At 35.7% G+C, this 1033349-nt stretch overlaps 5 protein-coding genes, 1 long non-coding RNA gene and 2 pseudogenes across 52 annotated transcripts in view; 4 read left to right on the top strand and 4 right to left on the bottom strand.

Annotated features, from left to right (window-relative positions):
- GFRA1 (GDNF family receptor alpha 1) overlaps nucleotides 1-75153 on the top strand; it is a 261672-nt gene extending 186519 nt beyond the window's left edge. For all 3 annotated transcript variants that reach the window (XM_026667367.2, XM_087964470.1, XM_087964469.1), the window contains 5 exons: nucleotides 6805-6914; nucleotides 22711-22845; nucleotides 29855-30033; nucleotides 73000-73053; nucleotides 73651-75153. In XM_026667367.2, coding sequence (XP_026523152.2) covers nucleotides 6805-6914; nucleotides 22711-22845; nucleotides 29855-30033; nucleotides 73000-73053; nucleotides 73651-73821 — 649 coding nt within the window. In that variant the 3' untranslated portion in view covers nucleotides 73822-75153. The remainder of the gene's footprint in view (nucleotides 1-6804; nucleotides 6915-22710; nucleotides 22846-29854; nucleotides 30034-72999; nucleotides 73054-73650) is intronic.
- An 86885-nt stretch (nucleotides 75154-162038) lies between these two features.
- ATRNL1 (attractin like 1) lies at nucleotides 162039-692716 on the bottom strand. Of its 5 annotated transcripts, none has more exons than XM_087964472.1 (29): nucleotides 691275-692716; nucleotides 648457-648540; nucleotides 647280-647393; nucleotides 646011-646139; nucleotides 643974-644182; nucleotides 626363-626537; nucleotides 625014-625101; nucleotides 620667-620922; nucleotides 607190-607373; nucleotides 604956-605110; nucleotides 592159-592243; nucleotides 591432-591640; nucleotides 565557-565675; nucleotides 554957-555089; nucleotides 548356-548537; nucleotides 542890-543103; nucleotides 541447-541635; nucleotides 533013-533231; nucleotides 530155-530292; nucleotides 524265-524358; nucleotides 507141-507193; nucleotides 490252-490346; nucleotides 489099-489177; nucleotides 486807-486964; nucleotides 462087-462148; nucleotides 439220-439298; nucleotides 347871-347978; nucleotides 248720-248834; nucleotides 162039-164488 (listed from the first exon to the last, which is right to left on the bottom strand). In XM_087964472.1, the coding sequence occupies exons 1-29, from the start codon at nucleotides 691568-691570 to the stop codon at nucleotides 164364-164366; spliced, it is 4146 nt and encodes a 1381-aa protein (XP_087820598.1). In that variant the 5' UTR covers nucleotides 691571-692716; the 3' UTR covers nucleotides 162039-164363. The 5 variants fall into 5 exon arrangements, with proteins under 5 accessions (XP_087820598.1, XP_087820599.1, XP_087820600.1 ...); XM_087964473.1 differs by lacking the exon at nucleotides 162039-164488 and adding an exon at nucleotides 189714-189826; XM_087964474.1 differs by lacking the exon at nucleotides 162039-164488 and adding an exon at nucleotides 248163-248272.
- LOC148130872 (uncharacterized) lies at nucleotides 377654-386346 on the bottom strand (annotated as a pseudogene).
- LOC148130873 (uncharacterized) lies at nucleotides 426620-427443 on the bottom strand (annotated as a pseudogene).
- Nucleotides 549726-550878, top strand: LOC148130874 (endogenous retrovirus group K member 8 Gag polyprotein-like). Its single transcript, XM_087964477.1, has one exon. The coding sequence runs from the start codon at nucleotides 549786-549788 to the stop codon at nucleotides 550752-550754; it is 969 nt and encodes a 322-aa protein (XP_087820603.1). The 5' UTR covers nucleotides 549726-549785; the 3' UTR covers nucleotides 550755-550878.
- A 23016-nt stretch (nucleotides 692717-715732) lies between the features above and the next one.
- LOC148130875 (uncharacterized) lies at nucleotides 715733-730622 on the top strand. Its single transcript, XR_015749110.1, has 2 exons — nucleotides 715733-715834; nucleotides 729780-730622. It is a non-coding gene; the product is annotated as an uncharacterized LOC148130875 (long non-coding RNA).
- Nucleotides 730623-764140: 33518 nt separating this feature from the next.
- FHIP2A (FHF complex subunit HOOK interacting protein 2A) lies at nucleotides 764141-801445 on the bottom strand. Of its 2 annotated transcripts, XM_026670222.2 has the most exons (18): nucleotides 799584-801445; nucleotides 789500-789578; nucleotides 788548-788717; nucleotides 787374-787478; nucleotides 787092-787214; nucleotides 781520-781558; nucleotides 779341-779625; nucleotides 778279-778475; nucleotides 777909-778023; nucleotides 777734-777810; nucleotides 777429-777621; nucleotides 776299-776468; nucleotides 772823-772966; nucleotides 770876-770966; nucleotides 770087-770230; nucleotides 768042-768182; nucleotides 767626-767729; nucleotides 764141-767536 (listed from the first exon to the last, which is right to left on the bottom strand). In XM_026670222.2, exons 1-18 carry the CDS (start codon nucleotides 799626-799628, stop codon nucleotides 767431-767433), a joined length of 2328 nt encoding a protein of 775 aa, XP_026526007.1. In that variant the 5' UTR covers nucleotides 799629-801445; the 3' UTR covers nucleotides 764141-767430. The 2 variants fall into 2 exon arrangements, with proteins under 2 accessions (XP_026526007.1, XP_026526017.1); XM_026670232.2 differs by lacking the exon at nucleotides 781520-781558.
- Nucleotides 801446-808715: 7270 nt separating this feature from the next.
- On the top strand, nucleotides 808716-1020194 carry ABLIM1 (actin binding LIM protein 1). 40 transcript variants are annotated; one of them, XM_087964498.1, is made up of 24 exons: nucleotides 808812-808968; nucleotides 897118-897252; nucleotides 929521-929704; nucleotides 931285-931394; nucleotides 942918-943044; nucleotides 943791-943884; nucleotides 956332-956419; nucleotides 963490-963548; nucleotides 969239-969286; nucleotides 977642-977719; nucleotides 979089-979244; nucleotides 981760-981798; nucleotides 982956-982991; nucleotides 983396-983525; nucleotides 990931-991035; nucleotides 995179-995226; nucleotides 1000688-1000834; nucleotides 1003217-1003311; nucleotides 1003413-1003509; nucleotides 1007211-1007275; nucleotides 1009010-1009078; nucleotides 1010570-1010644; nucleotides 1012438-1012518; nucleotides 1013783-1020194. In XM_087964498.1, the coding sequence occupies exons 1-24, from the start codon at nucleotides 808956-808958 to the stop codon at nucleotides 1013894-1013896; spliced, it is 2193 nt and encodes a 730-aa protein (XP_087820624.1). In that variant the 5' UTR covers nucleotides 808812-808955; the 3' UTR covers nucleotides 1013897-1020194. The 40 variants fall into 40 exon arrangements, 36 of the variants coding, with proteins under 36 accessions (XP_087820634.1, XP_087820636.1, XP_087820637.1 ...); XM_087964488.1 differs by lacking the exon at nucleotides 808812-808968 and adding an exon at nucleotides 846412-846563; XM_087964496.1 differs by lacking the exon at nucleotides 808812-808968 and adding an exon at nucleotides 846721-846782.
- Nucleotides 1020195-1033349: the final 13155 nt, after the last annotated feature.

Below are 1033349 nucleotides of genomic sequence, written 5' to 3' on the forward strand. Positions count from 1 at the left end.
GTTTCAGGGGAAGAAAGAATTGTGGAGAAATAATAATCAATACAGTGTTAACTGCATTTTTCTAAAGACTCTCTGGGAAAAGATGGGAGAGAGATGAGTGGATAAGGTCAAGAGCATATGTCACTTTTCACTAAGTAACTATGCAAAAGAATAATTCATATCCATCTCAACAGTTAAAACTCAACAGTTAAAAGTATGACTGAATCCAAGGGGGAGAGAATGAAAAGAATGGGTAAAGCAATGTTCATAAATCAGTATAAAGCAAAAATTAAGATTTTAGATGCAGGGCACAAGGGTCACAATATTTGCAGCAAATAATCTAACTTTGCTGATGGTCCTCAGAGCTCAGCCAGCCCCTCATGGACTCATCTAGCATTCATAATATTTCTCTTCATGGTAACTCATAGTAAGATACTCTTACAAAGAATCCCCTAGCCTTTAAACTTAGCATCAGGTCATTGCTCTGCAGCATTGCTATTATTTGGAAAGCTGTGATTTAAGAGTATGTGGAAGAGACAAAGATTTTTAGGGCCTGTTCAGAATAATTAGGTAGATGTTTCTGTTTTCCATTTTTTTTTTAATCAATGAGATTATTGGAGAATACCTTCCAGTAGGCTTATTTAGTAATAGTAGCACTTCTTCCATAGCAATGCTGCTGTGGCTGCTTAAGGAACAAGCCCTTCAAAACTTGTTGGATAATTTCTGTTCCTTGGCAGACTTCTGAGGAAACTTCCTATTTCTCAGGCCATGAACTGGTTGGAGAATTTTCAAAAAGCCATTTGTGCCAGCTGTTTTTGAAATACATTTTTACATTTCTAGTTCATTCCTAGAATACGCAAAAATTTCTTCTGATGACAATTCTGAGATTTCTTTATAGTTGTGGGATCAATTATGATAAGGTTTTTTTGGTTAGCCATCTCTCCATAATTCTCTAGCTTGTCTGGTCATTCTTTGTCATCAGAAAAGCAGATCACTAAGTATTGAAATAAAAACTTGATTATTGCCAATTAATGAGAAATCCAGTATAATAAATAATGAAATATTTAATATGAAGGCAGGGTTGCTAAAGATTGTTAGTTATGTTTTGATATTGAGAATTATTTAGTTAACACGATGATGAAAAGATCCTTCAGAGTTTATTATTTCTGTACAGGATATTTTATTATTATCATTTTTATTAACTAAGTTTATGCTCAAAGTTTGAAATTGTCTATCTTTACACTTTACTCTTCTTTCTTTTTGGTTTTGATAAATTGTTCCCTTATGTAAAAGTTCTTTTGATAAGTGGAGCCTGGATGCCAGAATTGATTTCATTATTTATTGTAGTCAGCCCAAGGATGGATGTGACAGCTTTGTTATTTATGTAGTTGAATACAAAATGAGAAATGTAGAAGTCAATTACAAGCATCTCTTATAATTCAAAAGAAGAAATTTTTTATTTTCCCCTTTTTATTTAGACATTTATCTCTGTATTATTACTAAAACTTCTATATGGTAAAGATATAATATAAAATTTAATCCAAGAAAAAATGCCTGCTTCTCTGGCCTCTCATAAAGAAGATAAATTCTATATATCAGTGGTGGCTGACCTTTTTGGGCTCCTGTGGCAAAAATTGCAAGTGTGCCAGCATGCCCATATTCGCCTGCCAGCACCCAGAATGCAATGCACGCAACCCTTCCCCATGCCCCCTGTGCATGCACGCGCAATCCCCACCCCCACTCCTTACCTGCACTATGCTTCACAGCTGTTTTTTGGCTGGTTTGAGGCCTTTTTCAGTATTACAGGAAGTGATGAAACAGCCTATAATTTGGCCTGAGAAGCTTTGCAGAGGCTTTTTCCAAGCCTCTGGGAGGCCGAAAAAGGCCTTAAACCAAACCCCCCAAAATCAGCTGTGAGGCACGGGCATGCATAGTGAGGTAAGTTTGCCTGCGGCTCCCATACCAGCACAAATGGCTCTGCGTGCCACTTGTGGCACACGTGCCATAGGTTCACCATCATGGCTATATATTGGGCTGAAAGTTTTACACACATCAGTTGGATTGGGGGGCAATTACAGGAAACTTTTGAAAATTTGGAGCTAAATTAGGAAATGGGCCATAATGTCTTCATCATTGACCTTTTAATAGTATATTCTGTTTGTCTTAATAAATTGCAATCAATCTTACTTTATATTGCTTGAATTAAATTGGTTATTCATGGATTATGAAGCTAGCTTGTAATGACAAACCACTGTTAGGATTTTAGATCACTTACTAATAGGAGTTGTTAGCTTTTTAAATAATGGATGATAAGCCTCTGATTGCTTTTCTTTTAGCTCCCTTAATACACAGAGAGGTCTGTTCATTTACTTCAGTACTTAAATAATTTTCTCTAGCATTGAGGACCAGAAAGTTCCTTTACTTGGGAATGACAATGCAGAAATAACACTCTTTAGCAAGATTTTTGGAATGGTGAGAAAATCAACCATATGATTCTGCTGTGGATGGCTGCTTCCTACTAGCATTTACTGACATACAATATCAGTAAAATGTGACAGATCTTTTGACTTCCAGAAGAACCCTGATTGCTTCTTTCTTTCTTTCTTTCTTTCTTTCTTTCTTTCTTTCTTTCTTTCTTTCTTTCTTTCTTTCTTACATACTTACATACTTACTTACTTACTGGTTTTGCATGTATTTTGTCATACAGTATTTTATTTTCACCATTCTGTTAAAGAATTTTTATATTTCTTTTCATTCCAATCCTCCTATCTCTTCAAAGATATATAACCCCTCACAACTCTGCATAGTATTATCTCACAAGGTAAAATCTTGCAAAGGTAAAACTCTTATATGGAGGGTCAAACCAAGATCATACAACCGCTTCTTGTCTTCCTGCTCATCAAAATCTAATGTTGACTCCAATCCTCATTTAAACAGTCACTTTCCAGACAGATTCCTTCTGAACTTCAGAAGGTTTTTCCCATTCATGCCGATACCCAGAAATCTCTCTCCGTTTCCTTTATAGGAAGAAAAATATGTGACCATAAAGATGGGTATCAGTCATAATGACAATTGTGATTCAGCAACATTTGGAAAATCATCTCTTTCTCTACCTTGACCTAGAATATATTTTTTCTGCATTTTTTCTTGTTTACAATTATACTTATAACTGTTGTAAGTTCAACACCTTTCTGTATTCAGTTGAATCACCTGAACAAGGTCTGGGTCAACAGAGTCAAAAAGAAAAGAACAAACTAGGTTATAATGTTCTGAACACAGAGCCCTTGATCCTTTGTAAATATCTAGCATGTTGTCAGAGTCAGCTTCATACAGGTCATGCCAGTATGTCACTCCTAATAAATCCTTTGAAGTTTTTTGAAGTTTGGTTCGAGGCTCATGATTTAATTAGGGCAATCGCTGGAATCCTGACACATGTACTGAATTTTTCATAGTTCAATTAAATGATGATTTAAAAGGCTATAGTGGTAATTGCTTCAGATCATTTCCAAACATCAGTGGTTTTTTTTTCAACTATTTCAAATAAAAAGAGAGGTAAAGGTCTCAATTATTTGGCTTGCACATTTCCATAAATACTGAAGTGTATACAAAAATATAATCACTATTGCTTATTTTCAAAATGAGGGTCACAGACATTTTAAATTTCTCTGTGGAATTTGGAGAAATATTGGGTTCCTAAAATCTGAGAAGTTACAAACATATCTTTTTTCTCAGATTTTGTATTTTCTCCAAGGTACTGTTATTTACGAGGGCTATCTACAAAATAGATTACGTTTTCATCTGTAGCAAGAAGGGGAAGAGCTAGCGCGGCCATCTTTGGTCTGTGCATCCGCCGCTCAGTCTGTATCTAGTCGTGCTAGTGGGAGGTTTGTATCGTTGCCCGTTATTTCACAGCAAACATTTGAAATGTGTGCTGCAATTGAAAATCCCGCGAGTTGTGAGGTACGATCAGTGATAAGGTTTCTGTTGGCAAAAAACCATAAACTGACTGAAATTTTTCGGTAACTGTGTGAAGTGTACGGGGACAACATCATCACTGAAGGTGGAGTGCGCCAATGGTGCATTAAGTTTAAAAATGGCCGAACTACGGCACTTGAGAAGTCCTGAATGCTTTCGCTTGGTGCAAGATCGGGACTGTAGGGCGGATGAGGAAAAATTTTCCACTTGAAAGCATTCAGGACTTCTCGGCCGTAGTTCGGCCATTTTTAAACTTAATGCACCATTGGTGCACTCCACCTTCAGTGATGATGTTGTCCCCATACACTTCACATAGTTGCCGAAAATTTCAATCGGTTTATGGTTTTTTGCCAACAGAAACCTTATCACTGATCGCACCTCACAACTCGCTGGATTTTCAATTGCAGCACACATTTCAAATGTTTGCTGTGAAATAACGGGCAACGATATGAACCTCCCACTAGCACGACTAGATGCAGACTGAGCGGCGGACGCACAGACCAAAGATGGCCACGCTAGCTCCGCCCCTTCTTGCTACAGATGAAAACGTAATCTATTTTGTGGATAGCCCTCGTACATTAGAAATATATTTCCATGATTTCCAATTTGAAAGTTGCTTCCGCCCCTTCCCCTTTAACTTTAGTCCCTTTTCTGGTCAGGAAATTCTCTAGAATTTATTTGCTGAGCAAGCTAGTCATCTCTAAAATGTATCTTTAAATATAAAATGTATATTGGCAAATAGATCCTTGATGATAAAACTGAATAGGTTTAATAAAAGAGAAATTTGAAAGCCTCTGCTTTTATATGACCCTAAACTAGAGCTAATCTTGCTGCTTATTCCCTAATCCAACAGTCTTTCCAAAGTGAACTACCATTCATCTATTTTTTTTTGTAGTCAGGAGAAATAATTTAACTCTTTAGTAACAGTCACCCATTGCAATATTATTGGAATTTTGCTTGCATATTTTTATGTCTTCTGCTCCTGGTTTTGTTTTTGTTTTAGATTGAGGTTTACTCTCCATTTTGAGATGATTCAGAAAATAGAATGGTACTTGTAATTGTTTTAAACAATAAAAAACACTTTATGACAAAATATAGCATGTTAATTAAAGATCCTCCTATCTATTCCATAAAGTTTCGTTGAATTTTCTTCTAATAATGTAAGTAATCATTTAAGGATTATGATGCCAAATTTAATCCTCAGTAAACTTGACACTGCCTGTACATACCTAGGGATTACTCTTTAACGGAGATTGAAGGTATTTTCTTTAATTATTATCACAGCGGGAGTTGCAGGATTTGTGTGCTAGTGCTTCTCTTAAGCACTACCATAGTAAATTCATGTTCTATCGATAGCTTCTTTATAATCTCATCATTTTAGTCAATCCCAGTCCACCTATGTTTTTTCCACTCTACACCTTTTTTTGTATGTAAAAGTATTTCAGAAGTGTTCAAGTGTCACAAGAAAATGTTACACATTTATAGCAGCTATTAATTTTAAAAAGTTAACTACTGTATATACTCGAGTATAGCCTAGTTTTTCAGCCCATTTTTTGTGCTGAAAAATCCCCTCGGCTTATACTCGAGTCAGATTCCCTCTGAAAAAAATGGTGTGGAGTCGCGGCCTCCGGCGGCAGCGACCCCAACAGCCTCAGCCGGGAAGGAAAGGCAAAAAGCGCTTGCCTTTCCCTTCCCAAGGCGGCAGGACTGGGGCCGTGCCGGCGGTAGTGACTCCTGACTCAGGGGGCCTCTGAGGGAGGGGAAGAGAGTGACTCCTGCCTCCCGCTGTCATCATCATCTTCTTCTTTGGGTTAGTGAATCAATTAAACCTTTCATGATAGTGAGATCGCTTCCCAAATTAATTATTTTTATTTTTGAAATTTACCAGTAGCTGCTGCATTTCCCACCCTCGGCTTATACTCGAGTCAATAAGTTTTCCCAGTTTTTTGTGTAAAATTAGGTGCCTCGGCTTATATTCGGGTCGACTTATACTCGAGTATATACGGTATGTAATTGTCAACATTCATTGCCAATTTGTATCTTGAGAACCAATTTTGTCTAGTGGCTAAGGCAGGGATGTCAAACTCATGGCATCATGTTGTCGTCACGTGATGTATTGTGACTTTTTTCCCCTTTGCTAAACTGGGAGTGGACATGGGCAGCGTGTGATGCATCCAGGCTGCAGGCCACGAGTTTGATACCCTTGGGCTAAGGCATCAGGCTTGAAAAGGGGATACTGGGAGTTCAAGGCCTGCCTCACCCATAAAAGCCAGCTGGGTGACTTTGAAACAGTCACTCTCTCTCTCTCTTTCTCTCTCTCATTCCAATCCACTTCATAGGTGATTGTTGGGAGGAAAATGGGAGGTGAAAGCTATGTTGGATATGCTCGCTGCCTTGAACTATTTGCAAAAGTAATAAAGGTAGAATACAAATAAATGCATACATACATAAACATTAGCTCATATGGTTGAACAGACGTGGGTTTTCTTCTGATAGACTTCAAACGCTGATAGAAAAAACTTACTGTGAACATGTTGTTGATAGATTTACTGTTCTCTATTTTCAGGAGGAAGATAGCTAAGTATAAAAACTTACATTTTCAAAGCAACATTTGTGTGGGTTGAGGGGAGTATTTGCCTATTATACTTTTAAACTTTTTTTTGCTGTGCATCATTAAGATAAATGCTGAGCATTTCCTTTTTAAGAAACCCTCTTAACACTTTGAATGTCTACATGCATTAAAAGAATTAAATATTGATAGAAAGAAAGGTAAGATCACCTGGAAGTTTGATAGTTTTTTTAAAAATATATGTTTTTTATTTGTTCTTTCTTTTTTCTACCACATTGCAGATCTCGTCTTGCAGACTTTTTCACAAACTGCCAGCCTGAGTCACTGTCTGTTAGTAGCTGCCTGAAAGAAAACTATGCTGACTGCCTCCTTGCTTACTCAGGGCTTATTGGTAAGGCTTATTTTGGGGAAGGATCATTTTCTTTAATATTTAAAATATGCTTTTTATTTGATATCAACAGCAGAAAAGAATAATGAGAAAAAACAAAATACATGGATAAACATGAAGACTCCACAAAAGAGTTGGATATATTTTTAAAATGAAAATCAACATATTTCACCAAATTATAATCTCATACATAAAGAAGCTAAAATTGAAATGAACACAGGTAGGAAAAAGGATGCCATGGGATTGGAAAAGATTCTATAGAAAGAAAGACACTACATCATAGATACACTACTTGCAAGAATTGTTTTTTATCCAACATTAATTAAGGGTATATTGTCATTACTTTGGAAGTGACTACTTCAATTCATTCACAGAATCCAAAAAGGGAATATCACATAACTAGATCTTCTTTGAAAAATTGGATGAATTGTTTTATAAAATATAGGACTAACATTACCATTTTCTTCTGTAGCATAGTGTTGTTCAAAAAATAGAGCTAATGTTATCTTCCTGTCAAGGTCATAGAATACCCCATTGCATTGTGGAACCGTCTTCTCCTGAGGAAGGAGGAAAACATACCCTAAAATAATTGATATTTGTACCAAGAAACATTAAGACTTTTTGCACAACATATGTTACTCAAAACTTAAGCAGAAGCTATATTACTCAATATGTCATGAGCCTCAGGATAGTACAAGGAACTTGCTAAATGTTACACACAACATGACCTATACACTCGATATTTTCTATAATATTACAAGAGATGGTTACCAGAAGCAACAGATGGTGTAAGATAATACCCATGTATGGTGATAGAGGAAGATAACCAATTATGTAAACTTCTCCTTTTCTGTTTTGTTTTGCTGTGTCAAAGCTGGATAACAGTAACGCCGCAGGCGATATTAGGATGCTAAACATATAAAAGTGACACCCTGGGCATAACTCGGGGTTCAGAATTTGACATGTTAATGCTCTGAACCTTTGCACAAATATACCTGTTTCTCCAACCCTTGGTGGTCTTGTGTCCTGAACTGGTGACTAAGATTGCTGCAACACTCCAAACTGGATGACATCCAGAGGCATAGACTATAATTCCTATAATTCTAATCCTTTCCATACTCACTAAAAATCCTGAGACCTGAAGTCCATACTTTGCAAGGGATTTATATTTAGGAAGACTGCTCTAATGAACATGTCATGAAATTGCATAATGGGTGTTCTAATGAAGTCAGAGATCTTGTAGTTTTATATAAATAAATAAATATATTTTACATCTATATACTTCAAACAAGATAGTCAGGCAAACAGGAGCATCATGCAGTAAATCGCAGAGCATACAGGACATATAGAAGAAAAAGGCACGACAAAATGGAAACTCCCCCCCCCCATGCCCACAGCAACCAATCACTGAACAGGTGGTTCATGCAGGAGCCAGCAATCTCTACCCAATCAACTATAGTTGTGTATTTTAGCTCACGGCACAACCCTACAGCTCCAGCTACTAAATTTAAATATCCTAACAGAACACTTCTCATCAGCATAGCTTGCCAATACTCTTGGTGTGACTTGCTTTCATTTTAGGAGTTTCACCATCCATCAGAAGCTCACAGTGTAATGGGTCAACAACAACAACAATGGTGTTCTTCTTCCAACATTGGTTGTGTTATATGAAAAGGAGTCTTTCAGCATTACAATGGCAGTGCACAGTAAAATGCGCTCTTTTTTGAGTGATATTAGTTGTATATAGGCCCTCAGAACATTTAATTGTGCAGAGACAATTTCCTGCCATCTGATGTGAGAGGCTGGCTGAAAGCAATTATATATTACTTTGTCAGCAAAAGATCCAGGACAATTGGTATTTCCACTCATGGGAATGCCTGTATTTATATTTGGCTGATACAATAGTTATCATATTCTCTAGTTTTCATGCTCAAACTAAGAGAATCAGGATTGGAAATATTTTTATATCAAGGTTTTGAATTTCCTCCAATTTGTATATAATTATTACAATTATTTCTACTTTTTGAGTAAAGATAAATAAATGGGATGAGTAATAAATTACAAGTCTGTCACTTGGTTCTCTATCTTTCTGCTTGTAAAACAGATTCTTTGATGTAAAAATCATTATTGACCTTATTATTTTGTGTATTGAACAGTTTGGCATATTTGTCATTTCCAACAAAGCAAAAAAGTCTTTTAAGTTTCATTTCTTACATAATGTTTAGTTCTATAACACCACCACTGCTTCAGTGTTTTAAAACAAGACCTTTGGTTTGATAAGAAATCATGTTTCATATATATATGAAATAAATGTATGTATGTATGTATGTATGTATGAATGAATGAATGAATGAATGAATGAATGAATGAATGAATGAATGAACAAACGTATGTGAATGAATGAAATATGGTGAGCAAATAACATAAAGGCTAGGTATTTGATTTGTCTCAAGTTCAGAATTTGCACTATCATGAAACATTTCTTGTTGCTTCTGGAAGGTGAGAAAACAGCAAATCAGATTCATATAGAAGTCTTTTGATCAGATGTGATCTGAGAAAAACATAAGTAAAACAAAACATACTTGTTCAGAAGAACAGGCAGATAGCAGGACCATAGGAAACCAGTGAAGACTTTAGAATAACTGATATTTCAGAAGACAGAAGCATGAAATTTAAGTAGCCACTGAAAGTATTTAAATATGCTCAAGATAATGACATTTCTGTTTTCCCAACCAAACAATATGTCTTTTTCTGATTTTTTTTTCTCCAGAACCAGTAGCTATCAAAGAAATGCTGTCATACCATGAAATGTGTGTGTCTTCTTCTTGGACCAAAGTAGTAATTTAGGAGGATTTTTTGATAACTTTGAAGAATATCATAAATGATTTTTATGGAGGCAAATGCAAACAGATGGCTTAATTAGCTATAGATAAATAGACTTTTGTACAAAGAACTAGGCATCTTAGACATCATTCAATGAAGTGATGTATAAATGCTAGCTGCTGGTAGGAAATAGGTTAGCTCAACAACTTCTGGCAAATAGTCCCAGATATGATAACTTTTCTTGGAAGTTTTATTGAAACTATTCTTCCATTTAGCGTTACAATAATTATAGTGCTTGCAGAGAGGCATGTTCATGTGTTTTCCTTTTTTATTTTCTGTAGTAAATTTATTAAATTTTAAACAAGAAAAATAATAACTAAGAGAAATTAAGAATTAGGAAAAGAAAGAAAGAGAGAACAAAGCCAGAAGTGTACTTTCATGTTTCCATAGGCTAAGGTATTGCACAAATGTTAGAAAGATCACTGGAAAAACATCATTTGGTCTCAAGTTCAGTAGAAAGGGTCCTGAGGAACCAATATAAGTGGATATATCATTCTTTTTTAAAAAAAAATTATTGGTTTTTAAAACAAACATAAAAAAGCAAAACATAAAAACATCAAGCCATCTTCCATATATATATACATACAGTGTGCCGGTTGGTTTACAAATTGTTTTGTGCTTCAATTTCGTAGTCTTCAATTACAATTACATTGTATATATTCTCATATTTTCAATCAAATATTGAATACATTAATATCATTATTAACCAATCATTTGACTATACTTTTATTCATTCAGGTTTTACGAAATAATCATATTTTACTTAATTTGTTTTATGACGGTTCATATTATCACCCCAAATCTATCCTAAAATCATTTTGTAGATATAATAAGAAAAGAATACATCTTTATATATGTATTATTTTCTAAGAATCTACATATTTCATTACTATATTTTATTGTCTAACCATTGATAGAATAAATCCCAAATTTTATAAAATTGTTTATCATCTTGTTCTCTAATTTCAAATATCAATCTACTCATTTCAGCACATTCCAATATTTTCTTAATGATTTTCTCCTGTGATGGTGTTTTCTCATTTTTCCAGTTTTTAGCAAATACAATCCTAGCCGCTGTTAACACATTTACAATCAGGTATTTCAAGTCTTTACTATATATTTCAGGTAAAATTCCCAATAAAATCTTTGGTTTCAAATCTATATGCTTTTTTGTCATTTTTTCCAACCACATGTGGATTTTAGTCCAATATTTTTTAGCATCCGCACAAGTCCACCACATATGGTAATATGAGCCAGGTGTCTGATGACATTTCCAACATTTTTCGGATTTATTCTTGAACATTCTTGCTATTCTTGTTGGGGGAAAATGCCACCTGTAAAACATCTTATACAAATTTTCTTTATATGCTGTTGACATTGTCATTTTATAATTTTGAGACCACAGTTTTTGCCATTTCTCTAGATCAACCCCATATGCAAAATTCTTCCCCCAAGCAATCATAGTTTCTTTAACTTCTTCTTCTAGTTTAATTTCTAATAGATATCCATACAATTTTTTAATCACCTTTTCATCAGTACCTGTCAAAATCTTATCTAAGTCAGTCAGTTTATCATAGAAACCTTCTGTTTTAGAATCTTTATCATACCTTGAATATATTTGCACATATGAAAGCCAATTCATCTTTATACCTTCTTCCTCTAGTTTTTGCATAGATTTAAGTTCACCCTTTTCATTCAATATTTCACCATATCTAACTGTTTGTTCCTTTTTGTATATTATAGGATAAGAAAATGCTTCAATAGTTGATAGCCAGACTAGAATTTTCAAATAACATTGTCTTTTAATCTTCTCCCAATTTAACCACAGAGACTTCCATATGTAATGTCTTCTAAAATACCCCTGTGTTTTAGTTCCTTTATACCATAAAAAAGCATGCCACCCCAACAACAGATCATGTCCTTCTAATGTCAACAATCTAGTATTTCTTAATGTTATCCATTCCTTAAACCACATCAAATTTGTAGCTTGGTAATACAACTCCCAATTAGGCAAACCAAATCCTCCTCTTATTCTAGCATCCTGCAAAAGTTTTAACTTTATTCTCGCTTTCTTACCTTGCCATATATATTTCAACACAATTGTATTTAAATCTTCAAAGTAATCTTTTCCAAGCCTAATTGGAATTGTTTGGAACAAATATAAAATTCTGGGTAATATATTCATCTTCAGCACATTATAACCTAGTTTGTTCTTTTCTTTTTGACTCTGTTGACCCAGACCTTGTTCAGGTAATTCAACTGAATACAGAAAGGTGTTGATATTCTCCCTATTAATGACAGTTGTAGATTTTCCCATTTCGCCAAATCTAGCGCTATCTGCTGCTTAATTTTGATATAATTATTCTCTTTTAGTGTACTGCATCTTGCTGTCAAATATATCCCCAGGTACTTGATCTTATTCGTGACCTGGATTTTCAATAGATCTGCCTGTTCTTCCTTTTATCTTCATAACATATTCTTTGTCAAGATCTTTGTCTTATCTTTATTTATTTTCAAACCAGCCACCTTTCCATATGCTAGTATCTTTTCTATCAATTTTGATGCTGTTTCTAGTGGGTCTTCTAAAATGAAAACCAAATCATCTGCAAATACTTGCAATTTAAATTCTTCCTTTTTAATTTTCATCCCTTTTATATTCTTTTCATCTCTAATATTTCTATTTAGCACTTCCAAGGTTAACACAGAGGTGATAGTGGGCACCCTTGTCTTGTTCCTTTTCTTATATCAATAGAGTCTGTCAGTTCTCCCTCTATCATTACCTTTGCCGTTTGCTTATGATATATAGCTTCTATTGCTTGAATAAATTTTTTAGCAAAGCCCATCTGTTCTAGCAGTAATAACATGAATCACCAATTCACATTATCAAGAGCCTTCTGTGCATCTAAAAATATCAAAGCCATTTGTTTTTCAGGATGTGCCTCGTAGTATTCCAAAGTGTCCAAGATTACTCTCATATTGTCTTTAATTTGTCTCTTTGGCAGAAATCCATTTTGATCAGGATGGATAAAATTGTTTAAGTATTTTTTAAGTCTTTCTGCCAATATTGAAGCAAAAAATTTATAATCTGCGTTTAGTAAGGAAATAGGTCTATAGTTCTTGATTTGTAATGGATCGGCCTCCTCTTTTGGAATAAGTGTAATATAAGCTTCTGACCATGATTTAGGTATCTTCTTTAACATAACTTCATTCATAACTTCTAGCAATGGAAGGTTCAATGATTCTTGTAATGTTTTATAAAATTCTGCCGGAAGTCCATCTGGGCCTGGTGCCTTTCCATTATTTTGCTTCTTGAGTGCTTCAGTTAACTCCATCATCGTTATATTGCTTTCTAACATTGTTTCAATCTCTTTAGGTATCTGGGGTAGATTAGCATTCTGTAAACACTGTTTAACTCTTTCCTTATCAATATTCTCTTGTGTATATAGTTTCCCATAATAGTCTCGTATGATTTCCTTCTTCTCTTTATGACCATAGCAGACTTGGCCTTGGTCGTCTACTAATTGCAATATTTTCCTTGATTCTTTCTCCTTTCTCAATTTATATGCTAACCATCTACCTGGTTTATTTGCATCTTCAAAGTAGTTCAGTTTAGCACCTCTAATTTTCTGTGCTAGTTCTTCTTTTTCTATTAGACCCATTTTATGTTTAGTTATATCCATTTTTAGCTTAATGTCCTTTTTCTGTGGCATTTTCTGTAACTCTTTTTCAAGTCCTTTATACTCATCCTCTAATGCCTTAGAGGCTAATCTTTTCTTGGTATTTCTTTTCCTTGTATCATCTATTATCAAGCCTCTGGCATATGCCTTCATTATATCCCATACCTTCTGGATTGATGTATCTTCTTTTCTGTTTTCTCTAAAGAAAAAAGCCAGTTCTTTCTCCATCCACTGTGTGAAGTCTTTTTCCTTTAAAATAGTATTATTTAACATCCATCTAGATCTTGTTCTTTGTCCTTTCCATTTAATTGTCATTGGATTGTGATCTGCCCAAGTACTTGTTTCAATATTTATTTCTTGTATATTAGTTAACAATTCTGTTGACATCCATATCATACTTATTCTGGACCATGGTAAATGTCTATTTGAGTAGAAGGTGTATTGTTTTGTTTTAGCATTTCTTTCTCTCCATGTATCTTTTAAGTTTATTTCATCTACCATTAAAAAAAAAAAGATTTAGGGAAAGTCTTTCTGTTTTGCTTTATTGTTTTCTGTGCTGTATAGTCCAGTTTATTGTCTACAATTCCATTAAAATCTCCCATCATAACTATATTAGCATAGTCCAGTTCAATTATTTTCATATGTATTTTTTTATAAAATTCTTCTTGATTGTCATTTGGGGCATAGATTGCAATCAGGAGTGTTTTCATATTATTGTCCATTATTTCCACCATTAGTATTCTTCCGTCGTCATCAGTATAAATCAATTTCACTGGGATAATATCTTTAATTTATAAAACCACTCCTCTTTTCTTGCATTGTGTCAAGGAAGTGAATATTTTCCCTAATTTTGGCTGTATCAACAATTGTTCATATTGCTTTGTAATATGTACTTCTTGTAGGCAAATTATATCAAATTTTAATTTCTCTAATTTATGGAAGGTTTTCCTTATTTTAACAGTTGAGGTGTCCATTTATATTAATTGTAATCAATTTTTTCTCTTCCATGGTTATATTTTGTAGTTAGGTTTAACAGCTCTCATAGATCTTGGTTCACATTGTTCTTTGGCTTCCTCCTTTCCACCTACTGTACCTTCTTCTTTTTCAGTCGTCATTTGGCAGTCCTCTTGGAATTCAATTAGCGAAATTTCTTTTTCTGCCTCTTCCTCTTTCCCTCCAAAAAATTCTGTGTAAAATGATTCAGCTTTCTCAATTGAGTCAATTCTATATCTCTGTTCTTGCCATATGAACATTAAACCTTCTGGGATCAGCCATCTATAATTCACCTCTTTTTAAAGTAGCATTTTGGTCAGGAATCGGTATTCTCATCTCTCTCTCTCTTCTGGATACTTGTTTCAAGACCACAATCTCCTTGTCTTTATATTTAAATGTTTTCTCTCTTGCCACTTGCAATATTTGCGTTTTGATGGCTTTTTTTGTAAATCTGATGTGAACTTCTCTTGGTAAGCTATTTATCATTGCCTATCTTGTGAAGTCTCGATAGACCTTATCTATTCCATCCATCATCTTCTCTTCAGTTATTTGCAAAGCTTCAGCCAATATTTCTATCATTATCTCAGCTAGGTTTTGTCCCTTTTCTTCCTCTATGTTTTGGAATCTAAGATAAAATTCTGATCTGTCCATCTCCCATCTCAGCATACCACTTTTATCTTGTTCAACCACAGTTAATCTGTTATCAATATCTCCAATCTTCTTGACTCTTTGTTTATCTTCTTCTTCAATTTTTTGGAGTCTCTCATCGTACTTCATCATCATTTGTTGAATGTTCTCCACCTTTTCATCAGTTTTCCCTGTTCTTTGTTTGATGTTCTCTGTTCTCTTTTCAGTGTTCTCTGTTCTTGTTTGAATATTTTGAATTCCTTACATAATCATCTGCAGGGTCACTTTTTCTTGTTCTTTTTTTTTTTGCTGTAACATTGTCTGTATTGAACATTGTCCTCCAGATGGTGGAGAGAAAGAAGTAGTAGTTGAGGAACCAGGGGCTGTTAATTTCCTACTCATTTTGAGCAATTAAAATCTTCAGGTTCTTCTAGACCTTAATTCAATTGCAAAAACCAATTGCAATTCCAAATAAAAATAGTAGGAAAAAAGAAGCCAGATAATAATAATAAAAAAAGAAGAAGAAAAATTTCTTCAGGTGCTTGTAAACCTTAATCCAATTGATTGGTTAGATAACAGTAAAGATTCAAAAATGAAGGAAAAGACCATAAACACACACAAAAAAGAAGAAATTGTAAAATCCTTAAAAAAGGCGGAAAAGTGAAAAATAAAAAGCTAAAAAAGAGAAAGGGAAAATTCTTCAGGTTCTTCAACACCTTAATCCAATTAGCAGGTCTCAAATATAAAAGAATAAATAAGAAAAAAAAAAGAAGGCCAGAAAAATAAACAAAATAAAACAGAAAAAAACCCAATATGGAAGGTAGATGGGGAGACAAAAATACTAGGGAGGAGGAGGGAAAAAAAAGAAAAAAAGACTACTCCCTTAAAAAGAAAAAGAAAAAAATCATTAATACTAAAGCTTTTCCTTTAAAATAAAGAGCAAGTGTAGAAATTTAACTTCCAAAGACAAGAAAACAAAAACAAAGACAAGTTCCAAAGGACCAAAAATCCAAATAGCTATTACAAAAAGTAAAACTGATGAGGAGGAGTAGCACAACTTAGAAAAAATAATAAGAGCACACTGCACTTTGTTTAATTATCCAAGGCTCTTGTTATAACTCTCTTCTCCGGGGACTTACCACCTTTTCTTTTCTTATAAGCTTCAACACCAGACTCCAGCTGTTGATAGAAACCCAGAAGAGCACCTGTAATAATACTCTCCCATGCTCTTCCCTCTATCTTATCAAATAGCAATGTCCTTGAAAAGAAGTCTCAGTTCTTTCTCAGCTTTGTCTGGTCAAAAGAGAAATAAAATATTTCCAAGCCTCCAGTTGGCAGTGTTACAAATTTCTTTTGCTTTCACTTTCCCCCTCCTTTTCCAAGCAAAATATAATAAGAATTAATTAAAAAAAGAAAAAAATATTTTAAAAAAACCCTAAAAGGGAGTCTCTAGCCTAGAATAATTTAAAATCAAAAAGGAGAAAAAGAATAGATAAAGGAAGAGAAAAAACCAGTCCAGATTCAAAATATAAGATCGTGTGTAGAAAATCCAGCAATGAGAAAAAAAAATTACTTTGACATTCCTGTTTAAAATTGCCGCTTAGTCACTTCTGTCAAAACTTTTACAGATTCTTTCTTTTCCTTAAGGTGTCCTTTCAAATCTTAGAATAAAGAAAAAATTCTCACCAAACTGGCATACTCTCTCTTTCCGATCTCTTTCGTTTCGGAGCTGTCCCAACTTCAGCAGCTTTAATGGCTGCCTCTTTGCCGCTGGCAAAAAGAGCTTCTCCTGGATCTACCAGGGACTTTGCGGTATCCCTGGGATCGACAGGATGTGCTTTTTACTTTCACCATCTCTTCGGGACCGTTTAGATCCGATTGGACCGTCCAGGAGCAAAGATATCGGCAGCGATCTCAGACCTCCAAGATCGCATGCCGTATCGTCGCGACACCAGCTCCGCCCCAGCTGATATATGATTCTGAAGGGAAAACACATTCTCCTTTCTTACTTACAAGGATGAAAACAAGAGTTTTTGCTTTGTCTACTCTTATTACACTGAGAAATTTGTAGACCATACAAAAAAATTCTTTTAAAATATCAGTCTTTCAGTTGTGTTTTTGGCAAACCATACCTTCCATCAGAGTAAAATGCTACGTTAAATTGATAATTGTAATGTTATATATTAACAGTTTGGTTGCATTACAACTGGCCCATTTTTATCATAAAATGTTTTTGCCTACATTTTGCCCATAAGGTTGTTCTTTTTTAAAAGACGTCATTTCAAAATATTTACTGAAAGTACACATTCGAAAAAACATATTATGGAATACGATTATTGTACTATGAAATTTAATATGATGTATTCCAGCGCAAATATTAGTACTTGTTCATGCCAAAAGCACCACAATTTGCTTGTATTTCTTGTTATCTTCAGCAGAGGTGGTATTCAGCAGGTTCTGACCAGTTCTGGAGAACCGGTAGCGGAAATTTTGAGTAGTTCGGAGAACCGGCAAATCCCACCTCTGACTGGAGATTTTACAGTATCCTGCCCCTGCCACGCCCACCAAGCCACGCCCACAGAACCGGTAGTAAAAAAGTTGAATCCTACCACTGATCTTCAGTACTGTACCCTTTAGTTTATCAGTCAGTATTCCCAGTTAGATTAATGACTGCTAACAAAACAAAGCCATGTAAAATATATAGTCATATAAATGCTAAATGGCAAATACAGATCTTCCACAAATTAACCACAATAAAACTTTCCTTAAGATTCTTCTAAATCAGAAGGGACAATGCCTCTTCTTTCTTCAGGAAAAGAGTTCTGGACTGATGTGATGCCAAAAAATGTCTTTCTCTGAAAACCATTTGACTAAATATCTTTGTTCCTTGTCACCAAAGAATAGGTGATAGAAGCCAGTCACCATCACCTTTCAAACTGAAACTAAACATATGATGTATGTTTAAGCAACTATATTGGCTCCAGACAATAAATCTATTAGGCTCTAGGAAAAAAAGAATGTGGTCCCACAATACAACGGTCTGCCCAACTTATTACTTGGCTACATTAGAACCTAATGAGAAAAAATAATGTTATTTGTTTTGGGAAATACTGCTACAAATTCCAGATTAAACAGAAGCTTTTTCTTTGAATCCTTATCCTTCCACACGTCAACAAACTGTAACCCATTCCTGCTTATTAGCCTTTGTGGGTAAATGTATATGTCAACTGGATTACACATAGAGTTGTTTATTTACTGGATTGCCCACCCCAAATTTCATGACCCTGGGTGGGATAACAATCTTAAAATAAAATATAAAAACAGGAAAACAACATGCAAAGAGAGAGCAGCTGGGGTAAAAAAACAAGCTCATTCATCTCAAATCAACATGACCAATGTACAGGCTCAGCCACACTTTCTGACTCCCAGGCCTTGTCACATATAATAATAGTATATAGTACTGTAACCATATAATGCTCTTAGTGTGGGATTGAGTATAATGTGTCTCCCTTTGAATAATTAAGAAAACTTCAGCCAGAGTCATTTTTATAAGGAGACTCTGGAAAAAAGCATAGATTCTTCAACAATTTGAAAGGAAGTGCTTTCTGTATGTTTTCATATGATGTGAATCATCTCTTTCAAATAATTTGCATAATGAGGAGGAGGAAGAACAGGAAGTTTTCACCCTATCTTTTATTTATTTCATTTATTTATCTAATTTATGTAACTGCCCATCTCACCAAATGTGACTCTGGGTGGCATACAACAAAGCTAAAAACAATAAATAAGTATGCAAAATCACTATCACTATTAATGGTTTATTAATTTTTATTAAAAACTATATTAAAAAACCAAGGAAATAACAGATGAGAGTAGTGTGTCACATATTTAGTAAAATATTCACTGGCCCCTGTATGTAACAGGTAACAGATAATCAGAGTTGGAAGGGACCTTATAGGTCATTTAGTCCAACCTGCCACCCAAGGGGGAGGCCATTCACCATTTCTGACAAATGGCAGTCCAATCTCTTCTTGAAAGTCTCAAGTGATGGCGCTCCCACAACTTCCAAGGGCAAGCTGTTCCATTGGTTGATTGTTCTCACTGTCAGAAAGTTTCTCCTTATTTCCAGGTTAAATCTCTCCTTGTTCAGTTTCCATCTATTATTCCTTGTCTGGCCTACAGGCACTTTAGAAAATAGCTTGACCCCCTCTCTCTGCGGCAGCCCCTCAAATATTGGAAGGCTGTTATCATGTCTCCCCTGGTCCTTCTCTTCAGTAGATTAGCCATGCCCAGTTCCTGTAACCGTTCTTCATATGTTTTAGTCTCCAGTCCCCTAATCATCCTGGTTGCTCTTCTCTGTACTTTTTCTAGAGTCTCAACATCTTTTTTATAATGTGGTGACCAAAGCTGGATGCAGTCCTCTAGGTATAGTCTTACTAAGGGTTTATAGAATGATATTAGTACCTCACTTGATCTCAATTGTATCCCTCTGTTAATGCAACTTAGGATTGCATTAGCTTTTTTGGCAGCTGCTGCACACTGCTGGTTCATATTTAGCTGGTTGCCACTAAGACTCCAAGATCCCTCTCACAGTTACTGCAATTGAGCCTGGTTTCACCTAGTCCATATGTGTACTTTTGGTTTTTCTTGCCTAAGTGTAGGACTTTACTGTATGTATATGAACACTTAATTCTTTGTTCTGGGTTATACTGTGATCTACAAAATTGGTTATCTGAATTACCTGCCACAATCATAAACATCAATTTGATCAAACCATGTGCGGATTAAGTAGATATTCCACTCTGTATTTTGTTCAACAATAAATGGTTTGATACATCCTGTTTGCTATATGCCACATGGTTATAAAATCAAAGTGGAGAGCTAGACCAGATGTTTAAATACTTGGAAACTCTTCCAAATTCTTCTTTTTAGGGATATGATTTTAAATACACAGAGAGAGAGGGATGGATGGGGGAGAGATAGAGAGAGATTGTTTTTACATTAATGGTTTAACCTGATTTATTTAATACCCCTTTGCAGCTCCCATGTGAAGAATCTTCCCTTAGAAGTATTTCCCATACTAGCTCACTTTTCTTATATTTATCAACTTCATTTTGTGTTTTCATTTGGAATATCTTTATTTCTGATTATATAAATTGTGCCCTAGATACAATATCTAGCTGTTATTGTTGCACTCATTGAATGGGATAATTTTATTAGCCTCTTTATTCCTGATTGCGGTATTGCTTGTGACATCAGGGTCATTCTTCAATTTATCCTTCCTATTTATCTTTCATCAAGCTTTGATTAATAGGACTTGTAATAGTTGTTTGTTTGTCTGCATTCTTCCATCTGCAATTCATTAATTCAGAGGTCTGTTACTTAAGTTTGCTAAGCTTCTGTAGACAGTAGGCAGTTATGATCACTAGAGTTGTTTGTCAGAATTGACAAATGGATCCAGAAAGTAGGTTTGCCATCTTATTCAAAAGAGTCTAACAGCAATTCAAGACATGAAATTGGTGAGTATGCCCTTTTGTACATACACCTAATTCCCATTCATACTATGGCAACTATTAATTTCATTGTGACTCAGTTATTTTACACAATCTCAGCCAGAGACCTAGTGAATTAAATTATGCCTGTTACAATAGTGAACATATTGCCAATAGGTGTCAGTAATTTTGCCCTGAAATATATATTTGTTTTTTTTTTTCAAGAACTCAGAAAATGTTGTGAAACACAGATGTTTCCTGTTTTCCAGTTTCACATTATATTTTTAATCTGAGTATTTAACTACTATTACTACATGATTATTATTATTCCTGCTACTTTTTTTCAAATATTAATATGTGTCATGAATAACATATCTGTAGCTAAACTCTTCTGAAGAAAGTTATTTCTTTTTTAGACTATAATTCCCAGAATTCCAAGGCAACAGGGCCAACAGCTGGATATTACAATCTATCACAGCTGGACTGCATAATGTTGGAGAAAGCTGCTTTGCTGTTGCTCAAAATTTTTGAAATATTCCAATATGTCCATATGGTATTCTGGGTTAATTATTCTGTACTTTTAAAGGTGCAATTAAAGTACACTTTTTCCCTATAGAGTTAAAAACAAGCACTTTTGTTAGTAATCATCAATATTTTAGATTCACAGGGTACTTTTTGTGATACTATAATTTTTATTTAAGATTACCCAGCCCTATTGGTTATTCTTCAAGACCACAAAATAAATGAAACTGAATAATGCTTTCCATTACATTATTGCTACATTAGTACTAAATGATAAGTCTTTTTGAGTTGTCGTTCTATACTTAAAATAGTACTTTAATATATAAAGAATAGCCCATCTGAAAAATTCAGATATTCTTCACTGATGCATTAAAGCAGTTAGTCTGGACTCATAGTGTCCTTCATAATCAATCAAGCCATATTTACCTCATATACATATACACACAATCACACACAGACACACACAAAAAAACACCTCCAAAGTTTTGAACTGAATATGACCAAAAGCTTGCTTATATTTATACTATAAACTTATGCTACTTCTGTTGTTATAATATTCATTTATTTTTCTACTTTTCTTCATTGTCTTGAACAATAAATGTTGGTAATAGATAAGATATACAATTAAGAAAAATAATTAGATTATTGAAAATCATATAGACCAGTGGTGGCTAACCTTTTTGGCCTCCCGTGCCAAAAATTTCTTGTGCACACATGCTTGTATGCCAGCACCCAGAAGGCAATGCGTGCGGGGCCCCCACATCCCCCTGCGCATGCACGTGCAATTCCCCCCGCCCCCTTACCTGCACTATGCCTCCCAGATAATTTTCGGCCCATTTGGGGGTTTTTTTTTTGGCCTGCCAGAGGCTTCGGGGAAGCCTTTGCAGGCTGAAAAATGGGCCCGTTTCATCACTTCCGGTATTTCAAGAAATAAAGGAAGTGATGAAACAGGCCTATTTTTTGAACTGCAAAACCTGCAGAGGCTTCCCTCAAGCCTCTGGCAGGCCGAAAAAGGCCCGAAAATCAGCTGGGAGGCACACGCATGCGCAGTGAGGTAAGTTTGCCTGGGGCTTGCGTGCCCACACAAATGGCTCTGCATGTCACCTGTGGCATGCGTGCTATAAGTTCGCCATCACGGACATAGACAGTTCTCATTACTGGATTTCCATAGCCCAACCTCAATATTTTATGAACTTATTGAAATAGAATGTCTTTCCTAGAATATTTTATTTTGTTCATATCTTTTGATACCATTCTAAATTTGTTTATATAGTTATACTGTATTTGCATTACAGTATCCCCGAACAACTGTTTTTCCAGTACCTTATAGGATGTCTCTTTATGCTACTATTATCGTGTATGAATTATTATCTAAGATTGTTTTATCTTATCTCATAATACTGATTTTATAGAAATTTTAAATACTCCATTTATTTGATGTTATATATAATATTTGGGGGTGAGCATTGTGTATAGTAACAGCATTTATAGAACTTGTATTTAAATATTTTGTGTATATCTTTGAGTAGTCTTTTGTATTTATACAGTAAGAATTGACTAATTAAAAATGGTCACATAAATACTGCTTTTGATTTTTTTCAATAGGCACAGTTATGACACCAAATTATTTAAATTATAATAATCTCAGTGTTGCACCATGGTGTGATTGCAGCAGCAGTGGCAATGATATAGAAGAATGTCTGAAGTTTCTGAATTTCTTCCAGGATAATTCATGCCTTAGTGAGTACCTTTATGTTACCTTTATAACATGTGTTATATGTTATAAAATGTAACTTTATGTGTTATAAAATGATATAGAGTAATGTTTGTGGAAATTACAAATATGAGATCTGTTTACATAACAAAGATGCAAAGATTATTTTCTCAGGGTCCTTATTCCAAGCAATGGTGGGATTCAAATTTTTTTACTACTGGTTCTGTGGGCGTGGTTTATTTGGTGGGCGTGGCTTAGTGGTCATATGACTGGGTGTGTGTGTGCTTGGTAGTCAAGTGAATGGGTGGACGTGGCCAAGTTGACGTCACTCACGTCAAGGGGTGCCTTGCCTGGCCTCAAAGAGATACAATTTCCCTCTCTATTTACTACTACTGAACATCCAAATTACACTATTTAATCCTATGTATATATGCCATATGTGTACATACATATTACATAGTATAGTATATGTATAGGCACACAAAAAGTTACATTATCTACTATATATACTATATAACCCTTGTCATGAGATGCCTGCAGCCGCCATGTGTTTTTTTCCATGCGGCTGGACTCCAGCCACAAAAAAATAAATAAAAGACGTGGCAGCTATAGGCTTCTTGCAGCAAAAATCACCAAATTCTGGCTTTGCTCCACTTCTCCAATGCACCACCACAGCCATGTTCTAGGTGCCGGCCATGCAGGTCCACTCCATTGAGCCCATTGCACCAGAGGGACTTGGCCAAGCAAGTTTGAGTGGAGTGGTGCAGCATTCCGAAAGAGGTGGCTGGAGACCGAAAAAGAGTCGCCTCCAGTCACCCTTTTTCAGCGCAACCGGATGGCTGCTCTATTCCTCTGCCTGTTTGTTCTGTATGACTGAGGAGGAGGAGAGCAGCTGGCCGGTTGGGGGAGGCTTCTTCCGCTGCAAAAGAGGCAGCTGGAAACCAAAAAAGAGTTGCCTCCAGCTGCCCCTTTTTCAGTGAAACCTCCTGAAAGGTTGCTCTCCTCCTTCTCTGCCTGTTTGTTCTGTATGGCTGAGGAGGAGGAGAGCAGCCGGCTGGTTGGGGGAGGTTTCTTGAGCTGAAAAAGAGCTGCTAGAAGCAACTCTTTTTCAGTCTCCAGCTGTCTCTTTCGCAGCGCAAGAAGCCTCCCCCAACCAGCTGGCTACTCTCCTCCTCCTTGGCATACAGAACAAACAGGCAGAGAAGGAGGAGAGCAGCCGGCCAGTTGAGGGAGGCTTCTTGCACTGAAAAAGGCTGGACATTTGGTCACCTGCTGGCTGACCGGGCCAGGCTGCATTGGAAGAGGCACGTCTGCTGGGAGAAGGAAGAGAGCGTGCTCTGAGAGGGCGGGAGGCAGGCAGATGTTCCAGGGACACTGCACATGCATGTGCAGCAGCCGCAGGACATCTGCCCAAGCTGCACCACAGCCACCACATGGTAGGGAAAGCTAGGAGAGTGACCAGGGCAAGTGAGCAACCGGGTGATTGGGTCAGGGGCGTGGCCAGCCAGGGGTCACCACCAGTTCGGCGACCCATGCTGAATCACTGCTACCAGTTCGTCCGAACCGGTGCGAACCATGTAAATACCACCTCTGATTCCAAGGGGACAAATACTCTCTAAAGATTCAAAAAAAAATCTAAATCCTCCACATGATATGTGATATGTTTGACATTTGTTTTCCTTTTAAGTATGACATTATTAGGCTCCACAATATCCTATTGCAGGAGAAGGAGCAGCAGAACCTTGAGGTGAAGTCAAGAGAAGAATCAGTCTCATATCTCTACATAGCCAAGTCCAACCCCCGAATCCCATTAACCCTTACTTAGAGCCAAAATAGTGCTAACCATTAGTTGAATAGATTTCTGTGCATAGAGATGAGCAATAAATTAATTTCACTGAAATTTCACAAGTAGTTCTGGTCTTTTGTGCCTGACCCATATCTCTTTATGTACAATAGTAAAATATTTTCATTATAGTTGAAATCAGCACCTTATCTCAGGCTTATGCATTCAGGTCTTCTCCTCTGGCATAGCTATTCCATTTGAATGTTTGGTTGCTATTTCCAATCAGCTTTTATTTGGTATCTTGCATAAAGCCACACATAATGCTAACATAAAATTTGCTTTAGTGTAGGAAAAACAAGCAGAGCAGGGGGCAAAGATAAGTGAGTCATCAACCTAGAGTCGTTATGTTCCCACAAATGGTCTAATTCCAATTCCTCTTCTGTTAACCCTTATTTGCCTCCAATTTACTTTGAACATTAATTGATTAAATTCCTGTGTATAGACTTGAGCAATAAATCTTCTTGACCACAACTTAACATACGGTCCTGATTTTTTTGCACCTGACATTTGGGTGCTTGTTTCTATTTTGGTCTGCTCTATAATTCCATTTCTTTGTCTTGTAGTTATGAGCTAGAAAACCATTGTGGCCCGTTCAGCATACCATAATTTAAAGCATCAAAATTTAGCATTTGTTTTTAATCAGGTTTAGGAAACAAAGCAGGATCAGAAACCATTGTTTGTATTTGATATATTACAAACAATACTACTTGATCCTATATTGTTTCATCAAATTATAGTTTAAACTAATCATGATGCCAGTTTTGTATTGGAAAATTACTGTGGGTAATTTCTGCTTAAGCTTTCACCCAGCTGACTAAAGCAAGTCCACACAGCATGGGAAATAGGATAAATGGCAAGGAAAAGCAGGGAGGAAAAACAGAAACAGACTACAAACAAAAGAAACATGAATAGCAGACGAGAATTCACATTATATTTCTATATCTATTAAAAGCCTTAAACATTTTAGACTCACTGGAAATATAATTGTGGGTAATTAGTATGGACCACCCAAAGGGAGTTGCCTTTAATTGTTTCAGACTTAATCATTTTAGGCACATAAGAACAGCAGAATACAGATGGAAAGTAAGATACTTCTTCTAGTTTTTACCATGAAAGAAATTATTTGACAGTGGTGATGATCTGTCAACATTTTGCACATTACAAGGTTTCTTTGTACCTAGGCCAGAGTGAAGAATCCCCGTGATCTTAAATCTGCTACCCAGAAGCCATGGCCTTGAATTGTGCATTTGAGATCTTAATCAAATGTAAAAAGCTAATTGAGTGCTAGAAAAACATGGTTTAGGAATTTTCCATCTAAATTAGGTTAAATATCTATTTCTCTAATTAAAAAAAAGTATGTAGATTTTGAGAAGCTTCAGTTCCCATTGAACATTCTTAATTGCTTTAATATCTTGAAACTCAAGATTTGCATAATTTTGAAAAGAAATACTTCTTTTCTATTCTTTTGCTTTTAGAATAAAAACGTTAATGAAGATAAAGCAAGGACAGTGTGAGGAAAAATTATAACTAACCTGGCAGAGACTTTTTCTTAGGAAGAAATTAAAGGTGTCCCTGCTTTAATAGCATTTCACTGAAGGGGAATAATGTTCCATTACCTTTTTTTGTTAATGGAATGACTTTTGTAAACCTTTATTTTAAATAAAAGATACAATTATCTTTAATATGCATAATGCTTTGTTCGTACATAAAATGGAGCCACATTTTTTTTGAAATAATAGTTGAAAGATCATATTAGTCTGGTTCATGTAACAGAAAACCACCCAAATGGATTAAACTATGAATAGTGCAAAATATGAGATCCCAAAATATGGCTCAGTTAGTATGTGAAAAGAATGTATTGTATTTAAAAATTATGCAGTTTCTTTGTATATTTGAGATAGTTTGGGATTTTTAATTGGAAATCAATAACCAAAGACAGGTATGCATTTTTGATGCATAAATCCTTGTTCCAAAGCCAGCTGAGGAACTCTTGGAGTTGAAATCCACAAGTCTTAAAGTTGCCCAGGTTGGATCCCCTGCTCCAAAGGATTTACTCTTCTTTATCAGAAAGGTTCATTCAATTAGGCCATCTGCCACTTTCCTCCTATTGATTAAAGCTGCCTTGGGACATTTTAATGTAAACATGGGCCAAAGAACACATTCAGAATTATCATAGGTATACAGGCAACTAGTTCAGAATCTGAGTAGAGATATTATAAGTTCCAGTGTCTAGGTACTATGCTTACCAAAGTGAATCATTCTCTGCACACTGAAACTGAAGACTCAAAATATTAATTTTAACTTAATGTCCTCACTGACATGTTACTAGTCTGGGAGGAAGTGAAGGGTTTTTTTTTTCTTTCCAAATAAATTCCTGTGCCTTAAGAGAAGTATGTCATCTTATATTCTGAGGATAGAAGACACTTTGAAAACAAATGAATGGGTGAAGATGCAAATGTTTGCAAATAGCATTGTGAGAATGTGCAAAATTTGCACTGTTCAAAAAACCAGTACAAATAGCATGTGAAACTAGCATGTTCTGAAGATCACCCTGAAGATTAGACTTGTTTGAGAAGGACTATTTGCCTCTTAAACTGAACTTTTTTTCTGAATCCTTAATTTAAAATTTGTAAATGAAACAGAATGTTAGTATAATCTGATAGAAGATCATAGAAAGAAGCCCAATTCTTAAGTATTGGAAATTCAGTCAGTTGATTAAAAAGAACACACAAACACAGAAACATACAAATACTCATATGTTATTTTTTAATCAACTGAATGAAATCCTAGCAGTTCCTCCTTCCAAACAACTATGTATGCATGCATGTATGTATGTATGTATGTATGTATGTATGTATGTATGTATGTATGTATGTATGTATGTATGTATGTACATATATGCATACATAGAAGTTTGTCATATCCACACATTTTGGGGGAAGGTGGAACTACTAGGAATTATTTCAACTGAAGTTAGTAACCTTAGGTGGTATCATACAGGATTTTTCTTCTGTGCTTCTGTGTTTTTTTAGCCTACTTTTCATTTGGAAAAGGTTCTTAAATTCAGAATTTTTCACCCCTTCATATAAATACAATAGTTATCTGTATACTGGTGTTTTACTCCTTCCTTTATTTTCTAATTTAAACTCTCTTTCAAATATGTTTTACTTCCCAAAAGATAACACTTCTTGCCATGCTAAAAAGATGTAATTACATTTTAAATAGAAGGATATTTAAACATGCATAAGGATAAAGCCCCTAGAATTTGCTCAATGATATTTGAGTAATGCCATGCTAGTTTATTTGTTCGGGTTAACTATCTGAAAACCTACTGTTATCGTCTTTTAATTTTCTCTAAGACATGCAAAGTATAAAAACTTCTAAATTTTTCCTGGCTTCATTTTCTCATTAACTGTCTGTATCTGAAGTATATTTTCTACAATTATTATAATTTTTTAAAGTTAAAATGAAGGTAATCTTTTCAAAGTAAGCAAAAGTAAAATGATTTATAACAAACATTAGATATTTGTGAAGAAATGTGTTAATAGCTAGCATACTCAGGTCTCCAGTGAAATTGTTTTGATTTCTTATACAATGAGTTTGATATAAGAAGTCTCCAAATCCATGCTGAGTCCCCAAAGACATGATTAAAATCTGTTTTTCTATTCTATTTTTTTAAAGAAATACCAATTTATTTTTGCCATAATTGCAGTATTTAATCCCATGAAAAACTACACCTTTCAAGTTTTACATGTTCAGTATTGTGGGTGAGCATATATTTCCACCTAATTATGCACATTTTGCTTGAAGACTTGAAAGGAAGAAAAATAAAAATAACCAATCAATTAATGAATTTAATGAATTTCCTATAAATAAATCAGCAAATTTGTCGGTAATGTATTAACTTACGAAAATACAGTACATCATTGAATTGGTGAGGTTGTTTTCTTGTAAAATACCTGGAATATTTTTTTATGGTACTATAACTCACTATAGATTTGCAGCTTCTGAAACTTGCATTTATAATCTGTATTAGTATGAACTTGTTTATATCTTAGAGTTAATAGCATTAGGTACTTTTATTCTCTTTATTAAGAGAACTCAAACTTTCATCCTTCCGAGGTCTGTAAAATGAGAACCCAAATTGTTGGAAGCAATATGCTGACTCTCTAAACCCTTAAAGGTTGCCGTAAAGCACTGTGAAGTGATATATACATCTAAATGCTATTGCTATTATATGATATATGTTATATAGATGATATATGTTATATATGTGCTAAATCGCTCTTAGAGTTTCCCTGCTTATTTTGCTAAGTGGGATTTTCTATCCCGTAATCTTGTCCCAGTCATACTATTGTTAATAAATAAACAGTTGAACACAATTATCACTTACCACTTCGCTAAATGTCTATGGAGATTCTCAGTCATCTGGGTCATGGTTGTCTCAAAGGTGCTTTTTCAAGGCATAACTGGACTTCTTGTTTTTCTTTGAAGACATTTCGCTTCCCATCCAAGAAGCTTCTTCAGCTCTGACTGGATGGTGGGGAATGGAAGGATTTATACTCCTTGCAGACAACTGGTCATCTGCATTCTTTTAAAGAGTTGTTGAGGCCACTTGGAGGTTTATCTGTGTCCTCTAGGTCATCTGAGTAGTTCAACTGTGTGTGGAGCCTTCTGCAGGATATTTTCTGCCCTGTGTTAAACATGGGCACAGGCTCTTGGGGATGTGTGTATGTTGTCTTCATCTTAAACTGAAATGGTTCCTGTAGCCTGCAATCTTTTCTGGAAATCCATTCACACTCCCACACCATGCAGACCATTCCCAAACATCCAGTCAGAGCTGAAGAATCTTCTTGGATAAGAAGCTAAATGTCTTCAAAGAAAAACGAGAAAGCCCCATTGTCTCTTGAAAAAGAACCTTTGGGATATTTACCATTTATACAGTAGTTGTAAACAGGTCAGTTTACAAAGAGGCAGGCATGACAATCAACTGCTTCATAATTTGATTCAGAAAGAATGAATGGTAATTCTTTCATTCTTGTTCATCCCAAAGAGTTTTTCTCTTTTATTACTTTTGTTTTTTAGAACTATTTCTGTTTGTTTTAATATGTAATATGTTGGGGGGGCATGGAAAAAGCAAAACTCTGCTATGTGCTTATTTAAGAAATTGCTGTGCATTTTTTTTTCTACAGAAAGTGCAATTCAGGCTTTTGGCAATGGTACAGATGTGAATGTGTGGCAACCATTCCTACCTGTCCAAACCACCACAGCTTTAACTACAACAGCATACAGATCAAAGACTTATGAGTCTGATAATTCCAACAATGAAATACCTACTAATAATGATTTACCAGCTTGTGCCAACATCAAGGTAAGAAATAATTGCAATTTGACCATTATTTAATACTTTGGAGGGGGAGAGGATTGTCAAACATATGAAGGGCATGCGCTTGCTAAATGTTCATGCATATCTAAAAATCCAAGCTTCCTTTTCTCTGTCTCATGCCACCTAACACTATGTTGTTGGAATGATGCATCCAAACGATTATGCCAAGCCAGTTAGTTCTGATTTTATAATATTGACTCGTTCCATACAGTAGGATGGGACATTAACTGCAAGAAATTTAGAACTTGACAACCTCAATGGATAAGTCAGTCAGTGGCTGGATCATTAACTCATGTTATGTCATTGCTTTAGACATGATTCATTTAAAAACAAAACATAATTGATCCATATATAAGAGGAGTGTCAAACTGACGGCCTGTGGGCTGGAGGCATCACATGCAGGCCATGCCCACCCCCGCTCCATGAAGGAAAAAAAATGTCACGATATGTCATATCACGGCAACATGATGCTGCGTGATATATAACATTAAACCATAAACAATTTATAATGGCAATCTGTACCAAAATGGTGGGGTCTACACTGTGCTAAAAGAACCATAGTGCTTTATTGTTATATATGAATGATATTGATAATGCATAGTTCAGATCAATGGTGGATGGAAATTACGTGTTTAACAAAATGGTGCAGAATTGTGGCCACATGAGCAATTTTTGGCAGCCCTGGGATGGTGCATATAACACCTTTGGTGCATGAGCTGTGTTAGATACTGGTTTGCTTCCAGGTCCAATTCAAGGTGTTGGTTACTATCTTTAAAGCTCTACAGATTATCTGAGACACTGTCTTGCCCACATCACATTGACAGGGGCACTCACCATGTAAGCCAGGGAAAGTATATTATAGACCCTATCAGTTAAAGAATTTTGACAGGTTGAGTCCCGGAAGAAACCCTTCTCTGTTGTTGCCCTCCCACTTGTGCAACATCCTTCCCTAGAGATAGAGTGTGCATACCTGGGTCTGCCACTTCCCATGGAAGTTGAAGAAAGGCATCTAATCCTAGGGGCATGCAGTTCTGAAGGCGCTCCTGCAATATTTTAATTTTTAGCTTATTTTGCTTTTTACTCGCCTCACATTTTACTGAACTTTGTATGCATTGTGTTTTTATATGGTTTTGTGATTTTTACGTGTAAGCCACCCAGAATGAAAAGGGTGGTATCTAAATTTGATAATTAAATAAATAAAAATAAATAAAATCCAGCAGGTAAACATAGGAAACCATTAGGATATATATTTCTTTTTCTGTTGATTGCCTTGATTCAAAATTTTAGAGTGTAGCTCTTAAAATCTGTTTTATTCTTCTCTGTAAAGTATGTTCACAAACTGATTAGAATGACATGGCTAGCTTGTCAGACTGACCTTGAAAGCATATATAATAGGCAGACACAAAAATGTTAAAAGATGACATATAATTTATTTTTATTACTGTGAGATACTATTTTGAATAGAGAAACATTTTCTAGGTGAAATTGGCTGCTGTAAAGCCAAGTGGAAAAATCACTGGTATTTTAAGGGCAAAGTAGCGATAAAAATTCTGTAAAACACAAGCTTGCTGACTGCATTATATTAGCAAAAGTTGGAAACTCAGAAGGATAAGTATAAATATTTTCTTTATCCAATTTTCTAAATACTTTGATGTAATTTATTCTAAAAAGAGGAATAGTGGTTCTGCATTCTTAATGCATCTTTTGGGAAGAGAAATAATTCTTTCAAATCGGTAATAGTGACAAGAGTTAGTCATGAAAGTCGAGGCTTCTGCAGTGATAGTGGAACAAATGAAGAATATGTTACTACTTCATCACGCAAGTACTGCAACTTGCATACTAACATCAGTTGTCAGTTACAAGTAAATTTAAGGATAACATCTTGTCCACATACCACTTCGTCACATACCATTTTCATCAGCATATTTATTACTTATGCAGGGGAAACCATAGTTAGAATATATCTGCCCACTGCCAGGTATTCAATCATGACTGGTTAAGGTTGACTCCGTCTTCCATCTTTCTGAGATCAATAAAATGAGGATCCAGATTGTTGGGGGCAATATGCTGACATCGAAAACTGCTTAGAGAGTGCTGTAAAGCACTGTGGAGCACTATATAAGTCTATTGCTATTGTTTATCCTTATCCTTTGATAACTTTTTATAGTTATCAAAAGTTTTGATGTGAGATGATATCAACTCCTACATGATAGCAATAACAATAGCACCTAGAGTTACATACTGTTCACAGTGCTTTACAGCCCTCTATAGCAGTTTTACAGAAATAAGCATATTACCCCAACAATCTGGGTCCTCGTTTTACTGATCTTGGAAGGCTGGAAGGCTGAGCCGGTGAGATTCAAACTGCCAAACTGCCGGCAATCGGCAGTCAGCAGAATTAGCATGTAATACTGCATTCTTATCACTGTGCCATCATGGCTATTACCACTCTGCCAACCAAGCATGATGCTTTCCAGAGATTTTATTCAGCTGTGTCTGGTGTACCAATATTGAAAATTTTGACTGGGTCAGAAAACCAGCAAATATCACCTTTTTTCTTACCTCTCATTTCCTATATTCTGTCATTTATTAGCTCAGCTGATTCACGTGGCAGAGTGGATTGCCATGCCTCAGCTGAACTAAAAAACAGTACAGCTCACCATTGTTGATAAAGAGGGCGGTCTCTGAGCCCTTTTTGCATGCGCAAAGCAAGATCTCCGAATCAGTAGGAAAAATTTTTTGAAACCCACCACTGATGCTCTCCCTGTTAGGTTATTGGCCCTCACAAAGCACTTCTAATGAAAGAAATAGGTTTCTTGAACTAAACTCCTTGAGAAATTTATTTTATTTTATTTTATTTTATTTATTTATTTTTGTCAATTGATTTCAAGATAATAGGTATAAGTAAAAACATAATTATGAATACATGGATACACATAAGAATTGAATACAAATAAAAATTGAAGGGAAAGTGGATACTGAGTGCTCAGCCTTGTAGGCACAAACATTTTCTACAGAGAAAATGGAATAAACCACCTAAGTCTTCTTGCCATTTACTATCATCTATAGATAAATATTGTTCTTGTTAGGGTGACATTCAGAGACTCTCAAGCTATAAAAACAAATGAAAAGAATACCTCAAAGATGTTCATAATCAAACATAAAAAAATTATATACCAAACAGAACTGTCCCATGTCTAAATTTCACTTCCTCTCTCCAGGTAATTCTGATCCTGACCATGGGAAAGCTACCAGATATTCTCTGCCCTTGTGATGATTATTGGGATTTTTGCAACCCAGATCTCTAAGCTCTACTGGGATCTGGGCAGAATAAAAATTGCCGGGGGGTTGTATTTTGTACTAGTTCCCTATCTTTATTCTAGGCTGGCTGGGGAATTCTGGAAGTTAACATCCACACATCTTAAAGTTGTTGGAATTGAGAAACACAGCTGTAAGGCAATCAGGTGAACATTTTCTTTGCTTTTCTTGGCTCTCTCTCCACTCCACCAGCAATGTTGTTGTGTTCATAGAAATGACAACTTTCTGACTCCTCTGTTCTCCCTTGATCATAGCAAATAAAACAACACAGATTATCCAGAACATTGTGCCCTTTGTTTCAGACTATACACAATTTGATCCCCTGTTTCCACTTCAGCAAAACACCTCCATCCCTTGCTGTTTTCTCTTTAAGCTCACCCACTTACGAATTACAAATCCATGAAGCTTCCTCACACCTGCTGTGAACTGCACCTCAGAGCCCCTTATGAATTTAAGCCAAAATGTCTGAAGAAATCCTGCACATTGTTTGATAATAACAATACTAATAAACACATGGCTTTATTATAGCTACTTATGATCTCTAACATTAGGCATAGTCTGAACCCCTGCAATGTTCAGCCAGGCTCATGATGAGAACTCAATGCTAAGTGCTTCACTGCCCACTGTGAATGCTTCTTAAGGACTCACTTGGAAACTAATCCTTTGGCCTTCTCATTTTTACACATATCCTTTTCTAAAGCAGCAAAAAGCTCTGAATCACCATGCCAGGTACTTATATGTGAGAAAACTCATAGGTATTTCCCATCACATATATTATTATTTAGGAAGTGTGGCATGCAATCAATATCAATTCTCTGCAGTGCTCCACAGTGTTATTTCTCCCATAAATGGAGTCACAAAAGTTGACACTTCAGATAGATGTGTGATCTATTCAAATATATGCTTCATGTACCTGACCACATTTTGAGGCCACCCTCAAGTAGCCAGGCTGCATTCTTTGAAGGCATAGTTGTTTTGCAGATTAGCAATGTCCTGATTAAATAGCTGGGACAGTATTTGGGCAAAAAAGATTGTTGGGATACTTTTACTAATTTTTGCTTTCCTAACTGCAGACATAAATGATTAGAAGAGCTGCATTCTGTAAAAACAAAAAAGGGTGTATATGGCAGGGAAACAAATCAAGGGAAAACAAAAGAAGGCAACCTAGGTTAAAAAGAGATTTCAGTCAATGGCACCAAAGGACTATGCGAAAGTCAGGTTCTCAGGTGCCTTTAAAACATCAGCAAGGTGGAGTCATTTGGATCATGTAAGTTAACCTCATTATACAAAGCTGGTGCTACCACCAAAAGGCATATTTCCAAAGTCCAAATGAGTGGCTCTGCTTATTAGAAATTTGCCTGTCTGATCAAATTAAATACAATGGAAACATGTGGCCCTTCAAGCAAGCAGGCTGCCTGATATATAGGGATTTATAGGTAAGAACCAGAATTCTGAATGGCCTGGAAGCCCCTAGGGCATGGTCATCATTGCTTGCTGTGAAGTCCTATGTAGCTGGTACCAGGGTATGAATGTCTGAAAGGCCTCACAGTGTAGGAAAGGGTGCACCTGGCACACAGATAAAGCAGTGCTAAGACCTTCCTGAACACAGCTGCCACCTGTTTATTGAGTCCAAAAGCAGTCCCAGATTACACACCAACCTTGAAGGGGGAATTGCTACCTCATCCAAAGTCAAAGATGGAAGATTCCTAGATCTGGTTAGTCCATACCACCACAGCCATTCAGTCTTGGTAGGACTGAATTAGAAACAGTTCCTCCTCATCCAAACAGAAATTCAACAGCCTCTCATGGATAGGGCACAGTAGAAAGATATAATTGGATATCATATAGACACTATTATGCAGTCAGAATACATCTAGTATCATCACAGTTGCAACTTTCCTATGTTATTAGCAAAGAAGTCAAGATTTTCCTACTTCAGTGGAACTTTGGGAATTGAGTAATGATGACTTAATTATAGTTTTAAATGTTTAAATATCATTTTTATTTTTACCTTCTTGAAGACTCTGGAGTGAAAAAGCAAGATAAAAATACTAAATACTGAATTCCATATAAAGAAATGTATGAAAAACTGTTGATATCTATGCAGGCTTTCAACAAGCTGATCTGTTTAATTAATACTAAATGTTTTAATCAAAATAAAGATCTAGTGAACATTGTTATTAGAGTTTTGAAGCATTTCATGTTTAGTCTTCAAAAAGCAGACAGGAACAGAAAAATAACCTTTCAGCATCTTAAATCAGTCATGACTATTCCCAGGATTGTATAGCTTCATGATTCCCCAAAAGTATGCGGTTGCTTTAAAGTATTATAGTCTGGTATTACATTTGCACTCCTGTTTACTCTGAAGCATTTATTAGCGAACAGATTTGAAGCACTGCTAAGTACTGGAAAATCTTAAATCACAATATAGTTAATTTACTATTTTTATATAATTTTATCTAATATTATAAAAAAGGAAAATAAAAACTAATATGAAAGTAATATAAAATAAGAAAGAAAAAAAGAGAGAGAGAGAGAGAGATAAAAGAACAAGAAAATTAAAAAAACAGAAAAGAAAGAAACATGATAGAAAGAAGTAGCTTCCAAGCTTCTTTACAACAGTTATAAGTACAATATAAATTAACTCTTACTCTGTGGTTAAGACATAGTTTTTTTTTACAATCTATTTTATCTAGTCATAGCATTATAAATCATAAGCATTTTTCTTCTTTGTGCAAAAAAAGTCCATAATGGGTTTCCAGTCAGTAATGAACATAAAAGTTGTGTTTTCTCCGAACAAAAATTTTAATTTAACCATCTCAACAAGTTCCATCATATTTACCATCCATTCCTCTATGTGGATAACGTTGAATTATTTCATCTCTGTGCACACAATAATCTTGCTGCAGTTATGGAGAAAAACAAAGGTCTCTAACTTTTTCCAAGTATTTGTCCATCAATCCCAAAAGAAAAACCTCTGGTCCCAATTTGTATGTTAAAGTTCCTCTGAACCAATTTTCGAACCCTAACCTGAAATTTTCTAGTTTTTTACATATCCCTCAAACAGAATAAAATGTTCCTTAGTGTTGTTCACATTTCCAACATAGATAAATGCAAAGTCCCCTTATATATTTTAAATATTTTTGGCTTTAGTGTTATGATAGAATGTGGTTTAAAAGCATCATGGTTTGGTTTGGTTTGGTTTGACGTGGGAGCCTGTCTTCAGATATTTCATTATGTTCCAGTGTTGACAGCTTTTCAGCATACAAAAATAGGAATCATGTAAATTAGTGAGCTCCTTTATTCCTTGGTTTTTCATTAGACCACTTACAAGAAGTCTGAGAAATAAATGCATACATAGTGGCTGAGACTGTATTATGCTTGCTGATATTATGATGGGCAATTAATTCTGACATGGCAGTTTGGCAGGCTACCTAATGCTCTGAGCTTTACTACTCAGGAGGTTACTACTTGGCAATTTCCATGACATTTATACAAATTAATCAAATTCTTATCTTCATTTTATTGCACAAGGGTTTTCTTTCTTCCTAGCAATAAATAAAAATTCAGATGCAAAAGCATAATACTCCTTAGAGCTCCTACAAACATTGGTAGAAGCTCTTTTAGCCTATGTAGTAGCCTACTTTTCCATTTCCAGGGTATTTTAAGAATGAACTTAAAGGTCTCTAGAGGAGAAATAACTAGGGACTCAAACAGGGTTTTTCTTATGAACAAAAAGGCATGTTTCTGTGATGTAACAGTGGGGAAATAGATACAAGAGTTTATTTTGTTTATATCTGTATGTTTTGTATGTGTGTGTGAGAGGGTGAGAGAGAGAGACAGAGACAGAGAGGCAGAGGTGAAATTGTGGAAAGCTGTGGTAGAAATAGTGAGAAAGATAGGGCAACAGCTGCTGGAAATCAGAGTAAATACTATTGGCCAATATCAAGAATGACCTGGGCTCAAGGGCTGCACCTCTAATTTTGAGAAGATAAAGATAGATAGTGAGAAATAATCAAAGTGAATAAGCTCCTATGCTATGGGTAGGATTATGATTAATATTATACAAGTACTTCTCGGCTTACAACAGGTGTTTTTTTTAGTGATTTAGTGATCAAAGTTACAATGGCACTGAAAAAAGACTGTTTTTCTACTTATGACCATTGCAGCATACCCATGGTCACACTTGGTAACTGTCTCATATTTATTCCCATTGCTGTGTCCTGGGGTCATGTTATCTCCTTTTGTGACCTTCTGACAAGCAAAGTCAAGGGGGAAGCCAGATTCACTTAACAACTGTGTTATTAACAACTGCAGTGACTCACTTAACAGCTGGGGCAAGAAATGTCATAAAATGGAGCAAAATTAACTAATGTTTCACATAGCAACAGAATTTTGGGGCTCAATTCTGGTCATAATTGGTTGTAAGTAAAGGATGTTAGGCTTATGGTATTTGACTCTGTGTGTTCTGACTGAAATCTAGGAAACAATGTGAATAAGTTTCAAGAATCATATAACTGAAACTTATAAAGATTCTGAAATACACCAATGGAACTAGAAGCAGCAAGTAAAATTTTGGATTTACACAAAATTTTACATACCAGGTCTATAGATTTTCTAAGATTAAATTGAAAGAGTGTAATGCAATGTGTGAAGGACCTCAGAGGACGAGGGGAAGAGATGCTGTCTAAGAAACAATCAGAAAGCTCCTAGTGGTTAATGGTCAGAGTGGTTAATGGTCAGAGAAAGAAACTTAGGAAACACCTGCTTTAAACAATCAAGTCATTAAAAGTGGTGGTAAGAAATGTGTACTTTTAGACTTGAAAGATTTTGTGAAAGTAGCCTTTCATAAAGTAGAATTAATTTATCTAGTCCTGTTGCCTACTACCGGAAACCTATAAGTTGTGTGGCACAAGAGAAGATGGGAGTGTCATATCCCCATCCTACTTTCCCCTTCGTACCATAGGGTGACAGTAAGGCTCAGCAGGCAAGTGGCCATTGTCTGCTTTGGAACCGAGGCTAACATTTGAAATATCTCACAGTAGTGGGTGCTAAGGAAAGGATAAGGGAGTGACTCAAAGGCCTGTTGGTGAGGTAGGGCTGGCTGGGGGGCACTGGCAGTTGACAGATGAGTTGTCTTCCTCCCTGGAGGGAGAGGACTTGGAGACATGCCAAGAAGGAGAGCAGAGTGCAGTTTTCCTCTGCCCCCTCCCCACTTTTGCAGCCCACTGAAGTGGAGCACGTGTGATTTTTCATGCTCCATTTCCAACAAGCAAAGTCAATGGGGAAGCCAGCAGGAAGTCAGAAGTTGCTCCTGCTTCCACAGCTGCACCCACTCAGGTAGCAGCAAGATCTGACTGACAAGAACTGATTTGGAGATGCCAGAGATCAATGGGAGAGCCCTCTTCCTCCCTGGAGACATGGTGGAGAGTGAGGCTGCCATTTTTTCACATTCCATGGCTTCCTTTGTTCTCCTTCTTCTCGACAAACTGGCAGGCAGTTCTATAGGTCAGTTGAGGAAGAGGATGAGGTGTAATTTCTGATGCTTTCTGCCAGTGTCCCACAAGCAGCATCAATGTGGAAGCTGTCAGAAAGTTGGAAGTCGTTTCTGCTCCAATTGCTTTTTTGCCTGATTTTTGCCTGTTTAGTAAAGGAAATATCTTTCAAAAGATGACCCAACAGATCACATATTGAGTAGTGTATGCTAAAAACTGCATTTGAGAAAAATCATAAATGTCTGCTAGTTTTTTCAAAAGAAACTATTTCTGTAAAGCTCTTGTTAAAGTATCTTTGTTCAGGAAAAATAAATAGAAATATATGACCAATATTTTTTCTATAGACAAATACTTTCCAAAACTATGTTATATGTATGGTTCACGTGTTCTACTTCTGTTGAATTTATTGAAAGCTACAAAAAAAAAAAAAGTTTGTGAATACTTTGATCTACTATCAGGTAAACAGATCATATGTACCAATGAAATACAATCAATATAAGCAGGAAGCCAATAAGTCACTGGAGTTTAAATATGCATATTACTTTGTATATTAATTTGTAGAGTGTATACCAGATATGTGATTATCATAGAACTTCCCTATCAGATTGCTTTTCCTATGTTTTCATTTTGTCCAATTCCCAAGAAAGATCTTAATTTATAGGTAGTCCTCAATTTACAACTACAATTGCTACCAGAATTTCCATTGTTAAATGAGTCATCCCCAATTTTACATATTTTTTTTTGCCACAGTTGTAAAGTGACTCAGTGCAGTTCTTAAGAGAATCAGGTTTTCATTCAACGTCTTCTGTCTTCCCCGGTTAATTTTGCTTGTCGTAAGTCAGGTGATAAGGTCACAAATGGCATTCACATATCCCCGCGATGCTGCAACCATTGTTAAGTACATGCACCAAGTAACCAAATTTTGATGGTTGTAAGTGTAAGGATTGATTATAAGTCACTTTTTTCAATCTTCTTGTAACTTTGAATGATTGTTAAACTAATAGTTGTAAGTCAAAGACTACCTATATATCAGTAATTTAAGTTTTCCTTTACTACATATAACCTATAATATTTGGAATTTTTGTAAGACTCTTTTCACTTGTGTATAACTGTATTCAAAAATAGTGGAATTAGGGTATTGATGAATATTTTAAGAGGAATGAGAAAAGAGAGATTCTAAAACTCTTAAGCATTTTTCTTGTGTTATAAGTGTAGCATGTTATAGCTAATCTGTAAACACAGATTACCCCAATAAGAATCATGCAGTTTTGTTTTATGACTTAATAATTATTTATTTGAAAATGAACATGTGCTTCTTAAAAATAGAAGTAAGTACTTATAAAACTAGCATTTTGTCAAAAGGTATTAAACATCTCTAAAACAAGCAGTGATATTTTATTGTTATAGTTATAGTTCTCCAGGAGCAGTTTGCATACCATTTCTCCTGCAAAGAAAAGTTGCATTTCAGTTAAATAGTCCATTTGTTTTCACTACTTTATTACAATCCTCTCCTATATGAAAATATGATGCAAAACTGATAGACTTCAATGGTAGCAGATAACCTTCCACCCAGTCTCCAACATGGAAGCTACTTCCTACAAAATTTTAACTTTACACCATTCAACTCTAATGGTTTAATAATAATATACAGGGATACCCATAATTCTGTTCCTTTAGAATTTAAAAGGAGTCAGAAATACTAATCCCAAGATGCTAAAGAAATAAAATAAGAAGGATAAAGAAATAAAGTCAAAAGTTTTTTACACCACATCCTTCATGCAAACCATGTTTACTCTGATTCCAGTAACACTTTTTCTTACATTCTGGTTTCCCATTTTTTTACATGCTTGGTCTTTTTTCTTTCTTTCAGTCTATTCATTTTTCCTTTAATGTATCAGTTTCTTTTGCAATTCTATCCTCATTCATTTTTTCTATGGAACCAAATCACCACAGCACACTTCTTGAAGACTGTTCATTTACTTCTGTATTTCATCCATATTCAATGAGCATTTAGTCATTTTTTATCTATGTCTTTATTTTTTTTACCAGACAAACAGGATTGCATAGTAGATTCTGCTGTGTTCAGTTAGACTTGGTTTGTCCTAAAGACTCACTTCCATATAATGGACTGAAATACTCACTTATGCATACTCATTTTTGTTTCCTTTAATAAACCATTTCTCACAACAGAATACATATTACCCAACATCTTTCTGCTATTGTAGTATTTATACTTCTTAACATTTTTTTACCCATTTCCCAATCTTAATTAACATTCTACCAAAGTATACAAATTTTGGGTCTTTACCATTGATTATCATTGTTTACTGTTTCTCTATCAACTCCTTTTGTTTGATATCTTAAGTTTCAGCTACCTGCTATTCATTGTACAGGTAGCCCTTGACTTATGACCACAATTGAGCCCAACATTTCTGTTGTTAAGTGAGACATTTATTAAATGAGTTTTACTCCATTTTATCACCTTTCTTGCCACCATTGTTAAGTGAATCACTGCAGTTGATAAATTAGTAACACGGTTGCTAAATGAATCTGGCTTCCCCATTTGACTTTGCTGGTCAGAAGGTCGCAAAAGGGAATCACTTGATCCTGGGATACAGCAATGGTCATAAATATGAACTAGTTGCCAAGCATCTGAATTTTGATCAGATGATTATGGGGATGCGTCAAAGGTTTTAACTGTGAAAAATAGTCACACATCACTTTTTTCAGTGCCATTATAACTTTGAACGGTCACTAAATTAACTGTTGTAAGTCAAAGACTACCTGTATCATATAAGCTAACATTTGCTGAATATATCATTGTGGTTCTCAGATAACCACATGTCATCATCTGCATATAAAAGAATACAAAAAAATATACCAACTGTAGGAAAAGGAATGGCAGAAACTGGGAGTAGAGTCAAAGGGAGAATCAACCTAGAATTGTTATGTAGCCACAAACAGATTAAGTCCAACACCAATTGAATTCCATTAACCTTTAGCCAGTGCTGAAATAGTGCTAGTCATTAGCTGAGTAGAATACCTCTACCATTGCTGGAAGATGCAAGTAATATAATGTATGATTCTCCTTAGAAGAATCTTAGAATCACCTAGGCAAACAGATATTCTGCATAATCAACCTAGGAAGCTGGATTGTTGGATCAGAAATATTAGGTGAGAAACTGGCATGTAGTCATCACATCTTTATATTTATGCCTATTTTTAAACACATAGGACACATTCTTAATGAATCACAGCAGTTAGATTTGAAATTTTAAAGACAGATACTTTCTGTAAGCTTTACTAAATGTTTCAAAGTTGCTATTAAATTTTTAAAAAAATATGTTTGTAATGAGAAAAAAATCTGTCAAGAACAAAAAAGGAAAATGAAGGAAAATGAAGGGGAAATAAAGGAAGACAAAAATGATTCACACAGTTTATTGTATATTAAAATGTTTTGAAGTTAAAGTACAATAGAGTAATGTGAAGTTCATCTTAAGCAAAAGAGAAAAAAAATGTCTCAGCATTGCTATTATGGCCCACATGAAGATACTCAAAGCTGCATAATTGCACAAACAACTTGAGGGACATCTACTGTACTTATTTAAAGCATGTATACTAGGACGAAAAAGTAACCTGTTTCAAAGATAGAAAAAGACAGAAAGAAAAATGGTCTTGTCAAGTTAAGTTAACAAGCTTTTTAGATTGTTTATGAAGTTCAAGAAGACATTTCTTCACATGCATTATTAAAGTTTGCAAACAAGTTTTGTTGTTCTCTATATTTAAATGCAAATTATGTCCCAGAATAATAGACGAAAAAGGTAGAACATCAAGGAGACATCCTTATAAAGCTAGTATAAATATGATGGTGTCGCATATACTTTGCTTCAGTGAGGATTAATAAATATTTGCATGATTTATACAAATAAATTATAAGAGATATTATAAGAGATATTCTACATTTGGGGTAAAGTCAAAAATAGTGCTGGCCATTAGCTGAGTAGATTCTTGTGGATAAGAATGAGCAATAAATCAATTTAATTGGAACTTCACATGTCTTTCACACCTGAAACAACCAGATCGGGCCCGATGGGCATGTCTCATTTGGAGTGTTTAGCAGATTAGTAGAAGATCCCACCTGCACCCCATTTATACTTTGGTCTCTTTTAATCTAATTCTTGGTTAATTTTAATGTTTTAATTCTTAATGTTGAATGTTTTAATGTTCTTATCATTTTATATTGTTGGAAGCCACCAGAGTCGCTTGACAGTGAGAGGAGTGGCATATAAATGTAATAAATAAGTAAATATTGCCATCCATGTATTTCTAGTGTCATCACAAGAATTCATTATATATTCAACCTACCCATCAATATATTAAAAATCCATGACATAATTCAATGCATATTTTACTTCCATCATGTCCTCTTCTTATCATATTCAGCAATCAACCTTCAACTCCATATGTACTCCAAAAATTCCTTAATACAAGCCCAGAATTAAACATATCTTGTCACACAATTTGTCTAAATCTAGGGTGTCAAACTCACGACCTGCGGGCTAGATGCATCATCTTTTAGCAAAAGGGGGGAAAGTCACAATATGTTATATGATGACAATGTGATGCCGTGAGTTTGACACCCCTGGTATAAATTAATAAATGTATCATAAAAAAATTTCACATCTTTCACGGATATTTCTCAGACACTTGCTGAAAGCAAATTTCTGTTCTGCAAATCCTCTATACAATGTAAAAACTTATTGCATTTCCTAACAATCCATCAACTCTTACATGCTTTTACTCAGAATCCTGCTGATTACCTTCCTGGACTTCCATAATAAACTTACTTCTAGATTTTACCTAATTCATTGAATAAGGGAATATTAATGTCATTTTTCCAGGCACTGATGCAATCTTAACTCTCTTAAATAAACTACACAGCTACACGTCTTAATAAATCACTCCTATATGTTGATACTTTTCAGGTTATACCATATATACCTGCAGTTTTTTTTTTCACTACTGTCCTATTTTTGATTTATTTTTTATCCTTTTTGTTTCTGTATGCATTTATAACATGCTCAAGATTACTAAATTGTGAACAAAACTATTTCAAAAAGGGAGAACTAAATATGTGGGATGAAGTTCCTTAGATGCCATAATCCAAATTTTAATAGCAGCATATTATTATTAGCAATATTTCCAGTAATAATTTCAGATACAAAAACATTGTCAGTTCATTCAAGTGATAAACAGTATTTTGAGAGTAGGTTACTTTTTTCCTTTAATCATTATTCCATTGGAATTGGGGAAAACAAAAATTAATTCAAATAATATATTTAGCTAGGTAGACAATGAATTAAGCTGGCATACTTTGTACAACATAAAAATATGTTTAATTTATCAAGGAAATTAAGTGCATAAGGTCAACCAGTATTTTTTGTAATTACTCAAAGTAAATAACTGTATTTTTTAAAATAAGTTTGTAACATTTCAATGCAGACCAAATTTAATTTTTAGAACACTTTGGATATATGAAAATTCAGTTTATGAAAGATGTTAATGAAGCATCTACATAGAAAATATATATATAATCAATAGCCTCTACTTTTGACAGTTGTATATGTCACTTCTGATTATGTAATGATATTTGTAAAAGAATGAAATTTGATTCTGGTTGAAATACAGGAATCTCATTTATATGTTTTAATATTTTTGAGATTAGTTCTTTTTGCATTTTGCCTATTTAACTATGATTTGATAAGTCAAGAACAGGTCATGTAAAGTAGGACATTATCACTACTGTGTGCACTTGCAATGTCCAAGTTTTATCAGAACATTTCATGGTTTGCTTCACTAAGAAACAAAGAAATTAAAATAGCAACAACAATACTGCTGTAACATCATATTTTGTGACCTTGTACTGAGGCAATGGTCACTACCTTCCAGTCTAAGCATTTCTTAATATGCTGTTAAATCAGGTCTACTAATTCTAGCATGGCTGGAAGGATTTGCTTTCCCAACAGCTTTGACTCTTGCAAAAACCTGAGATGAAGGTTCTGTGCAACTCACATTGCCTCATTTTTTTAAACAGGAATTTCTTTTTAATAGTTCTTAAAAACAATATGAACTATTATGACATATAATTCAGTAATTGTTGAGGAAGGCCACAGATCGCCTACAATTGCATGAAAGAAGATCTTTTTAAATATAGTTATAAGATTCATAGTTGGTTATACTTGGCTCAATTGATTTTTTTTTAATTAAATAGCTATTGTTTCAAAGTACCAGTCCAAATTAATTATACAGTATCTGTTGCACCTATGTATTGGCATAGGTGTATTTTTTATTTACATGCTCTAAATATTACCACAGGGATTCAGTTCAGCAAAGAGAAATGTTGAATGTTAAAATATGTTACATGTAAGTTTAGTCAATACTGTTTACAATTTTAAATCAGTCAATACTGTTTACAGTTTTCACTTTAGCATCTGTCGGGCTAAAGAGAAATTGGCCTCTTGTTCTTTGAAGTATTCAAATTCCACCATTCATAAAACAAATTTGCCTTTTCAGATCTTTTATGCTTTTTGGCCTTTAATTCTTAAACACTATAAAAATAGCTTTCTTGATCTTTTTAGGTGATTTGAATAATAGGACTTAGGTTTCAAAATTCATGACATGAATACAATTGGCCTTGGGCTGTTACAGAATGCTTTTTACCCTCACAACTCAGCACCACAGTGCAAAGTTCATGAAAATGGTACCTACTCACATTAGCGTAGCGTTTGCTTTGGTGATGAGAGATGTCATCATTGATGAAAGGACAAAGCTGCCCTAGATAAATGTCATCACTATAGTGTGATTAAACCAGTGAAATGTGGCAGTATTTTTCAGAGGAAAGGCACAAGGTTCAAAAAGTTTGAAACATTATTCTGAGACCTGATGTAAATATATATCAGAGGCATTGTAGGAAACTAATTAAAAGTAAGCTTGATTTTAATATATAGGCGGAGACATAGATATCCATAGCATATATCAAGGGTCTTCAAACTTGGCAAGTTTAAGACTTGGGGACTTCAACTTCCAGAATTCCTGAGCTAACATGACTAGAGGAGGAGCAAGTCAAGTTTGAAGACCCCTGGTATATATAGAGATATAGGAAATATTTAGAAGCAAGTTGATATGAATTGGCAATAAAGATTACATTTTTCCAAAAGATGTGCTTGTTCTCTGGTTCTCATTGTTTCAGTTTCTTCATACCAGCCCTGATTTAAACATGTTTGGATAAATGGATCACCTGTCAGGCTCAAGAAATCAGGTAGCAAGGTGATTCAAATAATTCCAGGTTTGTTGCATGCTAAGACTACAAGAATCTGAACTATGATCAAAGCAAATTGGACGTAGATAATAGTCAATGGAATTAAGGGTTGGCTGGACTTAGATCATGTGTGGACATGAAGGGAGTCAAGACTGATAACATGCTTGACCCCTCCATTAGGTTCAGCCTAGTCATCTCCTACTTCACCCATGTGACTTACCTTATTTTATGACCTTTTCTGTAGCAGTCTTTAAGCAAACATCATTACCATTAGATGAACCAATGCTTTGCTATGGATCTGGTTTTGCCAACAATCAGAAGTAAATACTGACTTTCAGCAAAATCACCACAAAACACAGTCATGTGACCACAGTTATAAATGCAGACCATACTTTGTTGAGCACCTAAAGTATGGTCACATGACCACTAAGGAGCAAACCATAAAAAACTTTGAATTCAGGTTGTAACTTTTCCCAGTGAGGTATTTGTAACTTTGAATCATCACTAAGCGATTTGCCATAAGTCAAGGACCACCTCTTCTTTTCTTCACTGTATTGGACTTAAAAAAAATTGGACTTAAATCAAAATGTGTGTGACAAGATAATTCTGTAAGCCATTAATCTTTCTTTCCAGGGATATATACATCATGTCTCCCTAAGCAGATTGATCCTCTGCTTATCACCTATAACTTCTATAATTTTGTCACCAGTTTCTGTGCACATTGTTCTGTTCCGTCCTCCCATTATAACATTTGTTCTTCCACTGTTACATTAGCCTGAGATGGGACTTTATGTCTACAAGAGCCAGTGAGAAAACTGGATTTGCTTTCCCAACAGCATGTTTCTATTTTGTATCTTGTTTTGTATGCTTGAGTGATAGAGCAGGACTTGTTTGATTATCAAATTTGTCAAAACCTGGTTCTATCCCATTTTCATGGAGAAAATTTCATTAAATACAAATCCATATAAGTACGCATAAGACTGGGCAAAGCTGCATAGGAACTCAAGACTATCCTTCACTTGCTGAGTTTCTTTTTCTAAACTAACCCAATAACTCAAACATTGTAACTTTTCTTCACTGGGGAGCTGCTTCAATCCTTTGACCATTTCTATCAATCTTCCTATAACTTCACCCATCCTCCCATTTGAAAGAAATGTAAAAACAGGGATCACAAGGAATCCACCACTCTGAGCAGTTTGAAAGTCTGAAGCTGCTCTCATCCTAAATGAACTGATAATTGTATTTATTTATTTTTTATATTGTTTTATTTTAAGACAAACATACACAGACAATATTAAAAAAACATAAAACCACTTTCCATTTTGTACATACAGTATGTCAGTTTAGAATCTTTTGTGCGATCCTTTCATAATCATTGTTCACAATTTATATCAATCTCACATTGTCAAACCAACATATGCTTATCTATTTATCAATTATTAATTATCCTGCTATTTATTCCATCAATATTATATTATGCTGTTATCCAATGGTTATGTATATGTCTACATTATATTTTGTATCAGTCTATTAAACTTCTATAACAAAATTATCTATTCTGTTACCTTACCATGTCTTTTTATCCAACCATTGATAAAACAAATCCCATATCATATAAAATTGCTTGCCTTCTTGTTCTCTAATTTCGAGTGTCAGTTTACTCATTTCAGCACAGTCCATAATTTTTTTAATAACTTCCTCCTACATAGGAATTTTGTCATTTTTCCAGTTCTTCGCAAATACAGTTCTACCTGCTGTTAAAACATTTACAATCAAATATTTCAATTCTTTATTGTATATGTCTGGTATGACTCCCAATAAAAAGATCTCTGGTTTAAAGTCTATATATTGTTTTATCATTTTTTCCAACCATGTGTGGATTTTAGTCCAATATTTCTTCGCGTCCGAACATGTCCACCACATATGGTAATATGAACCAGGTATCTGATGACATTTCTAGCATTTATCTGATTTATTCTTGAACATTCTTGCTATTCTTGTTGGGGGTAGGTGCCACCTGTAAAACATCTTATACAAATTTTCCTTATATGCAGTTGACATTGTCATTTTATAATTTTGAGGCCACAATTTTTGCCATTTTTTATATCCAAAATTTTTCCCCCAAGCAATCATCATTTCTTTAACTTGTTCCTCCTCCAATTTAAATTCTAATAGATGTCCTTAAAGTTTTTAAATTACCTTTTCATCAGTACCCATCAAAATTGTATCTAAATCAGTCAACTTATCATAAATACCTTCTGCTTTAGAGTCTTTATCAAACCTAGATTGTATTTGCAAATATGAGAACCAATTCATGTTTACACCTTGTTCTTCCAATGCTTGCATAGATTTAAGTTCAACCTTTTCATTCAATATCTCACCATATCTAACTGTTTGTTCTTTTTTATATATTATTGGATAAGAAAAAGCTTCAATAGTTGATATCCATGTTGGAATTTTTAAGTAATATTGTCTTTTTATCTTCTCCCAGTTCAAAAACAATGCTTCTCGAATATAATGTCTTCTAAAATACCCCTGTGTTTTAGTTCCCTTATACCAGAGAAAGGCATGCCATCCCAACAGCAAGTCATGGCCTTCTAAAGTTAATAATCTACTGTTCCTTAGTGTTATCGATTCCTTTACCCACATCAAACTTGTCGCCTGGTAATATGGCTCCCAATTGGGCAAGGCAAACCCTCCTCTTATTCTTGCATCTTGTAACAGTTTTAATTTTATTCTTGCTTTTTTACCCTGCCAAATATACTGTATTTCAACACAATTCTATTTAAATCTTAAAAAAAACTCTTTCCCTAGTTGAATAGGAATTGTCTGGAATAAATATAAAACTCTAGGCAATATATTCATCTTAATTGTAGATATTCTCCCAATCAATGATAGTTGCAGTTTTTCCCATTTTATCAAATCTGTCACAATCTGCTGTTTGAGTTTAACATAATTATCTTCCTTCAGTGTACTACATCTTGGTGTAATATGTTGTCATGCCCCTGGTGGAGACTGACTCTGAGGAAGAGGAGGAACAGCCAACAGGGAGTGGGAGTGTGGCTCCAGAGGTGGTGGAGGAAGCTGGGGAAGGGCAGAGGCCAGCTGAGCAGTCAGAGAAGGATCCAGGCCCATCCCCTATCCATCCTAGGTCACACAGGGAGGAGAGGATCAGGGAAAAGCGAGGTCTACTCAAGAGGAGATTACCATGATCCTCCTCGTGGCTTGCAGGTGGGAGCTATGTATATAAGTTTGCAACTGCGCAGTTAGAATTTGCAGGAGTCAATTTAGTGTTCACCTTGAAAGAGGTTTATCTTTGCTGGCGTTCTTCCCATGGACTTTTCTCGGTTATTTTCCTGGAGTTTATGATTAGTTATCTTGGCTTGCTTTGGAACTCTCATCAATGCGGTTTGTTTTGGTTTTCTGTTTGCCTCATTATTTACTTTTGTGACTTTAATAATGCCTAATAAAACAGTGAAGTTTAAGTTGAAGGCCTTACCGGACTTTAATGTATGTTTTGGGTTTTGGGTTATTTTGAGAGACTACGGGTCATCACATACGTATCCCTAAATATTTAACCTTGTTTGTGACCTGTATTTTTTAAAAAATTTCCAGCTCTTTCTTTCATTTTGCTAACATATTCTTTGTTAATATCTTTGTTTTGTCTTTATTTATTCTCAAACCTGCTACTTTTCCATATTCTTCTATTTTTTCTATTAATTTGGGTGCTGTTTCCAATGGGTCTTCTAATATAAATACCAGGTCATCTGCAAAAGCTTGCAATTTATATTCCTCCTTTTTAATTTTCATCCCTTTTATTTCTCTTTCTTCTCTAATATTCCTGTTGAACACTTCCAAAGTTAACACAAACAGCAGAGGCAACAATGGACAGCCTTGCCTTGTCCCTTTTCTTATATCTATAGATTCTGTTAATTTTCCATTCACCATCACCTTTGCAGTTTGTTCATGGTATATTGTTTCAATGGCTTGGATAAATTTTTTACCAAAGCCCATTTGTATCAATTGCAGTAAAATAAATTGCCAACTCACATTGTCAAAGGCTTTTTGTGCATCTAGAAACACCAAGGCCATTTGCTTTTTCAATTACTGCTATACACTCCTCTTGGAATTCAATTAGTGACTCTTCCTTTCTTTCTTCTTCCTCCTTTCCTCTAAAGTATTCTAAGTAGAATAGCTCAGCTTTTCCAGCTGTGTCAATTATGTGTCTTTGTTCCTGCCAAGTGAACAAGAGGCCTTCTGGCACCAGCCATCTGTAGTTTACTCCTCTTTTAAGTAACTCTTTAGTCAAGAATAAATATTCTCTTCTCATCTCTCTTACTCTTCTTGGTATCTGTTTCAGCACCACAATTTCTTTGTCTTTATATTTCAGTGTTTTCTCTCACACCACCTGGAGTATCTGTGTCTTAATAATCTTCTTAGTAAATCTAATGTGAACTTCTCTTTGGTAGTGTATTCCTTGTTGCATATCTTGTATAGACACGAAACACTTCATCCATCCCATCCATCATCTTTTCTTTGGTTATTTCCAGTGCTTCTGCCAATATTTCTGCCATTATTTCAGCAAGGTTTTCACCTTTTCCTTCTATACTTTGAAATCTTGGATAAAATTCTGATTTATCTATTTCCCATCCTAATGGTTCACACCTGCCCTTCTCAACATCATTCAATCAAATATCAATGTCTCCAATTTTCTTATCTCTTTGTATATCTTTTTGTTCATTTTTTTAAAATCTTTCATATTTTAGCATCATCTGTTGAATATTTTCCACTTTCTCATCTGTCTTTTCAATTTTTTGCTCAATCTTCTGGATTCCTTGCATAATCATCTGTAATGTCACTTCCTTCTCTTCCTCTTTTTCCTGTTGTAATATTGTCTGTATAGATCGTTGTCTTCCAGATGGTGAGGGGGTTGTTATCAAAGAAGCTGGAGCTGTTGTCTTTCTACTCATCTTATAATGCTTATCTGTAAAGAAAGAGAGAGAGAAAAAAAAGAAAAAAAAGAGGAAAAAAGGAAAAAAAAGACAAAGGTAAACAATTGCCACTCCAAAGGAAAAAAGGAAATCTTCAGGCACTTGTATACCTTAATCCAGTTAGTTACAATGGTAAATGTAAAAAGCAAAAAATCAACGAGAAAAAAGAGAAAGAGAAATATTCTAAATGTTCCTCTTAATAAACAAAAGGAAGAGATTTACATTCTGGTCTCTGGTTTAAAAAGTAAAAATCCAATTAAAGAGGGAAAAAAAGCCCAACTAGTGGGGGGGGGATAGAAAGGGAGGCGAAAGGTAAAAAGCAATTCTAATATAAAACAAGCCTCTGCCGCCAAAAATCCAAGGCTCTTTGATAAATCAGCTCAGAGTTTTTCAAGGTCACTTCAATCTTCTTTCTTTCAACTTCAACTCCAGACTCCAGCTATCTGTTCACAAATGAGCACCTGAATAAACAAACTGCCATGCTCATCTCTATCTTTTCCAATACACAGCTCAGAGTCCCTGATTGTAACACAAACTAGTGAAAGAAAAAAGAAACAATGTATCGAAGCCTCTGGGCGGCAGTGCTACTTACTTTCCTTCACGTTCACTTCCCCCTCCTCAATCTACAACCAGGAACTAAAAGAAAAAAAAAGTAAAATCCCCCCCCCTTTTTTTAAAGGGAGAAAAATAAATCTTAAGTCAAGCAAAAGAGTCTTAATCAAAAAATAATTTTCAAAAGGATTGTTTAAAAAAAAGGAGAAAGAAATACAAACAGAAATAAAAAGATTAAAAAGTATCAGTCCAACTTAAAGTTAAACAGTTTTGCCAAGTTCAAAATTCCAATAAAAAGGGGAAAAAAGAAAAAAAAACTTTCACTTTGTCAATTAATCTCACTGCTTAAACTCTTTCCTCTTCACTTTTAGTCCACTTTAATTTTTTGAGGGTGTTCTCTCCAAGAAATAATAAGTAAAAGTTCATCTCACCAAACGGACACACTTTCTCCCAATCTCTTCCGTTCCGGAGCTGTCCCAGCTTCAGCAGCTTGGAAGGCTGCCTCTCCGCCACTGGCAAAAAGGGCTTTGCCTGGATCAACCAGGGACTTTGAGATGTCCCTGGAATCAACAGGACATGGCCTTGTCAGTCACTGTCTCTATGGGATGGTTTAGGTCTGTGGGGACCGACCAGCAGCTGAGATATCGGCGGTGATCTTGGAGGATCAAGATCGCCCGTCCAACCACTGCAACACCAGCTCCACTCTCCGATAATTGTATTTATTAAAGATTATCACCCAGAGTGAAAGTCTGATTTAAAGAATGCCAGAGCAGATTTGAGGTAGCTGACAACTATTGTGAAGCTCAAAAGCTTGCACGAGTCCTTACCCTGCCCAAAAGAGAGATATAAAGAAAGAGAAGTAACATTATTATTTTTTTTTAAAAAAAAGGACTGTTAGCGGATCTTTCTTATATTTTCTGGGAATGACACACCAAAGCTGTGCTCTGAATTTTTGATGTCTGACAGTGTAGCATGACAATGCATTTACTTTCTTTTAAGCTAAAAAAAAAACCAACAGCTATAAATGCCATCATGAATTGTATGTCTTTCATTTTAAAAAGGGGGAGAATGGTAATGCATGCTGAAGTATAATATCACACCACAGTTTTCCTTCCATAGTAATAAATGATAAACACACCGGTGTATCTATGAATGTTAAAATAGAACTTTATATAAACCTGCACTTCTAGCCATACGTTAGAATTATGGCACTTAGTAGCCAGACCACTTAGAAAAACCCCCATCCATAGGATGTCCATAGGATGCCAAAACCTTTACAGAAGTCATCTCATTTATGAAAGAGTAAGTCAAGTGCAGACATTTAACTGAAGTGTTTAACATACACTCTTAATAAAAAGCCATTAGTATATTGCTAGCATTCTCCACATAAATAAATTTTTATTCTGCTTTTAACCTGTCTTATTCTTTGCCTTCAATATTCAGTGTGCATTTACAATCATTGACTAGAAATAAATCACTTTTATTTCATTCCCGTGACCTTTTATTATAGTATGTTCCAATCGGTTGCCTTAACTGAATAAGTGATTTTAGCATTAATCCAGCTCACTTCTCACTCCCCAAATTACTATGCAGCTCCTGGAGCATATGGACTTCCACCCACTTTCATCTACTGACTTTAAAATCAATGGGCACCTGAAATGCTGTTTGTTGTGTTCCTCCTCTGCATTAATAAGATTGTATCTATTTGTTCTAATAAATTAATCGGTGCTCAAACCATCCCATTCTCTTGGGCCTCAAAGTTGCCTTCTTTGTTACTTTTATCAATGCAATTTTGATCTACTTTGTATCAAAACTTTAAGAAAGTAATTGCAGAGTACAATATTATATTACACAGCACCTTGTAGATTAAATGTGCAACACAAATGATTTATAAGTGTGTTTCACATTCCTGTAATTGTCTTCCTTTTAGGCAATTTCTTTACTTATCCTGTGGGACCTAAACCTCTGAGTGGTGAAGCACATGCCTTGAATTTCTTGGGAACTTGATTTTAACCTTTTCACTATTTAATGTGGAGTTGGAATTCCTTAATGCTGTGGGTGCCCTTTTTTTTTTTTTTTTTTTTGAGTTTTTGGCTGTAAGAACCTGTAGAATGTATAATCAGACTAAAAAGATGTTTATAGCAAAATATGGGCAAATGCAATTAAAAAAGCTTATCTATTTTATTTATATGTGGATCCATTCTCTTACGGGTTTATATGTTATCCCAGAAACAAGTTCTGTCTTTTTCACCTAACTCTAAGAAAAGGATAACTCTATACTTGCACAGAAGTATTAGAATTTTTCCCACGCAAAGTTCATCTCAAGCCTTGGACAATGGACCAAGTCTAACTTGGTTGAGATGACATTTGGGGCTTTGATGTCATAGCAGGGGTCAACATCTAGCTGATTTTGGTTTAAAACAGGCTTGATATTTGTATAGGAAACCATCAGGAAATTTTAATGATTTTGATTAAGATTTGGAAGTTGAACAAATATCCAATAAGAAAGCATGATGTTGTTTTCAAGAGAACAGATAGGCATATCAAAACACTTTCACTCTCCAAGTTGAAATCTCACATTTTTAAAATAAGAAAAAAGCTAAAACATTTTTTCCAATAGATCTGTCATATCTTCAACAAAATTAAGAATTCAGATTTATTGGATTATGCTTCCAATTATCCAATTATGAAAATGTATTAATGGAGAACAAATATAATTCAGGTACATAAATGACTGAAATTATACTGTCAAGAAGAAAGTATCTTAGCAAAACTGTTTTTTAAAATATTAGATAAAAACTTAAAAAAAATTATTCTTATTTTTAAATTATTACTTGTTTCATTTCCTAAAGTGTATGTTGCAAAAAAAGGAAGTCATGCCATATTTCTCTAATGGTGGTTTGAAAAAGCATTCCAGTATAAACTTGTATATGGAAATAAGCCTACTCTATTTAAGAGGTATCCCAGTTTTAATAAATTTAAATCTATTAGCTAATAAAGATCCCTGGGAATTCACCTGCACATTTGACCTTCCAGCAGTAGTCCAATTATAATTATTCTACACAATTATGATTAGAAGAAAAATCTCTTAATTAACCACAGCTGAAATGATTAGAATTACAGCAGGTAAAATTCAGTACAATTTTAGAAACCTATACATGTAGATAATAACTTCCATTATTAGTGTCACTCTTGTTCTTCATGAGAATGTAAGGATATAGATAATGGGTTATTTCTCTGATTTGGGTGCCCTTTAAATATTACAGCAATTTCACTCATTTTGTCTACTGGAAGATACAAAGTGAAGGATTCATATGATGGCAGTACTCACACTGATAGCTTTAGATAGAGGTGGTATCCTGCGACTTACAACCATATTTGGGATAGGAACTTCCTTTGCTAAATGAGGTGGTCATTAAACAAATCCAGCTTCTTCCCATGATTTTGTTTGTGAGAGGCCCGCTGGGAAGGTTACAAATGCTCATTATGTGTTCTTGGGATGCTGCGGTCATCATAAATACTTGCCAGTTGCCACACCCCCAAATCACAACCACCTGACTGCAGAGATGCTGCAACCAATATAAATGCAAGTTGGTTAACAAGCACTGGGATTGTGATCACATGATCAGAGAGGTGGTGCAATGATCGTAAGTGTGAGGACTAGTGATAAATCATTTTTTTCAGCTCTGTCATAACTTTGAACAGTCACTAAATCAATGGTCGTAAGTGTAGGACTACCTGTATTGTATAAAAACATGAGTTGAAATTATGGCCAATATGGGCTAACACAACTAGACTACATAACATGTTCTCCCAAGCAGGACAGGGCAAATTTTTCCCAGAATTGTGGCTATGAAAAGTAGAAGACCGATAAGGCTACCGTTATTCTAAAACCAGAAACAATATTTTTAAAACGTTGCTGCTCCACTTAGTCATTCTTATTTTCATTTTATTCCTAATTCTATATCCACCTACCCACTTTCTTTCTCTAGGACAGTAACAGGGTGAAAAACCAATGAGCAAACCTAGAATCAATAAAGACAAAAAGTTGAAGAATGCAAAATGATAATATGATATAACTGGTGTCATGGATAAGGTTTAACTCAGTCTTATGCAAAGAGAATGTGAATGAGTGAATATAAAATTGTTCCAAAATTGTCAAAAGAGCTTGATGTGTTTCAGTACTCCAAGAAGGAACAGTATTCAGTCCTATCCATCTTTAAAAGCCGTGGTGGCACAGTGGTTAGAATGCAGTACTGCAGGCTACTTATGGCTGCCAGCAGTTTGGCAGTTCGATTCACACTGGCTCAAGGTTGACTCAGCTTTATATCCTTCCGAGGTTGGTAAAATGGGGACCCAGATTGTTGGGGCAATATACTGACTTTGTAAACCACTTAGAGAGAGCTGTAAAGCATTGTGAAGCAGTATATAAGTCTATTGCTTATATAAGCAGTATATAAGTCTATAAACAAGATATAAGACATTTTTCTGCATCCGTCTTCATGTGTTATTCCTCTTTTTTTCACTGGTCTATACAGGTGAAACTCTAAAAATTAGAATATCATGTAAAAGTTCATTTATTTCAGTAATGCAACTTAAAAGGTGAAACTAATATCTGAGATAGACTCATTACATGCAAAGCAAGATAGTTCAAGCCATGATGTGTCATAATTGAGATGATTATGGTTTACAGCTCATGAAAACCCCAAATCCACAATCTCAGAAAATTAGAATATTGTGAAAAGGTTCAATATTCTAGGCTCAAAGTGTCCCACTCTAATCAGCTAATTAAGCCATAACACCTGCAAAGGGTTCCTGAGCCTTTAAATGGTCTCTCAGTCTGGTTCAGTAGGAATCATGATCATGGGAAAGACTGCTGACCTGACAGTTGTGCAGAAAACCATCACTGACATCCTCCATAAGGAGGAAAGCCTCAAAAGGTAATTGCACAAGAAGTTGGATGTTCCCAAAGTGCTGTATCAAAGCACATTAATAGAAAGTTACGGGGAAGGGAAAAGTGTGGAAGAAAAAGGTACACAAGCAGCAGGGATGACCGCAGCCTGGAGGATTGTCAGGAAAAGGCCATTCAAAAGTGTTGGGGACGTTTACAAGGAGTGGACTGAGGCTGGAGTCAGTGCATCAAGAGCCACCATACACAGACGGATCATGGACATGGGCGGCGCCATTTGGGGAGCCATGTCATCTGCTGGTGTTGGTCATCTGCTGGTGTTGGTCCACTGTGCTTCATTAAGTCCAAGGTCAATGCAGCCGTCTACCAGGAGATTTTGGAGCACTTCATGCTTCCTTCCACAGACTAGCTTTATGGGGATGCTGACTTCATTTTCCAGCAGGACTTGGAACCTGCCCACACTGCCAAAAGCACCAAAACCTGGTTCAATGACCGTGGGATTACTGTGCTTGATTGGCCAGCAAACTCGCCTGACCTGAACCCCATAGAGAATCTATGGGGCATTGCCAAGAGAAAGATGAGAGACGTGAGACCGAACAATGCAGAAGAGCTGAAGGCCTTTATTGAAGTATCCTGGTCTTCCATAACACCTCAGCAGTGCCACAAGCTGATAGCTTCCATGCCACTCCGCATTGAGGCAGTAATTGCTGCAAAAGGGGCCCAAACCAAGTACTGAGTACATATGCATGCTTATACTTTTCAGAGGTCCGATATTGTTCTATGTACAGTTCTTGTTTTATTGATTGTATGGAATATTCTAATTTTCTGAGATTGTGGATTTGGGGTTTTCATCAGCTGTAAGCCATAATCATCACAATTAGGACACATCACGGCTTGAACTATCTTGCTTTGCATGTAATGAGTCTATCTCATATATTAGTTTCACCTTTTAAGTTGCATTACTGAAATAAATGAACTTTTGCATGATATTCTAATTTTTTGAGTTTCACCTGTAAATTGTGTTGAAATTTGTACCCTGTTTGCAAATGCCAAGGCATGCAGCAAGTGGAAGAACCAGCAACTAACTTTTGCTGGTATATCCTAATGCAAGAATCAGCTTCAGTACATTTTCAGCATAATTCAACGTGCCTCATAGTACAAACTTACATTCCAAAGAGACTGCTGGCTTTCTTATGGACAACTATTTGAGCCCTAAAACTTATAAACTTCTGGGTTTTTTTGAAATTTAAAAACAAAACAAAATGAAATGAATACCAATACAGTACATCTGTTAAATCATGCAAGTTCCCTACAAGTTCTCCTTCACTGCTTTCATTTGCAGCATACTTTTCTTTTCACTGACAGAAAGCTGAGTATATCTTTGATGTAATTCCATTGGCTGATCTTCAGATTCATTATATGAAAGAGCAAAGCTTGCTAAACATTGCTTTATGACTATCCAAGTTATGTCAGAGGATGATAGCTTGACAGAAGAGTGGTAATTGTTACTAATGTTATGGGTGACTTATAATTGAGATTGGAATCCATAACCCAAAGAAGAATGCGTGCCTGAGCATAGGAAATGCATATTTTGAGAGAAAGTGAGTACATTTATTCTGAATACAAGCTTGGTGGTGGTTCCTGATTATAGAGTACGTTTGACTCTTTTGACAGGGAATGTTGAGATAGATGGAAGGAAGGAAGCATAAGGAAGCAGAGATTAATGGCTGGCATTAATGGAAAAGAAAAGGTGGAAGAGAAGGAAAGTGGAAGAAAAAAACCTGTAAAGTACAAAAACAGACATGCCAGCAATGAGAAAAGAATTATTTGAAAAAGGCAAAGGTAGACATGACATTAAATGCCTCTGTAAGCATTTACTGTTCGCTTTTAAAATGTAAATAGTGGCTACTAGAGACCAATAATTATTGAGATTGCAGGAGATGAAGACTAACACAAAGTTCAATTGATGCAGAATGTGGCAGCTCAAGTACTGGCAGTGCATATTTTGAAAAAACTGCTATGGTTCCCTCACTTCTGAAAATAGAGAAAGGAGAAGGCTTGTACTTTAGAATAGCCAATGCCCCCTCCACTAGTGGCTTTCTGTAAGCTTGAAAATAACTTGGGTTATTTTCAGAGAGCCTTTGAGATATGAATTACCACCATTGATCAGTGTTATGCATGCTAGTATTTGTTTATAGGAACCGTGGTTAAAATGGAATATTGCAGGCTAACTCTGCCCACTGCCAGGGATTCGATTCTGATCGGTTCAAGGTTGAGTCAGCCTTGGGATGGTAAAATAAGGATTCAGATTCTTGGAGACAATATACTGACTCTTTAAGCCGCTTAGAGAATCTGTAAATCACTATGAAATGGTATATAAGTCTTAAGTGTTATTGCTATTATGTATGTCATTGTGTTCCATGTGGTTTTAATTAATAAAGTTTTAATTTACTGCCTTGTATTGATGAATGTTGTACTTTCAAATTGTTTCTGAAGCTAAATCCAATTATTTCATTATCAATGGAGGGGGGAAAAAACCCTGGGATGCTAGAAATGTATTGTGTGAAATTAGAAAATCACAGCAATGTTAGCATAATGTTGATTATAACAAAAATGGTTATGCTATACCTTGCAAGTCACCACATACAAAAGATACAGTGGTAAACAACTATAAGCAATCCAGTTTCAGTGGCACCAATATTTAGAATCTAGCATTAAAGGTTTAATCCAACTACATTTTAGTTTCTTTAAAACATTCCGAATTCCCCCTCTATCTATCTATCTATCTATCTATCTATCTATCTATCTATCTATCTATCTATCTATCTATGGGGTTTTCTATAGTGGCAAGGGTTTTGGTGCCATTGAAGTCAATGCTATGATCTGTGGCTTTCATGTGTTGGACTAGTGAGGAAGTGTGTTCCAGCTTTTTTACTGCATTTTTGTGTTCATCCAAGCGGGTACTTATTCTTCTATTGGTCTGTCCTATGTATGTGGCAGGGCATGATGCACAGGGGACTTCATATATGCCTTGGTTTTCCAGGTCAATTTTATCTTTGGGGTTTCTTAGGATTGTTGCTGTTTTTTTTCACCAATCAAGCAGAACAAAGCAAATTCCAAGACCAATAAACTCAGACCAAGACTCCCAACCAATCAGGATGAAGAAAAAAACATTCTAACACAGCAGTAGGCTAGCACCCAATTTAAAACAGAAACAGCTGTGAAAGCCTGACTCACAGGCGAACACAATACATAAACCTGATGATGGCAGATGAGATTCTGCCAAAACGTCGCTACAATTTTAAAAGCACAACTATAATGATGTGGGAAAAGAACAAAGCTGAATACCACACACACACACACATTTATAAATGCTGTTGTCTAGATGGGATTATATAGAGAAAAATATTGGTACATGGGATAAAAATTGATATTATCAAGTACTGATAGACTTCTAAGTGTGAAAATTATGGTTCTTTCAGACAAGAATATTGTTATTATTTATCAGATCAGATCCACTCCCTGTCAGAACAAGGGCAACCTTGCTCAACCTGATTCTAGATATAATTTGTAGTTTTTTAAAAACATTCCAGTGCTTTTTGGCTTAATTGTCTTCTTTTTATTTTACATTTTAAATTTCATAATGAAGGCTTTGAAGTCGTCTTTACTTTCAATCAAAAGGTGTTATCACCTTCATATCTCATATTAATTCTGGTTTTACCTCAAATTTTAATAGAGGATTAGACAAATTAATGCTTATTTGTCTTATTCTCTTTGCTATTGTGAACAATTCTCATTCGACTCAATTACTGTTGCTTCATTATTTATTCTAAAGGTTCTTCAGAAGAAACAACCATTTGCCTTAATATATTGCACATTTTGGCATGAAATATGTGAAGGCCTTGTTGTAATCAAGAAAGCAAAGATAAACTTGCTTGTTAGGTTCTCTTACTCTCTCTATTATCCATCTTATGTTAGTTATCCTTTCTCATGTCCCACTGCCTTTTCTGAAATCTGTTGGTGCATTTGCCATTTTGCCATGTATGCCTCTACTTTTCTTTGTGATTCTTTTTTTTAAAAATAATTTTTATTAAAGAATTTTGCTACAAAGCAAAACCATAAGAGAAAATAAATATAACAAAGTAAAACTAGTACATAGTGGAAAAAGAAAAATATTATAAAGGAAATACATTGCTCAAAAAAATAAAGGGAACACAAAAATAAGACATCCTAGATCTGAATGAATGAAATATTCTTATTAAATACTTTGTTCATTACATAGTTGAATGTGCTGACAACAAAATCACACAAAAATTATAAATGGAAATCAAATTTAACAACCAATGGAGGTCTGGATTTGGAGTTACACTCAAAATTAAAGTGGAAAAAATCACTACAGGCTGATCCAACTTTGATGTAATGTCCTTAAAACAAGTCAAAATGAGGCTCAGTAGTGTGTGCGGCCTCCATGTGCCTGTATGACCTCCCTACAACGCCTGGGCATGCTCCTGATGAGGTGGCGGATGGTCTCCTGAGGGATCTCCTCCTACACCTGGACTAAAGCATCCCCCAACTCCTGGACCATCTGTGGTGCAACGTAGCATTGGTGGATGGAGTGAGACATGATGTCCCAGATGTGCTCAATTGGATTCAGGTCTGGGGAATGGGCATAGCATCAATGCCTTCATTTTGCAGGAACTGCTGACACACTCCAGCCACATGAGGTCTAGCATTGTCGTGCATTAGGAGGAACTCAGGGCCAACCGCACCAGCATATAGTCTCACAAGGGGTCTGAGTATCTCAATTCGGTACCTAATGGCAGTCAGGCTACCTCTGGTGAGCACATAGAGGGCTGTGCGGCCCCCTAAAGAAATGCCACCCCACACCATTGCTGACCCACTGACCCACTGCCAAATCGGTCATGCTGGAGGATGTTGCAGGCAGCAGAACGTTCTCCACGGTGTCTCCAGACCCTGTCATGTCTGTCACATGTGCTCAGTGTGAACCTGCTTTCATCTGTGAAGAGCACAGGGCACCAGTGGCGAATTTGCCAATCTTGGTGTTCTTGGCAAATGTCAAATGTCCTGCACGGTGTTGGGCTGTAAGCACAACCTCCACCTGTGGATGTCAGGCCCTCATACCACCCTCATGGAGTCTGTTTCTGATCATCTGAGCAGCCACATGCACATTTGTGGCCCGCTGGAGGTTATTTTTCAGGGCTCTGGCAGTGCTCCTCCTGTCCCTCCTTGCACAAAGGCAGAGGTCGAGGTCCTGATTCTGGGTTGTTGCCCTCCTACGGCCTCCTCCATGTCTCCTGATGTACTGGCCTGTCTCCTGGTAGCACCTCCATGCTCTGGACACTACGCTGACAGACACAGCAAACCTTCTTGCCACAGCTCGCATTGATGTGCCATCCTGGATGAGCTGCACTACCTGAGCCATTTGTGTGGGTTGTAGACTCCGTCTCATGCTACCACTAGAGTGAAAGCACCACCAGCATTCAAAAGTGACCAAACCATCAGCCAGAAAGCATAGGAACTGAGAAGTGGTCTATGGTCACCACCTGCAGAACCACTCCTTTATTGGGGATGTCTTGCTAACTGCCTATGCTTTCCACCTGTTGTCTATTCCATTTGCACAACAGCATGTGAAATTGATTGTCAATCAGTATTGCTACCTAAGTGGACAGTTTGATTTCACAGAAGTGTGATTGACTTGGAGTTACATTGTGTTGTTTAAGTGTTCCCTTTATTATTTTGAACAGTTATTATTATAAAGAAGCAGCTATTTATATATATAATTTATACTATTATATATTATATTATATATGTCTTGATACTGGTTATAAATACATATTACTTTTCCCTGTCTTTCTAAGGTTAAATCATAATTTTCTTCTTCTCTTAAATATGCTACCTTTTCTAATCTTTAAATCCATAAATCATATGTTCATTTTTTTTCTTTTCAGCAAAAAGTCCATAAGAACTTTGCAATTACTAATAACTGTAGTTGTTGATTTTTCTCTAATCAAATAAGTTAATTTTGCCATTTTTGCTCTTTTTTCATCTTCACCAATCATTCATCTGTTGTAGGTATTTCAGTCTTTTCACGTTCACATATAATAGGAAAAAGATAATAATAAACTAGTTCAATATTGTTGTTAAGAAAATTATATAGACATAATTTAAAAATTTAGTTTGGAAGCCATCCCAGAATTGGCCTGTCCTTTATCTTGTGGATTATCCTTTATCTTTATTCATTTCCTTTTAACCATATAAAGGGTAATAATCTCATTAGATGTTCCTGTTTCTACTAACATCACCAGTGAATACAGTTGTTGAATTCTTGAATCTCTTGTGAAACTCTAAATACAAAAAAGATTTTGAAGATGAATACTTTTTTGTAGCAATAGAATCTTGTATTTTGTCCCGTTGAGGAGGTAGCTAACAACATTTGAGAGGTATGAAAATAATTCAGAAGTGCCTGTCATCTTTGAAAGTATAGATCAATTCAGTAATAGCTATTTAGGTAAGGTAAAAATTAAAGTTTTGTTAAAAAGGATTTCCCAATTGAATTGTAACTAACTTACAATGTAGGCGTTGATCCCCTGTTGCCATAGGAAACAGAACAGTGGACAAAAGAAAGAGAAAATAAGAAAGAGCTGTTGGTTTAAAGTAATACAACAGTCTTTGAGTTGTTGTTTGGTGATTACTTTAAAAAGTCTACATTACTCTTTTATGTATCAGGAAAAACTAATGTAAACATGCTACTATGAAGGCCAGTGAGATCTCAACTTAGTTTGACTTGTAAATTAATCAGTGTTTCTTATTTCCAAGAAAGGCTACAATTGTAAGCACTTATTTTGAAGTCAGCCCTATTGAAATAAATGAGATACTTTTGAATAAACATGACTCTTGGGACTTACAAAGCATTCCCACAATCCAGCTTTTTAAATACATTACTTCAAAACAAGGCATAAATAGTAGATTTCAAAAGGAATTACTTCCAAGTAAATTTGTAGGTGGATACACTCTTAGGGAAATTGACCGCATGCAATTTTCATGCTCCAGTTATGGACTTGCAAATGAACTCTTTCAGTATCCAAGAGGGCTAAGTTCTTTTTAATATTGAAAAACTGAGGTGAGTGGCCTTCATAGTTTAAAAGGCATTGTGCTTAGCTCTTGTGGCTCTGAATTCAGAATTTCTTTATTCTGAATCAAATTCTCTTTTATTGATCTTTGCGCCTGATATACAGTCGATTTGTTTTTTCCAGTTGAATGCAATGTACTTTGTAATGTTGCTGGATATATAAGAATATACCGTTGACAAGTCTGATGGATGCAATTGGTAGTCAGAGAAAGCAGAAGAGCTAAACTGATTGCATTTTTGTACTCAGATGCATTTTTCTGTTCATTGCTTAGGTCCTGCTGCTAAGAAGTCAGGTTGGGTGTTTGGTAAATCTTTTTAATCAAAACGAAAAAAAACCCCATAGAATTATGTATCATTGGCTATGGATATGTCAAGGATACATCTTTCCAAAGAGTGACTAGAGGAAAAAAAAAAAGCTTCCCTAAAACATGATCTTGTTCTGTTTATTTTTCTTCTTTGCCAATGGTCAATTATCATGGGAGAAATTTATCCCAGATTTGAGGAAAAGTGATGTTCAAATATTAAATTGTACGAAGAAGATTCAAATTTGAAATACTTTTAATTTTATATAATGCAAAATTTGATAATTTGACATGGAATAAGCTATTCCATAGTCAAAGTAGGCTTCAGTAATTTAGAAGTGTTCTCAACTCAAATTGGCTCCAGAATAATTCAAATGTCTCTTTTAAATACAAAACAACTGTTTTACGCTCAAAACAATCATGTTGATTTTACTCAAACTGGGGAGTTTTTAATTCAAGTAAGCATAGTTTCAAAGCCTTTGAATATTCTTAATATCAAATTCTGGAAAATCTGGAGGAGGGGCTTTGCTCCATTATTTAATTTATGTATTATTTCATTTTGTAATCAAATTTATGTAGTCTCCCATCTCTCATCTCACAGAAAGCAACTGATGTACAACAATCTGCATATACATCAAAACCATTTTTCAGGTTTATTTTTTTCCCAAGCCATTTAAGAATAAATAAGGGCTCTAATTCAGTACATCCCAAAGCAGAAATCTACATTTTTACAGTCTACAGACTACATTTTTTCCTAATACGAACAAGTGTTTACAACTTTACAATATGAACAAATGTTTACAAGTTTACAAATTGGTGAACCAGCGAAATGCTGTGGGTATAATATACTTGTATTTCAGTAAGGCATTTTACAAAGTAGACCATAATCTACTTTTGGTAAACTAAAAAAATGTGGGATAGACAGTATCAATACCAGATGTATTTCTAACTGGCTGACAAACCATATGCAATGTGTAGACCTTAATGAAACTATATCTACATGAAGGGAAATAAGCAACGAGATACCCCATGATTCTGTTTTAGCCCAGTACTTTTCAACATTTTCATAAATGGTTAAGATGAGGGAATAGAAGGGGAACTCATCAATTTGTAGAAGATACTAAGCTGGCAGAAACAGCTAACAACCAAAAGATAGCATCTCAAGAACTAGATGGATCTTGACAGACTTCAACAAATGGTCAAAATCGGGAGCGTCCTATCAAATCCAGTACCTGTCAATAGTGGTGTTCCCCAAGGCAGTGTTCTAGGACCAACTCTCTTCATACTCTACATAAGCGACCTCTGTGATCATATTAAGACAATTGCGTTCTCTTCGCTGATAAAGACGTGCTGCTCAATACCACAGACAATACTGCTACCCTTCAAAAGATCTTGACTATGTATCCGAATGGTCAAACAAATGGCAACTTCAAATCTCAACAAATAAATGCTCTGTCTTACATATTGGCAAAAAAATCAGAAAATAAAATACAAGCTGAATAGTCAAGATCTTGTTGATGACCCAAGCTCTGTAAAGGACCTTGGAATATTCACCTCTAATGATCTAAGTGCTAGAGCACACTGCAACTACATAGCCAAAAGGCATTAAGAGTTGTTAACCTAATCCTACGTAGCTTTTTCTCTGGTAATATCACACTACTAACCACAGCATACAAAACATTTGCTAGACCAATACTCGAATACAGTTCATCAGTCTGGAATCCACACTACGTATCTGATATTAGCACAATTGAGAAAGTCCAGAAATATTTCACAAGAAGAGTTCTCCACTCCTCTACTCGCTGTAGAATACCTTATGCCACCAGACTTGAAATTCTAGAACTAGAAAACCTTGAATTACGCCGTCTTCGGTCTGACTTAAGCATGGTATACAAAATCATACATTGCAATGTCCTACCTGTCAATGAATACTTCAGCTTCAACCATAACAACACAAGAGCACACAATAGATACAAACTCAAAGTAAACCGCACCAAACTTGATTGCAGGAAATACGACTTCAGCAATAGAGTGGTCAATGTCTGGAATACTCTACCCGACTCTGTAGTTTCTTCCCCCAAACCCCAAAAACTTTAACCTTAGACTGTCTACTATTGACCTCACCCCTTTCCTAAGAGGTCTGTAGGGGGCGTGCATAAGCGCACCAACGTGCCTACCGTCCCTGTCCTATTGTTTCTCCTATTCTTTTATTTTCTTATATGTTCCATTTCATGTATTCACAACTATGTATACATTTATACTTATTATCTTGTAAACAATTGGCAAATCAAATAAATAAATAAATAAATAAATAAATAGCCTCAAGAACTAGATGGATCTTGACAGACTTCAACACTGGACCCTATATAACAAAATGGAATTCAATGTAAAGAAAAGTAATGTTTTACAATTAGGCAAGAAAAACCAAATGTACAGGTACAGATTAAGTGAAATCTGGTTCAATAGCAGTAATTGTGAAAAAGATTTTTTATTTTTATTTATTTATTTGATTTGCCAATTACCATGCATTACTTATGCACGCCCCCTACAGACCTCTTAGGAAAGGGGTGAGGTCAATAGTAGACAGTCTAAGGTTAAAGTTTTTGGGGTTTGGGGAAGAAACTACAGAGTCGGGTAGAGTATTCCAGACATTGACCACTCTATTGCTGAAGTCATATTTAATCAAGTTTGGTGCGATTAACATTGAGTTTGTATCTATTGTGTGCTCTTGTGTTGTTATGGTTGAAGCTGAAGTATTCATTGACAGGTAGGACATTGCAATGTATGATTTTATATACCATGCTTAAATCAGACCGAAGACGGTGTAATTCAAGGTTTTCTAGTTCTAGAATTTCAAGTCTGGTGGCATAAGGTATTCTACAACGAGTAGAAGAGTGGAGAACTCTTCTTGTGAAATATTTCTGGACTTTCTCAATTGTGCTAATATCAGATACGTAATGAGGGTTCCAGACTGATGAATTGTATTCGAGTATTGGTCTAGCAAATGTTTTGTATGCTCTGGTTAGTAGTGTGATATTACCAGAGAAAAAGCTACGTTAACAACTCTTAATGCCTTTTTGGCTATGTAGTTGCAGTGGGCTCTAGCACTTAGATCATTAGAGGTGAGTATTCCAAGGTCCTTTACAGAGCTTGGGTCATCAACAAGATCTTGACTGTTCAGCTTGTATTTTATTTTCTGATTTTTTTTGCCAATATGTAAGACAGAGCATTTATTTGTTGAGATTTGAAGTTGCCATTTGTTTGACCATTCTGATACATAGTCAAGATCTTTTTGTAGGGTAGCAGTATTGTCTGTGGTATTGAACAGCTTTACATCATCAGCGAAGAGAACGCAATTGCTCTTAATATGATCACAGAGGTCGTTTATGTAGAGTATGAAGAGAGTTGGTCCTAGAACACTGCCCTGGGGGACACCACTATTGACAGGTACTGGATTTGATAGGACGCTCCCGATTTTGACCATTTGTTGTCTGTTTGACAGGAATGCTTCTATCCAGTTATTCAGTTGTCCAGAGATACCATAGGATTTTATTTTTAGGAGTAGTTTGTCGTGTACCACTGAATCAAAGGCTTTACAGAAGTCTATGTAGATTGCGTCTATTGCTTTGCCCTGGTCGAGTTGTGTCGTCCATATGTTTTTGCAGTGTAAGAGTTGCAGATTACAGGATAGTTTTTCTGAAACCAAATTGTTTATTGGAGAGTAGGTTGTTTGTCTCTAAGTGGAGGATGATGGATTGGTTAATAATTGATTCCATGACTTTACAGGTGACGCAGCATAAGGAGATTGGCCTGTAATTTTCAACTAGGCTTGGGTCTCCCTTTTTGAAGATGGGGATGACTGTGGCTTGTGACCATAGGTTAGGCAAGGAGCTGGTCCTGAAAGATTTTTCAAAGATTATGCTTAGAGGTTTGGCTATGGCAGTGGATAGCTTTCTTAAGAAGTAGGCACATATTCCATCCGGTCCAATAGATAGAGATGGTTTTAGATTGCGTAGTGATTTTTCAACATTGTCTTCTGTGAAATCGATATGTATTAGATCAATTCCCTGGACTCTTCTTGCTTCTCAAATTCTTCTAGAAGATCAGTATCATTTTAAGAGAAGATCTCAGCAGCAGACCTTTGTGTTAAAATGTGCATACTTCTTGGCTCTCTTGAGATTTCTAGTTTGCCTGCAAGTTTGCATATTTATTTGCAATATTGTATTTCTTTTTCATCCTTATGTATTCCTGACCTTACTTCATCTTTCACTACTAAAATAATTGTAATTCAGTACTATGAGGACAGAGCCTAATGAATGCATTTTCTGAATTGTATTAACAAAGTTATTGCTTTGTTTCCATTGTCTAACAACACTGAAGAGTTTTAATGGAATTAAGCTTTGATTGTTTGATTTTATTTTATAATACTTAAATAATTATACATTCACATAGTGGCTATATGTAAGGCATTACCATTTTCAATCCAGGAAGCAATTTGTTTTTTAATGTAAAAACTTTTAATTAAAAGATGGGGAAAAATGGCTTTCAAAGAATTTGTAACCAGATTTCACATTAGGAAATGAATCCTGATCAATCATTGCAAATCTCTTACTAATTTCAGCAAAGTCTGTGCATTTAGTAATGCTTGTGATAAAAATTGGGAGAGACTACAACTCAAATAAGTAGAAATCACTGAGTATCTGTACATTTACTGGCAAATTTTAGCAAATGTGGTCACCTTTAGATTTATGGACTATCCCAAATTCCTTATCAACATATCTTCTGCTAAGATTGTTGGATTTTCTCTTTTCCCCCTTGAGAATACAGAAACCAAGAAGGCTGCTTTCAAATATGTTGTAATGGCTCTTTGGAAATTACCAATTTTACCAACATTTGATTTTGTATTTTTTTTTTTAGTTTGCAATGTAGGATAAAAGAGAGATGCCTGATCCAAACTCACCTAACCAACTTCTGTATCTAAGAAAAGTCTAAACCTGAATCTCGCTATTCCTAATTTGTGTTGTAATCACTACCTACATCAACTTTAGTATATATGCATGTATATACTGAATTTATTTGTGAAGTTCTTTATGTTCAATATCTGCTATGAATGAATGTGTGTATATTTAATGTGTGTATATCTTTTAATCAGCCCTTGAATGAATTTGCTTAATTTGCAAGGCCATGTATGTGAATGCTGATTAGTCTTTGAACTAGAAACATTTCAGGTTCTTTGTCCAGGATCTCCTACAGATGAAACTCGAAAAATTAGAATATCATGCAAAAGTTCATTTATTTCAGTAATGCAACTTAAAAGGTGAAATTAATATATGACATAGACTCATTACATGCAAAGCAAGATAGTTCAAGCCATGATGTGTCATAATTGAGATAATTATGGCTTACAACTCATGAAAATCCCAAATCCACAATCTCAGAAAATTAGAATATTACATGCAATCAATAAAACAAGGATCGCACATAGAACAATATCGGACCTCTGAAAAGTATACGCATGTATATGAACTCAGTACTTGGTTTGGGCTCCTTTTGCAGAAATTGCTGCCTCAATGCGGCATGGCATGGAAGCCTGTGGCACTGCTGAGGTGTTATGGAAGACCAAGATGCTTTAATAGCAGCCTTCAGCTCTTCTGCATTGTTCGGTCTAACGTCTCTCATCTTTCTCTTGGCAATGCCCCATAGATTCTCTATGGGGTTCAGGTCAGGCAAGTTTGCTGGCCAATCAAGCACAGTAATCCCACGGTCATTGAACCAGGTTTTGGTGCTTTTGGCAGTGTGGGCAGGTTCCAAGTCCTGCTGGAAAATGAAGTCAGCATCCCCATAAAGCTAGTCTGTGGAAGGAAGCATGAAGTGCTCCAAAATCTCCTGGTAGACGGCTGCATTGACCTTGGACTTAATGAAGCACAGTGGACCAACACCAGCAGATGACATGGCTCCCCAAATCAATACGGACTGTGGAAACTTCACACTGGACTTCAAGCATCTTGCAGTGTGTGCCTCTCCATTCTTCCTCCAGATTCTGGATCCTTGGTTTACAAATGAGATGCAAAAGTTGCTGTCATCAGAAAAGAGCACTTTGGACCACTGAGCAACAGACCAGGTCTGTTTTTCTTTAGCCCAGGTAAGATGCTTCTGACGTTGTTTGTTGTTCAGGAGTGGCTTGACAAGAGGAATACGACATTTGAAGCCCATGTCCAGGATCCGTCTGTGTGTGGTGGCTCTTGATGCACTGACTCCAGCCTCAGTCCACTCCTTGTGAAAGTCCCCAACACTTTTGAATGGCCTTTTCCTGACAATCCTCCAAGCTGCGGTCATCCCTGCTGCTTGTGCACCTTTTTCTTCTACACTTTTCCCTTCCCCATAACTTTCTATTAATGTGCTTTGATACAGCACTTTGGGAACATCCAACTTCTTGTGCAATTACCTTTCGAGGCTTTCCCTCCTTATGGAGGGTGTCAATGATGGTTTTCTGCACAACTGTCAGGTCAGCAGTCTTTCCCATGATTGTGATTCCTACTGAACCAGACTGAGGGACCATTTAAAGGCTCAGGAACCCTTTGCAGGTGTTATGGCTTAATTAGCTGATTAGACTTTGAGCCTAGAATATTGAACCTTTTCACAATATTCTAATTTTCTGAGATTGTGGATTTGGGGTTTTCATGAGCTGTAAGCCATAATCATCTCAATTATGACACATCACGGCTTGAACTATCTTGCTTTGCATGTAATGAGTCTATCTCATATATTATTTACCTTTTTTACTGAAATAAATGAACTTTTGCACGATATTCTAATTTTTTGAGTTTCACCTGTATAATTGGAACCAAAAAAAAAAAAAAAAGATTTTACTTCTAGTATAGAATTGTTGTATATTCTTTTATATTTTTCCCTATTGTGATTTAGGGATAGCCTGATACCTTTTAGTACAACAGTCATTGCCAGCTTTTCCATTATAAGTGCTTTTTACAGCTTTGTAAGTCAGCAGTAAAATATACTTGTCCAATTTGAAGCTTGGCATGTAACATCTTTATTTAAAAGCTAACTTTTTTCCCTATCTAAAAATGTTCAGGAAGTAAAGAGATTAGGATGTATCTTTATTCTCTTTGTCTAAGTGATATTATTTACATGGAAAAATAGCTTACTAGTTCTGCTGAGGTCATTGGTATTAACCATTTTTTTTATGTGGGGGGGCTTTTGTCCCAACCCTTTCCTTAAGAATTTCCATTGTTTTTATATGCCAATATCCTTAAGTCTATTTTCATATCTGAAATTAAATACCATAACAGTCATTTAACCCTGTTAATAAAATAATACTTGATCTATTTGATTGGTTGATTTATTGCCATTCAATTAATACTGCATAGCACTACCAATCAGTTGATGGAATGTAATTAAATACAGCCACAGTTTTTAAAAAAAGACTAAAATATTCAAAAATTTAAAAAAATCCCAGAGATGTAAAAATGAATGCTATAGATACAGCATTGAAAAAACATTTCACCACCTGTCTATCTAACATGGGTATACTGGAAATATGCTTAATATGAAAAACATAATATGGTAGAAATACTATGTAGCAAAATATTCATTTTATCTAGCAAATTTATTTTATCTATCTTAGACTTCACAGTGCTTTATAGCCTCACTTCACAGTGCTTTATAGCCTCAATAAGCAGTTCACAGAGTCAACATAACACCTGGATTCTCATTTTACAAACCTTGAAAGGATGGAAGGCTGAGTCTACCTTGAGCCAGTGAGACTCGAGCTCCTGGCAGTCGGCAGAATTAACCTGCAATTCTAACCATTGCACCACCACATAGGCTTCTATCAATTACAAAGTATTGTACAGACTTCCCATTGAAATGACAGAAGGCCAGATGATTTCATAGAGTGATGTTTCAGAAAGCACAGTGATATGGTGGTGTTGCTTTAGCCCACGCAATACTTCTAAATTATATGATTAGAATAAAAAGAACTAAGAAGCTATTAGGATTTCTTCTTTCAAGGGAATCATCCTTCATATATTAAATTTATTGTTAGACTCCTATATTTACCAATGCCATTTTGATGGTTATTGAATGATAAACCTTGACTGTGTGACTACAATTGGGACCAAAATCTTGGTCACTGAGCAAAGTGATCATTAAGTCTTTTTTTTTTCTTTAAGAGCAAAAAATAGATTTCTGTCCACTTCACTTGGAAACTTCCTTCCAGCTTCCCAGTTGACTTTTTGGGGAAAAAGACAAGAAGACTGCAAATAGCGATCATGTGATCAGAGGGCTCTTGGCAACATGTTGTAAATTGAGGCTCGTTGCCAAACATCCATAATGTTGACATGTGACTGGAGGAGGGCAACATTTTATGACAGCTGGAACTGCTTTATGGCTTTTAAGCATCCTTTCTGAGACCATCATAATTTTGAATGATCATTAAACAACCAGTCATAAGTCAACAATTATATATGTAACATTAGCTATAACATTTTTTCACATTTTTGTTATTTTTTGCTTTGTAATTTGTAGCCAAAATCTCTGAAAAGTAATCAGAATGTATTGCCATGTATTTTTCTTTAATGTTAGCAGTTGCATGAAAGAAAATTGCAGCCTTTTTTTCCCAAATGGACCAATGGCAAGGTTAACTGATAATTGAATTTATTGAGACACAATCATATAATTATACAGGTAGATACTATGAGAAGACAACCATTATAGTAATTCTGGGTCTCTATATGTACATAGCTATTTCTGATAAATGGTTTGGAAATGTTTACTTAACTTTTGTGAATGGTTTTGATTTGGAAATGGTTACTTAACTTTTAATACAGCTCAGTGATGCATTCCATCAATATTGGAAGCAAAATAGAGGCCTGTAGTAATGCTTTTATTTTTCTACAGGGACCAAAGCAGAGTTTCAACGAATCTATAATAACGGAACCCTGTGTGACTGGGGTAAGTTCTTGCACTTTATTGCAGCAGTTGTTTCTGACACAATTATAACGTTGAACAATATCAGAATATTTGTTCTAAAAAATTTAAAACAAATTTATTGTTTTGAGGAGGAATTTCTTATTCCAAGTTTGGGGATGTAAATTCTATTCCTCAGTCTTTGGTTTGGTAGGCTAAGATCCTATTACTTTAGTGATTTCAGCTGACTTTATGGTCCAATTTTTGAGATACATCTGTTCAATTCACTTGAAATAATTTCTGTTATTTTTACGTGGAAATATATATTTAGGAGGGATGGGTGTATTAATGCCAGAATAGCTATTCACCTTCAACCATGGTAATGATATTTTAATTCTTAAGCAGACTATGATTTTGTAGGTCACATGGTAATTGCCCTTGATCTGTGCAGTGTAATTAGCTCGTAATCGGGGAGAACATGCAATCACATGGCTCTTTGTAAGACCTTTAAACATAGCAGATCAGATTTTATGGCTGACAGAATAGTAACCTGAGAATGTAGGATGAATGACAAGAACAGTAAAATATGCCAGGAGGTGCTAATACAAAGTGACAATTGAAGGGAGTTTTTCTGTCTTGCAGAATGCAATTGGGAAGGAAAGTGTGGCAGGAGGCTCCACCAGTCACATATCTTCTGATCATTCATCTTCTCTCCGTGTAAGCATAAGGTCAAGCACCCTTCTTTTGCTGTCTGTGATTGCACTCTCATTCTGTTGGTTCCCACGTTCAGAAGAAACCTTGTATCTGCTTTAACAAAAGGACCCATCAAAAGAAAGGAAAGAAAGAAAGAAAATCTGTCTATCCTCCATCCTCCTCTGTGGTTGATTGTAAATTACAGTTCTAGGAATTAAGTTGAAATGCTCTGCTAAAAAAAATAAGACTGGATCAATGTTGTTCTCATTGTCATCATATTATATCGTTACTATTATTTTCTATTTTCAAAGAAAGATTCTTAGATGCTTTGCATATACTAGATGGGACACCCACATTCCAAACAGAGTAGAGTTTGAACAGGCAGTGTTTGAAAAGAGACAGATAATTTGCATGTAAACCATTCAAGTTTTATTCTTTTGTCTCTTCCTCATTGCCCCCCCTTTTTTTAAAAAAAAAAAAACCTGGACCAGGAAGAAATAAACTTGACTCTTCAAGTTCTAGTTTTTTGTATTTGTTGCCCAGGAATTTTTCCTTTGCCAAACCCATTAAAATGAATGGGACCTACTGTACACCATCATATGGTGATTGTAGGTTTCAATTACTTCAACATTGCTCAGATGGAATCTGGAGACAAACCGTGGTTTCCAAAAATTTGGAAACATTGCCAGAATGGTTAATAATTTAATAATTTATTCCTGATAAATTGGGACCCAGTTTAGAAATGTTTGAAATGTATGTATTGAAAGCCTAGATATTGGACTGCATTACAAGATTTTTTCACTGCTAAGAGGCTATAGAGCAGGCAAAGAAAAACCTGCATAAATTGCCACTTGGCAGATTTGGGCCTTTTAAATTGAAAAACAGTAAGTTAAACATATTTTGAGTCGATTGTGGATCTGGCTATTGACATGCTATGAACATGCTATGCTCTTCCTGAAAGTTTTTTTTATATATATTTAACTTATTCATGTTTGGCTACCAGTATTTTGCTGTTTTAGCATTCTCTTCTATGTTTGTATATGTATGTAGTTTTGCAGTTAAAATGAGAAGCCATTGTAAATCATAGCAGTATAATACACATATTTTCTTCAAAACTTCTGCAGAAATATAAAATAATATTAAACTTTCTAATGCTATTTTTATTTTTGTGGTTATGCTAATTCAGCCTTAATGAAAGGTATTAAAATACATTAAGAAGAAGCAGCTGTTGTGAATATTGCAGTAATGCAAAATTTGTTTATCTTTCTGAAGATATATTTTAAAAAATAGAAACTTGCTTTTGTTAAAGAATTTCAACTTTAGCATTGTTGACCTTCTTTCTGTAATTATAAAGTTTAGTTATTTAACTGGTGAATGAGTAAAAAGTATTGAATTTTGATTATTTAAAAAAACACACCATATCTATTAATATTTACTCTTAGATAAAGATAAGTATAATTGTTTGGTTTTAATTTCTTGACTCAATACAGAAAACCATAAGCACAGGCAGAAGGTTATAACATGTTTCCATATTTTCAGAAATGCATCCAATAAAGATGTGAACACATAGCATTCAACAGATCATAATAGTTTCCTGTATGTGAAGTTTCCTATCCGCTTATTTTTAAAAATACAAATATATCAGATTTGGTAAGCATTTAATCCTCTGGACAGGGATACATGCGCAAAAAATTACCTTGCACTGGAACCAGTACAATACTATACATTGAATCTGATAAGCTTGTTGGTAAACCAGTTTTAAGAATTGATCAATACTGTCTAAAATCCCAGTAATACTGATCCAGATGTTCTCAACTTTCCATGTGGGCACTATACACATGCACACACAAATACACATTCTCCATAACCAAGTATTATTTCATGTGGAAAAATGATTCTTGACTTGGTATATATTTTTTAATATGTACCATTTTTCAATTAAAATGTATGTGACCATGGCAATATATAACTATGTATGCCATGCTCATGTATGTTTTGAAAAATTGGGCTTCTTGTGGTTCTTTCTGACATTTGTTAAAGGCATTCTATATTATATTAAAACATTTCCTCTTGTTTAACACAATTGTGATGTTATATGATGTTAATTTCTTATAATTTGAAAGCAACAGTTAGACAAGGATAGAATAGACCTGCTTCCGTTGTCATGCACAATGTATGGCAGTAAAATCTGATGCCATAGATGCAAAAATACAATCAGGATTATCAGTGGTTTGCATCTAAATGATGTAATTTGAATTGTACAGTGCTGTGCAGTTGCAACCAAGTATACAATTTTCTTTTTAAATTTAAATTGGGGAGGAATGGAATGCAAGATCAGAATTATTATTGTTCCCTTTTAAAGAATTCAATTTGAAATAGCACTTTTGATCAAATTATTTTGAGCTTCAGTCTTGTTCCTGGTTGATCTGACAAAGATAAAAGGTTTTTCTTTGAATTCTAAAAGAAAGTATTCAAAATTCAGGTATCAAATAGGAACAACTTGTTTTAATGAACTGTGATGGCTTGGGGGATTTTAAGTCAAAAAGTAGTGGCTATTAAGCAGTAATGCTTAGCTGTTTATTTTATCAAGACTGGGAAAGTCTATGTAAGACAGAGTTCATTATTTACATTTAACTCCAAAGAATTGTAGAATGTAATGATTGGAAGGGATTTCTAAACCCAACTCCCATCCAATACATGGAAACATTACTGTAGTATCTATTACAGAGAGCTAGCCAGCCTCTCTTTATATGTCTTCAGCAAAGGAAAAACTCTCAAGATTGTCTGTTCTATTCTTGAAGAGTTCATACCATTGGGAAATGTTTACTGATGTCAAACTGAAATCTAGTTCCTTGTCTAAGTCCATTGTTCTGTTTTATGAGTAATTCTGTCCTGTTTTCAACTCAAAAAGCCTTAATATATATGAAGACAGCTAACAATTCTTCCTTTTCCAACTGAATGTCCCCATAGCATCCAAACCTTCCACATAACATTTTTCTTTCACTAAGAACTTGGTTGCTCTGTTGCATCAGTTTGTTAACGTCTTTCTAAAATGTGGTGCCTAAAATGGGATGTTTATGCAATATTGACATCATAGTTTTGTCCATATGGTGCAACCTATGGTTGTATTTACTCCCCCCCCCCCTTACATTTCTTTCCAGCTCTTGGTCATCTTGTGGTCTACAAGACATCCATATGCTTTTTGTATGCAGTTCTGTCTAGTACAGTTCCCTACATCTTGTCCCTTTGATTTTTCTTATCCAAATGTAGAACTTTTTAATGTTCCTGTTTTTTCCTGTGCAAATGTTCTCATTTTTATAGATTCTCCTGAATTCTAATTCTATCTTTAAAAGGTTTGATATCATCCTGTGTATGTGCATAGCATATCTGTACTGTGATTGAACTTATCAATTCCTTGTAATATTTACAATTTAATTTTATTGCATAGGCAAGTTAAGATTATACAAAGGTATCCTATGACTATGATGTGGTTATTAATTTAATTTTTTTCTTGCTCTTAATTCCCCAGCTGTTTCAAGCCAACACGTTTTTTAAAAGAGATGATTTTTCATTGTGAGATCCAAATAAGAATTTCTTTTTTTTAAAAAAAATGAACAAGTTCTAAGTCAAAGGTTTAAATTTGGCTATTAGAATCTTTAACGTTTTATACAGCCTTCATATTATTTAAGTAGCACTAAATATATAAATTGTTTATATCTTCTGTGTAAGAATTACATGAGTTCTGTTCAAAACCAGAGAATTATTTTCTACTTAAATGTCCACCCAGAAACCCACTTTATCCATTAATTAACAATCTGCATATCAATTGTGTCATCTTTAATATAAAATTTAGGGAATTTTTGTCTAATACAGAATAGTATTTTAACTCTTTTGCTCCCTACATTCTTAATTTGGACAAAATGGTTTGTTAATAAAATTGCCAAAAACATGAAGCAAATGGTAACTTTTAATAATTAATTTTCAGGATAGGTATGAAAGGCCCAATCCAGATCAGAACCCTACATTATATAATTAAGTGGCAATGTAGAAAAAAATAATAAATTTAAAAAGAGCTGCTTTTACTTAGAGCAATGGATTGATTCATATACTTCTTTGGAGAAGAAAGAAAGGGAAGAAGGAGGGAAGGAAGGAAAAGAGAGAGAAAGAAAAATCAAAAAAGTGAAAGAAGGAAAAAAGAAATGAAAGAAAAAGACAGGAAAGAAATGAAAGAAAAAGACAGGAAAGAAAGAAAGAAAGAAAGAAAGAAAAAAGAAAGAAAGAATGTCAGTTGGAAATAAAGTTGCAGCTCATATGTAGAAACATATATTGAATGATGTAAAACACGGATGTCAAGTGATAGCAACGTGATGTATTGTGACGTTTTTTCCTTCGTGGAGCTGGGATGGGTGTGGCCTACATGTGATACATCCGGCCCACGGGCTGCCAGTTTGACACCCCTGATGTAAAAGTTCAGCTGTGATAATCATCTTGAATACAACCAATCCCAGCTTTCTTCTTTCAAAAAAATGACTTCTATTAGAGTCAACACAGCTTAATACAAAAATGGCAGATGGAACTTTCATGCACTCTCCATTGTGCATCCTAGACCTACTTTCTCCATATTTTGGATCTTGGCCAGTATTTATATTGCTTGTTTTACTTGTGTGATTCTATGTAATTCAAATTGAAGATTATTGATCTCTTATGTTTTAATTGGCCTTCGATTTTAAAAGCATCATAAAATTCTTAAGTAGTTGTTTCACTAATAAATCCCAATGTATTAAAATTAAATATAGGAGTTGCTGGGTGTCAGGCATCATATAAATTTATTAAATTATTATTTTTCAGAAATAAAGTCTGTTATATCAAACCCTGTAAGTTTATATTATTTATATATTTTTCAGTACTGAGGTTTAGTAGTTTTCTACAGTATATATCTGCTCAGACATACCATTACACTCAGTTGGACTTATTCTCATATACGTGGAGATAGGATTGTATCTTGAATTGTTAGTAAAACAAGCAAACAGGAAAAAAAAAACAAGGTTTTAAACTATTTGGATAAATGCAGAGCTTTTTTAAAGAAAATAATATGGCATTGACAATGTCACTTTAGAGCATTGACTTTGTCAACAGAATCACTAGTTTGAAGTAAGTTGTTTTTCTGTTGTTTCTTTGCCCATTTCTGCCTACTCCAACTGCATGTTAAGTGCTAGGCAATCCAAATATTTTTTTCCTTGAGTTCTTATTGTGCAACATGAATTTCCAGATCTTAAGTTACTAGGAAGTTAGGATACCTCAGAAATCTCGTCTTTCATCGCAAAATCCTATTTTGTGGAAGGGGACTGCAACAGCAGATTACTCACTTCAAACATCTAAACCTCTACATCTTAAAAGATCTTGGTCATTTTTTCAGCCAATTACAAAATAGAATACATCACATTCATCCAAAAACTTGAAATATAGATTTTTTACTTTAGAATGCCTCACTATGGTAGTTATTTGCATTGCCTGTTCTTAATATATATTTTTAGCTCAAGCAATTATAAACAATTTAGTATTATAGATGCTCAGGGATCTGGTTTTAAAGGGCAAGATCCTATTCAGAATATATGTGGGAATGCCTACTACACAATGCAGGAATGCCTTGAATCCAGTATGTTTTTTTTCCAGAGTTCATTGGCAGGGAGCTCAGAAAAGAATATGGTTACTTTAGGTCTTTTCAGGGGCTGCTCTCTGTGTGCATCTACTCATGCTGCATTTATGTTTTGCCCTTCAAAACTTGTTTTCTGCACAACCCTATTAGTTAGTTTCTGATAAGACTGGAGTCTAGCTTTCAGCAATCATTATCTTCCCTCTTGCATTATGCATTTCTCAGATTCCAAGCAACATTTTCCAGCCCTCCATTTTCTATAATATCACCTCAAATAAATTTGCTTGTGATGAACTTGGCAGAAAATTAATCCAGCTGACTGTGAAGGATTTCTCATCTTTAAATATTTGCTTTCACTTACCAGCTCGCTTCCTTCTATGACATTTCAATTAGTGGCCATTCGGATACTTTCTGACTTCAGAAGGTCATTTTTGTTTTGTTCTTAACTGGATTTTGCCACTTTAAAATCACTACTGTGTTTTTTTTCCTCTCATTTAATTTCCTCTCAACTAATTTTTTAAAAAAGATATAAAGAAGTAGTTTCTGATATTCTTCATAGCAGTTATAAGTACAATTACTTTTTTTTAAAGGTATCATTCAAATATTACAGAAATGAATAGTTCTTACAAAAATGCTAAGGAAATGTGTTCAATATTCAATTCAGGTGTTCTGGCGCAATGTGTTCTAGAAATCTGTTCCTCCTTTAGGGGCAATTTGTTCTACCTGGCTTCAAAAAGATAATATCAAATGACCTTCTCTCTTGCTCTTTTTATTTGCCATTCCATTTTCATCCTTAAGTTTGGATTTTGTTGCAATAATCTCAAAAAGTCCTCTTTACAGTGTATTCCATGGGATGAGGGGAAACTGTCTTAACTTTGCAAAATAATCTTCAAAACACACAATGGTGACAATCTGGGTGATCAAGAGAGCCCAAAAGCTACAAATACTACCCAGGTTAATATCAGTATTTTTTATCTGATCGTTTTCAAAACTGTCCTAATGCTGCTTTTAATGTGCTAACTGTAATTTTTCCTGCACGTGTTTTGAAAATTTCTCAAACTTAAATCTATAAAAATAGTTTTGATTGTAGTCAGGCTCCTCCTGGGTTTTAAATACTACAAGCTGCTATATAAACATGAAATACTTAAAGCTCAGGATAAGAATAAATTTACCATATCCAGATGTAAAAAGTTCAAGTAGGGTGGTCCAGTATATTAATTGTGTTAATATTAAAAAGGTGAAATAAATGTAATATCAGTTTAACATTCTCTTCCTCTGAATAATCTGTTACATTTCCTGTCACATAAGTGCTTCCCTAGCACATGGTAAATAGTAGCAATACATTTTATGCTTGTGTTTACAAATCATGAAAATTCTTGGAAGAGTTGGTGTCAGTTAATGTAGATGATACATAGTTGGATATGCCTAACAATCTGACTCAATGCAAGTCAACTTCCTGGAGTCCTAAGAAATATTACTTTCATTATAACTGTTACAAAATAGTCCTTTTTATTTTTGAATCTTTAGCTACTATTGTACATCATGTTGTGTTTTAAAAAATGTGAGTAGGAAGACAAGCTGCATGCAGAGTTCTTTTATTTTGCACTGTACATATCTGTTGTCTTTTTTTTTCTCTTTACTCAGATATATTAACCTTGCATTTACTACTCAGAGTTATTAATTTCAGTTGACTTCAAGTCTTAAGGTCAAAATCATTAATCAGAGTTTCTATCATTAGCTCAGTTTCTTTTTCTCCTAAGAGATTGTGATCACTTACTTTTAATGAGTCATGAAGTTTATAATCATTTTCCCCCCTTGGTATAAAATGTTGAACAATAATTAGGATGGCAAAGTTTGGTGATTTTTCTCTTTACTATTAAAATGCATTTTATGTTGACTAAATAAAAACAGAAAATAGCTATGTAGAGAAAAAACTATTCATTGCTATCATCTTTATAGAAACTAAATTCTTTCATCAGAGCTAGTTCCATTATGTAATTGCACCATTATGACTTTTTGCTGTTTGTTTTCCATACTGCAGCACAGTTTTCTGTAAAATCATTTCAATCATAAACTGTTCATGGAGTTGATTTTGATTATGACTGTAGAGGAGAACTGTTTAAAATGCATAATGACCACTTTGCACTGAGACAGAAACAGCAGTGCAGTTTCTATGCCCCCAAAAAGTAATGTCTGCATATATAGCATAGATTTTGTCTTGTTCGCCTGGTTTCATATTTATCAGGCAATAGACATCATACACAATGGTGATTTCACTGAAATTCTCCTGTTAAATTATCCTTTTAGTTGTGGGGCATACCCAATTGACAACCAAAAGCATGAATGTGAAATCAGGGGAAGTTAGCATAGGATTTCAAAAGAAAGGAGCATTGAGGAAAATGGCAATTGCCTGTTGTAACTTTCTCCCAATTTGTATTTAGATCAATATTTGTGCTGAGTCCAATTACCAAGTCACATTTTTTAGGATCATTACACAGGCATTTATTGCTGCATGAGAACCAAATGAACTGAAGAGGACAAATGGCAGAAAGGCCTATAACTGAGTCCAGGTGTATTTGCAATTATCACTAAAGACGTTTTTAAAAAACACCCGCTTGAAAAATCAAAGGAATAGAAACTATATTTCTAAATCCTTTTAAAAAAAAATTAAATGACATGTTTACATCTATTGACATGTTGACATTCCCAGAACTACTTCGTAAACTTTCATTTCTTGTTTAAATAGTTTTCATGGTATAACAAATTGAAAGAAATATATACTTGAGTCATTAGGTGCCATAACATAATGAAAACCTTCGGGCATGTTTATCTTGCTGAAGAGCAGGAATAATGACTAAAATTTTGAAAACTCATCAAAAATGCTTATCCTTGTACTGAGCTATACATCTGATACTTTAACCATAGCAAAGAAAAATAAACCATTTCCGTATTTCAGAACTCAAAATGGGTTGTATGAACAAACGTCATGAAATAAAATGTGTGTATTTAGTTGGTGACAGTTTCACGCTTCTAGTGCCTTTCTGTATAACATAATCATTTCCATACCTCTTAAACATTGAGTACATCATTTTGAAGAACTGAATGTCAGCCATGTTACAATGAAAAACAATGCCACATGTCATAGTTTACAGAAGTGCTTATTTTATTCATGGGAAAGCAAAAACCAGATGCCACAATGTCATTATTCTGTTATGTAAACAAACCAGAGGTTCTTTGAAAAATAGGAAATGTGTTTATTATTATTCTGAATACCATTATCATGTAGACAGTAAACAGTATGAATTCTTCAACAACTAAGGAAAATCCACTGAAACAGACTATAGGTAGACCATAACTTACAACTGTTCATTTAGTGACTGTTTGAAGTGACAATGGCCTTTTGACTGCTTTTCACATGATAACCACAGCAACCACATGATCCCATAATCAAAATTTGGGCATTGGTATGTATTTATGACAACTGCATTGTCCCTGAGTCACATGTTCACCATTTGTCACCTTCTCAGCTGGCTTCTGATCAGAAAAGTCAATGGGGAAAGCCAGATTTGCCTAGTGACCTCATGATTCACTTAACAACTTAAGTGATTCATTTAACAGTTATGGCAAAAATCATTGTAAAATGGGGCAAAAATCACTTAACAACTGCCTTACTTAACAATGAAAATTTTGGGCTCAATTGTGATTATAAGTCAAGGACTAACTGTTCTGCTCATAGATTATCCATTCAGAAGAATCAGATAGTGATACTTTGGCCCTGTAAAGTTATAAAACACAGGTGCAGATTACTAACTAACCCACTTCATCTATTCTATATCAATGAAAAGCTAGCAAATCAGTGAAAAGAATTCTTGGTCTTCTCTTTGATTTCCTACTTGTTTATAGTATTGCACCATTTATTATCAATAGGGAAGATATATTGGTAAATGAGACCACTGGCCTCCTTAGCTAATGAATGATGCCAAAATGATTAGAAAAAAAAGCTTTCCTTTGAAAAATGAAAAGGTTGCACAAGTTTGTAACACACACGCTTGTAACACACACACACACACACACACACACACACACAGAGAGAGAGAGAGAGAGAGTACCAAATAGAGTACCAAAGGAAGAAAAACCATGCAATTAGCACGGTTACTAGCAGTGCAATCATACAGCAGATTCCATTGCTTCAAATGTTTTTTTTTTCTAAAAAGGAAGGCTGAGGAACTGGAAAATCACTAAGAGATGATGCTCTAAACGTTATTAGTAAATTAAAAGAAAATAAATCATGGGTCCAGGGGTTTTTAACTAAATTTTCTGAAAGAACTCAGACACAACATTGCTGGCCTTCTGCAAAAACATCTATGTGCTCCAGTGTTGGAGACTGGAACCTGGCCAAATAATGCCAATTTTTAAAAGAGGTGTAGGGACAGCCATAAAATTACAGGCCATTTAGCTTAATGTATGTTCTTAGTAAATTGCTGGAAAGCATGATTCAAGATCAATTTATCAAGCATAGAAAAGGACAAGCCTTTGTGAAGAAAAATCAATATGGCCTCTGCAAAAGAATGGCACACTATAATGTAGGATTCTAACAGCACCATTCTTTTCCCAACCTCCCCTTTCATTTTTTTTCCCAAGTGGCCAATATTACCTCTCAACAGAATAGATCTCATTGAGTTGTTTGAGGAATTTCTATATTCCCTTATTTCTTCTTAAATTTGTTTGGCACTTTGCAAACTGAATTTCCAGGAGCCTATTCCTATATTGCTGTCATGAAAGGACATGCTAAATCACTGGCAATACTGAAAATAATATGGATCAGCATTAAGATTTATAATTTTCTATTTGGATGCAGTAATTGCCATAAAGTCCTCATGTTTTCATGTGCTACATTTAAGGGGAGGGGGTGTGCATAAGCGCACCAACGTGCCTACTGTCCCTGTCCTATTGTTTCTTTTTTTTTTCTTATATGTATCCAGGTATTCATAACTATGTTTTTACTTATACCTATTATTTTGTAAGCAATTGACAAAAATAAATAAATAAATAAATAATGAATAAATAAATAATAAATAAATAAAAAATTGACTATCCCATGAAGTTTAGCCTAATGGATCAGCTCACAGAAAATAAATGAACAATAGCAGCAGCAATTAATTAATTAAAATTTATCTACAAGAGGACCAAACACAATAAAAAGATCAACAATATCAATAACTATAAAAAAGAATGTTTAAAATTTTAATAAAATCCCCAAACAGTAGCTAACAATAACAGGAGATAAGACTCATGCCGCTTCCAACAATTGTAGCTATTGATAAGAATTTTGCATGTTTTTGAAGAGTTAGTGTATGCTGGACATTTTAAGGTAGATTCTACCTTCAAGCCAAAACAGGAACAGGTTTTCCTATCTACCAACTGTTGCCTTAATAGACAGTGCCTCAGTTCAGGCCAAAGTAAATAGTTTTATATGTAGGAAATCCAGTTTGGTGTAGTGGTTAAGGTCAGAGGTGGTATTGAGCAAGTTCTGACCAGTTCTGGAGAACCGGAAATTTTGAGTAGTTCAGAAAACTGGCAAATACCACTTCTGACTGCAGATTTTACAGTATCCTTCCCCTGCGATGCCCACCAAGCCACGCCCATAGAACCTGTAGTAAAAAAATTTGAATCCCACCACTGATTAAGGTGCTGTCCTAGAAACCAGGAAACTGTGAGTTCTACTCCTGCTTTAGGCATGAAAGCTTGAACCAGTCACTCTTTCTCTGCCCAATTCACCTCACATGGTGGTTGTTGTGGAGAAGATAAAAAGAAGAAGGTATATTGGATCAGTTTGCCCCCTTAAGTTATTTGTAAATATAATAAAGGAGGTATAATAAATAAATAAAAAGGAAATAAAATGAAAATATCCCAATGTCTCTGCCACAGTGTGCCACACTATGTTTATTGACATAAAGATGTTAGCGTTGTAACTGTCTTTGGATTGGTCACCCTTTCTCTCAGCCCACCTCACAGGGTTGTTGCTATAGGGAAAAAGAGGAGGGAGAAAGAACATTAGCTGTGTTTGCTTCCTTGAGTTAAAAAACTAATAAATAAATAAATGATGGTAAAGGAATATCTACGGTAAGGCCAGTGCTAGGAGAAGGAATGAGGAAAATAGATGGGAGACTTTGATGCTGTCTTTTTGAATATCTAGATCCCAAATCCGCTGTTGTAGTTCAAATAATATTTATGATTCAAAAGCATTAATTAAATTACTTAGTTATCCAATGAATCTGATTGTCTAAAAATGACTTGTGACCACTTGCTATTACTCACTCTCCTTTCAAAAAAAAAACAACTAGAATGTCAACTTCCACTCTTCTGCTATAAATCAATACTAATCGAATAATAAATGTATAATTCTTGTCTTTATTATTCTAAAATAGTATCTTGGGGAGTGTTTTATAAGCTTCTGAAAAGCTGTGAGTTTTGTTATTTTATCACTTTCTTCCCGTGCCATAGGTTTGTTTTAAAATAGCTGAAAGATTTTAAGCACAGGAGAAACACCAATTTTAATCTGAAACAATAATGCAGTAGCAAGGGAGCTATAGCTGAAAGTGCATAACCATGTGTCTATCAGAGGTAATTTCAGTTTAATTGCATCTGAAATTGATGACCAGTTAACAAACACAAAGGGCGTATAATGGCTTCATGCGAATATCCATAAAGTTCACTTTATGGACAAGTGTCTAGGAGAGACTTCCAATTTCAGCAACGCAGGCCATTTGGGCTGGTAGATTAGTCTTTTGTGAATAGTGGCACACCAGCAGTCTTCATTTCCAGTGCTTCTTCTTTATGTCTGCTTGTACAATGCCAACTTACAATCAACTTTTCAGAACAAGGACTTTTAGCCCTCTCCAAGTTAAACCTTTGATTAGAAACACTGTTCATTGGTTGCAGAGATATCTCAGCTGCATCTATGTTTGCAAATCATTTAATGCCAGAACTAATTTTCATATAGTAATCTGGAATATACCATGACTTTCTAACTGATTGCTACTAGAAGTGCTTCCTATGACAATACTTTTTGGTCATACCAAGACTACTGCCAGATATCATCAGAAACATGTAATTAAGGAAATGGAGCAAGAATAAGAGGCTTGCCCAATAATGGGTTCTATTCTAAATTAACTGAGTTCTTCAGAAATGTTCTTCCCAGTTCCCATGGCTTCCTATGACGAGATAATTTGAAATACTTTCAGATTTGTTCCATCAAATGATATACCATTAAACCATTTCAAATAATATTTTTTGTCAAAATAGAGTCAAATAGAGTTAATTTCATGAAATATATGAGTGTTTTGCTCACATTAAATAAAATATGTTGTCTATTTCATGGATTCCACCTGGTGCAGTCAGACCACAAAGGACTGTTTTATATACTTCTCCAATCTCATGTTTTTGTTTTTTATTTTCTATTTCCCAGTTCATATTACTTTGACCTTGATTCATGCCTTTTAGTTCCCATATATTCAGAAAGTCTATTTGTACTAATGCCTATGTTCTGCTGTTTTCATAATAGGAATAGTCCATAATTGAAATATGGGAAAAGTTTGTTTCTAACCATCCTGGGAATATTTGAATTTTGTTCACCAAATGACATTTTGTTTTCAGCAGATTCAGTTCTGATGTTTCATGTTTAAACTACCAGATCTGCAAAGCTATCACATCCTGGCCAGTTTCCTGCATTCTCTTTTACTCAGTTGGACTGCTTTTTGAATATACTTGTAACAAAGAGGGATTATTGTTATTTTGATGACTTGTGACAATTTCAGCAAGACAAGCAACTGAGATGCAGCCGTGATAGGTCATGCTTCAGTGGCCAGCTGTAATTATGTACATGTTGAAAACACTATCTGACAACATGCTGAGATACACTAGTACTTTGAAAACAACTGTCCTTAAGCAGAGCACTGTGCAAACTGAGGGAAAAATAAAGTATACAAAATCTTCTCATTTTAAGGCAGCTATGACTATGAATATAAATGCTCTTGACTGCTAAAAGTGATAAAAGGCCTGAAAATAAAAAGTAGATACAGTAGAACCTCAGAACATCCATTCTGAGAATTTGGTCGTCACCCGATTTGGTTGACACCAGAAGCGCATGCGCGTAAAAAATGGCGTGGTGCAGAAGGGGAAATCACCTCAAGAAAGGTCCCTGTGACCCTACTGTTCTGCAAGCTGCCTTGGCTACCAGTTTGCTTCCTGGTGCAATTCAAGATGTTGGTGATCACCTTTAAAGCTCTTCATGGAATGGGTTCAGCCCACTGGGTTTGGCCCATACCCCTTGTGCTGGCAAAGGAGGAATGTTGCGAGTCCTGTCAGCCTGATTATTCCAGCTGGAGGAGTCCAGGAGAAGGACAGGAGATGTTGCTCCTGCCCTCTGCAACCTCTTGCCCCCCGGATGTGAGGTTGATCCCAACCCTCCTATTTTTTCATAAGGGCTTAAAGATTTGACTTTGCCAGTCGGCTTTGGGTCCCTGTGATAGAACAGCTATGATGATGTCATTCTCTCTCTCTCTCTCTCTCTCTCGCTGTGTGTGTGTGTGTATATATATATACATATACAAAATACCCGAATATACATATACAATATACATATACAAAATACCCAAACAAAGCTGAATGCCATATATATATATATATATATATATATATATATATATATATATATATATATACACACACACATATACATATATACACATATACATATATATACATATATATACATATATATACATATACATATACATATACATATACACCTCGCCGAAACGTTGCCTAGATACTTTGAATCTTACGCGGGAGAAAACCGAATAACCAAAGATCCATATATATATATATATATATATATATATATATATATATATATATATATATATATATATATATATATGTTGTGATTCCGGCATCTGCTACAGGTTTTTGAATGACAGCTCCAGCGAGGAGGACTTATATGAATCAGCAAGTTCTAACGATGAGGAGGAGATGAATGCATTTGATTTGCAAGATCGGCTTGAACCTTCAAACTCCTCCACCCTTCAATTAGGTGGTCAGCCGGGAACGGGTGATAATGAGGAACAGATGATATCTTCAGGTGAAGAAGATGATAATTTGGATGATTGCTGGGTAGATGTCAGGACAAGACGTCTCCTGACAAGGAGGAACCAACGAGGATACAGTAGGAGGGCAGACCAGCAATTAGACTAATTAGTTACTCTATAAAGGGAGAGATATGACTTTGCACTTTGTCCGGAACAAAGTGTCTATTTGCAAGAGAGAACTGAAGAGCACAGTTTGGAGGATTTTGATCTGAAATATCTTGTTGGGATTTGGATTTAATTCATTGGAACTTCTACTTATTGGAATTATTTTGTGAAGGATTTTGATCTGAAGAATCTTGTTGAGTCTTGGATTTAGTTCGTTGGAACTTTTACTTATTGGAGCTATCTGTGAAAATTCCTGTTTGCTGCCTTTCTTTACAAGGACTGTTGCTTTCAGTCTTATCTGTTTACTTTAAAAGGTGGGACATAACATTTTCCTGTTTGCTGCCTTTCTTTACAAGGACTGCTGCTTTCAGCCTTAACTGTTTATTTTTAGAAGGTGGGACATAACATTTTTGTTCCGGACCAACAGACCATCTTTGCAACGATGGATTCAACTCAAATGCAACAATTGGTGGATCAGCAACAGATGCAAATAAATCAATTACTCCAGAGCAACGTATCCCTTCAAAATCAGGTAACACAATTATTATCGTTTGTTGCCAATTCTCAAACTGTTTCGGCTGCAGCTGGAGTTCCCCCTGCACCCCCTGTGAGAAAAATTCCGATAGCTATGCCAGATAAATTTTCTGGGCAAACGGACATGTTTTCAACATTTTTGGGTCAGTGCCAATTGTATTTTTCTGTGAGGCTGGAGGATTTTCCAACCGATCGAGTTAAAATTGGCTTTATTATTAGTTTGTTAACCGGGCAGGCTGCCAAATGGGCTACTCCCTTATTAGTACAAGATAGTCCATTACTGGACGATTTCCAGGGGTTTATTCAACAGATGAACGTTATGTTTGAGAATCCAATTAAATCTCAAACTGTGGACAGAAAATTGAGGGATATTATTCAAGGTAAACACTCATTGCAAGAATACGTTGCAGAATTTCGCTTGTTGTGTATGGACTCCACCTGGAATGAACCAGCTCACATGGCAGCATTCCAAGAGGGTTTGTCCGACATTATCAAGGATGAACTAATTCATGCAGAGCGTGCTTCAACTTTGGACACATTGATTACTCAATGCTTACGTGTTGAAGCTCGCCTACAACATCGTGGGTGTAAACGGACCGTTGCAGAGCCACCTGTGTTTCCTCGTTCACGCACCCGTCTATGAGGGTTTTCCAATCCAGAATTCCAGCAGAGGAGCCGATGGAGATAGGCACACTCCGCTCTCGTTTAACAGTTCAGGAGCGATCAAGAAGATTTCAGGAAGGTTTGTGCCTTTATTGCGGGGTTCGGGACATTTTGCAAATTCCTGCACTCGGAAGGGGACTCGTGGACCTGTATCAAAACCCATTGCTGGTCCGTCGGGAAACGGGTAGGCCCGACCTCAGGGAAAACCCTAGGTCGGGCACAGTATTCACTTTCATCTCAAATTGCTGAAGTTAATTCTGGCCCTCCTCGACATTTACTTTTGGACACTCGCATATTCTTGCAATCTCGGAAGGAGGGAATCCCTGCCGTGGCACTGGTGGATTCAGGGGCTACGACTAGCTTTATGGATTATGATTTTGTAAAACATTTCAAAGTTCCTTTAGTGCCTGTGAATCCCCCATGCAGGTGGAAACCGTAGATGGGCGCGAACTCAAGTCGGGACCTATTCGCTTGCCACCCAACCACTGCGTATGCGTATTGGGGATCACGAGGAGGCGATAAGTTTTTATATCACTTGAACCTCCATCTTCCTTTGGTGCTCGGAGTATCCTGGCTGCGTCTACACGATCCGTTGGTGGCTTGGGCGCAGAACGCTGTTTCTTTTCCAAGCCTGCAATGTGTGGACCACCTGAGACATGTCTGCGCAGGCCAACATATTGTCGCTTCTGCTGCCTCGATTCCTTCAGAGCTGTCGGATTTCCCGATGTTTTCAGTGAACAGGAGGCAGATCAATTACCACCACATCGTGTTTACGACTGTCCCGTGGATTTGATACCGGACGCTCCATTACCAAAGGGAGGTTGTATTCTTTGTCTGAGCCTGAACTAGTTGCACTTCGAGAATTTTTGAATAAAAATCTAGCTCGGGGATTTATTCGACCTTCGTCATCCCCTCTTTCAGCACCCGTTCTCTTTGTCAAGAAGAAGTCGGGAGAACTTCGTCTTTGTTGTGACTATAGACGCTTAAATGCTATCACTGTGAGAAATAGCTATCCTTTACCGCTCATCTCCGAATTGTTGGAGCGGTTACAGGAAGCTACAATTTTCACGAAACTTGACTTACGTGGAGCTTACAATTTGGTTCGGATGCGTAAGGGAGAGGCGAGTGGAAGACGGCTTTTGGCACTCGTTATGGTCATTTCGAGTACACCGTTATGCCATTTGGTTTGACCAACGCTCCTGCTGTATTTCAACATTTAATGAACGATATCTTTGAGACATGTTGGATAAGTTTGTTGTCATATATTTGGACGACATTTTGATTTATTCAAAATCTAAAGAGCAACATCTTCAGCAGGTGCGTCAAGTGCTTCAGCGTCTTCGGGAACATAAACTTTATGCTAAATTAGAAAAATGTTTCTTTTTTCAGTCGTCTATCGAATTCTTGGGACACATTATTTCTCCTGTGGGCATTGCTATGGACCCCAAAAAGGTTGAGGCGTTGTGTAGTTGGGAAGCTCCTCGTCGGGTTAAAGATGTGCAACGACTTTTAGGATTTGCCAACTATTATCGGACTTTCATTCCAGGTTTTGCGAAGATAATGGATCCCATAACCCAGCTTCTTTGTAAGAAGGTTCCATTTGTGTGGGGGCCTCCACAACAACAGGCTTTTGACACTTTGAAAAAGCATTTATAACTGAACCCATATTGAAGCATCCTGATCCGGATCGCCCATTTGTGGTCGAGGCAGATGCTTCTAATGTCGCTATCGGAGCAGTGCTGTTACAAGCTTCGGAGGATGGCGCTCTTTTGTTTCCTTGCGCTTATTATTCTAGGAAGCTTACAGCTTCGGAACGCAACTATACCATTTGGGAAAAAGAGTTGTTAGCTATTAAGGTTGCTTTTGAGACTTGGAGACATCATTTGGAGGGAGCTCGACACAAGGTGGAGGTTCGGACAGATCATAGGAACCTGGAACATTTGACCACGGCTAGGAAATTGAATCAAAGGCAGATTCGTTGGTCGTTATTTTTGCCAGATTTAATTTCTCGGTTACTTACGTTCCAAGTGGTCAGAACCGGAGGGCGGATGCATTATCTCGAAACCGGAGTATACTTGTGCCGAAGATCCTCTTCCTTTACGGACAGTGTTACCACCGGAATCTCTAGCTGTACTGCAGGAACCGGTAGATTTACGGGCCCAACTACGAGAGGCGCAACGTTTGGATGCGTGGACGCAGCAGAGACGGGAGGACATTGGCCCAACTTCTCCATGGTCTTTTGAAGACGATCTGCTTCGATATCGGGGTTTATTATATGTGCCTACCAGACCGTTGAGGGCTCTCATCATGACACAATGTCATGATAACCCAGCCGCTGGTCATTTTGGATTACACAAGACCTTGCATTTGGTCACTCGGACTTTTTGGTGGCCTCGAGTTCGTCATGATGTGTCTTCTTACGTCGCTTCTTGCGTTCAATGTAGGCAAGCGAAAGCAGCATCCGGTGCACCTCCTGGACTTTTGCAACCCTTGCCGATTCCAAGTAGACCATGGGGAGCGATCTCTATGGACTTTCTGACACATTTACCATCTTCATCGGGGTTCACAACAGTGCTTGTGGTAGTGGATATGTTGACTAAAATGGCTCATTTCATTCCCTGTCGGAATACCATCGTCCCGCACTACGGCTCAGTTATTTTTGCAACATATCTTCCGTCTACATGGACTGCCTGATAGAGTGGTTTCTGATCGTGGGGTCCAGTTTACGGCAGAATTTTGGAAACAGTTAATGGCGGCTTTGCAAGTGAAAGTATGTTTAGCGTCAGCGCACCATCCGGAAACTGATGGCGGGACGGAGAAGGTGATTGGGATTCTTACTCAATATTTGAGATGTTTTGTTAATTTGCGACAAAACGATTGGGTGAAATACCTCCCGTTAGCAGAATTCGCGTTTAACAACTCGCAGCATACCTCCACCCGTGTCACGCCATATTTGCAAATATGGGTTATCATCCGCGTTTCTTCCCATTAACTATGATGGATTCCCGGTTCCTGAGACCGAGAGTTTTTGGAAGAACTACACGCAGTTCGCCGTCTACTGATACAACAATTGAATAAGGCAAAAGAAGATTATAAGCGGTTTGCAGATCGGTCCCGTCGAGATACACCTCCGTTAGTTGTGGGTGATAAAGTGTGGCTATCTACAAAACATCTGAAGGTCGATCGCCCTATTAGAAAACTTGATCATCGGTTTATTGGTCCGTTCCCGATTGAGGCAGTTATTAATCCCGTGGCATACCGCCTCACTTTGCCACGATCCATGCGTATTCACCCGTCTTTCATCGATCTCTTTTGATTCCTGATTCTTCTGTTTGTCGATTACGTGATTCTGCTGAATCGGGTCCGTTATCATTGCCTTCTGAGGAGCCTGCTGTTGACGATACGGTGGTCGACGTCCTTGATTCCCGTTGGCTCAAAGGTCGCTTCCAGTATTTGATCAGGAGGAGGGTAGATGACTCGGAGGTTTGTTTCTGGACGGATGCGTCTACACTTCATGCTTCGGATCTGCTTCGAGACTTTCATGCACGCTTCCCTTCAAACCACATCCGGATCGCCAGACCCGGGGAAGGGCCCTGCGGTGAGGGATAGTGTTGTGATTCCGGCATCTGCTACAGGTTTTTGAATGACAGCTCCAGCGAGGAGGACTTATATGAATCAGCAAGTTCTAACGATGAGGAGGAGATGAATGCATTTGATTTGCAAGATCGGCTTGAACCTTCAAACTCCTCCACCCTTCAATTAGGTGGTCAGCCGGGAACGGGTGATAATGAGGAACAGATGATATCTTCAGGTGAAGAAGATGATAATTTGGATGATTGCTGGGTAGATGTCAGGACAAGACGTCTCCTGACAAGGAGGAACCAACGAGGATACAGTAGGAGGGCAGACCAGCAATTAGACTAATTAGTTACTCTATAAAGGGAGAGATATGACTTTGCACTTTGTCCGGAACAAAGTGTCTATTTACAAGAGAGAACTGAAGAGCACAGTTTGGAGGATTTTGATCTGAAATATCTTGTTGGGATTTGGATTTAATTCGTTGGAACTTCTACTTATTGGAATTATTTTGTGAAGGATTTTGATCTGAAGAATCTTGTTGAGTCTTGGATTTAGTTCGTGGGAACTTTTACTTATTGGAGCTATCTGTGAAAATTCCTGTTTGCTGCCTTTCTTTACAAGGACTGTTGCTTTCAGTCTTATCTGTTTACTTTAAAAGGTGGGACATAACATTTTCCTGTTTGCTGCCTTTCTTTACAAGGACTGCTGCTTTCAGCCTTAACTGTTTATTTTTAGAAGGTGGGACATAACATATATATATATATATATATATATATATATATATATATATATATATATATATATATATATATATATATATATATATATTATATAATACATACATACATACATACATACATACATATATATATATATATATATATATATATATATATATATATATATATATATATATAATGTATTTATATATATATAAAATGCATTTTAAAATCTTTCTTTTTTTATCAAAATGCCCAGATATTATTACAAGAAGCTAAAATGCAAAACCCCTTTAAATTTTTGTTAAAGAAGAATTCAGAGGAGAACTATTTAGGAAGCTTGATATTAATATAATTTACAGCCATTCAATGTAATTGAAACATAGGTTTGGTTGGCAAAAAATGCTATCTATCTCTGGCTTTAATACAGATGGCCAAATGCTTGGTAAATATGGATAGAACAAAGTATAAAACATTCAATTATTATTGTTCTTAAGCAGATTATATTATAATTCAGTTACCATTCCCTGCTTTTCTACCTTGTAATTTTTACAGATTCTCTGGTGTTCTATATTTTTTTGTAAAGCAAGCAGCAGAAAACCCTACTTCTGATCTCAGAGTCTTTAGTATAAATTGGAGAAAAAAACCACAACATTAACTATCATAATAGCAAAAGACAAAGCATGGATCAAGGTGGAAACAGTGGAGAAAAATGCATTTCTTCTTATCCCTGGGAATTTCTAATGAAATGAGATCTGTTCAGAGTAACATACACATGAATTAAGCAAATCTTTATGTGTGAAAAAAAACAAAATGAGAACTGAACTTATAGAAAAGATGAGTAATTGAAAGAACAAATCCAGTTCCCGTTTCTTAAAGTATAAAAAGCCTAAATCACCTTGATCATTAACAAAAAGGGTTGGGGGTGGGGAAATCAAGTGGAATGGGAAAAAATTCAATTTAAGGAATTCACTTTAGCATATGTGTGAATAATTAGAATACCTTGCTATTTCATTCTGAAATGGTCTATTTGCTGTTGAATCTTCCCCAAATGAATAACCAAACTAAACTTCAGAAATACAAATATAAAAAGATTCAAAAGATTCAAAAAGATTATTGGTATAACAGAAAATATCTGAATCATTTGAGAAATTAGTTTTAACATTTAGCATAAATAAAATGCTAAAATGCATTGACTATGATATTTTATTTATACAAAAGGTGGAATTTATGACTGTGCCCTGCCTCTGAGATAATAAGCTGCCTCAGTGATTGTAGGGAGTTCACTGAATCATGAACTGGGTCCTTCAAAGTATTGCGTGTTTGGGCTGAATATATACCCATGTGAAAGGCTTAGTTTTACATATAATGCTTCAACATAATCCCGGCCTATAATTTGTTTTTGGCTGTCAGAAGTACCCCTATAGGGATTTCTATGTCAGCTACTCTACGGTACGTGCATAATGAAATATCTAACATACAAGAAATTTTACCAATATCACAGAACAGGCTGCAATGTAAAATAAAAAGTAAACAGTCCAAGGATTTAATGTTTGAAGACAAAAACAATATTAACATTAACATAGATTCCACAAACAAATTCAATTATGACCAGTTTTTCAAATTTTACCAATACAGTATGCATCAACATCATGGATAAGCAAAACTTGTACAACAGATGCTATATAACAACAGTTAAACCCTCTTAATGAAGCTGTTTATAAAATATAGTTCATAAATTATCCAGAAGATAGACATATTAGGTTTCCAAAAACCCATTACTGGTCATTTTGGCCTGACTCAATCACACTGAGATAGCAGGTATTCTTTTTAGCTTTTATCTTTCAGGAGTTGAACACTTACTTTTTCTCCAAGGACATAAACATACTCTATTAACCAGTCATCTAAAACTTCTCCATGTACCTTCTATGAGATCATGCAATGGATACCTTGATGGATCACTATCTTGGAAGATTTTGTTGGATTTATGCTTGGTAGCAATGAAAAATACCTTGTGTTTCCTGGTACGTTGGTATGAATTAGCTATCTGAACATAATTAGTATAATGTTCAGATTATTTAAAAGTGAAATAAAATGAAATAAATCATGGACATTCCAGAATGCCCATAAGAACACCAACAGTGCATCAGATGAATGAGTTATTTAAAATGGAAGGTGAATAATACTATATAAGACCTGTTTCTGCCAACAGGCCTTGGGAACACAGACCAGGATGGAGCCCATCAAATGGCTCATGTGATGTATTGTCACCGGGACGGGGATTGGGGTTTATTTTATTTTTTTATAAAACAAGTTTTATTGGTTTTAAAGACAAACAAAACATAAGACATCAAAGTATAAAACCTCCTTTCTCAAAAATTACTTATAAGTTTTAACAAGGCAAATAAAGCATTATTTTTTAAGGCATAGTTCCACATTATCACATTTCCATTTAAACACGTATATATCTTTTCCAAATTTCTCATTGTTTCTCCCTTCACTTTTATTCAATTATATTTCTTTCTATCAAGGTTTTGTTAATTCTCAATCAAGCATAAACACACAAAATACAAAACATAAAACAAGACATAAAAAGATAAAACCTCCTTAATTATCATTTATACATGTCTTTTCCAAATTTCTCTCCCTTTAGTTTTATTCTTCCAAGATTTTATTAATTCACAATGAAAACATAGTTAACCAAAACACAAAACATAAAACTTCTTTTGAAAAGTGGCTTAGTCCCGGGTTACATCTTTTTTTACAGACCTAAATCAAGTTCATGCTCACCTTATATACCATTCATATCTTATTAACCATTCTATATTTTCTATATAACTTCTCCCTTCTTTTCACTCTCTTAATTATATTTTATTTATTTCATCTTATTTCAAAATCATTATGTTTGTATCTTTTGTCCGTTCTTTTCCAATCATCTATTTATCTCTTCTCTTTAGCAAAGAATTTCCCCTGTAATCACTTTTAAGGTGTGACGCCTTTCCCTAAAGTAACACTTAAAATAATACATAATTTCTATCCTGATTCTGCTTGGTACATTCTACATATTGCATTTTGAAAAAAAAGAATAATAAACTTATAATATAGTTAAGTATATAATTTCCATTCTAATTCTAATTAATAGTATAACTAAGCATTAATCATTTTACATATTCTCTTTGATATTTTATTAAATATTGAAATCTATCATTATAAAATATTTTAATATTTTAATATTTTGTTAAATCTTATAATATTCCAATAGACTATTTCAAATGCAAATACTACAATACTATCTTATGTACGCTTGCAGAATCTTTCTTAAATTATACACTGTCCTTTATCCTTTATCTCTAAAAAAGATGTCTTGTTTCAGACCGTGGCCTTTTTCCTCTTTTTCCCTCCCTTTCTTCTCCAGTCTGATCTTTTTGCCCCCACCTCTCCTAACCTCCACCTTTTTAGCTTCCCCTCTCTGTTGTAATTCTCTTTTCAATTGCTTTCTAACATTATACCTTTTTTTCACCTTATTTTTCTTTTTCTTGGTTGTTTTATTGAATCTTAAATTCTCATTTTTCCTTCCTCTCTTCCTATTTTCTTTCTTAATCAAACTTTTTTGTCCATTAAAAATGGCTTCCTTTTCTTCTTCTTCTCCTTCTTCCTCAAGTATTTGCTGGTACATAGAAACTGCCATTTCTAAAAAGTGGAAGACAGCTCCCAATGAATTCTTGCCATTTTGTTCTCTTTCTTTTAATTTTTCATATTCCATTTTTAGTTGATCCACAGATGGTGCCATCTTCTTCTCTTTGCAACTTTTCCTCCTGGGGCAAAATCCCAAATTATATAGTATTATATAGTATTACAATTAGTTGTTGGTCTTATAATCTTCAAAGCGTCTCCTCCAACAAGTTTTTAAAGATTTTTTTTTTTTAGTCCTCTCCTTCCCACTTATAACAAAGAGCTTGTTTTTACCTCAAAGCAGCAGGTTTTTCTGTGCTCATTTGCTTTCTCCGTAAGGAAGGGGAGTGAACTTTCCTTCAGCACTTTCGCCGCCCGTAACAAACTTCTTTTGGAAACAAATGTATCAATCCGAAAGTCAGGCTTCCAGGGTGTTTTAAAAGTAACTTAATGTCCCGGTTCAGCCAAGAAAACTTCTCCTTCTGTCTTCCTCCTGCACAGTCTTATCCGGTTGAAGATTCCTTTGTGGCTGCCATTTCTGACAGCCGCTCCACCGCCTCAGGAAAAAGGAGTCTAGCCGGCTGGGGAAAGGGGTGCGATATCCCCAGACCCCTGCCTGGATCTCCTCTGTCTTCCGCTGCCTCTTCGGGGCAGCAACAACCCCCAAATCCTGTTGGATCGGGGGTACCTCAGTGGCGAGCGCAGCAGGGACCCGCAGAGAAGCGGATTCCTGCCGCCACCGAAGCCTTGCAACCGGAAGTCCCGGGATTGGGGTTTATTATATTATTTTATTAATATATTATGTGATTATTTTCTTTTATTAGTTTTATTGTTTTATACATGAGATTTTTATATTCCTGTAAGCCATCTTGAGTCATCATGTGCGAATAGGCAGCAACATAAATTTCCTAAAATAAATAAATATCTGTTCTCACAATAAACTAGTTAGTGCTATATTGTTGAAACACTCTACCTAAAAAAAGACAATTCATATTAAGTTAAAGAAGTCATGATTTACAGCATGTTAATCAATCATTTTTCCTGAAGGACTGTCTGATTAGAATCAATATTATACCATTTATACAGTAGGATATTATTTATAGGATCATATTCCACAAGAAAACTCATTATTTCCATTGACTCTGGGCCTATTGCTGGGTGCAGTTCATATAGCATTGGCTTAGTGTCTGTATGTATTTGAGCATTCATGTGCACATATCTGTTATTTAGTATTGTATAGGATGGATTTTAAACTGCATAAATAGAAAATAAATTAATAAAAACAGCCTTGATTCTACGTAAAAAATATCTAAAATAGATATCTATAGGGAAGGACAGACCTGTGGTCATGAATATGCCAACAATCCATGCACCTTTCATATACAACATGAATTTTCAAAAGGTAGGACCAAGCTATTGCCATAAGCAAATTGACTAATCATATAAAATAGAATGACTTAGTTGTAAATCCAAGCCAATCAACACTAAAACATAATAAGTGAACCTCTGCTGAAATTGTATTATTTCAGGAGTTATACTGCCAGGGAACGGGACAGAAATAGGGGAAGATAAACTACTACTGCTGTTCCGTCTTCACCTTGAATAGTGCCAAAGGCATGCCGGGGATATTCTGGATAAATCAGGAAAATATTCCAACCTCTTAGGTGTCAAATTCTCCAATTTGAAAAGTTGTATAATTATGACATAATACAAACATTATGTAAATTGGAGCTGGTGTTCTTGTTTCACTCTAATTGGAAATAATACAAAAGAAAACATAAAGGGATTTTTTCCCTCCTGCATGACCATAAAAAGTTAGAAAGAAAAATAAGAAATAGAATCTTGAAATGTTGAGTAGGCTATAGGTGGCTCTTTTCCCACTCTTGAATTGATCAATTTAACAAAACAGAACACAAAATCCAAGGTGGATGAATGTTAAAGAAGGTACAGCTAGGCTTCAACTTACAACGGTTCGTTTAATGACCATTCAAAATTACAAAAGTACTGAAAAAAATGACTTATGACTGTTTTTCACATGACCATTGAGCATCTCCATGGTCACGAGATCAAAAATCAGACACTTGGCAACTGACTTGTATTTATGAGATCTTATATGATTATCTTTTATGAGCTTTTGACCAGTCTATGGGGAAGCCAGATTCATTTAAGAACTGTATTAACTTAACAACTGCAGTGGTTCACTTAACAGCTGTTGCAAGAAAGGTTGTAAAATGGGGCAAAACTTAAAATCTGTTTTGCTTAGCAACAGAAATTTTGGGCTCAGTTGTAGTCATAATTTGAGGACTATTTGTATACTGGATAAATTATCCTGTATAACTTTGATGTTAAAGTTAGGGTTAGGATTAATTCCAAATAAATCATTACCAAAATTAACTTGCATAATTATTGTCTTTTCTGTGTTTAATAATTCCAGAATTCCAATTTCTTAAGATGCAGTAATTTGAGCCTGACAGGCTTGCAAATCAAAACTCATGTCTCCAACAGACTTGCAAATCAAGACTCATGATTTGTGTTAATTTAAGCACTTATTTTCCCCTTTCAATTATCTGCAGTGTTCTTTTTCCACTATCACATTAAAGTGGTATATGTCATCAAAAAAGGAGGTGATTTACTGGTAGTTGTATGTCGTTTTTCAGACAGTGTGATAGCACCCATAAAAAATATAAGTGAATGAACTGATACTTTTTTCCATGAGATGTATATAAAATTACATCCGTGAAGGTCAGATTAAATTTTGAGGAAGTAAAGTATGTTACCAGCCATATCTTATTATCTTATTTTGAAATCTTACATGATTATTATGTACTGCACCTTGTCAAGAACTACAGTTTCAAAAATTTCATTATCTGTTTCATGTTAAAAATAATTAAACAAACAAAATAGTTATAGATCTATTTTGGAATAGCCTTTCATTCTATTGAATTTTAATAAAAGGCTGTTTATTTGCAAAAGATGTGTTTCATAAAAGTATATATTTAAGAAAATTATGTAGAAAAATGTGTAAATGGTTCTTTTTTATATTTAAATAATTAAATATGATGAAAGTTCAAATTATGGAACATCAACCAAATGTTCTAATAGGCCTTTTCTATTATCCGGATATATTGAATTCTGATTTTGGGGGGGAAATTTGATTTAATTAAAAAATGAGAGTTGCAAACTTAGTGTCCTTTAAAAGGATCTGCCACGATTGCAAAAAAGGAAGAAAAAAAACCCAGCATTCTGCAGTCTCCTCATGAGAAGTAAGCATCCAGAACACATGTGGGCACCTTCTCCTTTCCTTATTCAGAGAGTTTCCAAAGAACCAGTTTACCTACTAGTTTCTTGGTCTTTGTTGCAATCTTAGATTCTACTTTCACAGAGCTGTTTTCAATTCATTGTACCTTCCCTGAAGTCCAAAAATATTAAAAGACAATGAATTACCCCCATCACGCCAAAATTAAGAAAATTGTTGAGAAAAAAAATTATTATAATAAAATTGTATAGCCTTTTTACTCAATGAGAGTTGGAGACCTATATTATGAAGGACTTTGAAATATTTGGACAAGATAGAATGATAGAATGAACAGAAAAATTACATATGGTGAGCCCTTTTGTGCCATGTCTGCCATTTCACAAACCTATGTAGCTTCACTAATGTTTGCCTGAATGTACCTGAATATAATTTAAACAATTGCTTTCTATCTCATCTTCTATAGATGAGTTAGTAATTCATGTCTCTTTTTGAAATAAATTAAATCAGGATCATGGAACCCCTGGTTCTCCAGAGATAGCTAAAATACTACCAGCATTAGCCATGTTGAATGGAATTGCTCAAGCCATATTGAATGGAATTGAGCAACATGAGTAAGTTCAATGATTTCCCATCTCTTGGGAAAATCTGCACAAGGCTAACTTAAAAAAAAAAGATGACACATGGTCTCCAAGTCTTTCTCTTTGGTCCATTCCTTTTACTTCATGTAACGTTTTGTTAAGAATTATGATACTTAGACATCTACATGGGCTGCTTATTTATTGCCTTGTTTAATCAAAACTGATTGTTAAAATGATCTTAAAATGGAAGGATACATTTGCTGTTGATTAGAATATATTTGTCCAGGAGAATCTGTGCTTTGAAAAACTATCAGCAATAATAGTAGCACTTAGACTTATATACTGCCCTATAACCTTTACAGAACTCTCTGGCAGTTTAAGACTATTGCCCCAACAATCTGGCTCCTCATTTTACCAATCTCAGAAGGATAAAAGACTGAATCAATCTTGAGTTCAGTCAGGATCAAATTCCAGGCTGTAGGCAGAATTTCCCTGTGATACTGCATTCTAACTATTGCTTTACTTTGGCTCTATTAGCAAAACACAAGCTATTGAAACCAAATAAATAATGTCTGTAATGTTCCTCACCTTTAAAGAAAAATCAAAGCTTTTCCCTACCCCAATTATTCTGAGGTCTGCATTATGTACAATTATGACAAAAAAGGCTGTCAAGAAAGATTCAATTTATCTCAGTGATGGCAATCTTTTGGGCTTGGTGCATCAAAGATTAGGAAAATGGCTAACACGATTCAGCTGGCACTGTCAAACCCTTCCCCTCCCCCAACAAAAGAGAAACAGTTCTTTACATAGTCATTTATTTTGTAAAAAAAAATATAGTCCAATAGTGTGTGGTGCTATGAATTATATAAGGAAATGTTAAATAGTTACAAAAATGAACTATGAGTAAAGAGAATTTGTTTTTGTAAAGTTTGGAGGCTATGGGGGAGCATAGTCCTCTTCTTCAATTTCCAGAAGTGGCGTGAGAGTAGACCCCATTCTTGCATGGCCTCTGCAGGCTACGAAAATCACACAAATTGTCAAGGTTGGCAAACATTGGCATATTACCTGAAAGGTTGTGGTGCCACATTTGACACGCATGTCATAGGTTCAGCATCACTTCTTTATCTTTTGGGGCAACAAGAGCAGATTTATTTACTTTGTTATTTGTTACATTTATTTAGCTGCAGTAGCAGCCAAAAAAGCTAATGCAATCCTAAATTACATTAACAGAGAGACACAATCAAGATCAAGGGAAGTACTAATACCATTCTATAAAGCCTTAGTAAGACCACACCTAGAGTACTGCATCCTGTTTTGTTCACCACATTATAAAAAAAGATGTTGAGACTCTGGAAAGAGCACAGAGAAGAGCAACCAGGATGATTGGGGACTGGAGGCTAAAACATACGATGAACGGTTGCAGGAACTGGGCTTGGCTAATATATTAGTATTTAGTATTTATTTGATTTGTCAATTGCTTACAAGATACAGGTATAAGAATAAATATAGTTTTGAATACATGAGATAGATACTTATAAGAAAAAAAAAAAAAAAGGCCAGGGATGGTAGGCACGATTGGTGAGCTTATGCACTCCTTCTACAGGCCTCTTAGGAAGCAGGTGAGGTCAATAGTAGACAGTCTAAGGTTAAAGTTTTTGGGGTTTGGGGAAGAAACCACAGAGTCAGGTAGAGTATTCCAGACATTGACCATTCTGTTGCTGAAGTCGTATTTTCTGCAGTCAAGTTTGGTGCGGTTAACCTTGAGTTTGTATCTATTGTGTTCTCTTGTATTGTTGATTGAAGCTGAAGTATTCATTTGCAGGTAGGGCATTGCAATATATGATTTTCTATACTATATTTAGATTGGACCGGAGGTGGAGTAGTTCTAGGTTTTCTAGGTCTAGAGTGTCAAGTCTGGTGGCATAATGTATTCTGCAATGAGTAGAGGAGCGGAGAACTCTTCTTGTGAAATATTTCTGGACTTTTTCAATTGTGTTAATATCAGATACATGATATGGGTTCCAGACTGATGAGCTGTATTCAAGTATAGGTCTAGCAAATGTTTTGTATGCTCTAGTTAGTAGTGTGATATTACCAGAGAAGAAGCTACGTAGGATTAGGTTAACAACTCTTAACACCTTTTTGGCTATGTAGTTACAGTGGGCTCTAGCACTTAGATCATTAGAGATGAGTACTCGAAGATCCTTGACAGAGTTTGGATCATCAACAAGGTCTTGAGTATTCAGCCTGTATTTTATTTTCTGTTTTTTTTTTTTTTTTGCCAATATGTAGGATAGGGCATTTATTTGTTGAGATTTGAAGTTGCCATTTGTTTGACCATTTTGATACATAGTCAAGGTCTTTTTGAAGGGTAGCAGTATTATCTGTGGTGTTGAATAGCTTTACATCATCAGCGAAGAGAACAGTTGTTCTTGATATGATCACAGAGGTCATTTTGTCATATTGTCCCCTTATTTCAACTTCCCTCACTTCCCCCAGGCCTGATGCAGAAAGTGTCTTTTGATAGAAAGAAAGAATAGTATGAAATAAGCCTAGAAAAAGAAAAGAAAAAAATGATCCACGTTCATCCAATTGTAAAAAAGATCTTATTAATACAGAGGCCATTTATGACACTCTGAATTTTTATTTCAGTGAGGGCACTGAATCTAGTTTAGTGACATGGAAAGAAGTTGTCAAAGCTTCTGCTAACGTGCAGAGGATCTTAAAGAGATAAGAACATTTGGAAGGACAGGTATGTCCATACATGCATTTAGGAAGGAAAGGAACACATTCTTAGGATAAAGGATGGTTGCTCCTCTTGGATGTATATGATGTATGGTCCATAATAAAGTCTATTGTGCTAAAAAGAAAAAAATCATGTAACTCTTCTCTCATATGGTAACTTATTTGCTTCTTTGTTATCATGAATTTCAGACATCTTCGTTTTATCGAATCAGAAATGCTTCTGAAATCTTTGGAAAGAGGAGTTGAAATTCTGTTTTCTTTAAAATGCTAAGCTTATCACTACAGTCTGGCAATTCAAACATAATGTGATTAAAGAGTGGTTTTCCAGAGTTTTTAGTGATTTGTCTTGTCAACCTCAGGCTGATTTCTGCTGCTCCTGAATAAGCTGTCCTGTTCCTTGGCAGCAAATGGCTCTTTATTCACTCTTTCAGCACTTGAAAAGCATATCTCTAATATGCTTTGTGCTAATTTTCTTCAAGTAATAAAATATTCTCTGTATTGCATATTTGTTTATGCATTCAGTTGTAAAGAGTACAGAAGATTTTCAACATAGGTCAGAAAGTTGAACTCAGCAAGACACTACTTTTATCACTACATGAGTGAAGCCATCCTAAGTACCCATTTCAAGAGAAAGTTTGGGAAAACACTGAATAAATTAATACATAAAATATTTACTGTGGTCTCTTTCCCACAATTCACAATTACAGATTTCATTATATGACAGCAGCATCCATATTTCAAACAATATATAAGATTGTGTCTGTATATATGTTCTGACCCAAACCTTGTTTCAAGGAAATCTACACAAAACAGAGATAACAGTAAAACCTTTTAATGATTCTTTATGAATTCCATTCCCTCACAGTTAAAAGGCTGTTTCAAACTAATTGTCTCTGATAAGAAGGTTGTTCAAGGCAGCCAAGAACTCTAGATAAAGTTACTAAGAAATATTTCAAACACAAAGAGTCTCTAAACACCAACCAAGATACTCCGAACGTCCACAAGGCTTCAGTGCAAAAACTTCTTTGATTCCTGCAAAAAACTCTGGTTTTTCAGCTGGCTTTTATCTCTTAAGGGAGGGGCCATTACCTTTCAGCCTTACTCCTGAGTCGCCTGTGCTGCTGCAGCTGCTCTTTCCTTTGAACAGCCCTGCGTGTACGCACACTGGGCACAGGCTCCTCGGGGACCTCTTCATCACTGCTGCCAGCCTCCACAATCTCCGAAGGCAGCATTCCACTCCCTGATGGTCCTGGCCCCATCCCTGCATCATACGCAGGCCCCTCATCTGAGTCCTCACTCTCCAAGACCTCAGCCATCCGCACCTGCTGCCGGCGAATCACAACAATATAATATATGGTACATATGAAATATATGGTACATATGAAATGTAATTTATTACAGAGGAAGATATACTAACAATATTTTTCTTCAATGTCACTCATAAAAGAAAAAGTACAAGTGCTTTTTAAAAAAAAAACTAAATAGAAAATTTTTAACAATGAAACATTAGCACACCATGGTTCTAGAAATGTTACACTGTATTTTTCTCTTTAAACTTTACATGACTATCTAAGTAGAGCCATCAGTTTTTAATTGCTTGTGTGTTACCCAAAATCTTGTCTCTTCCTCGAATGCAATGACAATCATTTGATGAGCTTCTGCATAAACACCTTGGAGGCCCAGAAAAATAAGGAACAGCAGTAGTATATTGCCTTGAAATTGCTGGGCTATACTTCTTGTTAATTTTGAATTCTATACTTTTTGGGTATTGCGCTCTTGCTTGAAATAAATAAATAAAAGGCATACAACAACAGAATTTAAAACTGTATGCAGCTCGTAGGTGTTTGCGGTTAAATTTAATCAAATGAATAATTAATCCACTGATTAATATCAAGTGCAGTGACAAAGATGGTGCAATGGCATCACATTTGCTCTATGAGGTGGTTCTGATATTTCACTAAATTCATCAGTCAGAACAATATAAATGAGATTCATAGTTTTCTTTTATTTCACACTATGAAAGATAGATGATGTGAAGTTCACAAGATAGTAATGAAATGTTTAGAAAGTTGTCCAAAGTAATATGTATCAGTGGTGGGATTCAATTTTTTTTACTACTGGTTCTGTGGGCATGGCTTGGTGGGCGTGGCAGGGGAAGGATACTGTAAAATCTCCAGTCAGAGGTGGTATTTGCCGATTCTCTGAACCACTCAAAATTTCTGCTACCGGTTCTCTAGAACTGGTTAGAACCTGCTGAATACCACCTCTGATATGTAATCTGATCTCCTCATAATATGCTGGATGAGCCATATATATCTAGAGGCATTATCATGTGTGCCATTACAGGAAAACCTAGCGATAACTGAATAACATTTACAAATTCAAAATCTAGGAGATTGTTTTACCAGATTCTGATGAAAAAACTTCCATTTTCCTCCACTTTCCTCTGTCTCTTTTAAAGTAAGGATAGGTTTAACAAAAACATCAATCAGACACAAAGTCGCTGGTATATACTCCTTTGGAAAGCAAGGTGGCTGTTTTATTAAACTCATCTGTTTCTGTTGCCAGTATGGTGAGTTTCTCAGTAATCACAAAAGACTAAATTATCTGTAGAAGATATAAAGGTGAAAAAAGTTCTGTTTACAGTTTTGCTTTACTTGAAGTGCCAACCTTTAGAGAATAGCAATTAAAACTGAAAATCATGAAATAGTTGGTCAAACTAATTTGCATTTTCTCATTCCAGATATATCAGCTTGTGATGTAGCAGCAAAAAAAAAAAAAAAGTCTGGAAGTGCCTGTTCAGATTAGCAAATTTAATTAAAAAGTATAAACTTTTATGGCCTATTACAAAATGGCAGCTACTGTGCAGATCTGGACAACATTCCAGATTTTGATAGATGTATTAGCCAACAACAATGTATAGAGTAACATAAAAAGCAAGATTCAATGAATGTGGTTAATTGTAATGCATGATATTAGGTTTACTCTTACAGGGGGGGGGAGGAAATTATCGCTGCCCAATTTATTCAGAGATAAATTAGTCAAATGCAGGATTATGTTTTGAGAAATAGCCAAAAGAGTTAGTCTTCAAGCAATGTTACAGCATAGGTATTCAAAAGGTGTTTTCCCCAATAGAAGTTTACATGTGCTAACACATGTATATTGGTTTTTTTTTCCTAGAATAGATCACAGATTTTCAATTGTGATGACTTGAATCTAAACAAATAATCATATTTTCTGCACCTTTGAAGAGAAATACAAGAATGAAGTAAGAAAAAGAGATGCATATAGATGCAATACCTAATACCTTATCTGAAGGTATTGTGAACAATTTTGACTTAATGATAATTTAGTATATAGCAGCCTAGAAGAATTATAAGTAGATATATTTTAACTAAAGTCAACCTGATTGAATGAATCTTGTAGGCACATATGTTTTTCTCATGCTTAATTCAACTTAATACTATGCTTAAAGTTCTCCCTCCTTCCCTATCTCCTTTCCTTCCTTCCTTCCTTCCTTCCTTCCTTCCTTCCTTCCTTCCTTCCTTCTTTCCTTCCATAATTCTGCTAAGATGACAGCTGCGCATGAAACAAAAAACACAGTTATGATAGCCAGAAAGGGGAATATTTTGCAGTAACTCAGACAGAATTAAAGTATGAAACAGAAGAAGCATTTGTCAGTAAAAAGAAAAAAAAAGGCCATCGTCTGATGATCTTTAACATACAGTTTATAACAGAGATGTGAATAAATGTTTCACTTTTTTCACTTTTCAAATTATTTGCACATCCATGATAAATGATGTACAAACCAATTCTGTTTAGTGACACTGGAAGTAACATTTATCTTGGATTTCAGTGCAGTACTTGGATTAAAAACTCATCATGTTGGTTTAAAGGAGTGTACAAATTTCTCAAGGATCTCAAAGAAGAAGAAATACCATAAATTAGATGCTATTACTTTGCTTTATCTGGCAAACATAAGACTGAGAATTAAGTTGAGCCAATATATAAATACAGATCAGTTTATTATAAACATATGGTTACTGTGCATTCTTCAATCTTAAAAAAAAATTCAGAATATAAGTATGGAGAAGGGAAATCCTAACATAAACTAAAGGAGTAAAACGAAACAGCAGCCTAAGAAGGAACTTTTGATAGCTCATTTTCCCCTTTCTTTCCATTGGTCCTAGCCATTAATCACAATTTAAGTGTTTTTTTAAACATCAGAGGTTGTTGTTATATTAATTTAAATTGTTTTGTCTGATATTTTTAACTGATTTCTGAAATATTTTTCAAAAAATGCATACAACAGGATGGACTGGCAACAGTTCATTTAGTGACCATTTGAAGTTACAATGGCACAGAAAAAAGTGACTTATTACTATTTTTCACACATAACTACTGTAGCATCCCCATGTGGTCATATAATTAAAATTTGGAAGCTTGGCAACTGGCATGTATTTATGATGGTTGTAGTGTCCCAGGGTCATATGATCACCTTTTGCAACCTTCTGACAAGCTAATGGCTAAATCAGGTTCACTTAATACAGAGGTGTCCAAACTTGGCAACTTTAAGACTTGTGGACTTAAATTCCCAGAATTCTGGGAGTTGAATTCCACAAGTCTTAAAGTTGCCAAGCTTGGGAACCCCTGACTTAACAATTGTATTACTAATTTAACAATTGCAGTGATTCAAACTGTAGCAAGAAAGGTCATAAAACGGGACAAAATTCACTTAATAGCTGTCTTGGTTAGCAACAGAAATTTTGGGCTCAATTCTGGTCATAAATTGGGAGGCTACCTGTATCCTAAATCTGCCTTGTTGTGTCATATATCATATGTAAGGAAACACTTCTCTATTTATTAAAAAAAAAGTAAATAAAAACTGTTTTTCCCCAGTATCTTTCTTTCTCTTTTCACCCATGTGTTATCTGAAACAGAGTCTCATCCTTTGCAAAGTATATGAGTCTTATCATTTTTCCATTGCTTTAGAGGACAGATGTCTACTATCCCTGACATATCTGAAAAATGAATGATTTTTGTTGCACTGTGATAGATACACTCCCTAGACAAATCTGATCATGATCTACAGACAACTTCTTTAGAAGATTGACTAAAACTTTGAAAAATGGTGTGCATATTCCCTTGAGAAGTAAAGCTCCTTTATACAACAGGAAATAAATTATCAGATCTCCTTGGCTATTCTATCATTCCTTCCAGTGATGGCAGGGAAGGAAGCAGTTTGCCTGTTTATCATTTTCAGGACCAAAAAAAAAAAAAAAAATATTTCCTAAAGTGCAACATGAAACCCTGAAATCATTGTCAGTATCTCATCTTAAAAACTAACCTCTTAAATAAATGTTCATTATTTCAGCCCAACAAGTTTCTCTAATAATATCTGGAAGGGGAATTATGGAATTTGAAGTACAATCAACAACAATACAACAACAAAAACATGCCAGGTTGAAAAAGGCTAATTTAGAGCTTACCTTTATGAGAGATTTTTAGATGATCTTTTCTGTTAGTTCTAAATGACAAAAATCATATAATAGGTAGCTACTTAGCATGTGCCTCTGTATACAACAGACTGAGATATTGGTTCTTCAAAATCATACTGAAGTTCTTTCCCATAATTAGCTCATATTTTCACCTTGTTCCTTCAAAAACTATTTCAGAAGAAAATAGTCTGAGATATTTCATTCTTATAAGCTACTAAAAGAAGATATCAGCCAAGAGGAGACAAATTAGAGACAAATTTTCTATATTTACATCAGGAGTTAATTTTACATGCTGTTGCATATAAATAATTGAGGACCATTGCCCTTTGATTATTGTCTACAAAGACCATGGTATGGAACCACATTGCTACATAATATAGCATTCAGGTTTGATCACTATATTAAAAGAAGATGTTATGACTTTAGAAAAAGTGCAAAGAAGAGAAACTAGGATGATTAAAACCCTGGAGATTATGGGTTGAAGAACGGTTGCAAGAGCTGGGTATAGCTAGTCTAGAGAAAACAAGGGCTATGGGTTTTAGGGGCTGCCACAAAGAAGAGAGTGTTAACTTATTTTCCAAAGTGCTAGAAGGCAAGACAAGAAACAATGGATAGTAATTAATCAAGGAGAGAAGCAACCTGGAATTAAGAAGAAACTTCCTAACAGTGAGAACAATTACCCAATGGAACAGTTTGCCTTCAGAAGTTGTGGGTGCTTCATCACTGGAGGTTTTTAAGAAGAGACTGGACAGCCACTTCTCTAAAATTATATACAGTCTCCTGCTTGAGTAGGGGTTAGATTAGAAGACATTCAAGGTATCTTCCAGCTCTATTCTTTCAGAGCCACAGTGGTGCAATGGTTAGAATGCAGTACTGCAGGCTACTTCTGCTGACTGCCATCTGCCTGCAATTTGGCATTTCGAATCTCACCAGGCTCAAGTTTGACTCAGTCTTCCATCCTTCTGAGGAGGGTAAAATGAGGACCCAGATTGTTGGGGGCAATATGCTGACTCTGTAAACTGCTTAGAGGGGGCTGTAAAAAACTCTATGAAGCATAAGTGCTATTGCTATTCTCTCTGATTGGTAGCTGCAGTTTCACTTTTTAGTCAAAATGGTATAAAGTCATAACGGACATATGCATTGCTATATTTCAAAAATCTGTTGTATCATATTCAAACTTTTCACCTCTTAAGAATGTATCCCAAGAAACTCGGTTTATGGCAAGTCCTATTATTCCTGTGGAAGCAACTCTATCCATATTACAGTTGATGCTTCACTCTTTGAATACTTAATATGGCCCAGCAAGCTGATTTGGAGTAGATCTGTACATGATTCTGTGGAAGGAGAACAAGAGAATTGTGCTGTTATTGTAAGCCGTTAATGGAATGCTCACATCCAGGAGGAAAGAGTTATTTTCCTCCACTAGACTTCTAAAATGTTCAATTAATTTCTTATCTTTCTTAAACTGGGCCTAATTTAATTCTTATGGCTTTCTATAAAACTGTGCATAGCTGACAGACTCTATAGCATTTTAAAAGACTTTAATTGTTTCTCTGCCACTTGGAAGAAAGATAACATATTTTTCTTCAGCTTTAAGATTCCCCAGCAGTCATAAATTTTGAATATTAATAGTATCCATGGAAGCTGAGGCTTAGTCTTGTATCTGCACCAACTGACAGAAAAGAAGATGCTGTCATTTGGGACTGGTGGCTGGAAAAAGGGCATAAGGCAATCAGAGACTCAAATACAAAGCATTAAATACTTCATTGCAGGCAAGTTTTTATTTCAGTTGAATCAGTTCATGTTAAAGTTAACTTGCATAAAATGTAAAAGCTGCCATTTTGTTCTTTTCACTCCCCTTCATCAGTCTGTATTTGATCTGCAGAGAAACATTTCTCTACCATGCAGACTTTGTGTTTGAGATACACTGATGTGTTATGACACCTTCAGCAAATTTTAAAAATTGAAATTGGGGCAAGATTCTTAAGCTGAAATTCAATTTTGGATGGTATAGCTTTGCGTTTTTCTAAGTAATTTGTGGCATTTCTGGGTGAAAATTCTTCTGTGCCATGCCTGCTTTTTATTACAGTTTCCTGTGTATTTACAGAGATTGTACAAAACTCCATGTAAAGATTGTGGGATGGTTGGCTACTCTTTGTATTACATGAATACATGGCATATCACCAATGTTTAAATAAGTGTTTAAGACAATCCCCTACTAATGTACTAATTTTTAGAGACATTGGAGGCTTTCTCAACAAAGATAAGATTAAGCAGCATCAGACATAACATATTCTACATGCCGACTTACAGAACATTCCCCTAACAGATCCAGGAGCATCTATGATAGGATGCAAGAAAAAACACGTAATGAAACATGGTTCCCAACACTGTAATATACACCCTGCTATTTACACAAATGTGGATAATATTGTAAAAAAGGGCAAAATTTGCAGAGTGATATGATGCAAATTTCAGGTTTTTTGGCATCATTATAACCGGAGTGTTGAACCATTATTCTAGCCAACCTCTTCAGAAAATATATATATATGTTATGTCACAGAAAAACATTTTCATTTGTTAGATTTAATTTTTTTTCTGTCTTAGATTCTGAAAGAGACGTACAAAAATATTCCTGCACAGAAGCTTCCCATATTTCTCACATTTCCCCAGGTTTCCTATATTTTTTGTATGGCTCGTGGCAGCCCATCTCAGTAATGCCTTATTGTTGGGTATGCTGGATCAAGAAAATGTACAGGAATTTTTTTCCACTTATGAACTGTCTGTAGGAAGAATGAGAAGGATGGCTAAATTCTGCTTAGAAATATCTTAGAAATATCAGTTATATAAATTTAATTTTTCAGGATTAAAAACTTGGTAAATATATCTCATCCTTGGTTGTTTATTGCTTTGAAATTTTAGTTTTTTTATTCCTTCCCTGCTTGTCTTTATTTGAAATGGTTATATATTATTATTATATAAAAATAATATATTATATATTATTTGTTCATAACATTATGAATAAATAATACTGTGTTTCTCAGAAAATAAGGCCGGGCCTTATTTTCTTTTGACCCCCGAAAAAATGGCTAGGCTGTCTTTTTGGGGGTGACTTAATTTTCTCCCTCCATGCAGCCTCTCCTAGAGCGCCCCGTGGACAGCCACGCCTCGCCACCAGCCGTTCCTAACGGCCGATCATGATGGAGAGTGGAGAGCTCCCTACCCCCGCCAAGTGCCTTTGCTGCAGACCCAGGTATGGTGCTGGGTGCAGGCCAGGTCAGCGGGCAGGCAGCAGTGGCAGCATGGATGTTGGCCTCAGTGGCGGTGGGCACTATGCATCATGCCTGCCGCTGTTGCTTCCTCCGCCGCTGTTGCTTTCTCTTCTGCCCGTGCACTGCCGCATTTGGAGTGCTGTACATTCCTCCACCTGCAGTGTTTCAGCCACTTCTCAGGTGGGAAGCCATAGCTTTCATGGTTCTGCTGGTGCTGGTGCCTCTCTCGCCATCGCCGTCTCCAACAACAGCAGCAGCGGTGAGACAGACCCCATTGCTGACGAGAACTGCCTGCCCTCCCGCAGGGGTATCTCTTTGATTGACGGCAGCTGCATCAACAAGGTCCTGCAAGTCAGTGAGTCTTTCGGGGTTGGATGGATGGAAGCGGGGGCGGAAGGGTGATGCGATTGTTTCTCTCCTCTCCCACGCCTCGCTTTGCTTCCCGCCCCAAAGCTTCAGGTCATGGTGTCGACCCTTGTAGGGTCGGGCACTCTCCTCTTGCTCCAGCCGCGTGAAACCCCCCCGTGGACCTTTTCCCCCCATTTAAGTTTTCTTTATTCTCATTTCCTCTGTCAGTTCCCTAAGAATACAGACTGGCCAGGCAGCTTCCTCCCCACCCCTCCTGGTAGTTTTAAAAAGGAAACCATCTATCTACTTCCTCTGGGAAGCTTGGTGCTAAGGGTCTGTAGGATGATTCCCTTTCTCTTCTGTTTGGATTGGAAGGTTTGCCTCTGTTCGAAGGGCAAAGTGGATAGATGCTAAGATTATTCCAATCTTTTAATGTAATATTCTGCCTGAATATTCTTTATGTAGATATTCTGTATTAAATCTCCACAAAACATAAAATGTAAAAATGGGGGGGGGGGGGTAAATTAAACAAGAAAAAAATAAGGGGATGAAAAAAATTAAAAGTTCTGAATATTTTGACTTTTGGTTTTCATGTTTATGGAAAGTTTTCATCATGAATTTGTACCTTGTGGAATAACAGGAACTTCGGTATTTGCGCTGTGTGGGGCATTATTACATGAATAATGTAATAGCATGAATCCTATTGTTTCCTACATGAATAGGAAACTGTTGGCCTTTCAGTAATCATAGGAAATGAAAATGTAGTCCAACAATATCCGGACTATTACATTTCTACAGACCTTGCTTTATTGTCATGTCAGTACTGAATGGAAAATTTAGAAGTACAGCACAAAAATGTGGTTATTGGTGCAATGCTTTGGATAACCATAGAGAGTACGTAGAGAGTATAGAAGACTATAACTCAATGACGCATCATGCATTTTGTCTGTAGAAGGTCACAAGTTCAGATTCCAATGGGATTTTTTAAAAAACAGCTGTCTGAGGTCTTAGAAAACCCATCATTCTTGACAATTCTTGTCTAGATAGATCAAGTGGTTTGACTTAGTAATTTTAAGTTTCTATAAAATAACACTACAGCCTACTGTATTAATGACTAATCTACATGTATTTCTGCAATCTAAGTATTTATTTATATCATGCCTTTATTATTATTTTTTATAAATATCTCAAGGTGGTAAACATATCCAACACATGTTCCTCCTCTTATTTTACCCACAACAACAGCCATGTGAGGTGAGTTGGGCTGAAAGTGATTGGCCCAAAGTCACTCAGCTAGGTTGCATAGCTAAGGCATGATTAGAACTCGTGGTGTTCAGCTCTCTACTAGTGCCTTAACCAGTAGGTCAAACTGGCTCTCCAGTTATATTGCATTTTGCAGATTTGCTACTTTACAGCAGGGGTCTTCAAACTTGGCAACTTTAAGACTTGTGTCTTAAAGTCTTAAAGCTGCCAAGTTTGGAGACTTCTGCTTTAGAGTATAATCTGAAGCCAACCAGATTGTTTTGACTCAGGGCATACAGGCCACCTCTACCAATGTAGAAGAATCAGCTACAAATTTTTGGGATGTCTTTAACAAAATTCGCATTACTATATTTTGAATATTTTTATCTGCCATACAAGGTGGTGGAAGAACTCATTAAGGACTAAAAGCAAAGATGTAGCAAGGATGGACTATGTAACAAGTCATGAACTCTTCATGTGCAAGTTCCAAGTCTGGCTAGAGCAGAACAAAGCCAACTACTATATGATTTTTGAGTATATACTGACCATTTTCAAGGAGAACGCCAGAAATCACTTTGAAGTGCTTAGCCTCATTGACAGCAAACCAGAGGAATGAATTTTTTTAAAAAAAGTAGTTATGGGTGAATGCAAGAAAAGACTGCCAAAGAAAGCAAACTGGATGTCAGAACAGACTGTAGAAATTGCCAAGAAAATAAACTGAACCCAAGAAAGGCAAAGATGTGAAGAACCTTAAACCAAAAAGAAAAATAAGAAACAGTATTATAACATTTGTAAAGATGGAAACAGACATTGGAAAAAAGAAAAAAAAAACTAAAAGATCCCCGAACTCAGAAAGAGGCTCCAATCTTGAACTGATATGCTAAAGCAGGGGTCCCCAATACCCAGTCTGTGCATTGGCACCAGTCCGCGGCATGCCAGCAACCAGTCTGCACAAACAAGCAAAGCCCCATTTGTGGGAAGCATACAGCAAGCAAAACCATGCCCCCAGTCCACACAAAAACCTTTCTCCACAGAACCTGTCCCTTGTGCCAAAAAGTTAGGGGCCACTGTGCTAAAAGACAGATAGCAATAGCACTTAGACTTATATACTGCTTTACAGTGCTTTACAGCCCTCTCTATGCATTTTACAGAGTTCAGCATATGGCCCCCAACAATCTGGGTTCTCATTTTACCGACCTTGGAAGGATGGAATGCTGAGTCAACCTTGAGCCTGGTGAAATTTGATCTGCCAAATTGCAGGTATCGGCAGTCAGCAGAAGTAGCCTGCAATACTGCACTCTAACCACTGCGCCGCCATGGCTCACATACAGGTGAAACTCGAAAAATTAGAATATCGTGTAAAAGTTCATTTATTTCAGTAATGCAACTTAAAAGGTGAAACTAATATATGACATAGAGTCATTACATGCAAAGCAAGATAGTTCAAGCCATGATTTGTCATAATTGTGATGATTATGGCTTACAGCTCATGAAAACCTCAAATCCACAATCTCAGAAAATTAGAATATTGTGAAAAGGTGCAATATTCTGGGCTCAAAGTGTCCCACTCTAATCAGCTAATGGAGCCATAACACCTGCAAAGGGTTCCTGAGCCTTTAAGTGGTCTCTCAGTCAGGTTCAGTAGGAATCACAATCATGGGAAAGACTGCTGACCTGACAGTTGTGCAGAACACCATCACTGACACCCTCCATAAGGAGGAAAGCCTCAACAAGAAGTTGGATGTTCCCAAAGTGCTGTATCAAAGCACATCAATAGAAAGTTATGTGGAAGGGAAAAGTGTGGAAGAAAAAGGTGCACAAGCAGCAGGGATGACCGCAGCCTGGAGGATTGTCAGGAAAAGGCCATTCAAAAGTGTTGGGGACATTCACAAGGAGTGGACTGAGGCTGGAGTCAGTGCATCAAGAGCCACCACACACAGACGGATCCTGGACATGGGCTTCAAATGTCATATTCATCTTGTCAAGTTGCTCCTGGACAACAAACAACGTCAGAAGCGTCTTACCTGAGCTAAAGAAAAACAGACCTGGTCAGTTGCTCAGTAGTGCAAAGTGCTCTTTTCTGATGAAAGCAACTTTTGCATCTCATTTGTAAACCAAGGACCCAGAGTCTGGAGGAAGAATGGAGAGGCACACACTGCAAGATGCTTGAAGTCCAGTGTGAAGTTTCCACAGTCTGTGTTGATTTGGGGAGACACTGCTGGTGTTGGTCCACTGTGCTTCATTAAGTCCAAGGTCAATGCAGCCGCTCACCAATGCCGCCCACATTGCCAAAAGCACCAAAACCTGGTTCAATGACCGTGGGATTACTGTGCTTGATTAGCCAGCAAACTCGCCTGACCTGAACCCCACAGAGAATCTATGGGGCATTGCCAAGAGAAAGATGAGAGACATGAGACCGAACAATGCAGAAGAGCTGAAGGCCGCTATTGAAGCATCCTGGTCTTCCATAACACCTCAGGCTGATAGCTTCCATGCCACTCCGCATTGAGGCAGTAATTGCTGCAAAAGGGGCCCAAACCAAGTACTGAGTACATCTGCATGCTTATACTTTTCAGAGGTCCGATATTGTTCTATGTACAATCCTTGTTTTATTGATTGCATGTAATATTCTAATTTTCTGAGATTGTGGATTTGCGGTTTTTATGAGCTGTAAGCCATCATCATCACAATTATGACAAATCACGGCTTGACCTATCTTGCTTTGCATGTAATGAGTCTATCTCATATATTAGGTTCACCTTTTAAGTTGCATTACTGAAATAAATGAACTTTTGCACGATATTCTAATTTTTCGAGTTTCACCTGTATAACTGATTTAAAGTAGACCAAACAACATTGAGAGATGTATATTGAAATTTTGTGAATAGAGATGTCAATAGCCAAGTCATCTTAGAATATATTCTCTAAAAGTAGTCACTGACTTACAATTGTTTATTTAGTGCCTGTTCAAAGTTACAACAGCACTGGAGAAAAGGTGATTTACAACTGTTCCTCACACTTACGGTTGTCACAAGTATTCCCATGTTCATGTGAACAAAATTCAGGCACTTAGCAACCGGCAAATATTTACAATGGTTACAGCATCCCAGGATTATTTAATTACCATTTGAGACCTTCCCAGCCAGTTTCTGACAAGCAAAGTCAATGAAGGAAGCCAGATTTATTTAATGATCACATGGTTCATTCAACAAATGCAGCAATTCACTTAACAACTACAGCAAAAAGATCATAAAATTAGGCACGACTTGCTTAGCAACAGAAATTCTGATCTCAGTTTTGGTCATAAGTTGAGGGCTATCTGTACCAACAAGAATATCTAGAACTAGAAGATAAAGTTAGATCAGCACTCAGGTTATTACTAAAAGTCTACAGGAATTGATGGAATACTACAGAAATATAGACACAACAAGAGAAGAGTCAGTAAAGGTTCTACTCTAATTATACCTGAAAATCTGGACAATCACTCCCTGACTATAAAATTGTAAGAGGTCAGTGTACATACCAATATGAAGAAAGGAAACTTAATGAAGAATACAAGCTAACAAAGAATGTCCTTGATTTCATTTTGTGAACAAAATATTGCTTAGAACCATTCAACCAGTCCCTTCTGAAACTAAAAATCTTGGCATATCTAGAGCTTCATGCACATGTGAAGTAGTTTGGGTCAAGAAAATATGACTAACCAATGTGTCTATGGCTGAATGTGGGCTTGAACCTGGTGCCAGTCCAACAGTGCAGTACACTGGATCTTCAACATTACAGGCAAAGTCTCTAGTTTAAACACAGAGGAATTAAGCATTATTTTTCACGAGAAATAACAGTATAAAAATTCAAAGATGAATTGTCACTAAATTAGGCACAAAGTTTAAACTCTGAAAAGCAAGCATATCTCTTTAGGAATGTCAAATTATCAGGGAAGACAAGAAGCTTCTGGTTTAATTATGGCTTTGCCTTTGTTACAGTCTTAGTCCTCCACCACATTATTATCCAGTCTGTTGCTTTCAATCTGTTAAGCAGGAACATAAGGTAGCAGAATTTAAAAAAGAGAGAGAAAAGAAATAAGCAATAGGAAGTAAGAGATGGCAAGAAGGTGGCTTCTTTTAAAATGCTCTCCCCCCCTTAGGAAGTACAGATGGCTCAATATTCAGAATTTGAGGCTCTTTTTATTCCTGCTTTATAGTTATCGCTATGTCCTGAGGAAGCATTATTGCTTATCCTTTCTGTGTCTTATAATTTGATTATTTTATACTATTATACGCCTTGCTTTGGGAAAGTGACATGTCAGTTTTTCAGGTCACAACAGCTGCTGATTGAAAGCAATGTTTTTGTTATTGTGGTCCTCATTGTAGAATTTTGCATTTAAACCAGCAGTTTGTAGACTGTTGGGGGAGGGGAGGAGGGATTAAGTTATTAAATCCTGAATCCCTATACGTGATTCTTCAGTTTTTTTCATCAATGAACAGACATATGAAGAAGCAGTCAGAAAGGTGTATGCAAAGTTTAGTTCTTTTGTTATATCCTTTTGTTACATCCCGTTCTTTTCCTATATCCTGCCAAAAGTCTGCCTAGCATTTTGTCCCCACCCAACCAAAAAAATTCTAGTCATAAATTCCCAGAAACATACAAAAAAGATATCATGGAGATTGCAGTCTTCTCTTTAATCCTTATTATCTGTTACTTAGAAATAGGTTTAGACTTGCTTTATCTTATTTAACAACACATCAAAGATGATCATTATATGTATATGTCTTTTGATCTATATGTGTTCTATTATCATGTACTGATGTTTTGTCACATTTGTAATTTTCTGCTTATTAACTATAATAATCCCTATTGTTCTTTGTATTTCTCTGTAAAGTTGTTACAGTGAATGTTTTAACTGTAATGTTGTAATGTTGAAAGAAAAACAATTTGGGGGTCTTTGGTTCTCTCTGAGCTTGGTTGTTTGATTGCGGGAGTTTCATTACCCAACTAGGTGACATCATCCATGCTCATGCTCAAGTGCTGATGGTGTTCAAGCACAGTTGGGAAATGAAATGGCTGTAAGCAAACAATCAAGGTCAGAGAGCATCAAGGACTTCACAGTCTGAGCTACATATATTCCCTTCTAATGGGGGAAAAAAACGTGGATAACATTTAGGATTTCATTTTAATTATTTGGGCTAACAGCATTGACATACTTACTTTTCATTCAATTTAATCTTAATGTTAAAATATTGGACAATTATTTCCTGATGCCTTATGTAGTGTGATAGATTCCCGTTCCATGGTTGGAACTTGGTTGTAATTACTAGACTCCAATATGGTTGGATCAGTAATAAAAATTATCCAGAGAACTATATTTAAATGGAGATCAGACTCTACCGGAAACTGTTTTGCATCTCTTGATTGTAGCACCTTATTTAATCTAGAATAGGACACTGCAGAAATGGCACGATGAAGCCTTGGAAAAGTGCGATGATAGCAAAGAAGACAATATGTTAGCTCTGGTTATTGTACAAAGATGGAAAGTTAATGTATGTGTTTTTAAATAATACAACACTGAAAAGGTCTGAATTTGAGCTTGAAAAACGGAGATGAAGCTGCCTGAGGAGAAAAAGTTCACCTTTCATTAAAGCTGAGCAAACTTGCCAAGATTGCCAGGTTCAACATAAGCTTGATTAAGGCCAATAGGGAACTTACAAATCAAAGAAAGAGAATAGCATAGAAATATATATATATATATATATATATATATATATATATATATATATATATATATATATATATATATATATATATATATATATATATATATATATATATATATATATGCTCAGCCAGTTATAACTAGCTAACGGGAAATCTGGCAGATAAGGAAAGTGGGAGAGGAAAAGTAACGTTTGGTGCTATTGATTAATGAATGGGCAACAGCCAAGAAAGCAATATTACTTTATTGCAGTTTCCTCACAAATTGTATGATATTCACCTGAATGTGTGAAGGGAGCTCTAAGAATATGCTAGATCACTTTCACTGATGAAAATGCAAACTCTGGAAATGCTTTTCCAATTTGCAATCAATTAACCAGGAGTCAGAATTCTGTTGCTCTCTGAAGGCTTTTTGAACAATGAAGAGGCTCCATTCAACCAGGCAGTTGCACAGGGGAGAAACAGGCTGTGTACATTCCTGAGTTCCTTTTATGTAAGAATTAATGTATCAAGTAGGCTTTTCTCTCACACTTATCTTAGTGGATCAAACAGTTTGAAGGCTGAGTTAAAAGTGCTGACATAGGTGGAATGGGAAGTTTTATAAAATGTACTTTCCAGCAGGTTATCTTCATTTCTTCAGCTAGCATACTGAAGGACATGATTCTTTAGAGTTTCATTTTGACCAAATAAAACCTAGCATCAGAAAGAAATATCTTATTTCTGTGCTATATGTCTACAAGAGATTCTGTTTACATAGATGAATGTCTAAATCTACTTTTATCTCCTAGCTGTCTGAACCATTCCAAATATGTTTTGGTTTGCAAGGTGGATTATATAAAAAAAAATAATACCTGGCATTATACAAGGGGTTTATAAAGACCTATGAACATGGCTGTCCATGGTGGTTGGGGAGATCAAAAGGGATAGGATTTAATTTCCTTATTGAAACAAACTTCTGGGGAGTTGCTTAGTTGTAAAAATTGGGTACGTTGTTAGCACAGTACAACTTAATACATCCAAAAAAATCACAGTGCCTAACAGTATACTTTAAAAATTACATTTAGAAGTATGAGACTGAAAAGAATGGCCAAGAACAAAGTTACTGTGACTGCCAAACACAAGATGCTGAAGGATACCAGATAAATATGCCATAATATTACATCATCATAGGACATTTGGCATGATTGGCTTCCGCAGATAGACAAATAATATTTCTTGTTTGTTTATACTAAGAAGAACTTTCCTTGGGAATAACTTTTGATAAGACAGCTGTTATTGGCTCCTCTTGCTCTTTCTTTTCTATTGACACTAAGAATACAGATGCTTTGAGAGATGGCTTTAGTGATTTTGTGCATAATCCAGCAGGAATTTTTCCCACAGAAAATCTAATTGATCTGAATAAAGACTGTAACAAATGCAAAGTTTATATTCATTTCAAGCAGAATTGCACAGAGAACATTCCCATGTATTTTGTTTTACAAAAACAAGATGATTAATACCTATAATGTTGAAAGCAGCAGAAGCATTTAACTTAGGCAAACTATTTGAACTCCATCATCCTCATGGTCTGCAAACTCTGCAAAAGTCACAATCTACATTTGTCTAGAATTACAAAAAATGCCATTTACTCATAAGGGTTTTAAGGCAGTGAAAAGATGGTCTGGCTAATGTAAAAATGGATTACAAAATGTATCATCTGTCTCAAACTAAGGAAATAATGGAAGAGAGGAAGGACAATTTATTACTTATAGAATGTAAATTCATGTTCACATTAAACATAATATGCTCTGAGAACAAATAGCAGGAATTGTCTTGAATAGAAACAAGTTCTATAGTTATTGCTCATTTGGGAGAGATACAGAGTAAGGAAAATACAGTCAAATACCTCATTGCTACCACTCATGGGATGTGGGAAGACTAAGGTTTTATGTACTGTAGCTTTGGAGGTGTAAATTTGATTTGAGAAAGATATAATTAGATCAGTTTTTTAAATTTAATTTTTGCATTGACTCTTTAAATAGATATAGGAGCATAGGAGCCTAAAAATCAATTTATCAGAGAGAAGCAGGCATTTTGTATTTGCATACTTTTAATCATTTCTTGAAAGTTTTTATTTTCAGGTTGGTTAATCCATTTTCTACATAGATTTATTACAATTTATGATAAATTGTCTCTTGGATGGTTTGGAGGCAGCTATGTTGTTCTTTCCTTTACCCTTATATTTTTGCTTTAACAATGTGCAGGAAAAGTATTTTTTAAAATATTTGTTTAAAATATTATTATGAAAAACATTTGACATCCCATACAGCTGTAGAAATAAATAGCTGAATAAATCAATCTTTTTTCCTTCTTTCATTTCCTAAGGGCTACTTAAAATAGTTGGACAGAACCAAGTCTGTCACCTTCACTGAAAATGCATCTGAAAATGCCTTGAAAGGGATGTACAATCCTTAGGAAATTTGTTATTAAAATATGCCTTACAAAACAGTATATAAATTTCAAATGAAAGATAAAATAGATAAATCCTTAAACATTGATCTCTTAAAAGGCAGCATAAATCAAGGATAACTTATAATAAAGTGCTATTTGAAATATACTGATGGAATAACAATATTTCTTTCAATAAAATCCAAGATAATCTGAAAAAATATTGAATGGATAAAGTTGGTTACCTCATAAGTTCATATATAGTATTATGACTCCACTTCTATAGCACCTTTGCTGTAGGCATAACAGCGTTTGAATGTGTATGACTGAATGTGTAGTTTTCAGCTACTCTAAGACACTAGAACCCAGGAAACGGCGAGTAGGTAAGGTAGAAAAATCTCAGACCCACTCCTTAAAATGTAAAACATAAAATGTAAACTATTCAATTGTTTCATGGAGCATTAAAAAAAAACCTCTAGCCACTTTAAATATCTAAACCATGATCTTTAAACAAAAAAAATCAATAAAGGTCATTCCCAAATACAGTGTGAGGAAAGTATTCTTAGGAACAAAGCACTATCCAAAGGTCAGGAAAGACTTGTTAAAACTTTCCATTCTAACAGAAAGAAGTAAACATGAGGAGAAGAAGCTGAATTCAGCATAACTGCATCCATCCAAGTCATATAGCTAGTTGCTTTGTCAGCAGATGAATCTGAAGGGCATAAACAGAAAAAAATTAGGATTAATATTTCAAACTTGAAAAAAGATAAAATGAAGCATAGAGGATAAAAATGTTTGGGACAAGTAAATACGACATCAGAGGTCAGTAATCTCCCTCAGGGCCAAACCTACATGAATGACTTTGTCACTTTGTATCTAATTTCAGACTGACATGTCTTTTGAACTCTGACAAAGATATCCATCCCAATTCATGATTTTGGTCCCCGACAGTTTGCTTCCAGCTGAAATAGTACTGGAGCTGGAACTAAATTTCAGGTCAGATGTATTGTCCATAACCCTGGAGCTACTGAGGCTATAAACCACCCAGAAAACAGGAGTAGATGGAGTGTGAGATAACAAGAGGTCCAGCATTAGTGTTTGCATTGCAGAATCTGTGGCCTCTTCTTTGTAAAACATGTATCCCAATCCTATCAACCATCAGATGCTGAACATGTAGAATTATTCAGAATTCTAGATGTTCATTTCCTACTTTGCTTCAACAGTGAAATAATGCTTATTTCTGATCATAACATACATATCTAAAGTTTCTCCTCCTCTGGACCATTCAGTCCAGAGTTAAAATTGCAAAGAAAAAGGAAAAGAAAAAAATGAAGAGTTGCTTTGCTGTGAATATACAATTCCATGTCGAATGGACAGCGATAGTTATCATTATTTGCAGCATTAGCTAGCACCAGAAATTCTCTGAACAATTCCTGCTTTAAGTAAGCACAGTGTGTGATGTTTTCAGGATGCCCTATTTCCATCTGTCTTCCCCCATGTCTGACTTGGCCAGTTTTCTAGAAACAGTTCAGTTTCCAATGGTTCAATTAAATGTATTAATATGATAGAAGAAAATGTCAAATGATTCATTTCCTTCCACTTCACCCACAGGGTGCCTGTTCTTTGCTATGCTGCTTTGCTCCCCGTATCACCATGGATGATGTTGCTGGGTTCAGAAGCACAGAAATCCTAAGAATAGTTTTGCTACGTGTCACCTTTTCCAGAAATCAGCCCAGGAAAGAGTGATAACCCTTTGAAATGGGATGCTACTTCCTTATGAAATTTGCAGGCCTGGCAAAGCTGTTTTTAATCCACTTCCAGTTTGTGCCAGCTGTCACCTCTGGATTTAGCACTTTGCTGGCTGCAATATGTATTGACAGGATCTGGGATGAGTGATCCCTGACCCAAGAACCCTGCAATTAATACTGACAAGCCACACAGAACTCAGACAGAATACAGTAGAAGGTACATTTATCAGAGTCTGGAGCTGGATACACAGGCTTTAATAACAGCACTGGTGCTGACTGTGAAGCTTCACAGGAAAACACATATTTTCTCAAATTGTCCCTTCAAACACAGTAACTGACATCAATGACAACTTTTAATTCTTTTTCTGGCTTTTAATTCAAAGGGATTTGGTGTGTTGGTGCAGTTATGATAGCAAAGGGAAGCTATCACTGCCATATAAATCTAGTGAATCATTGAACCTCTCTTTCCTGTCTTCCTAATCCATAATAGATATCAGGACAGTAGCCCGGAAGGCAAAGAGACATAGTTGTCAATTATGGCTATACTCTGCACATTGCAAGTACATACATGAAAAATGTCCTATATTGTGTCTTTCAGTATAAACTAATGATGTTGTGAGTGTTCTGATTCTTAACTGAAAAAAAAGAACAGACAGTGTAATCCAATTGAAAACTTTAGCTTTAGCAGGCAGACAGACAGAAAGAGAAAAATAAGCTATGTCTGAAATATCACCTTTTTTCTTCTCCACGTTTGCAAACACCTGGAAAGTTAGTTCTACTTACCTGCATCATCTAGAGCAGGGGTGTCAAACTCAATTTCATTAAGGGCCGCATCGGGGTTGTTTTTGACCTTGGAGAACCATGTGAGCCAGGGTGGGTGTGGTCAAGGTAGGTATGTCCAGCTCAACATCCTGCAGCCCTCTGCCAGTGAAAACAGCCCTGGAAGGCCATATGCAGCACCCCGAGCTCCATTTTCGCTGGCAGAGGCTGCAGCAGGTCATCTCAGCCACTGTCCTGAGCTCTGTTCTCACTAGCAGAGGCACTGCAGACCAATCCTTTGCTGTTTCCAGGAGTGGCCTCACAGGCCAGATCTAAGCACCCTGGGGACTGGATCTAGAGGCTTCTTTTCTGGGATCAGACACTACTGATCTAGAGGCTTCTTTTCCACCAGCAGTAAGTCATTTCTCTAAGCTAGTTTAAGGCATAAAAAAGGGATTCCATTGGACAGTGGTTGATAATGTGTTATACCCTAAATATCTTAAAGTACATACATTCAGAAATTATAGTAGTTAAACTATAACTACCAGCACTAAAGTTAAACATCCAGAAGGCAACACGTTGCCTACTCCTTCCATAGGATAACAGAGAAAGTGGGTTGAGCATACAAAGATGTCCTAAGGTAAGTAGAATTTGTAAGTAATCCTGACTTCCAGTTGGGCGCTGTGTCGGTGCAGAGCTGAGGAGTGGATCGTTGCTCCAAAAGATTCCGATTTTCGCTAGCTTTTGGAGCGTGCCGGACCCCAGAGGGGTAGGCAAAATAAAGGGGAAGATACGGAGGTCTTGGGGAGGTGCCGCGATCCCAGAGACTGGAAGAAGAATCCCCTGAAAACCAATGGCAGAAGAGGGAGATCGTGACAACTGTGGCAATCGGAACCAGAGATGCAGCAACCCAGAGATTAAAAGAAGTGAAAAGAGAGAAGCAGCAGGCTGAGCACTGGAAAGGTGTATCTAAAGAAGATCTTCAGAATATTGGTGTATACTGTAAAGAAAGCTCCGAACTGAGTGGCGTGGTGAAGCAGTGGAGTCTTTGACAGGAGCGCTGGCTGAAACAATGGCAGAGATTTATGCTGACTAATGGAGTCGTGAAACCTGAGGAGACAAAGGGTGAGATAACAACATTTACTTTGCGAGTGGAGGAGTGAACTATAGAACTTTATTGCCTGTTTATTTGAGAACTGGGGAAAGAAAGAAAAAGAAGTGAAAGTGATTAAGTGCTATAGGAAAATGAAAGGACAATTAAGAGTATAAAACTTGGGAACAAACTTTTACTGCATTGAAAGATCGGAAGAAAGGACTGGGGAAAAGTATCTTTAATCTAATAAATATTAACAGACAATTCTGACAACAAAATAACAAAGACTTATTTAAGGTTTATAAGTGAAACTGTGACTGTGCGGGAATAAGAATAAAGAGCAACAAGAAAATACACAAATAGAGAAAGTGACAGTGCAATTTGGAATGAGAACATTTTGAATTAAAACCTGATGACAATTAACAAAAAAAATTGCTGGATCTGATTTAATAGATATTGGTAAGATACAAGTCTAAGTGATGTTGGTAGAAAATTAATTTGATAGAGGTAAATATACTAGAAATTTGTATATAGAATATTGTTTAATGCTGATTGAATTGTTTGGATTAATTGTATAATTGTTGGAAAGTGATTCTATAAACATATGAAATAGATGGTCAAAGATAATTATATAGTATTATTATTCTCATTTTAGTTTTCTACTGATAAACTATACCAATCAATTTTTGTTTAAATGTACTATATAAGAAATCTAAGGGGGAAAAAAAGAAAAGAATTTAGAATTACCTCCTTTGATTAAATATATATCCTTAAAGAAAAAGATAAATTCATATATTTAAATATATTAATGAGCTGGGTGCTTTAACTATTTACAATATTTTCATGATTACATAGATTTGGTATTTTTCTGGTTAAGTATTTACTTACTTGTATTTATAGTGGATTAATTAAATATATATTGGATTAATATTTAACTCTCTAAACCTTAGAAAATTTGATCTCTTAAGAAATTGAAATAAGATCTGTCTAGGACTACCTATAATAGAAAATTCTCATTTAACAATATATGTATAAATACGTGTACGGTATTTAAAGAAGGAGACAATATAACTCTATTAGGATAGTTGATGGTAGATTGGAGAGAATTTTGTACAAATAGTTAAAATGGCAACAATAACTACAAATGTAAAATCAGAGAAGAAACCTACAACTGCGACATCTTCACCTCTGGGACCGAGATTGATTGATGCAATGTTATTGGAGGAAAAGACAAGTTCCACCCAAAGTTTGCAGGCAGTACAGTCAACGCTTGCTATGATGCAGATAATGATGGTAAAAACCCATGAACTGATAGCAAGGAATCACAAAGACATGAAATTAGAAATGAGAATGGAAATAGGAGGAGTGAAGAATGAAATACAAAATTTAGATAGTAAAATTGGAAAGATCCAGGAGACAATGACAAAAAATGAACAAAAATTAAACACAGTAGAGGCAAGAACTGAGGTGGTGGAAAAGAGATTAGAGGAATCGGAATAAATTGGAAAGTTTTATATTGTGAACTTCAGGATTCTGTGGTGCATATAGAATTAGAAAAAGCATCGTTTTATTTGAGATTCCAGAATGTTGTTGAAGATAAAAAGGAAGATTTACTTGAAATAATGGTGAATTTGATAGCAACAGCCCTACAGAAAGACAAACAGGAAATTGAGAATGACATCGATGAGGTCTACAGAGTATACACACATTACACCCGAAGACACAGATTACCTCGAGAAGTCCACATCCGATTCACGAGAAAGATGATATGAGACATGCCATATGGAAAGACCAGAGATGAGCCACTGATATATAAAGATCATGAAGTGGTCACATTGAAACAAATACCCAGGAGAGTTAGGGAGCAAAGAAGGGGCTACCAATTTTTGTCATCTCAGTTGTTTAAAAATGGTATATCGTTCAAATGGCTCACCCCAGAAGAGTTCCTAATAGCATGGCAGGATAAAAAATATAAAATCGATACAATAGAGAAAGCATATCATTTCCGCGAACAATATTTGGGACCCGAAGAAGATCGTGAAAGTGGAGAAGATTTAAATATAAGAAGTCAGGAAGAACAACTATCTGAAGAGAAAGAACCTGTACCTCAGTCAGAATCTCAGAAACCTAAAGAAGATGAGGACAACAGACCAAGTACAAGAGAACCCAGAACAAGGAAAGAAACAAAAAATGCTCTACACAGACAGTAATATAAACAGAGAAATTACCTTATTCTCAGTTAATATCAATGGTTTAAATTCAACATTAAAAAGAAAACAGTCATTTGAAAAACTTAAAAAGCAATTCGGTTTTAACCTGACCTATCAAGAATTAGATAAAATTTGGCAAGGAGAGGAAAGGAAGATGATTAGTAAAATATATAAATATCTATTGGATTATAAACTAAAAGAAGAAACAGTCAAGGAGTGTATGATAATTTGGGCAAAAAATGTGGGCCACAGTATTGAATTAGATAAGTGGGAACATATTTCGAAAACAAACTACAAATTAACTATGTCAGCCTCGTATAAAGAGAACCTCTATAAAATGGTGTATCGTTGGCACTTGCCACCCGTGAGACTGGCTAAGATGTTCCCAAACCTCCCCCCAAACTGCTGGAAATGTAACTGTGTCCAGGGAACATATTTCCATACGTGGTGGACCTGTCCATTTGTGCAAAAGTTCTGGAAAAATATCAAAACTTGGATTTTAAATATAACTAAGCAAGAAGTAAAACTTGAACCCGAAACTTTCTTGCTGGGTATGATAGATTCAAAAATGGAAAAAAAATACCAATATTTAATTTTACACATTATAACGGCAGCTAGAATAAGCTATGCACAAAATTGGAAATTATCTACCATCTCTTCAGAGGAGATGGTCATCAAAAAAATTCACGAGTGTGCAGAGATGGATAGCCTAACTAAACTACCAAGATAGTGATTACTATAAAACATGGAATTCCTGGTATGAATGGTTAAAGAAAAGGCAATATTTGACAACTGGATAAGTTATAAAGTTATTGAAGGCATGCATTTAATCATAAAGTATTTTGTGAAACTAAAACATTGAAAGAACGAAGAAGGTATTATAACAAGGCAGATCACGTCATTGGTAAAAAATGTTAATTTTTTTTAAAAAAATGTAACCATTGCTCAACTTTCGCTGCAAAATGTATATATGTATGTGTGTGTGTGTGTGTGTGTGTGTGTGTGTGTGTTTATGTATATATATATATATATATATATATATATATATATATATATATATATATATATATATATATATATATATATATATTTATATGCTCGTTTTTTAAAAAATGTTTTAAATGCCATCAAGTCTAACAACTGATATTCTTCTAGGATTGTACCTTTTTATTGCAAAAATTAATTTCTTACTGGATCACAGTAGGATGGTTCTGAACATCTTCATGCTATTATATTTCCACAAGAGTAGGGAGTAAGATGCTTTATTATTTGACAATGTAATCTTTATCATCTCGTCCTCTATAAAAGCTTCCCACCCACCACACCTTCATTTTCTTGGGGGAGGGGGGGAAGAGGAGGAGCTAGCTTCAGCAATTGTGCTTTAGGTAAGCAGATGAACAATGGCACTCCTCTGTCCTTTTTAAATTAACTAATGTATTTCTCCCTGCACCAGTGAAGCTTCAATAATTTCTACCAGTTTCCTGCTTGTTTCCTTTCTCTCTTTTTAAAAAAAACTATTTCTGAAGGAGAGATGAAGTCATCCAAAGAGGTTCCACCTGGCCAGGCAACTGACTCTTCTTGCCAGCTCTTAGAATTGCTAACCTACTATTTATCATTTTTATGGTCATCTAAATTTGCAGAGTGCTTTTAATCTTTATAGTATTCACCCCTTACAGCTGCTTCGTGAAGAAAATTACCCTTTTGTCTTTGATACAGGTGGGGAACCCAAACCTGAAAAGGTATAACTTTTCCAAACCATAAGAGGAGAAAAAGAATTTTTTTAAAAAGATAGAAGTGGGGAGGTTGCAACATCCTAAATTCTTGTGTATGAAGGCTTCTTTTCTACAGGTGTGAGAAAACAATTTATTGAAAGAGCCATGTGCATTTAAGAGGCTTTTTTTTTTTTAAACTTTCGGGTACTCTTATCTACTTGTGTCAGACAGCACAAGAGAATGTTTTCTAAAAGAAACATGAATAAAAGTGGGGCAGGTCAGTTGTGTGTTCTTAGGCAAAACAGCACTTGCTAGAACATGATCTTAAAATTGCAGCAGCCCAGACCGGTGTCCAAGGCTTCATCCCCTCTCTGAGCAATTCAACTCAGGAAATTGCTAGTTTTCTCAAGGTTCAGCCACCTGTGGAGTGTGGAAGTTAAAATGCATCATAATTGCATTCAGAAATCTTCTTTCCCATTAGCAATTCCCTGATGGCAACATAAAGAAAATCGAAGCCCTCCCATTGCATCTTTAGCTATAACTTAGCTATGCATATTTAATAAGAGAAGAAACTTACCATGCTACAAAAATATTGGTGTCCATGGAAACTGCAGACCTTAGCATCCCCTCTCAAAATTATATATTTTTTTACATTTAGCTTCCTTTTCTCTTTCCACCACAGATCAGTTGCTACAAGTTAAAGCTATGTCAGAGGAAATAAGGATCTTCTCTGTGTTTTCACACATACATTTATATTTGTACTGATATATTTCAAGAAGGCAGCTCAGTTTTTTGGTGACTCATAACCTGTATTATAGACTTATTTCAGTTATCAGTGGGATCAAGTAAAAAGTACAACAAAAATACAGCCGTATTTATAGTTACGAAAAGAAGATCCACTAAAGAGTGTCTCAACATTTATCCATTTAACTGAAGATTACTTCAAAATACCGTAGTTGACAAGTGAGTTGAGGGCTTTTTTATATTATTCCTAAGGGGAAAAGCATAGAAAACATACATCTGTGTGAAAAGGTTTGAATTGAAGACATTTGAAAGAGTATTTCTCTCCCACTGCTAACCGAATCAGAATTTTCCTGTTGATGTTCACAAGGCAAATGTTGTCAGTTGGGACTCACTCTATTAAAATAATAATAAACAATTCATCAGAATTTTCTGCTAGATCTTAGAAATCAGTGAAATCTTAGGGGATTTAGGAAGGAAGGGATTCTTTTTTTTCTGCACTCAAGGGTTAGAAAATATCACCAACATTTATTTTTTTCAAGTCTTTGAAATGTTTGGCTTAATTTGCTATGAAACATATTATTGGCTTCACAATGTATAATATAGTATTAACATTAAACCCGAAACTTGTCTCCTAAACTGTCTCCTAAACTAGGAAGCATAAGAATTCTATCTATAACTAGCTGGATACCTGTGCTTCGCAACAAAACTATGTGATCCGGCTACGCAGGAGAAATTTGGTTCACAATCCATTGGCTCAGTGGTGGTTGGTGAATGAAACATATCAGGGTTTCCTTTCTTTTCTTTTCTTTTCTTTTCTTTTCCTTTCCTTTCCTTTCCTTTCCTTTCCTTTCCTTTCCTTTCCTTTCCTTTCCTTTCCTTCTTTCCTTTCCTTTCCTTTCCTTTCCTTTCCTTTCCTTTCCTTTCCTTTCCTGAGTAGTGCAAATGGCTGTGGAGTTACTAAGGTAACGGAATGTGATGCAATGGGCAGTTGGAACAGAGTTCTTTTCAGGTGGAAAGAGAGAGTAGGACTCTTTAGCATCAGAGCATGTTAATTACTGTATTAAGAAATAGTAATGATCTGATGGTCATTTGAAAAAATCCTTTCTTAGCGAGTACCTAGAAACCAAGAGGAACATATGTGCCAAATTTCAAGTTTGTAGGCTTTATGGTTCTGGAGATTTCGTGATACTGTGTGAGTGGTATTTCACTTTTATATATCTATATCTGTATGTGCATGTATGTGTGTGTGTGTGTGTGTGTGTGTGTGTGTGTATTTTCTTAAGTTTTCGCGGGTACTTACATGTATGTTATTCAGCTTTGTTCGGGTATTTTCCCACGTCATTGTAGTTGTGCTTTTAAAGTTGTAGCAACGTTTTAGCAGAATCTCATCTGCCATCATCAGGCTTCTGTATTGTGTTAGTCTGTGAGTGGTTTTACAGTTTTACATTTCCCCTAGCTTCCTAACAAATGATAGCCGACCATTTACTCGGAGCCAAGCTGCACTAAAAGCCTCCAATACAGGAACACAATGTTGCCAGCCAATCAAGAAACACAAAAAAGCCACAAAACAGACAAAAAGATATTAGAAACACCAATCAAGCAGAACACAGCAAACTCCAAGACCAATAAACACAGACCAAGACTCCCAACCAATCAGGATGAAGAAAAAACCATTCTGGCACAGCGTAGGCTAGCCCCAAATTTAAAACTGAAACAACTGTAAAAGTCTGACTCACAGACGAACACAATACAGAAGTCTGATGATGGCAGATGAGATTCTGCTGAAATGTTGCTACAACTTTAAAAGCACAACTATAATGACATGGGAAAATACCCGAACAAAGCTGAATACCATACATACATACATACATACATACATACATACATACATACATACATACGTGTGTGTGTGTGTGTTTATGTATGTATATGTATATGTTTATGTATGATAGATAGATAGATAGATAGATAGATAGATAGAGATAGATAGATAGATAGATAGATAGAATATAGATGTTGATAGATGGATATATAGATATAGAGGTTTAAGGTGCCATGTCTATATGTGTAGAAGAAAAGAAGAAACAGTAGGATTTATGTTCTTAAATACAGAAAGAGTGAACTCTTGGCAACTTAGTTGTTGTTTTTTTTCAAATTGCAATTCTTAATAATTCTTATTATGATAAGGCTACCAGTGATTGTAGAAAGTTTTTGTTCAGAATCATCTAGATGCAGATTTTGTTTCCCTACAATAAAGCCATAGATGGACTAATCCTCTTTGATAACCATAATAAATTAAAGCCCCAAAACATCTGAAGAGTTACAGACTGAAGACGAGTAATCCATATGCAAGAGAGTTGGTAATGAATTTGCATATGTGGTGGAGGGTTAAATACCATTGGGAAATAGATTTTGCAGATCTTAGCACAATCTTATTATTTGTCTCAATCAAAAACTGGTGTTAATTAATTATGCAGATAGATTTGAATGCCTAGAGATGAGGTACATGTTATGATGATGTTGCCTGTATTGCAATGTCTCAGTTTCTTACTTGCTTCTTACAGTGGACATGCTAAGCTGACCTAGAAAGGTACCACGGTTGATGGTATCAAAAGTTGTTGAGAGATCAAGTAGAGCCAGGATGGATGTATTACCCCAATTCCAAGCTTACCACATTGACAAGTGTGACCAAAGCTGCTTCAGGAGAATGTTCCAATATAAACTGATAATTCCAAAAAGAAGAAGAAGAATTTTTTTATTGCAACAGTCTTATCTCTCTCTCTATTATTCTCTCTCTCTTCCTCCCTGCCTCCCTCCATCTCCTTCCTTCCTTCCTTCCTTCCTTCCTTCCTTCCTTCCTTCCTTCCTTCCTTCCTTCCTTCCTTCCTTCCTTCCTTCCTTCCTTCCTTTATCTCTCTCTTTTTCTTGATCTCTCTCCTTTTATGTATCTGTTCCAGTTTAAATATTAGGTATTTTACTTTCTACATTAGTGGGGTAGGTTAAATTTCTTTTCCTTGGGTTATTCCACCTTTTATGTGGTATTTTATAGGCAGTTAAACATAAGAGATTTTAATGTTATGTACTGAGGATACTTTATTTTAAAGTAATATTGTTCTGTTATAATATACATACTATATTATATAAATATAGATAGATATAGATATATTGCTATTTATTTTATATGTAATATCACAAGCCATTGGCATTTAAAAAATGCTAATTATGTTTTTTTAAGTTTAATAAATATATTTATATTTTAAATATATAAATATATTTAAAATTTTTCCAGACTGATTTACCGTATAGGCTATTCATTCAGTTTATGTTCTTCTGACTAGTTTCCCCAAAGCTTAGCTTTGTGAGGCTGCTGTTGCTATGTGAATGTGGCATTGTTTCAATTTGCAATATTTAATTAAAAATATTGTAATAAGTTTTTTTCTGTATTTCAAAGCAGCCGTTGCAAGTTTGCAAAAAGTTTTCTTCAGGGATCTAATTAGTGGGTGCTCTCAGTTACTCTTCAGAAATGAAATTGCGATACAGACTAAGCAGCATTCAGCCTAAAATTCAGAGCAGGTGCTTTACATTTCATTTCACAAGCTTTTCTCATTTCTCACATTCAGAAGACTAGACAAGTGTAGAGCAGAAGAATCACAATCCAAGGAATATAAAGACTGAATTTGAAGAGGCTCCAATTAGTCACATTTTCTGACTTTTTGAGAGTAGGAGCAGTAGGAAACATAATCAAAATAGAACAGATCTGGGACTAAAGATGCTGCAAGACATTTCTGCAGGTTTAAAGAAAACTAAGAAAAAGCAGAATTGGTATTGTCAACACTGAATGCATTGTACCAATGTAAGATTATGCTAAGTTGACAGATGCAGCTAGACTTCACTCTTGAAAATATTCACCAAAGTTCTGGGCAGAAAAATCAGGTGGACTGTTTTCCTGAGTTTTTCCAGGGCAAGGATCATCCCTGTTACAGTTTCTCTAGGGAGGTCCCATCATGCTGTTCTCTTTCAAAGTGAGCAACATAGCATAGAAAATAAATAAGAAATAGTATGCCCCCCAAAATGAAGAGTGAGTTAAGAAAAGGAAAAAGAAACATAACTAAAACTAGTTTGTATCAGAGGCATTATTATACCTGACCACACCTTTCTGCCTCTACAAATCTCTAATCATCCAAAATTTATATGTTGCCAGTTTGTCAACTCTATATAGGTCTTGAAGAGTAGACAAGACAGGATTCATAACCCAATGAGAAATGCTACTTTATTGTATTGCTATGTTGACAGAATCTTGCAAGTCTGAAAGTAGAACTCTCTCTCCCTACCAGCATCTTCTATATTGGCCAAGAAACTAAGGAAGGTTTCTTCTAAGCCTCTTTTTCTGCCCACTATCCAGCTGCATGTTAGACTGTGTCATCCAATTGTCCCTTGGCAGCATCTGTTTGTCCAGTCTTCCAAAGTCTTTTCTACATACCATTACAGTCCAATTTTACCCTAATCGAGTGCTTGGGCAAATAGCAAGCTCTGGTGAAAAGTGTTCCACAGAGCAGGGAATGCTACAGAAAAGGATCTTCTTTAGGTCCCACTACACGGCAACATTTAAGGAAGGGAATGTGGCTATCCAATTTGGTAAAATAGCAGAGATATGCTCAGGGGAGGTGGTCCCACAACTTGGCCCATACAATATAGTAATAATCAGCACCTTGAATTTCACCATAAAAAATTAAAAAACTGGGAGCCAGTACAATTCATGCAACAGGTATAAACTAGACAAATCTAGAGCTGGGCAACAGTGTGCATGTTACCACATTCTGGACCTGTTGTAATTTCTAGGTGGTCTTCAAAGGGAACCCCATATACAGGTCATTGCGGTATCCAGTATGGGAAATTATCAAGTATTAGTGAGTACAATCAAGACCTCCCATTCCAGGTAAGGACACATCTGATACATAAACTGACTCTGGCAAAGGTCCTCCCTAGCCACAGATACCATATGCTCAGGAGTGGGATTTAACTGGTGTAACTTCATGGACGCGTGCAACATTTGCTACTCACCTTCTGCTGCAAGCCCTGGGTGTAAAATGGCATACAGGAATCTGCTGTGGCATGCGAAGCAGCTGAGCTGGAAAACCCAGAAACAAAGCATGAACTAGAGCAGGGGTGGGAGGGTGGGCACAACAGCTAATCGTCAGAGTGAACCAGTTCACTCCCAGCTAATCATCAGAGCTACCAGTTCGTCTGAACCAGGCTGAACCAGTAGAATTCTACCCCTGCATCTGCTGCTCAAGCAGGAACTGTGAGAGCCACTCTGGAGAACTGAGACATCCCGTACTTCAGGACTGGGTTGGACACTGTTGGGTCTCTCTTCCATATGGAACTGGCCACAGAGGGAGAAGGACAACCAACACAAAAAAGTATCTCACACTCCCATTCCTGGAGCCATCCCAGAGAGATACCATGGCCATATATGAATTTAATACATATTCAGTCAGATTCTTGATTCTATTTCTTCTTGTTTTACCACTCACTGTTCTTAGTCCACCTATTTTCTTTCTACCTAATTTTATTTTATCCAATCTCCAATTCTCAATTCCAGGTTTTTGTAAAAATAGGCTTAAGCATACCTTTAAATATAATATTTTAAAAATTCTTTCAACAAGCATTCATTCCTTGCAACATACTACCCATTGTTTTCCTACTTGGATTTGCATGGTATAAAATGTCATAATCTATTTACCATATTTAGTAAACATTCTACATGAGAGCATCTACTTGCTCTAGGTTTTTTTAGCATTTGCATATAACTTGTATTTTGCCTCTATTTGATCTTGGATCCATAATCTTAATTGCATCACACAATCTGTCTAACATTTTCTGTGTATTGTCAGATTCTCATTCAACAGCGTGGCATCATCTGTTTATAAAAGTATACAATACAAAGATTCATGTTTCCAGCCAACATAGATACCATCACGGGTGTTTTGTTCTATATATATTTAGAAAAAGATATTTAAAAAAACAAGGAGATGTCATACATCCTTATTCTACTCCCTGTTCAGTGTTGAAAAATTCTCCAAGCATTCTATTTATATCCATACATGCTTTATTTCTATTGCACGTTGCTCTTGTCACATTCAGCAACTAACCTTCGATTCCTTATTCATGCAAAATGTCCATAATTGGTCTGTTCACTTTATGCTTTCTTTAAATCAACAAATATGTAAGTGTTCTTTGTACATTTCTCTGAAATGTTTTAAAGAGCAAAAATCTGGTTTGCAAACCCTTCCTCATATGAAGTTGTATTTCATTTCTCATTTCTTTCATTTCTTGTCAATTTCTCCTCAAGATGCATTCTAGCCACTACCAAAAAATATTGTTTTAAACTTAAACACTGTATGTAGATTATGTAAGCAACTCAATGCATTGGAATGGCAGAGAAACCAACCCCTTAAAAGGTGACTAGATTTTGAGAGTTTTCTTTTCTCCAGATTCCATTGCAAAAACAAATGAACAAACTGCAATGGTTACAATTTCTACAGTCCATTGTCTGGACAAAGAGAGTGTTATTATAAGGTGTTCTTATAAGAGGCCTACTTTGCAATCTAAGCAGTGATGAGATGGAGAATTGAGCAGCAGAATAGAAAGTGTAGGGTATCTGAAGAGCCGTCTCACCTCACTCATTCCAATGGAAGAAGCCTACTTCAGATCCCATCAGCTAAAGAATTTTGGAAGAGACTTTTCAGCTGTGGCTCCCAGCACCTGGAATATTCTCACATTGGAGTTGAGGTCCACCCCCTGGCCTTCCAGGAAAACCTAAAAACTTGTCAGTGTTGGCAGCCCTGAAGCCCTGATAGGGTTGTGTTACCTTGGGGTTGATTGAGAGGATAGAGAAGATTCCCATTCATAATATTGGTTTTTAAACTCCTATTTAACTCTCCTAATTTTAGTTGCATTGTATTATCTTGTTTTATTTTTTATTATGTTATAAGCCATACTAGAGTTGCTGTATCACAGAGATGGTGGCATAAACAATAAATGAATGAATGAATGAATGAATAAACAAACAAACAAACAAACAAACAAATAGTGTAAGTAGGCTTGGCTTTAGCATCAAGTTGGCCTAAATGCTAGGATTTGAATTTCTTGGGTTTTCAGTATTGTAGCCTGCTCCCTGAGGAAAAATTCTTGCCTTCTAATGGCAAGATTGGATGATCTACACTAAAGAGACTTAGCCAGATAAATAGATAGATAGATAGATAGATAGATAGATAGATAGATAGATAGATAGATAGATAGATAATAGACAGACAAAAAGACAGATATAGATGGATGATAGGACAAATCAACAAATGTATTGTCTTATGTTTCTGTTTAGTTCTTCAGCCTGGAGGACCTCCCAACTATTACAAAGAAATAATGTAAGTTAATTATGTCACTTCATGATCCCTCCCTTTTCACTAACTCTTTCCCTGAAGGTTGAACACCTTCACAAGCTGAACAAGTCTGCTGGAAAAGAGTCTGGCCTAAGTCTACAGATACTTTAATTAAATATACTGTAGGTAGTTATTAAGTTACAATGCCACCAGGAGACACTTCTGGATTCTTCTTTTCCCCAGTAACAGACAGTTTACGATAGGGGAAATATTACAGAGCCATGTTAGTATAGGAACAGGTGATCCTCACACACACCATGAACCTGACAAGATGGAGAGTCCCCTGGCAAGTATTTACAGGGCCTGTTCAGATGAGATACTAAGTTGCTTGGGATAGATTGCATCAATACGTGTGCTGAAATATGGCTTAGTATTCCTGAAGCACAGTTTGTAGCTCTGTGTGGTAAAGAATGTCCTGGAATGCCATTTCCAGTTAGTGTGCTATGCAAAGGCTTCTGAATTGTATGGAGATTACTAAGAAAAGCCTGGAGCAGATTCAAATTATATCATCCTGACTTTGCATTTATTCCATTTAGTAAAACTATAGGCTAACTGCCAACACTGTTTGGCCAGCATTCATAGGAGGTATTTGTCCAATTTCTCTTTTTTGATAGAAATCATTTCTATATTCAGCATGATTTAGGATTCCTTTGCAAATAATTACAAAGATGTAAATCTGTTTTCCAATGACAATTTTAAAAGACCTTTTAAAAAAGAAACTTTAAAAGGAACCCTTCATAGTGAATGGGCAATATTAGGACATGAAATTATTGCTTGGAATATATGGAGATGGAGCATGACTGACTATAGTTGAGAAGGGAACTGGGGTTGGAAAGGCAACTCAATAAAAAAGCTGGTCTAGCACAGTGGTTGCCAATTGGTGGTCCACAAGAAAATTTTGTTGGTCCACAGAGAAATGTTACCCCCAAAACACCCCCAAAGCAATTAATCCAGGCTGCGCATGAACACAATGCTGAGCCACCCACATGGCCCGCAGGAACACAAGGCTTGTGTTGCTTGAATTGTGAACAACACGAGGTAGTGAGGGAAGGGGGGGAAGGGCAGAGGGGAGAGGAAGTTATCCCACACACCCCACGTACCTCACCTGGCCACTGGGCTGTTTTTTTCCACTTCTTTCTTCTTCTGCTTTTGGCTGCGTGCAAGGAAAGCAGCAAAAGTCTTTCTTTCTCTCCCCTAAACTCCACCAGAAATGAGTCTTTGGGACCCTGCAAGGCATCCTGCTCCAAGAGGTTGGGGGAGAGAAAGAAAGACTTCTGCTTCTGCTGCTTTCCTTTCATGAAGCCAAAAGTAGTCTGTCTGTCTGTCTGTCTGTCTGTCTCTCTTTCTTTCTCTCCCTCCCTCCTTCCCTCCCTCTCTCTATCTCTCTCCCTGATTGCAAATAAAGACTGGTCGATCGGTAGGAAAATGGAGTGGGGAATTTTCCTGCAGACTTCTTTTAGGATTTTCCCAGGGTCTCTGCTGCTTTTCTGCTTTTCCCAGTAAGGTCAGTCAGTCAAAATTCGTATTAGTGGTCTGCGGGATTTAAAATTATGAGTTTGGTGGTCCCTGAGGTCCAAAAGGTTGTCGACCCCTGATCTAGCATGCAGTTCTGTTAAAGAATATTAGGAAATAGATCAGAAAGAATAGGAGTAATAGTTAACACCGTTGCTGGAAAACCTTCATTTCACTACCTTTTTTCCTTTCTTCTGCGGACTATCATGGAAACATTACATTTACTTGTAGATCTCTGGAAAAGTCTACTGCTGCTAAATTGAAGGGAATGACCAGAAGCAAGGTGGATGGATTCAGTTACAGTGGTGATGAATGGACTTTTGGAAGACATGAAAGAGCCTATTAGGAATAGATCATCATGGAGAAAATCTATTCATGTGGTTGGTAGGAGAAAAAATTACTTGATGGCACATAAACCATCCCCAATAAATTCATGCAATGTCAGACCCAGGCCCAAAGATAACACAACCAGTTGAGTCCATTCTTTTATTTGTTTATACTTAAGGTCTTGCCAAACTAAAGCTATAGCTTTCTAAACTAACAGCTGTATCTTGAGAGATTTTAGGATGTAGCTAACCTGAACCTCTTCCCCCTTTCCCCCATCCAATGCAGTCTTTTAATCTTGGCATCTCTGGGAAAGCTCTGTGTTGCCAAAACTCCTGTCCTCCAATTCCTTAGGCATATAATCTATCAGCTAAGGTCAGTCTCCTTTCCCTCATCCTGCTCCCATACCACTGTTGCCACATGTTGATATGTAGAGATGTATGAGTATACAGCATATACATATTCATGTACTGCAAATGAATTATCTCATTCCTTTATATCATTTGCTTTGTTTTTCATTCCTTAATATTTCTTTTTTCAAGATTTCCATTGGTTTTGCCACTAAGGTAAAAAGTATTGTCTGTTTCCAAGGAGATATACAGAACAGGGGTTTATTAATTGTAAGTCCCCTGTTATTCTGGGCTGCTCTTGTTTTCTAATATTTATTCATTGCACATCCCAAGCCAACTTGATCCAGAAGAGAAAGGCCAAGGGAAGAAGCACACCTACACCAGCTTAAATTGACCAATAGCATGCCAAACTCCAAATTACCAATATCATTAATGAGGCATACATTTCTACAGAAAAAGAAGTAACAGCTGGAACAATTAGGCAAATGCAATCTGCTTCTACAATTGTGATGAAAGGAATCAATGGCAACATCATGAAAATACATCCTTTAAGAACCATTGGTGAAGCATCTTTGTGTTGTGCTTAGAGGGAAGGGAGGTCTGGGCTCAAACAGCTTCCCTATGGAAGGCATTTAGGTTATCATATCTGATAGTGGCCAAAAGATGTCCCAAACTATCTAGTGGTATGTCCTACCTTTCCACAATCCTTAATTCACTTGTGGATAGCAATAGAAATAGCACTTAGACTTTCATACCACTTCACAGTGCTTTGCAGCCCTCTCTAAGAAGTTTACAGAATCAGCATATTTTCCCTAACAATCTGGGTCCTCGTTTTACTGACCTCAGAAGGATGGAAGGCTGAGACAACATTGAGCTGGTGAAAATGAAACTGTCAAACTGCTGGCAACAAGCAGTTAGCAGAAGTAGCCCTCAATATTGCATTCTAACACTGCACCACCATGGTACTCAGAAGAAGGATTTTAAGGATAACCAGCATATCTAAGTTGTGGTAACAACTCATAAGGTAACAGGTATTCCTTGAGATATTCTCACTGTACAATTGCATGCTGGAAGCACATTTGAATTACTATTTAAAATTATGTTTATTTCATCTCAAAAATAACATTGCAGAATGAGGAATATACAGAAAAGGGGAAACAAAAGCTTAATTAAAACTCTTTCTATAGAGAGAAAGGTTGAGGCCAGCCTAAAAATTCAGAAGCCACTGCCAAAAAACAAATATTATATCGGCTTTTTCAGGGCTCATAAAATATATCTGAATGGTCCCTGAAGTCTAGGGCCAAAATGGACCCCCCCAGTCATTCAAGATGGATCCCCCGCAGTCATTCAAGTCGGGGAGATCCTTTGGGGAAGTTAAAGGATTGTAGATTTATTGCTCTCCAACATTGTACAAAGCTTTAAAATGAGATAAAATAAATTCAATGGGGAATTAGCCCAAACCTCAGTGATATATTTAAGGATGTCCTTGGTTCAATGGAAATATGCTCTTTTAAAATATTGACATTTGCCTGTCATTAGGACACACTCATTTTTCTTAATCATTTATGAATTTTCCCTTTGAATCTACTGAATTCATTAAGAATGCTTTGTAAAATTGAGATTGCAGCTTGTAAACTATCAATGCTAGCAAATTATAGCATCATCCAACTATTGCTTTGACGACAAAGCTTACCAACATTCATTATATTTAATATCAGTGATAGATTAATATTACTGGTATGCATAAGCTCCTGGATGAATTTTAACACTCTTCAAACTTTATACAGGAAGAAGCTATTCAAATGTAAAAAGGAAATGGAGATATACATATGGGACTCTCTATATATCCTGATCCCAATTTCACTGCTCCCAAGCTACAGTTGGTTTGAAGAGCAAAGTCTGAAGACCTAGAACCACAATCCTGAGTATACATGTATTCCTATTTCTTGTTCAAGTATAAAATAATTTTAATGGAGCTTTTCTGCTGTTATGTACAGCTCCCTCCACATTTTTTGGGATATCCATATTTTTTAACTGTTTCAAAATGCAATGCTACTCAAAAGAACACCCAATGTGCTCTTCAAACACTGTGCATTGAATTTCAATGCACAGAAAAGAATTTTATACCTCTGCTCTTGAGAGCATCATTCATATGGCAGGAGCTTTTGGGTGTCAGGAAGGATGCTACAGTTCTTTCTCATGTCCATTTATTTTCTAGCAACAACCTAGCCTACTTAGGTCCTTCCCTCAATCAGCATGACATACAATTAGCATGATAAACTGAGCCATGGTGGCACAGTGGTTAGAATGCAGCACTGCCGACTATTTCTGCTAACTGCTGGCTACTTGCAATTTGCCAGTTCGAATCTCATGGGGCTCAAGATTGACCCCATCCTTCTGAGGGCAGTAAAATGAGAAGCCAGATTGTTGGGGGCAATATACTGACTCTGTAAACTGTTTAGAGAGGGCTATAAAGCACTATGAAGCAGCATATGAGTCTAAGTGCTATTGCTATTATTTCATGGGACTTTGTGTCCTGAAAGTTCTGTAGATAGTTGGCAGAACAGCCAATTCCCTCATGAGACAATGTTTTCTCAGCTTCCCTTCATTGCTAAGGAAATATCATTTGGTTTGGTCTAGTACCCTTCCTTCATTTATAGCAAGTTTTCTGAAATAGTTCTCTTGGTAGCAGCAAAAATATATAGTAGAATGTTTTTCCACTCTCTTTCCCAGTCTCACAAGTAGCTAGACTTATCTTGCCCCAAGCTGAAATCTTTTCTAAGTATCCTATACATGTAAGAAAAGTGACTGACCAGCAAAAGAACAAAGGCAAAGGCAGATTTACAATAAAGAATCTGACAGCTCAGATTTTCATAACGAAACCTTCACAAGAAGGCACTGTTCCAGCAATTGAGCCAATCTAGTTTGCTACCTAAATATTAGCAGTCTTTGATCTTTATAAAGCATACCTGACCCTTATTAAATTTGACATCCTTTAGTCATTAATTCCTACAAAGCTCTAGCAGATCCATTGAGCATTTCTTTGTCTTTTGCTGTTCTTCTTAAATGCCCCCATTGTTGATGACTGGGTGGAAGAGACTCCTAGTTTGGGTCAGAGTTAGCAGGATCCAGACTTCAGGAATGCTTTACAAATTGATGCTTCAGAAAAACAATAGGAATATGTGTGAGAGTGAGAAAGAAAAGGATGATGACAGATCTTGTTTGGGGTCTGGGAAGAAAATTGGCAGCCTTTTGTAATAATTATAAAAAATAGATTGAAGTACATAAATATGTGCAACAGATTTATAATGTTGCACAGTGCAAAGCTGTGACTCCATCTAATTCACCTTAATGGTTTGATAAATTCAATGCTCACCTCTTCCTGTAGGCACTGCAGTTATTATGTAATAGCTTCAGAAGAGTTGGAGATATGTGATAATTGCAATATTTATAATTTTTGTAATGAAAGCTATACAGATTTTTCTGTTTAGAATAGAGGAGGAGAGGGACTGAAAATGTACGTGCTCATTCAAAACTATTTAAACCCTGCCTGCAAAAGAGCTATATCCAAGGACTGGTGAGTGCTAATTATTTGTGAACACTTGAGATGTAGAGAACAGTATTGCTGAAAATGGCCCAGTTGCCTATTTCACACAAGTACCAATAAAATAAAATGAGAAATGCAGTGCTAGGTTTAATAGAATACAAAAACCATGCAGAAACTAAGCAAAATGAGCTTTTACAAAATTGCTTTCTATGTACATCATAAATGGTATTCACATGGACATAATTAAAGAGGTGCAGAAATACATGATTACTAATAAGAAAACAAGAGATGTAATTAATAATGTCATGAATAGTTGGATTTCAGTAGCTCTTTGAAGTTCTGAGGCGTGGCACAAAAATAAACATAAAACTATAAAGACTAGTGATACTTTTTAAAATGATTTTTATTGACAATAATTTTGAAGTAACTGAAATGTCTTCTTTGGGTAGAATAGAAAGTTCATTCTCACAACTACCCTTTACATTAGAGAAATCTTTCAGCTTTGGTAAGCCCTACATTCACTGCAATTTGAAAGATGTCTTTTTAGTTTCCATAACCCATGACTAAAGCAATTGTTTAATAATTGATTGCTTGAGTTTTATATAGTTTATATGTATATTGGGGAACATTTTTCCCATGTTGGTTTTAATTGCAGGCAAAATTATCAACATGCCAGGCCTATCTTTCCCAACACTTGACTGTCTTGAAGTCTTGGCAGTTGAATCCAAACAGAACTAAACATTTAATCACATCTTTATGAGCGCAATTCATTCAGTATCCAAAGTAAGAGTAGCCCTCTTACTTTAACATAGAAGCGCTTAATATCTAGGATGAGCTTTAAGAATCAATTCTTGTAACTGGGTAATCCTTGACCAAAATGCAGTTAACAACAATTAGATGTTAAAAATTTTTAAACCATTGGAATAAAAGCCTTCATTTGAGAAAAGACCAATTCTGAAACACCATCTGTATTAGTGATACCTTATTTCTCCAATTACTGTGGAAAACCTTTTCTTTAATTCTCTTGTATATGAACTTCCTGAACTATGATTGGTTGAACCAGGTATCTTTGTGTCTCCATTGACTTTAGGAAAACGTGTCAGCTTGGGAGAGGACATCTCTTCACATAGAAGATGCTATTTTAAGAAAGGATTTTGTAAACATATACCAAGGTAAATAGCTAGCACTTATGTAATTGGTTTGCTGAAAGTTTGCCAACATTTTGAAAGTTGATTGCAGTAGATGAAATGGTATAAATTTTTATTTTTCTTCCTAGTTACCCACAATGTGTGAATAGTTTTCATAATATTTGTGATTTATGGATTAAAGAATTGGAACCCGAGTAATTGAACATCAATGATTGTAAGTTGAAAAATGTTATATTCAGATCAGATTTAAAATTAAAACTATTCCTTTAATTATCTTACATGAAGTTTACTGAACACTTCAAATAATATATTTAAAAGGATGAATATTTTCTGTGGACTATATAAAAAATTGAGAAGTCATTAGATTATATGATTTGATCTTACAAATCATTGACATTTTTAAAAAACAATATTTTAATGTACTTAAATAGATTTATATGGATTTTTTTAGTATTAAAGATGTTCAAGTATTGTTTAATTATATCTCCAAAACTTTGGAATTTGACTATTTTTTAAGGAGTTTTGGTTGTATTGGTTGTAAGAGAATTATTTTGAGAAACTGGAAAACACCAGTAATGCTCCTGATATTAAGAACTGATTTCAAGAGACATGTGGCTTACCAGATTTTGAAAAGGCAATTTTATCGACTAACCAAAAAATGAGTCAATATCATTTTCTGTGGCAAAGATTGCATAATATTGTAATGTTAAATGATAATTATTTAGGTAAATAGAAATCTAACTTTTAAGTAGATTTAGAAATCTAACAACATGTGACATACAGTATATTAATTGTCCCTTTTCTTCTAATATTCTTATATTTGTATGTGGTCCTGTATTTTTCCTGGTTGTTGTTTCCTGGTTGTTGTTTGTATTTTATTATTTATCTATTCTTTTTTTCTTCCTAGCGTTTCCCCATAAGTGAAAGCTCTTTTTTTCAGAACAACTGAATGTCGATCCATTTGTTGTGATAGGAATTGATCAATTGGCTTGTTGCCAGGGCCTGACATAATGGGCTGAGAATGAGTGGCCCAAAGTCACCAGTTGGCTTTCATGCCTAAGGCAAGACTAGAACTCACAGCCTCCCTGTTTCTAGCCTGGTGCCTTAAGCACTAGACCAAACTGACTATCAATAATAATAAAAAATATTTTTATTCATTTATTCTATTTGCACATTTTCTTTACTTACTACTTTATTGTAGAAGTTTTATAAAATCTAATTAAGCCTTTTTTTCCAACCTAAAACCAGTTTTGACCTGAAGAAGAGTTGATTATATAGAGCCGTGTGATGCATTATTTAATTAGTTATGACATATATAAAAATTCTCGACATGAAATACCTCCCAACTGATGCCTTTGTATGTCAAAGAGCAGCAAGGTATTGAAACTTGGATTGTTACTTTTTCAAGTTATCCTTCCACTTATGACTTAAATAGTTGCTCAAAATACTGAATTAAGTGTATTTCTGTGAGGGTTTTCTCAATAATAACTTTCATTAAGTTTTGTTTTTAAAAGATAAAGAAAGAGACTGCTGTCCTTTCAATTTTGGATTGGATCCAGAGGTGATTAATGAAATTCCTACATCAGTATTCTGGAAGACCTTCTGTGAAAGGTAGGAGATATAGCTGAATGTGATGAATATTTGCATGGAAAGAAATATTTTAGGTCAAATCTCTTCATCATCTCTTCAACCTTGACAATGTTGCATAGTCAAAATCCAGACAAGTGCCCCAGGATATGCATAAACCAAAACATGCCTATAGATTGCCTGACATTGTAATTGATATTCACTCCTAATGACACACAGACACTGCACATAAAAGTATCTAATCCTCTTTTACCATATCTTTTATCAGTGCGTTATATTTTAAAAAAGGATTTTTCTATGGAATCTACTGCAGTTTATTTTATGAGCAGCCCAAATTTCTAATAGTGTAAGAGGACAAAAATGTCCATTCTGTTCTCTCCTTATCATACATTATATGTATGTGTGTGTGTGTGTTTCTAATTGAGCAGAGCTCAAAATATGTTTTATTTTCTTTGTAGAGAAGGCACTCATGCTCTTTGAACATTTTGATTATGTTTTGTGTATGTATGCATTCTATCTTTTCATAGCAATGACACTTGTATACAATGTTCTTACTGTAAATCATGCTTTCAATAAAAGATTTGAGAGTTCATTAAATGTCGTCAACCTGACTTAAGCCTTCAAGTCAAGAAGAATGAACTTGATTTCCCAGATAATAATGGACAATGCCAGCCAAGTCATATACATTTCTGAAATTCAAATAAGAGAAAAATAGCGTAGAGTTAAAAACAATTTAAATATGTTGACATAATCCCTTTTCATTTGTGTGTTCTGTTTTTATTTCAACAAAAGAATCATACTGAGTAGACTTTTAATAAATTTAAATATATGAAAGCTAATCCCAAATTATAATTGTTAATCTGAAAAGTCAGGATAATAGGTCAAGTTCTATTTAGACCAAGGCCAAAAGGTCATCCAACAAGATTCATAATTAGCAGGTTCTAGCATTTATCAAGACAGTGAATTATAGTGATGAAATTAAGTACTTAAGAAAATGATTATTTTTTTTAAAAAAAACCCAGTCTTTGGAAAAAAGATGATTAGCTCCTTTCATGCCCTTGCTTCAAATGAAACTAATACTAATTCTTTGTGCAAGAATTATGCAAAAGATTAAAGAATAGATTATTAGTATCAAAAGAAAAGTGCAAAATCTGTATATATTTACTAAGTGCTAATAGTCAGAATTAGGCTGCATAAAAGTACATAACACTATCCTTTATAATCTTCAAATCTGTATAGAGGCGTTTTTCTGAATGAGGTTTCCAAATTCACATTGAATACTCAGGAGAAATACCTGGTAATAGATTTTGATAAAATTATATACACATACTCTCTCTCATACACACATACACACAACTGCATGCATTGCTTTGGATAATTATGTGAAACTTTAAAGATAAATTTAGAATAAAATGCAGGAAGAAGAATTTTTATTAATTTGTTTTGAGGTTGCTTAGTTTGCTATTGAAATGTCCTGTAGGATCAAGGCACATATTAATCAAACAGAAAAAATGCTGAGTCTTAAATAAACAAAAGCACTTGCACAGGAACCATATTTTTTTTCTCAATGAGAAAAACAGCAACATTTGAAAATAGCGATCTTTGTGGAGAAATCCATCAAAACTGTAATAACTAGGGATTAGGCCAATCAGAAACCAAAGAAACTTCTTTACTAAGGGATATATGTGAAAATCAAAAGGTAGAAAGGAGTTCAATTGATTTCTTTCTCACAAGTACTAAACATCTATTACAGAGTCTTTGACATTGATAACAGTGCAATTTGGCAAATGTAGCAAGTGACATCCCCAATAACATAAAATTCATGAACATTTTGCAATGATGTCATCACACAAACACCACCACTATATTCTCACAATTCAATGTTTAACAGATAGGTTTTAGCATTTGCATTGTGCCATCACACCCACAACCTTTTCTGGAGGTGTCACTCTTTCATGTTTTGATCCCACCCCCAAACACAAGCGACACATATTATTTCTTTGAATGAATGAATGAATTCTTTATTGGCCAAGTGTGATTAGACACACAAGGAATTTGTCTTGCTGCATATGTTCTCGGTGTACATAAAAAGAAAAGATACATTCGTCAAGAATCATAAGATACAACACTTAATAAAATTATTTCTTTGCAGAGAACTGATAAAGTTTATAGGAGGGATCAGTTAGTTTATACAATAGAATGTACATCAAATGGGGAACACTATTAAAAATAAAAGATATATCATGGTGCAGTGGTTAGAATGCAGTACTGCAGACTACTTCTGCTGATCATCAGTTTGCCAGCAGTTTGGCAGTTCAAATCTCACCAGGCTCAAGGTTGCCTCAGTCTTCCATCCTTCCAAGGTCGATAAAAAAGGACCCAGATTGTTGGGAGCAATATGCTGACTCTATAAACCACTTAGAAGGGCTTTAAAGCACTGTGAAGTGGTATAAAAGCCTAAGTGCTATTGCTATTTGGAAAATGAAAGATGCAAGATGACCAAAGGCTTCTTATTTACCAGCAACAGAACACAATAAATACCACTAAATACTTTGGAATTCAGAATTATGGCCTATCATATCTGGGCTGCAAGTTCTGGATAATTAATAGAGGGAAAGAGAGCTTCCAAGAAATGTTGCAGTTTACATAAGATCTCTAGCACTTGGAAGCTAATATAAATGAAAGCAAAATCAGTCATCATCCCAATCCCATTTTTGGACAAATGTTTATGTGTATGTGTCCTTTGGTGACTTGTTGGTTTTGGTTTCATCCCAGTTTAGGTCTGGATCTACTTTTCAGATCAGATTGACTTTTGTTATCATGATGAATGACATTTATTAAGAATAAAGTAATCCAGAGGTGGTATTCAACTGGTTTGCACCTATTTGGGCAAACCGGTAGCGGTGATTTGGCATAGGTCACCAAACTGGTGGCGACCCCTGGCTGGCCACACCCCCAAACTGGGTCGCCTGGTCACCCGCTTGTCCTAGTCGCTCTTCTAGCTTTCCCTACCACCTGGTGGCCATGGCGCAGTTTGGGCAGATGTCCCAGGGCTGCTGCACATGCACACTGAGTGTGCAGATGCTACACATCCAGTGCACATGTGCAGCAGCACCCAGGACATCCACCTGCCTACCTGCCCTCCTGGAGCACGTTTTCTTCCTTCTCCCAGTGGATGCGCCTCTTCCAGCCCAGAATGGTCTGGCCTGGCCAGCCAGCAGGTGGGTGGGTGGATGTCCCAGGGCTTCTTGCCCCCCTTGTTGCGATATGCCTGCAGCAGCCTCTTGGGTTGGCTGAGCCAGGAGCCGCTGTTCCCAGGCTTCTACTCACCCGTGCTTGGTTGATGCCTCTTCACCTTGTCTGAAGCGGCTGGTCCGGCCCTTCACCCTCCTCTCCCTCCCCTGGCCTGAGAAGGTAAGTGCGATGGCAGGGGATAGCGAAGTCGCTGGGTCCCTATCTTCCCCTCTCTCTCCCCCACTCTCTCTCTGTGTGTCTCTCTCTTCCTCAAAGCCACGTCTGGGCTTTCCTTGGTGCTCTTTGCTACTTTCATTTCTTCTTTTTGGAATCCAGATTGGCTGAACAAGGATCACCAGCCTTGCTGGAAGCATCTCTTCGGGCAACCCGTCTCCCGCTCTCTCTCCTCTTGTGACCAGCAACCATGGTGGAGCTGGAAGGATGGCGTGCACACCTGGGGGGAAGGAGGAGAAGAAGGGTCGCCTGAAGGGATGCTTCCAGCATGGCTGGCGATCCTTGTTCAGCCAGTCTTGATTCCAAAAAGAAGAAATGAAAGTAGCAAAGAGCACTTGATCCAGCCACAGCTTAGAGAGAGAGAGAGAAAAAAAAAAGAGGGAAAGAGAGAAAAAGAGGGAATGAGAGAGGAAGGGAGAGGGACAAGAAAGAAAAGAAAGAGAAAAGAGAAAGAAAGAAAAAAGAGGTCCAGGGGGGTTGTGCAAAGCGCCACTGCAGCCACTTACACGAAGCCTCCAGAACCAGGATCGCTGCCTCTGCCAGAGGTGTTTTGCGAAGTCCAGGGGGGCGTTTGTGCAAAGCGCCACTACAGGTTCATCCCCCTGAGCTGGAAAAGGGGGCAGAGAGAAACTCCCATTGCCAAGGTACATGTGGGTCAGAGGGGTTGAAGAAATTCAAACTTGAACCTCCAGGTGTAGCGATGGGCTTTGGGCAAAGGCTGGAGGGAAAGCCTTGGCTCGCTCATGCTCTCTCCCTCCCCAGTCTATCTTGATTGAAGGTGGAGCCACATTTCCCTTTCCAAGCCTGCCGTTGGTGAAGCTGGGCACTGGTGAGGGCTGTCTTTTTTGCTTAGCTTTATCCGGCTGTTGGGGGGGGGGAAATAGACGGGGGTCTGGGGAGGAACAGTTGGACAAAGCTATGCAAAAAGCCAGCCCTCACCAGCACTCAGCTTCACTGACAGTGGGCTTACAAAATGCAATGTGGCTCCGCCTGCAATCAAGATAGACTGGGGAGGGGGAGCATGAGCGAGCACTGAGGAGACAGGAGGGAAGCCAGGGAAAGGAGCGAGGGAGGGCATCCACAGCTAAATGCACTTTCCTTCACCCTCTTCTTTCTGAGGGCTCCAATCGGCTGCCCTTCTCTGCCTCTCCTCTCACCCTATTAGCCAGCCTGCCAGCAGGAGGTGACTGGGTGGGCTTTATTGGGTTCCAGGCATTTCCCACTCAAATGGCATGCCATATTTGCAATTTCTCCCATGGGGAAGGCAGCGGGGGAATTGGGTGGGGTGGGGGGGCTAGCAGAGGACCTGCTTTCAAGCCATTGGCTTTTGCGGGGTGGAGAGTCACCCTCTAGTTATGCAGGCGGAAGCATGCTTCCCACTTCAGTAGCTTCCCATACAGAAAATATTTATTTTTTAAAAAAAACCTGTGGCTTGAGCCGGACTCCCAGGCTAGCATGCAGAACTTCCGTGCCCTGAATGGACCCACCCACACCACCCATAAGTGTGTATCTGCCGGCAGCAGATGGTTTGTACAAAATAAGAGGCTTTCCCTACCCTGGCCAGTAGAGCCGCATCTCTCATTAGTGCTGAGAGGCTGGGGAGAAGGCATTGCATGCCTGCCAAAAAGTCTTTCTGACAGCCTCACCTGTAACAGAGATGAGAATGTCAACTGTCTCTAGCCCCTAATTCTCCTTAAGCATTGCCAAATGAGGAGCAGCACTGGCAGAATTTCTAAGCCTAAAGCAGAGAGGGAGGGAGATATCCAATCCAACCTCATATATGTGTGTGTGTGTGTGTGTGTGTGCGTGCACATGAGCGTGTGTGTGTGTGTATGGGGGGAAGAGATGTGGCTTCTTGTGGGTGCATTTTGGAGAAGTGTCAAGAGAAATGCTAAAAGGGCAATCAGTTTGGGATTTAATTCCAAATGAAATTGGGTAAGGAGACATAAAGAACTTTCAACTGCAGGTTTCTAAAAATTTTATTAACCCATTAAACCAGAGGGAGCAAAAGAGATAGGGTCCCAATGAGGGTCTTAGCTATTCAATTTAGGAATAACGGAATAACAGAGTTGAAAGGGACTTTGGAGGTCTTCTCGTCCAACCCTCTGCTCAGGCAGGAAACTGAGGATGAGCGGAGGGCCATGCAAAGGTGTCAGAATAATCTTTGGAGGGGATCCTATACCAGGGGTCTCCAACCTTAGGAACTTTAAGACTTCTGGACTTCAACTCCTACAATTCCTCCCAGAATTTTGGGAGTTGAAGTCCACAAGTCTTAAAGTTGCCAAGGTTGGAGACCCCTGCCCTATACCATTTCAGAGAAATGGCTATCCAGTCTCTTCTTAAAAACCTCCAGAGTTGGAGCATCCAGAACTTCTGGAGACAAGCAGTTCCACTGGTTAATTGTTCTCACTGTCAGGAAATTTCTCCTTAGTTTTAGATTGCTTCTTCTTTGTTCAGTTTTGATCCATTGCTTCTTGTTTTGCCTTCTGCTGCTTTAGAAAATACATTGCCCCCACTTCTTTGTGGCAACCCCTCAAAACCCTGTTTTGTGACCTTCCTATAACACTCTTGGGAAAAGCATGTGAGCCATTTCCTCCTTTCAGTGGTCCATAAAAGTACATCTATAGTATGTGGATGCAGATAATAAAGTCGAAAAAAGGTGAAATTTTTTACAGAACTATAGATACATTGAGGTCGGGGATAACAAGGAGTGGCTGGTAGGGGAGGGACTGGGCGAAACGCCCCTTGACATGAGTGATGTCAAGTTGGCCACGCCCACCCAGTCACATGACCAAGCCATGCCCACCCAATCACATGACCACCAAGCCACACCCACCCAGTCACATGACCACCAAGCCACACCCACCAAATAAGCCACACCCACAGAACCGGTAGTAAAAAAAATTGAATCCCACCACTGGTGAAGTCTTATTCATTCTCCTTTATCTCTCAATATTTTGGATGTCTTAAAACAGTGCCATCTTGATCAACATAGCATAGTTGGAAATGGAGGTATTGTGGATCTGCTTTTAACAGTGAGGTCAACTTTAGAGTACTTTATAATATATTGACAACATTGTTGCTCCCAAAATCATTATTTTTGGTTTATATACGTGCTTTGCATTATTCCACAGCATGATTGCAGAAGATGGTTAAAGCTGATAAACTATTCAGAATTAATAAGTGACACTTGAGTTAAGGATTAAGCAGGCCTCTTTGCTAAACAGATTATATCTTTATATAGAATAACAAACATGTAGAAACAGCTTATAAAACTGCAGGGAGTTCTGAAACAATAGCCTTCAAGGGTAAATAGAGTTCTAGAATTCCTTTTGTTTTTGGATCATTGATCATTCTGCTGTCTTCACTGATTATTATCATCACACTGTTTTATGAATCTTGAATGAAGAAAACAAAAACAAAGCAAGAAGTCAAACTTGTAAGAGACATGACTCCCTCATAACATGTAGATTTCCTCTGCTTGATTAATAATTCTTTGTTCCTCTTCATTTAATTTTTATAGGATTTCCTTCCCTCTTTTTGCAACCTCTGTCCTGATTAAAACATATTAAGATCAAAAATGTCCCAGTTGAATGAAGAATCATTAACTGAAGAACATGCAATGCTGTTTAATTACTTTTACAGCAGCCAGAGAACAAATAATCCTAAGGGATTATTTGGGACCAGTATACATCATGCATAGTGACTTTGTTTTTAGTATGTGCTGGAAGAAAGTTTCATTTGCAAATCTCTTGGTGGAAATCTCTCAAGATTTTGTTGTAGGAGATAAAAGAGTGTTAATAACCAGCAAAAAGAGCTATTTTTATGTAATAGCAACTGCAAGTGATAAATACAGGGACATGTTGGGCTATGTTTCTATATCCTCTCACTAGCACCAGAAGAGCAGTTGCAATTTTATTAGGAAATGACCACAATTCTAAGTGGTATACACTTGACTGAATTCAATGGATCCAATTTATTAAAGCCCTTTAACAAAAGATTTTAAAGAATGTGAATTGAAGTAAAATACACCCATTTGCTTTTAAGCAGAAATATGCAAATACTGCAAAAACAATGATATGACTTAATCTGGGTAAGGAGAAATTTCATTGCTTCCAAGAAAAAAAGAAACTTCAACCTTTGCTCATTTATTTCCAGGCTGGGATTCTATTAGCAAAATGAAAAAAGCTAAACTAAGTATTTTTATAGTACATATATGGAAGGTTACTGGAATTGTGCACACTTCAAAAATGACTTAGAAATGTTCACAGTCTCGTCTAACCGACCATATCATCTCTTAATTCATTCATGCAGCCTGCCTTTTTAAAAATCTGAACAAAAGATACAGCTGATTTAAGGGGTTGTCCTTCAAATAATGTAAATCTTCAAACAACTCCGCCCCTTCAAATCAGGTTGGCATAGTATCTTAAAAAAAGAAAAGAAAAAGAAAAGCTTAGAAAGCATAGCAGAGAAGTGCTGTATTTTTACAGGGTCAAAAGGATTTCTTTCAAGCATTTTTGAAGTATGTGCAGTCCTGCAAGTTTCCAGTTTTAAAAATTACCCACATGATATCTACTAATTTTAACAATATCATTCATCTGTAATAACAGTTTATTAAATTTGTACACCACCCAATTCTCAGTGACTCTAGATGACTTTTACATTCTCTGGCTAAAATTATAAAATAAAGGGTGAAGATGGTAAGCATAATGAAGTGAGGGTAACACTGTCTCTCGCGGATATCCTGGTTCTAAAAATACACCAGAGTGAGGACATCCAAATCTTTGGTGTTTTTTTTTTTTTACAACCTATGAATATTTCACTTTTGCATTCAATGTGAGCACTCAAGATGTCTAAGAATAAATACACTACAGAATACAAAAAATTAAAAGGCATTCATCAGACCCACTGTAAACTTATACATGCTTAAAGGAATAATCTTTACTCTTCATCTAAAGCAGGAGTCCCCAAACTTGGCAACTTTAAGACTTGTGGACTTCAACTCCCAGAATTCTCCAGCCAGCATAGCATAGCTATGCTGGTTTGGAAACCTCTGATCTAAAGGGAAAAGGAATAGCAGTGGTGGGATTCAAATTTTTTTACTACCGGTTCTGTGGGCGGGGCTTAGTGGGCATGGTGTGGCTTGGTGAGCATGGCTTGGTAGGAGTGGCAGGGGAAGGATACTGTAAAATCTCCATTCCTTCCCCACTCCTGGGGGAAGGTTACTGCAAAATCACATTCCCTCCCCACCCCACTAGCCTCCTTTTCAGCTCCATTCTCCTGTGCAGGGCAACAAAAGAAGACCCAGCCAATCAGCTGGGATTCAAGAGGCAGCAAATAGATGGGGGAGGGGCCAGTCAGAGGTGGTATTTACCAGTTCTCCAAACTATTCAAAATTACCGCTACCGGTTCTCCAGAAATGGTCGGAACCTGCTGAATACCACCTCTGGGGAATAGGGAACAAATGCTAACCATTGCAGGACACATATTACTTCTGTTGAAAGATCTCTATTTGCCAGATGCTTATCAAACATAGAACAATTTAAGATGCGTAGATAATTGTTATCGAAGCCTGCTCAGGAACACTCACAACTGTTTATCAATGTACTTCCACTGTGTCTGAATTTAATTAAAGTTGTTATCCAGGCCATTGTGAAGTTCATGCAATTTTAATGGCTCAAAGGCCATTTGGTGACTTTACAGTTTTTGTTTCTGTTCCCAGCAACCCCTGCTTAAATAATTCTTGTGGAATTTTGTGCTTTCCAAATTAAATTTTTTACAATATTCCAGATTGCTGTGTCTGGTCTTAAAAGTAAATGGCATTCTTCATGTAATTGTGCGATACAGTTGCTATGCCCCTTATTCTGTTCATTTGGAATTTATAAGTTAGGTACTCTACTGTGATGATATTGCTTTTAAAGAGTGCTATTTGCTTCTGCTGAAATCTAAATATTGTAAAGATAACGGGTGTTGGCCTTTAACTTAAATAGCTGTTGATGGCAAATCATTCAAGTAGGTTTTCCCTAGAGAGAAAGGAGAATAGTCATCTTATGCATACATTTAAAAAGTGTAAAATTAACACTTTAAAAAACTTTTCTAAAGGTGATAACATATCCCAGCCAAACAAAAAACAAAAACAGACATCTCTTCTTTCACTTTGGCAAACTGATCACATTTGAACAAGTTCACCAGATCTAGAATGCTAGAATGTTCAACTCTGTTTTATTAATTATATAGTAGTAATGGAGAATACCTCCTTGCAAATTTATTGTACTTGGTTTGCAGAGCCCACTCCCATTACAAGTTTTGCCTAACCTGGTGCTATCCAGATGCAACTACCATACTATAAGTACATAAATATCAGCCTTGTTAAGTAGACTTATTATGAAATGCAATTCAACATATTTGGAGAACACTAGGTAATGGAATGCTAATTTTTAGTGTTATGAAATTGCATTCATGTGATCAGAGACAAAGCAAAGCATCTCCAAACGTGAATTTGTAGTGACCTAGCCTCTAAATGGTATTTGACCAATACACTATTGTTATACCCAAAGCATACATTCACAATTGTTATACTCTAAACAATTATTTCCACTGGATTTGTGTTCAATATGATTTCCCTGTAGAAGAATCAATTGCATTTTTTAGGTTTCCCATAGGATTGGCTGAAATGATCAAGCAAAAAGAGCTGCTGTTTTTGTTCCTTGGTGTTCTCTAATTGTATTCAATCGTTAGTTCTTGTACTTGAGAGGTAAGTAAAATTTAGCAAATTCTGACCACTTTAGTTCCATTCTATTTTTCTTGGCTTTGTGGCAAAGAAATTGTTCTTAAACATGTTTCTTTTCATGATCAATGAAACAGAATATAATACATATGTACAATCCAAGATTTGTTCCCAAATGCCTGAGATGTTGCCTTAAGTCATAATTATGGGTTTGGCAGATTGTCAGGTGAACTAATCAAGAAAAAGGGAAAAATTGATGTGAAGGTAAAATGTCAGTAGGTGGGAAAAGAGGAATGGAGTAGTTGATTTACAAAACCAGAATAAACAGAGTTATTTTTTTAACAATAATAAGGTATTGTAGATATCCTTTTGAATCTTTGAGCTGAAATTTTTAAATACCAGATAAAGTCTCAAAAGCAATCCAATGCAACCTTTAAAATCCAAATATTTCTTAGAAGAAAATTGTGCTGAGCGTCCACTGAAAAATCAATGGAGAGAGGGCTAATCAAACTTTGTGGTAGCCTTTTACATGAAGGACTGTCTATGAGTTCCTATTTCTCTTGTAGGATGAGGACTCTGAGAATACCCTCTATGAAAGACCTCAAAAAGGAGACAGTCCTGCATGCAAATAAGAGCCAAGCAATGTTAGATGTTTGTAGGTAAATGTTAGCACTTTGTATTGGCCCTGGAAGGCAGTGCAGTGGTTGCAATACAAGTGTTATACTGCATGTTATACAGCATGTTCCCATCAGTTTTTGCATTGACATTTTCAAATCATCTTCAAAAACATGCAGTGATTCCTCATGCAGGAATTTAGTACACAACGGCATATGATTATATTCGTATTTGTGATTTGAGTTTCAGGGGAGGGGTCAAACCAATTTGATCAAAGCTGTTTTGAGAATTTATATTAAAAAAAACAAAAACAATTTGTCCATAAGTTATAATGGAAAAACATAAAAATGCAAGCAGCTGATTCTTTTTTCCCTTCTTTTTTCTTTTTTGACAGAATAACACAACAGCAGCGGGAATGATTACTCTTTAAAGGGACTTTAACCCTGCCAAGCTTCAGTTGGTATCTTCAAGGATTTCACTGCAAAGTATTTCTGAAACATTTCTCCTGAACTTCTTCTAAGGCAGAGCTAGCAGGAATGAAGAAAGAACTGCATAGCAGCCTCCAAACTCTCCTGCAAAGACTAGTTGTGTTGAAATGATAACATCCTGTGCCAAAATAGGAAAAAAGGAATCAAAAGCTGTTCAAAAACTGAACTTCTACTTTTCCATTTGCAAGGCTTGGCCTGACATGAAAAATGATCACTGACTGGCCTTGTGAGGCAGTTTTAGCTTTGTGATTACTGCATTTTCTGGAGTGCCAGGAGGGCTGACATAGCTGATTGGAGCACCTGGCTCCTCCAAGAAAAGCTATCATAACTGACAAGATTTGGTTGTGTTAAGGTTGCACTTTGCTGGCAATATTTTTAGTTACTTAGTAGACACAAGTGAAGCAGACTTACACATTGAGATACAATACTACGGAGATATTCAAGCTACAGAAGAGAGACTCTCATAGAAAAAATAATAGCCTTTCTCCTATTGCTATGTTAGCCCCATATCTATTCAACTGTTATGTAATTTATCCAATGAGGCATACTTTAAAAGTCAGGTTCCACTCAAAAGTATTAATCAGCCCAAAACCTATATTCAAAGTTGTGAGAGTTGTGTTAAACTTCCAGTCATATAACTAAAACCAGTTTAGAAGTGTAACATTCCTTTAGAATAGAGTTTCTCAATCTGAGCAACTTTAAACTGTGTGGACTTCAGCCCCCAGAATACCCCAGCCAATGTTAGAACAAAAGAGAGCAAAACTAAGGTTTGATCTGCTACTTTAAAAATGCTGAGACACGAAGTGAATGAAATCCAAAGCAAAGCAGAAAGTTGTATTAGGCAAGCATGTCAAGATCGTATCATAAAGATTCTCTCAAAATTAAGTGGCTCATATAACATCTCCGCATACAGAACTTAAATTGCAATATTGTTTATCATCTATAAAAGCTCCAGAAGCTATGGAAAAGTTATATTGTCATCTAGATCTCCAGCATGGTTTTCTGAAGCTTGCTTGCTCTTGGATGCCATGGAAATTGGAAGAGGGGCCTGGACATTTGGGCTGGGGAAGTGAGTTGGTGTGAAGTAGTCCCATGAGAACTGGAAAGAGTTTTGCACTCATGAATTATGGTGCTGCTGAGTAGAATTTATACTTGTTCAAAGTCAACCGTCCTGTGACTCCAGATGCAAGAAATACCTGCAGAGGAGCTTCCCATAACATCATACTGGATGTTGATTGGACTCTCAGTGCTGGACCCTGGGGAGGTGGGATTTGGGGTGACTTTCAATGTGTAACTTTCATATGCTTTGGTTCAGATCTTGCCTTGCTTACGCTGCTATCAATTCAAACTTACTAAAAGTACCTCTTTTCTAAAAAGGAGTTGGGGTTTTCTTTCTTAGGTTTTGAACAGAAGTAGGCCTATCACATATATTTATCCCATGTTTTTCCTCAAGAGGTATACAGCAATTTTTCAGTCATGGATTAAGTTATTGAATGACCAAATTCTAGTATGGAGCAATCGTCTAAATCCTGTTTGTGACAACAAAAAAGAGAATACAACCCAAAATTAATTTATATTAAGAATGGGGTTTTATGGCCTCTTCTTCAGCAGAAATTTAAAATTCTCATGAGGTGGTTGAACATGCACAAATAATGGCACAAAGTATCCTAAACTTAGAATTTTTAGGACCCAGGGATCCATTATGTTTTTTCCCCATATTTTTAAGCATTAGTGTAAAATATGCCTGAAGATGGGTATTGAGGTGGCAGAATTGGAATTGAAATGCCAATTCCAGGTTTTCCCAGATTTAATCTATGGCATTTTTCTGTATCAATTCAGTCTGACCAAATAGGTGATAGAGAGATTGAACATTTCCTGGCAGATGGATAAAAGTACTTACTGCTAATATTGCTTAAGGATTATGAGCTATCTTCGGTATTGGCTAAACTGATTCAAGATCAAACTTGCTTCATTTGCCTTTTCTGCAATCTGTCCATGACATTTTCATTTTGAGGCTAATACACATTTGACATCAAGCAGATTTGGATTGCTTGTGATAATACTGATAAGCAGGTATCTTAATACCTTCTCATGTGTGTGCTTTCTATCTGAAAGTCCAGCTATATTAAATTGTGCACAAATGAAGGCTTTTCTGCAGTGCAATGTATAGTGCCCAGAGACCCAATGAAAAATATTGGATTAAATAAGAAAGTCTTATTTAGCTAGATCACAGTCCAATTACAATACAAGTAGTCCTTGACTTACAACAGTTCATTTAGTGACAATTCAAAGTTACAATGGCACTGGAAAAAGACTTTCATACTTATGACTATTGCAGCATCCCCATTGTCATATGATTTACATTCAAATGCTTGAAAACTGGTTCATATTTATGATGGTTACAGTGTCCTGGGCTTAGGTGACCATCTTTTCAAACTTTCTGACAAGGAAAGTCAATGGGGAACCCAGATTTACTTAACAACCATGTTACTTATTTAACAACTGTGATCCACTGAACAACTGTGGCAAGAAAAGTCGTAAAATGGGACAAAACCCGCTTTAAAAAAATTCTCACTGAGCAACATACGTTCTGGGCTCAATTGTGTTCATAAGTCGAGGACTGACTGTATTGTCATATTGAGAACAGAACCCGGACAATATACCATTGTTGGGATGTTGCCTCCTTATCACTGGATGAATACATTGATTCCCATTCTTTCTTCAAATCAATGGCTAATTGTTACATTACTATCCTGGTTCAGAATGGTTATAAAGCTGCAGGTGCCTCCTAGACCAGAAAGATCTGCATTTTGTATTGCCAACAGATAATTTGGTATATGCTGTTTTCTAAAGCAAAGGCCTTAATAGTTTTGCACTCATAAATTAAGCCTAGCAAAGTGGATATTGTACCAATGACTAGTTGAAAGGATATGTTAGTTTCTCTTTTGAATTGCTTCCTAATTTCAGTTTCCATCTCATGGTTGTCCAACTCTTTAGAGGTATTTCCACTTTTTAGTATGTTACATTTATGTTATATGTGTTATATGTTGAGTATATTTTAATATATGTATATCATAGATACTGAGAATTTATGATGGATCAAACATTTAAATAGGAACAAATTAGGAATTTACAGCCAAGTCTTTTATTTCTCTTTTGTTATTCTCTGAATAATCCCCTTACTCCTCATACATGCCCATTGTAATGAAATTGGTCTCTATTCGCATAATAGAAGGCATTTAAAAAAAAACAAAAAAAACAAGAGCCTTATCAGAGCTATAAAAGTTCATTAACCGATTTTTTTTCTGATAGCAACAGCCCACCCTCTCCCTAATTCTGTAAGTATTTATATGTATATAAAGTTATCAATAGACTTATTAACGCAAAAATGCCTGCAGAACTGGGACCCTTTGTTTTAGAATAATAAATTGAATTTAAAACAAAATCATCACATCTTGGAAACATAACGTGAGTAATAATCAGTCTCCTTTTGAGAATGAAAATGTTCCAACAATCATGCCTGCATAATTTATCACTGAGCAATGAATCAAAAACAGTAGAGCAATCATGATAAAAATGTAATCCAAAGATCTTGGATGAGAGAGAACTATATACTGTACAACAGTTCATTTAATGAATTTCTATCTTATTTTTTTTCAAAACCTCACTCCTCATCCAAATTAAGTAAACTTATTTTTAAAGAGAAACACCATCAAGTCACAAACAGGCCTTTTATTACTGCTACTGCACCATCTTGACATGCAAGGAACTATGTAGTCAAACTGTAAACAGTTAAATCTTTTCCCTTCCTGGAAGAAAATGAAAATATAATATAAACACCAATTATAGTTGTATACCTTTTTTAATTAACACAACTCCACCGCTGGTAAGAGTTTATACCTCTGTGCATAATTACCACAATAGCAGCTCTGCAGACTAAGAACTGCTGTTCTGTTCTTCCTTGGGATTTTAACAAGTCCACTGGAACATGTAATCTGCTATTACCAGTTTTGAGTACATACCAACTTCAACTAAAATTGTGCATTTAATGTACACTGCGATGAATAAGATTAAGTAAACAAATTAAGTACTTAAACAGCATTTCTATTATTTAAATGCACTTTGTGTTTTCTAGATTTGAGACCAGGAAGCCTAAAGAGCATGTTATCAAATTGATTAAACCTCTGAAAGATCCTTTTCTCATTAAATATGACATTAGTCTTCCTTATATTTAGAGAACTGTATTGTAGCAATGTGTGTGTGTGTGTGTGGAATCTGTGTATGGGTGGGTAGGGCTGGCAGAAGGAGACACAGGAAAATGGCAAAAACCAGATCTCCCTTCTATGGGAACCTAATTGGATCACAAAGCCTTTCATCAACAAAAGAACGGCTGCTGAAAACATAAAGTGTATTCACAATTAAGCAGCAATTATGAAGCAATAAAAGTGTATCATAATTATTATTTGTTTTCAAATATCTAGACCAGTGTTTCTTAGATTATGGTCTAGGAAACACCAGTGGTTTATGAGGTTCTGCAGGTGAACCCTTGTGAGAGTATGGCCAAAATATTGGGGCACTGCCACATCTTATTAGATTCTGGCATAGCCACCCCAAATTTCACAAGTTTCAAATGAGCAAAAATGCATTTAGATTTGGAATACTGCAAATATTTTAGATATGTGAAGGGTTTTTTTTAAAAAAAAACTTTGATTTAATGTTGGAGTTTTATGGACACTATAGGAAGATATGTATCCTCTGATGCCTACAGGTACCAATTTGCTCACCCATAGCTTATGAGGTGACTTTTGATGAAGCAGTAGTCTGCATAAAGAAAAGGATGGAAATTGACATGCTAAAAATTGTTTCCTTCTTTCCTTTTGATAGGCAATTTGGTAACGGCCTATACTGAAAAGTCATTCCAACAGCCTTGAGGAATAAAACCGTTAGTAGGCCATTGGATACTTCAATGTATGTTTTATTAAGGGAGAAGAATATATATTTGCTTCTAATAGGGGAGATGACTTTTAATAGCTGCAATAAAGGGGAGAATATAGTCAGAATAACATTATTCGGTAGTGATTATGGCAATGATTTTCCCATTGGATACTAAGGCTAAAATCTGCAACAAGCTTTAAGTCCATGGATTTCATGGGCCATCAGTATTATTAGTATTACCAGTATTAATGCAGAATTCAAGGCAGTTTTATATAGGAATGTAAAGTTTTTCAACTCCGCCCTCTCATGTCTTGCAATTCTTAACATGGCTGTAAAGGGGAGGGCAGAATGGTTGTGGATACCTTGCTGACGGATTGGTTTCCCCCCCTCTTACAAAGAGTTAGTTTGGCAAGGAATACAGGAATGAGCTTTCTGCTGCATTCCACATTCTGAACTTATACTTTACCCTGCTTTTGAAAGATATGTTGATATTAATGTATCAATTTTTTTACTTATTGTAATACATGTATTTTATTCTTGTTATATTTGGCTCACTGAAATACATGTTTGTATTTCTAGCTTGAGTTCTATTGTTACATCTGGCAGTTATAATATTTACAGTATATCCCTAATTATGTCAGTTCTTGTTTGATTTAATTAAATGTGTCCGAATAGTGATCAAACTGAAACACTGGTAATCTATTACTTCTAACTATGTAACGAGTCCTTCAAAATATTTAACATTTCAATAATATATTTCCTTTCCCATTATAAAGCAATTTATAATTTTTTCCTTTTTTCCTGGTAGGGATACTAAAAAAATTGTGGAGAAATATTTTATATTACTACTGATGTTAAAATATTTTCTTCAGGTTCAGCCGATATATTCACATTGCCCATTAGGACTTTGGGGGCTCAGTGGGAAGAAGACATGTTAATTCATCTAAGTTGATACTTCTTACCATCGTCTTTGCCACCATCCAGAGATCACCTCCATAAAAACTGAGGCTGTATTTTAGCTTTCAATGGAAACTCTTTTTAAAAAAAAGTTTGGGGAGGGGGAGAAGAATAAAACAATACAGAATATACAAATGCATTCTTGTTTTCTCAGACGCAAGTCCCTTGACGGGTTGAAAGGTGATGCTTTCGATTTCTGATTCCCAAACTCTTATCTTTAGACTCTGAGGGCTTCTGTTGTGAAATGTCTATCAGTGCACTTGCAATTGCCAGCCCTGTAAGAAAAGATAAAAAAAACCATGTAATACACCATTGTAAAAATATTTTCCCAGTTTTCTTTATTCTTATATGGATATACATACTGCAGGTTTTGAAAATGCTTTGGAAGATTTATTTCAGTCTTTGCATGATGGCCCTCAGTGCTACCATTTAAGGCAGCCATGTCTTTTTTTTTTTTACAAACATTCATATGGGTATTCATAGGAGACAAGATTAAAGCCAATGAACTGATTTAATGGATAGTAGAGCTTTTCATCTATGTCACTTTTTTGGTCCATATCGGTTTCTGAGCAAGAAACAACATTTCTAACTTCCATGGAGTAATGCAACTTATTATTAACATTAATGTGAGTTCTTTATAGAACTGGACATATATAAACTGGACAGTGGGAGTGAATGCTATTTCACTGGAAAACAGTAATGCAGTAATAAAGATTTAAATACTAAGCCTGGCTCTGAATTTGAAATATGCTGCCATAACTTGCTCTTCAGGTCAGTGATGTGGACACCTGGCTTTCCATTATGATGCATATGGAAACATGTCTCCCAAGGCATATATTCTCCTATTTAGTTATTGTAATGGCATTATGTTCTGTTGAACTGAATTCTGAGTTGAGTTCATCCATTCTGAGAAGGCTCCAAGGCAAAATGAGTCTGCCACTGAAATAGCTTTTTTTCCAACTTTTCAAGGGGGCAGTAGGTTAAGGAAACTGGGCATTTAATGTATTGTTTTGTTTTCTTGTACCTCACCACTATACAGAACATCTATCTAGCATATTCAAAGTTAATTAAATACACATATATAATGAAATCCTTTATTATATTGCATTTATCAAATCCTATTGCCACATAATTAACATACATAGCAAGGTAACTGGGCTAATATTCCTGGCACAAAATTATTCTTAACTGAATGTGTTAGTATTAATGCTTGCTTCATTTCATTTGCATTCATTTCAGGATGAACTTATTAGCAAAATATATGAAAACAAAATGGTAAGAAAAAATATCTGCCACTTGACATTCTTCTGATGAAGTAAACATATACTGGGATTTAGAGTCTGGCTGTATTACTCCAAGTATCTATCAACATTGGGTATACTGACTAGAGCAGTATTACTGCAGCAATACTCAGAACTCTACAAATGGGTTTATTCCTGTGTACTATCCATAGAATAACTTTAAGAAATTAAGAAGACCTCTAATCATGGCTACTGAAGAATAATTCTTATTGATCTCTGAATTCTAACTTCTGTTTTTACTCTTAGTTTAAGACATTACTTATATTACTTTATATGTGACTTTAACCATAGAGTGATTTTCATTAATATCTGCTACAGAATACCTCACTGTCGGTCTAGTGTTATGCATAACAGTAGAATGTCTCATCATGGCCATCTCAATTATTCCCTTACCAAAAGGTTTTATTTTATAGGAAGCGAGATATCATCTCCAAAATATTTCTTGAAACTTCTGACTGACTAGGCCATTGATTTCAGCGTTATGATTTCCCAATTCTTAAAAATCATATGAAATATAGTTTATTAGCTAATATAGAATTAATGTAGAAAAGAAAATCTCAATTTCATAAATACGATTGCCTCAGGTTCCCATGTATTATGGCTTCTATCCATATTGTGTCTGTTCCCCACTGTGTCACCCTCCCTCTTGTGCTGTTTAGGCCACTTTATTGTGACTGCATTCAATAGAAAGTAATAGAAAGGATAAGATCAGTTTATTAAATGAAAGATTATTCTTTGGTTATTCTGCTTCTACAAGAGAATAACTAACTCCCTAGAACAGTGGTCTCCAAACTTGGCAACTTTAAGATTTGGGGACTTCAACTCCCAGAATTCCTCAACTAGTCATGCTGGCTAGGCAATTCTGGGAGTTGAAGCCACAAATCTTAAAGTTATCAAGTTTGGAGACTCCTGCCCTAGAATAATGTTAAATAACAGGGATTAAATATGTTTCTCAGTGATCTTGGAGATGACATTTTCTCAAATTCATATTTTTCTACCAAGGTTTATTTGTGTGCTATTCCACTTATTTTGTTTAGGATAACAACTATGAAGGAATCATGCTTTTCAATCTAATACTGTGTTCTGGGACCTACCGACATGCTGGTAAAGTTCCATTAAAATCAGTCCAGGTCAGTCCACAAGATCATTTCTCAAAGCATCACACAAATCATCCAAATAAATTTACTTACTGTTTTCTCTGGGTTCAACACCCTTTCTTGTTATCAAAGCAATACAATTAACTGAGGGATAAATTCATTATTTTACACTGGCATCTAAAAGAATTTCATTAACCAAGTCAAAATGATGCACATATGCTGCCGGCAAGTAGAATTTATATCAAAATGCTACCCAAGAGTCAATAAAAATGCTGAGGCTTAAATATTTATTATATGCTTTACCTTTATTTAATAGGTTTTCCCACCAAGACAGTTAATATTATTGGATTTGAAATGTAAATTCTATGATAGCTACCATTTATTTCCCCTATTTTCATAGCTTGTTTAATTTACTATCCCTCCACGCATTCCCGTTTAAAAACACCTTCCCATTCTTGAACATTCTTGCTATTCTTGTCGGAGGAAAATGCCACCTGTAAAACATCTTATACAAATTTTTTTATATGCTGTTGACATTGTCATTTTATAATTTTGAGACCACAATTTTTGCCATTTCTCTAGATCAATCCCATATCCAAAATTCTTTTCCCAAGCAATCATAGTTTCTTTAACTTTTTCTTCTAGTTTAATTTCTAATAAATATCCATACAATTTTTAATCACCTTTTCATCAGTACCTGTCAAAATCTTATCTAAGTCAGTCAGTATAACATAGAAGCCTTCTGTTTTAGAATCTTTGTCATACCTTGAATGTATTTGCGCATATGAAAACCAATTCATCTTTATACCTTGTTCCTCTAATTTTTGCATAGATTTAAGTTCACCCTTTTCATTCAATATTTCACCATATCTAACTGTTTGTTCCTTTTTATATATTATAGATAGGAAAATGCTTCAATAGTCGATAACCAGACTGGAATTTTCAAATAACATTGTCTTTTAGTCTCCTCCCAGTTTAACCACAGAGACTAAAATACCCTCTGTGTTTTAGTTCCTTTATACCATAATAAAGCATCCCACCCCAACAACAGATCATGTCCTTCTAATGTCAACAATCTAGTATTTCTTAATGTTATCCATTCCTTAACCCACAAAGAATTTGTAGCTTGGTAATACAGCTACCAATTAGGCAAACCAAATCCTCCTCTTATTCTGGCATCTTGCAAAAGTTTTAACTTTATTCTCACTTTCTTACCTTGCCATATATATTTCAACACAATTTTATTTAAATCTTCAAAATAATCTTTTCCAAGCCTAACTGGAATTGTTTGGAACAAATATAAAATTATGGGTAGTATATTCATCTTGATTGTTGATATTCTCCCTATTAATGACAGTTGTAAATTTTCCCATTTCGCCAAATCTAGCGCTATCTGCTGCTTAAGTTTGATATAATTATTCTCTTTTAGTGTATTACATCTTGCTGTCAAATGTATCCCCAAGTACTTGATCTTATTCATGACCTGAATTTTCAATACATCCGCCAGTTCTTCCATTTGTCTTGATAGCATATATTTTGTCAAAATCTTTGTTTTATCTTTATTTATTTTCAAACCAGCCACCATATACCTTTATCTTTTTTATCAATTTTGATGCTGTTTCTAGTGGGTCTTCTAAAATGAAAACCAGATCATCTGCGAATGCTTGCAACTTAAATTCTTCCTTTTTAATTTTCATCCCTTTTATATCCTTTTCTTCTCTAATATTTCTGTTTAACACTTTCAAGGTTAACACAAACAACAAAGGTGAAAGTGGGCACCCTTGTCTTGTTCCTTTTCTTATATCAATAGAGTCTGTCAGTTCTCCCTCTATCATTGCCTTCGCCATTTGGTTATGATATATAGCTTCTATTGCTTGAATAAATTTTTCACCAAAGCCCATCTGTTCCAGCTGTAATAACATGAATCGCCAATTCACATTATCAAATGTCTTCTGTGCATCTAAAAATATCAAAGCCATTTGTTTTTCATGGTGTGCCTCGTAGTATTCCGAAGTGTCCAAGATTACTATCATATTGTCTTTAATTTGTCTCTTTGGCAGAAAGCCATTTTGATCAAGATGGATAAAATTGTTTAGGTATTTTTTAAGTCTTTCTGCCAATATTGAAGCAAAAATTTTATAATCTGTGTTTAGTAAGGAAATAGGTCTATAGTTCTTGATTTGTAACGGATCGGCCTCCTCTTTTGTGACAAGTGTAATATAAGCTTCTGACCATGATTTAGGTATCTTCTTCTTTAACATAACTTCATTCATAACTTCTAGCAATGGAAGGTTCAACAATTCTTGTAGTGTTTTATAAAATTCTGCCGGAAGTCCATCTAGGACTGGTGCCTTTGCATTGTTTTGCTTCTTAAGTGCTTCAGTTAACTCCATCATCGTTATATTGCTTTCTAACATTGTTTCAATCTCTTTAGGTATCTGGGGTAGATTAACATTCTGTAAGTACTGTTTAACTCTTTCCTCATCAATATTCTCTTGTGTGTATAGTTTCCCATAATAGTCTCGTATAATTTCCTTCTTCGCTTTACTACCATAGCAAACTTGGCCTTGGTCATCTATTAATTGCAATATTTTCCTTGATTCTTTCTCCTTTCTCAATTTATATGCTAACCATCTACCCGGTTTATTTGCATCTTCAAATGTCATCAGATACCTGGCTCATATTACCATATGTGGTGGACTTGTGCGGATGCCCAAAAATATTGGACTAAAATCCACACGTGGTTGGAAAAAATGACAAAAAAGCATATGGACTTGAAACCAGAAATATTTTTATTGGGAATTTTACATGAAATATATAGTAAAGAATTGAAATACCTGATTGTAAATGTATTAACAGCGGCTAGGATTGTATTTGCCAAAAACTGGAAAAATGAGAAAATACCATTACAGGAGGAAATCATTAAAAATATATTGGAATGCGCTGAAATGAGTAGATTGACATTTGAAATCAGAGAAGAAGATGATAAACAATTTTATAAAATTTGGGATCTATTCTATGAATGGTTAGACAATAAAACATGGTAATTCTTAGAAAATAATAAATATATAAAGATGTATTTTTTCTTATTATATCTACAAAATGATTATAGGATAGATTTGAGATGATAATATGAACTTTCATAAAACAAATTAAGTAAAATATGGATTATTTCATGAAACATGAATGAATAAAAGTATAGTCAAATGATTAACAATGATATTAATGTATTTAATATTTGATTGAAAATATGAGAATATATACAATGTACTTGTAATTGAAGACTACGAAATGGAAGCACAAAAAAATCTGTAAACCAACCGACACACTGTGTGTGTGTGTGTGTGTGTGTGTGTGTGTGTGTATGGTATTCAACTTTGTTCGGGTATTTTCCCACGTCATTATAGTTGTGCTTTTAAAGTTGTAGCAACGTTTCGGCAGAATCCCATCTGCCATCACCAGGCCTCTGCACCGTTTTTGTCTGTGAGTCAGACTTTTACTGTAAAGATCCATAGGTCTGTTCATCTTCTAGGTCTCCATTATGTCTCAGTGTGTTTTTGTGGATCAAGCCGGTGATTTTGCTTTTGTGGAAGCCGTTGGCTGTCAGTACTTTAGTCAGGGTGCATAGTTCAGTCTTTATATGTGTCTTGTCTGCCAGGCATTTGGTTCTAGCAATTAGTGTTTTGGTCACGGAGTTTATCTGTGCTGGGTGGTGGTGGGATTGGGCGTTGAGGTAGCAGTTGGTGTGTGTTTTCTTCTGGTATATGGTGTGTCCTAGTGTGCCATCTGTTTTTTTGTAGATTAGTACATCTAGGAATAGTAGTTGTTTGTTTGTTTCTGTTTCCATGGTGAACTTGATTTTGGGGTGTGTGCTGTTTAGGTGTGTTAGGAAATTGTTTAGGTTTTCTTTTCCATGGGGCCAAATCACAAATGTGTCATCGATGCATCTTAACCATAGTTTGGGTTTGTGGGTGGCGTTAGCCAGGGCTCTGGATTCGAATTCTTCCATGAACAGGTTTGCAATGACGGGTGACAGTGGTGATCCCATAGGGGCTCCTTCAATTTGCTTGTATCTTTGTCCTTTGTATATGAAACATGTGTTGGTAAAGCAGTGTTCTGTTAGTTCCATGAGGTGTTTAGCTGGTTGGTATTTATTTTTGATGATTTCAAGAGTTTCTTTTATCGGGACTTGAGTGAATAGTGAAACCACGTCAAAACTTACAAGCAGATCTTCTTGTTCCACGTGTAGATCTTTGATCATTTCCAAGAGGTGGTATGAGTTTTGTACATGTGAAGCTGCTATTTCAGCATGGGGCTGTAGCTGTTTTGCTAAGTGTTTAGCTAGGTTTTGTAGTGGTGCTCCTCTGGAGCTGACTATGGGTCTGAGAGGTATTCCTTCTTTGTGTATTTTTGGGAGGCCGTATAGTTTGGGGCATCTGGAAGATTTTTCTCTTGGGATGATCATCTGTTGGATCTCTTTGCTCATGTGGCTGGTTATAATTTTCTTCTTGGTTAATTTTTCCAGATATGTGGTTGGGTCCGTGTTTATGGGTTTGTATGTGGAGTCTTGGAGTAGGTCTGTCAATTTTGTTTCGTAGTCTTTTCTATCCATTACTACTGTGGCATTCCCTTTGTCTGCTGGAAGTATGATTATGCTGCTATCCTTTTTTAGGGCTTGCAGCACTTTTAGTTCTTGTCAAAAAGCTGTAACTTCCTCACTAGTCCAACACATGAAAGCCACAGGTCATAGCATCAATTTCAATGGCACCAAAACCCTAGCCACTATAGAAAACCCCAGCCACAGAATTATCAGAGAAGCCATAGAGATTGAAAAAAGACCTGAAAGCATGAATAGAAGACATGATTCCACCAGACTGTCAATCATTTGGAAGCCTGCACTCACAAACAAAAAAATCTCCACACCACTAGCCAGGCAAACACCTGGGCACAAACAGATCCCCCACTGATACCTCCAGCTCAAACACACCCCAACCCGGCACCCGGATGAAATCTAGCTTCCTAACAAATGATAGCCGTCCATTTACTCGGAGCCAAACTGCACAAAAAGCCTCCAATGCAGGAACACAATGTTGCCAGCCAATCAAGACACACAAAAAAAGCCACAAAACAGACAGAAGATATTAGAAACACCAATCAAGCAGAACACAGCAAACTCCAAGACCAATAAACACAGACCAAGACTCCCAACCAATCAGGATGAAAAAAAACCATTCTGGCACAGCAGTAGGCTAGCCACAAATTTAAAACTGAAACAACTGTAAAAGTCTGACTCACAGACGAACACAATACAGAAGCCTGATGATGGCAGATGAGATTCTGCCGAAACGTTGCTACACCTTTAAAAGCACAACTATAATGATGTGGGAAAATACCCGAACAAAGCTGAATAACATACATGTAAGTACCTACGAAAACTTAAGAAAACACACATATATATATACACATATATATACATATATATACATACATATATACATATACATACATATACATACATACACATACATACACACACACACACACACACACACACACACACATATATATATATGTATGTAAGATGGCTTGATGTTTTTATATTTTGTTTGTCTGTTTGTCTTAAAAACCAATAAAAATTTAAAAAAACAAAACAAAAACAAAACACCTTCCGATTGAGCTAACTGCTCTTATTTTTCAGCACTGAAGCTATCATGTAAAATTAACATGGCTCAATGCCATAAGTCATCTGCCTCGTTTTTTAACATGTAGATACTGAGGTTTATCTAGGAATGAGATCTGTCTATTCCAACACACTTTAATTTAGCATTCTCTGGATGAATTGGGATTCAGTTTTTAAAATGGCTTGAAATTGGGAAAACACATTGTATGAAAGACAGCTGTTGTGAGAATATGTCAATTATCATTATGTACAATGATTTTGATGATTTTTTCCTAAAGAGCAAGAATAGTTTCTTTTACCAAATGCTTACACACAAATATTAAATGTGTGTCCAATAAAATAAAAGTGGGAAATTACTATTATTAATAAAATAATGTTACATGTATTTGAACAGAGAGAAAACCAGTGTTATTTCGGTTACACATAGAAATATAACAGTCATCTTGAAAGACAATATGATGGCAATAGTTAAACAGTGAACTCCTACCCATAAAATTACTTGTGTGCATATATGTGTGTGATGTAAGCTATTTATAGCAATTATGTTGAACAATTAATAAATATAGAAATAAAATGTACCACATCAAAGCAGATTGCTTTGCAATGGTTTGTAATTTAGATATAAGTGCAACATTGAATGTTTCATTAGAACAATAGACTTTGAAAGTGGTTTCGTTTTGAACGAGTCTTTCTTTTGCAAAACTTTTGTAACAGGAAGGCTGCATTATACATTTTATTTCCCTCCCCCCAGCAAAACAGCTTCATTAGGCACGAAAGGTTAATTGTAGCCTTAAATGCAATTCAAGCAACAACATGCAAGTATGTGGTGAATGGAGCATCTTGACAGAAGAAGCAGCATGCTATAAACTGTTTGCCCCGCTGAAATGTTTTACTACCTCATTTACTAACTGTCTCCTTTTACTGCCTGTATTCGTAGTTCTTTTAAACCTTTAATAGCTACAGTTTTATTTCAATGTAATCAGATTTAAATAGAAATACCATGGCTGAGGATATTTAAATGTTTTCCTCCCTTGCTGTTTTATATAAATACACACTAACTGTTGCAAGGCCACATTATCTTCCAGAATAAGAAGGCAACACTTTATATTCCAGCCTTACTTGGTGTTGGATAATGCAAGCTTTTCCTTTTCTGCTATTGTTAATTTTAATTAAAAATTTATCAAGTTCACATTTTTCTCCTTTGTTTGACTAAAGGGTATTAAAGATGACCTGCTTGGTTTGGTTAGGAAGGTAATTGCAATACAATTTTTCCCCTTTAAATATATATTATTGTAACGTATCGTCCTGGACAGATAACTTTATTAGATAAGATTACATTTTCAGGCATTTTCACATTATTATGCAGAATCTGAACATTCACAATACAGAATAGAGGTATAATAAAGCATACATTGGCACACGATATTTTAATCTTTTAACCAAATAAAAGAGAATGACCATTAAATAATTAAATGAAATAATTAAGAAGAACTGAAAAGAAAAAAGGTGCTCCCATAATGCTAGTAGAAAATCAAATGCTTCGCCCATCAAACTTCTTCCATCATTACTGCAATTTTTCATTTTATTTCTCCTGCTCTAAAAGCTATTGTAACACGGATAGTAAACTAAATGTAACTGCATTAGTGCTGTGAACTCATTACTCACGTTATTACTGTCAGGGATCCCGATGTCCCTGAAAGTTAATGCAACAGTTTTAAATCCCACTGAGAAAATGATGGAAATTAAAATGCCTAATCTGTGGTTACACAGATCACCATAGAGCTCAATAAGTGTACCCTCATCTTTATCTCATCAGCACTATTTATAATTACATGCTGCTCCCTTTTTTTAAAAAAAACTGCATCCTGTCATTTATTATCTCCATTTCTCTGCACTAAAGCACTAAAGCACACTAAAGGTACATATAAAATATCCTGGTTCATCAGCTTTCAACCATTTGTAGCAGTGCCTATATTTTCTTCTTTCTTTCATTCAACTCATCCCTTTCTGGAGTTTAAAAAAAAAGAAGTGCAGTCAATCTAGAGGCCTAGCCCCATGTCTTATTTTCTATGTGGATTATTCATATTATACTGAACAAAGTTTTACCACCTTCGATTTGGTTCAGCTGAGCTTACTTGGAAACAAATAATATTGAAGCTAATTGAGGAACTCCAGTGCTTTCCTGCTGTTCATTGTTGCAAGTCGTAGTATTCTCTATATGAAGCAAAATTTGGACTTTGAAGAAACAGGATGGGAAAAGTCTTGAGTCTTGTGAATTTAGATATTGTAAAAGACTCCTGAAAATACTGTGGGCAGCCAAAAAAACAAACAAGCATATCAAGCCAGAGTTGTTACTCGAGGAACAAATGACTGGGGTCAAATAATATTACTTTAGACACATTATATAAAAACCAAGCCTTCTATAATATTAATCCTTCTAAATATTCCTGGCAAGATGTACAACCAGGAGGATCACTTTATTGTGAAGTTACATTAAATAAAATTCTTGCAATACTTAAAATATTTCTACCTTCCTTTCTTTTTATAGTTTATAGAAAACTAGTGAGACTTCTGAACTGCTTTTCATACTTTTCTCTCACCTGGGAACAGAGTTATCTCTTTTCAGACCATTGACCTGATTGTGGGTCTCACTCCTATCTCGCAAGGTCAATCCTATATACCATCAAACTAGAGATGGCTGTAATACTGGGAAAGGAGAAGAAAACAAGAAGAGAATGACCATTGGCAGGTGGATGGACTCAGTCACAGTGGTGACGGATACATTGTTGGAAGTTCTGAAAGAAGAGGTTAGAGACATGGGGAAGATCTAGTCATATGGTTGTTAAGAGTCAACATTGACCTGATTACACATCATTCAATTGGTTCTTACAGGGGAGACTTTTTCTGTAGGGCATCACTGGTTTCTCTGGATGATTTCTCCTTCTCTTTCTCTCCTTTGTTTGGTTTATTCTTTCATTATACTACATTTTGTTATGTCTGAAGAAAGTTTTTTAAATTAGGTTCTTGATCTTTCCCACATTTGACTTCTTCAATTTTCTGGTCTAAAATTATTTTTATTCTAAAATTCTTCTATTTTAAGTTATGATATGGAAAAGGATATTCTTATAAGTACTGATTTGAAGAAGAACACCTTTACTATAAATTATAAACAATGGTATACTTTAATTTTATGGGACGAAAAACTCAATTGAGTAAATTTGCGTTGGGCAGTATTACATGAAAAAAGTTGCTACAACTCTTAACTCTAAATCTATAACAAAATAAACATATTTTTAGCGGACAATAATGTATTCAGAATTAAAACTGAGCATTCTAGACGCAATTTGTGTACAAGTCACTATCTAATATTGAACCCAGCTTCATAAAAATTCAATTAGAAAGGCTTTTTTGAGTGTAGATATTTAATGCATGATAGATTTTTTAACCCACATTATCACTTTCTATTTTCATTAATAGTGAATAGTTAATCATAAGAAAACATATTTCCACATTCATCATTCTAATTTGCTTTTCAGAAAATTCTTATTGATTTGTGACTTTACAAGTAGATGGTGTATACATTAATTACACATGCAACCTATGAGTTGTTCAAGGTAGAACATAACATAATGATTATAGTGATGCCTCTTCAAGATTATTGCTTTGCAGGTTTTCTTCATCAAATACTATTTTCTGCTATTAAATTACTATCAGTGCATTCAGATGAATAAGAATACATTAGTACTATTATTACTATTATTACTGAAACAGAGACAAGCTTAAGTAGAAAGTTGAGAATTGTTCCCTTCTAATTTTCAATACTTTTCAATGGTGACAAAAATAAATTAATGACAAAATGTGCATGATGATATCATATGTTAGGATGGAAGATTTCATGATGAAATAACCATGTATATTTCATCATTTTTGGCCAACACAGTTTGCTGTTCAATCTTTTGATTGGAATATATTTTACAAACATGCAGATGCAAAATTTTACAAGCGTGTAGAATAAAATTTGTTTAATGTTTATTACTGTTTCTGGTTATGAGAATAACTAAAATGGGTTAGGGTTAATTTAAAATATAACTACATAAAATTATAATGTCAATAAAATGATAAATGATTTAAAGGAGGTAGGGTGAAGGTTGTCAATATCCATGAGATAAAAGATAATCTACATTGTATAAAAGCTAGGACCATGATTTAGAGCATACACTGTATACTTTTTTCAGAAATAGATGAATCTATAAGTTTATAAATCTGATTCTAAATCTCCCAGGCAAATCAAAGTCAAGTGGTGACACAAATTAAACAAATAACAGTCCTTTAATCACAAAAGTTAGATCTTTATATTATTCAAAACTTTTCATTCATATTTTCAATTTTATCTGTTTTAATGGAAATTGAAGTCTTTTCAAAATAATAATAAGAATAAAAAATATTCTCTATATTGTATTAAACATTATATTTCAAAAATACAGATTTAAAATATAGTCTATTGGTGGTTTACTAGCTATTTATTTCAGTTTCCCAGCTAGAAATTGAAAATAATACAAAGAAGGCGGGTAAAGTTATATGAAATAAGGATTGGCAAGACTACAGATTTTAAGCACTGTAAATGGAATAGAACAGAATAGAATAGAATACCTTTATTGTCATTGCATTCAAAATACAATGAAATTTGAAAGCTACTCCAGCACAGTGCCCCAAACACCACATCACAATCACACTACACAGTATTTAAAAAGTAAAATAATTAAAGTATTAATAATAATAATAATAAACCTAGTCTAAAACCTATTTAAAACATATATTAAATTAGATAGTTCAATAATGCCACTTTATATATAGAACTAAATCACAAGTGTACTGTTTGATTCAAGACAATTATTGCCTTGGAAAAGAAACTGTTTTCAGTCTATTAATCCTCATTTTAAGACACCTATAATGTCTCCCTGATGGTAACAATTTGAAATGTGAATGACCAGGATGAGAACAGTCTGTGGAGATTTTTTGTGCTCTAGAGAGGAGTCTGGTCTTCACAATCTCTTCCAAAGAAGAAAGAGAGCAACCGATGATTTTTTTGTGCTGTGTTTATAACTCTCTGGAGCATCTTCTTATCCACTACAAAGCATCCAGCATACCACACTGTTACACAGTATGCCAAAATGCTTTCGATGGTAGAACGGTAAAAAGTAACCAGCAACTTCTCACCTAGACCACTCTTTTTCAGCAGCCTCAGAAAGTGCAGGCGCTGTTGGGCCTTCTTTGCAGTGGCCATAGTGTGGACTGACCAAGTAAGGTTGTCGGAAATGTGAGTTCCTAGAAATTTAAAAGTATGAAGTCTTTCCACACAATTTCCATTGATATATAGTGGGAGAGGCTCTGCTTTGCATCTTTTGAAGTAATCAATAATAATAAAATTTAAGCCAATTTATTTTGCTAATAATGCCAGAGTAGACCCCAATTAATTTGTTAGGCTTTCCTTTCTTTTAGTTTTTGTTAGAATTCTTGAGCCAATTCTATAAAACTGATTTTTGATGCCATCCCTTACAACTTATCATTTCAGAAGAGTTTCCAATGTTACATTTTCAGTGTAGGTATATGCAAAATAATACTTATTTTTTTAAAAAACTGGTCAAAAACAGGAAAAGCTACTTTTTTCATCTTGATATCTTCAAACCAAATACAAATGTAAACCACTTCTTTTAGAGAAAGGGAGAGGCCCAGCCACTATAATAGTAGAAAAAAAAAAAGCAAAATGCAGATGTGGAAAATTAATGGAGATTTAAAGAAGTGAATCAAGAAGAAGAATGCTCAGCATAACAATTATGAATAATTTCTCTTTACTTTCCCTTTTTCTGCCTTTCAAGGAGCAATGTCGTGTTTTGAATGATGATTTCTTTGCATCTAAAAGACATTTGTTATTGGAAACTACTAATCAAGGCTAATTGAAATCTAATTAGCACAGTCAGTGCCAACTTCTATGTAAAAGAGCAGTCAGACATACATCTAGACTGTTGCTAACCAACAGTCCAGATATATGACCCCATATTTTCATTCTTATTTCCATTGCTATGCCTAGATACTAATATGCTTTTCTAAAGCTTGCTTTGAAATGTGTGAGGATGAGTTGATCCTTGTTCTCTTCTTATATGTTACAATATTGTTCTTGAAAGCTACTATATTCTGAAATGGTTTGTGCTTAAAGTAGCAGCTTTAAAAACATCTGCATGATAGAACTTTTGTAGTTTGTATTTTAAACTATATGCTTCTTACCGTCCAGAAATTTCTTTTGATGATGTTTTCATGAAGGCAGATTATTACAGAGTCATTCTGGTTTGCTTATTTATTCAAAAATCAATTCTGTATCCTAACTTCTGGATGTAACCATAATGTATTTTAACTCATACAAACTGAGTAACTACAAGAACAAAAATGAAGTTTTGTAGTTGTTTTTGTTTTGCTGGTATTGCTAGCATTTGCTACAATATATTTGCTCTTTAGACTAGATAGGCGTCCCCGACATCTGCGGTGTGGGGAGAGAAACTCAGGCAGCCATGGCAGAGATAGCCCTATCAGGAAGAGAAACAGACTTGGCCTCCAGCCAGAAGCAAACAGAAGCTGATAGCATAATTAAAGCTGGAGGTCAGCCCCCCTTGCTTTCTAAAGTGGAAAGAAAACCAGATAAGTACTGGTGGGGGAAAAAAGCGCTTGCAAAAGTGGCACAGACCTATGAGAGACAGGCAGACAAACACTGAGTCCCACAACGGCCATTCCAGGTGGGGGAGAAGGTCTACCTCTCCACCAAATACCTGAGGTTAAGACTCCCTAACAAGAAATTTGGGCCAAAGTTCATGGGACCATTTCCCATAGTAAAGGTCATCAACCCAGTCTTGATGCAACTGAAGTTGTCCCAATTGTTAGGGAAAATACACCTGGCATTCCATAATAGCATCTTAAAACCCATGGTGGGGTCGACCCTGAGGCCCCCACCTCATGAGTCCCCAGACCCCATGGTCATAGGAAGCCAAACCCATTATGAGGTGCAGCGAATCTTCAATTCAATGTGGCAGAGGAGACAACTCCAATATTTGATCAAGTGGAAGGGCTACCCCTTATCAGAGTCATCTTGAGTAAAGAGTAGGAATGTCCAAGCCGATCGCCTTGTGATGAGGTTCCATGCAGAAAACCCAACCAAGCCAGGGAGGGTCGCAATCCTAAGTCCTATACCTGCAATAAAAAAAATTTGTGTGTGTTGTACAGGTCAGCTTCAAGAAGTGAGGGGAGCTGAATGTCAACTTATAAAATGTTTCTATGGTCTTTTTAGAGTTGCCAACAGAAAGGGCTGGAGGAAGCAGTGGGCAGCTTGCATTCCATAAATGTTTTCAAAGATAGTTTCAAGGTGACCGAAATTTCTGCCGCACAAAATTCTAACTGGAGAGTATGATTGATGACTCTTGGCTATGGATGTGTCACATTGGAGAATTTGAATTATGATACACCGATGGGGTGCGGGAAAACCAGGGTCAAGGGTGGCAATGAAAGATTTGTCTCAGAGTCGGCTACACCCAGGCAGCGCCGGCATGTTTATTCCTAATAAATCTTCTTTAAGTTCTGGAAGTTGGCTGGAGACTCATGATTTAAATGGGGTAACTTCCAGAGTCCTGAAACAGAATTTATATGTATAAATCATGTTAATTATTAATCCTCACTAAAGCAAAGAATATGCAACACCATCATACGTACACTAACTTTATTAGGATGTCTTTTGGATGTCCTACTCTAAGACTACTTTTTTAGTCTATTGTTCTGGGACATAATTTGCATTTAAATATAGAGAACAAAAAAACTTATTTGCAAACTTTAGTAGTGCATGTGAAGAAATGTCTTCTTGAACTTCATAAACAATCTAAAAAGCTTGTTAACTTAACCTGACAAGACCATTTTTCTTTCTGTCTTTTTCTATATTTGAATCAGGTTACATGCTTTAGATAAGTAGTAGATGTCCCTCATATTGTTTGTGTGATTGTGCAGGTTTGAGTATTTTCATGTGGGCTATAGTAGCAGTGATAAGAGACATTTTTTTCTCTTTTGCTCAAGATGAGCGTCACATTGCTTTATTGTACTCTAACTACGAAACATTTTAATATATAATAAACTGTGTGAATCATTTTTGACTTCCTTTATTTCCCCTTCGTTTTCCTTCATTTTACTTTTTCATCCTTGACAGATTTTTTTTTTCTCAGTCCAAATATATTTTTTAAAATTTGGTTACAATTTTAATAGCAACTTTGAAAACATTTACAGAAAGTATCTGTCTTTAAAATTTCAAATCTAGCTGCTGTGATTTATTAAGAATGTGTCCTATGTAAGTGTTTAAAAATAGGCATAAATATAAATATGTGATAACTACACGCCAGTTTTTCACCTAATATTTCTGACCCAGCACTCCACCTTCCTACATTGAATACCCAGATCTCTTTGCCTAGACCAGGGGTGTCCAACCTTCCACCTTCCCTGGGCCACATTAGAAGATGAAAATTTGGTTTGGGCCGCACATTAAATTAAATTAAATTTTAAATTAAATTAAATTAAATTAAATTAAATTAAATTAAATTAAATTAAATTAAATTAAATTAAATTAAATTTAAATTAAATTAAATTAAATAATTAAATTAAATTAAATTAAATTAAATTAAATTTAAATTAAATTAATTATTTTTATTATTTATTATTTATTAAAAATTATTTATTTTTTATTTTATAATTTTCCGGCCAAATTTTGTGGGGTGGGGGGAGGGGAAGAAAGCTCGCCCGCCTCGTGCCTACCTCTCCTCCTGCAAATTATTTATTTTTATTAATTTTTGGCCAAATTTTGCAGGGGAGGGGGAAGAAAGCTCACCCGCCTCGCGCCTACCTCTCCTCCTGCAAATGCAGCAGCGGCGGCAGCGGCGGCGGGGGCAGAAGCAGCAGCGGTGGTGGCAGCGGGGGCAGAAGCAGTGGCGGTGGGGGCAGAAGCAGCGGCGGCGGCGGGGGGGCAGAAGCAGCAGCGGTGGTAGCAGCGGGGGCAGAAGCAGCAGTGGTGGCGGCGGTGGCAACAGCAGGAGGTGGCGGGGCAGGACTTTTGGGCTGCAGCTGCCCGCCTTTTCTGTTGCTTGCCTCGCCCCGCCTCGTGCCTGCCTCTCCTCCTGCAAATGCGGCAGCGGCAGTGGGGGCAGAAGCAGCAACGGTGGCGGCGGCGGGGGCAGAAGCAGCAGCGGTGGCGGCGGCGGTGGCAACAGCAGGAGGTGGCGGGGCGGGACTTTTGGGCTGCGGCTGCCCGCCTTTTCTGTTGCTCGCCTCGCCCCGCCTCGCGCCTGCCTCTCCTCCTCCTCCTCGCTGGATCTTTCACGAAGGTTGGGGTGGGCGTTGGGCTGCATTACGAGGCGACCTGGGCCGCATGCGGCCCGCGGGGCGCGGGTTGGACAAGCCTGGCCTAGACGATTCTAAGGTTCTTCTAAGGAGAATCATACATAATATTAGTTGCATCTTCCAGCAATGCTAGAGGTATATGGGTGGAGCTGACACAGAGATGGATGTTTGGGGCATAATTGATTTACTGTCTTTATCATGTTTTGTGGCTATATTTTCTTATTGGAAAAGTAGTAAGGTTAGAACAAATTTGCAGGAAACCTCTTGTGAAAATTAGTACTGAGTATGGCTTTTTTAATGTTATGGATGTTAAATATTGATGTTTTATAAATCATGCAATTTTTCACATCTTATTGGAAATTACATAAGGAAAAAAAAAGGGCACAGGACATTTTCTAATCTGTATCTGCCCTAACATATCTTTGCATCTATCTATGGAAAACTATTTTTGGGAATACTGTTTATATAGGTGGAGGTAGAGTACAAATCTTCATTCTCTGGATTTCAAAGTATACTTGTTATCCATTTAGTTTTTGAACTGCAGATAATTTATTTTTAAAAAGACAATTTATTCTCCTATTTTGCATCCTCCCCAACTGCATAACAGTATATGATTTACAAAGTAAGAAAAAAGCATAACCGTTGTGCAGAGTATGTGAATATTTCATTTACAAATCCATTTAATTTGGGGACTAAGAATAGGATAGGAATAAAACAATAATCCAAGATAAATGTTCACTATCAGTTCTGCAGTCTTGTGTTGATATGGTTTTCAGCAAAATAGGAAATTGGTATCATTTGCAGATCACAAGTTTGGGGACAGATTTTTGTTATAATGGATGCAGGAAGGCTGAATTACTACCTGTTGAAATAACTAATGAAAACTAATTGCTGGAATGACTCTTCCTTTAATGATGACTTCTAGCTCATACTAATCAATATTTCAATTATTCTAAAGACAACTTGGAGTATTCACATTAAGTACTGCATATTCAATTTTCCTATTTCCAATTTAAACACAACATGATATTTTAATATATACTGTACCTTAAGGATTTTATAGTCACTAGGCTATAGTGTTAGATTTACACTAAATTAGTTTAAAACATCCCTTTGGGACTTAAATTAACAGTAATTAAACATAACTAACTAATGTCTAAATCCTCCTTGGGTAGTATTTCCTTTGGGCGCATCACTCTCATTCTTAGAGTTTGATATATAAAGGCAGAGATCTCTGTAATGGTAATTTAATAATCTGACGATGTCAGCAGAGATTGACAAAAGCTTAGTAAGTACAATAAATGTCATTTTACGTTCTGGAGATCGCAAGATGTCTGTTTCTTCTTTTACAAGTATACCTGGAACTTGTATTTTTAGAATAGTTTGTAATGAATATGGGCGTGAAACGCTACAATGTGCACGCCATTGGGAGATTAATGCCAAACGAAAGGCAACTAACCATGAGAAGGAAACACTATCCAAGGAGGAGACATCTTCAGTGGTTTACCGCATCAACTGTAGTGATTGTGCAAGCAATTATATAGGGAAATGGCCAAGAGGTTACAGACCAGAGTACACGAACACGATCTGGACACATATCCAGGAGCATAATCACGCATTCAGTTTTCAAGAGGCTGAGGTTGTTGCCCGTGATATAACTAAAGGAGGATGCCTTTGGAAAGCCATCCATTGGAAAGCCTGGTTTTCCAATAGGAATTCTATCAATAGGCATATCGAACTACCACAGACGTACCAAGCACTGAGACACCAGGAAAGACCCTGCAGGACCAGAGACCACTTCCCATTGGGGAGCAGGGACCGATGGCACCCTCCCATCCCTGGGCATGTGGATTCATCCTATGATGGCACAGCCAGGCCTGTCCAATTTCAGAGGAGTCCAACAGAGCTGTCTCAAGTTATAACAGACAGGAATAATGAAGAATGAGACGGACCAACCACAAGGTCACGAGCAAAGCAACAAATTGCAATAGCTGGCAGTTTAATATCACCTCCTAGAGATAAGCAGTCCAGGCTGGGTCGGGCAAGGAAGGAAACAATAACAAGAGATAAGCCTTCTTTGACCAACATAACGGAAGCAAAAACAACACAGCTAATTACAGATGGGAGGGTTAAATTGATTAATGATATATAAAGGCAGAGATCTCTGTAATAGTAGCTTAATACTCTGATGATGCAGAGGCTGACGAAAGCTTAGTAAGTACAATAAATGTAATTTTAAGTTCCTGAGATCCCAGGATGTCTGCTTGTTCTTTTACAAGTATACCTGGAACTAGTATTTTTAGAATAGTTTGAATCCCTGCCGCCGCCGAACCCTTGCAAACCGGAAGTTTTTATTTCTGATGATGTTTAAACTCCTGCCTGCTTATTTCACATATATGAGTGTTAAACTAATTTAACTTCTAAGCAAAGAGTTTATGGTTCTGTGCAGCAGTTTCTGTGGTCTGTAAGATATGGTTTGAAGATTCTTCTTCTAAATTATTCTTTGGTAATGTTACAGGTCTTTAGAAAATAATATATTAACTAACCTACGGGTTTTAGATTAGTCTAATCTATGCCTTGCTTTCATATTTCATAACAAATAGAAAGCAAATGTTATACAATTGTATATATACTACAATTGTATATATTTCCATTTAACAGCAGCCTGTATTATTTGCTTTTGCTTTAGAGGTTATTTTTCAGGAGACATAGATCTGGCAATATATTATATAATGATATCCTACTATGCTCCTGGGGAGGTTTTAAAAAACCTCTTGTTTAGCATTTCAAATACTGTCCTAATTTAAATTAGATTTTATTTTTTAATATGCATTTCTTCAAATTTATTTGCACTGGTGCAGTCTTTGAGATCATGTGTTTGCTGAAGCAATAATAAACCCTGAAGAAACTTTACTTTGTCTAGAGCACCCTCTACTTTCATTCTCTTTTTGCTCCATTTTAGCTATTGGGAACATTTTTTTAACGTAATCAGTCAGGAAAAAAATTCATATACAAATAAATAAATGAAAGGTATGCTCTAGTGACTAGCTAGACCATAAACATATCAACCCATTTTGACTGGGAATAGGCAATTACACTTAGTAGAACTATTAAGAGTACTATAGTAAAGACTGGGTCTAAAACTTTTATGGAATAGCGCCATACAATTTATGATTTTGATTCATCATAATGAAATGCTATAAATAGCAATTATATTATTTGTAGTTGTCTTTTCCCCACATAGGAAAAGTACATATTTGTGAGCTATTTGTATATTCAGACCTGGGCAAAATATGGACATCTCACACTCTTCTTCATAAGAAGAGTGTGAGATGTCTTAATAAGATCAAATTTTAGGAGACATCAAATAACATCAAATCTTTGGGGAATTAGTCCGGCATGTGATGCAACCCAAGTCATTTGGGCAGTCTTCTGTCTTTCTAGCTTAGAGTGTCTGTTTTGATATAGAAATGTAAATTTATAACAAAACTCATCTTATGAAGGCTGAAGGCATCTGCAGGTGCAGTCTGGCGTATGTTCTATTAAAATTCTTGGAAAAGTTCAGACATTCATTAATCAGGTCTTTTTTTTTAATGGACATGTCCCTGGGATTTTTCTTTTAAATGTGTGTATCTTATATGAGCCTAGGCACATGAGCCTAGCTTAGTATGGAATATCTGTATCCAAAAACACACTATGAAATAAATATCACTTCTATAATAGTTCAAACATCACCTAATAAAGCATATACAATTTTATTCTAAATACGAAAGTGGATTTAATGATAGGGTTGCTTCTTATGGCAATTATATTATAACACTTATGTCTAAAAGGCACACCTCCAGAGATTCCCATTAGACCGGAATGCACACATATTTGATCTGCAACCTAATTCTTTCTACCTCTAGTGAGAAAACCCAGAAAACCCAGGACACCTAAGCAAACACACATCCCTTCTTGTGAAGTTAAACAGAAAGAAATGAGATTGCTAGAGGCTTTTTGTTCTTTGAATCTTTCTGAGAACTATGATTGGTAGCTACAGGGAAGTAAAGTTATATTCAATCTGGTTGTGGGATAAAATCTAGGATTCAGGAAAGAATCTAACAAACCTTAATTTCTAAAGGCGAAATGTAGTGAGTAACCAAAAAAAGTGAGTTAGAGTTTGTATTTTATATTGATGTGCTTAAGGCTTTCCTGATTGCTTTCAAAGTTATTGCTTTCTGAGGTTAATCTACATTTTATATGGGCCTGCTCATCGTGTATGTGTGTGTGTGTATTCCTTCTCTTCGAATCTCTTTGTATTTAGAGGAAATGATTCTCTTCAAATCATTTTCTCTAAATACGGCTGCTGTATGATTTTTACAAAATAAGTACAATTTCCAGCAGATTTTTTGTAACATGCTTAAGAAAGGCTCTCCAAAGAGACTTTTTAACTACCAAAGAATGGCAAAACTGGGAAAAGATGGAATTGCTTAAAGGATTTTTTTGGTTTATTCAATTTCTATAGCTACTCATCTCAAACAAGTGAGAAGCAAACTGACATAAAATTAAATACAAACACATACATGCACACCATGAAACCACAAATATCAATATAACTAAGAGATGTGGTCATTAACACATTCAGGGTTTCATTCAGGGTTTCAAGTACACAATCAGGACCAAAGGATTAGGCATTCAATAGGGTAAGGGCCATCTTAATTTCTGGAGGAAGAATGTTCCAGAGAGCCGGGGCTATGGCAGACTTTCTAGTCCCAACCATCCTTGGCAGATGGGACCTGGAATATGCCCAACCTTCGATATTGAATATCTGACAGGAACTGCATTTATATGTTCCAAATCTTTTTTTGTAATTAATTCTACTAATTATATCCAGTACTTTCTCTATTGTACGCATACTACACTGTCTGTCTGTCTATCATAGGACAGCTCAAGTTTAATGAAAAAGTTTTGTTTATAACCATTTCGGGGTTCGGTATGTCAGGATATAAAAAATTAGGTAGTGTAAAACAGCTTATTTCAAGGTACTGTCCATAGTCTGTCACACTCCAAATTCAATTATAGTATCCACCACTGAAAGGAATCCTGGAGTCCAATTTTTCAATTGTGGATTAATTCACATACTAAAACATATAATGGTACCAAATTAGCTGCTTCGGTTAGATGTATATTTGGTCTAGCTTTATGTAAGGGCTTTCAAGTATGCAAAATGCATAGGTAAGCAAACAAGCAAGCAGTTGAGGCAAAGTACTCAAGATAATGGTACAGCCTAAGAACTCAAATCACTGAACATATATGTGAAGTCCAACAGCCTAGTTTCAATTTTAATATATGTGTCTAATTTTTTTTCCTTGAAAAATCCATGTTTCTTTCAGTAAGTGTTACTCATATAGTAATAATCAGTTTCTAATTTCTTCTGAATGGATTCACAATTCCCATCTACAATAGGTGACACTTAAGTTGCTTCTTTTTGCAAGTTAGCAAGAAGAGCATGGGGGTAAATATAACTGTTAATATTCACACATTGTAGAAAATATTATGTAAAGATCAGAATAAATTTTAATAAGCTCTGACTTAGAATAAAAACATCCTTCAAGTATATCATCAGAGTAATCTAGAATGCATAATATTGTAATAAACTAAAATTCTGTATATATAAAGGTAGTTCAAATAATAAAAAAGCCCACATAAAATGCTTGGGATTTCCAAACTTGGGAATCATGCGTGCAAATTGTTTCTTTTTTAGTAATCAACCATATTGGCTGATGGTAGGAAACTTTCAGGGGTCTTCTTCTGAAGATCTGACACCTTCTCAAGCCTATAAGATTCTTCAGGACCATGATTTGGGAGGAATGATGACCTTGTGAGTTGTCTTCAGACAGTTTCCGCATTTGTTCACATCAAATGAATGATGAGACCTCAGAATAGACTATACACTTCTCAAAAGAATGCTGAAGGATGACCTTCATCATTATTCAATTTTGAGAGGCAGATGGCTGATGAAAAATAATCATTTATGATGATAAATAGAGTAGATTTATCCTTGGGGATTCAAGGGGGTGAGGGGAAATACTTGAAAATTTCTCTTCTCATTTCACATGTTCAGATTTATCCCTGAGGAACAGTGATCTCCTCTAACTCAACAGCTTTTAGACAGACTCAACACTTTGAGCTCCTCTGGATCAAAATAAAATTCATTTATTTGTTCATTCATTTTTGAAGCCACCTGAATCTAACTGAAATATGGTCACCAGCATAAGACAACAGGTTCAAAATGGCTTTCTTCAAAGATATAAAATAGGATTGTTTTATTGGGAATCACCTTCTATGCAAGGTGATGTAAATAGTTAAAGACAGATAATCTCATTGATTCACTTGACGATAGTTGCATTTTATTTTATTTTTTTGGACGAGAGTAAGAAGCAAAATTTATTTTCTTCAGGTTTTTTTAAAACAATTTTTGGCTATTTTTAGAACCATTTCTGTTTTAGATTATATGTGAATGATGATGTTGGTGAAAATGACAATATGCATTTTATTTATATTGTGATAAGGCAGTGATGGCTAACCTTTTCAGGACCGAGTGCCAAAATGGAAATCCATGAGCCAGAAACCAGAACAGCAGTTCCCTGGTGAATGTGAGTGGGAGCACTGGAAACCAAAAACATAGCTTCCCGGTGCACATGCATGCCGGCCACCTGGTCGTCTGGTTTTTAACGTACATGTGTGCATGCAGACCAGCTGGCCAGCATGCACATGTGCAGCAGGAGAACTGCTCTTCTGGTTTCTGGCATTCCCGCATGCGCAAAGACCAGCTGGCTGGTTTGCATGTGCACGCCGGAATCCAGAAGAGCAACGGATGATGGCTGGTGTGCCCGGAGAGATGGCTCTGTGTGCCACTTCTGGCACACATGTCATAGGTTCACCATTATGGCTATAAGGTGTAGCTGTGATTAAACAGCAAAAAAAATTCTACGACATTATTTTTGCAATTTAAAATTTCTTCATAAAATATTTACGAAATATAGCATGTATCACTCTACAACATTGTATAAATACTTAAATCCCATGAATATTTTAGGTACTATTCTGTGCAATTGCCCATTTTTTATTATTATTGTTTTTCTTAGCAAGAAAAAATATATTTTTGTAAGTAATTTGGAAAGACTTACATATGAATATCATCAAAAAAGTTTTAACTAGATTTTATTGGCTTTAAACTGAGACAATAGGGTCATCTATTTATTTGGCATTATTTAATCAAGCTATAGTAAAATCATAACCGTGACCCTTCCCCCACCATTGCCTTTCATGCTCACAAAAATTCAAACTGCCCAAGGGCAGCAACACTATTTGATATCTGAAATAGGAAATCCCAAAAGCATTGTCTAGCTTTAAAAATATAGATCAAAAATAAATTAAATAACAAGATATTATAGGTTGCCTTCTAACTCCATACTCGCAACTGCTGATATGCATCTTATTCATTAGTCACAAAGCATAAGTGATACCATTTGAGAATATTGAACCTCAGAATTTAAGTTTAGAATAAGAATAAATCCTCCAGTAATTTTGGACTTCAACTTTCATCAGTTCCAATCAGCATGGCCAAGAATTAAGGACTATCAATCTGACTGTGCTATTAAAATGTAAACCAGGAGCCACAGCAAGGCAGAAAGTGCATCCTATGTTCTTGATGCTTATCGTTATGTTGATGCTGTTTCTATCCCATAAAAATAAGGGAAGGAGTATAAAGGTTTTTTTTTGTGAGTGGGCACACACCTACTTTCAAGTCTGGGAAAAGGAACAGAGAGGGAGATAAACATAATTATCATAATTGAAACATTGATGTGACTCAGAGGTTGAAATTGTTGGCCCTCAACGTTCATTTCTAGACAGTAAATCCCTGTATCAATTATAATAGATTATAACAAAGAAATAAAGAGCAGTTAGAAATGTTTTACCAAGGTTTTTATATGTAATTGGAAATAAGTGTAAAAGTCAAGAAAAGTTTACAATTGTGATATGCTTCACATTACAGGTGCCAGTTTACATTAGTTATCACTAACATAAAAAGATAACTTTCTCTAAGAATGCAAATTCTAAAACAGGTTTCCACTGAAATTGCACACACACGCGAGAGAGAGAGAGAGAGAGAGAGAGAGAGAGAGAGAGAGAGAGAGAGAAAGAGAGAGGGGGGAAGGAGAGAGAGGGAAGGAGGGAAGGAGAGAAAATTAAAGTTATTTTCTTCAGTATCAGTGGGGAAAGATTCAAAAATGAAGCTCTTTGCTGGTGTAAATTAAGATATAAAATATTTTTCTGATACATTTAGGATCAATTTCACATTCTTGTTGGCATTATTATTTACAAATGATTCTACACAGAATCTTGGCTTGGTCCCAGACATTAAGGAGAGAAAAACGATAAATGAATATGCTTGGATTGAGAACATCATAGTAGCTTAGTAAAAAAAGATATACATATTTTTGAAATGATACACATTCTATGAACTGGAAAATGATGAATAAGGCAACCTCTGCTTGAAAGAGACAATGCAAGTGCAAACATGATCTACTGGAGGACAAGAAAGCAATTAACAATGAAATTCACTGATGCAAACCAGAAATGGTTTTAGAGATTAAATTATTTCTGAAAAAGTATCTGCCTTTTATCACAGTGGTTGCAGCTGAAAAATCTGAAAAACCCAACTAAGGGCATTATGAAAAAGAAACAATTTATTTAAAGGACCTTGAGTTATAATATTCTGCAAGTAGTATGATATGGTACAGGGGGTATAGTTTCTTTTAATTCTTTCCCTTTTCTGCACATATTCCAGATTTATTCTAGAGAATGGGTGTCAAACTCGGTTGCGTCACTGACGTCACATGATATATTGTGACATTTTTGCAGAACTGGGATGGGCGTGGCTTTCGCATGATGCATCTGGCCCAAGGGGTGCCAGTTTGACACCCTTACTCTAGAAAAACTCCAAAAGGTGAAAATTGATTTGGGAGCCTGCAAGAAGCTGCAGGAATACATACATTTTACTGTTTTGTTCATGTTCAATGCTTTATGTTAGAAAATGCACCACTAAATGTGGAAATGTTTCACACTTGGAGGCATAATTATACAAATACATTTGAGTAATTAGAACTGTGCTGTCACAAACAAACAGAAATAGTTATGATCTGCAAACACCCAAAATAAACACCACATCTGCATAGCACAAGCCCCACAGAGATACTATGGTATACATAGAGAGAAAACCTCTATAAATCTGACAGTGATACATAGCCTGCTGATTCTATCTTACCTTCTTTCCCATATGAACAACAATTTGCCTCTGGAATATTTGCCTCTGGAATATTTCTCTTCAATAGCGATGAAGATAAGATACAAAGCTACGTCTAGTTGCAGGCTGCATATTTATGTGATTTGAATTTAATTTTACTACTGTTAATAGAAATAAAAACTCCATCAATTGAGTTCAATAGACATAAATTTTTAAAAAAATAAGCAGAAGAGAGGAATATGTTGCAGGAGACAATGTCCAATTACTGATATACAGCTGATACTTGGGTTATGACAGCAATTGGGATCAGGATTGCTAGGTGAAGCAGTTGTAAAGTGCAACATCACATGACAACATCACTTAGCAATGACAGTCCTTGCAGTGAATGTTGTAACCCCAAGAAACACAAGGTGCCATGGGAATGTATGTATGGCAAGAGATGGTCCTGGAAGGCTCAGTACAATGAGTTAGGAAAGCTGGTGGATGCGGGGCGGGTTGTAGCATTGTGCAAGTATAGGGAAGTCAGGGAATGCAAGGATGCAGGACAGTCAAGAAAAGATGGTGCAGCCTCAGGCAAGCATAGGGAACTGAGGGAAATGGATGATGTGGTTCTGTGCGATTGCAGGGAGATGGGTGTGTATGTGTTTCTGTATGTATTACCAAAGTGACTTACGAACTTGTATGCTGGTTTCTCCATTGACTTTGAGGGAAATTGGCAGAGAAAGGCACAAATGGTAATCATGTGACTTCAGGAATGGCAGAAGTCAAAACTTTGAGGACCAGTTATAACTACCATTTATTTGTTCAGTGCCATTGTGACTTTGAATGAGTGTTCGAAGTGAGCACTATGTGTCATAGAGGAAGAGTGAATTACTGGAACTGGAGTAAGGCCATAAAGATAAAAATCACAAAAAGGTGGCCGGTAGAAAAATAGTTTTAAATCTTATTGTAAAACATCACAGTTTCTGGTTGATTTAGAGGGCAGACTCTATTGCACAGAATCACAGTAGGATCTCTTAAATGAGGGTTAATGGAAGAGGGCACACATTTTTATTAATATAATTAGAAGAGCAGAATTGGCAGATAAGGAGATCACTATCAACATGTTAGTAACTAACAATTAGACTGGAAATGGAAATAGATTGAAATATGCAGATTAGAAATAATGAATAAATTACTGATTTTCCAATAGTTATAGATATTGTAAGAGAAGAGCTGCATTGTAGGAAAAATTTGCAAGCTATTGCTGCCTGCCAAGAGGACTCCCTCTTGTTTCTGGGCTCTGGCTGAAAGAGGTGATTGCTGAGGAAAGCTGAATTCCTTCGGAGAGTGCAGAAACAGAACTCAAATCCTAAAAACTTGAGTTCCGTTCCTGCAACTCACTAGAGAACTTTCTTCTGCGGACAAAGGAAAGTCAAACTTTTACCCTAGAGGTGTATATATCAACTTCCCTAAACTTTTTGTTCACAATTAATACTGCTTTAAAAGAATTCAAGTGAGATGAAGTGAGGAACTCACTTTTGTTTGCTGAAGGCCTGGGAGAGTCAGGCTTCACAGATCTTCTAATGAACAGCAGAGGGAGGGGCCATCTGAATTGTAGGGGAGGACCTTCATTCCAGAGGGAGATGCTATTACAGAGAAGGGAAACTTCAAATAAGGGCTCTGACAGGATTGAATACGGTGGGTAGTTCTTATGGAAGATAGATGGTCTGTCAAGAAACCAGGCCATGTAAATAATGAAAAGTCACAACTAGCTACAAGGAAAATGTCCCAAATGGCATATGACACACTCAAAAAGATGTTTTAAATACAAATCAATCAAATTCCTAATCTGGGAATTTGGCTGAAGCGTAGCTCTTTTTCATGTGTAAATATGTAAATGTTCAGTGGGAATAAGAGAAAAAGTGCTCAAATACTCTGAAGACAAGTTCACAATTTTTTCTCCATATTTAGCCTGCCATTTTAAATTCAGGCCAAAAGAGAAGTGGCATGAGCTCAGTTTTTTTTTTTTTTTTTTTTTTGCAATTTCCCTGGAGAAATTTACATAATGGTTGAAGTTGAAAATTAAAAAAACAAAAAGTAAAAAAAACCCGATTTCCTTAATTCATTGCTTTGCCATTTTAGACTTGCTTATTCCAGTATATTCCCTTGGGCTTACTATGGCTTACTAAATGCATTTAGTAATATGCACTGCTTTAATTTAATTGGTTGAAGTATAATTGTATAGGTTAAACTATTTTGCTTTTTATGATAAAAGGTCTTTTGGACATAAAAACAGAAATTAAATGGAATTATTTTAAAAATCACTAATTGCATATTAGACAATTAAAATTATAAATTCTTTGATGAAATAATTGTTTTAATTATGCAAGCCAGTTAGGCTTACTAGTAATCAGTGTTTCAACATTTTTATTAAAGCTAATTTTCATATACACACGTTTTGCTGTTTTATTTAGAAAAAATAAACAAACTAGAATACCCACACAAAAAACCCTGCAATTTGTGCTCTCAATATAAGTTGACTCAAAGTAAGTTCAATAGAAAAAAATAGCAATAAATATTAGGGAAATTAATTATTTACTTAATAAATCCTGCTAATAAAATGTTTTTTTCTAAATTATCATAGATATCATGAATACTGTATCTGTTTACACTGTTTCCAGCTTACTGTACACTGTATGCATTCCTATATGTTGATTGTAAAGGCAGTACGCCATTTTTCAAGAAATATATATTAATTTTTAGGGAGGATATATTTCAGGACTTTGTGCAAATGCACAGAGAAAATTTACATTACCTCACTCAGATAAGGGAGATCTACAGAAGGTGTTGGGCAACTTAAGAATCTGATCAGAAAACATCTCAACACCTATCATATTTCTGTTATATTAATATAAGACTGTTCTTCAAATTTCTATTTTTTTTAGTAACTGGGGTACGTTGGTTATATAAAAGTCCCTGCAGTTGCTTTTCTGCTAAAAGATCAATTAGCAGAATTATTTCTGTGTGACTGTGATTCAGAAGATTTTCAATGTATAATAATGTTTTTTCATCAGCAAGGACTGCCATGTTATTTTCAATATTAAGAAAAAACTACTGTTATGTTACCAGGGTCAAGGATACCCATTCAATGGAAACATTTTAAATAAAAGGACAGTGAAGGTGAAATGGCTACCTTCATTCTTGCATCCCTCTTTTCCAGAAGACGGGAGTTTTATAACCTTAATTTATCTGCCTCAAAATGAGCATCAGGATAAGACTGCATTAATTCATTCATCTCCTACCTTCTACCAAATCCAATCCCAGTAAGACAACAGTATTTTTACCTTACTTTTTCTGGACTTGAAACTTTAAATTCTCTGTATGTCTAAGGAATGTTTTCAAGCTAGCAGTCAGATTAAAACACAACCTCTTTGCTGTGAATTATGTCTGCAGTTTCTATAATCTACTGTGAACATAAGGGGTGGTTTCTTTGCCCAAATTGCAGGAGATGGAAATAAGTGGTTCTGCTCCCCCATATCTTTTCATGTTTTACTTCAATCACTTGCCATAAAATATATAGACTTTGAGTGTGTGTATAAACTCACAAATGCAACTATTTCTTGAAGAAATACTTGCAGTGTTCTTAGGTTTTTCTTCCCCCGATTTAATTTTTGAAAAGGTTGTTGGATCTTGTGTGTTTATGGACGTTAGTATATATGCAAAGATTTGTCTTTCCATGGAGTGTAATAGATATATTATATTGGAATAATTTTCAACAATCCTGTTATTTATTAAGATTTCTACTAATTGGACTTAATTATTAGAGTGTATCATGGTAATTTTTGGAAATATCAGGTTTTTTTTTTTATTCTGTTGTACTATGTACAAAATCCACTCTCTATATAAGTTATTGTCTTCTCCAATGGTTTGGTATTTTTCATATAACTTATGTTAGAATATCACATCTATCCTTTGCTTATCTGATTTAAAAATCCTTAAACATGTGCAAATCAAATATGAAATAAAATGTTCTTGAGTAGATTTAAATGTCTAGCTTTAGGCATCCAAAATGGAAAACTCTGACCTCAGTCACCCAATTTTCTTTTCTATAAAATGGGATAAAGTCTACTTAACAGTTTGCCACATTGCTGTAGGGTCTAATTTATGAATATATTAATACTGTATGCAACTGCAGTGCTAAGGAAATTGAAAATCCATTCTTCATCTATAAGTCCTACTTTCATGTTTAAAAATAGCTAACAGATCTTGCAACCAAATCACTGTGGCTTATTCTTGAGTGTGGTTCTTGGATATGTCAAGATGCAGGTCTGAGCATTAAAAATAATACATTACTATTATATATTATAATACATTATTATATTTGATGTATTTTATTACAATAATAAAACTCATTTTATAGGGAAGAAAATGACTCAGGTCCGAGAATGACTTGAGTGACTCAGGTCAGAATTTTCCATTTTGGATGCTTAGAGCTAGACATTAGAGTTAAGAAAAAGACTATTTCCAAAATACATACACACAATTAGCTAACCCTGATATATCTGCCCTGTTAACTCTCTGGTGGTTTTCCCAATTGAAAGTGAGGAGTATAATTGAAAAAATTATAACTCAACAATGGAGACATGTTCTGCAATATCTGATGCTGCTTAATTCCTGGTATCCCCATATAAGAATGAGGAAAACTCCGGTCTGAAGCTCAGGAGATACATTCCCAGACAAGATAGATTAGACAATATTGAGTAAAATATATTAATGATCCATAAAAACAATACTTCTCTCTTGCTGTGACCTTTACAGCATATTGCTACATGGAAACACATCCCCTAATTCAGTGGAATTGATATTTCTGCATGTTATCTATAGAGATCTATGAGTAGCTTGGGAAACATCCACTCTTACCTATTAATAAGTGATATCTGATTTTCTTTTTTTATATATATATATATAAATTTTTATTGGTTTTTAAAAACAAACATAAACAAAAAAAAACATAAAAACATCAAGCCATTTTCCATATGTGTACATACAGTGTGCCGGTTGGTTTACAAATTGTTTTGTGCTTCCATTTCGTAATCTTCAATTACAATTACATTGCATATAATCTCATATTTTCAATCAAAAATTAAATACTTTAGTATCATTATTAATCAATCATTTGACTATACTTTTAATCATTCATGTTTTACAAGATAATCATAATTTACTTAGTTTGTTTTATAACAGTTCATATTATCATCCCAAATCTATCCTAAAATCATTTTGTAGATATAATAAGAAAGAAGTACATCTTTATATATTTATTATTTTCTAAGAGTCTACATATTTCATTACTGTATTTTATTGTCTAACCACTGATAGAATAGATCCCAAATTTTATAAAATTGTTTATCCTCTTGTTCTCTAATTTCAAATGTCAATCTACTCATTTCAGCACATTCCAATATTTTCTTAATGATTTCCTCCTGTGATGATATTTTCTCATTTTTCCAGTTAATATATTTACAAGCAGGTATTTGAAGTCTTTACTATATATTTCAGGTAAAATTCCCAATAAAAATATCATTTTTTCTCTTCCATGGTTATATTTTGTAGTTAGGCTTAGCAGCTCTCATAGATCTTAGTTCACATTGTTCTTTGGCTTCCACCTTTCCACCTACTGCACCTTCTTCTTTTTCAATCACCATTTGGCAATCCTCTTGGAATTCAATTAGTGAGATCTCTTTTTCTGCCTCTTCCTCTTTCCCTTCAAAAAAGTCTGTATAAAATAATTCCGCTTTCTCAATTGAGTCAATTCTATGTCTCTGTTCTTGCCATGTGAACATTAAACTTTCTGGAATCAGCCCTCTATAATTCACCTCTTTTTAAAGTAGCATTTTAGTCAGGAATCGGTATTCTCTTCTCATCTCTCTCACTCTTCTGGGTATTTGTTTCAAGACCACAATCTCCTTGTCTTTATATTTCAATGTTTTCTCTTTTGCCACTTGCAATATTTGCGTTTTAATGGCTTTCTTTGTAAAGCTAATGTGAACTTCTCTTGGTAAGCTATTTCTCACCGCATATCTTGTGAAAACTCGATAAACCTCATCTATTCCATCCATCATCTTCTCTTTAGTTATTTCCAAAGCTTCAGCCAGTATTTCTATCATTATCTCAGCTAAGTTTTGTCCTTTTTCTTCCTCTACGTTTTGGAATCTAAGATAGAATTCTGATCTATCCATCTCCCATCTCAACATACCACTTTTATCTTGTTCAACCACCATTAATATATTATCAATATCTCCAATCTTCTTATCTCTTTATTTATCTTCTTCTTCAATTTTTTGGACTCTCTCATCATACTTCAACATCATTTGTTGGATGTTCTCCACTTTTTCATTGGTTTTCCCTGTTCTTTGTTCAGTGTTCTCTGTTCTTTGTTCAATGTTTTCTGTTCTTTGTTCAATGTTCTCTATTCTCTTTTCAATATTCTCTGATCTTGCTTGAATATTTTGAATTCTTTGCATAATCATCTGCAGAGTCACTTTTTCTTGTTCTTTTTCTTGCCGTAACATTGTCTGTATTGAACGTTGTCCTCCAGATGGTGGAGAGGAAGAAATAGAAATTGAAGAACCAGAAGCTGTAAATTTCCTACTCATTTTAAGCAATTCAAAATCTTCAGGTTTTTCTAAACCTTAATCCAATTGTGAAATGACCAATTATAGTTCAAAATAAAAATAGTAGAAAAAAGAAGGCAAATAATAATGATTAAAAAAGGGGGGAAAAGGGGGAGGACAAAATTTCTTCAGGTTCTTGTATACCTTAATCCAATCAGTAGTTAGATGAAGAAAAAGGCTTGAAAAAAAAATAAAGAAAAAAAAGGAAAGGGAAAAATTCTTCAGGTTCTTCAACACCTTAATCCGATTGGAGGTCTCAAATAGAAACAAGTGCATAAAAATAAACCAGAAAGGTAGATGAAAAAACAAAAATACAAGGAAAGGAGAAAAAAAGGTTATTCCCTTAAAAAAAAAAAGGAAACATTAATACTAAGGCTTTCCTTTTAAAATAAAAAGCAAGCATAGAGATTGGACTTCCAAAGAAAAAAAGAAAAACAAAGACAAGCTCCAACAAAGCCAAAAATCCAAATAGTTATTACAAGAAACAAAAAAAGATAAAATGAAATACGATAAAGCTGGTGAGGAGGGATAGCACAACTTAGAAAAACTAAAAAGAACACACTGCACTTTGTTTAAGTATCCAAGGCTCTTATTATAACTCTCTTCTCCAAAAACTTATCACCCTTTTCCCCCCTAGGTTTCAACACCAGACTCCAGATGTTGATAGAAACCCAGAAGAGCACCTGCAATAATACTCTCCCATTCTCTTCCCTCTAGCTTATCAAATAGCAATGTCCTTGAAAAAAAGTCTCAGTTCTTTCTTTCTCAGCTTTATCTGGTCACAGGGGAAATAGAATATTTTCAAGCCTCTAGTTGGCAGTGTTACAAAGTTTCTTTGCTCTCACTTTCCCCCTCCTTTTCCAAGCAAGATATAATAAGAATTAATTTAAAAAAAGATATTTTTTAAAAGAAATAACTAAAAGGGAGCCTCTAGCCTAAAATATTACAAAATCAAAAAGGAGAAAAAAAATAGATGTAAAAGAAAAAAACCAGTCCAGTTTCAAAATATAAGATCATGTATAGAAAACCCAGCAATGAAAAAAAAAACACATTACTTTGACATTCCTGTTTAAAATCGCCGCTTAATCACTTCTGTCAAAACTTTTACAGATTCTTTCTTTTCCTTAGGGTGTCCTTCAGATCTTAGAATAAAGAAAAAGTTCTCACCAAACCGGCACACTCTCTTTCTGTTCTCTTCCGTTTCGGAGCTGTCCCAACTTCAGCAGCTTTAATGGCTGCCTCTTTGCCGCTGGCAAGAAGAGCTTCTCCTGGATCTACCAGGGACTTTGCGGTATCCCTGGGATCGACAGGATGTGCTCTTCACTCTCACCGTCTGTTCGGGATGGTTTAGATCCTATAGAACTGTCCAGGAGCAAAGATATCGGCAGCAATCTCAGACCACCAAGGTCGCATGCCGTATCGTCGCGACGCCAGCTCCGCCCTATAAGTGATATTTGATTTTCTAAAATGATCAAGCTTGTGTTGGGAAAATAACATAGTTCATATATTTTCATAAACAATGTTCTTTTTGCTATTTGTATGGTTGTTTCCTTGCTGCTCCTAGCATTCCATTAAAATTTTTGTCATATGATGTACTCATTATTTGGAGGAAAGTAACAAAAAAATGATTGTAACCACAATATTAGAAATCATTCATTTTTAAAAAGTAATATTTTGGGGGGAAATCTAGGGTTACAGTGATTGTGTAGTCCTTCATAAAGCTGTCTATATTTTCAGTAAATAAATAAAAAGTGGTAAATAAATGTAAGAATGGTAAATATAAAGGTTAAACTCAAAACATTAGGTTATCGTGCAAAAGTTCATTTATTTCAGTAATGCAACTTAAAAGGTGAAACTAATATATGACATAGACTCATTACATGCAAGATAGGTCAAGCCATGATTTGTCATAATTGAGATGATTATGGCTTATAGCTCATGAAAACCCCAAATCCACAATCTCAGAAAATTAGAATATTGTGAAAAGGTTCAATATTCTAGGCTCAAAGTGTCCCACTCTAATCAGCTAATTAAGCCCTAACACCTGCAAAAGGTTCCTGAGCCTTTTAATAGTCTCTCAGTCTGGTTCAGTAGGAATCACAATCATGGGAAAGACTGCTGACCTGACAGTTGTGCAGAAAACCATCACTGACACCCTCCATAAGGAGGGAAAGCCTCAAAATGTAATTGCAAAAGAAGTTGGATGTTCCCAAAGTTCTGTATCAAAGCACATCAATAGAAAGTTATGTGGAAGGGAAAAGTGTGGAAGAAAAAGATGCACAAGCAGCATGGATGACCGCAGCCTGGAGAGGATTGTCAGGAAAAGGCCATTCAAAAGTGTTGGGGACTTTCACAAGGACTAGACTGAGGCTGGAGTCAGTGCATCAAGAGCCACCACACACAGACGGATCCTGGACATGGGTTTCAAAAGTCGTATTCCTCTCATCAAGCCACTCCTGAACAACAAACAACATCAGAAGCGTCTTACCTGGGCTAAAGAAAAACAGAACTGGTCTGTTGCTCAGTGGTCCAAAGTCCTCTTTTCTGATGAGAGCAACTTTTGCATCTCATTTGGAAACCAAGGACCCAGAGTCTGGAGGGAGAATGGAGAGGCACACACTGCAAGATGCTTGAAGTCCAGTGTGAAGTTTCCACAGTCTGTGTTGATTTGGGGAGCCATGTCATCTGCTGGTGTTGGTCCACTGTGCTTCATTAAGTCCAGGGTCAACGCAGCCATCTACCAGGAGACTTTGGAGCACTTCATGCTTCCTTCCACAGTAGGGGGATGCTGACTTCATTTTCCAGCAGGACTTGGCACCTGCCCACACTGCCAAAAGCACCAAAACCTGGTTCAATGACCATGGGATTACTGTGCTTAATTGGCTAGCAAACTCGCCTGACCTATGGGGCATTGCCAAGAGAAAGATGAGAGACATGAGACCGAATAATACGGAAGAGCTGAAGGCTGCTATTGAAGCATCTTGGTCTTCCATAACACCTCAGCAGTGCCACAGGCTGATAGCTTCCATGCCAGGCCGCATTGAGGCAGTAATTGCTGCAAATGGGGCCCAAACCAAGTACTGAGTACATATGCACGCTTATACTTTTCAGATGTCCGATATTGTTCTATGTACAACCTTGTTTTATTGATTGCATGTAATATTCTAATTTTCTGAGATTGTGGATTTGGGGCTTTCATGAGCTGTAAGCTATAATCATCACAATTATGACAAATCATGGCTTGACCTATCTTGCTTTGTATGTAATGAGTCTATCTCATATATTAGTTTCACCTTTTAAGTTGCATTACTGAAATAAATGAACTTTTGCACGATATTATAATTTTTCAAGTTTCAACTGTATATTAGAGTAAAAGAGTGGATTACAAGAGGTATTCCTTTAAAAAATACAAAGATGAAATATTCGACATTCTTGCTTTGAAATTCTCTGAATCACCTCACTGGTCCATCTTCAAATAAATACTGTGTTTTCCCCAAAATAAGACCTGTTTTTTTTCCTTTTTTTTTGCTCTAAAATATGCTTTAGGACTTATTTTTGGGGAAACATAATACCAGAGATGGTGAGGGAGTGGCCTCCACTCTCCTGGCACCTCACTGGCACATGCATAGGCAGCAGCAAGTGCATAGGGGCTGACAGTGTCCGGCAGCAGATAAGTCTGAGTGCTGCAACTGTTGGGCTGGCCCTCCAAGCAACAGGCAGAGGTATGGGGGTAGGCATGTGATCTGGCCCACTGAATGCACTGGGGTCCACATCTGCCCAATCCATCCCACCTTCTTTCTTTGCAGAAGGCCATGCACACATCTAGAGGCTGGGTCACGAGCCTCCCCCCATGCCTCTGCTGGTGCTGCTGCCATAAGGTAAGGTACATGGTGGGATGGGGCTGCCGCCATGCCACAGCCCCTATGTGCTTGCCCCCAATCCTTCAGCTCTGTCACACACTTGGGATGATCTTTCTACCCATTACCCCTACCCAAGATGGCCCAGAGAAAGGGAAGGATGGAGAGTCCCCATCCCCAAGAGGCAGCCAGGTATCCTCTCTCCACTCCACGCCACCAGGATCCCACAGGAGTCCCCCAACATGAGCGATGTCAAGATAGCCACACATCCCACTCCCCCAGGGCAACCACAATACTGATGGCTGACAATCTTAACTAGGGCTTATTTTTGGAGTAGGGCTTATATTACAAGCATCCAGAAAAATCATGCTAGGGCTTATTTTCTGGTTGGGCTTTATTTTCAGGAAAATATGGTAGCATAATCCAAAAGAAATTACAACACAAGGTAAAATGTTTAGATACTTGATTGAATTAGAAAACTCATGATACGGAACTTAGAACATTCCTTGGAAATTATTTTTGCTTTGATTTTTGAAGATGATTTAGAAACTAAAGAGGTTAAAGATTGTATAATTAAACTTACAAGGAATCTAAAGAGGACAATAGACTGCAACATTTACTGTGAATTTCATCCTTAGAGAAAACTGGTACAAAATATTTTACCATTGGTATTTACTCTAGTGCCAACACAGATCATTCATTTTCTAAAAACTGGAAATTGAGTAATTATTTTGCATTTGATGTCAGGAACCAAAATTCTTGAGGACGTTTTAAATGACATTAAAAGGTGGAATTTCCTCCTTGCCAGATTTTCTTTTTGCTAAACATTATGAAACCAAAGTATATGGAATTGGCTCTGAAAATGATATTTGCTGCCAGAGTACTTTGTGTTCTTATTGGAAATAATGTATACTTCTGTCTTTGGAAGACAGAACAAACTAAATAATGAAAGTAGGCTTCGACATAAAAATAATTCTGCATTTAAAAATAAGTCTGATACAAAATTTAACTCAATTTGGAAAGCATTAATGCATTATAAGCTTACACACATAGGTAGTTCTGAACATACATGTTACTAACTTAATAACTGTACTGATTCACTTAACAACTGTGGCAAAAAATGTCAAAAATTTGGGCAAAATTCATTTAACAACTGTCTCACGTAGCAACAGAAATTTTCTTAAGTCAAGGGCTATCTGTACCACATTTCAATTTTGACTTTCTCTTAACATCAGGTATTACAGTAGCTTTTGTCTGACTTCCTAAATGAGGATAGAATTTTTAGATTAGAAGAAAAGTCTCTTGATTGTTTATTCTAACACATGTTTTGTTATAGTGGCCTTTTGCTAATTATTCAATATTGTCTTAATTTTAATAACATTGTCATCAATTTTAAGGGCAGTATATCTCTCTCCTACAGTCTTTCTGCATTTTTTTTCTTTTTTCTGGGTTATGTTTTAGACATCAATTAAATATTTAAAAGGGTAGAAAAGAAAAAAAAATCAGTTGGCGAATCTATAGAAAAAAGAGAATATTCACATATTAAGTAACATTGAATCTATTTTTCATGCAATACCACTTTTCTGGTACTAAATAGCAATATTATTATGCAATAAAACATAACCCTAAGGTTATGCAATTATGCAATCATATGGCTCACTGTTCAAAAAGTTATACGGATATCCTTTGCAAGACCAGATAAGGAAAAGTATAACACCATATTATTTCTCATATTTCTCTCTCAGCCTTGATACTTGGTCTTTCCAATGTTGGAGAATTCCAACATTAAAAGAATTTTTGATGGAGATGCTGCAGTGGCAAATACCTGTAACTCAGGTTGTAGCCTGTGGGTTGGTTTCTGAACATTTGGTTACCAGGCTAGGTAATATCTTCCTCTAAACTTTGCTGAAGCTGTTACTTAGCCAGGTAACGAAACATTTGGAAACCAACCCAAAAGTTCAGAGAATGAAACCTCCACCCTCATGGTGCAACTAAATATGTTTTATAGATGGATGTCCCTTCCTCTCTCTCCTTTCCAGCTAATATAACTTCACTGTGTGTTACATTATATCTCAAGCTATTCATGTGCAACCCCTCCCTTTTGACATTCTTAAGTAAAAGAAGAAGAAAAAGAAACCCTTAGTGACTTATTGTTCTATATAATTCTCTGCTGCCTGTTCTCCAAAGTTGAATATACCATTTTCCAATTTTACAGGTAATGAACAATCTTGTGAAAATTCATGATGGGGGGAGGAAATTGGCTTTCTTGAGGATTTTATTCCTCTTTAATTAATGTTTGTTAAATAAATTATAGCTACTATATTCACTACATTCAAGTTTTTGGGAATTGCTATTGAACGAACTGAATGACTGCCATTTCTTTATCTTAGAAAAATTTAAATCCACAATTATAAATTCCATGGAACAGAATACATAAACAAAGGTAACAATAGACTAAATACGTTCCAGCTCCTTCTTTCTAAATCTTTAAGCCTCTTAAATGTAATTATCCAGTAATCTATAGAAGCATGCAATTAACCTGTTGATACATGTTGTTGTATTCAATAAGAAAATCCCCTATATTCACTATATGATTGCATTCTAATTTTAAGAGATTCCAGAAAAGCATCTTTCTTCTTTTCTTTTCTTTTCTTTTCTTTTTTCTTTTCTTTTCCTTTCTTTTTTTCCCTTTCCTTCCTTCTTTCCTGTTTCTTGTTCTCTGTTTTTCTTTCTTTTTCTCTAACTCTTTCACTAGCATACACCTGGGACATTTTTTTCTTTTAAACATCTTTCAACAGAGATAAAATGAACTGGAAATAGTGAACACTCACTCTAAAATATGTTTGTCAGTGCTTTATTTGGGCTTTCTTTTGAAAATATGATAGCACAATCCTATACTTAATTATTAGATGAAATCCCACTGAATGTAATGAATACGTTTTGTGCAGGGGTGGGATTCAAAATTTTTAACAACCGGTTCTGTGGGCATGGTTTAGTTGGTGGGCGTGGCTTGGTGGTCATATTATTGGCTGGGCATGGCCAATTCAATATCACTCACATCGAGGCACGCATCTCCTCACCTGGCCTCTCATGGCTGTGGCGGTACTGCAATAGTCTTAAGTGTGAAAAATGGTCATAAGTCACTTTTTTCAGTGCCATTGTAACTTTGAATAGTCACTCCACACAAGCAAAGTACCAGCAAAGGAGGGAAAAACAACTCCAGAGAAGTTCCTGAGACAGGAAGTCTAGTCCTGCCAAGAATGTAATAAGGGTTAAAGGAGAGGCAGTTTCTGTAAGCAACATCAGAATGTTTCCTTCCTGCCTTCCTTACAGGATTAGGCCAGTAATTTCTTCTAACAACTGGTTCTCTGAACTGTTTAGAATGTTAACAACCAGTTCTACTGAATAGGTGTGAACTGGTAGAATCCCACCCCTGGTTTTCTGTCTGTATGCACACACACACATGTGCATGCATGCACCTTTGAGATAGCATTGATTCCTGGACAGTGAACAAGTCTTTGCAGTTTTGTTGGCAAGATTTCAAATGAGGTTTTCCATTGCCTTCTTCCTAAGGTGAGAACAAATGGCCTAAACTGGCTTCAAGTCAAAGATGAGACGAGAACTCACAGCCTTCCCATTTCTAGCCAATTGTCTTAAGTACGGTAATCCTTGAGTTATGAATGTAAGATGGAGCTTGTTTCCTTGGTCATTGAGCTGAATTGCAAGCTCTGTGTTGATTGGCTGCTACATCTGCCTTCAGGCCCCAATCCAGAGGTGGTATTCAGTAGGTTCTGATCAGTTCTGGAGAATCAGTAGCGGAAATTTTGAGTAGTTAGGAGAATTGGCAAATGCCACCTCTGACTGGCCCCACCCCCATATATTATCTGCCTCATGAGTCCCAGCTGATTGGCTGGGTCTTCTTTTATTGTCCTGCACAGGAGAACAGAGCTGGAAATCAGGTTAGTGGGGCGGGAATGAGAATTTTGCAGTAACCTTCCCCTGCCAAGCCATGCCCACAGAACCAATAGTAAACATTTTTGAATCCCACCACTGCCCCAATCCCTGAAGTTGCTCATTCAAATCAGACACTTAGCAGCAAGTAGTAGGTTGCTTTGCTACCTCCCAGGCTGGGACCAAAGAAAGTCTATAGGGACACATGTCTTTTATTCAGATGCTGGCAAAGCTGTTTTCCTTAGATCTCAAATCCTTACAGCGTTACCAGCATTTGAGTAAAAGTTGTCTGCTTTTCTGTTACAGTATATTCCTGTTCTGAAATTCTAGAGATCTTTGAACATTAAGTAATCAATAAGAAATGGGGTGGAGGAGGGCAAGTGGAATCCGGAAGACTAGGAACGCAGGCCCAATGCCTGTGAAGACCCAGCAGGGCAGGATGGAGGCAGGAAATAGGCAGGAGGTACGTTATAGCATCTGTGTGGTCAGTCGTAATGGCGAACGACTGCTGTGGTGCTGCAACATACGTAACTTTGGGACCAAGTCATAAGTACTTTTGTGGGTTTGGGTGTCATAATTTTAAACAGTCGCTAAGTGAACTGCTGTAACTTGATGAATACCTGTACTACACCAAACTGGCTCTATATTCTTAGTACAGATGTGCATACTACATATGTACTGTATGCATAGGATTGGAAATGTTCTAAATCACAGATTGGCATGATGATCTCTAAACCAGGGGTCTACAATCTTGGCAACTTGAAGCCTGAAGGACTTCAACTCCCAGAATTCTCCAGCCAGCAAAGCTGAGAATTGAAGTCCTCTAGGTTTCAAGTTGCCAAGTTTGGAGACCCCTGCTCTAAACAGTTGGCTTTAAATTTGAAAAATAAGTGGCTTAGGTAATTAATGAATTTTCCATAATACCTAATCAAAGTACAATGAATTCTAAGTGATAAATTAGATTTTGACAATGTAAATAATTATATAGAAATAATGCAATGCTGAATTGGTTTATTTTTTTATTTAATTATTTACTTGGGCTTTTATGTTTTGAAATCGATGATGGAATATCAAGAGAAATGTTACTAAAAATAGCTATCTCAATCTGAGGAAACTACAAAGCATGAGAGGAAACTTAAAACAGCACCATCCTAAACTAATAAGTGTACAATGAATTCTAATTGATAATTAGAATTTAATGACCATAAACTGTTCCTTACAGTGGAAGTGATATAATCACTAAGTGAAAGAAAGAGATGCTGTAAAGATTATTGGTTGATCCCATCTCATTCAGATGAACTTGTCATGCAGAGCCCTGTGCTTCACCCATTTTTGCCTTTTCTATCTATCTATCTATCTATCTATCTATCTATCTATCTATCTATCTATCTATCTATCTATCTTTTCTTGACTTGTTTTTCTCCACAATTTAGTGCTTTCCCCAAAAGCAATAACTGCAAGCTTTGTGACCTTAATTAATAGCAACCTTCTGATTGCGCAGCACTACTACCTGAAACTGACCAGACTTTAATCAGTTTCACACTGAAGGTTTTTGAAAGGTGTGCAAACTTTGGACATAAATGTGTGCCTGGTAGGAAAATGGTTTTTTAAATTGGCATCATATTTGCAAACAGTGCAAAACTGAATAGATGAAAAGTCAGGAGTGGCTATATAAATTGAGTTGAGATGGGTTTTCAAGATTCTGTTAAAGTACACTAACATCACTAAAGCATTTTCAAAATACTGCTCATGAAGACACATGAAGGGCTCACAAAATTCCATGATATTCTTATAACTGCTATTAATATCACTATTCCTAGGGGTAGGCTAAATTACCACATCTTCAAAACTTTGAAAGTTACAACCAGCACTTTTATTCATACTTGGAAGCTAGCTGGCAATCAGTGAAACTCCTAACTAGCAGTGTTGCACAGACAAACTTGGTCTTTGAAAACTATATGGACAGCTGTGTCTTGTATCAGCTGGTGTTTCTGAACAGGCTTTAAGAGTAGACCCATGTAGAGAGAATTTTGGTTGTCCAAATCACCAGGTGACAAGTGCATGAATGACTGAGCATAGAGTACTCCAGGTATGGCTGCAATTGTGTCCAAAATGTAATCATTTAAAACCTCTTTTGGCCACAGCCGCTACCTGCTACTCCAGCAGATACTGGGAGGACAGAAGTATCTGTGAGTTGGAAACCAACTCCATTTAGGAAAGCACTATCCTGCAAAATAGGTTATTTTCAGATTTAGTAAACTTTAAAATGCCATTCTTGCTAGGGTGCAGCCTGAGTCTATTTCCCCATTTAATGAATCTATTTCTTGAAAGAGTTTAACAGAGCAGCTCAGATTAATTTAACAATTTCTTTCTCAAAATAAAAGAGAAACATCTTAACTTCAGGCTCCTCTTTCTACATGTACAGGTGAAACTCGAAAAATTAGAACATTGTGCAAAAGTTCAGCTATTTCAGTAATGCAACTTAAAAGGTGAAACTAATATATAAGATATACTCATTACATGCAAAGCAAGATAGGTCAAGCCATGATTTGTCATAATTGAGATGATGATGGCTTACAGTTCATGAAAACCCCAAATCCACAATCTCAGAAAATTAGAATATTACATGCAATCAATAAAACAAGGATTGTACACAGAACAATATCGGACCTCTGAAAAGTATACGCATGCATATATACTCAGCACATAGGCGCTGCTAAGGTGTTATGGAAGACCAGGATGCTTCAACAGCAGCCTTCAGCTCTTCTGCATTTTTCAGTCTCATGTCTCTCATCTTTCTCTTGGCAATGTCCCATAGATTCTCTATGGGGTCAGGTGAGGCGAGTTTGCTGGCCAATCAAGCACAGTAATCCCACGGTCATTGAACCAGGTTTTGGTGCTTTTGGCAGTGGCGGCAGGTGCCAAGTCCTGCTGGAAAATGAAGCCAGCATCCCCATAAAGCTCGTCTGCGGAAGGAAGCATGAAGTGCTCCAAAATCTCCTAGAAGATGGCTGCATTGACCCTGGACTTAATGAAGCACAGTGGACCAACACCAGCAGATGACATGGGTCCCCAAATCAATACAGACTGTGGAAACTTCACACTGGACTTCAAGCATCTTGCAGTGTGTGACTCTCCATTCTCCCTCCAGACTCTGGGTCCTTAGTTTCCAAATGAGATGCAAAAGTTGCTCTCATCAGAAAAGAGGACTTTGGACCACTGAGCAACAGACCAGGTCTGTTTTTCTTTAGCCCAGGTAAGACGCTTCTGATGTTGTTTGTTGTTCAGGAGCGACTTGACGAGAGGAATACGACATTTGAAGCCCATGTCAGGATCTGTCTGTGTGTGGTGGCTCTTGATGCACTGACTCCAGCCTCAATCCACTCCTTGTGAAAGTCCCCAACACTTTTGAATGGCCTTTTCCTGACAATCCTCTCCAGGCTGCGGTCATCCATGCTGCTTGTGCATCTTTTTCTTCCACACTTTTCCCTTTCACATAACTTTCTATTGATGTGCTTTGATACAGCACTTTGGGAACATACAACTTCATTTGCAATTACATTTTGAGGCTTTCCCTCTTTATGGAAAGTATCAATGATGGTTTTCTGCACAACTGTCAGGTTAGCAGTCTTTCCCATGATTGTGATTCCTACTGAACCAGACTGAGAGACCATTTAAAGGCTCAGGAACCCTTTGCAGGTGTTATGGCTTAATTAGGTGATTGGAGTGGGACATTTTGAGCCTAGAATATTTTACCTTTTCACAATATTCTAATTTTCCGAGATTGTGAATTTGGAGTTTTCATGAGTTGTAAGCCATAATCATCTCAATTATGACAAATCACGGCTTGATCTATCTTGCTTTGCATGTAATGAGTCTATCTCATATATTAGTTTCACCTTTTAAGTTGCATTACTAAAATAAATGAACTTTTGCACGAAAAATTCTAATTTTTCGAGTTTCACCTGTATTACACACTTTGGGCCTATGGAGATAATGCTTCAGAGAGGATATCTAATTAATGTTACAGGTAGTTTTTGTCCAGATAGTGACAGTTTTGATGTTTCAGCCAAAATATAAGCCACAATTCGATAAGAACAAAAATGTGGTGAATAATATTGGCATTTGCATACTTCACCAAGTCCAATTTTATATTATATAATGGATGTATAATAAGGGTAAAGAAGAAAATATTAAGAAGTAATTTGTTTCTCTTTTCAAACCCTAATAATATTTTTGTTTGCTAAACCTGCTATGATAACATATTCAGTAATCTCAATATTTCTTTCTATTCACCCACCTATTACTTTATATAAAAACTTTATAAGTTGTTGAATAAAGTGCTGTTCTGGGCACAATTTATTAACATGTTCCCTCAGACTAAAGAGAAATTATAGTTTAAGAATGATGCATATTTCACCAAATAAAATAACAAATAACATAACCAATTTCACATTCAAAAATCTCTAACATTAAATCTCTACTTTGTGGAAAGCATTACTTTGAGATATTTAGCAAATGCAAGATATTTTATACAATTTGTGGAACACTCTCTTCAGCCACTCTCCCTCTACAGGGAGACTGGTATTTTCAAGCAGTCTGCCCTCCCACTCCAATGACTATTAAATTCAAAGGGGTCCCAGAGGGAACTGGGGGATAACTTGGAGGTTTGACTGCATGGCACCACCAAACTCTTGGACAACCTGAATAACCTGAATCAAAGGGCAGCTGAGACTTTGGGAACGATTACGCCTGTGTGTTCTCTGTTGTCCCATCACTCCTGATTCTCCCAATGGTTCATGGAGGAGTTATGGGTTCTGAAAAGGGTTAAGAGACACCTAGAGCAGGAGTCCACAACCCCAGGGCTGCAGCCACTACTGGGCTGTGAGCTGTTCGGAACTGGGCCGCAAAAGCAGTGGGCGAGTGTGCATGCATCCCCACTTGCACGAGCAGTGGGTAAGCATTTGCGTGTACTCCATTTGCACGAGTAGTGGGTGCATGTACCCATCCCTTTACGCAAGCAGCAGGAGCATGTACCAGCCACTTGAGCAAATGCAGCTGCATGTGCCCTTGCCAGTTGCTCACGCAGATCCCACTCTGCTGCCCCCAGTCCATAAAGTTTGAAGAACTCTGACTATAGCATTGCTGGAGTAAAACGAAGGATGACTCTGACTGGACATGACTTAGAACCATTATTAAGGCCTACTTGTTTGGGAAGAGCAATGCAACATTATTTCTCCATCCTTATTATGTCTGCACTGTCACCTGGTGATCCTCTTATAGATCCTAGGAGGGATCAGGTGATCTAGAAAAGGGTCACCAAGTGACACTGAAGACATGATCCAGGGCTCAGGAGGGACAGGAGGCTCAGATAATCATCTTCAGGGCCATGTAGGGAAATTGCTTGGATTTGTTTCCAGTTGGATTCCACTAATAGTATATAATATCTGTAAAATACACAAAAATGGAACTACCTGGGAAGAATTCTTTTCCTGGAAAGAATTCCTGACACTTTCTCACATATTAGTACTTTAATTTAAAAAAAAAATATGTCTATAAATGCTAGTCATTTTTGTAAAAGGTATTTATAACTCTTTTAGTATAACCCAGGTATGTCTGTTAATTATTAATTCTTCACTTTGTTTTAAACATTCATTTAAAAATGGAGTAGCAATATTAGACTTATATCCACACATCCATGTAATACTTTGTCTAACTCAATATAACATGAGGGGAAAACTTAAATACATTCAACACACACAGAGAGAGTAATAAAAATATGAAAGTACATTGTGGGTTTTTTTTTAAATGGAGTTATAGTAAGAATAAATTACTTTTCTGTTCAAAATTAGAAGCAGACAAAATTGATCCCAAGTGGGTGTCAAACTAATAACAAGAAGTAGCATAGATGCTTTAATCAGAAGATATCTTTTCTCCATTTTAGACTCACTGGTTTGAAAGAACTAGATAAGTATCAAAACACAATCAAAGTTTATAACAAAGGTGTAAAGTTTTGTTATGAAAGAAAAAAAGGATAAAATGTTTTTTACTTGGTAGCAGGTAATGAGAAAAATGACATTCAGTATAGAATGTCTAAATCAGCTTTAAACAGGAAACCCAGTTTGTGCCAAGTGACATAAAAGAAAAAATGCAGAGATTATGTCAATATTTTTTGTAAAAAAAATATATCTCAAAGTTTGCCAACACCTATTCTCTGGCCAGAAAATGATAGATGTATATAACTGAAATACCATTCATATTTCAGAATGTACTTCCAAAAAAACCCCCATAAGAATACTATTTTTAAAAAAATGCATTTAAAGTTTTAAAATGTTTTAAAAATTGAGCTATAAGAACAAGTGTAGAACACAGATCTGTTTTCCCAACTTATTTTGAAAGAGAATTTATATTTGAAAAGTTTAATAATAAATACACCAAACTGTCAGGAAAAGAATTAGATAGTCATCCATAGATAAAATCTCTTCCTACCTAATCACTAAGGCCTTAATTCTGATTACGGTAGCCTATGAATAATTCTTACTAAATTAATGGGACTTCAAAGAAGACATGTCTGGGACTGAATATAATTAGCAGAAAGAAATGTATAAAATCTTCATGTACTTCTTTGTCGCTGTAAAAAGAATGAGCATCCAAATAGGCAGCCATGATGAATTTTCAAAGGTTTGTTTATGAATACTTCTGCTTACAGCAGAAATTAAGCAAGCTACAATTAATCATAACTGAATCTGAATATATGTTGCCATGATGGACTTACAATATTTATCTTCAAAAATGAACTTATTGATTATTATCTATATCAATAGAAGTTTTGGACTGCTTTCTAAAATCACCTGGAAATAACTTTAAAACAGTTACATACTTCATAAGGCTTTGGACTCAGTATTACGTTATCCAGCAATGCTTTTCCTCATGGCTCAAACAGTTTTAGTTTTTAAGAGGTTTCATTTAACAATAGTTCCCACAACTTTAATTAGAAGATCCCTTCTTGGGTTTCACAATTAATTATTTGTTGTTTTGTATGGTACCAACATATGGCTCAATTACCTCAAAATTAATAATTTCCTGTTTCTGGTTTTAATTACTAATTTTGCCTTATCTTTTTTTTAAATTGTAAGGTGTCATATTTTCCAATAAGGGAAAAAATAATAATGAAAGGGAACTAATAATTAAAGCCTCTAGGGAACAGAAATTAAGTTCAATTAAGGGGAAATTCTTTGCTTACATTAAACAGGAAACAATTAGATGCCACAATTAGGATGTACAGAAGTAAAGGCACTGTAGCATTGAAGAAAACAAAAGTGCATTGCTAGCCTATGTTGGATAACCTGGCTCTGCAACTGCGTTTTAAAAAAACTATAATAAAGTCTTAAAAATAAAAGGTAGAACAGAAAACAGTTATTTTGTCTGAATTTTTATAAAAGGTCAATCAATACATTTTCAGATTAAACTACTGGGAGAAAATTGATCTTTTCCCAAATATTCCTGTATAAGTTTACTGTCCAACTCCTTGGCAAAAAGAATACTCAGATCCAGTTTCCAGTTACCCTGAAATTGCAAGACTAAAAGGAAATTCACTCTGGCTTCAAAATTTCAGAATAAAACATAAGGCCTCTGAATTATACGTGAGTTGTTTTCTATAATGGCAATCTCTTGTAACATGCTTTGAGGATCATTTAATCAAAAGGCAAAATATAAATCTTCAAATGAATAATAAATAAAAGAGCTGTAGATAGCATTATCGGGGCAGATGGGAGTTTATAAAATCATTGTAGTTTGGAATATAGAGAGGTTTGAGTGTAGCTGATTTGAAAGGCAGCACAGAAAAGAGCATTAGAAGACATCGTTCTATCAGGAACCAGTGAAGCCAATGTCCCATCCACTTCTAAACTTTAGAGAAAGCTTTCAGGACTTCAAAGAAGGACATGGTCTGAATATTCAGGGGAACAAAAGAGAACTTGCAGAAAAGGGACAAAGAAGCTCTCAGAAAGTTGAACTAGTTGTGCTCTGAAAGAAGATAAAGGGCTGCAAAATTTTGTAACTACTTCCATTTTGATCGAGTCTTCATCAACAATACGATATGAATTCCATCAGGAAAAAATGAAGACGAGAATAAGGCAGCCTGAGGTAATAGGAACGTGATCAGGAGGGAAGGATTCTTTTATGATTTAAACTTTTTCACTAAAAAATGAAAAAAAATCACTAAGGATCACATAAAGACACAAGAAAAAAAGACATTCTAAGTTTCCAATATTTCTCCCAAGTTATTGCTTTTAGCATAAGAGTCTTTAGAAGTCTCCATGAACATGCATCAGCTGTATCTTCAATAATGACTTGGTTTCAGATTACTTAGCAATTGTCTCCTGTCAAATGTGACCTTCCCATTCTGCTAAACTATCCAGGGAGGACATGATTCATGTCTTTTCTCTCTGGGTGGTTAAGAAGATAGAAGCATAGCAATGTTCTTCACAAGGAATATATTGCCATTGAAGATATAACATTTTCTACTTTTCTAATCTTTAGGAGCCATAAAAACCAGTCTATTTCAACAATCTTTTGGAACCTGAATTAAAAATTGGAACCATTGGGAGGTTGGGGTGGGGCAAGGCATTTTTTAGCTTGCTTTTTAATTAAACCTTAGTATGTTAAATAATGGGATTTCATTCTTTTAAAAATCTTATTCATAGCTTTAGTTTTCAAATGATGCAAAGCACCCATCAAGGGTACAAAGTGGGTGAAATAAAGATATAAAGATATAAATAAATAAATGCCTGGCAATTCAAATAAATTGTATTGTTATAATTCTCTCATGGAGTTGTTTCTGTGTATAGCAACTTTGTGCTGCTAACATATTGCTTTTCTACTTTGGAGATGATGGAAAACGATGTTGCTGTTATTTCATGGTAGAGCTCCGCCCAAGGACATAGACGTCCGCCATAACTTCAAATGATAGCAAAGCTGAAAAAGGAGCTATGATGGTTTCATCATCAACTCCCCAAGTTTTGTTTTGCTTTTAAAAGTCAAATGAAAATTCAGCAAGGTCATGTAAAATCTGAGTTTATTTATAATATTGGCTATATTCCAAGGGGATGTCTCCTGTAATATTAAAGATAAATTGTATACCATTTAGTTGCTTATTGAGTACATGATATGATTGAATTTGGAAAGCTAGAAGGTTTTATTTTTTTTATTACATTTGTATTGTGTTCTGAGATTGGTCTTTTTCTTTTATTTTCTTTTGTCTCTCATTGTATCTGTTTATCCTTTGTTTCTTTGTGCTGAACTTTGTTTTGTCTAATGGTTAAGGCACCAGGCTAGAAACCAGGAGATTATGAGTTCTAATCCTGCTTTAGGCATGAAAGATACTGGGTCACTCTCTCTCAATCTTTACTATTGTTATAAATAACTCAAAGTGGCAAATATACATAATATTCCTCCCTCCTCCTATTCCCCCCACAACAACAACTCTGTGAGGTGGGTTGGTCTGAGAGACAGAGGGAGCAAGGAAGAGAAATGGGGGTGGGAGGGAAGGATGGAGGGCAAGAAACTGACTGGCTCAACAGTGGACTTTCATGCTTAAGAACTCACAATCTCCTGGTTTTAGCCTGGCGCTTAACCACTAGACCAAATATTCTATCTTCACACATTTATAATATTTCTAAATTACAAAGGATTCACTGGCATTCTCCTATAGTATGAGTGTTTTTGTTTCCATTTCACCAATATGCAAATGAAATTCACAAAGTTTAAATGAAATGATTAAAGTTTCACAAAATATATAAGAACACAAAGGGTTCTTATTAAATTCAGTCACTGTTTGCTTCCCCCAATACAGTTGTCTTGCTTTGACTTTTTTTCTCCCAACCCAGCTGCTTCCTTGACAGGACAAGAGAAGGTCAAAGGCTCTGTCAATGAGGTCAGAAGTTGCCAGAATGAGAACAAAGAATTTGATGTCTGAGTGCCTTTCTTTATAAGAATAATGAAGGAAAGGAATGAATCCAAATTATCCTGCATGCATGTCAAATGTGGGAGAAAAAGAAAAGTAGCTACTGCCATGTGTGCTTCCCATTAGAAAATCTCATTGGATGAAGATTAATGTAGCTACAAATCCTTCTAGGTGGCTGCCCAGCATTTCCCTCTTAATTACTTTTAGTTAGACAAGCAATTATTTTGAAGAGATTCTGCAGGTCTCCAAAATGGGAAACTGCATCTAAATCATTTCAATTTTTTTGTGAGTACATTTTGTACTTCAGAGTCTGCAGCAGAAAGAAAGAAAAATATCATTATTTTCATTTTTCTAAATATGTGGGAAAAGAGTCACTCTGTGAATGAAATGGATAGTATGTACATTCAATAAACAAACAAAGAGGAAAGAAGACAAGAAAGTCTATTTACTGTATGCAGGATGGATGATTTACCAAAAAAAAACAAAAAACCCATTGTTTTTCTGTGCTGAAGAATGTAAAATGCTATCTAATGTTTTCTGCAAGATGTTCTTTGTTATATTTTATTTCCTTGTTGTTCCAACTCATCTAGAGTTTTTAGATGAATCTTTATTCCATCATTCCCAATATTTTTCTTAACCTTTTATTTTTCATTTTAGGTTATGTAAAACTCTGACCCTTAACTTTAGCTGTTCAGTTAATTAGCACTCAGCAACTTGCATCTAGGATGCATTTCACTGATTACCCAATCATACATGCAAAATTAGGTTACTCCATTCCATTAACTGTGAACTCAAAAACATGCTGGGAGTTAAAGGAAGAAATCTGCAGGATTTAAAAATCTATTTGCAGCTGGTATAACTTTGCCTTTGCTCATAAAGTCAGTCAGGTCTTAACTGTTCATTAAACATCCCAAAATGTTAATGTTTGTCCATGGTGATCTTTGGGTATGCCTGGATCAATCAAAAGCAGGATTTTCCCATGTTTATTTTAATTGCCCAACACAAAAAACAAAACTGTTGAAATTAAATGTCTGCAGTTATAAAAGTTGGGTTTTTGTGTTCCAGTTTCAATCACCTCTGTCCTAGTTTATTTCTTAGGAACTCTGCCTGCTGAAAAACTGCCTGCAATCTTAATGGTTTTCCCCTGTCCATATATAGCCAAAATTTGAGAAGTTTCTTTTATGGATTAATATACTTATGAGTTTATTTGAAAAAAAAATTGTCAATTGTAATCACAAGGACTTGGGAAGGATACAATGACATTGAAAATATGCAAAATAAGTCGCCAACATTATTGGGAATTTTAGCTTGAATGAAGTAGATAACAGGAGATATGATAAAGATGTATAAAATATTGTGTGGTATGAAGTATGTAGAGAGAGGCAAGTATTTCTTTCTCTCTTATGGGGTATTCACTGAAGCTAATTCCAGCATGATTAAAGGAAATACTTCTTTACACAAAACATAAATAAGCATGGGAATAATTTCTTTCTATCTATCTATCTATCTATCTATCTATCTATCTATCTATCTATCTATCATCATCTTCATTCTATATAGATATACAGGTATATCAAGTTGATATCACAGTTTTGAATTTTCTTTTCCGGCATGACAACATCGGCAACTAGACATACCAAGGGCTTTAATTTGGTCATGTCATAAATTCCATTAGTACTCTGAAATGTCACCCAGGTTTTTTTTCAGTAACATCCAACCTGAGAGGCCTATCATCATCCAGTGCTATATTATTAATAAGTTTATACTGTCCATAAGATTTTTCTTGGTAAAATACAGGAATGGTTTATTGCTACCTTCTCCCCTACAATAGGAAATGACACTTGTGCCATTGTCACAAAATGTATTATCTACCTACTTTATTGGCACTTCCCAATATAAGTGCTTGCTTGTCTTTAGGGGACAGCTGTGATGGCCTCCATGTGATTCTGCAGGGATTACATGCTCTTGGCAAACAACCTGGAATCTCCTAGAAATATCCTACCACCAGCTTGATGAGGTAGCATAACAGGACTTGAGAGAGTAAGATACTTAGCATCTACAAAACAGCACTTTCACACTTCTGTTTTAAAACAGATGTGGTCTCTCAAGACTTGTTTACTTCATCGGGAGAGGATTTGTCTAGAATGAATAACTGTTGAGCTCCGAGCTTGGCAATTTGGTTGCAAATGTTTCGTTCCCATTCAAGGAGTCATCTTCAATGCACTTTGGATTGTGCTTGTCTGGGGGAGCACTGGCCTTTAAATACTTCTCTGAATCCTGGTCTGATTTTGGGTTGTGTGATTGGTTGGCTATAGTTGCTGAGTCTTAGTCCTACACTGAAGATGTCTCCTCAAATGGGGATGAAATGTTTGCAACCAAATTGCCAAGCTCAGAGCTCAAACCAACAACATAACTACCAACCCGAGCTACTAATATTCAAAGACATTTCAACTAGAATGAAAAACTGCCTGTTGGGCACCCAAAACATTCAAGGGTTTCTATAATTAAAATTCCAAATTTAATTTTCCTCAAATATATCTGATCTCCATGGTATTTCAGACCAATTTATTTTAAAAGACAGATTGAGACTACTGTCGACAATGTTAGCTTTAGGACTTAAATATGGATGGTAAAAAGAATGAAGATTCACTTTAAAACGATCCAAATTTGTATAATTGGCATTTCTTTATAATTTTATTTGAATGAGCAGATAGCATTATGCACAAACGAGTATTCTGATTTTGGTACAGCTGTATCTTATTACAATACTTTAGAACTGGCTAAGATTTTCAACATCATCTCTTAATCAAGGCATAACATAGCATATTGTACTGTATACTCTTATTGCCTGTCTTTTTATTACTTCAAATTCTCTACTTTGTTTTCTGTTTTTGTATAAATCAGTTTATCCATTTTTTGCTACTTGAATATCTACCAACCTGGCATCCATTGCAAAACTGCAGATGTTATTAGCTTGTTTTTCCTACACTGATTTTCTCAATTATACCCTTGAAACAGGGGCTGTTTGTTTTCTGTAATAGCTTGCATTCTTTTTGGAAGCTTGCTGGTTTCATGCATACAGCAATTAAGTTTTGGCTTCTTGCTATTATGACAGTACTTTTTCTTTGGTAAGAAAAAGTAGATGTGTGTATACATCTGTAGAAAAAACAGTCTTTATCAGATAGTATTAATTATCAGATAGTATTAATTTTTCCTTCTGTTAAGACATACTTCAAAAATGATTGATTTGGTTTCAATGACAACTCTTTTGAAGCTTAAGTGAAATTGATAAGGAATGACCCAAAGTCTCAGGAATAGGACTAAAATCATCCAGTTATCTTCCTCTTTCTTTTATTATATTTTGTAGTTTATTTTACCGTGTAATTTTAATACAAAATTACACATACACTATCAAGACGTATCTGGCACCAGATATTTGTAAAGTACCTTCCAAATATCTATGTCTTACCAGGTTGTCATTTCAACAAGTTAAATCTATAGGCTTATCTTGTTCACATTGTACTATAACAGGGTGTCAAACTTGATTTCATTGAGGGGGTGGTGGGCATGGCCAGCTAGACGGCACTTGTGTCAGGGGCTTCCTGTGGGGGCCCCAGAGTTCTGCCAGTGGAAATGGGCTCCTGAGTTCTATTTTCGGCTGTGACAGCCTCTTGCAACCCTCTGCCAGAAAAAACACCATTTTCTCTGGCAGAGACACCACAGGCAGGTCCTTTGCTGTTTTGAGAGTGGCCACATGGGCCAGATCTAAGCACCCCTTGGGCCAGATCTGGCCCATGGGTCTTGAGTTTGACACCCCTGTACTATAAGATGGGTTTTCCATACATTTAAAGACATCCAATGTCAGTACACAATGGTGTCCAAGAACTATATAACTGAATAGCAGAAGTAACAGTATGCAAAGAATTAAGGAATATCACTAGAAAGGATAAAGTTAAAATTAATGTTATAATAATATGTGTTCTGATATTTCATAGCAAAACAGCTGGATTGCAAGACTCAAAACTGTTTTCAAAAGTTCACTGTCCTTGGTCATCTTTCTCAGCTGTAAAACTTCTCTGAGAAACTGTAACATGCTTGTCAATATCCACATATACCACTGAGCACAAGGCAGGGTGCCTTGGTTGGAAGAGATAGTACTCCATTCAGAGAGCGACACATCGATTCCCAATCATAATGACACTTATAGTAAACCAGCCCTCTTTGGATTGTCAAAATAATGGAAGTGAAGAAATTGAAGGATACAGTAATTGCTACCCGTTAAACAAGTCCTTTTGGAATGAAAAAAGAAAAGAACACATTTTTCATTTGTGTCGTTAAATGTTTGGCACTGATGATTATTTTCACTGGATTTTTATTACAATTAGAAACAATCATATCCTTTCCCAACCTAATCATTCCTTTTTATGCAATGTATTTCAATCTTGTATTTGCTTAATGGCCATAATTTTTTAGTTGTGCTAATTTTTTTAACTTAAACCTCACCCCTCATTTATTAATCACTCTTGCAAAGCATTTATTATATATCAGGAGCTTCTATTTATTTTAATTTTTTATTTATAAATAATTGTAAATAATATATCACTTTAAATAATAGATAACTTGTCTGTCTTTTGTTCTCATAATCAGTATTCTCCTTCCATTACATTTATATATATCTTAGTACGTTATGAAGAATCACCGGAGAGATTGAGGGGGGAATTGTACACGCAAAATATTACTGATGGGTCCACAGTAGAAATGATCTGAAAAAATAGTTGCTACATTCCCAGAAAGATATTATTGAAAGCTACAGCATTTGTTCTTATGAAATTGCTTCATAAGAAATTATAAGACTTCATAATCTTATAAAAATTTGGTTTCCTTATATCTTTCATCCCATTTTGCTTTATAAAAGCTGAAGAGTTTTGGTTAATAACCCACATTTTAAAGACAGTATCTTACAAATGCTTTATCTGATTATTATGAATTGCAGTTTTTCATTCCTCATGATAATTATCTACCTAGAAATTTCAGCGTGGCCTGATGAATAAACATAAATATATAGCCACCTTAAATTGATTGTGTTCTTCCATGCTACATAATGGAAGAACTGTATCCCGCTTTTCTTTTTGCTAATAAAATACTACAACTGGATACAAATACCCAGTCCAACACAAAATAAGTTACATTCTTCTAGATGAGGAATAGGTCATGAGTTCTTGGGCAAATCCAAAAGTAAGCCTAAACAGGGTGTGTCTTAGAAATTCCTGCTTTGTACAATGTAATGATATTGTGGCCTTTTTAATACTAACACTAATTAATACTAACACTATTTAATACTAATATGACTGAAATATCAACAACAGGCAGTCGTTGTTTAGTGATCATAATTTGGATCAGCAACTTTGTTACTAAGCAAAGCAGTTCGTAAGTGAAAGATCACATAACTGAAACAGTGCTTATGATTTTTCATAGCACAATGCAAACTAATAGCCAACACGTTACTGTGAGAAAGAGACACTAGAAATGTTGTAAATATGGGCATTGGTCACAAGGTTATTTTTTCAGCACCATTGTAACTGTAAATGGTCACTATCTCAGGTAGTTGCTAAGCAGCTGATACAACTACTTGTAGCTCACAATAGCATTGGCACTCTCACCATGGTCTATATAGCACTATATTCTAATGTTGTATTTCACTTGTTTCTTCTATTGTTTCAATATTTTATGTATTTATAGTTAAATTCAGCTTCCCAATTCATTAGATATGATTCTTTCAGTTAGTGGTGGATGCCTTCTATTTCATGAATTGGGTAGAAAAAAACTGCTCTAAAGAAAATCAAAGAGGGACTAATACCATGAATTTTGAATGTTTGTTGTATCTTTATACAGAACCACCTGAAATTATTTCATCCAGCATTCCAGACTAATGAAACCATTCAAAAGAAATTGGTATCTTTAATAAATAAGAATGCCAAGTAGGATTACAGAGTTAAATCAGATCATTCAATATCTGTATGGTCTATATCAGGGGTGTCAAACTCAAGACCTGAAGGCTGGATCTGGCTCACAGGCTGCTTAGATCTGGCCTGTGTGATTGCCCTGCAAACCGCAAAGGACTAACCCGCAGTGCCTCTGCCAGAGAAAATGGAGTTTGCGAGTACCGCATGTGGCTGTCCCAGAGCTCCGTTTTCACTGGCGGAGTGTTGCAGGAGGCCGTTGCAGCCAAAAATGGAGCTAGCGAGGGTTACGGCTGGCTGTCCCAAGCTCTGTTTTCAGAGTTGCAGATTGCCATTGCAGCTGAAAATGGACATCCAACATAATTGCTTTTTTACATAAAAAAAAATTAATAAAAGTGCCAGTGCTTAAATTTACAAATGATCTGCTTTATTTCCAATATGGGAATAGAAATATGCAGGCGATATGACTGTCTTGATTCCAAGAATGTTTTGAAAATTGTGTAAAGCTTCATACAGATGCCATGATTTAACAAAGCTGAAGTTGAATTATCTCACTGAAATAGATTTGTGAACCAAATGGGATTGGATTTTGAAGCAGCAAATCATATTACAGAATAGAACACTTTCTGTATTACTTCAACTCTTTTTTACAATATTTGTAGGCTACTATTTCTGTTCTGTTCTTTTCTCAGGTCTGCTATTTCTATCTTTATAATGATGCAGGGAAATTTTTTTAAAAAATTTATGGTAGTGAAACATCTGAAGATCGCCATCTGAAATTCATAAGGATTCAAAATACTATGCCCCTTAAAGATACATCATCTCTGCTATTTCTATTCATTTTTGTCAGAAAATGAAGTTGTTGCAAGAATTTTGGAAATTTCTCATTATATAGCCTAGGAATAAATAAATATAAAATTAAATCATGAATTTTGAAATGGCTCAAATTGAATAAGAGTGACTTTGTATCTTAAATACAATCATTCCCTTTTTGAATCCTGGATCCTTAATTAGGGTTATTTTACATAAATAATTACCATCCCCCACGATTTCTTACGTTAAGATAAGAATAATTCCCTGGTCCTAATAAAATAGTCTCAGGTTATTTAATAAAACTTGAACCTACAATCCAATCAATTAACCAAACTAAATTAAGAAAAACTAATTTAAAATGTAGCATATGCTCAAACCTTCGGATGCAAATAAATTGCCTACAAAAGTACTAAATATAATTAATCAAGCCCCAAATATTTTTTCGCTTTGATTCAGTTTTCTTTCAAAATACACTATTTTGTTATGATAACTTAAGGAATATGTTCATCTCTGTTATTTTTGTTTAAGTTGGTGAAGCCACTCAATTGGAACCCCCAGAAAAACAATAATCCTATCCTAGTTGAATGCATGAACATTCATATAATGAAATGTCCTGACTTTTACTATTTTTCTGTATAACACAGCCTGAAAAAATGGAATTATCAATATCTTTGAAAACTAGGCTAATACTACACGAACACATGAATTTTATATTTCTATATCATTTGTGAGTTGCCAAGATCTAAATATATGGCATCTAAGGAATGCAGTTATAAGAGTATGTGAAAGGTTTGCTTACTGCTTTGATTCCCTTTAATCTTTACTTGACAACTACAAGATATATTATAGTAGCAATATCTCTATAGCAACTTTTGAAATAGTTTCTTCTTGCCTTACTAAAAGTTGTGAGATGAAAAGATTCTTGAAATTGGACAGCTGCAGTTTTAAGTGTTACTTTTAAGCCAGAACTGTCCCTATCATAGTAATAATATAAAGCCTTGACAACTTTCTGACACTTTTGTGAATCAGGAATTGCTCATGAATTAGAATTTCTCCCTGAAAGCATCTGAAGCAAACATAGTTACAAAATGTATGGAGAAAGCGGTATGTGTGTGTGGTTCATTAGTAGAGACAGCTATCCTAGCATTTAGAAAGTTCTAAATAATAGCAATAGCACTTATATACCGCTTTATAGTGCTTTCTAGCCCTCTCTAAGCAGTTTACAGAGTCAGCATATTGCCCCCAACAATCTGGGTCCTCATTTTACCAAAGATGGAAGGCTGAGTCAACCTTGAGCCTGGTGGGATTTGAACTGCCAAATTGTAGGCAGCTGGCTGCAGCAGAAGTAGCTTGCAGTACTGCACTCTAACCACTGCGCCACAGAGGCTCCATGCACTGCTTTTACATACAGCTAGTTCTTGACTTAGAACCATCCATTTAGCTACCATTCAAAGTTACAACAGCACTGAAAAAAATGACTTATGACTGATTCTTGCACTTATAATTACCACAGTATCCCTATAGTCATCTAATTAAACTTGGAGCACTTGGCAGCTAGTGTGTATTTAAAATGGTTGCAGTGTCCCAGGCCATATGATCACCATTTGTGACTTTCTCAGCTAGAGTCTGACAAACAAAATCAAGGAGATAAGCTGAATTCACTTAATAATCATGTGCTTCATTTAACAACTGCAGTGATTTCCTTACCAACCATGCAAAATAGGTCATAAAATTGGGCATAATTCACTTAAAAACTGCCTTGCTTGGCAATGGAAATGTTGTTCTCAGTGGCAGTTAGAAGTCAGGAACTTCTAAAATTTCTACCAAATATCACTGGTATCAGAATAAACAGCAAGCAAGACAAACCAATGGTTTAATTAGCAATGGATGACCCCATTGTCAAATGCTATAAAATATATTATTGAACTGTATCCAAATAACTGAATGTCCTATCCCACATTTTGCCCAGGGCTAATTTTCCAGCTAATGTTTCCAGCTAATATCTGTCTTCCTCTGCAGTAAACATATCCATGATGACAGTGAGATAAATTTTATCATAAAAGTTGTACAAGATCATTTGCCTTTTCTTTTTGGATTTAATGCATAAAAGGCGGCCACTTTTATGGAGTGTATTTGCACCATGCACCTGTATTTTATAAAACTCATATGATAGAAAACATTCCAAAAGCTATATCTTTTGGACAAATCAATCCATCCATCCATCCATCCATCCATCCATCCATCCATCCATCCATCCATCCATCCATCCATCCATCCATCCATCCATCTATCTATCTATCTATCTATCTATCTATCTATCTATCTATCTATCATCTATCTAGTCTAAGATTTTAAAATGTCTTTTCCTGATCCTAATGTAATCAAACTCTTTCTCTTCTTAGTCTAATTTGGTGAATTTCCAATCAGATTTTTATTTTTATTTTTTTTAAAAGTCGAGACAGTAATCTGTTCCCAACAGTAAAAAGGAAAACAAAATGGAGTTACTCTGACCTTCTAATCTCTCGGACTAGAATTATATAACTATCCCTCTGACTCTGTAGCAATATTATCACAAACAAATGTGAAATTGCAATCATATTATAAAAACCACAATGATGCAGAACAAAAATGAAATAAGTATTGGTGTATGTCTTGGGAAATAACATATTCCACACTGAAGGACATCTAATATGAGCACACAGATATATTTAAACTGTATCTTGTTTTTGCAGTTCCATAAAGATAAGAGACTGTTGCCACTGAAACTGGAGAAATGCTGTTCCAGCAATAATCAGAAGACAGAATCAGCTACTGACAAAGATATCAGTAGATGTAAGAGACAGCATGATGTAGGTACCGTGTTTCTCACATAATAAGGCCGGGCCTTATTTTTTTTTTGACCCCCGAAAAACCGGCTAGGCCGTCTTTTCGGGGTGACTTATTCCCCCACCCTTGCATCCTCGGGTGGGCGGGCGGCGACAGCTTGGATGTTCGGAGACCTTCCGCCACCGTTAATTTCCCTTCCCCCTTGCTGCCGTGGCGTTACAGCAACGCCGCGGCGTTTGGCGCAGCCATGTGCAGCCAGTCAGGGCTCCTTCCTGCAACCGGAGCCCTGAGGAGACACTTGGCTTCAGGCGCTCCTGTGGCTGCCTTCCCTTTGCCTTCGATGGTAAAGTGAATTATTTTAAAACCTCCGCTCATCCTATCAGGGCCGTGCGAGCTGAGCAGAGCCGGAAAGCAAGCCGCGGGTGTTTCCTGGTTCTGCCCAGCCCGTATGGCTCTGCCGGCCCTGGCGGGATGAGTGGAGGTTTTTAAAAATTCACTTTGCCTTCAAGGCAAAGGGAAGGCGGCCACAGGAGCGCCTGAAGCCAAGTATACCAACAACAAAAGGCAAATCCTCAAGGTGGGCTGGAGGGAGGTGGCTCGTGCCCCCGGGCTGCTTCAATGCAAGGTCCTGACTTGCAGCATCCTGCCGTTGCCGCCGCGTCCTTTTCGCTGCCGCCTCCTCCCTCTCCGACTGCGAAACTCGTGTGCTTCGCCAAACGCTCCGAGCGAGGCGACCTCTTTCATACATAGAGAGAGAGGGAAAGACGCCGGCGTGCTCGAGAGGCTGGCTCTTCTCTAGCCGAGGCTGACAGGAAGTGCCTCCAGGGCCATGGCAGGCAAGCCGCGGGTGTTTCCTGGTTCTCCCCAGAGCGCACGGCTCTGCCACTGCCCTGACATTTCGGGTGCCTCCGCCGCCTCCTCGCCCATCGCAGGTGGCGGTGGCGTGGTAGCGGCAGCGCTCGCTGAGGGAAAAGAAGACAACGCAGCCACCTTGCTTGCTTTCCCACCTGCCCGCCCCAGATGGCCTCAGGAGCGGCGGCAGTGGCAGCAGGCGCGCACACTCCTGCCGGCGAAGGGAGGAGAGGCGAGGAAAGAGAAGGGAGTGTGGCAGCAGCGGCTGTCACAGAATCGTCTCATAGCGGGGCAAGGCTGGCAAGCTGAGGTGGCCGCACCAGAGAGCGTCACTGCCGACCCCGTCGTGAGGATAAAGGAGCGGGATAGAGATTCAGTCAGATGTCAGCCTCGGCTAGAGAAAAGAGCCAGCCTCTCGGAGCACGCCGGCGTCTTTCCCTCTCTCTCTATGTATGAAAGAGCTCGCCTCGCTCGGAGCGGTTGGCGAAGCACACGAGTTTCGCAGTCGGAGAGGGAGGAGGCGGCAGCAAAAAGGACGCGGCGAACGGCAGGATGCTGCAAGTCAGGACCTTGCATTGAAGCAGCCCGGGGGCACGTAGCCACCTCCCTCCAGCCCACCTTGAGGATTTGCCTTTTGTTGTTGGTATACTTGGCTTCAGGCGCTCCTGTGGCCACCTTTGCCTTGAAGGCAAAGTGAATTATTTAAAACCTCCGCTCATCCCGCCAGGGCAGGCAGAGCCGTACGGGCTGGGCAGAACCAGGAAACACCCGCGGCTTGCTTTCCCGGCTCTGCTCAGCTCACACGGCCCTGATAGGATGAGCGGAGGTTTTTAAAATAATTCACTTTACCATCGAAGGCAAAGGGAAGGCGGCCACAGGAGCGCCTGAAGCTAATGTCTCCTCAGGGCTCCGGTTGCAGGGAGGAGCCCTGACTGGCTGCACGTGGCTGCGCCAAATGCCGCGGCATTGCTGTAACGCTACGGCAGCAAGTGGGGAGGGAAATTAACGGTGGCGGAAGGTCTCCCGATATGAAGTGCTCCACCAACGCAGGCAGCACCATATCCGGGCATGCAACAAAGTACTTCCTAACGGCAAGCCCCCGCCATTCCCCCCCCATTTCGCATGTTTAATATGGGCCTTAATTTGGGGGGAGGGGCTTAATTTGATTTTATGCCAATAAATCATGCTGGGGCTTCCTATTGGTGGAGGCCGTATTGTTGGAGAAACACGGTATTAAAGTATTTTGTTAGACTAGGAAGGCCAAGCTTGATTCTCTACCTTCCTTTAAACATGGAATATTTTTGTATGACTTGGGTCCAATTTCTGCCTTTCAACCCAGCCTATTTCACAGGTTTGTTGTGGGGAAAATCAGAAAACACAGTGCTAGGTCCATCATATTGGGCACACCTAGAGCCAAGGCGGGAAATATGTCTAATGGAGAAATAAACAGACAAATTTATTGGGGTCATTTCAGATTTTCCTTAAGTGAAGAAACAAATTGAAAGGAAGAGATTCCAAATGTTACATTTTACATTATTAGATTTGAGGAAAATCTGTGAGGCCTCTTTAACATCACGTTTTGTTTAGAAACGTAAGTAAAAATCTTAAGTCCCAAATATATATTACAGAATGTGTATTTCTTCCATAAAATCAATCATTTGGTGATACCTTATAAAACAGTTTCACTTTTAGAGACACAGGTTTGCAATGAAATCATTAGGCGATCTAGTTAACATATAGGAAAACAAAGTATAAATTATACAGTAAGGCATAATCCTTGCAAAACATCCCATTTCTGATACATTTTAGCAATGGAACGTTATCTCTGCTACTATAGTACCATTGTACCAATTTGTAATTTACTAGATCCATTTTGTATTTTGCTATTCAACTATCTATAACTATATAACTAGTCAAATTGTTTAAACAATTGGTAAAATGAGCAAAAGAATATTATCAAAATAAAATTGATCAAGCTACTGTAGCATAAAGAACATTATTTCATTTCATCAATATTTTTTCTGGATTACAACTTTTACTTTATGGAGTACAGGTTTTACAACTTTTTTTAAAGTTGTCTCAGTGCTTAACATTAAATGCTGGGCAATGAAATACTATTTGGTATTTCTGTTATTAATAAAAAAACAGTCTGTATTTAAAATACAGAAATCTTGCTTGTCTTCTTCTGATTTATCTCTCCAAAGCATGTTAGCATATAGACAAATTCATATGCAATGATGTTCAGAATTATACTGAAAACAAGTCACATGTCTTTACCCATACTAAGTATACTTTCAAGGTGGTAACAAAAGCAGCTCAGAAATAAAGATTGGAAATAAAGAATAAAGTTTCTTAACAACATCCTTAAATGGTAAATTCATAGTTTTCTGGCAGACTACAATATTTTTTTGGTTTTCTTTTGAAGTTGCAAAAAAGTTCATATCAAAGAAGGTACAGCAAGGTAAGAATTCATTAAACTAAAAAAAGATTATCGCTGTAAATTGCTCAAGGGCCTGCCTGGGGAAACTGGTTAAATTTGAAAATGCATTCTTCCCACCACCACATACACATAGACATAGACATATACACAGCTCACTATTCTTTTTTAAAATAATGTATCAATTTCATTTTAAACAGCATATACCCTCAATGCTGTGAGTACATTATCTTGAGACATGGTGGGATTGTTTGCAATATATTAATACATTAATTATTATTTACCACCTTATAATACTTCTATATCACCCTATTCCAAAAAGGCTTCTAGGTGTTGACAATAAAAGAATAGCATAGATAATGATACTAATTGTTTCTTAAAATTATCAAAATAAAAACATCTTAAAATGGAGATCAAAATCAACTATTAGTATCTTTGTCATGGATGAAATAGCAGTGGTCACACACATCTAATTCTTCTGAAAAAAATGCAGTTCTTATTTTCTACAAGGGCAACATAGTACACTCCAAATGAAAAGGTAGAAGTAATAAAATTATATAATGGCTGGGTCACAAAATTGTTTCTTTAGGAAGGGAAGGATCATTTTCTCTTTCAAAATAGTTCAAGTTCTCTCAAAGAAACATTGAGCATTTGCTAAATCAAGTTATTCAGCTGACTGCATTAAGGAGACAGGTGAGAATAGAATTCATAATACAAAGAACTTTATCTACTTTTTCAAAGTCCACAAGTTGAAGCAAATCTCAGATAACCTTGCATGATTTAGGCTCAATCTACACATCGTGATCTACTGAAGTAGATTCCAGACCTGAGGAAATTTGATTGGTTTCATCAGCAAAATGTTTAGCAAAAATGTCACAATAACCTTCCAGCGAATGTCCTGTGCATCTGTACCCTATAGTCACCAGAAACCTTAAATAACACCACTGCAGCACATTTGACTTATGCAATAAGAACAAAGAAATACTGACTTTCATTGCTTTGATTGCCATACAGTATGTAACCCAAACATGGGCTTTCTTTGGCAAGATGTTATAACGGGTCTTCTCCTTTCTCCAGGGACACTTCCAGTCAGTGTTTGGGGGAAACAATCCAGCCCTAGACTCTTACTTTTTGGGTGATCAATTGCTCTCATCTGTCCTCACTTCTGTTTTTTAATTTTATATCTCTGTCTTGGCTGAGTGAAGCTGTTGGGGTTCTATGAATGTTTGAAGTTTGTGGGGACTTGAATAGGAAAAAAAAAGGCTTTGGCAAGCCCACCAAGATCAAGTGGCTTTGAGTTTTGGATACCATGATTCTCAGACCTGGACATTTCCCATCTTTGATTCTGGATGATGTTGCAGTTCCTCACTCAGATCTAGTACACAATTTTTTTGTACCAGGCTTTGAGAGAGACAAAAATTAGGGGCTGTGACAGATATTGACATTGAGATATAAACTGTGTTATTTCAACTAGAAATGCTGATGAATATAGAGAGTTAGCAATGAATCTATCAGCCTTTCCAGGTCTCATAACCTTTATACAGTCTTTGGAAATGTATGGAATACCACACAACTGCAATGAATAAAGTATTTAGGAAATCAACACAATAATTTTTCATTTTTCATATTTCACCAGTCAAATAAGAGAAAGAATGTGAACAAATTAATATTAACTTCTATAAATAAAGTCTATTATACAGTAAGCTAGGATAAAAGGGCTTGTTTGTATATAGTTTTTTTTACCATCCACCTTCACTTACCATTCTACCACCCAACATGTTTTGGGAGAACTGATACTTGGGAAAAACAGAGGTGGACTGGGGCACCTGAATCTGTATATGTGTCTGAGAGATTTAATTTTATTGAACATTTTCTTCACTACTTCATATGGAGATGTGTTAATATCTAAGTATTTCTTACTCTTGTTACATTTGAATTTTCATGTATTCTTAATGGCTGACACATTTTTGTAATAGTTAAAAAAACAGTTCAATCTGTTTGGGGATAAAAAATTGAAAAAACATATTAATGTCCATTTCCAGTGGTAGGAAAACAAATAGCATTAGTGGGGTTTTCCCATTTATTTTTCACTGTTCTCTAAAAACTGGGAACATTTAAATATTTCCAAAGAATAAACCATTTGAATAAAGAGCACATCTAATGGTAGATAGTATAATTTTTGCATTTGTGTTGATGGGAACTTGTTTTTAATTTATTTCAAGATTGTTTGCTATACAGAGTCACTTGCAGAGACGGGCGGCCATATAATTTAAATTAAATACATTAAAAATGGATACATCTTAGAAAAATATGTTGTCTCTACATTTAAAAGGAAAGGAAAACAATTATAAATAAAACCATCATATAATAAAGTTCTTCATATGGTGACTTTGTAGCTTATCAGTTCCACATTTTGTTTCTTCCACCAGATATCTATCTACAAGTTTTAACCAGACAAAGAGTATGGTCAGCTTTATTGCTTCAACAATATATAAGCAATTAGACAAGAGAAACATATAACACTCTGGAAAGTGAATAGTTTAATTTTAAGAAACTCCAGTGTGTGATTCTCTCTTCATATTGCATCCCAAAGCTCTAAAATGTAATTTTTATTTACATCTGAAAAAATGGGATTTCAAAAATCATATCTGGCAGATCTTTCATGATTAAGAAAAATGAAGGTGCTAACTGGCAAGCAGGTGCAATATTTTTGTTATGAAATTCTGCAAATTTTTGCAATTCCTACAAAGTATCTTTAATAATAAAATTTCAAAGATAATCTAAATGAGTTATGCATACTGAGATATCTACTCAGTCTTTCATATTTTGAAAAAAAAACAGGGGAAACTTCATTTCTGTTGCCCTGAATGACAGGAGTGGAGTTAGTGAGTTAAAATTATAAAGAAGTAGATGTCAGATGAAATTTCCTGACTGTAGGAACTGCCAGCTAATGGACAGACCACACATGAACTGGTGATTTCTTCATTGGATGTCTTTAAACAGGGGCTAGATTTTCTTTCTAAAATATTCTACTAGATCCTGGACTGAACAACAATTAGGAGAAGATGATGTCTCACATTCTTCCAATGTTTGGATTGTATGATTTCTAATAGTATTTTGGATCAATTCATTTATGTCGAAACATTTTAAAAAAAACTTTTGAATAATGGAAATCTAAGTTGATTTATGTCAAGTTGCTTTGCAATTTATTTAATTAAAGTATATTTGTCATTTAGCCCTTTAGTGGTATTGCTATTTCTGAAATTCTGCCTCTGTTATTTAGAGGAATCGAGTGCTACTTTTACAGTAGTAATCCTTTTTTTATAGAAAACTGAAGAATTCATACGAAATTGACATTAATTATTTACATAACTTTTGAATTAACTAACTTGAACATTCTGTTACATTATAAATCAGTTGAGTTTTGCTTTAAAGAATGTGAAATTAGTCTCTGATGAACTTAAAATATGGTTGAGACAAAATAAAATTTGCTTCATGAATAGGAAGCATCACAGAGAATGTTAAGTAAGAGTTGGCTGCAATCACCTTACTATGAAAGATATAATTCAGAGTTGGAACATTAATTTCATATGATGTGTCCTATTAAACGCCACAAAATTATTAATGAACTTTAGATTGATTGTTGCATGTCAATGATGCAATGGTTTTCTTGGCAATATCCAAGCATTCATACTTATCGAGAATCTGGTGGCAATATGTAGAAAACAAGATGATAGCAAGATGAAGGAGTTTTTTCTTGTAGAGAACAATTCTTGACAAAGTCTAGGCTTTAGCCTAGGACTGAAAGAGAAGTAAAGGTGTTTGAAGTATTGAAGGCCATTTCAGATGGGAATTTTTTTTTTAAATTAAAGCAAGTTATGCAATTTGCAACAGGCCCACACTATATCCCTGTTTTGTGGGTGTGAGCTCTTTTATTCCATCAAATTGAGTCTGGCAAAAGTCATCAGACTATGAGTTGTTGATACTGCACTATTATATAAGGTCTATTGGTTGCATTTGATCATTGCACTGATTTAGATATAAAGCTGTCTTTTTCCCTTGCTATTCAGGCAAAAACTAAAAGTCTGATGTATTGGGTAGTGGGTAAGTATGATAGTAAATAGATTTGATTTACAATTTATCCAGTCTTTTCTGTAGGAGCTTCCTAGGCTGTAAAATATGGCCAATAAACTGTCTTCTTTTTGTTATGGCTTTCAGAAATGACTTCAAGAAATACTAGAAAACAACAGTGGGGCAATATTTTGGCAGGGGTGCTCTATTTTGTTGCTGGAGCAAACCTATATAAGCCTGTAGGTACTCAACTTACAACAGTTTGTTTAGTGACTATTCAAAGTTACAAAGGCACTGAAAATAGTGACTTATGAACATTTTCATACTTATGACCATTGCAGTATCCCCAAGGTCAAATGATCAAAATTCAGACAATGGCAACTGACTGATATTTATGACAGTTACAGTGTCCCAGGATCATGTGGTCAACTTGTGCGACCTTCTGACAAGCAAAGTCAATGGGGAAGCCAGATTCACTTAACCAGTGTGTTACTAACATAAGAAATGCAGCGATTCGCTTAACAACTGTGGCAAGAAAGATAAAAAATGGAACAAAACTCACCTAACAACTGTCTCATTTAGTAACATAAATTTTGGACTTAATTTTGCTTGTAAGTTCAGGATTACTTAGAGCAAGCCATAATATTGGAGGCATGTGTGACCAATAGATGTTTCTTTTAATCTAATAGTACTTTATATTTTTCATTATACAAGAGGGAAGGGCAGAGCTGGCATCCCGGCGGTTGGACGGGAGATCTTGATTCTCCAAGATCACCATGGATATCTCAGCTGCTGGTCAGTCCTCATGGACCTAAACAATCATAGAGACGGTGATTGACAAGGGCACGTCCTGTTGATCCCAGGGACATCGCAAAGTCCCTGGTTGATCCAGGGAAAGCCCTTTTTGCCAGTGGCGGAGAGGCAGCCTTCCAAGCTGCTGAAGCTGGGACAGCTCCGGAATGGAAGAGATTGGAAGAAAGTGTGTCAGCTTGGTGAGATGAACTTTTACTTATTATTTCTTGGAGAGAACACCCTGAAAAAATTAAAGTGGACTAAAAGTGAAGAGAAAAGAGTTTAAGCGGCGTGATTAATTGACAAAGTGAAAGTTTTGTCCTTTTCCCTCCCTTTTTATTGTAATTTTGAATTTGCAAAGCTGTTTTACTTTAAGCTGGACTGGTACTTTTTAATCTTTTTATTTCTGTTTGTATTTCTTTCTCTTTTTTTCACAATGCTTTTGAAAATTATTTTTTGATTAAGACTCTTCTGCTTGACTTAAGATTGATTTTTCTCTCTTTAAAAAAAAGGGGGGGGATTTTACTTTTTTTTTTCTTTTAGTTCCTGGTTGTAGATTGAGGAGGGGGAAGTGAAAGTGAAGGAAAGTAAGTAGCACTGCCGCCCAGAGGCTTGGATACATTCTTTCTTTTTCCTTTCACTGGTTTGTGTTACAATCAAGGACTCTGAGCTGTGTATTGGAAAAGATAGAGATGGGCAGGGCAGTTTGTTTATTCAGGTGCTCATTTCTGAACAGATAGCTGGAGTCTGGAGTTGAAGTTGAAAGAAAGAAGACTGAAGTGACCTTGAAGAACTCTGAGCTGATTTATCAAAGAGCCTTGGATATTTTGTGGCAGAGGCTTGTTTTATATTAGAATTGCTTTTTACTTTTCGCCTCCCTTTCTACCCCCAACCCCATCCCCACTAATGGGACTCTTGTTTTTCTTTTTAATTGGATTTTAACTTTTTAAACCAGGAACTACAATGTAAACCTTTTTTTTTATTATTATTAAGAGGAACATATAAAATATTTTTCTTTTCTCTTTTTGCCTTTTTATTTTTTTAGATCTACCATTGCAAATAATTGGATTAAGGTATACAAGTGCCTGAAGAATTTCTTTTTCCTTTTTTTCTTTGGAGTGGCAACTGTATGCCTTCGGGTTTTTTTTCTTTTCCTTTTTTCCTCTTTTTTTTTTCTTTTTCTTTTTTCTCTCTCTTTCTTTACAGATAAGCATTACAAGATGAGTAGAAAGACAACAGCCCCAGCTTCTTCGATACCAAGCCCCTCACCATCTGGAGGACAACGATCTATACAGACGATATTACAACAGGAAAAAGAGAAAGAGAAGGAAGTGACATTACAGATGATCATGCAAGGAATTCAGAAAATTGAGCAAAAAATTGAAAAGACAGATGAAAAAGTGGAAAATATTCAACAGATGATGATGAAATATGAAGACAGATTCAAAAAAATTGAAGAAGAAGATATACAAAGAGATAAGAAAATTGGAGATATTGATACTCATTTGAGCGATAAAACGATGGATTAAATAGTTTAGTCATGGATGATTAATAACTGATAAATATATAAACATATGTTAGTTTGACAATGTGAAGACTGATATTAATTGTGAGTAAATGACTACAAAAATATAGCACAAAAGATACGTAACCAACTGACACACTGTATGTATATAAAATGGAAGTGGATTTTGTGTTTTTGTATGTGTATGTTTGTGTTTAAACATAAAAAACTTTATTTTTTAAAAAAGAATGGGAGCTAAATAACAGAGAACAGATTAAATAACATAGAAGTTTCAGTCCAAGAACAGTTGCAGCCAAAGGACTAAATTATACCTCTCCAATATATTGGGCAACAAACAAACTAAACAAGATAACCGGAATATAAAGGGATTTTTTAAAAAAATGCATGGACTATCAGATAAAGAAGCATAATACCAGTGACAAGGGAACAAATGAAAGAAATAAGTAACAGAAGATCTGGCTATGTACCTTTGGTAATCTATACAGAAAAAAATTAATCTAGGAGCAGAATAAATCCTCTAAAAACAGGTCTGAGAATATTACACTCAAAATGAGAAAAGAATCTGAAAACCAAACTTTGGGGATAGATTAACTGCAGATGATATAACGGTTGATGCATAGTCATAATAAATTTTCAGTTCCGACACTAGTTACTTCAGAAAAGAAGAAGGAGGGGCAAAAAAGATGATAATCTTACAAAATATTTTAAGCATATGTGTTAGGGTTTGGGGATTAACCCCTAGAAGAGTATTGCAGCAGTAGTCAAGCCAGGAAGCCAAACGAGAGTGGAAGGGCCCCAGAGTATACACACACTGAACACAAACACTGTTTGTAGTTTAAATAGTTTTTAATCCAGTTAGAGTTTAAGCATTGTCATTCAGTCCATTAAGTCATTCACAGTATTTCCATCCAGTAAGACTCACTAGTATAGTCCAAGTTAAGAGTCCTTGCAATATCTTTATCAGCCGATAAAGATATCTTCTCCTCCTCCGGTTTCACTCTCCAGAGAAACAAACGCTGGATATTCAGTAGAATTACGCAGTAATCAGCAAACAGTAGCAAACAATAACAGTTCAGTCACAGGCACTCACAGTCAGTAATCACAGTTAGTCGCAGCAGCACACAGTTACAGCAAGCACACAGTTACAGTAAGAGACAGTAAGCTTTCCAGCTTCTAATGCTTCCTTATATTGTAACTTCTAACCGCACCCTTAATCGGCTAATTGCCTGCTGCATTGTGCTTAAAGTGATAAGCACTTAAACCATGATATCTAAGTTTTATATATTTATTCACCCAAACCATATTTGGTATCAATGTTATACCTAACATACTCCCCTTTTGGGTGAAATAAATATATAATACCTTACAATCTAACCCCATATTTTTCACAACTCTCCTGGTGCTTACTGGCACCTTGGGCTTTAGTAAAATTATCAGCTAAATTGTCCTCCGACATACAGTACTCTAGCTGAATCATCTTACTTCTTACAGATTGTCTCACGTTTAGGTATCTTAGATCTGTATGCTTGCTCCTTGTTTTTACTCCAATATTTGTGGCCATTTGAATTGCTGCCTGATTATCTTCATGTATAATTATAGGATAATCTACTGTTATACCTATATCAATTAACATTTGTTTATACATTATTAACTCTGTACATAACAATGATAAACAGGAGAATTCTGCCTCCATAGTAGACAAACTTATATGCTGTTGTCTTATTGACTTCCAGCCTATTAATGTCTTACCTAGCATTATGGCTGTTCCTGAAGTCGACTTTCTAGTGTCTCTTTCTGATGCAAAGCTAGCATCTGCATAAGCACTCAAAATTAAATCACCCTTTGGTTCTAAATACAATGAATAATTCATTGTCTTTTAAGATATCTTAATATCCTCTTAGCTGCAATCCAGTGTCTTTCACATGGTGCAGAATTGAATCTAGCCAACTGATTCACGCAGTACGATATATCTGGTCTAGACCAATTACTAATATAACTCAAACTACCAATTAAAGATTGATAAATCACCTTATCAAACTCAGGGCTTTGTACATCAGTGTTGCTAAACTCCTGACTCATTGGAGTCTTAGCCGGCTTACAAAGCTCCATCTTGTAATCTTTTAGCAATTTGCTTATCTTATCTTCCTGAGATATCTTAAAACCTTTCCGTGTTTTCTTTATATTCAAACCGAGATACTTCTTTATCTCCCTAATTGCTTGATCTTTATTCTCTTTCCTAATGATGCTATTATTTTATTTGCTTCATCATTAGTTTCAGTTATCAATGCAATGTCATCTGTGAATAGTAATAATAATGATACTTTCCCATTTGTCTCCCTCTTAAACAGACATGGATCGGCTAAACCAGCTTTAAATCCTATATTGTCTAGTTCCTTTACAATATACTGGTTCCATTCATAGCCTGATTGTTTTAAACCATAGAGACTTTTCTTTAACAACCAACAATCATTATTATCCTTACTTTCACTTTTAATACCAACAGGTTTATTCATATAAATAGTATGTTTTAATGGGGCGTGCAAGTAAGCAGTTTCCACATCTAGATGGTTAACTATATAGTTTTTACTAGCTGCCCACACTAAAGCTGCCCTCAAGGTTGCTGCCTTAAGACTAGGTGCAAACACCTCATCATAGTCATTAGCATTCTGCCTAAAACCTTGGGCTACTAACCTTGCCTTATGGATTAAATTACCATCTTTATCTATTTTTACCTTAAATATCCATTTGCAGCCAATGGATTTCTTTCCTACAGGTAATTTGGCATTTTCATACACCTTCATATCTGTTAATGAATTCAGTTCCTTATTCATTGCTGCATACCAACTTTCTTTTTTCCTTATTAGGATACTTTTTAATTTCTTCTACAGAATTAGGAACTTGATTAATCTGGCACACTGTATTAGCCTGGTACCTATCAGGCGGTCTAGATACACGTGTAGTTCTTCTGGGAATTACAGGGCTTACAGGAGGACTTTGTTGAACTACTACCTGTTCATCTTCCTCATCCTGTATTTGTCTCTTTACTTTATTTTTAAAATTACAGGGATAACTAATGGGATTTCTATAGGATTCAATAATTACATCTTTATTGGCATCCTGTTCTAATTTCTCCCATCCTTCATGTTCTAGAAATTGGGCACTAGCACTACATAACACTTTAGATGTGCCTTTCTCCCAAAATCTATATGCCCTATGGTTTGCCTGATAACCAACGAAGAAAAATCTTTTAGCTCTATGTTGCCCTTTTTTTCTGAGTTGTGCAGGAATATGCACCCATGCTGGTGCACCAAATGTGTGCAGGTAACTTAGATCAGGTTTCCTGCCATGCCATCTGGTGAATGGTATTTCACCTGTCGTTGTGTTAACAACGTTGTTCAATATGTTATTAGCACACATTGTAGCCTCCCCCACAAAGAATCAGGTAACCCAGAATCATTTAACATTGTTCTAACCATTGCCTGTAGTGTTTGGCCTCTTCTTTCAATAAAAGCGTTATGTTCTGGCCTGTATGGAGCAGACTTCTTATGCTCTATTCCTGCTATCTTAAGTCTGTTCTGGAATTTGTTATTAACAAATTCCGTGCCATTATCTGTCACCAGGGTTATCAGTTGTCGTTTAGACTTTCTTTCAGCAAACTTAAGCCAATTGAAAAAATGTTGATATGTTTCAGTTTTGCTTTTCATTAAATAGCAAAACCCATATCTAGAATAATGGTCCATAATGCTCAGTATATATCTAGCACCCCCCATACTGGGTTTCTTTGGACCTATTATGTCTGCAAATACTACTTCTAAAGTTCTTTTGTTTTGAAACCATTTAGCCTATTTGCAGGCAATACTTTGCTCTTATCTTCACAGCAAACATTACAACGCAAATATTTATCACAAGATTTTAACCTTATTCCTTCAGATAACTCAACTGTACGTTTTAGCATTTTAAAATTTACATGCCCTAAACGCCTATGCAATAAATGGATACATTCATCATGAGGCTTTATATTATTAAATACAGTCTGAACCTCCCCTTTCTTACTTTTATCTAAGACATATAATGTTCCATTTAAAGCTGCAGTTACCCTTTTGTTATCTTTTTCAATTATGCAATTATTATCCTTAAAAGTAATTACATAACCTAATTTATCTAATACCCTTACTGAAAGCAAATTAAACTTTAGTTGCGGTACATACAACATTTTATATCCTGGTTTATGTACGGACAACGTGCAAAACCTTGACCTTTCGCTTTCAGGTTCCAGCCGTTAGCAAGAGATATATGTTGAGAACTTGTAGACATTTTTATAAATTTTGTCTTATCTCTTGTGATGCAGTGGGATGCGCCACTGTCAACCACCCATAAATTATTCTTCACATCAGAGTTGCTAAACATGGCTAGTTCAAATGCTTTCTTTGGCTTTTTTTACATTCTGGCTTTTTCTCTTTTTGCAGAATCTTGCCAAATGTCCTCTGCCTCCACAATTAAAACACTTTTTAATTGTGTATGCCGTTGAAGATAAATTCTCTTCTTCCAGGTGCTTTACTTTGCTTTGCTGGTTTCTTTCAAACTTTGAAGATAATTTCTCTTCTTTCTTATCTTCTCTCAGCTCGTCACGCCACGCCTTCTTCTGGCTTCTTCTAGTAGCCTGCCTGTAATCTCGGTTAATGAGAGGCTTTCTTTTGGCAATACTTCTAACGAAGTCACATAGTCATCATAGATTTGATCTAATGAAGATAATATTATATAGACTTGTTGCAGTTCATTAAATATAAGCTCTTTTCTTGCAAATCTTGAAAATGCTTTTCATATAGTTTAAATGAACTAACATATCTCCATTCCTCTGAAGATGCGTTCGAAAAGCTTCCGTGTAAGATTTATATGTGCTCCTACACTGTCCCGAACATAAATCTTCCTGAGGTTCTCCCAGCAGTTTGCAGCATTTTCTTCTCCACGAATATGGACAAGCTGCTGATCACAGAGAGTCAGTCCTATGATGCATAAAGCCTGCTCATTCTTCAGTTTAAAGTCTTGTAACTTTTCTTTATCATCATCATCAGCAGGATCCCATCTACTCACATCTGGTGGGTTTGCTATAATGTCCCACAAACCTTCTTTGGTAGAAGTAAACTACATTTCATTGACCATGAAACATAGTTTGTTCCATCCAGCCTGGATATCATGGACAGTTGTGACAAATTTACTTGTGCCATTGCTCTTCAGATATTTTGACTATTTTAAACTAATTAAAACAGTTTGTTTTTACAGTAATGTGCAACTCACACCAACTCTCTCTGCTATATCCTGGTTAGTTAGACTATGCTGCTGGGCCCATAACCAATGTTAGGGTTTGGGGATTAACCCTAGAAGAGTATTGCAGCAGTAGTCAAGCCAGGAAGCCAAACGAGAGTGGAAGGGCCCCAGAGTATACACACACTGAACACAAACACTGTTTGTAGTTTAAATAGTTTTTAATCCAGTTAGAGTTTAAGCATTGTCATTCAGTCCATTAAGTCATTCACAGTATTTCCATCCAGTAAGACTCACTAGTATAGTCCAAGTTAAGAGTCCTTGCAATATCTTTATCAGCCGATAAAGATATCTTCTCCTCCTCCGGTTTCACTCTCCAGAGAAACAAACGCTGGATATTCAGTAGAATTACGCAGTAATCAGCAAACAGTAGCAAACAATAACAGTTCAGTCACAGGCACTCACAGTCAGTAATCACAGTTAGTCGCAGCAGCACACAGTTACAGCAAGCACACAGTTACAGTAAGAGACAGTAAGCTTTCCAGCTTCTAATGCTTCCTTATATTGTAACTTCTAACCGCACCCTTAATCGGCTAATTGCCTGCTGCATTGTGCTTAAAGTGATAAGCACTTAAACCATGATATCTAAGTTTTATATATTTATTCACCCAAACCATATTTGGTATCAATGTTATACCTAACAATATGTTTATATTGTGTGTGTGTACACACTAAATAAAGGGAGTAATTATGTAGATATATTTATCCTAGCCAGAGTAAACACTATCAAAAGCTGTACTTATTCATAATGATACTAATGAATTTTTTTTGCAGATATGTGCTTCAAACTGAACAAGTCTCTAGTGTAACCTCTATGCTTGCTGCGATTTCTGAGTGATGAAGGCCACACATCTTAAAGTCACTGAGAAACAGTGCTCTAATCCAACCTGTTATAGGATCCTTCATTACCTAGCATTACACTACATTACCAGATATATTGTGTAACATAAGCAAACAACTAGGAAATAGATGTATATAAGGCTAAATTTGGTTAGAAAGCCATTTGCCAAGTACAGTACTTCATGATCCAGGGTTACCAAATTCCAACCACTAAAACTTGAACCACCAGATCAGGGCCAGATGCATCACGTGCTGGCCATGCCCATGTCTGGTTTAGCAAAGGAGGAAAAAGTCATGACATGTCACAAGACGCTATGATGCCGTGAGTTTGACACCCCTGCACTAGACGACAACAAAATATTATTTTTCTGTATCCTTCTGCTTTCATGTAGCAGCTATTCCATTTTTTCCCCCTAGCCCTAGATTAGCAATGGAAATGAGTCACATATTTTTTTCTAGGTGGTATGAAACATCAGCAGAAAAGTTTTGTCAAAATCATTAAAAACAAACAAACTCAAATGTATTTAAATAGCAAATGAAATAACCATTGCATAAGACCTGGTTACTTGAGAGACCATTTATCTCCCATAGTATCTGCCCAGCTAATTTGATCCAGCAGGTTGGTGTGCTACTGGTTTCTTTGACATCTATTGGAACCATAGACGTGCACTTTCTCTGTATTAATGTTTAACCTCTGAAATATAATTATCCCTGAGATCTAGATGCTGATATTTCAAAGGGCCATGAACCTCTGCTCTTTTCCAGGCCTTTGGTGAGAATGATTGAAGCCCCTTTTGGATAATTTGGATTTGCTTCTTGCTGTTGCCTGATTTTTTGGCCAACCTTTGTTCTTTGTTTTTGTTGTTGTATTGTTCTGTTTTTACCTGTGAATCACTCAGAGTTGCTGGGAGATGGGTGCTGCTCAAATTCAAGGAATAAGGTGGACAAAAATGCCAAATGCAGTCTTAACATCTGGCTGACCATGTGACAAATAATAAATAACAATAGTAATTGACATAAAAATTGTAAATATAATGTGCTAAGCTTTCAGAATCAAAACAGATAATATGTGGGTTCTAAACCCATCATTTAGATCAGGTTCTAGCATAGAAGATAGCTGTAACTTGGCCTATTTTTTTTAAACTTCTATAGTATAAACATGTTTGCCTTTGACCATCTACTTTCATGCTATTCTGACCTGGACTATACAATAATAAGGGATTAAGATTATTAAGGTCATTACATTTTAGTTTGAATTGAGTCCCTCACAGTTTAAGCAGATATAACTGCATGCAACATATTAAATTTAACATTTAATTTATATTTTAGGCAAAATTTTCATGCTGCCTGAAGATAGTTTGGAGCTAATTAAAATCTACTTCCCTTGGCTTTAGCTGATTTGATCTATTATGTTGTACTGCAAAGGTTGACCATTTTGGTAATTCAAAGAAAATAAATGATCAAACATCTGAAGAAGTTACAAAGGTTACTGCATTTCTTGGATCATTAATAAATCAAGTTGTTCTGGATGAAGGTGAAGGACAACTTGACTTGAGATATATATTTTCTTGAGCATTTTGCAAGATGCAATTAGGGTACATATTGCTGATGGGTTGGAACAGAGACTAAACAGAAGCTAGTTCCCCAAGTGTAGCAATTATAGTGCAAGATCAAAGGATGAAAAATGAAACTCATGTTGACTATCTTGAGACATTAATCCAGCCAGAAGTAAACAACTTTTTACTAGCCAAGACCACATTTGAAAACAACGTAGCCAAAATAGATGTAAGAAGAGCACAGGACAATTATTTATACTCACATCATAGGAAGGGAAAATCTGAGATTTGGAGCTAGTTATTTCGCAGGGAGAAGTTAAGTTTTCTTGATTTGCTAAGATGAGGCTTGGCTTGGCTCTTTCACTAAATGCAATTTGGCTTACTTATCACATGTTATTACAATTCATGGAGGGAGAACTAGTTGCCTCATCTTACATTAAGGCAAGAGGAGGCTTCTTCTAATTTTGCTCCTTTTAAAGGCCAAATGATAGAAGCTATGCAAGTTTGGCTATTAGTATCATCTGGCAATAGTTGATATTCCAGGTGCAAGCATTTATGAAACAGAAGGCATCAGCAGAAGTTACTCATGCCTTGTCATCTCATAAGCGAGATGTGCACTAAATGAGATTGACCTTAAAGACATTCTAGTAATTGAAACTATTGCAAAATGCAACATAGCCAATGTACTAACCACTCAGTATTCCCATATAACACTAGCATTGTAGGGATGTCCAAATATAATTCAAAGGATTAGCTGATCACCTTTGAAATCCTACATGGTTTGAGATTATTCAAATGTAGAAAGTGCTTGCCCAGTGTGCCTGCAGTGAGTCCCTTAGTCCTATAAAGTGCAACAGGAAGGGATTTAGAGATACTATTTCATGCAGGAATTCCTCTTGTGGAGTGCCTTCCTACCAGAAGTAAGATCTGTGCCCTCATTCCTGATTTTTAGAAAACTTCTGAAAAGTTAGCTGTTGAAAAGGGAATTCAGGGTTTGAGACACAAATTGTACCTAAAATGAATGAGAACACTAATACCATGACTTTTAAGTGCTGAATATTATATGATGGTTCAATCGTACATGGTTATTGTGTATACTTATTAGGCTAGGACTATGATTTTGTATGTTTTTTAACGGTTGTCTTGTTTCCCTATAGTGCTCTATTACTGTACTCTTTTTTTTATGAGCCACTTAAAATAGGAAGATCTGAAATGGCACAGGAATAATAGCAAAAAAACCCAAAGATCTAAATAAAAACTGTCACTAGTAACATAACATTTCTAAAATGTATACAAATTAATTCTCACATAAATTCAAGTATTATTTGAACTGTTGTCACTTTCTTAATTCCTGAAGGACTTACTTTTTGTTTTAAATAAACTTTATTGAATTTTATTACATTAAAAACATAAAAATATATCACTCAATAACAGCTATTTGTGGTGTTTATCGTGTAACAATCATTTGTGCAATATTTACAGATATTAATTTGTGCATAATTATATTCTTATTCTATCTTTATTCTATTCATAATTACCTATCCTTAATCTGTCTCCAATCAATCCAGCTATACCATTGTTCCCATACCTTATAAAATATTGAAGCTTCCTTATCTTTTAAATTCAGCGTTAATTTATCCATTTCAGCACAATTCATAACTTTTTGTATAACCAGTTCCTCTACGGGTATATATGGCTGTTTTCAACATTGGGCAAAGGCAATCCTGGCAGCAGTCAATATGTGTAATAAGTATTTTGTGCTCTTTATGTATTTTTTTTTTTTAAGATCCCCAATAGGAAGAGTTCTGGTTCTAGGTCTAATTTTTCATTGGTGATTTTCTGTAGCCAATTTTTGATTTTAAGCCAATATTTTCAAGCCTCTGGGCAGGACCACCACACATGTTCCCTCTTTTTTTTACATTTCCAACATATTGGACTCATTTTAGGGTACATTTTCGCTAATCTCGAAGGGGGTAAGTGCCACCTATAGAATATTTTATATGCATTGTCTTTGTATGCTGCTGATTTTGTTAATTTGTGATTTCTATTCCATACAGTCTCCCAGTCTGATAACTATATGTTATGACCAATATTTTAACCCCATGCGATCATACATCATTTCACTACTTCTTCTTCTATATCTACTTCTAGGAGATACTTGTAAATTTTGGTAATATTTTTTTTTAATCTGGTCCTAATAAGATTTTGTCTAATTGTTGAGGTTTCAAGTATATTCCGTACTCCTTTACTTCTTTTTTATATCGGCTTTGTATTTGAAGATAAGCCCACCAGTCTACTCGTAGCCCTTGTTCTTGGAGCTCCTTACTTTTTCATGTCACCATCAATTTAGAGAAGAGAACATTTTGAATTATTGCTGGAGATTAATAGTTGAAAATCTATACTATTTTCAGTGGCTATAATAGTTGGCCATAACAGTATACATATTTCATGACAAATATGGAAATAATGATCAAGCAGTATTTATGCTATTTCATACATTTATTATTTATTAGTGTTTTATAGCAGTCCTGTTACCTCAGAGAGACACTTTCCCCAAGCAAATTTCCTAAAAATATTTGCCCTACTTTTATATTACATACTTTCTAAAGCAGTTACACTGGAGTTGTTTCAATTTCTAAAGCATAGTCATTCTGAATACATTTTCTGAAATTGAGAACTTTTTCGTAGCTTTTTTATAATCTATTTCTGTGTATGTCAGATGTATAGGTAGACTTTAACTTACAATCATTCATTTAATGATGATTCAAAGGTACCACTCTGAAAAAAGTGATTTATGACCATTTTTACAGTGATGAACATTGTAGCACCTCAAGTGACATGATCAAAAGTTGGGTGATTGGCAACTGGCATGTTTTTATGTTTGCAGTGCCCTGAAGTCTTGTTGTTAAGAGAGTTGCCCCATTTTGCAACCTTCTACAAGCAAAGTCAATGGGGAATCCAGATGCACTTAATAACCATATTACTAACTTAACATCTGCACTGATTCACTTAATGTGGCATGAAAGGTCACAAAATGGGGCAAAACTCTTTTAACAACTGTCTTGCATAGCAACTGAAATTTGGGGCTCAATTGTCATCATATGTTGAGGACCATATGTATGTTTACACTACTGAAACTATTGCAAGGTCAAAGAAATAGATAAGTGAACTTGAATAAAACATTTTATGACTTTTGATTATAGCCAAACTCCAACTAAGTTTCTTCTGTGCAAATGAAAGCCATATGAATACTTATTTTATCAATTAGGAGACATAATTGGCATCATTTTCTTAATTTTCTGTTTCAGTAAAAATCACTTTTTTCAAAAATAAAAAAACATATTCTCTCCAATTTGGAAAACAATTCCAGTATCATCACCTCTGCAATCAAATCAACTAGGATCAAAATAGATATTAAAGATATGACAATGGCAACAAGAAATTTGTTATATATTAAGTACTTGTAGAGTAAAGCAATTATTGTTGTTTAGTCTATTGTCTTTATCAATTAAAGTAAATATATATGCTGGCAAGAAAGAAATCTATCTACAATTTTCATTTTAAGAAACCTTATAGGTTATCTAGCCAACACTTGGCTTTGTGCAGAAATCCACCAAACTATCCATTACAAATGTAATCCATGAGATTACTTGCTGGAGGTCATGAGAAACCTCCAGCAAGGAGAACTCCGTTGTTGTTCTAGGGTTATTGTTTCACCATTTAATAGCTTCTCCAGCCTAGAAATTCTTCTGACGTTAGTTTCTTTGAATAATAATTTGCCAAGCACTTCTTTGCATATTCTAAGACCAACATCCTTCCTTTAAAAACAAAATCCAATAATCCTGAATCTGCTTTTCTTTCAGGCAGTTTGTTTCATTTTTTAAAAATGTTATCCATTGTTGGCTTCATATTTTCAAAACTGTTCAGAGTATTAGCTCCATATATATTCACTTACTTCAGGCCCTTTTTTAAAATAAAGAAGCTAAGCAGTTAGTTTGGTTCTTAATTACCTGGTATGCTGGTTTCTACTATTCTGAGATGAAAAACTGAGTGAATGAAACCTTTTGATATTTTTTTATTTTTTAAAAAAAATCCTGCCTTTATTAGAGCTTAGAACACCTTGAAGTAGTAGTGTAAGATCACATGATGTGGAGACACTATAACATCATCACTCCTTCCTCTTCCTATTTTCCCCACAAGTGAGGTAAGCTGGGCTGAGACAGAGTAACTGTCCCAAAGTCATCCAAGCTTTCACACTTAAAGCAGAATTAAAACTCACCGTTTCCTGGTTTCTACCTGCTGCCCTTAACCACTAGAGCACACTGGCTCTTTTATTATTTTAAAATAATAAAGTGAAGCTGTAATCTTGTAGGTAAAACTACCAAAGGTAACGAACAAGAAGAAAAATCCTTGTTATATTTTAGGGTCAGCCCCAGTGCTGCTGAATGAATTACAAAAATTATAACAATTATGAATACTTCTAAGAAGTTTTCCAATTTGCACCGTTTATTCCAGCTATACAATCTGCACAGTTCCGGAACAATTCTATTTGTACAACACAGTCACACAGAATTCTGCATGCTGTTTGTTGAAATATATAAAACTGTTTTTCCATCATTGTATAATTATCATTACAATTATCCCCACGGTTGCAAATTAGTCTATAATAGGGACCAGGAAATTGCAGCTCTTGAATGAATCTGACCTCCTGAAGGATAGTGTCCACCTCCCACAGTACAGTAAAGAAGAAAGGGAAATGATAGCAACAAGACAAGGAGAAAGAAGCAGCTGTGCACTCAGTGATAAGGTTAAGTGAGCCTCTTTAAACAGTTTCACATGAATTATAGTTGCCAACTAAGTCTTTAAGTTTAAGTCAAAAGCCCTCGATCCATTTCTGCAATGATAAGTGCCATTTTTGAGAAGGATTATGTACAGAAAGTACTGTTATCATCTGCTTAAACAATTACAACCACTATGTTAAGTGGCATATTAGATGAACACATAACTATCTTCAAGCTTAAATTTATTTGAGTATATTTTATCTGAGATTGTGGGTGATTTGCTTCATTATAATGCATGCCATGTTGCTAGGAATATATACTTATGTCTTTTAAAAATTGAACATGCACATTTAAATGATTTTAGATGATATAAATGATACACACATACACACACACACACACATTCTTTAGATTATCTGTTACAGAACGTTATTTTATTTATTAGATTATTCCTGTAAATAAAACATATGTCCAGACATGTTCATACCAAAACCTAATCAAATCTGTATCCAAACACATTTTTCTTAAATTGATTGTCTTTTAACCTAAGTGGGCAATGTCCTTATCCATCTACCAGATTTATTAAATTTATATGCTGCCCCTCTCACTCATCAAGTGACTCTTATTACTGGGAATACATATTTATCTGATTCTTAAGAAGAGACAAGGAAGCCTCTGGAAAGAAAATATAGGCTTGGATTCTTGTGAATTCAGATTAAAGTGTAGGAATGTATTTAAGTCAGAGTTAAACTACATCAGTGATCCATTACAAAGGTCAATCTTAATTGGCAAGATGAGAAGTTAATATCAAAGAAATCAGATAAACTAATTTGGACTCAGTTCTTTGCAATTAGAAAAACAATTCAACTACATGCATGATTTCATGAAGCAGGAATTATGGGGATGGTTCTTCATACCCCCCCCCCCCCACCGCCTTTCTCTGTCACAATGTAAAGCATCTTGCTAGAATTTCAGAAACGAAGACCTGACTCTTCCAGGGGATGGGGTTTGAGGAATGTTTGCATGTTAGGAAGAACATTTTGCTATATTACATTTTAATCTTCTTAGCCTAATGGGGGGAAAGACATTCAAAGTTGCTTTCAATTGTAGCAGCATATAAGCCTTAGCAAATACATACGCACATACTTAATGACTACACCTATATATACAATGTTATGACTTGCTATCTGTCTAGTCTTCTATTAAGTGCTGGAGTTTATCTAAAAGGAGGTCGAATGTATGAAATTCAGATATAGAAGCAATGCAACTATCTATGCCTTGTCAGTTCTGATTGACTTTTCTTGGTATAAAGATAACTTAGTCTGCCAATAAGGCAGAAGAATTTGAAAGGAGTTCAATATTAACACCATATAAAGCACAAGTTACTGGTTTCAATTTTAAATAGCCAGGTATATGTTTGAACAATTGACCCAGATGCTTTCACTTTCAAGAAAAAAAAGATCCAGTTCTGCCAGGACAATAATACTGTATTTGAATACGGGACTTAGATTCTTACCTGATTGACCAGGTGGTGGAACGCCTAGAGATCCTCTTGGCAGGCATAAAAACACAGTGAGTACAGCTGCTTTGTTTCCTGAGCAAGGCTCAATGGCAATTGGTTTTGGAGAACCCTGGAATTAAAGAAAAGAAAAGAAATACATGATTGATTGACTGAGATTATTTGCTGGCTTTACATATATATATTTTTTAATCAAACTATACTTCAAGTATTTTTTTAAAAGGAGAGACAGGATTTTCAACACCATTTCCTAAAGGTCTTTTGGACCTGAGATATGATTATGGCATGATTTCTCAAGGATTACAGACTGCTTCTGTAACCCTTGAGAAATTATGTAGGGTAATGAACATTAAAGGCATAAATATGGTGACTTTAAAATGCCATAAAACATTTTCCCTCTTCCAAATATGTCATCTTCTAAGCTTTTGCACAAGTATTTCTATTCATTTTTAAAGTACCATTTATACATTATAATATACGTTTTCAGGAATAATTTCAACTACTGAGTTAAATGAAAAAAATCTACAATAATTGATATTAATTTTCATTCTTACAAATGTAGCAGCAAGTATTAATTAATTTAAATAAAATCTGATCATGTAATCAACAGCCATGTCAGCATTCATTACTTAGAGAATAAAAATCACTTTATAATTACTATATTACAAAAATATAGCTTTGTTTGTTTATTTTCCTCCAACAGAAGGCAACTGAGCTACAAAATTTATTTTGAAAATAAAACTCCCACTGAAATGCCTAAAAGTACAAAGAGTAAGAAAAATTGTTATTTAAACATGAAAGAAAACAAAAAAAAAATATTTAAAAAGAAAATTGATATAAATAATAAAGAATATTAATAAAGACTTATATTTATTGAAAAAACCTATTTAGGCATTAACAAAAATGGTTGATCTCAGGAAAACTGTAGAAAAACAAGAAACACTGAAAATTCAATATTTACTAAGAAGGACTGCCATTTATCAATTTTTGTTATTTCCTTTTAATTCACTGTATTCCTTTGAGTTTTTATTTGTTTGCTTAATCTTCTATACATTTCCATAGGCTTTTTGCAGGTTACCAAACATTACAAAGGTTGAAGTTCAAACAACAACATGCAAATATATCATAAACTACAACAGTGCTTTTCCATAGGGTGTGATAAACCCCCTTTCCCCCTAATGCTTCTGTAACCACCCAAATCTTTTTGATACTTTCGAAGTCCAATAGAAAACAGCAGGGGTGTCAAACTCAATTTCATTGAGGGCCGCAGCAGGGTTGTGTTTGACCTCGGGCAGTCTGGGGTGTGTGACCAGGGTGGGCGTGGCCAGTTCAATGTCACTCAATCAATACTCCACTCAATCATTGTTACCATACACAACACTTTTCAAAGTGCAGTGATCTTTGCTGTCTTTCCTCCCAATAAATTAAAAAAACCAAGCCTGATTCAAATAGTATTAGCATTAAGCATTTTCAATTGAATTTCATCAAAATCAACTACATACAGTATTCTCATTTCTGGCTGAGAAAGTTTTTTATAGCATGCTTTAAGGCAGAAGAAGCTGAAGTGCAATCTTAGCATATATCATTTCAATTTTGCAATAAGACACTCAAGGCAGCATAGAGCAAATGATCATAATTCAGATACCCTTAGGTTTGTCAGTTGTTTAAAGATAAATACATAACCCTAAATCAAAGTTATTTCAGTGGGACATGACACATTCTTTGAACTGTACAGTTTATCATATACTTTTCACAGCTTTGGAGGAGGGAGGTCAGGAGATAAGGCACATGTTTATTTGCCCAAAGCACTTAGCAACTTCAATTTATTTACCAGAATTGTCACGTTTTGGATGGTAAGAAGCAGAAGCCATTATGCTTTGCCAAAAAAGCCACCAAAGAGAGCCAGGTCATAAATAAAGCATTGGAATATATAATACAAGCAGGAAATGGTGAAAATGGAGCTAATATGCTGTTCTGATCTAAAGGGTAGCTAAAACCTTATTTAAAAAAGGGTATCTAACAATATAAAAACAAAAATCAACTGCCTGACAAAAGAAACAATTCAGTTAAAATTAAAATATGTTTTGTATTCACATAATGATTGGGTCAATTATTGAAAAAATGGCCCTTTTATACTTCTGTAGGCTTGTTGACAGACTCACAACAGCAGCCATTCCAATCCCACATTGTTATTCCACCCAAAGAACTTTTCATTCTATGCTAAAGGCAGTGACCTTTCTAATTCTTTGGACTGAAACAACCATTTCCGCACTTTTGAAACCTATTTAATATGCTTTGTCTATTTCGATAAACATTGATTTGAAGCAACCCAACAAAAAGTACAAAACTAAATAGTTTTTGGCCTGCAGAGAGTATTTTAAACTGCGCAAAGAAAACAAGACAATATGGCAGAAATAAATCATTTCATTAAACTTTAATATCATAAGCAAAGTAACAGAAACTTGATCTACTAACAAGGATATCCAGCTTTGGCAACTTTAAGACCTATGGACTTCAACTCCCATAATTCCCCAGCCAGCATTCTGGAAGGCAGAAGTCCTCCGGTCTTAAATTTGCCAAGGTTGGCCAGAGCTGATCTAAAGAATGTTACATCCTGTAACTGTCTACTTCGTTACAGAGCACTTGGTTTAAGTTGTAGAAATATTGAAAGAGTTTGAACAGCAGAAGGAATAGGACTAAATTCTGGAATACTTCTGTTAGTCCACTGGAACTGTAGGAAATGGGCTGATAAACTTCTTATATCATTGAATAATGAATGGGATTTATGCACAGAGGTTTTGCTGGATGGTAAACACAGTCTTCTAGTGCATATTACATAGAAGGGGTGAAAAAAATGCAAATAGTATAGAAAACCAGTGAGAGGATGATTGGATATTTTGGGGAAAATAGACTTTAGTTCCCTGGCTCTTCCTTTTTAAAAACATTTAATTCTTTATTGCAGTATAAACAATCAGAAGAGGAATAAAAATGTCCTGAAATAAGTATTCATTATATTCACAAAGCAAAATGAGGTGAAGGTTCTGTAACAATTTATATTGTGAAAAAAAGAAGAAGAACATCCATTATAGCGAAGCACTGGCCATATATTTCTGGGCAGTCATTTCAAAGCTAGGTGCATCTAATTTTTAAAAGTGCATTATTATGCCATAAAGACAAATAGATCGTGAATCTTATGCCAAAAAGGCAATTAGAAAATTGGATTAAGGAATTAATGTGAATATGTTACACTTGTCAGGAATAATAAGTATTTTGACACAAGCAGAATAAAATTTGACATGGTGCACAAATACTGATCAGATACACCAAACATTTAAAATGCAAACAAGGATGCATTACTCGCTTCCATGTTGCTAAACTAAATACCTAAATTCCAGGCTTATCACAATTAATCTATAAATAAAAATGAATCTCTGCTCTGCTTAAATGTTTCCCCTTAAGAAATTATGATAATTTATACATAAAATTGAATTCTTAATTACATTATTAACACTGTTTTTATCTGATAAAACCAACTAGAGTAAACATGATTTCTTTGTAAACAAGCACTCATGTGTGTTGTTGATTTGATGTAATTAACACAGCAATTTCAGATCCTTGCAGCTGTTTCTTAAAGTTCTATTTGTGACATTAGATAGTCAAAACTTCCTCACCTCTTGAAAATAATTAAATCAGGTGGTAATAGTATTAATATGAAAACTGGCCTTGACATTTGTAATGCAAGTCACATTAATACTTCAATCCCCTTACCATTTTGCTAATGTACTTGCTCTTTTCCTTGGCTTAATGTTGCAGTGATGCTTATGACATAATGCTGTTTTTGTCATGTTGCATTTTATATGCATTGGCATGCATATCAAAGAACCTGAATGCTTATTTTAGAAGTTTAGCATCTTTTCTAGGCTTCACTGAACAAGAGTAACGGAATCCCACCCTCATGAATTGCAGTCTTTTCAGCCCTCATCAATCGGGTGAGATGATAGTATCACTCTCTAGCAAGCTACTTTCCAAATCTGAATAAGGAGATGAATTTTCAATTTTTTCTTATTGATGTCCACCTTCTGTGGCTCTCACAACTGGAAATCCTGCACAAAATTATTGGCTTTACTGTACATGTTAATTATTTAATACTTTTTTTTTGCTGTCTCAGTTATTTCAGCAGAATATAAAAGAAACAATGAATAATTTAAACATTAATGAAATTATTGTACAAACACTTCCACTAGAGTAAAATCTATGTTTCAGGAGGAATATTCTTCAGAAAATACTGAAGGAAGTTGTTTGTTCATACGTTTCATGAGAATTCTCATTTAGTTACCACAATATTTTTGTTTGCTTGCTTGCTTTGCCCATTTACTTTGATATCTTTACCATTCATTAAATTCCATGCTCAATATATTCATATTTTAGCTGCAACATACCCTCAGGAATGAAGAAAAACATCATCAATAGTTTGTAGTTTTTCCTACAAAGTTTTCTAGCTGAGGCTTTCATAATGACTTACAATTTTAATTGATTAAAATTCCCCATCTTCTATGTGGTAAGTAAGCATTATTATCTATTTTAGAATAGTGATCTTGAGACAGGATTCTCTCCTTTGGCTTCTTAAAATGTTGTCACCAATGTGAAGAGAGAATTACATTGATTTCTTTCTTCCATAGCTATTCAATCCCTTTAAAGTGAATTTATCCTCAAGGTTCATAGTATAATATCAAACAAGCACATTCCTTTTCATTGCCAGAATGCATTGAAAATATTATCAAAAATAGAACAAGAACAATAATAGAAGTAGTACACTCTTATAGACATCTATCTGTACTATACAGCTGATTTTAACAGACTAGCTATTCCAATCTACATAGATTTTTCTCCAGTGATTCTTCTATTTCCAGGTACATAGAATTGACAACTATTTGGTTTATGACAAAAGAAAATGAATGTGAGACATTTCTGGACAACAGATCTAGAAACATGATCAAGGACAGCAACTTCTTTTTATTACTTTACCACATATCCAAAGGCCGTGCCAATGAAATAGGATAGTGACCATAAAAAAGAAGAGGAAGAGAGATTGCCAAGAAAAGTAAATTCAGAGAGAAACATTGGGCTGTGGAAAGAAAGCATACATTTCCAACATGCTATTTCCTTTCAGGATAAGCAGCATTATTTGAAATGCAGAAACAGAGCAAGAAATAGTAAGCAAAAGAAATAAAAGACATGCAATAAAAATGAAAATGAAACATAGCTAAATCTAATTTAACCAAACAACATTGGCTATATTTCTTAATATTCCTTTAGCCTTACCTTCGATTCTACACACCCACAGATCACTTCCATTTGTTCTTTAAATCTCTTTTCTGAGGATTTCTTCAACTTCATCTGATCATTTGTTTATTGTTTTCTTACTCTAGACTCAGGGTGTAAAACTGGCGGCCTGTGGTTTGGATGCATCCCGCACAGGCCATGCCCACTCCAGTTCCACAAAGGGAAAAAAACAGGGGTGGGATACAACAGGGTTAACTACCGGTTCAGGATTTACGAGCTTCCCTGCACCCTGGGAGCCGCGCGCCTGTAAATCATCATCAGCACACTGCCATGCAGAAAAGCAGCCTTTGAAACAGCCCTCTTTTCCTGCTTTTTAAACTGCAGCTGTGCCTCGTTTGGCAGCTGAAGTTGAAAAATCAGGAAATAAAGATCAGGTAAGAGCCCGGGTGGGCAGGTGGGCAAAAACATCAGCAGACATAGAACTGGTTCTATGTCTGCTGCTCTTCAGAGCTACCGGTTCTACAGAGGTGGACAGAACTGGTAGAAACCCACCTCTGGAAAAAACATTGTGATGGCAACATGATGCTGCGAGTTTGACACCCATATTCTAGATTTATTCACAATTCCTTCATGTATTTGCTTTGGGATCCTTCATTGTCTCTATATAGTAGAAGTAGACACCAGAGTCTACTTCTTTGTTATTGGTCACTCACTTTGGTTTTTAATCCATTTTCATTATGCATTTATTCATTCTTGACTTCTTTACCCACAAATTATTAAATAGTATTATTTCTATTACAAAATGTCAGGATATGTTACATATCTCCTGACATTTTTGTTTCCACATAACAAAGAAAATAAAAGCACACAACCATTTCACTTCTTTTGGCATTCATTTCTCACAACTGACTATATACTGCCTATAAACTTTCTACCAACTGGCTTAAAATTTCTCCATCCATTTCCTCATTTTTCATAATCATTCTAAAGGTACATATGCTCATATACTTATTTCTATCTTTTATCTCGTTCACTGAATTTTGTTATATTTTTCATCATATGAACAATATGTACCATATGAACCATATGTAAACCAAATACCTTTATCTTGGATATAGCAGTTTAAAATCCATAAGCTTTATTGCATCATATAATCTAGCTAACATTTCCTACATAGCATTCAGATTCACAGTTAAAAACATGGCATCATCTAGATACCAAAGTGCAAGACATTTATGTCCCAAATCATGTATATCACCACCAACATACTTTATACATTTATCCATAAATACATTAAACAACCAAGAGCACATTGCAAATTTATGCCTTATTTCCTGATGAATAAAATAAGCAAAGGAGTCTCATTAGGTGCTTCACAGAAAAAACAAACATATGCTCAAACCATTGGCAAATAGAATGTTATCATACAGTAATGCGTTAAAGATATGACCTACAGATAGAAAGGCATAAATGTATTCCCTTTTCTGTGAAAAATGTGAAGAAAACACATTAATTTTCCAAAATAGTGCATCTGCCTAACAAAATATTGCAAACACGTCAATATTTTCCAGCAAGGAAATGCAACCTCTAGTACTTTGAAATATCAGATAACATCAAATCTAAAAATATTCATAGTGCTTGCAAGCAACTGAAGGTTGGAAGTAGCCAAAATCATCAGCAAATTTTTCATGCTTTTGGACTATCCAAAGGCAAAAAAGTAAGACTGGAGTCTAATCCTCCATAACATTTTGCTCCTAAGCATATCACTAGACCTGTCCCTCAGTTCGGAGTAATGGATCACAAGAAAAAGGTGCTGAAAAGCATTTCTATTGTATTACACAGGGGAGAATGGAAATTAGTGAGACATTTTACATGATGAAAAAACTTTCAACATTTTACTGTGAATTATCTCAGATATTTAATTATAAAGTGCACAGAGAAAATTAAAATTCTAGAATAATAAAATCTAAAAACCTAACTATGTACCTGTATTAATATGTTTTTGTGAATGCTTAATCTCCTCTTGGACTAAATTGTATTCTTATTCTAATTCTGGAATTCCATTAGTAACTGATGCCAGAGTGACCACAGGCATTATTTTATAAAATTAGGTCTAATACCACATACATGTAATTTTTACTTGTTAGTTCTGCTATATGAGATAGATGACATTCATGTGAAATTTACTTAATTTTTTTATGCCTATCTATTATCTTGGTAATTTTAAGAGGCATGTCAAGGATCAAAAAGGTTTCCATTTTTTCTATCTCGTTTATGTGATTGTGCTCAGCTTTTTTCTGAGAAATATTAACTACAATATATAAATAAAATACAAATGTATTTACAAATACATTTGTAAATACAAATGTACAAGACTGAGGAAGTTTTTTAAGAATGAAGGGATTCCTCTGTAACTATTTATTATCCAAAAACCGAGGGGAGGACTCTCTTCCCCATAAAGCTTTCCTGCAATAATAAATTTCAATTTTATTGGTTTACTTTTGCGGAACCTAATTTCCTCCTATTAAATGAATTGCTGACATCACTCTCTTATTTTTAGTATAGAAAACTGGGTAAACTGGGAACTTGGTGACTGTTTTAAATTTGAGAAAATAATTGAGTGGCTTGTAAAGATCCCTTCCCCACTGATATTCACTTTAATGATTGTCCAATTCTTTTCCATGGGAATCTTGTGAGGTCTTCCTTAGTATCTCTAGTTTCATTGGCACTGATAAGTGAACCAGGCTGGAGCAGAGAGCTCTGTGGCATAATGAAAACAGGAGGCTGGGGCATCTGCCACATTAAGGAAGTGTAGCATAAGTGGGTCTGTTAGGACCTGAAAGATGGTAAATTAGACTGGGCAGGGTAAATCCTAAGGCCCACGATTATAAATTGAGGGTAAATATCCAATTCTAGGAAGATAATGGCCTTAGTGTAGAAATTGGTTGTTTATTCTGGGTATAGGAATTTAAAACTGTTTGACGTATGAAGTAGTTGGTTCCCTCTGCATGGCTGATGCCTGGAGACACAAGGCTTCTGCAGTTTTAAACCCAGTTAAGCAAATGATTAGAGGCTTTGGGGCTGAAAAATATCTCAACCTATTCCCATACTATGTATGTGTAAGAAATCCTGATCACTGGCTCTCTGCTTACCCTTAGTGGTAAGCAGTACATTGTGCCTCTTGACTCTAGACTCTTCAGTGTTTTACTCAGACTGATGCTTCAGGATGACTTGGTTAATATATTTTTTCATATGTCATTCAATTTGCCCTTGACACATAGATAGTAGTTAAAAATAAATATCTCAGATCAGTCACACTGATTTTTTTAACACAGACACAATGCATAAAGAGTTTATCAGCTAGAACAAGGTGAATCCTGTATAATTCAGTTAATAGGTATTATTAATAGGTATTATTAAGCATTCCGTTAATAGGTATTATTAAGCATGGTGAAAGGAGTGCAATTCGCTATATTACAGTCCAAAAATTCACTTAAGTCTAGCAATCCTACCCCCCATTAAAAAGTTCTTGGTAGATCATGATATTTTGTAATATGAATTTGCTATGGTATAATTCTCATGAGGTTGGTGGCATCAATTATAAACAGCGGTCTTGCTGTACAGTTAAGCTATAAATTGTAGTCTGATAATGAATAATAAATAAATTTTGTATAATTTTGATATCTGATATTTTTCTCAGCATCAACTAATCTCAGAGTTCCTTGTGGAAAGGCAGGTAGGTGAAACTGCTAATGAGAGGACAATTGAAATAAGCAGAGAGGTTTGCCAGCAAAAATTATTACTAAATGGTAGCTTTGATTCAAAGATTGACCAAATCATTCCTTAAACTTTATTTATTTGTATATTTCCTTATTATTTTTACAAATAACTCAAAGTAGCAAACATATAAAACACACCTCCCTCTTCCTATTTCTACCAAAACAACAACCCCAGAAGGTGAGTTGGGCTGAGAGAGTTTATATGAATTGAATCAGGCATCTTTAAGTTGACTGAATCATTCGATAGAATTTTGTACACATGCTACTTCTACTGAATCAACTTGAATTTTTCAAGCAGACTGATTTGATTCTAATCAATTCAATAGTACAAACCAATTCAGATTGATGATTTGACACATTTAGGACGATGATTTAAATCAGACCAACCTGGTAAGCTTCTCCAGAATGGATGCTATAACTGGATGCTATAATAACAGAATAGGGGATTGTTTGACAACATAATAGAAAAGTCCTCCTAGTGTATATTTTCCACAATGTAGAAAACATAGTTTCAGAAGAAAATGTATACATAACCTGGAACTGTAGAGTGTAAAAAGGACAAGAGACAAATTATAAATGTATTCATCACCTTCCCCACCCATTAAAGTTCTTTTTCTTTTTTGGCATTGGATATATCTCAGAACCACTGCACCACATCTTTCAAAAATCCGGGAGCACAGGCAACTACCAGAGGACTAGAAAAGAGCTGAAAGCTTTCAAGAAGAGCCTGGACTGTCATTTGTCAGAAATGGTGTAGGACTCCTGCTTGGGTGGGAGGGTTGGAGGAGAAGACCTACAAGGTCCCTTCCAACTCTGTTAATCTATTAAACATTTGTTAAAGTTTCCTGGATACAATCCCCTGTATACAGTTCTCTTCTAAAGGAACTTCTTTTTGTTTACTGTTGCTTACTATCTTGAATTACAAAATACAAAAGTGAGATAAAAACACTTTAAAATACATAAACAAACATAAGCATCAGGTAGAAAATAATTGCTAAAATAGTCTTTAACTACTGTTTTTATGATTTCTATCCCTCTGAGAGTTTCTTAATCTGCTGTAGCTCATTCAGTGAACTGTTGAATAAGCAAGAGACGTTCATAATTATATATCACATTATGGAAGTGTTTTGCACATTCATCTTATTAAATGAGTACTTCTGTAGATACTAGCCAATTTGCACCTGTCCCTTTTTTCCCTCTTAAAAATAAGATTCAGCTACTTCTCTAATTAACCAGCTAGAATGGCCATGTAAATGGTTTCACCACTGGTTTAGGAATATCATCATGTTGCTTACTTCTGAGAATATATTGCCTTCACAGCAAGACAGGAATTTGGGAAACAATTCCACAGCCAATGAGAATTAATATTTTTCTTAATTAATTCAAAGTAATTTTTTATTAAGGGACGACATTGTTCTAAAACAGCTTCCTGTTATTTAACAGGATGTATGAGGCATTTCATATATATTGTTAGCAACAACAGGAAGGTAATGTATTTCACTAATGGAAAATAATAAACTCTATTAAAAAGTTCCATTTTTAAAGAAAACCTACTTTAAGCTTATTACAGTTTATTGTAATTAATCGATTTAGATTTTTTTAAACTTTGGTAAAAAAGACAGTTTTGAATAATAATTGGAATTTCTTTTTAAGTCACTTTTTTATATTTTTCATACTTATGACTGCTCCCCTTGATCACATGATCAAAATTCAGACAGTTAGCAACCGGCATGTATTTATGATGGCTGCAGTGTCTTGGGGTCATGTGATTATCTTTTGCAAGCTTCTGACAAGCAAAGTTAATGGGGAAGCCAGATTCACTAAACAACTGCACTACTAACTTAACAACTGCAGTAATTCACTTAACAACTATGGCAAGCAAGGTGGTAAAATGGGACAAAACTCACTTAACAACTATCTTGCTTAGCAATGGAAATTTTGGACTGAATTATGGTCATAAGTTAAGGACTATCAATATTGCCTTAACATAATGCCTTTCAAAATAAAATACTTTAAAAGGACTATAGGATCCCTTGGCTGTGCTTTCAGAAATACTATCTGACTTTGCAACTTCTCCTGGGATAGTCGAAATAGACCATTTCTTTAGCTGAGAAAAAGACATAAATGAAAACTGACTTTCATTTATAACAAAAACATAAGATACTGCATTCAACACAGCATGAATAAGAATCTTAATTTTGGTAAGTCTCCTACCAGGCAAATTGAACTGTCCTATTGCACTAAGTATTTTTATTTGCCAATAAATAAAGAAGCAGCTTCTGTATGCAGCTGCTCTTGTCAGATGGGCCCAGATTCAAACAGGCCCCATTTCTCAATAGTAGGTTTCATTTGCCAGTAGTGACATCAGCTATTATTGTTACAGGATATTAAATCCAGCTGCCTTTTGTAAAAGCTGAGTGAGAATATGCAAGCTTCTCACAATTGTGGAATATGTTTTGTGATCATGAAAAAAAAACCTCTGTTAACATGGGTGATACCACTACATGAACAAAGATATTGCATACTACAAGCCGTTACAGTGAGGAAATTGGCATGACCAGTTCCAGAGAAAAATCTATTTCACCTAATTAGTCCCACACCACACCACAAATAAAGTAGAAGGTGTAAAAAATAAAAATAATCCAGAATTTATCAACAAAGTTTACATGAAAGTCATGAAACAAAAACAAAGAACAAGTAACAAGTTAAAGAGAAAAAGGCCCCATCACTATAAAATTTAGAAAGGTCTTTCTATCTACAGCAATTGATTCATTATCAGAGACTTTTCATGCAAGCCTACTTTTGTTTTCTGGCTTCTCCTACAATCACAGAAGCTCACAGTACAATTGTTATTCAGCTGGGATTTCTATCTGTATTTCTTGTATCAGTAATAGGAACGTCACAGTTCTAAAACATTAACTGTAGGCAGAAATTTTAACAGTCTGTTTTTGTTCCTGATGGAAAGGCTCTTTTTTTCTCCTTTCCATCTCAGCATGGCAGAAAGGTTATAGATAGTCCTGCTTAGTAATAAAATCTAATTACCTTCTCAAGTCTAATTATCTGCCTTTCTGATTTGAAGACATCTGAGGTCTAAACTAATAACATGCATGATTTCTGTACATAAATCAATATGTGAGAACATTATAAAAATTCTTATCTTGGGTTGTTCATTGTACTCCCTCCAACAAAAAGATCCTTGATATATTAAATGTCTGAGCCCAAAGCCTTTCAACATTCTTTCACCCAAGATAGTTAGAGACGTGTCAGACTTCACAGCAGATCTAGAAATAAATCTCACCTCTTCAGACACACAACTCCATCCTCTGCAGTAATTTCAGTGTTGTGGCACAGCTCTTATTAGTAGTTTTTACTTAAGTGATAATGATGTCATTTAGGCATTGAAGATTGATTACTGTACTGAACAGAATTGGGGGGGGGGGAGGAGATTCAAAGGAGATTCATCCTAGGCCTTTTTTTTCTACCTTTACATTAGTTACTATGACAATGTTTACCATCTGGAATTTGCAATTTAGTCCAACCTTTCCTAAATGGGAGGTCTCCCAAACTATTTGGACTATAAATTTCCAGAATTCCAAGCCAAGGGCTGGTGGGGATTCTGAGAATTACTTTCTCAAAGTAACCCCATACATGTAACTACCTACAAATTAGGTAAGATTGATCTAGCAGTCCACGAATGCATTGTGCACAACTGCTGAATCTAATATTTTTCTATGAATTTCATGTGGATTTTTGGGCAGATGCTTTATATGTGAAAGTATCACTGAGTTTAATGAGATGCATTTGCCAATTACACATGCAAAGAATTGTAGTTTAAGCTTCTGCAGTTGTAATACAGTAACAGCTAAGGATTTTATTACTGTGTGAAATCTAGCACTGCTTGATATTCTGTAATATTTATACTCTGTGAGCAATCTTTTGTGAGGTTTTAATGTAATAAAGCAGGCAGAAGCCCGGCTTTATGTAATTAAGTATTTGACTTGAGCTAGCTATGGCTGCTTTAAATGTTATTACACTGAATGATGCTTTAAATTTACAGTTTAAAGAACTGAATGAGGGCAATCAATTGATAAAGATTGTTGTCAGCTATGGTAGAGCAAGGTGACTGAGTAAAGGAAATCTGCGAGTCATTTGTGATGGAAAAAGAGTGATGGAATATTTGATGTGCATTGCAATCAAGATATTTAACAATAAAGTTAATGGAACAATTCTGGTCTTTTAAGGTACAGTTATAAACAATCTAGAAATAACAACGAAATACATTTTGACTATACTATGATATAGTTCAATATTTGCAGGTGGCATTTTGGCAATCTCTTAAGTCTGCTGAAACAGTGGTCAAGGCAAACTAAACTGAGTAGTCATGAAGGGAAGTTGGAACAATATTTACAGCTATTATCTGATTTTCTTCACATAACATTTGTATTATCTGACTATTTTACAAACATTCAAAGTACACTGATGCAGCAAATGGGATGTGGCCAAGTACAACATGAAATTAAGTGTCTCAACTTAGTTATGCAACTGCATAGCCTTGAAACTTCAACTTGCATCAAAGCTGCCATGGAAGAAGAAAGTTATGTGACATTATAGGACTGCATTTTTTTTCCTTGGTAGATTTCTCTATTAATTTTTGTTTAAATCTTTGTGGTCTCCTGTCTCAAATCTTTTTAGTCTTTCAAATCTTTCATTCTGACCTAGATCAATAACTTCTGTAAAATTTCAAGCCCTCTCTATGCAGTTTAAAGAATCAGCATATTGCCCCAAACAACCTGAGGCCTCATTTTACTGACCTCAGAAGGATGGAAGACTGAGTCAACCTTGAGCCAGTGAGACTCAAACTGCCAAACTACAGGCAGGTGGCAGACAGCAGAAGTAACCTGCACTACTGCATTCTAACCACTGTGCCACAGCAGCTCTTCATGCAGATATCCAGGAGTGGGATGCTACTGGTTCAGACCGGTTCTATAGAACTGGTTGTTATGATTCTGTGCATGCATGACAAATTGTGTCCTTGGCTGGCTCTGCCCCTCTCCACCTGCTCCTCCCCTCCCCGCCCAGTCAGTCCTTATCACACATGCACGACATTGCACACATGCCCAAAATCGCTGACTGCGTTCTCACCCGCCCAGTTAATCATTAAGTTATTTTTTTCCACCTCAACGATCAGCTGTTCCAGGATCCCCTCGCTGTCTTACTGCTTTGCCCAGAAGGCTTCCCTGAGACCCAGTAGGCGCATGTGGGGGGCTACTGCATGCCCCCCACACTCTGTTTTTTGCCTTCCTGGGCCCCAAGGAAGTCTTCTGGGAACAAAAATACCCCCTGGGAGATTTCCTTGAGGCTCAGGAGGCAAAAAAATTGGAGGGGGTTCTGCAAAAAAGCCACGCCCACCCATTCACATGACCATGCCCACCTAGCCATGGCTACAGAACTGGTTGTTAAAAAATTTGAATCCCATCTCTTCAGATATTCGTAAATATTTGGAAACCAATACTTCCTTATATCACGAGACCTTTCACCATTTGCAAGCAAGCAACTATAAGTGTGAGCTTGGCACCCCCGACTCTCAGTCCAGAGAAGAAGTATTATCTAAGTCTATGGGAAATTCTATACTTATTTCCTTTTCTTAGATGATTTCACTAACCAGAGCTTTAGAACAGTCCCAGAGCTGAGTAGTTAATTATTTTGAGCAATCTGTTTAGCCTATCACTGATCCAGCATTGAATCATGTTAGGAATGAATCATATGATATTAAGACATTTTCTAACCCAGTTCTGCTAAAATAGTTTATGTTTGTTTAATCCATTGTATATTTTTTTATTGACTCTCAAATCAGCTTGAAGAAGATACACAGATCAACAGAAAGCAGGATAAATGTATCCTTATTCACAGCAGGTTTGAGACATAGTTTTACAAATTAACTGGTGTAAATCTATTTCCCTCTTTCTAGCGTTCTTCTTGCTATTATGAGATATGTGGTTTAGAAATAGTCTTATTAATTAATAATCGGCATTGTCAGTTGGAAAAGAAAAAAGTGGGGAGAAGAATTTGCACTGCACGTTTTCTGAAGCATATTTTAGCTGCATTAAAACACCCTTCCCTCCAAAATAATCACTGCATTTCTTAGTATCTTATCAAGCTCACGTATCATGTATCAGTTTTTTTTAATTTTCACCAGCAATGTAACTTTTCCAGAATTGTCTTAAAATACAAGGCACATAGACATGATTTATGTCAGTTTTTACATGTTTATGTCAGTTTCACATTTATATATTTTCATTTCATATAAGTAAAATCTAGCAAAGTTGATGATAAGTCATTTGTAATCTAGATAAGTCTCACAAAAAACATAGACTCATTAGAAATCACTTAACTATCTCCTTGCATGCTGCGGATTATTATATTTTGTATCCAAATAAGAGCATCTGATCATTGTCAACAAATAATTTTTTGTTCTGTGACAAGCCTATTAAAAACTTGTAAAAACACAATGGAACTTAAAGTGAAACCATCTGCTTCAAGGGAACTGGTTAACAAATAAATCAGAATTCAACCTAGCAACAGTCAAAAATAACAGATGAGTTTATCCTGCCCAAGCTTAAATGGTAATACTCTACTAGCTGCTCAAAATATACTAAATGAAAACAAGTAAGATTCCAATTCTATGATATTCATTTTTGGTAAACAAAAATCCCATTTGAAATGTTATTTTGAGTAAACTAGTACAAGGCAACAAGGAGATGCTTCCCAAGTATATAAATATATAAAATAATTCAATTTAGTTTTTTAAACAGCTGTCTAATCATTTCACAAAAGAGATTCAAAAACAAGAACATTGACTGCTCAGTACTGTACCCAATTCAAAAAGAGAAGAAAACAACAAGAGTCAGTGAACATACCATGAATGCTGATTTTGAGAGTAGTATTGAGAATTTGGCATGCTAAATCCACCCACTTGCCCACAGATTCTGCTTCAAAACAGGTAACCGCTTAGCTCTCCCCATTTTACAGATATGTTTTCATAAAGATATGACAATATTTCATGTAGAAATATTGTGGCTTAATTTTACAGCACAACTGCATTTCATTATGAAGAGAGATTGAAATTAAAAATGGTAGTTTGGTACCTGCAGCTAACACAGAAATATATTATCAGTTGATACAGCAGGGCAGGGAACTAAATATTATGCTATAAAATCGAACATAACAATTCTTAAACAAAGAAATTTCCAAAGACAATTTTCAATGTGAAAAAAGTAAACAACAGTTTTTTAAAATGGGGTCATGTGACTTAAAACAAAGGATTCGTTCATGACCATGCATAGTTTTATTGGCACATTAAAGTAAGAGTATTAATTGTGAGCTTACCAAACTACATATGAATGGGAGGTAACTCTTAATGGATTTTTGCTAACCAGGAGTGTTTATAGTATCACTGGAAGATTTGACTTATTTGTCTTTCAGTTCCTGGGATTTTATTGATTAGGCAAAGAAACCCAGATGGCAAAATTGCCAACCTGCAAGAATTGGGAATTTGGAACGCAATGGAGTATTGCTACCATAGCAAGAGCTAAGCACTGCTTGCAATGTATTTGTTTTGTGTGTGGGATAAGAACGAAGTGATCTGTATACAGACCCATACCTCAGTAGTCCCATAGTCAGGAGAAGACTATTAGTAACTGGTTGAAAAGCAAGTTTGATTGATTGTAAGTTATTGGCCATAAAGGGTAAAACTGATTATGGTTCTTTATCACCTTTAGTCCCACAAATGTATAAAATTGTCCTGAATCACAATATTGAGATGTCTGAATGGCATGAAAGTAGTCAAAACAACTGAGTAAATGTAATCCAGTAGGTGAGATGGGAAGAGGCTTCAATCACAAATATGCAAAATTGTAAATTAAAGAGAGATTTGAGCGGTCAATAAAAAAGACTTATAAAACACATCACAGTAATAATAAACTAGCATACTGCAGCAAGAGTGCTTTGGATTGACTGAAGTGCTTTCCAAAAGCAATAGACTACTGACTTATTCATATTGTGAGATTATTTAAGTAGGTTTGGAGTGTGCTGCATTTATTCAATCCTCTTACACTGAAAATCGTGTTAATACATTTAAATTGTGCATGAATTTGTTTGAAGGATAGATTCCAAAAACTTTAGTTTGAAGCATGTTGTACAAATAAACTAAATAAGCTAATTTTCAGACTGCAGAAAGATTGTTGTATAATGACTATACTTGACTATAAAATGATAAAAATGACCATATAAGACAAATAACAATTCTCAGTAATTTTTTCAGTGTTTAACATTAATACTGAACATTTATTTATTTGTTAGTTAGGAGACAAGGATTATATTGCTATTACATTTATTACTGCTAATTTGTTTTGGCAGTGACGTATTTTCACTGCAATCTATAACATCTGCTATTTTTGTGGTTTTAACCCTTGTATTCAAAAGCAGACCAGTTTCATACAAATTTTCAATTTTAAACTCAATAATTCAGTTATGGCCTGTACTTTCTTTCTGGGAAACATTTATCTCCTGTTAATTTTTATATATCCTTTTCATAGATTCTAGGGAGTCAGAAATTATAACTAAGCAATGCTAACTGGAAACACTTTGAGGCACTAAAGTACTGTAAAATCTCTGATTTTATTACAAAAAATGACAAAAAGTAAGAATTATGATCCCCATATAAAAGATGAACTGGAATATTAAATTTATTAGACATCTAGTAATAGTGCACATGTCCATGTGTTTCTTGATTATCAAAATAAATACCGGTATTTCACCTTAACTTTATTGCAGTCATAAATACAATAAAAGTAGTCCTCACTCAATTACTCTAACTGCGAATAGCAACTACATCACTAAGCAAAGCAGTTGTTAAATGAAACTTTACATGATCACCTTGCTAGCAATCACAGCTATGACAGATCTGTGGTTGTAGCTGTTAAGTGAATCACTCACAACCATTAAGCAAAACATCACATTACCACAACTTGCAGCCTTATTGTCTGCTTCCCCATTGATTTTGCTTGTCAGAAACTGACTGTGAGGCTTGTAAAGAGCGATCCCATAACTGCAGGACTCTGCAACTGCTGTAAATGTGTTATGGACACCAAGCACCTAAACTGCATTCTTGTGACAAACTTGTTATTTGCAAGGACTAGCCATAAGTCATAACTTTGAAAAGTCAGTAAACGAATGGTTGTTAAGCAAGGAACACCTGCATTAGAAATTAAGATCTTAAAATTTGCTTCTCATGGTAGACTGTTCCAATATATTGAGGATCAGTTTTTTGGTCATTCTGAATGCACCTCATTCCATTCTGAGGCTCTTTTACGGATGCTGGAAGGAGATACAGCACTGGACTTAGCTAAACTATACAATGAAAAGAGAAATACTGCTGATGTTATTGTATTCTCATGTGATTCTGAAAACTGGATATTTTTCACCTTTCTGATCATTCTAATAATTCTTGATAATCACATTAGTTAGCCAGTTAAAATAAAAAGTAAGACTGCATATAAATGCAATATATCTCCTTACTTTATCAAGACTTCTCTGAGTTGTTTGAATTTTCCAGTTGGAAACATGACATGAGTCCAAAGAAAATGACAGTTCCTGCAGTCTGCTGTTGACTAGTTTGGCCTTCATAACAATGCGCTCCCCAATGCATTATTGGAAATTTAGCCTAGTAAATGAAAATTTGAAAGTAATCTTTCTTTGAGCCCTACTCTGCATTTAAAACCTCTATCATACTCCCACTGAAATGACCTCTTTAGCTTCTATCACATCCTGTCATTCACATCCATTGCTAATGGCTATCAAAAATATTGAAGAAAATAAGAAAAGGAAGAATAACGAAGATTTCAGATATATATGGCACCTGAAATTTAATTTCTGGGGTTAATACCCTAGATACCAGATATTCTATGAAACACAGTCTCTAATCCAGAGGTGATATTCAGCAGGTTCTGGCCAGTTCTAGAGAACTGGTAGTGGAAATTTTGAGTAGTTCAGAGAACCAGCAAATACCACCTCTGACTGGAGATTTTACAGTATCCTTCCCCTGCCACTCTCAGATGCCCACAGAACCAGTAGTAATTTTTTTTTTTTTGAATCCCATCACAGCTCTAATCCCCATATTTTCAAGAGGTTAGCTATATCTGAATGTAATGTTTTCAGACTGTGGCCTAAATAAAACCAGCATCTAAAGATGCTGATAGCTATATTTGTATTCAAGCAAATATACTGAAGTACAGATTCCATTTAGAACTGTTCATATATTTGGAGATTGGAAAAAAGCAGAGGCGTTAAGCAATTGTCTGAATGGGACTATAGCAAGATGCCCAAACATATGTTTTAATTAATGCTGTTTATTAATGGCATCTGATACATCACTGTGCTCACTATTGGAGGAAACACAATATATAGCTTCAGCATCAAGGAATGGCGTGTATTTTCTATCCACATAAGAAATTGTTTGTTAGTGAAAAAAATGCTTTAAGTATATTTATTCTGAAAGTTTTGTTTAGAAAGGAGCAATATTATGAAAAAGTTTATGGGAAAGAAATGTACTGAGAGTATTGCACAGTAAAAGACACCAAATATAAATAAAAAATTACAACTAAGAATATAATTGGGGAAAATATATCATCATCATCATTTTGGAGTTTATGTATAGTAATTATATACATAAGTATATATAATTACTGTAACCCCAACTCTTGTTAAGAGAAGTCACAAAAAACATCAGATGACCCAGATTATTGACCCGCTAAAAAGTACAACAAGGTTTAATTCTGATCCATTCAGAATTTGTTCTTAGATGTAGGAATTGTTTAAAAAAATCAAACTCTGACAGTTTTCCAGTTAGTGCTTTTTCATGTCTTTCTTCATCTAAGCTGCATTGAAAAGGAAATTAAAATAAATGAAATATTTTTCAGCAAGAGCAAACCCACAACTAAATAGTTTTTGTTTGTAATTAGTTATACATCAGTGCAATGATCTTGACATCTTTAAGTTCTTTCTGATTAAAATCTAATTTTTAAAAACCTAACCTGTCAAAGCCACTGTTGCAAGTTTCATGTACTAGCTAACCTTCAACATTCATTTGTTTCAAGTGGAACTTTAATAAATTTCTTCTTGTTTTAGAAAAACCTTAATAAAAAGAATGGTATACTTAAGGCAAACCTGAAAGCCTAGTGATCAAACAACAAAGAATAGCTTTCTTTTTCCTTTTCATGAAACCGAGTGAAATGTGAAGTCCATTTGTTTTGTTTTTAACATGTTTCTTTTTAAGCAGCTTCTCCTATTTCTTAGTTACCTAGATGGCAGCTGTGTTTTGTTCCATCTGACAAAGGATTTTTTTTAATTTGCTGTGTTTATAAGTGGTATGAGACTTGTGTAGCGATGACAGCTTGAACTCTCATTTTGTTAATAAAACATTTGCCATCTCTACATTATTAGAACGTTAACATTTTTTTCTCCAGATTTTATAGACTCATTTGAAAAAATTGTCAGTATCTTTTGTTGAAGCTGACTCTAAGAATCAGTATAATGATAACCTGTTACCTTTAAATAAAATATTTGATATAAAAAAGGGGGAAAAAGATATTGTAAAAAAATGGATGTATTTTTCTTTAGCATGTCAGCCATTTAACATTTTTCCCCTGTGGAACAAATATAATTAGCCAGTAAGATTTATAGTTATCAAAAACATCTGAAAGACGTACATACTAGTTGCACTAAAGTTTATAACCTTTTATATGACTACTAATTATCTACAGATCAACTTAATTAACAACAGATCAAAATTCCTGACACAGTCTTGAAGAACTATCTTTAAATAATAGCAATAATTTCATATGTTATCAGCACAGCTTCTGAGAGCATGTATCAGTTGTTACTATTGCAGATATTATTCAAAGTCTATATGCATTTTTCAAAAGTGACATACTTTTTAACGCATAAATTTTTACAGAATGACTACTGAAGTTGAAACCTCATTTCAAGAAGCCCTGCATTTTGTTTAACTCTATTTTTTCAGTCTTTTTTTTTAATACTCAGAATTACTGAACCAGACTTTGCTTAATTAATAACTATAGGATGTGAGGAAGTTCCAGTGCTGCTTTTTCTATTAACTTGCAATTTCCTTTAGGAAATGAGTAAACTGGGAGGAATGGCTGCTGCAAATAGATAGTATAACTGTAAATTGCCAAAATTTATTTGAATGAAATAAGAAACATGCCTAGATAAATTCTATATTTGAATTTATTGAAAATGAATCTAAACATTTGTGATGTACTTTAAATATATTGCACTAAGAGAAATGCAAAGAATTTAGAAAATAACTGTACTGGTTCTTGCCACTTTAATACAGAATTGCTCAAAAAGGGAGAATATCTGTTCCAGACTGCTTTTCACAATCCTTCCATTATTTTACAACTGCTTGTAGCCAGTCTTTCTAGGATGAATGTGCAATAAAACTGAATGAATGAATGTGCAATAAAACTCGATTGCAGATCCAGCCTCTCTGGTATAAATAAAGTAGCACTGATAGATGTACTATGCCATCACTAAACCATCAATCAGATGCACTATGCCATCAATGTAAACAATCCTATTTATGGGTCTCATCTAAATTACACTTTCATTCCTTTTGGTAAAGGGAAAATGATATTTTTATTTCCTTTCATCAATATGTACTCCTTTTTCAATGGTATTGTAGTACAAGGTCTGCAAAATATCTTTGCAGGTTGCCTTGTTTCACTGGACAGAAAAGCGAAACTTCCCTTTAAAGGAACATTGCAAAATGAAGAGTGTCCTACTATTATGAAGTGGGATGGTTTGTTTGCTTGCTGGAGCATTTGCTGCAAATGATCTTGTATAAGCATAAACTACCATGACTGTTGATAGTTTGTTCAGAGAGATGTTTCTTTATGAAGTGGTTCACCATGGCTTACGAAAGACATATCACCATATGGCAAAATTCTTTAGGATTCACATTTACCTCACAGTTTTTCCCTAATTCCCATTGTGCCAGCATCAGGGCCTTTCATACTGATGGTTTTTGCTCTCATTCATTTACTTTTCTGGAAAACTACATTCTTAGTATCAGTTAACATAGATCTAACATAGAACATAGAACAAGGAGAGATTTAACCTGGAAACAAGGAGAAACTTTCTGACAGTGAGAACAATCAACCAATGGAACAGCTTGCCCTTGGAAGTTGTGGGAGCGCCATCAGTTGAGACCTTCAAGAAGAGATTGGACTGCCATTTGTCAGAAATGGTGTAGGGTCTCCCGCTTGGGCGGGGGGTTGGACTAGATGACCTACAAGGTCCCTTCCAACTCTGATTATCTGTATCTGTATCTTTGGATTGAAGGGGTACACACCTAATTTTTGGAGCCACTTTTTCTCACTTTTCATGGGGACAAAGTAATTTGTTTAGATAACTTTTCTAAACTCTATCCTGACATTCCATTAAGATAAAACATTACACTCACAACAATTTTCCTGGCCTCTGCATTTCTTTTCTATTCATTACTGAACAACAGAATTTCAAAGGGACCAACACCTTCTTTTGGATTTTCTATTGAATTTTTCCAAAAGAATAATTGCAGTCATCAAATATTAATATGCTAAGCACTCATACCCTCTTCAGATTTGTTACATGAGTTGCAGCCACTTTTTACAAATTTTCAAGGTGGGATTCCTCCCACCAGAACTATGCAAGGCAACTACTTGAGCTCAGGCTTACAATTTATCCAGGAATACTATCGTAAATCGAAGAATGAACTTTTGAAACACTTACATTTTGTTATGAGTTTACAAGCCTCAGAGTAATTGGATTCATAATTGCCCACTTTCCATATTTCTATTACTAAAGGGCTCCATTGTTGAACCAACTAATCAACACTAATGGAATTCAGAAGTCAAAAGGCCCAATTTTAGTGATGGCATTTTGAACCATTCTGAGGGATTAAGGTTGGGAATAGATACTGCTTTCCTACCAAAGCTTGCCTCCTTCATTCGCAAAAAATGCTGCAAAATTTTTATCACATGCTGTTTCGATCACATCCGATTGTAAGGTTAGAACAAGTCTTACAAAAATTCTGGCTTACGGTCTTGATCTCTCAGAAATTTTCCAATAATTCTAAAGGACATTATGTGCTTCCTGATGAAATTATTTTACATCTATAGCACAGTATATTTTGCTACTCTATTTAAGTGAAACACTCTAATTTGAATGGTCAGAAAACAGAATTTCTTAATTTGAGTTAATAGAGTTTACGTAGTAACTCTCATGGGTAATAAAATGAAAAAAAAGTAACGTCTGCTATCATATTAAAATCTGACGTCCACAATCTGGATGATAAAACTTATTTATTATGCTTGTCTGTTGTATTAAGTGTTTGTCTGTTCTTACAAGTGTTTCTTGTATTAAGTGCTTAAAAAGCAATCATCACTGCTTTGTTTTCTAAATAATTGGAATTATATAATTTATGTTAGTAATTCAGTCTAGTGTTTATGGCTCTTAATGTAGTTGTTTATCTGAATGATTATGTAATATGTATCTGTATTTTGTTTACTTTTTGCTACATATAAGCCCCTAATCATTTGGTTACCTGAAATTATTTTATGTTGTTGATTAACACGTCATGCTAGTGAGTTCATCTGACTGTGCCCTGCTATTAAAGTTGCTTTATTAAAGTCATCTTTTGATTTCCTGAGTTAATTAAAGGATTCTGTTATTTTTATAATTGCTTGAGTTCTGTGATGGCAGACTTACACATTTTTTTCTCATTTGGTTTCTTGCAATTTATCACAGTTGTCAATACAAATTCTTTGCAACTGGGCAGTAATGATAGAAACATATAGTGTTTTATTATCTAATTGCATTTCTAAATGGGATAAAAGTGTTACTGAAATAGTCTCAAAGTGATTTACCATATCATAAAGTTTATAGAGGATTATAGAATATTTTTATTACTCTTTCTTAGAATAATTTCTCCCACCATTTTATACAAAACATGCTGATTTCATGATTCTACCATCACATTTATGGGTTACTTGTTATATTCAACTGTTTTTCTGTGTCTCATGCCAAATAAAGTCTCTATTTCTATAGTTGTGTTCTCCTAACCAAAATTACATTAAAGGAAGAAAATACATATATTCATTTCAGTCTAAAACTGGCTGTAAAATATTTTGCATTTGTTTATTATTTATTTGGCGTAATTCCAAATAAAGAATACCAATGAGCAATGGGGCATTTGGACCCAGGCTGGCTGCAAATACCCTTAGAGGCAAATGCCCCATTCCAAAATCTTGCTTGAATTTTGGAACATGCATTTTTGTGAGAGCAAAAGAGCTGCTAGGTGGAGAAACTCTGTTCTGCATGGGGCGAAATCAGTTTGGTAGGTAACATTTTACTCTCAAAGAGGTTAGTCGAAAAAGTCCATTCTGAAATCCAGAGGATTTTGGCATGGGGCATTTGCAGTCAGCCCCAAGGAACCAGAGATTTTGGCAGATCATAGCATCTTGTAATCTTCCCTGCTCGGTTTCCTTTTGACTTTCTGGTGATTATGGTGCCCTTGGCAACCTGTCATACATGTGAACAGATTGCCAAGCACCCAGCTCGCAAAGATGTGACCAAGGGGATGCTACAACAACTGTAACTTGGGTGGCATGTTGTAAATCCCCTTGTTCAGCACTGCTGTAATTTCAAATAGCCACCAAGCAAGGACTACCTGCAATGTGCAAGACTATGCCATCATTAGCTAAACGATCAGGAATTGGTGGGAATGGAAATTCAACATGAGAGATTTTATCAAAGTGTGCTACCAGCATTTCAGGATTGTAGGCTTGTCCATTTTTATTCTTACTGTACATTCCTTTTCATAGTCTTAAATCGTAACATGGTATACTCAGGACTAAATCATAAGCAGCTGAACCAGAGATGGAAACTTGGAATAAGATCAACGCAAACATGTCAAGAAGGAGAATTGGAAACAAATGGCATTGCCTATCTCTAAACTTTAACATGCCCTGTAACATCAGACCAAACAGTAAATACACTTTCTGAAATGTTGTAGTTTAAAATACACATTTCTAACAGAATGATCCTATGTATAAGTACTTAGAAGTAAGGTTCACTGCATTAAAGAAGAACTTCTCTTATCTATGAAGATTACATGCTAAATATATTTTAGTAAATAATACGGTAAGTTGACAATTAAATTCTACACTGCATTTTAATATGAGGGCATTTTATGTTAATTTATATTTGGAATGACCTTTTTCAAAGTTTCCCAGTTATAATTTGTTTGTTCAATTATTATGAATAACACATTTGTATTCTGACTACCATACATTAGTCTGATGGTTTTCTGGATCACTGCAACATACATTATATAATTGATAGGCCCTAAATTTGTATAATATTTAGGGACATGGTTCAAATATAATAGATGGAAAATAGTAATTAGCAATAGCATAAATCCCAATTGTTCTGAAATAGAATAATTCTGGAAAACCATGTGTTATTTTTTTGTAAGGGCGTTTTTGTGCATAAGCCTGGGAAAACAGCTTATTTTCAGTGATGAAAAAATTGGCTGCCTTCTGTTAATAAAGTAACTTGCCAAATGCTCTGTTTTGGGCTAGCAATGACTTATTCATTTTTCTCATTTTTAGATGAGAAGTCCTTTCAGTTTTTCATGAGGATCCACTATTAGCAAATATATTCTTCTAGCAGTGAGTTTTTTGAACTTGAATCAACAGGAATCGGACTTGGCTGTGTTTGGACTTTTCAACTGATGTTTGGAAAAGCAGGCTAAGGAACATGCCAGAGAACTGGCCATGCCAGAAGATGGGTTGTCCTTGTTCTCCTGCTGCATTGAATCTATGGTTTGAAGTGCTGTGTTAAAGATGGTCATTTCTTGCATCATTTGTATATTTGAACACTGTTGGTTGCTGGCATTTTTGTTTTTTGCTGCTGACGCTGCTGAACACACCTGCTTCTTTAGCTATTGGACACGGGGTCATTAAGGTTCACTGCACCATAGGCTGCTGCAGAGGTGGTATTCAGCAGGTTCTGACCAGTTCTGGAGAACCGGTAGTGGAAAATTTTGAGTAGTTCGGAGAACCGGCAAATACCACCTCTGACTGGAGATTTTACAGTATCCTTCCCCTGCCGCACCCACCAAGCCACGCCCACCGAACCGGTAGTAAAAAAATTTCAATCCCACCACTGGGCTGCTGACTATTGGACTACATCCTGTTGGGCTGTAGGCTTCAGTTGTGTTTATTGCTATTGTAACAGCCTCCTTGCTGTATAGCAACGTCTGTGTCTGAGTTCCATGACTCTATATCTTAGTTGGCGGTTAAGTTTTCCAGACATATGGAACTTCAAGCTGCCTTCTCTATTAGTAGGGACTGAGGTAGATGAGACACCATCATGGCCATGGGGCCTGTCCCAAGTTATCCGGTGCCCAACATGGAAAAATAGTAACACTGTACCTAATGTCTCTATTGAAGTAAGGGTTATGTGATCACTAAAATGGGGGAACTTTTAGTGTTCTCCTTGTCACTGTCAGACCTTGCCCTGATTACGAGGGAATTTTCTGGTGCTGCCATCCACTAGGGAGGCTGAGGCCATTAAATCAGCAATCGCCAACCGGTGGGCCTCAGCCCACTGGTGGGCCATGAGAAAATTTTGGTGGGCTGCAGAGAAATCTCACCCCCAGAGCACCCCCAGAAAGCAATTAATCCAGGCTGCGCAGAAACACAAGGCTGTGCCGCCCACATGGCCTCCCCGCCCACTCACACCTCACCCGGTAAACTTGCCTGCTAAATTGCTACTTTTCCTTTTTCATGACCATCATCTGTTCTGCTGTGCTGGGAGATTTAGATTAGCTAGGAAGCAGGAAATGGTTGGATTTCTTGCTTTCTAGCTAAGCACAGCCAAACCTCCCTTAGGACTGAAGGTTTGCTTCCAAGCAAATTCAGTGCAGACTCACGGCAATCAAATTTGAGAGACTGAGCTAGCCTATAGCAGAGAGATAGATATCTGAATGAGTCTGTGAGCAACTCAATCTGCTGCTTTGCCTGATTTTGGGTAAAAGTTGCTCTTTTTTTAAAAAAAAATTTCAATATTTATATACATATTTATAATATTTACATACAAGCCATGCCCAGCCAGTCACATGACCACCAAGTAACACCCACAAATTAGGCTACGCCCACAGAATCTGTTAGTGGTCCCTGGGATCTAAAATTATGAGTTTGGTGGTTCCTGAGGTCTAAAGGGTTGGCGACCCCTGCTTTAGATAGTGCACCCCTGTTGATAGATGGACCTGGATAGCTTTCAGAGATGCTGGGGCAAGGGTTTTCTGTTGGTTGCATTGTCTATCTGAAACCTTGGTTATAAAGTATTGGAATAAGGGGGTAGATAAAGCATTGGATTCAATTGCACCCATGCAAACTCTCCTCCCCATGTTTCCCAAAGGAGCTGAGGGAGAGGAAACAAGAGATATCTATAGTGTCACTGGTGGTCAGCAAAGGACAAAATCAAATAGACATGGGACTGGGTTATTTGAGGGGGACAGTCTCTCACCCTTACATAACCTATTTCAGATCCAACAGAGAAGGCATGCTTCAGGTTTCATCTGCTTACAGGCTGGCCTTCTCTGCCATGGTAACCACCTTTTAGAATATTCTTTCCCTCCTCCACCCAGTTACTGTAGTTAGATCTATCTTTGTAAATGTTCTGGCAGCAATTACATACTGAGCCCCGTCAGGTACAAAGCGCGGCGCGGATTGGTCGAGCGAGTCAGACTGATTGGTCGCTGCGTAATCCCCCGCGATTGGTGGAAACTAATCGCGGAGATTCAAGCGGTGCCATTGGTCAGCGGCCGACGCGCTCGGAAATAAAAGCCGCCGTTTTTCTCTCCAAGTTTAAGCTGTACCCAGAGCCAATAAAGAGCTGAAACCAAGTCACTGACTCTGAGCTTCCTTCCCGCGACGGACACGACACTGGCGACGAAGGTGGGATCCAGAGACTGACCACCGAGAATGTGTCCCGAGGAAGACAAAGACCGACGAGATGGCCAGCATGACCCCACCAGCACCCTTCAACCCAGCTACCGAGGACTGGGAATCGTACACGGATAGATTCCTAATGTTCCTCGAAAGTAGCAATTTGAAGGATGCGAACGGGCAAAAGAAAAGGGCCGCTTTCCTCACACACTGCGGGCCCGCAGTGTTTAAGATGGCCAAAGCCCTAGCGAAGCCCGAGGATGTGAAGGAAATGGACTGGGCCGACTCGAGCCACTCCTTCGAACCACTACGCCCCGCCGTACCCATCCTCATCCGGCGGGATGAGTTCTATCGGCGGAATCAGCGGCAGGACGAGGGCATCAGCGACTTATAGCGCTTTGCGGGACCTTGGGGGATGTGCGAGTTCCGGGACCTGGACGACGCCCTCCGAGACCGCGTGGTCCTAGGCCTCCGGGATCAGGCACTAAAAAGTCGACTGATGGCAAAAGGCAACATCGACCTTTGGGGACGCCCTGGCCAAGCTTGCGGCGGCCACCCGGAAGTCCGCAGCCAGACTTCGGAGGGCAGAGAACGGGACCGCACTGAAACCCCCGAGGCAAGCCGACGGGAGACCACCACACACCACGGGGACCTGGACTCCGCCTCCGAGACCACGGATGAGGAGGAAGACGCCCACCGGCTACAAACAGGACGGGACCGGCGAGATCAACGAGGTCGTAAGTCGGGAACCAGTGTGCCGGGTGCGGGGAAATCACTTTCGATCAGAATGCCGGTTCATCGACGCGATCTGCCGGCAGTGCAACAAAAAGGGACACATCGCCCGAGTCTGCCGCTCAGAAAAACACACAGCCCCGCCGGCGAGAACCAAGCAGCCGGGACGAGACGACACCCCACCGAGGGCCAGAGATCGCTAAGCCGACAACCGCTGGAGCCGAGACAACCGAGGGCGACGAAGCGGGGAAGGCCGCCAGAGAGAAGAAACCCACCAGACGGTCACCATCGCCATGCCGAAACCACTGATGCACGGAAGGTCTCACGTGGAGGTGAGCATCGAGGGCGAACCATGCCAGATGGAGGTAGACTCCGGATCCTACCTCTCCATGGTCGCCTGGAAAGAACCTGCGACTGGTGCCAAACATCCAGAAAAGAGGACTGGAGAACCAGAAGCTGATCATCAAGGACTATCAGGGGAACCGCATCCCCGCCATTGGGACCGGACAGTTCGAGGTGACTTTCAAAACCGCACCGCGAAACTCCCTGACGATCGCCGACCGGAACCGACCCAGCCTCTTGGGACTCCAGTGGTTCGCGCCACTCGGGATCGAGGTCACGGGAATACATCACACCACAGAGGCCGACTGGGAGCAGCAACTGGCGAGGGATTTCCAAGAAGTATTCGACGGCACTCTAGGCAAGTACAAAGGGCCCCTATCTCTTTCAACCTAGACCCAAATATCGCTCCCATACGCCTGAAACCCAGGCGGGTGCCTTTTGCACTCCGGAAGAAAATAGACGAGCAGATTGACAAGCTCACAAACAGGGGTTTGCAGCCAATCGATCACGCCCGGTGGGAGACCCCTATAGTCACCCCAGTCAAACCAGATGGGTCAGTAAGGATCTGCGGGACTATAAAGCCACCCTCAATTGCGCACTGCAACAAAGCGCCACCCCGTCCCAGTAGTGCAACACCTATTACACTCGCTGGGGGCAAGGTCTTTGCGCTCGACCTGGCGCAAGCCTATCAGCAACTGCCGGTCGATGAAGAAACCGCCAAGTGCAAACTATAGTCACCCACAGGGGAGCTGCGCTGTAACCGACTCCAGTTTGGAGTCAGCGTGGCCCCAGGAATTTTCCAGAGCCTCATGGAGAGGCTGCTGCGAGGAATCAAGGGGTGGTCCCTTATTTTGACGATGTATTAGTGTCGGCAGCCAACCAGGAGGAATTAGAGGGTCGCCTAAGGGAGGTGCTAGAAAAATTCAAAGGGGCCGGGCTGAAGGTGAAGAAAGAGAAATGCCAGCTATGCACAGAGCAAGTCGAGTTCCTGGGATACCTCCTAGACCGACATGGCATCCACCCAACCGGAAGCAAAGTCAAAGCCATAAAGGAAGCCCCCACACCCAAGAACAAAACAGAGCTGCAGGCATTTCTGGGACTGCTAAATTTTTACAATGTGTTCTTGCCCCAAAAGGCGACTCACGGAGCCTTTGCATAGGCTCCTGGACAGGACGGCCAAATGGACCTGGGGAAACGGGAGGACACCGCATTCAAGAATACCAAAGACCTGCTCACCTCGGATGCCGTTCTCATTCAGTATAATGAGACCACCCATCGCCGTCACCTGCGACGCCTCACCATTTGGCGTCGGCGCCCGTCCTCAGCCATACACTTCCAGACGGAAAGAAGCACCCATCGCTTTCTTTTCAAGAACACTCAGCAAACCCGAAAGAAACTACAGCCAATTAGATAAGGAGGCACTGGCCATCGCCGCAGCGGTAAAGAAGTTCCACGAGTACCTCTACGGCCGCCGATTCACCCTCATCACGGACCACAAACCACTGCTGGGCATCCTGGCGGGAACAAGGCCACCCCGAACATCCTATCCCCCAGGATGACAAGGTGGTCTGAGTTCCTCGCCGCCACGACTACCGGCTCACACACAGACCCGGTAAGACGATCTCCCATGCAGACGCGTTGAGCCGCCGCCGCTTCCCGACCTCGACGACGACCCAGCTCCCACGACGACCACCCTCAGCATAGAGACATTACCCGACCTACCCATAACCGTCAGACATTGCCCGAGAGACTAATAAAGACAAGCGCCTGGCGCGGTATTACATTGGGTAGAAAAAGGATGGCCAGAGAAAGACAACGATGAAGCATTCAGGACATTCGAAACCGCAAACAGAACTGTCACTACAGAAAGGGTGTTTGCTATGGGGGGACAGGGTGGTCATACCGAAAACTGCAAGGGAAAGTGTTAAAACTATTACACGAAGGGCACCCGGGATTGTGAGGACTAAAGCCTTGGCCAGAAGCTATGCTTGGTGGCCAGGTATGGACAAGGAGATCGAGGCCTGGGTAGCTGGTGCTCGCTGCCAAAGAAACCAGACCAAATCCCCGCAGCACCAATATTAGAATGGGAAACGCCCAGGGGGCCATGGTCGAGACTCCACATAGATTTTGCCGGCCCACAAAAGGAAACACATTCCTCATCACGGTGGATGCTTACTCCAACTGGCTGGAGGTAAGCAACATGAAGACCACCACAACAGATGCGGTAACCAAGGTCTTAAACAAACTTTTCGCAACCCATGGTCTCCCGGATGTCATCGTGTCAGACAACGGACCCCAGTTCACCTCGCTGAATTCGAAAAATTCCTAGCGGAACGGGCATACGACACGCACTGACAGCGACGGCGCATCCGGCGGCCAATGGTAGGGCAGAACGGATGGTTCAATTTACAAAAAGAACCCTCCAAAAGATCGAACACGGGACATACAAGAAAAATAAATAAAATGCTCCTAATGCAACATATCACCCCAAACACAACGACAAACAAAAGCCCGGCAGAATTACTAATGGGGAGAAAACTAAGGTCACCACTGACAGACTACACCCCACATACAACCCAGAAAAACCCCGGACTCATCAAGCAAGCACTGGGTCTTTGCACCAGGCGACGCAGTCTATGCAAAAAACCTTTCCGGAGACCCACTATGGGTACCGCAACTATAACCCAACTGACAGGACCCCACTCCTACCGCTACAGACAACCGACGGACAAACATGGAAACGCCACATCGATCAATTAAGATCAAGAACAAAAAACACAACCGACACGCAACCAAACACAGACGACCCTCTAACACAAACCAAGAGGGGAGGGAAGATACAGGGGATCAAATAGGAAATAACCAGCAATACTCACCAGTCAACAGCCAGCCCGAAGTCTCACCAGGAAGGAACAGCCAGGCTAGCTCAACCAGCCCGGAAAGACCAGGCAGGAGCAACGAAAGTCGCAGCTCGACCAACCCAGGTAGACCGGGAGGAGCTGCAACAGGAGGCCCAGCGACACCTTCCAGGGGTTCCATCAACAGGGCCAAGAGAAACAGAAGTCCCGACCGAACCGCCGAGAGCCAAACAACAACTAATCTGCGCAGGTCAAGTAGGCAAGTGCGAAGCCCCGCCTACCTACGGGACTACGTTACGTAGGACCGAACCAAGAGGGGAGGGGTGTTCTGTACAGTCAATTTACATACTGTAGCCCCGTCGCGATTGGCTAAAGCGCCGGGCGACGGATTGGTCGAGCGAGCCGCACTGATTGGCCACTGGAATCCCCGCGATTGGTGGAAACTAATCGCGGGAGATTCAAGCGGTGCCATTGGTCACGCGCCGACGCGCTCTCGGAAATAAAAGCCGCCGTTTTTCCTCTCCAAGTTTAAGCTGTACCCAGAGCCAATAAAGAGCTGAAACCAAGTCACTGACTCTGAGCTTCCTTCCCGCGACGGACACGACAGTAAATGTTCTGGAAGTTCCCAAAAACCTTGTTATATCATAGGGCTTTGAGGTCTCAGGGAACACACAACATTTTAAGGTGGCTCCCTTACTGTACTTTTCTCACCATTTTGGCTTGTATATTCAATTTTTTAATTATTTGTTAATTTTAACTAACACTTGCTGATATTTTATAATGATTTGTTTTTAAATTGTGATTTTATTTGATATTATATCCTTCCTTAGTCACTTCTGGTAAAGATGGGCAAGTTTATAAATTTGATAATAAATAAATTAAATACATTCCCTTAGATAAGAGGCTTAGATTAACCTGTTAACTTGCTAATTTTTTATACATATGCAACCTACTAAATAATTTTTAAGGGATATTTTATGAAGTCACTTGAAGGGTTCTCCAGGGCACAGAACCAAAGCACAGTATCCTATTGAATATTTATAGGAAAGAAGCAAAGCAAAAATGGACTACTTGAAACAAATTAAAAGCTCTCTCCAATCTATCTTACTCCATTAACAAAGTGAGACATATACTGCAGAAGTATGAAGGCACTTCTGGTAATCACTCAGTTTGTCTTCCTGAAATTTACAGCACTATTTATTATTATTATTAATATTATTATATTTCAAAGTTCTCTTTCATTTTAAGATTCCAAAACAACTAGCAAACTTTATAAAATCCAACCTACAATAAAAACTTAAATTACAATTAAAAGTCGATAAAACATACAATAAGCAAGACAAACTCAACTGAATCCAACATCATAGTTTCACTATAGAAATCAATGGTGGAACCAGTTAAATGTTAGGCATACGGCAATCGAATAAAGATATCTGACAATTCCACAGTAAAAGCTTATCATTGTTCAGTAAATTTATAAAAAAGCTTGTCTAATCATTTTGATGTGGACAAGAAATTACAAGAGGAGGTCATATCCTTCAAGTCAAACTTTTAGGTCTATAGAGGAAAATAATCAGCACATTGAACTTTAGAAAGAAATAGTTATTGCAATGTCTTAAAATATCTTAAAAGTAAAAATCACAAAGTTATGTGCCTTCTATTTCTAATTACATGGAAATAAATGAAATCATTTGAATAACTGAAATTAACAATGTGGACAATTCTTTTACTTATATTTAGATATTATGAATTTTAATAATCTTGATGAAACATGAAGAACCATATAAGAGAGCTGAATGTTGAATATGTGTATGTGTCTCATTTGAAGTTGTTTCTTTTAAAGGTATGCTTTTAGGTTAAGGGACGCAATCTAATATCTAGTATCCATATCAATGTCTGTTATCTTTGAAAAAAATTAAACTCCTGAATATAGGTAATTAAAATATAATTGCTACTTGAACCCTTATTGTATCTCGTTCTAGAAAAAAAAAAGCTTCAGTTTCTTCTATTTAATTTGTAAGATATTCCTGAAACATCTTAAGACTATTTTAAATCTTGCAACATGGAAGTCTTTTAGGGATATTTTGATCTTTTGAACTACTGAAAAAATGGAACAAAGAAAGCAATTTTGTACATTTTTAGATGACAAAGAATACAGTTTAATGACTAGTAATATATTTGAAGATACTCTGAGTCTTCAATGTGGGTGTCCATGACAAGAAGTCAAGGCAACTAATACTACATTAGGTAAACAATATCATGTCACATATAGTTGCACTGTGGTTCAACTTGGATGCCTGAAATTTTCTTAGACTAGGGAGTAATTTATGATTATACTCAGTTATAAATAGTTTCTGATTATATTCCCACATAGCTTGTTCTCAAATTTCCAATAAATACTCATATTTTATCATGCCTGTGGAAATGCTTGGGATGGTTATTTGTGAATTGTGAACAGCAATTGATATAATAGCAATTGAATGTACTGATTAACAATTACAGAAGCACTGACTTATCAGGGCAAATCAGGAGAAATAGTAAATGTGAATGTTGACAAATGTCCAGAGTTATTTGAATGGCTCATCTGAGATTCTTTAAATAAATATCCAAAATTATTTTTATTATAACTCTTACTTAACAGTCTTATGATTTCTTGTCTAATTAGTGCATGCCTTTTAGTTTAAATAAGTTACTTGTTGCCAACATGCTCTCCAATATTCATCAGAAATGTTAAGTTTGTGACAGCATAATTTTTAGCCAGTTACTATAACTGTAAGGATATTAAAATGCACTGAAAGAATTAAAACTTTATAATAATGGAATAAAATACAACATAGAGCTTGCCTGCAAGTATTTTGCAAGTTTTATATTGCCCCAGAAACCATATGGTTAAAACCCATAGAAACAGCTAGACAATTGGAGAAATAATAGTTTATTTTTGTTGCCATTTATTGATTTGGGCCATGTATGTTACTTTCTAGATAAAAATTGAGTTCAAGCTATATTATTATCCTGCTAATAATATTAAGACTGGGAAAGATCCATGCGCAATGCAAATGGCATCATTCATGCCCACCATTCAACATTTACCCCAAATGCAACTTCGGAAAAAAGCTGCCAAATGTGTGCTAACAGGGCATGCTCCAAATATCAATTGATGTAAAAAATGGAATAGAATGACTGAAATTCCAAAATAAAGTTTTCTTACTAGTATTTAATGGATTTAGGAACTTTCCTTGAATCATGTTAACTAGTGTCTAGGCATAGGAACCAAGATGCTTAGAAATGGAGAAGATGAGAATCCCTAATTGAGAAGTATGGCTTGAAGCAAAATGTTCCTCAGAAAATCTGATCATCCCCCTTTTCAATGTTAAAGGATCAAGGATAGGTCATGATTCCCCCTTGTTGGGATAGGTTGTTTTCTAGAACACTTCTTCAATTTAATTGCACTATATTTTCCTTCTGATAAGAGAGATGAGGAAATTTATAGATGGATAAGAAGCATAACCAATATTCCCTGACCAGAAAGGTAGAGGAAAAGATAGGGGGGAAATGGAGGAACCTAACATTACTCCTCACCATCCATACAACACAGAAGTTGCCAAGGAAAGGGAAAAAAAATACTTGAAGAGTAGATAAAACTGAAGGAACATCTAGAAAGTTTATAAGAGCGAGTAAGTAAGCAAGCAAGAATATATCAAAGGAAAAGAAACAATCCATCTTTTTTAGTAAAAAGAAATGGTATTATACAGGCATGATATTCCCCTCTGAAAAAAAAAATCGGGGCTGGGCAGCCGCTTCCCTGGGGGTGGGGCTAAGGCCGCTGCCCGGGGAGCGCCCGCTGCTTTCCCTCGCCAGGGCCGGGCGGTGGCGTGTTGCACGGAGAGACGGATGGTCCGTGGCCGCCCAACTCCCTTTTCCTGCTGCTCAGCGGCCTCCGCTCGCACCGCCCAGGCTCCGCACAGGTGTCCGGCTGGGGCTGTCAGGAGTTGCTACTGCCGGCGCGGCTCCGCGCAACTCCAGTCCCACGTTGCCTTGGGAAGGGAAAGGCAAAACCGGGAGCTGCTGCTCCTGAGCCTCCGGTGCCGCTGCTGCTGTTGCAAAGCGCTGCCGCGGCTCTTCCTTTTTGCCTTTCCCTTCCCGAGGCAACGCGGGACTGGAGCCGCACCGGCGGTAGCAACTCCTGACTCAGGGGGCCTCTGAGGGGAGGGGAAGGAGGAGAAGAAGGGGGAAAGGGGGGTGGGGCGATTTCCAAAAAATCGGAATTCCGATTTTAATCGGAAGAATATCATGTCTGTATTATAGTAGTAATAAGAAGTAAAGAGTAATATAGGTACCAAAGAGAAGATGGAACAAACAATTATTTCTCAGAAATTAAGGCCTCACATCTTGACTCTGGCACATGAGGTATGTCTAGCTCTTGTAAAAAAATTCATTTAAGGACATTATATGTTGAAAGCCATGTTAGTTCCAACATAGTCCATGGTGACAACAATCAGGATTCTAATATCTAATAGCATATAATAGTCTAAATTCTGATTGCATATTTTCTTTGCAATAAATTTTATTAAAAGGCATAATGTACATGCTGGTTTCAACCTATCTTTGTTCCCCACTTCACCCAAGTTTAAATCCTACATTAGTCTAACCAATCTATGCATCATGAAATAATTTTCAGTTCATGAAAGCTTTACACCTTCTAAGGAATCTTATGAAAAGAAGTTTCCAGCTTCTCACTGATCTGATGACAATGGAAATCCATCTTTTCATTAAAATGCCTTATTATAATATGATTCTTAGTATAGAATTCAGAATTTTGTCAGGAAATACATTTTGTTCTCCCAAATCAGACAATAGGTGTATCTAATGAGTAAAGGGTCAGGGTTTTCTTTCCATAAATATCAAGAAGCTTCCTCTCTCTCCTCCCTCCAAGAATGCTGTTACTCTGCAATTTACAGCAACAGAGATATCTCTTTCTCCCTATCAGCTCTGTTACTCTCTTTTGATTTTGATGAAGGATGGGGCAGTTCTGCCGGAAATTTTGTAAAGGAGATCAAAATCCCATTCTACTTTAAGGCTAATATTATTTCAAAAACCTTTAATGGGAACATCCTTTTTCAATACATCTCTGGCAGAGAAGAAATAAAAATGAATAGTTATATCTACATTAGTATATTGCTGTGGTTTTTATAGGAATCAATATTTTCAGTTTATGATAAAAATGTATGGAAACACATTTTTTTGTGAAAGGTCATGCTTCCATGGTAGTCATTTTGTGTAGTGCCATACTTGCAATAAAGCCATCTTAACTGATACTTCTAACACTTCGTCTGGGTTTTCAAATATGGTCTCAGCTGTACAATAGCGATTGTCTTTACTGGTATCTGTCCATCCTTACATTTTTAACCTACCAAGGTAAGGAAAAAAGTAAACTGAACAAAGCAGAAAACATGTAGCATTTGCATTTAATTATTAACATTTCTTTTCTTAATAAAAAATGTAGAGAAAAAGTACAGCTCCTTTTGATCCAACTAAGTGGCAAGAACAACCTTGTCTTTGACTCTACTTGTGCAAACATTACGTCTTGCCTACATGGTTTAAAAATATTTCAGGCACCAGAATTTTCTTAGAATACACTGAACAGCCTGTCATGTTGTGCCCTGATAATTAGCTTCTGGTTTTCTTTCATTTAATTGCATTATGCTTGGGGTCAGACTTCTTATTATTGACAAAGAGAAACAGTAATGACACTGGCTTCTTGGAGTTCCATGCTTTTTAATGACTTCTCGAATGTGCTAGTGGTAAAGGAAATCTGTTTGCATCCAATGTGCTTCCATTCAGTAACAAGGGCTTCCTAACCTGTCATTAAAAAAAATGTTAATTATTTTTAAAAATTTAAGTAATATTGCTGCAGATCTAAAAGAGATACTTCCTAACTCTGAATCACTTAACTAAACTTTTATCATTCTATTTTAGAATCATCTTTCAAAAAGAATCAGTCTTATTTTACTCATATCTTGGTATATTTTTTTTACACACCTGATTACCACATTTGATAGAAACTTAGCAAATTTTTACATTAGTGAATTTAAGTATGCTCTGACATATGAAGCAGCCAGAGTAGGAAGCTCAGTATAAAACTGTATAGCAAGCAAAAAGCAGATGTTATAAAACTCTATCCAGGAAATATATAAAGAATATATTCCACAGACTTATCAAATCGATCTGGTTTTCATATTACAGTGTCAGCTGATCTAATAATTTAGCAGACAGATAATGACAAGCCTTATGAACTTTAGCTTGTCCTGGTTGATAAATACAGTATATGTGATGATGAATGGCACATTGATACATTAAAACAATATATTATGGTAATAAATCACCTGACTTTGCCTCTCCCAGCTACATAATCAGTATTAGTAGTAAAATTTGTCTGGGCATCTCTTTGTCTTCTCAGCCTGAATATAAACAGAGCAGGATTTCCTGATAGGATGGAAGAAATGTATGAGACCACTTATACTGAGAACGCTTGCAGAGACATTTGGGTAAATATGTAAAATAGCTAAAAAAGAAAGAATATAAAAAAGATATTTTAAAGTGTATAATTTATCATACATTTGCATTTCCATCTAAAGTGGAATATTTTTAGCCTAATGCTTATCAAACTAATCTTTAAAAAATAAAATAAAATTAGAGCCACCATATTCCAGTTGTAAAATATAATTTCCCAGTAGATGGAAACCAAATGATAGTGACAAGTAACTCTTTGTTGTCATCTTATGACCACCTGGGGTTTAATTAATTAATCTTAATTCTTTATATTGGAAGGCAATGCTTATGTGACTTCCTCATTTGATAAACATAGACCATTTAACAAAATTAAGGGAATGTATTACATCCTCTATTGAATGTTCAGAAAAGCCTATATAACAACATATTTTTTTTTAATATTTCAGATACTTAAAAATATTTTAAATTTTAAATTGTCTGTCTATCGATGAGAGTGGAGTTTAGGAGGAGCCCTCCTGTTCTACCACTCTTACTATACTAGACAACAAAGCATCAACAGTAGAGTCTTCAAGTTTTTGGGTTCTTAAAGTCAGACTAACAGAAGCTATTGATACAGTTCTACAGAGGAACTATTGAGTCTGCCATTTGTACTTCTATAACTGTCTGGTTTGGTTCAGCAAACAGGACAGGTACAGACTTCAATGGAGAGTTAGAACTGCAGAAAAAACAATTGCAACCACCTGCCTTTCTTTGAGGACTTGCGTGTTGCATAGGTAAGAAGGATGATTAAGAAAATATCAATAGATCCTCACATCCTGGACATAAATTCTTCCAATGAGTCCCATTCTGCTAAAGAGCATTGCATGCCAAAACAATTAGACACAGTGACAGTTCTTCCCCCCATCGTGTCATCTCTCTGTTAAACACCTAATTCCCATAGTACTATCTTATGTCTAGGTATATTTACTCATGTGGTATGGCTATATTACTATTGATCCTTCTCATCTTTTCTATCACCTTCTTTTATTAGTGTCATTATTATGATTATTATTATTCTGTTGTTTTGTATGTACACCGAGAACTTCTGCACTGGAGACAAATTCCTTGTGTGTCTAATCACACTTGGCCAAATAAAGTATTACATTTTGGTTCATTTCTTCCTTCTACCAACATACAAAGTAGAACAAAAATAAAGAAAGGCATACTTATTTATTCATTTCTTAAATTTCTATGCTGCCCATCTTATTTATACAGTGACACTGGGTGGCCTAGGGGTAAGGAACTTCTCTACGCCATCAGCCATGCTCAGTGTAGCTAGCCCCTGTTTTTAGGAACTTTTGTTTTTAGGAACTTTTGTTTTTAGGAACTTTTGTTTTTAGGAACTTTGGTTTTTAGGAACTTTGGTTTTTAGGAACTTTGGTTTTTAGGAACTTTTGGAAGGCCAGAAGTATGAAGCAGATCTTACCTCCCTTGAGAGAATATTCCAGAGAGTGGGAGCCTCAACAGAAAAAAAAACCTCTTCTCCTGGACTCTGTCAACTGAAATTCTCAGGTTGATGGGATCTGAAGCAAGCTTTTTCCACTGGAATGAATGGAATGGGTTCCTTAGATTTTACTGGATGCTATATATCATCTTTTTTGTTTTTTTGTTTTGTTTTTCTGTTAAGAGAGGTTGTTAACGCAATACATTTCATTGCCTAGGTAATTGTATCAGTTTCAAAAACATCATTTATTTATTTATTTGATTTGTCAATTGTTTACAAGATAATAAGTATAAGTGTATACATAGTTATGAATATATGAAATGGGAACATATAAGAAAAATAAAAGAAGAATAAAGAAACAATATGACAGGGACGGTAGGCACGTTGGTGCGCTTATGCACGCCCCCTACAGACCTCTTAGGAAAGGGGTGAGGTCAATTGTAGACAATTTAAGGTTAAAGTTTTTGGGGTTTGGGGAAGAGACTAGAGAGTCAGGTAGAGTATTCCAGACATTGACCACTCTATTGCTGAAGTCGTATTTCCTGAAATCAAGTTTGGTGCGGTTAACTTTGAGTTTGTATCTATTGTGTGCTCTTGTGTTGTTATGGTTGAAGCTGAAGTATTCATTGACAGGTAGGACATTGCAATGTATGATTTTGTATACCATGCTTAAATCAGACCGAAGATGGCGTAATATTCAAGGTTTTCTAGTTCTAGAATTTCAAGTCTGGTGGCATAAGGTATTCTACGACGAGTAGAGAAGTGGAGAACTCTTCTTGTGAAATATTTCTGGACTTTCTCAATTGTGCTAATATCAGATACGTAATGTGGGTTCCAGGCTGATGAGCTGTATTCGAGTATTGGTCTAGCGAATGTTTTGTATGCTCTAATTAGTAGTGTGATATTACCAGAGAAAAAACTATGTAGGATTAGGTTAACAACTCTTAATGCCTTTTTGGCTATGTAGTTGCAGTGGGCTCTAGAACTTAGATCATTAGAGGTGAGTATTCCAAGGTCCTTTACAGAGCTTGGGTCATCAACAAGATCTTGACTATTCAGCTTGTATTTTATTTTCTGATTTTTTTTGCCAATATGTAAGACAGAGCATTTATTTGTTGAGATTTGAAGTTGCCATTTGTTTGACCATTCGGATACATAGTCAAGATCTTTTTGAAGGGTAGCAGTATTATCTGTAGTATTGAACAGCTTTACATCATCAGCGAAAAGAACGCAGTTGCTCTTAATATGATCACAGAGGTCATTTATGTAGAGTATGAAGAGAGTTGGTCCTAGAACACTGCCTTGGGGGACACCACTATTGACAGGTACTGAATTTGATAGGACGCTCCCAATTTTGACCATTTGTTGTCTGTTTGCCAGGAATGCTTCTATCCAGTTATGCAGTTGTCCAGAGATACCATAGGATTTTATTTTTAGGAGTAGTTTGTCGTGTACCACTGAATCAAAGGCTTTGCAGAAGTCTATGTAGATTGCGTCAATTGCTTTGCCCTGATCGAGTTGTGTCGTCCATATGTTTTTGCAGTGTAAGAGTTGCAGATTACAGGATAGTTTTTTTCTGAAACCAAATTGTTTATTGGAGAGTAGGTTGTTTGTCTCTAAGTGGAGGATGATGGATTGGTTAATAATTGATTCCATGACTTTACAGGTGACGCAGCATAAGGAGATTGGTCTGTAATTTTCAACTAGGCTGGGGTCTCCCTTTTTGAAGATGGGGATGACTGTGGCTTGTGACCATAGGTTAGGCAAGGAGCTGGTCCTGAAAGATTTTTCAAAGATTATGCTTAGAGGTTTGGCTATGGCAGAGGATAGCTTTTTTAGGAAGTAGGCACATATTCCATCTGGTCCAACAGATAGAGATGGTTTTAGATTGCGTAGTGCTTTTTCAACATTGTCTTCTGTAAAATCGATATGTATTAGATCATTGTGGTTATCTGTGGTACGGCTAGGAAATACTGGGCATGATCCATTGCTGTTTACAAATACTGAGCTGAAGAATGTGTTAAAGATGTTGGCTTCAATGGTGTCGTCGTTGCAGTCTTTACCATTAGGTCCTATCAGGGGTGGGATGGACCTTGAGTTTGTTGTTTACAAAATTGTAAAAAGCACGGGTGGAATTGGTGCTTAGAAGGTTTTCCTCTTGTTTAATGTGATAATTGGTGCATTCGGTCTTTATCTGGTGGCATAAATTTTTGTATTGGCTTTTGAAATTGGCAACATGACCAGATTTGTTTTTCCGCCAGAGCGATCTCTTTTTGGATTGAAGTTTCCTTATTGTTATGGGTAATCTGTTTTTTTGTTTTGTTTTGGGAGTTGTTGTTGTCATCACACCACTCTCTCCTTTCTCTGTACATGGAAGTGAAATTCAACAATCTACACTGATTACAAGTCACTAGTAGTAAATCTACAAAATGTTATGTAATCATCTGATTCAAATTGTTGACACAGATTCCCAAATCTGCTACAGCAACTGCATTAATCAAATTTCCTTAAAGTGAAACATTCTGAAAATTTTGCACAGATCTAAAACAAACCTGCAAAGCTCCTGGAAAAGAAACTTTTCTTCCTCAGAAACACATTTCGTAGTCTTGTATTTGGCCTGGATGAATGAATTACAAATTGTCTCTTTTGTATGGCTTTTTTCCAGTTTATTTTCAAATATGAGCTTTTAAAATAAGAGAAAGTATAGAAATTCCTTACAGAAAGACAACTAAACTTTAGTTAATTTCTGATGCTCATAAGAACATTCTGTAGTATATTATTTAGGGAACAAACACCCTATTATTTACTTGCTTGTGGCAGTTCTTTGTGCCATGACAAAGAATGATTCACAACTTTTCTTAACAATGGCTTTTCATACTTTTCAATGTTCATAATGTCAACATGTTGACTAATATCTCACTCTGTCTCATATGAAATCTATTTGACTTGGTGTAACAGAGTCTGAGTACTTGAATATCCTCTGCTCTCTTTTATTTTCAGGAATATTGTTGTTAAAAGAATGCCAGTTGTGATGTGTTAAATAAAGAAACTGAAGTGGAAGACTGAAGAAAATTTTGTAATGAAAAAGAGCCACATAATTTTTTATAAATGAGTACTTCTGTTATTCATTACCATGAAAAAGGATTCTCACTGAAAGAAAATTAGTATTCACTTAGCAAGTATTGGAAGCATTTCTGTTTATCTCTTTGGTCCTAGGTTGGACATCATTTCAAATATAGTTCAACTGAAAACACTTGTTGGGAAAATTCTCCACAGGCAGGAGGCTAGAACAAGAACTTTAATTATCTTTTCCAAATAGAATAGCAAAGGACATAACCTTGATTGCATGCTTTGGCTCTTGAATGTAAGAATTTTTCTCCCAGGAATTGCCCTGTGTGATTGCTTTTTAAGTCAGCACAATAACATGGGAAGCATGAGTTTATCCAGACTGGGTGGGGTGCCTACAATTTATATTAATAAACTCCTTTTAGTTTCGGTATAAAATATATATGTCTTTCTTTTCAAATGCTTCTATATTAGAGCTGTAGACACAGGAAAAAAAAACTAGCCAGTACACAGTTTAGACTGCCGGTCCCATGATATTAATCTAAAAATAAAATTTTACATCCTAGAAGATGAATGTAAATAATACAAATTTAAGGGTACAGTGCTTTGCAACTTGATGTTCCATTTGGTGACTAACCATACGATTATACTATCCACTAGTATTTATCTGTGTCGATACAGCTGCTACTACAGCTGCTACATGAACACAAGCTTTTGGTGCACTGATTAAATATCTGAAGAACTCATCTACTTCTATGTGTGATGCAGATGCTAAAACTTGGATCCAAACAAGCCTTCATGGGAATTCTTGCACTGAATAGAGAATGGGCATGAATAAAAATGAAAAGAAAAACAGCCAGATATCATATGTTATAAAGCATTAAAATAGAAGTGCTTTATGATGAGTAAAATCAAAGTATAACGAATTACTTTAAAATTCATATAATGGGTGTAAAAATCCAGTCTTTCACTAATCATTCTGGCCGTCACTACTCTTCTTCCAAATTAGTCAGTTCGTTTTTTTAATGATAGTGACTGATCAATATGTTCTTCCAACTCTATAATTTCTTTTCCTGATGCTAACATAATAAATTGTTTAACTATCGGAATTATCTGTAGTCTAAAATTCAACATTTGAAGAGTTAGATGCATGGTAAGGTACTGGTGGTGTGGTATTTATTTGCTGAACTCAAGCCATGCTAAATCACTACTTCCCATATTACATGTCCAAGTAAATATACATACCGATTTATCGGCGTATAACACGCACTTTTTCCCCCTGAAAATAGGGGGCAAATGATGTATGCGTGTTATACGCGATATAATGTTAAGAAGCCTTCGGTGAATGCTGCTGGGATCGGGGATCAAGGACACAAATGAAAGAAGGGGAGGGAGGAAGCAACCGAAGCTTGTCCTTCTCTCTGGGTCAGCTCTCTCAGTCGCTCTCTCGCTCCTCCACCAGCACAAGAAGAAACTGCTTCAAAGAAGCGGGGGGCTTTTCCTGTCGCCGCAGCTTCCCTGAAGCGCCCGTTTCTCCCCCCCCCACCCCCGTCCGCCCGCCCGCCCGCCCGCAGTGCTCCGTTCTGCCTGCCTGCCTGCCTTCGTTAATGGTTGAATCGGAACAGCTTCGGCTGAGTAAAAGAGGCGAATAGTTATTATTCTCAGCGAAGCTGCTCCCAAACAACCAGAAACTAAGGCAGGCAGGCAGAATTTTTTTAATTTTTTTCCTGAAATTTCCCTCTTAAAATGAAGATGCGTGTTATACGCCTGTGCGTGTTATACGCCGATAAATACGGTACATACAATATTTACACACCATTTAAAGGAGACAATAAAAAAGTTAAAAAGGAAACAAAAAGATCAGAGTCCTTTTCATAGCCAACACTCAGGTAAGCAGGGATTAACATCTTTCATTAAAAACCTATCTGGGAAAATGGCATGCATAAATAGAAACAGATTATTATTTATTTTATTGTGATAGTCTAATACTACCTTATTATATAATAATTGGTAATAACAGTGTTTCATAACACAATGTAAAATTATTTCATCAAAGGAAATATGGATGGATGGACAGACAGAATACATATAAATACACACACACACAAATACACATAGGCACATAGACAAAAGAACACCATATACAATATTAATTACAAGAAAAAGATAGTTGGACAAAATATATAGTCTCCAGAAATTGTTTTAAGATTTCATACTGACCTAAAAGTCATTCAATATATTTTAAAAATAAATCCATCTGAACAAACAACTATCAACTATTTGTTTTGTCTAATCATATTTTGAACTGAATATTAATTCACTGAGGCAGTTAATGAACTCTTGGCATTTTAAACTGGGCTAAATCTTTAAATATAAGAAAAAATACAGCTATGAAACTACTATTTAGCTGAAAGAAATCATATGGCATTAAGTCAGTAAGTCAGAAATAATGCAGCACATTTTTATCTAAGGAAAATTCTTATCTTTATCAAAAATACACTAAGTAAATCTTAAGAGGTGGTAATGTCAACATACAACCTTTTCCGCTTCTCAAAACTGAAAATACTTTTTTAATATCCCCATTCAACTTTTTAAAACAGTAAAGGAAAAAATTCAGGATAATGAAAAATCAGTATGAGTTCACTAGAGATGGATATGAAGACAAAGCCTAATATCAAAGATGTAGGTACCATATTTTAAATTTATGAACCATAATTTTCTCTAAAATTTGCTTTATACAATTAATAAAAGAAAGATAACAGCTATAATTTATTTTATATTGATTCTTCCTTACTTAGAGCTAAAAATTCCATCAAGTTCAAAAAGACTTCTGAATATACTGTATATGGTTCTTGAATATCTAGAATACCAATTCATCTTTTCTTCAGGACACATAAGGCCATGAAAAGGTGGAAAAATCCTGTATTCTTGTAAAAGAACTACTTGTGATGATCTGGAGCATGGCACAAAGGCAACACAGTCAAATAAGCAAGAAGAATCTGTTTATTATCTCCAACTTTGCCCCAGATGTCCAGGTTACCTTCGGCTGGAGAAAAAATCTCCCAGGAACAGCCTTTAAAGGGAAGAAATCCAGTCCAAAACAAAATACATACAGACTGTAACTAATAATCCAAACAAAACAAGCTGCAGTAATTAACTTGACAGGGAAGGAGAAGGACTTTCAGACTTGAAAGCATGGCAAAACTCACACAATTGGGAAGATGCCAGGAACATAGATAAGCCACGATGATACCAGATAAATTCACGATTTGCTCCCCACAGCTTGCTGCGTGCAGCTTCCCTTTTTAAACACTTAATGTATATTAATGTCTTGCTATCTGTGACAGAAACTGACACTGGTGTTTCCCCACTAGTGTCTTATAGTACTTATCCAGTATAACCAGTCATCCTTATCTATAGAGATTCTCAGTTATCCAGGTCATGGTTGTCCCAAAGATCCTTTTTCAAGAGGCAACTGGACTTTCTGTTTTTTCTTTGAAGACATTTCGCTTCTCATCCAAGAAGCTTCTTCAACTCTGACTGGATGGACAGAATACTGACTTAATTGCATGCAATTTCTTTCAGCCAAACATTAGCTTCCTTCCATTCCCCACCATTCAGTCATCCAGCTGAAGAAGCTTCTTGAATGAGAAGCAAAGTGTCTTCAAAGAAGAAACAGAAAGTCCAATTGCCTCTTGAAAAAGCACCTTTGGGAAAGTCATTCTTGTGATAGCATGAGGCCAGTCTTCATTATAATTATATTGGTAGTTGAATGGTGCTGTAAATCAATAGAAAATGGCCTTTTATTTCATTCATGATTAGATAACAATGTTGCTCAAAATGAAACACAACTTATAAACTTAAAAACAACAAAAGCAACAATCTCATTTGTTCAAAATGTTCTGTAAAAAAGAAATTATTTGAGTACATAAAGTATTATTTTTGTTTGTTTAGCATAATTAGATCTAGTTACAATGAGACATATGCTTAGCATCCATGTTCAGGGCAAAGGCTTATAAAACAGGTGTTTTGATATTTGCAGGAAATGTGCTTTTGTTTAAATATAAAAATGACCAGCACAGCAAATTTCTAATATTTTTCCTTATTTTACCATTATTTACAATGCAAACTGACTTAGGTCATTCCAATTCTACTAAAAAAAACCAAAAAATAAACAAACAATATTTATCATTGTTCAGTGCCTAATGAGATGATAAAACATGAAGGCTTAATTTTTTTCTCTTCAGGTTTCTCACATGAAAGCATATATATTAAATTAAATAAAACTAAATGAGAAGCAACTGTAGCATGCTTAATTACTGAAGAATTAAACAAACTTAACATTAGGATAAGAAATAACTCAAATGCTATTTGTTAATTGCTTAAGTGATATTGGAGTATTTTTTACCATGGCGTCCAACATTTTCTGCACTCAGGTGTAAAATCTTAACAGTGTGTTTCACAATGTACCACATACTAAAAGTGTTAAGAAATGGCACATTGGGATGAAAGGCTTACTTAGCTTAAAAAGCAAATAGAATATGAAGCTGTGTTTTGAGAAACTACAGACAAGCCACCCATGTTGTGGAGGGTACTATAAATCTAATGTATCATACCTAAGGACATTTAACTAAAGCAAGATGACTAAACCCCTAGAACCAATCTAACCTTAGAACCTGGATTTTGATTTGGTACATATGCCTCATTATCTATTATCCAATGCAGTGCTTCTTCCTAATCTTTTACAGAGTACAGCTACAGCATGAAATGCCGTTAGGGGTGTGCAAAACATTCCAAGCTTGAAACACTCCAAGCTCAACATGGCTGTTCTGAGCTGAAGGAAAAATTCTGTTCAAATAATTTTGTCTCAAACTTGAAATAAAACATTTTTGTGTCTCCCTATTCAAGCAGTATTTGAGTGTTCTATTCTCTACAACTGATATTTCAGTAAGTTTATTTTTATTTTCCCCCCTATATAGCTACTGATATATTGACTTGGACTGGGTGATGTGATTTGAATCAAGCAACAGAAGCAGCAAGGCTGATTTCCCCCCCTAAATTCTGCTCTGCTGCTTGGAAGACAGGATGAAGAAATGAACAACTTAGAATAGACAACACTTGATACTTAATCATTCAAGTCCAAGAGATTTGGTCTAAACTTCACCAGTGAAATCGCCCCTTTCCATTTCCAAAATCATGACAAATCATGAGGGCAAAACAGATGCTATAGGCAGAAGTTGCTACTAAGAAGAATTGGGATAAGATCTCCTGCGGAAATCAAAAATTGAGAAGGCTGCCACCTGCATGGAAATTTGACATTCCAAGAAATTGTAGCAGCAGTGATACCACTCTCTGGTGTGCTGAGTGATACTGACAAGGATTCAATGTTAAGCAAAGTGCTCCCTCCTGGAACAAATAGATAGAAAAAGTGGTGGAACTGTCTATTTGCCAGGAGATCCACTACTGTTTTAGGAATCCAGAAGCTGAAAATAGGTGACTAAAGGAGGGAAAACTGTGTATCTTCATATGCACTGTGTGTCCATTGCTGGAAGTGATAGTGACTAGAAAATTGCTAAACTTCAGGGTTGAAATCAAAGTCATTTTGGTCCACATTATGAAGCTTAAACTCACTGAAAGGAAGGATAAGAACGTTAAATGTCTTTTGGGGGGGGGATCTTAGAGTATTGGCTTAGATATTAATTTCTTTCCAGTTTGATTTTCTACTATCTAAAACTGGTTATCAATATGATCTCTGAGTTTAATCCTGATGGTACAATTTGTAAAGGATATATCTAAATATTATTAGAAGAAGATATAACTATTTTTTTAAACGTAATGATTATATATGATTATAATTATATTATAATCATAAAATTAAAATGAAGCAAGGTTCAGAACAAGCAAAAGTGCTTCTTTTAATAATTCACTAATGCATTGTGAATTGTCAAAGATAATAGGAAATATAATGTAGGCTGGCTAGGAAATATAATGTGGTTCTTACCTGCATGCCAATGTGCCTGATGCACATTTTTCAGTACAATCTCCAGTAGTTTCTGAGTAATCACACCTTCTCTAAACAACAACAAAAATAAATTTCATCTCCTAGCACCAGAAATATACCATAAAGTTACAATGAGACCAAAGAAGCTGTTCTTCTCATGGCAGTCAAAATTATATTGAAAAGTGCCATAGCTCAAAGGGTTTGAAATGCTACCCCAAAATGTTCTCTTATGACTCTTTTCTCATTGCTAAAATGTGACTGTGGGTTAAAATCAATGGTTGGATAAACCAAGCTTTACAGCGGTTGAAATACTTAAGGCCTGGCAGATTTTTAAATGATGTCATAGCAATGCAGTTATTATTACTTGCCTTCCATCAAATCTCCCTGATGGCATATGTACTTTGTATTCATTGGTCCCAAATAATTGAAACAATCCATCTGTTTGGTGTTCCTCTCTGGCTTTGGATCTGGCATGATTCGTTGCTGCCTTATGATATGTGCCAGTGATGTCATATTTAATCAAGTAGCCACTTACCCTCAGGATCTCTACAGAAATGTGTTGTATTTTTAGCAACGAAGTAAAGATAACTAAAGCTACTCACCGATTTGGAGCATTTTTCTTACCACCACCTGATGAGACCTAATATTTGTCAGGGATTATCAGTCTTGCACAAGCAATTGACAGCCTTGTGCATTTTTCATGAAAGCTTTTAGTGTTCTAATTCATCACAAATCCCAAATAATTACAGTAATTGACCCATTCTACAGCTGCTGCTTCAATTTCTGTTAGAATACTTCATTTGCCTATTGTCAGGTTCAGTTTAAAGGCTGCAATGGGTATAAGCCTTAATGACTTTTTCCACAAGACAGAGTAGGCCATAGTAAGCAAATCATATTATTTGCAGTGCTATTTTAGTAAACTTTGAGATAATAATTTGTCCTTTCTATATATATCTTCCATTTTTGCTCTATTAACTATTATTAAGCTAAAAACAACAATAAAAACCAAACTTGTTTCTCTCAGTATCATGGTATCTATCAGGAAATCTGCTAAAAAAAGAAATAGAATATTATAGAACAAACTACTTAATAATATCAGAGGTTGATTTTCCAAGAACAGCTAAGGAATGGTTTCTTTTTAGGAAGTTATCAAACATTTTACAGGTGGAACCTTGCAGTTCGAATCTCATCAGGCTCAAGGTTGACTTAGCCTTCCATCCTTCCGAGGTCAGTAAAATGAGGATGCAGATTGTTGAAGGCAATATGCTGACTCTGTAAACTGTTAGGCAGGGCTGTAAAGCACTGCGAAGCAGTATATAAGTCTAAGTGCTATTGCTGTTATTTAGTTATACTTCCTGTGCCTTAGGTCCCAACAGACCTTTACCTACTCTCACTGGGATCTCCTGCTGCATCCATTGTAAATTTGAAATTGGGTCATATGTAGCTTTAGGAAGGTTCTGTTGTAATTTTGAACATTTGTTAAATGCCTTGTCATGCCTCAAGGATTACCGTATGCTGTTTTTAATCATAATAATCATATTTCTATCATTTAGAGCCATGGTAGTACAGTAGTTGGAATGCAGTATTGCAGGCTTATTTGGCTCACTGCCAGGAGTTTGATCCTCACTGGCTGAAGATTGACTCAGCCTTCTATCTTCTCAAAGTCGTAAAATGAAGTCCCAAATTGTTGAGGGCAATATGCTGACTCTGTAAACCACTTAGAGAATGTTGTAAAGCACTATGAAGCACAGAGATGGTATTCAGCAGGTTCTGACCAGTTCTGGAAAACTGGTAGTGGACATTTTGAGTAGTTTGGAGAACTGCCAAATACCATCTCCGACTGGAGATTTTACAAGATCCTTCCCCTGCCATGTCCATCAAGCCACGCCACACAACTGGTAGTAAACATTTTTGAATCTCACCAGAGATGAAGTGGTATATAAGTCTAAGTGCTATTGCTATTTAGCAGCTTCATAGTTTCCACACTTCCATAAATACAGGAACTCCTCCATGTAATTCTGATTACAAAAAGTGTCACAGAAGTCAATAGCATCATGTAATACTCTAAATGATAATGTAATCTGGAAAACCCTAAAATGCAGTATTTATCAAAATAATCAGGTTCCCAACAATAAGGATTTTAAAAAGGTAACTCATACAGGGGAAAAAAAAAATTGGAAAAGTGGAGAGCAAATGTTGGCACACCATGTTAGCAGTGTATAAAAGCTAAAGCAGGAAAGACAGAAATGCCACTGAGAAGTTTTTGATCTTGTTGAAGATTCTGCATGGAATATCATGCCCTCTGAAAAATTTATAGGTTGAAGATATCCTTAGTACTAGTATTACTTATTAAGAAACAAGTGGACTCAGTGGAAGGATTCCCTTTTGGCACTTTTGACATGTTTGACAATTGCTATTTGAATACCAGGCTTCACTTATCACTATGTCAGCAAAGAGATGATGGAAGTGTGGTCGGGTAGGTCCAGAAAGTTTAGAAAGCACGTTTATCCAATGGTTCTGCAAAAGTAGTCTAGTGTCTTATTTCTGCTTATTTTTTAGACATCTTTGTATTATGATAATGGAAGATGATGAAATATCCTTAAAGACAACTTTTTCCAGCTACCGTAGAAAGAAGTAGGGTCAACACAAATGAAATATATACAAATTGAAAGTGCAATTCAGTGCCAAACCTACACTATATATGGTGTTATTAGACTAGATGATGGCAGTAATGGAAAGAACGGAAGTGGAAAGAAATGACTAATGGCAAAGGATTGAAAGTATTTTCCAAATCTCCATTGATTTTCATAAAAATAATATAAACAGTCCGAACATTTAGTTGAAAATACATTTTTACTAAAAGCAGCATCAGCCTGACCACATTTTACCAAAAATTGATTTTTTGCAACTTTATATTGCCAATGTTTTTTTAATTGTGCAGTACTTATGCAGATACAACACTATATGGTTTTTAAGGAAAATAAATAAATTTTAACAACATTGTTTCAATTTTTGATAATCAAGAATTACTTAAATACATATTATAATTCATTTCTTCCCTCTTAAAACTGTAGATCAGAAATATAAATGTAAGTCTCAATGGCTCGAACACATTGTTTTACAGCTTTTTGGTACTCAGAGTTAAGGAACCAAAAATAATCTGATTCCTGTCTCCTTATTTAAGAGACTTCTAAGGGACAAAATAGGTATTTAAACGAGGAAGGTATTTATAAAGACTGATATGTCATTTAAAGTTTTTGAAATTCTGTTCTCAAATAATCTCTAGTGCAGTCTTATATAGGTGATATTTGTTTAATGACAACATTAGGACCAGCATGTCTGTTATTAAGCAATTGCTAATTGGGAAAATCACATGATCACAACTATTATTTTCCCTTTTCCCCCTTTGCAATAATCACCCTGGTCCTAGGATGCCATGGTGGCAGCTGCTGTATGTAACTGATAAGGCTACCCAGTTTCACATTTCTGTTTGTGTGTCTCTCTCAACCATTCCCTAGCTTTGAAATATTCACCCCAATGCAAGGATAGTTAGCAAGAGGGAGTTAATGTTTGTATTTACATTCCTTGGAGAGGAATTGATTAAAAGAGAGTAAACAATCACATATTGGAAAATATACAATGAAAGGTATGTGGAAGAGATGAAGAAGCTGGCAGCTCCAAGGCTGTGAGCTGTGTGCGTGCTATGCAAACAGCTAGTGTATTTCCCACTGCACGCTTAGTTTGCTCTCTTATATTTCCTTTCTTCTCTAATGTCATCACTCTACAAGATGTGGGCAGGGAGATAAAAAAACGAATCAGGCACAGAAAAGACTGCCTACAAAATCGTTGTCTTCCTCTCTCACAGAAAGTAAGATAAGGGATTGCAAGAGAGTAAGCAGGCACAAAATGGGGAATACATTGTGCTGTTTGTGTAGCATGCTTGAAGACTTCAGAAAGATTGCTTCTCTAGTTTTGAGGAAAATTGCTAGTTTTCTATTTGAGACATGTACTGAGGGGAATCCCTGTAAGTAGCTGTAGAGAAAGAGAAAGGTAAGAGGACCTGGGTGTGGAGGGCAGGGGGAATGCCCAGGTCTCTCAGGAGCAGTGAGTGGAGGCAGGAGGCCCAGATACCAGTAGGCCTCACAACCCATGGCAGGTTTCCATATGCTGGTGGGCACTGGGCCTTCCAAGATTTCCACCACTCAAGGCACCCCTGTGGGTGACTCATGCAGTTACTTAATATTGTGAAAATTTTGTCCTGGCACTCATTATTTGTTTGGTACTTGACACACAAGCTAGAATGTGTTGGTGATGGCTGTCTTGTGATACACTACTATTCCTTATGGGGGGGGGAAATGGTTTGGTACTCATTGTGCCTCCCGAAAACAATTAGTGATGAATACTGAGGTACCACTGTAATTGAAATAATCCTAGAAGGGACTGTGGTGATGAAGGTACATTGGACATGAAAATTCATTGGTCGTGAAGCTTTATAAAGGCAAAATAAAATTTCTAAAAGGTCTTGCCCATCCAGTGAAGTCTCCAAGACTTTTCTGCAGGCTAGATGTTAACATTCTAGACTAAGAACATATCAGCACTGCATCCTTAAGCTGTTCTTATTCTGGGTTTATGTCAGCTTGTCTCTAACCTGTTTAAGAAAATGCTGTCTTGACTGCCTGGCATTGGTAGCAGCTGTACTTGTACATCTATACACACATACATCAGGTGTTAAATTTATATATACAAAGTTCAGGTATTTGTGCATGCATATAATATGCAGGCTCAACCACAGAAAGTTATGAAAAGTAAATAGTTCAGAGTAAAAAAAGAAAGAATAAAAAAGAATAATTTAAAAAAAAACAATTCCTGCTCCATTTTGAATCAGTTACTATCTTCACATAAGGTAATGTCCTAAGTATTATGTGAGAAAGGAAGACCTGATGTAACAAGTTCTGCAACAGATGTTCTCTAAGAAAAGAGGGAAACTTGGTGGGGATGCAGTCAAAGGACAGGAGTTGGCCTCAAAGAAATTGCAGCCTAGCAAGTAAACCAGGGGAAAGTGTTTGAGACAAAAGAAACAAGAAAATATCACTCTGAAAATGGAACATGAAAACAGACAGTATTGATAATAGGGCAACATTATAGTGTGAAAAAGCCCTAGGACAAACTTTGCCTCCCAGTCAACTCACGCATCAAAATAGATTCTAAGTATGTTTGCCATGTGATAGAGCACGTGCAAGAGAAGTCTGCTCAGTAAAGGTTATGCCACTTTGCAGTTCAAATGTAAGAAGATGGGCCACTTTGTCATATTCATAAAGTGAGAGAAATTGAAAAAAAACATGGAAATACCAATGAGCATTTCTTTTTGGCACTATAATGAACAGAGGTGTTTCTGTAAATCAATTTTCATGTAGTGTACTTTAAAACTGGGACAGAAATGGATGTGATTATGATTTGATAATCTGGCTACAGAACTTCCAATGTCTGTTTCATCTCCAACAGACAGTTTCTTGTAGGTCCCAACAGCAAGATTTTACATTGCCTAGGATACTTTATGGCTTGTATTGCAGTGCAATGGCAGAGAATATAACAGTAAACTGTATGTGCTACATATTCAGGTAAAGGTTGGTTTCTTGTTTTTCTGGTCAAGAAGCATCTGCTCTAATGAGTATAGTGTGCTGTCTCCCAATGCTCAACAGAAGTAGAATCCTTAAAGATTCCTCCAAAAAAGCTAAAGAGTAAGAAAAGAGCTATTCCTATAGAACCCATTTAGCCATAATATGAATCCCACAATATTCTTCCAGAGTAAAGGTGGACTAAATAAAAGGTACACAGACTTATTGAAGCAATTATTTCATAATATCAGTAGCAAAGAAAATTATATAGTTTTCATATGCACAAATCTGAGGCATGTGACAAGCTGCAGAAGACAAAGATAATATCTTTTGTACTATAGGTTGCATTCTTCTCTGAAGTCCAGCACTTGAGAATTCTCACTTCTTCCTTTTAGCAGATTCAGTTAGACCCTGATTGTACCAAATGATGCTTATAATAAACAAATTAAGTTTATTGAACCATTTAATAAAGATTTCAAGGCTATGTTATGGGATTTCTAACAATTGAAAGCTGTCCCAAAGGGAACTGTTTGCTCTGCAGTACCTCAACCCATGTGATTGTGGTTATGTCTTCTTGCAAAGATCATGATCAGAAACAGCCATAATCTAAAACTGAAAAAAGACTCCTATATCTAAAAAAACTCACATATTGTATATTGAACATCACATTCTGAACATAAAAGGCTAAGTAAAATGGAAGGTATTTCAGAAAATTGATTATGTAGTAGATGGGAAATGGTACAATATTTTGTAAGATATGTGTTCCACAGCTGGGAGAATTCCTGTATTTTTTAAAGCTCAAAACAAGTATAACATTTAAAAACATATGAAGTTTTACAATTTTAACTGAAATCTCATTGCTGGCATTCTACAATGTCACTTGTCATAGTCTTATGTATGTTGATATAAATCTTTCATTGAATAATATACATGCAGAACAGTTACTGCAGCCGATATTTAGTGTTAATGAAATCCTATCATCCAAATTCATTTTAAACTTTTACAGAACAATTGAGAAATGGAGACTTCCAAAGCAACATTGTACCTTTTTGTAAAGTTACGTTTGATCTTTTTTTCCATGTTCTGAATCAAAGCAATAGGAAAATCTTAATTTTATTCAAAATAATTGTCCATCATACACATGCAGCATGCACTCAACCCATTCTTTGAAGAAAAAAAGGCTTACAATAGCACAGGGACTCTTACTCCATCTAAGATCTGGCAAGAAACACTGGAAAAACTGTCTTAATCAAAATCTTAAAACATTTGTAGCAGACTCTAAGTCTTGTCAGAAGAATACACTTTTCCCAGCAATTTAAGTATTCTCACCATTGCCAAAGAGATTTTCCAAAAGAATTAGAATTCATATGTGAACTTGGGGGTCATCATTACTTAGCCATTATAGAAAAAATTTGCAGGCATCTAGAATTGGAAACCATAGCTACTCTACTGCAATTAAATGCTGTAAAAAGTAATATATAAATGGGTTATTCCAACATATTTATAGGAAACAGTTATTCACAGGGAGAGTTAGGACAAATGTCTAACTTTAATCACAATCAGCCCGTGCTATATACAAAATAATGGGGAAGCAGAAATAGTGCAAAGCACATTCTAACATATAAATATCCATTCTCAGCTTTCCTAAAGAGCAAGTCTAATCAATGCCATTCAGTATCAACTATCAGCAATTAATCAGTTTCAGTCTTGGAAATAAATCTGCACTTTTTACTATTCTAATTCTATGGAAGTCTATACCAGATGAAAAGGCAGCTTTCCACTTCAATGATTGTCATAGAAGGCAAAAACTTATGTGCATTATTTACTGTGTTTTGTGACTTATATTTTATGATTCAAAGGAAGAAAAAAGTAGTGAAACACAATCCTGCTCAGTGAATAGGAGAAGACAACACCTAATGTGGCCAGAAAGAACCACAAAAAGAAATTAGCCAGGTAGTAAGATTTCTTTTACAGAAGGCAAATTAAGAAATCTAAGCGGTTTATATAGCTTTATTATTGCAAGTAAACTAAATTACTAAATTGTTTAATTGAAAAATCTCAGGCCAGTTTAAAATAAATATTTTTTTCCTCATACTATGCTACCTCAAATCGTGAATAGTTACACCTAGTATCTTGCAGCTCTTTCAAATTGCTACACAGGAATCCAGTCACAGATAGGTTGATCTCTTGTCACTGAATGCTAAATGAACTCCTGGCTTCATCTATATTAAATAGGTTCTGAAGAAAATAAAGCATGGTGCAGTGAATTGGCTGAAAATAATCATTTATACATAACACAGATTAATGCTGGGACTTTCACACTTTTTTATCTAGAAACCAGTGTTATCTTTCCAATTCTAACAAAAGCATTACATTGCCAAAAAGATTTTGTTTGTGCTAAAATTCCACCAGATTTTTGCCTAGGAAATCTAGACCATCATTTCAGACAAAGTTTATCTTGTATCATGGTTGTAAATCATTAAATTGTCTGGATCACCTTTGGGGTGGGGTGGGGAGGAAAGGCTCTTGTTATGAACAATTTTCCACAGTGGCTGCGACAGAATAAGCATTTGAGATAAACCTTTCAGGAGATGCCATTATAGTAAAATCGAGCATTCCAATCAAATACCCTGACATCTGAGCTGATTTGTCACACTCATGATTTTCTGAAAGAGGTTCAGACGAATTTGGAAAATTGTATAGCAAGTGCCATTTCCATTAGCATCTTGTTCCAGGCTTATTCCCTTTGGTAGCTAAGAAAAGGTCTGAATGTAGAACAAAGCCACCTAGGAGGCCTCATAATCTAGTGCAGGATTTCCGTGCATTTACCTCCATTTCTATAGGTAGCATGGGGGTATAAAAATACAGCAGATGCCCTCTCTCTTTTTGACAGAAATTGACAATCAAAGCCTTACAAACTAGCATTTTCAGTATAGAGAGAATGCTAGAGAAAGGTACCATGGAAGGCAAAGCAAGGACAAGGTAGTTTATGGTGGGAGAAGCACTGCAATGTCTTCAAGCCCACAGGAATTGATCATTCTTGTTTCATTCATCTAATTCAGGCAGAACAAGCAGATAAGAGAGCATTTATTTTCCTTTGCACTTGGCAGGATATTAGTTAGCATCCTATAAAAAGAAAGAGAATGGTAGATTATTCTCTCTGTATGACAGGACTAACCTAGCAAAGGAAACAGGGTTTGTATCATGCTTGCCAGATTTTGTATTATTCTTCCACTGCAGAAGCCATATCCCTAGAATCATTGCTGCAGTTGAACAGAACTGTTAACAATATATTTGCATAACTAGGATTATAATGGTGATGGTGCAAATGAAGTTCAGAGTTAGGTTAAAAAATATCCATGTTATCTTCCCATTTGGAAGGAAAGAAATTTTATTTCTAGACTTGATTGGGAGAGTTTGCCCATCACCAATCATGAGCTCATCATGCTAATAATATGGTTCATAGTTGGACTGGTATTATGTACAAGAAGTCAGAAGGCAATCATTTAAATATGTATTTAACATGGCATTTAATCAGCTGGTGATTTGCAGATTCGGAAGATTGATACTGATCTCATGGGGAAAACCAGATATGAATCACAAACAGATGAGCTAATTTCTGCTTCACTGTAAACATTAATGAATCTTGCAAGTATGAAAGTATATCTCTCACACCCACCCCACCTACCCCCATCTTCTTTACAGCCCAAGTAACTAGGGAGCCTCTTTTTGAGCCTCTTTCCTCTCCTGCTATCCAGTTATGGACTACGCTGCCCTTTATCTGACTGTTCCTTTGGCAGCATCTCCCAAAGTCTTTTCCTGTAGTTTTTAAAATGAAATAATATATTTTGTTATTTAAAATTAAAGAAGTAAAATTTTATTATATGTCTAAATTCTTTATTTATTTACTTTGTGCATTTGTATGGTATTTTCTTTTTCTCAAAAACGCTTAATAAAAATGTATGTCAAATAATGCAGAGAGTTCCATTGCCTTCTAGAGAGGAAAAAGAATGCAACAGTCCAGACAGTTTCCTGTACAATTGGCATGGCATGGAAACATGTGGCAAAAAGCTTAGCCTTCACATTTACTCAAACATAAACCTATCAAAAATTATAGGGAAATATTTTTAAATACCCCAAAATGATGGTTGTCAGGCTTATGCCTTAAAGAAGGAGGAAAGTTCAGGCAGTCATTCTAATATAATTTTATATGTTCCAAAGAAAAAGGGAAAGAGGTGGTAAAAATTCTTTCTGAAGCTCATCTGTCTGAGTATAAACCTATGGGGTCCTTCTCTTGCTGAATATAGACTGAATCAAACATCACTTGATGAACCACAGGTATTTTTCTGCCATCAGGTTTCTATGTTTCTAAATAGGGGAGGCATCTTTCTTCTGGCCCCAAGGTCCCCACAGGCCAGGTTAGAGAAAGGATTCCCCAAACAGAATGGAGATTGGAAGAGAACCACAGGGATATAAATACTGTGTTCTATTTCATAAAATAGGAGCCTACTTGTTTTGTGAGCTAAGAATGTAACAAAGTCAACAATAAAATGAGAAAAGGATTATGCCCACACTCTTTTTTCAAAGTTTGTGGGACTTCAAAATTCTTCTGGTCAGTTCAGTTTGTGATAGCATGCTCTGTCCATTTAGAGAAACTGTATTAATGCTGAAAGGTTTCTTTCATGGCCACAAGTTTCTTTCATGGCCACATTATTATTCCCCCAGGCAAAGGAAAAGATACCCAAAGTAAATGCAAAACTATAGAGAGCATAGTTTGTTAAGTGAACCCGAGAAGGTGTTTGACAGAACTCTGATTGAAAAGGTACAAGAAGCAAAAAGAAGTTTAAAACATTATAATCCCTTATGGCTATTAAAAATGCTGGGAAAGGAATGCAGAATGTTATGAAACCTTGGAGCACAGCTTTCAAACCAGAATTGGAAGCATTATGAATAGATGGGATCTGGATGACAAAGGATGGACTAAAAAGTGAATGCTTGTTTTGGTCGAAGAATCACTGGTTACTTATCTCCTCAAATTTAACCTCATATATCAACATGTGTATATTCACATACTTGTTTTAATTTATCACCATTACTTTTTCATAATTTATACATAACTTGAAAGTTGTTGAATTTCCAGGTCAAAGATGTTTTGGTGTTTGAAAAATGTTCAGACTCCTTGGAATCTATTGTAATCTAATATTCACTGAAAGTCATTTGGGTTTTCATGCAACAAGATGTAAGAGATGACCAAGCCAAGCCTAAGGCCAGGGTCAAATGTGTCATCAGTCATGAGTTTCTTTGTGGCCACAAGAGTTATAAGTCCAGCCCACCTTGAATTGTGTTGACTCTTATCTTCCACCAATTTATTTTGTCCACTAGTAGTTCAGATTCTTGTAGAGAGCACTGGTTACTATAAACCTATATTCTTTTGAATTGCCTGGATTTACTGCCCTTGACACAATTCAGTATTATTTTTACAGAGAAGTGAACACATCTGCAATGTCATTACAAATACTCCTTATGCCATTATCCATTAAATACATTAAGCAACTAATTAGATATCACACATTCCTTATGCTGAACCATTTGCTAAACAATGAATTAATTTTATTTCTATCATGTGCTCTTATTGTATTCATGCCTTTATTCATGCTCTTATCATAACTGCTTATCTGTCTAAAAAATTCCATAATTCAGACCTATTCACTTTGCCATATATTTTTATAAAGCCACAAAAAACAATAAACTTTCCCCCCAAATTCACACATTTTAATGATCTGCTGCGCAGACAAAAGGCACGTGCATCTGCTGCATGACATAAAATTACACTGCACTTTCCAAAATTGCTCATTGTCATCTTGTATCTTTTCAATCAGAGTTCTGTCAAACACCTTCTCATGCTCACTTAAACTATTCTCTCTATAGTTTTGCATTCACTATTGGTATCTTTCCCTTTGCATAGGAGAATAATAATGAATCCTTCCAATGGTCCAATAGTAATTCAGTCTTTACAAATTAACTAAGTTATAAGCTGCTGCATATTCAAACCAATCACATATGTTAACAACAGTTGAACATTTACATCTGCAGCATTTACTTTTTCAACATTCTCAAAATATTCGTGACTTTCTTTTCATCATCTTTTTGGTAAACACTGATATTTATACAATTTGTTCTAGATCTGATATTCTACATATTCTGGAAAAAAATCACATTAAGATAGGAAGAAAATAAATTGTATTTGTGTGAATAAATTTGAATATACATCCTGCAATTAAAGGTTACTGATATTTTTTTGGCTGCTTCAATTAATTTATCCACAAACTTGAGATATGTTCATATTTAATAATAATAATTGATAATTAAAAGAGCATCAATAAAATGCCAAACTTCCATTTTTCATTTCCAAAAATAAAACTGTATTCTTTAATTGTGAATTAGAGTGTAATATAGCAATCCTTTACTGTATCCTAGGATTAATTTCTCCAATCTTTCTCAGTCAGTTATTTTTCCAACTAAAGCAAATACCTGAAGAGCTTTCCCAAAGGTGCTTTTTCAAGAGGCAACTGGACTTTCTGGTTTTTCTTTGAAGATGTTTTTCAGTGGTGGAATTCAAATTTTTTTTACTACCAGTTCTGTGGGCATGGCTTGATGGGCATGGCTATGTGGTCCTGTGACTGGGTGGGTCAAAAGACAGAAACTCACTTTAAGAATGCTCTTTCTTAGCAACCAAAATTTTGGGCTCAATTGTTGTAATTCGAGGACTATCTCTGTTTTCCTCTGCATGGCAGCCTTGCCTAATAAACCCTTTTCTGGGAATTCCTTCTCTGCGTTAGAGGCACCAAAATAACCAAGATGATATAAGGTCTCCTGCTGGAGCAGGACTAGATAACCTCTGAGATCCCTTCCAGCCCTGGATTGCTGTTCCGTTTCAAAGCATGCTTTGAAGCTGTGTCTGGTACCAGGGTTTGTGGTCCTTCCTTCATCTCCTTTTTCTCTCCCTCCCTCTACCCATCCATCCATCATCTCATTAACTTTTCCTTCCCTCTTTCTCCCTTCCCTTCCTTCCTTTCTTTCTCTCCCTTCTCTCTCTCTCTCTCTCTCTCTCTCTTTTCTTTCTTTCTCTCCTCCCTGCATCTTTTTTTCTCCCTTCCTTTCCTTCCTTTCTTCCCTCTCTCTCTTTCTTTTTCTTTCTTTCTTTCTTTCTTTCTTCTCCCTCCTCTTTTCACCCCTGATCACTGACTTTCCCACCCCCTGATCCACTGAAGAAGCTACTTGGATGAAAAGCGAAACATCTTCAAATAAACAACAGAAAGTCCAGTTGCTTCTTGAAAAAGCACCTTTGAGAAAATCATGACCTGGATAACCGAGAGTCTCCATAGACATGAAGGGTTTGTTCCTCAGAAAATTCCAATTCCTGCTTTAAAAAAAGGAAAGAGGATATTCTTAACAGTGACCTGGTATTAGTTTGCTGTTACTAATAATACTGCATGTATTTGTTTCTACATTGTAGCCTTTTGGTTTATACACACGTTTCTGTACTACCCTTTAAGTATGAATACATATTCATAAATGTTAGATTACATGAGACTACTCAAAGTGACTGAAAGAGAGAGAAAGATTATTTTCAAAAACTACAATGGCTCTTAAAATAATAGTTCTCACATAAGGAATAAAATGTTACTCAACTGGAAGAACACCAGGGGGCATGAGGAAAGAATCAACCTGAGTCTGATTTAGTCTTTTTGTCAGGTATAAAAGTGAATGAAAATTTCAGTACTTTAGAACTAATACACAGAATAAGTGGCAGATACGATGGACATACTGCCTTAAATCTATGGAATTCAAATCTAGTCTGCCCCGTTAGGCCATTTTTCATTTGCCTTAAAATAAATTTTTATTTTTATTTAAAATTTAAATAAACAACAGAAAAAATAAGAAAAGAATGAAAAAAATCCCACCACAAAATCATCACAACAAATTGTATATACAAGAATTTTGCATACAGAGAATCAGTCTGGTCTAGTGGTTAAGGATCAGGCCAGAAAGCAGGAGACTGTAAGTTCAAGTCCCACCTTAGACATGAAAGCCAGGTGGGTGACTTTGGGCCAGTCACTCTCTCTCAACCCAATCCACCTCTCAGGGATAAGTGTTGGATAAGTTTGCCACCTTGAGTTAGTTATCAAAATAGTATTTATTATTATAAAAATAACAATGTTGGTATATAAATAAAATAAATAGTACGTATAATATCCAGAAAGTTTTTTATATAACAGTCTCAATTAATAGTATCGTATTTCATTGTAACTGTCCATACATAATCTATACTTATTTTGTCCATACATAATCTACTTAATATGAATAAGCATTTTATTGATAAGTCGCAAGTAGCATCAATATTTGATCCATACTACTCAGTTTCACCTTGCCTTGAACTGCTCCTAATTTCTTTCATCTTATTGGGATTCTAGACATCTCTCTCCATTTTGCATCATTCTAGCTTCACTGCTTTTTTCATCTGATCTACCATCTCTGACTATCATCTACCATCTCTTTCCCAAACTGGCCTTTTTTGGGGTGTGGGGTAGAGATGGATATTGGAGGTGCATTCCTAATAGATGTGAAAAATACTTCATCATCTTTAACTGTTTTAATCTATTAACAATGTTCATTGGACTTTTCATTTCATCTCTGATATAACTTATGCCTTGATTCAGGTGTCACTCTGTTCTTAAACGGAGTCTAACTATTTCATCCCATGCCATTCTGCACAAAGATCTATTTATTCAAACTTTTCATATTATTTAATTTGAAAACTGGACCTACATATAACATGCAAAACCTACTTCAGCTTATTAGTGATTCACAACAAATCCTTTATGGAGCTGTTGCATCTACTGGCATTGTTGTCTAAGTAGAAGCTTTGCAAGAATTGAAATAGATTGATTTTTTTAATAAGAAAAAGCTTGAGCAGCATGTCTTTGAAATACTATTTCAAAATAGGTCAGACTCTAACTGCCTACTGAGTATGAAAGTCTGGATGTGTTTTCTCATGCCTGCTCTTCTTCTGGGAGCTCTCATGGATCATTACTCTTTGAAAAAAATAGAAAAGAAAGAGAAAGAAAAAAAAAAAAAAAGAATCCATTGACTGAGATTCTCATAAAACAAACTTGAGCTGTCCATGGGGAAACATTAGCAAAGTTTAGATTCTGAGCAATATAAAGACATACCTATTTCTTTTCTCCTTTTTTCATGAAAATCTCACTCACAGCACAGTCCCATACACGTCTATTCAGAACATACAGTTTAGAACAGGGATCCCCAACTCCCGGTCTGTGGGCTGGCATCGGTCTGCAATATGCCACAAACCGGACCCTACAAACTACCCTGTTTCTCCAACAATATGGCCTCCCCCAATAGGAAGTCCCAGCATGTTTTATAGGCATGAAATGAAATTAAGCTCCTCCCCCCAAATTAAGGCCTATATTAAAACATGCGAAATGGGGGAATGGTGGGTGGGCTTGCCGTTAGGAAGTACTTTGTTGCACACCCGGATATGGTGCTGCCTGCGTTGACCCCTATACAAAGTGCCCCACCAATGCTGAGGTCAACATCCAAGCCGCTGTCGCCCGCCCAAAGATGCAAGGGGGAATTAAGTCACCTCCGAAAAGATGGCCTAGCCATTTTTTCGGGGCTCAAAAAAAATTTAAGACCCAGCCTTATTATATGAGAAACACGGTAGTGAAGCCCCATCTGTGGGATGCAGGCAACACATGAAACCATTGTCCCTCTGGTCCACCAAAAAACCTCTCTTCATAGAACTGGTCCCCGCTGGACAAAAGGTTTAGAGGGAATTTATTAATTACAAGTAGTTGAATATAAGACTGCAATATCTTTACCTAAAAGATTGTCACTTTTTAGGTTTTTGTAGTTTTTCTTTCCTAAGACTTGAACCAGTTTGCCTGATAGAATGTATTTATGTACTGAAAATAAACTCTAATTTCAATGTTATAACAACCCAATATCTTATTGTTATACCCACATTACATAATCACAGATTGTGTACACACATTACATAAATCAGATTGTTGATATTAAAATAAAACTAATAGGAAGCAAAATAGCTAAATGCTTGGAAAATACAGTTATGCATATCATATGGTCTTTCACATTTAATGTGCCCTAAAGGGGTGGTTGAAGTCTCCCCCATGCAAGATGAAAGAAGTGGGATCCTAGGGACTTGCCTTCTGAATTGTAGTGTCAACTTTATAGAACACCTGCCTAATGAATTCCTGCTTGTCTTTTGAAAATCTGTAAAAGAAAGCAACCCTCTTCTTCTTATGCATAAGATAAGGGCTTTCAAAGCTTAAGTCAAAACCTACTGCAAATAGTGGCAGAATGGTTAGAATGCAGTATTGCACGCTAATTCGACTGCCTGCCAACTGCCAGCAGTTTGATTCTCACTGGCTGAAGATTGACTCAGCCTTCTACCCTTCCAAGGTTGGTAAATGAGGACCTAGATTGTTGGGAGAAATATGCTGATGCTATAAAACACTTAGAGAAGACTTAAAGCACTGTGAATAGTAGAATAGAATAGAATTCTTTATTGGCCAAGTGTGATTGGACACACAAAGAATTTGTCTTGATGCAAATGTTCTCAGTGTACATAAAAGAAAAGATACATTCTTCAAGAGTCAAGAATCATAAGGTACAAGATTTAATAATAGTCATAGGGTACAATAAGCAATCAAATCATACTAGGAAACAGTCTATAAATCGTAAGGATATAAGTGACAAAGTTACAGTCATACAGTCACAAGTGGGTGATAAGGAGTGATGAGAAGATTAATAGTAACAGTGCAAACTTTGTAAATAGTTGGACAGTGTTGAGGGAATTATTTGTTTAGCAGAGTGATGGTGTTCGGGAAAAAACTGTCTTGTGTCTAGTTATTCTGGTGTGCAGTGCTCCATACAATCGTTTTGAGGATAGGAGTTGAAATAGTTTATGTCTGGGATGTGAGGGGTCTATAAATATTTTCACAGCCTTCTTTTTGACTCATGCAGTATACAGGTCCTCAATGGAAGGCAGGTTGGTAGTAATTGTTTTTTCTGCAGTCCTAATTACTTTCTGAAGTCTGTGTCTGTCTTGCTGGGTTGCAGAACCAAACCAGACAGTTGTAGAGGTGCAGATTATAGACTCAATGATTCCTCTGTAGAACTGTATCAGCAGCTCCTTGCGCTGTTTGAGCTTTCTGAGTTGGCGCAAAAAGAACATTCTTTGTTGTGCTTTTTAATGACATTTTTGATGTTAGGTATATATTTTAGGTCTTGTGATATGATAGAACCCAGAAATTTGAAGGTCTCTCCTGTTGATACTGTGTCGTCTAGTACTGTAAGAGGTGGTAGTATGGGAGAGTTTCTCCTAAAGTCTACCACTATTTCTATGGAAATGGTATATAAGTCTAAGTGCTATTGCTATTCATAGATAATATATTTTTTAAATGTACACTTAAAAATAAAATAAAAGGATTATAGTAAAATTAAAAAAATGATAAATAGCATTTTTAAAAAAATGTTGCATCTGATTCTGTTTCTATTGCCTTATTGAAATGCAGACACAATCACATTTTTTTAGTTTTACACTGATCAAACAAAACAAAGACTTCCATATATATATATATAAATGTCAGTATTCATATTCTATCAATAAAATTCAGATAATGTCAATGTTATTTGTTTCTACTATGCATGTGTTCAATATTCCATCTGTATTGTAATAAGATTGCTTATACTACAATACAGTGTTTTATAACTTTTCTTTCAATTTGTTCAATGTGTGCATATGTATACATATGAGCAAATGCATCTATATGCATATGTATGCACTTAAATATTAATTAATTTTATTTATTTCTCAGATTTAGAAACTATGCATGTCCCTCACAGAAGGACTCTGGACAGTGTACAAATAAAAATTCAATGTCAGGCACAAAAGACCAAGTCAGTAGCAATTTAAGTGATTTATTGCTAAAAGCCTATACTCAGGAATCTTCTCAAATAACAGTAAGCACATGGTTAGAGTACTTAAGGATCAAAGGCACTCAAGGCAGATTGGTCTTAATATGTTTGTGGCTACATATGATTCTAAGCTGATCCCTCTTTTCACTCCTCCCCTTGGCTTCGTCAGTCATTCTCCTACATTTAACAATATAAAAACTGAATATAAAAAATAAAAAAGAGGTAAGGATAGTGAAAACTCAATATTAAATATTAATTAAAAACAGGGGAAGGGGCTTCAAGGTGCTAATGAGCCCCATGTCTGCGTGTTCTTCTGCAAGCTCCAACTTAATTGACAGAGCCAGATCTTTAGATATTTTTTGAAAGACCATGGAGATTACTGCTACCTATTTTCTAATTATTCTAGCTAAATAATTACTAAATTTTTTGCTCTATATTTTTTATTGAGATATTTTAACAGAATTGCCCCAGTACATAAAAGAACAGTAAGTTTCCACATATAATTGAGTAACAGCATATAGAAATCCTAAGGAAAAAAAGTTGTAGCCCATATAAATATACTGTAAAAGGAATCAGTTTTTCTTCTTGAAAAATTCTATTAGTTTTAATTATCTTTTAAAAATTCTATTAGTTTTTATATAATTAAAAAGCATATAATTGAGGGTAAAATTATCTTTAAAAGAGTGACTAATGTTTTTTTTAAATTTATAAAAGAAATTGAAGTACAGAAATTTAATTTTCAAAGATATAGCTTAGTCCAAATATGTCTTAGAACAGTGGTCCCTAACTTTTTCGGCACCAGGGACCAGTTCCATGGACAAAGGTTTTTCCGTGGACCGGAGGGGGCGTGGTTTTGCATGGATAGAGCTTTGCTTATTTGGGTGGCCTAGTTGCTGGCATGCTGTGGCCCAGTGACGGTCCATGGACTAAGGTGGAGACCTCTGTCTTAGAAAATAAGTCATGTTGTACATTAGTCTTGCAATGGACCTGTAAGAGATTAAGTATTTGATTATATTAATAAAATGCCTTAACTTACTCTTTTAAAAATATATTTGTGTTCAACTGAATCCAATTTACCTATGTTTTTCTTGACTGATATTAATATCTAATTATTCTAATTTGGTATGAAAATATGTGCTTTTATGTTAAAGGTAAACATAAAGTTATGTTAAAATCAGTAATATTACCTAATGAAATGTCATCTTTGTTAGTAAGTATATGGCTTTATACAGAATTATAAAATGTGTAGTTTGCATGTAATATCTACATCATAGAAATTTCTTGCTTCAATTCCTATTAGTAATTGTCAAAAAGGCCTCCTTAATTTAATTTTATAAGTAATTTGACAGCTTTTATATTGAATTTTGGAATATTCACAATTTCAGGATCATTTAGACTTCAGTCAGAGGGCATATATACTTTCATGTATTTTTTTTTATCTGACTTTTAATTTGTAGCATATTAAGCAGTCAACTTCTCAAAAAGTGCATAAAGAGGAAAAATATACTTTGGAAGAAATTGAAAATTATTCTAAGCAGAATATATGAATAGGGAAGTTTTATATATTTCAATTTCTCTTAATTATCCCCAAAGTATTAATAATAGCAATGATAATCATCACAATAAAACATTTTCTTTATTTTTATCCCAGTCTTCCCTCCCAAAGGAAGACTGTTTAAAATGGACTATTTAAAGCAGGGGTCACCAACCTTTTGGACCTCAGGGACCACCAAACTCATAATTTTAGATCCCAGGGACCACTAACCGGTTCTGTGGACATGGCATAATTTGTGGGTGTGGCTTGGTGGTCATGTGACTGGCTGGGCATGGCTTGTATGTAAATTTTATAAATATGTATATAAATATTGAATTTTTTTTACAAAAAAAGAACAACTTTTACCCAAAATCAGGCAAAGCAGGCAGATTGAATTGCTCACAGAATCACAGATTCATTCAGAGATCTATCTGCCATTGGCTAGCTCAGTCTGTCACATAAAATTTGCTTACAAGCAAACTCACAAAATTAGCTCACAACACACCATGCATGTAAATATTGAATTTTTTATAAAAAAGAGCAACTTTTACCCAAAATCAGGCAAAGCAGGCAGATTGAGTTGCGCACAAAATCATTCAGTGATCTATCTGCCATCGGCTAGCTCAGTCTCTCAAATTTGCTTGCTGTGAGTCTGCATTGAATTTGCTTGCAAGCAAACCTTTGGTCTGAAGGGAGGTTCGGATGTGCTGAGCCGAAGATCTAAAGAGTAGCTAGAAAGCAAGAAATCCAACTATTTCCTGCTTCCTAGCTAATCTAAATCTCCCGGCACAGCAAAACAGATGATGGTCAGAAAAAGGAAAAATAGCAATTTAGCAGGCAAGTTTGCAGGGTAAGGAGTGAGTGGGCAGGGAGACCATGTGGGCGGCACAACCTTGTGTTTCTGCGCAGCCTGGATTAATTGCTTTGTGGGGGTGCTCTGGGGGTGAGATTTCTTTGCGGCCCACCTAAATTTTCTCATGGCCCACCAGTGGGCTGTGGCCCACCAGTTGGCGACCGCTGATTTAAAGTATTTGCCATATAGAAGAAAATGAAATTTGTCCACTCATGTAGACAAATACAAATACAGGGTTACTGCAGTCAAATAATATTTTCTGTAGAAGTTTCACAGTGTATTGTTTAATGTAAAAGCAATGGCACACTTGTTCCTTAAGATCAGCTTGGACATTACTTATCATAAAATGGGTATAGAGAACTACAGGGATGATCTTAGAGGAAATTCACAGAACTAGTTACAAAAGTGAAAGCGCATGTTCACCCAAGAAACAGAAACTATGACATAGAGCAGGGGTGGGCAAACTTTTTGGCTCGGGGGCCGCATTCACTTTTAAAATTTGACAGACGGGCCGGGTCAGCACAAGATTTTTGGGAATCGCCCCCCCCCCTTCTTCTCCTCCTTTCCCCTCCCCTCGGAGGCCCCCTGAGTCAGGAGTTGCTACTGCCGGCACGGCTCCACGCGGCTCCAGTCCCACGTTGCCTCGGGAAGGGAAAGGCAAAAAGGAAGAGCCGTGGCGGTGCTTTGCAACGGCGGCAGCGGAGGCTCAGGCTCAGCGGCTCCTGGTTTTGCCTTTCCCTTCCCAAGGCAACGCGGGACTGGAGCCGCCCGAGCTGTGCCAGTGGTAGCAACTCCTGACAGCCCCAGCCGGACACCTGAGCAGAGCCCGGGCAGAACTGCCTGTTGCTGCTGCGGGCGCTGCTGCGGGTGTCTGGCTGCCCAAGTAAAGAACCGCACCAGCTCAGGGCAACTGTGAGGAGCAAGAGGGAGAGGCAGAGAAGGAGGAGAGCACCTGGCCAGTTGGGGAGGCTTCTTGTGCTGCGAAGAGGCGGCTAATGATCTCCGGCTCCACTCTGCTTCTCCAACATCCGGCGCTGCCCTGTTCTGTGCGCCGGCTGCTCGGACTTGCTGGGCCTGACACAGAACAGGGTGGCGCCGGATGTTGGAGAAGCAGAGCGGAGCCGGAGATCATTAGCCGCCTCTTCGCAGCACAAGAAGAACAGGGTGGTGCCGGACCATTGGAGAAGCGAGAGCAAAGCCGGAGATTAGTAGCTGCCTCTTCGGGCGCAGAAAGCTTCCCCCAACCAGCCGGCTGGTCTCCTCCTTCTCTGCCTGTTTGTTCTGTATGGCCGAGGAGGAGGAGACCAGCTGAGAAGCACGCTGCCAGGCGGGGGCCACGCAGCGCAGGGCAACACGCCACCGCCCAGCCCTGGCGAGGGAAAGCAGTGGGCGTTCCCGGGCGGTGGCCTTGGCCCCGCTACCAGGGAAGCGGCTGCCCAGCTCCGTGTTGTGTGTGCAATTTTTGCGCGCGGCGCGGGTCTCTTTGGCCGGCCCCAATTTTTTTTCAGAGAGGAATATTTTTTTCAGAGGCGGGCCGTATTAAAATGACCAACGGGCCGGATGTGTCCCAGCGGGCCGTAGTTTGCCCACCCCTGACATAGAGGCTTAAACTGGCATGAATTAAAAACGGAAAGAAGAACACAGTCGGCTAAGACTGATGCCAACCCTGTGAGGTAGGCCAAGTCAGGAAGCAGACTGCATAATTTTAACTAAACTTCTATTCTAGTGATATAGATTACGGCACAGAGTCTGTGTTTTCCCTTTCTTCCCTCTTACACCCTAATATATTACAGCACAGCAGTCTGAGATTCTTTTTAATGCTTTCACTCTTTCCATGGCATAAAGCATGCTTTTGTTTTTATAACTGTTTTGTTTATTTCCTCTGAGTCATTTCTGTGGCTCTCTACAATGGGTAATTCAGTTTGAGCTTAATACCAGATTCCTCACATAAAAAAGCTAAAGTGAATCTAGAGCCAAGAAAACAACCAAAATTCAAGATGGAAAATTTGCTTCAAGAAAAGTGTAATTCAAAAGCATTTTTTCTGCTCCCGAATTACACTTTCCTTGAAGCAAGATTGACAGTCATCATCACTATCATCATCACCACATTATCATCAATTCCTTTTTTTCTAATTATATTTGCTATAATAGCTGCTATCGTCCCAAGTAGAAAAACCGAATTTCCTTTAATTATGGTTTGCATAATTTACATCTCTTAGATACTTTAAAGAAGCAATTTATTTTATTTTAAATAGACAACAGCTGTGCTTTCCTTTTCTATTAAGTACAGCTAGGCCTTTCCAGTTAAGATAACTTTCCTGCAGATTTTCTTTATATTTCATTTATTCATCAAATTTATACAGCTACCATCTCACAGATGTGACTTTTAATAAAGCACAATAATTAAAACAATTATTAAATAAACATTAAAACAGTTAAATATAAATAAGACCATGGGCAAATTCATCAGTCTCATGCATAATACAAATATAGTGAGTAATTAATATAATTAATATATGTAATTAATATATTTCAGTCTAATTAATATAGATAAAAGAAAGATACCGGAAAACAGCATGGTTTGTTTTTCTTTCTTTCTCAGATTTTATAACAAACTAAGGCTTAAATATGGTGAACATTTATAAATATATGAACTGGTATCCTGTATAAGCCATAATTATGTCAAAATAACATTTCATGCATCACAATGTCATCAAACAAATAGTTCACATTTCACAATACTTTCCTATTCTTTCCTTATCTTCCATTAAATATAGCATTTTATCTGTAATAGGATAAATACAATATTTTCACTCCGCAAATCATTTTAACTGCCTCAATATATTATTCCCTTCCCTTCCTCTCAACCAGAATCCAACTGAATGAAACTCCCAAACCTATTATAACCCTGCATTCAGGGATATTTTTTTATCCATCAAATGGCCCATATTTCTATTATAATCTCAGGGGTACTGAAAACAAGTAAACAGTACAAAGATGGCAGAAGATATAATTGGTCACAAATATAATTCAAAGATAAGGAAAATATAGGTGTATCTGAAAATAGCTAAAAAAGTAGAACTATGGAAAATTCTGCCTTTTGAAAAGTCTAAACTTAAGTGTAAATGCACTCAATGTTTGCAACTCTGGTACTCTTGAAATGCCTTTGACACAGCTGTTTGTTGTTGTTGTTGTTGTTCTTATTCCTTTCCTTTTCCATGTAGAAATCAAATTGTCTATATTTTGCTAAATATATGGAGATGAAGCAGCTCAGATAGAGCAGCTCAGTTATAGCATCAAGGCCATGGCCAGAGACTGACTGTGGGTCAGATCATAAACTTCTCCTATGCAAACCATTCTAAAGGAGGAACAAGCCAGTCTGTTTCCACAATATGATTTTGGAGAACACAGGAATTGCTTTGAAATCCTGAACCTCATTGTTGGCGCCAGAAGAATTATGGAATGAATTTAAAGAAGTTGTTAAGGATACTTGTAAAAAGAAACTTCCAAAAAATGAAGACACATAAGAAAACTGGGTGTCAGAATAAACATGAGAAAACTCAAGACAGTAAAAAAATTCAGAATGGAGCTTTTTTAAAAAAAAATGTTAGAAGTTATAACAAGCAATGACTACAAATGTAGACAAATGTCTACAACATTTGTACACATTGAAAACAGATATGGAAAAAATAATGCTTTTGTGGAAGAAATCCTTCAAACTACCTCTGAACCTTGAATCCAATGCTAAAGGAATCCAATGAATAGTAACTGATTCAAAGAAGATGGAAGGAGTATACTGGAATTGAACAATAGAGATGTCAACATCCAAGATACCTTTGAAGAGGTTCCCTACCAAGAAGAAACTTTAGCACTAGAAGAGGAAGTTAGATCAGACTCCAGGACAGAAGGCTACAAGAACTTATGGAATACCTACTGATATGTGGAATGCAACAGAACAAGAAGTAGTTTCTCACCAAGCTTTTCTAGAAAATCTGGAGAACATCATTTTGAGTAAACCTGAGGCACATGTTTCAGATTTCAATTTGCACCTTTTCTTGCTAAGTTGCTTTAGCAGACACTCTAGCTTAGTTATAACCGTTCCAATCATGGAAACCAAGAGATGGAATTCTACGCATCCTTTAGGCATGAAAGCTGGCTAGGGTTGATGAGCCAATAACTCAGATCAACCCATCTCCAGGCTGCTGTTGTGGGGAAAATAGAAAACAGATTTATTAGGCTTGTTTGCTCCTAGATTTCAAAAGATACCACACACAAACATGTTTTTTAATGGAATTATGAAATCAGACATCTCTCTTCCACAAAAGCATCCCATTTTACATTTTTGTTTAGTTTTGCCAGCAGGCACACAAAATCTTGTAATATAGTGTGATGTTGTTTTTTTCAGATTAATTAATTTGTTATGTGTAATGCAACATAAATCTGTATGTGAACCAGCATTTCAACTGCTTCAGAAGAATAGGGGCGTATCAGACTTTGGAGAACTTATAAAGTGCTGCCATAAGCACTCAGCAGTAGCTGTGAACAATCTGTTTCAAGGTGTTTGCTTGATTTGGTGCAGAAAGGTTAAAAGTGCATTCTATCATTGACTACTAGCAACAAGGCACTATTGTAAATATTTTCTCATTGCTTTTTGAGCTACCTTAATTTATCTTTGGTAATTCTAATCTTTATCAAAGTAAATGTTAACTTCTATTGCTTACTGATACTGTAATTCACCCCCCTTCCCCTTGCTTCATCTGGCTCATAATTGAAATTTGTATTTTAAGAATATAATTCTTTCATTATTCCTAGCTATGGAATGTTTCATGAAAATTGCAACACTGGACTTAATTTGGCTTTACATCTCTGTTAATAGATACTGTCTGAAATATAATAAACTATGGGTACTCAGGCCTCAGCTGAAATAAGTCAAGGTTACTTTCCTAATTACTGCAGTTTGTTAGACAGCAGCTACAATTGCATATCATTCCTTATGTCTGTCAGATTTCAAATTGCATATAAGGGTTTTGTTATGTTGTCAAAATGAATTTTTCAACATAACATGACGAGATCTCTCCATGTGACCTTTAATGACCAACAACCCCAAATCATTAATTGACCTTACCATCAATTTTGGAGGATTTACCTACAAATCATTATATAAAGTGTTTTTTATTTTTCTCATGATAGCTATCTGTCAAGTTATGGTCAACTCACAGACAAATAAAATAAAAAAATCAATATGGTATTAGAGAATATTGAATCTGGCTTTGGCTGAATCAAAGAGTACAAATATTATAAGAATATTTTTCTTTAACATTGCCAAAGTTTGAGGAAGGGATTATTAACAGAAAAGTTATGAATATCCATCCCATTAGCATGCATGTGGATTTTTAAGATGATCTATTAAGACAGACATGTATATGAAGTTTAGCATTAATTGTGTAATTATTAAATTTTATATACTCCTATGGTTAGGAATTGCCTTTTTATTATGATTATTAATGTTCTGTTCTTTAATCCTGTATTCTTTTTGTGTTTAAGAATGTTTTACTTGTTTGCATTGGATGTTAAGTGTACAGTATTTGTTCACAATAAATTTTAAGAGTTTTTAAAAATATTTTACTGGTATTTCTTATTGAGAAATGAAGATAAACATTATAATGTCTTTTATAAGAGACATTTTATAAGAGACTCATCCTCTTTGAACAAAAAGTCTGAAGAGAATCTCAAAGTCTGGGAATGGTACTTGAGGTGTACTCTCTGAAACATAATTACTTCCTGTGATTTGGAAATTATATTTGCTAATTAATAGGTATCAAAATAACTTGTGCCTTCTTTCCCCATTTAAACTAGAAAGTTGTCAGCATGGCAAATCAGGAATTTCCTGGAAGGATCATGCTTGGCTGAGTCTGTCTCTCAGCAATCATGCTGTGCCATGCTTTTGCTAAGCTTATTTTTGGCAGCTGTTGTGAGGTGAAATATATCTTGTGCCAGCAGTTCATTAGCTAGATAACTCAGGCCATGGGGACCCAAAAGCCAAATCTCTTCTGTCAACACATTTTCACAGCTAGCGATTGACATGCAGTTTTGTTTTTCTTTTCTGAAGCTTTTCCATGGCCATAAAAGATGAATGAAAACAATAGGTTAGTGCCAAAACTTGAATTTCCTTCCAAACATTTTGAAGTCTGCCATAATATGATTCTTTGCCATATCAATTGTACCAGCTAGACAAAGGAAATGATTACTGTAAACTTGATGAGTCTTGAATTGCTCTTGATAAATTTTGAATTGGTCTTGTTCATGATAGACAGCACTTCTTATAAATTTATTATTACATTTATATGTCACCCACTCCTAATGACTCTTATGGATTTTGTTGGTATACATTTGTTTCTCTGAGTATTGGCTCACCAGCTAAGATGACTCTTTCTTTGCAGGACCTACTTAGATGCATTTTCTCTAGGGCTTCTTTATCCTGTCTTCTGTTCTACACTTAATTTTTCTTCCCCAACTACTTAAAAACTATTTCTGAATTTCAGTGGTGTAAAATATCATTTACATCTTTTGTTTCTGGAAGATTGTTATCTACTGAACTTATTTATTCTTTCTTCTTTCTGTAGAGTTTCTTTCACTCACAGTTTTTGTTGTAGATTTTTTTTTGAAGTAATACATCCTTGTCCTTTCCCATCAGCTCTAATGTGACTTACTCACTGCTCCAATTCTTTGCCTTTCAACAAGCTTGTTATATGTCCCTTTTTCCAAGAGAAGACAAATATTCTAGAAACATTATAGGTCACAGTTTGTAAACTCCTGTCCATTCATCTTAACTTTTGCTTCTTAAAGCTTCATCAATAGAAATACTTTTTCTTTTCATTTCTTTTTTTGCTCATTTCTCAGACTTTGGCTGCTCCTTTAAATTTCACAGACAAAATCCTGTTAACTCTCCTTGTAAATTTGCTCAGTTAGCTTACTCCCTGAAACCTGGCTGCATGATACACTTACATTCCCTGATTATTCAACAGTTACCTAATCATTCCCACTTGGTAATCAACAACTCCCAGGACATACATCTTAATATCAGCTACTACTGAGAAATCATTTCCTCAACATCCAATCTCTCAGAACCCACTTCTTTAGTCTCCTGTCTTTCTCCTATGGGATTTATTAGGAACATTTCTCTAGTTACTGCTTGGTGATTCTACAGTTAGACCCAGGCAATAGATATATGTGATTGCTGATATATGCATGCATATATGTATATATGGTGTATTTTGTATGATGCCATTTGGAAAATTATTTTATATACTTTTCTGATACCCATTCCTTTTTTACTAAAAGAAAAGCTTAAAATTATGAGGTTTTTTTCAAATTTATATGGGAAAATTGTATCGAAAGAATGTATAATCGGGAAAATCTATAATAATAATACTCTATTGTGAAATCTGTTTTGTGCTAGAATATCAAAACATGACTTAACATTTCTGTTAAAGGTACTTTGTCCTCTTTTTCTTGTTAATTCACAGGAGCCCTATAATTCCTGATCTGATGGTTCTTTCTTCCCAGCTTGTGAAAATAGCAGAGAAGTTTGATTCAAGTTCATTGTCTCTGGGATAAATTGTGAAGGTGAAATAAATCACAGTAAAAATATTGCTCTGGGACAGAACAATGTTTTGTGCTTGTTGAAGACACTATAGGTTATCTGTATATTAGTAACTTTCTTGTAACATGCAAAAATATCTATTTTGAAATAAGATAATTTCATTGCTTGAATCAGAATTCACACTTAAGGTAGTACAGGTAAAATTACTCTAAATCAAAATACATACTTCCTTTTGTAGAGGACTTAAGAGAAGAATAGTCATAAAGCTATACTACATAACTGGGACTGTTTTTCCCACCATGCAGTGATCTTAGCCATGGAGTCATGGTTGGATTTTGGCTGAAATGTATTACAGGTTACTCACTCAATTCCCATTACTGTCTTCAGTTATTCAAATATAATCTTGCTGTAGAGATTACTGTTCCCCCTCCAGCAAAATATTTCTCAATATCTAAGTAATATACCAAAATTGTACTTCAGTTTGATCTTATTTTAACCTTTCTTGGCTATTGTTAAACATGCTAGGGTAAAGTGAGTTAAGAGGTTATTGACTCTATTACTGGCTATATGAAGCACAAAGCTTCATATAGTTAGTTAGTTAGTTAGTTTCTATTAGTTTAGTTTTTTTAAAAAAGTTATATTATAGTTTTCCACAGACCCTGAGAAAGATGCATTTGTAATCTAGTCCCCTCATGTATATTCCCTTGTGTTTGTAAAGTCTGATAATCTTATTTATGTTATTAGTTCTTCTTTTTCATTATTTCTTCTGATTATAATTATATATTGTTCACTGCCAAGAATTGCAATTACAATTGAAGTGACCTATATTGCTTATGATTAAGTGCATAGAACTAATAAAGTAGCCCAGGAAAAAGTAATATCAAAATATGGCAATTTTAAAACAATCATGAAAATATAAGGAAGAAAACAGAAGTAAAAATACATACCACATTCATTAATGCTTATAAGAATGACAAGTAATCTATTGTTGTTCCTTATGTAAAGCAATATGGTTTCTCTAAAGCAACAGAATGCTACACAGAGATTTGAGGTTTCCAATTATCTCCATTCCAGAAAGGAGCAGATGTAGGTCTAAATCATTTCTCCCCCTTTAACTTGCCTTTAATAGTCAGACCAAGAAAATTTGTTGTATTGTAAAGAATAAGATGAAAACCTCAGCAATTTATGAGCAAAAACTGCTACCCCTACAGCTGAAACTTTTTTAAAAAAAAAATGAAAATTTTGAATGCAATACACAAGTAAACACAAGCTAAAATCAGAGACAAAAAAAAGAGATAGGGAAAAAAGATGCAGGGAATGAAAACAAAAGAAGGGAGAAGAAGAAAAAAGAAAGAAATATTTAAAGAAATGACTTCCAATCTTTATTATAAGTATGAACAAGCTTCTTCATTTCCGTAAGATTATAAGCAAATATCTCTTACTCACAAAATCTATTTCTTATCCATACAAATCCATAAACCATCAACTTTTCAGTCTTGGTGTCAGCAAAAAGTCTATAAAGAATTACCAGGGCTTTATAGAAAAATGTCTTATATTAATAAAAAACCAACTTTATTTTTCTTTTACTTCTAACAATCTTGATATTTAATTCATTCAGATTTCGTGATCTGTCTTCAATTTTTCTTTTTCCCATCCCAAAGGCTTCTTCTAGGATTTAGCAGCTTCTTTTGTAAATCCAATAAAAAGTCATTATCCAGATCGTTTTCTTGGCTTATCATGCATGTTTCCACTTTAATTCTTAAGATTTTAACCAATTTCTTTTATGTGTTCTCATCAAGGTCATTCTCTTGGCTTGTCATTTATGTTTCCATTTTAATTGTCTTCTCTGTTTTATAGTCAACACTATTTTAATTTTCTAGAATTTTTAGTTTGAATGCTTCTAAGTCAAACAACATTGTTTCTTCTTTTTTATGCTGTACACTTTCTCAAAATATTCTTTCACATTTATCACCCCTTTATTTATATATTTTTATTTATTTTATTTATTTAGTTTGTCAATTGCTTACAAGATAATAGGTATAAGTAAAATCATCGTTATGAATACATGGATACATATAAGAAAAATAAAAAATAAAAGAAATAATAGGACAGGGATGGTCGGCACATTGGTGCGCTTATGCACGCCCCCTACAGACCTCTTAGGAAAGTGGTGAAGTCAATAGTAGACAGACTAAGGTTAAAGTTTTTGGGGTTTGGGAAGAAACCACAGAGTCAGGTAGAGTATTCCAGACATTGCCCACTCTGTTGCTGAAGTCGTATTTCCTGCAATAAAGTTTGGTGCGATTAACCTTGAGTTTGTATCTATTGTTTGCTCTTGTGTTGTTATGGTTGAAGCTGAAGTATTCATTGACAGGTAGGACATTGCAATGTATGATTTTATATACTATACTTAGATCGGACCAAAGGCGGCGTAGTTCTAGGTTTTCTAGGTCTAGAATTTCGAGTCTGGTGGCATAAGTATTCTGCAATGAGTAGAGGAGTGGAGAACTTATCTTGTGAAATATTTCTGGACTTTCTCAACTGTGTTAGTATCAGATACGTAATGTGGGTTCCAGACTGATGAGCTGTATTTGAGTATTGGTCTAGCAAATGTTTTGTATGCTCTAGTTAGTAGTGTAATATTACAAGAGAAAAAGCTACGTAAGATTAAGTTAACAACTCTTAACGCCTTTTTGGCTATGTAGTTACAGTGGGCTCTAGCATTTAGATCATTAGAGATTAGTAATCCAAGATCCTTGACAGAGCTTGGATCATCAATAAGGTCTTGACTATTCAGCTTGTATTTTAATTTCTGATTTATTTATTTTTGCCAATATGTAGGACAGAGAATTTATTTATTGAGATTTGAAGTTGCCATTTGTTTGACCATTCTGATACATAGTCAAGGTCTTTTTGAAGGGTAGCAGTATTGTCTGTGGTGTTGAATAGCTTTACATCATCAGCAAAGAGAACGCAGTTGCTCTTGATATGATCACAGAGGTCATTTATGTAGAGTATGAAAAGAGTTGGTCCTAGAACACTGCCTTGGGGGACACCACTGTTGAGAGGTACAGAATTTGATAGGACACTCCCAATTTTGACCATTTGTTGTCTGTTTGACAGGAATGCTTCTATCCAGTTATGCAGGTGTCCAGGGATACCATAAGGTTTTAGTTGTAGGAGTAGTTTGTCATGTACCACTGAATCAAAGGCTTTACAGAAGTCTATGTAGATTGTGTCTATTGCTTTGCCCTGCTCGAGTTGTGTAGTACATATGTTTTTGCAGTGTAAGAGTTGCAGATTACATGATAATTTTTTCCTGAAACCAAATTGTTTATTGGAGAGTAGGTTGTTTGTTTCTAAGTGGAGGATGATGGATTGGTTAATAATTGATTCCATGACTTTACAGGTGAAGCAGCATAAAGAGATTGGTCTGTAATTTTCAACTAGGCTGGGATCTTCCTTTTTGAAGATGGGGATGACCATGGCTTGTGACATAGTTTTGCAAGGAACTGGTCCTGAAAGATTTTTCAAAGATTATGCTTAGAGGTTCAGCTATGGCAGTAGATAGCTTTTTTAAGGAGTAGGCACATATTCCGTCCGGTCCAATATGATTTTAGATTGTGTAGTGCCTTTTCAACATTGTCTTCTGTAAAATCAATATGTATTAGATCATTGTAGTTTTCTGTGGTTTGACTTGGAAATACTGGGCATGATCCATTTCTGTTTACAAATACTGAGCCAAAGAATGTGTTAAAGAAGTTGGCTTTAATAGATTCATTGTTACAGTCTTTACCATTAGGTCCTTTCAGGGGTGGGATGGACCTTGAGGCTTTTAGTTTGTTGTTTACAAAACTGTAGAAAGTGCGGGTGGAATTGGTATGTAGAAGGTTTTCTTCTTATTTAATGTGATAATTGATGCATTCAGTTTTTATCTGGTGGCATAAATTTTTATGTCAGCTTTTGAAGTTGGCAATGTGACCAGATTTGTTTTTCCGCCAAAGTGATTTCTTTTTGGATTGAAGCTTCCTTATTGTTATGGGTAATTTGTTTTTTCTGGTTTTGGGAGTTGTTAATGGTACATATAGTTTGATAACTCTTTTGACTTCAAGTAAAAATATGTTGTAATATGTCTTCTACAGTATTGCATCCAGTGAATAGAAATGCCAATGTTGTTTATAAGATCATAGTTGCCTTTTTTGAAGTTATAATTGGGGATTCCGTTGTTGTGATGACTTTTGTGTGGAGGTATGTTGAGACAAAAGTCAATCAGGTCACTGTTGGAAAAGTGTTCTTTAATTTGTATTCTGTAAATTGAATTCAAACTATTACAGAAGATGAGATCAAGGCAGTTGTTAAGTCTAGTGTTGTTAGTTACTAGTTGTTCTAGTCCCAGATTCGTTACTGCATTGTAGAAGGTTGTATGTGTGGGTTCAGTTGTACATTCATATTTATCATAGCCTATTCACAGAAGCAGACATAATTGTGACATTGTAGCTGCTAATTTCCAACCCTTTTCTTCAAAAGTTTCTTCAAAACTTTCCTAGAATATTTCAAATGTTACATTTTGACTCATTTATTTTAAAATTCCAGTACTAACCAAAAGGTTGAACTCAATATCCTCTAAAAGGGTCAGCTGTGCTTGTGAGCATGATGGCTTTCCTTCTCTCCTGGCACTCAAACCTTTGGAAGACTGCTGTCCTGCAGTTTCCTTACAAGGAGGAGTCATCTGGAGCACATGGGGGTAATGTCCTATCTTCTTATCTGGAGAGGTTTCATAAAACTGGTCTACTCACCAGTTCTTTAGTTTTCATATCCACTCATTTGGAAATGTGGCAGTTTGTCATTACTCACCAGAAAGTCCCTTAGTTGAATCATTCTTCAATAGAAGGGATTGATTCAACGTTGTTGTAATTGTTTCTTTTTATGTTTTTAAATTGTTGGAAAAACTGAATAAAGTTTATATAAAAAAGAAGTGATTGATATTGCACAGCAGAGTAGCATAAAGATTTGTTTTTTTTCCCTTTAATATTTTGATTCTGGTTTTTTTATAGCATCTGTTACCCAAGGGAAATTGTCATTCTACCTAATAGAAAGACTGGCTCTGATGATCCAAAATTATAGTTTTGATGACTTTAGTGCTAATTGCATAAGATCCAAGGCATCCATTTCATGTATAAATATAGACAGATATGAAGACCCCATGACGATGATGACTACTACTACTACTACTACTACTACTAGTAGTAGTACTTTTCTTTTTCCTCTTCCTCCTCCTCCTCCTCCTCCTGTTTTTTCTCCAATGGTCCTCCTTTTCCTCTACATTTCCTCTTTTTCCACCTGTAATTCTACAAATTACTTTCCCTATTTCCAAGAATCTTCATCCCAAACACTTTTTCACAACTTCTACCCAACAGAAGCTAACTTGTCTTAAGGAGCAGCACTTTTGCCATCATCTTCATTAAGAAGTTATTTATATGAACAGAGCTCAGCTTCTTTTCATCTCTACATGCTGCTTTATCAGGAGCAGGACCACACCTCTCAACAACAGTGAATAACATGACTGGCCTTGACAACACAGTGACATACTCTACCAATACATACATACTCTACCAATCACAACTACCTGCAGATGTGTGAATTTTTTTTTAGCTGTATAATGTTACCATAAACCCATCTTTGCCAAAGTTCCACTGTATTGTTTTCACTGTTCATTTTTGTTCATCCAGGTGTTTGGATTTTTAGGGGAATTGTGTACATTAAGCTTACATTAAAGATAGATGTGAGGGCCAAAAATTTAGGAACTCCTGCTTCAGAGGGAAAAAAAAAACCACGAAGAGAAAGTACTGCACTATTATCAACCTCTTAAGGAAGTCTCTAGAAAAGAAATATTTACATAGTACATTCTAATCTCCCTTGTTAAACTCAGCAGGAGTACAGCTACTGCATATTATTTAAAACACACAAGCTAGGCGTATCTGTAATTTTTTCTCAGGCACAAAAAAGAAGAAATGAAATACAGTCTCTCCAATGGGATAAATCTAGCCAGAGGGTATATCATGACGGCTCTTTTTAGCCATGATTATGAACAGATCTCTTTTGAGCTGAAGAAGCAGACCAGTTGTTGAAACCTAAGGCTATAACTTTCACTCTTTTCATCTATTGTGAAGGGACCATAAAAGCTAAATAAGTTACAAGAAGTGGCAATTTTATGTTTGCTTTATATCTACATCGAGACTAATTCTACCCTTAATGTTTAATATGTTTAAATTAAGTTACTTTGTTTAGAACATAAGTTTGGGTTTGGTATCTTTAAACAGAAGAAACTTTAAAATTATCATAGGATAAAACACTGAAAATAACATAATTCAAAATTCTCAGTTATGTGTCAAGTTAGATTTGCAGGTAGGTGTGTGAGCAGGTCAAATAATCACTGCAGATAAGCTGAAACTCCTGATTGATATAAGCATTATTTCTCAAAAGGAACACTAATTTTCTGCCTATTCTGAAAATAATTCCTTCATTTGTTTTTCAGTGAAAACTGAAAAATGTTTTTCAGTGAAAAAAAAAAAAGGCTTTTGAAGAACAAAGAAAGGTCTTGAAGCAATATCTCAAATGAAGAGATTCAACAACCTCAAAGGCCAAAACATTTTCCAGATAAATGAGGCCGTTTGACTGGAAGGCAATTTCTAGCTACTACAGAGTTATGACAGGTCAGAGAAATACATACAGCAAGCTGGAATAGGGGAGAAAACAGCTGTAATGGTATGTGTTGAGGTCAAAGTGGAGTAAATCAGAAGACATGCAGAAAAGTAGAAAAGCAATTTGAAATTGGTTTGGAAAAAAAGCAAGAAACCTACAAAAGAACAGAAAAGGAACTGATACAATCTTCCATTTCCTGGAACAAGAATGGAACACAGCCTCAAATTATGACTGCAGACAGACTTGGAAGTCAAAATAATAAACAGAAACACACAAAATAATGAATAAAGTGAACAAAAAATAAGATTTCAGTGAATGGACAATTAAACTATACAGCATTTTAACTAATAGTTAGAAACTATTAGAAGATAGTGGAAATAAAGGAAAGTTGAATGTAATACAAATGAGATGGATTAGATAGATAGATAGATAGATAGATAGATAGATAGATGATTTGGCTTTTAAACTGCCCATCTCCTCACAGGGGAGCTGTGATATTCTAAGCCATTTGCTACTTTATTTACTTATCTACAATGTCTCTTTCAATCATTGCTGACTCTCAGCACCTTACATGTCCTGTTTTGTAACTAAGACTAAAGCAGTATATATGAAAAGATTAAAAAAAAAACAGAATGTCTTTTTATGGAATTAATGTCTATGGAACCTTTTAAGAGGCTGGACAGATGTCTCTCATGGAGGGCTTAATCTATTTTCTTGCACAGTTGTTTCTTCCAGGGTTTTTCAACAGGGTTGAACTAAATGATCTTTGTAATCCTTTCCAGTTCTACAATTCGATGATCCTATGATCCAATTTACCCTATCTTCCAAGGTTATGTATAAAAGAATATAATATACAGGGTGTCCTACTTACAGATTTAGACACAGAGCCTTTGGGACTTCAGATGAATTTAAATCTAAAGTGATAAGCATAACAATTACTAAGTACTAAATGTTGATCTTGTACATAGAAGGTACCACAAATAATTTATGCAAACATGGCCAAGGATTAGATAGGCTATATTGATTGAAGGTACTATAATGCTGGCTATGAATATGAACAAGAAGACTGATCTAATGTTTCTATGTAGAGGAAAACAGACCATAGTAGGGATTTCCTGATGTTTGTTGGGTGACGATGCAAAGTTGAACAGGACAAGCAGAACAAGATTAGAGGAAGGATAATTGCCCAAATCAGTGTAATCAAGACTGACCAAAGAGTATATAATCAGAGTCCCAGCCCAAGGAATAATGCTATTGTGGTGACTCTTTAGAGTAAAAGGGAGTAAGCTTAGACAGATACAAAGAAAAAATAAGTGGAGTGATAGAGATTACCATCTAATCAGAGATACTTGACAAGACATCTGAAAACTCAGAAGGCAAGGTAGCACTATAGTGTAGAAGAAATCCTTTCAGTGCAACCAGGTATGAAGGAGTACAGAATACCTATGTTCTATAGCAGGGAGATGATGAGCAACCTCATTTGAAACATACAGTATACAGTATAAAACATAATAAAATACCAGAAAATTTATGAACAAATAAATTACAAACTTGGAAAGGTTTTTTATAAATGTAAAAATAAATTAGTAAATACACAACAAAACTATCCTTTCTTGTTGCTGTGTAGGTTGCCTACTTCTCCTACAGGTAGTCCTTGACTTATAAACAGTGACCATTCAAAATTATGAGAGAAATTTTGTGGGTACTTATCAACTAGTTCCAGAGTTCCAATGGCTGACCCATTCCGCAATGATGCCACTGCATTTTGGCCCTTGGTAACCAGTTTACATTTACAGCCATTTGCAGAATGTTGCAGTCCCATGATTTACCCCATAACCTGCTGATGGTAAAATATAAATATTCAGAACCATTATCCCTTTATGATCAACAATCTCACAATTGTCATTTGGGGATCACCTGTGCAGAATGGGGAAGAAACTGCAAGAGCTACGCAAAGACTGAAGTGTGTTTAGAAGTATCTTTTTGTTATAACAGCTTACAAAATTGATCTGTCTTAAGCCAAGATACTGACCAGATCCCATAAAAAATGATAAATAAGGTGTTGAGGGAAGGTAAGAATTTGGATCTACCATCCAAGATGCCAATACGTTGACCGGATCTTGCAACCGGGATGGCTCCCGGGCACAATCCAAAGTGCTGGTTATTATCTTTCATGGCAGAGGGACTGGTTACCTGAAAGAGAACTGTCTGTCTTCATCTAGTCACACATCTGGTCAGTTGACCTAGAGATTACACAATGTCACATTATGGGACTTGGGAGTGTGTCTTCTCAGTGATGATTCCTGCCCAGTGGAATGATTTCGCATCTGAGATGCTTACTTCCATCTTTTTGATATACCCTTTTTACTTTCTGAAACTTATTAAGGACTTGGTTGTTGCTACTGGCCTTGGGCTAAAATGGTGGCCCAGCCCTATGATTTTTGGTTCTGACTCCTGGTCAACTATACTCTTTTTCATTGTAATATGCTATTTCATTTTAAATTTCCTTAACGTTTCTAAATTTTAGACCACCCATGAGTTACAGTAGTCAAACAGCTTCAAAAGTGAAATAATAAATAAGTAGTAATGTTGGATTGAAATATTATTACAAAATCCTATAAATGGTACTTTTGACTAAAACAAAACAAAAACACCTTACCGAAATTATGCAGAACTTTGTAACTGCTTGGGAATGGCCTCTAGAGCCTCTAAATATAATGCAAGAATGTTCACACAATTTTTGGAGGTTTCAGAAGCTGCACATTAGCAGAGCATCTTTATATAACTCTCAGAGGGTATAGAGGCCAAGTGTGTCACGATAAATGACATGGCATGTCATAGCTGATACATGTATCATATTTTCATTAGTACTAATCTAAACACTCATGTTATGGAAAATAAGGGCAGAATGCTTCTAAAAAGAAAAGGAGAATGACTGCCTTGGATACTCTTATATTTTCATTGTTTTGGGAATATTTATCTTATGATTTTAACGTGTTTAATGTTTTAAGCCACCGAGAATCACTTTGAAACAGATGGGCAGCAAATAAATTTAATAAACAAGTAAGCAAGCAAGCTTGCTTTAGGGATAAAGAAAGTTTGATACCAATTTTATTTCACCAAGTTTTATTCAATTTACAACACGACTAGAAACTATATTCCTAAAATATCCTGTTGTATAAAGCAGAATCAATGGATTTTACAAAAGAACACTTAATTGTTTATGCCTTTTACTGTTTGGATAAGTGTCATGTTTATGTTTCTATCAAATTAGTTACAGCTTTCAGTGAAGTTACACAGTACTAATTTGGCAACATAGTGCTTTATGTATGAGGACAACTGTGATAAAAGATCTGTGAAACAGACTGATTAAATGACCTGTGAAAAAGAGGTTGAAAGAATGCACTACCAGTTTTAGCACATCTTTTCCTATTAAATGGGCAGGGAAGGTATACTGCTGATCAAGCACACAGACTAGTTTCATTTTCTACAAAATAATCCAAGTTTGCTTGGACTGCAGATTTTAAAATTGCTCATTATATTATTTATATTATTTAAATCAAAAAGAAAATAACCCCAGCAAAAACTATTGTACGGAAAGCAAATTTTAAAACCAGCCATGTTATTGGCAAGAGAAAACTGAATGCCAGCTGGTTAATGTAAATGTCAATTAATTGAATGCAGAAAAGTCATGTATGGTTCTTATTGTATTTTTAATGAATTACCGTTAGTTCTCAGCAGGCACTTATGCCATACTGTAACAGAAGTAACAGAACAAAAGCTTGGGTTCAAGATAACCCCTATACAATGCTTGATCCTTACCTTATGATATTATTAAGAGGATCACAATTTAAAATGGCTAGGAAGAATTAACAGAAGAAAACAACAATAAAATATAATTTTATATATTATATAATCCTTCGCTTCTCCTTCCCGTCGATTTTCTATTATCAAGGCTAGCCCAGAATAGTAATGGAAAATTTCCTTTTCACAATAAATGACCACTTGACACATTTCTGCATGCGTATATGTGTCGTCCATGTGCTAAAACCATATTATATATATCAAGAGAAAAATATTCCAGATGTCCCAAACTATACGGCCTCCCAAAAATACACAAAGAAGGCATACCTCTCAGACCCATAGTCAGCTCCAGAAGAGCACCACTACAAAACCTAGCCAAATACCTAGCAAAGCAGCTACAGCCCCATGCTGAAGCAGCAGCTTCACATGTACAAAACTCATACCACTTCTTGGAAATGATCAAAGATCTACACGTGGAACAAGAAGATCTGCTTGTAAGTTTCGACGTGGTTTCACTATTCACTCAAGTCCCGATAAAAGAAACTCTCGAAATCATCAAAAATAAATACCAACCACCCAAACACCTCATGGAACTAACAGAACACTGCTTAACCAACACATATTTCATATACAAAGGACAAAGATACAAGCAAATTGAAGGAGCCCCTATGGGATCACCACTGTCACCCGTCATTGCAAACCTGTTCATGGAAGAATTCGAATCCAGAGCCCTAGCCAATGCCACCCACAAACCCAAACTATGGTTAAGATACATCGATGACACATTTGTTATTTTGCCCCATGGAACAGAAAATCTGAACAATTTTCTAACACATCTAAACAGCACACACCCCAAAATCAAATTCATCATGGAAACAGAAACAAACAAACAACTACCATTCCTAGATGTACTAATCTACAAAAAAACAGATGGCACACTAGGACACACCATATACCAGAAGAAAACACACACCAACCGCTACCTCAACTCCCAATCCCACCACCACCCAGCACAGATAAACTCCGTAGCCAAAACACTAATTGCCAGAACCAAACGCCTGGCAGACAAGACACACATAAAAACTGAACTATGCACCCTGACTAAAGTACTGACAGCCAACGGCTTCCACAAAAGCAAAATCACAGGCCTGATCCACAAAAACACACTGAGACATAATGGAGACCTAGAAGATGAACAGACCTATGGAACAGCTGTCCTTCCCTACATAAGAGGTACTACAGACAAAATCAGTAAGATACTACATAGGCATCACATCAAGACTGCCTTCAAAACAGACAGAAAAATAGCAGCCATCCTAAGAAACCCCAAAGATAAAATTGACCTGAAAAACCAAGGCATATATAAAGTCCCCTGTGCATCATGCCCTGCCACATACATTGGACAGACCAATAGAAGAATAAGTACCCACCTGGATGAACACAAAAATTCAGTAAAAAAGCTGGAACACACTTCCTCACTAGTCCAACACATGAAAGCCCAGGTCATAGCATCGACTTCAATGGCACCAAAACCCTAGCCATCATAGAAAACCCCAGCTACAGAATTATCAGAGAAGCCATAGAGATTGAAAAAAGACTTGAAAGCATGAATAGAAGAGATGATTCCACCAGACTGTCAATTATTTGGAAGCCTGCACTCACAAACAAAAAAACCTCCACACCACAAGCCAGGCAAACACCTGGGCACAGACAGATCTTCCCGATACCTCCAGCTCAAACACACCCCAACCAGGCACCCAGATGAAACCTAGCTTCCTAACAAATTATAGCTGTCCATTTACTCGGAGCCAAGCTGCACTAAAAGCCTCCAATACAGGAACACAATGTTGCCAGCCAATCAAGACAAAAAAAGCCACAAAACAATCAGAAGATATTAGAAACACCAATCAAGCAGAACACAGCAAATTCCAGGACCAATAAACACAGACCAAGACTCCCAACCAATCAGGAGGAAGAAAAAACCATTCTGGCACAGCAGTAGGCTAGCCCCAAATTTAAAACTGAAACGGCTGTGAAAGTCTGACTCACAGACGAACACAATTCAGAAGCCTGATGATGGCAGATGAGATTCTGCCGAAATGTTGCTACAACTTTAAAAGCACAACTATAATGACGTGGGAAAATACCCGAACAAAGCTGAATACCATACATGCAAGTACACACACACACACACACACACACACACACACGCGTGCACCAGGATTAGGAAAAGAAGCTATTGGAATGAATGACATAATTTATCAACTATTATCTTCCACAAACACAAAAGCATGAAAATGTGTGCACAGAGAGACATGTTGCCCTCTTTTCTTCCATCAGAAATAAGAGTAAAGTTGAAAAACACATGATGGAGATGGGAAAAAAGAAGAGATAGTTGTATAGAGAAGTGAAATAACAGATGGGAAACAAAACTAGATGGAGCGGGAAGTGGGGGAGAGCAGAGGAGGGGGAAAGAGAAAGGAGAGAGCAGAAGTGGGGAGGGGAGGGGAGAGTAGAGGAATCAAAAACTATTTAGGAATTGCAGAAAGAAGAAAAATTGGCAAGCAGCCCTTTAGAAGTGCTATGTTTTCAAATGTAGTGCAGAATTCAAGCATTTTGTTTTATTTTTTTAATTAAAAAACTATATTTAAAAAAATTACTAGCCAAAGGCCACCTTTTGCATTGTTATGTACAATCAGTTCCTCTATTTTGTTTTCCCTTCCTACTTCCAACCAGACTTTTTTTTAGATCAAAGATTTGTCAGACATGAGTATTTCAGATAATCTGTCTTCTCATACCACACAATGGATGATATTCATAGGTGTTCATGCTTTCTAGTTATAATGTCTGCAGTCATTTGTACCTTATGCCTACACATTTCTTTTCAGTAGATGCTACTATTCTATGCACTAAATGTAAATTAGCCCATCCCACCCATTAATAGGCAAACATTTGGGGAACTGAGATTTTATATTTCTGTCATCTATATAATCAGCACTATTGTATGCATTACTCAGTTTCCAATATGAGTAACTGAATACTTATGAGTATTCAAAGCATAACTTATGAGAGATACTGCCACCATTTGGACTAATAAATAACTTTGAATTAAAAAGATCATAGAGATGTTGCAGAATGACATATCCTTGAATTAAAGATATCTTTAAATTCCTAATTGGCATAATTAGTTATAAAATAGGTGGTTCATGCAATAAAAGCTTAAGCACACATCTGCTTTACACATTGCAATACACACATATATGAAAAAAAAGTTTAACATCACTTTTTCAGATCACTTAGATAACACCACTGATCTACAACTATATTCGAGTTCCATTCCTCCTTGAGGTTTAGTTTAGCTACACCCTATTCTAATAACTTCAGTGAAGAAAGCAGCCAAGAATTATGAAGTTCCCCAGTAATTTCTCAAACTTATTTCAATATGTTGATGTGTTCTGAAAGTACATATACTAATATGCACATCTCTTTTGAAGTATGCGTGTATCAAAATACTTCACAGTTTTTCAAACTTTTCCACAGATTCAGTAGCTTTTTTTTTGTTGTTGTTCAGTTTCTGGATTTTTATGGATACTCATGATGTTCTAAATTCAAATCCATATACAGTATGGAAACTTCTGGGATTTTGTGACATTTACAAGAATAGTTACTCATGTTGGCATCCATTGAGTAGAAGGGTGTGAGGGAGGCAAATGATTAAATATCAGCCATGACATTTGTATTTACATCACATTGTTGTTTGTGAGTGTATGTATATAAGAGTCAAGGCTGATGCTGAAGAGTCCTGAAGCAGAGTTCACCATTTTCATGAATACTCTGTTTGCTGTGATATCCTTGGCTGACCTGTGAGTTTTATCAATTCATTAAACTCTTCCACTTCCAGCTGTTTTGTCTAGCCTTGTATTTTTGTATTATATGTGCAGCTTATTAGCAATAGCACTTAAACTTATAGACCACTCCACAGTACTTTACAGCACTCATGTCAGCATATTGTCCCCAACAATCTGTATTTGCATTTTCCTGACCTCAAAAGGATGGAAGGCTAAGTCAATGTTGAGTAGGTCAGGATCAAACTCCTGGCTGTGGGCGGAGTTAGCCTGCAATACTTCATTCTCAGCACTGCATCACTATAGGTGTCCTTATTGCTTTTAAGGAGGCAGAAATAAAGATTACAGCTAGAGGTCACTTTTATGCCATGTTCTTCTGTTCTTGTGTGATCCATCCCAAATCCATATATCACCTCGTTATTTGTGTGTGACCTAATTCCATGAGTCCTTCTCTGTCTGTTCCTTTCATACACTTTTAATTATTGTTATTCCCATCCCCTCAATAATTTAAAACATTTCTCTATGGACTGTTTCTCTAGGGGATCTAAAACCACATTTGGAATTGAATTATTCAAATAGTTTAGTACACTGTTTTATTAAGTTAATTAAAGCCAATATTAATAAAATAAAGTGTGGCTGTGATTCTGGGGCTAAAAAAGAAATAAAAAGAATCTGTAGTGTATTCTATCCTCAAATGGCAGGTATTTGTTTAATGCAGGTGGAAAGGACTTCTGTGCCAACTGCAACAGGGGAAATACCTAAAGGAGTCAGCTTAGCAAATTTATCTGTGGCAAAAGCAACAAGTGCTATTAGTCTTGAAGAAAAGAAGGAGGGGGACAGGGTAGAAATGGAGGTAAAAAACTGGGGAAATGAAGATTTCACCATTCATTCCCTTCTGAATTTTACAAAGAGGAGGAGGGGTGACAGAATCCAAATCCACATCTAAGAAGCATGCAGGTAGAGCTGCATAACATTACTTGAGTAGGAGAAGATAATTCCAGCTTGGTAGCCTGTAATCACTATGAATGAAGCCTACCTGCTGTGTAGACAGAGAAAACCCAGCAATCACAGATAACATAGCTACACCACTTTACAAGGGAAATTCAATGGTAATACTTTGGTGTCTTTTAAATTTGGATCAAGAAAATGAATTAGAAAGGTAGATATTTTATATAATTTGGATTTTTAAAAATTGAAATAAGGCACTTTCTGGACTGGGTACAACCAAGACTACAGCTTCCTTATTAGAAATTTTATAGGATGAAGTGTCATTTTTTCCTTTACCTGTCTAAAAGAATTGCAAAGGAGATATATTGAAAATGTACTATGGTAAAAATTTTAAATGTGTATACAACTGAAATTTGGCAAGGTGAGTGACACTGAAAGAATCTGTTTTCCTACACTCATCCTTTCTGCCAAAAAATGAAGCAGCTTCAAGCATTTTGAACCTTTCCCTGTAATACCAGAAGTGATGAAACAGGTCTATTATTCATCCTGCAAAGCCTGCAGAGGCTTTTTTCAAGCCTCTGGGAGGCCGAAAAAGGCCTCAAACTGGCAGAAAATCAGCTGTGAGCTGCAGTGCAGGTAAGGGGCCGGCGAAGGGGTTGCGCACGCAGAGGGTGCGGGGGGGCATTGCCTTCTGAGTGCTGGCATGTGAGTGCATGAGTGCAAGAACGTGCACAAAAAGGTTAGCCACCATTGCCCTAGTGTGTCATGCCCCCGTTGGAACCTGAATCTGCAGAGTAAGATGAGCTGCAGCTGGAGCCAACGGAGATCAAGGGAGCGGCTTCAATGGCTTGTGGAGACGAGCAAGCTGAATCAGCCCAGGGCCCTTCAGGATTGCGGTGGCTTGTTAGCAGGGAGGAATGGGGGCAGGATAAAACTGAGAGAAGGCAAGCAGTAGACATGAGGAGCGAGAGAGCTCAGGCAACGAGCAAGGACCACCCCGTCCTGATCCCTGAGCACGGAGAGTGGAGAGAAGATGGGAACAGCGTAGACCAACCTGATGACTCGGGAGAGCTCCCCACTCCTTTTCATAAGGCATACCTGAAGACTGAGATTTAAGGAGACACTGTGGGGAGGGGCATTTGTAGGGAACAAACGCTGAATTGGTAGAGTTTGGTGTGTCTGTACAGACATTTGGAGTTTGCAGGCCTGCTTGCTTCTTCCTTACTTGTGGACTCAGTGCCTTCTTCCTGACTTTGTGGAGTCATTGTTTGTTCTTTGTTTTGTGGACTAATTTCCCTGTTCCTTTGTTTTGCTGGACTGGGCGCAGCCAGAGGCTCCTTTATGTGTGTCTGTGTGCGCGCTTTGCTCTGGGACTTGCCAAGAAGGTGGGAGTGTTTGAGGGGAAATTTGGAGCATTAAAGGGGAGTTTGAACTGTCATCTGGCTGTGTGACCTTCGTGCCTTGTCCCGGATCATCACATAGTGGTAGTGACCTTACCATGCTCCCTGCAGCTCTCATAAGCAATGAATGAATGATAGAGCAAACAAACGAAAGAATGAACAAACGAATGAATTAATATTGGCCAAAGAATAAAAGAGTTTGTTGAAACTATTAAATATCCCATTCTAAAATTTAGGTATATATTTGTTAATGAATTTATACTACAAGCTTAGTAGAAGATTTATACTGTATATAACAAAATTGGTACTAAATCTGGTCACATTGCCAATTTCAAAAACCGATACAAAAATTTATGCCACCAGATAAAGACTGAATGCACCAATTATCACATTAAACAAGAGGAAAACCTTCTAAGCACCAATTCCACCCGAGCTTTTTACAATTTTGTAAACAACAAACTAAAAGACTCAAGGTCCATCCCTCCCTTGATAGGACCTGATGGTAAAGACTGCAACGATGACACCATTAAAGCCAACATCTTTAACACATTCTTCGGCTCAGTATTTGTAAACAGCAATGGATCATGCCCAGTATTTCCTAGCCGTACCACAGATAACAACAATGATCTAATACATATCGATTTCACAGAAGACAATGTCGAAAAATCACTACGCAATCTAAAACCATCTCTATCTATTGGACCGGATGGAATATGTGCCTACTTCTTAAGAAAGCTATCCACTGCCATAGCCAAACCTCTAAGCATAATCTTTGAAAAATCTTTCAGGACCAGCTCCTTGCCTAACCTATGGTCACAAGCCACAGTCATCCCCATCTTCAAAAGGGAGACCCAAGCCTAGTTGAAAATTACAGGCCAATCTCCTTATGCTGCGTCACCTGTAAAGTCATGGAATCAATTATTAACCAATCCATCATCCTCCACTTAGAGTCAAACAACCTACTCTCCAATAAACAATTTGGTTTCAGAAAAACTATCCTGTAATCTGCAACTCTTACACTGCAAAAACATATGGACGACACAACTCGACCAGGGCAAAGCAATTGACGCAATCTACATAGACTTCTGTAAAGCCTTTGATTCAGTGGTACACGACAAACTACTCCTAAAAATAAAATCCTATGGTATCTCTGGACAACTGAATAACTGGATAGAAGCATTCCTGTCAAACAGACAACAAATGGTCAAAATCGGGAGCGTTCTATCAAATCCAGTACCTGTCAATAGTGGTGTCCCCAGGGCAGTGTTCTAGGACCAACTCTCTTCATACTCTACATAAACGACCTCTGTGATCATATTAAGAGCAATTGTTCTCTTCGCTGATGATGTAAAGCTGTTCAATACCACAGACAATACTGCTACCTTACAAAAAGACCTTGACTATGTATCTGAATGGTCAAACAAATGGCAACTCCAAATCTCAACAAATAAATGCTCTGTCTTACATATTGGCAAAAAATCAGAAAATAAAATACAAGCTGAATAGTCAAGATCTTGTTGATGACCCAAGCTCTGTAAATACTCACCTCTAATGATCTAATGATCTTGGAATACTCACCTCTAATGATCTAAGTGCTAGAGCCCACTGCAACTACATAGCCAAAAAGGCATTAAGAGTTGTTAACCTAATCCTAGTTTTTTCTCTGGTAATATCACACTACTAACCAGAGCATACAAAACATTTGCTAGACCAATACTCGAATACAGTTCATCAGTCTGGAACCCTCATTACGTATCTGATATTAGCACAATTGAGAAAGTCCAGAAATATTTCACAAGAAGAGTTCTCCACTCTTCTACTCGTTGTAGAATACCTTATGCCACCAGACTTGAAATTCTAAAACTAGAAAACCTTGAATTACGCCGTCTTCGGTCTGACCTAAGCATGGTATATAAAATCATACATTGCAATGTCCTACCTGTCAATGAATACTTCAGCTTCAACCATAACAACACAAGAGCACACAATAGATACAAACTCAAAGTAAACCGCACCAAACTTGATTGCAGGAAATACGACTTCAGCAATAGAGTGGTCAATGTCTGGAATACTCTACCCGACTCTATAGTCTCTTCCCCAAACCCCAAAAACTTTAACCTTAGACTGTCTACTATTGACCTCACCCCTTTCCTAAGAGGTCTGTAGGGGGCGTGCATAAGCGCACCATCGTGCCTACCGTCCCTGTCCTATTGTTTCTCTTATTCTTTTATTTTTCTTATATGTACCCATTTCATGTATTCACAACTATGTATACACTTATACTTATTATCTTGTAAACAATTGGCAAATCAAATAAATAAATAAATAAATAAATAAATAAATAAATAAATAAATAAATAAATAAATAAATAAATAAATAAATAAATAAATAAATAAATAAATAAATAAATAAATAAATAAATAAATAAATAAATAAATAAATAAATAAATAAATAAATAAATAAATAAATAAATAAATAAATAATGGTTCTAACATTACATTTACCTAAAAAATCCACAGGTCAAACCCACATAATCAAAGGTATCTGAGCTTCTGCTATAAAATAAAATAGTGCTTCTGAAATTATATCTGATCCAAAATTAGCTTTCCATCAAATAAAAATAAGGAAGGTTGGTTAAGGAAGTTGAAAGAAAAGAAATTATTATTTTACTACCAATATAAATGCACAATTTGCTTGATTAGAAGAAATATATTTATTCCAATACACTGAGTAATAGGTGCTATGGCAATCATATATATGCATCTATTCTACTGGTGTATCCATTCATCCATTATATGTATCCATTCTACTGGTGTCTACTAACAGATATATTTAGTAAGGAACACAGTAGTTAAAGCAAGCATAATTAAAACTATTAAATGGAATTCACTTCCCACCAAATAGATGGAAGGATTATATGAAGGGTTATTTCCAATAAATCAAAACCCAAAAGTAATAAAATAAAAATGTGAAAATAAAATAATAAGGAAATGGCTTCTTTTATTGCAGAATTTTCAGAAAAATAATTATAATGCAACTATGTTGGGCTAAGGGAACTGTACGAGCTAAGGGAAACTGTAACAATTTATGAGAAGAGCTTTTATAAGTTCAGAACAGACTGGTAATTTAATTTTGTCATATAGTGCTCTTTCTTTGTATCGAACTCTACATTGTAGATACTACAGAACAATCAATACAGTGCAATAGATTACTAAATATTTAGAGCAATGCACTTTTTTTTTTCTGCTGGTTGTAATCCTTTCACAGAAATGTTAACTTCATACTCAGATATGTTTTACTATCAAAAGTCAAACACAATCATGCAGTGAATACAAATAAACACAAATAAAATTACCAGAATTGGGGAAGGGGGATTATTAACAATTATTAAAAATATACCATTAAAATGTTTCAGTTTCTCTATCGATTGGTTTCTAGATAAACATGTCATATAAAAGGGAAGCAATTAACTTTTGGTGTTTATTTCTAACATTTAATTAAAAAATAATAAAAGCAGGTATTTTCTGAAGATCTGCTCTGTTAGTTGAATATCCTAAAAGTATGTTCTCTAGAACATTACAATTCCAATGCTTTCTCTCTTTTTCTTCACTTCAGGCTCATGGATACATGTCCATCTACACAGTACAACCCCCAGCTGCATCCTTGTTTTAAAATAATTCAGTAGAAATAACGGACACTTTCTTTGTTTTCCTTCCATATGCTACTTTATAAGGACCATCCATCCCTGCTCTCCACAATGCATTTGTTAAACAAATGCACAGGTTATTAAATGGAGCTGGGGGAGCTTAGCATGGACACAAAGATAGTAGCTTCAGACCTTTCAAGGACTCCCCCATCCTGCATGCAGGCCCGCTACACACTGACTATCTTGCTCTCGACATAATTGTTCCCCTGCCCTTTCCCGCCAAGGTGCTCAGCTTTTCTGTGGCAAAAAAAGGGAACCAATCTTTCTGAGCTTTGTGCACCCATCGGCCTGCCACTGATCAGCTGGCAATTGGGAAGCTGCAGGCTCTCCTGCCCCTTGTCTGGTTTGGAAAGCTGATCCTTGAATTAAAGGCAGCTTCAGGATGAGATTCCTAAAACCTTTCCCCTCCTTTCTCCCTTTCCTAGAAAAGCCACATTGCTTCTATAAATAAAAAATAAAAATAAAAAATTGGGAGGGACAGATTTGTTGATCCCCCTCTGGTCCAATTAGGTGCTAGGACTAAATTCTCCTTCTGCTTTCCAATTTCTCTCCCTTTTAAAAACCTTACCTTGACTCCAGGCTGAAAGTAGACGAATGAAGCAACAAGGAAATAAAATTATTTCTGTGGCTTTTTCCCTTAAACTAAACAACAACAACAAAAAAGTCATCTCCAAAAGTTGTGCAACAAAATAGAGGACACTGGTTCTTTGCAAGATTTAGCTATCCATCTGAAGGGCAAGAGGCAGGAGAATGCTCTAGCCTGCTGATTGGCAGCCAACCAATCCTGCAGAAAGCTCTCAAAGCAGCTGCCATTTCTGCAAGGAGTTGTTGGGAACTTGAAAACAGTGGCTACTTTCCAAGGAGCATGGGGAGCAGGTCTAATCATTGCAGGTCCTATTGGGGCAGAATAGGGGATGACAGACAGGAGGGGAGCTACAGCATTCCCGTGGTCTGTGTGATGGCAAATGACCACAGTGTCTCTTCAGCTGCCATAATTTTGAAACAGTGTCGTATATAGTTTTGGAATGTCAGTCATAACTTTGAAATGTCATGAAGCGGCCTGTAGTTTCTTGAGAACTACCTGTGTAAATAGACTAGTTAATCTCACAGTTATCCTATTCCCATTAATGAAGGCCTCAGTTTGAATAACTTGTACATCTAAGCACATGTGTAATATCTAGGACTATGCTGTTTCTTTAAGCTGTGAGAGAGGGAACTACGGCTACAATTATATCAAATAATATCCTTAGCAAGAGGTCAAAGTTCCATTTTTTCCCCATATATGTATATGAGATTTTATATAAACTATGACAGTTAAAGATACAGAACTATGTGACAAGACTGAAGAAAAAGCTGATCCTAGAGTATGTCAGGTAGTCATTATCATTCTTTATTTGCACTTCCCTTTAATTTTTAGATGATGCTTCCAGAATCTCTTTTGGGCATTTTTATGCCTTCTATATTGTATTGTGTAGCATTTTATAATTTCTTTTTCAGAGTGTTGCCTTTATAATTAAATTTTTTAGAATGTATCTGTTAATTACAAACATAATATACCCATAAATAATATCTCTCCAAACATAAAATATTAAATCCAAATAAAAAAATGCAATGCAAATCTCATTTTAAAGTACAATCCTAGTAAATTAAGATGGATATGAACAGTTAACCAGGGGGCACAGTATACTCAGAAGACCAAACATGAGGCTTGTTTAATACATGCAACTAACAATTGTCTGCCAAAAAAAGGGCTGCCAGGTGAGCAGATTGTCATTGCAGGCTAGACTAATGGATCCTCTAGTGGCTTTTGTTACTGCTCATGTTACACCACTGAAATGATGAGCCTTGAAAATGACACAACATATGTAGCTTCAACTTGTTGGCTATAGGTAATCCTGCTCTTTTTGGTTTCAGAAGCAGATGCAGATGAGACTAGCAATATAAATATGCAAATTGAAATGGTCCCTAGTCAGCGACACTGTGCCTACCTCTAATGGACCTCGTAGAAAGTCTGTTTGCTCAGCTCCTATTTCGAGTGCTACATCCACAGAAGCAAAAGGACGGCTGGCCATCTGCTGTCGCTCTCGCAAAAGTTGCTGAGGAAAAAGGGAAAAAAAAACCTACATTAATAAAGTATATTGAAAATTGAATATTTAGTACAGTCAGTCAATGATTCATTTAACATTTATCCACTAATGGGAAACGCAGCTTCTGAACTATATGTTCCAAAGGAGTTCAGTTGTACGATAACACAGCTTTCTATACTTGGGGGAAAACATAATAAAACCAGAAATGTTTATTTGTTTTTATGAAGTCACAAGGGGAACACAATTATTTGTCATGTTTCCTTGAGTTCTGTGCCACTGAATCAATTACAAGTTGGGCTGGGTTGTTTCTGCTATTTTTAGTACCAAATACAGTAGTCTTTGACTTACAACAGTCCATTTAGTGACCATTTGAAGTTACAATGGCACTGAAGAGTGGCTTATCATCATTTTTCACACTTATGACCAGTGCAGCATCTCAATATCACATGATCAAAATTCAGACACATAGCAACTGACTTATGATGGTTGCAGTGTCCCAGGGTCATTTGATCACCTTCTGTAACCCTACCAAGCAAAGTCACTTAACAACAGCATTACCAACTTAACAACTACAGTCATTCACTTTAACAACTGTCATAAGAAAGATCGTAAAATGGGATAAAACTCATTTAACAAATGTCTCATTTAACAACAGAAATTTTCGACTGAATTGTGGTTGTAACTCAGGGGCTATCTACACATTTCTTAGAAATAAGCTATTAGGAGCACAGGTTGAAAATAGCTAGTTAAAACTTACTTCTTTTTCTTAAAAAATTCTAGTGTCTCACATTTGTTTTCATTTGGAAAAAAATCAAAAGGTGGAAAGGCACAGTCATTTGGAAGGTGCTATTTCTTCTTAAAATATACACTATTCCTTACTGCTCTATGCTCACTCACACACATCTATCTATTTAGTCCTCATATTCATACTCATCTCGTATATTTATAGAAGAATTACTATGAGCTATGATTTCAAATAGTGTTTAATTGTTATTTTTTCACTTGTTATTAGAAAAAAAATGCTAAAAAGTCTTCTTCATCTTTCCATATTATTTTTCCAGGAAATATTTCAGTGGTAGTAGAGGAATTAGAAGAGAAGATGACAAATTAATTGTGTAGCAGCAATAGTGACCATAATAAAAGCAGAAGATGGCATGGATTGTATGGAAAATCATCATAGTTCTAATACAGTTTTCCTTCTTCGTGGTTAGAAATTCCAGACCTTATAGCTGACAGAAATCCTGTGTGACAAAATTTGGCGGCTTAATAACATTGATATAAGGTGATAAGGTCAACATCAAGAGTCAGAATCTTTAAAAAGTGACCTTGCTTACATATAAAAAATTATTGAAAGGTTCTTTTAATCAAAATAAATTGTGGTCACTTTCTTTTGCTCTGTTAATTACTGTATGAAACTTTATTTTCTCAAATATTATTTTGGTGCTCTCTCTAAAATCACATTTATTTGCATCTGTCTTTGCTGTAGAACTTGAATTCTCTTATATGAAAGCCAAAGGCAATTCAGTATAGCAACCTTGAGTGTTATGGCTTCAAAGCGACGTAATACATTACTGTACAAAATCTAAATTATAAAAGATAATTTTTTTATCATTTATAAAATTAGCCAGCAACCAGTGTGTCATGTCACTGCCTAGTTCTGAATATTTTAGAAAAAGCACATATATCATATTTCACAATTATCAAATGTTCCTCATATACATGCTCAAAACATTTTTCTAAACAAAGAGCACATGTGAAAAATCACAGCAAGCATGACCTGAAATCTTATATCATGGAACAAACTCTGAATTCATCCTGGGAACAAGACCTTTCAGCCTTTAGATTCCCTGTGTATTTGTACTGCAGTCAGATGGAGTTATTACTAATAGTGTCTGCAGATGCTTAAGCATAGTCCCTTCTCTGATTACTTAAACATGAAGAATAATGTCTGAGTATCAGAGAACATTATTACACCAGTGCCAGTGCAACTGTGTAACTTAAAATACTCACACTAGACAGAGACTGTCAGAAACTCCAGTGACAGGCGCAAACAACCAGACTCACACATGAAGAGTTCAGTTACCTGTTTTATTGCTCAAGCCTATACATAGGGATCTCGTCAGACTAATGTTTGCAGATGGGTGGTATTAGATAAGGTTTAACAACATTCAAGGTGGGTTGGACTTTGTCCTTTCTACCCACTTAGGGACTCTAGACTAATTCCCCATTTGACTCTTCCCCTGGCTCAATCAGTCTGCCTCAGTGGTAGGATTCCAATTTTTTTACTACCGGTTCTGTGGGTGTGCCTTGGTGGGTGTGGCAGGGGAAGGATACTCTCAGAGTTGGTATTTGCCAGTTCTCTGAACTACTCAAAATTTCCACTACCAGTTCTCCAGAACTGGTCAGAACCTGCTGAATACCACTTCTGATCTGTCACCTATCTACCAATATTACAAGTTATTCAGTAAGCCACAATGTACATCCTTCCAAGCTAATTTATATTTTTCTTTCAACCTATAATAATAATACTAATTAAACAAAGCAAATAAAAATGACAAACAACACTAAATAATACAAATCTTACTTCTATGCATTTGAAAAACTAATAAAGGCAATATTAAATATTTAAGTCAAATTAGTTGCCCAATTAAGCTTAGTTGCTTGCTTCTTTATATGAACTGAGTTTGGCTGCATTTGGAATGAACTGCCTAAACTGAATTCTATACATACTTAAAATAGTACACCTAGACACTAAAGGATTCCCAAAGGAAAATATTACAATAGGCTTGTATGGTACCAGGGACAGGCATGAAAAGCAGTTTCTTTAGGGCTTGTTGGCACAAGAGACTTAGACTCCCCTTTTCTTCAAACTTCAAGGGAAAAATGGTCCTCTGAGCCCATGATAGCAGTTGATGTGGAGGCAAATAAAAGGAGGAAGGAGTGAGAGACAGAAGGATGCTGTTGCTGTTACCACATGATCACCCTCTTGTCCTGTGAATGTCTGCTTGTATTCTGAATAGGAAATGACTGTGAAAAGGAGAGATCCTGGGGGAGTTTAGGTCCACTGTGAAGCAGTGGGGAAATGATCATAAGAACCTTCTCTTCCTTGTCTTCTCCTTCTCTTCAATTGCTGTACAGGAACCTGAATGTTCTTATTTTTGAGGGCTACTTACATTTCCTGGCTTTGATTTGTGGGCTGAACCTCAATCCAAACTAAGCTCTTAGGCAGGGGTGGGATCCGACAGGGTTAACTACCAGTTCAGTAATTTACGAGGTTCGGTGATTTATGATGTGCTTCCCTGCATGCTGCCAGCGCGCCTGTAAATCATCATCAGCATGCGTGCAGAGAAGCAGCCTTTGAAAAAGCCCCCTTTCCCTGCTTTTTAAACTGCAGCTATGCCTCGCACAGCAGCTGAAGTTGAAAAAAACAGGAAACAAAGGTCAGATTAGAGCCCAGGTGGGCAGGTGGGCAAAAACATCAGCAGACATAGAACCGGTTCTATGTCTGCTGCTCTTCAGAGCTACCGGTTCTACAGAGGTGGGCAGGAACCCACCCCTGCCCTTAGGCACAAAGAGCTATACACTATACATTACTAATACTATATTTTTAAATACAAAGTGAAATCTTGTCCTTAAGCTTAATGTGACCACTCACAAAGGGACAGAGAATAACTCTGAACACTTGAAGACAAAGATGAATATGTTAATGTGTTCAATGCTTACCTATTTGGTTTTCTCAAATGCTTGAATGATGTTGGAGAAGGTGTTGGAAGGATGTAAACAAAATGGAAAATGTTTTGTTTCAAATTCAGAACAAACCTGCTTTCTGATGGAACACACAAAACAACTCAAGTGTTCAGTGTTTATGCAGGAAAAAAAATGAAATGTTTCAAATATTCTGACTACAGAAAACAGTGGAAACTCAGAACAAGCTCCTCAACCTCATATCCATGTTTTACCTTCTTTTGTGTAATTGGGATGTAAAAAATTAGAGAAAGAAATTTTTTAAAAAATGTACAGGAAAGTAGGGAGTGAAGATATGGCACATGTTCTTATCACATCAAGACCTTTGGGATTACAGGTGGGAACACTGAAAAAAATGACTTATCACCTTTTTTCACACAACTGTTGCAGCATCCCCATGGTCATGTGATCAAAATTCAGACTTGGCAACTGGCTCATGTTTATGACCACAATGGAGTTTCCCCCCATTTTAGGATCACTCCTGCCACAGTTGTTAAGCAAATTACTGCAGTTGTTAAGATTTCGAAATGAATCTTGTCTCCCCATTGAACTTGATTGTGAGAAGATCAAAAAAGGGAGATCACATGACCCTGGGACACCGCCATAAATATGAGCCAGTTGACAAGCATCTGGATTTTGATCACGTGACCATGGGGATGTTGCAATGGTCATGGGAAAATCAGACATAAGTCACTTTTCAGTACTATTGTAACTTTGAATGGTTGTTAAATGAATGTTGTAAGTTGAGAACTACCTGTACAAAAATCACTTGGTGAATGAAGGTAAAGCTGGCAATCATTTGGAAGTTCTCCAGATTCTAAATAAAAGAAACAGGGATGTTTCATTTCTTTAAGTAAATTACTGGGGCATCCAGACAATCCATTATAGCAAGAGAAAGAAAAAGACAAATCTAATATTTCTTATCAAAATTTGGGCAAGATTAAATGGCCAGTCAGAAGCCAAGAAGCTAATACCACAATCAAATACAGACACAAAGACAGTTGATTTACACAATCAATATATTCCCTTTCCTATCAGGTTTGCTGTCTTCTATTGTCAAATCACTTTTTAAAAAAATGTCCATTACCCTCTGCCTGAATAAGTTCTTGCATGAATAAATAGAATACACTATTATTATTATGAAATCAGAAAGCACTGTGAATTGTTTTGCTCAGGACCAGAATGACCCATGAGGCAATGAGGAGGATTGGGACTGCCTGATTTGAAATTGTATTTTGCAGCCTGCTTTTTGAGTCTAGACAAAAGAGTGGTTTTTGCTGAGAAGTAGAAAATTTGAGAATTAGAAGGGTATGATTGGGTGTTCATTTTCTACAGGATATTAAAATTAATGTAGATTTTAAGAATCATTATATTAAAAGGCTTATATTGATTATATGGAACAGATATAATCCAACTCTCTCCAAAAATGCTTTTACAGGCGTAATACAAGTAGCATTTCACAGGAAAGAAACAATAGGTAAAAAGCATTGTTATATAAAAGAACATGAAGAATATAAGATGAAATCAAAGGTCCAATTAGCTGCAGGGAGATTTAGTTTTCAATAGTTTTCATATGTACAGTTAAGAGAAAGATTTAAGATAGATAACAGGACATTTGGAATTGAACAGAAAAAGATGTTGAAGTTGAATTATGTACAAATGATGAATATGTAATTTTTGAAAGAATAAACTTATATAAAATTTGAAAAAGAACAAGGAAAAGACTTGTGCAAAAAATGGGCTAAGAACTTTGCACACAACATAGTGATGGATAATGGGAAAATATATGGCTAAAAGGATTGAAATTAACATTGTTTGTTAACTTCAAAAATAACTTGTCATAAAATAATGTACCATTGACATATGATCCCAGAAACAATATCTATACTGTATAAAGATACCTCAAATTTATGAAGATTATGTTGTCATGGTGGACTTATGAAAAAGCTAGACATCTCTGAACTATAGACTATTATATCTATAAAAATGGAAAAATTCTGAAATACACACACAGAAGAATGGCTGGTGAAGATGATAGAACTAGCAGAGATGGTAAAATTAACTTGTTTGATTTGAGAAAGATCAACTAGATTTATCAGTGACTGGAAACCATTTGTTGACTTTTTGCTTTTTTTGCAATTTATGGGTTTGAAGATTAGAAATGATTTGTGAAAAAAGGAAATTATTATGTAATCTCAGAGGCAGACAGTTAAAATATTACCCTAGTGGTTATAAAATATAAACATAACTTCTGTCAAAAAGATTGGAAGATGCTTCTTAATGTCTTCTTCTGTGCTGTCCCACTCACACACACATACGTACATACATAACTATGGTTTTGTGAGTTTATTAATATTCCCCAGCAAGTCTCTTCACCAAAAACCCAGAACTGCCCCAATTAAGTCCAATCACAAGCATAGAAATGCTAGTCTACAGAGCAATGGCCAATGAGTTCACAAGGCATTTGAAATTTTCCCAATCAAAATAAACCCATCAGGCAAAATTAAATCCACAATACAAGAGTGTTCATGAAGAAGAAAAGTCCAGAGTTAACAAGACACGATCCAAGTCAAGGCATGGTATCAATCCAAAGCAAGGCAAGAATTACAATGACCAGAAAACAGCTGACATCTGGAGAGGTATCTGGGGAAGCATCCAGGGGAATCATCATACTCTTCTCCCCTTCTGTCTCCCCTCCCCTTTTTCCCTTATTTTATTACTTACTTATTCACTATTTGCCTTATATTCTTTCTTTCTTTCTTTCTTTCTTTCTTTCTTTCTTTCTTTCTTTCTTTCTTTCTTTCTTTCTTTCTTTCTTTCTTTCTTTCTTTCTTTCTTTCTTTCTTTCTTTCTTTCTAATATTTATATTGTTTTTATCTTGCTAAAATTTCTTCAATACAAATTATATTTTTTTTTAAAAAAAAGAACAAGACCCACAATTCAGAAGTGAATTTGCAAACAAAAAGATAGCACAGGACAAGAGAAAGCAAAAGCTCACAAAACAATCCTGAATATTTTGAGCTTTAAAATGCACTCTTAAATATCAACACTAAAAGCTTCCTCTTGGAATCAAATGCTTATTAGGCTTTTTCTTGATGCTAGTCCTTTCTAGATTGTCATACAGTTTCTAAATTGGTCTGAACTGTTGATGGCAAACTGTTATCTATTCAGTTGCCTTCACTGTAAAATCATGTTGATGCCCAACTAATCAGAATTCTATACTGCTCAGTTCATCTGATATATGAGCCTGCCCCTCTGAGCCATTATGCAGTTACAATCAGGTAATCAATGAAGTATACTTCGATGATGCCTAAACAAATATTTGAACATCTCTGTAGTATAAAAGTGTTCACTATCTGTCATTGTTCTGACCTGTGCACCATTCTGATTACAGGCAGCACTGTATGTTCAAGCTTTAAATGGTTTCATACATAAAAGTACTATTGGGCTTATAGTGTGCTCAATTTGTTGATGATTTGCTGTCTGTTTGTTTATGTCAGTGGTTCCCAAACTTTTTCAGTCCATCGCCCCCTTGGTGCTACAAACTCATCCTCAGTGCCTTCCACTCAGGGGTGCTATTCAAATTTCTTAACAACTGGTTATAAACTGTGGTGTGGATATGTTAACTAATCATAGTTGACTCACCCATATTAGACATCAATCTCCTGTTTTTATTCCACATTACAACATCCAAAATCATCTAGAATCTCTAGAACACTTCTATAAAGTATCTCAAAGGAGATTCTGTTAAAATTTTAATTGTATAACAAGATAGAAACTAAACTGTTTAGGATTATTTAAGTCCATAAATAGTTGCCAAAGCACTGTATTATTAAAAAGGATTTTTGACCGGGGATTTTGAGTATTTCATAATATATCAGCTAACGAAAGGTTTCATTCTGAATTGTATAGGAAATATAAACAACAGAGTTTTATGACATTTTGGCATAGGATTTTGTAGATAATAACAACTATTTATTATAATCAAAGTAAGGTGGTTGCAAAATTATTTTTGTTTATATTCACATACTATTGTCATTGTAGTGAACAAACACAATTATCCATCTGGGAAATAGGATCTATTGTGGATGATGATGTCTATGATTATCCTAAATTAGACATTTCGGATAATTCATTTTAATAAATATCTAAAACAAATAGATAAAAAGGTTGATTCTGCAGAGGTCGCCAATGTATTCATTATCATTAACTTCAAGAAGGAAAAGATACTGTGTTCTATTCATTTAAATGTATAAAATCAACTCTCTTGTTTGCAAGGTTATAGCCCAGAAACATGGATATAAATATGTAGCAGTGTACATCTTTATGCTCCATTTATAGCAGCTTTTAATAATAGTAACTAAATCAGAATGAGTTAATTACCAATAAACCTTCTATCATAGGGATATTGGAAAAGCCTTTGGCTCCTTCATTCTGTATTCAGGACTTTGTTTGGGCATAAAGGGCAACAATAACAATAGAGAATAACAGACGACAATGTTTTACAATAAATTTGGCAATGAAGAAAAAGGTTATGGTCATGAAGAAAAAGGTTAGTAACTAAAAGTAACCATTCATGGGATAAGGTATTTCTAAAATATAGTTCCAATATACTTAATGCTTTAATGTATAAGCTTTAGCTTTTAGTGTAACAACAATTTTTAAAAGGTCAAAGTTTATTAATGTAACATTTTCCTCAAACAGTCTCCCTGTTATCTACATCATGATATTTTTGAAATATACAGTTGGTGGGAGAATAAAAGGAGGAGGGTACACAAAATTAACTCTCAGTGTTCAAGTGAAACTCACCAAGAGAAAATAATTTACCAAGTTTACCATTATGTGGTCAGGTGTGGATGGTTATTCTAGAAAAACAGAAGAAGGGGAAGAGGGAACCACAATCTGAGCAGTTGTTCTACATTCATCACAATCCATATGTCAAAGAATCTTGGGGAAACCTTCATAGGACAGCGTGCCGAAATAAAGCAAAATAAATCCATATATAGATATGCATCAATATCTCATACAAGTTGACCTGGTGAGAAATGCCACCTGTAACAATCACACACTTTGGATAACTAAAAACAACAAGGCACAGATATGTATACCTTGAAATTGATTTTGCAGATTTTATATAATGCTAGAAATGAATATTATATTTTTTTTTTAAAAAAAATACAAATAGAACATTGGGCTCACTTGTAGGAGAAGCGCAGCATTCACAATTTAATCCATGGCAATACTGAAGCCAGAATCTCTCAGACAATGTAGTGCAGCTGGTTGAGATAGCAAAATGTCCTTGGCTGGCTCATAGTGAACTCTTAATACAGAAAATTGCCTATTTCCAAATACGGGGTGAAGGAGGACAACCCAGACAAATGCAAGCGGAACAGCTGTGCAATTCTGCTTACATAGCCAGAAACAGAACACAAACTTAAATGCTATCTTAACTATACAGATGAGGTCTTATTTGGTTGAAAAATTGCTAGTCATTATTTTTCTTTAAGGACATTTTGTATAACTACTTATACACTGAATCTATAAAGTAAATCCCAATAAATCTTGCTGTAGCAGGGAAAATGGTTAATTATATGTTTGTTTTGTTTTGCAGGAGCTACAAGCTATTTCTGCCATATGACAATTGACACTTTTACCATTATAATACATCTTCAAAATGATATAATTACAAATAAGCTTTTTGAAGATGTGACAGTGCCCAAAAATTAGTGGAAAGTTTTTATTTCAGAAATGATGCATACGACTTTTCTTAGAACAATTTTTTAATGTACTAGATCACTACTCATGAGTTCCATTTCCCATTTTAAAAATAACAAGAAATTAATTTAAAATCATATCCATATTTCTACAATCAAATTAATTTAAAATCATATCCATATTTCTACAATCAAATTAAGAACAGAAATACTTTTGAAATAAAATATATTCAATGAAAATAGGTAAGAATTTTCCACCCAATTTTAAAGATAAATTTTAGGGTTTAAATTCTACTCATTGGATCATTATTTTCAGTGAAGGAACATTTTTAAAAATTTTGTTTTGACCTTCAAGCTTAATCAATATATTTGCAAGAAATAACTACTTTCTTTAACTCTGCAGTTGTAATTATGTTAACAGGAGACTGAATGCTTTTCCTTCTACTTGCTCTGAACTTGCTGTTGTTCTTCCAACTGAAGAAGCACTTTGAAAAAAAGTTACAAGAACAAGGAGAGAATTTCCTTTGGACTGGCAATATACCACAAAACAATTTTATTACAACAGGTTTTTAAAATACAAGAAAGCTGGAAATATATGAAATTACTCTTAGCATTAAGATCTCATGTACTAAGGCCAAACTCTGAATATTTTATTAATTCATAAATCTCAGCATAAAATGAGTTAACCAAATATACTATGCCTATTAAAGTCCTGGCTTATCCAAATATATTTCAACAATCAAAGAAGCAAACCAACTGATAAAGGCTATTCATATTAATCGTTTGAAAGTATCAAGCCAAATGATAATATGTCTTTTGTTTCTTGGGTAAATATGGCTAAATAAGACACATCTAACAAGGGTACATTCATTTTTAAACTTTTAAGTTATATTGCTTAGTAAAAAGGTTAAAGTGATGCATGTTCATTCATTATTCTATGTAAATTAGAGATTTTAATTTTAATTTAATTATATTTGACTCTAAGATAACAAAGACAGTGTGGTTTGACTTTTGCACAAAAAATGGCAGGTAAAAATAAATGAAGGAAATAAGTATTCATTATTACTGGTCTTGAATATTCTGGGGTCCTCTCTCCTCCTGTGAAACCACAAATGGATTAGCAGATTTTACTTTCACACTAGATCTACTGCAGCTTAGCATAATGTAGTTAATGTTCAGTATAATTCATTAAAATAAGCTGGTTTTATAAACAATAATTTGGAACAAATTACAGATTTTCTGTGATTACCTGATATGACAAATTTGAATTAAAGCCGAAGCTTTAGTTCAATAGTTTCTGAACTCTACTTTAGGATTATATTATAAGATAGAGGAGGATATAAATCTGAAGTTCATTGTGGTCAGAGATGGTATTCAGCAGGTTCTGACCAGTTCTGGAGAACCAGTAGCAGAAATTTTGAGTAGTTCAGAGAACCAGCAAATACCTCCTCTGACTGGACCTGCCCCATCTATTCTCTGCCTCCCAAGTCCCAGCTGATCGGCTGGTTCTTCTTTTGTTGCCCTGCACAGGAGAACGGAGCTGGAAAGCAGGTTAGTGGGGTGGGGAGGGAATGAGGATTTTACAGTATCCTTTCCCTGCCACGCCCACCAAGCCACACCACACCCACCAAGCCAAGCCCACAGAACCGGTAGTAAAAAAATTTGAATCCCACCACTGATTGTGGTTCATTTTTGTAAACCTGAAGTAAGAAGCTTATATATTAGACCAACAGTTTCCGAATTATTCCAATAGGCATATATAAAATGTGTAGAAATGTTAAAAATGAATATATAAAATGGCTCATCTTTGATTCCAGTTTTAAAGTAAGATAATTCTTGGAGCCTTACTTAGTAACATTCTTTTTAAAATACTGAATAAACCCTATTAAACAACTTTCTTATGATTCTTGAGTAAGGCAGCAGATGAACTGTAGTCTACTACAGTTTATCACAGAAGAGACAAAGAACTTTATGTAATTTTATGCAAAATGATACAAAAAAAAAATCAAAGGCAGTAAAGTGCCTTTAAAATAAAGTGCTTGCTTGTTCTTTGCTGACTTTTATAGGCTACAATCCCATCCAAACAGTATCAAAAGGTCAATTTTGGAAACCAAATAGCAGGTGCTTGCAATTTCCCCAGAACAAATCAAAAAGAGAAAAAGGATGATCACTGAAAAGGTCACTGTGTATTTGGATCCAAGGAACATTTTAGCAAACTGCATGTTGCTTCTCAAAGAACAAAATATGAATCTTCCCCTACCACTCTAGCTTCATGTTTTGCTTCTAGTGTAAGACTCCATAAAGAGCATGAGGAATTATATTTATCTATAATACCTGAAAAAATAAATTCCTGAACCTATCTATGTTTAACGCAAAGCAAGAAGCTATTACTGTAACCTAGCTGATCAATAAGATCTCCATAGACACAAAGTTTGTACAACACATATTTTGTCTATCTTCCAGGTTCTTTCCCCGTTGTTTCTCACATTTGAAAAGGGTTTTGTTTTTGGAGTTAAGGAATATATTTTTGGATTTTGGATATATTTTTAAAGGAAGTTTGAACTAAATCTGACATGTTTAAAGTAAAGCAACAAATAAAGCTTCATTTTTATTTCTAAATAGTCCTCTGAGCCCATATGCACTCTATAGGTGTAAATGGGGGAAAATCATGGTGGATGGTGGTAGTTCAGTGTTTTTAAATGATGCCCATTTCTCCAAGGTAATCTCTGAATTTGCAAGAAATATTTGGAGTAAAACACTAGTATGGCACAATCTCATTAACTTGCTTTCTAGGAGGCTGGAATTTTGAGCCTAAATACACATATCCAAATCTTATGCACGGGCAAAGTTCCTTTCTCCAGTAGCCATTTTCTTTTATTTTAAAATGTCATAAGCGCCCCTTACACATGAGGCATTTGCATAATACCTCTAAAGGAATGAAGTAAAACATGAGGTTATCCAAACAAGTAAGACTGCAATCCAATATCAAAGAACTGTCAGTTCTCTTTAGGGAGATTATTCATTATATTCAGGAATTATTTTGCATTCATGTGTATGCAAATTGTCAGCATTGTATATGCTTAAAGATCCTCTTCAACCATTTAACCAAATGTACCGAAAGCTTCATGCTAATTAGAAAATGGAAACTGCATCCTCGCTCCAAGTTTTTCTCTCTATTGTTTCCATGCATTCAGAAAGACATCTGAAGATTTATATTTATGTATGCATCAATAATGCAAATAAAAGCAGAATAAGCACAGCAGCACTCCATGTAATAACCATATTTTCACAAATATATTCTAGTTATTAAGAATTTGGGTTGGTTTCAGATGATTTTGGAGATAAAGAAGTTGTATTCTAATTATTTCTGGTTACTTTATTTTTAGGCAAAACTGAAAGAAATATCAGGATTGGATTTGCTATGATTTCTTCTAAAACAATCAAATAATTTATAATAAACTGCCAAAGTTAGACCTGTGCTATGATGCTTAAAAAATAGAATTAACCCTATTGGGAGAAGGAAACAAAATGTATATTATTTCTTATGTAGACATGGTAATCTCCTGATACTGCCTTCTTCTTCGGATCAAAGAACTACCACAATTGTTTTGTTTTGTTTGTTATTATGACTCGGGAGTCTTGATCATGAATCTCTTGAGTCACAATTAGTTATGCCCTAAATTTTAGGAATTATTAAGGCATATAATTAGCACAGGAAAAAATGATTATTGATTGTGTACATATAACTTGACTGGAGATTCTTGTTAAAACACTGTGATACTATATGTATTATTTCCTGTAGAAACATTCCTACAGAATGATTTCTGTACAACTACAATCAATATTCAGCACAGAATCCAATTCCCTGCTCTGCTTTATTTTCACTTAACTGTAGTGCTAAATGAGATCTAATCTGGTTACCTTTTTTGTCTTCATTTTAGCAATTTAGGAATTCATGCTGAGCATTTATGTACCCAGTTATATTAATCATGCTACAAATTCCTCAAGAGGTACTACATTTGCCAATAGTCCCACCAGATTTATCTCTTCTTCTTAACCAAGAGCATTTTAAAACAATTAAAAATCTATTCACCACCAAGTATAGTAATTTTGCGATTATCCCATGAAATTTTATATTTGTAGCAAAAGGAATGAAAAAATCGGTTATATGTAAAAGTTTATGTGGGTATATTGTTATGTACATTTCAGGGAAGGGTAAAAAGCTTTTGAATTCTGGAACTTCCATCATAAAATGATGTGGTCATTAAGTGAATCAACCATGTCAGATTTTATGACATTTTTGCCATGGTCATTAAGTGAATCACAGATAATTGAGCAAATTGGACTCTCCCTATTTACTTTGGAAGTCAGCTGGGAAAATCACAAATGACAATCATGGAACATTACAACCATTGTTTAATACAAGCCAGTTGCCAAGAACCCAAATTGAAATCCCATGATTGCTAGAACACTGCAGAGGTCATAACTGTGATTACTGGTTGCAAACTACTTTTTCAGTGCTGTTGTAATTATAAATACTTGCTAAATGAATGGTTGTGAGTTGATGAATACCTGTATTGCTGCACATTATGGTCCAGTGTTTAGTTACATGCAATTGTATATGTAGGAGAATGTTAAAATATTGGTGTGAAGACCATTCTGGATTAATACTGCTACAAAAATGCTTTTGAAATGTCTAAATTTCGATTGCACGTGGTGTCACGTAACACATAAAATAAATAACTTTAGAAAGAATGAATAAACCCTGAATGCGAGTCTAAATTTGTACACTTAGAAACTGTGCTCTTTATTTACCCTATAGCAAGGAAATCTTATTATTATAGAAATGACATGGACATTATTGTAAAAATGACATAGGCATGATTAGAAAAATATATCTGTGGTATAAATATACTTTTCTGCTGCAAATATCTTTAAAGTTATTAAAAAAAACAATGTATACTATCTTGTACAACAACCATTCCTGCCAGATATTGCTAAGTTAGATCCCCCCTCCTTTTCATTATTTTATAAATAACTCAGTGTGAACATACATATTAGTCTTACCTCATCCTGTTTTTCTCACAACACTCCTATGAGGTGAGTTGGATTGAGAGAGAGTGACTGGCCCAAAGTCACCCAGCCAGCTTTTATGCCTAAAATGGAACTCACAGACTCCTGGTCTAGCCTGGAACCTTAACCATTGGATCAAACTGATTCTCAAAGCAATTATTATCATTGACCACAACTATGTGATGATATCCCCCATCCTTTTCAAAAGAGCAATTCTCATTAAAGGGTGGGACTTAAATCATATGGTTGTGCCAGTCATAAACTCCACATTTATTAGTGAACACATCTGCAATTTTGAGGTGAAAAATTGTTATTTAAAAAAAATAATTTGCTTCTTTGCAATCACAAAAGTCTGCTGCATAGATTTGATATGAATATTTGAAAAATACTTATGGAGCTAGAAATTAGCTTATTTATACAACTGACAAATGGAAATAGCGATATATATTTATTACCTGAAAATTAGCACTCATGCAACAGTGGGAGATATAAGAAGAAATCTGTGATGTTCAATTATTTGCTAAGTAATTGTTTCCTATGTCTTAAAGTAATTCCAATGAAATACATTTAAAAAGGCAGATATTGAATATGGCACACTTATAGATCCCAGAACGAACATCAACAATATTCTCTGTCTCACTTTCCCCAAAGAAGAAAATAAAACACTGATTTAGTTTACTGCATTCATTTTAAAAATAATAAAAATATCCATTCAGGATAAAGGATGGGAGAGGGAAATTAAAACTCTGATAGCCTACCACAGTTTAAGCAGGACAAATCACTTATGAAAACAGAAATAAAAACAGGAAAAAATGGCTGAATCCATTTACTTGCTACGTGACAAATTATCATTCCTCATAGGAACATGATCTATGAGAACATGGAATGGATAAGGGAATTTTGTTTTTGTTTTTAAATTTTCTCTCCTACAGCAGCTTCTTTACCTTCTCTAAATTAGTGAAAATAATGAAGTCTTTTGGTCATGAGAAATTAGAAGTTAGCAAAAAATTAATAAAACTTGCCCTGCCCTTTTGAGATAGCTCTGAATAGAAAGGGTTCTGACTAAAATCCCATTCAAACAATGATGCCAGTCTCTGAAACAAACTCTAGATTCAATCTTGTCATTTTTTTTACTCAATCTTCAAAATGCAGCCATAGACTCAAGATGAATGGACAAAACTACAAATGCCACAGTGGAACAACTACCATGTTTCTCTAACAATACAGCTTCCACCAATAGGAAGGCCCAGCATGATTTCCAGGCATGAGTTCAAATTAAGCCCCGTCCCCAAAATTTAGGTCTATTTAAACCATGCGTTTCCCCGCCATTTCTCACATCGTTAGTTAGAACTACATGGGGTGAAGAGAAATGTGGGGGGAAGAGCGGTGGGGGGGGGGATGGGGAGAAAACTTGCCTTTAGGAGTGCCCTGCAGGTAGCTATGATAGAATTCCCCGGTAGCCGATAGAAGCTCCCGAAGGCAGAGTCCCCAGCCGCTTCAGGGTGTGGCGTGGCTACCCGTGTCCCCTCGCCTTTAGGCAGTCTCGGGCAATGGAAGCTCCCCAAGTGCAGTCACCAGCCACTTCGATCGGCCGGTAGAAGCAGCCTCGCGGCGAGGGGAGTGTGTGTGTGCACTCGCCCCGAGGCCGCTTCTACCGGCTGATCGAAGTGGCTGTTCACTGTATTTGGGGAGCTTCCATTGCCCGAAAGAGACTGCCTAAAGGCGAAGGGACACGGGTAGCCACGCCACGCCCTGAAGCGGCTGGGGACTCTGCCTTCAAGGGAGTTTTTGTCTGCCAATAGAAGCGGCCTTATGGCGAGGGGAGTGTGTGTGTGTGCGCTTGCCCTTAGGCCGCTTCGACTGGCTGATCGAAGTGGCTGTTGACCGTATTTGAGAAGCTTTCATCGCCCAAAAGAGACTGCCTAAAGGCGAGGGGACATGGGCAGCCACACCACGCCCTGAAGCAGCTGGGACTCTGCCTTCGGGGAGCTTTTGTCGGCCGATAGAAGCAGCCTGGCGGCGAAGTATGTGCATATGGGCCGCTCTAGGTGGGGGAAGAAATTAAGTCACCCCCAAAAAGACGGCCTAGCCGTTTTTTCAGGGGTCAAAAAAAAAATAAGGCCCGGCCTTATTTTGTGAGTAACACGGTAATGAAGTTCAAAACCTCAGCAGCATGGATTACATTATCACATTTGATAAATTAATTAAAAGTTGTAAATTGATTAAAAATGGTAAACTGATTAAAATTCAGAATCGATCAAAAATGTGCTGCCATGAATATTCTTATATGCTTAATTTCTAAATGTGAGCTTTGATGCATTCTTCTTCCTTTTTCTGCCTTTCATTCAACTTCTACATATCATCCAGTCAATGCATTTGGAAGAATCTTTTGTTTTTCTTCTGTGTACCTATGCTCCAATAATACCTAAACCCTCGTCATGATGCATGGAATAATGGTATTGAAATAAATATATAGAAGATACCGTAGTTGCCTATCTACATTCAATTGGAACAGATAACAGCTCGCTGGACTTTCAAAAAACCTAGTGTTTCCTCATGGATAGACAAATGACAATGCCAGAGATTAGTCTTGCAAAGCTCATACTATACTATAGTGTGATAACTACACTTTACTATTGTAACTATTCTATCTATTCCTTGAGTATATTATACAGAACAAACCATATGGTCTGTTTTGCAAAATTCAGAGCACCTGGAAGATTACTGATGTAAATAGAGTGCTGGACTGATTAACAAGGAATTTTTTTTTTCCACACATTCAGTGTTACTGGCATTAGTATCTCACTGGCTATCGGTAATTGTTGCTCTTTATCAGCAACTTCTATCTTGTTAGCTTGTTTGTGAAAAGACTTTGGATTAGCTGGTTCAGTTAATTGATTCTCAGACTAGAATTAAAGTGTTAAGCTATGCAGTTATACATAGCTTTATTTTGACAATCAGAAATTGATTTTTAGAACCTTCTAAACTTTTGTCTGAACAAAGACTACAAAGAATTAATAGGCATTGTGGAAATAGCTGCAAAACTCATTTTATGGATCTTTGTTGCAAAATCCATGTGAATATATCACTCTGATGCATTATGGTATTTGAATTTTTATGGTATTCTTAACAATCTTGAATACCCTGCTTCAATTTAGAGAGATAATGTGAATCAAAGAAGCATTTTCTTTACATTACAAACCATTTCTGGGTTCTATGAATAATAAAGAATGGAAAAACAATCCATCTCAAATATTTTCAAATTTACCTATGAATTATATCGAACATAACATTGGTCTTCATTACTTTATTGAATTACTGTAAGACCTTTTTCATTTGAATTCTGAAAAATATGTGATTGAATATAATTTTCTTTAAAAAACTTTTTAAAGAAAAGAACATGTTCTGTCTTGTATTTTATACAAATCTACGCTATAGATAGAAGTGAATAGTATTATACCCTATTCTTTCCATAATCTTAGGAAAGCTGCATATTAGAAAATATATACTTTTCGCATCAAAAAATCATAAACATTGGAAATTATGAACACATATATAAAAAAATGAAACTAATGTAGAAAAGAATATTTACATATGTCAAACCAAACTTTGAACACATATTTGCATTGTTTGACCTAGACATAAGCAGCTATCTGATTTCTTTATTGTGGATTATATGCCAATCTTTTTAGCAGGCAAGTATTTGGGAGCTCAATGGTCACATTTTATCCCCTTTCACACAGTAGTAAGTAACAGTAGATTATAAAAAAACGAGTAAGGTAATCTATTACATTACACTCTTTTTTCTAGACAATGATTTATTGTTATTCTCATGACGTATCTCGTGAACCTGGTTCCAAATTATCTTCTGTGTGCAATTCATAACATATCATAAGATCTAGTTTTATAGAGATCACTAGTTTCCCATGGTTTATGTTTTCCTTTAGAATCATCTGGCAGAGATTACTCTCTCCTGGTTCTCTTCTTCCATCCTCATTCAAAATGTGATGATAGGAAACTACTATTTGACATCTCACTCACGATATATACAGTGGTGGGATTCAAATATTTTTACTGCCGGTTCTGTGGGCATGGCTTGGAGGGCGTGGCAGGGGAAGGATACTGTAAAATATCCAGTCAGAGGTGGTATTTGCTGGTTTCTGAACTACTCAAAATTTCCACTACCGGTTCTTCAGAACGAGTCAGAACCTAATGAATACTACCTCTGGATCTAAGATGTCTCACAGAGTTCAACCTTGTCCCCTATGCTGGAGATTTGACTGAAGAGGACTACTCCAGAATACTCCAGAATTAAGATCTCAGTTGAAGAATGATCCATGACCTTCAGTTATAAATGGATTTGCAGATAGTATACCAACTATGATTCTTTCTGAACTTGTTGGATAGGTTAAAAGGGTTGTATGACTTGCTACAACTATCTTTACTGTAATGCGGTCAAAGTAAAATTATACTTGAAAAATGTCCAGAAATTAGAATTGATACAAAATGCAGCAGTCAAACTGCTTCCTAGCACAAAAAAAAAAAAAAAATGTGCTGAAAAAGCTACAATGATTGGCAATTGCCTACTGCTCTAGGTATTCTATAAGGAGTAATTTTTAAACCACTAATTGTCTTAGGAATTCTTTTTCCTCTACAAATCTGCTTAGATGAGCAGGAGAGGTTCTTCTGCCTCTTCCACCTCTACAAACTCAGCTATCTAATATGTAAGAGAGGCGTTATCCTGGGTGATTCTGATTCCAGAATCTTATCCTTAGGGAAGTTAATTTGGGCTCCTTTTCTCCCAATTTTATATTACTGCCTTGTTTTCTATTTTGTTATAAACCACACAGAGTGCTTAAATAAGCAAAATGTCAAGGTATACATTTGTGGAGTTCACTTATTTCTTTTTCAAGAAAAGATTGGACAAACATTTGTTTTGCTCTCCAAGCTTGGTTCTTCAGCAGCCAATACCCAGATAAGCAGAAGATTAGAAAGGAGAAATCTTTACCCTTACCCTTACATATCATCATCATCTTCACCCTCAACAAAAAAAATCCCTAATCAAAGAACTACCAAGGAGAAAAACACACTCCCACTAACACTGTTAGGGCAAACTACTTTATATAAAAAAGGAGGAAACAACTCACTGTCTCGGATGATATTACTTGGGTGGGTAATGCAATATCTGCAAGCAAGCAAACAAACAAACAAGCTCAGAGAATATTAAAGACTCTAGAATTCAACTCTGAGTCACACATGTTTTCATCCACTGTAAGAAAAAACTTTTAAAAGCATAAATAATGGTATGATGTGCAATGCTTCCATGTATTCATGTGAAGTGTTAATACCATTTTATAATGCCTTGGTAGGACCACACTTGGAATACTGCATCCAGTTTTGGTTGCCATGATGTAAAAAATAAAAACTATTAAGACTCTAGAAAGAGTGCAGAGAAGAGCAATAAAGATGACTAGGGGACTGTAGGCTAAAACATATAAAGAACAGTTGCTGGAATTGGGAATGTCTAGTTTAATAAATAGAAGGAGTAGGGGTGACATGATAACAGTGTTCCAATATCTCAGGGATTGCCATAAAGAAGCAGGACAAGCTATTCTCCAAAGCACCTGAAGGCAGAATCAAGGAGAGAAGCAACCTAACTAAGGAGAAATTTCCTGACAATTAGAGTAATTAATCTGTGGAACAACTTGTCTCCAGAAGCTGAGAATGCTTCAACACTGGAGGTTTTGAAGAAGAGATTGGACAACTATTTGTCTGAAATGGTATCAGTTTGCTACTTGAGCAGGGGATTGGACTAGAAGGCTTCCAAGGTACCTTCCAATTTCTATTCTATTCTATTCTATTCTATTCTATTCTATTCTATTCTATTCTATTCTATTCTTTTTCTGTTGAATTTCATATTTGTTTGTTCCTCTTTTACAGGTTTGTAGCTTTGTGTATACTTTGTAAACACTTATTGTACAGGAGCAAGGGACACATTGTGACATGCTGCAATCTTTATAAAATATATAGCATCTTGCCAACTGAAAAATAGAATAGAAGAGTAGAAATAGAAGAATAGAAATCTGTAGAATAGAAATCCTTTAACTAAAGGATTGCCTTTATACTTTACTTTAAGCAAAATTTATGAACTCAAAATCAGAGGAAAATGTCTCTTTGAAGTCCTTTCATAAAGTAAACATTATGAAATTTAAAAAGATATATATTTTGGGGGCATCAAATACACTGGACTATTTAACCAGTGTACATATTTCTTTATTATTACATCAATTAGATTCAATCTTTCTTGTTTGCATTAAGTGACAGCTACAATGATCAACCATGTGAATATAGAATAAGTAGCACTATAATGCCCTACATTAGGCTTTGATGTTTTCAACCATTTTCCAGTGAATATTTTGTGTGACACTATATATTTGAAATCTATATAATAATAATTGGAAATCATTGCAATTTTATCACAAAACTAAAAATAAAAAGTGACTGTATTATAGGTCAGAAACAAATACATTGTCCTATTTGTTTTGAGAAAAATAATATAAATTTAAATTTAAAATTACATTTAAATAATATGCCATTGGCTGTTACCCATAATAATATGATGGCTACATTTTCTAGCAATCTTGTCCTTCAAAACAAAAATCAGTACACACAAGCTTAGCACCAAAGCTGTATTTGCAATAAAACTGAAGTGGGTCACACTATATAAACAAGCACTATGTTGTAAAAAAAGGGGGGGAAGGCAATGCAAAACAGTAAATTGAAAGGGCTTGGGCAAACAAAGGCTTGCAAGTGAAAATGTTACAGCTGTTGCTCTACTCATTTCACCAACGGGTTTTTCTGGTGGAGAGATTCTCCCATAGGCTAACACTGTTCTATATTAACTAATCAATACATTGAACCGAAATGTTTTAAACAGGCCAGTCAACCATTAGATAATGCAGCCAGGAGGTAGATCAAGACAGGACTCAGCCTACAATGATTAAATGTCCACAATCACTCTAAGTCCAGCCCCCCTCCTTGAATTCCCATTGACTCTTACCGAGTGCCAATTTAATGCTAATCATTAGTTGACCAGATTCTTATGTATAGGTTTGAACAATAAACCTTCTCAACTTGAACTTAACATCCTGATTCTTTGTGACTGACACCAGGAGACATATTTCCTCATAAGGCCCTGATCTTATGTTTTCACAAATTAGCAGGCTGTGGATTAGGGTTAGGTGATTATGTATTCTGCTTTTTGTTATCAAGATTTAGTTGGTTATCCTTCCCTCAAAGTACTGTCTACATTACGGTTCTTTGGTTTTCTGTTATTACTTCCTTTGGACTTTTTAAAAATTCTAATCTGAAAGCTACCAAAGAGTTATTTTATTTATTGAAACAACATACAAGTTGGAAAATAAAGGAAGTAGGGATCTTTAAGGGAAGGACTTTGGCTTGAAAAGATTTGCCTTTCAATAACAAGTAAGAGACTATTAGAAAGGCCACAGCCATTATAGAAGATACTGTTGGGGGTGGGGGGGTAGCATGAAGAAAAATACATAAGAGAAACAAATGTTTTTCTTTATGTCAGTTCAGTCACACAATAAATGTTTTATGACAACCATAGATCTCTGGCAGACTTTGCTAATAGATACTAGTACAGCGCAAATCCTCCAGTGGGTGCTTTCCTTCATGAGGTTTGAATGAAGCATTTCTTTACAGCAACCCTGGGAAGTATCTTAGAACCACCTTTGCTTCTAAGGATGAAGCAATGTTGCTTTGCTTTCTTCTGCTTTTCAGTCTTGACAAATACTATAAAAAGGCTTACTTGGCCTATTCTGCCAACTTTGGTCCAAAGCTTTAGTGAGTGCTGTAAAATGGCAACCATTTATCTTCTCCTATGCTTATCCTGCTTTGACAAATAGCGCGTGAAGACATGCCACTCACCTTCTTTGGCTATTTTTACATTAAATTTTTGTGATAAATTTTGGGGAATTAAACTTGTCATCTCCTCCAGGATTCACTTGCCAGAGCCAGAAAACGCCTCTTCTCATTTTGGCTGGTGATAGATAGGAGGCAGAAGGAAGGTTTGAATCAATGCACATTTGGTTAAAGGACATCACATCAGGTGCACTGATGATGTTACCTAGTTTGGTAATGAAATGTCTCCAAGAAACAACCAAACTAAGAGGGCACGAAGGATTCCATGGAAATCACAGGTTTTTTTATTTTATTTTGAAGAACAAAAATTCATATTCCACAAACATAATCTGACTCTTGATAAATCTGTCACAGAACTATGAAATAGTTTTCTGGCCAAATGTTTCCAGATAGAGTGGCTTCAGCAATTACAGAGTGCAATAGAGCCAATATTGCACCCCCCACCCTCCTCAGACCAGCATCAATTACCATATGCTGGACAGCTTCAGCAAGTGCTCTTGAAATTCAAGTACTTTGGACAATCCTCCATCATTTTCTGAAGCTGCCCAGCCACAAAATTTTCTGGCTGGAATATGGAAAAATATTTACTAGGCCTAAGTGAGATAACTTACAGATTTCCTGTGACACAGAGATTTGTGACAATAAAGCAACATTATTTTCTTTATAAAAACAAAGCCACAATGTTATTTGCTTGTCAAAACACTGAACATGTAGAAACCCCTGGGAGAATTTGAAGAAGATTTATGTTTGTGACAGTGCAGGTGCACACATACATCTTACACATAAACTGTTTAGAGCACGTCTTCTGAAAGGTGGAGATATGTTAGCTCATTTGAACTTCATGAAAAGAACTTTGCAAGAGCTACATCAAAAGGAACTGATATTTTCAGAGCTGCATCAAGTTTACATCATTCTTTCCTCATTGGATGAAAGTTATAATGATTACGTATCTTCATTGGAAGTCCTGACCAGAGATAAACTGACATTGACTGACATAACCAGAAGGTTGTTAGAAGAAGCAAGAAGACAGCTGGATAGGGATCAACTGAGAAAGAAACAACCACAAGAAGATTTGTCTTCAACTGCCTATACTGTTAGGAAATGTTTTTCTTGTGGGGCTAGGGGACATATGGCTAAATTCTGTAAGAAGGGAAAACGACAGAATACTGGTAATCACCAGAAGGCTAAGAAGGTTAGTTTAGCTATGTCTAGCAATTCAACTGTAAACCATGATTTGTGGGTAGTTGACAGTGGAGTATCGCACTGCATTACAAGAAATAAGAGAGGTTTATAAAGATGTCTACGAATAAGCAACATGTATCATTGGCAAATGGATGGAAGATGAAAGCGTCTGGTGAAGGTACTGCATATTGTTCATGTATAAACGAGCATTTAACTATATTATATGTACCTAAACTGAAATTTAATTTGATATCAGTAAGGGCTTTAGTTAATATTGGTTATGTAGTAACCTTTAGGGTAGATAACTGTATAATAGAGAAAGGGTAAAAGTGTTACTGCTACTTTAGAGAATGATTTATATGTGATACATGATGACCAGTTGCAGATGGCTAATTCAGTTTATAACACTGTTAAGCCACATGATGAATGTATACATTTATTGCATAGACGTCTGGGGCACATTAATTTCAAAAGGCTCAAACAAACTGTTGAATTGTCAGATAGAGTAAAATTAAAACCCTGTAGCAAGTATCTAAACTGTAATGCCTGTCGTCAGGAGAAAAGGAAGGTTACTCCAGCAAACAGACAAAATGGGTTTAAGACCAAAGAACCTTTAGAGGTTGTGTTTGCTGACATAATTGGTCCTAAGAGACCCAGTTTGGGAGGTGCCTGCTATGTTTTGAGTATAATGGACCATTACTCACGGTACAGTTTCTGCTATCTCATGAAAAACAAAACAGAAACATTCCAACATTTCTTTAACTGGCTAAGATTTGCTGAGAGAAAAATGAAAAGTAAAGTAATTTCTTTAGTTACTGATAACGGGACTGAGCTTATTAACAATAGATTCCAAACTATGTTAAAATTGGTTGATGTTGAGTATAAACGTTCTGCACCTTACAGACCACAACATAACTCGCTTATAGAATCAAGAGGGCAAACGTTACAAGCCATGGCTCGCACTATGTTATCTGATTCAGGTTTGCCTGAAACACTGTGGGATGAAGCCATAATGTGTAGTAACCATGTTTCAAACAATGTTGTGTACACAACAACTGGAGAATTGCCATTCACTTACTGGCATGGCAGAAAGCCAAATTTTAGCTATCTACATACATTTGGAGCTCCAGCATGGGTGCATATTCCCTCACAAGTAAGACTGAAAGGGCAACATAGAGCTAGGAAGTTATTTTTCGTAGGTTACGAAGCCAACCATAGATCGTTTAGATTCTGGGATTCAGGCACAGCTCATGTTTATTGTAGCACTAGTGGAAAATTTCTTGAGCATGTTGGGTGGCATAAACTGGAACAGGAATGCAACAATGACTTTATTATTGACACCCAAGTAGTCCCTAATGATGAAATAGTAAAACCATCAATAGCCATTAAAGAGGAAGAACAGGCACAAGAGGAGAAGAACAGGCACAGGAGGAGATAGAAAAACAGGAGCAGGTGGAACAGGAAAGTCCACCAGTAAGTCCTGTATTACCAAGACGTTCAACTCGAGTAACACAACCACCTGATAGAGATCAGGCTAATGTTGTATGCCAAGTGAATACAGTTCCAAATAACTATAATGAACTGAAACTGTATCCTGCTAAGGATCAGGCTGCTTGGCAGGAAGCAATGGATAAGGAACTGAAATCCTTACAAAGACTGGAGGTATATGAAAATGTCAAGTTACCACCAGGTAAACATGCCATAGAGTGTAAATGGATTTATAAACTTTTTTTTTTAAACAAATTTTATTAGTTTTTACAAAACAATACACAAACAAACAAAGCATGATAACATAAAAGATCTTTTCTAAAAAAAAACAAAAAACAATAGAACATACAGAATAATTCCAAATTATAATATATATATTTACGTTATCTGTTCAACTTCGTATCTTATCTCAACTTCTCTTTATTTCCCTCTTTCATTCTATTATTCAAATTATATTTCTTGCTAATTAAAATTTTATTGCTTTTCAAGAACAATACACAGACAAACAAAACGTAGAACATAAAAACATAAAACATCTTTTCTGAAAGTTGCTTGATCCCGGGTTAAAACTCTTCATACAGACACAAATTCAAAAATCATATTCATTTTATATACCATTCCATATCTTATTACCATTTTCAATTTTCTATATAGCTTCTTCCCTCTTTTATCTTTCTTAATTTTATTTTATTTATCTCATCTCAGTTCAAATCATAATACTTATCATTCTTTGTCTGTTCTATTTCCAGCTATCCTTAAATGGATTTATAAACTTAAGACAGGTGTGGATGGGACTGTTACCCATAAAGCCAGGTTAGTAGCACAAAGGTTCAATCAGACAGCAAACGACTACGATGAGGTATTTGCGCCTAGTCTGAAGGTTACAACATTGCAAGCAGCATTAGTGTGGGCAGCTAAGGAGAAATACATTATAAATCATTTAGATGTAGAGATGGCCTATCTGCATGCACCGTTGCAACACACTATATATTTAAAAAAACCTTTAGGTCTCAAAAATGATAATACAACTGATTGCTGGAAATTAAAAAAGAGTCTTTATGGTTTGAATAAATCAGAATATGAGTGGAACCAATGTATAGTTAAAGCTTTAACTAAGATAGGTTTTTTAGCTGGCATGGCTGATCCATGTTTGTTTAAAATAGAAAGTAATGGTATAATGTCATTGCTGCTATTACTGATGACATAGCATTAATCAACAAAACTGAACAAGAAGCTATTAAAATAATCTCACGGTTAGAGAAGAAATTTAAGATAAAACAATTAAGAGAAATCAAACAATATCTTGGTTTAAAGATGCATAGAACTAGGGGAGGATACAAGATCTCACAGGCAGATAAAATTAACCAATTACTAAAAAGTTTTAAAATGGAATTTTGTAAGCCAGCTAAAACACCAATGAGCCAGGAGTTTAGCCATAGTGATTTTCAAAGTCCTATTTTTGAGAAGAACATTTATCAGTCTTTGATTGGTAGTTTATCTTATCTCAGTAATTGGTCAAGGCCAGATATCACATACACTGTTTATCAATTAGCGAGATTTAACGCTGAGCTGACTGAAAGGCACTGGCAAGCTGCTAAGCATGTGTTAAGATATCTGAAACAAACAATGCATTATGCATTGTATTTGGAGCCAAAAGATGAACTTAATTTAACTGCATATGCTGATGCAAGTTTTGCTACAGACATAAATACACGAAAATTTACATCAGGTGCTGTAGTATTATTGGGAAAAGCATTGATTGGATGGAGGTCTATTAGATAGAAACATCTAAGTTTGTCAACAATGGAGGCTGAATTCTCATGCTTGTCTTTATTATGTACAGATTTAGTTTTGTATAAACAATTACTAATTGACATGGGAATTGATGTAACAGATTCTATTGTTTTTTATGAAGATAACCAATCAGCAATACAGATTGCTTCAAATCTCGCTGTAAAGACAAGATCAAAACACACAGATTTAAAATATTTAAATGTGAGACAATGTGTTCAAAGTAAGATGATTAAGCTGGAATACTGTATGTCAGAAAATAACATCGCAGATCATTTTACAAAAGCCCAAGGCTCTGTAAAGCATAAGGCTTGCTGTGAGGATTATAGACTTAGAATGTAAGGTTGTGTATATTGTCCTACCCAAAGGGGAAAATGTTAGGAATGGAAGTCACCTAACAGTTGAGTTGGAGATATATAAACCAGGATAGACATTTAATACCGTCTCTCTAAGGGAATGCTAAAATTGTAATTGGGTGTGGTTCCTCAAAGGGCCATAAGATGGAGCCAGAAACCTGGGTTGTTTCGTCCTGTTGTTGCTAGTTGCTAGTTGGTCAATGTTCTGAAGTTCACTGTTTCCTGAATATTTCCCTATTGACTGTTGCTGATCATAGTTCTTCTTGGATTTGATGTAAGTCTGTTACTGAACTGTTTATGCTACTGGACTTTGATTTTGGATTATCCCTGGATTGAAAACTGACTGCTGTAAACATGTGTGACTTGGACTGTTTGTTGGACTTTGCTTAACCGTTTACTGGAAGTAAAACCTACATTTTACTATACAGTGTAGCTGTGTGCTGTGTGTGTGTTATTCAACATTACTCTCACTACATCTCCCTGTGTGCACTCATTCTCCTAACGGGGAATTACCTCAACAAAGCACACATAACATTGTAAGTTAGACATACAAAATACATTGCTTCAAACCTCTTATAGTCAAACTAATCACCCTTGAACCCCCTAGCATGTGTCTTCTGAACTCTTTCAAGATGATGTCTTCAGCAATACTCTGAAAAGATGCTTAGAAGGGAAGCTGAGATTTGTATTTCTGGCCCAAATTCAAAGCCACCCAAATTGTTCCACTGAACAAATTACTTATTCCAGTGAAGCAAATATAGCCACCTCGAGGGGATGACTCACTTAATCAAAATAAATCTATTTTTATCTTTATTTATTTGTAACGTAGTTAGGTTTACTTTAAAACTGAAATTTACAATGTAATAAAGCAAATTGATAAACTTAGTTCTATTTACCTAGCCCATCAAACACCCAGAAACAGAGAAATTCAAGAAGTTTTAACATGTACTGGTTATAAAAAAAATTACACACATAAAAATATTATACTCTACACACACACACACACACACACACACACACACACACACACACACACACAAGGACTAGAAAAGTATCTTTGTCCTGTATCACTAAACCTTGTACAAGAAACTAACAAGAAACATTATCTCTGAAAATAGGCAACATGGAGCAATACTTCAAGTCATCAGAAAATCTATCAGATATAATTTCTTTAGAAGAATGAAAGAGAAGACAGATTCTACTAGCATTAATTATTTATGTTAGGCAGAAAAACAGGACAGAACAATTGGAGATGACATCAGATTAGCATTTGGTGTTAACCACTGGGGGAAAGGAACAGTGTTTATTAGTCTCCTTTGAAAAACTCATCTTGTGTTCTGGACTGCATTATTTATTTGTTTAAGCCAAACAGGCTCTTCATCAGCTTCTGTCTTTCCTTATGTTCTCATTTCCCTGCAAATTTATGATAATCAAGGCCTTTTTAACAGATGTTCCTCCAGACTCATTAACTTCTGAGTTTCATTGTTTATATAATTCAGAAAAGCTAGTTTATTACAGACAAGGAGAAAAAAAATGAAGAGCGTATATGATAAAACTGAATTCCAACCATGTAGAATGTATGAAGATTGGAGGGAATCTTATTTTCAGTACATGCTTTCTCAGATAATATTTCCAGCCAGAAAGATCATTTGACTTCTACATGACTTCTGGCAAACAAGTGTGAGTATTTTCAAGCAATCCAAATAGATGCTTGCTGGGTTATTGACCAATGTCTCAACAGTACACAAGACTTGCCAGACAATAAGCTCTTTAATTCTTTTCTTCCTGGTGAATGAGGCAAAATACATACAGTATTTATGAAAATAAAACATTAATAAGCCCTTAACTATTTCAGCAGTGTACTGTAAATATGATCCTAGAAGAGAAAGGAAGATATAAACTACAAACAGGAATGGAAAGAAATGAAACAAACTGGATTTGTACTATAAACATGCAATATATTTTTCTTTATAGAAAATAATAAGTGCAAGAATTTGGACAACATCAGGTGATCCATCCCAGCATTACCTTGCTAAAATATTATAATAAACTATTTCTGGAAATTCTACAAAAAGACCATAACTGCAGAAAAAACAATTGCTACCAACCTGCCTTCCATTGAGGACCCCTCACATCCTGGACATAAATTGTTTCAACTTCTATCCTCAAAACGACGCTATAGGGCACTGCACACCAGAACAACTAGACACAAGGACAGTTTTTCCCCGAATGCCATTACTCTGCTAAACAACTAATTACCACAACACTGTCAAACTATTTATCAAGACTGTATTATTATACACAAAAAACAATGGTGTACACAGCAAACGAAATGACTATGCTGGGTTTTGCATCACAAATCACTAGTCGAACATTTCCCAAGCGCTTAGGACTACGTGATGTATTGGCGGGTTATGTGAGCAGATCCCAGTAAGGTGGCCTTCTGCAGCTGACCAATGGTGATTTTGTCAGCACCAATTGTTTTTAAGTGCTTGCCTAGGTCTTTAGGCACAGCACCCAGTGTGCTGAGTACCACTGGAATCACCTGCACTGGTTTATGCCAGTGCCTCTGCAGTTTGATTCTCAAATCCTGATATCTGGTGATTTTTTTCAAGTTGTTTCTCATCGATTCTGCTGTCACCAGGTATGGCAATGTTGACAATCCACACTTTTTTCTTCTCCACAATTGTGATATCTGGGGTATTATGTTCCAAAAGTTTAGCAGTCTGTATTCGGAAGTCCCACAATAGTTTTGCATGCTCATTTTCGACCACTTTTTCAGGCTTATAATCCCATCAGTTCTGTGTTACAGGAAGATGGTAGTTGTGACACAAGTTCCAGTGGACCATCTGGGCGACTGTGTTGTGACGATGTTTGTAGTCAGTTTGAACGATTGTCTTACAACAGCTCAGTATGTGATCGATGGTTTCATCCACTTCTTTGCAGAGTCTGCATTTGGGATCATCAGCAGATTTTTCTATTCTGGCTTTCATTGTATTTGTTCTGATGGCTTGTTCTTGGGATGCAAGAATCAGGCCTTCTGTCTCTTTCTTCAGTATTCCATTGGTCAGACACTATTGTTATTGTTATCCTTCCTTTTACCTAACTCCTCCCACTTATGTCTATAACCTTGTTGCTTGTATCTCTACAATTTATATTGTTTTATTTGTTTCCTAGTATGATTTGATTGTTTATTAGTAACCTATGACTATCACTAAGTGTTGTATCTTATGATTCTTGATGAATGTATTTTTCTCTTTTTATGCACACTGAGAGCATGTGCACCAAAGACAAATTCCTTGGGTATCCAACCACACTTGGCCAATAACTAATTCTATGCTTGCTATGCTATGCTATGCTATGCTATGCTATGCTATGCTATGCTATGCTATGCTATGCTATGCTATGCTATGCTATGCTATGCTATGCTATGCTACAGTTCATTTCTTCAGTTTTCCCACAAGAAGTGATCCTGATAGACATGACACCTTGAGCACCACTAATCCAAATTCCTCATCTTAAACAACCTATACTTAATATCAAGGCAAATGCATTATCTTTCATAAATAAATTAAAAGCTGGGATTTGTATTAAAAAGTTACAGATTCAAGAACATTTAGTGACCGAGGTATTCTTGGACAAGAGAAAAAGTGACATGGACAATGAAGTGAGAGGTCTCACTTTCCATCTCTGAAGGCTTATAGGCAAAGAGCCAGATCTTTATGACTTTTCTAAACGACAGAATTGAAGCCATTCAGATCTCAAGGGTAACTTCATTCTGGAGAGCAAGTGCTTCTATAGAGAAGATACACTTCTGGGTGTGTCTATGACATTCTTTAATCTCGCGGCATGCCAACTCTGCATGATTTAATTGGCCAAATATTATGGGAGACAGGCAGTACTTCATTAGAATATATTAGATATTAGAATATATTAAAATGCTAATAAAATTATCTACTCTCTAATTATTCCTAGAATTTAAAAGATCAAATAACCTGAATTTGTTCAGGCCCAATAATTCATAATATGGCCTCATTAGCACACACCACTGCTGCTATTGCTACTGCTACGGCCACTAGTGCCTAATTTCATGTATTTGTGCCTTAAACTTGATATTCAGTGATACCACAGTATAAAGGAATTGAACTGTTTGTTCCATTGTTCTTGGGTTATAAAATACATAAGCTACAGATATACCATACAGCAATGATAAACTCCAAAACTATTGACTCTGGAGCTTTGAATGTAATGACCTGTAAAAAAATATCAGGTCCAAACCCAAAAATTCTGAGGATTTTTGTCACTCTATAATGTAGGGCTTAAGAAGAATAATGAGAAACTGATTCAAGTTCATAGGAATTGTGAAAGATGGTGTCCAAATGAAATAAAAAGCAACTGATGGATATGTTCAGCAGAAAGAGTGATAAGTGCATAAGTGTACCAACGTGTCTACTGTCCCTGTCCTATTGATTCTTTTTATTTTTCTTATATGTATCCATTTCATGTATTCATAACTATGTTTATACTTATACCTATCATCTTGTAAGCGATTGACAAATCAAATAAATAAAAATAAGTAAGATGTCAGAGGCATCTTGGGTAAAGCGTAGGAACGTCCAAGCTGATTGCCTTGTGACGAAGTTCCATGCACAAAACCCAACCAAACCTGGGAGGGGTTTGCAACCCTAAGTTCTATACCTGTAATAAATATGTTTTCTTCTTGTGTTGTACAGGTCACCTTTCAGGAAGTGAGGGGAGCTGAATGTCAACTAAAAAGATACTCCTTTGGTCTTTTTAGCTGCCAGAGAAAGGGAGTGGTAGAAAACAAGGCATTTTTGAAATGCCTAGATATCAACTCAGCAGCCCAAAGTTGTCGGAGTATAAGAAGGTTACTGGAGAGCATGATGGATGACTCTTGGAGACTGATGTGTCCTATTGGAGGAGTCACATCCAGGGAGTGGGGGAAAGACCAGGGTCAAGGGGGAAATGTGTGATGCGATTTAGTACTGGCTACACCCAGCAATGCACCAGCATGGCAAGTTCTAATAAACCAATTTATTTTTTCTGAGATGCAGCTCGAGGACTTTTGCTTTGAATGAGGGGGATTTGTTGGAGCCCTGACATAAGATATAATAAAATAGCTATTCTTAATGTTTGAAAGGATAAATGATATGACAACTTTGGCCCAGACAGCCAGAGATATAAGGACAACTATAAAATAATGTCAACATTTCCAAAGTTAAATTAAAAATTGTTCGTTTTTTCAAAGAATATTTCAGATCTCACATTGTAAAAATTCATACAGAAATTTTACATGATGTCTTGCAATATTTTCATATCCAAGTTGACATTATTGAAATCTTGGCACATTTGATTTTATCTATTTCTTTTTTTTTAGTTGAAGATTTTGAATATGATTCAAAATAGCCTGTAAAAAGGCTGCTGACTGCAGCTCCAGAAAATAGAATGTACACCAGTAATAAGAGAAACAATAGGACAGGGACGGTAGGCACGTTGGTGCGCTTATGCACGCCCCTACAGACCTCTTAGGAAAGGGGTGAGGTCAATAGTAGACAGTCTAAGGTTAAAGTTTTTGGGGTTTGGGGAAGAGAAAGTCTTCTTAAAATAGAAGTCTTATAAACTGGGTAAATTCCACCAAATTAATTGATGGCCCATTAAATAATAGAAAGTAAAACTTTGTCCATTGCCCTGTTTGATGAAATCTGTTTTCCAGACATCTATTCTTCAATATTGCATGCAACTCTGCCATTAAAAAACTGAAGCAAACTCATGCTCCTTTTATACTTAGCTGATTTTTAGCCAGCTAATTACAATGTTTATCATTCCTCCTCAACCTTGTATAACCACAATTCCTAAAATTATCAAGGATTGAGAATCAGAGTCCTAAGCTATCTAGAAGACACCAGAAATTGAGGAATAAGTGTTGGACATATTAGATTATGCATGCCTTTGAAAAAAATACACTATAGCTTCAAATTATTAATTGGGAACCATTATACAAAACACCATGAAAGAAATCTAATTCAACACAAGGCTAGTTTTATCATATACCTGGAAAGCAAGACAGTACTACCAAATGGCACCCAAGCCTGAGAAAGCCATATGGTAGTACTGTCTTGCTTTCCAAGTATATAAAACTGCCTTGTGTTAAATTAAATTTCTTTCATGGTGTTATATGGTGTATGTATGTATGTATGTATGTATGTATGTATGTATGTATGTATGTATGTATGTATGTATGTATTTAAATTGCAAAAGGCAGGATGCCAACCAAATGGTATTTACTATATTTTCAGAAACATGAAATTCCCATTAATATTGGTAACAAACTATAGGTCATTGGGATATGATTAAATTCAAACTGCAATTTAAAAACGCAAGCAATATAAAGAAGTTTTATGTTTCAAGATTTAGACTGTGAATGAATTTTGGATATTAACAAATCTAATACTAGGAATACTATATGCAAAACTTCACAATTCTCTTTTCTGGAAATCAGGCTATAAAAAACAAAGAGGCTGAATTTAAATTTGTTGATAATCAAAGTTTACACAACCTATCAAGTTGAGGTCTATCTTTAGTAGGAGACAGGAAGAGCAGAACTGGGACTTTAACATCTGATTCAAAAATAAGAAAGATATCTAACAGGAGCACTTTTTATCCTACAAATGTATTTTCATTCAATAGAGAATGTGATGCTACTTATATTTTTAGAATCATTGTGGGGGCAAATCTTAAAATACAACAAAACAGAGAGATTTCAAATCTAATGCAACTATAGCACAGGATATAAATTATTTGTTTGTTTTTTTATCCCTTCACAGTCATCTTCAACAATGCTGGTCCTTTAATAATAAAGCAGGTTTTTTTTTTGCTTTTGAAACATCACTGAGCTATAAGCTTCTGAACAAAGAGTACCTGATATATTTATATTGTTGTTTTCTTTGAAAATTTTATTTGGGTTTTCACAAAAACAAAATACAAATAAAACATCTTTTTTGAAAATAGCATGGTCCCAGGTTATCACTTCTTCATACAGACACAACACTCAATTTCATGCTCATTTTTATATTCTATTCCATATCTTATTACCATTTTATATTTTTTACCTAGTTTTTCCCCTCTTCTAATTTTCTCAACTTTGTTTTGATTATCTCAATTCAAATCATTATATTTATACTTTTGTCTGTCCTGTTACAATTTCACATTATCTTTTCTTATTAAACAAATTTTTCCCTGTACTTACCAATTAGAGTATGACACCTTTATATCCTTTAATTTTATCCATTCAAGCTCTTATTTAAGCTTCAATGTATAGCTTTAAGATTATAGCATTCAATATAATACATAACTTCCAATCGAATTCTGCTTGGTACATTCTTAAAATAGACACTATATTCTTAAAAAGAAAAATATATATATATATATATGTAAATAAAACACATTCCATTCCAATTCATTCTATCATTAATATGCATTAAAATCTTAACATCTTTAACATTTCTTTTCAATTGAATATCATACTTCCTTGGGAACACTTATAAACTTTCCATAGTTAATTCTTTTTTTCCTCATATTTCTCACTTATGTTTTTATAAATCATTACTAATAATTAAAAATGTTCCCTTTTAATTCTCTCAATCATTTTAATTCATTTATTTATTAACAAACATCCCACTACATTACAATAAATATTTTATCCACCATCATATTTTCTAAAGTTATTTCTATTTGTAATATAACAAAGCTATCTTATGTACCTTTGCAGAATTCCTTTTACAATTAAATTTTCATCCATTATCTCTAAACAAACTTATGGTTGCAATCCTTATATCTTTTCCCTGTTTCTCCATTTCTTGTTTCTGTCTTTTACAACTTCTTTTCCTTGCCTTCTTCCCCCTCTTCTTCTCCCTCCCCTTTTTACCCCCTCGTCTCTACTTCTAACTCTCTCATCTGTAATCCCCTCTTCTGTTGCTTTCTAATATTATACTTATCTTTCAAATTGTTCTTCTTTTTGGTTGTTTTTTCTAATCTTATACCTTTCATTCTCTTTCCCCCCTTTTCTTTTTTCCCCCCATTTAAAATTATTTGATCATTAAAGATGGCTTCTTCTTTGTCCCAATCTTCTTGTTCTGCAAGCATTTCTTGTTGCTTCTCATAGTTCCAGATCTCCATTTCTAAGAATTGAAACACGAAGCCAAGAGAACTTCTCCCTTCTTGTGCATCTTCTTTCCATTTTTTAAGTTCCGTTTTCAGTTCTTCTAAGAGTGATACCATTTTAAAAACTTTTAAACAACCACCCAGTTAATTTTAGTCATCTAGATGCAAAAACCAAAAATACCAAGTAATCCAAATAATCCAAGGCTGTTTCTACTTGCTTCTTTTTTCCACTTTCTCTTTCTGGGGTTCTATTATTTTGTTACCATTAAGTTTCCATTAAAATGTATCTTTGAGGAATCTTGTTAAAATTTCACTGTAAGTTTCTTTTAATTACAGTTCCATTCCTTAATTCCAGGCAGTCTCCTCCATTTTTCCAGATCCTGCCCTTCTATTCTTTTTTTTTCTCCTTTCCAGCTTTTAAAAACTTTTAAATGTCCAGAAATCTTTATTTATCCCTTTGACTTTTATTTTCAGCTTAGATGCCTATTAATGTCAAAGTGGATTTTTTTTTCAGTTTCTTGCTTAAGTCTCTTAGCTGTCAGTATAAGGAAGGGAAGAAAAAAAACCTAATCCTTTCCCTTCTCTCTCTCCTTCGCAGCTTCAAAATCTTCTTTTGGAACAATGTTGTTAAGTTTAAATTCCAGGGTACCTTATTTGTTGCTTTTGCTGTTTGACCCAGTCAACCAAAACTTTCTCTTCTTATCTTCCTCCTGCACATTCTTTTCCGGTCGAGTTCTTCTTTGTGGTGGCCATTTCTGACCACTGCTACAACCGCCTTTGGAAAAGGGAATAATGGCCAGCTGGGGAGGAGAGATGCAGCTCTCCTCAACCCTGCAGGCAGTCTCCCCCCTCTTTACCACCTCTACAGGGTGGCTTAGCCCCCAAACCAGCCAGCTCGGGGTGCTCCAGCAGCGAGCACGGATTGAAGCCTCGGAGAGACAAAGTTTCGGTCTGTCGCCGAAGAAGCTCAAACCGGAAATCCTATATTTATATTGTTTTGTGTCTCTCTGACTCGGTTCCATTTTTCTAATGAGCTGCCCAGCTTAACTTTGATTAGATATATATTGTCAGCAAATAATTCAATACGAAGCAAATATGTTATTGTTGTGTTAAGAATAGAATGTGTTATGGATTTAATTTTAGGAATTATCCAGGCATTTGTTTTTTTGTCCATGCTAAACATAATAAATTGAGGGAGATAAATAATCTGCACCTTTAAAATTCATAACAAGAAAAGGCAAAGTACACAAGTAAAAAAAGAGGATATATATAACTGAAAAGTTATAGGAAATATATCCTGTAGGAGTAGGGGGTATACAAGATAAACGAATGAGTGGGTGGTTGATTGGGTGAATGGATGGAGGGAGAGAGGGAGAGAGGGAGGGATGAAGGAAGGAAAGAAGGGAGGAAACAGCTATAATTTTATATAAGATCCAAAGAATAATATTTATTCAATGGTATACTTCGGTACTTTTGCATATATCTCATAACACAAGGAAAATGAATTTTTAATGCAAACAAATTATTTCAAACAAATTTACTGCTCCTTTTTCCCCATGATAAAAATGACAATGATTACTTTTTTCTTCAAGGACTTCCTTACTTTTCTGATAGCAATTTTAGAGTTTTTTAATGCTACATTTGTTTGTTAAACCACAGAAAAATAAAAAATTATATTACCACACATTAATGTTTACTTAGCAAAGATAATATCCATGTTCTTATACTTCAGTTTGTTAGTAATAATAGTAAAATTTTAATTCCAGGCCTATAACTGAAATTACAATGTATATTGTACAAACTACAGTATATCATATGCAACATAAAATACAACATCTAATTAAAGTCAAGTTATTCCTCAAACACAACAAACCAAGACAAAATAAAGTTGGCATAAAAACCTCAACAAAGTAACATACAATACAGCCAAATAAAAAACAGTGACCAGCATAATGTACTCTACTCATAAAAATATTTGGTATCTGTAAACCTCTATGAAACACAGCCAGTGGTGGGATTCAATTTTCTTACTACCAGTTCTGTGGGTGTGGCTTGTTGGGCATGGCAGGGGAAGGATACTATAAAATCTCCAGTCAGAGGTGGTATTTGCTGGTTTTCCAAACCAGTGGTTCTTAACCTGGGCAATATCGCCCCCCCCCCAGGGGGCGATTTCATTTTTCAGGGGGGCGATGAAATGAAAAGGGGCAATGTGGGGGCGAAGGAATGGAGGGGGGTGATGGAGCGAGAAGTTTTGAGGACACTTTTGAGACTTTTTTCATATAGTGAACCGCTGTATATCTGTTGTACAAAAACATCAGATCGCTCGCTATTAGTGGATTGAACTGTGTTTTAAAATGTTCCTCCAGCTAGCTTCAGTACAGAATGCCGTACATATGTGAATACACATCGCACATCTTCATGCACATTGTGCAGCAGCCTCTATCACTCTACCCATAAAGTGGCACGCCATTAGCCAGAATGGGCAGTGATGGAGGGGTGAGCGCTTCTTTTGAAACGTTGCATGCTGAGTGGCTGTCCCCTGTGATGTCAATGTAACTGTTGAAACTAGGTTTATCGACATCCACTTGTATTTTATAGTGTTCCAGTGCAGTCGAGAATTTAATTTGCAGTTAGTGCCTTTCATTTCGAAGACCTCTCAACATGGCCGAGAAGAGGAAGTGTCGCCAATATTCAATGGAATACCTAAAATTGGAATTCATTCCATCTCCTTCCAAGGTACAGCTTCCATTTTGTCTTCTTTGTGAGAAAACATTTTCAAATGAAGCGATGAAGGCTTCCGGACTGTTGAAGAACACTGAGCGCGGCGATTTAAGAATGAGATTAACAAAAATGGTTCCAGACATCAAGAAATTGGCATCAGCTCACCAAGCACAAGGCAGCCATTGATGTTCTTTTTTTGCTTTTTGTGTACATATATTTTCTTCGTTAATAATTGTCTCAGCTCTTATCGTTGTATTTGCTTGCATTGGATTTCACATTCCAATTTGAGTTTTCAGCTTCATTTTCGAATTCTTGTGCTCTGTAAAACATTTTATGTGTCTCTTTGTATAGTACTTTTTTAGCGTGCACTCCACTTTGATATTATATTTTGGTTTCTTGGTTTTATGGTTTCAATTTTTTTGTGCTCTTTGTGTAAACTTTTTGTGTAGATATATTTTTTTTCTTCAGTTTAGGCATTAAAATTGTCATTCTGATTTTTGTTGCTTTCCTTCTGTAAAAATTTTCTTTGTGTCTTTTTTAACCCTTTTTACAGTGTGCATGAATATATTTTTTCCTTGAATCTTAATTTAGTTTCAGAGTTTTCGTCTTGAAATTCTTAGTTCCTGCATTGCAGTTTGTTCTTATGCCCTTTTTATATTTCTTTTTGCATCTTAAAATTCACTTGTAATTAAATCATTAAATGTTACTGTTTTGGGGGGGGGGGACATTTCATTTTCTTACAATTGAATTTTGTTTTCAGTGGTCATTGCATTTAAGTGTCTTGAATAAATAAGATAATAATGAAATACATGTATCACAAAGTTTGGGAGTAAAGTGATGGGTGGCATCAGAATTTTTCACACAGTTGAGATAAGGGAAAAAGACTGGAAATAAATTATTTGCATCGATATGTCCTGACAACAATTTTAAAGAAAACAAAAAAACGTGTTTGCATAAATTGAAGAATTATTTCCCTGTGTTGTGATTGAGAGGTTATGCTGGGGAAGGGGGTGATGATAACTTCCTCAATGGCTCAAGGGGTTGATTCTTTCAAAAATGGTAAGAACCACTGCTCCAAACTACTCAAAATTTCCACTACCAGTTCTCCTGAACTGGTAAGAACCTGCTGAATACCACCTCTGAACACAGTCCAATTATTGTTCAGTCATCATCATCATAATAAGTCTTTCACTATAATAGAATATTAAATAACATCATTTTAATATTTTTTTAAATTAAATTAACACAGTCTGTAATGGAAAAGCCAAAAGCAGTTGATTTCCCTAAACCAAATCCCATCTTTTAATAGAAGTTACAATTCAATGAATAAAGGTAACTACAATAATAGCTTTGTTGTTTGCACAGACACTAAGAAATCAATAAACCATGGGGATATGCAGTTGTTCCTATGTGAAGAACTTAAAATGCCAGGAGAAGGAGCCTAAATTGATACAGATATTCCTTAATATATGATCAAAATTAGAACTGCAATATTTGAATAAATTTTTGAGCCATTGAGTCAAACAATCATTAAACAAGATGACACACAACTGCTTCTCTCAACTATTGTAATCCCAGCTCTCCCAGATATAATAGAATGTTAAAGAAAAACCAAACAGGTGCTTTAAGTACATCCAAGTGGCCACTGTTTTCAAGGCCCAAAATGCAATGTATCATAACAAACACTGAAGTGAAATAAGTAGCCTGCCTCCACTTACCCTGCTTTGGTAGCCCTTAAAGTCTTATAAAATAAGTTTGCTTTCCTAACTAAGGAAGATAGTGATAGCATCAGGCTTGTACTTGTGTCAGCACAATAGGTTTGTAAGATCATGAATCCTCAGCATTGTCTGCAATATGCTAAGGATTCATTATACAAAAGATATACAAATGTATGGATAGCATTTTTGTCTTGGCTTCCTTTTGTATGTCAATCACAAATCAAAATGATAGTTTTCTTATATTCTTTCTATCACTCATATTCTTTTCTGATTATGTATCAGGATTCATGAACGTTAAGAAATGAACTAGACTATGGTGCCAAGGTCTGTCTCCAAATGAATTGCACATTATGAATAGATTGAACAGATTTCTGTAGATGGAACTGTTGCAAAATAATGGACCTGCTTTTTTGATATGTACGCACAACCATGCATATCAAATATATAGACATATTAATCAATCAAATCTAATGAATCCATTGGAACTAAGGACAAAGGCCACTATTCCAATTCTGTTTTGTCTACTCCACTTATATCTCCGGTTCTTATCCAAAAATTATTTTGTATTTCATACCAGATAGTCTGCTTTTTGAAAAAGTCAAATTCTAATTTTTTAAGACTGAGCATATCAATATTCTGCTACATTAAACTACATAAAGCATATCAAGTAAAGTTCACATTCAATTGTAATTTTCCAAAATTGGAAGCAAAGCATTCTTTAGAAAGCTGAAAAAGTAGAGGTTGACAGGATTAACATGATTTCCTTTTCCAATTATTTGCAATACTGACCATTTGTTCAGAGTTTTCAAAACCTCATTCAGTAAAATTACTGTTTTTGACCAGCACCTACTACTGAAGTACAGCCAAAAAGATTGAAATTTATAAGTGCTGGTCTTATGGAAAATGCCTATAACCTATTTTATTAGCAGCATCTTACTAGAATTATAAACAAAAAGCTGTACACTGTATCTGGCTGCAGTGTCTACAGTAATACAAGTAATTTAAGATTTTATAGTCTATGTTGTTCAAAATATCCTTTCTGAAAATCATGTCCTGGTAAGTAATTGATTAGTTGCACTTTTGTCTCTTAAAGAGGTAATAAACCCCAGGATGTGGGCTTGCACTATAGTTCATTCCTGTTTTTCCAATGCATATTTCTACATATCATTGAAGTTGCCTGAGATGCCAAAGCACTTTGTTAACAAACTTATTTCCCAGCTGAGGCTAAAGCAGAGACAGAAGGCTCAAATGTTCTAACATACCTAACAATTCAATTACAGTTATCTTATGGTGCCATCAAATATTTTTCTTCAACAATCAAACAGCCTCAGCTGGAAGCCCTAAGCAATAATGTAAATAAAGCACCATCTGGCAAGAATAATTAAGGAAGGCTGGAAATAAAGATTAATTAGCACAGTACTTCAAATTACCTTCGGAGTCTTGATTATGAAATTATATCCAAAACAGGTAATCACTTATTTCATGTTGTAGTTAAATTTAACTAAGCATGAATAAATAATTTCACACTTTGAATCTGCTATTGCATGTTATTGGCTACTGACACAAAACAATACTCGAAATTGTTTTATTTTGGTAAGATAAGACCTACCAGAAATAGATAGCAAATAAGCTGCAAAATATTCCTCCCTTGGATACCTGAGATAGTAAACATGAGAGAATTGCTACTCCTACAAGTTTCTGTTTACAATATTTTGTTATCTATTCAATTTCATTAATTTTGAGTGATCTTTTCAGAAGCATCTGCCAGTAATAAAATATTTCTTCATATACCTCTTTACTGTTCACATAATCATATGATATTTTCGATCTACGTGAACCCAATATTCCAAGCTCAGGAGCAAAATTATATAACTAGAACAACCTTTGTCCTGTAGACAGAGAAACCAGCCATCTGTCACTAGGAAAAATTGCCTTCACTATTTTCAGCCAGAAACTCAAGATGGGAAAATGAAGAGAAACTGATGGCCTAATCTATTATGTCAGGTTGAAGGGCCTTAAAAAAAAGAACACATAGAGCGAATTTTTAAAACTTCAGCATAGTTAGGAACAGTAATCTCTTTAAAAGCACAACTATAATGACGTGGGAAAATACCCGAACAAAGCTGAATACCATACATATAGATACCCATGAAAACTTTAGAAAACAAATACTGTATGTATGTGTGTGTGTGTGTGTGTGTGTGTGTGTGTGTGTGTGGTATTCAGTTTTGCTCAGGTATTTTCCCACGTCACCACAGTTGTGCCTCCAAAGTTGCACAACTATAATAACGTGGGAAAATACCCGAACAAAGCTGAATACCATACACACACACACACACACACACACACACACACACACACGAGAGAGAGAGAGAGAGAGAGAGAGAGAGAAAGAGAGAGAGAGAGAGAGAGAGAGAGATTAAAATGCTAATCACTGTGCTTTAATACATTAAATGCAAACAATTATTCCAGAATCTTCATTAACTGATAATTTACCTTTTAATTCTTAGCTTATACAATGTAAAATTACTTGTGAAAATATTTTTTTAATAAGGATAAGTTATAATTCTTTATTCAAGATCATGAACATGTTAGATACCATCTGGAAATCCATACACATTAGTCAAACAAAATTATCTTTGGGGAATTTTCTACTAGCCAATTCTTTTATATAGAGATTCCGTTATTTTGTAGTCATTTTCTGATTGAGGTTGAAGTAAATAGAAATGTTGCTTGAAAGGAAATTCAGCTTGTTTGGGTAATTTGTGCTGGTATAATTATATATCACCTTTACAGGATTATTATAAGCAAATACTGTACATATTTGCAATTCTGCATACATATATTTTTAGTTATTTAGATATTATAGTAATGCAGTAGATTCACAAGTTTTGCAAATGTGAAATAAACAAAAACCACAGCAGTGCAACATTTAAATAATACAGAGAATGCTTATTGGCAAGCTGAATAGAAAGAATGTTTAATGCAAAGCTAGTAGAATAGATTATGTTCAATAAATCTAAACCTGAATTTACAGATTGGTAGTTGTATGTGCATTAATTATAAATGGTTCTTCTTTAAGTGGATGGGGTGCTACCTACAATAAGCAAGCTAAAGGTTACATCCTGAACAATCATATGTGGGTCTAGTATCAGGGCAGGCAAGTAAAGTTTCAGAAGATTGATATTTCAGTTATTGGTTAAATGAAGAGTGGCCTTCAGATTCTTTTCAAAGGAATCAAATAATCCTTGTAACAGCAAATAAAGGCACTTGTAATAGTCGTTAACACATGGCATGAATTACATTCTTCACTGTGGTCCATCTAAATCCAAATAACCTAACAAAGCAAATGTTATTATTTACAGTATATATATATGACTTGACTTTCCCAGTCCCTGAGATCCCAATGGTATTAATTTGAAACCACCAATTAAATAACAAAACAATACAGTAAACAAAGAATTAGTCCAAGTAAACCATGGCAAACACTGAAAGATTCTAATCCTTCTTAAGAAGGAGAATCATAACCATAGAATTAGTACAGAAAGGGATATATCATACCTATAATTCAGCTCCTGAAGGTTGTATATCTAATAGGGACAGATAATGGAGTTTACATTTTGGATTTGCTAAGGCAAATGTGGAAGGACTGATCTTTCCGATATTCTATCAAAATAGGGAAGGGAACAGTACAAAAATATCTTAGCTTACTCTTAGTACAATAGCTTGATAAGTTAACTACCAATGACAGATATGTAAATTAAACTACTGAAACCCCATCAATTTTGAGTAGAAATGGGCATGCCTTTGTAGTACATGTCAAATGAAGGAATAACAATTGATAAATACTGCAAAATCTATAAACTTCATTTCAAGAGTATACCACATTAACCAGTATTTCTGTTCTGTTAACATTAAATGGATGTTGATGAATCAATCTTTTCCAGAGGCAAAATTATAGAATTCATATTCACATACAATGACCTTTTCATAAAGAGAGAAGAAAATCATTTGAGATCAGAGTAACTCGCCAATAAAATCTTTGTTCTGAGTGCAAAAGGGATAAACACATTGGAATATTCTACTGGAAGAAAGCCAAAACCACTATTGTATAGAAAGGTCAAACTGAAAGAGAATTTAAAGAAGAAAAATGTTGTAAAATTATTTTCACTAGATACTGAGATGCCTTAAATCCAAGTGAATTGCAGCCTTGTTCTACTCTTGGGCATGCGTATCTTCAGCACTTATGGTTCTTTTAAGTTGCCAGGCTTCAGTGTCAAAGGCAGTTATCATTCTTATTCCTTCCTTTTTGTTTGTTATCTGACAAAAGTAGGCAATATTCACCATGTTTTCCAATTTAACTTTATCCTTTGCAGAATAACTGTTCCCCTTGATCTCTGTTGTACATTTTATTCCAGTCACAAGTTTTTCTGCTTATCCAAGCAGCTTCTTCTGTCTGTATAAGTTGATTAGTTGTCGGAATGTACCAACTCTTAAAATTCTTAGGAGGTTCCAATGACTCTCTACCTACTCAGATTCCCCTAACCAACTTGGTTCAGAGACTGAAGGAGTGTTTTTGGATAAGCAACATTTCAAACCAATAAAAAAATAATCTAGTTGCCATGACTCACCTGCCAGACAATTCTACTAGGATGGCTGAGAATCATCATCAAAAACATGCAGTCTAGTTACACCTTCTTGGATCAATTGCTTTGATTCTTGCTTTGATGGTTGAGAAAGTGACACTTAAAAACACTGGGTCATTTTGATAATTGTTCTTGCCCCTCTGTGAATTATACCTCTTCTGCGAGAGATTCGCTCAACCCAGCTTTATGCTTTTTTATGTAGAAAAGCATCTCTTTTGCTCTCAATTCCAAATATGAAAGGCTTTTAGTTTCAGATACACAGCAGACTAATGATTTACTTTAGTGTTTGAAAACATTCTATGAATTCAAGCTAGTGTCATTAAATGTTTTATGTATAACTTTATGCAAATGCAGACATATCATCTGAGTAAGAGAGCGTGGCCTAATCCCTTTGAAACACCAAAAATAAATATATCCAAGGGAAAACAAAAACACTTTATATGAGAAGATTGCAACAGTAACAAGAAATTCATCTCAGCAAAGTGCTAACATAAGCAATTTTAAATTAGATATTCTATGCAATCTGCAAGGTAATATGGCTTAGTACAGCAATTGATTATAGCTAGATTTAAAATGTTATGCCTAACGATTCCTGAATATGTGGAAAGTAGCTTCATTAGGCTTTATAGACTTCTAACTATATAGATTTTCCTCATATTATTTGCTTACTAACCAGTGCCCAATTAAATTCATTGTTCCAGTTTAAATTTTAGCTTCAATAAAATTTTGAGCTTAGTTTTCTGGATGGCATGACCATTTCAACCCAAATTTAGGTACTGAGAACTCTCTGAACCATATTGTAAATAGGTCACCATTTATTATGGTTGACAGATTTCAACTGTTATTAGAAGCACTAATGAATTGCTTTTTTTGTGTAGCATGAAATGAAAAAATCTGTCCAGCTTAAATCAGTCAAAGAATAGCAAGGATAATTTGGCAAAGATAATAAAAGTTCATGATAATTATGACATAATGCATATCAGAAATATGGATTTAATGAATAAGGCTTAATATGTTAACTGATACTGAAGAAAGATTACATTTTATCCCTTCTGTTTTAATAATACCCTTTTAAAGATGAATGATTCAAGGACTACTAATGTTAATATTGTTCTGTTTAATTCAGTATAACTGCACCAATATAAATAATGATTTAATTACCTTCCTCTTACCCATAACCACATTTATTTACACTGATAATGCTCTACTGATCAAACATTATTTCTCACACAGATGGTATTAGGATAAGCAATGATTTAAAAAAGCAATCAATTTGTAAGAAAATATCACTATTCAGTTTTGATTTAACTGCTGGTGAACAGTGTACTTTAGAGTCCACAATATCTTGATTAAGAGCAACCTATGAATTGGGGACATGTTGGCAATAACTATTAACTGCTAGAGCTATTGTGTTGGATTTTCAGAGGACTCACAGTATTCCCGAGGACATAGCAAGACCACCAGGATCTCCATGGATTGTAATGGGATCATTTAAACGGCTCAGGCGGCGCAGAGAGACAAGGCGGAGGAGGAGTTTTAACTCTCTTAAAAAGACAGCCACACAAACCACCATTGCCAAGTATCTTTCTCTCAAATGCTCGGTCACTCCTCAATAAAATGGATGAGATTAATCTGATGGCAGCAAGCAATCACATGATAAAGGACTGCTGTGTGATAGTTATTACAGAGAGCTGGCTTCACTCAGCTATTCTCAATGCCTCACTACAACTGGCATGTCATACCATCCACCGACAAGACTGTAATAAGGACTCTGGTAAGACTAAAGGAGGTGGACTTTGTTTATACCTTCATAATAACTGGTGCACCAACAGCTGTGTTATAAACAGATACTGCTCTCCTGATTTAGAGGTGATGACAGTCATGTGCAGACCCTTCTATCTACCTAGAGAACTGACAGTGGTGATTTTTACAGCTGTTTACATACCTCCTGATGAAAATATTAGTACTCACTTGCATATTTGCATATTACAATAAATAAACAACTTAAGGCTTATCCTGATGGGGCTCACATAATAACTGGTGATTTTAATAAGGCATGTTTAAAGACTGTATTTCCTGAATTTTTGTGACATGTGCCACCAGGGGAAACATCACACTTGATCATGTGTATTCTAATGTAAAGCATGCATATAAAGGAGTGTCCCTTCCACATCTGGGACTTTCAGATCATTTATCACTGTTCCTTATACCAGCATACATCCCTCTCAGAAGGAAAACTAAGCCTGAAATCAAACTCATCAAGATCTGGCTGGAGGGAGCACTTGATCAGCTGCAGGATTGTTTCTCAAATACTAATTGGAATTTATTTGAACAAGAGGATTTGGAGGGATATACAAAAACTGTACTGTTTTACATCTAGACCTGTGTAGATACAGTTACTGTGAATAAGTGCATCCAGATTTTTCCAAATCAGAAGCCCTGGATGAACAAGGACGTGCAATTACTTCTCAAGACACGTGATATGGCATTCAGGTCTGAGGACAGGGTTTGGTATAACAAGGCAAGAGCGGAACTGAGGCGGGGCATCAAGGAGGCAAAAAAGGACTATAAAAGGAAGATTAAGGACTACTTCATAAATAATAATGCACGACAGGCTTGGCAGGGAATTAAACACATCACTAATTACAGGGGCAGCAACCCCATATCAATTAATAAGGATGCATCACTGGCAGAAGAATTGAACTGCTTCTTTGCCCGATTCAAATTCTTTGAACACACTGCCTCTACAAACCACCGGTACTCAACTGTTCACAGTACAAGAGTATGATGTGAAGCAGGTGATTAGAGCAGTGAATGTGAAAAAGGCTGCTGACCCTGATGGAATACCTGGGAAGGTACTCAAAGCATGTGCTGACCAGTCGCAGGTGTGTTTACAAATATTTTTAACCTTTTTCTTACACAAGCCATTGTTCCATCTTGTCTCAAAACTGCCATTATTATTCCAGTTCCCCAAAAGCCCTCTCCTGATACTTTAAATGACTATAGACCAGTAGCTCTCACACCCATAATTATGAAGTGTTTTGAAAGACTGGTCTTAAAATATATACAGGATTGCCTCCCATCAAACCTTGACCCATACCAGTTTGCCTATCAGAATAACAGATCCACAGAGGATGCTATTGCCATGGCTCTCCACGTTGCACTGCATCTGGAGCATAGTGGGAGCTATGTAAGGATGCTTTTCATTGATTACAGCTTGGCTTTTAATACCATCATTCCAGATATACTGATTAAGAAGTTTCTAGAAATGGGCCTCTCCTCTCACATCTGCTGTTGGATAAAGGACTTTCTTACTAACAGACCCCAAACTGTTAGGATTGGCAGCTATTTTTCCTCCACTCTTGCTCTCAGCACTGGCTCTCCACAGGGTTGTGTGCTGAGCCCCCTTTTGTATTCACTCTATACCTACGACTGCACTCCCCCTTGTCCCACTAACTCTATAATAAAATTTGCAGATGACACCACATTGGTGGGACTCATAACAAGAGAAGACGAGACGGCCTATAGGTCAGAGGTTCTCAGACTGGTCTTGTGGTGCAAGAGTCATAACCTCGCCCTGAACATCAAAAAGACCAAAGAATTGATTATAGACTTCAGAAGATGCAAAGCAGAGCCACTCCCACTATATATCAATGGAGACTGTGTAGAAAGAGTTCATAGTTTTAAATTTCTCGGAACTCATATTTCTGACAACCTTACTTGGTCAGTCCACACTATGTCCACTGCAAAGAAGGCCCAACAGTGCCTGCACTTTCTGAGGCTGCTGAAAAAGAGTGGTCTGGGTGAGAAATTGTTGGTTACTTTTTACCGTTCTACCATCGAGAGCATTTTGGCATTCTGTGTAACGGTGTGGTATCCTGGATGCCCTGTAGTGGATAAGAAGATGCTCCAGAGAGTTATAAACACAGCACAAAAAATCATCGGTTGCTCTCTTTCTTCTTTGGAAGAGATTGCGAAGACCAGACTCCTCTCTAGAGCACTAAAAATCTCCACAGACCATTCTCATCCTGGACATTGATATTTTGAACTGTTACCATCAGGGAGGCGTTATAGGTGTCTTAAAATGAGGACTAATAGACTGAGAAATAGTTTCTTTTCCAAGGCAATAATTGTCTTGAATCAAACAATGCATATGTGATTTAGACCTGTGTATATAATGGCATTTTTAAACTATCTAACTTGCTATATGTTTTAGATAGGTTTTAGACTAGGTTTTTAATTATTATTTTAATTATTTAATTTTTAAATACTCTGTAGTGTGATTGTGATGTGGTGTTTGGGACACTGCTGGAGTAGCTTTCAAATTTCATTGTATTTGTAGAATGCAACGACAATAAAGGTATTCTATTCTATTCTATTCTATTCTATTCTATTCTATTCTATTCTATTCTATTCTATTCTATTCTATTCTATTCACCATGATAATTGCAACTATATGAGTAGAAAGGCAACACCTTTGTTTTTTAAAGTGAACTAAAAAGAGATTGAATGGGTATGGGACGCTAGGATCTTGATTTACCCTACTGATATTGAAATTTTCAGTCTCTGTTTTTTTGAGTATATTGCCATTTATGTCACAGAAAGACAGAGAATATATATAAATTAGTTAGAGTCTCCATTAAGAAACAACGCATTTTTTAAATTCAGAAAACATGTAGTGCTGGACATGTTTTATTATTTCACCAGATATGGAGAAGGATAACAGATTCAGATTGGATATATAAGGTACCTATACATATACCTACCTATACCTATATTTTCCAGATCTATACCTGATATCTGGCTGGCTGGCTGGCTGGCCATGGAAAGGGGCCAAACCAAGTAATTTTCTAGGGTATGTAGGGGCCCCATTATTCCAAACCCCAATACAATGTCTCACAAACATTTTATATGAAGGATATAAAGGCTTCACAAATTGCTAAATTCCTATAGTCCTAAATAAAAGTTGAGGCAGTGAGCAATGAATAAAATCTCGGTATGTCATATTTGCACACCAACATCTCACTATCAGTAGTACTTGCTAAAGGACTGCCTGCCTTCCCTTTTTTAAAGATAATGACGTTTCCAGTTCTGGGTAGCATAGATAGTTCTCGACAAACAACACTTCATTTAGTGATTGTTCAAAGTGACAACGGCACTGAAAAAAGTGACTTTTGACCATTTTTCACATTTATAGCCAATTGTAGCATTACCATGGTCAAATGCTTGGCAACTGACTTATATTTATGATGGTTGCAGTGTTCCAGGGTCAAGTGATCACCTTTTGTACCCTATAACAAGCACAGTCAATGGGGAAGCCAGATTCACTTAACAATCATGTTACTAACTTAACAACTACAGTGATTCACTTAACAACTGTGGCAAGAAAGGTCATAAATTGGAGCAAAATTCACTTACCAACTGCCTCACTTAGCAACAGAAATTTTGGGCTCAATTGTGGTTGTAAGTTGAAGACTCCCTGTACTAAATTCTGATATTAAAAATACTATGCTGAAAAGAGCAAATTTCGGGCCTAATCTCCAAAATGTGCATTATTTGGCAGAGACTTTGCAAATATTTTGGAACATCCTGTTATTGATTTTAAGGTACAGGTCCATCCAGAATCTTGCATAGTGTTACTATAATATAATTTGTAGTACTTGAATTGCTGACTTATTCAAAGAAAATATTTATTTTCAACTGTTACTGTTCTGCAGGAGTGAAATATTTATTATTGATCAAGAATGAAAGGAAATTTTAAATATTCAAAGTAGTTTTGCAAATTACACAATTTACTAATATAATTTCAAATAAATAAAAAAATTGACAAAACTCTTGATATCCCTTCTTCAATTGGAAATATGCACATACTTTTAATGTAAAAATAACTTAATTCCAATTTTATACAATGTTGTGACTCAATAAATAAGAATTCTAGCTGAAAACAAATTCACATATAAATTGCCTGGAAACAAACTATGCTGAATACAAAGAGAACATATTGTAACATTAAGGCATCTAATTCAAGGACAGATGTCTAAACAATATAGACTCCAAATATAATACAGGGCCAAAACCCAGTTAAATGATAAGCATCCTAATTACACAGACAGCTGATGTTTCAAATGAACTTGGCTGATACACATTATGCATACTGTACTGTGTCCTTCAAACTTTAGAATCAAACAATGGTAAATATTATAGCTTTGTAAAACAACCAAATATTCTCATTTTGAGTGCGTACTTTATGTATAATTAGGTGTAATCACATATACACTCAAGAGAAAGAATTTAAATATTGCCCTTTCTATGAAAAACATATTGGAAAAAAGTCTGATCCAGGCTGATTGTGCCAGCTAGGGAGCAAATTAATCTAACACTCTGCTTGCTGCTTCTCAAGGACAAATTTACTAACTACTATTTAATCAATATTAATTCATATATTAGAAGCTAGTAACAATCGATGCTAATTATTTCTAATCAATGCCAACTAAAAAAATTAAAAAATCTAATTTTGAGGATCTGAAGTAATGATGGAAAATTGTACCCCCCCCAAAAAAAAGACTAAAAAAATTGAAGGAAAGTCTAATTTTAGACTTTCCACTGACTCCTATGCAAAAATGAAGACTCTAGTTATTACGTTTTGAATGGCTTTAAAAAATAACTATTTTATAATGAAACAAGTCACTGGTGAGATTCAAATATGTATATGTTCCAGTGTGATTTAATTCTTATTTTTTCCATGTTTTTTTAATGCTTGGAATGTGATCTGACCATTTATAATTCAGAATGTCTGTATTGATTGTTACTATTATCAAAATAAATTGCTACCCATTTTGCAGTTTGAAGCAACTGTGAGTGGCTAACCTATTCAAGCATTTGAGAACAAAAAGAACACAAATTCCTAGCCAAGTCACATTCAAGATCCAACAACTGATATGAATTCACACACACACACACACACACACACACATCACACACACACACACACACACCACAAACATGACAGCAACTCAGTTCTGGGACTCTCATTTGCCAAAGTGAACTGTTGTCTGAAGCACAAAATGATCACCAACCCTAGTCAATTTATTTTTTGCCTATGTCTGCTCCCAGACTTTTCTTTCACCATTCAGCAAGGATTCCACACCATCCTATGCATCTTCCTGAACAAACAAATATCCTGCATTTTATTTTATCAGGTTTAGATCCTGATGAGACGACTCCTTTATCAGATGGATCTTGCTTTCCTGTTTGTTGGATAGTTTGAAATACTGGGAGTTATTTTCCTAAGGTGTCCCCCACATAAAGTGGAAACACCAAAAGGATGTTTTTAGAAGAGACCCCACAGACTTCTGCAGTCAGTTGTCTTGTAGCGAGTCTGTTTGGGCTGACAGTAGAATAAATGAGATGAGATGGTGTAAGAAGGATAACACTGATCATTGTCAGATACAAGCTTTCTGTAGCATTTTCTCCTTGCTTTCATTTCCTGGCACAATACTTGATACTTGTGTTTGAATTGTATTTGAACATGACACTCTGAAAAATGCTAATGTCAACTAGAAGAAAAAAGGGAAGAAAATGTTAGAACTTATTGATAAATATCTATGCATTCACAAATGACTTTACTTTTATTTATTTTTTTATATCCCGCATTTATTGTTCTTATAAATGGGCAGCAAACACACAAAATGCTCCTTCTCGTCCTATTTTCCATAACAACAACTCTATGAGGTAGATTGGGGTGTAAGAGAGTGATTGGCTCAAACTCACTGAACTAGCTTTCATGCCTAAGGCAGGTCTAAAATCAGTCTCTTGACTTTCAGCCTGATACTTTAACCACTAGAAATTCAAATAAGATATAAATATATTTCATATTTATAATAAAGTATATAAGAACTTGTAGATCTGTTGCCTATATAAATATAGTCAGTGTAACCCCATCCTTTAAAAAAGATATCTAGGAACAATTCAGAAAATTATACACTGCTCAAAAAAATAAAGGAAACACTTAAACAACACAATGTAACTCTAAGTCAATCACACTTCTGTGAAATCAAACTGTCCACTTAGGTAGCAACACTGATTGACAATCAATTTCACATGCTGTTGTGCAAATGGAATAGACAACAGGTGGAAAGCATAGGCAGGTAGCAAGACATCCCCAATAAAGGAGTGGTTCTGCAGGTGGTGACCACAGACCACTTCTCAGTTCCTATGCTTTCTGGCTGATGGTTTGGTCACTTTTGAATGCTGGCGGTGCTTTCACTCTAGTGGTAGCATGAGACGGAGTCTACAACCCACACAAGTGGCTCAGGTAGTGCAGCTCATCCAGGATGGCACATCAATGCGAGCTGTGGCAAGAAGGTTTGCTGTGTTTGTCAGCATAGTGTCCAGAGCATGGAGGCGCTACCAGGAGACAGACCAGTACATCAGGAGATGTGGAGGAGGCCGCAGGAGGGCAACAACCCAGCATCGGGACCACTACCTCTGCCTTTGTGCAAGGAGGAACAGGAGGAGCCCTGCTAGAGCCCTGCAAAATGACCTCCAGCGGACCACAAATGTGCATGTGGCTGCTCAAACGGTCAGAAACAGACTCCATGAGGGTGTATGAGGGCCCGACGTCCACTGGTGGGGGTTGTGCTTACAGCCCAACACCGTGCAGGACGTTTGGCATTTGCCAGAGAACACCAAGATTGGCAAATTCGCCACTGGTGCCCTGTGCTCTTCACAGATGAAAGCAGGTTCACACTGAGCACATGTGACAGACGTGACAGGGTCTGGAGACGCCATGGAGAACGTTCTGCTGCCTTCAACATCCTCCAGCATGACCGGTTTGGCAGTGGGTCAGTAATGGTGTGGCGTGGCATTTCTTTAGGGGGCCGGACAGCCCTCCATGTGCTCGCCAGAGGTAGCCTGACTGCCATTAGGTACCAAGATGAGATCCTCAGACCCCTTGTGAGACCATATGCTGGTGCGGTTGGCCCTGGGTTCCTCCTAATGCATGACAATGCTAGACCTCATGTGGCTGGAGTGTGTCAGCAGTTCCTGCAAGACGAAGCATTGATGCTATGGACTGGCCCGCCCGTTCCCCAGACCTGAATCCAATTGAGCACATCTGGGACATCATGTCTCGCTCCATCCACCACAGACTGTCCAGGAGTTGGGGGATGCTTTAGTCCAGGTGTGGGAGGACATCCCTCAGGAGACCATCCGCCACCTCATCAGGAGCATGCCCAGGCATTGTAGGGAGGTCATATAGGCAGGTGGAGGCCACACACACTACTGAGCCTCATTTTGACTTGTTTTAAGGACATTACATCAAAGTTGGATCAGCCTGTAGTGTTTTTTTCCACTTTAATTTTGAGTGTAACTCCAAATCCTCCATGGGTTGCTAAATTTGATTTCCATTGATAATTTTTGTGTGATTTTGTTGTCAGCACATTCAACTATGTAATGAACAAAGTATTTAATAAGAATATTTCATTCATTCAGATCTAGGATGTCTTATTTTTGTGTTCCCTTTATTTTTTTGAGCAGTGTAAATTGCAAATGATAGTTTTCTTGCAATCTGGTAAAACAGAACATAAACAGTTAACTAGAGATTTCTTCATAAGGTGGGCAGTCAGGCATAAGCTGGAAGAATTGAGGAAGGTACCAAAAGAAAAGTTGCTCGACTGCTGTACAAAGTAAACTATGAGAAAGGAAAAAGATATATTCTATAACTATATATTTTAAAAAAGAAAGTAAAGAAATAAAACTTGTGACAATTATTTTCTAATTAAGCATTGAGGGCCTTTGATGGATCTTGAACAACATATACTACTATGCTATCTACAGTATCTATCTATAGTATCTACGCCATCTACAGTAACACACCTGGATTGTTAAATTAAGTTTTGTTTGTTCATATCTTCAATGAGTTCTTTGAATGCATTTATATAACACATAATCCAAAAAGAATGACCTAAAAGCACATCACAATAACTTGGTTATTCAGATTATTAATGGAAATGAGTTTTCAAAGTACATTTATTTAACCACCAAAATAAGTATAGAGAAATTTTGTCATTGACAAAATAAACTTGGTTTTCCTCTCAGTGTTTGTTTTGTTATTTAGTAAAATCATCAAATATAGAGAACAAATCTTGGTGAATAAGAATTAGAATTATCACAGAAAAGAAAATTACTAATTTGCTGTTCCATTTCTGGTGACATTAGCAAATGGACAATTTTCTGGAACAGATTTGGAGAAGGATCTACAATAGAAAATAGGAAGATCTGTAGTGTAAATAACGTGTGGTTTTACATTACAAGATTCCACCTAAGGACATTTGCTATCTTTTATATATGATAACTAAAGGCCATTCTCTGCACAAAGATGCCTCAGAATTATTTTAAGAATTTGGGTTTCTTGTTCCGATATTTTTATGATAAATCAATCTTGTTATTATTAATAGATTTATAAATTTATCTTATAAGCAATGTACTCATAACTGTAAATGGTATTTCCATTTCAAAAAAAATGTTAACTTCCTAGATAACAACTAATAAATGATTTAATTTCATAGGCATCTTGTAAAACGATGAATGAAAAATTGTGAATTGGTTTAGAATTTCAATAGGCAAGTAATTATATAAGAATCAGTTATGTTACAACCATATTAAAAGGTCATAACAAATGGGCTACAATTAACAGCAAACACCTACAGCTTTTATGACAAATTTAATGTTTGTTCAGGGTATAAATGGATATTGATATTATAATATACTGACTATACTTAAAATTATGTATTAATGAAATTAGTTAGTCAAACTTTTAAAAGGTCCATTGAAATAAATTATACTGAAATTAACCATAAATTCCAATCAATTAGACTATATAAGTATGGATAAAATACATTATTTTCATCTAGGATTAAACACTAAAGCTGAAAAAAATGAATTTGAAATACTTCAAGTTTGGAAATTCTAATTTTTTTCACATTACTATTGTACAGGTATGAACTTAAAATCAATCATAAATTTATAGATATTGATGATATATCGATATAAATATATAGAAGGGGAAAGGAGAGAGAGCTGGATAGAGCCTGGTAGGACCTATCCCAAAGTAAGCAAAACTTCTGAGGAAGGAACCTTTCAAAATGAAGTTCTCCCTACATAAGGGTGGAGCATTTATAGGCATTCAGATATTATTCAATTATCATTCCCATTCACTGTGAGATAAGAATTCTACTTCAGCAATATTTTTAGAAGTATCAGATGCACTGTAGGTTTTCTATTTCTAGCTGCATTTATGCAAAGCTCAAAATAAAAATTTATATACACAGTTTTATCCTATGCCACGTTTAGCCTTCCTCAATTTTACAGATTCTGGATATCACTCTCCCTCTCCCATCAGCCCATTAAGGGCAAAGAGTTCATCATCATCCATTACAAATCATTTGATGCATTACAAGGTAGATACAACACCAAATACATTTAATTAATAAGTATACCATGATTTACATATTAGGATTTGATTATTTTTTTTATATCTGAATTAGATTTTATGTTGTTAGTTCCTCAGAATTGTTGAGGTCCATCCGTTATAGACAACAAACTGTGAAATGCCAGGTATCATGCTTCCATTATGATTTTAAATATAAGTCTTGCATATTTGCCAGAAAGCGGTTTCATGTTTTTAAAAATCTAATCAACATACTTATGAGGAAACTTGTAGTCTCTAAGATTTATTTGACAGAGGCCCCGAGGGCAGGCTTTTTACTCCCATACTTTACCTCATTGCAAGATAATTATTTTTTCTGTTAGGCTCAGTTCACAACTCAATGAAGAATTAAAAATGATATAAATATTTTACATTTCTGTATCAGTTATTGGGTGTCCTCCAGAACTGTATGATCACAAATTCTTTGTAGAGGTCAGATGAGAGGAAGCTAATCACAATTTAAATAATCACGCAGATACTGTTCAAAACAATATTTATAGAATTAATATAGGAAGTACAGTATATTTAATAAATCAGACTTCTTCATAAATTGTACTAATTTATGAATCAGATACATAGAAATTTAAGTCAAATTTGATGCCCTTTCCTCAAAAAAATTAATTTCTTTTTCTTCCTGAGCAGAGACAAAAAGAAACCGGTTATTTTTTAAAAAAAACTTTTTCTCTCAAACACACACACATACACACACACACACAGAGAGAGAGAGAGAGAGAGAAAGAGAGAGAGAGGGAAGGGGCTCATAATTTCTGTATTTCTATTTTTCATTACTTTCAATATTTTTCTAAAAGACCAAGGCAAACACAATTGAATTTTTGCATTACTAAGTTATATACTGTATATTCCAACACAGATATATTTTATTACTTGGAGTGCTTCCTCTGAAGGTGAGGGATATTTACTTTCAATATCTGTTTTTGGGATTCTATTTATATTTATATATAAAGTATAAAATACTGCCAAGGAGATTTAAAACTAGAAAAAGCAGAGCCTCGATAGGTGGTTTACAGAATACCAGAACCTCAATAGGTAGAGAGTGATGGAAAATGCACTTCAATAAGCCTTGCTTTGATATCCTCTCAGCATATTAGGGGCAATAGATGATGCTACAGAGATACTTTTCTTCAGTTCCTTTCCTTTCTTCTTTGACCATATTTAGCATATCTCTAAGTAAATATATCTTATTTGTAATTGATTCTGGTTCTGGTCTACTGTCTTTTTGCCCAGTTTCTCTTTATCTTCTGCAATGGAGGAGATAATTATGTCAATATTCATGTAATTTCGCAGCTTACTTGCCCTTTCATTTATTTGCTTAAAATACAGTCAGTCATCTATTTAAATATTTAAAAAGATAAGCACCTGCCGTTTAGAAACACTTCCTTTTTTAAAGAGAGAGAGGGAGGGAGAGAGAGAGGGAGAGGGAGGGAAATATTACTTTCCAAAATATGTAATGGGGCATGAGAAACACCTTGGAAAGAAACGTTACAACTGGAGCAACATTATACAACAGATACCTTAACCCACAGAAGGAATGGGATGCTAAAAACATCTCAGAAGGAATTCTCCCTAATTCTCTGTAAAGTAAAAATAAGATGGAGACGTACTGTCAGTTACTGTGATATTAAAATAAAAGTACTGTTAGCATTCAAAGTTTTGGTTTCTTGTCTGGACTACTTTGATGGGTGATACTATCTTATAGACCTTTAGGTTGTTTTTATTTTTTGTTGTGTTGTCAGCAGGTTTTTATGTATTGCCCAACTGTCCAGAGTCATGATGTTGAGATATTGGCCATATAAATAATTTAAATCAATTAATAAAGACATTCAGACTTTTTATAACAGAATAAGAATCCAAGAGCAAAAGGCACTATCAAAGGATGGCTATATGAACTCGTTTGAATAACATGCAAAGTGATAATACAATTTGTTTGCTTCTGCTTCAATTTCCAGCTGAAGTCAGCTACCGTGTTTTGCAATTCATTGTTAATGGCTAGAGTGTCCTGTGAACTAAGCCAGTTGAGACACATTCAATAAACTGATACAACAACACCTAGCTTAAAAAAATGTGTGAATGTAAAAATAGAAATGAATTTATGATTTCCAGATATTGCTTTCTAAAGCACATTGTGATTAAGAATAAAATGGTACAACCATTTCCTGTTATTATTTGGCTTTTTTTTGTTATTCACTTTATTTCGATCTGCTTATTTAATGGTTCAATCTCATGGTCAATTAAACAATATGAAAGAGGCAAACAAATATTCAACCCATATTTGTACCTTATTAAACTTGTTTCATTGCTTCGTGGCATCCAGAACAAAGTGCTCCTGTGATTAAAGATATATTAATCAATCTGTCTAATGAAGTGATTATTGAAGTTAAATATTAAATTTATCAGTGAAACAAATAATAACGTAAGATTATTATATTTATCTACAATTTTTTCTCCCTTTATTTATTCATTCAATTTCTATAGCTGCCCAAATTATTCAAATGACTGCTAGTACTTAAACTGAAAAAAACAATTACATAATAGGACAAAGTTAGCATCTATAGTTTAATTATAGCTGATGAATTTATTGAAAATATCAGAAGAAAAATATGAAAAGTTCTAATGTGATTATTTTAGAATTAGCATTATTGTTTTAAAGAAAAGAAAGTATATTATATTTCTATGTTATGTTATATTGCTATGTTATGTTATGTTGCTATGTTGTGCTATGCTGTGCTGTGCTGTTATGGCTAGTCTAGAGAAAAGAAGGACTATGGGTGATATGGGAGCAGTATTCCGGTATTTGAGGGGCTGCCACAAAGAAAAGGGGAACAACTTATTTTCCAAAGCACCAGAAAGCAAGGCAAGGAACAATGTATAGAAACCAATCAAGAAGAGAAGCAATCTAGAATTAAGGAGAAACTTCCTAACAGTGATGACAATTAACCAGTGGAACAGCTTGCCTTCAGAAGTTGTAGATGCTTCATCACTGGACGTTTTAAGAAAAGCTGGACAACTACCTGTCTGAAATAGTGTAGGCTCTCCTGCTTCAGCAGGGTTGGACTAGAAGACATCCAAGGTCACTTCCAGCTCTATTCTGACTGATTGAAATATGCACAAACATCACATTGTCTTAAAGTGTTATAAGAGTTAATAAGCTCCCAAAATTGACATTCTTAGATCACATCTTTCTGCTAAGAAAACCATATGTTTGCCCTTAGTTTGAATGGTCATAGTAATATAGACAGACACCCAGGATTGGTTGGAATCAGCCAGCATCCCAATTAAATAAAGAAGATGAAAAAAGAAACAACTTTACAAGAAACACTGTTTTGAGAGACAATTACTTATTTAAACGTGTTTTAATTTTGGAAGTGGCTAGTAAATTAACAAAAGATCGAACCTCAAACCAGTCTATACATTGATTCTTTTTATCTGCTTTGTTGTTAATTTTAATGTTTTAACTTTCAAAACCTAATATTTTAATGTTTTTAACTTTTTAATTGTTTTATACCATTATTTACGTTATTATAAGCTGGTCAAATAATGAAATGGGTGGCATATATATTTAACAAATAAATACTAAAATATAAGATGTTTATCAGGAACTATTCAGTCAGAACTTAAAGTTGGGTCTCTCAAGTGTCAACCTATCTTTAAGACATTAATGTATTTATATATCTTTATGAATGCCAAAAGAAGTGATACACAATCTGAAACGTTCAGCAGACATTTTAAATTATAGTTGTCAGCAATTCTATCCAGTACTACTTATAACAAAATACTAAGAAAGTTGCAGATTCACAGATTTTATACAAGAATGTGGAAAGGCTGAACTGTACTTCTTAAAAATAATTCAGAAAAAGGTTCTAAAGAACCAATTGATTGCAACTTTTTAAAGCAGCTAAGTGAGCTGTTTTAAATAAGTAAGCTTAAAGCAGCTAAGTAAATGAACATATACTTTTTGAATGCCATTATTTCATCTGCAAGGTGATAAGCATTTAGGTACCTGATTTATATGTCAAAGAAAATGAAAAACATGTTGGGTTCAGTTTCTGATGGCATTATGATATAAACTGGCTGAGAAGTACAAGGACCACATGATATAAGGTATTGAGTAATTAAACAGATTGTCAAAGTAAAGCAATTTCAACAAAAAATAAATGAATATATGTAACGTTAGCTAACATTAGAAAACACTGCTACCCTTGTATTTAGATATTTCTTTTCAAAATCAGTAAGAAATATAATGAATGCTACTTTTAACATTAATGTTAAATACAGTACATTACACAGGTGATACAAAGCACAGTGAGTTAATTGAGATATTATGCTAGGCCATGGTTTGCTGAACAAAAAAGTTAGTTAATTATTTTACTATTAATGTCTATGTTATTATGTATTAATAATCTTATTTATTATTGAGATATGACAATAATAATAATATAATCCCTTTCAAAATTAGACTGGTCCCCACTTTGATACTCTTTCATAAAGCCCTGCAGATTTGATTTTACCAGCGAGCCTGGGGAACCCAGACTGGGATGAAGCCCTTCAAATGGCTGATTTGACTATGTGTTGTCACCGGGAATGGGTGGGTAGGATATTGTGTTTTTTATTTTTATTTTTTTCTATACTGTGTTTTTATTGTTTGTAAGCTGCCTAGAGTCTCTGTGACCAAGTTAGTGGCTATAAATTTTCTAAATAAATAAAAATGATAAAAAAGCATTCAAGGTGTTTTATTAGCTTCCAGCATAAAAATATAATTGAATATTACCACTTATGGGTTAAGTTGTAAAATTGTGACATTTATTTTCATTGCAAACATGGAAAATAGAAAAGGTATTTTAATTCCAAGATGAGAAATTTTGGGGTCTTATTAGGATGTAGATTGTGCTTAGATAATGAGAATCACGAATATTTAATACTGAAAAAAATTCTACTTTGAATTCTGATGGTTAAACTTTCTATTGGAAAGATTGGGCAGAAGTTAGGATTTGGTCTTCCCAATCTACAACATTGGTGGAACCTCTACTTTAAGAAAGTTTTAATGGAGCAATTTGGCTGTTTCCTAGGCAAAGATGATCTCATACTTGATGGAATTCATGGCAGGATTAAAACCTATAAGATATCTCTATCAAAAGCTCAAGAATATTTTTTAAATGGACATTTATTAGATATTTTAAATATGGACTAAAGAACCAGAATTTCTACTAATGCCCACCAATAAAATTCATGTCATTAAAAATGTTTGAATGGTATCAAAAAATCTGAGATTAAAATTGATTCATCAAAAAAACTCTATTAGTGAACTAGCCTCCCTGAGAGAATGGACTTTTGATTTTCTATGTTGTAGATGTAAAATAAAATTAGGATTCACTGACCTATATGATATCATGTAATCATGTGATATCCTTTTGAGAGAGTGTATATAAGAAGATTTATGGAAAAATGTTTAAAAGTTAGAGGTGTTAATGTCAAGGTGAATTATAAATCAAAACTTTGGTATTTACCTGTTTACCAGGAATTATGGTTGGGTCAAACATATTAGGACATTAGAATAGTATAATTAGAGTAGAGTAGAGTAGTGTAGAGTAGTGTAGTGTAGTGTAGTGTAGTGTAGTGTAGTGTAGTGTAGTGTAGTGTAGTGTAGTGTAGTGTAGTGTAGTATAGTATAGTATAGTATAGTATAGTATAGTATAGTATAGTATAGTATAGTATAGTATAGTATAGTATAGTATAGTATAAATTGGTCAGAAAAGTGCTAACCGTTTTTGAAATGGTAACATTTTTTTTTATTCTTCAAAGGATGCAGCAAAATGTGGTATTATGGCATAGATTAAATGACATTTTATAATAATAATTTGTATTAATTGTGTATTTATTAGTAAACTATATACTATAAAGTATGCATTTATACTTTATATAAAGTAGTATTATTCTCTATTATCTCTTTTTTTTCTTAATTTGTATTTTTAGTGTGTGTTTGTGTCTTTTCTGCTTATCTTTATTTTTCTTTAAGTTGAAAGCTTGTTTTAATTGTGTATGTTAAATATTTTTTTAAAGTCTATGAAAATGTTGGGGATGGAATGAACACCTTTATTAATAAATATTTTTGGGACAAAACAATGTTTATAGAGGAATGACCTGAAATCATCCAGCACAATTTTTATCTTTTGTAACAGAATAAACAGTCTATACAAATCATGTCTCCATACAGTATAATTAAGGGATAGTAAATGAAACTATTAAACACAGATCATTTTTCAAAATAACTGCCAACATTAATACAGTATTTCAATAATGCTCAGGGATTGTCTATGACATGTTTGGTCTAGTTCAATATATAGTAGTAATAAACTTTCATTTAACAGCATTATACACAATAGCTTTTATCATCATTGTTCTGTGATGCAAATAAAATTTTAACATGGGAGTTTATTCTTATCTCAAACTTTTACAGTAGTGAATATATATTGATCAAAGCTTCAACTGAAATATAGGTTGCCAGATTATTTTTGTTTCAATAAAGAACAGTTGCAAGTGCTATATTAATTGATACCTCTGAAACAACAATGAAGAATTTGCAGGATTAATAGTTTTGATCAAAAGCTTTATTAGAACTTCAGCTACAATCTGCAGATGTGCTAATAAATGCAAATTAAAAGATGAGTTTATTCTCTTAAATTTTCATTGCATGGCAGTCTTTTTATAGCAGACCTGTAGTTAAATTGAAATAAATAAGTCCTTATGCTAACAGATGCTGCAAAGATCAACTCAGCCAATAAAACTTTGCTGTAAAATTTATGAAAATTCTTCATTATTTCCACAGTTACACCTATATTTAAAATGTTTGCAGCTGAGAGGGAATGAATCTTCCATTCAGTGTACTTTTTATTTTGTCCAGAATGCTGAATAGATCCAGGTTAAATCGCAACATAGAATTTGTGCATTTATGTTCTGAAATTATATCAACTTCATTGTTTATTTAATTTGCAGCGCTGTGCATTTACAAAATCAGTTAGCTTAAAGAAAGCACTGAAGTCTTAAAGCAGAAAAGTCATGAAAGGCTTGCACAACTGTTTCAAAGCTGCATCCCTGTTGTCTGTAGGTGAATGCGTGAACATGAATAATGTTCATGAATACATGTGACCAGACAACACTTTTGTTGTTGCATGCTTATGAAAATTAAAAGAGCCTTCTCATGCTTCAATTGTATGCCAAATTAAGTTAAAATATGTCACTTTAACCTTACAAATAGGAGTAGATCCTTCATATCACATGAAGCATCATGTGATAATATGAACTATTCTGGGATGTTTAGCATTTGGAACTCCCTAAAAAATAGCTCTTCCTGTGTTCTTCTTTGTTCCATGATTTTTAAAAACTTTTAATTTTCAATTTCTATTAAAACTAACATACAGTTAATTTCACCTGCTTGTATAATGCTTCATACATTTGAAGAGACCCAAAGTACTGTACTTGTGGTAGAAGAATTTGTAGCTGACAAATCAGGCAAGCAAAAAAGAAAGAGACCTAATTTATCCAAAAAAGAGATGTTTCAAGTCAAGCATTTTGAAATTATATCTTTGCAGCCCTGCTGAAATACAGTTTCATATAATTAATTCTAGTCATATGAAGAAAAACTGAAGCAGAGTTTGAAGATATGTCCATTAGCCAGTGAACTGGTAAGTGAAAACTCCCTTGAGTTGAGTACAACTGCTGGTGATTACATGGAAATGCCCACATGGTTTTCTTGGCAGCAATACCAATCTGATTTGCCACTGCTTTCTTTTGGGGTGTTTTTCATCTTGCCAATCTAGCCTGTAGCCCTGTGATTTCTACATACTCTTCTTTATGCTGACCTTGGAGAAGAAATAATTGTGAAACATCATCACTGAATTTATGCTGTCAGCTATGTAGGATCCCTCTCGTGTCCCTTACACTTCACCATGCATCACTGAACTGTAACAAACTCTGACAGGCATACTACGCATCTCCAAATTGTGAAGCACTCTTGTTATGACAGTTGGAATGGAAATATTGGACACAACCACAATTCTAGAATTTATTCAGAGATAATAGTCCTGCAGGGTGTTTATAGAAAAGGATAAAATGATACATATCTAATGCAACCAGTTAAATGCTAAACTCTTCATAATATAATGTTAAAAGAAATGTCATATATAATTGGTATCATTTGAAATTTAGTCAGTTTTTCTGCTGGTTCTACGAGTATGCTGTCATAAAAAGCTATCTGGGTGAATTTTAAATACCTGACTTGTTCAGTAATTTTCCTCCATTCAAAGAGAAGTTATGAGAAAGGTCATTTTCTATACAGTGGTAATCATATTTACATTTGAGCACTGAAACTTGGAACATCACAACAACACAATTTATGAGGGACTTCCTGATAAATTAGATTCTTCCACTGAATCTCTATAAAAGTCATAAGTTATTTTAGAACACTTTAGAACTATACTTTAGAATGATAACAAATTAAAAGAATTAATGAACTCAAGCAATATAGAATGTGGGTATATTTTCAAAGCTATATTTAGTTAAATTCGTATCTCAAATTTCAAGGTTGGACAACTATGCAATTTAAGCCAGACAGCAATGCCTATTTACCTACTTAATTCTAATACATTTGTGTGTATTGGGTGAGAAAGTCATTCAGTACACTTTTTTCCATTTAACTGGTACAGAATCCATTTGCAAATATTATACCAGGCTTATACCAGGGTTTTCAAAAGAACTCAGTCTAAAGTAATATTGGGCTAGCCAGAACTAAAAGGATATTAAAAATGACAAAAGTTGAAAAGAAAAAAGACTTAACAAATACATTTTCTAAATTCATTTGATGAATGAATTTAAACTTTTGTTGGCATCCTGCAACTTTCTGAGATGATTTAATAACTATTCAGAGTATGAATGAACATTGGAACATATTTTAATATGAAAGAGCTTATACGATGGTATTTTTGTGCCCTAATGCAACCTTTTCACTCAAATAAACAAGGTAAACCTAGGTAAAAGGAGGATAGTTTATTATTTTTTGTTATTGTTTTTTGAATTGGGTTTTTATCTTTGTAAGCAATGGAGTCATCGAGAGTGAATTGGGTAGCCATATAAATGTTCTTAAATAGATAAAATTCCAGCCAATCCAAAAGAGGCACACGTGGTTTATTTATTCCATGGTCCAGCTTTACATCCCCATGAGCTCAACCAATCTGACAACCTTAAAGAACATCTTCAATTTCATAAGGTTCTCAGGCACGTTCTACATGGAGACTATGTGTTCTCTGTGGTCCGCAATTTACTGTTTGATGGTGACATGGTGGCAGACTTTTTACGCAACAGAATCTTGTTTTGAAAAACTTTCCACATTACAATAGCAATACAAGTTAAAGGCATATTTTCAAAATTCTACATTTTTATATTTGCCTTACTCAGACATTATTTTCCCCATGTTTGCTTATTTTAATTAATTATTTCTGTATCCTGAGTGTTTCATATTGCAATATATTGCACTATAATGTCAGTGTGTCTGCATATTGCAACTGTACTAGCTAATAAGGGGCAACAATATGATAGTTTGCAGAATAGCCTCTAGATTAGAGATCCTAGCTTGTATGTGAACAAGTTAAATAAATTTTTACTGCTATAGTGGCAAACTGGCCTAAAAGTAGCAAAACCAGCACTATTGTCTTTACTGTTGGCAGGAAATGCTAAACATGACATGAAATCAATGAAAGCTGATAACCTAGTTTATTCCTTGTCTATCTTAATAAAAAGCCTTTTATAAATACATGAAATCCATAGGAAAAAGTGATTCTGTAAGCATCATGAATGTATCACAAGATGATACAATCACCATTGAAAGTGATTCACCATTTCAATGGCTATTTGGAGGATGACTGAGAAGGGAAATTGTTTGGTATGCATCTGTAAGGTTTATTCCAAAAAGATGTTAGACAATTCAATTCTCTTTATTACAGCCAGAAACAAAAATTGCATACAATTTTATAGATCTATTAGAATAAAATGAACTAAATAGCCAATAAAGTGACAAGATAGTAAAAGAAATTTAGAAAAGACAACATTAACTAAGTTACTAGAACAATTAGATAAATTACAGTGACATTTCTAAAATACAGAGGTTCCCAAACACTTAAGTCCTAATTTAACATATTAATATTATAAAGTACTAAAAAGATATCTCTAGGTAGAGTAAATGACCATAGATTTAATTACTATCACATTGCTTAATATAAAATGGTGATTTTACAGTTCTACCCTGCAATCTTTAAGATAATAAACAGCTGGAGCAACTCTATCTCTTGGCAGACAGCAATGGTTATTAAACAAGTTTCCATTCAACACTAGAAATCTTGTGATTCATTTTTCAGAATATACAGACATAAACACACAGTTTTTCTTTTATAGAACTGCAAATTTGGAAATAATATCAGTAAATTGATATTCTACATCAGGGGTGTCAAACTCAAGGCCCGGGGGCCAGATCTGGCCTGCAGGATGCTTAGATCTGGCCCGTGGGGCTGCACTGGAAACAGCAAAGGATCCGCCTGCAGTGCCTCTGCCAGGGAAAACGGAGCTTGTGAAGGCCACATGTGACCCTCCAGGGTTCCATTTTTGGCTGCAACAGCCTCCCAGGCTCTATTTTCACTGGCAGAGGGCTGCAGAAGGTTGAGATGTCCCTGCCCACTGTGGCCACACCCACTCACCACCCCTGAGGTCAAACACAACCCTGATGTGGCGCTCAATGAAATAGAGTTTGACATCCTTGTTCTACAGCATCAAATAGTAGAAATATTTTGAAAGTCTCAAGTCTAAAGGCACCATAAGTCACTTTATTTGTTTTAAATAAGGCTAGCCATCTAATGGCTTGTGAATAAAATACACACACAAAAGCACATAATAGCACATAACCTCACACACATGCTGCAGTCCTAAACAATCAGTCATGAGCCATTACAAATAATTCCTTTAAAGTGTCAGGAACCAAAGTTTAAGTGTTTTAATCTGATAAATACTAGTGTCATAAAAAATAAATTAAAATTATCCTTCTGGTGACTTTATCCATGCAGTTTTCTAAAACGTTACAGAAGTTATTTTCTATGCATCTTTTTATGGGACGCTTTCTAACTTTACCCAAGAGACCTATACTTTTAAGATGTTCCTCCATGCTAATAATTAAATTGTTTAGCTTCTAAGACTAAGACCAATAGATGCTTAGCTTCTGCAATCAATCAAGATCAACGGACACTTTGCCTTAATTTTTAATATGATTATCCAAACTTTCTAGGTACATGCCTTACAATTTCATTAATTATGAAGGAACTGCAACCTTAAATACATGCATAATTCAGAAATATTTCTAGACAGTGGTGGGATTCAAAATGTTTTACTACCGGTTCTGTGGGCATGGCTTAGTGATTGTGGCATGGCTTGGTGGGCATGGCAGGGGAAGGATACTGCAAAATCTCCATTCCCTCCCCACTACTGGGGGTAGGTTACCACTGGTTCTCCAAACTACTCAAAATTTCCACTACCAGTTCTCCAGAACTGATCAGATCCTGTTGAATACCATCTCTGCTTCTAGAAAAATATATAACTGAATATACAGAGTTGTCTTGAAATAGCATGTTATATGGGAAAATATGCTATATTGGCAGATACAGATTAGAAAACTTAACTGCCAATCCCTTTCAAAATGATATAGAATGCATAACTATATGTAATGAAACAGAAGAAGGCTATCGTTTAAATTGTTCCTCCTAAATCCTTTAGGAATTTTATGAGAACTGGAACTGAATACTACTTCTTGCCTTCCCTTTTTTTCTACAGCAAATCACAACTTTCTAAATAATACTTGATAGATACATCTTTATATTTTCTATGGAGATTCTTGGTCATCCAGGTCATAGTTTCTCAAAGGTGCTTTTTCAAGAGGCAACTGGACTTTCTTGTTTTTCTTTGAAGACATTTCACTTCTCATCCACCTCGGGTTAACCTTGGGTTATCACTTCTCCATACAGACATAAGCTCAATACATATTTATCTTATACATTCTAATCCATATCTTATAACTATTTTTGCAATTTTTTCAATAGCTTTTCCCTTTCTTTATTTCCTATAGCCTTATTTTAAATTATCTCATTCCTTTCTTAATTCAATTACATATCTTTTTCTAATTTTTAAAAATCTTTCTAATCAATGTTTTTATACTTTTGTCTGTCCTGTTTACAATTTCATATTATCTTTTCTCATAAAACAAATTTTCCCCTGTAATTACTAGACTGGAGTGTAACATCTTTGTATCTTTTTTCAAATCTTGTTTAAAAAAATTAAGTTACTCCTTTACAGTTATAACATTCATTTTTTAACCTCTATTTTATAACACATAACTATTTTCAATTGAATTCTGCTTGGTACATTCCCTTAAAAATACACACTAAATTCTTAAAAGAAAAAAGTATATATGTATATATATCTGTGTATATATGTATAACAATAGTAAATGGAATAATTATTCTATTCAAGTACAGCTCTGCCATTAATATTAATAACAATCTTTTACATTTCTATTTCTTTTAACAAACATTACCTAGTAATATCAGTTGTCTTTCACTTTAACCATCTATATTTCATATTTTACATATTACTGTCTTTAAATAAAAAACAACAATAGTTATTAACAGTAGTTAATAAAATTATTATTCTTATTCAAATTCATCTTGTCAACTGATAAAAATCTTCCATGTTTCTTTTCAGTTTTTTAAACTTTCTTTTTAAATCATTGAGAGCCTTATTCTTTTTACAAACAAATATTCCATTACACATCAATACAAATTTTTTCTATCACTTTAATCATCTAAACATATTTTCTAACCCTTTTCTATTTCTAATATAACAATGCTATTCCATGCACACTTGCAGAATCCTCTCCATAAGTTAATTTTTAACCATTGTCTCTGTGTCTTTTAAATAGATTTATACCTTTAATTCTTGTATACTTTTCCTGTACCTTTATATCTTGTTTCTGTCCTTTGTAGCTTCTTTTCCTTTCCATCTTCCCTCTCTTCTTCTCCCTCCCCCTTTTATTCTCTTTTCTATCTAATTCTCCCTTCTGTGATCCTCCCTTCTGCTTCTTCCTGATATTATGATTGCTTTTCAAATTCCTCTTTTTTTTTGGTTGTTGTTTCAATGCTTAAGTTTTTAACTCCCTTTCCCCTCCTTTCCCTTTTTTATCCCATTTAAAGTTGCTTGGTCATTAAAGATGGCTTCTTCTTTATCCCGCCCTTCTTGTTCTGCCAGCGTTTCTTGTTGTTTTTCATAGTTCAAGATCTCCATTTCTAAAAATTGAAATACGAAGCCAAAAGATCCTCTTCCCTCCTGTGCTTCTTCTGTTTGTTCTTTAAGTCTCATTTTTAACTCTTCAAGGAGTGTTGCCATTTTAAAAAAATTAAACAACCCCCAGTTGATTTTATTTTGTTTCATTAGAATCCACCATCCAAAATTCCAGGAATCATCCAATAATCCAAAACTGTTTCTTACTTCTTTTCTCACTTTCTCTTTCCAGGGGCTTTGTTATCTTGTAATAAAGTTTCAGCTACAATGTATCTTTTGCAAGCCTTGTTAAAATTCCACTATCGATTTTTTTTTTAAGTTCCAGGTGGTCTCCTCCATTTTCCAGATTCCATCCTCTTGTTTCCCTTTTCCCTCCTCTGCTTTCTTTCTTTTTTAAAGAAAATTTTTAAATTATCCAAGAATCTTTATTCCTTTGACACTTTATTTTCAGCTCGAAATAGCCTATTAATGTCAAAGTGGATTAGTATCAATTTCTTATTCGAATCTCTTCTTAACGAAAAAAAGCCAATTCCGTTTCCTTTCCCTTTCTCTTTCGCTACTTAAGATCTTTTTTAGGAATAGTATTAGTCTTTAAAATTCAGGTTCCAGGTACCTTAAATAGATGTTGTCCATTCAACCCTGTCAGTCAAACTTTCTCCTTTAAACTTCCTCCTGCATAATCTTGTCCGGTTGGGTTCTTCTTTGAGGTGGCCATTTCTGACCACTGCTGCAACCGCCTTTGGGAAAGGGAGTAATGGCCAGCCGAGGAGGAGAGATGCGGCTCTCCTCAACCCCACTGACAGCTCCCTCTTCTTCACCACCTTTAAGGGGTGGCTTCAGCCCTGAATCTGGGTGGCTCAGGGTGCTCCAGCAGCGAGCACAGATCAAAACCATGCACAATCGCGGATTTCGGTCTATAACCAAAATAGCCCGAACTGGAAGTTCCTCCCAGACATTCTTGACATTTTAAATATTGCTGCCACACTAGCATATAAAAAGCAATCTTTCTACACTTGGTTTATGTGACTAAAAACTTGAAATTCACATTTGACCATTGCCTAGTAAATGCATACTCATGAAGCTGAGCTTTTTGTACATTATTTGGAATATTGTAAGGTAGTGTGGTATGGTAATTATAACAGTCTTCTGTAACATGATGACTTCCAGATGCAGTTGGCATTGCACCTTTTAGAATTCCCAGCCAGCGCAAGAGTTCCAGAACATTTGGATATTTGTTTCCAATATCTTTCCAGTACATCTGCCAATGTATTGCTCTTTGTAATTTATTTTACATAACATTTTAGGATAAAACAATGAGCTACATTATACTATTCTGAACTCAGAAAAAGGATCAGATAAAATATTAAGTTAACCCATAGACTCTTGGGAAAAGAGAACTCTACCAGTGATTAAGGCAAATTAAACATCTTGAGGGTTCCCAAATGTCTACTGTCTGGGAACAAGAAAACTAATCAATATAATATCCAAATGATTTTATCTTTCCTTTACACTCTAAATCTTTGCTCCAAATAATGCTTTTTTAGTTTTTTTGATATGCTAAAGTGTATTAAAATAGGTTGCCATACCTTAGACATTTAATTCTGCTACACTAAGGCAGGCACTTTCATTTACAACATAAATAGAAGACAAGACCATTTTAAAAATAGTGCTTTAAACTCTGCTGTCAGACATGTGATAATTTATGAATATCCTGAGCTTTACCACTTCCTCCTGAACTCCTTTGTAATTTTCTAGTGATTTGTAATGTTGTGATACTATTAAGACTGAAAAGTCCTCCCGCTAAGTATCATGGGGGGGACGGGACTTGGTATTTTTGACACTACAAAAGCAGAAGACATTTTTTGTGAAGTCCTTCTACTGGCCCATGTTATGTGAAGTTCATAGAAAACATGTGTACATGAAGGATTTCCATAACATTAAATTCTCAACAAAGAGAAAGAAACATAAACAGGCAATGCCCCTTGCTGTTGACTAGACTCAGCAACCTGATTTCTCTTTAGATCCTTAGAGCTTTCCATTTGACAGCCATGGGGAACAACAATGTGACATGAAAAACAAAGAAATAACAGAGTGTGCCATTGCAGCTAGTGTCAACTAGATATTTGACTATGAAGCGTATTTACAGTTTAAGTTCTGCATTTCATTTTCATTGCACAGTACAGTTCTCTCTGCCTGTCCTTAACCTGTTTTGTTCCCAGTTCTGAACAAATTATTAACATCAGAGATTTTAAAATCATGCTTCTTCTGCACTGATCCATAATACCAAGTTCTTTCTGTCAGTAACAAGGATTAAAAATATATATTATTAAAACATAAAACAATAAAAGAGCATAGAGACCCAGTATAGTGTGGTGGTGACAATGTAGAGGACCAGTTCCAAGGCCACTTTTAGGCATGGAAACTTATTGTGTGACTTTGGACCAGTTACCTTCTTTCTGCCCAGCCTACTTCATATTGGATTATGACTGTGGGAAAATTACTGGAGGTACAACTATGTACACTAACTTGAACTCCAGAAGACAGGAAATTCATCTAACAAAAATACACTACACAATGCTACAGAAAGATACAAATATTTAATACTTATGTAAAAAGATGAAAGCAAACCTCTCTACTTGCATTATGTTACCTAGTTTAGGTTATGAAACATCTTCAAGAATAACCAAACTCAGGGGCCACTGAGGATCCTGCAGTTCAACTCTAAGCTAAAAATATGCTCCCCTATCAGTATCAAAAATATCTCTTGTACTTCCTATATATTGTTCTAAACTAAAAACTGGGATTTTGTGTACCTGGTGCATGGTTGCCAGAGCTAGATTTTTAAATTTAGGCCTAGATTTTTCAAGCTGAGTTTCTAGGGCTTTGCTTATTTTAAAAATTAATGAAATCTAAGTTTCTCTATACATTACATTACATTGCATGTATTACAAAAGTAAAAATACTTTGCAACTGACTTATTGTAGTTATCTGTTTTTTGTGTAGAATCTGAGTTTATCTGAGTGTCAGGCCTTACAAGGAAACCCCACTGGTTAAAAATAATGATAAGATTATCTTAAATATAAGATTATTTTTATCATTATTTTATGATAAAAATAATCTTATATTTTATGATAAAATAATTTATAATTCAAAACTGATTTATTGGAGGATGTTATCTATTCTGTGGGTTTATTTGAACACAAAAATTTGATTTCTTTACAAAACCTTACTGATAGCCCTGCCTTGGTACCAACATATTGCCAACTTATTGATTGCAGTGAGGATCACCACAATTCCACATAGCTTTTAATTCATATAAATGGCATCCATGTCCCAATTCTATATGCTCTGTAAAAAAATAATTCCCATCTGTATGTCTGAGAGATCTTTGATATATCCAAAAGTGTGTGTGTGTGTGTGTGTGTGTGTGTGTGTGTGTGTTCATATTCTGAACAGTGACATTTTCAGTAAAATGCCCAATGACATGAACTAAGTGATATGTAAGAAGTTCCATTTGCATGATCCATTTGCACAATCCATTTGGCACAAATTTGCCACAGACTATAATAATCACCTCCACTGAGCAAGTCCACCATCTTTATTCATTTCTTCACCATACTGTTTTGCTTTCTCAGTCAGCAGTTGAAGAGGCATTATGGCTGATTTCATAACTGAATAAAACACAATGGTATTCCACTGCTGAGTGAATCCACAGATTGATTATACATAGTTGTAATTTAGCCAAGCTGTAAGCTTTCCTGTTGCCAGCTATATAGAAGAAATGCCTATATAGTACTTATTCAATTAGTTGCATCAAGAAGGATTTTATCATTACAAAACCATATATATTAAATATTTATTAACTAGTGAAGAAAATTCTGCCTCTATTGGTGCAGGTTTTGGTATTTGTAATTAATTCTGATCAATTTATGTAGTTCAGTAAAGTTTTTCCCTCAAGACTAAAAGAGAAGGACAGCAGAATTTTTATTGTCTCTGTGAAATAATCCAGTCATTTCCTGAATTCATTATCAATGGAGCAGCTATCATGTAAATTTCCATCTTTAAATTCCTATTTAATAAAGAGCTCCTTGTTGAAAAATGAATGGCTCTTTGTCTTGATTCTTACATTATATCAGTCAGTGTATAGCATACCCAGTAATAACCTAATAGGAACATAATATAAAATATGTCATAAAAATGGCTTAATTTCAAAATACTCTTTCTGAAATAAGAACCATGTTGCTACGTCATTGTGGTAACAACTAAAAAACCAGCACAAAACACACAAAGGTTGCACCCAGATCTTGGTTATAGTATGAGTCACATTGACCCATACTATTATGAACTCTCATGAAGCTGTCATGCTTGGAGCAGGATGATAAATCAAGGGTGACTGTCAAAGTCATTGAATTCCTGCAGCCAGATTCTCTTAAATCCCAAACTTGCTTGTAGAGATTTCAGTCCAGAATTTTTGACATAATCACAATGGAAACAATCCAATATTTAAAAAAATTTTAAAAAAAAATTGCACAGAAAACATTTCAGGAAAAAGTTATGTAGGAATAATGATCTGCTTAAGAATTTTTATTGCTTCCAAATAGCCATGCATTGTGACCAAGACTAATTTGTGCCAATGGATTGTGACTGAGGTTTCTCTCATACCATGTGGGATTAGACACAAAAGGCAATCAAATCCATATCCAAATCCAGCTGAATAATACAAGTTGGAAAAAAAATATTGAAGCTAAATTAGAACATACTGCATCCATAAGAGAGAAATGAATACCACATAACTACAAAATGATTTCATTGTTATAAGCTTGTTCAATAGAAAGAACAAAAGTGTAATTCACAGGCCTGAATAAGTTGCTAATATTGTAAGGTTATGTATTTATGTAAAATTAGTCTCTCCATCTCTGTCACAAATGGCCTATGGCCAATGGTGAGATTCAGCCAGTTCGTGCCAGTTCACATGAACCGGTTGTTAAATTATCCACCCGCCCCCATTATCAAAGTGGATCCTGGGTGCTGCAATGGAGAAGCAGACAATGGAGCAGCCAGTGAGAGGGAAGGAGAAGGCCGCTTTCTGTCTTTCTTCTCCCTGCTCCTCTTCCTTCCTTTGTGCCGGCTGCTCATTGCCTGTTTCTCCATTGCAGTGCAGCACAGCGACCAGGATCCATTTTGATACTGTGGAAAATAATTTAGCCACTGGTTCATTGAGCATCAGGTTGGCCATCATGGGAGGCTTGTGCAGCAGAACTGGAGGACAGGGATGGGCCACGCTTCCCACGACAACCAACCTGGCCCTAGGTGAACTGGTTGTTTAATTATTTGAATCCCACCACTGCCTATGGCAGTAAATGATTGTAATCATTTAAAAAATCAGACTCTTTACCATTTAGACTGGTTTTTGAAACACTTCCACAGCCAATACTTCTCCAATTTAACAATGGTGAATATAAAACTCTTTTTATTTGACTTAGACTTCCATATTTCATACTCTGAAGCAGATTTCTGGCTAAAATTTCCTGATTCATCTCAATATAACCAATGTATCAACTCTAATTTCCCTTTTATATCTGCAATAAACATATACTGGCAATGCTTTGTCACAAATGGAAGCATAGTCATTCAGTCAATAACCATATTTCCTTGACTCCCTTATTTAGTTTCAGGCCCTGCCTCACACTGGACATCAAAGAAACTGTTAGAAGAGGCTTTTCTGTGAGTTATGCATATTGAATAAAACAAACAAAAACACGTCATATCAAAAGAACTTAAAATATCAATGGCTTATATTTTTTTAACCTGTACCAGCTCAATTCTTATACTTTCATAATTGCTTTGCCATAAGAGATTTCAAGACAGGAAACATTGAAAAGAAAAAAAGCAGTAAGCAAAAATAGCTTAAAGATACAAAAAAGCTTAAAATAGCTACTGAAAAGAATAAATGTATTAAATAGGTCACATTGCAGCCACTATTCAAAAGTATAAAATAAACAGTGCAACCATAAAGATTTAAAATATCTCTGAATGTGAACATTAAGTTTAGATTATTATTAAGCAGCTTTTGACTTAGTCACCACTACAAATTCCTTTTTATTTATTACCAATTAGATAAAAAGGACATAAATATTTTCAAGGTTAAAAAATTACAATATATAAACAATTATTTACAAAAATAAAGAGGAGTGGAAAAATCATCAATGTATTGTCGTTCAGAAGCTTCTCTAAATGGTATAAGGATCTCTTGAGGATAGCTTACCAGCCTGCATTGTAATCATTTGCTCCCTTTGCAGATTCTGGTACCATATTTTCTTTGCATTTTTGGATACAAATGTCCAAAAAGCATAATGATAAGAGAGGTTGTAACCTAGAAGGCCTGACAATCCTGCCAAACAGCAACAATGACTAGTCCTTAGGAAATGAGGGCACTGCAGCAAAAGTAAAGTCTTTCTATTATTACTCCAATGCTCTCATTTGCTGAGTTCCCCAAAGGTAGTGTGTGGTTGTTTCGCCTCTATGGCAATGTTACTGATTTTTTTTGCCATCCATAAATACATACATACCACCCACTATACTATTCCTGTTTGTGGAAAGCAACAAGCTCTGCTGTGGCACCCATCTTGTGGAACATCCCCCTGAAGTAAGAATATTTCCAACCCTGGCTATGTCATCAGGCTGGGGCCCCCAGGGGTTACTGAAGTGACTCCATTGTTGTTAACATCTGCTGTTCTCTCTTGGTTTTTTTAAATAATAATTGTTTATATGTTAACTGTTTTATAGTTTTATTGTACACTGCCAAAGTCATTTTTACATGAGATGACAGGCTTTTAAACTGAATGAATGAATGAGTGAATGAATGAATAAATGAATTAATTAATTAATGTAAGAGAAAGAAATTGAGTTTCTCTATTCTCCATATTTCTGCAATCTACCCTTATTTTTACAATGTTCACACACTAATTCATGCATTGCTTTTGATTCTTAACCCATAATTTCTCTCTTCTTAAATATCTCAACAATTCAATCCAGCCCTAATTATCTTTCCCTTTCCTTTTTTTCTTGACCCAGTCATTTTATCCTATATTTGCTCTGTGATTCCCAGTCATATGTCCAAACCACTTCCAAATAGTGTTTTTATAGTGATCACTCATTCTCTATCCAATCTACACTGATTCATCACTAAGAAAGCACAGAGTTTGGGAACTGAAGATTGAGAATGGAAGGGAAAGATGCTTCAGAATGCATATTGAAATATACATCCTCAAAGAAGCTGCATATTTTCCTGGGTTATTATAGTCATCACTGTAAGAGTCCATTTTTACGTAGCCAATGTTTTTCACACAGTCAGAAATTTACAGAGCTTTGATTCTGTGCTTTTGATAACCATATTTATTATTTTGATCACTCTCAACATGAGCACATTCCTGCACATGAATATTTGCCAAAAGCTTCTGAGTTGATAGTTAAAGTTTTCAAATTACATTTGAGAATGAAGTGCAGAGGAAATCAGGGCTGAAGATCCCAGTTCCACAAAAATTGACAGATGTGTTGTCAAGAAGGTATAGAGGATAAACATGATAAAACAGCAAGATAATCTTCAAAGTGTCTAAACCAAGATTTTATGTCAACCAGCTTCTTTTAGATATGTGGGTTCTTCAGACTGTTCACTAAACTTGTAACTAAGTGATCCATTTGTTGTGAATCAATAAAAAGTAACTAGGCCCGAATGCAAAGCAGGTTTGGAAAGCCTGCACACCTGATTGGTCCTTAAACAACGAACAGGGATTGGTCCATAACAAGCCCCTGATTGGCCAATATTAGGACACTTCTTATTGGGTATTAGTTGAACTTGTTTGCACATATTATTGGTTAATAGGGTAGCAGCCAACCCTATAAAAGGGTTACTGCTGCCCATAGCCTTGCTCTGTTCTGTTCTATCTACTGTTATTAAAGAGTTTGAAGTCACTGGTCAGATGTCTGGTCTCCATTATTCTCCAAACGTAACACTGGCGACGAAGGTGGGATCCGGAGACCGAAGAGCTGACTGATCTACAGAGCAACCAACAGAGCACGTGGTCGAACACGCACTATCAACGGCAACATGGCCAGCGGTGCCGTACCACACGCTCCATTCGACCCAGAAACCGAAGACTGGGAGTCGTACATGGATAGGTTCCAGATGTTTCTGGAGACCAACAACTTGAAAGATGCAACAGCCAGCAAAAAAAGAGCTGTATTTCTAACCCACTGCGGGCCTACCGTGTTTAAAATGGCAAAATCACTTGCCAAGCCAGCCGAAGTAAAAGCGATGGACTGGGACGTCCTTGAGCCTTTGCTACGGGCCCACTACGCACCCACCGTGCCAACCTTAGTTAGAAGGCATGAATATTACCAGAGGGTCCAGCGTAAAGGCGAAAGCCTTGCCAACTACGTCGCAGACCTCCAAAACCTTGGAGGCCTCTGCGGATTCTCTAACTTAGAAGAAGCCCTCCGAGACCGCCTAGTTCTGGGCCTAGAAGACTGCACAATACAGAGCAAAATCATGGCTAAGGGGGACATCAGCCTCACCGATGCCATTAAAGAAGCCACTGCAGCAGAAGCAACCAAGAATTTTGACAATTTGTTGTCTGTTTGACAGGAATGCTTCTATCCAGTTAAGCAGTTGTCCAGAGATACCATAAGATTTTAGTTTTAGGAGTAGTTTGTCGTGTACCACTGAATCAAAGGCTTTACAGGTTTATGTAAATTGTGTCTATTGCTTTGCCCTGATCGAGTTTTGTAGTCCATATGTTTTTGCAGTGTAAGAGTTGCAGATTACAGGATAGTTTTTTTCTGAAACCAAATTGTTTATTAGAGAGTAGGTTGTTTGTCTCTAAGTGGAGGATGATGGATTGGTTAATTATTGATTCCATAACTTTACAGGTGACGCATCATAAGGAGATTGGTCTGTAATTTTCAACTAGGCTGGGGTCTCCGTATTTGAAGATGGAGATGACTGTGGCTTGTGACCATAGGTTAGGCAAGGAGCTGGTCCTGAAAGATTTTTCAAAGAATATGCTTAGAGGTTCGGCTATGGCAGTGGGTAGCTTTTTTAAGAAGTAGGCACATGTTCCATCCGGTCCAATAGATAGAGATGGTTTTAGATTGTGTAGTGCTTTTTCAATATTGTCTTCTGTAAAATCGATATGTATTAGATCATTGTAGTTTTCTGTGGTTCAGCTAGGAAATACTGGGCATGATCCATTGCTGTTTACAAATACTGAGCCAAAGAATGTGTTAAAGATATTGGCTTTAATGGTGTCATCGTTGCAGTCTTTACCATTAGGTCCTATCAGGGGTGGGGTGGACCTTGAGTCTTTTAGTTTGTTGTTTACAAAATTGTAAAAAGCGCAGGTGGAATTGGTGCGTAGAAGGTTTTCCTCTTGTTTAATGTGATAATTGGTGCATTCAGTCTTTATCTGGTGGCATAAATTTTTGTATTGGCTTTTGAAGTTGGCAACGTGACCAGATTTGTTTTTCTGCCAGAGTGATCTCTTTTTGGATTGAAGTTTCCTTATTGTTGTGGGTAATCTGATTTTTTTGGGGGGGCGGGGAGTTGTTATTGGTACATATAGTTTGATGACTCTTTTGACTTCAAGTAAAAATATGTTGTCATGGTCTTCAACAATATTGCATCCAGTGAATAGAGATTGCCAAACAAGGGATGAGAGATCATTGTCTATAAGATCATAGTTGCCTTTTTTGAAGTTATAATTGGGGTTTACATCATTGTGGTGATTTTTGTGTGGGTGTATGTTGAGACAAAAGTCAGTCATGTTGTGGTCACTATTGGAAAAGGGTTCTTTAATTTGTATTCCTTAAATGGAATTCAAACTATTGCAGAAGATGAGATCTAGACAGTTGTTAAGCTTAGTATTGTTAGTTACTAGTTGTTTCAGTCCCAGATTTGTAACAGCATTGTAGAAGGTTGCATGTGTATGGGTTCATCTGTACATTCATTTAGGGTCCAGTTAATATGAGGTAGATTAAAGTCACCAAGAAAGATAAAAGCATATTTAGTAAGAGGAGAAATTCAGGTATTTTATTCACAAGGCTTCTTGCATTTAGAAACTTGCATTTAAGGCCAGCTGTAGTTGGAATTGAGGTAGTTAGGGGCGTGCGTGCCTAGTCTTGGTTGATAGTGGATTGGTTGAAGTAGGGTTGTGGTTGAAGGTTAAAGCTGAGTTGCAGGTTGTGTGACTTACTTTTGATACAGTGAGCACGGTAGTCAATGTACAAGTCTTGTCTAGACTTTTTTGAGTTCTGTGCGGAGTACATGGGGGGGCAAATTGCTGTATGGTTAGGTCAGGGTGAGAATGGAGGTTCTTATGGTTGGTGTTGCTTTTGGCAAGTGAATTTATAGTATAAATGAATTTATGTTTGCTTGATTCATTTTTGCAAATGACCCTGCAGAAGCGTGGGGCCACAGAGCCATCTCTGTTTTTGAGCTTTCGGCCAATGCAGGAAATGTCAAGTATTTCATCAGGGGAGAAGGTTGATGCTTGATAATCACTGATGATGTTTCGGACAGTTGTAATGTCATCATTGTCATTGATGTCCTGTAGACCAAATAAGATGGACGTTTCTGTTCACGCTCAACAGCTTCTCTGATGAGGATTGGGTTATCATTATTTGTCTGATTTATTTTTTTTGTGGATTGGGTTGTGGATTGAGTTGTGGTTGTTGGGTAGAGATGTGGTTTGTAGCTATTGGATGTTCAGGTTTTTGCGTTGTGTCTTTTTTTTCCAAGGTTGGATAATCTTTCTTTTAAAGCGTCCAGGGATGCTACTATGGTGTCAAGGGATGTTATTCGTGTTTCTATGGTATTAACTCTTCCAAACAGATCCAGTTTGGGTCTGCATGATTTGCAGAGGTATGGAAACTCATTGGATGATTCTAGGTATTGAATCATTTGCTCGGGTAATCCCAAGCAGTCATGATCAGCATATTTGTTACATAAAGAACATTTGATGGAATTTTCATTATCATTTAGAGTTTTATAGCATTTAAGGCATGTGCAGAAGTCTTGTGGTTCATTGGTGGGGATTACTTTCTCTTTATGTTGTGGTTTGGCATTGGATTTTTTTCTTGGCATGGTAGGTTTGTTAAGATGGTATGTTGATTAAATTACTTAATGAAACAATTTTGGGTAATCAATATAGCCAATATCACACCAATCAATCAATTGCAATAATCTCTCTAGTCAAATAATTTTGCTAAGCAACAATCAGCCTACCAACTAATTATACTAATCACTAATCAATTAATTACATTAATCATTAATCACACTGTTCAATTAAATTCACTAAATTACTAATCAATTAAATTACATGAATCTTGATCTTTTAAACTAATCAGTAATCACACCATTTGCACAAAACACTCTAATCACACTCATTGGATGAATGAGAAAATGAAATGAGAATGAATCACACTAATCAATTAAAATAATAAAGTAATATAAACCATTAATAAATTATTTTATAGAAATTGATTATAATCATTGATATAGGTAATGAGGTAGAAAAGTTGTAAGTTTTGAGGTAATGAATTAATCAGTGTTTGATTAAAGTAAATGTGGTAGTATTGAGAGTCTGCAAGGAAAGGGTTAATTGTTTTACTAGCAGCTGTTATTTACTGGGTGGGAGGAATTTATTGCTCAGATGGCTGCTGCTATTACACTGTAAACAATAGGCTCTAACAGGATGTTCGAAAGCACGCTGGATTATTGAATAGAATTAGTCATTTTTATTCATTTTCTTCTTCTGTCCATTTGATGTTTTTGAAAATGAATTATGTATCTGCTTATATGTTTAAAATAATGTTCTTGATAATTCTTTGCAACTGCAAAGTTTAGAAGATTGAGGATGCTATTTCTGTTTTTGTATCAGTGGTGGGATTCCAATTTTTTTTACTACCGGTTCTGTGGGCATGGCTTGGTGGGTGTGGTGTGGCTTGGTGGACATAGCTTGGTGAGCATGGCAGGAGAAGGATACTGTAAAATCCCCATTCCCACCCCACTCCAGGGTAAGAATACTGCAAAATCCTTATTCCTTCCCCACCCCACTAACCTGCTTTCCAGCTCCATTGTCCAGTGCAGGGCAACAAAATAAGACCCAGCTGAACAGCTGGGACTCAGGAGGCAGACAATAGATGGGGGTGGGGCCATGGTATTTGCTGGTTCTCCAAACTCTTCAAAATTTCTGCTACTGGTTCTCCAGAACTGGTCAGAACCTGCTGAATACCACCTCTGGCTTGCATATGTTTTACATCAGACTGAATGCAAAAATTGGGAGTCACTCATTCCCAATTTTGATGACAAACAGACTTCAAGAAAAATGCAAATTCATAGGAAGAAAATGAAATGCTTATGTTTTTCATAAATTATCACATATCTCAATCAGTAGATGAATAGTTTTACATGATTACTACACATGTATTTTTATCATGTGTTGAGAGTTGTATAATTTGGCAAGCAAAACTAAACATACCGCTAAAAAGATTCAAGGGATAACCACTATGCCTCTCTAATAACTGTCCCTTGAAGTACACAACAAACAAATCAAAATCTCTTTTTATAGTAGCATTAATTAAAACACAAAATAGGAAATCAACATGAAACTGAGGTGAACTTTATGAGCGTTTATGCAAAACCCTGGAGGCTTCCTTCCTTCCAAAATAATCACGGCATGAAGTGAAGGAAGAGTTTAATATCAGCAAGTTGTCTTCACTGCCAGCTGATTCAAAACCACTTAAAACCTGCTCTGGCAATATTGCTATTGAAGGTGAGGGGGGGAGGATTTAGTAGATAGCACGGTTATTTTAACTGTAAATAATTGTTTAATGAAGAAGTTATCCATTTCCCTTTTATTCTTATAAAAACTGAAAAACAGTGCCTTAATTCAGGTGTAAACAAAGTTGAAAAGGAACTGCAAGTTATCAAGAGCAAGGAAAGTTCCTTTGAATAATTGAATAAGAATGTATAGGAAGTTTGAAAAGGAGCAACATCCCAGATAATAATCACCATTTAAGCCAGACAGATGGCCAGGTGACAATAAAAAGCTTTTTTACTAAGAGCATAAAATGGATTTTCTCTAATTTTATTCTCATCAAAAATAAAAGGAGGGCAAAAGGAATAAAGCATGCCCTTACAACTTTTAATCTAACACAGGTCATGTACTGTATGTATAAGATTGTTTCTCAATAATGAAAAAAAGCTATGCAGAATGGTATGAGAGTATTTTTTGTATATATCTGCTTGAAATTCATATAAATCCATTATATTTGTTTTCCTTGTTTTACACATTTATTACAGAATGTGTCTTTTACTTCTCTATTGCTTTACCATTAGATCACTATTGGCTAGTAGCATACTTTTTAAATTAAAAACATTAATAAAAGCATAGCTGCAGTGATTGTAAAATTAATGCTATATATAACAACAGTAGCAAGCTCTGGGATCATATTTTTATGTTACAATAGAGTAGAGTAGAGTAGAGTAGAGTAGAGTAGAGTAGAGTAGAGTAGAGTAGAGTAGAATAGAATAGAATAGAATAGAATAGAATAGAATAGAATAGAATAGAATAGAATAGAATAACAGAGTAGGAATAGACCTTGGAGGTCTTCTAGTCCAACCCCCTGCTCAGGCAGGAAACTCTACACCACTTAAGACAAATGGTTATCCAACATCTTTTTAAAAATTTCCAGGTTGGAGCATTCATAACTTCTAGAGGCAAGCTGTTCCACTGGTTAATTGCTCTAACTGTCAGGAAATTTCTCCTTAGTTCAAAGTTGCTTCTCTCCTTTATTAGTTTACACCCATTGCTTCTTGTCCTGACCTCAGTGCTTTGGCGAATACGTTGACTCCCTCTTCTTTGTGGCAGCCCCTAAGATATTGGAACACTGCTATCATGTCTCCCCTAGTCCTTCTATTCATTAGATTAGACATACACAGTTCCTGCAATTGTTCTTCATATGTTTTAGCCTCCAGTCCCCAAATCATCTTTGTTGCTCTTCTCTGCACTTTCTAGAGTCTCAACATCTTTTTTACATCGTGGCAACCCAAACTGAATGTAGTATTCCAAGTGTGGCCTTACCAAGGCATTATAAAGTGGTATTAACACTTCACATGATCTTGAATCTATCCCTCTGTTTATGCAGCCTAGAACTGTGTTCTTCCACTTTTATTATAAAGCTTTAACTAAATCTAAAATTATTTCAGAGAAAGTCCAAATGTGTAAATTGCAATGTTTCATGTCATCTAAGCTTTAGTTGTTGACATTTTAGGCATCTTTTATCCATTAATCTAGAAGCTAATGGAATAGATCAGTTTGAGGAATAGGAAGAGGTTGTTCAAGAATCACTGTTTCAAAGAACAGTTTTAGTTGAAATGTGGTTAGTTTGGCGGAAAAGGTTCAAGAAGCAAGAATCTAAGGTAGAATCTCCAGTTAAAGTGGTTGGAGGAATGAAAAAGACTGGTGAAATTGGGAGGTTTTGCAGCAAAGGAAATGTTGGAGGCCACACCCAACCCAGATCCTGCCCCCAGGAATTCCTGAAGCCTTTATGCAGCCATTTCCAAGAGAATGTAGTCAGTCAAGGCAAGATTCTTGTAAATAGGTATGCAACAACAAAGAATCAATTCTTTTCATCTCAGTGTTGTTTTGGTTACACACACAGAGAGAGAGAGAAAGAGAGAGAGAGAGAGAGAGAGAGAGAGAGAGAGAGAGAGAGAGAGAGAGAGAGAGAGAGAGAGAGAGAGAGAGAGAGAGAAGCCTTTGGTTGCGAGTAGTCCAGCAAAACGCTGTCAGCACAACGGCTTGAAAGCAAGAAATCCAGTGAGGCAGAGGAACAAGGAAATGAATCCACAAAGCAAGGAAGAAGACAAGCAGTCCTGCAAATGCCAGACATCGGCAATGGCACACAAAATGCCACAAAATTCAACATCTGTTCCCAACACACACCCTTCTCCACAGCATCTCCTTAAGTTTCAGTTCCCAGCCTTGTGAAGAGAGGCTGGGTGCTCTTCTCTTGAGTCATCAGATTGGCCTACACTGTTCCTGCTTCCATCCCACTTTCCATGTTCAGGAATCAGGAAGGTGCAGTCGTTTCTCATTGCTTGAGCTCCATTGCTTCTCATTTCTACTGCCTTCCCTCTCTCGGCCATCTTGCTCCAGTTCCTCTCTGCTGGAAAGCCATTCCAAGCTCGAGGGGCCTGGGGCTGGCTCATACTGCTCCTCCCCACACTTCTCTGAAGTCAGCAAGACTGCCTCCTTGATCTGTATCTCCTTCAGTCCCAGCTCCGGCTCATCCTCCACCGTGGATTTAGGGCTCCGATGGGGACATGACAGCAGCTACTTATATTGATTTCCCTCTTTCTATATTTTAATGATATTCATCTTATGTTTTCATTTTACTTGCATCCATTTTATTGTTTTATTTTATATATTGTGTTTAAAACAAAATTTAATAAAAGTACAAAACAATTGTTCTTATCAAAAATATTAATACTGTTTTTATACCCTGTAATGCTATTACTACTCACTGCTTATTATTTTACCCAACACATATTATTGTTTTAGAGTTTTATACCTTTTTATGTTATTCCCTTAATCAGAAAACCAATATAATGTCAATACAGTGAATAACCCAGGTCACTGTTGCATGGATCTTTGGCACTCTTCCCACAGCAAAACTCTTTCCCTCTTTTGCCATCCAATGACCCTAGTTACCGTAATTGTTGATTTTTTTTACATGTACTGCTTCAGATTTTAAATTGAAAAAATTATGTTCTGAACTACTTGATATTAGGAGGCAAGCCAGTTTTGCACTGGTGGCAATTTCCACCTCCCAGATCCCTGGTTCTTCCTCTTCCTTACAACTGACAAGCTACCATCAGTGATCTCATACTGGCTATGGTGGGAGTATATTGATCGGTATTGGTATTTTTTGTTATCTTAACATGATAAGGAAGGGATAGCAATCAGGAGATTGGAAGTAGGCAGAATATAGATTTTTGGCACATTTCCCTTGGCTATCCATGGAGCCTCTGGTTGACTATAGTGATAACAACAGGTTTTTGCAAGCTAAGATATGAAGGTTGGGAAGAGATTAAAAGTGGAAACGGCAAGACTGTAGAAATACACTGAAATATTTCAACATTTTATAAATATTACTTTGTGCACTGAAGTGCTTCATATTCAATGCCTGGGGAATTAGTGATGAATATCTAGCAATCTGCCCAATAAATAGCTTTGCTAAATTGTTTGGCTGCCTATTTCCTTCTGTTCGTGTAATTGTATAATTTTGTTCCTTATTTAAATTAAAATTGTAAGATTAATAGTGCTTCTTCTGGGGGGAAAGTATTGATATTAAGACAACTTAGGGAATGTAGAATGGTAAAATTAGAAATTATTCATAATTAATTACCAGTCCAAACAACAAGATTTCAAAAAAGTATTAGAAGCAGCCTTTCCTAAATAGAAATTGCTGGGTATAATATTCAAGAAGAACCTTCAAATATGTAAATATACTGTTAAATAACATAGCAATGTATTAAATGCATGATAGAAAGTGTTTTAATTCCATTTCACCTTTAGTTAAGCCTCTCAAAAGAAAACCATCCTAAAACATGTTACAATAAGAAGTCAGTATTTCCTTTTCTAACAGGACTTTTAAATGTCACGAAATCTTAATTAGAAGAAAATACTTTATATGAACGTCTGAAAAATACTTCAGTAGAAAATATTAAGCTCCAATCCTTTAGATCAGGAGTGTCAAGCTTGATTTCATTGAGGGCCACCTCAGGGTTGTGTTTGACCTCAGGGGCCCGGGGTGAGTGGCCAGGGTGGGCATGGACAACTCGGTATCACTCATGTTGGGGGTGCCTGTGGTGACCCAAGCACTCTGCCAGCAAAAACAGACTCCTGAGCTCTTTTTGGCTGCGGCTGCCTCTTGTAACCCTCTGCCAGCAAAAACAGAGATTGATAGGGCTGCACGCGGTCCTCTTGAGCTTCATTTTCACTGGCAGAGGCACTGTGGGCCAATCCTTCTCTGTTTCCAGGGCGGCCCCATGGGCTAGATATTAGCACCCTGTAGGTCAGATCTGGCCCACGGGCATTGAGTTTGACACCCCTGCTTTAGATACAGGTATTACTTCATAATTATACCTTAAGTGCTGATACATATACAAAAAAAATGCAAGGATTTCATTTTTCTTGATCAATATTATTATTTTGCCCAATAGATGGAATGCCATATTCTAAAAAATAACTTTCTCTGAACTGTATGGGGAATAAACAAAGGAAAAATATTATTGTGGTTCTGATTGGAAAAGTATCAGTTATGTAACTAAAGTTGTCATTATCTTTGTGTAATAAATCTCAGTTAAATATGTTCAAAACTCATATTTTTATGAGTCTCTTATTTTTCCCCAGCATGTTATTTCAGAAGATAAATTTCATAAGCTACAGTTTTATGATTATTGTTATCTATTATTGTTATAAAATAAGAAAATTATATATTTAAAATATATATATTGTTCTTGTCAATATGCAAAATCAAAGATTCTTTACAAAAAACATATTTACTGCTTTCTTTCACAGGACTATTTTGAATCAACATTCTTATGAAATAAATTGAAATCACTATTTTTTAAAAATCTGTCAACTGGGTATATCTGCAGATCTAAAAGTTGTATGAAGAACACCAATTACCATTAGTCTCACATAGTTACAGTCATATTATCTTGCCAGAAACATATATTAAATATGCAGGACACAGACTCCATATAACAATACACTGCTGCCAGCTACAATTATGGCTCCCCACATTTATAGATGCTATTTTCTGGTTATCATAATACCAGCCATTCAAAATCAAAGGCACCTTCAGTTGAGATTTAACAAAAACCCATCTTAGAAAAATAACTCTAATTGCAAGAGAGGAGAATATTAAATATGTTCAACAATGTAGTTGAAATAATAAAACAGAAAGCTGACCAATTATATCAAAGGGGAAAAAAATCTATCAAGAACCATGATGCAAAAACTCTCAATTTCTCATTTTTTAATTTTCTCTAAAAGGTCAGATGGTAAATGCCAACCAAAAAAACTTTATTGCATCCAGTAGCACATGGCAAGGGATATAAAGGTGTACTGGATGCTAGCTTTAACACAACTCTCAGGCAACATGTCTTAAATGGTGCATGACCATATGGTTTATCCACTTTTGAAATTTTTGAAAAAACATCCTCTTTTATGTTTGCCCACATACTACTTCACTAGTTTTATCAAATGGATGATGTCTAATTAATCAATATTCTAAAAATGCAAGCAGACTGCAAAGAATTACAAAAATATTCCTTGAAAAAGTAAAATGGCAATCAGGAAATCAAATGTAGCAACAATGTACATTAGAGTATAATAACAGGTGTTCAATTTTTAGTACCAAACAGTGAAACTTCTTTAATAATTAAAATTGCAAAACTGTATCTTAAAACAAGTGTCAATTATTTTTCAGCAAATATCTGTAAAGTGTATATGATTTACAATTATGGCATGTAAATTTATTAATAATAGTGGGTAGATCTAAGTGTTCGTACTGTTGAAGAACAAACTCTTCTATTCACAATTTCCAGTATTAAAATATACTTTTCTGTATATAAATATGCTTGATTTATCAAAAAACTCAAGCAGAAAGCAAAAACAAAAAAGACCCTAACTCAACTTTTTACTTTTACAATTTATCAATTTTATCATTATGAAAAATGTGAATCTTGTGCCTCTGCAATATTGAATGAATAAGAAGTGAACACCAAATTTTTATTACATAACAATACATAATTTATCTATTTTCTGATAGTAAACATTCAGTTTCTGAATACCTGTCTGCTTATTGCATGCAATAAAGGGCATGCAATAAATGAAGAGTTTGAGTCTGAAAATTCCCTGAATCAGATTCAGAAAAAAAAATATTTTTTTATGAAGCAAGAAGACTGCCTGCTGTAGCACTTGTTTTTAATCTAAAATTAACCATTTATTCACCTGTTTCCTATTATATTATACCTTTCTGATATATATGTTTAGGCAGCCTAAGCCCAGCTACATTACTCTTGCTTTTAACAGTATGCATCTCCACATATTCATGAAGCATTATTACATGTTGGAATTGATATACTTGCTGGATTTACAGTAAGGGATATTGTTTTTCAAATGGATAGACTGTATTCATCAATTAATAGTCTACACCCATTTTTATTTTTTTTTTGTTTTTTTTTTTTGGGGGGGGGTTTTGGGGGGGGGGGGTTTTTTTTTTTTTTTTTTTTTTTTTTTTTTTTTTTTTTTTTTTTTTTTTGTTTCTTTTTTTTTTGTTGGTTTGGGGGGGCAATCAAAATGTTTGCGGGGGGGGGGGGGCATTTTATTTATATCTTTCCCTTTATGGCGGCCAAACCGGAATTCCCGTTTTTTTTTTTTGTCCCACTTTTTCTCATTTAATAATTCTATTAATTTATTCTATTATAAATTAGTACAAGTATGTCTTGGAATTTTTATACTGTACTGGTGTAGAACTGATGGACTAAGTAGACTCCATGGATTATTCTTTTCTCCACAATTATTGCTTAGTCTTTTATATACAATAACTAACAATGTTGAATGATTCTTTTTACCTAATATTAATTTATTCTATTATAAATTAGTACAAGTATAAATTAGTACAAGTATTAGTACACCAATTAGGATTAACTAAAATTTAACTAAAATTTCAATTGAGTTTATTATCATATCAGAATCATATAAATTTTAAGCGAAACAATAACATCAGATTATTTTTATTTGAAAGATTTGTATGGCCACCCATGTAAAAACTCTGGGAATCTCAGAAGTTCCTTAGTAATGGTGCGAGTGGTAGTAGGATACAAGTGGTAAATTGAGTAAACACAGTTATTTTCAAGTCCTTTTCCAAAAGAAGCACCATTAAATAGAAATGTTTGTATGTGTATGTTCTTGCTAGATATACTAACAGATAGTAAACACATATAGTAACCAAAGATACAACTTGAAGCTGGTGTGTTGCCAAAGATCACACAAGAGTAAATCATTTTATAAAGTATGTGTACATAATCTGTCCAAAGGTTGGGATGGGATGGGAGTTGTTCATAAAGTTATAACTGGTTTACTTTAAGGTTAACATATGAGTTCCAGGTATCAGAAGAAAACCATATTTTCTTGTTCACCAATCAGCTTGAAGGTGATCTTCCACCTGAATCTTTGAAAAGGCTGAATTCCTGAATTAGTAAGCTTTTAAAGCATTAACTATTCCAGTATAATATTTGTTCAAAGTTTATTAAGCGGTGCTAGATCTTGATTGTACATCAATATACCATTTGCGAATCAATTTTCTTGAGATTAAATATTTTCTTCAAGAGTCCAAAATACTATTAATTTCTCTATATTAAAAATATTATAAATATGTCTAATTAAAGTAATTAAGATAATGGATAAATTACATTATCACCAGTACCTTTCTCCAGTAATTATCTATTACTGGCAAAATTACAAAAAGGGTATAGAATATATTAACTTAAAGACATGTCTCTTCAGAGGCATAAAAATAGATAAATCATAAAGTAAAACATTTTGTAGTCTCTTATAATTAATTATTAGCACAATTTTATTCTGATTATATGCAACTGGTGCTAAATACTGGTAAGAGTATCTATCAACACTTAAAGTGTTTTCCTACTGCACCCTGCTGAAGAAATAAATATATTGTATCTTCTTGACGTGAGTCTAGTACCCATCTCTACAAAAAGCACAAACCATTCCTTGTGAGAACCAACATTCTTTTCTTAGAAGTTCTGAAAGTTCCCAGAAAAAAAATACAGGTAGTCCTCAATTTGTGACTGCTTGCTTAAGATCTCAATCCAAATTTCTGAACATCAAGCCCCATTCATGGTCACATAACCAAAGTTCAAGTGCCCAGCAACATGTGGCCATTTTCAGCATCCCACATTCATATGATAACATTTTATAACAGTTTTGATGGCAAAACCATTCCTATAGAAAACCGCTGGTTCACTTTATGACCACTGTAGTCACTTAACGACCTCTACAAAAAGGTCATACAATCAGGTCGGTCACATTACTGACCTGTTTTATAACCATCAGGATATACAACTGTAATGGAGAGGCTCCATTATAACCATATATTGAGGACTATCTGTAGCTCTAAAGGAAAAAAAGTTTTCTGTTTTCATAAAATGTTGGTAAGGATGGGGATAAATTCAAAGGGGATAGTGGGACAGAAGTGAGTCCATTGAATTCAGTCTCATTCTACTTATATGAAAAGAGAATACAGTGATACAAAAATCTATAGATACACAAATTCCATCACCACATATTTAATATAGTAATAAATTATATATTTGAAATATAACCAGACTAAACGTAAGAAACTGGTGGTTGTATATCCTTAAGGTGTATAAGATTTTCTTTAAAAAAAAAAAAAAGCCCTTCAAATTAATAGATATTTGTCTACTGAGAAATGGCCAGGATTAGGCTCAATTTAAAGGGAACAATTCAAAAGTAGAAATGGAATTTTTAAAGAATCTAACATATACCAAACTAACTACATTTCCATATGCGAAGAAAATGTGATGTTCTGGCATTTTTAAAAAATCATCCACAAGAAAGAAGTTTCACAAACATGACAGGCAGATTGAATGTTTAGAATTCTCTCTGAGTAAACGAGGGGAAAAAAAGTGAAAATAATATTCATACCTCTCTCCGCCGAGAAGCCCAACAGGTTTGCTTGATTTTCCAGACCACAGCAGCAACCAGTAGCAGTGACAAGAAACAACTGCAATTGCAAAACATAAAAAAATGATTTAGAGTTGAGAATGTTTTACACAACATGTAAATTTGACTTCACAGTTTGGAAAAGAGAATTTTAAGAACACCAAACAAAAATATTAAACATATGCCAGCTATCCAGTATTACATAACCAGAATTTTCTGAAGTATTGTGATGAATGAAAATAAGACAGCATTTGCATCCATTTATTTGAAGGCTTTCTGCTAATCATGTCACTTACTATGCCACAAGTGAATAATAAAAATCTAAATAAAATTACAATAAAATTAAAAAAACAGACTGTAATCTTCTGTGTGTCTAAATTGTATTGTTCTCTCAATAGTTTTTTTTTTTAAATCCACAAGATTAAAAATGGGGGAAGAACACCAAAATTATAACAAAGTGAATGCCAAATAAGCTTCTTTAGGGTTAATCTCACAATTATCTGATCAGATCATTAACAACATATTCATTTCTTGAATCCATAACATTGTATAAATCTAATATAACGTCATCAACATTCCAAACAAGTCAAAGAGAAGATGAGATCATATAACCATATAAAGGATGTTTTGGCAACAAAAGATCATGGAAATAAAACATTCCATAACTATAATGAGTAATACAAAGAAAAGGGAGAGGAATGTAATTTTCATATACAAGGTGCATTATTTTTATTGTATCTACAAAAGAAGCCTGTTAAAGCCTTGAAAAAAATCTGTGCAGTTATAAAGATGAGAATTCAATTCCTAAAACAATGTTTGACTGAATTAAAGATTAAGACTGTTAAAAGTAAAAGGGAAGAAGTTGGTTTATTTGATCAAAATTAAAACAAACTCCCCCCTCCAATGATTTCTTTACAGTCTTTTTATTGACATTAGGACTCAAAAAGCTTATGTTTATGGATTTGCTTATAGGTAAGGGATGGGATATAAGATGAAGAAATATCTTTTTAACTTTATGGGAGGTGAAGAGTTTCTAAATTTGTTTACAGCTGTTGTGATGAAGGTTAGAAGTCACTTCTTTTATATTTCTTTTCTTTTTACCATTTTATATTATATAAACTGATTCTTTATATTTTCTTGAACTTTTTATTCTTTTTTTCCTCTATATTTATAAGAAACAAAGCAACAGTGAAGAGACATAATACATGCATGTTTCTTATTTATATATTTGTATTATTTTTAAAAACAAAAAAAATCTGTTATTCACTGCAAATCTGGTATTTATATAGATGCCGAATAGAATAGAATAGAATAGAATAGAATAGAATAGAATAGAATAGAATAGAATAGAATAGAATAGAATTTTTATTGGCCAAGTATGATTGGACACACAAGGAATTTGTCTTTATATCGCACACAATCATCCCCGCCACTATTATTAATTACATTAAATAAGTATCAGAAAATAAAAAGTTAACTTCAGTGAAGTAATGAACAGAGAGGCTACTTTTTTTGATAAGCTTCTTCTTTCTTCAGCAACAGAATTCTTACAATTTCACAATATTCAAGTACTTTAGATTGCCAAGGTACTAATTTTGTGGATGGAGACATCCTTCCCAGGTAGACCAGACAGGAAACATGACCAGATGAACTAATTCTACTTCACTCTGAAGCTAATTAATAGAATCTTGCAAGTCTGAAAGTATACATCTTCTGGGGGTTTTTTACTGCCTGATAAGTTAGGGAGGATCCTTTTTGAATTTATTTCTCTTTCCATGTGCAGCTGTGTGCTTCCTTTGTTATCTGTTGTTTCCTAGGCAGAACCTCTGCCCGACTCCCAATATCATTCCGACATACCATGGGCTGTACTGGTTTCTGCATGGTAAGATGTAAAATGGTATGAAAGCATTTAACAGAAAATTGCTCTGTTGTACATCAACGAAGCACTTCAGTAAACTAAACTTTCATAGTACCCAAATTACTGGGATAAACGATGGAGAAAAGTAGATTGACCCAGGTTTATCACAATTACTATTTTTTCTTCCTTTTATTGCACTTCAAGGCAGTTTATTGTCTAGAAAACATCAGCCTTTGCAGGAAGAATGGTTTGATTTATCTGCATCTTGGAAATTAGTCAACTGTTTGAAATGTGCAGTATTTAATCTCACGCAACTTCTGTGTGTGACTGTTCGTGTGATGATGTCCCTACTATTTTCAGTCTCTGTAAAGCTTGTGATCTGTAAAAAGTCAAATATGTCAATGGGGAGCTTAGTAAACTATCTTCTATGAAAAACTCTGCATTTCAGACTAGTGTTGTAAAAAGTGGTGTAAAAAATAATACAGCAACTTACAGCAACAACCGGAACCAGACATTCATCAATAAGAGTGTTATCTGTTTTAGAAAAGTCTATTGGTCCTACACAATGCTTGGCCAGTAGATAAAATCAGCTAGATGCCTAATCTAGTTCTTCTCCAATTAACCACAACTTCCCTGGGTTGTTATCTAGCAAGTTAAGCTTTTCTAGGTAGAGCAGGAAAAAGTTTTTGCTTAGCTCTAATGTACATGACAGTTTAACAACTCATGAATTAGACCAGAATTGTTAAACTGTCCTCTACATTAAAGCCAAGCCAAAACTTTTTCCTGTTCTAGCTAGAAAAGCTTGACTCCTTAGGCACAATAGGAAAGAATGCACAGAGTTTATTTAGCTGGGATCAGGTATCCATGGATCCGACAGGTTCACATGCTGGGTTGTACAGATTGTCCAGTCAGAGTATGAAAAAATTGAGATTATATCTTAGCTTTATATCTATTTCTATATACACATCTTTAGTATAGGACTCTAGGAGGAAAAAACAAATTAAAATCAGCAATAAAAACATCAACAAAAAACCCAAACAGAACTTGCCTCAAGTAACAGACATATCCATATCTACAGCCTTCTATTTCTCTTTATATTGTCAGTTCTCTGAGTAATGCAGCCAGGAGCCTATTTTCTAACCTTTTATTATCAAGAAGTATCATCCAGCTCAAAGGGAATTCTTTATATTGAACTTTTTTTGTATATTTTTTCCCTTACATACCCAAACTATTTCATTCTTTAAGGGTATTAATTTAAACTTAATTAAATTGTATTATTTAGGGCAGTTTTCCAAATTTATATCAAGATGTTGCGAATGGTAAACCCTATTAAATAGGTTAGTGTTATAATGCTGCAACTTTAAAAACCCATATTTTTGGAATAGCCATAATCATGGTTTTTATAAAATCTTTTTTTAAAATAATGCAATCTTTGGTTTTGTTCTACTTAGATGTTTCTCCGATTAAAGATTAGCCCGGGACCACTTCTTTCCTGCTTTATGTAAAACCCATAAATTAAACACGAAATATTCTGATCTGCTTTCTACAAATTTTCTAGCAAAAGTGAGTATCATTTTAAAGAATAGGCTAAAAGACTGAATAGAGTAAATAAAATGTCAGCTATAGAATCTTTTAGTCATACTTTATGAGGTCTTCTGTATTATTTAGATAGAATTGATGTCACCTCTATCCTGTAGGCAAGTTAACTGTTAAATTCCTATTAAATAGACCCTACATTGTCTTTTAAGTAAAAATTGCATATGTGACTTAAGTATTTTTTTTTCATTTTTTTTCCCCAATATTATATTAATGGAAGAGAAAAAAATGCAATTCTGAAATCTTGTTACATAAACATGGCTTGGTCAAGGCCTACACCAGAAAAATGAGATTTCACACTAAGGATCTTTTCATTACTCCATATAAATTGTTTACCCAAGGTGCTTAACAAATTCAAATTAATATTACTTTCTAAATAATTTATTCTCTTCTCATTTTAGCAGCCAATCTGTATCTACAAAGTACAACACTGTATAAATTATATTTTTAACTATTAAAAACATAAATTAGTCATTTCTAATCTGTATTAAAATAATTCTGGTTTAAATAATAAGTATCAGTATGCTCACAAGAGTGATAATTTTATAATTTTACTTACATTGAGTAGATCAGAAATAAATAACTGGTTGAACTAGCATTAGAAAAAGTACAATTTCTCAGAACTTCTGCTGAGATACCAAAAGATCAGATTTTGCCATTTTAATGCAATAACGTGACTCTCTAAAACAGGGGTGTCAAACTTTCTGTGTCACATTGTCATCATGTGACATACTGCAACTTTTCCTCGCTTCATTAAACCAGGGAATGGCCAGTGCATGACACATCCAGTCCATGGTCTGCGAGTTTGACACCCCTGCTCTAAAACATGATAACACTAATTTGTATGGTTTCTCTTCCATTCTATCAATAAGTCTAATGGTTTCAAATTTTAATAATTAAATGTTTGGTGTATTACAGCATCAGGGTAGAAACCAGAAGACTGTGGGTTATGAAGCCAGCTGGCTGACCTTGGACCAGTCACTTTCTCTCAGCCCTAGGAAGGAAGCAATGGCACACCACTTCTGAAAAACTTTGCCAAAAAATTTACAGGCACTTGTCTCTAAGAACTGGACATAACTGAATGGAGGGGGTGGGGAGTCAGATAAATAAGTCTCTTACAATTTTGTAAAATAAAATCAGTACATCATACTTAAGCATGGGAATTCCAGTAAAATATTATACCAAAAGAATAAGCTTCCTTGCTTTTGCATAACTTTTGAAACCTGGATTTCATTTTGAAGAACACTAATCTAACATCAAAATCAAGAGAGGAAAAAAAAGGAAGGGTTCTTCTCACACAAGAACATGTTTTTAAATCAACTGCTCTTAAACAGCTCTTAAGTTGCTGCAATTTGCAAAACAACATCAGCCTATGAGCCACTTGAGACTCTCTTTTCCAGGACATCTGCACTGAGATAACCAGCACAAGGTATCTGCAATTTCCTCTTCTCAGTAAATGTCTCTCTTTTTCTTTCATTGTAATTTTCTCTGTAGAGTGAGAATGAAATCATCTTATGTTTATTTTGAAAAGTAAATATAATTTGTATAAAAAGCAAAAGCACAGACACTTCATATAGGATCATGGAACCATTGCACTGTTTTCCATTTGTCTATATTGGCTTTAAACTGGTAAGCCTGGTTATCTGTTAGTAAGTGCACTCTGGCACTGTCTAGCAGGTATCATGTGGGTTAGTAATCCTTACTTTGAGAATTACTGTCTCTTCATTTAGTAAGCCTTAAGCACAGCAAATAAATAAGCATATTTACCTTTTGGTAAATAAGCATATTATGAGATTTTGTTCTTTTTAATATCTGTAACAGGGATGCAAATATGTTGTTCAAAAGTCACATACATTTTTAATTATCTTTTTTGATAGCCTTTTTGAGAAATTGTCCATTCCTCCAAAAAGACTTTAGATTCATCATTTTAGTACTATAGCTTTCAATGTACTCTCAACATAATTTTCAATAGCTTTCAATGACCCTTTTTGAAATAAATAAAAAATAGTTTGACTTCCTAATCAGGTGTGATGCTGCAACTTCAAATTTGTTTTTTTTTAAATATTTCTGATATGCAACAATTTATAAAGTTAAGCGAGCATAAGCAACGCCAGTGGGAATATTAGTATCATGATTATGATGAAAAGTTTGATATATTGTGCTAGATGAAGAATAAAAATATGTATATGTGGAATGCAAGCCAGATCACTTTAATGAAGTAATATATTTTATTTGCAAGCTGTATATCTGAAGATGTTTATAATCTAACTTCCATTGAAGTAAGTGATGAAATACCAATTGATTACAGAGACGAAGTGCATAGTGTGTTTCTCAGCATGAGAAATACCCAGAATAGGATATTTATGCTTCAGTTTTACAAAACAACAACAAACCATCTGGCTATCCTAATTATAACCATATTAACTTTTTTAAAAACAATTTTCATTTCCATATAAAATGGGACAATGCTCGAATACAGGTCTCTTTTCTTTTTCTCTTTTTTCCCTTTTTTCTATATACATTCAAAGCATTCCCTAGCTTACTGCATGACAGCAAATTTTGTTCAGCAGTGCTAATAGAAACAACCAAGATATATGATAGAAACCTTTCTATTATTACTATGTTGTATTGGCACATAACTGAGGTTGAAGATTATTGCACAAGGTTATAATGGATTATATCTTCTATAAATTACCATTGTAACTGAATTAATGTAGCTATTTTAAATATTACTTTATACTAGTAGACAGTTTGCTTGAATGTGAAACAAATCTCTGGATCTTCTCCAGGCTTTAAAGGCTTGGCATAGTTGCTTCAAGGCTACTGCCGTCCACCAACGACTTCCACCACGATAGCATAAAAAACATATTCATAGAAACAAACGATTTTCATAGTTATGCTTTGTATATTCCAAGACACAGGGATGTATTTTAGGAATGGTTATTATGAATTTGTAAAGATCAGATGAGACAAAATGCTAAACAAAATCCAAATGTCTTTGTAAGGAGTTATATGTTTTCTCTTATTTATAAATGGTTAATTCTAGAGAAAAATTAATAGCAATAGCACTTCGACTTATAGACTGCTTCACAGTGCTTTACAGCCCTCTCTAAGAGGTTTACAGAGACAGCATATAGCTCCCAACAATGTGAGTCCTCATTTTACTGATCTCAGAAGGATGGAAGGCTGAGTCAAACGTGATATTTGATCTGCCAAATTGCAGGCAGCCCGCAATCAGCAGAAGTAGCCTGCAGTACTGTATTCTAACCACTCTCCACTGCAGCTCATTATATTCATTTTGTAAAAATATGTAAGGTAGACTTCAAACTATGTTCCCCTTACTATTTGTCTTTAATTCTATATGAATTTTGTTGTTTTACCCCACTTGATTAGAAATACTAGTAACAAGTTTTCAATCAAACTAAGTGTAATACACATCAGTAATGTCCATTGGAATGTTAATGTCAAGTGCAGGAAATTAGGAGTCCAGGCAGTTCAAATGAATATAAGTTTATTATATGCTAATGCTCTCTACATACTACTAACAGTCAAAGGAAATTGGTGGTAGATAAGAGTCAACTGTATTCAAGGTGGACTGGAAGGGACTCAAGACTGATTATGCATTTGACCCCTCCTTCAGACTCAGCTGGGTAATCTCCTACATTTAGTTATTCTTGATATTTGGTCTTGAAAAGAAATTATGTAATAGTGGATGCAAATATGGTTCTTGATAACAATCAACATCAATCTGATTAATATAATACATCTTCATAAACAATTTTGCATAATAATAAATTGACTAAGTGACTTGAAAATAATGTTTGGTTGGTTTTATTCATTTTATGCTTTTACTATCTGTGACTGAATCACAATTAGTAATAAATTGCATTATGTCATGGTTCATATATGAAATACTTAAAAGCAAATTCCCAAGCATCAAATATCTATTATTGGCAGAGAAAATATGCTGTTACCATGATAGTAAAATAAATTAATGTATTAATTTTTAAGATCCTATTTCTGATTAGCATAGAGCTCTTGATAACTAAAAGCAGCTGGCCAGTACCTCCATTTTATATTTAACATATTCTGCAAACATCCAAATGACCACTATGTGTCAGCAAAAAAAATGTAAAGAAAACTCTCTGCTGCACATATAATTGATGTATTTTCCCAGCCAAGATATGATAGACATAAGTAATACTCATTTTAGAGCACAAAAATGATGTTCAAATCATAAGTAATGTTCCCCTATTTTGTTTTTGAAAGCATGAAACAACCCAAAATCTGGAAAAAGTGATACTTCTCAAATAGCTTCTTGTGTAATGCGTGAGTATTGAATATCTTTGGATTGCTTAAAATTGCTTAAATTGTCACTTTAAATTGCTATTTCTCTTTGATATTTACAAGATTGCTATTCAAAGTATCATTTTGAAAACATGCACAAATGACTGTTAGAAATGTTTGTACCTCATGAATATTTGATTAAAAATAATAAAATGCTTGTACAGTTAAAAGAAAATATCAGAAACAGAGAAAATAGCTTCATAAACAGAACTGGCCACTTTGCACTTACAATCATGTTGCCATGAAGTTTGAAAGTGAAGTGCTCATGTCACACATCAAATATGTGGACTAATTTGAAACTTGCTGCATTTGGCTCAACATAGTTTCTGCCTACTGATAAAATATTGACATAGAAACATTTTTAATGTTTAACAGCTTTAGAAATAACATTTGTTGCATACTAATCAGCATCCATTCATTATTTAAGTTTATTAATGTAATGTTAATGTTCCTCTTTTTGATATTATATTGCCATTTTCCAAACAAATGAATATTATCTACAGTACAGTTAACTCCCCCCTTGTAAATGACAGCTTCTGCTGTAATTAATTTTAAGAGTACCAGATCTGAACTACAAAATCTGCACAACTGCTAGATTAATGAAGAGAAGTAGCTTCAGTCCAGTGATTAGTCAAATTTTTGTAGCCCAGATGTGGTAGTTCTAGACAATTTGTCAGGCTTAGACTGAATGTTGACAAACACAATAAATATGAACATTCCTAGCATATCTCTGATATATTAGACATATAGGATATGTCTAATTTCGTATTGGATCCAATATGAATAGATGGTGATCTGGCTAATAAACATATAACAACAAAATTAATTCTATTTTTTTACTTTTTTATTTTTTCATTATTTTCTTTGTGGCATGGGTTACTTATTAGGATGATGGATTCAGATGAATTCTAGAATACTCATGGAGTTTCTGTTAAAGCTATATATTGATTTGTTTAATGCTGAACCTAGGATTGAATTTATTTGGAAATCTATACAAGCAGGCAAACTTGCAAAACAGGCCTCCTCAGCATGATCACGCAGAACCTACCGTAATTCTCTAAAGAGTAAAATACTCTATTTGCATATGGAAGCAGACCTATTTTAAGACTCTCTTTAGTGCATGCTACATCTAAAAATAAGGGAGGGGGAGTTACAAAATCAAGTCCAGGAAGAACTCTACAACTTCTTCATGTTTATTTCCCCAAAATTTATCCGTTAACCCAATAGAACAGGGGTGTCAAACTCGCATCATCATAGCATCGTCACATAATGTATCAGGACTTTTTCCCCATTCATTAAACTGGGAATTGGCATGGCCAACATGTGGCTCATCTAGCCTATGGGCCAGGAGTTTGACAGCCCTGCAATAGAAGCTTGCTTTCTATCTAGAATCAACTAACCCATTCAATCTAGTAAGTCAGGACATAATGATTGTTTCTATTCATTCTTCTAATATGAAGTATCAAAATGTTTATTTAACACCAAGCTGCTGCCTGGCAAAACCCTCTCAGTCCACCTGAACTGTTTGCTACCCTCTCACAGATCTTCTTAGAAAGTGACTGTGACTGTGATATATGTCAGCAATCTTATTCTGGAACTGCATCTACATTTTCAGACCTAGAGTGGACCACTTGCTATTTGTACTTTGCCACATTATACATCCAGAAACTCTACTTATGCCATTTTATAGCATTTTAGCTCATCTGAAAGCTATTCCATTTAGATTATGAATATTTTACTGGTGTTGCTTAAATTTGGCTGAGGGAAAGCTAAATATTTATGACCTGAGATATTTCTGCATTACATAGTTTACAACACTTTGTTCAGCGCTTTGAACACGAAGAACTTGTTTTTTTTCCCAGAGAAAACAACCAACTTAACACTTAATATTTAAGAGTTTAAGCTTAGTGAATTTTCCTACTAGCAATTACACTAAAATAAAAAGGTACTAAGATACTGTGGGGTTTAGAATAGAATAGAATAGAATAGAATAGAATAGAATAGAATAGAATAGAATAGAATAGAATAGAATAGAATAGAATAGAATACTTTATTGGCCAAGTGTGATTGGACACACAAGGAATTTGTCTTGGTGTAAATACTCTCAATATACATAAAGAAATATACATTCATTAAGAATCAAGAATCATAACGTACAACACGATGGTAGTCATAGGGTACAATCAACAATCAAATCATACTAGGAAACAGTCAAGTGGGAGGGGATGGGTGATAAGGAGTGGTGAGAAGATTAACAGTAATAGTAGTGTACACTTTGTAAATAGTTGAACAGTATTGAGGGAATTATTTGTTTAGCAGAGTGATGGCTTTCGGGGAAAAACTGTTCTTGTGTCTAGTTGTTCTGTGGTGCAGTGCTCTATAGCATCATTTTGAGGGAAGGAGTTGAAACAGTTTATGTCAGGCATGTGAGGGGTCTGTAAATATTTTCACAGCCCTCTTTTTGACTCATGCAGTATATAGGTCTCAATTGAAGGCAGGTGAGTAGTAATTGTTTTTTCTGCAGTCCCAATTATCCTCTGAAGTCTGTGTCTGTCCTGTTGGGTTGCAGAACCAAACCAAACAGTTATAGAGGTGCAGATGATAGACTCAATAATTCGTATGTAGAACTGTATCAGCAGCTCCTTGGGCAGTTTGAGCTTTCTGAGTTGATGCAGAAAGAACATTCTTCGTTGTGCTTTTTTGATGATGTTTTTGATGTTAGGTGTCCATTTTAGGTCATGTGATATAGTAGAACCTAGAAATTTGAAGGTCTCTGCTGTTGATACTGTGTGGTCTAGTATTGTATGAAGAGATAGTATAGGAGGGTTTCTTCAAAAATCTACCACCATTTCTACGGTTTTGAGTGTGTTCAGTTCCAGATTGTTCCGGTTACACCACGAGGCAAGTTGTATAACCTCCTGCCTGTATGCAAGATTCATCGTTGTCTCAAATGAGACTAATCACTGTTGTGTCATCAGCAAACTTCAGTATTTTAACAGATGGATCGTTTGAGATGCAGTCATTGGTATATAGGGAGAAGAGAAGTGGAGATAGCACACAGCCTTGTGGGGCTCCTGTGCTGATTGTACAGGTATCGGACGTAATTCCGCCTAGTTTCACCTGCTGCTTCCTGTCTGTTGGGAAGCTTATGATCCACTTAGAAGTGAGTTCAGGTACCGCTAGTTGGTTTAATTTACTTAGAAGAGTGTCTGGAATGATGGTATTGAATGCTGAACTGAAGTCTACAAAGAGGACGCTTGTGTAGGTATTTGGAGATTCAAGGTGTTGTAGGATGTAATGCAGAGCCATGTTAACAGCATAATCTGTCGATCTATTTGCTCAGTATGCAAACTGCATGGGATCTAACAGCAGATCTGTGATGGTTTTCAGGTGGGACAGCACAAGCCTTTCAAAGATTTTCATAACTACAGATGTTAGAGCAACTGGTCTGTAGTCATTCAGTTTCTTGATGAAGGGCTTCTTTGGCACTGGGATGATGGTAGAACGTTTGAAGCAGGAAGGAACATAGCACATCTCCAGTGATCTATTGGAAGATTCGGGTGAAGATGGGGGCCAATTGGTCAGCACAGACTTTTAAGCAAGAAGGAGTTATCTTGTCTGGCCCTGGTGCTTTTCCTGGCTTCTGTCTGTGTAATTGATCTTGTACTTCTTTTTCTGTGATCACCAGAGGTTGTGAGCCCAATGGATTGGGGCTAGCTGTAGGAGGCTTGGGTGTTGTTGGTGTGTTTGAGATGTGGGTTATGGAGATAGGTAGCTGTAGTTTCTTTTCAAATCTGCAGTAAAACACATTCAGGTCATCTGCTAGTTGTTGATTTCCTTCTGCCTGAGAAGGAGGTTTGCTGAAGCTAGTGGTGTTTTTAAGAGTTTTCCACATGTTTGCTGATTCATTTGTTGAGAATTGATTTTTTAACTTTTCAGGGTAGCTTCTTTTTGCTGCTCTGATCTCTCTTGTTTCTCTCTTGTTTGTATAGCATTCTGTCACCTTTTCTGTATAAAGAACATCCAGTTACTCTCCATTCTTTTTAGCCTTGCTTTTATTTCCCTATCTCTTATTAATGTTTATTTTCCTAAGGTTAGTCAAGGACTTTAAAATGGCACTGCTTCAGTGCCCCCTCCATTTCAAATTCTATTCTTAAACTGCATTGCATACCATGTTGTCTGAAGCCAATAGCTCCTAATCATTCTTCACCCTGTTGTCAGTACTTTATCACCCTTGGTCTACCTGACAACAAAGGCTACTGCACAGCTGAGAATTTTCAGGGCCATGAAAATTGCCCACTGCGCATGATTAATTGGTAGTTCTGTGCTCTAAGAAGCCATATAGCCATGGCTAACCCAATACTTCTCCTTTCTGCAACTCCCATGTTACTTTCACATATTAGATGCAAAAGATATCTATCTGCAAAACAAGCAGGTCAGGTTTTTTTTAATGTTTAACTCACATATGCAGATCTCATTTTATATTTCAACCCTGACATTAACTTCTTGTGCAAAATTCATAATGAATGTGAGCATATATTTATATTTGAAATCAAGTAATACTAATGTCAACATCATTTTTACTTGGTGACACATTCAGGGAGTATAATGAAGTACTTCACCTTGTGGAAACTGAATAATCAAACATGTGTTTTTTTTTTCTTATCAATAATTACTGCATGTTTATGGACCAATTTGCAAATAATAAATGAAATTCCCTAGAAAGCTTTTTCAGCTTCGATTAAAACCTTAAGATACGGGTATTGTAAAGCTTGATATCACTTGCAATTCAACACCTACAGCTTCAAATTTATATTACTCAACACTGTGTAGAATAAAAATAAACTAATCTGTCAATTCACTTTTCTTCATTTTTCTATTTCTGTTCAGACATTTTATTTATTTAGAAAATTTATATAGCTGCCTTCTCACACACAGCAACTTGTTCTATTCTATATTGAATAAATTTTAATTTTTTAAAAAATTAGAATATTTGTCTAATATGTTCATTTTTATACACAGCATGCATAGGTTGATATCTTACTATGCATTTTTAGGGTTATAACTGCATTAAAAATAAAAAAGTGTGGATAAAATTGTAAATGCAACACCATATTTCATTAATCAATTGGGAAGCATATATTATACAGTATAAACTTGCATTAGAAAACCTAGGCACTGCTAGAAAGTTCAATGATACAACATTCAATATTAGAATCATTCAAGAAATAAAAAAATTATATTGGATATCTAGCCATAAAATATGTGAAACAAATAAAATTATGAAACTTATAATTATAGCTTTTATTCTATATTTTATTATACTCATTATATCTGATATTACATTAATATGGTACATTTGTATTTTTCAATTTTTTGAAAACAATTAGAAATTTATATATCATTCAAGGCATTTATATTTATTTTTATATTTCTGTATCAGTATTCAAGTTTTGTTGTCCCTTATCCTCTTTTGATCAATGTAAAATTTACATTAAATTTAATGTTTCTATATTAGGGTGAATAATATTACTTAAATGTTAGGATTAATTAGCGCTTGCAGTCACATATTATATTCAGTGCATATTTCTAATGAGATAACAAATTGTGTCCAATTAAAGTTTTATTCTGTTTCTTCTCCCCAACATCTCAACAGAAGGTCACTATGCTACTTTATCAGATCTCACTTCGAGGGTTGTTTTGCGGTGTGGAGGTGTTACTCATTTTTTGTTTTATTTTTTATTAGAAACATTGTTCTGTTTTAAACTAGAATTGTACCCAAAATAAACATGATATATTCTAAAGAAAATTGTTATTACGCAATAAGTAGAAATATTCAAATACTAATATGTAGTTTTAATACTCAGATGAAATTCTCAAGTAATATAATTTATATTCATTATAAACTCATGAACAGAATTTTCATTAAAGACATATATATATCTATAATTTATTTCTATGAATAGCATCATTAACTTTTATCACTAGAATTATATTTTATATTAAGATTGCTTTAATATAATATGAAAGTGTGTTTGCAGTTGACAAGAACAATCAACCACTATTCTAATATAGAACTTATTGCAATTATAAGAAACTTTATATAGGAAATTATAGGATCCTTTAAAGTATTCTGGACAGGGCAGAGCAGGACACCAAACCTGATATACACAAATTAAATATCACTATGTTGGCCAGTTAGATATAACTAATTCTCATTATAGAAACAAAACACTTCTGGATTCCTAACAACCATTTTAATACCCAAGTAAGATGTGTGGACTATCTATAGTGTCCCTAATTTATTGCTTCAAAAAAGAATAAAGAGTAGCATTTGTTTCTAGACTAGTAGGTATCCTTCTTGAGAAAGATAATTACAGTTGAAAGACAAAAGCACTTGGAGCTTTGGCCTTGGATACATAGACACAGTAGAATATTCCTGTAATAAGTTCAATACATGGTTTGTTTGTTTGTTATTTCTATGGCTCACAATTTGCAAAATCTGAATTTGGCCAATATATCCCAAAAGTCATAAATGACCTAACTCATAGTTCTTTCCTCATCTCCCAGCAACTATTGGGGTTTTACAAATATTAAAACATTTAAAAGCGAAGAGCAATAAACAACAAACAGCAAAAGGCAAAAGAACAACAATTGCAAAGAAAATAAATCTGAAAGGGAACAGAAAGGAAGAAAGAGACATCAACTATCCACTCTTGAGTTGAATAGAATTGTTGGCTTTTTTAATAAGGAAATATGAAAAACATTCTGTCTTTGCTTACCATTTTATTATCTTACTCTACTGCTGACTATCAATATCTCTCTGTAATTTAGAATAAAATTGAATGACAAAATTAAAAAGCAATTAAAATTAACAATAGAGGATGTTTTTTAAAAAGGAATATTGTAACAAATTCCACACCTATGGAGTTTTACACAGCAGAGTTAAAGCCAAGTTACTGTAAGACAAACAATGTATTAGCCTAGACAAAAGCCATAAAGAACTTTAAAGATACTAGTGGGAACCTACTCCATAAATTCAACTAGGTCCTGACTTTGCATAAATTATGATAATTATGCAGCAAAATTCATTTTCAATTTTGACATTTGATCCAAGTTGCTTTAAGAGTTCAAATCAATTTGATAGAACTTCGGGGAGGCTTATGGCTCTGGTTCTAGTAATATCTCATAAAGCCCATATGGCTTGGTGCGTAAGTAGTTCTAGAATTATGTAATCCAATTGATATCATCCCGAATAATGTGGTTATCTGGGAAAAGAAACTAGAAATAATCTATTTCTAGAAACTGGGGACGAGACTGAAGCTAAGAATTCAAATAGTCTCCTACTGAAAATCAACTTGCCTCTCCTGGTATTATTCAGAAAGTCACTTAAAATTGAATTCTTGTAAAGGACATTGATAAATTGAAATGACTTCCATGCACTTTGATTTTTTTTAAATGATATTACTAATCAAGTAGGAATATTTTTCATCCTTCCATCCATTTGTCAAGCCCAACCGGCTTGCTACATTAGGGGAAGGGATGCCAGGGATGGCATAGGACTAACCCTCCTGTTGGAAGCCTACGTGATGAGGCCACGATGTTGCACGCTCCCTCCACCGGCTGACCAGTGGTATTTCTGGCACTCGGGTGGGCAGCTCCTCTCACAGCTGACTGGTGGCATTTACCTAACATCTGACCGGTGGCATTTCCAGCACCCATATGGACAGATCCTCCAACAGTTGACCGGCAGTGTTTCCAGCACCCTGGGTGGATGGTGCTAATCGCTTGAAGCAGCCAGAAGCCAGATGAACTACCTAAAGCCATCAGATGCTGGCTACAGGACTCGGGAAGGGTCATGGGAATGGTCTCCACATGTACATTTAAACTGTGCTAGCTCCCAGTGATGACTATTTACAGTTCGTGCTCATTTCTGCCGAGTTCACAATAAACCTGTATCAGGCAGCTGCCTGTTTCTGCGTTTCTTTTGTTGAGGCCACGGACGAGTGAAACTATCTAGAGCAGGGGTGTCAACTCACAGGCCAGATGCGTCACACGCTGGCCACACCCACCCCCATTTTACCAAAGGGGAAAAAAGTCACAATATGTCATGTGATGACAATGTGACATCACGATTTGACACTCCTGATCTAGAGCTAGAAAGGCTTTGACTGTATTTTATTTATTGCAGATTGAAATATAGTGATATATTAATGAAATAACTAAGTAAATCTGAAGCTTCTTTTTTGACTTGTAAAGTCACTTTGATTTAGAGATTCATTTGAATTGTTTTGAAATCACCAATTCTTTCTACTATCATACTAAATAGAGTATTCCTACTCTTCTTCCCAAAATGTTCGGGGAAGCAGACCCTGTTACCAATGATCTAAAGAAAGAAGGAAATGCAATAACACGCACAAAATATTTACATTGTAGCAAAGCAGTAGAACCTAACATGGACTGCTCCATCTAATTTAATCCAAAAGGCCACTATATTTAATCCAAAAGGTAACTATAATTACACCACCACCTTCTCATTTTCTACTTTCTTTTTCTCTATTGTTCCTAGCATTATTGACTTCTCAATGGAGGTAGGTAAAAAAAGTAAAGGAGCCCCTGTGGGTTTCTAAGGTCACGTGGTCAGCATGCCTATGTGCCCAGGCACACAGAATGCTGTTACCTTTCCACCAAAGTGGTACTTATTTATCTACTCACATTTGGAAGCTTTTGATCTGCTAGGTTGGCAGGAGCTGGGGCAAAGTTCTTGAACCTGGGCTGCCTGCTTTCCAGCTGACAAGCCCAGCATCTTAACTGCTGAGCCACTTTGCTGCCACTCAACAGAAGTAGATCTTTCCATAAAGTGTCCAAAGTATGATAATTTGAACCTGGGTCATTTGTGTTTTAGATGGATGTTCTGGATTAATTTGTTTATGATGCATTTCTTTGTTTTCTTGGTTTTCCATGGTGTTCTCAGGAGTATTTCTCCAAGACCAGTTCATAAGTGCCAATACTCTTTTAAATCTTACTTCTATAAAAGTTCAACTATTGCTACGATAGCTATCACAGAGAAAAGTGCTTTCTGTCTAATTCTGGGACGGTACTTGAATTTTTTTTTTCCAAAATCTTCATTGCTAATCTATCAAATGTTAACATGTTTCTTTATGGTTTCTTTATTGTTGATAGGTGATCCAGAATAATAGAATTATTTACCATTCCATTTGTCATTGTAACTTCATTGTAATTATCTGTTGTTCATTGTAAATTCTAAATCTAGTAGTATGTGTTATTATTAATATAGTCTTGTTTAATCTTACTGCCATGCTCCTTACCTTTCATTAATAGAGATTCCAAATCATTTTTTTCTTCAGCTATCAGACTAATGTCATCAACACAACACAGGTTATTAGTGCTTTAATTTTAAGCCTAGAGCTTTAATAGTACAACAAAGCAGGCCTCTGTTATAGCAAAGTATTCGGCCTTATTATATGATGAACATTGGCTGAATACATTTTAAGTATCATCATCTATGACTGAAAATATTAAGGTATCCAAAACACCGAGCATACTTAGAGTTTGTGATAATAATTAAAGTTGCCTTATTGGTAAGATAGGCAGCATATAAATTTAATAAATACATGAATAAAAATAATTTTTGCATATGGGGATTTTGGGGGGAAAGGGTTGTCTTGGGAAGGAAGGAAGGAAGGAAGGAAGGAAGGAAGGAAGGAAGGAAGGAAGGAAGGAAGGAAGGAAGGAAGGAAGGAAGGAAGGAAGGAAGGAAGGTTTATCATGAAGACTGGTGTTTGAATATGTTTGAAACTGAAAAACCCACTGAATCATTTCTTGTTTCCTGGTGATAGATGCTTGTCATTTTGATCCTTAATATTACTGTGTATATCTTCCAGGAATAATTCTATAATTTCCTAGATCTTGATGTATTCATTGTCTTCCCTATCTTCTACAAGCCTTAAAGTTGAATACAAAACGGACAATATTCTGAAAAATTGTATGTGGTCTAAATATATATTGATACTTAATCCTAAATGAGGTCAATCAGATTCCTTCCAAATTACAAATAGTATTTAGTTAATCTAATTGTATATAATGTAATAAAGTATAACATTTGATTCAATAATCATTCTCATATCATCTATTTCTTTTTAAAAGAAGATTTATGCTTATGATATATTTTTTTTAAAAGGAATATAATCTAGACCAAATAAAACATCTGATCTGTTAAGTAATATTCTGCTATGCACGGAAAGACATATTTGTTTCATTTAAAGTTAAGCATCTGTTCAGAAAGAAACATAATACTAAACTTCATGGCTGAAAAATTACATTTCTTATAGGAAGGAGATTTGCTTAGCAATATAACATGTGAATGGATGCACATGTGTCATTTCATTATATGTAAATATTTCAGAATAAAGAATTGCAAACTTTTTTGCATGGTACTTTTTGCATCTCCCAGTACATAAAAAAAATAACAAGAATGTAATAAATGATGTTTATGTATTTATTTGAGTAATTATTCCAGGATTTTCTTTTTTTATATTAACAATTTTTAAGTAACTGAAAAAGAACTAATATTAGGAACTGAAGCATGATGAAGGTTGGAAATGAACACAAGAAGGCATCTGGCAGAAAGGAGTTAAACTGACTAAGCCAGTCGTATATTTTACTTGTCTTAAACATACTTTGAAAATGGACAAAGATATTAATCCCTAATATAGAATGATAGGGATTTCAAGTATGACACTTTTAGAAGATTATGAAAAACCATTAAAGATGCATCTCTTACCTGACATTATAGAATTTGAAGGCATGGAAGACAACAAAATTGAGATTACCAAAATACAAAAGACAAATTGAGAAAAGGATCTGGACATGAAACAGCTGTTACAAGAAATTCTGGATGATGCCTCTTTATGGGCTTGGCAAAGTAGGCTGGCGAAGGCAAGTTTGAATGGAAAAAGACCAATGACAGATTAAATCTGTGATGCCACTGTAATGATTTAAAAGTCAAGATTGTGATGTGTAAAAAGAAGGAATACAAAGTTGGACAATTGGATCAGGAATAAATTATTTCTCTGATACTTCTAAAGGCCTTTTTTGCTGAACCAGAATGGAAAAGATGATGATTTGTGGATTTTGCTTAGGTAAAAGTTAGGCTTATGGAAAGAAGATTTTTTTTTTAATTTGTAATTGTAAAAAAGAGTAAAAAGTTACTATGTTAGTTTATGCTCAGTGTAGTGACAGTTGGAAGCCACTTCTTTATTATTGTCTTTGTTTCTTTTTTATTTTCTCTTCTCACTGTGAGAAGATCGCTGCATCTTCTGAACTTCAAATTTACCGCTGTGTCTTCTGAACTTCAAATTTACTTTTTGTAGTTTAATGTGTATTATTTACTATGTTTACTAAAAACATATATTAAAAATATTAAAAAAGAAAAACAAAAATCTCATATAGGTTTCCTAGCTGCAAGTTATTTTCATTTTTCAAGACTAAGAAATGTGATTACTTATTCAATATTCAAATGTCTTCAATTTATATAGTTTAAAAAGTGTTAAAATTTTCAACCCTTTATTATTTAATATAGGACTTATTACTAGTTTATTTTTATTACTGTACATTAAATAAGTAAATAAATTAGTTAGTTAATTAGATAATTAGTCACTTGGGGATTTTTTTAAGATTGATTGGCTGTCCAACTGTGTATGCTGATTTAAACAGCATACATGAATAAAAGCCAAAGTACAATAATATCCAAATTACAATGTAAGTCAATAACATTGACAAAAACTAGCAAGCAAAATGAAATATCAATCATATAGAATTGGACCTATCAATACATATGCAATCTCCCAAAGATGGTTTTATCTATCATACATACCCAATGCTTTTTTAAAGCTTTCTGAATGTCAGAGAAGAAATGTAGACACTGCAATAGAGTTGACACTACTTCCAGTCCAACCAGATGACATTTCTTTAGGAAGGGAACTCCAGCATGCCTACCTTGTTAAAGGGTTGGACTGGGAAAGTAACAGAAGATGCCATGTAGGAAATATACCTGGAAGTTTAGTCATTCCACTGCATTCTTAACCAATCACAGCTTCCTGATTCAAGGGTAACCCCTCTAATGTATTTTAATAGTTGAACCAAATATGCCTAAATCAGCTCTCAATTCAGGAATAAATGTAATTGGCACATAAACTAGAATAATGCCAAGCCCTTCCTGGCTAATACTTCTCAAGCAGGAGTTGAGCATTAATGACATTCCCAAACTGCTCACCATCCTCACCAAATTCTAAATATGACAGAAGCAGAGTCTCTCTCAATTCATGGATGTGAGGATTCCAAATATCCTGCACTTATCCATTTATATATCCATTCAAATATCTACTTAACTAGAATTGAGTCAAAGTCTGTTCTTACTCTCTATGCCCCTATAACTTAGTAAGATGGGGAAGAATATTCTTTCTTATACCAGCTGAGTTTGTGCTCAAGGTGGGACTAGAACTTACAGTTTCCTGATCTTTCGCCTGATGCCTTAACCAACACACCAAAGTAGCTTTCTTTAGTGTTACTTTTTAGATCTTCAGAAATACTCAATAACTGATATTTTTAAAATATGCAAGGAAAAGCAACTTGGAATGCTGGATCCCACATTGATACTATGCATTAATATAGTTATACAATATGTAGAACAGTTATAAATGATCCCATAGTGCACAACTACAGTTATAAAAATGAATGGATCTCAAAAACCTGGAAGATACTGGGTTAGTCTGTGATACCTGAGTTAGCATTTCCCTGAGGATTTATATTGTACATACTGTATATATTAATATCTTTATCCCCAATATACATACAGTCAAGGATGTGTATATTTGATTAAGATAATGAAGTCAAATCTGCCCAAATCAAACCATTATAGTTTCATTATTGAAAGTTATGGACTAAATCTACCATGCTGGTGCAGTGTGGGTTGGTACATGGATATATTTATAAGTCACCTTGTCCCTTACAGCAGGGGTCTCCAACCTTGGCCACTTTAAGCCTGGAGGACTTCAACTCCCAGAATGCCCCAGCCAGCTTTGCTGGCTGGGGCATTCTGGGAGTTGAAGTCCTCCAGGCTTAAAGTGGCCAAGGTTGGAGGCCCCTGCCTTACAGGACACTGGTTCTCAGATCGAGTTAAGAGTTAGAATTGGAGATATATTAATTTAAATTATCATGTGCATTGTACCATTGTATGAACTAGAGCAGGAGTGTAACACATGGGCCGGATGCATTACATGCAGGCCAGGCTCACTTTAGGTCTGCAAAGGGAAAAATGTCGCAAAATGTCACATGACAGTAATGTGACGCTGCAGGTTTGGCACCCATGAACTAGAGGAAAAGAAGGAGTCACAGGCAATTCAACATTTGCTAGGACAGTTTCCATGTGGATTAAAATATTGAGGATTATCTTTTTGTGAAAGCGGAGATATAATAAACCACAAATACTAATGGATTTGATAATATGTTTTCTAAAATGATATAAAGAAAATATCTATTGTACACATATAAACAATATAAACTATAAAGAAACAGTACATTTTATTATTTTGACTGCAGCAGACCTATCCATTCAAACAAACATTGTAAGGTTTAATGTTGAGCTCATCACATTTTCTTTATATGTACACACTCAAGAAACACAAAAGCAAAAACAAAGCAAAAAAATAAAATTGTTTAATGAAAATATAAAATAAAATTTAAAACAAGTTGTAGTTTCCTGTAGCATTATCCAAATTCCACTCATAAAATGGGCTTCTATTTTGATATGTATATTTGGCATTCTTAATTAATTCTACCTAATCCCTGAATGAAATGACATATGAGTGGACTGCAGAGGCTGCTGCTGTATGAATATCACTCAGACTTATCTACAACATAAATGGAAGGACCCCTGAAAGCATCAAATAATATAATGAAACTGGAGATATGAAAGGTAACTTTTGTGTTATATTTCTGCAATATATGCCACTAAGCAGCAGACAAGTAATAAACTTGTGAATTTAACACCACCTGCTTTTTTTAAAAAAATACAAGAAAGTCTCCTTGTTAATATAGAATCAAGGTGTCATTTAACGTATTATTGGAACTATCCCATTTTAAGTCGAGTTCACATGGCAAACCATCAGCAATATTAACAATTAAGGTTAAGCATCCAACTTTCATATTGCAGTTGATTTACTGGAATTTTTCAAAATAAATGCAAAAATAACACTGAATGTATATTTATCCACAAAACAATAAAGGACATTAAAAGATTCATAGATATTATATTCTGTGTTTCCAAGTCTTCAATGCAATTTTTCATTCTCAGGCTTCACCATGATTAATGTTGTGCTAGAACCAATTTTAACAATGGTTTCACTAAAATAATACATTCTTTGCTATATTCCTATAACATTATAGCCTAGTTGACCATGCACACTACACCAAAATATGATTAATCTGCTATATGGAAACAGCCCTTATAGTTTGTTAACAAGTTAATGTATTGAACAGTTGTGATTTATTCATCAAACACAGTTGAACCAAAATACTATGTTGAATGAATCTAGTCTACACATTAAGCCACAGGTTATCTTCCCTAATAACTCTATAGAATGAAAAGGGGCTTAACATCTTATCCTGTAAATAAAAACCCACTGAAAAAATAAATAAAAGCTGGGGTGGGGGGAATCAGAAACATACCATGTAATATAATCTTATCCTTAAGTATGGAAGAATATTCAGTATGCAAAGATTACTGTTTGCCAAGTAAATAGCTAACATAAAATATGAACTACAACCTTTGCATAAGTGCATACAATATGTACATTATATATTGTAGAATAATTATAAAAGTATTTACTATTATCGTGATAACATATTTCTATGCTATCACAAAGTGTCTCAGCATTAAAAAGAGCAACCACGGGTTACAATATCAAAAGACTGACATGATGTGATTTAGCAGATTATATTATAAATGATTAAAAGTTGAAACACTACCTGAAGAAAGTAACAAAAAATTGCACCAGGTCCATGATGGTGTTGTGCTGTGAAAACGCAATCTGAAGAGACAGAGAAAGAAATGTGAAATAATGTTAAGGCCAATTCCACTAAGAACGTTATAAACAGAAATATTCTGTGTAACCTATGATACAAATCTTCTTATAAAATCAAACTATTGTCCTTAATATTCATTAGCCTGACACATCTATAATATATAACATTTCAGTTAGATGCTCAGCCCATTCATCTGCCTTGTATAAAGTCTGAAACACTAGATTAACAGATAGATACATTTGGAAATATGAAGTCAGTAATGATTTCTAGACACCAGTGCATCAAATTCCTGAAGTATCAGAAGAGATGGCACATTGTTAATGATATTTACTTTTCCCAAAAGGAAACTGTGATACCTTTCTTCTAGTTGCTCTTCCAAAAGATGATGTGTCCAACAATATTTCATGAATCTGACCATGTGGAAGGTGGTAGATACAGAATTAATCACAGCTCTTGAATACAAGGAGATGAACTCAGTATTTTCATAACAAGAGAAAAAAGAACTTTCTGGTTGATCAAGTAAAACTTGTAAAAATAGAAGACAACATAGGTAGTTCAAGGTTGAATTAAGTCTTTGATAGTATATCAGCTTGCTTGAAGATAATTTATTATCCAACTAGTAACATCAACGGAATGAGTAAAAAAGGCATTTGTTTCCTATTTAGTAATTTACCTTGCCAATTTTCATGGGAATATTTTCTCCTTGGTAGTGCCTTGATTAGGGTATTGTTTTTTGCTTGATTGGCTGTTTGATGCTAATATCTGCTTATCTGTAGGTTGGCTATTGGAGAGAATATGTTCTGGTCTTTTTATATCCTTCTCAGCTTTTTATTGTCTGTTGTGAATAGTGTGTAAATGTGGTTTAACTCTGTGTCTATTGATGCTGATTGGTAAATGGATATATTATGGTGGTAAGGAAATACATTAAGCAGAAGAATAGCAATAACAACATTGTGAAATATCATGCCATATTGCCATCTAACTAAACTGAGGCTTGGATCTTCACTAAATCATAGAATAATTAACTCCATCTTTAGTATTATCTATTTCAAAAAATATTTAGGATTTTTATTATTGTTGTTGTATATCAGCATATTCTGTCCCCAAGGTCAACCTTGTTTAGGGTTTTATAGTACATATGAAGAATTTTCAGTAATTATACTTCCAAATACCATGCCCCCAAGTATTTTATAAGGGAAGCATATTTTCCCTTAAATCTGATGGCCTCTGTGGACTTAACAAAAGCTTAGCTCTTGTTAATTAACATTACAGCCATATGTCATGTATACTCACATTGCTTTTTTTTTTTTGCTATGTCACCATATTTTCTTTCTTGCCCTCATAATATTCAGAAATTAATACAATTTTAAGATTAAAATGCTGTCTGTTGAAATGGTATGCCTTCTAGTATGTACTTTATTATGGTAGTTATTTTTTACTCCTATTAGTGGTTTTACTGAAATAGACAATAAATATATTTCCATGATTTTAATTTACATGATGAATAGTATATGTCTCTAGAAGCTATGAACAATACACAGTAATCTTCAACTCTCACTAATAAATTGGCAATAATTTATTTTACATGAAACCTTGAAGTCTATATAAACATTTTAAGAACTACTATATGGGTGGTGATAAACTTGAATGTAAGCCAAAGTAGATAAATAAGAAATAAGAAACAAATACAAGCTAATTAAATACCCAGTTTAATTGCAGCATATGCTGAAAATAAATATATTCTAATAGCATTATTTCTTTTTCAAATCTGTACACTTATCTTCAAACAGTGATTGTAAGGGAAAAGTTATGTGTCTATGGTGGCAAAAAATCTGATAATGGGTTTGACATTAGTCATCACAAATAACAACATAGAAAGATATCATAGATCAACTTCTTCAATGAACAATGGAAAATTCATAAGCAGAAATAAGATTGATGAATCTTTATCTCCATATACTAATTATTTATCAATACTGACCATATTGGTGTTTATCATCCTTTATTTGATCCTTTATTTGACCGCTTGGGTTCTTTCCTCCATATTATTCTTATATTTCTATATATATTTCTATATATATATATTTCTCTCTCTATTTGTTTTCTTAAGTTTTCGCGGGTACTTACATGTATGGTATTCAGCTTTGTTCGGGTATTTTCCCACGTCATTATAGTTGTGTTTTTAAAGTTGTAGCAACGTTTCGGCAGAATCTCATCTGCCATCATCAGGCCCTTGTATAGTGTTCGTCTGTGAGTCAGACTTTCACAGCCGTTTCTGTTTTAAATTTGGTGCTAGCCTACTGCTGTGCCAGAATGGTTTTTTCTTCATCCTGATTGGTTGGGAGTCTTGGTCTGTGTTTGGCTGGCTTGTGGTGTGGATATTTGTTTGTTTGAGAGTGCAGGCTTCCAGATAATTGACAGTCTGGTGGACTCATCTCTTCTATTCATGCTTTCAGGTCTTTTTTCAATCTCTATGCCTTCTCTGATAATTCTGTAGCTGGGGTTTTCTATAGTGGCTAGGGTTTTGGTGCCATTGAAGTTGATGCTATGACCTGTGGCTTTCATGTGTTGGACTAGTGAGGAAGTGTGTTCCAGCTTTTTTACTGCATTTTTGTGTTCATCCAGGCGGGTACGTATTCTTCTATTGGTCTGTCCAATGTATGTGGCAGGTCATGATGCATAGGGGACTTCATATATGCCTTGGTTTTCCAGGTCAATTTTATCTTTGGGGTTTCTTAGGATGGCTGCTATTTTTCTGTCTGTTTTGAAGGCAGTCTTGATGTGATGCCTGTGTCGTATCTTACTGATTTTGTCTGTAGTACCTCTTATGTAGGGCAGGACAGCTGTTCCATAGGTCTGTTCATCTTCTAGGTCTCCATTATGTCTCAGTGTGTTTTTGTGGATCAAGCTGGTGATTTTGCTTTTGTGGAAACTGTTAGCTGTCAGTACTTTAGTCAGGGTGCATAGTTCAGTCTTTATCTGTGTCTTTTCTGCCAAGTGTTTGGTTCTGGCGATTAGTGTTTTGGCCACAGAGTTTATCTGTGCTGGGTGGTGGTGGGATTCGGCGCTGAGGTAGCGGTTGGTATGTGTTTTCTTCTGGTATATGGTGTGTCCTAGTGTGCCCTCTGTTTTTTTTGTAGATTAGTACATCTAGGAATTGTAGTTGTTTGTTTGTTTCCATTTCCATGGTGAATTTGATTTTGGGGTGTGTGCTGTTTAGGTGTGTTAGGAAATTGTTTAGGTTTTCTTTTCCATGGGGCCAAATCACAAATGTGTCATCAATGTATATATGTATGTATATATGTATGTATGTATATGTTTTCTTAAGTTTTCGCGGGTACTTACATGTATGTATATGTATATTATTTGTATCGTATATATTTCTGTGCATTGAAGAGATGTACAGACTTTAAACGTAGTGTATTTCCCAGCTTCCTTCAACATTTATTGCATTGGGTGAAATGGTAGGGAAGTATAGTTTGGCATCTGCCAAATACTGCTCCCATCCTGGATTTCTACTCCAATAAAGAGCATTGGAAGAATATCTGAATGACAATGAAGAAGATGCACTGAAGCTATTATAACATGAAGGCTTATTGATTATTGGAAAGACCAAACTGGTCTACAAGAAACAGCAAATAAAGAATGTCAGTACATATGCTGAAAAAGGAGTGAGGAAGATGAAAATATCCACAATGATGACAACAATATATCGGATGTAATATAGCTTTTGTTCCATAAAAAATATATGAGTGTGTCTGTAAAGAGACTAGGAACAGAGCTTGACTTAAGGAAAATTTTAATACAGAGAGATAATTGCTGTTCAATCATGTCCAATTTTCAGAGACTCCTTGGATTAACCCGTAAAGTTTTCTTGCCAAGATTTTCAAAGTGGTTTGCCATTGCTTCCTTCCTAGGCCTGTGAGATGGTGACTGTTCCAAGGACACCAGCTGGCTTTGTACCTAATACAGAACTAGAACTCATGGTATCCAGTTTCTAGCCTTTTGCCTTAAGCACTATTGTCATGTACGTATTAATGAACATGCACTCACACACATGTAACATATGTGGTGAAGGATTATAAAAATATTAAAATACAATATAACAAAACCAAAATAGTAATAAAAAGAAATAACAAAACAATTAAAGGAATTAGCAACATCATAAAGCACAATAAACAAACAAAAGCAACACTACAAATTGGCTGAATTTACAAATTTAACAATGTTAATTGTGGTTTCATGGCTATGGTAATGATATCTTACAACTTGATCACTTGATTTAGACCAGGGGTGTCAAACACACATCGTCAAGAGTGTCGTCACCTGACATATCGTGACTTTTTCCCCCTTTGCTAAACCAGGCATGGGTGTGGCCAGTGCGTAAAAGATCCGGCCCATGGGCCGTGGGTTTGACAGCCCTGATTTAGACTACTCTAATAAGCTCTTAGCGAGATACCTCTGAAAAGACTCAGGAATTACACAGCTATAGAATATGAACCTCACAATCACTGACCTGCCATGCTTAATATAAAGTACAAATTTTTAAATACTTTTCAAGTCCTGAATAATGCCCATTGAGAAACATCAGGAACAATCTTGTCAAAACTGAATCTGGAGTTCACTTGGGAGGTATTACAGACTCCAACCCTTATTGAATTTTCCAACACATTTTGCAATGCTGTAAAACAAATCTTTTTGACCTAACAGGATTATGGGTGCCATTATAGATCAGTTATGATCTCAGTTTATTTTTATACTGTTTTTATGTTTGGTTTAGTTTGTGCTGTCCTGACTCCCAGAGATCTTTAAAATAAATAGACCTAAATATATTGTAACTATTGCAGGGTAAACAGACAGGTATCATTAACAGATCAGTGGCAATAAGCTTACTTAAAATATATTTCTTGACTTTGACCACTTCTATTTATAAACATAAAATATATGTTGCCTGAAACTATATAAATGATTATTTAATATTAATGTGTAACCATTGGCAGAGGTAATATAATAATTTTATAGAAATGTAATAAAAACAAATGGACCTTATTGTCTAGATAATGAATCATAATGTTAAATAGTGCAAAGAATGAAGACGTTTATTCCAAAATTCAATCATTTCTGTAAAAATGTGACTTCCGGTTTGAGCTTCTTCAGCGACAGATCGAAACCTCGTCTCTGCAAGGCTTTGATCCGTGCTCGCTGCTGGAGTGCCCCAAGCCAGCTGGTTTCGAGGCTAAGCCACCCCGTAGAGGTGGTGAAGAGGGGGCAGACTGCAAGCAGGGTTGAGGAGAGCCGCATCTCTCCTCCCCAGCTGGCCATTACTCCCTTTCCCTAAGGCGGTTGCAGCAGTGGTCAGAAATGGCCACCATAAAGAAGAACTCGACCAGAAAAGAATGTGCAGGAGGAAGATAAGAAGAGAAAGTTTTGGTTGACCGGGTCAAACAGCAAAAGCAACAAATAAGGTACACTGGAATTGAAACTATTAAAAAAAAACAATAACATTGTTCCCTAAGAAGATTTTTAAGCTGCGAAGGAGAGAAAGATTTGGTTTTCTCCTTTTCCTATACTGACAGCTAAGAGACTTAAGCAAGAACTTGGAAAAAAATCCACTTTGACATCAATAGGCATTTAATGCTGAAAATAAAAAGTCAAAGGGATAATAAAGATTTCTGGATAATTAAAAGCTTTTGAAAACAGGAAAGGAGAGAAAAAGAATAAAAGGGTAGGATCTGGAAGGGAGGAGACTGCCTGGAATTAAAAAAGAACTTACAGCAAAATCTCAACAAGACTTCCAAAAGATACATTCTAACTGAAATATTGCAACAAAAACCCCAGGAAGAGAAAGTCGAAAAAGAAATAAAAAGATATAACTTGGGACTATCTGGATTACTTGATGATTTCTGGATTCTTGGTTATTGTTTTGAATGACTAAAATCAATCGGGTGGTTGTTTAAAACTGTTTAAAATGGCTCCACTTTTAGAAGAACTGAAAATGGAACTTAAAAAGTACAAAGAAGATGCACAAGAAGGGAAAGGTTCTTTTGGCTTCATATTTCAGTTTTTAGAAATGGAGATTTGGAATTATGAGAAACAACAAGAAATGCCTGCAGAACAAGAAGATTGAGACAAAGAAGAAGCCATCTTTAATGAACAAGTAATCTTAGGTGGGGGGGGGGAGGAAAGAGGGGAAAGATAATGGATAAGATTGGGAAAAACAACTCCAAAAAAAATAGTGTGAAAAATAAGTATAAAATCAGAAAGCAACAGAAGAGGGAAATGCAGAAGAGAGAATTAGAACTAGAGAGATAAGGGGGTAAAAAGGGGAGGGAGAAGATGAGAGGGAAGAAAGAAAGGAAAAGAAGTTATAAAGGACAGAAGCAAAATATAGAGAAACAGGGCCTATTTAGAGATAATGGGTGAAAACTTAATGGAAAAAAGGATTCTGCAAAGGTACATAAGATAGTATGGTTATATTAGAAGCAGAAATAATTTTAGAAAATATGAAACAATGTATGATTAAAATGTCTGATAAAATAGCTATCATAATTCAGTGGAATGCTTGTCAATAAATAAATGTAACAAAAGGTATATTTAATGATTTATAAAACATATGTGAAGAGAAATAAGGAAAAAATTAATTATGGAGATTATATGTGTTTTTAAGGAAGTATGGTATTTAATTGAAAAGAAGTGTTAAAGATGTTAAGATTTTAATTATTATTAATGATAGAACTGAACTGGAATGGAATGAGGATTTATAATTACATATATTTACAATCTTTCTTTTTTTTTTTTTAAGAATATAGTGTGTATTATAAGAATGTACCAAGCAGAATTCGATTGGAAGTTATGTATTATGTGTTATATTGAAGGTCATAAACTTAAGGTATATATTGAAGTTTAAATAAGAGTTGAATGGATGTAATTAAAAGATATAATGGTGTCATACTCCAGTTACAGGAGAAAATTTGTTTAATGAGAAAAGATAATAAGAAATTGAAATAGAACAGACAAAAGTATAAATATAATGATTTGAAATGAGATGAGATCAAAATAAAATTGAGAAAATTAAAAGAGGGGAAAAATTATATAGAAAATGTAAAATAGTATAAGATATGGAATAGAATACAAAAAGGAGCATGAAATTGAGTTTTGTGTCTGTATAAAGAAGTTCAGCCTGGGACCATGCAATTTTCAAAAAAGATGTTTTACTTGTATTTTGTATGTGTGAAAACCCAAATAAAACTTTATTTTAAAAAAAAAATAATTTCTGTAAAAATGTGCTATAGGAGAAACTATATTCTAGGGTGGAAAAGATGGAAAAAATATTTATTTGTTCATTTACATATTTATTCCAGCTGATATGCCACACTAATTTGGAGACTCTCAGAAATTTACAACAAGCCAAAAAAGTAGGCTTAAAAGGAAACAATGCAAACAACTATAGCATCCAACTTGATGTGCCTAGATATTGGAGCTGTCATATTTTCCATCTCACTCGCATAGAGTCTCTTGAAGACCTCATAATGAAATACAACAAACACATTTCAGATAATTTTCAGGATCTGTGCCTGTGGGACAGCCAAAACCTCCATGGAATGTGATCTGAAATACTGCATAGGAAAGGACAAAAGGTACACCACTAGACTGCATAGAACAGTCAAGCAGCAGGAAAGTTTTGCTTGGGAAATACAAGAAAATCAAAATCATCAGACACCTCATTTTAGCGATATCCCAACATTCTTCCTTTTTTTCGTTCCCAAATAAATGTAATAGGCTTTTTTTTTTTTTTTGCATATGCTTATCTACTTCAAATGTAAAAATAAACATATACTAAGGCTAGATACTTCAGCTAGACATTAATTTTTGTCTTCAGAGATTCCAGTTACTAGATTTAGTACTCATTAAATCTTTGGCAGTAGTTCCTGATTTAAAATTATAAAATTAAAATTCTACAGCTTTGAAAGTGCTGATTTGCTGCCTTTTCTTCCTCAGTCTTCGTATTGGCTGGTTTTGTACTCATTGAATTGATGTGCTATTATAAAATAATACTTTATTATAGAAATTTGATTCTGTGGGATGTCTTGCTTTAAAACAAAGAGAGATAGAAAGAGAGAAAGCAAGGGGAGAGGGAGAGAAATCTTTATTATTTTGTTAGTAAAGTTTCATGTTGGGTAAATGTAAGCACTGTTGATAAAATAAGTCTTGTGTTGTATCAGCTCCAGTTGGGAGATATCTTTCTCTAGTTCACATAAATTATATAAAATAGGAAACATTCACACTTTCATTCAGAGGATAGTTTGCATAAGTGTTCTAATGCAAAATCAGTTCATCTCTCAATTATTTTTTCCCAATTTGCAAGATCAGGCAAGTGGAAGCTATAACTGAGAATAGCTAAAGATAGGCCTGGATCTTTTTATGTTATCTTTAACCTTTTTATGTAAAAGAATCAAAACAATTCAACTGAGCACTGGAAGCAGCAGTATGTGGGGGTAAGGGGGTTGTTATGGTAGATTGAATGTCACAGTTCAAGCCAGTTCCCTCCTCCATTCCTAATCAAGGAAGCTACTGACTAAAATTTACATCTGTGGTTTTGTATTTCTAGCAGGAAGAAGAAGATGATCCTGTAAGATATTAAGATCCATTAAAAAAAATCTCTCTTTCTCATCAAATTCTGACATCAAACATTTCTCAATCTCAAAGTAGCATGCCATAGATTATCAATGCCTTTTCATTCGAAATGAAAATCTAAAATCAGGAAGGAAGCTGGCCAGTATATATTTTTCTAGAATGTTATAAATCTTAGTGTACATTGATGATCCTGGCTTTAAACAACGTCTAATGATACTAAATCAGGATGTACCCTAAATAAGAGGATTATAAAGAAGTATATCGTATGTTCCTTGAAGACTTCGTAGAACACTACATTGTGTTTGTCTTCACATTAAAGATCCCAATCACATTCAGAGTGAGGTATTATTTCTTGTCCTTTCTAGCATCTCTGGAAATTCTTTGATTCAGTTATTGTCTGTCTACCTTGATTCTTTAGCATACCTAAAGTTGGTGCCATGGTGGGTTCAGATTTATTTGATTTGATTTATTTGATTTGTCAATCACTTACAAGATAATAGGTATAAGTATAAACATGAGTAAGAATACAGGAAATAAGTATGAATAAATGGGGACAATAGGACAGGGATTGTGCACTTATGCATGCCCCTTTAGAATCAGAGAACAAGACCAATCACCAGCAGCTGGCTTCAGAGCCAGCCCCAGAAATGCCAAGAGATGAACCTTCAGCTCCAGTACCACCAGATGGACTGCTGTCCAAATAGGCAAAGTTGGTGAGGTAGACTACTACCCACTAGATGCAGCTGTTGTATTATCACCCCAATGTAAGAGCTGCAAAGAGATTAGAATAAAGGCACTTATGAGACTGCTCAAGCAGGAGTTTTGCCTTGCTAAAAGAACTATACCAGGGCTGCTTCTATTAAAATGGAGCAGTAAGCACAAGCTCTTCAATGACAACAGTCATTCATCAACTCCGACTCTCTGTGTTTTGATTCGTAAACCTGGCAACCCTGGCTTTGAATTTGGACTGACTGATGAACCTGGCTATAAGCTCTGATCCTAAGACTCCATCTGACTACTCTCCTGCATGCTGCTTTGATTTTGAACCCTTGTAAGCCAAACTTGCCAAGGGAAAACTTGTTTCTATACTGCAAGTGTGTGTGTGTGTGTGTGTGTGTGTGTGTGTGTAAGTCTTGTTTAGTAAAGAGAATAAAACGAACTATTTATTTCTGTGTCCTTTGCCTGGGTCAGAACAGTTGCAATCTTCTTCTGAGTTTGGAATAAATTCCCGCCTTTTCTTTTCAATTGGGTTTTGGCTGGGATTTAGTACTAAAACAGCCTTGGTTACATTTGTTGATGATCTGTGGCAAAGTTGGCAGTGGTGCCCATCTTGTGCTCCTTGATCCCTTAGTGGCTTTCCATATTATCCACCACTTTATCCTTCTGAGCCAGATCCATCTATCTTGACAATGTACATTGTGGAAGAGCATTAGACATTGCTGAGAGTATCATTAGATGAAAGGGTACAACATCCAAATTAAGTATTTCTCTCTTCAATCTGTTTGTAAGTGGAATAAAGGAACAATATTACCCAGCTTAATAGGTTTCTGTAGGAGGTATAAAAATAATTAAAGTGATTTTTCTCTAAGTGTGATGGCAACAAACCATTCTGAAATTTTACAGAAACATTCATATTTTTTAATGGTGGACTACCTCCGGTTTTAATTCAAATAGTGTGAAGAAACTTAAATGTTAAATTGTTAATTTTATTGGATGCCTCCATGTTTTCCATATGGAAAATTACTTCAGATCCATTGGCTATATGCATGCTTGATTCTACGATCCAAAACTGAAGTTTTGTTTATATTTTATAGCATTCATTAAACATTTCAAAGTGCTATCGGAAGCATTATATCATTTGATGACAAGATTGCCTTTGGGGAAGATCTCAATGTCTGTCACTGCAACATGTAATTCTATATTTCTTTGATTATTTCTATCAAAAGCAAGCATTTTTCCTTAAGGGATAATTTTTTATTTGTTTTTGTTATTACTCTACTGTTTGGCTAAATGTTTTGCTTTGGGGCAGTGAGACATTTGTTTATGAAGCATTTGTTACATTTTATAAGTAATTATACATTTTTGAAAAGATGGGTGGAAGAGCTATGAATTTTAATAGACCATGGAACCTTTTCTGTATTTTTTTCAAAAAATATGTCAGCGCTTCATACATACATCAATGAATAGAAGAAATGATAACAAATGTGATTTCTTCTAATTAATTTATAGCTCAACAAAATTATTTCTTATCTGTGTTAAGAAAACAAAGAATTTAGAAATGGGTGCCTAGTTCATTTTAGGTAAGCATGATTTATAAAAGAAAACATAAACTAATATTATATCAAATATAAGAAGCTTTAAATATTTTTTACCAAAACCATTTGGACATTAAGCATTTGAAGTAGTTTTAGTTGTAATATGTATACCACTTAATATTATTGTTTTTCTAATAATAATTAGCTTGGTCTTCCAGTTTGCCTTATGTTTTTATTTTATTAAAAAGAATTGCATTAAGTTTGTCAAACTAACACTGCTTCAAGTCTTTAAAGCCTTTTAAAAAGAAACAGAAAAAAATAACTTGCTTAATTATCTACAATAGTAGTAAATCAATTACTATTTGTAGTAGCAGCAAAAAAAACCTGAAAGTAAATTCACTCATCCTGCTATCTAACTATAGATACATTCAAATTAAACAGCAATTTTAAAAATTGAATATACTTCAGATAGTGTGCAATATATTGTGAATGTCAGTGAAGTTTATAACAATACTGCACAACCTGTTGATCAGCATTTATAAAATATAATCATTAAGTACTTTCTTCATCCAACGGCAAACAGTAATATACAAATTATGTTTCATTTAAATTGCCTGCCTTTCCTGCTTCAACAAGCATGATTTTGATATTTTTGAATGTTATTATGATTGCATATTTAAATTATATGGTTCAGTATTACAACTATGTATAGTTTTAATAAATGTCAATTTCAGTATCCAGTAAAACAGCAAAAAGAAATATTTGGTTATTTAGATATACTGTATATGGCCAGCCATCTTAATGCCTGTACAACATTATAGTATTACAACAAATAGAAACACCATAGAATTAAGAAAATTAGACAGCAGCACGCATATAAAACCTAACATGACTGCTTGGGTATAAACATATCTAACAAAGTAAAAAAAAAAATATGTCTCACAGGTACCATCTAACAATCCCCATGCCTTCATTTTTGTCTTCAGTTATTCAAGAAAACTAACATTTCAGTTAAGGTATCATGAATCCTAATGAAAATATGCTAGTTTGACTAAAAGGTCACAGTTCACAAGAATCAAAGTATTTCTTGATGCAAGGCATTCTGAATTTTACAAGTTGTGTGATGAATTTAACCAGTCTCTATCCTGATATCTAAAGTTGACTAAACATCTCTGAATAGCAAGACATCCTGATAACTTACCACTAGATAATGGTGGCATAATACAACATCTTTAGTTTGGGTGAGTGTGTTTATAGACCTAAGACGTGAGGTGAGGAAAATGTCATAGTACACTACCATTCATTAAACTGCTGTGATGTACATCAGTCATCTTGCAACCATTAGATCAAATTGGCTCTATTAAGAGACGGTCACTCATTGTCTGGTCACTTTGTAATACAATAAACATGGGGCTGCCATTAAGTCAACCAGAAACTTCAACTGGTCCATAATGCAGTAGCATAACCAATGAGCATGCCTTAGTATGCCCGTATTACACTTCTGCTTCACAAACTGCAATAGGTGTCAGTTTACTTCCAGGTGTAATTCAAGATAGTAGTTCTTAGTTATAAAACCGTAAAAAGCATATGGTTACTTGAGGGAATGCTTGTCTCCCATAGCATCTGTCCAGCCGATTCAATCTGCAGGATTGGCATGTTCTGGTTCCTTTGATTAAAAACGTCATCTAATGGAAGCCTGGAAGTGAACCTTCTCTGCAATGTCACATGCCCCCAGAATTCCCACAACACCTAAATGGCTGCCACTATGCTTTTGTTTAAAAACCCATGAAGATCTGGCCTTCATCCAGACTTTCAATGAGGAAAAAAAAGAGACCTCTTACTTCATCACACCCGCCATCTTTGATCTTTTATTGGTTTTATTGTGATTTGTTTATTGTGAGAAATCCAGAGTCATTGACAGTTGGGCAACATGAATTCAAACATTAAAATAAGTCTCTTAAAATATAAAATAATAATGATGATAAATTTAATATTTTAAGAGGCTTTTTAATGTTTTTATTTCTGTCTAACTTGGTATCCTAAAGTGCAGTATTATTTTCCTTCCTTCTAGTTGAACTAAATGCTGTCAAAACTTAACTGCCTATTTTCTATTACAAAAGGCATGGAAACATGCTAAAAAATTCATATTTTACTTTAAACACCTAAAGGACTATGCAACATTTAAAAAAGGTTGCTCCAATAAAATGTGTATTCAAATCCCTTCTGAAAAAATCAGATAATAAAAAGCTTGCATTTTTTAAAATCCACTCTGCTGAATAAAAAGAAAACAATTTAATAATATAAGGAACAGTTACAAGAAATACAAAGGTCACACTTTTCCTTATCAAAGAACAACTTTCTGAGTGAAGACTCAGGGGAAAAAAATCCCATATTCATTTGCTCTTAAGCAGTCTTAAATCTAAAAAAGGGAAAAACAGTTCTTCTTAACCAAAGTATGTTAACAGGATTTTGTGTAAACATACCTCTAAGAAAGAGCCTTGCTCCTTCTCTGCTGTAAAAAATAGTACTTCTTGACTTATAGAAGAAAAACTAATTATGATAATATACTCTAGCTATATTAATAACTAAAAATATTAAATTACATTATTTATAAAGTTGCTCTGGATCAACTCTTGGTAGATATCCCAAGTACAACCTATAAATCCAACATTATTTAGCTTTTCTGCCCAGATATGCTTTTGATCATTGCCAACTGCTTTTAACCTTTGTCAAATTTAAAATACCAATTCAACTAAGTAGTTCAAACAAAGTCTTCTTCCTAGACTTAAAAAAGTGGTTTGTTAAAGTTTAGAAGAAATTTGAGACATGAGATAATTATCTTTCAATGGATTAAACAGCAAGATTGTTTTATATAAAAGGAAGGAATATAAAGTTGGCTTATTTGATCAGGTTTAAAATGGGGGTTCTTTTTTGGCTTACTGACATCTGGACAGGAAAAGGCATTATATATTAGATAGGTTATTAAAATTGGCTCACCTGAAATGAAATGTACAATTCTACATGTATAACTGTGCTATAATTTTTCTTTTTATTGTACCTTGCACCCTGGGATGACATACTCACTTCCTCCCAAAATTCTTATTGCTTTTAACTTGTCAATCAGTTCTCTATTGAGAAGGACCAGATGCAGTAAAACCATTCTGCTATTCTTCCTAACTTTCTTTTAAAATGAAACATTCCACAAGAATTTGCAGCCCTAGACAAATTGGTTTTTTTCAATAGATTTCTAGTTAGATGGAGACATATTACTATGTCTCTCTCTCCTAACAGGTATGGTATTCTATTACATTCTTACAATAAATCATTGTTATTTCGTGTTCCATCTATTCTTACCTAAATATTACCTTGTTTGACAATCTTACCTTGTTGTCAACAAGACACTTATGCACAATTTTCTCAATCTCAATACACTTACTGTATGCATTGCTTCACATATACTACTCTTCTTTCTACCACCACCCCTGCACCTGGACTAATTCTTTCAAATAAAATATACCTTTTAATTTGTTGTATTCTACTTATTAGTGTTATCACACCAGGGGTCCTCTAATAGCTACTAAATCTTATTCAACTAAGACTTCTAGTTTAATCCCTATACACTGGGTATGTAATACAATCGTGTAATACCATCAGAATTCAGGTCACATCAGAACAGTATGTAACAAACTGAAGCAAAGTTATATGAAAGTCATTTAGATACCTATTGGAATTAGCATTAGTGAACAATGCTCACATATTTTTTTATACTGCATTAGTTTTTAATTGCTTGATTTCTTCCCTTCTCTTGTAATCAATGTTAAATAGAAAAGTTAATACATATTTCCAAAAAAAACCTCTATCAGCATTTAATTTAGATCACTACTTTTCCCTTTAAAGCAAACTGTACTAATCTTTAAGGACTTAACAAGATTAAAACATCAAAAAGTTTTGCCAAAGGTTAACATGTTCAAAAACATTATTTTAAAAAATTATCTTAGCAGTTCAAAGGCAGCAGGTATTCTTTTCAAATAGATCAAGACTTTCTTTATGTACTATGTATAACCAAGGAAGGATATATTGGTATACATGGGTGCTGTGGCTCCGATTCCCGAGCCTGTGCTGTTAGAGGAAAAGGACTTGGAAGATGAGGAGGAGGAACTGGGAATGCCTTCCTCCCCAGGACTTTCCTCTCTGGCAACACCTTCCTCCCTGATAATGCCTCAGGTTTCATCAGACAACCAAGAGGAACAGCCTGAGATTAATCAGGAGGAAGGCATATCAGAGCAGTCCCTGACAGGGAGTCAAGAGGAAGAATGTTGGCTTGATCCTAAGCAGCGTCGTAGGGAGAAACGTGAGCAGCAACGTAGGAGGTGTGGGAGGGTCAGAGAGTGAGCTGAGTCATTGAGCCACACCCCACAGGGGATAAAAGTGGGTGTGTTGTCAGCTGGAACTTTCTACGTTACAAAGTTTGATCTTATTTCAGGTTTTCTTTGTGAATGATTTTTGTGGTCTGCCTTGTAATTTTCTGTAAGTAGCTTTTTACTTGTTACCAGTTCGGACTTGGTAGGCAGAGTGTGTTGGAATGCCAAGGACGTTATCAGTTCCAAAGAATTAACTCTGTGAAGTCCGAGCCAGCCTGCCTGCCTGTGTTTGTGTGAGTTTGTACTCTTTCATCTTTTGGGAAAGAAGAAAGGTGACACAGAACACATGGGTAATAGGAAAAATTCTACTGTAGCCTTATTTAATTGCAAGTAATATATATCCCATTAATTTTAATTTAATTTCAATAAAAACTTTTTTTTCTGAATTTAAATACATATTTTATCATCTTTGTGTGGATATTTCTAATGTGAACTTTTTAAATGTACAAAGTTGCTCAGTAGTTAATAGTGTTAATATGCTGAAAAATAAACTTTTTAAAAAGATTTTTTTTAATTCTTGAATTCTCCTTTGATTTGATAACAGCACAGCAAGCTAACAAAAAACTGTTTCACATTCTTCTTTCAGCATTATATAAACAATTGTACAGGTAGTCCTTGCATAACAACCCCAATTGGTACCAACAACTTCACCACTAAGCAAAGTGGTTAGTAACCAAAACTGTGCACTCTACCTGCAAAGCAGAGAGATTGCAGAAGAAGGGATTTCAAGAATGTTTGCATGGTGTGTTGCATCTCCCAGCCCCAGGCTGCTGGCAGGGTTGCACTGGTATAAACATGCAGAAAACTAAACAGTTTTTTTTGCAATACCTTTTTCTCCAATCTCACTATTCTGCCTTTGGGAGGGGAGCGGGGGGGGCAGGGCAAGCAGACAATTTCTGTGGGCTGGATCTGCCTGATTTTTCCCAGACAGACTGGAAAGAAAGAAATTTCAAGTGAATAAGCTAGGTTGCCAGCACATTCGCAGTACTTAAAATGCATAGAAAAGAAAGGTTTTACTTTCTTGAAATCCTGATGGGGCAAGAGTTAGGCAAACAGGATATTGCCTACAGAAATTGCTTGTTTCTTTTCCTTGTCCCTCCCTTGCAAAAGGAATTTCAGGGGAGTATTCTAAGCTATATATGTAGCATGCCATTGACCAGGGGTGGGATTCTACTGGTTCTGTCCAGCTCTGCAGAACCGGTAGCTCTGAAGAGCAGCAGATACAGAACTGGTTCTGTGTCTGCTGCTGTTTTGGCCCGCCCGGTCACCCAGATTCTTACCTGTCCTTTATTTCCTGCTTTTTGACCCTCAGCTGCTTTGCATGGCATAGCTGCGGTTGAAAAAACAGGAAAAAAGTGCTTTATCAAATGCTGTGCACCCACATGCAGTGCTGCTCAGCTGTCTGGGGTAGCTCAGCAGGTTGTTAATTGCACACGTGCACAGCACACATCAGGCGCACATGTGCACAAAGTGCGCATACATATGTGACACATAGCCACCGAACCGGTAGTTACACCAGTCGGATCCCACCCCTGCCGTTAACTGCCAGTCCTAGGTTGCTGGCACATGCTTTCAATACATGGAAGGGCAAATAGTCTACTCTCTTATCATTCCTTTCTCTCCAAACTTTTTGGTCTGCAAAGTGGGTGGGTGGGGGGAAAATAAAATAAAAACAGGTTAGACACCGGATGTCCTGACTGTAATGGTACCATACAATGAGGGACATTGTAAAGGTCATAAATGGGTCCTAAATATTTTTTCTGCATTATCATTTTGAATGGTCATAAAATGAATGGTTGATAGGTGAGCACTTCATCTCAGTTAACAACTAATAATATAAGCTGTCTATAGAAATATAAAATTAAAGTGAAAGGAAAAAAGAAAAATTGACCAGATGGTGGCATTACAATCAAATCAATATTAAGAATTGAAATCTCTAACTAGCAAATAAGAGTCCCACTTCCTTTTTACTGTTGCAACTTATACTGGGATATTAAAGTATCCAACTTAAAACCAACTAGCCTTGTTTAAGGCTCTATCACCCCAAACTCTAATTAATTTGCAGCTGTTACTACTATTTAAAGAACAGCAAGATTATATTATCAGGCATGTTTATTTTTATTGCAGTGTTTTTGTAATGCTCCATAATAACTGCTTACCATTTATACTATTAAACTAATTCTGTGTTTATTGAATTGTGTGTGTGTTTTCATTTGGATATGCTAATTCCTGCAACAAATTTATTTTTTTAAATGATGCTTGTAGATAACGCTTGCTAGGTTTTTTTTCTTAATACAGTGCAGAATACAAACCCAAAAACTGCATTTGTTTTTCTCATAACATTGTTTTATTGTACAACATAAATTCTTATTTTTTTATTTCTAAACTTTATGCTATTTCTCAGCTTGCAAACAGGTTTACCATTTTTTCTACATGCATGCTTGCTTTTTGTTCCCTTTTATGAAGCAAATTCTCCAAAGAAAGAGAGGGTGGAATTGTTTTAACCTACTTCTCAGGCAGCACCAAAATTCTGAATCCCAAGACAGAAAAATGCCTACTTACTCTAGACAATAAATTCACTCTTCCACATTACTATAATATAGAACAGGGATGTCAAACTTGCAGCATCATATTGTCATCACGTGACATACCACAGCTTTTCCCTTAGCTAAACTGGAGGTGGGGGTGGCCAGCACATGATGCATCTGGCCCACAGGCCAAGAGTTTGACACCCCTGATATAGAACATAGATTATAATGAAAAAGAAACTTGCCTAAATCTATATAACTTTTAAATATCAATATTTTAATAAATGAAACTGGTAAAATAATTTTAATTATCTTATTTACTTTTTGATGTAATCACCATTTGCTATCAACCATGGAACAGTTTCTTAGAGCCTTTAGAGTAAAGAACTACACAATTGGTCTCTTTGACTTCATCTTGATATTTTTTTCCAGTTCTTCCTCTGAATAAATAGGTACCCACAAAAGTATTGTTTCAATTTGGGGAAAAAGATAGAAATTGCACAATGCCAAGTTTGGGCTTTATAGCAAATGGGATAAGAAGACAAGTTCCAACATCAGAAATACCTCTTGCGTGGCTCATAAGTTTAATTCCTGATCAAGGCATGAACTCTGCAAAAAACCATTTATTCCCAAAACTAATTTACAATTCTATCCTATAAAGTTAACTCAAAGTATGTCATATAAAGCTTAGTGGAACTTACTTCAAGCAAAGTATATGTAAACACTTCAGTAAAATCAATGTGAACACCAGAGAAAAATGTGGATGTGAAGAGTCTAATTTATAAGCAAGTACAATAAGAATATATTAAGCAGCTTAGTTGCAACAAAATTTTAAAGTTCATTATTTTGGGAACACAGATGCGTGTGTGTGGTTTCTGATACATCATAGAATTCTTATTGGTGCTAATAACTATAACCCTAAAAGCATTTGGGAAACAAGATACCATCTCGTCTCTAGAAAAAAATGGTAGCCAACAATAGCAGAATTATTATTGCTCTAGTGGCAGCTAAAAGAGATATAGAAGAAAGCATTAAAAGGCATTGTTACAGTATATATATATCCTGATAAGGTTCACAAACATCTTATTTCTCTCCAATTATAATGCCACCATTTTTATCACCTGTGCACAGAACCTAGAGGGAAGAAGAATTATCAGCTCAACAGTACTATTTAGATTTGATTAAAATTGCTGGCACAAAGAATGTTATTATTTCTGTAATATGAAATAAGCAGTAAACTGATGTAATGCATCAAAAAGCCTGATAAAAAATCCAAATTCTTAATTGTGAAAACATCTTTGCCATGAGTTTAGGATTTAATAGCTAACAAAAGAAACAGTATAATGTTGAAATGTTTAAAGTTAAAAACGGTTAAAACTGGTACTGATGATACACAAGTAAAAACAGAATCATGAATTTACAATAGACTGTTAGAAAGAACCCAAAATAGATCTTATTATACTTTTATTATAACTTACAATCAAGTAAAAAGATACAGGAGTACAGTTGAATTATCTACTACAGCAGATATGTAAAGCAGCATAAAACAAAGAGATAAGCTATGCTGATGCAAACAACTAAGTATGCTTCTAATGGAGAACAGGAGTTCAAGTCCTGTCTTAGGCATAAAGCCAGCTGGGTGACCAAGGACTGGTCACTTTCACTCAGTCCTAGAAAGTTGGTAAACCACTTCCAAAAATCCTTGATAAGAAAACTGCAGGAACTAGTCCAGTAGCCACAAGGAATGACTCAAAGGGTTACAAGAAATTTCTTCTTATTAGAAAACAAGAAGTCTCTAATAAACTCATATGGACCATCACAAAAAGTTAAAGAAAGAATGAAAATGCAACTTGTTCTCCATATTACATAAAAAATAGCTGCAGACACAGCAGATATCTCCTTCAAACCTTCAGGATACCTCTTCAACTCATAATAGAAGCAAATTGATTGCTTTGCAAGCAGTACTACTTCAATTGATTTTTTATTCCTCCCCACTAGCTCCCTGGAAAAGCCAAACACAATTCTAAAGATACATTTTCCATACAAGGGTAAGAGTTTCTTTAAGCGAATGCCTACGAATATAAATGAACTTTTATTAGGTTACAAAAATCAGTGTAATCATTTTACAAAAAGTGCTTAATCAGCTTAGGAAAGTTATTCCAGGCACAGTGTGCCTTAAGTAGTATTTTACCCTCTTTCCTAATAGATATACTAAAAGTAAGAACTGAGGGAAAATTCTATTTCCATTGATGGACAAAAAATTAACTACTTCTACACTGCTTAATATATAACTCGTTAAGGTCAAGAAAAAAATCAAGCGCTGTTCATAACTATTTTCAGTCTAATACCATAGCAAATCTTTCACTAGGTCTGTAATAATAGGGCTGTATTTTCAATAAGCTGAAAAATGAATAGTTTTATAAAATTATCCTTAAGGATCATCATCAGGAAAACTAGAATTAAGATATAATTTCTAGCATGTTTGTACTATAATATATTACCCTGGATCCTATATTTCATAAATGTGCCTAATTTTACTATGGGAATCGTCCAATAGCATTCTAAGATGTTTTATATACAATGTTGTATTTTTATGATTTTTTTATTCAAAGTTCAGGATAGTTTTAGCAGTTTATATTGTATTGTGAAATATGTTACAGATGTGTCCTTAACAGGCAATTTTATTTTTCTGAATTAAAATCGGGAAAGTAAAAGGTTAAAAAAAAATCAAAAGGTCCACAATATACGTTTCTACTGCATTCTAATATCTTGTAACTTCACTATATTAAACATAGCAACAAACCAATCAACCAGAAAACAAAATTTGCAAATGCAAATACCAACATTTGTTAAGTGACAATATTTTTTTTTTGTTATCTAGTTCAATATAATTTAAGGGTGGAGATGCAAAGTCAGACTCTCTATTAATAGCAGTAGTAGTAGCACTTAGACTTATTCACCATCCCATAGTGCTTTACAGCACTCTCTGGGTGGTTTACAATGTCAGCATATTGCCCCCAACAATCTGGGTCCAATCATTTTACCAACCAAATAATGATGGAAGTCTGTGTCAACCATGAGCCTGCTAGAATCTAATTTCAGCCTATTGGCAGAGTTAGCCTACAATACTGCATTATAACCTCTGCACCACCAGGCCCCTTGTGAGTTTACATTGTAACTATTACTATAAAATATGATACATTCGATGGAAGCTTCAGATGGGAATATATTATATTATAGATTATGTGATGTCTTTCTTGCTTGTAAAAAATTAGTAATTCCAACTTTACATTTCAATAATTTGAAATATATTCTCCTATATTTAGAATTGTATTGAATTTAATTCGATTCATTTAAAATTATCCTCTACTTCGATGGTATGTTCTCAAGTAATAGCTAAAGTAATCATGTTGACTCAGTGCAAAAGTTTTGTGTAACTCCTGTGAGACATGTTACTCACAGATGATATATATGCAATTGTAAACTAAATAAATATTACTTTTTTAAAAAATGACAGAAATCTCATGATATTTCCAAATGTCATGAGATTTAATTGCTTCTTTCTTGCCTGAAAATGTACTTCAATGATTTTGATCAAGAATGTTGATTGGCAATCTGATGACTTTTCAGCTGCTTTTTAAAAAAAGTAGATTTAATCTTAATTTTCATTACAGTGCTTCCCCCACCCCAGCCCATGTTTAATGGTGCCTGCTTTAGAATGTTGCTCTTCTAACTATGTTTGATATTTCTTTGAAGAAAAATAGATGTTTCAGTTATCAGAATAATATATTCAAAGTAGTTTTAGAAAATGAAAGTAACCTGCCTTAACATTCTAGTGTATGATCAATATATTTTAAAAATGTAGTCTTTATCATTGACAAACTGCCACCAAAATCGTTATGGGGTGTAGAACCTTTAAAAGATTGAGCATTAAATCAATATTGTTTCACATCATTTAAATTGCTGTGAGAAACACGATTTATGTACAGTCTCTTGTGTGTGCATACCTGAGACCCTGTTCTTGCACAGTTGCTGCAAAAATTGTTCTCCGCTGTGGCTGCATGTATGCAATACACAGGAACTTCACTTCAATATCATTCTAGCAAAGTGGCTGCACATGTAATTGTGGAAGCTTTGCAAATAAAAGAGTTGCTTGAACAATTTTGAAAGAAATGTTTTATACACACTTCTGTACATTGCAACACATTCCTTTCAATCAAAAGCTTTGCAAAGCATAACATAAACAAAGATGACATCTAATTCATTCAAAACATAAATAAGATTGAATGATCAGATAATTCTACCTACTGACACTGTATATCCTTGAAGAAAAATGTAACTATGAACGTCCTAAATTTATCAGAACATATAAGCTGATAGCATTTATCAGATTGAGATCCCTCACTTCTTTATACTCGTTATCTTTTGTCTTTGTCTTTTTATGTTTTATTGATTTTATTTTAATTTCTGCATTTGATTGTTGTGAACAGCTCAGAGTCATTGAAAATCAGACAGCATAAAAGTTTAATACATTATGGTTGGTTGCATACCAGATGTTTAGACTGGATTTGGCATTTTCAACCATCTATCAAGCTTCCCAAGAACCTAGCATAGGCAGATGTTATTGTTTGATGGTTTTAAATGTATTGTTGCAGTCCAGTTGTTTTGAGATTGTACCCATGATGTCTATTGGTTGGTACTCTCTTTGTGATTGGTACTATCTTTTCTTATTTTGCCAGAGCTGTTCTACTTATACTTGCAAATCTTTATAATTTTTACTTTTTCCAGATCTTTCCATTCATTTCTAATGTCTCCAGGTAGTTGTACATCCATTATCCAGACCTTTATCTATTTGTGATCTCATCCATTCTTGCTTGCAGGCAAATGGATTTCTTTCAGATATTCCATTGTAAATTGTTGGTACTTTGTCATGCTATTGTTTGTAGTCATTCTGTGTGATCTTCTTGAAGAAGCTAACTATTGTCTTCTCAATTCTGGCTGTGTATGCATTTATTCTTAAGGGTGTTATTAAGTGTTGTTGTTGTTGTTGTTGTTGTTGTTGTTGTTATTATTATTATTATTATTATTATTATTATTATTATTATTATTATTATTATTATTATTATTATTATTATTATTATTATTATTATTATTAAAATGCTAAGATCATTCTGTTAACCATACTTGATGTAGTGTAAATTGCAGAAGAGAGTAAGAAAGCTTTTCTATTAAAAATGTTTTAAAGATTCTCAGACTGATTAATTTATGTTGCTGTTTCTTACACTTTTTCAATGATATTATTTTGCCATCTTGATTCAAGAATCAATATTGTTCCGCAGACAGAAGTAGAAAAGCCAAATACATGTGAATCAGCTAGGAACAAGAATATGCTTTGGGAGGTGGCAGAGGGCCGCTCATTTCTTAAATAAATTGTCGGGAACATTCTGAAATTCTGCTTTTTATCCATACTCTCTCTTCTAAAAATCTTTGTCCAGAAAGTTAAAGAACCCTCCAAAATTATGTGATAAAGAAAGGTATAAAGAAAATTGCTGCCTATTTGTTCATCAGAGTATTCCAAAAATTTGGTTACCACTGTGAAATGAAGGTTTCTGATTGCATGATTTTAGATGAAATTAGAGCCATGAAAGCCATTTATCCCAAATTTATTTTCTGGGCTGTGTTTAAGTAAACTTTTTTTCTCTCACAGAAACTATGTGTATATAATAATGAAATCTATTACTATGGCTGTTAAAATAGTTCTCAATCAAAAACTTCACATACTTAAGTTATTTACCAAAATATGCAAACATGGACATATTGAAAAGTTTATCTATGAATAGCATATTAGAGAAATATTTATATAAAACGAAGCAGTACTTTTAAAACTGGAAGATAAATGCAACTTTATAGAATGAAAAGTTGTATATATATGACAGTACCATAAATAAATAAACATTGATCCATGCATCCATAGATGAAATCCATAGTATTCTTTTTTCTGAAATAGTTGAAATTATATATAGACTAGGACAGAAGAGACTCAGGTTCAACTTTATTCTAAATCAAAGAAGTTCAGGGGTGACTTTAAGCCTTCCACTCATACTTAATAAATTAATCTCAAAACTTGTTTAAATGAAGGAAAATGGATGAGAGAGGATTACATATACCACCCTGATGTCCTGTAGAAAAGGTAGGATACCAATCTAATATTAAAAGAAACCCTGAAATATTATGTGCTTTTCAGAGATGCCTTTAAGAAGCAAGGTATAAACTAGGGCTTTTTGTGACAGGTCAAGCAATTAATATATGCTTATCAAATTCTGCATTTTTTTTCTTTTTTCTATAGAATCAAATCACTGTGTTATCACATAGCTCATCGGCGGTGGTCCTCAAAAGTATCCTAGCTTGTAGATTTGCATCTTCACAAAATAATAAAGCTAGATCTTTATTTTATATTTGAAAATAAATAAATATATATATATATATATATATTAATTTTTTCCAAATTTTGTTCTATTGTACTTTACTAATTTACTTGATTCTCTTTGTTAGTTTTTATTGTTTTTTTTTTAAATATAGTTTTGCATGATGTAAGCAGCTTGTGTCACCATGGGCGAATAGGCAGCAATATAAAATAAATAAATAAATAAATGGTACAATTTCAGAAAAGCTGGGAATGCTTTTTTTAAAAGGATAGTAATACACACACACACGGTAAGAGGAATATGTCCAATAATTCATAATCCAAGATATCACTCCATATTCTGCATTCAGATGTGCATATTTTATGGTCTGGAAAAAACACTATAACTTGTTTATACTAACCTGTATTTTGATTGGCCATGAAAAGTTGCTGACATATACGTAGAAAGTGATATTTGGGTTGCTTCTGAAATTGAATTTTTCACAGGAAAAACTGTCCCTGTATTCCTTGATATTAGTCTTCGAAACTACAGAAATCTCTTCTCCAGATATTGTTCCAGCTATTAAAAATATATACAGTCAATGAAATAGTTTTTACCATTTAAACAATTGTTAAGTTACATAATCCAAAGGGTGCATATTATATATGTGTGAAAGAAAAATGCAAAAAGTATAATTTGATTGATATTAAATGTGTTAATGGAGCATAATAGAGAAACATAGCTAAATTATAAAAATGAAGCAATTACACAAATAAAAAATATCTGTCAGTATGTGAATGTATATATACATCCTATTAAAAGTTTGTTTCAACCATACATAATAGAATTGTATTTATAGCAACTTTGTTTCATTTAACTTCATGGTTAATACAGTTTCCAAAAGTAATTTATACATAGTAATTTATACTAAAACTGCAAAGTTATTCAAGTATAGAATTGTCTTGACTGTGAAATATTGCTGTAGTTTTTCAACTATTGCTAACAAAGATAATATCAAACCAGATAAACTTTTTTCATTTACAAGAAATGAGATTATTCAGCATGTGTGTGTGTGTGTGTGTGTGTGTACATACACACACACAAAATATATATATATATATATATATATATATATATATATATATATATATATATATATATGCATACATATACACATAGATACATATATACATACACACACACACTGTCTGTCTGTCTGTCTGTCTGTCTGTCTGTAACAGGAAAGGCAATGTAGGGGATTGAATAGAAATGGGTTTCAATTAGTGACCTACTGAAGGAAAGTTTTTTGTAGAAGGGCTTATCCATCCTTTGGTGTCAGCCAGATATGAGATTGGGAAACATTCAATATTTATCAAATTCCTAGTTTCATATTAAATGCAGTTAAGTGTAATATTCTACGAAGGATCTTTCTTTAAAATTTGAGATAAGAGTAGCATATGCTTTTTGGGTATTAATATTTGCAAAACAAACACTACATTGTTTTATATTTATGTCTACATTCTAAATATTTAAACTACAGGCATAACTTGGTTCTTTAGAAATCATAATTCGATGCCAATACTATGCAGAAATGAAATTTTTGTATTGTTTTTTATCAGGGGGAAAAAAGCATTGTAACGAGCTTATCGAAAAGGTATACTTTGGTAAACTTACTGAAGAATAGTCTCTTTGCCCTTTTTTGAATTATTTTTATCAGCTTTGATTTTACTGGATTCTGCTAAAATTGATTGGCATTATGAATATCCAGCACAACACAGATGTCTTCAATATAACAGAGGTGTATTCAACCTCCATTCAATACATGGGATTGATGGAATATCAGCCATTAATTACAGCATGATTGTAATGATATTTAACCATTTCATAGACCTCAGATATTCTTGTAAAGTCCAGCATTTAAAAGATTGAGACCTGACCTATAAATAACATAGACATGGAATTTATTCTGGGAAGATTGGCACTATGGAATATGTGTAGTCATGATTCCTTTCCAGATATTGTGCTCTTCCTCAAATATATTTACAAATATTGAAAACATACATGCAAATATATAATTGCAAAGCTTCCATTTTCATTCTGCATAATTCATTAAAATTCAATCAAGGATGCTCTGCTTGAATATATTTTCTGAAGTCAACAGAACAAATACAAGGAAACTTTCTAAACAAAGCTTTTTATTAAAAACCAATGAAAAACCAATGAAAAAAACTGGATCCAAAAGTTTGAGTGCGGGAGAAGGAACAGATAATAAGCAGATTCTTTTATGAGAATACACAGAAAATTTTTCTTGTTTGATATCAATGTTAAGGTTTATAATTAAATTCCAAGTTTCAACACTGAAACAAAGAAATTAAAAACTCAGTCTCTGCTGTAGTCAAGGAAGTAATTTATCTTAATTAAAATCACTCTGTTCATAACACTGCCACTATAAAATTTTAAAGAGCATACAAGGTTTTGTTACTCAAGTAATTTTAATTGAATAAGAAAGTTAACATGTTAATGAACCTTAATTTAATTTGCAAATTATCTATTTTAAGTAATGTCATTAATAATGTCATAATGAGAATGGGAAAAGAATGTATTTTATTAACATTTACTAATAAGAAACAAAAAGCAATCATGTAAATATAATGAGCACATTACTACGTGTGATAATATTAAAAAGGGAAACTAGTCATAATGTCTTTCTTACCAGTAGAGCCAATGGACCATGTGATATTCAGGTTAAAGTTATTTGATGCATTAATTGATATGTCCAAATTTTTGTTTGACTAAAAATTTAAAAATAAAACATAAACATTACATTATAAAGAGCTTATAGTTCATAAGTAATAAAACATAGATATTAACCCTAAACACCCTGGATTTGATTCAGTAAATGCAAGGCACCCTTCCCATTCCTATAGATATCAACAGAAAGGATCTCTAGGTAAAGAGAACTATTAAATACAGCTACTAGTAGAAAACTAAAATTTTCCAAAATCCAAAAGATTAGTAGAAAAAAAGGAGAATTTTTTTTTAAAAAAAGAAATGGATTAAAGGTAATATTTTTTCATGTTTTAGCATTATGCAGTCATTTTGTTATTTTGTAAGATGAATTATATACTTAATTTGCTTCAAATATGCTTTATGTATACCTTTGAAGAAGTATAGCTTATGTTTGAATTTTTTTAGAAGTGTTTAATACTGCATCTCTAAATCCTTAAACTTCAAGAAATGATGTCCAATAATTACAACAGATTTTTGCTTCCTCAACAGGAGGTAGTATTAAAGTATTGTTAAGTAAATGAGTTTAATTTCAAAAATAATAAAGTAGAATACTCCTTAATCCTACAAAAGTCTAAGAAATAAAGACTCAGCCACTAATATCAAGTCTACAAAAGGTTTTTTTTAATCTAAAATTTAACAATATTACAGATTTATGTGTTCTTTTTTCATAACCTACATCATTTATCCTTATATGTTTATGTGACTGCTTCCAGAGCAAGATTATTATACCTCACAGAAGCAGTTTGATTAGTTAATACTAACCATATGCTCCATAGACCAAATTAGTGACACTGAATAATGAAGAAATGAAATGAGGGATAACAAACTAGCTTACTATTTGAGAATTGTAAGAACAAGAGTATTGATATGAGAAGAACAGCCATTTTTTCCCCTCAGCTTCAGTAATAAGCTTTGCAAAGCTAACAGTTACATCACCAGTTCCTGGTTGTCTTGAAGTTACCTATCACATTTCTATTTGGTTCCATTCTGTTTTTCTAAGAGATTTGTTTAGAAAGAGTTACATATAAAACTAAAATAGAAAATTATAACACAGGTTCTCATTTATATCAACTTACCTGTTCAGGATTTGCAATGAAGTTTATGGCGGTGTGATGACGATCATCTTCTTGTAACAGACTGAAGGTAAACTGGTAGTCAATCAGTAAACTATCTGTGAACAAAATATTAAAATGAACAGATAAGTTTTTATTGAATTCAGAAGGTTTCAGATTCATGAAAATATCAATATTGTTTAGAATGTATACATTTCAGCTAGAGAAATAGTAAGCTTGATCTACAAATTTTGTCATTCTTTAGTGCATTTCTGCTTTCTTGTGCTTAACCCACAAGAATTAAGAAAAATAACATACAATGTTAAAATGCAATGTATACATATTTATTTATATTTCACATTTTTGAACCACCCATCTTGCTCAACAAGTATGTTGACTGTCACATATTTTCATTACTTTATTATCTGTCAATAATTTTAATTAGTCATTTCAAATATTAAATCAAATAAATGGTAGAGGACAGAAATGATTTCCTTTCCTCTCTATAGCCTACCATTCTATGGAAGGTTTATCCAATTCCAATGAAACTTCTGAGGCCATTTAGGAGATGTTTGTTGACGCAGTTTGTTTGAAACAGTGATTAATTCTTATACATTTCAGGGTATTCAAAATAGGACCTTGAAGTTATCAGCACAAGATTTTTACAGTGAGAAACGATTTAACTATTTATGATACTAGGATTAGCAGTGAGAAATATTTGAAGAGGAAAGGAGAGTATTTTTAGATCCTCACACAGCATCAACTTCTGAAAGATACACTGTACTTGATAATGTAATTCATGCATTTGATATAAGACATTTCTAGGCAGTAAAATATAGATGCTCACTTGTGTTCCAAATCACTTTTCCCCCTATATTGTTGTAGTATTTATTCCTACTATACTATCACTCTTTCCAGGTTTTTTTGTCTTATGATAGCAATAATTCTTAACAATTGTTTTGGCTTTCGGCTATATATCCATCCTTACTATTATTTTTTCTATTTTTGAAAAACACTGTAGGATCATCTATCATCATTTCAAGACTTTAACAATGTAGTCTATTCACCAATATAGGAAAGTAGTGGTGGAGCTCTTGTCTCAAAATCAGGAGGCTATGAATTTGATTCTAGGTAAAGGCAGATGTTTCTCTTTCTGGGCACAATAAGAATATATCTGCTGAATATAACTCCGCATTAGCGACAAGAAGGGCACCCAGCCAGTAATCACACAGGTCCATTCGGTTGCCCAGACTTCACCTCACAAGGGATTATGGGGCCCTTAAAAGATGATGATGAATATAGGAAAGTAGGGGTACAGGAAAAAGTCTGCATCTTTCAAGACCATTTTTATGCAGGACAATGCTTCATTGCATCCATCAAAGTACTCCATTATGTAGCTAGCCAGTAAAGATGAAAGAATAAGGACATGGCTTCCTCCCTCACCTGACCTACACCCTATTGAGAACTTGTAAGTCCTTCTTAAACGGAAGATTTACAATGAAGGAAAACAGTACAACTCTCTGAATAGTGTCTGTGAGGCTGTAGTTATTTGCTGCACAAAAAGTTGATTGTCAACAGATCAAGAAACTGACAGACTCTGTGAATGTTATGGCTGTTACTGAAAAGAAGGGTGGCTTTTTTTTGTGAAATGTCAGAAATGTTTATTTGTACATTTTTAATTGTTTGTTTAAGAGATGCAAATCAGTTAAACAAACAGAGGCATTTGACAGATGTAAATAAAAGAGATGGACAAATTTTCACTTTTCATTTAGTTGCATAATAATACTGCACACTAATAATTTCCCAATAATTGTGCACACATATTCTCCTAAGAAAGCCCAAACCTCACTTTTACTTTCTTAAATGTTCAGGTTTGAGGTATATTAACATTTTGGATTGACTGAGAGCACTGTAGCTGTTCAATAATGAGATTAATCCTCCAAAATACAACTTGCCTAATTATTGTGCACAGAGTGTATAGCTGGTCATAAAAAGGATATGGATGTATTATCTTATGATGTAGAATCATAACAGAAAACAGAAACATTTGAAATAGAGCATGGTTTCAGACTCACACTGTTCCATATACTAAATTTTAGTATTAATACATAGTGCAAAATAGCATAATGTAGCTGTTCAGTTTAGGAGCATATTGACAAAAAAACCTAGTAGCCATACAATATTTTTTTAAACCTAATATAATTAAAATAATAGCAGGAGATTGATCCATTAATGCATAATGTCTATGTGCTACTTCTTTGCTACACATTTTTAGTAATATCTTACCATTGTCAGTTCCTGGGATAACTTTTATTTAATATACAATATACAAAGTCACTCTTGGAGTAAATATTTCTTTTTCTTTTTGTCTAAATGTACAGCCATCAGGTTTTAATATAAAACAAATTTATGTACCAATCATCTTTCACTTCTGTAATATAAACTAGGCAAGCACATCTGACATGTGGACAAACTTTAGCCATTTGTTCAAACAGTCAAAAATAATCTTCCTAGCACCATCTGTAACATATTTATTTCAGATTATTAAATATTGAAGCTAAATAAAACTATGCATAGTTTTATACAATAAATCAAAGATAATAAATAATATAGATACATATACATTTGTGGCATAGCAATAAATTATATGCAAAAATATAATTAACACGCTTCAGTTCTGGATAAAATTAGAAAAAAATGAACAAGATGAATGAGTTGTCTTTAATCAAAATCAGTCAACTGTAAACCATTTAGGTACTGTGGTTAGAATGCGGTATTTTAGGCTAATTCAGCTCACTGCCAGGAGTTCAAATCTCAGCAGCTCAAGGTTGACTCAGCCTTCCATCCTTCCAAGGTAGGTAAAATGAGGACCAGATTGCTGGGGAAAATATGCTGACTCTGTACACAACTTAAAGAGTGCTGTAGAGCACTATGAAGCAGTATATAAGTCAATGTGCTATTACTATACATTGTACTCTAACATTATGTTATTTGGAAGCAATTTCCCAAAATCACCTTTATGTGTATGATTTCTGGACTTTAAATCTGCTATTTACAACTAGAAAGATTTTTCAGGATCAGCTCAGCATTACTATTATCAATAGGGAATTTCTTTATCTGTTCTAAAATTTGCATATCAAATTTTATGAAAGTAAGATAAGAGTAACCATAAAAGGCTATTTTCTACAGTGATACATATTATTGTGTTCCGGTGAAGTTCTTACTCCGGTCCGTACTTTGAGTGGGGGCTGGAACCATTTCCTATTGGCTGTCTGTCTGACAGCTGAGTATAAAAGCAGCTGTCAGATGGCATCAGCTGTTGCCTGTCACCTAGCCACACTCATTAGCTTGTGGCTATAGCAGGTAACCAGTTCTTGTTTAAATAAATATGTTAACCATTTAATGCTTGTCTCACCGCCATTCCTTGCACTGCCAATTTAATACATATAAAAGTAGTTATGCAGCATGGATGGCACCTGCCCTAATAATTACTTCAATAATTGAATCAGATAAAATTAAGATGGTCATATCCCCATGTTATTCATTAGTATCCAAGTAGACAGATCTCTTGCTCTCCTATAGGGTTTAGAAAGATAGCAAGTTGTATAGTTAAATACAGAACAGAATGGGCTGGTATTTGAATAAATACAAAATCCAAAGTCACAGTGTTTGTCAAAAATGCCAAAAGATGGAATGTAGATGAAAACCCAAAAGAACAGGTGCATATTTGGCAGTGATTTTGCAGCACAAGGTTATCTAGAAAGCTTACTGTTCATATTATCAGCATGATGTCATGACATTTTAATCAGGAATCATCTAAATCATTTGGTAAGACCTAAATAATGTTATTTAAACCATGTGAGATACAGCATATATTTTGGGACTCATGTAAATGGAACAGAGCAAGAGCTGCTTCTGTCCTTTGGATTAGGGCTTTCCTAATGAATTCAAAATGTTTACCAAATAAGTCACAGTAAAGACTTTGCTTATTTCTAACATTCTTCTTTTGGTTTCCTAAACACCTGAGGAAAATCTGGATGTCAAAATGTCTGTCATTTTTGGTTCTGGAGAAGTCAAACTGAGCACATTTTCATGAAAGAATATGTTTCAAAGAAATCACAAAGGAATTGTTATTTCTAAAAATGAACCATAAAACAAATGTGGCAGCCTAAGCTACAGCTACAGCTACATTTCTGACTGGCAGTGGATAACTTATACAAATGGTAATCTTTACAATTTGTTGTGTTAATATCCATAATATGGAAAGCTGGAACACCACACTGCATGTTTCAGATAGAAATATATATTTAGATTGTTCCTAAATTCAATTTATTTACTTCCTAATAGTCTGAGATGATTTATTATTGAGTAAAATTATACAAGTATGTCTTCTCCTTCAAATATTTTGCTCCTATAACTTTATTAAAGTATTTAATTCATAAAGTATTAATTAATTATAATTAATAACTGCTGGATATCTATTATGCCATACTAATCTATGAGATAAATTTTGATTAATTTATTCATTCTGAAATTTAATTGTTTTATTTAACAATTTTATAAATATTTAAGATAATCATTTGCAGTAGCACATAAAACTTTACTACTTTTAATAAAGTAGTTCATTTGGACAATTTATATATAGCCAAACTACTTTATGTTAATTTATAAAAATGTTCGGCATGACAACTATCCCCATATTTTTTTTTCCTTTGCACTTTTTATAAACAAATACATTACTTCACACTTGAAATACATTTATTACATTTTGCAATCTTTAAAAATTATAGATCAAGACCAGTCTCAAGCTCTTTTGTTTATAAAAAATATTATTATTAGAGGTATCAAAGAACTGAATAATTACTGCTTTTAAATGTTGCATACATAATATAGTCAGTTTAGTATGTTAGATATCAAAACCTATTTAAACAAAAATGTAACTGTCTAAGCAATTATTTAATTTCTATATCTTTGCTGAGTTTTTAAGGAGCAATTCCTTTTCTGATGAGCACACAAGATTCTGTGGAAGGTTAATGGGAGTTTTGTGACTGTATACTGTAGGGAATAACCACATTGCTCTAGTCAAAATACTTATAAAATATGCCTTAACACTTAGCCTTTAAAATGCTTTGCTGCAGCCTCTTAATGCTCAGAAACAAATTGAAAGCAAATCTAACCTTCTAGAGCAGCCACATTATTACTCTATGACTATTCCAACTTTGGACAGTTTTCAAAAATAAAACCTGTCAAAAAAACAACAACAACAGTATGATATACAGCTTGTGAAGTCAAGTCCAGTTAACTAGACTTGCATAGTCCTATTCAGTTGCTGGTATTTATTAGTAATATTTGTAAGTTACTTATCCAATCTTTTAAAATCTCTTATTTATTATAAAAATAATATAGACGGGGTTTTGCAATGAAGTTAATACCCTGCCAAAGGCTATTCCGCTGTCTAGTTGCATATAATTGTGTTCTTCAACCAACAGAATTTACATAAGTGGTGGATAAAATAACATCTCCTCCTCTGTAAATCCCATGCACATCCCAAAGGTCCGGAGGCCTAGATTCCCCTGGAGCAGATCCAATGGGCATGTATGGGACTGTAGGGAGAAGGAGAAACTCCTATAACATGAGTGTTCAGTACCTTGAACAGCGGTGCACACAGACTGGAAGGGAGGCTTGTATTTTAAAAGCTAACCATTTAATCAGCTAACAGAGATAACAAGAAGGCTGCTTGGCTAACGACCACAGCCACTGATAACCTTTGTGACAGCCCTTTTATACTCGGCTGTCGGGAGTCTTAACCAATCAGAATACAATAAAGTTTCCACTGGAAAAGCGGACCAGAGGGAGAACAGTATACAACAATGAGTGAAATACGCTAAGGCAATTTTCAAGTTAGCACCACAGCTGCAATGTAAAACTTGCTGTTCAAACACATAAGGAATAATTAAAATGTTTAAATGTTTGAAATTTAAATGTTTCCATATGAAAAATATTAAAATAAGATCTTATTTTATTAATTACTTTAAAATTGCAAAAGAAAATAGAAAAGGTTTGACTAAAAATCTAAGAAGGTAGCAAAGCTCATTCCCTAATAACTGGAATGGTCTAAAGCAGGGGTCTCCAACCTTGGCAACTTTAAGGCTTGTGGACTTCAACTCCCAGAATTCCTCAGCCAGCAAAGCTTGGAGACCCCTGGTCTAAAAGTTGGAGACCCCTGGTCTAAAGAATGCAAAAGGACAGTTGTAAAGGGATTAAATCATATAACAGATTTACAGTTTTTTTCTCATTGTTCAATAAGATCTATTCTTGGCATAAAGCAGACAGAGTGAACAAACATTAAGTGAAACAAAATAACATACACAAACTGTGCAGTACTAATTATGGCTAGTACTAATTAAGATATTTACAATCTTACAGTAATTTCTCACTTGCAGAGTAACCACAATGTTCATGTGTGTTCTTTGAAGTAGCTTTTTAATCAATTTTGGATTAAATTTGGATTTTTTTTTTTATTTAAAGCTATATTTATTGTTATTGTTCAAATGTAAGTCTAACAACATTACTTTTTCAGAGAATAACTTCTTATTCTTCCAGTAATTTACCTTCCCCAAAAAATTGTATTCAGTTATAAATTCACTCTCATTCTATTATTACAGAATCTATGCAATCATTAGTTCTGGTATTCAGTTTCCAATTCAGTATTTTTTTTAAAAAAAATATTATATAATTTTCAAGGTAATTTTTTTTCTTTCCATTGTTTTTATTTCACAACTGTTTTATCACAGATATAAGATCAAATAATTCTTATATTAGTATATCAACAAGGATACTCAAGGGAAATAACTATGGAAGTCATAATTCAAATATGTGGATTGTTCCCAATTGCTTCCATCGATTAAGAATTAATTTATTAAATGTATAGTAATTAACTGTTACAGCAATTAACATTAAAAGTAAAATTAGAAGACAATAGACCATAATTCAACACTGGCCTTGCATCTGATGCTATTTCCAGGTAATGTAAAAAATCTTTTTCTGCAGCAGTACAAAGAGTGGTAGGATTCAACCGGTTTGCACCTACTCACTAGAACTGTTTGTTAACTTTCTATGCAGTTCTTGGTTTCCAGAAAGTCCAATTGCCTCTTGAAAAAGCACCTCTGGTGCTTTTGTATTGCTTTGGAGTGGCTAAGGCACATGATTGCTCACTGATAGTAAGATTTAAAAAAAGGAGATAGGCATGTACTAATTTTATTGTGATTCTGAAAAGCTTGGGAGGCTTGAACCTGGTTCCCCTATATAATTTGTTAATTTGTCTCTTTAGCTCGGCATTTTGCAGCCCAAATATGCCCGCCCACTTTCTGGAGAGCTTAAATGACCTCTCTGCTAAAGGGGCTTCACTTTTTGAGCAAGAGTTGGCCGCTGATAGTTATCATTGCATTTTAACTATTTTAATTTCTCAAGGTGCTCTGGTACCCTCCTGATTTGTAACTCCAGCTTGCAAGTATTGCTGATGAAAAAGAAAGCATTCAGAAAGAATGGTTTAGGTTTCCATGATGGCTGTGACTGTCATTGAACGTCAGTGTGTATTCCCCCATTTCTAATCTAATGATTGGTATTTAGGGTAGCTTTTTGCAAGCAAAGAAGCTTTTTGTATTTTTGTACAGGTAATCCTTGACTTAGAACAGTTCATTTAGTGACCATTCAAAGTTACAATGGGACTGAAAAAAGTTACTTATGACAGTATTCCACACTAACGACTGCTGCAGCATCCCTACAGTCACAAGAGGCTGGCTGAGATGAATCACCACTCAACGTGAGTGATGTTGAGTTGGCCATGCCCACACAGTCACATGACCATCCAGCCACACCTATCCAGCTGGTCATTAGGGCAGAGAACTGGTTGTTAAGTTATATGAATCCCACCACTGAGTGCAAACAAACCTACAATAATTGATACACTTTCATTAAAATAAAAGTATTTTTTTTCCTTTCTCTAAATTGAAATGAAAGAAATGGATCCTTCTCAATATATTTCTCTGGAAAGGGCAAGTATTAAACTTCAGTGTTATTAGGTTATCTTAAGAAACTAGAATAACAGTTTTTTAATTTAAAGATCGCTAATATTTTGCTATCAGAATCCAAAACAATATATACAGTATAATAGTCCTTCCCAAGCAGATACAATCCAAATAACTGGATTAAAAAAAAATTAAGCTACAATTTTTATTTGTAGAAACCCTTATAAACGTTCTTTAATGTAATTTGATTCCAAACAGGGGCCTTTCCAGAATATTATTCAAAAAATGGATTATGCCTGAAAGTATAGATATTTGCTGCATATACGTTCAAAATATAGTAATGATGCAAGGAAGTGAAAAAAATCTGGATGAAAAGTCTGATTTATATTTTTAGTATGTGAAAAATGATAGCTAAAAAAAGAAATAATGACTAGGATAAAGATAGCAAATGGATTTTGCTAAGTCAGCTTCCTCCTAGATATTTGACAAGAAGTGGGACATACAGAGATATCCTTTACATGTTTGTTTCTATTATTTCTAGTTTATGGTGTATTTTTCTCTTGGAATATACAAATACTGTATTTTGACACTTATCCTGAAAGAAGCGGTAACTTTGAGACTGCTTCATTCCTTTGCATAATGGTCCCTGCCACTGCTATTACTCTTCATCTTTATTCCCACTAAAGAGATTGCTGTGGAACATCTATCATAAGAAAGGCAAGCTATATATTATACCTTTTTTCTGAAAACTTAAAAGACCAAATACAAAACAAATCTAAAAACATTCACACATGATTAAGGTTTTAATATCCATGAAAAGGTTTTTAAAAACTGGAAATGCTGTACCTTTTCAGTACGACAATATTCAGTTATGTGCCATTATAGTTATTTCACAATCCTACGTTTTACATTTACAAACAGGATGTATTTTCCAATAACATTAAACCATCTGCTGAAAACTACTGTTTCTTCTACAGTATGTATAATATTCTAATCTGGGAAGCAATTTGTTCCACTAACTATCCTTAGATATTAGGAAGAGTTTTTTCTAGGCAGCTTTTATTCTTAAATTACCAAACATTGAGAATACAATGACAGTTTGTGGTGATCATTACTACTACATTTAACAGTAATAAAAATAGCCTCAATCTGCAAAGTCAATTAGTGTCAAACATAATTGCTGGAACTCATTACTCTAAGTCAAGCATGACAGCTTTACAATTATAGGAGGTACTTAGTTTAAACAAATGGGATCCCAGAAGGAAATTTGCTATGGAAAGGCAATAGCAGATAATCAGATTGCTAGGCCATGCCTCTCAATTCACCTGGACTGTATGTATTGCTTGTCTTGCATTAAGAACCTAGTGTTGTTTTAGTTCTTGAACTGAAATTCCAATGTCATTTATTAAAACTAATTTCTTCTAACTCATTCTAGTATTGCTCCCATTTATATTTTAAAACAATGCTCATAAGATATTGAGTTTTAACTACTGAACTATTGTAAGACTGCCATCTAGTGCTCAAGGACCTTTTTTTTTTTAGTAAAAGGTAGAAGTTAAATTCAAAATTGAACTTATAAAAATGTATTATATTATTGTGACATTGATTATGTGCAGGTTCAGATTTGAAAGGAGAAGGATACAGTTATTCTATTACAAGCCTAGTGTATAATATGCTTGTCGTGGAATATTTAATGAAATACTGTTCAAAATAGGTGCAGAAAATATGTTTTGTTAGTCAATGGGACCAACACCAGTAAAAATAAAAATAGAATTAAAAATACATTAATAGTTACAACAAAGAAAAATAACACAAAAGTTGTGTAAACATTTGAGTTCTTCACAATTCTTGAGTGTACTAGTACAAAAAGAAGTCAGGTAATAGAAAAGCTCAAACCCTAGACCAGGTGTTTTTAGTTTAAGTGATTTACTTGAAAGTCTGTCTTAAAATGAAAACTGCAGATGAATAAATAGCAAATTATGTGGAGCACTCAAACATAAAGAATAATAGCTGACCACCTGTACTCTTACCCCTACCTGGAGTTCTGAAAATTTAAAAGACATTCACTAGTTTCAAATTTATCTTCTGCCTTGAGCAAAACATACAAATCTTTCGAACAGAAATAAAGAAATATAGCATCATGGTTTTTTGCTGATACAAGGACTCATTCTTCTTTACTTCTGTGTTCTGCTAAGCCAGCATGAATGGTGGAAAACTTTTAATTCAATATCCTCTTTTTATATAAATTCATTCCACACAAACACAAAATATTAAATCAACAATACAGTGACTCACTTTTAGAACAAGCTTATTTTAAATTCAGTCAAATACAGCTTATGTACTATTGTCACCAAGGTCATGGATCAAAATTGGCAAGATAGAGCATCTAAAGTCTCTTCCTATAGTAGAGCATCTAAGTCTCTTCTTACAGTATTTGCCCTATCCCTTTCCAGCCTTTTACATACTTGCATATGGATTATTACTGCTATACCAGTACAATAATAATCAAAGCATAGATTCAGAAGAAAGAAAATTATAAACCATGTCTGGCTGCAACCTAAATACAGATTTGTTATTATTGCAGGACATAGATACCAGAGTCTACTAAAATGAAGCTGTGCACCCCAAAATATCAATTAACCCCCTAGGCCAAACTCTCTCTGCTACCATTACTTCGATCTACAAATATCCCCCTTCCCATCAAATGATGATCGTATCAAAGCTGAGCAATTACCCAAACTTGTGGGGAGCAATGGGAGACAGAATATAGTAGTTCAGATTTTCCAAGGCTGACAACCAGGGCAGAAAGAAACTCTCATGAATAGTGCATGTAAAATGAATATAAAGTGCATAGTGCATATAGAGTGTACATCAGATTGCACTTTTCATCAGGAATAATTTTAAAAATTAAAATTGCCAATAATTTATCAAGAATTGTATAAACAACATCTGGGCATTCAAGGAAACAAAGAAATATATAGAGAATTATAACAGACATTGCTCGAAAATCACCAGCCAGTCATTTGACAGCATGTATCCAAGTTACAGAAAAAACGTCACAGAAAAAAACTGTCTTTTTACAGAAAAAATGTTTTACCTGTATTTTTTCTAGAAGCTATGATTATCTTACTCTTTTGTAAACAAATCAAAAAGGATTTTGTTTTGATTGTTGACTACATGTGAGCTGTAAAACACAAACTCCAACACACATATGCATCCAACAAACCAATAACAATAAATCAAGGGGACAAATTTCAAACATTGTTAATAATCCTAAAACCAAAACATCTGACTGTGATGCTCAAGAGAAATTTGTAGCTGTAATCAATTGTACATTATAATATAATTTTCTGAAAGTGATTATCAATAAAATCTTTTAGTTGAAGTGTAGTTTATTAAAACAATAAAGGTGGCATCAAATCCAACCAATTGGCATTCATCATTTCAAAATCATCTGTTTCTGTGATTAATATACAAAAGCATAGATTCTAAAACCAGATGTATTTCGACTGATAATATATGAAAAGCTAATCCATAAATTGGATGCTTCCATCTAGAATTCATCAACATCCATCATATAAAACAAATAGAAGAAAATACATTGGGATAAAATATTGCATCTGCAGCTTGTGCGTCTTACAAAATTGTGTCCATTCTATATGCATGAACATGTGCCAAATAACTTTATTACTCACTGAATTCATGTTGACTTAAAACAAAATGGATTTAACATACAAAATCATCCTGTAAGCATAAAACTCAAAGGATGCTGAACCAAAATTTTGCTTTTCAGCAACATTTTTAAACTAGGCTTGCTTTCCTTTTTTCCAGAGAACTACTAAATTGAATTTGATATACACTTTATTTCCATTACTTATATTCAAAATGACATTGTAACAATTATAGTGAAAATATGCTAAATAATTTGTAATACATAATTTGTTTTGAAATTTATTTTTTTAAGACACTTACTGTAGTCATCTGTGATAAAGCTGATCATGTTATTACATTGCCAAAGAAAATTTAATTTCCAGTTTACAATTTTCAAGCTATTGATCAATTTATGTGTCCCCTAAGAATAAACTAATTTCATTATAGTTAATGCCACATTAGATTTTAGCAGCAAAGCTAGAATGAAGTCAATATACATGTTCTGCATTTTATAGCCTCCTGGCTCATGACAGTGCTCCTACTATTTGTGAAATCTTTTTTTCCTAAATGTAACCTACTCACAAGTGTCTTGAAAACTCGAGCTGACACAATTTAGAGTTTAAAAACCACTCATATAGATTTTCAGAAATGTAGTAATATTGAAGTAACAATCCATTTACATTATTTATGAAAATTAAATTATATTTTAATTAATTATCTAAATTGAAGACTATTTGAATTTGTATTTAAGTATTATTATCTATACATGCTTAGTTTGCACAGATTTTGTATTCTTTTGTAAAAATTAAGCAGCGCTAAATATGGCAGATAAGAGAATTTTCTAAAGGTGGTCCCCGTAATTTTCTTTATTGTAAAATAACTAATCATATTAAAATTTGCTATTCCATTTATTCTACCACTGAAACCTTTTATCTAATCTTTCTAGCTGATATTAAGAACAGTATTAGTTCTTCACTGAGAAGGAAAATCATTCAGGATTTTGCAGCTTCAATTTCCAGACTTATAAACCAAATCCAGATATCAATATTAATCAAATTCCTTCATTCATTCCCCAATTCAGTGGTGGTGTTCTACTGGTTCGGCCCAGTTCAGGTAAACCAGTAGTAAAAAATTGTTACCATTTGGCTGAACCGGTAGTAAAAAAAACAGCTACCGGTTCAGCCAAACTTGTGATGACCTGGGGCGTGGCACAAAAATAACAAAATCACCAAAGTAGATAAAGTCCCTTTAATGCCTCCAACTTGGCCCCCAATGTCCAGTTATCCTTGGCTGGAAATCAAACTCTTCCAAAAACAGTCTACAAAGGGAAGAAATGCAGTTTGAACCCAAAGTAAATATAATAAAAAAACCAACACAAACCATGCTGAAGTAATTAATATGACAGGCCAGGAAGATAAATTGCAACTTCCAAAAGATAACACAGTACCCACAGTTGGGAGGACACCAAAACCCAGATAAGCCTCGACAAAGATAATGCACGCTTTGCTTTCAGCAACTTTGCCATGCGTAGTTTGCCCTTTTAAACAGTCTTCCCAGCTGCAGCACATGAAGTGGATCAAGGCCCTTTCCTCGGAATGCCCAGCCAGACTGTGCCCTTTCCCATTTCTTCCACAGTCACTGGATCCACACTCACACTCCCTGTCAGCTACTCAATCTCCCCCTCAGAATCGGACTCCAACAAGGGCATGACAGAACCAGTATTTCTTTTTTTTCCCTCCTGACGATCAGCTGTTCCAATGTTCAGCTGTGCTGGAATCCCCCTCACTATCTTATTGCTTCACCCAGAAGGTTTCCTGAGGCCCAGGAGCCAAAAAGAGGCACCTGGGTGCTGCAAAAAGAAAAAGAAAGAAGAAGCCACACTGACCCAGTCACATGGCCGTGCCCACAGAACCGGTAGTAAAAATATTTGCATTCAACCTGTGCCCCCATCCAAAATACTTTGTTCTATGAAATCAAATTTGTTAAAGCACTTAAGAAAAAAATACAATAAATGTATCCAAAATATTTCTGTTTCAGCCAAAACCAACAGCTTCTGTCTTTCCATTCCCACCTATATTTTTAAGTTGAATAGTTAGAAAGCTGGACAAAATAAAACAAATTCTATGTGTTTGCTTTCTTGATGTTTTACATGTTCACTCATATGGGAAATCTTGAGGGCAATTTTCCATCTCATATAATATACACCATGATAGAATGGCTAGAGTGTTGTACCTCCATACATTTTGAAATGCTAGATTCCAATATGAAGCCATTATCAAAGGTTTAAACATTTTTTGGATTTCCAAGTGCCTAAATGGCACTTTGAAAATTATTAAATGTGTAAGTATTTATTACAAATATATATAAGTTGATGGTTCATCAATTGTCTAAACATATTTCCATAAGTCACAATTGCTTACAATTTTTGTAATATTATAAAATTCAAAGTTGAATGAAAAAAAATGTATTTTGTAAAAATAAGTTTTGAATTTCCAAGTAGACAGGATAGAAGAAACAGATGGAAAGGATACCAAAATTCCAACACCCTCTGCTACATAACCAAGAGCCATCATAAAGTTATAATTGCTTTATATGATTATAAATTTCTGTTGTCAAAGTCAATACTACTGGCAAAGATGTATCTCTGGCATAACATATTCTGATAGCTTTTTCAGAGAACATGAATAGTGGAATGCATACAGAAACAAGCCATGTATAAATGAAGAGAAACTGTTCAATGAAAAACACAATTTGCTTTCATGAAAATGTATGTAGAACTATAATTTTAAAAGTTTCACGAAAGCTCTTTATCTTATAAATCTTGATACATACATTTAATGTTATATATGTAGCAATCTTCATATAAAAATTAGTGCCAGAAAATGCATTTATCTTTCACTTACTATAGAAATTTTCAATTCTTTGTTTCTACTCCTTTAATAGATGATAGTATGTATCATCTATTAATGTATGTTCAGTTCAAGGTCCACTTTTCTTTCTCTTTCTTTCTTTCTTTCTTTCTTTCTTTCTTTCTTTTTCTTTCTTTCTTTCCTTTCTTTCTTTCTTTCTTTCTCTTTTTCTTTCTTTTTTTCTTTCTTTCTTTCTTTCTTTCTTTCTTTCTTTCTTTCTTTCTTTCTTTCTTTCTTTTCTTTCTTTCTTTCTTTCTTTCCTTTCTTTCTTTCTCTTTTTCTTTCTTTCTTTCTTTCTTTCTTTCTTTCTTTCTTTCTTTCTTTCTTTCTTTCTTTCTTTCTTTCTTTCTTTCCTTTCTTTCCTTTCTTTCTTTCTTTCTTTCTTTCTTCTCTTTCTTTTTTCTTTCTTTCTTTCTTTCTTTCTTTCTTTCTTTCTTTCTTTCTTTCTTTCTTTCTTTCTTTCTTTCTTTCGATAAATGGAATATTGATCCATTGGTTGCAACAGAAATGGGTCAGCTTGTTGCCTGACCCCCACATTGTGGGAATGAAAGACAGATTAACCAAACTGGCTTTCATGACTAGAACTCACAATCTCCCATTTTCTATTTAGGTACCCACGTTGTCTCTGTCTCTCTGTGTGTTTCTGTCTCTTTCTGTTTTACTATTATATTGGATGAAATCATTTCATTCAAATATAAATGACAAAATGGGATCAGGAAAATAAGTTTAAGCACCACTAACAAAAAGTATTGAAATAACAAATATGCTGCATAGATTGAAAACAATCCTCACATGTTCAACAACTGGGCACTGATTGTATATAATACACTAATGTGGTAAATTTATAACAACTAAAATATACATTAATGCAATAGCTGTCAACCTGTATTATATCTACTTACCCACCTATGAACCTATATAAAACCCTTTCGTTACAAAACTTATTCTTAAGGATTAGCTATCTTATAAAATGTAAACTCCTACATCAAAACAAAACAAAAATTAGGATCCTCTTTTTACTATGGCCAAAATATAAAGTGAAATGAAGTAACAAATTCAACATATATGGTAACTTGTCTTTGTTGCTGCAACCAGATAATTTGTGCTGCTTTCCATGGGTCTTTCCCTTACTTGAATTTTTAAGATAAGATTTTTAATATCTGGATAATGAAGCATCAACACAGAATGCAAATGAATTTGGAAAAAATAATAAATTTATTCATAGTGTAGATTTACAATTAATGTAAGTAGTACAAGATGATATAAAACTAAGCCCACAAATTTCTAAATTACTAATAGAAGATGAATGGCTTCAGCTATTTAAAAGTGAAGGGTACCTAAGTGTGGTACAATTTTTCTCAAAGAAGATTTATGAAGCAGGACTATTAGGGAATTACAATAAGATTTTTCTTTAAGTTGTTCAGTGCCCACAAGTGTCACATCTTCTTCACTGTTTACATTTGGCTGTATTTATTTTTCTGAGCTCAAAAAAAGGGTTGATAACAAGAAAGTCTACAGATATATTTTGTTGTTACCACTAAATCTCATAAACATTTTTGAAATAGTCTATACATGTTTTGTTATAAATTTATTACCAGATTTATTTAACTCCAGATACTATAAATTCATTACATGTTCTTTTTTAATTATTTGACTCTTGTATTGAATCTTGAATGTAATTAAAATGATTGGCATATCATATTATAATTGTCTATAATTACATTTTAAAGCGCAGCAACCATTCTTTCAGTATCCAGAAGCAAGTTACCATCCTCCTAGTAGAAAGTAGAGTGATTTATCTTTCAGAGCAATGATACATGTTTTCACATTAAATTTTAATAATTTATCTTGAAATAAATAATAATGATAAGTATTTTGTTTTTTCCATGCATGTATCTCTTTGCCAAGGAGTTCAACAAATGTCAAGGTTACTATTTAATATATACCCTATATTCAGGGACAGTGTGTTATTGTTGCTAAGGGATCAATATAAAAATGTAGAAACCATGAGTTTTAAGCCTGCCTTAGGCACAGGTGGGTGTTTCTTTTACCCTAGGAGGGAAGTCAACGGCAAAACAGTTCTGAAAAACTTTGCGAAGAAAACTGTAGGAACTTCTCTGGGAATGATTGAACAGAAGGAAGGAAGAAAAAGTAACAGAAGAAAGAAAGAAAATATATATGCCATAAACGTACCACTGATCAATAGTTTCTAGTTAATAATTAATATCAGCTAATAATAACCTATCAATAGTGGTCTAAAATATATTTTAGTGTGTATGTTATTTCAAAGGAAGAACAGAGGAAAATGAAATATACAAATACTTACAGTAACATGTTCCCCTGAGTGGATTACCAAGATATCTATTTTCAGAGTCACAACTGCCAGGAAAAAAAGACAAAACAAAGGCTAAACATCTGATCATTATAAACAATACAGCATATTGAATATTTTAAATATAACATTCATACAGCCAGTGAAACAAGAAGAAAACAAACATAACTGAAACTATTTTTGTCAGCATATCCAATAATGTATTTCTATGCCTTTATAACAATATCTTTAAATTAGAATATTTAATTCTCTCATCAACCCATTTTAATCCTCCAATAATCTGCAGCATGTATAGAGGATATGGAATACAATGGCCTTTTGTTGATGTTTGGGTAACTTATGCTTGTTTGATGTTAGTTTCCATTTGGTTTGTAGTTTTATTCTTAGCAAGCTAGAAAAAGCTAGTGGAACTACATGGAACAAAAAGTGTTAATCGCTACCGTCTGTGTTCCTCTATCATTTATTATATTGCATCTTTGTTAATTAAATTAATTATGTTTATTAAAAGACAATAGAATGTATTCAGATCTAATTGCAAGCATAAGACAAACATAGGGAACGATTACCTGCAGCCAGAATAATGCTAATCAAATCAAATTAAACTCTGAAAGGTCACTTTTCATGTCTAACTCTGGAACAGATAATCTGCCATCATTGGCCTTATTTCAATCTTTCTACAAGGAATTGACTTAATTTATAAGAGAATGGGGGAGGTTAACTGTCTCATTACTACCATGTAATCATTTACATATATACATACATACATATATACATACATGCAGTACATACATATATACATTCATTCCTAAAATTCTAAAATGATGGCATTCTTGCACATAATAATTTTAAGATATTTAACACAATTAGTTTCTTTCGTAGTATTTTAGACTTTAGTTTGTTGTTTAGTAAAGCTTTTTTCCTTTTATGTTTCAAATAACTTCTTTGTATACCTTGAAGGACAACATAATGACTACTTCTAATGGTTTGGCAGAACAGAATATATCAATAGTAGTCACTGGACAAGAAATGTGAAAACTAGTTTTGTTGCTTTCCTCAGTAACACATTCATTTATAATTTAAATGTATATAATGGTAGGTGAGAATGACTTTGGGATATAGGATACCCAGGCATGGCCAAAGTAATGATTAGATAAACAACAGCTTAGCCTGCAGCAGGAATGTGTGGCAAGAAGCTCAAACAAGAGCCTTCCTAGTTTCTTGAGCTATAAAAGTGGAGACAAGTATTTGTAGTAACATTCTGCTAATGTAATATTACAATACAGTAGAATTAGCTCATCTTTCCTACCTGGTCTATACATAAGAGTGAAATCAATCTTGGAAATCTAAAAATTCCCGTCTTCTTTACAAGAAATTGACCTCTTTTAATCATCACTTTCTTACTCATTTCAATATACAAGGGAGCTGAACTTATCTCAGTATTTTCCCATTGTTTTCCTATTTGTTTGTGACTAATACAAGAACATTTAATATATTTAAATGTTCAAACATATGCTTATTTTATTTCAGAAAGCATTAGTGCCTTGCCATGACACCAAAAGCACATTTCTAAGAACAAAATGCAAGAACATTTTTAAAATTAACTATAAAATCTATAAATGTGTTCCAATAAGATTCAATCTATCACATTAATCCAGCTATTTATAGTATTTTCTAAGTTCTCTATTGACCTCTTTGAAAGTCAAGTACATGCTGCTGTTCAACATTTGTCAATGTTCCATGTCTACAAATAGGTCACTATACTCATATCTTATTTTCTACACATTTCTCCTCTTCCTTTTTTGAGTATCCAAAATATAGATACTTACTGATATTAGGATACTTAATTTCAATAGTGTTTGTTTAAATGTATAACATATTAAAATATATTTGAGTAAGATATGGATAAGATCTAATTTATCCAAATTGAAAATTAACTTTATGTATATGTAGATTAGAGCAAGATTTTTATTATCAAAATGGTTTACAACATGGTTTGAAATGAAAACAAAACATATGACCATTCTCTAGAGGGCAAACTGAGTCAAATAATCAGTTGCTTGGAGAAACAAGCTAACAATTGCAAATTCTAATAGGCTATCAAAATATTAACATGCTGACATGTTAATAATTTTGTTTTTCAAACAAAAATCACCCTTGTTTTAAATGATATGATACAGGCAAATGATCCAATATTGTTAATAAATCTATAAACAAAATAAAAATGGTATGAAACAGAAGAAAGGAATGGACAATCAGAAAAAAGGACAACTATATTTCTGTCAGCTCATAGACTTGAGCAAAAGTAGCAAATGCCTAACCTTACACAACTGAAGGTTTCCTCAGAATATTAGTTGATTCTTGAGAGACAATCTTAAGATAGGTGGAACTCAGGAAGCAATGTTTGCATGTGGCCTTTTTCTAACCTTTACCTGGCCCTAGCTAATCTTGGTAGCACTGTTTAGAACAGATACTATCATTTTTTTAAGGAAAATAAAATGGCATATTCAAAACATGATTGAAGTGCAATTTGTTCTGATTCATTGCCGTGGAAAACAAGATAGCTGGGTAGAAGAAAATCCAGCAAAATTCAATATGTTGGCTGTCACAATTAAAATAATTATTTCTGCATATGTCTCCTGCTTGTCAGTCTTAAAACAGATTCTGTTTGATTTCATGATAATATATTTCTACTAGAATATTATGCATTCTTACTTATGGCTGTGATAAATTAGGCTGGTTTGGAATATTTTATGTTTTATCCATTTGTCTGGCAATACATTTTTTGGCATAACAGTTTTCAAATATATTTTGGAATAATGGATTTATTTTGGCTTACTATTGAGGATTCTATTCAGAAATATCTTCTGTAGGTGGAAAGCATACTGGGCTTTTTTCCAGGTTTCCATAAAAAAAGAGTAGTATTTTTGTTTGCACAGGATATTGCATAAAGATTTATACAATTTCTCCAGATGAAATTCACAAAATTTCACACAGTATTGTAATTGTATAACACTGACAGAAACTACCACATGTTCCATGTGTACTTCTCAAAATTCATTCTATTTATTAATTCATTAAGAAATTCTTCAGATGAATTATGCAGTGGAAATGTATTCCTGTTAGAACATTATTAATAACACAATTATTTCCCCCTTTCCTATCCCTCTGTAGATGAACATTGGATGGAACCAGTTCTTTGTTTGAATATTGCTGAACAAAATATGGAAAGTGTGGTGGTGATTTGGGAGGGGGGTGCATTAAAATGATCCTACTATTGTTGCCAAAACCAAATCTTCTCCTGGTCTGGAATTTTTATGTATGTTTGAGTAACACAACATGATATTGGGAAAAATTATACCCATGTTGTAGAACATGCAACATACAATAGTCTATTCTTTCTAAGTTCCATGCTCCACAACATGGATAAAATAGTTCAACAAATGATGCAGAATTGGGAAACAAATAATACTGTAACTTGCATTTATTGTTTAACTTCAAAATGTCAAATGAAATTAGGATTTTTATGTATTGAATAAAATAACAAACTTAAAGTTTGGTAAAACTCTAACTCAGAAAAAGATTCTGTCTCAGAAACAGACATTTACTATTTGTAAACATCTTACCAGATAATCTTAAAGATAACAGGAAAGGTTAGCTTTCTGATTATTAACTTTTTTTCAAAGTTACAACTCACCTCAATTTTCAGATATTATCCAAGTTGAATTTTTCATTTGGCTCCTAGTAGCTTTCATCTGTTATTAGCTCTGGTTTTCTTTGGGTCATATTATAATTATTTATACTAGTCTCTTGCTAAATGATGTGTTAGATATTTTTGAGATACTTTTCTACTCCAGTCTTCCAATACTTTCTTTTATAATTGACACTTGGAAATCATTGAAACTTCAACCTTCTCTGTTTTATGGTACAGTCCTGGAAGGACTTGAGTAGTAGTAATGGGTAGTAATTTGTGACACAGATTAATGTTTCAGGCTTTTCCCATTCATTGCATTAACATTGTGGAATAAAAGGAACATTTAAAACTAAAACAAAAATGGAGCTTCAATATCACAAATGTTGAGACCGCCAACTTAGTGATATGCATGGACTGAATCTTTTTTGTGTTTAAAGAACTAAAATATTATTTTACTATAATTGTTCAGCTTAAATACAAGAAAACCTCAATTGCCTTCTTAAAAAATGGCATTTAATATCCTTATGCAAACATTAACAATAAACAAGATATCTGCCAATATTTTCAGACTGCTATATTCTGTTTCCACTTTTATTTTTCAAATAGTTTTTCTTTCATATTTAATGTAAAAGAACATTCATACTTCAAGTAGACACAAAGTCCAGATTTTGAACTATTTAAGAAATACAGAGTCTGAAATATCAATTGTACTCTATAATTTCTATAATTAATAAGACAAATATAGAGAATGACATTTTAATTTTCTACTTTCATTTCAACACCATGTTTCAGTTACTCAGGCAGAATGTGTCATTACATAGTAGGTTGTTTTTAGAAAAAAGAACATTGGTCTGAACTAAAAATCCAATCAAAAATCAAGTGGCTTTTCTTCCAATAAAAAAATGAAGGACAGGAGTATATACTAAATAATTAGTACTTTTCTTCTATTGGTAACAAAATAAGACATGTGAAAAGAAATTTTAAAAAGTTTCCTCTTTTTCAGGAATTGTTTCTGAAGTCTTTTTCAGATAAAGACTCTAATTCTAAACTCAAGTAAGGAACCATCTGATTTCTCTGAATTATCTAAGATAATTCTATCTAAGATAGAAATTCTGTAAATATATCTAACGAATAATTTCTATCCATTTAGTCAAGGCTATCAGTTAGTTTGATGATTAAATTAAGGACACCTTATGTAATCTGCATATAGTCCTTTAACTATAGTTTTATTTCTGGGTATTTAAAAGTAGTTTGTCAACAATATGATGATGATGATAATAATAATATACTTTGCATTATTTCTAAATTTGCTTTTGGTGAGTTTGTGCATTCTTATAAATGGTGATAAGAAGGAGGTATAAATGATAATGCCAAAGACTCAGCAAATAAGGTTTTCCTTGTCATGGTCCTGTGGAATATTATGGCTGCAAATCAACCAGAACTCTCAATTACTGACTCAATTGAGATATTATGGCCAAGTCAACTTTAGAAAACCAAAAATAAGCTGTGGTCTTGAATACTATAACATCCTCATGAATGCCATTTTATCATTTGCAAATAAACCAAGTATAATATGAAGAATCAGAAAGTTAAAAAAAAAAAGCTTATTCATAGTGGGATGCCTACGATTCAGTTATGACTGGTGAATTGTTCCAGTGTCTGCTAAGTCATTTTTCTTTCTCCTTTCTAATTCAATGTGTGGTGAATAACTCTATTTAAATATTGCACTTGAAGACATTAAAGAATAATAAGCTCAGATTTACAGATAGAAATTTAATTCAAGCAAGTTGGTTTGCAAACCAGCATCATGTCCAGTCTTGAACCATAATAATATATGTTAAGTCCACATTTTCACAATTATTTTTATTAGCTAAACACATTTCTTTTTACTGAAAGAAAATGATAAAATCTTATACTATTAGAATACACCAATAATTTAGCTTCCTTCTCTTAATCTTACAAATCATGTGTTATTGTCCCTTGCTCTCATTCCAAATTTGGATATCAAAATAATTTTGCATGAAAATAACTACTTTCATTTAACAGTAATTCATTTTACATTGCATTTATTCCTGCTCTGCAGTTTGTCCACCAATGTTCAGGGGAATATAAAACAGTCAATTTGAAGAATTCTAATGAAATGTAACAATAGAAAAGCTATTGAATTTTGCTGTTGAATTGTATGTACAAACATCACCCTGAAAATTACATTTAGATTGTAACAAAAAAGTGCACCCTAATACCATTACACAACTATTTCCATTAGTGAGAAGAGGTTACCATTTTTTTTAAAAAAAAAGTCTTATACCTTGAAAAAAAATATAAAACTAATACCTATCGGCAAGCTTTGCAAAAAAAATAGATTAATAGCATGTCTTTGGGCTCAAAAGTCAAATTAGTATTTGCACATAATGGAATAACAGGAACACAGATTGGCTTGAAAAAGATCTCTGAAGAATGCTGTGGTAAACAGTTTGATTTGTCAAGAAAACTTGAGCTGATGTGCCCATATAACTATAGCTGCAGTTGTGGTAAGTTCAGGGAAGATTTTACTTCTTTAAATAAAGCTTAAACTTCTAAAGCCTGCCACATTAATAGATTTCTAAAGATCAATTTAGACCAGTGGTAATCAACCTGGTCCCTACTGCCCACTAGTGGGCATTCCAGCTTTCATGGTGGGTGGTAGGGGTTTTGTCCCCTACTTTATAAATCACCATTACTGTGGAACCGGTGGGCGGTTAGAGAAAATTTTACTATTAACAAAGATACAAAAGTGGGTGGTAGGTATAAAAAGGTTGACTACCCCTGATACAGATGGACAAACAATTTTCCTTCCTTCTTTCAGAATATTATGTAACTATATGAGAAGCCATTTTTCCCCACTTTGGAAACAATCTCTTCATGTTTAAAATGTAATATAACTGGTTTCAGTTATACAGTAAATTAACATACAAATAGATTTCTTTCTCATCTTTTTCCTCACTACTCCCAAAAGGGGGAAAATGCATATCAGAAGTTGGATGGGGGGGTGGAGTTTGACTGAAAAAGATGCAGGTAATTATAAGCTAGGAACAAAAACTTTCAATTACCTTCCCATGTTCTCCCAAAAGAGAGGAATATGAAATGTGAAAGCTTCACCATTTGATCTCACGATGATAGCAACAGTTTACTATGATATCTGAAGCAGTACAAGAGCAGTACAAGGAATTTTGACATTAAGAATATGAAAGTATAATGCCAAAGTAAGAATAACAGAAATTTAAATTGAAATGTGCCAAACAGCTGAAAGCCAAACATGTACAAATCTCAGCTTTGTTAGTGTAATTATACTGGAGAGAAAGGTGGAAAATTGACTTATGTCACTGAATAGGCAAAGAGAAAAGGCAGAACAGGAGATGCAGTTTTACAGTATCAAACACAAAGACAACTCTGATTACTAAAGATAGAAGGACAATTGAGAAAAATACATTGTCACCACTGGTAAAATACAATAGATAGATAGATAGATAGATAGATAGATAGATAGATAGATAGATAGATAGATAGATAGATAGATAGATAGATAGATAGATAGATAGATAGATAGATAGATAGATAGATAGAGACCGACAGACAGACAGACAGACACTACAAATAGGAAATAAGTTTACATACACAAACACAAAGACCTAGGAAAAATATAGTTTTCTCACAATAAAAAGCTTACAAGCCATGAGCAAATTATTTTTCATTCCTTACTATGTTATTATCCCGCTTCTGTATCGTTGGTATTCTAAAACAATGGATCTATTCAGGTACTTGTTCCTGAAAGACAGTCTGTAGCAGCAAATTTGTCAAATTCTTGCTTACTTCTTGTAATATTTTTTTATTTAACCAACTGAAGTAAGCAATCTTCTTAGTTGCATAAAAGTTGCATCTTTACAGCCATACTTTCTCTGTTACTGGTTTATCTGACATCATGAAAAGCAGACCATATTAGAGGAACAAAATTTGGAAAGGAAACAGTAAATCTAAATTGTCAGGTCCTCATTTAAGTAACCCCCAAATAGCAATTCACATTATTCTAAGACTTCAAGCTCATTTCATAAGCCTGAAAATATACAATAGTACTGGTCCAAATAGATCTGCAAAGCTATAGGAATTTTATAGAGATATTAAATAACATAATGTCTAGAAAACCACTCCCAACATGGCATTTCCTTTCTCCTGCCTTTTGTACTTGAAACATAAAACTAAAAGAATCTATGTATATATCCAAAGACTATAAGAATATGGATCTAATAGTAAAGTCTAAGACTTATTTACAACCAATTTTTGCAAATAAAACTTACTTCTTTTAACCTGAAAGCACAAAACTTACAAAGGGATAAATAGCTCTTATGAACTTGTATCTTTCACAGGACAATTACAATGTTTGAAATTAGACTGGGGGTTAAATTAGATCAAGGATTACATATAAATGTAGAAAACAAATTGCCCACCTGTTTAAATTTAGTATAGTTTTTAGAAAGGCAGGATATAGAACAGTGCAATGATACCCAGCTTCTGTATAAAATTGTAACTATGATATATTCTTTAATTTAAATCATGAATTTTAGATAGGTCAGATACAATAGGAAAATAAATCTTAAAAGCAAAGGTATTATAGTCATCTGAGATTTCTTGAAACAAAAACTTAGAACACTGCTGTCTCAATGAAGATAAACATTAGGACGTCTAAAGGAGCCAATATGGTTCACCAAAAAAGTAATATCAATGAAGGATGCTAACTACAAATGTAAGGAAGGACTAAATCAAAGGCATCTATAAGATTTCAACTCAGAAATATAGCATAAAGTCAGAAAAAAACAAAAGGGGAAGTGACAAAAGTTAACAAGAGAGAGGAATCCAATCAAGTGGAGTTATTTCAAATACGTCAAAAAACAAAGAAGACAATTTTTTCTATTTTTCTGAATGCTTTCAAAGTCCTACAACCTTGATGAAATATATCCTAGAATTTTGAAGGAAGTGACTGTAGAGCTGTTGGGGCTTATTATCTTCAGATAAGTTCTATAAAACCAAGGTTGTCCAAGAGATTAGAAGACAGTAAAGAGTGGAGAATGGTCTGCCTCTTAAAGAAAGAAAAGAAAATTAGTAATTATAGAGCCTAGTAAAGGTGTCAATGCAGGTAAGAAAGCAGCATATTTGTAAGATTTTTTAAGATTGCTAAGAATGGCTTTATAAAAAATCATGTGAGCCAATTCTAGAAATGCTTGCACCCTGGAAACTTTCTGTCAGGTTTCTAAGTGATGAAATCCATTTAAAAAGAAAGAGCAAAGTCCATCTTTCAAAACAATTTCTTTTATTTAGGAAAGCATCAAATTGGCAACGTCTGTTGTAATTCTGGATGTGACACAACCCGGAATTATACCACATAATATTGGAAATTATAAACAACTCCCAAAAGTCACATTCCCTAATAGAAGTAAATCAATGTTGCCTGATGTCATCAATCTCCACCTCCAGGTCTCAGTAGGATCAGCTTTTGTTCCCACCTAGCCTAAACAATTGACTATCTCCACTTCTCCCACCTTAGGAATGTGGCAAGCCCAAAACCCTTCCCCTATAACCAGCAAAGAGAAAGAAACAAAAGGAATATATAATAAAGCTAAATAAAATGGCTATGCATGTCAATTTCAGGCTTCACACTTTCTGTGTTCATGGATACCATATAGATATGTGCAAACCTTACCTCATTTTTGAAGGCTTTTAAAAATGCTTTATTTTTATATTAGGCCTCAGCCTCTAGCCAATTTTATCTGTTATACTTACAGCTGCTAAATATTTATGTGACTTAATATTATTATTATTATTACCCTTATTGTCAGAGTACAACATATGTATAATTGGCCGAGCCTCCCTTCATAGCAACATATATCCCTAGCAACATAGGGATATATAGCAACATGAATATAATGAAAATATTTTACACAATATTATCCAATAATTGAATTGAATTGAATTATTTATTGTCATTGTACGTATATATACAGTATACATACAACAAAATTCACATAACACCCAGAGACCAGACTCAACATGCACACACACGACAATCCCCAAATATCTCCCCACCGCCAAAATTCCCTGCCTTCTAAAAAACACATAAGCATCCACACAACAGACCAAGTAATACTGTCCAACAGCTCACTGATGGTGGTCCTTAAGTTCATTGTTAAGTGCAATTATAGCTCTGGGATAAAAATTATTCAGAAAACGTGTGGTCTGAGTTTTAATTGTTCTGTATCTTCTGCCAGACTGAAACAGTTCATAAAGATTGTAAGCAGGATGGGAAGAGTATGAAAATGTTGTGCAACTTCCTCAAACAGCGAGATGCAAAGATGTCATCCAGGGCTGGTAGCTGGAGCCCAATGATGTTCTGAGCAGTTTTAATGATTCTCTGTAGAGATTTTTTGTCCACTACAGAGCTGCTCCCAAACCATACAAGAATGCAGTATGTCAGTGCTCAATGGTGCTGCAGTAGTAGGACAGAAGTAGATACTGAGATAGATTTATCTTCCTGAGCATTCTCAGGAAGTACAGCCTCTTCTGCACCTTCTTTACAAGCATGTTAGTATTCATAGTCCATGAGAGGTCCTCCAAGATGTAAGTGTCCAAAAATTTAAAACTACCAACCCTGTCCACTTCCTCACCATTTATGTACAATGGTAAATGTACATCTCTCTTTGTCCTGAAGTCAATTATAAGTTTTTGGGGTGTTAAGTGTAAGATTATTTTCTTTATACCACAGTGTCAGCCCTTGTACTTCCTTTCACAATAAAGGCAATAAGTTCAAATTAGAGCAGACATAGTCAATTTATGACATTACAAACTTTACTAATAACCAGTTGAGTGCCACAATCTCCCTATCCCCGCTATAATTAATTTTGATGCACTATAATTTTAATTAAAATAACAAATGAAGTTATTTGCAATATCAGACAACATTGTCTTTAGCCAACATTAATCCATTCACTAGCCAAATAATATATTACAGCCATGTTCACAGAACCTCAGAAAAAACCTGAAGTCATCAATGTGAGATGTAAATATCTCCCAAATTCTAGTGCCATATGCATGTCAGTATGCACATGAATTATTTTTCTGACAAGATCCAGATATTATGGCTATCAACCACAACATTACAATAGGATATATATAAATTAAATATAAATTTACCTCTCTTTGTTTCATGTAGCATTAAGTTACATTCCTCACATTTCATCCCTGTAGTACAATTGATCTACTTTCAGTCAGTCAGTCAGTCAGTCAGTCAGTCAGTCAGTTGTATCCTTCATTTTTTTTTTTTTTTTTTTTTTGTAAATAGCTCGTCAGTGAAAACACCCAGCACTCCTTTCTTCTCCTATTTTCCCCACAGTAACAATGGGATTGGTTGGACTGAGAGTGCAACTGATCCAGAGTCACTCAGTTAGCTTACAAGCCTTAAAGCAGAACTAGAATTCACAAGCTCCTGGTTTCTAGCCTGGTGCCTTAACCACAAGATCAAATTGGCTAAAATGTAATTAGAAGAGTGATATGAGCATACCCAATCATTTGCTATTCTTATGTGCTTTTCAGTCATTTTTACAAGATCTATAATTATTACATAATATACTGTTATTAATTAGCTTATAGAAATGAATTTAGACTTTTGATCATCCATCTTTGATAAATGATCCCGATTAAGCATTTTTCTTTTTATTTCACTTTACAGTGGTAATTACTGATATGATTTTTGAGACATGTGGAAATAAATTTCTGAAACCAACAACATTTTGTTGTTGATATGATGTGAAGAACATATTAAGAAGGTTAAGTAATAAACGTATGAAAAAAGCAGAATATAAGAGCAATTAATGCAAATGAACAGGCATTGTTAACAAAATAAAAAACCCAGAATGTACAAAGAAACTTGAAGAAAGCTTTGTTGGCAGCTAATTTCTTCAAGGCCATTTATTTGAGATTTTTCTTTTTACGATGATTGCTAGGGCAGCTGGTGTTAATGATAGCTTACAAAACAAGATGGAAATGTAACATGAAAAGCTACTTTCTGTTTTCAAAAATAAACACTGTCACTAAAATTTTTCTTCTTTATTCACATTTCACTCTGCTGCCTAAATGATGGGAAAAATGGAAATGAATCTAGCAGTAGGTGGTGCATATTATATCCATTAAGAGCCATAAAAAGAAAAAAGCAATCTTTGCTACACTAGGAACTTGCTAATAAACACGTACTATCCCCAATACCAATTCAACTTTTTCTCTTGCTTCATGAAAGCAAGTTTATTTTCTTTCCTGTTCTAAACATGCATGATGTAGTTTGGAACGATCTATCAAAACCATTAAGAGGAACTTTCCTATCTCCAACCTGTGTGTCATTATACTTGTATGCCCAATTAACAAAGAAGCAGCTTCCATAAATAAAATAGGGCAGTTTCCTTTCTTATCTAGCTACAGCACACATAACTTTTCAATTTTTAGAAAATAATAAAGTCATTATTTTAGTTCCATATTAATTTTAATGTAAAACATTTTTTATAATAGTGTTCAAAACCTTTGTGCTCTGACACATTTAGAGCACTTTTACCTTGGCCACAAACATCCGTGTTATCAAGATTGTATTTAATAATGGTTGCATAAGACAAATTTGGGGAAGTCTGATGACGGAGAAATCTATTTTCATGGTGTTTGGTGGAATTAAAAATTTGACAGAATCCAAAAGTGTACTTGCAATATTAAAATCTACGTATTGTTTTTCCATAACCTATATTATCTCATTGAAAATATCAAGATATTTTTATAAGCATTTTCTTAAGAAGAATCACAGAGAAAACTGAGATACTGTACTAATTCCTAGATTTGGTTTTCCTTTCCATATCACCATGAAAGATTACTTTATTCAAACTTTATATTCATAACCCTCTATTTCAGGGGGTGGGCAGCTATGGCCCTTTTATGAATTATGGACTTCAACTCCCAAAATTCCTGAGCAAGCCATGCTAGCTCAGGAATTTTGGGAGTTGAAGTCCACAAGTCATAAAGGGGCCATAGTTGCCCACCTCTTTTCTATTTCCAACTTCTTGGATTAGAAGAAACGTATGTTTTTAAACTTGCATTTTTATGTGTTCTATACAATGATTAGATGTGAAATACCAGAATAATTATAGTGATAATAAAGTTTTAAATCCAACTCATAGATCACTGAATATATTATCACATGAAACATAATAGATTAAAATGAGGACAGAATAGATTAAAATGAGGACAGATTAAAGAACAAACCATTTCCCACCCTTTCATGTTTTCTATTCCTATTTAAATTAAGTTAATATTTCAGACTTGTTTTTACTGGAAGCCAAACAAAAATGATGACATGTAATTAATTATACACAGGAGCATTACAACTGATGGAAATTTTCCAGTAGGCTTTATTACCATCCATCAAATCTTGTTGATCCATATCATCGAATGCATTTTCAAGTTAAACATCTAGTAAAAGCTTTTGTATTTTCTTCTTCCTGACAAGGCAAAGCTATGTTTGATTTGTTTAGGTAGTAAGAGAAACCATTTCATACAGAAGTACATTGCTTATATTTTCTGTTATTAACCATTTTCAAAATGTTCCTTATCAAAGCTAATAAATGCATGATTATTTATTTTATGTTTATTTAATGTTTGCAAACAGATAACAAGATAGGGCTACATTTTGCTTCTTTATTCCTCAAAGCAGTATACCAAGTATTTTTAAAAGTATCCTGAGGCCACCTTTTGTACATCATGGATGATTAAGAATTATAAAACTATCTTTACCACATTGTATACATGAGTCAGAAATATCTTTTTTTTCCTGACACATCTACTAATATTTCTGATTTCATAAAATAGAGAAAAAATTATCAAAAAGCTGTTCTGACATAAGGAATAATGGTTTGTATAAGCTTGTATGCAATTCTTACTTCAACTGGTGATCACCTCAAATACATATCATACATAGAAATCAGTGGAGAATATTTGTAGCTCCAGTTTGAAATGAGGTATCCTTGGTTTTCTTGCAGATGTTTCAGTACCCAAACTAGGTAACATTATCAGCACTGATCATGTTATTAGTTTGGGTACTGAAACATCTGCAAGAAAACAATCTCAGAGAATACCAAGGACCCAAGGAGATCTCTATACAAATAGAAATCTCACATCACTAGATGTTGACTTAAACAATATATCTTGATGGAGAATATCAATATATTTAGATGAGAATAATGAAAAATGCGTAATTTCTTAATGAATCAATTGATCAAGATTAAGATCCAACATTTCCAGAGAGACACAAACAAGAATTTATAAGCCTCAAGAATATCTCAGAGAAAATAGTTCATTTACTGCACATGTAGGTCACTTAAGAGATGGAAAATTTATCTGGCGACTCACAGAATGATCACACTACAACATTAACTCAATTTGATACAGGTTGCTAGAACAGCTATTTAAGCATTCAAAAGCAATAAATAATTTCCAAGTTATTTATTACAACATATTTTGTTTAATATTTCATTAAGTATTAAATATTTTATTTATTAAATATGTTAAAACATATTTTGTTTTATAAATATACGTATTTTCTGTTACAACAAACAGCATTACTTGCATATGTGCAGGAATCAGGAAGGTATGTATTTATTTAGGGAGAAAAGTAAGAGTATTGCAATTGTAAAATACTAAGGTCTTTTTAATAATTATGAGGGTTAGTATCTTTTATGGCCTTTTCTTCTGCCATTCCCTTTTCAATAGCTGTGCCAGATGCTATTATTTAAGTACCAATTATGATGACTTGAACTGCTATTTGTTTTTTATTCCATTCTGTGCAACAATTTTTCAGATTTTGAGCTTAATTACCACTTAAGAAATGAAGGGTTCTCAAATTGATTGTTCTAGGTTTCAATCTAAAACTCTCTATCAGCTCTCTTTTCAGTCTAATGTCAGTTTCACTTTTAGACATTATTCAAATAAACAGGAATAATAGAATGTATAAAAGAAATGCCAATTATAAATACAATTTAAGAACTGAGTCATATTGCTAGAATTCTTCTAATTGCTGAAAATGGCCTTTAGAACCTTGAAGAAATTACATAACTAGATTCTGAATGCCAATTTATTGCTTATTTCTTTTAATCCTTTTATTATAATCTCCTTATATGTGACTTCTGGCTGTTTACTGGCTTCTCCGTGTTACCTGACTACAGGTAAACACTGTTGCAGCTGATCATTTTCAGAAAAGACAGATTAGATAAAAAACGGTAATTTGGTTACTAGGCAACTGATTGTTCAATATTGAAAATTCTCTATCCATCTGATAATTTACTTGATAAATTATCAAATTATAGATATATGACAGTCCCATGGCTTCTCATTTAAAGGTTTTATATTTAACTTCACCATTAATAAAAATTAAAGATTTGTATATTTTTAAAGAAAAGAATCAAAGGTTAATTTCAGAATAATTTTATTCACAATAAAAGAAAATGGTTGCTTAAAGAAGAGACAGATGCAGTATCAAACATAACTATAACTAAGACAGTTCAGCTCAAGTCATATTACATATGGATTTAGCTACCAATCTGCTAGGAAATGAACATAATGGATGACACTGAGTTATAGTGCTAGCTATTCATTCTTCTATTATGTCCTCTCAGGTCATTCTTAAATTTGTAAATAAAGGCAATGGAATAAGGTAAATTAATCTAAATACGAAGTATTTGAAGTACATGAAGACACTTTTATTGTCCAAATGAGAATAATTAATTAACTGTGCAACACTTAGCCACATTTTGAAAGATAAAATGTTTACCCAAATTTACAAGAATCTGTCTCTAAAAGATAATTATGGATCGACAATTAATTCCCCTTGGTGTGAAATCAATGTAATACATGCATTCAATGTTGATGCCAGTGTGTTCCTGTTTTAAAAATAAAATGGCACTAATTAAAGCAGAAGCATAAGAATATTTCATTTTATGAATTAATTCTAATGTGATACTGAAAAAGAATTTCCAGAATATTAGAAATTGATAACTTATGCCTGCATACTTGCAAAGCCATCATCAGATTCATACCATTGGTACTACTCCCATTTTTAAACTGATACTGTAAATTATCAGCAAAAAATTTAGGTTATCAACGAAATCCCTCTGAAAATCACCTAGATAGTTTATCATATTAACACTATATTAATATAACAGTTTCATCATAATGGAACTTCTCTAAATGTTAGTAAATGACCAACTTAAGTTTTTATGAGATAGATATATTGGTACATGTAAAAAACCTTCAGCAATAACTGTGCCACATACATTGTTATTGTAATCCAGTGAAACTATTTGAAATTATCTGTAATCCAACAAAATTATTTGTTATGATTTATCACATTAACCATTCAATGATAAAGAATCATAAAATATTAAATATATTTTTATTATGATATTAGGGTGATTATCAGTTCCACACAATGTGTTATCATTTATATTGAATACCTCAAGGAATGTTCAGAAAGAGTTAAGTTACTTAAATTTAAGCATAAAGATTAAGCTTTATATGCTATTAGTACAGGTTTGCTCCATTAGTTTTCTGTTTTGATTTATTATCAATAAGTTTTTTCACATGGTGTATGAGCTAAAGATATTGATTTGATATTTTATTAATGAATATTAAATAGACAAATGAAGTTAAGAAAAGTTACCCATTTCCTTCAAGAAGTCCCTGAGAAAATCTGCCCTTAGTCTGAGAACTGCAGGTCCTATCCTATTAACTTAAATTGAATCACACTATACATGGGAGAACTTAGCCTTCTTCCAAAACACCAGTAAAATGTTGTAATAAAACCATAAAGAAGGCTGTGCTTCTTAAACATATCTCATATCTCAGAAATCAAGAGTACTTCCAAGAACTTTGAGTCTGAGGCAAACAGAAATTAAGGCAGTCACAGAAGTATTGACCTATACATTGGCATTTGATAATTCTAGATTCCCTTAATTACAAACAAAGACTGGCAACAGAATTGATCCAGGCTTTAATATGTTCTGGCATGATGTATTCTTGCATGTCAAAAAGAAATCAGACTTTTATATTATGTATTTTGAAGCATAGTTTTGAAAATATAATAGTTGAATGTATGGAACTTTTTCTAGATATTTAAGATAAATAATTCTTGAAACGTTAATATATGCAACATTTTTTACATCACAACAACAAAATAGGGTTTATATAAAGAATATCTATAGAGGAACTGATTTTGCAATGATAATTTATCACGTCACAAATATTGACAAAATTAAATTCAACGTATGAGCTATGCATAAACATTAGATTTAAATTAAGATTTTAACATTTTTACTTACAGTTGACACTGGTCTCCTTTGATTCCTTTTGTTGTACAGAAGCATTTTCCTGTTTGCATGTGACATATATTTGCATGACCACTGCATGTGCAGGCTATAAAATCAGAAAGGGTTTAACAGTTACATTACAATTATTTTTAATACAATACTTTGTATATCAAGACTATATATTTGATAGAACAATGATTATGACCTGAACATTAAACAGCCGCCCCTCAAAAAAAAAACCAAGGGATCATTCAGTCTCATTGGGTTTTAACTAATAGAAAAGAGGATATACTGTACTGATTTTAAAAAAAAAACTTTTTATTTTCCAATGCAATTTCCTTCTTGCAAAGAAAAAGAGGAAGAGGGGGAGGGTAAAAAGTGTAAATAGAGGCACAGTGTTTAGCACAGAAGCTAGCTTAAGACTTTAAAGTTCTTACGTATATAGTTCTATAATTTTGGGGGGAGTTATCTCATATTTGTTCTTTTACCAAATATAATAAATATAACTAATAAATATAACTAATAACTAATAAGCAATAACATTTGCAGAAATCAACATTAAGCCCAAGAAATTATCACTTTCCATATCTCTGTAAGCACTTAAAAATAAATAAAACATTCAACCAAATGTTTGGCAAAATACTTAATGATATTCCAGAATTGGCTGGATAGATAAATAAAGCAAAAAAGAGATATTCAACTAATCAATTAAGAATCATATAAAACACACTATCTCAGAACAAGAAAATGCATTCATTCAAGCCACAAGTGAGGACTAGCTTTTTTATAAGCAAAGAACCAAATATTTCCTTCAGCAAGGTTTAAAGAAACCTTAAGCATGAGTCTATTTGTCCTGAAACATCTAATATTCTTAGCAACAATATGAAAATAGTTTATCATTATCTTCTGATAATGAGATGTATTGTTGAGTCTAGCTGAAAGCCAATCCAAATACTGTCATTATATGATGATATTTGTTGTCCAGTCACTAAGTCGTGTTTGACTGTTTGTGATGGAATATCAAAAGTCCTTGTATAATGACAGTAACTGGGCTGGAATTTCCATCACCAAACATTGCAGCTGTAATGTAGTCTGTCATATGACAGCACCATTTAGGGACAGCGCTCCCAAAAGTTACTGATTGTTGTTGAGTCATTAAGCAAGGACATTATAATTTAAACGCCACCTTACAATTTTTAGCTTGTTATTTTCTTTCCATTCCAACTCTTATATCTCTGATTTCCTTTGAAAGAGAGAAAATAACCTTTTTCCTGAACAGATTTGAAACCGGAAAATGTCAACTAACAATATCCTGATCATTTGCTACTTTATCACCAGGCCAAGCACACCCAAGAGAACTGCCCACAGCAGTAATGTTGCATAGCAACTTCAAGCCACCTCCTCTTTACAGTGCCAACCTTAGAAAATAAAGGTTGCAGTTAGGAAAAGGCCAGAATAGCTTAAGGTATTTTATGACTTAAATCAGAGCAACAGATGTATGCTATGCACCAATCCTAATTCTTCATGCATCTACATTTTAAAACTGACAATGTTATTTATCTTTATCAATGTTATTAAAGAAAATGTTCAACAGGAATAAACTATAAGTATAAATTATAAGGATGCACTTTCTCTAAAGTAACACTAGCTGCAGCTACCCCCATAAAACTTTGGAGTATTTTCTGTAAAATGTACTTGAAATTTTCATTCAACATTGGTAACAAGATATATAGTACAAAAAATTGTAATGTAAACTTATAGCTTAATATTTGCCATTTTTAACTTCAATTAATATATACTAAATGAATTAAGTGGCGTAGACATTAATTAGCCCTTTTTAAAAACAAGGAGCTAGGATAGGACAAGATATAAATCACTGCAATAACTGTGAAAGAGGCAAAGCATCAAGGATTTAACTGAGAATTTGACTTCTTTTAGCTAAAAAGCCCCTGTTGCTTATACTAGAATTAATGTTCTGCTGTCATTTGTGAGCAGAAAAGTCATGCCTCTTTAGCACAAATAATTCACTTTTCAACTCTTCTCTCTACTGACTGCCTGTTGTACCATAACCTCTTATTATTCTCAAGGCTGATGGGGTATGCTGGGGAGAGAATACAGAAAAATAATGGAAAATCCATTGTGTGAAGAAAGTATTCGGTAGACTTGGACAGATGTATAATAAGTGTAATAACCAACAGTACAATCTCATTCACACTGCAATAGTAGACGTGCTTTAAAGAAAAACCCATGGCATAGAAATTTAATAATAATGCTAGGATTTTTTTCCCTAAAAGTCTGACTTGTATCATAATCAACAACATCATTTAATCAGAGCAAGGTAATTGAAAAGAATAATGCACTTGATATCGTCTTTCATTTGTAGTCTTAAATTGGGATTACTGTTATTTTATTGCCTATCTAATCAAGAGAACATTACCATCAATTCACTGAGAAGCAATAAAATTCTGAAACACAATTGATAAATAAACAATAAAAAATGCCAAGCGATTATATAATTAAATATATTTCTTCTTTGTTGAAATTGTTCTGAAAAATATTGTTCTGAATAACTATGAAGCAAACTGAACTCAAAATAAAAAAAATGATTTACTATTTATTTTCTCAAAGATGATAAATAAACGGGCTTTTTTTGTTGTTGTTCTTAGTTGCGAAGTTGTGTCTGACCCATCGCGACCCCATGGACAACATTCCTCCAGGCCTTCCTGTCCTCTATCATCTTCTGGAGTCCATTTAAGCTCACACTTACTGCTTCAGTGACTTCTTTCAGCCACCTCATTCTCTGTCGTCCCTTACTCTATTGCCCTCAATCTTTCCCAACATTAGTCTCTTCTCCAGTGAGTTCTTCCTTCTCATTAGGTGGCCAAAGTAAAATTAATGTTTTAAATATCAACAATTAATTATTATAAACAGTAGCTTTTACAGCAAACTATATTATTGGTTTAGTTATTTCAGAACAGAGATCAAAACTGTTATATCATACAAAAGTACATAAACATAAATAAAACATTCCTAATTATGTTTATAGACAAATCAATGCCTATGAATTACAATGAATTCAACAACAATTCCTAAAATAGGTCCAAGTTCTCGTTATAAAAACTGCCACTGAGCAAAAATAAGCAATTTTCTTAGACCTTTCATCGCAGCAGTCTACTATCAATAGTTATCTCCTTTCCTCATCTGGCTGGTCCAGTCAGCATGCTGCCAGATGAGTGTTAATGTTGAGTGCTAAGAGAGGTATAGTATATGGAGAAACGTGACAAAATACAGAAAACTGGTTTTCTTGAATCTCCTCAACAGAAACTAAAGAAAAGAGAGATGTTCTTAAATCTGTCCTCCCAAACTATAGATGGCATTGCAAAGAAGGCAGCATGCAAGAACTATTCTCTGGCAGGGGTCCCCTGGCTGGTCCGGGCAGCAAGCCTTCCCGGCCGGGGTTGCTGGGGCGCTCTTTTGATGTGGCTTTCGGAGGCTCACCGGAGCGCTGTGTTAAAAGGGGGGTGGGCGGAGCGGGTGACAGCTGGAAAGCCATTTCCGAAAAGGGCTCGGCGGGGCTGGCTTTCTTGAAGGCTCCTCCGAAACGTCACCGGGAGCCATGAAAGATGGCGTGCGTTGTCCTTCAAGACCATGGATGCAGCATGTTGGAACCGAGGCGGCATCAAGAAACTATTCCCTAGGGCACACCAAATATTAGTAAAGGAATTTAACTGGCATAAAAGTGAAGGTCTCTGCATAGACTTTCTATAGAACTGTAAGAGATACTATTTAGTCCCACCATAGATCTCATATAATTTTTTTATCTCTAGAGATATAACCTTGTTGAAACAGAAATGAGATGAAAATTTAAATCTGTAATTATTCTTTGATTTTTCTGAAGAAAAAATGAACTTGTCCTTGAGAATTAATGTTTGTGAGAGTCTTTCATACAGTTTACTTTTAATCAATATTTTAGCTGGCAAGTTCTCAGACATATGATATCTCTAAGGAACTGAAAGCAGTTTGTAAATGTAAAAGTGCCTTTGGACAACATCAAGTCAATGCAAAGCATTACATTGATCAATTTATTTTGGACCACGTTTAATACTCTCAAGTTCTTCAACCCCCAAAATTATGCATGCAAAGCATTTTCTTTAATACCTTAAAGACTTTTACTGCTGCTGGCAAAACTATCACTGAGGAATAGAGCTATAGGTTTCTGTATCTGTGCACTCTGATTTAAATTTTCCAAGTTAAGATTAGCTGAAGAGTAAATACCCTAAGAATTTAAAATCCTCTGCTTTTTCTGTTATATTATCTTTTAATTATGCAATTCCTTTTTGCTGATTTTAAATTTATCAGTTTACTAATATAATCAAGCAATCATATAGATTGTACTCAAAAATAAATTCCATTCATTTAAATAAAGTTTATTCTCAGATGTAAATACAGAACTGCAAATATACAAAATCTTATAGGGTAAATAGGGCTCTATTTTTTCTTAAATATTTCAACATCAACAATTATTCATTCAGTAAATGAATTCAAAATAAAACAGCAACTACGTGATTGAATCCATTCATCATTATTTTTTATATTTTAAAGCAATGTATCATATCTACTTATTTTTTATGTTATACTGGATAACTGTTATTTAGTAAACTGTCATGAGGCAGTTTGGATTTGGTAGACAGATCTAATAACATAAAAAGAAATAAATCTAGGAATAAGATCACCATGCTCTTGTCTGTTAAATTAATTATATACAAAACCTTCATGTATTCATGCATTTTTGCATGAATTTGTAACCTACATTATTAGAATTTCCTCCAAAGCAGAAATTAAGTCAGTTCAAGAAACCACTTTTCTACACAAAATAGGATCATGATAGTCTTTGGTTTTTATTTAAATCAGAATTACCTTCTAATTTCCTAGCCTCCTGGTTCAATATGCTTTATTTCCCTTTCTGGCAGCTTGACTACATGGACATTTCAATAACATCCTCTGAAGTATTCATTAAAGATATTGAAGACATTTTATTTTATTTTTAGTTAATTTAATAAAAACAGTTGAATAAAAGGACACCTTTGATAATTTAATCAGCCATATCATCTATATCTTTTCTATCCCTGCTCAAACAATAGAGTATATTATTGGGGGATAGAGCAACATATGTCCCCTTCTCCAATTTTTCTAAAAATAATTGCATCAGCTGATGAACTATGGTTACCTTCGTCATTTTCATTCTTTTTTAAAAAAGCTCTGGTCTTTGTTATACTTTAAGCAAGAAAAATGAACCTATATTTTTCCCAAGGTTAGTTATCAATAATTTATATTATAATAAAATGATATGAAAATAAACTGTCATACTTACTAGTGAATCTGTTTCTATAGACAGTTCACAGACAGTTTTTATACATTACATTAAACACAATTTAAACCATTGAGTTTTCAGTGACATAATCATGTTCTTTAGGATATTCTCAGGATTGGTAATGCATCTTCTTTCTATTTGAAGGATAAATACTTGTCTATCAGCCAGTTTTATAAAGCATAAGGTTCAGTATAGAACTCAGAATAAAAATGTCATATTAAGGGAAAGTATTTCTGTCAATGTTCCTCTACAAGCTAAAATGAAGATAGCAGAATGTCACAAGATTCAAAACATATCTGAAAATGAGAGAAATATTAAAATAGGTAAAATTACATAAATGGTGTACTACCATCTAATGTTATAAAATCAATGTCCAACAGAACTTTCTTTATGCCTATAGTTTTCATCACAGCATCAAAGTATCACCCAATTTTCAAATATTCATTTATTTAACTCAACTGTGCCCATTTATATATCGGGTACATCCATAACACTAGAACTTTGTGAACTTGAAAAACTTTTCAACATTACCTGTGCACTGTCCTCCATTTGTTGGATCTCCATAATAACCGGGCATGCATGTTTCACACTGTTTTCCAGTAGTTAGATTTTTGCATTGGTCACATACATTGCCATTAATGCAGGTGCTATGTCCATTACATTGGCAAGCTGCAATTAAAACAAAACAAATAAATAAATACACACACAGACACACACACAGACACACACACACACACACACACCTATATATATATGAAAAGACAAAGAAAAGGAATAGTCATTCTTAAAAAGTACAGAACACTGTGATTAGCATCAACAAATGTGTTTAGTAAACTAAATAAATATTAAATTTAGAGTAGTTGATGGAGAAGAATATAAGAATATAAAGAATATACCTTATGTATATTACTTGCCTATGTGCAATCTAAATTTCTTTTATTAGGAACCTTAGATTATGTTCCTTTGCTGCAGAGATGGCAATACAGAGAAAAATACATATTGCAATTCAGTTACAGAGAGAAGATATAATGAGACAGGTATGCTATAAAAGAGTATTGCTCTTGGCCATGCAACACCTTCAGATCAAGGGCTGGCCTTTGTACTCCAAATATCTGCAGGAACTAGCAGAACATATTAAGGAAGAGAGTGAAGGAGGCCAATAGAAAGAGGCAATTGCCAAACAAACCATGGAAAATCAATCAATTTCTTCCTACAGTAGTAGCCGTGTCCAGTAACCCAGGTTCCCTTATGACAACAGTAAGAAAACTAATATAATTGGCCATTTATAGAAACAACTAAAACATTCACCAGTCTAACTCTTTGCCTATGATGGTACATTGCCTGGTGAAATATGTAGTAGATTAAACATACAAATCTCATCAACAAATATTTATTAACCAGCTTCCTGGTCCTGCTATATTTGTTCAAAAACAAACAATATCAATGTTTCGTATCCTAGGGAAAACCATTATATTCCTCTTAGTCTCTCTGGCCTGATGATTCTTGAGTGCCCTTATTACTAATTACCCTGTTGCTGACTTACATGGATCATTATTCCTTGCTATCCACAATGCCCTGAACTAATGTAGCATATCTGCTTTGTGCATGCTTCTATTTTGATGGTTATGAACATGTTTCTGTCTCTTTTTCACACTCTGTGGCCAGAATAAAGCAAAGTCTTATGATACCAAGGTTCTGCTGATGAACAAACCTAAAGAATGTTTGCACTTGCGAATCATGGCAGTTCGTTCAAACAATCTCACTTCTCAATCACTGTCTTTTTATTTCTCTGCCATTTTAACAGATCATTTTTAATTCCTCATACTGTGAGGGAAACTCGAGAAAAGAGTTTCTATTGAGGCTCAAAAATAAATCAATACATACATACCCAACAGCAGTTAAGACACATATACCGCTTCACAGTGCTTTACAGCCCTCTCGAAGCTGTTTACAATGTCAGCATATTGCCCCAACAATCTGGGTCCTCATTTTACCGACTTTGGAAGGATGGAAGGCTGTCATCCTATGCTTTGCTTTTGATATCAAGTTACCAATTTTCTGAGTTTCTTATTATGCCTATATTACTGATAGTTATAGATTTTGAGGGATGTGTTATTGGGCAATAACCCAATAACTACTTACTGAGACTAGTACACTACACATACTAACACTATGCGAACTATAGGAAAAAGGTTCTCTGCAATCAACAGGAATATGTAGTCAGGACAGTTTTTAAATTATTAATGCAGCCACACAACATGAACTATTATATAAATTCCAATTATTATGCTGATAGAAGAAAACATATTTATAATGTGTGTTATTAGTAAAATACTTTGAGTCTTCATACAAAATTGAGTTCCCAAGTATATTTTGACATTTAGCCACTGGGTAAAACAGATGCACTGATGAGCTTTAGTAAGTACTGCAATTTTGTATATTGCTTATATCCAATGATCTATCTTAGAGATAACTATATATGAACCACAAAATCCTTTTTACAGAAGCATGACAATAAATAAAACCTAAGGCATTATACTAACAAATCAATAAATTAGTTTTGATCCAGTTGAATGATTCATATTAAGAAAATTTATATGTGGCTGCTTTGATAACAAACGACATGTTTTTTTTTAATAAAGACCACATGTTACCTTAAAAGTAAATAAATAATTGAATTAAATATTCACTGTACATACTGTCCCAGATGCTACAGTGAAATTGAATTGCAACCAAATGCTTACTTACTTAAGAGCTCAGCTAAATGTGGTATTCGTTACATACCAGAACAGCAAAAATCTATTCCTCTTCATTTTGGAAAACTGCCAGATGATCTCTAGAATGACTAGATTAGCTAGTAGGACATTTTGAAGTTCCCCAGAATGTTTAGCCTCTAAAGATGGTCTGATTTATATAAGCTTTGTTCCTACTATAAATTTGTCAAGATATAAAGCTCTAAAATCTCTATGGAATGTATTATTACTCTAGTATTCAAAGAAAACTCCAGACAGAATATGTCCTATCTTTAGACATAAAAAAATTATCAGGTTTTAAAACCATTTTTAAAACATTTACACTATTTCTGTCGAATCAAAACAACACTTGAAGAGAAGTATCAAAAATGATAACTTTTGACTACATGTTCAGTATGATTTAACAAACTTGAAATTTGACATAGTTTTTAAAAGATAACAAGAATAACTGAGGGACACTTTATGGATCAAGATCTATATTTGAAAAACTTTTAATACATACTAACCAACAAAATATTTATGTTTCTCATATCCCAGTCCAAAATCCCATTTTTGGAAGCAAACGATTAACCAGCCATAATTTCACTGATAAAAGCACTAACAAGACTAACAACAACAGTAACAAATTCATCATACCTGGGCATTGGATAAAAGACCATTCGTAATTTTTTTCTTTAGCACAAAGATTGTTGTCAATAACTATTTCAGTAGAATGTGTCCCACTGAATTTCACTGGCCCTCTTGCTGAGCCTTCTACACAATGGCCTTTGCCTGTATTACTGGGATCATTGCACCATCCACATCCTGGATGTTCCAGACACTGACTGCAAGTCCTCAACCCCGAACAGTTTTGAGCTGTAAATACACAGGATAAAGAAAAATCAGTAAAAGCTGAGTTTGCATAAGAGGATTTATAACTTTAAGTCTAAACTTTTAAGTTTGAGAAATCAGATTGATAGAATTAACTTTATTACCACTATCATGTCTAGCTACTGTATGTGTCTATGGCTATAGAATAGGGTAAGGATATAACAACAACAAAAACCAATGGCAAACTCAATAAACCTATATAAAATATTTCAACAAATATACATATATTTGCTGCCTTCAAGTCTGTGTCAACTTCTGGCCTGAATAAGCTCCTGAAATTTTCTTGGCAAGATTTTTTAAAATGGTTCGCCACAGTCTTTTCCCTAGGGCTGAAAGAGAAATAATGATTGGGACAAAGTCATCCAACTGATTTCATGCCTAAAGCAGGACTAGAATTCAGGCTCCTGGTTTTTGGTGTGCTGCCTTAACCCAGGGGTGGGATTCAAATTTCTCAACAACTGGTTCTATGGGCATAGCCTAATTTGTGGGTGTGGCTTGGTGGTCATGTGATTGGCTGGGCATGGCTTGCTGACTGGGTGTGGCTTGGGTATGACTGGGTGTGGCTGGCTGGGCATGGCTTGTATGTAAATATTATAAATATTGATGTAAATATTGATTTTTTTTATAAAAAAGAACAACTTTTACCCAAAATCAGGCAAAGCAGGCCTGATTGAGATTGAGTTGCTCACACAAATGACAGATTCACTCAGAGATCTACCATTCTGCAATCTGTTAGCTGAATCTGCACTGAAAAATAGAAGCTTCAGTCCTTAGGAAGGTTCAGCTCTGCTTTTAGATTATCTAGATTAAAGCAAGAAATCCATCCATTTCCTGCTTTCTAGCTAATCTAAATCTTCCAGCACAGCAGAACAGCTGATGGTCAGGAAAAGAAAAAGAAAAAATAGCAACATATCAAATGCAGGCAAGTTTGATGGCGTGCATGCCAGGTAAGGAGTGAGTGGGCAGGGAGGGAGGGGCCAGCCAGTGGCACGATTTGCCAGTTCTCCAAACTGGGCAGAATCATAACAACCAGTTTTATAAAACTGGACTGACCAGGTAGAATCCCACCCCTGCCTTAACCCACAAATAACCAAACTCTTTAGTTTTTCAACCCCTTCAATAAGTTTCATGTGGTTGTTTGACATACCCCCAAAAAAACAATTTATTACACAAAGCAGCAAATAGCATCTCTAGCCAAGATCATTAGATTAACATCTTAAATTGCACACTATAGGCAGAATCTCCGTTTTCAGATTAATCAGAAATACTTTTTCCAATCCATCAATGGAGAGACTGCAGCGAGCCTTTGGTTCTTCTGACAAAAGAAGAAACAGTGGCGCTATGGAACAATCCAAAGAAATACAATAAAAACGCAACTTAGATAAAGGAGGCAGATTAAAATAAAAAATTAAAGAACTTGTAATAGCACAAAAATTGTGGAGAAAAACACAAAGAAGAACTGGTCAGTATAGATGAAAATAAACTGCATATTTTGGTTGACTGGTCTACAGTCATTGATTGTCAAGCAGTTTAAAAACATACTGCAAGGAGGTAAAATTGCCAGATTGGTGAACATCTGGCAAAACTTAGCTGATAATGAAATATACAGCAAAAGAATAAAAAAAAAAACTCAGGCCAATCAGGATACAATATAATCAATGCTGTTGATACTCAGTTTTACTCATTGCCCTGGACTGCATGAGAGATGCTATTAATCTCTTAGTGATCAAAGGCTGTAAGAGTCTATACGAAAGAGAACAGACTTTCACCCAAATAAGATGGAATCACTATTTATACATTGAGGTTCTCTGCCAATGACAATGTTGCATTTAGATGAGCAGGCATACAGTAGGTTTGCAATATAAAAGTCTTTCTGGAGTCACAGGTCTTTGCTCAAGTTTAGCTGTTAACCATCCAGGAATAGATGCAATATTTTTCTAGAATAGAATGGTTTCCAAACTGAAAGCTGTTCTGTCTTCTGGGCTTAAACCTAAGCATGCTCCTCTTATCCAGATTGTAACAACTGATCAACTATAACACCCTCAAGATATCTAAGCACTGCTTTGATATGACATTTGATGTGAAGTTGAGTATCATCAGTGTAAATCATGGGTGTCAAACTCGTGCCCTGCAAGCTGGATGTGTCATGCGCTGGCTACGCCAACCCCCAGTTTAGCAAAGGGGAAAAGTCGTGATATGCTACATGATGACAACATGATGCCGCAAGTTTAACACCCCTGGTGTAAACAGATAATTAACCATGAAGCTGTTTAATAAACCCCTGAAGAGTTTAGGGTTCAATCTCTCTGTCCATCACCACCAAGTAAAACCAACTCTTCATGAAGAAGGACAATTACAAATAGAATTTGTTTAGACTGTTCGCATTTACAAATGATGAAAAGTAATTTTACAACTAATTTTCACATTTATGACCTTTGCAGGTCTGTAAAGCAATAAGCATTTCACTATTTCACTTAGTGACTGTTTCGGTTAATGACTAAATTGCCAGTCCCAACTGTGATTTCTAAATGAGAACTATCTGTACTGTGTCACAACACTCAGTGTACTCATACCTCCAAAACATGGAAAACTATTGAGAATGTGTATATAATGTTCTTCTAAACTATAACAAGCATGTTATAGAAGTTCATTGAGTTTTTGAAACTTATGCTATAAAATAATTTCATAGATATAGAGTTCAGTTACAGAGAATTGAAACTTATTGTCCTAGCATGGTCTGATAAGATTTCTGCTTTAAATGTCCTATCAAACTCCACCAGGGGTGGGATTCTTCCAGTTCACACCTGTTCGCTAGAACTGGTTGTTAACATTCTAAGCAGTTCAGAGAACCGGTTGTTAGAAGAAATTACTGGCTTAATCCTGTAAGTAAGGCAGGAAGGAAACATTCTGGTGTTGCTTATAGAAACTGCCTCTCTGTTAACCCTTATTACGTTCTTGGCAGGACTAGACTTCCTATCTCAGGAACTTCTCTGGAGTTTTTTTCCCTCCTTTGCTGGTACTTTGCTTGTATGGAGTGACCATTCAAAGTTACAATGGCACTGAAAAAAGTGACTTATGACCATTTTTCACATTTACGATTGTTATAGTATCCCCACAGTCATGAGAGGCCAGGCGAGGAGATGTGTGCCTCGATGTGAGTGATATTGAGTTGGCCACGCCCAGCCAATAACATGACCTCCAAGCCATGCCCACCAACTTAACCATATTCATAGAACTGGTTAAAAAATTTGAATCCCACCCCTGAACTCCAACCTACTGTTAGCGCACAGTCAAACCACATTTCAAATGAAAATCAAAGAACACTTAAAGTTTCAAAATATTTGCATAGATAATATTGGTTGACTGTTATACATCATCAGTTCTAAGAGGAAGAGTTTTTGGGTTAATTCATTGATGATCATATGAATTTTGGTGTTGGACTTTAGACTTATGCATTAAACAACTTGCTTTGATTTTTATTACTTCAGGGTTTTTTTCTTCAAATAAATGCATCTGATGCTTATAACATAATGACACAAAAGTCAAATAAAAGCCTAATATACTGACAGGCCTCATAGAGGATCAGAGTATCAATACAAAACTACTGGAAACTGATAGAATTATATCCTTAAAAGAAAACTGTTCACATTCCAAAACACTATTACAGAAAATTATAACATAAAATTTCCCTATAAAGCTACATGTAAAGAATCAATTTACTACTTATTCCACATGAATTAAAAAAGTGATGTACTTCTCGACTGAATTCAACTTTGACTTGAATTGAAATGGAAAGCATAAACTATGTATTAAATAATAGTTTATAAATGTCATTATTAAGGTAACGTGAAAATACAAAACAAATGCACACAGCCCGGTTCAGCACTAGTTCATTTAGTTATTTAAAAAGGCTATAAGTAGCACCCAGATTAAGCTACAATGTCAAAATGTCACATATGTTATGATGTCGTCAGGCAATGACAGCATATCTAAGCAAAATGACATCATTTGTCATTTACTTTCCCTCTCTCCCTTTGTAGTCACCTATGAAAGGAAATATACAAATAGAAGCTTAATTATACTGCAGCTCCATTCATATACAGTAGAGAATAAGAAATTTTATATTTGAATATGATAGTTTATATGCAAGTATATGAATATTATTATTTTAACCTAATGAGAAAGGAAATATCATTACATTATATTTTATCTCAGAGAATCATAAGCATTCTAGTTCTTTATCTATATAAATGAAAAATGAAAAAATCATTATCAGCAAATAGTTATGGGTCATATTATGATATTGTATGTTATGCTGTTTGTCATTTTATTTTCTGTGAACTGCTTTGATCACTATGAACAGCAGAAAATGCTACACATTCAGTGGAAAGAGCTAAATGACAACATTTACATAGGATTTTGTTTCTACATAGTTAGTTTAATTTGTTCTCTGATGTCTTGAAACATTGCACAAACAATTTAATAATATGGAATAGAGGGGCCGTCTCCCTTAAAATTTTATTCAAGTACATTTCTAAATTAAAATTATGGTGGTTGACCCAGAATTGTTCTTGCAATGCCACTAGTGACATTAAGAAAATAAAATATCCTCCAGAACAGCAGGCACAAATTATAGCACAAACTAATATAGAATAGAATGGTAACATCTTACTATTAATTAAATGCATTTGAAAAAAACTGATAAACCAATATTTACTCTTGGCAAAAATAGAACTAAAGAGCTAAAAATATAATTTTGTAGTAATCTCTTTTTTCTTATCATACTTAAGCTATGTAAAGAATATAGGTAGTCGTACTTAGCAACCACAACTGAAATCAACAACTCCATTGCAAAGTATACAGTGTGAAATATGAGACCAATGCCAGTTATGGGTGCAATCATGATGCAAATCACCCAGTCATTAAGAATGACATCTTATGACCATGACTTGTGATTTCATGCCAGCTTCCCCAATGAATTTGCTTGGCACAAAAAAAAAAAAAAACCCTCAAGATGCTGCAACCATCGTAAATGCACAATAGTTGCAAAGTATCCAAATTGCAATCATTGGCTGGGTTCAAATGCATAAACTTTTTGCTATCAGATTGTTCAAATTGAATGGAAACAGACTATAGCTCAGAAGCTGGCAACGCAGTCTCCAATAAATACAAGGCCATTAATTGCTTCCCACAGTTAAATCTTAATTAAAATGATAAAAGGGATTGAAGGAATTGTTAAAATCTCATCAAATTCAGTGGGCATGAAGCAAAACTCTGCAAGGTCTCATGAAAAAATGTCCTAACTTTTTGCATAATAGCTGCCAAACTCATGCGCAGTGTTCTAGGTAAGGCATAACAATTTCAAAGATTTATAGCAATGGAGATATCTCTAATGTCTGCTGGTCTTTGTTCTAGAACATTATCTTCATTAAGTGGGCAAGGCTGGAATGTGGAAATTTATTTTTTTATTGGCTATATAGAAATACAATTTAAATATAATTCTTGATGTATGTTATGAATTAATAAGCCATATTAGGTTTATTTTATACATATCTTTATATCCCTGTCTGAAATGACAACTAAATTAAACAGAGTTCTTCAACTGTCTTTTATTTAAACACACACAAAAAAAGAGTAGCCTGGGTAGGATAGCTCTAGAAACAAATATTAAATATTTAAATTTGCAAAAACTGAATTCAAAGCTGCTTTCTAGTGGGGAAATACAGTAGACTTAAGCATCCAAATTTAATTCATTACATAAACCAGAAAAGAGGTATTTTTCAAAACATGCACAAACAATATGTCTATCACACTTAGTGACATCAGCTACTCAGGACTGATTAGACCATAGCAAATATACAAGCTATTTAGCAATTCCAGAAGCTTCACATCATTTGTCAATTTCCATTATCAGTTTCAATTTTTCTACAATTGAAATGGCTAATAGTAAAAAAAAAAAAAAGAAAGGTTAAAGAATCCCCTTTCCATATAAATTTGGAGAGTGGGATGGGAGCAAATTTGTTTAATGGTTTTCTGGACTTCTGCCAATTTGTCCAAATCCTATTAGGAATATTTGACTACAGCATCTGAGACATATTGGAAGAAAGCAAGAAGCTAATAATTTCTAGGTTATGTTCAGCATAATAAAGGTTAACAAAACTGGGTTCTCCAGATCAGAGCTGAATGTTGCCTAGCAACCAAAGTGGAAGACAGATACATTTCAAAAAGTTATCTGTTGAAGAATTTTTATCATTATTGTACCCTAAATTAAACTAACATCTTTAATTCTAATCCCTTGTTGTTGTTGTTTCCCAGTCAACATTGAATAAAGATTAAAAATTTATGGATTATGTCACATTTCTTTAGAAGCATAAGGCTGTTAATACGTCAGAAAAAATAATGTATTGTTATGGTTTCCCGGCAGCAGGTGCGGACGGCTGAGGACTCGGAGATCAAGGACTCGGATGCGGGGCCTGTGTGTGATGCAGGGATGGGATGCAGGGATGCAGGACTATCAGAGAGTGGAATGCTGCCTTCGGAGATTATGAAGGCTGGCAGAAGTGATGCAGAGGACCCCAAAGACCCTGTGCCCAGTGCGTGTGCATGCAGGGCTGCTCGAAGGAAAGAGCAGCTGCAGCAGCACGGGCGACTCAGGAGTAAGGCGGAAAGGTAATGACCTCTCCCTTAAGAGATAAAAGCCAGCCTGAGAGACCGGGATTCTTTGCAGGAAGCAAAGAAGTTCTTGCACTTCAAGCCTTGTGGACATTCAGACTATCCTGGTTTGTGTTTGAAGACTTTTTATTTTGAATAGTTCTTGGCAACTTAATCTAGTGTTCTTGGCAGCCTTGCACAACCTTGGCAAGACTTGTTCTTATCAGAGACAATTAGTTTTCATAGCCTTTTAACTGTGAATGAATGGAATTCGCAGAGAAGCATTAAAAGATTTTGCTTTTACCTCTGTTTGGTGTTTGTTTCCTTGGAACAAGGTTTGTATATTAATGATATAAAACTCCACAATTCCACTTGGCCTTGCTTGAAAATAATGGACAACATTAGAGAAACAAATGGATGAGAGAAGCTAGTGAACAGTGAACTAAATTAGTATATTGTTGCATTGAATCCTACTTTTGAGATCAACAAAACAAATGTGAAATATGATAGCGGCTCATGTATTATTTGAAATCAGAAAAGGAATAGGAACTTTCTTAATCAAAATCTGAGTTTCTGAGGGCAGAATAGTATAATATGCCTTAATGATTTTGGTATTTTTATAACATTGTTGAAAGTAAGGTGGATTACCATATAAATTTTATTAAATAAATGAGCAAACAAACCTTTGCCAGTCAGCAAGCAAGCTGTTAAGTACAGGTAGTCTTCAACTTACAACAGTTTGTTCAGTGAATATTCAAAGTTGCACTGAAAAAAGTGAGTTATGTCCATTTTTCAGCCTCCCCAAGATCATGTGATCAAAACTCAGACACTTGGCAACTGATTCATATTTATGACAATTGCAGTGTTCCAGCTTTTGCAATTTTTTGACAAGCAAAATCAATAGGGAAGCCAATTTTACAACTGTGCTACTAACTTAATAATTGCAGTGATCCACTTGACAAATGGCAAGAAAGGTCATAATATGAGCAAAGTTCACTTAACAAATGTCTCACTTAGCAACAAAAATTTTGGGTTCAGTTATGGTCATAAGTCGAAGAATATCTGCATGTATAACTTTCTTTCAAAAAAATTAAATAAATTACTTAAGTAGCAGATTTAGCAGATAAAATTGCTATGGAGTGCAAGTTTCCAGTTCAGTTGTAAATTCAGAGGCTTGTCTTTTCAAGGTGATTGTTTTATTCACTATTATCCTTGGGAGTTTTATACTGTGTCATAATATTACTTGTAGTATTTCTACCAGCTGTCATAGCTTTCAAGAAGAGAACTAAAATCCTATTGATTTTGAGACATTCAATAAAACCAATTATTGAGCTGTGCATGATTATCTAAACATATACAGGGGAGGATAACTGGTTTAATTTTAGTCAGGAATTAAGAACATTTGCTTTAGCTTCTTTTTTTTTAACTTCTGGTTTCTAGCTGGCAGAAACTTCAACAGAAACATTATAAACTGTGCTATTCCTTTTTAGCATTTTTATTTCCATTAAGTACCATAACTGTTTTCATTCATATCACCATAAATACTTACGAGAACAAGTGGTAGTTTGCCACTCTAAACACTGGCCATATGGAAAGGAGATAATGTAAGCATTTGAGTCAACGCATCGTTTTGTGCTGCTACACCACATGCATTCCATGCCACTGCTGGTACAGTTGGAACATGTGGTCCTTAAAGAGCATGGCTTTTTGCAAGGCCGAGCATTTTGATTTGGACTAACTGAAGGAAAAAGAAAATAATAAAAAATGAAATTTCACTATTTTTCCTGAATTATCATATTTAGGTGTGTGTGTGTGTGTGTGTGTGTTTGTGTGTGTATCTTGTCCATTCACCTTATTTATGACTTCACTTTGTCAATATTTTTCTCCCTCTAGTACATATGCAATCACTCCACAAATGTAAACTATGTGAGGTTCTTCCATTGATCAATTCAAATTATTGTGCCTCTTCATACAACCAATTGGTTAAAACTTCTCATGAAACATGCTACTATAAACTTCTAAGATGCCTATTATCCATCTCTCACTTTGTCTTAGTGTCACAGTCATCTGTCATCGCTGGGAAGGTCTTTTTTTTTTACTTTTCTTGTATTGGTACTTCTTATCTTTCATAATTTTATAGGAGTTTGTCAAATGCAATTGCAATGAGAAAGCCTTTATATTGATTAAATCAATTTTCCTGGGACTTCTCTGATCTTCTTAAAAGTGTCTTCCATTTTTCCTCTACCTATGTTTTGTCTGTAAACATTCTTAACTTATATAACTGTCCTTGTCCTTCTTGATGAATGTTTCAAGTTTGCATTCATTTTTATGCATCCTTCTTGTTGCCCAAGGCTTTTATTGTCCATCTTTCTCTGGCTCTCTTAAGGCCACTTTTCTAAAAGGAAAAGATTTTCCCTCTATTTTTCTTTGTTCGTTTTTGCTTCAGTTTCTGTCACAAATGCACCTCATTTGTGCCATACATTTGTTTTACATTTGTGGTTCTGTGATTCTCTAGTTTTCTAAGACTAACCTATACAGTGCACAATGTTTATACTCGCATTTCACACCTGGAAATTCTGTCTGACTAGATTGCACTATACAGCTTTGTTTCATATAAAGCTATTATCTATACTACATTACTTCAAATGTTTGCCAGTGTCCTGGTATAGAATTACAATTATTTTGCTTGTAGCAGATGTGGACAAAAGAGAATAAATTTTCACAAAATTCTATTACTCTGTTGTACAAGGTGAATGATCTGTGAATTTAGTTTAAGATTCCAGTTAAAACCTTTCAATGCAATAAGATATAATTTAAAGAAACTATATCTGCTGGCATGCTTTGTAATCCCTGATATGCTTTGTAATTTAAACAAATGCAATTCAGCAACTATCTCCTAGAAATTAATAAATGCTCATTCTATCCATAATGTAATACTAAAGACATGTAAAGTATCCCACAAGTATATTTATCATATAGTAGATTTTCTTACCAACAGGTTTCTCACAGACAAGGCCATCCACCTTAGCTGTACAAGGATTTGCTTTTAAACCTGCTACTTCAGCCCTTTCAAGATAGGCACAAAATCCAGAATCATTTGGTTCTCCGGGAAGCCACTGCAATGTTGTATTCGTAAAGGGAGACATATCATCCCATCCCCAGTAGGAGATGTTAATCTTGCGTAGACCCACCCAAGGAGATATTTTCTGTGAAGTAGAATTTAAACGTCCATATGAATAATCAAAGATGGATACTTTTATTACACATTACCTGTTACATATTACAGCTATGTTAATGATACTTTGCACAACCAGCTTAAATTATGTGAAATATAATTTCATATTATTAAAATACATTATAATCACAGAAATTATGGTCATATAAAATACAGTAACTATAATTATTTAATGTTGGGTCTTAAGATTAATTCTGGAGTATTTTTTTTTTCTAATTTCAAGCCAAGTACACATAGGACTATTTTCCACTTGACAAGTTTGTGATACTGACAGATATAAAACATTTAAATGAATAAATAAAAAACAAAATAGCCACAAATCCTGACAAACAGGTAAAATTTACACTTTTATTTGTAAAAGTCATTCATTTGGGAAGAAAAACAAATGTTCTTTTTCTACATAGACTTTAAAGCAGGAGACTTAATTTTCCCAAGGGCCTGTATGAGAAACTGATTGTTGTGGAGGCCACTGTACTGCCCAATGATACTGCTCCACCCCCAGTGGTGGCGTTCAGCCAGTTTGCGCCTATTCAGGAGAACTGTTTGTTAACTTTCTAAGCAGTTTGGACACTGGTTGTTTGAAGAAATCTCCTTCCAACAGCGTTTTTTTTTTTCTACTTTACAGGGATAATCCTGTCAGGAAGGTAGGAAGGAAAAATTCATGTGTGCCTCTGTGTTGTTTCTAGCCTAATCCTTATCTTTATTGTCCTGTTTACAGAAACTGCCTCTCCAATTAAGCTTTGTTACATTGTAACTAACAGCTAATGATTCTTGGCAGTTCGCCCAGACTTTCTGTTGCCTTAGCTGATTCTCTGGAGGGGCTTGACTTTCTTAAAGGGAAGGGTTGTTTTAAGCTTTTTACACTGCTTCCTGACACTGTCATTTTGGGGTGTACTTCCAAAGAGGCAAGATGCAATCTTGGCACTCTGTCAGATTTTTTAACTGCCTTTCTGTGATCTTCCCTTAAATCTGGATGATTTCCTTAGGCTATATTGTAAGATGAGTGAGACTAGCTGATATCTTTAAGTGATGCAAATGGATCTAAGCATTGCTTCCTCTGGGTGGAAAAGGGTGCTTTGTCAGTTCACCGAGCACAGGAGTCTCTTGTCTATGGAGATTCTTCAGTCATCCAGGTCATGGTTGTCCCAAAGGTGCTTTTTTTCAAGAGGCAACTGGACTTTCCTGGTTTCCAGAAAATCTAGTTGCCTCTTGAAAAAGCACCTTTGGGACAGAAGTTTCTTGCATTGTTTTGGAGTGGCCAAGGTGCATGATTGCTCACTGAAAGTAAGATTTTTTTAAAAAATAGGGTGTGGATCCCCCAATTAGTTTTAGTTTTCTCTCATGATAATAAGGCTTAGTAACATGGCACCAGGCTTGAAGTTTATTTAGATATCTGTGGCATGTACTAATTTTATCATGATCCTGAAAAGCTTGGGAGGGTTGAACCTGGGTCCCCTATATATGTTGTTAATTTGTCTCTTTAGCTCGACATTTTGTAGTCCAAATATGCCTACCCACTTTCTGGAGAGCTTAAATGATCTCTCTTCTACAGGGTTTCACTTTATGAGCAAGAGTTGGCAGCTGATAATTATCATTGCATTTTAACTATTTTAATTTCTCAAGGTGCTCTGGCACCCTCCTGATTTGTAACTCCAGCTTGCAGGTATTGCTGATGAAAAAGAAGGCATTCAATAGAATGGTTTAGGTTTCCATGATAGCTGTGATTGTCAATGTGTATTCCCCCATTTCTAATCTAATGATTGGTATTTAGGGCAGCTTTTTGCAAGCAAAGAAGCATTCTGTATTTTTGTAATCAAGGTAATCCTTGACTTAGAACAGTTCATTTAGTGACCATTCAAAGTTACAATGGCACTGAAAAAAGTGACTTATGACCATTTTTCACACTTATGACTGTTGCAGCATCCCCACATTTATGAGACGGCGGGTGAGGTGAAGCACCCCTAGAAGTGAGTGATTGAATTGGCCATGCCCACCCGGTCACATGACCACTCAACCACACCTACCCAACTGGTCATTAGGGCAGAGAACCGGTTGTTAAATTATTTGAATCTCACCACTCCCCACTGCTAATGATGTTTTGCATCCAACGCTGCACCAATGCCTTGCCCACTCTTGGCATGCTGATGCCCTATCTTCATTCCTAATGCGCTCCCCGTTGCTAATGCCACTGATGCTGCAGGCCAGAATGGGACCATCCATAAGCCAAATATGGCTGTGGACTCTAAAATTCTCAGGTCTGCTTTAAAGCATGCATGCAAAATTGGGTTACATTGTATACATCTTTGCACTGATAATTGCTTAATTGTTTATTAAATGTATAAGTCATTTCAATTATCCAAAGAACTCTAGGTGATATATGGAGACATGAACACAACAAAACAACTAGGAAAAACCCCAAACATATTTATATCTGAGAGTCAATTAAATGTAGTACTTAAGATAGTGGCTTATATATTGGAAGAATGCGAGTTCTAGTAATCTATTAGGCTTGAAAGCCAGCTTATAACTCTGGACCAATTCGTAGAAATTGAGGGCCATGAATCCATTCAGTTTTAAAATGGAAAAGTCTTCATCTACAGCCATTCAATCTTACAAAGGTTAAATTTGAGCCAGTACTTTCTCAACCATACTCTAAAAGTATGTAGACACCAAGCAGAATCTCAGAAGCATTACTTCATTAGCCAGAAATTGAGCTACATAAATAATATCTACATATTGATTAAACCTGATCACATGCCATTATATGCCTTCCCACCAAATATAAATGTTGGGTTAGTCCAGCCAGTAATAAATACTTGGAAGTGTATTGCCTAGAAAAAATAGAATTACAATTACAGTAATAGGTTAGAAAATGTTATGAGAACTTGAGAGGATAGCTGGGAGGCTTTACTATATTGTATAAATCAGTATTTTTTGGCAACATCTAGATATGTTATCCTGAGCACCCAGAATTCCCAACCAATATAGTGATTGCTAAGCTATGGGAATAGAAGCTCACATTGGAAGTCGCTATGGTTAGGAAACATTATATTAAATTATGTCTGTAACAAGGAAGTAATCTAAAATGAACTCAAATGCTCTAAATCATCATGACTGTAGTCTGAAGGTTCCAGCTGGCACATGAAAGAAATTCAAGGAACTCTCAACAAGTATCTCTGACATCTGACAACACATTCAAAATGATATACAGAATAAACAGAATCGGAGCTATAGATATGAAAAAGAATGAAAAAGAAATTACTTTTGGGTGTAGATAAAATCAGAAGTAAGATATTATTCACAATAATATTTCATTAAAATTTTTGATAAGTAAATGATTACTACAAATGCATGCATTTTTTGCTATTGATTGAATAGCGCATGTGGATTACTTCAGAAAATCTCAGTAGTTCAAGATGTAATTTATTTGAATAAGGCCATGTTTAATATTATATTTTCTTTCAGAAATTTAAAAACAGCAACAAATGGAACAGCACTTTCATCAATCAATATTATAATGACAAGATACCAAAAACTATATTCTTTGATTTTTAGCGGTTCTATATAATTAAAAAAGGAAATTACAGCAACACACATGATTTGAGACAAAACTCTGATGCATTTTATGTAGTGTATCTGGAGTAATTTATTATTTGAGGAGGAGGAAAAGTAACAAAGTTCTAAACAAATTTATTCATCTTCTGATTAAAACCTTATTTTTTAATATCAGGTATTGAATATCATGTAATTTGTGAAGGCAAACCTAAATGTAAATATGTACCTATTATCTATGTCTTTGGTAATGCATTATTAAACACAATACAATGTCTTTATTAGTGCAAGAATTATTTTTTTCTAATAAATCTATACAATCATTGCAAAGTCATAACTCCTAATTTTGGCACGTAAGTATGCTGTTTATGAATCAAGGCTAATATAAATGTTTTGAAAGGGAAAAAGCTTATTCATCTAAAATTAGACTATAAATAGTTATTTTAATCCATTGATTGTAATAGAAATTAACCAATCAGCTTGTTGCTCAAGCTTGATATCAGGGGCTGAAAGAAAATAACTGGCCCAAAGTCACTCTTCCAGCTTTTGTGGCCATGGGTGAAATAGAACTTCCAGCATCCTATTTTCTAGCCTGGTGCCTTAACTGATGCATCAACCTGGCTCTCCTTAGTTTATTTTAGCTATTGTTTATTTGTTCATTATTATTATTATATTTATGTATTGTTTTTCTGCTTGTCTTAAAAGTCAGATTGTATAAGTACTACTACATATGAGAATATTCTATGCTACACTAGAAAGATTAATAACTTTATTTAGCATAAAGAAAATGGTATCTACTGGCAATAAGACATGCTGTGGCATCTATGAATAACATTTATGTTTTATGAAATCATGTCTCTATTAATATAAAAGAAAAATAAATCAGTACCTAGTGTACTAATTGAAAGGAAAAACCAGATAAATTGTTAGCCACATATCCCTAGCCAATTATAAGGAACAGTTCTCTTAAATATAAATGCACAGTTCCAAAAGGAAGACACTACATTATTGAAAGGATGCGTATATACATCCTTCATTTCTTGTCTCCATTCCCTATACAATTGTTACTGATTGGAGTCTGAGAAAGGAATTGAAAAAATTGGCATGCATCTACTATACTGAGTTACTCACAAGATTTATATTTTCTTTTTTTTCTTTTATTAATACTAAATTCATTGGTAATTTATCCAATAGTGGAACAGCTAAAAATAAAAATTATAAAGATCAATGTAAAGTGACCTTTAGTTATAATTTTCTTTCTTTCCATAAATAAACCTGGGCAATCCAACCTAACTGAAGGAAATGCAATCAAAATGTTTTCAGAAACGATAAAATCAATGACAATATGCCACTAATGATACCAATTGACATTATTTGCAAATATAGTAGTGATATTAAATTTATTTTTAAAAAAAATTGGATTCAACTCTATGAACAATACTTTTGCTAAATTTTAAAAACTAGAATTCAGATCTTTATCACTTTAGTATGGAATAATAAAAATAAGAAATCCTTAGCAGCAACTTCAATTACTATAATACATCAACAAATTCTATGTACTTGGTATCTGGTTGAGTAAAATGTATATTTGTTTCTATGATTTGTCATCACCATTTCCTAAAAAGAAATCCAAAATCAACTTTATATGACCTTATGAATTATTCAAGTTACCTGGACAGTGTACTTCTGTATTTCATCCAAAACAAATTCTACCTCTTTGGAAGTTGTTAGTGAAGCAAGAATCCCATTTAAGCCATAACAATAAAGTCTGGCATTGTCATAGTTTTCACGACTAGAGTTTATACGAAGGCAAGCATCTCCAACATGATTCCATCCTTCTCCACATAAGTGAGCTAGTAAAAAATTACACAAGATTAAAATTGTATTTTAAAAATAATCCACTTTGAACAGCAGAAGTAATCACCTTTCAAAATACTTATGAAACATATCTCATATACATATGCTTTATATATGTTTTAAGGGGGTATTTATATGTATGGTATTCAGCTTTGTTCGGGTATTTTCCCATGCCGAAGCCAAGCCACAATACAGGAAACACAATGTTGACAGCCAATAAAGACAAAAAAAACACTACAAAACAGACAGAAGATATTAGAAACACCAATCAAGCAGAACACAGCAAACTCCAAGACCAATAAACACATGTGGGAATTATTCTTTGTTCTTTGTGTACGTGCTAGGACAACGAAGCCTTCTGGTGGTTGGCTGGAACACGAAGCAAGGAGCAAGGACAAATTGTTGCCATTTCTTAACCAGAACTGTAGCAAACTTAAACTTTGCAGCTTTGTATGCTTATGCGAATGATCAGTGCATTTTGTGTGATGTAATGCATTTGTGATAGGACGCTAACAAAAATTGCTACGTTAACAAAGATTGCTTCTAATAAAAGAGGGTTTCAGGGTTTGCTCTGAGCTCTCATCCCGAGACAGCCTTGCGTTGTGTCTTCTTTTCATGAGAGACCACCACAACTGGTGACCCCGACGTGATCCACTCAAAAGTGATAGGTCTTTGGCCCACCCATTCTCATCGTCTGGAATAGACTTGGTGCATCCCATCCGCTTGAATCGCTGGCAACAACAGATCCCTCGTGAGTATGGGTGGTAGATTCTCTAAGGAGCAGGCAGCTCACATTCAGAAAATCAGAGAATTGACCAAACAATTTTTTTATCTTTAAAAGGAGGCTCCTTCATGCCCCCTCACAAAAACCTCTATTGAGGAACTCCTAGAATACATTTGGCAACACTGCCCTTCTTATCCGGCTAAAGGCAGTATCAAAACTACAGTATGGAAGGAGATTGGAAAATACCTTCACGCAAGTCCTGGGGCCCCTTGCTATTAATTGCTTGTGGTTTCTTTCTCCTTTCTAGAGCAACCCCTACTGGCCCCTTCTGGACCTACTTATGTGAATCCTGCTGACAACTCTTGCCCCGCTGTGGCGCCTGTGTCTCTTAAACCGACTGCCCCCTGGAGGCAAATGAGGTCGGTAAACTTCCCCCTTCTCCTGACCCCCCTCACCCAATCCCTCTTCTTCTTCTCTTGCTCTCCCTTCTGTGCCTTCCTCTCCTGCCTTACCCCCTCCTATGGGCGCGGTTCATGCCGCCATCGCTGCGGGAGTTAGAACTGGCGAGTTAGATCACTCCGACTGCCCATCGGCATTCCCATTAGTTTATATGCAGAATGCGCAGGGACAAAACGTCCCACACTGGGAACCCATCCCTGTTAAATTAATCAAGAATATCAAACAAGCTGTGCAAATGTATGGTATTCAGGCTCCATTTACGATGGGATTATTTAGAATGATGGCTAATGCCCATATAACGATCCTAGCTGATTGGCATAGCCTTTTTCATATGACTCTAACAGGGACTCAATTTGTTGTATGGCGATCGGAGTTTCTCCATCATTGTCGACTATTGGCAGCTCAAAATCCGAATTTTACCGCAAATGAACTGGCAGGAGAGGGTGCCTTTGCTGCTCCCACAGCTCAATATAATAGCCATATTAATGCTCTTAACCTTTCTGCACAAGCTGCTTTGCTTGCTCTCTCTCGCTTGGATGACCCTCATACCTCCGCACAATCTTTTGCAAAAATTCTACAAAATTCCAATGAACCCTATGCCGATTTTATTGAATGCCTCCAAACGGCCCTACAAAGGCAAATTACAAATGAGGTGGCTCGGCAGGAAATTCTTAAATTGGCATATGAGAATGCTAATGCAGACTGTAAAACCTTGCTTACTCCCTTGATTAATTCTCCAGATGCCACTCTAGCCCAATTCCTACAAGCCTGCAGGGTGGTGGGAACACACCAATACACTTCCGAAATGATGGCTGCAGCTATCACCAGAGGTAATAAGCCATCTGGTACTTGTTACAATTGTGGGAAGCCCGGCCATTTTAAATCACAATGTCGTGCCCCCGGCGGGGGGGCAGCAAAGCCCTCCGCCAGTAGAGATGTTCGACCAAAAACAGTCTGCCCGAAATGTAAGAAAGGCTATCATTGGGCTAATCAATGTCGATCAAAAACTGAACCCTCGGGAAATGAGTAGAGGGGCCGGCAGCTAGCCCCTCTCCCAAGGCTGCCCATATACCTTCCACTGTGTATGAATTATCAGTGGCAGAAGATGTGCTCATATCCTTTCCCCATCTACCACTCTCTGTCGGCGCACAGCTTCCTCCTTCTGCCTCCTTCTCCTCCGATAAAACTGCTCTTATACAATCTCACCCTCATGCCCTCCTAAAAGGAATCTCTGTGGTTCCCGATCTGCTTTATCCTTCCTCAAAACTCTCAGCCATTAACCTTTCTGTGCTATCTACTCTTCCAACAAAGTTACAAAAGGGTGACGTCGTAGCAAAAATGATCATGGTACCGCAATTTCCCTCTGATGTGCTTGCCCTCACTAGATCTATCACCGAAACTAAGCCCACACTCTTGGCTTTAATCAAGGGTCGCCGCTTCACCGGTCTTCTGGATTCTGGTGCGGACGTCTCGGTGATACGCTCTGATGAGTGGCCTACAGACTGGGAAACAGAGACCTCCCCATCGGTAAGAGGTGTAGGAGGGATTAAAACGGCTCGCATCAGTAAATTTTGGCTCCCTGTGACTTCTGAAAATCTCACAGGGACTGCACAAATTAAGCCCGTCATCCTCCCCCTTCACATGAATTTGTGGGGGAGGGACTTGCTCTCTCAATTTGGCGCTAAATTGCAGCTAGAATGACTCACCCTCTTCCCCTTCGCTTAACCTTAACCACGGATGTTCCTGTTTGGGTTGATCAATGGCCGTTGCCAGCAAATAAATTGCTTGCATTGCAGCAATTAACAGCCGCATCCGCTGCTACTATTCTATCCGCTTTATCTCTTTCTCCCCTAACCCCTTGGGACAGTCATAACTATTTTCATCAAAATAAAAGGGCTCTTATGAAGGAATTCCAAATCACCGCCCAAGAGGCTGCTGCAATTATTCAACAATGCCCTACTTGCAGCAAGCAAGCCCCTGCCCTGCCAATGGGAGTAAATCCCAGAGGCTTAAAAGCCTGCCAAATTTGGCAAATGGATGTAACCCAGTATGCACCTTTTGCACCATGGAAATATATCCATGTTTCAGTGGACACATACTCAGGGTTCATCATGGCCTCCCCACAAAGAGGAGAGACCATAAAACATGTCATTAACCACTGCATCTGGTCATTTGCGTGCCTGGGAAAGCCCTCAGAATTAAAAACTGATAATGGCCCCACCTATACTAGTACCAATTTTGCTACCTTTTGTAAACAATGGGGCATTTTGCACAAATTTGGCATTCCATACAATTCTCAAGGAATCTGACCCTAAAGAATGCTCTTGACAAAGTTCAAAACTCGATGGGGAAACTCACCCCAGGGCTACCCACGCTGCAAAACAAGCTTAACTTGTGCTTATTTACACTGAATTTCCTGAATGAGTCTGGCACACCTGCTTCTTCTGCCGCCTCTCGACACTTTGGCTCTCCATCCAAGGATGCTCCTAGACCTCCAGTCTACTTTCGACAGTTGCCAGATCCCACATGGCACGGGTCTGCTGAACGTATAACCTGGGGACGAGGGTACGCTGCTGTTTCCTACAACAACGCCACCACCTGGGTCCCCGGACGACAAGTGAGGCCTTTTCTACCCAAACCAGCCTTGCCTACATCAGCATCATGAAGCTGCCCACTGCATTCATCATTTGTCTCCTGGGCTTCCACATCGTTCCTGCCGATACGACAGCCACCCCATCCTCCTGCGACACCTGCATCAAAACTACTCGCAGCGGAACGAAAACCCAATCCACCCTGATCTATCATACTTTGAAGCCTGAGTGCAACTCCACAAAGGTCTCCCCTTGTCTGCATAACAACACTCAATATGCGCGATGTTACACTGCCGAAGGCATTCAGTGCTATGAGCCTAAGGCAGTGGGACCCATTACAGCATCCCTATATGTCTATGCATACAAAGGTGGCTCCAGTTCTGATCTTGCAGGAATGTTCTCTACCAGTCAAACAAAAAATGGGTACATAACCCATAATGTCACTCGGGGAGGTACCAACACCTCAGTATGCTTTGATGTTTGCCTTGCCATCAGCAAAGGTCAAGGTCCTAATGACGCTGCAGGAGTTACCTGCGGCTCACACAGCTGGCAGAGAACTTATCTACAGGAAAAGAAATATCTCTTTCAAAAGGTGTCCGGGACTAACGTGGGGGGCCACCACTGTTTACAACTACTGGTACACCCCACCTATTGACTCTGCTCAATTTATCCCTCTTGGCTGAGAAAAAAGCCACTGCGCAGGTAATGGCTCTCTGGAATCAACAAATAACTAACACATATGAACCACTGCCATCCGAAGATGAGATAGGAGAGCCAACCTGTGACGACCCAGATGAGGACAAGATGTTTGTGATGATTGAAGAAGTCATGAACGCCGTGGATAACATCAGCATGCACAGCACTCTTGCCTACGCGCCTGACAAAGACTGTTATTGGGACTAAAACACTCCCTGTCTCTTAAAAAGGAAAAACAGGGGAGATGTGGGAATTATTCTTTGTTCTTTGTACGTGCTAGGGACAACGGAGCCTTCTGGTGGTTGGCTGGAACACGAAGCAAGGAGCAAGGACAAATTGTTGCCATTTCTTAACCAGAACTGTAGCAAACTTAAACTTTGCAGCTTTGTATGCTTATGCGAATGATCGGTGCATTTTGTGTGATGTAATGCGTTTGTGATAGGACGCTAACAAAAATTGCTACGTTAACAAAGATTGCTTCTAATAAAAGAGGGTTTCAGGGTTTGCTCTGAGCTCTCATCCCGAGACAGCCTTGCGTTGTGTCTTCTTTTCATGAGAGACCACCACAAACACAGACCAAGATTCCCAACCAATCAGGATGAAGAAAAAACCATTCTGGCACAGCAGTAGGCTAGCACCAAATTTAAAATAGAAATGGCTGTGAAAGCCTGACTCACAGACAAACACAATACTCAAGCCTGATAATGGCAGATGAGATTCTGCCGAAACATCGCTACAACTTTAAAAGCACAACTATAATGATGTGGGAAAATACCCAAACAAAGCTGAATACTATAAATAGATGATAGATAGATAGATAGATAGATAGATAGATAGATAGATAGATAGATAGATAGATATAGATATATATGAGGGTCCACACTTGCTAATTACTGCAATATGTTCAACGTGCTTAGAGATCAAGCTTTTTATGATCTAGTCTAACGTTGATATCAGAATATCCATAGCTCTTCAGTATACTTCTCTTCGAAAACAAAAACACCTGCTCGCTTCCAATAAAGTTGTACTAAATCAATGTTTATAATTTCTCAAACATTTCAGCTTCTTCTTCCAATAAGCTAGGATAAAGTTCATAGGGCCTACAAAATTAAACTAAATCGTAACATTACATAATCATTTTTCTATTGGTCCCAACCTTCAGTCCTACTCTTTTTTCCTGGGTTTCAGTTACCTTAGAGAGCACAAAACTTAGTATTAGTATTTCTGCATCACATTTGTGTTACATTTTAAAGTCTATTATGTTTTTCTCACTTTTTTATTTTGGACAAAAAATAAAGTCCTTTTTGAGGTTCTTAGTAAGTGTACTAAAATAGTGACTAGAGTAAAACTATAATAATAACAATAAAATGGGTTAGGGTTGCCAGAATATCAGGTGATTAATAAGGATTTTCAATTAGCAATGGGTGTTTTGGAACTTACTGAAGTGTTATCCAGAAATATATAGCTACATTTGAATCAAATATAATGAAACTTTGATTTAATGGAATCCCATTTATCTGACTTTGGATGCAAGAGACAAAATATTTGTCTAAACATCCAAAAGCAGGAGCTATGTTCATTGCATTCAAAGCAGCAAATAAAAAAGTAAACCCCCAAAAAAGTTATGATGACCTTACTTGGAGAAATTTACATCATTTACATTGATAAACAAATGGCATAATTTATGCTATGACTAAAGCAATATAAATCACACACACACCACACAAAAACACACACACACACACACATTGTTGTTATTATTGTACTGATTACACTGAATACTTAATATTACAGTTGTCTTTGTCAAATTGAAAATAACCTGAATTCCTGATCTGAGTGGCCCACTCTTTCTTTAATAGCTTTGATTAGATAATTTCTTTAAGAGTATGTGTTATTAAATATTCATTATTAAAATATTATTTTGAAATACTTTTTTTCTTTTTACCTGGTAAAGCTTGACATTCTTGCTGTCGCTGATCCCACTGGCAATTGAGGTTTAGTGAACAGCTTTTGCAACTAGTCAACTTATTACATATCTGTTCATTTCTCACATGACATTTGGTGTAGTTCTTCACTGACTAAAATATAAGCACATGTACATTTTTTTTAATTTTCAGACTGAAGGAAAAATAACAAAAAGTCACAAGGGAACTTCGTGGTTAACTTTGGGCCGTCCACTCTCCCTCAGCCCTAGCAAGCAGGCAGTAGTAAAACCACTTCTGAAAAAGTTGCCAAGAAAACTGCAGAGACTTGTTCAGACAGTTACCAGATGTCAAAAACTGACTTGAGGCATGTCTATGCCCACACATGCAGATACACGCAAACTGAGCAAAAAATTAACGATAACATCAACATCATCAACAACAACAATAATAAGCAGCTACTGCCAAGTAAAGTAGGAATTATCATTTAGGTTCTGATCTTTATCTGTATCCATATGTGTGTTCATCCAAAGTTCAGCAAAATATCTAAAGCAAAGGTTGCACCCACACAGCCATAATTCACTAGAAGAACATTGGTTCAACATATTATCATAAAATAGCCAGGAAGTTGATGAAAGGAAGTTTTTCTTCTTGTAATCAAAGAGACCTGTTGTAGTTATTTTGAGAAAAGGAATCAAAATAAAAAGGGGATTTTATTTATTTATTCATCAAATTTTAAAACAACCACAGATAGCCTGAACAAGGTTAAAAATGGTGTATTTCTTTACTTTCCCATATATGCTGGACAACGTGGGAAATAACAGCAAACTCAGAGCAACTTAAATCACAGCCCTTTCTGTCACATACATAAAATTCAAATTGTAGGTTCTCTATCAAAAAGGAATTCATATTAAGTGGACCTAATGTTATAACTTAAAAGCTTCATTATTATTAACTTCTATGAACTCAAGTTAGTCCTTTAAATAAGTGTTAAATGTCTGTTCATAGAAGTTAATAATAATGAAGCTTGTGAGGTTGTATGCAAAACTTCCTTGTAGGTTTTAGAAGCAATTCAGAAAACTCACTTTCCCAGAATTGACCCAGTCTTGACTTCTGCTGGCCAAATGGTATCACAAGACTTCTTTTTGGGCTACCGACAGTTCTGGGTAATGAAATCAACCTTTCCCAACATTGTCAGAAAGAGAAGAATGATCAAGGTTTTAACTCCAAATTTGGAAGAATAAAAACTTTCATAAAGAGCAACTAAAAGAGCAAAGAATTGTCTTCTGACAGACATCTTGGACTCAGTAAAGAAATAAATTAAAAACTCTGGACAAGAGAAGGAGATATCTCAAGGCAGAAGAAATATATATGAATTTCAGATCAATTATGGAAGGCATAAAAATTACGGACCTTTATACAAAAGAGAGAGATTGGAAGATAGAAAAAGTGGAATTTAGCCTGGAGCCATGGAAAAAGAAGAAAGGGAAAGACTAAGAAATAAGGAAGTAAAACCTAATGGTTTAAAGTATGAGATTAAAAATATTCATGAGCAAATCTGGGTAAAAAAGAACAAAGGGAAAGGCTTTTATTCCTAAAGAAGTGAATTGGATGAGAAGTTAAAGGTCTTCAAGTAAAAAACACAAAGTCCAGTTGCCTTTTGAAAAAGCACCTTTGGCTGTCAAGATTCACACATACAGCAAATATGCTATCTCTTAAAATTAATTGGAATTGTTGATTAAGTCAGTTGTAATTTCCAATTTTAGCTAATATACTGGAAAATGCATTTCCCTTTATAAATTAATGAAAGATAAATGTGTTTCATGTTAAAGCCTCTATATTAGAAGGGAAACAAATCTGAGAATTGCAGGAACAGAAAAATTAAGATGCATAGGATCTGGGGAAGTGTTAAAAAGAAACGAGTAAGCTTAGGGCTAAAAAAAAATGATTATAACACAGAAAAGAAATAAGGTAGCAACATAAAAAAAATTCACTGGCTATAACATCAGTACAAAAAAAAAGAAGGAGTGGGATGTGGAGTACCTGTAAAGAAAAATATATCATTGTTGCAGTCCTGATAATTTTCAAATTTAAGAAATAGAATTTATGCTATTCTAAGCAATTACTAAACCAAGTAGTATTTTGCTGTAGATTATAAAAGGAAAGTCTCTGTTATTAAGATCAACCTAGAAATAGCCTACGAAGTTGGCTAACAAGGTAATTACAAACATGAAAACACAACAGCACGTAAGTACCGTGTTTCTCCAACAATACGGCCTCCACCAATAGGAAGGCCCAGCATGTTTTTTGGGCATAAAATCAAATTAAGCCCCTCCCCCCAAATTTAGGCCTATTTTAAAATATGCAAAATAAGAGGGAAGGGCGGGGAGACTTGCCGTTAGGAGCACCCGGCGGGACGGAATTTCTCGCCACCAGCCGCTCCTAACGGGCGATCATGGCCAAGCACAGAGAGCTCCCTACTCCCACCTTTGCTGCAGACACCTTTGGCACCCACCGCTGTTGCTTTCCCTTCTGCCCATTATGCCGCCACGTTTGGAGCTGCCGCTTCCGTGTTTGGAGTGCGGTCGCCATTTGGAGCTCCAAATGCAGAAGTGGCAGCTCCAAACATGACGGTTCAAAGCGAGCAAGAGAGGGAGACTGCGATGCCTCCATCCGAGATGGCAACCTCACTAGTGGATCACAACGTGGCTGGAAGCCCAAATCGGCGGGATACGATGGCGATCTTTTTGGAGCGAGAGGAAAGGGAGAGAAGAGTTGCGAGGCGTAATTTGCAGGAGGAAGTGGGTGTACCCCACGGCAGGGAGCCCAAGGAAAAAGGGCTGGTAGGCAACGGAGAGCGTCCCGTAGCTCCGGAAGCAGCCTAGAGACGCGCCCGGGAAGAGGCGCAGATGCTGCCTTGTAGTCCCCAAGCCAACTGCGTGCGCCGCCTTTAGTTATGTGCGCTCCGCGCTTTGGGCATCTCCGTGTGATCGCGACCCTGTCCTTTCCACCTGGCGCCCTTGCTGCTTTCTGGCTCTTTAGCAACCGGCTTCGTGTTTGGAGCACTGCCGCTGTTTGGAGCTCCAAACGGCGGCGGAAGCTCCAAATGCGGAAGCTCCAAACATGACGGCGGGCGATCTTTTTATTTTGGTCCGTGCGAAGTTCAGAGCGAGCATGAGAGGGAGACCGCGATGCCTTGCTAAAGAGCCAGAAAGCAGTAAGGGCGCCAGGTGGAAAGGACAGGGTCGCGATCACACGGAGATGCCCAAAGCGCGGAGCGCACATAACTAAAGGCAGCGCACGCAGTTGGCTTGGGGACTACAAGGCAGCATCTGCGCCTCTTCCCGGGCAAGTAAGCACCATCTGTTCATTTAATAATAGTTCTACCTAATATTCCCTGTTAACACATCATTATCAGAATGTAAAATTTCTGAACAGTTTTTAGCTGTTCCTGAGAATGAATCCATACGGTAGCAATCAGTGTTTGGTAAAAGTAATGGGAGAAGGGAGCCCACAATTTTTCTATTTTTTGTAGATAAACTTTTCTGATTGTAGAAAATCCAAAGCTTTTTTTTTTTAAAAAAAAAAGATTTAAAAAAACACGGAAAAGCCTTGCTCCTAATCTGTATATAAAAATATTGCTTTTATATTCAAGGTATGAATTACTTTCTGGATAGGTCTTGGTAGTCTAGTATAAATGCAAATCCAGTAAGTAATTCTTGTGTATACTGAGATTGCAATAGAATTAAAATAATAAATTCAAAATTGATATATCAGATTGATAGGTTTAGGATGCGTATATTAATTCATGCAAAGTAAGACAAAATAGTGAGGATGAATTGCATTTTCTTCTGAGACATGCTTTATTTTATATTTGTATTTAACTGCTAATCACCTTATTCTATATTGAAGATAGGGAGCTAAAATAGCTGTCTAAGGATTATCAAGGAAATTGACACCAGCTTCTGTGTTTCATTCCCAACAGTATTGTTCATTTCTGGAATGGCACTGAAGACATAGTGAGTCATAGCTGAAGCCGCTGTGTGTCTCTAGAATTACTTTACTGAAGTTTGTATTATGTAGTAGTAATTGATAAAGTTTGAAACAATATTTGTTTTTCCATTCCTTCATATTCTATATTGCCTTCTCTATTGTTTTCTATGAGTTATCAAAAGTAATTGTTGGTGGTTTATTGCATTCATTAGTTAATTCCCTTAAGCTCTAGATGTATGTACAATGGCTCAACTTGATTATAGTGCTTCGTGGTTTCTTTTGTCCATTCCAGTTTTCTAGATATTTTAAGCATTGCCTTGCTCCTTATTAATCCTACAAATGACATTTCTTCCTTCCTGGGTTTCTAAGAATGTCTGGATATTTATTAACAATTAGATTGTAAGAATTCTAAGTACTTACATAACCATTCTCCTAACAAAAGGAGTAGTACTTTTTTCTTACATTTCCCCTTCCATCAAGCCATGATTTTCTGGGTCTTGGGCAAGGTTTCTATTTGGAAAAGCCATGGCTCTTCTTCAAATTATCATGATATACTTTTGTGCATTACTTGTTTCTTCATCCATCGTATCTTTTTTTCTTCTTCTTTCTACTACCCTGTAATCTTTTATTGAGGTTGAGGCCAGATGACTGAATGGAGCAGAGTGTTTATTGGTCAGATGCCCTTCCTGGTGTCTATATGGAGTTCACAGAAGATACTTTCTCTTTGCACTCTGATAAACATCTGTTACTGTCTAGGTGGCCACTAATTCTAAGTTGGTTTAGTTAATCAGGGTTAAACTAGACATATTGTTATTATTGGCAGCACTTAATCGACTTTTGCTGAAACATGTAGTGAAATGACAATGTTTTATGGATGTGTTTATAAATAAGAGATGGAATATGGGGTGAAGAAATTATTGGTTGTAAAGTAAAATGAGGTGAAAAGTTACTAAATTTGTATATACTTGTGATAAGGGTTGGAGGTAACATCTTTATTTTTGTTCCTTTTTCTTTACTAAATTATTTTTTCTTTCTATTGTTTTTTTTTTTTTTGCTTTGCCCTTTTTACTTTTTCTATTTTTAGTTTGTATTAATTTTTACCATGTAATTATAACCTTTAATAAATTTATTTTTTTAAAAAAATAATTGTAGGTAATTTTAACAATTAATATTTCTCTTTTTCTCTCTCAAGCTCCATAGATCTACAGGTCTAGTTTTAGTATTTTATCCAAATTGGAAAGCTATATTTATCAATAAAATATAAGTGGGGCTTAAATAATTTTGAAACTTTTTTATATCAGATAAGATGAAAGGTCTTTCAGAAAACTATGGAAGCATCATCAAAGATATGCCTTTATATACTTAATCCCAACACTGGTACAACTATACATTGTGATATTTATATGATAATGTAGTAACATAGTTTTATCTTTGCCTTTTCATTCTGTCTGTGGACAGCTGATAAGGCAGAGCTGATTCAATATTTAAATATTGAAAGTTATTCAATATTTAACTGTAGCATTTCAAAAGAAAAGGAAGCATATGGGTTAATCTGAAAACAGTGAGCATCTTTTATTACTCTTCTTTTTTCAGTTCTGGGTTCACTAAAAGGAGTAGACTGCCATCCCAACTTCATTCTTTTGCATCAGCAAAATGTGATGCTATTGAATCGCTTCACATAGTGCTCCTGGCTACTAGCTAAAGTTCTGCTTTCTACAAAAGCAAAATGGAAATTGCAATTTCATAGGAAATTACCTGCAGAAAAAGTTCATTACTATATATTTCTTATAAGAGAATTAGTAATTTCACTTATTTCATATGGTACCAATAAATGATGAAGGGGACATCTCATTGTTATACCACAGTTTTCCAATTGTACTACAACAGATAAAGAGAGGCTTATGGATCTCATGCATGATTAGACCAGTGAAAATCTTCCTCTATGTATAGTTGAAAAGTATTTCTATATATTTGAACTTGTGAAATGGTTTCCAGATAAGGCCTTTAATTGGTGAGGTTATTTTCATCAACATTTAGTCACAGCTGTTCTGTTCTCAGAAGTTTAGTGAAGCAAATTTCAAAGATATACATGGTGTAAGATTAAGAATTAGATAATAATTAATGCTCCAATGGAAACAATAAAAGAGTAACTTTGCAAAGATCATATTTAGGTATTTGAACATTATATCCAGAGATAACTCAATACTGCAGAGGAATCCTGGAGTCCCATAACAAGATATACTGTCCCTTGAAGTTACCAATTATGATCCTGTAGAATGACTCAGGGAAAGGAAATAGTTCTATTGAAAAATGACAAAGTACAGACAAGAAGGTTTTTTTAAGCTGAAATGACATTTGTTACCTTGTAATGCAGTGTGTATGAGGAATCTTTACATTTATTTTAGCATACGCTGTAAATCAAGCCATCACAACTATAATTTATTTTAACATTACACATGTGAGAAACTGACTTTTATAAATGTGTGCAGTATTCAGATCTCAACCAGGCAAAGGTACTTCAGATCTGACATGGGCACCTTCTGTCATCTGCTCCTTAAAGAAGCTTGCCTTTTCATGTGTCCACATGGTACCTGTATGGATTCAGGAAAATACGTGTTTGAGTTAAGGAGATAGCAACACATATTTAAGTAGTAACCAATAGCAGAGAAGATGCCCATGCAGGATCCAAAGGACCTTTAACTTTTTCAAATTCAAATATTGTATATCTTTAGTAACAGTTTTTCACTTTACAAATTAGATATGAACCCAAATAATTGGTAATAGCCTTTTGCTAAAAAGCACCAATTTCAACTAGTTGCATAATGTAAATATTTTTATTATTACTGATAAGGTTTACTGTGAATTACGACTGCTTATGAAGAACAAAGTGCTTATATTTATTTTCCACTTACATTTCAAGAATATTTTCTTTGGCAAATCATTAATACATCTTGACATATTATAAACTTCAGTTTCATCTTCTTAGCGGAAGGACGGAAGGAAGGAAGGAAGGAAAGAAGGATATATGTACTGTATCTACTAATTAGCAATAACTATAACTCTTTTGATAACCTTCTTTAACCTCTGGATCCATAAAAATACTTTGTCCAAGACAAATCAATCAATGTCAGTAAAAACATAGAAGATGTCCATTTAACTGGTTGGAATTTCTATGTTTAGAATTATAAGGGTAGGAATAAAAGAAAATATGTAAAATTGGTGCAGGGGCAAACTAAATTTACAAAAAATCTGGTTGTACCATATTCTATGTGAATGTGATAGATGGTAAGCTCTAGTACATTTACATTTCAGCTGTTTTCTGCATTTTAGCATTCATGAGCAGTTTGAAATTTCAGCTTCATTGCCTTCTCAATAAAGATAATATATGATATGGGAAAATTCTAAACTATAATTTCTGTTTGTTATCCAGCTGTCCTTGCCTAACAGGCCTTAAATGATATATAATATAATATTCTTAGTCTTTCCCTTTCTTCATTTCTTACCTAGATTGTTTATCTTCTTTATTCTAGGCATCATATATGAAAAATCACATAACCTGCTATTTGGAAGCTTTAAAAAAAAAAAAGTATTTGTGCAAATGCAGTTTTTCCAATATTTGTGTGTTTTTTAAGATAAATAGTTATCATACCCATAAATGGTTTTATCGACTCAGAGAAATATCCACAATATTCTTATATATTTCTGAGACTTTGCCTTATCACAAGTAATTTTATTTTTCTGTCAAAAGCACTACTGTATGCCACCGATAACACAAAAGTAAAGTCCATCACTGTTGATAAGAATCTTCATGTTTCCCACCCCCCAAGGGAACATATATCAGGGTGGTAAGAAGTGTCTAAGGGAGAAAGGTTTAAGTATGCTCTCTTATTAAATTCAGGAAAATGAAAATCTTCTTAAAAGCAATGTTATATGCCTCTAAAATATGGAATATGTCATATCAAAACAAAATACAATAATATTAATAGAGCAAGCACTATTATGAGAATATACACAATTATTGTAAACTTAGTCCTGACAACTGTATTTAGTAATCATGCTATTAACCTGAATAAAATATGTATCTCCACAATGTATCAATTAAGATACTATTGTTACTCTTCAAAATTAAATATACAGACTCTTAGCATAATTTAACTCTGGAGTTAAATTATGCTACTTTGCCCTTCAAATTCAATATCTAATATAATTCAGATATTCAGTTTAAAACATCATCAAAGATGGAAGTCTGGCCTCTGCATGAACATTTTCCTCAAGGGCGAAATCACTATTTCTTAAACTAGATAGTTCCGTTATCAAACTGCTCAATTTAAAGGCAATGCAGGATATGAAGAGCAGGGAAGGCCTGGCACTTCCAAATTGGGAGTTGTATTATAGTGCAGCCTCTTTAGTATGGTTGAAGGAATAGGTGAATTTAACCAATAAGAGAATATTATTCTTAGAAGGCCATGACTTGTAGAGGGGGTGGCATGCTTTTTTATGGGATGTAGGGAAAACTAGCCAGAAATATTTTCACAGACACCTAATCAGAGACTCATTATTAACTAATTGGAAGAAAATAAGGAAAAAACATTATTTAAAAATACCAATTTGGATTTCAACAATGGAGACGATGATTCACCCAAATAATCTGGATATCACTAAAATGATTAAATATAAGGACCTATTGGATACACAAGGAAATTTTAAATCATGGCAAGAACTTCAAGAGTGGGGACTAAAAATTGATCAGTGGCCATATCTTCAAATTCAAAGTAGTTATAAACAGGACAAGAAAGAATTTGGAATTAACAATAAACTCCAGTAATTAGATAAAATTTTATTAGGATCAGGCAAAAAAAATATAACAAAATTTTATAATTATTTATTAGACGTAGAATTAGAAGAAGAAATTGTAAAAGGGAACATGATAGCCTGGAGTAGGAATATAGGATGTAGCATCACCATAACAGAATGGGAAAAAGGTCTGGGGTAGAAATAATAAAATTACAAAATCGGTAGCATACAAAGAAAATGCCTATAAAATGTTTTATAGATGGCACCTTCCTCCTTTGAGATTAGCGAAGATGCACCCCAATATGAGTCCGAATTGCTGGAAATGCAAAAAAAAAGAGGAAACTTTTTTCATATATGGTGGTCCTGTTCAGAAGCTCAAAAATACTGGCAGAAAATTAGAAATTGGCTGGAAGAAATTACAAGAGAACGGATCGAATTCAAACCAGAGTCCTTTCTGTTACGGATCTTTGATAAACAAATATCAAAAAAGTGAAATATATAATAATACACATTTTGACAGCGGCCAGATTGGCTTTTGCACAATGTTGGAAGCAGCCTCATGTTCCATCAGAGGAGATGATCATTGAAAAAATTTCAAGTTGTGCAGAAATGGACAAATTAACTTTGGCATTAAAAAATAAAGACACTTCAATATACTACAACAGCTGGAACTGCTGGTATAAATGGATAGACCAAAGATAGACTTCACACTAAAAGGCAAAAGAGGATAGGATAAATCCATAGTAGTGATACACAGATATATGTAAGGATTAGGTGTGTGTATATGTCATAAAAGAAGGATAAAAAAGAGGCCTTACAAACTGTTGAAGATGAGAATGTTTTTAATTGTTTTCTATTTTTTTCTTTCTATTTTCTTCTCCCTTTCTTCTTTTTCTCTCTTTCATTTATGTATGTGTTGTTGGTTTGTTTTAATTGTAAAATCAATAAAATTTATTAAAAAAAAAAAAAAGAAAGTCTCAAGTGATGACGCTCCCACAACTTCCAAGGACAAGCTGTTCCAGGTATTTTCCATCTTCAGATGGAAGATACTTGGCTCAGCAAGAGTAGTTTTGTGAAAAATATGGGTGTCTTGATAGACCACATATTAGGTGTCAACTAGCGTGTTGGCAAAAAGAGCCAATGAAATCTTGGATTGCACCAGCAGAGATATCATGTCAAAAACAGAGGAAGCAATAGTTTCACTCTATGCAATACTTTGTCAGACTATTTTTGTGAAATTGTGTCTCTTTTTGGTTCCCACAATACAAAATTGGTTGGATTAAAAGACTTGCAAGTTCACTTTCAACCCCATGATTCTATTATTTCAATGGTACTCCTTACCAGTAAATATGCATTAATTTGAGAAACATTTTGAATATTAACTGTGAACATTTTTCCTGATAAACCAAAGTGGTTTTGAACTTCTATTTTATTCTAATAAATATATTTTTATTATTTGACATGCATAATTTTGTTACCTGCACTAATCTTGCAAATTTGAACATAGTTTATGAAGCCAAAAGGCCTTTACATGATTATGATTCATACTTTCCAAATAGCTAGATATGAAGAATGCTTCAGAGTACGTTAAGTTATTAAATTAGTTACTTTAAGTTTTATTGGCAAGGAAAATGGAAAAATAACTGTTGTACAAGTTTCATTATTTCTCTATTCAATTAAAGTAAATACATTTGTAATTAATGTATGATGTTAATTAAGCATCAGCATCAAACTCTGATTTTAATATGACATTTACATTTGATGGCACCAAAGAGGAAGCTAATGATTACAAAGCAGAACCATTAACAAAACCACAACATAGTAATCAACACTCACCATGCTGCAGTTACTGTTTGCAGAAATGCACTTCTTATCATCACACCATTGACAGCCATTTGTATTAGCAGTACAACTGGCACAGTCTGCATATTTGTAACATCTGTCATCTGCTGCGGCTATCAGACAAATGGAAAGTGTCACAAAACATCAAATGAGAGATTGAGAATGCCTTCCTTTTTAATTTGCACATCTTTAACTGTTGCTATAAACAATATTTATTGTACTATTAATTGTAAGTGCAACTTTTAGTCTAAGATTAACATTCTTTAATAAAAAGCAAGTAATATATATGTTATATTTCATTTAAATTCAGACATGCATATATTTTACTGGAAACTTTTCCAGTTTTAGGCTTACCAAACAATCATTTCCGGAACAATCTTTTTTTTTTAAAATAATTTCTATACAATGTTTAAGTGTTCATTGCTTGACCCATGTGAAGTTTTCATTCTTTGCTCATTAATTTATCAAAGTATCATAGAAAATTTTAGCTACTATTCACAAAATACATTTTTAAATCTGAAAAATTAAGATCTTGTCTGTTTTATTTTATATTGGACTATCTGTATGTTCTTACATGCAGCATATAGAAACTAAACAAGAAGCCTATCATCATCTCGCTGGATCTTTTTATCTCATCATATCTTTGCAACAAATGTATTAGTATGTTAAACTTATACTACCAAATGCAGATTTAGCAGCCAATGAAGTTCCTAGTTAGACGGTGATTTGATTGTAGAGGTCTCAAGCATCTTATCAGTTTATTTATTTATTTGCCATAGGGTTCAATTATACTGTATTAGGCCTTAATTTAATATATGATAGATTTATCTATCATTGTTCAGATGAGTTTCATCATATTAGATGGGTCCATAAACATGGTGTAATAGATGGATTCATAAATATGGAGTAACTAAAAAACATAGTTTAGAAATTATGGTTGAAGTCTTGCACAACATGGCATTGAAGTGAGAGAAAATTTATGAACTTTTAGAATTATCTATAATCCTGCAGTATTGTGACTTATAAGAAAGCTAGTTTGATGTAGGAGTTAAGGCACCAAGCTAAGACCGTAAGTTCTTAATGTGTGTTAATAAAAAACCACATGGATAACTTTGAATCAGTCATTCCTTTTCTGTCCTAAGAAGGCGGCAATGGCAAATCACTTCCAAAATCTTGCCAAGAAAACTTTTTCAAACAAGTTTTAATTTTTTAAATAAAAATTATTTATTTACTGTGACCTATATTATCATCATAGCTTCTGTAAGTCTTAGAGAATGAGATTCTGGTTAAATAAACAATACATAAACAAGGTATTCCTTGGGTCTTTATTTTATTTATTTAAGATAATTTATATAGTCACCTACTCACTCACAGCAACTCTAGGCAGCTTAAAGATAATAAAAACACAATGTAAAAAAAAAAAACCAATAAAAAGTAAAAAGTAATACAAAAATAAAAAATAAAATAACCACGTTATCAGGGCCTTATGAAAAAGTGTCAAGAGTGAGGGCCAGTCTAATTTCTGGAGAGATTATGTTCCAGAGGAGGAGAGCCACTACGGAGAAGGTCCTTCTTCTGGGTCCTGCCAGATGTACCATCTCAGGGGAAGGGACCCGCAACATTCCTTGCCTCCCCATTCTAGTGGGTTGGGTGGATGTGATCGGCAAAAGACAGATAACCTGAACTCGCTAAACTTGAAGTATCAGTGGATTCATCTACTTGAAAGGGAAACTTGCTCTGTTTTACTTCTTTTATTAGTTCCTTGTCACACACAAAAATTGACATAACCTTTAAATATCATTATCAAATAGTGGTACATATTAATTGTTTTTCAAAATAACCAATTATGAATTCTACTAGATCTTTCCTTCATGATTTAGCCAAGTTTTCTGCAGGAGTATAAGCTTCACCTGCTTTTGCTATATGATAAATCACTAGATAGCAAGTTTTAAAGACACTTTTTGTTGGTGTACAATTTTTTTTATGGAATTTGAAACACTTGGGGCTTTTGTCTTTCAGATTGGAATGTTTGTTTCCAGATGTCCTTGTAATTTTTCTGGAATCATATTATTGCTATTATTGTTATTATTACTCATGTTTAACATATCAATTTGATTTATTTTATTGACAGTCCTGATAAAATAAAAGTTGATAAAGGTGTCATATTATTTACATTTCTTAGTGGAGCTTGAACTTAATTTCTAAAGACTTGTACAATTAAAACAAGAGCAACAGTACTGAAATTTTTATGTTTTCATATTTTTCTGTACTGCCTACAACTGTACCAGTTTGTAGCCAATGAACTGAAAAATATTCATAGTATATAAATATTTATTCTTTCTAATCAAAAGAATAAAAATATTCATCTACTGAGGGGTATATATCTAAGATAGTTACAGAAGTTGAATATTATTAAGCTGAAAAATTATGCAAGAAATTCACCATTTATGATGCCACTTAGAATGAATCCATTACAAGATGACTCGCTTGTACATAAACATGGCATGCAGTACAAAACGTACATGTTTTACATTAATGTAAATTAAATGGATTTCTCCCATTGTGGATTATTGGCTGAAATCTTTTAAACATCATGTTCCATCTTCCTTGATTCCCTCACATGATTACCCCAGAAGAAAAAGAGGCATAGTTGGTCAATGACTTAACATGCTGGAGATTCTCTTTGCTCCAGCACTGTGTGTTGGGTGAGCTCCTATCACTTGCCTCAGCTTCTGCTATCTAGCAGTTCAAAAGCATGTTATTTGCAAGTAAATAGGTACCACTTCAGTGGGAGATAAGTTGGTGCTTCATGCGGTCAATTAAAAATCCTGCTTGTGCTGGACCTTCCCAGCTATAATGCCCATTGGCAAGGTGGCTTCAGTATAGGGAAAGAGCAGATGATGCTTCAGGAACGCCACTCATCTTTATTTCTAGTGCAGAGCTAACTCGTCCCCAGTGGTACACCATGGAAAGTACATGAGCATGAACCGAACAGGGCTACCAGTCTTAGGCAGCTAAACTACTACTCTGTATTTGGATTGTAATGTCCTGGATAATGTAACATCACCATATAAATAAATAAATGCCAGAGAAGTCCAACTCCAAAGGACTTAAGACACATATGTACCATAGCTGATCAGTACAATTTTATTTTTCTTTATTAATTTTCAGCAAGCATAGGATGCCACCTTGATGATTAAGCAGACACATGAATTCACACAACTATGTTCTACAACATAGGAAAAAAGACATTTTAAAAATATTTCTATTGGTATATGATCATATCACATACCTCTATCACAAAGTGATAACAAGACCAAAACTGAAGAAAGCATTTAGACAGTGAAGATAGTATGACACATAACAATCATGGCTGAACTGCTGTCGCGACTACACAACACATGTGTTTGAATCGAAGCCACAGTGACCTGAAGGATGGCATTCCTCTTCATCAGAATAAACTCTATATCATAATAATATGTGCGGTCTATGTAAAATGCTGTGAGGTGAAGCTCTACGCATTAACCACGATTCATGTGATTGCGTTCATAAGAATAATTATCATTAAAAATGGTAATCATGGGTAATAAGGGTAACAAGGGGTAATGAAGGGTAGTGAGGGGAAATTATTATAAATATCGAATCCCAGGAAACTCGGGTTAGATCCAACTTTATTTTGTTTGCTTAGCTATTATCTCGGACTCCTTGCAGAGGATGGAATAAACAATAAACTTTTGTGTTACTAAATACTGAAACTAAGAGTGTCTTATTTTTTCCCTGCATTTGTGCCAAAGAGTAGCTGAAAGGAAAGTTGGATCTCATCCTATAATATTTCGTTACCTGTGATATTATGGCTGAAGGTACTGCTGTTGACGGAGGTTTTGAGGACATTTCAGAGGTGGGTGCGGGTAATGCTGTTGGAGGGGCTGGCGTGGTGCCTGAGTAGCCCTCAATTCAGTTGGACAATAATGTGGTGTCTCTGGAAAGTGGACAAACAGATAACGTGAGATGTGAAGAGGATCCTCAGCCTGTGGTACAGCCGAAAATCCGGAAAGAACGGAAATCAGGATTGGAGTTGAAGAACAATATGAGGGGGAAAGTTTCACAAGGGAAACCTCCTACTTTTATGCCGCTGCCCTCTGGGATGTTTGAGAAGTGGAGGGAATGATGGATTGCTGATGAAGATGAATGTAGTACTTCTACGACCAGTTTAAATACTACTACGTTGGAACTGCTCCATGTCAAGTATGGTGACTTAAGCATTCGTGACTCTACTCCCCAGACCGTTTGGGAAAGTCCAGGGAGGGGATTTAGAATGGAAGACACATCTTTCTTTAGTTCAAGTGCCAGAGATAGCAGGGAGATGAGGAGGAGGAGGTCGGAGGGAGCATTTTCTATGGAAGTAGATGAATCATTAGCAGATGTAGTAGAGTATCAGGAACTCGAAGTAAAACCTCTAAACCAGTCCCAGGTTCCAGGGTTGAATTTAGGGATGCACAGATGGGGAATAGACAAACAATTCACTCCTGGGATCCATCAGGCATGTCTGGATATTGTCCCCAAAGAATAGTTTGGGGTGGTCTTCGTCCTATAAACACTTCCTTTGATGGGAACTCTGATAGGTTAGCATTATTTTTAAGCCAAATTGTGAACCACCTAGAATTATATTCAAATTGCTATCCTTCTCGATGGTCTATTATAGTATAACAGGTGATGCTGCTGATTGGGCTGCAGAGTTGCATGCAAAGGAATTGATTGATGTTGGTTTGTTTTGGATGCACTCAAAGTTCAATTTGAAGATAGGTCAAGGATACATCAATATGAAGAAGCATTAATGTCATTGAAGCAGGATGGGAGATCTGCTGTGGAGTATGTCAGAGAGTTTCAGAAATTAGCAACTAGATTGCACACCTGGCTGGAAAGACTATTGATTAGAGAATTTAGATCTGGTTTAGATAGAGGATTGAGGCAAGCTTGTCTTTATAGGGAAGTTCCCCAGAAACTGGAGGAATGCTATAAAACAGTTGTGGAGTTGGATGTGGGACTGAGGGAGTTCTGTCCTACATTTGGAGAGCCCAAAAGACAACCAATAGGAACAGTAGCAGCACGAGGTAAGGTGGGGGAGGAGACTAAAAGGATTGGTAGGGGAATGGGGCCCATAAGATGCTTCCAAGGTGTGGGACATAGGGCAATGGAGTGTCCATCTATAGAACTAGATAATAGAAAACAGGTGGCTCGCATTCCTAGTGCCACAAGTAGCAATTTACTAGGTGGTGTTATGCCGCGTGGTACGTAACAAGGGACAGTTACCTCTGAAAAATCTCAAAGGGTATCACAAAAAATGAGCACGGAAGTAATGACAAATAGACATGAGAGGAAAACACCTGATGGCAAACAACAACCCAAGGTAGTCTCGGGGTTATACGATAGTGGAGATGACAGTCCGGATGAGGATGATTTGGTGAGTAATCCTGTGTGACCATTTGTTATACCACTAGTATTGGAAAATCTAACAAGCAAATTGAGGGGTCAGTATGGAGCATTAATCGACACTGGATGTATTAGATGTTTAATTAGTTAAAAAGTGGTTGATGAATTACAGTTAGCAGTGGAAGAACTGCCCAAACCTATGCATTTTGAACAAGTGGATGGTTCATTATTAAGTGGGAGTCCTGCTACAATAATGACAACCCCTATCAAACTAGAGATAGGGAGTCATTGGGAGTCTTTACAATTTATTGTAGTACCACAGATAAGGGAGGCACTAATTTTAGGTCTAGTATGGTTAGACAAATGGAAGCCCACAATATGGTGGGAAGATGGTTTTAGGAAGTTACGAATTGCAGTTGGCCCTATGTCCCCTCCATATGTAAATAATACTTACAAAAAGCCTACTATCAAGTTCGAATACGAGAGGGGGATCAATGGAAAACTACTTTTAATTGCCCCCTTGGAAGTTTTCAGTTTAACGTTATGCCATTTGGGTTGCAAGGGGCACCCACTGTCTTCATGCAACTTATAAATGAGATATTACAGGAACATTTATATCGTGGCATTCTAGTATATTTAGATGATATTTTAATTTATATGAGAACAATGAAGAAACATATGGCCTTAGTGAGGAAAGTTCTGAAAAAATTACTTGACGCCAAGTTATATGTGAAACTTTCAAAATACGAGTTTCACTGTATGTTGTTGGATTATTTGGGGTATAGAATATCCAATAAAGGAATGGAAATGGATCCCAATAAAGTCAGAGCCGTAGTTGATTTGAAAGAGTCAAAAACATGAAAGCAATTCAAAGTTTTTTAGGATTTGTGAACTTTTACCAGCAGTTTATTCCTAAATTCAGGCTGTGGGAGCTGTCCTCTTATAGTATAACATTGATGGACAATTACAGCCATGTGCATGTACATCATGGAAATTTACAATCACAGAACACAGGTGGGCTATTTGGGAAAAGGAGGCTTTCACCATAAAATGGGCACTTAGTACATGGAGACACTGATTAGAAGGGTTGAAAGAAAAATGCAAAGTTTGGACAGATCATAAAAATTTACAAGCATTACAGAAACCGAGAAAACTATCCCCTAAACAAGAAAGATGGGCTTTGTATTTTAAATGTTTTGATTTCCAGTTGCGATATGTTCCGGGAGATAAAAACTTCATGGTGGATGCACTATCTAGACTACCTAAATACAATGTATCTAGAGACGAAATTATTCAGCCCATGATCTCTGTAGGACCATCAACCAAACAAATTCAGATTTTGACCACGAAAGAGATAACCAAAAAGGAATTACAAGAGGCTACAAAAATGGATGTATGGATAAAAACAAATAATATTGCCTGTTTAGATAAAGATGGGTTGTATTGGAGAGGGGATAAAATATATGTTCCATCAAATTGTAGGAAAAAGATATTATCCCAATGTCATGATGTAAGGCAGGCTGGACCCTTTGGATTTTTAAAAACATTACATTTGGTAAGGTGGCAGTTTTGGTGGCCACATACGAGATCAGACATTGAACAGTACCTTAAAGAATGCCACATTTGTGCTACTACGAAACCTCGAGTAGGAAAACCTTTAGGACTATTACAAACTGTATCGGATCCAAACTGGCCGGGGCAAGTTATAGCCATTGGCTTTAATGTGGAGTTGCCCAGCAGTAACAGATATACAGTAATCTGGACTATTATAGACTTGTTTTCAAGTCTCACTTTATACCATGTAAAGGATTACCTTCAGCAACAAAATTAGCCAACCTGTTTATAAAACATGTATATAGACTACATGGCACACCTAGGAGGATAATTTCAGATAGAGGTGTGTGGCTATTCTGCCTTGGCTATTTTTCCATAGAACAAATCTTGCTTAGCACGTATACCTCTCAGGGCAAATTCCACTGAGCTGACAGGAAAGAAGCTGACAAGATTAACTCCAGAAGTCTGTGTCAGCTAAAAGATGTGTATTCAGTATTAAGACATGTTTACCGGAAAAGTATCAGTCACGAAGTTCGCTACTTGTGTCACGTAGCTGGTTCTAATGATTAACTTTGTAACTCTATTGTTTCCTGTAATCCCTCTCACCCCCTTCTTTGATTCAGCACAATAAAAGAGGACAGCGCAAAGCAATCGGGGCCGCCGGGACAATTCCATCTGCCCCAGGCGCGATGTGCTTCCTCACCTGAAGAGATTGCTTTGTTTCGTGTCTTTTTCTTTGTGCTTGGCACTCACTCTTGCGAGAGTCCCGCTAAACCTCACCCTTGCGAGGGTCCCGCTAAGCTTCACCCTTGAGAGGGTCCCGCCAAATTGCTTCTTGAAAGGAATTCAGCAGCAAACCGGAAGATCGAAACAACGGACCGGTCGCTCGACGCGACAGCTGGGGGCTCGTCCGGGATCCCTCGATTCGTCCGGGATCTCTTCGATTTTCTGGTTCCACGGTGTGACTTCTGTCTAGGGGTGCATCGCCTTCACTCCCATTTCTACGCACCTGGCATAGGTTTCGTACGAACGTAAGTAATGGGCTCCTCACTTTCCAAAGTTTCGTCAGGGCACAGGGACGAACTTTATGATTTAGTGAAGAAGGCTAATTCCTTTCAGAAAATCAATGGTACCACTGTGTACCCTATTTCGAAAAAATCTTTAAATAAATTTATAATTTACATTGAGGCACATTGTCCAGCCTATCCATCTGCTGGAACTCTTAGCCATTCTTTATGGGAAAAATTAGGGAAATATCTACATGAAATTCCCAGAGCTCCCATGGACATACTCATTTCTTGGAGAGCGATAATGGCTGCTATAACTACTGTTTATCCTCCTTCTAGTCTTCCTGAAACATCTTTTTCTCCTGTTTCCTCTGATTCCCCTTCTTCTCATTCAAAAACTACTAAGCCTCTTGCGGCTCATCTTGATACAATTTCTTCCTTACCACCTCCATATCCTGACATTTCTTTCCCTCCTCCTTCCGCTCCTTCTTCTCTTTCTGATCCTTCTACGATGAAACCTGTGGGAGGTATTATAACTAATCTTCTGTCATCACCTCTGCCTTTAGAAACAGAAGATCCTTCTGCTTATCCTATGACTATCATCCCTGGAGCAGCAGGAGGCAATGTTCACAGCAACATTGAGTTTAAAGTTTTAAAAAATATAAAAGATGCAGTTACAACTTATGGATTACATTCTCCTTTTACTAGGGAAATACTTGATTCTTTGGTTACAGCTAATACAGTTATGTTACTGTATGATTGGAAAATGCTTTTTTCTATGCTTATGACTCCAGCGCAATATGTTGTGTGGCAATCTGAATATGAAAAAGGTGTTGAGGCTGAAATTCGTAGGGGTTTGCCTGCTGGAGTAACTGTAGATCATTTAATGGGAAAAGGTCAATCCTCCACTCTAGCACAACAACAAAATTCTCCCCGTCGCAGTTTTGCCATTATTCATATGTGTGCTATGAATGCTTTAAAGCGAGTGGATGATTCAGATTCGCAGTCCACTCAAGCATTTTTAAAAATTATGCAAGGTCCTGATGAGCCATATGCTTCATTCATCAGTCGCTTTCAGACAGCCCTAGATAGACAGATAGATAATTCTGTTGCTAAACAAGAATTACTTATAAAATTGGCTTTTTCTAATGCAAATCAGGACTGTCAAAAAATTCTACAGCCAGTCGCTAATAAGCCAGGAGTGACTTTGGCTGAGTTTTTACAACTCTGTAGAATTGTAGGAACAACCACTCATAAAATGGATATGCTTGCCACTGCTATCACTGCTTCATTACCTAATCCTAATTCTGCCTCCACTTCTCCTCCTGATGCTTTTGCTGTAACACGCAATGGCAATTGTTTTAACTGTGGCAAGCCCGGACATTTTAAAAATCAATGTCATATGCCAGGGGGTGGAGCTGCTCTTCGTGGCCAAACTAGAGGTCCACCTTCCTTATCTAAGCCAAAAACCATCTGTCCTCGCTGCAGGAAAGGCTATCATTGGGCTTCACAATGTCATTCTAATCCTTCTCCTTCTCAGCCTTCGGGAAACTAATTGAGGGGTCTTCAGCTAGCCCCGCCACAAAGGCTGAATTATCTGCAACAACATTTCCTGTGGTGCTGTTAGAGGATCTTGTGTATGATGATCCTGGTGCTGTTTTTACTCTTCCTTTAACTACAACGCTTCTCAAACCTCTACCTCCTTCCACACCTGTCTTGCTTATTCCCAATTCTTCTCTTACAATAGAGGGTGTGGTTGCAGCTCCTTACTTATATGATTCTTCTGCTCTTAATAATCTTGCTTTGGCTGCAATAGGGGATCGTTGCTTTTCTTTAAAAAAGGGGACAGTAGTGGCTACGCTTATAATTTTGCCTCTTTTTGAACCTCTTTCTTTGTTTGCATTACAGCAGCCTGTTCAAGCTTCAAAACCAATTCTTTCTGTTACACTCAATGGTCGCATGTTTGATGGTCTGATTGACACCGGTGCAGATGTTTCTGTTATTCGTTCCTCTGAATGGCCCTCTTCTTGGTCTCTCACAGAAGCTTCTTCAGTGCAGGGTGTAGGTGGGGCTCAAGCTGCTAAGGTCAGCTCTCATTGGCTTTCTGCTTCTACTGAGCATTCTACCTTAACTGCTTATCTTAAACCCTATATTCTTCCTCTACATTGCAACCTCTGGGGACGTGATTTACTCTCTCAATTTCAGGCTTATATTCAGCTACCATAGTTTTTCTATCTAAATGTCTATTTCTCCTTTATCTCTTACTCTTAAAACCTCTATTCCTGTTTGGGTGGATCAATGGCCTCTCACCAAAGAAAAATTGGAGGCTTTACATCTTCTTGTCCATCAACAGTTAATAGAAGGACATATTGAACCATCCACCAGTCCTTATAACACCCCAGTCTTTGTAATTAAAAAGAAATCTGGCAAATGGCGCCTCCTTAATGATCTCAGAGCCATAAATTTTATTATTCAACCCATGGGACCACTGCAGTGTGGCCTGCCTAATCCTAATTTGATCCCAGCTGGATTTGATCTCATAATAATAGATTTAAAGGACTGTTTCTTTTCCATACCTCTAGCACAAAAAGATAGGATCATTTTTGCATTTACAGTACCAGAGCTTAACAACTCTAAACCCACCTCTAGGTATCAATGGAAAGTTCTTCCACAAGGTATGCTAAATTCACCAACTATGTGTCAATTTTTTGTCAATGAGGCTCTGCGGCCTTATAGATCTCAATTTCCAAGTTTTCTTGTATATCATTACATGGATGATATCTTAATTGCTGCTGATGGGCCAAAGGGGACGGTTCAAAAAACTTTCCCGATCCTCTTGACCACATTAGCAAAAGCAGGGTTACATATAGCACCTGAAAAAATCCAGTCTCACTACCCAATGCAATATTTAGGCCACAAGGTTTTAGCTTCTACAGCATCTCCACACATTCCTTCACTCACACTTCCACAGCCAACCACGCTGGTTCAATTACAGCAGTGCTTGGGGGTTATTAACTGGGCTCGACCATATCTTGCTCTAACCACACAGATGCTATCACCACTCTTTCAAGCACTAGTAGGATTGAAAAATCCTGCAGATAAGGTCTATCTTTCAGATCAGCACCTAGAAGCTTTAAAACAAGTAAACACAGCCCTAGCCACCCGATGGGTAAACCGTGCACTCACAGACACACCACCTTCTCTTGCTATCCTTTCTACTCATCAACTACTGACTGCAATAATTATTCAAATATCTAATGCAAAAAATCTCCATATCTTGGAATGGCTACACCTACCACACACTCCAAAAACATCTATTTTTACTAGAGCAGCACAAATGGCTTCTCTTATAGAAAAAGGGCGTAAGAGAACCAAAGCCCTGATGGGAATGGATATTTTTACATTGTATATTCCTTTTAAGATCACTCAATGGGAACCTCTTTTTCAGACTTCCACAACACTGCAGGACGCGTTGGAAGATTGGTGTGGCCAAGTGTCGTGCCACCTTCCCTCTGATTCACGACTGCAGGTGTTGAGGACAGTTCCTTTTGTTTTACAATCACCTTTTGTCCAACAGCCATTGAAGGAAGGCTTAACTGTATTTACTGATGGTTCAAAAAATATTGGAGCATGTACATGGTATGAAAATGCTCAATGGCATAAACGTTTAACTACTTCACAAACATCAGCACAACAAGCTGAATTAGCTGCTTTCCTATTGGCATTGTCTCTTTTTTTCACAACAACCTTTAAATGTAATATCTGATAGCATGTATGTTACTCAGATGGTTGCTCATATTTTCGATGCATATATTTCTCCTGTTACCCCTCCCTCTCTCATGACACTTTTTTTGCAGCTTCAGACACTGTTGAAAAAACGAGGGAAACCTTTATTTGTAGCCCATATCAGAAGTCATCAGCAATTGCCTGGATTCCTAGCAAAAGGCAATCATATGGCAGACGAGGCTTGTAAAATTATGGCCTCCTCTCCCCTTCTCCAACAGCCTTCACCTGGGGAGAGTCATGATTATTTTCATCAAAACAGGAAAGCCCTAGTGCGACAATTTGGAATTACATATCAAGAAGCCACAGCAATAATTCAACAATGTCCAACATGTAGCTTGCAGGCCAAAGGTATCCCTGAAGGCGTTAATCCTAGGGGTACTCAAGCCTGTGATACGTGGCAAATGGATGTCACTCATTATCCTCCCTTTGCTCCCTGGAAATACATTCATGTATCAGTAGATACTTATTCAGGGTTTATTATAGCAACATTGCAAAGAGGAGAGGCTACCAAAAATGTTATTAATCACTGTATTCGATCATTCGTAACGTTGGGATGTCCAAAAATTCTCAAAACAGATAATGGTCCTGCTTATGTCAGTTTTCCCTTTGCTGAGTTTTGTCATAAATGGGCCATCATCCATAAGTTTGGCTTGCCCTTCAACAGCCAAGGTCAAGCGATTGTGGAGAGATCGCACCTAACTTTGAAACAAGCCCTTGATCGGCATTTGGGGAAAAAAGGCTCAGGCCCCCCGAACCTCCCAACGTTGCAAAATATTTTAAATGTTTGTCTTTACACTCTTAACTTTCTCAATCTTACTGGCTCTCCTCCTACTACGGCGGCTTCCCGCCACTTCACCAAGCCAGTAGTTCCCTCTTCCCGTCCTCTTGTTTATTTCAGACAGCTTCCAGATCCTGCGTGGAAAGGTCCTGCACAGCTCATTACCTGGGGAAAAGGTTACGCTGCTGTCCAACTTCCTGATCGAGTGCTTTGGGTTCCTGCTCGCTGTGTCAGACCTTACCATGGCAAACCTGACTCTAACTCTAATCTTTCTTCTGATATCGATACTTCCTGTCTTTTCTCAATTTAGGGCATCTCCTGATGCTATTTTTGCTTTCCTTGCTGACACTGTTACCTTTGTTTTTAAAGATAATCTCCTTCCTGCATGTAATTATGTTTTCCAACACAACGGTCGTTTCCTTTCTCCTACTTCTGACATAACTGTTCACTATTACTATTCTCCTTGTTTATACATGTCACTCAGCTTACTATAGGTTCCTATTCTTGCTTAGGATTTTTCCACAATCACACCTATTTCAATCACACTGTTCTATTGCTTTCCACTCCTTCAGTGGCATCTTCTCCACTATCTTCTGTTTTCCTTACATTGCCCTCTCTAGCTAATTCTGAGTCATCTTTTCCTGGAGACAAACTACGATGGCATCTTCGTTGCTGCTTTCCACCTTGTGATGTCACCAACTGCATATTGCATCATCCATCTTCCTGGGTTCCTGATCGCTACAAACCACCTGTCGTGCGAAGACGCTACCTCATCCATGATGACACTCATCGCAAGACTACGGCTCTCATTCGAGCTCGCCATCTTCGGTATCCTGCCTTCATCGGTGACAGCTCCATCTCTAAGCAGTCTGCATCTCATGCTATTCCACGATTTGGCTATCATCGCACTCCTCGAAGCATACAATCATCTTCTACAAATGAACATCAACCTCAAAATTATACCTGGACTATCCTTGACTTTCAAGGAAAAATTTTAAATACCACCACTAACTATACTCGATGGCCATGGTTTCCTCAGCTTTTCATGGATTTTGCTGAAATGGGAACAGGAGTAGAAAAATTTGCAGACAAAAAATTGCAAGCTGATACATGGGACAAGCAAGGCTCCTGTTCTCCAGCACCTGCTGACAACTATAGACTATATTTTTGCCCTGCTCACAATACTGGTACTTCTCGTTCTGCCTGCGGTGGGGTAGTTGACAGATATTGTAAAAAATGGAGTTGTGTATCCACAGGTCATATCTGGTGGGAAGCACCTACCAAAAATGACTATATTCATATTACCCGTGCCCAAGCAAAGCATTCCTGCTCTTCATGGCCTTGTTGTGGACAGAGAATAAATCCACTCAGAATCACTTTTACTGCACAAGGAAAGACACTTGCAAGAAAACAATGGATGGTTGGGTTTACTTGGGGAGGACGTCAGTGGGATGGTCAAGGAGATGAAGGGAATATTTTTACAATTCGCCTCTCGATATCCATGTCCACTTACGATGTTGGTCCCAATCCCAATTTGAAATCAAACTTTCTACAAAAACCCAATATCCAGGTGAATCCATTAGTACAGTTGGTCAATTCTTCTTTCACATTGCTAGCAACTACACTTAATGATTCATCTAAAACTGATCAATGTTGGCTTTGCTTATCTGATTTGCCACCATTCTACGATGCAGTAGCTTCCAATGAACCCATTAGTAACTCCACCAGTGACACACAATGCCGATGGAACACTTCCTCCATCACTATCACTGACATAGTAGGTAGGGGATGTTGCCTAGGACACATACCTGCTAATTATTCCCAATATTGTCAGAATGTTTCATCAGGGTATCACTGTAATGTATATCTACCAAAAGAGAGATCAAACCTTAACATTGGAGGCTACGGTCCTCTATACACCACCTCCAATGGCAATATCACAGCTCGCCTCAAGGGACAATTCTTTATCCCAGGTAATAATTCTATATGGGCCTGCTCCACAGGAGCAACTGCTTGTGTTCATGGTGATGTTCTTATTGCTCAGGGATCTTTTTGCATTCAGGTAAAATTACTCCCAAAGATCACTTTTTATCCAGGGTCAGAACTTGTTAATGAACTTGAACCTCCACAATTCCCCCTTCGTCAAAAAAGAGAAGTTATAACAGCTGTAACACTATCTGTATTGCTGGGTCTTGGAGCAGCAGGTGCAGCCACTGGGGTAGCGGCTCTAGCTGTTGGTCATCAACAATTAGCAACCCTTAGTTTACAAATAGATGAAGATCTCAAACGCATAGAGACTTCAATCTCTGCTCTCCAAAATTCTCTCTCATCTCTAGCTGAAGTGACTCTTCAGAACAGAAGAGGTCTAGATTTGTTATTTTTAAACAAAGGGGGATTATGTGTAGCAATAAAGGAAGAATGTTGTTTTTATGCTGATCATTCAGGAATTGTCAAAGATTCCATGGCTGAATTACGTAAATGTTTGAAGGATAGAGAGAATGAACGACAACAAGGTCAGCCATGGTATCAAGGCATGTTTAATTTTTCTCCTTGGTTAACCACACTATTGTCTGCTTTAATAGGTCCTCTTGTGCTATTGCTTCTTGCTTGTACTATTGGTCCATGTGTATTAGGACGTTTACTTACATTTTTGAGGGATCGTTTGAATACACTTGATAATGAAGTTAACAATACTCAAAAATCAGTTAGCTTTCTCACATCTATCATTGAATCAAAAGACCTTGTCAAAAAACCTTTGCTGGAATGGTACTCTGACCTAGAGTCAGAAGAGCAAATAGACACTAATAACTCCTTTTCTCCCAAAGAAGTTTTGTTAACTCTGCCTAGCCACGATTTGGGGGATGAGGACTTTTCCTCGTATGAGTTGGTTCTGCAAGGCATCAACAAACCGAAGGGTTTGTTGCCACCTTATGGGACTACTCGGGAGGAGAAAGGACTCTACCTAGAATCATGAGCACAAAAATAAAGAAAAGGAGGAATTGTGGCTATTCTGCCTTGGCTATTTTTCCATAGAACAAATCTTGCTTAGCACGTATACCTCTCAGGGCAAATTCCACTGAGCTGACAGGAAAGAAGCTGACAAGATTAACTCCAGAAGTCTGTGTCAGCTAAAAGATGTGTATTCAGTATTAAGACATGTTTACCGGAAAAGTATCAGTCACGAAGTTCGCTACTTGTGTCACGTAGCTGGTTCTAATGATTAACTTTGTAACTCTATTGTTTCCTGTAATCCCTCTCACCCCCTTCTTTGATTCAGCACAATAAAAGAGGACAGCGCAAAGCAATCGGGGCCGCCGGGACAATTCCATCTGCCCCAGGCGCGATGTGCTTCCTCACCTGAAGAGATTGCTTTGTTTCGTGTCTTTTTCTTTGTGCTTGGCACTCACTCTTGCGAGAGTCCCGCTAAACCTCACCCTTGCGAGGGTCCCGCTAAGCTTCACCCTTGAGAGGGTCCCGCCAAATTGCTTCTTGAAAGGAATTCAGCAGCAAACCGGAAGATCGAAACAACGGACCGGTCGCTCGACGCGACAGAGGTGTGCAATTCACAGCACAATTTTGGAGAGCGTTTGTACGCCTTTTAGGATGCTCTCAAGGTCTTAGCTCTGCATACCATCCCAGCACCAATGGTGCTGCTGAAAGAGCTAATGCAATGATTGAAAGATATTTGAGATCATATACATCTTATCAACAGCGAGAATGGGCTGATTTACTTCCATTTGCTGAAGTAGCATATAATAATGCTATACATGAAAGCACAGGATATAGCCCATTCCAGGTAGTAAATGGGATAGAATTTGTGCCAATCCCTGATTTACAATGTGATGAAAAACAATCCATAAGTGTCCAAATGTGGCCGAAAAAAGTTCAGATAGTTGGGATAAAGTAAAAGAGACTCTCAATAAAACAGCACTAGAATATAAACAACAAGCAGACAAGAAAAGAGTATAAAGCATTCAAACCTGGAGACTATGTTTACCTATCAACTAAGTATATAAAATTACACCTAAATAGTCGAAAATTGGGACCAAAATATATTGGACCTTTCCAAATTATGAAAGTGATAAAGCCCGTAACTGTAAAACTTAAATTGCCACCACGGTTACATCGAATACATCCTGTGTTTCATGCTAGTTTACTGAAGCCTGTAGAACACATTGATGTACCTCAACTTGAGGAATCTGTAATAGCTAAAGATGTAACCCATGCTGAAATTGACAAAATTCTAGATTCGCGGATATGTAAAAAAGTGTTACAATACTTAGTGAGATGGAAAGGATTTCCTGAAACAGAGGCAACCTGGGTGAAAGTAGCAGATGTGTGTGCAAATAGACTGATAAGGCAATTCCATACCAAATATCCCGATAAACCTGGACCACAAGTAGAGACATAATTAGTGATATAATGTATATTGTTTTATACACTGGTTCCTGGTAGAGGGGGACGCATGTCGCGACTACGCAACACATGTGTTTGAATCAAAGCCACAGCAACCTGAAGGATGGCATTCCTCTTCATCAGAATAAACTCTGTACCATAATAATATGCGTGGTCTATGCAAAATGCTGTGAGGTGAAGCTCTACGCATTAACCACGATTCATGTGATTGAGTTCATACGAATAATTATCATTAAAAATGGCAATCATGGGTAATAAGGGTAATCAGGGGTAATGAAGGGTAATGAGGGGAAATTATTATAAATATCGAATCCCAGGAAACTTGGGTTAGATCCAACTTTATTTTGTTTGCTTAGCTATTATCTCGGACTCCTTGCGGAGGATGGAATAAACAATAAGCGTTTGTGTTACTAAATATTGAAGCTAAGAGTGTCTTATTTTCTCCCTGCATTTGTGCGAAAGAGTAGCTGAGAACAGCTTAGCAAGTTATAAATTCCAGATGGATTTTATTCTCTTTGCTCACAAAGTTTATTAATGGTTCATCCCAAAATACTAATCCATTTTAATTGCCCTGGATATTCTTAATATATGCTGTTTAATGCCTGAAGAAATTCTGTTTTTCAGAATTTAAGGGTAACCAGGATGTTCAGGGGTTTTATTGTCTGTGTGGAGTGTAGGCATGTGTATCCTGTGCCTGAAGAAAATTCAGAACACAGTAGAAAAACAGTAGCCAAGAGACTGTTAGGATATACATAATAAGTATATGTGCTCACAAAGCGCATCAACCATTCTAAACAGAATCTGCATCAGAAGGGCTGAAGAAAAAAATATTTTGCATTTTGGATTGGCCAAGTCACCATTCTGACCTTAATCCAACTGAAATGTTGTGGCATGATTTGAAGTAAGTAGTTGATGCAAAACAGCCCCAAAACAATATCATAGGTCATTGTATTCCAGGATTATAGATAACTCTAAAATATATTTCTTTCACCGATGTATACTTAAACCAAACTGATGACATAAAGGCTATGCATCTGGTATGAACTTAGGCAATATTTGGAACATAAATAGTATTAATTATTTCAAAATGTAGACCACTAGCATTCATTTCACTAGTTATATATTTATGGGTAAAAACTAATATATATATATATAATTAAGGCATTCAATTTTAGAAGAGCGTCATCTCAAGAGTTTTAACTACACTATAGTATGCAATATGCAATTTTAACCATACATATTAAAGAATTGCAACATAAATTTCAACTATGCCTAAAGATAAGGAGCTTTATTCATTTTTCATAAACTTAACTTTTAGGTTTCTGAATTGTGAATTGTGATATAATATACTATTCAGCAATATTACCATATTGTTGTAGTTCAACAAATCAAATTGACCAAATAAATGGCAAATGCTTCAAAAAAGCGCTCTGAGGTAAATAAAACTCAAGTTTTAATTCTGAAAAAAATGTATAAGCAGCTTCTATAGAATAATGCTGATACAAAGTAATAATATTTTAAGGGATCCAATTTATATACCAATACAGAGGTTAAATGATATTTTAAGAATGATTTTATAATGCGAGCTTTACATGAAGTAAATGGATCATATTTGCATTATACTAATCAGTGCAAATTCCAAAAAATATTTATGTATAAATAATTCAAGTCAGTGAATGTTCAGTATCTAACACACTTCATCATCTTATTTTCTCTATAACAACAACCTTGTGAGGTGAGCTCTCTTTACACGAAGAAGCCACATTCTGAGCTTTGGATCATTTACAGATAATGCATTTGGATCATTTACAGATCATGGATCTTCCTTTGAAAAGAGAGGGAAACCAACAGACTGTTTCTCAATCACACATTCCTATTCCTATTTAAAAAGAAAACTTTCTATCTATCTAGATTATTCAGTTTCTTTATTGTTATCTAGCCCAGTATTACAGCACAGATTATTTAGAATTGATGGTAACAAAAGGAAACCTATGGATGACTTTTCCCAAATACTTTATGCAGAGATGGAATCCTATGGAAAGTCACATAAAACCGTGACCTGTATGTTGAACATCAGTCTTTCACTACCATTTTTGACTGTGTCTTTTTAACTATTAAAAAATAGCACATTCAAAGCACAATATCATCAACACCAAGAAGGGCAATGGTAATAATTTATTAACAAATTTTATGATAAAGCTACCAAAAAGCCCAAAATAATTCCTGCCATCCATTTGTAAATCATCCACCAAAGCTATCAGAGTGTTTCAGTTAACATCCTGACCCAATACTTAATATCATTTGCACAGGAGTCAATCTTTTCCCAATCTTCTTTTTCAGAAACAAAAAAATTGACACTGCTCCATAACTGCAAAATATCAAGTGTCAAGTGCAGGTTTCTTCAGATGGAATGTAATTTTGCCCCCATTTAGCAAGGAAAAACAAATCTATACCACAAGAAAATGATTAACTTCTTTAAACTTCCATCCTGTTCTGTTCTAGTAATTTCATCCATCACAGAAACAAGCCATGTAGGCCTTAAAAGTGTTCACACATGCTAACTGCATCCTCAAGATTCAATCATAATAGAACAACTAGTTGCAAGGACTACAAATATTTAAAAACACATCTCTTTAACTTATCAAAAGAATCCTCAATATAAAATAAATGTTTAAATGAGTCCTAAAGCATTCATCAAAACATGACAATTTATCTCTAGCACTGTTCAAGCTGAAATGGAAGCAATCATTTCAATTGTTTACCAAAGAAAATGATATGGCAAGTCACAAACTAAGAAAAAGTTGTTGCATCTTCATTGATCTAAATATATTTTAAAATCAACTGCCTTCATTGATCTAATATATTTTAAAATCAACTGTGTATCTTATTTACTCCTAACTGCTATTAATTGATTCTTATCTTCTGATGATGATTTCCATAATGCTGATTGCAAATGATGTTGTTGTTTGCCTATTATATGTGGCTGAAGCATTATTTATTACTGATCTAGTTGAGTCAGCTTCAGGGAATATATAATAGCAATATCACTTAGACTTATACAGAGCACTATAGTACTTAACATACTCTCTGAAAGGTATGCAGTGTCAAGCATATTGCCCACAATAATCTGGATCCTCATTTTACCGACCTCGGAAGGATGGAATCTGAGTGAACTGGTCAGGACTGAACTGGCTGTGGGCAGAGTTAGCCTGCAATACTGCATTTTAGCCACTGCGCAACCACAGAATAAGGAAGACACAGCTCACTGAAGAAGCAATGAAGGGAACTAACAGAAGTTCTGGAAAAAAGAGATACACTTGTTATTCATCAGAGATGAGAGAAACAGAGGAAATTGTTATTGTTTTTGTTTCCTGAGCATAGAAATGCTGCATATTGTACAAATATAGCGGCAAAGTTATCTACTCTGCAGTTATAGGGAAGATGGGAATTTCTTGAATAGGCACAGAAAACACTTGACAAGAGATTAGTACCAAGAAGTATTTTAGAAAATGGAAGAAAGAGAAATAGAGATGGAAAGATCAAAAAAGTTACATATCTAAGCTTATCAAGATGTTTTACTATCTGGACCTTCAGAACAGATTCCAAGTTTTCATTGTGGGTAAAGTTTCTGGACCTCATTAATAACATAGAGAAGTCTACTGGGATCTGCAAAGGGATGGGAAAGAAATGACAGGTGGTAGTAACATGAGGTTTCCTACTGAGAAGACCAAAGCAGTAAATGGTTATCCAGACTATCAACAGACTAGTGCCTCCGTGTGGCAAAAATTCAGGCTGTGATGTGGGGGGGAAGATTCTTTAAATCCACTAATAAATATCCTTTGTACTGAGAAAGGATGGGGTACAAAGAATCCAGCCAAATAGAACCTTGAAAATGGTAAAAAGTATTATAAAGAAAACTTATCTTAATCTTAACTTTTTTTATTGTAATTGATAAAAGGAACCCAGGAAATAGTTCCTTGTGCCACAATTCTGCAACTGATAATTCATTCACTGAGGACCTCTTTGAATATCTTTCACTCTGCAAGCCTTGGTCAGGAAGGCCAACTCATTATAACTTGAAATCAGAAATGAATTGTATTCAAAGCACTGAAAAAACTTTTGAAAATTATGACTTTCCCCAGAAGCAGAGGAACTCTTTACCTTTGATCCAAGAGCACTCAAGAACATGTTACAATCAGAGCTGGGATCATGAAATGTTGCTCCTTATCAAACTTAACAATATATAGACTAGTAATGTCCCTATCTTTTAGAAACATTCTCATTTATTTCCTTAATTAGCAACTACCTGTTTCAGAAGTGTTTCTTTCTACTGTGCATGTTTTTTACGGTGTTGATAATCTGTTGTACTAGAATATAGAAACAGTTTTGATGAAGGCATGGAGAAGCCATTAAGGAGAGGAAATGACAACGTAGTTCTAGGAAAGATGAAAGAAATCCAAAATAACACTGCCTTTATTCTGTTCAAAATGGATATAAAGAAAATTTAGTCTTCACAAAAATAGAAAAATAGTACACTGCTTAGATGCTAATAACAAGATTCAGGAGAACAATAACAAGCTAGTATAATGGTAAAATGAATTTCAACAGAAACAAAAGAAAAGTCCTACATTTGAGTAAATCTAATGTAAGATGAGGGTACAGAATGGAAGGACCATGCTGCAGGCGGTGCAAAAAAAAAGTGTTTTCCCAGGCTGTATCAACAGAACTATAGCGTCAAGACTAAAAGAAGTCACACTTCTTAATTCTGTGTTTGTCAGATAATGTACCTCTAATATTATATTCTGTTCATGTCCCTGCATTACGGCATTCAGTAAGACATTGAAGCAGAAGGTAATCAAGATGATACATAGTCCTGAATTTTAAAAAATGGTTGAAGGTATTGGGTATGTTTAGCTTGAAAAGAAAATGGGGGGCGCTATAGATGTCTTGCAAAATCTGAAGGGTTCTTTTGTAGAAAACAGGGCAGAATTATTTGTTCTAGCTCTGCACCAGGAATGAGAGTGTAGTAATGTATCTGTAACTTCTATTCAATTCCTGACATTGTAAGATTGCTGTATTTAAAATTCATTTAATACATCTTGATTTATTTGCACATCCTTTTCAACCTCTTACCACAAAAGCTGTGTTGGCCTTTTAAAGTGGTTTTTATATTCCTTCTGTGCTTGCCTACTTTTCAAAGGTTATTCACATCATTTCACCTTTTAGTCTAGTGTTCAATTTAACTCAGTACTTTTTTCTTTGATTTGTAAATCTTCTAAAACTAAAGAGACTTTTTCTCAACAGTCTATATTATCCTACCCTGATAAAGCATTGGCAATATGTCATCTCAACATCTTACACAGTTTCGCTCATCTTTTCATCTTTTCATCTCTTTATTATCTGTTATTTTCAAAAAACAAATAAATAATTGGCATGTTTTAATAATTTAAAGTTACACCATTAGCTTTTGAAATAAAAGCAAAAGCAATGTAGATTGCCACATGCATATACATCAATTGTCAAAAGAGATGAACTACATATATTCTTTATACTTAGATTTTGCAATCAGTTCTAAATAATGGTCATCATTATTTTTTCTTTTAAGGTTTCCAAAACCTGTAACGTCATGCAATACGCTTAATAACAAATTTACTATTTCTCTTTTCTACTGGATTTAGAATAGAAGAGCTAGAATAGAGGGCGAGGTAAAGAGGAGATCTAGTTTGGAGCTGCTCCATGGGAAGAAGCAGCAAAAGTCATAATCTTGAAGCCTTTATCTACCAGGTCCCAAGCGAATGCAGTTAGACTGGAAAGATTCTTATAAATATGTGTTCAACAAAAAACACACTATATTGGCCTACACATGAAATATTATTTATATATATATATATATATATATATATATATATATATATATATATATATATATATATATATATATATATATATATATATATATATATATATATATAACCAGGGGCTGGCAGGGGGCGTTAAGAGGTTGCAGGGGGGCGTTCGAGGCACTGGCTCTGCAGGCTCACCCCATTGAGCCCCTTGCACAGCTCTGGTGCAACAGTCAATGGCACCCGTGGATCACCTAGGTGAGGCAGAGGAAGGGGGGCTTTGACTACATGTCCAATATCCAGGATCCCTCTCAGCCAAGTCCACCCCTCTTTGTAGTTGCCATGCCTGACAACAATATATATATATTTGTTTTCTTAAGTTTTCGCGGGTACTTACATGTATGGCATTCAGCTTTGTTCGGGTATTTTTCCACGTCATAGTAGTTGTGCTTTTAAAGTTGTAGCAACGTTTCGGCAGAATCTCATCTGCCATCATCAGGCTTCTGTATAGTGTTCATCTGTGAGTCAGACTTTTACAGTGGTTTCAGATTTAAATTTGGGGCAGCCTATTGCTGTGCCAGAATGTTTTTTTCTTCATCCTGATTGGTTGGGAGTCTTGGTCTGTGTTTATTGGTCTTGGAGTTTGCTGTGTTCTGCTTGGTTGGTGTTTCTAATATCTTCTGTCTGTTTTTTGGCTCTTTTTGTATCTTGATTGGCTGGCAACATTGTGTTACTTTATTGGAGGCCTTTAGTGCGGCTTGGCTCCGAGTAAATGGACGGCTATCATTAGTTAGGAAGATAGGTTTCATCTGGGTGCCTGGTTGGGGTGTGTTTGAGCTGGAGGTATCAGGGGCGATCTGTTTGTGCCCAGGTGTTTGCCTGGCTTGTGGTGTGGAGATTTTTTTGTTTGTGAGTGCAGGCTTCCAAATGATTGACAGTCTGGTGGAATCATCTCTTCTATTCATGCTTTCTGGTCTTTTTTCAATCTCTATGGCTTCTCTGATGATTCTGTGGCTGGGGTTTTCTATAGTGGCTAGGGTTTTGGTGCCATTGAAGTTGATGCTATGACCTGTGGCTTTCATGTGTTGGACTAGTGAGGAAGTGTGTTCCAGCTTTTTGACTGCATTTTTGTGTTCATCCAGGCGGGTACTTATTCTTCTGTTGGTCTGTCCAATGTGTGTGGCTGGGCATGATGCACAGGGGACTTCGTATATGCCTTGGTTTTCGATCATCCCAAGAGAAAAATCTTCCAGATGCCCCAAACTATACGGCCTCCCAAAAATACACAAAGAAGGCATACCTCTCAGACCCATAGTCAGCTCCAGAGGAGCACCACTACAAAACCTAGCTAAACACTTAGGAAAACAGCTACAGCCCCATGCTGAAATAGCAGCTTCACATGTACAAAACTCATACCACTTCTTGGAAATGATCAAAGATCTACATGTGGAGCAAGAAGATCTGCTTGTAAGTTTCGACGTGGTTTCACTATTCACTCAAGTCCCGATAAAAGAGACCCTTGAAATCATCAAAAACAAATACCAACCAGCTAAACACCTCATGGAACTAACAGAACACTGCTTAACCAACACATATTTCATATACAAAGGACAAAGATACAAACAAATTGAAGGAGCCCCTATGGGATCACCACTGTCACCCGTCATTGCAAACCTGTTCATGGAAGAATTCAAATCCAGAGCCCTGGCCAATGCCATCCACAAACCCAAACTATGGTTAAGATACATCGATGACACATTTGTGATTTGGCCCCATGGAAAAGAACACACCTAAACAGCACACACCCCAAAATCAAGTTCACCATGGAAACGGAAACAAACAACTACCATTCCTAGATGTACTAATCTACAAAAAAACAGATGGCACACTAGGACACACCGTATACCAGAAGAAAACACACACTAACCGCTACCTCAACGCCCAATCCCACCACCACCCAGCACAGACAAACTCCGTGGCTAAAACACTAATTACTAGAACCAAACGCCTGGCAGACAAGACACACATAAAGACTGAACTATGCTCCCTGACTAAAGTACTGACAGCCAACAGCTTCCACAAAAGCAAAATCACCAACTTGATCCACAAAAACACACTGAGACATAATAGAGACCCAGAAGATGAACAGACCTATGGAACAGCTGTCCTGCCCTACATAAGAGGTACTACAGACAAAATTAGTAAGATACTACACAGACATCACATCAAGATTGCCTTCAAAACAGACAGAAAAATAGCAGCCATCCTTAGAAACCCCAAAGATAAAATTGACCTGGAAAACCAAGGCATATACAGATTGAAAAAAGAATTGAAAGCATGAATAGAAGAGATGATTCCACCAGACTGTCAATCATTTGGAAGCCTGCACTCACAAACAAAAAAATCTCCACACCACAAGCCAGGCAAACACCTGGGCACAAACAGATCCCCCTGATACCTCCAGCTCAAACACACCCCAACCAGGCACCCAGATGAAACCTAGCTTCCTAACTAATGATAGCCATCCATTTACTCGGAGCCAAGCTGCACTAAAGGCCTCCAATAAAGTAACACAATGTTGCCAGCCAATCAAGATACAAAAAGAGCCAAAAACCAGACAGAAGATATTAGAAACACCAACCAAGCAGAACACAGCAAACTCCAAGACCAATAAACACAGACCAAGACTCCCAACCAATCAGGATGAAGAAAAAACCATTCTGGCACAGCAATAGGCTGCCCCAAATTTAAATCTGAAACCACTGTAAAAGTCTGACTCACAGATGAACACTATACAGAAGCCTGATGATGGCAGATGAGATTCTGCCGAAACGTTGCTACAACTTTAAAAGCACAACTACTATGACGTGGGAAAATACCTGAACAAAGCTGAATGCCATATATTATATTATATTGGGTTCAGGTAGCTTCTATCTGTGCACACATTTTTTTAATCCAAATGCATTCTCATTGCAGAACTGGCCAAGCAATGCACTCATTGCATTCATGCATTTAGTTTAATGTCTATTCTCAATATTACAGGAAATTTACTTACCTATTTTTCTGGGACACTTTGTCCTAAGGATGTTAGTATCATGTCCAAGTTCCCATGACACACAGTGATTTTTGTTCCATAAGCACCTTAATCCTGGTCCAGCAGTTTTACAAAGATCTTCATCTCTGAATGCTTCACAATTGGGAGGTTTGTATACAAGGATGTCATTCAACAAAATGCTTGAAAAGCCTCCAAATATATACATGGATCTATCAAATAAAATAAAATATTATGTTTCTACAAGAATAGATATCAAAGCCATGAATCTGCCTTGTTTACATTCCCTTTTAAAAGTGTATTTGGATATCCCTGTATATCTTTACAATTACTTGTCCTAATCAGAGATAGGTAGGCTATAGCTAATAAATTTATTTTTTAGCCACTTGAACCCATTAAGACCATTTTATGAAACTGAGCAACTAATTGCCAAATAAATTTTAATCTTCAAGTTTAAATTCAGTCTTACTTATACATTTCTTTTTGGAGGGCCTTTCAATCATTATTCTTTATTTGTAACAAACATGTGGTCAAATGAGGTAGTATTTAAATTTAAATAAATTAATTACTAATACTAAAAGTATTCATATTTTACAAGCTTTGATTTAAATGGAAACTTAGTATTGGCTTACATGGTAACCAGACAATAATTCATATTATTCATGAATTCTGCATCTTTAAACAATTGATATGTGTATTTTCTTTTAGTCAATGTTGAGAAATACATTACCCATTGCTGACAATTGCAGAATGACCAAATCTGTTCACATCCCTATGAAGACTTGGTTTTTGAAGAACTTTCCATTCATCACAAGCTAATAAGAGAATAGAATATAATTTGCTGTTACTGGACTTCAGAAATTTTAAGCAGAAATTGCAATTATTATAAAACAATCAAAATCTCTTACATCGCAATTAAATTAAGTTCTCAAATAATTTTCTGATTATTAGAAATAATGTAAAAATATAATTTCCTGTTCATAAGCTTTAAGAAAATATGTCAAAATATAACAATTGAATATATTTCTATACAACCTTGACTATTTTAAATATTACATATTCAACTGACTGTATTAAATTCATTGTAATCTAGTCTCTCCTCTAAGGTAAAACAATATAATCATTTCACAGCAGACATATGATCTGCAATAAAATGTATGAAGTCTTTGGGAACTCTCTGAGCTTGGTTGTTTGCAGACATTTCATTATCCAACTAGATAAGGTCATTAGTGCTACGATGGGGTTTGCTCAATGTTTATATACCCATGATGGTGAACCTTTTCATGTTGCTTGCCAAAAATGCGCTCGTGTGCACATGCCCATGATGCAATGCACACGTGACTCCCCCTCCCCCTGCGCATGCACGCACAACCCCCTGCGTGTACACTGCATACCTCTGCGCATGCACATGAAACCCCTCTGCATGCCGCATGCCTCTGTGCATGCGCACACATCTCCACGTGTCTCTCCCCACGCATGAATGGCACACAACAATTAGCTGTCTGGCGGGGGGCACATGCATGCGCAGTGGGTTTCTTCCAGGTGACCTCTCGCATGCCGGCAGAAGTGGCTTTGCGTGCCACTTCTGGAATGCACGCCATAGGTTCACCATCACGGTTATATACAGAACTTACCTTACCAGTGTTGCCAAGGTATTGATTAGGGTATTGTTTTCTACTTGTTTGTCTTGTGTTAATTCATGCTTATCTGGATTTTAGGAAGGGGGGAAATGGGGAGGTTGTTTATTCTTTAGCTTTATTATGTCTTTTGAATGGTCTGTAAATGTGGTTTATCTCCATATTGATGGATAATTTGTCTAAATTCCAAGCCTACAGGAATATCCTAATATTTTTTAATTAGCTTGGTCTAGGATGCTTATTGGTTTCCAGTTGAAATTATGATTGAGTCTGAACATGTGTTGTATAATTAAGTTTTCATAGTGTGCTGGCCTTCATGGGTCTGCTCTGTCAAATCTTTTGCCTATCTGTCATATAAAGGGGCTGTTACAAACCTTAAACTATTTGTTGTAGATGACTCTTGTTTTTTGTTCTCTGGCTACTGGATCTTCCAGTTCATTAGGATGTTTTTCTTGGGATTCTATTATCATAGTAATGGTAATATTAAGCAGTAGTGTCATTGGCAATTGTAATTTGCTTTCAATCATGTTGTGTTTAGTATGTTCTATAGTTTATGCAACGATACTGCTATCATTTTCTAAGCATATTTTTCTTGAATCAATATCAGTGTATAAATATATATTTCTAGACAGCATTACCTGATGTTAATGTTTAAATTGACATTCATAAAGAGACAAATAACCTACTCTCCAATAAACAATTTGGTTTCAGAAAAAAACTATCCTGTAATCTGCAACTCTTACACTGCAAAAACACATGGACGACACAACTAGACCAGGGCAAAGCAATAGACGCAATCTACATAGACTTCTGTAAAGCCTTTGATTCAGTGGTACACGACAAACTACTCCTAAAAATAAAATCCTATGGTATCTCTGGACAACTGAATAACTGGATAGAAGCATTCCTGTCAAACAGACAACAAATGGTCAAAATTGGGAGCGTCCTATCAAATTCAGTACCTGTCAATAGTGGTGTCCCCCAAGGCAGTGTTCTAGGACCAACTCTCTTCATACTCTACATAAATGACCTCTGTGATCATATTAAGAGCAATTGCGTTCTCTTCGCTGATGATGTAAAGCTGTTCAATACCACAGACAATACGGCTACCCTACAAAAAGATCTTGACTATGTATCAGAATGGTCAAACAAATGGGAACTTCAAATCTCAACAAATAAATGCTCTGTCTTACATATTGGCAAAAAAATCAGAAAATAAAATACAAGCTGAATAGTCAAGATCTTGTTGATGACCCAAGCTCTGTAAAGGACCTTGGAATACTCACCTCTAATGATCTAAGTGCTAGAGCCCACTGCAACTACATAGCCAAAAAGGCATTAAGAGTTGTTAACCTAATTCTACGTAGCTTTTTCTCTGGTAATATCACACTACTAACCAGAGCATACAAAACATTTGCTAGACCAATACTCGAATACAGTTCATCAGTCTGGAACCCACATTACGTATCTGATATTAGCACAATTGAGAAAGTCCAGAAATATTTCACAAGAAGAGTTCTCCACTCCTCTACTCGTTGTAGAATACCTTATGCCACCAGACTTGAAATTCTAGAACTAGAAAACCTTGAACTACGCCGTCTTCGGTCTGATTTAAGCATGGTATATAAAATCATACATTGCAATGTCCTACCTGTCAATGAATACTTCAGCTTCAATCATAACAACACAAGAGCACACAATAGATACAAACTCAATGTTAACCGCACCAAACTTTATTGCAGGAAATATGACTTCAGCAATAGAGTGGTCAATGTCTGGAATACTCTACCCGACTCTGTAGTTTCTTCCCCAAACCCCAAAACTTTAACCTTAGACTGTCTACTATTGACCTCACCCCTTTCCTAAGAGGTCTGTAGGGGCGTGCATAAAGCGCACCAACGTGCCTACCGTCCCTGTCCTATTGTTTCTCTTATTCTTCTTTTATTTTTCTTATATGTACCCATTTCATGTATTCACAACTATGTATACACTTATACTTATCTTGTAAACAATTGGCAAATCAAATAAATAAAATAAATAAAAATAAAATGTTCCATATTCTACTGAACTCTATAAAACTATATAATAATCTGATCTGAAACCAATTTCTCATTATGCAATGCAGTATAGACTTCATTATCACTATGTTTGTTATACTGCAACTTCTTTCAGAGCACATTAATAATGTAGCATCTACTTTGGATGTAACATAATTTTTATATATATCCCACTCCCGTATAGACATATGAAAAGCATTGCACTTTTATTTGTCCCTTTAAGCATTCCTATTCAGTTTTAATCTATTTACTTTTTTCATTTCAAGAATGTGAGAATAGAACTGTTTTCTTCTGGAATGTTTTCTATACACAACTTTATGCATGCTGACACTGTATTGATACTCTAGTTGGTTGCTGCAGAAATGCTGTTTGCAAGCTGCAATAACATTTCTCCTTTGCCCTTTAAGATTTGCATTAGCAATTTTGCCATTACACAAGCAATTCTAAACTTTACAGTACGCAAAGTCAAATTGTCTTTTTGCAATTGTTTCATCACTATATTTTTAGAATTCCATTCTTCATCATATCATCTACACTACAGAATAAAAACTTTGCTTCCTGAAATAGCAGCTTATTTATGGATTTAGCTTGTCATTCCTTGCTTTCATGTGCTTCAATGTGCTTCAAACTTTGCAAATAATACTGTATTTCATTTATCCATAATATGTCCACGACCAAAATATCACTATGATCAGTTTTCTGTCATATTTCCAGTATCAAAAACCATAGCTGAATCTTTCTTGTATTATTGGTGTTTAGAACCCTTTTGACACCATCCAGTTTAAACTTTCCCTGAACCATTAATATATATTTTCTAATGATTCTATTAGCAGTAATTGGAACTGGAATTTCATATCTTCCATTATCCTAAGTAAATGAGAAATTCCAAATAAAGCTGTGAAAATCTCTTGAAAGAATTATTTGTTCTAAGGATTTCCATGAATGAAATACCAATACTTATAGCACAGTTCCAATGGATTTAGCATTTCTCTGAGATTATTTGCATATTTGGTCAGGTTACTTTACATTTTACTGGAACATCCATATTTTCACTTGAAATAAAACATAAAATAGAATGCTGGAAAAGAAGGGGGAGAAACAAAACTGAGACCTAAGAAACAAGCTCATCAATAACCTAATTTGATTTCCACAAGTATAAAATGAGATAGAGAGAAATTCTGACAGGTTTTCAAAATTTTGTCACTGTAGCCCATAACATAAAGAAATAGTGATTGTACTTGACTTATGACCACAGATGAATCCAAAATTTGCATTTTGCAAAGTTTGCTAAGCACAACAATTAAGTAATTTTTGCCCCATTATACGACCTGTCTTGTCACAGCTATTAAGTGAATCACTGCAATTGTTAAGTTAGTAATATGGTTGGTTAAATTTTAACCATGAATCTGTCTTCCCCATTGACTTTACTTGTTAGTAGGTTGCAAAAGGTAATCCCATGATCCTGGGACAGTGCAATTATCATAAATACATGCCAGCTGTCAATTAACCGAATTTTGATCATGCAACCATGGGAATACTGCAACAGTCATAAGTGTGAAAAACTATCATGTCACTTGTTTCAGTGTCACTGTAACTTTGAACAGTCACTAAACAAATGACTGTAAGTCAAGGACTACTTGAATACATGAAATCTCTGGAGTATTTGTTTTTTAGTCTAACTCTTTGAAGCAGAGAAGTGTTAGTCCTTCAACAGTTGTTTCATCTTCCCTATTGTATATTACAGTGATCCCCAACCTTTTTTGTACCAGGGACCAGTTTCACGCAGAAACACTTTTTCAAGGACGGGGGGAGTCCAAGTTTGGTGGTTTGCTTGCAGACGTTTCATTACCTGACTAGGTAACATCTGATGTTGTTACCTAGTCGGGTAATAAAACGTCTGCCAGCAAACCACCAAGTTCAGGGAGCGCCAATGCCTCCTCATTGCAACCCTGAGCGACAGATATTCTCTTCTATTGGGACATTTAAAATGGAGGGTTTCAGCTGCAGATTCAGGAACTGCGCCTGACTGAGGAGCGCCTTCAAAACTGAGCGTTGGGCGGTGGCGGCCCACGGCTGTCTCCGCGGCTCAGGACAAGTCCCTGCAGGACGGCTGAGAAGCCCCGCCTCTCGGCCCTGCCTTCCTCAGCCTCATCCCTCAGGTGTCTCCCTCCCTCCCTCAGCCTCATCCCTCAGGTGTCTGCCTCGTTCCTCTCTCAGTCGCTCTCTCGCTCCTCCACCAGCCCAGGAAGAAACTGCTTCAAAGAAGCCGGCAGGGTGGCTTCCTGTCGGCGAAGCTCCTCCGAAGCGCCCATTCACCCCCACCCAGCCGCCCACGGTTCAATCCAGTGCTCTGTTCTGCCTGCCTGCCTTCGTTTCTGGTTGTCTCAGCTTCGGCTGAGAAAAAGAGGCAAATAGTTATTATTCTCAGCCAAAGCTGCTCTGAAACAACCAGAAGGCAGGCAGGCAGGCAGGCAGGCAGGCAGGCAGGCAGAAGGCAGGCAGGCAGAACGGACCACTGGGTTGAACTGCAGGTGGCTGGGTGGGGGTGAAAGGGCGCTTCGGAGGAGCTGCGCCGACAGGAAGCCACCCTGTCGGCTTCTTTGAAGCAGTTTCTTCCTGGGCTGGTAGAGGAGCGAGAGAGCGACTGAGAGAGGAACGAGGCGGGAGGAAACCAAAGCCGCTGAGCCAGAGAGCAGGACAGGCTTTGGTTGCTTCCTCCCTCCCCTTCTCTCCTTTGTGTTCTTGATTCCTGATCCCAGCAGCATTCACCAAAGGCGAAGAAATCCGCCATTTTTATTTTATTTTTTATTTTTATTTCTTTGCGGCCCGGTACAAAGTGATCCACAGACCGGTACCGGTCCGGGGCCCGGTGGTTGGGGACCCCTGGTATATTAGACAAAGTCAAGAATGGATTGATCAACATTTTTCATTTCTCAGAATCAACTTGCTGTCTCTACTCCCTTAACAGTTCATTCATTTCTTTACCAATTTAATCTCTACATTCCTTTACATCAGGGGTCCTAACCTCAGATCCATGGTCCATTGGGAACTCAGCTGTGCAAGCAGCAGGCTATCATGATAAAAAGCTGCATTTATGCAAGCAGCACACACAAAATAATTTCATCTTGTCGTTCCCCCACCCCACCCTGTTGCTGCCAGTCCGCAAGCCAGAAAGGTGGGGAACTGCTGCTTAACATCATTAGAGTTGTATCAAGAGGACATGGCCACCTTGACATTTCAAAAATAATACTTCATCCACAGCATTGTTGAAAATGTAGTTCTGTCCCTAATCTTTTTCAAGTTCTATTTTTCAGCATGCATGGAAATCTATTTGTGTTACATTCTCAGCTTAATGTTTTCATTCTTACTAATACTTTATCAAAAGAAATATCTTGAAAATAGAAGCTGCATTATTAACAGCTCTCCTAAATATATTAGCTGATTACATATAGAAAGTAAACTTCACCAGAATCATGTATTAATCTTTCACGTTCAAAAATATAACATAGAATCTTCATATGTGCCAAAAACCAGCCATGACTACTATGATTCTTGATAATGCATTATTTTGCTGCTAGTGGTTCAGCATCAATGAGGAATTTCAAAAATGTTTGGCAGAAAGGTACTTGAAGGAAATGCCTTTTTTAAAAAATCACAAAAGAAGAGTATTACAATAATAAAATTGTGAAAGTATACCAATCAAAGTGGGACAAGGAAAGAATGATGCTAACAATAATGCATATTTTTCATATTTGGTTTACAAGGCACTTGATAAAATAATACTATAGACTGGTAAATATAAAATGACTGAATAATTATGGAGTATATTTCAGATATACATTTCTCATGGGAACAATATAAGGAATAAATATCTCAGCAGCTTCTCAATTATTTGATAAATTCATTTCAATTTCTTATAATTCACTTGTCTCAGACTGCTTACTAAAAGTATTTGAACATCTAAATGTACAAGAAAAGAAGCCTGTAGCTAAAAGACATGCATGCCATTTATTGTAATTTGGTCAAGGATAGAGCAAATCAGGGTCTTTGTTCTTTTACCCCTGGGAAAGTGGGCTTTAGTTCTGAAGAAAAATCATTATTAAAAGCTAAGTTTAAGATAAGGAACCCTTGCAGCCTGTAGATATAACTCCTTTTTTGCTCGTGTTATTTGTCAAACTGGCAGGTCTTTTCAATACACTATAGAAAGAAAAAGAATCATGTTACAAATAGGCTTTCTTATCTTCTTTAGTCTTCTCAGTAATGGCTAAACACTGAACAAACTTCTGAGCTAAAAAGTCATTTTGCTAGTTTTTCAAAATGCCTAAAATAGATTTTTTAAATGAAATATATATTCATTCATTATGAAGTGTAACTATCTCAAAGGATAATGTATACCATACTTAACAGTTTTACTTTGTCCTTGCTTGGAGTAAACAGTGGAGACACATAAATTATACCTAAAGACAGACATTTATAATTAAATATATCATAACAAAAGCATTTGAGATATAAAAGGGTTGGTAAGTTTGGCTCTAGTATCATTGATCAAAGTGACTTCAGAGATACCCAATTGTTCACAAATACACACAATCCTAAATGCTATTTATACAGAAATTGCATTAGACTGAAACACCATGAACGTACATTTCAAGAGCTAAATTTCACTGAAAATAAGAACAAAAACAACAAAAACATTTGTTTCATTGCCAACCAGCCAGCCTTATTCAGATAAGGGAAGCATTTATGGTTTCAAATGACATAAAAAAACTAAATAAAATACTAAAATTTGAGATAATATATGGAATCTTTGACTCTTTTCAAATAAATCTAAGAAAAATATTATTTTAATTACCTTTCTCAGTAAAACATGAAATTAGGTCTCTAACAAGCAACATATTTAAATTGCAGGCATAACATTGATATTTAAGAATAGTGTGTTAAGCACTCCCAAAAGAAATGTTTAGTTTTGCTAACTGAATGAATGATGTTTTTTTGCTATTGAACCTGTTTAAAGATATAGTTTCAGATCTTTCATGTAAAGAAGCTATGATAGCTTGGCAGATGTATTTGATATTTGATGTGTGATTTGACTTGTTCAATATTGTTGTGAGATGAATCAATATAATGACATACAATAATGATGATGGTGAATCTCCTTGAAAGATTCCTCTCTCCTGATATTAGTTTCTCTCAAACCATCACAATTGACCTGGTCAATAACTGTGTCCATTGTGTCATTTCTCTTTGCACAAAAGCTTCATATGTTTCTACTGACTTGTTATTTGTAGGCACTTGTTTATCTAATCATGGCAAGGAGTCGAATGTCTTCTTGTAATCAAACCAAAGTTGGTCTTCCTTTTCTTGACGTTTTCCAAAATGATGTCAGTTAGTTGATATTGTTTTATTTTGCTATTTGAGGAGTTTCATTTTTGCTCAGGTGGAAAGAGTTTGTTTTCAACAATAGCATATCATTATTTCTTTGTTTTCTATATTTGTATATTTGTAACTTGTAAACAACTTTTCTTCCAATAGTCATAGTCCTACAGATACTGGCTTGAATACCAGATGGAATAGGACACCAATACCTAGCACATTCTTTGTTGATGCAGGTGACATTCGATCCAATAGTGATTTCTGTAAATTACATGTCACGTATTGTTTAAAGGAAAGAGAGTTTTCTGGATTCTCTGATGAGCCTTAATTATTATTGTTGAAATCATAGGAATAGCTGTCTTCTTCATCAGAGTACACAAAATCCACTACCACTTCCGGATAGTCCTTCATTGAGAGATTATTATTAATTTCCAATGCAATAAAATATTGCTAACTTTTGTTTGTATTGTGGGCATTTTTCATCAGATTGTCAAACATGATCTAGTATAAAGGTCACTGCTATGAAGAAATACATTTCAAAAATATCCCTAAACCATTTCCTTTAACCTGGAACATGCCACTATTAAGCATTAACGCAGTATGTGAAACATCACCCATAACCCTAATATTGAGTCTTGCCCCTCAAGTCAACTCTCATATATCACTGAATATACTGAGATTCAGTCCTTTTACATTTAGCATTTGTATAATAAGCTAAGCATTTATAAATTCAACCAAGTATCCTCTACTTAAGTGTTTTAGTTTAACTACAGCATTCTAATTACTGTAAAAGTAAAAGACCTGTAAAAGTCATAAATTCAAAGATTGATACCAACTTAATTTTTCATTAATATTATAACAACAATCACTGCACAAGACTGCCACTAAATGTGAACTACCTGTAGTGTCAAAGAAAGAGCTTTACATTCAAAACTTTCTAGGTTCTAGTTTTCTGGGGAAATATTAGACGTGTGATCTTGGTGAATGATTCCTCCCACAGAAAGGCTAGTGATCGAAACCTTTATTGGTCATAAAGAACATAAATTATTAATAAAATGTGTGTACGTCTAATGTTCTCTTAATTATTCCAGCTTTTTAATTAAGTAGATATTATAGACTCTGCTTTCTTTTGATATATGCTCATATAGAAATTGAAATTTTCCTTTTCCATTATGCTTAGGTTCAAGAGATATTCTAAAAAAAGTATTTTTAATTTAAGCTTCAGCAATAGCACAGAAGATTAAACTCACATGTAATTAATCTTCACACAAATATTAAAATTAGACAGAAATTACATCTGTTTCATTTATATTATATCAGATTAATAATGCATGGGAAATGAGACTGCTAAAATTATGGATAATATGTTAAGTGTTTTAATTATTTAGGAAAAGAAATTATGTAGCTTTATAATTTAGAATCAAAGCAGACTGTAATTTTTATTTTTAAAAATAACAATCAGTTTCTGCAGTCCTAGGCTTACATTCATGATGTTTTCACTGCATACACACAGTTGATTATAATTTTTTACATTACATGACAAGAAAATATAACCATTAAAGAAGATCTATTGAAGGAAATCACAGACCCTACACATTTTAATTTAATGCTACAAATAAAAATTATTGCCTTTAAGCTATTGCTATGTATTACTATATTAAATTATTAAAGAACTCTGTAATAAAATTGTAGTCATTGATATACAGTAACTACTAATATAATTTATACCATTAAAAGAAAGAAGAAATAAATGTACTGGTTAAATGTTGCACATTTTGTGGAGGTTATGATTGGTGAGGGTTGAGTATATAATGAAGAAAATATTTATTAAACCATACATACTTACATACTTACATACATACATATTTCCTATTTGTTATAATTTCAGAAAAGTTATTATTTTTATCACATATTATAGCAATAGCAAAAGCACTTAGACTTATATACTATATTATAGTGCTTTACAGCACTCTCTAAGTGATTTTACAGAGTCAGCATATTGCCCCCAACAATCTGGGTCCTCATTTAACCCACCTGAATCATATCAAATCATAACACTCTATTAAACTAGGACATATGGAATATCAAAAACATTCCCTCTATGAATATTCACCATTTAGAGATCTAGCCATAAAGATAGATAGATAGATAGATAGATAGATAGATAGATAGATAGATAGATAGATAGATAGATAGATAGATAGATAGATTTTCTTAAGTTTTCGCAGGTATTTATATGCATGGTATTCAGCTTTGTTCGGGTATTTTCCCACATCATTGTAGTTTTGCTTTTAAAGTTGTAGCAACATTTCTGTAGAATCTCATCTGCCATCATCAGGCTTCTGTATTGTGTTCATCAGACGAACACAATACAGAAGCCTGATGATGGCAGATGAGATTCCGCCGAAACGTTGCTACAACTTTAAAAGCACAACTATAATGACGTGGGAAAATACTCGAACAAAGCTGAATACCATACATATATATAACTTGCATGTCCCCGTCTTACGACATTTTAGTTTATTCTTTAATTGTGTTAAAGTATTTTACAAAGATTAATTGTATTTAAATACGGATAGGAAGAGAGCCCCAAATAAATAGGTTTCTTGGTAAGACGACCCCCTTGGAGGCTGTTTCAGGGCAAAAAGCTCCACGGAAGTGAAATGGGGATCGGAAGTGACACCCCACCCCTTTCCCCACCAAAGCCACCAAAGTTTTAGAGAGGCAGCCCTTTCCAGGCTGGCACTCCCTCTCTTTCTTTGTCACCGTTGAGCGATCGTTTTAGGGAAAAAAAAAAAAAAAAACTGGACAAAACAGTCGAGTTGTTTCTTAATATCTTTCCACCTCCCCAACCAATTTGTCTCCAAGGGTGCACCACACTGATTGCGACATTAATTATTTCAGAGAGAGGGGGAGAAATCTTTGCTTCCTACTGTGGCTTTTTCCTGCGCATCGTTTTTTCCCTTGGCTTTGTGGTTGTTACTTCTTACAGGGAGGGATAATGAAATACCCACGCTGGGAGAAAGCGGAAAGGATGTCTATTTTCCTGCTCACTAACTTTCCAGAAAGCGTCGAGTTCCTACCCGAGACTTGCCAAAAGTCCAGTTCATTCATTTGCTACCTTTCTCCAATGAGATCCAGATCTGTTTCCACAACGCGCTTAGGATCTTATCTTATTATTATCTTATTAGCCTTGCTCGGTCCGTCCAAGAGAGAAGAAGGCAGACGGTTTTGCGCTCAGGGAGAAAGGAAAAGAGCCTCTCGCTCACGCTGCACACTGCCCCCCTCCACCCCAGCAACGCTTAGGAAAAGAGTTACACAAGCATCCTTTCCAGAAGTGAATGGGGGAGGAGGATTCGAGCAAAGGCTGAAACCGGGAAGAGAAAAATTCCCAAAGAAAATCGCACGAGCAGCATCCCATTCCTGGGAGAAAAACAAAAACAAAAACACGAACTCTTCCCGAAGCACAAAAGCAAGGATGGCGCTTTCTCAGCTTTGAGCTGCGTCGCTGCTCTCCCACCCCTCTACTCGTCCCTACGTGCGGCGAAGTTTCTGCCACTGGGGTGGTGGTGGAGGGGGATGGAAGGAGGTGAGGGATGGGGCAAAGCCTGGAGCCTGCCTGTCCGCCGCACGAGCGGAGTGGGTGGGTGGGGGGAGGAGGAGGAAGAGAGACTCCGGCTGGGCTTGAAGGGGCTTCGCAAGTTGCGGAGCTCCGCCCCGTAGCTCTTGCACCGAGTGACAACAACGTATTTGCCGGCGTATAAGACGACCTTTGTTATATACTCGCCGTATAAGACGACCCCCCACTTGGAGGCATGTTTTTCAGGGCAAAAAGTCGCTTATACGCCGGCAAATATGGTATGTAAATACATTCTGACTTTTTATGCCTAAAAATATTATTATATTAAGAATTATAGATTTAAAATGGAGGACCAAAAAGACTGTTCACTCTATAAATCTATCCCTCTGACAAAGGGACTGAAATTGCCTTTTCAGTAATGTGGATTTGCTTTGGTTGTAGCCTGTCTGGTGCCATCTTTTGTTCTTTGTCTTATGATTGTATTATTGTCCTCTGTCCCCTTTTATCTGTGAACTGCTCAGTGTCTCTGGGAGTTCAGCAATGTAAAATAATGAATGAATGAATGAATGAATGAATGAATGCTAAATCGAGACCCTTGAATATTGTACAAGAAAAGAAATTTGCGATCAGAAGCATTTCAATTTTCTATCTACTGGTCAAACATAGGATTAACATGATAAAAATGTGGCTTGTCTTAGAATAAAAATAGAGTTATAAATATTCATATTTATGAAATGAAGAACTTTTATAGAGCAGGTTATTGTATATATACTGAATCATAATTTTGTTATAAGTTATATATTATATTCTATACTATATTCTATATAGCATATATTGAATTTGGAGTTTCACCCTTTCAAACATTTACTCTTATACCTACCGATGTCATAGGCCAGGAAATCAGCAGAAAAACACTTTGCACCATTACTTAATGATGTATCATTATGAGTGTTTCCACCAAAAATTAACATCGCTCCATTCATCAAAACAGCCGAGTGGAGATATCTTGCAAAGCCACTCTCTTTTAAAATTGTCCTGTTGAGAAAAAAGGAGTATATAAGGTATCAAAAGGAGTCAAGGTGATCTGTGTGGAATAACTAAAAAGTAAACAATATTTATTTAGACACAGTGCTAGCAATCACATCTGTTTAAATGCACAGAAAAACAAATTTCAAGAACTATATTATGGATCGTCTTGAAACAGACAAGGAAATAATAAGCTGTAACCATTCTTTTCTTTAAATTTCTTGTTATCTTGGGGACTTTTGAAGTTAAAATATAAAATATAATAAATTTATATTAAAATATAAAATAAAATATAACAGCTGACTTTTTTTTGCAGATCCAATATTTTCTCTATAATTTTAAGGACTCTTTCAAGCAATTTTTACACATCTGAATGCATAAACATAAATTTGGATGGTGATATTTGATAACTTTTCTAATATCAACCCTGAGCGAACATATAGAGGAGCTTAAGGCCCAAAAACCACAATTGCCAGTGGATCTTTTCTGCCTATGCTGTTTTCCAATGCAGTTGTAAAATAATGCCTATTCTAAAATCTGTTAAGGAATATTGTTCCTAATCCCATGACCTCCAGTTATAACAGTACAAAAAAGCCTTTTATAGCTTACTTTCTGATAGTAGTATCATGCAAATCCAGATGAATTACAATTTTGAAATTATAGTAAATCAGATAATCCATGTTCTATTTTAATTTGGTTTATACATTATACATGAAGTCTGAGATTTTAGTAAAAAGTTCTTGATCAAATTTTATTTATTTATTTATTTATTTATTTATTTATTTATTTATTTGTCAATTGCTTACAAGATAATAGGTATAAGTAAAAACATAGTTATGAATACATGGATATATAAGGGGCGGAAAAGAAACAATAGGACAGGGACGGTAGGCACATTGGTACACTTATGCATGCCCCCTACAGACCTCTTAGGAAAGGGGTGAGGTCAATAGTAGACAGTCTAAGGTTAAAGTTTTTGGGGTTTGGGGAAGAAACCACAGAGTCAGGTAGAGTATTCCAGACATTGACTACTCTGTTGCTGAAATCGTATTTCCTGCAATCAAGTTTGGTGCAATTAACCTTGAGTTTGTATCTATTGTTTGCTCTTGTGTTGTTATGGTTGAAGCTGAAGTATTCATTGACAGGTAGGACATTGCAATGTATGATTTTATATACTATACTTAGATCAGACCGAAGGCTGCATAGTTCTAGATTTTCTAGGTCTAGAATTTCGAGTCTGATGGCATAAGGTATTCTGCAATGAGTAGAGGAGTGGAGAACTCTTGTGAAATATTTCTGGACTTTCTCAACTGTGTTAATATCAGATACGTAATGTGGGTTCCAGACTGATGAGCTGTATTTGAGTATTGGTCTAGCAAATGTTTTGTATGCTCTAGCTATTAGTGTAATATTACCAGAGAAAAAGCTACATAAGATTAGGTTAACAACTCTTAATGTTAAATTAATCTTAACTCTTAACGTTAAATTGATCGAAGATGATTCCCTGTTCACTGTTTTCTACACTCCTCTGTATCTACCCCATGTGAACTGATATTTCTCACAATTCTGTCCAAGAGATCGGGGGGAGTTAAGTTCCATACTGTAGAATGATGTTGTTACTATTAATACATATATCTGAAATATCTGATCCTCTGGACAGTGTGATAACATTGAGAATATGAGAGTTGATGTTTAACAAAATTCAAAATATTTAGCAATATCAACTATTATGTCAGAAAAGAAAACAAGTTTAATCCTAGTTGTAGAATATCAATAGCACTTAAGACTTATATACCACTTCTTAATGCTCTACAGCCCTCTCTAAGAGATTTATAGAGTCAGCATATTGCTCCCCAACAATCTGGGTCCTTATTTTACTGACCCCAGAAGGATGAAAGGTTGAGTCAATGGTACTGTTTTGTTTTATTGAGTAAAGGTAAATTTCACATTTCGGTATCAAACTTAAGCACTCATATAATATTCAATCAGTTAACAAAATGTATGAGAATATTTATACATATACTATAAATGCACACACACAAACACGGACACATATACATACATATATAAAAAAGAACATAATTTTACCATGTTCTAGTATTAACTTCATATTTGTAAAGATCATCAACTAATCCATATTTATTACTGGGCAATGCTTTGTAGCCTCCATGAACATATACAGACTTTGTTGTATCATCATAGACACTGGTATGGCCATATCCACCTTGTACTATTGCACCTTTTGTTTCTGGTACAAGCCAAGAATTTGATCCTAAGATATAAAAGAACAATAATTAATGAAACTGTAATATAAATTTATTCCTAATTTACTAATTCCTATATTATAATCAACATTCGTAAAAAGCTAGAAATCCATTTTATATGTTATTATTTATATTTCATTCCCAAAGTTAAGCCTAACTTGTTGAAAGTTGATATACAAAAGTATATACAATATCAAGTTATCAACAGAATATGAACATTGTCTTAAAAATATCTCCTTAATATGATGTTCTAAAAATTCAATCAATTCAAAATGCATACTCATATTAAAATTATATATAATAATTAATATGATTAATAATATATCACTGATATCTATTACCAAATTAACAACCAATACATATTTTACTGTTGGAATGTTTCAATAAATTTCATGGAGAAAAGCTAATATAATCCTGACAAAATGTTTAGGCACTTTGACCAAGCCAGGTTTTCATAGAATTTGAGGGTGAGCCAGTAGACAAAATCCAAACAATGTAAGGCATCCTGAATGGGATGGGATGGGATGGGATGGGATGGAGATGGAGATAACTTTTTTCATTTTTTTACTATGAGCACACGGGCACACATTAAAAATGAAATTTTGTTGCTTGCTTTCAAAAGAAAGTTATATATCTATCCATACACAAACATAAAACACATATACACATTACATACATGTATGTGTGTGTGCGTGTGTGTGTGTGTGTGTGTGTGTGTGTGTGTGTATGGTATTCAGCTTTGTTCGGGTATTTTCCCACGTCATCATAGTTGTGCTTTTAAAATTGTAGCAACGTTTCAGCAGAATCTCATCTGCCATCATCAGGCTTCTGTATTGTGTTCGTCTGTGAGTCAGACTTTCACAGCCGTTTCAGTTTTAAATTTGGGGCTAGCCTACTGCTGTGCCAGAATGGTTTTTTCTTCCTCCTGATTGGTTGGGAGTCTTGATCTGTGTTTATTGGTCCTGGAATTTGCTGTGTTCTGCTTGATTGGTGTTTCTAATATCTTCTGATTGTTTTGTGGCTTTTTTGTCTTGATTGGCTGGCAACATTGTGTTCCTGTATTGGAGGCTTTTAGTGCGGCTTGGCTCTGAGTAAATGGACGGCTATCATTTGTTAGGAAGCTAGGTTTCATCTGGGTGCCTGGTTGGAATGTGTTTGAGCTGGAGGTATCGGGGGAGTCTGTTTCTGCCCAGGTGTTTGCCTGGCTTGTGGCGTGGAGATTTTTTTGTTTGAGAGTGCAGGCTTCCAGATAATTGACATTCTGGTGGAGTCATCTCTTCTATTCATGCTTTCAATTCTTTTTTCAATCTCTATGGCTTCTCTGATAATTCTGTAGCTGGGGTTTTCTATGGTGGCTAGGGTTTTGGTGCCATTGAAGTCGATGCTATGACCTGTGGCTTTCATGTGTTGGACTAGTGAGGAAGTGTGTTCCAGCTTTTTTACTGTATTTTTGTGTTTATCTAACCGGGTGCTTATTCTTCTATTGGTCTGTCCAATGTATGTGTCCGGGCATGATGCACAGGGGACTTCATATGTGCCTTGGTTTTCCAGGTCAATTTTATCTTTGGGGTTTCTTGGAATGGCTGCTATTTTTCTGTCTGTTTTGAAGGCAGTCTTGATGTGATGCCTGTGTAGTATCTTGCTGATTTTGTCTGTAGTACCTCTTATGTAGGGCAGGACAGCTGTTCCATAGGTCTGTTCATCTTCTAGGTCTCCATTATGTCTCAGTGTGTTTTTGTGGATCAAGCCAGTGATTTTGCTGTTGTGGAAGCCGTTGGCTGTCAGTACTTTAGTCAGGGTGCATAATTCAGTCTTTATGTGTGTCTTGTCTGTCAGACGTTTGGTTCTGGCAGTTAGTGTTTTGGCCACGAAGTTTATCTGTGCTGGTGGTGGTGGGATTGGGCGTTGAGGTAGCGGTTGGTGTGTGTTTTCTTCTGGTATATGGTGTGTCCTAGTGTGCCATCTTTTTTTTTGTAGATTAGTACATCTAGGAATGGTAGTTGTTCGTTTGTTTCCATTTCCATGGTGAATTTGATTTTGGGGTGTGTGCTGTTTAGGTGTGTTAGGAAATTGTTTAGGTTTTCTTTTCCATGGGGCCAAATAACAAATGTGTCATCGATGTATCTTAACCATAGTTTGGGTTTCTGGGTGGCATTGGCTAGAGCTCTGGATTCAGATTCTTCCATGAACAGGTTTGCAATGAGGGTGACAGTGGTGATCCCATAGGGGCTCCTTCAATTTGCTTGTATCTTTGTCCTTTGTATATGAAATATGTGTTGGTTAAGCAGTGTTCTGTTAGTTCCATGAGGTGTTTGGGTGGTTGGTATTTATTTTTGATGATTTCGAGAGTTTCTTTTCTCGGGACTTGAGTGAATAGTGAAACCACGTCAAAACTTACAAGCAGATCTTCTTGTTCCATGTGTAGATCTTTGATCATTTCCAAGAGGTTGTATGAGTTTTGTACACATGGGGCTGTAGCTGCTTTGCTGGGTATTTGGCTAGGTTTTGTAGTGGTGCTCCTCTGGAGCTGACTATGGGTCGGAGAAGTATGCCTTCTTTGTGTATTTTTGGGAGGCCATATAGTTTGGGGCATCTGGAAGATTTTTCTCTTGGGATGATCGTCTGTTGGATCTCTTTGCTCATGTGGCTGGTTATAATTTTTTTCTTGGTTATTTTTCCAGATATGTGGTTGGGTCCGTGTTTATGAGTTTGTATGTGGAGTCTTGGAGTAGGTCTGTCAATTTTATTTCGTAGTTTTTTCTATTCATTACTACCGTGGCAGTACCTTTATCTGCTGGAAGTATCATTATGCTGCTATCATTCCTTAATGCTTGCAGGGCTTTTAGTTCCTTTTTGTGCAAGTTGCTTTTGGGTGGTTTGCTTGTGCAAAGGATGTTAGTGACTTGGTGTCTTATTCTGTCAGCTTCATCTGTATTTAATTTAGTTAGGCTGGATTTCACTAGTCCAACACATGAAAGCCACAGGTCATAGCATCGACTTCAATGGCACCAAAACCCTAGCCACCATAGAAAACCCCAGCTACAGAATTATCAGAGAAGCCATAGAGATTGAAAAAAGAATTGAAAGCATGAATAGAAGAGATGACTCCACCAGAATGTCAATTATCTGGAAGCCTGCACTCTCAAACAAAAAAATCTCCACACCACAAGCCAGGCAAACACCTGGGCACAAACAGATCTCCCTGATACCTCCAGCTCAAACACACCCCAACCAGGCACCCAGATGAAACCTAGCTTCCTAACAAATGATAGCCGTCCATTTACTCGGAGCCAAGCTGCACTAAAAGCCTCCAATACAGGAACACAATGTTGCCAGCCAATCAAGACAAAAAAGCCACAAAACAATCAGAAGATATTAGAAACACCAATCAAGCAGAACACAGCAAATTCCAGGACCAATAAACACAGATCAAGACTCCCAACCAATCAGGAGGAAGAAAAAAACATTCTGGCACAGCAGTAGGCTTTAAAACTGAAATTTAAAACTGAAACGGCTGTGAAAGTCTGACTCACAGACGAACACAATACAGAAGCCTGATGATGGCAGATGAGATTCTGCCGAAACGTTGCTACAACTTTAAAAGCACAACTATGACGACGTGGGAAAATACCCGAACAAAGCTGAATACCATACATACACACACACACACACACACACACACACACACACATCTATCTATCTTTTTGTGTATGTGTGTGTGTATATATGTATGTATGTATGTATGTATGTATGTATGTATGTATATGTATATGTATATGTATATGTATATGTATATGTACCGTATTTGCCGGCGTATAAGACGACTTTTTTGCCCTGAAAAACATGCCTCCAAGTGGGGGGGGTCGTCTTATACGCCGGGAGGACTCCGACTCCCACTTCGAGCTTGAGTTGCAGCCGGGAGGGAGGCTGGGGGGGGAGCGGTGTGTGTGTGTGTGTGTGTGTGTGGCGGGTGTCACTCGCCACGCGCTGCGCAACCTTTCCCCCTCTTCCTTCCTTAGCGGTGTGGGGAGGAGAGGATTCGAAGATCCTCACGTGTGGCGTACTTTTCTTTTTCTTTTTTTTCTTTTTGCACGCAGGTTTTGCATGCGGGCGGCTGTAGGTTAAGGATGGGGGAGCCCCCGGGTGGGTTATCAGGTTTTACGGTGCTTCCAACATGTGCGAACGGTGGGAGAGCGGAGAAGAGAGCGAGCGAGCGCCCCGCTGTGTGAAATCTTGCCGTCAAAGCAACACTGGGGGAGGCAGGGTATAAATTTACCAGGTTAATGTAGCAATGGTGATTAATGCCCAGAACATTGTTTGCGGGTATTGGGGTGTGTGTGTGTGTGTGTGTGTGGTGGTGGTGAGGAGAGGTTGTCCTTTGAATGCGGAAAAGTAGGTGTGACCTTGTGTAGGAAAATAAAGAGATCCTTTTAGCGTGTTTGGCTTCTTTGCCTCCCCTCGTTCGTTTGACGTGGAGATAATGGCCTTCGGGCGGGAGGGGAAGAAAACGGTAGCTGGATCATTTCAAATTTCACTTACTCTCCTGCCTCACTTCAATATGTCTGAGCGACTCCAGATACTGGAAGACTTTTTGAATGAAAGTGTTACCTCCATTTTTTTTTTTTAAAGAGGGCCACTTGGGGAAAAAAAAAGATTCTAAGGAATTCCTTGTTTCTTGATTAAAGAGAAGGCATTTTCAGTGTCCGGGTTTTTGGTGTGTGTGTGTGTGTGTGTGTGTGTGAGAGAGAGAGAGAGAGAGAGAGAGAGAGAGAGAGAGAGAGAGAGAGAGAGAGAGAGATCAGCTGTATTGAGAAGAGAACGTTTCCTGTGTTCTCATTTTATTTACAACATATTTTATGCTTAATGGTAAGCAATGAAAAATATTTTTAAAACTCATTTCTAAACTCCATAGCTATTTGCATATTCTTGGTTCAAAATTGGATTAGCTCATTTCAAAATTGTCCAAAGCAGAAAAGTGCGTCAAAAAAAAAAAAGTGCAAAAGTGGAAGGTGTGTGGAAGAGGGGGTAGTCTTATACGGCGAGTATATAACAAACTCTATATTTTGAGTGGAAATGTTGGGGGGTCGTCTTATACGCCCAGTCGTCTTATACGCCGGCAAATACGGTATATGCATATTTATATGTATATGTGTATATATATTCATCCATCCATATGTATGTGTGTGTGTATGTAACTCACTCTGCATTTTGAGTATATAGTAAAAAGAGGAAACTTGAGAGTTCACAAGATTGATAATATATGGAACAAAACTGTGAGTGAATCTGGATAGACAAGGTGTCATTACAAAGAAATGCATGTCATGATATGTATGCATAAGTCACATTTCTTTGGTTATGGCCTAATCCCCTTTCCAAATCAGCCAGAATAGCTTTTGAAACAAGAAAAATTAGAAATTTTATCATGTCTTAAAATGTTCATTTAGTACAGAGATGTCAAACTCAAGGCTTGGTTGGTTGGATGTGGTTGGCTTGCGGAGCTGTCCCGGTCTACCCACGTCTCTTCAGCCTAGTCTACTCGCGTCACTTTGGCCCAGTCTACCCAATGCAGAGAGGAAAGATCAGGCCAGCGAAGCTTCAGCCAGGTCTACCAATGCAGAGAGGAAAGATCACGCCTGTGAAGCTTCATTCCAGTTTACCCAATTACGCCAGCCTAGCTTTGGCCCGGTCTACTCAATGCGAAGAGGAAACATGCCAGCAGTTTGGGGAGTGGCATCAAGCTGGCCATACCCACCTTATCTCCCAGCCCCCAGTGGTCAACCACAGCCCTGATGTGGCCCTCAATGAAATTGAGTTTGACACCCCTGATTTACTAAGTTTATGTGCTCTTTATAATTAGAAAAATAAACTAATATTAAAACTTTTCCAGATTCACTTCTATGTAAACAAGTTAAGGAATCTGTGTTAAGAAATATCAAACATACAATCCATCTTTATTATCACTGTTGTCCTCTATTTTTGTTTTGTGCAATAAACAATGATCATTGACATTTTGTGTCTTAATGACAAATTAATAAGCTAATTTATTTTTCAATCAGACTAAAGACTCAAGGCACTGCTCACTTTTTCAGCTAAATTAAATATACACTTCAAAAATGTGTTTACTTCTTCTTCAAGTGTCAAGTACCTTTGGCTATCATGCTAAAGCAAATGAGCTTTCTTTCACCTTTTCTGACTATTGTGAAAACAATGGCATTCATGGGCCATCTATGAATTTCAGAAGTTCTCGGTAGGAGAACTATATGGATATTTTTATTAACTTGCACCATAAAGTGTTTCTGGACAAATCCACAAGGAAATTTATTTTCCTTTGGTTTAGTAAGACTACATACATTGTTTAAGAGTCTCAGTGTGAGTCTTGGGAAAATACAGAGAATATTATTACTTTTCTTTAGCAGAAGAAAAACACGGTGTTTTAGTATCTTTAGAAAATTTTGAAAAACAATTTCAACCGTACCTACTTGTTTCAATTAGTAACTGTTGTGGTGTTTGCTCTAAACATCAAGAGCTTCTTTAGATTTTTAAAAAAGTATTGGCTTTAAACAAACACTGTCCTCATCATTCCCTTATGAAAGCAATATGGTTCTCATGGAAACTTTACCAAAATGCCTCAAATAAAAAATAAATTAGAGAAATGTAAGGATGCTTAAGTTTAATTTATTTTTGCAATATACTCCACAACTCTTCTTCAGTTTCATCCTTGTAGGGTATATAAATCAAAGTGGTAATTGTGTTATTGTGTATATTGTTTTGTCCTGTTGAATTAAATCTGTTTAAAGTACATGGATCTTGCTTTACCTGAATAATTGGTGTTTGAAAATCAGGGTAATAAGAAGATTAAGGCCACTATTGAAGCCAAGGGCTTTTACAAAACCAGAGGAAGGGATTTGGAGGTTTACTATCCAAGTCATTGCCCAGTATAGGAATCCAAAGACAATCTATATAAATGACTGTCTAACTTTACTTGATGTTCCAATGAAGGCGAACTCATGACTCTAAGAGGTAGATTGTTCCACTGTTTAATAGCTCTTACAGACAGGAAATTACTCTTGATTTCAAATCTAAATCTCTCTCTGCAAAGCTCCCATTCATCATTTTTTATCTAACCATTTTCCTGTCACTGCCTTCAAATATTGGGGACTGCTAACTCTCTCCTAGCTTAGTCTTCTTTAAACTAACCAACCCCAGTTCCTTTAACCATTATTCATAGGACTTTGTCTCCAAGTCTCTCACTATCTCTGTAGTCTTGTTTCCGATCTTTCCAGAACCCTTTCTTGTAAAATAGTGACAAAAATTTGAAGAGTAGTCTGACTGGTATAGCATAACACAACTATCACCTTCCATGATCTCATAAATATATTTCTATCGATACAGCCAAATATATCAATGATGTTTTTAAAATATGTAGCACCCTGTTGGCTGATTTTCCAACTCTGTTATTTGTCTACCAGGAAATCTAAGATTCTTTCTGCCTTTCTAGGACTTTCCCAGATAATTATGCCAATCTCATTGGTCTGTAGCTGACTGAGTCCACTTTTCTCCTGTTTTCTTAAAGACCAAAAAAATTAGCTCTTCTTCAATTTTATGGCTCTTCCCTATACTCTAGGATTTCCCAAAGATTATGATAAATCACATCTGCCAGCTCCTTAACACCATGAAATATAATTTGTTGGTACAAATAGGATTATTTGTGTGCCCATGGATCAGGCCTGTTAAGTATCATGTCATTTTATTTAGTTTATTATTTTGATTACAACTTGCAATTCAGAGTGCTTTAGCCTTATATAGTTTAGGATCTATGTAACAAAAACAAAAGCCTAATAAGAATCTCTACTCATTGGTACATCTGGCAGGAAGCCATATCTAAGTATATATACTCTTTGGTGTTTTCTACTTATGGAATATCTAATCACTGGAGGCAAGTCCCACCACTCATGATCTTCTAGAAAGAAAATCTGGCTCTATAGGAAAATCTGTGTATAGTCGTCTATTGAGAGATACACAGTGCCATGAATGAATGTTGCATGGGGATACTTTTTTTTTATTCGTACAAGTGTTCTTTACTCAATTCTTTATTCTAATTCTTTGTTCTATTTAACTTGGGAAAGTCTCAACTATCAAGTGCAATTAACGCAGCACAAAACTCAAATAATTTTATGAAAGAAAACATAAAAAGTTATACTATTAAGATAAGTGGTAAAACTTCCAGTTCAAAACTGTAACACAATAAATAGTGGGATTTAAAAATAAGAGCATGATTCCTGTTCAAAGATTTTCATTTTCTTAACAGGATCAAACTGTCATACAGAAACAATATCTATTACTATTTAGAGTTTTCCAATCTGCTTTCTATGTTGCTTCATTCCAAAACTCAGTTTGTACTAAGTCACCATCTGGAATTTTAAAGTTTAAAATCATTTAACTGCTGTAGGTCTAGAGATAAATCCTGTACAGGAATTCAGGAAAACAAAGCACAAAATGCATTAAACCTTAATGGAATAAAACTACAGAAATAAAATGAAACATAAAAATGATCAACCTCAAAAAATAAACTACGAAGTAGAGACAAGATTCTGTAAACTAAATCTTTGTAAAACAAATGAATGCTTACAAAAAGATCCAATGGCACTGGTAATAAAAGAGCTCCTAGCCACAATTCTCATAAAACTCTACTTTCCTATATTAGTGTGATTAATATTTGATGCTGGCAATCTATTATCATTGTAAAGAAATATACACAGTTGACGTTAATCCTGAATAATAATAACTGATAACTATGCAATTTTTTTTGCCACTACTAATACTTTAAAGCCATGAACTGAATTTTATTAAAATGTGCTTTGGAGTAGAATCTATTTTACAAATTGTTTACTAATACATATATTCTATAATATTTTAAAGGAAGTTAAAAAGCGAAATCCTAGATTTCAACTTTAGTCCCAGTAATAAACTATTCAGTAGACAATGACATTTTCATTTCTGTTATTAAATGAAGCAGAAGCTAATTTAGCCAACTATGAATCTTCCATATAATGCTGCTTGGAATTCCTCCAAGGACACTACACTTTGCAATATAATTTTAGCAATGTTAACTATTAATGAACACTATAGTACCACAGTAACAAGTTACTTGTGGCATGATTTTCACAATGTTCTTATTTTCTCAGTATTTATCAATGCAAGTTAGAACTATGCATGGTCTTCAGAAGAAGCACTTCACGTTGTATGTAAATGAAGACCTCTCTACTATTCATTAAAGCAGTCCAACTTTTCTTAGGTTTCTGTATAAGTTTGAAAAGATCCTATTGTTTTAAGCGCTATATTATCTTTAATTAGTAGTTTTGATAAATATTTTTTTCCAAGCTCACCCTAAAGCCTGAAAAAAAGCCAGATTGCATTAATGAATAACAGAGAGGTAATAAAATTAAGTACTAGCACATTAAAAACTGTATATCTTCAGCCTTTGAGTTCAACTCTCCCTGGCATGGAAGAATTAATTGGTCCAATATTTGTTCTTGACTTTTTCAAGTACAGAATTCCAGTGGGAATGTTAGACTTGTACTCCCAAAAATATGTATCTAATATTAGCATTATTGAAAATTGTACATCTCACTAGTATTAACAATAGACTTTGTGCATCATATTTTCACCTTAATAATACAATTTATCATTTAACAAACACAGCAAAATTTATCTCAGAAATACTACTAAGGGCTTATACTACACTTGAAAATCACTGCAAATAATGCTATGAGTTTTAGTATTCATATTTGGATAGGCTATAAGACCTATAAAAAGAAAATAAAAAGAAGCTGTGTGTTGCCGCATCTGTGTATTACATTAAAAGTGCAGCAAGAAGTTATTGTGGTGTTTTTTTCTTTTAACAAGTAAGAAATCAGTTGTTATTTCCACAATATTAAGGCTTCCTTTACCAGCTACAGTATAATCAATCATTTCCCCAATTCACCACAATTGGGCATGACTAGAAACATTTTTTTCCCAGTTCCATAAATTGGAGATAGGGGAATTATCTTAAAACTACAGCTGAGAAGGCATAATCTCTTTGCACAGGTAAGCATCTCGGTGCAAATATCACAATTTTATTTATTTTCTCACATACGCAAACCAGAAAAAGATGGAGATTCATGGCTGCAGTCTATGTCTTTAACCTAATATGCAGCTTGTCTCTTAAAAGCATGATAAATACATATCACAGATGTTATTCTTGATGGACAAAGTGAATTTTCATATTCAGAGATAATACCCAGGTGAATAACAGATGCTAGAAGAACAACAGTAGAAGAAACTTATCATGGTATGTTTATGAACACTCCAAAGACATTTAATTTGGCCACTGGGGGAAGCAAGAGACTCAATTATATGAAACTCTGGTCTGTTTTATCAGAAATCTTCTGATGTTGCTTTTTTCCAATAATTTACTTTGTTAGATCCTATTTATTATTTATTTATTTATTTATTTATTTTTGACTCAGCTTAATCTTTGAAATATCTTTCAGGACCAGCTCCTTGCCTAACCTATGGTCACAAGCCACAGTCATCCCCATCTTCAAAAAGGGAGACCCAAGCCTAGTTGAAAATTACAGGCCAATCTCCTTATGCTGCGTCACCTGTAAAGTCATGGAATCAATTATTAACCAATCCATCATCCTCCACTTAGAGACAAATAACCTACTCTCCAATAAACAATTTGGTTTCAGAAAAAAACTATCCTGTAATCTACAACTCTTACACTGCAAAAACATATGGACGACACAACTCGACCAGGGCAAAGCAATAGACGCAATCTACATAGACTTCTGTAAAGCCTTTGATTCAGTGGTACACGACAAACTACTCCTAAAAATAAAATCCTATGGTATCTCTGGACAACTGAATAACTGGATAGAAGCATTCCTGTCAAACAGACAACAAATGGTCAAAATCGGAAGCGTCCTATCAAATTCAGTACCTGTCAATAGTGGTGTCCCCCAAGGCAGTGTTCTAGGACCAACTCTCTTCATACTCTACATAAACGACCTCTGTGATCATATTAAGAGCAATTGCGTTCTCTTCGCTGATGATGTAAAGCTGTTCAATACCACAGACAATATTGCTACCCTACAAAAAGATCTTGACTATGTATCAGAATGGTCAAACAAATGGCAACTTCAAATCTCAACAAATAAATGCTCTGTCTTACATATTGGCAAAAAAAATCAGAAAATAAAATACAAGCTGAATAGTCAAGAACTTGTTGATGACCCAAGCTCTGTAAAGGACCTTGGAATACTCACCTCTAATGATCTAAGTGCTAGAGCCCACTGCAACTACATAGCCAAAAAGGCATTAAGAGTTGTTAACCTAATCCTACGTAGCTTTTTCTCTGGTAATATCACACTACTAACCAGAGCATACAAAACATTTGCTAGACCAATACTCGAATACAGTTCATCAGTCTGGAACCCACATTACATATCTGATATTAGCACAATTGAGAAAGTCCAGAAATATTTCACAAGAAGAGTTCTCCACTCCTCTACTCATTGTAGAATACCTTATGCCACCAGACTTGAAATTCTAGAACTAGAAAACCTTGAATTACGCCGCCTTCGGTCTGACTTAAGCATGGTATATAAAATCATACATTGCAATGTCCTACCTGTCAGTGAATACTTCAGCTTCAACCATAACAACACAAGAGCACACAATAGATACAAACTCAAAGTAAACCGCACCAAACTTGATTGCAGGAAATACGACTTCAGCAATAGAGTGGTCAATGTCTGGAATACTCTACCCGACTCTGTAGTTTCTTCCCCAAACCCCAAAAACTTTAACCTTAGACTGTCTACTATTGACCTCACCCCTTTCCTAAGAGGTCTGTAGGGGGCGTGCATAAGCGCACCAACGTGCCTACCGTCCCTGTCCTATTGTTTCTCTTATTCTTTTATTTTTCTTATATGTACCCATTTCATGTATTCACAACTATGTATACACTTATACTTATTATCTTGTAAACAATTGGCAAATCAAATAAATAAATAAATAAATAAATAAATAAATAAATAAATAAATAAATAAATTACAAACTGCAGAATGCATTTATTGTTGTTCCTTATTCTTATTTCTGAAATTAGGACACTACAGCATTTGGCAATGACTGGGAATAGAAAAGAAAATACAGCTAATGAATAGACAATTACTAGTATTTAGTCCATTTCATTGTTATAAAAATATAGTAATGGAAGTTTAAATTATAGTGATTGATACTGGCTTCTGTCATATTCCTGCTTACTTAAAAATGAATCACGTATATCTCATTGGGATAAATACTGCAGCTATCAATTAGATTTGAAAGTGTCCTATGCACAACTTTAAAAAATGATAAATAGCACAAAACTTTATAAAGAAATACAATTCTTTGTGTATGCATTATATAATACAGAAGAATGCACTTCAGTATTGTTACAACTAAAAAATGTTGTCTAGAAAAAATACCCAGTAAATTACTGATATTTTTTTTTAAGCTCAGAAGTGAGCAAAATTGGAACAGTAGTGCATCCTGCTGGATTGTTGTGAAACTGCAGAGTTCAAAATTGTATGTTATTAATTATTCATAAAAGCACAATTTATATCTTCAAAAATCACTTTAAATGATATTAAAATAAAGGATGAAAACTGAATAATTTATTTGAAAGTTAAGGAGATGGGATCAAGTATGCTAATATCAGTCGTATTAAGCATATCTTTCCAAAAATAGATTGAATGGAGGATTTTCCATGACTTGCATAGTATTTACTTTTAAGGCTGAGAGGGTTTAATTCTGAGAGGGATTTTTTTCCAAAATTGTCTTCTTAAAGTGCCTGCTTATATATTATTCACAGAGGTTAATTCTAAGCTACTTTGTGAAAAGCTACTTCATTTTACATCAAATATATCCTTTTCATGTAATTTCTAAAATTAACATTTCAATCTATATCACAATTAGTTATGTGTAATTGTTTAAAAATGTATAAAATATGCAACTTTGTGCTATGATCTAGAAGTGAATAGAAGTCAAACTCATCCATACATTAGTATTTATTTATTAAAATTATATGCTGATTACCCTCATTACTATATTTCCCATACTAGAATATCCAAACTGAATGATGTCCGTCTGTGATAGATTAAAAAAATATCAGGTGGTAAGTATAAGTACAGTTTATCTCTTATTCTCCCTTGTCTCAGTTCACATCCTGAAGTTTTAATAAAGCAATTCAAAAAATGAAAAGGTAACTTACTGATATAATACTCTTGAATGCTGCTTGAATAGCCATATATTACAGAGTAACCAAAAATCACAAGCATGATAACATCCCTACTGTCAAGTTCCACTATGTGTGCTGAGTGACCTTCGACTGCATATTGCTGGCCATGAACAAGCACTGCCGGAATTCGAAGGCTCCAGGTCTGACTTGGTATGTTGAAAATCCATAATTCATCAGTGACATTACCGGTATTTGTTTCAATTTTGCCTCCATACATGTAAATGTCATCCTATTTTAAAGAAGGGGAAATGATCGTTAGTTAAACTTCAGATAAAAATAAAAAATGCACAATTATAAATGTTGAGCTGTAGTATCATTCTTTCCACATTGGAAATAACATGGGCATATAATATTAGTTTATACTACATTCTTATACTACAGGATCTTATTTCTTTGAATTGGGGAGGGGGAACCTTCCTTTTTTCAGCAAGAATTTACTATACTAAAGACAAGCTATATATTGACCAATGAGCAGTGACAAATTTAACTGCTTTTTAAAAACTTTTTCAAAATTTATGGCATATAACCATAAATTACAAATGAACCTTGATGCAGTTACCATTGTAAATACTTTCTAGCAATTGGTATGTCTGAATTTTAGAGTAGATTATTGGTTCTGCAAATATTGTAATATTACTGCAGCTGCATAATACCACATCTCAACATTCTACTTTTTTCCTAGCCTTTTTTCCCAGCCTTACCTCGCTGAGTTTCAACTATTGTTCAGTTCCAGAAAAGCACGTGCTCACCGAACCGGTTGTTACACCGGTTGAGTTGCACCCCTGCTCAATGCATATTACAATCATTGCAAAATATTTTAGTAAATAGTAAATTTAGTAAATTTAGTAAATTTAGTAAAAATAAGTTTGGTACCACCATAAATGGATGTTCTCTACAAGGCACTCTAAAATGTTCCCATTACTCTTTTAAAGTCATGTCCTGACATCTACTTCTGTTCAATCTCTATAATGCCAACAGTAGTAACATATAAAGGAAGAGGTAGCGGTTGCTTACCAACTATTCCTTCAGTTGAATTACAAAGTTACAAAGTGGTGAAAAATAACTTCAGGCTAAAATAACTTTAGTTAGGACCATTTACTACTTTTGCCGCATCCCTTAATGATCTGTGCAGGGGTGTTTTTTTTTTTTGTTTTTTTTTTCTCCTTTTGCTGTTCTAGACTTTGAAAACAATGCAGTTGTGTGGCAGCCTGGGGCAGTAAACAGGTACGATCACAATTGAGGCCAACATTTTTGCTGCTAAGTAAAACATTTTTAAGTGAATTTTGCCCCATTTTACAATTTTTCTTGCCACAATTCCTAAGTGAATCATTGCAGCTGTTAAGTTAGTAACATGACTGTTAAGTAAATCTGGCTTTGCTTGTCAGAAGATCTAAAAAGGGGATCACATAACCATAGGACACTGCAATCATCATAAATATGAGTCAGTTGTCAATCACCCGAATTTTTATCATGTGACCATGGGAATGCTGCAACAGTCATAAGTGTGAAAAATGGTCATAAGTCACTTTTTTCAGTGGCATTGTAATTTCAAATGGTCATTAAATGAACTTCCGTAAATCACGGTTTACCTATACTCAAAGATTCCTAAAAGGAGAGGAGTGGTTAGGGAGCAAAACAAAAGCCAAAGGTATTAAACTATTATATCTTTCCAGTTGGAAAGCATAGTTGCAACCCTATGGTTTCCACACAGCAACCACCTCACTTAGGGGCAGAGTCCTTATTCCACTTTGGTTTGTTAAATGAGGACTACCTGTAGTTTCATTTTAGTATCAATACATTACAATTTGAATATCTTCTGTCAAATACAATTGAATGCATTCAGATTTACTTCACTCTATAAAAATTGGTGGATCAACCTGTAAAAATTATGATAAGAGCATCTTTACTAATAATCCTTCCTTTCTATACTATCCTTTTCTTTTCACATCTGAAAATGCTTAAGGCTAATAGTCTTATTGCTGGGTTTTTCCAGAAGTCATTGCTTCTTAGAATCACATTCAAACTCCACAGAGCCAAAAGAGTAATATAAGCAGACAAAATTATTGATTAGATAATTTTCTCTTCCTTCTAACCGTGCTAACTGTGCATCATTACACCTTATGTTGATGAGTAGCAGATGACTGGAAATCAAACCATCAGTCTCCAACTCCCAAAGAAATTCCAGTTTAAAGAAACACTATGTTCACTGCAACAATTCTTTTAAACCCATATTAAATGTTTTTAAACAATTTAAACCAGCTATTCTTGCACATCATTATAATTTAAATTTAAATTAACTTTAAACTTGCCAGATTAGAAAAACATGTAAAAGATTTTATTAAAAAATCTGCTTTTGGTTTGAGTCTATATTATTATACAGTGTTTTCCAGTCAGAAGCAGAATGGAAATGTTGTTTCCCTTTTAATTGTAAAAAATCCAGACAATGTTTATATTTCTCCCAGGATTTCAACTGTGATGAAAAGAATCCAAACAATGGAAAAACTGCATTTAATACCTAATAGCACAAGAAGAGCCATACTAGGCTGCCATATGGACAATAAACAGATGGTGCTATTTGTTCTGACAGGACTAATTCTACTTGCTGAAAATAATGACAATTTGATATGGGTACTTATTTGTATCCACCATCCTCTCTTCCAGCAGGTGATCAATACTGTCAACAGTACCAGTATTTTTTTAAAGAACTTCAGCTCATTCAGCAATATATACAATGACAGCTATATAAATCAATATTATATTTTTACTGTTAACAACTAAATAGAGTCATATCATTTTTATATATAACTATCTTCAGCCTTTCATAGTACATTGATTGACATTAATGATGCACAGAAGCTTAATCTGCATTAAAGGTCAATAAGAGTTCTGGAGACAGATGGATCTTTCAGAAGAGTGTTAATCTCAATTAGCTCACTGTCCATATATGGAGAAAAATTGTTAAAAGGAGATATAATTCTAGAATGATTAATATGGGGAAACACATGATTATTATTTTTAATAAAATAGAATAAAGTTTGTGGGACAGTGGGATCAAGGATTCCATTTACACTGAAAGAGATACCAAGGTTTAGAAAAATGTTATATTCAGAATGAATATAACAGTATGTGGGAATCATCCTAGAGGCAGGGAGAAGAAAAGACAATTTAGCCTTAGTATGAATGTGAACAGCTCAGAAGGGACCATTTTTTTACTTTAAAGGGAATAGGGATGAAATGTACTTTTAGATTTGCAAGACTTAATAATGTAATCTCTCAATAAAATAGAATTAGCTCAGCTGGCCATTCTTCCTGTCTGATCTACCTCACAAGGCTGACAATGAATGCAATTGAGAGGAAAATATTTATCACTGGGAATGGCAGGAAAAAAAGCTTATTATAGTTCATTAATTTTGAAAATGCACATATAAAAATAAACAGGCTTTTGAGTGAATTCTGAGTTGAAAGTTGGCGCTAAATGCACCAAGAATAGTACACAATTGAAGTAAAGTATGTGGCAGATAAACAGAATGCTTCAAATCTGTACTAAGGGATCTACCCATCTAGGAAATTTACCAGTTCCACAATACAGCTGCTCAAGCAGTGGCATGCATGCCAAGTTGTCCAAAATAAAACTTCTACTAGAACTGCACTGGATGTTGGCTGACTTCCTAGTGTAATTCAAAGAGCTAGATATCACAGAGTTGAGAGTTTGCCTATGGGACTGCATATCCCAATGTCTATCTACTATCTAATAAGATCACGAAGGATAGAGTCACTTTGTATTCTATATAAAATACAGAATTCCCCACTTAAGTCAGAAAGTGTGTCATAACTGCACAGTTATTTCATGGAATGGTGTTTTATTCTAATATGAAATGAGAAAAATGTACCCTTGATTCAGAATTCTAAATACAGAATTCTAAAATACCTTCAGAACAGTGTTACTACAATATGTCATATAGAACATTATAAGAATGAGTTGAGCTGGATAGCAATAGCAATAGCACTTAGACTTATATACTACTTCAAAGTGCTTTACAGTCCTCTCTAAGAAGTTTACAGGGTCAGAATATTGCCCCGAACAATCTGGGTCCTCATTTTATCTACCTCAGAAGGATGGGAGGCTGAGTCAACCTTGAGCCTGGTGAAATTTGATCTGCCAACTTATAGGCAGTTGGCTGTCAGCAGAAGTAGCCTGCAGTACTTCACTCTATCCACTGCGCCACCGAGCTGGCTGAGTTAGAATCAGAGGGGGCGGGGGGATGAGGAGGAGAAGGAGGAAAAGAATCTTTCGAATTTAATTCTGATGTACAAACAAACCTGATATAAAGCAATAGTATGTCCATATCTCTGAAGGGGTCCTTTCAATATAGGCACCACATTCCAAATGCTGCTTTCCAAATTATAGCTAAAAAGTGAATAAACAAATAGTTTATTATCTATAAGCAAAATTATAGACTTGTCTATGCTTACAAATTAAAATATCATTTTCTGTTTCTTCCTGATATGCCATATAACATCTAATAAATATAATAAATTAGAAATTAATTTTTGCAACTTTTCCTTATCCCACCAATATTTTTAACCAATAAAACACGTTTAAAAATGAATAAATTTTCAAACAAGATTTTCAATTGATTATTGATTGTTTTTCTCATTGGGTTTATGGCTTATCTTGAATCAGGAAGTGACCATTTTCTGAAAGTTGCAGAAATTTATTTTGTAGGTGTAGTTTTGTGTGTTTCATGAAACCCATGTCAAAAAATATCATCAGTTGTATGAAAGCATTGGCAGTGCCAGCAACCCAAGCTGGTTTTCACTGAACTTAAAGATATTTATTATCCCTCCCAAGACTTTAAGCATAGCAGAATTATATTTGTTAATCAAGTATTCCAAGTTTAAAAAACAAGATCTAAAATATGAAGGCATACATTAAAAAGAATACAATTTTCTAATTAAAATCCTGGTGGAAGAAATACCACGTTATAGATAATTTTTAAAATAAGAAAATGCAGCTAAAATGCAGCTCCCAAACAAGTTTCTTAGTCTGGAGACAATGAAGAATAGACTTTTCTTTGTCAGGCCTATCTCAGTGTAATTCAAAGAAATGAATTTTAGAGATAAAATGGACATTTATCTATGAAAATGCTTTTGCAAATGTACAGAAGTTTCTTCCAATATTATAGTCCGATTGAAACAGAAAATCTTACAAATGGAAGCAAACTTCAAAAAGGAATAAATCAAGTCTTGCTATATTTGGATGGACGCACACACGTGCGCTTGGATACACACACGTGTGTATGTGAATCCCTAGATTTCTGCAATTTTTACTTCCTTGAGGAAAGACAAGGACAATGGTAATGTCCATGTCAATGCAGAGTTTTGCATCATTTAAGTTAGCTCTGAAGCTTTTATTTTTAATTCATGTATATAAACCAAATATAAAAGCATACAGCCTTACCACACCTTGTTCCCCCCTCAAGCCCTCTCCAGTTTAGTTCATTAATCCACAACACTTCACTTTCAATCATCTCTCTTTCTGGAAGGTCTGAACTGAACCATGAGGCAGCAAGAAGGCAAGACAGGCATAGAAGAGAGAGAGATGCTTTTCATTAATTTTCAACAACTTACACAAAATTCAAACAAAATTAAGAAAAGCAATAACTTACTTTAATACCATCTGGAAGGTACTGTAATTAAATGCATATCCACCAATTACCCACATAAACTTTCCATGAAGAACTGCCTTATGCGAAGCCCTGCTCACAGATGGACTAAATGGTTTCACGTTAGGCAGAATCCAATATGATTCCATTGAGGGGACATTCAAAGAACAATCAGGACCTGTTTAAAATACAGAGGGAGAGAAAATCACACCTGGGGTGTACTCTTATTAATTCAATCACAACAATTTTTGATAGTAATTACAACTGAGATAGTACAATATATAAAGTGAGCCAACCTCATATATTGTAGAATACTCAATGCATGTAGACATTTTAAAAATTTAACAAATTGCATACTCATGTATTTTAAATGGCATGTTAGTTTAGTTTCTAAGATGACAAATTTTATTTTTACTGTAAATATTTTCATATATTTAAAAGAATATTTTAAAGGCATACAGAAGATATGCTTTTCTATTATTTTTACCTTATGGAAGAAGACTGTGAAGAACAGTGACACCAAGTGGTAAATTACACACTCTATTATATACAAGAAAAATATATTCATGTTTAAAATATTTTTTTTCCTATAATTCATCCAGTTTATTGTAATCTGATGCAGCACAGTAATTATGAAAGTGAGTATATTACACATAAAACTACTGTATTCTATGATTTAGTCAACAATAAACAAACCCCAATTCATCTAGAATTTTAAAAACTCCCTGACCTATTTAGATTTGAGTTTCTTCATTTTAAAGCACTTATAACTAAACCCAATCCAAAAGAATCCTGGACTGTTTACAACACCAAACAAAATGAAAAACATAACTAAATCAAAATCATTTATCAAACCAACAATTAATCAAAAAATCAAATAAAGTTAACATGTAGGATAAAATACAAGATAGGCACCCACAGCTATCAGCTGGGACTGAGAGTACCTTCCTATTAAATCATTTTGTTATGAAGATGCAGCAAGCAGGAATTGTATGTACTTCTGGGTACATGTATTCCATACTGTGGGATCTTTTACAGAAAAGGCTGTATCCCCATTAACTTCAAATCAGGCAGAACTTTCAACAAGCCAACACTCTGAATTGGGTCTAGATGCCTTTTGACAAGCAATTTCTTTGATTATTTTATTTTTATAATAAAACAATGTTCCACGTGATTTGTTTATTTTCTGTAGGCTCTATTAAGATTCTGGCATTACAAGACTATTTAACCACACAACTTTATGCATTCATAGTTATTATCAACACCTAATCTCTTTGTCTCCAAATTCCTCAATATGTGATAGATATTCCCTGCATACTAGGTACAATTCAGAGGTGGTATTCAGCAGGCTCTGACCAGTTCTGGAGAACCAGTAGCGGAAATTTTGAGTAATTCAGAGAACCAGTAAATACCATCTCTGACTAGAGATTTTACAGTATCCTTTCTCTGCCACACCCACCAAGCCACGCCCACAGAACCGGTTGTAAAAAAAATTGAATCCTACATCTGGTATAATTATTGCAGTAATTTTACTGACTTTTATCCAAGTAAGCATGCCATGCATTAAAAATAAAGCCAGTTTTAAAGATTGAAACCTCTCATAAATTTATATGAAATTTGGCAGGACTGAATATAAAGCTCCACTTTATCTCCAAATTTCATCCCATTCTACCAGAAAAAAAGCTGTTTGAAAATGGGGTTTTTTCATAGTACTTCCTGCTACTTTGTTTAATTTTAAAAATTATCTTGTAAATCAACAGGAACAGCCTTCAAAATAATTATTTATAGAAATACCAAATAAAATGTACACAATAAGAATTTATAGTTGCTTAATTAAAAAAATTATACCTGCTTAAAACTTACACATTACTTATTCAATCCTCAAATTTATTTCACTCAATATTAAATTTTAGAAGAAAACTTTATAGTCAATTGACCCTATCAAACATAGAATAGAAACAAAGAAAACAAAATAAATCATCCTCCCTACAATTAACCCCAATCTGATCTCGGTATTCTGTTCTCTTTTGAGATCGCCTTTGAATGAAGAGTGCTGGTAATATGCAGGTTCATTCCCTGCAATAAAGAATGCTGCAAATTGTCTCGGGGGGGTGGGGGGGGGGGGGGGGGGGGGGGGGGGGGGGGGGGGGGGGGGGGGGGGGGGGGGGGGGGGGGGGGGGGGGGGGGGGGGGGGGGGGGGGGGGGGGGGGGGGGGGGGGGGGGGGGGGGGGGGGGGGGGGGGGGGGGGGGGGGGGGGGGGGGGGGGGGGGGGGGGGGGGGGGGGGGGGGGGGGGGGGGGGGGGGGGGGGGGGGGGGGGGGGGGGGGGGGGGGGTTGGGGGGGGGGGTTTTTTTTTTTTTTTTTGGTTTTTTTTTTTTTGGGCCTTTTTTTTTTTCCCCCCCTTTTTTCTTTTTTTTTTTCTTTTTTTTCTCTCTTTTTTTTTCCCTTCTTTTTTTTTGGGGGGGTTTGGGGGGGGGGGGGGGGTTGGGGGGGGTTTTTGGGTTGGGGGGGGGGGGGGGGGGGTGGGGCCTTTTTTTTTTTTTTTTCTTCCTTTTTTTTTTTCTTTTTCCCCTGGCTTTTTTTTTTTTTTTTTTTCAATATTAATTAATTAATAGCAGTTGTTGAGGTAATTCTCCGTTAGGAGAATGAGCGCATACAGGGAGACGTATTTGAGAGTAGTGTTGGAATAATACACACAGAGCACACAGATACACTGTACAGTAAATGTAGGTTTTTACTTCCAGAAAGGTTTAAGCAAAGTCCAAGATAAGCAATCCAAAGTCATTCACAAGTTAAATCAGTCAGTTTTCAATCCAGGGATTATCCAAATATCAAATTCCAGTGTCAAAAACAGTTCAGTATCAGACTTACATTAAATCCAGTAATATCAGTCAATTAGAAGAAAATGGAGCAACAGCAATACTTTCCAACAGAAGGAAAACAGAGATACACTCAGACACACTCTCTTCTGAGACTCAGACTAAGACTAAAACAATCCAGGTTTCTGGCTCCATCTTATGGATGTTTGAAAAACCACACCTAATTACAGTTTTGCATTTTCTTAAAGTTACAGTTTTAAAATGTTTATCCTGGTTTATATATTTCTAACCCAAATAGCTGTTAGGTGACTTACATTCCTAACAGCAGTGAATTATCAGAATGTAAAAGTTGACATCTACATTGATCATCTTTACATTTACAGGAAATATAAATGCTAGTTTTCTTGGTCCAGTACTCTGGACAGCTCTTTATATCAAAAGACGTGTACACATGCACGCACACACACGCATGCATGCACACGTACACACACACACGCACACACACACAAAAATAGGTAGGATTCAGTACATTGGAGATATGTAAGCTCTTATATCACAACATATAGTAGCAACTGCTTTTATTGCTGCTAATGGATATTTATCACCACACAATTTTATAAACAATTATAATCTAATTAAATTTGTATGCCTGAACCAGGAGGAATTATACATCTGTATACATATCCTAGCCAAAAGAAGAGAATTAGTACAAGCTCACATCACAGCTTGCAAATCTGAAGATATCTACTGTAAGTTGTTTTACAAACTACCAATTTTCACATGCTATACTACTTTGATAAGTCTGTTAGACAAATATGCAAGGAAATACTTATCAGTATTTGATGCCTGAGTCCTGTTACAGAATTTTGATTCTAAATAGCAAAAGCATCCCAAAACACCAACTTTCCAACTTTTTCTATAAATTCCAGATTGTGAAATGTGACTACGAGCACCATTATTTATTCCAGTACCATCAATGACATACCAGGGATAACAGACATTTGCCCTGATCAAACCTATTATAAAAAGAAACATTCATAGTGATGGATACAGATGGATAGAGATGCATATTCAAATAGAAAACCTGATATGGACCCCAGATAGAGACATATGTTACACAGATTGGGAATGTCTTAAATTAAAGCCATATTGCTCAGAATCATTCATCAGGCATGGAGGACAAGAGACCAGAAAAGGGCATAAGCTTTAAATGCCCGTGACAAGTGCTACACTATCCAAACATATTTCAACTTAAATTTTAGCTCTCAAACCTGAATTTCTGCAACCTCCTACTGAACAGTAGTATATTTCTAGAGCAATTGATATAGGACAATATAGATTTAATTACCATATTTAAATATTGTCATATACAAATCTAAAAAAATAGAGCTCCAAGCAATTTTCCAAGCAAGACAGTGTAAAGAAAAATTGGTATAATTAAACAATGACAGACTGAATTTATTATTCATTGTCTGAAAAACATTTTTACTTAATGGCTGGCTACCTCTTATAAACTAACCTGGAGCTAATTTGGTATAAATTTAGACAGGACTGATTTTAAAGGCTCTAGACAACTTATATCATTATATTATACCTTAATAGACTACAATTCCAAAACTGATAATGCAATATTTCTGCTAATCTGAATTAGAGATATGGTTTATCACTGCATTTTTAAACACTTCGCTTTGATTATATTTGAACTGATGGAATATTTGAATATTGAATATTTTGAATATTGATGTAAAAAAGTTTCTTAATAATAATAAAAAAGAATCTCTAATTTCTTTCCACTGCTAAAAGAGCTAAACTTGTGCCTAAATGATTCTGTATATCATTATGACTAATGTACAACAGGCTGCGTTTTCCAGTTCTTCCTTATGTCAGTATATGTAAGACAGCAATGCTAGAATATGCAGATTGAACATTACTGAAATTTATACAAATCTGTAATTGAAACATTAATAATTCACTAATACAGTTTTATTAGAATTTATTTTAAAATGATATTTTAAAAATAGCTTGAACAATAATAGTTTTTCACACTTTATTTTGATTACCATTGCAGATGTTCATTTCACTATATCCACCAGAGGTCACAATTGTTTAAAAAGATATATTAGAATACTAAATAAACTCTTTATAATATGAACCAAACGCATTGGTGTAACTATTGAATAGATCGAAGTTTGCATAACTTTGTATTAATATTTCATTTTTTAAAAGCAGGTATTAAAAACTAAAATGTTTTATGATAAAATTTTCTATCTTTATAAATATTTTAAAGAAATATCTGAAACGCAATTAAGAATTAAAATTTAACTTCTTCCCCTGAGATAGTGCATTGTTTTAATTATCTATTGCAACAATCACAGTGCATGTACTTGTACAGACAGCTCTAATTTATTCCCTCCATTTCTCATTATCTCTCTTCACATTATATTTAATTCACACTATATTTAAAACCACTTTCTATTCTGGTTCAATCTACTAACACTAAGCTTCACTTAATTCTTATCCTTATTGTTTTCTTTTACCGTATATGCCGGCGTATAAGACGACCCGGCGTATAAGACGACCCCCAACATTTCCACTCAAAATATAGTTTGTTATATACTGCGCCCCTCTTCCGCACGCCCTCCACTTTTTACACTTTTTTTTTTGAGGCATTTGTGCATCGTGGAATGAATCTCGTGAGTCGAAGGAGCAGCCAGCCTTCTCCCAGCTCCTAAGGAAACGAGGTCGACCGCCCGGCTCCGCTGAGGTATCCGGCTGGGGCTGTCAGGAGTTGTTACCGCACAGCGCGGGGTTCGCTGGTTCCAGTCCCGCATTGCCTCGGGAAGGGAAAGGCAAAAAGGAAGAGCCGCGGGCGGCGCTTTGTAATGGCAGCAGCGGCTCCTGGTTTTGCCTTCCCTTCCTGAGGCAACGCGGGATTGGAGCCGCTGCGAGCCAGCGCCAGCGGTAACAACTCCTGACAGCCCCAGCCGGATACCTCAGCGTGAGCTCGGGCGGTGCGAGCCTCGTTCCTTGGGAGCTGGGAGAAGGCTGGCTGCCCTTTCGGCTTCACGGGATTCGCTTTCCACGGTGCGCAAAGTGCCTCAGCCACGGGCAGCCGCAGTGCTTCCTAATTACTATTTGCCGGCGTATAAGACGACCCGGCATATACGACGACCCCCAATTGAGGCATGTTTTTCAGGGCAAAAAGTCGCTCTTATACGCCGGCAAATACGGTACATTTTTTTCTTCATGCCACCATAAGCCACCCAAATTTCAACCTTCTTCTCTTGCCCTTTTTTAATAGATACTAGGTTGGTTAGAAAACCTTATGCACTGCAGAATCTAAATTTCGGAATACTTTGCCATAGTTTGTCAGGCGCCTTTCACTGCTAGCTTTTAAGTTATTTATGACTTAATTTTATTTTGTGCCTTTGAGCCAATGATAACCCCTGGCAATAACTTAAACAAGTCCCTGTAGTTTTCTTAGCAAGATTTTAGAAGTGGTTTGTAATGAGTTGAGAGAAAGTGACTGGCCCAAGGACACACAGCTGGCTTTGTGCCTCAAGTAGGACTAGAACTCAGTCTTCTTACTTCTAGACTGGTACTTAACCACTGCATCAAACTGACTTTGTATAAGATAAATAGAATATATTAAATATACTTAAGATTAAATCTGACTGAAAAAAAGTCATTCCAAAGAAAGTTTTGGTTTTTATTCCTTCTATGAAAATTAACTTCAAAAGAATTTGGAGGTTAAGATAGCAGGCCAGAAACCATGATCTTGGGCTAGTCAGTGCTGCCTTGAAGGCACTCCCCAACTTGTTTTTTGCAAATAAGTATACCTTAAATGATCATATACAATAGAATTGCCGGACAGGGATACCGTGTCAGCAAGAGACACATTTTTCAAATATGCTTGACTAGGTGGCCTTAGCAATTTCATAATGGAAAGCTATTTTGTTTCACTCACAGTATGGCATCAGAATGGCCAAAACTTAAAAGACAAAAAAATACCCATTATAAAATAACGGGTCAGAACATGAAAAAATATTTTTGTGGGAATATGCCACAAAGGAGATTTAAAAAAGAAAAAGAACAGATGTTAACAGTTCCCATTTTTATTGTCACAAGTTCATCTCAATCTGCAAATAGAAAAAAATTCAAAATACCTGAAAAATTGTAAGAGTGGGATAGTAAGAGTGGAATAATTGTTTTACAAATGTCTGTAAGATGAAATAAATAGCAATTCATGAATAATTGTTGTGATACTGCCAACTCCACAAGGGTATAAGTAATTTTACAATAAGATTCTATTGATACCAATTTTGATTAAAGTTGAAGTTAGCGGCTACAATCATAATACAGCAAACTCTCTTTCAAATTTTGGATTATTAAATATATGAGCGTTGAGTAAAGAATAATGACTCCAATGTCTTAAGACTAAAGCAGAAGGCAATATTGATATATTAGAAGCTCTGATATGTTCTTTCACATTAGCTCTTTCCTTCAGTTAGCAGAAATTTGCTGCGAGCAAAAGTGAAGTCATTTTTCATGATATGCTCATTGCTATAGTTTAAGCAATATACTGTGATTGAAATTTTTGACTGCCAAGAAAATCCCTCTGGTTGAAACTCACCACTAAATGCAGATTATTTATGATAATTGTTTTGATATTAATACTGTCCATCACTGTGCCAAACAATTGAACTTGGAAGAATGCATTTGTAATAAAGATCACAAATTGATAAAGATCAAAATGGACAACCTGAAACAGCACAAATTTCACATCAGAAAGGTTGATGAAGTGTTTATGGACAAGTGATGGAAGCTGAGAAACTAAATCAAACTTGGCATTTCACATGAACCCTGGTCACATAACTGATGTTCCTAAATATTGGAAGGTTTATTCAAGATGAGTTCCTCAAATACTGATGGCAAGAAGAAAAATGTCAGGAGTTGACATTTGCCAGCATTTGTCACTGTACAAGAACAAAGGTAAGAATTTTCTTCACAGTTTCACATGAAGAAATGACAGCTGATGAAACATGGCTTCATCACTGACTTGGAAACAAAGTGTAAATCCATGGAATATTATCACAAAGATTCACCTGCAGAATAAAATTAGTTTTCAGCAGGAAGACTTGGGCTTACTTTTCCTGAGATCATATACGATGTTATTCACACATATTTCTTTGAACCTGCCTGAGTGCTACTTTGCAACATTTTAATAATTATTAAGTAGAGTTTGAAATAACAAAAACTAAATTTTGCTGCAACACAACAACTCTAGGCCTCATACCTCATGAGCCACCCAAGAGGCAATTATGTGAAGTTGGATCTCATTGTCTTACCCCATCCATCATACAGTTCACATTTGGCATCATTTGACTTCTACCTTCTCCCAACATTGAGGGAATATCTTCATAGGCATTTGTTTCACCCAAATGAGGAGGTAAAAAAAACTGTCAGGACCTGGTTGAAGAGACAAAGTGCGGAGTTTTCCTGTTTCATTTATTAAAATATACCTATTTAAACTAACATTACGGAGATGGAAGCATTACTTTTCATTCAACCCTCACAGCAATTTCATAAAAAATAAATGTCACAAAGTAGTGTGAAAACAGTTGTCTATCTAGAAGACAAAAAGGAATCTGAGTGCTACTTTGCAACATTTTAATAATTATTAAGTAGAGTTGGAAATATGACCAGGGTTCATGTGAAACACTTCCAGACAACTTGCTATGTTTCTGTTAACTTTCTATAAACCACTGTTCAAATTGTGATCAAGGCAATTTTATAAACTAATTTATGAATTATACCAGTAAAACCATACCTCAGTATAATAATTATAATGTCAATAATGCCATCTTTTTCTTTAAGACACAGCCACAGGATGAAGGAGAAAATTGAGCTGGGAAAGAAAGCATTAAATCTCCTCCTCCCAAATGAAAGAGAGAAGATAAAAATTCCTAGATGTGTGTAAAGAAGGAGGAAAAGAAGTAGCTGATGACTAAATCTTTAACATCTTGGTGTTTTTATGAACATGGTACCTATTCATGATATTGGGGGTGTTTTGGTTCCAATACTTATTTTGACTGACTCTAGCAAATCTCTTTGATCCATTATTTCATGAAATATATTTTTCTGAAATAGTTTTGTGTTCATATCAGTTTGCAGAACTGAAAGTTGAAATGCATTTATCTTTAGTATGTCAAATCTCCATCAGCTTAATTGAGGTTCATATAAAACACAGTGTAACACTTAAATATAAAATAAATCAGTTGGTTAGTTACAAGCATCCAAGTTTTTCAGCATCAATCTAATGAGTATGCATTACTCAAATAGTGTGCATGAAGGACTAGTGTTTTCCTACACACACACACACACACACACAAAAGTCATTACCAAAAACTCCCGCCCAAAAACAAAAAAAGTATTTCAAACAGCCCAGCCTCATAAAAAGGAAATAAATCCTCGATAGTAATTCTGTAACATGCTTATAAATTCCTTCCAATTCCCATTTAAACTGTAAAGAATTTCCTTCAAATAGTAAGGTATAAGGAGAGCATAAGTAGCTTTTCCAGGTGTCAATAAGAGAAAGAAAGAATGTTATGACTTTATAATGTAAGCTAAGGTATTGACCATAGTTTACAAATCACAAAAGGCTGCGTTCAGATCAGATCATGCTCAGGCAAAACCCAAACTCCACTGTGTGAACCTATCCATAGGGTATATTTTCCTTTATTATGCCTTCTTTCCAAAAGCAATTACCTTATGAATGCTAGCAGTGCTGGATTCATACAAACATGAATAAAAAAAACAGTCATTTTAAACAAAGTCTATTGGCTGCTTTGTTTAGACAAAACCAAATAAAACTGTATTAGTGATTTATAAGCTGATGAACCTAGCCACTACCTAGTTTCAAGAGCTATATGAACAACAGAGGAACACTTTCTTTTGATGGAAGATGTTTGTGAATCACTCATTAAAGAAAATCTGTAAATCCTTTCCCTTTCTCAGCAGCAAATAATAAGACAGGAACAGATTTGTCTTCCTCATTACGTCATATGGCACACCACGTATTTTCTCCAACTTGTAAAGCTCAAAAGAGAACATGCTACCTCTCACACAAGAAGTAAAGTACTAAGACATAGTATGTTCATCACATGTCCCTACTAGATAGAGAGAAATAAGCTTTCATAAACATTTTCAAGTACACAGTAATAAGCTATTTACTCATTTTTCTGCTGGCATAATAAGATTGCCAACTGGAGTGGTGCAGTGGCCTAGAGATGGAGCTCTTGCCTCTCAATCAGGAGGCTGTGAGTTCAATCCTAGGTAGAGGCAACTATTTCTCTCTCTGGCCACAATGAGAATATATCTGCTGAACAAAACTCTGCATCGGCAACAGGAAGGGCATCTGGCCAGTAAACACTGCTACCTCCATTCAGTTGCCCAGACTCCACCCCACAAGGGATGATGGCGTTGTTAAAAGAAGTGATAATACGATTGCTAACTATTGCAATCCCTATTGATCTCTAGAACTATTAAAGAATACAATTTTCCTAGGCTATATATCTGGAATCTATAGATATTCAGCTGTTCGCAATTAGGAAAGGTTGAAAGTTTATGATTTTGTATTAAAGGCAAAACTGTTCAATTTCTTTTTATTCTTTCCAATCCAAGAGAATATTGATATAAATTATATAAAGTAAGAGTTCTTAACCTGGGGTCCATAGATTGATTTCATAGAGCTAGAAACCTGAATTTTTATTCCTGAACAGAAATAAAAATAAAAAATTGATATTCACTAGCCTTTAATTGAAACAGAGCTTTCATTCAGTGATGAATGTTGGCAAGAAAGTATTTTATGATCCCTAGACTCCAAAAAATTTTAACTTCAATAAATGTCACTTACATTATCTAAAATCATTACCTCCTTAAAAAGCAAAAACAGTTATACTTGCTTATATAAAGTAACATTTCTTTCCAAAGCATGAAACTGATTATCATCAATACAATTTACATTTCCAAGACTTCTTTGTATCCATATAAGCCATTAATCCTATAATTCTAGAAATCTAGAATCCATTATATTTGCCCCTCTTTATATTATAACTCCTCTTTGCTGAGTTCACAGATCATGTTCAGGCAAAACCCAAACTCCATTATGTGTGAACCTGTCCATAGGTTCGTAACAAGGTATATGAAGCCTGTTTTATGCTTTCCAATGCATGCATATACACAAAAATATATAGACATAACATAATGGAATAATAAATGCCATATAGAGGCAATGCATTTGCAACTACTCTGAGTAGTAGAGAAAGAAAGTACTCTCTACTACTTCATTTCACAAAAGAAAATTCAGACATCTTCTTTGCCACCCTTGGTAAAAGGCTTGGAAAGAATTCAAGAAGCCTTTCTCTGCATTGTTTTTCAACTTTGTTTTAATATATCCTTTCTCTCAGCAAGGTATTTCTTTTTGTTACAAATACAGAAAAGAAAGAAAAGCATGAAATGACAGGATTGAAACTTGACAAAAACAAGGTACATGAATAAATATACACTCTAAATTAATTTAAATCTCCAGAATTGTATAAATTGCATCTCTATGGCTTTGATGGAATAGTTAAAATTTTATGTATTGTATCAGGTGTTATTTGTTTTAAATAGCACTATTTGATTAGTATTATTTGAAAACTTACATTTCAGAAAACTGGAGAAATGCCAGAAGACTGGAGGAAGGGAAATATTGTTTCTAAGATCAAAAAGGATGATCAAGGAAGCAATAAAGTAATTAATATTCCAGAAGATCATAAAAATATAAGCATTTTTAAAGATTTGTAATAACCCAGCATGCTCAAGAGCAAACCCTACTGAACTAATTTTATTTTTAATAGAGTAACTTTTCAGATCATAATATGGAATTCAGTAGCATGATTTCAGTAAAATTTCTGACAAAGAAATTGTCAGAATTTCTGAATAACAAGTCAGCTAAGATTGGCTGGATGTTATTACAATTAAATGGCAATATTTAAATGGCATCCAAACAGGACAACTACAGACTTCAACAGATAGTCAGAACTGCAGAAAAAACTATTGCAACCAGTTTGACTTCCACTGAGGACCTATACATTTCACGAAACAGGGCTGAGAAAATATCTACACATCCCTCACATCCTGGACATAAACTATTTCAACTTCTCCCCTTGGACACTGCTATAGGACATTTCATGCCAAAACAATTAGACACATAGTTTTCCATCACTCTATTGAACTCCTAATTTCCACAGCACTGTCTTAGGCCTAAGAGATTATCCATGTAGTAGTTTGTATTGCTATTAACCTTCTCATCTCCTCATATTTCTTAACTTCTCATCTTTCTCATCTTTCCCATTATCTTCTTCTATTAGTATCTATGATTATCACTTGTGGTATCTGTTAGGTATAACATTGATACCAAATATGGTTTGGGTGAATAAATATATAAAACTTAGATATCATGGTTTAAGTGCTTATCACTTTAAGCACAATGCAGCAGGCAATTAGCCGATTAAGGGTGCGGTTAGAAGTTACAATATAAGGAAGCATTAGAAGCTGGAAAGCTTACTGTCTGACTGTAACTGGCTGTAACTGTGTGCTGCTGCGACTTACTGTGTGCTGCTGCGACTAACTGTGATTACTGACTGTGAGTGCCTGTGACTGAACTGTTTATGTTTGCTACTGTTTGCTGATTTACTGCGTAATTCTACTGAATATCCAGCGTTTGTTTCTCTGGAGAGTGAAACCGGAGAAGGAGAAGATATCTTTATCGGCTGATAAAGATATTGCAAGACTCTTAACTTGGACTATACTAGTGAGTCTTACTGGATGGAAATACTGTGAATGACTTAATGGACTGAATGACAATGCTTAAACTCTAACTGGATTAAAAACTATTTAAACTACAAACAGTGTTTGTATTCAGTGTGTGTATACTCTGGGGCCCTTCCGCTCTCGTTTGGTTGCCTGGCTTGACTACTGCTGCAATACTCTTCTAGGGGTTAATTCCCAAACCCTAACATTGGTTATGGGCCCAGCAGCATAGTCTAACTAACCAGGATATAGCAGAGAGAGTTGGTGTGAGTTGCACATTACTGTAAAAACAAACTGTTTTAATTAGTTTAAAATAGTCAAAATATCTGAAGAGTAATGGCACAAGTAAATTTGTCACAACTGTCCATGATATCCAGGCTGGATGGAACAAACTATGTTTCATGGTCAATGAAATGTAGTTTACTTCTACGCAGAGAAGGTTTGTGGGACATTATAGCAAACCCACCAGAATGTAAAAAAGCCAAAGAAAGCATTTGAACTAGCCACGATTAGCAACTCTGATGTGAAGAATAATTTATGGGTGGTTGACAGTGGCGCATCCCACTGCATCACAAGAGATAAGACAAAATTTATAAAAATGTCTACAAGTTCTCAACATATATCTCTTGCTAACGGCTGGAACCTGAAAGCGAAAGGTCAAGGTTTTGCACGTTGTCCGTACATAAACCAGGATATAAAAATGTTGTATGTACCGCAACTAAAGTTTAATTTGCTTTCAGTAAGGGTATTAGATAAATTAGGTTATGTAATTACTTTTAAGGATAATAATTGCATAATTGAAAAAGATAACAAAAGGGTAACTGCAGCTTTAAATGGAACATTATATGTATTAGATAATAGTAAGAAAGGGGAGGCTCAGACTGTATTTAATAATATAAAGCCTCATGATGAATGTATCCATTTATTGCATAGGCGTTTGGGGCATGTAAATTTTAAAATGCTAAAACGTACAGTTGAGTTATCTGAAGGAATAAGGTTAAAATCTTGTGATAAATATTTGCGTTGTAATGTTTGCTGTGAAGATAAGAGCAAGGTATTGCCTGCAAATAGGCTAAATGGTTTCAAAACAAAAGAACCTTTAGAAGTAGTATTTGCAGACATAATAGGTCCAAAGAAACCCAGTATGGGGGTGCTAGATATATACTGAGCATTATGGACCATTATTCTAGATATGGGTTTTGCTATTTAATGAAAAGCAAAACTGAAACATATCAACATTTTTCAATTGGCTTAGGTTTGCTGAAAGAAAGTCTAAACGACAACTGATAACCCTGGTGACAGATAATGGCACGGAATTTATTAATAACAAATTCCAGAACAGACTTAAGGTAGCTGGAATAGAGCATAAGAAGTCTGCTCCATACAGGCCAGAACATAACGCTTTTATTGAAAGAAGAGGCCAAACACTACAGGCAATGGTTAGAACAATGTTAAATGATTCTGGGTTACCTGATTCTTTGTGGGGAGGCTACAATGTGTGCTAATAACATATTGAACAACGTTGTTAATACAACAACAGGTGAAATACCATTTACCAGATGGCATGGCAGGAAACCTGATCTAAGTTACCTGCACACATTTGGTGCACCAGCATGGGTGCATATTCCTGCACAACTCAGAAAAAAAGGGCAACATAGAGCTAAAAGATTTTTCTTTGTTGGTTATCAGGCAAACCATAGGGCATATAGATTTTGGGAGAAAGGCACATCTAAAGTGTTATGTAGTGCCAGTGCCCAATTTCTAGAACATGAAGGATGGGAGAAATTAGAACAGGATGCCAATAAAGATGTAATTATTGAATCCTATAGAAATCCCATTAGTTATCCCTGTAATTTTAAAAATAAAGTAAAGAGACAAATACAGGATGAAATAGTGCCCATAAAGGAAGAAACAGATTCAATAGCTGAACAGGATGAGGAAGATGAACAGGTAGTAGTTCAACAAAGTCCTCCTGTAAGCCCTGTAATTCCCAGAAGAACTACACGTATATCTAGACCGCCTGATAGGTACCAGGCTAACACAGTGTGCCAGATTAATCAAGTTCCTAATTCTGTAGAAGAAATTAAAAAGTATCCTAATAAGGAAAAAGAAAAATGGTATGCAGCAATGAATAAGGAACTGAATTCATTAAGAGATATGAAGGTGTATGAAAATGCCAAATTACCTGTAGGAAAGAAATCCATTGGCTGCAAATGGATATTTAAGGTAAAAACAGATAAAGATGGTAATTTAATCCATAAGGCAAGGTTAGTAGCCCAATGTTTTAGGCAGAATGCTAATGACTATGATGAGGTGTTTGCACCTAGTCTTAAGGCAGCAACCTTGAGGGCAGCTTTAGTGTGGGCAGCTAGTAAAAACTATATAGTTAACCATCTAGATGTGGAAACTGCTTACTTGCACGCCCCATTAAAACATATTATTTATATGAAAAAACCTGTTGGTATTAAAAGTGAAAATAAGGATAATAATGATTGTTGGTTGTTAAAGAAAAGCCTCTATGGTCTTAAACAATCAGGCTATGAATGGAACCAGTATATTGTAAAGGAACTAGACAATATAGGATTTAAAGCTGGTTTAGCCGATCCATGTCTGTTTAAGAGGAGACAAATGGGAAAGTATCATTATTATTACTATTCACAGATGACATTGCATTGATTACTGAAACTAATGATGAAGCAAATAAAATAATAGCATCATTAGGAAAGAGAATAAAGATCAAGCAATTAGGGGAGATAAAGAAGTATCTCGGTTTTGAATATAAAGAAAACACGGAAAGGTTTTAAGATATCTCAGGAAGATAAGATAAGCAAATTGCTAAAAGATTACAAGATGGAGCTTTGTAAGCCAGCTAAGACTCCAATGAGTCAGGAGTTTAGCAACACTGATGAACAAAGCCCTGAGTTTGATAAGGTGATTTATCAATCTTTAATTGGTAGTTTGAGTTATATTAGTAATTGGTCTAGACCAGATATATCGTACTGCGTGAATCAGTTGGCTAGATTCAATTCTGCACCATGTGTAAGACACTGGAATGCAGCTAAGAGGATATTAAGATATCTTAAAAAGACAATGAATTATTCATTGTATTTAGAACCAAAGGGTGATTTAATTTTGTGTGCTTATGCAGATGCTAGCTTTGCATCAGAAAGAGACACTAGAAAGTCGACTTCAGGAACAGCCATAATGCTGGGTAAAACATTAATAGGCTGGAAGTCAATAAGACAACAGCATATAAGTTTGTCTACTATGGAGGCAGAATTCTCCTGTTTATCATTGTTATGTACAGAGTTAATAATGTATAAACAAATGTTAATTGATATAGGTATAACAGTAGATTATCCTATAATTATACATGAAGATAATCAGGCAGCAATTCAAATGGCCACAAATATTGGAGTAAAAACAAGGAGCAAGCATACAGATCTAAGATACCTAAACGTGAGACAATCTGTAAGAAGTAAGATGATTCAGCTAGAGTACTGTATGTCGGAGGACAATTTAGCTGATAATTTTACTAAAGCCCAAGGTGCCAGTAAGCACCAGGAGAGTTGTGAAAAATATGGGATAAGATTGTAAAGGTATTATATATTTATTTCACCCAAAAGGGGAGTATGTTAGGTATAACATTGATACCAAATATGGTTTGGGTGAATAAATATATAAAACTTAGATATCATGGTTTAAGTGCTTATCACTTTAAGCACAATGCAGCAGGCAATTAGCCGATTAAGGGTGCGGTTAGAAGTTACAATATAAGGAAGCATTAGAAGCTGGAAAGCTTACTGTCTGACTGTAACTGGCTGTAACTGTGTGCTGCTGCGACTTACTGTGTGCTGCTGCGACTAACTGTGATTACTGACTGTGAGTGCCTGTGACTGAACTGTTTATGTTTGCTACTGTTTGCTGATTTACTGCGTAATTCTACTGAATATCCAGCGTTTGTTTCTCTGGAGAGTGAAACCGGAGAAGGAGAAGATATCTTTATCGGCTGATAAAGATATTGCAAGGACTCTTAACTTGGACTATACTAGTGAGTCTTACTGGATGGAAATACTGTGAATGACTTAATGGACTGAATGACAATGCTTAAACTCTAACTGGATTAAAAACTATTTAAACTACAAACAGTGTTTGTATTCAGTGTGTGTATACTCTGGGGCCCTTCCGCTCTCGTTTGGTTGCCTGGCTTGACTACTGCTGCAATACTCTTCTAGGGGTTAATTCCCAAACCCTAACAGTATCTTCTCATTGCAACTATGATTTATGATATATGATCCATCACTTTGTTGTCTGTATGTACGCTGAGAGCTTACACACTGGAGATGAATTCTTTGTGTGTCCAGTCACACTTGACCAATAAAGAATTCTATCTATCCATCCATCCATCCATTCATCTCCATCCATCCATCCATCTATTCTAAATAGGAAGTTGGATTAAATGGCCATAGTAGCTTGTTCCAGCTGTAGATTCTATTATAATGCCAGGATATTCACAAAATTATCCCAGAATTACTAAATCAGAATATCTGTATAAGCCTCAATATAACAACTAAGGAATGTTCATCTAAGTCAGAGCTGTCAAACTCATAGCCCATGGGCTGGATGCGTCATGCACTGGCCACGCCCAATTTAGTGAAGGGGGGATATGGTCACACAATACATCAAGTAACACCGCCGTGACAACACCCCTGATCTAAGTACATCGGGGTTTGAAGCCAGAAACTTGCAATCTTCTGAGATAATAATAAATAGATGAAGTGAGGACCATCAGTTAAGAGAAGATAAATTAGATAAACAACCAGCTGTAGTATATTCATTACTATTTTAGTCTATTCTAATGGACAGACAGACAAGACACTTCACATGTTTTACATACCATGAAATACATTCCATTGGTTTTTAGCAAAAATGTTAACTTACCTTGCCAACTATCATTGCAGACACAAAGTTTCTCTCCTGTCAAATCACAGTAACCGTGATCAGGACTTCCACAGTTAGCTTTACAATAAGGGATATCACAGGCTTCTCCTTTCCAATACTTGTCACACTCACAATATACTTGGCTTGGTATTGAGCCACTAGTTGTGCATTTCCCATGTCCTGAGCAGTTATTCGGACATGAATTAATTCTATAATGAACAATATCAGAAGAAATGAGTTGATGCAGCACCAAAGAGAAATAGTCATTATTTATACATTCAAGTTATTTTTTATTTTATATAAGTAATTTCTTAATTACTTCAGATTACTTAAAATTATCAAGCAACAAAACCAGAAATCAGTGATAAGATGATCATGCACTGTATTTTTATTTTTCCATAAGGTATTTTATTAGCATACTACACACTAAAGCACATCTATAAAGAAGAAATAAGTCAAGAACAATGGGTTGAAAATACAGTCTTATATATCATTCCAATTTTGTAAGACTTGGGCATTTCTATTCCACTATAGCAAAAGAAATAAAAGTAGGGTCAGCATAAAGATTTGATTTCCCAACATATTTTTAGTATTAGATTTCTAAAATATAATATTCACATAATAAATGGGGAAGAGAATGAAATAGAAAAGGTAACTATTTTGGCCTTTAGGAACATTCTGTTTATCAGACACAAGCGTGAAAGTAATTACATTTAATATGCTAAAAGCCAAAGACATGTAATATCCAAGAAAGATGGACTGTTAAGAAATCTGAAATATGAATAAATAAAATCTCACTTTTGAGTTTTGTAAAAGAGCAAAATATTCCAAGAGACGTGAATATGGAGGAAAAAGTATCAGAAATTGCTTTTACACTTTTGAAGTCTGGAGTTAAGGGCACAATTTTCAGCTCTCTATGGATCAATGCTATCATGCTTTATTCTATAAAAACTTAGCCTTTAAGTCCAAGAAATTTGTTTCTAGTTGGCCCATTTAGAAAGACCAATCCAGACAAATGAGCAAATGATTATGTATATATGGGTCTGCGTCTGTGAACATGAACAGAAAAACAGAAAGACAGAGACCAGTATACACACACTCTCAAAATCTATACATTTCCTTGAACAGATTGTACTGTCTAAAACATTTTTTCAATCTATCTTCTTTGAGATACAAGTTCACACACTAATAAATACAGGTAGTCCTCATTCAGCAATCACTCATTCAGGGATCATTTATAGATATCACAGTGCTGAACAAAGAAACTTATGACCAGCCCTTGTAGTTGCAACCATGATAGCATCTCCACGGTCATTTCATCACATGGGTGATTTGCAATTACAACATCACAGGGGAACAGAGTCAAATGATCGCCACTTGTGACTTCATTGCCAACTTTTAACAAGGTCCATGACTGGCAGGAGATTGCAAAAGGTGCTGTGACCATGTAATATTCGCTTAACTGCAGCAACCAAAACTGTCACAATTGCTGTTGTAAGTCAGTGCAGTTACAAGGTATCATGCTTATAGTTGGGACACTTAGCAGAGGCATTCCCAATCCCAACTACCATCATTGAACAAGGACTACCTGCAATAACATATGCATTAAACACAGTAACTACTAAGTATTCTTTAAAGTGGGAGTCTCCAACCACCAGGCTGTGGCCCACTACCAGGCTGTGACCTATTTGGAATTGGGACACATGAAAGGTGGGCTGGCACACACACACCCAGCTCCACTCTTGCAAGAAATTCCATCAATAGTCAAGAGTTCATAAAAGCAGTAGCTCATGCAGCCCAGTTCCCCTCCCCCCCACCATCAAGCCAGTCCGCAAAGGACTTGCTTTAAAGACTTCTTGACTATTGATGGAATTCTCTTTATTAACATTTTTCAAGCTATATGTGTGTTACGTACATTCTTCTCAAAATCAAATTTTCATAAGCTTACTTCAAATGTTTTAAGCTCCAGGTCTCACATAATAAAAGAAATACATTGCCAATTAATTAACAGAAACATAATAGATAAGAAATACTTACGAGTAAAAAATATTAAATCCTGTTAGATTATAAGCAGCATCACTAAAAAAGTGTAGCAGTGCATAGCCAGATGTAGTTACTACTTCAGGTACAGTTTCATTTCCATGTACTTCTGGAACTATAAGACCACTGCAGAATTTTAAACATAAGAGATATGGATTATTAATAAACAGTAAAAAGCTGGAGATTTGAACAAATCACATGAGTTCTTAGCATAATTTGGAAAATTGCATTCCATTGTAATGTTTAAAGCAAAACACAGTGAGAAATATAAATATTTGCATACTGAATTAGTCAGAATTTCTAAATGATTTTGATTTTTTTAAATGTCTGATTTCCATACAATGCAGTTTAAAATAAGAGAATTCTGGAAATCAATTCTAGAAATGCCATAAAAATAACACAGTCAAAATGTATAAAGGCAATATTTCAGTTTTTAAAAAATTAAAAATTAAAATCAGTGTACAGAAGCAACTTTTAAACATATGTTTTATTTCAAAGATTCAGGTTTACAATGTAGGCATAATTTTGCACAGATTGGCTTAAGTGTAGTCTATATAACCAAGCCGCCACTAAGTCTTTTTCAATAGGCACGTCACATATTTTTCTCCACCTGTATCTGGTCCATGGAAAAATCAACGACCACATTCTTTTCTTGCTACAAATCCAAAAGGATATTTTCTCATTTTTCTGCAATAGCAGCAATAGCAGCACTGTCTGGTTTACCTGCTATACTTCATTTCTATTCCAGTTGCACACTATAAAGGAATTCCCTTTTCTCTAGCTACATTTTTGTTCTCTGTAAACCTGCTGCACTGTCTATCTCATTCTGAAGGGTCTTTAACCAATAAATCTGTTCCTCTAGCCATTTTTAATAAGTTAACAAGAAAATGAGTAAAACCTTATTGTTTTAATTTTTAAGAGGTGAAACAAGAGTTTGCCCTCCATCCCAGACAGAAAAAAATAGTCTTTCTTTCTTACTTTCTTTTTCTTTCTTTCTCTTTCCTTTCTTCCTTCTCTTTCTTTCTTTCTTTCTTTCTTTCTTTATTTATTTATTTATTTATTTATTTATTTCTCGATATTCAAAATAGTCAGGGTAAAATTTTAAAATGATGGGTTTGCTAAACATGGCTCATGCTGAAATGGTTAAAAGAAGGATCTTTAAAAAGGTAGTAGAGGGGGTACTACATACTGCCATCCAGTCTGAAACTTCTACTTAATGCACATTTTATAACACTGTAATAAAAGCTATTAAGCTAAAATACTCACCTAAATACAGCTATTAAAGGTGCATATATTGAATCTCCATCATAAACATACATATGATCCCAACTACATTCTGTTGCAAAATGATTAAATCTTAATCGTAAAACTGAATTAGGGCTAGGAGAGAAAAGCAAGAAACAGCACTTAAAAATGGAACATTTTATAATGAAATGTACATATAAGCATGTCAGTACAGTATTAAAGGCAAGACTTGTATGCAAATGCCACTGTCAATTTTATGATTATGCATTTTTAAAAATTGTAATATGTGGATGCAACTATTGCATAAATTTTAGACATTTCTTTGCAAATGAGAAAATCCAATCTGAACCTGTGGAACTAAAAACTATTTGCTGATTCAGATGTTGGAATATCTGTCTGGAAACAGGCTCTTTACCTACATGGTCTCTCCTTACCCTCATACTCTTTTCTTCACCATGTACAGCAAACTATACTTTATTATGACACATTTGCTTAAGCTTAACTTAGCTTAAACTTAGAAAATACATTGTGGATGAGATTAGGCTGTTGTATAAAACCATTTAGCTCAATTCATTGGATATTCAAATATGGCCTGAAAATTATCAAAAAGAAATATTCTACTCATTCAAACTAGTATTATTTTAATTTGTAAGAATGCCAATTTCAACATCTTTATCTGCTCAGCAATAAAATCAATATCTGTTATTTGGAACTGCTATATTGATTAATATCAAAACCAATGATATGAGAAAATGTATATTGGCATCAGACTATTATCAGGCCAAAGAGAGATAGGACACACTTATAATTCACAGTATCAGGCATTGCTTGACATTTTTCACGGCAGGTAACTTTGTAGGTCCATTTCTGCAGCCAGTTAAGCTCACAAATAATGGGCAGATATGACCATCAAAAGCTGCAATGGCATTCTGCAATTCTATCATGGATGTAGAATTAGTCATATATTCCTTGTCTGTATTTCGTATTTAATTCTCAACAATACATTTCTCAATTTTCCCCCCTGAAATATAACTGGTGCATCAAGAGTTCTTTAGAAAATCATCAAAAGTTCTTTAGATAATTATCATTACAAAATCTTTGCAACCAAGTTATAGAAAACAATCATTTTTTAACTTAAAATTGTCAGATATCTGTAAAGAGCAAAGTGTATAAACAACATTAATTAAAATATACTTACTATCCTTCAATTAACCATGTACATTTAGTTTTGTATTTATAATTTATGGGCCCATCCGTTAAATATCCAGAAGATTCAGTTAACCTACAAAAAAAGTAAGTTTTTAAAGCTATTTTTCTTTGCAAAGTACATACAAAAATATTACAATTTGAATGAAGTTTAAAAGAAGAATTTTATATAAAATCATGTTTGAACTAAACTACATTTCTTATCTTTTTTCACTCATTAATATTTGCATACATATTTGCATGCATTCAGTTGCATACAAGTGTACCAAACTGGGTTGCAGCATGATAATAAGATATTGACGCAAGCCAGTGTAATGGGGAACTTACAATCAAGTTTATTTTATACCAAAAAGTCTTCAAAGCAGGTAAATACTGCAACTGGGGAAAAGATTCTAGAGGAAGAACTTACTATTAATCAATAAGCAGTGTACATAATTCATAATAAAAATTTCCAGGCACAAAATAAAAATGCACTATAATTCAAATAATAAACCTGCAAAATATTTATTATATAATACCCTTGAAAATTAAAAAAATAAATGAATTTCTTTTCAACCTTTCTTTTCAAAATCTTCAGAGCTTGGAAACCATCAAGGACCTTTTTCTATCAATTTACAGCAAAGAGACAGAGATAGAAATAAATAGAATAGATTGTCTTCTGTAGACTGCATCAGTTGCAAACCTTTGAACCATAAGACTATACAGTTGTTAATTAATCACTATTAGTTTGGACCACTGTAGTGTGCTATACAAAGGCATACCTTGGAAAACCACATGGAAACCGCAAGTGCTAAAAAATGCAGTGGCCCTGTTATTGTAAGGTTCTTACCACCAGAAACACATTGTTCTTGTGCTGCATGTCCTGCATTGATTGCTAATAGGTTTCTGAAACGTAAATGTGATATAGCAGTTAAGATGTTAAACTAGTATCTCCTCAGCTATGGAAAATTGACAGAATGATTTTGGACTAATCACTCTCTCAGATCATCCTACTTCAAAATACTAACAGAATTGCCTTCTACAACTAGAATCAACTCATCCAGTACAATTAGGTCAGCAGAATTTGTTGGTTAGTCACTTTTTAATAAAATAGAGTAGGAGGGGACTAAAACCAGCAGGTGTTAAATACTGTATTTATGGACCAGCTTTTTTTTAGACATGAATTTTGTGCCATCTTCAACAACATTCCAATATTTGGTTAAGGTGAAAGAGTTCCACAGACATGTAGTAATTAATATATTGATACTGTTGGTTTTTATATTGTTAATCAATTATTGTTCAGTTATGTTAATTATGACAATTATTTATCTATTTGTTTTACCAAGGTTGTCTTAATTGTACAATTGTACAAAATTTTAAATAAACATCTCTTAACACAGTGTGACATGAACCTATGACATGTGTCTTTCTAGTATGTAATCACTCTACTGTTTTATTAATTTTTTATCTACTAATCTGGAGTAGATAAAAAAAATTAACCCCCTCAGTCTAGTCTAGTAGATCAACTACCCTTGAGATAGTTGCTCCAGCTCCTGCCCACCTATCAATTCGAAAGCATGCAAATACAAGTAGATAAATAGGTATCATTTAATGGAACGGTAACAGTGTTCTATGAGTCTCAGCATATAATCGTGCTGGTCACATGAACAAGGAAATGTCTTCAGATGTCTTCAGACACTGCTGGCTCCCTCAGTGGAGATGAGCACCATCCCCTAGAGTGGGATACGACTGGACAGAGGAAATCTTTGCCTTTTCTTTAATGTTTATATGTGTTTTTCTAATAATTGTAATCTATTTTTATGCTTTTTAAATTATTTTTATTGTTGTACTCACCTACTCACACTTATACTAGTCTTTGACCATAATAAAGGTTTGAACTGAATTGAGTTCTAGTCCCATTTTAAGCACAAAGCCAAGTGGATGAACTTTGAACCAGTCATTCACTCTCAGCACTAGGAAGCAAACCAAATCCAAAAGGCCTGCAGGCACTTACCCAGGTAGTTGCCAGGAATCAAAACCTGATTCAAAGGCATAGAAAACAAGGCACTTCTTATACCCCGGATGCCGACTATTTAATGTGCAGGATTATTCTATAAACCCAATTTTATGTTTTCTCACAACACATTGAACAAAAAATTAACCTACATAGGCTTCGTTTGCACATCACATCTTCAATGTAATTTGCTAGGTTGTTATTTAATTGCAAAGCAGAAGTACGTATGAGAATCAGAAATGCCTTGGACATTCAAAAAAGCAACAAGCTGAAGGGCCAAATTAGGCTGTTAATCCTATCAAGGCTTTTTAAAATATCTATTAGCATCAAAATCAGTTATTCGTTCATAGCTATGTTCTGATTGACCACTGACATGATCTCTAGGAAATTCTGATGACTCTGATTCTGAAGAATAGACTGGGATCACTCTCATATAACAAGTAAACAATGTGAAAAATATGTGGCCTTCAGAGATAGACCCAGGGCCCACATCCTCTTCATCCTAGGGCATGCAGTGAGGAATGGAGAAGAGAGCAATGTGGGCTGCGTGGGTTTACGGGGGAGAAAAGGGCCCTAATTCCCCTCATTAGCCACAGCTGGGGAGACAGTTGATAAGAAAGGCAGACTGCGCGCAGCAGGTTGCTGGGAGCAAATGTGTTGTCATGGCTTATCTGTGTTCCTGGCATCTTCCCAACTGTGTGAGTTTTGCCGTGCTTTCAAGTCTGAAATTCTTGCTCCTGCCCTGCCAAGCTAATTACTTCATTACTGTTTGGACTTTAAGTTATAGTTTGTATTGCTCATGTTTTGGACTTAATTTTCTGCAGTCAAAGGCTGTTCCTGGGAGAGTTTTTCTGCAGCCAGAAGGTAATCTGGACATTGGGGGCAAAGTTGGAGATAATAAAGGGATTCTTATTGCTTATCTGATTGTGTTGCCATCTTCATCACAAAGTCCCTCCAAATTTCAGAAGTGGTTTGGCATTGTCTTGATTCTTTCAAGGGCTGAGAAAGTGGGAATGGCCAAAGGTCACTCAGCTAGTTTTCTGCCTAGGCAAGGCTAGAACACAAGGCTAGATAACCATCCCTTGGGAGTACCGAGACACTAGTTTCCTGGCCAAGGCAGGAGATTGGACTAGATGATCCCCAATATTTCTTCCTACTTTACATTCTATGGTTCTGTGAAAAAGAAGAATATAAGAAAGGAAATTGTATCAGATGAATCTATTTCTCAGAGCTCCACATTGTGAAAGATAAGTCTGACAAAATCAATTTAAAAATGTAATAGTTATGGAAATGAAAAGCACATGAAGACAGGCCAGCCAACAGAATAGGCCATTTTACAGTATGAAAATGAAAATGAAAAGAGAGTTTAAACTATTTCTTTTCAGAGCAGTGAATTCACAGCATTTTTCTATTATCTTCAATAAATATTACTTACCTGTGGTTCCTAAATTTCTGTGAGCATGTCTCAGTGGTTTATTTCTTCTGTATTTCTTCACTACTTCCATGTAGTAAAGTTGGTCACACTTAAGTTATCATTTTAGTTGTTAATAGGTTCTAAAAATCTTTGCTGTTTCCATGCAATCAAAATTGATGTTCTACAGAAAGCACCAGTTATACACAGTAATGGAATGGCTGTTTACAGCTTCTACAAAAATCCAGTTTCTTGGAACTGTCTGCTTAGAACCAACTGATTGTATTCTTCTGTAAACAATTTGAGCAACAATCTCTTACACCAAAGTAGCAGTAATTTATCTAGTATACCTATTCCTAAGCAAATAGAGATAGGTGGCAAATGAAAACAAACCACAATGTATACATTTATTGTTTGCATGCAACTTTCCATACCAAGGAATGAAAATAAGTGTGGAGATTATGAAGTGTATAAAAAATTTAATTTGGCTAAATTCTCAGCAGGATTATGGATAGTATACAGATGAAATGGCCATGAGCAACATGCGGAGAAGTTCTTTGTTGCATGGCATAGCTTTAAATTATCCATTTGCCTGCAGTGGCTTTACAATTACTATATTATCTGAACATGTTACATTTGTTCTTTCAACCAAATAGAGGAAACTGAAACAACCTTAGACAAGATAGCTTGTCTCTTCTAATGGAAAAAGCCATTTTGCTTTCTCTGGATACCATAGCAACAACATTATCTTAATGCTCTAACTTTAACTTTGGGAATTAATCACTAAATTCCCAGAATCTAATACAATTTAAATGTATTAAAATGTGTTAAATGCATTTAAATTAAGACGCAAAGGGTCTTCTGGCATGCTAAAGATGAGCACATTTATAAAATAGTTGTCTATTCATTCAATATGTCACAATAATTCTGTTGAAAATATAATAATAGGGAATGTAGCAAAAAGGATGGAAACAGAACAGATGGCAATAGCAAAAGAAAAAAAGATTTTTTTCAAAAAGCAAAATGAAAGGAGAAAGAAGCATTGAAGTTTTTCAAAATAGCCAGGTTCACATTCAAAACAATAAAACAGAAATCCCAATGTGAAAGACTAGCAAGAATTTGCATGAATCTTCTTTTCAACAAACAAACAATACTATTTTTTTATTTACGACCATGACTGCAAATGCATTGTTAAGCAGTGTAGGCCATTAAATGAAGCATCACATAGTCATAACTTGTGATTTTCCCGACCAGCTTCCCAATTGACTTTGCTTAGCAGATAACAGATAATCAGAGTTGGAAGGGACCTTGTAGGTCATCTAGTCCAACCCCCCGCCCAAGCGGGAGACCCTACACCATTCTGACAAATGGCAGGCCAATCTCTTCTTGAAAGTCTCAAGTGATTGCGCTCCCACAACTTCCGAGGACAAGCTGTTCCATTGGTTGATTGTTCTCACTGTCAGAAAGTTTCTCCTTATTTCCAGGTTAAATCTCTCCTTGTTCAGTTTACATCCATTATTCCTGGTCTGGCCTACAGGCGCTTTAGAAAACAGCTTGACCCCTTTCTCCCTGTGGCAGCCCCTCAAATATTGAAAGACTGCTATCATGTCTCCCCTGGTCCTTTTCTTTATTAGACTAGCCAAGCCAGTTCCTGCAACCGTTCATTGCATGTTTTAGTCTCTGTCCCCTAATCATCCTGGTTGCTCTTCTCTGTACTTTTTCAAGAGTCTCAACATCTTTTTTATAATGTGGTGAGCAAAACTGGATGCAGTACTCTAGGTGTGGTCTTACTAAGGCTTTACAGAGTGGTATTAATACTTTCCTTGGTCTTGATTGTATCCTTCTGTTAATACAATTTAGGATTGCATGAGCTTTTTTGGCGGCTGCTGCACACTGCTGGCTCATATTTAGCTGGTTGTCCACTAGGACTCCAAGATCTCTCTCACAGTTACTGCTATTGAGCCTGGTTTCACCCAGTCTATATGTGTACTTTTGGTTTTTCTTGCCTAAGTGTAGGACTTTAGTTTTCTCTACATTGAATTTCATTTTATTAGATATAGCCCAGTGTTCTAGTCTGTCAAGATCCATCTGGATCTTGAGCCTATCTTCTTGGGTGTTAGCTATTCCTGCCAGCTTAGTATCATCTGCAAATTTGATAAGTTGCCCTTCTATTCCCTCATCTAAGTTGTTAATGAAGATATTGAAGAGTACTGGGCCTAAGACAGAACCTTGTGGCACCCCACTGCTTACTTCTCTCCGTGTAGACTTAGATCCATTAAGGACTACTCGTTGAGTATGGTTTGCCTGCCAGTTGCAAGTCCATCTAGTGGTGGTGCTATCTATTCCATGTTTTTCTAGCTTACTAAGAAGTAGATTGTTAGAAGCCAGCTGGGAAAGTCACAAGTGGTGATCATGTAACCACAGAAATGTTGCAATGGCTGTATATGAGTCATGGTGACGCAGTGCTTAGAGTGCAGTACTGCAGGCTACTTCTGCTGACTGCTGGCCTGCCTGAAATTTGGCAGTTTAAATGAGGACCCAGATTGTTGGGGGCAATGTGCTGACTCTGTAAACCGCTTAGGGAAGGCTGTAAAAACCCTGTGAAGCAGTATATAAATCTAAGTGCTATTGCTATTGCAATATATGATGACAAACTGTAGGTCACTTTTTCAGTGATGTTCTAATTTTAATTAGTCATTGAACAAATTGACTACTGTAAGGTTTTTAATGAAAATTGTTAACTGGAATACGTGGAATCAGATCATCTTGATTCTTTGATGTCATAGACTAACATGGTTTTCCTCCTACCATTATTCAATGGATATAACTACAACTATGGTATATACAGTACATTTATAAATATGTATGATTTGTGAATTAATTTTGTTATAGTTTCTATGAGCTATTACCAAAGACTTTCTTATTGTGGTTATCATATTACTAGGCTTCAGCTGTTTCAAATAAAATCCAATTTACAAGTAGTCCTCAACTTGCAACTACAGTGAGCTCAAAATTTCTGGTGTTAAGTGATACAGTTAAGTGAATTTGCCTCATTTTATGACCTTTCTTGCCACAGTTGTTAAATGAATCACTGTAGTTGTTAATTTACTAACATGGCTATTAAATGAATCTGGCTTCCCTATTGACTTTGCTTGTCAGAATGTCACAAAATGTCAAAAGTCTCTATGGTGGAGAAATGATTATAATGCAGTATTGCAGACTAATTCAAGCCACTGCCAGGAGTTTGATCCTCATCAGCTCAAGGTTAATTCAGACTTCTATCCTTCCAAGGTCAATAAAATGATGACCCAGATTGTTGGGAGAAATATGCTGACTCTTGTTGGGAAAATATGTTAACCACTTAGAGAATACTGTAAAGCAAAGGTCCCCAACCCACACTCTATAGACTGACACTTAATTGCAGCATGTCATAAACCAGTCCACACAAACAAGCAAAGTCTTCCTCTCTTCATTTTCTGCTTTGGCTAAGATTTCACACCCAAACTATCCTTGCTTCCTCCTGAGGTCAATAAAATGAGGACTCAGATTGTTGGAGGCAATATGCTGACACTATAAACTACTTAGAGAGGACTGTAAAGCACTGTGAAGCAGTATATAAGTTTAAGGCTATTGCTATTATAAGGCTGATTTCTATACTAAGTTCCTAGATTCCAAAATTACTGCTAGTCCCTTTGTTTTGTTTAGCCAAATGTGACAAATCCATAGTGTTGGCATTACCTCACAGGTGTCAAACTGTCAGCCCACGGCAGATGAGACTCATGCAGGCCACATCCACCCCAGCTCCACAAAGGGGGAGAACATCACGAAACATCACTATGACAACATGACACAAGGAGTTTGACATCCATGCATTATCTCAATAACAGCCAGTCTCAGGAGAGGTGCAATAAAAATTACATTAGCTACTACATAGTATATTTTTCTATTTTTCACCATATCCTTTGAAATAGTGTGTATATGTGTGTTGAGAAAGATTCAGGTTAGAGAATTTTAATCTCTACTTCTGAGTGGGCTTTGTAATTACTGTATCACATATATGAAGGTGGGAAGGTGGTTATGGGGGAAGGTTTCAAAGCCGAAAGCTGAAAACAACATCTTGCCATGTGTTGCCAAAGCAACCCTTGCTAAAAAAAATTAAAAAAATAATAATATGAAGAATCATGATTGTACATGAGTTTCTGAATTTACAGTTTATATCAATGAATAATCAGAATCATTACTATATTATATTTTCTTGAATTGTTCACTTGTTAAAACTGATGTGACATATTAGTAATCAGCATTCTCACAAAATGGCTTGTGTAGTAGCATATGTGATTCTTAGTCCAAATGAGCTATAAAATCATGGTCAACGTTATCCAGGACAAAGTTGTTGATGTTAGCATGTAAAGACCAAGATCTTCGCTTTATTTGAATACATAATAAGAGCCTTGGTGGCGCAGTGGTTAGAGTGTTGTACTGCAGGCTACTTCTGCTGACTATCGGCTGCCTGCAATTTGGCAGTTCAAATCCCACCAGGCTCAAGGTTGATTCAGCCTTCCATTCTTCTGAGGTGGGTAAAATGAGGACCCAGATTGTTGGGGGAAATATGCTGACTCATTTACAAACTATTTAGAGAGGGCTATAAAACACTATAAAGCAGTATATAAGTCTAAATGCTATTGCTATATTAAATCTCAAAATTAGAGTACATTATAATATACAGTGGATAAGTTTATTTTAAGAAGCTACATTTTGAGATCTGTAGACAAAATTTATGAAAGTTCACTCATATTGAGAAATAGTATATCTTGTTAATGATGGATTTTTATTTCAAATCAGAGAAAACTGACACAGGACTTTTCATTTTATGATATCAAAATGAAACTTTGAAATATCTCTGCAGTACTCTATAAACAAAAAATGTCAGCAAACCAATATTTTTATCAGTGTAAACTGACCACAAACAGACAATTATGGATTAATGCAGCATAATAATTAATGTACAAAAATGCTGGAAGCTGATTCACACATATAAAGAATGGTGTATATATAATAGTGTGGTAAACTCCTCAAATTGGTGCCTTGTGATTAAATAAAGTTACATGATTGTTTATTACTGCAAAGTAAACAGTAAAAAAGCTACAGTTGTAATCTAACTAAGTAACTAAGTAACAATCTCAGTAGCCTTTCTGAGCTGAAAAAAATTAAGGTCACACCTTATTAACACTCAGAAAAGAGACTACAAGAAAATCCCTATAAACATTAGGCAATTTGTAAAATATTTCATAAGAAAGCTATGGCAAATATCTTCTCTGTTACTTCTAAGAAAATTACAAGGGAGTTCAGAAAGAGTTAACTTTAATTCCATGGATGCTTTACATTTTATAATTATGAATCATCCTCAGAACTCAGAACTCAGAACTCAGAAGATGGTATTATGAGTTCCTTCATATTGTATGATACTCATCAGTGAAATTTTCAGACATGATTATAAATCATTGAGAGATCTATTAACTATAAATGTGTAAAAGCTGCTTAAGGTAGAGCCAATGAGCTTAAGACAATATTTTTAAACACATTACATGCTGCGCAAGCAATACTTCAAGCAATCTATTGCAAATCAAATTCATTAGAGTAACATAAATCCTAATGTCCTGAACTAAAGGATTATCAGTAATTTTTCAAATAAAGAAACAACTAAACTGAAATAGATTTTTCCAAAGATTCTTCAGAGCAGCATGTTTTTTTCACACTTCTAGACTGTATGCAAACTAAATTTTATAAGCTGTCAAAAACAAAAAAATAAAAAGACATTTCCTATTAATCCAAGCACTTCAAATGAGTATATAATTCTTATATCACCCATTAACTTCATTTTGTGGACATGAACATCCTTAATTCGTTTCTAGCTGCCTAGAAGGCAGGCTCTACCTAAAGCTTCTTGCTGAATAAGCAATTTTTTTACATTTCTGCCAGCAAAGCCATCGTTTAGTATCAATCTGCAGCAAAATTTTGTACAATAGTCTCAGGTGAGGATTGCTTACCTGAAGCAATTCAGGGCTATTTGCCTTTGAGCCGAAAAGCCCTGATTGACAAGAAACTATTCTGTCCACTTCTCTTGCTAATGTATGAATGGCAGGGGAAGCAGGTAGAAGAGGAGGAAATGTAGATCTTTGGGACACGAGTTCTCCTACCCCCCAAAGATCCAATACACAGAAGGGTGTTTTGTTGACAGTGGTATGATTTTGGTAGTCTCCCACATCTCTCCTGCCATTCATAAGTAACGGCCAAGAAGGCGGAAAAGACGCAATTGGGTTTTTAACCTACAAACTATATGGAACATCCATTTTAACACACAAAACTGCCATTTGTAGAAGTGCTTTGTCTATACCACAGCCATATGTGAAATATTGCAAGTAAAATGGCATCCCAATGATGCAGTTGCTTATCACAGATACATATGCCCCACAAAAGTGAACTGCTTCTCCACATGCAGCTTGGCTCCAGTTAAAGTAACAGTGCTATTCACATTCTTCTTGCTAGCAGCAAGCATGCAGTCTGCTCTACTTCTCACTCTGCTTTGAGTGTTACTCTGTGGCCATGGATGGCAAAATAAAATCGGAGGAGAAAAATGAGGAATAATGGTTCCTTTGGAACTAAATAACTAAAAGTGGGTGGGTGTTGATAAAATGAGCAGGTTTTTTTTAAATGAAAACATGTATATCTGCTTGATTTGTCATTGACCATCTTCATTGCATGATGTTTTCGGAATAGATGTCCATAGGTCATGCCTGTCTTTCATCATTCCACTGCAGAGAACAACTTTACATGCTTTGCCCTGGAAGTGGCATTATTCCAGTTAATTCATCTCCAGAAACTACATCTAGACAATTTTGGGTATGTTGATGCACATAGGATATTGAAACATAGATAGGGTTTCTTCATAACAATCTGCCCCTAACCTGGCATTTCAGGTCTTCTAATCCATTGCCACTGTAACAGAGGCCACCTTGCTGATAGTTGACCTCTTCTCTTTCCTACTATTCTTCCAGGGATTTGTAGATATTGCATCTTCCAGTCAAAGGCTAGAATTGCCAAAACTGAGCACATCAATAATAGCAATTTAGCACTTTCAAGCACACCCACTAATCACAGTTCAGGATCTCACTAACGAATGAGGAATTTTACTTTTATGTGGTCCTTGGAGATGACTAAAGATGTCTTGTATCTCTAAAATAAAAATATATATCTCATATTCTACTTTGATTTCACCTGAAGTCAGTAAACGTACTTCACAAATCTCAAAAATTTCCAACATTCATCCTTGTAAATGAAAAATTCCAAACAACTGGTCAACCATATAATGGTAGCTGTTCATGCTTCTATGATTACAGGGATAGTTGCTGCAGTTCTCCTTTAGGCAAGATTATCTTTTCAAAGTAGCAAAAACAATAGCTAAAATAAAATATATAAAACTTAAATAGGGCATTGGTACTTACCTGATACGCCTGTTCTCTGTGAGCTGTGAAGAGTATCCAGTGATGGGAAGGTGCCTTCTAGGAAGGCTGGGCTTAAACTTGAGGACACTCCTCCTCCTCCACAAGACTCCTCCTTAGTGTCCCCAGTTTTGTGAAGCCAAGGTATTGATACACTATATGCTTAAGCCTATGTAATAACCCTGGCCAGAACAGACCCCCTACCAGATGGAAAGAAATGGGTGGGGCTGGATGCTCTTCACAGCTCACAGAGAACAGGCGTATCAGGTAAGTACCAATGCCCTTTCTCCCATGAGCTGTTCAGAGCATTCAGTGATGGGACATATCAAAGCTTGGCACTGTCCTAAGGGAGGGACTCCGTCTGGGTTGCAGACCTAACTGTCTCTGAAATAACTTGCTGCAAAACTTGCCTACCAAATGAAGCCTCAGCAGAAACAAATACGTCAATTTTATAATTTCTAATAAATGGAGATGGAGAAGCTCAGGTTGCAGCTCGGCAAATCTCTAGTGTAGCTTGGGTCGCCCATGCTGCTGTGGTGGCTGCACTCCTTGTGGAGTGAGCTGTAATGCCTTGGGTCACTGGAATCGAATGAGAGTCATATGACTTAGCGATGGTGGCCCTTAGTCATCTATCTATGGTAGAGGTGAAACCTTGCAGCCCAGGGTGTTCGGATGAAAGGACACGAAGAGGGCTTCTGTCTTTCTGGAGGGCGCCATGCGCTCTATGTAGATGTGTAAGGCTCTTCTTACGTCCAAGTGGTGCCATTGGTGTTCGAGCCTGTGTGATGGATGTGAGCAAAAATTTGGGAGCACCAGCTCTTGAGCTCTATGGAATGCCAAATTAATTTTTGGAATGAAGGAGGGATCTGGTCTGAGAACCACTCTATCTGAATGGAAAATGCAGAGATCTTTGCTCACCGATAATGCAACTAGTTCAGAGATTCTTCAGGCAGATGTAATTTCTATCAGGAAAACTACTTTGTAGGTTAGAAATCGAAGCATCATGGTCCTTAGTGGCTCAAAGGGACCTGTAGTAAGGGCCAATAGTACCTTATTTAAGTCCCAAGTTGGATATCGGTGCACTACGGGGCGCCTCAAGTTCTTCGCACCATGCAGAAAACTGCAAATGCGAGGGCGATGAGATATGGATGTAAGATCATCCCAAGATATGACCAAAGCCAGGGGCACCACCTGTCTCTGCAGAGTATTGGGTGATAACCCTTTGTTTAGGCCCTCCTGTAAAAATTCTAATAACTGGGCTACTGATGGGGAAGTGGGGTCGATCTGAACCCTCTGACACCAATGGCAAAAGCTAGACCAGGTGGCCTTATAGATTCAGTTCGTCCAAGGATGTTGAGCCAACTGAATAGTGTGAATAACTTGAGTAGAAAGGTGTTCATCTCTCAGACATTGCCGTCAATTTCCATACGGCTAAGTTTAGCCATTGGGGGTCCGGGTGTAGCACTGGGCCTTGAGACAGCGATATGACCAATGATGGGATCCTCCATGCTGGTACCGTCGAGAGGTCCTTCAGGTCTGTGAACCATGCTCGACTTGGCCAATAAGGAGCCACTAATAGCAGGTCCGCTTTTTCTTCCAGCAACTTCTGAATCAATTTGGGGATCACGGGGAGGGGAGGAAAGGCATATAGCAGTCCGGTGGGCCAGTGACATCTGAGGGCATTCACGTCCTCCGCTCCCTGCAATGGGTAATGAGAAATGAATCGGGGAAGCTGTACATTGAGTGGGGAGGCAAACCGGTAGTCAACCCAACCTCTGAGTAGCCTCCAGAAAGATCTTGGGGTCCAGACACCACTCTGATTGGTCTAACATGGCTCTGCTGAGCCAATCCACTTATACATTTGCTACTCCAGATATGTGCTCCACCTTTAGAGAGAGAAGATGAATTTTAGCCCACAGGAATAGTCTTTCTGCTTCCCTCATTAGTAGATTGGAATGAGTGCCCCCTTGTTTGTTGATATTGGCTTTTGTAGTTATGTTGTCTATTAAGACAAGCACGTGTTTGCAATGGAGATGTGGGAGGAATTGTCAGAGTGCCAAGTACACCGCTCTCAGTTCTAGGCAGTTGATATTGTGTCCCTTCTCTGAATCCGTCCAAAGGCCTTGCGCTGTATGTGATTGGAAGTGGGGGGCCCATCCCTCTAGACTGGCGTCTGTTGTAACAATCAACCTGTGTGGATCCTTGAAAGGGCATCCCTTGTTGAATTCGGGTTGTGTCCACCATCGTAGAGACCTGGAACGGTTGATGGAACTTTTACGCAAGTCCTGGCATCGTCTCGCCCGGAGCGTTGATATGGCAACAGGAACCATTGCAGGGTTCTTGCATGGAACTGGGCTCAAGAGATAATAGAAATACAAGAAATCATTTTTCTGAACAATTTAGAAAGGAGACATAATTGTACTTTCCTAAGAGTTCTGATCTATTGAGCCAAATCTCTAATGCTTTCTTGTCTGTCAGGGGAGAGGAAAACTTTGCCCTCCAGGGTGTCAATGATGGTGCCAAGGGGAATGAGTCTAGTAGAGGGTGTTAAATGACTTTTTGACCAATTGATTGAGAACCCATGTTGTTGTAGGGTTACAAGTGTAGTTTGAGTGCTCAAATTTGCTTGATTGATGGAAGATGCCAGAATAAGGATGTCATCCAAGTAGCACTGAAGTCGGATGGACCTATCTCTGAGTGATGCTGCCAAGGCAGCCAAGACCTTTGTAAAAGTTCTGGGAGCTGAAGCTAGGCCAAATGGGAGAGCAATATATTCATAATGGATGTTGTTGTAACAGAAACGAAGGAATTTGAAATGTGAAGGCCTAATTGGGATATGTAAGTAAGCTTCCGTGAGGTCTATGGAGGTAAGGACATCACTTTTTCTGATGCTGAGTAAGATGGATTCTAGAGTGGTCATTTTAAATTTTCGGTAAACTAAAAATTGATTTACGTTTTAAGTCCAGGATTGCCCTCCATGCTCCTGAACTTTTAGGGACCATGAAGAGGTGCGAATAAAAATCAAGACCTTTTTGATTAGAAGGGATGGGTTGTATGGCCCAGATCTCTAGTAAATGTGCTATGGCTGTGTCCATGAGAAATCTTTTTTCTGCGTCCCTGGAAATTGGGGACTTCATAAAACAATCCAGGGCGGTGAAGCTGAACTCCAGTGCCAGACCAAATCGTACTGTGTTCCTGACCCATGCGTCAGTGGTAGAGGAGTCCCATTGGTCAGCAAACCTTTTTAGACAACCGCCAATGGGAATCTCATTGTGGTCGTTACTTGGACCTGCGGAAGGGCCCATATCCTGTTCCTCAAAACTGTCTCCTAGGATGGAGTCCCCTTCTATATCTGTCTCCAGGTTCAATTCTATCTGTCTGTTGTCTGAATCCAGGCTGTCTTTGAAATCTTGGATAGTAGGATTGGTAGAAGGGGTGAAAGGAACCCCTACGAAAGGGCTGTAGTGATCTGGACTCTGATTGATGAAAAAGAGAGGGAAGAATTTTCTTTTTGGTTCTGGTTTCAATTAGGAGGGGTTCAAGAGCACTGCCAAATAGTTTGTTCTCTGAGATGGGAGCTGAGGCAAGCCGCCACTTGTACTTCACGTCTGCCTGCCAATGCCTGAGCCAAAGTAACCTTCTAGCCGCAATTTGGGAAGCAATGGCCCTAGAGGAAAATTTAACTACATTGAAGGTAGAGTCTGCTGAAAACTCTGCAGTGGCGATTAATTTAGCCACATCTTGATGTGCCCTAATGTTTGAAGCTGGAATGGTATCTCTCAGGTGGCAGAGCCATCTGAGAGATGATGGTAGTGAAAAAGGAGGCGGCTGTGGCCGCTCTGATGGCTCATGCATCCGAGACGTGTACCCTGCGGAGGGCTAGTTCCACCTTCTTTTCCTCAGGCTTGAGAGCCTCTTCAGCTTCACTTGGAAAGGCTGAGGAATATGCAAGCACAATATAGGCTCGTCCACTTCTGGAGTGTTTAGAAATTTAGAGAACTTGGGTGCCAAATTATAGTATTTTTTATCATGTCCTGTGGGAGCGGGATATGAGGCTGCTTCAGCCCATTGTTTTTGTACTAAATTGGAAAACATGTGTGGCACAGGGATCACCTCTGTCTCAGTGACTGGCTGAGAGAATATGAGATCTTCTGCTTCCCCTGGAGTATTTGGTGGGGGGGGTGCCCATATTATCCAGCCGTGCGGTGTTCTTGGCCTTAAACAGCAGAGATTTAAATAATTGTGGGCGGAATAATCCTGTAAATACGGGGAGGTCAGGTGAGAGGCCTTCATCGTCAGACATCCCCCTTTTTAGCGGATCCACCTCTGACAATGCCTGGTCAATGGTGTGTACCGACCCCTCCTCCATTGGATCCATTGGATCACCTTGATCTCCTATATCCTGTGTGTACTGAGGGTCTCTGACAGTGGGCAACGATAGTTCTGCAGGGGTGAGTACCTGATGAAGATGTGGATCTGTGATGCACAGAGATCGTTCAGAAAGAGATCTGCAAACTGAAGCTGAGGGTGTTCATCCTGCCTGAATAGCCTGTTGGACACCTGCTGATATGCCCTTCTGGATAGCTAGCTCCATCCACGCCCTCATGTTGGCAGGGATTTCCTCCAGAAGTTCCTCCTCTTGTCTGAAGCCAGCTGCAATTGGAGTGAATGTTGCCTCTCCTTGGGGAAAGAATGTTAGAAAGCGCCTCCTGGGGAGGTTGTATCGATATGCTGCTCCTTCTGGATAAATCCAGAGGGGTGGTTGGAGGATTCTGGGCCTGTGAGGTAGAGGGTATGAGTGGTGAAGAGGTGAGCTGTGCAGCTGCTCATGTACGTTTTTCCATCTGCCTTTCTAATGCCTGATGGCGTCTGCGTGCATCTTTGTCTGCTGCCTTAGAGGTCTCTTTGGGCTCCGTGGACTTATCTCTATTTTTAGCAGTGTCTAGATCTGGAGTTGTAGTTGCTGGCCATGGTAGTGCCTTTGATAGATTAGCAATGGAAAGAGGCTATGAAATTAAGTGTCTGGAACACCTAGGGGCCTGCTCCCTTAAGGGGAAGGGGATCCTGGAATAAATAGTTCCCCGATGCCTTTAGCAAATGTTGTCTCCTTGTTCTGTTTTGCTTTTTCTATCTATCTATCTATCTATCATCTATCTATCTATCTATCTATCTATCTATATTAATAACTTAAAGATTTGTAGAATTTTAGTCAATCAAGTCAATTTTTGAATAAAGTACTTGTAATATCAAATATGGAGACCAGAACACCCCCCTCCAGACCCGGCACCTATATGAGGGCACAGAGGTCTGTAACTGATAATTAGATCAGTTTAGCTGCACTTATTGCCTGTGGAATCCAGCAGTTCAAGTCCTCTTATCATCCAGTGGACTGGTGGTAGGGACCTCCCCTTCCCAGGTCCCCAAGAAGGGAAACCTTGTTGGGTAACTTGCCTCACAGACAGTAACAATTACTCAGCAAATTTAACCACGCAGCCTTTAAAATGGTGGCCACCTCGTGGCAGAATGAAAACAAAAGCAGCTATCACCGCCCGGCCTGCTGAAAGCAAAACCGCTCAGCGGAAAGGCGCAGGGGCTAATTCCCTGCCCTGAGGTGTTCTGCGGGGAAAGCCTCGTAATAAAAAGGGGGGGAAAAGCTGCACTTTTATATGGAAGCTTCAAACATTGAAGGGACAGAGCGTTTATTCAATCGGCTGGGAAATCGGAGAGATAAGCCTTCTTGTTTAGAAGTTTAAGGCAGCATGTCTCTGAAACGAGAGGCTTTTAGCCTCAGGGCAGATTGGAAAGATAAACCTCCCCGTTTATGAGGCTTTAGCTTCAGGAGGCTGGAACGTAAAAACAAAACAAAAAACCGAGCGAAATGACTTTTGGAGGTTCCCAGGGGGGTGGTTGGCCAGAAACTATGGTTTTATCTGACCTGAGCAATAAATCAGCTAAATCAGCTAAATCGCCAGTGTTCTGTTCTGACCATGGAAACAATAACACAACCTGTCTGAAGAAAGGCTGAGCTAAAACTGGGGATGCTAAGGAGGAGTCTCGTGGAGAAGGAGGAGTGTCCTCAAGTTTAAGCCCAGCCTCCCTAGAAGGGACTGAAGCACCTTCCCATCACTGGATGCTCTGAACAACTCATGGGAGAACAATATATTATTCATCGCATTAGTCTGTCATCAACGGTTTCAGTTACATATTGTGTATAAATAACTAGCTAACTATAAAAAGCAAGTTAAAAACAATCCTTCCTTTCATTTTCTACTCATTGTTGGTATTAACTAATTAAAGTTAATAACTATGAAATTAATACATTCATTACATTTTCAGGCAAAAAAAGCTCTATTGTTAAAAGGGGGGAAATAATGCAGCAGAGGAAATTTCTAACAAGGTCAATACTGCAGCAATATCTTCAGAGTCTCAATGGTAGGAATGGAGAGCCACATTAAAACCACACTATTAAGACTGAGCTTAGTTATTAGCAGGATTGTCACAAGCAATACTTTTAAATCTGTGTACCATTCAGAAACAAGATTTAGATGGATATTAAGAATTCATTTATGCACATAGACTTTCCCATTTATAGTATTTAATTCTTGTAGCATTTTTTATGTCTAGCAGAATTTTACACTTTATCAAACTTGTGGCTTAATGAACATTTTGAACTGAGGACAAGGCAAATTAGTGCCATCTATTTTCACCTGTAGCAAGTTAAAACTACTGGAAAAGTGCTCCAAACCACATTCCAATGTACTGTCCTTTTCCATAATACAATTACTTTTAGTACATAAAAGTAACACAAATGTTACTTTTAAGAAAGAAGCTGAATGATTGCTTAAACGATCACATCATTAAGATACTAGCCGTTTAGGTTTCACCCACATTCTTCATAGCAGGCAGAAAATCCTGGAATAAAACTTCTTTTAAAAAATAGCTGTTAATAGTATTTCTAAAGTAATTGTGTATTCTCTCTTAGTACTAAATTATTAAAACAGACTCATAACAGCATATTAACATTCTCATCTGTATGAACAGTGCATGCGCATGGTAATCACAAGGACTTTCTTTCATATTAATCTATTATTTATTTTATGTTATAATAAGCATTTTTAACAATTGTATACCAGTCAAAGTAGTTGTGTAACTATAATATAATGTATTAAATATTTTAAACACTTAAAACTCAGCTTTTGTAGCAAAACAGAGCACATATATTGAATGCTGGATACAGACCACAGCAATGGACAGTAGCACAACAATACAGAACAACTCTGTATTGATTTGATCAATGCCACTATGAGAGTTTCAGAATAAATTGAGGACTAAACTCTACTGGTTATTTTCCCCAACAAAAGCCAGAAGCCCCCAAAATTGATAACTTAAGATGGAATCAAGAGAACAATAAAGAGAAAAATTTAATACTGACAAAAAATAATAATAATTGGAATTGAACAACTTAAGGCAGAATTTGAAATTGAATTATGTACAAATAAGGAACATGTTATTGCAAAAAATGTGTAAACTTTTGTTGACACTCTAAATTGAAGAGAAACAAATTAAGGATTACATGAAAAAATGAGCCATTTCGTTATGTTATATAGATAAATGGAAGAAAATGTGGTTAAATAGGATAAAATTCATATGTTAAATTTAAGTGAGAATTCTTATAAAATGACATTCCATTGGCCTATGACTTAAGTGTAATTATCAAAGAAGCATAAAAGTACTTAAATGTTAAAAGTGTAAAAAGCAGGAAGAGATATTTTTACCATGCATGGTGATGGACTTGTGAAAAATATTAATATAGATATAAAAATTCATACAAACATACAAAAAAATTAAAGATTAACATTGAGAAAAAAACTGCATTTTTTTAATTGGAACATATGGATTAGAAAAGTCTCATGGAAGTAATTTTTAGATATGGTGACTCAGTAATATTATATGCACAGCAATGGAGCAATGCTTAAATTCCCACAATGGAAGAATGAACTGTCAAGATGACAGAAATGGCAAAACTAACCTTTGGTCAGAGATAAAACAACTGCTTTTATAAAATACTGAAAACCTTTTATGGATTTTTTTTTCTTGCTGAAAATGAGGAAAAGTGAAGTAATGATTTATGGATTTGATGACTAAAAAAGGATTTTAAAAGAGATTGTAATTATTTTTGTAGTATTAAAGAGTGAGGAAGCATAATCAGTTTAATTATGACTAATGAAAAGAAGATTGGAATGAAATGCTCTAGAGATAAGAAAGAGTGGGGAATTAGCAGATCCAAAACAAAATTAGATGAAGTACTATTAAGAATTGATGAGAAATTGATAAAAAAAAATTATAAAGTTTTATTGGAATGTAAATTGGAGAATTTATATTTAATTTATATTTAATATAATATTTTATATTTAATTTATATATATAATTTATATATTAATTTATATTTAACTTTTATATATATAAAAACTTTCAATAAAAATGTATGTATATGTATATTCATTCTCTTGGTAACCAGTGAATCTTTAGTAGCTTATTAAAAATGCTACTAGACTACTATTCTATTCTTGTTATTCTTCCATGGCAAGTAACACATTAATCATTAGCCAAATACCAAAGTTGTTAAATTAGGCAAAGTTTTTCATGAAGAAGGTGCCCTTATTACAATCACATACGCTAGATCTCAGTTTGTACACTGGTTTAAATGCCTTTCTAGCTTCCCTACTATGGCTAGTTATTGCCTTTCCTTTTTTGATAAGCATTTCCTTTTCCTGTCAACAGATTGTAGTTTGAGGCAGAAAAGAGTGGACCTCAGATGCAACCAAAAAGTCATATTATTTAATTTGTTCACAACTTCACATGTCAAAGGGTTTTTTCTTGCAGTTAGTAAACTATCACAGCATGCTATTCCTCAATGCAAGGGAAGGGAGTTTGGTTTTATTTTTACATGGGACACAATTAAACTAACACAATTCTCCACTAACTAAAATGTACAGTCCTTTGTAGTTTCTAATCTTGTTGCACATACAGACATCAGACACCTATTTCTAAATATAATGTAGGCATCAGTCCACTCCAACAAATATAAAGTCTTCTTTGTATGCAACAGTGAAAAAGCCTACAGATTTTTATAGAAAAAGACAAAAGTAGCACAACATGAGAAGAGATCAGCATGGGAGTCTTTCTTCAACAAAATCTATTTTCTTTCCAGTTCACTCTCTAACATTTTTTTCTTCTTCTAGCAAAGCAGAAAGTACACCAGTTCCAATTTGAAGCAATACAGAGCTGTGAATAAAGTCTGTGGGGAGAAGCTCTGATCAATCAAGAAAATGTATTTTCCCAAAATAGTTCACCTTCCGTAATAACTTGGCAAAATGGATCTTATCCAATGTATTCTTAATATTGAACCTTCTTAAAATGGAACTCCAAAAGACACTGGTTTTATTCACATCACATCTCTGTTTAATTATTATATGCTTACTGTATGAATATTTTTCCTGTCATAAGCTTTGTGTTTGAAACTATGTTACCCAAGACAGAATAAGGTGAATGGAAAAGTTGTCCTTGTGAAAAATGTGTTCCAGATGTATGACAAAACCATTCATAGCTTAGTAACTCCAAATGTAATACCCTCAACTATTGTATCTAATGTACTAAGACTTGTGTGTGTGTGTGTGTGTGTGTGTGTGTGTGTGTGTGTGATCAGCCTAACAACTGATGGCCAACAAGACTTTATTTTGCCTTCTGTAACTATTTCCAATTCAAAGTGGGCAAGGGAGGAGCCTGGGGAAGGTTTTGTGATGTTATCTAAACTGAGTTTGATTCTGTGACTCCCAAGGACTTGGACAGTATTCTCCAATCTGTCAGTCTAGTCTGTTTTATATTATCTCCTGGTCTTTCCTGGGTTATTAAGACAGCCACAAGAAACAATGTTATCCTTTTTGAGGGATGGGATGATATTGTTGGTCTTGAAAAGCCAGTGAAGGAAGCTGCAGCTGGTACAAAATGAAGCATCAAGAGCAGCAATGGATCCATGTGTCATCACTGCTACACAAGCTGCACTTGTTGCCAGTTGGCCTCTAGGTACAACTCAAGGTGCTTGTCATCACCTTTAAATATGGCACATGGCCTACTTATTTGAGGATCCACCTATCTCCAATGGTCTCTCTCTACCTGGCACATTTGTACAGAGTGGGGGCATCTGTTAAACATGTTGTATGACCAAAGAAATTGTCCATCCTCTCTGGAACACATTCCCTAGAGATACAAGTAACACTGAATTTACTGAAGTTTCTTAAAAACTAGCTTTGTTTTAACACCCTGGAGCTAATTTGTTTATTGATGTATTTGTGGAGCCCTGTTGTATTTGTACATTTTTATTTTAGTTATTTTAATCTGGGTTGCTTGTTTATGTCTGTTTATGTTCATTTAATTATTTTTATTGTTTCTGAATTTTGTTAACTGGCTAAAGCCTAATAAAGTGGGTGACTATTACAAATTCAATAAATTGAAAGCTTCCGGTTTGAGTTCCTTCGACGACAGACAGAAATCCACGATCGTGCGTGATTTCGGTCCGTGTTCGCCGCTGGAGCGCCCCGAGCCGGCTGGTTTCGGGGCTAAGCCACACTGTAGAGGTGGTGAAGAGGGGGGAGACTGCCAGCAGGGTTGAGGAGAGCCTCATCTCTCCTCCTCAGCTGGCCATTACTCCCTTTCCCGAAGGCGGTTGCAGCAGTGGTCAGAAATTGCCACCTCAAAGAAGAACTCGACCGGAAAAGAATGTGCAGGAGGAAGATAAGAAGTGAAACTTTTGGCTGACCAGGTTAAATTGCAAAAGCAACAACTAAGGTACCCTGGAATTTAAAGTTACAAAAAAATAACATCGCTCCCAAAGAAGAGTCGGAAGCAGTGAAGGAAAGTGAAAAGGGAAAGGTTTGGTTTTTTTTCCTTCTCTCCCTTTCCCTATACTGACAACTAAGAGACTTAAATAAGAAATTGGAAAAATCCGCTTTGACATCAACAGGCAATTAAGCTGAAAATAAAACAAAATGTTAAAGGGATAATAAAGATTTCTGGACACTAATTTTTTTTTTCATAAGCAGGAAAGGAGAGAAAAAGAATAAAAGGGCAGGATCTGGAAAGAGGGAGGAGACTGCCTGGAATTAAAAAGAATCTACAGTAAAACTTCAACAAGACTTCTAAAAGATACATTTTAACTGAAACTTTGTAACTAAACAGTAGAACCCCAGGAAGAGAAAGTGAAAAAAAAAGAGCAAAAAGAAACAGCTTGCGTGTATTTGGATTACTTGGTGATCTTTGGATTCTTGGTTATTGCATTTGAATGACTAAAATTAATCGGGTGGTTGTTTAAAAATGTATACAATGGCACTACTTCTGGATGAATTGAAAATGGAACTTAAAAAGTACAAAGAAGATGCACAAGAAGGGAAGGGTTCTTTTGGCTTCATTTTTCAATTCTTAGAAATGGAGATTTGGAACTATGAGAAACAACAAGAAACGTCTGCAAAACAAGAAGACTGGGACAAAGAAGAAGCCATCTTTAATGAACAAGTAATTCTATGTGGGGAAGAAAAAGAAAAGGGGGGAAAGAGAATGGAGAATTTAAGACTTAAAAAAACAACCAAAGAAAAGAAAAATAATTCAAAAAATAAGTATAATACTGGAAAGCAACAGAAGAGGGGAATACAGAAGAGAGAAATAGAGGTAGAGAGACAAGGGGGTAAAAAGGGGACAGAGAAGAAGAGAGGGAAGAAGGAAAGGAAAAGAAGTTACAAAGGACCGTAACAAGATATAGAGAAACAGGACCTATTTAGAGATAATGGGTGAAAATTTAACTGAAAAAGGGATTCTGTAAAGGTACATAAGATTGTATTGTTATATTAGTAATAGAAATAACTTTAGAAAATTGGAAACAATGTATGATTAAAATGAGGGATAAAATAGTGTAATTTAGTGAAATGTTTGTTAATAAAATGAGTGAAATAAAATAAATGAGAAAACTGAATTAGGAAGGGACGGGAACATTTTAATTAGTTAATGTTTTATAAAATATAAGTGAAGGGGGGGAATTAATTATGGAAAGCTTATAATTGTTCCCATAGAAGTATGATATTTAATTGAAAAGTAATGTTAAAGAAGTTAAGATTTTAATGAATATTAATATTAATGATAGAATTGAATTGGAATGGAATGTGTTGTTTTAATTACATATATTTATAATTTTTTCTTTTTTTAAGAATATAGTGTGTATTTTAAGAATGTACCAAGCAGAATCCGAATGGAAGTTATGTATTATATTGAATGTTATAACTTTAGGGTATATATTGAAGCCTAAATAAGAATTAAATGGATAAACTTAAAAGATATAAAGGCGTCATACTCCAATCAGTAACTACAGGAGAAACTTTGTTTAATGAGAAAAGATAATAGATAATTGAAACAGGACAGACAAAAAATATAAATATAATGATTTGAATTGAGACAAGATAATTAAAATAAAATTGAGAAAATTAAAAGAGGGGAGAAGCTATGCAGAAAATGTAAAATAGTAATAAGATATGGAATAGAACATAAAAATGAGCATGAAATTGAATTTGTGTCTGTACGAAGAAATGTAACCCGGGATTACGCTACTTTCAAAAAAGATGTTTTATTTGTTTTTGTTTTTTTGAAAACTCAAATAAAATTTACAAAATAAATAAATAAATAAAATTAAAAATTAAATTAAAAGGTAAATTGTACATAATTATAATGTAATTTTTAAAGAATGACTACAATTTGCCACATCTTAGCCTCAGAAACAGATGGTTTGTAGGAGTTTGGCCAACTGGCAATGTTTTAATATTTACATGTATTACTGCAATTATTTGCACCCTGCAGTTTCTGAAAGAAAATGTTTTGCATTATAAATGCTCTGTATAGCTATTTTAAGAAATATTTAAAGTTTTAAAACAGGTAAATTTACATAGTGCTTGGCTATTGTGTTAACTATAGTTATCTAATAAGTCAAATTTTAAAGCTTTTAACCTGTAATAGCTGGGTCCATATTTTGCACTAGGCCAAGCAAATCGTGTTATGGTTCCCAATTCAAATGTATTTTAAATCTTCCATATGATAGACATTTAAAAAGACAGGATGCATGTCTGTTCCAAATGCTAAAATGACTGAGATGGACTGCAAAACATGTCAAATTGAGCATTTCTATTCATATAAGGTAAGTTCACTTGTCTATCTCCTTTCTGGACATTCCCTATGAAAAATAAATTCATAATGCTTTCAGAATATAAACACCATACAATTAATGTAGGTATTCTGCTTTAACTTAATCAAAGCACATAATACATTCTAAGTGAAAGAGCATCTTTGCTCTTCTGATTTAACAAAATTACAGAACTTCAAAGATTATAAGTGACATTATGGGATTTGAATCGTTTTTATTATTAGAATTATATTTATCATAAAGGTAATATGGACATTTTCACAGTTCTCGAGGACTAAAGAAACTAAACATTAAAGTGGACAGGAATTATATGAAAAGCATAGGATAATTTTCCTGTAATATTTGAATTACTTCAAGTTACAATATGGATTCTAAACCATCATAGACATAATATTAAACATGTGGATAAAATTAAACAGAATTTATTAAGTTGGTGGTTTAACCTGAACTGGCCATGCAGTAATACCCTAACATTTTCTATTAACCTAAGTTATATCAATATATTCTATAGATAATTCATTTCAGAACATTTACATTCCTATTGTTTGTTTCCTATAATCCAAAAAATCACATTTCAAGCTAAGCATACCAGACACATACAGTAACTGAGGCTTAAAGTGAGAAAAAAAAAGTAGGTCACTCTATGCTTCATCAGAATTAGGTCAAAATTTTAACAAGTCATTCACAAGAGATAAAGATTTTTAAGCTATTTTTAATTTTAAATGGCAGTTAAATGAATATTGTATTCCAAGATAAACATTACTGAACAATTTAGCAATTTAGCAAGTATTTGCATAAGGATATTCTTAAGCATTTATCGATCTTATTACACTCTTTAAATACTATAGTTATTTGGATGTCATTCATAGATTTTGTTTAGGATGTGGCAAGGTAAAATTATCTGTTTTCCACACTTTCCTCTGAAGAGAAATTATTGATCAGGCAAATATATTGTAGTCCAATAATTGTGCCTGCTCAGCATGCATTTTTCAACTCACATCCATGCAGTTATTGTTTTTATGTACTTCAATGATATTTACATTGGATATGTAGAATTGTAATTCCTAATTGCTATATTATACATTTCTTTCTCCTGTTGCATTTTTTTTTCATTTTAAACACTTTTTATGTGTAGTTTTTATATGTATTTGCATATATGTAATTTATCTTTGTGTTTTGTCTCTATTTTTCTATTGTTTTAAGGAGTAGCTATTATTTTAAGGATTAGTGATTAGTATTGACTCCAAGGACTATCCAAAAGATCATTGTAATTATTATTGTTATTATTATTCACAGTACTATTACTTAAAATAGAATTTATTAAATTATTTTCATATAATAAATATTTGGGGTTTAATGAACAATCTGAAACTTCTTAAAGGGATCGATGAGCTGAAGAGTTTGTGAACTTTGCTTTAAGGTAAAAGATTTTTACAAGGCAAACTATAGCCAAAGCAGTTCAACTTTCAATGCCTGCCTTTTCTTACATGTAAGATTACAGCATCACACAGTAATATACAAATGTAGTATCTCTATCTTGATGCAAACTGTCACGCATAATTATATGTGACTAGAAGTGAAACATTGCTTAAATAATTAATTTTAAGCTCACTTAAGCATTGTATAGTTATAACAACAGGACCAGAAACTTCATGCAGTAAATTTGACCAACAATCAGTTCTCCTTTATGTAGCTTTAGAGCAGGGGTCTCAAACTCGCGGCCCGTGGGCCAATTGCGGCCCGCAGGACGATATCCTGTGGCCCCCACCGTGATATGAAAGTATAATATTAGTGCGGCCCGCAGGGGGAATGGACCTCTGAAGGAAGTCCCACCCGCCGTTCCTCGTCGTGGCTTCTTCTCCACCCTGAACTTTAACAAGTCCAAGTACAGGTCCAGACTTACTGATGATCATCTTCAAGCCATACTGAGGGTCTCAAGTGCCTCCTCTCAAGCCAAATGTGGCTCAGATATGTGAGAGGAAGCGTTGTCAAGTCTCTGGCAGCAAGGAGTAAGCTGGAGAAGCCATGTTCTGAGGAACTGTTCATGATCTTCATTCAATGTTCCATTCATGTGTTCTGGACAGTTCATGTATTGGAGAAATCATTAACTGTTGATGACATTTGAGGATATTTTTTTAACGTTTTTTGTGGAATCCCTTATGCAGCCCAGCCTCACACAGACTCTGCCTCCAGCGGCCCCCAGGTAAATTGAGTTTGAGACCCCTGCTTTAGAGGATTGTTATATATAAACTAAACTAAAACTACTCTAATATCTGAAATGCTGTAGTTGCTTTAAAATAAAAGTTCAATGCATTTTTCATAATTTCATTTTATAAAATGTAAAACATAGGGTAGTTAAACTTGTGATGTAAAAGTTGTCTCCGAATGGTTCTTTCAACTCTAATTTCAACTCTAAATCCATTACCACAGTAAGAGACTATCATGTTTACCGATCAGATCGTGAAAATCGTCGAGGAGGTGGTGTTGCTATATTCTATAAAAAATCCTTACATCTAAAAAATATCCAAGTTACCCAGGAGCTTGCCCTTCCTGAAACCATCATCTGTGAACTATCCTTAAATATCACAATTCGATTCTTACTATGTTACAGAGCACCTGATTATGACATCGAACATGTAAACAAGCTAAATACATTACTAACATGGGCTGCATCCTGCCCATATCCTTTTATCCTTCTTGGTGATTTCAATCTACCTCATATTGACTGGACCCTAAATGATTGTACAACTGAAATCATACACACAACCTTCTACAATGCTATTACAAATCTGGGACTGGAACAACTAGTAACCAACAACACTAGACTAAACAACTGCCTCGATTTCATCTTATGCAATAGTTTGAATTTAATTTACGGAATACAAACTAAAGAACCCTTTTCCAGTAGTGACCACAATATGATTGACTTTTGTCTCAACATACGTCCACACAAAAATCACCACAATGATGTAATCCCCAATTGTAACTTCAAAAAAGGCAACTATGATCTTATAGACAACGATCTCTCATCCCTTGATTGGCATTCTCTATTCACTGGATGCAATACTGTTGAAGACCATTACAACATATTTTTACTTGAAGTCAAAAGAGTCATCAAACTATATGTTCCAACAACAACTCCCAAAACAAAACAAAAAAGCAGATTACCCATATCAATAAGGAAACTTCAATCCACTCTGGCGGAAAAACAAATCTGGTCACGTTGCCAATTTCAAAAACCGATACAAAAATTTATGCCACCAGATAAAGACCGAATGCACCAATTATCACATTAAACAAGAGGAAAACCTTCTAAGCACCAATTCCACCCGTGCTTTTTACAATTTTGTAAACAACAAACTAAAAGACTCAAGGTCCATCCCTCCCTTGATAGGACCTGATGGTAAAGACTGCAACGATGACACCATTAAAGCCAACATCTTTAACACATTCTTCGGCTCAGTATTTGTAAACAGCAATGGATCATGCCCAGTATTTCCTAGCCGTACCACAGATAACAACAATGATCTAATACATATCGATTTCACAGAAGACAATGTTGAAAAATCACTACGTAATCTAAAACCATCTCTATCTATTGGTCCGGATGGAATATGTGCCTACTTCTTAAGAAAGCTATCCACTGCCATAGCCAAACCCCTAAGCATAATCTTTGAAAAATCTTTCAGGACCAGCTCCTTGCCTAACCTATGGTCACAAGCCACAGTCATCCCCATCTTCAAAAAGGGAGACCCAAGCCTAGTTGAAAATTACAGGCCAATCTCCTTATGCTGCGTCACCTGTAAAGTCATGGAATCAATTATTAACCAATCCATCATCCTCCACTTAGAGACAAACAACCTACTCTCCAATAAACAATTTGGTTTCAGAAAAAAACTATCCTGTAATCTGCAACTCTTACACTGCAAAAACATATGGACGACACAACTCGACCAGGGCAAAGCAATAGACGCAATCTACATAGACTTCTGTAAAGCCTTTGATTCAGTGGTACACGACAAACTACTCCTAAAAATAAAATCCTATGGTATCTCTGGACAACTGATTAACTGGATAGAAGCATTCCTGTCAAACAGACAACAAATGGTCAAAATCGGGAGCGTCCTATCAAATCCAGTACCTGTCAATAGTGGTGTCCCCCAGGGCAGTGTTCTAGGACCAACTCTCTTCATACTCTACATAAATGACCTCTGTGATCATATTAAGAGCAATTGCGTTCTCTTCGCTGATGATGTAAAGCTGTTCAATACCACAGACAATACTGCTACCCTACAAAAGATCTTGACTATGTATCTGAATGGTCAAACAAATGGCAACTTCAAATCTCAACAAATACGGGGCGGGCGGCCCTTCCGGGGGGCCGGGGGGGGGGGGGGGGGGTGTGGGGGGGGCCCCCCCCCCTTTGGGGGGGGGGGGGGGGGGGGGGGGGGGGGGGGTCGTCTCTTTTTTGTTTTTGGGGGGGGGGGGGGGGGGGTGGGGCGGGGGGGGGGGGGGTTTGGGGGGGGGGGGGGGGGGGGGGGGGGGGCGGTTGTTTTTTTTTTTGGGGGGGGGTTCGGGGGGGGGGGGGGGGGGGGGGGGGGGGGGGGTGGTGTGGGGGGGGGGGGGGGGCGGGCCGCTGGGGGGGGGGGGGGGGGGGGGGGGGGGGGCACCCCCCGGGTGCCCTTTTTTCTTTTTCCTCCCCCCTCCGGGGGGGGGGGGGGGGGGGGGGGGGGGGGGGGGGGGGGGGGGGGGGGGGGGGCGTGGGGGGCGGGGGCTAAGGTTGAAGTGACTCTGGGTTTGCGCGCCCCTGAAAGCGCGGCGCAACTAGCAAGCAGATTGGCAAAAAAATCAGAAAATAAAATGCTGAATAGTCAAGATCTTGTTGATGACCCAAGCTCTGTAAAGGACCTTGGAATACTCACCTCTAATGATCTAAGTGCTAGAGCCCACTGCAACTCATAGCCAAAAAGGCATTAAGAGTTGTTAACAATCCTACGTAGCTTTTTCTCTGGTAATAAACACTACTAACCAGAGCATACAAAACATTTGTCTTACCAATACTTACAGTTCATCAGTCTGGAACCCTCATTACGTATAAAATACAAGCTGAATAGTCAAGATCTTGTTGATGACCCAAGCTCTGTAAAGGACCTTGGAATACTCACCTCTAATGATCTAAGTGCTAGAGCCCACTGCAACTACATAGCCAAAAAGGCATTAAGAGTTGTTAACCTAATCCACTAGCTTTTTCTCTGGTAATATCACACTACTAACCAGAGCATACAAAACATTGCTAGACCAATACCAGTTCATCAGTCTGGAACCCTCATTACGTATCTGATATTAGCACAATTGAGAAAGTCCAGAAATATTTCACAAGGAGAGTTCTCCACTCTTCTACTCGTTGTAGAATACCTTATGCCACCAGACTTGAAATTCTTGAACTAGAAAACCTTGAATCGCCTCTTCGGTCTGACTTAAGCATGGTATATAAAATCATACATTGCAATGTCCTACCTGTCAATGAATACTTCAGCTTCAACCATAACAACACAAGAGCACACAATAGATACAAACTCAAAGTAAACCGCACCAAACTTGATTGCAGGAAATACGACTTCAGCAATAGAGTGGTCAATGTCTGGAATACTCTACCCAACTCTGTAGTCTCTTCCCCAAACCCCAAAAACTTTAACCTTAGACTGTCTACTATTGACCTCACCCCCTTCCTAAGAGGTCTGTAGGGGGCATGCATAAGCGCACCAACGTGCCTACCGTCCCTGTCCTATTGTTTCTCTTATTCTTTTATTTTTCTTATATGTACCCATATCATGTATTCACAACTATGTATACACTTATACTTATTATCTTGTAAACAATTGGCAAATCAAATAAATTAAATAAATAAATAAATAAATAATTTCTATCCTTTGTTTGCTAAGAGAATCTAGACAACACTTATATCATTTTAACCCCAGTGTTCTTTATTCCGGTTTTGGGCTGTGATGATGTTATTTTTGTTTATGGGTTGTTGTTTTTCCTATAATTTGCAACAAGGATAAATTATTCAAAATTACAGCAATAGTAATTAGAATTTGCGAAGAGCGTTGCATAGCTAAAAAGAAATGTAAAGGAAGGGAGGAAATGTAATGGAAAAATCAGGCTCTAATGCTTTGGATCAGGCTCTAATGCTTGGATAGGTGGAAGGAAAGAGAAGAGGATGATCAACAGCAAAGTGGGTGGACTCAATTACAGTGGTATGAGTACACTGTTGGGAAACTGTAAAAAAACAAGTTAGGGAAAATCATCGTGAAGATCTATCTGTGTGGTGATTAGAAGTCAAAAATGATTTGATGATATATAATCAAAAAAATCAAAAAGGAATTTATTTAACAAGAAAAATGAAGTCTTAGCAAATAAGATAAGAACACAGAACTTGGAATAAATTTTATGAGGTATAAAAAAATAATTCTGGGAGTAGGACTGTAAATCTGATTTGATCAAATCTTTTTAATTGAATCAGAGAGTCAAATCTAATTATTAAATCAGGTGCACTTCTGCTGATTATATGTTTTGATTTAAAATATCAAAATGAATCTCCTTAATTCATTTATTAACAGAGATCAAATTTACAGATCAAATTGAAGACAATCATAGAATCAGAAAAAACTTGCAGTTTGGCAAAGAATTTACAGTACACAAAGAGTAAATTCCTGCATTATTTTTGAGGGTGGGGTGGGGTGTTCATTTTAACACTACTTGCTCTTAACCTGATTATAGTAAATCATGAGTGGATAAACAATAATACCACATTGTTTTCTTGATTCAATATCCCATTGAAAGAAATGACATATTAAAGATTTCTGAAAGAATTTCTCTGAAACAAGGACATTAAAATGGCAAATTCAGTTGGTTCCAGATGTAAAATGATGTGCATACATGTAAAAAGTTTGCATATATGAATGAGCAATGGCTAACAAAATGGGATCTCTGGATGGGAGTATATAGTTCAATGAATATGGTCCCAGTATGTGACTGCTATGAAAAGAGAAACTCGATGAAAGAAAATTAACTCCATCAGCCACTGGGATACTCTCCAGGTTGAGCATGTACTCACTGCTTGACAATGTAACCCACTGTGCAACTGCTATGAACAAAGTAAATCCCTTGCTAGGAATAATTAGGGAAGCAATAAAAAATAAAACCGCCAAAGGCACAACACAACACAAACTGCATTAAGCTTCTAGAAAAGGTACTGAATGATAATAGGGTTGAATTTCTACAGAGACATTTATGGGAATTTGTATTTTAACAAAAAAAGGAATTTAACCCGAAATTGGGAATATGATATAAGCACACATCACATGTAGACTGTGGATAAGGAAGTGGTTTTTCTCCACATCTCAAAATATTTAGAGTTGGAGAAAATTAATATGGAAAATTTAGAAAAAGTAAAGAGTATTTGTTTGCCAAACTTATTTTTTAACCATAAAATATAATTGTGCCCATCAACATGAGCAACACTAAAACAGAATTGCAAACTCATACAGAATAAGATTAATTGTGGCTACTGGACATAGCTGACATGTATTATTTTTATATCAAAGGCTTCTCAATAGCATTTGGAGAGGAATGCAATTTCAATTACATCTTGTGGATCTAATATCAATCATAATATTGAAAATCATCAATATACTGATGAACATAAGTTTCCATCTCCAACCCTGGTGATCTAAGTGATGCTATGGCTACTCTTTCTCAATGCCGGGGAGCTGGAAGGGCGACAAAAGACTTCAGCACCCTGGTAAGATGGAATGAGTGTGTGCACAAGGAGCTCAGAAGCCAGTTGATTAGCATCTTTAGTTTTGAATGGGTTGCACTATGCCAGACAGACCCAGTATGCAATCTGGGGGTTCTCTTGGACTTGCAACTCCTGCTCAATGACCAGGTGTCAGTCATGGCTAGGAAAACCTTTGTACAACTTTGTGCCCTTATCTGAGTTGTAAGGCCTGCACATAGTCACTCTTGCCATGGTCATTTCTTGGATATCTACAATACACCGTACATACAATATGCCCTTGAAGAGTGCATGGAAAGATATAGCTATTGCAGAATGCAGTTACTTATATAGTTCTGGGGGCCCTAGGATGACACATATAACACCACTGTTGCACAAGCTGCATTGTTTATCACTTTGCTTCCAGGTCCAGTTGAAGTGTTGGTTCTTTTAAAGTCCTATATGGCATAGGTCCAGAGCACAGGTATCAAACTCGATCACATCACATGACGTATTGTGACTTTTTTGCCTTTGCAGATCCAGGGTGGGTGTGGCGTACACATGACACATCTAGCCTGTGGAACCCAGTTTGACACCCCTGGTCTAGAGTATCTGAGGAGTCCTCTCATCCCAATAAGACTAGCCCACCCACTTGTGCCTGCTATGGACCCCATTTGCTAAGGAATTCTAGTAGTAGGGTCAAGGAGAAGAGACTTTTCTGCTGGGTCAGGGCCACCACACCAGAGTTTAGAATTGGTCTCACCCTTTTTGCCTTCCAACCAAAATTTGTTTTTTGCTGATTGGCTTGAGTCTCTGAGGGAAGCACTTACCACTGGGAATGATTGACAGGTAAGAAGACCTTGTGCCATCCATCTCTAAGTTCTGTTTTTTTTGCATAGCTTTAAATTTTTAATTTGCAGAGTTTTAAGATTTAATTGCTTTTCTATTTATCTTTTTATGATCTGTAAACTGCCCAGAGTCATCTTATCAGGGAGATGGGTGGCATATAAATTTAATAAATAAAATAAATAACAGTGGGTATCCCATTTGAATGCTGGTTAGATGAGCAGATTACTTTCAGAGTGAGTTGTGATTAGTTTTTTTTTTTTAACTATATACCCATCTTCAGTTTGTATGTTATCTTTAGTAAAAGATGTTATATTTTTTAACTACAATAGCAAATTAAACAGTGAAGTAATAAGAAGCCATGTCTAATAGTTAATTCTTTTGCCAAATTAGTAAATATTTGAACTTTATTCATTGCATAATTGTGATAAATGTGAACAATTAAAGGGCCTTTAGCTAGAAACAAGGAATGATATGTTAAGGCTAAACTTCTTTACATTTGGTAGAAAATAAGCTACAGTAAACTTGTTTCTTGTTACATGTGCAGGATTTCAGTGTAATTCAAAATATCTCTCAGATTTTATAATCCAACAAAACCTGTTAAAACTCTATCTGTTAATTGGGTGGACAGAATATGCCTCCAAGAAAGTAAACATGTGCAACGGTTTTGGAGAGTTGATGATTTCTTTGGGAAACTCTCTTTAGAGTTTTTTTATAATACAGCTATTATGATATTCTATGGTACAGTTTCTCAGTAGAATCACCAAACTTGATTTAGGATGAAGGGTTGATTAAGGTCATATCCTGGTATTAGTATATACAATGCATTCAGAAAGTATTCAGATCCCCCTCACTTTTGTCAATTTTGTTATGTTGCAGCCTGATTCTACAGCTGTTGACATGCATTTTTATGTCTCATTAATCTACACTCAATATCCATAAGGACAAAGTAAAAAGTTTAGAAATATCTGTAAATGTATTAAAAATACTGAAATAGTGTATAAGTATTCAGGTCCTCTGCAATAATTCTTGAAATTTAGCTCCATGCCTCCCATTTCTCTTGAGTGCTACTGACATGTTTCTACACCTTGATTGGAGTGTGGTAAATTGATTGTATATGATTTGGAACTGCACACACCTCTCTATAGAAGACTTTGCAGCTGGAGTAACAATGCATACTGTACTAGAGCAAAAGCCATGAAGTAAAATGAACTATTTGCGGAGGCCAGAGACAAGATTATTGCAAGGTACAGATCTGGAAAGGCTACAATAAAATTTATGCTGCACTGAAGGGCCTAAGAGCACAGTGGTCTCATAAGCTCAAATGGAAGAAGTTTGGCACAACGAGCTGATTGCCTGATCAAACTGAGCAATTGGGGGAGAAGGTCCTTAGTAAGAGAGGTGACCAAGAACCTGATGGTCACTCTGACTGAGCTCTAGAGATCCTGTTAAAGAAGGACAACCATCATTGTAGCCCTCCACCAATCTGGGCTTTAGTAAAGTAACTAGACAGAAGCCTCTCCTTAGTACAAAACACATTAAAGCCTGCTTGGAGTTTTAAAAAAAAAACACCTGAAGGACTCTCAGACTGTGAGGAACAAGATGATCTTTGCCACCAATATTGAATTCTTTGGCCTCAATTCTAAATGTTATGTCTGGAAGAAACCAGACACCACTCATTACCTGCCCAATGAAGCATCATGCTGTGGGGATGTTTTTCAAGAATAGAGACTGGGAAACTGGTCAGGGATGAGGGAAAGCTGAATGGAGCAAAGTACAGGGGTATTCTCAATGAAAACCTGTTCCACAGTGCTCAGGACTACAGACTGGACTGAAGGCAGGTGGGATTCTACCAGTTCGCACCTATTTGCTAGATCCAGTTGTTAACATTCTAAGCAGTTCGGAGAACCGGTTGTTAGAAGAAATTACTGGCCTAATCCTGTAAGGAAGGCAGGAAGGAAACGTTCTGGTGTTGCTTACAGAAACTGTCTTTCCGTTAACCTTTATTACATTCTTAGCAGGACTAGACTTCCTGTCTCAGGAATTTCTCTGGAGTTTTTTTCCCCTCCTTTGCTGGTACTTTGCTTGTATGGAGTGACCATTCAAAGTTACAATGGCACTGAAAAAAAGTGACTTATGACCATTTTTCACACTTACGACTGTTGCAGCATCCCCAGTCATGAGAGGCCAGGAGAGGAGATGCGTGCCTCGATGTAAGTGATATTGAGTTGGCCACACCCAGCCAATAACATGACCTCCAAGCCATGTCTACCCAGTCACATGACCACCAAGCCATGCCCACCACCTAAGCCATGCCCACAGAACCAGTTGTTAAAAAATTTGAATCCCACCCCTGGCTGAAGGTTCATTTCCAACATGACAATGATCCTAAGCACACAGCCAAGACCACACAGGAGTGGCTTAGGGACAACTCTGTGAATGTCCTAAAGTGGCCCAGCCAGACCCTAACTAGAACTTTACACTGCAATTGTTTAGTTAGTAACACGGTTGTTACGTGAATCTGGCTTCCCCATTGCCTTTGCTTGTCAGAAAGTCACCCAAGGCAATCACATGACCCCAGAATACTGCAATGGTCATAAATATAAGTCAGTTGCCAAGCTTCTGAATTTTGATCACATGACCATGGGGATGCTATAACGGATGTAAGTGTTAAAAATGATCGTGTCACTTTTTTTTCAATGCCGTTCAAGGCATTTCAGGGCCTTCAAGGCATGCAGCCCCTAATAATCACAGTCAGATCTAACCCCTGTCTTTGAATCTTCTTTGTTGCCAAGCTAAGAATAATGCCTGTTTGATCATCAATACACTGTCAACCTCAAGCTGGCCAATGAGTCCACTGAGGTTCTGTCATGTTGCCTGGATACTGTGGAAAACTAGATAGAGAAGAACTATTTCCATCTCAGTTCTACTAAGTCCTATGAGTCTTCAAGGCATCTGGTTCTGTGGATAGTCCATTTTTGCCTTGGATGGGATGGCATCCAAAAGCTCATAATCTAGAGTCTTCATAGATAATTTGATTTTTTTTTCAACTGGAGGGTCAATTTATACAACTGTTTTAGTTCCCAATGGAATATCTTAATTACGTGGAAGCTCATACAAATTACCGTATTTATCTGTGGAGTACCAAAATAAATTTCTTACATCCTGTAATGACACCCATTGAACAGTCGAAAGCAAATGTTCTCTGCCAACATTTCCCTTCTGTGAAATCAATTGCCCTTGTAAATAAGAACTCCACCCTCATTATTGCATTTAGAAAACTATTGAAAATTTAGATAATCAAGAGTTTTCAGGCAAGAAGTTGGTATCCTGAATACATATGATGCTATCTATTGTGACTTGAAAATTTGATTGATTTATGGTTATGCAATATTGACATACACCGCTCAAAAAAATAAAGGGAACACAAAAATAAGACATCCTAGATCTGAATGAATGAAATATTCTTATTAAATACTTTGTTCATTACATAGTTGAATGTGCTGACAACAAAATCAAAAATTATCAATGGAAATCAAATTTAGCAACCCATGGAGGTCTGGATTTGGAGTTACACTCAAAATTAAAGTGGAAAAAAACACTACAGGCTGATCCAACTTTGATGTAATGTTCTTAAAACAAGTCAAAATGAGGCTCAGTAGTGTGTGTGGCCTCCACGTGCCTCTATGACCTCCCTACAACGCCTGGGCATGCTCCTGATGAGGTGGCGGATGGTCTCCTGAGGGATGTCCTCCCACACCTGGACTAAAGCATCCCCCAACTCCTGGACAGTCTGTGGTGCAACATGGCATTGCTGGATGGAGCGAGACATGATGCCCCAGATGTGCTCAATTGGATTCAGGTCTGGGGAACGGGTGGGCCAGTCCATAGCATCAATGCCTTCGTCTTGCAGGAACTGCTGACACAGTCTAGCCACATGAGGTCCAGCATTAGGAGGAACCCAGGGCCAACCGTACCAGCATATGGTTTCACAAAGGGTCTGAGGATCTCATCTTGGTACCTAATGGCAGTCAGGCTACCTCTGGCGAGCACATGGAGGGCTGTGTGGCCCCCTAAAGAAATGCCACCCCACATCATTACTGACCCACTGCCAAACCGGTCATGCTGGAGGATGTTGCAGGCAGCAGAACGTTCTCCACGGCGTCTCCAGACCCTGTCACGTCTGTCACATGTGCTCAGTGTGAACCTGCTTTCATCTGTGAAGAGCACAGGGTGCCAGTGGCGAATTTGCCAATCTTGGTATTCTCTGGCAAATGTCAAACATCCTGCACGGTGTTGGGCTGTAAGCACAACCCCCACCTGTGGACATCGGGCCCTCATACCACCCTCATGGAGTCTGTTTCTGACCATCTGAGCAGCCACATGCACATTTGTGGCCCGCTGGAGGTCATTTTGCAGTGCTCTGGCAGTGCTCCTCCTGTCCCTCCTTGCACAAAGGTGGAGGTAGCGGTCTTGATGCTGGGTTGTTGCCCTACTACGCCCTCCTCCATATCTCCTGATGTACTGGCCTGTCTCCATGCGCCTCCATGCTCCGGACACTACGCTGACAGACACAGCAAACCTTCTTGCCACAGCTCGCATTGATGTGCCATCCTGGATGAGCTGCACTACCTGAGCCATTTGTGTGGGTTGTAGACTCCGTCTCATGCTACCACTAGAGTAAAAGCACCGCCAGCATTCAAAAGTGACCAAACCATCAGCCAGAAAGCATAGGAACTGAGAAGTGGTCTGTGGTCACCACCTGCAGAACCACTCCTTTATTGGGGATGTCTTGCTAACTGCCTATGCTTTCCACCTGTTGTCTATTCCATTTGCACAACAGCATGTGAAATTGATTGTCAATCAGTGTTGCTACCTAAGCGGAGTTTGATTTCACAGAAGTGATTGACTTGGAGTTACATTGTGTTGTTTAAGTGTTCCCTTTATTTTTTTTTAAGCAGTGTATGTTATATACATTATATTTTTCATTCATCTCTCACAGCAACCTTAACTAAAGCAGTCTCGTATTTGTAATAAATACATACAAGTACACTTACTTTAATGACATAGAAAACACCCTTGCATGCATGGTTACTTGTTTTTTAATCTAGAAAAATCTGGTCTAGAAAACTCCTCTAGAAGTTGACCCATTTCCATTACAAAAGAAAGATAGATTTTATTATTGGATAATTAGCACTTTCTCATACATTTGGTCTGGTTAATAAAGAGATAAATGTGCCAATTATCAGATTGCCCTCCAAGATATTGTGTTTTAACTTATTTTAGATCCAACGTATACCATTCTATTTCCGCACTCAAGAATATATAAAAAGAACTTTCCAGTATAAGATTTTAATAAGTAAATAAAACAATCCCCTTTCATTCTATATAACATTTTTAATGCTGCAAATACAGGTAGTCCTTGACTTATGACCATAACGGAGTCCAAAATTTATATTGCGAAGCGAGACATTTTGCCCCATTTTACAAACCTTTCTTGCCACAGTTGTTAAGTGAATCATGCAGCTGTTAGGATAGTAACATGGTTGTTAAGTGAACCTGGCTTCCCCATTGACTTTGCTTGTTAGAAGTTAATCACATTATCCTGGGACAAGGCAACCGTCATAAATATGAGTCAGTTGCCAAGAGTGTGAATTTTGATCAGATGACTATAGGGATGCTGCATCAGTCATAAGTGTGAACAATGGTCATAAGTCATTTTTTTCATACCATTGTAACTTCAAATGAACTGTTGTAAGTCGAGGAGTACCTGTACTATTAAATTTGAAATATTAAGTGATTTGCCAATATTTTTTTTGCATCTTTACTAATACTTCGAATATTTTATCCTGGCAAAGTAGTTGAGAATGGAGACCCACATGGATCCTTGGACACTTTAAGAAGCAAATTTGAAATAAGTAAACCGTTGATCAGTTAATACTCTCTTGGGTATCCAAGGGAAGAGTGGGTGCAGCAGGATAGAAAACATAGCAATAGGAGAAGCAGGAACTGCCTAACAGGAATCTGACTATTAGTGTAGTCTGAGTCTAACTGTTGGTTACCAAAACTGGATGAAGTATTCCAGACCACACCTGGAATACCATATCCTGTTTTGTTCACCTCATTATTAAAAAGATGTTGAAACTTTGTGCAAAGAAGAGCAACTAAGATGATTAAAGGCCTGGGGACTAAAACACATGAACTGTTGCAGGATTTGGGTATAGCTAGTCTACAGAAAAGAAGGACTAGGGAGGACATGATAACAGTAATCTAGTATTTGAGGGTCTGCCACAAAGAAGGCAGGGATTGACTTATTTTCCAAAGCACCGGGAGGCCAGACAAGAAACAATGGATGAAAACTAATCAGAGAGAGAGGAAACCTGGAATTAAGGAGAACAGTGAGGACAATTAACCAGTGGAACACCTTGCATCCATAAGTTGTGGGTGCTCCATCACTGAAGTTTTTAAAGAGGAGACTGGACAGCCGCCTGTCTGAAATGGCATAGGGTCTCTTGATTAAGCAGGGAGTTTGGACTAGAAGACTTCCAAAGTCCCTTTTAGCTCTATTCTGATTGATTGACTAGATTTCTATATCTCTTGGACATCAACGAGTCACCTTACAGGGCAGATAAGTGATATAAAAAATTAATAAAATAAAATTATCATTTGGAACTGACAGAAAAGAGGTATGTTTTCTAAGTCCAAATTGATTGGAAAGAGTCGCAAACCTTCATAATATTTACCAGAACCTGAAGGTTTATATTTATTTTTAATATTAGTCTCATACGTTTATTTCAAAATTTAGCTTTTCCCTTTGCCTCACTCCAAGCCAAAGTTTCATTAAGTTTTGACACAGTTACATTTGACATTTCAAGGGAATGGTTACAAATGTAGCATGTCAATAAACAATGTTATTTGTTCCAAAAAACATGCAGGAAACTCTTAATACTTTGAACCAAACTGCTTCTTTTTTAATCACTTGACATTCATCCCTTTCAGAGCACTTTTCAAAGAATAATTTTATTTATTAACAAATTCCCTGTAGGGGAAATGACACATTTTCATGTCAATTATATTTGACACATGCTTATCAAGATTGATCAATCATTGCTGATAAGTCTACTAAGATATTCTTTTTCAACTAAAAACAAAAACTGACATGAGAATTAACACACCCTATTGCCCAGATTGATGATCAATATTGAGTATCAATACCAGTAGTTTTTGCTAATGTCAATCACTCACTTCACAATGATCTACGCTAATTATACACCACTTTAATATCTGAGAATGGAAAATATGAGATTCTCATATTGAATCCATTGACAAATCATAGAATAAATCCAAGGCTTAAATTAAATGTCTTAAAATTCTATTAAACTGTATGTACTATCCATCAAAATGAAAGATTCACAATATTTATATTTTCAAAAGTAAAAAATAAGACAGTTTAAAATCCACCTTAAAATACCAACATGTGGGTCTGACATTATGTTTAATGTATTTACAACAAAACATTTTCACAATTAGATCATTTTTCCTATTCTATATCTATAGCGTAGTTTAAATGTTCTAAATCGCAGTATCCTGTATTCCATCTCCAAGAAGACTCTCTGAAGTCTGATAACCCTGATAAATTGTACAAGCTATGAGATAGAGATAACCTTTGCAACAGTAGCAGAAGTAATCTTCACAAGCTATTCTATTCATAATACTAACTCATCACTTCCACAAAATCTATCTATGATTTCTATGCTTCCATACTATACAGTTAACCTAAGTTATTTATCATTCTTAGAGTAATCGTGCATTCAACTTAAATCAACTGTTTAGCATGCAGTCATTTTTAGTACAGTACATATTCACCTTCTTGATATTCACTCAAGTTCAAATTTTAGATATACGTTCTTCAGACTAAATTGCTTTCACACAACAGCATACTAAGAAGCACCAATCACAATAGCAAAGCTCTATAGTAAATGTACATTAAAATGATGTTTTTATTTAGAAACATTGATATAAAACTCCAAATGCCATGATATGGTAACATCCCCCTCCCAAAAATTCTCCACACAGAATAGCCTGCAACTTTTAGGCCTTTGTAACTCTCAGACAAATATTAAACAAAAAACTGGAAGGGTGTTAATTAGACAGGAAAAAAATGGCTTGAGTTTGACATCATTTGTCAGTTTTTAACTGAAATAAGGAAGTAACTTAATTCAGAGTAGGCTTCTCAAGATGCTGCAATGATTTCAAGTTGCACTTGAAATTGTCTTTATTATCAGATTGAAACTCATTTTAAGTAGCAAATAAATATTATACATAACATCCTGAATACAGACTAAATCTTATCTGTATCCATTTACAATCAGCCACAATATTTTGTTAAATATGAATAACAGGTGACTTCCATATTATCAGGAAGAAAAATAATCAACCATACTTTATTAAGTCACTTTGAGGTGCTATGAAGTTAATTTATGAAATTTAGGATTGATAAGAGAAGAACTCTATAACCAAACATTTGATTTTGCCGAATAAATATTCATCTCAATAGGTTCTTTTCCTTTTGTTGTTGCAAAGTGTTTCCAAATCTATTGTGCAAGTGTTCATATGCTCTCTTTTTAATACATATGCAAAGATCCATTATTATTTTCTTTTGCCAAATGCCCTAAAATTTCTTATTTAAAACATTTTTGCTATTTTGCAAGTGGAGAATTAAACACTGAACATGGTCAGATTATCCTAATGCTTTGATAGGAGAAATCATGATTGTTATCTACAAGTAAACTTGATTTAATATTCACACTGACAGTTTCAATATTGTGTGTGGCAAATATAGGAAATAATCAAGATAACTGCATTTAATATGTTCAAGGATATTTTCATTATCTTCTAAGTTGTACACATATTATGGCAGGAAGTAAAAAAATATAGATCTAACATTAATATATTTTTTCAGGAATCACATTAGAATCAACAGTTGGATGTTCTGAATGCTACTAAAGATTTATCTTAAAAACATACATTTGTTTTAATTCTCACATATATATTAAAGCTGTCACCTAAAATTCTGGTTTTCCTCAGGGGAAAAAAAATCAGGAAAACAGGTTTTCACTATTTGTTAGATGTGGCTTTTATTTATCAGATGGGTGTCACATTCTATTAAGTTTTAGGCCCCTGTTCAGTGTCCAATCATAAGTATACCCCCTTTTACAAATCACTAAACAAAAAAGCATGGAGCAACAAATTAACTTGCATAATGTTAAACCCCAGACCATAAGGACTGGAGACAATTTACATTCTCAACCTTTATTTGGTAACTTTATTCCTAGGCTAATCTTCAACTTGATGTCTCTAAATTTTGAACTGGCTGCTTACTAGTATGTCAAGAAGAAATCATTTACTACAAATGGACAAGACAGCCATGGGATCTCAATATTTGATGTCAATCCTCCTTTACCCTTGGCTCACCCATTTAGTTTTAAGAAACAGATTTCTCAGATTGCTGATTACACCAACCAATATTTAGAAAAACATTACATCATAAACAAAACCATTGTCTTTATGGGGCATTTCTCACTTAATAGTACCTTTGTCTGAGAGTTATTTAATTTTTAAATACATTTTTAATATAATTTTATTGAAAGTTTTAAAACAAGGAAGGTTAATTAATCTTAATATTAATACAGAAATAGAGTAAAATAACATTATGACTGTTTCTATAAACTACCCAATATGCTTCATCAAAACCAATATATTACAGGTTGATTTTTTTTTCCAGTTCTTTGCAAAAAGTCCATAAGGGTTTTCCAGTCAGTAATAAACTGTCTAATATGTTATGCAATATTTAAAAAGCACTGTTCTAAAAAATATCATTAACTTTGTTTAGCTTAGAATAATAGATGACCTTATATTACAGAAACAAACACCAATATTGTACTATATTCTTAAAATCTGCAATGTGATCTGGGCAGTCCTGGCTGATATTTTCTGTCTTGTTATCAACTAGCTCTAGAAAGGAAAAATAGCACAGAAACCACTTACTTGAACCTGCCTTGGCAATGCTGGCATTGATCCCCCACCCAGCCTTGATCACAGAGGCAACTGGAATTGACACATCGACCAGCAAAGCACGGGGTTCTTTCACAAGTCTTAGACTGGGAAACTTGGGCATACAGCACCAGGTAGAGGATCCCGTAAAAGAGCAGCCAGTTATTTATATCCATGAAGGTAGCAAAGCAGCAGGAGGAGGAGGAGGAGGAAGAAAAAGGTCTCCAGGTTCCCAGGATTACAGGAGGGCCTTCTGTTCTGCGCAGGACTTTCCCCAACAGATCCAGCATCTTTGCCCACAAAGCACATCCGCAACCGGCCTGCCTGACGAACCGCGACAGGGGAGCGAGGAAGGCTGAATTAATCCAGTTCCTCGGGGAGGTTTAAACAGGAGGAAAGCCGCCCCACGCACATCGCTCCAAAGAAGGGGCTTTTAAAACAGGTTGAAGAAACGGGGCGCAGGTAGGGAAGGGGCTGGAGACTCCCGAAGGAAACCGAGAAGCTTCCTCACCGACGCTTCTCACACCACCATCTCCGCCGGGTTCTTCAGGTACAACGCTGGCGACCCGCTTGCCGCCTCCTCTTCCTCGTCGTCCTTGGGGCTCATTGCCCCCCACTTTCCATGAGCGGAGGCTTCTCTCCTGCCCTCGCCGCTTCTTCTCACCACATGGCGTCCGGTTCCCCCCGCGCCCGCAAAAGAAAAAAAAGAAGCAGCCCCTCTCCTCCGCCTCCTGTAGTCCCGACTCTTGCAGCAGCAGCAACGGGAGAGCAAGGAGGGCAGCGGAGGTGGGGGGGGGATGCTCTCGCTCCTTCAAGGCAAGGAGGGCGCCGTTCCTCAGCGTCCTCCCAGCATCGCAGAGCAGCGGGCCGGAGGCCGGGAGGGAAGCGGGGGTTCTGGTGTTTTGTTTTTGTTTTTTTTATCCCGCCTTGCAAGCCGGGGTGTGAGGGGCGGAAGGAAGGGCGAGAGTTAAAAGCCTCCGTCTGTCCCAGCTGACACTTTGAAAGCAGCCATTTTTAAAAGGCTAATTGCAAGCTGCTTTCGGAGACTGGCTGGCTGGGGCCGAATCCCTCCTCTTCTTCCTCCTCCTCCCCACCCTACTCCTCTCCAGCTCCGCCGGTCTGATTAGATCCGTCCTTTTTCTTTTGGACTACCAGGCAGGCCCCGCCTCAGCCGGGGAGAAGAACGGCGGCTGTGGCTCCCCTCTCTGGAGGAAGCCCCGCAGCCTACAATAGACTCCGCTTCGTTGCTGGAGCAACTGCCCCGGAAAGGATGGAGAGCCACTAAGGGTCCCTTTCCATTTCTGAGCCCCAGCCGAAAGTGAAGGGAGCGCGCTTCCCTTCCGCCCCCGGGAAAGTTCGTGCTCCGGTTTCTGGCGGCCTCAAAATCGAAAGGAAAGTCTCTTTCTCTCTCTCTCTCTCTCTCTTTTCAGGCTTTGGAATTGCAACGCTCCAGCCTCTCCGCCGCCTTTGCAGGGGAGCTCTAGAAAGAAACTATTACACAAAGAAGAGCTGAGCATGTGCGGCAAGCCGAGGAGCCCCCCCTTTAAAGGCGCAGCGCCCGTCTCCGTTGCATCACTTGGAGCGTGACCCGCCGGGAAGGAAGCGGAGAAGCGCAGGATCTGCTGGGGAAGGAGGCGAGCGCGCGCAGCGGGCCCGAGATTTGTTCTCGTTTTTCCTCAGGAGGCCATGCGAGTTCCTGAACTTCATGTGCAAAGCCAAACCAAACAAACAAACAACCAAGCAAACAAAGCCGAGAGTGGAAGCCATTTCCAGACGTGCTTTGTTAAACGCCGTGCCTCATTGCGGCAAAAATTTCTAAAGGAGAGGACGTGATCGACTGTCAACCTTGTTCCGACGACTTGTTTTTTTTCTGTAGCCAGCACTTTTTTCCCCTCTAGTCATGCCTCTGTTGCGCTTTATGCAGGGAGTTCTCGACTTTACGACCAAAATTGAGCCCAGCATTTATGTTGCCAAGGGAGGAATTTGTTAAGGGAATTTTGCCCCGTTTTGTGACCTTTCTCGCCTCAGTTGTTAAGTGACTCACTGCAGCTCTTAAATTAGTTATGTAGTTGTGAAGTGAATCTGGCTTCCCCATTGACTTTGCTTGTCGAAAGGTCACAAAAGGTGAACACTTGACCTCGGGACACTGCAACCGTCATACATATGAGTCAGTTGCCAAGCATCCGAATCTTGATCACATGACCATGGGGATGTTGCAACTGTCGTAAGTGAAAAAGATCATAACTCACTTTTTTCAGTGCTGTTGTAACTTTTAACAGTCGCTAAGAGAACTGTTGTAAGTTGACGAGTAGTGTAGATAGTCCTTGACTTACAACCATTCCTTTAGTGACTGTTCAAAGTTATGACTGGTCTTCACACTTACTACTGTTGTAACATCTCCAGAGTCATGTGACCAAATTCAGCTGTTGGGCAACTGGCATGTGTTTATGAGGGTCCTGGTGTCAAATGATCACCTTTTACAACCTTCTGACAAACAAGGTCAATGGGAAAGCCTTTGCAACCATGATAACTAACTTCACAACTGCCATGATTCACTTAACTGGCAAGAAAGATTGGAAAATGGGATAAAACTCACTTAACTTTCTTGCTTAGCCCAAAATGGAAATTTGGGGCTCATATGTGGTCATAGGCCAAGAAAGTATTTGCAACAAGTGGAGCTTAGTGTTCCATTATACCACTTCCATTTCTGTGCTTTTCATGCTTTAATGGGATTCAGTTTCGTGCTATTTCTAATGAAGACGCCAAGCAAAACATGAACCACCTTAAAGTCAAGCTATGCTAATTCTGCTTCTAATACATTGTACGATTAGCATAATTTTTCTACATATCTTTCTGAGCTAAGCATTATGTTTGTTGGTGCAAGTGATAGTAGTGGACAGTGTATATAAAACTTTTGTGATTATTTAACAGATTTCAAACATGTTAAGATTTGCTCCATTGACATAACTATATTCAGAAATTGCTTGTTAAAATCAGCTTTTCATCTTTTCTTTTCCAAGATTTTTATTTCATTTCCTGCCTCTTATACTTAGACCATAAAATAAGATGCAGAATTGCTGAATACTGAAAAAAAAAGTTATGCTGAACCCCTAGTGGCAGCATTTCCTTTCTAATGAAACAACTGATGGCCTTCCATAGATTTTTTCCTGTTAATGTTATGCTGCAGTGCCCATCTCATATTGAGGCTTTTTTTTTACAAGTATGGCCATATAATATAGGAATGGAATTTAAATGAACCTGCAAGTGGAAAACTTCTGCTTCTCTCTCTGAAAGCTAAAATAGAATATCAATTTGGTAGAAAAGGGTCTAAAATCAAGATAAAAAGTGATGCTTATGATGTAGAATCTCTATTAGAATTATGCAGCAATGCCACTGTATTAGGGAATAAGCTTCATGGAATATACTGTACACTCCAGGGATGGGATTCTACCGGTTTGGACCAGTTCTATAGAACCGGTTAAGATTCTGTGTAGTTTGGAGAACCGGCAAATTGTGCCCCTGGCTGGCCCCGCCCATCTCCACCTGCCCCGCCTCTCCCTCCCTATCCAGTCAGTCTTCATCGCACACATGCCTCACATCGCTGATTGCATTCTCCCCCATCCAGTCACTTCTTAAGGCATTTCCTCCCCGCCCCCCCCTTACAATCAGCTGTTCCCCTCGCTGTCTTACTGTTTTGCTCAGGAGACTTCCCTGAGGCGGCAGGAGGCCAAAAGAGGTGGATGGGAGGGAGTGCTGCGCGTGCTCCCCCACGCTCCATTTTTGGCCTCCTGTGCCTGAGGGATGCCTCCTGGGAGCAAAAACACCAGAGGTGGTATTCAGCAGGTTCTGACCAGTTCTGGAGAACCAGTAGCAGAAATTTTGAGTAGTTCAGAGAAGTGGTAAATACCACCTCTGACTGGAGATTTTACAGCATCCTTCCCCTGCCATGGCCACCAAGCCACGCCCACAGAACCTGTAGTAAAAAAAATTTGAATCCCACCTCTGAAAAATGTCCTCCCAGAAGGCTTCCCTGGGGCCCAGGAGGCCAAAAAATGGAGCACTGGGGGGGGGGGTGTTGCAAAAAAAAGAAGCCATGCCCACCCAGTCACATGGCCATGCCCACCTAGCCACTCCTACCTAGCCACGTCCACAAAACCGGTAGTAAAAATGTTTGCAATCCACCCCCCCGGTACACTCTATTTCTCCAATATCAAATTAAAGTAAACCCTCATTATGTCAGCATATAACAATGGTATTATAAAATTGGATATCCACATTACAAATTCCTTTCATGTTTCTGTTGCAGTTATGTATCAAAGAGTTGTTTAGGTTTTCATGTGTCATAAGCATTCCAAGTATATTTTCTTCCGGCTTTGCTACAATCCCCTTCAAAAACAACACATGAGCATTCTGTAACAAACTATCCAATACTTGAGGAAGAAATGCATAAATGAAAGAGAATCTGACATTAAGCAATTCTTCAAGTCCCTCTTGGCTTTGCCTCTCTTCTTCTCAGAATCCATCAGGAACATCTTGTAAGTTAATAATGTTCAATGAAGAAATGCATTGGAAGAGAGCTCGTAATCAAAACTACTTGTCTCCCAAAAAAATATTAAATGAGTGGCAGCAAACAGATTCCAATTGGATCACAGCAGAAGGGAAAAAAACACTTCAGAAGAGTAAAAGCAACCAATGCTTTACTGAGTTAGTTAATTGTTCAAAATTGAACAGCTGCTGAAATGGAGTAGATACCTTTCTCCTTTTTGGCATATTAGAATGCAGTTTTTGAACAAAGTTCTTGTTTTAGGTTTTATAATTTTCAGTGTCTAATTGAAGTAGGCTTCAAAGCTTCCGTTTTCTCTCTTGAGGGCAAATCTTCCAGTACATTTTACAAAATAATGGGAAATATTCCAAACACATATCAATTCCACATTGGTGGAATTGTTTTCTTTGGTATAGTGACCTTTCTATTCAACATAGCAAAGCCACAGTCTGGAAGAATAGCCCAACAGATCTTGTAAATAAATAATACCAGAGTAGAATTAATGGTTTCGATCCTACTATAAGCATATAGATTTAGGCAACTGCCTGAACAAAATCCATATTCAATGATACATGTTCAGTTCTCAACATTGTTCAGTTCTCAACAATTAAGTGGAAACGTTAGGAAATTATGTTTTTCTTTCAATAATAATAGCAACCTTCTAGAGCAGTGGTTTCCAAAGTGGGTGGTACCGCCCCCTGGGGGGCAGTGGGATGCCTCAGGAGGGCGGTAAGAGGCAAGGGGGCCGGCAGGGGGGCACTAAGAGGTGGCAGGGGGCGTTCAAGGTGCCGGCCCCACAGGCTCACTGACTGCTGGCCACACAGCCCATTAACTGTTTCATTGCTCCATAGCCGGCACCTTGAATGCGGAACCCGCGTGCGGTGAGCCTTGCCAAGCCTGGGGGCGGAGAGGTGGCAGGTGGTGGAAAGAGGGCACCTTAGCTTGCAGGATGCCCTCTCCAGTGGAAGGCCCAAAAGCAAAACCCTCCCATTGCACGCAGTGGAAGGGGTGGGTGGTCCGGTGTTAGGGCCCCCTTCCCCGGAGGAGAACAAGGGAGCGCTCAGCGCCCGCCCAGCCTCCGCCTCTCCAGCCAGCCGGGCTTGTGCACAGGATGTGGGTGGGTGCAGCTGCGGCTCTCCAAGGCGCCTGGCTTGGTTCGGTTCGGCTCTACTTGGCTGTCCCGGACCTAGAAACTAGCCTCTCTCTACAGCCCGGTTCTTCCGACCGAGCCCTGTGCTTGCTTGCTTGCTTGCTTAGTTTCCAAGCGATCGTTCCCTCCGCCTCCCCCAATCTGGGCTGCTTCCGCACACCCTCCTCCCGGGCGGAGCATAAAGATGGGCGGAATGCTTCACTGAAGTTGGAAGTCTCTGAGCATGTGCAGAGTACCTCCCCTTGCTTGGCCCTATTGAAGTAGACCTTGGGTTGAAGCAAAGAGGGCGAGGTCAGCTGCATCGCTGCCCCGGGGAGGTTGGCATTGCAAAATTGGATGCCAAAGGGGGCTGGAGAAGGGGCAGAGGGGCAGCTGCAGGGGACTGGAGAAGGGGCAGAGGGGGCAGCTGCAGGGGGCTGTAGAAGGGGCAGAGGGGGCTGTAGAAGGGGGCTGTAGAAGGGGCAGAGGGGCAGCTGTATTAAGGAGCAGGAAGATTTTAGCCATGGTTTATTCATTGACTAAGCCGGAATCAAACAGCATGCTAAAGTCTAAACCAGAATGGCTGGGTTGATATGTTCAGTCCATGTTTCTCAACCTTGGCAACTTGTGTGGACTTCAATTCCCACTCTGGCTTTGCTCTACTAACTTTCTCAAAGTGCTACCGCTGTCGCATTCTTTTTTTCTGTCTGTCCATCCATCCAAAAGGTCTGCCTGTCTGTCTGCCTGCCTTTCTGTCTGTCTACCTACCTACCTACAAATATAGATCTATCTATCTATCTATCTATCTATCTATCTATCTATCTATCTATCTATCTATCTATCTATCTATCTATCTATCTATCTATCTATCCATACATACATCCAAAATGTATGTATGTCTGCCTGCCTGCCTTCCTTCCTTCTACCTACCTATCTACCAGTATAGATTTACCTACCTATCCATACATTCATACAAAAGGTCTGCCTCCTATCTACCAATCTATCTACCTACCTACCTGCCTGTCTCTCTCTGTCTGTCTGTCTCTCTCTCTTTCTCCATCCATCCATGTTCAAAGCGCCAGCCCCGCAGACACATTGGGAAAGTAGAGCAAAGCCAGTCTGGGGGGGGGAGGGATGGAGGGAGAGAGAGAGAGAAAGAGAGAGAGAGGGAGGGAGGGAGGGAGAGAGAGAGAGAGAGAGAGAGACCTGATGCATCAGATTGAAATAAGGCCTAGTTTAGACTGAGGCCCTTTTTCACATTGAAACATCTTTGCCAGCACATTGAAACATCTTTGGCTTCTATTAAAGGTTTTGTGAACGAAACATGGTCAAGACTATCAGGAAGCTCTCACATTTTGTTGAGGCTTTAAAGAGGATCCATTGGACCAGATCTCCATTCTAAAAATTACTTTTCCCCAGTGTATTAATTACAGTGCCAATTCTGAAGAAGGCAAAACCAAAATGTACTGGTAAATTACAAGGAGAAAACACACACACACACTCCCTTCTAACCTTGCGGGAGCAAGTGATTGGACTAGAATAGATATCTCATTATCTTTCTCCTCCTTCCCTCCCTCCCTCCTTCTTTATTTCTTTTTCTTTCTGTCCCTTCCTTCCATTCCCCCCCCCCTCCTTTATTCCTTTTTCTTTCTTTCCATTTTTTCTTTCTTTTCTTCCTTCTCTCTCTGTCTCTCTCTCTCTCTCTTTTCTTTCTCTCTCTTTCCCTCTCTCAGGCTCATCCCATTGACCTGACTTGCTTGGGCAGGTCCCTCCACTGCAGTGGGCTCAATGGGGTGGACCTGCAGGGCCAGCACCTAGAACGTGGAAGTGTCAGCATGTTTGAAAAGTAGAGCAAAGCCAGAGGTCGGTAATTTTTGCTGCAAAGAATCACAAAAGCTTCTGGGTTGTACACTAGAAGGGACACACATGTCAATGCAATTCAGCAATATAAAATAGATACAAATAAAACAAATCAACAAGAATCGGCAAAGCATCTCTGATTAGATTTTATTCACTGCTAGAATCTAATCAGAGATGCTTTGCTGATTCTAGTGCAATGACCTGCTCCAGCAGGGTTAGAAGGGAGTGTGTGTGTATGTGTCTGCATGGCTGTCAAAACTCCAAAACAGGTCAAGTATCTCTGGGGAGGCCAGTCATAAATTAGAACACTTGCTAAGCAACCGGCCATTAAGTGAGGACCACGTGTATTTCGTTTGCCAGTCACCTGGCCATGCCCACCCAGTCACATGACCACCAGATCACACCTACCCGGTCATGTGACCAGCAAGCCATGCCCAGGCAGCAAGCCATGCCAGCCAGTCACGTGACCAGCAAGCCACGCCCACCCAGTCATGTGACCAGCAAGCCACACCCTCAAATTAGTCCACGCCCACAGAAGTTTGAATATCACCCCTGGTTGGGGGGCACCAAGGATGAGTTTGTAGCACCAAGGGGGCGGTGGACTGAAAAAGTTTGGGAACCACTGTTCTAGAGACAAAAAATATATGAGAAATATAGACAATAAAGCATATTGACCAAGCTCATGTCCATCCATCTGTATTTAGTCTGCTCAGAATTCTTAGCTAGTGTAGACTGTGACCAGCCTCGCTGGAAATATTAGGGGTGCATGGCTCAGCACCTCAGATTAGATATGTCTGTTTTAAGAAAACCAAAGCTTCCTGTTGTAGATCTGTTGTAGTTCAAAAGGGGCATCTGGGATTAATTTTTTTCTACATGATTCTACCAGCTTATGATCAATTCCACTGGTAAGTGTTTCTTTATATTATACTTAAGCATCACTTGCTTTTTTGTGAAGGCAAAAAAAAACATTGGATATAAACAAAGGTTTGGTTTATTTATTGTGCTGTGCAAAGTGGAATGCCATTGCCCATAAAGGAGCTTATAAATAAATAGAGTTGTAGCTGTAATTAAGCTTAAATAACAAGAGTATTTATATTTTCTTTTTATTCTTTGTACTTCTTTTCTCATTTTATTTTCCTTATATGCTTGTATACACTATGAGACTGAAATATATGCACATACAATTAGGCAAACAAAGGAAGATTATGCTTCTTTTACTGCTAAACATCACATAGTGTCATTTAGCGGTGTTAAAAGTTTAGATTGTGTCAGATTTGTAAAGTTATGCAAATTAAATAATGAACTTCCTTAGTTAGAAATCTAAGGAAGAACTCTGAGTGAAGCAACACAATTAATGTAATATTATTATAATGTTTAATACTCTTTACCTTAAATATGGTATTTTGTGTTCTAAATATTTTTGTGCCAATATATAGTATTAAACATGAAAATTATTTCTGATTAACAGATTTCTTATAGAAGCCAAAATAGCTTTTCTTCAGAATAAAAGTTTACAATGAGAGATTTGTGTAGGGTTTGAGAATGTGTTATTCATACATAAGGAAAAAAATCAAGCTTATAGAATGCTATGTTTACAGATCAGTTTTACAAAAGAATAAAATGTTATCTCAATATATTCATGCCTTATGATAATAAGAGAGATTTAAAAATAATAAACCAAGATAATTTATAAAAGAGGCCTAGACTTACTAAAGTTTTGGAAAAAAAAAATTGAGAAGGCACCAAAACCCCCGAAGTTAATTATTTGAAAAGGTTAAAGATCAAGAATGTTAGAAGTAAATGGAAGGGATATAAAGTTGATTTATTTGATCAAGATTAAAATCAATATGTTATTATCTCTAGTAAATCTTGGACTTCTGCTGACATCAGGATTAAAATTACAAGGTTTTATGGATTTGTTTACAGATAAGAGATGGGATATGAGAAGAAAATACCATTTGTTTTATTTTAAGAGAAGATAATAAGTTGTTAAAATTGTTTATACTTGTGATTAAGGAAAAAATCACTTTATATATTTCTTTTATTTTTCTGTTTTATTTTTTCTCTTCCATTTTTCTCTTTTTTCTTTTCTGTATCTTCTATTTTCTCTTTTTATTATTTATATGTTTTCTAGTTCATTCATTTTTCATAATTGCTTTAGAATCTCAACCAGGCATATTAATGTTACCATGATCCAGGTTTACAAAAAAGTAACATTTTTAAAAAGTGGCAAATGAATCTAAAATATTAGATAAGATAATGCTACTAAAATGGATGTGAATGAAGAAGATGGCTTAGCATCTCATAAATGATCACAGTGCAATTTCTAGTGTCCTTGATATTCTGATTTGTGGAATAGAAAGTAAGTGTTCTAAAATGAAGTTGGATATAATGTGGATCAATGTGTTGACAGGACTGTCCATCTTTGTTCCTTCACAAACATACACTCACGTCTTTCTAATGGTTAAACTCACAACTCATTCTGCCAAGGCAACTTTATGACAATGAATCTATTGCTTTTCAGAGCTGACCTTGGTGAAATTTGTAGTCCATTCCATTTTAATATAGCTCTTTTAATTGTAATTACTATCAAAAGTAGAATGATTAAACTATCTCCATGAATAATTTTAAATTTTCTAGAAAATTTTTAAAATACTTAGTTTTAAAATAGTTACAATTAATAATTTAAATTAAAAATGTTCTAATGTAGATTCCAAAACTACAAAGAATATGAGATAAAACTGATACCATATTTGTTTCATGTAGATTGGTTTTGTTGTCTGCAAGAAACCACTGTTAATTTATGGGTTTGAAGAAAAGCAGTGTGGAATTCAGTTCTATATACTTGGCCATCTGCTTGATAGAAATTGAAGATATTTAAATGAATATTGAAACAAAAAGGACACTAAACAGATTAAATTCAGAAAATGCAATAATCCAAGCTAAGAAATGGCATTGAATTCATTAATTTGGTACCACATTAGCTCAAATTGCAATGTGTAATGGAATATATGGATTACTTTGGGGAATGAGCGAAGTGATAGGAAACAATCAGATGAGAGGCAAGAAACCACAGAAGCTTTAAAGTCAGTGAAAGAAACTTAGGAAGGATCTGCCATAATGGATCAAGCAGTAAAAAGTGACACCAGGAAGTTTGTCCTTTCAGACTCACCAGATCCTGTTAATGTAGCATTACAATAAAATATAATTGGTTCATCTAGCCATGTTTCCAATCTGCTTTACATGGGAGGATTGACTCGGTGTTCTTTTTGGTCCATATACTGTTACTGTCATGCCCTTGGTAGAGTCGGACTCTGAGGGAGAGGAGGAACAGCCAACAGGGATGGAGGTGTGGCTCCAGAGGTTGTGGAGGAGGCTGGGGAAGGACAGAGGCCATCTGGGCAGTCAGAGGAAGAACCAGGCCCATCCCCTCTGCATCCTAGGATATGCATGGAGGAACGGAGAAGGAAACAACTTGGCTTATGAGAAAGGAAGCGGCCATGATCCTCCTCATTGGTTGCAGCTGGGGAGACTAGTATAGAAGAGAGACAATTACAACACAGTGTTGCTAAAGCAAAGCGTGTTTTATTTTGGGCTGAAATTATCTTGGTTAGTGTCCTTCCAACAGACTGTGCCTTGTTATCTCCTTGAATTTGGTAATTACTTATCCTGTTCCATTGTGGAAATTTCATCATTGTAGTTTGTTTGATTTTTTATTTAACCTCTATCTGCTCATTAAGTTCTATTTTTGAGTATGTTTTATCTCCAACTGAAAATTATTCAACAGTGGGGACAAGTTGGAGGCATTAAAGAATATTTATTTACATTTTGGATTTTGTTACGTTTGTGTTACACTCTGGGTCATCACAGTTACAGTAGAAACATTCATTCATAACCAAGCCAGACCACTTGACAATAAATAAATAAGGCATAGTTATATATAAATCTATGAGAAAATGCTTGAAACAATATCTTGCTATTTTCATTGTTTTGAGAGCCTCCTAATTCTTTTATGTGAATCAGTCAAAGCAGTATATACAGTAATGTTTTTATAATAAACATAAATAATATAAATATAATTATTTATAAATAAATAAAGATATAAACGGTGCCATCTAAGAGTCAGGTTTTCTCCCTTGTGGCACCTGCCCTCCAAAATGAGATGTCCTTTCAAAACTTATATGGCCCCTCTATTTTTGGCATATATTTTTGTTTATAGTTGTATAGGGTGGGCAGATCCAATTTGTTCTGTTTTATAATCGGCTTTTTTTTTTTACACTATTATGTTGTGAACAGGCCAAAATCAGATGGATCAGGGGATTAAGCTGAAATAAAGAAATCCTTATTCATGTGAATTTTAATTCATAACTTTGTGATATTTTGAATATTGTCAATATAGGGATTTTCAACAATTGTTTCATAAAGTGTCTTTATTTATATAAAACTTTCTACTTTGCTAGTTCTTCAACAATGAGATTCTAAGGTACGCTAAAACTTTAAGAACTAAATAAAATAAATAAATAAAATAATACATTTAGAATTGTATTACTTGAATTTAATTTTACATGTTTGATTCATTTAAAAATTGTTCTCTACTTCAATGGTATGTTCAGTTCTCAAGTAATAGCTAAAGTAATTGCATGCATAAGCGCACAATCGTGCCTACCGTCCCTGTCCTATTGTTCCCAATTATTCGTACCCATTTCCTGTATTTATACTTATGTTATTATCTTGTAAGCTATTGACAAATAAATAAATAAATAAAAATAAGTTAAAAACTCAATTTTTTTTCTTTCATATAGTTATAATGGTTTTTAGCATTGAGAAAATAACTTTCTAACAATTGTAATGAAAATCTGAAAAATGTAAAAATAAGTATGTGGCTAAAATGTTATGTATATACAGGTATTCCCTTGGGTTATAATCACTCATTGAGCAACTGTTCAAAGGGAAGGCCGCGCTGAATGAATTGTATTTATAACCACTCTTCAAAGCTTTGGCAATTGCAATATCTCCATGGTCACGTTTGCAATTCTTGTGTTCCCATTGCCCCAGCAATACACTGCAGCCCCGCTGAACCAATCTCCATTTTGTAGCACTTGCCACAGCCCCTGCCAGCCTATCTGAGCCTCTTCCACTCCTCCCATCCCCAAAGCAGCTGCTCTACAGCACCCACATATATCCCACAGTCTTTGCCTGTAATTTCTCTCTCTTCCTGCTTAATAACCCAGATGGTCTTGAGTAACAATGATCTTTGGGACTGCCAGGATTACTAGCACTGTGTGATGTCACATTGTTATGTTACGTGATATTGTGCTTTACTATTACATCGGTTAGCAATGGCATTTCCAGTGCCAAGTACGTCATAACCCAAGGACACGCTGTACAAATCCAAAATATCTGCCTGGCTGGCTCAGTTTGGCAGACTTGGCACACTTTGGGTTCTGTCAATAAAACTATTGGGACCCCAGAAGCATACCTTTTCTCCTTTGGAATTAAGTTGCCCTCAAGTTTTGAATATCTCCTATCCTGCTGGTATTCTGAAAACGTGTTTGCCAAGGATGATTAATGCCTCATTTTTATCTCGATTATTTTCTTTTTATCTAGGTTATGTCCTGTTTATTATCTTGCCATCTCTGTCCTTTTTACTTGCCATTTTTTACATCTTGTTTTCAGCTGGCATATAAATTTTAATAATAAGAAGAAGAAGAACTGGTGGGAGCATATAATAGAGAAAATAATAGAAAACAAAAAGGCTAAAGTGCTCTGAACCTTTGGAATTCAGATAGAGGAGCACCTGCCATACAACTCCCCAGATTTAACAATTTTCTATAAGAAAGACAAAAAAAGTCTGGATAGTGGATGTGACAGGACCCAAAGGCAGCACAAGAGAAAAGAAAGAACCTGAGAAAATCATAAAATGTAAAGACCTGCAAATAGAAACAGAACAATTGTGACAAAAGAAAGCAAAAATAGTAGCAAATATATTACCAATAGTAATAGGCACCTTGTGTCCAATTCCAGAACATCTGGAAAACCATTTGAACACTATCAATATTGAAAAAAATCACCATCGGCTAATTGTAAAAGGCAGCTTTACTTGAAACAGCTTATCTCCTGCAACGATACTTTTAATACCATCAAACAGCATTTTGCCTATTCCAGGTCCTTATAAATGACTCGATTGGTGGATAAAAATGCCAAATTCAGTCTAAACATTTACCTGACTATGTGACCAGCCATAATTATAGTAATAGGTCTATGTAGCATTTCAGACATAAGTAAAAAATATGTTTCAGATCAGGTGAAAATGTAAACCTAATTCCTTTCCGCAAATCTTTAGAGCAGCTACATTTTCCCCTTGGATTGCACACTGCCTTTTGCATATACACATACACATACTCTTACAGATGATACTGTAATTATGAATTAAACATTACAATGCCTTTGTGATACAGGAACATTCATTTTCCATTCTTGGTTCTTTAGCATAAACATGTCCCATATCTTCAACTATATACTGATAGTTTAGTGATTTATTTCTCATTTAATTTTGCTGGACACTACCTACTAGAACCTATCTTAATGAATTCCAGAAGGAGTTATCTGTCAGTTGCTTTCCAAGAAGCTGATACAGCATATCTTTCAGCAACAGGATTTGTTTGGCTCTCATCCAATGCTCAATCAAATGTTAATGTATTTTAAAATCCAATTCTCTACTAGTAAATAAGGAATACTGAAACTCATAAATATATGCAGGAATACAGACAGTAGATGGTACAAACACATAGAAGATCTTCTGGGAGGCTGAGGAATGAAATCATAGCCTACTTTTAGGAAGAAATTGCTTCAGATTTGCTAATAACAGCAACTGCAATAAATATTTTTAAAAGTGGAAATATTTATTTCCAAAATGAGAGCATAACATAAAGTTTAGTCCACCTGCTGCTTTTTAAATATATAAATATATGACAAGGAGACGTTTAATTCTAAAATGAAATACAAAGATAAGAAAATGAAGTATTTTCAAAGAGAAAAACTATGGACATGAATACATGTATAGAAAATACCCATACACAACTTGACTAATTTTGTAATAAAAATAAATATTTCCTTCAAGTTATACTTGAGTTTCGCAGATTTGCCTGGATCATCTATGCTCCTTTCTTGATTTATTGTGGAAGGCCTTTACTATTGTCTTCTTTGGCCACATATATATATATATATTTAAACTTCTTTTTCTTCCTACAGGCCTGGGCTTCCTAAGTGGTTCTCCATCCATGCAGTAATCAGCCACATCTCTGTTAGATTTCTGTATCATTCAGTAAAATTATTTTATCCTTTCTTTTTGAAAGGTAAGCTGTGCAAGTTAGTTCAAAGTGGAAATCAAATAAATAATTACATGTAAATCGACCATCTACTAAATATTTATCATTATCAGTACTGATTTCTCCCATCATCCACAATAGAAGTTCTATTCAGAGATGTCCTGGTAAGAGAAGTGAAAGATAACTTTTTGCTTCTAATCTCCCTAACATGGGTCTTACAAATCTACAGTTATAGCAATTATTAGGGAGATTCAGCAAAATCTGTCACTTTTCTGTCAGCTGCAGCTCTCTGCCATATTAAAAAGTTCCACAGGGTGCTTGCTTCAGCAGCACTTAGGCTAAAATTGGAAAATTTTGTTCCGAATCAAGTGTCTTTCTACTGGCCAAGATCTCAGAACTTACATCTTAGCTGGAAAATATTGGAATGTGCCTGTTGCTCAAATCTGTATTTAAACCCCATTTAAGAAATGATTTATTATTCCCTTTCTAACATTAGTCTTTGTAATGCATTGTATTACTTGTCTGATTGTTTTTTGAAATATGACCTACATTGTCTTCAGTAGTGGGATTCAAATTTTTTTACTACAGGTTCTGTGGGTGTGGCTTAGTGGGCGTGGCATGGCTTGGTGGGTGTGGCAGGGGAAGGATACTGCAAAATCTCCATTCCCTCCCCACTCCTGGAGGAAGATTACCACCGGTTCTCTGAACTACTCAAAATTTCCGCTACCGGTTCTCCAGAACTGGTCAGAACCTGCTGAATACCCACTCTGATTGTCTTCTTTTCAGTTTGGTAAAAACTAACATGCTTGAATAAATTCTGATTTGAGCTGAGGACCTAAAACTACACACTGCCCATCACTCACAACAAAACATAAAGCAAGGGTCTGGGTTCATTAAGAGTTAGAATGGCATCAAATTAATCACAAAAGGCAGATATGAATGAATTACTTTATTCCTTTTCATACACTCATTTATACAAACAGATAAAGTTACGTATATTTACAGGCTTAATTGGCTATTGAATTTATTCTATTTCCCATAACTATTTTTCAGCTTTCCCAGAAATCTTATTAACCAATGGAATATTTGTATTCCGCCCCAACAATGAAACAAGCAGGGAATAGATTGCAGAGAATTATTTGTCAGAGAGGCTAAAATACAAACCTTCAGTATCTGATGAAAGGCCAGCTTCCTCTTACTTTTTATACTGTATATTTCGTAGTTGCAAGAGCCTTCCTCCTGTTGAAAGGTGTCAAAATGCCTTTCCTTCGAGGATTCGATTTTCCCACTGGGAGAGCTCTGGCGCAAGGATACGGACAACTGCTTGAAAGCTGGATCTTTTTATTTTTCAGGAAGACGAGGGACAGCGAGAAGTCTGCGTTCCTGGGCTAGCTAGCTTCTTATGGTAAGTCCCTGGTTTTTAATACCCTTTTCTCCTTTTGTGAGTTGATTTCATGTGAATGTTTGTATTTGTGCTTAATGTGTCAAATCCTGTTTGAGTTTGTCTTTATTCCTGCTGGAGGGCAAACTCTGCGGGGTGGTTAGATTGTATTATCGTTTTTTTTCCTAATCTCTTTTAGCTTTGTAATGAATTTTCATATTTGTCTTGTGGCAATCTCCTGTCTGTCTCTTTTGTAATTTATATTTTTTTGTGTCTTTTGTCTGTTTGTTTTGCTTATTTAGTATGTCCTGTGTTTGTAAGGGTTTCCTTTTCTTATTTGTCTAGTTTTCTTAATTACTTAGGCTTTTGTCTATAGGGATTCTTTAATACCTTTTATTTGATTCCTTTTCCTATGTAAGTTTGTTTTATGGCTGGACTGATATTCCCCCTTGGCTTTTCCTGTTTGAGTGACACTGCTGTCTTCGTGAAGTTCCCTTTCCACACTCCTTTAGATTAAAGTAAAATCAACCTACAAATACTAACGTACATATTTAAAATATATACCACTAAAAAGCCAGGAGCATGAATGAAATTATATTTCAGTAAATAATTAAATGAAAGCCTGAAAGTGTCCGACAAGTAAAAAAAAAAAGCTTCAAAGGCTGGAGCCAAAGCCGAAAAACCTTCACTGAGTGAATAATTCTAACATATATGCCAGAACATATATGCTTGAACAACAAGATGGGTGGCATATACATTTAACAATAAAAATACATTTATAATTAAAACATGTTAAAAATAGCAGCTCACAGATTGGAAGAAGCGATCTACACACCAACATCAAAGAAAGCACACAGAAAAAAGAATGCAGAATCATGCCTAATGCTTAGAAACATCTAACACAGATTAAAGCTGTACATTTCTAGATGCTGAAGCTGATTTTAGAACAGATTGAAGAACACTAAACATTATTGCTGATGCATGGTAAATAACTGAGAAAGCCAACAAAGTCAGCATGTGTTCCATTGACTACAGAAAGACATTCAATTGTGTCAACCATGGTCTATCATGCAATACCTACTGGATATAAGGATAGGAAACCACAGTCCAAATAGAACATGGTCTAGATAGACTGGCATTAAGTCATCAATGGAATCAGACAAAGCTGTATACTCTATTCTATGTGCTGAATATATAGTGAGGCAGCATCAGTAACATGCCACACTGATAATACTACTTTTGGATGCCTGACAAGGGACAGTTATTTACAATGGTTTCAGTGTCCTGGGGCCATGTGAGCACCATTGGCCATCTTCTCAGAGGGCTGGCTTCCTGCAAGTCAATGGGGGAAAGTCAGATTTATTAACAACCTCAGATTTTGCTTAAAAGTCATAAAGTTGGGTGTATCTCACTTAAAAACTGCATTGCTTAGCAACAGAAGTTTTAATCCCAGTTGTGGTCATTAGTCGAGGAGTACCTGTAAAAGATTAACTTGCTACTTCACTGTTGGTTATCTTTCTGCTTCATGATAGACTTTCATGGGCATGTTATAGTATACAGATTGTTTTATTCGTGTCTCCCATTCATTGCATTCACTGGGGAATTATTTGGCACCCACAAATATCCATGAAATCTGTGTGATCAGACAGTTCACAGACATATTCATTGAACAATTCTAATTTAGCTAATTTCCTGACTGCCAATATCCCCTGCTGTTTTATTCCTGGTCTTCCTTTTGAACAGAATCCCATCATAGTGCCAACCAGGAGTGTGTGGGAGTTTCTCTTTTTAACATATTCATTGTTTTCTCAAAAAGGAACTAATTTGAACCTGAAAGAAAGGGAAAAGGAAAGACAATATTTTAAAAACCTAGTAGAATAGCATAGACAGACTGCTTTAAAGAAAGAAGTTTCTAGCAGAAAAGAAAGGCTTTATTGCAGCTTTTCTTTTTCTATTTAATAAAGCAAAAGACATTTTTGTAGATTCATGTACTAATTACTGTATTTCATAATTCTTAATCAGTAGGTATAAAATAATGGAAAAGTAGAATAAACTATGTGTCTCTTGTTCTGTAGAAATTTTCTAAAAGATTTATTGTCTTATTATATTTTAAATGGTTGCTGACATTTGCTTATAAAGCATTTATTCTAAAACAGGAGAGTATTTTCTTCATTTGTTCTGATTTCCTACTGGGTAGTGGGTAAGTATTCATAGAAAAAAAAGGCTATCTGAACATCTGTTTTCAATGCTTCAGCTGAACTATTCTGTTACTCATTTTTAGTAAACTCATATTGGAGGAAACAAGCTTTTACCTTAAATTGCAGGTGCAAGTGTATGAATGTTTTATTGGTTTTGTTACATTTACTGTAGTTTGTGAGCCACCCAATTTTATGTAGTATAAGATAGGCAACTATATAATTCAATTAAATACATACTCTTTACAGCATGGAAAATAATTTGCCTCCCCATTCCTAATTCACTTTTTCACCAAATGGGGATTGAGAAAAGCGTATGAGAGTGATTAGCTCTCAATTGTGAAGAGTCATTGATTTTTGATGTGATTATTTTTTATTCATTGGAACAGATATAGTCTAGAACTTTTTTGTATAAATTAGCCCTTTTGATATACAAGTGATAACAATAAACAAGGAACTACATTTTTCATTGTAATACATTTTGCAACAGATGTCAAAGGAGAATTTTTTTAATTATCACTTTCCCATGCACACATTGAGTGTCTAAACCTAAAGTCTGTGTGTAGAATAAGAATTTATGTTTATCTTATTCAGAAGCAATGGCCTTGCTTGATACAACTTGGATTATCATGTGTTTATTACATAGGCATTTCCTGTACTGAACACTTTATCTCTGATAGTGTCAGGCAATTTTGATTGGAACACCCCACATATTTCTAAGTAAGTAAATAAAAAGTTAATCATTGTTGCCTGCTATCTTTTTATACAGCTGAGGGTATTGATTTTGAAATAAAAAATCATAAGAACTTGTTGTCTTATTAGTTGTTTTGATAGACATCTTTTAAAAAATGGAGGCTATATATTTGGTAAACAGGAAATAAATAATGTTGGTGTCTACTTCCTTCAGATGCTGCTCCTGGCCTATTTATAAGTAGGCAGTTATTTTGCTGGTGTTATGTCTATCACTTAGGAAATGTATAAGCTGATAATACAACCTGTAAAATAGTTGTTAGAAAAAAAATAGATTTATTTTCAGTAATTACTTAACCTGTGGCTATCTAGCTTCCCAGTTCATTCTCAAGGATTATAGTAATACATGGTATATAATTTCCTCACAGCATACTGGATTCTGACTAGCAATCCCCAGAGTAAAATTCTCATTCAGCCATGAAACTAACTGGTCGACCTTGAACTGATCATTATCTGTCTAGCATTCACAAGGTTCTTGTGAGGATCAGATAGATAGAGTGGGATTAATATGCTGCTGCTTGTAGATTAGAAGAAGAACAAACTAGGATGCATAACAAAGATATAACAAAGGAGAAATAATTATAACAGCGCAGTAGTTTCATTTTTAAATTTTATTTTAGTGCCATGCATCTAAAGCAAGTCGACCGATTACTGCATTTGAAACATACAAAAAAGTTATTTCTAGGCAATATTTTGCTCCAGCAGTAGCTGCAGATGGTAAGATGACTTGAATAATAAAAAATGTTGTTTATCATGAGGTACAGTCTAAATAGCTGCATCTTTCTCTCTGAGTACAGATGCAATATTAAGGTTCTACGCTGTTACACAACTGACCTTTGGTGAGATAATTTATTCATCTGGATCTCATCAGATATGTAGCCATGGAAATAGAACCATTCAACACATCTTCAAGTTATGGTGTATGATTTCATATACAAGCTAAGGATATGCATTATAACAGGCTTATATTTCTCTAGGATACTTTAAATACTTCAACATGCAGTCACAATGTGATTGTTTCTGCTTATCTTTTCTCAAAAACATAGAGGATAGTGATTTTATCTTCTAAAAACCTTGCAAAGTATGAAAACCATTTTCTCAGCTTTAAACATCTGTCCATTTTGGTCTCTATCCAGTTCCCAGTGTTTTTGAATCCTACCTCGGGAATTCTGGGAGTTGACGCCCACATATCTTAAATTAACCAAAGTTGAGGAACACTGCAGTTTCTCACAATAATAACATGTCATTCTGAATCAGCTTTTTGAATTTGGTTTTGAATAACTCTTTGCTATGCATTTGCCATTTTCAAATTCTTCATTTAACTTTAATTCAACACAGTAGTATAGCATAAACAAAACTAATCAGAAATAAAGTTATAATCCAGCCATCTGCCCAGGACATTCCAAGGTTTATTTTCTTAAAGATAAACTTCAGAGTATCACAAGATTCTCACTACCAAATTGCAGAATTTATCAAAAATCAAGTAAGACAAGCCTATTTCACAATTGCCTTTCTTTTTTCTTTGTATTGCAATTCACAAAACACATGCATCTGACTTTCTTCGGGGGTGAAATGTTTTTGAAAGTTTACCAGTCTGTATATGATATATATTTTTTTGTATCCAGATAAGTAAAATTTGGATGAGGAAAACATGGGATGTTGCATCCAGTTTTGGTAGCCACAGTATAGAAAAAGATGCTGAGACTCTAGAAAGAATGCAGAGAAGAGCATCAAAGATGATGAGGGGGGCTGGAGGCTAAAACATAAAGAATGGTTGCAGAAATTAGGTATATCTAGTCTAGTGAAAAAAGGACTAAATATTTGAACATGATAGCATTGTTCAAATATTTGAGGGGCTGCCACAAAGAAGAAAAGAGCAACCTATTTCCTAAACCACCAGAAGGCTGACAAGAAGCAATAGACTGAAACTAATAAAGGAGAGAAACATCCTAAGGAGAAATTTCCTGAAAGTGAGAACAATTAACCAGTGGTAGTTGTGGGTATTTTTAAGAAGAGATTGGGCAACCATTTGTCCAGAATGGTATGGCAGAGGTCTCCTGCTTATGCAAGGGGTTGGACTCAAAGACCTACAAAGTCCCTTCCAACTCTGTTATTCTGTTAAAATATAGAAGACTTTGAGGAGTTAGGTTTGTTAATTTCATTTAATAAAACATTAGTATACACCGTTTGAAATGGCACTGCTTTTATTAAAGAAAAAAAATCTACTGTATTGTCTTTGACATGGTACTATCCTTTTTAATCTGTGCTACATTTTTCCTTTCTTTGTTATTTTCACAATATTATAAAGCACCATGTTTTTACATACGGTAAATGCTTTTGAACATTTTTTACTGTGGTTCTTGCTGTGCCTTAAAGTATAAGTCTTCTTTATAGCTCTACTTCTCAATGCCATATTTAATTATAATTTCATTTCAGCCTTTCTGGCAGCTGAAGTTCTATTGAAAATCAGTGCTTAGAAAATAATAACAAGGAAAGATTTGAATAAGGCACTGAATATCACATTATAAAGCACAGTGCTGCTACTGATAAATCACTAAAGAGGGATTCATAGGTCTCCACTGACAAGCTGCTGCATAAAAGTATGTTCAAGCACAATGCTAAAGTCTCATGCTGAAAAGAAAGATGTATCCTTAAAAAATATCTTTTAAAAGGATGACAAGGCTATCTGAAGGAAACTATGTTGTACATTCCAAGGCAATGGAAGTGGCCAAAATTTTGGCACATGAAAACTAAATGTAACTGAAGAACAACCTGGCTTCATTTGTAAATCTTTATTCTTGACCAAAAAGAGAGATATCACAAACAGAACAAAAGAACCAATATATTCAATGTATAAAATGTGAACATTCTAGGTGCGGTAACTGACGGACTTGAAAATTTATATGAGTCAATGTTCAAAATAAATATTTTGCCATTTAAGATCAAAAATTCACTATCTGAGAATCCATCTTAACACTCTCATATTCCAGAAAGTGTAAAACATTATGGCGGAATATATGCTCGATTTTCTCTCTAAAAATATTTTGAGTATTAAGAGTTGGAAAGTTTGTAGAGTTGCAATCTGGTGGTCTTGAGTTAAATGGATGCCAAGTTCAGAGAAATCCTATGAATAACACTGTCTGCATTCAAAAATTGTAACCATGAATTTTTCTGTTGAAACCTGCGTTTGAATTTCAGCTTCCTTTTACACACACACACACACACACACACATTGTGGAGATATTTCATGGGCTGATGTGTAACATCTGGGTCATGAAGATGATGCATTGACTGTTATGATACTGTGAAGAAATTCCTTATTGTCATTCTTCATGCCAAATTTCCATTCTTGAAACTTTCATTTCTGCCATCAGCATGCAACCAACCAACTTGCACAAATCTTTCAATATTGAAGAACATGGATGAAACCCAAATATTCCTGTGAAATACTAGGTCCAGCAGCAATTCCCTTCAAGTGATCTGCTGATAGTTAATCTCTTCCTCAAACTTTCTCATGTGAACTTTATTGGTTGCTATCATAAGTGATCCATTTCATTCTTGATCACAACTCTGACTGCTGGCTGCCTGCAATTTGGCAGTTCAAATCACCAGGTTGACTCAGCCTTCCATCCTTCCGATATCAGTAAAATGAGGACCCAGATTGTTGGAGGCAATGTGACTATGTAAACCACTTAAAGAGGGCTGTAAAGCACTGTGAAGTGGTATATAAGTCTAAGTGTTATTGCTATTATAACCAAAATATGACAGACACTATCCATATACAACTAACAATGCTTTCCATTGTATTTTTTTAAAATAAGTGTTTATAACCTATTTTTACGAAATCAAATATTGTGATGATACCTGGTGAAAAGTCCAAGAACATGGAACAAATCAGCCAGTTCTTTATTTGCTTACACATAGCAGAGAGAATCTTGCCAAACTAAACCCTTATCTATTGCCAGCCAATGGATACCCTGGAAGTCTCTAGGAAGTAACTATCCTTACTCTTTTCTTCTTCTGTTTCTGTCCAGCTCCAGGCTGTGCTGCTTCTTCTCTGGCCCTTCTTTCCACAATGTGCTTCAGCCTTCCTGGGGAACTGCTAGTTCACTGTAGTCATCATGTCAGCTCCCCGCTCCATAGGCACTATCTCTCACAGACAGAGAACCTGTTGTTTTTTTCACATATTCTTTTGAGATGCCAATAGAACTGCCTATGGAAGTGAGTTCTTCACACCATGAATACAATATTTTGCACCATAGGCCAGAAAAAAGATTCAAATGATATGGAGATATTGCAAGCTGTCTCTATAGTATGTTTAGAGATAAGTAAAAGATTATTCATTATGAACACATGTCAGAAAGATGATGTATCTTCTCAATTCTCATAATTAGTTCTAAATCTCTGGTGCATTACTTGACTGAATGAAAGCTATCAAGAAGGCCTTGACTCAAAAGGCAATCAGCAAGTGCAAATGACAATGCTGCTTTAATAAGCATTCAGGATAGAACTAATCATTTTATCATTAAAAGATTTGGACAATTCATTTGCTTGTGAAATGAATGAAAGAAAGAGTATAAAGGACTATTTATAAGAGTGTTTGATTTTAATAGTGAAAAAGACAAGGCAAGAACATACATTTTTGGAACAGATGTCTATCATCTTCATGTTATTCTGATTCTGTTATTTATGTTGATTTTAGTCATCTTTTCATTGACTCTACTATATTCTGCTGGTTTAGACCTTTTCCCTTTGAATGACATGCTTGACTGATTCTTACTTTTTTGACAATTTTTTCTCACTATATACATTATCTCCCCCTCAAACTCCTTTTTCCTTATAAAAATACACAGAATTAAAATAAGTTTTGCTTATTCACAGCTGCTTTCACTTCACTCTTATGCTATGGATCCTTTTCATATATATTAGCATAATTCTACATATTATTTTCAATTATTTCTAAGTAACTTTTTGGAACTTCTATTATTACATCTCTTTTCCATTAATTCTGTTAGTAGAATAATCTACCTTGGAAAATCTCTAATATATAACTCCTGTAATCATTGTATCCTTTACTATCCTTTACTTTTCTGTTTCTTTTTCCCCCCTGGTTCTGCACTTGTCACAACCAATACTGGATGCCACATTCATTGATTCTTTTAGTCCAAAAAGACCAGTCAGTTCTTTTTATTTACATGTCTTGCCTCACCTATTAATTTATCTTACATAACAGGCAGAGGTGGACTGAACTTTCATTGACAAGGGATTTGCTGGTCATGAGCATGCGCTCGCTCGCTTCGCTTGCACGTGCCACTTTGGGACTGAAATGCAGGTTCAAACAGGCACCTAATTGACTGAAGCAGGTCTGGTGAGTACAGCAGGGTGGCGCGGAACTCATCTGGACAGCCTGGGTGGGGGAAAAGTTAATTATAAAAAGCATAGAACAAGGGCGGATGAGCAGGCTCAGCCAGAAATTACAGCTGGGATCACCAGAGATTGCTGACCATCCAGCAGCCCACCACTACTAACAGGTTAATTTTCTTTTTCCTATGGACGCATTTGTTCACAATGTCGCACAGTTTTCCCCCAGAATCATATCTGATTCTTCACTTATCACAGTTTACTGGAACATAACATTCAATTATTACTCTCTTCAATATTCTACTATCATTAGCACTCACAATAATTTAAATGACACTGTTCCGTATATATTAGCCCTTCCATTCATAATTACACCTACATTTCCTTTCTGCATGCATTCATTAACACCACTCAAAATTATGTCATCTACATTTCAATCTACTGCATTCTTTCCCTTTCTCTTAGTCTCTCAGAGACACAACATAGATATTTTTCTTCCTTTCATTAAATTTACTAAGGCCCATGGAGCCCCTTTCCATTTACTTCTCTTCCATTCTAAATTTATAAATCTTGCATGTATCACAGTTACCATCAGATGGATATATAATTGTTAATTTCTATGCCCATTATTGAGGTTTTCACATAACAGTTTTTAGAGAAAGTCTAGACAAGGTTATCAACCTTAACTGAAGATGTTCCATAAGCATAACTCTTGTTAATCCTAAGGCAGTACTTTTGTTCCATTCTAACCCAAAGGCAACAAATGCTATGAAATATGAGGATTATCTCAAGATTGCTTAGTTACTATATGAAAATTCAAGTTTCTAATCCAGAAATTATCTTGCTGGCCAACACATGTAGCTCACACTCACCAATTTGGAGGACCATGTAATGTATTGGTGTACATGCAGGATATCTCTTACTTAGTAAAATTGTTTGGGGCAACAATTCAAATTTTCCTATGTATGGTATAGAACTGTGTTTTCTTGTAACCAGTTTATTAAGTTCTTGCTTGTCATGTCCTCAGCTACAAGTTAGATTATGAACTGAAGATTTTTTTCAGAATTATGCTTTATTTTTGTTTTATCTATTTTTATTTTCTTATTCTTTTGTCCTTATTCTCTTTTTCTTATTTTAAAAATGATTTGAGTTCCACGCATTTCCAAAAGCTCACATTCACAATCAATCTTTCTTTCTTATCCCACTCCACTGTTTCACTTTATATAATTCTCATGATTATTTTATTAATCCATAAAGAGTGTCAGGATTGTATTGAACAGTAACTACAGCCAGTTATGGAATGCATTTATTAGAAATAAAGAATTATGTCTAATTTTATAATCTGTTTGATGGTTCTTATTGCTTTTTTTAATCTACTGTTTTCCTCTTTTGGCCTGGAACAGTAATATTGGTGCTGATTTACCCTTCAAATATTTTTGTAACTCACCATTTCTAACATTAAGTGTTTGTTTATTTTATTGCTATCCTGCCTATTATTCAGGGACTCATGGTGGTGATCATATCTTTCCCTTCTCCTGTTTTTCTCCACAATGACAACATTATGTGTCCCCAAAGTATGCTCCTTTGATGAAGTTGAATTTGTATATTTTGACTCCTAGCATACATATCATTCAAGATAGTTTGACAATAATTAAAGTCTTGCAAATATTGTTATCCATATTTGTTTAAACCCAGAGTCAATCCTAGCAAAAGCCTGATTGTGGCATTGTTAGAAATCCAGGACTTATTTTGTTAATTGCACAAAATTAAATGGTATGGGTAACTGGCACAGTGTTCAGAAGCACAGTACCATTTCCAATTAAATGAACAAGCAAGGATTTACACAGAACAAGAAAGGAGTTTTACACAATTGTGGAAAGAGGTGAATAAATTGACTAGGGTGTCTAATCTAAACTATGCTGTTATTTTGCTGTTAGCCTGGCAAGGAAAATGCCTATGCTAGCAAATGTCAGGCATGATGAAACCTGCAAGTGTATTAATTATTAACTTTCTGTCTCTCAATTCATTCATCTGATATGAATTCAATTCATAACCTGACCCACAGTAATTGCAATCAAAGCAGTTGTTGATGCCAGGTTAAGCAAGCTACCCTCTGTTTGTTTTTCCTAGAAATGAGATGCTGCCACATCAATAAATTATAGTTTGCTGAGGTACTCTGATATATATATCAAGCAGATCATTTTCAATCAGTTATTCTTTTTTGTTTCTCTGCTGCTGAATAGCATATACATGTCACATTTATTTTGAAGAGTAGATGCACAGAGTTTAATCTGCCACTTCATAGTGTCTGATCCAAAGTGACCTTATTATTATTTTTGTATATTTATAGTTCCCAAGTAGTGCTCAAGGATTTGCTTATGACATATTATAGAAAGCTAAAAGCCATCTAGAATTCAGATGCCTGGTAAACCAGTTTTGCCATTATAAATCAAATTGAACACTAATGTCAAAGGTGGTGGTTTTTTGGCATGTATCTAAGAACTGCAGAATAACTTTTTATGATGTCCATAGGGCAGCTTATTATGGGAGGGGCTAATCCTCAGGAATGCTTTCCCCCACATTCCCGACATTTGTTTGCTGCTAATATTTAAACATTCTAAGTCACTGATGTCCTTTTTGTCTCCATCCAGGCTTTCTCTTTACATATAGTGTTTGTTTGTGTCTGCTTTTGTTTTCCTTTTCCCCAGCATTCTGCTGTTCTGTGAATATTGCTGCGATTTAAGTCACCTGAAAATCACAAATAATAAAAAGATTTAAGTATACAAATAATAAAAAGATTTAAGCTTCTCAATCCTCATTTTTAGAGAATCTCACCAAATTCCAATTATTTCTGCTGCAGCATATGGTAACATAAAATAATGAAATCTTTATCTTCTAAGTTGTTAAAAGTTCTATTGTTCCAGAGAATAGTCTAGACTATGTTACTGCACATGCAACATAGGGACACATGATTATGGAGAAGAAAATGATTAAACACGACCAAGGGTAGCAGAAGCAAATTGGTTGGTAAATAACCGAGAAACAAACTGTGCCAAATTGGTAATTGGAAAGTTTCATGGAAAAATGCACATTGTGCATTTATTCCAATTTTAATATAACTATTTCATTTCTTTAATTGAAGAAATTTTTATTGAAGATGTATAAGTTTTGATAGTTTCTCATTTGTTATTGTTGGCATTCTTATTAATCAGTTACTGGAAATTACAGTTTTCTACTGTATTTATACAACACATTTAAACTGATTCTTGTTTAAGTAATTTTGGGATTTCCCCTATACATTGAGCCATAAAATAACCAAATGGGCTGGGTTCAGAAAGCTAAAACACCAAGTTTAAAACTATAGTAACTAAGTCTACTAATGCAACTATTAGGTTGCAGAAGGCAAATAATATTCTCCCTATATCCATGAGGCAGAACAGGCAAGTTAAAGTTGTCCAACTTTCAAAGGGAAGGAGACAGATTTAAAAAAAACAACAGGTTATTAACTTTTTCAGTGGGGTGATGGGATCAATAAAACACCTTTATTGATAAAATAAAAACATGTATGCTAGAAGAGGTTACTATCAGTAAAATGTATGTGCTTAGGGTCTCCTTAGAAAATTAGACTGTAGAGGCACTGTCAGTCCATTATCTGCTGCAGATTCTACATTCCTGCAATAAATGTCTATAATTTAAACTGATTTATTAAGTTCAAAATAACATTTTCAGAGGATATATACCTATAACCTTGTGAATCTTGGGTTCCTTCTTTCCTTGCTGTGATCACCGTAATTGTGCATGCCCGTAAAAGATACATTTTGCATTTATCTAAAGCTTTGATTCCTTATTTAAGTATTTTTCTCACAAAAAAACAAATAATGTTTTTCACTGTCCTATGTGAACATTGGCATTTTAATGCATAGAATTGGACATGAAAATATCATGCCACATAGACTGCAAGGATAGGCTCAGGTTGAATACAAATTCCTTTCTCTTTTATTGAAAAAAGAGAGAAGTGGGGCATTAATCAATATTCTAGCCCACTATAACCATTTTGATTTAATGTGGTTAGAAAGTAGGATCAAGGACAAGCATATCATTTAAGGATTGCTCTAAAATCTTTAGTAGAAGGGCTTCATTACAGATCTCAGCAACATCTATGCAGGTTGCCGAATTCTAGGGATATGTTTAAAGAATGTTCAGGTTGTCATGAAATGTGCCAAACATTTTGCTGGCTATACCCACTTACTAGGATACCTAGAATCAAACCATTTAAGAGATGTCAGTTCCTTGAGTCCCAAGGAATAAATTCCAAAATGGGAATTAGGAATCCTTATCACTGCTATAGCAACAATCATCATCATAATTATCATCAACACATTTGTTGCCATATCCCAAATCTCCCATTTCAAAAAGTAGATTTTAACATGATGATATATGGTATAAGTGAGATTTAAACGGATAATTGTCAGATTCCTAGTTTTATGCTAGCACACAACAATTGATTTCTTGCTACAGTATTTATTACACTTATTATGAAATAAACGTAATAAATACTGTCAAGCATAATGACATTATGCACCAAATTCCTAAATTTTAATTAAAAAATTAATTTTTCACACATTCCTCTTTTTAAATAACAGTTAAATACAATTGGCATCATATTAAAAACATCAACAATAAATCTAAAGCCTGAATTTTTTTTCCCATTTCCTGCTTAGTTATCCCTAAAGATTGAGTTCAACGGAGACAACAGAGACTCACATGTAATTCCATTTTATCTCTTGCTGCCTTCTAATCTTCCTCCATTATTGATGGATTTTTGTCAGCAGCTTTTTTGAGATGGGAATTTCCTTTTTAATTCACTTAAAGGAAATCAATACTGTTTTAAGAAACCCAGTGTTTAATTCTCCGCCAGTGATGGGAAGGAAAAATTGTGTTTCATACCAACACAGGTCACAATATCATTGCTTTAAAATGTATTTTACTGTAACAATGCTATTTCAGTTAGACTTTGACAAATGTAATAGGAACTAGGAAATAATTCTTATAGGAAAAGATTTCTCAGTACTTTAGGAAAATATATATTAATATAATATATTATTTTATATAAATGTGTATATATATAATTCCCTTTTGAAATATACTGTAAATGAGATTACCAACTTTAAATTAATGCTGCTTTTTCAGTGAGAGAGAAAAATCTCCTTCCAACTGAAAACAATTTGATTTGATTAGTACTGATGACCTTCAAACTGTCTGGTCAAAGCAGTACATGGTTTTAACTAAGTTTCTCTGCCCTCACAATTTTGCAAAATTAAAGTCCCACCCCAATAAACCTTATCACCAGATGTGGTATTCAGCAGTTTCTGATCAGTTCTGGAGAACCGGTAGCGAAATTTTGAGTAGTTTGAAGAATCGGCAGTAACCTTCTCCCAGGAATGGGGTGGGAATGGAGATTTTACAGTATCCTTCCCCTGCCACACCCACCAAGCCATGCCCACAGAACCGGTAGTAAAAAAATTTGAATCCCACCACTGCACCACTGCTTATCACAAGTAATTCTGGAGAAAACTGCAATTGGTATAGAGCACCTTTCTCCAGTCTTTCTGTCTAGAAATGTTGAGGTTGCAAATGTTTGGGTACACCAATTTGGAGAAAGCTGATTCAGATGTATTGTTCTTTTCTTTTATAAGACTTCTGCTTTACTCTAAATCACCAGAACAATCAGCACATGAAGTATACCATGTGCAGAAAAGGCTGATGCATGGAATAAAAATCCAGTCCAGATTCTATATTTACAGTTTAAAACCAATCCAAATAATTTAACTTTGGAGACTAGAAATCTAAATGTTTAGCTAAGAAATCAATCAAATAATGGAACATTTCTTCTCCCTAATGATAAAAGAGGTCTTACATTTGGAAGTGCTGGGTAGCTGCTCGGGAGTTATACATAACATGTCCAGGACACGAGTTAAGGACACAAATTCAAGATCCTATTCAAAGAAATGAAGGTATACATATTTCCATATATGGGTGAGCACATGAAACCGTATAGTCAGTGCCAATGTTGAAAACTTAACTAGCAACCCTCATCCATTTTCTTTTGATAGCTGACTAGTACTAGTCATTAATATACTTGGCCTAACCTTTGTGAAAAAAAGGAACAAGAAATATCTGATCTATTATGTTGTTGCTGATGTACACAAAGAGCTACAGTTTGTCACTATACTACCTAAGGCTAGTGTATCTATTTTAAAAATAGTTTTTTTAAATTGCTCATTAAAAGTTTGTTAGTCAGAAAAGGTGCTATTAGAGTCCTGAGCTTTTTACCACTAGTGTAGGTCTTCTGCAATTTCTCGTATTATCTCTTTGTATTTATAGTTAAGAATTTTCTGGTATGGACAAAATGCATGATATATTACAACTTGTTTTTATAATAGGAAAAGATACACACAATACTATTTTTTAAAAAATGATATTGACCAGTATTACTAATAAGAAAATAAATCGTTACAGCGAATCCATTGCCAAAAGATAACTGAAAAATCACACAAATGCCTAGTTCCAATATAGCTAGAAACATTCTAGGAAAAGGGAGATTTAATGCTTTTGTATGTTATAAGAACTTTTTAATAATTGAACTTTACATGGAAAAACATATTCATTTCAAAGCCACTAACATTTATGGTAGATTTTTTTCCAGTAATAAGGAAAGTCACATATGATGACTGTAGTATAAATAAAAACATTCTAGGCTAGCCTCCTATACCTTCTTTGTGTAGATATGCTCTTCACATTGTAGATTTTGCTGTGTTGCATGACAGGCTTTAAAGAAGATGTTTTTTTCACATTTAATTAAACAGAAGTGGGAGCTGTGCTGAAAAAGAGATGAATTCCTCAGATGAATTAGAGAATTTTCTTTTAGATTTGCTCTTCAATGCAATAAAGTTTCAGACTGAAAGGACAGGGTTATGATGGAAGGGATAAAATAAATGGATCTCAGGCCTAGTTTATTCATGCAAATATCTGAAGAGGCATCATGTTCCTTCATTTAATATATTTCCTATATAAGGAAAAGTTTGAATATATAGAATGGGCTACCCACAAAAAGGCAGACTGGAATGCTAAATAAGGCTACTCCACCCTGGAATATTTTCTTTCACATTCCATATTCTTATGTAGCTACAAACAATTCTAGAATGTACCAATGTTGAGAAATCCATGGAGCAAGAAGTTGCTCCATTTTTCTTGGTGCAGCTGTACTGGAAGGGATAAAACACATGTATCCAATTGACATTAGAAGCATTATATCTATTTCCAACAGTAATTTATTTTGTTCTTGTATGTTTCCATAGCAAGTGGGTATAGAAACAGCTTTTTCACACATATGGATAATAACAGAGATGGCTTCCTCTGTGTGTGCTCCATGCATGTATGTGCTGGACTGAATCAGGAAAACTAAATTATAGTTCTGCCTTAGACATGAAGATGGAAGGGATAAAATAAATGGATCTCAGGCCTAGTTTATTCATGCAAATGTCTGAAGAGGCATCATGTTCCTTCATTTAATATATTTCCTATATAAGGAAAATGTCTAAGGCAGAACTATAATTATGTGTCTTCAGGTCAGTTACTCTCTCCCAGACTTAAGAAGCAGGCAATGGCAAATTACTGAAAATGCAGCCAAAAAACCTGCAGGAACTTGTCTAACCAGAGTCAAGATTGACTCAAAATAGCTAGCAGTGGAGATACATCATTGTTTATAGAAATGTACAGTAAAGAGGTGGTGGAAAGGAAGGAGAAAGAGAGAAAATCCTAAAATTAAAAGGAAACAGTGGGGAAATATATTAAAACTTTGTCACATTTACTTGGAATCCTACTTTTGTCCTTTCTTGTGCAAGGTTTCATGGTTATGATATGAATGTTAAATATTTCCTCCAAATACATTAAGCAGAAACACTATTCAAACAATTATTTTTTTCTGGAAAAAAGAAGCTATTATTGTATCCATTTATTCAAGGCTTAGAAATCATGAATACATCCACAGCAATCTGACCTTTCAAATTGCTGTTCCAAATTCCTTTAACAAAGGAGTAGACTATGTTGCCAGCAGATCCATTAGCCTAGCTCTTTTCTTTCCTTCAGTTCTCACTGCACAGTTAAATTACAAGAATAACTCTGAAAACTAAGAAGCAAATTTGTCTCAACTAGACTATTGTTAAGCCCTAGGTTGTTCGCATTATTTAGGGATTGATTTCTGTTTCCAAATATTGAGAAATAAGAAAACTAGGCTCTGAAGTTATAACTGTACCAAGAGGCTGCTTTGAAGAAAAGACTAATAATTGAAAATATTACCAAACAGTACTTTCTTATTACTTCAGGTGCTGTCCATGGCATTATAACACTTTTATACTTTAACTAGTTTAAACTATTCTTCAGAGTGGTGGGAAATGAGATGGAAGAGTAAAATATATCAAGGACACAATTCTCAATGGATATATTTAGTAGTTTTATGGAGTTCATGGTATACATATTTAATTGCACCTTTGTCAAATCTTCTGAAAATAGGCATATGTTTTTCAGTGCTTTGAAAAAAACTAACAGCAAGATATAGGACAATTATTAAATACTGATTTTCTTTTGTATAATTTACTGCTTTTCTATAAGAAAACTAGATAGCTTTTCATCTAGATACCATTCTAAACTACTAGTCAGTTTAGAAAACACAAAAGTCCCACTTTCTGTGGTGTCACTCACATTGGTTTACCTGAACTTTTTAAATATTAAGCTTGCTTTCATCCTGCAGATTCTGATAAATATGTGAATGCCTCATATAATGCAGTATTATTTGAATTTTCTAGCAACATCTACAGTATACAGGATTTTGATGGAGATGGCATAACTCCATTGGTTGCGACAAAAAAACCCTTGGTTGGTCAGCTTGTCACCTGGGCCCAATGTTGTTGAGGTCTGTGTTCAGCTCAACTGCGTTTGATTGTGCAAGATGGCGTTTGTTGGTCTGAAAAGCTGAAATAATGATAGAAAGATGGTGATGATGATCTGTACAGGTTTTTAGGATCTTTTGGATATGTATTTTAAAGTGAACATTTACGGTTGATCATCTAAAGCACTGTTTTTCAACCTGACCAGAAAGCTAGCAAAGGTGATTGTTCTGAAGGCTAGAAAAGCTCCTTTCTGGACACAATGCTAGTAAAGGCAATTGTTTTGAAGGATACTAGGGCTCTTTCAGCAACTGCAGAAAAAAACAAAGATATATGGATCCAGGTGTGGTGGGGCGTAGAGAGGAGCCGGGCCTCCTGGCCATGGTGAGGCAGGGAGAAGGCCAGGATCTCCTAGCATTTAGCATGTTTTCACTACCAGTGGACCCTGGACCTCCCAGTAGCCTTCCTCACCCTATGAAATACCCCCATGCAATTATGCAAATGACGACAACTGGGAGAGCTAGTTTGCAGTTGTTGAGTGAAGTGGTCACATGGGTATCTCATTTAACAACCACTTAAGTCAAGATTCAGATACCAATTCTGGTCATAAATCAAGGATTACCTGTAGTATTTTAAAAAATTGATAAAATGAGAGGATGAGATTTAAGGGTGTTTTTTTTAACACACCCATTCCATGCTCTTTTTTTTTTTAAACAAGTTTTATTTTCAAGACAAACAATACATAGATACACATAAAACAAAACATAAAAGCATAAAAAATCTCTTATCTGAAAGTTGCTTAGTCCCGGGTTAAAACTCTTGGTACAGACACAAATTCAAATTCATATACATTTTACATACCATTTCATATCTTATTAACATTTTCAGTTTTCTATATGTCTTCTCCTCTCCTTTAAATTTTCTCAATTTTATTTTATTTTATTTATCTCCTCTCAATTCATATCATAATGTTTATTATTCTTTGTCTGTTCTATTCCAGTCAGCCCTTTATTTTCCTTTTTTTAAAAAAAGAAAAAACTTCTCCTGTACACTATATGATGCCTTTATCTCTTTCCCCTACATTTATAATACTTAATATAAAACACATGACATATATTGGGATTCTGTCTGGTACATTCTAAAATTATACTATATTATCAAAAATAATACAAATCTATTCATTAGTATTAATATTCATTCATATCTTAAACATTTAAATCATTACTTTTCAATTAAATCACATACTTTTATGGGAGCCCTATTTTCCATAGTTATATATTATATCCCTCATCATATATTATAGCTCATTATTTCATTAAAAAGTACCTCCTTCTTCTACTTCAATTCTCATTTCACAAGAACTTTCGCTGGTATATTCTAATCATTAATATTAACATTTATATCTTAAACATTTTATCCATTTCAATTAAATATCATGCCTTTGTGGGAACACTTATGCTTTTCAAAGATTATTACCCCCCACACACACATCACAGTCTTGAATCATGTTTCGTTACAGTACTCCCTTTTCTTAACCAAAAATTTCACTAATTTATGTTAAATATTTTATCATATTTTAGGTTACATATTGTTTCTAATTTTCTATGTTTACTTCTAAATGCAAGTATAAAAATGCAGTCTTATGTACCTTTCTAGAATCCCTTTAACCATAAAGCTTATCCATTATCTCTAAAAAAAATTTGCTTCTTAACATCTTGCTCCCCACCATTAGGACTTCTCATCCCTTCCTTTCTTTCTTGTTTCTTCTTCTCCTTGTCCTCTTTAACCCCTTGTCTCTCCACCTCCCTTTTATTCTGCTTCCCCCCTTTCTGTTGTTTCTTAACATAATGTCCCCTTTTCACCTTATTCTTCTCTTTTTGGGCTATTTTTCCAGATCTTAAAGACCTTTTCCCCTTTTTCTCTTGCTTTTTCTCTTCTCCAGTCAAAGTCATTTGTTCATCAAAGATGGCTTCTCCTTCTTCTTTGTCCCCATCATCCTCATTCTGCTTCACATAAGTATAAACCGCCATTTCTAAGTATTGAAAAATAGTGTCAAGACCATCTTCCCCTCTTTGTTTTTCTCTTTCAAATTTTTGATATATAAGTTCCAATTTATCCATAGATGATGCCATTGTGTAGAGAAAAAGTTTTTCCAAACAACCACCCAGATGATTTAATCAGAAGTAATTTCCAAAGGTTCCAAAGTCACCAAACAATCCAAACAGCCTATTTCTTTTAGATACCTTCTTCTTCTTCACTTTCTCTTTCTGGGGTTAAAGTAATCACAAATCCTTTTCAAATATATATATTTTTGGAAGTTTTTAAACTCTTTGTAATTCTAGGCAATCTTCTCCTTATTTTCAAATTTTGCTCTAATTCTTTTTTTCACTCTCCCTTCCCACTCACAGCCAAAAAGGTTTTTTTTTTTTCCGCTGTCACTTTAGGAAGGAGAGTAGAACAAAGAAAAAAACTTTCCCCTTTAGAATATTCGCAGCTTAAAACTCTCACAGGGAACAATATATACTTAGCAGCCTTCAAGATTCCAGGTCATTTTCTCCCGTCTTGCCCCGGTTAGAATCAACTTTCACTTTTCTTTCAGCTTCCTCCCTCCTGCACCTGCTTGTCCGGCTGCAGCTTTCTTCGTGGCGGCCATTGCTGACCGCCGTTCCTCCGCCTTGGGAAAAGTGGGTTTAGCCGGCTGGGGAGGGGGTTTGCGACACCCCCCAAACCTCTTGCTGGGTCCCCCCTGTCTTCAGCTGCCTCTGCGGGGCAGCTATATCCCCCAAATCCAAATGGATCAGGAGAACCTTGGCGGTGAACGCAGCAGGGATTGCGCGGTCGCGAATCCCTGCCGCCATCGAAAGGTTGCAAACCGGAAGTCTCCCCATTTCATGCTCTTTTGTTAATAATACCTATTAAACCTCAAGTTACAATTAGAACTATTGAAAATGTTTCTTTTGAGTTGAAATAATTGCTTATCTTTATTCTAAAGGGCTGCTTAGATCTTTATTTATACTTTTAAATATATATAATTTTATAAAAGATTTTAAATAGAAATAAAACTAATACAAATTAAACTCAGAAAAAGAAAGAAAAGAAAAAGGAGCAATAAAAAGTACAAAAAAAAGAAAAAAGTAGAAGACCAAAAAGGAAAGACCAAAAAAATAAAAATAAAATCTATAAATAAGTTCAATCTTCATCACAAGTAGAAACACGTGATAACTCTTAATCCCTTTTGAAAGTTACAAACATATCTTTTCTTCCTCTAACTATCCCTTATCTATAAGAAAATCCATATGACATCAACTTTACAATCCTGTTTTCAGCAAAACAGGCATGAATAGTTGCCAGAATTTCATAATAACTGCTTATTTTAATTTTCATCAATTAAATAAATTTTACATTCCTTTGTTTTATCTCTGAAATGCTTAACTTTTGTTCAATTCAAATATTATAATGGAATCTCTTCCATTCTTCCATTCTCTTCCATTCTTTGAATTATTATTCAAGGCTTTAACCAGTCTGTTTTGTAAATCCAACAAAAAGATATTATCCAGATCATTCTATTAGTATATCATTTTTATATCTGCTTAATTTTTTATATTTCAACTAGATTTTTTTTATATTCTGTAAAAAAATCCTTATGTGAGTCATTTTCTTACCTTTCCACTTTTATTTCAACTTTAAATACCTTCTCCGTGTTCTAATCCACACTTTTTAAATCCAATATTTCCACTATTTTCTATCAACCAAAATTTCTTTCATATCTGCCATTCCTTCATTAAACATTCTTTAAACATGGTCTATTCATAGGAGTAGAGTTCATTACTGAAAATGTTATTATTGTTGCCACTACTTTCTTTGAAGATTTTCTATAATATTTTAAATGTTAAAGTATTTTGTATCATTTTGTAAATCCAAATCAAATACCTAAGGCAGGTTTTATTTTGTTTTGTTTTGGCCTGGAATCTTTAGCCCTCTCTACTATTCAGTTTAAATGGGAAGGTCTCTAATCTCTTTTACAGAAAGTACAGACCTCTGTTGTAATATGCAAAATAATTCTGATTCCCATGAAGATTCCCTGTTTATTGTATAGAGAATGTTCCAAAATTTTAAGGTAAAAGTTTAAGCATTCCAAATTTGTCTCAACTGTTCATTCATTTATAACTTTCTTGATTCAAAATCTCATTTAGCTTTTTGCCATTCATTTCAATTTTTTTAAATTTTTTAAACTTACAGTTAATTTTTCTTTTGTTCAGAAAAGAAAATAAACTAACCAGGTAGCCTTTGAAACTTGGCATTTGGAAGATTTCTAATAGCCTTCAGATCAATCTTAAAGGATTAATTGTCAAGATCACAATTCTGGAGGAGCCTTTGAAAAACACCTCAAAACTTTTAGAAATTGTTTATTTAACTATTTTAAACATTTGCCAGTGTGATACAGATGGTACTTTATATCCATTTATTCTCCTGAATGTGAAAAGGGTAACAAGAAGGCAAAAAATTCAGCATACTGCTCTAGCCCTTAAATTGGAGCCATATAATCTAAATGGAAAACATGTCTCCAAAATTCTAATCCCACAGGAAGACCTATTATGTATTAATGGGCTAAAAGCAAACCCAGGATCCTTTTTAAAGAGCCAGTGTATAAATGTTTAAAGGAGCAATTAAAATATGTAAAATACAATCAGATGGATTTTGAAATACACTGTTAATTTTGAAAGCATTGACAATGGCATTCTCTGGTCCAAGTGCTGGTTCTAGCTGTAGAATTCTTGAGTATAAACAACAAACCCTTACAGCAAATGGGGCTGTTGTTTCAGATTTTATTTGATTATTTGAGTCACAATTGCTCAATTTGTTATTGGCAAGTAGGTTTTGTTTTTTTTGCTTTGTTCATCAAAGGGGATGGGAGAAAGAGAGAGAGATAAATTAGCATAGAATAGTGTTTATTATCTAATTTCTCCTTAAATTCTACTATACCTCAACTACTTTTTTCTTTTCCAGATTAAACACCAGACAGTCAAGCAAAAGCTCTGAAGACTTTTTTTTTTTTTAACAGAAAATACATTACTGCATTTCACCTGACCCAGGAGAACACTTAAGAATGGATGACTATTACAAAACATTACCTTTGAATTCCTATTGAACATTGTAACTCAAGGAAGATACTGGTTTATACCATCTGAAGAAGCGACATAGAGCTGAACAGAAACAAACAGCAAACTTTTTTGAGGTTCTGTTTTCTGATCAAGATAAAACAATAGCTCTAGTACAGGGGTGTCAAACTCAAGGCCCACGAGCTAGATCTGGTCCGCAATGTGGTTGGATCCAGTCCACAGAGCCATCCTGGTCTACCTGCATCACTTTAGTTCAGTCTACTCACGTCACTTCAGTCCAGTCTACCTGGTGCAAAGAGGAAAGCCAGCAAAGCTTTGGCCTGGTCTATCCAATGCAGAGAGGAAAGATCAGGCCAGAGAAGCTTCGGCCTGGTCTACCAATTAGGCCAGTGTGGCTTTGGCCCGGTCTACTCAATGCGAAGAGGAAACATGCCAACAGTTTGGGGAGTGGCATCAAGCTGGCCATGCCCCCTAGTCAGCCACAGCCACTCAGCCATGATTCACCCACCCCCCAAGGTCAACCACAGCTCTGATGCAGCCCTCAATGAAATTGAGTTTGACCCCCCTGCTCTAGTTTTTCTTTTGCTCCATATTTGACTGACATCTAGATCTGAAGGGGGAAGAATATGCAAATGTGTGTATATACGGTGAATCATTTCTTCAACTACTCATGGTCATTGTGTAATTTTCAACTTCTATCCAATGTGAGCTAAAGGGTAACAGTCATAAATTATCTGTGTTCCGATAGTATACCAAATATTATATAAAATGAATTCTATAATAGAATTCAGAAATGGATTTTAATGACTGGTTATGACCTAATAATTATAGTAAATAGACATTTATAGGTGAAGGTTGAAATTACCAATTGTATCTATAAGAATCTTTTGTGGTGAATTCTGCATTGCCAATTTTAAGAGTAGTAGATAGCTCTAATATTCATTGCAGTATCTATAATTTTTATATTTTCCCACATGAGCAAATAGCAATTCCTCATTCATAGAATGTACTCAGATTTTGTATCCCAAACAACAATCCTTTTCTTTTGTCCCATGAAAACTATTAAGAATAGAGGCAGCCAAATTTTATATATATGTAGTCCTTGATAGTTCAGACATTTAGTGACTGTTCAACATTTTTCAAGTTACAACACTGAAAAAAGTGACATGACCATTTTTCACATTTATGACCCTTGTAGCATCCCCATGGTCATGTGATTAAAATTCAGGTGCTTGGAAACAGACTCATATTTATGACAGTTGCAGTGTCCCAGGGTCATGTGATCACCTTTTGTAACCTTCCAACAAGCAAAATCAATGGAGAAGCTAGATTTATTTAACAACTTGTTACTAATTTAACAACTACAGTGATTCACTTAAAACTGCAGCAAGAAAGATTTGTAAAATGGGGCAAAATTCACTTAACAAATATTTCTCTTTGATTTTTTTAATTGTTAAAATGGCTAGGGGGTAAAAGGGAACGTGCTATGAAATATAGAAAACATATGATTTAATAATATTATCTTTAGCAACAATTTAACTAGGAGAGCTTAGGGTATGTGATTTATATACTTGAAAGTGTATGGCCAATACTGTTAAGTCTTAAAAATGAGGTGGTTTTAGTTAGTGTCATTGTATAATTTAATCATTAGGTGGTAGTGGGCTTTCTTGGGTGATATTTTCTGTTGCAGTTCTGTTTGTTTAAGAGATTATTATTGATATTTCAATTTGCCTAAACACACAACTTGCAGACGTATTTCTACTTGATATGTCAGTATCCAGATGTAGGAAATTATTTTTATATTTTATATAAATATATATAAATATTTTATATTTTATATTTTATTCTTAAGCAGCAAAATATAATTGCTGCTGCCCTCTGTTTCTCCGCCCACCAATTTACCCTGCTTTTTCTACACAGCTGTAGTAATAAAAGTAACCTCTAAAGGGGTATAAAGGCAGACAACTGTCAGATCAAATTTAAGTTTCAGCTTTAGATAGTTAGAGTCAGGTGTTATAGTAAACTAAAGCAATCTACTAGTTCCTGCCAGGAAGCAGTAATTTGTTGTAAAGCTGCTCTCAATTTGGCTACAAATTCAACCATTCCACTACAGTGGACTGCTTAAGAACAAAACAATTTATTGACTGCTTTTGTTTTTTTTTTCCTTTTAAAACATGGTATATTTTGATTTGCAACTCCCTAAATGCAAGTATTTCTTCTCAAATCATTCACGAAGCTTATAAGGCTGTCTGCACAATACATCTTGGAAGCCATAATCTTTTCCCATCCCCTGCAATATGTGGATAAAGTTAAAAGAAAGGTTGAAAGACTCATTTCAAGGATAATAATGCTTGCTCTAACTATGTACCTTCATATAATGGGTAAAAAAATCATTCTTTGAAAATAGGTCCAACAATGGTTTGAAAAGGACCTATAACTATGGATTGCATTTATTCTTCATGAGAAAGTTCTAGGTCAAATCCTTAGCATTTTTAGTATAAAGGGTTCAGATGATGAGTTCAGTATGACCTACTTTTGGCGCTTAAGAGAGCACTGTTAGTCAAGATATATGTACAAAATAGACATCTTTCTAATCTGCATTTCACAGTGCAGTCTACAGTTGTTAGGTCAATGGAGCTCAATTACTGCTTCTTCCTGGACACTGCTATCCATCACTCCTGGTTCCGCCAGAAAATAGCTTCTTCCCTTTACTTTGCTTTCCTCACTTTTTTAAACCAAGGATTCAAGGAGGGGCTGCTGGAGACCAACTTGAAGTTGGCCATCCTCTGCCACTATTATATGCACTTTTCAAGCATACAGGTGCCAAGTGTGCCAAGAAGCTGGACAAGGACAAGTTCTTTGTCTTGCTGGAAGTCAAGCATGTTTTATCCATTAAATGATAAGGCAACAAATTGAAGTAACTTAACATGAGGAGGGTCTAGACAAGCATGGCTATATCTCCCATGAATTCCCTCTTTATTATATGATCTCCAAGGGGTCAAACTGGCTGTTTGCACCTCTCTGCCATGTCTTCAGATGGAGTACTCTCAATCACTTTCCCCAATAAAAACTTCCTCTTTGGGACAGAACATTTCCATTGCTCACCAAGAGAAGTCAGCTGTCCCTGCAAAATAAGAGAGAAGCAACCCAGCATTAGATACCAGCATGTATGAATGACCCTGGGTAAAAGAGATGCTTAAAGGAATGGTAAAGAAAAATGCTGCCAAGGAAACAATTTTACCCTATATTTCAAATCCAGTTTTGTTTTCTGAAGGAAACCACTCTTTCAAAAACATCAGTGACAAGATATACATGTTTCTAGCTGCAAATGTGAAAGAGTGGAACTCTACCATGAGTTATATAATCCCTTCAAGTAAAAAGAAAAATAAGTAAGGAGGAGGAAGAGGAAAAGGGCAAAAACAACACCTCTCATTTTTCAGTCTAGCATCATCTAGTAAACACTCCAGTATAAATAAATAGCCAGCTATGTTGAATATATTTGATAGCGAGCTACTTCCTAGGTGTAGCTGTTCCAAAATATTATTCAAGAAATGATAAGGATTATAATTGTTTTCTTTGTATTGTATTTTTTCCTGCTCCTTTGTTTAATTTATTTCAAATCCATAGTTCTATTTTTAAAAAAGTTTCTGTTAGCCAATACATCTGAAGTGTTAAAGGTAGTAGAGAAACAATATTTTCATCTTTGAAGATCCCAAAGGATTTTTTAGTCCCCTCCTTGATTCTCTAATATTTTATAATGACACGCCTTAAAGTTTATTTTTTCTTTGTATGATATTAATCAGTGTAATTTCAAATAATCCAAGATGTAGTTCATAGTCACATCAAATTTCAGGCAAGCAATGGCAGCTTATTCAAACTTTCAAAAATCAGACTTGTTTTTGGAAAGTTTGGGTTGTGTGTAAGACATAAAATTTGTTTCCAAATAGCCTAATCAGCTGTTTTATTTCTTAATGTCCTTTTATGAATCAGAGGGCAATTAGAAATCCATTTCTTACTAGACATAATTCTGTATTCTACTTGGGTTGCATGACTAAAGAGTTTGGGTAATAGTCCTTGCTTGTATGAAAGCTTTAGCTGTAAATCAATATGTTGCAGCTTATTTATTACCGCAATTACTAGACAGCGGGAGAAACATGATTGGAAGTGGGTTCCGGTAAAGATTCAAACTGAGAAAAAAAAACTTCTATTGTAGTGGGACCAGCTTAAAAAGCTAGCTGTGACCTTCAGATAACTAAATGATATGTGCTTCTTACTATATTGTTAAAATTATCTCCACAGCAGCATGTAAGATCTACATAAAGTGATTATCAAACATACAAAATAATGCATAGCATGCATTTTAATAACTATTCATTCATTCAGTTTAATTCTGGAGGCTTTAAAAATGATCAAGGAGACCTCAGTTCAATTTTTTTCAAGCCCTGAACTTCATTGAATTATGTGAAGCTAATGAGTTTTATCTGATATCTTAATTATTAATAGCCATGTTTTAATAGTAAATATTTCTGGTATTCCTATATTTACCCCATTACACACATTGAATATAATCATATAGGGGTTTGATCATAGCATATAAATTAAAGCCATTATCTTTTCTATACCATAATGTTGTATTTAGCATGTTGTATCCTCACCTAGCAATTTGAAAACATACAAATGCAAGTAGATAAATAGGTACCACTTTGGTGGGAAGACAACTGCATTCTGTTTGCCTTGGCATATAGTCCTGCTGGTCACATGAGCATGGACATGTCTTCAGACAACTATGACTCCCTCAGCTAAGAAATAGAGATGAGCACCACCTCCTAGAGTTGGACACAATTTCACAGGGAAAACCTTTACCTTTACTTTTATGACCACAGTTATGTTTTATTTAATAAATCAAGCAGGTATATGATGTTTAGTCAGATTGCAAAAAAATAAAGTTGGTTGTGTTATTGCTAATCAAAGGACAATGGAATGAATGGGGATCAATGGCTATTAGGTGGCAGCCTGAAGACCATCTGTAGGGAGACTAGTGGACTTCCTAATGCAACTGGTTGGCCACTGCAAGAGCTGCCTGCTCATCTAGGTGGGTAATGAATGATATGCAACAATGACAAGAGCTCCATTCCTTATGGCAAAAGGCTTTCATTGCAGAGAGAAATGATCCAACTCATACTAAGTCATATAGGCCTATCCATTGAATGTAGATTATACTCCTTTATGGATACATAAAATGAAAGGGATGCAAATAAATCAAATGGCCTTTTAAGTGATCTAATGCATCTTGATGAGACTGGATTTGTCCCAAAGAGATATATGAAAGATAATATCAGAAATATTAAATTACTATCAACTACTAGATAAAATAAAACCTACATTTTCTCATCTGGAGACAAAGCCAGCATGCTAGTAAATTGATTTTTATTATAAAAATATAACAAGGAAAGAAGCCAAGGCTGCCATCCTCTTCCATTCTCTATTTTTATTGGCATTACAACAAAGAAAGTACGAAAAGAAAGTAATTTTTCAGAAGTTACATTGGCAAAAATATGCTTAATTATATAAAAATAATGCATAATGTATACATATGTGCCAACAATGCATACATATGTGCTAATATTGAAATGTCTGCAATAAAATAACCAATTTCAGAAAGCACTAAGGACCCACAGTTCAAGACCTGAGCTACAAATATGCTCTTTTGTTGATATCTTGGAATCTGAAGCACAAAGCCTCCAGTGAAAGCTTCTGTAAAACATGCTATTTTGGTCAAAAAAATTATAACACACACCAAAGTATTCACCAGACGTTCATGGCTATGTTACCTTGTACAATTTCTGATACACTGGTTCTGAAACAAATTCCATGGAGCAGAAGGCCAATCAGGGCATATGCAGACAGCATAATACAGCTATATTTTAAAAGCTAACCTTTCTTTTTTCGGAAGAAAAAAGTTCAAGTTATATTAAGTTGTTAATATTCAGACAGTGTGCCATGGAGAATATTTCTTTAGAAAATACATACTTACTTTTTCATTGCAACACTCATTTTTATTCCCAACTCCAATTAAAAGTAATTGCTTGAATAGAAAAGGTACTGCAGGTCATCTTACATATAGCTGAAGCAGCTAAATGTAAAAGTCATCCACTTCTACTGCATCAAGCAAAACAGAAAGGGCTGGATCCAGGAAAGCCATTCAATTAATATACAATAATGACTGGGTCTGCCCAATATGAATCAAAACCAAACAAATCCCTATTAATTTAGCTTGATTTGTGAGCTTACTTTCTGAATCTAAGTGTTTGATGATAATGAATGCCTAACAAGATTTCTCCCATTTTTTCATTACGTGCATGCACAAGCTACACGTGTTAAGATTAACTAAAGCCTCTTCATTTGTAGAATTGATAAATCAAACAATACTGGTACAATGTAGAATGATAAGAAGATAATAGCAGATAAACACAATAGTAACCATTCAAAATCAGAGAAGAATCAACTGCCTAGCAATATTATGTAATGTGTTTTGGTTTATTTTTATTTTTATTTGGATCTCTGAGTTGGATTAAATCTGATGGTTATAATATAACTTGATTTTCTCTAGAGTGTAGAACATCAATGGTTCATTCCTCTTTATTAATTGCCTACAACTTAATCTCAAAGGAAGAAACAACTGGAAGAAGCATTCCCATCACAACTATTAGCTGTAGGGTTTTTTAAAATAAAAACCATAACTTCTGAAAGAGGATAGTAATATTTGGGTATAAAAATAAAGAAACACAAACTAAGAGTCTGCTTGAAGTCAGCTGTGCATTAAAGAATAATAATACTATATCTGCATTTGGAACATATAGAGGTCAGTTCACATAAATGCAAGATTTATTTTATATATATATATATATTATTTATATATATATATATATTTTCTTAAGTTTTCGCGGACACTTACATGTATGGCATTCAGCTTTGTTCGGGTATTTTCCCACCGTCATAGTAGTGGTGCTTTTAAAGTTGCTGAACGTTGCTACAACTTTAAAAGCACCACTACATGACGTGGGAAAATACCCGAACAAAGCTGAATGCCATACATACATACATACATACATACATACATACATACATACATACATATATATATATATATATATATATATATATATATATATATATATTTCTTAAGTTTTCGCGGTACTTACATGTATGGTGTTCGGCTTGGTTCGGGTATTTTCCCACGTCATTGTAGTTCTTTTAAAGTTGTAGCAACGTTTCAGCAGATATATATATATATACCAATACATATATAAATAAGAGGGGGGAAACCCAATAATAATTGACACATTCACTATTCACTGAAGGTGCCAGTTTCTATCAGCTAAAGCTATATAGGTATGTTTTGCTATTGTCTTCAAAACACCTGGGTATTGATCATTCATACTTCAATCTCCTCATCATGAGTGGATGATTCAAGATTGGATGTGTTATCTTTGATTGCCAATAGGAATCGAGTGGATGTTTAAAAAGATGTGTGAAACAGAATCAACCACTATGTTTGATACAAACTATACAAACTCTTCTTCATATGGTCTCACATTAAGAAGTCTTAGCATGCAGGCCTGAAGTTGGTAGCCATCTTCTATTTAGTGGGATTCTTTAATTTGTTTTCCTTACCCTTTATGCTTTTAAAAATACAGCAATTTGGATGGAATTGCTTGTTTTCTTATGTATTTGTTACATTTTATTCTAAGTGCTTCAGGGTCAGTACCGTGCAGTCTATAGCCATAAAATATTCAGCAAATGTGTTCCTTAGACACTAAAAGGTTGCCCAACCCAGTTATATAGCTGACAGTATTTCTTCAGTTCTTGTTGGCCTGTAGCTGTATTTTCAAACATCATTCAAGTAGTGCTGCTCAACCTTGGTAAATTTAAGATGGGTGGACTCCATCCATCTTAATATCACCAAGGTTAAGAAACTCTGAAGTACATATCTATGACTAATAGAATAGAATAGAATACTTTATTGGCCAAGTGTGATTGGACACACAAGGAATTTGTCCTGGTGTAAATATTCTCAGTATACATAAAGAAAAGGTACATTAGTTAAGAATCAAGAATCATAACGTACAACACTTAATGATAGTCATAGTGTACAATCAACAATCAAATCATACTAGGAAACAGTATGGGAGGGGATGGGTGATAAGGAGTGGTAAGAAGATTAACAGTAATAGTAGTGTACACTTTGTAAATAACTCAGTGATTCTTTGAATTAAGTAGAATCACATTCAAATCAAAAAATTAATCTTGTTTTAGGTTAGTATTATCAATTATCTTCAGCTAGGGAGAAGAAAGCATGACATCTTAGTATTATTTCAAAGGCATTTTTTCCCTTGCTTTGACTATCTAATCTATTCATCTGGCAAGAGAAAAAAATATGTTGTCTTTTTCTTATTAATTCTACTTTGTTTCCATCCTCAGTAGACCTCAATACAATCAGTTCATTCATGTGCACTTTTTGCTCTACATACAAAGCCTATGGAAAATAGTAAGCTCCGTCCCAGCACTCACATCTAGCAGCCGAAGATACAAAAAGCAAAAAGAATCCCCTGTTCACTGGTGCGTGTACGGTTGCCTCTTCTTTCTTTGTGCTTACCTTTGCCAATGTCACCGACCAAGCTTTTTGCATAAAAGCAGCCACCACAAGTTAACGGCAACATGGTGAATTGCCAATATAGGACAAAAATCTATTTTGCATAGAAATGTAGAAATGCACTAGGCAAACAAGAGTGCGATTGAAATATTTATGGCTTCTGATATAAATTATTCATCCTGTAACATATGGGTGGGTGAGATTGTGAAGTCAGAAAGAAAATGTACTGGCTCAACCATTGTTCACCATATAACCACTGAACTTAGTTTTTTTTTTTAATAACTACTTTAGACCCCTTCTTTGAGGAAGAAAAAATGAATCCTAAAAGTCCATAGGAATTGCCCGACAGTAACTATAAAAGGTTATTTTAAAATGCTATCAAAAGCAGGCTTCAAACTTTCCCTGCTGTGGAAAAAACTGCCCCAGGTTGGAATAAAGCCCCCTACTCCGTTAGGGAAGAAGGGTCTTTTGCCCCTGAAACCTGACAAAATTGCATAGCCAGATTATCATATTTTGGACACATTATGTGAAGCCTAACTCTCTTAAGAAGTGTATATAATGGAGAAAGGGGAGAGGGGGAGAGAGAGAGAGAGGGAGGAGGGAGAGATAAAAGAAAGAGAAGACAGCCAGCAGAGAGGTGGATGGGCTAGAGCTGTGATGGGTGCGCTATTAAAAGAACTCATGAGCCAGGTTGAGAATAGACCAGCTTGGAAAAGATCTATCTATATACAATAGTTGCCAAGAATAACCATTGATCTCATGGCAGACTGTCAAGCAATCAATCATTTTAAAACACATTATCAAAAATATAACCCTGTTTCTGGTTGGTTAATAGCAAAAACAATCCCTAAATAATAATCAACCTTCTTGAACCAATAAAAAAATGCATTATCATCAATGAACTGCCTGTTTAAAAGGGGAATCTTCAAAGTTTTCTGCAATGATGCATAATTAACAAAATTATTATGTTCATTTGCATGATTATCTCTGCATTCATACATGACCCATTCTTAATATTCCATTTGGGGAGCAGCTGTGGCCAAAAGCAAATGACCTTCAGTATTTCAGAAAATGCAAAATTAAAGTGAACCCTCAACCTGTCATTCAGGGAACATTTTCTATTTTTAATATAATTAGGCCAAATGAATAGCAGCACTGCAAATATTTGCTTTTTACTTATGTAATCAAGGAAAGAGAAAAGTTTGCTTTAAGCAGTGACCAAAAACCTGGAAAGTAATTTGTTTTAAAAGCCAGCATCAAGGTCCATTTGCAAGTATGATGCAGATCAGGGTGACTGTAATTCTGTCAAGTTAATTCATTCTTTTCAGGTTGACTTCCCTTGCCAGTTTTCCATTGCACAGAAAATAGGCAAAATGAGCTTTCTGCAGGATTTGCAGAAGTACCAAAGTATTTGTAGGGGAGGAATTTTCATGATTTTCCCTGTGAATTTTTTTTTTAGAATGGTCTGAAGATTTTCTTTGGTTCACCAATCTACCAGATAGAGAAATCATCCCTACTTTCACTTCAACAATAGTTACTAATTTAGCAGCTGATGAGAAACCAAGCCTTATATATCCAGCAGCATGAATCTGAAGCAGGAGAATAAAAAGATCCTTTTCCACTTCCTGCAGGCAGTTACATATTAAATGCAACTGTCTGCAGGAGAAAAGCTTTTACTGGTCAGCCTGCATACATACTGACTTCCCTATGACAGGATTTTGACAGTGCAGGAAATACAAAATGCAAATCAGACTGCACAGTTCTGGATAATAAACAACTATCTGTGTCTGGAGACATTCTGGCACATTTTGCAGCTGCTGTGGGATATCCAGGAGTACAACTGGGTAGGCAAGGCCAAGCTGTATATAAGAGTTTCTCAAAGTTGGCAACTGTAAGATGTGTGGGCTTCCGCTCTTAGAATTCCCCAATTGGGTAATTGTAAGAATTGAAGTCTATACATTTAAAATTGCCAAGTTTGAAAAAGGCTAATATACCTTTTTTCGGATAGCGTTAGAAACCTAACCCTATCTGTAATGCTCATAAACTACCACCCCCACCCCCAATAATATTGTAGGTCTGACTGCAAAAGTTGTGTTAAAAAAAAAGAAATCCCCAAATCTCTTTTCAAAATATCTAGATCCATAAGTAAAAACCACACACATTTTCATACCCCGCCCTGTCTTGTGACTCTTGGTCTTCTAAAATAAGAATGTTCAGTGTGATCCTGGCCAACAACAGATTATTCTTCAGCAGCTGTATCTGGATTGCAAAAGCAATTCTAAGCATTTGAAACTGTGCCAGCATGACAAATAAAACATCTCAAATGTTTCCTAGTTTTATTTCCCTTTCCATTGTTTCCTAGCACGCCACAAAGAAAATTACAGTGGTATCCTGGTACTCATCATCAACAAGTACCAAAAACAATAAGTACCAAACAATTTTTCCCCATAAGGAATAATGTAGTGAGTCACAAGGCAGTCGACACCGACAACTTCTAGCTTGTGCATTGAGTACCAAACAAATAATGAATATTGGGACAAAATTTTCATGTCAAAATGTATTGAGCACCAAATTTGATGAGATTTAAAGCAGTTGAGTACTAAGGTACTACTGTAACTCATGTAGATTTATATGGCTACCTATATTACCAAAGTGATTCTCGACAATGAACAAGTTCAAAGATTAAAAAACCCACTAAAAATACATGCAGAAACAGACAATGTATAATCACCTCCCCCCAAAAAATCAGAAACTATAGGCAGCTGAGGAAAAAAAACACCCAAAATAATGTAAGCTCCACATTAAATGCATGGAGCTCTTTCTCATACTCCAACAGGTCAGCTAAGGTGGACATACTGCAAGTCCTATTGCTAAGGATTACTGGTTGGCCAGATCTTTTCTATTGTAGTGCCCACACTGTGGAACTTTCTTCCCCCAAAGATCAGGAAGGTTCTAACCCTGCTGTTTTTTTCATAAGTCCTTAAAGACCTGGTTCTCTGTCTGGGCCTGGAATCCCGAGTGTGTACAGTGACCCATTTTTTGGTTATACTAACAATTACAGGGTATGATTTATTCTATGTGTTTTAATTTCTGCATTATTGTAACTGTTTTTATTTTACGTTTAATTTTGTTCACTGTCTATAATACTTGAGATGAATGACTGTACAAATTGAATAATTAAATAAATAATTCCAAATTTCATACTTAATCAGAGCTTGGAACATACAGCTAGGAAGAACATCTGGGCAGATGCAGCATCAACTTTGGGTAATTTATCCAAATCCAACTCTGAACCTGAGATTAAATTTAACTATTTATTAGTTTAAAGAGGATAGCTACAGTAATTATGTCTTGAAATTAGTTGATCTAAATTTAATCTTAATGGTGATCATAGTTATTTATCTAATGGCATGAAGAACCATATCCCAAACCATACCCTTTTTCCCAAGGGTAACTGGACTTTCTTTGAAAATGTTTCACTTCTTATCCTAGAAGCTTCTTCAGTGCTGAAAAGCTCCTTCAATGAGAAGCAAAATGTTTTCAAAAAAAGACCAAGAAAGCCCAGTTGCCTTTTGGAAGAAAAAATACCTTTGAAACAACCATGATTTAGATCACGGGTGTCAAACTCGCTGTGTCACATTGGCATCCCATGATGTTTCACAATGTTTTCCCCATTCGTGGATTTGGAGTAGGCATGGCCTGTGCATGATGCATCCGGCCCACAGGCCATCAGTTTGACACCCCTGACATAGATGATTGAGAATCTCTCTATAGATATGACGAACTATAGTTAATCAAAGTGGAATTGAAAACTGGGCATGTAGAAGTAAATATTATAAGTCCAAGCCTTTATATGATTTGTTCAAGTCATGTTAAACTAAGATTAGCAAAAAGTGCTAGTTGAGCACAGACCCACATGTGGAATTTAAAAACTTTGGTTTGCGGCATTTGAAAATGATCAAGATATTTTTATTGCTTGTTCCATCATTAATCTCATCCTTCTTTCATTAAACAAACAACATGGGTTTTTGCAGAAGAAGCAAGTAAATATGAATAATGAATTCCCATTATTCTTTTATAGTTTCTCTCTAATCTTCTCAGCAGTTACAGTTCTCTGTTTGAACAGATGGCTCTCATGATAGAGATAATAAGGTTATTCCCTGAAAAGAAAACATGTCATCTCTTATGCTGTATCAGAAGGAAACAACTTTAATAACTCACTTTACAGAGAAAGAGAACATTTGGATTCTGGAACATTTGATGGCAGATGTTTCTACTGTGCCCAGCAGCAGTTTAAATGAGGTATCATTAATGATAATGTTATGGTAGTTCATAAATCAGTCAAGAAGAAAACAAAATATACTGCAATGGAGAAACAGAAAAACAAGGACTCTCCAGAGATACTTATTCCCTGTTGGGTTTAAGATCAGTGTTATATTTACTAAAACTTCTATTTACACAATTTATATTGACTGCCCAAACAAATACTTCTCACAAAAATAATGTTCAAACAAAAGAGAATGTTAAATGTTGGATTTCTGCCATCAAATGATATTGAGATACTAGAGAGGTGATAATTTGTCTTAGACAACAAGCTAAACCTTATGCAATTAATATAATGCTTAAATTATCCAAATGTGATACCCAGAACGTGGCACAAAGGCAACACAGTCAAATAAGCAAGAAATGTCCCTTTAATACCTCCAACTTTGCCCCCAATGTCCAGGTTTTCTTCGGCTGGAAAAAAAACTCTTCCAAGAACAGTCTTTAAGTGGAGGAAATTCAGTCCGAAAACAAAGTACATACAAACTGTAAATAAAAATCCACACAAACCACGCTGCAGTAATTAACTTGACAGGACAGGAGAAGGAATTGCAGACTTGAAAGCCCAGCAAAACACACGCAGTTAGGAAGACTCCAGGAACACAGATAAGCCTCTACGATATCAGATAATTCATGATTTGCTCCCAACAACTTTGCTGTACACAGCTTCCCTTTTTAAACACTGTGTTCTCAGCTGCAGCTAATGGAGGGAATCAGGGTCCTTTCCTCCCCTGTATGCCACGCAACTCACATTGCTCCCTTCTCCATTCCTCCCTGCGTGTCCTAGGATGAAGAGGGGGTGGGCCTGGGTCTTCCTCCAAATTCCCTCTCCCTTGCTCTCCCTCTTCCCTGCTCTGCCCAGCCGCCCTTTGCCCTTTCCCAGTTTCTTCCACAGCCAACGGACCCATACTTCCACTCCCTGTCAGTTGCTAAGCCTCCCACTCTGAATCAGATTCCGACAGGGGCATGACACCAAGTTTAAATGCAGAAAAACATGTATAAAATAGTCCAGAGGTCAGAATGCATGATCAAAATATAAACAGCAAATTCAAAGGATTAACCAGCAAGGCAAGGTCTCAGGAAGGTCAAGTTTAAAAATGTAGGTTTGTGCCTCAGACATTGCAAGGTGATGATTTTTTTCCACTACTAATTGGAAATAATAAGTTTCTGAATTGTCACATAATCCCAGCAAGTGCTAATTATCTGACCAGGATGCAGAGCTAATTAGGAGTAGCTCCTGAATACAAAATACATACATTCCCATGATGCATTGCCTTGAAGTCTAACTATGGCCTGATTACTTCTGTGTCAATCTAAATTACATATATCTTGGATCTATATATAAAGTAGTGGACATATTCCAATGATCTTCATAGATTCAGAGGATTTTCACAGGACAGTTGGAGTTTTTTCCAGCAATTAGTTGCACCTTACATTTGGTTGCTATGTGGTAATTAGATTGACTGTGGTTGATCTAGGTAACTAGAATACTGGATGAGATTGCTCCAGCTTGTCTTCTGTGCATTCAACAAGTCCAAAAGGTCCCCTAAAGAAAATCAAGCAACTTATCAGACAGTTACAACAAAGATGACAGAAGACCAGAAGCAGTTGTATCCAAGCAAAGATAAGAATATGCTTTTCTGCTTATTGTATCTGCATATTCCTATTACTTGTTTTGTTAAAAGTGGTTCAAAAAAACCCTAAGGGTAGTTTTAGAGAACGATTGGTAAGAGAAAGTCTGTGCAGTCACAGTGGAAGAATGAATGGGTTTTCTTGGTGGATAAAAGTTGATGAGTAACTGCTTCATGGTCAAGGGGTTTTGCTTGAGGTAACATTGCTGTTGCCAGTATTATTCTACTTCTACATCAGATCACTGCAAATAATCATCTGTTAGTGTGGAATGAGGTAATTATATATTGTCACCATGGACCTAGCACAAGATAACACAGAAGAACTGAACTGGTGCCCAGAAGCTATAAGAATCTGGAAGGATTGAAACATGCTCAGATGGAATTAGTATACCTCAGTAAACAAATTGGCAATAACCTCCATTTCAGTAATTAACTCTGGAGGATTTGTTTACTGCTCCCAAGGAGGTAATTCATGGTATGTGTGTTCTTGCATAATCTAGGGTCTTTGTAAAACAACAGGTATTTTCATTTACTATCCTACTTGGATCAAGATACTCTATTAATCATCATTCATGTCCCAATATAGGCAGCCCTCCGTTTATGACCCCAATTGAGCCCAAAATTTCTGGGCTGAATTGTGACAGTAGTTAAGTGAATCACTGTGGTTGTCAAGTTAGTAACATCGTTGTTAAGTGAATCTGGATCCTCATAGATTTTTTTCGTCAGATGATCGCAAAGGTGCTTGTGTGACACAAGGACACTGCAACTGTCATAAATACACACTAGTTGCCAATTTTGATCACATCACCACAGGGATACTACAATGGCCATAAGTGTGAAAAATCATCATAAATCACTTTTTCAGCACTGCTGTATCTCTGAATGGTCACTAAATGAATGAATGGTTGTAAGTCAAGGACTTCCTGTAATGATTTGATTTAATTATTGCAATGCATTCTATGTGGGGCTGTTTTTGGAAATGATCCAAAACGTACCAGCTAGATTTTCAGGACAAGGAGGGGTCCAATCCTCATTTGTGAAGAATTACATAAATTTTAAAATTGCTGCATAGGTTTCCAGTTCAATGTCTTGTTCACCACTGTGAAAAATCCCAGAGTGCCAGAGTTACATCAAGGAGTACCTTTTCAGAATTGAGTCTGCTCAACTGATGCAGCCATTTAATATGGGTCTATTGAGAGTCTACTTAGAAGCCCATGGCTGTGAAATACATGGGTGCAGAAAAAATGACAGTTCTTCTCAGTAATAATTCCCATTCTTTAGAAAATCTTCCTTGAGAAGTCCATGTTCTAGTAGCTGATAAAATTTGTTATTATTCCAGTATGCCTTTACTCTAGTTCAGGGGTTTCCAACCTTGGCAACTTTAAGACTTGTGGACTTTAACTCCCAAAATTCTGGGAGTTGAAGTCCACAAGTCTTAAAGTTACTAAGGTTGGACACCCCTGCTCTAGCTGATTATGAATTATCCCCGGTGTAATTTTGTACTATTGCTTTTATTACCCTTTAGTGTTTATTTAAAATACAATTGTTAAGAAAATATAAACTTAGCCCCAGAAAATAGGAAGATATGACAAAGTAATTTTAAGATTGCCCTATCTTGACATTCTTTGATATAAAAGGGAAGAAAGCAAAAATATTGCTAAACTTTCAAGATTGTTTTATTATAGCCAACACACTTCTAGGCTGCATTAATAGAGGGATAGAATTAAGATTGTGTGAAGTGTTAATACCACTTTATAATGCCTTGATAAGAGCACACTTGGAATACTGCATTCAGTCTTGGTCACCATGATGTAACAAAAGCTGTTCAGACTCTAGAAAGAGTGCAGAGAAGACAAAAAAAGATGGTTAGAGAGCTGGAGGCTAAAACATATAAGGAATGGTTACTGGAATTGGGTATGTATACTTTAATGAAAAGAAAGATTAGGGGTAATGTGATGGCAGTGTTCCAATATCTCAGAGCATAGTATTTCTTATGGTGCCACAAAGAAGAGGGAGTCAAGCTATTCTCCAGACCATTTGAAGGCAGGACAAGAAACAATGGGTAGAAACTAATCAAGGAAAGAAGCAGTCTTGAACTAAGGAGAAATTTCCTGCTAGCTAGAACAATTAATCAGAGGAACAACTTGCCTCCAGAAGTTGTGAATATTCCAACACTGGAAAATTTTAAGGAGAGATTGAACAACCATTTGTCTCAAATGGTGAAGGATTTCTTGCCTGGACAACGGATTGGACTAGAAGACCGCCAAGGTCCCTTCCAACTCTGTTATTTTATTCTATTCTATTCTATTCTATTCTATTCTATTCTATTCTATTCTATTCTATTCTATTCTATTCTATTCTATTCTATTCTATTCCATTCCATTCCATTCCATTCCATTCCATTCCATTCTAAAATAATTATAGTATTTCTTGTGGTGTCTATTTCCTCATCTGGTCAATCTCAGTGGACCTTCATCCAGAGTCAAGCTGAATTGAAGATAGCAAAAAACAAACAAACCTCTGTACATGTTTTAAATTAAGTTAAATCATTTCCAGAACAAAGGAAATTTCTTCCATGTAAAAGAAAGTGTAAACACTGATGTAATAAATAGGGACTATATTCTTCTCTCATGAGCAAAATGAGTGTCACTATAGTTAATTCTACATATGTTGGGAGTATAGGTCTTCAAATCTTTAAGGCATTAGATATCCATGCTAGCCAGAATTTCAAGAGTTGTAATCACACACACACACACACACCTGTTGAGGTAATTCCCCGTAAGAAGAATGAGCGCACACAGGGAGACATAGTGAGAGTGGTGAAGAATAACACACAACTAGATACACGCAGATACACTGTATAGTAAAATGTAGGTTTTTACTTCCAATAAATGTTTAAGCAAAGTCCAAACAAGCAGTCCAAGTCATTCACAGTTAAAGCAGTCAGTTTTCAGTCCAGGGATAATCCAATAACAAAATCCAGTATCAAAAACAGTTCAGTAACAGACTTACATCAAATCCAAGAATAATGATGATCAATAACAGTCAATAGGAACAGCAACACTCTCCAGAAACAACAGAACAGGACTAAACAACCCAGGTTTCTGGCTCCATCTTATGGCCATTTGAGGAACCACACCCAATTACAGTTTTAGCATTCTCTTAAAGAGACAGTATTAAAATGTCTATCCTGGTTTCTATATTTTCCAACTCAACTATTTGTTAGGTGACTTACATTCCTAACAATATCCAAATAAGTAATGGAGTACCAAGTCATCCAATGTAGAAATTGTAGTTGTCTACATCTGGTTTAAATAATTAAAGCAATGGGTAGTAATGGACAATAAATATGAAACAAAATATACAGGAGGTTCGGGGAGTCCTAATGGCATTTAACAACATTTCAACAGGCTCCCAGAATGGAAGAGCAGATCTTGTGCAAGTAAACGGAAGAGAAGAAAAATGTACCAAGGACCTCTTTTTCGCTACAGTGCAACTGCAGATAATTTACTGTTTATACCTGCTATTGGTAATTATGAATACTGAGTCCTGCATAGCTGTTGCTAGGAGATTAGCTATCTACAGCTCCGCCAACCCCCAAGGCCTTTTTTAACTTGTAAAAGAATCAATGGAATAGTTGCAAGTTGCCATCCAATTAGTGGAATCTCATTCTTCAGAAACCCAGAGGAGATTCACTTTCTGCGTTACATCCACTTGCAAACCTAACAGCAAAGCAGGTGCCTAGCAACAATTTCAACTACTGGAAGAGCACTCTTATATTGCATGGCTAAAATCATTTTTGTTTGGCTGTCTCTCTATAATGTAAAAAGATCATTCAGGAATGGCAGAAAAATCCTCAGTAAACTATAGTTTATTGGATACACTATCCAGGGTTTTCTTTACAACATAATTATAATTCTAGTATATGTGCATAAGCACCATGAAATAAGGTTTGTCTTAAATTTACCAGAATTATTATTAAAATATTCTTTTTCTAACTCAAGTAACTTGAAAAGTAACTTGAAAGACAAATATGTTACTTTTTTTACTCTGGAAATAAGTGATTATGAGTAGTTAATTATTAACTATTTGTCCTATGTCCAGGGCTATTTTCCACCAGCTTGGTCTTTCCCTGAATCTCCTGCACACACACACACACACACACACACACACACACACACACACACTACACCACACACACACGATGAGCCCTATCACACACAACGATTTTGATAGTCTCTCTTTCTTTTATGTTGACAAAAACTCCCATCTCTGCATTCTTCTCTTTTTATGTTGACAATGAAAAATAATGTACTCTGAAGTAGATGTACTAGTTTCATTTTTCTCTCCTGTGTGATAGCTATAGATATGAAAAATGTACAGGTAGTCCTCATCTTACAACAGTTTGTTTAGTGACCATTCAAAGTTACAACAGCACTGAAAAATGTGAGGTATGGCCGTTTTTCACACTTATGATTTTTGTAGCATCCCCATTGCCACATGATTAAAATTCAGGTGCCTGGCAAGTGGTACCCCACTAGGGTCATGGGATCACCTTTTGTGACCTTCTATCAAACAAAGCCAATGGGTAAGCCAGATTTACTTAACAACCATGTTACTAATTTAATAAATGCAATGGTTCACTTAACAACTGTGGCAAGAAAAGTTGTAAAATGGGGCAAACTCACTTAACAAATGTTTCACTTGGCAACATACATTTTGGGTTCGATTATAGTCATAACTCAAGGACTACCTGTACTAAAAATATTTGAACCAGAGGTCATAGGTGACGGCCCGCAGGCCGGATGCGTCATGTGCAGGCCACGCCCACCCCAGTTCCACAAACGGGAAAAACGTAGCAAAATGTCATGTGACAGCAACGTGACGAGTTTGACACCTGTGACCTAGGTGAATTGAATGATTCCCTGTTTCCAACAGCTCTATTCTCTATTATGAAATAGAGTTTGTAAGCCTATGTTTGGCCCCCAGAAAAGAAAAGATTTCCCACGTCTATTTGAATACAGGTTTGCTTGTATCTCGAAGATAAAAGAAAGAGCAAGTAGAAATGAAATAACTGATAATGAGAAAATTAATCAACTGGTCCTAATAGCAAAAGCAACTCAGGCAATTTTTGCAACAGTAGAATCATTAAATCATCTTGACTTTGCAAGGAATTTGAGAGGTTGATGTCTAGCTTAAGTAGCACAGTTGTTAGCAATAACAAACATCTTAACAGTTGCATCATTTAGGAAACTAAATGTATTATTTAGAGGATCTAGGTAACTTTAAGATGCATTCATTCATGTTTTTTTCATTTCAATTTCAGATAGATTTCAGGCTCAATTGAACTGCCTTTGCTGAAGTTTCCTTTATTCCATCCACCACATGCAAGCTGGATTTGAGAGGATTTGAGGCTCTTTTAAAATAGCATGGAAAGCACTAGGAGTTGCAAGATGAATGAAAATGTAATAAAATCATTTTTCTCCAGTGCATCATCCCATGGTCTGTAATTCTACTCCTGAGATATCAGAATAGTAATCATAAAGTAAAATTTGCACAGATAACATAACATCCAGATATTTTCCATGTACTCAGCAAAGCAAGTGGTTATGGATAAACCCCAAACATATGATTCTAGTAGGGCATAAGCAGGGGTGGGATTCTACCAGTTTGCACCTATTAGTTAGAACCCGTTGTTAACATTCTAAGCAATTCGGAGAACCGGTTGTTAGAAGAAATTACTGGCCTAATCCTGTAAGGAAGGCAGGAAGGAAACATTCTGGTGTTGCTTACAGAAACTGTCTCTCCATTAACCCTTATTACATTCTTGGCAGGACTAGACTTCCTGTCTCAGGAACTCCTCTGGAGTTTTTCCCCCCTCCTTTGCTGGTACTTTGCTTGTGTGGAGGGACCATTCAAACTTACAATAGCACTGAAAAAAGTGACTTATGACCATTTTTCACACTTACGACTGTTGCAGCATCCCCACAGTCATGAGAGGCCAGGCGAGGAGATGCGTGCCTTGATGTGAGTGATATTGAGTTGGCCACGCCCAGCCAATCACATGACCACCAAGCCATGCCCACCAACTTAGCCACACCCACAGAACCGGTTGTTTAAAAAATTGAATCCCACCCCTGGGCATAAGACAAATACAAATCACTGGAACAATCATTTGATGTTGTTTTGTGACAGCACAACAAAAGCACCAATGTTTGAAACCTGGAACCTCGGGCACTTCCACTGGTAACCAAAGCACAGGGTTGCCCATCTCTCTCTCTCTCTCTGTCTCTCTCCGCTTTTAGGACCTGGCCGAGCAAGGATTATCTATGACACTGCCTGATGGGGCTGTGACCTCTGTGTTCTTTTCTTCTGGGGGTGGAGGGCTTGAGAAAGGGATTGGGGCAGGCCCTTTGGGATCAGGTGTCTTGCAGGACAGTCTAAGGATGACGTCCTCACCCTGGCAGAAAGTGAGGGGGGGAGAGAAGAGCCTGACAGAGCTGGAGCTGCACTGGGACTGATGGAGCTGTGCTGGGGTGACAGTGCGCATGCCCACAGAGAGGGCTCTCAGGGCCCCCTCTGGCACGCGTGCCATAGGTTCACCACAATGCTGTGTCCTCTGTAATTTATTTCAGCCATTTATTGGAGTTCTGCCCTAACTCAAGCACACACTTCCCTTCACTATTTAGCCAAAATTCTACTTCTAATTTTCAAGAATAAAGCTTTTCAAATCCCAAGAGGAAAAAGCAGAACATGTCACTTTGTATTCAGAAGGCTTGCCTTCTCCCATGTTGATTCTGGAAGTGTGTATTCCCAGTCTTGGGAGCTAGCTGTCATGTCACTAGCTGTCACTATTGTGACTGTAAGCTGGTACCATAGTAATAGACAGGTGATGAAATATGCATTCTGGTGCAAACCTGGCATTTAACAAAATAACTGACCGGGTCAAACAGCAAAAGCAACAAATAAGGTACCCTGGAATTGAAACTGTTAAAAAACAATAACATTGTTCCCTAAGAAGATTTTTAAGCTGCGAAGGAGAGAGAAAAGGGGAAAGATTTGGTTTTCTCCTTTTCCTATAGCTAAGAGACTTAAGCTAAGAGACTTAAGCAAGAAATTGGAAAAAAATCCACTTTGACATCAATAGGCATTTAATGCTGAAAATAAAAAGTCAAAGGGATAATAAAGATTTCTGGATAATTAAAAGCTTTTGAAAACAGGAGAGGAGAGAAAAAGAATAAAAGGGTAGGATCTGGAAGGGAGGAGACTGCCTGGAATTAAAAAGAACTTACAGCAAAATCTCAACAAGACTTCCAAAAGATACATTCTAACTGAAATATCGCAACAAAAACCCCAGGAAGAGAAAGTCGAAAAAGAAATAAGAAGATGTAACTCGGGACTATCTGGATTACTTGATGATTTCTGGATTCTTGGTTATTGTTTTGAATGACTAAAATCAATCGGGTGGTTGTTTAAAACTGTTTAAAATGGCTCCACTTTTAGAAGAACTGAAAATGGAACTTAAAAAGTACAAAGAAGATGCACAAGAAGGGAGAGGTTCTTTTGGCTTCATATTTCAGTTTTTAGAAATGGAGATTTGGAATTATGAGAAACAACAAGAAATGCCTGCAGAACAAGAAAATTGCGACAAAAAGAAGCCATTTTTAATGAACAAATAATCTTAGATGGGGGGAAAGGAAAGGGGGGAAAGAGAATGGAAAGTTTAAGATTGGGAAAAACAACTCCAAAAAAACATAGAGTGAAAAATAAGTATAAATTCAGAAAGCAACAGAAGAGGGAAATGCGGAAGAGAGAATTAGAAGTAGAGAGACAAGGGGGTAAAAGGGGGAGGGAGAAGATGAGAGGGAAGAAAGAAAGGAAAAGAAGTTATAAAGGACAGAAGCAAAATATAGAGAAACAGGGCCTATTTAGAGATAATGGGCGAAAACTTAATGGAAAAAAGGATTCTGCAAAGGTACATAAGATAGTATGGTTATATTACAAGCAGAAATAATTTTAGAAAATATGAAACAATGTATGATTAAAATGTCTGATTAAATAGCTATCATAATTCAGTGGAATGCTTGTCAATAAATAAATGTAACAAAAGGTATATTTAATGATTTATAAAACATATGTGAAGAGAAATAAGGGAAAAATTAATTATCGAGATTATATGTGTTTTTAAGGAAGTATGATATTTAATTGAAAAGAAGTGTTAAAGATGTTAAGATTTTAATGATTATTAATGATAGAACTGAACTGGAATGGAATGAGGGTTTATAATTACATATATTTACAATCTTTCTTATTTTTAAAAAAGAATATAGTGTGTATTATAAGAATGTGCCAAGCAGAATTCGACTGGAAGTTATGTATTATGTATTATATTGAAGATCATAAACTTAAGGTATATATTGAAGTTTAAAATAGTTGAACGGATGTAATTAAAAGATATAAAGGTATCATACTCCAATTAGTAATTACAGGAGAAAATTTGTTTAATGAGAAAAGATAATATGAAATTGAAACAGAACATACAAAAGTACAAATATAATGATTTGAATTGACATGAGATAATCAAAATAAAATTGAGAAAATTAAAAGAGGGGGAAAAACTATATAGAAAATGTAAAATAGTATAAGATATGGAATAGAATACAAAAAGGAGCATGAAATTGAGTTTTGTGTCTGTATAAAGAAGTTCAACCCGGGACCATGCTATTTTCAAAAAAGATGTTTTATTTGTATTTTGTGTGTGAAAACACAAATAAAACTTTATTTAAAATAAAAAATATGCTGACAGTAGCAAGAATGCTCTATGCACAAAAATGGAAAGATACAGTAGTTTTATTCCCTAAATGGATGACTTATGAGTTAGCAGAGATGGTTAAATTGACGGTTCTAATTTAAAGAAAAGAATACAACTAACTTTGTTTTTGCCTGGAAACTACTTCTGGACTTCATGCTTGAGATGGGAAAAAAAATGAAACATTGATTTTGGGTCTTGCTGATTAGATAGGTGTGTCATAAAGGAAACTGCTAATATATATAATTATGTACAAATAAAAAGTTGAGGTTGCATGTTATTACCTTATTCTACTGAGCTAAAAACATCAGAAAGTCAATGCTTTTCTTTTTCTTTTCCCTTTTACACTATACTTCTTCCTCTTCCCATTATTTTAATTTTTCTTTCTATTTTATATTTCGATAAAACTAATGACATTTTAAAAGAAAGGGTGAAAATATGGATTGCACTGTGACACACATTTTCCCCCCATCATGTTTCATGAACTTATAGTTTCAAAACTGCAATTTACTCCAAGGACAAGCAGCCAAGCTAGACAAGCGGCCAAGCTAACAACACAATCTACATTCTATAAAACAAGTAAGAGTATTTTCAAGTTCTGTATAAACAACCTTACACTTAATGACTTACGGAGGTGATGACTTGTACATGCAGATGAACAATTACTAATTGATTACAGTGAAGCAAACTTTTTTGTCCGTTGAGCAAATCTATTAAGAGGAATAGATCTAAAGAGTTTGTTGTTAATGGGTAAAAGTTAATAACTTTTATCAGATGAATAGATCTTAGTAATGTAGAACTAATAGGCAAAATAACAAGTTCAGCATTACAAATAACAAAGCAGCAAGTCAGTCCAGTAATGTAGTTTTAAATCTTTATTTGTCCAGTCAAATGGATGCTCAGACTCAAATACATTCATGAAAACTGAGTTAAAATAGCTTATAATCTTTCATAGTAATTACTTGCATACTGCAGGTAGTTAATAGATTTTGTAAAGGATAGCTTGCCCTGTGACAAGGAAAATTTATACCTTTGCTACTAATTAGCATTTCCATTAAAATGAACAGCTTCTCACAGTAAAGAGATTTAGCTAAAGTGTTGTTGCATATGAGCATCAAAAGGCTGTTGAAAGCTAAAGATTAGCCAAAACAACAGTTTGTAAAAATCTGGACCCAGAAGAGGAAAGCCATCTAGCCCTTGTCAATTAATTGCAATGCAGTGTATAACAGATGCTTTATTTGATGCATTTCTAGAATGACAATAGCTAATTGCTTTCTGGATAGTTCACAAACAGAAATTACAATACAACCAAATATAAAATCTGAATCTGAAACAATCAAAGAATAAATCTACAAATAAAGGACAGCAACTACCAAAATATAACAAGCACTAAAAAGTATTTTGTTGTGCAATATCACACTTTAAATACATATTTCACTTTCCAAGGTAATCCTACTTCAGGAATCTGTATCAGCTTCTTAGGAGACCCAAGGATATTTAGTATATATTAGGGCACCAATTTTGTTTAAATACTCACAGTTTAATGATGTTAAAATTTAAGTGCATTGAGGCAAGAAACAAAAAAATAAAACAAAATTACAATTTTTAAATAAGTCTGGCTTATTTACTTTCATGTATTTGGGTAGGGAGATTTTGAAAACATACAATATTATTTCAGTTCTGCAGTGTACAAGTCTATAAGGAATATTAATATTACATGAGAAAGTTGTTCACTGATTCTTTGATTCCATTTAGGCATCTAAGCTGCTTTTGTATCAATTATTAATAATGCTCTCGATAAAATTACTAAACATTGCATCTGATTCTACAAATTAAAAGTTGTTTGGTTCTTGATTTGTCATGTTCATGAACTAAATCTAAAATGCTGCATTAAAAACATGAATGACATGAATAGGGAAGGATGCCATAAAAATATATAAGCTGGCAAAAGTCTCACTCTAGAGGAAAATAACAATTAAGCTCCAAGAATTGCTTAGGCAACTAGTCTGTCACAAAATAGAAGTTTGCAGTTCTATTATAGACAATTAAAATGGCCTCCATTGATTATGGAGAATTTAGTGGACTATAAAGTTCTGAGCATTTCAGGACCATAATAAACTCCAGTTTCCTTTACTTTTTGTTTCATTCCTAACCGTACAGATGGTCTGAAACCTGAAAGTGTTGTTACTGACATGGCATTTTAATAATAATCCTCTCCTTGAAGGTCATGTGTTCCAATATTTGAGGGGCTACCACAGAGAGGAAGGGGTCAAGCTATTTTCTAAAGCACCCAAAGGCCAGACAAGAAATAATGGATGGAAACTGAACAAGGAGAGATTTCACCTGGACATAAGGAGAATTTTCTGACAGTGAGAACAATCAACCAATGGAAAAGCTTGCCCTTGGAAGTTGTGGGAGCGCCATCAGTTGAGACTTTCAAAAAGAGATTGGACTGCCATTTGTCAGAAATGGTGTAGAGTCTCCCGCTTGGGTGGGGGATGGAATAGATGACCTACAAGGTCCCTTCCAACTCTGTTAATCTGTTAATCTGTTAAATCAAAGTCACCTACTACTTAAATGAGAAATCACAATTAAGATAGCAAAGTCAGGTCTAATAGTCTATAAATTATCTAACTCCTAAAACTTCAGGAGAAAAAAAAGTTAGCCTATAATTCCTCATTTTCCCAAAAGCAAATTTTCAACTACCTAGTACAGATATTCACAGAATCTCTCATTCCTAGCAAAAAAAGAAAAGAAAAAAGAAAAGAAACTAGAGGTAAGAAAAAGGCTGAGCATCATATTAAACAACTTTGGCTTAACTGTGGTTTTTTTTACTGAAGGACCAAATTGATCATGTTGCCTCTGTATGTGCATTGTGATTAGTTGAGCAAAGTATCAGTAAGTACATAGTCTCTTAAAAATAAGGTATCTTCCTAGGATGTGCATCCTACAGGAAATGCAGAGACAGTATCTGCTTGCTGAGTCCTTAGCACAACAAATATCTAAGTCTTGCAGCTAGTGTCTGCACTGTGCTCATTTTTATATTCAGAATGCAATTTGGCATCAAGGTAAATTCAAGGTAACAGGTACAAATTTGCCTGTGCCCTTCTGAAGAATTCCCTGAAGTCTGCTGTCATTTATCAAGCCCTGTAATTTGCCACCCTAAATGATGTTGGTATACTATTCCCTTGGTACTTCCTCCCCCAGTAAGGTTTTCTTACAGCTTTAGTGTTTTCTTTTCCCTTGCTTTAATATTTGAATGTATTGGGAGGGCAGGAAGGGAGGAAGAGAGAGACAGAGAGAAGAGAGAGAAGAGAAAGAAGAATGCTTCTTGTTGAATGGATTTTAATGTTCTTGATTAATATCCTGTTTGACAGGGCTAGATAAGTAGAAATTATTTATATTACTGGAGCTATGCTAAAAGGAGAAAATAAAGTGCTCCTCCAGTACGTATCATATCCTAGCTGCACACTATTATCATCCCTACTTATACGTAAGATGAGGAAGCTCAGCTTGCTTTCATAACCTAATGGCTTGATTTCAGCAAGTGATACATAATATATACCATTTATCTTAATAGAAAACTTAATTGTTAAATGTAATGAGGTTGGTGCAGAGAACAGGCAGATTCTAGAAAAAGTGGCTCAATATTAGATCACTTTATCATTTTAAGATACAGAGCTGAAAAATACATGTCAGTATCTATTTGTATCTATTGGTTACCAAATCCTTATCATGGATTTGATATTTACTTTTAATTTTGTTCTCAGGAAAACATAATGGAAGAAAGTTAAACTGATCAAAGTAAGTCTGAAAATGAAATCAACTACATCTATTATTTGTAAAACATCTATTATGGTGGACACTGCACAAAAGCAAGCCTATCCTTTGAAAATGACAAACAAAAAGCAATACAATAAAACTGGAGAAAGACAAAAAACAATATATTAGTAGGAAATTTAAAGATACACCTGTTAATTTTATTAATCTTAAAACATAACTGAATGCATATTCGATGAATCAAGGCATTGGGGGAAATGGAACACCAACTGAAGTTTTTTTTATTCAAAGAATTCCACAGGCAAATAATAATAGGAAAAATATATGTACAAGAACCTGAAACAGAAAAATAACAAGTGATAAGCAACTAAGGAATTAAGAAGCAGAAAAATAAAAACTGAAAAAGAAAGTGTAAGGAAACCTTGGATTAAAATCAGCTTGAAGCTAATCACATTTTCCCATCTAAATGGAGAAGACCAAGTAGAAATATGGTACAAGGGAAAAGGACAATTCCTATAGTTTATTGTAATTGTATTGATAGGACTTAATTCAACATTGAAATCTCTGGAAAATAATTGCAATATTAAATCCTCCATCTTGAGAAAAAGAAAAAATATATCAATAGCATAGGAAAAATAAATATTATCCTTGATGTTCAGAGACGGATGATACTTGTTAGGCTTCACACTGGGTTCAATAATAAAGCATTAGTCTTCTGGTACTTCATCCACTTCGCAGAGGACACCCAACACAGACAGATTATTTATGGCAGACAAAAATGAAGCAAATAAATAACAAATTGATTGCCCACTCCACTGAAAAGATGTCAGAGATTTTTTTATAGATTCTCAAAGGTTTACAGTCAAAGGGTTTTTGTCTCACCCATCCAAATTATTTGTTGTTTGATGATGTGGTTAGTAGCCTTGAAATTGGGACGTTATGGTATGTGTATGTAATGCCACTGGATAACATTTAATTCACTTCTTGAAACTTATACTACAGTTTTTCCATTTTTGTCCTTAAATCCTGGCTATCAGATGCTTTTTCTTCCTTCTGGTCATGGATAGTTGTAGTGAGTTTTCCTATTACTTTCATCTCCATATCTCCTTTGTCAGAAGCACTTACCAGCCTTCAAGTTAAATAATTCATTCAATGGCCATTCAAATTTGCAACACCACTGAACAAAAGGGACTTCTGAGTCTTCAGACTCATTGCAGCATTCTTACAATCACATGCTTGTGATTTCTGATGATATTTACCAGCTTCCCACAAACAAAGTCAGTAGAGAAGCTGGAAGGAAGTTGGAAGTCACAATCGTGTGAGGTCTTCACGTAATGACATGTGTGGTCCTTGCTTAACAACAGCAACCGGGACTGCCAGAATTTTTATCTCTAAGCAATACAGTCATGTGATGTTGGATTTTACATTTAGTGATGGACTTCCTGTTCCTAATTCCCATCCTAAGCCAACCTGTATTCACTAGCACTTGGGGAAGATTATGAAAGAGGCAACTTGCTTGAGCATAATCTATTTTATAGACAACTATTTTCCTTAATATGACACTGGAAGGTAATATTCACAAATAACATTCCAAGTCATGGCTTATACCTTGCATTTACAAACAAGAAAGGAAGGATTTTTAGAGGCAATGCATCACTCTGCACAAAGAGGTGACACTATTTTCTGAACAATTTGTTCAGAAATCTGGCATTTGCCTGATCTTCTTTACTGATCACTTGAATTGTCACAGCTTCACTACACATCTTAAAATTATTATATACAATGATCAGTTGGTCAGTCTATTAATCTCAACTGCTTATGCAAAGCCTTAGAAACAATTCCAAGTGCAGGTTCTCTCACCTGGCTTGTAGCCATTTGTTTCCTTCGACTACTATGACAGATATGGATTCAATAAGATAGCAGTCATAAGGGAACAAATCAGATATATGGATAGAATATCATTTCAAGAGAAAATTATCATAATCTCAGACTTGAGCTCCTGCTTTACATTTATTGCAGATCTTTAATATTGAGAATTGCTACATCTTGGTGTGTTTCATAATGACAATGGACATTAATACATTTAATTATACAGTCTAAAAATAGAAAGTCAATGTTAGTGGAATGACCAGTTTTGCTTTTGATCTTAAAAGGTCTGAAATTTTCTTTCCCAGCTTATCTTTGTGTGTGAAAAAAAAGCACATTTCCCTGTGAAAATGTGGATGCTGAGACAAAAACATATTTATTCTCTGTGAAAGCTAGAGACATAACAAATGGTTAGCATTTCTAGCTACAGAGATCCAGAAACCCCATTTGTCCAAAAAACCCTCACACAATCAACCATCTCTCTCAGTATAGCTTATCTTATGTTAATTGAAAACCAATCGCTTCATCTGAATTTGCCCAGAATACTTGGCTAAAATGGGGTAATTCAGTATTTTCCATCAACATAGGCATATTTCTAATAAAATACTGCCAGATTCTTCTGAGCATGAGCATGTATTAATATTTTAGTTCCTTGTTTACCTTAAATAGCAACATGTTCTATTTGAAATCAGATTTCTTGAACAGATGCAACAATATTTTAGTATTTTAGATCCTGGGAAGCATCTTGCAGAGGTGCCTGACAAAGTCAAATGACGAGACCAAATACATTGTTTTCTAGAGGATCCACAAAAAGACTTCACAGATGTTTTGAGCTGAAGATTCTTAAGTATGTAACTGAATTAAGTTTCATTATTAGAGGATCTGTATGTGCATTTCCATATTCCTAACTTTTCGTTCCCTTTTTATTCTCTCCCCCAAATAAATTATTTTATATTCATGATGTCTGGCTTTAAAAAAACCAATCTTCACTATCTGTTGAGGGTACACTTTTATTCAACTATTCCTTACGCATTTATGGAGTTTTGCAACGTTTTGATGGGGCCCATGTTCGCTGGGTTTCAGCATAGTGGCTACACAGATTCTACATGGTTTGATGTTTCTAGCATGTCTTAGTGCCAGAATATAGCAACTGTAGTGCTAGGTTCATAAGAGCCAAATCAATATTGGCTGAGATTTTCAGCAAAGTGATGATTGCAGCAAGAAATGGCCGATAAGCCTCCAGATTCAAGGGCAATTGATTGCTTAAGGACAAAAATAAAAAATGGTATGGGATCAAATCAAGACCTCACCAGAAGAGCAAGTACTATTGTAGTGTCTCATGTTTTACATGTTTCATTTATATACGCAAACAAAAAGCTTCCATTTTTCCAACAAACCCTCGGAGAAAAAACAAAGTTGACTGATCCAAAGCACCAACTGGGAAAATGGATCATTTGCTAATAATGATTCATGGTAGTGTTAGATGAATACTGACCCCCACCCCCAAATATCAAAAGCTAAAAGGAGTAAATATTTGGCATCAGGATTTGAAAACTGTCCAAGTAGCAACAATGCTTGTTCAATTATTTAGAGTAAGATCAACTTCTAGTATCAGATTGTTGGCATTACTTGGAAAAAACAACAAGGAGACTGTCAGCGGCAGAACTCCACCCTTCACAAATCCATCACGCACAATTACAACTGAACATGAAAGCAGTATTCCTTTTCTGATATTATTCCCAATGGCTTTTCAGAGGCATAGTAGTGTTTGCTTTTTGCTTACAGCTCTTAATCTGAATGCATTAAACACAGAACTAGAATATTGAAGCTGTTATCAGGCAAGTATACATTAGGAATATCACTAAAACATATGAAGAATGGTTACAGGAACTGGGCTTGGCTAGTCTAGTAACCAGGGGAGACATGATAGCAGCCTTCCAATATTTCAGGGGCTGCCACAGAGAGGAAGGAGTCAAGCTATTTTCTAAAGTGCCTGTAGGCCAGACGAGGAATAATGGATGGAAACTGAACAAGGAGAGATTTAACCTGGAAATAAGGAGAAACTTTCTGACAGTGAGAACAATCAACCAATGGAACAGCTTGCCCTCGGAAGTTGTGGGAGCGCCATCACTTGAGACTTTCAAGAAGAGATTGGACTGCCATTTGTCAGAAATGGTGTAGGGTCTCCTGCTTGGGTGGGGAGTTGGACTAGATGACCTACAAGGTCTCTCCCAACTCTGATTATCTGTTATTTTCCATCAGCATTTGCAAGGCTTTTTAATGAAATTTTGTCATTACCATCTAAGTATTAATACTGGTCCATAAAGAGTAATGCCACTAAAATATTGAAAGCATTATTCAGTACTTTAAGCTATTACAGACTTTTCTTCTATATTGAAGGAAACTTCATTACAAAATACATAAACTCAGTTTATTTAATTTTGCACAATTGAAGATGCCTGAACGAAGGACATTATGTTTTTTTTAACAGATGTTTGCTTTCTATGGTTGTAATTTGGTCCTCTCTAAAATGTTTGAAATGAGTCCGAACTGCAGAAAGAAATTATTCTGAATAGCAATTAATTTATTAAAGCCATGTTAATGGAAACAATGAGTATACAGTAAAGTTAAGTGCTCACTTATGACTTCATCTTATCTGCCATTTCATTTGAAAGACATAACTGCAGAGAGAAAAGCTATATCCCACAAGGCAGCTTGGGTAATCTACAGTTAGGTTCACAATCTAAGACTGCTGAAAGCTTAATAATTTAAGTCCTAAGGATCTAAGAATTATTAAGATAGCATCTAAGAATACTGTATAGCCAGTTCCAGGGAGGGTGATATTATTTTGTCAAATTAGGATGTTCAGATCTGACAATTTTAATATTTCTAAATAGTTAAGAGGTCCTTTAGTTATTGCTCTAAGGGCTACATCATGATTGGTGTAACATCAGATTTTTTTCCACGAGCGTTCAACTTCCTGACTTATAATTGGAACGATTGGAATTTAATTTGCTGCTTGTAGATTTGAATTGAAAACTGCAGGCTTGTTGGTAGAAGACTAAAAGAGGCATAGATTCTAAAGACTTAAGAGTTAACAGAACTGATGAGAGATGAACTGGACTTCTTAAGAAAGATAGAGATTGGAATATGAACTTATTATATCCAACTGGATATAAAAGGCTTTTTAAAAATAACTAATGCTGCAGTGACTTTTACAACAGAGACTTGTGATTTGGGGGAATGAAATTAATTAAGGAAAAGCTTTATCATTAAGAATCAGTCAAGGACATTTGATCTTGAGATAATGATTGTGGTTGTTTATGGTAGACCATGGAAGCCATTATGGACTTTCTAGGAGCAGAATACAATAATAGATTGCTAACAGAGGCCTTTAAAGTTTAACTTTAGTTGGCTTTAATTGGTAATATTTTTTATATAATAGATATATCTAGTCAAATTGATTGGGTAAGTAGAGTTGTAGAAGTTTATGAATTGTGGATGTGTTTTACAAGGGGGGGATCTATTATTCATGAAATATACTGTAGTATTCAATTAGAGAGGAAAATCTATGTATATGTCTTATACATATACATATGTCTGATGATGGCAGATGAGATTCTGTGAAACATCACTACAACTTTAAAAGCACAATAATGACGTGGGAAAATACCCAAACAAAGCTGAATACTATACATACTTACATACATACATACATACATACATACATACACACACATACACACACACACACACACATGTATGGGATTCAGCTTTGTTCGGGTTTTTCTTTCTTGGATTTTGTATTTTAATGTTGTGAATAAAATAAATATTTAAAAGAGTTCAACTTCAATCTGCAAGATTTTATAATTTTCCACCCACAATCTTAGCATCACCTTTAATAGGAACATCAATGAATTTCTTCTTCTTCTTAGTAACTGTTATTTCAGGTAATTTATGAAGAAGATGCCTGTTTGATCATAATCTGCTCATTTTCCAAAACCTTTTCAACTTGATGGTTCCAGCAGTTTTTACCACATTCAAATCTAAACCTCAAAGTTTCCAATGAATAATTCTGGCGCCTTGGTCATTACTCTACTAGTAGTCAGTTTGTAAAATTTTGCTGTAGCCACTGATCAAGTGGTCAATTGTTTGATTCTTTTTACTACAAAGGTGACATGCTGTTGTTTGCTACATATTAAATTTTTGCCTACACGCAATTAGTTGGCAAATTATTGTATAAATAATACAATGATATTTAATAAATAAAATAAAAAATAAAGCATTTGGTTTCTTTTTGTAATATTATCTAGGGATGAACATAAGAAGAAATAGTTTCCTTGTGGAAACTGTATTATGAACTTCATTAGAAAAATGAGGTTGCGAATTGGTGAATTGGAAGAAAATAACTGGTATGTGTGTGTGTGTGTGTTTGTTTGTGTGTTCCTAAGGGATGTGTATAAGCCTTCAAGCTTCATAGATTGCCCTAACTGGTTTTTCACAATGGAACTTTGCAGTGCCTATTGACTTCAGTATATCCTCAAAATTCTGTTCTGCCTCTGAGGAAAATATCTAAAGTCTGGACTTCTAAACATGTCTTTTATGTGTTCTCAAGTGGAAAACATGTGTACAATATAATGAAGACACACTAGGAATGATTTTAATGGCAGCCAAATCCACATGTTTTTTGTTTGATCCATGTTTTTTTAAATATCAATTGTTTTCAAACAATTGTTTGAGAAAGAGGCTTTTAATTAAGAGGTTATGCAGCCATTCATAAAATGAATATTCTGTAGAACTGTGTTATATGGAATCTCAGTAAAATATTTTGAAAAGGGGGAAATTGTGCTATATGAAGAAAATGTATGTAAGAATCAATTGTTGATTTGTTTTCCTGGAATATTCAATCTATGTACTTCCGAGATTGTCAAAAATCTATACTGCATAGCTGCTTTATTCCCATAAAAGCTAAATAACAAGATAAATCAACATTTTGCTTTCTTTCAGAAAACCATGGAAGGGAATAAGGCTAACTAGGACTGCCACCAATATCTGCAGAATCACCATTTTTCACAGCCCCGAGTTTCTGAAGTGAGAGGCTAGACAGACAGACAAGGTATGAAAACAATACTGGCTGTCCATATAACCGGGGAAATGCTCAAACTTCTTCAAAAATAAGCAGTCACTTGTTTAAATTACTTTTTTATTTTTATGAATATCCCTTTTGAATCCTTCATGCATATTTTCAACAAAAAATCTTTCAACTAAATTGTCTGACATAAGTTATAATTGTTCTATGTTGTAATTCCAACAGCTCTTCAGGAATCTATTAAACTTTGGCAAACAGTATCATCAGACTAGACAAAGTTCAGTAGGAAGGGCTTCATGAACATTTTACATTTGATGTAAAGAGAAGAGGTGGTGCAGCTCAATTCATGGTTAGATAAAGAGAAGTTTTCATGGCAGTAGACAACATGGCATAGGGTTTATTAATCATAGCTATGCTGATGTGTTTGTTAAATGATAGTAATCCAATCTTTTTTCATACTGAGAGACCAATGAAAATACAGTGTTTGCATTGTTTGTGTTAATAAGTTAAATAAGGATGTTAGTTTAAGAATGAAAAGAGATTCAGCAACTCCTAGAAAGCTGCCATTCATTTTTAAAGAAATACCATGATAATAGGAATCTTTGTCTTGGTAATACTGCAAGCAAATACTAGGGTTTAGGGTCAATTAATATACAAATATACAGATGTAAACAGGTAATGTACAAACCAGCCTGAAGTTATATCTTGCATCACTACTCTAAAATTGCACCAATGAACATAGTATGACAATGCTACAAAGAAGAGATATGATTTACTACACCAATACACTTATAATAATAATAATACCTTAAAAGCAGCAGCTATCCTACTCATTCTCTCATGTTATTACATATCCAGCATCAGAAACTAAACTAACATAGATACAATTAATGACAGAAAATGAAAGTTTCCTTTATTTACATAACTGTGCATCTAGGAAAAAAAACTAAAATTAGAATTATACAATTCCAGCTTTCTTCATCCATTCACATATATAAACAACGCTTAACCTATATTGGCAATAAGTACCAAATAGATACCTTTTAACCCTAATGGTAAAACAGTAGAACTTATTACATGTTTATCTGTGTGAATAATAAATAGCCATATATAAGTGTATGAACACACACAGCATTCTCTCTTCAGGCTAAGGGTTGTCATGACATACATAATTCAACAATTCAAAAAAGAAAATAACTAGCCTTTTTAAAAAAAAGTGCATGGAAATCAAAACATTTTAATGATTAAAGGAGCTCCATTTTGGAAGGAAAATTCAATCTGTTTTTATAAAAATAAAATGTTTCTTCTAAAATTTATGGATATATAAAAACAATTCAGTAAATAGAGAATGCGAAAAGCTTTCTCTAGCTTTGAAATGCATATTGTGACAAAGAAATCCTAAACAGTAAGAGAATACATGAAAATCTTGGTTCTTTAATATTTCAGGAATTTACTGGCAAAATGAACACATTTCCTTAATGTGTATGGCACACATAATTGAGACATTAATTGTAATGTTTTAGAAGACATGAATTTTAATATTAGATATTTTCTGTAACCTTTCTAATAGCAAAACAAGACTTTCTTTCTTCTTACTCTTGGGGGGATTTTGATTTCTGTGTACTCCAGTATGATTTATCTGGATAACATGAACTATACTTTTCAGGTAAAAGTACAATGCCAACAATGCACAAAATGGCTAAGGAATTCAAACTGTAATATTTCCCAAAACTGAAGAACATTATCCAAAATTTAAGAACTTGGCTAATTTGCATGCATGTACTCAAGTTCCACTATATTTAAAAGATCTATAATAACAATCTAAATTATTTATACTTGTAGAAGTTTTAAATCCTTCATAGAATGGATCTATTTCCATAAAACTACTTCCTGAAGTCTATCTTTTTCTAGCCAAATTCAGTAACATTCACAAAGAAAAACATACCTCTCTGAATGTGTAGAGGAAGCCCTATTAGACAATTTTTAACATTATTTTAATTTTCAGTGTAAATGTCCACATTTAAGTCATTTAAGTATTACACTGTTCTCTACGAATCAGTGTTTGTCCTGTCAAATTTCTGCAACATTATACCCCAGCAAGTATTGGTTTTTTCTTTTTTCAAATACAAATCATAGGGCTATTCCCTTGCCTCTATGTCAAATGTACATCAATCCAAACAATATCTCAAATAATTAGCAAACATGCAGGGAAATTATTATGAAGGAAGAACTTTAAAATTACATTAAATACTGAAGACTTAAAAAAAGAAAGAAATATTTTGGATTAAATTTGACTTTGTTGTACTCATGGTGTAACAAAAGGAAAAGTGATTTAAAGGACTATTTCCCCCATAATGAGTCTATGAATCCCAACTCTTTCACATGGACATCAAAACCAATAAAAATATTATAAAGGGTAGACAATGTACTTATTCTGATTTTTCAATCCATGGAAGATCAGAAGAGATGACTAATAGGACCACTTGGGTTTCCCATCTACCCTAGATTATTTGGTATCACAAAATAAAGAGCTCTTTACTCTCTCTGACTTGTAATGAATTTCTGCAAACATTAACATCACACCTAGAAGTCAATTCATTTGTAACAGCCTGCAAGGATTCTGAGTAAAATAACTTATCAATTATCCCTTGGGGTAGATGATAAGCCTTTCAAATTAGCTGGATAGTGAAGTAATTTAACAGCACAAAACTTGTGAATTTTCAACAATAAATAGGCACAAAATATGTCTCAGTCAAACAATTGTATAAAAATTATATGTAGCATAACAAGAGATAATGAATAAGTATTCAAATAAAACCTGTACTTAACTTGGCATCACTAGGGAGAAAGTATTGAAAGAATGTGAAAGGTAATAGGAAAAAAAGCTCATATTTATAAAGTTTGAAACTTCTTGGGGTTTTTTTCCTAATTGCCTGAAATATTTTAAAACACTTTAATCATTTACACTTTAATCATTTATATAAAGGGATAAAACACACCTTAGCTATGACACAAAAACTATTATTTAAGCCTAATATTATAAAGCCTAATATGTATATATATTTATATATATATATATATTTAAAAATTGCTGCTTCCCAGGAAGTTATTTAAAGAAAATATTTTAATTAAAGTCCCAATCAATATAACTTCTGAAGCTGAACTTTCTTAGCTAGAGTCCCTTGGGTTGAATTGATGATAGGATGTCTGTTTCACATTTCCAAGTTGCCACTGCCATGAATGAAAGGACTTCAACCATTTGAATGTGTTCCATGTAAACTTTCTAAATGTATGCCAATGTTTTGATTTTTTGCTTTCATGCCTGGGAAGGTTTATTAGCCATTTCTCATTGAAACATTACACAATCGTGAAGTTTTTGATTGCTGCTCATGGTGCTGATGAAGAGTGGTATTTCACAAATGCAATTGCAGCCAGTTCTTTACAAAATTCTTCTAATACTATCACACCTTCAAGTAATGTCATGTGGTCAACACTGTAAAGTGAAGACAAGGAATAGATTTTAAAAGCAATACAACATCAGTAGGAAACAATCTGTATTTGACTGGTAATTAATATACTTACATAGGCCTTTCAGGTTCTAACCCAAGAAGACGTTTCCTGACCAACAGAAGTTTAGGTGTGAAATCAGGTATGCGCTGAATTCGTACCATGAGATCTCCAACAACCTGTATATTATCCATAAAATATTGAACAAAATGAAGCAAAGAATCAGTGTAATTATATGGATCTGAATCTGGTGATAAGGCATCAAAATTCAACTTTCTAAAGTACTGTGCATGTGGTCACTTGTGAGCTTCAGGCAATTCAGATGGATCTCAGGCACCCTATCAAATTCTCACTCTGGTCCATCTGATGAAATTGCATTGACGAAATGATGAACATTAACAAGAATAACAGCTGTCTCCCATTTCCAATTGCTCAGTAGCAACACCATTCACATATGTACAACTATGAGACTGATCAGATGGCGTACTTACCCTAACAATTACTGAAAAAAGAGAACGGCAGCCAGAAGCCAGATTTACGTAGGGATCCAAAAGGTATTCCTGAATATGTGGATGTGGAAACAAAGAAAGCTTGGACAATACAGATGTGACTTGTAGATTGACATCATATGGCTGTGGGATAAAAAGAAAAGAAGTCATTTCCCCAATATACACATTCATTGTCGCAGGTACCTGAATTTTAGCAGAAAATTACTAGCTTTGCTTTTGTCCATATGCAAGGTTTACAATGAGTAATTTTTTTTATCAACCATGCAAGCACATGGCTTTAATTGTCTTGACAAAAAAAGGCCATTATATCACTCAAAGAAAGCAATGGCTGAGATTTCAGTTTTATTTCTTTAGGGCAATAATTGGTTTAAAGCTATCAAACTGTAAGCATAAAAGGGACAGAAGGTGTACAATGGATCAGTTATTACTGTTTAGACTATGCAGGACTGAAGGTTTCTATGTGTCCCATTCAATACACCAGTCGACTGTCATCTATACTGATGATTATCTGTGGAGACTGAGAGATTCTTATGGCTGCTCTTGTAATGCTAATAGCAGGCTGAGTATAGCACAAAGAATCTGTATTTTCTTTCTGCCTCTACTTCTGGTCCTTGAATATATTTTAGAAAAAGCGATGAAGATTATCATTAGGTGAAGCTCTCAGAAATTGGACTGATGGAACAGTCCAACAGTCCCTAATGTACAACCATTCATTTGTTTGTTAGCATGCCATCTCCTGTCCATGGCTCAAGAGAACATTCAAATTTCAATGTTATTTTATTAGCAATCCTGTAAGAAAGATTGTGTTTAGAGATAGTAATTGATCTATAGTTATTATAATGGGTTTTGTTTGTATCAGCGAAATGTCCACTTTATCTTTTGTTGCACACTTGTTATAGAACAGTAAGAGAGATGCAATCTTGCAAATACAGGAAACAAGAAATTTTCAGACTAGGTGGCTGTACACAGATTGCTTAGAGCCTTCTGAGACATTTCAGCTACATAAAAAACTGAAAACGTTCTGTGATTAGCAAAAACTATTGATATCAACATATTGGGATAAGAGGATGTTGGCTTTGAGAACAAGAGAACATGCATGGAACACATGGGTTAAATCTGTAGGAACTAACTTGCACTTAAGAAATAAAGCAGTTTTTGCAAAGTTTGGATAGGCAAAAAACATGTAATTTGGAAATTGTAGATACAGAATTTAAGTTTCTGTGTAAAAGAGAATCAGGAAAAACATCAATTATTCAGTTCAAAAGGCCAATATTAATGGATCAACAGCCATATACAATGTTGTGTAAGAACACTGAAATGGCATTTATGCAGAGCAGAACCTGCATCTGCAGTAAACCACCATGGCATGCTTTGTAACGGGGCCCCCCAAGCTAGAAGGCCATGAGGGGTTTGCAACCAGGCTGCAGAAACAGCCAGCAAGCATGCAAGTGCATCCTCATTTGCACGAACAGTGGGCGAGTGTGGCATTCCATTTAAGTGAGTGACAGGCATGCTTGCTCGCCACTTGTGTGGAACTTTCCCCTTCCCTCCCCATCCCCAGCAGTTTGTAAAGTCAGAAACATTGGGGAACTCTGCTTTGTAAGACTAATAAAGACTGTACAAAAAATTTTTATGTCAATAGAATTGCATTCAATTGTAAATAAATGTTCATAGATATATTGTTAAAATAATTAAATCACGTTTTTCATTTTAATCTTAAATGGGGTGTAAGAATATTTCCTTCTGATTTAGGTCAGCATTTTAGGCTTAAAAATGCAGCTAGCTTCCTTTATTTTAGTATAATCTAGTATACTGATAATTTATACTGTCCTCTCCTTTTAACCTGTTGAGATTCCATAGTTTTTAGCTCTTCTATTTGAGAGAGGGGCCAACTCTTTAGATCTGAGTTTATGAACATTCAACAATTCTCAGGTACACAAAATCACTCTCTACAGTGCAACTGTACTAATTTCCCCACAATTAGGTATGCTATATCACGGGAAAAGCAGCACAAAAGGAAGATCTACCTGATCCAGAATTTTGCCCATTCTATCAAAAAGAACTTTCAAGAAATGTCCTTCAAAGAATGCAGCTTCTAAATTGCACTTTTCCAGAGATTTAGGAGATCCTGGCCATTCCCATCGTAAACATATGGAACAATAATCCCGAAACTAAAGAAGGAAACATGTGATTACTAATTAATAAATTAAAGAACAAATAGTAACCGCAGGAAACACTTCAGTCATCAACTACTTTTTAAAGATCCCTTTTACAAAAATCCTAAAATAACAATAAGCAAGTCTGTCTATCTATCTGCATTACAGTATCCTTCATAGAATATTGTAAAAAACATTGTGAACTTAATTGATGAATGCTATTTTCTTTTTTGTCAGACTAGTTATATATTTAAAGAGTATACAACTAAATACCATACTACAAATATCACTTATGAAGAAAAATGAAGGTACTAATTTGAAGCTATTTGAAACTTTCAAACCACAAAATAGTATATTTCATTCTTTATCTATCAAGCAGTATGAATTGAAGCAGTATTTCAGTAGTAAATGAACATGGTGTACGTTAAAATGCTATAAAATGTAATGTACACCGTGTCCATTTACTACTCAAATACTGCTTCAATCCATAGTACCTGATAGATAAAATAAAGGATGAAGTATACTATTATGAGGTTGCTGCTTTTAAAAAAATAATAAAGTAAACTGTCACATAATTTTGTAAGCAAGTAAAGTTGGCTTCCGCCTTCCCCTTGTCTGAAACAATCATATTATATATAAAATAGCATTTTTTGTCTTTACTTGTCGATGGGCATCTCTGAGGTAGGTGTCATAACCTGTTCCTTCCACGTGGTAGGAAGATTTGGCTTCATCTGGTACAAGACAGAGAAAACTGCAAAGATATATAAAACAAAGATATATAAGACAATTCTTTCTATGCCTTTACAACAATGAGCAATGCATTTACTATTTAACTTATGCTAGTTACCCAGAATGCAAAGAAATCTGTTGAGGCCTTTCATTCAATCTGCTTACAGAAATTTTGCACTACTGGAAAACAATGTTTAACCCACTCCTTGTTATTTTCAGTTGGCACAATATTTATTTCAGTTTTATATCCATCAATTTATATGCCCTTTAGAGAGCAAAATCAAACATAAATAAAAAAATGGAAAAAAAATCAGTATCATGCCATGATCAAGAGCATTTCATACATTTCATTCATATACTGATACACACTATTTTACGTATACATATGCACAAATGTTGAAGTCTGTCCTTTTCCTTTGTTGTATAGCATGTTAAAAGATCAGTTTAATGTATTGTTAATTTTTTTGAACTTTTTTGTTTATTGATTTCTAACTTGGAAATACAAAGGTAATTATATAAATACAGCTCTTACAAAACCTGCATTCATATCTTATTAAAGACTTCTATCTAAAATTATGGATAATATCATTGTATAATATTTATAAATGATAATGAAAACTACAGTTGAATGAATAAAATAATGACTTTAGAAAATGGATGTTTAGGTTTAGTAGAAACAAAAATTGTTTCAACCAAACATTCTGGCTGTTTTAGGACCGAAACAAGACAGTGAGATCCAATTCTTTATTTGCTTAGACTAATAGAATCTTGCCAAACTAAAGGTGTAACTTTGTAAGGTATCATATATATACTGATAGATTCTAGGGTTTGTTACTCTCAATCATCATCTTGTACTCTCAATCATCATGTAACTTTGTAAGGTATCATATATATACTGATAGATTCTAGGGTTTGTTACTCTCAATCATCATCTTGTCCTGTTCCCCATCCCAGAACTGGGAAGTCTCTTGATCCAGGCCTCTTTCTTGGAAAGAGCTGGCAAAATCCTCCCTCTGATGCTGCTGCACATACACATCACATCAAGGCTGAGGTGACTGTGCATTGGAATTACAACAAATTATGCAAAAAGGACATTTAGTTAATTTTTCTAATGAATTTAGGGAATAAGTACTACCATCTAATGGCATATCGCTCAGGATTTCCTCATTAGATTTCTGTTATAATTTTATATTCTAAGAAGCTATTTGTAAGTTTTGGCATTTTTCTTAATGCAGTGATTGAAGAGTGAATATTGTAGCATAATTCTAAGTCCATATATTATAACATTTTGTAATTTTGAATATATAAAAATAGGCTTTAAATATTAAATTAAAGATTTCAGAAATCCAGCTCAGGAATAGAGGTCACTCAATCCTTTGACTGATTCATTATATTCAAAGCTAACTACTGGTTTGTACTCTACAAACACTTTCTATTTTTTGTGAGGCTCAGTGAATACACACACACACATACACACATATCACAAGGCCTCTAACTCTAACCCATACTGTCACATGATAGATTCAATGTTCATCAGAAAATCAATTAATCTGCTCCCCTTTAAACCTTTAGCTCCACCTTACTTATAGTAAATTCTTGATTTGAGTAATCTGGTATAGAAGCTAGTTCATTTGTAGGAAAAGAAAGACTGAGATTCAAGTCTAGCCTAAGCTATGAAAAACAGGTTCATTCTTGTGAGAAAAAAATGGACAAGAAAATGCTGTGCGTGTCACATTTATTCCTGGAAGGTCATATATAAATATAACAAACAATTAATAAAATATATACTATACCAATCATAGGAACTGGACTTTATTGCAGAAACCTAAGGCTTAGGTATTACTAACTTAAGAATGAGTATTAGGAAGTTTAACACACCTATTTACAATTTTATGGACTTCAGTTTTCCCATCATTTTTTGGATGATCAGGACTTGTAGGTGGTGAAGCACTAAGCCATTCTTGATTTGACGATATAGTATCAGAAGAAAGATCTGTAAACAAAGGATCTTCTTCCAGGTCTCTGTAGCAAAATGAGGAAAGAATAAAAGTTAATGCTTTCTATTTGAAAGAGAACATTATATCTGCAATCTAGAAAAAAAATTACATCCATCCTGTACAATTTCTGCTTCCTTTCTCTTTCAGCTACAGCCTTCAACTCATGAGCAGCTTTTTAAACATGTTACAAAAATAGCTTGAGGAAAGACATAAAAACATTCTGTCACGAATCACGAAATAGGCCATTCCAACATCAGAATATTTGAAGCGTGAACCACTTCAGAGTTATTTCCTAGAATGTTGTTTCTGTTTCAAACAATATCCATTTTGATTCACCATTGAAGCAATTGCAGAAAGATACCGTATATCTAGGTATTTATACGGCAAGGGAAAAAGCAAGTTAAATGTAAAAATTTTCAAGATGAAAAAGAATGAGGAAGATTGGCCTTTCCTGATTGGGAATTGTAGTTTATAGCCTGCTGTTTGGTTTGCATGAAAGAGTGGGTGTTGCGCAAAATAAAAGAACTTCAGAAACAGAAAGGCATGACCTGAGATTTGGATGGCATGTGTTTTTTTAAAAACAAGTTTTATTTCAGTTTTTCGCATAAAATACAAAAAAAAAGTTCTTTTCAGTGGACAACATAATTCCAGGTCATCACTTTTACATGCAAATATGACAATAGTTATATATTATTTTTTTACATTCAACTTCCTGTCTTATCCTAATTTTGCTTAATTCTATTATTACCTTTTCCAAAATACTCTTTTCTCATTTAAATCTCATACAATTCCCATATACTCATATTTTACCTTTAGTACTTTTATCTATCAGATTTGCAGTTTCATCACATAATTTTTCCATTAATTCTAAATTAATACCAACTTTTACAGAAGAAAAGGAAGAAACAAAATTTAAATTAAGTCCCCCCCCCATTTACTAATTTGGTTGTGCCACCCCAATGGTTTAAGTATTCCTTAATTCCCCCATTTTAGTTCCCAACAAACATTTATTTTTAACTAGTTATAATAAAAATCATCCCCTATAAACTAAATAACATTTATATCTTTGCAAACAGATTCTGCATTGTATTTTCCCCCCATTAATTTCATATAATTCATTTATACTTTCAAAAGAGAAAAAGAAGAAAAAAAAAATCCATTTAACTAGTCCTGGTCACTGATATTGATAGTTTCATTTTAAACATCCTCACAGTTCATTTCAGTTATTACTATATGTTTATTAAACATTAACATTTCTTTTAAAGACAGAAATAATAATATGCATTTACATAATAAAAGTTATCAGTGTCCATCCTTCCTCTTAATGATCTATATTTCCCTATTGACTAACTAATTTATAGTTACAAATACTTTCATACTACCCCTCATCTCCATGCGGAATCCCCTTTTCATAATTCTTAATCAGCCATTATCTCTGTGTCTTTTAAATAGACAATTTCTTTTCATTATTTTACAATTTCCATATTTCTTTGTTACCTGCTCCTGTTTCTCATTGCCTTTCTTCCCCTTTATTTTTCCACATCTTTCTCCCCTCCAGTTTTTATCCTCCTTTCTCTTTATATCTTCCTTTCCCATTTTGCTTTTCTGCTGATTCTTTTTGTCTTTCCTAGTTTCAAAGGTATTCCCTTTTTAGTTATCTTCTTAAATGTCAAGTTTTTAACCCTCCTTCTTTTCCCTCTTCTTTGTAGTGTTCTTTGTGTTGAGGGTTTACTAAAAATGGCTTCTCCTTGTATCAACTCCTCCTTCTCTGAGGTTCGTTCTTCATGTTCTTCAGTCGAGATGGCATGGTTTTTAATGGTACATCAAAGTTAAGGTTAATGTAGACTTTAAAAACCATTACATTGTAAGTGCCGTATTAAGAATATGGAATAGATACAAAGGCTTTGCCTGAAAATGTCTTTGTGAGTCTTAATACAAGGATTTTATAGGAAAGAAAAAGCAGTGAAAGAGAAATGATGAATATATCTAGAGTTGTCAGAATATAAAGAATACAAGATATAAAGAGACCCACTGACTGCAGAATGGATTTCATTTTCAATTATTTTCATATGTATTATTAAGAGAAAGTAGACAAAAGGACATTAGGAACTGAATGACTTAAGATGAAATTTGAAACTGAATTATATGCATAGAAAAAAGAAGCTGAAGGGACTATGATAAAATGGGTTAAGAATTTTGGAATAATGTACATTATAACGTACAAAGGGACCAATGGAAAAATATGTGGGCTGAAAGGATTAAAAATCACATTAGATTACAATTTACAAAATAATTTTTATAAAATTATATACCCTTGGTACATGACATCAAAAAACTATCCGGAATGTGTATAGATACTTCAAATCTATGACGAAGATGTGGAAAACATAAAGGTTCATTTTATCAAGCTTGGTAGACTTGTAAAAAAACTAGAAGATTTTGGGTTCAAATACTTATAGTTTAAAAAGCATTTTAAATATTAACATTCCACTGAAACCAGAACTTTTTTGCAGGGACAATTTGAAGAATTCATGGAAGATTGCTTTTCTAAATGCTCACTTAAGCAAACTATGTGCAAAGATAGAAATCCTCTAAAATACCCAAAATGGAGAAATGGTTGGTGAAGATGATAGAATTTGCAGACATGGCAAAATTGACATTTTCAGGCAAAATAACCACATGTGTTAGTGATTGAATTTTTTTTGTTAGTGATCATCGTTTTTTTTTTCTAAAAATTGAAAAAGTAGGAAAAATTAACTTGTAATTTATGGGTTTGATGATTGGAAAAGGTAAAGAAACATGAACCTCTCTAAGGGATCCTTAGAGAGGATAAAATATAAATGCATTTATTTCTGTAAAAAAAAAAAAGATTAGAAACTACTCCTTTTTTTACTTTTATTTTTCTTTCTTTTCTGTCTCTCCTTTTATTCCTTAATTATCACTTTTCTTTATGTTTAATTAATTATTTTGTAACAAAATTATTCAATAAAATTAATTTTAAAAAATGAAATACACTGGCAGCCTGGGTGATTTCTGCAGCAATGGTGTAACATGGCAGTGCCAAGACTGGTTAGTAAGCAGAAATCATCTAGGCTTGTAGTATCCTAATGCAGGTAAGGTTGCTGTTGATGTACATTCTTCATTCATATCTCTTGCATGAAACAGCAGTATTTTCATGATTTTACTTCTACTTTTGAACTACTCGTGACTTATTAAAATAACACATTCAAACATCTACATTCTCAATCATTTGCTTTTTATAATAAACCTACTTAAACTAAAATGTTTTTAGTTTTTTTTTAAAAAAACTAATGAATCATTATAGCTACTTTAGAAGAAATTCAGAACGTAACATACACTGCTCCTGGTATCTGCCCATTTTCTACCACGTCTTTGTCTTCTTGGCAGGGTGGTTTATATTCTGTATAGTTCCTCTCTTCTAAATTTCTAAGAACCAGGTTATAAAGAATGTGTTCATCAGGCTTTTGCAAAAGATGTTCAAACATTCTGAGAGTCATTATGCTGATCTGTAGAAGTAAAGGAGAAAAAAAGACATTAAAAGATACTGGAAAAGGTTAATTGTCTTTTCCATATGTGTTCTCAATGTTATTATGCTGAAGAGACTAACGTATAGAGGTACATAACTAATGTAATCAACACTTGGAAAATAGGTTTTGGTTAAGACAAACATAATTGTTACCATCTCCTAATTTGGTGGCTTGCTACAGGTGTAGATTTAGGAAAAGCTGCTGTAAAATTATTTTGGAAATCCATCTGAATGAACTATTCTAGGTTAGGGAATGGGATGGGAAATTGTCATACCTCTCCAGTACTGAATTAGTATGGTTTGTATGGCTATTACTGAAGTTGCAATTCAGCAACAACTGAAGGGCCACAACTTTCTTATGCATATTCTATTCTACAGTATTCTGCTTAGAGAATGGAAACAAGACATGCCACAAGTTCAAAGTAGCACTTAAGTGAATGTTAGAGGCTTCCTAGCCTGAGGCAAATCTTGAGGTATTAGTCTTCTAATTCCTAGACCAGCTAGGTTATCAGTGACCTGCGCAGTCTTAGAAAGTGCTGACAAGCCTTTCTACCTCATGATTTTCCATTTCCTCTCTTACCCATCTCTGCATCACATCCTAAAATGCTAGTATACTTTATTTATCAGATAGGAAAGGAAACTAATATGCTAGGGATTGCATACAGACTTTTAAGTATTTGTTTTTCAGTACTTTATGAGTTACTCTGAATTATTTATCCTCAGAGTGGCCTGCCCACTGAGAAATGAGACTATTTGAAGATGTAGCAGTTGTAACCTTCAGTAGAATTCAATATTTTAAAATATATATTTACTTATGGTTATCTGGTGTCTAAAGATGAACTATTCTGTAATGCTGTTCACCATTTAAAATGTATTAATACACATCTTGAATATAATTTGTTTCACAACAGCACTATGCACTTGCTACATTTGAACTTACCTCATCTGAAATGTGATCACAGTGCTCAATTAATCGATGTCGCAATGGATGTCGGTTGATATCTATCAGTTTTTCTGGCTCCCGCTGCTCTCCAAGAATGAAGTAAACCATTTCGTGAACTAAGGCATCTGATGAGACTTGACGAACGATACGATGCAACAGGGCAGTTGAAGTAAGAATTCCAATCTCTGAACTGATCATAACAAGATTTTTTTTTAAAAAAAATTGAATGACATGGGTTCTCTCATTAAAAATAAAAAGGATGGGGGAAAGCCCTCTTCATTTTTCATTGCAAGGTTACTCACGTTTGCATTAGCTGAGGTTCCATCACACCAATGAAAAAACGCTTCCGCACTGAGATTGCTATGGCAATGGCAGTTGTCTAAAACATAAGAGGATATTTAAGATGTCATCGTCATGATTTACAAACCATAGATTTGTGAATTTGTTTTGGCAATGACTGATACAAGTATCATAAACCTTGTGAGCTTCCTTAATGAGTTGATCGCAGTAATCAAACCAGGATAGGAATGAAATCAGAGCTCTTTTGCCTGGGAAAGCAGATGCGTCTTCTTTGTAGTTATAGGAGTCCAAACTAGAGTGCAGGAAATGAAGGCAAATGAAACATATTTTATATTTGCTACTATTACAGCAGAATGATAAACAACAGTTCTAAACATTTAGGTAATTTTCATTATTGTATTGAGACTGATAATTTTTCCAAATGTTTTTCCAACATTTAAATTTTAACTGATCTCAAGTATAAGGTAGGTGATAAATATAAATCAACCTACAGCTTATGTCCAAGTGTCCAAAAAATAAAACAAGCATGCAAGGACAGAATACTTACCCCCAGTTAATGCCTTCAACTGTTTCGATATCTAAAGGATCTATTAATTCAGGGAGGGCTTTGTAAAGAGAGGCCAGCCTATCAGTCAGCAGTTCACATAAACATGTACTCTGTGTTAAGCACTTGGCAGCTGCTGGTTCAGGCAAACTCACTAGAAGCATGAGGCCTTCACAAGCTTTCACTGCTATTCGGCCATCCTGTGAAGGAAGAACAACAGATTTTACTAAGTTGAAACACATCTAATTATATAGTTTCCATGACTTAGTTCTAAAAAAAAATGTAACAGCAAGGCTAAAACACAATTTAGGGCTGGGTAAAACAGATTATTAACTGATTACATAATATGGCATGAACATATATGTAGGATTAATTTTGCTTATTTGTTTATTATATATACAGACAGTCACAATCAGGATTGACTCTGTTTACAAAATAACTGAAAGGAAGTTTCTCAAATGCAGCTTTACCAACCTTAAAAAAGGTGAATGGGTTTTTACCACACTTCCAAGGTGGGAACATCTATCATCTGCAGGCAACATGACTAACAAAATGGGATAGTTTTAACAAGGTCTAGAAGTCCTTGTTAATCTAAAGTATTATTTGCAAATTAAGGAACTTACAATAGTGATTCTCTAACTTTGTAGTATACCCTTCGGAAAATAGTGAATTAATGTACTGAGTCTTCTGTGAAGAAAAACTAACGATTTTGTTGGTGTTGATGTTAATGTTGTATAAGGGGTAAACCACTTTTAATAATTATATTTCTTCCATGTACAACAGCCCCCTCTCCCCCAAATAAGGTGCATGGGGTAATGCCTAGATTTGTTCGTACTTTGCATGCCCAGTTTGAGATTTGCTGCCCCATCTTCAGCAGCTTATAATTTACTAGAAATCCTGACCCACAGTTTGAAATTAAAGCAAATTTGTGAGGATTCCTGCAAATGTTGGTTAAAATGGAGCTGTAGCCACCACGATTAGTCAGCAGCCAAACAACCACCAGACAGAGAAATGAGGTCTCTCTTTAATCCAAAATTAAGTTTGGCATAATAATTAGACACTCACTGGGCTTTTGGTAAGGTTGAGCAGAGAATTCACCAAATTATAGTCCCCATGTGGGCGAACAGCTAAAGCCTCTGGAGATAAAGGGAAGTTTAATTCAATTTGATTTGCAGACAAATTATCTCTCTGCTGAAGGTCATTCTCTTTCTCTGCCTGCTTTGTCCTATTTGATGCTTCTTCAGACTGAATGGACTGTCCTGTATCTTTCACTCCAGAATCTTGCCATTTTACGAGGTCTTCTGTGACTGAGTTTGGTGCATCTTTTGAAGCCAATCCTTTCTGCTTGTTCTGAAAAAAAAAATTAAAATGGAAAATTACAAAGAATAAAATCAATGTTTGGTTTGTAACAGAAATGCAGCAAGAAAAAACCCAGAGGAAATGAAGAAACAGCAGAAGAAACCGAAAATGTTAAACTGATTCCCAAAGGTCTAAGTCATTATGCCTTTCACATTTTAAGAACATTTAATCACAGAATGTACCGTATTTTTGATTCTCGGATAAGTAGTTTATCTTGGAGCAGGGAAAAAACTGCCTAGTTTATTGCATTATATATTTTGTACAGACTGCTGAAATTTATAAACATCAAGCAATCTTCCATGAATTTTAGCCTAATTAAATAAGCTATCTTATTTATTTGCAACCTATACATTTACATAAATACTTCAATTATTTTTTTAAAAAAATCCATTATCATTTGATTGGTTAGCCTTGGTGGTTTACTTCTTCTGCTTCTTATCTAATTAAAACACTTCCCATCAAACTGGTTAGTCAGAATTGCCACATAACATGTTAAAAATAGAAGAAACAGGACATTCTTCAACAATTTAAAAAATGCTGCAAAAATTTGCTAGAAATTGTACAATCAGGTGCAATACTCTACATATTCTTCCAAATGAAAGCAGATATTTATGATATGCAAGGAATTTTCTAATATTAATTCAAAAGAAATCCAAAAGAATTTAGATTAAGATCTCAACTCTTTATTATTCTGAGTTCTAAGAAAGGTTTCAGGTGCTAATCTAGTCATGCTTCTAATTGCACACATCTAAAAGAAAAAATGTTATTGGAATTAGAAAATCTGTACTTACCACTATACAAAATTGTGAAAACCTTTCTAAAGGCTGCCCAATTTAAAGTGGAAACACTTTGAACATTTTACTTTTGCCTAAAGAACTGCTTTTGATTTGTGAATGATAAGGCAGATTCAAAGTTCCAGTTTTTGTCAGTTTTTGCCAGTTTAAAAGAATCCTTAAGAACTATGGTAATGGATCACAGTTTGGTTTGTGTATTTGGCAATATGGCACCCTTATACTGTATTATAATAAGCTTGCATACACAATTAGGTAATTGTAATCCTTGAGTAATAGGTTATTTTGGAATCACATGCAATATTCCGTGCATTACAGAAAATAAACATATTATTAAGACTAAAACCTAATTAGAACATAATTATGTCCTATTATGAAGGTAAGGGATAAAAACAAGTAATATTACATAGAAGCCTACTTTTTGCCAGAAAATGTTTAACTATAAAAAGGCACATATACAGTTTCAAAGGAATACTGTAGATTTCTTTGTTTTTGAAAATGTAATTGACTCATGCATGGTATCATTTTAACATTCATGGAACCCACTATGCTAAAATGACATATGGAAAACTAAGACCGAATGTAAATATTGTATGTAACTTCACAATATACTGTAAGTATTCTTAGGTTTTCAATGTTTCTTTTAAATAGACCTCAGGCCTGTAGTGAGGTTTCTGCACATTTGTGATGTGAAATTGCTAATGTTAGTCTTCACCTAAAAATAAACACTTGCAGAAAGAATCAACCTGACAAATGGTGGCAAAGACTTGATGACTCTGCCTAAATTGGGAATGGAGAGCCTAGTTATAGCCCACAATTTTGTGTTGTAAGTTTAAAAGCTTCAGCACCATGACACTGTTGTTTTATGGGATTTGTTGTCCAAAAAAAAAAAAAAAAGGTTGGGACCATGTTTCTTCTACTATCAAGAAACAGTCTGTTTTCTCTGGAAACAATAAAAAAGGTATTTCGATGTGGTGTCTGTTCCTTTATTACTGTTAATGAGATTGCAGTAAGAGATGATTTATGAATCACACTATGCAAAACAATCAAAATTCACTGATTTGTTCATGCAGTTCTGAAGCCCAGCTGCTCACCTGCCTCGAAGAAATGTGTAGGACAGGGCCTGGAATCACCTATTAGGAAAGTTTAATGAAATAGGCTGTATGCTTTCTGATTCAAGAGCATCATCACCAAGGGACTTCACTACCAGACCACTGGGGATAGCAAGAGCAAGCAACAGTTTGCTGAACTTAACAGAAAGAAAAAAGCCAACTCAGTTCAGCAGAAAAAAGGGTGTAGAAAGCATCTTGTCAAACAAACAAATAAACAAATGCCACATAAAAAAGCCCAGCTAGATAACAAAAACATCCAAACAAATGTAATCATACACACTCTGTCAGGATACATATGCTGCTCATTTTCTCTTTTCACACTATTAATCACAAAATCATGGAACAAAGATAATTGAAAATACAACCACATAATTTCAGAGGACAGGAGGCATTGTTCATCAAAAAGTACTGCACTAAAAAATGCAGCAGTGTTATCCATATTCCAGTTGTCTAATATGGCCAGATAAATCTGCAAATAATGGCAATAATAATCAATTTTCTAAATGCAATTACAATAGAAGACCTGTTTATGGAAAAAATCGCAATGGCTCTAATAAAATTCAGAAGGTGAACTGCTGTTAACTCTGCTATTAAAAACCTTAATACTTTCAATAGTATTAATTCTATGTATGTCTACTCAAAAATATTGAATACATTCAGTTGGAGATACTTCCAAGAATAAACATAGAATTTGAAATTTGTAAGGTACTGGGTTAACATACTATTATGGAAATAGTGAACTACTATAGATAGACTCTAATCCATTTGAGCTGTTAAACTTTTATACCAAATTCATTAAATATGCAGAGCATGGTGAGATGCATTTCCTCATGTATAAAACAATCAAACTTTCTATTACCATGGATATCTTGAAATCACTGAATATATATTGGCAAGCCTGAGCAGTCTGGTTAAACTGTTTCCATAATTTCATGTTTGTTTGTTTTTGTTATATTTATTTGCCACGTACCTAGCCATGGGCTACTCTAGGTAGTTTATGACATAAAAAGGAAGAAATGAAAAGAGTGTAAACAAAACAGAATATCTAGATTACTGCAATGCATTCTACATGGGGCTGTCCTTGAAGACCATTCAGAAGCTTCAAATGGTCCAGAATGCAACAGCAAGCACAGTAGAGGGGGTCCCAAGTTTTGTCCATGTAAAACTTCTGTTAAATGAGTTTCACTGGCTTCCAGTTTCTTTCCTGGTGTAATTCAAGGTGCTGGTCTTCACCTTTAATGCCCTATACGGCACAGGGCCAGGCTATCTGCAGAGTATCTGCCTGAATTTCAGTAGGCCTTCCATAAGGCTGTAAATATCTACTTTTCCATCAAACATTGGAAGAATTTAATGTTTTAAATGGTTGAGTTTTACAGCTTTAATACGATTTTATATGTCTTTTAATTTTTGATTGGAGGTCATCCAGAGTTTTCTGAAAGATGGGTAGCTATATAAATGTTTTAAATTAAAAATAAATAAATAAATATAATCTATGTATGTAATTTGTGATATTATAAGCTAATTTAAATTCCAAATCATGTCCAACAGCATCTGAGCCCAGAGTATGGAGAATTAATAAAACTGGACAATTAAAAAGTCATACCATTGTAACTACAGTCTCTGAACAAGTGTTCAATAAGAAGCAACTACAACATGACATTGTCATATTAGTTTTGATGTAAAAGATGGTAGAATGGTTTTTTCCCCCTTTTTTAGTTTTATTTAACACTGAATTATTTAATTTCAACAGGATTCAGCCTCAATTTATTAGTTCTCTGCCATTACAGTGTCCAAACAAAGTAGATTAGAACCTAGCTCTGATGCAACTGACTTCCTGATTATTTCACCAAGCAATTCATAAGATGGATCCCTTGGATACTCCACATCTTAGTAATGGAACTGAGCAAAATTCCTTAAATCCACAATATTGTGATTTCAATCACGCATTGAGCCAGTCCAACAATATATTACTGCACAATCAGTAGTATCTAATGTGATTAAGATATCCATAAGTACATGGTTATACTTTCATATTTCTCTTTCAGCATATCACCTATAAAGATAATCAACATAATTCTGGGTTCAGCCCCTTAATTTAAACAATGCTGCAATGGTTCTAGATAATTTGTCTTTTCCAGACACTTAAAACTAACCAACTACCTTTCTCAAATACCTTTGTGTTCATATATACTTGGAACTAGAAATCTTCTCCAGAAGAAGCTGTCCTTCTGTGTCCTTGAAAATGATCTCACTATTTTATTAGTAATTTTAGGCATCTAATTAACATTTATTAGCCACAACAGAATCAAGCTGTACTTTGTGAGGAATTTCAGTTCACACTAACTGGAACTATTCCCAAAACACCAAATTGGCAGCACTCTAAAAAGTCTTCCATAAGTGTTATAATTGCATGTCTAAGTCAGGGTAGAAATGAAAAGTTTATAAAAAGTGTTTAGCAAAATTATAACAGAAGAGATGAATCTCCATCACTAACTCTGTTTCACCAGAATAATTATGTTCAGCAATCTCTCAAGGATGAAATTATCTTTTCCAGGTAGGCCAGGCTAGAAATACAATCAAATGAGCTAATTCTTAGACTACATCAGGGGTGTCAAACTTACTGCCCGCGCTGGCTACACCCACACCCGGTTTAGTGAAGGGGAAAAAATCAGGATACTTCACGTGATGACGCCGTGATGACGTGAGTTTGACACCCCTGGGCTACATTAACAGAATCTTGCAAGTCTGATAATGAAAACTTCCTCCTGTCTCTTTTACAGTCTGAGAAGTTAGACAGCTTCCCTTTTGGGTCCCTCACTCTGCGCATATTATGCAATTACGAGTTATGTCATCTCTTATCTGATCATTCCTTGGCAGTACATCTTCCCTGTATCCCAAGGTTATTCCCACACACCACTACAGTTTAAATACAGTTGCTAGGCAAAAATAGCAATTTACTCAATGCAGAATAGGTAACGGCAGTCAAGGAAGGAATGTAAATCAAATGATCTCCAGAAAAGAAATTTTGCTTTTAACAGGAGCATGCAGATGAGTAATCAAAATCTAATCCAAAGTTCAGGGAGCCAAGTTAGGTTTGTCAGCCAGTCCAAGGTCAGAGTTTCATGAACAAGATTTACAAGATTCAGTGTCAATACCTAAGAGAGTCCAAGATATATGCCACCTCGTATTTGGGTTCATCATTTATCCCAATAGTGGTGGAGGAGAAGATTTGTACAGTGAGACATTGGAGCATCAAGTGCCAACAATGATCTACGGAAGACTTGGTATACTTTATTTGATGCAGGTAGTTTAACATGATGGGTTACTGGTTACTCATACTTTAATGGGGAAAAAGAATTAGGTGGCTTAGTTTTTAGATAGATGCTTGGTGGAAATACAAACCAAGGCTCCAACTAACGAGGTAGCTACAGGTTACTGATATTGATCAGCAAAGTGTCTATATGATTTTTTTTGCTGAAAATGAAGGACTTGTTGGATTGCCTTCAGTTGCTGTAAACATTGATTGCATATATAACTGATTAGATAGCGGAATCCAAAGGAAAAAAAATCAAAAATGGAAACCATAATTAATAAGAATTGTATTATTTGTGTAGAAATGTGTTGTATACTGTTTTAAGCACGTTCCTCTGAAGCCAGAAATTTAGTCAAATTGTTTTGGTGGTAATTTTCATCGCATGAGAGAACTGGCTTTCCTGGAACATCTTTTGACCAGCAGCAAACAGGGCATGAAACAACGTATTACTGTACTTCTATCTTGTGATGTGGCCACCAGAAATTTCTAGCAATCTAGTGCAAAGTCTTAAAGGGACCAAAATGCTCTGATGGTGGGCTGTCATGGAATAGATTGAGAACAGTAACTTGCCAGACTCCAATGAGAACTCAACCTCGAAAGAGTAAGACATTTTGATCCAATATCATGGGGGAGGTTATTATAGATGGCTTCAATTTCCTTCTGATGGGCCTGGGCAATAGCAGGTAAGGCAAGACTGTTCTTGTAGTTCCTGAAGTAAATACAGTGGAACATTGGAAGCAGCAAATTTTTCTGGAGATATAGTAGTCAGCTTTGGAAGCCATATTGAGATTCGATACTCCAACACTGCCACAATTGAGCCTGAGAAAGTGGGAGGGAGGAATTCATTTGAGTGTATCTAGTTAAACAAAATAAAATTATTTTGTTGGTTCATGGTCACTGAGTGTGGTGCATAATGAAATGGGAATCTTACTTTAGGACGGATAATGATTGGACCATGTGATGTGGTGATGGCTAAGGGGAGATGGATTTGTAGTTTTGATTTTTGCATGAAAGCCCGAAACTTTCAGATTTGGAATTCCACAGATGTGCCAGTTACTATCCAAATAAACGTACCTTTGAGAGATGTCTGCCTCAGAGTTATTGATTGGAATGGAGGGTTGCTGGAATGCTGACATTAGTTGTAGCTGAGACTCAATGTCTCAGTGTTCATATTATGGCTTCCTGGATTCCAGCTTGTTTTGGCTGACAGGAATATACGTAATTTTAAAATTAAAACAGAAAAACAGCAACCACTCAATTTGTCTTTGGTTCAGTTTCCTGGTTATCTGAAGATGCTGGTGGTCAATGTGTATGGCCTCTTCTAGAAGATACACCAAGTTTCATATGTGGCTTCAGTTGCTAACAGTTCTTTATCCAAGATGGTGTAATTTTTTTCAGCTAGGCACCCACAGGAGAATAAAGGAGTGTATCTGCCACAAGCAACAACACTCCCAGGGCTACATCATAGCCATCAGTCCCTATGACAAAAGGCCGTGTTGGATCTGGATGATGAAATGTGGGCTGAGAGACAAAAGCATTTTTCTCTATTGAGGAATACACAATCATCAATAACCTGGACCAAGTGGTCCAAAAGTGATTGGAAGCTGTTACTTCTAGTTTGATGAAGAAATGCTTTACTTGTAGCAGTAGGATTGCTGACATAATCTCAGTCTCTAATGATTAAGGTCAACTGGCTTAAGGTTCAATTTTATTTATTTATGTTTGTTTATTTAAAATATTTATAAGGCTGCCCATATTAAACAACTCTGAGTGAATTACTAGCAAAATAGCAAAACTTTTGAAATCAAAAGGAAATTATGAGTACACAGACTAATTAGTATTGCTTTTCCATGCAAATTCAATCTTTCTAAAGATTTCTATCCAAGGAATCTGTGAATTGGGAAACAACTCAGTTTAAATTGCTTCAAGATCATGAAAGTACTGTAAATGCCTATTACAAGGAATGTTAGGATAGGAAAGTAAAGTAAAAGGTTATGCTGAATTTATGAATATATATGAATCTATTATTTGTAAAAACATGGAAAATATGCTTCTTATTTAACACGGCTTAAATAATTCATCAAATATTATATTTATAAAAGTATTGTGTCTGCTAGTGAAGCACAATTTTCTGTAAAATTGAAAACACCCTCTTAAAAAGAAAAACTTATACATAAGCTGACTTTTCAATACGTAAACAAACTTTTCAGTAAAAGCACAATCAGCACTGGATTAACTTACTTCAAGAAAAAAGTTAACCAGGTATGGATCTTGTTTCAACTTTGAACATACTGTGCAGAGAAACTGGATTTCTTCATTTTCTGTAGGTGTTGCAAGAACTTCACCACAGAGTCTTATTAATTTCTGTTGGGAAAAAATGAAGGAAATAGTATTTTATAATCAGATTTAAAAGTAATAATTCCTACTGATACTTTAGATGTCCTTAAAATAAGAAAACAAATGTATTTAATTATCAAACAGAATGTATTTTCAAATGTTCCATTATTGAAATTAATCCAATACCTGTACAGGTCTGTATACATTTATGTGTGGAAGAAGAGGTTGCTGTATTCTTCCCAGAAGTTTAGTATAAAAAGATAAAACCTGCTGTTTCATGCTTGGAGGACACTAGGAACAAAAATAAACAAAAATTAAAATTATATGGAAACTGATGAAAATAATTATTTTCACTATTTAAGTTTTTTGTATGTGTAGTTTTACTTGATAAGCTTCTGATATTACAGAAAGCTTTATTTTTTAACTTGTAGTATTGAGCTCTTCTGAATCCTATATTGATTGAAAGGTGGTAACAAATACTTAACAGATTAAAAATTACACAGAGTAAATATGAAGTTAATTTTGTAACAAACAGAACAACACATTTTATAATAAACACAATTACAGTATTTAAGAAAACTGAATCTTCATAATACACCTTACAGAGCAGGATCAAACAAGTAGCACCTGTTGGAAATATCTTAAAATAAATTTATGTTACCTATGATTGTTGATCCCCATGAAGTGTAGCTTTGTTAAAGATTCCCACCAGCTGCTATGTACTTGCCCATGTGGAATCTGAATCACATTTTCCCACCTGAATTGATCTCTGCCCAGACCTTTTTTTGTACATCATACCAGCATTTTAAACTAACAATGATACCTGAACCCTGTGCATAGGCATGGTTGCATCAGTTATATGGAAAGCAACCAATATGGTTTAGGTATGACTTATTGAAAATGTAATTAGCATTTGTGGCCCTAAAACCTAAAACTTTTTTCCAGTATCTATCTCACACATTTGGGGGGGGGGGGAGTACAATTAAAGCAACATCACAGAAAGGATGGTGATTTGCTTTTAAAGCTGTGCTGCACAGTTTTGATGAGATTTACAATTCAGATCAATCACAAATTTATAATTTCAGTAAAGACTAACATAAACTGGGTAATACAAAAATAGGATTGAATAACTCAGGAAAAACTAATTCAGAGTTCAATGGTTTTCAATCTGCCTAACTTCTGGGACTTTTACATATGTCATCATTTTCATGTTTCTAACTTTCAGTACTAACACCTTCCTAACACATCATTTCTTGTTCAACAAGACTGGCAGAACATGAAATTTTAACATATGTTAAACATATATAATTACATCCAATCATAAAATCTGCCCTTTATTGATAAAACCTGATAAACTTACATCAGCCTTGCCCAAAGTGTATAAAGTTTCCAAGATTTTGTGATGTAGCAGATATTCCATACAGGGACCTGTTTCCCCAAATTCCCTTTCATTTTCTTCTTGAACCAAAATGTCCAACATCTGCTCCAGATGTGATGGAATATTGGTATCAGTCACAGGAGCTTTGTCATCTACAGAAAGCATTTACATTAAGATCCAGTTAGCAAATATTATTTTTATTTATGTTTAAATTTTCTCATGTGATAGAAGAAATAGACAAGGCAAATATATCTATTATTGTTACTAACCACTGAAATTGGTTTATATCTCTTACAATTAGCTTCCTATTAAATAAAATTGTTGATGATATTTTGGTACAAAATAGTCAAGAAAACTCTTGCAAAAAGTGCTTGGGAAAAAGTCAGTTATATATCCTCATCTTCCCTTTAAACCTATTTTCTAATGTTAAATATCAATATGAAATATATTCAATGTATGAATAAAAGCAAACAAAATTTATACTACTGGTGTAAAAAAATTATGTGAAGCCTAAGTGGTATTTATCTCTATTTATCTCAGAATGCTAAAAGCAATGGAGATACAATTTCATCTAAGGAAATGGTTACATTATAAATAAACCAATGGAAAGTTTGCTGCATTTCCCCTTATGCAACTTTCTACAAATAAATGGTATTTCAAGGTAAAGAAAGTCAAAGTCACAGGAATAATTTGCAACAGCTGAACTTCTGGATGTCTAACATTACAAATGTATTTTAGAAATGTTGTCAAGTACACCATCCAGAGGTCATCAATTTGATTCACCTTTATTTTATTACTTCTTGGATCGGATTCTGGATATGCTTCCTATCCATTGTATATGCTTCCTATCCACTGAATTGCTGAAGGGCAATACATTGAAGAAGATTATTTTAGATCACTACTTTCTAAGTGACAACAAAGTATTTTATCTTACCTGATGTTTCTATGTAATAATGGGTAATTGCTTTCCAATGGTAAACAAAGTCCTCTTGCAATGGAAGGGAAGGTGCAAGCTGAAGAAATACAAAAAGACATTTTCTTCAAAATATGTATTTTATATTCCTCCAATAATCTCTGCAATTTACTTATGAAGTTGTCACAAAATATACTTGACAGCTACACTGTTCAACAAGACAATGATATAAAATCAGCTTTCATTAAATCAGGTGATATAATTCTTTAAAAATGATCCATTGACCTATGTGTATTATCTTTTACTTAATTACTTTTACTTATAAAATATCTTCTGATTTTATTTAGGGAAAAGCTAAAAGAAAAAATTAGAACAAAATAAAAGCAATATGAAAAGAGATTATCAAGACTTACGATCTTTGGTTCAGTGACCATTTGAAGTTTTTTCAACAGTGTTGAAAAAAAATGGATTTATGGCTGGTCCCATGATTACAAGTACCCAATTTATTGGAAGGGTGCTTCAACTCCATATACCTGCCTATTTCCCTTCCACCATCTCTGCCTTTCTGGTATCCTGCAGTCTATCATTTACCCCTTCATACCCACTCTGTTTGCAGCTGCCCTTTGCTTATCTTCTTCACCCTGCTAGTGGGTGAAGGAGGATCCAGATGCTGGAGAAGATAAAATCTTGAGATATATGCTGTAAGGTCATCAGGGCAAAGGAACTCGTTTGTTGAAGAGAGTTAACTAGGCCTGGCCATGGAGAAGGTAATTGGGCAGCATGGCCTCTCCAATGCCTGGCAAAGCAGACAATCAGGCGGCAGTTCTCCAGATGAAGATGGAAGCTGTTTGACAAGCGCTGTTTGGAATGGTGGCAATACTGGAAGAAGTGGAGAGATTAGAGTTTCTGGACTATATAATACACACTGTGTAGCTTGTGCTGCACATATTCCTGAAAAAGTGGCCTGCCAGGATGTCCATTTACAAAGGTGCCGAGGCAGTGCCATAAATGCTGTTGGCATTGGGACATTTAAGAGTGGCATCCAGAGCCAACAGTTCTTCAGGACCCTGATGGTGGCAGATGGGTCCGAGCCTGACTGTTCCTGCCTTGATCAAAGCTTAAAAGCCTATGCCTGCAATACACCCTCCCCTCCATGGCTGCGACTGTAATATTGCCTCTGCCATATATGCCGAAGAATTGTTTTTACAAGGCTACCCATTCCACAATCTTTCTGGCCAATGAGGAGATGAACATGATGCAAGCGCTTAGCCATTTAACTTTTAATGTATTGAAAATCTTAAGTGTCTTAAGATCTTTTTCTGATCGGCTAAGCCAATCACTTTTTCTCTATTTTATCACGTGGCTCACCTTCCTTCCCCAGACCTTACCTAGTGCCTTTCTTAGTTGATATTGAACAGAAAATTATTTATTTAACTGAAAATACATGCCAAGTTCACAAACATTTGTCTGCATATTCCATTCTTATATCACTGTATTTTATTTCAACTAAAAACACTGTTTAATTTAGTATAATTTCCTCCTACACCCAATCTTAAGTACTATAATAAATATGATCTGAAATCATCATTACCTCATGATTTTGCTTTCCTTAAATTGTTGTTAGTAATTAGTTTCCTGGTTTGACTTTAATAGGAAACAAATTCTCAACTACAATGGCTAAGATCTTACTTTCTGGAAATCAAACCATACCAATTATGTTATGGTATAGTTATAGATATGCCTCTATAGTTTTTCTCACTTGTTTTTGCACTCTACGTCAGGGGTTGCCAACCTTTTGAACCTCAGGGACCACCAAACTCATAATTTTAAATCCCAGGGACCACTAATATGAATTTTGACTGATGGTGGCTTGCTGACGTTGGTGGTAGAGGGAGGGAGGGAGAGAGAGAAAGAGATCTGATCTAACCTCTCTCTCTTCCTCTCCCTCTCCCCCCTCCTCTCTCTCTCTCACGCACACACACAAAAACACACAGAGGCAGGGGCATTCAAATTTCTTAACAACTGGTTCTGTGGGTGTGACCTAATTGATGGGTGCGGCTTGGTGATCATGTGACTAGCTGGACATGGCTTGTATGTAAATATTATAAATATTTATGTAAATATTGAATTTTTTATACAAAAATAGAGCAACTTTTACCCAAAATCAGGCAAAGCAGAAAGGCATATTGAGTTGTTCACAGAATCACAGATTCATTCAGAGATCTATCTTTCTGGCATCGGTTACCTGAGTCTGTCACATAAAATTTGCTTGCAAGTAAACTCATAACATTTGCTAGCAAGCAAACTCACAAAATTAACTCACAACACACCATGTATGTAAATATTGATTTTTTTTATTAAAAAAGAGAAACTTTTACCCAAAATCAGGCAAAGCAGGCAGGCAGATTGAGTTGCTCACAGAATCACAGATTCAGAGTTCTATCTATCTGCCATCGGCTACCGGAGTCTGCACTAACAAATAGAAGCTTCAGTCCTAAGGAAGGTTAAAAGCAGAGCCGAAGATTTAAAGATTAGCTAGAAAGCAAGAAACCCAATCGTTTCCTGCTTTCTAGCAAACCTAAATCTCCCGGCACAGCAGAACAGCTGATAGTCGGGGGGAACAAAAGGAAAAATAGCAACTTAGCAGGAAAATTTGCCAGGTAAGGAGTGGGCAGGAAGGGTTCCTGCGGGCTATGTGGGCGGCGCAACCTTTGTGTTCCCACACAGCCTGGATTAATTACTTTGGGGGTGCTCTGGAGGTGACATTTCTCTGCCATCAAATTTTTCTCATGGAATACAAGTGGGCCATGGCCCACCGTTGGCGACCACTGCCCTACATTATGGGTTGTTGTTTTTGTGTGTGTGATTGGCAATACTACTATAGCAGCCATTCCTTCAATGGGGGGAGGGAGTCCATTTGTGACTTATTCAATACCAGTATCATTTTATCAAAATCTGAAATACCAAAAATGTCCAATAGTCCATATTGTTGTGGCTTTTCTGGCTTAGCATATGTGAACCAGGCTAGTGATTTTTTTTAATCTTTTATTTTTAAAAACAAACATACACCTACAAAACATAAAAACATAAAACCATCTTCCATTTTATATAGTGTGTCAGTTAGTTACATACCTTTTGTGCTATCATTTTGTAGTCATTTACTCACAATTTATATCAGTCTTCACATTGTCGAACTAACATATGCTTGTATATTTATCAGTTATTAATCATCCATGACTAAACTATTTATTCCATCATTTTATACGAGATGTTCCAAGTTTTATCTTAAATTTGTGTTATACTTTCAACCAGTGATTATATATATATTTATATTATGTTTTATATCAGTCTGTTAAATTTCAATCACAAAATTATCTAGTCTATTACATTACCATGCCTTTTTATCCAACCATTGATAAAACAAATCCCTATCATATAAAATTGCTTGTCTTCTTGTTCTCTAATTTCAAATGTCAGTTTACTCATTTCAGCACAGTCCATAATTTTTTTGATAACTTCCTCTTCCATAGCTATTTTGTCATTTTTCCAGTTCTTCACAAATACAATTCTAGCCACTGTTAAAACATTTACAATCAAATATTTCAGTTCTTTATTGTATATGTCCGGTATGACTCCCAATAAAAAGATCTCTGGTTTAAAGTCTATATGTTGTTTTATCATTTTTTCCAACCATGTGTGGATTTTAGTCCAATATTTCTTCGTGTCCGAACATGTCCACCACATATGGTAATATGAACCAGGTATTTGATGACATTTCCAGCATTTATCCAATTTATTCTTAAACATTCTCGCAAGTCTCGTCAGGGGAAAGTGCCACCTGTAAAACATCTTGTACAAATTTTTTTTATATGCAGTTGACATTGTCATTTTATAATTTTGAGGCCACAATTTTTGCCATTTTTCTAAATCAATCCCATATACAAAAATTTTTCCCCAAGCAATCATTGTTTCTTTGACTTGTTCCTCCTCCAATTTAAATTATAATAGATGTCCATAAAGTTTTTTAATTACCTTTTCATCAGTACCCATCAAAATTTTATCTAAATCAGTCAACTTGTTGTAAATACCTTCTGCTTTAGAGTCTTTATCAAACCTAGATTGTATTTGCATATATGAAAACCAATTCATTTTTACACCTTGTTCTTCCAACGCTTGCATAGATTTAAGTTCACCCTTTTCATTCAATATTTCCCCATATCTAACTGTTTGTTCCTTTTTATATATTATTGGATAAGAAAAAGCTTCAATAGTTGATATCCATGTTGGAATTTTTAAGTAATATTATCTTTTTATCTTTCCCAGTTCAAAAACAATGCCTCACGAATATAATGTCTTCTGAAATACCCCTGTGTTTTAGTTCCCTTATACCAGAGAAAGGCATGCCATCCCAGCAGCAAGTCATGGCCTTCTAAAGTCAATAATCTACTGTTCCTTAGTGTTATCCATTCCTTTACCCACATCAAACTTGTCGCCTGGTAATATGGCTCCCAATTGGGCAAGGCAAACCCTCTTCTTATTCTTGCACCTTGTAACAGTTTTAATTTTATTCTTGCTTTTTAACCCTGCCAAATATATTTCAACACAATTCTATTTAAATCTTCAAAAAACTCTTTTTCTAATCGAATAGAAATTGTCTGGAATAAATATAAAACTCTAGGCAATATATTCCACTTAATTGTGGATATTCTCCCAATCAATGATAGTTGCAGTTTTTCCCATTTCATCAAATCTGTCGCAATCTGCTGTTTGATTTTAACATAGTTATCTTCCTTCAGCATAGTTCATTCTCCATTCACCATCACCTTTGCAGTTTGTTCATGGTATATTGTTTCAATGGCTTGGATAAATTTCTTACCAAAGCCCATTTGTATCAGTTGCAGTAAAATAAATCACCAACTCACATTGCCAAAGGCTTTTTGGGCATCTAGAAACATCAAGGTCATTTGCTTCTCAGGGTGTGCAGAGTATCCAAAATGATTCTCACATTGTCTTTGATTTGTCTCTTTGGCAGAAATCCATTTTGATCAGTATGAATAAAATTATTTAAGTATCTTTTTAGTCTTTCTGCCAAAATTGATGCAAAGATTTTATACAGATTTCAATAAAGATATAGGTCTATAATTTTTAACTTGCTGTAGGTCTGTACCTTCCTTCGGTATAAGTGTAATGTATGCTTCTGACCATGTTTTTGGTATTCATTTCTTTCACATAACTTCATTCATAACTTCTAAAAGATGAAAATTCAATATTTCCTGAAAAGTCTTGTAAAATTCTGCTGGCAAACCATCTGGACCTGGTGCTTTCCCAGCATTCTGTTTTTTTAAGACTTCTGTTAGTTCCATCATTGTTATATTTCCTTCTAACATTGTTTCAATGTTTTTGGGTATCTGCGGTAGGTCCGCTTTCTGTAGATATTGCTTAACTTTTTCTTCTTGAATATTCTCTTGAAAGTACAGTTTTCCGTAGTAATCTTGTATAATTTTTTTCTTTTCTTCATTTCCATAGCAAACCTGTCCTTCTTTATTTATCAATTGGCTAATTCTTCTTGCTTCTCTTTCCTTTCTCAGTTTATAAGCTAGCCATCTAACTGGTTTATTTGCATCTTCAAAGTAATTCTGTTTAGCATTTTTAATTTTTTGTGCTAATTCCTCTTTTTCCATTAATCCCATTTTATGTTTAATTATATCCATTTTATTTTTAATGTCTTTTTTTTGTGGGAACATCTGTAAATCTTTTTCCAGTCTTTTATAGTCATCCTCTAATGTCTTAAATGTCTTTTTCTGTTTTTTGTTTCTTCTCCTAGTATAATCTATTATCAAGCCTCTTGTGTAGGCCTTCATCATGTCCCAGAGATTCTGTAAAGATATATCCTCTTTTCTATTTTCTTTGAAGAAGAAAACAAGTTCTTTCTCTATTTTCTGTTTAAAGTCTTTTTACCTCTTGTAAGCAGATTATATCAAATTTTAAATTTTTCTAATTTATGAAACCAGCTAGTGATTTTAATGAACCACAAAACTAAATTTTGAGAAAATAGTTGACTCTGAATGAACACAAAAAGTTGTGTATAAAAGTTGTGTACATAAAAGTATGTAAAACTTTGTAAATTCAGCAAGTACTTATATGAGAAACCCATACTATTTAATAATTTGAGGTTTACTGGTGTGATAAAAAAACACCTGTTAATGGGATTGATGCTCTAAATCAATCATTTCTACAAAAATTCTTTTGGGGCTTACTTTGTAAAAACATAAAATAAACCAATCTATTTAACAATTTATGGAGCATAAATTGTATTTACTATTCACTGAGCTATGTATATACAATGTATATGATCTGGACAATAAAGAACACTATTGCCTACTGCAAGTATTATCAGACAGTTCTAATACACCAGAGTTTCTAAATAATGCATGTTTGATTTAACACAGGAATATTAAACTCAAGGCCCAGGGCCAGATCCGGCCTGTGATATGGTTAGATCTGGCCCTTGAGGCTGCCCTGTAAACAGTGAAGGACCAACCCCCAGTACATCAGCCCTGGCCCAGGTCGGCCGGGCACTGATCTAAAACTTGATGCAGCCACCTGGACCTGAATGTGGTCAGCCTTAGATCCATGGGCCCGCCCTGGAGTCAGTGAGGGATTGTCACCATCCCATGGAGTCAATGGATCCCCTCCAGCCCCATCCAGGCCACCACAGACGTCCCTGATGTGAGCAACGTTGAACTGACCACAACACTCCAGCCATGCCCTCCTCCGGGGTCCCAAGATCAACCCCAACCCTGATGCGGCCCTCAATAAAATCACTTTTGACACCCCTGACTTAACAGGTTAATGCAAGTAAAATAAATATACACAAATTACAAATGTGTGAATAAATGGCCTGAATTTTCAGGATGTGAATATCAAAGTAGTGTATAGCAAGATCCTGAATCTATGGGAACTGTAAAGTTATATTCCAGGTCCTACAATTATCCTCTTTTCCTGAAAACTTCATTTATCTTCCTTCCACAGCTATTATCTGTATACTTGGTGGCTATCCCTGGGTCAGACTGATAGTGCTTCAGTCTTCTTCATATTGAATTTTTTTGGCTGGTGATATACAGAAATGCCCCATTTTCACCTTTGGATCATATTAGTTTTTCTGCTCTCTACTGTTCTTTTATGAACTAAGAGTAGGAGATTCTTGAACACAGCACCAGACATTACTTGCAATAAGTAAATTGCATGCAGTCTTTTGCAGCACTAACATTTGCGGCACAACTGAAAATTCCACCACGAGAACACATTGTGAATGAATGTTCGTATGTAACCACAACAATCCATCTGTCATTCTTTGCTTTCCTAAAGTAACAAAGTCAAAACTAATGATACATTAAAAGCATTACATATTCTAAGGTTTGATCTCTATCAATCGCAGATATGAGAAACCATGGATAACCTGCAGTTACTCAGGGCACATAAATGGACTCAAATGAATTCTTAAATACGTGTGGTATCCAAACAGAAAAATGCTCTACAGCATTAAGTGTATTGAACAATGAGTCATGTTGTAACCTTAGAGTAAGAGGTAAATTTATAATTTATAATCAGAAGCTATTTCTTTTCATCTTTTTTCTCCCTTCCTTGTAGTTTTAGCTTTCCCTTTGATTTCTTTTTTTCCTCCTCCATACATTTGATTAATTTGAACTTAGTTTTTATCTTTTTTAAAACTTTAAAAATTATAAATATATTATAAATAAAATTTTGTTTATAAAAAAAAGTATAAATATAAAAATATTACATATAAACATATACAAAAAGGAATTAATTCTGCATGCAACATAAACATCATGCTTCAGCATTAATCTAGATACTGCTAGTTCTTGTAGCAGAAATAATTCCTTGATCTATATAATCTACTCACAGAAAGCATACTTATATTAATGTTGTGTGTGCGCATGTGACTTTATTATCACAATCAAACAGTATTCAAGGAAGCATTTCCTTTGCATAGGAATAGATGATGCTATGTGTTCAGCATAGATTAATTGCAGGAGTAACCTGTGTGGATCCTACTGACAAATTGTTAATGCATGTGGGTGTCACACAACTGTCCTTTATGTCAATTCATATTTCTTTAGAGGCCACTATACTTGAATCTATACTTTGTAAGATGATAGTAGTTCATACTCTGTTAGGAACCAGGCCGCACAGCTGTAGGTGAACAGCAGGTGAGCAAGAAAAACCGAAACCGTCCACCCCTAATCCATGGAAAAACCAGTTCCTGGTGTCAAAAAAACAGTTGGGGCTCACTGTTCTAGTATGCAATCTTAATCAAGAACTTGTTAGCAAAACGTCCTACTAAGTTTAATACAATTTCCTGGTTAAAGTTACAGTTAATTTCCATTGTCAATTTTTCAACGTGACAAGGATGCATTTCCACTTGTGCCAGTCTTTTATATGAAAAATATATGCTTATACGGTAAAAACTATTTTACTACTGTAGTAATATGCTGCTTTCATTCCAACCTTTAGCTTAGTTGACTCCTGTGATTAAATATGCCATCCAATAGAGCAACTAATGAATACCTTGGAAATTATATTCAAATACTGTTGTGTCTGTATCTACAAATATCAGAATCATGCAAGGTATGTTATTCCGTGACACACTGTGGAAGTAAAAATTGCACTTTAAAGAAATAGGACTGGAAGATCGTTGATGCTTTTCAACTTTGATGTTGAAGAAAACTCCTAAGAATATCATGGACAGCTAAAAAAATAAACTGACAGATAATTGAACAACTCAATCCAGAGTTCTTATTTGAGACCCAAATAACTAGGCTCAGTTATCCTACTTTGGACACATTATGCAAAGAGCCAACTCTCCAGAAATACTCTTATGCTGGGAAAGGTAGAAAGAAACTAAAGAAGAGGATGACCAGAAGCAAAATGGATAGACTTTCAAAATTACAGAGATAATGAGTATACCTTTGGAGACATGAACAAACAGATTAGAGATAGATCATCTTATAGAAATCTATGTGGTTACTAGAAGTTGAAAATGACTTGTTGGCACATAATGGATCCATCGATGATTAAAGTATATGAAGAAGCCAATGGTTCATAATCAAACAATACTCAAGCATAGCATAGTAGTGGTAGAGTCCTGAACCAATCTATGCTTCTGTCATCTTTTCAATTTCTATGCTGAATGTGCAACAGGGGACTTTGTCCCTTTCATGTCCAGCACAGAACTTGGATCGATCGTCAAAGTTCAAATAATCCTATTCCTGCCAAAAACCACCTAGGGTTTTATAAGCATATGTTATTAGGAGCCAGATGTGAGCCATCAAACTTCCTCATCTCTACACTTTTGCTCCCTAGGGGAACATCTTTAAAATGAAGGATCGGGTGATCTCATAGCAGATCAGGTCAGTCGACTCTTCAAAGCACATCCTGCACCAGAGGAACAAGGTCCTCCTCTGAAAATGAAAAACTCACATATAATACAAGCTATATTTTGTGGTAAGGTCTGTTCTGCTATTGTCCTGAAGGCTTCTGGTGATCCAAAAATAGCACTGCACCCATTTTAATTGTCTAATTGTCTTTTATTGCAAAACAAGTACCTTTTTATATACCAGAGCCTTTTATCTAGTTTTTATTTGGCTACACTTTTTTGTTTCAACATAAACATTTGCCTATTGGATTATCCCTCCCGTAGCCCAGGCCCAGAAGCATAATTGAAGAGAAATATAAAATATTTCAAATAAACGAACAAATAAAGAAGTGTCACTGAGCTATGTAGCCGAGTTCAACAGGGACTGGAAGAAAAAAAAAGGAAGCAAGAATTATATCGTCAAGTTCTTATATTCTACTTTGCCATCTGAAACCGGGTGTTTCCCCCCTCCTTCCCCCTCCCCCGTTCTTCCCCAACAGGAAAACATAAACAAGTTAAAATTATTAAGTGACCTGAGGCAGAAAGACGAAGACGGTTGGACAGGAGAGGGAAACCAAGAGTAGGCCCAGAAAAACAAGTTTTTTTCCCCCCGGCATAGGCCCGAGGTAAGCCCCGGCCTTGCGTGGTGGGCGCTTCCGGTAGCCTTACCGCTTCCACGGCGTGCTGCAGGATGGAGGTGAACTTGGAGAACATCTTGTCCCTGGACTGGAGCAGCCGCTGCCGGGAGGATCTGGAGAGCTCTTCGATCCGCCGCCTCCGCTCCAGGGTGAGGGCTGCATGCGGCTGACCGGACAGCGGGGATGGGATCGGTTAGCGAAGCAAGACGGGCTGCTTCCACCTTCTGCCTGCCGCAAGGAGACACCGTGGCACTGACGGGGGAGGACACCCACCCGCGCCGGGCTTCGGCGACGGAGCCCGGAAGCCGAGCGCTTTCGCCCGGCGTCGTTGCTTCTGCTCCCTCCCCTCTCAGGGGCCTTCTAAGAGCCGATACCTCCACGGCCGCCGCTGCCGCAGCGCCTTAGCCAGAAGCCGCTTAAGCAGCAAAACTTACGAGGGCTCGGAAAAACAAAGAACGACACAGCGCAGCTTCTTTCAGGTCCTCTTGCCGGAGCCAGAAATCAGGAGGCGTCTAGTAGCAGCACTTTCTCAGATTCGGTTTCATCGAAGTTTTCGTCAGTTGCAGCTCACTCCCCAAGACATCCTCTTTTCTCATTTGTGGGTGGCATTTAGGATTTCCTTCAGCAGAGTCTATATTTTAGTCCTTAAAACTGTGGCTTGCTTTCAAATTTCCCTTTACTACTTTCCAAGAGAAAGTACTGTTAACTGATGAAACAACTTTCTGTCCTCCCCCCCTCCCCACCCTTGTTTTGACTTGTATGTTTTACCTACGAATTTTATCTGTGTATGACAAGGATCCTTAAACAGAACACTGGTAATCCTTGATGTACAACCACAATTGATCCCCTGCTTTTGGTTGCTAAGAGAGATAGTTGTTAAGTGAATTTTGCCCCATGTTACCAATTTTCTTGCCACAGTTAAGTGTATCCTGCAGTTGTTAAGTTAGTAACATAATTGCTAAGTGAATCTGGTTCCTTATTGATGTTGCTTGTTAGAAGGTCACAAAAGGTGATATGACCCTGGGATACTGTAACCATCAGAAATATGAGTCACTTGCCATTTTGATCATGTTTTGATTATGGGAATACTGAATTTTGATCATGTTTTGATTATGGGAATACTGCAAAGGTCATAAATATGAAAAATGGTCATAAGTCACTTTTTTAGTCCTGTTGTAACTTTGAATGGTCACTAAATGAGCTGTTGTAAGTCAAAGACTATCTGTAATCATGGTAGATGAAAAACTTAAGTAGGGTTTGAATCTTGTTAGCACATGGAAGAATTTTATTGGCTAGATTGGGGAATAAATCACACACACACACACACACACACACAAAACCATATGGATGTGTCTAATGCAGACATCAGAGAATTAAACTCAACTTGAAGGAGTGTTTAAGGAAATGTGTGATAATCCCTAGGTTGATTAAAATGGAATAGATTTTTAGAAAAAACAAAACAGCAAGCAGGGGTTAGGACAATTTGATATGCTTCAGAGTGGGGGCCTCCAGCTTTGGTCAATGTGTGCTCTGTGTCTGTGTATTTCTGTATCAGATGGTTTTGGGTAATGCTTTTAGTTCTCACCCAGAACTAAATGTTGAAAATTTCCAGATGTAGGTGGGTCCTGACACCCACAGCTAAGGTTGAACCCATTGCTCCCTATCCCAATCTCCATAGCCTTGCGTGTATGCGGCTGTCATAACTTCAAAAACAGGTCATAAGTAGCTCTAAGGAATTCTGTCTTAACTTTGAACTGTCATTAAGTAACCAATTGTAAGTCAAAAACTATGTATACTTGCTTCTGTTAAGTGACAATTTTGATTCAATGGCTACTAAGTTTGTAGAAAGTGCAATAATTTTGACTGCAACAAATCTCCATGAATTATGAACTATTGTGTAACCATGGATTTTTCCATATTTGTAAATATAACATTGGACACTTATTTCAATTTGAATCAATGGATAGGATAAAGAATTTCAGAATTCAGTTCAGCTTGAAAAGTAATATTTCCCCCATCTTGCATACAGTTTGAGTTATCTCAGCTTTTTGCAAATTATCCATATTAAGTGTTATTCTTTGAATTATTTCATGCTACTGCTAGTAGTGTTTCTATACATCCATGCTATTAGGTGTTTTGGGTGAACTCAGTTTTGAAGCTCCTAAGCCTTATGCTTCTTGCTGAGTTTTTCTAAAAAGTGGTAATAAACTTATACAATTAATTTTAATTATGTCAACTTTGAAAGAACACGCAAAAATCCCCCATTCTTATAAATCAGTGGAGGGTGTCTGTAAAAATAGTTTATTTTTATCTTAAAATGAATTTAATGTAACAGCAAAACTTTGGCCACAGTGAGCACTGCAAAGAATAAGGGTTGGTTACAATTATATTGCTGATGGATATGGAAACCAAGAACAGGAACCCCAATGTATATAATCTGACTTTATCACTGGATTTGGGTTTAAAATCCACAGGATAATTTTTAAAAGGTTAAACTTGTAGATTAACGATGCATGTGTTATGGTTGCCTAAATCCCAATTTTTTTGGAATTTATCAACATTTATGCCATTTTAATGCATCAAAATGTTGATGTTAACATGATATTATATTGAAAGGATAAATCTACAGGGAATTATGCTGATAATTATTGAGCTCTTTCAGCATTTGAATAGGCTTTTTTAAAGGAAGGTCATGGAAGATACATAACTAAATAAATTCATTTTGATTTCTTTCTTTTTTTTCAAATATCTGCACCCCAACCTATTCAGTGAAAGTAGTCAATATACTACCCTTTATAAATATCTAGTGATTTGTGAAGTTGATCATTAGTTACATTATTAGTTACAGTGTAAACAAAATACAAAATGGAAGTCTATGAAGAATTCTCTGATTATGAGGAAATAGACAATTTACATCAGGGGAAAAAATAAATCAGATATTGCCCTGCAGATGGCAGTAGATTTACACATTTTAAAGTGGATGATATTAACCTCTACAAAGGGAGTTTGTGTTTTGAAGCAACGCCACATGATTTATATAAAATATATAAAAGACTGTGGGTGTGAAATTGAATAAATGATTAAAAAATGGGAGAAATATGTAAAAAAATGCCGGGAAAATTCTTTTGCCCTTAGGATTTGTTTTTCATACCAGTCAGTCATTAGCCATTGCCTAGGCCAAATGGAGTAAAACATTTTTAAAATCTAGAATGTCCAGACTGTATTTGAACCATCACAAAGAAAGATTTCTTTAATTCACCAAAATAATGAGAAGGGGAATGTACAGCACAATCAGACTTGCAAAACTGTTGTAACAAATCTCAGTTTAGTTTAGCTTTTCTGCAGGACTGAAGGATTTGTTATTAAAGGCAGATGAGTGAAATAAGTCACAATACCTCTGATAAGGGACTTCAACAAAATGATACTGAGATGCAAATAGTGGCAGAAATGAAATATGATGGTAACACGACCTGGTTGATTGTGAGTTTGAAACAAGACTGCTGACTTTGAGTTTAAACTAGAGAATTTTGAGAGAAGGAATAAGAGAAAATTGGGGTACAGCAGGAAAGATTGGAAATGGGGCATTTGTAGGAGACTTAAAATGAATTATTTTTATTATTTTTTGTATGTAGACTTTAGCACAACGTCTAAGGCGTCCTTAGGGAACCTAACTCAGCTTCAATAAAAATGGCCTAATAACAACAATCTTGCTTCTGCAGAAGTCAGCCCAAGCCAAAATGACAGTGAAAGGCAAGTGACCACCAGTGATCAGTGAGGGGGGAGCATGCCCATATTAATTAGGAGTAGGAAAAGAAGAAGAAAAAATGCTACATCAAAACTGATATGATAGTTTTAGGCTGAGATGCAGGCAGGTTTTGAGGGCAGAGCAAGTAGTAAAAATTTGTGGGGCATGAGCTGTTACAATTAGAGAAGAACATAAAGATAAACCTCAAAGCACTTAGATGTTCTATCACTGGTTGTTCTTCTGGTTTTGATTAATGAGATTTACATGTTTTTTTATCGTTTGTTGATGAGATGCTTATGTACTCTAGTTTTTCAATCTGTGATAGAACATTCATCTCTAAAGAAAGCCCAAAGGCTTGAGTTTGAAATCTTTTCTTTATTTGTGTCACAAGCATCTTCAAATTATAGACATATAATGTTCAACATTGAGTGTCAGCTTTGGAAGTCGTATTAGCACTAGAAGTTTCTACACTGCCACATTCCTGTGCCTGGGAAATTGGGAAGGGGGATTTTGTAGAGTGGGTGTAGTTAAATATAATACCATTCTTCTTTACAGTCAAGGTCATGTTATTCCTGCACCTGGATGAGGAGTGGTTTAAGAGATGTCTCAAGAAGAAATGGAGGGTGATTGGGCCATGTGATGGAGTGATGGGTGCAGGGAATGGATTTTGTGATTTTTAATTATTGGAGGAAAACTCAGAACTCCTAGATTCAGGTTTTCCCAGATGTGCCAGTATAACAACTCTAATAAAATGGAACTTTGAGAAAATGCCTGTCTCAGAGGTTTGGTGTTGGAGTTTGTTTTCCTGGAATGCTGACAGCGAGCAGATTAAATAAGTATAAAATATATCGTAAAATATATTACATATAAAATTATGAAAAATAAATAGGATTAAGGGTAGATAACATTCACCCAGTATCAGGCCACATTAGCAGCATTTTCTTTTGCCAACATGAGATCTTCCTCTATATATGTTGAAGGACATTGTACTATATACACCATAGCATGTGTGACATGAACTGTTCTTTTCAACATTCACATGTTCTATAGGGAAGACACATTTTCTTAGATTGTATTTGATCTTTCTACCTGGCGCAATCTGTTTTGCAATTTCCACATAGGTCAAAGTTATTTTTAACCAGATGGCAGTTGTGTGGTTGTGCCAAGTTGTCCTGTAGCTCCTTACTAATTTTCCATAGTTCCAGGGCTGCCTGTAGCTGTTGCTTGATGGGAGGGAGGGAAGTTTTGAGGAAGTTATTTCTCGACTCAGTCTTAACTTTGGAAGTTGATGGCAAAATAATATGTTTCTGCAGTTATCGCTTTAACTCACTCTTTCTGTGCAGCAATTTCCCAGAAGAACTTTGGAAGGGGATACCAGTTAGATAATGCGTCTTTTGTATTTAGGTTAGTTTTAGACACCTTTATGATCAGTCAGTCTCATTGTTTCCTTTAGGGCCACATCCACCTATTTTGGAGGTTTCGATCTGAAGCAAAGAAAACTAGCATATTCTACAACAGAGTAACATAGATCTAATGTGAAAATTTTGTGGAAGTGTGATTGGGCAGCCATCTTTATTTTTTCTCAGAATGTTGTTCCTAGCTGATATTTTATGTTTGGTATTAAAATAATGATTCTTAAAGGTGTGTGTGCAATTCAGAGTTACTCTAACTTTAGGGTAGTGAAATGTTCTAGGCTGATACCATTCTATCATACCTGCAGTGTTCTTGATGTCTCTCTTTTTTTCCCCAAATGGAAAGCCCAGAGTTGTATTTTCAGCTGGTTTGGTTTCATCTGGTTATCGCTGTAGTATGTAGTCATTAGATTCAGACCCTTGGTCTTTTCCTTGACAGCTTTGAAAGTTACACTCTGCACTGCTATTGCCAGATCATTGGCATAAGCAATTTTCAATAAAACTGGTTTATTCAAAATAGTCAAGTAATATAGTAATCACTGGGCAATGCCAAGAACCTATGGGTGAAGCCAACACAGATCTTCACATTATATGATATTCTAAGTACTATTGTCTAATTGAATATTTATTTTACAATCATCAATATAAAGAACTAGATCAGTGTTTTTAAAACTACGCAATTTTAAGATATGTGAACTTCCTGGCCTCACCCTCTTATCACCCTGTTATCCTTTGGCAGTTTAAGCCAGTTTTATTTCAAACTCTCCAATTTTGGGGCTTTCTTTAGACCGTCTCCATCACAGCGAAGTCTAAAAAATACTGAACTAGATGTTATCTTTAGAAGAAACTGCAGAGAAATTGCAACACATTGGCAATAGCTTATCAAAGCCAGAGCTGCTCAGTAAATTACTCCTTGATGTTACTCTAACAGCATGACTCTTATATAAACATGGGAAAACTCGAATGGCTGTTATCTTTATCCTTGAGTACAGCAGAACTGGACATGCATTTCTGATATATATTTCAAAGCTTCCTTTGAACACAGGGCAGATGCTATTGTGAAGAATGTAGGTCTTGCCAGTGTTACTTGTCTAGAAATTCAGCTTTGCCCTCATATGAAGCAAAAAGAATGCAAAGCAAACAGTTTATTTTATTTATTTATTTATTTATTGCATTTATATTGCTGCCTATTCATCCGTGGTGACTCAAGGTGCCATACAGAATATAAAACCAATGACATAACAAAAAAAAAACCCAATTTGGTTCCCACGAAAAGTTGTATATTTTGTCTAATTATTTTAAAATTTAAGTAAAAGTCTCAATATTCAAAATTTGTATGTCATAGTTTTCCAGTTTCTAATTTGGTACCTTGACCATTACACCAAACTGGTTCTCCCAATATTCTGCAGGGAAAGAAAGCCCAAATAGTCAAATTGGCCATGCAAGCAAAATCCTCCACTTTTGCATGGGCATCAAAATTGCACATGTGTACAAAAAGACAGGTTGATCATGCAGTTGTGACGTCCATTATGACTTCTTAAAAACTCTCCTGGGATATCTCTGAGAATATATCTGCTGCTGAATTTCCTTTACAGAAGGGCTGAAGGTAAGACGTTGAATTTAACTAACATAAAAGTTTTTCTGTTTCTTTAGCATGAGATAATGGTAATGTATTTTATGCTAAGAGTGGCATAAACCAAGAATTTCTGGAGAAGATTTCAGTCCTCTTAATTTATTTCCAACAGAACTTTGTCTTTGCCAGTTGTAACAAAATATTGAGTTAATCTATAGCCATGAGGGAGAAAGCCAACACTTGCAAAGTCAATACCATAATGGATTTTTCAAATACTAATTTGAGCCAGTATCTCAAATGGCACAGTCCAATCCAGGCTTTTAATAAATTGGGATAGTTTTTAGACTTATTAAATTTGGCTGCACATCTAAGCAGACAGAATGGTGCCCTCAGAAATATTGATTTAATCATTATGAAAAATCTACATAGTGTGCCATAGAGCAGATAATGTACTGTAAAGCAACTACTTTAGTTGCTCTGAAGTTTTTGATTGTATATATGATATACCTATTACCATTGCAGGTAAAAGGGTGTGCTTTTGGTAGTCCTTGACTTATGACCACAGATGAGCCCAAAATTTCTCGTTAAGTGAGACATTTGTTAATGAGATTTGCCCCATTTTACAACTGGTCTTGCCACAGTTGGTAACTTCATCACTGCAGTTAGTAACCTGGTTAAGTGAAACTGGCTTCCCCATTTACTTTGCCTGCCAAAATGTTGCAAAAGGTAATCACATGACTTTGGGACACAGCAACTGTCTTAATTATGAACCAACTGCCAAGCATCTAGATTTTGATCACATTATCATGGGGACACTACAAAGATTGTTAACTGTGAACTATTGTAAGATGAGGACTACATGTACCTTGAACCTTAAGGTATTGTTTTGAACCAGTTGTCAAGGCTTGGACTAGAATTTCTACATATTTGAATGACCTGTTTTGTTCAGTGATGTTAATTCTGATAATGTATAAAGGAAACTCTTGAAAACATAATTTTAAGTTTTTGTGTTTTTTAAAATAATTGATAAGATTATCTTCTCTATCGTATGATGAAAGAGCCCAAAGGAATTGTCTAATGCCAACTTGGAAAATAGAAAAGACTGTGATATTGCCTGTGTACTGGCTGAACCTGGTTTATTTGCAATTTGTTTCATTTGCTGATATGACAACCATACATCACTTAACAATGGGACCAACTGTTTAACCAAAATAATATTCACTGTGGACTTTATATATGTGCCACAATGCATGTATGTGTATGTGTGTATGTGTGCATATTTGCAAAATGTGTCATGCAGTTTGATTAGGCCCTTCTGTTAATGTAGTAGCCAATAAAATATGAATTTCTAATTGCAACATTTGTTGGATGTATGTTCCACTTTTTCTCTATCAATTCAAGATGGCATACATAATATTTCTGCCTTCACCTATGGGAATAGCATTCATCTGTGAAATTGACTATGTTGAGAGAAAGTGATTGGCCTCTACAGTAAGGTCACCAGTGGCCTAAAAGACCTTGACCTGGGTCTTACTTAATACCCTAACTAGTGCATCACACACCACCTGACATTACTGTTATCAATTCTACAATGGTATTCTGGCCATGAATTTATCTTGAGAAAATATATCCACCTGGAAGCTCTTGAGGGATTAAAATTTTGCTATTTGTGCAGACCTGTGCAATAGTAGCCCAAGATGACATTCCATCTTGAAAAATGCAGCCCATCAGCGAAGTTTCATCACAGGAGGTGTCATTCACTGGTTGTGCTTTAACTGATGAATTGCCACATACTGGAGGTCATGTCCCAAACTGTAAAACATCCATGACAGAGAGGGGGACAACGGATTTTGTAAAGGCTCTGAAAGGCCCAGAATGCAAAATAATTATTTGAACATTTCCCCACTTTTCTCATTTCAGGTTACCTTAATGTAAGTTTCTTTCCTCCATTATTCTTTGTTCATTGAAAACAATACCATGCCATTTGTGTGGGGAAACCTGTATATGTAGAATATGGCTTGCTATTATATTTTAACTGGTTGAAACTACTTTGAATGCCAAACCCTGATCAAACTGCCGTACCCATCATTTCGAAAACAGTTTATACTGGCGGAGGTTCCTTCATTGTGTGCACCTGGAAGCGCCCCCTCCCCTTTCAAAAACACCGCGGATGACTGTAGTACCTGTTGCTTGCTCGATGCAAGCGGCATAAATGTCCTGAATTGCCCTCAGATTTTTTTTTTTTTTAAAAATCAGACTTGGCTTCTTTCTCCGGCTGTTAAGCCAGAATTCATTCCGGAATGCTCATATTGCATGAAGGAACGAACAGGCAAATCGCCTCCCCGCTCTTCCGCAGGAGGCCCCAGCCACGAATCGGTGGACCGGCAAAGGCAGTTTTTTTCAGCCAGAACCGAGTGGTGCTGCAGCGCCTGGGGAAGCGGCAAATGGCCCCGCCCAGGCCCAGCCGGTCGCTGCTCGCAGTGGCTGCAGCGGTCGGCTGTTGTGCTAGTCCGTGGCGCTCCCTCGCTTTGAGACGCAGACAGGTACCCCGCCCTCTCGCTCGCAGTCCCGGCGGCACATGGGGAAATGCTTCTCGGCTGCGGCCGGTTAATGTCGGGGAGGGGGCTTCGGTTCTTGCCCTCGCCACCGCCTCTCTCTCGGTCCACCTGAGCCATGTCCGCCAGAGGTGAGTGAGCATCTGGGTCGGGACAGGAGATTGGATCAACCTCTTTTCAGCCAGCGAATGCTTCCAGATAAGGCCAATTCTCCGCCTCTTTCGCATCTCCCTCTCCCTGGGCTGGTAGTTACATTCATGTATCCCCTCCCGCCCCCCCCCCTTTGCCCCCCTCCACCTTTCCCTGCAATATGCACCTGCTGTGCCTAAGAACTTCGCTCTGCCTTCCCTTTAATTTTGCATTTGCTTGATCTTTTGAGGGAGGCGAAGAAGAGCTAAGCTTGAGAGAGCCTTGAAGTCAATATTTGGGTTAACACCACAGCTCTCTTTTGTGAATGCGAGGAAGGCTGGCCTGGCCTGGGAACCTACCTTCCCTAGAGGTGGGGTGAGATTTTGCGTCCATTCCACCCTTCTTGGGACCAGTGTTTTTACAGGGTTGATGGAAAAAACTCGGGGATTGATGCACCAAGATACTTAAAGCTGCAGTGAATCCCTTTGGGGAGGTGGGAGGGAGAATAGAGAAGGGGGGGGGGAATCACAATCACTTTGGAGCTTTACCAGGCTGTCTTTTTTTTTTTCTCTAAGAAGAAAATCTTTTTTGTGAAGAATTTGGGAGGTAAAATTTTGCACTGATAGGAAGTAATAATAGCAGTATGTTTCCCTTTTTGAGCTAAGTAAAGAAGCTGGCGCAGTGATTTTAGTCAGTTTAAGCCTTGCAGATACTTGTTTTAATGAAGTGTTAGGTATTATTGAATAAGGAACTTATTCCTGGAAATGCTTATAGTATTTATAAACAGTTTTTATTATCTGGATATAAAAATATTATAATTTTAATGTATTTTTCAACAGAAGCCTTTTGCACACTTTCCTTGCACCCAATCAGAAATCCTTTTAAATATAGATGCATAGGATTGTGATGTAAAGAAGCCCAGATGCAAAATCTTTCTTTGGAACTGGGACATAAGATCTGTCTTATGTGCTGTGTTATAAGGACAGAAAGGATTTTTTTTATTCTGAGAAATCAGTGCATTTGATATTTCTAGCTGTGTACACTTTATGTACGATCTTTTCAGTGTGTGTATTTGTAAAGAAATAACAAAACCAGAGACACGTTTCTCTGATTTCCACTGCGCCCATTTGCTTTATTTAACTTGTACTGTGATTTTTGTTTCAATCATAACTGAACAAGGTAGAATCTACTGTGGCCAGAACAAAACTCCTATAGAAATCTGTAAATACTGATTTGTCTGCAAATTCATGGGTGTGGCTATGCTTGGAATTGAAAAAAAGAAAAGGTGGAGACATAGGAGGAACTTTGCATATTCTGACCAGGCTCCTTAATATTGCCTAGCTTCCTCTAAGTTTTGTGATGTCACAGTACTGACTCAGCTGAAATTTAAAAGCACATTTAGTTAATTTATTTTGGGGATGGTGGGATGCTGGTGAATTCCTCTTGATTTATATAACTTGCATATCAAGAGCTCTTAACCTTCAATTGTTTCATCTTTCTGAAGAGATATCTGTTTAATCCTTGAATGGGAAATCTTGTGCCACTTTTTGTTTCTAACATCTATTGCTAGCTAGCTGTAGAATTGCAAGACCATGTTTAACCATTGCAGAAACCATACTGTAAAATTATTGTAAAATAGGGTAAATTGAAGCAGATCTTATTACTAGAGAGGTGAGCCTTTCAATGTTTTTGCATTTTTGCAAGAAATAAGGGGTGGGGAGCATTAGATGTCATGTATTATGCTTCTCAGCTGTCCAACATACTGGAAATATAAAGCTCAACCATGCGTATCAACATTTTTGTATAATGTAGACATATAGCAGTAAACTCAAGTCTTTTAAGACAAGATTTTATACCCTTGTGAATTAAGGTTTTAAAAATATTCAAAATACTGAATAAATTTAACATACTTTGATTATAACATAAAGCATAAACGCTGCCCAGTCAGTCAGACATCTTGGCACCCTGCACAATGACTGGTCTTTGAAACCCATCATGGTATTGAACAAGAATGTTAGTGTGTGGGACATTTGCTAATGCATCCTCCTGATGATCATGCTGCTTCTTGCCTTAATAACACTCCTTCAAAAAGAGAAATAATAAGATATAACAACCAGGAAATACTATTACAAATCCATCTTCTGTGGTCTTTGGCTGCCAGTTCTAGATTCAGATGTAAGCATGAGTGATGTATGGGATTAGTGGTCTCGGTATTCGCAACAATTGCTTTTATTAAAGCTATATCAGTTTAAATTGTCATTTTTTTTTTTGAAAAGATATATTTACATTCTCCAATTATATGCACCAGAACCACCAGACTGAGGTTTCTGCAAACATAGGACAAAAATCAGGGTTTGTTTGTATACCAGAACGTTCAGGATCCTTGGTAAGAATAATCAAACTTTATTAAAATCCTTAGTTGCTTGTAGATGAGATCAGAACTATTTGGGCTATAATCTTTGACGGAGTCAAATGGTAATTTCAGTAAACTCCAACAATCTATACACTGTACAGAAAGACCATTTAAAGATTGACATATTATTGGAAAACTTGTTTTGTCCATTTTAAATTACAGTTTCTTGGTTTACTTAGCTAACCTGGATTGGCATGTTGCGCCGAACCAGGTGTCTGGATTAAGTACTGGTAAACTCTCCCATCTGGTGATTTCATCATCAGGTTGTTGTAGAAGACAAAATAACACAGCTATTCTATGGCTCCCATCACTTATTCACCCCTGTTGGTATATGGAAATGGAGGACAGAAATAGTATGGGAAGATAACAGATAATCAGAGTTGGAAGGGACCTTGTAGGTCATCTAGTCCAATCCCCCCACCCAAGCAGGAGACCCTACACCATTTCTGACAAATGGCAGTCCAATCTCTTCTTGAAAGTCTCAAGTGATGGCGCTCCCACAACTTCCAAGGGCAAGCTGTTCCATTGGTTGATTGTTCTCACTGTCAGAAAGTTTCAACTTATTTCCAGGTTAAATCTGTCCTTGTTCAGTTTCCATCCATTATTCCTTGTCTGGCCTACAGGCGCTTTAGAAAATAGCTTGACCCCTTCCTCCCTGTGGCATCCCCTCAAATATTGGAAGACTGCTATCATGTCTCCCTGGTCCTTCTCTTTACTAGACTAGCCATGCCCAGTTCCTGTAACCGTACTTCATATGTTTTAGTCTCCAATCCCTTAATCATCCTGGTTGCTCTTCTCTGCACCCTCTCCAGAGTCTCAACATTTTTTTTTTATAATGTGTGACCAAAACTGGATGCAGTACTCTAGGTGCGGTCTTACTAAAGCCTCATAGAGTGGTATTAGTACCTCACTTGATCTTGATTGTATCCTCTGTTAATACAACTTAGGATTGCATTAGCTTTTTTGGCTGCTGCTGCACACTGCTGGCTCATATTTAGCTGGTTGTTCACTAAGACCCCAAGATCCCTCTCAAATTTACTGCTATTGAGCCTGGTTTCACCCAGTCTATATGTGTACTTTTGGTTTTTCTTGCCTAAGTGTAGGACTTTACTTTTCTCTACATTGAATTTCATTTTATTAGATATGGCTCAGTGTTCTAGTCTGTCAAGATCCATCTGGATTTTGAGCCTATCTTCTTGGGTGTTAGCTATTCCTGCCAGCAGAGATTAAGCTAATCTTTCCTTTGTCCATAATTGTTATGACCTTAACCACTCACCACTACTTTTTATTTTACAGAATTATATATTTTTATTTTTAAAAAGTGAAGGATGTGATAACTAGCCAGGAAGTTTGTAAAAATGAACAATACTGTAATGTGAAGGCATATCAACTGGCTACAAACTGAGTTAATAGCTTATCTGTAACTTGTACAAAATACATCTTATAATAAGCTGTGTTATACTTCCCCTTCTGGCCAAGTAAGCAGCAGAATAAATATTGATCAAGACCGAATAGTATACAATTTAAATAATGAATAGTACTGCAAGCCAATCAACTCCCTTGAGGTTTTCAGAGAAAGAAGAGAAGTGCACAACCGGAATAGTTGATTTAAGCACAAGCTTCCTATAGGTATATTTAAGCAAGAAAATGAGTTGGCAGGACTTGACAGGATTTCCAGCAAAATGCCATCCATAAATGTGTTCCTATTTTACTAACCCAGTGACTTAGATTTGTAGCTCCACCCACTGCTTTAATTGGCTTTGCAAATCTGCCAGCTATAGGAATTGAAAGCTATATATCTTCACAGCAGTGCTACATCGTTTCAGTTGGGAGTCTCTGGACTTACGACTGTAAGTTTTGATCACATTTTTATAGTTTCACCAGACATCCAGGAAGTGTAGTTGTTCACATATCAGTTATGTCAATTAATCTCAGTTTCATGGCCAAGAAGCTCATGATGGGAAAAATAAGTTCAGGAATTAAACTATAGTATGTATTAAAAGGGAAATTCACTTTCTTGTTGATTAAAGATACTCTGTTGTTTTAGTGTGGTAATTGAGGATCTTAAAATGACGATGGGCTTACACTCCAGGCAAGCCTGAAAGCTTAGCTGATGTCTTTCAGTGAGGGGTTAGCAACATATCTATAGGCCTAGGGAATATTTTTAATTGTTATGGAAGGGAATTATATTTGATAATTCACAGTTCTTTAAATGGAAAGACAACATCAAAGATACATTACAACAACATCAACTGAGGCTGCCAGAAGAGCAAGAACCAGAACTTTGTATCTCCCTTGACATCTTGATGTGGTAAAAGAGGAGAAGCTTGAAGAGGAGGAGGAGGGGGAGGAGGAGGAGGAGGAGGAGGAGGAGGAGGAGGAGGAGGAGGAGGATCCTCAAAGCCCAGTGGCTTAACATGTTTTTCAAAGTATTAAATACTTGGAAGACCTAGTGAAGTTTGTCATCTTAAATGCAACAACTAAGCAACTCTGTGTCCTTTAGCTGTTATCAGGGTTATGTTTAGTTTTTAAAAACAAAGTTATGAGATACTGTAATAATATCAGGAGGATGGCCAAGGAGAAAAGAACTTTGCTCATTCCCACAATAGTTGTGTTAATTGTATGTACAGAACTTTCCATGTTTGAGTTCCAGAATTATAATAAGGTTCTATCTGTTTATCAATGCTTTTGATATTGTATTTTTATATATTTGTCAGTTTTACAAAAAAGCAGGGTTTACAGAGATTGTGAAGGACCAATGTCCTACGATTGATTAGGCTCCCCCAAACTTGGTATTCTTTAACCAGTTTCCATAGCTTTTAGCCAGTAGGCTATTCCATTTTTAACAGTTTTTGGGGGCATGGAAATACAAATGCTGAAAAAATGATGGAAAGGCATAGAAATATTACAAATGGAAGGTATTGACATATGGACACTTAGTAAAATAATGTGATTAATGCAAGACTATTAAGAATGAAATCATAGTCTAGATTAGTATTTTTGTGGGATGTGTTTGTTAAATTACTTAGATTAATTTTATTATGTGATTGCTTTTTAACATTTTATCATGAATTATGGTAGATTTACAACTTGAAGGCTATGTTAAATTGTGGCTTTATGAGAAAAAAGCTGTGGAGTGCTAGACTTAACAAAAAGCAACCATTTATTTTGAGTTGCATCTTTTATTTTTTATTTTTTAAATCTCTTTGTTTTGGTTACAAGCTCATTGGAATTCCTGGGGGTGGGATTACAAATAAGTCAACATTAATGAGCACCAGAATGATTGTGAGCTGCTAGTTTCCTGTGATTGTCTGTATGTACAATGAATTTTAAGCTATTTTGAGTGCGCATGCTTCTGTATGATTTTAAAAAGAGAAATAAGTTTAGCTTTTGGCTAAATAATTAGTTCAGTTCTGTGAATGGTTACTGAAAATAAGTCTCTTGGAGTTCAGTGTGTGTCACTCCTAGGAAATTATATACAGAATTATGATTGCCTGGCAAATGTAAAGCCTCCCATATGTTCCTTAAATGGAGGGAAGTTATCCAAATCTGATCTAATCATAATGTTATGCTTCACAAACAATAGAGATAATAACACAACAGTAACACAAGCTAACATGATCTTGCTGCTGCATCTAATCATGTGGTAACTTCTTATGATGTTGCCTGTGCATAAAGATAGCTATTGGCAATTTTTTTTGGTGATGTTTAAATTTTGTACATTCATACACTGATTGTATGAGTAGGTTTTCTCATTTTTGAAAGGTTGTTACAGATAACTAGGCCCTGTTGTCTGTAATTTGAAAATGCAGATAGGGGATAAAAGACTTAAATTACAGGAAGTTATTTAACAGTGAAAAGCCAAATACTGTATGAGTGGGGAAGATGAACTTTCTAGTGCTGGATATGATCAAGAAGAGGGTAAAGAACCATTGGTTAGGGATGGCTTCATTTCTATTTTTGTGCTGCACAGCTGAATCTACTTTATTTTGAAACAAAATTATGGGCAGGTGGGAAAAACGAAAGTTTCATTCTACCACCACAGCTAAATCTATAGCCTGCCACTTAAAAAAAATTAAACAGTGTGGCCATTGGCCCCTCAAATTTTGAATATTCAATAAATAGCAATTAGCATGAAGAGTGGCAGTTTAAAGAAAGGAACTTAGCCATGGGAAATATATTTCAGAGATCTGAGTCTGCCATTCTAAGTTTTTGAAATTAACTTTACCAAGCAAAGTTAATCTTTTCAATGTTTTGACCTCAAATGTACTTGGGAGGCACAATAAAACTATAACAATGGGAATCTGTTGCTTCTGAATTCATCAACTGCAGGAGTGAATATAAACATGATGGGACCATTTTAGTTTTCTGGATCCTAAACAGAGTTCTTTCTTTTTTGTGTGTGTACTATATTTGCACACATGAACATACAGAATCATATAGAACAAAAAAAAACCCATCATGATAAGTCATTACTTATTACAACAGATCCAAGACCTAGTTTCAGTTCTTGGCTAGCATGCATGTGTGAATTATCTGCACAGAAAATATACTAAATTTAGGATACTCTCTTTGAAAACAGATAATAATCACTTCTTTCCATGATAATTTGTTCAGTGAGTCTAAAATAAGCATTCCATTTTAAAAACAAATTATTTGGGGGGGGGAAGTCTTCCTTTGCAATAGTGGTGAATGCGAGATAATAGTGTCTTCCTATAAATTTAATACATCATATAAGTACATGTAAATTTTTTCTCACAAATCTAGACAACAAACTAAAAAGCAGATACATCGCCCTGCCAAGAAAAGTGCGTATAGTCATGGCTATGGTTTTCCCAGTTGCAATGTATGGCTGTGAAAGTTGAACCATAAGGAAGGCTGAGCACCAAAGAACTGAGGCCTTAGAACTATGGTGCTGGAGAAGAGTCCTGCAAGTCCCTTGGACTGCAAGGTGATCAAACTGGTCAGTCCTAGAGGAGATCAACCCTGACTGTTCTTTAGAAGGCCAGATTCTGAAGATGAAACTCAAATACTTTGGTCACCTAATGAGAAGGAAGAGTCACTGGAGAACAGCCTAATGCTGGAAACAATTGATGGCAAAAGAAGAAGGGAACAGCAGAGAATGAGGTGGCTGGATGGAGTCACTGAAGCAATTGGCTTGAGCTTAAATGGACTCTGGGGGATAGTAGAGGACAGGAAGGCCTGAAGAACATTGTCCATGGCGTCGCAATGGGTCAGACATGATTTTGCGACTAACAAAAACAAACCTTTTCTGTTGTGACTTTGATCATAATACTGATACTGATTAATTTTGATATTGAGGTCTGCATACTGAGGTCTGTTATCTAATTCCATAAAAATATAACTTGCTGGAGTGAAGTAATGCAATTCATAACAATATAAGCTTATAAAATATGGTCTTATATATACTATGAACATACTATAAAACCACCATTATAACCATGGTTTTTTTTCTTTATCTTTTCCTATTATCTTTTCTTATTTTTTATCAGGCTGTCTGATCAAACCAAGGTGGATCTTTCCAATGAGTCCTTTTGTCAATGAATCTGTCCAGCTGGCTGAATTGCATAGCCATCCATCTTCAAATCAGGGATAACCCCTTTATGTTATAATTATAATTGTGATTGCCTTTTTGTTTTCAGCAGTAAGATATGATTCATGATCAATTACATAATTTTTGTCAGCCAGCTGCAGTGCACATGGTTTTGCTTCCTATTTATAAAGCCTTAATGGTGTGATTTTTTGATAGTTATCTTTAGAAAATTCTTCTTTTTGTCATTTCCTAGTAACAGATATAAGACATAAGTGGAAGGAGTTGGTGTGAGTTAAAGTTCTAGGCTATGTCTGCAAGACCATCTAAACCACAAACTAGTTAGCCACACTTCAGTTTAGTCCATTATATTAAGCTAGCTTGTATTAATTTATGATCTAGCATGCTGTGGAAAGCTATAAAACCACTGTTCTTTTTTGCTGTTTTAGTTCCTGTATATCAGTATTATTCACAAAAACTTCCTAATGATCAGAAATGATGTTTGGATGGGGATTCCAACCTTTAGTGAAAAAGAAAAGGTAGAAATTCATTAACTAGAAAACTACCAGAGGTCTAGGATCCAAGTTACTGTGCTTGCAATATTATTTACTTATTATTTATTTACTGTAAACCGCTTCAAACTCTATTGCAGAAAGTACGACTTCAGCAACAGAGTAGACCACAAAGTAGACCACAACCTACTTCTTAGTAAGCTATAAAAAAGTGGAATAGATAGCACCACCACTCGATGGACTTGCAACTGGCTGACAAACCATATCCAATGAGTAGTCCTTAATGGGTCTAAGTCAACATGCAGTGAAGTAAATAGTGGGGTGCCACAAGGTTCCGTCTTAGGCCCAGTACTCTTCAACATCTTCATTAACGACTTAGATGAGGGAATAGAAGGGGAACTTACCAAATTTGCAGATGATACTAAGCTGGCAGGAATAGCTAACACCCAAGAAGATAGGCTCAAGATCCAGATGGATCTTGACTGACTAGAACACTGGGCCGTATCTAACAAAATGAAATTCAATGTAGATCCTACGTCCTACACTTAGGCAAGAAAAACCAAAAGTACACATATAGACTGGGTGAAACCAGGCTCAATAGCAGTAACTGTGAGAAGAATCTTGGAGTCTTAGTGAACAACCAGCTAAATATGAGCCAGCAGTGTGCAGCAGCAGCCAAAAAAGCTAATGCAATCCTTAGTTGTATTAACAGAGGGATACAATCAAGATCAAGTGAGGTACTAATACCACTCTATGAGGCTTTAGTAAGACCGCACCTAGAGTACTGCATCCAGTTTTGGTCACCACATTATAAAAAAAAATGTTGAGACTCTCCAGAGGGTACAGAGAAGAGCAACCAGGATGATTAAGGGATTGGAGACTAAAACATATGAAGTACAGTTACAGGAATTGGGCATGGCTAGTCTAGAAAAGAGAAGGACCAGGGAGACATGATAGTGGTCTTCCAATATTTGAGGGGCTGCCACAGGGAGGAAGGGGTCAAGCTATTTTCTAAAGCGCCTGTAGGCCAGAGAAGGAATAATGGATGGAAACTGAACAAGGAGAGATTTAACCTGGAAATAAGTTGAAACTTTCTGACAGTGAGAACAACCAACCAATGGAACAGCTTGCCCTCGGAAGTTGTGGGAGCACCATCACTTGAGACTTTCAAGAAGAGATTGGACTGCCATTTGTCAGAAATGGTGTAGGGTCTCCTGCTTGGGTGGGGGGTTTGGCCTAGATGACCTACAAGGTCCCTTCCAACTATGATTATCTATTATCTTTTACTGATGGTTGACCCTACAAGGCAGAAGCTATCTGCCATGTCAATATCTTCATTGTCAATTCTACGGCTGGTTGTTTTATCCATTTTTTTTTAGTTTGGCCTGCTTTATATTTAATTTTAGTCTCATTTTTTTACTGTGCTCTTTCAACTTTAGTATTGGTGTTTGTATATCATTTGCACTTTCAGCTATCAGGGTAGTGTCATAAGCAAATGTAAATACTGTCAACACCCAGATGACTAGATATTGATGTACATATTCCTCCTTGTGAGTGCTGAAACAGTAAAAAAAACCGTGGTCATTTGGATTTTAACTTTTCAAGGAGACTTGATAACTTAATCCGCAATTGCAGATTTTTCTTATGTGAGATTACCTTCTATGCAGTGGTTTAACATGTGTTAGAAGTTCAAAGTGCATGATAACTTTAAAAGTTTTAATTTTCTATTATTTAATACAATAATAAAAATGTCTCCTTTTGTGGAGATCAGTGTTCTTTTTAAGGTTGGAACCATATGTGCTGTTACTGGTGAACAGGTTCAATTGAGCCCAGTAGAGCAGGGGTCCCCAACCACCGGTCCGCGTACCGGTACTGGTCCACGGAACAACTCCTACCGGGCCGCTGGCTTGCTGGGCGCCGCCATCTTTTTTTCATGAAAAAGTGCTTCCGGTGAGCTTTTCCGGGTAGAAAGCTCACCGAAGCACGCTTTCATCAAAAAGATGGCGGCGCCAGCGCTTCGGTGAGCTTTTCCGGTAGAAAGCCATTTCACCCGGAAAAGCTCACCGAGCGCTGGCGCCGCTTATCTTTTTGATGAAAACGTGCTTCCGTGAGGTCACCGGAAGCACTTTTTCATCAAAAACATGGCAGCGCCCAGCTGATGCTGGTACCGGGCTGCAGCGCCCAGCTGATGCCGGTACCGGGCCGCGGCGTCAAAAAGGTTGGGGATCACTGCAGTAGAGTACTTAAATTGTGAGCACAAAGGACTGTACTTGAATGATTTAACTGTAGGTTATCCTTCATAAGAAGAAAGTTAAGTATCTTTTATATCATAAGCAATTGACATTTGAAAATGAAATGGAACAGATTCAGCAATATTAGATTAAAATAAACTGTTTATTTTGTCACTGCTCCAATATTCCTGTGGTTTCTTGGCTGGTAGACTTGTATATTTGCCTAACTATATATATGTATATATATATATGTGTGTGTGTGTGTGTGTGTGTGTGTGTGTGTATATATATATATATATATATATATATATATATATATATATATATATATATATATATATAATACTATCTGTACCCAATATCCATTGCCTTTTTCATATAAAAATGATTTTTTTTCAATGAAATATTATGTATACAACAAATTTTACTTTTTGTTTTCTACATTTGGAAACTTAGTTATTTCAAAGGCATGAACTATCGAGCATGATGAAATTGCTTAAGACAATTATGATGATAAATCTAAGACATTGAAGAACTGTGTAAAGCTACTGTTTGAAATAGCAAAATGAAGAAAAAACTAGTTATTTATGATAGGATTATTGGTTATTATCAAAATTGTTTACAATTGTTAATAATAGCAGGTACATTCATAAATAAAAAATATTTCTGATTTATATGTGGATTAGTTGCCTTGAATAGTGACAAATCAAAGCAGTTGGGTCTGAAATAATATAACAGTTTGCCTGGAAAAATCGAGGACAGTCAATCTTGTATGATCACACAATTCCCCTTTTGTCCCATGATATTTGTGATACATTGGTTATGAAAGAGTGTTAGTTGAGTTGCAAAAATACATAGCTCAGTTGACTAGGAATGTCATCTGGCCATTATCCAATGAATACATTCTCTTTGAAGCAGAGTATCTTTTTGATTTTGGCCAATACGTAGGATGCAAAATCAAATTATCTGTACAAAAATATCTCAGGAATAAGTTATTTAGTCTAATATTGACTTGCATTAGGGGTAAGCCCTTTCTGTCCTATCAATATGTATTAAAACACACTCTTTCTGTATTTAATTCTACAAACAACTTTTATTAAAATAAGCATTTCATATGTCACTTTCATGATTACATGCATTATTGGCACACTTTTTGGAGATGGAAAATTGGTAATCTGAAATATGACTTAATTTTGTTTGTTAGTTTTATCATGGGCTCATAATTGATTTTAGTATATATGTTTTATCATCTGGGACATTGCGAATCCCAGGTGCATTGTCCAATGTCTAGACATGAGAGCTCTTTGACATAGGAAGGACATGTTGATAAAGTTGCCCAGCCATTTAGTTTAAAACTGCAAAGGACACTGATTCACACGTAGCTCCCTATATTAATTACCAAGTCTCTTGGCAGCCATAGCTGCTGTTCTATTTCTTCTTCAGTGTAATTAATTATATGGCCTGAATCAAAGGAAGAAGCAGCTGCCTTTGTTGGAAAGAAGTGGGGGGGGGGACCTTGAAAACTTCTGTGTCCATAATGTTCTTTTTTATAAAAAGGTGAAAGGCTTTGCTTTATTTATTTCATCTTGTCACTGAGGAAAATAAGCATTAGACAAAAAAATAGTTTATATCTTTGTTTTCATTTGCAATCATCACAAAGGATCTGGAATGATAGAAAGTTTCCTATTTCAAGGCAGAATGTCTTTGCAGTTTCACTTAATGCCACTATGTTTCAGATTTGATCTGGACATTCACTCGACTTGAATAAAACTGTGATATGAAATCCATGCTGCATTTTGTCATTTGTCAACAAATGATTCCTGTGGCAGCATCAGGGGGATTTGTGAAGTTGGATACAGTGTAAGGGCGCTGGTTCCCAGCAAGCTCTCTTTGATTTATGGTCAGAATAGTCCTGCTAACAAATATCATACAGAACACTGTAGTTTAGGAGAGATCAGAAATACACACCAGCAGGTCCCCCTGTGGATTATGCTAATTGTGAGCAAAATACTCCTGGGTCAATGTAAATATTCAGTTACTTCTTAAATCTTTATCAAATAACATGCAATCAACGAGCTATTTCCAGATTATATTAACAATGGCTGCTAGAAATCTGTTAATCTGGTTCTATTATAATTGGAATTGCATTCTGAATTGTTTTACCCTAATTTTCTCTTTAAAATCTATATGTAATTTACTTGCCTAGTTCTGGTTGGACATGAAAAGTACATGGCTGGTTGAGAGAATAGATTGTAGGTCCATTGCTAAACAAAGATATGCTTCCATTCTCATGCTGCAAATGACTACAGAAACACTGAATATTCTTATTTTATTAAAAATGTTAACCTGCCCAATAGCCAGAGCTCTCTGGGATTTCCAATAAAATACAATAAAAATACAATTTGAAAAAAAAAACATATACAATAAAATTGTGAATATTTATTAAAATATTTAAACTACCCAGATGATTCTAAATACTTATGCTCACTTTCATAATAGAAGAAAATTTTAAATGTGTACTTCTAGATTTTTTATTTATTTATTATGGTTGGTTAAGACGTTGTGATCTCATTCACATTTGATTTTCAGCATGGCGTATTATAGGTTATACCAAAAAGTGAATCAGAATTACTAAGCATTACAACCTATTTTGTCTTCTTGTATTCAAATTCCATAAGGAGATAAATAAACAGGTAAAGGTGTATTATCTTTAAATTCTCCTCAGGGCTGACCAGCTGCAGCTATGTTTTTTCCCCAGTTTGTGCAGGCTGCTGTTCATGCAGTGGTGCTGACCTGGGTGTCTCCAGTGCCTCCTGCGTTGCTTCACCATGCTTACCCATCCCCAACATTACAGACCTTGGCTCCTCTGAGTTATTCCCCATATCCCCATCAAACTTATCAGCTTCCTTGGATGACTCTGGGGCTGCTTCCTCCTCATCTGAGCCATCATTGAAGAGACTTATCATAAGAGATTGTTTCATTGTCTAGCTTTTTTTTCTTCCTGATCACATTCTCCCAAAACAGGATCTCTTTTTTTTTTAGATCAACTAAATATTGATCCATTGGTTGTAGTGGAAACTGACCAACTGATGTGTTGCCTGATCATGACATTGTGGGCTGAAAAAGTGTGGCTGGCCCAAAGTCATACAGCTGGTTTTCATGCCTCGGGTGGAATTAGAACTCACAGTCTCCTGGTTTCTTTCCTGATGCCTTAAATACTAGACCAAACTGATACTCATTTCACAGTATAACTTTTATATTGTAATGCATGTTCTGAAGCAGCATGCAAGCAGAGTCTTGTATATATCTAATATCATATGATCTATTTAATATGAGAATTTTGATGGTCTTATTAGTGTGAATAAGGCCAAAGAATCATCACATTGCTATGCATTCTTGAGGCATGACATCACATTCTGTAGTTTGGAACTGCCATAATGACAGTACCATATTTTACAATGGTATTGGCAGAACACTTAATTCAGGAAGTAAAAAAAGGAGAAGCCAATTATAAAAAGTGGGTGATATATAAGAAATTTATGTTTGAGACAATTGATGCATAAGAAATGGTCCTTCACTAGAGATATTGCAATAACTTTCTCTAGGTAATTGGGGTAAAAACTAAATCTTGTTTCATAAGATGAGTATGTGGTCCATTTGAAAGACCAAGTAAGAAAATCCTGTCTATACTTTCTCTTTAACATAGATTTCATGTGGCCTTTCACAGTATTGGCTTTCCATATGAAAATAGATTGCAACCTCATATAATATATTTAATTTGGTGATTATAACTGTAGATTATGAGCATTCTAGTCCAACTGTAGGGTCACAATATTGAGAAAGGCCGAGAGTGGAAGTCTTTATGCTACTTAGGCAATTAGTTACCATAAATCTAAAACCACCTTTAACTTTCAATTGTAAAGGTGATCGTTTTCTAATTTTGTTCAAATGAAAGTTGTGAAACAATGCAGCATAACTGTTAGAAAGTACTTACTATTCCTTATCAAAAAGGATATATCCTTGTAGATTAACTCTTCCTATATTTTGAAGATTTTCCTTAACAAAATTCACTGAAAGCTGAAATATAAAGTATTTTTCTGTGTTGGTCATAAAAGTGATTAAGCTACATTAGAAGTTAATTTCCAGTACTTAACTGATGAGGAAGGTAGGATCTTAATGGCTCTTGACAGTTTAAGACAAAACAGATTATCTTATTTAATAGCAGATCCTCTGTAACAAGTATGGAAAGCCTTTTTCCCTCCACAGTGGGCCACGTTCCTTTACACAGATCTGTTATTTGGGGTGGGGGATATAGGAGCTTATATGATGAAGAGTATTAAAGCAAATAATTTGGTACCCAAGCCAACAGTGGTACCATCCATTTTCTCTCTGAAAAATAATCTTTCTCTTTCTGATATTCTCTTCTCTCCTTCCTAAAAAATAGAATGCTGGAAATGTATGGCGGTTATCATAGTTCTGGAACAAGAGATGGGTTCAAAGTAGGCCAAGAACTAATAGAATTAAGCAGAGGGCTGCATAGGGATATCAGGTTCAGGTTATTAATTTCTGCTTTATAAATTAATATGCATTTCTGAAGCAGTATTTCAGGATGAAATTGAAATAACTGCTAATTCAAATATAATTGATTCTAAATAGAAGAATATCTTTCTTTCATTCTACCAATCAAATATACTTTCCTGTAGTTTAGCAGATGTGAAATGTTCTGAATTCCAGAGAAGAATAAAGAAGAGTTGATTCTGCCCTTAAATCAGCACAAAATAGACACTGACAGCGAGGCCTTGAGAATGACCCTTCAAGCTTCATTAAAAGGCACACATAGAGACTATTGAAATATGCTAAAGCCTTGATGGGTACATTTTTTCTAAGTCTTAATCAAGTGGTTTTAAGGGCTGCACTATAGAAGTAAATGCCTGCTTTGAAATCTATATGAATAAACCTAGTTGTTAGTGGGTAAATATAATGGCTGAGTAGTCATGTGCAGATCCCAGAGTACATGAAGTCAGCATCCTGGCAGCCAAACTCTTTTTGTTGTCTGGGTTTCTTCTCTACAGTGTTCTCCCTTTTCAGAGAATCTGTTGGAATGTTCTTTTGCCTGGTTAACTATTGATTGCTATTGTTAATGTTTGGTGGCATGATTTATATGGCTAGCCAGGGTTCCTTGTTTTTCCTGCAGCAGACAATAAAATAGCTACATCTGTAAGCACTGACCTCTAAAACTACGAACACGCATATTGTCTCTGGTATGAAAGTCTCATTATATAGAAGTTACAGCTGGTAGAAGTAATTTTAAAAATGGTAGGGGAGATAAATATGCTTTCTTTTAATGCCCAAGTAAGCATTTCTGAAACTAAATTTTTATCTCATTTTTTTTCAGGATGTAAATGAACATGGAATATACTTAATGGATATTTTTTTGCAATTAAGGAATTTACTTGCCAACTCATTGTCCTAAAATACTTTTAATCTCTCAGTAAAGGTTGAATACATATACTGACTATATAATGAAAAAAATCTAATGAATACAAATCTCTCTCCTATTCTTCCAAAGATCTGCTTCTGCTTTAGGTAGTGATAAGATTAATTCACATGAAATCTAAAATCTGTGACTTGCTATACTTACATGACTTGTGGGTAGGAGTCTCAAATATGGAGCCCTAAATATTCTGGATGCACCCTATTCAATATTTTACTTGAAATCAATCCAGGATTATATGTCAACGAAGATATAATGGAGCAATATGGCAGAACTAGTGACATTCTTACAAAATGGCTGCCAAAATCACTGGTTAGTTACAATGGAAGGAAAATAGACCATTTCAGGTTGGTCTCTGTTGATTCAGCTTCATTGAATATGTGCTTCTAGTTAGGACTCTTAGCAGTCATATAGACTTTTTCGAAGATGATCTGTAATCTGGCCTTTTAGGTCTCCTAATGGGACGTTCATTTGTTGTGAGTATATCCATCTTGCTGACATCCATTCCTTTCCTTCTACTTTTCCAAGCCTTATCAACAGCTCAAGGAAACTGGGTCTATGGGTAATATTTACCAAATATTATAGTTGAGGCGAGTCATTTTTATCACAAGTAAGAACTCTGGATTGATTTGTTCTATGATTCATTTGTTTTCATTTTTGGTATCAAAATTCAAAAGTATTAATATTCTTTTTTCATGTTTTTTCAGTATTCAACTTTCACTTTTATTTACAGTCTCAAGGAAAATGCTATCTGCACAATACTAATCTTCGAAAGTATAGAAATGTCAGAACATCTGAATGTCTTTTCAAAGGACTTCATTACTATACTATAAATTAGTAGACCAGCAAAATACTGTGGACATAATATATTTAGATTTCAGCAAGACATTCGATAAAGTAGACCACAACCTACTTCTTAGTAAGCTAGAAAAAAAGTGGAATAGATAGCACCACCACTAAATGGATTCACAACTGGCTGGCAAACCGTACTCAACGAGTAGTCCTCAATGGGTCTAAGTCTACATGGAGGGAAGTAAGCAGTGGGGTGCCACAAGGTTCCGTCTTAGGCCCAGTACTCTTCAATATCTTCATTAACAACTTAGATGAGGGAATAGAAGGGGAACTTACCAAATTTGCAGATGATACTAAGCTGGCAGGAATAGCTAACACCCAGGAAGATAGGCTCAAGATCCAGATGGATCTTGACAGACTAGAACACTGGGTCATATCTAATAAAATGAAATTCAATATAGATCCTACGTCCTACACTTAGGCAAGAAAACCCAAAAGTACACATATAGACTGGGTGAAACCAGGCTCAATAGCAGTAACTGTGAGAGGGATCTTGGAGTCTTAGTGGACAACCAGCTAAATATGAGCAGTAGTGTGCAGCAGCAGCCCAAAAAGCTAATGCAATCCTAAGTTGTATTAACAGAGGGATACAGTCAAGATCAAGGAAAGTACTAATACCACTCTATAAAGCCTTAGTAAGACCACACCTAGAGTACTGCATCCAGTTTTGCTCACCACATTATAAAAAAGATGTTGAGACTCTAGAAAAAGTACAGAGAAGAGCAACCAGGATGATTAGGGGACCGGAGACTAAAACATACCACGAACGGTTGCAGGAACTGGGCTTGGCTAGTCTAGTAAAGAGAAGGACCAGGGGAGACACGATAGCGGTCTTCTAATATTTGAGGGGCTGCCACAGAGAGGAAGTGGTCAAACTATTTTCTAAAGCTCCTGTAGGCCAGACAAGTAATAATGGATGGAAACTGAACAAGGAGAGATTTAACCTGGAAACAAGGAGAAACTTTCTGACAGTGAGAACAATCAACCAATGGAACAGCTTTCCCTTGGAAGTTGTGGGAGCGCCATCAGTTGAGACTTTCAAGAAGTGATTGGACTGCCATTTGTCAGAAATGGTGTAGGGTCTCCTGCTTGGGCAGGGGGTTGGACTAGATGACCTACAAGGTCCCTTCCAACTCTGATTATCTGTATCTGTATTTCCTGTATCTGTATCCTATTAAATACTATTCTAATACATATTTCTTGATTGCTGCTTCTTTTATAGTTGATAGGTGATCTTAAAACTATAAGTTATTTATTAGTTGGCCATTGCCAATTTTAAGAGTAGTTACTATACCTGCTGCCATTGATTTGTACTTCTTTATATTTAATTATAGAACCCATTTTCCCACTGTGTCCTTGACTTTACTAGAGCTTGCAGATCACTTGCATTTTCAGCTATCAGAGCCGATCACCATCAATATAGTGCAGATTATTGATGTTTTCTTCTTTTAGTTTTAAAACCATGCTTAATCTTCTTCCAATTCAGTTTCCTTCAAAATAAATTCAGCATATAAGGAAAAATGTATAGACTTTACTGTCTCTCTTGCCAAATTTCAGCCAATCTTTTTCACTGTGTTGTATCCAGTCTACATATGTCTTTCAGATGGTGGGATTCCCATTTTTTCTAATCACATTCCGTAGCTTAGTTGACACAACTGAAGACTTCCTTGAACTATTATCAAAGAAGGGTATATTGACCTTTTTTTGGTACTCTTTGGCTTTCTCAAACATGCAATCGGCATCAGCAAATTGTCTGTAGTTCCCCAACCTTTTTTCAAACTAGCTTGAACACCCAGCATTTCTTTTTTAACATAAGCCTCTAATTATGTGAAGTTAAGGAAATATGATGTTTCACTTAACAAGTACAGTGATTTACTTAACAAAGTGGAAGTGAGGTCATAACTCCATCACAGTCATGTGATTTTCTGCTCAATGAAAGAGTTAGTCGTTCCAATTGTGGTTGTTAAGCAAGAACTACTTTGGAAACAGATGAAGTTGGTTTTAGTAAAATTCAAAGCACTCCTGACATGAAATACAGAATCTTCCAAATAGATCAGCACAGAGTTTGGGTTGACCTTACCACAATGTTTAAAATTTAAATTATTTTCTTAAATCTAGTATCTTGGGAAACAAAGAGTTACTGATTTAGAATAAATTAAGTTGGTTATTACTCTCTTCCACAGGGGTGTCAAACTTGTGTTTGTGCTGGCCCTGCTCCCGCCCGGTTTAGCAAAATGGAAAAAAGTCCTGATATGTTATATGATGCCGCCATGACAATGCGAGTTTGACACCCCTGCTCTACCAGCACACACACTTCACCTAAAGAAGAAATATTTTTTCTTCCTTTCCTCCCAGCCCCACCTATTCCACACAATTAATTTATAGTAGAGTGGAAACTGGATGGTAATTATATACACAAAATATCCCAATCCAGCTACTTACTAGAGAAATGCTAACTAAAGCTATTAGCAGTTGCCACAGTCTATGAAAAACAAAGGAAATCAGCAATACTTTGTGAGCTGATTGCAGTATTTTATATGCAATCTCCATGGAGACCTGAATATTCTGACTGTCAATTGCACTCTTTCAAATAGATTTATGTGCTAGTTATATCCCTGTGCAAGCCTGGGAGCCATTCCTTTGATTGCTAATGGAAATCCTTAAACCAAGGCCATAATCAATGTGAGTGAGACATTTTTATGCCTTTTTTATTTATCTCCCCAAAATAAAAACAGTGACATCAGTGAAAGACCTAATGCAAATCTGAGACTGCCTTTGTCAGCTCAGACTGCAAGACAGGAAAATAAAATAGAATTTGCTGACAGCTTCTTTAGTTATGGTAGCTCTCCTATTACTTATAGTTCAGTTTAGTGATTGCCATGGAAATTCTTATCTGCTTCCAGGTTTGCACATAATGCTTTCTGCAATGACTGTCCACACCCCTAGACAGAATAGGATGGCTCTTCTTTCATCTCTTCAGTCAGTCCACAAATCAGATTTAAGCTATGATGAAATAAATGCTGTAAAAGCAAAAAAAAAAAAAAAAAAGATTATCTCTGCAGTATGATGGACTGTTTTGATGTTTTATCATATTTTTACTATGCCCTTTTAAAAATGATCGTATTAATTTTTTCCCTTCCCTTGGTTACATAGTAATTTAAATGATCATACCTAGTTCCTTGGATTGTTACATTAAAAAGATCACTCAACCAATAAGGTTTGGTGTTCCTTTTTTAATTCTTATATTTCCGAGAATGTCCTTGCTTTGTAGATATTGTATTGGATTCTTCAAACACAAGTAAGTTATTCCTTTTTGGTGACAGGAGGAAATCCTCTAGTGCTTCTTGACAGTAATCATGTTGCTGAGCTTGGAAATTTCTGCACAGTATTTCAAATTGCTAACTGACATCCTAAGACATTATCTTTATTTGGAGAGGCAGAAAAGGCGACCTGAGAGCCATTCCTTTTATTTAGGATAGCACAGATTGACATCTGATAATATATATAGTACCTCTGAAACAAGAAGTGGGTGCTTTGTGTTAAAGCCACCTTATGTTTCTATTTTGAATTACATGTAGAAATGTTTTTCTGCTATCTGAATTCATAACAATATTTGTTTCTTCAAGTATGCAATTTATATTCATAAATGTGAATGTTCACATTCATTGCTTACTAAGGTAACTATATTTGGCTAAGCTGGGTCAATATCTTTCATGCAATTTCTTAAATATTTTTTTCTCTGAGACCTTTTGTTTTTCCTATTGTATCATTGATAGTTTGAGCATTTCTTTTGAGTTTCTTCTGATACCTTTGATATATTATCAAGATCTGTGCTGGCACAGTGATTAGAATGCAGTATTACAGACGAATTCTGCCGAGTGCCAGGAGTTCGATCCTAACTGAGGTTGACTCAGCAGTCCATCCTCAGTAAAATGAGGACCCAGATTGTTGCAGGTAATATGCTGATTGTAAACAGCTTAAAGCACTATGAAGCAATATCGCTCGGCAGAATTAGCCTGCAATACTGTTTTTATTATATTAATGTTATCAGGGAAAGCCGATCCAGATGCTTGGCTGTTGTAATTTTCCGGTACACAGATATTCATCTCTGTAAAACCTCATTGGCTACTGTTATCTCCTAGGGTGAAAAAATGTCTTCTTTGTGAGAAGTTATGGAGGCTACAACATGTTTAAGACAGGGCATGCATACTCATATTTTGAGTAATTAAATAGGGTACTTTATTGCTCAAAGCTGAGTGTGTAACTAAATAAAAACAATAGCAAGACATTCGATCACCCATGATAATTTCATCAAAATTATATTCTCAATAGAAAAAAAAATCAAGAGCAAATTCTCTTTCATGCAAATACATGAGTAATGTTTAAAAAAATGCAAGTAAATCTACGCACAGTGCTACAATCAACATTGATTTGGTGGCTGCTTATAGTTTTTATTGTGGTAGTACTAACACTTAGAGGTTTCTTTAAGTAGCATTGTAAGTGGGGTAGAAAATGCTGCAACATGATCAGAGATTGCAAGTCTATAACACAGTTTGACTCTTCTTAATTCTCAGGAAAGCAATGTGGTAGGTTTGCATTATATTGCAAGTCCTCTGTTTGACATGACTTGGAGAGCATTCAAAGTGGCCAAACCAAATATGCAATTGCAGGCATAACTCTGTAATCAATTCTGCAAAGCCAGATGTTTGATACCTCAATAATGTTATGTTTTGCTTCAGTGTAAGGGTCTGGTTTTCACACTACATAACAAATTAAAACTGTCCAAATATTATTTGTAAATGGTATGTTGTATTATTTCCCAGTAAGGCAAGAAAAACATATTTTGAGTGTCTTTAAAGCAGACCAGAGTAGTAAAGCAAGGATGCTGTTCAGTGCAAATACAAATATAATATTCTCTTTAAATTCACTTTTGGATGAATCCTATAATATATCTAGGCACATCACCTTATGCATCGTAGCGGCTTGCTAGTCTTTGAGCAGAATATAAAAAGAGTTTTCACACCCCAAACTCTCCCGATGTGGCCATACTGTTGATTGGCTGTCTTCAAGTTTAAGTTTGTTATTATTTCCTATTTAGTGCAGCTGGGTGGTTATTGAAATGTTATACTGAGGTATCTTTCTGTTTGTAGACATTGTTTTTGTCATTTGTTTCGTCACATTCTCTCCCTTTATCTGATGATAATGTTTGGCTATAAACGGGCAGTGGAAAATAAAATAAAAGATACTGTGGAATAAAAGAGTGCTGTTGTAAGAACTTTTGAAATGGTGAACTCATGCTCCACATGCCTTCCATTTAATCTCTAATCTATAGATGGCTGTTCTTGAAGACCACTCAGAAGCTATAGCAGGTCCAGAATGCAGCAGTTCAGGAAGATACGGCTCTATCACATGTCACCCATGTAACACTGTTTATTTCAGGTGGAATTCAAGGTTCTGGTTGTCATCCTTACGATTCAACATTTTAGATATACATTTCCTAGGCTCACATATTCTTCTGTTTTTGTTTTTGCCAACAAATTTAATACAGTTGTTTTTCAAACAAGCTATACAGGTAGTCCTTGACTTACAATCATTCTTTTCGTGACTGTTCAAAGTTACAAAGGCATTGAAAAAAAAACACCTTATGAACATTTTTTACACTGATAACCATTGCAGCATCCTCCCTTGATCAGATGCTTGTCAATTAGCATATTATTTATGACAGTTGCAATGTCCTAGGGTCATGTGATTACCTTTTGCAACCTTCTGACAAACAAAAACAGTGGGGAACAACAATCACTGAACAACTGTGTTACTAACTGAACCATTGCAATGATTCACTTAACAACTGTGGCAAGAAAGGTTCGTAAAATGGGGCATAGCTCCCTGAACAACTGCACTGCTTAGCAATGCAAATTTTGGGCATAATTGTCAAGGACCACCTGTAAAAGGGATGAATATAGATGTGGGATAATTCCATGTTTGGGAATATCAGATGAAATTAAAATATGGTCGCTTATCGGCCTTTGTACCTGTGGTAAATAAATTCACCTATTATGTTTTCCAAATGTAGTCCCATTCCAATGCTCCTATTTTAAAAAGCTTCTGTTGCAGTGTTAAGTTACAGTTCATTACAGTTCAAACAGATCTTATTTTATCCTGAAGGCAAAATGAATTAAAGATTACTTTCTTTTCTTAGGCTCTTGAATAATACTAATTTGTGTTAATTATTTCCCAAAGGGATATTCAGCTATATTGTGGTGATGATGAGGGGAAAACTTTCCATTTGATTCTGGCCATTAACAGATTCCCTCCTTTACTGAGGTAGCCAGGAGAAACAGAAACCGTTTAAAATCACTATTTATTGCAAGTATTTTTACGCTGCCCATCTCAGTAATACTTCTAGTGGTCATGTATGCTTGTGGGATTATTTTTTCTGTTCCTCTTTCATTCCCCCTTCTCCTAAGGAAATTTAGTTGCAGAAACCAAAAAGTAGTTCAGATAGGACATAGCAAATATACATGAGACCAAGTTATAAGAAGCTAAAGGAAACATAATTGAACTTGGGTGGATTTGATGGAAATGATACTGCTTCTAGTAATTTTTTGGGGGGTACACATTATACATACATAGTATGAAAGACTTATTGATTGATTGATGATGTGCCATCAAATTGGTGTCAACTCTTAGCGAACATATAGATTGATTAACCCCATGATGATTTATCCCCAACATGCTCTTTCATGACTTCCAACTCCATTACCGTAACTTGCTGCTGGTCATCTCTTTTTCTCTTTCCTTTCCTCTTTCCTAGCCTTAGAATCTTCTCCAGAGACTTGGTTCTTCCCATAATGAACCAACATTTGAGCCTGATCATTTGTGCCTCAACTCTGCATTGAATCAAAAGACTAGCCTTTTTTTTTACATTATTTTTTTTAATAAAGTTTTATTGAGTTTTAACAAAACAAATAAAACAACTTATTTGAGTATAGCATGGTTCCAGGTTATTACATTTCCATACAGACACAATTTCATATGCATATTCATCTTATATATTCGACTTGATATCTTATTACTCTTTTTCCAACTTGTCACAATTTCTTCCTTTACTTCTCTTAATTTTCTTTTATAATTATCTCATTTTCTTCTTATTTAATTGTATTTCTTTTACCTAAATTTCTATATCTTTTTATTCATTATACTTATACTTTTGTCTGTCTTGTTTACAATTGCATTATGTTCTCTTCCAACCTTCTTAAAAAGCAAAATTCCCTTTATGATTGCCAATCAGAGCGCAACACCTCTAAGTCTTATTGTTATTATCATTTAAAATTTCATTAAACATTAAATTTATGCATTCTAAAATTATAATTCAAATTTCTAATATTTATTTTATATCATGTAAATTTCATCATTCAGACTCTGCTTGGTACTTCCCCTTAAAAATGTAAAAAGAAAAATTCTAAAAAAACATAGCAAAAACAATATATATATATATATATATATATATATATATATATACATATATATATATATATACATATATATATATATATATATATATATATATATATATATATATATATATATATATATATATATATATATATATATATATATATATATATATATATATCTTTGGTTATTCGGGTTTTCTCCGCGTAAGATTCAAAGTATCTAGGCAACGCTTTGGCGAGGTCCCACTCGCCATCTTCAGGCTGGTGCTTTCGGCTTAGTGCCAGTGCAAGCAGTATATATATATATAAACATTAGTGTACAAAATAGTTATTCAAATTCATTCTAGTACTGGTATGAGCCTTGTAAATCTATCACGTTTCTTTTCAATATTTATCAATCTTTGAGAACGGTTGAAATGTTTCCCTCCCTTCTTCATTATTACTTAACAGTTAATAGCATACCATTGGATAATCATACAGTTTTATCTTATAAGTTATTTACTATTAATAAGCAAAATAATTATTCAAATTCATTCTAATAACTGGTATAAATTTCCTTATAAATCTTTCACATTTCTTTTCAATATTTTATCAATCTTTAGAAACAATTGCAATGTTTCCCTCTCTTCTTTATTCTTGCATTAATTATAAATAAACATACCATTACATAACAATACAGTTTTATCTCATAGATTATTTACTTATTTCATTTATAACTTATTACAGTATTCTACTGTCACAAACACTATCTTTTGTACCTTTGCAGAATCCTCACTTTTAACTTGGTTTAGCCATTATCTCTGTGTTTTCTAGCTGAGCAAATACCTTTAATCCTAGTACGTTTCCCCTTTTTCTATATTTCCTGTTTTTGTCCCTCATGAGTTCTTTCCCTTTCTATCTTCCCCCCTTTTTTCTCATCCCTTTTTTGATACCCTTCTCTCTCTAATTTTCCTTTCTATGGTTTTCTTTTCTGCTTCTCCTTACTGTTATACTTCCTTTTCAGACTATTTTTCTTTTTGGCTGTTCCCTTTGATCTCAAACTTTTAACTCCTTTCCCCTCTTTTCCCCTTATTACCACACTTTGCGTTATTTGATCATTGAAAATGGCTTCTTCTTTGTCCTGCCCTTCTTCTTGCTCTTGAAGCTTTCCCTTTTGCTTTTAATAGTTCAGGACTCATCCTCCAGGAGTGATGCCATTTTAAACACTTTTGAACAACCACCCAATTGACTTTAAGTAAAAACAGAAGAAGAAAGGAAAGACCAATGCCAAAAAACACCTTTTTTTATATCACCAGATGATCCCAGACTGTTCCTTCTTGTTTCTTTACTTTTCCTTTCCATGGGTTACTGTATCCTTTAATAAGGTTTCAGTTACAATGTATCCTCAAGAGTCTTTTCAAAGTTTCACTGTTAATCCTCTTTATTTTTCCAGGTGGTACTCCATTTTTCCATTATTCCAAGTTCCACCCTTTTGCCTCCACTCTTCTCCTTTTTAGGGCTTTAAAATAACCAAATGAAAAATCTTTATTCTCCTTTTCACACTTAAATTTCAGCTTAATGTTGCCTATTGGTGTCAAGGTAAATTAGTACAGATTTCTTTCCATATCATTTGTAATTGTCAATATAAAGGTAAAAGGGGGGGGGGGGTTAACCTCCTTTTCTCTCTCCTTCACTGCTTAGAAGTCTTCTTTCAGAAGTATCCCTCTAAATACTTTTAGATTCATGGTACCTTGCTTAGATGTTCTCTGTTGTTTAGCCCGGTCTGTCGTGCTTTCCTCTTTGTCTTCCTCCTGCCCAATCTTATCCATTCGGGTTCTTCTTTGAGGTGGCCATTTCTGACCACCGCTGCAACTGCATTTGGGAAAGGGAGTTTAGACCAGCCAAGGAGGAGAGATGTGGCTCCCTTCCACTCAGTTAGCAGTCTCCCCCCTCTTCACCACCTCTACGGGGTGGCTTCAGCCCCGAATCCAAAGGATCAGGGCGCTCCAGCGGCAAGCACAGATTGAAACTGCGCACGATCGCGGATTTCAGTCTGTCGCTGAAGAAACCCAAACTTTGTTGAATTTGTTGAAGAAAGTTACAAAGCCATATGGTAGAAGCTATAGTGGCACTGAATAAATGTCAGTATGGCTAAAACCTATATATCAGACAAGGAAAATTATTTTTCCTATAAATGTTTTTAAATGATGGCTTGTCATTCAGATGCTGCTAATGTGGTAGTTCCTGAATTAAACTGACATTCAAGACAATTGACCTGAAGTTGTAAACTGACATTCAGGAATTGACCTGAAGTTGTAATAGTCAAAATCCTATTAAATGAGCTTTTTGATAAACCCCTTATGTCATGCTTTTAGTGGAATATATTATTTCTTGGTATGTTTGTTTTTCTTCCTTCAATGACAGCTGCGACTGGTATGTGGCATATGATTCTTGCAGTTGGGCAAACTGATATTAACATCTTGCTCCTGTAAAAACGCCAGAATTATTCCACATAGCTGCTTGAAAAGGCAAATACCAAACCTGAAGCTCAACCCCTTCTCTCCTGCCTCCAACCTCCCACTCCCATCCCCAGAGTAAGTACTTTCTAGTTGGCCTGGTTCCTGGGAGGCATATTTTGTTGCCTAAGTCTGCTGCTTAGTTCCAACTTTTGTTCTTGTTGATTTAATTCACCAGGCAGCCTGCAATAAAGTAATCCTTTTTAAAACAACAATTACTAAGCTTTTGCTTTTTAAAAGTATATCTCTTTTAAACATCAATTGAACCAAAACTCTGAAAGAAAAATAGATTGGAGGATTCATATCGTGAATAAAGATTATAATAGGTTTGGGACAATAACTTATGCATTCTTAATTAGAAATAATCACCAGGAAACAGAATTTCCTAGACAATGCTCAATTTCCTAGACATGTCCACAGACAATGCTCTTAATCACAGTTTATTGAAATCTTAATTTTCTGTGTTTGTGTGAGATATTTTTATACAATGTTTATGCATTGCATCATGAACTTTATGCTGGATTTACACAATGTGCTAAGCTGAATTGTAGTTGGCAAATGTATTGTGAGAACACAGCCAGTGAGTCAGACCATGGATCTATTTAGCCCAGCTCTGTTGACAGTGATTAGTTTTCAGGCTGGAATTTTTCCAGCTCTACTTGCTGCATTTGGATCTTCTATATTCTGCCACTGAACTGTAACTTCTATAGTAGCTACTGTGAGGAAAATATATTGCTTCTGACAGTATTGTCATACATAGACTCCATTCTTTTATTCTGGCTTACTTCCACATAAGCATTTATGCACAAGCATAACATTAGAGGTAGTCCTCACTTAATTATCCTAATTGACATTGAAATTTCTTTCGCTAAGCAAAGGGGTCATGTGACCCCATCACTTAGCAACAACAGTTGATTGTTAGGCTAGGATCTCATGTTTCTCCTGCCCTGCTGCACTTGCCTCTGCTTCAACTCACTGTATTCCACCATCCTTCTGCTGGCCACCCCTCAGTGCCCTGCACTCTGCCACCTTTGCTGCCTTCCATTTCCCCCCTCTTTCTGCTGCTCCTTGGGCATTTCAGGCTTGGTGCTTTGCCAGGTTTTGGGTTCTCACGAAGACGTCATATGGGCAGCAGCTGCCTTGTGAAGGCTGGGCATGGCTTGTCAACAGTGGGAGATAGAAGACAGCAAGGGCAGCGGAGGGCACAGTGGCTGAAAGAGAAGAGATGGGGAGGAGAAGAGATAGGGGTGGGTGGGTGGAAGCACAACCTGCAGTGGTAAATGCAATCATGTGACTACAGTCATAACTTTGAAGACTGATCACAAATATTATTTGTTCAGTAACCTTGTAACTCTGAGCAGATGCTCATTAATTAAGAACTACCTGTATCTGTTCTTTGATCCAGTCTGTAATCCTAAAACCATTTACATCGATTACACTTAGAAATACAATGAATCCTAACCTACCTAATCTCTTAGATAGCAAGTATTCTTTGGCCCCTCCCCTTTGGTGCCGATGCATAATTATCAGACTATTCATATTCAAATTGACCTAATATTATGCTTTAATTAATATGCTACCCTATATTTGAGATTATGTTATATTCAGTATACTTGATCAGGTAATGAATCTATAAAATGGATTTATTTAATGTATTATAAATAATGTGCAGTCATCTGTCCAGTGTTTAATAGACTGTGTTCCAAAATGTTGGCCAAAAATCAAGAACCATTTCCTATAACATTTTGAAACTTTTGTGAGAGAACACACTTTCCTTAAATACCCTTATTTTGATTTCTGTCCAAGATGATGATAACACATAAACCACCATATTAGAATGCTGTTGACAGAATTATCCTGTCAGGATACCAAAATCAGGTGCTTGTCAGACTTATGCTGTCTATCTTTATTACATTGCTCAATTCTGCTTTTGTTCAGGGCTGTCTCCATCCTTTGCCCCCATATTCCAATAAATACTTTATACTTTTTTAATAAAACTGATCGAAGTATAAAATGCAAATGAAAATAAAAATGGTGAGAAAATGAGGGAGGAAAAGGGGGAAAGAAAAGTTTAGGGTAAAGGGGGGGAAAAGAAAGAATATTTTGTTTTTTCTGGTTTGATACTTTTAATTTGGGTTTGGGGATTTAGGAAAGTTTTGTTTTCCGTTATTTCTTGTGTTGTTGTTTTTTTGCAATCCATGGGCCTAATGTTTAAGTTTACAGTTTGTGATAAATGTTCTTGTGGTGAAGGCTCAAGCTGTGAGCATACCCTGGTTGCGCTTGAGAACCATGACATTTCTTTTTATAGTTTATAAAATCATATTTTGTATTCTTGTATTTTAACCTTGGCTTCTTGCTTTGCTGGGATTTTATCCAATATTCATACAAGGCTGTACTCTTATCTAACTAAAGATAAGTTTTACATTTTCCAGGGTAGTCCTTGATCTACGACCACAATTGAACCCAAAATTTCTGTTGCTAAGTGAGACATTTGTTAAGTTAATTTTGCCCCATGTCACGACCTTGTCACGGTTGACAAGAATCACTGCAGTTGTTAAGTGAGTAACACAGTTGTTAAGTGAATGTGGCTTACCCATTGACTATCTTGACAGAACATTGCAAAAGGAATCACAGTTGCCAAGTGCCTGAATTTTGATAACATGACATGTGGATGCTGCAACAGACATAGGTGTGAAAAATGGCCATAGACACTCTTCAGTGCCATTGTAAATTTGAATGGTCACTAAATGAACTGTTCTAAGTCAAGAACTACTTGTATTCTGTATCTCTTTTCATTCTTTACTACTCCTTTCTCTTTAGAAATTAGCTATGCTTCTGTATTTCCCTATAGCTTCTTGTAGCATTCTGTTTCTTAAATAAGAAGTGACAACTTTCAATGCCTTCCTTGGGTCAGTATGCCCTCTTAATCCAGTGTTCAGTGTTAATCAGACCGAGTATTACTTTTAAATTTAGCACAAGCATTACACATCACGATCTCTTAAAATAGATGGGAAACTATGACTCACTTTATTCTTTCCAATATATGGTCTGTGGATATCTGCTGTTTTGGAGAAAATACTTAATGTTATTGTTGTATATTCAAGCACACTTTTGAGATGTAATTGGACATTGCATTGCGTCTTCTTCCAGACCTTACTGGAGGAGTCATTTAAGCTTGTTATTAATATGATTTTGTTTGTACCTATTTGTAGGAAGGGCCAAATGGTATCCATCATGATGATTGATGAGCTTGATAATACCATGGAGTTAAATAATATCTGAGAATATATATCCTCGCAAATGAAGGCAAATATACATGTCCCAGGATAATGTTGCCAGATCAAATTCTGCATGAAAGCTAGCAGAATAAAGAAATTAGTGTACAAAAAAAAACATAATTGGGGAAAGTATTTGCACACAGTGTGCACGCTAGATAAAGTTGTAAAGATGTAGATTAAAAAATGTAAATTGATTTGGAAACCAAGTGGAACAAGCAGCCTATGTCAAAAGTTACTTACCTCTTCCCTGTCCATAGTTTGTGAGTCTTATTTTACAGTGGTTCATGCTTAGCACTTAATTTTCAATCCAACAAATTATATATTGCTGCAAGAATTAAGTTCTTTTTTTTTTCTTTAGTATTTTGGATAAATTGTTTTACCATCAACTCTTGCTTTCTTCGTGGTGCAAAACTGTTGTTTCTTATGCCTTTTAATTTTTAATTGGAATATAGAAGTGATGCACCAGTTTGATCTGTTTTCTTCTTTGGAGTCGTTGTTAAGCCAGCATTTTTTTTACATATCCTCAAGAGTGTAGCTAGATAATTAAAAGATTCTAGATAGATACAAATTTAAAAGTAATTAGAACCTACTTAAATTTCCCAGAAGACAATGTTGTAAAATTAATTTTACCAAACTAATTATTTGACTTGTATGTCATGTCTAGATCCAAATTCCATAGTTGCTCCCTAGTTACAATTGAATATATGTAAAGAAGAAAGTTGTTGGTAGTTTTTTTCATCTCCCTTATCTTTTGCCTCCCTGTGTACTGTGTTGCCAATAAAGATTCCATTACTACTCTGTCCTACATATTATAACTAAATAATAACTCAATAAACAGTGTGTTGTTATTAAAGGAACAGCAGGTTCAGAGGTGGTATTCAGCAGGTTCTGACCAGTTCTGGAGAACTAGTAGTGGCAATTTTGAGTAGTTCGGAAGAACTAGAAAATACCACCTCTAACTGGAGATTTTAAAATATCTTTCCTCTGCCACGCCCACCAAGCCTCACCCACCCAGAACTGGTAGTAAATAAAATTTGAATCCCATTACTGAACAGGTTGGTCTTAAAGTTTTATATATTGTTAATTAGCAGTCCATATTTGGATTCTTCCAGCTGATGTTAGATGCATTTGACTGATATTTCCATAATACTCTTCCGATAGTAGTAATTGGAATATCTGGGAATTTCATCTTCCACATATCCAGTGGTCAGTATCCTTTCTGTTTGTTTGTTTGGAGTGAGTTTCAAGAGCCTCCTTCAACTCTCTGCTTTGTAATCATGAATTTGAAATTACTTTTGATTTGCCTATTGTATCATTTGTTCTACATGCTATTGCTTTTACTTATTGTCACCACCAGTTCTGGCCTCACCTGCTTCATTTACAATAAGTTGCTCTGCCCTCTAGCTCCCCAATTCTGTGGTTACTTTTGAATAAGAGATTGCAAATGCCTTGATACTGCCTACCATTTCTACCAAAAGTTTATATATAAATTACTTCTTCAGTTTGTAAATATATATTGTTCCCTTTTAATTGATGCAGATTAAATGATCAAATTAAAATATTTTCTTCTTTTTCATGAAGAATATCTCATAATTATTTTGAAACAAAGCTTATTTAAAATGTTGTGTTCAGTCTCCCTGCATAGGCTCTATTCTTATCTATTTTATTCATTTTATTTTCTACTTTTCATTTAGTCTGTAGCTCCTGTATGTGAAGTTCCATTGCAGTGTAAGTAATCTCCCTTAGTTTAGGCATCTAATATTGACCTTCAAATGTTATGCTCTTGTGCCTTCTTATTACATCTTTCCAATTTATGACTGACACCATTAAAATTCCTATTGGCTCTTCTACTCACTGCCTCTGACTTAGCTACATGACAAATCTGGATTTATGATTCTTATTATTGATATATTTGGAATGCTGTCACCTTGAATAACATACACATCCTGCTTTTTTGTGTAAGTTTGTTCTGTTTATGAGTCATGTTCATTTGCCGAAATAAGTGTTTAGACATAGCCTTTTCTGTGTTTGTGTGTGTTGTGTGTTTTATAATCAGTGTTGATTCCTGGTGATTGCCTGGACAAATCGCTGCCAGTTTCTTGACAAGGCTTTTCAGAAGTGGTTTACCATTGTCTCCATCGTAGGACCAAGGGTGACTGACCCAAGCTCTTCTGCTGGTGTCAGGAGGGGCTAGAACTCATTCTCTCTCACCTTCTAATCTTGTACTTAGGTACTACACCAAATTGGCTGTGTGTGTGTGTTTATCAGTATGTGTGTGTGTATATATGCATGTGTGTGTTTGCATATGTGCATGTGTACACAAACACAGACACATACACATCAGAACAAAATCTAAATCAGACATGAATATTTTTTGCATGTTCTTAAGCCAAATGAAGACCATGAACGGACACCATTTAAGCCTTCTGAGTTGTTCAATATATCCAATGTTAAAGTATTATGCTCCATTCTGTATTAGTACATCAGTTTTAAATGTTCTTCACCTTTAATTGTAATCTTTAGTTTCTTCTGCTTTTCTAGTGTCCAGTCTTCAAAGTTCCATCCTATCATATTTTTAAAGAGGTCAGAACAAAGCATTTTCCCACAGGAAATATTATTATAATTAATTTCAAACTGTTATTTCAAATCTCTCTGGACACTTAATTGTTCAATTGTAAGATGGACAGCATATAAATTTAATAATAAATAAATAAAAATAGTCCACAACTTTCCAAAACCAACGTTGTAATCTCCCTTTTGATGTTTATACAAATTTTTTTTTAAGTTCTTAAACTTAATCTAAAAGTTCCTTTGCTATGAATTGAAGGAAACTCAACTGATGTTGTAGAACGTAGTGACACATATTTACTTTATTTTTATTGATTTGATTTGTCAAACACTTACAAGATAATAGAGATAAGAATAAACATAAGTATGAATACAGGAAATAGGTATGAATAATTGGGGACAATAAGACTGGAACCGTAGGCCCAATTGTGCGCTTTTGCACGCACCTCTTAAGAATGGGGTGAGGTCAATAGTGGTTAGTTTGAGGGAAAAGGAGTGTGGGTTCCCAATAGCTGGAAAGCTGTTAACAAGAAAATTTTGAAAATTATGACTAAAGGAAATATATAAACCCAATGTGCAAAAGGCACCAGCCATGGTTTGGGTGAAGATGGTCTTTCCTCATCTCATTTGTGGGTAATCTCAAGTCGTCTCCTTATCTGGAGAAAAATTCAAAGAGCCAGTCAACTCACTGCGGTTGTTGGCTCGACTTCATTTTACCACGTTGACATTTCCGCTTTTAGTGGCACAATCTTCAGTTTCCTATTTCTTTCCTAGAAATCCCTAAATTCTGTTTGCTTTCTTATTGACCAGATTTTTTATTAAAAAACAATTGAAAACTAAAACATAACTGACTCACTGAAGGATATTTTTAAGATGTGAAATTGTTTTAGCTGGAAAATAAAACAAAAGTTTTGGGATACTCTGTAATAAAGGATATTGTATACATAAATTTCCTCTGCAATAAAAGGATAAATATACACAAATGTAATCCGTATGAATCATGTTTTTAATACAGATTAGTAAATGAGAGCAAGTTGGGTAAGAAATCAGAAGTTTTTGAGTTTTAATCCTGCCTGAGGCTGGAAGCCAGCTGTGTGACTGTGAACAGTCGCTTTGACTCAGCCCTAGGAAGAAGAACATGGCAGCCCTCTTCCAAAAATGTCTCCAAGAAAATGACAAGGCTTGACTTGACAAGACAGACTTGAAATTGCACATTTTCTGTTCACACTCAAAACATTGGTATAAACCAGCGGTGTCCAACCTTTCACCTTCCCTGGGCCACATTAGAAGATGAAAATTTGGTTTGGGCCGCACATATAATAAATTATTATAAAATAATTATATTATAAAATTATATAATAAATTATAAATTATATTTATTATTAATTATTTATTAAAAATTATTTATTTTTTATTAATTTTCCAGCCAAATTTTGCGGGGTGTGGGGGTGGCGGCGGGGGCAGAAGCGGCGGCGGCGGCGGGGGCAGAAGCAGCAAAGGCGGGCGCTGTTTGGCGTGGCGCTCGCCTCACCCCGCCTCGTGCCTGCCTCTCCTCCTCCTCCTCGCTGGCTCTTGCCAGAAGGTTGGGGTGGGCACTGGGCCGCATTACGAGGCAACCTGGGCCGCATGCGGCCCGTGGGCCGCGGGTTGGACAAGCCTGGTATAAACAATTGCAATTCTATACAAAAGTATAACAAAAAATATAAATCACATTTCCCCCAAACTTCAGATAAAATAAATACAAACTAGATTTGGTGAACTTTTATTTTTTTTCCTTTCTGTTGGTATTGGTTTTGTGTTCGTTTTATGATGATTTCATTACTGGAAACCTGACACATGGTTTATTGTGCTTTCCATTTTGTATTTTTAGTTTACTTTATTTTACAGAAGGGGGGAGGCAAATCAAGTAGTAACTTTAGACATATCCTTCAATAAAAGTACCTGACTCCTATTTATGATGGTTGCAGTGTCCTGGAATCATGTCATCCGCTTTTGCAACTTTCTGACAAGCAAAGTTAATGGGAAGTCAGTTTTATTTAATAACTGTCTTACTAACTTAACAACTGCAGCAATTCACTTAACAACTGTGACAAGAAAGGTCATACAATGGGCAAAATTCATTTAACAACTGTCTCGCTTAGCAGCAGAAATTTTGGTCTCAGTTGTGGTTGTAAGTCGAGGACTACCTGTATTAGCATTATTTATAAACACCTGTTTATAGTAATGTGATTGCCTTGCCTATTGACTGTTCTTCCTAATTATCTCATAAAAGTCCTTTTGCTTGACAAGCTCCACTGAAAATCACAAGCATGTGCTTATTTATTCCTCATTTAAACATACCAGTCAGATGCCGAGATATGGACTGTTCTGTCACTCTTGAGTTCTTGCTCATTGGAGAAAAGAACAGGCATATAAGACTGACTAATATATTGACACAATTAAAACGTACAAGCTGTTTGATCCGGTGTGTGCCTTGTATAAATACTGGAGCTTCCAGGTTTTCTATCTACCTGTATACCCTGCTTTCATTTTCATATCTTTTATCATGTTACAGATCTGGAGTTAGTGGACAACTTGAAATTCAAAGTGGTCATGGGCTGACCTTGATACCTATTAATATTTACCATCATGGAATATTAATTAGGAGACTGGCAAGCATACTAAAAAATCCAAGATACACACACACACACAAAATTATGACAGATGTCAAGTGTGCTTCTTCTCAATAGAGAAGGAAACCATTAAATACTATTGTTTGCCTCAACAGTAAGTAAAATAGTAAAGAATATCTGCTTATTTGTTTTTTAACTAGAGGCTAATCTTTTAGGTCTAGGTGACTATGAGTTTGGAAAGAGATGATAGTCTTCCTCCAGATAGGATCAATGAATTCTTTTCACATTAACATGAAAATTTTCCATTTAATCTTTGTTGTCCCTGAATAATGCTGAGATATTTCAGGTACTCTTTTCTTTTGTTTAGTTTCTTTAATCCACTCTATCAGGGAGGTTGGTTTCATTTGTTTGCCATGGAGAAAAGTGCGGGAATCTGCATGTAAGTGCAAACATTGGTGTGGAAGAACTAAGGGTGATTAAGCTAATGTATGCTAAGTACATTTGACTTTAAAAGACAGTGATAGAAGGGAACATTCAGGGACATTTCAGGAGGAAGGTCTAGAAGAGCTAGTTTGATGAGTACTAAAATCTTTATAAAAGATTTTTGGTGACCAGTTCTTTTGTCTTATAAAGGCTGAAATGAAAATAGTTTTAAGCCCATAGCAAATTCTTTTACATTGGATCTATGAAATAATAATAATAAATATAACTTATATTAAGCAAAAATTCTCCCAGATCCAAAGCATTGATTCCAGTCAAATTTTGACACTTCTCATTTAAGAAATAAAATCCTACAGTAAACAGTTTATCCTAAATCATATATTGGCATTGACCTTTGGCAAATGAAAATAAAAATGTAGAAATTGGCATTTCTACCCTTCCTATCAGTTATTGTTATGCCATACACATACTTTTTTGCAAGATATTACATAATTTCTCCACTTTAGCTTTATAAAACATAAACAAAGTAGATAAAATTATCTACCTATGTATTTCTATAAAGTCAGAAGATGGAATTGGACTACCCAATAATAACTCTTTCGTGTAACAAGTTCATTAAAGAACGTTCCCTCCATTGTTCATTGTTAAACAACTTCATAGTTATTTGCTAGCCATTACTAACAACTAAATCATGATTGGAATTAATTACTTAGAAATGTCTATGAATGCTTAGATCCAATTAAAACATAATGAGGTGAATTGAAAACTCACCATTATTATCTGTGTGGAAGTTAATATGAGCATGTGAAGTATAGTAAGTAGAATGATTATGGGATATGACTTGGATATGAAATTGATAGTACACACAGGGGCACATTACGCACATAAAGCTGGGTTGCAAAACATCCATAATGACTTTTCTGCACAACAGTAATAGCTGAGAAAGAGAATTATCTTTGTTTGTCAACTAATGTTTTGTTAATATCAAATGATCAGTCTTTGTCCAAACCAGTACTAGAATTAGAAGCTTCACAAACAGTGAATCAAGGAGAAAGTTCTTCATAAGCTAATTTTATTGCAAGATGCACTGTTAATGAAGAAATTCAGCAAAGCGTTTATAAGATTCAAGCCTTAAAAATCTTAAATTTCTTTCTCTTGTGTGCGTTTTGCAATGGACTAAGAAAGCCACTTTTGGGTGGCAAGCAAGGCTGACCCTTGTGAATTGTTATTGTAATGGACCAATCAGGTCTTGGGTGCCCTTCTTCCAAACTTGCCTGATCTACCATTCACAAATCCCCTTACCATTGCTTAAAGAAATCAAGGATCAATACTACTGCCTTTCTTAGTGCTTATGTTGCAACTTCAAAAAGCTCCTTCCTTCTACAGGTGCTCTGAGTCAGAATGCAGGATGACTAAGTTAAGATTTGTAAAGAGTAAAATGCTTTATATTCTTTTAGCATTGCATTATATGGGAGCAGCAGCACACCCTGCTTGACATGGCCACTCCTCCCTTGCTTTGAACACTCGCCAAGTGGTTGAGAGAGAAGAGCCAGAAGGAGAACAGCCACTTCAAGGGACTAGTTGTTCCTTTCTGCACTTGGAGAAAATTGTAGCTTTTTTATGTTGGGGAAATATTGCAGCTGGAGAAAACAAATGGCGTTACAAATACACCACAGTTCTGCAACCAGCCAAGGTCTGTCCTGAGCAGCTCTGCTATGTAAACAGCTTGCGATCTGGCATATTATTTGTATTGTAACCAGGATGTTGTTTTTCAAACAGGAAGCTGATTGGGAAAGTTTTGCAAGACAGATGAGAGCATATGAGTTGTTCTGTCACTAAACTATTAGTATCCAGTCAGACAGTGCAGAAAGAAAATGCTATTGTTTAAAAATGGAGGTCTGGATTCCATATGGTATAGCCTTGTCAGGATAAGAGAAGTTAGGGAGATAGACAGATAGAAATAGATTGAACTTGATAGAGCTCATTCCTGCATCTAATGTGTTTGATTCATTTTTTTAAAAATTATGCTGTTGGGATAACTAAGAAAGACAAGCAATTTGCTTGATAAATTTTCGTTTCCACCAACTTGTTGCTGAAGGATTTATGTACATTTTCAGGATATATTGAATCCATAATTGGAAAAGGAATTCACTCTGTGCTTATATAAATATGGATCACCTACATAAAGAGATTGACATGTCTTATTTGCTTGAATGCACTAATCAATCTGTTTAGCAAAACTAGGAGGAATGTTTTGCACTTACCAAAAAAGACAGTACATATCGCATATATTTTGCAGACTGTCTATTGACTCTGTATATGGTTCACTTTGCTTATGAATTTATAAATTAACTAGTGCTCAGTTTAAAACTTCAGTTTCCAGGAATGCTTTTTGAAAATATGTGGGTTTAAGGAGACAAGGATATCAAAAATAGAAATGGAATTTATATTTCAGGAGAAATGTTTATCCCCAGAGATAAAGAATTCTTGACTTGATAGTGTTGGTATGGAATTTTTATGCATAGATCATGGAGATTTGTATGATGATCCTTGGGTAGATTGTTTTTGAGGAACAGGTGTGTCCAACCTGTTCATTTTTTCTCTTTAATGTCCTGTTGAGAAATGCATTTGTTTAGGCATGATGTTGATGATGACAATCACTTGACATGTATATGCTTGTTAGAGAAATACCTACCGCAGCCTTGTATAAGTGGCAAGTTTGGAAAGAGTCTTTACAGGTAAATTGTGTAACTGTGATATCTTTGACAAGATCTAAACCACACACGGGATCATATTAATTGAATTAAAAGGTTTTTATTGAAACAGAACTAGCCAAACCAGTGTGGTGGACCTCATTATCCAGAGACTGCCTTTAATGCAATATTATTAAAAGAATTCTTGGCAACTCTTATGTAAACTCACATTGTATTGTCACATGTGATGGGAGTTGACAATAATTGACAATAATTGCTTCTCATTGAAGATTCTGATGCATGTGTCCTAGAACAGGGGTCCCCAACGTTGGCCACTTTAAGACTTGTGGATTTCAACTCCCAGAATTCCTCAGCCAGCAAAGCCAACAATTCTTCAGCCAGCAAATTCTGGGAGTTGAAAGTCCAAGGTCTTAAAGTAGCCAAGGTTGGAGACCCCTGTGCTAGAATGTTATGAAATTACAATCATAATTTTAACTACAAGGTCCAAAACGTGGTTGCTTTTGACTGAACTGGCCTAAAAATATTATACGAATATACAGATGAAATGTACATCAAGCTTTATTTCCTCTTCTTTGTTGAAAAGATGGTTGCATCTATATTTCTTAAATTAGAACAGAGGTCTCCAAACTTGGCAATTTTAAGACTTGTGGACTTCAATTCCCAGAATTCTCCAGCCAGCTATATTATGCTGGCTGGAGAATTCTGGGAGTTGAAGTCCACAAGTCTTAAAGTTGCCAAGTTTGGGGACCCTGAACTAGAGGATTACCTTAGGAAAGAATGCTTTTTCTATAAGCTTGGTAAGACTTTTTTCAATGCGATTGAAAAGGGGTCATTAGCGTATTATACTTTTTAAGGTTAATGCTTGCTGATAGTTTAAAAAACTAATTGGGAGAATTTCATTATATTACATCTTCATAAATGTGAAATTGGTGTCACACAGTTAGTTAATGGTTGTGACTGCAGTTTTCCTTAGAGATCAGCCATTTCTAGAAATGTGTTATTAAATAAGAAGTAGGGAATGGAGTTCAGTATCTATGGATCAGCATATGTATATATTGTATGGTGGAAATTCCAAGTTGGTCACAATTAGAAGAAAATGCGAAATATCTTCCCTTAATATCCTAGAGCAGGGGTCCCCAACCACCGGTCCGCGGACCGGTACCGGCCCGCGGAACAAGTCCTACCAGGCCGCTGGCTTGCTGGCGCCGCCATCTTTTTGATGAAAAAGTGCTTCCGGTGAGCTTTTCCGGGTGAAAGCTCACCGGAAGCACGTTTTCATCAAAAAGATGGCGTGCATTAGTGCTTCGGTGAGCTTTTCCGGGTAGAAAGCTTTCTACCGGAAAGCTTTCATCAAAAGATGGCGGCGCCGCCATCTTTTGATGAAAAAATGCTTCCGGTAAGGTCACCGAAGCGCTTTTCATCAAAAAGATGGCGGCACCCAGTGATGTCACCGGAAGCACTTTTTCATCAAAAGCGCGCAGCCAGCTGATGCCGGTACCGGGTCGCGGCGTAAAAAAGGTTGGGGATCACTGTCCTAGAGAACCAGTGCCAGTCAGAGCAGTAGTGAAATAGTCCTGATGCACATATCTTGTTAAGTTATGTTTAATATTTCTTCTAATCACTCTCCCCATTCCTTCATTGCTATCTTTGTAAACAACATACAACTCTGCATCCAGACACCTTTTAAAAAAATTAAGAACACTCTAGGGGTCATGTCAAAGGAAAGCAACAAATGATTGTAACACTGACTTCTTCCTAGGTGGATAGTGACTGATTTTTGAATATGTAGTTTCAGCCTACTTTGAGATGCGGTGCTTTTAAGATTGTAATGGGGGTATGGTTTATCAGAATCCTTTTGCTCTAATTTCTATCTTAAAAATCAAAGTATAATGCCAAAATATAATAACAAAGACAAAAGAGGAAGTTTTAAGATTGTAAATTGAACTGAAATATTCTCACTTCACTCCACCCACCCCCAACAAAAGCCGTAAATATACAGCTGAAAAGGGCAGCCATATCCCTATTGGGTATCTAAATGGCCTTTTACGGACTTCAGGGAAGTTGAGTAGCTGAGTTGGTAGCTAAGAAGCCTAGCATAATCCCTTACAGAGTATTCCCACCTGGGCTGGGAATACTAGCATGATTAGAAGGATTGTTTTGGAGATTTATGCAATACTTTCCAACATGTAAATTTTCTATTTACATATTCATTAACAGTGGACATAAACTATTAAGACATTCAAAGCTAAAATTAGTCAGAAGGGAGTTTGCAAGGGAGATACCTGCAGGCATATTTGATTACTCACTTGCTCCAGATATCAACCCCATGTAAATCTTAATTATTAGTTTAGAATGAAATATTTTAAGTGCAGATTCTACTAGCTGTCCATCTTTAAAGTAGACAACTTTAAGATAAGCTCCACTTTGTGTTGGGCAGTTGTTAAAGCAATATGAGGATTTTTTTTTGAACCAGTGGATGATGAAAAAGATTATGTGCATTAAATCATTTTAAACTAGCAATTACATAGGTGTAATTAGATATTCTCCATGATGGTGTATTCTTAATTTATGGTATTCTCCCAACTTTCCTAACGATACACTCATCAACCATTCACCTTACTGCTGGTTGTCCTTTTTTCCCCCCTCCTTTCCTTCCACTTTTTTCAGCATTAGATCTTTTCCCTGATTATGCAGAGTATTTGCATAATGTATTTGAAGTAAGATAATTTGAGTTTGGTCATTTGTGCCTCAAGTGAGAACACTGGGTTCATGTTTTCAATTATCCATCAGTTTATTTTCTTACTATCCATTGTGTATTGGGAAGTCTTCTTCAATATCAAAGGTCAAAGAAATCAGTATTCTTCCTATCCTGCTTCTTTAGGGACTAGCTTTTTCCCATGGATTGTCAAAGGGAATGCTTGTATGATTCTGAACTTTGTAAGTATAAATATATTAAATATAAATATATTATGGCACTTGAATGTTTTTTCAAGGCCTTCACGGCTTTTCTAACCAAGTGCTAGTCTGTGGCATATTTCTTTACTGCTTGTTCTTTTACTGTTGATAGATGTCAGGGAAAGTAACCAGAACAACCAAACAAAAGCTTTATTCTGTTTTTATTTTATTCTTCGTTCTTAGAATTCCCAAACGTTTCCAGCTTTGTGGATCGGCGAGGGGGTAGAGGGGATGGTTCCATATGAGCAGCCAGCAAATGTGTACGTACACACATGCAGCTCCATTTGCACGCATGCTTGCCCAGTGTTTCCACAGCCTAATTGCAAACAGCACACGGCCCACTAGTGGGCCATGGCCTAGAGCAGGGGTGGGCAAACTTTTTGGCTCGGGGGCTGCATTGACTTTTAAAATTTGACAGACGGGCCGGGTCAGCACAAGATACGATACATATAAAAAACTGCATTTGTTAACAGTTCCCCCTTTCAAAGCGAGGGGAGAAAAGAGTTTTGTTTTTTAAGCGGGAGAGACGCCTGCCATACTCGGGGTAGGAAAAATAACTATTTTTTTCTCTGAGACACCCTCCAAAACTCAAGTTTGGCATCATAGTTAAATTCGCACAACATGGATAGGTAGGTAGATAGATAGATAGATAGATAGATAGATAGATAGATAGATAGATAGATAGACAGATTCTTCCCCTACGAATAAACGACTGTGTGTGTGTGTGTGTGTGTGTGTGTGTGTGTGTGTGTGTGTGTATGTATGTATGTATGAATGTACCCCCTCAGCTTACACAAATTGGCCACTTATAAGATAAAAAATAAATAAACGCCCACCCCCCAAAACATAACTCCTCCGGTGCCCACGGATAAACTGTGAACCACCAATTAGTAGCAGGGCTGACCCTCCCTCTTGAACCAACGTCTAATTGGGGGGAGCAGACCGGCCTTCAGTCTCTTGCGAGAAACTGCTGGCTAACCCTGCAAACCGCTTACCGAGGTGTGTGTGTGTGGGGGGCTTTCGCCTGCCTTTCCCCCCGCCCGCCCAGCGCCCATCCCGCCGCCGCTTTTGCCATTAAACCGTGAGTCCTCCCGGGCGCTTGGGAAGCCCGCTCAGCAGGAAATATCTGCGCGCCTCTCCCAGGACCTGCCCGCTCCACCCAGCCTCCCCTCCCGGCTTACCTTGAAGGCCACGGGGAGGGTCTTGTTGCATCTCCAGTGGGAAGGTAGCACTAAGCACAAGAAGTTGGGGCTGTCGGTCCTCACCAGTTCTCCCAGATGATCGGCCAGAACGTCCACCACCGAGCACGCCTTGATCCGGCTGCGAGGTCCCGGGACCGGCGTGCTGAGGGCGCCACTGTTCTCTCCCATCTTACCACAGGGGAGGGCCGTGGAGGGAGGTGTGAAGCACCTGCTGGTACTCGGGTCTACGGGAATATGCATCACAACAGCGGGCGTTAGGGGAAGAAGGAGGCGGCAGCGGAGCTGCTGCTGCTGCTGCTGGCCGAGAGGCGAGGGAAAGGCGCGCCCAGGGCGCAGCGACCAGATGCCCAAGAGCGCACAGCGGGCCGCTCCAAAGCTGGGCGCGGGAGAAAACCGCCCCAGCCCCCCCGCGCAGGTCAGGCCCTCGCCGCCACTGCCAGTCCTGGCCGCTCCGGCCGCCAGTTGCTCCTTGGGGTGCAGCTCTTCCCATGGCCCCGTTGCGCTTCTCGTGCTCCTCGCTGCCGGTGGTGCTCGGAGCTCAGGCGCCTCGGCAGAGGGGGATTCCCCAGGACCAAGAGATCTGAGCCAGCCGCTGCAGCTCCGACGCACCTCCTCCCGCCACTCGGCTTCGCCGTCCCATGGCGCTGGGTTCTGGAGCGCAGCCCCAAGGTCTGCCGGCTGCGGAGGGGAGCCCGGAGGCACTCAGCAGGCGGTTGGCCGAACCCCAGAGTGCTCCTTTGATGCCGCCTCCCACGCCCCCTTCCAAATCAAACGCGGCTCAGGCGAAATCAAGCTGGGCTCTGTCGGTGGCGGCCGCGAGAGCAGGGCTCAGGGCTCCTTCTCCCGCAGTCACGATGGAGGGGTGGGGAGGTGAGCTGGCAGCATCCCACGCTCCTCCCGGCTCGGCAGCTTCTCTCCCCGCGAAGGGACTGTAGCGATACCTCAACAGGTTTCAGCTCTCTTCGGTCTGCCGGGCTCTTGACCCCGTTTCCTGCTCTGCCTGACAAGCCCGCCAGGCGCCCTGCTCGCCCTCCGCCACCCGCCCTCCACCTCAACTGCCTCCTCTCGACATGTCTGAAAGCAGCCAAAAAGTGGCCACGGTTACATACGGACCAATCTTCGGCGGGCCGGATAAAAAAGACCAACGGGCCGGATGTGGCCCACGGGCCATAGTTTGCCCACCCCAGGCCTAGAGGTTGGGGAATCCTGTCTTAGATTGTTTCCTGTTGTCCTTGCCAGAACTAGCTCTCACAGATTCTCTTAATTACAGTTTATAATGACTAGTACAACTATATTCTGTATGGCATTAGTTAATCATAATCATGTAGAATACTGTTTATTGAAAGTTAGCTTTTCTGCAAGCTACATTTACAATATTTAAGAAAGCATGGATGAATACATTGGAAGATTTATTTGATTTGTCAATTGCTTACAAGATAATAGGTATAAGTATATACATAGTTATGAATACATGAAATGGGTACATATAAGAAAAATAAAAGAAACAATAGGACAGGGACAGTAGGCACGTTGGTGAGCTTATGCATATCCCCTACAGACCTCTTAGGAAAGTGGTGAGGTCAATAGTAGACAGTCTAAGGTTACACTTTTTGGGGTTTGGGGAAGAAACCACAGAGTCAGGTAGAGTATTCCAGACATTGACCACTCTGTTGCTGAAGTCGTATTTCCTGCAATCAAGTTTGGTGCGGTTAACCTTGAGTTTGTATCTATTGTGTGCTCTTGTGTTGTTATGGTTGAAGCTGAAGTATTCATTGACAGGTAAGTCATTGCAATGTATGATTTTATATACCATACTTAGATCAGACCGAAGACGCCGTAATTCAAGGTTTTCTAGTTCTAGAATTTCAAGTCTGGTGGCATAAGGTATTCTACAACGAGTAGAGGAGTGGAGAACTCTTCTTGTGAAATATTTCTGGACTTTCTCAACTGTGCTAATATTAGATACGTAATGTGGGTTCCAGACTGATGAGCTGTATTCAAGTATTGGTCTAGCAAATGTTTTGTATGCTCTAGTTAGTAGTGTGATATTACCAGAGAAAAAGCTACGTAGGATTAGGTTAAGAACTCTTAATGCCTTTTTGTCTATGTAGTTACAGTGGGCTCTAGCACTTAGATCATTAGAGATGAGTATTCCAAGATCCTTTACAGAGCTTGGATAATCAACAAGGTCTTGACTATTCAGGTTGTATTTTATTTTCTGATATTTTTTTTGCCAATATGTAAGCATTTATTTGTTGAGATTTGAAGTTGCCATTTGTTTGACCATTCTGATACATAGTCAAGATCTTTTTGAAGGGTAGCAGTATTGTCTGTGGTATTGAACAGCTTTACATCATAAGTGAAGAGAACGCAGTTGCTCTTAATATGATCACAGAGGTCATTTATGTAGAGTATGAAGAGTATGTCTCTAAGTGGTCTTAGAACACTGCCTTGGGGGACACCACTATTGACAGGTACAGAATTTCATAGGACACTCCCAATTTTGACAATTTGTTGTCTGTTTGACAGGAATGCTTCTATCCAGTTATGCAGTTGTCCAGAGATACCATAAGATTTTAGTTTTAGGAGTAGTTTGTCATGTACCACTGAATCAAAGGCTTTACAGAAGTCTATGTAGATTGCGTCTATTGTTTTGCCCTGATCGAGTTGTGTAGTCCATATGTTTTTGCAGTGTAAGAGTTGCAGATTACAGGATAGTTTTTTTTTTAAACCAAATTGTTTATTAGAGAGTAGGTTGTTTGTCTCTAAGTGGAGGATAATGGATTGGTTAATAATTGATTCCATGACTTTACAAGTGATGCAGCATAAGGAGATTGGTCTGTAATTTTCAACTAGGCTGGGGTCTCCCTTTTTGAAGATGGGGATGACTGTGGCTTGTAACCATAGGTTAGGCAAGGAGCTGGTCCTGAATGATTTTTCAAAGATTATGCTTAGAGGTTCTGCTATGGCAGTGGATAGCTTTTTTAAGAAGTAGGCACATATTCCGTCTGGTCCAATAGATAGAGATGGTTTTAGATTGCGTAGTGCTTTTTCAACAATGTCTTCTGTAAAATCAATATGTATTAGATTATTGTAGTTTTCTGTGGTTCGGCTAGGAAATACTGAGCATGATCCATTGCTGTTTACAAATACTGAGCTAAAGAATGTGTTAAAGATGTTAGCTTTAATGGTGTCGTCGTTGCAGTCGTTCCCATTAGGTCCTATCAGATGAATCCCTATTCTAAGTGGAACACAGATTTGTGATCAAATACAAGGAATAGACCACTTTACTTATCATGAACTCTATACCTAAGACCTAGAGATGTTTAGATCTCATTTGGCAATGTTGTATTTTAAAGTGATTAAGTAATAAAGCTTTGTTGTCTTTGTATTATTGAATAGAATTATATAACTGACATAGTTACTAGCTCTCACCAGCTGAATGGCTTTTCAACTGCAAATCACCAAATATGCTATAATGAAGCTGTCTTGCAAATAACATGCTCTTCAAATTAATTGTATTTGCAGAAATAATATCAGAAATTTTTTTCTTGTAAACAAAAATGTGGGTAACTTGAAGAAATCACACATGCAAATATAACTAATAATTAAGCAGTCACCAGATGGAAAGACAGAGAATCTTTTGGCATCAGCTACACACACACACACACACACACACGCTGAATATTTTTAAAAGATGAACTGGTAAGCTAGGCTGTTTTTTTACATTGAGTTATTTGGCTATTTGTTTTCTGTTGTTCTATTCTGAATTATTCTTTTCTTTCTACTACCATCTCTCTCTCTTTTTTTTCTATCCAGAGTGTTATGGAATTGTGAATGGGATGTGAATGAGACTTCAGTATTAAATAGATACTGAATCTAGTACTGATTTACTGACACTGTATTGTATACAGGGTTTTATATGTTTCCAAATGTCTTTGCTGTGTGTTGACTATAAATGGATATGCGTGGAGTGATATTTAAAAGTTGTGGGTTTTTGTTGAACTTCCAGAGCCACACAACTGTATTTGGTAACTTATTGGCACTTTTCAATGATCTATGCATACAGTTTCAGTGCCCTGAACTACAAACCCTTTTCACTGTGTTGTGTAATTCACACACTGGGTTTTGAGACTATGTAAAAACTCTATTTTAGATTTTATAGAAAACATAGCAATACCATACTTGTCCTTCAGCTCTGTTTATTGAGGTTCTAAATTTCTAATGTCTGGCTCAAGGAACCAAGAACAACAGAAGGAGTTATTTCCATGTAGTTTCTTTATTGTTGCTTACCTATAGACAAAAATCTTACACAGTAAGATATATGGAAGGGGAGGGGACTGTTCACTTTCACCCTCTTCCTGCATACCAAAGATTCCAAGCTAAGTTGTCCCTGGGCCTCCGTGAAGAGACTCCTCCCTCCTGCAACTCTGCACTATATTCCACTCCACTAAACATGATTCAACATGTAATGCCTTGGTAGCCAGTGATCTGATATTTTCCATTGCTTTGCATCATTGTCCCTGATCCTGCTCTGCTCTCATTGGCTGTATAATATATATTCTCTTTAGCAAGGCTCACCTAGTCTGTTATAAGACTGGAGATACTCCAGATATAGTCCAAAAGATTTATATAGCACTCTACAAATGAGATCTCAGCAATCAAATTTCATTACTTACAATTCATATTTCTGCTCCAGTTTGTGATTCAATAAAAGACAGAGACTCTACTAACCTATGCCTAGGATTTGTTTTGCTGGGCATTGGTAGTATCTTCATATTGTCTTAGCAGAGTGATCATTATAAGCCTCAAAGGTCTTAGCAGCTATTCTGACTTGAATATTAGCCCTATAAAAGATTCATATGCCCATTTCAAAGTACATGATATTTTATGACCTTCAAAATTGTACTGTTGAGTTCTGTTTTAATCCCATGCAGCCCACCCTCTGGAACAGCATCGTCCAGAAGATCCTTGCAGCTCCCATCCTGATGATACGCAGAAAGTAACTGGTAGCCAGACTGTTCTCCCAGATCTTGGGGTAGAGTGCTGGTTAAACTGCTGAAGAATGTGGTGTTTTATTATAAATGGTTTGTCTTCTGAATGATAATATAATCATTTTTCTTTGTTATTTTACTCTTGTTTTTAAATGTAAGCTGTTCAAAGTCATTTGGAAATGTGCACCCTTTACATTGAATGAATGAATGAATGCCAAGGGAATTTGGCAGTGGAGTAATTGAGAGCTTTTCTTTTGGGGATTATTTTCTTGGTATTTTATTATCCCTAAGAAGGATTGCAAGTTGAGATTCATACTCTACCTTCATTGCCTTAAATATTTTTTGATAATACCAGTTCCTTCCATCTTCCCTGTTAAGTTCTTGACAGCTCAATAACAACAAAGATTCAACCAGCAGAAAGCAATTTTTTAATTAGATGTACTGAAAGAGAATAGGCTAAGATTACAGAACAGGATTGCTTTTATTTTTAGAATCTAGTTTTATCTCGGTTTGTTACGGAACTTTTTTAATCTTTTATTTTTAGACTGTGGGAACTGGTGAGGATACTTTTCTCTTAACTGATAAAATAGGAATGTCCATATGTCCAGAATGTGTATCTTTAGAGTCTATATTTATCATTAAATGTCTTTTCCTATAAAGCAGAATGTGACTTGTAGTGCACTTATTTTCAAATTTCCATTTTCTGCTAGCATTCCTTTCTTACTGCACCAATTTTTAGTTTTACTGTTTGGATTATATACACAAATATACACATTTTAAAAAGTATATATGGCACCTATAAACATTTTTCTCTTCCAGTGCATCATTATGTTTCCTTATCTATATATTTGATTTTTTGCCATGTACTCAAGACCTTCCAAATTATTCAGTTCATTGGTGTAGCCATCAGAGACAGATAGGTACATAGTATCAGAGAAATCATGTTCCCACTGTTACCATGAATGTGTATATGTCATCAAATTCTTTATTGATGGAAAAATTCTAACATTGTCACTGTGGCCATTCCATCACAGTGGTGGGATTCAGAAATGTTTACTAACAGTTCTGTGGGCATGGCTTGCTTAGCGTGGTGTGGCTTGCTGGGCATGGCTTGCCGAGCGTGGTGTGGCTTACTGGGCGTGGCTTGCTGGGGAAGGTTACTCCTGGGGGAAGGTTACTCCAAAATCCCATTCCCTCCCACCTCACTAACTTGCTTTCCTGCTTCGTTCTCCTGTGCAGGACAATAAAAGAAGACCCAGCCAATCAGCTGGGACTTGGGAGGCAGAGAATAGATAGGGGCAGGGCCAGTCAGAGGAGTTATTTGCTGGTTCTCCAAACTACCCAAATTTTCTGCTACCAGTTCTCTAGAACTGGTCAGAACCCGCTGAATACCACCTCTGTATCTCCAGCTCCATTTCTGTTATGTATCTTTACCCAATGCACACAACGTCTTATCAATGAGTTTGCAATCTTCACATTTGGGATACATTGCAGATTGGAGGGGGAGGGGTTACACAAGCAGTTTGCTTTTATTAGACAGCTATTGGATGGTTCAGTACAAATGTAAGCAAATTGGTACGTAATCTGCTATTCCTCCACATCTGGCAATAGTGCATCAGTCAATCCATCCTCATTTCAGCAATTCTAGCATTCTACCAATTCATACCCAGCAATCTTTCTGACCGTCTCAATCATACTATAATAAGCACCATTGAATGGAACAGAATTTATCAGTAATGGCTCTCATCAAATGCCATTGGAGAAATCCAAGATGATTCCCTTTGCAACATGCCATTTTTTTGGCAGCATCAGGGATGGAATAGATGCCCAATCTCTCAAAAAAGCCAACTTTTTTCAAGTCAACATCAACTATGATAACCTGCTACTATTTCTTACCTGTTAGCAGTAATTCCTACCGTCACCTTATAGGGGAAATGGGCTGCATAAAAATTTAATACAGGTAGTCCTCAAGTTACAAATGTAATGGAGCCTGCCAATTACATTCATAAGACGAGGATTTATAGGAGTGAATCATGTAACTTGACCGTGATCACTCCCTCCTTTCGCCCACGCATTCGCTAATCAAATGCTTGGGGTGGTTAAGTGCAGATGAGGTATCTCAGGGTGGGAAAGGCCATAAGAGGGTTGGAACAGGCTACCTGCATCAGAGCACCCAAGGCCTCCCTCGACCCAGAGATTCCTCATGCAATTACTTTCCCTTCCCCACCTTGCCACTTACCTTTCAAAGATCTAGCAAACTGTCTGCTCTCCAGCCTCCCTTTTCTTTGCCTGCTCTCCAAGAGAGCAGCAGGAGACCAGGACAAGTGCACCCTGCTCGGCTTCTCTGATTCACCAAGGCTGACAATACTTAGGGCTTGGAAGACTTGATTGATTCCATTAATTCTTGTCACACAAAAATAAACAAGTTACCTTGGCTTCTCCTAAGTGTCCCACTAGGACTTCCCACACAGCCAAAAGGAAAATCTTTCTTGACAGCCTTAACAAAGTGAAATCATAATAAGACATAAAAGATCATTTTACCTGACAAATATTACTGCCTACTACTGTGTTTTCCTGTCTGTAATGCCATTACCAATGCCTTTAAATAGAAATCTATGTATACAAGAATGGATGTTGCTTCATCTAGGTTGTAAATATGTATATAAATGCAAATAGAAACAAATATGTAACTAGCATTATATCAACAACAACATAAGGAAAAAGGGAAAATTAAACCTTACATTTATTTCTGTGCTGTAGTTTGTATAGCCAAAATTATGGCCAAGAAAGTGTTTAACTGTTTTTAATGTTTATTTAATAAAATTTTTAAAAAATACTGAATGCTGCATGATAGGTGTTTTTAAATCTATATCTTATTAATACAATACCACACTGGCCATTTTAAAACTTTGTTTTCAGTTCTATGCTTATGTAAGCCTGCAACCTGCCTGTATTTGGCACAGTTTACATTTTACTAGGCTTATTTAATTATGAAAGATGATTTCTCTGATTAGTTGTCAGTTCTTCCAATGGGCAAGGTTATTTTGAATTAGTTTCTTATACTTTCCTTTTTCTCAGGACTGAATACTTTTTTTTGTAAGTCCTCCCATAAAACAGTTTGTTCACTCCTTCTCAAGGTCAGGTTTACATTCTTTCACAGCAGTTGAACATTTTTGTGTGTGTTTGCTTGCTTAATATTTGTGTCTTGATACATTGAAGGTTTCTTTGGTGCTTCTTTCATATGGTTGAAATGAAATTAGAAGACTATAGAGAGCTTAACTGAATAAACTTGAACTTTCATGTTTTGTTTCATTCACAAATGTCTTCAGGAGAAATTAAAGTTGTACTCCAAATGCTAATACAATTCATTTTCAGAATTTTATTGTTTCTTGCATAAGTTCTTTCAGGACTAATATCTAAACTCAGGTGTAATAATTTCTAATTATTACAAATAAGGAATGACAAAACTTCAAGAAAGTCCCAATGAACTATGAGCTTGTTATACCTTTATTTTGACTAAATTTTTCTTACAATTTAGGGAAGAAATATTACAGTTAAGATTCTTAATCAAATGTTAAACTATATCCTAAAACAGGGGTGTCAAACTCACTTCATCACGGCGGCATCGCATGACGAATTGGGACTTTCCCCCTCTTCACTAAACTGGGTATGGGTGTGGCTAGCGCGTGACGCATCTGGCCCATGACAGCCCTGTCCTAAAACATAGAATTTGTCACCTCATGATGATCCCCTTGGATCTGACAAAAAGGATAATTATATACAACTGGAAAGAAATTTTCCCTCATGATTTTAATGAATGAATCCACAATATGAGTGGGTTAACTTGTTTTTCAAAAGTTTCTGGGTTCCTGCTATTTCCAAGCACTGCAGCATCCACTATCCAACAGTTGTTAAGTCTGGGACAATATTGACAAGTTCTTGCCTATTTGAATTTTAAGTCACAGCATACTTACAGTGGTGGGGATTCAAATTTTTTACTGCAGAACTGGTCAGAACCTGCTGAATGCCACCTCTGATACTTTAGCTTCTTAATTTTTTTATTACTTTGTTTATTTTGTGATCCCATCAGTTCTTGCTTGCAGGCAAATGGTGTTTCTTCCAGATCTTCCAATGTACCATTGTTGTCTTTGTTTGAGTCAATCTGAGCAATCTCTGTGAAGCAACTAACTTCCCTCCCTCTGCCCCCCTCCTTCCTCCTTCCTCTCTCTCTGAGAATATTGACAGATGAGTTGATTGGTAACACTACTAAGGAGTGAGTCATCTCCTTGATTTCTTGGCAGTTATTGAATCTTCTGTTTCATTGCCCTTTAATGCTTGGAATACAATATGTTGGTTTCTATAATGCACATACACCAAAGCGATAGAATAATACAAAATTTTCATCAGTCACATTGATAATTTATTTTATACATATTGTATGATTCACATAATCCCAGTTTCCAAACTGGTTGCTTACTTTTCAGACAGGACATATTAGTCCTTGAAAAGGCATATTAGTCTTAGAGAAAGAATGCTATCAAAAACAAAGTAATATATTCATTTTATAGCTAGTGTATATTTGATTTGGGACATGAGTAGGGAGAAGAAATTATATGAGTTGGGTGGTTTGTATTGCTAGCTATATATTATTATTCCCCAAACCCCAAAAAGTTTAACCATAGATTGTCTACTATTGACCTTACCCTTTTCCTATGAGGTCTGTAGGGGGCGTGCATAAGCGCACCAATGTGCCTACCGTCCCTGTCCTATTGCTTCTTTTATTTTTTTATATGTATCCATTTCATGTATTCATAACTATGTATATACTTATACCTATTATCTTGTAAGCGATTGACAAATCAAATAAATAAATAAAAAATAAATTATTATGGTTGGCTGCAAAATCATCCAGATGTTCAGACATTTTTATCAAGTCCTTCCCAAGGACATGGGATAGGTAGATTTTGTTGTTTAGTAATACTGAAAGAATCTTTGCAGGATGTGAGCTTTTCCAAGTAAAGCTTTTGCAAGTGACTGGTGGTGATTTTGCCAATGCCGATAGTGTTCAAATGATGCTCCAGATGTTTTGGAATTTCATGAAGGGTGCCAATTTCTATTGGCACTACCTTTTGCTACAGTTGTTCTGCTAATAGTTCCATGTCTTTAAATTTTGTGATATATATGTTTACAGTTCTTTCTTTTTTCTTTTACTGTCTCCAGATACTGTTCCACTATTTAGAACTTTTTGTCTTTCTCATCAACAATTATTAAATCTAGGATATTATATGGCAGATACTTGCTTGTATGAATTCTAAAGTTTCAAACCATTTTAACTTTTTCATTACTTTGTCTATTTTGTGGTCCTATCAATTCTTGCTTGCAGGCAAATGCCATTTCTTCCAGATATTCCAATGCATCATTGTTGCTACTTTGTCATATCATTGTTTGTAGTCAGTCTGTACAATCTTGCAACAACTAGACCCAGGCACTTCAAAGCCGGGTGGGGTTTTGTAAAATTAGGGTCTTTAGATCTGATAAACTCAATATTTCCAGTTATTTAGGAAATCTTTAGATATTACTCTGATGGTTCCAATCACAATATTTATATTTTTATTGTGATTCATTGCAAGTTAGATGTTTAGACTGATTTTCTTTTTTTAATCCACCTATGGAGTCATTATTATTTTGGTTTGTTGCATAGTCAGCCAGTTGTTCAAACTAGATTTGGCATCCTTTTCCGCCTTTCGAGCCCTTCCAAAGGACTTGGGATAGGTAGATATGGATATTTTATGAGGTTACTCACTGAGAGGACCATTATTACTATTATTATTTATGTGAGAAAGAAAGTACAGAATTTCCATAAGTGCAACGTACCATAATTTGCTGGACTGAGTGCAATATTTGAAATGCAAAGAATATAGTATATTCATTTAAAAAAAAAAATCTAATATCTAAGCAGGCAGGTGCTTGCATTCCCAACTTGGTTTTTAATTCATAGATTAACACGGAAATGCCTCTTCTTATTCTTAAATATTACTATTTTAATGCTATTTTATGTGAATTTTAATTATAGTAAAGTTAGAAGAGACCACACTAGCTCATTACAATAATAAGGGGTTTAGGATTCAGCAATTGCCAGGGATAAGCATCTTGGGACACAATTACAGTTCATAATTCTAGGATGAGATGTTCCTATCCTTAGATATTTCCTTGCCTTGTATCACTGCCTAAACTTGTCATTGTCTGATCTATTTGGAATTTTAAATTCACAGGAAGCACATCTGTTTTCTTTACAGATTGAGTTTGAGTTTGCTTTTGTCTTTACAGTCAATGAGATAGGAAGTAAGCTAACAACTAAGTGCACAACAATAGAAATAACCTAGAAGCTTAGCCTTACATCCCATGTGCAGCAGTTTTACTGGCTTTTGACTCATAGAAGCTGTTTGCAGATGAATTACTCCATTCTATTCCACATTAATCTCCTTTTTCATATAGCTGAAAAGGGCATGTCGAATCAGCCAGATGAACGTAGTTGAACAGCATGAAAGTAATTACTTTAATAAGATCCTTCCCCTTGGTTTTTTCTCCCTAATGAACTTTTACACCAGAAAGGAGATTAGCTTTTCCTCCTCCCATCAGGATTTTAGAATGACTCTGTGGCTAAACTGATTAAAGGATAAAACAGGAGAGGGCCACATTTTTTTTTTTTGCCTCTGAAGTCTGCATGTAGTGATGGGTGGTAGAACATGGACTACATACCAGAAGAGGACATGGGCAAAATTAGCAGCTTCCCAATCTAATCGTCCATCTTTCTTCCAGACCCACACAAACATAACTTATTCTACTGTATTGTCACTTTTCTTTACAAATGTTCTGTCAATTTTTTACCAATATCCAGATATGCACATAGATACAATAACTCCCCTCTGCCATTAGCATAGAGAAAAGAACACATTGTACATGTAATCTCCTCTGCTGATTGATGATAAAAAGTTGGCTTTCAAATCCGGGCTGAGAATGTGTAGACATTAAGTGCTGGTATTAGAACAAGGTGACCCAGTTCAAATCCTTTCTAAGCCATGGAACTAATGAGGCAACTTTAGGCCAGTGACTGTCTTTCAGCTCAACCAACCTCTTGGTTTAATTGCTGTTGGAAGGAATACAATTAAAATAAACACTATGCCATCTTAGAAAAACATGGGGTGTATATTAGAGCTGTGCATCTTGTATTCAGTCTCCAAAAGCATCTTGGAACACAAATGTAGCATCTATTTGCAATACCTTAAAACAACTCTGGACCCAATTAAAGGAAGAATTAAAAAAAAGAACTATATTTAAATTGTTGCAGTACTGCATTTATCCTCCTTCATGCTCCCCTCATGCTTCAAAGCTCCTATATTTGAGAGACTGAATCTGAAATATTGCCCAATCCAATATAAATTCCAATAAATGAAATAAGTAAGATAAGAATACATGTATTCATTCAGCATATTGTTGATATAGCAAAAATACATAAATAAATAAAATAAGATGTTGGTAGAATACTTTACTGGGGGGAAAAGATTCTAGTTTGTTTTTTTGGCATTCAAATAACATGTTCAATGTATGTGTTTGATGATCCCTGCACAGGGTGGGTACTTTGCAGAAATATGTACAGAAATAGTTGTTAAAAATGGAGGATTTTTACTCGTCAAAACCAGATTCTCCTGAAACTATATTTTTACTTTCAAATGCATAAACTATGGAAGACAGAGGCTTCAATAGCTGTAAGTATATGGTCTTTCTTCAGCTAGTAATTTAATACAAAGGAGGATAAACAGAATCTATTTGACTTCTAGATGCATTTATTGATTGTATAGTTAGAATAGTTAGAATAGAGGTTCCAGATATAGAACAATCCTAGGTCTGTTCAGTTAGCTTGAGTTTTTCAGTACATAGAAACACAGGGCAATTGTGTATTATACCTGTATAAGTTAGAATTGGTTTCCTTAACGATGAACAACCAAATGTCCATCACTTTAAAAGTTTTGAATGAAGCTTCCTAGAATGCCATTCCATGAGATTTGTCCTGATTGTTGCAAACATCATTTGACAAACAGATTTGAAGCTAGAGAAGACTATTAGCAGAAAACATCTCCTATCAAGAATACATTGTTGTAATGAAATCTTGCAGTTGCTTTTTTCTCTGAAGCAAACTAATATCACGTTATTTTACCCCTAGAAAGGGCAGCCTTATTCTTCTGGGGAAAAAAATTAACAAAATTCCTAGCAATGAAGTATGTTTGAACATTCTTCTGTTTTCCCAAGCTCAGCTATATGAATGTGTGTGTAAAATTACCAGAGTTTCAGTGTAATCCTTTTCTTAATTCCCTGAATTTCAGGAGCTCTCATATACTAGTATCCTAAACATACTTTAAAGTTCATGTTGTCAATGAAACCAGAGGAAGATTTTTAATCAAAGTCTGTTAGAAACGGCACTTAAAATAAAATCTATTATATGTTTCAGAAAATAGGCCTTTCATTGGGTGCCAGAATGATTTTAGATTGGATCTGCTGTCACATCAACCTGCTAAAAGCTGGAGTAAAAGTGGATTTTAATATGGTGCATTCCCTTCTTATTTTCTAATTAAATGATTCTTGCATCATAGATAAGCCTTTCATTTTATAGCTGCATGCATATTTATAGTTAAATAGGAAGACCTCTCATTCCAAATCTGAATTTAAATCTGAGTTAAAATGGGAATCTCATGATTTTCTAGCCTTAAAGTGGCAGATGAACATGGAAGCAATATATTGGGTTATGTATCAGACAAACATAGAAATATATTCATTATTAAATTAATCTGCCATTTTAAAAGTATACAGTGTTATGATGTGTTTCTATAGTTTCTTGGACTTTTTCCCAGCTTAATAATTTATGCAAAAATAATGAAAAGAAATGGGTGGGAATCCATCTAATGTGTGTTATTGTTATCTAAAGGAGTCAACAAAAATAGGATAATTATCAACATCCTGATTTTAGTCTTTTGCAAAGAAGAAAATGGAGGAGTTGAAATAGGGCAAATATACTATGGCATCTTCTAGCTTGCCCAAAACTTTGATTCAGTAGGAACATTTCAATAATAACTGGTATTATTTAAATTTCTGTAGGGCCATGGTACTGTCACTATTGATCATTTATAAGCACCCATTCTCCTACTTTTCAATCTTATCAATCAGCTAAACAGCTTGATGTACATGTTAGTTTCTAATGTTATTCCACGGCACAATAAAATTGCATTCTTGGAATTCCTATGGTATTTTGACCTGATCAACCACATATGATTAACATATGGTATGTGTCATTATCCACACATCTCTATGCCCAGGGTTTCCAAAATTCATATACAGGTGTGTTTTTAACCAATTAAAGAAAATATTTAACCAATAAAAATTAATCAATAAGAGAGAAGAGTGTGTTTTTGTTTTGTTTTTGTGTTTTTGAAGAGGAAAAGAGGAAATATATTGGGACTTTTTTTCCTTGGTATTTGAAATGGCACTAATTCATTAGATAGTTTTAGAAAGCAAGCAGGCAAACTATTCTGGAGAGTTATTCATATGTCTTATCACAGGTAATACTGTCAAGCAAGTTTGTTTATGCCTATGTGACCTTTAGTTCTCAGATTTTTTATTAGAATGACAATACGCATTCCATAACTTTTAAGCTGTTACACCCTGGCAGGTGTTAATTTATTGGGAAATTTGTGTCAGTTATTGCTTGCTATTTCCTGGATAGATGGCAACTAGGTAGAACAGTAAATTCCTCTTGTTACTGTGTGCCAAAGACTGCCATTTATGCAATAATAAATTTGCTAGATAGAATTATTTTGTAGTAAAATTGAGAGAATACATTTAGGCTGAGCCCAACTTCTGCCCAGGGCAGAAATCCACATTAATGTTCTTTATATAGTTTCTGCTTCAAAACATCCAATAAATGGAGACCCACCATCTTTCTGGATATTTGTTTATTTATTCATTCATTTACAAATCTTATAATCTACTCACATCAGATTGACCTTGGGTGACGGAGAATTCTCAAACTCTTTATTTTGGATTAGAAACAAAGCTAAGTATAAAATCATTAACAACATAATCAATCTAAAAAGTATAAATCACAATGCTGTATAACATTCATTGAGCTGTTCAAAAGCAAAAAAAAGTCCCTGACAACTTGCAAGAGTTGGTGGAGCAACCAAGGCTGTCTGACTTTCAGAAGGAATGGCATTTATTGCAAAGAAGTTTTTTTCCTGCCGTCTAACTAAATCTATTATTTTGCATCCTGGAATGGGAAGAACTGTTCTTGACATTTACATGACACTTTTTCACATGTTTGTAGAGGGTGATCATATTTTTATTGTTACGATCATTATAGCCTTCTTGATATCTCAGTATATAAAGGTTTGGTCCAGATAGTGAGGTATCTAAACATTTGTTCTTCAGACTGCATTTAGCAATGTTAACAAGTGCCTAAGAAGCAGTTAAATTTGTCACAGCATAGGTATGATACTGCTCTTACTATGTGGGCTTATGATTGTAAGAACAATAGAATAAATGGAAATAGGCTTTCTAGATGCAATCTTTACCTATGGAGAAGAAATTCTTTAATAAGGTATAAGCATGTAATATTAAGATTTCAAATAAAATACTTAAATTAGCATTTTACATTTTTAATTGTCTTTTTGGAAAGCATTTATTCTACATCAGGAGTGTCAAACTTGATTTCATTGAGGGCCGCGTCACGATTGGGGTTGACCTTGGGGGGCTGGGGGGACATGGCAGCGGGGGGTTGTGGCTAGCTCAATGTTGCTTGCATCAGGGATGCCTGTGGTGGCCCGGAGGGGAGCTGGGGGGATTGATTGCTCCATGGGATGGTGGCAGCCCCTCGCTGACTCCAGGGAGGCCCCATGGATCTAAGGCTGACTGCGTTCAGGCCCAGATGGCCGCCACAAAGTTTTAGATCAGTGCCCAGCTGACCTGGGCTGGGGCTGAGGCACTGGGGGCCAGTCCTTCACTGTTTCCAGGGCAGCCTTCCAGGCCAGATCTAACCATATTGTGGGCCAGATCCAGGACAAGGGCCTAGAGTTTGACATCCTTGTTCTAGATCTATTTGAGATTATTTTATTCCATCCACTTGAAATTTGCTTAACTCTACACATGAACTACATACAGTATAGCCTATTTTCTCAATTGCTATTCTTTTCAATAAAATAGTTTTGGGTAAATGAGTAGTGAAGTTATCTATTCTATCAGTTTATAAAAAGTAGCATTTAAAATATAAATGAAAATGGAAGATAATGAGCCCTTTGTATAATCTATAAATACAAATACCAGGAATTATGAAAGCGCCTTCAAAGAGTGCTGATTATGTGGACTAATATATGTAATTCAGGTGGCTTATGTAGCCAAGAGCTTCTGCATCTTTTTTACATTTCACAGAACACAATAAAATATAGACAATAGTTCTTATGTGTGTACTGTAGACATTCTTGAGAATCCACCTCTATGGTTGAAAATAATGAGATAACAGGAAGCAAGTAAGACATATTAAGACACTCTAGAGCTCTATTAAAACATTAAAACTTTAGGCTAAATCAATAAAGAGCAATATTGTATCGACTAATAGCTACTGCATGAACCCTTAATGGTCTTTATTATATATCTTCTTGTGCTGATAATTTATTAATGAATTAGGGTGGATAGTTTATTTACTGCAAATGTATTTGCATCTATAGGAGCTATATAGTAGGAGAGCATCATAGCTAAAGAATATAAAATAAGTGCACATTTGAAACTTGAAAAGGGCTGCATGGTGATTGAAAGTTAATAGGAGTTAAATCCCGATTCATAGTTATTATAGTTTATCTTTGATACTGGATCATTTCATTTGCTCTCATAACTTTCAGTGAGTGGAAAAGAAGTCATTACACATGTAATACCACAATTCATGCATGATAAAAATCAGAGCAACTTGCATTTTTGTTTTGTTTTGTGTTTTGCCAGTTTTTTTTAAGTATAAATAATCTAGATTCTAGAGGTCCATTTAAACCGCTGTGTTCAAGAAATACAGATTAAAGTCAGTTTTAGATCCCATGAAAGTTTCAGAAGAGAATTTTTATTCTGATTTTTGAAAGACAGATTTTCTTTCTATGTTATATATTGCACAATAAAATACTAAAATTTCTGCATGAAATTTGACAATGGAAAAGTGTAGAACTGTGATGGCAAACCTATGGCACGTGTGCCAGAAGTGGCATGCAGAGCCCCCTCTACGGGCATGCAAGCCATTGCCCCAGCTCAACTCTGCTGCGCATGCGCACGTGTCTCCTGCCGGCCAACTGATCTTCAGGTCTGCTGTGCTTGTGTGGAGCAGGGTGCATGCGGGGGATGCATGCATGTGGGGGGGGGCACATGCATGGGAGACGCGTGCACATGCATGGAGGGTGGGGTGCATGTGCAGGGGGAGTCAAACACATTGCATTTTGGGGATTTGCTCCAGTGGTGACTCAAATTTTTTTACTACCGGCTCTGTGGGCATCGCTTGCTGGGCATGGCAGGAAAAGGATACTGTAAAATCTCCAGTCAGAGATGGTATTTTGCCGGTTCTACAAACTACTCAAAATTTCCACTACTGGTTCTCTCGAACTGGTCAGAACCTGCTGAATAACATCTCTGGTTTGCTAGTGCACGCATGCATTCTCACGGACAAACACACGCTTTGGGCAAAGTGCCAAAAAGGTCACTGGTCTAGAAGATTGCGGGGAATAAATGAATTTGTGTGATTATAGTAGTTTTCAGCTGAATGTTTTCTACAGATCTTTGTGTTTCTGAAATGACCAGAAAGTTATTTGTACATCACGGATGGATATTTGGAGAAAGTTTTTATAAAAGGATGAAATGTCATACAGTAATCATATATATTACATATCCATATGTGCATACAAGCGTTTACTGATAAAGCATAAAATGGCTACTTTAATCAACTCCAAGAGCTAAGCAGATTTGAAGTTGTGTTTGAATTATTAATAAAGAGGACATAATCATGCAGAAGAAAGCATAGGAAGCTTGTACGTGTCTCCATCAAATTGAAGCTAGGCGAGCGAGTTAGTAACAATCAAAACAATGACTGAAGAATTGGTCTGCAAGAATGGTTTTTGCCAATATGCTCAGAAGATCACAGCTTGTTTTGGAGGATTTGGTAAGATAATTGGTGTGAGAGAGAAATTGAGTAACATTTTAGTGAAAGACAGGAATCACACAGCAATTTCTTTTTTATGAGTAAGCTGTTTGTTTTCAGGTCATTAGTGAATTCTTCTGTTTGTGTTTCTGCATGCTTTGGATTGTTAGTGTGAACAGTCTATTAAATATTCTACTGAACAATTTAATGTAGAAATAGTTGTAAATTATGATGGCCTGTAACTGAATGAATGCCTGACAAATGAAATTCCTTAAGATGACAGCCTTAGACTTTCATCTTTAAAATGTAATGCATCTATGGTGTTGAGGTTTTTGTTACATTCCTTACTATACTTCCCTGGGAATAAGCCACATGGAATGAAAATGTAAATTGCAACACAAATGCCAACTTTGTGCAATAAAACATTCCTTAAGTCTAAATCAATTTAAATTATTTTATATTGCATGGAACAATTCAACAATGATGTCATTATTCTTTCATCACTTTTTAGATCTAATAGAAATGACGTAAATCATCTTCTATTCTGCTTGCTGGAATAATAGTTGAAGTTTGTTATTATTATCACAGCCTAATTCATAAGACAGGAATGTTTGAATAACATATTTACATATACAAAATATATTTACATATACAAAAGTTGGCATTTTTATCTTTAAAAAAAAAACACCAAATAAGCAGGATTTTGTATTTGTTTTATTCTATGTAAATGAGGCTTTGGATAAAATGAAATGGTTTTTAAATTAAGCTGTCCATCTTTTTCTGTTGTACTACCTTTGTTAGTCTCAGTTAAAGTTTATCTTTTGTAAAAATCACTAAACAATGACTGAAGAAGGTCGAAGATATGGTTTTGCTTTTATGACTCAGCAAAGAAGACGGGCTTCTTTACACAATGGACAGTATTATTCTGCTAAGATAATAGGTCAAAGGCTTGTCATCTTAAATATATTTTTCTGTATATTCACACTTTATACTTATAACAGCCATATGTAAGTTATTTTTCAAGATGGCAATTGCTCTAGAAAAAGATTCCATAAAATTCAAATCTCCAGAATTCAATACTCCTGGTTGCCCATATTTTATTAGAAAAATCTGTAATGGCGATAATTATATAGCTCTTTAGAAACAAGTGATTCTCAGACTGTGGTTCAAGCATCACTTATTGTCTGCTGAGATCCATTGGGACCATGGAAGCTCATCTAGATGCATTTCTCCAAAGATAACCTTATGTTCACTGCCTTGAGTTATTTATAATACAGATGGGATATATATATATATATATATATATATATATATATATATATATATATATATATATATATATATATATATATATATATATATATATATATTATTGCCAGCTAATCAAGACAAAAAAAATGCTACAAAACAGACAGAAGATATTAGAAACACCAATCAAGCAGAACACAGCAAACTCCAAGACCAATAAACACAGACCAAGACTCCCAACTAATCAGGATGAAGAAAAAACCATTCTGGCACAGCAGTAGGCTAGCACCAAATTTAAAACAGAAATGGCTGTGAAAGCCTGACTCACAGACGAACACAATACAGAAGCCTGATGATGGCAGATGAGATTCTGCTGAAATGTCGCTACAACTTTAAAAGCACAACTATAATGACTGGGAAAATACCCGAACAAAGCTGAATACCATATATATATGTATGTATGTATGTATGTATGTATGTATGTATATATGTATATGCATATGTATATATGTATATATGTATAAATGTATAAATGTATATATGTATATATGTATATATGTATATATGTATATGGCATTCAGCTTTGTTGCTGACAGCCAATGGCTTCCACAAAAGCAAAATCACCGGCTTGATCCACAAAACACACTGAGACATAATAGAGACCCAGAAGATGAACAGACCTATGGAACAGCTGTCCTGCCCTACATAAGAGGTACTACAGACAAAATCAGCAAGATACTACACAGGCATCACATCAAGACTGCCTTCAAAACAGACAGAAAAATAGCAGCCATCCTTAGAAACCCCAAAGATAAAATTGACCTGGAAAACCAAGGCATATACGAAGTCCCCAGCATCATGCCCGGCCACATACATTGGACAGACCAATAGAAGAATAAGTACCCGCCTGGATGAACACAAAAATGCAGTCAAAAAGCTGGAACACACTTCCTCACTAGTCCAACACATGGAAGCCACAGGTCATAGCATCAACTTCAATGGCACCAAAACCCTAGCCAATATAGAAAACCCCAGCCACAGAATCATCAGAGAAGCCATAGAGATTGAAAAAAGACCAGAAAGCATGAACAGAAGAGATGATTCCACCAGACTGTCAATCATTCGGAAGCCTGCACTCACAAACAAAAAAATCTCCACACCACAAGTCAGGCAAACACCTGGGCACAAACAGATCCCCCCTGATACCTCCAGCTCAAACACACCCCAACCAGGCACCCAGATGAAACCTAGCTTCCTAACTAATGATAGCCGTCCATTTACCCGGAGCCAAGCTGCACTAAAGGCCTCCAATAAAGTAACACAATGTTGCCAGCCAATCAAAATACAAAAAGAGCCAAAAAACAGATAGAAGATATTAGAAACACCAATCAAGCAGAACACAGCAAACTCCAAGACCAATAAACACAGACCAAGACTCCCAACCAATCAGGATGAAGAAAAAACCATTCTGGCACAGCAATAGGCTGCCCCAAATTTAAATCTGAAACCACTGTAAAAGTCTGACTCACAGACAAACACTATACAGAAGCCTGATGATGGCAGATGAGATTCTGCCGAAACGTTGCTACAACTTTAAAAGCACAACTACAATGATGTGGGAAAATACCCGAACAAAGCTGAATACCATACATGTAAGTACCAGCGAAAACTTAAGAATATATATATGCTCACATCACTCTGAGAAGCACAGAGCTGAAGACAGAAGCCTGAAGATGATGAATGAGACTTCATCGAAACGTTGCCTAGATACTTCCAATCTTACGCGGGAGAAAACCCGAATAACCAAAGATCCACATACAAATACCCACGAAAACCTTAGAAAACAAATATATATATATATATATATATATATATATATATATATATATATATATATATATATATATATATATATATATATATATATATATATATATATATATATATATATATATATATATGCCTATAGTCAGAAATATAAAAAATGAATATATAATATGGAATTTTAGTGGACTAAAAGTTCTTTCAACTCTGGCTTCTCATACTTAGAGATTTCTATGAAGATTTTCTTGACTAGAATGTTTACACTAAAAGTTGTTTCTTTACGGCATATAAAACTTAAAAAGTAACATGGTAAACAAATATTGAATTTTTTAAAAAGATTTTTTTAAATATGAGGTCTAGTTTTAAAAAGCTGTTAAACATTAATTTATTCACAAAACAACTATAACCATTACTTTTCATCAAAATATTGAATTTCCCATTAAAGTTGAAAATGTAAGGAAATGGGTGTTGGTTTAATTGTTTCCCACATTTTCTGAACTTTTATTTAGTGGTTCACAAGTGCAGAAAATTTGAGAAACACTGTTATAAAAGTAACAAATGAGTTAATGGAATTAGCCTTATATCCTGGTCAGGATATAACATACTTTGACATAATACCAGGTCAGCTTTATAACCGGTTGGATACTGTTCCTATGTATACTCTATATATTCATTTCATAACTGTGTGAAGATACAAGGGCATTGAAAAAAAGTGACTTACAACCATTTTACAGACATATGACTGTTGCAGCATCCCCATGGTCATGTGATTAAAAGTCAAATGTTTAGGCAACTGGCATGTATTTCTGACAGTTGCAGTGTCCCGGGTTTATGTGATCTCTTTTTGAGACTCTCTAACAAGCAAAGTCAATGGGAAAGCCAGATTCACTTAACAACCATGTTATCAACTTCAGTGATTCACTGAATACTCAACTTCAATGATTCACTTAACAATTGTGACAAGAAAGGTTGTAAAATTCAATTAACAACTGTCTTAGTAATGGAAATTTTGGGCTCAATTGTGGTTGTACGTTGAGGACTACTTGTATATCTAAATCAATATATAAGTTATTCTATAGTTTCTAGTAAATATACTTAAATATTTTTAAAGGAAACTGTTTACCCTATACAATTTATATTTGAAGTATAAGTAAGTGAAACAGGTGATTCATCTGTGATACATGTGCTTGAAACATATTAAAATTATGTAGTTGCACAATGCGGCAGTATATATTTCACAATATGAGTACCCTTATGCTTTGATTAAAGTCCTCATGTTAATGATATAGAAAATATATCATTTCCTCCTGTGTTTCTTTTCTGCCAACTATAAATAAGATTTTTGCAGTTCAGATATAATGGCCTTAGTCAATTTAAAAGCAGTTTGAATTATTGCCACAGATGGAGCACATGAGCAGTCATAGGTTTGAACTTGATTCACCTTAAATGCATTTTATGAACTAGTCCTATTGGACATAAATTATTTGATACATTATAGCAGTAAACGAAACTGTAGCAGAGGATCACCCTCTTCATATATATTTCTGCAAACAATGAAAAAAGTAAGTTGGATTAAAGTAGGTTAGGGTAAACTAAATGTGCATATAAATATGCATATTTACATTCTTTCTTTCCTAATAAGATTATTGCCTCTTTATTAAACTTTGTTTTCCAAAATTTGTAATTCTGATCTTTTTTTTCCTGAAGATACTAATGATTGTGCAATACTCCTAGCTTTTACTTCACATTCATGTATAGTATAGCATATATACTATACTATACATAATAGGTTTTAATTGTGCTTATAGTTATCGCTTTATTCAGTGTCCTTCTCATAATCTTCCAAAGATCAGTGCTAAAAATACCTCTTCCTTAATCCACTTTATGGTTGAGAAAAAGAAGAAGTGATGTATGAGTATAACATGATAGATAGATAGATAGATAGATAGATAGATAGATAGATAGATAGATAGATAGATAGATGACAGACAGACAGACAGCTGGAAAAGTTCATATAATTTCTATCTCACTCAGGTTGACTTTCTTTGCTCATCACTTTATATAGGTGCCATAGACATGCTATCCTTTCCCATTTTAAAGGGCTTTGGGAAGCTCTGCGGAACAGGGAAAAAAAGGAAATTGGTGTCTAAGCAGATGAAACACAAAAACTCTATCCAAAATATGTCTCTTATTGAGGAGTGGGATATTGCTGAGGCAAAAAAAACAAAGCAATTTCCATACTTGAAACCAGAGGGCTACTATTTATATGAATTGTTGTTTGAACAATTGGAAAGTTCAGGTAAGTGAGGGGACATAATTCTATTTTATATTTGGGGGTCATTTGGTAACCAGTTAAGAGTGTGAATGAGCACAAATTTTTGACAGAAGGGGTGGAATGAATAGAAAATCCAAACTAGCCTTTGCCAAACTGGTATTCTCTGAATATGGTTGGTAGTTCTGATATCTTTATCTTAGCATGTTTGGAAAATTTTGTGTTGGGGAAGGCTAGTCAAAATATTTTATATTATGAAAAGGAGCTCCTATATTCCCAAAGGTTTGGAGAGTAAGATAACTATGTTCAACAAAAAAGTGTAATGTAATACAATGATCATCATGCAAACAAGATTGTATCATAGTATCTTTAGTTCTAGTTGTTCACCATTAACTGTTTCGGCTTCAAGCTTTAGTTAGTATTTTTATACTTGTGTGTGTTTATTGTTTTGAATTATAAGCTTCCTTGAGTATTCAGTTTGATCAGAAAAGGTAGCATAATCAAATAAATTTCAAATATTTGAATTGAAATTTGAATTTCAAATGCCTTGAGCTTCTATTACAGGATGATGGTAATTTTAAATAATAATAAGCATAACATTCCCATCCTCTTAAAGTAGGTAGATACCAGCTCTAACTATTCTTGTTCCAGAGCAGCAGATTTATTCACTGCTTTTCCCCCATTTTAATTGATGCAATATCTGCCAGTATCAAATAAAAGAGGTGGTGGGATGAGTGTTCTTGCATTGAAATTGCTCATCTCTGTCATTGTAAAAGATTAAAGTGTTTTATAATAGTGGTCATTATCTCTGTTTTCCAAATGGTAAAACAGGAATTGAAAAGGATAAAAACACCTGTTGAATACAAAGAAAATTGGTGGCAAATGCATAAATAAAATCCCATTTAATCATTTTTCACTGTCCTCAGTTTACATGCAAAATACTTATCAACATAGTCCTGAATTAGTTTGCATTGATTTCATACTTGTTCCATCATTTGCCATCAGTTTTGTGCTGATTCTTAGCAACCACATGGATAGATTTTCTCCATAATAATCTGTCCCCAACTGATCAGATCTTCCAGTGATGCACCTTTTGTGTCTATAATTGAGTTCATCCATCTTGCTTCGGGTTATCCTCTTCCTTTTCCTTCCACTTTTTGCAGCATTCTCCAGAGTTAGGTCTTTACATAATGTCTGAAGTATAATAATCAGCTGGCTTATTTATGCTTCAAGTGGGAGCTCTGTGTTGATATGTTTAATGATCCTCCTTTTTTTCTTTTATTTGTTATCTAGAAGTCATTTCTAATATCAAAGTCATTAATAGTCTTTTTGTTCTGTTTCTTCAAAATTCCACTTTTGTTTCTATAAAATCTCACAGAGAAAAATATTGCCTGCATGATTCTGATCATTTCAGCATCTGAATATCTGAATATCTTTTTCAAGGACTTCATTGCTACGCTACAAAATACTAATCTGCATCATATTTCTTGATTGATAAATATTACTTATCCACTTCATTATTAGTTCTAAGGCTGGTTTGTTGTAAATCATTTACATTTAATCCCAGTTCCCTTTTTCATTGTTCTCCTTGGTTGTCATGACAAGAGCTTTCAGATAACTTGTACTTTCAACTAACAGAGTAGTGTCATTAATATTCTTCAGGTTATTGATATTTTTAAAAATCATATTCCAATTCAGCATCATTCAACACAAACTCAGCATATAGGGCAAATAAATAGAAACTATGCATTCTTTCGATAGCCTGGAGCTATTTTTTGCCATGTTATGACCTGACCGGTGTATAGATTTTTCATGAGTACAATGAGATGTTTTTGGAATATGATTTTTCTAAGCACTTTCCATAGCTTTACATGATTGATACGATCAAAGCCCTTTCTATAACAGATAAAACACATATTGACTTTTTTGGGGTATACTTTACTTCCTCAATAATGTAATATTGCCTCTTGTATCTTCCAACAGCTCTTTTTAAAAAAAACTTCTTCCTCATATTTTTGCCTTTGTTCCTTTCAGATTATCCTTTCTTCTCTTGGCTATTTGTGTTTTAATATCCAATTTGCCTTGCTCTTCTTTAACTTCCTTAGCTTTTCGTTTAGGTTTCTAAACAGATTGTTACACGGCAGTGTACACAAATATAAATCTAAAATATCTTCAGTTTAACAATAGTAAATACATTACAAAATATATTTGTGTTGTTCATTTTTAGGCAAATGTGTATAGAATTACACTTTTAATAAATTGGTTTGGAAACTAATTTGTTTTGGTTAAAAATGCTAACAGTTTATGCAGATCATAATACAGTGCTTTAAATCTATTTATTTGTTGTTCAGTAGAACAATAAATACATCTTCTATTTCTAAAAAAAACCTTGTCTGTATTGTATTGTACCATATTGCACCCAAGATAAAAAGCCTACCTAAGAAAAGATGGATCTAATTTGGAGCCTAAACTTACTTTGTTTCAATTTGAAATCATGTTTACATTTTCTGAATGTAATAATAATTTCTGAATCATTTTTGTGGAAGAGTGTCTGAAAATATTTTGACACTGAAATCCAGCATTGTCCAAGTTCCCTATTTTTGCTAGTCTTAAAAATGCCTTTGCACAATGGAATAACTACTTCTACTGTCTTATTTATTCTTCACAAGTCCCATAAGATCCTTTTCTCTTCCTTCCACATTCTATATTGTTTGTAACTTTTTGCACTTATTTTATCTTTAGGAGAAAGGAATGGTGAGGTGAAATGACCAGCTGCTTCTCTTAGATGCTTCTCTTAGTTTCCACAGCTGACTCTTTCTCTTTCAATTTTTTCAGCTGCTTTAATGTTTCACATCAGCACAGAAGTTAACCATAACAGTTTGCAGACAAGTTAAGCCAATTTTAAGAAATTCTGTCCTAATATATTATGTTTGATTTGCAACTAATTGAACTGAAACATTAACATAGAGCTTCCCCCACTCCACCCCACCCAAATTACTATGAAATTTATGGGATTTAACATTACTGATTAACTTTTGTGCCATTCCTTTCAATGTCCCTCTTATAAACATGGGCTTCTGGCAGAGTAACTTTGTTTGGTTTTGAATATTCATTTTTGCATGTTCCCCATTTTCAAGATCAAGTAATCTTTTTGGAAGATTCCTTTTAAGAGCTCACTCATTGACTTATGACTGTTTTTTCACAGTTATGACCTTTGAAGTATCCCTATGATCATGTCATCAAAGTTCAGATTCTTAGCAATTGTTTCATACATATGACCGTTGCTGTGTCCCATGGTCACCTTTTGTAACCTTCTGACAAGCAAAATCAATGGGAAAGCCAGATTCCCTTATCAACTCCAGTGATTCACTTAACAACTTGGCAAATAAGGTTGCAAAATGGGACAAAATTCACTTAACAAACATCTCACTTAACAACAGAAATTTTGGGCTCAATTGTGGTCATAAGTTGAGGACTACCTGTTCTTTCCTTTTCTTGAAAACTCAGTCTTTTCATTATTCCTCTGTGGCTTCACCATGTTTTCATCTTATCTACAGCCTGTCACTTCCACTGTGATGTATGGCATATCCTCCAGAGACATTAGCTTTGGACAGTGAGATCCCTTGTATTCCTTGTACTCCTAGATTTCTAGGTCAATATGGCTTGGAGCTTTTGCTGACAGGCAGGTTATGAGGGCTGTGCCAAGCAGCAGGTTAGATGGGCTATTTTTAAACACAGGGTTAGCACTCTTGATAAGGAATGCTAAATCCATGTATAAAATAACATTACAGGCTTGCTGTAATATATCCCCAGCCACAACGTGCAAATTAAGTTTCAGTTGATAGGTGCAGAAAGAATAATTGCATAGATGACAACTGCACTGTTACCACTTAGGGCAAGGGTGTCAAACTGTCGGCCTGTGGATTGGATTCATCATGCGCAGGCCACAGCCATCCCAGCTTCCCAAAGGAAAAAAATGTCACGAAACATCACATGATGGTAACATGACACCACAAGTTTGGCACCTGTGACTTAGGGCGTTCTAAGATACGATGGGAATCTCTCTCTAAACTGCATTATACAATCTCCTTAAAGCCTGTCAATTGTTTGAGTCCCTTCCACTTTGTCTGGCCATCTCTCCCAGCTTGGATCTCAGCTTCCATGGCATGGAAGACATGACAGTTCAAGGAAACCTCCAGGTCTGTCATTCCAGTAGCACCTAGCATTCGGAAAGATGCAAGGTTTGAAAGAGACTGGTTTTAAGTACTCAGCCCAATAGGAAAAGATGTGTATTTTAGTTTGATCAGTAGGCATTCTAGTCCCTTTGATAATATCCCTGGTATTATCAGCTCTCATAAAGTAACTACCCTGGAGTTGATCTTCTGTGGGAGAAAATCAAATGCAACTAAGGTTCAAATAATGTTCTTATGAGTGAGTGTGTGACTGATAAATAGATTTGCTATCTTCTTCAAACTGGTTGTAAGCCATACAAACTATCTCTGGATAAAGAAAATAATATTCATTGTCTTTCAATGAAAGCCCCTTTTATTTCATCATTTTGGCAAGTTTAAGCTGTGAACCACAGTGCAAAGAAGTAGTCTTTGATAATGATGTAATATATAGTGAATCTAAATCTAGGCTCAATCCTGCAATACATGGGCTGTCCAGAAATTCAATTCAATTATGCGCCAACAGACCTTCCTACCATCAATGTACTAAAATATATATTTTTAATGTGGACAATATTGACCTCCTTCTCCTTTTTTATGCAATTCCATCATTGTAAGAATATACTTCACCATATAGTTCGGTAACTGTTATGAGACTGTAGACGGCCCAAAATTTTACAGTAATAGTTACAAGAAGACTCTCCTTCTCTGAAGACAAGATGACCAAAAGCAAATACCTCCTCTGTGATTGGAGTGAGGTCAAATTAAACATATCACTGCTAAGTGTAGCATGTTATTCAGTGTGGCAGATTCCTTTTTGGATGATTAAAACTTATAAACTGCCAGTATTTCAGCCAGGCTCCTTAGTCATTTTAGACTTCCAGTTCAAAGACAAATCATCTGTCAAACATTGTATAGATTAGTTGCATGTCTTTTTTTTGTTTCTTTCAAAATGTCAGTGGTCCATAATTCTACAATCTGTTTCAACCTCTCTTCCTCCCTCCCTCCCTCCCTCTGTGTGTGTGTGTATGAATGTCTTAAAGTACATTTGAGAGTGAAAACTACTTAGAATTGATGTGATAACAGACAGCATAAGGAAAAAAGATGTACTTCCACTTTTTTACATCATTGCTATACTATACTTGTGGACAAGGTATTTCACTAGTTATCTAAATAGGAAATGAAACTATAGGAAATGGAACTAAATAGAAAATGGAACAATTCTCTTGGAAATGCTGTAAGCTGGAGTTTCTCAATTTTAAACTTGGTGGACTCCTTTCTCTGAATTCTCCAGCCAGAATTCTGTGAATCAGTCCACCCATTTTAAAGTTGTGAAACACTGCTAGAGATGATTGATGTAGGCATCAGCAGAAGCTCAGAAGCTAAGAAACTTTGGGTCTCATCAGTCCTTCGATAGGGGAACTTTACCACCAGAGTTTGCAGAGCAGAAAGGACAGCTGAAAAACATTCTAGAAAAAGAAAGGGGTACCTTAGCAAGTCTGTAAAAAAAAACCAACTGTCAAGCTCCAGTTGAAGTTTTTTTTCTGAAGTAGATCATAAAATTAAAGATATATAAGCATTCATGTTTTAATTGGGCACTGATGTTCTTTTAAAAAAAATCACAATATCCTTCTTACAAATGAATCAAAAGCCCCTCTATCCAAACAGAAAAAGTTCTATGTGCAAAATATTGGAATTCTCATAACCAGAAGTCATAATTAATGGAATTCAGCAGATCCTGATAAGAATATAAATCCTTCTATTCTCCACCATTTAGTCACAACTGAAGAAAAGGTCTTGTATGAGAAACTAAACATTTTCAAAGAAAAAAACCCCCAAAAGTCAAGTTGCCTTTGGGACAACCATGACCTTGACAACTGAGAATCTTCATTGACAGATCCTGACTTTCTCTTCTTTTGTAAAACACAAGCATGGAAGGAGTCTTGTTTAATTATGTTTGGCTGGTTTTCTTACTATTCTTAAAAATACCTTAGGGATCACATGCAAATTTGGTATTAGAGAAAAAGATACCATACCCTGGCAATACAGCTTGGGTATCCTGCACCTGGATTTTCCATGCACACATACATCTAATCTTCCCCATCAGTTTTATTTAAGCTACCGTTTGGCAGTGCTTTTATCATGTACTAAGGGATTATTTCTAATAACTTAATGTCACAAATCTAATAAATCTTTTTTTATTTGTAAGTTAGGTGGATAGTACAGTCTCATTTGCTCATCTGGCTGCTATAGGGAATGGTTGAAACAGGAAAAGAGATGAAACACAACAGTGTTAATCCTGATCAGATGTGAAAAGGGGACATGGCCATTTGATGATCTAATGTTCCAGTCTCTAGCAGTTGCTGTTACACGTCAGAAACCTTTGGAATGGAAAATAATTTCTACTGAGGGAAGCATTTCAAATAAGAACATTGCAATCAAGGCTGTTTTTTTTTAAATGTACAAGAATAGGAGGTGGGATATAGAAGGGAATACTAAGGCAGTTTAGGAAAGTACGTTAACCAAGTAATAGACATCTTTCATAGTTCAGAATACAAATGGCAAATAATAGTGGCCCTATTTTTATGTAATAGTAAACTATGGCTAATTATTATGTATTCCTTATAGAATGCTTAGGACAAATTAGGCATCTTTATTTCAGTTAAGGATCATTAAATGTTCAGTGCTATCACTGAACTAAGAAAATTACCGATAGTTAATATAATTCAACCTCGTGTAGGATGCCTAATCATAGTTAAAATCAACTATAATTGATGGGTTTCAACATTAAACTGTTCAATTTAAATTGAAAGCAAAAATCTAAAACCATTGCTAAAGAGAAGAAAAGGATGGCTAGCCCAAAGCTTTTGCACTTTTGGGGTCCAGGATGCAGCACCGATGGTAGACAGTTGTGTATATCGTCTCAAAGGGAACTTTTATCAGCTTCAGTTAACAAACCACCTGTGCCTTACTTTGAAGGAGAAGGACCTGGCTTCAGTGATTCATACACAAGTACCTCAGAGTTGGATTATTATCAAGCCTTCTTCAGTGGTGGCTCCTGAAGGTACCTAGTTTAGAATTCAAGTAGCAAGGCAATAAGATAAGTGACACCTTCTGAAGGGACCCCTGTACATTTTTTCTGGATCAGCTCTGTTGATCGTCTGTTACCTTCAATATCAAAGTGTAAACATTGATACGCAGTATCTTAGCTTAGGATGAGCAACTTGCAGGTCTTCTACTTCTGTATAGTCCATGTCACACTGTTATATCATCAAAGGGCACCTTTTCACAGTCTCACTGCACTTACATTCCACAACATCCAGTTTTCTCTTTATTTGAGCCAATGTTATAAAACAAGATATCAGAATTACAGCAGGTTTCTTCCTTATTGTAAGGGTTTAAAATTTATTTATCTATTCATGCCTTTTAACTGGCTTAATTTTAATTGCTTTAATCTTTTGAATATGATTCTTGTTTTATAGTAGTATTCCAGGATTCATTTTTCAAATGTATTTTGTTTTATTTGTATTTATATATGGCAGCATATAAATACTTTAAATAGAATAAATAATAAATTAGCCGTTGTTTATTGCTATATCTAAGGCAGGTCAGTATTCTAAGTGCACAACAGTGTCAACCTATTATCATGCTGTGAGGCCCTAGAACTATTTTTAGTAATTTGATCAGCCACAAGAATTGGAATGTCAGTTCTTTGGGGCTGTGATTCTGCTACTTAACTATGAGTGACTCTAGAAGCTGAACTACTGATTAAGAAATAATACCAACATTTTCTTATGCATGTTTCCCTCCTGACTCATCTTTGTCAATTGCAGAATTAGATAACTAAAGAAAGAAGAAAGTCCAGATGGCTTTATCTTTGTCATACCGAGTAGTATGCTTTTTTTTTTTTTTTTTTAAAAGAAACAATCTTGAAAATATTTGCAGCAAATAAAATTTAACAATGATTGTACATTCTCAGCTTTCTGAAATGTACCAGCCATCTGTCCCTCTATCAAACAAATGGCTGTGATCATTTACCAGATGACTCTAGTGCCAGAATTCAAGCTTTTGGGGAAAATGCTGTGAATACCATGAGAGTTCCCCTTACATTCTTTGAAAGCTCTTTATCACCAGAGTTGGATGCCTTGCTTTCCCTACATTAATCACCCCTTAAAGCAATGAACAAAGATGCAGCTGCTTTAAGAAGACTGTCTTGAGCTATATTCCCATTGCATTGAAATTGATACAGTGCTGTATTTGGACAAAGAAGAAAGGTTGTTTGTACCTTACTTGGAACCATACTCTTCAGCCTCAACTATTCGGTGTTGGAGTTGAAGTTTTTAATAATGTACCAATGAATCACTTATTGACATACATTAGCTATGAAAAATTACAGTGAAAGAAGCTACCATTAATTGAAATGCTTATATAGAACTTTTATTTTCATATATGTAACCATGAGTATGCCTATATATTTTTATTCATTTTCTTTTAGCTATATTCTATTTGTATAACCTTTTGTATTTTTTTCTGTTTTGTACCTAATGAAAGCAAAAAAGGTACAAAAGATTCTTGGCATGCCGTGTATATTTATGACAGATTTTCTTCTCACTTAGTTTGACTGCAAGAGAGATCAATAAGAACACGTGCCTGCTCACTCTAATATAAATCTCTCCTGTCTCTGTTGTCCCTAGAAGCAGTTCCCATGACATTTCTGAAATCTGTCACTTGAGGGAGTTCTAGTTTACCATCTCTTTTGCAACTTGTTAGAAGGTTATGCCAAGGACTGGATTAGAGATGGTGAAATTTCTCCTTCCTTACTCGGTGGCTGTTGCTGGGTTCTCTCCCTCCCATTCAGAGGGAGCAGAGTTCATGCTCTGGGAATGAAGTGTTGTTAGAACAAATAAAAGAGACGCAGAAAAGCAAAGTGGTGAGAGTTAAAAAAGAGAAAGAGAGAAAGACGACACCAAGCATTTTGATTACATCAGATCTGGTGGGAGAAATAATATATAGCTCTCTGGGACAGTCAGCCTTCTGGGCATTTTTTTTTTTTGTTCATTGCTGCTGGAAAAGAAGGAACGTGTGCATACATATGTATGTATATATGTCTGTGTTTGAAAAACATTTTAGTTAAACTTCTGCCTTTTCGTTGCTGCTGCTGCTGCTGACCTTTTTTTCTATCATGGTAAAAGAAAAAGGTAATTTAATTCATATGTACCTTAATGGGTTTAGACTGAAAGACCTTGGGAAAATAAGGGGAGGGGAGCACTCAGATTTCTTTTCCATTGTCTGTTCCTTATTTGTTTTTAATGTGTCTGTTCCTTATTTGTTTTTAATGTGTAGTATGATTAAAAGGTATCTTCTGGGCAATCATTTTTTGAATTAAAGGTGCTACTCCTGAGGTCTGTTCCCAAGGTTACTGTGAAAGTGAGGAATCTGTTTGGGGAAGACCTTGAGAATGATTGAAATGAAATACAATTTCAGTTCGGAGGTTGCCTATCTTAAAGGGTCCTAACTTGAAATTTGACAAGAAAAGCAGTGGGGGAAAATAATTTAAACACACTAGGGGTTCACTACCTAACAAGGTACACGTTAAGAATTCTTTTGCATGTTGAAGTGCTGTTGAAACAGGTGATGGTAGTCTGAAGCAAATGATTTAATTTAGTGACTTTTAGATTTCTCTGAAGATTTATAGAAGAAAAATTCAGAGGACTCCCCCATTTTAGAAAAAAAAGATTGTTTCCAGAAATGATAAACCTCCGTAAAAGGTTGTTGTTGCAGGGGAAAATGGAACAATTTCTGTGTTTGCTGTTTGAGTTCCTAAATAAGAGTTTGATGTAATTCTAAATTAACAAAACAACAAGTGTGATTTTTGAACATGTATTGCGAAGTAATTTTAATTTTGCAGTTCTGGTGCATAAGTGGTAGAAATAAAATGCAGATATATCTTCATGGAACTTTTATTGTGAGAGATGTTGCAGAATTCTAGTTTGTCAGGCCTGCTTTAGAAGTACTGGAATTCTTCCAATAAAATGTTGGCAACTTCAGTTCAGCCTAGTTCGTGATTCTGTCAAGAAAGGTTCTTACTCAATGAAGGTTTTTTCCCCTTGAATAACTAGTTATTCAGGGAAAAATAATTTCACCAAGTAGTAACCTTTCTTCTAAGGAAACATTTAAGTTTGACTCTAGGGGATTTTGACTGATAGTCTGTGTCAAAAAGTCTATGCTCACTGTTTCCTATAAAACTCCATTTGGTACTTCTAAATTTAGGCCAGAACATTTCCACAAAAACCTTCCTAGACGGAAGATAGGTAGCAGGAATCTGGAAAACAGTTGTATGCAAAGCGTATGTTATTCCTATGGTATTTGAGTCTTTTTAATTTCAGAAAAATAAGAGGGCAGCTGAAACATTCATCTTACTGCCAAGAATTAGTGATGATTACAAATGGCTTTAGTATTGAATGTTCCATAGTTGCTTTTCCAAGCTGCAGATACCACACTTTAACCATAGACGACACCCACTGACATTCTTCCCACACAAAGACTGTGGTGCTGTGAAAAATCACTTCGGTATAGCCTCTTATAGAATTCAGCACACACACCCTAATATTGCATATTAGAACTTCACTTAGGGAATACATTGCTTTCTATGCTCTTGCTTCTGTTGCCTCGGTGGAATTCCATTCCTTCAGAACATTCTAGAAGAATTTTGCAGTTCTGGTGCATAAGTGGTAGAAATAAAATGCAGATATATCTGCATGGAACTTTTATTGTGAGAGATGTTGCAGAATTCTAGTTTGTCAGGCCTGCTTTAGAAGTACTGGAAATTAATTGGGCAGTCATAAAACTGCAAGTTTCATTTTAATAAAATAAATGCTAAGTATCTTGACATAGTAAATGGAAATCAAATATATGTGTGTCTGACACTGTTGTTTCATGTCTTCTCACATTAATCTTATTCATTGAGAAGTATGTAGATATTCCAAAATCATTTTTCTTAACTCTCCTTTCTAGATATATCCAAGGACATTTTTTCCCTTACATATAAGGAGATGCAATGAAAAAAAAAAGAATCAGATTATGTGTACTAATGTATTTCTATCTGTGCTTTGAACTTCCATTCATCACACAATGTAACACGAGGTGTTCATGGACATTGGCATTTCTCTATTAACATCACTTGTTTAATGGAAGTCAACAATCTGAGTTCTCTCGTTGACAAGAGAATATTAAATTATTGTAATAATTTGAGTTTGCTTTACTAAAAAAGCTAGTCAATGTATAAAGCATGTGTGAACCTTAATTCTAAATTCTGTAGCAATTTTGTTTCTTAGAAGGGCATTCATCTTGCAAATGTCATGATTTATAAGTAGACCCATAATACGTTGAGGGTTGTGTTTGTTGTTTTATAATGTCACTAATGCTGTAGCATTTTGTAGAGAACATTTCTTCATTAGTATAATAAATGAATTTAATCAGCTTCGACTTTTAAGGTGGTGCCTTTATACCCTAACTGGAATTAAGAAGAAGAACATCATTACATAATTTTACACAGTCGACTTCTAAGATTAAATTCCCCAACTTGTCCTGGCTTTTCTTCTTTTTCTTTGTTCATTGGCCCATATCTAATACTGCTATTTTTGCATTTGCTTCTGGCACTGTCAACATAACACACAATTTAACAATGTCCTGTTAGGAATAAATGTATTATTTCCAAACAAGGCCTCTAGTATTTCCCTGACTGTACAAGTTAGCACCTGTGATGTGTATTAATGCATATATACTAAGCATTTTGAAAATATGCCTCAGTATAAAATTCAGGAAATGATTGAATATTTTGCGTAGATGTCTTTAGCAGAATTTATTTTCTCTCAAATAATTTTCCACTGCAGATAATACTGTTGAAAAAAATAATTACTGTGAATAAAGTAGGATTATATTTACAATTGGTTCTAATTCTTCCTCAGTTGTAGAACAATTTAAGAGACATAGTGAATATGAGGTAACATACTAAATTCAAGTACATTTTCAAAAGATATGAGCAACTTCAGAAACAAAGCATATTATAAAAAACAATAGATTGAAAAAGGTGACATGCCAGAGTATTTCTTTCACATTCTTTTTTTTAAACTTTCCTCATCTAAATTTAAGGTTTTTTTGTGTTTGTAGAATATTCAGACTATGTTCTTGAAAGCTGGCATTCTTCAAAGGTTTATCACACCTTAATAATAACATAGAGAAGAAAAGCAAGGAAAGATGAGCTTTCCTAAGATGCCAATCCCCATCCCATAACAAATACCACAGTTAGGGCAGAGGTCAGATTTTTTTTTTCTCCCTTAGGGGCATCATTGGATCCTGGCCTACTATAAACTTTACCAGTGGTGGGATTCAGCCAGTTCATACCACTTCAGGAGAACCCGTTGTTAACTTTCTGAGCAGTTTGGTGAACTGGTTATTGGAAGAAATTATTAGGGCAGAGAACCGGTTGTTAAATTATTCGAATCCCACCACTGGACTTTATCAAATGATTTGTTCAATACTTAAATCAATTAATACAAACATTTGCATTTGTTATAATGGTGACACTGAGTTGTATGAAACAGAGGAATATAGAGATTGTCTTAAAGAAGAATTCAGCACCATTCGATAGTATCAGCTTAACCCTTAAAGGGAGGAGGGAATGAAAAAGAAATGTAAGACTGTGCAGTCTTGAGGTTCCTTATTATAATAAGAGGAGGAGGTGCTGTCAGGTTTTCAAGATTCTGTTATTGTACTCTCCAGTAATAGAATAGAGGTCTAATATGTGTTCTATGTGTTGATATGTTCCTTCAATAAGTTATTTGTGTATCCCTTTATATGACATCATGAAAAAAAATAAAGTGCATTAAAGCTGTACTGTCGGTTACATTAAGACATTTAGAAGTTGAATAATTAGAGAAGATGCTAATAATGCCATTTGGTTTAAAATTGATTTCATGTATAATTATATAAGGTTGTGTTATGTGCTTTAGGGCAATGAAGGCAATATTTTCTGATGTTCGATATATCCAAACAACCAACAACTCTTTTATTACCACATATTGGTACGGTAGTTGACTTATGATTTGAACTTTCTATAGGCCATACTTCAGTAAGAATGCCTGTTTGAAGACCAGTGTTGTAAAGCTGCATTCTGGAGAGTATTTATCTACTTTTAGAACCCTTTTCAGGATGCCTGGCAAATAAATTGGATGTGTGTGTTATTCTCTAAATGGAGGTTTGGGGGGAAAAAAGCTTACTGTAAAATATGACCTCATCTTTTCTTCTGCCTGGTGTCATTTTCAAGCTGTGTCACTATATCTGGGGAAAACATATGAAGTGCTGATCTTAGCAGATAGATACACTCTAGATATGTTTAGATCATGAGCATTCTTTTATTCTCATTTTCTGGGTGAATAATGGTCAAGATAATAGCCTCATTGTCTTTGTCACTTCATTGTCTTCTGAGGGGAATAGTGACCCTGTGCAAAAAGAGTTCAGTAAGTACGCATTATACTGATTATTGTTAATTAAAGACAAATATATATTAAAATGGTATCTAGAAGAAAGGGTACTGGTCATTGTCTTATAAGATAAGTTTTTTAGATCATTCTCGGGAAAAGGGGGAAAAAAATGAAATCAACTTCATTGTAGCCTATTCAGTATGAAGTCCTTTTCTGAAATGTCTGGCTTCCTCCAAAAGTGCATGTTACTTCTTCTCTTCTTACAATCCTACAGAATGTTTTAAAAAAATTTTTATTCATACATGGTTTGGGCTGATATTAATTATGGGCTTTATCAAAGGATGTATGTAATTGTGTGTTTTAATCTGATATGTTCTGTCATGTTAAACAGTCTACAACTCATGTAGCCATCAATAGTCATCCTAAATAAATTATTCCAAAATGGAAAAATATAGATTATTATATAGTATTTACAGTCATAGGTTGTATCCTAAAAAGCTGCATGAGATCTTCAAAATCAAGTCCACATTATATGGAGTGACTAATGTGTTGTAATGTGCAACCTGTTAAATAGGTATCAGGAACTGGATCTTATCACATGAATGCCTTGTTAAAATTTACAATGCATAAGGTCACTTTCATGAGTGAAACCACAATGCTGTTATTATTTCTGGGTTCCTTTTATTTTTCACAAACTTCTGTAGAATTAGAATAAGAGTTTAGTAGTTCTTTCAGAGTGTTGTGTATTCAACATTCAATGTTTGATGCATAAAGAATATTATATCCATTTAATTAGAAGATGCTCTAAAATAAAATAAAATCCCACCGGTCTTAATAGGGTTGATGCTTAGTAAAAATGTTCAGTAAATGTTTGATTGTTAGTAAAGTGAACAAATATTAGAACAAAGTAGAAAACCTGATTCCCTCCAAATGTTTGGAAATATAAGTACCATTAACTTTGGCAATATGAAGAATTATAAAAGTTGTAGTCCCAAATGTAAAGAGTTGGTTGCTGCCTCTCTGTATTAATTAGATTTATGGACATTTTCTGATACAAATGATTAACTGACTTCCCTAGGTCACTTTTCACTCTAGATAGGGTGTGTGTGCATGAATCATGGTCACATTAATTTTTCTGTATGTGACCAATCAACTCCTTTAATTATTATAGATTAATCTGTAAAACAAAGCAAGTTGGAATCAATTGCAAATTATTCATCATGTGTAGGTAGTTACTCAAAGAAAAGCTTATAATTTTAACCAATTTCTCTACCATAAAATCAACTGCACAAAAAGAACTAAATGTTGATATAGTGCTAAAAATTATATTATTTTTTATCATCTCTAACCATTTGAACATGAGAGGCTTTTATGTCTGGGATGAAAGTTGCAGTTTCTTCACAGTCAGAAATTTTCTGGCTTTCCTGTTAATTTCTTCCTCCTCGGAACTTGTGATGTCTTTCAAGGTATTGCTTATAGAAATCAAGGTAAATCAATTGGAAATGAAGACCGTCATTAGGGTTCTTATGCAGAGATGTTTTGCTTGCTATTGATGCTTCCTCTAATACAACTTTACCTTGGTGAAAGATTGAATGGTAACAGCTAAGTCTCCCTAAAGTAATGTGTTAGAGATGTTTCGTCTTTTCACAGAGGTACAGGTAGTTCTTGACTTAAAACAATTCATTTAATGATGATAGTATGAAATTACAGCAGCCTTGGAAAGGGTGCTTTATAAAGCACTTCAGCCATCACAAAATACTGCCACGTGATCATGATCTGTTGACACATCCAGTTGTGAAGTATCACTCAATCATATCATCACCATTTGCAATCTTGTATGCCAGTTTCCCTCCAAAGCCAATAGCTTTAACTTGTTGCCGCATATCAAGTGGACTCCAGCACATCTCTGGGAAATGGCTGAAAAGGCTGCCTGCTGAATTTCCTTGGTGGGATGTAGAAAAAAGCTCCATTCCTACGTCTTGCTGAAGGAGTTCCTATCAGTGCATGAAGGAAAGCTGAACTCCTATAGCAGGCAGTTCTTTCAACCAGCTTCCAGAGATGAGGAGAAGCCCAAATCCAAGCAGGGAATCTCCACTCAGGCAGCATAGTAAAAGGACTGTGGGATGCTTCGGGTGGGTGGGGGAAGCCCAGCACAGAACACGCACCGGTGTCTTTCTGTTCAGGGGCTGAAAATCGTGCTTGGATTTCAACAGAGAGGGTTTTCAGCTCCTGAGCAGAGCTTTTCAAAACATTCATTCATTGAGTCATTCTGGTACTTCCTGGTACTGCCTTTGCTTATTTCATGAGATCTCGTTGACCTCAAGCAGCGGTGCTGGGATTGTGGTTGTTGAGCGAAGCAGTCATGTGATGTCTTGTTTAATCATTGCTTTGTCATCACCAAAATTCCAGTCCCAATTGTGGTTGTAAGTCAAGGACCGCAAGACAATAAGCAATGAAGGGAAGCTCATCAGAGGAAAATTCAACCTGGAAATAAGGAGGAATTTCTTCATAGTGAGAGCAATTAATCAATGGAATAGCTTGCCTTTCAAAGTCGTGAGTGCTTTATCACTGGAGGTTTTCAAGAAAAGATTGGACAGTCATTTGTGCAAAATGGTATAAGGACTCCTGCTTTCTCTAGTCCCACTTGGGGGTTGGACTAAAAGACCCTCAAGGTCACTCCCAGCCCTATGATTCTGTGATTACCTACTCCCACATGGCTTTGATTGTTACCAGCAAATTAGTAAAGAGAGGATAGAGGAAAGGCTCAGGTTGTAGACCAGTCTGCTTAATGGCACTTAGGCAGCCTTTGGTGACTGATCACCAGTTATATTTTTTCCCCAATCCTTCTCTATTAAGCCTAGCCCTTACCTATAAAATCATGAGAACATTAAAGCTTGCTGCAATCATTTCCTCTGTATCCCGTTGGCCTAATAAAAGGCATAGCGTCAGTTGTGGATATCAGATATTTTTGGCTCATGCAGCTGATGTTGCTTTTTGATATCATTTCAGAATTCACATTAGATAATTTGTATTCCTACCAAAGTGGAATCTATTCCATTCAGATACAGTAAGCACAAACTGAATACCTGGCACATTTGATTGTTTAAATTGACTCAGAGGTCAATATGACCTATAGTACATTTGATATGCTTGAAGAATTAAAAAAAACACTAGAGGTGAAACTTGAAAAATAAATGAAAAAGTTCATTTATTTCAGTAATGCAACTTAAAAGGTGAAACTAATATAAGAGATAGACTCATTACATACAAAGCAAGACAGTTCAAGCCATGATTTGTCATAATTGTGATGATTATGGCTTACAGCTCATGAAAACCCCAAATCCACAATCTCAGAAAATTAGAATATTACATGCAATCAATAAAACAAGGATTATACATAGAACAATATCGGACCTCTGAAAAGTATAAGCATGTATATGTACTCAGTACTTGGTTTGGGCCCCTTTTGCAGCAATTACTGCCTCAATGCGGCGTGGCATGGAAGCTATCAGCCTGTGGCACTGCTGAGGTGTTATGGAAGACCAGGATGCTTCAATAGCAGCCTTCAGCTCTTCTGCATTGTTCGGTCTCATGTCTCTCATTTTTCTCTTGGCTTCTCTATGGGGTTCAGGTCAGGCGAGTTTGCTGGCCAATCAAGCACAGTAATCCCATGGTCATTGAACCAGGTTTTGGTGCTTTTGGCAGTGTGGGCAGGTGCCAAGTCCTGCTGGAAAATGAAGTCAGCATCCCCATAAAGCTCATCTGTGGAAGGAAGCATGAAGTGCTCCAAAATCTTCTGGTAGATGGCTGCGTTGACCCTGGACTTAATGAAGCACAGTGGACCAACACCAGCAGATGACATGGCTCCCCAAATAAACACAGACTGTGGAAACTTCACACTGGACTTCAAGCATCTTGCAGTGTGTGCTTCTCCATTCTTCCTCCAGACTCTGAGTCCTTGGTTTCCAAATTAGATGCAAAAGTTGCTCTCATCAAAAAAGAGGACTTTGGACCACTGAGCAACAGACCAGTTATGTTTTTCTTTAGCCCAGGTAAGTCGCTTCTGACATTGTTTGTTGTTCAGGAGCGGCTTGACAAGAGGAATACGACATTTGAAGCCCATGTCCAGGATCCGTCTGTGTATGGTGCTCTTGATGCACTGACTCCAGCCTCAGTCCACTCCTCATGAAAGTCCCCAACACTTTTGAATGGCCTTTTCCTGACAATCCTCTCCAGGCTGCGGTCATCCCTGCTGCATGTGCACCCTTTTCTTCCACACTTTTCCCTTCCACATATCTTTCTATTAATGTGCTTTGATACAGCACTTTGGGAATATCCAACTTTGTTTGCAATTACCTTTTAAGGCTTTCCTCCTTATGGAGGGTGTCAATGATGGTTTTCTGCACAACTGTCAGGTCAGCAGTCTTTCCCATGATTGTGATTCCTACTGAACCAGACTGAGAGACTATTTAAAGGCTCAGGAACCCTTTGCAGGCGTTATGGCTTAATTAGCTGATTAGAGTGGGACACTTTGAGCCTAGAATATTGAACCTTTTCACAATATTCTAATTTTCTGAGATTGTGGATTTGGGGTTTTCATGAGCTGTAAGCCATAATCATCTCAATTAAGACATATCACGGCTTGAGCTATCTTGCTTTGCATGTAATGAGTCTATCTCATATATTAGGTTCACCTTTTAAGCTGCATTACTGAAATAAATGAACTTTTGCACAATATTCTAATTTTTTGAGTTTCACCTGTAAGAGCTAGTTACAACAGAAAGTGAATGAAAGCCAAGCATTGCAGAGCATACTTAGTAGGACAACAAAGATAGTGTTAGACTGAAGTCCCCCAGCTATTGAAAAAATATGTATATCTAAAGATTTTGATTGCATACTGAAGCACTTTTAAGTAAAAAATAGAAAGAAAAAGAAAGAAAGAAAGAAAGAAAGAAAGAAAGAAAGAAAGAAAGAAAGAAAGAAAGACCACATTTGGTTAAAATGTAGTAGTAGTAGTAGTAGTAGTAGTAGTAGTAGTAGTAGTAGTTATGATTGATAAGAAATCATCCCCACTCCTCCTTTATTTCATATTTAATAAATTCCTTTCTGCATTATGTTGAAAAATTATAATTCAGTCCAATAACAGCTGAAAGGTTTGTAAAGACACATCTAAGCCTTTGGAAACATGTATAACCTGATTTCTGCAGATTGTACAATTCTGGTATAAATCAAAGCATGAGAGCACACACACACTATATATATATATGCAGCAGTGTATGCACACGCTATAAAAAATGGTCGTACTTTATACAACCTTTCCCAGTCTGGTTTCCTTCAATTTTTATTCCAACCCCATCTATCATACTGGCTGAGAGGTATGAGAGATGAAATTGAACCTATTTCTTGGTGTTATAGTATTGTGTACAACAGGTTGTAACTCTTACACAGAAATGCATTTTTGTTGACATTTTGCAGTATATGAGGTGGCACTGAAAGAAACCAAATCACTGTTGAGGTGGTAACCAAGTATCAATGGAATAAATTTTCTTTTTCATACTGTTTATTCAGTTTGGAAAGTTAAGGTTAAATTCTGAGTCTGGCTGATCTGAACTATTTTGGAGGAGGAGAAGAGGATATGGTGGAGGAAGAAGAAGAGATGGTGGAGGAAGAAGAAGATGCAGAAGAAGACGCAGAAGATGAAGATGAAGGAGAAGGAGAAGGAGAAGGAAAAAGGAGGAGGAGGAGGGGAGGGAAGGGGAAGGGGGAGAAGAAGAAATGGGAGAAGTTAATATTTTCTAACAGGATGATACAGAAGGAAACTCTGTTATTTGTTTATTCATGTAATGGTTTCTAGAAATGTGACCATTTCATTTCATTGGTCTAGTCTAGCATAAGTTTTCCTGTTCTTATAGCTAAGCAATGTATTATCTACTATTTATCTACTACTGTCCATCTTTGCAATTTTTCTGGAAAAGTAATACTGATCAAGTGAAATAAGGGCCAGTCCTATCCTTAGGGAAGAGTGGCCAATTTATGAGCAGATTTTTGAGGGTCATCGTGGTTTTGTATATGATTTGTTATTACTTTACAGTAGTACACCGTTACTGATGGGGATTTCTTATAAGATTGGATGCAGAATGGAGGCATCTTAGCCATGGAAGTTGTTGTGGATTAAAACATGAACACTGCCCTGAGCTCTGGAATGAAAGGCAGGGAATAAATAAATAAAATATTTTCCTGGTTTGGATACTTTTTACAGTGAACTGTAAAATAATAAGTCTGTGGCTAGAAGCACCACACATGTGCCTTTGCAGGTATTAGTACCTCTCATGAACTTAGTATCTGGTTACTGAGTTCATTGAGATTATAGCAGAAAACCAGAATTTCCTCTTTACAGTGTTACCACCTGACGTCATTTGTAATAATGATTGTGATAAGACTAACAATTTATCTTAAAGAGGCCCTGGCTGATTTTAACGAACATCTTTTGAAGGTGAAGCTACTAAGTAAATTCTGGGCTCATCGGAAGCCTCCTGCTTCCTTTAATGCTTCAGAACTCATGTTGTTTTATTTATGATTAGAATCATATGCGCTATTGTAATCCTTAGACTGCTATAACATAAGAATAATTCCAAAAATATGTTACTAGAGAGGACATCAACATTACAGAAACTTAATAGAATCTAAGCAACTGACATCAGGCAGTTATGCTACAAGTTCTACATGTTGGAGTTTTCATGTTAATGGATTCTAAGTGAATACTTATTTTTAATAGCTTGGCCTTTCTCTTTTATACACCCATTTATTCTTTTGTACTATATAAATAATGTATCATGGCTGCTACTAGTTACTGTCATCATGTTTTTGGGGAAAGACAATAACCCAATCCTTAAGTTTCAGAAATAGAACTTTTTTACTTAGAGATAGGAAAGCTCATTGAAGGCTATGTTACACCAAAGTCTTTTTTAGAAATAATTATCTAATTAAAATATTAGTTGGCATTCCTTTGAGTCTTCAGTACTTACATGAATTAAATAAGAGAGGGCTGAAAATAGAATCTAAAAACTACTAGTCGGAGGAGGAAAAGAGGGAAATAATTTTGTATTCCTAGCAATTAGGTTCTACTCATTTGTTTAAAAAAACAGGGCATTTTTTTCTTGTCCTGTATAAAGTGCTTTAAATCAGATTCTGTAGACATGAAATTCTTTTTAAAAAAATAGAACTATTCATTATTCATAGGCATAGTGAATTAGAATTCTTTAGAATTCCTGCAAATTAGCAAAAAACAAACAAACAACCACACAGATTTCATAGGACATTCCAGTTGTTTTCCATGATTCCTTCCAGTGGACATTGCTGATAAATCTAAAGTTTTTGTCATGGTTTGCTGACTGTGTCATATGAACAAAAAAACCCGACTCGTTCCTTTTGAAACTATATCTTGTGGAAACATATTTTAATCGCTCTAGTATTTGAAACTGTTCATCCACTCTCATAGCCAAGTGCTTTATGAAGGTTCAGGATTATAATACTCTTAAGGACTATCCATAATGCCTTGGTCAACATAATGTGATTTGTGTTCTAAAGACTTGGAAGATACTAGGGTATGCTAGAGGATGGGTGTCCAATCTTTTGGCTGGGATCGCCTTGAGTGAACAAGAATTATCTTGGGTTGTTTATAAAATAAGTAATGCAGTTAATGTATATAAATCACATAATAATGTTAAAAGTTTATGATCTTGTCCACATTACTAGCTGTCCAGCATTGTTCTTTGTGGCTTCCCACTGAAAGGAGGCACTGTAGGAGCCAGAAGCAGAGTTGTATTATAGACAACAGTTAATGGCGGTCCTTTCTAGCTCTTTCTCCCTCTCCCTTTCTTCGCCTAGAGTTCGGAAGTATTCTCATGCAGAGGCTTTTGAAATTAGATTGTAATTTATATACATTTTGGTTTAATGTCACAGAAAATGTAATTTTTCAAACCCAATTGATAGGAAGTTATAGTCTGATCTGGTATGAGGAAATGACTTTGGAACATCACACAATATGGTTTCCATAGCTTTCCAATGAGAATTATAGAATATTTGTTGTTTTTAAAAATATGTCTTCTTTTGGTAATCTTTTATGAGAAGTAAAAAAAATCTGTACATTTAATATACAAAATTTGTTTTTCTAGTGGCCCACCCTCAGGAGCCTCATCACTCCACAGAGAAGCCTGTCATCCACTGCCACAAATGTGGGGAGCAATGTAAAGGAGAAGTACTTAGAGTCCAAGCCAAGCATTTTCACATCAAATGCTTTACCTGCAAAGGTACTGTGATTTTGTTTTATCACTAGCATCTCAGACAATGAAATTGTTTGTATTTCTTTAATCAGAAGATATTGTCTTAATTCCTATTATGGACCTGTGACTGGGTTTAGACCGATGAAGGAGGATATAGAAAATGAACATTACTTAAATGTACGAATAAAAGTATTCCTTATACTTGTGTCTTTGATATGTATACATGTCTTTGATATGTATGTATGTGTTTATTAATGAATGAATGAATGAATGGCTACTCATAATGGTGTTGATTGGGCAGCTGTATACTGTACATGCTATATTCATATTAATACAAAGGTTAATTTCAGCAGTTTTCAAATATTTCCACTTTTGAAATTTTACAGTTTACATTAACTTGTTAACAAATATAAGAGTTAGTCAAGCCTTCAAAAAAGGTTTTATAGTGTGTGGGAACTTGCATAAAGTACTCCTTGTACCATTAAAGCATATTTAAGCAAAAAGCATATTTTCCGGGCTGGCAATTGGAAATGTGCTTTGAATGTAGCTGGTTTGTATGTGCTCTTTCCATGTTATAAAACATCTGTCAGGACTCCGACATGCTTTAAATATGACCCCAAATAGCTTTAATAAGCCCCCAAGCACACATACACCCATCTGTGTATGTCTGAAAATGTAACTAATAGATAGAATAAGCAAATTTATCCAAATTTATCAAAAGTCTTATTTGCCTCCTTTTGAAAAATGGTTAATTCAAAGACTGGCAAAGAGCACATGTCAGCAATTCAATGCAGTGTATAAGGTATTGCATATTCAGTTGTGTGCTAAAATATGTATAACTACTATTTCTGTTGATTGGGGTTGGCTGTTAATCTGCCATCTGATGCTCCATCTGCTTTCACGAAAGATTATCAGGTTTACCAGGGACTGGTACTTTGTTGGACTACTTTGGTGGTTGTGAAACAATTCTGCTAATAAATGCTTTTGGTGCAGCAAGAACTTCAGTTAGAGGATCTTCAGATCAAATCATTGGGCTTTACATTTGTTGATCTCAGTTTATAATATGTTCTTTGCGATATGTTTCTCTAAAATGAGCCCCTTTATTTCAGAAACACTCCACCTTTGGGAAATTTAGCTCTTTCATAACGCATTCATTTTTTTTCATGGAAGTTATATGATATGAGCTTGAGTTCCAGTCAGGTATTACTTTCATTATGGTACTAGTGATGTGAAAAAAGTCTGTATCTCATCCTCAGTCTTGACTTTTACCTTGCTTAATACTTTGGGAAATTTTCTGCCCTTTACAAATTTTGTATTTTGGCACAAGACTCTATTTAAGCAAACTTTCCTTTCCTTTCCCAGTTTATTAGTTATGACTAGGGTGTTCATCTAGCTTTTGAATAGATAGGAGCAATGGTTAAAAATGACATGCTTCATGTTCACCCAGAGGAATAATTGATTCCAGATCTACAGTCATATGAAAGTACAAGACTCAGCATTTATAGCCACTCGGCTCATCTATTCCAGTTAGTTTCTGTATATGGAATGGAGGAAAGACAACTTGTTCTTTTTCTGAGACTGCAAAGTATCTTGGGGCACCCTTAATTTCTAATTTGATCATGGAACAAACTATGCTTAGAAAAATTAAGCTTCACTCTCCCCAATGTGGATGTCATGGCTAAGATTATTGTGAACCAAGAAGGGAGGATGCAGTTGAAGAAGGAAATCCACAAGGTATTTCCAGTGGTCTGAGACATCACTGTTTTCTTATGCTTAAGGATTGATTTATTAAATTTGTATCTCGCTTCTACCAGAATGTTAGTACTATTGACAAACAGAACTGTATTAAAATGGACATATATGCATTTTTACATATTATTTTTCTATAAGGTCAAATATATGTTTCCCCTTACCATGGTGGTGCAGTTATTAGAATGGAGTAATGCAGGCTAATTCTGCCGACTACAGGAAGTTTGTTTCTGATTCTATCCTTCTGAGGTCAGTAAAATGAGGACCCAAATTCTGACTCTGTAAACAATTTAGAGATGGCTGTAAAATGGTACATAAGTTTAAGTGCTATTGCTATTTATGAAGGAATTTAGATAATTTATGACCTATTGGGTTATCTTTTTAGAAATACTTACCTACCCTTCCCTCACCCTCCCTGACTTTCCTTCACACCCTTACACAGCTCTCACATTTCCACATAATTTCCTAAAACCATGAAGTATCTATCACACACCCTGATGCAAGCCATATAGTACCCTGCACATCCTCTCCAATGGACACAGCACCTCCCCTGCAACTCCATGCACCCTTCATTATCTTCCCATTCAGCAGCAACTATTTACCTACCTGCCAGCCTAGGACTTCTGACTTTCTCCCAGCTTCCCTGTTGATTTTCCTTGTGCAAAGCTGCTAGAGAGTCTTGAAAATGAAAATCATATGAACGTGGCTAACTAGGGAAACATGGTGGCGTTGAAGTGGCCATAGCTTTTCCAAATTTCAATCTCCTGAGAGTAATGGATCGCAGAGTATGAATGCATTCTGTAAATTAGCCCATCTGAAGTATCTTGGTTCAAAAATGGTTGCTCTGTGTTGCAGTCTTTAGCCCAACTGAAGCTTACAAACAGATATGAAAGTTTTAGTATTACATAGGTTTAACGTGTCCAAATTCATAGCAGAATATACTGTATGCTTATTTCTATCACTGCTTTATATGCTGTGCATTAATTAAGATTCAAATTTCTTATCCCCTCAGCTTCATTAGCATTAGGTCTCTTATTAGAAGAACACTTTTAATTTGTCATTTCACAAGGTGATAGGTTGCCTGAGGAACATTTTTGTAGCTCCTCAAAGAGTGCTATCAATTTTTCTCAACTAAAAAATAACTTGCTTCCTGGGCTGCTTGAGTCTTTGTTTTGCTTTTTTTCCCTTTGCGCAAAATGCAAATAAAGCTTTGTGTTATTTTCTTTTTAAATCTATTCATTACAAATATTGGCTGTATTTTTAAGTACAGTATAGAGTTATAGCAGATCTTTTAAAATCTAGATGCCAGAAATATTGGAAAAGGCAACTGCTTTGATTATAATGCACAAATTTCTATATATCTCTTACGGGGATTATATATTCTCTTTTTAGGGCCGTCTCAGTCATTTCTTTTGAAATTCCTGTGAAATTGCCATGCAGACATTGACCAGTAATCACTATGCAAAAAATAAAGTGTTTAACTGAATAATATCCCCCACAAACCCACCGATAACTGATGACTGTTTTTCTATGTGGCATGTGGTGTAATTGTGGAACATAGATGTGCGTAAAAATATGTAACTTGATCATTTCAAGTTAATTATTACAAACCAAATATAAATATTTTCGTTAACTGCTTTCCATGGTTTTCAATAGAATTTACACGAGATACATAAAATAGAAGATATCTTCTCTTACCTAGTGTATTCATTTTAAATAAAAGAACAAACTGTGATAGTGGTAAATAACTCAGGATGGTTTCACTTGCTAATGCAAGTTTACTTATTGAACGGGAGAGAATCAGGGTTGTGTAGCTGCTTTGCCTTGCTTTATAATCATCCAATTATTGAATAGTTTAAATAAATAAATCTTTGTTAAATTTGCCCTTGATCTGAGAATAATGACAAAATGGTCTTTGGGGACTGATCAGAGGCTTATATTCCCTCTCTAGTTGTATTTCATCCCATAAAATTTCACTTCTGCTGGCAGAAAGTGAGCACCTCTGATACAGTTTAATAGAAGACATATTATTTCCACTTTGGGGTTAACTTTGTGGTTAACTTTGGGGCATTGTTGTTGTAGATTAAGATATTTATAAGCTGGTAATATATTAATCATTTCCAGTGAGTTGCCAAATTAGAGTCACATGGGTAAGAGTGAATAACCTCTCCAAGGATAAAGAGAAAGACAGGTGTCTCAGTATGATGCACCACAATTACATAAATATATTTTGCCATATTAAATTTCATCAGATTTTATATTTGCAGCTCTTCCAAATTTTATAAAATGACATTATTGTGTGATTAAGATCCATTTACTAGAATTGCATATGAACTTAAGGAATTGGTCCACCATTGAGAGGTAACTGGACACTCAAACTGGGAAGTTTGCTGGATGTGTGAAAGACATCACATTGTTGGATTTCAGTTTTTATTTTGACTAGTAAATAAATTAAATTCTAATCCATAATCTCATTATGTAAAAACCCATCTTTCTTATTAAGTAACCAATGAGCATTATATTTAGGATTATAACCACTAACAAATCATTAGCTAATCCTATGAATTCATACCATACGTTCCTTTATTGTGTGAAAAGTGATATATAGAGCTGTCTGTAATAACATTTGCCCAAATGTCCAATTATGTACCATGATCCTCCTGCTAATGCAGTGCTGCCCTGCAATTTTTATCTGAGAAAAAACATCTATACAAAAATCTTAATTCGTGTTTGCATAATCGTAATATTTGAATTGTCTATTAAATAGGTCAGGATTGAATTGTGGAGTCCTTGGTGCTCTTTGAACCTGGTTGAATGTTTGCAGAAGTTTTGTTATCTGATTAGGTAACATCTTCAGTACTAGAAAGGAATGGGCTTTACTGTCAGTTTATATACAGTAATTTGTCCTGTGAGTGTTGTTGGGGTGAAGTTCTTCCTGGGCTACTTGAGTCTTTTAGTTTATTTAAGGGGGCTTTAGTTGGTTTGTGTGCTGCAATGATGTGGTATGGTTATAATAGTTGGTTATTTCTGAGATGTTTTTGTTGAATGGCAGCATTATTATTTTCATAGGTTGGTTGTGATGGAGTGGGTTGAGCAGACAGGAATTTTTTGATAAAATTGTGGCAGGTATCTATTATCTATTATCTATGATATCATATGATATCATATCATCATATCATATCATATATTATATTACATTATATTGATGTTGCATGGGCTGTCTGTTTCCTTTTTCTGGTGTCCAGGGTTGCTGCAGTATGTTTGCGCTCACCCTAATAATGTTCTGACACAGGTTTTCTTGTGGAACATTGGGTGACTTTGATAGAGGAGTGCTTAGTGTGGGTGGCTGTGGTGGCACAGGTGGTAAGACACTGGGCCTCCGGACCATTGAGGTTGGCAGCCAAGCGACTTGATTCACGTGAGTGAATAAACCATGAATAAACCATGGAGGGACAAGAAAGGAGCCTCTCCGGACCAGCATTCAGGCATCCCGTGGATAAAGATTACACTGCCCCCAAAAAATCCTTTTACAGAGGCAGCTGGTGATCCCTGTCTTAACACGTGCCATACGCTAAATAAATAAAGTTTGAGTAGATTTTTGATAGTTTTTAAATTCTAATTTGCAAACATTTCCTTGGCTGATTAAGATACCTAGGAAGGATTGTGTGTTGTCTCCTCTTTCCTTGTGAATTTTATTCCTTTGAAGATGATGCTGTTTCATGTGTTTTTTTCAACATGTTCCTTTTTTATTCCAACAAAGGTTTCATCTTCACAGCAGATGCATACATTTGGTTGTATGCGTGGGAGTGCCATAGTTTCTAGATGTTGTATTACAGTCTGTGCTGTTAATCCTGAGAGAGGTGAACCCATGGATGTTCCTTTGATTTGTTGATGTGTTTGTCCATCAGTCTGAAAGTAGTTAGTGAGGCAGAGGTGATGAGGCCCATGATTTTATTGATTTGTTGTCATACATGTACAAGGTAATAAGTACAGTATAAGTATGAACATAAACAAGAACAAAGGGAGTAAATACAGATAAGTGGGGACAGTAAGACAGGAATGGTAGGCATGCTGGTGCGCTTATGCCCCCTTTAAGGACCTCTTAGGAATGGGTGAGGTCCATGGTAGACAATTCGAGGTTGAAGCTGTGAGGAGTTGAGGCTGTAACAACGGAGTCAGGTAGGGCATCCCAGGTGTTGACCACTCTGTTGATGAAGTCGTATTTTCTGCAATTGAATTTGAAATGGTTTACCCAGAGTTTATATCAGTTGTTTGCCCGTGTTATTATTGTGATTGAGGTTGAAGAAGTCATTGACAGGTAAGATGTTGTAACAGACAGTTTTGTGTACTATGCTTAGATCGGACTGCAGGTGGCGCAATTCTAGATTGTCCAGGCCCAAAATGTCAAGTCTGGAGGCATAGGGAACTTTTCTTGAGAAATACCTCTGAACCTGCTCAATTGTGTTAATGTCCAATATACAGTGCAGATTCCAGGCGGACAAGCTATATTTGAGAATTGGTCTGGCAAAGGTTTTGTATGCCCTAGTTAACAATTCAATGTTGCCAGAGAAGAAGCTTTGTAAAATAAGGTTAACAACTCTTAAAGCCAAATGTTTCTGAGTGCAGGAGTTGCAGATTACAAGATAAATTTTTCCTGAAACCAAACTGCTTGTTAGAAAGTAGGTTGTTTGTTTCTAAATGTAGGGTGATGGATTGATTTATAATTGATTCCATGACTTTACAGGTGATGCAACACAGTGAGATTGGTCTGTAATTTTCTGATAGGCTAGAGTCTCCCTTTTTAAAAATAGGTATGACCATGGCTAATGACCATAAGTTGAGGAAGAAGCTGGTTCTGAAAGATACCTCATAGATTGTGCTTAGAGGTTTGGCTAGGGTAGTGGCAAGCTTTTTTAAAAAGTAGGCACATAATCCATCAGGGCCAATAGATAGGGATCAGTGGTGAAATTCAAAAAAATTAACTACCGGTTCTGTGGCGTGGCTTGGTGAACATGGTGTGGCTTGGTGGGCATGGCAGGGGAAGGTTACTGTAAAATCTCCATTACCTTCACACCCCACTAACCTGCTTTCCAGCTCCGTTATCCTGTGCAGGGCAACCAAAGAAGACCCAGCTGATCAGCTGGGACTTGGGAGGCAGAGAATAGATGGGAGCAGGGCCAGTCAGAGGTGGTATTTGCCAGTTCTCCTAACTATTCAAAATTTCCGCTACTGGTTATCCAGAACTGGTCAGAACCTGCTGAATATCACTTCTTATAGGGATGGCTTTAGATTACGTAGTGCTGTTTCAACGTTAACTGCTGCAAATTCAATATGTAGTAAGTATTTACAATTTGTTGTGGTGTGACTAGGAAGTGAGGAGCAGCAGCCATTGCGGTCGACCAAGACTGAACCGAAGAACTTATTTAAGAGGTTGGCCTTTATAGCTTCATTGTTACAATCTTCACTGTTATGCCTTTTAGGGGTGGGGTAGATTTTGAGTCTTTAAAAGTTTTGCATTAACGAAATTATAGAAGGCTTGGGAAAAGTTTGAGTTTAACAGCTCTTCCTCCTGTTTGCAATGGTGATTGGTACATTCGGCCTTTATCTGGCGGCATAAGGTTTTGTAGCGGTTTTTAAAATTACCTACATAGCCAGTTTTGTTTGCTTGCCAAAGAGAGTTTTTTCTTGGATTGTAGCTTTCTTATTGATTTGGGTAATTTGTTTTTATTTTTGGCTTTAGGAGGTTTTTTTGGTACGTATAGATTAATGACTCTACTGACTTCAAGCAAAAAAAGTGTTATAATGGTGTTCTGCAGTATTACAACCTGTGAACAGACGTGCCAATCAAGAGATGTGAGGTCTGCAACTATGAGATCATAGTTGGCTTTTTTATAATTATAATTTGGAGGCCCATTATTATGATCCTTCTTTGCAAGGACTCAAGTTGAGACAAAACTCAACCATGCTGTGATCATTTTTGAAAAAAGTTTCATTAACTTGTAGGCCATAAATTTTGGGCATTTCAACCTTAGTGTATTTAGTTAGGTCGAGTGTATTGTGTAATATTGCTACCATTTGCTAATTTTGGTTCTGTGGATGTGACATTGAATGAAATCATAATTTCATCTTCTTCTACTCTTTGATTTTCTGGAGGAAATTCATTGAGGAATTGATAGAATATGCATGCCCTGCCATGAGATGATCTAGAGGAAGGGGATAGAAGGTGATTCATCAAATTTGCAGATGACACCAAGCTGGCAGGAACAGCCAACACCATAGAAGATAGGCTCAAGATATAGAAGAATCTCAACAGACTTAAATCCTGAGCCCTATCTAACAAAATGAAATTCACTGGTGAGAAAAGTAAGGTTCTACATTTAGGCAAAGATGATTATGGGACGGGAGGCTTAAACATGTGACGAATGGTTGCAGGAATTGGGTATGTCTTGTTTAATGAAAAGAAGGACTAGGGTGACATGATAGCAATGTTCCAATATCTAAGGGATTGCCACAAAGAAGAGGGGGCTAATCTATTGTCCAAAGCACCTGAAGGCAGAACAAGAAACAATAGATGGAAACTAATCTAGAAACCTAGAAGTAAGAAGAAACTTCCTGACAGTTAAGCAATTAATCAGTGGAACAACTTGCCTCCCAAAGTTGTGGATGTTCCAACATGGAAGATTTTTAAGAAGAGATTGGACAATCATTTATCTGAAAAGGGCTCCCTGCTTTAAGTAGGAGGTTGGACTAGAAGTTCCCTCCATTCAGTAATTCAGTAATTCTGTTATGGCCAAACTTTTAAAATGTTTTTTAGCTATGTTATTTGTTGGGAACCCTAGTGTTAGATCTGGGAGAGTGGGTGCAAGGAACGGAGACGAGGCATCGAATAGTGACTCAAAACTCTTTATTAGTGACTTCAGAACAGAGCGAAAATACTCGGGCAGCAGCAGCTCCTTTTATAGAGCTGGCTGCTGTATCATCAACAGCATCAACAGATTTGAGTTTGCCGCGCTTTGGAGCGTCCAATCACGGCGGCCCGCTATTAGCCAATCGGATTAGCCCAAAATGACCAATCACGATCCGCTATTCACGGACCAATCAAAAGTGCAGGATTACGATCCTGCCGTGGAAAGAAAACTATTAGAGTTGCAGGCTTACGAGTCTGCTTAGTTCGGAACACCCCTCCCCTCTAGGTTCCGTCTCGAGGGTGGGGTGATGTATTCTCGCAGGTAGGCAGGCCTTCGCACCTGTCTACCTGATTTGCGTTGCTCAACCAGTCTTTGCCCGGACTCTGGTTCCCGTGGGCTGTTTGTTGTGTCCCGCTGTAAGGGTGACCTGGCTTCTGCGCTGGGCGACTCGGGGGTGCCATCACTACTCCCTTCAAGGCTGTTCTCTGGATCCTCTGGGCTTGTTGATCCCGCTTTGCTGTTTCTCGGAGAGATGACCACCTGCCACGGCTCCTCTTCGAATGGTAAATATTCTGGGCTTGTTTGTACTGATTGTGGGATTTGTACTGATTGTGTTTGTACTGATTGTGTATTGGGTCAGGTGTTAGTTTGTTTTCAACCCCCTCGAGTTCCCTTCCCCCCCTGGTTTGGAGTTCAGGGTTTGTGAAGGGGGTAGGTGTCATCCTGGAGCGTAGTTGGTCGATGTGGCGCTTCCACAGTTTCCCATCTGTGGTTTCTAATCGGTAGGAACGGGGAGCCGTAAGTTGTGTTATTTTAGCGGGAACCCACAATGGGTCACCGGTAAAGTTTTTTGCGAAAACCGGGTCGCCTACCTTAAATGTGCAATATTTGCTGCTGGAACCCAGGGGCTTTTCCGGCGTGTAGGCAGGGTGCAGACGGTCGAGATGTGATCTAAGTCTCCTGCCCATCAGGAGTTCGGCTGGGCTTTTGTTCGTGGTGCTGTTTGGAGTAATATGTTGAAGGAGAAGCATCCTGGTGACTTTGTCGTGGATGTTTCCTTGTTCCATTTTGTGTAATGTTTTCTTTGTGAACTGGACCATGCGTTCAGCCCTACCATTGGCCGCAGGGTGAGCAGGCGATGTTAAGGCGTGGCGTATCCCCCGGTCTGTTAGGTACTGTTCAAATGGCAAAGCAGTAAATTGTGGGCCATTGTCTGAAACCAAGACATCTGGTAAGCCATGTGTAGCAAATAGTCTGTTTAATTTTTTAACGACTGCCTCTGTGGTGGTGCTCTTCATTTTGTGGACCTCGAGCCAGTTTTCCCCGGTCGATGTCTTAATTGGTAATCGTATGCGGCTAAAAATTCTGACCAGCGTGTCATTCTTGGCGATAGGATGTGGGGAGTTGGTTTATCCCCTGCCAAAATGCCAAGCAATGGTTTGTGATCGGTGATTATGGAAAAGGATCGTCCATACACGTACTCGTGGAATCGTTTGATTGCAGACACAATAGCGAGGGCCTCTTTATCTAATTGGCTATAGTTTCTCTCAGTTTTAGATAAAGTTCTTGAAAAAAATGCAATTGGTGCCTCCGTCCCGTTTGGCAGGACGTGGCTCAGGATGGCTCCTACTCCAAACGGTGAGGCGTCACAGGTGACAGTTAATGGTAGAGTCTCGTTATATTGTATCAATACAGCGTCTGATGTTAAAAGGTCTTTTACTTGCTGGAAAGCCTGCTCTTCTCGACGTCCCCAGAACCAGGAAGCTTTCTTGTCGAGGAGCCTATGCAGGGGTTCAGCAACGGTCGCCTTCTGGGGTAGGAAGATGTTATAAAAGTTAATGAGTCCCAGGAAGGCTTGGAGATCCGTCTTGTTTCTAGGTCTTGGGGTGTTTTTTATTGCAGCCAATTTCTTCTCAGTGGGGTGAATTCCTTGTTTGTCAAGCAGGTAACCAAGGAATTCAACCCTCTCAGTGCATAGCTGGCACTTTTCCTTCTTAACCTTTAGGCCTGCGTCTTTAAATTTTTGAAGGACCATCCTTAGGCGTTTTTCAAGTTGGCTTCTTGTGGGGGCGGCTATCAAGACATCATCGAAGTAGGGTACAACCCCTTTTATGCCCTGCAGCAACCTTTCCATCAGACTTTGAAAGATGCCAGGTGCTACGCTCACTCCGAACTGGAGTCTGTTACATTTGAACGCACCTCTGTGCGTGACTATAGTTTGGGCTTCTGCGGTCTCTGCATCTACGGGCAGCTGCTGGTACGCTTGGGCTAGGTCAAGCAAATATTTTTCCGCCCCCGAGTGAGTGAAGAAGGTGTTGGACCACGGGCACGGGATAGGCGCTCTGCTGCAGTGCGTGGTTCAGGGTGGCCTTGTAATCCCCACAGATTCTCAAAGAGCCGTCAGGTTTTATGGGGGTTACAATTGGGGTCTCCCATCGGGCGTGGTCGATGGGTTCCAATACGCCCTGGGCTATTAACTTGTCCAATTGTTCATCAATTTTTGGTTTGAGTACAAAGGGCACTCGACGAGGCTTAAGGCGAATGGGTGCAATATCAGGGCAGAGATTAAATGATATAGGGGACCCCTTGTACTTGCCTAATTTCTCGGAGAAAACTTATTGGAAGTCCTGGACGAGGGCCGCCTCCCAGTCATCGCTTACAGTCTGGTTGATGCCTGTCAGCTCGATTCCTAGTGGCGCGAACCACTGCAAGCCTAATAAACTGGGTCAGTCTTTGTCGACGACGGTGAGAGGTAGGGTTGCGGTGTGGTCTTTGAAGGAGACTTGGACGTGACTGGAACCGGCGACTGGGATTCGATTTCCCTGATAGTCCTTCAATATAAGTTTCTGAGTGCTGAGATCCTGGCGGCGGATGTCAGGGATCAGCTGTTTGAGGGTTTTCCAGGAGACCATTGATAGGGAAGACCCGGAGTCGACTTCCATAACGCATGGGCGATCTTCAATGGTGACCCTTACTCGGATTTTCCTTGCATCAAGGGATGAAGCGTGGCTGATGGTGATGGTCTGGTGTGCCTCTTCTTGTCTGGTAGAAGTGGCTGGCGCTCGATTTCTATTGTAGTGGTTCCACGGATTGCTTGGGCGGTCCCGATTTAATGGTGGGGTGCCTGTTGCCTGCCGGAAACTATTTTCTCTTTGGTTTGGACTGGAGCCTCGCTTGCCCCTACAGACTTTTGCAATATGGCCCCTCTTCCCACAGGAATGGCAGAGGGCGTCTAGGAACTTGCAGTCTGAGCACGGGTGGTTTCCCCCGCATCCAGCACACTGATACGGGGGCTTACGACTCCGCTGGTCTCGCTGATCGCGCTCCGACCTGAGTCTGTTGACTTCCTCTTCCTCACTTTCTGACGTGGATTCGAGGTCTTCATGGTGGGTGGCCGTTGTGTGCCTTTCAGAGGGAAGAGCAGTGTCGCTGGCGAGTTGGCGATTTGGGCCGTTCGCTCGGCGCATTCGGGCTGCTGACTTCCTGGTTGCTTCTGCTGCAGTAGCATCGGCGATGACATCTGCGAGGGCGATGTCCCCCTTCGCCATAATCTTGCTCTGGGTGGTGAGGTCTCTCAGACCCAGAACAATCCGATCTCTCATGGCTTCTTCCAGATTTGCGAAGCCACAGAGTCCACCCAAGTTTCTGAGGTCTGCTACGAAGTCTCCAACGCTCTCGCTTTCCCATTGGTCCCTCTGGTAAAACTCGTGTCTTCTAATGAGGGTTGGCACCGCTGGGGCATAATGGGCCCTGAGGATGGGAGCAAAGGTGTCCCAGTCCATCGTTTTGACTTCTGCTGGCTTGGCGAGTGCCTTTGCCATCTTGAAAACGGCGGGTCCGCAATGGGTTAGGAACACAGCTCGTTTCTTGCCAGGCATAGCATCCTTCAAGTTATTGGTTTCCAGGAACATTTGAAACCTGTCCATATACGAGTCCCAGTCTTCGTTGGCTGGATCAAATGGAGCGGGTGGTATGGCGCTGCTGGTCATTCTGCTGCTATTGGTGCGCTCTCAGCCACGTGCTCTGTTAGTGTTCAGCGAGTGCTCAGTCAGCTCTATCGTCTCCGCATCCCACCTTCGTCGCCAGTGTTAGATCTGGGAGAGTGGGTGCAAGGAACGGAGACAAGGCATCGAATAGTGACTCCAAACTCTTTATTAGTGATTTCAGAACAGAGCGAAAATACTCGGGCAGCAGCAGCTCCTTTTATAGAGCTGGCTGCTGTATCATCAACCAATGATTTGAGTTTGCCGCGCTTTGGAGAGTCCAATCATGGCGGCCCGCTATTAGCCAATCGGATTAGCCCAAAATGACCAATCATGACCCGCTATTCACTCAATCAAAAGTGCAGGATTACGATCCTGCCGTGGAAAGAAAACTATTAGAGTTGCAGGCTTACGAGTCTGCTTAGTTCGGAACACCTAGTAAATACACAATTAGACAAAGATATATGTCAGGTTTGCATACTTTTGGGCATTTATAGGAGCATGGGAGAATGGGCACACTGCTCTTCTTCAACCACTACACCTGCTGTGGCCGGTAAAAGATCCAGTTTTGCTATTAAAATCTGCTGACCTCTGAGGATATTCTGCTTTCTGAGGTTGCAAAAAAATATCAGCATGAGGAAAAATTTTAAAAATGTAACTACAAACTCCCTGAGGGGTGTGTATTGCTTCACTGAATAATAATTCTTTTTTTAAATAAAATCTAGATTTCAATCTTTATGTTAGGGAAATTTGGTGATATGTCCATCTCCGTCCCCGACCTTATATTCTTTTTCTCTTCAGCCTCTTGCCTCTCCCTTTCTTACTTGCCTCTTTTATACAATAAACAGCACAGTACAGCACAGCAATCCAGGGCTGGAAGGGATAGAGTGGTAAGAAAAAAATAGATCACTTTACCAGAGGGTTGACTTAATCAAGTGAAGATGAGTTTTAGAGGAAGCTAAAGAGATATTTAGATAAAACTGGCTAATCGTTTAGGTTTAAGGCTATTGATTACCCATTTCTCTCTCATTGCCTCAGTTTATATTACAATTTTCAACTAGCTTTTTAAAACATCTCAAGTTTCAAACTTGATTTTTTATGATGCTCAGTTTAAGCATCTGTCATGCCCCTGGTGGGAGCCTGACTCTGAGGAAGAGGAGGAACAGCCAACAGGGAGTGGGAGTGTGGCTCCAGAGGTGGTGGAAGAGGCTGGAAAAGGGCAGAGGCTGGCTGAGCAGTCAGAGGAGGATCCAGGCTCATCCCCTATCCATCCTAGGTCACACAGTGAGGAGAGGATCAGGGAAAAGCGAGGTCTACTCAAGAGGAGATTACCATGATCCTCCTCGTGGCTTGCAGGTGGGAGCTATGTATGTAAGTTTGCAACTGCACAGTTAGAATTGCTGAAGTCAATTAGTGTTCACCTTGAAAAAGGCTTATCTTTGCCGGCCTTCTTCCCATGGACTTTTCTTGGTTATTTTCCTGGAGTTTATAATTAGTTATCTTGGTTTGCTTCAGAACTCTCATCAATGTGGTTTGTTTTGGTTTTCTGTTTACCTCATTATTTACTTTTGTGACTTTAAACTGTGCCTAATAAAACAGTGAAGTTAAGTTGAAGGCTTTACTGGACTTTAATATATGTTTTGGGTTTTGGGTTATTTTGAGAGACTACGGGTCATCACAGCATCATAAATACAAAAGATATATATATATAATTTTCATAGATTTTCACAGGTACAGGTATGCAGGTCTTGGTGTGTTCGGGTCTTTTCCCGTGTAAGATTGAGAGCATCTTGGCAACGTTTCGACGAGGTCCCACTCGCCATCTTCAGGCTGGTGCTTTCGGCTTTGTGCTTGGGCGAGCTCGTCAGACGAACACTATACAGAAGCCTGATGATGGCAGATGAAATTCTGCCAAAACGTTGCTACAACTTTAAAAGCACAACTATAATGACGTGGGAAAATACCCGAACAAAGCTGAATACCATACATATAAATACCCAACTTAAGAAAATATATATATATATATATATATATATATATATATATATATATATATATATATATATATATATATATATATATGATTGTTCGGTTTCACTCAAGTTGTTGTTGTGACGTTCAGCAGCCATCTGCCATCAGGCTTCGGCGTGAGTCAGATTTACAGTTTCAGATTTGATGGGGCGCCTATTGCTGTGCCAGAATAGCTGCCCAAATTCAAATCTGACTACTGTAAAGTCTGACTCTGAAGCCGATGATGGCAGATGATTCTGCTGAACGCTACAACTAAAAGAACACTACAATGCAATACCAACAAGCCACCATACATGTTCCAAAAACTTAAGAAAACAAATATATATATATATATATATATATATATATATATATATATATATATATATATATATAAATACACACATACACATACACACACACATACATACACACACACACACACACACACACACACACACACATATCCTTAACAAATTTTAATGTTAAAAATTAAAAATATGAAACAATTGTCATAAAAAATAGGAGAGGAATATCAGTGTTTAATTTTTTTTTAGAAAATTGCTTTTGCTAAGCCTTAAAGGTACTTTCTTTAAGCCCATATTTGAAATATACACTATAATAATTACTTAAGAAATAGCTGTAACTTTTACCTTTAAGTTTTTTGCAACAGCGTACAAACTTTACTCTCTTTGTACCTTTTAAAAATAATCTTTATACTTTTGTTTTTGTGTTCTAGTTGTACAAGAACACAGAAGCTTTGAGTATTTCTAGGACTTGCTCAAGGCTGATAAAGTCCCAGTCAGCTATAAATATCACTATCCAGGAAATGAACTCTTCACATTAAAATGTGAAGCATCTCAGTTATTCTTCGGTCAACTAAAATGTATTGAAGGAAAGTACGTGGGGTTTTGTTTGAAATATATTTTGAGTGCCAGAGTACTGTTTGATGTTATATAAACAAACAATAATGGCTTAACTTTATCTGAGGGAATTTTCATGCATTCACTGATCTGTGTAGAATTGCTTATAAAGTCTTATCTTTTGTGCACATTTGATAGAAACTCTTTTAAGTGTATGTAGGAATTCTGTTCTAAGTAATGCACAAAGAAAAGTCTTATAATTAAAAAAAATGGAGATTGTTCTGAGAAAGCACAATAAATGGTATTTTACCTTCAGTTTCCATCTATCCTTCACTCAAATACATACATTGGTGAATGCATGTACCAATGCATGACAGAAGAAAAGAACTTTTCAAGATATGTGTACATAGTATATTTATGTTCTGCTTCTACAAATTGGGTGTAGAAGCTACTTCTAAAATGGTAATCGTAAGTTAAAATATTCCAGTCCAAAATTATTAACTTTATTTTTAAATACACACATTTTAAAATGACTGAAAATAGAATCAATAGTATATTCTGAAAGTAATCAGGAAAAGCCTATTCTTTTAAACCAGTTGCATAAAATGAAAAGTTATGTTGCAGATTAGTGAAGAGATGTAAAAACATGAAGTATCATGAAAGTGTCCGAGCTAGAAAATTACAAAATTGAGCTATTTCTCTACTCCACACACAGCCCAATTGCAGAACAGCCAAAATCTTTATATGAATTGGGTATTGACTCTGGCAGCTTGAAGCAGTTGAATGTATTGGAAGTTCTCCATTGATGAAAATGTGCATGCTTTTTTAAATTGAATGAAAATCTGCAGAAGTAGAAGTATTCACCCTCTTCACAGACATTGGAAGGATTATACTCATCCTTAGAAATCTGCCAACTGCTCATCTTGAACAAAGATATCAAGGTAATCTCAGTGGAAAAATACAAGGCACAGCTACACTTCCAGTTTGAGCTTTCCAATAATACTGCCTTGTGGTCATCATCCAAATGAATGTATTCCTCTCTTTTTGTGAAATAAAAATAGTCCAGGAGTCTATAATTGCACATAACAGTACTGAGATTAAACAAGCCAAGCAGAGACCATTATCAAGATTAAAATATGCCTGCTGCATAGTGTAATTATTGCCTTTGGTGAGGAATGGAATGTAAATGAATCCAAGGCACTATCCAAAATAGGGTAGGGTTGTTATATACTACAGCTATATATTTTAGTATTTTAGAGGTTCATATTAATTTTCTGCAAATGAATAGGCTGAACAAAATAGTTCTTCCCTTTAGAATGGCATTATAACCTAGAACCTTATTAGAATTTTTTAAAAATAAAATATTCCCCTGTCTGTTTTCCCCAGAGGGAATCCACATTTTTGCAGATTCAGCAAAGTTAAGATAACTATTGTAATTTAAGCGTTACTTTTTTAATTTTAACTTTAAATGAAATAAGCTGTTGATTGTGACTGATACTAATCCAAGTAACTCACATCTTTCTGATGGCTTCGAAATAAAATGAACGTCTGTAGAAAGTAGAAAGTGTGAGATAAAATTGTACTCAAGAATACAAGAATGCAGAAACTCTGTTTAGTGTGGAGAACAGCCATGAGCAGCTCCACTTTATTTTGTAAGAAAAAAAGGGTACATTTTATTCTAATACTATACGAAAAAGCTATACCTAGTACATTTTATATTATGAAGAAGACTAATAAAACTTTGATTAGTGGGGAAAGTGTGTTATTAGTCTCCATCCCCAGAGGGCTTTATATTAGGTAGGGAAATTGAAGAAAATATCCTGGAAGAAAGCAGCAGCAAACCATTTCAGTATTTCCATCAAGAAAACTCTATTTGTTTGTCCATAAAGTCTACAAGCATTGAATTTTGATTTCAAAGACTTCACATTTAGCAGGGTAAACAAACTTAACATACCACTTCACGGTAATTCCCTGTATAACTTCACACTTGGTAGGTTGTCAGGTTAATAGATATTTTGCAATGTTCACTAATACTGTCCTACTTTTTGTGGCTGTTTTAAAATAAAATATTTTGGCAACTTTTTCAGGTGCTTGGCACCATTCTGTGACTGTACAGTGGCCCAAGTAGTGTACACACACACACACACACACACACACACACACACTGTATATGTAAGTCTATCTCTATCTATCTATCTATCTATCTATCTATCTATCTATCTATCTATCTATCTATCATCAATCATGTAAATGTATTAATATAGATATAGATATGAGAGAATAATATGGAATAGGTCATTTATAAAGCCCACAAGTACAGTTGATCCTTTATGGGAAGATCTCCCTCTTATATAGCATTTTAAATTTGTCACTGACCTTCAGTCAGTTATGTATGCTATCCAGCTGTAAAATTGACCTGGAGGCTGCACCATTTGCTGAATCATCTAACAATTTTATTCTGTTTATAAAAGTTACTTAAGATCTAAGCACAAATAGTTTGCAGGTGGGGACCACTAATTTATCATTATATTTAGTCTTAGAAGTTCCATTAAAGTCAATGGACACTTCATTTTCCTTTTCAGATTTTGTTCTCAGTTAAATTATTTTGTGTTTGTGAGCAAAACTAAAAAGGTTGCAGAACAGAATTAAGGTAATATTTTAGCTTTTCTATCTATACTTAAAAGCATTGGTATGAAGTGACTTTAAACTCAGCTGCTTTTTGTATTGGAAATTGTGTGAAGACAGCTTCCATCCAGGCATTAAATCAGTACCGTACTCTTTATACATGTCCATATAGAGGTATATGCATACACAAACACTTCTCTATTGGTGTATTCATCAGAAAAAGCTTACTTTTCTTTTTCCAATACTGTGATTTCCTGTTAAATAAATTATTCTCTGGACAGACTGTCTGGCACCACCATGACTCAGTCGTGTTATAGGAGAAGTTATGAATACAATAGAACAATAATTTTATAATGCTGTGCATTATCTGATTTACTGCATTGCTGCATTAGATGGCCATAATTAGATTCAGAAAATGGAATATATAGGAACGTAGAAAATCTTCCCAGGAAGGTAAGGAAGTTGCTACATTTTTCTCTTAAGTAACTGTTCCATCTTTTGCTTAATCTCTTATCTTTTGTAATTAGGTTTTTTCATGTCACAAGTTCATTATTTACTTATATTTGGTAGTGATGATTTCATTTTAAAAGTCTCAATATTTTACAGTCTTTTCTGATTTCTTTGTAACATCAAACAATTATTGACCTAAAACTATAAGGTAGTAATAGGATAGAACAACCAGACTAATTTTGTTTTGTTTAAAAATGCCTGAAATGCCTTTTAAAAACCATCATGTTTTCATAGAGAAAAAGGAAAGAAGCGAATTGAGTTTATAATTGTGAGGCTAAGCTTCTTAAAGTCCCAGAAATTGAAGGTCAGGATCCCAGAGTGGGATCCTGCTTAGAAGAACACGAAGAACGAATGGGATTGTAGGGAATAATAAGGGTAGACAGAACCTGGAAAGTTTGGGAGTGGAGGTTCTAACACAAGCACATGTAGCTTGAACTGCATATTTGGATCAAATAGGATGCTAGTGAAGAGCTCTGTGCTGTAATGAGACATGAAAACAATATGGAAGAACCAGAGTCCATTACAATGAAATAGATTGTGTTTTGTAAGCAGTGATATCACTGTGGGAAATTTACCATTAACAGAAATCCAGTTTTCTGTGTTAACAATCTCTGTGAGTCATGCCATATTATATAGGAGCAAATGCCTCACATTATTATTATTATTATTATTATTATTATTATTATTATTATTATTATTATTATTATTATTATTATTTAGATGGAAAAGGAATCACAAAGGCATGATGTGCAATTGTAATTCTTTGAGACATGTGAACTAACTTCTTTTATTTTTTTGTTTCAGGCTATAAATAATATGTTTTACTACATTCAAAGTTAGGAAAGTTAGTTCTTCAAATATTGAACTAGAGTTCCCAGCAGCTTCAATGTGTAATAATAATAATTTATTAAATGTATATGCTGCCTGATTCTCAACAACTCTGGGCAGCTCATAACAGTCAAAACAGTCATAGAAGTAGACTCAGTAAAGCATTAAAACTATAAAAATAAATGCAAAGATAAATAATAATAAACAATAGTAGGTCTTACAAAAACATCAGCTTCTGTCTTAGCTCAGGAACTAAAGAGATTCCAGTCTTTTAGGAAATCAGCAGTGGCTTACACTTAGTTTTGTCTGCAAAACGTTAGGGAAATTAAATTTAAAATTGTTACTGAGTGTGTCTGCTTCAGATCAAAAGGAAAACTTGCTTAAAACTAACCTGCTAATAGATAAGTTGATGAAAAACAAGAGATGTTACAGAGTACTTTAGTGCAGGAGTTGGAGAAAAGCAGAAAACCCCATTTTCTGATAGTAATGCTGTGTCAGTCTGTGCTCCATTCAAAATCCAAGAAAGAAATACTCAGACTCCATAGGTTAGAGCAAAGTTTTTTCTTTTACTGAAAATCAAAGTGGAAGCTACAGGTTGAATTCTGAATCTAAAGAATTTGGCGCGCAGATCACATATACAAAGGGATAAATTGTTCCCACCCCCAAAGTCCAAAAGACTCTTCCAATTAAAAGTTCTGAATATGATCATGTGGGCATCTTCAGGTGGTGATGAGGCCTCTGTCCGTTGACCTTGACATATTTTGATAAAATTTCGCAGCTGTGCAAAGGAAAGAAAAAGCTAGGCAAGGTAATAGAAACTTAAGAACAGGAATTTATACTTCCCCTCCTCCTTCCCTTTTACAGCATAGGAATGTAACGCCTCCAGCTTTCTTCCCCTCCAATTTCCCCCTCCCCCGTTACTAATGACAGCCGAAAGATGGAGAATAGTGAGAAACATGCGTAGCAGTAGAAAAGATGTAGAAAAAAAATGTAGAAGAGATCTTGAAGGCTGACACGCTGCTTGACAAATGATTGAAATCAGATTGCTGCAATGTTTATGACAAGAGTCTAACCTTACTGGTGATTCTTTTGTTCAACTAATTGTTTTCAAGTTCTGAATGAAGAGAAGATCAGAAATAGTGACTGAATACTTGGACTTAAAACACAACAATAATATTTTATCTGTAAGATGAACAATGTGTGGAGTACAAAACTGAATCTGATTCAATTGTTGCCTTGTATATGAAATTTTCTATTTTAGTTCAACAGCGCATGCATTGTTGATACAAATAATATAACTGTAAATATAGCTCTTCAGGTTCAAAGACAAAAACACATTTTCCCTTATTTGTAGATATACATATAACACCTATCTAAAACTTCAAACTGTATAGGTCACCCTACACACACACAATTGTACTCCAGCTCCAGAAAGCACTCACATGACCCCAAGAAGGGACAGTTGCTTTAAAGCAAGGTGTGTCACACTCATGTCCTGCGGGTCAGATGTGTCACGTGCTGACCACAGCTACCCTAGTTTTAGCAAAGAAAAAAGTCACAATACGTCACGTGATGAAAACGTGACGCCATGAGTCTGACATCCCTATTTTAAAGAATCGATATATTCAAAGCCAATAGGATGCTGATAAGAAACAAATATTTGAGTCACTATAATCTGATCTATCTATGTCCTATGTGAATATCTAAACCTTGAGATTTAAAATTGTTACAGTTTGAAATCTATACTAAAATTAGTATTTTAATCAGCAATATTTTGCTCAAAAAATATGAACTCAATGCCCTTGTTTTGTATGGCAACATAATCCTATAAGTGACTTACTTGATTGTATTGAATAAAAATTTGGAAACCTAAAATTTAGTGTAGGTTTTGTCACTATACGACCTTTTCCGGCTTATACTCATTAATAGAGAGAGCCATCAGTGCCTCATATTTTCGTCCTCCTGGCCACTAGTATATCAACTTTGTTCATTTAATTGTGAGATATTTTTTTGGTTCAAGGTGAGAAAGCAGATGCAAAATATATCACCTATTGCATTCTTTTTCCATTAGTTTTATCTCTCATGAATTATGCATAATTTCGATTCTTCACCACCATGCAAAATCTCAACTTACTGTCAATAGAATGGAGGCACCTGTCCTTCCATTCAAGTTTACTGAAGCTGATTAAACAGACTAGAGTTTTTGCAGTATAGCCTCTGGACTCCATCTGCTTTGGCTTCTGGTCTGTTTGGCATAAAAGCTGCAGAACAGACAGGTGTAAAGATGAAAATTGACGTGGTTCACAGTCTGTCTCTATCACCATCACCCTGTTATGTAGATAGTTTAAAAAATATGCTCTCAGAATTGTTTTTGTTTGAAGGGCAATTGTGTAAGCTAATTGCAATTACAACTATGTCCTTACGTCCAATCTGTGTAGATCTCAAACTGAAAGTTACCTGATACCAAAATGTTTTAAAGGATGTTTTAAGCTGCTTTCTTGAGATTTGCTGTGTCAATAGTTAAGAAATTACATAATCATTTCAATTTCTTTCTGTTACCTAAAGTCTTATCTTCATAAGACAAGACTTTGATTATGTAATTTCTATTTACGTGTTAAAGTATACGAAACTTTTGGTTGTTTTGAATAATATCTTAAAACTGAATATATAGAATTATGCAATGGGGCTTTACAAATGATCATTTGAAAGCCGTTTTCAGCATCAGCCTTTTTGTTCCTTGCCGTTACTTCCATAATTTAAAATTGTATCTGTTTTCAAAATAATCATATATGTATGGTTGTTTTTCCCCGCTCAGAACTGTTCATTTACCACTAAAAATTCTCAGGGTGAGAATAGCCCATCAACTAATAATAGCCCAACAACTAATAATGATGAATAATGAATGATAAAACAACATTTATTTTAAGGACAGGTGGTTCAATTAATGTGCCAGAACAAGACACTGAATTGTTAGTAATTTGATTATTGTTATATCTCAGGAAGAATGCAAAGTGTGGGTAAACCATATAGGAAATATGGCTCTATGAGCCAATTCTACTTTATTTCCAAGGCTACATTAACAAAATTTTGCAAGTCTGAAAGTACAAACAACCTGCCATCGCTTTTAACAACCTGAACATTTAGTGAATTCTTTCTAAGTTTCTTCTCTGACTGTTAATCCATTGGCAACTCCTGTCTTTCTTGTCTGACTGTTTTCTAGGCAACATTTCTTCCCTTGTCCCCCAAAGTTATGCACATAATCCATTATTATTTTAATTGCTGAAAATGAAGTTCCCAATCACTACATCATAGTTGCACTCTACATTTTTGGACACCTTTATTCCCAAATAACAACATTTGCCACTGCTGTTGTCTTTGATTGCCACTCAAGCTATTGGGTTGTTCTGACAAAGGAAGAAAATGCTGAGCAAAAATTTGGTCTTCTTTTTTTTTTGATCCACCCACCCTTTTTAATTTTGAGAGCCATAGGGTATTGTTTATTGGGTTTAGGTTTTCTATTTGCATGATTCCAAATGACTAAATGTGGTTTTTCAGTTAAAAAAAAAGGTTGCTTGTCCTCAGTGTAATATGACCTACTTACTTTATATGTCCTAATATAGCTTTCTTTCATGCTGATTTTTATCATAGGACTGTCTTTCAAGAAGACATTCTTGAGTAAATGCTTTATGGCTAGAAGGGAGATCTTCTGTAATAGACTCTGATAAGAAAATACTTCTCATTGGAAGTCAGTGAGGGCAGGACAGAAAAAGAACATAGAAATGGTGTTTATACTATATGTTGATATATGACATAGAGTTGTTACATCTGAAATGTTAATGTACATTTGTTGTTCTGCCACTGATGATGCACACAAAAATCTTAATTTGTTTCCATTTTTATACAATAATAGCCTTTTAGGAGCCTGTTTTTTTTAAAATAAGAGGTCCATAGTACTTAGAAAAAATTACCTTAATAAAACAGAGAAGAAACCATACATTGAAAAAAGGTTATATGAAGCATCCAAAAAAAATAATAGTGCTGTGGGTGAATTGGAAATTATAAATGGATAGTTCTTTTATTAGTTTTACTGCAGTTTTTAACATTTTTTCAAGTTACTTGTTATATAGGTTTGAAACTAGAGATGGGGATAATACTCCCATTGGTAATATAATGCAACATAGTGATATGACATAAGTATCCCATTTATAAGATATTGCTGCTTACTCAGGAGTTTTGATGAAAATAAATTCCAAAATCACAAGTGTTATGCATCTCTTATTTCAGTATGGATAGCTATTTTTCCGACTATAATAGACTCAGAAAAGATGCAAATGAGTTCAAATTACCTTTAGGAAATGTAATTCAAAATAATAGATTAAATTTATAGGACACAGCCTTGTTTTTAGTCAGGTCATCATTCTGATAGCAACTTTCCACAGTATTAGACAAGAGTGGTTCCACGCCTACCAAGAAGAGATGGAATAATAATTGTATGTGGGATCTTTATTTGTAGACAGTTAAAACACATGATTTATCACTGAACAATGGTTATAATTAGGCTTGTTGTCAAAATTGTCAAAAGTTTTTGTACAAAAGTTTGATTCAAATTACTATATTTGCTTATTAGAATTAAATGTTTTTTGTTCATTCTTGAAATTCTTTTGAATACAAACCATAAGTTGATAATTCTTTTAATATTATACACCAAAAATCCATTTTCAATGTATAACCATGCTGTTTAATTTATTTCACTCTTCATTAAACTCTTTTTAACCATTTTGAGCCACATTTGATACACAACTTTTGTTCAATTTTTCAACTCTAATGTTGAAGTAAAAAGACTATTGTTAGTCTGAATTTTGTAAATGGATATACTATAGTATATGTTAAGTATGGAAAATAAGGGAGACCAGACATCTGACCAGTGACTTCAACTCTTTAATAAAGTGATAGACATAACAGAACAATGCTATGGGCAGCAGTAACCCTTTATAGGGTTAGCTGCTGCCTTATTAACCAATGAAAATGTGCAACAGGTTTAAACTACTGATCAATAAGGACAGTCCCAAAATGGCCAATCAGGGACTGGTTCTGGCCCAATCCCAAGTTGTTGTATCAGGACCAATCAAGTGTGCAGGTTTTCAACCCCTAATTTGCATTTAGGTTATTCATTTTTATTGATTCACAACACCCTCCCCTTGGGTTCCGTTTGAGGGGAGCTGTGATAAAATCTCAAGATAGGCAGGCCGTTTGGTCTGCCTGGATGATTTCGAGGCTCCACCGGTTTTGTCTAATGTCCGGTTCGTGGAGCGTTTGGATGACCATTGTTAAGTTCTATTTCGCTGCACGGCGATTCCGTGCTGCATTCACTGTGGTTGTCTCTGCTACTGCGCGTTTCTTCGGGTTTTGCAGTTCGTTTTCCCCCGTATCAAAGTTCCCTGAAGACATCAACTCCTCCCCGCTTCACGCCCGGTGTTTCGCTGGGCTGTAGGGCTCCCGTTGACCTGCTATTAGTTGTATCAAAGTCAATTCCCTCGATACTCCCTCCCCTTGAGTTGGTGAACTGGGGAAGTCATGGCCGCTGGGTGGTAATCTCGATCGGAGTTGGTCTATGTGGCGTTTCCACACCCTCCCATCGTCTGTTAGCAGGCGGTAAGATCTAGGCCCGGTGAGGTAGGTAACGGTTGCGGGTATCCATAACGGGTCGCCGGAAAAGTTTTTGGCAAAGATTAAATCGCCTACCTTAAATTCCCGGCATTTGCTGCTGGAGCCGAAAGGTTTTTCCGGTGTGAAAGCGAGGTGGAGCCGGTCAAGGTGCGATCGTATTTTCCGCCCCATAAGAAGTTCAGCGGGTGTTTTGTTGGTCACGCTGTGGGGCGTGATGTGCTGCAATAAGAGGATTCGATTGATTTTCTCGTCGATGTTGCCAAATTCCATTTTGTGAAGGGTCTTTTCACAAATTGTATCATGCGTTCTGCACGTCCATTCGCCGCAGGGTGCGCGGGCGAGGTCAGCGCATGGCGGATGCCCCGATCAGCCAGATATTGTTCAAAGGGCAATGCAGTGAACTGTGGGCCGTTGTCCGAGACCAACACGTCCGGAAACCCGTGCGTGGCAAATAGTCTGTTTAATTTATTAATAACTGAGTCGGTTGTAGTTGTGTGCATTCGATGAATCTCGAGCCAGTTAGAATAGGCATCGACAGTAATCAGGAAAGTGTGACCTTTGGTAGGCCCCGCAAAGTCAATATGAATACGGGACCATGGTCCCCTCGGCGTTCCCACTCGGTTGGGCTTGCTTTAGGTGGGGCGTTGCTGACGTCCTGGCAACGCTGGCACGTAGCGACCCAGGCCTCGATTCTTTTGTCGATTCCCGGCCACCAAGCATAGCTGCGTGCAAGTGATTTCATCCGCACAATGCCCGGATGTCCCTCATGCAATACCGCCAACACAGTCTGTTGCAATTTGCTAGGGATTACGACTCTATCGCCCCACAAGATACAGCCCTTTGGGAAAACAGCTCGGTTTGGCGGGCTTTGAAAGGCGCCCATTCAGGTGCAATTTGGTCCGTCGGCCACCCCGTTCAACCCAGCATAGTATGTGTTGCAGAACTGGGTCACGTTTTGTTTCAAAAGCAATGTCTCTAGCCGCCAAGGGTGGTGCCTGTAGAGTTTCAATCTGTAGCGTTGAGAGGGTTGGGGCTGGATCCACAACAGCGTCTGGGAGCGGTGTTCTGCTCAATGCATCGGCGTGGAGAATCGATTTCCCGGGCGGTGCTGCAAGGTGTAGTTGTAGGCCGCCAGGAATTCAGACCAACGGGTCATTCTGGGGGACAATATATACGGGGTTGGTTTATTACCCGCAATGATCCCCAGTAGCGGTTTATGATCAGTGATTATTGTAAAGGCACGGCCATAAACATATTCGTGAAATCTTTTAACTGCAGCAACAATAGCTAAAGCTTCTTTGTCCAGCTGACTATAATTTCGTTCAGCTTTAGCTAAGGTTCGCGAAAAAACGCGATGGGGGCTTCCGCTCCGTTTGGTAACACGTGGGCCAGAATTGCCCCAACCCCAAAAGGTGATGCATCACATGTGATAGTGAGTGGCAGGGTCTCGTTGTACTGCATAAGTACTGAATCAGAAGTTAGCAATTTCTTTACTTGTTGGAAAGCATGTTGTTCCCGTTGTCCCCAAACTCACGTTGCTTTTTTGTCTAATAGTCTATGCAATGGTTCAGCCACTGTTGCTTTGTGGGGTAAAACACATTATAGAAATTAATAAGTCCAAGGAACGCCTGTAGGTCTGCCTTGTTCCTTGGAGTGGGTGCCTTTTTAATTGCTCGTAATTTGTTTTCGTGGGATGAATTCCTTGGCTGTCCAGGAGGTATCCCAAAAATTCTACTTTTTCGGTACATAACTGGCATTTATCTTTTTTACTCTGAGGCCTGCATTTTGGAATCTTCGTAAAACCTCTTTGACTCGTTTTTCTAGGATGTCTTTGTTAGGTGCGGCGATGAGTACATTGTCGAAATATGGGACAACGCCTTTTATCCCTTGTAACAACCTTTCCATTAAACTCTGGAAGATTCCAGGGGCGACGCTTACCCCGAATTGGAGCCGTTGCATTTAAATGCGCCCCTATGTGTTACGATCGTTTGCGCCTTGGCTGTGGTTGGGTCTACAGGCAATTGTTGATACGCCTGGGCTAAATCTAGTTTGGCGAAAACTTTCCCACCGCCCAGAGAATGGAGTAAATGTTGTACTACCGGTACTGGATAAGCACTTTGCTGCAGTGCGTGGTTTAATGTGGCCCGGTAGTCTCCGCAAATTCTTAGGGACCCATCAGGCTTGATAGGCGTCACTATCGGGTTTCCCAACGGGCGTGGTCTGTGGGTTCCAGTACGCCCTGCGCTATCAGCTTATCGAGTTGTTCGTCGATTTTAGGCTTTATATGGCGAACGGCACCGACGCGCTTAAGGCGGATGGGTGCTATTTCAGGGTTCAAGTTAAACGAGATTGGGGTCCCCTTATACTTGCTCTAGTCCGTCGCGAAAAACGCCTTGGAATTCTTGCACGAGTGCTTCCTCCCAATCGACGCTTCGCCTTGTGGACTCTGGCTACAGTGATTCCGAGCGGCCTGAACCATTTGCAGGCCTAGAAGACTAGGCCTGTCTCGATCCACGACAGTCAGTGGTAGTGCGACGGTGCGGTCCTTGAATGAGACCTGAATCTGCGGGACCCGACGACGGGAATTGGTTGCCTTGATAGTCTTTGAGTATAACCTCTGAGGGTTAAGGTCTTGCGGCGTAATCGCTTGGAAGGAGCTGTTGGAACGTTTTCCACGACACCATCGAGAGGGAAGATCCCGAGTCTACCTCCATAACGCAAGGTTTGTTTTCGATGCGGCGACCTTTACCGGATTTTCCCAGCATCAAGGGATGTAGCGTGGCCTATGGTGATTGTTTGGTGGGTCTCTTCCCGCCTGGTTTCTTCACGCCTGGTGGAAGTGGTGGACGGTTTGTTTCTGTAGGAGTGGTTCAATTTTTCTCGGTGTGTGCCAAGAATCCTGAAGACTGGAATTCGCCTGTCGGGTTTGGAGTTCTGTTTGCTCCTGCAAACCTTTGCGATGTGACCGCGTCTCCCGCAATGGCGGCAAAGTGCGCAAGGAATTTGCAGCCGGATCGTGGGTGATTTGCTCCACAGCCGCACACGGTCGAAATGACTGTTGTGAGGACTGGTCTCTCTCCGTTCAAGTCGGTTGACCTCTTCCTCATCGCTGTCGGACGGGGACTCTAGGTCTTCGTGGTGAGTTGATACCGGGTGTCTCTCTGAGCAAAGCGAGGTATCAGTGGCGAGTTTACGTAGCGGTGCGTTGGTGCGGCGATTTGGGCTGCCGACTTCTTTGTCGCCTCTGCTGCCGAGGCTTCTTTAAGGGCATCGGTGAGGCTGATGTCCCCCTTAGCCATAATTTTGCTCTGGATAGCGCCGCCTTTCTAGGCCCAGAACCAGGCGGTCCCGGGAGGGCTTCTTCTAGTCGGCGAACCCGCAGAGGCCTCCTAGGTTCCGGAGGTCCGCGATGTAATTGGCAAGGCTTTCGCCTTCCGTTGGTCCCTCTGGTAATATTCATGTCTTCTTACTAGGGTTGGTACGGAGGGCGCATAGTGAGCCCGTAGTAACGGCTCGAGGACGTCCCAGTCCATTTCTTTTTACCTCTGCTGGCTTGGCAAGTGACTTTGCCATTTTAAATACGGTTGGTCCACAAGCGTTAGAAAGATAGCTCTTTTTTTGCCGGTTGTCGATCTTTCAAATTGTTGGTTTCAGAAACATCTGGAACCGATCCATGTAGGCCTCCCAGTCTTCGGTCTCTGGATTGAATGGAGCGGGTGGCACGGCACCGCTGGCCATGTTGCCGTTGATGGTGCGTGTTCGACCACGTGCTCTGTTAGTTGTTTCTGTAGATTAGTCAGCCTTCGGTCTCCGTATCCCACCCTCGTCGCCAGTGTTAAGTATGGAGAATAAGGGAGACCAGACATCTGACCAGTGACTTCAACTCTTAATAAAGTGATAGACATAACAGAGCATGCTATGGGCAGCAGTAACCCTTTTATAGGTTAGCTGCTGCCTTATTAACCAATGAAAATGTGCAACAGGTTTAAACTACTGACCAATAAGGACAGTCCCAAAATGGCCAATCAGGGACTGGTTCTGGCCCAATCCCAAGTTGTTGTATCAGGACCAATCAAGTGTGCAGGTTTTCAACCCCTAATTTGCATTTAGGTTATTCATTTTTATTGATTCACAACAGTATATACTGTAGTATGTTGGCTGACTGCTATAAATTTGGAATTACTATCCAAATTTACACAGTAAGCTGCTAGTAAAGTTTCTAGAAAATACGTTATAGAAAGCAATGGTACTGAATTCCTTTCTAACAACAAGAAAGTCATACTTATGCTAAATGATATTTGCCAATGCAAGAATGCATATCATTTGGACTAATTCCAATCTTTCTAGCCCGAAGAGTGATCTTCCACAGTAGGGGCATAGCATTTTGTGAACCAATGAAAAGAAAGTACCTGATAAATAATCTGTATTTCCATAGTCTTAGAAAATATAATTTAATATTGAACTTAAGACTTGTGTTGCCAAAGTCTTATGATGATAGTCTGGCTAATTGGGTCCCAAAAGAAAATCTAATGGCAGAGACTGCAAAGTGATGACATCAGAGCCCCAGGTGATTGATCTACCGTAATTTGAGAAACATGATGCATTCAGAATTTCGTACCATTTATATTGCTAAATTATTTTGCAGCAAATACCAACCCAGCTTTTCATTACACTTCTCAGACGAAAGTATTTTTGAACCTAAATGTATACATTTATAGATTATGCTCGGTGTGTGTTAACTTATGTATGATAATCAGTAATTATGGAATGCATCTAGGTTGTTTCAGGTTTGTGATGTTCTGTGCAGTTATTCAGTGCAATTATGAATGCTGTTCTTGCAGCATTCTTAGAGTTGGCCCTGCAATCCTGAGGAGATATCCTTTGTTTAGCAGTTGGAGATCTCAGAGAAAGATTCTAGATGATTCTAAGCCTGTGCGCAGTGCATCCAGGATTCCAGATGCTATAATCTTCTGAGAGACAAATGGAAATTTCTATCTTGTAAACCACTTGGAACATATATTCCTTTTATCGTGCCCTTTGGAAAGTTACTCTCTTCTGTATCACAATAGGTGAAAAGATTAAATATACTCCAGAAAAAAATTCAGAAATGTCTTTTGTCCTGCTTTGCAGCATTTCAAAGGCTATAAATATCATTTACTTACAGTAATCTTATTTATTTCTTAAGTTTCTTATTCATTTATTTATATGTTTGTTGACTGTTGACTGGAATACTCTTGGCTTCACATGCAAGATTTTGATAAACATCTAAATTAAGGATTATATCATGTATCAGGTTTTATTTTTTTAAAAACTTGCAAACGGGTGATCTTTTAACCTTGACATGCTGCATTTGTGACTCATGTGCTGGAGTGAGTCGAATGTAAAGTAGTCATTCCACTGCAAAAATATAAAGGCTAAAAAGCAAGAAATTCACTGTGAATAATGATTTGTGTCATTTTTGAACCAGAACTTTTTTCTACTATGACTTGCTGAGCAAATCATAATTGCCTTATTTGCTTAGCATATTAAACCAAATGTAAATAAGCAACACTTCAAAATCTACTGTTTTGTGTAGAGCTGTGCTACCAATCAATCTCAAACACGTTAACATTAATGTCTAAAAGTGTTACATTTTAATAGTAAGTAACTGTCAGACTAAAGGATTGGTTGAAAGGCAGATTAATTTATTTCAACTAACGCTATTTCTTTGTGTGCTTGAAATTAGATTTTAAGACATGAATTTTTCCCCCTGTTGACCTTGTTCTACCATCAGTATTAAGAAAGAGAGGAAACGTAGACCAATTTCAATAGTATTTAAAATTAATTCTGGAATTACATATATTTATATTTATTTTTATCAAACTATTTATCGGTAAAGCTAATAAAGTATAAAATAAATCCAAGCTTATTTTTTTTCAATTGATGTTCTGTACAAATAAATATTTAGAAGTTGGTAATATCATGTATGCCTTGTGTACAGTACTTGTGATAGAACTTTCTCTACCACTGAAGACCTAAAGATTCACTGTACCTATACCTTCCATTTAAATACATTCAATTTAAAGTAAGAAAATAAATAAAATTGATTTTCATTTCATGGAAAAAACAGGCAAATTTACTAAACAGTAAAAATACTAAACAGCAATATGAGGATTTATTTTATAATTTAGGGAACTATAGGATAATGATGAAGAATAAATGCTGTTCCTTTTATCAATTATTTATGCATTTTCCCCTTCCAATTGTTTTCCTTTTTTTAAACACTTTCTACTTACAAAGGTATGTTGTCTCCAACAATCATCTTGTTGCCTTTCCTGCTGCCTACTCTGTTTATCAAAATTCTCTGTTTATTACAGTATTATTATTATTATTATTATTATTATTATTATTATTATTAGTAGTAGTAGTAGTAGTAGTAGTAGTAGTAGTAGTAGTAGTATACAAAAAATGACAGTGTACAGAGTAAACAAGATAACTATGCTGGGTTTCATATCACAAATCACTAGTCAAACACTTCCCAAGTGTTTAGGACTGTGTGATGTATCGGCAGATTATGTGAGCAGATCCCAGTAAGGGGGCCTTCTGCAGTTGCCCAATGGTGATTTTGTCAGTGCCAGTTGTTTTTAAGTGCTTACTTAGGTCTTTAGGCACAGCACCCAGTGTGCCGAGTACCACTGGAAGAACCTGCACTGGTTTATGCCAGAGTCTCTGCAGTTCGCTTCTCAAGTCCTGATATCTGGTGATTTTTTCAAGTTGTTTTTCGTCAATTCTGCTGTCACCAGGTATGGCAATGTCGATGATCCACACTTTTTTCTTCTCCACAATCGTGATATCTGGGGTATTGTATTCCAAAGCATCATTATTATTATTATTATTATTATTATTATTATTATTATTATTATTATTATTATTATTATTATTATTATTATTATTATTATTATTATTATTATTATTATTATTATTATTATTATTATTTATTATGTCTTCAACCTCTTTGTCATCTCCTAACTGTTCTCCTCTTCAAATCTCACTACATATGCTTCCAAAAACTAACACAGGTAACAAACTGTTTTCCATTTTCAGTTACAAATGCCTATATATTTCTATGTTCAAACTGATTTGTTCTTGGGTTTCTTTAATATATTTTCACAGTGTGCGGATGTGATTTGGCTCAAGGAGGCTTTTTCATTAAGAATGGTGACTACCTTTGCACTGTGGATTACCAGCGGATGTATGGGACCCGATGCAATGGCTGTGGGGAGTTTGTGGAAGGAGAAGTTGTAACAGCTCTGGGGAAAACCTATCATCCCAACTGCTTTGCCTGCACTATGTGCAAGTAAGTCAATAAATGCTGAACAATATTTTTTTTCTCCTTTCCCTTCCCCTTCTCCTTCTCCTCATCCTTCTCCTTTTTCTCTTCATCCTCCGCTTTTATCAATTTGGTGTCAAGGGAAAATAAAGATTTAAAGAACATAAATACTAAAAAAAGAGAAAAATATTCAAAAAATAAAAAATATTGATTTTTACTGATATGTTTAGTTATAAATATTTGTATCTCTGTGTGTATGTAATTGAAGTAGATTCACTGTGGGTTTCATTATTTAGCTGCTCATTTGCAAAGGCTTAAATATTGGATATAGTTGAATGTACCTAAACTTACCTGATCATAGAAATTAGGTGGTATAATTCTTGTTTTAGCTAGTATTTCATAAAAAACCATCTTGGAAATACTGGATTCTGGAACTGTTTTTCCTTTGCTCAGGATCAGGAAATAGACTATTGGTTTTGATTATCCCTATCCAGCATGGTCAACAATTGAGATAATTGGCTCTAAATTTTCATAAGATTATGGAAGTCTATAGGATTCTCATTAGTCTTTTAGAGGAAAAAACATTTTGTCTAAGTGTGCAGGTGGTGTGTTTAACGCCTGGAAATTTAGAATGTCCTTTTTTTTTCACACTACATTCTCTATTTATAATCTCAGTAAAAAAAATATTGAAGTATCTTTGGGTGTATCTTTTGAGTTTTGACTCACAAACAAAATGTATTTTTATTTATGTGATACTTTCAAATATTTAAATTTATTTAAATGATGGGGTATCGAGAACAATTATTGTCCTTACCCTCTCAACGAGTTTGGATAGCACTGCAGAAATAAAAGGCTTTGAAACTCTGAAGAGCCTTAGCCAATGGACTAAGTGTAATGGACCATTAGATGGACCATTGATCTGACTTGTTATAAGGTAGATATTCTTATTTCTATCTGTTGTCTACTTTCTGAAGAACTGGATCTTGTTGCTATTGTTGAAGGTTGAAACTTCTTCGTGTCAAAAATTCTGATTTAATTTTTTTGTTGTAATTTGTTCATTCCTATGGTATCTACTTTAATCAACTCACCCTTGTTTTCCTAAAGAAATGTAGCTGAGCTTGCTCCGAATAATGGAAATACATAATGCACAACTGTTTTCTGCTTGTTTAAAACACCAAGAACTGCTTAAATTATGGGATTTGTTGCTTCCATTGATTGCCAAAAAATGAGCTATTTAATCACATATACTTTAAATGAAAAAAATAATAGAAATTTCTAAAGATTTTCGTTTGAGCATTCCAACAGGCTTCATTTCCTAATGAAAACATTTATATAGGCCTGGGCTTTTTAAAACAAGCAAACCTTTGAAATAAAAATGTATTTGTCAGGGTTTTTTTGATCATTATTATTTTTTCCTTATTGAGATACATTTAGTGTTTGGATTTTCTCCAAATGTCTATCTTTGCCAATACTGTATTTTAAACATGCTTTGGCCCTTTTTTCTGCGAGGACTGATTTTACAGCGGTGGCAACAAGGGGAAGGAGCTGAGAAAGATAATGTAACGCCAGAGATATCCTTGCATTAAAATGCTTCTTTTGTTTCCCAGACGTCCTTTTCCACCAGGAGACCGGGTTACTTTTAATGGAAGAGACTGTCTCTGTCAAATGTGTGCTCAACCAATGGCATCCAGTCCAAAAGAACTTGCTACTTCCAGTAGTAAGTATTGCATCTTTTCTAAATACTCCATAGTCTAGATGAAGACTAGTCTAGCTATATTTCTATTTTCTGCTGCTACTTTATTCTAATGTGCGTGTTGACTTTGGCTGCGAGTTGGGTTTGCATTCTAGAAATTAGAGACATTCTTCCTCTATTCCTGCAGCCTGCTGGTTTTTTATTTATTTATTTTTTGTTTAATTTAACTGCATCTGGAAAAACTAAGCAGATCCAGTATAGTCCTTTTTATTCAAAAGAAGTCAACTTCTTTTGCATACAAATATTCAAAGGTTACATTATTTTAATTTTGACCTGCTGGAGACATAGAAGTATTAAGGTTTGTATTAAAATGTCATTTTTCTCATATAATAAGGCCAGGTCTTATTTCTTTTTGAACCCCGAAAAAATGGCTAGGCCATCTTTTTGGGGGTAACTTAATTTCCCCCCCTTGCATCCTCGAGCGGGCAGGCGGCGACGGCTTGGATGTTGACCTCGGCGTTGGTGGGGCACTTCATATCGGGAGACCTTCTGCCAACATTGCTTTCCCTTCTCCCCATGGTGCGGCGGCATTTGGAGCATCACCGCGGTGTTTGGCACAGCCATGCGGGGCCGGCCAGGGCTCCTCCCTGCAACTGGAGCCCGGCGGAGACACTCGGCTTCAGGCGCTCCTTTTGCCATCTTCCTGGGCATCATTCGAAGGCAAAGCCCATTCTTTTAAAAATGATGCCCTACTATGACAAAGCCTCCCCTGCCCGAGAGGGCAGCCCAACCTCAAGTGGGAAGGCGAATCTTCCGATGCTGCAGTGCAGGATCAGCCCACCCCGGGAGAAGCGCCCAGCCGCCATCCCTGCCTGGAGTTGGACAGAGTGTGAAGAGCTTCGCCTGGGGCGCCCAGCGCAGCTGACAGGTGGGCCCTCGAAAAATGGGCTTTGCCTTCGAACGATGCCTGGGAAGGCGGTGACAGGAGCGCCTGAAGCTGAGTGTCTCCGCCGGGCTCCAGCTGCAGGGAGGAGCCCTGGCCGGCCCCGCGTGGCTGCGCCAAACACTGCGGTGATGCTCCAAATGCCGCAGCGGCACGGGAACAAGGGAAAGCAATGGTGGCGGAAGTTCTCCCAATATGAAGTGCCCCACCAACGCCGAGGTCAACGCAGGTAGCACCATACCCGGGTGTGCAGCAAAAGTACTTGGCGACAGTAGGGAGGTTGGTGGCGAGGCATGGGTGCCCACGGGGCGCTCCTAATTGCAAGCCCCCCACCCCTCCCCCCATTTCAAATATTTTAAAATAGGCCTTAATTTGGGGGGGAGGGGCTTAATTTCATTTTATGCCTATAAAACATGCTGGGACTTCCTATTGAGGGAGGCTGTATTGTTGGAAAATCACGGTATCATTTACAACATTTTTAGAGTTTTAAGTAATTGCTTTAAAATCCTTTCTATTCATAAGTAAATGTAAGTAAACCCTTTTATAAGACCTTTGTGTTTTGTAGTTACTTGCTTTTAAAAAATTGGTAGGAGAAATATTTAAGAGAAGTAAAGAAGATTAGGATTATATTAGATGTGACTGAATTAAGTCAATCTACAACATAAAGGCAGAGTACACCAAAAAATAATTATAGACACATTCAAAGACTGTCTTCTCTACCTTCTTAATCTAGTTGGCTCAACTGCAATTGACATTTTTCTCTCCATTAATGTAGTGTATATATACATAGGTATAAAGTCAGAATATACTTACAAATATACATACATATGAATTAACAGCAACTGATTAAAATGTAAAGTATCTGTAAAATAAAGCATTCCATTGATAAACATAAATAATTATGTGTGTGCACTTACATCATTCTTTGTCATACATATTCACAGGCTTAACTATAGATGCAACAAATAGATTTCGTATCCATATTTCAGAGCTGTACTCTGAAAAATTAGCTGGCTTCTTGCTTTTACTAGTGTTTTGTTTCAGTTGTGTTTTTCCTCTAAAAGTGTCTGTTCTGAACACATACACACATACACACATGCACACACATATATAGTAACCCCCTAAAGAAGCACACATCATTTTCTATATTAGTTTTTCCTATCTATAATTGTACATTATTCCAAATTACAAGGTGAATTTACATATGTATTGCAGAATTGTCATGAAGGCATGGGTAATAGAGAACTTAATATTGCAGTTATTAATGCAATATAACATCAAATGTCCTATAAGAAAACATTAAAACAGATACATTTCTCCATTAAATTCTCTAAAGTAAAATAAATGGAGTTCTGTTTGTTTTGCCTTTCATTTCACAAATCACAAATTGGAAAGTCCAAAAGTTTGGTATTAGTATGTAACTTTTCATTAAATAACTCATATTACATTACATTCTTATTATATTTGTCTACAACAGTTTGTATTATAAATAGAGTTCTTTTTAACAAAGCAGTACAGAAATTCTAAGAAAACACAGTACTGGCACAAAAGCATCTTCTAATAGTTCCAAACAAAAAACTTAGAACGTTGTAAGTTTAGATAGAGCAGTTTTGACAGAATGACAGGTTTTCTATGAGGATATATGTATTATATCTATTATGAATATAAACAAATTTTGCTATAAAATTATTTTAGTGGAGTCCTCTTGTCCATTTTGGCTTTAAATGGTCAAGTATTAGAATACTGTCTTAAGCCTGAAGCCTCGTTTGGGGAGAATATCACTGAAAGAACATCTGAAACTTTAGATATAACGTTGTGTTATAGAAAGGTCAAGTAGAATTAATGTTAACTTTTTTTCTTGTTTTGATCGGATTCCCCAAAGGCTTGTGAGATTGAAATCTTAATTCAGTTTTGGGGACAGTTGCTGTGATGTTATTGCTATAATATCAATATATCTTTTTAGTTTAAAAAAGGGATAGCTTAAAGAAAAAAAGGCATGTTGCATTTCATTAAAGATGGATTGGAGAACAGACATAATTCTTGTACTTAGGACTTTTGCAGCATCCCACAATCATGTTATGTGATCAAAATTCAGACAAACAGCACGTATTTACCACATTTACCATGTCCTGGGGTCATGGGATCACCACTTGCGAACTTTTCAGCTGCCTTTTGACAAGCGAAGTCAATTGGGGAGGGAAGCTAGATTCAGTTAACAAATGATTCATTTAATAACGACAGTGATTTGCTTAACAACCATTACAAAAAAGGTTGTCTAATCAGGTGCAATTCACTTAACTACCTTGCCTAGCAATTAAAATTACTAATGATCATATGTTGAGGCTTAAGTTAACTCAGCCTTCCATCCTTTGAAGTCAGTAAAATGAGGACCCAGATTGTTAGGGGCAATATGATGACTCTGTAAGCCACTTAGAGAGGGCTATAGTGCTATGCTATTACCTGCATGGCTGAAGTCCACCTTCATTTTTCTTAAATGAATGAAATCTTACAAGTTTTCCAAAAATGACATACAAATACTGTACATCCAAACGGAGGTGATTCACTGGATAGTTGGTCCCATGCTTGAATATTGTGCATTTTGTTTTAAAATACTGGAAATGTTGATCCCATATTTTCTTGAGACATAGGACATTGGTTCAATTTCCTGTGTCTCAAGTAAATATGGAGTCAGCAAATCTCAATATCTTATTCCCAACCAACAAGCAGCCTAGAAAATGGCACATCTTTTCAAGTTCAGAGGAAATTAATTAAATCAGGTTGCCTTTTAAATACTATCTTCCAATAGCCTTGTAATATATTACATATCAGAACAAAGTTGTTTGGACTCTCCTGGAAACTTCTATGACGTGTATATGCTTCTTGGCAAATTACATGGCTTTTGTCAATTTGTTCTTTTTTCTCTCAAGTGTGAAAGAACCTTGGAAATGAGAATGTTGTATTGTTTCTGTCCATTAGTCTGAAAATTCGGGGAGGGGGGGAATGTTTCCCCGTCCTTTTAAAAAGAACATGAGTCACTGTTGTAATCCAAAGCTTGGATCATCTTGGAAACCATCCAGTTTGCTCACCGATTGAAAATCGAAAGACTTTTAACAAAGGCACAGGCATACACAGGAACACACACACACAACACACACGTCTCTCTGTCTGAAGAATTAACTCCAAAACATTACCTGGCAACTATTTTTATTAGTCTTGGTCTCCTTGTGGCCTGAAATGCAGAGGGGAAATTTACATATTATTATTTACTGTGCTGTTCTTTTGGCACAGATATTCCTTGGAAGGAACACAAGAGAGATGCAAGCCTGTAACTTAGGGTATCCTATCAGAAACTGCTGTTATTCCTTACTAACTTCTCTCTTCCAATTTTTTTTTAAAGGGCACACCAGTTGTTGGAAGCAAAAATGATGTTATATTCCTAGTGGAGACCAGGCCCGCTTTTCATTTGCAGCTGGTTACTGAACTTGGGCCTAAAGGTTCCTTCTTCTGACATAAATCAGTTGTTTTATCCCATGAACTTTGGAAGGCTGTGCCATTAATTTCCTGTGCAGTTTTCTTTCAGCAACTAGGATCTGATTATGTCATAAAATGATCATAAAATTACACAAAGGAGCTGGGGAGAAGCTAGAATTAGGCAATAAGCATGGTTTTATTACAGCATATACAGTAGGTGTTTATCCATTTTCTTCAAGTTTCAGATTTCTTAGTAGTGCTCTTTAAAATCAGTCCATTAATATGTTTGTTTTGAAAAGATTGTATCTGCTAACATCATTTCTGGCAAATGATTGCACATCTGCAGATTATACTACTTTACTTTTGTCAGTTACATGACACACCCAGGCTTTCTGTTCCATTCTCTTTTCTTTCCTTGCCAACTGTGTGGAGGTTATTTCTCTGCTCACTCTCTCACACACACCCTTGTACAAAAATAAAAAGGTGGATGTACAAAAATAAAAAGGTGGAGGGAGCAGAAATGGGAATACAAGCTTAGAAGGGGCTCATATATAGGACGCCTTGCCTTATCCTTATCCTGTTATTTCCTAGCATAGCATTAATGTTTCAAATTGCTATTTTATTTTTAAAAGTTATATTTTACATTATGTAAAGAAGACTGCTGTAAGCCATAGGAAAATATTTCTGTGGAATCTTCTGAAATTATTTATTTAGGTTCTGGTTAATGCAAACTTTGAAATCTTGGTAACAAATGAATAAGTCAGACTGTTAGACCAGGGCTGTAAAACTCCCAGCCCGTGGGATGGATGCTTCATGTGCTAGCCACGCCTGGTTTAGAGAAGCAGGGAAAAATCCTGATACATCACATGATGCCACCATGATGATGTGAGCTTGACACCCCTGGGGATGTTTTCAAGTTGATTCATGTGAACCATGCTGACTTGGAATTTGAGTAACTGCAAATGGGACACATTTACAGGGTCATGGCTGTATAAGACCATTCTAAAAGTAGTTTCCAAACCAGATCTTATTAAATACTGACATATAGCTAGACAAGCTATAGTTGATAGTTTACTTTATTGTCATTGCACCCCGTACAACGAAATCAAACACCATTTTCAGTACACATCATGACCATGACCATGAAAATAAACATAAACACACCCTCCACACATTGAACCGAAAACCCCCAACACCGCACCAATACTGCACTATACATCAGAATTCAAAAGAGCTACTGCCCTGGGATAGAAGCTGTTTTTCAGCATATTTGTCCTTGTTTTTATTATTCTGTACCGTCTGCAGATGGTAATAGTTCAAAAAAAGGGTTCCAGGATGAGATGGATCTTTGAGAATGTTTTGAACTTTCTTAAGGCAGTGGGAGCTATAAAGCTCTTCCAAAGAGGGGAGAGGGCCACCAATGATCTTCTGGGCAATGACATTAACTCTCTGGAGTATTTTCCTATCTGCCACTGTGCAATTGGCAAACCATACAGAGGTGCAGTATGTTAAAATGCTCTCTATGGTGCAGCAGTAGAAGGTCACCAGCAGTCTTTCATTCAGATGTTGTTTTCTGAGCAGTCTCAGGTAGTATAATCTCTGCTGGGCCCTTTTGACCAGGGCTACAATGTGATTACCCCAGGTCAGGTCCTCTTTTATAGACTGGTAGTTGATTAAAATATTGATTGTCCAGCTTGTATTGTTCAGAGAAGACCTCGAAAAGTGTTTAGGTATCTACACACTTTTGTTACTTGAATAGAAAAACAAACAGGAAAAATACAAACAGCATACAGAAAGCAAGAATGAAATGAAAATAAACAAAGGAGAGCCAGTTTAGTCTAGTGCAGGCTAGAAATCAGGAGACTGAATTATAATCCTGCCTTAGCCATAAAAGTCAGCTGGGTAACATTGGGCCAGTCACACACTTTCAGCCCAACTTACTTCATAGTGTGGTTGTTGTAGAGAAAACAAGAGAAAGGAGTATTACATTGTTGCTACAAATAATAAAGGCAGGATGTAAATAAGTAAAAATAAGTAAATAAAATAAAACCCATATATGTATAGATATGGAGAGAGAGAGAGAGAGAGAGTATATATATATGTGTGTATATGTTTATTTTTTTATTTTTTTCCAAACTTTGCTCTATTGTATTTTATTAATTTATTTGATTCTTTTTGTTAGTTTTTATTGTTTTTTATTTTTATTTTTATTTTTTGTTTTAAATATGGTTTTACATTGTGTAAGCCATCTCGAGTCACCATGGGCGAATAGGCAGCAATATTAAATAAATAAATAAATAAACAAACAAACAAATAAATAAATAAATGTGTGTGTGTGTGTGTGTGTGTGTGTGTGTGTGTTTATGCCCCCCCACATACATATACATACACACACACATGCTGAGCTTGTCAATAGAAAGGTCAGCAGTTCAGCGGTTCGAATCCCTAGTGCCCTGTAACGGGGTGAGCTCTTGTTACTTGTCCCAGCTTCTGCCAACCTAACAGTTCGAAAGCACCTAAGAAATGCAAGTAGAAAAATAGGGACCATCTTTGGTGGTAAGGTAAGAAGCGTTCTGTGCGACTTCGGTGTTTAGTCATACCAGACACATGACCAGGAGACCTCTACAGACAGCACTGACTTTTCGGCTTTGTAACCGAGATTAGCCCCTTAGAGTTGGGAACAACTAGCACATATGTGCAAGGGGGAACCTTTACCTTTTTAAATCACTGTTGGGTTATTGTTAAGAAGCCAAACTGAGTTAGGAGAACCCAGACTCTAGCCTTTGTTTAGCCACAGAATCCAGCTGTGTGTTTTTGGACCAGTCATTCTGTCTGTCTGGGAAGTAAAAAAAACAACATTTATCTATCAACCTTCACCTCAATAGTACGATAGATGGTTCTCCCTGATTTTCAATAAATAGCCCTCATCCTACACTAATTAAATTTATTATGAGTTATTCCAAATGAGATTTCAATGAACGGGATAGTTATATTTCATTATAATCCTTTACAGCTATCAATATCAAGAATGATTCATTCATAAATTTCTAATAACAGAATACTGAAAAGTTGGGGCCATGTATCTATCCAATGCTGATAAATAAGAACTCAAAGAATCCACTTTCTTTGTCAGATGTCAGTTTTCAGATGTTAATGACACAATTGATTTAGAGAGTTGTTAATAGAAACTGATCTATGCACTCTAAAGCACATCTCATATTCTGCAGAATAGGCAAAGGTCTTATAGTGGATATTGCTTAGTTATTGATGTATTCATGAATAAAGTGTTCTCTAAAAGCAGAAAGCTTGAAAATACTTTTTCCACTTTAGGTTATTTAACACATTTTCATTATTTATTTAAATCTTCCAGTTGTTTAGTAACTTTAAAAGTATGTCACCAATTGCTTTTAAAACTACATCCTGGTGTTCATATGTAACACCAGAAATAGAAACAAAGATCAGATTTTTTTGGAGGAACTCTAAGCCAGGTGCTATTTTCAAAGAGAATAATAATACTGGCAGTATATGTAATCTGCACTTTGGTAGTCCCAAAGCGTGGTTACATGTCAGTTTGATGGTGATGATCATCCTGAAGAGGAACATTGGACATTTTACCTTCATCTTAGGTAACAAAAAAACATATTCTTAAAGACCCCTAATGCACTAGTCCCGTGATGATGAATCTATGGCATGTGTGCCTAAAGTGGCACGCAGAGCGATGTCGCCTGGCACACACAGCCTTGCCTGTTTGTCTTCTGGGTTTCTGGTCTGCAAGTGCATGTGATGATCAGCTGTCCTTCACGTGCATGGCAGTGTCGAAAACCGGTGTGCACGTGAGCGCTGGCTAGCTGATTGTCAGGTGTGCATGCGCATCAGAACCCGGAAGTTTGGCTTTTCCAGAGCGAGATCCCTTCACATGCAGGCAATGCCGAAAACCGGCCTGCGCATGCACATCAGCTAGCTGATCATCAGGTACGCATGCATGCTAGAACCTGGAAGTTTGGCTTTTCCGGACCGTAGCCCCAATGAGCGTGTGTGTGCCACGTTTTTGCCATCACTGCACTAGTCCTTTGGGAAAAGCAGTAAGATTCATGTATCTCTTTTGTTCCTCTCTTCATCTTGCTTCTGCTTCTTATATTTATAATAGCATTAAATTATGTATTTGAAAGCTTTTCTCATAACTTCTTGACTAATTTATAGATGGGCATCTTAATCATTTCTTCTTCTGTACTTTATTTATTTTCTTGTTTGTGAGGTACAACATTTAGATTTATTATTCTTAGAGGCAAGATAAATGTGCCTTTCAAAGATTTTATAATGCAAAGGACTTGAAAGATTTCTATGCTTGAGAAGCATTTTTTTTAAAACTGGATTTTTGAAGAGGACAGATGAATATTGACTAACTGTTAAAATTTAATTATTTTTCCCTGTTTTAAATGTTTGAATATTTTTGAGTACATAGAAAAACTTCATAACTAAATACCACATATCTTATTTTTTTATATTTTTAATGACTACTTGGGGCAATTTAATTGATTTGATATCAAAGAGAGTACTAGGAATATTGCAATTATCTTGGAGCAATTGTGTAGTTCAAAAATAGACCACAATTCAATGCTTATTGTGAATCAAGACCATTTGAGCATACCTGATCTGTGCTACTTGATGAAAACTAAGGGTTCGTCCAACTGAACTTGAAATATAGCATAGGAAGCAAGATACCTTGGCAATTCAGATAAATGGTCAAACCTGTTCTTTTTGTCTGACATATTTTTCTGCTGAAAACAGCATTAAACACAAGATTGTGGCCTAAGAGAAACAGTTTTACAATCTGATCCACGAGTAAGGATCCTGCTTCCCCTCTAGTAGGAAAAGAAATTGATTGTATTATGCCACTATATTATCAGATTCAATTATGATTTAATTAATTGGCAAGATTTCTCTAAGGTTTTGGATGGAAACTTTCCCAGCCCCCAGCCACCGCTAAAATTAATTTTGGACTTTGTGCATGCAAAACAGATGCTGTACTGCTGAGCATTGGCAGGCAAAATAGCCAATAGGCAGGTATTATGGGAGATGGCATGTAACAAGATGGAAAAGCTGACATATCCAAGATCTAATGCAACATTCATTGTCATAATTTGATTGGATTAAATTTAGAAACATTTATGCTTAGAATTAGACTTAATGAATTCACTGAGGCAAGGTGGTGTGTGTGTGAGAGAGGGAGAGAGAGATTTCATAAGAGGCTTGCCATTGCCTGCTCCCTATGGTAATGTGAGAGTGACCAGTCCAAGATCACCCAGTTTGCTTTGTGCCTAAGGAGGGAGTAGAACTCACAAACCATCTGGTTTCTAGCCTGGCATTTAACCATTATACCACACTGGTTTTCTATATTTAATTCCCATTGACATTGGTGCATTTGCTCTAAACATTATGCTCTGGATCCATTATTAGATTTTTTTTTAATGGAGTATCTCATCAAGGTATCTAGCCAACTTTCAAATCTATCCAGAGTTGAGCCTGGTGATTGTATGGGAAACCTCCAAGAAAACTCAGTTCAATAAGCAAACAATTTAAAAAAAACAAAATAATAAAAGGTAATACATTTACATTTTTAGTTTACTTTGACTTTCCTGGTCACTTATTTTAATTAGATAGGAAAAGAAATAGAGAAATTGTCTTCATTCGTGAGGAAAAGAAATGCTTTGAAATTGAAAAGGAAGTCCCTTGGAATCTATTTAAGGAAACTGTTTAATATCACAATTCTATCATGATAAAATGTTGTGTAGTTTTAATGTTTTCCTCTTATTTTTATACAAATGTTTAAAATGTTGCTGCCATCTAGAGGATTGAAATGTGATAATGTGTAAAGATCAGTTAGACATAGACATAGAATAACTTTATTGTCATTTATGGCCTGTCGGCCACCGGTCCCTCAAGCAGCCAAATCAGAGGAGGAGGAGGAGGCGTGAGAGCCAGAGTCAGCACCAGGGCAACTTGGGAGCTCTGAGGGGGAAGAGGAAATGGAGCTGGCAGAGAGAGAGAGAGACACACACACACACAGAGAGAGAGAGAGAGAGGGGGGCGGAGCTGTCAGCCCTCAGATGGAGAGTCAACAGCCCCAGGTTGATGAAGAAGAGGAGGAACAGCTGGGTCCAGTGCCTGATGTGAGGCTGCACAGAAGGCAGAGAAAAGGAGAGCACTGGAAAGCCTTAGGCCGATCCTGGGAAAGGAAGAGCCACCACTGCTAGCGAGGCCGCAACATAGCTCTAGGAATAAAAGGCAGAGAGCGGAGATGAATAGGTGTGGCAGACAATTATTAATCTTCCGGCCAGATAAACTTGTTTGCCTGCAAGAGAAACTTTTTGCTGGGGCTGCCGGCATTCCTGAAAATGGAATCTTTTGAGTTCACGTCAGAGGATTTGTTGTGTTTGGCGAGCTGGGTCAGAACATCACTTTGAGTGTACGCTAACCAGCATACATTAAAATGAAATTTTGTTGTATAAAGCTCTTAAAGAGTCATCACCTCCAATATTTGCTACATAAACATGACAAAATAAATAACCAGACATACAAAATTATGCATATACCGACATATATTATATGACGAGAAACAATACAGTCTAATTCGGATGTATACATGTACATAAAGAAGAATGAATTAGTAGAGAGAGAGAAAGAGGGAAAATAGGATTGTCAACCTCCTGGGAAGATATATTTATTTATAGAAATTATATGAAAAATTAAAATTAAAATTCAGAAAAGCAAAATGCAGAAATTATATGGAAAATGAAAATAAACAAATATTATTGCTAAACCAGCATATACAATTATAATCATCATTAGGCAAAGGTGGTAGAAAACTGTGAGTTGCATTTCATGGAGGCCCCTTCTGTAAGAACATCCCCACCACACCACACAGACAAATGTATATATTGTACTTGTATATTGTGTATGTATATAGATATATATGTATATAAATAAATATATCTATGAAAATTTCTGTAACATTCAAAAAGCTTCTTTTATTGAGCTGTTTTTAAATGATGGCAGGTGGCCTAACTTGGGAGTAAGTACATATGGATCAGTAAAATTGAGTAACCTGATATATGTGTCTTGGTTTCTTTCAGATTGTGCAGGCTGTGGAAGAGATATAAAGAATGGACAAGCCTTGCTTGCTTTGGACAAGCAATGGCATCTTGGGTGCTTCAAGTGCAAGGCCTGTGCGAAGGTTCTAACTGGAGAATATATCAGCAAGTAAGTCTACATAGAAATTAAATTGTTTAACAGGGTTTTTAAATAACTGGCATTTAAATCCTTTACAAAATATCTGCTCTTTATTCAGGTGTGAATAATTTTTCTGCCCCGCAGAACTTATTCCTTTAAAACAAGGGTGTCAAATTCATGTTGGCATGGCGGTGTCATGTGATGTATCAGGACTTTTTCCCCTTCACTAAACTGGACATTGGTGTGTCCAGCTCATGACGCATCAAGCCCACAACCAGGGATTTGACAGCCCCGTTTTAAAGGAAGCATCATTTGAACCGTGGAGACAGAAAAAACACTTGTGCGTTATGTCATCTCCCATGTGACATCACATCAGAACATGTAAGATGTTCTCAGAATGCTGAGAAAAACATGTCAGAGGTATATGCTTACTTGATTTGTCATGTTGTTATTACAATGTTCTTTGGGGCTAAATTAGGCCAAGAGATGGCTACTTAATGAGTTTGCTAGCTGAAGAGAAATTTAAACCTGGATTTTCTTTGCCACAATTCAACCCTTAATGTTTACATTCTCTGACTGTCAAAAATGTATTTATGTTGAATGGTAATAAGTGTAGGGTGAGACATGGCTGATGAGAAATCTGACAAGCTGTGTACCATAATGCCTTCCTTATGTTCAACCCAAAATATGAGGACAGCCAAGGGAATGGATGTAAAATAATGTGTATTGTATGTAGTGTTAGTGAAGCTAATTTCTATTTTGTGGATTACATTCAGAGATGGTGCCCCTTACTGTGAAAAGGACTATCAAGTTCTCTTTGGGGTCAAATGTGAAGCATGCCACCAATTCATCACTGGGAAGGTTCTAGAAGTAAGTAATATGTAACTTTATGTGTAGTTGTTTGTTATATACATAAACGTATGTATATGTGTGTATTTATTGATGTGTATTTTATGTTACACAGGAACAAAAGATACATATTATTTTATGTAAATAGACTATGATCAGGCTTCATGTTTTGAAAAAAAAATCTACATGTTGTTTGACATCAGAAGCAATGAGCAGCAAGGCCTTTACACAGTGAAGATATCTTTGGCATATTTTATCTTATACATATAGCCTATAAGAATCTTGACAACTCAAGATAACAATGAAATAACTCTTTATTAACTTGTAGTTGTCGTCTGAATATAAATACTCCAGCTTTTCATGATAAGGTTGAATTATGTGATACAAAAATATATAGTAAAATTTAAAGGTTAACAAAAGCAACCACTACCCAAGTACACTTAACTTTCAGTATAAAGGAGAGGGAGGGAAGACTGTTGTATAGTGCAATCCAGCTTCTATTCCTGTTCCTCTAATCTCCACCATTAATTTAAAAATGAAGCATTACTACAGCAAAATGGAGATATTTTTGACATTTATGATGTTTGAATATTTTCAAATTTTGGCTACTATTATTTTAAATGTTTGTCCATCTTTGTGTACTTTTTCACAGTTTCCTCAGTATATTTTATTCAATACTCCATAGTAAGATCTACATATATGTTGTAAACATACAGTATTTCACTTCACTTATAGTAAAGGTAAAGGTTCCCCTCGCACATACGTGCTAATTGTTTCCTGATCTAGGGAGCAGTGCTCATCTTCATTACAAAACCAAAGATCCAGTGCTGTCCAAAGACATCTCCGTGGTCATGTGGCCATCATGACCAAACACCGAAGGCGCACGGAACGTTGTTACCTTCCCACCAAAGTGGTCCCTATTTTTCTACTTGCATTTTTTCATGCTTTGAACTGCTAGGTTGGCAGTAGCTGGGACAAATAATGGGAGCTCACTCTGTTACCTGGTGTTAGGGATTTAAACCGCTGAACTGCCGACCTTTCTGATCGACAAGCTCAGCGTCTTAGCCACTTACAGTCACTTATAGTAAGGAGCACTATAATAGTAGAAAGTAAGCACCAGAGGGCAGCACCAGATTTTGTAAGGAAGTGATTGTATGGACAAAGACTGTAAGTAACTAGATTTTGAACCCCAATTCTTTTTCATAACAGTAGTTTAAAAGATAATAGAAGCATGATATAATACTTCCGAATATGTACAATTTTGTTTTGAGAAATAGAGGAAGGCAGCTAAAGTAATTTGCATTTTTAAATTTATCGACTCTTAATACTTAATTGAACATATATTTAATAAATTCTAAATGTTTAGCAAAATATTTTAAAATGACAAAAACAGTGTATGATATTTAAATTACAGTGAAAGAAGGCAGAAAACATAAATCAGTCAATGGAAATAAACTAGTTTAAACTACCTGAAGTTGAAAAAAAAGCCAATTGTGTTTCTATTGGGAATTCATTCCCCAGTCAAAGGGCCACCATTAAAAATTGTCTCTCCTTTTTTGATATATTGGAAAATACTGCCCTATGACAACTGGAAATTTGGAAGAGTCACTTCTTACTTTATTTGGATCCAAGTCTTTTATAAAGACTTCTAATTTTGTAAGGAATTATAAAGATAAATACAAAGGGTGTGGATCAGTTTTGGCTGAATGTGGGATCTCAAGATGAAATAAGATGTTTTGGAACAAATCTTTTTTTCCTAGGAGTGGAACTGATGGCTTGAGTTCATTTTATTGTAATACTGGGCCTCTAGGATGCTCACATTCTGATTTGTTTATCTAGAACATTGTTTCATTATAAAAATGGTCAGGAAGCAGCTGCCATTAGTAAATAGTTTTTGTTTTTTTGTGCAAAAAGAGATAAGTATTTGGGCAATGAATCATAGAGGGAATTAGAGAGAGAGAGAGAATGAGAATGAGAATGAGAATGAGAATGAATAAATTTATTTTAAGGTATATAACAACATTTATTTCTGACTCATATTCTGACAATATGGGAAGTAAAAATTTTCTGAACACCCATTTGTTTGCCAAAAATGAACATTGATCTATCAGTCTAACTTTGTGCAACAGATAGATTATCTTGTGCAAGGTTGGATTTCTGTTTTGTGTGTGGATGAGAACAAGGAGTTATAGAGATGCCAGTCTTAATTATGCCTATTATCATTTTGAAGAATCCAGACCCAAGCCATTGCAATTGCAATTATCATTGTTCCCAAACACCTCCCCACCCGCCAAAATTCCCCACCACACAAGCATCCACACAACAGGCCAAGTAATCCTGTCCAACAGGTCACTGATGGTGGTACTTAAGTTCATTGTTAAGTGCAATTATAGCACTTAACTTATTGCCCATCACAGATAATATGGACATCCTTGGGGAGCAAGAGTTCAAATGACAACATTACAGTATGTGCAAAACTGTTATTAGAGCCACTATGGTAATTGTAATCAGTGAATTCTGTATCCGATTCCTTTAGTAGCTTTGAATTTAAAATTGGGTTTTTTAAGACCACATGGGGAATTATATCACTTGTTTTCAGTTCAAGAAAGATACTTGACAGGTGTTACCTACATTTATATCTGTCTATTTTTCCCACTAGAATTTGCTTAATTAGAATTATATCAGTATTTTTTTTCCCTTAAGGAATAGAGTCTCACTGAAAAAGAATTAAGCTGATGAATCTGAAATTACAATTAACTCAACCTAGTTGCTAACCCACTTAGATTGCAGATTTAGTAATGAAAAATAGATTTAGTAATGAGCTAAATATTTGCCAGAGAAAATTGAATGCATTAAACAATAAAAATAAATACATCATACAAAGTTCTCCCTGATTTTAAGTTGTTTTCCAACGTAAGTTGTAATGACCCAAATTATATATACACAGTAAACATAGTATACACAGTATACATAGAGGACTACGTTAAATAGATATTTGCGGTTAAATGTTCTGGTCACGTAAAGTTGCAGTGTAGCTTGATAGGAATCTTATCAAGATAATTGAATTAAATGCAATTTTAAAAAAAGTCAGTTATAAATGTAAGGACTCTTGAATGTGAACAGAAGGGATTTAGATTTAGGTTGTAACACATATCAACTCAACATACAAAGTACAGTTTATTGAATATCTGCTTCTTTGAGAAGAATTGATCCTTTGCTTTGCTTGGTACTAGAAGAAAGCCCTAATCCCCAAGATTCTAGCTTCAGCGGGAACATTCAGGAGCAACATTCTGAACAATTCTACTAAAATTACTACATGTTACATAAATGTAGACAAATGGTACTGTCTCACCTTAAGCAATAAACATCCCCTTTTCTTTTTTCCATAATGGATTGGTCCGTTTATTGCTAGCTTCAACCAAAAAGCTAGAAAAATCTCTCTGTTTCTGCCCTGTGAATGACTGATCAGGACCAACTACAGAATTGTGAAGAGAGTGCTGTGCTTTGGATTAGGAACAATATTGCCAGAGTTTTCACTGTGATAAAATGATCTGGAAGTTGTTTCATGTCAGCAAGATGACTCTCACAGTTATTTAAGGGAGTCAGAGAGAAATGGAAGATGCAACTCCTTGAATGATGAAGTTTTAAAACATATCAAAGAAGTCTTAGCAGAAGGTAAATTAATTTTCCTGAGAGAATTGTTGAATATGCAGCATTACAATTATTTTAATAAAGCATGCAACTTTAAAGGAAGAGACAAATGGGGGAAGGAAAGTTGGGATGACTGATCCAACTGTTGTTACCATATAACAAATAAATAACTAGAACAAAATACATGTATGATATATGAATTTGGTGTGACTTCTTGTCTTAAGAAGTATAGATATCAAACTGTGCCATGCAAGGAACAAATAGAGTGTGTTGGTGTATGTGTTAAATCTTTTAAGATTTCTCATTAACCAATGCTATTTCTATTTATCTTAAAAAATATGACACATGGGCAAATGTTTCACTATTTAGTTTACATAGAAGCAACCATGAATATATTTATGGAGAAATTAAAAAAAATAATACATCAATGTGGGACAAATATTAAAGCCTATGTACTTACTTTAAGTAAACATATAGAAAGTCAGAAAGTAATTATAATTCATGTGAAAGAGATATTTTTAACTTAAAACTGATGACATGTTCATGCACACACATACACAATCAATACACAGGATGAATATTGAGATAGATAACAGCCTACTTTTAATCATTAGTAATGTATGTCCAGATTTATGAATTAGTTTACAAAAATGTTCTTTTAAAAGAGGTAGGTTTGTTGTTGTTTTTCATTCTATTATAATTAATTATGCACTATTGTTCTTAAAGAGAAGTAGGATATCAATGTTTTGAGAAAAGTAATTATCTCTAGTAGGCATTATGGTATCTATATATAAATACTGATTACAGTTTTTGCTTTTGATAAAATTGTGTGATTCTGATCTACTGCAACCAGGAGCATGTCTACAGATATTTTTCAGTTGTACAAAGATTTCAAGATTCATGCTTGACCAAATTTCAAATACAAGATTTTGAAAAACGATCAGCAAAAGCTTTGGGACAGGGATTTGGGTACCAGTCTGTGGCCTGATTTCTATCAACATCAACCAACACATTTGCACATTGCTAATGAGCACCAATAGAGGACATTGAAGCAGAATCTTGAAGCATACATTATATGAAACTGAGATAATATTTTTGTAGAAGCTTGTGACTGTTTGTAGCATTTAAGGAGACAGAAAAGATTTTCTATGTGAGCTCTTCTCTGAGATGTATTTATTTATTAGGTTTTTAGCCAATCATTATTTTATAAGTAACTCAAGACTTTGAAGTACATAATACTGCCTTCTCCTTCTATTTTCTCTACTACAATGACCCTGTGAGATGGATTGCGCTAGAGAGAGAATGCTGGCCCAAAGTCACCCACCTGACTTCTATGTCCAAGGCGGGAACTAGAACTCAAAGTCTCCTAGTTTCCAGCCTGATGTGTGGTTTCTAATCACTACACCAGACTCTGATGTTCTGATGTTAGACTGGTTGTTCAAAAATATTGGTCAGGTTTCCTGATAAACAATAAGTATACTTCCAAATACCTTTTCTTCCTACTCCAAATAGTTTTAGCATAGTAGTTTTATTCCTTCCCTCTGTCATGTCCCTGTTGGAGTCTGAATCCAAGGAGGAAGATGAACAGCTGACAGGGAGTGGGAGTGTGGCTCCGTTGGCTGTGGAGGAAACTGAGGAAGGGCAAAGTCCAGCTCGGCAGAGCAGGGAAGAGGTAGAACAAGGGAGAAGGAGGAGGAAAACTCAGGCCCAGCTTCTCTTCATCCTAGGGCATGTAGGGAGGAACGGAGGAGAGAGCAACATGGGTTGCATGGCTTACAAGTGAGTTTAAAAGAGTTGCATGCTGAGTGCAGCATCTGTTGGGAACAAATGGGAGTTCATCTTGTGTGTACTTTGGTTATCTGCATTCCTGGCATCCTCCCAACTGTGTTGAGTTATTGCCGTGCCTTCACATCTGGAATTCCTTCTCTTGTCCTGCTAATTACCTTATTTTTCCTTGTTTGGACATATAGTTACAGTTTTTGTTGACCATGTTTTAGATTTGATTCTCTGCAGCCAAAGGCTGTTCCTGGGAGAGTTTTTTCTCTAGCCAGAAGGTAACCAGGACACTGGGGGCAAAGTTGGAGCTAATAAAGGGACTCCTACAAATTATCTGACTGTGTTGCCTTAGTATTATGCCCTCGGTCATCACACCTATCTTCCTTCCTTCCCTCCCTCCCTCCCTCTTCCCTCCTCTCTTCTTTCGAATTGGGCTAGTAGATAATTATTCATTATACATGTGTGTTTATTTTATCCCTAGTCCTGATTATTAGGATTTGTTTTTTTAGCATGGATGTGTGGTATTTGGATTCAATCTCTGCAAAGTATGATAATCCAGAAGAAAGTTATAGCTGTTTTAAAATGTTGCAGACAGATCCTTCCTTTGTACATTCCAATGTACTTTTCGGAAACTGAATCCAAAGTTAAAGGTCCTTGGTACTCTCTGAGCTTGGTTGTTTTCTTGCAAACATGTCATTACCCAAGCTAGGTAACATCAGTGTTAGTCATGATCACTAGCACTTATGATGTTACCTAGTTTGGATAATAAACTGTCTGCTAGAAAACAACCAAAGTCAGAAAGTACCAAGGACACTTCATTTGAAACCTGAACTACAAATATTCTCCTTTATTTAGTACAAAGTACTGCATAGCCTAATGTGCAGCCTTAATCTGCAACTTGGTTAGAAAATGTCAGTAGTTCTTGCTTATTAACCACTAATTCAGTGAATATTTGAAGTTACAACAATGCTGAAAAATAACTTTATACCCAATTTGTCATCATTTATGACCTTTTCAGCATTCCTCAGTTACATGATCACCATTACTGTCAATATGCTATCTTGTGGTTTTCTCCCCCCCCCCGCCCCACACCTTTTTCAGAGCAGAAAGATTGAGGGGAAAGGGATTGCAGGAGAATAAGCTGTTTGTTCTTGCATGCATCAAAAGCAATCTAATCATACCAGCCAGCCAGGGCTGGGAGGTATGGGTGTGCTATTAAAACAGCTTACAGTATTCTATTGAATCTCTTCTTCTCCAATTTTTCTGTTCTGTGGAGGAGGAAGAGGAGGAGGAGGAGGATTAACAGATTAACAGATAATCAGAGTTGGAAGGGACCTTGTAGGTCATCTAGTCCAACCCCACCCCAAGTGGGAGACCCTATACCATTTCTGACAAATGGCAGTCCAATCTCTTCTTGAAAGTCTCAAGTGATGGCACTCCCACAACTTCTGAGGGCAAGCTGTTCCATTGGTTGATTGTTCTCACAATCAAGGAGAAGGAGGAGGAAATGCAAACAATTTCTGTAAGAAACCTTCCCCTTTACTTGAAACTTCTGCTGCTAATATGATTGCATAGCTTTTGATATGAGAAAGAGCAGACATCTTACTCTCTTCATATCTGATTCTCTCCAATCTCCCTGCTTTGTGAGGAGAGGTAATGGTCAGGCAAAGCAGGGATTCCCTACAGAAATTGCTTGCTTTACCCCACCTTGCAAAGAGATTGGAAAGATTGGAAAGTAAAAGTTTCAAGAGAGTTAGATGTTTATTTAGCATGCCTATGGCTCCCAGCCCTAGACTGCTTTACAGTTGCATCGCTTTGTTTGTACAAAACAGCAAAGCAGGCACTCCTGCACTCTAAAGGAGAGAAGTGGTTGGGAGGCAATGAAAATCTAAAATGTGAAACTGACTTTCTACCTGGGAAGTATAGTCTCAATCATGTGATTCCCACTTAGTGGCTTGCTTAGTTTAGCATCAGAGTTGCCAGTCTCAATTAGGGCCATTAAACCGGGACTGCTTGCATATTGGGTAGAACAAATTAGTATTTTGACATGGGCAAAGGTGAAGCATATTGCGGTCAGCTCCTTTAAAACTACTGTTTATCTTTCGTGCCATAAATTTGAAACTGATATATTTTATAGCTTATATATTTACTTTTAAATGCTTCACTGATTACCTAAAAGAAAAGCTCTGAAAAGAGAACCAAAGGAATAGTGAAATATCAGAAAAGTATGTAAAGTCTTCAGAAAAAGGCTATAAGGCTAACTAGAATAGCTGAGTTTGCCCCTCATTATTACATCATGGAAAACGTAATCAGGGAATATGATGTAATGAATATTGAATTGTCCTGGAAAGTATCATACTGCATTTGCTATCAACCCATTTTGCCATGTAAATCTTTTAAGATCCCTCTTTAAGAAAAGAATTTATAAGCGGTTAATTACTTCTTCAAGGCAAAGAGAAATTGATGTCAGTACTGTCTTTTTTTAAAGGTTGGGAGAAATGAAAAATTTGGAATCACTTGCTAAAGAATTCTACAAATATGTTAAAGATATTTTTTTCTCTTGCTCTTGCCTATCACTTTTATCCTATCCTTTTCTCTGAAAGAATCATACTATTTTCAACTTTCCTCTTGGTTTTAATAAATGCGTAAAAGATGTTACTGTCTCACAATCTTTATAGTGCTGCATATCCATCTGCAGGAGAGAGGGTAGGGACTGAACGACAAAACTTAGCAAGCCAAAAGACATGTGCAATCTCACAGTGAAAATATAAAGATGGGGTGTTATTTCTACATCTTTGAAGTTTTGACTGGCTGCTTATGCAGTGAAGAGAATTCTGGGAGAATACATGAAAACAGGTCTGTAATTGTCCCTGCTACCCATTCATTAAGGAGATCAATGGGGGTCTGTTACTTGAGAGCCTTTTAATTTACTTGCATAAGTTCAGTAACACATGTTTTTTTCTGATTAGTGTTATCACTGTATTTACTTTTAAACCTTATGCCACACTAAATATAATTTTCATTGGAAAAATAAAAATATTGCTTTTCTTTTTATTTTGTTAAATAATTCCATAATAAATTAATCCTCTGGGTTTCTTTCAAAGAGAGACTGTTTTACACTGATGGGGCTGTTCTGAAGCATACATAGCATTGACATTTTAACATGCAAGAAGCACGTATTTGATATTAATTTTTTGTCACTCGGGTAGAGAAAAAGGTGTGCGGGATGGCATCCACCAAGAATTTATAAGGAAACTCAGTGTTGGGATATTGGAGGGTAACAAGTGAGAAACCAGTTTTTCAAAAAGGATGCAAGGAAGATTATACATTCGAAAGAAATTATACACTGTTCAGTTCAGTGTCTTTTTTGGGGAAAGCAAAAATGACCAAGCTCATATAATAATGAAGAGAAATTATCACAGGTTCTGCAATAATAAATTCTTCCTCACCACCTTCAGAAAAGGGGAAGGAGATGACCATGTCAAAATGATATATAGTAGGACATTCAAATGTCATCTTTTGGGGTGAAATATCTTGTTACTTGTTACCCCCCTTAATTTTATATCTGGCTATTATTTCATCAAAATTTTGTCTTATGAACTCTGTAGTTGCATAATGATTAGTACTTCCGTATCCATGTAGCATTTCAACTTGCATTTCTCTCCTTAAATTTTAATTCCAAATATTTATTTGTTTGTATGAATCTTGTCTATGAAAACATCTACACCAGTTAGAAATAATAAGGGATACGGTGGGCACTTTTCCCTGGTTCCTTTTCTCAATGAACAACTCATGCCAAGTATTCTACTTTTTTTAATTTTTGCTATTTGCCATTGATATATACTCTCCACCTAAGTTCATTTTCTTTAAAACTGCTAATAAAAAAGGTTATTTGAAGTTATCGAAGTCTTTTTCAGTATCTAAAATATTACTGCTATCTTTTTTTTTGTAACTGTTGATACTTTCTAATGCATTTATTTAAAAAAGTTACTGTCATCCTTAATTTTTTTCTTGAAATACCATATAACCTGTTTAATCTGTTTGCATTATTTCAGAAATATTCTATTCCTCCATTTAAAATGATTATTAAATCCAGTATGTTTATATATTGAAAGGTGTTTGGGGAGAGCTTTCCCATATTTTTCTGGAGAAAAGATAAATGCTAGAACTACTTCTCGGATATGCATATATAAATCACCAGGAGAATTTGCCTTGGTTCTTTTAAACTATACCATGCTACATTTTATAGATTCAGTTATTCCGGCTATCCAATCCATTAAAAAGAATCTGATGATAATTCATTATTTTTTCATAAACTTAAAGTGGAGACACTTTGTGAATGTTCCGAAAGACTTGCAGTATTTTCTAGTTGATTGGCTCAGAATAAGAAATACATTTTTTAGCATTATTTTTTGATTGCTTATCAAATTTGCTGGAATATCCCTGTTGGCAGTGGGGTTAATTAATAGATTGTAACAATACAAATAAAGCAAATGGGACTGGTAGAAAAAGATACAGTATATCCTAATCCTTAATAGGATTATTGCTAGCCATACCTTCTGTCAACTCAACTCAAGTCTTTACTTGATTTTGAAATAGAGCAAATCTCAATATTCTGCAGAGAGAACATTTCAAGATCAAAACATGACTACAAATTTTAGAAAAGCATTTTGTATTTTGCCTCTTCCAGTTTTCTGGAACTGAAGTCCTTGCAATGTTTTGTCTTCCAGCCCTTATTGCTTGTATAATTTTTTCTATCACATTTCAAAAAACGAGCACACATTGAAAAACTGCTGAAGCTCACTTAAAGTATTAATTAGTGAGAGGGAAGCAAAAGCAAATGATATGCCATCTCCAAATACAACATTTAGGTAGTGCTACCAAGCTAAGAACAGGGATGGTTCTACCGGTTTGGCCCGATTCTATAAAAGCAATAGTTCTGAAGAGCAGCTGACACTGAATCAGTTCTCTCTGAAGATCTTTTCTTCAGTTGGGCCCACCGACCCACCCACATGGGCTCTAGGCTGTCTTTTATTCTTACCTGAGTTGCTTTGCGCAGCACAGCTGAGACCTGCACATCAGCAGGAGATGGTGATTGCTTGCAGGAGAAGTTGTTTTGCAAGTATTGTGCATGCGCACGCAGTGGAAAAGTTGTTTTGCAAGTACTGAGCACACATGTGCAGCAAAACCGCGCACTCACCGAATTGGTTGTTATGCCGGTAGTATCCCACCCCTGGCTAAGAAGTACTGTAACATGATATTGCATTATAAAATAACCATCCAAGAATCAAGACTTGTAACAGGTAAAAAATGCACTAGAAGAAAAGAAAAAAAAGTTATCTATAGCTTTTGAAGGTAGCTGAAGTAATGCCATACCATTAACGATCGATGTCTCTGTTAGATAAAGTGTTCCATTAACATTCCAGGGTCACAAGCTCCTAAGCAGCATAAAGCTGTTTCTGAGTATATACTCCTCGCTAGAGAATACTAAAACAAGGGCAAGGTATAAAAAAATAGGGTATCATCAAAGATATTAGTAGACCCAGGTGTCTGTGTAGTGAATTACTGCTGTGCAAAAAGAAACCATTTCATGGGTGGAAGAAATAGAATGCAATCTTAAGTAGCTTCATGTTTCAGTAAAAGCAATCATTTTCCAAATGGTTGGATAGAAATTATTAAAATGGAAGAAGTGAACCCTGCTGTTCAGTTGTAATACCATAAAATGTATTTTTTTGGCCAAAAGAAAAGATATGTTTGTAATTAGCATCTCCTCCAGATCCATTGGCAGTCAAGTAGCCCTTGTGATGTCTAATAATGTGTATTTCTACATCCCAATGGCAGCTCCTTTGGAAAGAAGTGCAGAATGAGGTCAAAAGTATTAGAAAACTATGTTCTCTTACTCAGACAAAGGGACAAACATCTCTCACAGTATTGTCCAGTGTTTCCAAGATTAAAATAGTGCAATTGTTCAAAAAGCATAGAAATGCTTATGTCACTTAGAAGTAGAATGTAAATCTTAACTGTTATTCACTGTAAAGAGAAAAATCTCCTGACAGAAATTTGAGACTAAATTTTAGCTTATTTTACAGTCACATCATCATTAAACTTAAGCCTGCAATTCCTTTTTATCGGATAGATTCCTAAGTTATCAAGCCTTTATTTTTGTACATTAATATGAAACAATGTTCCATTTAAAGCTTTTATCTTCATTTCATAGTACTGTAGAGGAAGGGTTAATTGATACACAGAAGAGTATATGCCATAGTACAGAGGAATTTATACACAAGTTATACATTCATCTTAAAATAATGAAAAATTAAGTAGTTGTGGTCATTTACAGTATTAAAGAGCAGTAGACTGACTACCATTTTATATGATATAAGTTGGAACTTTGCAAGGTTCCATTCTGTCTGGTTAGTGCAGTTACAGAAGTAGAACAGTATCACAATATCTTGATTCATGTGATAAAGACATTAATGAGAAATACCAAGTTAATCAGAGTTTAAATTAAAATTCAATCAAAAATAATTGTATGAGAAAAACACAGAACCTAAATCTACAGTCTACAGATATTTTAAAGGCTGCTGTCTTCAGTTCAGAAATCTTGGTCTACTTTTGCCACTATCAAAAGCAGTAGCAGTCAGTGAAAGGTGAAAGTAAATAGAATATCTAGGTCCATTTATCTACAAATAAAAATGTGTTCTTAATTATATTCATTAATAGCAATGAGGGGAAAAAGTGGGGAGAAAGGGAATGAAAATTGCTGTAAATAAACCATGGACCTAAGAAAAGTTGCAGAAGAAAGAAATATGAGATTACAAATTTGTATACATCACACTAATTCATCCAACTGATGGGACTGAAATTTGCCTTTTCAAAATGTGTAGCATGTTGGGTTTAGAAAGTGCAATTCATTAAAAATCATAACATGAAAGGCTAAGCTAGGGTAGTCTCTTGTATAAGATTTTGAGCTAGAACTGTGCCATTTTTGTATAGATAATGTAGATCACATTCTATTTTCCACACTTATCTTTTCTGCAGGCAGGGGACAAACATTACCATCCAAGTTGTGCACGATGCAGCAGATGCAACCAAATGTTCACAGAAGGAGAAGAAATGTATCTGCAAGGTATAGAAATTATATATTGATAATATACATATATAGACAGAAGCTGCAGTTAATGCTGAATGCAGAAACATTATGGGCCTGCTCCAGCTTCCAGGTGCAATTCAAGATACTGGTTATTACCTATAAAGCCCTTCATGGTAAGATTATCTTAAGAAATTCCATTGTTTCTTCTTATCCTGTACAAGTGGAAAAAAATTGTTATGGTCCAGGTCCCATCCATTAAACAGCAAGTTCTGATGAAGCTCACTTTCTTTTCTTTTTTTTTTTAATAAAGTTTTATTGAGTTTTAACAAAACAAATAAAACATCTTATTTGAGTACAGCATGGTTCTGGGTTATCACATTTCCATACAGACACAATTTCATATGCATACTCATCTTATGTATTCAACTTCATATCTTATTACTCTTTTTACAACTTCTCACTATTTCTCCCTTTAGTTCTCTTAAATTTCTTTTATGGTTATCTCATTTTCTTCTTATTCAATTGTATTTCTTTTATCTAAATTTTTATATCTTTTTATTCATTGTACTTATACTTTCGTCTGTCTTGTTTGCAATTTCATATGTACTCTTCCAAGATTCTTAAAAAGCAAAATTCCTCCTATGATTGCCAATTGGAGTGCAACACCTTTAAGTCTTACTGTTATTATCATATGAAATCTCATTAAACATTAAATTTGTGCATTCAAAAATTATAACATTCAAATTTCTAATATCTATTTTATATCATGTAAATCTCATCATTCAGACTCCGCTTGGTACTTCCCCTTGAAAATGTAAAAAGAAAAATTCTAAAAACACAACAAAAACAATATATATATACATATATATATATATATATATATATATATATATATATATATATATATATATATATATAAACATTAGTAAACAAAATAGTTATTCAAATTCATTCTAGTACTGGTATGAGCCTTGTAAATCTTTCACGCTTTCTTTTCAATATTTATCAATCTTTGAGAACAAGTGAAATGTTTCCTCCCTTCTTCATTATTACATTAATTATTAATAAGCATACCATTGGATAGTCATACAGTTTTATCTTATAAATTATTTACTATTAATAAGCAAAATAATTATTCAAATTCATTCTAGTAACGGGTATAAATTTCCTTATATATCTTTCACATTTCTTTTTAAACACACATATGTGTGTGTGTTTGTGTTTTCTTAAGATTCCAGATAATTGGATTCCAGATAATTGACAGTCTGTGGAGTCATCTCTTCTGGAGTCAATTATCTGGAAGCCTGCACTCTCAACAAAAAATCTCCACACCACAAGCCAGGCAAACACCTGGGCACAAACAGATCCCTCCTGATACCTCCAGCTCAAACACACCCCAACCAGGCACCCAGATGAAACCTAGCTTCCTAATAAATGATAGCCGTCGATTTACTCGGAGCCAAGCCACACTAAAAGCCTCCAATACAGGAAACACAATGTTGCCAGCCAATCAAGACAAAAAAAAGCTACAAAACAGACAGAAGATATTAGAAACACCAATCCAGCAGAACACAGCAAACTCCAAGACCAATAAACACAGACCAAGACTCCCCAACCAATCAGGATGAAGAAAAAAAACCATTCTGGCACAGCAGTAGGCTAGCCCCAAATTTAAAACAGAAAGCGGCTGTGAAAGTCTGACTCACAGACGAACACAATACAGAAGCCTGATGATGGCAGATGAGATTCTGCTGAAACGTTGCTACAACTTTAAAAGAACAACTACAATGACGTGGGAAAATACCCTAACAAAGCCGAATGCCATATATATATATATATATATATATATATATACCGTGTTTCTCATATAATAAGGCCGGGTCTTATTTTTTTTTGAGCCTCAAAAAATGGCTAGGCCGTCTTTTCAGGGGTGACTTAATTCCTCCCCTTGCATCTTTGGGCGGGCAGGCAGTGATGGCTTGGATGTTGACCTCAGCGTTGGTGGGGCACTTCATATCGGGGTCAACGCAGGCAGCACCATATCCGGGTGTGCAACAAAAGTGCTTCCTAATGACAAGCCCCCATTCCCCCCCATTTCAAATGTTTTAATATAGGCCTTAATTTGGGGGGAAGGGCTTAATTTCATTTCATGCCTATAAAATATGCTGGGACTTCCTATTGGGGGAGGCCATATTGTTGGAGAAACAGGGTATATATATATATATGCCTGATGATGGCAGATGAGATTCTGCTGAAACGTTGCTACAACTTTAAAGAACTACAATGACGTGGGAAAATACCCGAACCAAGCCGAACACCATACATGTAAGTACCGCGAAAACTTAAGAAAACATATATATATATATATATATATGTGTGTGTGTGTGTGTGTGTGTGTGTGTGTGTGTGTGTGTGTGTGTATGTATATATGTATATATGTATATATGTATATATGTATATATAAACATTAGTAAACAAAATAGTTATTCAAATTCATTCTAGTACTGGTATGAGCCTTGTAAATCTTTCACGTTTCTTTTCAATATTTATCAATCTTTGAGAACAATTGAAATGTTTCCCTCCCTTCTTCATTATTATGTTAATTATTAATAAGCATACCATTGGATAGTCATACAGTTTTATCTTATAAATTATTTACTATTAATAAGCAAAATAATTATTCAAATTCATTCTAGTAACGGGTATAAATTTCCTTATATATCTTTCACATTTCTTTTTAATATTTTATCAATCTTTAGAAACAATTACAATGTTTCTCTCCTTTCTTTATTATTGCATTAATTATAAATAAACATACCATTACATAACAGTACAGTTTTATCTCATAGATTATTTACTTATTCATTTCTAACTCATTATAGTATTCTACTGTCACAATACTATCTTTTGTACCTTTGCAGAATTCTCACTTTTAACTTAATTTAACCATTGTCTCTGTGTTTTCTAGCTGAGCAAATACCTTTAATCCTAGTAAAAATTTTCAGGACTAGCTCTTCGCCTAACCTATGGTCACAAGCCACGGTCATCCCCATCTTCAAAAAGGGAGACTCTAGCCTAGTTGAAAATTACAGACCAATCTCCTTATGCTGCGTCACCTGTAAAGTCGTGGAATCAATTATTAACCAATCCATTATCCTCCACTTAGAGACAAACAACCTACTCTCCATTAAACAATTTGGTTTCAGGAAAAAAACTATCCTGTAATCTGCAACTCTTACACTGCAAAAACATATGGACTACACAACTCGATCAGGGCAAAGCAATAGACGCAATCTATATAGACTTCTGTAAAGCCTTTGATTCAGTGGTACACAACAAACTACTCTTAAAACTAAAATCTTATGGTATCTCTGGACAACTGCATAACTGGGTAGAAGCATTCCTGTCAAACAGACAACAAATGGTTAAAATTGGGAGTCCTATCAAATTCTGTACCTGTCAATAGTGGTGTCCCCCAAGGCAGTGTTCTAGGACCAACTCACTTCATACTCTACATAAATGACCTCTGTGATCATATTAAGAGCAACTGCGTTCTTTTCGCTGATGATGTAAAGCTGTTCAATACCACAGACAATACTGCTACCCTTCAAAAAGATATTGACTATGTATCAGAATGGTCAAACAAATGGCAACTTCAAATCTCAACAAATAAATGCTTACATATTGACAAAAAAAATTCAGAAAATAAAATACAAGCTGAATAGTCAAGATCTTGTTGATGATCCAAGCTCAGTAAAGGACCTTGGAATACTCATCTCTAATGATCTAAGTGCTAGAGCCGACTGTAACTACGTAGCCAAAAAGGCATTAAGAGTTGTTAACCTAATCCTACGTAGCTTTTTCTCTGGTAATATCACACTACTAACTAGAGCATACAAAACATTTGCTTGACCAATACTCGAATACAGCTCATCAGTCTGGAACCCACATTATGTATCTGATATTAGCACAGTTGAGAAAGTCCAGAAATATTTCACAAGAAGAGTTCTCCACTTCTCTACTCATTGTAGAATACCTTATGCCGCCAGATTTGAAATTCTAGACCTAGAAAACCTTGAATTACGCTGTCTTCGGTCTGATCTAAGTATGGTATATAAAATCATATGTCCTACCTGTCAATGAATACTTCAGCTTCAACCATAACAACACAAGAGCACACAATAGATACAAACTCAAGGTTAACCGCACCAAACTTGATTGCAGGAAATACGACTTCAGCAACAGAGTGGTCAATGTCTGCAATACTCTACCTGATTCTGTGGTTTCTTCCCCAAACCCCCAAAACTTTAACCTTAGACTGTCTTCTATTGACCTCACCCCTTTCCTAAGAGGTCTGTTGGGGGCGTGCATAAGTGCACCAACGTGCCTACCATCCCTGTCCTATTGTTTCTTTTATTTTTCTTATATGTACCCATTTCATGTATTCATAACTATGTATATACTTATACCTATTATCTTGTAAGCGATTGACAAATCAAATCAAATAAATAAATAAATAAATAAATAGTACATTTCCCCCTTTTCTTTATGTCCTGTTTTTGTCCCTCATAAGTTCTTTCCCTTTCTATCTTTCCCCCTTTTTCTCATCCCTTTTTAAATATCCTTCTCTCTCTAATTTTCCCTTCTGTAGTTTTCTTTTCTGCTTCTCCTTTCTGTTGTACTTCTTTTTCAGACTATTTTTCTTTTTGGCTGTTCCCTTTGATCTCAAACTTTTAACTCTTTTCCCCCTTTTTACCTCACTTTGCATTCTTTGATCATTAAAAATGGCTTCTTCTTTGTCCCGCCCTTCTTCTTGCTCTTGGAGCTTTTCCTTTTGCTTTTCATAGTTCAGGATTTCCATTTCAAAAAATTCAAATACGAAGTCAAAAGGATCTTCCTCCTCTTTCTGCATCTTCTCTCATCTTCAATTCCTCCAGGAATGATGCCATTTTAAACACTTTTGAACAACCACCCAATTGACTTTAAGTAAAAACAGAAAAAGAAAACTTTTTTTTAAAATCACCAAATGATTCCAGACTGTTCCTTCTTGTTTCTTTCCTTTACTTTTCCTTTCTGTGGGTTACTGTATCTTTTAATAAGATTTCTGTTACAATGTATCCTCGGGAGTCTTTTCAAAGTTTCACTGTTAATCCTCTTTATTTTTCCAGGTGGCACTCCATTTTTTTCATTATTCCAAGTTTCACCCTTTTGCCTCCGCTTTTCTCCTTTTTAGGGCTTTAAAATGACCAAGAAAAAATCTTTATTTTCCTTTTAACACTTAGATTTCAGCTTAAAGTTGCCTATTAGTGTCAAAATAGATTAACATAAATTTCTTTCCATACCATTTGTAATTGTCAATATAAAGGTTAAAAAAAGGGGTTTTAACCTTCTTTTCTCCTTCCTTCGGCACTTAAAAATCTTCTTTCAGAAGTATCCCTCTAAGTACTTTTAAATTCAGGGTACCTTGCTTAGAAGTTCTCTGTTGTTTAGCCCAGTCTGTCCTGCTTTCCTCTTTGTCTTCCTCCTGCACAATCTTACCCCGTCGGGTTCTTCTTTGAGGTGGCCATTTCTGACCACCGCTGCAACCGCCTTCGGGAAAGGAGTTTAGACCAGCCAAGGAGGAGAGATGCGGCTCCCCTCCACTCGGTTAGCAATCTTCCCCCTCTTCACCACTTCTACGGGGTGGGTTCAGCCCCGAATCCAAAGGATTGGGGTGCTCCAGCGGCGAGCACAGATCGAAACCGCGCATGATCGCAGATTTTGGTCTGTCACTGAAGAGACCCAAACCAGAAACCTGGAAGCTCACTTTCTTTGTCACAGTACCTGCCCTCCAGAAACATGTTAACAGGGTCTTCAAGGCTGAACTGAGGTTATAATAGAACTGTTTTGCTTTCAGTGTCATTAATTAATCTCTTGGGATTTTCTTTCATATATTTTTTTCTGGTTCTGACCAAATATAAAAATATTGCCTTGCTTCAATTCATATACCTATCCAGGTGTGTTATTCAGAAATAATAAAATAAGGTTAATGTATAAATCAACAAACAATTTCCTGAATCTAAACATAGGTAAATAACTTGTTTGCTTTTTCTTTTTTTTTCTTTTAAACTGAAAATAAGTACCAGAATTTACTGTAGGAAAACAAGTTTCTTCTAGTGCTCTTGTGACTATAATATATTTCCATTATTTATCAGCAACAAAATACAGAATGCAGGATTTGTTTGTTTGTTTTGAAATTTTAAACTTTTCTTAAAGAATGTTATTCAGTGCAAAACTATATAATCCAGAAGTTTAAAAAAGAAACTTCAGTTTCAGGGTAGTGTGTTCACTATATAGTTGCATTAGATTTGTCTGTGCGCCAAAGAACATGGAAATTTTTGTCACATCTTCCTGTTGAATAAGAAGCTTGGCTTCTGCCTTAATGCAGTCTAAATCTAAGTTATGCTCATAGCACTGAATTTTTCTTTTTTTCACCCACATCTCCTTTTGCCTTGCATCCATGGTCTCCAAATCTGTCTCAGGAAAACATTTCAATATTCTGAGCCAATTTAGGGTGCTCCAAAAAGGCACCAGGAAAGGGACATCTAGTCTGCTAATAGATCCATGGAGGTGGCAGTAGAATATGAGAAAAAAGACGTTCGATAATTGAAAAGTCTATTCAAAACTAACGTTTTATTTAGTCTGATCTTTCTGGTTGCTAAGCAATGGAGAAGCAGTGTACCTTTTTATTTTGAAGCAGGGTGCTCTGACAGTTATTTTCTCCAGCTGAATCAATGTTGAAGGAAGTAAATCTGGGAAGACTTACTGGAAAAAGTAAATCTGCCTAACGAGTTAACTGTTTGAGACATTGATGCATTGACATTGCACTGTGTGCTGCATACTTGCTTCTGGGAATTTTGCAGTATGTGATTAATTGTACATAAACAGAATATTACAAAATAGAATTTAAGTCTTTTTTTAAAAAAGAGGCTGATTCAAGTCAAGATGCTACTGCAGAAGTTTCTAGAGTTAAGAAAAGTGGGAAGTATTAAAGTCCCAATTTTAAACAAATTTCTTCTGAGCTGAATAAAATGTAATATGATTTATCTTGATTTTTTCCACAATAGGTTCTACAGTTTGGCATCCCGACTGTAAACTGTCTACAAAGGGAGATGAAAAGCTAAGGGTAAGAAGTAATTTGCATTTTCTGAATTTTTTAAAACTATATGATGATTTGTTTCACTTAAAAATATTACTTTTTTTGCACATTTTAAAAATTATTTTTTTATAATTGTACTGTTGATCTTTTTCTTGTGTTTGGCTTTGGGCTGTAAGTAAAAATTTAATTTTATATGATTTCTTTGGAAACTGGAAGTGTTTTTTACAGCCTTAACTTAAGGATGTGATCCTGTTTATTTATTTAAAGTTAATATGACTGTAGGATAAATCTCAGCAAAAAATAAGAATAGATAATGTATAAAATCTCTGCCAATTTATGTATTTTATCATTCTGAATTCCATTAAAGAAAAAGGAATCATGAATCATTGATGATTATATAAACTGACATCATGATTATGTTATAAACTGACAATATAATCCAATATCTTATTGGCTTGCATACTCATAACTGATAGAATATTCTTCCATATGTGGGTAGAACAACAGGATGTTGTTCAGATTCTATGAAGAAAACAAAAGGAATAAAAGCATTTAGAATTTCTGAAAAACAGTCATGTAACATTGCATTATATTTTGGCAAAGTTTTATTGCCTTACTAGGAAAATAGTATTTCAGTGTCCCAAAGAAGGCCTTGGAGAAAAATGTGGTGCATTTTATTATTGTTTTAATTCACCTGTCATTTTGACATGTTTCCCTTTCTATACCCTTACACTGTCATACAGTTCAGAAGTTTATAAATTTCATAAATACATAAATTAACTTCCATCATTTTAAAGTTTCAAGGTAATATATTCCATTCTGACTGATCCTATCTGTATCTGGATTTTTTGTTCTATTCCTGAAATGAATGAGATCCAGAAAAGGTTCCCACTGGTTAAAGGAAGGAACAAACTTTATTTTCCATATTTTCCTAAAAGATTTTTTGCTACTCTACACTGGAAAAATTGGATTTTTTGAGAGAAGGAACATAAAGAAAACAGGCATCAGCAAAATTATTTTCCTTGTTATGTGTATGAACAAACCATTATTTGCATTATTAAATGGGATGTTGTCAGTAGTTGTTTGTGTTCCACACAAATATATCCATCCCTTTAAGTTTTGCATCATTATCTTCATTTGGCTTCATTTTGTGGGTGTGTACGTCTTTGAGTCTGTGTTGATGCCTAGCATATAGATCTATTCCTTAAATACCCTATTTGGATGTCATTACAATTTGTAAGGCTAATTTAAGTAGCCACAAAGATTCAGCTATTGATAAATAGTAAAGTCAGAAGTATGGTTCTTTTTAAATGGTTGTTAACTGTCTGGATCTTGGGATGTGGGCAGGATATAAATGCTAATAAACTAACACATTTATTGTACGATTAGTTCATCTCTAAGTTGAAGATCCGAACATGCTGTTGACCAGATTGTTTATCTGTTGTTATTGGTGTGGTAATAATTCTTCAGTTAAGTGTTATTGACCTTTCAAAACCATTTAGCAAAATTTCCTGTTTCCAAGGAAACTGCAGCCATTCTTTCCTTTCCGTCCCATGAACAAGTGCTTGTCTGGTTCAGCATAAAAGAAGTTTTGCATCTAACGTATAAACTCTATTTCTTGAAAAACAGTAGTTCCAAAAAATGTATAGTGCTACAGAGAATCAAAACTGTTCTCATTGTATTTCCCCTGACAATCAAAATACATACCACCAGAATTACTTGTTGAAATAGCTTCATCAGTCATCAGTACATTATACAGCATATTGTCTACAGCGGATCTTGGACTGCATGCTTCTTATTATCAAGCGTTCCTGCTGGGTTAGATTTTAGGTGGAGTCCATAAAAACAATGATTATTTAAGATCCATTCCTCTTGGGAGATTTCCAAAGAAGTTACATATGCCAGAAAAAGCAGGAAATAAAGTAATCGGGTATAAAACTGTGGGGAATGTTTATTGCTTTCTAACATGGCCCATAATCAATTTTTTGGGTGTGGATTGCTGTCATGTACCAAATATCACAATGATTATCAGGAGATAATTTTTATGGAAAGGGAGGAACTTCTCTGTAATATATATGTTTAGGAACCTATCTCCCTTTTTCACTTTTCCTTCTTGTTTCTGTTTTATAACAGCTTTCCTCATCTGATTTCTTTTATCCAAAGAGTTTGGTTCTTCGCAGGCCTTACTCTTCAGAGGTTTGCAGTTGTGTTACTTCTTTCTGCACTCAAGTTTTCAGCTATTGCTCCCACTTCTTTCACTACCCTTACTTTTCACTTTTGTAACCACATAATGAAAACTTGATTTTTAATTTTCACAAGCAAATGTCACTAATTGTTTCTAATATATAGGTTTACATAGATTGCAAGAAAAGAAACAAGGATGATAAATAAACTATATTGAGGCATTATGATATTTATATATTGATACAATGTTAGTTGTTAAGGAGAAAAAATATGAATGGAAATCATTTTACTTTGCATGTAAGCCGTTAAAATGTTAACAGTCCTTTGAATTCTGGAATATACTATTTTAAAAGAAAAATAAATCAGCAAATCATCTTTGGGCAGAAACGACATTCTTCAGTCCCTGATTTATACAAAGACATTATACATAAATAGTGGAGCCCACTTCAGATATTTAACATTTCCCTTCCACTTTACTATCTTTCTTGTCTATAAGAAGGGAGTTAAAATCAATATAGCTACTCTTACTTTCATTCTCAATGAGTCTAGTTAGTGATGAAACAGGCATTCCTATGCTTAAATATCAAAGTTCCAGTCATGTGACCTATTTTATTTATTTACATACTTATTTAGGCAATGCTTCTCAAGCTAGTCTCCACAGTTTAAACTCCCAGTTTTCAAGGTTCACTCAGTTGACATACTCCCCATTTTGGTAACACTAAGTAAGCAATATATTTAGCCCCAACTACTTGACATGTTTTATTCAAGGGTAGTAGATTTTGTGCACAAATTATACAGTTCTATATATTTGTTTGCAGTCGTATGCATTTTTGCGTAAGCATGATAGCATGGATTATATGTATTGCATGTCCATTTTATTTAATTGCTGTTCAAATCAAATAGTTGACAGCAATTAAAATTGTTACATATTGTAAAATATACTCTCAGAAAAGTTTTATATGCAATGGAGAACAAATATTCACTGTTTACTGTTCTGTGATAAATAAATGCAAACTACTACTTCTTGAGATTGAATATTTCCTTGAGTATAGTCGAAGTCTGTAATCTTCTCTGACAAAGGTTCTCAATGTTTAATGCCTTATAAAAGGAACTTCAAAAGCTGAAAATATGAGTTTGCCTAGTGGGCCTGGCAAACTCAAAGTAATATGGAGCTCATCAATTGGTTTGTTTGATTTGATTTGTAACTTTGATTAGTTTGAGGATCTCTTTGCCTGGAGATTTCAACCTTAAATTTCAGGACAAAATGTTATTTTTTATACAGATAGTCCTTGACTTACAACAGTTCGTTTAGTGACTGTTCAAAGTTACACTGCACTGAGAAAAGTGACTCATGACTGTTTTTCACACTTACGATTGTTCATCCTCATGGTTACACGATAAAAATTCAAACGCTTAGCAACTGACTCATATTTATGATGGTTTTAGTGTCCCAGGGTCAAGTGATTGACGTTACATCAAGCAAAGGCAATGGGGACCCAAGATTCACTTAACAACAGTGTTATTAACTTAACAACTGCAGTGAGTCACTTAACAACTGTGGCAAGAAAGGTTGTAAAATGGGGCAAAACTCCCTTAACAACTGTCTTGCTTTGTAGCAGAAATGCTGGGCTCAATTTTTTGTTGTAAATCGAAGACTACCTGTATAAGTAAAGGAACTAATGTAGATTATTTTGATTCATTTCATAATTTCTTAAATAGGGGTGTAAATTTTAAAAAGCTAACTAATACAATAAGAACCAAATTAAACATAATGTCAAAAGTTCCTTGATGGATTTTGTACATTTTCAAAAAGTAAAATTCAAAGGAAAGTTCAAGTGTGATTGTAGCAGCAGAACTTGTAAATGAAGTGTGTAAGCTTTTATTCATGAATATAGATAAACAAAATTTAGAAATATAGATTTCCATTCCTTTCCTACAACCTGTCATTTTCTTAAAATGGTTTTTGAATGTTACTCTTGTGCTGTTTTACTCTGAGCATAAAATATTATTGATGCTTTTGTTGTGCATAATACAGTAGTTTTATTATATATAATATTTAAATTATAGTTAGCATTGCAGTGACAAGTTGAAACACCTGGTCTCAGGTCATGTCTCTTATTATTAAATATAGCTACAGAAACTCTAATTGCTTGTTTAGATCAACTAAAAAAATTATCTTTATCTTTATATATCTATCTTATCTATCTGTCTATCTGTCTATCTGTCTGTCTATCTATCTATCTATCTATCTATCTATCTATCTATCTATCTATCTATCTATCTATCTATCTATCTTTTATTTAATGTATTTTCTGCCAATCTCACCATAATGTGATTGTTCTTAGGACCTAGGCAGTCTTACCATTTTGTCATCAAAATTTCCTGGCACCAAATGCTATGTTAGGATTTCATCTTTTAAAAAATTATCAAAGCTGCTTTTTTAAAAGGCAACTGGACTGTTTGTCTTTGAGGAAGATATTTCACTTCATTGGTTTCTTTCTTTTGTTTTGTGGAATCTCATTTTAAAAAATTACAATTTTGGGTATGAAATGTTTTTAAAACTCTATCGTAAAGCAAGTTAAAATTTAAAGAAGATTAACATTTTTTAGTTTTCACAGAGGTTAATTGGTAGAGGAAGCAAGAATGTACAGACTAAAGTCTCCCTGCTGTACAGGTAGTCCTCAACTTATAACAGTTCATTAGTGAGTTACAGAGGCACTTTAAAAAAGTGATTTATTGTTGTTTTCCACATTTATGATCATTGCAGCATTCCCGCAATAACATGGTCAAAAATCAGACAATTGGTAACTGACTCATATTTATGACAGTTGCAGGGTCCCGAGGTCATGTGGTTTGCAATCTCCTGACAAACAAAGTCAATGGGGATTCACTTAACAACTATGGCAAGGAAGGTCTTAAAATGGGGCAAAAGTCACTTAATAAATATCTCATTTAGCAATATGTAGTTGTAATTCATGTACTACCTGTACATCTTCATAAAGATCAGTCATAGCCTAGAATTATGGACAAATGCAAGCTACTTATATAAAAAAGATGCCATCAAATTGATTCTGTAAACCAGTACCTCTCTAAAAACACAAAGTGCTAATTTTCTTCTTGTGGCTCTCAGAAGTTACTGCAGAGTGGGTAGGCCCTAATGTTGATTTTTGTTTTGTTTTGTTTGTTTGTTTGTTTTTGAGTTAAAAATAATAGAATTAGAGATGATTAAGAGGGCAAATGTCTTACATCCTTCTTGTACTTAAAATCTCTTCAAACTGCCTCAGAAATATTTTTGGTATCTCCAATTGTAGTCTTTGTGTCGTATAAAACTGATATAGATCTTGAAGTGATGGAGGGTCCTGCTGTAAAAGAAAAAATATATCTAAAAAGTAATTTTATTCTAAGCATATACTTATGCATGTATGAGTCACATTCTTTGGTATCTAAGAAGCTGTTCTTTGGGCTTGTTACATTAATTATATATGAATGCAGTATGATTGCAAACACAAACCAAGCTATTCCTTCTTCTCCAGCTGTTTTCACCATCTTGTATACTGAACACCATCAAAACGTTAAAGCAGGTACTGTAAACTGTGCTGGATCAATGTCCTTATATCTATAGTAGTAGTGCATCCAGTTGGTTTGATGTTCAAGGAATTATTATTGATACAGGGGACTTGCCCTAGATAATTCTCCAGACCATAACTTGAACATCTTCAGTTCAGAGATGGACAGCATCACATCACTCTCACAGAAGGATGTGGATGGCTCCAGTGTTGCTTTGTTTTCATTTTTTAAAGATTATCTGTGTAAATTACAATCTCTGCATGGCAAAATCAGTATCAGAATAAGGTGCTGATTATTGAGATATGAACCAGTTTTGCTTTTTATTAACCAAGGAAATGAGTTCCTTGGGATAATGTTGTATATAAATATGCCAACTTTTAAATGCAACAATTAACAAAAATGTTGCATCAATGTGGTATACTAATTTAGATGTTGGATTAAAACTTGAGGAACCCAGATGCACATTCTCATTTTACCATGGAATTAATATCTTTGGACCAGCCAGCTTCCCCTGTATGTTATTATAAAGATGAAAAGAGGAGGACAGTGTAGTGCAGGGGTCAGCAACCCATGACTCTGGAGCCATATGTGGCTCTTTCAACCCTCTGCTGTGGCTCCCTGTCACTCAAAATACACATTATAACCGCCAATGTGTGACACCCATCGGCACACAATTTATGGAGGATGATGGCACATAGAAATAGATGGAATTTTTTGTTTGCTGCAGATGGATAATTTAAGTTTGGCTTTTTATTTCATAAATACTATAGGTTTTTTTTATACATAGCACAAAGATAAAAAACGATATATGCAGTGTTATCTTCATTTTATATGTCAAAATGGGTTTGTGGCTCCCAGTGTTTTCTATGGGAAACGAGTCCAAATGGCTCTTTGAGTGTTTAAGGTTGCTGACCCCTGGTGAATTATAATAGTTAAAGGCACCAGGATAGAAGCTAGGAGACTGAATTTTAGACATTCTATAAGTATTAATCCAGTTAGGTAACTCTGAGCCAGTCACTGTGTCTCAGCCCTAGGAAGAGAGGCAGTGTCAAATTACTGCTAAACAAGAAAATTACATGTACTTGTCTAAGCAACTCCCAAAACCAGAAAAAAAAATTACCCAAAACAATAAGGAAGCTTCAATCCAAAAAGAAATAACTTTGGTGGAAAAACAAATCTGGTCACGTTGCCAACTTCAAAAGCTGATACAAAAATTTATGCCACCAGATAAAAACTGAATGCACCAAGTATTACATTAAACAAGAAGAAAACCTTCTACGCACCAATTCCACCCGCGCTTTCTACAATTTTGTAAACAACAAACTAAAAGACTCAAGGTCCATCCCACCCCTGAAAGGACCTAGTGGTAAAGACTGCAATGATGACACTATTAAAGCCAACCTCTTTAACACATTCTTTGGCTCAGTATTTGTAAACAGCAATGGATCATGCCCTAGTCGAACCACAGACAACTAAAATGATCTAATACATATCGATTTTACAGAAGACAATGTTGAAAAAGCACGATACAATCTAAAACCATCTCTATCTATTGGACCAGACAGAATATGTGCCTACTTCTTTAAAAACCTGCCCACTGCCATAGCCGAACCTCTAAGCATAATCTTTGAAAAATCTTTCAGGACCAGCTCCTTGATAAAACTATGGTCACAAGCCACGGTCATCCCCATCTTCAAAAAGGGAGACCCCAGCCTAGTTGAAAATTACAGAGCAATCTCCTTATGCTGTGTCACCTGTAAAGTCATGGAATCAATTATTAACCAATCCATCATCGTCCACTTAGAAACAAACAACCTACTCTCTAATAAACAATTTGGTTTTAGGAAAAAACTATCATGTAATCTGCAACTTACACTGCAAAAAAATATGGACTATACAACTCGATCAGGGCAAAGCAATAGACGCAATCTACATAGACTTCTGTAAAGCCTTTGATTCAGTGGTACACGACAAACTATTCCTAAAACTAAAATCTTATGGTATCTCTGGACAACTGCATAACTGGATAGAAGCATTCCTATCAAACAGACAACAAATGGTCAAAATTGGGAGTGTCCTATCAAATTCTGTACCTGTCAACAGTGGTGTCCCCCCCAAGGCAGTGTTCTAGGACCAACTCTTTTCATACTCTACATAAATGACCTCTGTGATCATATCAAGAGCAACTGCGTTCTCTTGAGCTTCTTCAGCGACAGACCGAAACCTCGTCTCTGCGAGGCTTCGATCCGTGCTCATCGCTGGAGCGCCCCGAGCCGGCTGGTTTCGGGGCTAAGCCACCCCATAGAGGTGGCGAAGAGGGGGGAGACTGCCTGCAGGGTTGAGGAGAGCCGCATCTCTCCTCCCCAGCTGGCCATTACTCCCTTTCCCGAAGGCGGTTGCTGCGGTGGTCAGAAATTGCCACCACAAAGAAGAACTCGACCGGAAAAGAATGTGCAGGAGGAAGATAAGAAGAGAAAGTTTTGGTTGACTGGGTCAAACAGCAAAAGCAACAAATAAGTTACCCTGGAATTGAAACTATTAAAAAACAATAACATTGTTCCCTAAGAAGATTTTTAAGCTGCAAAGGAGAGAGAAAAGGGAAAAGATTTGGTGGGTTTTTTTCTCCTTTTCCTATACTGACAGCTAAGAGACTTAAGCAAGAAATTGGGAAAAAATCCACTTTGACATCAATAGGCATTTAATGCTGAAAATAAAAAATCAAAGGGATAATAAAGATTTCTGGATAATCAAAAGCTTTTGAAAACAGGAAAGGAGAGAAAAAGAATAAAAGGGCAGGATCTGGAAGGGAGGAGACTGCCTGGAATTAAAAAAGAATCTCAACAAGACTTTCAAAAGATACATTCTAACTGAAATATTGCAACAAAAACCCCAGGAAGAGAAAGTCAAAAAAGAAATAAGAAGATATAACTCGGGACTATCTGGATTACTTAATGATTTCTGGATTCTTGGTTATTGTTTGGAATGACTAAAATCAATCGGATGGTTGTTTAAAACTGTCCTATTGTTTCTTTTATTTTTCTTATATGTACCCATTTCATGCATTCATAACTATGTGTATACTTATACCTATTATCTTATAAGCAATTGTCAAATAAAAATAAATAAATAAAATAAATAGCTAGAAGTTACTACTGACTCAGTAGCCCAAAAATGGTGGAGAGAGGAGGGCATGGATGTGAAAAGAAACCCTTGTATGCTGCCTTGAACCTTCCCATAGATCAGCGGTACCCAACCTTTGAGGCTTGGCAGCCTGGCTGTGGGGGAAGAGCAGAACTGGACCATATATGCTCATCCCCAGCCCTTGGCAAGTGGTGGGCCAGTGTGCCTTCACACAGCTTGACTTGCACGAGCAGCGGGCCAGGGTACACATGTGTGATTGCCCATCAGTCCTGCTGGTTGTTTAGGTTGAGCTCCACATCTTCACATGGCCCAATTCTGAATAGACCATGGCCCAGTAGTGGGGATTCCTGCCTTAGATAGTGGAATGTGGGTATAGACATTAATTTATCCCAATATATAAAAGAAAGTTGGGGATTCTTTTGTATAAAAATGAAATATTGTGAAGAGATAAACCAAAATCATGACAACAAATGGAATAAATATAAAAAGTATCAACAAATACAGGTAACTCTCAACTTATGCCATTTATTTAACTACCATTCGAAGTTACAGTGGTGCTGAAAAAAATGACTGTCACAGTGTCCCCTTGGCCCCATGATCAGAATTTGGTCTCCTATCAACCAGTGCATATTTTTGATGGTTATAGAGTCCTGGGGTAATGTGATTTTTGAGCTTTCTAGGGGGCTTCTAACATGCATAATCAATGGGGAACCAGATTCACTTGATGACTATGTGATTCACTTAACAACCACCATGAGCAACCATGGAGGGAAAATGTCATAAAATCGATCACAACTTATTTAATGACTATGTTGCTTAGTGATGGAAATTCTAGTCCCAATTGTGGTTGTAAGGCAAGGACTACCTTTAGAGCTACTTAATAGATAACACAATTAAGCCCTTATCTATAGATCAGCAGTCTAAGGAACAAAGAGCAATATTGACAGATTTGTACCAGTGTAGTCAGAAAATGTACAGTGCACTTCCATTGTACATGCCTTATTTTACATTTGAATCATTGGCATTTCATATTCGTAATGTTAAACATTATGATTTTAATGTTGCAAGTTGAGATATTCTTTCCTTCGATGGTATCTATTCTATATGCATATTTATTTTTACATCAGTCATACCTTACTCAATGTTCCTTACATTTAATTAAATGTATTTCGCAATTGGTATCCATACATTTGCAAAACTGATACCATTAAAAAAGATTCAGAAAAGAGTTTTTTTCCAGTGGAATGTGTCACTCAGTATTAATTCTTGTTTGCTACTGTTTGCTGATTTACTGCGTAATTCTACTGTTCTACTGTTTGAACTTCTTGCTAAATATCCAGCGTTTGTTCCTCTGGGAGAGAGGCACCGGAGGAGGAGGAGATATCTTTTATTGGCTGATAAAGATATTGCAAGGACTCTTAACTTGGACTGTAATAGTGAGTCTTACTGGATGGAAATATAGTGAATGACTATTGGACTGAATGACAATGTTTTAAACTCTAAATGGATTAAAAACTATTTAAACTACAAACAGTGTTTGTGTTCAGTGTGTGTATACTCTGGGGCCCTTCCTGGCTTGACTACTGCTGCAATACTCTTCTAGGGGTTAATCCCCAAACCCTAACAATATGGTAGACATTCTTCATATATAAATGATATAAATCAGGGATCCCCAACCTTTTTGACGCCGCGGCCCGGTACCGGCATCAGCTGGGCGCCGCGCCGTGCACGGCATCAACTGGGCGCCGCCATCTTTTTGACGAAAAAGTGCTTCCGGTGACCTCACTGGAAGCACTTTTTCGTCAAAAGATGGCGGCGCAGCGCCGGTGAGCTTTTGGAGAAATGGCTTTCTACCCGGAAAAGCTCACCGAGCTAGCCGCCATCTTTTTGATGAAAAGTGCTTCCGGTGAGCTTTCTACCCGGAAAAGCTCACCGGAAGCACTTTTTACCAAAAAAAGATGGCGGCGCCCAGCAACCAGCGGCCCAGTAAGAGTTGTTCCGCGGACTGGTATCGGTCCGCGGACCGGCGGTCGGGGACCCCTGATATAAATGACATTGTAGGCGATGACCAGACTGAGCCCGAAGGAGTGGTCAAATGCATCATCAATCATGAGTCCCTGCACACCCAGAAGATATCTAAGTCTAGCCCACCTTGAATTCCTTCTTAACTCTCACTGATTTCCTTTCACTTTTAGTAATTCAGATTGTTGTAGAAAGCTTAACCATGTAATAAGTCTTGGTGCTCATTTGATCTGCCTGAATCTCCTGATTTCCCCTGAGGCACATTAAAGTTTTAAACTTGTTTAGGTTTTCCATACAGAGGAGTTTTAATTGAAAATACTTGGGGAAAAATAATTTAAAGAACATTATATAAATTTGACTAAAAGAAATGGCTTTCTAGCTGAAGTTGAATATGAATGAATATAAGAGTTAACATTTTAGGAAGAGGTCATTAAAACAAGAAACCACAAATTTTGCACAGTACAGAAATGATTTTTAAAACTTTGCATATTTAGAAATTTATCAATAAAACTGAATGTTTTCTTCTGAATCAAAAATGATATCCAAATAAGTCAAGCCAAAAATATGACTGACAGAAGAATCAAATAGTTAATTACAGGTCAAAATAATAGAAAGTTAATCAGCAGATAACATTAGTGTGATAATGGGGAAAAAAAAGAGTTTGTTGCAAAGCAAATGAAAAGCATAATCTTATAGTATTATTTCAACAAGTATTGTGTACAAAATATCCAAAATTATTTCAATCCAAAATTATTTCAACAAGTATTGTGTGCAAAATATCCAAAATATGACACAATAGCATTTTTTTAAAAAACAACAACCTTGCTTTACAAAAACAAACATGCTGTTGATACATTTTATGGCATGTTCATTTTGTCTCTCAATACTGGCTTATGCCTCTGAAGATCATCTTGTTCTTTGTTATGGACTATTATGCAAGAATACCTTGTTCTTTTGCTTTTTTTACCCCATTTTTTTTTTTAAAGAAAAAGGAACTAAACAGCAATTTGCTGAAATTGGGGATTGGATTTCCCACCAAAAAAATTGGAAGGTCTATTATCTTTTACAAAATAAGGAAAATATACTTACTGCCTATCTCTTTGCAAATATTTCCACAGTAATGCCTGGAATGAATAATGTTTGCTTTTTTCAAATCTTGATCTTTGGTTTCTAGCCAGTGAGAAACAAAGAAAAGTTCAGCAAGAGTTTAATTATAAATGGTGTTTGGTTCAAGCAGGGGGGAAAAAGGAAAGCACTTATTCTGATTATTCCTTGGACCTTGAAAGAACATTTGCTGAGGGAGGGAGTGTGTATATATTAGCAAGGGGATTGGTTGATACTTTGTAGTCTTCCCTATCCAGCTCTGTTGGATCCTACTGCACTATGAGGCAAATAAACAACACTGGTGTTTCTCTCGGAATTTAGAAGAGAGATTTGGTGGCCAAGCTGGATTTATAGTGGGAACATTTTCATCCCATTTGTCTGTTTCACTGGAAAAGAGATTGTTGGCTTCATTTGACCTCGGTGGCATTGTCACATTGGTTCCCTGGTTGAAGTTACTGGGGATGAAAGAAGGTTACCCCTCTACCACAAATAAGTAACAGCAGAGCGGGGTAAATCAAATCCGTATAATCAGCAAAAGATAATGTATTGTTTAAATACAAATGGGTCCTGCCCCTAAAAGGACTTAAATTGGTTCAGATATCCAGTTAAATTGTTATATTCCTTCATCAGGTAAGAAACTTTTAAATCTTGAATCTAGTTCAGCAGAGCTCCTGGTATGAAACTGATTAGCAAGTACTTCGTTCTGTGGAAGATAAACCTTCTTCTGTTCAGATAATCTGAATATTTTGAAAATCTTTTTAATTATATTTATGCATGCTCATCTCTTTTCTTTGACAATTGTTTTTCAGTTGAATATATTTGTGCATGCTTTTTAAAGAAAAACAAAGCTTAGGCATATTGCCAGGATTTGATTTTGCTGCAATAAAATACAAGTTTTTTGTTTTTATTTATTTTAACAGATTTTTTCCTGTGTTTTGTATGTTGAATTTGTGTATTCCTGAAACATAACTCAATTTTTACCCCATTTTTATCTTGGTTAAATGTGTAATGGGACAATCCTGGCAAACACTACCCTGTCTTGCAATACCTTCATGTCTCTTGGTTCATGTGCAGTTCTAAATGAATCTATAATTTTCATTTTATGATGTGATTTTAATTGTAAAATCTGTGGATATAAATTCCAGTTCTGAATAAAAGTATTTGGGGAGGGGAGCGTTGAGGAATCTTATGAGCTGCCTTCCCCAACCTAATACCATCCAGATGCACTGAATGTAAACTCCCATATTTTTTTGACCACACACTCTGGAAAATATGGGCGTTTACACAATAGAGAATTTAAGTTTGGGAAAAGGAACAGACTAATAATGGGAGATGTGGGAGAACTGCTCACTGTATGCTTCTTCTTGTAAAGTGAGACTGCTTCTAGGCAGATCTAGAGTTTTGTACCCTGAACTTAGTTAGCCATGATACTCCTAATGCAGAGGGATAATTATATTTTTAAAAAGAAAGAACTCAGCTCAGGTACAATTTAAAAATTCTTCCTAGTTTGCTTCTTTCATTGATCATTGATATATCCAAACGAAACAGATAAAACTAGGATAAGGTGGTCAGACCACAATCTGGATTTCTCATTTTAACTAAGCAGACCTTTGAATGATGTCACCGCTTCATTAAAAAGACACAAGGAGATGAAAAACACCACCCAGTTGTTTCTCTCCTCCTGCCTCTGGATCAGTTAGGGAATCCCATGGAATGATTAGAATAAGAATAGAAAACAAATAATCCAAAAGAGAAATGCCTGCCAAATCTCCTAATTCATCATAGTTTTTCAAAAGACATTCCCAGCCTAAAGTATTGGGCTGTACTTGCAGGAGCAGGCAATAATTGTCTTCTAAAACTTTGGTGTTGTTTACTCCTTCTTATGTAGGACTTAGCATAAAAAAATCTTCCAGTCCATAATGCTGGGTAACTTCTCTGTAAAGATAAATCCAATCTGCTTCATAAGGCAAAAAAGTTTTCGCTGAATTTTACTTTAAGAAAAAAATGGTCATTTGAAAAGGAGTTTTGCTTTGAATGTTCCAAACAGGATATCTAACCCAACCAAGTTTTTACAGTGTTTCTCCTCCCCCTCCCCCTTACAGCCTACCCGGACATCCTCGGACAGTATTTATTCTAGGCCTGGATCCAGTATTCCTGGTTCACCAGGACACACAATCTATGTACGTATACTTTCATAAAATGTTTTATTAATTAGCTTTTGATTTAATGTTATGTTTTTAAGATGTACTTATTTAGATGTATTATCATTCATGAAGAAAAGTTCATGACCTGGGAAATCAGAATTATTTCCTCACTTTAATTCCTTTATCAATTAGATTTAACAAAAAACTTCTGCCAAAATGAATTGTCTTACTAAAAAAAATTTAAGACTCCTTTGTAAATGTTTGATTTGTTGTTTGGGCATTATCAGTAATACAGCTGGATCTCAACTTACAACTGGTCATTTAGAGACCGCTGAAAGTTATGACCAATGCTCCCCAAAGTACTTAGTTCCGAGGTTCTGACAGCCACTGCCCCTTCGGTGTGCACATGACTGCATTTGGGTACTTGGCCACCAGCCTGCATATATGACCATTTGCAGCATCCCATTTTCACATGACCAGGATTTACAATTTTTTTTGTTGAAAACCAGACTTTTACTTCTACTACTATTATGAACAATGAGTTCCTTTAACAACTACAGATTTGCTTAATGACTGCATTTATGCACTTAATAACTGCCAAAAAATAGTTGTAAAATTAGGTTAGTCACATGCTATATGACCACCACAACTTTAATGATTGTAATGGGCAGACTTCATTACAACTGTAAGTTAAGGGCTATCTGTATCACAAAGCTGTAATTTAAGGAAATCATTTTATCCCTTAATGAGTGGCTGACAAACAGAATAAAATGTTACAATTTGTTTTCTGAATGTGGTGTTTTGCAAAGTTGGCAAAATAGAAATTGCTGTGGACCATCAAAATCACTCATATGTGTATGAGTGACAGATCAATATGGTCCCCAAATACTGTTCTTATAGGGCTTTCAATTAATCAGTTACATGATACTGATGCCTGGATGCAACTCATAGTAAGCCATAGTCATTTTGTCAATAAATAAATCACGTTTGCTTAGCATTTAAAATTCACTGAGTCATAAACCGTGCTGAACTAGCCATGTTAGTCAACCAATAAAATCCATGGAGGTTTTCTGCTCACATCTGGATGTTGGATGGATGTTGACCACCAATTTCAAGTTATATTTTGAAGAGAAGTCATCATGTTCAGAAATTGCCACTTTTCTACCCTCTGGTTGCTGATCTTTTTTTTTTTATTCTTCTTTCTTGAATTGATGATTATCAAATCCAGTCAATGTAATAAAAAGTGGCCATTTGATTTAAAATGAATTTGGGGAGTGGAGGAGAAAAATGTGCGGTTTTGGTGGTTTCACAGCATTTGTTTTTCTTAGAAGCTAAATAATTTAGAACTGGATGCTATTCAAGTGAATCTAGAGATTTGTGTTTACCTGTTTTCCTGGATTTTTAGGCAAAAGTAGACAATGAGATCCTTGATTATAAGGATTTAGCAGCCATTCCCAAAGTCAAGGCCATCTATGACATTGAGCGTCCAGATCTAATTACTTACGAACCTTTCTACACTTCTGCCTACGAAGAGAGACAAGAAAGACAGAGCCTTGGAGAGGTAATGAACTGGAAGTTAAATTTGGAAACCAATTCACTTCTTATATGTAGTTAAGTTTCTGTTGTTTTTATAAACAGATGATGCAGGGGTCCAAACGCTTCATATTTCTCAACTTCTTTTTTATAGCTTTTAAAAAATATGAGCATTGGACTCTGCGCTTTCACTTTCCTTTTTCATTAATAATTATGTGTGCAGGGGGTTCTTCCCTCGCACCTCATGTACATGCTTGACGGGTGGTGGCCAAAGTAACCTCTAATTTTGAAGCACTCGGATGGGCATTTTAAGTTCAGGATTTAATTTCCCTTGAAGTAGCATAGATTCTTTAAGAAATACTGCTATGTGGATAGAGTATCTGTGTGACATATAAGCCGTAAAATGGTGTCTGAGTACAAGAAAACATTATTAGAATTGTAAGAATGACACTTGAGTTTCAAAAAATGACACGTTTCAAAAAATCGTTTTTGTTTTTTTTTGGTACATGAGATCTCTTTGCAAAGAAACCTTCTTTAAATTAAACTAGCTACAGTATGTCAGTTGAAATGGAAAAGCATTAATCCAGATATCAGAATGTCTCCAACACTTTGTAGGACGTTGATAACCATGATGTTCCTCCCTGGGCCAGAAAGTGAATCTACCTTTTGGCAGATTACTTTTGTTTCAGTCTGTCAGGATTGAATATGGAATATTTGGACACAAACATAAACTATGTTTATGTGTTATTATTAATGCTTTTCTTTCTGTTAGGTTTATACATAAATGAACAACAGAGAAAAGCAAAACTTTAATATTCATATCATTATCCTAAATGTTTTGATCATATGTATTTCTTGGAAAGATTGTACCTCAGGTTCACTGCACAGAAATGTTTTCACAGAGTGCCACCTAGTGGAAGCCAAGAAATACATACCGGTAGATTTCATTTTGCTATTGAACCTAAAACTCGCATAAGAATAACAATTCTTAACAAAAAAAACTTGATTATCTACCACTTTTGTGGTATAGCTCTGATCCATTTTGTCTTTGTTCACATTTACTCCTCAAGCTGCATTTCTTTTCAAGGGTCTCTACTTTCCGCTCGATCTTTATTACTGATTTTGATTTTGATTTGTTGCTCATTTCAGCCATTTCAGATATTTTTCTCACACTTGGTTTTGAAAAATCAGTGTATTTTTGAATAAGCTTACTGCTGTTATGCAATTATTAGAACACCATATGCAGTAAAAATGCAGACATTATTAGTAGAATAAATGTTATTTCCATATGTGTTGGCAGAGTGAATATCAACCCAAACATATTTTAAAAATAACTACAGTTAATTTTTATACAGCGATTATAATAGGAATGATTAAAATGGAACTGGGAAGGTTTTAAGTAGATCCATATTTATGCTTTCTTGGGACCTTGAACCAATAGTCTTTTCCTTTCTGGCCTTGACTTTCTATCAAGTCTGCTTTCCATTGTAAAATCTGCAATCCTAATTGTAACTTCAACCCTGGCTTGGATTTTGGAAAACTTGACTTGAATAAATCAAATAACACAAAATAACTTAGATTTTACTAGATTTCTTTATCTTCCCTGTCATTGAAAGACTAACGTTTATTCTAATTTAGGAACATGTTATTAAATAGTCAATGAATCATGCTATGTTCCATTAGTTGGGTCATATATTATCATTTCTCTTTTGTACCATCAGAGTAAGAAGAAAAATGCAGTGACCCTGAAAATGAATTAGATTGATCCCTAGCAGATAAGACCATAAGTGGCTATTACTCCTGATGATTGCATATTTTGTCTCATATAAAGGGTACTTTGAGAACAAGAAGAATGGTCCTGGTTCTGGGATTGTATAGACATCTGATTGGGCTAGGTAAAAACAATGTGCTGAACAAAGGCTTTCATCAGCACACAGATAATGTATTTAATACAGGGATGGATAATTATGGCCCTTTTATGACTTATGGACTTCAACTCCCAGAATTCATACTGGCTCAGGAATTCTGGGAGTTGAAGTCCACAAGTCGTAAAGGGCCATAATTCCCCACCTCTCATTTAATTCAATTGCTTTATTCAGTTCTTCTCAGGAATATATCCATGGACTTCAGATGGTTGGACACTAGTAACGTTTTCTGCTTCTAGATGTAAAGAATTAAGGTCAAAACTCAACTGTGAATTTTCTTGCTGAATTGATAAAATGTCCTTTACAAGTTGGATATTCAATGGGGCTACCAGTTATAAAAACCCTAGTACTTTACATATTAAGTATTAATTCAGTGCCGGGGTTGGTAATGATTAAAAGCTGACTGTGAAATATTCAGAGGATGGTAGATCCCAGATGCTAGACCTAAAATATTAACAAAATATTTTATTTTTCATTTTTATTAGACTGGCTTGATTTATTCTTGTAGCCTGCTGGGTTTTATATATAGTATATAGTAAGGAGGTTCAGTACTTTATTGTTTTCTGTTAAAATAAATTTAAAATGAAGCAGTTATAAACCTCATTTCTTTCCCCTCAGAGTTCAAGATACGGCAGTTCTCCTGTGCATGATGAAAGTGTAAGTTGAAAAAAAGAAGGTGTAAAATCCATAAAATAATGGCCGATGATACAAAACAAATTGGCATTAGACATTTTGTCCCTTGTTTGATTGATTTATATACACATATTATCTATAAACACACATGAAAAGTGATTGTTGGATAAAATATAAAAATGTAATAAATAAACAAGAAAACAAACTTCTAGACAATAAGCATTTGGCATGGTAGGTGACAAGATGTACAGATTTTGACTATAGTTCTGTACACAAAAGGTGAAGATAAAGTTCAAATAAGTTATTTTACAAGCAAGAGTTTATGCAACTTCTTATAAAAGAGAACTGCTAGAGAGTCCATCTCTTAGGTTCTTGTGAATTGTTGTGAAGTTCCTCTAGAATAATTCATAAATAGCATTTCTTGCCATTTGCCTTCCAAAGTTTTTTTAAGAACATTCTGAAAAACTGCAGTGTGACTTGAGCACATATACAACAAACACATACGCCAAACTTTATCACAAATTCAGGTTCTCCAAAGCAAGTCTGAGAACTCATAGACCATAGGTGCATAAAATTTGATTTAGATGTTATTTTAAATAACTTTTTGGCTCGAGAAATAACTGAATATTGCTGATTGTCTTTTTGCTTTCTGTACATTAGAAAATGAAGATGGTAAAGCTAATCTCATTTTGGTATGAAATGGCTATTTTATTTGGGATCAGCAAATACATTTTGTAAACAATGAAAACATTTTAGCCCAAGAAATGTCACATTAATTATTCCTCTTTATCTTTAAATATACAATCAAAATGAAGTATCACATGTATTTGATAAATTCCTAATAAAATTTCAAAGTCACTGAAAAATGAAAACTAATAAATTATCATTACATTTATTTTTAGTACTGTAGAACTAGAATAGTTACTTTACTAATGTTCATGATAATCAAGTTTCCAGTAAATAAAATAATTACTATAGTTATTTACGAATCTTTGATTAGGTTAAACACAAATTATCAAATTTGTGGCCAAATCCATAAATCTGACAGTCAGAATTATGTTTAAAATTTAATTAAATTGGATCAAACCATCTTTCTCATAAAATTATCAACTATGTCATTATTTATGACAGATTTGAGTAAAATGTCTTACCTGTAACCTCCTTTCTGCTATGTCTTTCAGTCACCAAGGACACTCTCTCCAACTCCATCTGCAGAAGTAAGTTCCAAACAAACATCCTGTAATCTTGTTAAGTTGACAGCTCTATGATGATGAGATAATTTTTGTAAAAGAGATGAAGCCCCCTCCCAATTCTACTTGCTGATTGTCCTGTTAACAGTCCTTCCATCACAAAAGCATTACAAGATAAGTGCTAACTTGGTAGGATACAAGTGGAGAAGCATTTTTGGAATTATATACTGTACCTGCTAAACATGGATAGAAGGTACAGCATAAGTAGAAGGATGTCTATGGAAATTCTCGGTCATCCAGTTATAGTTGTCCCAAAGATGCTTTTTCAACAAGCAGAAGTCCAGTTGCTTCTTGAAAAAGCATCTTTGGGATAAATAAAAGGAGTTTTATCAGATCATCTGCTATAATACATAAAATAATATTTTCTTCAGGGTTATCAGGATATTCGAGAACGAATGATACACCGGTCAACCAGTCAGGGTTCCATTGGTTCCCCTGTATACAGTCGTCATAGCTACACTCCCACCATGTCACGTTCGCCACAGCATTTCCACAGACCTGGTAAGGCTAATGAAACCATAGAACTAAATTTTAGAAACTCATTATTTATCTTTTGGAATCAGTAGAAGAGAAATCTACTTCTTTCAATTTCAAAGCTGTGTTTCCTTTTCCTTCTCACTTTTTGTTAAGTGGATCTTATTTGTTGTAGGATAATAGGGGATATCTACTGTTAGAAATTAAACAATTTTCTGAAATGGATTATATAGGGCAATAATTAATTAGGAAACATATAAAATTACATTTCTCTAGTTTCTTTCACCAGCAAATAGTTCTGAATTTTAGGTTCTGGGCATTTTTTAATAGTCAGGATTTCTGATTTTTTGAATATTCTTTAATGTAACTTTTGATTGTTTGTTGATAAAAATATAAAACTGTTTCTTTTTTTAAAAAAAGTCTTTATTAAACTCTAAGGGAAAGAAGTTACAGTATAGTATTTTAAAAAAAATAGATAAGAAATATTTTTAAAAAACTTGTCAGGAATTTGTTTCATTGCTGATGCTGTCCTGACAGAAGCCACTTTGTCCCTCAGCTCTAGTGTGGCAACACTGAAGTGGACAAAATGCCTTTGGTCAGACCAACTTCAGGGTTGACAAGCAGTCCCCTTCAAATGAAAAGGATTTCTTGCAATGAGAAGAGAACACAAAGGGGTTAATCACAATTCAGGTTAACCTCTTCCCAATTTCTGGTGACCTTGGTAATGTTATAAAAGTTGCCAATGTTTGCCTTTTTCTGTGATTTGTTTTTTCTATTATCTAATTTAGTGATCAATATTGGACTACCTAAACAGTCCTGTCTTTCAAGCATTATTAATTTTGTTTAACTTTCACGACCTGCCAAAGTCATTTAGGTACTGCCATCTTGATTCAATTAGTTCTCTTCTATTACATCTACGATTTTTTTAAATTATCTGCATCAATATTAATTTGGCAATTTGTTAATATAAATATGTTAATACTGACTAGCCAATTGAAATCTTGCCTGGCCTTTAAAACTAATATAACTATATAAAGTTAATACCATATTTTTTGAAATATTTTAAAATTTTGATGATACTATGGGAAGTTAATTGGCACCATCAACAGCCTCAGATTTTATTATTTTTCCAGATCTTATCTTTGGAGAAGAAAAATAAATTCACACTTCACTAGAAAGAAAGCTTATCTTTAAGAATGCCCTCATACCTAAAATATATATATTCTTTGGTAAGCCTCTTGAGTGCTACATTATTTCATTATCTCCTGAAAGTTTTCTTCTGGTAAACCAAGCAAAAATTTATAGTGATTAGAACTTATATTCTATTTTTTTAATATGATTCTTCTCTAGTGCGATAGTACATTAAATGATTTTATTAGGAGAAAAATTATTATTGTGGAAATTATTTGTTTGATTTATATGGCCACATAATTGCCAAGTAACTATAACTTTTCTTCTAAAATATAATAGGAGAACATAAAACAAATAATTAAGCTTTTATTTGTAACTGTTTAGTCTAGTTCTTCCCAAGATAATTTCTCCTTGAAAGTAAGTTAAAAATTAGAGTTGTATGAATGCCAGTTCCACCCTATTTGTTTGTATATAAGGAAATATGAATTTAACTTGAAATGGGGGAATATTCAATGTAAATCTGATTTTTCCACATTTCTTCCTATGAATTTTTCCTGCAATAAGAAACCTCTTTCATTTCCTTTGTGTAGTCCTTAGATTCCTACTTATGACAGCTTGTCCCTCTGTTTCCCTCAGCCTCCAACCACTTTTTCCTGCTTCTGTCTTATTTGGTCTTCTCTTTTCTTTGTTTCTGCTTTGTCCTGCTTCATGAATCCTTGCTGCTGCAGAGCTGCTGTCTAACGGTGTGCAGCGGTTAGCCCTCCTACGCACTAATAGTCCACTCTCTACCCACAATGATTCCCGCCCCTACTCCCCTTTCCGACACCACTTCATTCCCTATGTCAAAGGTAAGGAGACAGACCATTCAAGCTAGTGTCCAAATGACTGGAGATTTATTAGCATTCTAGGAAGCTAATAAGCCACATCTCCATAAAATGGCTGTCCACTCCGTAGTCCCAGCATGCTCAGATTTTTGTCATAATGATTATGCTAGACTTGGCATATCTTCTTTTCTTTGAGAAAGTATGCCCTTTCTAAGGGTCCTCCATAGATGAAGTGGTCCTGAGTAAAGATTTCTTAAGAAAATGTGACTGTCTGAAAACTGAGATATTTATCATTTCGGGAGATTAATTTGGAAACAGTTATAGTAAATTCATCTCTCTTTTCAAACACAGTGACATGACTCACATTTTCCTAATCTTAAAGTCCCAGACCACATACTAATTATGCATGAATTTTAGGGGTATCTTGCATATATACCAGCTTCCAATATAGATTTACCTAGTTATATATGTATGTATATATGTATAAAAGAACAGTTTCCTAGTTTACTAAGTCTCCAAAAACATTATTTCAAACTTTTTGGGATGGATGCTATGTTTAAATGTGTCCTTTCATCCCGTGCACTTGCCTTTTGAATAATGGAGCATGCTTATATTGCAAATTTAAAACTCTAATGTAGAAAGGTGCTTTACATTTTGTCCATAACAATTGTCAGTGGTTCTCTGGCATTTCAGAAAAGAGGGGTTTTTAAAGCTCTACTTGCAACTTCCCAAAAGAAATCTGTGAACTTGTTTATGAAAAATACCTATTCTAATACAAAACCATGGCTTTTCACATAGTGATGTGAGGGTCAGTTGATACATTTCATAATCTGAGACCGATATAATATTTTAACTTATTTAATGCCTACATTCTGAGAATTTTCTGATTCTTTTCAGTTGTCTTGCTCCATCTATCACTTTGAGCTTCGTGTACATAAACCTAGTTCTCCTTAATGACCCTTACATCACCTAGTTCCTGTATTCAGCATTATTTACTCAGGAATGATTAAACAGCAGAATTGGCTTAATTAATAAAAGAGAAACAAATTTCAAATGCAGTCCTAATCATGCGTGCTTAACCTTCCAAAAGCAATACCTATATCAGTATACATAGATCTCAATTTCCTAATTATGCTACTATAAAATACAATTGCAACTTTTATTTTCACTTTGTTTCAGTCATGAGGTCCCTTAAAAACAGAGGCACAACTCATATTTGCATGCACTTGATGAATAAATTCTAGTTCTACATTTTCATGTTTATCTCATGCTTTTTAAGACATTCTCCTTCCTGCTGTCTCTTTTAAATCTGTCATGGCAAAGCTTCAGGATCATCTCATAGTTACCATTTTCTAAAAAGTAAATCTATCTGGAAGACTGAATTTGTGGTTTGGGTTGATATTTCAAATTCAGGAAGTGGGGAAGTAAATATAGGTGAATTAAGTGGAATCAAAATGGGAGTCTTTCACCAACGAAAGCTCTTCATTAATGGAACAATGTCCTATCATACCTTCTAAATTTACTCACATATTCTGGAAGATTTCTGTCTTCCTAATTCACAGATGTAAAAAAAATCTGGTGGAAAATCACTGCAGATTATGTATGTCATAATTATTTCAAAGAAATGTGAGAATATGTTCGAACATCAGTGATGGTTATTTTCGTTTCATTTCTCAGTCCATACTCATTGCAGCTTCAACCTGGGCTGCTTGGAAGCTTGCTACTGCACATTGTTAATAGTAATGGTTATGAACCTAGTATTTTGCAATTCTCAGTGGTTTCATAATACTTATATAGCATATTCCCAAATATAAGGAATTTTTCTTTCTAGGAATTATTTTCCACTAGCTTACTAAATGAGAAATAGGATGATATCAATAACCTATCTTAACGCTATTAGGATACATATTTGGTCACTATAGGATATTTGCTAATACTGAAAAAAATAAAAGAATAGTCACTATAGACTATTGTGTATTACCCCAGAAGTATTGTGGGAATAGGATCCATGTTCTTTCTGGGTACTTTCAAATTAGGGACAGTTACTGCTGAATTGGTCCCTCAAACCTATGACCAAGGATACTAAACAACAGATTCTCTAAGAAATAGATTCCTCCAAAAGATTTCCCTGCAGATCATGATATTTGACAAACAATATTGACACTACTTGATTACCAAGCACTTAATGATAGTCTGTTGCTCTTGTTTTAGAAGTTCTGCTTTGGACCTTCTGTTTTCATTTATTGCTTTTAATGTTAGCTTATCTCTTCATTTGTATCTTTCTGTGGATGTTTTAAATTAAAGTACAATATTCCAAAATATGCAATGTACTGTTCTAATTAAGGAAATATTTGTGTGCTTCCTGGACAGATCATCTTAATAGTAGTGATTTGTATTAGAATCTATTCCTGAAGCAATACTGTGTCACTTCCATTGTGAACTTGAAACCAAGATTATTTTAACATAGTTGTGGGACATATCACAGGTGTAATATTTAGATGGTGTAGTTTTTCTAAATGAGTATTTAAAGAATGAGAACTATTAATCCTTTACCCCATCAAACTCAACCTTTTGTAGAAGAATATCATCTTGAAGGAAACCAAATGTATCAAGTAAGTTCAGGCTTCATGATTTGTAACCTTAGGAAACTTGTGCCTGCACCATTCTGGAGAGTTTTAATTTTAGTGCTGGATCATGGACTTAATTGCACCTACCTGGTCTCTTTGTGTACATGGATATGATATAATATCATAGTTTACTGACTAGCTTCAAGAAATAAAGCAACATAGAGCTGCTAGACAGCTGCTGGAGGAAGACGGAGTGAGGCCAAGCACAGAGGAGTACTATATCAGGACTTGCTTGTGTCAATAAAGGTTGCAAAACATATTTATATCTCTATCTTTATTGCATCTGCAGATGGTAAGGGTAAGGAAGAGCTGGGGAACCCCCAGTAGGACTACTGTGGGACTACTGTGAACCTCTCAATGTGGCACTCCTGGACCTCTCAATGGATTTAAGTATCATCAAAAATGGCAATCATCTAGATTTCAGGGGTTGGGAGTAAGAGGCACTGTGTTACAGTGATTCTTTGCATCTGTCTTTGCATCTGTCTGACAAAGTTGCTCATCTTTGCTGTGAGTTGGACTCTGGCTAGGGAGATCCTTTGAAAGCGACCTTTCAAAGACACGTGTGAACCTTGTTTGAACCAGTTGGATCTTTTGCTGTCAGCTTGGCCCCTGTGTTCTGGACAAATGTCGTTTCTGGTTAATTAAGGCCTCCTGGGAAGTGGCATGCAGTTGGGTAGAAGCAATGATTAATGCCTCTTTGTGAGAGGGGATGGGACTGCCTGCCTTAAAGGGAATGTTGGTGCATCCCTTTCTCAAAAGGCCATCCTTGAATTCAATGGTGCTAGACAATTTTCATCCAGTCTCCAATCTTCCCTTTTTAGTGATGGTTGTTAAGGTGGTAGTTGGCATGCAGATATAAAGGGTCCTGGATTAAGAACATTATCTGAACTCATTTAAGTCTGGATTCTGGCCAGGGCACTGAAATGGCATTGGTTGTACTTGTCAATAATTTTTAGAAAGCTGTGGATAAGGTGGTACAACCATTGTGGCCCTCCTGGACCTCTCAATGGATTTAAGTATCATCAAAAATGGCAATCATCTAGATTTCAGGGGTTGGGAGAAAGAGGCACTATGTTACAGTGATTCTCCTCCTCCTTCTATGGCTGGTTCCAGTCGGTGTTGGTTCTTTCCCACCTTTACATTATGGGTGCCTTAGAGCTCAAATCTTTTGTCTCTCTTTTTTAATATCTATATGAAACCTCTGGGATATATCATCTGCTCTTCTAGTGTTGACCAAGCGCCTGCAAGCTATAATGGTCTGGATGAGAAGAAGCCAGCTTCAACTCAAACCTGGAAGCTTCAACTCAATCCTGGCAAGTGGCTCTCCTAGTCCCAGCCTTAAATGTTACCATTTTATGAACCTGGGAAATGTTTCTTCTTCATGACATCATCTGTCCTATAGAACACCCTTCCCATTGAAGTTTAGCAGGCCTTCACCTTTTTCGGCTTCCTAAAAGCACCAAAGACCTGCCTTTTCCTCCAAGTCCTTGGATAGGATGAGATTAACAAGAAGACCTTGTGGTGGACTGCATGTAAAAGTTTAACTCTAGTGACAAGTTTTGATGTTTGTGGTTTTAATATTTTTATTTCACACATATGTTATTTTAATTGGTGGTAGTGAGCTGCCCAGGGCTTGGTACAAGATGAAGAGTTATATAAATATTTTAAATAAATAAATGTCTGCACAATCGTGTTGTAAGCCAAAAGTTGGGGGACTTTATTATTTGCAGTGATATTCCTGAAGGGAAGGATCTTTTGGGTCATGAAATCCAAACATGCTTGGAATCAACGAAGATATTACTTGTTTGTCATTTTGTACCTATACTTTGGAAATGGATAACTGCATCACTAGAATTAGTCATGCAGTTGGTAGGAGAGGATAGCTAGTTATGCATTTTCTTCCCATAGCTTTAAAAACTACTACTCAAACATTTTTTCATTGTTCTTTCTGCCATACTTTTTTAGAGCTAACCTTACTATTTGGCAGAGTGGTAAGCTACCCCGAGTAGTTGATTTGGCTATCTTAATTGGGTAGCATCTATATAGAAATAGATACAGATGTTTCCAGTAAAATTGAGGCATCTCTGTTCTCTTATCATTATCTCTGTCCCTCTGTAAAATAGGTTTGAGATATTTTCTGCTTTGGATACTAATTGCATATGTCCTGCCTTGACATGGAGACGGAGCAGATTCAAAGCATTTACTCTTCTGTCTCAGACAAGAAAATGTTTGGGCCAACCTTGCTTTCCAGAAGCTTATCTGGAAAAGATTCTGCAACTGAACAATATGTATCTCCAATGAGGAGCAATGTAGTTTAAATTAATAAGAAATGAACAATTGCACCAGGCATTAAACAGAATAATGTGTTAGCCTCTTTGCTCATTTTTCATGTGTGATCATTTTAAGTATGGGAGCTTCTTTTGCATGAGAATTAACTGAAAAGCCAACTTGATTTGCATTTTGCCTAGCAATAATTTTGCCAAATGCTGTTACTTGTATATTGAAACCCAGTAATTCCAATTGTCTTTTTCCATTCCTTTTCACATCTCATCTATGTAATTTAAACGCATGGTACCCTTATGCATGCTATTGATGAATGAATGAATGAATGAATGAATATAATGCAAGTTGCCAAATTCCAGCCTAAGGTGAATAACTCCTTTAATATGTAATAGCAGTGCCTTATAATACTAGCCACATTACTTAACTCTCCTGTATATATTTTTGTTTGTTTTTCCTTCTCTGGTTTTCCCTTGCCATTGACTTTTGGTTGGGTTTTACTTATGCCTGCTTCTTTACTGCTCTCTTTGTTTTGTTTGTTTGTTTGTTTTTCCATTCTCCTCATTGGAGGCAATGAGCCATCCAGCGGTCGGAATTCCCCCGCCCCTTATCGGCCCGACAGTCGCCCTCTAACACCAACTTACGCTCAGGCCCCTAAACATTTCCATGTTCCAGGTAGGAGTGGCATTGTGTGTCTTGGTGTGTTGTCTGAGTGTAGACTGTAGTAGCTTTTGTAACCCTTTGTTTTTGTCTCCATCGCTGCATGTTGTTTAGTTGTTTTGAACTTGGGATATACCCTGAACTGCTTTGGGATCAGACTTGTTTGTTTAATTTGAGAACAATTAGAAAATGTGGAAATTTTTAGTTATAAAATTGATATTTCTCCAAATCATAACAATGGGGAAACAGTGATACATAGTGGTTTAATTTAGTGCAAGGCCCAAGTTTTTTTCTTGTTTGTCTCAGAGTTATATCATGTTGATACTGATTAGTATTTTTTCACAAAGGACAAAATATAGGATGCAGTCCTAAGTGTACGAAAGAAACTAAACATTAGCAGCCTTTCTTATAAATTTTTAAAAGAAACAAGAAAACTTAAGAATAATGAAAGGAAGAATTTACATGAACATCATCTCAGTTTCAATTAATTATTAAATTAGTTTTATGTATATGTCCAATATACAGTGCAATTGATTGGTTAACATAATCTTAGAAAAAAATAGGAAATTAACTATACATAGTGGTATAAAGAGACAAATAGGCATTGAAATAGACCTCTGCTGAAAATCCCATGGCAACAGAAATGGAGGTAAGTTCTTCATACCTTTGTATAATTGAAAAAGAAGGGATATCCTTCATTCTTATGGAATTAGTCTTTTTGTTATCATTGGTACGTGCAATATCCATTTTGTTTGTCTTCTGATTAGTAACCACACAATTGGTACATAATTTAAAAAGAACATGAGTCTTCCAGTAAAAACCCTCAAATTAATAGGTAGATACCATTTTCTAAAAGGGACCTACTGTAGTGATCAGGCACACCCAATGATTCAATGTGGGAGTTGAACACTTTATCTCCACAGGACTTAATACTTTCTGTGATTTATCATTCTCAGACATAGATGTGACATGTAGATGCCAAAATACCCTTCCATTTAGTTTTGAAATGTGTTCAAATTGTATAATTCCTATACTTTTGTATACTTAATTAAGTTATGTTAATAAATATTAAGTATTTATTAACTATTTATAAAATATATTTTAGGCATATTATTTAAATGTCGGTTAAATAGAAGAGATTCCTGAAGTACTTAGGACTGTCTTGGTTAGCATGCTGCTTTTCTCATTATTCTAATAATCCCTAAGAGGAAAACTGACAGGTTGGTATAACTGTGGAGCACCCGAGGCATATGGCAGTAGTGATCAGTTTTCTGATATTTCCCATTTTTCACTTTTCACTGCAACTTTGTTGTTCTTTCACTGCTGTCCCTTTGTGAGTCAGTGAGGAGAGCTATAAAACCATGGGTCACTTTAGTTACTTCAGCTACACATAGACCTGATATGTAATACGTTGATATTGTACTCCAAAGGATTAGCAGAATAGGAAAAAAATATGGACTGTATGCAATTTAAATTAACAAAATTAATTAAGGATATTTAGTATTTTCCAGCCAACATTAGAAGGGTACAAGGCTGTACCTAAAATTTTGAGACAGCATATAAACCTGGAACTCATGGCATGGATCATGCCTTAAAATGATAGAATATCATGGTGTGGTGTAGGAGGTTTTAGGATACAAATGGAACTAACCTTTTTTTATTACATCTTGGATATTCCCTACTCCAATAGTTTTCCTCCCACTATGGAGCTCTTTTTCAAGAATGCACATCTAAGAAGATTGGAGTCAAAAACCCAAATAACCCCTACAGCCAATGGTTCTCGGAAAATACACCCTAACTCTCAATCTTGTGTACATTTAATCTGGCTGTTATAATACTATACAATATCCATTACTGATACTGGGAACGTTTTTAGAGACTCTCATAGTAGAACAATTTTTTTTTTGAGAAATAACATTATTTTTTTAAAAAAAGTTTTCTTTATTAAACAATTAAACAAACACAAAGATGGATAATTCTTACAATAAAAAAGTTGAACATGGTACAGTCTCCCTAACATTGTCATGAGAAACTTTTCTCTCTTGGTGGAGAAATAACATTATTTGCTAGCATATAACAGAATAACAGAGTTGGAAGGGACCCTGGAAGTTTTCTAGTCTAATCCCCTGCTCAATCAGGAAGCCCTATACCATTTCAGATAAACCTTTTGTCCAATCTTTGCTTAAAAACCTCCAGTGTTGGAGCATTCACAATTTCTGGAGGCAAGTTGTTCCACTGATTAATTGTTCAAACTGTCAGGAAATTTCTCCTTAGTTCTAAGTTGCTTCTCTCCTTGATTAATTTCCACCCATTGCTTCTTGTCCTGCTTTCAAGTACTTTGGAAAAGAGATTGATTCCCTTTTCTTTATGGCAGCCCTTAGATATTGGAACATATTCAACTAATCCATTAGGTACCATTCCCTAGATACACATACTAAATATCCAGCATGAAGTGATTCTGTTACACATGGAAAATTGTAGTATCACAGAGCAATCTTGTTTCAAAGGATTTGGAAGAGAGAAATGTCAGTCCCTTTAGGGACATTTGCTGTTAAACATGTCAAATACATCTTTTCTATAAGATTGTAATTCTTTCAACACAGAAATAGAGCTACTTGCAATAGAACATTTCACTTCACAATCATCAACTTCCAGGGCACATATAAGGTTCTCCAAGTCTGACTATGTCATCGGTGTCAAACTCATGGAGTCACATTGCCATCACATGTTTCACGATGTTTTTTTCCCTTTGTGGAGCTGGGGTAGGCGTGGCCTATGCATGACGCATCTGGCCCATAGGCCATCAGTTTGACACCCTGGACTATGTGATTCTGAGCCAATACCACTGCTTAACCCAACCCCTCTTGATGGTTGCTATGGGGAGTGGGGGTAGAAAAAAGACAGCTATGCTAGCTCCCATGAACTCTTATAGAAAAATTAGAAATCTTACAAATAAAAAAATTAATAAGATTGTGGCATTGCTTAGAAAAGAAAAAAGATGTAAACTGATAAGGAGAAATCATTATAAAACCTCTGGAATGAACTCGGGATTGAATGATTGCTCTTTATAGAAGCTCTTAACATACTTTTTTTTCATTTCCAAGTTTTTGATTGTCTGTCTTAAATAATTTGCAATAAACTATCCAATATAAGAGTGCTGTACCATATAATGCATACAAATACCCACTTTCAGCTCTCTGTAGTCAAAGGCATACTTAGAAATAAGCTACACTGAACACAGTTATGCTTACTTCTGTGTAAGTGTGTATCAGAATGATATGGAATCGACTCAATAGCATTCCCATTTTTCTCTGGCTAATGAGTAAACATAAATGAGAGAATTGCTTAACCCAAAAATGATTTCGGTTTTAGAGCATATTTTCTAAGAATCTTCTCTTAACAAGCAATTATTAGCATTCTTGCTTTTCTAAATTTCAGCAGAATATGGAGTTTTCCTTTTGTAGCCAAACTCTTTTTTTAAAAAAAGAAAAATGTTCCTATATAAAACTATTAGAACTGAAGCTTTGAAAACACTGATTTGCCATTAAATTTCCCTTAAAAGGTGCATAACTATTTTGCAATATAAGCTGGTTTCAGGCCCAGACTAAGTAACATGGCAAAAACATTTTCTGAAGTGCCATATAGTCTTGAAGAAAATAGCTCTAGTTCAAAAGGGAATTTCAGAAGCAAGTTCTGAATCTTTATGTAAATGCACATCATTAATGTCGGTGGTTGGTGGTTGGAGAACAAATGGTGCTTCTGTGGCCAAGTTTTCCAGTTGATATGGTAAGCTGTGTTTTCTACAAATTATTCTTATCTCCAAACAAGACACCATCATTAATTTCCCTTGAAATGTTTATCCCTCCACCAGCACACTAAAGTACAAACAGAAAGTCTTACACTCTAGGGACATCTCATGTGGCCAGTCATGTGTCAAAAATTTTTATCATGTGTCTGTGATATTTTTCTACATTTGTGTGAATTTGGGTTTCTTTCATAAGACACTTAGCAGTTTTATTTCATGGTTTTTCAGTTCATCTGCCAAATCCTTGATTTGGAACATCCATTAATTTTATGTTTGATTTTTTTTCTCCTCCCGTGTAATAATTGAAAATGTAAAATTGTTCATATTTTTCTGCTTTCTTATTTTTTTTACAGATCAAGGGATCAATATTTATAGAAAACCACCCATCTACAAACAGCATGGTAAACCTTATTCTTTCTGTCTTCAAAATGGGATAATCAAATGATTGAATACTTACACGACCAATAAAACTTGTTTGTACTTAATGTTACATACAACACTAATTGATTATTGCATACTTTTAAAGTTAATATATTTTTCTTTTTCTTTTCTCTGTGTTGAGATAAATAAATTAAATTCAAATGATGTAGATTACATAATCTGTTACATAATCTGCCTCTCTGTTTTAGCTTGCCATTTGCTACAGCAGATGAATTCATTATGATTATTTCTTTACACAGGACCCCTTTCACATAAAAATGTATGTTGGTGTTCATTTCAATATTTCAAACTGGCTTTATTTTTTTAAAAAAATGATATCAGAGGTTGTTTATAAACCAGTCCCAGAAACTGATAATGCCTGATTGCCACAATAAAATCTATGTAGGGTTGATCTACAATGGGTTGATCTACAATGAGTGACCTACAATCACTTATTAAGCTCCATGATTAAACAGAACCAAACTTGGTCCAACAATCTGATCTCTATATTAGCTTGATTTTTGTATTTCTATAAATGGTTATGGCTAATTAAGAATATTGAAGGAATAATCTCAACCAAAATCCTAAAGTATCACAGGCTAATTTGGAAGTGTTTACTGCACACACATTTTCTTGCTATTGGAATTTTTATTGCTATATTTCTAATGACATTTTTGTTTAATTTAAATTCATTTTATTTTATTGCCACCAATTCCTGAAGATTTTTTTGACCCCAAGGACCACGTTTGTTGCCAGTTTGGAGACTACATGGACCAATTCTCTTATAAAGACATAAGGGTGTCTGGTTGTAGTTCTCCTTTATGAACTCTCATCTCTTAACTTCACCTGGTTAAACAGACTACCTGAGAAAACAAACTAGTTCAAACAGACCCTGAACTAGTTTCAGAACCATTCCTCTGATTTAAGGGAATGTATTGCAATGGGAAAAGTGTTGGCAAAATGACCAAGTCTCGGCCAAATTTATTCTCTTCTGTTCCTTCTGTGTCTTGCTGTGCTTGACCTAACTTAAAGGGTAACTAATAAGAATCTCTTTTCTAAGTTGAAGCCAAGCACCAACTCACAAAAGGCAGTATATTTGTACATATACCAAGTATGGGAATATCTATTTTCAACAGGGTATGCTTATAAGAAATAAACGAATAGAGTAATTCAATTAAGGATTTCTCATGCTTTTCTTTTAGAAAAAAGAATACATTTTTATTAGAGAATCACATGTAATAGAAAACCTAAAATACCTAACTCAAAAAAAAACCCTAAAATACCTAATCTAGCTTTATTCTAAATAAATGAAAGAAAGATATAGCTTTCTAACCCACAGGGAGCCTAGTATGAATACCTAGTATGGTATTCCATTATCACAATTGAGAGCGAGAGAACAAAAATGAGAGTCCTGAGTATATCAGTCTATTTAATGCCCAAAAGGGAATGACCAATATAAAATTTCCATAAATAAATGTTCCATAAAAAGATTAAAGGCAAATTGAATTCTTCAAAAAATGAAGACCTCCAGAACATAGAATATAACAAGACTTATTTGCTTGAGGGCAAATATTGATCATTATGTTGCATTTATATTAGTGTCATATTATTTTAAAATTTTAACCCTGTCATTTCACCTTTTCTTAATGTTATTTTTATTTCTTTATGATTTTATTGTATCATCTCATCTCCCATTTACTTGTGAATATTTTACCACTGAACTCATCCATTTCAATATGTAAGTATTGTTTTAAATCAGGCCTTTCTAATGTCAAACAATGAGCCAAGGTAGCTGTTTTTTATCCATTAGAATTAGATTACCCAGTAGCTCTCATAGTAGTTCTATGTGTATGGCATACATGAAACTTAGAAGAGAAGGAATTAAAACATGCTGGCAATTCATGTTTCAGGTTCATCATTTAGCACATAATTTAGCACATACATGGCTGCAAAGAAATGGAAGTAGAAGTCTTGATGTCCCAGATTCCAAAACAATCATGATTTATTTTTCTCATGCGATACAGCTTTCTTCTTTGCAGCCATTTGAACAAATATGCAAAATAGTCAGCAACATGCATAATTGAAGCATAGTGGGGCTTTGAAGAGAAAGTTCTGGAAAAAATAATTATTCACTAACAAGACAACAACACTCCCACAATCCTATACAACAATGCTCATTTTAACTCATTTTTGAACAGGCCTTAATATTTCACAGGGTGAAAAAAAAACAGTTGTAGAAGTCCAGCAGAGTTGCAGATGCTATATTTTGAATTGGTTGCTATTATTGCCATTTTGCATGTTTTTAAAAGTCCATTTATTTAATTGTCTTGGATATGAATCTCTCTAATGAGAAGGGGCTGGCTGATAGAGAGGCTGGGCAAAGCTTCCTTTTCTCTTGTTAAAGCTTGTTTAAAAAGCATAGTATTGAAGTAGCACATTTTTTGCAATAGATTGAAAAGCTTTATTCATTTTAACAGACTTACTTCATTGTTTTAATTAGTTTAATATGCTCAAGTGCTACAAATCATTTCTGATGCAAGTATGCTTCCAGAGATCTTGCTTATACGTTCAAAAAAGGTCTATGTGTTTTAAATCTCTGACATCAGAAAATATGTTGATTTATCACTTTTTAAATCCTGTTTGTTCCCTTATGATGGAACTATTTGCTCAGATACTTTTTATCTTTTTTCCCCACATACTTTTTGCATATTACAATTAACAAATGTTAGAAGATTGATTAAACTTTTAGGATTTTTTTGTACATTGAATATATCAAGTAGTCTTATGATTTAAGAATGCATTATAATAGAATAGAATAGAATTCTTTATTGGCCAAGTATGATTGGACACACAAGGAATTTGTCTTGGGGCAAATGCTCTCAGTGTACATAAAAGAAAATATACATTTGTCAAGAGTCAAGAATCATAAGGTACAACACTAAATAATAGCCATAAAGTACAATAAGCAATCAAATCATACTAGGAAACAGTCAATTCATATATTTATATAAATTCATATAAATATGAATTGCATCTGATTTTATTACCTTATTTGCCATGGTTGTTAAGCAAATCACTGCAATCATTAAGCAAATCTGGCTTTTCCCATTGACTTTGCTTGTTGAAAGCCTCCTTTGAAGGTCAGAAATCACATGATCATGGGATACTGTAAATACATGCAGTTGCTAAGTTCCAAATTTTGATTGTATGAGTACAGGGACACTGCAGTGGTTGTTAGTATAACAACCAGTTGTGAGCCACTTTTTCCAGTACTGTCATAACTTAATGGCCATTAAACAAATTGCCATAAGTTGAGCACTACCTGTATAGCAAAACAATATGCTGACCTTTACCACAAGTTAGGTTCATCTCAGGTGGTGATGCTCCCATATAGATAGTCACAGCCCAACTTCATCTTTAGTGTATTGCTTCTAAATAGTCCCAATAGATTTTGAATTATATTTGTTTTGTTTGAATGAATCCTAAAATATAAAGAGTTAAAACGAAAATACATAGGCAAATGCTGATATAAATTCTAGAAGTTCTCACTGAACATTTTCAGCAAAATAAATGAAATTCATTATTTTTCAGTTATGTATCTATAGTTCTGCATTTATCAGCAAAAGTTCATTAATTAGTTGATCAGGAAATGATATAAAGTTCGAATATACTATATATAAATGGCATTGTCATTATTATTATACTAACAAGCTGCTATGTAGAACTTCTGTTACTCCAGTAAACTTACATATTGCCAGCCATTCAAAAGCTGCATACAGACCTAGCATTATATCATAATTGGACTGAAAATAGCCAATTTTCTCTACTGGACTCAGCTTAGGGATATCTACTTTTCTGTTGGAGATGTTAGTGCCACACATTGTAAATTTCCACTATTTTAAATGTGCTTTTACAGGTAGTCCTCAACTTATGACCATAATTGGAATCAAAATTTCAATTGCTAAATGATGTTATCGTTAAGCAAGTCATCAAGTGACCAAACTCAATTTTATGACTATTTTTATCATGGTGGTTAAGTGAACTACTGTGGTCATTCCACAAATCACATGGTCATTACATGAGTCATGTCATTGTTAAGTGGATACAATTTTCCCCCATTGAGTTTATTTCTTGGAAGCCAACTGGTCCCAAATAGCTATCACACAAATACAGAACACTGCAACTGTTGTAAATGCAAGTTGTAAATGCAAGTTGTACAAACTGTTGTAAATGCAATGGTAGTTGTCAAGTGCCCATGTCATGATCATGTGACCATGGGGATAGTGTAGTGGTTGAAACTTCAAGAAGGGATGGTCAGTCACTTTCAGTGCCATCAAAACATCAATCTGCTGTTCCTTGAATGGTCAAAAGTCAGTTTCTATGGAAATTCTCAGTCATCCAGGTGATGGTCATCCAGGTCAAAAGTACTTTTTCAAGAAGCAACTAGACCTTCTGGACTTTTTCCTTGACTTTTTCCTTCACTTTTAATCCAAGAAGCTTCTTCAGAGCTGAAGAAGCTTCTTGGATGAGAAACGAAATGTCTTCAAGGAAAAAAACCCAGAAAATCCAGTTGCTTCTTGAAAAAGCAACTTTCGGTCAAAAATCAAGGACTACCTGTATTATTATATAGCGATGTGTGGAAACTTCAGCTAAAATGGGGAGGAGAAGTTAAGAGACTAGCTATCCTGAAATCCCTGAAGCAGAGGAAGTGATGGACAATGATCCCTCCTAAACCTTGGAGAATTTATCTAGTTCTGTAGAGTGCAGATAATCTGGCAAGATTCTTGTAAATAGGTGAGTGGTAATAATACATCGCTCTGATAAACTGTCAGTATCCCTATGGTTTCTAGTGCCTGACAGGCAATTATATTTTAAATAGGGCAATAGGGAAGACTGAAATCTCAACTGGGGAGACTTTCTCTATTTTTCTAAGAGCTACATTCCCGCATTGGTAATTTGTCAGGAGCCTAATTCTGGCAGGGACTCCACTTTTCTCCTCTATTTATATGTTCCCTTATATGGTATTCTGAATGATTAGTGTGTTTCTTCTAAAGAATATTTTATTTAGATGAGTAAATATGTTTCATGAATGAATGAATGAAACAAAGCATGACTTATGGCTGGGCCAAGAGTTATGGCTGGATCAGCTTTTGAATTATGGACCTCATTTACATTGAGTAGGAGGGAATGAGACTCAGTCCAGGAGAGAAATGCCGCTTTGGTTCTTGTGTTAATGTTTGATTTGTATGCACCATACAACTGAAGTTCTCAGGAATGTCAAGAATTTACGTATTATGGAAATTGGGATTTTATCTGTTACTAAAAGACAATGTGAAAAATATGATTTTATTGTATGGAATACAATAGATCCATAGCACTAATCTAGGCCATAACAAAGCAATTTAATTGGCTAGTTTTAAGTTCCCCCTAATTACCGTCTAGATGCAGCTGCTCTGGCAGCCCAGAACAAGCCTTTCGATGATATCATCAAGTCCTCCAAGTTCCCAGCAGCCCATGCTCCAGCACCCAACGAGATTCCAAAGATTGAGACAGAATACTGGCCAGGTCCTCCATCACTTGCGGCTGTAGGTATGAAACAAGTGATGTGGGTGAAAACCCATGCACAGCTTCCTGCTATCCATAAATACATTTAGGCTGCTATGAATGCTGCAAAGCTTCTGATGAGGACGTTGAACTTTTTTGCACTGACTGCTCTTAGGAGAATTATGCTCTGTATCTAATTAATATTGGAGTTGTGGGGGGAAGTGTTACAAACTTTATGGATTTGATGGCATCTGAATTAGCTGTGGGGATCTCTGTTCCCAAAGTCTACATCACAGAGGAGATGCTTCAAGAATCTTCTCACTAGAAGCCCCTTTCTCTGGATGGATTCCCCAGAATCTTTAAGGGTTTTAGCAAAGGAAGTTTTAAAACAAAAACAAAAAAATCCCAAAGGTACTACCAAAGTGTGTGTAGTGATCCTTGGTTACAACTGTTCATCAGAGTTTGGATTTGGTACCAAGTACCAACGTTTACTTATTTCTTTATTTGTCTGACTCACCTACTTGCTTTCTCCTGGCATATACAGATATTACTCCCTAAGGATACACCCAGAATGAAGCAGCCAGGTCAACTTACAAATGCATTATACCTGCTCGTGCATTGTTCTGTTCACCTTCTGTTTCATTCATTCAAGCAATGATCAGCCATGAGCTATGAATGCTGACATTGGAAGACAGAGTTCAGTGAATTCCTTAACCCATTTTGTTGCCTTCAGAAAAGCCAGCCTACTACCAATATTGTAGTACAACTCCACAGCCAGTTCAGCCTTCTTCTATTCTTTGAATGGGTGCGCAGTTTATTCATTGTCACATGTTAAAACCAGGCTCTTTTGGCTTGTTGTTGGACAGTAACAGCATGAATAATACTTGAAATAGCAAAGCTTATATGGCCACATTGCATCATTTTTGTGCCTTAAAATTCTTAACTTTATTTTCCATTCTGTTTTTCATTTCTCTAAGTATTATTTTTAGACCCCATGTGTTCCATGACACGTTGTTTAAGTTTGATCACCCAGAGCTGGTTCTTACCCTGTATAAATCAAAAGTGATTCACATTGAGATTAATTCAATATGAGATTATTTTGATGGACCAAATTCATTCATTCTTCTTCTAGAATTAAATATCAGCTTCATGCAAGAAAAAGATAATAATTAGATAAAAATTAGTGACATTTTACTTTCATAGTACTTATTATAAATCAGAACATTTAAATATGGGTTAGGGCATATCTGTTATTCTATAACTGAGAACTATTAGATAGGAATGCTTTTTATCTTCCATTGTGTCCAATTCTTGAAGACTGCCTGGACTTGCAGTTTTCTTGGCAATATTTTTGAGAAGTGGTTTGCCAATGCTTCCTTCCTAGGGCTGAGAGAAAATGACTGACTCAAGGTCACCCAGCTGATTTCATATATAAGGCAGAACCAGAACTTGCAGTGTCCCAGTTTCTAGTCTGATGTCTTAATCACTACACCAGACTGAGTTTCATTACCCTTTATTTATATTAGTTAAAATGGTAAAGGAGTAGTACAGAGAGTAATATCAAAATGATAAAGGTGATTAAAATTATTATCTGCAGTGTATAGCTTACAATTATTTTGTCTCAGGATGAGATTTGGGATGTCACAAAAGCAAAGCGTGTGCATAATTATTTAAATTGCTATTTTTAAAAAACAACAACCAAAGATGATAAAAAAGCTAGTTGTAGAATCTTTGCCTTTTATGTCACAATAATTTGATTGAGTTTGAAATTAGAATAACGTGATACCAGTTGCTGCTCCTTGTCATATAGCAAATTATACTGAATTGACCAACTTTGACCACAGTTCAGTATGTGAAGTTAGTACAGTTACCACGAAAGATTGAGATTGTTAAAATCATGTATTGATTTGACTATAACTAAAAGTAAGAGGAATTATATCAGCAACTAAGGATTTATGGTTCTCATAAAGAAAAGGAATAGGTTCCTAAAATATTTTAACAAGCTATTAAAATAAGGTTTTTAATAAACAAAGAAATAAAATACCGTGAGCTGAATTATGATTCTAATATTGGAAATAGAGCGAGTAAATAGCTGTAACAAAAGTCTTCCTACAAATCTGGCCTCCATTTTTCCTTAACACATTCCCCTTACTTAACAAAATAGTCAATATTAATCAAAATGTTACTAATTATGTTTTTTGCTTTGTAAAACTCTCAGTACATAACATTATGCACTTAAATCTTCAAAATGGTTTTATTTAATGTATTTAATTCAGAACTGGAGTATTTTATTAAGACTGTATTGAGACAGAATTGCTGGATTATTTAGGTAATTTCTTCAACAATCCACTCAGAGGGAATAGGTTGATTATCACTCCTTATACCTGTACTTGAAATAAGTAGTTTTTTTACTGTGGCTTATGGAAGTAGGTTTTGATATGCGACGTCGATCCACTGGCAGAGATGAAGACCTTGAAGAGCTTCAGAGGCGTCGGCAGCTGCAGGAGGAACAGTTAATGAAGGTGGCTATCATCTGAATGTAAATTCTGTCTCTGTGTGCCAAAATCTGCATGATGCAAAGCTTTTTCAGTAGCTTACTTTTCCTCAAAATTCTCATTTGCAGCTAAACTCAGGCCTGGGGCAATTGATACTGAAAGAAGAGATGGAAAAGGAAAAGTCATTACTTGCCAGCAGATGTTACGATTCTCCAGTTAATTCATGTAAGCAGCAAAATTAGAAAAACATAAAAGGATTATGGGACATGACGAACTAAGACTACAATGCTCTACTGTATTCACATAGCTGAAAGTTGAGCTAATTGACTTCAGTGAGATTTAGTTTTTAATAGACCTTTATAGACTTGTACTGTAAAAAGTTCATATTAAGGCTGGTTCTCATCTAATAATTGCAGTTCAATTTCTGATAATACAAAACATGACCTCTAAATAATAACAAGGAAGTAGCTTTTTCTCTAATGTGTTTACTGCCTACATTATAACTCTAGCTATTTCCCGCAATGTATTATCGGATATTTTTAAATGAAGAAAGATTCCAAATGTACATTTCTCAGCATCTACTGAACAAATCCGGGGGGGGGAAATGCCTTAAAAAACCCGTGTTCCAATTATAGTTACAATTACACAAAAACTTTACCACAGTCCCCAGTACACAAGCATCAAATCAGCTGTTGGGAAGAGTTCTAGGAAATCAGAATGTATTTTAATTTAAGATGGGATTTTGTAGCGTCTTAAACATTAATACTTTCTCTGCTAAATGTTTGAGGATTAAAATTGTCTTTTTTTGTAGCAAATTAAAAATGGCCATCTCTCTGAAACTTTATCCTAAAGTGTTTTTACATAATATAGATAAATAGCTCACAATGCTGATCTCTTGAAAAGCACATCTGTATTAGCTTCTAAAATAATATAAACATCTTATGTATTGATGTCCAATAAATACCTCTTTAAAGTAGAACTAAATTATGATTCCTGCTTTGATCATCTCTGATGAAAAGCTGTTATTGACTCTGTTTATAAGGTAAAACCTTTCCAGTATTAACTGAATATATATTTGCCACCAACCAGAAGCTGTTTTTTCTGTATCATTCAGAGCTGTCATATGGATCTTTTGAAGAACAGGCACCCAACTTTCTTAATGTCTGTGAGATGGCCATAGTTAGGGAACTATTACAGGGAATTGTATAGTTAATCATGCATATAGTAACACATGTACTCCCCATAACTGCTTTATATAACTAGGATGACTGATTATGTATGTATATGATGTATGCTGATGTTTGGGTTTCTTTTTAAAAACAACAGGATTTTACTACCTCTTCATATAAAATAAATAGTAGGCAGTACATGCATCTCATTTTAAAATAAGCATTTAGCTTAGGGAAAAAATACTATGTCACACTCTTATAATGGGCATCTTTATGAGAGGATTGCTCTCATGCAACTTATATGAGTACCTCTAAAAACCCAATAAGTCAGTTCATAAAGAATGATTAAGAAAGCAACATGTGACCTGTTGATTCTCATAGCCTTTTAGATGTTCCCACTTTAGGGGAGGAAATCAGCCTCAATGAGTAATGCAATGAATTCAAGCTACTAGCCAACATCTAGAAACAAGTAAAGTAATAACTAGCAGTCAGCACGGGTTTGTTAAAAACAGATCATGCCAAACCAATCTTATTTCATTCTTTAACACAGTGACTAAATTAGTAGACCAGCAAAATACTGTAGACATAAGATTTCAGCAAGGCATTTGACAAAGTAGACCACAACCTACTTAGTAAGCTAGAAAAAAGTGGAATAGATAGCACCACCACTAGATGGACTCGCAACTGGCTAGCAAACCGTACTCAGCAAGTAGTCCTCAATGGGTCTAAGTCTACATGGAGGGAACTAAGCAGTGGGGTGCCACAAGGTTCCGTCTTAGGTCCAGTACTTTTCAATATCTTCATTAACGACTTAGATGAGGGAATAGAAGGGGAATTTACCAAATTTGTAGATGATATTAAGCTGGCAGGAACAGCTAACACCCAAGAAGATAGGCTCAAGATCCAGATGGATCTTGACAGACTAGAACACTGGGCCATATCTAACAAAATGAAATTCAATGTAGAGAAAAGTAAATTCCTACACTTAGGCAAGAAAAACCAAAAGAACACATATAGACTGGGTGAAACCAGGCTCAATAGCAGTAACTGTGAAAGGGATCTTGGAGTCTTAGTGGACAACCAGCTAAATATGAGCCAGCAGTGTGCAGCAGCAGCCAAAAAAGCTAATGCAATCCTAAGTTGTATTAACAGAGGGATACAGTCAAGATCAAGGGAAGTACTAATACCACTCTATAAAGCCTTAGTAAGACCACACCTAGAGTACTGCATCCAGTTTTGGTCCCCACATTATAAAAAAGATGTTGAGACTCTAGAAAAAGTACAGAGAAGAGCAACCAGGATGATTAGGGGACCGGAGGCTAAAACATACAACGAATGGTTGCAGGAACTGAGCTTGGCTAGTCTAGTAAAGAGAAGGACCAGGGGAGACATGATAGCGGTCTTCCAATATTTGAGGGGCTGCCACAGGGAGGAAGGGGTCAAGCTATTTTCTAAAGCACCTGTAGGCCAGACAAGGAATAATGGATGGAAACTGAACAAAGAGAGATTTAACCTGGAAATAAGGAGAAACTTTCTGACAGTGAGAACAATCAGCCAATGGAACAGCTTGCCCTTGGAAGTTGTGGAAGTGCCATCACTTGAGACTTTCAAGAAGAGATTGGACTGCCATTTGTCAGAAATGGTGTAGGGCCTCCCGCTTGGGTGGGGGGTTGGACTAGATGACCTACAAGGTCCCTTCCAACTCTGATTATCTGTTATCTGTTAGGTCAGGGATATCAAGCTTGTGTTGTCACGTCGTCGTCACATGATGTATTGCAACTTTTTCCCCCTTCACTAAACTGGGCATGGGCGTGGCCAGCACATGATCATTCAGGCCATGGGTTTGACACCCCTGTATTAGGTCATAGCAATATCATGAGACAGGTCTTTGAGGTAAACTGATACATTCCATAGAAAAAGTAAAGATATAATGACTGTTTGCTTATAGGAATTTTGTGTATGAGATGCGTACTTACGTGTTGTGTTTTCATTATATTTTGTGGGGGTTTTGTGCCTTTTCCAGATATCTAGAATATATTTTAAACATATAAACATATTATTCCAGGAGATCCAGGGCCATGACAGTAACAGAACTAAAGAAGGACAAGGATGATTATAGCTTTCATTCTATCTGTCTGCATCAAATCACTTACTTCCAGGCAACAATCTATAAAAATGATTCACTTCTGGCTATACAAATGTGCCTTTGTGTATGATTACAGAGAGTAGCCTATTCAAGGCTAATCTGAGACATAAATTTAGCAGATTGCTTTAAACAAGCTATTTTTTTAAACCTCAGTCTCTGCCTCCAATTTGCACCATATGGAAACAATAGTAATCCTGGCTTGTAAATAACTACTGACAGAAGAGCAACATTTTGCTTGTTTAGTGTGTGCAAGAAAATAAATTAGGAGAAGACAGTATGTTTTAAGCAATTTGAATTAGAGACTCAGAATTTGACATTGTGCTGAACCATGACCATAAAGCACAACTAAGCTAGAGGTGGTTGCTGTATAATGTGTAGAGTGATTTGTAGACAGTTAAAACCCATCTATGTCTGTAATATTAGAGAGTAATTGAACATTTCACATCCAAATTTCACTTACTGGACAAAGTCAGGGTCAAATGATTGCTTAAAAAGAATTTATACAGATGCAAATCTACACTTTCAAATTTTTAAAGTGATTTCTAAGATGCTGTGATTTTGACTATGTATTTTTATTTCTTAATAATTATTGTTTTCTCCTTCCCACTCAGCTTTACACGCCACTGCTTCTAAAACTTCTTCACTGCCTGGATATGGACGAAATGGACTTCACAGGGTGAGCAGACAGTTCTTCCCCAGACAAGAAAGTACACTTTAAATTTCAGTTTCTGTTCTAGGGAGCAAAAAACTTTTTTGTTGAAAAACACTCAAACTACAGTTCAATAAAGTTCTTTAGAATATGTAAATTAAAATACAATATGAAACAAAAATGGTAAAAACAATATAATTCAAAAATGTTAAAAATAGAATAAAAATAAAATTAGAACAAAATAATATTATAGCAACAGTACAAACATTTTGCTTAGCAGTCAAGATAGTTCTGCCTGTATTTCTTCCAGTCCACCATATTTCTCTTGTACTTTTAGTCTTTTTATGTGTGTTATCAAGGAAAGTAAAAAAGGGTAGTTACTAAGGCCACTTCACCTGGGAAATGGCTTAATTCAATGGAACTATATAAATCCAGATATTGTTTGAAAGTGGCTCAGGCAAACACATTCTTAATTCATTGAATTATTAGGACCAGCAGAAACAAATTAGCAAATTGCAGCAAAGCTCAATAAAAATAGTTGTAGATATCTTGTGGGGCTGATTCTGTGATCTGTTCTACTTAATGGAGCTGACAGTTTCCCTTTTATTGAGTCATTTATTTCAATGAGTAAATCCAGTGGAAGAAAAATATTGACATATGGACATAAGATGTGGTGAAAAGAAATAAGAGATTCAACTAAATGTTCTGCTCCCACTCTACAATTTCTCAAGACTCCTAAAAAAAGGAGTCTTTTTTTTTTTTTACCCTTCTCTTGATTACTTCACCCTTCTCTTGCTGGGGTGGGGAGGGAGATAGGATGTGGAAATTTGTGTCTGCTATCTCCATCTCATCACATTTTTATTTAGATCATTCCAATATAGTTCTTTATAAGAAAAGAATTGAGTTGGGCTATGTACATTCTTAGACTATGTACATTCTTTAGGGAAAGCTTTTCCCCTGAAATATCTAAAGAAAATCTACAGAACTCAGATAGGAAAACCAAGAATGATAATCAAATACTACATAATCTGTCTTCAACTGTTGATGGGTTTTATTATAAAAATTATTTATCTATGGAAACTGTGATAATTACGAAGCAGTTTATTTTGTGCATATCTATCACTAGTGTCCATATAAAACTGGTACAAGATATTCTGGTTCCGCAGGCAGAAATATGACAAATCTGCAGTTATTCCTCTCAAGGAAAGGTGTGGTAATAAATTATTGATAAAAGTGGACATTTTATGGAGTTATAAACTACTGTTTTAGACTAAATTTCTGCTCTTTCTCACCTTCAGTATACATACAGCTTTATAAGCATAAAGTACAATAACATTCCTCCCGTACCACTGTCAGTTTTATATGCACTTTTTGTTAATATCATGGACATTCCCAGATAAGAGGCAGTTTTGTCTCGTGGTTAAGCCAGAAATCAGGAGACTGAGTTCTAGCCCTGCCTTAGCAATGAAAATTATCTGAGTGACTTTGGACCCATCAACTCTGTCAGCCCAACCCATCTCACAGGGCTGTTGGGTGAGAAAAATAGGAGAAGGAAGGAGTATTGGTTATGTTTGCTACTGAGTTATTTATAACAAACAACAAATGGGGGAAGGTAAAAAAAATAAAAATAAAAATAAATGAGTATGTTATTGTCATGTTTTACATGGCCTTTGTAGTGATCTTTTTACTGTAATTCAATGTTCAGATAATTTGAGTTACCTGTTCATCTTTTTATTTATATATATATATATATACATATAGCCGATGTCCACAGACTTTGGTCAATACAACAGTTATGGGGATGTGAGCAATACAACTCAAGGTAAGTTTGTAAAGGAAATAGAATTTGAGCTTTGGGCTCTTGGTTTTTGAGTTACTTTTAGCATTTATGCTTTCTGTTTTGTTTTTATAGTAGTATATAAGATCAGCTCATCTTTCACATACAGCTTTTGGATACCATACTTAATCTGGAAATACAGCTACACTTGCCATTTGTTGAAAAAAAAGGGGTGGAGAGGATTGTTCAACAATATATTAAAACTGAAGAGGACATTGTAAAAAATAAATTAAATTGTAAAAATTAAAATTTAATGAAGGCAGAAAATATATGAATTTTGGATTGATAATTTTTAGGGAGACTCTTGAGTATAAAACTTTCATTCATAATAAATCTTATCCTAATTATGTGTCTTTTCTCAATATATATCCCTTTTCAGATTACCAGGTTGGTAAAGATTTCCGTCCATCAAGTTAACAGAAACAAATTCATCAACAGCGCATCAACTATGTTATTCACATCTTAGAGGATTTTCTTAAAACTTGTTAATGTGCTTGTTTTATTATTAATTATATAATTATGACACTATGGAAAAGAGTGTCTTACTGTCAGTTTTGTGATTCTTTATAGCAAACATTTCTAAGATTGTCAAAGAAGCAATGAGTGATAGTTCTCTCATTGATGGATTTCTCCTGATCATTTTGATACCATCCAAAGAAAGTCCAAGTATAATTCTTATTATTCTGTAGTTATACCTCTGCTCTTCTCCAGATAATTTCCTGTCTTCTTTATATTTTATTGTGGTCATGGAATAAAATCTTCCAATGTATTTTATACAAAACAGGCACAATTGGTTATATAAAATGGCCAATTAAAAATGTAGTGTTATTTTTTAAACATAACCCTTCTCTTTACATGTTTGAATATTACTGTTATGGAAATCTCTATACATTAGTTACAGAAAAGATTTCATTGATGTAGAAAGAATTAAAAATTTTATTTGTTAAAAAAGATAAAATGCTTTGGTACAACTGAAAAGGAACCAAATATTGTAAAGATGGTAATTAGAACTAATGCAATGGATCAGTCTGTGGGACAGTTTTCCTTACATTCCTTATTCCCTGAATAATCATGTATGAATATTCTAGATAAGAAAAAGGAACTATATTTTTAAATATTTTAAATATTAGGTTATTAATTATTAAGTTAGGCCCTAAATATAGAATATTTGACCTTTTTAGAACTGATCAGTAATTTCTTGTGACCAAAATGTTATCTTATTTTGTCAATCGGTCTTTGGGAAGAGTCCCTGGGATTCTTCATAATTGAAAGAGAGAACTAGGAATAAAGGCCACGTAAATTAGGAGCCGCATCTTTATGTGTAGTATATATCAGGCATAATTACATTTATTATACATATTTCTTTGGAATCTTAGCATACATTCACGTGCATACACAGCATGAATACCTTTACTCTATCTGTGTGGGTTTGTGTGAATAAGGATGTAATCTATGTGTTTGATACCTACATGCTTCTGATACAGTTTCACCCAGATGGTCTTGTCCCTGGAATGCGAATGGACCGAGGAGTGTCTATGCCTAACATGTTGGAACCAAAGGCAAGTGCTGATCTTACTGTGCTTCACAACAATGAAGGGTAATTTTTGGAATGATAGCATGCTATTAAAAATGCTATTGTTTTTTAATGTGTTTATTTATATGTCACTCCTCTCTTTTTGGGACAGTAGGACATCCTCTTTATTTGAAGTGAGCACATAGGATAAGGAATTTAATATATAAGAAACTAGACAACAGTATTTAGGTGGATCTAAAACAAATAGACCTTAACAATCATGTGAAATCAGTTAGACCCACTAGTAACGTGACAGCATTAATTGGGATAAATCAGCAGTATGCAGCGGGAATGAATTCATTCTTGGTTGTGCTGCATGCACAATATAAAATGAAAATCAAAGCAGATGTTCTAATTGAAGTCCCATTGTATACATTTTTATTCAGAGGTAAATCCTAGTAATTCAATGAGCTTTATTGCCAGACTCACATAATTCCAGAATAGGATATCCAAAGCAATCCAAACAGTGCATGCAGGAAAGGGTTGTTACATGAAAGGCCATTTTAAAAAACCAGACTAAGAGTTGTGCATTTTCTTTTGCTTATAACACTAAAAGAATGCAGGAATTGCTAATTGTTGCTCTATATCTCATTATTTTTGGTGTAGTATAAAAAAGGGGAAGGGGGCAATTTTTTGGATGTGAAGAGAAACAAGTTTGAACACAGCGAGAAAGAACCACTTTCCTTATTCTCTCTCTCTCTCCCTCCCACTCCACACAAAACTACAGTGACATAAAGATAGATAGATAGATAGATAGATAGATAGATAGATAGATAGATAGATAGATAGATAGATAGATAGATAGATAGATAGATAGATAGATATGGCCATTAAAAAAAAAACGTTTTTACCCACAGTGTTTTTCAGACAGTCTTTCCGGAAACTCTTTTTTTGTTGTTCATTAATTTTCTTGGTCACTGATACAGGATATCAAGTTAGTTCTTAAGAAATATGCTCAGAATGTATAATGTCCTGGTTATTGTGGTTTTAACATATGTAGTCCTAACTTGGCATTATAGAGACATGGGAAAATTAAGGCTTATCTCTGAGTGTATTCACTTGAAATGTTCAGAGACTGTAAATAGAAGTCTTCCATCATCACACTGAGTTCACTCATCATCCGACTTCAAACAAATAAGCCAAATCCAGACAAATCACATTCTGGTTTTGCATAATATGAGGATGCAGCCTTACAGAGGCATGTTTATATATTACTGGTTTTTAGTCTCTAATACTTATTTTATTAAAGCTCAAGGTTTCTGCGCAAGATGCTTGCACTATCACATATAACTAGTTTAATAGGGGAGTGGTATGATGACTAAATAGATATGTAGGAAAGTAACTTTAGTTTAACTTAAAAAGAGAAATGGACAGGACAAATATAAGCAAATGAGTGGCCAATGAAATAACTTTTTAACAGAGTGTTTGTTTCTGAGTACATACGCCAAGAAGATAAAGGCAAACAAATGGTGATCTGTAAAAGAAAGAAGATAGTAAGCATTATCCATCAGCTTACCAAGGAGGGAGGGAGGGAGGTGCAGGAAGAGGGAGAGAGAGAGAGAGAGAGAGAGAGGAGGGACTGGAGAGAGAGAGAGAGAACATAGATGGCACATTTTTATAATTATGAGACTTCATTGTTCAATAACAAATATTCCAAGGAAGCCATGTAATGAACTTGCAGCTGTCTTTTGACAATGACCACATTATGCTTGTGAATTTGATGTCTATTCGTGGCATTTAATAAATTCTACATAAAGGCCTTTTCTATCTGCTTAACAGATATTTCCTTACGAAGTACTCATGGTGACCAACAGAGGGCGAAATAAAATTCTAAGAGAAGTGGATAGAACCAGGTTGGAGGTAAGAACCAGGTGTCAAATTTGGCATTAAAAGAAAGTTTTGTAAGGATATGGATTGCCTATTATTCATAACCTTACAAGATTCTTTTATTTTTCTTATATGTACCCATTTCATGTATTCACAACTATGTATACACTTATACTTATTATCTTGTAAACAATTGGCAAATCAAATCAAATAAATAAATAAAGATAGTGCATTAATCTGAACTAACCGCTTCATCCATACAAAGATAACTAATACACCAATCCATGCAAGCCTGCTCAGAAATAAGTTTCACTGGGTTGAGTGATCCTTTCTAAAGTAAACATGTATAGAATTGGAACCATACATATCATAGTGTACAGCCACATTTTTCCCAAGGTTATGCTCTAGTTGTAAAACTGTTTTCAATCACATGACATAATGATGTCATCAGAGTACATAGGGCCCAATTTTTTAGTATACACACACCCCACCAGCAACCTAATGCATCAGATTCAAGCCAGCTAATTTGGGTATTGATTCTGGAGAAAATATTAGTGAGATTGTGAGTACATACCTCTGCTATATAGAAATACTTGACCTTTCATGTCCATAATAGATATCAGCTGAATCAGCTGAAGGCATAAGATATGTATATTTTTTAAGACAAATGTGCAGGCATATTCTTAGAAATAAAATCTGGTCTATTTCATCAAACTCCATCTATACCCGAAATGTTCCAGTTTAAGTTTCATTCTCTTCAAAGGAAAGTACAATATCTTGATACAGTCCTTGTGTGTATAGATGCATATACTAAGTTTTCTTTATGCAGATGTCATCACAGTAGCATTGGCAAGCTACTTGTGTATTGAGTCTTCCAGATATTGTATATCTCAACAGGGTAGTAGTCCCAAGATCTCTGGAGGGCACTTGGTAGGGAAAGGCTACTTGAGCTAGACAACTGCTCAATCTTTAAATTGTCTGCGGAGTTATCCATTGCAATGCTTGACTATCATTTCTATTGGCTAGAGATTATAATTTTCCATCTCATTATTTAAAATCCCTGAAGAGTAAAAAAAAATGGGGGGGAGGTATTCTAATATTGGATGCTTTGGCATCCAAAAAAAAAGCAAAAAGGCCACCTGATGCTTGCTATAAGACACTGACCTTATCCATTGCTCAGGACTTTATATTATACCTGGTATATTAGATCTAATATGTTGAGGGTAATGCTGTGATATCTAGATTGCCTGTTTCTAGTTCTTGAGTGATAATGTACTTCTGCCCTGTCTTTCTTTAGCGTCATTTAGCACCTGAAGTTTTTCAAGAAATATTTGGCATGACGATACAGGAATTTGATAAGTTACCTCTCTGGAGACGCAACGATATGAAGAAGAAAGCCAAACTCTTCTAAATTCTTCTTTCTTGGGAGAGGGAAGATATCATGTAATAGGATAATGTATTATAATCGAGTCCAAACCCTTTTTGGAGAGCAAACAGTCAAGAAGGTGGGGAGGAGAGAAAGGACAATCTGAGAAAGGCACATACTAATCCCTTGAGATTGTGCAATGGCCTGTCAAGCTTACCATAGGCAGAGACATGAAAGGTTCTTTGTTCAAATCTCAGTCATGGCTTTCACTCATGAAGTTTTTATATGGCATATATATTCAGTCTTCTGCCTTCCTCATTTTCCCTTGACTTTCATTCAGAGGTTGAAAACACTAATTGAGAAGACCCAGGAAGTGCCCGTAGGATGCCAGCTCACAATTTTATGGTCATGGACTTTCCAAGCAATGACTGAATATATTCTATAGTTAAGGAAGGAGTCCTGTGTAATATATTTATCCTCTGGGTACAGCTATTACAGTTAATTGGCCTTATTGTCAAACAGCTTATTCTTTCTGCAGTACCCATCAATAAAATAGGCTGCTGAACAGAGGTATTCTACTATGCTGCATACTGGCCAATTTTTTTGAGAACAAGCTCCCAGCTTGCATTTGCACATATCTGGTAGTAAATTGCCATGTTTTGTTGTTGACTCTTTGTTCCTCCATCTTTCCCTGCACTGACTGAATATAATTTTTGCTTTAAACCACTTGATTGAAAATTAACAAGAGCAAGCATGTAAACCAAAAATTGGTTTCTTGGTTTAATGATGGAGTTATTTCAACTATCATGTTAAATGTAAGCCATAGTGATGCAATCTTAAGTTTAATTTAGATGTGACCTTTGCTGTGTGAAAATCACTATAACATAGTGTGGTCATGCATTGCTTGATTGTGCTTGAAAATAAGCACTGCGTGGGCCAATGTATTGATGTTGTTCCTTTTCATGTTAAAATAAACAATATTAATCATGCTGGTCCAAGAAAAAGAATGTTTGTCCTGGGGCAATAACTTATTGTGGTCAACTGAAAAGCATACAACCATGTTTTAACTCTGAGACTGTCTCCAGTTCTCCTTTCATAAGTTGTAGTATCTGATACATGATCATATTTCATAGGATCTAGTATAGGTGTCCTAGAAAGTCATTATGCCATCATCCTTACTGTGAAACTGAAGATTGAAGAGTGTTTTGTGAGATCAACTAATACCAAGCAATCAAAAGATTGGACATTTTCAAAGTACTCTGCATAGCCTGTTCCAGGATTAGAACAGCATGTTTCAAATACTAGTACCTTCCAACTGCAATGGTTACATTTTTAAATGTCTACCAGAATAGTGAACTCGGAAATTATATTTTAACTATTATATAGAGTGACTTTGCTGCTACACAGTGACCATTCAAACTATTTTCTTGTATGCACTGATAATATTGCACAATATGTCATGTTAAACATTTACGGTAATTTGATTTTCTTCATGTAATCACTCATTCATATAAGAAGACTTGAATTTTTTGTTATTTTACTAAACACAGTAGCAAATAGGTTTTTTTCTTCTTATGTATTACTATCAGTGCCTGAAAAAAACTCTGAAAATTTTCTGAATCAAATGATCCACTCAACTACATGCCTTTTATTTTAGAGGATATTGTGTCACCTGGCCTCTTGTCTACCTAAATTGCTTGGTAGATTGTGCATCTTCCATAAAGGACACACAAAATTTTCTTCAATAGAATCAGAAGCCATTTTTGGCTGAAAAATAGGATGCAGTGATACATTAATTTTTTACCTGAGTGATGACTGCCACTATATAAATTTTTACTTTTTCTCTTTTAATGTGCAGTTTCTGCCAACAGTGTAATCTTGTATGTATATATACAATAGTTTGTACTAATTTAGAAGCAAAAATTCACTAAATTAAATGAAGCTTGTCATGTAGTTAGTCTGTGTAGCATAGATGAGGAACCTGTTGCTCTCCAGATGTTGCAAGACCCCCAATTCCCTGCTTTCCTTATCATTAGCCCTGGAGTGGGGCAACACTTGGTAATGTTATTCAACAACATCTGTAAGGCTACAGATTCTGTATCTCTTCCCCTGTTTAGCAATTCTTATTGTAAGGTTTATGCAAGAAAGACTTGTAGTATTTTTTTGCTCTTACACTTAAGAGCTAAGATAGGTGGATTCCAGTGACATATCTGAATTCACAACAGGTGGCCAAGATACTAATGGCTAATCTCTTTGCGCTTAGTTTATTATCCTCCTAAATTAGGCTACTAGATCTGGTCTGAAAAAACCCAGAGGACTATTATGTGGAAGCAAAGAGAAAAGAGTTTTATTTGCGGCCACTAAATAATTTTTGCAGCCTGTGTACAAAATGATACAGATTTTTAGCATATCAGCACAGATCTTTAGAAGATTGTGTAGGAGAATTCATGTAAAATGTTAACTTCATCAAATGCTGATCATTCTATCACATTGCAATTAAGTGTGAAAGGATCTTCCCCAGGAGAGACTCAGATCCAGAGTCTGTGTAGTCCCAAGTTGGATGGGGAAGATGGGGAAGAGATTCAGGGTAGCCAGACCCTAAAATCTCTCATGATATATCTGACGCCTTAGAAAGTTACCAGCTTGGTAAGATTCTGCCAATTAGGGGTAAACAAATAAAGGATTGGGCATGATTGGATCTCACTGGACTTGGGTCTGACAATAGGAGAAGGAATGGTACAGCCATACTGGTGATATGTTATTGTTTGTGGGAATTTATCACCTGGCCAAGGATATTTTTTTTCTTTAGAAAAATTTAGTTCACAGGTTCCCGCAAACTCCAATATCCTACCCTGGAATTAATATATTCTAGAAATTAAAATCCAAAATAGCTGAAGGGCACTGTTGGCAATAGTGAGAAAAGAGTGTCCAACAATAAATAAACTATGATGAGGGAGAGGGCAAGCATGCCACATGACAGTTTTAATCTTTCTAAATCTATTATCTCAGGCGATATCAATTAAAACAAATTGTAGCAAGAGTCAGGAGGCTCAAGAAAACCTTAAAGTGACAATGTTTAGTTGTGTTTGAATTCTATAATTTTCTGTAATTATGTATTCAACTGGCCTATTAAACTAGCTATAATTTAGCCAAGAGGACAATTTGATGAGTGATTTACAAAGGAAGCAAATTTTGGACTGGAAGCCAATCAGTTGAAGATGGCCATCTGAGCTGCCTCTTTTCCTGGACACATTAACGGTTCAACTGCACATCAATGGTTCTTGTGTGATTAGAATTCCATTCTACTTTTTTGTCCTTGGTTCATTGCTTTCAGTACAAATAAGCTCTGGACAGACATTTGTATCTGGTGAACAGAAAGGATTAAAGCAGCATATCCTAATTGCAGTTGGTCAAATTAGCCAACATCCACCATATCTACTGCTGCTTTTTTTCATTCAGGATGTTTATATCTTGAAAATTAGAATAGTTGCTTCCCACCTCCTCACAGAATGATATTTCCATTGCCTTTTATTCTTCAATTGCATTTCCCTAAGCTGAGAAGAGGTGTAACCTACAGTATGTCTGCTATATGAAATCATTCCATATATGCTTCGTATTGCCCCGGAAGCCAAGCGTTTATTGGTTCCAACCACAAAAGTGTTTCCCCACTCCTTCTTGATTAGTCAATCAGTTTTGACTTAACAAAACCTGAATTCTCTATTCAGTTTCCACACATATTATTTCAAGACCAATGACACTTTTTACCTTTTAGAAGTAAGATATTCCCTGTAAATAGACCTTCTCCTTTACAATAAATGTCTAGTTAAGACAACATTCCAATGCTTTGCAAACTTTTACACCCTGAAACAAAAATAGGGGGAGGGGGTTACTAAAAAGAATGCAAATTAATTCACGATTGGACAATTAGTTCATCTTTGACCAATCCCTGTAATAGTCTGTAATTCCAAAAAAATGTGTGAGCACAAATGAAAACTTACACTTGATGACGATCCTTCAAGAATAACAATTCCTAGCTTATTCATCAGTAGTTGGGCTGTTCTGTTGCAAAATGACATTGCAATTGGGTTTCTACAATTTCAAGATGAAAATGAATATTATTCTGTATGTTCCACTTTTATTTTCTGACATGTGAGCATGACATACTTTTGTAATAAAGCTTACAATTATGGATAGTTCAGTTTTTTAAAAAAAAAATGCAATCAAGTAGTCCTCGACTTACAACATGTTTGAACCCAAAATTTTTGTTGTTAAGTAAGACATTTGTTAACTGAGTTTTTCTGGGACTCTTCAACCATCATAAATAAGAACTAATTCCCAAGCATCCAAATTTTGATCACATGACTATGGGGACTGCGGCAATAGTTGTAAGTGTGGAAAATGATCAATGTCATTTTTTCCAGTGCTGTTGTAACTTTGAATGGTCACTAAATGAAGTATTGCTAGTCAAGGACTACCTGAATTTATTTTGTGAGAAAGTACAATTAATTTTGGAGACTACTTCTCAATTATATTAATTTTATAAAAGAAGATTAGAAGGATCTTATTATAAATATAAAGGACCAGAAAACCAGCAAACATATTTAATATGGTGCTAAAATAGAACTGATCAGAAAGACTGAGTTTTCCCCTCTGTAGTTTTACAAATGTACTAATGACTTGAAGTGCTATTGTACAAATAATTCAATTACCTAACTACTTACTTACCACTATCACCACCACCTCACCTTATATGTATCCATTGTAGTACAAATTTTAAGATTAAAAAAAAATACTGATTCAAGTGTATTCTAATGGGAGAAGTAATACCAAAGCTGAGTGAAGTGGATGGACTTCACTGTAGTGATGAACAAATTCACCATCGTTATTTGAGAAGGTATTGCACACAGCAAAATCACATCTTTTAAAAATGCAAGTAAATGTCAAACAAAAGATGAATAAGCAACACATGGCTGTTGCAGAATGATACTATAGAAGCACTGCAGAATGCAGATTGTCATCATGGAGGACTTGTGATGTGTGATGTTCAATTATTTATTTATCTTTGTAGTGCTGTGGGTAGAACGAATTTAGAAACTACATGAGAAGAAAATTATCTCCAGAAGAGTATTTTATTGGTGCTTATCTACATTGTATGACGCCCATTCTTCTGTTGTACATTTTTAATGCAATCTACTAAAAAGGGATATCTTGGTTCAGATCCTTTTTCATGTTACAATTCCATCTACCCACTTCCAGAAAAACTCTGCAGCAGAAATATAGTATGAAGAAATGAACTAAATTGCTTCCCCAAAAGAGCTGTTAAAATAATTTCTTTCTTGGTTTCGAAAAACAGTGATAGCTCTCCAAGATTGTCAAAGCAAGCTTAATTCCAAATATATAAAGTCAAGAAACATGAAAAAGGATCTATAAATTATTTTCTTCAATATGCAGAATGATTGATAAAGAATGAATATGTTTAGTATCACACTCTTGGGATATTCGTGTGTAGAAATATTGTAATGACCCAACATGAATTTGATCTTTATTTTCCAAAGGGTTCTATCTAAAACCACTAAAACATACATTTTGATGTTAGTGCCTATAAAGTAAATTTATGACAAATACCTCTTCAAGAGTACAGATTTTAAGGGTAGGGATCTTACATCCAAATCTAAGGCTATCAGATTTGGATTTCAAGAATCTGGTAAACCATGAGTTGGAAAGACAAGGTATTAAAAATATTTTTATTCTTATCTCATGATTTTTGCATGCCAGATCTGGTAACCCTCAAGAATGAGTGCTTATTTGCACTCTACATTTGCCCCAAATAAAGCCCAGTTGAATCAGATGGTAAAGGTTGAATATTAGGCTATGTCTCAGCCACCTAGAGAAGAATCTGGTTATTCAGTTATACTGTGTATTGCTAACATCAATATTTTCTATAAAGTAGTTTAAATTACTGACAATCATTATGTTGATGAAGCCATATTTCTGATTTTTAGGAACATGGCTTTAATTAATAATATTTTGTTTAAAATTTCAAGGTTTAAATTTATCCATTTTTCCCATGACCAACTGATGTTCAGAACTGAGAAAAAGCCTTTTTCAGAATTTCTCCTTTTCTCTGCCTCTCTCCCTTTTTATTATTGTTATGGAATAGCTCTGATTAAGAGCCTTTGTTGAAAAAGAAAGCCACCAATCCATAGAGTTAAATCTGCTTCTCTGCAAAATGGCCATTGTTGCTCTTCATGCTGTTTGCAAATGTCACCCTAATGTCACTATAACCTACATTGCTGTTGTACTCATACCAAGTAGATGAATAAAGCTTTAAACTTTATTCTTACCCTATTGTTTGGATTTTTGTTTTTCTTTATTCAGCTCGTGTTAATACAGTGAACATGCATGTGATTATGCTTGATGATAAAACTAGTGACATGCATACTGTTTGCAAAACAGAGGATATGTTGGGAACAATTATTGATGAAATTTTACACATTTTGAAGGTCTTGTGGTATTTTCTGAAACGCTTCCTGTGGGATTGCTCAAAATAGCTGGGTCAGTATTCCCTTGGCCACAAACTTTTTAAATTATTCAATAATTATTATTGTGACTGATAAATAACGGACACTTGGTTTTGAGATCTCAGCCTTAATTTCAGGGTGGCATTATTGTGTAGGCCAACAGCTCTCTTAATGTCCTAGAATTAACATAGCATGATTTGTAAGAGTTATGCACAATAATAAAGATTTGCAAAGTTTATGGATTGAAAATGTGAAATTCATCATCTGCAGCCTCTCATTCAATGCAGAGGAGTACAAGTTAATTACTGTATTAGTTGAAAACTAAAATGAGACCAGGATGTGGTTAGTAAAGTAAGTAGTAGACAACTGATAAGAGATATGCAACAGCAAGTCACAACATAATATAGAGCTATGGGAGATAGAAGATAAACATACAAGTACAAAGTGGGAGTTATCAGGGTAAACAACAGAAAAGATTGAAATGAAAATAAAATCTTAGAATAATAATTGATTAAAAATAAACACAAGTCAGCAATGTGATTGTACAAAAAGACAAAAAGAATTTCAGGCTGCATCAACAGCAGTTTGTCAAATCATTGAAAAATTCTATTCTGCACTGGATAGATCCTATGTCAATTATTGTGTCCATTCTGGGCAGACTGGTTCAATTAGCTCAGAAAAGGTAACAAGGACAATAAGGAAAGTAAAAAGTCCCATGAAAGCAATTGATAGTATTGGGAATATTTTGGATAGAGAATAGCACTCTTCAAGTACCTGGAAGGATGTCACATGAGAAAGGCAGTTTATTCTATCCAGAGCTCAGAAAAGTGAATGTATGTGATAGAAGACACATTTTTATTATGCAATAGAAAAGAATTCTTAAAGGAGTCTTTTGAAATCTTTTAAGACACATCCCTTTCACTCGATTCAACTATCTTACTATTTATTTTAGTGTTATTTTGATTTGCATTTTAAAGTTTCTATTTTCTGTTTTTTGCCCTTTAAATACTATTAGCTGTTTTACCTATTCCCCAGAAATGAAAGATGTGATTGATGTAAATCAAATAAAAATGAATAAGTCAATCACTGCATCGGCTGAAGGCATTCATCATAGAAAGATATCTCAATTGAGAATCTTATAGCCTTCATCCAGGGCAACAGATTTTTTTTGGGTGGTTTGTTTAATGAACAAACAGTGGAATGTGTCAGTCGCTATATATATATTTATATATGAAAGTGTCAGGCCAAAAGCCAAATTTACTTCATATTTGAGAAGCCAAGAAGATGTGACATTGATCATTTAGCCAGCCATCCTGATGTTAGCTGTGCACATTGACCCTAGCAAATGATTCATCATCTTTATTCTCCATACTTACTTAAAGCCTTTTCTTCTCAGATAATGAAAAAAAATAAATTCCAAATTCTAAAAGTGTGGTTTTCTTTCCTGCTTCCTGATACAGAAATAATTGTGAGTTTCTGACCTCTGAGTAATGATTGAGGAATGTATTACATCTCCCAACACAGCAGGGCATCTGGTAAAGTGAATCTTCACAGCAAGATAAAAATACAGATAATGGTGCCAAAATACAGATCTGATTGAAACATAGTCAAATGTCAACACTAATTTGCTGCTAAATATATGCGATTCCCTGGGATTATTAAAGTACGAGTAATGCACTATGTTGTTTTTTTCTTTACCAACACAGCAAACTCCCCACCTCCAATTTTCCCCCTCCCTCTCTTTCACATTTAGTTTCCTTTGCTTGACCTTCTACAAGGCTGTGGGGAGGGGGAAAACTTAGTTCAAAGTTTTCTGTGATGGAAGGGCCTCAGGAACATGTACAGTTCCGGGACATGAATAACATGGAGGAAAAAAAGAGGGTCATTGTTCCAGGGCATGCCCCTTCTAGAGTTGTCCTTTTATGGATTGTGCCTTTTATATTTGAAGCCCCAGATAGTCTAGAACAATCCATAGTTTCGGTGAGCCTCTGAGCTGCAGTTTCTTTTGACAGATCAGTGAGATCAGGACTCTAGGATAATCTCTACACAGATAACAGATAATCAGAGTTGGAAGGGACCTTGTAGGTCATCTAGTCCAACAAGCGGGAGACCCTACACCATTTCTGACAAATGGCAGTCCAATCACTTCTTGAAAGTCTCAAGTGATGGCGCTTCCACAACTTCCCAGGGCAAGCTGTTCCATTGGTTGATTGTTCTCACTGTTAGAAAGTTTCTCCTCATTTCCAGGTTAAATCTCTCCTTGTTCAGTTTCCATCCATTATTCCTTGTCTGGCCTACAGGTGCTTTAGAAAATAGCTTGACCCCTTCCTCCCTGTGGCAGCCCCTCAAATATTGGAAGACCGCTATCATGTCTCCCCTGGTCCTTCTCTTTACTAGACTAGCCAAGCCCAGTTCCTGCAACCGTTCATTGTATGTTTTAGCCTCCAGTCCCCTAATCATCTTGGTTGCTCTTCTCTGTACTTTTTCTAGAGTATTAACATATTTTTTATAATATGACGAACAAAACTGGATGCAGTACTCTAGGTGTGGTCTTACTAAGGCTTTACAGAGTGGTATTAGTACTTTCCTTGATCTTGATTGTATCCCTCTGTTAATACAACTTAAGATTGCATTAGCTTTTTTGGCTGCTGCTGCACACTGCTGGCTCATATTTAGCTGGCTGTCCACTAAGACTCCAAGATCCCTCTCACAGTTACTGCTATTGAGCCTGGTTTCACCCAGTCCATATGTGTACTTTTGGTTTTTCTTGCCTAAGTGTAGGACTTTACTTTTCTCTACATTGAATTTCATTTTGTTAGATATGGCCCAGTGTTCTAGTCTGTCAAGATCCATCTAGATCTTGAGCCTATCTTTTGGGCGTTAGCTATTCCTGCCAGTTTAGTATCATCTGCAAATTTGGTAAGTTCCCCTTCTATTCCCTCATCTAAGTCAATGAAGATATTGAAGAGTACTGGGCCTAAGACGGAACCTTGTGGCACCCCACTGCTTACTTCCCTCCATGTAGACTTAGACCCATTGAGGACTACTTGTTGAGTACGGTTTGCCAGCCAGTTGCGAGTCCATCTAGTGGTGGTGCTATCTATTCCACTTTTTTCTAGCTTACTAAGAAGTAGGTTATAGTCTACTTTGTCAAATGCCTTGCTGAAATCTAAGTATATTATATCCACAGTATTTTGCTGGTCTACTAATTTAGTTACTGTGTTGAAGATGATTGGTTTGGCATGATCTGTTCTTAACAAACCCGTGCTGACTGCTAATTATTACTTGAATTATTATTTGCATGAAGACGGATGCAAAGAATGAGTTAAGCAGTTCTTTCTCTCTGTTGCCTGTTACTTCCTTGCTATCTTCTCTCTTTAGTGGACCGACTGTTTCCTTGATTTTTTTTCTTGTTATTTATATGTTGGAAGAAACTTTTTTTTATTATCTTTGACTTTTGTCGCAAGTCTTTGTTCGTTCTGAGCCTTTGCTGTCCTGACTTCATCTTTGCAGATTCTGCTGATACTCTGCCTTAGTTGTATGTCCTTCTTTCCATTTTTTGTACTTGTTCTTTTTTTCTTTCAATTTGCCAGAGAGATCTTTGTGCGGCCATGCTGGTTTCTTCTTGGATTTCTTGTTTTTCTTTCTCAGTGGTACTGTGCTGGTCTGGGCTTCTATGATCATACTTTTTAGAGTTTCCCAAGATTCTTGAGTTGTTTTCCCCTTTAGAATTTTCATCCCAAGTTTTTCTTTCCCAAGTTCTCCCTGAGTTTATTGAAATCAGCTCTTTTCAAATCCAATACTCTGGTGTCATTATGTTCTGTTGCTTTGTTTGTGTTATGTTGAATTCTAGTATGACATGGTCACTCTCACCCAAGGTTCCTGCAGTTTCAACTCCCTCTATAACTTCTTCTCTGTTTGTAAGAATTAAGTCCAGTATGGCTGTCTCTCTAGTTTCACCCTCTATCTTTTGGATAACAAAGTTGTCAGCTAGGTTGGTTAGGAACATATTTGATTTCTCACTTTGTGCAGAATTAGTTTTCCAATTGATATCAGGATAATTGAAGTCTCCCATTCCTATTGTTGTGTGTTTCCTGCATATGTTTGTCAGTTGGCTGGCAAAAAGGACATCTATTTTTTCTGCTTGATTGGGTAGTCTATAATATACACCTATGGCCATGTCATTCTTTTTTTATTTTATATTGACCCATATGCATTGTAGGTTTTCATCTTTGGTTTCATGCATTTCTGTAGCAATATAGTGGTCCTTTACATACAGTGCAACTCCACCTCCTCTTTTATGGGGTCTGTTTTTTGTTTTTGTTTTTTGAATAGTTTGTATCCTTCTACCAGTATGTTCCAGTCATGGGTTTCATCCCACCAAGTTTCTGTTATTTCAACTATATCATATTTACTTTCATGTATTCGTAGTTCAAGTTCACCCTGTTTGTTCCCCAAACTTTGTGCATTTGTATATAGGCACTTGAGATCTTTATGTCTGACACTGTGTTTACTGTTTACATAACCTGTGTTGTGCCTGCCTGTCCCTACTTTCTTGCCACTTGTTTGATTAGTGCACATGGTATGGCACTCACTATTAAATGCTTGGTTTTGGTTGGCATCAAGGTTGATAATCTTACCTGCACCAACATCTATTTTGCATGCACTGGTATCCTTATTAGTTTTAGGTTCCTGGGGACAGAAATGTTCTGAATTCAATAATTCTCTGTCCCCACTGTTCAGTTTAAATGTTTATCCACATGTGCATCATCGCGAGAGTACAGAACTGTGAATGTAACAAAAATGCCAATAATGGCTATGAGATAATGGCTATGAAAATAAATTGTATCATGTCTTTCTTTTGCAGCTGAAAACCAAACTTAAGAAAAATAGCATTTTGTTTAAGGAGTTGTGGACTGGTGCTTTCAAGTTATGCTCGTGTGCTTTTTTTCCTATAAAGCCAAAGTGCTGCACAGCCTCATTTCTCACTGATGATGTTGTGCAAATAATTAAGAAATGAATATTTCAAATGCATGTTGTAAACATCATAAAAACTATGCATTTCTTTAAAACAGGTATGTGCAATGTTTTGGTGTCTAATGGCCTTAAATCAACTCTAAATTACAAAAAAACAAAAAAAAAACCCAAACCAGAGTTAGGATTAAAAAAAGTAGAGATAATTTAAATTCAATGAGTCCACTTCATTGGTAGCACCTTAATGATCTTGTTCTCTCCAAAACCTCTTAAGGAGAATTGGACCACTTTAATTCTTGGATGGGTGAATAGAATGTCCCAAGGATGTTGCCTGGGCAATGGAAAATGTTTAACAATTGTAAAATTTATTGTTACCAAGGAAGTTGTAAGGGAATGCCCATATAGTTATCAAAAGATGAGATTGTCTTGAGGGAATCTTTGTTTTCAATGCAGTTTAGTACAGTTGCTTATAAACATTTCCATGTGTTTAACGTTTTAAGATGATTCTTCTGACCTACCAGGCAACTAAATCAGCTAGAGTCTTCTGAAGAACTTCTCTGGAATACCTTCTTACTAATTTCCATCATGGCTTTTCTTTGACGTCTTTTAAAATAGGGCAGGACAATCTTCTTTCTGAGTAGCAATTGTTCAAAGGTAATTTGCCCAAGATAGAAATAAGCAGGAGCTGAAGTCACAGTAGGTGGGAAAACTCCTATTGTCTTAGTAATACTTAGTAATACACTCCGCTGATATCAAATTAGACTGCTGCTTTTCATTTAATTATTCAATGAGTTTAGTGGGTCCCTCTGTCTTATCTCCATCTCTAGACTTCTTGGACTAATTTTCTTGATAATATATGTAAAATGTGTCCTTTGTTTCTTCTATTAGTATCAACAAAAGTGATACCAAAATTACGTTAGGTGCATAGTGAAGTCATCAAATAAATGCTGCAATTATATACTTGTGTTCAAATGTGTGACAATAATAAAGTACATTGTGATATTTGCATGATGATGTGATCATACACATTTCATCAGTAACCCTTCAACTAATTCCACTGCCCAAGTTTACTCTATTAAGAAAAAAAATTGAATAAGAAAACTCCTCAATTAGCAACTTGGTTTTCTTCAGGGCTCTTTCTAGTTGAATCCAAAGACACCCTGCAACATCCAACCAATATTTACATAACAGAGAGATGACTTGGATTTGGCCCAGTCTGTATCTGAAGGTCAAATGAAAAAGGGGGGAATGGGTTCAATGATAAATGGATTTGTTCTGAAAGTAGAGTGATTCCTGAAATTCTCAGGATGCCTCTTAAGGGATAAAAATATCCTGAAGGTCAAGAGAGATTATATTATGTCTAAAAAATATATATAAAACAAAATCTAAAAACTACTCTAATTTCTACAAACTTACCATATTGTGCCTCTAACACTGGAACTTTCCTTTAGTCCTTCAAAGCAGAGTGCCAAATTAAAAACCTTTTATACTTTTTTCCATGCTACCTTATAAGAGGACAAAGTGATTTAACTTTTTTGCTAAAGTTATGAGCACTGACTACAATTGAAGGATTTTTCAGAACAACTAGGTCAGATCTCTTCTCTTAATTAGGCCTCTGAATTGGATTACCTAGTTTTAGCAACTGTAATATACTGTATAAATAAAAGGAAGTTAGTTTCCATAAATCAGGAAGCAATGAGAGGGTTTTCTTTTTCCTTGTACCAAAGATGCTTTTTCCAAAAGGCATCTAAGCTTTCTTGATTTTTTTCTTTGAAAACGTTTTGCTTCTCATCCAAGAGCTTCTTCGGTACAATTCTTCCCTTTTCTTTTAGTTATTAGGCCTACCTGGAACTTCAGATTAAAGTATAACTCTTCCTCAGATGGTTTCCAAGTCTCTAAATCTAACTGATTAGATTTAGCATTAAAACATATTGAAACCTACATTGTATTGAGAGGAAGGATTAAAAAAAAAACAAGACAATGACTTCAACTACAAAGTTGTGACACTTCACTCACTCACATACACACATACCGACATAACAGCCCTGGTTGATTTGAGTCACTCCCTTTGTTCTACAAAATTAAAATATTCCACTAGGGTGTTTGGTCAAACAATTATTTTTCAATTGTGCTTGTAAAAGCCCTATATAAAGTTATAATTGTGTTTTTCCAGTCATCTACCTTATCATTTCACAATAAATTTCAGTTTCTTCTTCCCCATTGGAAATTCCCTTTTCTTTGGAGCATCCATTTATATTCTTTCATTCCTTCTGGCAGAGTTCATACAGATAGATTAGGTACTTTCAAACTGCAATGTGGAATACAGTGTAGGTTTTTAGTTGCATGTTTTTATGAGGTGGCCTCAATTTAATTTGTCTGGAAGAAGAAAGATAGAAATATATTACCATTAATTAACAGGAGGAAGAATATAATCTATTTCCAACAACCTATTGCTAATATTATTAGGAAGCAACAATGGAAACTGTTAGGCTGCGTAAGGAAATGAGAGGTGAAATTTTCGGTTTACAAAATGTACTTCTTATGTATATATAAAAGGAAGGCAGGAAGGCTAAGGGAAAGAAATGAGCAGTTTGCAATAAGCACACAAGCAGAAATCATTTCCACATACATACTGTTCAATGTTGCATTTGTGATAGACGACCTTTGATTTAACCCATTAATCGATGGTATGGTACATATATTCACTTTGCCTGCATATTTGTATATCAAAATTCAGAAAATGTTATTTTCTCTTCATATACAGCCATGATTTGAAAGGGAAATTGTTGACTTTGGAACTGGGGAAAAACAAGACCTAAACATTGACATTTTGGATTATTCTGGACAAAGACTCATGCTTCTGTGAAATCATTTTTCTGTATGAGTAATACAGAATAGTAATAACTTATGTAACATTGAGAGTTATCGTCTTAAACCCAGTGTGATAGTGAAGCCTATCACTAGAGATGTCAAAAGTAAATCCCATCTCTTCCAAACAGTTCAGTCTATATAGAGATATTATCCAAATAGCTCAACACGGCAAGAAACAAATTCTACCACCTATTCCTATTCAATATGGAATTTTGTTTCCTTCTTGTATCTGTTTCATACCTCACTTCTTTGTATTGATTTCAAGCTAAAGCACCATTTATTCCTCAGGAAGCTAAGAGAAGATCTTATTACCAGGGCAGCCTTACTTTGAAGTATAATTTTGGGGAACAATATGAGGAAAGTTGAGTCATCTGAATTAGATGATGAGTTTCAGATAACATTACAGGGTTAAAAAGATGTCTTGTGAAATCCTTAAATATGAGAGAGAGTGTCAGAGTGCACACAGTGTGACTGTGTGAGACAACCCAGGAGCAATAACATCAAACAGGTTTGTAATAATAATAGTATATCTCTACAAAAAATATACACATACACATACTAGGCAAAGGTCAAACAATCCATCAGCAGCTATAGCAGGGAAGAACACGAGAGAGAGAGAGAGAGAGAGAGAGAGAGAGAGAGAGAGAGAGAGGGAGGGGAGGGAGGGAGAGAGAGAGAGAGAGATACATCCCAACTGGGCCTCCCTTATAATACAGACTCTTAAAGTGGTAACAGTCAAATAACCCTGCTGACTCATTCCTACCATTCCTAGCATTCTAGCAGCTGGTCAGCTTAAATCATCATTACAGACTCGTGTGGAAAAATAGCACACAGCATATTATATATGTTATATTTTGAGTATTATGTATTTTGAGACTTTCCAAATGGAAAGTTAAATTCATTGTAAGTTGTATGGTACATGATCTCGAATTTTATAGATTGTTTAAAAACTATCTTACTGGTATGGGCTCAGTTATAGATATGAAAATACAATAGTTATGAGATATTGGAAGGGTATTTATTTGATTTGTAACATGGCATTCTAATATGTGGTCTTCGTATTTTTAATATGTGCTCTTCATCTCTGTTTCAACAGAGGTTCAAGTAATAAGATTTCCAAACAATATTGACCACATTTTCCTTAAATGTTTTTATTATTCTTGTTATTCTTGTTATTATTTATTATATGTCCATAAAAGATGGGGACAAGATATGTTCAATATATGGTAAGTCAAAGACTAATACATTTGGAAGTCATTAAGTTTGGAGAAAGTGTTCTAAATCACTTAGTATACTGACTCTCAATTTGATTTACTCTAAATTGAATCTTTACGTCAAGAATAGAAACAGTTTCTCTGATAGTGAGAGCCACTATCAGCTAAATACTTCAGCTCATTGCTGAAACCAGTATAAATTTACTATTTAAGATCAGAATACAATAATTTTTTTTATTTTAAAAAATTTCTAATGATCTTATATTCTCATATCACTCAAAACAGAAACACTGTCATTTATTTTTCTTATTAATAATGTTTTAGTATTACATGTAAAGAAACCATTGGCCTGCAGCTTCCAAAAAGCCGATTTTTTTTTTTCTCCTTAGACAAAAGTCATAATATGTGCTTTTAATTTCTTGTACTTTATATTTTAGTTAAAAATTCAACCAGAGGGAATACATCTCTTTTTTAGGTTTAACCTGTATATCATCCCACTAGATAACTGTGTTAATTATTTTCATCATAACTGAAAGTTTCACAGAAAGTGCAAAGGCAAAATGTTAATAAAGACTAATATAGTACATTTTCAATATACTCCAGTTGGTCTGAAAAATATTTGCTTATTATTTTTAAAACACCAAGTTCCTTTACAAAGAAGTCAAAATAGGGGGAAACCTAGCTGGCAATATTCTTGAAGGGTCCTCACATGATTGAATAACTTGATCATCTAGACCCTAAATATCACATGGAAGGAACAAAACTAATTTGATTGTCATTGCTCACTTTTGTGTGGTGATTCCTATTACGATGGTTACATTTGTTTTCTGCTTTTTCTTTGAGCTAAATTTTCCGAGAGCTGCCCCATGGGATGAGTAACTAGCTAGACCTACTTCACAATATTTTACTTTTTTCAGAATTCCTTTTTCAGATCTATAGGCTGAATACAGAGGTGGTATTCAGCAGGTTCTGACCAGTTCTGGAGAACCGGTAGCAGAAATTTTGAATAATTCGGAGAACCGGTAGTGGAAATTTTGAGTAGTTCAGAGAACCAGTAGTGGAAATTTTGAGTAGTTTGGAATACCACCTCTGACTGGCCTCGCCCCCATCCATTCTTTGCCTCCCATTGAGCCCCAGATGATTGGCTGGGTCTTCTTTGGTTGCCCTGCACAGGAGAACGGAGATGGAAAGCAGGTTAGTGGGGGGGAGGGGAGGAGAGTTTGCAGTAACCTTCCCCTGCCATGCCCACCAAGCCATGCCACACCCACCAAGCCACGCCCACAGAACCAGTAGTAAAAAAAATTTGAATCCCACCACTGGGTGAATAGTGTACTCTGTACATGCTCAGATGGCGTTGGTAGAAGAGAGCAATACTAAATGGTCCAATAAAAAGAAGCAGGCATCAAGTCAATAAATGTGTACGAAGTTTGATTTTCCTTCTTTAAAACACTAATTCCCCATGTTCCTTGATATCTGTTTGGTGACAGCAGCTGAAGATCTGAAATATATTGATGATATCCAGTCAGTTTCTCTGCATTAGGTAATAATGGTGAGGCTGAACAGGTACTGGAATTGTCTTCTAGACTAGGAAATAAGGTTCCGATGGAGAACTAATGAATGAAGATAGATGCATTCTGGCTCTTAGACTCTAAGTGAGACTGAAGAGTGTGGGTTCACAGCCTAGAGTAGTGATAGCTCACCTTTTCGGCACTGAGTACCCAAAGCACGTGTGTGCGCCCCAGTGGTGGGATTCAAATTTTTTTACTACAGGTTCTGTGGGCATGGTTTGGTGGGCATGGTGTGGCTTGATGGACATGGCTTGGTGGGCATAGCAGGGGAAGAATACTGTAAAATCCCAATTTCCTCCCACTCCTGGGGAAAGGTTCCTGCGAAATCCCATTCCCTCCCATCCCACTAACCTGCTTTCCAGTTCTGTTCTCCTGTGCAGGGCAACAAAAGAAGACCCAGCCAATCAGCTGGGACTCGGGAGGCAGAGAATAGATGGGGGCAGGGCCAGTCAGAGGTGGTATTTGAGTAGTTCTCTGAACTACTCAAAATTTCCGCTACCGGTTCTCCAGAACTGGTCAGAACCTGCTGAATACCTCTGGTGCACCCCCAAAATGCAATGTGTGTCCCCCCCCATGAATATGCACATTCCCCATGCATGTGTGCATCCCCTGCACATGTGGCCCACCTCCCACACACGTGCCCCAACCCCATTCGTGTGCATGTTCCCTGTGCATGCACCGCATCCCCCACGCATGCATGTGTGTCCTTCATGTGTGCACCCCGCCCCCCCGTATGTGCCCTGCGCATGCACAACAGAGACCCAAAGACCAGCTGGCTGGTGAGAGGCATGCACACCTGGTGGAGGAGCTGAGGTGGGGTGATGGCTTGTGTGCCCACAGAGGGGGTTCTGCGTGCCACCTCTGGCACGTGTGCCATAGTTTCACCATCACAGGTCTAGGGAATGAAAATAGATAAAAGGTTCAAATTCCAAAGTGGTTGGAGCAAGGAATGGCTGAAGAAGGACAGCCAATTAACAGTGACTTTCTATCTGATGAATGAGTCAACTTCCTTTAATGCAATGTGTTTGAACATTGTTTGAAACCTCACTTAATACATATCTGATAAAATTTTGACTGATATTCGGTGCTGGCCTACTCTCCTTCTGCCTAATCTCTTAATGGCACTGAATGCCACCAATCCTTCTGGAGAGTTTGTGACAATTAGAGGCCAGAGGCTCTGTTTTGCAGAATTTTTCCCATACTTCTTGCAGGTTCGCTCCGTGGGAGGAGGAGGAGGAGTAGCAGGAGAACCTGGGATGACTCCAGGCTTGGTACCCCCCCTCATTCTTTTTAAATACCTACAATAATTACACTGCTAGGAGATAATCTATCGGTTTCAGAAGTATCATTAGCATCAGTGTGTTAATGATACCCAGTTCTATATCTCCACCCCAGGCCAAGCAGGAGATAGGGCTTGATGCCTGGAGGGACTGATTTTGACAAAAGGCTACATTTTAGTCCTCTTGTTTGTTAAGAAGCCCTCTTGCTCCAGGCTAGTTCTGTCCATGGCTCCGGACAGCCTTGCACTCATCCTAAGAAGCTTGCATAGAAACTGGGATTCTCCTGGTGTTAATGGCTGTAACTGGAACAACTGGCAGGGTTGTAGCCAAGATTCAAGGCTCAGATTCTATTGCATCCTTTTCTGGAGTGGGAGGCCTCGTGTTTGAACTACGTTTGAACTACGATAAGATGCTCTGACTGAAGGTGTCCTTAAAAGTTCTCAAGAAGCTGGCAGAAATGACAAGACACTTCTTTTCACTGGAGTAAGACAGGTGAGGTTCAGGGAAAGTTTGTGTTTTCCTCTTTGAGAAATGGATATTCAGTTGTCTTCATGCTGAAGGAGCCGATCAACCCCTTGTCACTGTGGAAATGAAAAAGTGCAACAACCTGCCACCTCTCCAGCCTTGTAGATTTCCATGTTCACTTTCCATTTTCCCAGAGCTACTGTTTTCAACAAGACTGGAAGTTGCTTCAACTTTCCCATCATTTAAAATGGAACACTATGTCGCTTTCTTTCTGTTAAGCACACTACTATCAATCCAAGGATTTCATCACTGATCAGAAAAGTTGTATTACTATATAGCAGACTTCAAAAATCCAGTTGAGCACAAAAAGGCAGCAGATATTAACATAAACCCTTAAATTTCTATTGCCATCTAGTGATCTTCTGAACGTTAGGAATCAAATTTGGTGGCTCCAGTTATTCCAACAATGTCTTACTGGAGTGGCGGGGGGGGGGGGGGGGGAGTTGAAAGAACAAGCAAAAGACAACAGACAGTTCTCCTTGCTCACATGCCCTGCATCTTGAAAGCCAAGGTCACCCCCACCCACCCCCAAAAAATGTGTTTGG

Source organism: Notechis scutatus, chromosome 4 (assembly GCF_049901735.1).
Source record: "Notechis scutatus isolate UNSWTSFEM ecotype Mainland chromosome 4, rNotScu1.2, whole genome shotgun sequence".
In the NCBI taxonomy this organism is placed as follows: domain Eukaryota; kingdom Metazoa; phylum Chordata; class Lepidosauria; order Squamata; family Elapidae; genus Notechis; species Notechis scutatus.

Excerpts from the sequence above, each read along its gene's own strand:
- ABLIM1 (XM_087964478.1), top strand. The coding sequence starts at position 875,097 with ATGCTATCCTTTCCCATTTTAAAGGGCTTTGGGAAGCTCTGCGGAACA. Across the intron at positions 981,799-982,955 it reads CTCCTGTGCATGATGAAAGT|TCACCAAGGACACTCTCTCC; the intron begins GTAAGTTGAAAA and ends TATGTCTTTCAG. Across the intron at positions 1,003,510-1,007,210 it reads CGATTCTCCAGTTAATTCAT|CTTTACACGCCACTGCTTCT; the intron begins GTAAGCAGCAAA and ends CTTCCCACTCAG.
- FHIP2A (XM_026670222.2), bottom strand. The coding sequence starts at position 799,628 with ATGTTCTCCAAGTTCACCTCCATCCTGCAGCACGCCGTGGAAGCG. Across the intron at positions 781,559-787,091 it reads TGGTTAACTTTTTTCTTGAA|GTGATTCCAGGCCCTGTCCT; the intron begins GTAAGTTAATCC and ends CTTTCCTAATAG. Across the intron at positions 770,967-772,822 it reads GTCCATAAAATTGTAAATAG|TTTTCTCTGTCTTGTACCAG; the intron begins GTGTGTTAAACT and ends ATATCTTTGCAG.
- LOC148130874 (XM_087964477.1), top strand. The coding sequence starts at position 549,786 with ATGGGCGCGGTTCATGCCGCCATCGCTGCGGGAGTTAGAACTGGCGAG.
- ATRNL1 (XM_087964472.1), bottom strand. The coding sequence starts at position 691,570 with ATGCTGGATCTGTTGGGGAAAGTCCTGCGCAGAACAGAAGGCCCTCCT. Across the intron at positions 647,394-648,456 it reads ACATGGTTAATTGAAGGATA|CCCTAATTCAGTTTTACGAT; the intron begins GTAAGTATATTT and ends TTTCTCTCCTAG. Across the intron at positions 548,538-554,956 it reads AGAATGTCAAGCTTTACCAG|CTCACTTATGTGGAGAAGGA; the intron begins GTAAAAAGAAAA and ends ATTTTTTACTAG.